The 1,086,703-nt window shown below is 46.9% G+C and overlaps 2 protein-coding genes across 2 annotated transcripts; both read right to left on the bottom strand.

The window, feature by feature from the left end:
- Positions 1 to 262,383: 262,383 nt before the first annotated feature.
- LOC138504973 (uncharacterized protein F54H12.2-like) lies at positions 262,384 to 263,238 on the bottom strand. The gene has a single exon (XM_069625345.1). The coding sequence runs from the start codon at positions 263,236 to 263,238 to the stop codon at positions 262,384 to 262,386; it is 855 nt and encodes a 284-aa protein (XP_069481446.1).
- Positions 263,239 to 299,364: 36,126 nt separating this feature from the next.
- Positions 299,365 to 1,026,597, bottom strand: STX12 (syntaxin 12). Its single transcript, XM_069623056.1, has 9 exons — positions 1,026,374 to 1,026,597; positions 917,349 to 917,418; positions 831,399 to 831,498; positions 699,282 to 699,419; positions 640,211 to 640,254; positions 551,933 to 552,035; positions 406,194 to 406,266; positions 302,358 to 302,440; positions 299,365 to 302,222 (listed from the first exon to the last, which is right to left on the bottom strand). Exons 1-9 carry the CDS (start codon positions 1,026,468 to 1,026,470, stop codon positions 302,130 to 302,132), a joined length of 801 nt encoding a protein of 266 aa, XP_069479157.1. The 5' UTR covers positions 1,026,471 to 1,026,597; the 3' UTR covers positions 299,365 to 302,129.
- Between the last annotated feature and the right edge of the window lie 60,106 nt (positions 1,026,598 to 1,086,703).

Raw genomic sequence — 1,086,703 nt, 5'->3', positions numbered from 1 at the left:
GCTCTCCATCTGCCTCGGGGCAGGGTTCTGTAACCAGTTTCTTCACTGGATAAGGGGAGCAGGCCTCTTGACTTCAGAGGACTGCTGTCCGTCGTTTACTGCACGAACGGTAAGTTTCGAGTAATTCTAATGTCTTTAAAGTCTTAGTAATGATGTCTCTTGTTTTGCAGGGTTCCGGCGATGGCGGATGACGGGCTGAAGTGAGTTGAAGATGGAGCCCGTGTGATGAATAGAAGCGCCTGGAAGCACGTAAGTAAGCGCTTGTTGCCTGCTTCACGATGCGCTCTAACTGTCTTTTTATTTTGCAGGTACAAGTTCGGAGCGGCTGCAGGGTGCCGGAATACCCACTGGGTTAGATGTGGAAAAGAGTAATGGCACGTGAGTATTAAAGTTCCCCAATGTCTTTAAACGCACCTTGTTTTGTCTTTCAGATGCGGGATGCAGCGCCGAAGGCCTCCGGAGCGTGCGAAGAGTTGGTAAGCTTTTGTCTTTCAGATGCCGGAATGCAGTGTGAAGACCTCCGGAGCGCACGAAGAGTAGGTAAGCCTTTGTCTTTCAGATGCCGGAATGCAGCGCGAGGCGTTGGTGACAGCCGATGGACCGGGTAAGTGAAGAGCTGTCACTGAAGACCGTAATGCTAACCTGTTCTTTCTTGTCTTTATAGGTGTTGCTGAAGACTGGATTCAGGATGGTAAGCCTTTTTCCTTAGGCCCAGGATCAGATGCAGAAGACACGATGAGCGTTCTGCTGCAGAGGATGCAGAATAACGCAAAGCAAGATTCATCCATCGGGTGTGGTTTAAATAGCCTCCTGTAGTGCTTAGGTGTCTCCTTCCACAGCCACGCCTAGGTAAGAAAAGAGTTCCTGCTTTCCAGAAGAGTTCCAGTGTTCTGAATCTAGGGAGTGGCTCCTGCCCCACCCAACAGGAAAAGTAGTTCCAAACAGAAGAGGATCAGAGGCTCAACTGGCAGGCAAGTAAGCAGCATGGTCTGCTGCAGGTAAGTCCACCCAAGCATTATGAGCCCGGCGCTTCCAGCGCTGGGACTGGGCATATTTATGAGCCTGGTGCCACTGGCGCCAGGACTGGGTCCAAAAGGTCCCAATTGGGACTGGTTGGCACTCGGAACCTGGGTTATGGATCTGCTTCCAAGGAAGTTGGGAAAACCCTGACCTTTTGGAAGCAGAGATCATGACAGTACCCCCCCTCAAGGCCCCTCCCAAACCGGGCTTCTCCGGGGGTTTTGGCTTGTCAGGAAATGTTCGGTGAAATCTTTTGATTAGGCGAGGAGCGTGGACATATTCAGCAGGTTCCCAGGATCTCTCTTGGGGGCCGTAGCCTTTCCAGTCAACTAGGTAAAATAGTTTAGATTTGGAGATCTTGGAGTCCAGAATGCTTTTGACTTCAAACTCGAGTTCTCCATCAACTAGGATAGGTTTTGGAGATTTAGTTAGTCGGGTTTGAGGTTGCACGGGTTTTAATAGAGAGACGTGGAAGACCGGATGTATCTTCATGTGCGGGGGCAAGTCCAACTTGACCGCTACTGGGTTTACTATGGTAGTGATGTAATAGGGACCAAGGTATCTTGGGTTGAATGTGCGTGGCCCTTTTAGAGGTAGATATTTGGTGGATAACCAGACTTGATCCCCTACTTGATATTGAGGGGCTTCCTTCCGATGTTGATCTGCTCCTTTCTTGTATTGTTCTTTAGCCCTTTGAAGGTGAGAAACAGCTTCCTTAAAGGCTTGGGTGATTGTAGAATGCAGGTAGTCTACTGCTGGTGTTTCAAGATCTTGGAGGGGATCCAACTCCGAGGTTCGAGGGTGACTGCCGTACAAAAGAAAAAACGGGGTTTTCCCAGTTCCCGAATGGACAGAGTTATTGTAGGCATATTCGGCTATCCAAAGGATGTCTTTCCAAGTTTTTTCAGTTTGTTGCAGCATGCAGCGTAAATACTGTTCCAGAGTTTGATTGGTCCTCTCGGTTTGTCCGTCGGTCTGAGGGTGGTGACTGGTCGATAGTCTCACATCAATTTGAGCCGACCGACAGCAACTTCGCCAAAAATGAGAAATAAATTGACTACCTCGATCCGAAATTAGAACCGAAGGAAAACCGTGCAGTCGGACGATGTTTTCGAGAAATTCTCGGGCCAGAGTTGCTGCTGTTGGCAAGCCTTTGAGCGGAATGAAATGCGCCATCTTGGAGAATAAGTCCACGATTACTAGAATCGTATTGTATCCGGAGCATGGAGGTAGATCGGTGATGAAGTCCATAGAAAACGTATGCCAAGGGCGAGGTGGGATGTCAATAGGGCGTAAGAGGCCTGCTGGTCTTTTCTTTTGACTCTTGTTTTGGGCGCATACTCCACAGGACATTATAAAGTCTCTGATATCTTTTTTCCAAGACGGCCACCAGAAGTAGCGCTTGATCTTTTCTGAGGTCTTGGCCATACCGGGATGTCCTTCCATTAAAGAATCGTGATAACAAGAGATTACTTTTTTCTGTAAATCTGTGCTGGGTAGGTATAATCGTTCTTGGAAATACAATAAGTTGTCCTTTACTGCAAAGTCCTTTCCCTGCAGATGCCAATTCTGTATGTCTGCTGGAGTTACAAGTTGCCTGGCTTTATCCTTAACTTCCTCTATGGATTCTGTGGCGATTACACCCAGAATTCTTTGTTCGGGAATGATTGGTACAGGTTTAGGGTTGATCAAGTGTTCTTCCACTCCCATCCGAGAAAGGGCATCAGCTTTACCGTTCTTTGTACCAGGTCGATAGGTAATTATGAAGTCAAACTCGGCAAAGAATAATGCCCAACAGAGATGTCTAGAGGATTGGGCTTTTGCGGTTTTCAAATATTGCAGGTTTCGGTGATCCGTAATCACAGTAACGGTGTGTCGGGCCCCCAGCAGATAATGCCGCCAAGCCTTAAAGGCAGACTTGATAGCCAGAAGTTCCTTGTCAGTAATCGTGTAATTGATTTCAGGAGGCGAGAATTTGCGGGACCAAAATGCCACGGGATGCAACTGATTGGTTACCGGGTCCTTTTGTGATAGAACTGCCCCCATGGCAAGGCTTGAAGCATCAGTTTCCACGATGTAGGGGAGTTCGGGGCAAGGGTGTTTTAAGATTGGTGCAGAGATAAATTTAGTCTTCAAATCCTGGAAAGCTTGTTCCGCCTCGGTAGACCATTCAAAACGTTTGTTTTTCTTTAACAAGGCAGTGATGGGCTGGACTATTCGAGAGAATTCGGGGATAAACCTGCGGTAAAAGTTAGCGAAGCCTAACATGCTTTGCACACCTTTTACGGAGGATGGTGATGGCCATTTGAGAACTGCATCGACCTTCTTTGAATCCATACGCACTCCGCCAGGTGATAATATGAATCCCAAGAATTCAACTTTAGTCACGTTGAAAACACATTTTTCCAACTTAGCGAAAAGTTTGTGTTGATGCAATCTTTCGAGGACCATTTTCACGTGTTTCCGATGTTCAGATTCCGATGAAGAATAAACGAGGATGTCGTCAATGTAAACAACAACAGACACATCTATGAGCTCTCTGAGGACATCGTTCATAAAATATTGAAAGGCGGCCGGGGCATTGCAAAGTCCGAAGGGCATGACCTGATATTCAAATAGCCCATACTTGGTGCGGAAGGCCGTCTTCCATTCATCGCCCTCTTTTACTCGTACCAAGTGGTAAGCTCCTCTAAGATCCAGCTTTGTATATATGCATGCTTTTCTGACTTGGTCCAGGAGTTCAGGGATCAAAGGTAACGGATATCTATTCTTAACGGTGATCTGGTTCAGGGAGCGATAATCTATACAAGTTCTAAGGTCTCCTTCCTTTTTTGGAACGAAGAACAAAGCCGAAGAAGCAGGGGACTTGGAAGGACGAATAAACCCATTTGCCAGGTATTGATCCAGGTATTGTCGAAGGTGAAGGTTCTCAGGCTCGGTGAGGGCATAAATTCTACTACAAGGAGGAGTAGATCCAGGTATCAGGTCTATCTGGCAGTCATAAGACCTATGAGGAGGTAGAGAGTTAGCCTGATCCTTCCGGAAAACATCTTGGTATTCTAGGTATTCGGGAGGTAACTGGGGAGTCTCTGAAGAAATTGCTGCCAGTGCAACACCAGGTGGAGGGTGACAAGTAGAGACACATTCTGGAAACTGGACCGTTCTTGCTCGCCAATCGATCAGAGGATTGTGTTTCTCTAACCAAGGTATTCCTAGAATAATCTGAAACTGAGGGGCCTTGATCACATCGAACACGATCTTCTCATGGTGTCCATCTTGACTTACTAGCGTCACCTCTTGAGTGGTATGCGTTACTGGCCCGGAGGCTATCTCCGTACCATCCACCGTAGTAATGACGTCCTTTACAGCCTTGGGACAAAGAGTTAGATTCATCCTCAAAACCATTTCATGATCCACATAATTGCCGATGGCACCGCTGTCGACGTAAGCTTCAATTGCATGTAATCGATCCGGATTATCAGGGCTAATGAGGACCATAGGTATCACGAAATGCGAGGTCACGGAACTGGTTTTCACGCTCGGCAAGAGGACCTCTATTCTTGTCGGGCGAGGTCGTTTCCCTGCTCAGAGTTTGTAACTTTGGTAACTGCAGCTCCTACTGCCTTCTTGGCAGGTTTCACCGGACAGTCTCGAAGAAAGTGCCCTGAGTTTCTGCAATAGAGGCATAATTGCAACCATTTTCTCCTTTCCCGCTCCTTTTGTGTTAGAGGACCTTTCAGACCCCCTATTTGCATGGGTTCCCCGGAGTCTACTCCTTTGGAAGGAGTTGGCGGTTTGGAAAATACTCGAGCATCAAACTTGGAACGATCGGCCTTCCTGTTCTGCAGTCTGTGATCTATTTGAACGACTAAGTCTATATAGTCCGAACAATCTTGTGGGGGATTCACTACTTGGGCTAACACATCTTTGAGCTCTCCACGTAGACCTCTATAAAACAGCGTAATCCTTTTGTCCTCAGGCCATTGAGTTTCCACTATCAGTCTGTTGAAAGACGCAATATAAGCCAAAAGGTCTTGATTACCTTGTCGCAACGAAAGAAGCTCATTGTCCAAGGCCTGCCCCTGTGAATGTCTTGCGAACAGTTTTTCCATACTGAGCTGAAAAGCTTGAAAATCATGGAGGACCGGATCATCTTGATTTACTAGAGGGATCGACCAGTCTGCCGCATTGCCACTAAGGTACGAAAGCACGAAAGCTACTTTAGCTTGATCAGTTGGAAAGGCTGCTGGCCGGCATAAGAAATGCAACCGGCACTGATTGATAAATACTGCAAACCTCTTTGGGTCACCAGAAAATCGTTCGGGCGGAGCCAGAGGTACATTCCCAGGTAGGTTGATCTGCAGTGGATTCATAGAGGATGTAGAAGGAAGATTTCCCCCAGATGCGGGTAACGGGGTCTGTCCGGCTTGTGACTGTAGCAATTGTCTAGCGAGATCATCTGTTCGCTCCTTGGAAATAATCAGTTCCCTTCTTAGAGCGTTTGTTTCCTGACGGGCTGCATGCACTTCTGCCCTTAGTTCCCCAAGTAACTGGGCTAGCTGGTCGGTATCCGAGGTTTCCATAGCGCCTGGACGGGAGTTTTGTGGTAGGCATTGCGTTCTGTAACGCTCACCTGATTCCCGTAGAGGCGCCGGTCTTGACTGGGCGTATACCGTATCTTCAAAGGTGATGTGTAACACACGGCCGGCTCTTTGGGCTGGACCTCTGTGCACTGTATGTCTGACTCGAAGGGTAAGATGTCTGCAGATAGAAAATATGGGATTAAGGAACTGGGTTATTGAATGTCTCTCTCTTCTTCCCTTTCTCTTCTCCTGTAGAACCCCAAAGGTTAACGCTCTCACCTTAGGTAAGTGAACGCTGTGCTCTCCATCTGCCTCGGGGCAGGGTGCTGTAACCAGTTTCTTCACTGGATAAGGGGAGCAGGCCTCTTGACTTCAGAGGACTGCTGTCCGTCGTTTACTGCACGAACGGTAAGTTTCGAGTAATTCTAATGTCTTTAAAGTCTTAGTAATGATGTCTCTTGTTTTGCAGGGTTCCGGCGATGGCGGATGACGGGCTGAAGTGAGTTGAAGATGGAGCCCGTGTGATGAATAGAAGCGCCTGGAAGCACGTAAGTAAGCGCTTGTTGCCTGCTTCACGATGCGCTCTAACTGTCTTTTTATTTTGCAGGTACAAGTTCGGAGCGGCTGCAGGGTGCCGGAATACCCACTGGGTTAGATGTGGAAAGGAGTAATGGCACGTGAGTATTAAAGTTCCCCAATGTCTTTAAACGCACCTTGTTTTGTCTTTCAGATGCGGGATGCAGCGCCGAAGGCCTCCGGAGCGTGCGAAGAGTTGGTAAGCTTTTGTCTTTCAGATGCCGGAATGCAGTGTGAAGACCTCCGGAGCGCACGAAGAGTAGGTAAGCCTTTGTCTTTCAGATGCCGGAATGCAGCGCGAGGCCTTGGTGACAGCCGATGGACCAGGTAAGTGAAGAGCTGTCACTGAAGACCGTAATGCTAACCTGTTCTTTCTTGTCTTTATAGGTGTTGCTGAAGACTGGATTCAGGATGGTAAGCCTTTTTCCTTAGGCCCAGGATCAGATGCAGAAGACACGATGAGCGTTCTGCTGCAGAGGATGCAGAATAACGCAAAGCAAGATTCATCCATCGGGTGTGGTTTAAATAGCCTCCTGTAGTGCTTAGATGTCTCCTTCCACAGCCACGCCTAGGTAAGAAAAGAGTTCCTGCTTTCCAGAAGAGTTCCAGTGTTCTGAATCTAGGGAGTGACTCCTGCCCCACCCAACAGGAAAAGTAGTTCCAAACAGAAGAGGATCAGAGGCTCAACTGGCAGGCAAGTAAGCAGCATGGTCTGCTGCAGGTAAGTCCACCCAAGCATTATGAGCCCGGCGCTTCCAGCGCTGGGACTGGGCATATTTATGAGCCTGGTGCCACTGGCGCCAGGACTGGGTCCAAAAGGTCCCAATTGGGACTGGTTGGCACTCGGAACCTGGGTTATGGATCTGCTTCCAAGGGAGTTGGGAAAACCCTGACCTTTTGGAAGCAGAGATCATGACAGAAACTTTCCTCAACAACAAGGGCTTGTCCTTCCCTTAACATTCGTCAAACTTTTTGCCTAGCCAAATCCTTTAAAAATCTGTGGCAAAGGGGGGCGTGGCTTGGAGCGCCAATGCTGCGGCTGCTCCTCTAAGAGCCTCTGTGCCAGGCCCGTCGATAAAGCAAAATAACTGGAGTTTGGCGCTAAATTTCAGCCCCCCTCTACACACCGCACGATGGGAGTACCCGGAGACCTCGGGGGCCAAAGCTGAGGGCTCATAGTGCCTGGGAACCCCTGATCCCATCCGGCGATCTCACGCGCCGGGTGCCGAGGAAAACCAAGATTTGCGGCCGGGGACTCGCAGCGACGCGGTCCCCGGAAATAAAGAGGACCGAGGCCCTCCTTGGGACGGACTGGGGGAGGAGCCCTCTGCCTACATTGTGGCCTGTGGCGCCCTGGCGCTATTCATCCGGAGGCCCCCCACTGCCTCCAGCCCAGTCCTGAGGCTCCCTCCTACAGCCGACGCCGGACCCGGAGCTGCACTCCTTGGCCCCTCCCGTGGCGTCGCTGCGGCCGTGGCATCAGGGACCCGAGAAGGCTTGCATTGCCACAGGGGCACATAGGCGGGGGGCCGCCTTGGAGTGGGGCCAGCAAGCAAGCCCCCCTCCCCTCTTCCAGACGTCCAGGCCAATCCAGAACGGCCTTGGGACATCTCCAGGGCCCGAAGGTCCTCTTCACCCTCACCTGGAGCGCCCTGGCCCAACCAGCTTCCCTGCTGAGATGCCCCACCAGCAGGAGGAGCCCTGGCAGTGACCTGCCCACCCCCCTTGGAACCCAACTTGCTTTCATCTTTTGCCGCATTCCATAAGCAGCATAATGTCACCCTATTCCTGGGGCGCCCCTGCCCATCCAGCGGAGCTCGGCGACCAGCTCCTCACCCCAGAAAGGACACACAGAGAACCATAACAACAGGGCCTACGAGAGCCGCACCGGCGATAGGGGGACCTCCCGCTTTAAGGTAAGCCAGCTCCACCTGACCACCAGAGGCCCCCTCACAAGGCTTGCCCTGATGCCAAACCAGCAACATAGCCCTAATACAGAGGTCCCCCCCCTCTTCCATCCTGGGGCGCCCCGGCCCACTCAACGCTCAGCGGAGATCGGCTGCTACAGCAGTACTTGCCCACCCGCCGCGGGAACGGAAACCTCCCACACCAACCCTCTAGCCAACGAGAACACCGAACGGAGGCACTGAATGCCCACCTCCCTATAAGACTATTACTGGCATTCCCGATGACCTTCAACTGGCTGCCCCGGCTAGTCAATTAACGAACACCTCAACATTTGCCCCCTTCCCCACAACAGGAACTCACCATGGCTAAGCAAGCAAAGGCCAATAAAAACACGCACATCTCCACAATGCTACTGGCAACCGACAAAGCCAAGAAAACTAATACCCCCCTCAAAATAGCCCCACAAAAGACTGCGGATGATAAAGAATCCAGGCCTTTATGGCAGACATTAAAACCGAGTTCAGATCATACATGACGGAACTCACCACGAAACTTGAACATACTAACCAAAGGGTTACAGAAATGAAACAGCGCATAGGGGAAATTGAAGATCACTCTCAGTACCAATCAACATCTTTGGAGCAGATCCAACGCTCGATCCAGTCCCTGCAAAATAGGTGTGAGATTCTTGAGTTTAAACAGGAGGACTTGGAAAACAGGAGTTACGCTCACCTGGCTCCCACAGGGGCGTCGATCGGACCCGGACAGCTGCAGCCTCCTCCAACGTGAAGCGTAGTGCAGAGATGACAGACTGGACTGGACCGCCTAATCTTGTCTTGTCTTGTCCCCACTGTTTTTCCCCACTAATCACCTCCGATATTCACTTTCAGTTATCTCACCTTATGTTTTTAAATGATCAGCTCTCCATCCTGCGTGGAATGCAGGGGCGCGTAGATACCAGTTACTTCACTGGTTCGAAGGTGTTGGAAGAGTTCCGGATGAATATTGACTCCGAGGTTCCAGGCGAGAACCCGTAAGTACAAAGTTCAAAGAGTTCAATATGTCCGATGTTCACTCTTGTACATTCCCTTCTTGTGTTGCAGCTGGGTCCAAGAGAAGATTGTCTTATGGCAGCTGATGGCGTTCAGGGAAGAGTCTGTATTACCCAACACTGTCCGGTAAAAGATGCATGTATTTAACTTGTTGTTTTCTCTCTCCTTACAGGTGCGGCGTAAGAAGTTGCGGTTTGTTAAAGAATAATGCCTCCGGTGGTAAATCAGGTAAGTCTATGGTGGTAAAAAGAGATTGAATTTGTTGGCTCTCTCGGCTCACCTTGAGTTTCCTTTGTCCCCTAGATGCTGGAGTTCGGCGAAGAAAATGATGGAGGCAGCGCCGGATCGAAAAATGCTGTGAGGACTGGTGAGTATGGCGCGCGCTGCAGCTGGCGATGCAACGCGTGCAGAAATAATGTCCTTTTCAAGTTCGAAGACATGATGGATCCGGAATCAGGTAATGATTGAATAATGTCTGTTTCCTTCTTCTTTCCTCTTTTGCTAGGAGTTCTGGATTCGAGACGGGCGTGTCTGAAGACTGGATGCTGACTGCAGGCACGGTGAGCGTTACACTGCTGGATGCAGAATAACGCGAAGTAAGTGCTGCTGTTCGGGCGTGGTTTAAATAGCCTTCAAAGTAGTCCCAGGTAAGAAGTTCCCTCAGAACCATGCCCGAGTAAAAAATAGTCCCTGAAGCAAAGTAGTCCCATTCAGGCCTCACGTTGGCTTGACATCATTGCAGCATGGTCTGCATGAGGTAAGTAATGTACATGAGCCTGGCGCCTAAGGCGCCAGGACTGATTTCCTCTATGAGCCTGGCGCCAATGGCGCCAGGACTGTACCCAGACAGCCCCTAGCCGGGGCTGCTGGGCTTTTAGTAAGCACCTGGATGCCTGCTCCCGGGGTTGATGGGCTTGGTCCGGATGCCCGGGGGTAGGCATCATGACAGCACTCCCCCCCCCCCCAAGGCCCCTCCTAAAGGTGTTCTTCCCCTCGGTCCTGGTTTGTCTGGGAAGTTCCGATGGAATTTTTTCACCAACCGAGGTGCATGAACATGGTCACTAGGCTCCCATGACCTTTCCTGTGGTCCGTAACCCTTCCAGTCGATTAAATAAATAAGTCTTGATTTAACCCTTTTAGAGTCCAGGATATTTTTAACTTCGAATTTGGGTTCCCCATCTATTAGGATGGGGTCGGGTGGTTTGGCTAGTGTTGTCCAGGGTTGAACTGGTTTCAGGAGTGAAACATGAAAGACAGATGGATCCGCATATTAGAGGGTAATTCCGATTTGACAGCCACCGGGTTGATAATGGCCTTAATAGTGTAAGGTCCCAAATATCTAGGATTAAAAGTCTGAGTCCCTTTTAGAGGTATGTGTTTTGTAGCCAGCCAAACTTGATCTTCAATCTGGTATTGTGGGGCATCTCTTCTATGTTGATCAGCATTTTTCTTGTATTTCTCTTTTGCTTGTTTCAAATGTTCTGTTGCTTCCTTAAAGACTTGTGTAATAGTAGAGTGCAGATGATTCAATGCGGGCATTTCTAAGTGTTGAGGCGAATCAAGTTCTGATGTTCGAGGATGATGTCCATATATGGTATAAAAGGGGCTTTGTCCGGTTCCAGAATGTACAGAGTTATTGTATGCGTATTCGGAAATCCATAAAATATCCTTCCAATTGCTTTCGGTTTGGTGTAGCATGCAACGTAGGTACTGTTCAAGAGTCTGGTTGGTCCTCTCCGTCTGACCATCGGTCTCGGGATGGTGACTGGTTGATAACCTCACGTCGATTTGCGCTAATTGACAACATCTCTTCCAAAATTGAGAAATGAATTGGCTACCTCGGTCAGAGACCAATACATAAGGAAATCCATGTATTCGAACAATGTTTTCAAAAAATTCCATGGCCAAAATTGAAGCGGAAGGTAATCCCTTTAAAGGAATAAAGTGGGCCATCTTGGAAAAAAGATCCACAATAACTAGAATGGTGTTAAATCCATTACATGGAGGTAGATCAGTAATAAAGTCTAAAGACAAAGTATGCCAAGGTGTAGGTGGAATATCCAAAGGTTGTAAAAGACCAGCTGGTTTTTTCTTTTGACTTTTGTTTTGGACGCAGATACCACAATATAGCACAAATGACTATGGCCCTCATTACGACCCTGGCGGAAATCGAAAAACGATGGCGGAAATGCAATACCGCCATCGAATAGCGCTCGGTGCGACTATGACCCGTCACCGTAAAGTACGATGCCATTAGCGACACCGTAGTGAACGCCAACGCTAACTGCACCAAGTACGCGCGCGTGCGCCATGCCAAACCGTAATTAGCACCATGGCGCAAGGGTACGCGAATTCTGACCCTAGCGGACATGTACTTAACGCCATCAAGCACGGCGGAAAGTACCATTCCGCCATGGTGAGAAGTACGGCATCGCGAATCAACCGTAAACGGCCCCACTGAGTGCCTGTACACCGCTCCCTGGCCACATAGTACAACTCCCCGTAGGTGCAACGAAGTCACAATGCAACCAGTGAAATGTACAAGTCACCCATGCATGCCAACGAACAAAAGAATCACAAGAGGGGCCAATGGGAGCTGCAGGGCACAGATGGCACGAATACAGAAGCTATACCAATGGACATGACCTCCGTCTCCCACCAAGAAACGCACGCAAACACAGGCACCTGTGACCAGCAATATTCCGATAATCACATCATTCCACCAATCCACCTGGCTGACCGGCATCTGTTACACAAAACCTAATCCCCCGCTCCTGAGCATGACATCATTCAAACAGTCATATTGGCAGCCCTCACCCCTGACCTCACTGGGCTTCGTAGGCAAACGCGCCCAGCACAGTACCACGCAACTATACTCCGAAGCTGGAACCCAATGCAGATCTCCTCACAATACATCGCTCCCCAAATAGGAATATGCCACATCACTTGCAAAGAAGAACGCTACACGGCCCATATCAGAATAGAAATTTAATGCACAACAAATTCACCAAGCCCATACAGCCATTAGGCCATGAACTCCAAAACACATTTCACCATTGTGGGCTGCATCCGCAATAAATGACCAGCTACTTCTTGTGTGACGCCCTGTTCCTTCATGGTACACAGGGGCTACATTCTCGTACGAAAAGGCAACATGGAAGCGCCTAGAACCGCAGGGCCGTCCCAATAGGGAGGCACTAGTCCAGCTGAAAGGCCGAAATGTTGCTCCGAGCCACTAGTACTGCGTAAGGGCATGTGGCCCATTGGCGATCGCCCCATAAGATCGTAATGCTGCTCCACTGATTAACACGAAGCAGCAGGTGTCGGGAGTAAAACCCATCTGCAGGAGTGGCATACAGATGGCAGTGGCAAAAGGGGAGGAGATACCTGTCAACCAAAAGAAAAGAAAAAGAATAGAATGGCCATCAGAACTACATTCGAACAACTCACTTCAATGATCACACTAGATCCACAGCCATATGCATGCAAGCCCACTCCAAAGGATCATCACCACCCCAAAACCACTTGCGACTCATAACTATCCATATCGAGGTGAAAACACCATCACAAACGAGTGTACCTGTGCATGCGTCTGTGAAAACAGAATCCATCAGATGGGATTGGTAACGTGCATGGACACAAGTGTCTGAAGGCGCGTCGAGACAGGGAGGGCTCAACAAGGCCAGATAGACGATGGTCCCACTATGGCAGCCCTGCATCACATAGCGCAGGGGAGGCAGACAGATTCCAAGAAGCCCTGTACATGGCAAACACCGTATCAAATCATCTGTCCATGCATCCATTCATCATTCCCTCATCCCGTAATGATAACGCCTGTTTCCATACTCACATAACATGTGAGAATTCCATTGAGTCTGTGCGTTATGCAGCCTGCAAAATCCACTGTGCCCCAGCCCGTAATTCCAGTGTTGTGAAGTAACATGTATTTGGGAACGTCCGGCCTCATCATCCACTTCGCTATTGCGCATCCCAAACTATTCATATCAATCATTGCATCCTCGCCATGGCCCCTGTCCCAAGGACACTGAACAATAGAACGTTATATTTGCAGTCAGACCTGTGGGCATCTCCTCGCCGCTAGCTGAAGACCGAAAGCGCCGCCCTTCGAATTCCTCATTTGCAACATCACGTCGAAAAGGCATCTGTGGCCGCTTGAAATCACAAATTAATCCATCTAGTGCGGCTGTGTGTGAAAATGGCAACTGCCTTCACTCACAAATGGGAGGCCCCGCCCGTCGGTGAACCTCGGTACAGTGATGCATGAGGGTCCACCGTTACTCGAGTACTACGTTCCACTGACCCTTCACAAGTCTGTTCGCGACTGCATAGAATGCATGTGAAACAATGGGACCATAGCCGAATGAACATATCAACCAATGTTACACGGCCATCGGGTACTAATACATGATTGTAATAGCAAGATGCCATTCCTCGAATTGCAGCGTTGTGTGCGGGACGTGCTCGCCCAAAGGGGAGAGCAGCTTGCACAGGTGGAATGAATCACCACAGGTGGAGGCCATACAGCCTGAAAACACATAAATTGCACACCCAGTCTCCTCCCACAACCACACCCACTCCGAAATGCTACCGGCAGGACTCGCGATGTTGGCCCTGGGGGACCTGATAGCACTGCAAGTACTCCAACTCCAAGAAGAAGACGAACACCAACTACAACCGGCCGCACGGAGGAGACGCAGGAGGAGGAGGAGGGCAAGGCAGGGCCAGCAAGGGCTGCCAGCACAGCCACTACCACCACGCAGGCAGCCCGCAATCCCACGCCTCCGAGCACATCCGTTCAACCTCGCTGATGAGCAGATCCACACCCTCTACCGTTTGGACCGGGACACCATAGCCGCCATTGTGGACATGACACAGGCTGACCTTGTCAGCATGATAGATAGCCCAACCGCCATCCCACCCCTACTGAAGGTGGTGTCTGTACTCCACTTCCTGGCCACAGGCACCTACCAGCACACAGTCGGACAGTTGCATGGCATTTCTCAGCCACTGTTCTCACGGACACTATTGCAAGTGCTCGATGCCCTCCTGCAGCACGCAGACGCCTACATCTCTCTACTACGCTCGGAGCAGGAAATAACCAACATAAAAGTGGGATTCCATGCACTTGGTGGCATACCGGGTTGCATTGGTGCCATCGACTGCACCCATGTGGAATTGGTCGTCCCACATGCCATGGAGGCCCAGTACCGCAACCGAAAACAATTTCATTCTCTGAATGTACAAATGGTGTGTGACTCCAACAGGATCATTACACATTGTTGTGCCCGATTCCCTGGATCAACCCATGATTCTATGGTCTTGAGGAACTCAACAATACCACGCTACATGGAGCGACACGCAGGGAACAGATCCTGGCTACTCGGTGAGTCTCATTTCATGCATGATGATGTGGGGTATGTGATGCGGCAATGACCTGGCAGGAAGGGGGGGGGGTGCGTACGTAGCAATGGCATTCCACATAATTCGTTTATCGTCCACATACAGGTGATGCCGGATATCCACTGAAGAGATGGCTCCTCACACCAGTCCGGAACCCACTGGACCAGCATGAGGAGGACTACAACCATGCCCACTCACGTACCCGTGTAGTCATTGAACAGGCATTCGGCCTACTGAAGACCCGTTTCCGGTGCCTCAGCAGGTCTGGCGGGGCACTCCTGTACCGCCATGAGAAGGTTGCAAAGATGGTGATGGCATGTGTGATGCTACACAACATGTGCGTACGTAGAAATGTGCCCATGCCCCCTGACGCAGAACTGCAAGCACCTGAAGATGGTCATGATGAGGGTGGGGATGTGGCAGCACCTCAAGGAGTCTGCGAGGCACAGGAGGGCCGTGAAATTCGTCAGCATCTCATAGATGCATGCTTCTAGCACTCACGCCTGGTGGCTGATACATGGACACGGGACTCGTGGCACTGTGTGTGTCTGGTACATGCACAAAATGGACTGTACGCCTATGATGGCCTAGTACACAAAGATCATTGTCCACACATCTCATTGTTTGATCGTGCATTGTTTATGGCATATGTGATATCATGTTGAACACCCTATGGACCCGCCACCCAAGTGAGCCCAACACACCCCCTCCACCCTCCTACCTCCCCCCCGAACACCAGTGTCCTAAGATGCTCATTGTCAGTGGGCAGTCGCTATTGCAAGCCCCCTCTGCGGGTATCAGGGGCACCCCTGCCTGTGGAGCGCAGGTTCCTCCCAGATCTACGTTGGGGGCTGCCCTGGACGGAACTTGCAACGGATGATGTCTCTGCCTGCTCACGTCCATGCATGTCCCTAAGGGTTTGTGAGAGCTCAGTGAGCACACGGCGCACTGCGGCAAGTTCGGCACATACGTCTTTGGACGTCGCATGCAGTTCCCCCCTCAGGCTCTCGGTGCTTCTCTCCATTTGGACTCTCAGGCTCTCGGTGCTACTCTCCATTTGGACTCTCAGGCTCTCGGTGCTACTCTCCATTTGGACTCTCAGGCTCTCGGTGCTACTCTCCATTTGGACTCTCAGGCTCTCGGTGCTACTCTCCATTTGGACTCTCAGGCTCTCGGTGCTACTCTCCATTTGGACTCTCAGGCTCTCGGTGCTACTCTCCATTTGGACTCTCAGGCTCTCGGTGCTACTCTCCATTTGTGCCCTAAGTGTCTCAGTTGATGTTTCTATGTCTGCCTTAGTGCCCCCACATCCATCGGCATGGTCCTTGAGGAGCGTGGCCAGTTGCTGCTGTTGCACGATTAACTGGTCGAGGGACTGTTGCCTCTGCTGGGCCATGGCCATTTGCGGTGGTGTCACAGAGGGGCTGTTCGCCTCATGTTGCCCTGCCACAGGGCTTGTGGGGGATGGCCAGTCGTCGTCTTGTGGGTGCCCCTGCGTGGTATCCTCATGGTGTACGGGATGGAACAGACAGGGGGATTGGGACAGGTCATGGATGGATCTGACTTAGACATCCCCGTCTTCTGTGTCGGAGCATGCTGCCATTAATGGGGTGTCACCTATGGTGCTGCTGCCACCAGAGGCAGTACCTTCTGTGGCATCCATTGGGGGGACCTGTGGTGGTGCTGTTGTGGGCATGCTGGCTGCTGGGGTGCCTGTTGATGTTCCCTCCTGTGTGCTGCCACTTGATATGTGCTGCTGCCGTGTCTTGATGCGTGCAGCTGAGGTGGAGGGTCTTTGGCCGTCGGTCTTGGCCCTCTTTGCAGGTGTGCTGGTAGGGGTGTCCTGGAGCTCGTCGTTTGGATCGGACCCTGTGGTGGAGTAAAGGAGGGCGAGCGTTATTAATGGGTCTGTGGGAATTGGAATGGCAATGTATCACATGCATTGGGGTGGTACCTGAGGGTGATTTGGGTCGGGGCCTTGGAGGTGCTTTCATTTGTGTGTGGAGTGAGGGTGCAGTTGTTTGGCAGCCTGCAGTTAGGGTGTGCCTGCTGCACGTGTAGTGGGTGTTTTTGGGGTTTTTACTTATTTATGTATTTATTGTGAGTTTTAAAGTGCGCTATCAGGCCTATGTATGTGGACGTTCTCCTGGACATGTGTTACTGTTGCACTATGTGGGCACGTGGTACTTCACATGATTGGACATTGTGGTTTTGGCATTGTTTTATTTGGGCCACCTACCTGATTCTTCGGATGTCTGCACTCCTTTCTCCATCCCTCCGACTCCCTCTATGCTCTCCATTCCTATGGTGGAGGCACAGATTTCTTCCCAGGGGGTCAACTTGATGGGTGATTCCGATCCTCCCCCGGTGGCTGTGGCAATGTTGCGGTTGGCAGAAAGTATGCTACGGACGCGTATCCGCAGGTCGTCCCATCGCTTTCTGCATTGCTGTGGGTTGCGGGGTGCGGTCCCCACCGCACTTACCCGCTGTGCCACCAGGGCCCATATGGCCTTCTTGTTCGCAAGTGCCGTCCTGGTCATTTGCGTGGAGAAGACGGCGGCGGCATTCTCCTGGAGGGTCTCTGTAAGCACGGTGAGTTCCTCACGGGAGAAGTGGACCTGCCGCTTGCGGTCGCACGCTTTCTTCGCTACTTTTCCCATTTTTCTTGGTTTCACTAGGGTGGATGACGGGTTGGGATGTGTCTCAGGGTGGTGTTTTTAGTGGTTGTGTGTATTTTGTGGTTTTATAGGTGTACGGGGTGTTGTTTCCTGTTCCGGGCCCATGTTTTTACTTCCGTTTCCGTATATTTACGGTCACCGTACTTTCCGGTTGGCGCTCACTGCGGTGTCCGCTATGATGGGTGGCGGTATTGCACCTAGGGCGCCGTACGGCGGCGGTGTGGGCCGTTTTGGGGTCATTTCCGCCATCGCGGACTTTGCACTTCCGCCATGGCGTGGTGCTCGTGCCCGATGGGTCGGAATGGGCCGCACTTTGCTCCATCGTGCAATGGCGGAAACGCTATTTACGCTGTGGCGGTCCGGTCAGTCACTTTCCGCCAGGGTCGTAATGAGGGCCTATGTCTTTTTGCCAGGTGGGCCACCAGAATTGTCTTTTAATTTTAGCTTCAGTTTTTGCGATACCTGGATGTCCTTCCATCAGAGCGTCATGATAATTGGAGATAACTAGTTCTTGTAGTTCCTTGTGTGGTAGAAATAGACGCCCTTGATAGTAAGGTAGGTCATTGCTGACTGAATAATCTTTGCCTTTCTTTACCCAATCCTGCAGGGCTGCAGGATCGAAAAGTTGTTGGATTTTTAAATGAATATCTTCTAAAGTCTGTAGAGTAGTTATGCCAAGAATTCTTTGTTCTGAAATTATAGGCACCGGTTCTGGGTTCGAATCTGCTTCTCCCATTCCTATTCGGGATAAGGCATCTGCCTTGCCGTTTTTACAACCTGGTCGATAAGTGATCACGAAATCGAATTCGGCAAAGAATAATGCCCATCGAAGTTGACGCGATGATTGGGCCTTGGCTGTTTTCAAATACTGCAGATTCCTGTGACCGGTGATTACAGTGATGGTATGCCTGGCACCGAGAAGATAATGCCGCCAAGCCTTGAAGGCGGATTTGATGGCTAATAACTCCTTATCAGTAACCGCATAGTTTAACTCAGGTGCTGAGAACTTTCTTGACCAGAATGCTACTGGATGAAGTTGACTGGTTTCAGGATCCTTCTGGGACAGGACAGCTCCCATGGCTAAACTGGATGCATCAGTTTCAACTATGTATGGAAGCTCAGGGCGTGGATGCTTTAAGACAGGTGCAGACGTGAATTTCGATTTTAGCTCTTGGAAGGCTCTTTCAGCCTCTTCAGTCCACAAAAAACGTTTGTTTTTTCGCAAAAGTGCTATGATGGGGTGTACAATATGTGAGAATTCAGGAATAAATCTGCGATAGAAATTAGCAAATCCAAGCATGCTTTGTACCCCTTTAACTGAACTGGGTGATGGCCACTTGAGGATTGCGTCCACCTTTCGAGAATCCATTCGAACCCCTTTTGGAGTCAGGATAAATCCAAGGAATTCAACTTCTGTAGAATGAAAAACACATTTCTCCAATTTTGCGTATAACTTGTGCTGGCGTAGTTTCTCAAGGACTGCACGAACGTGCTTCACATGGTCTGATTCTGAGGAGGAGTACACTAGAATATCGTCTATGTATACGACAACACAGATGTCAATAAGTTCACGAAGGACATCGTTCATAAAATACTGGAAGGCTGCTGGTGCATTGCACAACCCGAAGGGCATCACCTGGTATTCGAAAAACCCTTACTTGGTACGAAAGGCAGTCTTCCATTCATCGCCTTTCTTTACACGTACCAGATGATATGCCCCTCAGAGATCTAACTTAGTGTAGATACAAGCATCCTTTTCTTGGTCCAGTAATTCGGGGATCAGAGGCAATGGGTATCGGTTTTTACCGTAATCTGATTTAATGTGCGGTAGTCTATGCACGTTCTAAGGTCACCTTCCTTTTTAGGAACGAAGAATAGAGCTGAGGATGCAGGATATTTGGATGGACGAATGAAGCCATTAGCAAGGTATTGGTCCAAGTATTGTCGTAGGTGAAGATTTTCGGGTTCCGTAAGGGCGTAGATCCTACTGCATGGAAGTTGTGCACCGGGTACTAGGTCGATTTGACAATCGTATGATCTGTGAGGTGGTAAGGTGTTTGCCTGTTCTTTATGAAAAACATCTTGAAATTCTTGATATTCCTGAGGTAACTGCACAACTGGGTTAGTGACGGTGGCCAGGCCTTTGTTCAAGGTTTTTTCCGGGTAACAGGTGTGTGCACAATCCGGGAAGGTCACTCTCGTCTCTCGCCATTCAATACAAGGATTATGTGTTTCCAACCATGGCATTCCCAAAATTATTTGGAATTGCGGGGCCTTGATTAAATCAAACACAAAAGTTTCTCGATGCCCATCTTGACTCAACAGTGTCAACTCAGTAGTGGAATGAGGTACAGGCCCAGAGGCAATTTCAGTTCCATCAACTGTGGTGATGACATCCGAAGCGGTCTTTTTGCAAAGGGGTAGATTAATCCTTGAGGCCAATTTGTGGTCCATGTAGTTTCCTACGGCCCCACTATCAATGTATGCCCTTACTGCGTTCATGCGTGATGGCTGCCTTGGATCAATTAGGACCATTGGTATAATTAGGTGCGAGGTCTGAGTGTCCTTCTTTAAGCTCGGCAAGCGGACCTCTACCCTTGTCGGGCGTGGTCATTTCCCGAATCAGGCTCTATTTGGCTTTTGTCAGCAACTCCTACTACTTTCTTGGGTGGTTTTATAGGGCAATCCCGTAGAAAATGTCCTGCGGTTCCACAGTACAGACTCAATTGCATCTGCCGTCTCTTTTCTCTTTCCTTTTGAGTTAAGGGTCCTTTAACCCACCCCGATCTACATAGGTTCTGATGCATCTATTCCTTTGGGGGTAACGTTGGGTTTAACCCATACCCGACTCTCAAACTTAGCTCGATCAGCCTTTCTATTCTGAAGTGGGTAGTCTAACTGGACCACTAAGTCTATATATTCTGCGCAATCCTGAGGTGGGTTCACAACTTGAGCCGAAACATCTTTGAGTTCTCCCCGAAGTCCACGATGAAATAATGTAATTCGATTCTCCTCAGGCCATCCGGTTTCCACCACCAACCTATTGAAGGTTGCGATATAGGTTAGCAGATCCTGATTACCCTGTCGTAGGAATAAAAGTTCCTTATCCAGGGCCTGTCCCTATGAATGTCTGGCGAATAGTCTTTCCATGCTTCTTTGAAAACCCTGAAAATCCCGAAGAAGAGGGTCATCCTGGTTGACTAGCGGAATTGACCAATCAGCTTCGCTACCACTAAGATATGATAGTACAAAGGTTACTTTGGCTTGGTCATTTGGAAAAGCTGCAGGTCTGCATAAAAAGTGCAAGCAGCATTGGTTCATAAACACTGCAAACCTTTTTGGGTCCCCAGCAAAGCGTTCGGCTAGAGCTAAAGGAATAGTCCCTGGTAGAATTACTTGCACAGGATTGCTCGATGAAACAGGAGCTGGGTTCCCCTCAAGTCCAGGTAGGGGTGTTTGCCCAGCTTGATTTTGCAGCAATTGTCTAGCAAGATCATCAGTGCGTTCCTTTGACACAATCAGTTCTCTCCTGAGGGCATTAGTTTCTTGGCGTGCAGAGTGCACTTCCGCCCTAAGTTCCCCTAATAATTGGGCTAGTTGGTCAGTTTTGGAGGTTTCCATAACGCCTGGGTGGGGATTTGTAGAGAGGCTTCGCGTTTTGTTACGCTCACCTGGCTCCCACAGGGGCGTTGATCGGACCCAGACAGCTGCGGCCTCCTCCAACGTGAAGCGTAGTGCAGAGATGACAGACTGGAATGGACCGCCTAATCTCATCTGCTTGACCCGTAGAAGTATTCTCCTGCAAGTGGAGAAAGGGATTTAGCCACCCGCGGATTCTAGTAATTCCCTTCTTGTGTTGCAGCTGGGTCCAAGAGAAGATTGTCTTATGGCAGCTGATGGCCTTCAGATAAGAGTCTGTATTACCCAACACTGTCCGGTAAAAGATGCGTGTATTTAACATGTTGTTTTCTCTCTCCTTACAGGTGCGGCGTAAGAAGTTGCGGTTTGTTAAAGAATAATGCCTCCGGTGGTAAATCAGGTAAGTCTATGGTGGTAAAAAGAGATTGTATTTGTTGGCTCTCTCGGCTCACCTTGAGTTTCCTTTGTCCCCTAGATGTTGGAGTTCGGCGAAGAAAATGATGGAGGCAGCGCCGGATCGAAAAATGCTGTGAGGACTGGTGAGTATGGCGCGCGCTGCAGCTGGCGATGCAACGCGTGCAGAAATAATGTCCTTTCCAAAATTCGAAGACGTGATGGATCCGGAATCAGGTAATGATTGAATAATGTCTGTGTTCTAACCTTTCCTTCTTCTTTCCTCTTTTGCTAGGAGTTCTGGATTCGAGACGGGCGTGTCTGAAGACTGGATGCTGACTGCAGGCACAGTGAGCGTTACACTGCTGGATGCAGAATAACGCGAAGTATGAGCTGCTGTTCGGGCGTGGTTTAAATAGCCTTCAAAGTAGTCCCAGGTAAGAAGTTCCCTCAGAACCACGCCCGAGTAAAAAATAGTCCCTGAAGCAAAGTAGTCCCATTCAGGCCTCACGTTGGCTTGACATCATTGCAGCATGGTCTGCATGAGGTAAGTAATGTACATGAGCCTGGCGCCTATGGCGCCAGGACTGATTTCCTCTATGAGCCTGGCGCCAATGGCGCCAGGACTGTACCCAGACAGCCCCTAGCGGGGGCTGCTGGGCTTTTAGTAAGCACTTGGATGCCTGCTCCCGGGGCTGATGGGCTTGGTCCGGATGCCCGGGGGTAGGCATCATGACAGCACTCCCCCCCCTCCCCAAGGCCCCTCCTAAAGGTGTTCTTCCCCTCAGTCCTGGTTTGTCTGGGAAGTTCCAATGGAATTTTTTCACCAACCGAGCTGCATGAACATGGTCACTAGGCTCCCATGACCTTTCCTGTGGTCCGTAACCCTTCCAGTCGATTAAATAAAGAAGTCTTGATTTAACCCTTTTAGAGTCCAGGATATTTTTAACTTCGAATTTGGGTTCCCCATCTATTAGGATGGGGTCGGGTGGTTTGGCTAGTGTTGTCCAGGGTTGAACTGGTTTCAGGAGTGAAACATGAAAGACAGATGGATCCGCATATTAGAGGGTAATTCCGATTTGACAGCCACCGGGTTGATAATGGCCTTAATAGTGTAAGGTCCCAAATATCTAGGATTAAAAGTCTGAGTCCCTTTTAGAGGTATGTGTTTTGTAGCCAGCCAAACTTGATCTTCAATCTGGTATTGTGGGGCATCACTTCTATGTTGATCAGCATTTTTCTTGTATTTCTCTTTTGCTTGTTTCAAATGTTCTGTTGCTTCCTTAAAGGCTTGTGTAATAGTAGAGTGCAGATGATTCAATGCGGGCATTTCTAAGTGTTGAGGCGAATCAAGTTCTGATGTTCGAGGATGATGTCGATATATGGTATAAAAGGGGCTTTGTCCGGTTCCAGAATGTACAGAGTTATTGTATGCGTATTCGGAAATCCATAAAATATCCTTCCAATTGCTTTCGGTTTGGTGTAGCATGCAACGTAGGTACTGTTCAAGAGTCTGGTTGGTCCTCTCTGTCTGACCATCGGTCTCGGGATGGTGACTGGTTGATAACCTCACGTCGATTTGCGCTAATTGACAACATCTCTTCCAAAATTGAGAAATGAATTGGCTACCTCGGTCAGAGACCAATACATAAGGAAATCCATGTATTCGAACAATGTTTTCGAGAAATTCCATGGCCAAAATTGAAGCGGAAGGTAATCCCTTTAAAGGAATAAAGTGGGCCATCTTGGAAAAAAGATCCACAATAACTAGAATGGTGTTAAATCCATTACATGGAGGTAGATCAGTAATAAAGTCTAAAGACAAAGTATGCCAAGGTGTAGGTGGAATATCCAAAGGTTGTAAAAGACCAGCTGGTTTTTTCTTTTGACTTTTGTTTTGGACGCAGATACCACAATATAGCACAAATGACTATGGCCCTCATTACGACCCTGGCGGAAAGTGACTGACCGGACCGCCACAGCGTAAATAGCGTTTCCGCCATTGCACGATGGAGCAAAGTGCGGCCCATTCCGACCCATCGGGCATGAGCACCACGCCATGGCGGAAGTGCAAAGTCCGCGATGGCGGAAATGACCCCAAAACGGCCCACACCGCCGCCGTACGGCGCCCTAGGTGCAATACCGCCACCCATCATAGCGGACACCGCAGTGAGCGCCAACCGGAAAGTACGGCGACCGTAAATATACAGAAACGGAAGTAAAAACATGGGCCTGGAACGGGAAACAACACCCCGTACACCTATAAAACCACTAAATACACACAACCACTAAAAACACCACCCTGAGACACATCCCAACCCGTCATCCACCCTAGTGAAACCAAGAAAAATGGGAAAAGTAGCGAAGAAAGCGTGCGACCGCAAGCGGCAGGTCCACTTCTCCCGTGAGGAACTCACCGTGCTAACAGAGACCCTCCAGGAGAATGCCGCCGCCGTCTTCTCCACGCAAATGACCAGGACGGCACTTGCGAACAAGAAGGCCATATGGGCCCTGGTGGCACAGCGGGTAAGTGCGGTGGGGACCGCACCCCGCAACCCACAGCAATGCAGGAAGCGGTGGGACGACCTGCGGATACGCGTCCGTAGCATACTTTCTGCCAACCGCAACATTGCCACAGCCACCGGGGGAGGGTCGGAATCACCCATCAAGCTGACCCCCTGGGAAGAAATCTGTGCCTCCACCATTGGAATGGAGAGCATAGAGGGAGTCGGAGGGATGGAGAAAGGAGTGCAGACATCCGGAGAATCAGGTAGGTGGCCCAAATAAAACAATGCCAAAACCACAATGTACAATCATGTGAAGTACCACGTGCCCACATAGTGCAACAGAAACACATGGCCAGGAGAACGTCCACACACATTGGCCTGATAGCGCACTTTAAAACCACAATAAATACATAAATAATTAAAAACCCAAAAAACACCCACTACACGTGCAGCAGGCACACCCTAACTGCAGGCTGCCAAACAACTGCACCCTCACTCCACACACAAATGAAAGCACCTCCAAGCCCCCGACCCAAATCACCCTCAGGTACCACCCCAATGCATGTGATACATTGCCATTCCAATTCCCACAGACCCATTAATAACGCTCGCCCTCCTTTACTCCACCACAGGGTCCGATCCAAACGACGAGCTCCAGGACACCCATACCAGCACACCTGCAAAGAGGGCCAAGACCGACGGCCAAAGACCCTCCACCTCAGCTGCACGCATCAAGACACGGCAGCAGCACATATCAAGTGGCAGCACACAGGAGGGAACATCAACAGGCACCCCAGCAGCCAGCATGCCCGAAACAGCACCACCACAGGTCCCCCCAATGGATGCCACAGAAGGTACTGCCTCTGGTGGCAGCAGCACCATAGGTGACACCCCATTAATGGCAGCATGCTCCGACACAGAAGACGGGGATGTCGAAGTCAGATCCATCCATGACCTGTCCCAATCCCCCTGTCTGTTCCATCCCGTACACCATGAGGATACCACGCAGGGGCACCCACAAGACGACGACTGGCCATCCCCCACAAGCCCAGTGGCAGGGCAACATGAGGCGAACAGCCCCTCTGTGACACCACCGCAAATGGCCATGGCCCAGCAGAGGCAACAGTCCCTCGACCAGTTAATCGTGCAACAGCAGCAACTGGCCACGCTCCTCAAGGACCATGCCGATGGATGTGGGGGCACTAAGGCAGACATAGAAACATCAACTGAGACACTTAGGGCACAAATCGAGAGTAGCACCGAGAGCCTGAGAGTCCAAATGGAGAGTAGCACCGAGAGCCTGAGAGTCCAAATGGAGAGAAGCACCGAGAGCCTGAGGGGGGAACTGCATGCGACGTCCAAAGACGTATGTGCCGAACTTGCCGCAGTGCGCCGTGTGCTCACTGAGCTCTCACAAACCCTTAGGGACATGCATGGACGTGAGCAGGCAGAGACATCATCCGTTGCAAGTTCCGTCCAGGGCAGCCCCCAACGTAGATCTGGGAGGAACCTGCGCTCCACAGGCAGGGGTGCCCCTGATACCCGCAGAGGGGGCTTGCAATAGCGACTGCCCACTGACAATGAGCATCTTTGGACACTGGTGTTCGGGGGGGAGGTAGGAGGGTGGAGGGGGTGTGTTGGGCTCACTTGGGTGGCGGGTCGATAGGGTGTTCAACATGATATCACATATGCCATAAACAATGCACGATCAAACAATGAGATGTGTGGACAATGATCTTTGTGTACTAGGCCATCATAGGCGTACAGTCCATTTTGTGCATGTACCAGACACACACAGTGCCACGAGTCCCGTGTCCATGTATCAGCCACCAGGCGTGAGTGCTAGAAGCATGCATCTATGATATGCTGACGAATTTCACGGCCCTCCTGTGCCTCGCAGGCTCCTTGAGGTGCTGCCACATCCCCACCCTCATCATGACCATCTTCAGGTGCTTGCAGTTCTGCGTCAGGGGGCATGGTTGTAGTCCTCCTCATGCTGGTCCCGTGGGTTCCGGACTGGTGTGAGGAGCCATCTCTTCAGTGGATATCCGGCATCACCTGTATGTGGACGATAAACGAATTATGTGGAATGCCATTGCTACGTACGCACCCCCCCCCCCTTCCTGCCAGGTCATTGCCGCATCACATACCCCACATCATCATGCATGAAATGAGACTCACCGAGTAGCCAGGATCTGTTCCCTGCGTGTCGCTCCATGTAGCGTGGTATTGTAGAGTTCCTCAAGACCATAGGATCATGGGTTGATCCAGGGAATCGGGCACAACAATGTGTAATGATCCTGTTGGAGTCACACACCATTTGTACATTCAGTGAATGAAATTGTTTTCGGTTGCGGTACTGGGCCTCCATGGCATGTGGGACGACCAATTCCACATGGGTGCAGTCGATGGCACCAATGCAACCCGGTATGCCGCCAAGTGCATGGAATCCCACTATTGTGTTGGTTATTTCCTGCTCCGAGCGTGGTAGAGAGATGTAGTCGTCTGCGTGCTGCAGGAGGGCATCGAGCACTTGCAATAGTGTCCGTGAGAACAGTGGCTGAGAAATGCCATGCAACTGTCCGACTGTGTGCTGGTAGGTGCCTGTGGCCAGGAAGTGGAGTACAGACACCACCTTCAGTAGGGGTGGGATGGCGGTTGGGCTATCTATCATGCTGACAAGGTCAGCCTGTGTCATGTCCACAATGGCGGCTATGGTGTCCCGGTCCAAACGGTAGAGGGTGTGGATCTGCTCAGCAGTGAGGTTGAACGGATGTGCTCGGAGGCGTGGGATTGCGGGCTGCCTGCGTGGTGGTAGTGGCTGTGCTGGCAGCCCTTGCTGGCCCTGCCTTGCCCTCCTCCTCCTCCTGCGTCTCCTCCGTGCGGCCGGTTGTAGTTGGTGTTCGTCTTCTTCTTGGAGTTGGAGTACTTGCAGTGCTATCAGGTCCCCCAGGGCCAACATCGCGAGTCCTGCCGGTAGCATTTCGGAGTGGTTGTGGGAGGAGACTGGGCGTGCAATTTATGTGTTTTCAGGCTGTATGGCCTCCACCTGTGGTGATTCATTCCACCTGTGCAAGCTGCTCTCCCCTTTGGGCGAGCACGTCCCGCACACAACGCTGCAATTCGAGGAATGGCATCTTGCTATTACAATCATGTATTAGTACCCGATGGCCGTGTAACATTGGTTGATATGTTCATTCGGCTATGGTCCCATTGTTTCACATGCATTCTTTGCAGTCGCGAACAGACTTGTGAAGGGTCAGTGGAACGTAGTACTCGAGTAACGGTGGGCCCTCATGCATCACTGTACCGAGTTGCACCGACGGGCGGGGCGTCCCATTTGTGGGTGAAGGCAGTTGCCATTTTCACACACAGCCGCACTAGATGGTTTAATTTGTGATTTCAAGCGGCCACAGATGCCTTTTCGACGTGATGTTGCAAATGAGGAATTCGAAGGGCGGCGCTTTCGGTCTTCAGCTAGCGGCGAGGAGATGCCCACAGGTCTGACTGCAAATATAACGTTCTATTGTTCAGTGTCCTTGGGACAGGGGCCATGGCGAGGATGCAATGATTGATATGAATAGTTTGGGATGCGCAATAGCGAAGTGGATGATGAGGCCGGACGTTCCCAAATACATGTTACTTCACAACACTGGAATTACGGGCTGGGGCACAGTGGATTTTGCAGGCTGCATGACGCACAGACTCAATGGAATTCTCACATGTTATGTGAGTATGGTAACAGGCGTTCTCATTACGGGATGAGGGAATGATGAATGGATGCATGGGCAGATGATTTGATACGGTGTTTGCCATGTACAGGGCTTCTTAGAATCTGTCCGCCTCCCCTGCGCTATGTGATGCAGGGCTGCCATAGTGGGACCATCGTCTATCTGGCCTTGTTGAGCCCTCCCTGTCTCGACGCACCTTCAGACACTTGTGTCCATGCACGTTACCAATCCCATCTGATGGATTCTGTTTTCACAGACGCATGCACAGGTACACTCGTTTGTGATGGTGTTTTCACCTCGATATGGATAGTTATGAGTCGCAAGTGGTTTTGGGGTGGTGATGATCCTTTGGAGTGGGCTTGCATGCATATGGCTGTGGATTTAGTGTGATCATTGAGGTGAGTTGTTCGGATGTAGTTCTGATGGCCATTCTATTCTTTTTCTTTTCTTTTGGTTGACAGGTATCTCCTCCCCTTTTGCCACTGCCATCTGTATGCCACTCCTGCAGATGGCTTTTACTCCCGACACCTGCTGCTTCGTGTTAATCAGTGGAGCAGCATTACGATCTTATGGGACGATCGCCAATGGGCCACATGCCCTTACGCAGTACTAGTGGCTCGGAGCAACATTTCGGCCTTTCAGCTGGACTAGTGCCTCCCTATTGGGACGGCCCTGCGGTTCTAGGCGCTTCCATGTTGCCTTTTCGTACGGAATGTAGCCCCTGTGTACCATGAAGGAACAGGGCGTCACACAGGAAGTAGCTGGTCATTTCTTGCGGATGCAGCCCACAATGGTGAAATGTGTTTTGGAGTTCATGGCCTAATGGCTGTATGGGCTTGGTGAATCTGTTGTGCATTAAATTTCTGTTCTGATATGGGCCGTGTAGCGTTCTTCTTTGCAAGTGATGTGGCATATTCCTATTTGGGGAGCGATGTATTGTGAGGAGATCTGCATTGGGTTCCAGCTTCGGAGTATAGTTGCGTGGTACTGTGCTGGGCGCGTTTGCCTACGAAGCCCAGTGAGGTCAGGGGTGAGGGCTGCCAATATGACTGTTTGGATGATGTCATGCTCAGGGGCGGGGGATTAGGTTTTGTGTAACAGATGCCGGTCAGCCAGGTGGATTGGTGGAATGATGTGATTATCGGAATTATGCTGCCTGTGTTTGCGTGCGTTTCTTGGTGGGAGACTGAGGTCATGTCCATTGGTATAGCTTCTGTATTCGTGCCATCTGTGCCCTGCAGCTCCCATTGGCCCCTCTTGTGATTCTTTTGTTCGTTGGCATGCATGGGTGACTTGTACATTTCACTGGTTGCATTGTGACTTCGTTGCACCTACGGGGAGTTGTACTATGTGGCCAGGGAGCGGTGTACAGGCACTCAGTGGGGCCGTTTACGGTTGATTCGCGATGCCGTACTTCTCACCATGGCGGAATGGTACTTTCCGCCGTGCTTGATGGCGTTAGGTACATGTCCGCTAGGGTCGGAATTCGCGTACCCTTGCGCCATGGTGCTAATTGCGGTTTGGCATGGCGCGCGCGTGCGTACTTGGTGCAGTTAGCGTTGGCGTTCACTACGGTGTCGCTAATGGCATCGTACTTTACGGTGACGGGTCATAGTCGCACCGAGCGCTATTCGATGGCGGTATTGCATTTCCGCAATCGTTTTTCGCTTTCCGCCAGGGTCGTAATGAGGGCCAATGTCTTTTTGCCAGGTGGGCCACCAGAATTGTCTCTTAATTTTAGCTTCAGTTTTTGCGATACCTGGATGTCCTTCCATCAGAGCGTCATGATAATTGGAGATAACTAGTTCTTGTAGTTCCTTGTGTGGTAGAAATAGACGCCCTTGATAGTAAGGTAGGTCATTGCTGACTGAATAATCTTTGCCTTTCTTTACCCAATCCTGCAGGGCTGCAGGATCGAAAAGTTGTTGGATTTTTAAATGAATATCTTCTAAAGTCTGTAGAGTAGTTATGCCAAGAATTCTTTGTTCTGAAATTATAGGCACCGGTTCCAGGTTCGAATCTGCTTCTCCCATTCCTATTCGGGATAAGGCATCTGCCTTGCCGTTTTTGCAACCTGGTCGATAAGTGATCACGAAATCGAATTCGGCAAAGAATAATGCCCATCGAAGTTGACGCGATGATTGGGCCTTGGCTGTTTTCAAATACTGCAGATTCCTGTGACCAGTGATTACAGTGATGGTATGCCTGGCACCGAGAAGATAATGCCGCCAAGCCTTGAAGGCGGATTTGATGGCTAATAACTCCTTATCAGTAACCGCATAGTTTAACTCAGGTGCTGAGAACTTTCTTGACCAGAATGCTACTGGATGAAGTTGACCGGTTTCAGGATCCTTCTGGGACAGGACAGCTCCCATGGCTAAACTGGATGCATCAGTTTCAACTATGTATGGAAGCTCAGGGCGTGGATGCTTTAAGACAGGTGCAGACGTGAATTTCGATTTTAACTCTTGGAAGGCTCTTTCAGCCTCTTCAGTCCACAAAAAACGTTTGTTTTTCCGCAAAAGTGCTATGATGGGGTGTACAATATGTGAGAATTCAGGAATAAATCTGCGATAGAAATTAGCAAATCCAAGCATGCTTTGTACCCCTTTAACTGAACTGGGTGATGGCCACTTGAGGATCGCATCCACCTTTCGAGAATCCATTCGAACCCCTTTTGGAGTCAGGATAAATCCAAGGAATTCAACTTCTGTAGAATGAAAAACACATTTCTCCAATTTTGCGTATAACTTGTGCTGGCGTAGTTTCTCAAGGACTGCACGAACGTGCTTCACATGGTCTGATTCTGAGGAGGAGTACACTAGAATATCGTCTATGTATACGACAACACAGATGTCAATAAGTTCACGAAGGACATCGTTCATAAAATACTGGAAGGCTGCTGGTGCATTGCACAACCCGAAGGGCATCACCTGGTATTCGAAAAACCCGTACTTGGTATGAAAGGCAGTCTTCCATTCATCGCCTTTCTTTACACGTACCAGATGATATGCCCCTTAGCGATCTAACTTAGTGTAGATACAAGCATCCTTTACTTGGTCCAGTAATTCGGGGATCAGAGGCAATGGGTATCGGTTTTTTACCGTAATCTGATTTAATGCGCGGTAGTCTCTGCACGTTCTAAGGTCACCTTCCTTTTTAGGAACGAAGAATAGAGCTGAGGATGCAGGATATTTGGATGGACGAATGAAGCCATTAGCAAGGTATTGGTCCAAGTATTGTCGTAGGTGAAGATTTTCGGGTTCCGTAAGGGCGTTGATCCTACTGCATGGAGGTTGTGCACCGGGTACTAGGTCGATTTGACAATCGTATGATCTGTGAGGTGGTAAGGTGTTTGCCTGTTCTTTATGAAAAACATCTTGAAATTCTTGATATTCCTGAGGTAACTGCACAACTGGGTTAGTGACGGTGGCCAGGCCTTTGTTCAAGGTTTTTTCCGGGTAACAGGTGTGTGCACAATCCGGGAAGGTCACTCTCTTCTCTCGCCATTCAATACAAGGATTATGTGTTTCCAACCATGGCATTCCCAAAATTATTTGGAATTGCGGGGCCTTGATTAAATCAAACACAAAAGTTTCTCGATGCCCATCTTGACTCAACGGTGTCAACTCAGTAGTGGAATGAGGTACAGGCCCAGAGGCAATTTCAGTTCCATCAACTGTGGTGATGACATCCGAAGCGGTCTTTTTGCAAAGGGGTAGATTAATCCTTGAGGCCAATTCGTGGTCCATGTAGTTTCCTACGGCCCCACTATCAATGTATGCCCTTACTGCGTGCATGCGTGATGGCTGCCTTGGATCAATTAGGACCATTGGTATAATTAGGTGCGAGGTCTGAGTGTCCTTCTTTAAGCTCGGCAAGCGGACCTCTACCCTTGTCGGGCGTGGTCGTTTCCCGAATCAGGCTCTATTTGGCTTTTGTCAGCAACTCCTACTACTTTCTTGGGTGGTTTTATAGGGCAATCCTGTAGAAAATGTCCTGCGGTTCCACAGTACAGACTCAATTGCATCTGCCGTCTCTTTTCTCTTTCCTTTTGAGTTAAGGGTCCTTTAACCCACCCTGATCTGCATAGGTTCTGATGCATCTATTCCTTTGGGGGTAACGTTGGGTTTAACCCATACCCGACTCTCGAACTTAGCTCGATCAGCCTTTCTATTCTGAAGTGGGTAGTCTAACAGGACCACTAAGTCTATATATTCTGCGCAATCCTGAGGTGGGTTCACAACTTGAGCCGAAACATCTTTGAGTTCTCCCCGAAGTCCACGATGAAATAATGTAATTCGTTTCTCCTCAGGCCATCCGGCTTCCACCACCAACCTATTGAAGGTTGCGATATAGGTTAGCAGATCCTGATTACCCTGTCGTAGGGATAAAAGTTCCTTATCCAGGGCCTGTCCCTATGTCTGGCAAATAGTCTTTCCATGCTTCTTTGAAAACCCTGAAAATCCCGAAGAAGAGGGTCATCCTGGTTGACTAGCGGAATTGACCAATCAGCTGCGCTACCACTAAGATATGATAGTACAAAGGCTACTTTGGCTTGGTCATTTGGAAAAGCTGCAGGTCTGCATAAAAAGTGCAAGCAGCATTGGTTCATAAACACTGCAAACCTTTTTAGGTCCCCAGCAAAGCGTTCGGCTGGAGCTAAAGGAATAGTCCCTGGTAGAATTACTTGCACAGGATCGCTCAATGAAACAGGAGCTGGGTTCCCCCCGAGTCCAGGTAGGGGTGTTTGCCCAGCTTGATTTTGCAGCAATTGTCTAGCAAGATCATCAGTGCGTTCCTTTGACACAATCAGTTCTCTCCTGAGGGCATTAGTTTCTTGGCGCGCAGAGTGCACTTCCGCCCTAAGTTCCCCTAATAATTGGGCTAGTTGGTCAGTTTTGGAGGTTTCCATAACGCCCGGGTGGGGATTTGTAGAGAGGCTTCGCGTTTTGTTACGCTCACCTGGCTCCCACAGGGGCGTTGATCGGACCCGGACAGCTGCGGCCTCCTCCAACGTGAAGCGTAGTGCAGAGATGACAGACTGGACTGGACCGCCTAATCTCATCTGCTTGACCCGTAGAAGTATTCTCCTGCAAGTGGAGAAAGGGATTTAGCCACCCGCGGATTCTAGTAATGACACCCCACTGTTTTTCCACACTAATCACCTCCGATATTCACTTTCAGTAATCTCACCTTATGTTTTTAAATGATGAGCTCTCCATCCTGCGTGGAATGCAGGGGCGCGTAGATACCAGTTACTTCACTGGTTCAAAGGTGTTGGAAGAGTTCCGGATGAATATTGACTCCGAGGTTCCAGGCGAGAACCCGTAAGTATAAAGTTCAAAGAGTTCAATATGCCCGATGTTCACTCTTATACATTCCCTTCTTGTGTTGCAGCTGGGTCCAAGAGAAGATTGTCTTATGGCAGCTGATGGCCTTCAGATAAGAGTCTGTATTACCCAACACTGTCCGGTAAAAGATGCGTGTATTTAACATGTTGTTTTCTCTCTCCTTACAGGTGCGGCGTAAGAAGTTGCGGTTTGTTAAAGAATAATGCCTCCGGTGGTAAATCAGGTAAGTCTATGGTGGTAAAAAGAGATTATTTGTTGGCTCTCTCGGCTCACCTTGAGTTTCTTTTGTCCCCTAGATGCTGGAGTTCGGCAAAGAAAATGATGGAGGCAGCGCCGGATCGAAAAATGCTGCGAGGACTGGTGAGTATGGCGCAGCGCTGCAGCTGGCGATGCGACGCGTGCAGAAATAATGTCCTTTTCAAGTTCGAAGACGTGATGGATCCAGAATCAGGTAAGGATTGAATAATGTCTGTGTTCTAACCTTTCCTTCTTCTTTCCTCTTTTGCTAGGAGCTCTGGATTCGAGACGGGCGTGTCTGAAGACTGGATGCTGACTGCAGGCACAGTGAGCGTTACGCTGCTGGATGCAGAATAACGGGAAGCATCTGCTGCTGTTCGGGCGTGGTTTAAATAGCCTTCAAAGTAGTCCCAGGAAAGAAGTTCCCTCAGAACCACGCCCGAGTAAAAAATAATCCCTGAAGCAAAGTAGTCCCATTCAGGCCTCACATTGGCTTGGTATCATTGCAGCATGGTCTGCATGAGGTAAGTAAAGTACATGAGCCTGGCGCCAATGGCGCCAGAACTGTACCCAGACAGCCCCTAGCCGGGGCTGCTGGGCTTTTAGTAAGCACTTGGATGACTGCTCCCGGGGCTGATGGGCTTGGTCCGGATGCCCGGGGGTAGGCATCATGACAACAGGGCTCATCGCAATAATCTCCGGAACCGCGGTGTCCCAGCCTCGATTCCGGACAAAGATCTTCCCGAATATGTGGGGGACTTTTTTCAAGCCCTCCTCCCCCACCTAGACAAACCAATGCTTCTACTGGACCGTACCCATAGGCTGCACCCTCGACGGGGGGTGATGAAAGACTCCCCTCCTGATGTGATAACCGCAGTGCACTTCTTTACAACCAAGGAAGCCATCTCGGAGATAAGCCGCACACGAGACAAACTATCGTTCCAGGGGTCCCCTCTTCAGATTTACCAGGACCTCTCACTACTCATCCTACAGAAGAGAAAAGCCCTCTGTGCTCTCTCCCTGTTCCTCCAAAACCACCAGATCCGATACAGATGGCTCTTCTCTACAGCCCTTCAGTTCACCTACAACGGATCCCTCCGTAAAATTTCCCATCTGGAGGACGCTGAGAAAATGTTACACTCAGGCTCCCTGGAACGCGTCCCAGCACGCACAGAACCCGACAACAATGGTAAACCCCCAGCCTCTCTAACAAAAGCCAAGGGGACTTCCTGGTCCCGATTCCCGAGATACAGGAAAAGGAAATGACTACCGGCACGTCCCCCATACGCCTACGACGAGCCGTCGCCCTCCCCAGATCCTCCGGAACCCCTGAACTGCCCTCCCGAAAGCGCCAACTCCTCAGCTTCTAAAAATTAGCCTCTCGACAGGCCTCCCATGGCCCATGCCCATTTACAAGGCACAGACCATCAATGAGTCCCTGGAATGACTTTTTCATCCAGTTGCCAGACTCCGCCACGTTGGCAGAGTGCATGCTATGGCCATATTGGCCGAGGGGGGGTCTGTTCCTGAAACCCCAGGCCCCCCCATGTTGTTTAAGTTGGGGTCCTCCCATAAATCACCAAGGTATCTTATGAAAAGGATACAGTAACCAAAAAGGACACAATTGGTAGGGCTCCTCCGGATCCTTGAATTCACACGACTTGATAGTAGTGAAGTCAAATTAGACCTTCCAAATGATACAACTCTCTGAAAACAGGCAGAGAGAGGGATCACTGTAAAGGGCGTGGGAGCATTATAGGAAGTCAGCCCAGGATAAATAAAGCATCATGAGAAGTTGTCCCAACTAAACTCTCACTGATAGCACAGCAATAGCACTAATTACAACACTAACCTGTAGGCTAGAACTGGAATCTCCACCAACAAGTTCAGAAGAAATCCAGGAATTGAAACAATGACAAAGGAGGGAAGGTTAGTAAGGGAGATTTATCCCGAACGGCACGAGGCTCACGCTAGATACCGGGTTGGTGCACCACAGGATAGCGTCCAAAGTACTGTGCGCAATCACCTTCAAATAAACAGTTTGTTGATAATACTTCCTTTCCCACGTAGAACACAAATGAAATTAGTCCATCTGTTATCTCATCACAGGTGCCAGGGATGCATGTGAAGTTACAAGTTTCAGAGTTCAAAAAACCGTTTGCAGATTTACACGCGACAAAAGTTTACGCAGCCTGAACAGCTGCGCTTGCAAGTGCAGTATAAAGCGTGCTGATTTACACGCAACAAAAGTACACACAGCTAGGACCGCAGCCTGTAAAGAGTAGAGTAGACCGCGTGTGATTTTACACGCAAACAGAAGTGCACGCAGCCAGACAGCCATACCTGAAGAGTTCCAGAGGCTGCGTGGGGTTTTACCCGCGCACAAAGTACACGCAGCCAGGACAGCCGCGCTTGGAGAGTTTCAGCGTCCGCGTGGGGTTTTACCCGCGAACAAAGTACACGCAGCTAGGACAGCCACGCTTGGAGAGTTCCAGCGTCCGCGTGGAATTTACCCGCAAACAAAGTACACGCAGCCAGGACAGCCGCACTTGGAGCGTTCCAGCGTCCACGTGGGAAATTACACGCGACAAATTTACACGCAGTCACGAAAGCAGCATGCAAAGATATCAGGGATACGCGCGATTGAAATGCACAGAGACAGTGCTGCCAAAACCCGCGTGTGAAGGAAAGCCGTCTGATGGTCTTCTAATGGACGACTGCCGAAGATAGCGTGTAGAAATTTCACATGAACAAAAACTGCTGTAACTTCTAGAAAGCAGCTCCAGGAGTTTGCGTGTGGAAGAAACACACCGAAGAAAGCCAAGGAAGTAACTGACGAGATGCGAGGACGCAGATCAAGGGTTCAGCTACAAAACGCCATATTGGTTCAATCAGAAACAGCGAGCAACGTCTCCATGCTGCTTATGAACGTACTGCAGTAACATACGTGACTACCCTGAATCACGTGAAATCAATGACATGAATAATGCAAACGTCGTTTTCCCGGCAGTACATCAAACAACCTCCATTTAGAATAGAACGGTCTAGCACTTCTATGAGCATAACCCGTTCTGCGTGAAGATGGTTTTCCAAGTCCAGAAGTAATATGTCCAGCATGCATGACAGTGCCACCCCCCAAAGGAGCATCCTCTCCCCTTTTCAAGTGGAATTTTCTTAATAAAGCGGGAGCATGGATATTGGAAAGAGGTTCCCAGGACCTATCTTCTGGACCATATCCTTTCCAGTCCACCAGATAATAAGGCCTACCAGAATGCAGTCTCATATCCAGTATTTCTTGTACCTCGAATTCATCTGAACCTTTCACAGAAACAGCAACAGGCCGTATAGGCAATCTAGTAGCATCAGAGCATGGCTTGATGAGTGACACGTGAAATACTGAATGCACTCGCCATCGTTGTGGCAATGCCAGACAGACATCACAGTGAGCAACTCATACGGCCCAATGCACTTAAGCAACAGTTTCTTTTTACCAGGTACCCTCAAGTTCTTAGTAGACAGCCATACTTTCATTCCTGTTTTGTAGACTGGTGCACATACTCTACGAGCATCAGCATTGATCTTATCTCGTTTTTTAGCCTGCTCCAATTGCTGCTTCACCTTCATCTGTAAATTCTTTAGATCTCTGATATTACGAACTGCTGCAGGAGTATCCATAGACAAACCGGAATCCAAAGGAATGGATCTGGGGTGCTGCCCATACAGAGCATAGAAAGGAGAAGTACCTATGGCACTATGGTAGGAATTTTGTAGGCAAATTCTGCTGCTAGCAGGACAGTGACCCAGTCTGATTGGAACTGAAGACACAAACACCGCAGGTATTGTTCCATAGTGTTATTGACCCTCTCAGTCTGTCCGTCCGTTTGGGGGTGATAATCACTAGACATCCTGTCATCAATAAGCAATGCAGAGGTTAGTGCTCTCCAAAAACGGGACGCAAATTGTGAACCCCTGTCGGTAATTATCACTGAAGGCAGACCAGAAAAACGGAATACATGTCGGATGAATAAGTCAGCCAGAACAGCAGCTGTTGGTAACCCAATACAGAGAACAAAAAGAGCCAATTTCGTAAAGTAGTCCACCACAACCCATATGGTATTATAACCATAATTTCTTGGGAGTTCTACCACAAAATCCATCAATATCATATACCATGGTTTGTGAGGAACAGGTAAAGATTGTAGTAAACCCACTGGTTTGCCAGGAGTGTTCTTGCATTGGATGCATACAGAACATGTAGAAACATAATTTATTACATCTCGTGTAATGGAAGGCCACCAACACCATCTCTTGAGCAGCTCCAGGGTTTTCTTTTGTCCAGGATGGGCTGCCACAATGGAGTCGTGTCCCCAACTGAGAGCCTTGTTCCGAGTGGTATCTGTAGGTAGATAAAGCACCCCTTGTGTGAAAGGCAAACCGTTGTGTATGTCTAGATTAAATTCCTGAACCAATCATGGATTTTGTTCAACCCATTCCTGTAATTCATGTTTTAGGGAAGGCTGTGCAGAACAACTACATATCACGTGGTCTGCCAACAACGTATTTTGAACCGGAAATTCTTCCTTCACCTCCTAACCGATGCGGGATAAAGCATCCGATTTGACATGTTGTCTGGCAGGGCGATATGTGATTTGGAAATCGTATTGAGCAAAAAATACATGCCATCTGGCCTGTGGAGCCCTAAGACATTTCCTAGTTTTGAATGCCTGAAGATTCCGATGATCAGGGTACACCAACACCTGATGTTTGGCCCCCAGAAGATGATGTCGCCATTCTCGGAAAGCATCCTTGATCGCAAGCAATTCCCACTCAGTAACGGTATAGTTCTGTTCGTATGGGGTTAGCTTACGAGAAAAGAAAGCGACTGGATGCTCCTCCTTGGTTTCTGCACAAACTTGCGAAAGTACAGCTGCTGTAGCGACATTGGAAGCATCCGCCTCTACGATAAACTGACAATCAGTATCAGGATATTGTAGTTCAGGTGCAGTGGTAAATGCTTCCTTTAACATCTCAAAAGATGCTTGGGCGTTCTGGTTCCAACAGAATGGTACTTTTGAACTGGTTAAAGCTGTCAATGGGGCCACTGTTTTGGAGAAGGAATGAATAAATCTGCGATAAAAATTTGCAAAACCTAGGAACGACTGTAGAGACTTGACATTATGTGGATTGGGCCAATTCAATATGGCCTTCACTTTGGAACGGCTCATTCGGACACCATGATTGGTAATGTCATAACCCAGGAATTCCACTTATTGTGTATGAAAGACACATTTCTCGGCTTTAACAAAGAGTTGTTCTCTCTGAGGCTTTGTAGGACAGCGGACACATGTTTACCATGTTCTGGGAAAGACGATGAATATATCAATATGTCATCCAAATAGATCACCACGAATTGGTCCATCATGTCTCTGAAGATATCGTTCATGAAGAACTGAAACGTGGCGGGAGCGTTACAAAGGCCAAAAGGCATCACAAGATATTCATAAAGACTGTACCGCATCTTAAAAGCGGTCTTCCACTCATCGCCCTCACAAATGCGAACCAGATTGTATGCTCCTCGTAAGTCTAATTTAGAAAATTACATGGAAGTACCTAGCTGATCTAACAAAACATTTATCAACGGTAATGGGTACTGGTTCTTTATGGTGATGTCATTAAGAGCCCTGTAATCTATGCAAGGCCTTAGATCTCCCTCTATTTTCAGGACAAAGAATAATGGTGAGGCAGCAGGCGATTGGGATGGCCGTATGAACCCCATATCAAGAGCTTTATCGATGTATTCTTTCAGGACAATATCTTCTTTGGGAGTTCAAGAGTAGACACGACTAGTAGGGATTTTGGCACCAGGAATTAATTCAATCGGACAGTCATTCTGTCTATGAGGGGCAGCTGTTCTGCCTGGCCTTTGTCAAAAACATCTGCATATTCCATATACTCGCATGGTATATGTGTACCGCTCTGATGTACAACACTGATAGAGGAACCTCCCTCCATAGAGGCCAAAATATGTGATTTGGTTGACACCCCCTGACTGGAAAAGCAATGTTCGTTGCAATAAACAGAAGGATATTGGATCAATCCTGTAACCCAGTCAATGGTTGGATTATGAAGAGACAGCCAGGCAAGACCAAGCAATAGTTTGTATTGAGGAGCCGCAATGACATCAAAAATCATTTCCTCTGAATGACCATTTCATAAAGTCATTCGAATAGGTATAGTCTCCTGGGTTACCATACCCGAAGTCAAAACTGACCCATCCACAGTGTTCACAGTTTCAGGTTTGTTCTTGGTTATAAGAGGTATAGAACATTTCTTAGCATATGTGATGTCAATGTAATTATTTGTGGCGCCGGAATCAACCATAGCCCTGGAAACTAATTCTTGGTCAGCAAAACGTAACGTCACCTCCACCACTATAGGTGCGTACGCCGGAATGGTATGGGAGTCCGATGTAACACTCGACACAGGGACTCCTGCTAATGTCGAGTTTTGGCGTTTCCCGAACGCTTAACTGGTTTCTTGGGACATGCCGCCAGTAAATGCTCAGATGAACCGCAATACATGCATAGATTGTTTTTTCTTCGGTTCTCTCTCTCTGCATTAGATAACCGGCCTCTTACGGCACCAATCTGCATTGGTTCAGAGTCATTTGAGGAGGCAGCCGGTACCTCCGGACGAACAGGTGCTTGCAAGAAAGGTTTTCTCTCTCCTTTGCGAGCGTTTCGTCGAGCATCGATTTGTAGAATCAGATCGAGCAAATCTGTGAACCCGGTATGGACCACAGGAACCGTGGACAAGGCGTCTTTTAGTTCTTCTGAAAGACCCTTGTAAAAAACAGCCGTTTTCTTGTCTTCAGGCCATTGGGTCTCGGCTGCTAATTGGTTGAATCTGGCTATGTGAGCCAAGAGGGTCTGACTACCTTGTTGTAAACTTAGCAACTCCAGATCTGTGGCTTGAGTGGCATAGCGCATGTCAAAGACCTTACTCATGGCAGCCAGAAGATCATCGCAATCGTACAGCAAGGGACTGTTTGACTCCAATAAAGGATTAGCCTAAGCAGCAGCTGTGCCACCCAAATGAGAAAGCACAAATGCTGCCTTTGTAGTTAAATCGGGACATGAGTTAGGCCGGCACAGGAAATGAAGTCGGCACTGATTGACAAAGGTTCTATAGGTTTTAGGATCACCTGTGAACCTTTCCGGGGGAGCCAAAGGAAATTGTGTTGGCATAACCACTTTAAGGGTTTCTTGTTGTGGTGTCGGTGTCCCGGATCCAGATGCGGTGGCTGCTGGAGCCTGTGCTCCATGAGGAGCGGCATGAACGGCGTCTTGCATAACATCCATGTGATGACGCAATGTGTCCTGTGCCATAATCATTTCGTTTCTCAAATCCGTGATTAACTGAGTCAAGACCGTTAAAGGATCTGTACCCTCCATGGCTTCTGATTCTGTCATAAATCACCAAGGTATTTTATGAAAAGGATACGGTAACCAAAAAGGACACAATTGGTAGGGCTCCTTCGGATCCTTGAATTCACACGGCTTGATATTAGTGAAGTCAAATTAGACCTTCCGAATGATACAACTCTCTGACTAGTAAAACAGGCAGAAAGAGGGATCACTGGAAAGGGCGTGGGAGCATTATAGGAAGTCAGCCTAGGATAAATAAAGTATCATGAGAAGTTGTCCCAACTAAACTCTCACTGATAGCACAGCAATAGCACTAATTACAACACTAACCTGTAGGCTAGAACTGGAATCTCCACCAACAAGTCTCAGAAGAAATCCAGGAATTGAAACAACGACAAAGGAGGGAAGGTTAGTAAGGGAGACTTTCCCGAATGGCACGAGGCTCACGCTAGATACCGGGTTGATGCACCACAGGATAGCGTCCAAAGTACTGTGCACAATCACCTTCAAATAAACAGTTTGTTGATCATACTTCCTTTCCCACGTAGAACAGAAATGAAATTAGTCCACCTGTTATCTCATCACAGGTGCCAGGGATGCGTGTGAAGTTACACGTTTCAAAGAGTTAAAAAAAACGCGTACAGATTTACATGCGACAAAAGTTCACGCAGCCTGAACAGTCGCGCTTGCAAGTACAGTAGAAAGCGTGCTGATTTACATGCAACAAAAGTACACGCAAACAGGACCGCAGCGTGTAAAGAGTATAGTAGACCGCGTGTGATTTTACACGCAAACAGAAGTGTATGCAGCCAGACAGCCGTACCTGAAGAGTTCCAGAGTCCGCGTGGGGTTTTATCAGCGCACAAAGTACACAGAGCCAGGACAGCCACACTTGGAGAGTTCCAGCGTCCGCGTGGGATTTACCCGCAAACAAAGTACACGCAGCCAGGACAGCCACGCTTGGAGAGTTCCAGTGTCCGCGTGGGATTTACCCGTGAACAAAGTACACGCAGCCAGGACAGCCGCGCTTGGAGAGTTCCAGCGTCCGCGTGGGAAATTACACGCGATACACTTACACGCAGTCGGGAAAGCAGCATGCGAAGATATCAGGAACCCGCGTGTGAGGATACACGCGACTGAAGTGCACGCAGACAGTGCTGCCAAGACTCGCGTGTGAAGGAAAGCCGTCTGATGGTCTTCTAATGGACGACTGCCGAAGATAGCGTGTAGTAATTTCACATGAACAAAAACTGCTGTAACTTCTAGAAAGCAGCACCAGGAGTTTGCGTGTGGAAGAAATACGACGGAGAAAGCCAAGGAAGTTACTGACGAGATGCGAGGACGCAGATCAAGGGTTCAGCTACAAAATGCCATATTGGTTCAAACAGAAGCAGCGAGCAACGTCTCCATGCTGCTTATGAACGTATTGCAGTAACACATGTGACTACCCCGAATCACGTGAAGTCAACGACGTGAATAATGCAAACGTTGTTTTCCCGGCAGTACATCAAACAACCTCCATTTAGAATAGAACGGTCTAGCAGTTCTATGAGCATAACCCGTTCTGCGTGAAGATGCTTTTCCAAGTCCAGAAGTAATATGTCCAGCATGCATGACAGAGGCTCCGTTTAAAAATTCAGAGAAAGAGTGACCAGCAGTTGCTACTCCTCTATAATGGCGGCTAGTGCTCCTCCCCCGCCGCAATGGACCCCCCAGGCGCTTGAACTCTTCGATTTGTTTCCCTTAATGTCAAGGGCCTGAACTCCCCGGCTAAAGGCAAGTCGATCATCCAGCGACACCTAGACGAAGACACGGGCGTAGCCTTACTGCAGGAGACCCATCTAATCCTGGGGGACTTCGGCCGCCTTAGATCCAAAGAGTTCCCATTGCAGGTCCTGGCCTCGGACGGTACCAAAGAAGGAGGACCGGCGATCCTCTTCAGAAGGGGCCTAGACCCACGGATCCTAGACTCTAAAGTAGATCCAGAGGGCCGCTACGTGGCAATCAAGTGCCTCCTACTGGGCCAACTCTACACGCTGGTCTCTGCCTACGCTCCTAACGTGGGCCAGATGGCCTTCTACGACTCGCTGAGCACGACCCTCTCAGCCTTCTCAGAAGGGTTGAAGGTGATTGGAGGTGACTTCAACGGAGTCCCGGACCCCATGAAAGATAAGTTGCACCCTCCCTCCTCGAAAGATCTCAACACGGCCCTGGGAATTCTGCACCTCTTCAGGAACCTGGAGGTGGTAGACGCCTGGAGGGTGCTCCATCCTACAGAAAGGGACTTTTCATTTTACTCATACGTCCACAGAACTTTCTCCAGAATTGACCTCCTCCTAACTTCCCCGCAAACCCTGGCCTACACCAATGATATCTCAATTGGAACACGTACCCTATCAGACCACGCACCAGTAACCCTGGAACTCCGAGCCCACCAGGCTACACCCCCTCCGCCGTGCCGCTGGGCCCTATTTGACCCAATCTTAAATGACATGCCCCTGAGAGATGCAATTGCCTCCACGATCCATAACTTCTTTAAGGAAAACTACAATGAAGACACCTCACCGGCGAACACATGGGATGCCAAGAAAGCGGTGGTTAGGGGGAACTCATCGCCCAAGGAGCTGCATATCATAAGGCTAGACGCCAAACTTGCCTCTCCCTGGAAAAGGCGCTCCAAGAAGTGGAAAAACACACAAACTGAAGGGATGGTCCCCGTAAACACAACAGGCAATCCGCACTGCCCGAAACAAAATCGAAGCGCACTACGCCGAACACATAGCTCATCTCCTGGCTAAAGCGAAGCAATTTTATTACGCCAAAAACAACAAAGCAAATAAACTGTTGGTGAGCAAACTAGCCAAAGCGAGACAGACTAATACCATCACCGGGCTACGGGATCCCCAGGGTAGGGTCCACTATGCGGAGTGGGAGAAACAACAGTTGGCGGCGGACCACCTGGCCCAAGTGCTATCCCCCACGCCTTAGACCGGAGCAAACAGAGGGAATACCTACAAAAGGCAACACTACCCCACTTGGAGGAGTCAGCCCGAACAAACCTCGATGCACCTATCACAAACGAGGAAGTTGAGGAAGTTATTAAAACCCTCAGAACACGGGCCCCAGGGCCCAACGGGTTCTCTGCCAAATTTTACAAAATCTTCCGACTGCAACTGGTGACTCCTCTGGTCACCCTCTTTAACTCCTTCAGGGACTCAGGCACGGTCACCCCCTCGATGGCAGAATCTATCACAACCTTGGTGCCTAAACCGGCAAAAGACCCGAAAGACCCTGCCTCATACAGACCCATCGCCTTGATGAACATCGACGCTAACATTTACTCGAAAGTCCTGGCCAACCGCCTTTCAGCCATCCTACCCGAGATAATCCACCCAGACCAAGCGGGCTTCATCGTCAATAGATCAACAGGAGATAACGTCCGCAGAGCCCTGAACTTGATTGACCTCACAACCCGGAAATCACAGAAACTAGTCTTGGTGGCCCTAGACGCCGTAAAATCGTTCGTCAGGGTGGACTGGACCTTTATGAGCCAAACCATGGAAGCCTTCCCATGTTCCAGAGGATGGTCTTAGCGAATTATCAAGCTCCGAAGACCCTCCTCCGAATCAATGGAGCCCTCTCTACCCCAATACCGCTCGGCTGTGGGACCAGGCAGGGATGCCCGCTCTCCCCACTACTCTTCGCCATGGTGATGGAACCATTCGCCCAGAGGATCAGGGCCAACTCCAACATCAAAGGCCCGCAAATCGGACTCACCCAACATAAAATTGCCCTCTATGCAGACGACGTCCTGCTCACTCTCATGGAACCCGCTCGCTCCCTGCGCCACGCCACGACAGAAATAGACAATTATGGAAAAGTCACAGGCTTCTCGATTAACTAACACAAGTCAGCAGGCTTGGGATCTGGTCTATCATCGGGCGACCGGGAGGCCCTCTCCTCACTATGCCCCGTTCAATGGAGCAGGGACACCATCCCCTATCTAGGAGTTCAGATCCCGGCGGACCCTAAAGCGGTTTACCAAGCAAACCTCCCCCCACTATTTTGCGAACTAGAAAAAGACCTGAAGATGTGGGCGCCACAGGAAATCTCCCTGATGGGACGCATCACAGCAAGCAAGATGAATCTCCTGCCTAGATTTCTGTACGCCTGCTCCGCTCTCCCCGTAACAATTCCCCCGACCACCCTCCAGGGACTCCAGAGGAAGTTGCTCCAATTCATCTGGAAGGGGAAAAAGGCCCGAATCCCCCTGAGAACTATGCTGGGAAATGCTTGCCTGGGACGACAAGGAGTACCGGACCTTCAGAATTACCAAATAGCGGCCCAGCTAGCCCACATTCACGCCTGGCTAATGTCCTCGGGGCGCCCCCGATGGGTGGAGATAGAACAATCCTGGCTGCCTCTTCCTCTACGTTTTCTCCCGCACACCCAACCCCACCTCCGACAAAGCAAAGATGTACTCCTACTCTCCACCAAACACACGTTAAAAGCATGGGACTGGGTGCGGCAGCGACAAAAGATCTCGAAGGGCCTTAGCCCCTTCTCCCCGGTCTTTATGAATCCCTCTTTTACCCCCGGAGCCAATCCCCATAACTTCAAGAACTGGATAAGCAGAGGCTTAGAGTCACTGGGCCAACTGTTCACGCAGGCCACCGCAAACATTTGAACAATGTAAAGAGTCCTTTTGGCTGAAAGAAACAGACAGGTTTACCTACATTCAACTTCGCCACTGGTGGTCTCATCCACAAACCCGGCAAGCAGCAACGCGCACGCCAACTCCCCTTATACTAACACTACAAGATCTCCAGACCCGAGGAAGAATCTCGGCTTCATATAAACGCTTCGCAGGAGATTTTCTCAGCTCCAAAACCCGAGCAATGGCCCAGTCGGAGGCAGACCTAGGTCACCCGCTAACTGATCATAACTGGGTGGATATTTGGTCACAAACACACTCAGCGTCCTCCTACATCACAAACCGAGAATGTGCATACTATCTCCTACTTCTGTGGTACTACCCCGTCCTAAGGTTTCACCACATAAATTGGGGCCTTCAGTCCCACCTGCTGGAGACAATGTGGACAGCCAGGTACCTTTTACCATATGTGGTGATCGTGCCCGAAGGTGCAACTTTTTTGGTCCCAATGCTTGAGCACATTCGCAGACATCACCCGGAAGACAATCCCACTTGAACCCAAAACCATCCTTCTGGGGGCCCCAGTCCAAGGATGCTACCCAAGATCTGCAAGAAAGGCTGCACTCTTGACTCAATGTCTCCTGGCAGCTCGGATTGTGGTGGCCCGCACTTGGAGGACCGCTGAAGGTCCCCTGATGGCGCTGTGGTGGGGAAAAATGTGGGACATCCTGATCGCAGAAAAGATAACAGCGGCCAGAACCGGGACTCCGCACCGCTTTCAGGACTCCTGGGCCCCATTCTTAGACTACAACCGGAGGTTCCCAGCCATAACCTACCCACCCTGGAACACCGCAAGAATTCTGGAAGGAGCAGTGACAGGCCGAGGGGAGGAAGAAGCATAGGGGGGATGGGTGGGAGGTGGCTGGAAAGGTTGGGGTCTGACTGCCATGTGCTGATTGTATTTGTAATGTCTCACTCTGCTCTGTTGCAAAAATAAACATAGTAAAAAAAAAAATCTGTGGCAAAGACTTAACCGTTACTTACCAGAACTGTGCTATCCTATACAAAAGACTCTGAACCATTGACTTTGGCCCAGGCCTATTGAGAAGAATTGCTGGTTGTTTTTAACTGAAACCCTTTGCCCTGCCTATGAATGTATTTGGGCTGTCTATTCTTATAACCTTGTCTTTTCCCTCCTTTATTAAGTATCTGAAGTTCCATTTTGCTCCCACTTCATTTTGGAGCTAAACTTGTTCATTTACTTACCGGTTGGATTTATATGGTGTATTAGTGTGTGATATTAAGATGCTTATGCTAGTGTAATGTTTTCTAACTGACTGAGTGAATAAATATATATTCTTTTACCAAGAAAGCTTGAGTAAGTGTCTATTTGAATCACTGTATTAGTTGGTCCTTTGTGTAACTTGTTCTACTACTCACTTAAACTCTTGAGATAAGTCTGGCTGCTCAGCCATCACTACCACTTTACTGTGTAGTACGGACTTGTATGAAAGGTGAAATGGTGCTTACACTTGTAGTCTTAATTGCCTGTAGTGTTCCCAAAGGGTACTGCAGGTGATTCTGCCTAACAATCCCTTATTCAGCGACTCATACAAGGAAGAGAAGCCTTCCTACCCGGATTTGCGCCCCCAAAGGTGACAAGCAAACATCGGATTTGTGCATGGAGGCAGTCTTGTCCAGATACATTAGAACAGTCTCTCTTACATCCATTGTATGCCACCACATTTCCTCTGGAGACTCGGGGCCCTGTAACAATTTTTGTGCCAAATTACATTTTTGAGAGCCCTTTTGGACATAAAGCCAGGTCACACGTGAAATGCAGCGCATCTGCACGTATCTCCATGTGAGGAGCTTACACAAAAGTGCCCCAATTTCTCAGCTGAGGTGATAGCAACTAGGAACACTGCCTTAAGAATGAACATGTTTTAAGTCAATTTCCTACAGGGGCTCAAAGGGCACCTCCTTTAAAGCTTTCAAAACAAACTACAAGTCCCATTCTGGCAGCCCTGGTCACGTCACTGGACTAGGTCTGGAAGTAGAAAACCCCTTCAACAACCTATTCACCAGATTCTCATTCTTGGTTTCTTTCTCCCAAGAATCCCAAATGATCACCCGTTGGGCTCTTAAGGTTGAAACGACCAGGACCAATTAAAACCCTTCACTTAAAAACTACAAAAATTGCCATAGTAGGACACTGCAGGAAAGCAACCCCAATTTAGAGCATCACTTTGAAAAATGTCCCCTGTGGTCTTCTCGCACACTGAACCTCTGAGCCAAAAGTGGGGTTAGATCAAACCTCTACAAGCCCTCCCTTTCAGTTTCCATGCAACCCCAATAAGGCACCTTGGACACAATCTCTCATGTTCAGTAGCAACAGACAAGCGCATAACGGAATCAAAAACAATGGAGCAATAACCAGCTGCATTACCAAAGGGAACTACCATCTCCTTGTCCATACAGGCACCACAACTTCGGAATTAATGGGAAAGGAGGGAATGTGTATAAAAGCACCTTCAGCCAAGGTGCGTTCATAGCATTTATTCCCCATGCCCACCGACAGGGGAACCTGGAGCAGAATCTCTCCACCTTTTTATTGAGGGGAGAGGCAAACAGGTCCAACACCGGACTTCCTTATCGTAGGTAAATCGACTGGAACACTTCCTGTTTCAGTTCACAAGAAGTGGACAGAAAACCCCTGCTCAACCGGTCTAGATAACTTTCAAAGATAGCAGGTGCATCTCCACCCATTCCCCTAGCAAATTTGCCAATTGCTCCAAACATTTCAACCCAATCCGCCTCGCAGTTTACATAGGTTATGGTCAAAATAAGAACTGCATCCTTTTCTTGGAGAACTCACCCAAACACCTGCTGCTGCTGCCAGCCCCCTGCAGTTGGAGGAGTGGGCTGTCTCCTGAGCAATCCACTTTTCCTGATGCGTCAGGTTACCCACTGTAGCCCCTCAGCCCAGTCTTCTGGTCTCTTTACAAACTGTGCTTGGACAAGGCTGACAAAGAGGAAACACTTTCAGGAGATTTTTGGGTTGTAACCACCACCAGAGTTGATCCTTATGGGCAAGTCATGTGACTCCACAACCGGTTGCCTGTGCAGATGTGAGAGCAGGGGCATCATGTGCAACCGGGACTAAGAACACATATGTAGCCATATCAGCCTGATGCTGCAAAAAGAAATCTCGCCATCCCCTACGGAAGATCCATCATTTACTAGATCACACACTGCAGTCTGACTGCCTTCTCTTCGGGTAACAGGACTTTGCCCTTCACTATCCAAAACCAGGCCCATCATGTTAACGGATGTATATTGGGCTTTGCTTCCTTCAGAAGCAACCCCACAATCTCCACATGTTGCCGCAGGCCTTCCTGAGACGATGTCCCGATGAGGCAGATGTCCAGGTAATGAAATGTCTGTATGCCCTGAAAATGAAAGTTCACCGGCACTACCATATTTTTATGAAAATCATGCAGGCCGTCTTGAGCCTGAATGGGAGAACTTGGACCTGATAGTGGTGGTCGCCCATTGCAAACCTCAGAAATGTTTGATGATCCTTTTAGATAGTATGCACCCTACAAATCCAAGGAGGATAGGAAGTCCTTGTTCCGTATCATAGGAATGGCTTCATTGGCCACATGTAGGTTAAGTCTTTTCAGATACAGAATAAGTCTGTACTTTTCTGACTGCTTCAGGACCATCAACATGATGGAATACAATTCTGTCCCTTGACGGGGATTTTGGGACGCTCCGGATTACCTTCTTGTCCAGTAACATCTGTAGGTTGACCATCATAGGTTTTCGTTTGGACTTGTCACTGTGTATTGGAGTATACATCGTCCTGGTAGAAGGGGACACACATTCTCGTTTGTAACTGTTCCTCACTACCCTGATCACCCAAGCGTCTGGGGACAGGACCGCCCGAGTCGTGTCCTCACCGGCGTGATGTCAGGACGTAGGAGTGTTCACTGGAGATGGCTCTTTTCCTATTTTTTTCAGGACCTGCTGCTTTCCTTTCTCCCAGCTCTTTCTGAATCCCTTATTGATTTGGTGGGTCCTGCCATACTTTTTCACACTTTCCCCAGAAGGTCTGGAACTGGTCTACTGCATTCTGCGTAGTTTGCCAGCATGTTTATCGACCATGCAGACCTTATAGACTTTGTCCACCAAACATTCTCCCTTCAAACGGCATTTTCGTTGTGGTGGCCTTTTGATGGGACTCACTGTGCCAATCCCTCACATGCACATACCTTCTCCCAGAAGTTGCTGCATTTATGGAAATAACAGCCACTTTAACCTCATCATAAGTCGGACTAGAGTTCAATCTGCCCCTTTATATCCTGTAAGACTGGCGCATAGTCCACCCCTTCCTCGAATCTGTGGGCCAATGTTCTTACAGACCGCAGGGCGTTTTTAGACATATATGAAGCACTAGTTGCTGTATGAAATCTAAGCAGGGAGCAGGCATAGACCTTCAGACTGGAATTCACCTTTTTTTTATCAATACTGTCTCTTATTGTTTCTTCTGGAGACATGGATGACCGTTCCACTAGGTTAGATATTATATCCACCACCGCTGCTTGTGGAAGAGTCTTTTCCTACCCCCTTCCGTAAGTGGGGGAAGATTGTTCATAAATCTGTGTCATCCCATTCCCTTAAAACGTCCCCCTTCACCTGCTGTAAAAGAGGGAGTGCGGTCTTTAATTTGTGTTTAAATTGTGGAGGAAGGGGTTTGCCCTGTCGCTCCCCTCCAGCAACTGGCTCTTGCCCCCGGAAACTCATGTACTCTGCCACGTGCAAGAGCACCCGAACTAACGATTCTTAGTCCAAATATGTCCCTTTGCATCCTCCTCCTGTCCTGAGACCACAGAGGAGGATGAGGACAAAGAGGATGTTTTTGCCTTTTTCCTCCTTTAAGGTTTTCTTGAAAACGTGCACCATCCTCATTTCAGGAATAGATCTGGACACGCTTTTCTTGGGACATTGAATGCGTCCAATACAAGATGGCCACCATCGGTTCCACACCGCCTCTCTCCTTGCCCTATTGCCCAGGCGTAGCAATCTCACACTCTGGGCTGAAAAACTGCAAAGACTGCATCCTACTCTGCGCTCCATGCCCAGCAGAACCCCAAATGTTAGGGGGCCCGGGACCACCCCTAGAGCCTCTCCATCTCCAGTGGCCGACGCTGCGCCAATACCGCAGGCACCAGGCGGCCCGTGCCCATCAGCAGCACGGGGCCCTGGGCAGCCCTCAAAACGGCTGACGCCGCCACACGCACACAGGACACCGGACTCCGGGATACCGGAGCCATCCACGTGGCTAGGGTCACCCAGCTCATGGCAGCCCCGGCTCTGGGGGCACCCAGGACGGGGTTGCCTCATTCAGCTATGGTCATATGGCTACCCCAGTTAGAGGGTGGCGTTGCCCAGCAGGGGCGCCGTCCTCGTGCAGGGCCCCGTCCGTGGGCCTACAGCACGCAGTGTTTCACCAGCAGGGTGCACCAAGGAACGACACCAGAGTCAGGTTTGCATCGACTGATGAGCCGGAAGTAACTGGTCCCTTTTAATAACTTGGTCACATGCTTACCCCATGTGACCATGACACCAACACTAGAAGGTACCATGTCCCCCGGAAGGGGTGACATGCAACACCAAAGATCATACAGGCTTCCCATCTGTCATCCTGCCCAGCAGTACACCAAGACTGCAACATCATTCTCAACCTGGCCTCTCACTCAGTAGGGGTGTGGGCTCTGCTTGCCCCCACATCCGGACTGCAAGCCTCACTGGTGACTTTCATTGGGGGAGCCTGGAAAAGTGCCTCTCTAAGCCCAACAGAGAGAGGATAGAATGGTAAGTAGCACAGCCACAGACTAGAGTGTCTGCCTTAAATCAGTAATGTAAAAAAACGAATGCATATGGGGAGTGTTATACTGCCAGGAATAGGAAAGGGGCATAGGAAAGAAAAGAAATAGAAAAGGGGTTCCTGTCAGGAAGGACTGCCCTCATAAATAAGCACTGTATGAGGAAGAGGAAGAGGAACGTAGAGGTAATGAACAAATCATCACTGTAGTGGTCTAACTAAATGTAGGCATGACCGTGCTGAAGAGGATAGTGTCTACATTTCAAAATAGGGGTTGATTTGCAAACACACTGCGCACACAAACAGTATAAAGATCAGTTGATTTGAAATTTAATCAAAAGGTGATGCAGCCTGACAAGTGTTTCAAGCGACTGGCTCTTCTATTGAGGCTGCATGTTAGATGTACATTAAATTAATAAAGTACAACAATTGTAAACGTAGTGTGTATAGCAGACCCAAACACAAAACAAAGCAGTTAGGTGGCCGAATCCGACCAATACAAAAAACCATTAAAACCATGGGTTGTCAATAAAGTAGTGCAGATAAATGCATTGTGACAGGTGAGGCAAATTTTGGGAAAAAGGATATGCGACCCAAAAGAGTTGACATTTTTTCAATTCGGGCGTTGCCAGGAGTTATGGGGAAAAGGGTAGGGGAAGTAGAGAAAAAAACTCAATTAACTTTTGAGACAATGTTGGCCATGCAGTTAGTCAAATTGAGTAAAATAACATTGTAAGGTACCTGAACTCTAGACTTCCCTTTGCAATCACTAGAGGGAAAACAATGTAATTGGAAAGCACCTTTAAGAAATTGTTTGGCAAAGAGAACAAGCGGAGGTGGTGGGTTACTTGAAATTTAGTCAAGTGTAAACAGTGCAACTGAGCACACTTACCCATAAATTGGTATCAGATTAGTTTAATTATAACGTGGTCTCCACTGCAAATAGAGATAGGGTTACATTAGTGATGTATTCTTTCACTTTTGTTGTACGCCAACTTCATGATTTTTGTTATGAAAACTGTATATTGTACATATCAGTAATAATGTACTATGATAAGCTTTGATAATGTATTAATAATACCCTCAACCAAATGTGATGTGTACAACTTCATCCACACTTTAGAGGTTAACATCCGTGATTATCTGGCATAATTTACGCAATTACAATTTACGCTCAATTTATGAATATTGCCATTAATAATGAAAACATTTGATATGCAAATTGTGCTTATCATATGGAGGATACCACTTCAGTTAATCAGGCAGATTGAGTACAATGTAACAAGCCTTGTATAATGGCTTAGTATAATACCAATCACGCTAATTATATGAAATAAGAAATAGGTAAAAATAAAGAAAGGACTCTTGTCCAGATTAGTCCACAAACAATCAACATGAAGTTACAGGCACACACAGTTTCACACATAACATGGCGTGCTTTTTAGTACAATGACAGTAAACACTAACAAAGGACTCTGGTGAGTCGGTAACCATTACGCCATACGAAAAACAAGATATGAAACAGGGTCAATGGGGTCCGGCGTCTCTAGGAAACAGGAGCACGTGATTCAACGCATCTACTGCAGAACTTAGGTAAGGCACTACCAACTAACTAACTAAACACCGTTAAAAAACTCCTGCTGATCGGCGCATCGGGCGCATTCCTATTTTAACAATATTAGAATGGCAAATGAGTTAAGGATTCACGAATAGAAAAACGGGCTATGCTTGTGACTAACAAGTGATCCGAGCGGCACAAGTATGGAAACAGAGTAGGGAACACACGCTATTTTCGTTTAGCTGCAAGATTTGACTAGTAATTATTAAATAATTTTATAAAAAGTACAGAAAATCTAATAAACAATTTACTATCAGATTGTACTATATTCATAAACAAAACTAACATTAGGAATACAAGAACGATTACAATAAGGAAAATAAGGAGTAACGATGTGTTGAAACAGCAAATTCTACTTGACATACTAAAAAGAATAAATCTAATTTTGAAGGGATTGAACCCATCAATTGACAGAAGCTAAGGTAACTATAACTGTTACATAGAATTTGATAATAGTAAGACAATTGGAGTTAACTTTAAAAATCTGTAACACCTCAACCACGCAACTAATATTGTTTATATCTTTTTCTCTTTATTATTTTGTTTCTTTTAGATATATTTTTAATGTTTTATTTTATCCTATCTCATCGCATTTCAAACCGTGTTCTTTTTTATGCATTATACATTATTATATGCCTACTGTTATGTTGTCAATGGATACAATTGATATATTTTTTCTACAAAACCCTTGAATCCTCCCTTTCTCCAACCCCTTTCTCTTTGTGATGTGGCATTGGAAATGTATTCTCATTATGTTTTGAAATGTTCATTTGCAAAATACAAATCAAAACAATGTTTTTGTAATTACGTCAATTTGGTTTTGATAATAGAAACAGTTACAATAATGCCCTGATTTGAAAAAAGGCTGGTTTATAAGCCGAAACACGTGTTATCAACAAGGGCAACCTTTAAATAAAACCAACTCTTGTTTTTTTTAATCACTATTTGGCGCAGTCTCGTTTCTGAGTATTTTTTGCATCAGTGTCAATTTTTGAGTGGTTTTGAGTGGCTTTTCAAACCACAACTCAGTGAGACGCGACACACTATCTACCATTGGAAATCGTGACAATAAGTATCTTTTCTTTTTTCTTTTACATATTTTTGTCGCCTTGATAAACCATACCCACCAAGCCACATTTATCAAAGGAAGACATCCAGAAGTCGGTAACAGACCTTACCAGGGATCTAAAGCTGATTAACCCCAGGGAGAGCAACACAGAAGAATTGCTTCAGTCACTACAGGAAGCCTTTAATCTTGGGAGGATAGCTCAGAGGCAACGCGCTCGCCTTGGAAACAAGACGACGCGGAGCACACAGGTTCGATCCCCGGGTCTGTGCTTAGAAACCTCTGGGTATTAAGCGTGTTATAAATGACCAATCATCATAGCTTCGGGGAGAGCTTGCGGGAAACAAGCAGGATATGCACATTCTAGTCACCTCCACAGATACCTTGAAAACAGACATAGGAGGGTGTAGTGAAAAATGGAGAACCCACACTTCCCTGGGACCAGCCCTTAGTGCAATAAAATCACTCCTAATCACCTTCTCACACAAGTAGGTATTTATGCGAAGCACAGTGAACTCAATCTGGAAGAAAGACAATCATACAGAACGTTTTGAAGCTTGCATTTATTACTACAGTGTCTAATGAGAATTAAGCAGCATTTTACAATAATATGGCAATGAAAGTGCAAGCTGGATAATACCAATTGTCAGTCACAGATGAATATGCAATTATTGATCTTACGCTCCTAGTTATCGTAGATGAAGAAACGATTGAATCACACCCAGGATCCTCGCCACTCAAAGTGCCCGGCACCCCTCGAGAAGGGAGGGGGGGACTGGCCAAGCCCCCCACAGGCCAGCACCAGAGCGGGGATGTGATGCTAGGAGTCTCGGCCCTCTAGTGCACGGCTGGTCGTCCATGCGCTGTTCCTCTTCGTGCGCGCATTTCACAAACAGCCCAGGATGAGTCCCTCCCTCACTGGCCCATGTATAGTTCTCTTACTAGGGGCTGCACGTCAATCACTAAGACGTACCAGCTCTTTGAGAATCTTCTAAGCTCACCCTTCCAGGCAGCAAACGTGTTTTCGCCTGGAAAGTTACAAGACTGGAAACAGCCAGTCTTGGCTCCCAGGCTTCGTGTACGTTGTTTTGGGAAGGCCTGACATTCCTGTGTTATCAGTGCACCTGACTCGCAGAGAGAGGAGAGCAAGGCTGTGCCTGGCTCCTAAAGGCTGCGCAGAGCTTCTTGCAAAGCTAGATGTTTATGTCTTCAAGAAGGGCCTTCGCAGTTAACCCGTCGCAAGCATGCTGGCTCACTCAGTTCAAGAGGCCTGGCTGGTTCAGCATTTTTCCTCCACACTTCGAATAAGCTCTAAATACACACAAGATAGCTCAGTAGGTTAGTACAAGTGCAGGTTACTGTAAGCGCCTAGAGGCTTTTCATGACAGAGGGAGAACCTGCGAATCAGAGAAGTGTGGGAGGTGTGAGAAACCAGAGGGTAGTCTCCCAAGTGGAACTCGGGAATCCCTTATTCAGGTGGCCAGGGAAGAACTGGTGCTCTCAGATCCCATCCCTGGGTGTGTACGAGCGAGGGAGGATCACCTGGGTAGGGGAGCCCGGGTTTATACTCAGGGAAATGCCCCAGGTGAGACGCGGTAGTATACCGGAAAAAGGGACGAGGAAGACAAGATCCTCAAGGGTTTTGTGGGCTGTATCAACTCGACCTCCCTTCCACCCGTTACCTGGCAGGTGCACAGGTTGGCCTCAACGAAACGCCTTGTACAGTGGATGGGCTGGTTTCTGTGGAGCCCAACACACTGAAGCAAGAACAAACATTAGGTGGAGAGGGCAGCGCGTTGCCGAATGGCTCCTGCAGCTCGCCGCCGTCCGAGACTGGAGCCGTACATAGGGAACAGCTGAGAACAGACCAGCCCATTGGAGGAAAACCGGGCGGGAAGACAGAGGTGACACTGGGTGGGGTGAAGTGTAGCCCCACATGCGGAAGAGTGGAGGGCGAGGAGAGCATTGAATACTGGTGTATTCAGTTCACGCCTTCAACCAGATGGCGTGCTGGGTGTTTGGAACACGGCCGGCATGAGCTCCCTACCGTGGAGCCTGACGACGGTCTGCCTGTTTTAGCAGCACCTTTCTGTGAACATTCCGTTGACGACATACCTCTCGCCGCTGTTGTAGATAGCATGGCTGGATCGGAACCTCTTTGCTCTCTAGGGTTCAAGGTTCCACGTGTTACCCCAATGCCGGTTGTAGAGACATCATGCAATCTTCACCCGGAGAGGAAGGGGGCGGGGATTGTGGGGCTAGATAAAGACTATTGGGTGACGTGCATGCTAATTGACAGGAGTGCCCCAACCCCCATATAAACTGTAAACTAATGATGGACAGTGTGATGTTCAAGCGTTCTCTTGCAGAACAACCAAGCAGTGGAGGAGAGAGCAGCTCCAGAGACCATCTGGGTGTATGAGGATTAGGCACCAGACCTTCCAAGTCCACCCCTACCTAAGGAGGTCCAGGAAGAAGAGTTTTCGTTATTTCAACAAAAAAAAATGAATTAAGTCATTGAGTTGCAGAAAGGACTCCCCTTATGGTGCCGAGTTGTTTATTTTGACCAATAAAGGCGATTTTTTTTAAGGCAACTGCTGTCCTCTAGCCTCCTCATTACAAATTTGGTGACAGCGGTGGGATAGGGCAGCACGCCATGGAAGCCATTATCAAGGCCTTGGCTGAAGGACAACAGCAGCTGGAGCAATTCATCCAAGTCAAAACCCATCAGGCACATACGGATCGGCAGACCCTGCAGCAAGCTATGCAGATGCAAGCTGCCAGCCAAGACGCTCTGAAGCAGGTTACTGAGGCCATGGTAACCACCCGAGGGCAACGCATGGCAACATCCACGGTTTTGTAAAAATTCCAGCCTGGTTAAGACCTGAGCTATTTTTTCACCAACTTTGAACGTGTGGCACGCATTGGCCTGTTGAGAAGTGGGGTCATTTCATTGCACCATTGTTAACTGGGTCCATTCAGGGAGCTTATCAGGCAGCTAATCGGCTGGGGACACCTCGTATGCAGACATTAAAAGAACCATTCTTGAGCGAATGGGAATGGACAATGAAGCCTATAGGATCAGACTCAGAGACACCAAGTTACGGGCAGGAGAAACACCATGACAACTCTGCTACTGCATTCAAGATCTGACAGATAAGTGGCTAAAACCATCCAACAGCAACATACCAGAAGTGATGGACAAAATAAAGCTGGAACAATTTATAGAGGCACTTCCGGCTACCATGCAATGATGGGTACACCAACATCATCGACCTTCATTGGCGGAAGCCATCGATATAGCTTCCGCTTTTCAGAAGGTGGGAACCACCAGAACCAGTGGGGTAGAATCACTGAAACCAGCAATACTACGAGGCCTGGCTACAGCCGAACAAAAACCAACACGTGCTGAACCGATTGGTGTCCCATGGCCCAACGTCAGCAGACAACCACAATGCTTTGACTGTGGCGAGTGGGGACATATTGCAAGATTATGCCCACGAAAACCTAAACCTGAACCGATGGAGACAGGATATGTACAAAGAAGACAATACAGAAGAAGCAGGGAACCATACCTCGTGGTGGTCCAGGTTGATGGATCCACTAGACAAGGACTATTCGACAGTAGAAGCGAGCAAACGGCCATCAGACCTGAAGTAAGTGGGCCAGGAAAGGTGGGGAAGGATCTAATACCTGTCAAATGTGTACATGGGGAACCTAGGGCATATGCCGCAAAACATTTAAGCATAGGAGTTAAGGGAGTCAGCTCTACAATGAAGGTTGCTGATTCCAAAATGGCTGCTGGGGTAGAGAGACACGCGTAAAGCTCTCTCCTCCAGGGCCGCCACAATAATGCTTCACAAAGATGCCTAGATGAGTCACAGAAAGAGGAAAAGGGCCCCACCTCCCTCGTAATCTCTGGGGAGTGCAGCAGTAGGACTGCGACCCCGCGTAACCGTTGGAACGGGGTGCCGGAGTGGAGTCGGGGAGAGACGGATCGCCCCTCCCCCACAGAAGACCGCAGGGAGAGAAGGCCAGAGGTGGACCGGAGCGGCTGGGCAGGGAGGCGGCCCTCTCTTGCGCGCACACATAGAAGAACGGGGCGGCGGCGCTTGGGAAGGGCGGAAGTCCTCCTCCCTCCCACCTCCCCTTGTCCTCGGCGGCGGACACTTCTCCATGGGAGGACCCGGCGGCGGGGATGGTCCCTCGCCCCCCAGCCTTGGACAGTTCCCCGAAGTGGGGAGGAAGGATTAAAAGCCTGCGGCCACTGAGTGAAATCAGAAGCGAGGCTCCAACACGGAGAATGGACGGTGGCGGACACCGGGAAGCACAAGGTGAGGGCTCCCTGCCTCCACCGCCAGGAGGGCAGGGGGACACCTCCCCCCCTCACAGTGCACCGCACACCCCAACCTCCCCCCTACCAGAACAGACATCAGGGGAAGGAAAGCCCTGCCACCACCCTGCAAACAGGCACCTAGGTGCAGGGGCAGCGCGTAGAGGGTCAAGAAGGGGTCCATCCCCCCCCCATCCAAACCGTACTGAGGGGGCTAAGGAAAGCGACAGCTCACCCAAGAAAGCAGGAAGGGAGAATCAGCTGGAACGGCAAGCACTGCGGCAAGAGGACATTTCAATATTGAACGTCCGCCCCCGGACTTCAAACCTTCCCCCCCACCCCACATCACCAGCCGGCCACACAATAGACAGCAACACAAGCATAACGAGAATATGTCAAAGGATAAGGGGAGGGGGACCTCGTCCCAATCGAACTCCCAGACCACCAAGCACGATGCCAACCTAATACAAATGTGGTCAACAGATACCCCAATTCACTCTAGAGGAAGGGTGCAAGAAGATCCTCCAGTAGAAAGCAACCCCCCCATCTCCCACCAGCAACCGCCCTCAAGGGACGACATGCAAGCGTGGTTCATGGAACTCCAGGAGAAGTTAATGTCAACAGTAAAAGATCAGTTCACCACGCTTAGGAATGACATGAAGCAGGTGGTTTACAAGCTGAAGCTGGATGTGGCCAAACTGGAGGAGCGAACTGGCACACTCAAGAGAACTCTCCAAAATACTGAAGAAGCAGCACAACAAATCAGCGAGATGCAGGAACACCTGGTGAGGCTAACCCACAATCTAGAGATACAATGTGAGGACCTCGAGAAGCGCTCACGAAGATCAAACATTTGCAACAAAAATATGCCGGAATCGGTACTTGACAAGGACCTCAAAGTGGCGGTGCAGGAGGTGTTCAGGGATATCCTGGAGGCACAGGAGTCGGACGCAATTGGGATTGACAGCGTGCACAGGGTGGGCCCGAAGAGAACAGAAGCGCCATGGGAAAGACCACGAGACGTGCTAGCGGCCCTCTCCTCATACCCACAAAAAAGAGAAAATCTTGAGGCGAGCGAGAGGTTTGAATCACATAAGAATGAATGGGGAGGACATTCAGCTGTACCAAGATCTGGCCCTTGTAACCCTGCAGAAAAGAAGAAACATGGCCCCACTGGTCAAGGAACTGGTGGCGAGGCAAATAGGCTACAAATGGACGTTCCCATTTGGTTTGCTGTTCACATGGAAAGGCAAGAAAAGAAGAACGACCACCTGGTAGGAAGGCCTCAACATGATGGGGATACAAGCAGACGGAGCGGAGGATAGAGATACTAAAGCCAGGGGTGAGCGACAAAGGAGACAGAGGGGATGGGAAACTGTGCAGCAAAGGAAGAAGAATTCAGGTAAAGAGAGCCGCAAGACACCCCTAGTGGAGTAAGGTGGGCAAGGATACACCTTGACATTCCGAAGGGACAGGACAGGAACACCAGAGGGAGAGAGTGGTGGGAGCAAATAACGGCACCATGTGGGACATCGTATCATCCCCGGAAGTGGAACCCGGTAAGGATTGCCACAGATGCGGGGTAAGTTCATCCCGAGTCCAAGGAGGGCAGGGGGCGATAGGCACAATGCCTTAGCATCCTCAGGAACCCGAGCCCCACTCGGGATAAAAATGTTTGGTTTTAAGTTCATGGTTGGGGAGGGAGTTTATGTGAATTGGGGGGGGACCCGGCAAATGGAAAGGTATACGAGAATGGGAAACTCGGGACAAGGGACGTGGGCTAAGACGCCATGGGGAAATTTACGAATTCTATCATACAATGTCAGGGGCCTTAACTCTCCGGTGAAGAGGAAAAAGCTGGAGAGCATGCTGAAGAGAGACAAGGCAGACATACTGCTACTCCAAGAGACGCACATAAGAGCCCAGGATAAACAGAAAGTCCACATAAGGGGATATAAGATCTGGGCCCAATCCAACACAACAGATAAGAGAGCTGGGGCGCTGGTCGCGGTAAAGGATGGAGGGGACTTCAGGCTCATAGACAAAAGTATAGACAAGAATGGGAGGTTCACATTTGTTAACACCACGATAGAGGGACACAGCCTTACCCTGGCCTCAATCTATGCTCCCAACGTGGGGCAAGATGGTTTTTTGCGGGACACCCTGGGAAGGCTAGAGGTTTTTGCAAAAGGAGAGGTGGTAATGGGGGGGAGACCTTAACCTGGCATGGCACCCACAGACAGAGCCATGGGGCGCCGTCCAAGCATCTCAGGCAAAAGGTGGAACAACTGGCACTTTGCGATGTATGGAGGGAGCTGAAAGGTGACCAGAGGGGATATACGTTTTTCTCGCACGTACATAACAATGTCGAGAATTGACTACTTCTGAGTATCAGTGGGACTAGTGGGCAAAATACAAGGAATAGAAATAGGTCCAATCGTTTTGTCGGATCATGCCCTGCTTTGGATGGAGGTGAAAACCCCGGGTAGGTTTGGAGGGCTTTGGAGGTGGAGGCTCCCCCAGGACCTTCTCCAGGACCCTGTACTGGGGGAGACAATAAGGGATATGGTAATCAAATATTTTGCCCAAAATGAAACAGGGACGTCCCCTGGGTAAGGTCTGGGAGGCCTTCAAAGTGGTGATCCGTGGAAAACTGATGGCTCTGAAGGTCTCCAGGGATAAACAGAGATACAGTTGGGAGAGAGAGCTGGAAAAAAGAATTGTAGATATCCAGGAGAAACGTCTGTCACACCCCTCCCGTAGTTTACAAAAGGCATTGAGACACACACAAGGACAACTAGAAATGCTCTGCACCAAAAAAGCAGAGAGATCACTTTTATATCTTAAACAACGCTACTACATTAGGGCCAACAAGGCCGACAGATACTTAGCCCGTCAACTCCACGAAAAACAGAAGGCTGATGATGATTATGAATATCTGAAACTCGTGAGGTGAGATCTTGACACGCACCCAAGACATGGGGGAGGCATTTAGGGAGTTCTATCAAACCTTGTATACCACAAATCTTCCGGATAGCTCTGCCCAGGATGCGTACTTACAGTCCCTTCCCATCCCACAGATAACCGAAGAAGATAGAGCAATACTTGAGAGCCCGATAAGGGAAGAGGAAGTGAAGAAAGCAATAGCGGACCTCCCAAGTAACAAGGATCCCGGCCCAGACGGCTTTACAGCCCCCTTCTGTAAAAAATATGCATACAATATAGCCCCATTCCTAACCAGACTCCTGAATTCATTCAAAGAGAGCAGGAATGTGACCCTAACAATGAATGAAGCAAAGGTACTAGTCTTCCATAAAATAGGGAAAGATCCCACATACACTGCTTCCTATCGCCCCATAGCCCTGATAAACTTGGACTCCAAGATCTACACAAAAATCCTAGCAGCAAGATCGTCCCCACTCCTGCCCAACTTGATTAATCTAGACCAATCGGGATTTATAACGGGGCGTCAAACGCACGATAACCTTAGACGGCTTATTCATCTAGTGGAAAAGACGGGTATCACTCACACCCCGGCAATACTACTATCAGTAGACGCCGAGAAGGCATTCGACCGGGTGGAGTGGTCACTTCTGTTCAAAACGCTAAAACACAATGGGCTTCGGGGATCAATACCTAGCTATGATTAGAGCCAACTATAACACCCCATCAATCAGGATAGCCATCAATGGGGAGGTCTCGGAAAGGGTAGTCATCTCAAGAGGTACTAAACAGGGATGCCCACTCTCCCCCCTCCTATACACCATCTTTCTAGAACCTTTCCTAATTAAAATGAAAGAAGCCATACACATTAAGGGAATATAAATGGCAGGTAGACAACACAAAGTGATAGCATATGCGGATGATATGCTGATTGCCTTAGAAGACCCGGGGAGGACGCTGGCAGCAACAGTTAGAGAGCCTGAGTCTTTCGGGGCTATCTCTGGTCTCAAAATCAATAGGAGAAAATTGGAGATTCTGATCCTGGCTGGTGATCGAGAGGAGGTGGAAAGGGAAGCAACTGCATTAGACCTCAAAATAGCAGATAAAAGGATCAAGTACCTGGGAATAACACTGACACACAGGGTAGGGCAACTATACGAAGGCAATTATCCCCCACTCCTAGATCGCATAAGAAGGGATTTGGAGCGCTGGAACCCCCTGATGGTCTCTTGGTGGGGCAGAATACAGTCAGTTAAGATAAATATCCTCCCTAGGCTATTATATTATTTCCAGGCACTCCCGATCAAGGTTCCCAAATCGTTCTTCAACGCGCTCTCAAAGGCAATCTCATCCTACATCTGGAAAAGGAAGCCCCCGAGGGTTGCTAGGTCGGTCCTCACAGCATCTACTCAAATGGGGGGATGGCCCTCCCGCACTTTCAAAAATATTTTCAGGTGGCGCAACTAAGGGAGCTACGGGAATGGTTGGGAGAAGACCTGCAATCAATATGGGTGACACAAGACAGGGCAGTGGCCAGATCCCCACTGGGGGAGCTCCTGTGGAAAGCAAAACAACACAGGCACCCGAATCTTCAAATTAGCGTTGTTATGAGAGCCACCCTGGAGGCCTGGGATGAGCAAACGCGAAGGGGTGCCATGTCCACGGTGGATGCCCCCTTCACTCCCATCTGTCGGAACCCACAATTTCCACCTGGTATGGAGCAGGGGGCCTCCAAGAAATGGGAAGCCGAAGGATGTACGAAAATTGGGGAAATGTACCCGGACAGAGTACTCAGAACATTCGAGGCATGTAAAACCCTAATGAATCTCACAGAGGGAGAAAGGTACAAGTACGACCAGCTTAAGTTCTGGCTGGCAATGCCGGAAGTCAAAAGGGCGGCAACAAGAGACCTCATACCGTTCGAACAGTATGTTATAACCAACTCAGGGTCTAGGAAGCTGGTCTCGACTTTATATACCTTTATAAACTCTCAAGACGAGGCAGTTAAGTGGGCTTACATGGTCAAGTGGGGGCAGACACTGGGGGAGGATGTCCCAAAGCATCTATGGTTGGACCTGCGGACAAACATTCCTAAACTGACCAGATCTGCTCAAATGAGGGAGATGTGGGTAAAAGTTGTAACCCAATAGCATTACACACCAGAGAGACTTCACGCTATGTACCCTCAATCTTCTAATGTATGCTGGAGGGGGTGCGCCATGGTAGGATCATGGAAACACATATGGTGGGAGTGCAAGGGGATCAAGGGCTTCTGGTCTGAGGTAAAATCGGAAATGGGGAAAATGTTTCCAGAAGCAGATCAACTGGGAGAAAAGGTGTGGCTATGCCAGGAAATACACAAAGTCACATTGGAGGAGCTTCATGGGGCTGGTCATCGCGGCATGGGCAGCAATAGCCCAAAATTGGAAAAAGCGATACCCGCCACTGGTCTACACTTGGCTCCAGAAGGTCTGGTCACAAATGGCTATAGAAAAGTTAACGCATACAATCCAAGGGACGGGAGAAACTTTCACGAAGGAATGGGGAGTGGTCCAAGACTACCTGCAGTCAGACTATATGGAACAATGGTGCCCCCATAACATTAAAATAACAGATATTTTCAGTGCATAAGACTTGCCCATACAGAAAAATTTTAAGAAGCTCTTCCGGGGGTGGGAGGGGAGGGGAGGGAGTTGGGGGGAGGGAGGGAGGCGGACAATGGTTGACTGCAAGTTTTGTTTGTAATTGAAAACAAACACAATTAAAAGAAAATAATGAAGGTTGCCAGCATGCCTCACCTACCTGCACCGGTTTTAATAGGGACAGACCTGTCCTCATTTCAAGAGTGTGTGAAGGATGCAGAATGGCTCCAAACCACACCTTTCTACCAAGCATAATTATCAGCCCCTGTGCCAAAACCGCAAAGAAAAAGCAGAAGCGAGGTGAGGAAAGCAAAACAAGACTGGGCAGAAGAGAACAAATTTAGCGGTCTCATAGACTGGTTACCAGAGGATATGAAATCCACCTTTTTAAGCAAACTGTTGACTGATACCACCCTAAAAGGGGCCAGAGAACAGGCTTGTACATATCCAGACAGGGGCTCAGCCTACTTTTGGTTCAAGCTACACAAGGGATTATGCTATCGGCTAATAACTGACCGAAACACCCAGGAAATTGAACAACTATTGGTTCGCTTGGGATTACGGCACAATGTCCTGAAATTGACTCAAGAGAAGCTGTTGAAGCGGTTTTACTGGCCAGGGATATACCGGGATGTGACTAAGTATTGCGAGGAGGGTCCGGTGTGTCAGAAAACTAACCCACGAATACCCCTATGGGCCCCGTTACAACCTATGCCCCTTATCAAGGAACCCTTTTTCAGAATTGGGATGGATGTGGTGGGATCCCTAGAGCCTAATAGCTATGTTAACCAATACCTTTTGGTCATAGTGGACTACGCATCAAGGTACCCGGAGGCATGCCCAATGAGAGGGGTCAGCGCCACCCAGGTTTTCAACCAGCTCGTACCGTTCTTTGCCAGAGTGGGTTTACCCGCAGAGACAGTAACGGTTCAAGGGAGAAACTTTGTTTCCAGCATAATGCGAAGGGTTTGTCAACAGCTAAGGATCAAGCAGATTCGAACCTCAGTTTACCACCCCCAGACGGATGGGCTTGTAGAACACTATAACAAGACCATAAAACAGGTGTTAAAAAGGGTGACTGGACCACCCAGTGCAAATTGAGATAGAGTGGTACCATGGATACTCATGGTATTAAGGGACACCGCACAGTATCCTACAGGGTTCTCCCCATTCGAGTTGTTATTCTGGCACAAACCCAGCCCCGTCCTTGACATCGCCCGAAGTGAATGGGAGGACCAAGAAGAAAAACACCTTACGGACTATGTGGTTGAATTAAGGTCCCACCTCACAAAGTTGAGGGAATTGGGTCAGGAAAACCTAGGCAGGTCCCAAAACAGCCAAGAAAAATACTACAATCAAAACACCAGGGTACGCACCTTTCAGACAGGAGATAAGGTGTTGTTGCTACCTACCTCCCACAATAAGATATTGGCACAATGAAGAGGCCCGTATAAAATATCTGCTGTGTTGGGGCCGGTAAATTATCTGGTCGAACAGCCAGACAGGAAGTAGAAAACAAAGAACTACCATGTCAATCTCTTAAAAGACTGGAAAGAGCCATCTGAGATATCCATAAGGGTGCTTGCCACCCTACCACCAAGTAACGTCAGTGAGAATAACCAATCCACCCTCCTGGCAGTTCAGTGGGGATTGCAGCTGAGTGAGGTCGAAAAGAAAGAGATACAAAGCTATCTGAAGCCTCTAAGTCATGTCTTTTCATACCACCTCGGAAGAACCACTCTAGTAGAACATTTCATAGAGACTCTTCCCAGCCAGTCTGTAAGAATAAGACCGTACCGGCTTCCTGAAACCAAACGAGCCGCTGTTGAAAAGGAAATTGAAGAAATGCTACGACTGGGCGTTATCGAACGCTCTACTAGCCATTGGTCATCACCCATTGTTCTTGTGCCTACACCGGATGGATCCACCCAGTTTTGTATGGACTTCCGAAGGCTAAATGCAATATCAACTTACTAAGCATACCCTATGCCTTGTGCAGACAAACTGTTAGAAAGACTGGGAGCAGCCCAGTACCTCAGTACTATCGATCTTACTAAGGGCTATTGACAAATACCCCTACGAAGGGAAGACAAAATAAAAACAACCTTTTCCACACCATCCAGATAATACCAGTTTACAGTTCTGCCTTTCGGCTTACATGGGGCCCCAGCAACGTTTCAGTCCCTCATGAACATGGTTCTTATCTGGATGATATAATAGTATTCAGCAGCAGTTGGAGCATCTCGCAAAAGTGTTCACTGCTCTGGAAGAAGCCGGACTGAAAATCAATCCACAAAAAACTACCCTGGGAGCAAACCAGACCAAGTACCGAGGTTACCTGGTAGGAGGCGGAGATATCAGACCCAAACTAGATAAAGTAGAAGCCATAATACGTCTTCCCATGCCAGGAAACCGAAACAAGTCAGAACCTTTTTAGGCTTTGTAGGGTATTACAGACGGTTTATTCCGTTGTTCTCCTCGGTGGCCTTTTCCTTAACGGAGACCCTCAAATCCACATACAAGGGGGATATTCTCTATGATGCAGACGCCATCCGTGCATTTCACCAATTGAAGGTCATGTCATCTCTCCCTGTTTTACGCTGTCCAAACCTTAAGGAACTGTTCTTTCTCCAAACCGATGCCTCGGGGACCGGATTAGGCGCAGTACTTTCCCAGGGAAGCGAGAAGGAATTATATCCTGCTGCTTTTATCAGCCACAAGCTTCTGCCCCATGAGGTGGTCTACTCGACCATATTAAAAGAATGTCTAGCCATTAAATGGGTAGTGGAAACGTTCCAATACTACTTGTTGGGTAGGACAGTCATGGTTTTCACTGACCATGCCCTTTAAAATGGCTTGCGGTTCAGAAAGACTCCAATTAAAGGGTCTTGAGATGGTTCCTCACCCTACAGGCCTTTTGATTTGTAACGGTGCATAAACCTGCGTCATTTCAAGTGGTGCCGGATTACCTCTCGAGGAGCGTGGTGCGGCCCGATCGACTCAATTCTTTGGGAGGGCGTGGGGGGTGTGAGCGGGCAGGGGCACAGGTCGGCCTCAACGAAACACCTTGTACGGCAGATCGGCTGGTTTCTGTGGAGCCCGACATGCTGAAGTAATAACAAACATTAGGTGGAGAGGCTGCCGTGTTGCCGAATGGCTGCCGCAGCTCACTGCCATCCGATACTGCAGCCGTACATAGGGAGCAGCTGAGGACAGAACGGCCCATTGGAGGAAAACCGGGCGGGAAGACAGAGGTGACACTGGGTGGGTTAGACTGGTGTATTCAGTTCACGCCTTCACCCAGATGGCGTGCTGGGTGGTCGGAACACGGCCGGCATGAGATCCCTACCATTGAGCCTGGCGGCAGTCTGCCTGTTTTAGCAGCACCTTTGCATGAACATTCTGTTAATGACATACCTCTCGCCACTGTTGTAGATAGCATGGCTGGATCGGAACCTCTGTGCTCCCTAGGGTTCAAGGTTCTACGTGTTACCCCAACGTCGGTTGTAGAGACATCATGGTGATCTTCATCCAGAGAGGAAGGGGGCAGGACTTGTGGGGCTAGATATAGACTATTGGGTGACGTCCATGCTGATGGGTCAGAAGTGCCCCAACCCCCATATAAGCTGGAAACTAATGACAGACTGTGTGCTGTTCAACCGTTCTCTTGCAGAAGAACCGAGCAGTGGGGGCAGAGAGCAGCTCCAGAGACCATCTGGGCGCACGAGGATTAGGCACCAGACCTTCCAAGTCCACCCCTAACTAAGGAGACCCAGGAAGAAGAGTTTTTGTTTTTTCCAAAAAAGACCGAATTAAGTAATTGAGTTCCAAAAAGGACTCCCTTAAGGGGCCGAGTTGTTTATTTTGACCAATAAAGGTGATTTTTTGTTAAGGCAACCGCTGTCCTCCAGCCTCCTCATTACACCACCCAATGAATCCCCTCTTCTTGAATCCACCATCCCATCCGCATCTGGTGAATCCATTAGATACACTGTTGCACTTAGAAACCACATTATCCAGAATTCCTGTTTCCCTGTTATCTACCTGAATACACCCAGTCATTCTTCTTCCCGTCCTCATGATTATTCTTTCCAGAACACTCAATCTACCTTGACAAACCCCTACCAATCTCGTCCGTGGACTTGTTCATTCCCATTTGTTCCACACAGCTTACAAGTCTCACCCTTCTGAACATACCCAAACCCCTAGCAAGAGAACTATAATCCCATACAACACCTCTTCCTTTCTATACTGCGTAGGATATTTGAACACTCTAACTTCCCCCCCCTTTCCGACACAACACCTTTGCACAACACGAAAGCCAACAGACTAATTCTAGAATTGTTCACCTGACATGTCCCAACCTAAGGGTCAGGCAAAGTCAGGCAATTGATCAAAATATCACACACCTGACAGCCCTTCCCTTTCTGCAGAGGGATAAAAAGCAGAGCAAGAGAACACAAGACGAGCAAGACAGACCGCACAACGTGAGAGCCAATTCGGCACAGCAGTTCAAGAGGAGGCAAAAGACGGTGAATACAGAGAGGGTGACAAAGAGAGAAGTAACTTTGCCCTTTCTTATCAAGGCCTGTGGAACCTCCACAGACGGAAGCATAAGTCCGCGAACAAAGGCCAGCGTGTATTGCAGCAGATGTTGATGATACACAAGAACCTCCTCCGCTGATAGGCAAACCAGGGAAAGACGCTGGTCTCGGTGGTACCAACCTTGACTTGAATGAGAAGAAAGCCAAGCTGTTCATCAAAGCCGGTGAGTTGATGGGGAGTCGATAAGAAACCAGGCTCTGTTGAATGAAAAGCAGCAAATCACTAATTTGAACTTTGTGAAGCTTAAAGGAACTTTTGAGAAAGGGGGGGAAAGCCTGCAACAGAGGCGTCCAATAAAGTGAGTGGGTGCTCAGGGAGAAAACTCTGGGCAATTACCAGAAGGTAGAAACTACCATAACCAAAAGGCATTGGGAAAATGCAAAGAGAGGTCAATGTGGTGATACAGGGGTCTTGTAAAATCCTCTGTACTGTTGAAAGTCTTTGACTGACAGATGATTGTGAAGAAGGGGAAGTGAATCCTGAATAGTGAAGATTAGCAAGAGTGAAGCCGGCGGAGGGATGCTAATGAAAAAGGGCAAATTCTAAAGGTCCCTTGAGGAATTGTTGGTAAAAGTCGACGAGAATGAACCCGGCAGTGGGAAGCCGACAACCAAGGGCAAAGCCCAATTAACTGTTTTTTGTGAAGTTGCAAAGAGTGAACCCGGTGGAGGGAGGCTACCGAGAAGGGACAAAGTCTAAAGACCCGTAATTAACTGTGTTTCTTAAAAGATGGCAAGAGTGAACCCGGTAGAGGGAGGCTTATGAAAAGGGATGAGGTCTGAAGTCCCTGTGAACAGTGTATTAACAGAAGTGAACCAAATCGAAGGAAAGTCACAATGCATTGTTTGAAAAGACATTAAGATTTGTGAAAGCAGGAAATATTGCAGGACACGGAGAAGAGAAATGTCCACCTTGTCACTTGTGTGTCAGAGACTGGCTGAGGGAGATCCAGGGGTGAATCACCCAAACGTCATTGAGAATGGAACGGTTTAGTTGTTTTGTGGAATACAATTTTGTGAAGGGTCTATGCCCGGAAGAGGGGGTCCCAGGGGTGAAACCATCACCCAATTGGCCATTATGATTTGTGAAGAGTCTATGCCTGGAAGAGGGGGACCCAGGGGTGAAAACCAAAACCCAAGGTATACGTGAAGCAGAACATTTCTGTTTGTTTGTTTGTTTGTTGGACACATCAGGCCCTCGAGGGCAAGAGACTTTTTAATGAAGAGAGACTTTACCATTGAAGAACCCGATAGCTGGAACGAAACTGCCCGCTTGTGCTGAGAAAACTGGAGCGTATACTGTGCTAGCTGTTACGGAACTGTTGGCTCGTGCTTGGCTCGAGCGTGTGCTGTGCTGCAAGGTCCCACCTGGTCTCGTGCTGAAAACCTGGAGAAGGGAGACCCCTGGCAATCACATCCCGACTTATTATTTGGGAACACTTCTTTCTTTATTAAACCCTTATCCAACACCCCTTGTGTAATTAGTTGTAAGGAATTGGAAATAGGTTTTCTTAGTATAGTCCCTTTTATTTTGACAACGCCACAAGGACTGCCCTCCCTGCATTCATTGTTCAATAAACATCCTTGAACTGTGATCACTTGTGTCTGTCTTTACTGTTGCCACCATGAGTTTCTTGCAGAGGACACTGAGGGTCCAGATATGGGAACTAGAACCTATCAAAACCAGAACCTCCTAATCTACCAGGACCTGGCCACCCAGTACAAGGGAGACAGGCATTTCATCCTATCACAGAGATGCTTCAGATGGAGAAGGTGAAGTACAAATGGACCTTCCCATTCGGGCTACTGTTTGATTGGAATGGGAAACCATGGCATGCACTGGTTTGAAAGAGGAACTGAAAATGATGGGGGTTGAATTACCATTCCTCCCACCGGCACCTGGGGAGAAGAGATGGGAGAAAGCCCAGGCTACAAGAGAAGGCGTTGTCCAGCTGGACCCTCTGGATTATCTCAGGGTTTACCCACAAGCTACAGCTGATAACATTGATATCCATACAAAATGAATCCTCCTTTACTGCATCCCACATCAATTATTTTCAGCATTCAAGCAGAAGAAGCTGGGTGGCGGGGTGGGAATCCTGGTGGGTAGGTAATAGGGTATATTTTCAATTAGAAGAGACCAGATCACATAAGGAAGGGGGATACATATTTGTAATTGGGCAACTAAATGGAGCTTGTGTAACTATATCTTCTGCATATGAGCCTAATTCCAGCCAAAACAAGTTCCTTAGCAGTATGCTGAGAGGACTGCTATCCTTTGTCGCAGGAATAAACTTACTAGCGGGTGGCTTCAACCTTCCCTTTGATGGAAACTAGGATGTGTCCAGGGGATCCTATTGGAACACTGTGCAGCCCTCCACAGAGCTCTTGAAGCAAATTTTGGAGTCTGACCTGGTAGATTCTTGGAGGCACACCCATCCCAATTTTAGGGACTACACATTCTTCTCAATTGTCCACCGCATATATTCCAGCATAGATTACAAATTTGTTGGAAAAGATGTTATGCAGTCACCGGTCAATGCAGCCATTGGAATCATAGGACTCTCAGACCATGTACCAGTTCAGATATCCTTGAACATCCCACACCAAGAGCCTAGACTGTGGAAATTGAACCCCTCCATGCTAAATTACCCAGTTGCCTGCAAGGACGTTGAGGGCGGAATTAGCAACTGCTTTGATAACACCACGTCTGATGAAGTACCCAAGAGTACGAGGTGGGGTACCTTGAAAGCATACATAAGAGGTATGCTCATCTCTTAAGCAGCTAATCTTAACACATTGAGAAGAGAACAATTGCAGCTCTTATCGGCCAAGACAAGAGTACCAGAAGAGAAATACAGGTCTGCAGGCTCTCGTAAAGCCTTTAGAATTCTACAAAAAGCTAGAACCCAACTAAATATGATCGAAGTGTCCAAGGCCGACTTCTCCCGGCTGAAGGCAAAAAACATTTCTTTGAGGGAGAGAAAAAAGGCGGGCAAATGCTGGATTGGAGACTCAAGAAAAAGGCTAGGAACTCACTGAGCGTGAGAATTAGGAATAAGGGTGGCAAGCTGCTACTTTCTGAAAAGGAAAAATTGCAGGAATTTGATAAATAATACCAACTGTATATACCCGAGAGGAAGCCAGCATCACGTCAATAATGAACTTCCTTGACAATTGCACTCTACCCCGGACCACAGGGTCTCAGCAGGAAGCCCTAAAAATGCATATTACTAAGGAGGACATCCAACAGGATATTTCTTCTCTGAATTGGGGTAAAGCCCCAGGGTTGGATGGCCTAGCATCCCCATTCTACAAACACTTTAGCAAGAGGCTCTAAGATCCTCTTCATAAGCTGTTCAAATATATGTGGGCTCATAGGACTGCCCGCAATACAATGGGAGAAGCCAACATGTCAGTAATTCACAAGGAAGAGCAGGAACCCACCCTCTGTTCTTCCTACCGCCCAATAGCAGTTCTCAACACAGATATTAAAAAATATGGCAAGATTATTTCCAACCACTTAGATAAGGTACTTCCAGCCGTGGTAGGTCCAGAACAGTCAGGCTTCATTGCGGAAAGGCAAGGACATGATAATGTGAGGAGAATTGCCAGCCATGATACTGGGCCTTGATACAGAGAAGCCTTCGACCAAGTAGAATGTCCCTTCCTTTGTGCAGTAATGAACAAGCATTACTTTAGAGAGGGTTTCATTTGGGGGTTCTACTCACTATACTTTGCATCTACCGCAAAGGTTCCAATTGGTGGGCATATCCTGCAGGGGTTCAGACTCACCAGGGGGACAAGACAGGGCTGCCATCTTTCACAGCTGCTGTTTGCCCTGGTGGTCAAGCACCTGGCTTCTATGTCAGGCTTGATGAAGTGATTAAAGGGATTCCCTATCAAGACAATGAACACAAGATAGCACTATTCGCGGATGATATTCTTACCCCTTACAGAAGCCAAATCATCTGTCTACTCTAGCACCTGCAGGATTTCCATAAAGCCTCAGGTTTTTAAATTCACTTAGATAAAAGTGAAGCTTTGAAATATGTCGGGGGCAGTGGTTGAGCATCTCAGGAGGCTGGCACCATTCGGGTGGTCCAGGAGAAGTGGGGGATTAAAGAACCTTGGCATACGGCTCACACCACAGAGCACATCTTTATATCAGGCTAACTATCCAGGGTTGTAGGCTGAAATCAGGGCTGATCTTAAAACATGGACCACACAGCTTTGATGAAGATGAACATTCTGGCCAGGTTCCTGTACATGTTTCAAGCCCCCCCCCGATTATTAGAGTCCATCCCCAAATACTCAAGAAATTGAAACAGGAACTGCTAGCCACGTAGGATCTCCAGCGCGATGCTGCAAAAGTCAAGGGAGAAAGGTATTAAAAAAGTACTAACGAGCATCCCAGCTGCGAGTACTACACCAGTGGGTTAATCCTCACTCCGATAAAGGTTGGAAACAACTGGAAGAAGCAGTGGCGGGCAAACTGCCTAGATATTTTACTGTCGCTACCACAGAAAGATAGACCCCAGGGCCAGTATGAATTCTTGCCCATTAAAAGGGCTCTCCAGGTATGGGACAATCTGCCCAAAAGACAGCGGCTGACCTTGATCCCCTCGCCGACCACCCCAATCCACATGAATATGGTATTTCGGCCCAGCATACGATGGAAAATATTTAACTTAGTAGAGATTAGGCAGATGCAAGTTCATTTCTCACATATTTGAGAGGGACAGATTAGGTCCTTTGACTCATGCAAAGATACATTTGTTGTGGATGAATGGGAACGCTTCCACTATTGGCAGGTGTGTCATTGGGTACTACAAGCACGTAATACATCAGCGGCTTTTGAGAACGAGGACCTCTTTTGAAAATAAATCTTATTTTAGGCAGGCGTCACCTAAGGGCTGATTTCATGACTTTACTCATGTCTGAATGCCAAAGAGAGAGATGGCATGCCCTGATATCCTAGTGCCTGGCGCAAGGACATATGTATGTTATACTCTGAGAGGGAATGGGATTACATTTAGAGGAAACTCAAGCATACCACTGCATGTCCACAATACAGTGAGAAGGGATTTAAATTCCTAGCCAGAGGTATCTTACTTTGGATAGAACTAGGCACATGGGAGGAGGAGGAAGCGGGCGTTGCTGGCACATTTTGGGGGGAGAAGGAACTTATATGCATATCTGGTGGCACTGTCCTAGGCTAACAGGGTACTGGATGGAGGTGGTCCAGATTTTCAATCAAATGACCCATTCGGCCATACCTGTAGAACCAGCCCCATGTCTCTTAGGCTTATTCAAGAAAGACCAGGTGTTGAACACCTATAACACCAACCTGCACTGAAGGGTATGCCCCTAATAGCAAATGTCACAATAGCAGTATCCTGGAAGTAGTCTAGATCCCCTTCTCAGGATGACTACTGGATCCACATGTGATCATTACTATTGAGCAATAAGATGACATGCACAGTACAGGACAGGATGACCACATTCTTTGGGTAGTGGGAACCCTTCTTAAACTTTTTTAAAACCCACAAAAAGGACTACATATGACCTACCTGGCTGAGGGTGCTAGATCTCCTGGAGTGCACTTGATCCCTGAAGCCCAGAATTGGCAACCTCTGTGACATTACCATCTTTTGTACACACCTGCAGGCTGAGGCTTCTTTATACACCTGGCCCCATGCACCCTATAATCCTTGTTAGTTTCAAGCCTGTAACAGGAGTGGCTAATCCAAATCAATTGTACACATAAGATGACCAATAGGAAAGCACTTTACTGACTGTGTTGCATTGGTTATGTTGTTTATAAAAAATGTTTTATTATGTTATGATTCTTCACAAGATACTGTTATATATACTGCAGGGTATTGCACTGCCGGTATTCTTCTGCACATGAACTATGTATGACATCTTTATTAAAAAAAAATGGAATATAAAGCTTAAACTCCACCAACAAGGACGCTGGGTCAATTGGCTTCAAGTAAAGGTTTTTAAATGCCAATTCATTAGTCTAATGTACAGCTCTGAGTACGCTCTCTAGATGTGCTCCCCAAGAACAAAGGCTTTCAAAACCATTGCGCCACAAACAGAGGGTACTCCAAAACAGCTTAAATCCAGTCCTGCCTGCTGTATGCACCACTTCACTCTTCTGACCAAGGTTGCGTCAGGTACCGCCTTCAAGGGCTCCCATAGTGCAATCAGCAACTGCATCTCCTTTACTGGCCTCTATGTCTGTGCCATATCTCCCCATAAAGGTCAACATAAGGGGGGCGATCTCAGGCATCTCTGCTTCCTTCCCCACTATAAGAGGTCTTGGCCACTCCACCCTGAGTCTACTTCTGGTTTCTTGTGCAAGAGGGTTGTGCAGCCTTTTCTTGAGGTGCTGTGTCACCTTAGCAGGGGGTTCCTACTCTGCTGTTCTCAGGGGGACCAGGGAATCTGGGTGGAAATCATCACACGACCCTTCTTCACGGTTATCCAAAGCCCTCTTGCACTGCTTTGCTTCATGGCTACGGTCTCCCTCACTGGTCTCTGAGTGCATGGAGTAGTACATCTCTTCATCCCCAGTGTGTCTTCCTCTAGGCTCAAGGGTTTTCCGCCTTCAGCTGACATGCTAGGAGGGCTTTCTGGAGAGAGCTCAGCAAGGATGAGCGAGTTTTGGTATGTCTGCATGATTTGTGCATAGGACCCTGGATGGGGTTTTGGTGGGGAGGGGGTCAAAGACGCTCATCATCTGCGTGTCTTGTCACTGCCCCCTATTCCACCACTTCACAGAACGTGCCCAACTCCTCATTCGACTGAGGCCGTCCTGTCCCCGTGGCTCTAGCACCTCGCAAGTAAGTCATGCAGCACACTCAGTTTCTGGTGTAGGGTCCCCAATCCTGCAAAGACAGCCTTCCTCACCATTCCATCGACTGAAGAGCCTAGGACTCTCTGAGTCTTCATCCAGCAAATCCTCTCTTCTCATGCCTACACTGAACTGCGCATTATGATGGAAGAGTGGGTCACTGGGTCTGTAAGAAGCTGGGCACTACTCTATAGGATGGCCTTGGGTCCATAGTTTGTGCAGGCAGTAGACTGGAAATTTTGCTTAGCAGGTGTGCCAGGGACCTGCAACCCATTAGGAACCTAATCCGGGCTGACTCACCACTGGTGCCTGGAGAAGGAAGAGTGCATGGCTGTTCAAAGTATGTTTTCCCCATTCTCGAGACACCCAGAACTTGCTTCCTCACCCTGAAGTGCTGTTCACACCAGAAGTAGTAGGCTTGTGTTGAACAGATAAGGGTGGGTAATTGAAGATCTGTTCCTATTCTAAATCTAGCACGGATGCCTGTTGTCATGAGTATCCTTGTTGTGCAATGGAACAGTGTCTAGGACAAGTTTCTGTGGCATCTCTGTGCCCTTCACTCCCTCCTGACGCCCAAGCAGCTCTCTGCCCTGATCACAAGCATGTCGCCACCCAGTACAGGGAACGGACACCTGAAGTGATGTGAAGAAAATGTAATTCTATGTCAAGACCCGGAGGCTCGGATTATGCTTTCTCACTTCTGTACTTTCTCGAGCAGCAAAGTTTCATAAATAATCAATATAACATCAAAGCATAAAACTACAATCCCCAACATAGTCTGTGTCTTTGGTGGTTTATATTATTATTGGCTCTTTAGAAACAACACGTGACCGTCCTGACCAATAGTCCATAACCAGTCCCGTAAACACTGTCCACCATCTTAAATCATCCTCTTTATTTGCTGCTCGGGCAGCGAGTTAAGTATATCCCTTTATTCATTAAAATGTTTGTGGAAATGTGAATGTTCGACAGATCGCTTGAAAGAGCAAGTCAGCCTCACCTGCTGGGCAGTAAGTGCAAAAGTTAAATATATTGGTTGACGGGCAGAGTCCCCTGTAAAAACTGTGTACTCAGCAATCATTTTGACCCACTGCAGTACATTCTCTACAAATTTAGAAAATATACTGATGGGAACAGGCCCAAGAATATATATGAATATTTATAAATTTCCTGGATATAACCATTTTCAATCATAGGGGTACCCTGAAAGTTAGACCGTACAGTAAAGGAACAGACAAGAATGCTCTTTTGCATTATACCAGCCACCATGCCAATCACATTAAAAACAACCTTCCATTTGGCCAATTTTTGAGACTGAAGAGAAATAGCAGTTTGAAGGAGAATTTTAGCGAAAGCGCTGTACTTTTGTCCAAAAAGCTTGTGCATAAGGGCTACCCTGCAAAGCTGGTTAAACAATCTCCTAAACGAGCCTTCAATAACAATCGGGAGGCCTTGTTAGAAAAGAAGGAAAGACAAAATAAAGAAAACTGGAATTGTGTTTGTAAATACCTTCTCTAATTTGTCTTACAAAATAAAGGAAATTATACAGAAGGTTTGGAAAAAGGTGTACAGAGATGGTGCCACTCCTCCTCCTTTCATAGCGTTTAGGAAGAGCCAAAACATAAGAAATATGCTCATTAGAAATTACATTACGGTAAAACAAACACCAGTATCGAGTCAGACCATGTTATGGGGTCTTCCAACAGTCAAGGGTCATTTTCCATGTGGGAATTGCATCATGTGTGGCCAGACAAAAGAGACCAAACAGATTAAGCTAAATGAATCTTGCACGTGGGTACCTAATGAAATGACCAATTGCAACTCAGAAAATGTGGTTTATCTGATAACATGCCCATGTAACCTGCAGTATATTGGGAAAACCAATAGGAAGGTGAAGACACGTATGACCGAACATCAGAGTTGTATTAAAAACCAAGTTATTGCAGCCCCATGGTAAAACACTTCTTAGAAATGAAACATACATATGAAGAATTCAGATGGGTGGTTTTAAAAAAGATCTATGGAACTAACAAGCAAGCGATAGATCGGAGACTTCTATTTTTTTAACAAAAAATGATTTATAAGTGCCAGAGCCATACTAGAGGTCTTAATGAGGAAGTGGAATGGCACCATGTTAACATATGAGTGGTGTACCATGGTGTTCGGCTTTAACTAAGGTTTCCATATACGTTTAAATGTTTTTTTGACTTCGCTTGCATATGGAGTGTTACAGTTATACCATCTAGACACACCCTATGCTCAATACCTTTCACTTAGATTTGTTTGTTAAAGAATGGGTCTTTATACAGTATCGAGTGTTACAGTTATACAATCTAGATACTCCCTATGCTCAATACCTTTCACTTAGATTTGTTTGTTAAAGAATGGGTCTTTATACAGTAGGTGAATGTTTTATCCGTTTGGCTTTCTATCTGTGATGTTCAATGGCCTTTAAGCTGCATGTTGGAAATACATAATTTTATACAAAAATTAGCATGTATTTGATGAAAGTGTTCTCATAAATATAAGATATCCTGTGATGTGATGATAATGGAACAATGCTTATGATGTTGAGGCATCCTCCTCTGTTTGCATAATTAACATGTATATGTTGTTTTCTGTAGTCTTTGACAAATATTCTACATGAGTTTATACATCGCTGGTTGACAAATTGTCAAAATAACATATCGAGGTTGAAGGTTTTCAAAGTTATACATATGTATTTCTTGTGGATGAATTTGTAAACCCCTTCCTTTTTTTCACCACTATGCAATCAAAGAGTAATATGTCTCTTTATCGTTGTCTCCATTCCAATATGGCGTTCATTTTTGTTCGTCACTGGGTACTGCGGTATTTCATAGCTTGGTATATCCTCAGGATTTATATGTGAGACACTGGTAATTTATTTGGATTTTTTCTTTGCGAGAATTCATTTCTGAAACGCTAAACAGTAGGACGAGTAGCATCATGAATGGGTTTTTTGCATTGAGTCAGTCGAGGCACGGGTAAGTCCTTTGTTCACTTCCAGTACTTGGCATACGAGGCAGTGTAAGGCCTTTGTTTATTTCCATTACCCAGAAATATATTACGCCGTTTTTCTAATGGCGGTGCACGATAACGTCCTCGGTGGAACCGTGTTTAGGAGGTTGTACCGTTTTGATTTCTAAGGTAAGCGGACCCCGTACGCTGCAGAAATGTTGGTTTTGAAGCAGAAGCGGGAGAGGTGTACAGCATTGATAAGATGTTATGTTTTGCCTTCTTAGAGTTATTAAAGACTGTATTGCATTATTCTGAGTGTAGTGACGTTGAAGAGCGGTGGAATGATACCGGTTGCCATAACGTGAAAAAGGTACCTGCACGTTGTTTGTGAATGTACATTTATTAGGTTATGACTATTACACCACTTGTTGTATCAAAAGGATAGTGGTGTTAGATGGTGAAGGTTCTCTTGAGGTGGCTCCAAGGTGATGGTTGCTTATGTGTTATTTTCAAGTCACTGGTGGTGATAGCGGCTCAGTGGTATTATTTCACTAGTTTTACATTGGATAAATGTTATGTTTTTTGGATTTGGGTCTTTTGTTTATTATTTTAATGTCTATATAGATCTTTGAACCGAAGGGCTATTTGGTGAAGCCGGTGAAATAACAAACTTGATTTAAGAAGTTTACCTACTATTGTTTGGACTTGAGCAGTAGTGCTACTGAAATCCCATTTAGAGGTATAGTAGTGTTTCATTTTAGGGACAGGCCAAGTGTGACCTGCATCCTTTGCTTTGTAGACACCATTACGATGTTCTCTATAGGCGGTTGGTAGTTACTTGAAGGACTTGACTCACTGTCTATGTTGGTGTTGTTCTATATAGGTGGCTTTTCCCTTTGGATTGCCATATCCTAACCCGGGATTGCAAGCTGGTGAAAATTATTGAACAAAAGTTTCCCCTGAAGAAAGTTCAAGCATTAAGAAGCTACAAAGAACTGAAACATGTCGGGATATTGTTTTTTTGTGAATTGACACTTTGTTCAATATGTATATGTTGTAACTGTCCTGTGTCTGTCGAAGCAGTTTATGTTGTGAAATGTCAGTGTAATTTAACCCAATAGGTTTGTGCTATACCCACCATGTGGGTTAAATCTTGGGTTATTATGTTTTAGAAAATGTTTTAGTAGAACTTGTATTAATTTTGATATAGGACAATTAAAATGGTTAAACTTATGAAAGCACTTTTTGTTTTTATTTTTTTTTTATTTGTAGTTGTTTTGGTCGTGAAAATAAATTCACAACCTTTCAACTTGTGACAAAAAGGAAAAAAAGAATTACATAAAATCACATTTACAAATCACTTAAAATCAGATAAAACATTGTATGCGTTAGTGAACAGTAACAACAGTGGTTTACAACACATGGTTATAAAGCATGTAACAAGATCATTATTTTCTTGGCACTGCATACATTGAGATTTTCAACTGGTGCAAGTAATTAACAACTGCATATCTTACAGCCTTTCTATTAGTATGGAAAATTAAGACCCATAGCTCTTTTGGAGTCAAAATGTGTTGCTTTGGAAAAACGTCCATTGAGCTCAATAGATATATGGAAATAGTATTGATTATCCCTGTTGTGGCTTTGTTCATGAGACACTTGCGGTACAAAGCACACAGGCGCCATTTGTAGGCTGCATACAAAGAAATTAGGCCCAACTCATATCTTAAAGTTGGAAGTGGTTGTGAGGTTGGTAAGTTCAAAACTTGCCTCCAAAACCGACCTTCCCTCATAGCCCAGTAAGAGTATGACATGATAAACCGGGTTTCTGCACCATAGAGGATAACAGGCACAACTTTCAATTTGAAATACGTTAGAATTGAGATTAAAGAAAATTTACAATATCTTGCCTTGATGATTCGGGCTTGTGAAATACACATTTGAAGTTTCTGGAGTCCTTGTTGATTATAGTGATCAGAGGCACACAAGTTAGACACAGTTGTACCCAAATACACATAGATATTAGTGCTGGTAATCTTACAATTTTGAAGAGGCCAGTATAAATGGGCACTACTTTGTTTCTTGGTGCCAAATTGAATGACCTTTGTCTTTTCAACATTGATTGTTATGCCATTTACTTTTGTATACTCGTCCAGAGCACCCAAAAGAAGTCGCAACCCTTTTGGGGTATGTGACAATAGTACCATGTCATCGGCATATAATAACCATTGTATCTGTACACCCATGATCTTTGGAGAATCGGAGATCAGTGTTGTAAAGCTTCGATAGATATCCGAAAGAAAGAAATTGAACAAGGCTGAAGCTAATAAACAGCCTTGTTTTAGGCCTCTGGCAGTTGGTATTGGGGGGGTTAATAGACCGTCATTAGTAAGTCTAATCTGGATCGAGGTATTTGTATGTAGTTGGATTATCCATTTCAAGATTTGCCATGGACAGTTAGCATCAGCCAATTTTTTATAGAGCTGTTCTCTTGGAACGGCATCAAATGCCATTTGGAAATCGATAAAGGCAAGGTACAAGGGCTGTTTCTGTTGGTAGGCTTTCTGAATAAGGCTTGATAAAGTAATAATATTTATACCAGTGCCTACCCCTTGTAAGAAGCCTGTTTGGAACGGATCTCTCAATTTATTATCCTGCAACCAGGTATTAAATTTTTTTAAGATCAGCCGGGCAAATAATTTACCTGGACAGTCCAAAAGCGCTATGGGCCTGTAGGACCTGGGGTTCTCCCGATTGCCTTTTTTATATATCGGGAGAATAATAGATTTTCTCCACGTCTCAGGGATAGCGCCACTCTTCAGCACCTGATTAAAGATCCGGTAGAGAATCCTCGCCCATTCGTCTACATGGCTTTTTAACATCATATTGTGCAACCCATCTGGACCTGTTGCCCGAGAAGAGCTCAATTTCTTGATACAAAGTTTTATGTCATCAATGTCAAATGTAAATGTTCCGGAGACTGTAAGCAAATGAAAGTTTAAATGTATGTCAGGAAAGGGAGAAAGATAGAGTTTATGAAAGTACAATTGCCATGCTTCAGTGGAAATCGAGTTTACCAGGGCTGTAAATTTGGGAGTCTCAGATGTTTTATTGAGAAGGACCCATATGCCAGCTGTAGATTTCAGGATAAGCTGTTTAAGCATAGATTTTCCATTCAATTCGTAGACCTTGGCTCTTCTTAGTCTGAGCCATTTTTTATAGTTTTGCTTGACTGATCTTATTTTTTTTTCGGCCATATCAGTTTTCTCTGATTTCCGCAGTTGCCGAATTTCTTGTCTTAGCTCAGATTTACGATGGGCTATTTCCGAGTCGTAGGCATGGGTATGCTGATGCTCAGTTGTCCCACTACCAGTGACTACTCGAGTAAACATCTGCATGGCATTTGTATAGTCATAGACCAGTAGATCTTCTCTCTGGTACATAGTCTCTAGATTCGAATCTAAGATTCTCAACTTTTCTGTGTTCCAAGACAGTCTATTTCTCCCATTATTTACAACTACATCAGTTACATTTGAGTTCCACCATTGTGTTGGTTGAATATAATCAGTTTGCAGTGACAGTTTTAATTTGTGGTGATCACTTACACTTGTATGAATAACCTCCAACTTTTGTACAGAATTAAAGGCTTTCGCATTAATATAGATGTAGTCAATTATTGCATGCTGGTCTCCTCTTTGCCAAGTGGTCTGGGCGGGACAGTCACCTGTCACATTGCCATTTAACATCTGAAAATTGCGCTCAGTCATAATCGAAGACCATTTCAATTCGTCTCTTGTTGGAGCAATATTCCCCTCTGGAATGAGGTGCAAGTTGAGGTCGCCCAATATCAAAATACACGATAAATCACTCTCTAGGGCCAAGGCATCCAATATATCCACAAATTGCTTGAAAAATTCATCTGCATTCAGTGTGTTACTGCACCAATAGATATTAACAATTGCTATTTTTTTATAGAAGTTAGATAATATCGCCACTTGAAATGATAGAGAAGGAGATTTACGAATGATCAAATTCAGGCCACAGCTCTTTTTAACTGCTATGATAAGACCACCTTTCGGTCTACCAAGGACACCTTTTTCTGCTGATGTAAACAGAATGTTGTGTGAGTCCCAAATCGGTGGTAAAACAAGCCAGGTTTCCTGGAGGGCAACTACATCCATATCAATCAATCCTCCAACTGTTGTAAAATTGAGGTGATTATGCCCTCGTGTATTCCAGGAAATCAAATTGAGGACTTTGGCACTTGAACCTAGTTATGTAGACTTTGTCTGGTCCGGTGGGTTTTGATGAGATGTAATGTGACAGGCTGAGGCGAAAATACGTGAGCTATGTCCTTGCGGTGTGGCCGGACTATGTACTAATTCTTGGGTGAGATTAAACCCTAAGTCGAATAACACCATTCTAGCTTGCCACAAAGTCTCGGCTACCAATGATGATCGAATATGCAGGCGTGCAACAGACAAATCCATATGGTTTATAAATTCTATTTGCTCGATATCCAGTGATGAAATGGCTGATAAAGCTGGTATCTCTGTACATATGTTCAGAATACTGGACCGATTTAGATCATAGGACTTATATGGAGCCTCACGACATTTGATTATAAAGCGATGGGGCAGTATAATTTGTTTTGACTTGGTCTGCGCAGATCTTTCTTTTGCCTGCATTGGTAACCTTGCCGGAGATCGTGCCCTTCTATCTTGATGAGTGATAGAAGGCATGAATAAGGGAAACCCTTGTTCCGGTGCTTTGTATGAGTTAGGTTCTTTTGGGTGGTGCATGAAGGCTTCAATGGAAGCTTTAATCTCTTCCCGTATCTCGTGTCGTGATAATAGGGCTTGATTAGGGGGAAGGGTAGAGGCAGGGACTCGAGATGGGTGCGCAGACTTCAGGTGTACGTTAGTATTGGAGTTTCGCATCAGATAAGCCTCAACTGAAGCTTTAATTTCGCCCTGTAAGTTCTTTATCAAACAATCATCTTTTATGGGAGCTCCAGTGGCCACCGTGTTCTGTATTGTGCGATCATGTGATTGTGGCGCTAGTGAGATAGCCGATTGCAAATCTTGAACTTTAGCCTGGTTAGCTATTGTCGTTACTTGTAAGGGTTCAGGCTGTGCCTGCCTACCTATCTGTGAGAAATTATTTGGTAATAGTTTCATATATGAATCAATAGATTTCTGTAGCTGGGTCTGGATTGCTACTAAAATAGGGGCAGTTTGGGCAATAGAGGTTTGGTTCAATGACTCGGCCAGGGCGGCTACCGTGGCCATTGGGGACGTTGAGGAAGGTGGATCAGGGCTTTTTAACTGAGGAATTCGCTGTTTATTGCTGGATTCGACCATCTGCACTAAATCATCTAATGGCTAATGTGCCACTGTCATTACAGCCATTGGGACTGCTTCTAGAATCTGAGAATCAGGTTCAGGAGTAGATATGAGCACCGAATCCGATGACGAGTCTACACAATTTTTCCTTTTTTGCCCCACTATTGGTTTTTGGACCAATGGTTTGGTTTTGGCAAGGTGCACTTTCCTCTTTTTGCTTGGCCGTGACATGCTAGTTTTAGCAGAGGATGTGCTGAACACCTCAAACATGTTTTTTGAGGCTGGAATATCAGAGATCTGTGTTTCCTTTGTGTTGGAGACAGCCGCCGGTACAGACGCAGCCACAAGAGTGGCTGGGTCTCGCACGGCGGCGGTCACTGGGCCCTCAGAAGTCTTAGGGGTAATGTTGATGTAATTAGGTTTTGCCGTTGAGATATCCGATTGTTCTGATGCCGGTTTTCGCACTAGGCCGGCAGGTCCAGATTGAACATTGTCACGCGTTTGCGTGTGGACTGAATATGAATGTTTAGCGATCAATGATTCCTGAGTTTGAGAGGATGTATTATTTTGAGTTATGCATTTAGATTGTAGTCGCAACAAGTGTTCTAAGTAGGGCTGTACCGAATAGCATATTTAGTATTCGGCCGGATACCGAATAGTTTGTCAACTATTCGGCCGGAGCCGAATAGTGAGCCGAATAGTTTTTTTTTTTTTAGGCCCCCCTATGCAATACAATCTCGGGCCACCGGCTTTGGCCCGGTGGCCCGACAAACACAACATTATTGCGGTGAGGCCGCAGGGGTTCCCTGTGGCCCCGCGGCCTCACCGTGCTCAAGGGGTGAGGGGGGGGGCACATTTCACAGCGAGGCCGCCGGGGTCGGCAAAGGGCCCGGCGGCCTCATGAGTCTGGGGGGGCGCTCCTTTAGGAGCGGCCCCCCAATGCAAAATAAACGTCGGGCCACCGGCTTTGCACCGGTGGCCCGACAAACAGAACATTATTGCGGTGAGGCCGCGGGGGTTCCCTGTGGCCCCGCGGCCTCACCGTGCTCAAGGGGTGAGCACATTTCACAGCGAGGCCGCCGGGGTCGGCAAAGTGCCCCGGCGGCCTCATGAGTCTGGGGGGGCGCTCCTTTAGGAGCGGCCCCCCAATGCAAAATAAACGTCGGGCCACCGGCTTTGCACCGGTGGCCCGACAAACAGAACATTATTGCGGTGAGGCCGCGGGGGTTCCCTAAGGCCCCGCGGCCTCACCGTGGTGAGGGGGATGGGGGGCACCGAGGCCGCCGGGGTCGGCAAAGTGCCCCGGCGGCCTCATGAGTCTGGGGGGGCGCTCCTTTAGGAGCGGCCCCCCAATGCAAAATAAACGTCGGGCCACCGGCTTTGCACCGGTGGCCCGACAAACAGAACATTATTGCGGTGAGGCCGCGGGGGTTCCCTAAGGCCCCGCGGCCTCACCGTGGTGAGGGGGATGGGGGGCACCGAGGCCGCCGGGGTCGGCAAAGTGCCCCGGCGGCCTCATGAGTCTGGGGGGGCCGCTCCTGTAGGAGCGGCCCCCCAATGCAAAATAAACGTCGGGCCACCGGCTTTGCACCGGTGGCCCGACAAACAGAACATTATTGCGGTGAGGCCGCGGGGGTTCCCTGAGGCCCCGCGGCCTCACCGTGGTGAGGGGGATGGGGGGCACCGAGGCCGCCGGGGTCGGCAAAGTGCCCCGGCGGCCTCATGAGTCTGGGGGGGCCGCTCCTGTAGGAGCGGCCCCCCAATGCAAAATAAACGTCGGGCCACCGGCTTTGCACCGGTGGCCCGACAAATTGAACATTATTGCGGTGAGGCCGCGGGGGTTCCCTGAGGCCCCGCGGCCTCACCGTGGTGAGGGGGATGGGGGGCACCGAGGCCGCCGGGGTCGGCAAAGTGCCCCGGCGGCCTCATGAGTCTGGGGGGGCCGCTCCTGTAGGAGCGGCCCCCCAATGCAAAATAAACGTCGGGCCACCGGCTTTGCACCGGTGGCCCGACAAATTGAACATTATTGCGGTGAGGCCGCGGGGGTTCCCTGAGGCCCCGCGGCCTCACCGTGGTGAGGGGGATGGGGGGCACCGAGGCCGCCGGGGTCGGCAAAGTGCCCCGGCGGCCTCATGAGTCTGGGGGGGCCGCTCCTGTAGGAGCGGCCCCCCAATGCAAAATAAACGTCGGGCCACCGGCTTTGCACCGGTGGCCCGACAAATTGAACATTATTGCGGTGAGGCCGCGGGGGTTCCCTGAGGCCCCGCGGCCTCACCGTGGTGAGGGGGATGGGGGGCACCGAGGCCGCCGGGGTCGGCAAAGTGCCCCGGCGGCCTCATGAGTCTGGGGGGGCCGCTCCTGTAGGAGCGGCCCCCCAATGCAAAATAAACGTCGGGCCACCGGCTTTGCACCGGTGGCCCGACAAATTGAACATTATTGCGGTGAGGCCGCGGGGGTTCCCTGAGGCCCCGCGGCCTCACCGTGATGAGGGGGTATGGGGGGGGGGTCGGGTCACTTACCTGGTGAATGGGTCCGGGTGCTGGCATAGGAAGTGAGGGAAGGGAAGAACTGTTCCCTTCCCTCGCTTCCTATTTCAACACGTTAGGCTGGTTCCTCTGTGGTCAGACTGCAGAAGCCAATAGGCAAACAGCTTGTTTGGCTTCTGCAGCCTGAACACTGTCAAACATTCTATGATTGGCTGTCATCTCCCAAACAGGGAGAGGGCAGCTAATCATAGAAAGTGGACTTCGGCTTCGAGTCCCTAAACAGAAACTATTCTGCCGAAGCCGGATAGCTGTATTTCAGCCGAACTTCGGCAGAATAGGGACTCGAAGCCGAAGTTCGGTACAGCCCTAGTTCTAAGCAAACTGTCTGACTTGAGATTTTTGTGTCCAGCCCTTCATATAATTTTGCTAAAGTTAATAAAGCAGTGTTCATGGCTGTTAATGTGTTGTTCAGGGCAGGGGCCTCCGGAAATGAGTATCTCTCCCTGTGTGCAGGGTTCAGAAAAAAGTCAGAAACACGAGCCCCCTGTTCGAATCGTGGCTGTCTCGGAGTGGGAGCTATAAAGGAGACTACTTCTTCAACTGATTCAGGTGAGGGAGTCATGGCCATAATCGGGGAGACCATTGGTTCTATTGCCGGGGCGTCATTATAGAATGGGGCAGGTGACAAAATTTCGTCATTTATGCTAGAATGGTTATTAATATCTTGTCCTAATTGGATTAGATCACCAGTATTTGAACAAACGTATAAGACTTCTTCGGAGCACTTATCAGTGCGATTGGAAAGGTTCATGAATTCAATATCATCTTCCTCTATTTCGCCAATCATAGTCAAGTGGGTGTACGCTTGTCTTAGATTTTGTTGGGCCAGAATGGAACATGAGACGGGTTGTGGCATAGTGCCCCCAGGGAAGAGGGCTACAACAGATCGTAGGTCTCCGGCCGAGCAAGCCGCTATTAGTGTGTTATCAGTGGGGGCACCATGCAAACTGGTTTCTCGAGATGAGATATCAATAGGTGCAGTGTATATGGGCTCCGTAATTATGGGTTCAGATGGCTGAGCTGCCGCGCCCGAGCCTGTGGGAACCGATCGGGCCGTGGCGGATGGATTACCAATTTTTGCCTCAACCTCAGTTGTTATCACCTCCCTTGGACACAATCGAGCATCAGCTGAAGCTGAGTGTGAGCGCTGAGTAGTAATGCGCCCCACCTTTGGTAACAGACTCGTAAGTCGGGGTTGAAGCAAAGCTTTTCTCATGGCAATGTCCCGAGTTGATCCACCCAATTTTTCTCTAATCGCTATAGTGGGCGGCATGCTAGTGGTCAAAGTGTATGCAAACATTAAAAAAAAAAAAAAAAAAAGCACTTTTTGTACCAAGTCCATTATTTCAGGACTGAGGTTTTTCTTTATACACCACATCTTAGATAGATGAGTAACTTACCAGATTAGGGTTTTCTGAACCTTTTCCTTGTTATATAAATAAAAATATAACCTTTACATTGGGCACATATTGAACATGAACCAATATAAGAAGACACATCCCGGGTCATGGCAGGCCACCAACACCAGCGCTTAGCAACTCAAGTGTCTTTATCCTGCCTGGATGAGCAGCTAGAAGAGAGTCATGACACCACTGCATAGCAGTGCACTGAGTGGCGAAGTCCGGCAAATACAGTCTACCCTGTATATATGGCAAAGAACTAACAATATCCATGTTATACTCCGGTATCTTGTTGGGTCCTTTCGCTACCCATTCCTGGATAGAAGACACCAATGAGGGTTGTAATGTACAGGCGCAGACCACTTGATTACCATGAAGGACAGTACCTCCCAAAGAATGGGACGACACACTGTGTAGTCTCGAAAGGGCATCAGCTCGGGAATTCATAGGACCAGGACGATAAGTGAGCTTGAAATCATACATAGAGAAGAATTCATGCCATCTGGCATGAAGGGCCGTGGTACATTGTAATGACTGTAGCGCTAACAAGTTCCTATGGTCAGTGTACACTTGCACTGGTGAGGCGGTACCCAACAAATGATGCCTCCAGACTATGAATGTGTCTCTTACGGCCAACTTCTCTCTCTCTGTAACCGTATAGTTCTGCTCATATTGAGTATGTTTTCTGGAATGATAGGCTACCGGATGTAGCATTCCTGTGTCTTTACATGATTGTGAGAAAATAGCCCCTAAAGCGACCTCAGAGGCGTCAGCCTCAACAAAATACGGTTTTCCAGGATCTGGATGTTGCAGCACCGGTGCTGAGGTGAAGGCTTGTTTCAAAGCGTCAAACGCCTGTTGTCATGATCTCTGCTTCCAAAAGGTCAGGGTTTTCCCAACTCCCTTGGAAGCAGATCCATAACCCAGGTTCCGAGTGCCAACCAGTCCCAATTGGGACCTTTTGGACCCAGTCCTGGCGCCAGTGGCACCAGGCTCATAAATATGCCCAGTCCCAGCGCTGGAAGCGCCGGGCTCATAATGCTTGGGTGGACTTACCTGCCGCAGACCATGCTGCTTACTTGCCTGCCAGTTGAGCCTCTGATCCTCTTCTGTTTGGAACTACTTTTCCTGTTGGGTGGGGCTGGAGCCACTCCCTAGATTTAGAACACTGGAACTCTTCTGGAAGGCAGGAACTCTTTTCTTACTTAGGCGTGGCTGTGGAAGGAGACACCTAAGCACTACAGGAGGCTATTTAAACCACACCCGGTGGATGAATCTTGCTTTGCGTTATTCTGCACCCTCTGCAGCAGGACGCTCATCGTGTCTTCTGCATCCAGTCCTGGGCCTAAGGAAAAAGGCTTACCATCCTGAATCCAGTCTTCAGCAACACCTATAAAGACAAGAAAGAACAGGTTAGCATTCCGGCATCTGAAAGGCAAAGGCTTACCTACTCTTCGTGCGCTCCGGAGGTCTTCATACTGCATTCCGGCATCTGAAAGACAAAAGCTTACCAACTCTTCGCACGCTCCGGAGGCCATCGGCGCTGCATCCGCATCTGAAAGACAAAACAAGGTGCGTTTAAAGACATTGGGGAACTTTAATACTCACGTGCCATTACTCCTTTCCACATCTAATCCAGTGGGTATTCCGGCACCCTGCAGCCGCTCCGAACTCGTACCTGCAAAATAAAAAGACAGTTAGAGCGTATCGTGAAACAGGCAACAAGCGCTTACTCACGTGCTTCCAGGCGCTTCTATTCATCACACAGGCTCCATCTTCAACTCACTTCAGCCCGTCATCCGCCATCGCCGGAACCCTGCAAAACAAGAGACATCATTACTAAAGACTTTAAAAAGACATTTGAATGACTCGAAACTTACCGTTCGTGCAGTAAACGACGGACAGCAGTCCTCTGAAGTCAAGAGGCCTGTGCTACCTATCCAGTGAAGAAACTGGCTACAGCACCCTGCCCCGAGGCAGATGGAGAGCTTGGCATTCACTTACCTAAGGTGAGAGCGTTAACCTTTGGGGGTCTACAGGAGAGGAGAAGAGGAAAGAGATAGGGACACCCCAATAACCCCAGTTCATTAACCCCATATTTTCTATCTGCAGACATCTTACTCTACACGTCAGGCATACAGTGCACAGAGGTCCAGCCCAAAGAGCCAACCGGGTGCTACACATCACCTTTGAAGATACGGTAGTCGCCCAGTCAAGACCAGCGCCTCTGCGAGAATCAGGTGAGCGTTACAGAACGCAAAGCCTACCGCAAAACTCTCGCCCAGGCGCTATGGAAACCTCGGATACTGACCCCCTAGCCCGGTTACTTGGGGAACTAAGGGCAGAAGTGCATGCAACTCGTCAGGAAACGAATGCTCTAAGAAGGGAACTAATTATTTCCAAGGAGAGAACAGACAATCTTGCTAGACAAGTGCTACAGTCACAAGCCGGACAGACCCCGTTACCCGCATCAGGGGCAAATCTTCCTTCAACATCCTCTATGAATCCAGTGCAGATCAACCTACCTGGGAATGTACCTCTGGCCCCGCCCGAGCGATTTTCTGGTGACCCAAAGAGGTTTGCAGTATTTATCAATCAGTGCCGGTTGCACTTCTTATGCCGGCCAGCAGCCTTTCCAACTGATCAAGCTAAAGTAGCTTTTGTACTTTCGTACCTTAGTGGCAATGCGGCAGACTGGTCGATCCCTCTAGTTCATCAAGATGATCCGGTTCTCCATGATTTTCAAGCCTTTCAGCTTAGTATGGAAAAACTGTTCGCAAGACATTCACAGGGGCAGGCCTTGGACAATGAGCTTCTTTCGTTGCGACAGGGTAATCAAGACCTTTTGGCTTATATTGCATCTTTCAATAGACTAATAGTGGAAACTCAATGGCCTGAGGACAAAAGGATTACGCTGTTTTATAGAGGTCTACGTGGAGAGCTCAAAGACGTTTTAGCCCAAGTAGTGAATCCCCCACAAGACTGTTCGGATTACATAGACTTGGTCGTTCAAATAGATCACAGGCTGCAGAACAGGAAGGCCGATCGTTCCAAGTTTGATGCTCGAGTATTTTCCAAACCGCCAACTCCCTCCAAAGGAGTAGACTCCGGGGAACCCATGCAAATAGGGGGTCTGAAAGGTCCTCTAACACAACGGGAGCGGGAAAGGAGGAAACAGTTGCAATTATGCCTATATTGCGGAAACTCAGGGCACTTTCTTCGAGACTGTCCGGTGAAACCTGCCAAGAAGGCAGTAGGAGCTGCAGTTACCAAAGTTACAAACTCTGAGCAGGGAAACGACCTCGCCCGACAAGAATAGAGGTCCTCTTGCCGAGCGTAAAAACCAGTTCCGTGACCTCGCATTTCGTGATACCTATGGTCCTCATTAGCCCTGATAATCCGGATCGATTACATGCAATTGAAGCTTACGTCGACAGCGGTGCCATCGGCAATTATGTGGATCATGAAATGGTTTTGAGGATGAATCTAACTCTTTGTCCCAAGGCTGTAAAGGACGTCATTACTACGGTGGATGGTACGGAGATAGCCTCCGGGCCAGTAACGCATACCACTCAAGAAGTGACGCTAGTAAGTCAAGATGGACACCATGAGAAGATCGTGTTCGATGTGATCAAGGCCCCTCAGTTTCAGATTATTCTAGGAATACCTTGGTTAGAGAAACACAATCCTCTGATCGATTGGCGAGCAAGAACAGTCCAGTTTCCAGAATGTGTCTCTACTTGTCACCCTCCACCTGGTGTTGCACTGGCCGCAATTTCTTCAGAGACTCCCCAGTTACCTCCCGAATACCTAGAATACCAAGATGTTTTCCGGAAGGATCAGGCTAACTCTCTACCTCCTCATAGGTCTTATGACTGCCAGATAGACCTGATACCTGGATCTACTCCTCCTTGTAGTAGAATTTATGCCCTCACCGAGCCTGAGAACCTTCACCTTCGACAATACCTGGATCAATACCTGGCAAATGGGTTTATTCGTCCTTCCAAGTCCCCTGCTTCTTCAGCTTTGTTCTTCGTTCCAAAAAAGGAAGGAGACCTTAGAACTTGTATCGATTATCGCTCCCTGAACCAGATCACCGTTAAGAATAGATATCCGTTACCTTTGATCCCTAAACTCCTGGAACAAGTCAGAAAAGCATGCATATATACAAAGCTGGATCTTAGAGGAGCTTACCACTTGGTACGAGTAAAAGAGGGCGATGAATGGAAGACGGCCTTCCGCACCAAGTATGGGCTATTTGAATATCAGGTCATGCCCTTCGGACTTTGCAATGCCCCGGCCGCCTTTCAATATTTTATGAACGATGTCCTCAGAGAGCTCATAGATGTATGTGTTGTTGTTTACATTGACGACATCCTCGTTTATTCTTCATCGGAATCTGAACATCGGAAACACGTGGAAATGGTCCTCGAAAGATTGCGTCAACACAAACTTTTCGCTAAGTTGGAAAAATGTGTTTTCAACGTGACTGAAGTTGAATTCTTGGGATTCATATTATCACCTGGCGGAGTGCGTATGGATTCAAAGAAGGTCGATGCAGTTCTCAAATGGCCATCACCATCCTCCGTAAAAGGTGTGCAAAGCATGTTAGGCTTCGCTAACTTTTACCGCAGGTTTATCCCCGAGTTCTCTCGAATAGTCCAGCCCATCACTGCCTTGTTAAAGAAAAACAAACGTTTTGAATGGTCTACCGAGGCGGAACAAGCTTTCCAGGATTTGAAGACTAAATTTATCTCTGCACCAATCTTAAAACACCCTTGCCCCGAACTCCCCTACATCGTGGAAACTGATGCTTCAAGCCTTGCCATGGGGGCAGTTCTATCACAAAAGGACCCGGTAACCAATCAGTTGCATCCCGTGGCATTTTGGTCCCGCAAATTCTCGCCTCCTGAAATCAATTACACGATTACTGACAAGGAACTTCTGGCTATCAAGTCTGCCTTTAAGGCTTGGCGGCATTATCTGCTGGGGGCCCGACACACCGTTACTGTGATTACGGATCACCGAAACCTGCAATATTTGAAAACCGCAAAAGCCCAATCCTCTAGACAACTCCGTTGGGCATTATTCTTTGCCGAGTTTGACTTCATAATTACCTATCGACCTGGTACAAAGAACGGTAAAGCCGATGCCCTTTCTCGGATGGGAGTGGAAGAACACTTGATCAACCCTAAACCTGTACCAATCATTCCCGAACAAAGAATTCTGGGTGTAATCGCCACAGAATCCATAGAGGAAGTTAAGGATAAAGCCAGGCAACTTGTAACTCCAGCAGATATACAGAATTGGCATCTGCAGGGAAAGGACTTTGCAGTAAAGGACAACTTATTGTATTTCCAAGAACGATTATACCTACCCAGCACAGATTTACAGAAAAAAGTAATCTCTTGTTATCACGACTCTTTAATGGAAGGTCATCCCGGTATAGCCAAGACCTCAGAAAAGATCAAGCGCTACTTCTGGTGGCCGTCTTGGAAAAAAGATATCAGAGACTTTATAATGTCCTGTGGAGTATGCGCCCAAAACAAGAGTCAAAAGGAAAGACCAGCAGGCCTCTTACGCCCTATTGACATCCCACCTCGCCCTTGGCATACGCTTTCTATGGACTTCATCACCGATCTACCTCCATGCTCCGGATACAATACGATTCTAGTAATCGTGGACTTATTCTCCAAGATGGCGCATTTCATTCCGCTCAAAGGCTTGCCAACAGCAGCAACTCTGGCCCGAGAATTTCTCGAAAACATCGTCCGACTGCACGGTTTTCCTTCGGTTCTAATTTCGGATCGAGATAGTCAATTTATTTCTCATTTTTGGCGAAGTTGCTGTCGGTCGGCTCAAATTGATGTGAGACTATCGACCAGTCACCACCCTCAGACCGACGGACAAACCGAGAGGACCAATCAAACTCTGGAACAGTATTTACGCTGCATGCTGCAACAAACTGAAAAAACTTGGAAAGATATCCTTTGGATAGCCGAGTATGCCTACAATAACTCTGTCCATTCGGGAACTGGGAAAACCCCGTTTTTTCTTTTGTATGGCAGTCACCCTCGAACCTCGGAGTTGGATCCCCTCCAAGATCTTGAAACACCAGCAGTAGACTACCTGCATTCTACAATCACCCAAGCCTTTAAGGAAGCTGTTTCTCACCTTCAAAGGGCTAAAGAACAATACAAGAAAGGAGTAGATCAACATCGGAAGGAAGCCCCTCACTATCAAGTAGGGGATCAAGTCTGGTTATCCACCAAATATCTATCTCTAAAAGGGCCACGCACATTCAACCCAAGATACCTTGGTCCCTATTCCATCACTACCATAGTAAACCCAGTAGCGGTCAAGTTGGACTTGCCCCCGCACATGAAGATACATCCGGTCTTCCACGTCTCTCTATTAAAACCCGTGCAACCTCAAACCCGACTAACCAAATCTCCAAAACCTATCCTAGTGGATGGAGAACTCGAGTTTGAAGTCAAAAGCATTCTGGACTCCAAGATCTCCAAATCTAAACTATTCTACCTAATTGACTGGAAAGGCTACGGCCCCCAAGAGAGATCCTGGGAACCTGCTGAATATGTCCACGCTCCTCGCCTAATCAAAAGATTTCACCGAACATTTCCTGACAAGCCAAAACCCCCGGAGAAGCCCGGTTTGGGAGGGGCCTTGAGGGGGGGTACTGTCATGATCTCTGCTTCCAAAAGGTCAGGGTTTTCCCAACTCCCTTGGAAGCAGATCCATAACCCAGGTTCCGAGTGCCAACCAGTCCCAATTGGGACCTTTTGGACCCAGTCCTGGCGCCAGTGGCACCAGGCTCATAAATATGCCCAGTCCCAGCGCTGGAAGCGCCGGGCTCATAATGCTTGGGTGGACTTACCTGCAGCAGACCATGCTGCTTACTTGCCTGCCAGTTGAGCCTCTGATCCTCTTCTGTTTGGAACTACTTTTCCTGTTGGGTGGGGCTGGAGCCACTCCCTAGATTTAGAACACTGGAACTCTTCTGGAAGGCAGGAACTCTTTTCTTACTTAGGCGTGGCTGTGGAAGGAGACACCTAAGCACTACAGGAGGCTATTTAAACCACACCCGGTGGATGAATCTTGCTTTGCGTTATTCTGCACCCTCTGCAGCAGGACGCTCATCGTGTCTTCTGCATCCAGTCCTGGGCCTAAGGAAAAAGGCTTACCATCCTGAATCCAGTCTTCAGCAACACCTATAAAGACAAGAAAGAACAGGTTAGCATTCCGGCATCTGAAAGGCAAAGGCTTACCTACTCTTCGTGCGCTCCGGAGGTCTTCATACTGCATTCCAGCATCTGAAAGACAAAAGCTTACCAACTCTTCGCACGCTCCGGAGGCCTTCGGCGCTGCATCCGCATCTGAAAGACAAAACAAGGTGCGTTTAAAGACATTGGGGAACTTTAATACTCACGTGCCATTACTCCTTTCCACATCTAATCCAGTGGGTATTCCGGCACCCTGCAGCCGCTCCGAACTCGTACCTGCAAAATAAAAAGACAGAGCGCATCGTGAAACAGGCAACAAGCGCTTACTCATGTGCTTCCAGGCGCTTCTATTCATCACACGGGCTCCATCTTCAACTCACTTCAGCCCGTCATCCGCCATCGCCGGAACCCTGCAAAACAAGAGACATCATTACTAAAGACTTTAAAAAGACATTTGAATGACTCGAAACTTACCGTTCGTGCAGTAAACGACGGACAGCAGTCCTCTGAAGTCAAGAGGCTTGCTCCCCTTATCCAGTGAAGAAACTGGTTACAGCACCCTGCCCCGAGGCAGATGGAGAGCTTGGCATTCACTTACCTAAGGTGAGAGCGTTAACCTTTGGGGGTCTACAGGAGAGGAGAAGAGGAAAGAGATAGGGACACCCCAATAACCCCAGTTCATTAACCCCATATTTTCTATCTGCAGACATCTTACTCTACATGTCAGGCATACAGTGCACAGAGGTCCAGCCCAAAGAGCCAACCGGGTGCTACACATCACCTTTGAAGATACGGTAGTCGCCCAGTCAAGACCGGCGCCTCTGCGAGAATCAGGTGAGCGTTACACCTGTTGGGCCTCCGGACCCCAGACAAATGATCGCTTGTTGCTAGTCAGGGCGGTCAATGGAGACGCTGTCTCTGAAAAAGAGCGGATAAAGCGCCGAAAAAAATTAGCGAAACCGAGGAATGACTGTAAGGACTTGACTGTCATGGGCACGGCCCAGTCCAATTCAGCATTGACCTTGGCATTGCTCATCTTGATGCCAGTATTGGTTATGTCATACCCAAGCAACTCCACTTCCTGAACGTGGAACAAACATTTTTCTAATTTGGCATAGAGTCGATTCTCCCTTAATCGCTGAAGGACCGCAGACACATGCTTTACGTGTTCTTCATAAGACGAAGAGTACACCAGTATATCATCCAAATAAACGACAACATAGCGATCCAACATGTCACTTCAAACATCATTGATGAATCGTTGGAATGTGGTAGGAGCGTTACACAACCCGAAGGGCATAACAAGGTATTCAAAAAGGCCATATTTAATTATGAAAGCCGTTTTCCACTTGTCGCCCTTCCTCATCCTCACCAGGTTATACGCCCCACAGAGGTCAAGCTTGGTAAAGTACTCAGACAAACCCAAATGATCCAAAAGCACCAAGATAAGTGGAATTGGGTATTGATTATGTATGGTAACTGTGTTTAATTCGCGGTAATCGATACAAGGTCGCAGATCCCCCCTCCTTTTTAGTTACAAAGAAAAGTGGCGAAGCAGCTGGGGAGCGGGACGGTCAAATAAAACCATTCTCCAAAGCCTTGTCGATGTAATCCTTCAGAACTATGTTTGATTTTTGGGTAAGAGAGTAAACACGTCCTGAGGAAACTCTATCACCGTCTACTAAGTCAATAGGACAGTCGTATGGCCGGTGCGGTGGAAGCCTTTCGGCTCCTACTTTGTCGAACACATCTCAGAAAGCCTCATATTCTTTAGGCAAAGACGAGGTGATAGCCCTGATTACTGCAGCAGTGTCCAATAAAGAGGAACAAGGACTGGAGGGCTCTTCAAGTATCGATTGGCAATTGGATGTACAATAACCTGAGAAAACCGTAACCGAACCAGCTTGCCAATCCACAAATGGATTGTGTTTTACCAACCATGGTAAACCCAAAATGAGCTTGAATTGGGGTGCTGCAATAACATCAAAATGTAGGACTTCAGTATGCCCAGAACTCATAGTCATGGTCAGGTCAATGGTGCGTTCGGTGACCAAACCTGACATTAAGGTGGTACCATCAACTGTATTGACCACCTCAGGATGTTTTTTTCGGGATAACAGGTATTTTCCATTGGTGGAAATATTAAATGTCGATGTAGTTTCCGGTGGCGCCTGAGCCTAATATTGCATGAACAAGCCCTGGTTCCCTGGAACGGTAGGCCAACGAGGATTGCAAAGAAAAAGGAACAGGACAACAGGAACCCTGAATAGAACAGCTCGGCAACGGGGCTCCCTCTATTGCCGAGCTCTGGCTTTTCCCGCTTTCTGAGGTTTCTTGGGGCATTGCCTTAAGAAATGTTCTGATGAACCGCAGTAAAAACACAGATTGTTTTTTCTATGATGCTCTCTTTCCTCCGAGGACAAGGGACCCCGTACTGCCCCTATTTGCAATGGTTCTTCACCGCCTGTCACCGGCACATGATTTAAGGCTGCAACCGGTACAGGACCTCGTTTCTCCCCCTTTCTTTCTGCTCTTTGAGCATCAATTTGCAAAATCAGGTCCAGCAGTTCAGGAAACGTGGTTGGAACCACAGGTACGGTAGCCAGCACATCTTTCAGGGTGTCAGACAGACCTTTATAAAATAAAGCAGCCTTTTTTTTATCAGGCCATCCTGTCTCAGCCACCAACTGGTTGAACTTGGCTAAATAATTCAGCAAGGAGGCATCCCCTTGCTGCAGGTACAATAATTCCAAGTCAATGGCCTGTGTCTTGTACCTGGTAACAAACATTCGGGACATGGCCTCGATCAATGCATCACTGTGATGAAGAAGGTTACTTCATTGCTCTAACAAGGGGCTAGCCCAAATACAAATACAAATACAATACAAAAGCCGCCTTTATTGTGGAATCCAGAAATGAAGAAGGACAGCACAAGAAATGCAACCGGCATGAACGTTGATGAACGTTCTGTATGTCTTAGGGTCACCATGAAATCGCTCCGGCAGAGCCAATGGGAACTGAGCTGGGAGTACCACAGGAGCGTTCTCCTGCCTAGCAGAAGAAACTCCCGGCGAGGCTGGAGCAGTAGGAATGCTGCCAGAAGCACTTGCCCCAGTACGCTGCATGCCAGCCCGTATCTCAAGGATATTTAGTTGAGTAGCCTCATGGGCTGCCGTAACACCGGCCTGAAAATCAGCCACAAGTTGGGCGAGTGCGGTTATGGGGTCACTAGCAGCATCCATAGTATGGCTTCTGAATATGTTAGCACAGGCTTGATATTCTTGCCAAAGAAGCAGAGATAACTCTTGTAGCCGACGAGTTCTTTCTGCCAATATACGCCTCAGAGGGACTCAGAAATACCCCCTGAAGGATCTATTAACCAAAAGATGGATGGACACCACAGGAACCGCCAACCTGCAAGGGAAGTAACAATTAGCAACAGCAGATAACAGAAATAACCCAATCTAAGAGGTCAAGACAAGGTAATACCTGCAAAGGCTACCAAGAGTCAGTAAGAGGAACCGTGAGACGTCTAACCTAGAAGAACATGAACAATATTAAAGACTAATCATGGATATCACTCAAGTACTTGATGAAGGATACATGGAACGCTCTTACCGTCTGTATGTTTCTTGTAGAGCCATGAAGAAAAGGAAGAATTGGAGATCCAAGGTAAGTCCAGAAAACCCTAACACCTGCTGGCACGAGGACGCCTGTATGACACAATCCCAATGTCCGCGTAAGAAGAGTTCTTTGATCCACCTACCCACTGCCGGCACGAGAACACCTAATCAGCAGCACGAAGCGCCTCTAGTTCAACTCGCTGGAAGGGACTGAAGTCCGCGATAAGCACTGTGCATGTAAGGAGGAAGCAGGGTTTGACAGCAGCACAAAGCGTCTCTAGATCAACACGCCGGAAGGGATTAAAGTCTGCGATAAGCACCATGCAGGTAAGGAAGAAGCAGGGGGTGGCAGCAGCAGGTTGGTGAGTAGTCTGTGGTCAAAACCAGTTGAGGAAAGGAAAACAGAATTACAAGGTAAGCAGGTCGATAAACAGTCCGAGGTCAAAAACAGGTTTGAAGCTAGGAGACAAGAGGGCAATCCAAAGGAATCCAGTAAACAGGCCGAGGTCACAAGAATATCAAGGACCCAGAACGCGAAGACAAGGCAATAGAATACAAATTCAGAAGCAAAGTGCCAAGTTTGAACGTTCCATTAATACTACACAGACTGGTCACGTGATTCGCCACAACTGGGCTCAATGTGAAAAGACACGTGATCTCAACAACGCAGAGCGTCTGCGTTGCCATGGCAACCGCCAGCGCTTTCGGAATGTGCGAAGACGTACCCTGGGAATATGGATACGCCTACCGTAGGAAGAAGCTCTATTTCCATGACGGTTGAGACTGGTATGTGTGGGAACAGTAGGTGAAACAGATCTCGGTGTTTGGTACCGGACTCCGGAGTGGTTTGAATACCGGATCCCTTTAAGTTTCCTGACACACTTCCCAAGTAGATTGTGAACAAGTTAGGCAAGGCAGTACTTTAGCATATGCAATAGTGAGGTGAAAACCGAGCAAAATGGCACTTCACAAGTTTAAAAAGGGGAAGGAAAAAGGTGGTTATAAGAGTTAGGTGCACCAACACATTTCTAGGTGAAAAGCAATCTAGAGAAGGAAGTTGTAACAGATTTAGCCAGAGTCAATAGGCCTGTGCCAGAGTCAATGGTACAAGGCAATGTGCCCAGGATCAAACTGTTCTAGTAGCTGCAGTCAAGTCTTTGTTTAACTAATTGAAAAGGCGGTTGCAGAAGGTAAAAGACAGTGTTAGACGATAGGGGCGGCCAACCCAGTAGGTAAGTTAAGGATTTAAAACACCTTTAGCAATACCCAACAAAATGGGAGGCCTGGCGGAACAATGTACCTTTAAAGTGGAAGAGGCTCCTGCAGTGGCGGTAGTTCCTGGCAGTTCCTGCAGTTCAGGAGATCCAGCAGAGGACGAGAGGCTCTCGTCATGGAGGAAGGTTCAAGTTACTGCACTGCCCAGGGATGAAGCCAGCCGCAGTGCTGCCAAAACTAATAAAAGGTACGCTCCTTTAAATCGTGGTCATGGTGGACGGGTGCCTGGCTATCCGGTCTCCGAGTGCAGGGCAATTCGACCAAGGCAGGTCCTGGAAGGCGATTGGTGAACTGGTTGGCCCCACCAGCTCAAGGGGAGAAGACTCTTGCAGGCGAAGATCTTCTCGAGTCGTTGGAGGAAAGTGGTGGGGATCAGCAGCAGGGCTTCACCAGTGATTCACCAGTGATTCAGTCATTGCAGATGTCTTCAGCTTCTCTCCTCTTCGGGTTTCTAGTTCCAGTGGCGATGTCTTGTCCTCCAGTCCTCAGGACCCTGCTTTTATGCACCAAGACCCCCATTCATACAGCCTAGCTGTCACTCACACAGTAGGGTGGCTCTCCTGGCGGGAGAACCCCCCAGCCTATCAGGGCAGAGTGCAACTTGAGTTGCGGAGGCAACCCTGTCCAGGGTGCCTATTCGCCCCCTCCCACACATCCTGTCTACCCCAGACTCAGTGGCGCTGAAAGGAGGGCTTCTGTGCAGAAGCCCGCCAAAAGGACGAACACAGGATCCCTGACCCAGGTTAGGATTTCAGAGAAAGACATGAGAAAGAAATATTATTAAAGTTCTGGCAAGGGGGGGCGTGGCTAACTAGCCATGAAATAGGAAGTGCTCTGTTGCAGCAGCTCCGGCTGATGCTTAAAACTACCTAAAAGTTCCTGGAAACATAGGCAAATGCGTTGGAAGGTGCGCTCCACGACACCAGCAAACAACAAGCTTCTTGTAAGCAAGCCGGAGTTGTTGACTTTTGTGTGTGGGACTCGCAGGGCTCGTATCCCCGCAAGATGGCGGACAACAAAGGCACCGCGACCCCGACCAGCGAAATGATGGAGCTGGGCTGGGAGAAGTGAGCGGAGGGCTGACTCCTGACAGGGTTCCCAGCGGAGTATACATTTGCAATTACAGTAGACCACGCTAAGCAGCGGGGCGCGGCAAGCCGGTGAGCGGAGGAGTGGATCGAGGTAAAACTGTAACCAAACGCGTGACTCCCCGAGCGTTCCATCTAAGAGAGCTGGCTGCGTGCAGCCGGGCGCCATGGAGCTGAGAGAATGAGGAGCGGCTGCCTGAATGCATCCACGCGCAAGCATAAATGAAATGGATTACAACGATAAGATACATTGTGGCAGAGGTAGCGGGTGCGCTGCAAGTACGGAGGGCTACATAAGTAGCAGATGCTGATATTAAGATAAGGGTGCTCGGGAGGGCCGCGCAGAGAGAGGAGGCACGCAAAAGTGCGAAAATTGTGCTGGGAGCAAAGCCATCAGGATCCCAGCAGAAAGGGCAGCTGGGGCCCAATGGAGGCTGCACACTGTTAATGCCAGCAGCTGAATACGGCGGAAAGGATACCGTGTAGCAACAGCCACGAGAGGTCAAATTATTAAACCAAGGAGGTTTGTCCTAGAGATAAAGGGGAGTGCAGTATTGAGAAGTGTGAGGCCTTTGTTGTGCTGAAGCCTAGTAGAGGACCCCGAGGAGGGAATGACCCAGAAGGTGAAAGCCATTAGAGAAGGGCACGGCGCACAAGGAGGAACTAAGCTAATGAGGACATAGGAGAGACTGCTGCAGATATGAGCAATGGTGTGAATAGTGCAAGGAGCACAAAAGATGGGTGTTTATGATGGGAGAAAGAATAGTCCCTAAGACACAGCAAGGCAACTCAATACGTGGGAGGACGCAACCCAATCAGTGAAATAGCCCATCGAGCGCAACCTACACACGGGCTCCTCGAGGACAATTGCCCCAGGCTTGGAGGGATACCCTGGTGCTGCATCAAGACAGTGAAATAGGATTGATACACCATAGACCAAGCAACCACAGATACATAACTAAGGCGGCAAGATGACAGGGCGAGGGGCCGTAAGAACAAAAACAAACAATCCACGATGGAGGCATTCGCCAAAACGCAGCAATCTCCTGCGACGACAACATCCTGTGGAGAGCACCTTAGCGACTGAAAATCACCAGATACTAGCAGCGATTACAGAGCTGAGGGACTCATGGGGGATAGCGATGACCGATCTGCGCACTTCCCTGGAGGCTAAAATAGATGCAGTGGGCATAGAAGTAACCCTGCTGCAACAAGATGTTAGGACATTGGCGGAGAGAACGAGCAGCTTGGAGAGTGCGGTGAAAACCAACACGGACACTAGCACCAACAATGCAAAGGAGGTTCACGTACTGAAGCAACAGGTAGCTAACCTGGGGAATCGTGCAGAGGAAGTGGAAGGGAGAGCAAGAAGGAACAATATCCGCGTGGTCGGACTGCCGGAGGGGGAGGAAGGCCAAGACCCTACAGACTATGTTGAGAACCTGATCCTGCAAGAAATAGGGGCGACAAACTCTTGCAGGGATTCGCAGTGGAACGCGCACACAGAGCCCTTACGAGGAAGCCGAAGCCTGGAGCCCCTCCCCGTGCAATCATTGTAAAGATACTGAACTATAAAGATCACAAGAAGATTTTAGAGTACTTTCGTAAAAGTGGAACGATTGAAAGAGCTTCAAGCACCATCACGGCGTATCCCGACTATACAATGTTGGTCCAGAGGCAACGGTACAGCTATGTGGCAATGAAAAGGAGGTTACGCATGGCTGGAATCAAATATATGCTTTTGTACCCCGTGAAACTGAAAGTGTTGCACAAAAGCAGGATGTTCTTTTTTGACACTCCGGAAGAAGCAGCGACATGGTTGGACCTGCAGGGTTGCCCGGAACGAGATGCGGAGCAGGCTCAAGAGGAACACGATAAGTGACTGGGATGTTGCAGGTATATTGATATGACGCAGTGCGGGTATCCCAACAATGACTATGAGAGAGATTAAGATAATGGGGTGAGACCGTGTAAAGCAGGTGTATGGCGATGATGCCTTGGACTGTGTTGAATTTAATGGACTGGAATATAGCAGTTTGAATTAAATTAAGTAGTAAAGTGTGGCTGAACTGAAGCAAATAGGAGCTGCGGGACGAAAGCACCCTACCCGCTGTGCAATAGTAGTAGTAGCAGTAGGATAGCCATTAGGGCGTCCTCACCCCGCGGAGCTTCGAGTATAGGCGATAGCCAGAAAGAGCTAGATGTGGGGGTGCCTGAGATCCAGGGATAGAGCTGGGCAACAGTTGAGGGGTGTGTTGTTGGGGATGGGAAGGGAGGTGGGAGAGGGGAGGATCAGGGAGTTTGGCGTGTGTTTGGTTATGGGGAGTTTAAACCAGGGAACAAGCCTATACAGAATGGAATGGAACTTAGATCTGGACTGCACCTGTGGGAGGTGGAATGGAACTCTGATAAGCCATGGGGGATCTTAAAATAGTCACATGGAATGTAAGGGGGCTCAATAGTTATCTAAAGCGAAATAAGGTCATGTTGTACCTGCGCAGGCAAAAAATAGACATTGCACTGCTACAAGAGACCTACCTGACACGGGAGAAAATGGATATGATTGCCAGGAAGTGGAAGGGAGTGATGGTGGGCTCATCATATTCAGCTTATGCCAGCGGAGTGCTTATTTGGGTGGCGCCACATGTCCCATTCCAACGGTTGCAAGAGGTAGCTGAGACAGATGGAAGGATGGTTATATTGAGGGGACTGGTGGAAAATAGGGAGATAAGTATAGCACACCCCGAACCAGAACACAGCGGCGTACATTAGAACATTGTGTACTAATCTGAGCATGTGTGTGGGGAGTGCGGCGATTTGGGGAGGGGACTTTAACTGTGTACTTAACCCAAGGGTGGATAGGTCGGATGGAAAGATGGATAGACCCGCCCCTGCTGATAAAGCAGTGCAAGCATTGCTGGGTGACTTTGGTTTAGAAGATGCATGGAGAATGAGACACCCCCAGGAGAGGAAATATTCGCATTATTCTGCCCCGCAGCAGTTACACACGAGGTTGGACTATGTCTTTACTACAACTGAAGTAATAACGGAGATTATACAAATAGAGTATAAAGCAAGGGTCCTTTCTGACCACTCGCCCCTGATCCTCGGATGGCGATAATACCCCCCGACAGCAAGGATTCCGACATGGCGCCTATGAGCGGAAGCACTGAGAGACCCCTTTTTTGGGCAGGATATGAGGGAGGAGATCGTAAACTATTTCAAGACGAATACTGGTAGTGTGGACTAGGCAGGAACATTGTGGGAGGCCTTTAAAGTTGTGATGAGAGGGGTAGCCATAGCAAAATCTAAAGGTCTGCAGGGTGGGATTCTAGCTGACCTACGAGAGACAGAGGAGAGATTGGAAGAGGCTTTAAGGGGCGAAGACGGCACGAAGGAGGAATTGAAATTGATAATCAAGCTATAGCAAAAAGGCCCGGAGTACTGGGACAGATTGTGTAACCTCAATTATAAAAAATATGTAGAGAGACAGCATGCGGGAGGGGATAAACCAGGAAGACTCTTGGCGTGGCTATATAAGAGCGAAACCCCCAGAGTTACAATCAGAACTATAACGAGGCAAGACGGTAGTGTAGCGGACACCCAATAGGGAGTAAACCAAGAGTTTGCAGACTATTATAAGGTATTATATGGAGATGACAGCATGAGCAGTCGCGCTACGATAATAGAAACATTGGATGATATAGGACTGCCCAAGATAAGTGCGGAAGAGAAAGAGGAACTAGATGCACCAATTACCCTAGAAGAACTGGGGGAGGTGGTGAGACAGTTGCCTACTAGCAAGACCCAGGGGGCGGATTGACTCCCAAGTGAATTTTATAAAGTATACATGGAAGAGGTTCTCCCCCCACTGTTAGAAATGTTAAATGAAGCGTTTGAGACGGGAAGTCTGCCAGAGTCACTGAGAGAAGCTATTATTATACTGCTTCCCAAACCTAATAAGCCTGGGCAAAGCTGTAGCTCCTATCAACCACTGTCGATGCTGAATCAAGACAGTAAAATATTGACGGCTGTCTTGGCAAATAGGTTGAAGACGGTTATTGGTAGACTAATACATCCTGATCAGACGGGTTATGTCCCAAATAGGAACATCTCTAATAATCATAGGCGACTCCAACGAATTATAGAGTGTGGAAGCGAAAACGCAGGTGAAATGGCAATTGTGTCCTTGGACGCGATAAAGGCCTTTGATTCGGTCAAGTGGCCATAGCTGCTGGTGACCCTTGAGGGCTATAGGTTGGGGCCTGGATATGTACGGTGGGCGAAAATACTGTATAGTGAACCGCTGGCTAGTGTCAAGACAGGATCAGTGGTGTCGGAAAGATGGCAACTTCGCAGGGGCACCAGACAGGGATGTCCGTGGTCCCCAATGCTCTACATATTGGCCCTGGAACCTCTGGCAATATACTTGAGACAACAATATGATACCATAGGCATTGAGACGAAAGGGGAACGACATCTGATCTCGCTATACGCAGATGATATGCTGCTGTACTTGCGGCACCCGGAAGAAAATCTCCAATATGTTCTAGAAGTAATGGAGAGATACGCGGGGTTGTCTGGTATAGCGGTGAACCCCCAGAAGTCCAGCATGTTCCCATTAGGTGGGTATAAAGGGATTGCACTGGAGCAGTTACCCGTGTTGCAGGTACCATGGGCAGTCAGTACATTTCGTTAATTAGGGATAGACATATACCACACAGTGGAAGAGGAGCATAGGCGCAACACGGAGGTGGCCATTAAAATAATTGAAAATTGCATGCGATTTTGGGTGAGGTTGCCTTAGCAATGATGGGGCGTGGAGCCATGCTCAAGATGGTGGTCCTGCCTAGGCTCCTGCACTACTTTGGGAATATACCATACCTGATACCTAAGAAGTTCTTCACCAAACTGAACAGTATGTGCAGGGAGTTCCTGTGGCATGGCACGCGGAACAGAGTGGCACTATGGAAGCTACAGAATTTCTATGAAAAAGGGGGGATAAAATTGCCTAACCATGAGGTTTACTATGTAGCGAGCCAACTACAGTATGTTGCCAAATGGCTCTCTGATGAAGAGACCTCTGAATCCAGGCTGTTTTGACAAGATTGTGCTCCATTTTACTTGAAAGAGATGATGTGCGTACCCAAGGCAGAAATGGAAGGGCGCCCCAAGATGATGGTATTGGGGTGGAAGATGTGGCGTAGGGCATGCCAGATGATGGAGAACCCGTCTCCATGCTCTCCGCAGGTACCACTGGTTGCATTAACAGGTGTAGATGAACAGCTAAGGATACTAATCAGAAACCACTGGGAACCGGTTGGGTTGGCAACAATGGGAGATATTTGGCGAGAGGGATCTATTATTACCTTTGAGGGGCTGCGGGAAGGAACTGGGTTGCACGTGGTTCAGTACATCACACATCACAGAATGGTGCAAATAATTAAGAGAATATGGCCTGAAACTGTGATTGAGGATGAACCAGATGCCACCATAGATATGATATACGACATAGCGGAAGGGGGCCATGAGATATCTAGAATATATGAGATGTTGAAGGTGGGGAAGGAGGTCACACAGCTGAGACTAGATTGGGAAACTGAAGTGGGAGCTCCGATGGAGGACGGGATGTGGGAACAGGCTCAGGGGTATCACAAGAAGGTATCTAGAAACACGAGATTGAAACAGATACAACTGTATATTATGCATAGGGCATATATGAGACCCCAGAGGATATCAAGGTTTGAGAATGCAGGACGGCAAGCATGCCCCAAGTGTGATGAGGAGAACGCGGGCATGGTGTATATGTTCTGGTCATGCCCGGTCATTGACCGCTTTTGGAGCGAAGTGGAGAGGAAACTAGCAGAGAAGGGGGTCAAGATTGTAGTGGACACAGTGTGGGCCTGTTTGTTGGGGGGGGTCCTCAAGATCACAGAAGCTCAAGCATGTGAATAAACTGAGGGATTTGGCATATGTGCTTGCAAAGAGGAGAATCGCTATGGGGTGGAAGACCTGCCATAGACCGCGAGTGGAGGTGTGGTGGAAAGATTTGCAGAAATGGGCAGAGGCAGAAACCATAGTATGGCAAGAAACGAGCAACGCTGGGGGGCAGGAGGAGACAGAGTCCCTGATGGCCTGGTAATCACTAATAGAGCTGTTTGGGTCAATACGAGACCCAGCAGAACCCATGGAAGGAGAGACCCTACCACAGGATGCAGAAACGGAATGTGTAAAGTAATAGGCTCGGAATGGGGGGTGGATAAGGGAAGCAGTAGCTAGAAGTAAGCAATATACAATGAAACTGTTGATATATGCACCTCCTGTTTGGTTTGTATTGTTTGGTTGAAATTAATAAAAGAATTTTTAAAAAAATAAAAAAATAAATAAAGAAGTTCTGTCAAAAAACCCACCAGATTAAAGTTAATATTAAAATAAACCGGCGGTATGTTAGAGGCTGTCAGTAAAAGTGGTAGCCTCGAACAATGGGAAAATCCCATAGGAAAATATTTGCGGTCGAATATTTACGGTAGTAACCACTGCCGCCAGCCAGAAACATTTGAGAGAGGGACTGTACGGTACCCCCTCAAAAATGAACACTAGGGAAAATCTATTAACCCTTTCCAGTACTTCCATATTAAGAGGGTTGTACTGGTTTAGTTCATAATTATTGACTAGTAAAGTCAATGAGGACTTTACATGCCCTGGGAGACAGTAGTCAGGCCCAGGGTATGGAGTCTATGTTTGGGGGTTGCTATGACACCCCTGGGGTACGGCACGGAGGGTGCTGTGTACCACACATGTTAAAAAGATGAGTCCTATGAGGGTGAGAAACACCCCATAGACAATAAGCACACAAGATAACCTAAAACACACACTAGCAATCTGTCTAAGAGTGGGAAAAAAAGTGTCTCACTCTAAGCAGGAGAAAAAAAGAAACCCTTCAAATCCAGCAAAGCAGTTGGGGGATTCTATAGGTAAGGGAAATTAGACTTAGAAGCGAATTCTCCCTAATAGGTGGCAATGTAAGTCAACAAGTCGAGGCTTCCTTGTCTGAGAGACAATAATTCATTATCTAAGGCTTGCCCTTGGGGGTGTCTGGCAAACAATTTTCCAATCCCCGTTGGAATTCCCCAAAATTCCAAAGTATTGGATCATCCTGGGTTACTAATGGTATTGGCCAGTCACCTGCACAGCCTCCCAAATATGAAAGTACAAAGGCAACTCTTGCGCTGTCGTTAGGAAAGGCGCCAGGTCGACACAAAAAGAGGAGACGGCACTGGTTCATGAATACGGCATATTTGTTCGGGTTGCTGGTGAAGTACCACTTGCACTGGTGGTGATGGTTGTGGCAAAGGAGTTGGTGCAATCCCAGGTAACGGAACCTGTCCTTCGTGTGTCTGGAGCATTTGCCTTGCCAAATCATCCATCCGTTCCCGGGCTACAATAAGGTCTCTCCTCAAGGCATTGGTCTCTTGCCTAGAGGCATGCACTACAGCCCGCAGCTCCCCCAGTAATTGGGCCAACTGGTCAGTTTCAGAGGTTTCCATAACGCCCAGGCAGAGATTCAGAGAGGCTTTGCGTTCTGTTACGCTCATCTGGTCTCTGCAGGGACGCTGGGGCACGGTTGGAGCCCTCCCTCGACTTGGCTCCCCTGGATCGACTCTCTCCCACAGCTGCTGCGGAATCAACTGCTGTGGATGCTGATATTGCCCCTGAGAGAAGATGAGAGGCAATGAGAATGGCGTGGTGGTGTGCGAGTCCCCTCGACTCTTTCGTGCAAGAACGAAGTGCACAATAGTTTACCCATGCAAGCTCACCCGTTTATTTGTAATGCTGAGCTCTCGGTCCTGCTTCTTGTAGCAGGGGTAGGAGTGGACCTAGTTGCTTCACTGGCCCGAGGAAGTTGCGATCCAGTCAGGCTGCAACCAACCACTTAGAAGGTGAGTCTTTTAGCAATGATTATTGTTCGTTAATTATAATGTCTTTTGCTGTGATTATAGTTCGTAATTCTTGCAAATGTCTTTTCTCTCCTCTATAGGTGTGAAGATGGCTGCCTTGAGTTGTGGTGTTTGGAGCGAGTCCAGTGATTCCCCAGAGGATGATAAAGCCTTTGAACTAGATGGTAAGTTGGCTTTTAATGTAGAACGCTAGGCTTGGGTATGGCGCAGCCGAGCATTAGTTATTTATATGACTCCTAACCTGTTGTGTTCTTTTCTCTTGCAGGAGAAGTCTGGCGGCATCGAGCAGAGGCTGGCTGTTCGGAGGCCGGTCCGCAGCTGCAGGATGGAGGTTCCGCGAAGATGAAGAATGTTAGATAAGCTCCCGCATAGCTGGACGTCCGGATCAGGTGAAGAAGCGCTCCAACTCCGATGGCGATGGGAGTCAGGTAAGATGCGATGCGCTGCAGACTATGGAGTGCAGGAGATAGGTGAGATGCGCGTGCCGCGATGGTGTAGATGGAGGCAGGTAAGCTGTGCTTTCCGCGATGGTGCAGCTGGAGTCAGTTAAGGTGCGCCCTCAGCGATGGAGTAGCTGGAATCAGGTAAGATGCACAACGAGGAGAAGAGCAGGGAAAACAGGTAAGGACGGCAGTAAACGTTACGCTGCAGAAAGCAAACTAATGAGAAGTGCCAGTATGTGGGCGGGTTGGCCTTAAATAGGCTGGCCCCGGCCCCTCCCTTTGGCCCCCGCCTTGTGGCTCCACCTTGCCACTCCCAGAGGTTCTTGCACGTGCTCACCAATGATCCTCTATGGCCACGCCCGGCCCTGATGCACGTGCCTTAGGCACAAAGTGTGCAAAGCACACTTTTCTATGAGCTTGGTGCCAGAGGCGCCAGGACTGGGTCCATTTGGACCCATTAGGTGATGAAAACATGGGCCCTTGCCCAGTGGTCATGACAATGGGAGAGAGGAAGGGGGACGGAAAAAAGCCCGTAAGTCCCAAGAGGCCAAGACCCCTCCAGGCACACCACAAAAGTGAAAAGGAAAGAGAAAGGCAGTGAGGTCCAGAGTTTAGGCAAGCAGGAGGAAAAGGAGCACAGGCAGAGTCATTCCTCTGAGGAGAAAGTAGAGGTGATAGTGTCCTCCAGTGAAGAGGGATGTAACAAAGCTCCTAAGAAAAGGAAGGCCGACATGGAAGAGGAAGCCGGGAATGATTTTGACCCGGATACCCTTGTGCACCCACGGTCCGCTGAGTGGGAACCGCCAACGAAAATAGCAGCATACTTGAAAAAGCGTCTCTGGATGCCACTAGCGAAGGAGGCTAGAAACAAACTCAGGGCTGAGTACCCGAGGCCCCATCTCCCAGAAGGGATTGCAGAAACACAGGAAAACGATGACCGGATGGTAACTTATATGGGCAGATATGTCAAAGACATAAAGAAGAGTCTAGATAGGTCTTGGTGGTCATGCCAGGACAAAACGCTAGATGTGGTCGGACCACTTGCGATCTTCCAAATGGCTGAGGAAGCAAAAGAACGAGGCCATCGACCCAGCGATCTTGACAGGGTGGGCCCAGAGAGCGATCTGCCTGTTGGGCAACACCAACAGTGCAATTACAGCTGAGAAACGGAGCAAACTTTTTTTTAAGCTTTACTTTTTATTAACTTTTTAGATCACTCAACAAAAAGTATCAAAATACCAATACGTCATTATGACTCCCCCTCACTCCTGACCCCTTGTTCAAAGTCTCGTAGCAATGAGATAATTGTGTCTGTAGTTTCTCACTGTGACCTCCGGACACATGCTGCACACTCCTTTTACCTCTCAGGAAAGAACAAAACCACAGGCGGTCTCCTTGTCCTCAGCCCCATGAAAGTGCTCAGATCAGCAAAACCTCGGGACTGCAGCCCCACTCCCATCACTGCTTTCCTTCCCCGAGCCCTCCAGTACTTCGTTCCCCTATGACTTGTCCGGTTCCACCACCCCTTGTGGCTTCCCTCTGCAACTCGCCCCTCCTCTCAATATTCCACCTGGGGTAACTTTTTCTCTATTTACAATCCCCTCCTCCCCTTTCAATCCTCTTCCCCTTCGTCCTCCCATTTGGTGATTAGAGGACCCGATTCCTCTTGAAACGTGACCAGGCGGTCAATTCACTATGACCGATAGTTTTTCCAGCGTCATTATGCCCTGGAGTTTTAACTCCCAGTCTGCTTTCCTCTGAAGAAATTCTCTATTCCATTTCTGAGCTATAGTCATTCTGGCAGTCCTCAACATTGCTTCTATAAGTCTAGTCAATTCGTACTCTAGCCCATCCTCGGTCGGGAGACACAGGAGCATTTGGAGAGGGTCCGGTGCCAGCCGTTCCCTGCTAACTTCCTTAATCCAGCTCAGGACCTCCATCCAGAACAATTGTACCTGCAGACAGGCCTACCATGTATGTATGAAGGATCCCACTTGACCACATAATCTGGGACACTTGGGCGAGGCCTCCAGGAACATCTTTGAGAGTCTGAGGGGATCTCTGTACCACACATGAAGGAATTAAAATTGTGCTCCATCGTGGCTGTGAACAAGTTCCCATGAAAGGCTATTTTATACATCCGATCCCAGTCCTCCCCCGTGATTTCCTTCCCTGCCATTTCCTCACAAATCTTCTTGAAGTTTTGCCTTACCCCCAGGTCCGCAGAGATCAGCACCCTGTATAATCGCAACAGCATCCGCTTTCTACTTGTCACCGTGTTTATTATTGCTTCAAAAGAGGTGAGTCCCCTGAATAGCCGGTCTTCCCACTTCGGCACCGTGAGTATCCCTTTTAGTCTTAAATAATCGAAGATCAGGATTTTGGCCTGGGGCATTTCCTCCTGCAGCTCTTCCATGGTTTTGAAATTGCCAAGGCTGAATAGCTGACCAGCTCGCTCTAGTCCCCTCCCGTCCGACCATTGCTGGTAACTCTTGAAATTCTGTTGATCAAGGGCTATCTGAGGGCCCCAGACTGAGGTCAGGGGAGAGGGCCATGTAGAAAAGGCCGCCGTCACCCTACCTGTCCACCAAATCGCCCACAACACAGGTCTTCCAAGAATGTCCAATGATTCCTCTGATCCTCTCTCATAAGCTCAAACATGACCCTCAACTGGGAAGCCCGATAGAAGCTGTGGAAATCTGGGAGACTAAAATCCCAATGATCCCTCTGTAAAGTCTAGGCCGATCTTTTCAGTCTCGCTTTCTTATATATATTTTTTTCATTGAATTTTATCAATTTTGAAAGCATAGTCTGGTATTCAATAACACAAATACTTTCGGGGAAACCCCCCTTTAAACAGCAACTTTGATACTGTTAATAGACCCTTGTCCCTTAATCCCCTCTCCCCCCCTTGGGAACAATTCTCCATACGTCCCATTCCAGGATTCACCTTCAAGTATAACCCCAACCGGGTGGTTTCGGGGGTACAACTTCCAACTTATTGGGCCTCATTACGAGTTTGGAGGCAGCCATGGCGCTATTAGCGCCATGGCTGCCTCCAAACTCGTGTCCGTGTCCGGGTTCTCGGCATGGGGATTTACCGGGTCATTCCAACCTTGGAGGACCCGGTAAGTCCCCATTCTGAACCATTCCCCATTCCCATTCAAGCCTCCATAGGGCTCAATGGGAATGGGGAAGGAGCTAATAACGGGCCCGCTATTAGCTCCCTGGTCCCTTAGTGGCTCCCGCTAAGGGACCTCGGAATGCGGCGGTAAGGGGTTAACGGCATCCTTACCGGTGCCGTTAACTCCTTACCGCCGCACTCGTAATGAGGCCCATTGTCTTTCACAACATCTACCCATCGTCCAATCCGTAATTGGGATGGGCCAGGCCAGGCCCCATGTCCCATGTCCTCAGCTCTATCCCATTTTACACAAAGGTAGTACAAAACTGTTGCCATTCGATTTCTACCACCCTCCCCCCCTCTCCATGAATAGCTGCTGTGATCTTTTCCATCATATATACTTCCCTTGCTGTGTTGACCCATTCTTTAACTGTGGGAAGGGCCATCCTCTTCCAGTGTCTAGCCCGATTAGCTTGGGCTGCCAGGAGAAGAAAATGCACCAATGACTGGAGAGTGTGCCATCTATCTCACCTCCTCTCCAGGCCAAACAGTACAAGCATAGGGTCCAGTGCAAACTCCCCTCCTCCAGCATCCTTAATCCACCCACGGACCAGTAAATCTGCACCTTCGGGCAACCGCACCACATATGTCAGTAATCTGCAGTAAAACGAAAAGGTGATGGCTGGAAGGTTTTGAATAAATCATAACCACGGGCAAAGCTCTGGGCAACCCTCCAGACAATCGTTTTTCAGTCTGCCAAGCCATTACAGAAGGGGAAAAACCATATGCAAATCAGGCTTGGTCCAACCCCAAAAGGGGCAGTCCAGCCCGAACTGCTAGGTCACATCCCTTCTGCACGAGACCACAAGCATCCCCAGACATGTTTCAGCCTTGTTGGGCATCATCAGTGAGGAGTAGCTTGGGTCTCTAGGCTCGGCAGACTCGGGACCCACGTCTGGGCATACCCGTCCCACTCGGGGTGACTTTAGCAAAACGGAAAGGTGATGGCTGGAAGGTTTTGAAAAAATCATAACCACGGGCAAAGCTCTGGGCAACCTTCCAGACCATTGTTTTTCAGTCTGCCAAGCCATTACAGAAGGGGAAAAACCATATGCAAATCAGGCTTGGTCCTACCCCAAAAGGGGCAGCCCAGCCCGAACTGCTAGGTCACACCCATCACTTTTGTGGTCACAGTTTGTCTCACCATGTGTGAGAGGGTATGCCCAGACGTGGGTCCCCTGCTCGCTGCGCCATAGGGAACCAAGATGCACCTCACTGAGGAGGTCCAACAAGGCCGAAACATGTCTGGGGTTGCTTGTGTTTCTGTGCAGAGGGGACCTGGCCTAGCAGTTCAGTCTGGGCTGCTACCATCGGTGGCGGCAGCTGACTGATTTGCATATGGCTGGACCCCTTTTGCAATGGCGCAGACGGGCTAAAAAACTGTGGTGTGGAAGGTTGCCCAGAGCAATGCCAATGGTTCAGATTCATTCGAAACCTTCCACCCATCACTTTTGTGGTCACAGTAATCTGCAGTGTCACCACAACCATGGCAACGTTGGCGGTTTACGGCGGGGAACATTTTGGATAACTGCTTAGGGTCATACTGCCACTGGTGTAGTAATTTCACGCTGTGCAGCTTGTATTGGCAGGAGATCGATGTTTTGAAGGCTCTCCGACACATTGTTGCCAGAGATGCTCATCTAACTCTGTGCCCAGAACCCTCTCCCATCTATGGCGCAACCGTTGTACCGCCTCCCCCTTAGCCCATAAGGGCACGACATAATACCCTTCGTCTCCTTATGTCCATGAAAGACACTTTCCACGGGCGTAAGGTCCCTCTGAATAGAATCCCTAAATTTTTCGGCTGTGAAGATCCTTTTTAACCTAAGGTAGAGGAACACTGGGAGTTTACCTATGTCCAAGGCTGCCTCCAATTCCTGAATGCTCACAAATTTCCCATTCTTCCACAGCTGCCCCACTCTGGAGAGTCCGCCCTTCGAACCATATTTGATACCTTGAGACCTCTGGTATAGCATCTCGGACCGGGGGTGCCCATATATGGCTCATCGGTGAGGGCCAAGATGTGACCCTTTCTCTTTTTCCGCCCATGCTTAGCACCTCCCAGTGGACCCCCAGGAACGGATGTTCACGGATTCTCCTCGGGACCCAGAGCCATTCCCCCACCCTAGCTGGGAGCATATGTTGGTTCCTTAGGAATACCCATTGTCTCTCCGGGTCCTCCATCAGGTGCGTGACCACTGCCCTAAGTTGTGCTGCCCTATAATACTTCATGGAGATCTGGGAGTCCCACGCCCACTCGATCCTTCGGTAGTATTAGTGTCTCGTATCCCACTGTAGGTTTCTGATCCCGCCCCAGGAACCACAGGATCTGTGATTTGGCCTCCCTTGGGTATGTCTCCGGGGCCTGGATTGGGAGCATATGGAAAAAATATAATACTCGTGGGAGGTGATTCATTTTTATAGCGTTCAATCTGCCCATCCACAATAGCTGTCTCTTACCCCAGGTTGCCATCTCTGAGAATAGTTTATCGAAGAGGCGAGGGTAGTTGGCTTCCCCCAGGCCTTCCCCCGGTCTAACAATCTTGACACCCATGTACATAATACTATCCATCTGTATTTGCAGCCCCAATTGCTCCAGTGTCCTAGTTTGCTCGATGTCCCCTTGGGTAATCGGGAAAATCACCGATTTTTCTTAGTTAACTTTGAACCCCGAATACTCCCCATATTCCTCAATTATCACTAGTGTTGCAGGTACTGATCCAACTGGATTCTCCAGGTGTAGCGGCACATCGTCTGCCTAGAGACCCAATCTAAACTCCCTTGAAACCTCTTTAATCCCTTCCACCATTGGAGTCCCCCTCAGCCGCTCCGCAAGGATCTTCATCGTAAGTGCGAATAGGAGGGGCGACAGAGGGCAGCCCTCTCTAGTCACGCTCTGCAGTTTAAATACCCTAGATATCTGCCCGTTCACAGTCACCTTTGCCACTGGGCCCCTGTAAAGTGCTTGTATCCCCCTCGTTATTCGATCTCCCAGCCCAACCTTCTGCAAAAGCCCCATCAGGAACCTCCAGTCCACACGATCGAAAGCTTTTTCAGCATCAAGAGCTACCAATACGGGATTCCACTTTCCCCTCACTGCTGCCTCCATCAGATGTAGTGTCTTTCGCATTGTATCCGCACCTTGCCTGCCTTGTATGAATCCCACTTGATCGGAGTGGACTAGTTTGAGCATAAGGCTCTCCATACGTGTAGCAATTATTCTGGTGAAAATCTTAGCGTCCACATTAAGCAGTGAGATGGGACAATAAGACTTTCAACTTTCCAGATCCCTGCCCTCCTTTGGAATCACAGTAATTAGAGCCCTTCCAAATGATGGGGGAGCCTTCCCTGTGTCCAGGTTGTGGTCAAACAACTTGGCCATATGTTGTGCCAAGACCCCGCAAATTTCTTATAAAACCCTGCCGTGTATCCATCTTCTCCCAGGACTTTCCCTATTTTCAGTCTCGCTATAGCTTCCAAAACTTCCTCCCGAGTAATCACCTGTTCCATTCCCACCCTATCCTTGTCCTGCAGACTCGAAAGTGGCACCTCCCCCAGATATCTGTGCAGTTCCTCATCAGTCTTCACCCCTTCCTGCATGTAGAGCTTCTCGTAGAAGGTGGCAAATTCCTGGGCTACCTCCTCCAGGGGGGGCAGTGCAGCCCACACTCTGAGTCCTATATCCCAGAGACCCACTTCTCTGCCCGCTGGCCCCTCAATCTAGCCGCCAGTAGAGCATCAGCCTTATCTCCCTTTTCGTAATACTTTTGTTTCAGAAATTGTAGGCTGGCGATTACCTTCCCCACCTCTATTTCCCTCAGTTCCCGCCTCTACTCGCTGGCAACCTCCGGGTCACCCCCTATCTCCTCTTCCCCTTTATCCCCTTCCGCCTGTAGTTTCCAGGTCTCACCTCTTAGTTTCTCAGCTTGCAGGGTCCTGATTCTCTTTTTGGCTGCCCCTTCTCTGATAATGAGACCCCTCCATGTTGCCTTGGCCGAGTTCCAGGTCATACCTAGTTCCACCTCTTCTTTATTGTTCAAGGTAAATAACTCGTCTTGTTACAAAGCCACAGTGATTCCCGGGGCTTCAAACCTGTCAGTACGATTCCAATAAGGACCATGTCGTGGTCCGACCAGCTGATTGGTGAATGTCCGCTGGAAGCGACCCTATTGGCATGTCTCAGTTCCAGAAACCAGTAGTCAATCCGTGTTTGTGAACCATGGACTGGGGAGAAAAAAGTATAGCCTCTCTCTGTGGGGTGACCTTCCCTCCACACATCCACCATTTCCTGATCCTGCATGTAACCCATGAGACCCCCATCTTTTCGCCCCACATCATTCTCTACTGGGTCATGCCCTCCACTGTGGTCCATAGCTCAATCTGCCCACATGTTGAAATCCACTCCTAGCAACAATAGGCCCTTCACCTGGGTGAGAATCTCTCTGATGGCCTTGCATAGAAATTGCATCTGCCCTGTATTAGGGCCATACAATACTGCGATGGTTAATTGCACCCCTTCCAGACATCCTGTGACAATTAGGGCTCTCCCATCCTCCCTTCTCCAGGTCAGGGGGCTCATAAGCCTTGTTCAGCGATTAAGTATGATGCCCACTCCCCCCTCTTAGTAGGTCCTGAAGCCCAGAATATCTGACCCACTGTCATGGCCACAGGCCCCAGAACACAAAAACCACACCATCTAGTGATGGGGGCAATGGGTCACTTGACTCACTTATGTCCCTTTGGGACCTATAAACATAGGGGCCCTGGCTGGACTCAGTCCTGGCACCTTTGGCGCCAGGCTCATATAGAGATGTGAGCAGAAACACTTTATTTCAGTGCAGGAGTGCTTTTACTTTATTTCAGTGTAGGAGTGCTTTTATTTTACAAGAACTTTCCGGAGCTGAAAAGTCTTTATTCCAGAGAACATCCTCATGTGCTGACTCATTGGGTGTGGCTCCCCACGCCTGGTCTTCATGTGCTGACTCATCGGGTATGGCAGGGTGTGGCAGGCAGGCTGAACCTGGTGGGCGTGGCTTCAGAAGCTCAGCTATATAAGCTGCTCCATCCTTAAGGCCAGTGCTTCGCATTACTGTGCACTCGCGTGCAACGTGACGCTCACCGCCGCTTGGACCAGTTTACTTACCTTTGAAACCAGGCGTTCTCCTGCATACTCGCCTCCAGGAAACCGGTGCTTCATCGCTTCATCTGTAGACTCATCTCCTGACATCCAGTGATCTTGATCCCGACGCCGCAGCACTGCACTGCACATCCACGAACTCAGACCCTGTGAAGAAGAAAGACAAGGTTAGAACATCCGTCCTAGGGCCGCGCCGCATTTAAACCCTGCGTGCCCCCTAGTTAACAATTTACCAGCTACTGTACCGCTGCAGTTTCGTTCCTCATTCCCTCCGGCTGTCGCCTCCAGCTCTGCAGCTTCTGCCGGGCCGGCAACATTACCTGCAAGGGAAGAAAGCAAAAGAGCAAACATCAAAAGTGGAACGGACAGAAATACAAGACAACAAACTTTACAATACAACAAAAACAGGCGAGGAAAGGCAAAGGCAAACAGGAACGCTTACCTGAAGTATAGTGGCTTAGTCGCAGCAGGACTGGACTACAACATGCAAGGGACCAGTGAAGGAACTCGGTCCAGATCATACAAGCGCCCCTGCCAGAAGCAGCAGGTTGGAGTGCTCGCCAAAACTAATCAACAGGTGGTCTTTCCAGGGACAGCACATCCCAAGGGTACCACGGTTTGGGAGAAGAGGTCTGGAAGGGAATCAGGCGCACAAGCTGGCATACTCAAGCCCCCCATTCTCCACGCAGGAGCAATCCCGAGCAGCATCACCTATTACCACCAGTCACCACATAAGCGCAGAGGACGAAGTCGGACCCGAGTGACCTCACTTCCGGGAGGGCTGCAACCGTGCCCTAACGCCTCTGCAGAGACCAGGGGAGCGTAACAGAACGTGAAGCCTCTTTGAATCTCTGCCTGGGCATTATGGAAACCTCTGAAACGGACCAGTTGGCCCGATTACTGGGAGAGTTACGGGCTGAAGTTCATGCCTCAAGACAGGAAACCAATGCACTCAGGAGGGATCTAATTGTGGACCAGGAGCGGACAGATGAGCTAGCAACGCAAATGCTCCAGGCACAGGCAGGCCAGGTCCCAGTGCCGGGGTATGCCCCTCCTGCCGCGCCTCCACAGCCGACGCCAATACAGGTGGTTCTTCCAGGGCGGGGTTCCCCTGGCCCCACCAGAACGCTTCACAGGCGATCTGAATAAATATGCCATCTTTATGAATCAATGTTGCCTACATTTCTTGTGCAGACCTGGGGCATTCCCCAACAATCAAGCGAGAGTAGCATTTGTACTCTCATATTTGGGAGGTAGTGTAGCGGACTGGTCAATACCCTTGGTAAACCAGGATGATCCTTTGTTTCGAGACTTCAGAGGTTTCCAGCGTGAAATGGAGAAACTATTTGCACGGCATACTCAAGGATGGGCTCTGGACAATGAACTGTTATCACTACGGCAGGGTAATCAAGATCTACCTACATATATCACTTCCTTCAATCGTCTGATAGCACAAACTAACTGGCCAGAGGAGAAAAGAACTATGCTGTTTTACTGAGGCTTGCGAGGGGAACTTAAGGAGATATTAGCCCAAGTAGTAAATACCCCGGAAAGATGTGCTGAATACATCGACCTGACAGTGCAGCTCGATCATATATTGCAGGATTGGAAGATGGATCAGGCCAAGGCCGAGGGGTGGTCGGTCTACGTGCGACCCCATGAGAATCAAACCAAATCACACGATCAGTCCGAGCCATTGCAAATCGGAGGCTTGCGCAGCCCACTCACCAAGGCAGAAAGGGAGAAAAGGAGACAGCAGCAGCTTTGTTTGTACTGTGGTAAGGCAGGTCGCTATCTCCGAGAATGCCTGGTGAAACCACCCAGGAAAGCAGTTGCAGCAACTGACAAGGGTAAAGAAGAAGAACAGGACTCGGGAAACTCCAACGCCCGGCAAGCGTAGGGGTCCACTTGTCGGGCGTTGAAAAGGAACCTATACAGACCTTGCATCTAGTCATCCCTGTGCTCCTGGTAAACCACAAGCAACCGTCGAAAATACATGCCTTAGAGGCATACACTGACAGTGGGGCTGTGGGAAATTACATGGACCAAGATCTGGCTACCCGGATAGGCCTTCCTCTCCGACAGAAGCAGGTTTCGGAAAAGTCACAGCAGTTGATGGATCTCAGCTATCATCGGGCCCAGTGACGCATTACACTGAGGAGGTCACGCTTCTGTGTCAGGACGGTCACCAAGAGGACATCACCTTCGATCTCATTGGCACTTCTCAGTTCCAGATGATATTGTGAATGCCCTGGCTGGAGACCCACAATCCCAGGATTGACTGGCGTAAACATGTTCTGACCTTTCCCCAAGACTGTGCCAACACCGGTTATAGCAAGGGATTCTCATTAAAAGGTCTTACCAACCCAGGTTCGTCAAAGAAAGAAACCATACTGGGCCTCACCGGTTCACTACCACCGGAATACCTGGATTACCAAGATGTCTTTGAAAAAGAGCAAGTGAACACCCTACCTCCGCACAGACCGTATGACTGCCAAATTGATCTTGTACCTGGAGCTCAAGTTCCCTGCAGCTAGATTTACGCCCTAAAAGAACAGGAAAACCAACATCTAAAAACCTACCTCGATCAGTATCTGGCAAATGGCTTAATTCGTCCTTCCAAGTCCCCTGCATCCTCGCCCCTCTTTTTTGTGCCTAAAAAGGAGGGAGACCTGAGAACTTGCATTGGCTACAGAGCACTAAACCAGATCACAGTAAATAACCGGTACCCGTTACTGCTTATCCCCGAGCTCTTGGATCAAGTCAAAAATGCTCAGATATATACAAAACTAGACTTACAAGGGGCCTACCATCTAGTAAGAGTCAAAAAAGGAGACGAGATGAAGACGGCCTTTCTCACGAAATATGGCTTAGTGATTATTAGGTTATGACCTTTGGACTATGTAATGCCCCGCCGGCGTTCCAATTTTTCATGAATGACATGCTCCGTGAACTGTTGGACGTCTGCGCTCTTGTCTATATTGATGACATTCTTATCTATTCGACCACCAAGGAGGACCATGTCAACCATATCCGGGCAGTTTTAGAGAAACTGCGGCAACACCGGCTACATGCCAAATTGGAGAAATGCTTCTTTCATGTGACAGAGGTAGAATTGCTCGGCTTTATTCTCACACCACGGGTTATACGCATGGACACATGCAAGGTAGACGCTATCCTTAACTGGCCCTCACCGACATCCATAAAGGGAGTACAGCGTGTACTCGGGTTCGCCAACTTTTATCGCCGGTTCATTCCCGGGTTCTCCCAGATGGTTCACCCAATCACATCTTTACTATGGAAAAATAAACAATTTAATTGGTCCGCAGAGGCAGAGAAAGCCTTCCAGGAGTTAAAACAAGCATTTACCACAGCACCATTTCTAAGGCATCCTCGACCAAAACTACCATACATGGTCGAAACTGATGCTTCCAACATAGCAATGGGAGCAGTTCTGTCACAACGAGACCTCGAAACAAGTCAGTTGCATCCCGTGGCATTCTGGTCTCGCAAGTTTTCAGCCCCTGAAATGAATTATGCAACCACTGATAAAGAACTGCTAGCAATTAAGGCAGCATTCAAAGACATTGGGCCTCATTACGAGTCCGCCGGTCTGGACTTAAAGTTACCGGTATAACCATACCAGCATCGTTTCCATGATCGACAAATTCCGACCTACGATCCCGGAAATACCACCACCATAAACCGCCACCACGGAGTTAAGGCACCCGTAAACTGCATCGCCAGGGAATCCCCCCAATTACCGGCAATACCTAACACTGTGCGCATTATGAATATCACGTACATGAAATGTGGACGCGGTGGCGGTATCACCGCCACCGCGAACATGACGTTAAACAGTGCCTGGTGAGCTGAATCAGGCCACAGGTGCACCAAATGAGCCCAGCTGGACCCAGCAGGCCACTGGGAGTCTACAAAAGGCCCACACCCACTGCCAGGCCAACTCCAAACACAACTATGCAGGCAGCAGCTGTAGCAGCATTGCGACTGGGGCTATTGAACCTACAGGCAGCACTGCACATGGTGGCAGTAATGGTGCAGAGGAGGCGGAGGCAGAGGAGGCACAGGCGGCAGTTAGCAAACCCTGCACCTATGCCAAACCCAATTGTGCAGCTGGCACGACCCCGCAGGCAGCCTGCAATACCCCGCATCAGGGCCTCACCCTGGAACCTGAGCCCAGGACAGATCCACACATTACACCAGCTGGACCGTCCAACAATCATGTACATCACCACCATGATTGAGGACACCAGCAGCCACATTGGCATTCCGACCGCAACCCCCCTCCTGAAGGTGGTGTCGGTACTGCATTTTCTTGGCACAGGAACTTATCAGCACACAGTTGGTGAGCTGCACAGGCTCTTACAACCCTGTTTTTTCGAAAATATTGGGACAGGTACTGGATGCCCTGCTGTGACATGTCGGAACACATCGCCCAACCCCGTACCCTTGCCCAGGTCATTGCCACCAAGTTGACCTTCCATGCCATTGCGGCAATGCCAAATTGAATAGGTGCAGTAGACTGCACCCACATAGAGCTGACAGTACCACGTGCAATGGAGATGGTGTACCGCAATAGGAAAATGTACCACTCACTGAATGTACATATGGTATGTGACGTCGGACAAGTGATAACACATTGCTGCGCACGTTTCCCGGGGTCAACACATGACTCAATGGTCCTGCGTAATTCGACATTGCCATGTTACATGGAACGCTACGCTGGACAAAGCACATGGCTATTGGGTGAGTACAACTGCCAATGCACAGGCCCTGTGGAAGGGGGGGGGTGTCCCCACGGCAATGACCTGTGTGAGTGGGCTGCTACAACTGCACATGCATCACCCCCCGGCCCATGTAATGGACAGTCAGCACAACCCACACATCACAAAGCTACACATGACAGGTTGCCACAGTGTGCCCGTACACATTCTTCCAAATGAGACATACAACCAATACTCCCATACAACTCCTGCCACTCAATACATCCACCCACACTATGCACCACTGCCCCCCCAATGCACATGATGCCTGCACATGAGACATCCTGCATCGACCACATCATCACAGTCTATTGATTGACTCCTCCAGGAGTGTACATCACTGCACAATGCCATACTTAACAACCACTGTTGTCCACAAGGGCAACTACATATGCTGTTACACCATTCCGGCGCTGGTCTCTTTGGCAACGCCGACACTTATGTGGCACGATACGGACTAGTACATCCAAGATGGCCACTGATTTCGTTGACGGTGCTGCAGACAGTGACTGCACGTCCTCAAGAGACGTTACTTGCCGGTCACGTGATTCCATATATTGACGGAAGAACTGCAATCCGATGCGTCGCTACTGTTGAAGCCGGCACTCCGCAAGTTCGCTTCTAGGTATTAGGGTTGCGCTCACTTATGTATGTTCTAACTACTTTCTAACCTTTCTCCTCTTAATCATCCCTCTCCCAGACTTTCTCAGCGGCTCTCTTCCTTTCTCGAGATCTGAAATCAGCTCCCGTATTGGACCCCGTTCTTTCCTGGCAATTCATATACTTCCATTTTCCACTCCGAGCATCACATTGTTCCTCCTTTCCAATCCAAAGTGAGTCGGTTCCTCCTGCCCGCATGGCCTCTATAATTTCCCCATTTACGTCTGCAGGAAGTAATTCTCTCTCTATCCTTAGAGTGGTTATTCTACTAACGTTCCGGGACCTAGGTGTTGTACCTCCAGTATTCTGGGTCCGCATTAGCCCTTCAGTTACTTCCGGCAGGATTGGCCAGTAAGTGTGAGCCTCCCCTTCTATCCTACTCTACCTTTCTCTCCTCTCACAGCAATATACTTACCTTCTGTCTGTCTCTGTCCGTAGAGAATCCAATACAGCCACAAACCTTCCACTACCCAGAAGATTGCTACCTACCTCAAGACCTCTTCCAGACATCCTGTAAGCTGCATCTACACAGGGTTTACTTCCCCCCGAGGGTTTCCCTGGGGGTTGTGCTCCTTCCCTCATTGATTTTGTTGTTATTTCCGGTGAGGGGAGGGCAGGGCTGTCTGGGAGATCTTCATTTCAGCATTTGTCTCCTCCACGTGAAGTAGGTGTCTGGTCAGGTTAGTGAATACTTATTGATACCAATTGTCATTGATAACATATGCACAGCAAGTCGTTGGGCAATGTCCAAATGTCAACGTCGACAACAATGACCCAGGAATGGTAATCAGCCACCGGTCCAACCACTGCTTGGCCCATATGGATGAATGAATAATGACACAAGATTGCACTGCATCTGATCAAGACATGATACCACCAACACTGACATGTCCCCCACATTTACATCCATGTAGGTGATGCTGGATATGCACTTACGCCATGGCTGATGACACCTGTACGGAGGCCAAGGAACAGGCATGAGGAGGCGTACAACAGGGCACACGTCCGCACACGTGGCATGATTGAGAGGGCATTTGGCCTACTGAAGACCATGTTCCGCTGCTTGAGCAGATCCTGCGGATCACTGCTCTACAGCCCAGTGAAGACGGGTAAAATTGTGCTTGTGTGTGCCATGCTGCACAATCTGTGCATGCACAAGAACATTCCGCTGCCCCCAGACACAGAGGATGATGATGGAGTTGAAGATGGGGATGGGGATGGGATGTCTCCACTCCCTCCTGTGGGTGCACAAGATGGCCAACAAGCACGGGATCCACTCATTCGCATTTACTTTTGAGAGACTGCACAATGACAGCATTGCATGGATATGACGATGCCAGCTAATAAATGGATTTACTGCAAATGAAATGATGGATGTCCACTCATTATAGAGTTTTCAAAGGTGATATATTTAAACAAAACAGGAAAGAAGGTGCATTGTGTAGGGAAGCTGTACACTCATGCCAACCCACCACCCAAATGTACCCACCCCCAACCAGGCCCCAAAACACTAACCCCCTAATGGACCTCCCCCACCACCCAAACGTACCCACCCCCATACACACATTGTGTCCCTGATTGTCTCCTGCACAGCCAAACACACATGGCATTATTTGTGTGTGCGCTCCTGCGCATGGGCATCCTTGCCAGAGGGCCCTGTCAGACGATTTGAGTGCCTCCGTGGGCTGGCAGTGGTGGAGCTAGATGAGGTGGTGCTGGTGGACCGCGCGGTTGGTGTCAGTGTTGACATACGTCCTAGATACGCCTGCTGGGCAAGGAACATGGACTCTGCTATGGTGGATGTGTTATTGTTGCCCTCCTGGACATGGCATGCTAAGGTCACGATGGTGGTTGCAAAACGTCCAATGGCCCTGGAGATCCGACGCACAGATGTAGAATAAGTCTCACTCTGCAGCCTGGCCTCCTTCCGCTGCAACCTGGACTCCTCCAGCTGCCTTTCAACAAGCTGCGTAAGGGTGGCCTGCTGATCTTCCATCCGCTGCATGCGGGCATTCAGCTCAGCCATGGAGGGGGTTGGCAACCTCATGGGACTATGCAGTGATGGGGGGCTGAACTGAAGGTCGTGGAGGGATGATAGGTCATCCAAGTTGGACCCCTCACCCTGTGGCCCTACTTCAGCCTGCAAGGCTGGGGCACTGTTATCACTGCATGCAGCCTCCTTCGCAGTGCAGATGTTCTTAGGGATGGGATCTGGGGGCATGATGGGTGGACGTGGGACTTGTGTGGCAGCAGGCAGCATGGGGATGGTGGTGTTGGCTGGTGCATCCGTGCCAGATGCATCTGGTGGCTGAGTTCCAGAGCATCTTGCGTCGTCCTCCTGGGCAGAGGTGCTGCGTTGTCCACATGCAGGTGCACGTTGCCTCGCCTGTTGGGCGTTGTCACTGTCACTTGAAATGGCTGTGGGGACACAGAGGGCATGCTATTAGTTGTGTGCTGGTACCTGATGGGTCCATCACATGCATCAGAAATATCGATCGGTGAGCACTTGCATTTACACGCATAGGACTGTTGATGCACTCATGTGTATGTGTATGAATGGGTCCTTTGGGGGACTCCTGGGCTCAAGAAGCACTCATGGCATTGTAATGTGTGCATTTACCGGCATCTGCAGGTGGGCTCACTCCTGCCTCTAGATCGCCAATGCCATGTATTGACTCAAGGTGGAGTATACTGCTGCAGCGCTCCTCCCATGTCTGCAGTTTTAGTGGTGATACAGGCCCTCCACCTGTGCCACTGCTCTGCTGCCGGTGTGCAGCAATGAGGTAGCGCACCCTGAGTCTGAGGTCGTCCCACCTATTGTGGCAGTCCTTCATGCCGTGTGTTGTGACACCTACTGCTGTGCACCTGCGTGCAGCTTCTGCCCACACCTTCTTTCTACGTTGCTGGGTTGCACGGCGCTGGTCAGCGCTGAACAGCATTTCTGCATGCTGCACAATGTGGTCCACTAGTACGGTGGGCTCTGCCTCGCTGAAGGTCGTCCCACCTATTGTGGCAGTCCTTCATGCCGTGTGTTGTGACACCTACTGCTGTGCACCTGCGTGCAGCTTCTGCCCACACCTTCTTTCTACGTTGCTGGGTTGCACGGCGCTGGTCAGCTCTGAACAGCATTTCTGCATGCTGCACAATGTGGTCCACTAGTACGGTGGGCTCTGCCTCGCTGAAGCACTGTTTCCGCTGTTTTTGTGCAGGGATCCTGGCTGCCATGGTGGTGGTCCTTTTTGCCTGCTCAGAGTGGTGATCTGGCCTGTGCTGACTCTGGATGGCAGTGGATTGTGGTTTATATAATGGCCGCCTCTCTCTTTCCGGTTTTCGCGGTCATGGTATTTCCGCTTCCGGTGTTTCCGTGTCCGTGATGACGGTGGTGGTCAAGGTTTGTGCACTGCTTTTTGGGGCAGTATTTCCATTTCCGTGGGTGTTTACGTGGCAACGGTGACACCGTTTCCGCGTTGGTGTTTTGCGTGCGACCGACAGGCCATAATTGGCCACTCTTTCCGCAACCTTGCGGACGCGGAAACTGTGTCACTGTCGTCACGGAATCACTGCATTCCAGACCGACGGACTCGTAATGAGGCCCATTATTTTCTTGGAGCTAGACATACAGTCACCGTCATCACGGATCATCACAATCTACAATATCTGAAGACCGCTAAAGCGCAATCATCATGCCAACTCCGCTGGGCTCTCTTCTTAGTGGAATATGACTTTGTCATCACCTATAGACCCAGAGTACGCAATGGAAAAGTGGAAGCCCTGTCTCGCATGAGTAAGGGAGAAGAGGCATTCACTACACCAGACCCCGTGGCCATCATCCCCGAAGGACAAATCTAAGGCATGATTGCCGCAACCACCACTCTAGACAACTTAAAATCTGAACTGCAACACTAGATGAGTCCACCAGCGCAACAGGAATGGTTAGGGAAGCGAGACCGATATACGATCGTGGACAACCTACCATACTACCAAGGACGATTGTACATCCCAGATAAGAAATTACAGAATCAAATTATCACAAATTATCACGATTCAATAGTAGAAGGGCATCCGGGAATAGCCAAAACCCAAGCTAAATTAAAGAAAAATTACTGGTGGCCAACTTGGCGAAAGGACATTGTCCAGTTCATCGCAACCTGTCCCAAAAACAAACTCCTGCAGGTCTGCTACGTCCTTTAGGTACCCCCAGCACCTTGGCATACGCTATCAATGGATTTTATTACAAACCTTCCCTCCTGTAACGGATACAATACCATCTTATTCATTATAGATCTGTTTTTCAAAATGGCCCACTTTTTTCCCCTGAAAGGTCTCCCAAAAGTTTCTACTGTGTCTACCGTGTTTTTGGAACAGATTGTCCAGCTACATGGGTTCCCATCAATATTGATATCAGACTGAGGAACTCAGTTTGTCTCTGCATTCTGGAAAAGGTGTTGTAAAATTTCCAAAATTGACCTCCAGTTATCTACAAGCCATCACCCCCAAACCGACGGCCAGACCGAACGGACTAACCAGATCCTCGAGAAATACATAAGGTGTATGCTGCAACAAACCGAGGATACCTGGAAGGACATACTTTGGTTAGCAGAATACGCATATAACAACTCCATTCACACCAGTATGGGACAAAGCCCATTCTATATAGGGTACAGTCGACATCCACGTACATCCGTTTTCGACCCACTCGAATCATTAGAAATGCCAGCTGTAACAACCTTACACAAAACAATGACCCTGGTTTTTAAGGAAGCAGCATCTTGCCAGAGCCAAAGATAATCAGAAGCAGTGTGCGGATCGACACCGAAGGGAAGCTTGAACCAGTTTACTTACCTTTGAAACAAGGCGTTCTCCTGCATACTCACCTCAAGGAAACCGGTGCTTCATTGCTTCATCTGCAGATTCATCTCCTGACAGATCTTGATCCCGACGCTGCAGTACCACACTCCACATCCATGAACTCAGACCCTTCGATGAAGAAGAAAGACAAGTTAGAACATCCGTACTAGGGCTGCGCCGCATTTGAACCCTGCGTGCCCCCTAGTTAACAATTTACCAGCTACTGTACCGCTGCAGCTTCGTTCCTCATTCCCTCCGGCTGTCGCCTCGAGCTCCGCAGTTTCTGCCGGGCCAGCAACATCACCTGCAAGGGAAGAAAGCAAAAGAGCAAACATCAAAAGTGGAACGGACAGCAATACAAGACAACAAACTTTACAATACAACAAAAACAGACAAGGAAAGACAAAGGCAAACAGGAACACTTACATGAAGCATAGTGGCTTAGTCGCAGCAGGACTGGACTACCATGTGCAAGGGACCAGTGAAGGAACTCGGTCCAGATCATACAAGCGCCCCTGCCAGAAGCAGCAGGATGGAGTGCTCGCCAAAACTAATCAACAGGTGAGCTTTCCAGGGACAGCGCATCCCACAGGTACCACGGTTTGGGAGAAGGTGTCTGGAAGGGGATCAGGCGCACAAGCTGGCATACTCAGGCCCCCTATTCTCCATGCAGGAGCAGTCCCGAGCAGTATCACCTATTACCACCAGTCACCACATAAGCGCAGAGGGCGAAGTCGGACCCACGCAACCTCACCCCCGGGAGGGCTGCAACCATGCTGTTATGGGTCGTCATTCACCCCCCTCTGTGCGCAAAACCCAGCCACCTGCTCCTCTAGCACTTCGACTTCCTAGTGCAACTACCAGAATGAAGAGGAGATTTGTGGCACTCCCCAAAAGAATTCGGCATTATGCTGCCCCATTTCGTGCACGATGGCAGCTGCCGTGGAAGTTAGCGAATCGAAAAACTACATTCCCCAGCAAACCTGGCTCCGTACGGTAGTTTGCCGGTAGAGCCTCGCATTGGCTTGCCCCGCCTCTCTCACTGATTTAGTCCATGGAGACAGCCAGGGCGCCGCTTCTGTTTACAGCTACTCCCGGCATTTAGAAGCTCCATCTTCAATAGCTGAAAACCTCCTTGTTCTTACGGATTCGACTCGGACTGTTTACTGGACCCTCTATTTTGGAATACCCTTATTGAACTGCCTTCCCGTGTACCGAACCTGTTTTGCTTCACGGACCCCGCTAGAAAAAGTTTGTCTTTGTTATTGTCCGCTAGTGTACCAGACCTTGCCTGCCTTCGACTTCCTATCTCAGGAATAGCCATCCCGACTGGCTGTTCTGCATCGCGCCAAACCTTACCTGCCTTCCACTTACCTTCCCTGGAACTGCCATCCCGACTGGTTGCTGTCATCATCCTTCGTTCATCAGTGGTAAGACTTTTTGCTTCACAAACGGAACATTTGGAAAGCCCCTGGTTAATCCGTGCACTCAAGGACGCTCTGCAGCTGTGCACCATCCCGAATCCAGTGCGACTCTCGTGCCGCCCGGGTATTAGCATCCTCCTACTAACATTTCCTTTTTCTTATTTTATCCCTGTCGTTGTGTTCTAAGCTACTCAAATCCTCCATTCAGTCTCCACTGGTAAGATCCTGTCCACCTCTTGAATTGTGTCTTAGTTTAAGCCAGTTAGATACTAAGTCTTGTTATATTCCTAGGTGATTCCCGAATTGTGCTGTTCTTCTATCCTACGGGGGGAAAAAGCCCAGGTATTACATCAGTTAGTAAGGCTTACAGAGGACAACTGTTATCTTCGTGTTACTCACTTGTTATTCTTCCTTTACAGCCTGGTTCGTGGCGGTGCGCTTTCTCCCCGCCCTTCTGGGTGATCAGTCCCCTTGTCTGGTTAAATACAGCAAGTGGTCATATCATTTTGAAGGTCTTATTCCCTCACAGAGAGGAGGCTTGGGTAGAGGCCCTACCCAAAGCTCTTCAAGCAACTTCCTGGGTTTTGGATACTCCCCGGTTCCACGCACTCATCTCACCGGTGAGTAACACATGCCCCAACACCTCTGCAGAGACCAGGTAAGCGTAACACCCACCTGTGGCCCCAGGGTGCGCCTCTCTTCCCCTTGCTGAAACCGTGTCTCTTGCACCAATAGCACATCAAGGTCTCTATTTCGCATCTCTCTCCCTAGCAGTGAGCGCTTGGTGGGAGTTCAGACCCTTAACATTCAGGGTCCCCATTTTAAGAGCCTCGGCCTGGCCCCTCACTTCAGTTCTCACCATTTGGGCCTATAGCCCCCCGTTCCCACCACTCCTTCCATTGCACTGCGGCTATCCTTGGAATCGTTTGCACCTATGCCCTTTCCCAATCCCTCTTTGTTAGGCAGAATCATATGCAGTACCCTTAGGGAACACTGCATACAATTAAAACTACAAGTGATAGTACAATTTCACCTTTGGTACAAGCCTGTACTACACAGTAAAGTGGTAGCGATGGCTGAGCAGCCAGACTTATCTCAAGAGCAAATGAGCAGTAATAGGGATTACACAAAGGACTACAATTACTGTGACGCAAACAAACACTGACTCAAGGTTTCAGGCTAGAAAATATAAGTACATTTATTTTTAGACCATCTGTTCACAAAACACTTCACTTCTATTAAACAAAACCACACTCTAAATATACTACACACAACCAATTCCTCTTGTTCAGCTCAATTCAAGGTTAGTACATTAGGATTTGACAGACCAGTGTTTAGAAACAAAGATGTTACCGTGGGTTAATACGCGATCACTTTTTGACAGTAATGACAGTTCGGTCTTACGAAAATAACGCGTACCCATGAGAAGAAATACACCCGAATTCAAACACACTTACCACATAGAATTAAAACAAGGGAATAGTGGATAAAAATCATAGGCAATACCATTGTCAAGGCAATAGAATCAGAGGACGTTTCCTAAGAGGCAGATAAAAGTCAATAGGCCTGCGCCAGTGTCAAATGGAGCAGGGCTCTGTTGTCGAGGATCACACGGTTAGAATAGTTCAAGATTAACGTTGCCAGGAGTACTCAATATTGTCAAAAGGGAAGCAAAAGTTATAAGACGGAAGGAAGATCCTGCGGATCACTGCTCTACAGCCCAGTGAAGACGGGTAAAATTGTGCTTGTGTGTGCCATGCTGCACAATCTGTGCATGCACAAGAACATTCCGCTGCCCCCAGACACAGAGGATGATGATGGAGTTGAAGATGGGGATGGGGATGGGATGTCTCCACTCCCTCCTGTGGGTGCACAAGATGGCCAACAAGCACGGGATCCACTCATTCGCATTTACTTTTGAGAGACTGCACAATGACAGCATTGCATGGATATGACGATGCCAGCTAATAAATGGATTTACTGCAAATGAAATGATGGATGTCCACTCATTATAGAGTTTTCAAAGGTGATATATTTAAACAAAACAGGAAAGAAGGTGCATTGTGTAGGGAAGCTGTATACTCATGCCAACCCACCACCCAAATGTACCCACCCCCAACCAGGCCCCAAAACACTAACCCCCTAATGGACCTCCCCCACCACCCAAACGTACCCACCCCCATACACACATTGTGTCCCTGATTGTCTCCTGCACAGCCAAACACACATGGCATTATTTGTGTGTGCGCTCCTGCGCATGGGCATCCTTGCCAGAGGGCCCTGTCAGACGATTTGAGTGCCTCCGTGGGCTGGCAGTGGTGGAGCTAGATGAGGTGGTGCTGGTGGACCGCGCGGTTGGTGTCAGTGTTGACATACGTCCTAGATACGCCTGCTGGGCAAGGAACATGGACTCTGCTATGGTGGATGTGTTATTGTTGCCCTCCTGGACATGGCATGCTAAGGTCACGATGGTGGTTGCAAAACGTCCAATGGCCCTGGAGATCCGACGCACAGATGTAGAATAAGTCTCACTCTGCAGCCTGGCCTCCTTCCGCTGCAACCTGGACTCCTCCAGCTGCCTTTCAACAAGCTGCGTAAGGGTGGCCTGCTGATCTTCCATCCGCTGCATGCGGGCATTCAGCTCAGCCATGGAGGGGGTTGGCAACCTCATGGGACTATGCAGTGATGGGGGGCTGAACTGAAGGTCGTGGAGGGATGATAGGTCATCCAAGTTGGACCCCTCACCCTGTGGCCCTACTTCAGCCTGCAAGGCTGGGGCACTGTTATCACTGCATGCAGCCTCCTTCGCAGTGCAGATGTTCTTAGGGATGGGATCTGGGGGCATGATGGGTGGACGTGGGACTTGTGTGGCAGCAGGCAGCATGGGGATGGTGGTGTTGGCTGGTGCATCCGTGCCAGATGCATCTGGTGGCTGAGTTCCAGAGCATCTTGCGTCGTCCTCCTGGGCAGAGGTGCTGCGTTGTCCACATGCAGGTGCACGTTGCCTCGCCTGTTGGGCGTTGTCACTGTCACTTGAAATGGCTGTGGGGACACAGAGGGCATGCTATTAGTTGTGTGCTGGTACCTGATGGGTCCATCACATGCATCAGAAATATCGATCGGTGAGCACTTGCATTTACACGCATAGGACTGTTGATGCACTCATGTGTATGTGTATGAATGGGTCCTTTGGGGGACTCCTGGGCTCAAGAAGCACTCATGGCATTGTAATGTGTGCATTTACCGGCATCTGCAGGTGGGCTCACTCCTGCCTCTAGATCGCCAATGCCATGTATTGACTCAAGGTGGAGTATACTGCTGCAGCGCTCCTCCCATGTCTGCAGTTTTAGTGGTGATACAGGCCCTCCACCTGTGCCACTGCTCTGCTGCCGGTGTGCAGCAATGAGGTAGCGCACCCTGAGTCTGAGGTCGTCCCACCTATTGTGGCAGTCCTTCATGCCGTGTGTTGTGACACCTACTGCTGTGCACCTGCGTGCAGCTTCTGCCCACACCTTCTTTCTACGTTGCTGGGTTGCACGGCGCTGGTCAGCGCTGAACAGCATTTCTGCATGCTGCACAATGTGGTCCACTAGTACGGTGGGCTCTGCCTCGCTGAAGGTCGTCCCACCTATTGTGGCAGTCCTTCATGCCGTGTGTTGTGACACCTACTGCTGTGCACCTGCGTGCAGCTTCTGCCCACACCTTCTTTCTACGTTGCTGGGTTGCACGGCGCTGGTCAGCTCTGAACAGCATTTCTGCATGCTGCACAATGTGGTCCACTAGTACGGTGGGCTCTGCCTCGCTGAAGCACTGTTTCCGCTGTTTTTGTGCAGGGATCCTGGCTGCCATGGTGGTGGTCCTTTTTGCCTTCTCAGAGTGGTGATCTGGCCTGTGCTGACTCTGGATGGCAGTGGATTGTGGTTTATATAATGGCCGCCTCTCTCTTTCCGGTTTTCGCGGTCATGGTATTTCCGCTTCCGGTGTTTCCGTGTCCGTGATGACGGTGGTGGTCAAGGTTTGTGCACTGCTTTTTGGGGCAGTATTTCCATTTCCGTGGGTGTTTACGTGGCAACGGTGACACCGTTTCCGCGTTGGTGTTTTGCGTGCGACCGACAGGCCATAATTGGCCACTCTTTCCGCAACCTTGCGGACGCGGAAACTGTGTCACTGTCGTCACGGAATCACTGCATTCCAGACCGACGGACTCGTAATGAGGCCCATTATTTTCTTGGAGCTAGACATACAGTCACCGTCATCACGGATCATCACAATCTACAATATCTGAAGACCGCTAAAGCGCAATCATCATGCCAACTCCGCTGGGCTCTCTTCTTAGTGGAATATGACTTTGTCATCACCTATAGACCCAGAGTACGCAATGGAAAAGTGGAAGCCCTGTCTCGCATGAGTAAGGGAGAAGAGGCATTCACTACACCAGACCCCGTGGCCATCATCCCCGAAGGACAAATCTAAGGCATGATTGCCGCAACCACCACTCTAGACAACTTAAAATCTGAACTGCAACACTAGATGAGTCCACCAGCGCAACAGGAATGGTTAGGGAAGCGAGACCGATATACGATCGTGGACAACCTACCATACTACCAAGGACGATTGTACATCCCAGATAAGAAATTACAGAATCAAATTATCACAAATTATCACGATTCAATAGTAGAAGGGCATCCGGGAATAGCCAAAACCCAAGCTAAATTAAAGAAAAATTACTGGTGGCCAACTTGGCGAAAGGACATTGTCCAGTTCATCGCAACCTGTCCCAAAAACAAACTCCTGCAGGTCTGCTACGTCCTTTAGGTACCCCCAGCACCTTGGCATACGCTATCAATGGATTTTATTACAAACCTTCCCTCCTGTAACGGATACAATACCATCTTATTCATTATAGATCTGTTTTTCAAAATGGCCCACTTTTTTCCCCTGAAAGGTCTCCCAAAAGTTTCTACTGTGTCTACCGTGTTTTTGGAACAGATTGTCCAGCTACATGGGTTCCCATCAATATTGATATCAGACTGAGGAACTCAGTTTGTCTCTGCATTCTGGAAAAGGTGTTGTAAAATTTCCAAAATTGACCTCCAGTTATCTACAAGCCATCACCCCCAAACCGACGGCCAGACCGAACGGACTAACCAGATCCTCGAGAAATACATAAGGTGTATGCTGCAACAAACCGAGGATACCTGGAAGGACATACTTTGGTTAGCAGAATACGCATATAACAACTCCATTCACACCAGTATGGGACAAAGCCCATTCTATATAGGGTACAGTCGACATCCACGTACATCCGTTTTCGACCCACTCGAATCATTAGAAATGCCAGCTGTAACAACCTTACACAAAACAATGACCCTGGTTTTTAAGGAAGCAGCATCTTGCCAGAGCCAAAGATAATCAGAAGCAGTGTGCGGATCGACACCGAAGGGAAGCTTGAACCAGTTTACTTACCTTTGAAACAAGGCGTTCTCCTGCATACTCACCTCAAGGAAACCGGTGCTTCATTGCTTCATCTGCAGATTCATCTCCTGACAGATCTTGATCCCGACGCTGCAGTACCACACTCCACATCCATGAACTCAGACCCTTCGATGAAGAAGAAAGACAAGTTAGAACATCCGTACTAGGGCTGCGCCGCATTTGAACCCTGCGTGCCCCCTAGTTAACAATTTACCAGCTACTGTACCGCTGCAGCTTCGTTCCTCATTCCCTCCGGCTGTCGCCTCGAGCTCCGCAGTTTCTGCCGGGCCAGCAACATCACCTGCAAGGGAAGAAAGCAAAAGAGCAAACATCAAAAGTGGAACGGACAGCAATACAAGACAACAAACTTTACAATACAACAAAAACAGACAAGGAAAGACAAAGGCAAACAGGAACACTTACATGAAGCATAGTGGCTTAGTCGCAGCAGGACTGGACTACCATGTGCAAGGGACCAGTGAAGGAACTCGGTCCAGATCATACAAGCGCCCCTGCCAGAAGCAGCAGGATGGAGTGCTCGCCAAAACTAATCAACAGGTGAGCTTTCCAGGGACAGCGCATCCCACAGGTACCACGGTTTGGGAGAAGGTGTCTGGAAGGGGATCAGGCGCACAAGCTGGCATACTCAGGCCCCCTATTCTCCATGCAGGAGCAGTCCCGAGCAGTATCACCTATTACCACCAGTCACCACATAAGCGCAGAGGGCGAAGTCGGACCCACGCAACCTCACCCCCGGGAGGGCTGCAACCATGCTGTTATGGGTCGTCATTCACCCCCCTCTGTGCGCAAAACCCAGCCACCTGCTCCTCTAGCACTTCGACTTCCTAGTGCAACTACCAGAATGAAGAGGAGATTTGTGGCACTCCCCAAAAGAATTCGGCATTATGCTGCCCCATTTCGTGCACGATGGCAGCTGCCGTGGAAGTTAGCGAATCGAAAAACTACATTCCCCAGCAAACCTGGCTCCGTACGGTAGTTTGCCGGTAGAGCCTCGCATTGGCTTGCCCCGCCTCTCTCACTGATTTAGTCCATGGAGACAGCCAGGGCGCCGCTTCTGTTTACAGCTACTCCCGGCATTTAGAAGCTCCATCTTCAATAGCTGAAAACCTCCTTGTTCTTACGGATTCGACTCGGACTGTTTACTGGACCCTCTATTTTGGAATACCCTTATTGAACTGCCTTCCCGTGTACCGAACCTGTTTTGCTTCACGGACCCCGCTAGAAAAAGTTTGTCTTTGTTATTGTCCGCTAGTGTACCAGACCTTGCCTGCCTTCGACTTCCTATCTCAGGAATAGCCATCCCGACTGGCTGTTCTGCATCGCGCCAAACCTTACCTGCCTTCCACTTACCTTCCCTGGAACTGCCATCCCGACTGGTTGCTGTCATCATCCTTCGTTCATCAGTGGTAAGACTTTTTGCTTCACAAACGGAACATTTGGAAAGCCCCTGGTTAATCCGTGCACTCAAGGACGCTCTGCAGCTGTGCACCATCCCGAATCCAGTGCGACTCTCGTGCCGCCCGGGTATTAGCATCCTCCTACTAACATTTCCTTTTTCTTATTTTATCCCTGTCGTTGTGTTCTAAGCTACTCAAATCCTCCATTCAGTCTCCACTGGTAAGATCCTGTCCACCTCTTGAATTGTGTCTTAGTTTAAGCCAGTTAGATACTAAGTCTTGTTATATTCCTAGGTGATTCCCGAATTGTGCTGTTCTTCTATCCTACGGGGGGAAAAAGCCCAGGTATTACATCAGTTAGTAAGGCTTACAGAGGACAACTGTTATCTTCGTGTTACTCACTTGTTATTCTTCCTTTACAGCCTGGTTCGTGGCGGTGCGCTTTCTCCCCGCCCTTCTGGGTGATCAGTCCCCTTGTCTGGTTAAATACAGCAAGTGGTCATATCATTTTGAAGGTCTTATTCCCTCACAGAGAGGAGGCTTGGGTAGAGGCCCTACCCAAAGCTCTTCAAGCAACTTCCTGGGTTTTGGATACTCCCCGGTTCCACGCACTCATCTCACCGGTGAGTAACACATGCCCCAACACCTCTGCAGAGACCAGGTAAGCGTAACACCCACCTGTGGCCCCAGGGTGCGCCTCTCTTCCCCTTGCTGAAACCGTGTCTCTTGCACCAATAGCACATCAAGGTCTCTATTTCGCATCTCTCTCCCTAGCAGTGAGCGCTTGGTGGGAGTTCAGACCCTTAACATTCAGGGTCCCCATTTTAAGAGCCTCGGCCTGGCCCCTCACTTCAGTTCTCACCATTTGGGCCTATAGCCCCCCGTTCCCACCACTCCTTCCATTGCACTGCGGCTATCCTTGGAATCGTTTGCACCTTATGCCCTTTCCCAATCCCTCTTTGTTAGGCAGAATCATATGCAGTACCCTTAGGGAACACTGCATACAATTAAAACTACAAGTGATAGTACAATTTCACCTTTGGTACAAGCCTGTACTACACAGTAAAGTGGTAGCGATGGCTGAGCAGCCAGACTTATCTCAAGAGCAAATGAGCAGTAATAGGGATTACACAAAGGACTACAATTACTGTGACGCAAACAAACACTGACTCAAGGTTTCAGGCTAGAAAATATAAGTACATTTATTTTTAGACCATCTGTTCACAAAACACTTCACTTCTATTAAACAAAACCACACTCTAAATATACTACACACAACCAATTCCTCTTGTTCAGCTCAATTCAAGGTTAGTACATTAGGATTTGACAGACCAGTGTTTAGAAACAAAGATGTTACCGTGGGTTAATACGCGATCACTTTTTGACAGTAATGACAGTTCGGTCTTACGAAAATAACGCGTACCCATGAGAAGAAATACACCCGAATTCAAACACACTTACCACATAGAATTAAAACAAGGGAATAGTGGATAAAAATCATAGGCAATACCATTGTCAAGGCAATAGAATCAGAGGACGTTTCCTAAGAGGCAGATAAAAGTCAATAGGCCTGCGCCAGTGTCAAATGGAGCAGGGCTCTGTTGTCGAGGATCACACGGTTAGAATAGTTCAAGATTAACGTTGCCAGGAGTACTCAATATTGTCAAAAGGGAAGCAAAAGTTATAAGACGGAAGGAAGAAAGGACAAGTCTTCGGAAAGGAAAAAGGGTTCACCCCGATTCCTCAAGGTCGGACGGAGAGAACGACCAAACGGACACAGTACCTTATTCGGATGAAAAAAGCTGGTGCTACGGCAGTTGTTCCTGGTAGTTTGTGCAGACTCACAGTTCCTGAAGCTTCAGTTGTGGGGACAAGAAGGAGGACATCTGGAGCGATCTGCACTACCCAGGGATGAAGCCAGCAGCAGCAAAGCAACGGTGAATAAAAGGTGCGCTCCTTTAAAATAGGAGAGTGCTCTTCTGATGGCTATCCGGACCACTACAGCTCAGTGCAGTGATTTCGACCCAGAAGAGGATTTTCTGGCTGTAGAAGGTGAGCTGGTTGATCCCACCAGGCTCAAGGGAAGAAGACTCCGGACTGGAACTTCTCTGTCGTTGAAGGGTAGATAGCTCAGGGCTGCAGCAGGGCTTCACCGGGATCCAGGAGTTGCAGCAGCTGTCTTCTTCTCCGCTTCTCTTCGGTTCTTGTAGTTCCAGTGGCGACTGACTTCCAGCCCAAGAGTCCTGCCTTTTATGCCAAAATCCCCCATTCACACAGCCTGGCTGTCAATCACACACCAGGGCGGTTGTCCAGCCCGGACAACCACCTCAGCCAATGGACACAAAGTGCGACTTGGGTCTCCAAGGAGACCATGTGCAGGGGGTTACTAAACCCCTCACTCACATTCAGCCCACCTAGACAGCCAGATGCCAAAGAAGGGCTTCTTCGCAGAAGCCCGCCAAAGGACGGAGAACAAGGAAACCAAACCTGGTTTGGCGCGAAAAGCAAACAAGAAAGACCTTTCCAACACGAAATGGCGAAAAACCATGCTAGGACCCAAAATGCAAAAGATATGGGGTAGCGGGTTTTATGTTCACGTCTGTCACCACAGCCAGAACATTAACACGGGAATCCGCATAAAAATGCTAGTTTCCACTGCCACCAGCCACATCGAGTCGGGAAGGGGGACACAAAGTGCCCCTTGAGTTACAGAAGGACAGGGGAAAGATATTCCCCTCCAGTACTCCATTGTAAGATGGCTTGTACTGGATCTGTATTTTAAAAGGACTAGTAAAGCCAATGGTGACTTTACATGTTTCTGGGGGACAGTAGTCATCCCCAGAAATGGAGTTCACAAGGGAAACCTTAAAGGACATCCCTGTGTCACTGCACTAAAGGTGCTGTGTGACACACAAGTAACAAGATGATGCCTAGGGAGTTGGTGACACTCCTTAGCCTATGAGCACAAAAAGTACAACACACACAAACAATTACACTGGAAAAGGCTCACACTCTTACCAGGTGAAAAAAAAGAACCCCAGAAATCCAGCAAAGCTGCTGAGGGACTCACTAGGTAAGGAAATTAGCCATAAATGAGAATTTTCCCCCACCCCATCCCTTCTTCCCCCCCAAACATCATCAGACTTCCCTCCAAGATGCCCACCTCATGATGGGCCACCAGGGATGAGTGCTTGCCCGGACCGTGATTCAAACTACCACCACATCTCCTCCCTCACATCATATTATCAAAACTCATTAGCCATTTACGCTTCCCCAACTATGCCATCTCATTTCTATCTTCATGAATCGCCCAGGTTCTTCTGTGGAGGAGTGTTAAGCTTTTTGAATTTCCTGCCCCCCTCCATTTTTTTCTTCACACTCCGTGAGCCTTCTGGCCCGTACCGTTCTATCAGTGTCCCCGTTGACCCCTCTTGATCTCCGCTGTGATCCTTGCCCCTGAGAACCTGGAGGACCTGCTGTGCTTCTTGTCCACTAGTCACTCTGTAATCAGCCTCCCCCTTTTCAAAGGATAGTGCAAACGGGTAGGACCAACGATATCTTATGCCTTTTTCAGTTAACCATTGTGTTAGAGTTGGCAATCTCGGCGGCGGGACAGGGTGAGAGCCGACAGGTCTTGGAACACCCTAATCGTGTCTCCTTCATACTGGAAGCCTCCAAGCTGCTTGACCTTCTCCAAGTCTTCCATCTTCTCCCTATACCTCAGAAAACAGACCACAATTGATCTTGCACACTTTCCTCCTCTGCCACCTCCTCCGTGTGCCCTTTCCAATTGGACCTCCTTCCCTCCATCCAGGGCGAACAGCTGATTGATCAGTCTTTGTACCTTCCTCCCCACTTCCACAGCCAATTCTCCTTTCTGCTCTCTGACCCCTAGAATGCGTAAGTTGTTCCGACATTCCCTATTCTCCAAATCGTCCAGTTTCAAAATGGTTTCTTTCTCATGCATTTCCAGGTCTGACAGACATCCTTCATATTTCATATCCAGGAGATCCGCCTGTAGCTAGTTGTTGTCCATGCCTTCCATGTTGTCCCCCTTTTATTCTCTCTAGCTTATCCACTTGGCCGTTAAGGTCACATATTGAAGCTTGGATGTCTGTCCTTATTGCCTTTATTTACTGGAGGATGACTTTGAGGTCCTCTCTGCTCAGGGCCCGGGGTGCCAAGCTTCCCCCTGCAGCCATTTCCACCTGTGTTGGCTGGTTTCCTTCCCCACCGTCAGTTCGGCCCCTCTTGAAGCGCTGCAGGGACTGCAATCCTGCCTGTGCCACCCTTCTGTGTCCTGACGGGCTCTGATCTTCTTCCAGTGTGGTTTCTACCCAGGTCTCACAAGGTCCAGCTCTCAAAGCAGCCTGCACAGGTCCTTCACTGGCTTTGCTGTGCATCCGCGACCGCTCCGCCACCTGTCCGTGTCTCGCTTGGGTCTCCGGGTGCCTTGTTAACTGTGTTAACCACACCCCTGTCGTGGTCATCAGTCAATGGTTCAGCGTGTGACTTCTTTATGTCTCTGGAATGCTAGCACCCCCTTCACTCTCCAGTTGTGCTTCACCACCCCTTGGTTTTTTGGTGCACTTCCAGTGGGGGCAGAGTCCCCCTTCTTGTGTGGTCGCCATGTGTCAAGCTAGGGCTGGGGGAGCGATCCCTCTGGTCTGGTCTCTGGCCTCCCAGGTCCTTTGCTTTAACTAAACGCCTCAGTACCTCCTTATCTACCCCTCGGTTTCTCTTTGGACTCTTCTCCTCTCTGTGGCCTCAGCGAACTTCAAGCCCCCCACTCCACTGTGTCTGTGACTTTGTTGCCCTCGCCGTCCCCTGGGGGGCTTTTACTCCAGTTTGCTCTCCTTATAGGTTGGCTCTCACACCCTGTGCAGTGTGTCCCCTGAATAGCCTGTCACCACTCTATTGGCACGATCGTCGGTGCTCAGTCGCCATTGGGCTGCTCCTGGGGGCCCAGTTGGTGTGGATCTCCTCCAAGGCTAGTGGCCAGATCAGTATTGGCCGCTCCCTCACTTCGTTATTTTCGGTGACTCCCACAGAGCTCCTCTTAACCCCCTCTTCCCTTTTGGGATCTCTCTTTGTGGGGCCCCGGGGTCAGGAGGCGTCCTTGTGCACTGGAGTCTTACTACTCTTGTGTCCCTTGTACGCACTGCCGGGCCTCAACCCGTTAAGTTACCAGGGGGATGGGGGGCCGTGGCACTGCAACTTTTCAATTCACTCTGCGCGGAGCAAGGAACGAGTCTAAGCTCCACGCGCGAGTATCTCGCTGCTTCTCCTCCGTCCTCCCTCTCAACTGGTGCCTGGCGGTTAATCTTCTCCAAGCGGCGCTGTCATTGCGGTTGCAGACACAACCTGGTGCACTCTTCGTGTCCTGGACCCGGGCCGCGCCACCGCTGCTCATCCTCTCCTCTTGGGTTCTCCGCCTTCCTTGTTCACGGGTCGCAGTCCAATCCACAGTCCAGGTGGACCCAGCACTCCGGCCCCAGCAGACAGCGGGATCTGGACCCACACGCTCTCTTCTTTTCGTGACTTCCTTCTGTGAAGGGGCTGGGCTCCCGCCTGAGGCGCACACATGGAGCTGGCACTCTCAGGCCTCTGAGCTCACAGGGGCCTCCCCGTCGTTCCTCCTCTCGCCGTCCCCAAGTTGGAGGGCATCCGCTATCACTGCCTCGTTCACGACCCCGGGGGGCGGGGGATCTGCAAGCTGCACTTTGTGGCTATTACCACCATGGGGGAAGCACAGGAAGTTCCTGTTTAACGGTGTTCGGGCGGAGCAGCAGCTTCACGCGGCCATCACGGCCTGGTGGTCTCCCTCGCTTTCCTATTACCCAGATAAACCTAGACACCATTATATTGAGTTCATTAAAGAATGTTTCTGGGAGGAGCACTGGGAGTGACATTAAAAGGTACTGGAGATGGGGCAATATATTCATTTTCACCAAGGTCATCTGGCCATACGAGGATAGAACATCCGGCTCCCACCATTTCAGATCCGCTCTGATTTTGTCCAACATGGGGGTAAAGTTCACCTTCGCCAGATCCGAAGGATCCCGAGTACTGGACATCCCCAAATACTTAATGCCTATCCTTTCCATCATCATACCACATATCCATGCTTCTGATTCAAGGTCGGATTGTGCCCTCTTCATCGGCATCATCATGGATTTGTCTGCGTTAATCTTTAGGCCCGAAAACACACCAAATTGGGAAATCTGTGAAGTTAGTTCAGGGAGAGACTTATGCGGATCAGAGAGATAGGCTAAGATGTCGCTCACAAATAATGAGAGTTTAAATTCCACCGCCCCCCGTCCTTGGCTCCAAGAACAAAGACGCTTCAGTGAAAGCAACACAGCCAGTGAGTTGGCAAAACCGATACAAGACCGGTCTGTGTTGAAGCCAAGGTTGCAAACAGCAACATTGTATGGCGAGTGCTGGAATGAACATTGTTAAAACGCATGTGATAAGAGATATGAATTATGTTAAACTGCTGATGAGTGATTGAACTTTAAAGCAAGCTACAATACCTTTAACAGAGTGGTCCGGTACTGCATGGGTGCCCAAATGAAGGTCTCTGTAAGGTACCCAGCTGAGAAGTGATAAAAGTAGATAAAGTTGGTCCGAGCCCGGCAGAGGGAGATCAATTGAAAAAGAACAAATAAGTGTGAATTTAAGTGGTCCTGCAACGGGTCAAGTCAAATCCTGCGCACAGTCAAAAGTCTTTGATTGTGACGAAGTAGAGAAAGTTTGGAAAAGTATATGGATTTGAATATGAGCCCGACAGAGGGAGATCAATTGAAAGCTTTGTGGTAAAGTGGATCGGGTCGGAGGGTCGGGTCGGAGGGGTCCCGGGGGGAATTGAAAATCACCCAAGAAGTTGTACATGAGAATCCCGAGGAGAAAGGAACTTTTGAAGGTTTGTCTATTGCATTAGGCCCTCTGAAATAAGAGACTTTGAATGGCAAAGCGACTTTAACATAAAAGGCCCTGATACTGAGATTTGAACTGCATCTTTGTGCTAAAGAAGCCAGAGACTGTGATAAGCTTGAGTATGCCGCCTTGTCCAGTTCTGAAAACTAGGGGAAGGGAGGCCAACGGCTTGAATATCCTGACCTATCATTTCTTGAACACTTTCCTTTTTGAATAACATTGTTTCCCAAACTATTTGTATTTAGTAGTAAAGTTGGCAATTGGTTTATTAATATAGGCCCTTTTATTTTGATAAGACACCATTAGGACTGCGTTATTATAATTTGATGGGTGTAGCTTGCTCCCATCTTTAGATTTAGGATTAGATAGTCATTTTTCAAACCCGACTGAAGTTCAATAAACACCCTTGAACTGTAATCACTTGTGTCTGTCTTACTGTTTGATATCATGCCTTCCTTACAGTTGTGTACAAATAACGTTTTCAATTGGGCTTCATATAATTGGAGCCTACTCACTTCCCCAGGGTGCAGGGGAGACCCCCCTCGGCAGTCCAACCTAATTCCAGCTATCTTTTCCCATAAATCCTCCTCTTGTCTCTCCCTCTCCTTTTTCTTGTGGGAACCTATTTCAATCAGAACCCCATGTATGGTGGCTTTAAACCCTTCCAACAGGTAATGATCCCCACATCTCCAGTATCATTGCGCTCGAAATAAGCTTTATCCTCCACGAGGAGGGCTTGGGCTATTTCTTTATCCTTGAGGAGGTCATCGTTACACATCTATCTGCCCCTTGGTGACCTCACCCCCCAAATACACAGCACCACTTTCACTAGGTCATGGTCCGACCCTGGAACAAAGTCCACCTGCGAGCTAGAAATCTGACCCCTAAGTGCGTCGTCAACTAAGATGAGATCTATTCTCGAGTAAGAATTATAAACTTGGGAACAGCAAGTAAATGGCCTAACCCCAAACCCCCTCCGCTTCCACCCAGGAGTCCAATATCCGAAGGTCTCTATTCACCTCCCGAAACCTCTCAGAGACACTAATCCAGGGTTCCACCACTTTTCCCACTGTGTGTCGGTCCTTGACCAGATCTAAAACCATGTTAGAATCACCTCTCACCACCAGGGGACCCTGAACAAATGCAATCAGCTTGTCCCTGACTCCTCCCCAAAATACCAATTGACCCTCGTTGGGGCAGTAAACCATCCCCACAGTCAGGGGAGCCCCCGCCAATTTGCCCTTTATGAACACGAACCGTCCCTGCTAGTCCGCCTTTTGGAAATTCAAGCGGCTGGACAACAAAATAGTCACTCCTCGTTTTTTAGTCTTCACCGAAGCCCAATAATTGTCCCCCACTAGGTTTTCCCAGAGCAAAGGTTCCCCCTGATCAGTGGTCGAAGTGGGCGGGTAGCGGTCGGGAGCGGTGCTCCTCTACTTCTTTTAATTATGTTTTGCCGTTCCTACACTTCCGTTCCGGAATGGTTTCGTTTTAAAATAAAAGTCTAGGAAGAAGTTGAAACTTGCAGTTTCAGTGCTCTGCACAGGACGTTCCCTTAAACAGTAGGCACATGTGTTTTGAGTTATTTATTGTGCGTGGGAGGGTGTGTGGCGATGAGGTCCGTGGGGAGCGGTGCAGGCCAGTAGGGAACACAGTTCCACTACTTCTTTCCGTACACTTCGACCACTGCCCCTGATACCCAGTGTGTTTCCTGAAGCAGCAATATGTCCAGCTGAGCCCTCCTCTATTCCCTCAGCAAAATTGATCTCCTTGTCAGTGAACATTCTCCCTGCTCCACCCACACCTTTTCTCATTGCTTTTCACCCACCATGCATGGCGGTCTGTCAGCAACCTAGTATAGCCATAGGAACCATCACCTAATGCTTGTGAATATCATGTAGTTGGAAGTACCAATAGTGTAAATAATACTAAAGTTGGCAGTTTAATGTGGAAAAGACCCAGGATCAAGTACTCCAGAAGGCTTCTTTGTGTTTATTGCAGAAAAGGCCTTGGGAACCAAAGGAGTACTTAGGTATTACATTTCCCAGCAGGCCTGTGTAAGCACGAGCCTGACAGCATAATCAGAGACACACCCTTGAATCCGTGTGCCACGCCTGCACGGTTCCGCTCGCACTACTGACCAGTGCAGGGCTTCCCCTTTCCTGAATTCACTGTAGGCCCCGCTCCCCAATATAGATAAGTGAACGTTCTGAAAACTCGCGTTCTATTTGTGGCTACTAACAAATGCGCGCATGCATTGATTGCTATACGCGAATGAAGCACAATCAGCGGCAAGTTGCAAAAGGGTGCTGAACAGGGAGAGACTTTAACCTGCATGATTTTGCATGCTCAGGAATTGGGGGAAAGTTGTGAACTTTGCGCCCACACACACAGTTCTCAACCGTTTGTGTCGCAAAGGCGGGTGAAATCATCCGATTTTGTTTTTGGCGGGTGAGACGCCCATTGGAATGAATGGGCGTGCAGGAGTCTTGGTGGGTGAGTCAGCCCTTTACAAGGCGGGTGACACCCGCCAAAAGCGTGTGAGTTGAGAGCTATGCACACATAAACAGTAGAACTCATGGTTATATCAGTCCTGGGTAGAAAGGTCGCACTGTTAGACTACCGTATGAACATGTGAAACTGTGAAGTGAACGTAGCTTCCCGTAGTTGAAATAACAGACAGCGTCCGCTGCGCATACTCATTATATCACAGGTATTTTTCTAGTGGAATCTTCAGGACATTCCCAGGCGACACAAACTCACTCATGTGGTAGCAGTGTTGGAAGAAATCCGCAGCTAAGTAGAGTTTACGTGTCATAATAATGTAGTGTGAAATGCTATACATGTAAGGTTTGCTAGGAAGCGTTTATGATTTACCAAATAGTGTTGATGCTAGGTGTACACCCAGGTTACGAACTCCATAGTGTTCCTGGTTTTGACGCGCCAGGCAAAAGCTCTGAGGCACGTATCTGAGTGAATGTGTGAATGGCTAGAATGCATAGAATGCAAGGGCAGAGATCACCAACCCCAGGAGGGGATGCTGGAGCTGAGGAGCATGTTTATCCTAACACCCCTTCCTCATCCACAATCTCTACCTAACCCTCTTTATGGTTACCCTCAAACCCCCAACCCATCCAACCAATGGATCCTAATCCTCTTTCCCCGGCGGGTTATGGAGGCCTGTGGTATTTGCTAGTCCCAGGTGCCAAGACCCAATGGGGAGGGAGGTGTTCGTGCTGCCTCTGCGCAAGACTGGGCCAGGACCTGACAGTGAGACTTGAGATAACTCCCCAAAACTTTCAACACCCCAACTACACCCTCCCCCACCCCGCCAAGCATCCAGTCTTGATGGATCAGCTAGGTAGCCTCTGACTGGACCACCAGGAACGTACCCAACCCATGTGGCCTTCTGATTACACGGGTCCACTCCTGAGGCCCCCCATAACCCCAACCTCTACAAACCTGAGTGCCCTACTTTGCACTGACCAATTTACCCATCGAACAACCCCCCTCAAAACTTTGACGCCCCCAACCCATCCTTCATTATAAATCATCATATGTGCAGCCCGTCTCCCCTAACCCCTCTGCCCACAAACCATCCCCCACCCCTAGGCCCCAACTCGAGCAGCCGTTACTGAAATTCATCATTCTATTAAAGACACAGAGGTGAAGGATTATGCGTTCTCGCTTCTTTACTTTGTCTAGCAGCGACGTTTCAACAATAATCAATTTTTCTTTCGCTGGTCCTCATAAAGCTTTATGCGTCCCAACCGTTAAATGCAAACTGAATTCAACTTCCCAGATGATTTTCACTTCCACATTGGCTTGCGGACTGTGTTGGAACCTACAACATAATGCCATATCTCAGACATTTGGTCTATATGGTGGGTAATTGTAACACATCATCAATCACATAATAATATACATCACAACATCATCAATACATCAGAGTATTATTATTCACGATTATTAGGGTGGGATAATCCTTTGCCTCTGTGTCTTCAACAGAATTATGACTTTCTATAACGTTAGTATTGAAAATCTGAATTCTTTGTGAAGACCCAGAGGCTTGGATTATCCTAGTTCAAAGCTTACCTACCACAAACGCTGCAAATTTTAATCGGCCTGAAATAATAAGTCTTGAATATCTGTTAAACAACAAAACGAAAGTTCCTTTAACCAATGAAATTTCATTCACAATATTCGCTGGGTGATGGGTTCATCCCTGGGTCCCCATCTTCTGGGCTGACTGTTGTCAATCATACTCCACAGTACAAATAGGGTGATGGCGTCACCCCTGGGTCCCCCTCTTCTGGGCTGACCCCTCTCAATTGTAATCCATTAATCTTAAGGTCTTTTTAAAACAGTTCCAAAATGCACTGTTTCTTGGGACTCTACACTCTGCCCCTCCTGGGATTCGCTTCCCCGGTTTTCTCTCACTATGGGATTTACTTCCCTTTCTTTCCGCCAACTTACAGATCAAAGTCTTTCGATTGTACAGGGTTTTTGCCCGTACCTCACGTGTGACCACTTTGAGTTCCTTTGGCGGCCTTCCTATGGCCTTCTGGTTCCCGAAGTTTCCCAATATGGGGCTCGATTAGATACTCCCAAGTTAGCACCTACCTGGTGCTGCTTTCCCTCTGCAGCTGCTTTCCCCCTCACACTTTTAACAGTTCCTTTAAAGTTCATTAGCTTCGTTCAAAACTTGCCACTTTGCGATTCTCACTTGACACAGCCCAGTGATTATCGATTCCCCCCTCGACTCACCGGCTGTGATGAACCGCTTGGCTTTCATCTTCTCTGGAGTCAAGGCCGGTACCAGACGCGCGGGAGTCTCCTCTGCTCTGCCTTATCATAGGCCTGTCCTGTGTACCGTTGGCATCTGCAGCAGGACACTTGACTCTATTGACTGCAGTCTTAGATTCCCCTCCACGAAGGTTCTGCGGGCCTGCAACAAAATGGGCAAGGTCACTTCTCTCCTCGCCACCCTCTCGCTTCAGGCCGCCTTTCTACCTTCTCTTGAACTGCCATGTGGTAGTCGTCTCGACGTGCTGTCTGCCATGTTCACCTTTCTCGTACTGTGCTCTCTGGCTCCACCTTTTATCCTTGTGGGGAAGGGAAAGGGCCATCAGGTGTGTGTGATTCTGATCAATTGCCTGACTTTGCCTGACCCTGGTATTGGGACATGTCAGGTAAACAACTCTAGTGGTAGTCCGTTGTGTTGTGAGAAAGTGCGGTGGAAAGGGGAGGGGGGCAGTGGTTTGGAATGTCCTATGTGAGAGGATGGGGAAAAGATGTTAAAAGGAAGAAGGATACTGCGTCTTACCCATCAGTGTCTCACTCCCAGAGGACACCCCCATCCAGGTGATTCTCACTCACTGGTCCACCCCCAGGAACTGGAAACAACAGCGATGCCCGTGTCCTGGCCACCTGGGTGTCAGATCCTTGGGGACTAGTTAGGGAGACACCTTCAGGTTTCTCACATACCCTTCTTCCATGCGATGTAGCAACATTTGTTTCATAGTGGAACTGGGAAAGAAAATCCACGTTTCCCTGGTCTTTTCCTTTCTGGTGCTCCATCGTGAAACAATAGGGTTGTAGGTCTAGAAACCATCGCATGACCTGAGGTTTGGACTCTTTGCGTTGGCTAATCCAGACTAAGGGTGAGTGGTCGGTAACTAGAGTGAACCTTCTTCCTAATAGATAGTACCTGAGATGGATAATGGCCCAATGGGCCTCCAGTTCTACCACAGAGTAATTTTTCTCACGTGGGAATAACTTGCGACTAGTATACAGTATGGGGCGTTCTAATCTGTCGCAGACTTGGGACAGAACGGCTCCTAATTCTGTAAGGGAAGCATCTGTCTGTAACACAAACTCCTTTGAGAAGTCGACTACCTTTAGGATTGGGTTTTGACATAGTGTTTGTTTCAAGATGTTATAGCATACCTCGTCGTCCTCGCTCCACTGAAGTTTCTGGGGTTCTGCATTTTTAAGTTTATCTGTTAACCGTGCCGTTTTATCTAAATAGTTAGGGATAAACCTATAGTAATAACCTATTAACCCAAGGAAAGCTATAAGGTCTCTTTTGGTCTTGGGAGTTGGAGTGTCCAAGACGGCTTTCACTTTTTCATGTTTGGGCTGTACAGTTCCATTCCCTGTGAAAAAGCCAACATAATTTACAGCGGATTGGGCTATTCTGTATTAAGCTGGATTTGCAGTTAGACCAGCCTTCCTAAGGACTTTCATGATGGTATAAAGATGGAAAAGATGGTCTTCCCATGTCTTACTATAAATGACAATTTTGTCAATGTAAGCCCTGCAAAAGTCAGAATAGGGTTGTAGGATGTTATCCATAAGACGTTGGAACGTAGCTGGCGCACCGTGTAGACCAAAAGGGAGGACTTTAAACTAGAATAACCCTAGGGGTGTTCAAAATGCAGTTTTTTCCTTGTCTAGCCCATATACAGGGACTTGCCAGTACCCTTTTGTTAAATCTAGGGTTGATAGATAGATGGCTGTCCCTAGTTTACCAATTAAGTCATTGATGTGTGGCATGGGATAGGCATCGAAGTCCGATATGGCATTGACTTGACGAAAGTCGATGCAGAATCTCCAGGACTGGTCAGGTTTAGTGACTAACACGATAGGCATGGACTTGAGGAAGGTTCAATGATTTTAACTTCCTCGATCACTACCTGTTTTCGTGCCTCTGGTAGACAATAAGGTTTTAGGTGAACAACTTTGCCTTTAGGTGTTCGAATATAATGATAGGTACCTTTTACTCTTCCTGTTTTTTCTTAAAATATGTCAGGGAATGAAACTACTACATCCTTCAGATCTCGTTGTTGGCTAGATAACTCGGGTGGAATTAAGTCAAAGTTATCTATATCCTCGGGAACCAGGTAAGCTAGAACTTTGGCATGGGTGGTTGATGGGTTTTCTTTCCACTTTTTTAGAAGGTTAACATGATATCAGTAGACTTTCTGTTTTCGGTCTGGTGGGCTATTTTATACGTGCACGTTCCTGCTCTTTCTATTATCTCATAGGGTCCGTACCACTTGGAGACCAGTTTGTTTTCTCATGAGGGTAAAAGGACTAGTACTTCTTGTCCAATAGAAAAAGATCTAAAATGTACCTTTTTGTCGTAACTAGCTTTTTGCAGGTTTTGGGCCTTTCCCAAGTGAGTACAAGCTAAGTCCCGGACTAATTTCATGTGTTGTCACATTCTAGTGCAGTTTGGAATATTTGAATGGGGGCATTCTCGCGTTCTTCCCAGGTTTCCCAGAGCATGTCTAGGTCATTTTGCGGTTCTCTTCCATGGAGTAGCTCAAAGGGAGAGAAACCTGGGGACGCTTGGGGGGTTTTCCTCACTGCAAATAGTGCCCATGGGATCATTTGGTCCCAGTCCTTCTCGTCTTCCTCTACACGTTTCTGTACAATTAGTTTTTAGGTCTTATTGAATCTTTCTACTAGACCATCAGTTTGGGGATGTTACACAAAAGTTTGCAAGGTGGTGATGTGGAGTAGCTCTTTGACTTCGGCCATAAGCTTACTCATGAAATTTGAACCCTGATCCGTTAGTAAATGTATGGGAGGATAGGTCCAAGAGACCCCCCTCCCCTGCAGCCCCCCCCTTGTGGAGTCCATGGCTCGTCAGGGACCCCCCTGCCACCAGGGCCCAGGTGGCGGGTGGACCACTGGCTGACACATTGACCAAACGTGCTGTATTAAGCTAGGCCCTGGAAACCATTTTGTGAAACCAGAATGACATGAGCCCCTGTGCGCCGCAGCACGGCCCCCACCCTTGGAGAGTTCTCACTTGTCCCTGTGGCCGCAGCTCCCTGGCAGATCCGCTGAGAGCCCGTTCCCACGAACAGACGGACATGAGCTAATGCTAGAAGCAAACACTGTAACATTCACCTTCCGCAGTGTATCACTGCCCACAGTATGACCCGGCCAGCAGGGCCGGGGTGGAAAAGAACTGTAAAATGGTCCCCCGACAAAAGTAGAGACCCTAAATACCAATATGCAAACTGCCTGTGATGAAACTCTTTTCTCCATGACCTTTTGGTAAAATATGTAAACTCCATGAAGATGGCAGAGTGTGTGTCCATGTGGCATCCTGGTTGAAATACCCATATCCCCTTAGCTATGTGCGAATGGTAGAAGGGTCCCGGGTTCTATGTTATATGTTTCTCTGAGAAGAATGTACTCCAAGGCCCTATGCCATAGCTGAACTAATGCTGCTAGAGTGCAACGGAAATCAAGTGCAACTACATTGAGAGCTCATGTAAATTGTGTAAGAAAACGCATAGAATGTATTTGAATGTTCAAGCTCACCATGTGTCAATGCCATCAGTCTTATTGGCCAGTTGTTCCTGCGCACTCCACAAACCTTAATACTACCTCGCTTATCGTGTATGCATAGAATGTAACAAAATGTCGTGGTTGTTAAATACTTAACATATAGTTATCAATATCAACATTGGTACAGGTAGTGCATTTGAAATGGCCATGTAAAGGCACTAACAACGTAGAGATGTAAGCTTTTAAAAAACTCAATGAGTATTGTACATTATATGAATGTTTAGGCCTTTTTTATATAATCTGCAACACACGAGGAGAATGCCATTGTGGGCATACCCAAGGACATCTCCCCTCCCTCCCCATTGAAGCCTGCCAGATGAAAGGCAAAGGCCCGGGCTGCTCTGCCTCACTTCCCCCAATTCGGCTGGAGCCGTTTCAAGCATTCACGTCCCCCCGGAGCTCACATGGCCACGGCCTGCCACCTGAATTATTTACAACCCAGCAGTAAACCCCGGCCATAAACGCAGGCCAGAGGTGCCCTGTCCTAGACTCCATGACCCACCAGTTCACCCCAGGTTAATAGCCCCTGTAAAATTAGGACACCCAATATTATAGCAACACTGTAGGAAACACATTCATAATCACTTCTAATGAGACATGAAAACTTGGACAGCTCACCCCTTGCCCTGAGACCCAACCTCGTGACCTATGATACCCGGCCAACAGGATGATGGTAACCATGTATTGATGTATCACCAAAGGACCCCACTCTAGGTGCATTCCTCCTGTGTTGCATTAACCTGTAGAATAACCTATTGTAGGATTTACAGGGAAAGATAATATTGCAGTATTGAATGAATGGGGTGTGCGTGGCCCTTAGGGCAGAAAGCCAAGGAAGACGTTCATCAATGACACTGGCCACGCCTGGCACTGCAGCACCGCCCGGATGAGCCCAGCTGACCTGCCCACCCCACGATGGCACCCCGTGACGTCCACCAACCACGGCGTAACACATCACAGCTGCACCTACTGTTAGTCGTCGCCACCCAATCCCCACGAACATGTGCCCCCTATAGTGTGTAGGCTCTTATGATGCGTTTTGTGAATATATACGCCTGTCTTTGCTACTGTCAGACAAAGCGCTCTCGGAGTTTGCAGAGTCCTTTGCATGCCCTATTTTGACTTATATAAACTCCCATTAAGCTCACCCGCACTTTGTCTTAGCCTTATTCCCATCTTGGGAGAGTCCATTACTGCCTCTCATTGTGGGGAGGGTCGTGCTATCTGGGGACGCTCGCCTTCAGTGGTGACCCCGACAGCGTGATTATTTTTCTTAATATATCCCTACCGTCCCCTTTGGCATGAAAATCTCCGGTCGAAAAGGGATACGCACGGTGCGCCGGCTCCGGTAAGCTGCCCGCCAACGGCGACCGGTACGCTTAGAAGTGCGCACTCAACAGAGAGACGGTACGGGATCCCGGTTGAAAAATCCCCTTTGAGTACCGCTCGCCGGAGCCAGGGCTGACCGTTGAGCGTGCGGCAGCGCTGCCTGGACGGACCCAGTTCGGAGACTCTCGGTTCAAGACGGGCACGTGAGTATTAAGTGCGAGCGACCATAAAGGAAGCAGGGGAGGAAACAGAACAGGGAACGAGGTCATTTAAAAAGGGACACTTTGGGAATACTAAGAACCACTCTAGACTTTCTTTACTTTTTCTTTGCATATGGCCATTAGGATCAAGAGGTGAAAAGAGATAAAGAGACGGGAACCTAGCTCCGCAAGGGGGTAGAAGGCCGCGCTGCATAGTGCTATCTTGACTAGTACTGGGAATATATGAAGAAGTGAAAAATAAGATAAAGGTGTCTGGTAAAAAAGGGAGACACGGTTAATAAATTAGTAACTGCTATTCTTTCTATTCTTCTCTCTGGGTTTATGGGGAAAAAACAGGGTTAGTATGAGAAGAAAAAAAAAAGAGAAGATAACCTAAGTAAAAACACAAGTTTATATCAAACTAAGAAAGAAGGAGACAACTAGGGAGGGAGGAAAAGTATTACAAGGTCAACTGTGAATAGAGTGTTGCTTGTTGGTGTACATGCATCATGTGTGTCAGAACATAGTTTGTTAAGATGAATATGGAATAATGGCAAAATGTGCATAATTATGGTGTGGTCATGGTAAGTGTGACCAGAAGAAATTGTACGGGTAAACTGACTATTTTTTGAATAAGTATGCTGAAGATAGTGGTAGTGTACAAAAAGTGGTTTGCTCTTGTATGTGCCCCCTAAATTATACAGAGTATAAGCTGTGCACACCCACTCCCATATTGCCCAGGTGGTGAGAACACACAGATCCCTACACGTAGAGATATATATATATCTATAGATATATAGATATATATATATATCTAGTGATATATAGGGCAACTAGACACCATGGGGGCAGAAATACCCATGGCCCATATAAGAATTTACCTGGGTATGCTGAACGTATTAAGAAATATCACGATCAATGGATTACAGAACTGAAGGGGGAAGGGTCACCCCAAATATGGCCAGAAGGAGGATCGTTTGACAAGAGTGTCCTGGATATGGTAGCAACATGCATTTGTATAAAATACAAGGGGAAGCAGTTACATAATAGGAGAGAAATATTAGATCAATGGAGATTGTTTGAAGAAGTGCCCCCTCCCAAAAAAAGAGAGTTAGGAACTGATTTGCCATCTACCACTGATAATCCATTGTTGATACCTGAAGACGACAAGGTGTTGCAAGAAGGGGGACCACCAGTAGAAGTAACTAGATTGTACCCAATATTGAATAAACCAGTGCCCGCAGAAGGATACAGTGACCCGACATATGTGCCCCCAACAACAGTCTCTACGACTCGAGGGCCACTGCACCCCCACCGTATGAGAGCCATAGACAGCGCGACCAGGTAAGTACACCCACAGTAAATATAGAGAAACTAACAGAAGACTTAGAGTCTATGCTCTCCATAGCAAAAGATGAGCTCTCTAGGATAAAAAGCATATGTGAACAGAGTGGGGCTAACGCTACTGCTACTCGGTCAGAGCTGACAACAAGAACACAGGGTCATGATAAAACAATTGAGGAAGGGTGGAAGAAGGGGGAGATACTGTTCAGAATACAAGAAGAACCAACACGAATAATTGAACTAGAGGAAAGGGAGGAGCATACTGACGATGACATAATGGCCACAGGAGGTAGAGAGGAACTATGGTGCGATATAGAAGAGGACTCAGAGGAAGGTGAAAGATTAAGTATGGCGATGGGAGGAGGAAATGAGAGGATGGATGGTGCATGTTCAGGAAGAAGAATGGAAGAAGAATGGACAGGACGACTAAGGAATAGGTTGGGGAAAATGGCTCCACTAGGAAAGAAAGGAATGAAGGTGAGTACAGGCAAGGCAACAAAGGGGAAGTTACAGCTCCCACTAATACACAGGGGAGGAGGGAGGCCTAATTACATACCCTGGGCTCAGATAGACAAGGCCAATTTGGTTAAAGCTATTACCACCGCTATCAGGAGGGGCAAGCAAGTGGATATATGCATTTGAGAAACACACAGCCGGGGTACCACTAGCAATAGGTGATGTGAAAAGTCTGCTAGTATCAGCGGTTGGGGATCAAGCTGATAGAGTATGGGTAAAGGCTGGCTTCCCGGGGGTAACGTTAGACTGCGATCGCCATGATGGAGCCTCTTTTAACACAGTACGTGCAAGGGTGTGGGACGCATTAAGAGAAACATTCCCAGACACTCCAGATTTGCAGTCTGTCATGCAGTGTACGATGAATGATGTAGAAGATGCTATGGATTACATTTTTCGGGTCCAGGAGATGTGGAGAGCGGAAACGGGCACGCCCTGGTATCAGTCAACCTCATTATTTACTTCATAATAAAAAGGGGACTCCCTAAAGAGGTACAAAAAGCACTTGACAAAATTGCAGGCATTGAAGCGAAGGGGTGGCCCGAAATACAGAGCATAATAGTTCACCACTGTAAAAGGATAAAGGAGAGGGAAAAGGAAATAGCGCAAAAAAGATTGGCAGACGAGGCAAAGTTAGTACAAACAAAACTGGTGAAGGTCGCTGCAGCAGTAGCCGCGCTCCCACACAACAGGGAGGGAGAAGAGGAAGAGGAGGGGCTGGTAGCAATACAGGGGAGGATGGCAACGAATTGGGCAGGAGCAGGGCAACCGCAGTGGAACGAGCAGGAGCAGAACGGAGGTCCCCAGTGGCAAGATTGGACCCCTCGAGGGGGACAAGGTGGGTACAGGGGTCACAGAGGGGGTGGACAAGGGTACGGGGGAAACGGAGGGAATGGATGGCAAGGTCCCAGAGGTGCGCAGGGAAGTTGTTGGAACTGCGGGAGGTGGGGACACTTTTCTCGAGAGTGCAGGAGTAGACCGAACAACGGATTTCAAGAGATGGAGCAATATGGTAACCCCCACCTGGGAAGCCCATACGGTCTTCCAATGGGACGACAACAGAGGGAACAAGAACAGGGGTATGCAGAGCAAAGACAAGCACAACAATATAGGACACAGAATCACCCACAAAACAACGACAATATGCAATACACCCCGGGCAACCCTTTCGCAACGAGTGCCAATGGAGCACCAGCCCCGGCCCCCTATAGTGGTGTGTCAGTAGTTTCAGGAAATGTCTTCAACCAGGGGGGAACAATGAGACAACCAGCATAGGACAGCCCACAGAGAACACTTGCGTGTCCTGTTCTATCTACCACCTACGATGCAGCGGAGGAACCATTGGTAGGGGCGCAGATAGGAGACAAGCAGTTCATATTTATGGTGGATTCGGGAGCCGAGAAATCATGTATCCGTGAAGGCCGGTTTCCGCTATCTAACCGGAAGTTAGAGACGCAGGGGTTCTCTGGGGCTGTAATTGAAGTTCCTTACACAGAAGATTTGGATGTGACAGTGGGGGGTAAAACAGTAAAGACACCCTTACTTTATTATGAACAATCACCAATAAACCTGCTTGGAAGGGACCTTCTCAGCAAGCTTAACATGACAATATCATTCACAGAAAGAGGAATAGTGTGCTCAAACCCAGGAATATGCCCATTGCGCATAATGCTAGTGGTGCACGCCCGAGCAACAGCACCAGAAATACGCGGCATGCCAGTGGACGAAAGAATGTTTATTGAAGGATTAAAAACACTGGCCCAAGTAGTACCCGAGCTAAAGAAGTTAGAGTGGAGGGTACCAGCAGAATTCATCTTCCGCCCAATAGTACGCCCAGACATAGCACCAGGTTCAGTGGTATCCTTAGACCTGCATGCTGTGCAAGTATCAGCTAAAAGGATTGCAGTAATTGGGATGGACATAGACGGGTGTGAATGGCGCACTGTACTGTGCATCAATGCTGATATCGCGCTACGTGACTTGTCTGACGAGGATCTCTTTTCTGATTCAGAGAGTGATGGCGAAATAATAATGGAAATAGCAATACCATGTGACATTTTAATTCAAACAAGACAAGTGCCCGTCCAGTTGATGGCAGTGGTTGGATCACCGCCGCCATTTTTTGATCATGACATGAGACTGGTGCCAAACAATTTGTGGACAACAGGCCCCCATGATGTAGGCTTGCTGCATGGAGTGACACCAGTAGTAATAAAACTCAAACCAGGGGCAATTGTGCCCCGAGTGAAGCAATACCCATTGTCCCCCGAAGCTGAGGAAGGGATAAAAGAGACAGTAAGTGCATTACTAGCACAGAGGATAATAGTGCCCTCAACCTCCCCATGTAACACTTGTATCTATCCGATCAAAAAAGCAAAGGGAGGGGCTTGGAGGATGATCCAAGATCTACGCCCCCTAAATGACATCATACAAAAAGAATTTCCTTTGGTCCCGAACCCTGCATCCATACTGTGCAGTATCCCGAAGACGGCATCACATTTCACAGTAGTTGATTTGAAAAATGCATTTTTCTTCATCCCCTTGGCAGAAGAAAGGAGATACTTGACAGCATTCACACTAGGGGGGAAGAGATACGAGCATTGCAGACTACCACAGGGGTACTGTGAGAGTCCCAGCATATTCAACCGCATACTGCACGAAGACCTGGGTAATGTAACAGCTGAAAGCACAATCATTCAGTACGTAGACAATTTGCTCATCTGCACACAGAATGAGGAGATATGCAGAAGAGACTTGTTTACCCTCTTGACACTGCTGGCCCATAAAGGATACAAAGTGGACAAAGGGAAACTACAATACTGTCAGTCAGAAGTGCTGTACCTGTGGCAGCTGATATCAAAGAATGGGAAAAGGATAATACTTGCCAGAGTGGAAGCAATAAGGTCAGTGAGAGAACCAACCACAGTGAAAGAGATGCAAAAATTCCTAGGAATGTCTAACTATTGCAGAGCATGGACAGTAGACTATGCAGCCCACACCAGACCCTTGCTGCAAGCACTCAAAGAGGCCCAGCAAGAGAACAAGAAAATAGAGTGGTCAAAAGAAATGAGTGACTCGTTTGGGTCACTAAAAGAGCTGATTTTGAGTGCTCCAGTACTCGCCAATCCTGATTATGAGGCGAATTTTACCTGTTCTCACATTGCAAGGGGACTCTTATGACAGCTGTGCTGACACAAAAGACTTCCCAAGGACACAAACGATTGGCCTACTATAGCAGCACATTGGATGCAGTAATGCAAGGCCACTTCGCGTGCGAGCAGTCTCTCGCTGCCGCCGCGTTCGCCATTGAGAAAAGTGCCACAATAGTAATGGGGTGCCCTGTGACGTTATTCGTGGAACACTCATTGTTTGCAATACTGGAAAGATCAAAAAGTACACTGACTACACAGTGCAGGACAGTAAACCCAGCAACATTCATCACAGAACCATGCACACTAGAGGACATGCAAGAACACAATTGTGCAACATACACAGGAGAAACAGGGGAGGGCACGGTGGTGTGTGAGAATGCCCTGAGCGAGGGAGAGGTGTACTTTGTAGATGGGTCAGCATCAATTGACATGGACACAGGAGAGAAACATGTAGGACTAGCAGTAGTGAGGCTAGAAGAAGGTGAGTATGAAGTGTTAGCACAATACCGCCTTCCATCCCACTTCTCAGCCCAAGCAGCAGAACTTATCGCCCTAATAGAAGCATTACATGCAGCTAAGGGATGTGCAGTGACGATATACACAGATTCAGCTTACATGACGACCACCGTACACGGAGGTCTAGCCCGGTGGGGGCAGAGAGGGTTTCGAAGGGCGGATGGGACCCCAGTACAGCATGCTGAACTGTTGAAGGAATTAATTTAAGCTCTAAAAGGCCCAACAATGGTAGCAATAGTGAAATGCCAAGCACATACGTCCAACACCGACGCGTTGTGTCTTTGGGAAACGCGGCAGCAGACGCTGCTGCCAAGGAGGCTTCGTATTTTGAAAGACACAGAGCAGGTGAGTACCTATTGCAGCACCAGACGAACGAAGAACTTCCAGAAGGATACAATGCCATGCCCATATCGCAAATACTAGAGCTGCAGGAAGGTGCAAGTAGTGAAGAAAAAGTGTTGTGGGAAAAGAGGGGTTGCAGCCAATCGGCAACAGATTTAGTGTGGCGCCAAAATAACTCAGGAAAAGTAGTGATGCCCATCAAACTGTTAGAGATAGCATTCCAGCAATTACACTTTCCAGCACACAATGCTAAACAACACACTGCGACAGAGATACAGGAAGATTGGTTTGTGCCATGTCTCCAGGAGCACATATCCAGGTTGACAATGGAGTGCACGACTTGCCAAATATATAACTCCAGGATGACCCTACGGACACTCAGGGGGACAATTCCAAAACCAACAGGATCCTTCAGAGAACTGCATATTGATTATGCTGACAAGGGGGAGAGGTGTAATGGGGCACGCTACATGATAGTGGTTGTATGTCCATTCTCCAGGTGGGTGGAAGCGGGTCCATGTGCGCGCCCTGATGCTAAGAGCGCTGCAAAGTTCCTAGTGAGGGAAGTGTTCCCACGCTGGGGAATTTGTGACGTAATTCGCTCAGACAACGGCACTCATTTTGTGAACAAACTCTTCAAGGAAGTGACTGCATTATTGGGAATAAAGCATAAACTCTGCTCGATTTATCATCCCCAAAGTAACGGCAGTGTTGAGAAGATGAACGGCCTGTTAAAAGGAAGATTGTCTAAATTGTGTTTTTCGTTAAAGAAAAACTGGATCTACTGCCTACCGCTTGCACTGTTCGAGCTGAGGAATCAGCCGAGCAAGGATCATCACCTGTCCCCGCACGAAATTGTGACGGGAAGACGGATGCACACAGCACATTCCCCACTGCGCCAACACTCAGATGCACACAGAAGCACCACAATATTAGGAGATGAATTCACAGACTACCTAAAGAAGCTAACTAGGGCAGCGCGTGCAATTTCAAGGCAACTCTCACCGCCATTTACAAGGGAAAAAGGGAACACAACGGTGTCCTTTATGGAACCAGACACACAAGTACAATTAATGCCAGGAGAGTTCATTTATGTCCGGAGCTTTGCGCACCGGTGGAATGCCCCAAGGTTCCATGGCCCATACAAGGTTGTTTTTTGTACACCCACAGCTGTGAAGGTGAAGGGACTCAGATACTGGATACACTTGACAGATGTGCGAAAGGCATACAATAGTGTGCGGGAAAAAGTGGATGAGGAGGCACAGACAACAGCAAACAAAAATGATAGAAGTGATAAGTAAAGAGGAACAAATGAATGGAGGAGTGTAACTGGTAAATTAAGATGTTAACGGAACAATTCTATTACAGGTTATTGATCGAAATAAATGAGAAAAATGAATAATGAAGAAAAAAAAAATGTTTAATTAAAAATAATGGTGTAAGATATATGTATTTTCTTTTCCCTTCTCTGTGCACCCCTCTCCCCCCACCCAACCATCTCCCTTTCTATGACTTCCTGGTACACACAGTACCAACAAAAATGTTTACATGCACGTACTTAATGCACTTTTATATTTTAAACAGGAACTACCATGGCAACAAACGGGCAGCCCGCAACGAATAGATTGATTAGATGTAGAAATGATTTAGCTGAAAGGTGTAGATATTTGTATGAGTGTGGATTGTCTGTATGCATTACATTATTTTTCACAATACTGTTTTGCTTGGCTACCTACTGGTTTATAGCGTTCATCTCTATCGAGATGAACGAGTGGGGAGGGAATAACGGGACTAATGTAACAAATCAAACTACAACTGCAAATACTAAACAAGGTGATTTTTTGGTGTGGGGCAGATCTAAACTTGTATGGGGATATAACACGAAACCGCCAAATGCAGCTACCTCGCCACATGAAAGACTGCAGGGTAAAGTGCAGGATAGCACAACTTCCCCGCCAAATGCTTCCCCGCCAAATGTCTCCGATTACAATGCCCACAGTTTAAATGATCGCAACCCTTCTGTTATATCATGGCTGTACAACACCCCCACCACCGTGCCCACACATGTAACCACCCCCACAACAGAGAACACACTACCTGATAGAATAAAGAAAGAGAATGAGGAGATGGCAGTGACATACGCAGCATTATATGAAGAATGGGAAAAGGGGGGTGGAGGGAAGAAAGGGGGGTCTGGACTGCTCCTCGCCCGTGAAGCCGGGAGATATCTTAGAAATAATAGGAGGAAAAGGGTGGTGGGAAGTAGAAAATACGACAAGTATTACGGGTTGGGACTGGACAAGATGGAAGACCCACAACACCCCCATCATACAAGTAAATGGTATGCAGACATGAGTGCAACCGCAAAACAAACAACAAATGAGAGTTGCTATGTCTGCTCCCTTATTCCCCATGCTTCAGGTACACCCAAAGTATTGCTACCAAAAGAACTGCCTATTGTAGATGCCAAATGTCTCCTTCATCTCACATTGTGCAGTATTAAGAACACCTTCCAGGCACACGAGGTAACTTTTAAAATGCTGCAGACTGAGAAGACCTGTTACCCGAAAGCAGAAGGAGTAATATGTTTGGAAGAACCATTTTTCATAATAAAAGGGACATTATTCTCGGAAAATAAGTGGAAGGATGAAGAGATAATGTGCAAAGCTGAGGCGCTGCGAGGCGTGACACCAGAAAAACTGCAGTGGATAGACAAAACATGTACACCAGTATGGAAGGAGCACATCTCAAAATTGACCTGGGTGACTGCCATTGAAAAGCCCTTCAAGCTACAGAAAGAAATAAACTATGAAGTGTGTTTCAAGGGAGACGGGAAGACTATCATGGGGGCAAACAAAAACTACAACAAGACCCTCACAATCCCGGATATGAGAAAAGGGACAGCGCACTCATGGACACTTATTGGGTATGTGGCAACCAGGCATACCTGCACCTCCCACAATCCTGGAGCGGCATCTGCTCATTGGCCACCCTACATTCTGCACTAATGGTGATACCAGAGAGCCACATTGATGGGAGCAAGAAAATGTCTGAGACTCCTCGGGAGAATGATGCCCAACCAACTGCAGAGTCACAACTATATGTCCTGTCTTCTGGCAATAAGGGGGAGATGCTGTCTCGGAACAGATGCTCGTCGAACTACATATCAAAAGCATCCTCAGAACTACTGGCACAGATCACAGACAGATATCGATTGTTCAGTTCTGCAGAGACTTTCTTCGCCTCACTCATCCCCAGCATCCAGGCACTGGCAAATGCGAAATGGCTCCAAATCACACGCTGGAAGCTGATCCTGACACTGAAGAAGGGTTTAACGTAATAAAAGTGGAGCTGAGAGCACTGCAGCTAATGACCATGCAGAATAGGTATGTCTTAGACCTATTAACAGCGATGGACGGAGGTGTATGCTGAAAAATTGGAAGTGCCTGCTGCTGCACATTCGTACCTTCTGAAGATGCAGATAATGGTACCTTATCCCATGTGATCGAAGCAGTACATAACCTAGGAGAGAGGATGAAAACGGAAGGTGGAGCCGAAGCAAGCACATGGTTCGACAACCTCTTCTCCTGGGTCCCGTCATGGCTGGGAATGACTGTCAAATTGCTGATGCCCACGGTGGTGTTACTCCTTTTTATTTTTTGTATGTGCCAGGTGGGTCTTTGATGTTGTGCAAACGCAGTACCAAATGGTGCGATGATGATGGTGACAATGGGCAACACTCGCGGTGCAATACAAAATGATGTGCAAGAGGTGGAGGTGCAAACAGGAGAAGAAAACACACCAAAATTCCAGATGGTGCCCATATACCACAGTGGGGATGTAGCAGACAGGCTATGGCACACCACAATTAAAGAACCCCATGAACTCGAGTGATATAATGTGGTGTGGGTGGATTTGGAAGGGGACGGGGACTGTATATATATATGACCTGTACACCAGACGAGTATGCTAGAAGGGGGGAAAGCCTGTGAGGGGTATGTAGGGAATGGATGCCGATAGAAGGCACCCCTGCGTGGGACGAGACAGTAGCTGAAGAAAAGGAAATCCAGAGGTTGAGGCAGTTACAGTATTCGTTACTTAAGTAACAAAAGGGGGGAAATGTATGGGAGGATAGGTCCAAGAGACCCCCCACTCCCCTGCAGCCCCCCCTTGTGGAGTCCATGGCTCGTCAGGGACCCCCCTGCCACCAGGGCCCAGGTGGCGGGTGGACCACTGGCTGACACATTAACCAAACGTGCTGTATTAAGCTAGGCCCTGGAAACCATTTTGTGAAACTAGAATGACATGAGCCCCTGTGCGCCGCAGCACGGCCCCCACCCTTGGAGAGTTCTCACTTGTCCCTGTGGCCGCAGCTCCCTGGCAGATCCGCTGAGAGCCCGTTCCCACGAACAGACAGACATGAGCTAGTGCTAGAAGCAAACACTGTAACATTCACCTTCCGCAGTGTATCACTGTCCACAGTATGACCCGGCCAGCAGGGCCGGGGTGGAAAAGAACTGTAAAATGGTCCCCCGACAAAAGTAGAGACCCTAAATACCAATATGCAAACTGCCTGTGATGAAACTCTTTTCTCCATGACCTTTTGGTAAAATATGTAAACTCCATGAAGATGGCAGAGTGTGTGTTCATGTGGCATCCTGGTTGAAATACCCATATCCCCTTAGCTATGTGCGAATGGTAGAAGGGTCCCGGGTTCTATGTTATATGTTTCTCTGAGAAGAATGTACTCCAAGGCCCTATGCCATAGCTGAACTAATGCTGCTAGAGTGCAAAGAAAATCAAGTGCAACTGCATTGGGAGCTCATGTAAATTGTGTAAGAAAACGCATAGAATGTATTCGAATGTTCAAGCTCACCATGTGTCAATGCCATCAGTCTTATTGGCCAGTTGTTCCTGCGCACTCCACAAACCTTAATACTACCTCGCTTATCGTGTATGCATAGAGTGTAACAAAATGTCGTGGTTGTTAAATACTTAACATATAGTTATCAATAACAACATTGGTACAGGTAGCGCATTTGAAATGGCCATGTAAAGGCACTAACAACGTAGAGATGTAAGCTTTTAAAAAACTCAATGGAGTATTGTACATTATATGAATGTTTAGGCCTTTTTTATATAATCTGCAACACACGAGGAGAATGCCATTGTGGGCATACCCAAGGCCATCTCCCCTCCGTCCCCATTGAACCCTGCCAGACGAAAGGCAAAGGCCCGGGCTGCTCTGCCTCACCTCCCCCAATCCGGCTGGAGCCATTTCAATCATTCACGTCCCCCCGCAGCTCACATGGCCACGGCCTGCCACCTGAATTATTTACAACCCACCAGTTCACCCCAGGTTAATGGCCCCTGTAAAATTAGGACACCCAATATTATAGCAACACTGTAGGAACACATTCATAATGACTTCTAACGAGACATGAAAACTTGGACAGCTCACCCCTTGCCCTGAGACCCAACCTCGTGACCTATGATACCCGGCCAACAGGATGATGGTAACCATGTATTGATGTATCACCAAAGGACCCCACTCTAGGTGAATTCCTCCTGTGTTGCATTAACCTGTAGAATAACCTATTGTAGGATTTACAGGGAAAGATAATATTGCAGTATTGAATGAATGGGGTGTGCGTGGCCCTTAGGGCAGAAAGCCAAGGAAGACGTTCATCAATGACACTGGCCACGCCTGGCACTGCAGCACTGCCCGGATGAGCCCAGCTGACCTGCCCGCCCCACGATGGCATCCCGTGACGTCCACCAACCACGGCGTAACACATCACAGCTGCACCTATAGTTATTCGTCGCCACCCAATCCCCACGAACATGTGCCCCCTATAGTGTGTAGGCTTTTATGACGCGTTTTGTAAATATATACGCCTGTCTTTGCTACTGTCAGACAGAGCGCTCTCAGAGTTTGCAGAGTCCTTTGCATGCCCTATTTTGACTTATATAAACTCCCATTAAGCTCACCCGCACTTTGTTTTAGCCTTATTCCCATCTTGGGAGAGTCCATTACTGCCTCTCATTGTGGGGAGGGTCGTGCTATCTGGGGACGCTCGCCTTCAGTTAGTACTTCTTTTGGAAAACCAGCTGTAGAAAAAATACAGTAGAAGATGCTTCAAGATTTACTGAGTGGTATTATTTCCCATTGGGAATGCCTCGGGATATCGGGTCGCATAATCCACGATTACTAGGATATACTTGTTCCCCCATTTAGATGTTTCCAGAGGTCCTATTATGTCCATGCCAATTCATGAGAAGGGGACTTCTATAATTGGCAGCGGCTTCAAAGGGGTAGGTGATGGAATGTGTGGGTTGGTCTTTTGACATATCTCACATGTTTGTAGGAAAGTTTTGATATCAGCATGAATACCCGGCCAATAAAACTTTCCACTAATATGCCCCTGGGTTTTAGTTCACCCCAAATGTCCTCCCGTAATGTGATGTGATAGGTTATTTATAACGCGCTTAATACCCAGGAGGTTTCTAAGCGCGGACCCGGGAATCAAACCTGTGTTGCTCTGTGTCGTCTTGCTTCCAAGGTGAGCACGTTGCCCCTAAACTATCCTCCCAGGACCCGTGAGATGGGAATGTGCGATCTCTAGCATTACCAGTTGAGTTTTTATTAACCCCTCAGGGGAGGTTTCCTTCCTGTAAAGTAACCCTAGTTTTACGAAGAAAAGGGGACTTCCCTTCTCTAGGACTGCTTCCTCTGGGATGGCTTGTAGAAAAGCTTCAGCGAGGGCTGGATCATTTCAAAGTGTAAAGGCTTGGTCGGGATAAATGGTGGGTTCCTCTACTTTCCTTTCTTCGATGGTAGGGGATTTTGCAGCTTCTCCAAAGCCTAAGTTACCTCTGTTTCATCTGGTTCACTTTCTTGGAATTGAGGCAACAGAGCTCTCTCCAAAATTCCCTGGGCAATTTGGTCTCCCCGCCGTGCCTCAAAACGGACTTCACCATGATTCTGTAATAGAACCTTCATGTCCCCTCGGAAGTCAGGATCAATAACGCCTGTTAAGACGTCTATCCCAAACTTCCATGCTAAACCAGATTTCGAGGCTAATCGTATGCAACATCCCGGAGGGGCAATCAAAACTAAATCTGTAGGAATCATTCCTCTTTTCCCAGGGGGAATAGTCGCTTCCCTACTGCTACAGATATCAAACCCTATTGATTCCTTTGTGGCAATGGAAGGGTTGGAGGCTCTTTGGCTAAGCTTTTGAAATTGTAGGGTTCCCCAATTTGTTTCAATTGAGCCGGATCCCACCTCCGACACCATATGTGAGGAACTCATGGTTACAAGTACGACAGGCACAAGTAATCACAGTTCAAGGGTGTTTATTGAACACTGAAATTGGTATGCAGGGTTGGAGAAAATCCTAATCTAAGCATAAATCTAAGATGGGGACAGGTGATGACCATTAAGTGAAAATGATGCAGTCCTAGTGGCGTCAAGTCAAATAAAATGGCCTATACTAAGAAAAATCTGTTGCCAATTCCTTAAATGAAATGAAAAGGGTGTGGGGATAAGTTTCAAGAAAGAAAGAAGTGTGCTCAAATGATAAGTCAGAAGGCGGTAGCTAGGGTCTCCCTTGCCCACGTTTTGAGCACAGGGTAAGGTGGAGTTGGTGGAGCAGAGTACAGTCTCTGGCTTCTCTAGCACGAGATGACCGTTACAATGGTGGTTCTCAGGAACATCGATGGCCAAGTCTCATTTCCTCTGAAAGTCTCTTACCTTTGGGCCTGATGGGCTTGAACAACAAAACAAAAGTTCTTTTAAAAAACGAAAGTTAATTCCCAATATTCGCTGGTTGATGGGTTCACCCCTGGGTCCCGCTCTTCTGGGCTGACCACTCTATTGTAATCCATTAATCTTAGGGTCTTTTTAAAACAGTTCCAAAACACACAGTTTCTTGGGACTCTAGACTCAGCCCCTCCTGGGATTCGCTTCCCAGGTTTTTTCTATGGGATTTACTTCCCTTTCTTTCAGCCAATTTACGGATGAAAGTCTTTCGATTGTACGGGGCTTTTGCTCGATCTTCACGTATGATCACTTTGAGTTCCTTTTGCGGCCTTCCTATGGCCTACTGGTTTCTGTATTTTCTCAATATGGGGCTCGACCAGAGACTCTCGAGTTAGCACCCACTTGGTGCTGCTTTCCCTCTGCAGCTGGTCTCCCCCTCACACTTCACTGTTCCTTTAAAATTAATTAGCTTTTTTCAGAACTTGCCACTTTGCGATTCTCACTCAACACAGCCCAGTGATTATCGATTCTCCTCTCGACTCACCGGCTGTGATGAACTGCTTGGCTTTCAGCTTCTCTGGAGTCAAAGCCGGTACCACATGCGCGGTAGTCTCCTCTGCTCCGCCTTATCATCATAGGCTTGTCCCGTGTACCATTGCCATCTGCAGCAGGACACTTGTTCTATTGTCTGCAGTCTTCGATTCCCCTCCACAAAGGTTCTGCGGGCCTAGGACGAAAAGGGCAACGTCTCTTCTCTCCTCACCACCCTCTCACTTCTGGCCTGCTTTCTCCTACTCTTGAACGAACACGTGGTAGTTGTCTCGACGTGCTGCTTGCCGTGTTTGCCTTTCTCGCATTGTGCTCTCTGGCTCCACCTTTTATCCCTGGGGGGAAGGGAAAGGGCCGTCAGGTGTGTTAATTCTGATCAATTGCCTGACTTTGCCTGACCCTGGTATTTGGACATGTGAGGTAAACAGCTCTAGCGGTAGTCTGTTGTCCGTTGTGTTAAAGTGTTTGTGGTGGAAAGGGGGGCAGTGGTTTGAAATGTTCTACGTGAGAGGATGGGGAAAAGATGTTAAAGGAAGGGGGATACCACGTCTCACCCATCGGTGTCCCACTCCCCATGGACTCCCCATGCAGGTGATCCTCCCTCACTGGTCCACCCCCAGGAACTGGATCCAATAGCGATGGCCATGTCGTGGCCACCTGGATGACAGATCCCTGGGGACTAAATAGGGGAGCACCTTCGGGTTTCTCACACCACTCACCAAAAGAACAGCTTATTGCAATACATACAAAACCTCACCTTCCACAAGGCATCTTACAGTCATATCATGAAGGCAAAGACTTAGGAAACATTTACCTGAATTTTGAAAGGTTGGCAGTCCAATTTAGGTGGGAAGATATTAAAATGTTATCTAGCACCTTTGCTAAGAGGTGAACTCCAAACAAACATCCTATCAACCACTTTACCTTCAAGACAATGTAACCTTTGAAAATATCAAAGAGTTTCTATTGCTAAGAGTGGGTCAGACTAGCAATTTTCATCAGCAAAAACGACAAACATCAGATTAAATCCAGGAGAAATTCCCTTGGAATTAGGTGAAAGAATAAAGAATACCATCTCTTAATGGATAGGGAGAAAACATTACCAGAAGTAATAGAAATGTTAAACATCAATCAATTTACTAATTCCCTGCCTCCCTCATTTCAAAGATCAGTGTTACAATTGAATATACCCACACTTACTATGGCCATTGAAACAGATCAAATGTTTTCCGAGGCTAAACATAATTTTCACTCTCTACATAAAACCAAAGACAAAAGAGATCTTAGAGTCCCCCTCGTACAATTAATTCCTCACATGAAAGAGGAGGAAATCCTTTTAAAAATAAGGATTGGTTTTATAAAGACAAGGAGAAATCCGGAAAACAAAGAGTTCAAAGGCAGAGAAGAAGACGAAAGAGATGAAATCGGGACCATTAAAACACAAACTTTAACTTGCTTTTCATGTAAAGAACCGGGGCATATAGCAAAGAAATGGCTGAAAAAGAAGAATGAAGAACCAATGGAAATAAGGATTCCTAATGGGAGATGAATGGGAAGAACCAAAATAGGAGATTGAAACCTCAAGGGTTTGTTTTTGTGATTCACCTACAGAATTCACTCATGAACTGGCCCTTGTTATTGGTAGATCAGTACAAGCCTTAGTAGATTCTGGAAGTAAACAAACTTCTGTCCAGGCAGGCCTTGTTTCTCTAGAAGATCTTCAAAAACGAAAAATAGTAAGAATTACATGTGTTCACATGGACAAAGAAATGTATTCCAAAATACCCATATCTATGAACCTCAAAGGAATACAAACTATTATACCGTCAGCAGTTATACCAGGTCTCCCTGAGCAAGATATTATTGGAAGAGACTTCCCCCAGTTTTTTCACCTTGATACGAAACATTCCCCCACAATCTCCTTATTTTTCCCTATTGGAAAATTGGCAACAAGAACCCTTCACACCCACCATCAAGATCTGGGTTTGGCCAAATATTCCCAGGCCTAACAAGGGAATATCTAATATCCCTGAAAGGTTTATGGGGTATTCTCAATCATGCCCCATTAACTTCAGAGAAAAATCCCATACTACCAAATCATCCTAGTTTCCCTTAGTCTTCAAAGACGACTATCAGACAACACCCTTTTCAGCCATAAAACACCTAGCCTTCTCCGTAGGGAACGATAGTATACGACCCCAAATGGAAAAAGTAAAAGCAATCCTCGAAGCACCAGCACCTAAAACCAAAGGGGATCTAAAAGCCTTTGTGAGATTAATAGGATACCATCGTATATTCATTCCAAAATGTTCTAAAAAAAACTTCCAGGTTGACCGATAAACGTAAAAATGCAGAACCACAAAAACTCCAGTGGAAAGATGAGGATAAAGTTTGTTACAACAACTTAAAGCCAAACTCTATGCCAAGGTCCCATTTTAAAAGGGGACGACTTTTCCAAAAATGCCATTCTTCAAACAGGTTGTCAGATTCTGATTCCACCTCCCCTGACTCCTCATCTGACTCTTCAGAGGTTGGCTCCTTGGGAGAACTCTTGGTCTTTGGAAGCTTCTTCTTCTTCTTGAGGGCAGTCTTATCCTTAGGGGTCCGGACCTTCTTCTCGTGCAAATAAGGTCTAGCCCCTCTGGAGGCCACCTTGACAGTGGTGAACACCTGACTTGGAGGCTCCCAGCGGGGGCCAGCCTCACATCCAGGGAAAAAGCCAAAAGGCAGAAAAAACCCTATGAAACTTGATGGCAGGAGTGGGTATGTCTGTAGAACCAAGGGCGAGAGAGCAGGAAGTCTTTGAATAGCCGAGACGTAGAAAGATGACACTGCAGTGGCTGATGGGCAGACTGGTAGACCTCAGAGGAATATAAGAGGCGGACTCCTCTATCTTACCAAGGATAGAACATAGGATGAGTAAGGTGTGTTACCGTAAGTATATTCAGAATACTAAGGCAACAATCAAAGTATAGTTGTACAGAAACAAAAGTGAAAAGAATATAAGTATATATAAATAGAGAGATATGAATACAGCTCAACTGGTTAGAAAAGAAATTAGGAAGATTCCGTGGTGCAGAATAGAACCAAGAGAAATAGAGTACGGCTGCGTCCGTCGGAGTACAGCCAGCGGGAGGTGACGACAGCGGGGAACGCTGAAAGCAGGTAGGGCGAAAAAGAAAGTAACCCAAAATTCCCAGAATCCTAGCGGTGTGCGGAAAGGCAAGAAGCCTAGTAGTAAGAAAAAGGGTAGCCACGTACAGACCGATGGGCCACAGGCAAAGGTATAGAAAGCAGGGTACCAAGGCGAGCGATCAAAGTTAAGCACCACGTACGGCAGAGGAAGCTGTGAGCGGGAAGGGAGAAAAGGCGAAAGGCAGACAAGGAGGACAGAAAATAGAACAGCACAAGCCAAAAACGAAGGGCAAACAATAGATAAGGGAAAAGGCTACAGAGAGGACAACAAGGGCATGGAAAGCCTGTAGAAAGCACTCAAAACAGAACGAAAGGCAAAAAAGGCAGAGCAAGTTCAATGAGTAAACAGAGCGTTAGCGTGACGAGACACAGATACAACGCACTGAAGCAGGGGGCGGAGTCAGCCTTTATAGAAGGCTCCGCCATGTTGTGTGAGGACTAGAGCGTGGCAGACACTTCTCAGGATTTCCAGTAACTCCATAACTTCCACTCACGATTCCACCCTCGGTTCCTGACACAGGTGCTTCTCTCAATGGATTAGGCGCCATCTTATCCAAAATCATGACGGCTTAGAACAGCCTATACTATTTACCAGTAGAAACCTCTTTCCCAGGGAGAAAAATTAGTCTGTTTTGGAGATGGAAGCTCTCGCTATAAAATGGGCCATCCTACATCTCAAGTACTATCTATTAGGAAGAAAATTCAAAATAATCATCGACTACTCTCCCTTTGTATGGCTAAGTCAGCGAAAGGAATCAAATCCGCGGGTAATGCGATGGTTTCTGGAGCTGCAATCTTACTGCTTCACAGTGGAACATAGAAAGGGAAAAGACCAGGGTAATGTGGATTTCCTTTCCAGAGTCCCCTGTGAAGTGGTCCCGTCGATATTGCATAGGGGAAGGGTATGTGAAAAATGTGAAGATGTTTCATGACCGAGTCCACAGGGATTCCTTTTTCAGGTGGCCTGGGAAGGGCCATCGCTATTGGATTCCAACCCTGGGGTGGACAAGCGAGGGAGGATCACCTGAGTAGGGGGTCCTCAGGAGTGGGGAGGAGACACCGGAAGGTGAGACATGATATTCCCCATTTCCTAACAGTTATTTATCCCATATTCCCTCTACCTTTATGGGACCCTATAACCGCCCTCCTTACCTTATCAGCCCAACTACTGAGATGAGGGAGACTGAGACTAGGAAGATTACCACTAGAAACATGCACTGGCCTTGTCCCACTAATGAGGCGAGGCATGGTCAGGCACTCAGTCACAATCACACACACTTGAAACTCATGGACCATTTTTCAAACTATAAAAGGTGGAGCACAGAAAGACATGGAGAGCAAGACAGGGGCCAAGAAGGAAGGGAAGCTGGATGGCAAGACAGAGGAGCAGCGGAGGGAGAGCTGCCGAGAACCAGGCCAGGGAGAACGGAATGCTGAGACACTGACATGCTGCATGTTGAAGCAGGAGAAAGCGTGGCGAGGGAGCCGTGTCTCAGAGAAGCCGGGAGAGTTCAGAGAAGGGAGCCAAGGGTCTGGCTAAAATCCCTTTACTAAACGCGCCAGCAACCTGCTTGTTTCCTCCCCGGGGTCGCGAGGCCACCCGGGAGTATCTATGGGGCAGGTGGGCAAGATCCTGACCTCGATGAGCTGAAAACAGGAGGACGCGCGAAAGCAATCACAGCAGCTGAGTTCAAAGAAAGGGAGAGCCCGTTTTTTGACGCACGCGATTGTGGAAAGCTACAGTGTTAGACCCAAGGGTACATGTTGATGGATAGACTTTGAACTGGAAGCTTGAATGTATTTAGCCGGCGAGGGAGCCGATGACAAACAGAGCAACAGACCGGTGCTGTGTGAGAAGGCACGTTGTTAAACGCTTCTTGAAAGATAACAGAACAGTGAATAATAAATGCGAAATGTGTTGAAAGCCATCGAAAGAAACGGGCATGAGGAAAAGAGCGTGCAGAGATCCCGAAAAGGCTAATGTGAAAGTGAACTGATATTTTGAGAAAACTGTGCGGTTGCAAAAGTCTCTGGCAAGGCGATAATGATAAGGACCCTGCTGTCGCAGTGGTCACACATGTGGGTGATAATGCTATGAGGTTGCGAAGGTCTCCGACAGGTGAACATTGTGAAAGAGAAGGACAAAGGTTTGGGAAGGGAGTTCTGCTGAGCTCTGTGAAGCAGAGCCGTTAAGCTGGAAAGTGTTTCAGCCATGGTTAAGTGCTTGAAGACAGGCAAGGGCAGTCTGTGAAAGTAACTAAGAAGGAACTTTGTGAATATCTGTTGGCTTGAGAATCATGAAGCCGGGTGAGGGAAGCCCGAAGGAATCCATTTGAAGAGAACAGTGATGCATATTGAACTGACTTGGTGATGGGAGTGATGAGCCACTTTCATTGCCATTCGTTTGATACAGTAGAGACAGGCAGATTTAGAAAGAGGATGTTGCAATAGTCCAGTCTGGAGCGGGCCAGCGCTTTAGACACAGTGAGCTTCTGGGGGAAAGGGAGAAAAGACAGAATACCTATGAGGAGGTGCAGCTGAAAGTGGGTCTTCTTAGAGACATTGGAGATGTGAAGAGAGAAGAAGCGGCTGGAGTCAAAGATGACAAAGGTCCTTAGCCTCACAGGAAGGAGCAGGAAGAGATCCCAGGATGGGCGACTAGAGAGAAAGGAAAGGAGGGAGCAGGTGTCTCAATGAGGATCTCGGTCTTACTGGCATTAAGGCAGAGATCATTGGCAGCACACCATTCATGAATTGTGGCCAGACAGTCTGGTATGAGAGAAGGAGCAGAAGTGGCTGAGGGGATCCTGAAGGAGAGCTGGGCGCCATCCGCATAACACTCAAAGTTAGAACAGAACATAGCGATGCAGTGGGCCAGAGGTTCCAGGTAGTGGTTGAATAGCCACGGAGAACATTTAGACCCCTGGGGAACACCACACATAGAGAGAGAGATAGAAGAGAGGAAAGCCCCAGTTGGACCTGGGAGGGTGGATCAGTGAGAAAGGAGGTCAGCCAGGACAGGGCCCAACCAGTGATACGCAGGTTGTCACATAGGTGATTGAGCAGGATGGCATGGCTGACCATTGGAAAAGCAGAGGATAGATCGAGGAGAAGGAGGACACAAGGAAGATTAGAGAGCATGTCTTCACAGGTATTCAGGAGAGCAGTTTCCATGCTTCTGGCAGCTCTGAAGCCAGACTGGTGGTCGTGGAGACAACCAACCGATTCAGTATTCAGATTAAGCTAAAGGATGAGCAGCTTTTCCAGGAGTTTGCCCAGGAAAGGAGTGATAGAGATCAGGTGAAAGTTAGCCGGAGAGGAAGGATTGGCAGAGGGCTTCCAAACAAGGGGGTGCACAAGGGAGTGCTTAAGGGGGGGGGAGAGGAAGGTTCCAGTGGAAAAGGAGTGATTGCAGAAATCAGGCAAGGCTGGAACCAGGGTGTCGATGTGGCCCTTGATGGTTCTGGATGAGCAGGGGAGAACCTGCTTTGATGAGACTTTCATAGATCGGACTTGTCTAGAAACATCGTCTGGGGTGACCAGGGGAAAGGAGGAGAAAGGAGGAGGGGAAGCAGCCGAAGACGGGCTAGGGGTGGCAGAGGAGGAGGAAGAGGAGGTAGAGGAAGAGAGAGTGGACAGGATGTCCTGAGTTTTAGTGGTGAAATGAAAAGCCTCGGCCAGGAACCGGGTGTGGGATGGAATAGGAGAGGTAGAGACTGCAGTAGGATTAGCCAGCTCCTTGCAGATTTTGAAAGGTTCGGCCGAGTTGTTAGCAAAGACGCGGTCTTGGATGTAGGCTCTCTTCCTAGAAAGGACAGAGTCTGTACTGGAGCAGTCGGCAGGTTAGTTTGTAGAAGGGTCCGCCTGATGCCTTCCACTTCCTCTCAGTTGCCTTACACTTGCGTTTAAGGGTGGCAAGGTCAGAATCGTACCGAGAGCTGCACTTGGAAGTGGGCTTCAAGTGGATCCTCATGTCAGGGCCAAGGTCATCAAGAGTGTTAGAGATAGAGAGATGAAGGTTAGAGAGGGCTGTGTCAGAGTGCAAGTCAGCAAAGGTGTAGGAGGAGGAAAGTAGCAGCAAAATCCTCCACTAACACATGCATCATGGGTCTGATGACCGAGAAGGTAAGTGGCAGTGCTGGGGACGGCTTGACCCGAGGGGTAGAGAGAGGTGGCAGGAGAGGAGGAAGTGAGGAGATCAGAACATCCAGGGTGTGCCCTGCAGAGTAAGTCGGGCCAGAGGGAAGAATAGAGAGAGAGTCGCAGAAGTTGCGAAAGAGCCCTGAAGAGGGGTTAGTGGCATCCAGGAGGATGTTCAGGTCTCGGAGGAAGAGAAGTTGAGAGGTAGAGGCAACGGTGAGGAGGAAAGGTAAGCCCACTCAGAGAGGAAGAGGGCAACCTGGCCAGGCGGCCTCTAGATAGTGGCTTCAGTGAGAGAGAGGCCAGGAGAGATAGAGAGCCTGCAGACCAGGCATTCAAAGGAGTAGTCCTGCGTAGGAATGACAGAAGCAGGGATCCACTCCAGGAAAATCAAGGCTACTCCCCCGCCGGGACGGTTAGTTCTGGGTTCGGAGAGGGTCTTGTAGCCATCAAGAAGGAGTGCGTCAAAATTTGTGACAGAGCTGGCCGTGAGCCAAGTCTCAGTGAGACAGAGTACATCCAAATCAAGCTCTTCGAGGAGATGGCAGATGTCAGAGGAGTGTTTGACAGCAGAGCGAGAGTTGAGAGTAGCGATGTGGAACAGGTTGCCACCTTTGAAGGACTTCTGTGGAGGTGTATAGGCCAGAGGTGCGCCCTGCGGAAGTGTTGGTGGTGCCCGAGGAAGAAAGAGAAGGCAGGGTAGTTAGAGGAAGAAGAGAGTGCCAGAGAGGTAGCTGAGGAAGGAGACAACAGGGTGGCCAGAGAAGCAGCAGAGGGTGCCACAGAAGTGGCAGAGGAAGGAGGCGGCAAAGGAGCCAGAGAGGGATAAGTAGGGAGAGCAGGAGAAGAAACGAAGTTGAAAAGGCACATGAAGCATCTATCAAAAAGGAGGAGATTGGCCTGAGGGCCCTGGACCAAGACCATTTAGGTAGACATTAATGATGGTCTAAGAGGACTGGAAGGGGGCCATGAGGGCCTCCCACCGGGTGCGACCATTAACGGGAGAGGAAAAAGGAGAGAGAACAGAGACCATATGGGGGTCCATATGCCTGGAGAGGGAACGACAGAGGATGTCGGTGAGGGTCTGTCTGGAGGGAGCACTGGTGTAGGCATAAGTGATAGGGAGGCCTGGGTTGGAGACCAAGATGTCCCTTTTGAGCTTTGTCCTGCCAGACTTAGTGAGAGGGATAGGATAGTCGATATAATAGCAGTTAGAGAAGATGTCATGATCTCTGCTTCCAAAAGGTCAGGGTTTTCCCAACTCCCTTGGAAGCAGATCCATAACCCAGGTTCCGAGTGCCAACCAGTCCCAATTGGGACCTTTTGGACCCAGTCCTGGCGCCAGTGGCACCAGGCTCATAAATATGCCCAGTCCCAGCGCTGGAAGCGCCGGGCTCATAATGCTTGGGTGGACTTACCTGCAGCAGACCATGCTGCTTACTTGCCTGCCAGTTGAGCCTCTGATCCTCTTCTGTTTGGAACTACTTTTCCTGTTGGGTGGGGCAGGAGCCACTCCCTAGATTCAGAACACTGGAACTCTTCTGGAAAGCAGGAACTCTTTTCTTACCTAGGCGTGGCTGTGGAAGGAGACACCTAAGCACTACAGGAGGCTATTTAAACCACACCCGATGGATGAATCTTGCTTTGCGTTATTCTGCATCCTCTGCAGCAGAACGCTCATCGTGTCTTCTGCATCTGATCCTGGGCCTAAGGAAAAAGGCTTACCATCCTGAATCCAGTCTTCAGCAACACCTATAAAGACAAGAAAGAACAGGTTAGCATTACGGTCTTCAGTGACAGCTCTTCACTTACCTGGTCCATCGGCTGTCACCAACGCCTCGCGCTGCATTCCGGCATCTGAAAGACAAAGGCTTACCTACTCTTTGTGCGCTCCGGAGGTCTTCACACTTCATTCCGGCATCTGAAAGACAAAAGCTTACCAACTCTTCGCACGCTCCGGAGGCCTTCGGTGCTGCATCCCGCATCTGAAAGACAAAACAAGGTGCGTTTAAAGACATTGGGGAACTTTAATACTCACGTGCCATTACTCCTTTCCACATCTAACCCAGTGGGTATTCCGGCACCCTGCAGCCGCTCCAAACTTGTACCTGCAAAATAAAAAGACAGTTAGAGCGCATCGTGAAGCAGGCAACAAGCGCTTACTTACGTGCTTCCAGGCGCTTCTATTCATCACACGGGCTCCATCTTCAACTCACTTCAGCCCGTCATCCGCCATCGCCGGAACCCTGCAAAACAAGAAACATCATTACTAAAGACTTTAAAGACATTAGAATTACTCGAAACTTACCGTTCCTGCAGTAAACAACGGACAGCAGTCCTCTGAAGTCAAGAGGCCTGCTCCCCTTATCCAGTGAAGAAACTGGTTACAGCACCCTGCCCCGAGGCAGATGGAGAGCACGGCGTTCACTTACCTAAGGTGAGAGCGTTAACCTTTGGGGTTCTACAGGAGAAGAGAAAGGGAAGAAGAGAGAGACATTCAATAACCCAGTTCCTTAATCCCATATTTTCTATCTGCAGACATCTTACCCTTCGAGTCAGACATACAGTGCACAGAGGTCCAGCCCAAAGAGCCAGCCGTGTGTTACACAAAGGCTTACCTACTCTTCGTGCGCTCCGGAGGTCTTCACACTGCATTCCGGCATCTGAAAGACAAAAGCTTACCAACTCTTCGCACGCTCCGGAGGCCTTCGGCGCTGCATCCCGCATCTGAAAGACAAAACAAGGTGCGTTTAAAGACATTGGGGAACTTTAATACTCACGTGCCATTACTCCTTTCCACATCTAACCCAGTGGGTATTCCGGCACCCTGCAGCCGCTCCGAACTTGTACCTGCAAAATAAAAAGACAGTTAGAGCGCATCGTGAAGCAGGCAACAAGCGCTTACTTACGTGCTTCCAGGCGCTTCTATTCATCACACGGGCTCCATCTTCAACTCACTTCAGCCCGTCATCCGCCATCGCCGGAACCCTGCAAAACAAGAAACATCATTACTAAAGACTTTAAAGACATTAGAATTACTCGAAACTTACCGTTCGTGCAGTAAACGACGGACAGCAGTCCTCTGAAGTCAAGAGGCTTGCTCCCCTTATCCAGTGAAGAAACTGGTTACAGCACCCTGCCCCGAGGCAGATGGAGAGCACGGCGTTCACTTACCTAAGGTGAGAGCGTTAACCTTTGGGGTTCTACAGGAGAAGAGAAAGGGAAGAAGAGAGAGACATTCAATAACCCAGTTCCTTAATCCCATATTTTCTATCTGCAGACATCTTACCCTTCGAGTCAGACATACAGTGCACAGAGGTCCAGCCCAAAGAGCCAGCCGTGAGTTACACATCACCTTTGATACGGTATACGCCCAGTCAAGACCGGCGCCTCTACGGGAATCAGGTGAGCGTTACAGAAGATAGGTGAGCCAGAGAGCACCATAGAGGGTATAGGTGGACAGAGGTTGGAGGAGTAATGGGGGGGCCACGCAGTTGGAGGGTAGCACAGGGGGAGGATGGTAGGGAGGCACAAGGGGAGGAACAACAGGGAGGAGAAACGGCACAGAACAAGAAACAACCGACCTATGAAATCAAATGTACGCAAGGACCATCAACAAAGCACAAACCACAGCAAGGAAGCGTGCAGGCAATGCAAAGTAATGCCAAAACCAAGAGCACAACCAGGGACTAAAACAATCACCAGAGAAAAAAACCACAACAGGGAAACCAGAAGTAAGGAATGCAGGCAATGCAAGTAATGCCAATAGACATAGAGAACACCACAATGTCAATATAATAGGGAAGAAAACAATGACAGTGTCAAAGTACAAAGAAGAATCCCAACCTACCATATGGTAAACTGATTACAGTAAATCCCTTTCATCAGATACCCATTGAAAATGATCCACATTACCCACCATGTCCTTCTTCCTTGTCCCAGTAATCTTACTTTTGAGGCAACAGCCTCCATGACAGTAACCTTCCTAAACCAATAAGGTGTTCTCCCCCCTCCCTCCAGGAGGTAGAATATCTCCCTCCATTTCCAAGCCACAGGTACAATTGTCCTGTTCTCTGTACAGCGTCAAAGATGGCTTTGAGGCAGAGTGAAAGAGACACGGGAAGAGAGAGGGGAAGAGAGAGGGAGGAAGAGAAAGGACGAGAGGGGGGGCAGAAAAAGTGAGAGACCAAGCATAGTAGGATCAGATCTGTATTTACATTGGCATTAAAAAAAAGCTCAACACAACAAAGGGATGTGGAGGATGAGAAGATGTGGAGTTAAGGAAAGAGGGTGCATGGGAGAGAGCGCATGAGGATCAGAAAACTAGGGTACTCCCGCAAAAGAGCTGAAATTGATTTAATGGAAAAGAGCTGAAATTGATTTAATGGAAGCTCTGGCAGCAACTTTGTAAACTAAGGAAAATAATTATTGAACCATGCATAACATCTTCAAAAATCACGAGGTCGAAATTAAAATCAGGAAGCCATGCTCATTTTTCAGACACGACAAGGACTCGTGAGGATAGAGTATATACATTCCATGCTAAATATTAAGACACATACAGAATCAATTCACAAGATAGCACTCCTAACTCGTCTCCAGCTACTTCAGACATTGAACAAGAATCCAGTACTGCCTCGCAAATACAAACTAATGCGGAGGCCACTAATTTAGAACACAGTAAAAAACATAGACCAAATAAGGAAGAAAGGCAACCGAAAGGTAATTACAAAGCATGTTCACTTTCAATAACCTTTAGTAACAGATGCAGCAACAAGGAAGGGGCAAGAAGAGGGGAGAGGGGTGGCACAAAAACACAGAACCAGAGCTAGAAATAGACAGACTCATAACCAGATCAGGTTATCCAAAGCACAGAGACAATCAAGGCACTAATTCTTAATCTTTCAAGCAAAACCCTTTCCAGAGCTGACGTCACACTCCTTAATAAGGGATTATCCTTTCATCATCTATTAACACCAATTACATTGATACACAGACTGGCCTATTTAAATTCACTAGGAAACTGAAAATGAATTATTATATTTTTTTCTGCACAAGCAGCCACTCATAGAGAACCAGGATCTGGCTGTACCCATTAGTAATATCACTACAGAGGACCTTAAGAATACCCATCGATTATCATCTTTACAAGACATTGATCCAATATCTCAACAACTGATCCAACATCTTGATATTGAGGAGTTGGTTTAGTATCCCAGAATTGAAAAGAAAATCGAAATTTAAGCTGGTATTTTCAAATGATAAAGCTATTAATATTTTCCATAAAGGGATTACATTAGACATTCACAAACTTACAGACAAGACAAAAGTCTATAAAAGAAGAGGTAAAAACTATTTGAAGAGATTGGATCTATTGGCACTCAACCAATTTATATCAGATGCACAATTAATCATTAAGGAGCCAGACAAAGTGGGCAACACTGTTGTTCTTAATGGAACAGATTATGTGCAAATGGCCACTAATGATTTGCAAACAGGCTGTTTTGAATTACTTCACAAGAATGCTACATAGGAGATCACAATGCAAGCCAAGAATGTAATTTGTAAATGGCAGAAGAAAGGATTACTTAGTGATGATGACAAATATTTCCTATTTGTAGAACACCCCAAGATCCAGACTGTCTATTTTCTGCACAAAATCTACCAACCATTTGAGAAAATGTCTGAAGGTAGACCTATTATGAGCAGGATTGGGTGGGTTACTGAACCTTTCTCCAAATATATAAAACAACATGATAAACTGAAGTTTTGAAATTGCCCTCCTGCATAAGAGACACCTTGCACAGCCTGCATCTCCTCAAGGACATTATTTGGAAAGCTGACTTCCAATTGGTTACATTAGATATTAAAGCTCTCTATACATCGACAGTGCACAATATGGCATTAGAAGTATGGACTATACCCTCCTATTTCACACACTTGGAAATTAATAAAGAACTATTGTACTTTTCTCTAACCAACAATATTGTTCTTGGACACTATTATGAACAGATCAAGGGAATTGCCTCAGGGGCCAGTTATGCCCCAACACTTGTTAATCAAACAAAAGGAATCCATGCAGTGGAGCAACACATGTGAGCAGATCGGGCTCTAGCCCCCTCCTGAAATGTTGGGCTTTGTTGGCTCGACCTGGCTGCATGGGCGGTGCCAGCCCTTGGCTGGGGAGGGCTGAAGCCCTCCCACTTTGAGACAGATGGTCTCTTTCGATGTGTCACCAGCACGTAGCACTCATTAAGGAGCAGCATCAGCATCAAACATGCAGAGCACAAAAGCCTATTCACGCAATATCAACAGACTCACTTTGATAAAGCCAAAGTCTTAACTTCTGTTCTCAGCTTTTAGATGGCCCACCTCTCCCGAGACTAGCATAGCATTATGAAAGTAAACAACCTCTGAATTGGGATGAAATGTGCGACAATGGCCAAAGGGAAGGTGCAATAGCTATTCAGCTTCCTAGCTGGGCTCAGGGAATTGGGAAGGACGTGGGAGAAGGGCTGGCGGAAGAGATGTCAGGACTGGTGGGGGCCCATTTCTTTTTGATGTTTGTGGGGCACCCCTTACATTATAGATTGGAAAAATAGGCCAAGGCACCTGTAGAGTGCTTAAATCAATAATAAAGTCAGAATAATGCAGCAAGGTGGTTAAAAGCTGCAGATTATCTGTAGGTTTCAGTGTCATAATACTGCCAACATGGGGGCAGCTGCTTGGGGGCCCATTTCAACTGTAAAAGCTGAAAGGCCCAGATGCCCTCCCTTAGTGGGGAGACCGACAGTGCAATGGGTTTATTGACCCCACTTACTATCCGCTTTCAGAACTGTCATCCAGCCCCTGCCGGGCTGTCCAACGGAGCCGTGGCCAGACGCAACAGGACACAGACGTTAATCGGTGCCCGGGCTTCGCTGTTAAGAAAGGCCCTGCAATTACTAACATAAAACATTTCGCTGTTAGCACCTGCATTCATATGCATACATATTTAGGTAATTGAAATTGTGATGTGGGGTTAGCACTTGTATACCATGGGATTGATTAGAAGGGAAATGGTGATATGAGACATCTCATTCTCATTGGCAGTAGTCCTTGAGTGAGGGGTTCAGAAATGAAGTCTCTCAGCCGATCTCCTCCCCAGGGCGCCGTATTTTAGTTTTGGGGGCCCCCCCAGCCCTGTCTGAGCCGTGCCCTGCCCCCCCTGGTGCTGGATGATGTTGTGGAGAGTTGAAGGAGCGAAAACCTGGTGATCTACAGTAATAGGAACCTGTAAATTGCTCTGCTCGGAGGAGGAGGCGCTGAGTGTCTGATCGGTTCTCCCAATGAGGGAACCACGCAGGTTGGAACTGCTGGGCGGTGGGGGAGGGGCCGGAGAGTGTTTGGCGGGCCCTTAGCTGGAGATGATCCCCCCCCCCTCCCGGCAGGGTTGAGCGGTTGGAAGCGGCTGCATCGCTTTCTTGGATGCGGCTGCCTGGACCTGCCTTGGAGGACCCAGAGCGGGTGGACCCGCAGCGGTTGTCAGCCCGCGGTGGTGCTGGTGGGCGAGCATGGAACTGACAGGGGGAGAGTGCAAGGACGTGCTCTCGGAACTGGTGCGCCCCCTTTTTTTTTTTTCAACACCTGTGGAGGTAAGGCGTGGAGGCACCGTGGTGCGTGGCTTGTGGGGGGCTGGTGTCCCGTGGGAGCGCGGCAGCGGATCTCCCCGGAGGCTCCTGGTGTCAGTGGGGTCTGCTTTGGCACCCATAGTGGTGTTGGCCTCCCTCCTCCATACCGTTGGCGAGAGTTGCAGGTGAGGCCTCCTGCAGCGTTCTGGGCTGGGGACGCTGTGTGGCGCTTGGACATTAGAGCGGGCCTCTGTCACGCCTCCTGCTGTCTTTGTTCTACGGAGGAGTCTTCTCTCCGGCTTGGTCCTCCTTCCTGCGGGTTCCCCCTATTGGAGTGCCACTACCCAGAGGTCCTCTGGTTTGATGTTCGCTCTACCGTGGTGTTTTTTTTTTTTTTTTTTTTTGCACAACGTTGTGGGACACATTGATGCTCTAGGGGGACATTTTCTTGCACCTTGGTATTGAGAGGAGAAGGTCTGGATCCGTCCTTTTGTCCCCTAAACGGCCTCCTGGGAGCGCACCTCCTGAGCTCTCAAATATCCTGTGGCTAGGTATTAGGACCTATCTAGGTCTCTGGCTTCCTGTTCTTGTGGTGGAGCCTACCTTTGGATGCATGGGGTGCGGGCCCTGCAGCGATTCCGGAGGTCACCTCAGCAATCGAGGGCGGACATAACCATGCACAAATCAAGCCAAGTCGAGGCGGCGGAGGCCCAGGATATGAGCCGTAGTATGGCGGCTTTGCTTGAGGAAATCAGAGGGTTTCGAGCGGACATAGGGAAGAGGCTAGATTCCCTGGACAAGAAGGTGGATGATGTGGAGGACCGCGTCCAAGCCCTTGAGGCTAACCAGTCCTCCGCTGATCTCTTTGAGACTCAGTTCGACTTGCGTCTGGCAGAGCTGGAAAGGAGAGAGGAAAAGATTGCGCTTAAATTGGACGATTTGGAGAATCGGGAGCGATGCTCTAACCTGAGATTCCTTGGCATCCCGGAGCAGGAGGGGGAGACTCAGGCGGACATTGTGAGAAAGGTCAAGGAAATTATAAGTCTCTTGTTTGGAGGACAGAATACCAATGTCCCCACCATTGATAGAGCCCACAGAGCGGGGGGCCGCGTCGGTGGCCCTCGCTCCGTCCTGGTGAATTTTCATTATTTTGTGGAAAAGACCAAGATCCTGGAGTTGGCTCGTAAAAGGGGTCCGATTGACTGGAATGGTGCCAAGACCTCCATTTACCAGGATCTTTCAGCGTTCACGCTTGCACGCCGGAGACTCTGTGGGCCACTGACAAAATGGCTGCAGGCTAAATGGGAGGGAAAATAGATGAGGGCATCCGTTCTCACTCTCCTTTGAATTCAATGGGGACAAGTATGCTCTTATATCAGAGGCTGACAATAGGAGAGCGATGAATGAGCTGTTGAGTGACCCCCCCTCAGGAGCATATCAAGTTGGGCGATGGACCTGATAAGGCTCAACATAAGGATTCCGCGGAGTCCCTGGGGCGGCGGCGAGTGCGGGGTCACAGGAAGTACAGGAAGATAGCGCCCCCGTCCCCGGGACAGTCAACGTCTTGAATGGGGGGTGGAACCCTCATGGTTCTTTGGTCTTACTCCTGAGATGAGTCTGTGGTGGTTGAGGCAGGTTTGAACTTTGATCTCAGTTTTTTGATGACATGCTTGATTACTGGAAGACGTTTTTTGCTAGCTTTTTTATCTTCTCATTTTCATGTGGTGGGGGGGGGCCCGAATATGGTGTGATTTAGAGAAGTTTCTCACGCTGGTGGAGGCGATCCATGGTGGTCTGAAGGCTCGGCAGCTGGATGTCGCAGTCCATTCAGGCGCTCAAGAGTTGGGATGGGGGGGGGGTTGGAGTTGGGAGGGCAGGGTGGAGGGGGGTTTGGAGCTACCATGATTGTTGGGTTCAACTTGTTTGTTCTCGATTTATTTGTGTGTACCAGGGACTTGGGACAAGGTTTGTATGAAAGCCTCTGGCCAGAGGCGAATGAGTCACCAGGCTGTCCTAATGAGTGAGTTTGTCCATCCTCTGTCGGTGGGGTCCCTAAATGGGCAAGGCTTGAACTCTCCGACAAAGAAGTCCTTGGTGCTCAGAGAGTTTCTGAGGTTAAAACTTATTTTTCTCTTTGTGCAGGAGTCCCACTGGATTAAGTGGAGGGAGCCCGTTTTCAAATCCAGGGCTATTCAGCAAATATTTCGGTCATCATATGTGACAAAGAGGCGGGGGGTTGTGCTCATGGTCTCTCCGGACGCACATTTTTCTCCTAGAGCTCACAGAGCAGATCCAGAGGGGCGTTATGTTATGGTTAAGGGGGAGGTGAAGGGTCGGTTGTTCACTTTTGTAGGGGTATATGCCCCAAATGAAGATCAAGATGTGTTTTGGCAGGGAATGGGAGGGAAAATCAGGGATTTTGCTGAGGGAGCGATAATAGTTGGGGGAGATTTTAATATGGGTTTGAGCCCGGACAGAGATAGGAAATCTCCTAACCTGTGCCCTGACCTTAGATCCCAAATGAAATTGGCAGATTCTTTCCGGATGGTTAATGAGGACTTAGGCCTTGTCGATGCCCACCCCGCTGATAGCAATTGTGATCCTCTCTACACCTATTTTTCCTCAGTACATCAGTCTTTTTCTAGGATCAATTATGTGCTGGTAGATTCCTCAATTCATGAATACATTTCTGACTTCAATGTAGAGCCCATCCCGTGGTCTGACCACGATCTGGTTTGTATCAACCTGGGGATTCCCCCGGTGGCCCAGAGCAAGTCACGGTGGATATGTAATGACTCCCTCCTAATGGATAGGGATCTGCGGCAGTCTCTTCTGGACTCTATCACTGAATTTTTTTGTTAAAATGACAATGGGGAGGTGGAGGTTAGAGGGTGGAGGTTAGAGGGGTGTGGGATGCGTTCAAAGCCACGGTCAGGGATGTTCTAATGGAAATGGGTGCTAGGAAGAAGAGGGAGAGGTCTCGGGAAGAGCGAAAATTGAGGGAGCAGATTCTAGCTATCCAACCGGGGGGTAAGTTGAGATCGCAGATGGATCCAGGCAAGCGCGAAAAACTCCAACATCTTAGAGCAAAATTGTCTGCCCTCCTTGTTGGTCAGATGGAGAAGAAACTTGCGTTCTATGGAGAAGGGGGAAACGACGGACAAGATCCTGGCTTGGAGGCTCAGTAGGCGAGTTAATTCTATTTCTGGCCAGGGGGGTGAAAAGTTGCTTGGGGATAATCAAATTGTTGAACAATTTAAGGTGTACTACGAAAAACTTTATGCTTCCGGGTACATCGGGGATGGGTCTGAAGTGGATCGGTTTTTTGAATCACTCCCAATTCCCTGTCTAGCACGAGAGAGTTCGGCCTCCTTGGAGCTTCCCATCTCTCCCCAGGAGGTTATTGATGCTATTGCATCTTTAAAGAATGGTACGGCTCCAGGGGATGACGGATTCACGGTCCGTTTTTTCAAAACATTTCGCTCCACCTTGGCTCCGTTCTTGGCTAGGGTGTATAATTCTGCCTTGGATACTGGCCATCTTCCCCCTTCCATGATGTTGGCTTTCATTGTGGTCATTCCGAAGGAAGGGAAGGACCCTTCGTTATGTCAGTCCTATAGGCCCATCACATTGCTAAATGTTGATGTGAAGATCTTGGCCAGACTCCTGGCGACAAGGCTGTCGAGACTCATCCCCTCTTTGGTTCACGGAGACCAGGTGGGCTTTGTCCCCGGACGTCAGGGGTCTGACAATATTAGGAAAACAGTAGACCTGATCTATGAGGTGTCCAAGCGGGAGTCTGAGCCTTACCTCCTCTCGATGAACTCTGAAAAAGCTTTTGACCGTGTAGAGTGGTCATATATGGGGAAGGTGCTCTGTAAGATGGGTATTGGTGATCAATTTTGTGGACGGGTTTCGGCCTTGTACAATGCTCCCTCCGTGCGGGTTCTGGTTAATGGTTTTACTTCTCGGGGCTTCTCACTTTCTAGAGGAACTTGTCAGGGGTGCCCTCTTTCTCCACTTTTATATGCTCTGGCTATGGAGCCCTTTGCCATCACGGTTAGAAACAATGAGATGATTTCTGGGGTGCGGTGTGGGACTTTGAATTTAAATTGTCTCTCTTCGCAGATGACATCTTAGTGTATTTGTCTGGGATTAACGACTCCCTTCCTCGGTTGTTAGAGCTGATTCGTGGTTTCGGAACGTTCTCCGGGCTCAAAATCAACGTTTCCAAATCCTGTATTATGCCCATGGGTAAGTTGGACAATGATATTACTGGTAAGACGGAGGTGTTTGGGATGCGGATAGAGAGAGTTAGTACTAGGTACCTGGGCACCAATATTCCTAGGGATCTGAGTAGGATTTTTGAGTAAAATTTTCCTCCCCTGTTGGCTAAGATTGGTGGTGATCTGGATAGGTGGTCTCCCCTCATGCTTTCTTGGTTTGGGCACATGGTTTCTGTGAAGATGAATGTGCTCCCCAGACTTCTTTATCTCTTCTCCTCTCTTCCTTGTATCATTCCGGACTCATTCTTTGCATCTCTTCGAATGCTTCTTCTTCGCTTTGTGTGGGGTGGCAAGAGAGCTAGAGTAAAATTTGATACCTTGTCCCTCCCAAAGGCGTTCGGAGGATTTGGCCTGCCAGACTTCAAGCAGTATTACAAGGCGGCTCAGCTGCGTGTGATGCTATAGCATCTGCGGGATGACCTCAGGACGTACTGGACGTACGTTGAAGATGTGCAGGTTCACCCTCACAAGGTTAGGGATTTGCTCTGGGCCCCTCCTCGCTCTCTACCTACGGTTGCTAAGTCCCATCCAATCCTATCGGTTCTTTGGGCGCTGTGGAGACCAAACAGGGATAAAACAAGCTACTCTTGTCATGGCCCTCCCCCCTGTCTTCCTTGTGGGGCCCTCTGCTTGATTTGGGGAACAGGGGTTTTCGAGGGACGCAGTTGTGGTCAGACCAAGGGATGGAGAGGGCCACACAATTGTTTCACCAGGGAGGTTTTATTGATTTCGCCCAATTATCAGAAATGCTTCCAGAGAAGCCTCTTGCTATTTTTGATTATTTGCGGCTGAAGGGTATTCTTACTCAAGCAGACTGGGTGGCTTCCCTCTCTCGTCCTTTGACCTCTTTTGAAAAAGTCTTTGTGGAAGCCAAGTCTAGGAAGGGGTCTCTCTCTAAACTCTACAATGTGTTAATTACGGCTGATCTGGAAGGTAGGCAGACGTTCAAGGGTGCATGGGAGGAGAGACTGGGCACAACCCTTGATGACCATGCTTTGGATTCTGTTTTCAGGTCTAGTTTTGGGGGGGTAGCGCTATACTGCAGCCATGGAGCCCAACTTTAAGATGCTTCACTCTTGTCATCGGCCGCCCGTTTCCCTGTCCAAAATGTTCCCCGGTGTATCTCCTAGGTGTCCTAGGGCTTGTGCTGGCAGAGGAACCTGGTTCCATATAGTGTTAGGAAAGATTTCATGATTGCAGGTAATTTTCCTTCCATGTGGCAACCCCTAAACTTTTTGCTATTGTTTTTAACCTTGTTCTTGACTTTGCCAGAGAAGTACAGCCTTCTGCCGCACTTCTCTGGGCTTTCGCTCCTTTCTTACAGGGAAACTGACATGCCCTTAAGACAGTCAGTACCGGGGAACGCTGTTTCCCGTAGTTTCCTTTATCATGTTGCGGCTTTAGTGCAACATGACACAAGAGGGCACTGTAAGCTAAGTTACAGCTCTCTTGGGTCTCTAGTCTTCTACAGACCCTAGATACTCTTTTAGGATGGTATTTGATCGGTGCAAGTCATTCAGGGACTCGAATGGTGGCAGCGATCGTTTTGTTTATTTTGAGCTCCTTTTGGCGTTCTGAGCACGTTTTTCGCACTGAACCCAAAATGGTGGCCTGGCTCCCAAAATGGCCAGACCACGAGGCTCCTTTGTCCTGTCCACTGACCGTCTTGCTCCCTTCACCTTCCCCAGGTCGAGCGACCCGGGGCCTTCCTTATTTGGGCATGTACTTTCCCGCGAAACGTGGTTGCTTTCGCGGGCTTCTACATGTCGTTTGTGTGCCTCCAGGGTGTGGGCTGGGATGTCTGGTCCCAATACACATCCTGGGTGCCAGAGAGTCTAGGGTGGTGTGAATGCCTGGGACCACCGTGGTCCGTGATTGGTCCACGTATGGTATGTGTGTTGATGAGCGGATCTCCCATTGGCTCCCCTCCGTTTTGGCGCGAAGGGAACCGTGGATAAGAGGGAGCTGGAAACACCACTACCATGTCGATCTCCTGAGTTCTCACGAACGAAGGAATACAGGAGCCAAGTATCCTGCAACCACGAGGCTGGACCGAGGAATCGCTGGTGACCCGCTGAAGGAATCCTCCTTTGCACTGCTGTCGTCCTGTGAAACCCTTTCCTCCTTGGATCGAACCAGAAGGCCTGTACTGGTGCTTCGACCTTTGGAATAGCAGGAACAGCTATTCCCGGCGACTTCATCAACTCCTGCCAAGTAAGCCTTCGGAAGTGTCTCTGGGCCATCCAGTTGACTGACCAGCTTACAAGGGAGTCCTGCTCTGTAACTGCCGCCAGGTTGTGTTGTATTCCGAGTCCTTGTCACTCTCCCACGCTTCGTACACTTGGCGTTCCCAAGTCTGAAGGGAGGAGTGTACATTTGGCTCGAATACACACGGCCGCTCCGTTGTCCTGCTGCGGCCACAAACTGTGCTGGTTTCGTCGATTGGGACGTCTTTTTGCTCTACACGACTACGAGGCGTTCCCTGCTCTTCTGAACCTGCCAGCTGCTGAAACTAACGTGGAGAAGCCTGGGTCTGCTTGCTTCGGGGACCGGTGAGTAGTTTAGCTAGGATCTGGTCGCCCTCCTGCAGTATCCCATTGCTTTTCCCTGCTGTGTAAAAACAGCACCCTTTTGGCCGTACTCGCGCTCTGCTTCTGCCCGCTGTGGAGGCTGCGCTTGAGTTGCGGAACCTGTTCTCCTTCTGCTGTGCACTAACCCGAACTGCCTGACTTCCTCCGAAGAGCTTCCCCTTTTGCCCGTTGGCACCGGCGTGGCAGGTACTTTGAGCACAAGGCTCCACTCTTCGCAGGGCTCGGACTTCCATCTAGTTAGGTGCCTCTGAAGGCGAACTGAGTCTAAAGCGTTATCGCACTGCCTGTTTTCCTTTCCTTTCAGGTGGACTACATATTTCGTGCTTTAAACGCTTGCGACTGTGTATTTGTATATATATTGTGTTGATATGGTATGTGTTGGTTTAATATTGTGATATTGTGATTTTCTCGCTACGGTCATTGTTTTAAAGGCCTTAAAATAAATGTGTATCTATTTTTGATATAACAACTGTTTGGAGTAGTTTGTAAGCGCTCTTGCTTTGTGTGCTCATTGCGGGCTTTCAGTCACCCTCACCCCTCTTGAGACCTAGTCTTGACCGCCGCGATCGCTACCTTGATTGGTCTGGCTTGTCCAGAGGTTACCCTGTTCCAAGTAATTAGGTTGGCCTTCTGAACTTCTGCGCCACCAGGACAGAGTTCAGAAATCCGTCTTAACAAATTGGTGTACAGCGGTGGGATACGACTGAAGGTATCCAGTGTTGCGCTCGAACTAAGGCATTTCAGGTTATTCCAACCAGTACACGTAGTGAATTGTTGTAGTATAACTTTAAAAAGGCCATAGTCCTATCAAACAGTATGGAAACAAATACCTTGTTAACTTTAAATGCTTCCAAATCAGAAACGCTGAAAAAGATGTGTGCGGAGAGAGGTGTTTCCTCTCAAGGCACAAAATTGGAAATGATCCAGAGAATCGTGGCGTGGCAAGAAGCGCAGCTTGACGCTATAACTTCCGAGGACAGTGCAGAAGGTGGTGGGGCTGCTCTCACTGGTAGAACCGACGGTTCTGCCGCTGCACTGATCCATCGCGACCACGAGGACAGGGAGGATGTGATGTCTAATGTTTCCTCTGCCAGTGTTGATGGGGAGGCTATGCTTGAATTCAAGAAGCAAGAGCTGCGGTTTAGGCAGCAGGAGCTTGAATTCAGCATAGCCAAACTAAAAATTGAACAGGCAGAAAAACAGAAAGACAGGGATCACCAGTTGGAACTGGCCAAGCTTCAGGTTGCAAATGGATCCAAGGGTCCTAGACATGGGTCTGGGGCTTCCTCTCATCCACGGTTTCCGAAAGATCTGCTCAGTGTGTATGAAGACAGGAATGACATTATGGACTGGCTGAATGCGTTTGAGTATGCATGCGAAGTTCAAGAAGTTGACAATGCTGATAAGATTGCGTGGTTGCTCAGTAGACTGCCCCATTCTGGCTGTAGTGCCATTATGGAAATGTCGAAGGCTGAGCGAGCTGATTTCGCAATGTTAAAGCAAACTCTCATTTTAAAGTTTGGGAAGACTCCGGCCCAATATTTAAAGCGTTTTCGAGAGTATAAGAAAAAGGAAGGTGGTACTTGGGTATCTTATGTCGCTGAATCTTTGAAAAACTTAACTGGCTGGGTCGAAGGTTATAAGGTTTCTACCTTCGAAGGCATGATAAATCTTGTCATGCTGGAACATATTTTTGCTTCTTCTTCCCCGGAGCTTAAGCAGCATTTGGCCGATTCGAAGGAGATAGATCCTAAGAAGCTGGCCATTGCAGCAGACTTATGGGTGTCACATCGAGTGTCCCATAAGGACAAAACTCATCCTGGTAAGCAGGAGGAAGGGAAAAAGTCCAAAGATATGGAGGGTGGGGAATCTGCTAAATCTTCTTCCCATAAGGGCCACAAAAAGAAAAACAAGGGTAAGACACAAGAGAACTCACAGGGTAGTGGAGGTCAGCCTCCGAAACAGAACTCTGGTTACAATAAGCCTCCCTACGTAAACAGACCCACTGGGGCTTGTTTTTCTTGTGGAGCAACTGACCACGTGAAGGGGGATCCCCGTTGTAAGGTTAGACCTTTGGGGGTCCACTCCGCTAATCTGGCCTTCTCCTCCTACGAGGAAGAAGAGATTACAGGAGCATCCTTCTCCTCAGACTCATTTCCCAGTGGAATAGAGGCTGAGGTAGTTTTAGTGTCCCTGGGTTCCTGGGAGCCTAAAGTCGCAGATGCTTATGCTAGGATTCCGGATAATACCAAGCACTACTTTAAAGACAGTGTGCTGATCAATGGAGTGGATACTCCAGCTCTTAGGGATAGTGGGTGCAGTCGCACTGTAGTGGATTCTACCTTGGTAGACTCAGAGGAAGTTGCCAGAGCTACTCTGATGCCCACTAAGTTGGCTGACGGCCCCCTCCGTATGTTTCCCGTGATCCCTGTAAATCTTACTTTAAATGGTACAGCAGTCAGGATTCCAGTGAGCATTCAGAGAAACGTCCCAGGAAAGGTCTTGTTGGGTAATGATCTCAGAGCTTTAGGGCTCGTAGGAGACACTGCCGAAAGACCCTACACACGGTCTCAAGCACAGGCAGCATTGGCCAAGTCCAATACGCTGCCCCAGCCAAAGGGGAAACCCAAGGCGAAAGGAGTCTACAAGTCAAAACGAGGGAAAGAGAATATTCCCCCGAGCTCGCCTACCACTGCGGTGGAGGAAGTTGGTCAATCGCCCGGGCCTGACGAGGAGGTGGCGATGCCTGAAGTATTCGACCCCAACGATCATCCTGAACTAAAAGACTTGTTAGTTGAAGGAGGTCCTGATAGGGACGAATTCAGTAAAGGCCAACGTGAGTGCCCATCTCTGGAAGGCCTAAGGAGACAGGCCTGCTCCCAGCTTGAGGGTGAACCTCCTGGGAAGCATAGGATTTATTGGGAAGGTGGACTCCTGTATAGTGAGCCCACAGAGTCTACAGAAGGAGACCATAGGAGGTTGGTGGTTCCCCTTGCTGTTAGGCCCTTCCTCCTGCAGTTGGCGCATGAAGTTCCCCTTGCTGGTCACCTTGGTATGAAGAGGACCAAGCAAAGGTTATCCATGCACTTCTACTGGCCCAAGATGGGGGTGCAAGTAGAAAGTCACTGCAGGAGTTGTGCCTCCTGCCAGTTGTCTGGTAAGGTTGGCGCGACAATCCAAGCTCCGTTGGTACCGCTCCCAGTTGTGGGGGTACCATTTGAAAGGGTAGGGATCGACATCGTTGGTCCCCTTGACCCGCAAACATCCTCGGGCAATAGGTTTATCCTGGTGCTGGTCGACCATGCAACCAGGTATCCTGAGGCCATCCCATTGAAAACTGTAACTGCCAAGTCAGTTGCAAAAGCTTTACTCGGCATATTTACTAGGGTTGGCTTCCCTAAAGAAGTTGTGTCAGATCGTGGCAGCAACTTTATGTCGAAGTATATGCAGGCTATGTGGAAAGAATGTGGGGTCACCTACAAGTTCTCTTCTGCATACCACCCCCAGACCAATGGTCTGGTGGAACGTTTCAACAGAACGTTAAAGAGCATGATTGGGGCTCTGGAGGAGCCTCAGAGAAGAAAATGGGATCTTCTTTTACCATGCTTGCTGTTTGCCTACCGAGAGGTACCACAGGAGGGTGTTGGCTTCAGCCCCTTCGAACTTCTGTTCGGTCATCCCGTACGGGGACCCTTAGCCATCGTCAAAGAGGGATGGGAGATGCCCACTCCCCCTGTTACTACCAACGTAGTTGATTATGTGCTAGGGCTCAGAAAACGGATGGTACTTCTGATGGGCTTGGCTAGTGATAAATTGAAGGCAGGGCAAGCGCTGGTGAAACATTGGTACGACCAGAAAGCTTCCCTCATCAACTTTACACCTGGTCAGCAAGTCCTGATCATGAATCCAATAAGGCCTCGAGCTTTACAGGACAAATGGTCAGGCCCTTACACAGTGGTGGAGCCCCTGGGTGAGGTGAACTATTTAGTGGACCTTGGAAGGCCTGGACAGGCTCCAAAAGTGTTTCACGTGAATAGGCTGAAGGCTTTCGTCCCAAGAGTCGAAATCGCAGCACTGCTACTGGCGTCAGACGTTGAGGAAGAGGAGTCAGAACCTCTCCCCGACCTGTTCCAAAGCGGTCCTTCAGATAGCTCCGTTGAGGGTGTCCGAGTGGCCCCTCACCTGACTTCTGATCAGCAGGCTGAGGTGAAAAGTTTGCTTAGGCAGTTTTCCCCCCTGTTTTCACAGTCCCCTGGTTTGACACCTTGGTGCAAACATAACATTGACACAGGAGACAGTGTACCTACCAAAAGTAGGGGATACAGGATGTCAGACAAAGTACGGTCTTATATTAAGACCGAGGTCAACAAGATGTTAGACCTTGGGGTGATTGAACCCTCTAGTAGTCCTTGGTCCAGTCCTGTGGTGTTGGTTCCAAAGGCAGGCACTTCTGAATTGAGGTTCTGCGTGGATTACAGGGCTCTGAATGCTGTCACCAAGACAGATGCACACCCCTTGCCTCGAACAGATGAGCTGGTGGATACTTTGGGTGCCTCCAAGTACCTCAGCACGTTTGACCTCACTGCTGGCTATTGGCAAATAGCTTTAGCAGAACATGCCAAGGAGAAGACAGCATTTTCTACTCCAGACGGCCTTTACCAATTCCGGGTAATGCCGTTCGGGTTGCAGAATGCACCTGCCACTTTCCAGAGGCTTGTGAATCATGTGTTGAATGGGTTGGACGAATTCTGTCTTGCATATCTGGACGATATAGCAGTTTTCAGTGCCACCTGGGAAGACCATGTGAAACACCTCAGGATTGTGCTCCAGGCTCTTCAGAAAGCCCACTTGACCATAAAGGCTAGTAAATGCCAGATTGGACAAGGCTCAGTGGTTTACCTTGGACATGAAGTAGGTGGAGGGAGGATACAGCCTCTACCCAGTAAAGTACAAGCAGTACAAGACTGGCCTACCCCCACTACGCAAACCCAAGTGAGAGCCTTCTTAGGACTCACGGGGTATTATCGCAATTTTGTGGCAGACTATGGCACCATAGCTGCTCCTCTGACTGCCCTCACAACTCCGAAGAAACCCAAGAAGGTAACTTGGACCGACGAGTGTGAGAAGGCCTTCAATGGCTTAAAAGACTCCTTGTGCCAGGCCCCTGTCCTTAGGGCCCCGGATTATCAAAGACCTTTTATCGTGCAGACGGACGCCTCTGACACTGGGATAGGAGCTGTACTATCACAAGTAGATGAGAAGGGTAAGGAACACCCTATCGGTTTTATTAGTCGCCAGCTTAAGGACAGAGAGCTCAGATGGTCCACGGTAGAGAAAGAATGTTTCTCTGTTGTGTGGGCCCTAAGGAAGCTGAGGCCCTACCTCTATGGGACCCACTTCACTGTGCAGACTGACCATAAGCCGTTAAAGTGGCTAATGAACATGAAGGGGGAGAATCCAAAGTTGCTTAGGTGGTCCATAAGTCTACAAGGCTTCGACTTCACTATTGAGCATAGGCCAGGTGTCCAACATAGCAATGCTGATGGGTTGTCCAGAATGTTTAACCGACCTGAACAAGAGACTCATCCAGGGGTGGATTAGTTCCCCCTGTCCATAGTCTGGGAGGGGCGAGTGTTAGGAAAGATTTCATGATTGCAGGTAATTTTCCTTCCATGTGGCAACCCCTAAACTTTTTGCTATTGTTTTTAACCTTGTTCTTGACTTTGCCAGAGAAGTACAGCCTTCTGCCGCACTTCTCTGGGCTTTCGCTCCTTTCTTACAGGGAAACTGACATGCCCTTAAGACAGTCAGTACCGGGGAACGCTGTTTCCCGTAGTTTCCTTTATCATGTTGCGGCTTTAGTGCAACATGACACAAGAGGGCACTGTAAGCTAAGTTACAGCTCTCTTGGGTCTCTAGTCTTCTACAGACCCTAGATACTCTTTTAGGATGGTATTTGATCGGTGCAAGTCATTCAGGGACTCGAATGGTGGCAGCGATCGTTTTGTTTATTTTGAGCTCCTTTTGGCGTTCTGAGCACGTTTTTCGCACTGAACCCAAAATGGTGGCCTGGCTCCCAAAATGGCCAGACCACGAGGCTCCTTTGTCCTGTCCACTGACCGTCTTGCTCCCTTCACCTTCCCCAGGTCGAGCGACCCGGGGCCTTCCTTATTTGGGCATGTACTTTCCCGCGAAACGTGGTTGCTTTCGCGGGCTTCTACATGTCGTTTGTGTGCCTCCAGGGTGTGGGCTGGGATGTCTGGTCCCAATACACATCCTGGGTGCCAGAGAGTCTAGGGTGGTGTGAATGCCTGGGACCACCGTGGTCCGTGATTGGTCCACGTATGGTATGTGTGTTGATGAGCGGATCTCCCATTGGCTCCCCTCCGTTTTGGCGCGAAGGGAACCGTGGATAAGAGGGAGCTGGAAACACGACTACCATGTCGATCTCCTGAGTTCTCACGAACGAAGGAATACAGGAGCCAAGTATCCTGCAACCACGAGGCTGGACCGAGGAATCGCTGGTGACCCGCTGAAGGAATCCTCCTTTGCACTGCTGTCGTCCTGTGAAACCCTTTCCTCCTTGGATCGAACCAGAAGGCCTGTACTGGTGCTTCGACCTTTGGAATAGCAGGAACAGCTATTCCCGGCGACTTCATCAACTCCTGCCAAGTAAGCCTTCGGAAGTGTCTCTGGGCCATCCAGTTGACTGACCAGCTTACAAGGGAGTCCTGCTCTGTAACTGTCGCCAGGTTGTGTTGTATTCCGAGTCCTTGTCACTCTCCCACGCTTCGTACACTTGGCGTTCCCAAGTCTGAAGGGAGGAGTGTACATTTGGCTCGAATACACACGGCCGCTCCGTTGTCCTGCTGCGGCAACAAACTGTGCTGGTTTCGTCGATTGGGACGTCTTTTTGCTCTACACGACTACGAGGCGTTCCCTGCTCTTCTGAACCTGCCAGCTGCTGAAACTAACGTGGAGAAGCCTGGGTCTGCTTGCTTCGGGGACCGGTGAGTAGTTTAGCTAGGATCTGGTCGCCCTCCTGCAGTATCCCATTGCTTTTCCTTGCTGTGTAAAAACAGCACCCTTTTGGCCGTACTCGCGCTCTGCTTCTGCCCGCTGTGGAGGCTGCGCTTGAGTTGCGGAACCTGTTCTCCTTCTGCTGTGCACTAACCCGAACTGCCTGACTTCCTCCAAAGAGCTTCCCCTTTTGCCCGTTGGCACCGGCGTGGCAGGTACTTTGAGCACAAGGCTCCACTCTTCGCAGGGCTCGGACTTCCATCTAGTTAGGTGCCTCTGAAGGCGAACTGAGTCTAAAGCGTTATCGCACTGCCTGTTTTCCTTTCCTTTCAGGTGGACTACATATTTCGTGCTTTAAACGCTTGCGACTGTGTATTTGTATATATATTGTGTTGATATGGTATGTGTTGGTTTAATATTGTGATATTGTGATTTTCTCGCTACGGTCATTGTTTTAAAGGCCTTAAAATAAATGTGTATCTATTTTTGATATAACAACTGTTTGGAGTAGTTTGTAAGCGCTCTTGCTTTGTGTGCTCATTGCGGGCTTTCAGTCACCCTCACCCCTCTTGAGACCTAGTCTTGACCGCCGCGATCGCTACCTTGATTGGTCTGGCTTGTCCAGAGGTTACCCTGTTCCAAGTAATTAGGTTGGCCTTCTGAACTTCTGCGCCACCAGGACAGAGTTCAGAAATCCGTCTTAACACATATGTGGTGGGAGTGTCCGGTTATACAGGTCTACTGGGCGGAGTTGCTGAGTTGGATCAAAGACATCCTGGGAACTTGTCCCTCCCTGCATCCTATGGAGATTTTATTGGGTACCCCTAGGCCGGAGTGGGAGGAATCGCCCTTTTCTAGGGTGGTGTGTGCAATGTTGAGGGCTGGGAGAATGGCTCTAGCCCAGAAGTGGAAAAGTTCTCAGGCCCCAACGAAATCGGAATGGTTCAATAAACTTTTGGCAATTTTTACATATGTGAAACTCACAGCCATTGTCAATGATAACATGTCTTCCCCTTTTGCAGGATTGGACTATTGTGCTTTTGAGCGCAGACTGTGAAGCCTGAGACTCTAAGATCTTGGGCCCTGAACGGAGCTTGATGATGGGAGGGTCGAGTGGGATTTGGTCTTCAGTTGGAATGTATCACCCGATGTTGTGTGTTTGTTTTATTTTATTTTTTTGGGGACCTTGCTGATAGAGATATGTTGTTAAACAGCCTTAATGGATTCTAGGTATTTGCCTCAGCCCTGGTGTACCTTTTGTTTTTGTCTTGTTGAACCCTGTGTAGTTCACTGTTTGGGGGGGAGGGTGTGTTGGGAGGGGTAAGTGGGGGGAGGAGGGGAAGGGGTATTACATGTTGTTTAGATTGAGACCTTCTTTTTGATTCTCGTTAGATGTAAATGAGTGTTGGCCTTGATGTTGAAAAAATGTAATAAATACAAAGTGGAACAAAAACTTTGAAGCTTCACCTGAATAGTCTAATTTAAATGTGGAAAGATGTTTGATACCCCCACAGTAAGTTTGCCCCTCTCCTAACATTTGAAATGTTAGTCCCAACCCACCCCCCGAAAGTTTAGCCTAGGTGCACCTCTGATGCAGTGACGACACCTCTTAATTATATGGACCACAGGGCTGCTAAATTTAGGGGTGGGGGCTGGCACACACACTCACATACCACACTTTCATGGATGCACTCATCCAACAGTCACACAACTCCTTACATGCATGCATACAGAAAAGCCAAACACAGAGTTGACCCAACATAAACACCAACATGCACGCATGCATTCATACACATATACATACTCATTACACATACATACACATTTAATAAAAAAATAAAAAACACTAAACTTACCTCCATGCACTTTTCAAAAGCGGATGGCCCTCCCATCACTCCAACACATAGAGATACTGCTGACTGATAGGAGAGAACTCCTCTTCTATCAGTCAGCGTGTTCACGCTGAGCAACGTGAACACACTGACTGACAGGAGAGGAGTCCTCTCTTGTCATCCAGCATGTCCACGTTGTCAGCTGAATAACGGGAGGCAGCAGAGCTCACTTCTGATCCCTGCTGTCTCCCATTATTTTGCTGTTTGTTGCAGAGCCAAAAGGCTCCGCAACAAACAGCAAAATCATTGCTGGTGCAGAGAGCAGACAGCACAGTCCCCCTTGTGAATAAAGAACACGGAGGACTGTGCTGCCTTCTTTCTACTCAGGAGAGGGGGCTGCGAGGCCCCTGGCAAGCACGAGGCCTGGGGCAGTTTGCCCCTCCTGTCCCCCCCTCGTGACGGCCCTGGTTAGGACACAATACATAGTGAGACTTTTCAGCACGACATTGATGTCTGTTAAGATGTGGATTTGGGGTTAAAATAACCACTCGGGAGCCTTGTTAGGTTTAGGTATCTTTAGTAAGTCCACAGGAACACAGGTAAGTACATTAGGTATAATACAGGACAAGTTCATAGGATAGAAGCATCTACCGGTCCCCCTTCTCTTAGGCTTCAGATCTCAACTGACACCCTGTGGAATTAGAGCAGCTTCACACCAAAACATTCTACAGCCAACACTCTACATTTCACACTCCAAGCCCACACACACTATCAGGGGATGACCAGAATAAGTAAAACCCAACAATGTCCGTAGGGTCCCAGAGGATCGTGCAAGATCTGGTGAAATGCCAGACTACTAACCACCCTCCCCGAGCTTCGAACTTCCCCGCCATGTCAGAGCTGTTTACAGCTTCAGGGCGTCGCATTCCGCACTTAACAAAACAATAGTCCATTCCTGCAGAAAAGAAGACATGTTATCGTTAATTATGGCCGACAGTTTCTCGTACGTATAAAATTGTCAATAACTTAGTGAGCCACTCTGTCTTATTGGGGGCACGGGAACTTTTCCATTTTTGGGCCTTGATTGATTTTTTAGACATACAAATACATGTTGAGCAGGATAGACTACCGATCCAGACAAACCAACAGCAGTTAATTCCACACTCCATGCAACCAGCTGCCATTGCAAGAATGTGATCGAGAATATCGCCACGGGAGAGTACATTAGAGCAAGGAGAAATTGCAGCATGGAGCAGAGTTTTGCACAGGAATGTTCACTAATTACTAAACGGTTTGAGAACATGGGATACCCATTGTCTAGTCTCCAAAAAGCAGAGGGGAAAGCCAAGGTGCTGCTTGGTCCAGATTTGTAGATCCCAAAAACAGGAACTATGCAGAATTTGACTGAAACTGTACGATTCATAACTATATACAACTCTGACAGTCACCACCTGTACAAGATCATTAAGAAACATTGGCATTTACTAAGCATGGACAATGACATCAATACATTTAAGAACAAACATATTTTGTGTATGTACGTAAGCATACATTGGAAGCATTATTCGAGAGCTCGGAGTGGAGAGCCGTGAGAACTAAAATATGATGGACAGCCAGGATCCAAAGCCCCCCCCCCCACCTTGCATTATATTGGCAGAATAATCATCAAATGGAAGATAAAGGAAATGTCACATTTGTTGGACTGGAAACTGTTGTATGCAGACCAAGAGGAGGAAACAGAGCTCACATTACGTCAACTTGAAGCCAGATATATTTGCAAATTCACAACTGTGTTCGATGGTCTAAACTCGGATCATTAATTTTATTTTTTCTGTAGCATATGTCTGCACTGGCAATGTATACTAGGTTAATTCAGGAAACATCAGGAATCAGAAATCCCTTTACTCCTAAGGGCACAAGGTACTATAATTATTAAAGCTGTTGCTCATTATGTGCCGATATGATTAATGGCAGGCTGTACCAGAGGCGATAAAATGTGTGCCACCACACAGAGCTGCATTGCTTAATTAGCGGAATGCGAGTCAATGCAGCTAGAGTGGCAGAACCCTACCATTACCTGGTGAACACCTTACACCCATGGTGGAATGTTTGGCTAGACATTGAATATGTTCAGTTACTCAAGATATCGATTTCTCAGTTGAGTAATAATCTTAACTCTCTTGAGTCCGAGCATACAAACGTGACATGACTGTTCTTTGGGAAAGGCAAGCAATTGGAAGTTCCACAGAATTGCATTTCCACCATCTCTAAACAGTCAGGGCACTGGAAGCCACTCTATTTATCACTCATTAACAAAACAATGTGTGATATATTTATGATGCCTTTCTATTATACCATGTCCTTATTTGTGTATTCCACAACACACAATTACATGGACACCAATGACAACATGCGCACTACCCTGGGACTTATCCACCCTCATATAATAGAAGGTAAGCGACTTTGGCCCGACAGAGCATTGGGCTCTCATGTTATTCAAGAAAACCATCTGGATGCTACTTCACATGTTCTATTTTATCATGTATTGCAGAAATCCAAATTGGCATCTGCATACTGTATATTTGATCGCTGAGACACCACAACTGGCAAAAACATTACTCAACACAATTTCTATTGAAAATACGCACAGTATTTCTTCCCACTTTAATTCTTTAGTATCACAAGCTCCGCCTATAGCCACTTCTCCCAATGTTGGGTTATTCCTTTTTCTTCATTGTTCAGATGATACTCGGGTTATGAAAATATATTTATATGCACATCTGTTCCACTCCACAGGTTATGATAAGACATATATTAATTCTACTAAGGTACCATACACCACCCCTAATGGTTTACGTGAATACTTTTTCATTTAAGAACTGGTCTAGAATGGACTGTTTTTTCATTCCATTTTTCGACAGAATTATTACACTCAAGATACAATGTACGCTTCTTTTCCAAATGCAATATAAATATTTAAGATACTGAGAATACCATAACCTACTGGGTAAGATAGAAGTATGATGGACTTTTGGTTTCTAGTGGATCCTTTTTATCGTAACTTTCAGTTCACCATCACTAGATGCAACGAACCTTTTTAGTTTTGTCTTGCTTGTCTTTCTTGTCTTTCCTTTTCGCTCCATTCCTATATCATGTTTATACTTTGTCAATGGATATAAACCCACTTTGTTTTATGTATTCAAAATATGACATTACTGTATTGCCGAATATTTTCTTTATCGTTATCTGTGCTTGGCATAATACTGATTGCAGTAACCTTTGGATATTGACCTGATCAAATAATTAACTAGCCTTGAAGATGACTTGTGTGGTGTCAAAACATGGGTTGGCCATTACTAGTCATCTATGATTTATAGTTTAACCAATGGTGGTCACTAATTACCTTTGATTTACAATTGTACCAATCATGAGCCACTACCTATGATGGCTAAATACAGACAACTTTACTTTTTTGAACCTGAGAATATGCTTGAATCTGTTAGATCTGGTATTACATGTGTGGTATTCTTTATAGAAAACATTGACTTGGCGCGATTGTCACAAAGGATCTTTGTGTTTGTATGCAACTCTTGTGGTGACGTAAGGGCAGCACCACCCATTACCTAGGAGCATGCAGCAAAGTCAGCATTGTAAATGACTGGTCTTGCTGGGAGCAGTTAGGCATTAGTGTGTCACGCCATGTGACCTCTCACAAAAGAGGCACATGGAGCAGAGGCTCATAGAGAAATCTCTAAGATTCCTTGTAGTGCAGTTTATCCATGGCCACCAGATATGAGCATACGCCATGCTTCAGGTGCAACCACTGAGCCCCGCAAGAGAGACTCTTATAACGCTGCCACTGAGCGGCTCTTTAGAAAACCCAAAACCCCTGCAATACTTACCCTGGACTTAGCTGCATCGCTACTCACTGGCACGAACTGCAACATTAGCCATTGTTGGATGCCATCTTTCTGGTCCGGTGGACCCGCATGGGAAAAGTGGGCGGGGCATCACCCCTTTATTGTGCATTTCTACACTTGTAAATCCTGCTGCGTGGGGAAGATAGGACACGATTGGTTAGGGGAAGAACGCCAATGGGAGAAGGGGAGGAATAAGAAGAGGGACAGGAACCTGGGAGTTGTTCGGGTGAGGTTGGAGGAGGTGGCAGACAGAGACCACCAGGATGAAGGACAGTGGACTAGGGCGTGGAGACATTTTGTAGAAAAGGTGAGACACAGGTTGGTGAGAGCAAGTGGTACTGTGTTGTGAGTGTGCATGCAAGGTGGTTGAATAATAGTGTTAGAGAGAGTGAGTGGAAAGTGATTGAGAGAGTCAAAGGAAGGTGACTGAGAAGAAGGTGGAGTGGGGTACATGTTTGGGGAGGTGCAAGGAACTCATGGTGGCAGCAGTAAAGACAGAGACAAGTGATCACAGTTCATGGGTGTTTATTAAACTGTATAGGTAGGTTGGAAAAATGACTAATCTAAACCTAAATCTAAGATGGGAGCAAGCTATGAACATCAAATAATAATAAGGCAGTCCTAGTGGCGTCTGATCAAATAAAAGGGCCTATACTAAGAAAAACCTATTGCCAATCCTTAAGGTAAATACCAAAAGAGTGTGGTATAATGTTCACACGAAAGAAAGGTGTTCAAAAATAATAAGTCAGGATGTGGTAGTGGGGGGTCCCCCTTCCCCAGGTTTTGAGCACGGGGCAAGGTGGGATTCCGGAGCACAGCACACTCCTGAGCTTTCCCAGCACAAGGCAACAGTTCCGCTCTCCGCTATCAGGGCCTTTGTTTCAGGTCTTCCCTTACCTGGATGTTAAGGCATCCTCAAAGCGAAGGTTCAGCTGGAAGACGAAGTTTATTCTAAGTGCTCCAGCTCGTCTCTCATGGGGTTCTTAGTCAACGAGGGGAAGTCTCATCTCTTGCGTTTTAGGATCGGACGTTCTTTGGGGCCCAGTTTATGATGGACCAGGGATGGGTCTTGCTCCCAATGTATCCTGCTGTCCGGGTACTGTATTTCTTGCAGAAGGTGGACAGAATGAGGTGGCATCAGCCAGGATGCTGCTCCAGGCACAGGTGCATATGGTATCTTGTGTATTTGTGGTGCCATATGCTGGGTTGCACCCATGGTCTCTGGTTTCTCACCTTCCTTGATATTGGTGTCCAGCTTTGCAGAAATTCAAGAACCCGTCGCCAGAGACCACATTCCTGAGGAGCAGTTTTCGTTGGTGGATAGATTTGGGCACACTGAGGAAGGGATTCTCGCTGGTGTGATCTGTGCAGAGCATTCCTACCAGCAATGCCAGTGTCATTTTCGCTTTTTCGGGAAGTGCTTTTTTTGACGAGGGCTGTCAGAGGCTGCACGACCCCCTGCTCTATTTCTCCTGCGACTGTACACTGTTTCCCAGTGAGCTGGAATCCTGCTGCTGATACAGAACTTTGCTGTTGAAAATGTTCTATGTGCCATAGCACCGCCTCCTCTACCCACATGCCTGGACATGCGCTTTTTCGGGAAACACATTTTCGACAAGGGCTGTCAGAGGCTACACGACCCCCTGCTCTATTTCTCCTGCGACTGTACGCCGTTTCCCAGTGAGCTGGTATTCTGCTTGTGATACGGTATGCCTGTCAGAAGCTTTACCCTGCAACAAAGACTCAAAAGTTGCTATGCAACTTTTAACCGTTTCTTTTCCTATTTCCTTATAGGAACTTTACTGTGGAAAATGTTCTGTGTGCCATAACAACGCCTCCTCTACCCACAAGCCTTTAAACCAGGGGTGCACAACTGATTTTGACAGAGGGCCGACAGTACCTTACGTGAAGCCTATAGTGGGCCGAAAGGTAAATGTGGGTGGGGCGGTAGGCGCGGCGAGTCGTGGCAGGCGGCTTTTTCAACCCCCCCTTTTCATTAAGAACATGGAAAAAGAATACATTTTTGAGGTGTAACTATTTGTATTTCAAACTTACATTTTATACTACACATTTTCCATTGTTGTGTATTTCTATTTAGTTATAGCATATCGTCTTTAATTAAAGTATATCTATTTTATTGACCCTTGATTGGACATTGTTATTTTGGACTGCTATACTTTGCTGTTTGGGTTGGCAAAGAGGAGTTTGGCCTTCGTTGAGTCAGTTTTCCACAAAAGGCAAAGGATGTTCATCTCCTAATTGTGCCTTAGCTTTATTATTGGGTTCACTCTTGGAGCGTGCCACTATGCTCCAGTGCCCCCAACCAAACATTATGCCCCATGGCCACCACCCCTCAACCAAACACTATGCCCCATGGCCCCAACCAAACACTGTGCCCCATGGCCCCAACCAAACACTGTGCCCCATGTCCCCACCCCCCAAACAAACACTGTGCCCCACGTCCCCCAACCAAACACTATGCCCCATGGCACCCACTCCACAACCAAACACTATGCCCCATGGCACCCACTCCACAACCAAACACTGTGCCCCATTGCCCCCACTCCCCAACCAAACACTATGCCCCATGGCCCCCACTCCCGAACCAAACACTATGCCCCATGCCCCCCACCCCCAACCAAACACTATGCCCCGTGGCCCCCACTCCCCAACCAAAACTATTCAGACTACCAAGCATACACCATGCATAAATACTCATACAGACCAAAACCCCCACCAATCAAACTACCAAGCATACACCATGCATACATACCCATACAGACCCGAACCCCCCACCATACAGACTACCAAGCATGCACCATGCATACATACCCATACAGACCCGAACCGCTGGTTGTGACAGGGTTTGGATGCATTGGGCACCTCTGCAGGTGGGTAGCACTGGATGCAATGCCTGCTGCCAGTGCGCAGGATCTTACTGAGCTAGGGCATGACGTGTGAACACCTGCGCGTGCCTCTGCCAGCCTCGGGCACAGCACTGGTAGTGATGGGGTTTGGATGCATTGGGCACCTCTGCAGGCGGGTAGCACTGGATGCAATGCCTGCTGCCAATGCGCAGGATCCTACTGAGCTACCGCATGACATGTGACCACCTGCGCGCGCCTCTGCCAGCCTCAGCCACAGCACTGGTTGTGACGGGGGTTGGACGCATCGGAAAGGCTGGCACCCGCAGAAGCTGGATTCAAATCGCAATTATTGCAATGATTGTTTTTTTATTGGCCTTGTTTTTATCAAATGTATTGCTTTTGTTTACCCGTTAAGAAGGGTAAAAACTTACTCACTGCATATAACATGGGGGCAAAGCTCAAAGAGGCTTGGGGCAGAGATGTAGCCCACTGCACAATGGGCAATAAGTACTGATCATTTGAGACAAGCCCTCCATGGACCAAAGTGCCAAGCACACGGCCGCCTGGCACCCAATACCATGTTTTAGTTCATGCGGCACAAACAGTTCCACTTTTGAATCACTACGTAATAAAGAAATACGCTTCTTACTCACTTCTGTTTTAAAACAGGTGCTATTGCTTTGCACCGTGTCCTATTTTTTTTTTGGGTTGCTGTGGGGTCACGGCAACCCCCTTACATCGCGCATAGCAGTGCCCCATGGCATGTGATTGTAAAGGGGTGCACCAAGGCGTGTTCTCAAACCCCCCGCCCCCCAGCCCTCTGATTTTGAGTTCCCGTTCGCTTCTGAAGATTCTAATGTTGCCTCTCTATCGAGACATCAGCGAACTGGAATGCATAGGTTAAATGGCCTACATTGGCGCACAATAAATAATACACAAGGGAGACTGCTGGCTCGCCGTCTTTTGATAATTAGCGACTATTAACCGTATCTTTATCTCCATTATCATATATGCACCCCCGCCCCTCCCGCCCCCCTCTCTCAGACTGCTTTTAATTCTAAACAACGGAGGGGGTGTATATATTGTAAAGGAGATAAAGATCATGTTAATAGCCGCTTTGGGTAGAGGTGCAGACAGTCCCTGTCATCAGTTTACTTGTGTGATGAAATGCAGCCAACTGCTTGAAGTGGGCTGTATCTCATTACAAAAGTAAACACTGTTGGCGGGCTGCATTATGCGGGATGGAGGGCCGCATTTGGCCCGTGGGCCGTATTGTAGAGATATCGCGAGAGCCGTAACTCTCGCGAGATCTCGGCCGCGGCCACTAGGGCCGCCCCCCCGCGCTCGGCGTGCATTACGGGAGCAGCGGAGGACGCGGGAAGACGTCCTCTCCCAGCTCCTCCGAGAATTAGGCCCCAGGCCTAGAGGAAGACATTACAGCCTCCCAGCTGCAACCCCTTACTATAGAGGCAAGCTGCCCAAGGGGATTTATCACCCACTCATCAATATATGTTGAATGATGTTGTACGCTGAATAAAGGACATCACTGTTACCAAGACGCCTCCTGTCATCCTTATAACTATTATACTACATAAATTGGCGACGAGGATCACCACTACAACCCACGTGAACCATGCAAGGCGCAACACCACCTCCGCCCTTCCTACAAACTCCAGGTAAACCTGCCATCCCGTGGCCGCAATGGCAACCGTTATTTACGACATACGTAGAGGCAGTGGGCGGTGCAGGATTCTCGGCGGCACGGCGCAGGGTAATGTTTCTTAACGCCCTAGGGGTAGAAGGACAGAGGGTGTTTGAAAGTCTCACCCCGGGCCAGGTGGTTGGTGACAACGATGACGTATTCAAGGAAGCGGTAAGAAGAATCGTAAAAAGGTTTGCCAGTAAAGAGAACACGGTTCTGCACAGAATACATTTCTATAGCCGCAGACAGGAAGCCTCAGAACCCGTTGACGACTACGTCACAAAGCTACGCGAATTGGCAGCGCTGTGCAACTTTGGCAACAATGCCGAGAGCCTCATCTGCGACATGCTGGTAGTTCACACCAACAGCAGGAAAGTGCAAGATAAATTCATTATGGAGAAGGAACTGCTGCTAGAGAAAGCAATGGAGATTGCCAGAGCAGTCGAAGAAACAGCTGGGAGACGAAAAGAACTCACGGGAAGCCATAGCTCCACTGAAATACAAGCAGTGGCGTTTCGCCCGAAGAAAGAGAGACAAGTATCGAACACGAAAGAAGAAAAAGGGAGCACGAGAGAACAACTGAAATGCCACAGGTGTACAAGCACGAAACATTTGGCGTTTGACAGGGAGTGCCCAGCCAGAGATAAGGAGTGCTCTATCTGCAAACGCATTGGCCATTTCTCGATTGTGTGTCGGTGGAGAAACAAGAAAATCACAAACGTCAACATGAGTCGCAACACGGAAAGAGAGTCGTCCTCGGAAGATGAAGGGAGACCCACCGTCATCATGGTGAACAGCACACGGGCCAGGAGAGAAAAACCCCATTGCATAATCAAAATCGACGGGATGGAAACAAAAGTCATGGCGGACTCAGGTTCTGACCTCACCATAATCCCCCTACGCACATACAAAGAAATGTTGGGGATGGGAAAGGTTCGAGTGCTCACCACACGGCACAAACCCACGGTTTTCGGAGGTGCGTCAGTTGACCTACTGGGCTATATCAATGGGAAGGTAGAGTTTAAAGGAAGGGAAACCACCACCAGAGTATATTTCAGCCAAGAGGGCCCAGCAGTATTAGACGACCAAGATAAATTGAAAATCAAACTGGATCCCAGCACGGAAGATCAAGTACTCTCTGTCTGCGGGAGGAGCGTACCAATAGTCAAAAGTGATTATCCCAAACTCTTCTCGGAGGAGCCGGGGCACATCAAAGGCTTTGTCCACAAAATAATGCTTAAAAGGAATGCGGTCCCAGTCAAACATCGCGTGAGGCCAGTACCAGCAACCGCGAGAGACACACTCAGGAGTCAATTGGACAAAATGAGGATGGATGGCGTCATTGAAGAAGTTGAAGCTTCAAAGTGGCTGAGCCCAGTCGTGCTCATAAAGAAACCCAACTCACAAGAGCTAAGGGTTTGCATTGACCTTCGCAGTGTAAACTTGGAAGTCATTACGGACAGTTACCCGCTACCGAGGATAAATGAACTGATTCTTATGATGAAAGAAGCCAAAATATTCTCAAAACTGGATATGAGAAACGCGTACCACCAAATACAATTGCACAAGGAATCCAAACCCCTCACAGCATTCATCACTCCGTTTGCACCTATCAGTTCACCAAGATGCCATTCGGCTTATCTTCGGCTGCATCGGCTTTTCAACGAATGATGGATGTCCTACTACGGAAGGTCAAAAATGTGGCATATTTTCAGGATGACATCCTTGTCTATGCAAGGGACAAACAGACACACGATGCCACATTGAGAACTGTCCTAACCAAGCTGCAAGAAGCAGGGGTGAGGTTACGCTACGAGAAATGCATATTCAAGACGAAAGAAGTTGAGTACTTAGGGTACAAAATATCCGAGCAAGGGATAAGTCCCAAACAAAATTTAATGCAGGCCATAATTAAGGCACCGGAACCCACCAGCAAAGAAGAAGTAAGGTCATTCCTCGGACTGGCGGAGTACTACGCAAAGTTTATCCCTAAGTTCTCGGAAACCTCAGCACCCCTCCGCGAACTCCTTAAAAAGGGGTCGGAGTACTCGTGGCAAGAACCCCAAAAGAAAGCGGTAGAAAGCATAAAACGCCACATAATGGAAGCGCCGTGTCTTCAACCATTTAACCCTGAGTGGGGTACTGTCATCACCACAGACGCCAGAGCGTACGGATTAGGAGCTGTCCTAACGCAGAAGAAAGGTGACACGGAACATGTGGTAGCCTTTGCCTCGAAAGCCTTATCCTCGGCCGAACAGAATTACTCCACCATAGAAAAGGAAATGTTAGCGTGCGCATGGGCGGTAGAACATTTCAGAACATAGGTGTGGGGCACAAAATTTAGGTTGGTAACCGACCATAAACCCCTCATCCACATGCTCAGCCCAGGAGGCACCAAAGCGTCAACACCCAGGTTGGCACGCATAGCAGCCAAACTGCAGGAGCACACATTTGAAGTACAGCACATCTCAGGATGGAAGAATTCGCAGGCAGACTGCATGTCAAGATTACCTGAGGGTAAAGACAAGGCCACCACGTTTTTGCAAGAGGAATGCATCGTGGCATCCATCACAGATCTCAAAGCACCGGACTACTTGGAACTCAGTGAGAAGCATTGGTTGGAAGAAGACGGAAAGGACCCAACCATGGCGAGAATACGAGAGTGGATCAGGGAAGGGTGGCCGAATGAAAAAGCGATGCCAGAAGGCATGAGGCCCTATTGGAAGGTGGCAGATGAGATATCAGAAACAGATGGAATAATATTGAAAACGGACCAGATAATCCCACCCATAGGTATGAGAAGGACTATTCTCTGCAGAGCCCACGCGGGCCACCTAGGGAACACTATGACCCGTCGCAGAGTGAGAGAGGCCTACTGGTGGCCGTCCATGGATCAAGAGATTCGCACCATGATAGAGAGATGTCATGAATGCCTCAACAGCGACAAGCGCTTAAAGGTCAGACAGGCGCCTCTGATTCCCACAGAAGTACCAGAAGCGGTGTGGTCAAAAGTAGGTATAGACTTTATAGGACCCTTGGAGGCGATGGCGCCCGAACATCGCTATGGCATAGTACTAGTGGACTACTTATCAAAGTGGGTTGAGGCTGAGTTTGTCCCAAACATCACCACAGCGACAGTAATTGAAGTCCTCACTGAAATTTTTCAAAGGGAAGGACTCCCCAACGAAGTGGTAACGGACAATGGGGTACAACTAGTTTCAAGGGACATGGAACAGTTCCTGAGGAAGCACCACATACACCAGAAGAAAGCAGCGTTGTATCATCCTCAAGCCAATGGACTGGTAGAGAGAGCCAACAGGTTTATAAAAGGTGCTATCCAGTTAGCAACCGCTTCCGGAATGGACCCGCTCAAGACAACCAAAGAGGCCATAGCGGCCCACAGACTTACTCCCAACGGGATCATTCAAATATCCCAGTTTCGAATGTTAAGAGGGCGAAGAGCAGCTTCGACGCTTATACCACCATGGCTGACCAAAGTAAGAGAAGATGAAGAAGTAGACATGTCAGAGGTGGTGTGGAGAATTGAAAACAGCAAAACACGCATGAAAACGTGGAGTGACAGAAGAAGAAGAACCAAACAAGCGTCAGACGTTAAAGAGGGAGATTGGATCAAAATACGACGGAGAAAGGGAGGAAACAGAGATGGAACCGGATGCTCCTACAGCAGAACAAGAACTGGAACACCAGGATGCCCACAGCGAGAAAGGTGACCGGCCAAGAAGAGAACACAGAAGACCGGTGAGATACAATGACTATGTATTGCAATGAACTGCCTTTGCATTATCAGGGGGAGGTGTGTAGAGATATCGCGAGAGCCGTAACTCTCGCGAGATCTCGGCCGCGGCCACTAGGGCCGCCCCCGCGCGCATTACGGGAGCAGCAGAGGACGCGGGAAGACGTCCTCTCCCAGCTCCTCCGAGAATTAGGCCCCAGGCCTAGAGGAAGACATTACAGCCTCCCAGCTGCAACCCCTTACTATAGAGGCAGGCCGCCCAAGGGGATTTATCACCCACTCATCAATATATGTTGAATGATGTCGTACGCTGAATAAAGGACATCACTGTTACCAAGACGCCTCCTGTCATCCTTACAACTATTATACTACACGTATGTTGTGCACCCCAGCTTTAAACTAAACGGACACGTGCTTTTGCGCGCAAGCTTTTTCAGGAAGCGCTTTTATGACAGGGGCTGTCGGAGGCTGTCAGGGGTTGGCAGTTTTTGCTATTGGGCTGGTTGATTTGTTTAACTCAAGATTTAATTTGCTGTTGTTGTACTCATCACTTTTTAAACATTAGCATCGCTTACCAGTCAATTTTCCCGCCCCATTACCAAACCCTGTGTCTAGAATTAACTTGTGTAAATCTTGTATTACAAGTGTTGATATTTGTGTCCTCTCAGCTGGCTGGTAAATTTAACTTATTATGTCCAGATTAACCAGTGGTATGCCTGAACGAACAGAAATGGCTGCCTGTACCGCTATGGCTTTAATGACCCCCCCCAGTGCTCCTCTCGTACGATACAACTATTGCACACTAATAAATCGGTCCCAAGGGTCCGTACTTGTTCGCCATTAGCTGATATTAAAAAAATTTGTGTCCCGCCCGTACGATCTTTCCTGGTGCAAAATCTTACAACCGTAGCACCCACTATTAATCTGGCAAATATTTTCCACAAAGCGAATATAGAGGCTGATACGCCGAATTATCTGATTATGGACTCTATAGTGCAGGCTGGTGTATTAACTTTACCATCTTTAGCGACCATCCCTGGTCCCCAGGAGGAGGATTTCCTGAGTATTCAGCCCGGTGCTAACGGTTTCGCTTCTTGTGTAAGTACCCAAGTTCACCTCACAAACACATTCCCCCTAATTCTGGATGTAGCAGTTGCCTTGAGTGCAAACCCTGTAATACCACAAAACGGGTGTTTAAAGCCGGGGGATGCTTGTTTTACCCCTATTCAGCTGAATTGTGTTAAGTCACATTATGCTCATTAGCTTTCTCAGTCACCGGTGATGTTTTCCACTACAGGCCAAGATGTGTTGGCTCTATCCAGTTCTTTTCTTCAGCCTACCCCTCGCCGTAAGTGAGCGTCACACCTGATCCCCCAGGATGCGGGCACTGTGCAATTCTCAATTGGGCTTGACACCTCTCTGCAGTCCATGAACGATGCGCTTTTTTTGCTCACTAGGCTTTATGAATCCCTGGATAATAGGCTGAATAGAAAGTCTGACCTAATAACGCAGTTGGTCCAGATAAGTAGGTACTTCCATTTGCAGCGGAAATGATCCTTCGGCTAAGAATTCGTCTGTAGTTACGTCAAATATAACAGATGAAATTTTACTGATTGATTGTTCTCAAGCACAGCAATCAGTTTTTTTTCATAATGAGACCATAAAAAATCTCGATCTTAATAGCTCTCAGAAATTTCGAAATGTGACTCATCAGGCTATGATTTGCTAATCCACTGCAACACTGCAGCCTCCTAAAGATAATTCCTCTGTACCTTTCAAATCTGAATCACTGACGTTAGGCAGAAAGAAAAAATCCAAAACTAAGAACCCAGTGCCTTCTGAACTTAGTGTGAGTCAGGCGAATCAGGCGGGGGGGAGACAAAGGACCGAGCCAAGTTGTTACAGAGGTTGTCTCTGCCTTAAATTAAAACATTTTTGATGCTAAATCAAAGGGAAATAAAACGTTCCACCCCCTTAAGAAAACCAAAAATATGGTGTCCAAAAATGTATTCAAAAACTATCTCTACCCAAGTCGGCTACCATGTTAGCCCATGAGGCTATTGCCAATAAGTATCAGAAGGTTTTTTTCTCAAAGACTTCAATCACAGTCGCCGATCTTAAAAAAAACGGCTCTGTTAGCTTATGAGCCCTTGGACGCCCTGGTTCGCCTAACAGGGTGCCTTGGTTCCACCTTTATCACTAACGGTAGACGCGAAGGGCATACCCGATAGCTTTTTGGCTTTACCAGCGCAGCATACAGTATTATCAACTGCATCCGGACCAAATGATCATTTGAGTAATGGCTGTGTTGCCCCTCAGGGGGATAAAGTCCCTACTTTAGAACTTTGGAGGGACAAAATTGAAAAATCTGTGATTTTTTTTTTTTACCCCGGCTAATAAGCAAGATCTTAGGGTCTCTACCACTGGATCTTTTTTTGACCCTTCTCTTCCTCGCCCTAAATAAACGACCTCTTACATACAGCGACCTGGCCAGGAAATTCAATTCTCTCGCCAGACGAGCCAAAAGCTCTTTCATCTCATTCTCTAGTGTCGCTCACATCCCTTTTCATCATATGACCTTAATAGACGATTAGTTGTGAACACATTTTCAGAAATTCCAGTGCCTAAAGATTTTATAACATCAGACATCGAGCAAATAGAGTGCATACATGACCATGATCTGCCAGTGGTGAAACTGTGGTTGAAGTCAGCCTTAGTAAGGAATGTTCTGTGGCAGGCGAGACATGATCGTTATAACTAGGGTTTTATGTTGATTAATCAATCTTTGAAGGAGTCTCAAGCAATTCCTAGTTTGTTGAGACAATCTAAGCCCTCGAGTGCTAAAACCAAAAACCAACACTCTTCTAGCACCAATAGGGGGGGGGGGGGGGGCAGAACTTTCACTAATAACTCCGGGGCAAGTTATAATAGCTATAACACCCTGTCAACTCATCATTAGCTCCCTGTTTCTGAACTCATTTGCTCCCTAGCCTCATGGAATACCAGGGGTTTTAAACACCTTACCAATTCTAAAAATAATCTCCTGAAAGACTCTGAAGTTATAGCCTTACAGGAGGTATGGCTTTCTGCCCCTCCTATGAGGGACAAACATATTGCTCCCAGCTATAGCACCAGTTCGAGGCCGCCTAATAGTGGGCCTTTTGGTGGCTATTAAGATTGCTGCCAATTTGCCTCGAACTGTGGGCATCCCTTAGTAGTTTTCTACAAATGGTTAAACTTAAAGCAGGCAAACCAACAACTGCCCTAATTAATGTTTACCAAAATCCTGCCGCGATCTCTGATGAGGTTTCTAAGTGAGTTGGAAGAGTTGTTAACTTTAACATACTTAGATTGCAGTTGCACCCACGTTATTTTGGTGGGGGATTTTAATACACGGTCTATTGAATTGCCCTCCAAACCTCTGAATCTTTTTGCTAAACGCCTACATTCTCTTCTTAAGGGTCGCCATATGAATATGCTTAATGGCTGTGCTTCGAGAGACATACCCTGCGTAAATACATGGGGCCGTGGTACACAACAGGCCTTGCTTGACTATTTTTTTGTGGATAGAAGTCAGTTTTCTCATATCACTAGCCTACTAGTGATTGCTCAGCAATTGAGCGATCCTGATATTCTTACTACCTCTTGGTCTATCTCTACAACTAGCCCGAATTTCTCTTCGGCAGTAGGGATGACCCTAATGCAAAAAGCCCATTTCATTGGACTCCTTCCCTACTGGCGGATTTCAATACTCGCTTATTGAGAAATGTATACCTAATTATTGCTCCAAATCAGGATGAGCAGACGTTATATGTGGAGGTTTTGCAAATTTCTAAGGTGCATGCACCATTCCGCTGTAAACCCACTCAAATAAAACAACATGTTTATGATTCGGATCTGGCGGAATGGAAAACTGTTTATAGTGCTGAAAAGAGGAAACTTGCGTCTCACCCTGATCCTAATACGACCCGTGGTTTTAGGACATTAAAGTGCCAGTACAAAAACTGGATTAAGACCAGGCGTGCCATAACATATCAGCGGGATGGAGAAGCTATTCTGGCGGCAATGTCCTCTAAGAGCTCTGCAGCAATTTAGGGCTTATTGAACAAAACTCGAGGGACTTTCCCGAGTATCCCAGATAAACCCTATCCCGTGTGAAGTTTGGGCATCTTATTATAAGACTCTTTACGCTACTACCCCTCTTGTGGGTAAGTTTAAGGCACAGGTAGGAGCTTACAATGACGACCTCTTTTTGACTTAGGGGACATTCTTTATTACATATCTAAGCTAACAACCTCCAGAGATCCGGGGCCCGATGGCCTATCAAATTTTACCATTAAACAACACCCGCTGAAGTGGGCAAATATCTTTTCCGTAATTTTTCAACAGACCTTTAGGGACATATTGGAGGAAGTCAATCGTGATCCCTATTTATAAAAAAAAAAAAAGGGCGTCTTATCCTGCCCCAGGAATTACAGACCAATAACCTTGCTGGATATCCCGGGCAAGATTTTTGCTACGCTTCCTCTCAGAGACCTCAATTCTTGGTTGGATAGCACCAGGAGAAGAGACCCAAACCAGACCGGTTTTATGCCGGGTCTGGGAACTGCGATAAACCTGCATGCCCTACAATTGATAAAGATCCAAGAGCAGAGTAAAAAACAGCCAGTATACCTGGCTTTCACATACTTTTAGGCTGCTTTTGATTATTCGGTTTGCAGGGGTATTTTGTTTGAGAAACTTCATTCAGGAGCGTGTCAGGAACATCTCCTTTTTTGGATTCAAGAACTGCCTTCGCAGACTTCAATACAAGTTAGACTATCTTTTGATAGAAAACTATCCGATCTGATCGAGACATATAGAGGACTCAAACAGGGTCGCTGTCACAGTGCTTGCCCCCAGACATCAGGAGCAGACCAGCCTGCCCAGGGTACCGGCACCCTTGGGGATCTTTAAGGCCCCAAAGAATTGCCTAAGGGCTTCCTGGACTCAGTCCTGGCACTGTTGGCGCCAGGCTCATACTGCCTTTTCAGGCAAGGCAGGTTACCAAGTAACAGAACCATGTGCAGCCCAGTCTGAGGCTGGTTGAAGGGACTACTTTATCTGAGGACTATTTGATAGGGTGTGGTGCAGGGACTACTTTACCTGGGAACTACTTCTGGGGAGCTATTTTAACCACGCCCAAAGAACAGAACACGCTTCGCGTTACTCTGCACTCCTGCAGCGTAACGCTCACCGTGTCTGCAGCTCCAGTCCTGTCTTCAGTCTTACCCATCCTGGTCATCGTGATCCGTGCCTGTAAAGGAAGGAGAGAGCACAGATTAAAACAAGACCCTTACCTGATTCTCCATCTCGATCGTCCTGGAGCCTCCGCATCTGCAGAAAAAGGAGCATCAGTTAACCGCTTAGTGTAAGAACCACTTTAAAGACAATTAGCATATTGCAGCGTGATACTCACCTGAACGCTGTTCATCCTCGCGATCCAACGAGGCACACGCATGCGATCGCCGTCCCGGAGCAGCCGCACCTGCCAAAAGGAAAAGAACACATCAGGTGAGCTGCGCCTCTCTAAAGACATTCAATCTCGCGAAGCATAATACTCACCATAAGTTATTCACTTGCGGTTCCTCGAGTCACCATCACTCTATCTTCGCTCCGGAGGCACCACACCTGCAGAATAGAAAAGGGACAGCAGATTAGTTGCACAGAAGAACAGTATCGCATGTTTCATTTTTGCATTGTGCAAGTATAGAAACTTACCTTGGCATTTTACCTAATCTTTTCCGGAGGGGAGTCGCCTTTCATCGGAGTATCTCAAAGGGGAATCTGCGAAGAAAAGGAAGAGGAGTGAACTTTGGGCAACCTGAACTCTAAAGCAATTCCTGCTATTTAGGAATGGCATAAAGACTTACCTCAGAGTCATTGTTGTCTGGAACTCTGCCATAAAGCTACAGGATCAGCGAAGTTAACTGGATCCCTGAATCTCGACGCACCCCTGCTTACAGTCGCAGGATGGAGAGCCCGCCCTTCATAACATTAAGGTAAGACATAGTGGAAGGGGCACAAGAAGGTCACGGGAGGTGGAAGTCGGTCCTCCTCCTTACGACTAGTTAACTTATCATTTCACCATTTTAGGCATATCTTCCTTCGTGCCAGAAAGACGAAACTAAGTGGGCAAGTGCAGTGACTCATCACTTTACTACGAGTCACGCTGGTGGAGACCGCTGCAGTCCAGCTTTGTTAGGTGCCCCTGTGGAGACCAGGTGAGCACAACAGTTGCTTGCTGGCTTGTACCCTTTTTCACTTCTTTGTATCTGATGTATGTTACCACTTCAATAGTGTGACCTCTGATTCGCCTCGTCTGGGAAACATTGCGGTCCCCTGGTTGTTCTATGGCGACGACCTTGTGTTGTTGGCCAAAACTCTCAGGGGACTGAGGGCTCTACTATCCCAGCTTGCTTTTTATGTCAACACAAACCTGCTAGCAATCAACCAGTCCAAATGCAATATCATGGTTTGGGGTTTGCCCTTGAAGAAAAACCCCAAGCCTCTAATTTGGTGCCTTCAGGGCAATACCTTAGAAGTGCTGTCAGAATACAAGTACTTGGGCTTGCTAGTTAGCAACTACCTGAATGAGAAATCATATTTCAATGACTTAGAGACAAAAATAAACAGCTATCTCTCATGCTTGAATGATACAGGCTAGATATGGGAAATTCTCCCTCTCACCGGTTATTGCTTTTTGTAAACAAAAGGTAATTCTCGTACCAGTATATGGTGCAGAGACAAGACACGATTTAACACAGGCCTTATGGCAAAAACTAGAGGTATGTTTTTGGAAGGCACTTTTGGGGCTCCCAAAGTCGGTCTCAATTTGTCGTATTCGCCATGAGCTGGACCTGGTGTCCCTCTACACGGCCTACTGTTGGAAATTACTTTCTCTTTACCGAAAATATCAGATGGTAGAGAATTCCTTTGGTATCATTCACGCTCTGGCTAATACTCTCTTGACATCCAAGCACTCTAAAATTGAAGTTTGGACTGCAAAGGCCAAAAATGTACTAGACTCTGTGGGCTCGACAACGTCCTTGTTGTTAGATAACCCTCTGAAGATAAAAAAGAAGCTTCAGTTAAATGACTGGATTGTTACAAGAGAAACTTCTTGTCTCCTGAAGTCATTTAGGGAGCAACCTTTTAGTGCAAAAGGTTTGTATATAACAGAACCATATTTGCTTAAATTTCCAGACCTGAAGTGCCGAACCCTGTATTTAAGACTGAGATTGAAGTTATGGCACACTAATTAAATTTTATTTCAGTGTAATATTACCCAAGTTAACGGTTGCAGATTCTGCTTTCATGGTTCACAACCAGGATCAATAAAACACTTGATTGCAGAATGCCCTGCGCTTTTGGCTCAAAGAACGAGATTCTTTTATACCATACTTTAATCTTACCAAATTTTGGATAATACTGTGTTGTTGCATCTCTTATATGATAGCTACATTTCCAGAGTCAATGTGGTGACGGTTCTGTTTATGCATTGCTTGAACTTTGTGTCAGGGGTAGTGGGGTAGAAAATGTGTATTCCTTTGTATGTTTTTGTCTTTTTTTTCTCCAAGAATCCAGCTATGACTTTTATGGTCTTATTTTTAATTTTCTTAATTGAATGGACAATCGTTTTAATATACACCATTTTGTGAAATATTAATCCTTGAGACGTAAGGAAATCTAAATTGTCTTTCTTTGTGAAACTTTAAAAAGTAAATTTGATTTGTATATTTGAAAGGCTGTATTTTCAGCTATATCAAATAATAAGTAAAAATAGCACAGTGAGAAACTCTCTGGGAGTTCACTCATGAAGAGGTATGTACTCGACAGCAGAGATCACATTCCTCCAATTAGAGTTGCCAGCAATAGCCAGGGCGCTGGTGGTCTTTTTGAACTGGGGTCAGGAATGCTCAATGTTGATTCATATGGACCATACAATAGGGGTATATTGGCAAGGAGGCACTCGCTCTCGATTGCTGGGGCACTTGGTCAAGATTTTGTGGGAATGGGCAAAGTTGCACCTGGAATCCCTGAAGAAAGTCCACATGAGGGGGTTGGACAATGAAAGAGCAGTCAGCTCAATTGGGTCTTTCCATCCTCCCAGGAGGTCACTTAAGCCGGAAGGATTGTGGTGAGATTTGGTTTTCCAAGCCTGGCTCTCATTGTCTCGCTGAACAATGGCAAGCTTCCTTTGTTCTGCTCTAGGTTCCTGAACAAGAGAGGTTATGATATGATGTGATATGGCATCTATAACGCGCCTACACACAAGTATTTCAAGACACGACGAGGCAAGGGAGGGGGAACAGAGGTGAGACAGAGACAACGATCCTACTAGGCCATGTGTCATTCAGAACGTGCAAGTGAATGGGTAGGGGGCAGGGGAACGTGCAGTACATGGGAAAAAGAATAAAAAACAATAAGTAGAAAACGGCCCGTTGGTGGCAAGTGCAGGAATCGGGTGGTGGTGGGACTGTTAGGGATGCAGAAAACAGTCCCAGGTGCAGGGGTTGCCAGGAAGGCAGTACAGAGGAGCGACTGGTGGGGGGAAGAGTACCTCGGCCCGAGATCAGAGGGTGGCCAGGTAACCAGTGCAGAATCAGTTTTAGCCAGGAAGTCAGCAGGGGAAGAGGAGGAGAAATAGCAGAAGCAAAGAGAAAGGTTTTGAGGTGCTTCCTGAACAAGAGATGGTTCTCCTCAAGAGGCAGGGAGGCTGTTCCAGAGGGAGGCCCCAGCTCAAGAAAGGTCTACCACCAACTCGTTGCTTGGAGAAGCGGCTTACCCTGAGGGAGTTAGAGACGGATGAGCGAAGAGCTCGAGAAGGAAGATATTTAGGCAGAGAGAGTTGAATGTATTGAGGCCCCAGAAGGCCTTGTGGACAATGCAGAGGGTTTTGAACTTAATCCTCACAGCCACTGGGAGTCAGTGCAGAGTTTTCAGTCCCAGCGAGATACGATCCCTGGGCTTGAGGCCAAGGACAAGTCTTGCAGTCCTTTTCTGGATGAGTTGCAGAGGGCGGAGAGTAGAAGCAGGCAGATTTAGAAAGAGGCTGTTGCAATAGTCCAACCCATAGAGAACCAGAGCTCTGGAGACAGTGAGCTTCTGGGTGAACGAGAGGAAAGGAAGAATATACCTTTGAGGAGGTGCAGCTGGTAGTGTGACTTCTTAGAGACGTCAGAGATGTAAGGAGAGAAGGAGAGTGTGGAGTAGGAGATGACTCCAAGGTTTTTAGCCTCACAGGTGGGAGCATGAAGAGGGCCAAGAGAGGCCGGCCAGAGAGTGACAGAGTGTGACAGGAACATTGATAGCGGGTGTGCCGATGAGGAGAATCTCGGACTTACTGGCATTAAGGCAGAGATCATTGGCGGCACACCACTTCTGGATGGCGGACAGACAGTCAGAGATGAGAGAGGGAGAAATAGCCTGAAAATGAGCCGAGTGTCATCTGCATAGCACTTGAAGTTGGGGCAGAGCGCAGAAATGTGGTGGGCAAGAAGTGCCAGGTATTGGTTGAACAGCCAAGGAGAGAGGTTAGACCCCTGGGGAACACCACAGGTAGAGATAGAGATAGAGGAGAGGAAGGACCCGAGTTGAACCTGGGAGGGTCGATCAGAGAGGAAAGAAGTCAGCCACGCCAGGGCCTGACCGGTGATCCCCAGGTTATCACAGAGACGATTGAGCAGGATGGCATGGTTGACCGTGTCAAAGGCAGAAGAGAGATCAAGTAAGATGAGGACACAGTGGGTGTTGGAATCAAGGTTGGAGAGCAGGTCTTCACGGATGTTCAGGAGAGCAGTTCCGTGCTTCTGGCAGCTCTGAAGCCAGACAGAGAACCAACAGATTCAGTGTGAAGATTGAGCTGGGAGATGGCCAGCTTTTCCAGGAGTTTGCCCAGGAAAGAAGTGATGGAGTTTGGGCGATAGCCGGGCAGGACGGGTCGGCAGAGGGTGCACAAGGGAGTGCTTCAGGGTGGAAGGGAAGACTCCAGTGGCGAAAGAGTGATTGCAGAAGTCGGCCAGGGCAGGGGCCAGGGAGTCAATGTGGTCCTTGATGGTTTTGGAGGAACTGGTTGGGTGGAAGAATAATTTTGTATTATGGTGTGTGAAAAATGCAAGGGCACAGTTGGCGGCTCTGAAAGAATTTAGGGAGCCATGCAGGTAGGACTGAGGGGGAGAATCTGGTGTGACGCATACTGCAGAGTTTCACTCCATCTAGGCCAGAGAACAATTTGCAGGCTCCACCTTTGGATCTCCCACTGGTACAAAAGTTTCTCCAGGGGCTAAATTTTGAGTTTGTCTTCACGCAGGTTGGGTGAGATTGGTACTTTCCTTTTTGCTGAAAGCTGTGGTGCTTTGCTATGATCCTAGCTTTCTTCCTAAAGTAGCCTCGAAAGACCACAGGGCTCAGGATATTGTTCTTCTGTCTTTCCAACTGAACCCTTCCTCTTCTGAGGAAGATGGTTGGCATAGACTGGATATTCAGATGGTAGTGATCATGCATATTAAGAAGACTGCATGTTTTCAGGAAATGGGCAGCATTTTTGCCATATTTGGCCTCAGAGACAACCAGATTCCTACTATCATTCTAAAAAAAAATTAAGTGAGTTTGCTAGGGTCTTGCTAGATTCTTTTGGCTAGTTAACCTCATTATTGTATTGTCAGAACTGAAATGTGGACTTGGGAAATGTTGGCACTGACCCCGAAATACTGCATACCATTTTCCAGTGCTCCATTCCCTCGACACTTTTATGGATGGTGTAAATGTAATCTGTATAAGATTAAATCAGACAGATCTTCACAAATGTACCCATTATCCCGATAAGTCATACATAAAGATATGGCAGATCATAACTGTAACATGTGATTTCTCTGAAACTTCCGGTGGCCAATTGGGAATGGAATTTCAGAAATAAAGTAAAAAAAAAGAACATGTTAGGATCAGCCACTTGGGGGCACAGCAATGCAGTAGCTCTGCCGTTGCCAGGCACTGAAGGGTCCTGAGCCCCTGTGAAAGCCCCCGAGCTGCAGATATAAGGTCCCCCCTGGGTAGCTGAGTCCCTGAGGCAGGTCCGGCTGAAATTTGAGCTTGCAGCCTCAAGTATAATGAAGTTGGGGCGAGTGACATCGGAGCGGAGCACACACAACTTTTGGGCCGTCTGGTGGCTCCACACAGAGATGAGGACGCGTCGAGGCCTAGCAAAGGCCAACGCTCAAGCGGAGCGTGTCCCGGGCAGCCCGTGGAAGAAAGGGTTTCCAGCTCTGCATAGGCACAGAGTGCCGAGTGCGGGATCGTGGCCCCAGACTCCTGTTTCTATCTCTGGCCAAGACGGTGAGTGCTGGGCAGCCGCCCGGTGGACAGATGGTGCCAGAGCGCCTCACATGCCCTCCCCCCAGGCCTCCATCTGACTGGCCGCAGGGGGAGAGGAACTGAGGTGGAGGTACCCTCGACAGTGGGGGCAACAGATCCTTGGCCAGAAGTACCCTGGAGGGGCCCGGACTCTATTAAACGGTGTGGGCACGCAGAGTCATGACGCCTGTGTTGGACTTGAAGACCATAAGCTTTTAAGTGCTTGACCCAGGGGCACATCGTGGTGGAGAGTGTACACTAGGGAAACTGGGGCCTTGACCCGGGGTAGTGACATCGGGCCTGGAAGGAGTTACAACACCGGAGAGAAGGAGGCTGGAGCAACTCTCAGTGGAGCAGTGTGTCAGAAGGGGTGGCTCCCTGCTTTGGAAAGCCTTTAGTGGTTCTGAGGGGATTACCAACTCGCCACGCGCCTCACTGGGGGTGCTAGGATGGAGAGGTTGGAGATTCCAGCAATCAGGGCTGTTTAATGTTCTTGAGTGATCTGGTGGCATAGGAGTGGAGAGGGAGGTCTGTGGTGGATATCTGGTGGCTGCTGGATCTGGGTGCTCCTCCCCTACAGCCTGGCGGTTTGATTCTCAGCATGCCAGGGCCCCAAGGAGTGGGTGGGGTCAGGTGTTCTGCCGGGTCCTGCTGGTGGATGAGCTGGAAGGAAGCCTTACAGCAGGTCAGATACAAGGGGTTGACAGCGGGGGCCTGCAGGGGGATACCCACTACCATGGCTGAGTCAGCTCTGGATACAGTGGCCATAAAAAGGGGGATATGGCCATACATTGGCCACATGCTGGAGAAACTGGATCGGAGGGTGGACAGCGTGGAAAATAGGGTGCAAGGTTTGGAGTCCAACCAGTACTCTGTGGACATTTTGGAAGCTCAATTCGATAAAAGGCTCTGGGGTTGGAAACGGCCCTCAAGTTGGATGACATCGAAAATAGGGAAAGGAGGAATATTATTAGATTCTTTGGATTCCCTGAGAACGAGGGTGAGAGGGAGAGGGATATAGTCCAGGCAGTGAAAGAGGTAGTCAAGTTGCTGTTCGGAGGTGATGCCACAGATGAGCCTACCATTGACAGAGCACATAGAGCTGGCAGGGGAGGTCGGGGCCATGCTCGATCTTGGTTCACTTTCACTATTACGCTGAGAAGGCGAGAATTCTCGACCAGGCCAGGAAAACAGACGCTATTTCTTATAATGGGCCTCCATCATGATATACAAGGACCTCTAAACATTCACCCAGGCCAGACGCTGCTTGTGCTCTACACTGACAAAGTGGCTTAGGAAGTCTGGGGTGCGCTATCGCTGGGGCTTCCCTTTTTCATTGGCCTTTGAACATGTAGGTCCGAGTTATAAGTTGGTGACAGAGGAGGACATTCAGAGGAAGAAGGACGAACCCTTGGCTGCGGACGAGCAGGGCCGGGACTCCGAGGGAAGGATGAAGGAGGATGCGAGAAGAGCAGGCCAGAAAGGTCTGCAGGGGTATCCCAGGCTCAAGGAACTTTAAGAGACTTAACACGCTGCTGACGGGGGGAATGTGAATTGATTCCAAGGAAGGGGCTTTCCTATCCCGGGATGGAATGGAGAGGGTGTTTTGAGCACTGGAGGGGAAGGGGGTTTGAATGAGGGAAATGTGGTGGGGCGAAGACGGTGAAAGGGGCTCAGGAGGGGGTAAAGGATGAAGGAGTGGCCTGGCGAGGCGGTTTCGTCTGGTGGTTCAGTAGGGAACGGACTCTGGGAGAGGTTCCTGGCTGGACGCAAAAGGTGGGACGCGGGAGCCTGGGCTTAGAGGTGGAAACAGTTCTCAGAGACCCAGAGGGACGATATTTGTTTAGTCAAAGGGCAAGTCCGGGGGCAAGTCCGGGGGAATCCGCTGATGCTAGGGGTAGTGTGTACTGTCCTAATGAGGGCCCAGTTATCTTCTGGGAAAGGGTTAAGGATGAGCTTTGGCTGTTTGTGGGGGGTGCCCTGATAGTCGTGGGGACTTTAACATGGTCCTGGAACCTACTCGGGAAAGGAGGCGAATGGGGGCACATAAGGGGAGCCACCAGGAAGCAGGGGCCTCAAAACATTTTTCACGGATCAATCAGGAACTGGGCCTGGTGGACTCTCTGCCCTGTCAAAGCTCTTGGCACCCTACCTTTACATTCTGTTTGAGGGTGCATGACTCATTCTCAAGGATAGACTATATCCTGGTGGAAAGCTCCTTGTACAGCAGTGTGAGTCTCAGGTCGACCCGGTTCCGTGGTCAGACCATGATCTGGTTTGTGTTACAGTGGGGGAGCAGCGGGGGTCTTGGGGGAAATGGAGATGGAAGTGCAATGATTAACTGTTTAAGGATAAGGTGATCACCCTTTCTGTGCTGGGGGCAATAACGGAATATTTCGAGGTGAATGACAATGGGGAGGTGGTGCCGCATGTCCTATGGGACGCTTTCAAGGCCACGATTCGTGGTGTCCTAATCCAGATTGGTTCCCAAAACAAGAAAGAATGGGTGAGTGAGGAGAGGGCTCTCAGGGATAAGGTAGCAGGGGTCCAGCCAGGGAGGTGCTCCGGAAACCACTTGTCGCAAGATCAGGTGAGAAACATGCGACTTTATAAAACTCAGCTAAAGGAGTTGCTCATGAATGATACAGAGAAGAAGCTGATGTTCCTTAAACAGAGGTATTATGAGAAAGAGGAGAGGGCAGATAGGATTTTGGCCTGGAAACTGAGGGTGAACCAGCAGACAGGATAGTGAGGCTCATTAACCCTGGGGAGGAGCCACCCCAATATACTGCAGAGGGTATCTGGGTGGAATTCAGGGCCTTCCTCTACAGGTCGGAATTTAGCAGGGAGGACTCCAATATAAGGGGTTTCCTGGATAAGGTTTTGATCCCAGGGATAGCGAGGGACGCAGTGTTCGGTTTGGATGCCCCAATAACAGTGGAGGAAGTCATACGGAAAATCAAGGGCATGAAGGGGAGGACAACACTGGGGGACTACAGATTTACGGCTGGGTTCCATAAGATGTACCAGTCTATGTTGGTGCCTTACTTGGTTAATGTCTTTAATGGGGTCTTGGAGGAGCAGGTCCTCCCGGGGACAATGATGGACACCATTATAGTGGTCATACCGAAGGAGGGTAGGGACCCTTCGCTGTGTTCGTCGTACCACCCGATCTCCCTCCTGAATACGGCGTTAAAATATTGGCAAAAAATATAGGGGAATTGGTTGGAAGGCATCCTGCGGTCTCTGGTACATGAGGACCAGGTCGGGTTCTTCAAGGGCAGGCAGGGTTCTGACAATATCCGGAAGACTCTGGACCGGATGCACTTTGCTCAGGAAACGGATCTCAATGCTTCCCGGCTCTCCATCGATTCAGAAAAGGCCTTTGATAGGGTGGAGTGGAGTTACATGGCCATTCTCCTGGAAAGAATGGGAATAGGGGCTAATTTCTGTTAGTGGGTGGGCACGCTATACAGGGCGCTGTTCGCTCGAGTCCAGATCAATGGGGGTCCTGCCAGGCCCATGCCCGCTGATGCGAGGCACGAGTGTTCCTTATCCACTTTGCTGTATGCACTCATGGTGGAATCTTTGGCCATAGCAATATGGGATCACCAGGGAATTCAGGGCATTATAAGAGGGGATGTGGAGTTGAAGCTTTCCCTGTTCGCATATGGTGGATACCCCTGCCTCCCTTCCGGCGCTCTTCTCCCTTATTGATAACTTCGGGTCCTTCTCTGGGCTGAAAACTAATAAAGTCAGTGATTATGCCCATTCCAGTCTCGGATCCTGGGGTTGAGCAGAGAAAATGGGTGGGGCGGTCAGGGTGGAGAGGCCCTCCATATGTTATTTGGATGTTACCATATCCAGAGACTTATCAGGGCTATTGGCATACAATTTTGATCCCCTTTTGGAGGTTATTAAAGCAGATCTGAAAAGATTGGGCTCGCTTATTCTTTCCTGGTATGGGCATATGACTGCAGTGAAAATGAACATCCTCCCCAGTCTCCTATACCTTTTCACAGCTTTACCCGTCAGGCTTCCGGAGAGCCTTTTCAGAGACCTTCAGGCAACTGTCAATAGGTTTGTGTGGGAGAATAAGAGTCCAAGAATCAAGAGAACCACGCTCACCCTTCCGAGGGAGGAGGGTGAGTTTGGAGCAATTCAGAGTGATGGTGGAGCACATGAGGGATGGGAAGGGAACCTATTGGACGTATCTGGAGGATATGGATGCGCACCAAGCAAAGGTGACGGACCTCCTTTGGGCCCTGTATCGGGCGATACCCGATAAGCTGAAGGAGCACCCATGTCTGGGAGTGTTATGGATGGTATGGAGGAAGGGTAGGTTTACCAAGTGCTTAACCTCGTGGCCCTCACCCATGACATCAATTTGGGGTCCTGACATAGGGCTAGGGCATCGGGGGTTCCACCATATGCAAGAGTGGTCCGACAGGGGATTGGAGAGGGTGGGACAGCTGTTTAAATATTACGTGTTCTTGAGTTTCAAAGAGATTACAGAGATACTGGGTACAAACAACATTACCATTTCTGAGTATTTACGGTTGAAGGGGATATTCTCTGCTCAGAAATGGGGTGGCAACATGGGCAGGCCCCTCACATTATTCGAGAAGACCAATGAATCTTTTGAGTCCGGCAAGCGGTCCCTCTCACAGATTTACAAGGTGTTGGTAGGGACAGATATGCAGGATAGACAGAACTTTAAAGCCGTTTGGAACGAGTTGGGCAGGGAGGAGATCTCAGCCGAGATATGGGTAAGAATATATAAAATGATGTTCCACAGGCTATGGAGTATAACAAAAAAATGCTGCAGGGGTGGCCTAGGGACCCTTTAAGGAATCTCTAGAATGTTTGCGGGCACCTAACCGCTCTGTCCTAGGAGGTGTGGCCAGGTGGGTACCCGGGCGCACATTTGGTGGCACTGTCCAAAGGTCCAGAGGTATTGGGAGTCTGTGCTGGATTGGATTGCTGAAGTTATTGGGGAGACGCTCCCCCTGGACCCTCTGCAGATGCTACTAGGGCTTTCTCCTAGTAATACTGGTGTTTATAGGTACCCTAGATTGTGGGAAGCCATGTTCAGGGTGGGGAGAGTGGCGCTAGGTCAGAAATGGAAGAATCCAGGCATGCTGGGAAGAGTCGACTGGGTCCTCAAGTTGAGCAATACGTACGCGATGGAAAAACTGACGGCCCTGGTCAATGATAACATGGGGCTTTTCAGGGAGGAATGGGAGCTGGTGATTGCCAAGTGGGGTTGGGATGTCCGTTAGAGGTCAGGTCATGGAGGAACGTTAATCCCCTCCCGCCCTCCCCAGGGTGGGGGGGTTTGCAGAAGGGGGGATGCGGCAATGGATGGGTTGTGAAAGGAACCTAAACCGACGTGGGAGCGATGTAACAAGGCATGATGGGTGTCTAAGGAGCAGGGGCTACGGAACTGGGGCCCGGACTCACCAAATGGTGGCAGCTGACATTATGGGCGGGAGGCCTGTCATTTTTATTAGGATGCTCTATCTGCTAGAAAGCACCACTTTCTGTTGGGGGAGAAAGGGGCGGTGTGTTTGGAGATGTTGAAATGTTCTTTTGGATTGTTGTCCTTTTTTGTTTAAATATGCAATACAAATGTAAAGTTTAAAAAAACAAAAATGTTAAAGGAAAATAAAAAAAGAACATGCTTACCTGCTATTACATCAGTATGGATCCACTGCCAAATCGATTAGAATGATAGGCTCTTGGCAATTTATGGCCAGCTATTTTATATTTTAGAAAACCCATATGGTCAGTGAGAAGCCACTTCGGGAAGTCTAATTTCTTACAACACACATTTGCTAAATAGCAGTGTAAAAAAAATAAAAAGTCACTTCAAGGTTTTTAAAATGGGGAGTGAAATCATTTCAGGAGTCATATCCATCGATCAGGGTTGCCAGTATTTAGCCATCCACATGGACCAACTAATCAATGCACTCTTTCTACCTATTAATGTTGAAGGCTTTTAATGCTTCAGAAGGATCCCAGTATAAACATACTCCCAAATATTATATAATTTAAAAGACACACAATTTATTATCAGAAATAGATTTGTTATAAAAATATACTTAAATTGCTTCACTCCAAAAAACCTTCACATATTCTGACTACAACACACCAGTGATTAAAACCCAATTATTTTAGATCAATCTGTAACCTATGAAAATCCAACCTCTAAATCATAAAGATAACACAACTTTACTCTATTGTACTCTAATACAATACTAGAAATAGGTTACAGAAGGGCTATCAGAGAATGGGCGGAGTATCTGGCCGAGTTTGATCAATTTGATCTGGGGTTTATGGAAATGTCCAATGAGAGGGAAGTTGTCGAGCTTTATACTTGGTCCAACGGACGCGTCTGTTCTCACCTAGATTACATCTTTGCCAATCCCTTAATAAGAAACATATCATCAAACATAAAGACATAAGAGTGAGTCATAACTGTTTGAATGACCATGCCATGATTTTGTGGACTTTTAAATCACAATAAAGTAAAAGTCACTCGAAATAATAATATCACGACAAGTTGCAATGGTAACAGATTGGTTTGGAACCCTTCTAACATCGACAAATTCAAATCAGAATTAAAGAAATGCACGCCCCCATTAATGGGGCTAAAGGAAAAGCATAATATAAATGTGTGCAAACTGATCGCAGATACCAAGGCACGTATTCATGTTAACAAACCCGAAACTCAACAAAGGGAAATGAGTAGATATTTATGCCAGGCAAATCGCCTTAAGGAAAAGAGTTTTCCGCAGAAAAATAAAACTGATTGACAAAATAACTCGTATTACTCTTGCAGAAAAATCCCGCGAGTTAACTAACCTTATGACCAAATGTAAGAACTGTTTAAGACACCATAACATTTCAATAAATAATTCTCAATGGACTTTTCTTCTTAAATTACTGAAGAGACACGACAGCCATACATTCTGGTATGAATAAAGAACCTTTCTATCCGGGGAATCTTTACTGATATTGAATCTCATTTCTAAAGAAACATGGGTAAATAACATCACTAGCCATCAATTAGCTAGGGCAGAAGGAAACTATGGCTAAGCATTATTACCACGGTGGTCTAGAAAGAGGGTTTTGAAGAACTTAATATACTGAGAGGTATCTGTAAACTCAAGGGATCTCGGCCTCTTGGACCGAACCATTAGCTAATGTAGCAATTAAAAGTAGCCCTGAGCATTTGGCCCAGGTGTTGGCAGTGGACTTTGCAGACATTTTAGAAACTGGAAACATCCCTTGCAGCTGGAAACAATCCATCATCATTCCTGTATTTAAGAAGGGGTGCAGATTGGATTCTGCAGCTGATCATCCCTTGCAATGATAGATTAGTGTTGTAAAATGTTTGTGAATCTAATCTTGGAAAAACTTCAGGTTTGGGCTCCGAAATTTGATCTTTTACCCCCATACCAAACAGGATTTAGACGTGGCTGCAATACTATGCGTAACATCTGGACCCTAAATTAAAAAATGGCTGAGACCATGCGCCACCCTGTTAAGAGAGTATCTTTGCTTTATAGACTATTCCTGTGCATTCCTTAGGGTCTCCAGGCCCCTTCTCTGGGATGAACTTAGGTCCTGGGGAATAGATCTTGATCCACTTTATACATTTATTTATTTAAATTGTTATAATGCACTGTAGGCCCCAGGGCACACAGAAAACGTGGACAAGATAGACAACCAAAAAATCAGCTGGGGCTTTCAGGAATATAAGGGAAGCCGGGCAGAGGCGTGTTTAACCTGGTTTGCACTTGAACATGTGGGACTTGTCAATTTCTTGAGGGTGTTTACCAGTCTCAGGTCCAGTGGAAGTTTATTCCAGGCTGAAGAGGCTTGGACGTCAAAGATGGTTCAACCAAATCTGGTAATCTTGAAACTGGGTTGCACAAGCTAGTGTGAATTATGGGACTTCAAGTTCCAGCTTGGCTGGATGGCTGTGAAGCGGTCTGCCAGATATTGAGGCCCCTCATTGTTCCAACACTTGTAAGTTAGGGAGATAAGTTTGTGCATAACACAGTGTTTTAGGGCAACCAATGAAGCTCCCTCCTGGCCTTGTGACATGATCTCTCCGGGATAGCCCATGGACAGCCCATTTTGGGTAACTTGAAGTGCCTTGATGTCGGCTTTAGATGTGCCTAGCAACAGCTGTTTCAGTAGTCCAGAATGAGAATTCACCAGGGCAGCAGCAAGCAGGGATCTATTACTGAGAGATAGGTATGGATGGATATAGTTTAAGAGTTTAGTAATGTAATCACAAGTGGCCCGTGTGCGAGCGACCTGTGGCTTCATGGTGAGCTCAACATCCAGAATAATGCCCAATGTCTTGACTTTGATTATACTGCCAGAGATGATAAAACTCTCATAATCAGTGTGAAGTATTTTGAGTCTTTGTCCCGAGGCACGGATCAGCAACTCAGTTTTATTGGTGTTCAAAGCAAGAGAATTAGTTGCCATCCATTCCTGGATAGACTCGTAGATTGAATTGATAGCAATAGCGTCCCGAGTGTAGCTGCTTGACAGTTCAAGGAGTACCTCTGTGTGGGAGAAATACATGACTCCTGAGGGACTGCCGGTAAAGAGCTGGCACCATCCGTTGCCACCCTGGCATTCCTGGGACCCAAAAAGTATGATATCCAGAATTTGGCCATGCTGGAACAGTGAGCCTGATCCTCTAACCTAGCCACCAACAATAAGTGGTCGACCAGGTCAAAGGCTCCCCTTACAGCTCATGCTCCTCAGGTGCTGCTTCCGACATTACTATTGTGGCCACCAATTGTTTCCAGGCCGCAAGTGTTACAGCCTCTTCCTCCCGAGGCCACCTCACTGCCTCTTGCCACATTACTGTTTCCACTCCCACCCTTCGCAGCAGGTCTTGCCGCCATATATCCGCCGACGGTCTTATGCGCTCCTTCCAATTTATCGCTATTCTGCGTTTGGCCAATATGTACACCAGATATTTAAGTTTGGTCACATGTTTAACTTTGCGCGGCCTCGGAAATCCCCCCAGAAGACATCCCCAGGGGTTCTCTACATCTAGCTTGATATCCCATCTTGCCATGTGTTGGGCCACCTCCCTCCAAAACCTCATGCCCAGAACATGTGTGTCATACCTGCATTCATCTCCCCACAAAAAAGTAGTGTTCATGAAATAATAGGTCAGGATAGTTGAGTGGTAAGCTCCCCATTCCCCACGTTTCAGGCAGCTCACTCGAGCTTTGAACACCCTCTGGCTTCTGTGGCTCGAGGATGTAGTTCAGGACATAAATTAGGGCTTTCTGCGACTAAGTCTTTTCCCCCAAAACAAAGTCTCTTGTTTGCAGGATGCCTGGACACATACAAAACAAAGTTCCTTCTCTTCTTTAGGTTTTCTTTAAAAGTTCACAAGTTTAAGGGTTCACGGTTTCTAATGGGTCTCCCTTAGCTGGGCTCAGACCCTCTCAAACACAAGCTCCCAATAGGTCTCCCTCAGCCGGGCTCAGACCTGTTGTTCACAATTCCTTCTTCCTTAGTTAATGGAAGACTTTCGACTTTGTGAGGCCATTGCTTAACCTCTGCATGACCATTTAGATGTATTTCAAAGTCATTCCTTTTCTGATACAATACACCAACAACAGAGACCTTCGAATGAGCACACCTGCGGTGCCGGACCACTCTTATTTTATCCCTCCTTTGACACTTACACACACCAGGTTTCTTTCGTTCTCGGTAAATCACTGGTTGCCATGTTCACAGTTCTCCTGTATTTTGCCTTCCTTCAGAAACGTCTCCCTAGCCACGCCACAGCCTCTCTCCAGCACTGAGGCGGCATCTCGGCTCCACGTTCCGCTCTGATCTCTCAAGGCTTCTTTCTGCACTCTGGCTTTCCGGGTCCTCTCAACTTCTCCCCAAAAGCACTTTGGGTTCTCAGATCCCTCCTTAATGTTCCCACACAAGGGTCTCCCTAAACCAAGCTCGGACCTCTCTCAGTTTTCAGAAAGAAATGGGTTTGGACTTCTAGTCCCTGAATGCACTTCCTTGTATCTTGTTCCCACTTCCCCAGCTCCCCGAAAACAGCATTCTCGCAGTATGGGAGTAGCAGGAGCACAAGGGGATGTTTCGCCCATGGGAGGAGCTTGATGTGAATGCCGCCAGCTGCCCCTGGTTTGGCTCCCTGGAGGCACAGCTCCCACTCCACAGTGCAGCCTCCCCTGCACTCACAGGACCAGTGTCTGGGCAGTTCTTCCTCCTCCAGGCCTTCCAGGTTATCTCCAGCTTGACTGGTCTAACACTTGCTTCTCAGTGTCAGGTCTTGATTGTCGTGAAGATTAGAGAGACCTCCGTCCACAAGTACCCCACACAGAGAACGTAAATTCACTCTCTGTGCGATCCTTGAGGCCACAGGTGGGAGAGGCTTGAAGCCGGAACAGCGGAACACTGGAACCCCTAGGCCACTGTAAAGCAAAATGCCAGTTAGCACCAAACGATCACAATGATAATACCAGAGTACATAAATAACTTTAATAGGCTTACCTAACAGGAGTAGTGCTGTAGCTCCTAACCCCAGGTGACTTAGGGAGTGATTCCGACAGGGCACGTGAGCAGGAACCCAGATGGAAGTAGGGTGAGTAGTGATGACTCACAGTCGTGTGTACCAAAACACCGACTGGCCCACCTGTAGCTGAAGCGTGGAGAAAACAAGAGGTTCTGTGATAATTATCCTGGAGTTGTCAAGTTATTCAAAGAAGAACAGATGCAGGACGCCAAGACAAAAGGATAATCCAAAAGAAGTCTGTGTTGCAAATCCGAGGTCAAGTATTCCGTGAGGTCTGAGCACAAAGTCACAACAGAAGTACAAATCCAAATCAAGTCTGTGAGAGAGTTTCTGAGGTCGAGAGGTCCATGATGCATGAATAAACAATCGCCGTACAGAGCTCCAAGGAACAGCTGTGAAGCAAGGAGTCGTGGGCGAATCACTGTTTAAATATTGAATGCTTCTGTGTCACGTGACGCCCCGTCGTGACACGGACACGATCGTCCAGGTATGTTTTCCCCCATGCACCATGGCAACCGCCAATGAAGGAAAGGAGACAATCGGGGCCGGACACGCGGACACGATCGTCCAGGTATGTTTTCCCCCATGCACCATGGCAACCGCCAATGAAGGAAGGGAGACAATCGGGGCCGGACACGCGGACACGATCGTCCAGGTATGTTTTCCCCCATGCACCATGGCAACCGCCAATGAAGGAAGGGAGACAATCGGGGCCGGACACTGCGCCCGCCTCGTCCCAAATGGGTGACACGGCCCGGAGGAAAACGGGGAACCAGCCACTCACGTGACCCCCGCCCTACGTGAGTATGAGAGGAGGGCAATACGGGGCCTGAGGGCGCTATGGGACAACTAGATGTTGTAGGGACAGGTGTGGAAGTGAGGTGTGTGCGAGACGGGAGCGTGACACAGCACATTGCAGCATCCCCAGCTCACTCAAAGTGTGCCTGTGTGTTCTGTCTTTTATACAGTCTGGGAGATGGAACAGGTTTCAGGTGGGAATGGTTGAGAAGGGAGGCCTGACCTTGCCTGGCCTCATTATTGGGACAAAATGGAGATTGCCCACAGGAATCCGTGGTACATTGGTTCCTAGGGGCAATCTTCGTAGCTCTGTTCCTCTTCTTTCTCGTCCCGGTGGTTTTTAAAATTGGGGAGGGGAAAACAGGGTAAGATTCACAATTTCCAACTAGGGTTGGTAAAGAATAGGATGTTTGGCAATTAGGGAAAGGGGAATACCGTGTCTCACCCGTGGGCATCACACTCCCAAGTCCCAAGGTCCCTTCGCCCAGGTGATCCTCCAGCACTGGTCCACCCCCAGGGTCTGGAAAGGTATTTTGGTGTTGTCATGCAGTTTGAAGATGAGCATGGGCCGGTAGGCGAAAGCGCGGTGTGTGCGATGCTGTCCGGTGAGTAATGCGCGGCGCTGTTTCGCCTTTTATATTGCTAACCAGTGTCTTTTCTCTCCTTGCAGGATGCAATGTTCCTCGCTGAGCGCCATAATGTTCCAGCAATGATACTGACCAGGAGATGACTACCCAGGTAAGAATTGTGTGGCTTTCTTCATTCGGGAGGAAACGTGAGTAAACTCTTACTAATGCTGTCTTTCTTTCTCTTCTTTCCAGGTTATGGTATTCCAGGATCAATGCGCTGCCGGATGATGGAGTTCGTACCTTCAGGTGAGTGGAACTGAAGTCAGCGATGGATTGAAGACAGGATACTTTAACCAGAGGTGTTGGTACCGTGGTTAGCTTATGCAGACGATACCATCCTTTTGGATCTAACCGCAATAGGCCGCCAACATTCCTTCAAGGCTCTCCATCTATGCAAATAACAGGACGATAAACACCTCTAAAACTAAGGTCATGGTGTTCAATAAAAAACAACAGGGCAACAGATATAGATGGAGATTAGAAAAAGAGAACCTCGAAGTAGTCAAAAGCTATATTTACCTTGGTATACCCATTACGCCTACTACCAACTCTTTCAGCGTAGGAAACTATGTATGTCAGAAAGTGATGAAAGAATCAGGGGCTATCAAGAATTATATTAGCAGAAAAGGAGGCCAGAATGTGTTGGATACATTGAACTTTATAAGTCTGGTATAGTCCCATGTCTACTATGTGGCCTTGAATCCCTACCAAAGAAAATGGTATCCTGGTTAGACAAGATAGAGGGCAGGTTGTTACGATCTATCCAAGGAGTTCCTTCTGCTGTTCCAGTAGAAGCGCTAAGGTGCAAACTTGGACTTCTATCTTTACAAGCTAGGTAGATGATGCGTAGAGCCGAATTTTTTATCATGTTGAAAAGGGCAGTGTCATGGGTATCAGGCAGGTAATTGGGGCAAGCTGGGTGGAGGCTTGGCAGGCCTGGCATAGGCACACAAAGAACCCATAACCAATCCCTCCTTTCATTCCTTCCTAGTGTTTGTAGTAATTTCCTGGTTACCACTTCCTGTTGCCAAACAGGAAGTGCATGATAACTCAGGAGCTCTCTAGTGGTTGGGTGTGGCTGGCTATATAAGCCACATCCAAGATTCTTCCAGTGCTTCGTGTTGCTTACTGTGAGCTGTATCAGCAACACACTTGCAGTGCTCTGGATCAGCCAGCATCTGCTTTCCTGTTCCGGAGCAGGTAAGCAGAAACAGGATGATCCGGAGCAGGTAAGCAGAAGCAGGATGATCTGGAGCAGTTAAGCAGAAACCGGATGATCCGGATCATCCTGCTTCTGCTTACCTGCTCCGGATCATCCTGTTTCTGCTTACCTGCTCCGGATCATCCTGCTTCTGCTTACCTGCTCCGGATCATCCTGTTTCTGCTTACCTGCTCCGGATCATCCTGCTTCTGCTTACCTGCTCTGGATCATCCTGCTTCTGCTTACCTGCTCTGGATCATCCTGCTTCTGCTTACCTGCTCCGGATCATCCTACTTCTGCTTACCCGCTTCGGATCATTCAGCTTCAGCTTACCTGGTTCTTACTCCATGCCGCAGCTATCTCCAGTCAAGAGGGGACTTCTACACCGGCACCTGTAAGAACAAAGAAGAACAGCGTTAACACGCGCACATCAGTAACGCTGCGCATGCTCACCGAATCTTCCTGCAACGCTGGAATCCAGGTTAGTTGCAAGAGCTCACAAACCCCTGTAAGAAAGAAGAGCCATTATTCATTGCGCTCGCTCCAATAACGCGGACACTTATTTCACTGCGCTCTCTCTACACGGTGCATACTTACCAAAAGCCTCCGTGCAAACTTACCTAACCACCAAGTCTCCAGTAGCACTGAACCCGGACTCAAGGCGCTAATACCACATAATTTCTCCTGCAAGGGAAAGGGAGAGACATTACCAGGTGCGCTCGAATTGAAGGCGCTGCGCAAACCTACCAGCAGCTAGCGTCTGCACGCAGCGCTACTCGCCCACAAAAATACCGGCATACAAAGACAATATGGACAATTTTGGACACTCAACATTCTCCACGCAACGTTCACTTGTGGGAAGGACTTTCTAGCCAGTGAAGAAACTGGCGCCCTGAACTCTCGGCCTCGCTGTGAAGGCATAAAACAGCGTTTGGCATATGAACTCAGCCTACAGACATTGGCACCAATCACATGAGTGAATCGCGCCCCTGTGAATGCAGGATGGGGTGCACAACCCTAGTAAAGGTCAAGGTATTCCTCTGGGTGAAACAGGGGACGTGAAAACTCAGGGTAAAGGGAAGCTCGTCCATCGCTCCTGCAGAGACACAGGTGAGTGTGACAGGCGGGAAGTGACAGCTCCTCCCTTTTACAAATATTCACTGGAAGTTCAAATCAGGCATCGCTAAACTCTCTATACAAAGATCTGGAGGGCTTGGTTATGACCTTTTTGGACTGTATCCAGTTGGCCCTCCCTGAAGAGAACTACTTCCCTACATTCTCCAAGAAGATGAGAAATAAACCCTTGATATGGGATAGAGCCTCGAATCAGAGCAAATTGATGCCCAAGATAAGATATGAAGAATATAACACCCAAGGCTTCCTACCAGGTGCCCCTTGTGCCTATTAGCCAGGTTTTGCACTAGTGAAGAAAGGCGTTTCATCAGCTACATGTGCTTTAATATACTTCCTACCTTGGAATACCTCGGGAGTTTGAAGGGCATAGATAAAGCTGAAAGAGACTGCCGAATGTGCAATAAGGATACAGAAACAATTAGACATGTCCTCACCCAATGTAATCACCTTTTAGAGAACTATGAGCGGAGGTATGGCCGTTTTATACATAATACCACAGTTTGATTCTAATCAGTTTTTTAGCACTATTCAGGGGGCGGAGTCCACTGTTATCACTACAGCGGCATTTCACATATGGAAAGAGGCTATAAGGATTATGGAGGCACAGGGAAAAGTTACAAAGAATTGTTCTGAATAGATAAGATAGGATCGTAGTATAGCACGTTAGTCTATATTTTTATATGAAATGTCTTCCTTTTCAATTCGTCAATGCTAAAGGTCTGCAGAATTATATAATAGTAAGGAAAATTTGTCTTATTGAATTGCAATAGAATATGTTGTATATGTTTGTACTGCTTTCCATTTTCTTTTTAATCTCAGTTTTAAGCTAGTGTTGAAGGTTGGATCCTACTAACCACTTTAATAAAAAAAATACAATACTAGCCTATTTCCAATACTATCCTATTTCCAGCGATGTCCCCCCATTTCTACCACTGTAACCTTGCAGTGTGCTTGTGCTTCCTTATCTGGTAAACACCAAAATTAACAAGTAAAATCAGATCCAACTCTAGAAGAAGGGAATGGCAATCCCAGTAAATTATATTATTTTTATAAACAGGGAGGAATATAGTAAATCCTACTTCCCGGCCTGTGATAATGTAAAAACGGTAGAAAACTAAGGCCTTACATCAATATGTTCACAGCCTTAAATAGGATTTATTTTCTTGGGGACTATGAGAAGCACGATAAATAAGACTCCACAATCAAACTCCACTAGCCTCTGGTTAGTATTTGCCAGAAGCTGGGGACAGTCCCTTGCACGCGCTCTACTGGACTCATCTAGACCAATCATGCTCAGGCTCAGATCGCCTTTCTATGCTACCTCTTCTCCTCCCCACCAATGTGCTCCTACTCTGTTCTCTCACTCCATCTTCCTACCTCCACCATGTGACTTGGGGACTATGAGAAGCACGATAAATAAGACTCCACAATCAAATCCTTTTGTAATTACTGAAACATTAAAGAATTGGATAGATACAATAGATTGGATTCTTTTGTGGATAAATGTCCATGATCTATCCCCCATACCACAAAAAATCCCACCCCAAAATCTGAGATGAGAAACAAGCTGTTTTTAATCTGAATATCATGTTTGTTCAAAATAATAAATCAATAAATGAAAGGTGGTCCCCTAATTTATAATGCTGAGGAAGTCCCCCACAACATTCCACAAATATAGACAGCTTGTCTACAGAAAGGAAATACAACCTGCCTGCTATTATCTGGCTAATGTTTACATTCACAAAACGCATAAAGATGTATACTCTAAAAGCATATCTGAATAAATGTTCTAGAAAAAAAGAATACAATTCTCTCCTGTAACCGGTCACAGGTGGCACAAATGCTCAGGAGACTCGGGATGATTCATGGGTGCTAATGTATCATTTTGAGGCCACAAGGTCTGTCCCTCCCTCTTTCGTCTCCGCTGGGATCCCTCCCCAACCCAGACATCTGTAACCCTGATTTGAACTACTGATCAGTATCTGATTGCCGACTGGTTGACAGTGTTCTCCTTAAGTGCTGGGCTATCTATCGCCCTAGGGGCTTTCCAACTATCCCTTCTCTAGCCTCTGGTTAGTATTTGCCAGAAGCTGGGGACAGTCCCTTGCACTCGCTCTGCTGAACTCATCTAGACCAATCATGCTCAGTCTCAGATCGCCTTTCTATGCTACCTCTTCTCCTCCCCACCAATGTGCTCCTACTCTTCTCTCCCTACATCTTCCTACCTCCACCATGTGAGGTTAACTCACCCCCACATTCCTACCACTCTGCCTCCAATATTCCTCCACTTCTACCACTGTTCTCCTCTCAAACTGCCACTACTCTTATTGCTCCACTAGGACTATCATTTCTACTGTTCTCCCACTTCTGCTGTCATCCTCCCACTCCTGCTCCCCCTCCTCACACCTTTACTCTCCCACTCCTCAACCTACACCAACCTTCACTCACCCCGCAGTTACTCCCTGCACTCTTTCCTTCACTCAACTCAAGCACACACGCCCATTCAAACTGCAGACCTGTCACCCTGCTTCAAGTATCCTCCCAAATGTCTCCCTCTACCACAAGCCACTGCTTCTTCCCCACCGTCAGAGCTTCGGTCCTCCTCCACTCCTGCTTTTGATCTCACCCAAAATGCCCACACAGTACTCTTCCTGTTTCATATGCTCCTTCCCGCCTCCTGATTGGCACACAGTCTCTGCCAATCTGTTTTTGTGCCTTTCCACTTGGGACTGTGTGTGTAGCAAATGCAGTGTAGACAGGGCCAAGCCCCACCACCTCTCACCTCACAAAACGCCACTGTGGTCTGTGACAGCACCAGTGCCTCCTGAATGTCTCTACTGTGTGTGTGTGTTACTTTCAGGCTTCCTGAAGTCCAAAGACTGCAGCCTGTGATATTATTTGTTGATGTCACTGACCTGCTCATGATGGATTGGTTGATAAGGGCACTTCTCATTCCCCGGATCACGTCCATGCTGGCTTCTCCACTGTGGGATGCTGTGTGCGACGGAGCACGACAGGCTGGGAAACTGCTCTCACCTCCAAGGTACCTAAGATAAAGACGGGTCTTCCCGCCAGTAAGGCGGATGACTCGTAGCTGCCTGCAATCAGTAGAGCATAATTACTGGCGCTAATTTAGTTTCCCCATCGGACTGCCTCCTTCCTTTGATGAGGCTGCAGACCTCATCACAATCCACATACAAATTCTCATTGGGTTTCAAATTATTATTTTTTTAAAACCAGAAAGATATTCTTATAATACATTTTGCAACAATACAATTCACTTAGTTTTCTCTGAAATTATCCAGTGTTGGCATAATAGAAAAAAAATCATATTTAACATAACGTTAATTCACTTTACCACTATTGGTTTAATACAAGAATGTTTGGTAGGGTGAACTTGGTTATATGTATTCTACAGGCTTGGGCTCTGAGTAGAGGCTTTCATTCCAGAAAGAAAAATGTCTTGATACATTAAAGAGTCACACACAGATGAGATTATAATATGCAACTAGAAAAGTAGACAAGGAATCAGCAGGTTAACCTTAAATGGCATTATTTACTTGCAAAAATTACAATTATTTGAATTGACATTTTCTTGGGAATTATGGGGAGTAACGAAATACCTGAATTATGGGGAGTAACGAAATACCTTCCTATTGCAATTTGAGGGGTAGAAAACTATTCTGAATGTTATTTTTCTCTAAACTATGTTTTTCACAAATCAAGAAGTCTGAGAATTCAGGAGCCATGTTGTATACCTTGCCCACAAACCTATATATAACACTTGACCCAGTTAAAACTCAGGGAATACGTTATTTAATTAATGGTTACTGTCAGAGACTAATATGACCTGCGTAATTATAGTTTCTACGGCATTCTATTTTAAATATACTTCCACAAAGTTCGATTTACAGGTCCAGTCCCCATTAAGTGGCATAGCTTGTAAACAGGGTTCCCCCAAAATGCTTTAAATTGCTATCTGAGATTTAATTATTTTTGGGACATGTATCTAAATGCTCTTGGGCTATTCTACTCACTTTTGGTTTGTCTTTTAAAGGCCCAGGACAGGTAGGGATACCAGATGCTCAGGGCAAATCGCCAGGTTAACTCTTCATTTCAGTCTATTCCCCCTGCTCCCAAATCCCTCTCAGGCAATTTGGTTCGGTCTTGGGGACGACTTCTGCATTCAACTACCTCTGAAAAGACCTTCCTATGTAGAATTTCCATCTGCTCCATCCAAGTGGGTTCCCAACAGCTTTTCCCCTGTCGGACAAGCTCACTCATCTGCCCCCCCCCCAACCGCTCCCAACTTCCTAGAGGTTTACCTTTGCATACTGTGACAACATCAAGGGTATTCATCCCTTCTCCCCAAGGGGGAGCCACCCCCTTTGAGGCAAGAAAGATGAGCCTGCTCCGCAAGGCTCTGCCAAGGGGTCTGGGCAAGTGGGACCTCACTGGGAGTGACTCCCCTTTAGGGGACAGGAGACTCCTATTCCTATGAGGAACTCCCTGGATCAGGTCACACTATCAGCATATATGGGACTGCCTACTGAGAAGAAGAATGCAGCATCCTTATATGTGGCTGTAGGCAATGCTGAAGCAAAATCATCAGAGAACGTGAAAGAAGATGTCTCTTTAAGAGTCTTGCACTGAACTGATAAGAGGAGAGGAAGAGAGCGAGTATTGGATGCAGGGGAAGCCCCCTGACATGATCGCACCAAGAAGGGGCAGAGTCGAGACTAGACGCTGAGCCCACAACTTTCAAACAGGCGAGGATTGCCAAAGTGAGACACCAGGAGATCGGCGAGCAAGGCACCGGGGAAACTGTTGCCTGAGAGAAAAGAGGTGTCCACAATCTGGTGGTGGCGCGACGACGAGCGAATCGTGACAGGCAAAGCGCCTGCACAACTATCCCGAGACAATTGCTGCTGGGAGCGAGTGAAGTTCCCTTTCCGTGTCCAAAGAAGGCAGCAGCCTGAGGGGAAGCCGAGATCGGGATGCATACAAAAGCCGAGCAGGAGGAAACCGAGCACCAAGAAGAATATTTGAGCGAGTGACAAGTCCCACCAGGTTCCCACACTCACCTGAAGATCCCAGGGAACACAGGAAAAGCGGAAGGCAGCCAGGGAAGGAACACATGAAGAGTACAACTCGTCCCAGTCAAAGAGGCATCAAGAAGAACGCAATTATTGAATTACCAATGTGAAAGGTGTCTAGAGCCAATACCCAGCAACCCTGAGAGGGGAATAACGTGCATGAACAGTGTAACTCGTCCTAGTCTCAAAGAAGAGACACTAGGACTAAAACTATTTAACTAGCAATGTGGAGAGCTCGTAGAGCAAATACCAAATAAACCCTAAAGGGTAATAGAGAGAGAATGGCATCAAATACCCTGGGAGGAAGGGACATCAAATACCCTGGGAGTAAGGGATACAGTCGCATAAGCCAAGAGAGGAAGGCTATAGAAAACACGACCCAAAGCCATGTCTGAAGCAATACGGTATCATAGTACCAAGAGAGTACGAGAATAGAAGAGAATGCATTAAAGAAAAATCTCAGGAGAGCGACATTATAGAAGGGGATCAAGTCCCACGTAATCGAATCAAGGGTGAATTGAGAGACTATAAAACAAGAGTATGCAAAAGTATGTAAAGACTCATTGGCCACAACATATCCTTAAAGAATTCACACAACCCAGGAGTGCGGTCTTCTCTTGGATGACCGAGTTGATTATCTTAGTGGTAGGGTCAGGTTTGGACCAAGGACATTTTCATTTAAGGACTTCCCAATGACTGACGGGCACCCTTCTTTCTTTCAGATAGGTAGGGTGAGCCCTTTAGCGATAGGGAAAGTTAGGCCTTATCTATATAATTTCATTAAAAACCACTAGAATGCCCTTAAAGTGTCCGATGACTCCTTCCGACCCGCCACAATACCCAACAAACTCCTCCCATGAAGCATCATTTGACAGTGCACTTTTAGATTAGTAAGAGCCTGTGTGAAAGGGTCAGGTACCTGACCCTGTGAAGATGGCATGGGGGTCAGAAGCCTACCAGGGGTTCACCAGAGTTTTTCCCTCCCCAGAGGCGGTGTGGTGCGTGGGAGCTGGGAGGGCCTCAAGTCTCTGTCCCTTCTACCAGAGCTTGCTTGATTGAAATAAGTACCACATTTTCTTCCCCCATGCCTGTATTGCACAATGCTGGCCAGTTTATGTCTATTTGTCATATAGGACTAGATCACCCAGAAGGCTGTTAGTAGAGGACAGAGCGATCAACTCAACTCGGGAGAGAATCCGCAAGGAACTACGGGCCAGAGGAGTGGTTCACACCACAAACCATCAATCCGAGCACTCTATAAGACTTGAACAGTGATCGTTCTCTTACCTGTGTCAAATACCATGCCATATCTTTGTTGAGTACCTGTCCTTTGACGACAGTCTGGGTGCTCTGAGTAAGGAACATGTCCTTCAGTCCGGATTAAGAAGGGGCGATTTATGTGGAGATAGTAATAAACTCAGAGTGCTCCCAAGGGAACACCTGGAAACCAGCCCCCTCCTCCCTGGATTAACAGGATACAATGACAGAGGGTGTACTGTAGTAGGGAGCTGATCCGCAGATGGCTTGATGCCGGGGGAGGACTAGTTTGCGATGAGAACTCCTCCAAGATTACTCTGAAGGTGGTAAGCCAGGCACAAGGCAGTAGTGAGGCTCTGGCAGACTGGGAAAGGCCAGAGGAAGGTAGACCTAAAGGCAGGACAGACGGAAGAAAGTCAAGGTGTGCTCAGTAGCAGAGGAAAAGGAAAGAAACAGGAGGCAGACAGAATAGGGGCAGGAAGAGTTCAGGCAACTGGCAGACTGGAATCGGCTGAAGGCCTTAAACAGCAAGGTAGTGAGGCAGTAAAGAGAAGGAAGGGGAAGGAAGACAGGGAAAGGAGCAGGGCCAGACAGGAACAATGCAAAGCAGGCCAGTAACAAGTAAGAGCAAAATACCGAAAGATGCATTGGGGCCCAGCAGAGCAGGATTTAAATCCGCCACCACAGTAAACGAGAAGCTCATCTCTTCAGGGTAAATTGCAGCAGCAAACAAAGGATACAGCTCAAAGTGTGCATGCGTGAAAGTACAGCGCCGGTCCTGCACGTCTATGCAATCCCACCATAATGGTAGCAGCCACGACACACTCGCCATCAGCGTTCCCGCCATCACGCCGAAGGCTGCTGGCTGTCTGGCCTCCTGAATATCAGATTATGAAGCCACCATTGGGGATAGACTCTTCAGGGAGGTAAGTGATGGGAGTGGCGTTGCAATCCACAGGCGGGTGACAACCTGCAGCAGAACCACAGAGTAGTCTGCGCATCCAGGCGGCAATCCAGACGCTCAGCGCAATACAAACTGCAGTAGCAATCTTATCTTCAGCAGCAGCACGGAACAGTCCTCATGTCAAATCAACATTTGAGATGCTCTGGTCAGCTTTTAATATGAACTGGGACATTGATGATAGTTTGAGTGGGCTACCTTTTCTGAATGCAGGCAGACACGATTACAAAAGGGGGCAGGGCTTAACTACCCCCCTTTAAGCGTTTACGTTTCCTCGTGTGGGGAAGGAAATCCAGCGGTTGGCCTAGGGAACCAGCTGAAAGAAAGAACCAATGGAGGGTGAAGAGAGAGGGTTAAGGTGACATCAAGGGGCGAGAAGTAGGACCAAAAAGTCATCACGACCAGCCAGTGTGACCATCCTGGGGTTGAGGGACTCCTGGGCCAGGGAGGGAACCACCCAAGGAGGGAACTACCCAGCATAGACAAGAGAGTGGAAGGGAAAGATGTTAGCGACCGCCTTTTAAATGCATATAATTAAAAAAAAAAAAACTTATCTATCCTTGAGAGCTGGGGTGTTCTTGAAGCCATCTGTGACAGCCTATGATAGCTTCCCTTCAATTGCACACTCAAAAGATCCTCCTCTTTGCATGGATTAGCCCAATTGTTGTCATAAGGGGATGTGAGGATGGCCGATGGGTGTACCGCATGTCTACTTACCTATATTATAGCCAAGAGTAACTGCAACCAGTCAACATTTAAACATGTGCAATAAAGACTCCTGGAACTACATCAGAGACTCCACAGCTGGTCTGTGTGTGAACCATTGAGCTTTCTCTATATTGCAACATTGGCGACAAGGAGGTGATATAACCAAGAGTAACTGGAACTAATCAACATGTAAATACAATAAAAGACCGCTGGAACTACTTCTGAGGCTCTGCAGCTGGTCTGTTTGTGAACCATTAAGCTTTCTCTACATTGGATTCTGTGAAATGGCATAATTGAGAGTAGGCTGTTATTAGCTCCCACTCTGTTTCAGTGTGAATGCCTTACCCGACTTGAAATTCCGGGGGCTGAGACAGTGGTGTATGCTATTGAGGCCTGGAATTGTTGGATCCTGAGTCGCTGGGTGCTGTATGTGCCTTGTGGAGTGCCTATGTGGAGAGGTGGGCGTGGCAACGGCTGCTGCGTGGAGGCCCAGAGCCCAAAGCGGGATTGCAGCGGGACCCGCTGGAACGTTGCTGAAGGGAGTGCAGGGCTTCTGCTGGACTTGTGAGGGAAGCGGCGGCCTCAGACTGGGATCTAGGGGCAGTGTCGGCCCCCTGCGGCAATGTGAGGCGAGCCACTGCAGTAGGCCTCCTTTCCATCGGGGGAGCGCCAGAGCTGTGAGGCACCTTGGAGCTGCAACGGCAGCCAAGCAGACAGGTATATCGGCCCTGTAAAGGATTCCCTCACCCCCCCAGAGCAGTGCAGCAGGCGATGAAGGTTGGCCGGGATGCAGCTCGAGGGAGGTGGCTGTGTTGGGTTCCCTCCTGGCAGGTGATGAGCAGTGCAAAGCAGGCAGCAGGTTCCTTCCAGTCTTGGGGGTGCACTGTGCTCCAAAAGTACCTGGTGGCTGCTGCTTCTCCAGCCGACTGTCCCTGGGTGAAGGGGCGAGCAGTGTATGACACAAGGGCCCTACAGAGAAGGCAGGAGTGGCAGTGGCGAGGACTGGCCACCCCTATGTTGCATCATGGGGATCTGGTTGCCTGCAGGGGAACATCGCCTGCAGGTGGTAGTCTGCCACACAGCGGGGGCGAGAGAGAAGATGGGCCTATTCCCTGGAGGAGCGTGCTGCTGAATTGTGGTGGAGAGTCTGCTGGCGACAATAAGGTGTTGGTGAGGCAGTGGGCAATGGAGTAGAGGCAGTCAGTGAGGATACAGGCCCAGCAACAGTTTAGGAGGGTTGGACACATGGCCGGAAAGCAGGGGACTGCGGATCTCACACAGCAGTCTCAGGAGGCAGTTGACTCTATCCCCTCTAAAAGGACATATGGGATATTCTGCAGGAAAAAAAGGCACAGTGGGCAACATCCAGGCCCACATCTAAGGCCCTGTCTGTGCCTGTCCATGCCTGGCTGGGCTTTGCGGGCTCCCGTAACATACTACAGGTAAAGAATGCACCAAAATGCTGGGTACTTCATCCACACGCCCTTGAACTATGGCATCCCCTCTTCTGCTATTATGTGAGTGCTGACTGTTTTCTCTGTTTGCCTACCTCATCCCTCCTTTACTCTGTGCCTGTGCCACTCCTGACATTCTCACTGATCTATCTCAGCTGGCACTTCTCTGTACTTCATGGTAAAGAAAACTCTTACATTGTCTTCCCTTCCTGAGCTCTCACCTCCACTGCTTGCACTTCTGTACTGCTGTGCTGCAATACTTGTGATTTAAAAATCGAATTCAGGTGCGCTCCCATCCTGCATCGTTTTTTGTCTGTTAGTTCAAAAATCAAATTTAGGTGGGCTCACATCCTACATTGTATTGGGTCTGTTTAAAAATCGAATTTAGGTGTGCTCATATCCTGTATTACTTTGTGACTGTTACTCTTAACATCCACTTGGCCGCAAGTGAGTTAAGGTCAGAACTGTGCACTGCAGCACCCTCCCCCCTCTTTATCTCTCTGCCTATTGCTTCCTTCCTCTTGCTCCGAGATGGCACTCTCCATCTCTCTAATCTACTCCAACTGCTACGCTATCACCTATCCACCCTCTCTCACAGAATCTGGATGGAAAAAGGATTATAAAAAAAGAGATCCTTACTGCAAACCCTGGCCTCCCAAATGCAGACACCTATTTCAGTGCATCCTCAAGAGAAAATGTCACTGACATCCTTTTCTGTGCCCCATCTCCTCACCTATGGACTTCTCATCAAAATCTCTACTCTCTCCCCTTACTCTTCCACTACCATTATTGATGGCACCAAGTGGGATGTCCTCTTGGCAGGCTTCTTCTCATTTCGCTGCTGCATTAATGTCTACTTCAAGGGCACAATTCTGGCTCAAAGCCCTCAGGCCAACCTCCTTCTCTTTGACCAGATCCTGCCGTCTCTCATCCACTTCCTTCTCCTGCCTCTCCCCCCCTGCTTCGCCACCTCTGACTGAAGTACCACGCACCTGTACTCCACCTCAAAAACATTCAGAGGCAGCGATCATCTCCACCTGGTGACTCTCAACGCATGCTCACCCAGCAAACACTGACATCTGACTTCTCCTTGAAGACACTGAAATTGACATACTCGCAGAGATTTAGTTCAATGCCAGCTCAGTCACTTCCTTTGACTCACTCTTACCCAACGGCTTTAAGATCACCTCAAAGCCTCGACCTCACCGGGCTGGCTGTGGGGTTGCCTTAATCTTCCCTGAGTGGATTCCATCTTCCATCCTGCCCACTCAGCTCTACATGTCCTTTTGAGAGCCTAGTATGCAAACTCGTCATCTATCCCTCCTCCACCCTGACCACTACTACCATTTACCGGCCTCCAGGCGCTTCCTCTCAGTTTCTCTCCGAGTCAGCTGATTTCTGTTTCGCCTTACTCTCTACCACCTCCAAACTGCTACTCCTGGGTGACTTCAACATCCATTCAAACTCCCTGTTCACAGTATCCACCCTCTGCATTGACCTCTGCACCTCCCTATCCCTCTCCATTCTTCCTTCTGGTCCAACCAACTCTGCCGGACACATGCTGGACGCCATCATCCATTCGAACCTCCCGCTCTCATCTCCTATGGTCACCGCTCCCTCTTGGTCTGACCACTCTCTTCTCTCTTCCCACATGGGCCCTTAAGGCCCTGTGACAACTGTCAGCTGCTGCTTTCACTTCCACCTTCATTCCCCCTTGCCCACCCAACTCAGACCTTACCTCTGATTCTGCTCTCAGCAACCTCTAGCTTTCCATTACCAACACCCTTGACATCCTTGCCCAAGTCATGAGGATATGCCTGAAACCTGCCTCCAAACACAACACTTGGTACGGCTCCGAACTTGCAGACCAAAAACATAAGTGCAGGGCTGCAGAACAGAAGAGGCAAAATTCAGGTTCACTCTCTGACAAACTGGCCTGCTGCCTGCTCCAAAGGCATTACAGAATCTCTATCCGTGCAAAGAAAAGGGCCCACATTCAGGCACGAGTATCTGGCGCATCCAACAACACGGTTGAACTCTTCAAAATCTGCAGGGAACTTGCCAACCTATCCGCAGTATCCTCTGCCCCTACTCCTTCCCCGGCCCTTTGCAATGCACTCGTCACTCACATCACCTCCAAAACTCAGGACATACTGAACAGCTTTGTTACACACTTTTCCAACCCATCCCTCCCCCTGACCACTCACCCTACTCTTTTCTCCTTTTCTTCCGTCTCTCCAGAAGAAGGCACCAGAGTTGTCAACTCCATGAAGGTCTCTTTGAAACAGGTTGCCCCTTGCTCATCCAGAACCATCAAGGACATTTCCTTTCTCGCTGATCTGGTTCTTTTCCATCCTCCCTCAAGCACTCCCTTGTGCGCCCCCTCCTTAAAAAAACGTCAGCCGAGCCTTCCTGCCTGGCCAACTATCGCTCCATCTCCATTACCCCTTTACTGTGGAAACTGCATGAGAAGTCGGCTCTCACCCAACTTAACTCCCACACTGAACTTGTTAGCAGTCTTCACGACCATCAGTCTGGATTCAAAGCATGGAAACTGCTCTTCTGAACACCCGTGAAGAACTGCTTGCATCCCTCGATTCCAACTCCCCTGCTGTCCTCCATCCTCCTTGGTCTCTCTTCTGCATCTGACACAGTGAACAACTCCATCCTCATAAAAAGGCCCCATGATACCCTTGGTATCTCAGAGTGGGCAGTGGACTCGCATACCTCCTTCCTCAATGACCACTCTTCAAAGTCATACGGGGCACGTTCTCCTGCCCTACTTTCTCCTTCATCTGTGGCGTCCCCCAGGGCTCCATTCTTTCGCCTTGGCTCTTTAACATATACCTTACTCTGCTGGCATGCCTCATTTCCTCCTCCTCCTCCAAATTCCAGTGCTATGCTGACGAAACAACTCTTCTTCAAACTTCCTACAGACGCCCTTACGATACAACCTCCTTCATTCCTGACTGCCTCTCAGCCATCCAGGCCTGGTGTACTTCTAATGATCCTTGCTTCAATGCCAGCAAAACAGAGATCCTCTCTATTGGGAACCCGGCACCCGACTTCTTCCCTTCACTCCGGTTTTCTTCCATGGTCTCTCCCCCTATTTATTTATTTATTGCATTTGTTACACGCCCAGACCCTTAGGTATTACAGCAAGGTTGCAGACAGCTTATTAAAACATTAGAGGGGCCAATCGGGCACAGTTACAGAAAGTTTAAAACAGTAGTAACACAGAATATATACACAGTGGTGAGAACTCGAGAGTTAACAACCAGGCAATGAATACATACATAATCATGGCTATTTACAAAAAGATAGAGGTACCACGAAAGTGCAGTCCTATTTCAGGAACCATGCTAGTGGTTTATTGGAATTGATTGAATAGCCAGGTTTTTAAGGATTTCTTGTAGCCTGTGAAGGTTTCCTAATTTTTGATGAGGAGAGGAAGAGTGTTCCAATGTTTGGGAGCTAGCTATTGGAAACTGCTGCCGCCTGCTCTGATATTTTTGTAATGAGGGATTGGTAAGAGTGCGTGGTTGTTGGATCTAAGGGATCTGGCAGATTCTTTTTTAGCTATGACATGGTTCAGGTAAATGGGGGCATTTTTATGGAGGCATTTAAAAGTGAAGCAGAGGGTTTTGAAGATGACTCTAGAATTGATGGGAAGCCAGTGGTGGTCTCTTCTGACCTTGGAGATGTGGTCGGATTTTCTTATTCCTAGGGTGGCACAAAGGGCTTTATTTTGTATTAGCTGTAGTTTATTAATGTTAGCATTGGATGTTCCAAGTAATAATACGTTGCAGTGGTCAAGTCTTGACAAAATCAATGCCCTGGACAGAGTAATGCAATTGGTTGGGGTCAGGAATTGGCGGCTTAGGGAGATTAATTTGACGGTGGAAGACGTGGAGGATGAAAGAGCGTTAATGTGTTTGGTCATGGTGAGGTTGGCGTCTAAGTAAACACCTAGAGTTTTCACATGTTTCAGTACCGGTATCACAGTGCCATCAATGTTGATAGAGGAATAGTCAGGATGAAGTGCAGCTATTTCAGACTGGAATCCCACTATGAGCACCTCTGTCTTCTCATCATAGAGACAGAAGCTGTTTAGGGCCATCCAATTTTTAATTATGGCATAGATTTTGTTGATAGTCTGTGTGTCTTGGGTGTAATTCCCTGATAGTGGGATGAGGATCTGAGTGTCATCTGCAAAGTTGGTGTAGATGACACCCATATTGTCTAGAGCTGAGAAAAGAAGCTTAGTATATGCATTAAAAAGTGTGGGTGAGAGGCAAGAGCCTTGAGGTACACAAATAGAAACTGGGATAGGGTTGGCAGCTTCTTTGCCTATGGAGACGCTAGAGGTTTGTTCTGCAAGAAAGGATTTCATCCACATGGTAGCGTCGGTGGAGAAGTTGAAATCTTTGGCTAGGATAGAGCACAGTTTATTATGGTCCACTGGATCGAACGCTGCGGATAGATCGAGCAGGAGGAGGAGGAGGATACACAGTTTCCCTGTGTCTCTGATGGTATCAATCTGGATTTTAAGGTCCAGGAGAACCGTTTCCGTACTTTGATTAGGACAGAATCAAGATTGCCTGGTACCAAGGAGTTGGTTCTGTTCTAGATGTGGTTGGACTTGATTGTAAGCTAACTTGTCGAGGATTTTAAGAAGAAACTGGACTATTGTTATTGGCCTATAATTAGTGGGCACAGCAGGGTCAAGGGTAGGTTTTTTTTAAATGGGGAGTAACCCAGGCTTCTTTAATACTGGCTGGGACCAGATTGCTTTTAAAGGAGGCATTTAGAAAGTTGGTGATGATCGGAGTAAGAGTGTGGGCACAAGATTTAACTACTTGCGCTAGGACCGAGTCTCCTTTACAATTAGATGCTTTGAGTTTAGATATGGTATCAAACACTGATTTTTGGGAGACTGGTGTGAAGTGGAAGAGGGGGTTGGTATTCTCATAAGAGGTCAGGGGTGATTGACAATGATGGGCTTATCCGCTAGTAGTTGCTTTTTGGTTGTGATTTTGTTTTGGAGTAGTTCGATCTTAGCTGCTAGGGCGTCTTGAATAGTGGTGCACCACTCTTTACTGGGGTTGGCAGAATTTGTGGCTGGGGCTGGATTTCCCAATTCTTTTAGGATTGAGAATAATTCTTTTGAATCAGAGGCGGCGTTGCTGATCCTTGCATTGTAAGCATTAGCTTTGTAGGTGATGATGGCTCTTTTGTAGGATTTATTTACCCCTGCTCCCTCTTTGGAAGCCAGAAACCTCAGTCATCTTCGACTCATCTCACCTTCCTCCCTCATACTCAGGACATTGCCAAAAAGTCCAATTTTCAGCTTTTCCTTCTGAAAGTAGTTCTATACCTTTCCTCACCTTCTCCCAGAGACTCAATGTTACCCAGGCTCTGGATCTCTCTAGGCTTGCAATAGCCACCTTCTTAATCTACCTTTGTACACTCTGTGACCCCTCAGTAGTGGAGTAACCCCCCTTTCATCAACTGACAGGCCTTAACCACGCCCTAACCGGATGTCCCGCCCCTTGGGGTGTCCATGGCAACGCATGTCCCGCCTTAGCGGATGTCCCTGTGCTGTAGTGACGTCATGTGTTGTGTTGAGGGGCATGGTGGTGTAGGAAAGGGCGTTTCCGGGGGGTGATGTCGTGGGTGATGTAATATTTTGGGGGCTAGGCGTGGTCTAGCAGGTGTGGTGACATCACGGGTGTGTCCCTGAAGTTTCCCCTAAGGCCTAACCTAGCAGTGACGTCATGGCTTGTGTTTAGGGCGTGGTGGTGTAGGAAAGGGTGTTTCCCGGTGGTGATGTCATGCATGAGGTAATATTTTGGGGGCTAGGCGTGTCCCAGCAGGGATGGTGACATCACGGGCGTGTCCCTTTTTTTTTGTAAGGCCTAACCCAATAGTGATGTCATGGCTTGTGTTTAGGGCGTGGTGGTGTAGATAAGGGCGTTTCCCGGTGGTGATGTCATGGATGAGGTAATATTTTGGGGGCTAGGCGTGGTCCAGCAGGGATGGTGACATCACGGGCGTGTCCCTGAAGTTTTTTTCTAAGGCCTAACCTAACAGTGACGTCATGGCTTGTGTTTAGGGCGTGGTGGTATAGGAAAGGGTGTTTCCCGGTAGTGATGCCGTGCATGAGGTAATATTTTGGGGGCTAGGCGTGGTCCAGCAGGGATGATGACATCCCTCTGGGGTCAAGGTCCAGGGTTTTGATGAGATGATGTAGGTATGAAGTTGTGATGTCAGGGGGGGAGGCCGGGGGGCGTTGTGGGGGTGATGTAGTTGTGGGTCCTCCCCTAGGGGTGGAGTATGGTGTATATATACAGAAGGAGCTCTGGAGAGAGGTAGACGGCGCTCTTGGAGTCTGCGCTAGTATGCATGGTCTGACCCTATGTTTAGGTGGGCTATGGATCTTTTTTAATTGATAAATATATTTCCAAAACCTGTAAGTTTAGGTATATATATATGTGTGTGTGGCTGTGTGTTTGGGTGTGTGTGGCTGTGTGTTTGGGTGTGTGGCTGTGTGTGTGTGTGGCTGTTTGTTTGGGTTTGGGTGGGTGTGTGTGTGTGTGTGTGTGTGTGCTTAGAAAATAAGAAAAGATTAACAGTTATAAATGTTGAGCTGTGTTGTGGTAAAATGTGGTGCAAAAAAAAAAAAAAAAAAAGCTTTGGTTTTTTATGGATGAATCATCCAGGCAATGTAGAGTTAACTGGAGTCTTTAAAGAAGCTTTGTGACGTTGAGGGAACAATCAATATTTCGGTCGCACTCTGATGTGTAGCATTGGCTCATGTTTGTAAAACAAGTCTTACTTTCGTTTTGTATGGAGCATGGAGTTTTAAGCCGTGTCATTGTATGAATTTGTAGAGTGTACGTGTACCATTTAGAAAAGGCCACGTCCGCAGATCTAAGAGGTTAGGGTCCTGTCTCTGACGATATACGTTTCTATGTAAATTGATATAAAGTGGGCTGACTAGCTAAACATTAAACAGTCTAGGTTATAAATATACCGGTAACAGGAAAGCTGCCTTTTCATTTACACTTTTGCGCCTGAAGTCATGGAGTTTGGAAACGAAGTAAGTGCATTTTTTCTTTTTTTTTTTTATCTTTAAAAAATGATTCAAGGTGCATAATTATTGATTCCTTTTATTTAGAGATACGAAGCACCGTCCTTTTACGATGAATTTGACTGCCAAAAAATATTAGACAAGGGTATGTGTTTTTTGTTTTATAAGTGTAGAATTAATGTTATACTTGGAAAAAGGTTAAATTGTTTGAAAAAGAGTCCCGTGAATAAAACAAAAGGCAATGTAAACGTAGGAGGTTCTGCAAAACCAAAAGAATTGTATTTAGGGTTTGTGTACGAGGCTAATAAAGCTATACTGTGTGTTTTATTTATAATAGATACGACTAAAGATGAGAACATAGGCGCTTTACAAGGTAATCTGGATGCTTAAAACCTGTTTGTTGTTTGCCGCTTTGTAAAGGATATATGTGTAGGTAATCCCTAATATTGATTAGTTAGACACGCGGTGGAGAGCGAAGGACTTTGAGTTTTTGAAAGGTTTCAGGCAGTCATTGTTTTAGACTTGTGAATTTGAGAGTTTTAAATGTAGGGTGGACAGAATTATTTGAGCCTTTTCAAATAAAATATATTTTTATTCTAGAAATGAATGAAAAAAAAAAGAAAACAGCGGCCACATGCTATTTTAGATAAAATAAAGATGTTTCAGATGCTTATGGGACCCGTGCAATGTAAAAAAAAAAAAAGAAGCTGTATTTGACTAGCCAATCTATAATATTGATTTTTTCTCTGACCAGGACACCGTGGATAAATATTGAACAGCAGTGTATAAATGAACATGGCCATCGTAACTTTTTAAAATGAATCATTTGGGTTACAAGTTAATGGCTTATATGAAAATTATGTTTTTAGTTAAAACACTAATACAAGCAGGAATTTTAACATGGTTTGCTTATAAGTGGAGGGTGCAACCTTTAAACGGTATTTTCAGTTTGTATTTGGCTGTGCTGCGATTGTTACACTGTGTAAAGACACGATGCGACTTATGTATTTAGACACGTGTTTCTATAATATTGATTTTTCTTTGACCAGGACACCGTGGATAAATATTGAACAGCAGTGTATAAATGGACATGGCCATCGTAACTTTTTAAAATTAATCATTTGGGTTACAAGTTAATGGCTTTTATGAAAAATGTGTTTAGTTTAAAGCTGTAATAGAAACATGAAGTTTTAAAGTGGAGGGTGCAACCTTTAAACGGTATTTTGAGTTTGTATTTGGTTATGGTGCGTTTGTTACACTGTGTAAAGACACGAGGCGGCTTATGTATTTAGACACCTGTGTTTTGTAAATTATATTTTAGAGTGTTTTTTATTTGAACACCTGAAGTCTTAGGATATTAGGGTTCAAGGTGTAATCACATATGAATTAAAAATGTATGCTTTTGTATTAACATTATAGTAGACCGTGTCTATGGGAAAAAGGCTTCCCAAAAAAGGAAGCATGTAAATGCTGCAAATTCTAAACTTGTGAAAGACACACCGGCGTGTACGAAAGGTAATCCAATTAATTTTAATTTTATAGTGGTGTGTGTGTGTTTGTGTGTGTGTTTGGCTGCAGTATGTAAGGATTAATGTTATAATGTTTTTATGTAGATTTACAATTGTTGGGAAAAGCAGAACATGTTGAGGGTCAGCCGAAAAGAAAGCGCTTAGAGGTGGATACGCATGGTACGTGATTTATGTTTGCTTAGCAGCTTTAAGGCTTATTATAGTTTATTTTTTTATTTTTTATGGGTTTTGTATGCTTTAGAAGGAAACAATTATTAGGATTTATGAGCTTCTTTGGTTATAAGGAATCACACTTATGTTTTAGTTTTGTAAACATGTATCTGATTATGTTATGGTCAATTTGTTTTTAGGGTCTAGTGTTGTGAAGAAGTCTAAAGGATTAGCACATGGTACCTCTGGATGGCAGGCCGCCAATCGTGTGAAAAAAACAGGCCAGACCTTAGAGCATTTTAAGGGGATTTTGAAAAGGACCTATTCAGGGGACAGCACGCAAGGTATGTTATTTATGCTTGCTAGCTTTATAGATTAAAGGTTTATAAAGGTATCTAGGGGATATATTATTATAGGTGTTTATGTGATTTCATTGTTTTAAAAGGAAGCATGTATTAGGTTATAGGATGGTGTAGGTTTATAAGGAATAGGCTTTTGCTTCGAGTTTGTAATATTCTTTTAATTATGTTTATTTTTAGGGTCTAGTGTTGCGCTTACGCCCTTTGCGGTCCCACCAACGACTCGTGTGAAGAAAACAGGTCAGCCCTACACAGAACACTTTAGCACAACACGGGAGGGGGGTTATCAGGAGTGTTTGGGGCTCCAAAAATGTTTAAAGAACTCTAAACTAAGTTTGAAAAAAGATGTACGGTTTACAGGGGTTCAACCTGTTTTAAATATGACTAACTCTGAAGCTGTGGAAGATCAAAGTATTCAGGTAACTCGGGCTGATCCCCCTCAGGCCCGGTCTGTTAGATGTGATAAAAAAACAAGGTCTCGTGTAAAGGTTATACCACCTATAGACCCATCAGCTAATAGATCGCAGCTGGAGAGTATAGGTTGTGGCGATATTACCCCGTCTAATGTGCTTTCATCTTTAAAGGTAGTAGCCCCTTTAGACCCAATACAGGCCGTCGTTAGGGCACGGTCTCCTGATTATGGATACTGTACACCGCCCCATACCTATTCACCCACAATCCCCAGCAGTGAGAGGTATGTTGATATTCCCCAAAATTTAGAACCAGCGTTGGAGGTACCAGGTGTACCAATAGCCCCCGATTCTGAAAATGTTATAATAATTATAGACTCCCCTATAAAAGAACCTCTTGGAGATTTTCCTGCTTTAAACCCAATACAGGATACCATTAGGCAACAGTCTCTGGATTGTGGAGATTATTCAATACCCCATACGTGTTTACCTACAAGCCCCAACAGTGAACAGTGTGCTGATATTTTCCAGAATTTCAAACAGGTCCCTTTGGTACCAGATATACCAACAGCCCGTGCTTCTGAACCCGTTATAATAATTATAGACTCACCTGTAAAAGAGCCTATTGTAAATCCACCTATAAAAGAGCCTGTTGTAAATCCCCCTATAAAAGAGCCTATTATAGTTAACTCAGACTCCCACATAAAATTAGCTTGTGAAGAATTTGTATATGCCTCTGTTATTTGTAGGTTAAATGACCCCCCTAAGACGTTAGATCTTTCAAGCACAGGGCCAAATGGTGTAAACAAACGGGTGTGTGCAGTGAACAATTTTCACAAGCTTGATAATAAACCGTTGTCTCCCCGACATACCTTTAAACATGTTAACACACCAGCCGCCCGGGTGACGGTTCCCTGTTATAAAAGGGGTGACACTGCTAAGCGATTATTTGAGGTAGATGTGTTAAATAGTAAAAAAGGAAAACATCTACCAGGTATACAGAAGAAAGTAAACTTAGGCTGCCAGAGGTATAGATTAAAGCAAAAGGGTACTAAAAAAGCTTTAATTGATACACATCGAGGTGTTTGTAAGGCCAAACACCTTTTGTCCAAGATGAAATCTAAAACCAATGTACTGGCCCAAGACTATAAAAAACAGTCTTTAAAAAATAAAGCTAGGGCTGTTCCAAATCAGTTGACAATCCCTATAACAGCATTAAGGACACGGTTAGGTCCTGGGAAGTCCACAAATGGTATAGATGTAATGACACCCCCTAGCACCATAGGGTATGGTTTGGAAGATGTGCATACACCCCCTAAGCCTGTAGACATACCACATTTACCTGTAAAAGGTACAAAGGCCTTGCGTTTAAAATGGCTTCGCTCGAGGAGACAGAGGAAAATGTTTTTGAAACGCTTAAAAAAAGCAAAAGCTATCATTACCCGCCGTGCAAAGAAAGATTTAGAGCTTCACTCTCCAGATACACCTGACACGTCTGATACAGAAACAGTTTTTTTACAGAGTTTGGGAACTTACCATCATGATATACCAAAATATAAAAGTGTTGAATACTATGAAGTTTTTCGTTTTATGAATCTAGATAGGATAACCTCAACAGGTCACGCACTATTACTGATAACAGAATCGGTTGAGAGGCTTGTTTCCCACATTTTGGAATCTACTGGTTCTAATGACTTTGCCCAGATCCGTTTAGACAGTTCTACTTTAAATAGACCTCTTTTTACCAGACGAACCCACCGACAGGTGTTTGATGTTTTAGAGTTTTTAGAAAACATTGGCCATTTGCTACAAAGTAAGGCTGAGCTTCTTGTAACGGAACCCTTAAGAATTGTAACTGTGATTGTTAGATCTAGAGAGGGTGGCGTGTACAGGCCTTTAAAGAAAACACTCTACAGTATGATTGTGGCTAAGAAGAAGCGTTGGCTTTTGGATTTTAACTATGGGGACTTAAATATATGTATGGCTGCCAGTATCATAGGTCTGCTGGAGCCTAGAACTGTTACTGACGGTTACATACAAAGAAAGGCTTTAGAGGTCCACCAGACCCTGGGTATACCCCCTGACGTCATGGTTGGTTTTAATGAAGTGTGCCTATTTGAAGATTACTTTGGGGTGCCGATCAAAATTTTGTATAATGAAGACCGGATTTGGAAATATTTTCCCCAGGGTGACACTTCTAATAAAAACACTGTCTACCTTTTACATTATGAGAAACACTATTACGGCATTTTAAACCTACAAGGTTTTCTAGGGGTAAAGAATTTATGTCATTGTTGTCATATATACAACAATCGAATGGCTCACAAATGTAGATTACATTGTCACATGTGTCAAAGAGATGGGTGTCTTGTGTTGGACGAATCAAAGTTTAAATGTCCCAAATGTAAAACTTTTGCCCGGTCTGAACAATGCCTTAAAAAACAAATTGAGAAAGCAGCGCAGGGTTTAGCCCAATGTTATTTGAAAACGGACTGTGTTTCATGCGGTCGCTTTATAAATGCTAATCATGAATGCCGTGGTAAAATTTGCCCTAGATGTAAAATCGAAGTTGTTTCATTGGAGGACCATTTGTGTTACATGACCGTTCCAAAAGATGTGGCTAAAACTGAGGATTACATTGTGTTTGATATAGAGTGTATGCAAGAGACAGGCATACACGTCCCAAACTATGTTTATGCCAAACATTTGACGGGTGATAAGACGTGGTCCTTTTATGGTATAGACTGCATTAAGCGTTTTATTACTAATTTCTTGGATGAAAAATTTAGGGGGTATAGCTTATGGCACACAACAGTCAGGGGTATGATTCCTTCTTTTTGATACATGAAATGATTAAAGAACGAGTAGCAGTCAAACTGGTAATGCATGGTGCAAAGCTAAAACATTTAGAGGTAATACCCTTTAAAATTCGGTTTATTGACAGCTTAAATTTTTTGCCTATGAAGTTAAGTAAATTGCCTAAAGCTTTTGGATTTCCAGGGTCGAAAGGTTATTTTCCGCATTTTTTTAATACCCAGCAGAATCAAAACTATGTGGGTCCTATTCCTCCTGTGGAGTGCTATGGTTCAGAATTTATGATGTCTGAAGAAAAGGAGGCATTTCTAAAATGGTACTCAGAGGCCCGTAAAGATGTTTTTGATTTTAAGAGGGAGCTAAAAAGGTATTGTCCCGAAGATGTTAATATTTTGAGAACAGCCTGTAACATTTTTAGAAACGGTATCATTGAGCTAACCCAAAAGGAGCACATTTTGAAACCCAATACTCCTGAGGAGTTAAAATATGTGACGTATGTTGATCCATTCACTTTTATCACGCTAGCGAGCATGTGTATGCATATATATAAACAACTGTTTCTTGAGCCTGAAACAATAGCCCTAGTGCCAATCGACTTGTATCATGGAAAACAAAAACGTTTTTCTACCCCTTCTATACACTGGTTGATGTACTTGTCCCATCAAGATGGTATACCTATACAACATGCCCTGCGTGGAGGGGAAAAAAAGATTGATCCCTATTTTTTAGATGGTTATGCGTGTCTAAATGGGGAGGAATTGGCCTACGAATTTAATGGTTGTTTTTTTCACGGGTGCCCCCGATGCTATAAGGAAAATGACTATAACACCATGATGGGCTGTACTAATGACCATTTACATAGAAGAACACTTTTAAAAAATAATTTTCTTGAAAACAAGGGTTTGCGCGTTATTACACTTTGGGAACATGAATGGACAGATATGCTAAAAAATGATGAGGGGCTAAACATTTTTTTGAAACAAACAAATATACCAGAACCCTTAGAACCCTGTGATGCTCTCTTTGGGGGAAGGACTAATGCTGTTAAACTTTACCACGCGATAGCTCCTGGTGAAAAGATACATTACTTTGACTACACCAGTCTCTACCCCTTTGTTAACAATTCAAAACCTTACCCACTAGGACACCCCCAAATTATCTATGAAGATTTTGGAGATGTTAAACAATATTTTGGACTGATTAAATGTCAGGTGTACCCCCCTAAAAAACTTTATTTCCCAGTGCTCCCTCAAAGAGTTTCTGGAAAACTAATGTTCCCACTTTGTATGACTTGTGCCACTACAAAACAAACTGAGAAATGCACACACAGTGACGAAGAACGCTCTATTACTGGTACCTGGTGTACTGTTGAGCTACAAGTGGCCTTACAGAAAGGATACCGGCTGGGTAGGATTTATGAAATATGGCACTTTGGGAAAGCTACAGTAGAGCTGTTCACAAAATACATTTGTCTTTTTCTTCGAGACAAACAGGAAGCGTCGGGTTACCCCGAAAGTTGCAAGGATGATGAATCCCGACAGCGGTATATAGACGAGTATTACAAACACCAAGGGATACGGTTAAGACCCGAGTTCATTGAAAACAATCCCTCTAGACGTCAGTTAGCTAAACTGTGTTTAAATTCCTTATGGGGTAAATTTGCGCAAAGAACCAACCTTCCAAACACAACCATTATAACGGCCCCCGAAGAGTTGACCGCTTATCTTTTTGACCCGGGCTATGACATTTTAAGGTTACAGTTTATAGATGAGGAAACAGCGTGTTTTTGCTGGAAGTATGCCAAAGAGTTCCCAACGTGCTCCAACAACAAACATTTTTATTGCATGTTTTACAACAGCCCACGCCCGTTTGGAGCTTTATAAAGTCATGGATGCCCTCCAAGACCGTTGTTTGTACCACGATACTGACTCTGTTATTTTTGTCAGCTCTCCCGGTGACGAGGACCCGCCCCTGGGTGATTATCTAGGTAATTTAACAAGCGAACTAGCTCCGGGAGAGCACATTGTAGAATTTGTTTCTGCAGGTCCCAAAACCTATTCCTATAGGACATCCAACGGTGTTGTCTGTATGAAAGTAAAGGGTATCACTTTAAATGTTAGCAATAGTATAAAAATTAATTTTGACAGTTTAAAGGAGCTGGTGCAAGAATACTCTTTAAACAACATAACCAAAAATATCACAGTTCATCAACCTTCAATAGTGCGTAAAAAGAAACAATGGGAGATTAGCAGTGAAACGCTGCAAAAAACCTTGAGGGTAGTATTTGATAAGCGTGTGCTTACTGCTAATTACAAAACATTACCCTATGGTTATTGAAAAGGGAACAACGTATACAATGGATACCCGGTTACAACACCCTTTTTCATGCGTGTTAGCGGGACCTTGTAGCTGTGGTAAAAGCTATTTTATTAAGCAGCTATTAGAAAACGCACCCTCTGTTATGAATACCATTCCTGAAAATGTTATCTGTTTTTTTTCTTGCTGGCAGCCCTTGTATAATGAATTGGCATCTAAAATACCACATCTGAAGTTTGTGGAGGGCTTACCAAATTCTTTGAATGACGACGGCTTGCTACCACCAAATCTTGTTAATATGATTATTGTAGATGATCTTATGATGGAAGGAGGGCATAGCTCGGAAATCGAGAAAGCTTTTACACAATACTCACATCACAGGAACCTTAGCATTTGCTACATTGTTCAAAATGTATTCTACCGCGGAAAGGGCAACCGCTCCATAACATTAAACGCCAGCTATATAGTGTTGTTTAAAAACCCTAGAGATAAACATCAACTAACCGTCCTAGCGAGACAGATGTACCCGGTTAATACCCGTTTTTTTATGGAGGCTTTTGAAGACGCTACCTTAAAACCTTACGGTTACCTCTTGGTGGATCTAAAAACAAACACTTTAGAAGACTACAGATTCAGGACCGGTGTTTTCCCTCCTGATATACCCGTGGTTTACGTACAAAAGACGTCTAGAAAACCACAGTGAAAAACAATCTTTCCTCATTAGCGACGACGACCAGCTACCTTGACGGCCCGTATACGTAGGAATTTTGCTCTTCTTAAAATGCTAGTAACAGCTCCACCCCAACAACATTTTGTGCTCAGCCTCTGATGATCTAGTATCGGCTATAGCAGAGATTGCCTTCAACACTATAAAAAGGTAACATTCCGTTATCCACCCAGCAACTAAGCGTTTTAAAAAAGAAAAAAACCCTCCTTAAAAAGCTGAGTAACAAGAGGTCGTCTATAAAAACCAAAAGAAAGCTTCTAAAACAATCTGGGGGTTTTATAGGGGCACTCCTAGGTTTGGCATTGCCTCTAATTACTAGGCTTTTAGGGGGTGGTTAATGGAGCATGCCCAAAAGATATATTTGGTTGGCAAATGTCAGTTGGAGGGTATAAGTACCCCGAAGCGGGAAGAAGCAGATATCCGAAAATCAGCCACTTTAAGGCTTGACTCTGAAATGCAAGAGGTTTTAAAGCGGCATGATTTATCAGACTATGATAAAGTGGGGCTCTATTCAACTATTCTACAAAAATACTTAACATACTTTAGACAGGTCAAAAATGAGAAAAATAAACTGATGTTGTACATGCCCCCCGAAGACCCTGCAATTAGCTCTAAGCCCTCCCTATCAACCTCTGCCCCGGATCCTATCATAATGGAGGTTTTGGACACTATTAACCCCCGTTATCGGAAAAATGCAGAACTTTTGATGAACAAAATGGGAAGTGAAAAAAACGTGGCAACATGGAACAACAAGGGAGAATTTATCTATAAAGGAACAGTTGTTAAAGGATCAAATGTTCACGATTTAGTTCGCAGCATTACCAACCCTCAGGCTTTTGGAAGACACACAAAACCTCGAGGTTGGGACCTGTTTATGCAAGCAGCTGCCGATGTGAACCTGCCCGCAACTTTAATTGGAAATATGGGACATTGCGAACTGTTGGAAAATTTAAAAGACTCTGAGATCAAACCTTTAACACCAGCTATTGAATCATCTGAAATGTCAATAAAAAAAGGAAAAAAATTAAAGCCAGTAAACGAGCCTCTTGGTTTAACGTGTAACCTCATTTTTTATTTTTCTTTAACAAAATCTTTAACCGTTGTAAAATATGTATATACATGTATATATATATATATATATATTTTTTTTACTATTATTACTTTTCCAGTCTGCAAAAAAAATAAAAAAATAATAAGTTGATTGCAATAAAAATATTATTCATACTTTCAAAGGCGTTATGTCTAATCATTTTGATCATGTCTAACATGTTTATAAAATATTAAATAAATGAAAAAATAAGACAAAAAGACTGTTTCAATTAAAAAGAAAATGTGTTTATTTATATGTGTACACAATTTAAGGTTTAGTAATAAGAGTACATTTTTGCCAACAGTCAAAAACATTTACAGGGGATCTCCGAAAGCTGTTCTTATTCACAAAAGCAGTAACCATGACATCATTTTGCCGGAGGTCCAGTGAATAGGTGTGCATAACCCTTATCAGCGAGTGTTTCTCAGACATGTTAGATACAAAGTAACAGGAGTGCTGGCCACACGTGATGTCTTCAGAATGTTGCACATGTATAACGGGTGCTATATCCTTCACATAGTCCAGGATAGCGCCTCTGTATATGGGGTGGCTTGGGAAACACCCCAGGCTGTCAAAGACTGTTATTGTATCCTTGTTTATAAACATACCTATCCAATGGGTGCCTTCCTGATCTTGGGGATCAGTGTTCGCCACAAGACTAATGGGTCGCTCATTAATTATGTCTCTTGGAAGGTTATCACATGAATACACACCCTTGAATGTTTTCTTAGCGTGTTTGTATTTACTTAGAAAACGCTTGATCTGGTAAGTATCCATTACATGTCGTACAGGACTTGTCGTTGATTGTTGAGTTCCATAACCGAGTAAAATAGAGCCATAATAATTAGATTCACCGTGTTGGGTAAATTTGCAGCAAAGCGTACTTCTATGCGTAGATTACCATTTCTAATAAGATTATATTGGCCGGTTGATGTATTATCAGGTCTCAAATCAAAAGCTAAGAGAGTATAACCCCCATCATAATCGTCCTGGGGTATCACAAAACCTTTATCATGCAGATGTTTACCGCTGATGGAGACGAGTCCCAAATACTCCCTAATTGTATTTTTTTGTTGAAAACTGGGACTGTAGGCTTTAGACGGTATAACAACCCCGTCTTTAAAAAGAGCTGCGTAGTTGATGTTGTAATGTTTAAAATTAAAAGGGTTGCTGGCGTAAGCCCCAGAAAAAGCTGTGTTGTCCACAAAACCAATGATGATTATTTTCGGTAACTGTCCAAGGAATAAGTTATCTTGACTGGCGACACGGCTACCCGCTGGAACACTGAAAATTTTCAAAGATGTCCGCTCCACCGGATATTTTAAGTTTGATACTTGTAGAGCATCAGCATGAGCTAATCTGACCGTGGGTGACACATTCACCCTTTTAATAAATAAACTAGCTGATACTATAATCAGCTTGTAGGCTTCAGCATCATCGCTGTTGAGGCAAAAAGCATCTTTATTTCTAGAAAGTTTAATTTTCAGATCAACGCCGTTTACCATTAGTTTCTCCTGGAAAAATAGATCGGAGTGTAGACGGCCTAGTAAATCAAAATTTCTGCTCCCTCTGGCATGTGTAGCTCTTTTTATAAAACCTGCATTAGCCCCATCTAGAGCATAATCCTCCATATGGCCTGTGTCCTTATAGAAAAGCCCCGCTGTAAACTGAGTGTCCAAAGCGTCATTGCTGTAGTTCAAAATGCTTTCTATATAGGCCCTTTACGCATACATGTTGTCGCTCTGTGTAATCAGCCGGTCGCCTTGAGTAATATCCACTTGATTAAAGAGGGTAGCCACAGGGTAAGCAATCGTAGCAACTTTAGCCGTTGCGGGGATAGCTGATCCATCAGCTTTTGTTATTTTACAAGTGAGGTAAAGTAACGTGTCATTTAAATCCAGATACATCTCTGTTGAGCCTGATATATAAAACTCTATAGGCGCTAGCGGAGATAGTGCAACAAGGGGAGCCACTTCCATGAAAAAGCTGTTTTCAATGCTAGTTTGTGTCGGGGGTACAGCAAACAGATCGAGTTCAGATTTCACACATTCCCCCGACGCACAATGGATAAACGCCATCTTTTAGAAAATATTAATGCCAGGGCTGTTTTTTTTTTTTCTTGACCGATCTGTTCTTGCGAGTTCTTTTTCTCTTCTGAGCCGTTTTCCGTTTTCGTTGCTGATCCTAGTTTTTTATGCATACCTCTTGCGGTGGTTGGTTAAAACGATTTGCGATGGATGTTGTAGCCGTAGACACCACATCTTTAGCAATATTTGTGGCTGCTGTTTTCACATGTGGTTTGGCTAATTCAAACCCCTTTCGTAGAAACGGCATAGCCCTTCGAAAGAGGCTTCTAAAAATACTTCCGAAACCCGCACCATACATAACGGGTGCCCCTTGAAAGTAAGGTTGATTGCCATAACCAGCTTGTCGGCGGTAATAATCCCTATAAACGTATGGCTCCCCATAGTTTTTCATAAATACCATGTTTTTTAATAGTCTTTTTCTCGCCTAGGACAGAGGTGTAGTTTCACTAGGACCTTCCCGTATTTAAATGACACCAACTCCCCCTGATCATCCCTTATCTGTATATTGATGGTGTCAAAATGACTCTTAGAAACCGGTATATAATCAGTTTTAATATATTGTATATTAACAATGCCATTATTTTCACCTTTCACCTGGGCTGTTCTCATTAGCGGGGCGTACGAGTCACCGACCCTTTGATATTCTACTATATCACTGTAGATCATAAGACTGTAAAATCCCCCATCAATATCAGCACGTGTTTTGTCCAAATCTTTAGTACTTTTTACATGTTGAACGGTTCCCAAAACACGAAAAAGTTTCCCAGTATATATAAACTCGGTGGTAAGATCTGTCGATTTTAGAAATACTTTTCTCTGCACCTTATCCAGAAACAATTGTATATCAGAATAGCGTTCAATGTTTGCGAGACTTTTATTGATAGCCTCTAACAAAACTTGTATACTGCTGTAAAATCCATGAGGAAAACCGGCGTGTAACAGTTCAATAGTTTGATGGTAAATTTGGCCTCTCTTCTAGACACAGTGTCCCAGGTATGGGGGTATTGAATCTCCATTAGACCCGCTTCCCACAATCCTTGTAAATCAACGGGTTTAGCCATTTTAACACAATAATTTGATATTTCATTGTTTGGGAATGTATCGCGAGAAGCGTTACTGGGTAAGGTGATATAAAATCCACTGCTTTCCATCTTCTCAGGGAGCGCCTTTGCTTTGTAGATCCTTTAGAGATGAAGCGCTAACCCAACTGTTAAATTTCTCAGGCCACCCTGTCCATTTTACCAGACTTTGTTTTTTATTTCCTTTACCTTTACTCTGAAGAATTTTCTCAACCCTATAAAAGCGTTGGGGCTCATTGGTGACCTTCTGTAACTCTTCGGTATAAAAATTACCGCTCACACCATCACCATCATAATCAACCAGCTGATAGATGTAAACCCCCTCTTTCACAGTTACTTTGGTGACTATAAATATTTCATCCGTAAATGATTGCTGATACCCCTTTGTAAAGACACCTTTAAGCTTAGAAACTCGGACATGGTCCCCCACGCGAAAGGATGGTTTCTTGACCTTCTTCTTTACCATGTCAGCGTACAAGTTTTTCCAAACAGAGAATTTTCAGACGTTACAGAATTTGGAGTCATTTTTATAGAGCGATGATAGCTATGGTTGTACGCCTCTATGAAACGTTGTAATACGTCCACATAACGATGTGTATTCTTTGCTGTAAAATATCACCAAATCTTAGATTTTAAGGTTCTATTAAGGCGCTCAACAACAGCCGCCTTAACTTCGTTATACGTTACAAAATGATACACGTTATGTTGTTTTAAAAGATTTTGGAAGGGTCTATTTAAAAACTCCTTACCAGCATCCGTTTGTAATTTTACAGGCACCCGGCCTTTGCTAAAAACATGTTTAAAAGCTGCCGTCACTCTTGATCCAGTCTTATCCTTCAAAACTTCGGCAAAGGCGTATTTTGATAAAATATCAATAACCCTCAAGATGTACTGCGCCCAGTCGTTCTGCTTCCCATAGGTCCGCATATCCACAATATCACCCTGCCATTGTTCGTCTATTTGGGAAACCACTGTTGTTCTTCTGTTAAAACGTTTTCTAGCATTTTTATGAAGACTATATGCCTCTTCACCAGATAACCATTCCTTAACAGCTCCGTGTGAGATAGGTTTCTTGTCATGTTGTCATTTTTTATAAAGAGCATCAACACCCCCATAACTGCCAACACCGCTTTCATCATAATAGCTTTCATGCATGCTTCAATAAGAGATGTTCACCGCTGAAACACTTCAAAAAATAAACAAAGGCATAATGGGTGAAAGATGATTTTATTACAACTCTTATACATATAGCGTCTGGCACAATGTGACCCTTTTTGATATTTTTTCTGCAGCCTTATAAATAGCATTATACAAAACTCCCCGTTCCCCCCGCATATAACTCTGTATACATAAAACACTTGAGGCATTTAAAAGTTCATACAATTCGCGGTCCTGTAAAACGTATCCTTTAACGTATCCGTTATACGTTACAAAATGATACACGTTATGTTGTTTTAAAAGATTTTGGAAGGGTCTATTTAAAAACTCCTTACCAGCATCCGTTTGTAATTTTACAGGCACCCGGCCTTTGCTAAAAACATGTTTAAAAGCTGCCGTCACTCTTGATCCAGTCTTATCCTTCAAAACTTCGGCAAAGGCGTATTTTGATAAAATATCAATAACCCTCAAGATGTACTGCGCCCAGTCGTTCTGCTTCCCATAGGTCCGCATATCCACAATATCACCCTGCCATTGTTCGTCTATTTGGGAAACCACTGTTGTTCTTCTGTTAAAACGTTTTCTAGCATTTTTATGAAGACTATATGCCTCTTCACCAGATAACCATTCCTTAACAGCTCCGTGTGAGATAGGTTTCTTGTCATGTTGTCATTTTTTATAAAGAGCATCAACACCCCCATAACTGCCAACACCGCTTTCATCATAATAGCTTTCATGCATGCTTCAATAAGAGATGTTCACCGCTGAAACACTTCAAAAAATAAACAAAGGCATAATGGGTGAAAGATGATTTTATTACAACTCTTATACATATAGCGTCTGGCACAATGTGACCCTTTTTGATATTTTTTCTGCAGCCTTATAAATAGCATTATACAAAACTCCCCGTTCCCCCCGCATATAACTCTGTATACATAAAACACTTGAGGCATTTAAAAGTTCATACAATTCGCGGTCCTGTAAAACGTATCCTTTAATGCTAAAGTAATGTTCATACAATTGCTCCAACAGCAGATGTAACACCTCTCTAGGGTGTAAATATAAAGAACCCACATCATATTTGTACAAATGCCAGTATTCATCCAATACCGGGAGCCATGTATTGGTACATATGTTACCTATACACATCAAACTTTTACAAATTGGCTCTGGTCGGGGGGTAGGCATCTGTAGATATTTCAGGGTATCTGGGGCAATTTCCGATATCCGCTCTTTCAGCATAGCGTATAACAGTTTTTCCACACATACACGGCCCGGTTTCAGTTTACGATCCACACGCCTTGCTGGCCCTTCAGAAATATTATCCTAGAAACAAATATACACATATAAGAAACAAAACTCTGTTTATTTCTTTCTCCTCTCTCTTTAAAACAGTTTACGGCGTGCTACACAAGGCTTCAGGGGATTCCCAAAAGTGTATAGGTCACAAAAATCTTTATCCATTAAACGGGCTACCCTGTTTCTAAAACGCACAGGACCAGACATATGTAAAGATCTCAATTTTTTCTCGGGATTGCGGCAATGGTATATTTCTATCCATGTTTTAGATAGAACACTCTCCATACTAGCATGTACACGCATGCCCATGCCTTTATATACAGCTTTAAGCAGCTGAAAACCTTTATATGAATTCAACAGAAAACATATCCGACGTATTGCTCTAGCGTGATAATTCAGAAGTAAACAGTCATGAGCATCCTGTTGCGGGTCATCGCTTTTATGTCCATAACACCAGCGGTAATAATCACGCTTCAAACACACTTTCACTACACAGGCCGCAAAAGCCTGAACAGTTGAGGTTTCCAAAAAAGTCATAGCTTCCTCTTCTTCTTCATCAGAACTTTCAAAGCGCTTTAAACAAACACACTTCTTACACATATTGCGGGCTTGTGTTGCTGGACTTTCGATCATTTTTGAACAGCACACACAGTAAAAATTGACGGTATTAAATGAAGACCGCTGACTTTCAGTACCGTCAACTTTATCTGCCGTTTTCTGCAATTCAAAAAAGAAAGAAATGTAACTCTTCAATATATATATATATATATATATTTTTTTTTTAACACATAGTTCACACACACACCCCTTTTCCTACATACCAATTTACACAGAACAGGTCCCTCCGCCTCCGCCTCCATAGCAACAGCTGCATCCATAGACAAACCGGCCTCCACAGCATCTGCTGTCTCCATAAACAGCCTATCTTCATCAGCGCTTGTTTCCAAATCCGGGGTCATGGCTACCTCTGGAAACAGCTTGTCCAAAACCCCCAGATCTGCATACAAAGGCTCTTCAGAAGTCTTCATAGATTCGTCCATAGCCTTCAGATCGGCCTCTGTATAGTCTGCATCCATTATACCAGCCTCTACACCATCAGCATCTTTAAATGGATAAGAATCAGGAGGTGTCATATCACCCAGATTCATTAAAAAACATGCCCTGGCTCAACTCATCCTCATACGCCATTCCACTATAAGTGGGACCTTGCGATTCCTCATCAGCTACAGGAATTATTGTTGTCAGACTTCTAGGACTATCAGCCTTTTCAGCGGTGTTGCTGACGTCTTCTCCTCCTGTATTCTTAGAGTAGTAGCTGTAACACTTCATGATTCAGGGGTATTGTAAGCGTTATGCAAATAGTACAGTCAGACTCCAAGAGCGCCGTCTACCTCTCTCCAGAGCTCCTTCTGTATATATACACCATACTCCACCCCTAGGGGAGGACCCACAACTACATCACCCCCACAACGCCCCCCGGCCTGCCCCCCCTGACATCACAACTTCATACCTACATCATCTCATCAAAACCCTGGACCTTGACCCCAGAGGGATGTCATCATCCCTGCTGGACCACGCCTAGCCCCCAAAATATTAACTCATGCATGACATCACCACCGGGAAACACCCTTTCCTACACCACCACGCCCTAAACACAAGCCATGACGTCACTGTTAGGTTAGGCCTTAGAAAAAACTTCAGGGACACGCCCGTGATGTCACCATCCCTGCTGGACCACGCCTAGCCCCCAAAATATTACCTCATCCACGACATCACCACCGGGAAACGCCCTTATCTACACCACCACGGCCTAAACACAAGCCATGACATCACTATTGGGTTAGGCCTTACAAAAAAAACAGGGACACGCCCGTGATGTCACCATCCCTGCTGGACCACGCCTAGCCCCCAAAATATTACCTCATGCACGACATCATCACCGGGAAACACCCTTTCCTACACCACCACGCCCTAAACACAAGCCATGACATCACTGTTAGGTTAGGCCTTACAAAAAAAAATCAGGGACACGCCCGTGATGTCACCATCCCTGCTGGGACACGCCTAGCCCCCAAAATATTACCTCATGCACGACATCACCACCGGGAAACACCCTTTCCTACACCACCACGCCCTAAACACAAGCCATGACGTCACTGTTAGGTTAGGCCTTAGGGGAAACTTCAGGGACACACCCGTGATGTCACCACACCTGCTAGACCACGCCTAGCCCCCAAAATATTACATCACCCACGACATCACCCCCCGGAAACGCCCTTTCCTACACCACCACGCCCCTCAACACAACACATGACGTCACTACAGCACAGGGACATCCGCTAAGGCGGGACATGCGTTGCCATGGACACCCCAAGGGGCGGGACATCCGGTTAGGGCGTGGTTAAGGCCTGTCAGTTGATGAAAGGGGGGTTACTCCACTACTCCCCTCCATCGAATCCAGAATAGGGCAGCAAGACTTATCCTTGACCTCAAGCCCAGGGAATGCATCTCTCCTGCCCCACAAAGTCTCCATTGGCTCCCGATCACAGCACAGATTAAATCCAAACCCCTCTGCATCTATCTGCAACTCTTTCTGACCAAATACTCACCCTCTAGACACCTACATTCCTCTGGCACCAACTCCTTGCATGTGAAGCGGTTTGCTAAACAGAGAGCAGGTGGTCGATCGCTTTCCTCAGCAGGCTCCCTTCTTTGGAACAGCCTCCCCCTCCCTCTTCGTCTTCAGCAGGACCTTCTTAAGTTTCGGAAAAGCCTCAAGACCTTCCTCTTTACCTCTTCCTTCCCTCCCTCCATCCCTCCCTCTCTCCCCTGCTAATCGCACAGTAGCTTGACTAGTGTGCCGGGCACTTATGCATCATCGGGGCCCTGACCTTCCACATCTTATCATCCCAGCTGCTGTCTATCCGAGCACTTGCCTCGGTTCACCATCCACCATTGGAGGTTGCACTTACCTTTCTTAATAGCACTTCACCTCCATGAGCAGCAGAGCACCTATCCCATACCCCTCTCCCCTTGCACGTTCTGAACACTCACAAGGCATAGTAGGTTCGTCTTCCCCTCCCTATTGTCTCTTCTTTTTGTTGTATTTCATTATTTAACATTGTTGTGATTGCATTGTCTATCATCCCCTGTCCCCTCCCTGTTGCCCTGTGGGCGCTTTGAAACAGAATTTGCTTCCTGTATAAGCGCCTAACAAGTGAACAGTAAAGGAATAAATCTCCCCTCAGGAATTCTGAACAAATTGGACAGAAATATATCTTTCCAAAATCATTTGGTGTATGGACATATACTTAAAGAATTGCAAGAACATTTAGAGAAAGTCATTTATGTTGCTGCAGGCATAGCAGAGTTTTTAAAATAAACATTTATTTAAAAGTAATACATTTTAAAATATCCTATTTATATGCATGTGATGGGTCAGCTTTGTTGAAATGAAATCGTCACTTGGTGTTTGAGTCAAGCAAAGGGTTAAAATGTTGGGGCTGATTATGTATTTATTTATTTTGTCACTTTTATTTCATTTCGAAGGCTGCCCCTTATTTATTTTGCTGGACATTTAATATTTACAGAAACATATGCTGACACAGATACATTTGCAAAGTTTTCATTTTAATAGGATGCTTTTCATGAATAAGACCTGGATGAGGCCAGGGCAAAGTGCACGGTTTAGTGTGGACATCTGTTCCTCTGAAGAACAAATTACTTGCCTCTCATTAATGTTCTTTCTGATAGAAGTTCCAACACTGTAATCCTTATCAATGATATCCATCTCCCAGCGCAGCTGCTCTAAAAATGTTCTGGCACCAGGGGGCATGACATCGAGACCATTATACATTGAGGCGCCATGCCCGTGACCCTATTGCCAACCTTTCCCCCAGCACTCTGACGTTGAGGGACCATTGAACCAAGGTGTACTAGCTATCCGCTAAGAGGGGCAGGTAGGGAGGGCGATAGAATCCGTGGGAGGAACATCCACCAGAAACATTACTGAGAGGTAAGTAATTTGTTCTACTAATGGGTTCCTTCCTCCCATGGATTCCGCATCTATGATAGACTCTCATAGCAGTACTTTTAGCTCAAGGATGGCGGAGAGCAAGGACACCACTTAAACCAGAAAACTCAGAAGGACTGCTCTACGAAAACAAACATCTTGTACCGATTGGGAATCCAAGCAGTAATGCTTTGCAAACATGTGCAATGAAGCCCACGTTCCCACCTGGCAAACATCCAGAACACACATGTTTAATTGTATATTCAATGGTGCTATATTGTTGGAATTGATCTTTTTAGTCTGTGATAGGTTTACTTGGTTTAAACCAAAATCACAATGAATAAATAAAAACAAAATGTCCAGAACAGGGACTCCACGTTGCAGAGCTGAGCTGGCAGCCATCCATCTGGTTGAATGAGCCATGAGACCTACAGAAGCACCTTAGCAGCCAGATCATAGCATTCCGAGATGCAGAGGATGATCCACCTTGACCAGGTCTGTCTGATCACAGCCCTGCCAGCACAAACTCCAGCATAACTAGCAAAAAACTGAACATCTTTTCTGGTCCCCTTTGTCCAATAGATGGAGTAACTGAGGGCCCGCACTGGGTCCAGCTGATGGAATTATCTTTCTTGGTAAGATGAGGTAAAGGAAAGAAGAGCAAGAAGATGGAACTTTAGAGGGATAGAAATCAGAGCCTACCTTTGGGAGAAAGGATGGTCTCACTCACAAATCACCTTTGCTTTGGAGAAAACCAAATGGGGAGGTTTAACTGATAATGCCTGGAACTCACTCGCCTGTCTAACGGAAGAGATGGCAACCAGGAAGGTGGAGTAATTCAAGTCCCACGCTAGAACAAACGGGCATGGGGAAACCGATTACACAATCTCTGTAGAAACTGCATGACTGTGGGGGATCGGGGAAAAAGGAGGGTTCTCAGGGGTTCTCTTGAAAACTAAAATCATAGCAAGATGCCGTTCACAGTGCTGATCTTCAGACCTGTCTACGCCAAAGAAAACAGAGGGCGTGGAGCAAGTAAAAGTCTAGATCACTCTCCCGGCACCAACCTGAACATTTATGCCACCTACAGGCAGAAATGGATTTGGTGGCAGGCCTCTGTGCTGAGAGGAGCACATCCAAGATGGCCTCTCACAAATTCCACTTCTTATACCTCAACCTTTCAGCTGCCAGGCATGAAAGTTCAGGCTGTTGAGATTTGAGAGGAGGACTCATCCTCCCGCATGTGAGAACAGATCCACTTTCTGTGGAAGGTGCCAGAGATGGCAGAGGGACATGTCCAGCAACTCCGGGCACCATGTCGTCCGAGCCCAGTCTGCAACAATCAAAATCATTGTTTACACTAACAGGCACAATCTCTGGAGAAGCAGTAGAATGATCGGCAGAAACACTTAGAGCAGGTTAAAAGTCATTTGTCATCAAGTCATCAGTGCGTTCCCAATCGAGGACATTTCCTGGAGCAGAATCACTTGCACTTCCTGATCACACTGGCAACAAAGAGGTCTACCTCAGGAGTTCTCTCACTCAGAAAATATCCTTCAGAACCTTTGTTTTCATTTTTTATTTGTTTATTGGCTAAAAACAAGTGTTAACCTGTTAACCTTAACATTTAGAACACACAAAAGCAAGCATCAATAAATCAATTCATTCATCAAATCCATCATAAAATCCCCAAAAGAACATACATTTTCAATTACATTTCATCCAATTGTGGCCAACTCATAAAACGCATAACAGCCCAAACCAAAGAAACCAAACCCGCTGCTAAACATGCCCTCCAGAATATATCTCAAAATCCAGAGTACAACATTTGGGAGGGAAGGAAAGAAAGGAAGAAAAAGTGAGGAAGAAAAGAAAGGAAAGATAGAGGGAGAGAAAGCGAGAAGGTGAGGGAGGGAGGGAAATAACAGGAGCGAGGGAATGAAGAAAAGAACGAGAGGGAGTGAAGGAAGTTAAGGTCGTAGCTTGCTCCCATCTTAGATTTAGGTTAGATTAGGCATTTATCTCATCCATCTTTACAGTTTAATAAACACCCTTGAACTGTGATCACTTGTGTCTGTCTTGCTTTGATACCATGCCTTCCTTACAGAGGGACGGAAGGAAAGATTAAGGGAAGGAGGAAAAGAAAGAGGGGAAGGGAAAGCAAGGGAGAGAAAAGGCAAGAGAAAGAAAAAGGCAAGAGAAAGAAAAAAGGCAAGAGAAAGAAAAGGCAAGGAAGGGAAAGGCAAGGAAAGAACCAGGGCAGCCTACTCGCTCTCAGTTCTTTCAAATTGAGGCTTTTCGATGGAGACAAAAGGTCACTCACTGATGGTTTTTGTAGGGGCGTGCCCGAGCCCTTCAAGGCTGCATCCCTGACTAGTGGCAGTTGCGACCAGGGTTGTTGAAACAGAGCCCCCTTCAAAAGGTTGTCTCTCGGGAACCGCTTTTTCAATCGTTTTGTTGACTGAAACTGAGCTCACCGACAACTGAGAAGCCACTGAAACGACTTCATGCGCAATCAAGCCTCTGGCACCACAAGAATGCATTAGGCCATAAGACCCTTGAGATGCAGAAAGGCAGAGGCCAGAACCCTCTCCTGTGATTGGAGGACATGGAGCATCTTGCTGCTGTTCGAGACTAAATCCTCGGGCAAGAATGACCTGCCAAGGTGAGTGCCCAAGACCACCCAGATAAAGCAGAGGGACAGGGACGGCAAAACCTGAGAATTCTTGAAGTTCAGGGAGAAGCCCAAGCTCTGTAACAGGGTGCACGGTCATAACAAGTGTGCCGATGCCTTCTCTGGGGAGCAAACTCAGGCGAGGTAGCCATTCAGATAGGAAAACAAATACATTACTTCTCTTCTGAGGCGAGATGCTACCTCTGCCAGTAGCTTGGTGAAGATGCTGGGTGCTGAATATAGACCCAAAGGCAGGACCTTGAATTGGTAGTGGGAATGTCCTACATCAACTCTCCTATACTTCATGTGCTTTTGTTGGATGGGTAAATTGAAGTAGGCTTTCTGTAGAGCATGCAAGTCTAGCCAGTCCTGCAGGTCAAGGGCTTAAAGGATCCAAGCCATGCTGAATGCGCCCTTTCACAAGTACAGATTTAAGAGCTGCAGATCTAGTATGGGACGTAAGCCCCATCCTCCTTTGGCACCAGAGAATAGATAGAGTACCAGCCCATGGCTTATTCCCAACGGGGTACTGGATCCATGGCACCCTTCACCAGAAGCTGACAAACCTCCTTTAACAGGAGGGGGTCCGGTGGGAGTTCAGCAAAAGGAAGACAATATCACTGGTGAATGACCTATAAGGCCTAAGCATTGAATGTGTTAAGATCCCTCTTCTCCCTGAACCAGGAAGTCCTGCCTCACACAGGGGATGAGTGGTGGAAGTCGCAGGGGCTTCGCATTCAGGGATGCAAAGGTCATGGCGGAAGCTGACGAGCTTCCTCTTGGAGCACCTGTGCACAGACCTCTAGATGGATGGCACTGCATCCGTTTGCCAGCAGGAGCTCGCCCATTGCCCCTGTGTGCATAGGCAGAGAAGGGGCAAAATGCCATACTTTGCCTGCACGGGCCACAGGCGGTTGCTGCTGAACCACTAGGCCCAGCGACTTGGCAGTCACCTAAGAGGACTGACATTGCTGGAGGGACTTAACATTTTTTGCCCCAAGAAATTGTTGCCATCAAGACATGGCATGTCCAGGAGTTTCGTCTGAACATCTGGGTTGAAACCAGAAGTCTTCAACCACGCGTACCTCCTCAACACTGTCCCTGTTGATGTTGTATGAGCCACACAGTAAGCTGTATACAGGCCTGACTGAAGAATTTAATGGGTTGCCTCCTTGCCATCTTTGACCAGGGCCTCAAAGTCATCTCTCATACCTCCTGCAGGAGGGTGCTCTGCAGCCCCTGAGACTGCAGACAAAAGACCGAAAAAGAATTTGTCCAAGGCACAGAAAGCTCTGATGGGCCTTAGGCCAAGGCTGCCTATGCCAAAAACCTTGCCCAGGCATCTAACCTTTTGCTCTCCCGGTTCGGAAGTAAGGAAGGGAAAGATGTTGTCGTCAGGCTTGCCACAGTGGCCTGGACTACTAGGCTCTCGAGGGAGGTGTGCGAAAACAGGAAAGACTGAGCAGAAGGAGCTGCCCTAAATTTGTTCGTCAAATCCCAGTCCACAGTCGGGACCGAAGTCAGTTTAAACCACAATTCGAGGACCGGGCCTCAATTGCTGGGTTAAAGGGCAGGAGGGTTTCCCTCTGCAGACCTTCATCAAAAAAGTCCACTAGCTCAAATTGCAGCTCAGATCTTGTAGCGACTAACAAGCCTAAGGTTTCAACTACCTTAGCTATCAGTAGTTGAAATGAACCCTTAGTGAGAGGAATCATGGTAAACTTAGAAGTGCCCAGACCACTTGCAAGTCAGCTGCAAGATCCAGCAAGTCCCCTTCCTCAGTCCCTAATCTCCCAGGGGCATTAGGGTTCAAGCCCAAAGGGGATGTGATCACCATCCTCGTTATCGTAAATGTCTTTCATTCTTTTTGTCCTTGCAGACCAGGGACCGTTCTTTAGTTAAGTGCTCTACACCTGGCCACCTTGAACAGGTCTTTGTGGAAAAAGGTAAAGCGTTTCACCATCCGCTTTTGAAACACCTTGGGCTGCACTGACTGACAAAACCCTGCCTGTCATGCTCTTCTAAGAAAACAGCACAGGCAGATTCTGGGAGGGGGGGGGGGAAATCAGGGACAGACATTTGACATCTGCATTCAACGCAGTGTTTGAAACCAGAGGGCTTCATTAGATTTGGCATGGCGCAAAACGATAAAGGTAAGATCTTCTAATAAACCAGTATTCCTGAAGTGGAGAAAAATTGAACTAAAGTCACATGGCGTGGTGCCTCAATATATACTGGCCCTAACGTCATGTCCGTCACAGGGATGAATAGGCATCAGGCGGATCCGCCCTGCACCCCTTGGCGGCAGAAAAGTTTCAGAAGAGCAGCTGCATTGGTAAATATATGTCCTAGCTGAGGAACATGTGGGAGGAAGAGTCCATGAGAAGCAGACTTTACTGGCTGCTATGCATCAAAGAGACCATCCATCTAAACTTAAAAAAAAATGGGGCAGAAACACCTATCCATATAGACTGAAGATGAGGCATTGGGCCTCATTACGAGTCCCCTGGTCCAGACTTAACTGGCACTGTTTCCGCGATCGGCAAATTCCGACCTGCAATCCCGGCAATACCACCACCATAAAATGCCACTGCGGAGTTAAAGCACCCGTAAACTGCGTCGGCATGGAAACCCCCCCCAGTTACCGGCAATACGTAACACTGTGCGCATTACGAGCATCACGGACATGAAACACAGCCACAAAAATGGCAGAAACATTGTGGACACGGTGGAGTTAAACAGTGCCTGGTGAGCTGAATCAAGCCACAGGTGGAACGAATGAGCCCAGCTGGACCCAGCAGGCCACTGGGAGCCTACAAAAGGCCCACACCCAGGCCAACTCCAAACACAACTATGCAGGCAGCAGCTGTAGCAGCATTGGGACGGGGGCTATTGAACCTACAGGCAGCACTGCACATGGTGGCAGTAATGGTGCAGAGGAGGATGAGGCGGAGGAGGCACAGGCGGCAGTTAGCAAACTCTGCACCCATGCCAAACCCAATTGTGCAGCCGGCACGACACCGCAGGCAGCCTACAATACCCTGCATCAGGGCCTCACCCTGGAACCTGACCCCAGGACAGATCCACACATTATACCGGCTGGACCGTCCAACAATCATGTACATCACCACCATGATTGAGGACATCAGCAGCCACATTGGCATTTCGACCGCAATCTCCCCCCCCCCTCCTGAAGGTGCTCTCGGTACTGCATTTTCTTAGCACCGGAACTTATCAGCACACTGTTGGTGAGCTGCACGGGCTCTCACAACCCTGTTTTTCAAACATATTGCGACAGGTACTGGATGCCCTGCTGTGCCATGTGTCGGAACACATCGCCCTATCCCGTACCCTTGCCCAGGTCATTGCCACCAAGTTGGCCTTCCATGCCATTGCGGCCATACCAAATTGCATAGGTGCAATAGACTGTACCCACATAGAGCTGACAGTACCACGTGCAATGGAGATGGTGTACCGCAATAGGAAACAGTACCACTCACTGAATGTACAGATCGTATGTGACGCCGGACAAGTGATAAATTGCTGCGCACGTTTCCCGGGGTCAACACATGACTCAATGGTCCTGTGGAATTTGACATTGCCACGGTACATGGAACGCTACGCTGGACAATGCACATGGCTACTGGGTGAGTACAACTGCCAATGCACAGGCCCTGTGATAGGGGGGTGTGTGTCCAAGGCAATGACCTGTGTGAGTGGGCTGCTACACAACTGCACATGCATCACCCCCCAGCCCAAGTAACGGACAGTCAGCACAACCCACACATCACAAAGGTACACATGACAGGTTGCCACAGTGTGCCCGTACACACCCTGCCAAATGAGACACAACCAATACTACCACAAGCCCATAAAACTTGAGCCACTCAATACAGCCACCCACAATATGCACCACTGCCCCCAATGCACATGATGCCTGCACATGAGACATCCTGCATCGACCACATCATCACAGTCTATTGATTGTCTACTCCATGTGTGTACATCACTGCACAATGCAATACTTACCAACCACTATTGTCCCCAAGGGCAACTACATATGCACAGCAAGTCGTTGGGCAATGTCCAAATGCCAAAGTCGACAACAATGACCCAGGAATGGTAATCGCCCACCGGTCCGACCACTGTGTGGCCCATATGAATGAAGGATGACACAAGATTGCACTGCGTCTGATCAAGACATGATACCACAAACACTGACATGTCCCCCACATTTACATCCCATGTAGGTGATGCAGGATATGCACTCCCGCAATGGCTGATGACGCCTGTACGGAGGCCAAGGAACAGGCATGAGGAGGCGTACACAGGGCACACATCTGCACACAAGGCATGATTGAGAGGACATTTGGCCTACTGAAGGCCAGGTTACGCTGCTTGAGCAAGTCTGGCGGATCACTGCTCTACAACCCAGTGAAGACGGGTAAAATTGTGCTTGCGTGTGCCACGCTGCACAATCTGTGCATGCGCAGGAACATTCCGCTGCCCCCGGACACAGAGGATGATGGAGTTGATGAAGATGGTGACGGGAATGGGGATGGGATTGCTCCGCTCCCTCCCGGGGGTGCACAAGATAGCCAACAAGCACAGGATACACTCATTTGCATTTACTTTTGAGAGACTGCACATTGACAGCATTGCATAGATAATACGATGCCGATTAATAAATAGATTGACTGCAAATGAAATGACGGATGTCCACTCATTATAGAATTTTACAAAGGTGATATATTGTAAACAAAACAGGAAAGAAGGTGCATTGGGTAGGGAAGCTGTACAACCGTGCCCACCCACCACCCAAACGTACCCATCCCCAACCAGGCCCCAAACTACTAACCCCCTAATGGACCTGCTCCACCACCCAAACGTACCCACCCCAACCAGGGCCCAAACTACTAACCCCCTAATGGACCTCCCCCCACCACCCAAACATACCCAACGTACCCACCCCCATACACCCATTGTGTCCCCGAATGTCACGTCCATCACCATCCCCACATGGCACTATTTCCGGGGGCGCTTATGTGCAGGAGTGTCCTTCTCGGCAGGTCCACTCAGCCGACTAGAGCGCCTCCGTGGGCTGGCAGTGGCAGAACTTGATGGGGTGGTGCTGGTTGAGGGGACTGTTAGTGTGACTGAGGGCACACGTCCATTAATCGCCTGCTGGGCAACCAACATTGACTCCGCTATGCTGGATTGAACACTGTTGCCTTCCCTGACATGGCGTGCCAGTGTGACGATGGTCGTGGCAAACCGTCCAATGGCCCTGGAGAGCCGACGCACCAACGTCGCATTGCTCTCATGCTGCCACCTTGCCTCGTCCCGCTGCCGCATGGCCTCTTCACGCGGCAGCCTAGCTTCCTCCAGCTGCCTTTCCACGAGCTGCATCAGGGTGGCCTGTTCCTCAATCCGCAGCATGCAGGTACCAAGCTCAGCCATGGAGGGCGTTGGTGAGCACATGGGGCTGTGCATTGTTTGAGGGCTGAACTGTAGGCCATGGATGGATGACAGCTCCTCCGTGTTGTCCCCCTCACCCTGTTGTACAACTTTGGCCTGCATGGCCGGGGCACTGTCATCACTCGATGCAGCCTCCTCAGCAGTGCAGATGGGCTGCAGGATGGCATCCGGGGCCATGGTGGGTGCCTGCATGGGGATGGTGGCGTCCGCTGGTGCATCTGTGCCCGATGCAGCTGGTGCTTGTGTGCCAGAGCAGCTAGCATCGTCCTCCTGGGCAGGAGTGCTGCGTTGGGCACGTGCAGGTGACGCTGCGTCGCCTGTTGGCCGTCGTCGCTGTCACTTGGCATGGCTGTGGGGATACAGAGGGCATGCTGTTAGTTTTGTGGTGTTACTTGATGTGTCGATCACATGCATCAAACTGAACGATCCGTGACCACTTGCATGTACACACATGACTGTTGATGCACTCAGGTGTGTCTCTCTCTGCTTTTACTCGGGCACGCACTGTGTTCATCGGGGGTGTGTTACTTGTCATATGGGTTGTCAGTGGGTCCATTGGGTTACTCCTGCCCTGGCTGGGGCGTGAAGGGTTGTCAGTGGGTCCATTGGGTTACTCCTGGGGTGCATTCACACTTATGGCTTTGTACTTTGTGCACTTACCAGCATCTACAGGTGGGCTCACTCCTGCCTCTGCTTCTCCGATGGCATGCATGCCCTCGAGGTGCAGGACACTGCTGCAGCGCTCCTCCCACGACTACAACTTGAGGGGATGCAGGGCCTCCACCGGTGCCAGTGCTGTGCTGTGCTGGCAGTGTGCAGCGATGAGGTTGCGCACCCTGAGTCATCCCACCACTTATGGTTGTCCTTCACAGTTCGTGTCGTCACCCCGACCGCTGTGCACTTGCGTGCTGCTTCGGACCACACCTCCTTGCGGCGTTGCTGTGTAGAGCGCCGCTGGTCTGCGCTGAAGAGCATTTCTGCATGCTCCACAATGTGTTCGACCAGTACTGTCAGCTCGGCCTCACTGAAGCACTGTTTTCGCTGTCTACGTGCTGGAATCCTGGATGCCATGGTGGTAGATGTATTCTCAGTCTGAGAGGTGATCTGACCTGTGGTGTCTGAGGATGGCAGTGGATTGTGCTTTAAATAATGGCTGCCTCTCTGTTTCTGGTTTTTGTGGCGTTATGTCCGTGTGCGTGGGTGTTTACCTGGCGAAGGTGACACTGTTTCCGCCTTGGTGTTGCGCGTGACTCACAAGCCGTAATTGTCATCAAGGAATCACTGGATTCGGCGGACTCGTAATGAGGCCCATTATCCCCATCTCTTTCAACCCAACTCAGAGGGGAAAATAGGGCGAGTGCTTATAGCTTGCCGGAATATTTCTAACTTGAAATTCCTAGGGACACAGGAGGACAAAGGGGAGGGGGGTCAGTATTTCTTCATGAAGATGAACATTGGCAAGGACATACTTACAATAGGAATGGTCTATGCCCCTAATGCTGGACAAGACAGCTTTCTGAAGTCAGTGCTGGCCAGACTAGAAACGTATGCCTTGGGGGATAAACTACTGATGGCCGTTTTTAATGTGGCTTGGGCAGCATGAAGAGATCGATGTGCTAAGGGCTACCAGTGGCAGGCTGTCCCCATCGAAGGCCTTGAAACAAAAACTTGACCAGTTAAGTCTTCAGGACACATGGAGAGCTATTAATGGTGAGCAGAGGGGGGGAACACCTTTTACTCACACGTGCATAGAACATTTTCATGCACAGATTATATCTGTGTCTGCCCCGATACTAGGAAGGGGGGGGGGCTAGAGTTGGGGGCGATAAATATTGCTAACCATGCTCCTATAATCACAATACACCTACACATGGTCCAGAACGGTCTCTGGAAATGGGCATTCCCAGGGGAGCTGCTCAAAGATAAGTTCCTTACTGGAACAACGGGGGATAAAATTAGGGAGTACAAAGATAATACACCGGCCAATATATCCATGAGTTCTCTATGGGATGCCTTCAAAGCGGTCCTAAGGGGATAATTGATTGTGATGAGGGTTTAAAGAGAGAAACAATTAAAACAAATGCAAAGTGATCTAGAAGATAAATTGAAGGAAATTGTAATGAATCCCTTGATGTCGTCACTTCTCCCTGCGAAGGGGACCCTTCCCATGGGACCAGGGAGGTGAGGCCGCTACCCGATAGTCCCTCTGGGGAGGTAGGATTCCATTGGTGGGGACCCCCTCCATGGGAGAGGTGAGGACAGTCGAAGGAGAACAAGATTTACACACCATCATGCTGTCAGACATGAGTCATCCAGTCCTACATATAGGACTCAGATACCCCCACCCGTTCTTTCCCCTCTTGCTTCTACTAATTTCCTCATATGTAGTAATTATGTGTATCAGACTATTATGAGAGTGAGGGAAGAGTGAATATGGATGGCTCCAAAAGCATTGCCACGAGGAAGAGCAGGGCGATGCAGAGCCCTACGCGAAACCGATACAAACATGCTAGCTATTGGACGCTAGGAAGAATTCTGGACATTTAAACTGACAAGAGACTCTCCTCCGAGTCTGTCCTGCCCCAGAGCAGCTTCACACCGGGGAGTGGAACGCCGTTGAGAGGTCCATTGGCAGACCCGAATGCCTAGAGCAGAGAAGTCTGGGAAGAACCAAGACTTAGCTGGTTGTGGGAGAACCCGGTGTCCAGTGTCAAAATCCAAGCCACTTGAGTGGTCCAGGCAAGACTCAACACACGGAGAGAAACCAGCATGGTAGAGCCTCCAAGAACCAAAGTAAGACCGCGAGAGACCAGGGGGAAGCCACAGAAACTTGCTGGTGTTGCTGAGGACGGGAACCCTCACAGACCAAGTACAAAGGTACGCAGAGGTGGACCGGGAAGAAACAGGCTGTGGTTGGGAAGACGTGCAGAGCCATCTTCCTCGTCCCAGTGGAATAAAATAGAGAGACAATATGAGAATGGAGGGGTTGAAAGACCACCCCAAAGAGACTGAAAGTGGCCTTGCACGAGTGAACACTGGCCTAGCTAAGAGAGATTACAGAGTTGAGCAAGGGGTCCCACAGAACGAGACGGAGAGAACCTTTGGTAGAAACCACAAGAAGTCCAGCAGAAGGGAACCTTTGGCATAAGTTACGAGAAAACAGGGGGAAGAGAAACCTTGGAACAATTTGCGAAAAGTCCAAGGAAAGAGACCCTTTGGCACAAGTCACGAGAAGCCCAAGGGTGGGGGATGGGGCTTCTCGTGACTTGTGCCAGGGGGGTTGAGATACCAGAAAGTGTCTCACCCACTAGTCCTCAGGGATCTGTCATCCAGGTGGCCATGACATGCCCGTCACTTTTGGATCCAGTTCCTAGGGGTGGACCAGTGCAGGAGGATCACTTGGATGAGGGGTCTTCGGGGAGTGGGAGCGGGACACCAGATTGTGGGACGCAGTATCCCCTTCCCTGTTACAACTTTACCCCATCCTACCAGGTATGATATTTAGGAACCACCCCCTCCCCCCTTTTACAACACGAACACTTTCTCACAGAGACAGCCCGTTTTGAGAGAAAACTGACTAACACCCAATACGTGTCACAACAGAATGGTCAGGCAATTACTGACCATCACGCACACCTGACTTCCATTACACTTACCCACATGGATAAAAGGTGGAGCTTGAGAGCACACTTTGAGCGAGGCAAATGTCACAAGTACTACAAGCCAATAGTATGCAATACAATGGCTTACCAGAGAGAAGTCCAACACTGGTGAAATCAGGTGGTACCTCTTCTGCTTCAAATGAAGAAAAGACCAGACAAGGAATTTGTGACCTCTAAATCAAATAACACACCTTCCCAACGATACACCCTACTAGCTACCAAGAATGTGAAAAGCTAGATGAGCATATTATTTGAAATGGCGCGATCCGAAGCACAGGAGTACACCAGGCTGCAAGAAGAAGTACACATCAGAAACTATACTTAAGGGTATTTAAATAAGCCTATAATGAAAACATACTAACCTGGAAGTGTGAGATGCCAGGCTCCTGTGGAAGCGGTATGGAAATCCCTCTACGGTCCCTCTAGAAAAGCAAGAAAGGCCAATGAAACTGACAAGGTGGTGTCCCTACCCCCTGTCCCTGAGTATTGCCCCTCTAACAGTCTTCTTATCATAGTAAACGGGTTAACCCAAGGGGAAGGTGGTGGTCCAAGCAATAGAAGGGGTCACTGTAAAAACGACAAGGAGAGGGAAGGTAAGTAAGGGACTAAACCTGCATGGCATGAGGGTCACTCTAGTGTTGGGTTGGTGCACTGGGTAAGGCTGCAGTGTCCAGAAAGTTCTGTGCACTTATTTGCAATGTAGGAAGTGAAGGGAGGACACAATAAGATTTGAGAAACAAATTTAGCGTCATGAAGTTTGTGGAATTAACAATGCATACAAACTTCAGATATCCCCGTAAGAGATAAGAGGCTTATTAAGTTAGCGGAAGATATACAAGCAATAGCTGGAGCCTTGAAGGAATAGGAAGCTGGAATTGTGCAACGGCAAACACACAAGAGCCCTGGAGTAGCCTCAGAATAGAACGTGAGGCTGCAATTGAGAGGAAATACTAACCCTGGTCAAAAGCAAGCTGGGTGGTTCAATTCATAGCGAACGTAAGTAAACAAAGCAGTTCAGCAAAAGCAGCCAGTCCGTTTGACTGTCCGTGGTCGAGAGGGATCCGGTCACAACAAATCCGGGGACCGAGACGAATAGGAAATCCAAAATTCGAGTGCCGAAGCCTTCAGGAGAGGAAACCGGTAATGCGTAGAAACGCTGGATACGACAGAGCTTTGGGAGGAAAAGACAAACAATCAGAATCACCTGATTGCAGTAACACCAGTGTTTAAATAGTTTCCAAGCGATTTACTGTGTCCCATACCACATGATTGTGGGAAAGCGTGGTTTCCAAGCAGCGTACCGGCATGCTGCAGCATAGTCGCCATGGCGACCGGGCCAGCAATTTCCAGAATGTGTAGAACGGCTTGGCAGCTGTTCTGTATGCCGATGGCAAATGTTTTGCTCAGGAATCATCAGTAAACCTGACTGCATGCATTACAAGAGGACCGAGTTTAGCAGTAGCAGCCCTGGGATTAGCAGGATTTACAGCTAAGCACACAAGGAAACAGCAGTTCCTAAATGGCAGTTTAACAAGAGGAGAAAGACGGCGAAACATGGAAAAACATGTCTTCCAAAACAGTAACATCAAAAATCCTGCCTATACCTTTCCCCCTGCCAATCCCCCAGAAGCTACCCCTGTCCCATATCGCCTAAACCGTTTTTGACTAAATGCAGAATGGATGATCCCGACAGAACAGCACCCATAATCCTCAACCAATTAACTCTCTCCAGACTCATGTTTGCCTGCAATACTTTTCAAACAAGGGGAACCACATTCCTTCTATACTAGGTTCTCGATTTGTCTTGCAGGCGGGTGAGGTATTCCATAACATAAAGGTCACGCACCCTATGACGGCATTGCCTTTTCCTAGGGGCATAATCTCTTTACCAATATTAAGCAACAGGACTCCTGGCACCCACTAACAGGGTTATGTGGTTTAGATCTTGCCTTTCCTCCTCATCCCCGCTCATTCCCAGAATTAACAACTGAGGCTTCGGTGCCCTCTGGATCCCGACTAATACCTTAATCCAGGACAACACATCCTACCGTAAACCTATTCAGCTACCCCACATTCAGCACACATCCCAGAAGTCCATGTCCCTCTGGCCGCATTTCCAGCAAGCAGAGCTCACTCCTGCATACATTTCTGTCCGTTTCCTCAGGGGGTAGTGCCAACTATGTTGAAGTTTAAATGCCTGCCATCTCTATTGCAAATAAATAGTGGACTGATCCCCCCCCATGGCACATCTTAGACCACACTTTGTCAATGATGTTGATGCTAGATCCTTCCACTAAGCATCCTTGCCCGATGTTCACGATGGGCTTGGCCAGAAACAGCTCCCTATAGAGCCCTGCAATGAGGCCCAAGAGCCCCTTTTTGTAAGCAAGAGAGTCACAAAAGAGGTCAGGTTTCTACGAAGATTGTCCCCCCACTTCAGGTCAGATAGTTCCTTGTATGCATTGTGATTAATCACTGGATGATGACACTTCTCCCCGGTGGGAGCCTTTTCCCACAAGGCCAGGAAGAGGAGGGCACTACTTGATAATCTCCCTGGGGGTGGTATAATGCAAGATAATCTCATGGGAGGGACTCTCCCTCCGCCCCAGGGAGAAGGGTGAGCATCCAGGGTATAGCCCTTATGAAAACATCAGACCCCCTCCAACCCCCACCCACTCTAGCCTCCCGTTCTTCTACTAAGCTCTTTGTAGACAGTATATCCATGTACTGTTGTAAAGTAGATTTCTTCAAGGTTCTGGAAAGTACTGAGATGAAGAATAATATCAGGCTCAAAGGTAACCCTAGTACCAGGACGAGGGGGGGACACAGGAGCAATGAAGAGCAATACCAAGAAGGAACTGCAGCGGTATAGACTTCCGCAGAGGCGTGGTTCCTTTCATGGCATAAAAACTAAAGAAGGACTCCCTTTCAGAAAGAGAGGCAACTAGGAAGAGAGACCGTGAAGCCCGAAGGAGACGTGGAGAAGGCCAGGACGGAGCCAAGAGCAGTCTGCTCCCGGTATCAAGAGGACAATGGGACTCCTTTGCCCAAAGGCCTCTAGACGGTACCAGGAGGCAGGCAGACGGTGACGCGAATGCAAGAGGCTGCATCCACAACCTCGGGCCAAGTGTCGGGCAGGAGATCCACGAGGTGAAGACACAGACACACACACAGCACACAGAGTAGGAAAGACCGCAGGAAAAACCAGCCATGCATCCCGGGAGCAGACAAGGTAACAGGAGAGTTGCGGAGACCGGGAGGGGCTGGAAGGTACAGAAGGCAGAAACCCTGTACGTATACACGAGCCATCTTCCTCATGGCAGTACTTGGAAAGGAGGTGAACCAAGTGGGCCCAAACAAAGAAGAAATCGACCAGGGGAAGAGAACCATTCCCCCTGGTTGCAAGAGATTGCTTTGGAGCTGTGTAACTTGGGGAAGGGAGTCATTCCCCTGGGGTTTTTGAGATCAAGAATAAACGCCAGGAGAAGGGAGGAATTCTCCTGGCCTATCTAGAAAGCAACTATTGTATGGAAATTGGTAACCTGGGCAGTCATTCCCCCAGGATATTTGAGACTGAACACTAAGAGAAGGCAGGCAGAGCACCTGACGCTTACGGACATCCTACATCGGCGCAACGGGATAGGCATCCATGGCCTATGCTGGTTTAAGTCCTACCTAGCCAACCGCCTGCAGTTTGTATAGATGGACTCCTCTAGATCACCAATGCTACCCCATCACCTGTGGAGTCCCGCATGGTTCCACCTTTCCCCGTGTTCTTCAATCTATGCATGGTGCCGCTGGGAGCCCTCCTAGCCACAGGCACATCAACATTCACATCCACCAATACGCTTACAACACACCGCTATACCTCAAGATCAGCTCCATCATGGACATTCACAGGTTCAAACCCTGCCTCTCGCTGATCCAGTCTTGGATTGCCAGTGTATTCCTGAATCTCAACCCCTCCCAGAACGAAATCCTACTCCTCACCAACACCACTGAACACCCAGACATATTGACCTGGCTATCAACCATGAACTCTGAGGGCTTCACACCTGAGCTCACCTCCTGCCCCAAGTCCCTTGGGTTCAACATCGACAAACACCTCTCCTACAAGACAGACATAGGTAAGAAAACCCAGACAGCTTGGTATCAGCTATCTCTCCTGCGGAAAGGCATGCCTTTCCTTCCTCCAGACAGTTTTAGATCCTCTGTTCAAGCACTGGTCCCATCCCACCTGGATGGGGGCAATACAATCCTTGAAGGTCTCCCTTGTGCCCCTGAGAAGTGTCCTACATGGCCGCACGCCTCATAAAGGGTCTACGCAGATATGACAACATCATCCTGGCCCACATTGCCCTTTACTGGCTCCCAGTGCACACACAAATCACCTTCAAGTCTTGCTGCATGATCTAGAAGATGGCCCCCCTCATGGCACCCAGCTACCTTGCAGAGAAACTCAGCATCTCCGGCGGACAACACACCACCAGAAGCCAGGATAATTGCAGACTTGAAATCCGCCACTGCAAAAAGGACCAGAGAACAAGCCTACCCCCAAGACTATGGAACCTCCTCCCAGTCACTATCAGACTCTCCCCCATGCTTCTACAATTCAGAAAAGAACTCAAAGCCCCATCTCTTCAAGGACTGCCACTGGCTCAACACCAAGGCCAGCACATCATCCCTTGCGCCATCCTACTTGCTAGACACAGCCCACCTTTCTCCTCCCCCCCCACCAGGTACAGCTGTACCACTCCTCTGTGCCCCTCGGTATCCAACCCCCGCTGTATATCGGTTTTGTTGTTACCTCTGAAAAGCGATCCGTTATGCATCTGTACTGTTGTATAACTCTGTAATGCGCTCTGTTATTTATCTGTATTATCTGTATTGTTGTATACCTCTAAAGCACTCTGTTGCTTCTCGAAGCTAGGTCTGCACTCAAATACCATAATAATAATAATTCCCCTTCCCTCCACCGCCCCCTACAACTACCCCCCGCACCCCAAGGATATATTGTAGTTCAGGAGAAGGGAGACATTCTCCTGGGACCAGAAAAGTTCACTCTTTTTCCTTAGTTTATAGTGTAAGGGACAGTGTAAGGGACAGAAGTACGTTTTTCTTGACACAGGACTGTGGCCACTTACTTTAACAGATATCCTTATAGTCACCGTAGCTCTTTAGTTGAGGCAGGGAAACCCCTCTTAGGAATAGGCCAAACTTGGTTTTCTCTTGCTGTATTTCAATAAAAGTCTTTAGCCCCTTCTTCTGCACTCTTACAGTATTTAAATATTGGCAGATCTCCAATGTTCAGCTTTTCCCCCAGCTCCTCTAGTGATAGGAACCCCCTCCCACAATTGCCACACCATCTCAAGCCCTGTTACCCATACCATGGTTCAAATCTTAGCAGTTCATGAATACTATCCCTCAAAAGAGTGGCCTATATACAGATCAAGGGTGATGGCCACAGGGAAAGCCCTCTTGTGTATCTGCCCTCTTTCCAAATGTTCCACGGGACAGACAGCACAAGGACTCTGATATGCACATCGGTAGACAAACACACAAAGGTGGAGAATCAAACTGTTACTTTGAAAATACTACACACTGTTGCGAGAGAACAGTCACCAAACACCAGGAAAAAGGGAAATCCTGCAACGCAGCTAGCCAGGTCCTGTTAACAAGCACCATCCAGATGTACATCTAACCAGGGAGAGTTCACTTGCATGGGATCAATGACAGAGGGAGACGCTAATCAACAGTTCTGCGATTAATGGGATTACAGCCAGAGTAGGGGGACACCCGGAGAGGTGTTACAACCGGCTGCATGGTGATAGAAGGCCACTCGTAACGTAGATGCATGTAGGCACGACAGACAAGGCAGGGAAGGGAAGGATGGTTGCCATGACGGTAGGGGAAGGGTGGTCGAGATTAAATGGGTCGTGGACTTCCTGAAAAAGGACGGCAGAGATTGACCAGGTGGAGAACAACCTGCTATAAAAACGGGGCAGAGTGCTAATGGGGTTGTCTCATTTCTTTCATTCCAGGAAGAGGACAAAGAAGACTCTGCACAGTGGTGGGCCTATTAGAAGAAAGAAGAGGATAGAAAGAAGTTTCCCTTATCCTTGGGAACACAACCTTAGAACCCTGGCTAAGAAACCAGGAAGGATAGTAAATACCTATTAGTGGTTGTTGGTGTATGTCAATAAATCTACAATCCCTCCACTAATTGAGTCTGACCATCTCTTAATTGTACAGTAGTGACAGAAGTTGGAACGAGGACTCAACAGGCCCAAGTGGTTCGGCAGGTGTTCAGCAAGCCATCCAAATCCAAGGAACCCCGCAAAAAAATAGCACAAGAAAAACACCAAGAAGCCCTAATCACATTGCTTCAACTCATCCAGTGGTTTATTCCTCCGTTCTACAAAAATACCCGAAGGAGATAACCCAGATTTCTTTTTTTCCAATTTTGTGAGGATTCCCTGCAAAACACAATGGCCCCAAAACAGTTAGGATCAGTATGTCGCGCCCTTAGTCACAGGACTGATTCAAGGAGCATATCAAGCGGCAAACCCTATGGGTGACACCCCTTATGTAGATACAACACGTTCCATATTGGAACGTCTGGGGGTAGATGAGGAAGCCTACCGCCTCAAATTCTGATAAACCCACAGAGACCCAGAGACAACTTTTTTATGGGGTAAAGGACATGACAACAAATGTCTACAACCAGCCACCTCTTCTATGCATGGAACAACTGGGAAGGTCTTTTTGTAACAGTTCCTTGAGTCTTTGCGAGAACCCATGCAACAATGGGTACACCAACACCATAGAGTTAGCCTTGCAGAAGCAATTACCATAGTGTTAGTCTATCAAAAAGCATGCTACAATAGAAGGCTGAGCTCAGGTGTTCTGTAAAGACCAAACACCCCCTCCCAAATAATGCCGGCCAACAGATCAATGAAAACAATGAACAGATGGAAACTACCTTAGGAATGCGCCATTCGTGGAGATCCCAGAGGACTCCATTCGGAAGCTACTCGGCGACAACCTCAATGCTTCAAGTGTGGTGAATGGGGACATCTAGCCCAAGTATGCCCTAAAAAGAGCAGGTCAGAACCTATGGAGATAGGTACGATGCAAGGTCACAACCACAGAAATAGAAGTTATCCGTACATGCTAGATGTTAGTGGATGGAGTTCCCACCAATGCTATGCTGGTTAGCGGCTGTCAACAAAACGCTGTCAGCTGCAAAGTAAGTTCACCAGAGAAGAACTCTCATTCTACCATGCAGATACACTGTGTACATGAGGATCTAAAGGGGTATACCACTGAGCTAGTCAACTTAGATGTAAAGAATAGGAGGGAAACATAAGGGCTACCCCTCCTTACCCAACCCGTCATCATCAAAGATGATCTACCCCACTTCAAGGAGCTGATAGTTTAGAAGGACAACGGATCGTGGCATGAAGCACCTTTTTCTCAAGCATACATAACCGCGGCCACAATTAAGTGGGAGAAACCCTGGAGTGAGAGAAAAGAAGAAAAGAGAAGAGAAAGCAGAGACACACCATCAGACGATTTTGGTCGTGTGGAAGCTGGAAAGCTATAGCCCCTGCATAAGAGTGGATTCCATAACAGATCCATTCCTTAAAATAACCTGAATGAGAGCAAAACAAGGAGAAGAAATGAGTACCAACGGAACCCCAAGGTTTAAAGAATGGAACAGACTTTAGTATAGGTTAAGGCAGAAGATGGGACAGAAAAGGAGCAATTACTAATCCCCAAACCACACAGAGAAGTTAATATGGATAGACCACAATCATCCATGATGGGGCCACTTGGTGGCTCAGAAAACCCAACAGAATCTAGTGAAATGATTCTACTGGCCAGGAATATATGGCGAGGTGGGCAATTACTGCAAGAGATGTAACAACGTATGCTGCTCATTAAGGTGCCTTTCCAACGTATTGGAAAATACTGCATTGGACCACTAGAACCAGCCAGTAGAGGATATAGATATATTACAGTGATTGTTGATTATGCTATGAGATACCCCAAGGCCTTCTCAATGAGAGAAATATCCAACACACACATTTGTAACCTTTTGATACCGTACTTCACCAGAGTTGATATCCCTGAGGACATTAAATTCAATTCAACTATGTACGTACATCCATATACCACCCTCAGACAGACAGACTTGTCAAACGCTAAAACAAAACAATTAAACAGATGCTACGACAAGCAGTAGGACAATAAGGGAAGAATTGGGAATAAGCCATTACGTTAATACTGATAGTACTGAGGGACACACCCCAGTTCAAACTATTATTCGTGAGAGAACCCACAACCATTCTAGACTTGGTGCGAAAGGAATGGGAACAACAAGAAGAAACCCAACCACACAGAATGGTGAGACAATAAAGAAACAACTGAAAGCTCAAAACATTCAAGCAGTACAATTCAATAAGAAAAGACAATTAAGGACATTCAATTCAGATGATAAGGTATTGCTGCTACTACTTACCAGCGAGGCCAAGTTGCTAGCCTGTTGGAGGGGATCATATACTATAAAACACATCCTGGGACACGTAAAACTACATGGTGGCAAACCCAAAATGAAAACAACCTGAGAAAAGCTACCACATAAATGTATTAAAGGAGTGGAATATGCCTGTAGCTATGGTCCGACTTCTCACGACAGAGTCTACGGAAGGACCAGACATGCTACTATCTTAACCCTCAGCTACTCTAAATGACATACAATGGGGGAAAGATTTGCCAGAACAAAAAAAAAGGAGGCAAGGTACTGGCTGGGATAAAGTTTAAACCTTAAGGTACGTGAACTTCCGTTAATAAGTGAGTTTCATATGGATTTGCCATGCCAAAAGATCAACTGATGCATTAAAGTCAAGCTGTATGGTTCATGGGTGTTTATTTTACCCAATAGAAAATAAAGGATGAATTGAGGTCACGGGTTAGGTTTGGTAACAAAACAAAACTAGTCGGGCTGCTTTTCAGGCTCACAGTTCTCTGCCCTTCTCTCTTTACGCTATACTTCTGTCCCTTGGTGGGGAAGGTTACTCAGCCTTCTGCAGTTTTAAGTGCCCATGCACTTCTTCCTTGGCTTAATGTGGCCTCTTTCCTGCCCTTTTTAGAATTAGCTAAGATGTTCTTGGTCTTCCCATCCAGGAAACTAGAAACCACCACTACTGGTGTCTTAGGTAATCAGAATGTGACTCAGAAGTCTGACTCTTATACTCGCTTTAGGCTAAACCCCGTCTGAAGAAGAGGTGGAGTGAGGGGGTCGCGATTGGGGAATTGCCCTTTATCCATGTATGGGAGGTTGAAAGAGCAATTAATACCCTAGTCCTTATATGGGCCCAGGGGACATGTATCATTTAAACATACCCTTGTGCTGCATTAATAACCCTATTATAAAGGAGGAAAATCTCTGCAGCCAGGTAGAATTCCCCAATAGTCTCACTGTTCACAAAGGGCACAAATAGCAGGCCAGACAGGTTATCAACCAATTTCCGTAACTGATGCATCATCCAAGATAATGGGGAAGGTTCTTCTGGAAAGGATCAAAGAATGGGAGGAGGACCAAAGCATGTTATTGCCACTTTAGGCAGGTTTTACGGAAGGTATACGGACAAGAGAGCATTGCCTTTTGCTTCATTTAATCTAGATGAAAAGAAGACGCCCTTTATCTAGCCATTATCAATCTGAGGCATGTTTTTGATACAGCAAATACGGAAAGATTGTGGTTAAAACGCAAGACTATGGCACGGGTGCCTGGCTTATTGCAATTCTTTGGGATTTTCATAGAGATAATGCTGCTGTTGTGTAGTACGAGAGTAATGGAGAATTACAACCTAATAATATATGAATAGGACAGAAGCAGCAGTGTGTACTGTCCCTTCCTCTTTGATCTATCAGTGCCCTGGCAGAGGCTCTGGAGGAGGTTGGGGCCAATGTGCCAAAATGGGCAATGGCGATTACACTCCTGTTTGCAGACAACGCTGCACTCATTAATAGGACTAGATCTAGCTTCCGCAGATTACTGGCCCTCTTGAAGGCATTTTGCCAGGACAGACCGCATGTCCTCAATGAATCAAAATCAAGGATTCTAGAGACTGGTAAGAGTCGGAAAGCAGGGTTCTTTTCTACAGGAACGCATGAATCTTGCTGAAATTGATCATTTTGACTATCTTTTGTTAAAGAGTCAGGGGTTAGACCGAGCAAAGGGGAGGGACAGGGACTCCATCTGATCTGGGTAGGCAACCTATCAGGACATATGCCAGAGACAATTTTGCCCCAGAGGCAGGGTGAGGGAGCTGAGACGCCCAGGTCCCTAAAACCCCTACATGTGCATTGATTATGACAATGATACAACGGTCAATCACCCAATGCCTCGCACCCTCAATTTGGTCCAGGTTCTCTCTGCTTTATTTCAGAACTACAAGGACCATCATGCCATGCCGAACCAAGAGAGCCCAGTGATTCACAGGAGCAAACTGAAGACTTCCATACAGACTAACTCTGGCGCCGGTGGACAGATAAAAGCGTAATTTAACGCTAGCTGAGGAAAAGAGTAGCACTGAAACCATATCCAACGGAGAAACTCACAGTGACGGTTTGAATCGCTGCACCTATAAAAAGAGGACAAGGCTAATGGAGGTTTATGTAGCCTTGCTCTAGTATAACCTAAACCGGGGGAGAATGTATTTGGAAAAAAAACTTTAGAGTCAGATAGAACGCAGAACCAATGGGGAGGCAAAGGAAAATCCGAGCAGGAAGTCACGGGTGGAAAAGACCTGCGATACCCAGTGAAAGGTGTTTGGGCGAGGTCAGGAGTTGTGGAGGGGGACCGAAAGAGACCTGGCAAAGGAGAGAAGGTGGAGCGTAGTACTTCAAAGTCTGTGGAGAAGCTGGATAAGTGTGCAGGTGAGGTATGGAGTGTGGCAGAAGGTAGTACCAAGTGTAGTTGTGAGAGTGTAGAGGGTGGAAGGAGGGAGTATAGGGTGGAGAGTGTGTTGGAGGGACAGAGATTGTGAGAAAGCAAGAGAAGGGATTTGTAGAAGGCACAAGGCAAGGTTGGAGATAGGAGAAAGTTGTTCGTGGAGGAGAGACGTGGTAGAGCTAGAGAGGAGCATGACACCGGAGGGACAGAAGAGGAGAGTGATAGGGGCATGGGTGGACTAGCCTATAGGGGACCTCTGGAGATTCCCCAGTAGGCCTCTGCACCCTGAGCCTCTTTTGTGTGGTATTTCCAAATTTTCCCATAGAAAAAGGGTTGGGTTTGCTGGAAATGTGTTATATGGGCCCACTTTGAATATTATTTCCAGGGCCTCTTTTGGTTCCCAGTCCATCCCTGGATAAGGGTGAGAAGTAAGGGAGCAGAGGGAGTGAGGAGACCAGAGGGAGTAGTGGTAGGAAGGAGAAGGGGAGAGAGAAGGAAGGGTAGACGAAAGAGCAAGTAGCGAGTATGACTTGAGTGGAGTGCAATGGAGTGAGAAGGCAAGAGCAAGCGTTTGGCATACACTATTCAGAAATGTATCATGGTTTTATACAAGGGAGTACCTATCACACACATTGATATTGCGCCAAATGTACTTTACAACACAGATTAAACTAGATTGATCGTTTGATGACCAGCATCTAATAAACTAACCATTCAGAGTATTATAACATTTATAGTTTTGGGGAGAGCGCATTTGACTTGGATGTAATATAAATCATATAATAAACATTGTTCAAAAAATGTAAATCAAGCCAAAACCATATACCATGATAATTTACAAGTTTAATTTTGCAGATTACCAGGGGTCAGAGTCTTCAATGTATTCTAATGTACGCCACCCTTTTTCTAGCTCGTTACTGTTTTTTGTCTCATCTTGAGACTCATGGAAACAGAGCAGGCTGGAGCATCACTCATTCCGTCATGCACATCACTCATTTTAGGAGCAGTCTGCATGGCAGAATAATTGTGTACTGTTTACAGGGTCAAAAACACTGCAGGCTCATTTGGGGCATTGTTCCAAGTGGAGGCTCGCAAAGCCTCTATCCTGAAGCCAGTAGACATCAGCAGGGAGGTGCTGCCCATAGGAATACACAAGAGTGCCTCATTTGGATTCTCTTTATGTCTTTCTGTGGGTTGTGTTGGAGGTGGAAATCAATTTGTCTCCATGCAGCGGCAGGCCCAATAAGAGGAGCCGATCCAAAGGACAAGGTGTAGGATTTATCTTCATGATTAGGTAAAAAAATAATACCTGGGAGTGTTGTGCGATTGTTTGTCACATGATGTAATCAGTGTTACGTATGAGTGTATGAATGAATGTGGTGGGGAGAAGAACATGATCAGAGCCTTTGATGAGGAAGTAGGGGATTCACTGGTGAACAAATAGTGAAGTGTGAGCCATGTACACCAGCATAGGCATTTTTATCATGCAGCAGCATGGCATTATTACTGGCATTGTGGGAAAATCCAAAGTGAATGTTGGCACATCAGGATACTGACATATATGTGCACAGCTAGCATGGACATGTTTTCTTGCAGCATTATTTGTGCTTTTATGGGCCAAGTTAAAGTGTTCTTATGTGGGATACTGGCAGAACTGAGCAGAGGTGACCTGTATCTTACAGTCGCATTACTGGGATCATGTGCAAATACAACATGTGTGTTCTTACGTGGGAATATCAGCACATATGGTCACAGCCATGATGCACTAGTCTCCTGCTACTCACAGAATCCTGGCATATATGCCATGCAAAGGCATCATGAAAATGCTCTTATGTACAGTTGGTGACCTGCCATCTTTTGGATTTTTGTCATGTTACTCTATAAAGCAGATTGCAAATTGTATGGCTTTTTACCCAATGTTAAAAAAAGGGTGCCATGAAATACACCATTTCAACACGTTACTTTAAAATATTTCAAGGAGAGGGGGACTCTTCCCCTGCAACCAACCTTCATTGTTTGGGGCTCCCTCCCTACACTCACTCTCTTGCACACATGTGTGTGAAATGTTTACAATCATCCAATGAAAAGTTTCGTTTCACCACTGTGTGGAAGGAAATATCACTAAGAAGCCAATGCTTGGCCACCAAAGGAGGTTTTCCAGCTAGATGCACAGGAGCAACACTGCAGACTCCACATGAGAGTCTGGATGCTGTGTTAGGATAAAAAGATGACGGATTTGGCAACACCATCTTAGTGATAGCCTAGCCTTTTTCAAGTGACGTTGTGATTATTCTCATGTAGTGCTTCCAGAATCGTACCACTGGCCTGATCCCCTAAAGGACATCACCACTAAAGAAACCTCTCTCGATTTTAAAATTTGTTCTTTGACTACACAATAATAACCCCTTGACTAGATCAGGTTGAGGCTCTCGAGTATGTATTTGAATAGGGACAGCACATAATCATCCGATTCAGCACAAGTGATGACTGTGTGGAACCTTCTAATCCTGATGTTATTCAGCAAGAACAGTCCATGAAGTCTTCCAACTTACCCACCACACTACTGTTAACCTACTCATTTGGCAGGCTCAGATTGTTTGTTAGTCCCTTCATAAAAGGCAGATTCTAACTCCTCAACTCTCTTCTCTACTTACAGAACACTGTTCATTAGATCAATGCTCAATTTTTTCAAGTCAGATTTGGGCGGTGAGATGATGCATTTATACTTCCATCACCATGCAAGTAATATCACCTTGAGTTACACGGGCTGACTCGCCCTAAAAAAAACAACCATTAGGCTTATCAGGCGATCCAGAGGCCTTTATGTGTAAAGGTGGTGCTTAATGGGTGTAGGTTTGGATACTTTGGTCTAGAGGAACTCGCAAAGAAAGGCGATGGAGAGGCAACAATGTGCAGTAAAGTAAGGTTGAGGATATTTTTCAGATATGGAGAGCATATGATTATAATGTACAATAATTATAATTAGCGATAATGCACACTGACAATTGTAGAATGCAAGTCTCCAATAAAGGAATGGTTGAATTTCTTAGTGAGGCTGCTGACCAAGGTTCGACTCCCATGGGGCTCATCAACAATTAAGTGGTCTAGGGTAGGGAATAATTTTGTCTCAGTTAACCAACACCTGTTCATCTCCAGAACACCCCTGGACCTCGCCTCTGTGCAATGGCCCTGGCGCCACCTCCAAAGATGCCTTGCTGTTATGAACTCGAAGCTTTTTGCGTGTGGTTCCCAGCTGTGTAAACCATGGTGTGTGGAGCTCTCAGGCATTACGGGCACTGCGGCATAGATTCCTCAGGCACATCTGAATGCCAAGAAACTGCTCCAGACCAATTTGTCAGCAACCACGCTTCAGGGAACTGCTCAATCCAGGTACACTCTGTTCATACTTCCTTCAGTGAGCAGCAGTGATTCAGCAAGTGTATTTAAGTAATGATGCTATGGGTCTCACATCTGCATGGTTCTTGGCATGGCCACACACTTCACACCAATTTGAAAGCATATTTCCAACTCAACCCTTACCCCTCCCCCCATCCCTGCCACGATTCTATACCAAGTGCCTTACTGCATAAATCTCACCACCCGTTCAGAGTGTTGCCACACCTTCACAAATTGAGACCTTGGCTCGCTCATGCCAAGATCACCATGCAGAAACTTTTGATAACCACTTTAAACACACTGCTTTCAATAAAGATTGAACCGTCCTGGCACCGATGTATTTTTGTCGAGTTCTTCTCTTCTGCTATTAGGATCATTTAATAGAGGAGTCATGGTGCTTCAGAAAATACTAGTCAACATGTAGCTAAGTTGTTCATACATTACCACTTTGACGGGTGAAAGATAAAAAGAGTGGGCACTGCCATACAACCAATAGTTAACACTGGTATGCTATTCTTTCCTAACAGGTTAAATCAAATCCAAATATGAAAAATACTACTTTGTTTCGCAACTGGTCAACAAAATTCAAACCTGGTCACCATAATGTCAACCATCACAGGTAAAATAGGTCTTGATATTTGTAAAACAAACAAGCTTTAAATGCACGTGGAACAAAACATACAAGTGAGAATTTGAAGAAACCCACCAATGAAAGGAAGAAAAACTAATTTTAATTATCGATCATCCGAAACATTTTGATAGCTTCTAGTTGAGCTGAAAAACAGAACTTAATTTAAATAAGTATGTTAACTCACTCTTTCTGCTTCCACCTGTGAGGCTAAGAACCTTGGGGTAATCTTCGACTCCACACTCTCCTTTCCCCCTCACATCTCTGCTGTCTCTAAGAAGTCAAACTACCAACTGCATCTCCTCAGAGGTATTCTTTCTTTCCCCTCCTTCCCCCAGACGCTCACTGTCTCTAGAGCTCTGGTTCTCTCTAGGCTGGACTACTGCAACAGCTTCTTTCTAAATCGGCCTGCTTCTACTCTCTGCCCTCTCCAACTCATCCAGAACAGGACTGCGAGACTTGCCCTTGGCCTCAAGCAAAGGGATCGTATTCCTCTAGCACTGAAATCTCTGCATTGGCTCAGAATGGCTTCAAGGATTAAGTTCAAGACCCTCTGCATTGTCCACAAGACCTTCTGCGGCCTGGGCTCTCAATAACCCCAACTCTCTCTTCGTAAATACCTTCCTACTGGAGCTCTTCGCTCCTCCACCTCCAACTCCCTCAGGGTCAGTCGCTTCTCCAAGCAACACGTTGGTGGTAGATCTCTTTCTTTGGCTGGGACGTCCCTCTGGAACAGCCTCCCTGCCTCTCTGAAACTCGAGGAGTACCATCTCCGGTTCTGGAAGCACCTCAAGACCTTCCTTTTTGCTTTTGCCTTCTCTCTTCCTCTCCCCTGCTGATTTCCTATGTTATACTGCACTGGTCACCTGGCTACCCTCTGATTTCGGGCCCAGGTCCCTACCCGTGCAGTTGCACAACCGCACTGCTTCCCGGCAACCCTTGCACTTGGGTCTGTATCTGTAAACCTACAGTTGCCCTACTGTACTTTTGGATACCTGCTGTCTGCACTTACCCTTGCACCTGCAACCTGATGGCCACACCTCTTGTTATTGTTTTGTTCCCATGTATAGCACTGCCCCCTCGCCTTTCCCCCTAGCACTTTTCCCCACCCCTGCACATACGCAAGCTCAATGTCACTTGGCCTAGTAAAATCGTTGTCTCTGTCCTCCCTCTGTTCCCCCTTCCTTGCCTTGTCGAGCCTTGAAACACTTGTGTATAGGTGCGTTACAAATGCCATGTCAGATCATATATCACTATTGTGACAACTTTCTTACATCATGAAAGGTGGACGTTATAAGAAAAAACAAAGTGTCTGTTAGAATGCCTTTCACATTCATTTATTAACATATTTCATAAAATGGAATGACTGTGCACCAGTATAATGCAGTAGAAAACAGCTGTGTAATCATGGTGTCACCTACTTTCATAATCTGACATAGTGATTCAGACATTTTATTGCATGGAATCCACGTTTAATTCATACTGTGTCTAGAGGAATGAATACAAGTGTCAGTCCTATAAATAACTACGTATCAGAGCACACTGACAAAATAGAAAACTTCAGGTGAATCAGGGTCACCCGTGCTCTGGAGAACACCTTCAAAGCAAGTTGAGTATTTTATTACCTCTCTCTGCCCTTCCCAATTACAGAAAAACACATGCAGAGATATTTGGACTCACAACATAACCTTGATACAAGCCAACATTTAAGGTTAATTTCAGACATGAATAAATAAATCTACAACTCGGACAAGATGTAGTGCATTTTATGGTTAGATTTGTGCTGCAGAAGATTATAGTAAATTACTATAATCATTTTTCACACACACGATGTAAATCATGGACAGGGAAGTAGGCACCCAGACAAATATTGGGAAAGAAACAAATGGCACAGCTTTTGCAGAGATCATATATGGTATTATCGGAACACTATAAAAACAGTTAATTCTTACACGCATTGATGTTATTCGTAGTTAACAAAAACACAGCTCTAAAAACATACTATTTTTCTGCCAAAGAATACTACTATTTCATGGACAACATCTGTGTATTTAAAATAATATTCTTACAACCGTAAACACTGTGCATTTACTATTCAATACCTTGAGCAATGATATAATGGGTTAGATATTATTTCATATACTGAAACTACTTTATGAATGGGAACATTATCGGACTTACAATAAAAGGGAGGTATGATTAATAGAACAAAAATGGAATATTCAACAGACTTTTACCCGAAAGAGGATTCTTCCTCCAGGATTCCAGTTGATGTAATGCAGACCCAGATCCTTGGTAAACATGGGTTTTCCAATAGCAGCAGTCCCCTACGTAAACACAGTCCACTAACATTGCTTCATTTAAAGAGATGCAACAAATGAGCACTCCAACCAATGTTCCCTTCTCCATAGCTACTCGAAACTGGCTGAAATGGTGAATTACATCCACAGACTTCTATATGCATCATACTTATTTGAAATGCAACAAAAAAACGTACCAGTTTGTAAATTGTGAACTAGCTATTTGGCAACAGGGATTGAGGGGGGGGGGGCACAGATGGAGATTGCAGTGTGGACCGTTTATGCACAATAGAATAGGGATAATTACCATCCCGACACAAGAAAATACCTCATAGCTAGATGAAGTGAGGGATTGCCCAGTTGAAAATCAAATCTAAGAATTGAATCCTATTTTACAAACACTCCTACTTATATGCTTGCTATACAATTTATTGTGCATTTGACATGAACACTCACATTAAAAAGGACATGCAATTCTGTTACTCCAGAAACTGATGAAGATAATTATAATGATGCCAAAATACATTAACAAAATGTATTGCGTTTTTGTTGTTCAGATCTTTTTTTAACCTGATATTTACAAGCTACATGATATTGTATTTAAGCCATCATGAGAAAAATCATTTAGTTCTTAATGCACTATCTACTACTGAAAAAAAACTCTCCTGCCCTGAGCTTACATTTCTATATATCACTGGTATCATGCAAGTGCAATTTGTTCAAATGAAGTTGAATAAGACCAGATGGACTCTCACAATCTATGTATGCAAATAAATGGACTGGTCTGGGTAATTTGTGCCCTGCTGATAGCAAACTACCTGGTCACAACCATATGAGCCAGGCAAAGTAAACTGCAATCAAAAGCAATAATTTACTTTTCTTTGAACAATGACTGAATGATTGACAAACTATTCTTCAAAGCCTCAGTCACCAGAAAAAATACAGGTAAAAAAAAAAAGAAAATCTACTTCTGTACAACTTCGAGCAGTTCTGTACAAAGTGGCAGATTGTATGTGAGAAGAAAAATTAAAACCTAGTCTGTTGCTTTGTCGACGACTACAGTACAGTGATTTGCTATAATACATGAAGAGGACATGTTACTTCCTTGACATTAAAACAACGGCAACTATCTTTGATTGAGCCAGAATAGGAAGGCAATCTCGTCAATCTAACCAACATCAGCACATTTATGAAGTCCACTAAAGGCATAGTTTGTGCCAATAAGAAGTTAAAACATATGTTTTTGCCAAACACAGCCCTATTTCTAGAAATGTTTCCATCAAAAATCAGTTGAACATTTTCATGAGCTTGATAGTCAGCATGAACTGTTCCTATGCAGAATGACATACTTGCTTCAAAGCACATTGTAGCGTATTTACATAAAGGATTGTCAGACTACACCAGTGAAGAGTAGAAATTATATGCATATCTAAAGTATTATAATGGAATGGTCTTCAGTATACAGAATATGAAGACAGAAGGCAGTCATGTACAGTGTGCCACAAGATGGAAAACAGAAAACCTGAATTAGGTATAAGATAATAGAGTTTAATTAATTACATACAACAGTACAATTTGTACATTAACGGATGCATATTTCATGGTTCACCAATTTAAAATACTAGTTTTGTTTGTGTTGGTTTCTAAATATATTACTGTATGGATTTCAGTTGTGTTCTCTCGCATTCACCCTTTCTCGACATCCAGATAATCCGACACCCACCACTTGAAGGCCTGCACTGAAAAATCAGCACTTTCAATTCTTAGGATACTTCTGGGAAGTTCTTCATTTTGTTGTCCACCATATAATTAGTCCCAAGATGGCAGCAGCAATAGCCAAGACTAAAATTAAGATACAGATCTTCTTCCGGGATTTACGCTAAATGAAACAAAAAAACATACAATAATGTGTGATTATCAGAGTACAACTGTGACATTAGATCTAAAACTGGATGGTGTCATGCCAAATTAACTCGCATTTGAGTAATGGTCTGAAGAAAAAAAGAATCTTTACCTGGTAATAGGAGGCTCTCTGTAATTGCTCACCGGCCCTTTCCACTTGCACTTCCGCACTTTCCACATTTGCTTCTATACTATCTGCAAAGAAAATGTGTGTGTTATTTTGTGGTTTTGCCTATGCTTTTTTAGGACCTATGAAGTTTTTTTGCGGGGGGGGGGGAAGACCATGCAATTATACAACATTTAATGTATTACAAACATATCAAATACAACTATAAAAGGTAATGTAATGTTGAATTCCTAGTTATCCACATGGCTGTTCAACACAGACCTATGCTGATTATGAATCACAGATCACAGCCATTACAGTTACTATAACCATCAAGATAGCATTATGGAAGTAGATTTTATTATTCTCTCAGTTCCTTGAAGGTTCAACTCCCACCTTCTTAGTGATGAGATTCTAAATGAATGGGCAAAGTTAATCACTTATCAAAACAGTTACATACAATAGAATACAAGTTATTGCTGTAAGGCATGTGTCCTTAGTTTAAGTGTATTATCTAGAAATACAGTGGCCAGGGTGTAGCTAGATCAGATAGCTATAAGCAGGTGACCAACTCCTCAAGATCTTAAAATTGGAAAAACAATATGAACTACATAAGTAGATTTCTTGTTGGGGCACAAACAATTAAAGGGATTGTGAAGATTTTTACCTGCCGACAGTGCCAGTTTACAATCTATAGGTATTACAGTTAACCCAAGACATGTTAGCCTTCTATGATGTATTCGGGAAGACCAAATTTGGTGGAGTTCAAGCTTAGTTGGTGCGGTTATATTTACATGTGCATGATGTGACTAATCACCAGGTTTTGCTATTTTTCCACGGGGGGAGCCCTTTCCTATGAGGCTAGGGAGGCGAGGCTGCTACCCATCAGCACCCCTAGGGGTGGTAATATGCGGGAGGAACTCAATGGGTGGTACTCCACTCCTGGGCAATTGCCTCAATACCACCACCACAGCACATAAACCCCTACCCGCATTGTCACCCTGCTCATCCACTATTGATAGTGAGACCATGTGCTATTGTGAGACAGTGTTCCAAATGTCAAGTACACTGGGACGAGGAAGAAAACAAGAAGCAACAAGAAGGGCTATATGTGGAAAAGCAACCAGCTACTGTGACGAGGTGGTCCTCAGAAGGCATAAGTAATGAACAAGGAACTCTCAAAGATGGAGTTGACGTTATGCAAGGGCGCAGTCAACAAAATAAAACAACAAGCAACAAAGGACTCAGGGAGATCCATCGCGGAAGACGCAAGGACGCAAGTGCAGCACGGGAAGTTCAAACTGGGAATTCTTTAGCAGAAGCCGAGCAAGTCCTTGCGAGGAAAGAGGTAAGCCAAGGGATGCAAGTAACGCGTCCAACTGGTCGGAAAAGAGCTGACACGCTGAGGTCAGAGAAGGACAATGGGGGTGGCGTGACCTGTAGCGGGTGAATCAATAGGTCCTGGAATGACGCAGTGACCGCCAGCAGTAACCTGCCTCAGAGTTGCATATGAGAACAGAGGAGAAGCTGACGGCAAGAAGCAAGACCCACAGCCTTGTGAAGAACTGGTGAAGTATTCCCGCAAAGCAGGTAATGGGAAAGACAGAAAATCCAGGTGGGGTCCAGGTAAAGGAAAAGTAAATCAAGAGTGTATCAAGAGTCATCTCCCTCGGCGCAGTGGCCATTCTCTTACCACTGCTGAAGCAAAGATTAAGGAGAGTCACTTCCCTTGACGCAGTGGCTCAACCACTACCACTGCTCAAGTAGAATGGCGAAAGGTTTGCAAAGACACAGCAGAGTCTGGAAAAGATATTTATCATCCAGACATTAAATAGAAGCCAAATAAGGCCAGGAGTTTTTCTACTTCCTGGAGAGAGGTGACGGGACTGATGGAAGCATTCTGTAAAATTGATGAACAATCGCTGTGAAGAACTTTGATTAAAGAACCATGGGAACTGGGAGGGGTCAGAAATGAGAGACAGACACAAAGAGGAAACTTTCGCAACAGTCATTTTATTAACAGAAAGGGGTTTGGATGTAGGCCTAACTTTCCCTATACCAATGTGAACTATTCACAATGTTGTGTGTCAAGACCAGTCTCTTAAAAGGCAACACAAATGTCTCTTTGACCTACTACTTTCTTCAGGAAGGCATTACAAATGTTCCTTTCACAACATTGGTTGAAATAAAGCATAGAGGAAGTCTCCCCCAGTCTTTTCAGGATGGCAAAACAAAATGTATCTTCCGCAACACTGGTTGGAGTATGATAAAGGACAGTCTTTCCTACTTTTCAGGATGGCTAACAAATATCTTAAAAAGAGACTTGGTCATATTAAGTTATCACATTATTTCAGAGTAATTTTCTCAGTACACGCTCCTGCCAGGAAACATCTCAGCTGAAATGTTTACTCTCATGCCAGGAATACATCCCCTTTTGGTTCTCACAGATCCCCTGGTGCACTCTCCTGCCAGGTATCTATTCACAAAAAGGTCTCTTCACAACATTTACATTCTTTTAGGCTTCACAAAATTGTACTCCTTCAATGATTACTGTTGGCTTCAGTTGTTAGTTGTGCCAATTTCCCCCATACTTACATCCCATACATGAGGGGTTATTCAAGCACTGTCTGTCAACCCTTCCTTCAATCTCTTGACAATGCTTGCTCCAGGTTTCCCCCAACTGACATCTCATGTCAGGAGAATTGTACAAATGTTGCCCCTGTTGTTCTGTTGTAAATGTCTTTTGGCTTAGGCAATGCTGGTCCCAAGTTTCCCCCAACTGACATCTCATGTCAGGAGAACTGCACCATATTTGCCTTTTCCTTTCAGTTCTATTTGGTCGGTATTCAAAATTACTTTCAAAATGCTTTCTAGTGTATTTGCACGTCCCGGGGCCCCCTTCACTGTCAGGCTGACACGCTGGTTCACTGTGAGGCTGCCAAAATGTGACAGCTTCCCCTTCTGGCCAGAGTCTCATTAGGTCTCTGTGTCGGCCCCCCTGTCCTTCGCCGCCAAATCCTGCGCAGCTCTGCAGGACCATGTCTCCTCGCACAGCCACACTGCGCATCGTTTGCTTTCTCTCTTCCGGAGTTCCTCTCCTCCGGTCCCGAATGCCGCCAACCAATTTGTCGAGCGTCGTAAGTTCTCCCCACAACCTTTGTGGGATTTCTTCTGCCACCGGTCCCGCTTTCCGCTCTGCGCATTCTGCAGCCTTCTTTCTCTCTCCTTTTTCACTTGCCACAGGTGCTCAAAGGATTTAAATGTCCCGCATAGTTGACTAGGTTGTAAATAACTGGACTGCTCATTATTCTTAACATCACATTTCCTCTCCATAGGGACGCCTTGCTCCTCTTTCTCGTGCCAGTACCGAAGATTTTCTGGGATTTGTAGGCCAAGGAAGTTTCAATTGTTTTTAAATCACATGGTTGAACAGTTGCATTTAAAATACTACAACCATAAACAGATGTTTCATATGCTCTAGGTTTACCATGTGTACACATGAATATTGAATAGGGGTTTGTTTAACCAAAGTGCCTTTCAGAGTTTTACAATAAGAGGATTCCGAGTAATGACAGCAGGCCATTAAATCCTTCAGAATTAAAGGATCTTCCACACAAGAAAAAGAAGTATAATGCTTCTCTAAGAATTGTGAAAAAAAGAAAGATCGCCCAGGGAATCCTAGAGTGCGAGCTCTTTCTGAAGCCATTAGAGGTTCAGGAACAAGAACTAACGTAAAGAGGCACTAGGGGGCTTTGGTGAGGCAAATACAACTTTGCCAGAGGAGGCACCCCCAAGTAATGAATAAACTGATTGGGGAAGAGACGGAGGCCATTTAAGATCTAGCTTTAGCCCAGCGGAATGATTCAATCCTCATAGAAGGATTTCTCAAGGTGATTCTGGAAAACGAAGGAAGGTCCAAAGGGGGGCCTTTTTCACTTAAACAAGGCCTCTTGTACTGAGGGGAGACTACACCAAAACGAGTATCTAGGACTCAGATAGTGCTACCTCGGAGCCAGAGAAGAATCGTTCTAGAGATGGCACATGCACATTTAACATCCAGATCATTTAGGAACGGCATAGATACACAGCCAGATTGTACCACTGTTTTACTGGCCAGGTGTACATGCAGACATTAAGAACTTTGTCACTACTTTTGCCCTTTGCCAAAAGATAGCTACCCACATAATAACAGCAGCACCATTACAAATCCCCCATTGTTGAGCTGCCCTTTTCAAGAATTGGGATGGACATTGTGGGGCTCTAGAGCCTTCAAAACTGGGAAATAAACACATCTAGTATTACACTACCTGCTATCCGGAAGCGTTCCTGTTGAAGTACACATCCCAAAAAATCCTTAAACATTTGATCCCTTTCTTATCCCGGGAGGGATGTCCAAAAGAAATTCTAACAGATATGGGCACTATATTTATGTCCAAGTTGATGGCAGAGGTTAAACAAATCCTACAGATTAAGACCTTATGCACTTCCGTATACCATGCAGAGACAGATGTCTTGGTGGAACGTTTTAACCAAGCATTGTTAGAAAGTTTTCAAGAAGTTGGTGGAAGCGCTAGGACGCAATTGAGAAAACATGAAACCATGGGCTATTTTTGCCACAGGCTTCGTTAGAGTTCTCCTCATTTGCACTCCTTTAAGGACACGGTCTATGAGATGTCTTCGACATGCTCCAAGAGACGTGGGAGGAAAGGGAAGAGGCTGTTCTCTCCATATCACAAACAGCACAACATCTAAAAGAACAGATGGCTATTCTGCAAGATTTGGTACAGAAACATCTGGAACGTGCATAGGGAAACCAAAAAGTTCATTATGATCAGAAGGCCGTATCATAGATAATTCTCGGTTGGTCAAAAAGTACTTTTATCCACCTCAGTAAAAAAAGATGCTCTCACGCTGGAACGGGCCATACAAAATATTAGAGAGAACTGGTCCGTGCAATTATATGGTGGCTCAACCTGAACAAAAGTACAAAACCCATGTCTATCATAGGATTGGTGGATGTGTGAGATGAGGAGGATGAGTGAGGAGCTCCTGCAGTATTTGGGCATTTAACCCATATATAGACTACCACACGTATTGATACCTTCTATCGACTCTACAATTGAATCATCTCACTGAACCCTCTGAAAGACCAATTTCATCGAATCCATGGGGGCTATACAGCGCACCCAATTGGTAACAGTCTAGGAGACACCCAGTTGTATTCCTGGAACCATGCAATAACTGTTTCTGTAGAGAGATTCATCCCCATTACTTCTTGCCTTGAGGATGACCCCTTCGGTTGAAACACGTGTCGGCTGAAAACAATTAAAAATCTCCATTCACAAATCTGGATAGCTATTCCTTTGAATACTGTATAATATTGCGACTTGAGAATTTGAACTTGGTGTCCCTTGCGCAGTAGTACTACACACCCACCAATCCTATGCCTATAACCACTGGTGGTAGTTAGGGGTATCTCCTGTGTAGTATTTGCAGCAGCAGACTACTCACATCACAAGAAAGATTGAGCGCATTCCATTTTGGTCACTTTCCCCTTCCCCATGTCTATCATGTAAACCTATTGAAGAGGATAGCTCAGGGGCAACACACTGGTTTTGGAAGCAAGACTATGCAGAGCAACACAGGTTTGAATCCTGGGTCCGCGATTAGAAACCTCTTCGGTATTAAGCACGTTATAAATAACCAATTACAATTACAAGGGGCCGAAAGAGGACCCAGTGGAAACTTCTTCTGTTCTAATGGTTGCATTATCAGAAGAAATGCCTGAAAACAACTCCCCTCAGACTTACCCGATTACCAACAACAAGATATCCAACATTTATTAGATCAGTTCCCGGATGCCTTTAGAAGTGAGCTTGGAAGGGTAAAAGGGTTTCTGCATTATAGTCATACACCTCCAGGAAAGGTAATGAACCTAAAGTCCTATAGGATTCCAAAAGTGAGAAGAGAGATAGTCCTCCAGGAGGTGGAGAAAATGCTGGAGGCAGACCGAGAACCATTAGAAAGTCCATGGCCCTTGCAATAGTCCTCGTTTCCAAACCAGATCAGTCGAGAGTTTGCATAGACGTCAGAAAACTGAATGCCGTATTCCAGTTTGACAATTATCCGATGCCACAGATTTACGAACGATTGACGGTCTAGGGTCAGCTGTCTTCATCTCCACGATTGATCTAAGGGCTATTGGCAGGTGCCATCGAATCCAGCCGATAAAGAAAAAACTGCTTTTTCTACTCTTAGGGCACTATTTCAATTTAGCGTCCTTCCCTTCAGGCTTCATGGGGCGCCCGCAACATTTCAATGACTGATGGACAAGGTATTTTCCTGCTTCTGTGGCGCATACCTTGATGATAGATTGATCCACAGTCAAACCTTGGAGGAACATGTGTTCTATTTGTATGAAGTCACACAAGCCCTTAGAAAAGCAGGTTTGACCGCCAACACCAAAGAAAGTTCACTTGGCACGACAGCTATGCAGTACTTAGGGTCCTTTGTGGGGAATGGATTGGTACAACCCTAACATGAAAAAGTCAAGGCACTTCAGGAGACACCTCTCCCAAAAACAAAGAGATCTTCGGGCATTTTTGGGGTTCACAGGATATTATCAAAGATTCATCCCCAAGTATTTGGATTTAAAATACTGCTCAAAAGTTGCGTTGCCAAAAGGAAGATCAGGCCAGCTTTGACACTTTAAAACACATCCTCTGTAGAGAGCAGGTGTTGAAGGTCCCTAACTTCAACAAAGAATTTACACTACAGACCGATACATCCAAGGTCGGTTTCTGGGCTGTGCTTTCCCAGGAATATGATGACATAGAACATCCGGTTTTGCATACAAGTCGAAAGCGTGCCCCCCACCCCACCCAGAAGAGAAAAACTACGCTATCATCTAACTGGTCGTAAATTCAAGTTAGTGCCAGATCATTCTGCTCTAACATGTCTTAGCTTAAGAAAGGATACACCTGGATAATGTGCTGGTTTCTAGACCTTCAGCCTTTTTGTTTCAGCGTTGAGCATTGAAAAGGCAGGGAACAGGGGAATGTTGACTTTCTATCTCAAGTTCTCTTGGAGGGAGATGGGAAAGCCAAAAACATTAGGTGAAGGGTATGTCATGATTCACCAGGTCTCATCACTCTCTTCAGTGGGGAGTCCTTTCCTTTGAGGCTAGGAACGTGAGGCTACTACCAAATAGTCCTCCTAGTAGTAGTAATATCCAGGAGGATATCACAGGGAGATACTTCCCTCCTGGGGATAAGGACGTACAAATGGGGAAAATCCTCCACAAAACCACCACCACAGCACATAATCCGTTAGCCTGATTGTGACCTTTTTGTCCGCTATTTATAGTGAGACGATGTGCAATTGTGAGGCACTGACTGTTCCAAATGTGAAGTATACTGGGACGAGGAAGAACACGAGTAGCACCTGGAATGGATATGTGTAAAAGCAACCAGCTACTGTGAAGAGGTGGCCCTCAGGAGGCATAGGGAATGAACAAAGAGCTCTCAATGATGGTGCTGACATTATGCAAGGACGGAAAATAAGCAAGAAAGCACTCAGGGAGATGCATTGCATTAGACTCGAGTTCACGAGTGCAGCCAGGGAAGCTCAAACTGGGCATTATGGAGCAGAAGTCGAGCAAGTCCTTGAGAGGGAAAAGGCAAACCGAGGGACGCAAGTTACACGTCCAACTGGTCGAAAGGAGCAGAGACAGAAGGACCCTGGTGGTGGCGTGACCCGTAGCGGGTGGACCGGATGGCACTGGAATGATGCCGTGACTGCCAGCAATAACCTATCGTGGAGCCGCGCAAGAGAAAGGAGAAGAAGATGGCAAGAAGCAAGACCTGCAGCCCCATTAAGAACCAGTACAGTATTTCAGCAAAGCAGGTAATGGGAAAGAAAGTCTGGGTGGGGACTGGGTGGAGGAAAAGTAAATCAAGAGTGTATCAGGAGCTATCTACCTCAGTGCAGTGGCCAGTACCACGCATGGTTCAAAATTGACAGGAGCTTGGAGCTATTTAGCACCTGGTTATAGCCTGGAAGAGCCTGGTTGCCTTGGCAGAAACACCTACCCTGGAGCTACTTTTGACTCCCTAGACCAGCTTGTGCCATACAACCATATTTAAATGACATTCTCTCTGTGCTTTGGACTGTGTATAAATGAGCATTTTGACACATTTAAAAGACATTCGAAGCATAATGGGTCATATATAACAGGCAAAATGTTATAATGTTGATCTCATGTGGTAGCTACATTTGCAGCATGCTATATACTAGCTTCTCAGTCCCCAGAAGTATCTCCTAGTTACAGAGCATTGATAGACACCCAGGAGCCACTTTTAGCTCCTGTTCATCAAATCCTTATTTCGATCCGTAATCACTGTTTTAGCAGTGGTGTAGCAGGGAAGAGTGCATCAGGAGTTCGCTCCCTCAGCTCAGTGGACTAACCAAGACCACTGCTCACCCAGCGTGCATCGGGAGCCATCTCCCTTGTCGTAGTGGTTCAACCACTACCACTGCTCAAGTAGACTGGTGAAAGGTTTACAAAGATGCAGAGGAGCCAGGAAAAGATATTACTCATTTAGATGTTGAAGCGAAGCCAAATAAGTCTGTGAGCTTTACTACTTCCTGCAAAGAGTTGAATGGACTGAAACAAGCTGTCTGTAAAAGTGCAGAAGGATCGATGTGGAGAACTTTGATAAAAGAACCAGGGCAAGAGAGTTATTCCCTGGCCCTATTTTGAAAGTACTCTGAAAGAAGAATAATCGCGATAAAACTGAAGCAAGACACCAGGAGAAGGGAGTCATTCTACTGGTGAAGGAACATTATTTTACATTAATTGTTATGGATTTTTGGTTTAGGTGTTAGGGTTAGATTGCTAGGTTTCTGACAGAGGCCGCAGAACATATTCATTTGGACAAACATACTGACGCACATGCCCCTAACGTTTACCTAGGTTGAGGCAGGGCAAGCCCTTAGAAGTAGGGAGAGATGAACAAGTTACTTACTCATGGTAACGTTCTTTCGACTGGATGTTCCTCCCACATATTCCTCATCTTATGATATTTCCGTATCTAGCTTCAGCTGCTTTGGAATTTTCTTTCCAGCAGAGGTCGCTGCGCGTCGACTCGATGTCCCTCGAAGGCCTTTGTCTCGATGTCATCGATGGTAAAAAGCACTGCAGTGACTGTTGGCTTCAGTTCCTTTTTAAAGCATTTATAGGATATCATATACCCAACAGTTACTTCTCCTGAAAGAGCGAAGGCTGCAATCACATGGAAAATTTTACTGTGGGGTAGGTTGGGAGGGGCGATAAGGAATATGCAGGAGAAACATCCAATCGAAATAACGTTGCCGTGGGTAAGTAACTTGTTCTTCAAATGGATTGTGTCCTTCCACATATTCCTCATCTTATGATAAACTCCCAAAGCAGTGTACGTATTCCTGGAAGAAGGAGTCAGAATTTTCATTTCAGACTCATAATAATTCAGGAGTTCCTTCATAGGCCTGTGTGCACAGACTGTAGCACTGCCTTTCCAAATAAACCTTCCTGGTTGAGGAAGAGTCAATATTATAGGGATTGGAAAAGGTGTGTGTGGATGACCATGTGGCTGCCGCACAAATATCTCTAATTGGGACATCCCTCTGTAATGCAGAGGAGGTAGCCATGCCCCTGGATGAATGAGCTCGAAGACCCTCCGGGGATGCTTTCCTGCTAATCTGGAGCATTCAGATAATACATCTTGACAAGGTTTGTTTCGAAATTGCCATACTCAACTTGTGGCCTGTGTAACCTATAAACAGTTGATCATCGTGTCTTATCTTAGACTTCCTGGAGATGTAAAATGTCAGTGCACACCTAGAATCAAGCCTGTGTAATCTCTCCTCTTCCTTTCCAGGATAAGGAGGAGGATAAAATGAAGGTAAAATAATTTTCTGAAGTTAAATGGAACTCAGACACAATCTTAGGCAAGAAGGTTGGTTTCACCATAAGGACTACCTTGTCCTTATACAAGACTGTAGAAGGAGGCAAGTTCACTCACTCTCCGGGCTGATGTAAAGGTCGCTAAAAGGATGGTATTTAAGGTTAATAACCTTAAATGACAGGTATGGAAAGACTCAAAAGGAGCACACATTAAAAATCTCAATTTTTACCTTCAGCTCCCTCAAGGTCAGTCGCTTCTCCAAGCGAAGAGTTGGTGGTAGATCTCGCTCTTCAGCTGGGGCCTCCCTCTGGAACAGCCTCCCTGCATCCCTGAAACTTGAGGAGAACCATCTTCAATTCCGGAAGCACCTCAAAACCTTCCTCTTTGCCACCCTCTGATCTCGGGCCCAGGTCCCCCTCACCCCGGTTGCACCCATGCACTGCCTCCCTGGCATCCTCCACACGTGGGGACTGTTTTCTGCATCCCTACAGCCCCTACCAGCACTTGACACCTGATGTCTGCACTTACCACCAGCTGGCCCCACTTTTTACGTATTGCTTTTTATTTATTCTATTTATTTTTACTGTTGTTCCTATGTACTGCACTGCCCCCCCTTACCTCTTCCCCTGCACTTGCGCGACCTCAATGTCACCTGGCCTAGTAAGATCGTTGTCTCCGTTTTCCCTCTGTTCCTCCACCCCTGCCTCGTCGCGCCTTGAAACACTTGTGTATAGGCGCATTATAAATACCATATCATATCAATACCAAGTTGATGTTCCAAGTTGGGACTTGAAATGGGACTGGGGGAAATGTATTTGTCAGTCCTTTTAAGAATTGTATCACAAGGGGAATCTTGAAGAAAGATACCTCTTCAGAGGAGCTGCAAGATACCCCTTGATTGTACCAACCTGGAGCCCCAAATTGGCCAGATACCACCATAGGTGTACTGCATGTAAAGATGCCCTGCACCAGCTGCAAAATTTGTTCCATAGGCAGCGGTACAAGGACTTTTTTGCTGGCCTTATGGCCGAAAGCAACATTTCCATTATGTCTTCCGGGAGGTCGCAATGACTTGAGGAAGGACGGGGACTGGAGGAAACGCGTACAGGAGTGGAAACTCCTGAGTCCACTATGAACGAGTCTCCTAGAGCTCCTCTTAGGAGCTTGTTTTAGGGGAAATACCCTTGAGAAGTACCATTTGCACTTTTGGTGGACACCGGTCGTGAACAGATCCACTTTGGGGGTTCCCCAAAGAGTGAATATCGCTTGAAGGATTTCCTAAGCTAGTTCCCACTAGTGGGAGACTGTGCTCTACCTGCTCAGAGCATCCGCCACAGAATTCTTCACTCCGGCTAGGTGAACTGCCGATGGGGAGATTCCTTCTTGGATTGCCCAGTACCAGAGCTGCATTGCCTCCCTGCACAGTGATAGTAACCCTACACCTCTTTTGTTGAGGTAGTACATGGCCACTGTGTTGTCCATCATCATCAGGACGTTCTTTCCCCGTACCGAGGGCAGAAAGGCCTTCAGTGCTAGTTTGATTGCCCTCAGCTCCAACAGGTTGATATGTAGTTTGGACTCCGATGGAGAACAGCGACCGCTGATTGTCAGGTCGTTGGTATGTGCTCCCCACCCAGTGAGTGAGGCGTCCGTTACTACCCTTATCTCTGGCCATGGTTGCCAAAATGGTTCTCCCTTCAAAATGTCCCCACAGGCCCACCACAGGAGATTCTGAGCGACTTTGTTTGGAACCTGAAGGAGATCAGACATCCTGCCTGACAATTGAGACCATTGAGTCCTGAGAGCCCACTGGAGGGGTCTCATTCGAAGGCACGCCTCTGGCACCAGAAAAAAGCAGAATGCCACGAGTCTGAGTAACCTCAGAAAGTCAAAGGCTGCAATACACTTAGCACTCTGGAATTTGGTGACCATCTGCAGAATCTCTTGAGCCCTCACCTCTGGTGACGAGGCTTTTCCCAGGGATGCATCCAGGACTGATCCAATGAGTAGGCGTTTTTGAGATGCTATCATGTGAGACTTCTTGAAGTTGAGGCAGAAGACCAGTCTGCGAGGGGAGTGACAGGTGGAGCTGAGATGTTGCAGGGCCTGTTCGGGGAAACTGGCCCTGATCCGCCAATCGTCCAGGAAAGTGTAGACATGAATCCCCCCTCTCCCGAGACTCACTGCTACCACTGACCATTAACTTGGTGAAAACCCTTGGGGTGGAGGTCATCCCAAATGGCAGAACTTGAAACTGATAATGAGAACCGCCAATGGCGAACCTCAGGTACTGTCTGTGCTTGTGATGGATTGGCACATGAAAGTAAGCATCCTGAAGGTCCAATGATACCATCCAGTCCTGAACCTGGAGGGCCTGAGGGATCTGAGAAAGGGTAACCATCTTTAACTTGTTCTTCCTGAGGAACTTGTTCAAGTCTCTTTAAGTCCAAGATGGGTCTCAATCCTCTGTCCTTTTTCGTCGGAATTAGAAAGTTCAGGGAGTACCAACTTTTGTTCCTCTTCGCTACAGGTACAGGTTCTGGTTCTATAGCACCTTCTTCTAGCAGGGTTAAGATTTCCTGCATAAGGAGCGGATCTGAAACTTTGAAAGAGCTGTTCCCCGGTGGATGACTGAAGCTTTTTTAGAGAAGGAAAGCAGTAACCCTGGGCAACTGTTTCCAATGCCCATGCAGCTGAAGTAATGCCTAGCAATTCTTTCAGATGCAGTGAGAGTCTGCCTCCCACTGGGGTCTTGTGAACTAAGACCTCAGAGAGGTTTTGAGGCGGCTGTAGCAGTGGCTGATGGTAAAGCAGCCACTGCCTGGGCGGTTCTAGTACATCTTCCCCATCCACCACTGGGAAATCATTTCTGACCTCTTTGATTGGACAGTCCTATCCGCCTTCCAACTGAGGAGTAAAAGCGAAAGGACCTAACCCTCCAAGGTGTGCCGGTGGGGCAGTTTTGTGTCTGTCTAATAGCAGCACCAATGGACTTTGCTTCTGCTTTGGAGGTCTGCAATTTCTCCAGGCCCTCGTCAGCCTTACTACCAAATAAATGTGTGCCATCAAAGGGCATGTTAAGCAATCAGGATTGTACATCTGGAGCAAAACCCGACTTTCTTAACCAGGCAAATCTGTGCATTACTGTACTAATCGGCCATGGACCTGCTTATGCTGTCAGCAGTGTCAGGACCTGTCTGGAGGGATTTTAAATCTGGTCGCTTTCCTCCCCTTCGGGGATATGATCAGCCACCATTGGTACACATTCTCAAATAGTGTGAGTGAATCTGGCCAACGTGCACGTGGCATTTGCTGACTTTAGGGCCATACTTCCCGCAGAGAAAACCTTCTTGACCCAAGTGTTGTAGAGCCTGTTATCTCTGTATGGGGGAATAGTCAGGTATGTGTTCTGTTTAGAGGTTAATGTGGCAGCTTGTACCACTAAACTTTCAGGAGTGGGATGCTTTGTCGAGTAACTGGGGTCACTACTGGACGTCCTGTATTTTGATGTTAATTTTCTATTCACTGACGGAATCAATTCTGGCGGCACCCAATTTGTACTCGCTCTGCTTTGCAATGTCACATGAAAAGGAAGAATAGGATCCTCCTGGGGTCCATTATCTCGGATGTCAGTCAGATCATCCTGTTCGTATATTGGTGTGGGTCTTTTCCACCCCATATATTCTATCACCCCAGACATTAAATGTCTATAAGACCCTTCAGCATGGTCAGTAGGGTCCGGTCTCCCAAACTCTCATTCTGGGGATGTATCTAGTCCACTTGCATTTTGCAGGGACTACTGTACGATTTTTTTAAATCCTCGATTCCTCTGAGATCAAAGGCTCAAGGACGCTAGGTGTTCCATACAAAAGATCAAAAGGTTGTGAATCATCCAAAGAATGTTCTACTTCCTCTTAAATCGAAGAAAGTGACTCAAAGAAGTCCTTTCTTGGTAATGGTGTATACACCTTTTCTATGATCCTCATGGCGTCACCGAAATCTTCAGGCACCTTCGACGTCGTGACGCTTTTGGCGTCAAGGGTTGGTCATGGTCCAATGAGTCTTTTGTGCTGATGGAGTCGATGACTTCTTCCTAGAGGAAGATTTGTCCCGACTCGAGGGATCCTTTGACCACGCACAAGGAAATGTTATCTTTGCCTTCCGCCCCGAGGGTGCACAGCTTTTGCCCTTATCCTTTTTCTTGTTGAGTTTTTTGACCTGGGCATGGCTTTCATAAGTTTGAGGGGGTCAAGGCTGCATTCCCGATCATTTTTATTCTGAACTTCTCCCACTCAGCTGGAGAGGCTGATTTTGTCAGGAATTTAACCCGTTCTGGGGAGGAACTCGACGATGAAGACAGCAGCCTATGGTGCCTTTTCCTCAAACGTCGTGAAGATGACGAGTGGTGAGAACCACTGCATGATCTCGATCTGTCTTTTTACGACAAGGAGAAATATTTCTCAACTCATCTGAAGACACTTTTTTCCAACCGGGTCATCAAAGGGGAATTTTGACCTACCTGCCGCTAACTTTCCTCTTTGCTCTTTCAGGGCTTTCGCCGTCATCAGTAGGAGGCAACACAGAGACACCCGATGGGGGTTCTTAAGGGACATCTTCGCCCCACATTCTTTGCACTTCTTAAACCCTGATCTCAGAGTCGAAGACACAGATGATGCCATTTTCAAGAAATATACACGAAGATTTTCGATAGGGAACCAAAGCGTACCGTATCCAAAGCAATAACTTTCGCAGAAAAACGCAACTGAAGTCAACGGTCGCGGTGCGTGCTTTATACCATCAATGACGTCGACATCGAGATGGAGGCCTCCAAGGCACATCGAGTCGATTGACAGACGCGCTGCGCCCTCTTCTGGAAAAACAATTCTGAAACAGCTGAAGCTGGATATGGAAATATAAGATGAGGAATACATGGGAGGACACAATCCATTCGAAAGGTTTTTCTTTGATAAAGGTTTGCAGCCCAAAACACGACCCCTCCTTGTCAGTCTCCTCCTACACCCTCACAATGGTTACTCTATTTTATTAATTTAATTTCCTCCCTTTGTTCAGAGTAAGGGGTTTATAGTCTTTGCTATTTATCTTTGTATTCCTTTGTAATACAGAGGATGAATTAAGCAACTTTTGTGCATTAATGGTTATAGTTAAGGGGCACTGAAAGCGAAACTAGGGTCATGGGAAATAAAGATAAGAGGCAGATGAAATGTGAGGAAGGCACAGCCTGTTGTTGATAACCCACCCATTGACTGCGCATGGATAAGCTATGGTCATTCCAACCCACTACCTGCCATTTCCCCCACCCAAACCACATCTCCCTCTGAGATCTTCGCGCATAGGTCTGTGCTTTTTAAACAGCCTTCTGAAGGGTAAGGGATTAATTGCAGCTATGAACCAGCTCCTGATCTAATATAACTGTTTAAACCAAATTGTGATTGAAGTTAATATGGCTGCTAGGACAGTCCATTTGCGGTGGACCAGGGGAACCAGCAGTGCTTGCAGCACTTGCAAGGCCACTCCATTTGTTAATTTCCCCAGAAAGGCAAATCTGATCACAAGACAACATGAACTTTTATAGCTGCAGTGATGGAGTCACATTTGAGGGGTCCTCTGAGGTGACCTGGGGGACTCTGGTAGCCTGCGATGGAGGAGTCATATGGAGGAACCTCCAGAATCTATCCATCTCATTCCTCTCTGCACTGTCCCATGCCTTACAGTCATACCTCAAGAAGAACCTTCTCTTTTAAGTACCCATGACATGTGCTATATAGCTGTGACAAAGCCCTATATTTTAAGATGGGTGATGGGAGATGGGTGACCAGGGGGCCGGATGCCACCCCCCCTCCCCCATGATGTAGGGCCCAAAGGAGGAACAATGGGGATCCCAGGCTCCCAAGCCCACTGTCTGCCTTCGAAAAAGTACGATGTCACTAAAACCTAGGACACTACAAGAGAGGAAACTCAAGAACTGACAGCCTGAGGACCCAAGACCAGGATAAGGCGGTCTGCTACAATAAATGTTCTAAATAAGGTGCTCTGCTGCTCTTTAGAGCTAGGTCTGCACTACAGAAATACCTTAAAAAGAATATATAAAACTGTAATGAGTTCTTCTGACACAGCCTAATCTCACTCAAAGTCAGTAGCTGAGAATGGTCTATGTTTTTAAATTAAATTTAAGTGGGGCCACAGTAAATCACAATTATTAAATCCATTTTAGGGAAGACCCATCAAGTAAAATTGATATATATTGCATATAGGGATGGGATGACCTTCTTGCCAGGAAGAGCAACAAAGGGGTTGGGAGGTGAGTACCCCAGTAATTGTTACCCCAAAAGCTTAACTTCTGAATCCTAGGACAACCCTTTCTACAATAAGTCTTGCTGACCCTTTTCTATGGTGTGCAACACATTTCCCCAACCCTGTACTGTTGTCCCACCCTCCAAAGCCTCAATTGCACATATGCACAACCCATGTGTATCTAAAAGACATGCATGCCACCCAACCCCATTTGGACACCAGTTACAAGAGGAAAGCAAGGTCCTGCCTGCCAGATAAATGTGAGAACCCGAAAGTTGCAAACAATGGCACTGGGTTCTGTAGTCGAGAAAGAACACTGGATCTTGCAGCTCAGAACATAATACAATGGTTATATTCAGAAAATGCTCAAAAACAATGAACTAGTTCACTGTGTAGGTTTGCAAACAAGGAGGAGGAGTGCTCGCAGGCATGGAGGGGGCATTGCAAAATGGAATATCGGCAGCTGCAGGAACGATAGGATCAACTGAGATTTCCAAGACAAAATGGCAGATTGCCTCAGAGTTTTGGTCAGTGGCACTGTGGAGGAACTCGAGAATAAATCAAGTTCATCTGCACCAGTTTACCCTAATCACAAAGGGCCCACCCGATGCAGATTAATTTAAAAACTTAAACCACTTCTGTTTGTAAGAATCAGGTCTGGGCTCTGTGTTCAAGGTGGCACTGCCTGTTTTAGTACTTTCTTAACGTGATGCAAATGCAAGATGAAAAAGGTTGCCAAAATGTCATATGCAAGATCACATTGCTTAACATTACAAATCTAAAAAGGTAAAATAGAATTATTAGTACTTTGCATGGAAACTGGGATGGTTGCAAAGGTTGAAAGCGAACTTCTTGGTCTACTTCAAGGCAGTATACAGTTTACTCTGTCGTCATACAACTGAACTGGTGGCAGATCGAATCACTGCTGCCATATTCCCATAATACCATGGAAAACTAAGCCTGTCACTGCCATAAATATTTGTTCCTTAAAAAGGACAACGAGATTTTATATTTACAGTGATAAACATTCAACCCATTTAGTTTTTGTGGCATTGTAAATAAATGAGTTTTGAAGAGATCAGGTCACATTTCACTAAGACATGCTTGAAAGCGTTACACCAATAAATCTTTTAATCAGCTATTTATTTATCAGTGTTTCAAACTAGGTCCCAACCATGGTATAACCGGGGTGGGCCTCTGGGAGGAGAGAGCGCAGGCCAATTTCTAGATAACATAGCTCCCAGGGTAAAACCTTAGCATGCAACCCTATGCTTCGAGCCCACCCACCCCGCTGCATCCCCTCTCCACATCAATGCAATATTAACAAAAGCTACTTTTTAATTTTTTTTATTTTTATTTATGAGATTGAATCACCGAAGTGATTTTTACAAGTGACGAACAGTAGAATCATAAAACAAGCAGAAGAGTTGAAGAAAAAAAAAAAAGATCAAGTTGCAGCTGAAGTGCCCTGAAAAGGGCACTTGTTACAAAGTCATTCGACCGTTAAGGTTGTGGGCACTTAACCCGCTAGAGTTATGGGCCCCAGGCAAGGACTCCCAGCCTTATTGTTGAAAATCAAGTCCAAGATTTTAACTGCAGCTATCGCCCATGATGGTCTGGGCCCACCACAGCTCATCTTCTGGCAAGTGCCCTTTGGCCAAATGTGATGTCAAATACGGCGTTCTGCAATGCCTGGTTCCTGGGCAATATAGTAACAGGTTTTGCAGAGTTTTGGGACTCGTTTTTGTGTTGCAAAAGCGGCAGCTGTTAGTCGGTGAAATTCCTCTTATGTTTAGAATCTTATTTGAAGGCAGTAGGTTCAACCTTGCCTGCAGAAGAGTTGATCGAAGTTTTCTGTTTGGATGTTTCAACAGGAACGGTTGTAGGTCGTTTAGTTTTCTGACCGTTGGAGGCAAGTGAAGAGTCAGTTTGTACTTTGCAGCTTTCTCCAAGGTGGAAATCCAGTCCATCTCGTTTAAACACTAATTTGTAAAAGTAGTAAGTAGACACAACAAAGTAGACAAACACACTATCTCATGTATTGCCTAAAGAACAATCTCCTAGATTCTGCCACTGCAAAAGTGATTATTCCTGCGGTGTGATATATTGCATGTATTAGCCATTAAAGATCATACATATCTTAATTTTTTGAAATCCCTCTCAACATCTGCAACAGCACTTGTAACCAATATCCTCAAGGTGAATCATATTTGAAAACAATTCATATTTCTTTGTATAGAGAATATACTTTGAAAAAAACTTAAACCACTTCTGTTTGTAAGAATCAGGTCTGGGCTCTGTGTTCAAGGTGGCACTGCCTGTTTTAGTACTTTCTTAACGTGATGCAAATGCAAGATGAAAAAGGTTGCCAAAATGTCATATGCAAGATCACATTGCTTAACATTACAAATCTAAAAAGGTAAAATAGAATTATTAGTACTTTGCATGGAAACTGGGATGGTTGCAAAGGTTGAAAGCGAACTTCTTGGTCTACTTCAAGGCAGTATACAGTTTACTCTGTCGTCATACAACTGAACTGGTGGCAGATCGAATCACTGCTGCCATATTCCCATAATACCATGGAAAACTAAGCCTGTCACTGCCATAAATATTTGTTCCTTAAAAAGGACAACGAGATTTTATATTTACAGTGATAAACATTCAACCCATTTAGTTTTTGTGGCATTGTAAATAAATGAGTTTTGAAGAGATCAGGTCACATTTCACTAAGACATGCTTGAAAGCGTTACACCAATAAATCTTTTAATCAGCTATTTATTTATCAGTGTTTCAAACTAGGTCCCAACCATGGTATAACCGGGGTGGGCCTCTGGGAGGAGAGAGCGCAGGCCAATTTCTAGATAACATAGCTCCCAGGGTAAAACCTTAGCATGCAACCCTATGCTTCGAGCCCACCCACCCCGCTGCATCCCCTCTCCACATCAATGCAATATTAACAAAAGCTACTTTTTAATTTTTTTTATTTTTATTTATGAGATTGAATCACCGAAGTGATTTTTACAAGTGACGAACAGTAGAATCATAAAACAAGCAGAAGAGTTGAAGAAAAAAAAAAAAGATCAAGTTGCAGCTGAAGTGCCCTGAAAAGGGCACTTGTTACAAAGTCATTCGACCGTTAAGGTTGTGGGCACTTAACCCGCTAGAGTTATGGGCCCCAGGCAAGGACTCCCAGCCTTATTGTTGAAAATCAAGTCCAAGATTTTAACTGCAGCTATCGCCCATGATGGTCTGGGCCCACCACAGCTCATCTTCTGGCAAGTGCCCTTTGGCCAAATGTGATGTCAAATACGGCGTTCTGCAATGCCTGGTTCCTGGGCAATATAGTAACAGGTTTTGCAGAGTTTTGGGACTCGTTTTTGTGTTGCAAAAGCGGCAGCTGTTAGTCGGTGAAATTCCTCTTATGTTTAGAATCTTATTTGAAGGCAGTAGGTTCAACCTTGCCTGCAGAAGAGTTGATCGAAGTTTTCTGTTTGGATGTTTCAACAGGAACGGTTGTAGGTCGTTTAGTTTTCTGACCGTTGGAGGCAAGTGAAGAGTCAGTTTGTACTTTGCAGCTTTCTCCAAGGTGGAAATCCAGTCCATCTCGTCTAAACGTTTTTTTGTTTTGGTTGGATTCAATATAAGTTCTTCAATTGATCTGCCGCATTTGACCAGATTCAATCTGCAGCCGTTTTGCAGCCATAAAAGCTACTTTTATTAAAGGATGAGCGGATAGGGCACACATAGCATACACATCTCAAAAACTGGATTCTCCATTATGCTGTAATAGTATTACTATTATTGCTAATTTGCAATGAAAGTAGTTAAAAGTAGTAAGTATGAATGGATAATCTGCCACTCAAGAATTGCGCCACACTTGTTAATTCAAACACTTCAAAAAAACATCCTTTATTCCTTATTTGCCCTTTAATTCTTGTTAACATCCTTTATTCCTTATTTGCCCTTTAATTCTTGTTAACACGTGTTTCGGCTACAAAACACTAATTTGTAAAAGTAGTAAGTAGACACAACAAAGTAGACAAACACACTATCTCATGTATTGCCTAAAGAACAATCTCCTAGATTCTGCCACTGCAAAAGTGATTATTCCTGCGGTGTGATATATTGCATGTATTAGCCATTAAAGATCATACATATCTTAATTTTTTGAAATCCCTCTCAACATCTGCAACAGCACTTGTAACCAATATCCTCAAGGTGAATCATATTTGAAAACAATTCATATTTCTTTGTATAGAGAATATACTTTGACAAAGAAAGCCTTTTCACTACTTACAACTCATAATTGTTGGCTTTGGAAAGAACTGTAGTCCATTATATCCTTAGTGAGGCTTTCATTGAATAGCGCACACTGTGAACTGAATCATTTCTAGGGACTCAATTTTATTTGCTAAAGTTAGGTCAAATGATTTATGCACAATCACACTCTTTAGGGAAGTGCTGAAGCTGAGAGTTGAGTCCTGTCTGCAATTTAGGCAATTGATCACATATGTTAACGGGAGACCAAACACATATTCTGTGATTTGTACAGCTGTACTATGGAGAGAAAGTTACACAAAGAAAATGCCTAATATGTTTTCCTGCTTGTATTCAATGTTTCTGCTTAGAGCTTGTTACGCACCCCTTGCCTCATTTCTTTTTTTAAAATTTTTGCTAATAGCACCATGGCTACCTCGTAATGGGGCCCAATAACATGAACTTTTCCATTCCCACCCCTCCAATCAACACACTTCTTTGTACCCATTTAACTTCCCCTCCACCCCCTTTCAGTCATGGTATGTGGACAGATCATATCTCTGGATTTTGACAATAATTTGAGCCGTCTCTTGGGGGCAATATCTAATATGCAGGTCCAACCTACTCGGTTAAACCCCATCTCAAGTGAAATATGGGCACTCTCTTAGTACAGTGAATGGTATAATGAGGTCCGGGGCGCACACATTCAAAGCATTTTTCCCACTAGGTAGCCAAATATCGAGCTCTGAATTCACCCCACATCTTTTCGCACAGAGCTGATTTCCCATGGAGTGCCACTGTTATCCGTTCCATTATACATATGTTTGTGGCGACATTGATCCACTCTTTCTTCCCAGGTACTTCAGTCCCCTTCCATCGCATAGCCAGGCAGGCATGCAGCGCTAACAATAGGAGTGCAGCCACCTCTGTGATTCTCGTGAATTCTCCCTCGGACTCCTTCACCCCAAATAACACCAAGAAAGGTCCGTTGGAGCCCATCCAGATCCCTAATCCAACCCAGGACTTTGTCCCAAAACATCCTAATTCGGGGGCAGCCCCACCACATATGCCAATAGTCAGCCCTCTCACCACACATAAGCCAGCACATGGGACTAGTTGACTGGACCATTTTTGACAACCTAAGAGGGTCATATTGCCATCTATGCAAAGGTTTAATGGCATGCAATTTATAATGACTTGCAATCTAGGTCTGTGACGCCCCCTTGCATAACCGCCCCCAAAGGTCTAGATCAATTTCCACCCCAAAGTCCCACTCCCATCATAGCCTCGGTTTTCCGTTGACCCCCTTCCCGCATCTACCAATGCTCTCTATACATGGCAGAAATAAGGACCTTCGAATCTTGACCTTTTTTCTAAGAGCTCCTCAAAAGGGGTGAGGTCCCTTTGATTCTTCTCCCTCCATATCTCCCTTGGGAAAATCCCTTTAAGTTGAAGGAAGGAAAAGACCGGTAGGGGGCCTATACCCAGTGCCATCTCCAAGTCCATAATTGTAATAAAAGGTGCCCGCCCTCCAAAGTTGGCCCACCCTCTCCAGACCCACTTCAAACCAAGATTGGAACCTCTCGTGGTCGGGGATGGCCTCCCAGACCCCGGACGCCCAGATATGACTCAAGGGGGAAAGCCATGAGGCGATCCCATACAGGTCAGCCCGTTCCTGCCAGATCTCCCATATGGTGCCCAATATCGGGTGGTCACTGACTCTACGTGTAAGCTTGCGTCTCGGGACCCATAACCATTCTGCAACCGTGGCTAGGGTGAGACTGCGATTATCTAAGTTGATCGACTGAAGTTCCATCTGTGCTCTCAGGTGGGGAACAAGGACCCTCAACTGAGCCGCTTCATAATACTTCCTTATGTTCGGCAGCCCCACCCCACCCCTGTCTTTAGGCAATGTCAAGACATCATACAGCACTCTAGCCTTCTTCCCTTGCCACAAAGACTTAAGGATCGCCCCCTTGACCTGACGGAAGAAGGATTCCGGCCGGCGAATCGGGAGCATTTGGAGCGGGTACAAAAATCTGGGCAAGGATACCATCTTCACAGCATTCAATCTCCCAAGCCAGGATATGGTCAATTTATCCCATTTTCTTAAATCGTCCCGAAAGCTCGAAAGGAGGGGAGGGAAATTAGCTTTAAAAATGGGTGTCTACGTCCCATGTGCGATTTATTCCCAGATATCGCAGGGTGTCCCCTCCCATCAACAGTCCCAGTGGGACAAGTCTGCTGGCCTCCCCCTGTCCAGGTTTCTGCAGTGGGAATAGTATCAACTTGGCCCTATTGATCTTAAAGCCGGATAATGTCCCATATTCTTCCATCAATTGGATTGCCCTGGGTGCCGATGTCATGAGGTTCCTTACATGTAACAGGCCATTCGCATAGAAGCCCACTTTATATTCCACTCTACCAGCCACAAGCCCTTCAACCCGGTGATCTCCCCAGAGTCTCTGGGCCAGGGGTTCAAGGGAGAGGGCGAACAATATCGGAGAGAGGGGACAACCCTGCCGCGTTCCCCTGATTAAGTCAAACCATCGGGAGTAATCCCCATTAACTGCTACTGATGCCCTGGGAAATGTGTACACTTCCTTTACCCCCCTCTTGAACCTAGCATCCAGTCCCACTTTGCCCAGGACGGCCTCTAGGAAACCCCATTCAACTATCAAAGGCCTTCTCTGCATCTACAGATAGCAAGGCCGGGTCACTCCCCATGTTCCGTGACTCATGAATCAGATTTAGTGTTTCCCGCACTGTGTCTGTGCCCTGTCGTCCCATTATAGATCTGACCTGATCCGAATGTATCAGACGGGGCATATACACTTCAAGTCTCCCCGCTAGTTCTCTCGTATAGATCTTGGCATCGATATTCAACAGCGATATAGGGCGGTAGGATCCGCACCTCTTGGGGTCCCTCCCCTCCATAGGGATCACTGTGATGAGTGCCCTCGAGAATGAGTCAGGGGCGTCACCCAACTCCAGAATGTCATTAAACTGTTCCACCATGAAGGGGAATAGAGAAGAAAGGAATGACTTATAGAAGGCCATTGTGTAACCATCGTCATCTGGAACCTTTCGCAGCGGTAGTCTCTTCACTGCCGTGATTGGGGCGTCTAATTTGCCAGCCTCCTCACAAAAGAGTTTGGGCATCTGTGTATCCACCAAATATGTCTCTACTCCCATGTTCCCTGGTCTGGTTTTGGATTTATACAGGGCTTCATAAAATGTTGTGAAAGCCTCTGGGATTCTCCCTGTTTCGGAGTTATATGCAACTCCGTCCTCTTCTATCGCTGCCACCCGCCTCTCGGCCCGCTGTCCCCGTAGCCTGGCAGCCAGAAGAGCATCTACCTTATCTCCCTTCTCATAGAACTTCCGTTTAAGAAAATGTAGTTTCCGAATTGTCTGGCCTTTCTCCAGGAGTCGCAGCTCCTCTCTGGCCTTGTGGACCTTATCCTCCCTCTCCGCAGTGGCCTCCCTTGCCCTCCTAGCAAGGTGGGCTATCTCCCCCCTCAGCCTACTCACAATGAGGGCCCGCGCCCTCTTTTTCCAGGCCCCTTCTTTGATCTGGCCCCCCGCCATGTCGCCTTTCCTGCTTCCCACACTGTCCTCCTCGAGACCTCTCCAGTACTGTTCACTTTAAAGTATTCCCTTATTTCCCCTTCCATCTCTCTTCGGAAGACTGGGTCTTTCCACAATGATTCATTACATTTCCACTTAGACCCTTTGTGTGGGAGGCCTGACCAATCAAAGTCGATCGTCACTATATCATGGTCCATGTGATTGGAGATATCGAGGAGCCCCGCGCCACATCCCACAGACCGCCCTTCACATACAAATCTATCCTGGTGAAGGTACCGTGGGGTGCTGATTAAAAGGTGTAAGCCTTCTCATCCGGGTTGAAACTCTGCCATGCATCCCTTAACCCATAAACTTCCTGCCTGTCCAGGTTGACATCAGACCAGAATTTGAAGTCCCCACCCAGGACAACATGCCCCAAAGCCTCCAGCATTATTTTCGGAAGTGTCCTCTGGAGAAATTGTGATTGACCCATATTTGGGGAATACACCGTTGCCAGCATGATGTTCACCTTCTGTACAGTGCCCACGATATTCAGGGCCCTAGCTTCCACATCTGCCCATATTTTGGTCACCTTCATCTTTAACCCTCTCCTGACAAGAATGCCCACACCCGCCTTCCTCAGAGAGCCCAAACCCCAGTATTCCTCCCCTAACCTCGCCCCCAAAATCTTACGTTCCTTCCCTTTACCATATTTGGTCTCCTGTAGAAATAGCTTATCAAGCCCCGCCCTTCGGAACTCGCTAGCCACCAATGACCTCTTCATGGGCTAATTCAATCCCTTAACATTCAACCTGCCCATCTTGAGAAGGCCACCCTTTTGAGCACTCTAGTCTACCACCATTTTAGCCTCTTTCCACCAATCCTCCCTCAACCACCCCTGACAGCCCAACCCCATAACCTGTGCCCACACTACCACGTACATGCTGCTCAAAGAAAGACACAGTCCTATCCTTTCCCTTCCCACCCCTTCCCTTCCCTTCCCCACCTTAAAGGCATCCGACATCTCCCGGTTAGCATCACCAGGACAAGTTCAGACCATCAGCGGAGAACGGTAACCTCCCGGTCTCTTTCCTAAAACAACCCACTTAACATTGAGCCCCCTCCTCCCTATCCCCCAACATCACACAATCTCCCCAACCCCAAATAACTCGCATACAAAACATCTCTCACCAGCCTGTGCAACAACTGGGCCGCCTTAGTCTGATATCCCCCCCACTCCCTGGGACTTCCTTTAAAACATATGGACTCACCAAAATCCCTAGAACCATATAATCCCTCAATCTATTGAGGTTCAAATATCAACCATCAACAAAAAGTACAAACACCCACAGTATTCGTAGAACAAGGACCATCCCTGGCACGCCTGTGGACTAGACCACCATATGACATTTCTAGGCATCATGGGAATAGTATCATCCCGAGGCTAACCCCCGGGGACCACCAGGTGGCTCTTTGCCACCGGCCGTGGCCTCACAGCTGGTCCTCTTTCCCATTCAGCCAACCTCAGGGGTTCCCAGCTGACATCAGGCATCCATCCTGGGAGAAGCATTCATCCACCTTTATTTCCTGGAACCCGGTATTCGTCCCTGTCTCGGCCCCTGGATTCGCCATTGTCCGTCGTCCTCTACTCTTCCTCCTTGGTTCTGTTCATTCTCGGGATTGTCCAACAGCTCAGCTATGCAGTTTCTTTTCTCTCTCTCTCTTTCTCCATCCTCAGCTTCTCTTTGTGTCCCTCAAGCTGAAACGTGAGAGAGAACGGGTAGTCCCATCTATAGCAGACTCCTTTTTCTTTTAACCACTTTGTGAGGGGCATTCACATCCGTCTCCTAGCCAGGGTCAACGATGTTAGGTCTTGGAAAAATCATCCCTCTCGCAGTGCCAAGGGCGATCAGCCCCCTCTGCTTCGCCCTCTCCAGGATTATGGCCTTGTCACTATAGTTGTGGAATCGGGCCAGAACCGACTTTGGGCCCCCAGCTGACTCCCCTGCTCTATGTATCCTTTCCATCTTAACCTCATCAATAGAGTCATCCTCAAATAGGAGTTTAATAGTTTTGTGAGGTATCCTTTTCAAATCTTGTTCTGACTCCTTTATCTGGAACGCTGAAGAGTCTTGGGTTGTTCCGATGTTCCCGATTTTCCAAATCGTCCATTTTTAGCCAGAATTCTTCGTCCTGGCTCTCCATTTCGACTAATCTTTGGTCCATTTGTGTCTCCAATGTGCTCAAAGAGGTCTGATTATTCTCGACTTCCTCCAGTCTTTCTTCCATCTCGTCGATCCTCTGGGTGATCTTGTCAAACCTACCGCTAATGTCCTCTCTCATGCTCCTTATTTCCTCCATCAAAGCTGCTACATCTCCCTTAGTTGCCGCTGATTCCGTTACTAGAGTCGCCATGGTGGATGTAGGCAGGGTCTCAGACAGAGGCGCTGTGGGGCGTATTTGTAGGTTGCCAGCTTCTCCCTCACTTCCATACACCCTGTGTCTGATGCCTGCGTGTGTCCCTTCCGTTCCACTTGCAATTCTGCTCCTCTAAACTTGGTTCCTATGTCTCCGGAGCAGCCCTTCCCTCTATGCTCCAGTGCTCACATTGGCCGTCGAGTTACACTCATGGTCCCTCTGGCGGGCACATGCCCCCTTGTCGGGGGTCCACACCACTATGGAGCAGTCAGGTGGGGAAGGGGTGTGTGAACTGTTAAGGTGTTCTCTCCAGGGACAAAGCTCTTTTCGTGTAAGTCCTGCACCCCTGTGGCGGGCACCAGACCCCTATTTGATCGAATTTATCCTCTTCAGGCCCAAGAGGTGTCAGGGCACTGCCTCTCTGTATGACCCTTCCTAGCACTGAAGGTCACACTGGGTGCCATGCTTCACAAGTCATCATTTAGTCTGCCGTATGATCTGCTGAACCCACCAGTGTCCGGGACCCAGGAAGAGGGCCCACACCCCTGGGTTGGGGCCCTACTCCTCCTATGACCTAATGACCTCCTCTGTGTTAGTCTCTCCTGTCGCCCTCTGGGCTCGCCACCCAGGCTATTTACCATCATCATCAGGGCCGTTGAATAGGGGTGCTGGGCGTAGTAGCTGACTTTTTTTTTTAACCATTTTTATTTTTCGATAGAGGCATAATCAATTACAACATATAATCATTATACTTTGTTAACACAATGCATAAAACCGCATTTTCATTGAGGGTTAATGTCACCCGATGTTGTGTAAATTGCCTCCAATTTTTAAACTATAAATTATTATTGCACCACTCTCCCCACTGCCCTTTTTTAAATTTTAAAAACAATTTTATTTTCTTGCAGAGGTAGGAACATTTTACTTTCAACAAATGTACAAGAGTATAACTTTTGACAATATGAGTCCGCGTCATAACTTTGTTGTCTGCTGCTATACAACAGAAATTTCCCAGTTTCCCAGCAACTAGGACGAGCGTCATCGATTCTCTGTTCATCTTGTTGACCACCTTCCTGATGAGAGGTGTTGGTGGAAAAGCGTACGCAAACATCCCTGACCAGTTCATCCACAGGGCGTTCCCCTGGGAGTCTGGTTGGGGGAACCTGGATGCGAATCCTGGGCACTGTCTGTTTTCGCTTGTGGCGAATATGTCTATAGTGGGGAAACCCAAACTGAGAGAAGATATCTTCTACGACTTCTCTGTGTAGACACCATTTGTGTTCCTCTGGGAGGGGATCTCTGCTCAAAGCATCTGCCAGAGAATTGAGATCCCCTGGAACATGTTGAGATGACAGGAAGATGTTGAGTGCCCATATCCAAATTTTCTGGGCAAGCTTGGACAGATTTAGCGAACGAGTCCCTCCTTGTTTGTTCAGGTAAAACATGGCTGTAGTGCTGTCCGTCAGGATCTGCACTGACTGGTTCAACAGGTAGGGCTCGAACGCTTGAAGCGCTCTGAATACTGCCAGAAGCTCTAGCAGGTTGAAATGATTCTTGGCCACTGAGTGAGACCAGAGACTCTGAGCTGTGTGGTGGAGATGGTGTGCTCCCCACCTTGTCAGGCATGCGTCTGTTGTGACTACCGCCTGTATCTCGAGATCATAAAAGGGTTTCCCCTTGGACAGATTCTCTCTTGTCCACCAGTGAAGGCTTTGTACAAGTGTTGGCGAAACGACCACTCGATCGTCCCACTGACCACTTGCCTGAGACCACTGTTTCGCCAACCATTCTTGCATGGGACGCATGCGCAGGCGCGCGTGGGGGACCAGGTAAATACATGACGCCATCATGCCCAGCAAGCGCATTGCTTTGCGTACCGTTATCTGGCGACCGGCCTGATATTGCGGAATTTGCAGCAGTATATTCTGAATTCTTTCCTCTGATGGAAAGGCCAACCCCTCTCGAGTGTTTAGGACAGCTCCTAAGAACTGTTTGGAGGTGCTTGGCACTAGACTTGACTTTTTCTTGTTTATGGAGAAACCTAATTCGAAGAGGAGGTTGATCGTTCTTTGAATGTTTGTTCTGCAAATTACTGGGGTCTCCCCCGTGATGAGCCAGTCGTCCAGGTAAGGGTACACTGGGATTGCCTCCCTGCATAGGTGTGCCGCCGCCACCGCCAGTACCTTGGTGAATACCCTTGGAGCCGAGGCTACCCGAAGGGCAGTACCTTGAACTGGTAGTGCTGACTGTCCATCTTGAAGTGCAAGTACTTTCTGTGCGCTGGGCACATGGAAATATGAAAATAGGCATCTTTCATGTCCAATGTTGCCATGTAATCCCTCTTTTTTGTAGGAGGGGGATTACCTCTTGGAGAGAAGTCATGCAAAAATGTTGGGGCTTGACATACTTGTTTGCAGGCCGCAAGTCCAATACTGGGCACATTGTCAAATCTTTTTTTGGCACACGGAAGTAAGTTGAACAAATACCCTTGTTTACCTGGTGTCCCGGGACGAGTTCTATTGTGTCCTTTGCTAGAAGATTGACGATCTCTTCGAGGAGGATCTTCTGGTGGTCCAATGAGTGTATTTTGTGTCGTGGAGGGTGGTTTTGGGGACGCTCTAACAGTTCTATGCAGTATCCTGCGGACCCTGTGGACAGCACCCATCTGTCTGATGTGATCCCTTCCCAAGCTTGGGTGAAGTTGGAAATGCGTTCCCCTACTGGGGATGCGTGATAAGGGACCCTGAATGGAACGTCACTGTTTTGGTGGAGGCGTGCCGCCGCCTCTACTGGGGCTGCCTCTACCTTTACCATGTCCTCTTTTATTACCCCTGCCATAACTCTGGGTAGACTGCTGGTTATTGTTGTTCCATGGTGTACCCTGCCCCTGGGAATAGTTAGATCCTCTCTGGGAATTTCGTCCTCGTGGGCGACGAAAATTGCCATTCGCTCTTTGATTCGGGAGTTTGTTGGTTAATTGGCCCAGGGATTTGAGAGTCTCGTACTCATCCTTGGCATTTTTTCAGCGCGTCCTCTACCGCCTTTCCAAACAATAGATCCGGCTCCACCGGTTTATCTATTAACGATGCTTGGGTCTCGGGTTTGAACCCAGATTGCCGTAACCAAGCATGTCTTTTGATAACAGTGCTTTCTGCTATCAATCTGCCGGCGTTATCTGCGACATCAAAGGTTGCTTTTAAGATGCAACCGGACACGGCTCTTCCCTCCGACGCAACTCGTGCCAATTGGCTCTTTAAGGGTTCTGGGGCAGAGTCTATGAGTGCCGCGACTTCTTCACACTGGTGGTAGTTGTAACTTGCCAGTAGGGTGGTGGAGTTGGCAATCCTTGCCTGGTAGGCAGAAGTGGAGGCTACCTTCCTACCCAAGCCATAAATCTTCTTGCTCTCCTTGTCGGGAGGTGCTTCGGACGATGACAGGTGTGTTCCTGCCCTCTTTCAGGTATTCGTAACTACCAGGGAGTCCGGTTTCAGATGCCCCCTTATGTACAGCGGGTCTGATTGGGCTGCCCTGAAAAGCTTTTCGATCCTGGGGTTTACTGCCCTGGTGAGGTTGGGATTTACAAGTGAAGGGTCTATCTTCCTTTGTATCGATTTAAGGATAGGGATGGCCTGGGCAACAGGTCTCCTTTCTCCCACTAACTCTTCGGCAAAGTCCCTCTCTTCTTGTGCTCCATGGGTGTCAATGTGGAAGTGTTCTGCCGCTCTGGACAAAACTTCATTCAAGAGAGGTTGGTTGTCGGGAGTCGGTAACCGGGGGATCCTTGTCTACTGGGGAATCTACCCTGTAGGTTGCTGGGTCGTCCTCTTCCTTCTCTTGGTCCTCGTCATCCCCATAGTAGCCAGTCCCAGTTTGGTCTTCCAACATGCCCAAATCAGTATCCTCACTAAAAGGTGGATCCTCATGATATTGAGTGTAGGGCTGTATACTGAAAGGGTCCGAAAACCTTGTTGGTGCTTCAACCCGGGACTTCTTACTTGGGGGTATGGGTCCCTAGAGCCTGAGGGTGATGCCCTGTCGGGGGTATATGAGAGGAAGTGCTCAGGACTCTTGGCATAGAAGACTGCCAATGATGACATCCTTGACATAACTCTGTCTATGTCGTCACTAGACCATTCTCTTGAGCTGGGAATGACTCTCTCCTGGGAGAGTTTCCCTGTTTTAATCTGACTGGACCTATTGGTTTGTGCAGGGGTCTTTAGGATGACAGAAGACTGAGACTTGTCTGTTTGTCTTTGTGGAGTAGTAGACTGTGACCGGTCTGTCTGCTTCTGAGGTGTTGAAAAAGGCAGAGACTGCTTCTTTTGTTGTTTTTCCCCATCCCCGTGGGAGGGAGAGTGTTTTCCCTGTTTTTTGGCCCCTTCAGATCTTTTTGACGTCTGGCGTCGAGGTTCGGGGGGTAGTGTCCCTATCTCTAACGTGTGGAGGTTGGGACTCGGGAACAGCCGTTACGCGGTCTACTGACGCTGACTCCTGGAGTGCGGCCTGGGGATAGAGGTTGGCTTCGTCTTCCGACGATCGAACCTCTGTTACCTTAGGGAGCGAGGCACTTTTGGCAACAGTGGATGGCTGCCTGGAGTCATGCGGCGATCTAGATCGAGAACGCCCAGAGGACACCGATTCTGTGGACCGTTCTCTGTGTGCCTCTTTCCAAGAACTCGACGTGTGCGTTGAGTCTCGGTGGGACTTCGTGTGTTTGATGGAAGTGCTGTGGGTAGCGCTTGTGTCGCCAGGGGTTTTCCCCATAGCCGCCCTGCCGGACGACCTTCCGAGGTCGGGGACTTGCGCTTGGCTGTTTCGATGCCTCGTTGCCCTCGCTGTCCGAAAGCACGACGTCGCTGCCATCGCTGAAGGCGCCCTCCGCTGCCATGGCCTCTTGACGCCTGGCGTGGTGGGCCCAACGCTTGATCGAACAGTCCTTTAGTGTTTTTTGTTTAAACCTACTACACGCTCTGCAGTTCGCCTCGGGGTGGTCCCTCGGCAAGCAGACGTTGCACGTGGCATGTCTGTCAACCCAAGGGTACTTGCGGTTGCACTTTGGGCAAAATTGGAAAGGGATATCCTCCATACGCACCGTGGGGCAGCAGGCTAATGAGTGTAGGAATATATAAGAATGTACCTATATATTTAAGAGTGTAGAGTATGTACCACCCCAAACTCTCCCTAATTGCAGGGCTGAGGCCAGAGGCCTTCCAAGGCCCGGGCCGAGGCCAGAGGCCTTCGAGGCCCAAGTCCGTCGTGCAGCTCTCGACGGTCGATTTCTTCTCCGGGCCGGCGTCGAGTGTGGAAGTTCAGTGACTCAACGTTGGGGTGGAGAAATGGGGAAATATAACAATATTTTTGCAGGATGCTTCCAACCAGTATGGCGGGAAAAAACAATCTGAGGGTCCTAGATGCATGAGAGAACGTGGGTACAGTGGACGTCACACTAGGGATAGTATTACTGGCACGCCATTTGTCGACGCCCATTTTCGAGTTTCGAAAAACAAACTAATACTCCGCAGCTTCCACTAGATGTCAGCCTATGCACAGCATGTGATCTAAGCAGATTCCACAAGCCTCAGAAATATACATATTATAGGATCCCATGCCCCCAGGTGTGGGTGGGTGGGGAGGGAGAGGAGCACTCTGACCTGCCAAATGACAACCACAGTGGCTACTGAAATGCAGCCAATTAGGCAGGTCACGGGGGGAGAGGGGCAAGCATTTTTCAAGACCACGTCAGCATACAAACCATTTCAGGGAGTATTGTAGCACTCGTTTTCTTCCCCCACCCCTAGGGGATGGCAGAGTTCCAAAGGGGTACAATTTGTCTCAACAATTTATTCTCCCTGCCAACTGATGCACTAAGATAGTCACCTCTGTAATCATGGGATCGCTGGTCTATTTAACAGGGTCTACCTGGGGCAGCCGGGGTATCAGTTTCAGAGGCTGACGGTACTCCAAAATTCAGCGGCGAGGCTAGCCATGAATGCCCCTAGATTAACTCCCTCTGTGGGTCTGCTGCGACAACTTCATAGGCTGCCGGTGAAGCCCCGAGTTGAGTTTAAAATCCTGTGCATCTCACATCGGGCTCTTCACGACACAGGCACCATTTATTGTAAAAATAAACTGGAGCGCTACTATCCAGTACAGTGCCTTCACTCTTCCTGTCGTGCGCACCTAAATGTGCAGTGCTATCAGCGATCCCGATTGGGGGGGGGGGGGGTTCCTTCTCGGCACTTGCTCCCACCCTTTGGAATAAGCTCCCTCTACCCTTTTGGAAATCTAGGAGTATATGCCGTCCTGCAAGGCAGCCCCAACCGAATGTCTGCTTTTTGCTCAGCACCTAGACACCTATGGGTCAGGAGTGGTGTGCCCCCAATGATCTCTGCCTTAATGCCAGTAAGACTGAGATTCTCCTCATAGGCACACCTGCTCCCTCCTTTCCCATCACTCTCTGGTTGGCCACTCTTGGCCCTCTTTCTGATCCCACCTATGAGGCTAAAAACCTCGGGGTCATCTTCGACTCCACACTTTCCTTTTCTCCTCACGTCTCTGACGTCTCTAAGAAATCACACTACTAGCTGCTCCTCCTCAGAAGTATTCTTCATTTCCTCTCCTTCCCCCAGAAGCTCACTGTCTCCAGAGCTCTGGTTCTCTCTAGGCTGAACTACTGCAACAGCTTCTTTCTAAATCTTCCTGCCTCTACTCTCCGCCCTCTGCAACTCATCCAGAACAGGACTGCGAGACTTGTCCTTGGCTTCAAGCCCAGGGATCGTATCTCTCCAGGACTGAAATGTTTGCACTGGCTCCCAGTGGAGGCGAGGATTAAGTTCAAAACTCTCTGCTTTGTCCACAAGGCCTTCTGGGGCCTGGGGCCGCAATACCTTCAACTCTCTCTACCTAAATATCTTCCTTCTCAAGCTCTTTGCTCATCCGCCCCCAACACCCTCAGGGTCAGTCGCTTCTCCAAGCAACGAGTTGGTGGTAGATCTCTTTCTTCTGCTGGGGTCTCCCTCTGGAACAGCCTCCCTGCCTCTCTGAAGCTTGAGGAGAACAATCTCTGGTTTCGGAAGCACCTTAAGACCTTCCTCTTTGCTTCTGCTTTCTCTCCTCCTCTCCCCTGCTGATCTCCTGACTGAATCTGCTCTGGCCACCTGGCCACCCTCTGATCTCAGGCCCAGGTCCCCTCCCCGCCAGTTGCACACCTGCATTGCCCCCTGGCAATCATTGCACTTGGGAACTGTTTCTGTATCCCTACAGCCCCCTACCAGCACTTGACACCTGGTGTCTGCACTTACCCTGCACTTTGCTACCAGCTTGCCGCACTTTTTTTATTATTTGTCTTTATTACATTTTTTACTGTTATCCTGTTTTACTGTTGTACTGCACTGCCCCCTCCTCCTTTCCCCTTGCACTTTTCCACTCCCCCCCCACCCATCCCCTGCACTTGCGCGACCTCAATGTCATCTGGCCTAGTAAGATCATTGTCTCTGTCTTCTCTCTGTTCCCCCTCCCTTGCCTCGTCGAGCCTTGAAACACTTGTGTATAGGCATGTTATAAATGCAATATCATATCATAAAGGGAGGAGATACGCCGTGTTGGGAAGAGACTCAGAAGTCTGAACCCAGGCAATCGATCCGAGAGGACCTACAGCTGGTGGATGCAGGACCGGGATCCTCCAAACTGGAAAGTGGGCAGCTGGGATGCCAAACTGATTAGAAGAGAGAGAAAGAGACGCGGTTCGCGTTGAGACCCAGAGGCAGCTGCAGCTGCAGCTGCAAAGGCAGCCCAGAGCAGGGGGACGCACTCCACATCTATCGCAAAGCAAGACGCAGAGAAAGGAAGTTGGGACGTGCCCGACTAACATGGCGGTCTGCTTCGCCGCTGCAGAGAAGGTGAGTGGGAGCAGCAGGAGCCGTCGCTGGGGAGATGCAAAGCACCAGTGAGTATAAGAGGACATGGGAAGACCGGATTGGCGCTCCCAGGGGACCGCAGGCAAGTACCGGCCCAAGTAAAAGTGAACTATATTGAATACCGAACTGAACCAAAACTGCTAAATAATCATATTGATCACTGAAGGGAAAGTACTATTTGAATAAGAACAAGGCATATTGATTACTGAATGAACATTTGGAGTTAAACAGACCTATGGAATGTCAGACTGTATGTAAGCAGCACTGTGGGCAAAACGAAAGTATATGGCACATTGAACAAACACTTAAGTCTTTTAACAATCAGTGTGAGAAAGAACCATAAGTCTATGGTACGGCAAAAGACTGATGCAGAAAATTGTTATATTAAGCAAAGAGAATGCAAGTGTGATCAGTCAGAAGCCTGAGGCAGAAGAGCCTGAAAAGGGGCCAAACAAGGCTAGGGGAAGTTATGGTTGCGCGACCTGGCATGGTTGGACCGTGTGGTCTGACAACTGCGCCTACACCAGGGAGTTCCCCCACAGTAAATGATCAGACATCACAAATATAATCAAGGAGAAGGCTATGGTTCCTAGTTGCGTGACCTGTGATGGGTGGAGAGTATGGTCTGATAACTGCGCCTAGACCAGAAAGCCCTAAATGTTGAGAAGTAAAAAAGACATTGGAAATGAGCCACGAAGAACTGTTAAACAATTGGTAACGCAAGCCAAAAGGTGAGTGAAGAGGACCTGTCGGTTTTCTTGTGTTGAACATTGACCGGATGAGATCAGAATAAGTGCATCAGTGCAATCTTGGGGAAGGGAACCCTGAGAGTTGAAAGAACTGGGAAAAGATGTCTTGGGGAAGGGAACCTAAAGACCCCCTTTTTGTGGGAACGGTACTGTATTGAACTTGGGGAAGGGTACCCCAAGATCTGGTGAGATATTGTTGACACAAACATGAAGCTGTGTTGAACTTGGGATAGGGAATCCAAGGAGAATTGTGAACTAACATGAGCTGAGACTTTTCTCTTGAACATTATTTTGTTGGCTAAAAAGAATCTCCCACTATGTTATTTTTAGATGTGAGGGCAAGCATAGACTTTTGATTTGGACCTACAGACACAGACTTCCCTTAGTTTTCTTTAGGGAGGAGAAATCCCTACCTTAGTAATAGGACAAGTTAGGCCTTACACCAACCTGATATTCAAAATAAAACACTTTGAAACTTGAAATCTGTTGTCTGTCATCTCTTGATACCATGCCTGTATCGCACCAACTTTTCCCCTTCCTTCAGTGTAAAGGGGTTATTGTCATGATGCCTACCCCCGGGGACCCAGACCAAGTCCAGCAACCCCAGAAGCAGTCATCAAGTTACCCCAAGCAAGCCCAACAACCCCTGCTAGGGGCTATTTGGGTGGCTCATATGGAGAGTCAGTCCTGGCGCCTATGGCGCCAGGCTCATAGATTAAAACTTACCTGATGCAGACCATGCTGCAGACTTACCTGATGCAGACCATGCTGCAAGAGCTCCAAGCCAAAAGAGGCTTGGAAGGGACTATTTTATCTAGGGACTATTTTTTACTCGGGTGGGGCTGGGGAGGAATACTTACCTGGGACTACTTTGGAGGCTATTTAAACCACGCCCGAAGAGCAGCACACGCTTCGCGTTATTCTGCATCCAGCAGCGCAACGCTCACCGTGCCTGCAAGTCTGCATCCAGTCTTCTGCCACGCCCGCCTCGAGTTTGGAGCTCCTAGAAAAAGGGAGAAAGAAGGAGAAAAGGTTAGAACAAGAGCAATACATTTGATCCTTACCTGAATTCCCGATCCATCGCGCCTTCGAGCTGGAAGAAAGAAGTTATTTTATGCGCATCGCCTCGCCTGCTGCAGCGCCGCGCTGAACTCACCGGCCTTCGCAGCATCTTCACATTCCACCACCTCCTCCTGCATGTTCCCGCCACACTCCGGCACCTAAGGAGAAGACAAGAACAGCAAGGTGAGCCAAGGGAATACACAGCGGAATACCTCTCATAGACTTACCTGATTTTACCACCGGGGGTACTATTCCTCTTCACGGGTCGGCGCAGCTTCCACTGCATCCTAGCCGAACCCCGGCCCCTAAGGGGAAACAAAAGGACAGCAAGGTGAAACAAAGGGACTAACAAGGGGAACCTTCCTCACCACAAAAGACTTACCTGATTTTACCACCGGAGGCATTATTCCCCGAGAATTCATACTTTCTCTCAGCGTCTGAATAAGGGAGAAAGCAACAGGTCACATATGGACATTATTTTATCGAACTGTGTTGGATAATACAAATCCTTACCAGAATATTACCGGTTGCCACGAGGAACTCTTCAGTGTGGTCAAGCTGCAACCTGCAAGGAATCGGACAAGAGTGAAAGTCAGGCATTTGAACTCTTACGAAATACATACTTACGGCGTCTTGCCGGGAATATCGGAGTCAATATTGTTCTGGAACTCACCAATTCCTTCGAGCCAGTGAAGCAACTGGTTATCTACGCGCCCCTGCGCTCAATGCAAGATGGAGAGCTCATCTTTTCAAACCATCAGGTGAGACTATAAGAGGGGACATCCACGGTGATCAGTGGGGAGAACAGCGGGGTGGGGGGGATTTACGCTCAACCCCACAGGTGGTTGATTCCCTTTCTCCATTTGTAGAAGAATATTCCTACGGGCCAAACAAACGAAGCTAGGTGGGCCAGTCCAGTCCGCCATCTCGGCCCTATGCATCACATTGGTGGAGACCGCAGCTGTCCAGTCCAGATCGATGCCTCTGTGGGAGCCAGGTGAGCGTAACAGTTATTCCCGTGATTGTGGGGGATGACTTTAATGTCAACCCTATGATCTGTGTCAATAATCCCTGCCATCACTTCTAATCCATGACAGATTTTTATGCCAATCGTATATAGGTCAATTTTAAAGGCACTAGGGTAAGTGGGAATTAGGTGTCTTTGGTAGTACTTTGTAGGTCAAAGCGCAGGGATTCGGAGGTAGCTACCATGAATAACTCCCTTCTCCTGTGGTGTATTTTGCTTCTCGCAAACTTCTATTTCAATAGTTCATCTTCACCAGTCTCTGGTGATTGTTTTGATTAGTTCATACAATTCATACAAGGCTGTTTGGCTTCACTTTTCTTTGACGATTACTCTTTTGGGTTCTATTGTTTTTCTCCTGATTCTTTCTAGAGATTTGTTCTCCTTTCTTCCTCTAATAAATTGACCCACAATGTTTATATATTTTTTTATTAACATTTTCATAGTGATTACAAACATCTCCCAACTACCCCCTCCCTCCCAACTCCCCCCGCCCACTCATCAGCCTTTCTCTTTCCATTGTCATACACATCTGTATTCTTTCCACTATGCCTCCTCTGTAGGGTCCTTGGCTTCTGAGTCTCCTGCTGTTTGACTCCTTCTTCCTCTTGGGACGTCTCTTGTGGGGAGGAGGAAAGTTCTTGGAGCAATGATCTCCATAGATTTATATCTGAGTTTTCTCCACACTGCCCCATTTGGGCACTGCCACAGTCCATTTTTGGAGGTCCCTCCACCACAACTGCGCTGCTGGGTCTCTGTGTCTTCCATCCCATTGCTATTCTGCGTTTAGCTAGCACATACCCGAAGACCTTCAGCCTGGTGATATGCGCCTTGTGTTTTGGTCGTGGGAAGACGCCTAATAAGCATGCCGCAGGGATTGGAAGACGCCTAATAAGCATGCCGTGGGGGATTGTATGTCCAAAGTTATGGCTGCCTTTGCCAACATCTGTGCAATTTCCTCCCAGAAGCGCTGCAATTCCCTGCAGGCCCAGAACATATATATACCATATCAGCTCAGCGTTAGCGTACCACAATTCGGACAGAGTTGTTCAGTTGCTTCTGCATAGCATGCGATTTTCTGGGGAGTTAAATATCCTCTATGGGTCACGTATAATTGGATGAGTTGCAGTCTCGCGTTCCTGGATACTTTTTTATGGTATCAGAGCACACGCTTCCATTTACTGTCTGTAAACTTTTCCTGCATGTCCCTTTCCCATTGCTGGCACTTCTGCCACATCCATCTTTCTTTTGGGTTATGAACAGTTCATAGAGCCTCGATACCGTGTGTCCTTCTGAGGCATCATAGAGTGCCTCTATCGCCTCGTCTGTCTTCCATCTTCCGGTAGCTTCTGGCCATTTCTGCTTGAACGACTTAAGCAAAGAAGTGCGTGTGATGTGTTGCCCCTTGTGTAAGCCGGTGTTGGCTGTGATTGTGCAGAAGTTTACGAGTTCCCCATCTAGCAGCAAGTCTGCGACTGTTGCCACTCCCTTGGGCTCCCAATATTTCCGTACATGAAGTACGCTTTGTGTCTCACCTGGTCGCAATGCCACCAAAGGGATCTGGGGGGAATAGGGCACTGCGTTTCCCATTAAGCAGCAGGCTCTTTGCCACATGGTTTTTACCAGTGATAGCAGGAGCGGGGGCTTGGGCATGTTTGATTTATGTATCCATACTACCTCTTTTAAAAAATATGGGGTGTTAGCCGGTTGCAGCAGGGGCGTATCTTGGGTGGGCTCATCTGACAGCCATCCTGTTACAAACTGCAATTGGCATGGCAAGCTACAAAATGCATAAAAAAATTGGGCTCTCTAATACCCCCCTACTCATATGGTCTCTGTAACTTCGCCAATGGTAGTCTACATCTCGTATTGCGCCAGAGGAACCCACAGCATACCATGTCTAGCTTGACAAAAAAGGACCTTGGAATATTGTATGGTACATTGGTAAAATAATGAAGGAACCTGGGGAGCACTATCCATTTTAATAACGCCGCCCTTCCCATCAAGGAGAGAGGCAGTCTGGACCAGAAACCTATGGATTTCACCACCCCATCCATTGCTTTGTGTGGGTTTCTTGCATGCTCCGTCTTGGGATCGTGATAAATATCTACTCCGAGGTATCTCAATGTGTCTACTGCCCATCTTAGTGTTAGTGCTGGCAGCATGTATGCCTCCTTACAGCTATATCCCGCTAGCGGAAACAGGCATGATTTGTGTCTGCCAATCGTGATGCCTGAGAGTGCAGCATACTGTTCTAACACTTATAGTATGTACTGCAAATTGGTCTTGGGGTGTTGGTTATATAAAAGCATGTCATCATCATACAAAGAAATCAAAGTCCATTTGCCGTGTATGGGTATGCCCGTCTCATTGTACTCTTTCCGGAGGTACAGTGCCAGAGGTTCTAAAGCTAGTATGAACAGCATGGGGGACCACCAGCAACCTTGCCTCGTACCTTTCTCAAGTGTCCATTGTTCTGAAATCTGATTGCCTGTTCCAGCTATGGCTACTGGCTGGCTGTACAGCAGTCATACCCATTTGATGTATACAGGTCCTATGCCAAATCTGCGTAGAGTAGCCAGCAGCCATGGCCATCTCACGGAATCAAATGCTTTAACCCCATCCAGCCAGGCCACCACACACGGTTCTGTGCTGTCTTTGGTGTGGTCTATCGTGTGGTGTAACCTGGGCAGATTCCATGTAATGGTCCTTTTCGGTATGTAGCCCGTTTGGTCAGTGTGTATGAGCTGTGCTTTGGCTACTATTAGTCTATTAGCTAATAGAGCTGTGAGTATCTTACCATCTTGATTGAGCAGCGATAGTGGCCTATATGACCCGCTATCAATTTCTGGTTTGTTCGGTTTAAGTAGCAGTATAATTATGGATTCTCTTAATTTCAGTGGAAGGGCTCCCGTAGCATATGCTTCGTTCAGCGTCCCTAGCAGTGGGGGAGCTACTTCCGTCAGATATTCTTTATAAAATTCCCTAGGAAGCCCGTCTGTGCCTGGTGTCTTGCCTGATGGTAACCCTCTAATGGTGGCTTCTAGTTCCTCTAAAGTTATGGGGGTCTCCAAACCTTCTGCTACTGCGGGGTCTAATCTAGGGAGGTCTAGCTGATCTAATGTATCTGCTATTTCAGGGGCTTGTACCTCCGATGAATTTGTATATAACTCTTTGTAATATTCACAGAACCTAATGTTTATCTCGTTTTGTGTCATACATAGCGCTCCTTTCCTGTTCTCGATCACATGAATCATCTCGCATTTCGATTTGCCTTTTCTAAGGTGTTCCTTAAAGACCTCATCCTTTAGTGATTCACCTTTAAGCTTCCAGGTTGGTAAGCATGCTCTTGGGGATTGTGCTCTCCATGTAACTAACTAGCACCGGTGCATGGTTTGACATTATCTGAGCTTTGTGCTCGGCAGTGGTAAATTCGCTCAGTGATTCCCTTTCTGTAAATATGTAATCCAGCCTTGTATGCAAGTCGTGCTTTGGTGTGTAGTGTGTGTATCCCCGGGTGCACAGATGGAGTCTTCCAAATGTCCGCCAGATCAAATTCTTCAAGTAAAGCATTCCGGGCCTTGGCATGGGGGCAGGGTATTTGCGTTTGTCGTCTGATCTATCCGATCTAGGGTCCCTTGTGAAGTTAAAGTCTCCACCCGCAATTTCAAGGTTGGGATATAATGAGCGGAAATAGGCTGCTGTGTCGTAATTCGGGGCATAGGTGTTGAGTATACACAGTTTGCGTTTATCTAAGAAACCATGTACTAGGACCATCCTACCTTTTTTGTCTTTGACCGTGCTTAGTACCCTAAGGGGCACTGTCGGAGCCAACGAGATAAGTACCCCTCTAGCATATGCCGAATATGGTGATCTTAATGTTTTCCGCTCCATTTCTTGGCAAGGGTGTTTTGGTTCTCTTGAGTGAGGTGCATTTCTTGTTGGAGCGCAATATTTACTTTTTTCCTCTGCAAATATTAGTACAGGCTAAATGTATGCCTTATATCCCCCAGCGATCTCTGCGCTCTGCCTCCGCCGACATGCTAATAGTTCCCGCATATAAACGAGCTCCGATTGGAGGGCAAGTCTTCTCGGTGGCAGCTGCAGAGTTATGGAATCAACGCCCTCTGACGGTCAAGAACATTTATAATCATCTAGCTTTTAGAAAAGTTGTTAAAACCTTTCCATTTTAGACTATTTGCGCCGAGTCCGTCCTCGGCCCCTCCAGCGCCATGATGCCCTCAGGTGACCGTGCGATAAATAACTATACCTAACATAACATTATCCTGTTTCTCTTTATGTAACCGTTATGTCCCCTGACGTTCCAGATGATTATTTTAAGTTCCCTACCCATGCTGAGCCTTAGTGATGTATGCTGGTGGTCTCACATCTATGGTAAGTGTGTTATGTTTGCTTGTGTCGGCTGACCCCTCCTTGCCCTTCCCATCCCCAACTTCCCTGTTGCCCAGCCATGTACCTCATGCTCAGGCATTCCCGTTTCTCATTTCCAAGACCGCTAACCTCAACCTCAGGCTCTGGGCGTGCGGCTGGTGGATATGTAAATGTTAGTATCCGAACTTAACTGCATTTTGGTGGAAAGACCTTCCCTTCCCTAAGCAAGCTCTTGTTCCTTTGAGCTCCTCGGGCGCTCCTGTTACTGCTACAAAGTACATGTCAAAGAAGCCTTGGCTTGTGTTTATCTTGGTCTGGTTAGCTTGGCGCTGGTTCCGCTGTACACCTATCGCCTGTGCGGGGGCTTCTTTCACTCGTTCATTCGATTGTGTCTCGGCATCTGATGGCAGGCTTGTCTCGTGCATCCTCTTGTGCGCTTCTTCAGAGGCATCAAAGAATATCGCCCGGCCATTGTGTATTACCATTAACGTCGCTGGGTACAACAGTGTATATTTCAGGTCAGATGAGCGTAATCTTTTTTTCACTGAGGCACAGTGCATGCTTAGTTTTTGTACTTGTAAAGTGTATTTCGGATACGGCCTGATCTGGGCTGATGCTCGTTGCATCTTGCCTCCCTTGCTGAAGTATTCCCGGATCTTTTCCCGTTCCTTGTAGTTCAGGATCTGAGCTATAATGAGTCGTGGTGGGGCGCCTGGTGGTGGCTTTCTGGCCAGGGACCTATGTGCTCGTTCAACTGTGAAACCCTGGGTGAGAGAACCTGGGCCCACTTCCTGTAGGTACATCTTTTCTACATAGTTCGTGGGGTTAGTCCCTTCTGCGCCTTCTGGAAGTCTCACGATACGAACGTTATTTCTTCTCATTCGCCCTTCTGCATCTTCCACCCTACTTTCCAGATTCTTCATTTGCTGCTGCAAGATTGATATATTTTTTGTTTCACTTTTGAGGCTTTGTGTATTTTCTGCCACCTGTTTCTCCAACGTTCCTCTTCTTTCAGCGAGTGCTCTAACGTCTTATCTAAGTAGGTCATCATCTATACTGATGGCATCCATTTTGGTTTCCAGGGCAATCTTAAGTGCTGCAATGGCTGCGAGTACTTGTTGGTCTCCATGAGTCTGTTCCATTACGCTAACGTGCGACAGTGTGGCCTTTATTACAGAGTCTCCTGGTCCTGTCTGTGTAACATACGTGTCTAATGTGGGTTGTTTTGACTCTGCTTTTGGGGGCCTTGGGAAGCATAAAAATGTCCTTGCTGTCCTCTTGCAGCTAGTGTCCAGTCGGGTGTATCGTTTCCCCTGGCTCGGGGAAGGGTTTCTTTCAGCCTGGCCACCCTTCTTGAGTCCCTTTCCAGGTCAGGGCTTTGGCCGTGTTCTAGCCTGGTGTGTCCGTTTCGGGCACCGTTTCACAAGCCCACGTGCCGCCCTCCTGCTTCTTCCTGGATTGCATCATCCGTTCTTACTTTCTCCGCTATGACTGTACAGGAATGTGGTGGTTACAGCTTCTTATGGCTTTGTGTGGTATACTTGGGTGCAGGCCTTTGTGTGAGTCGGGCAGTGAGCATGCTATTTGTTATCCTGCCGCTGCAAGCTCCACACCCTTTCTTGGCATTTGCTGTGGGTGCCTTTCAGCAGGGCCTCTTTGTGATGACCTCTGCTGCTTGCCAATTTTCTCACGTTCTCCCCTTGCCCTTTTGCTGCCTTGCACTCAGGTGCGTGCCTTGCTTGTGTCGTATTATGCACAACTGGCTTCCGATGGCGTATGGTGCGCTCCTTACCTCACCAGGGCCTGCTTCTCATCAATTGCTAGTGCTGCTCACAGTGTCCCATCCACAGCACTTCTTGGGCCTGCAGCGTGTTGTCGTCCGGAGGCTGGTCCGAGTTGCTATGCCTGCTTGCGCTCCTTATCTGGGATCCTCTCCCCTCCCGGACTGAAACTCTCTCTTCCTGCGTACCTGTGATGTTTAGCTCTCCTCGGCGGCGTTCCACTGGTGCCAGCTCTTCTCATGTGCTTGTCCTGGTTTGGTGCTGCGTTCCGCGCTGCTCTGCGGCATGTGTGTGTTCTGTTCTGCTCACTGGCGTATTACTTCTTTTTTGCCTTTCTCCAGCTTCTTTGTTGGTCCGCGTTAGCGCGGCTGCAGGGTGCTTCGGTGGAAATCCCTGCTTCAACTCTGTCCTTCACAGCGATGTCAGAGTGGGGTGCCGGTGGCCTCACCCCTCTAGCGCTTTTCTGGTATTACCTTCTCAAGCTCTGGGACAGTGCACAGTGTCGTTTTTGTGCCTGCCGCCATCTTGATTATCATTCTGTCTCCCAGGGTTGTTTCCATCAGTGGGCTCGTATTGAATTCCGCCACAGCCGTTATGGCTAATCTTGTGCCGTACAGCTCCCGGGGTATAGCTCTCACATAGTATGCATTGATAGCGTTCAGCGCCCACAGGGTGTCCTTTGCCGAGGAGTATGCAGGATCGTGCAGGAGCACTGGAAAGTGCGTCTTTACTGCATGGCCATTAGCCATGCCCTCCCCACCCTCCCAGTCTCTCTTTTATTTCACTTTCTTGTTTTTTACTGATATAAGACTGAATGTTCCAGTGTTGATTCTTATTCACTTGTTGAAGTTCTCCTATTTGAATGTCTTTACCTTGACTGATAGGAGTAAGATTGGTCTCATCATGGTTTTCATTCACTTCTCTGGGTTGAAGTCTTGTAGTCTCTTTATTCTGACCAAGACGAGTATGATTGGTCCAGTAATGATTCTCACTCACTCCTTTAAGTATCACATTCTCTCCTCTTGGTAGAAGTATCACAGTCTCTTCACTATGACTGGAAGGAATATGATTAGTTCCATTACGATTCTCCGCTCCCCTCCCGGGTTACGTGGGACTTCCAGGGACAATATCACTGGGGCTTCTCATAGCTCGGGTAGCATCTCTATACAGTTAGTGACCTCTCTTGCTTCTTTCAGGTTTCCTCTTCTATGCTGTTGTCGAGGATGGTCGTAGGGTACTTCCCATACTGTTTGGTTTCGCATCTTTGTCTGTGGCGTGGTCTCAGCATTGGCTGGGGGACTCCTCGTCTGCCACAGGTATGACGTGGGGACGCCACCACCTTCGATGTCTGTCTCTTTCTCTGGCTCCAGGATGCTCTGCGTCCGACTTCTCTTGTTCACCAGGTAAGACACTGTCTATTTCGTGTTTCTTTGGGTACTTTGGACGCCTCATGTCCAACTCTCACTTTCTTCCAGGAAAGACGATGCAAGTCTGATTACTTCTCAGCCAAGAAACTCTGTGTCTGGTTCTCCTGCACTCCTCTAGGCAAGACTCTGTGCTTCTTGTTCTCTCCCAGCAAACGGCAACAGCCCTGCTTTGTACCTCGCAGACTTTTCTCTGTCAGTCTCCTCCCTCATTATTTGTGAAGTATGTTTGGGACCCCCCCGTGTACGTCTGGGTCTTCCTTTATCACGCTCATTTGGCATCCTCATCCCAGTGGAATAGGAAACTTCATTTAAAGATACATTTACAACTTCTGAATAACAATAGCAAACATTGATTTCTTCTTCATACATATTCCCATAGTAAATGTTCTGAGAGATTATTGAGAGGGTTTTTAGGGAGTTCCTCATCAGAACAGGAGTCCTTGTCCCCAAAGAGGAAGTCTCTCCCGGTGAGGTCCCACTTGTCTCTCCCCCAAGGGAGTGTATTGCGGAATGGGCTCACCTTCATAGCCTCACTGGGGTATGGGGTCTCTCCCTTTGGTAGAAGGGACAAATTCCTGCGATTCATCACAAGTGGAAGGCTTGCATTTGGGCTAATTTGGATACTGACAATGCTTTGCTCGTGTGGATCTGTATTGGAGGTATACATCCAACAATGGCTACTGAGTGGAGATGTGGCATGGGTGACCTGGTTCAAATAGCTTATTCTACTTTCACACAAACTATATATGGCGCACACAAACTATATTATATATATCAGGCAATTTTAGTGACTTAACCAAGTGCTTAAGTCATGATCCTGGACCCTAGAGGACAAGGTTGCAGATCAGGACAGATTCTTGCACAAATTCTCGCTCAGTCCTTTACAAGACAATCTCATACCTTCCCACTGCATTAATGAAGATCTGAAGGATGACTGTCAGGTTAACTTAAACAAGAGTGGGAAAATGCAGTCCAGATAGAAAACACTGGTATATGCATATTTCATTTCAACCATACCACATTGATCATACGTAAGAGTAAATGCGATCACGCACACAGAACATGCTCAAACAAAAAGTTGGTGTCATGTCTGGATCCAGCTCTTAGGCAGACCAAGTCAGGAGAAGAACAATCCTCATCTTTGGACATGATATTGTGTTAGGAAGGATACTCTACCATTGCATTTTCTGGCAACCAGCCCCTCAGATCAGAGAACTTTGTTGTCCTTTCTGCAGATTCCTGGAGACCAGTTCGAAATATCTGACTTGGTCATTAGATCACTGCCATACCCTTCTTCCCCTCTTCCCCGTTATCTCTCTTCTCGACTAACATGACATAGATTAATGCTGCCCAGCTGCTCTTCCTAAATATTAGAACTATGGTAATTGTTGCACCTCTCTTTAAATGATCTATACAATGATATATTCAATAGTGTTCTGGCAGACCAGGTTAGTCTAGGGCAGACCTCAGAGACAGGAAATGGTACGAAAAGGTACAGGGCAGTTACCTAAGGGGCAATCGGGAGGTGAGAATCACATGCCTAGTGCAGGGAGGAGGTCACATGAGAGTGGAGTACCTGAGCCTTTTCTCCAGACCCTGGAGAGCAAAGCACTTTGGAAGATGATCCAACGGTACATTGAACTTTTGGAGGAGACCTTCAGACTTATCAGTCCAGGGCGTGTGGGCCTCAGACGGCTTGTACCCCAGGCACAGAGGAAGAGGGTTCAGGAACCCTGAAAACCTGCAACCAGAGGAAAAAGAAAATGGGAATTTACTGTACTGTGGAACAGGGCCAGTGAGTTCCCAAACCAAGAACTTTGTAAGACTTCCCTTTCATTTGTTCACAATCTTATTTTGGACACTACGCCTTTTATTTTGGAATGCTTAAAGATGCTCACATCCCGGTAGGGTGGGGGTTGGGGAGAAATGTTTACGATTGTGCTATTCTTCCCTGACCAGAAGAGCCGAGGGGAAGAGCTGAAGAAACAATGGTCCTTGATGTAACAAAGCCTACTTCAGTTGTTAATTTATTCCCCCGCACTTGGAGCCACTCTCACTATCCACTTGTACGCAAAAAACATTATTTTTTATTCTTTTCATTACTAATACAAATGCATCTCATTCAACTTGTCTTGTTTACCCACTGGGCCATTTGAGCATTCCAACCATGGCGATCATGCTCTCTCTGGTTTCCCCGAGGAGGGAGGTTTCGTGAAAGCAAGTTGCACAACTAGGAGGTGCTTTGGTTAACTGTGCATAACTTGCTCTCTCAGTGTCCTATGGCCATTTCATTAACCCTGCTGCACAGATATGTAGAGTGCAAGAGTTGCCTGGAGTGACACAGGCTCTTCTCCTAACATCCCAACTCTGTTAATATGTTTGTGTAGATTGCTGATGTTGAGGCCCTGAAGGGAGGCAGCAGAGCCCTACAAATAGGTCTACCTAGATTTGCAGGGAGACATTTTTAACCATGGAAGTATGAAACTGAGGAATGCTAATGCTGGTCATTACCAGGGTCCTACAGAAGAACAATGGATACAACAATAACATTTGCTACATAGATGCACATTTGCATTTTGAGATTTATAAAGTGCTTTCGCAAAAACACTGGTACAATGGTGGCAATAATACATACAGTACAATTCAATTCAAATGATGAGAACAAATAAATCCAGGCAACAGAGACTTGGGGCTCAGCAAGACACAAAGGAAAATAAGCATTTAGGCTAGTATAGAAGAAGTGATTGGAACGTTAGGACTGGACGGGCCTGGGAAGGGCATTACAGAGTTTTGGAGCAAGAAGAGAAAAAGAGCTGAACCTATCACAAGGGGGTTTTGGGAAGGAGAGAAAGAAGAGGAACTGGGAACGGAGGATACAAGAAGTGAAGTAGAATGAGAGATAGAGAGGGGCAAAACCATAAAGATATTTGTAGATTATACAGAGAAAGTGAAAAGAGAGACGAGAGTGAAAAGGATGGTGAGAAATAGAAAGGGATGGTGAAGTTGGAAAAGGAGCCGAAAGGCTGAGTTATAGATTGAACAAAGGGAGGGAGGGGGGGTAAGGTGGAAACGTGGAAAACATACTAGAAGATAGGAACAGTAATCAAAGAGGTAGAAGACCAAAGGATATGAGAAGCCTGGTCATATGAAAGGAGAGGAATTGACAAGCCTTGGTGAAGGTTGAAAAGATAGTGGCAAGTGCGGGCATTGTTGGAAATGAAGAAGGTAAATGAAAGAGGAATCAAAGATAACACCAAGATTAAGGGCTTTGGGACAGAAAGGAAGTAGGGCTGGGGAGAAAGGAGGCTAGTAGACGGGCCAGGGAGAGGGATGTGGAGGGGAAAAAAGGAATCTCTGTTTTGGAGGGACGGAAGGAGAAATTAAAGATTATCCAGGACTATAGAGCGGAAAGACAGGAAGAGACAGTATTGTGGAGGGAGTTGGGAAACAATGAAAAAGGAAAAGATGTGTAATTCATCTACATAGAAGCTGCACAACCGGTTAAAGGAGTCGATTAGGGAAGAGAGAGAAAGGGTATAAAGAGAGCCAAGTAAGGAGTCAAGACCATACCTTCAGGAACGCCATTAGATTCAGGAGAAGAGAGTCCAGCCCAAGAAACAGAATAGGAGTGGCCAGAGAGATGAGAACAAAACTACTGAAGCACATAACCCAAAAGGCCAAGAGAGGCCAAAGAGGATAGGAAAGTAGAGTGGTCCACTGTATCAAATGTGGCTGACAGATCCAAAAATATGAGTATAGATGACTGTTTGTTGTGGCGTTCAGTGAGGAGAGTTTGAGACGTGTAATAGAGCACTTTCTGTCGAATGAGAAGTGCGAAAATCAGATAGATAGAGAAGAATAAAGTGCTGAGTAAGAAATACAGAGCCTTGGTTATAAAGAACTCTTTCAATGTTTACACAGAAAAGGGAGAAGAGACATGGGTCTGAAGTTGGAGGGAAGCAAAGGATCAAGAAAGTTTCTTAAGAATAGGGATGAGAGTTGCATGTTTGAAGGTAGTGGGAAAGGTAGAATAAGAGCAAGAGACAGCGTGAATGAGCAGGCAGGTTAAATAAGAGAGAAGAGAGTCAACGGGTGAGGCTGCAGGACGAACGTGAGAAATAAGGGAGGCACTGCCAGTATTAGAGGGGCATAGGAAGAGAGGGGGCCAGAGGGAGCAAGAGGGTTGATCAGAGTGAGTAGGTGGTGATGAAAAAGAAGCCCGCAGCGAAGAGAATTTAGTGGTTAAAAAGTAAAGTCAGACGAGGAGAAGAGAGGGGACTGGGTTTCCAAGGATGGGTGGCGGGAGAGTGGATTTTGTTTAAGAGTTGAAAAAGACATTGTGGGTGTGGAGAAAGAGTTGGAGCGAGTTCAGAAAACTAGCATTCCTTCGCAGAGAGTACGTGTCTTAGAAAAATGAAGAGCAGTGGAAGCAGAGAGATCATTGGGGAATGAGATTTTTTCCATACGCACTTGGCCTTTCTAAAGGGGGATTCTGAGGGTGCAGAGCAAGGAGATAGCCAGGGCTGGGGAGGTTTGTGAGATAGGATAGCGAGTAGGATGGATAGTGGAAGCCGTGTGGTCAAGTGATTAGAATAGAGAGTAAGTGCTGCGTGATCATCAAAGGAGGAAACATGGTTAATGAAGGGCAGAGAATTAGAGTGCAGAAAGAAAAGAAGGCATTAAAGGAGCCAATATTGCATCGAAGGAAGAATTTGTTTCAAGGTGAGATCTATAGGGGGATAGTAAAGTTGGGGAAAACTTAAGTAGGAAATGATCAGAAGAATAGATGATGTGAGATGTAACAGGAGTATTAGCCAAAAAGGATAAGAACCAGAAATATGAGATGGATGGGAGTTTAGCAGGTACAAGCGGTAACACTATAAGAGTGGCAGAAAAGATTAGGAGGCATTTTTAGTTTTAAGAAGAGAGTAAAGGTTATCAATGAAGGTTGCGAGAGGACCTGGAGGTCTATAAGGAGCAGGAAAAGAGTGGGAAAGGGATGGAAAAGGTGGAGCATTTATATCCAAAAGATGAGAAGGGGAGGGTAAAGGACAGTGGGGCAAGCGTCATGAGGAGTGGAAGAGAATGCCCACATTGCTGCCTTTGCCAATAAGACAAGGAGTGTGGGTACAATGAGTCCTTGAGGGGGAAAGACAGGCTGGGGTAACAGTATACAAGAAAGTGAAAGTTGAAGCTAAAGAACAGGTCAGTGATTGAACAGGATTTATTGCAGACTGAATTGGCTTTCCAGAGCACAACAGAAACAGAGGAAAGAAGAGATGGCGAGAGAGAAGGATAGATGAGGTTAGATTGATTACAGGAGTGAGTGGAAGGAGGGGGAAGTGTAGGAGACCAATGAATAAGGATAGAAAATGTCAAAGCATGGAAAGCGAGAAGGAGAGCGGTTATAGTAAGGAAGACATGTGAGAAACGATGAGCAATAGGGGAGAAGAGCGAATCGTGACATGGGCGAGTTGTTAATGCAATGGGGAATGTGATGAGTCCATTGATTCATCACTGATTCCTCCGGTGGGGACCTCTTCCCATGTGGCCAGGGAACGGCAGTCGCTACCTGATCCCGACCGTGGGAGCGGTTATATGAGGGCAGATCACATGGGAAAAGGACAAACACGAGGGGGGAGGAGAGGATTCCATTGAATGTGAGGCAGTATTCCTCCTTTGTCCCCGAAAAAGAGCCTATAAAACCCAAGTTCTTGATGGCTTATTGTCACCCCACAGAGTGCTCTTATTGTAAAAATCAGAAATCCCATCATTTGTCACGCTAAACAAAACCCCATGTATACCTCAAACACTCAACACAAGTATAAGCTCTCCTGTGTCTGACGTTTCTACATGTGACGTTTTTGAATATCATCGTGTTGGAAATCCAATTACTATGGACATCAGTTTCGATAAAGCCTCAAGTACTGAGACGAAGAAGGGGAGGGAAGAATTAATGCAGATTAAGCAAAGTCCAAAGGCCAACGTGCAGACTAGTTGTTTTATTCTCTTTAAATTGCCCGGGACATTTAAAAATGGCAACCAAGGCGTTCACAGAAATGGTGCATGAGAGAATAGCGGAGGAGAAGACGGGCACCTGTCTGCTGCACCGCGATAACGCGAGCTACAGACACCGGCTTGGCGGGAGAGAAGAGGAAGTGCCATCGGCTTACCTGAAGGACTGCAGGAGCACCGGGAAGCATAGCAGTGCTCCTGGAGGTACGGGGGCTTCTGGAGGTGACGCAATCAGGTACTGGATGCAGAAAGAAGCCTGCAAATAGACCTGGAGCCGCAGGGAACGCAGAAGATATGCCGAAGCGCTTGGGAAGTCAAACCTGGGAGGAAGCTTCACACCAGAGGTATTCTTTCATTTGGAGATGCCTCAAATCACTGGTGAGTCAGCCCAGAGCCATTTTGGACGCCGGGGCGTACCAACAAACAACAGAAACCAATTGAATGAAGTACGTGAGATTGACTTTTTTTTAAAAAAACTTTATTTTTGATTTTCAAACATTGAGAAACAATAAAGAAAACAGTGCACCCTTTGCTTGATGAGATCCTCTTCCCCCCCTTTCCACCCCACCCACTCGTCAGTTCGAGATTTGGATCAAAGCGTCTATGTGTCGCAGACTCCCGTTCTTGGGGAATGGTCCTTATGAGGAGTTGTATCCGGTGTCGAGTTCTGTGAGGGCGATGCAACCGATGTGGCAAACATATGTGATGTAAGGACCCCAGCTATCTGGGGGTCGGGCGTGAAGAGGTAATGTTTTGAAGAAGACTGTTTCCACGTCCTGGCAGTATGTGATATCGTTGAGCCAACTTCGTAGAGTTGATGGGGGGCCTCGTCCCCCTGTGATCGCTATCCTTCTGCGGGCCAACACTAGTAGAAGGCTTGCTAGTTTCCATCCTGACAAAGGTAGGTGCTTGGTTAGGCCGAGCAGTGCTAGTATGGGTTCAAGTTCAATTGGCGTTCCAATTATTGCGGATGTTTTTCGATTACTTGGTTCCAAAATTGGGCAATGTGTGGGCAGGTCCATGCCAGGTGGACAAAGTCTGCTTCTGGGGCACTGCAGCCTTCACAGGCAGATGAAATGGATAGTCGTTGTGAGTGAAGCTTTTCTGGTGTGTGATAGATTTGGTTTACGTAATTGAAATGAATTTGCTTGTAGCATACTTTCTGGATTTGGCACAGAATATAGGTCCAGTCTTCGTCGGGTATCGTGCACTTTAAGGATCTCTCCCACCTCGCCTTCAGAACCGTCAGCGGAGTTATTGTGTCTGTCAGGAGTGACATGTAAATCCTGGATATGAATATGCCTTCGCCATGTGCCTGTATTATGCCGTGTAGCAGTTGCCACGTGGGTGGTTGTCGTGGAAATGTGGTCATATGATTTTGAAGTGCGTGGCGTAGCCGAAAGTAGAGGAACGTGCCTAAGGCTCTGTCAGCTCCTTTGTCTTTGGCTTGTTGGGGTGTTAGAAATGTGCCCTCATTGAAGAGGTTGCTCAGCGTGGTGATATGCAATTTGTGTGCCCAATGTAGGTACACTCTTTCAGTGGTCAGTGGTATACCTGGTATAAACCTTGCTGGGATTAAAGGGGAGAATTTGGTCTGAACTACATTTAGCGAAGCCTGGGGCACCTGTAGCTCACCTATGATGACTGCTCTTAGCAAATTTGGGGTTGCAAGGGCTCTCTCGATTTGAACGTGGGGTCTAATGATGTGCGACGAGTACCAGTGACCCAGGAATTGGGCTTGTGCAGCCCAGTAATAGCGTTCCAGGTCTGGGAGTGCGAGTCCGCCTTTCGCCGTGGGTAGGATGAGCATGGTGTATGCCACTCTGGCCGCTTTACCTGCCCATATCAGGTCGAGGATCAGGCTCGAATACAGTGAAAGAATTGTTGCAGGAGTAGCAGGGGATGTTTGTGAAGAAATAAAGGAATTTGGGAAGAATTACCATTTTCACTAGGGAGACGAATCCCCATAGCGTCAGCGGAAGGAGCTTCCATCTATTAATTTTGCCTCGCGTAGTCTCAAACACCTTTTCGTAATTATTTTGGAAAATATCCTGACGGTTTCTGGACACCAGGATACCCAAGTATCCGACCTTCGAGACTTGCCAGCTGGACATTTTGAACAATATTAAAAAACGATTCAAACAAAGGGAAAAACTAATTTTAGATCAAGGATTAAGAAGCAGAAGATTTGAATACTGACAAGAAAAAGTGGAACAACGAAATCTGAATAATTACATGTGTGTGAAATGTCAATGTGGGGGAGAGCTGAAGCGAGTGTTACCCTAAGCAAATACATTGGACAAAGACATTGAAAGCAAATGCTAATGTGTTGTATTGAAAGTAACAGTAATAAAGAGAAATCCTGGTAAAGAGAAGTCACCAGGCAGTGAACATATGGGGGCAAGATATCAGGCAGTGGATCTGTAATACCACCAGTGAAAAGACTGTCCCACTGTGAAAGAATTCCAGGCAGGGGATTAAACCAAGCAATCCACTGAAGAAGTGAATAGATTGAACATTGTGGCAGGATACCTGGCAGGGGAGTATACCAGGGGAATCTAAGAAGGCCATAAAGAGAGGTCCTGGCAATCAAATACGCTAGGCCTTTAAAAACTGTATAAAGAGCTTTAATCCTTGGGGGAACCTGGCAGGGAAGTATACCAGGGAATCTGAAGAGACCCCTAAGAGGATTTCGGGCAGAGGAGTATACCAGGTAGTCCTCCAAAGAGGAGATGCACATAAGTCCTGTCAGTCAAAACTACCAGGCATTTTGAGAATTGTGAGAAGATACCTGGCAGGGAAGTATACCTGGCAGGGAAGTATATCAGGGAATCTGAGGAACCCATGAGAGGATATCTGGCAGAGGGGTATACCAGGCAATCCAACAGATATTGTAAAAGAAAACTTAACAGTGAAAACGAAAGCTCTGGCAAGGAAGTTTACCAGGGTGTCTGGAAAGTACACCAGCTAAATCTTTTAGTTTACAGAACGAGAACTTTGTGAAGCCAATACAAAGACATTTCTTTTGTTGAAGAATAACACTTTTTGCTACAAAGGCATTGATGGATGTTTTGAAAGACATTGTTTGACCAAGAACATTCTGAAATCAGGACAAAAGCATTAAGGAACTTTTGTTTAAAGAGACTCTTTTTGGGGCCTCAAGTAACTGCTTTAAAGAGACAATTTGGCCATCCTACTACAAATTCAGGGGAAGTGAACTATCCTCTGGTTATCAAGGATTTCTCCTTGGAAATTACATTTGGATGTATTCCTTATGTCTTGATTATGAACACTTTTTCCACTAAACATATGTCAGAGACATTTCCTTGCACTCTTAGTTTGTTTCTAGTGCGAGGGTCAGTTTAGAATATTTTGGACACAAGGATGGTTTATACATTACTAAATGACTTGACACAGACTGATTCTTAGTTTTAGAACCTCCTTTAGGCTAGGGCTTGAGAGAGCGTTTTCCCAACCCTTTTATTATTAATAAAATGTCTGACAATAAGACTACTGCAACTTTGTGTCTGCCTCACATTTCTGACCACTCACAAGAAGGTGAAAAGAGTAAATAAGTAGTATCCGTTATACTCCCTCTTTACGTGAAAAGGGACAAATGGGGAGTGGGGATGCGCTTTGAGACGTCTGCTCTTCCAGAAAGGACGCTGTGATAAACCCAGTGAGATCATCACTAGAAGCCCGGTATGGGCCTCCTCTCTTGTGGCCAGGGAAAGGAAGCCGCTAACTGACTCGGACTGTGGGGGTGGTTCCATGTAGGAGGATCATGGGGAGGGAACTCATGCCAGGGGACAGTAGGAATCTCCTTATCTGACCATTCCCATATAATTCCTGAACTGACAAGGGCTTATTCTAAAATGGAACAACGTAATATTACACACTTTCCTATGGACTTCGATTCCCATAATGCTAAAAGTACTAGGTTGTTGAAGAAGAGGGAACTCAGAGGCCATTGAGACTCAGAAGTGTCTATATTCAAAGATGTGGCAGAGCCATTTCCAATTAGAGCACCTGAGTGGGATATTTAAAACCCAGGATGAGACCCAGATGGGTTATGAAGATGAAGCAGAGGAAGAAGCAGTTCATGGCCGTGCAGGAGGCGTAGCAGACGGAGCTCAAGCCATCCAATGTGCAGGAGCAGCCACAAAGAGAAGCCCACCAGCAGAAGCCACCCCGCCGGGTGAAAACAGACAGCAGAGTACATGCAGCGGAAGACGGCGTACTAAGAAGAAGCCCAGCTGTGCAGGAGATGACCTACCGAAGCAGCATGAAGCAGACTGGGAAAGCCACAGAAGATCATCAGAGCTGTCATTGCTCCCAAAGGTTCGCAGAAGGGGGAGAGAAGGCAGACCGACTGCAGAAGCACTGCTATGAGGCAGGAAAGCCAGAGGGAGTCACCACGAGCAACCAGTGAGTTGGCAGAGAGTGAATGCCGACCCTGGGGTGCACTGTGCATGAAAGCTGTCACAAAAACAATGATTTTTAATACCAAACAATAATTAAATCTAAGCAAAATGTATTGAATGCATACCAATTAGTTAAAGAAAATGAAGCTGAATGGAAAAGAAGAAAGACTATAGGCAAACGCCAAGAGCGGTACATTTCTAATCAGTATTACCTACAGCTAAGAGGCTGCCAAAAGAGTTTGGGCGAATTACCAGTGGGGAAAGCCTCTAACAATCATTACCTACAGCCAAGAGGCTACAGGCAGACCAGATCAAGACAACTCCTGAGAAAAGCTTATAACAAGTATTGCCATCAGCCAAGAGGTTGTGGCAAACCCTTCATGCGTGGGCCATCAGAAAGGAGAGGCAAACTGCCCCCATAGCTGAGATAGTAGGTGCAAATGGGGAGACCATCAAAGATCTGTGTGGAATAAATAGAGAGTTCTATAACTATTATGGGCAGTTGTATGGCTTGTGCTATGCAGTTGGGCGCGATAAGTTAGTGGAATATCTTGATGAGGTAGTGCTGGGTTGGCTTGATAGTGAGCAGGGCGGAGCGCTAAATGTTCCCATTACAGAGGAGGAGCTTCGTGAGGCTATAGAATCACTTCCCAATGGTAAAGCGCCTGGGTTAGATGGCATCACTGACGAATTCTATAAGGCCTACATTGACATTGTGACCCCCCACTTGCTAGAAATGTATGAAGATGCCATATTCAGAGGCTCGTACCTGACACAACCAGATCGGCACTGGCGACTGTGCTCCCCAAGCCAGGGAAGGATCCCTGTCTTTTGGCATCTTATAGAACCCTGTCATTAATAAATGCTGACAATAAAATATTAGCAAAATTATTATTGAATTGAATATTACCACACATGCCTGCCCTAGTGCTTCTGGACCAGGCGGGTTTTATCCCAGGGCGGTCCACCCAGCATAACTTAAGGTGCTTATTTACACTGATGCATTGTTAACCCCGAGGTCCCAATAGCGCTGATAGCGATTGACGCTGAAAAGACGTTTGACTCAGTGGAGTGGCCTTTCCTCTTTGAGGTGTTGAAGCGCTTGGGGTTTGGTCTCACCTATAAACTGGGTTAAGATGCTTTATACTGCCCCGCGCGCAGCGTATACAAGCGGGGTGGCCTCTGAGTTGCTTTATCCTACTCGAGGTACACCGCCCGTTTTCGCCAATTTTATTTGTTTGGCCATGGAACCTTTGGCTTGACCTATTCGGGAGCTGCATTCCCACCAGGGCATTGGTGTAAACACGCATCAAGCTGTAATTTCGCTCTATGCGGCTGATATCCTTTTATATGTTAAGCATCCTAAGCAGAATTTAGCTCCATTAATCCAGGAAGTGCTCAGGTTTGGGAACTATCGGGACTGAATATCAATTGGAATAAATATGAAGTTCTTCCCCTGACGCCAGGGGTACTGCCGAACGATGTGGGTAATGACTTCCGATGGTGCCCGGGGGGACTGAAATACTTGGGCATAATGGTCTCTACTGGGGTTAAGAAAGACTGTATACGGACAACGCTTGAGGCACTAGAACAGAAGGTGGAGTCATGGATACTTCTCCCCATCTCGCAGGCAGCGCGACTGGCTTTAGGGAAGATGGTCATTTTACCCAAGCTGTCATATGTCTTTAATAACATCCCAATATGGCCCCCTGGCGCTTACTGGTCCCGGGTGAGGACAATGATGTCCAGACTGGTGTGGGCGGGTAAACAACCTTGCATCGCTTATGACACCCTAACGTTGGCATATGAGCATGGCGGGCTGGAGGTGCCTGACTTGTATTGGTACTTCCTGGCAGTGCATGTGCAGTATATAGTGGGCTGGGACTCCCCGAGCCCGGCTCGCCCCCGTGAAATGGCAGCGCAAGCGGTCTCCTTCCCGAACAGTTTAATGGGAATGTTGTGGGGCAATAAGGAGGAGGTCCTGAGCGGAGCGGTTCAGCCAGTGAATGTGTCCTGTAAAGCCTGGGAGCGGGTATGCCGATTAACTGACGCATTGTCACTTTTTCATCCAGACTGGTCAATCTAGAAAGTTATAGGCATTCCACTTACCATGAAAAAGTGTTTAAGGATCACTTCCACAAACTTGGGGTGCAAACCTTGGAAGACATGACGTAGGAGGGGAGGTTTATAAAATGGGAAGAATTACGCGAAAGAGGAACACAATGCGGTGACCCTGTCCCTGTACTATAGGATAAGAAGAGTATTAAAAACTATGTGGCCGGATTTCCAGAGGGCCCCGATTCCCAACTCGGTTCAGCGTCTCATTATTAAACCTCAGTCCTCCAGTAAATTGGTATCTTCCATTTATAAAGAGATCCGAAGCGTAATGCATGCGGGGAGAACGGCCTACAGGAATGCCTGGGCAGCCTCCTTGCGCTATGACCTAAGTGATGCACGGTGGACACATATGTAGCCAAACCTGGAAAATAACCCTAAATACCCAATTTAGACTGACTCACTTTAAAATTCCTGCACCGGGCCTATTATACCCCGATGAAATTAAGTAAAACTTATACCGATTGTTCTCCGGGCTGTAGGAGATATGGTGGTGAGCCTGCTGATTTTTATACCGATTGCTCTCCGGGCTGTAGGAGATGTGGTGGTGAGCCTGCTGATTTTTATCATGCATCTTGGGGATGCCCGCAAATTAGAGGGTACTGGAAGGAGATTGAAGAGGCAATGAGAGTAATGCTGCCCACACAACGGGAATTTGCATCTGAGGTATGGCTAGTGGCCCTAATTCAAGGGGGGTCCCGCACGGAGTGGAAGTTACTGGGTATGGCAGTGGGAGTGGCCAGGGATCTGGTGGCAAGGAAATGGGGAAAGAGAAGCCCGCCAACCTTTAATTTCTGGCTAGACTGCATGAAAATGTGCGAGCTATGCCACGGTCATGCCAATCACCAGCCGCCCTTTTGACTATTGGCTCCCGTTCCAGAGATATATGTCAGAAATGGACGCTGAGTCTCCTCGCTCGGAAGGGATGCATGATGGCCTCATGAATCTGTGGAGATGGTGGCCACGGTCCTTGGACTACTGGATCTGAGTAAACATGGGATTACTGTTTTGTCTGGATACATTGACTTTTCCTGTATTTAAGATATGCGCTGGAGACCAGAGTATGTGTTTATGCGAGATGAGTTTTGTTGGGGGGAAGAGGGTTGGATGGGAGGGGAAGGGGAGTCTGGGGGTCAGTTAAGTTGTGTGTTGCTTGAATATGAAAATTAATAAAGAAAGTAAAAAAAAAAGTAATCAAGTTTGAAGTTAGTGGTAGGAGTTCTCTTCCTGGCAGGCAAGTATACTGTTAAACCATGTTCGCATAAATACCATCTGATTATGAATGTTGGCCAATCAGATCATGACACTAATCGAGGAAACCTATGACGAAGCGGAAGAGATGGGGAAAATCTCGGAAAAAACACATACGTTTCTAAACAATAAACATCCAATCATGCCCGTCTTGTACATACTGCCTAAAATGCACAAAAGACTACTGAAACCACCCGGTCGTCCAATAATTGCTGCCACTAACAGCATTTTAGAACCTCTTGCACAGTATCTGGATCGGATCTTACAACCATTAATTCAGAACACAGAAACGTATTTGAAGGACACAACAAGTTTTCTACGGAAACTACAAGATGTCGAATTTGCAGAAGGCCGGGACATCCTTTTTACCATGGATGTTACATCGCTCTACACCAACATTACCCATGAAACCGGTCTAGAGGCGGTAGAATGGATATTGCTAAGAACAGCAGACTGTAAAGCAGATCAGGTGTTTGTTTTGACCTTACTAAAATTGGTTCTAATGAACAATTTCTTTAAATTTGGAGAGCGCTACTTTTTGCAAATATCAGGAACCAGCATGGGAGCCGCTATGGCGCCATGCTACGCCAATATATTCATGTTCTATCTGGAATACGAGAATGTCATAACCTCCCCAAGATGGTCTCGACATCTATCACTTTACACAAGATACATCGATGACGTGTTTGGAATCTGGGCGGGCCCAAAAGAGGAGCTGGAGCAATTTTTTGCCATGATGGACTTGATGAATCCTAGAATCAAGTTTACGATAACTACTAGTGAGTCCAAAATACACTTCTTGGACGTCGAAGTTTACGTGAAAGAAGGGAAACTGCAGACACGTATTTTCACAAAGGAGACAGATAGGAACAGCCTACTTCTAGCCACAAGTTTTCACCCACAAAGAACACTAGACAGTGTACCATTGAGCCAATTCTTACGGTACAGACGCAATATCTCGGAAACGGCGGAATTCTCGAGGCAGTCATTATCATTACAAACGAAATTCATTGAAAAGGGGATATGACAGAAATTTAATATCTGAAATCAAAGAGAAAGTGAATTTGACCCAAAGAGAAACTCTCTTGGCAACCAGAAGTACCCAGGAACAACAAACAGAAATTGGTATATGTAACAACGTACTCTACCCAGAGTAAGAGGATAAAAAGTATCTTTCAGAAACATTGGCACTTATTACAAATGGATCCAAAATTACAACAACTCTTCCCGGAGATCCCAACATTCGCCTACAGGAATAACAAATCTTTACGTAACAGCCTAATCAGAGCAGACATAACCACGAGTGCCGGAAAAATCACGTTCAAGGGGACTGTTCCATGCCACAACTGCCAACACTGTGGCAATATACTAAAAAGCAATACTATCAGTCACCCGTATACAGGAAAAGCCATCCCCCTTAAACACTCCTGCACATGTGACGCATCAAACATCATCTATGGACTTAAATGTCCTTGCGGCCTATTTTATGTAGGCATGACCACCAGAAAAGCTAAAATCCGTTGGTCAGAGCATAAATCCAACATTAGAACAAAAAGTCAAAAATCACCGGTTGCAGTACATTTCTCTGAAGCCAGACACTCTGTAGAGCAAATTAAATGTGTGATACTTGAACATGTGAAACTCGGCCCAAGAGGCGGAGATATGGTAAGAGCTCTCCACCAGAAGGAGATAACATGGATCAATACCCTAGATTTTCTTAGCCCTAGAGGCATGAATGTAGAGTTCGATCTGATGTATTATGTTTGATGCATCAAAATGTAAAGCTGATTGTCTGATATGCTATGTCTGATGTAGAAAAATGAAAAGTAGATGTTTGGTTTGAAATAACCTCTAGCTTACCTTTTGATGCCTGACCTTGAGGGCCTGAAGGGCTCTTGACCTAAAGTCAGATGGCGACCTAGAAATATACACCAAAAAATTCTTGTTACATGTTTCCAAGAATCTATATGCGGGTTAGACTATGGAACTAAGGTACATGACGAGTTGTTGTAGAATGTGAGCCGACTGGTCGGCAGGGACAAATGTGCAATGTACAAAAAGTAAGACTGAGCCTGGTTACAGTAAAGGCTCTTACTAGATTAGAGCCCGATACCAGATGGGAGCAAGTAAACCCCTTGGCAATATAAAACATTATGTACACAGTGAACATAGTACCCCCTTCAGAAACCAGCTTGGAAGGGATGGAGGGTCATGCCACCTGTTGGCCAGTGCATAGGACAGACGGGGACCCAATCAGACTTATGGTCTGCGCCACTCCCCACTCACCTGTGCTTGGGCCCAATGACATGATTTCCTACTAGGACTCAGAATCTCTTATACCTATAAATACCTGAATTAACGAAACAGCATGGCCCTTGATTCTAAAGGTTAAGATCAACAGGCATTTCAATTTGGTACATCGGCCTCCAGTTAGTGTTACATGGAGGTGAGGCATAGAGTTAATAGACTAGTACATGACCATGGACTTACACCAATATGAATGGTGGAAGTCCCGAATATTCCAACAATTAATATACCATCAGGGTTTCTTAGACTCCATCGACACTAAGACGAAAAATCCGAAACATTCTCAATTCCAGGGTAAGAACGAGTAAGAAGCACACACGCATGCGCGGGTGAACAGTGTACGAGCCTCAGGGTGGTGCACTGCACACCGTGCGCATGCATAGAAGGAAACGGGATCAGTCCATAGGCATTGCGCTGTCCACTAGCGCATGCGCAATGGGTTCCGTCCCAAGCACTCCCTATGTGCATACGCGATTGGGAAGTGGTCAGATCCGCTCTAACGCATGCGCATAGATATCTAAACAGTGTTTAATACAGTCTGCATTTCGTAAGCTTACGGACCGGAGGAAGCCCCTCGATTTCCGGATACCTGATGGCTCTTGGCACACACACGGCTCGCACATAGAGGTGAGTGAGAGATTGATACCCAATCAGCAAAAAAGCCCCTTCTTTGCTATTGAGCTAAGGAGTTACTCTGAACACTGCTAAAAGCCAGAATTACCTTTAGGTAAAGCAAACAAGGTAGAACTCACCACCTAAGGAGGGTGTGAGGGAAGATTAAGTTCACTCCATTAATACTAAGGGGTTCGCCATAGGAACCAAACTTATAGATGATGGCATCAAAATGTACCATAATCCCTCTAGAAACATGCACTGAATCCACATTCCGTTCTGTTTTTTCCCCAGAAATTCTTGTTGTGAGAGTCTTCGAGGTGAAACCAATTACACACACAGCAAGTTATGCACAATCAATCCCACCTACAGGGTGTGTCCAAAGACCAGAGACAAAGGTGCTAGCGGCACTAAAAAAGAGGTACTTTGAATAGTATGCTTGTAATTATTAGAAGTATAACTCTGAAAGTGTTAATTTGTTTGGAGATGAGATTGCGAAAATTGAGCCAGCTTAATAACACTAATAGCGGAATACTTTCTATGTCTTTTGCTTTAGGAATTGAAATCACGAACATATAGAATTTTGGGAAACAAATAGTATCATTGGCCCTGAAGATGGACTGTTGTAAAGTCTGAAACGCGTTGGCAATTCACTGAAACTCCCTGATACTACTTTGGATTGGTGACTTTGAACCAAAGAACATTATTATATTATTTCATTCTGTTATTATTATACTCAAGAAAAAGGGACTTTGCAAGTCTATGTGTGAAACAAAAGTCTTACAATTGAGAGCGTACTATAATAAATTCTGTGAGACAAACCAACTATGGTTAAACCTTGGTTATGTTTATCAAAAATGTTTTGAAAACCTGTGCACTTTGGTTGATTAAAATAACCCCTTTAGGGGCTTTTGATTTTTTCAAATGTTGTGAATCATTGTATGAAGGAATTGATTGTTACACTCTGTGAACTGAGTTAGGTGCATGACACAACCAGTTGTTATACTAATAATAACTAGATGTTATATACCCATCTTAACTTTATTGAACATCTGCACTTTGAAATCCTTATATATAAGACTGTATAACAATACACAAAATTTCGAACAGCAAGCAGTGGGACCTACATTAGAACCCACGTGCATGCAACTCTAATGATTTTGTGATTGAACTCCCCTTGGAGTGCACCAAGGGTTGGCACGTAGCAATACATGCCCTCTTTCCAAGTATACTGTTAAACCATGTTCGCATAAATACCTGTAACGCTCACCTGATTCCCGCAGAGGCGCCGGTCTTGACTGGGTGAATGCCGTATCTTCAAAGGTGATGTGTAACACACGGTTGGCTCTTTGGGCTGGACCTCGGTGCACTGTATGTCTGACTCGAAGAGTAAGATGTCTGCAGATAGAAAATATGGGATTAATGAACTGGGGTTATTGGGTGCCTCTCTCCTCTTCCCTTTCTCTTCTCCTGTAGAACCCCAAAGGTTAACACCCTCACCTTAGGTAAGTGAACGCCGAGCTCTCCATCTGCCTCGGGGAAGGGTGCCGTAACCAGTTTCTTCACTGGATAAGGGTGCAGGCCTCTTGACCTCAGAGGACTGCTGTCCGTCGTTAACTGCACGAACGGTAAGTTCTGGGCACTTCAAATGTCTTAAAAGTCTTTTGTAATGATATCTCTTGTTTTGCAGGGTTTCGGCGATGGCGGATGGCGGGCTGATGAGAGTTGAGGATCGAACCCGCGTGAGGAATAGAAGCGCCTGGAAGCACGTAAGTAAGCGCTTGTAGCCTGCTTCACGATGCGCACTAACTGTCCCTTTTATCTTGCAGGTACAAGTTCGGAGCTTTAGAGAAGCTGAAGGGTGCTGGAATACCCACTGGATTCGGCGTGGGAAGGAGTAATGGCACGTGAGTAATAAAGTTGCCCAATGTCTTTAAACGCACCTTCTTTTGTCTTTCAGATGCGGGATGCAGCGCCGAAGGCCTCCGGAGCGTGCGAAGAGCTGGTAAGCTTTTGTCTTTCAGATGCCGGAATGCAGCGCGAGGCGTTGGTGACAGCCGATGGACCAGGTAAGAGATGCTCTGCCACTGAAGACCGTAGTGCTAACCTGTTCTTTCTTTGTCTTTACAGGTGCTGCTGAAGACTGGATTCCAGGATGGTAAGCCTTTGTTCCCTTAGGCCCAGGATCAGAAGCAGAAGACACGATGAGCGTTCTGCTGCAGAGAATGCTCCACAGCCACGCCTAGGTAAGAAAAGAGTTCCTGCTTTCCAGAAGATTTCCAGTGTTCTGAACCTAGGGAGTGGCTCCTGCCCCACCCAACAGGAAAAGTAGTCCCAAACAGAAGAGGATCAGGGGTTCAACTGGCAGGTAAGTAAGCAGCATGGTCTGCTGCAGGTAAGTCCACCCAAGCATTATGAGCCCGGCGCTTCTAGCGCTGGGACTGGGCATCTTTATGAGCCTGGTGCCACTGGTGCCAGGACAGGGTCCAAAAGGTCCCAATTGGGACTGGCTGGCACTCAGAACCGGGGTTATGGGTCTGCTTCCAAGCGAGTCGGGCAAGTCCTGATCTTTTGGAAGCAGAGATCATGACAATACCATCTGATTATGAATGTTGGCCTAAGCGCATTCGCATTTGTATTATAAACCGCGGTTAAACAGATCTAAATAGAGTTGACTTCGCCGCCATTTTGGAAACATCCGCCAATTTAGAATTCTAACCCCTGCTTTCTGTCCTGAAATGGCTAACTGTTTTCAGCTGCTACTGAGCAGAGTGAACTTTGAGCCTATGTCAACATTAAGGCTGATGAGAGCAGAATGTTTGTTCAGTGCAAACAGACCTTGTAATCAAGATGAACTGCCATTCAAAGTGTTATCTCTCTCTACAAGCCTCATCTTCATTCAAACAATGGAGCACAATGAAAAGCAACTAAAGCTGTGTGCTTTGGGAGAAACCCTTTGTGCTCATCTCTTGGAACTAGACTTACCCTAACAAGAACAAGGAAGAGTCTACATGGCCAAGCAAAGCAAAGTTTGTCATCATTCTATTTTGTGTGTAAAGGATTGTGTCTTAAATCTGGAAACAACAATGCTGTATTTGCTATGTGAACTGGGCATGTAGTCTAGTAATTCTTTAACTTGAAGAGGGGCTGGACAATGTAACCAGGTTTGGGGAAGAAAGTATAAATACTGTGAGTTTTGTAATGTCCACTACTCTCTCCCCTCACGGTGTCTGCTGGTACACACTGCGAGGCGCTTGAGAGCCAGAGAGCTATCTGCTTTCATATTTGTATCTGTACAGAATAAAAGTTATACTTATAACTGAGTTTGTTACTGGCAGATTTCATCTTTGGTGGTACTAAGCCCCGATATTCCTTGCTGATCTATCAGATGGTGCCCGAATAGGGACCCTCAAGATTGAGGTCACTTCGCTGATCAAGGACGCGGCTACCGGACCAGGATCTGAGTGTGAAAAGGGGCGCCTTTTTGTATGAGACGCGACACCTCAACAGTACTGCACGATCCGATCCCTGGACGGTGAGCAAGCGGTTCGAGAGGACATTTTGACGAGGGTCCCCATATCGAGGAGGGTATTTTTGCCGAAATTGCCAGCCATGTCGATCCTTTGTAATCCGATCAGACCCTTGGTATCTTTGAAATCAGGCGAGTCGTGCCCCGATTCCTAAGAATCCTGATATTGGTTGCAGTTTTGTTCTCACAAGTACAAAAAACGCCAGGTAACACCAGTGATCTTGTCTTCCTGTTTCAGGATTTTATTCCGCAGAGATAGACAATCTTTGGGACGAGGCCAAACGGCGCCACCCGTTGGGTCGCCGGCTTGTTTAATGTACTGTAAAAGTACGGCCTAAATAGTATTGTATTTAATGATATTTGGCACAGACAACCTAGACATGCTCCCGAACTTCAGTGGCCAGTCTATGGTAGTTTTGAAATTGCTCACAGAGTATTTAGAGCCATTTTATTAAAGAAACAGGCATTTGCAGCATTTGATGTAATTAAAGATTGCAGAAAGGAAGCTATGCAACAACTTAAGAGTAAAGAAAAACATGCACGTAGACACATGTCAAACACTGAAAAGGCATTATTGTATGATCAACAGAAACAGTCAGAATCTATTCGAATTATGGATAGGGCTTAGTGCAGAAAATATATCTGTCTCAGGATGTTCATAGCTCAGATGAACTGATTAATAAGCTATTAAATGATTTAAAAAAGTAGCTGGCGCTCCTCTCCAGAAAGAACATGGCATGATAACCTGCCCATGTGGGCGGGACAAAGACTGATGTGCAAATGGATATTTCCCATCTGTGAAAGGCACAGTGAGCAAAAAGCGTGTGCTACAAACTCTCACCTCAGAACAGGTTATCATGCCATGTTCTCTCTGGAGAGCAGCGCCTGCTACCTTTTGTGAAATATGTGTAAGGAACTTGGGGTTGGTCACCCTAAGTTACCTGGGGGCAACCAGACGTGGTCTCCCTGCTCACTGTGCTCAGAGAGGCACAGCTTCACCTCACTGATGAGGCCCAACAAGGCTGAAACACGTGTATGGGGTTGCTGTTGGTACTCTTGTTCAGAGAGGAATTGCCATAGCATTTCGGTGCTGGACTGCCCATGTGGGCGGGACAAAGACTGATATGCAAATGGATATTTCCCATCTGTGAAAGGTACAGTGAGCAAAAAGCGTGTGCTACAAACTCTCACCTCAGAACAGGTTATCATGCCATGTTCTCTCTGGAGAGGAGCGCCTGCTACCTTTTGTGAAATAAGCTATTAAATGAGCTTAGAAATGTTGCAACTGCACCTCCTCCTTATATGCCTCCTCCTGCTGTTGCACCTCCTCCTGTTGTTGTTCTTGCTCTTCTTGCTGTTGTTCCTCTTTTTCCTGCTGTTGCTCCTCCTCCTGTACCTCTAGCCTTACCAATAGTTGCTGTTCCCATATTTCTGTCTCCACCACCAGCAGTAGTGTCTCCACTACCTATTGAACAAGATTTGTCTGAACTTTCTTTTCCAAGTGCTTCTGCTCCACTTGTAGTGATTGAAGGAGCGAGTGCTGATTCAAGAATATTGACTCGTGGTACAGTATCTAAAGCTAGAAAAATAGAATTGTATGCATGGGATAAGAAATATATAGAAGAAGATGAAGAATCAGCTGTTTTAATTGCGATTTCTGTCCAAGAAAGTATTCCCGAACAGGCTATTTTGATAGATGGGATGGGAACGCATTTAGCTGATATTTGGAGTGACTTTACGGACACGAACGTCCCACAGGGGTTGAGGGATTTGAATGTCCTTGCCCACTCAAGGGACACTGCAGAGAAAGTACATGAGCATGTTGAGAAGGTATTTGAATTTAAACGGCAGCTAGATAGGTTGCAGAATGATGAATTAGATGGTAATAGATTGGAAGCCTCACATGTGCAGAAACAATTTCTTCCTTCATTGAAACCAGTGATTGAAGAAACGCGCATTCGCACAAGAGACGCTCTTAGATGGATTTCGGATGTTTCAATTTCTCCCATTGAAGGGCATGACACATTTAGTCAGTATGCTTCGGCAATGCAAAGGAAAGTGTTACAGGTGATGGTAGAGTATCTACTAGATGAGTTTATGAAGAGAAAGGTTTGTTGTTCCGCAGATTTGATGGTCCTTTATAAGAGAGCATTTGCGCCCAATACTGTTTTGACTACTTTGCCACTAGATTTAGCTTTGTTGCTTAACATACGTTCAGATTTGCCTACTTTACAATTGCCAATGAGGGAGGTTCCTCTGACATTTGTTCCCAAAGTAGAAATTCCAGCTGATGCCGCAGCAGGCACATCAGCCACTACTATTGAAGCACATTATGTCTCATAGTTTATGCATGTCCCATTTTCTAGACAGGAAGTGAATACCATTAGACAAACAATTCCAGATATTAGGAATTATCCAACAGGATTTTATAAAGAAATTGAATCTGTCTTGCATTCATCAGTTTTCCCGCTGGGTGATATAGATTTGATGTTCCCTGTGATCCTACGTGCTGATTTATGGAAACAGATTAGAACTGTATGATCAGGCAGGGAGGGGAGATACATGGGTTAACTTGGTGCGAATAGATGGGGAAAGGAACGCTGGTGAGAAACCGCCACATGTGATATTGATGTTGCCAGACAGAATAGTAGCTAAATTGAAAACTTTGGTTCCAGAAAGAAGAATAGTTTGGGACAAGCTTACAGCTTGCATCCAAGGGAAATCTGAAGGTGCTACTGATTTTTTTTATTGATTTATTTGGATGAATCATCACCCGGCCCTACACCAACGATGGGAGGTGGCTAAATGGCCAACTTGAGCTACCCAAGCCATGCTTGGTGCCAGATTCAAATTGTTCCAACTGCACTAACTGCATATGGAGTTGTTAGTCAGAAAAACCCAGTCTGACCGCTCGGCATTATCTGGAGAAATCAGAACCTGAAAGGTGTTGTAAAGACGCTGGTGGAGGGCCAGATCCTAATGGAGGAAAGCAGGAAGGCCTCTATAAGGTTGAATGCTACTAGTACAAAATGGAGCTGAGGCACGCACTTTGGTTCCCAGTCAGATTTACCTGCTAAAGCAACAGTTTGTCTTCTCCTCCAAACGTTTTCTTGACTCTATCAATCATCAGGGAGGCTGTTTTCCTTTTCCTTTTCAGGTGTGTCTGGTTAATTCTCATTACAATCTCTAAGGATTCTGGTACATGTAGTCGCACAATTTTTTCAATGCAGGTGACTAGGAACCAACTCTCATCCAAAGCACAAATCTTACCCTTCATGTGCGCGCTTCATCTCCATTTTCTACAGTATTGAGTCCCAGGCTCAAGAGGCGGCAGTACCAGGGTCATCATGCCTTACTATGGAGAGCCATAAACATGGATTTTCCCCTCCCCTATTTATGGTAACATTTGCGCCTCATCTCCATTCTCTTGAATGCTACTAGTGTTTGTTTGTTTGTGTTTGTTTATTGATTTGTATTGAGCGCCAAACCCAAAGGTATCTGGGCGCATTTGCACAAGGGTTACAAGTGTACTTTACGCGTGAGTTACAATCATTACAGTTGAGTGAGTTACAAAGGTTGAAGTTAATTTGTACAAGATAAGAAAAGATAGTATTTATACAAAAAAAGAATAGATAGTATTTACAACATAACATAATACAGTAGATATAGCAATGCAAGTACAGAATAATATATAGGTCGGTGGCCGTGGTTACGGTGCTAATGAGTCAGGTAGCTACAGTTGACAGGGCATGGAGATTCCGGGTAGGTCAGATGTCCTTGGATACAAGCCAGTTCATGGTATTTCACCTGAATTGAGGGAAGGAAGGGTCGATCCGCTCTCAATGAAGGAGGAAGGGCGTTCCAGAGCTGTGCTGCCCTGACAGGGAAGCTACTGCCTCCCCCCTGCCTTTTTTAGTGTGAATCTGGGGACAGCCAGACAGAATGAATTAGCTGTCCTAGTAGGGTGTAAGGTTGACTTCTTGACAATTCTCTCCGAAAGGTAGCGTGGGGCAGCACCATTGAGGCACATGTGTTAGGGAGAGAGTTTTGAGTGTAATTTTGGAGAGCCATCTGTTTTGTCTCCTCGTCTCCGATAGGGGCTCCCTCCTGGGAATGCCACATGCTGATCTGCGCGCATTGTTTTGGAGAATTTGGATTTTCTTAACAGTGTAGTTGCTTGCACATAGGTAAAGTACATTGCAATAATCCAACTTGGATAAGATGAGGGCTCTAGCTAGGATAGTGCAGCTTTCTTTAGAAAGAATGGGTTTGCAAGCCCTGATCAGCTTACAAGTATAAGCTGTAGAGGAAGCCATGTCGTTAACTTGTTTATATAGTGTGAGGGTTGAGTTGAGGTAAGTGTTTTTACCTCTTTTACGACTTTGATAATATTCCCGTCGATATTAAATGAAGAGTATTTTATGCTCAGTTTGCTCAAGTTGGCTACTGAACTGAGTATTAGGAGCTCTGTTTTATCGCCATTCAGGCATAGGCCGTGGGCAGCCATCCATGCCGAATGATTGAGTACATTTTGTTCACTAGGCCATGTCCTTGTCATAGTCACCAGTCAGGGGTATGAGGATCTGGGTGTCATCTGCATAGTTAGTGTAAGTGACACCCAGATGGTCCAGATCATGGAACAAGGTCTTTGTGTAGATATGGTACATTGTTGGTGAGACACAAGAGCCTTGTGGTACACCACAGGTTATTGGAATAGGGTTGGCGGCGTCTAAGGTAGAGAAGAATCTCATGGTCTTATTGTTCAAGAAGGATTTAATCCACGTAATGGCATCCAGTGAAAAGTGAGCAGCTTAGGCAAGGTGTTGACATAATACTTTGTGGTCCACCAGATCGAAGGCAGCAGAAAGAGCGAGGAGCAGTAATAGGGCCATTTTCCCATTATCCTTGAGTTCATCGATCTGGGTCTTAAGATCTAACTGAGAAGTTCCCGTACCATGTTGTGGCCTGAAGCCAGATTGGCAGACTGCTAGTAGGTGGTTAGTTTCCAGATACTCCTGTATCTGGATATAGGCGACTTTGTCCAGTATTTAAAGAAGAAATGGAACGGTTGTAATCGGCCTATAGTTAGTAGGAATGGTAGGATCCAGGGATTGTTTTATTTTTAGGAGGGGTAGGACCCATGACTCCTTTAGGTTACTAGACTCAGTCCCAGATGAGAATGATGCATTAATTAATTTGGAGATGAAAGGTGCCAAGTCTCTGGCGGCATCTTTAATTATCTGAGCTAGGTAATTATCTTCCTGACATCTTCATGGTTTGAGGGAGGTAATGATTTATTCAACCTCATGGATAGAAACTTGTGAGAAGCAAGTGTGTACAAGCAACTACTCCAAACATTCCGTAAATTGCCCTGGAAAAACCCAACGGCCCGGCTGGAGACGGCTTAGCTAACATAGTGCATGTGATCAAAGCCCACAAACTAAAAAACCCTTATAACAAAGTGCATGCTACTTTCCACCCAAATTCAAAAAATACTCCCACATGAATTCAAAAAAATACTTCTTCTCCACCACATAATCCATGTCCATTGGGTGGGCACACAATAGACCTGCGAGGCTCCTCATTCTTTATGCTTAATATTCAGAGGATCTTAACAGGAAATGTTGAATCCAAAGAAAGCCTGACGAACAGGGTGATCCACTGGTTTCGAACAAGGAGGGGCTGTTGGTCAATAATTAGAGAGGACATCTAAACCTGTGAGCGGAAAAGGGATGGTGGTGGGAGAAACTATACTGAAGTACAACTCACCTCTGGGACCCTCAATGAGGGGCTCTTGTATCTTGAACAGAGGTCCCGCCGAAGCATCTAGAAATAACATCCTTCTTACGTCCTAGGCTTAACCCTAGTAGGTCACCAGTAAATGGTACTAGGGGATAAAATCTTCCACCTGGGGTTAAAAAGATGAATCTATTAAGAAGGGCTACTCGATTGGAGGAACAAAGTTTATACCCTTTAACACCAGAACTACCCCCGATAGAAAACAATGTGGTGCCAGGTAACCTGGACCAAGTAAGTCGATCAACAGATTCCCTGGTGTCCGCATTGTTGGATCGGCGGGGTCTGGATTATTTGCTTGCAATGGGGGAAATACTTATGAGTATAGCACCCTGCACCTGCTTTGATCATAATGTCTCAGTCCTGGGTGATATAGACGGACGGGACACACACCCCATCCCGGTGTTACCAATGTCCCCCTGACTTGCTATTTCAGTTTTTGGAGTGAACGTTAGGTCCCCGGGTGGCGAAAACCTCAACAGACCACGTCCACATACTCTTGTGGAATGTTGCAGGGCTGACCAGGCATATGGTGGACGAAGAATGGTTACCATTTGTCCGGGCACATGACATTATTGGTCTCCAGGAGCCATGGACTGTGGATGCTCAGAGTATCCAAGGTTTTGCAACATTCTAACAGCCTGCATGCAAGGGTAGGGGTGGAAGACCAAGTGGTGGGCTTCTCTTTTGGATCCGCACTGAAAACTATAGGAGGGTCAGAGTCATTGAGAGTTTTCCAAAGGATATGCTGGAGTTACATCTAACAGGGTTGGATGGGGACAATCTAATGTTAATAAACCTCCACAATCGCAAGGCAGCCTCAGAGGGAACAGGTTTGGTCTCTTACATACAGGCCTCTACACAGAGCTGGAGGTTAACCCATAGACAAGCCTCTTGTACTGGGAGATTTTAATCTCCAACATGAACTTTTGGACATTATGGCCAGTCTTACAGAAGATGAGGATTTGCTATGGGGGATCCCCAAGTTAGTGGCTCCCCACCCCAAGAGGAATTATAAGAATGCAGAGAAAGTGGCAGATATACTCCTTGCAAGCAATCTCCAGGCATGTACTGGATGCTTTGCAGGGGATTTGCTGGTGCAGAAAACCTTTCAAAAAGTGATTCGCTCTAGTTTGATTGATTACGTCATGGTGAATCTTCAGGCCTGGCATTACATCATGGACTTCAAGCAGGATGGAGAGTGATCATAATCCCCTTCTTCTTGAGATGTTATCCAACTTCCTGGGTCTAATGGGGGTGAGATGGTGTCACCTACAGTTGAGGTGCTCATCACTGGTCACACTAAGAAATTATTGAAGTGGGATCAGGTGGATTTAGAATCCACCATTCCACTGATTTAAGACATTCTTTCAGACCTCGTTGGCTTTGTTGGGATGGAAATAAGCATATCCCACCCACCTGGGTGCTTCCAAATCAGGCGAACACCATATGAGGTAGTATAATATACAAGGGGTTAGTAAAACCGCATTATCACGCAACATGTAAGGTCCTTGCAGTGCTTAGAAGTAGATGCATGGCACTAGAAAAGCTCATAGCCCTCGACTCCACTTTGTATTAGGCCTAGAAGGGATAAGCTGCAGACTCACGCTGTTCACGTTCCTGGTTCACAAGGCCCAATTTCTGTATAATACACTGGCTTCGCAAGAGCTCTGTTCCCACGGAAGGCCACTTCCCCCTCGTCCTTTGTGTTGCGAATATTTGGCATCTTCCAGCGGAATGCGCCCTACAAAGAGCGCGAGACAACACCAGGCTCCGCGCTGCATCCATTCATCTCCACTAAACTGCCATTAGGTCTCTAACCCCCACCCAGCCAGGCCGGAACCAGCCCCACACCACTGACTCAACCCCCCACACCTTTGCATTTCTTGATGAGCACGCAACGCCCATATCCCAACCCCCCATTAAGTGTCCACAGAAGATCCAAGTATGCACGGCTGTATTTCTTCATAGCAGTAACACATATCCCTTGTAACACGAGGTACCAGGAGGGATAAATTAAAGATCAAACCCCAGGGTGGAGACCTTGAGTGCGGGAACTGTGGTATCAATGAAACCCTGAATGTTTGGGTCAGCATGACTGTATTTTATCCTCCCTTTTCACTGGCACCATTTTCCGTGCCGCCCAGGTGCCTGCCACAATAAGTTAATATTCAGGCTTAGCATGTTTAGTTTAGATAGGAACAATGTATTGATGCGTGACCCAACCTTCAAAGCGAGGAGAAGTCCAGCTGACCCACGTGGATCCAGATCGACGGGGAAGAACCAATCAATTACTGCCTGGTATAGTCTATGGAGCAGGCTCATGTGTAGGGTGCCTCCAATCAGTGGCACCATATGTATGACGCGTTTGGGGTTAAGCCCAAGTTTGTGACTGTAAGAGTTAGAGATTTCGAGCAGCAGAGTCCTTCGCTGTTATTTGTATTCAGTACAATTAAGCCTGGTTACCCTTGCAACGCTATCTCCTGGCCTATTTCCCTAGCGGGTTGTCTTTATTCAGGAGTGTGCATAAAAGGGGACTTCATACCACTCCAATCATGGTGAACGGGATTGTGTGTGTGTGTGTGTGTGTATGTCCATAACACTCCGTATAGCTTGGGAAGCATGTTTGCTTCAGTACAAAGGCAACGCTCCTCATGTAAAGGCTTAACAATACCGTTCCCCATGATTGGAGTGGTATGAAATGGCTATTTCTCTGTACTCATGACTAACCGAAACAGCATTTCTTCTCATTCATGATCCTTTTGAGACAGTGGAATTTTCTATGCTGTATGTGCTCTATAGCGACCCCTCTAAGGCACTTCACCTACAAGAGAGATTAGAAGCTGATCCAGGACCAAGCAGTATTTTCCAATGACTGAACTTTGAACTCTGTAGTAACCTTTATCTACTTGCTGCTACAGGAGGTTCATCTTTCAATTTAAGGTTGGTTCCAGTGCAATTCAAGTGTTCCTACTTCTTTTAAAGCTTCTAGTCCATTTCTGGACATACAACCAGTGAGGACGTGTTTCCAAAGACTGGACCAGTTACTCCAATCAAGTAGAAAGCAAGACTTCAATGAAAGAAGATTGTATGGTTTTTACTAATACTCTAGCCCAAGTGACATCTCCTGATGAATGCCCCGCATCAACTTAGAGGACAGAAACATGTTGAGCCCGAATTTCTAGTTATGGTCTATCTAGAAATATATACTAATACCAATTAAGTGGTTTTGTAGCAGAAAGATATAAATTCACTTTATTTCTTTTTGAAAACTCTACTGGGCACATAATACCCAGCCTTCATTAATGAATGATTGTTGTCACCTAGACTATTGTTTCTTTGTCCCCTTTTACCTTTCTATGAATGTTTTATGAACTATGTGTATTGTGAGTTACTGCCATTTTGAGATTTTTATGATATTTCTTAATAAAATGTATAATTGATTCGTAAAATTGTGTTTGGTTTAACGGTTGATAAACCCTTTTTTACCTTTTGTTTACATATTGCGCAATTTCTCCAAAGATTAAGGTAGATTAAGGTAGAATTATCACTTTCAAGTGATTAATTGGGTTTTCCCTTTGGTGCAGAAATATAGCAGACCATAGCGCACCATTGTCGATTGCTGCAAGAGAAAAATCGAAAAGAGGGAAGATGCTAGGAAGCTTGAGTACAGAAAAAGCTGTCGAAAAATGCTCTAGAAGGGGCAATGTTGACTAGCGAAGAGTGGCAAGGGTCACAGCAGACAGCCTGTATGTCGCAGGTGAATGACCAATGGCAGTTGGATCAAGGAGGGAACAGATTTACGCCGAGAGGCAGGGGAGGCTTCAGCGGAAGAGGAGGCTTTCAGAATAATCAGGGAAACTTTCAGAATAACCAAGGTGCTTTTCAGAATGTGCAGAATGATGAGAAAGGTATGCAGGAAGGGCAAATTAGAAGACGCCCTACTGTGTGTTGGACATGTGGAATGACAGGACACAGTTATGTGGGAGCCAAGGGTATGTACAGAATGGGAAATTCTCAAGAGGGGGGACAGCTTATCCTCCAGCATATAGCCCACAAAGCAGGGACGGATTCGGCCAAGATCAAACAGTGTATCAAGCACAAGCAGCACAAACACAACGGGTTTTGCAAGCACTATTGAATCTGCTGCACCCATGCAGATACAGCAGAGAGCAAACACAGGACAGATATTGACTCCTAGAGTAGGAGGTGTCTCTATCGAGGGTGGGAATCCTTTTACTGGCACAGGAATAAGTATGTAGCCACAATAGGACACCTCACAGGTTGACTTGATGTGTTCAGTACTATCGGTGACGCCAAATACTGAAGAGGAGCCAAGGGTTGACGTTACCATAGGAGGCATATCCTTTTCTTTTTTAGTAGATACTGGGACAACTCGCTCATGTATGAGAGGGAACATTTTCATTATTGGGAAATGCCATGAATGCTCAAGGGTTCTCTGGAGCTACAAGTAGAGTTCTTTTTACTGAGAAACTGGCAGTCTCTATAGGAAAGTGTGATAGGTCTGTCCCGTTGTTGTATTCATGGCAGACACCAGTTAATATACTTGGCTAAGATTTAATGATGAAGCTAAATATGATGATTTCCTTCACTGATGAAGGCATAGTGTGTTCAACGCCAGGAATACATTATTTAAATGTGGGCAAATTTATCATGGCATTTACTGGGCAAATAGCTCTGCAAGGAATCCTGTTAGAGCCCAACGTTTTTCACTATGGGGTACACATTTTGTTAACATGGTTACCCGGTTTAGTGGGTAAGAGTATGAGAATACCCGATTAATGTATGTTCAGGCCACCTATGGACGAAGAGGGGGGACAGGTTTTTCCCTTAGAATTACAGGCAGCCATAGTGCGAGGGGAGTTGGTGATGAGGGCAGGCCATAGAGAACTGTGATTGCTATTGGGGAAGGATATAGATTGACTGACGTCACTGACGAGGATATGTTTAAAGACCACCCGTCAGATGACGAAGTAGTGCTCGAAATGAGCATTATATATGGGATCAAGACAGATTCCATAGAAGATGATGATAGTGCGGCAGCGTCATGCATTTTTTGATGAGGATAAAGAGAAAGTACCAATTTCCTTATGGACTACGGGCCTTTATGATTTAGGCCTGTTAAAAGGGGTGGGAGAAGTTAAAATTAAGTTGAAACCAGGAACAATTTTACCATAAGCAAGGCAGTATTCCATGCCTCGAGAGGCAGACAAGGGGATTTTCTAGACTCCATTGGCTATGATGGAACAAGGTATCTTAGTGACGTCTGTCATCATGTAATACCGCGGTGTATCCGATTAAGAAATCAAACAGTAGGCCATGGCATTTAATTCAGGATATGAGAGCGATTAACCAGATTGTAGAGACAGAGTTTCCTCTAGTTCCGAATCCTGCTACGATTTTGTGCAGCATTCCCACGGAAGCGCGATATTTTACAGTGATTGATTTTTTAATGGGGTCCTGCAGATGGACCTAAGCAATATTAATTTGCCAAGTGTTATGCTGCAGTACGTAGACAATATTTTGGTCTGTAGCACAACAGAAGAGTGCAGAGGAGACTCGATTCAGCCAATGATTATTTTAGCAGACAAAGGAAATAAGGTGGATAAAGAGAAATTGCAGTATTGTCAGGAAGGGGTGTTGTATATAGGACAGTTAATTTCACATGAAGGAAAGAAAGTTACACCTGAAAGAGCTGAGGCGATCTTGAAAACATCAAAACCGCACACGATAAAGCAAATGCAACAGTTTTTTATGACTATGTAATTATGTTAGAGCATGGGTATTTGATTATAGTTTATACACAAGACCTTTGTTGCAGGCCTTGAAAAAGGCCCAGGTGAAAAAGGACAAAACTGAATGGACTGAGGAAATGGAGGAAGGGTTTGATGAACTAAAAAAGGCAATTTGCACAGCTCCAGTTTTAGGAATTACCAATTATTCTGAGGCGTTGTTTTTAGTCTCGCACACGAATGGGACAATTATGACAGCAGTACTCATACAGAGAACTACACATTGGGGTACAAACCCTTAACACATTACAGTGGGATTCTGGACCCAGTGATGGGATGTTCCATGACATTATTTGTTGAGCATGCTCTGTTTGCCGTTTTGGAGAAACCTAGGGGTACACTGACGTCTCAAAGAGCTTCTGCTTATGAGGTGGTTATATCGAATCCAGCGATCAAAATAGTCGGGTGTAAAATGGAGAATCCTGCCACATTTGTAGCCGAACCACTGGCAGTAGATGTGAAAGTACATGCTTGATCAAACTATGGGGAATTCTATGACCAAATCCCGAGAGTGAAGTAACATGCTCTAGCAGCTGGGGAAGTTCTCTTTATTGATGTTTCTTCGAAGATCGATCAAACTGATGGAGAAAGGCATTCAGGCTGAGCTGTGATGAGACACAGAGCCAATGGGGAATTTGAAGTGGTAGCAAGTGCGAGACTACAGTCTCATTTTTCAGCACAGGCTGCAGAATTGGTGGCACTTATTGTCGCGCTCGAGAATCACGCAGGGCAGGAAGTGATGGTGTACAGTGACTCCGCCTATGTAACGTTAACTTTGCACGCAGGGTTAGCACGTTGGATAAGGAGGGGCTACCTCAGAGCAGACGGCACTCCAGTGCAACATGCCGCATTATTGGGCAATCTTATTAAAGTACTGCAACTCCCGGTAGCCATAGCAATAGTTAAGTGCACAGCACACACTAAGAGAACAGACTTTATTTCACGCGGAAACCAAGCCGCAGACAAAGAGGCCAAAAGAGTTGCATATTCTTCTGATATTTTTCATTATGCTACTCCTGATTTGAAAGAAAAAATGGTTGAGGAAGAGACCTGTGGATGCGGAGGGGATGTTCTTTATACCCTTCCAAAGCACTGTGGCGACAAGACTGCACTGGTAAACCGGTGATCCCTGTAGCCTTATTAAGGGTGTCGTTAGAACAGCTACACTGCCCTGTGCATGTCCCTTGGGAGAGCCTTGCAGCAACAATTGGGGAGGACTGGGTCGTACCGAACCTGCTAGAACACGCTGCTTTTTATGTAGTAAATTGCATCATATGTCAAAAGTCTACTGCTGAGCACACGCTGGGAACAGTCAGAAATAATTCCTTGACCAAATGGTCCTTTTCAGCATTTACACATCGCTTATGTTGATACGCTGCAGATTTGTAATGGATATAGGTATATGATAGTGGGATTGTGCCCGTTTTCGAGATGGATTGAAGCTGGTCTATGCACACTTGCGCTGCGAAGTTCTTAGTCCAAGAAGTATTTCCTAGATGAGGAGTATGTGAGGTGTTGAGATCAGATAATGGCCCCCATTTTGTGAATGAGGTATTGGAACAGACTAGCTTATTGCTTAGCATTAAATACAAGTTTTCTTCTGCTCATCATCCGCAAGCGAATGGAATATGTGAGACTCACCGGTCTGCTCAAGGAGAAAATATCAAAGTTAAAACTGACCCTGAAAAGGGGTGGCTGCATTGCCTGCCCCTTGCATTATATGCATTAAGAAATCAGCCCGGCTCTGACCACCACCTCGCACCCCACGAATTAGTTACAGGGAGGCAAATGAGAACGCCTCTGACCCCTCCATCGAGGAGTAGGAGTCATGCCCAGACAACTGCAGAATTGTTGGGAAATGAGTTATGCGGGTACTTAACATGTATGACCACTAGTATCTCTGTCATTTCAGATCAAGTCAAGCGGACAGGGTGTCAGTCTCAGAACACAGATGAAGACCATACAGCAACCGGACCCGAGAGACTATGTGTACCTAGATTATTTGCTGGGGAAAAAGTTCTAATAAGGAATTTCGCAAGAAAGTGGCACAAACCCAGATTTAGCGCCCCTTTCATTGTGAAGGACATTACTACGTCAGCAGTCAAGGTCCTAGGGAGACGAGCTTGGATACACCTAGGAGATGTGAAGATCTGCGCTGGAGAGATTGTTGCACCCCAAACCCATTCAGAAGCATGTCAAGGAGAAGTTTAGCACGTGCAGACTCGATCAATGACAAGGAAGGACGACGCAAAGACTGTCCAGCAGACAGATGAAAGTGTTCATTTGGACTCTGCCTCCCCTGAAACACTCTTTGTAGCTGCTAGTAAGGAGTGAGGAAGCAACTGTTATTGAGCTACAGGAGTTTGCTGACATTGGACTGTGGAGTGGTGGAGTAAATGAAAAATGCCAGATTTAGACTTTCTGTTCGACAACTGGAAGAGGGAACAACTCTTTTCTCACTGAGTTTCTCTTTAGATGTGCCCATGGTGCTGTCAGATGTTGACATACACAGACTACTTATTGCTGTCTTCATACTTCGACTCAGAGCTTATCCTGCTCTTGTTGGGAGGAGCACTGATATACGTAATTTTGTCCAAGATCCTAACAATGGCCCGACGATTAGACGATTATTGGCAGCAATTATAGAGCAGATTAGACTATTACCTGGACATCTTTCCGGATGCACAGATGGTCCTATTTAACAACGATGCCCACAAACATCTTGTCACGATCTTTTACAATTTGCTTCAAGTACGTCCTTATCTTGTTTGGCGAAACACTAACACTTATGTGTTTATGCAAGATCCTACAAACAGCCAATTACTTGTGGAGATCATAGAGCAAATTCAACAACTATCAGAGCATCTAACGGGATTGCCTGAATTAAATGGGTTTTTCCTTCCTCAAAAGTAATTAGAGGCAACGTGGTCTATAGAGCATATTGCAGTTCCAGAAAGTGAGCTGAGTCAACGACGTGTGGAGACACATCGATGGTGGAGCCTAATGTATTGGTGCATAATCTATGCCTGTTCTGCATCCATTATCGGTTTTCTGTTTCTATTGATCCACACTGTTTACTTTAATGGTTCCAGAAGGGAAGGAGTTCCATTGATCCTTCCCACGCCAGTTACTTTTGCAGAACTGACAACTGTAAGAAGGCCAAGGACTTATGTTATTGCTCCTATTACAGTAGCTCAAGTGAAGGCACCGATTTCTCTGACAAGTGCCCCTATGATTTCCCCAGTAGGAAGAATGTATACTGATGTGTTTCATGAGTTGCTTATACAAGCTCATCTGACAAGAAAGAGACCTAAGAGAAGTACAAGGGAGGATGATTATGAATTATACGATTTAGACAGTACAGAGCATTTGGGGAACAACATGTGGTATCAGCACATGAAATAAGTGGAAAAAAGAACTTCTAAGGAGGATTGCTATGTATGTGTACTCCTGCCTTATGCTATGGGAAAGTCTAAGATATTCATGAAATAGATGTTCTAATTGCTCATTGCCTCACTCACCTTGCACTCTGTCATACAAGAGGTCAGTTCCAGGGTCGAACAGCATCCTTGGTATGGGTGATGGAATGGTCAGCCACAGATGAAGATGACTATATTCAAGACTTAAAGACAAGAGAAAGAGCACACACCAGAAATCATGTGATAAGATATGAACAGCCTGACATGAAGGGAACTGGAAATCAGATGGGAGATAAGCAGGAAGCTCAACTGCCAAGGAAAGACTGATGAGGAAGTTCGAAGCTGCAAGGAAAGAGGCCAGATGCGAATCTGGGGAACAGTCCTTTCTCCAGATGGCTGGGAAGAAGGCATAGTCGTGTGCAGAGCTGTGGCAGTAACTGGTCATCACAAGCCAGTTATTGAACAAGTGGAAAATAGATGCAATCCTCCCTGGCCGAGACTTGCAAAGCATCTGATGTGGTCGAAGACAAAAGGAGGTCCATTACAGATAGAGCCTTTGGCCAGTGCAAAACTAGGTTTCAGAAATAATGGCACAAGAAAAGTCGGAGAGAATCAACAGTGCGGTCGAATCTTTGATGTACCAGGAATGAAAGACGAGACAGTAGTGATAATGGAAACTATTGGGCCTGCGGATCCAGAGCATACATGAAGCTGCCCAGAGACTGGGGAGGACTATGTTCCATCGTGATCATCCATGTTCCAGCATTGGTGATTCCAAAGAGTGATCTGAATATTGGAGAGTTTCCAAAGGCAAATGCTCACCCGAGGAAGAAGAGATCTGCTGAACTCCTAAATCGAATGAAGAGAGAAAACAATTTCTCAGTCAAATCGATAGAAGCCTTTGTTGCCATTCCCTATGAACACAGATTGTTCAGCAAGACGTGTTCAGTTTTGACTATTATCTTTATGCCTGGGATCCAGACGATGGCAAATACCAAATAGTTACAGATATCCAGATGGGAGCTTCTGCAGACGATTAACACCACCATAAAGGGATTTAATGCTATCAAGGAGGAGCTAAGAGCCATACGACTGATGACTCTACAGAACAGATGAGTCTTGGATAGGATTACAGCTATGGATGGAGGTGTTTGTGCCAAAATCAGAGAATCATGTTGCACATTCATACATTCTCACGATGACAAGAATGGCACCTGGACAGAGGCCATAATGATGCTGACAAACCTACACGTCAAGATGGACGACGAAGTGGAAGTCATTGCTGATGACAGCTGGTTTGTGTCAATTTTCTCATGGGTTCCACAATGGATGGCGAACATTTTCAAGTTCCTTGGAGTCCTGTTGGTGATGATCATGTTTGGGTTCTGTGCGATCAGGATAATAATCACACAATGCAAGAATACTGTAATAAAAGCAGTAGGAATGCAGCTCGTGATTGATTTCAAATAAGGATTCTAATCTAAAGAGCTAACAGATGAAGAAATCAGAGACTACGTAAAAGCCAGTATTCATGCACCTCAAGGAACGAAGTTCCTGTATCCGAAGAACCACAAGAAATATGTGGGAAGATGGATTTACTGCAGACCCAATGGGCAATGCAGTCTTATGACTTGGAGTGTTGATGAACATGTGAAATCAGCAGGATACCTGAAACGAGTCAAAGATATGGACTCCAAAGAAGCATTTCTTCAGACGAGGATGCCTTGATGTGAAGATTGAGTGAGTGGTTTATGAATCGACCAGAGTAGAGAGTGTAGAGGAGGAATCAAAAGCCCCTACCAGATGTTCTGCCCCCATGTTGCCTATATCCTATATATCGGGAACCAGAAATTGCGACACTTGCAGTACGAGTGAGGATGCCTGTACCGCAAAGAATTCTTGAAACAAGGTATCCATTGAGGAAACCCTATATGCATTCACGAAGATATGATGGTCTTCTGGACAGAGTCCCGGAAGAAGTGTAAAAATGGATGGAGGAAGAGGACTGGTGACATCATGCAGAGAAGAACTGACGCACCCTGAAAAGATACACAAAACAAAAGAACAGACATTCTATAAGATCTGAAGAGGAGGTGTCAAAGATGAGCAACATTTCGGGCTCAAACTAAAGATGCTCATGCAAAGAAACGCTGAAGAAAATGCAAAGTCATTTTACAATTGTACAGATGCAGTAACGCAAGTAGACAAAGTAATCTTGAAGCTGGCTACGTAGTGAATAGATTGTGGTGATGCGCCAATATATATATACATAGGAATGTATAGAACCTGGATGTTCCACAATGCACTTCAGCAAAGCTTGAACCCTGAAAACAGAAAGGGTTTCAGTGTGGCGCAGTTGGAAAATAGCTAATGGCGAAGGAGAATCCAAGAAAGGCTGGCTGGCCCAGCACCAAGAGTCAATGCCACCATAAGCCTGGGTGTCTGTCAAGTAGCTACATGAACGCGAGAAAGAAACAAACTTCTGTTTGAGGTGGAATGAAAAAACACTGATGGCGTCAAGAGTTCATCATATAATAGTATTATATGAAGCAAAGACCACAAAAACGTGGTCTCCAGTCACATGGTCAGATTGAAATAAACTCGAGCTACACCAAAACCAGAAGATAAAACCATGCCACACTCCCTTTTATTATCAGGCACAGGTAGCTTCTGCAAGGTCAAGTTCAAAGCCTTAATTGAATGTCGGACCGCAAGAGTGATGATAGATGTCAGGCTAATCGGGTGGGAAGCTATGGTCAAGACTAGCTCACAGGCATCTGGGGTACCAGCCTGCATGCTGCTAGCATGTGGATTATTCCATAAAGGTACAAGCTTGCCAACCAATTATAGAGGGCCATGTAACAGAGAGCACTATAGTTTGTGTAACCAATCAGACCATCCACCTTATGGCGATTTTGCGATTTGCAAAAAAAAAAAAAAAAAAAAAAAAAAAAAAAAAAAAAAATCGCAAAATTTGCCATTTCCCGCAATTGCCGCTATAAATCATTAAATGAGCGCGAAAAAGACACGTTAGCTTAGTGTCTTTTTTCGCACTCATTTAATGATTTAGAGCGAACACAGCTGACTGCTGATTGCAGCAGCTTGAGGGTTAACACCTCCGGCTCTGCGTTGCAGGCCCAGGATTGGGGGAGGGTCACGCAGGCCTGGGAGCTGCACAGCATTTGGCTGTGACCCCAGGCACCTCCAAGGCTCTTTGAGTGCCCGCCCTGCCGAGCTGACAGAGTTGGTGAAGCATAGCCAGGTAAGCACTGGCCTGTCCGCTCATCTGCCCCCAACTCAGAGCACCCAAAGAGGCCACTGGACTGTTTTCATTACTGGCGCTCGACAGGAAAGTAAATTACTTTCCTGTCGAGTGCCGGAAAAGAAAGCATAAACTTAATGCTTTCTGCCGCTCGTCTACAATTGGTATCATGCAGCCCAGCCTCAAGGCTGGGCTGCATGATACCAATTGAAGACTCTCGTAGCTGTATTAATTTCAAATTGCTTTACAATTATTGTAAAGCAATTTGAAATCAAGGCTGGGCTGCATGATACAAACGCTCGTAGCTGTATTTGTTTCAAATTGCTTTACAATTATTGTAAAGCAGTTTGAAACGAATACAGCTACGAGAGTCTTCAATTTGTATCATGCAGCCCAGCCTTCATTCAAGGCTGGGCTGCATGATACAAACGCTCGTAGCTGTATTCGTTTCAAATTGCTTTACAATTATTGTAAAGCAGTTTGAAACGAATACAGCTACGAGAGTCTTCAATTGGTATCATGGGCTGCATGATACCAATTGTAAAGCAATTTGAAAACGAATACAGCTATGAGCGTTTGTATCATGCAGCCCAGCCTTGAATCAAGGCTGGGCTGCATGATTCCAATTGAAGACTCTCGTAGCTGTATTCATTTCAAATTGCTTTACAATAATTGTAAAGCAATTTGAAACGAATACAGCTACGAGCGTTTGTATCATGCAGCCCAGCCTTCAATCAAGGCTGGGCTGTATGACACCAATTACGCACAAAATTGGGTGTTTAAATTTATGAAAGGCAAATGCCATTCGTCCTGTGCAATTTTGGTGGTTATGCAAAGCCAATTTAATGATATATGCTTATTTCACCTTCATATGCTAGTTTCTGATGACATCACATGCCATTGCATTTGTTGATGAGTCCCCCCACTTTAATTTGTAGGACTTGACCCCTGGTAGTGTTGTGATGTCATTTCTGTTTGTGGGTGTGTTAAGTCACCATGTGTGGGTGGCATAACCAAGGAATGATGACCACCCAAGAGAGTGCATTGTTTGGCTAGGTATTATGGGCTTGCAGTTACTGCCACTGCATTGCCCCTGTGTCTTGGGCCTCACGGATTCCTTCCATGGAGAAGTGTAGAGTTGTTCCCCCTCTCTCCTGGGGTCATAGGACAAGCGAAAAGCAAACCTATGGGCTTCAACCAGGGTTACACTTTTGAATTCAAGCCTATCTGTTTATTTTCTTTCCACTTGTCTGCTGGAAGTAGTGGCGCAGCACCATTTCCATGGAGCTGATCAGGCAATATCCCCCCTCCCCCACCACAATCCAAAATGTTAGACTGTGGTGACTCGACCTGGCTGTCCTACAGAGCGTGGCCAGACGGAACACAACATTTTGTTCCTCACTAACAAAAGCCTTGCAATTACTTGGTTTTAGGCTAAAAAAGATGTTAAATGATATATTTTTCAACATTAGAAAATGCCGCAAAAAACGCAGTTGTGTGCCGCAATTTTTTTATTTTTTGTGCCGCAAAATTTTCCATTTCATGCCGCAATTTTCTGGAGGGTCTGACCAATGGATCATTGTGTATTTTGTGACTATTAAGATGACTTACACTAGAGGAGGGTTTAGTTGTCAACCTGATGTTAGAGACCCAATCACAACCCCCGTCAGTATGGAACGTAAACTTAGATGTTCCCTGTACGCCTATCACATCCCCCAAGTAGGTTTTTATAGTTTGCCACGTAGCGGGACGTCAATGATGACGAGTTTTGACTATAAAAGTTGTTTTTCATGAAATTCACAGATCGTGCTTTGCGACGTCCGCCGATGTCCATTGTAACTCCCTGTTTTAGATAATTGCAAATAAAACTACTAAGTTTTGCCAACTTCCTTAGTCAGTTCGATTATTGATGTATGAGTAAGTTCTGCATCCCCATCCATCTCGGAGTATAAGTGCCTCGTCTTAAAGGACCCATATCTATGGGTTCAATACTATGAGAATGGGGCTAGGGTTTGGGTATGGTATGGGTGGAGCTTTATCTAGTAAAGTGAGCATCGAGATAGGAGTTCGCCAAGGATGTTTCTTAGCCACCATTCTGTTTTGATTATTTATAAATGGTGTTATCTGTGAGCTTCTGTCTATGGATGCTCCTACACTAGCTAATGATAAAAACCCGGTTTTGATGTTGGACGATTTATTTCTAGTTTTTGTGCCAAAAAATGGCCTGACAATAATAAACACTGATAAAACAAAGGCCATGGTCTTCAAGGGTGCCCCGGGGGAAAAGCGTCAGAAACTTGATTTGGCCCTAAATAGGTCCCGGATTGAGCAGGTTAAAAAGTATGAATACCAGGATATTAGAGTGCATGAAGACTGTTCTTGGGGAGAACAAACCAAAAAGCACAATTGACTTTGGCTAGATATGGTGCCTCCATAGCCAACTTTGCTAAATCATTTGGGGTGGGGCTATTGGTGTGACTCTAGAGGCCTATAAGGACCAGGCCAGGCACACTTCTGTTTATGGTGCCGAACTTTGGGGATGGACTAATGTTGCACAACTATCTGTGGGAGAGAATGGCTTTCTTAAAAATGTACTGGGGTTTGAAGGCCACCAGGGGGCGCATGGATGGAGGAAGTAAGCTCCCATTTGCTCCAATAATCAGAACACCCGAATGACAACCAGACGTGTGAAAGGGTGAGGCATCATTTGATAAAAAACCCAACTCAAATTGGATCTGCACAAGAGGAAAACCATTGTTGGCACCTGCAATAGAGAGCTGTGTGCGGCCTGATCGGCGGCAAAGTGGAGGCGAGGCACACTGTCCCGAGCCCGCCTTGGCCGTCCTCGGTGTCTGCTGTCTGGGCTCTGACGGAGCATCAGTGAGGAGACCCGCTCCCTGAGGCCCATCTACACGAGAAGTGCCATAGGACTGGCGGCGTCGCAGAGGCGTTTACCGGCTCACGGCATGTGTGGTCATTGTTGTGTGGGGGTCTAGTTGTTGGGCAACGTGAGCGCCGTGACTGTGTCATGACGCTCACGTGCTCCTTTAATAAAAGGGGCTCTGCTGGCGCTGCGAGGGCAGAGCAGCAGAGCCCCAGGAAGTGGCAACTCGTGTCTGTGTTCCTTGTGCGGTGTGGGCCTGCCACGTGGTCGTGGCCTTGTGAGTGAGTGCGCTCGGGGCAGCGACCGCTGGAGTCAGGGGGTGACACCCCCCGCACGGTAGATCGTGTGCCCGGTGACCCCGGGCGCCGCAGGGTGATTACCTGCTCGAGACACGCCAGCTGCCCGCCGACGTGTCCCCTACCCTCGGGTGATCCCAACCGCATCAGAGGGCTGCCCCCGGATACTGGAGGCAGCCCCCAACACTGGCGACGAGGTCGCGCCCGCCAGCTGGTCTCGGTGGTGGGCGGAGAGGGGACCCGCGCACACGGCTGCAGTCGGCGGCCGTGTGGGTGTTCGGCCCGCGGTGGGGGCCGGAAGGAGCCCGGGCTGCCAACGAAGGTAAGGGGGTGGAGCCTGTGAAGGCCCGTACCTGGGACAGCGGCGGCCCAGCCCCAGCATGGGCCAAGCTCCCGAACAATGGAAGGGGGCGGGGCCTGAAGATCCGGCCCGCGGCAGCGTTCCCCATTAGACCGGGGAGCGCGATTGACTCAGCCTGGGCTGCCGAAGGGTGAAAACAGTTCATTTTTTTCAACAAAAAAAAGAGGAAGCAGTGAGGGGTTTCATTTCCTCACGGTGCAGAAAAGGGGCGGGCCCTCATCACGTCGTGGCCCAGACAAAGGAAAGGGAGGCCCATCAGTGTCCGGGCCAATAATAAAAGGAAGGGGGAGCAGCCACCTCCCAAATAGCCTGCGGGGCCCAAGGGAAGAGGATTCCAGCACCCGGGTCGCAGCGGTGATCAGCCTGGGAAGGCCAAAGGACACTAAGAAGAGGGTAATCCATCTGCACCTCTGTCACGGGTGGACCCTGGACCTGGCCAGGCAACTCAGAGGAGGGGCGAAGATAATATCACGTCAACCCCACCTGCAGGTCACAGTTGCACTGAGCCTGAGGGTAGCGGCTCCGATCCGGAGTGCTCGTGCGCCCTGGGCAGGAGAGACCAAGTGGCCCTGGTGAAATCAACCAGGGAGGGAGAGACTTTGGAAGGGCCCGGGAAACGGGCAGTGCAACTCCACAAGTCGCACGTGTGCCAAGCCCTGGGGTTGCGGCTCCACCTGGAGTGCTCGTGCGCCCCTGGGCAGGGAGAATGCCAGACACCCACCGACAGCTACTTGAGCCCGGCAACGGCAAGCGCACATCAATACTAGTGATTGGCAGATGACGTCCTCACCTGCCAACAGCATGTCGGACGACGAAGGGGTATGTAGGGGTCAGCTGGCACCAATACCCCATTTTGATGTCCTGGGTGCGCCGGCAAGCCTGGGGCCCGGTGGGTGGCCTGGGTGGAGAACCTGGAGTTGTATTTCGAGGCAATGGAGATCAAAGACGCAGCCAAACGCCCGACACTCCTATACTGTGCCGGGTTGGCCGTCCAGAGACTGTTCAAGACATTAAAGCCCCGAGATCAATCGTACGGTGCAGCCGTCGCAGCCCTGAACGAATACTTCAGACCCATGGTCAACAGGGACTATGAGAGGTTCAGGATGAGGTGTGCGAAGCAGGAGGAAGCGGAAAGCCTTGATGCATTCCATGGGAAGCTGCGCGGCAATGCATTGGCCTGTGACCTGGGGAACTTCGAGGAGGACGAGATCCGGGCGCAAATCATCTATGGCTGCAGCTCCACCAAACTGCGCAAGCAGGTTCTGAGGGACCCAGCGCTGACCCTCGATCGAATACTGGAGCTTGGCCGGGCCCAGGAACTGGCGGAGGTGCAGGCCTCGGTCATGGATTCCTCTAGACACCACCTAAAGATGGAGGTCCCCACGCAGCGAGTGAAGGTTGAGGAGGTGGCGGCTGTCAGCAGGTGGCCAGGAGGAAGAGTGATGAGGAGGGGAGACTGGCCGAAGAGAGACCCCAATGCCACAATATGTCAACTGTGTGGGTGGGATCTGCCCCACCCGCAGGACTGCCCAGCGATGGGACAAATCTGTGGAAGGTGCGGGAAAGGAGACCATTTCGCATGAGTGTGTCTCGCTCCAGCCCCAGCCAGCATGGCGGGGGCATCAGGGGGGAGTGAGGTGAAGGGGAGAAGGACCCCCAAGGTGGCGGCAGTCCAGGTGGCGGTGAGTCCCCGAGAAGCACCGTATGATATGGGGGAGGAGTACGAAGAGAATATATTCTTCTTGTCCTGCAGCGGCGCCGAGGGCCAGTTTGATCCCGGAATTTTCTGAGTGGGAGGACCCCGTCACAGGGCCCCATGGTGTGGGGACACACCTGTTTTGTTTTGCGGTGTCAAAAGAGAAAAAATGTGTGGGTTGGAGTAGCGGTTAGGTGGTGCGCGGACTGGAATGCACCAAATGTTTGTGGTGGGTTTTGTTTGATTTTGTTTGGTTATAATAAAGAAGGGATGTTGTGTGGGGGTCTAGTTGTTGGGCAACGTGAGCGCTGTGTCATGACGCTCACATGCTCCTTTAATAAAAGGGGCTCTGCTGGCGCTGCAAGGGCAGAGCAGCAGAGCCCCAGGAAGTGGCAACTCGTGTCTGTGTTCTTTGTGCGGTGTGGGCCTGCCACGTGGTTGTGGCCTTGTGAGTGCGGCGCGATACTGGAGGCAGCCCCCAACAGTCATATGTGACCCACAGCTGTCAGCGAGGATATCCCCGCTTATTAGTAAATGCGGCATGGATCCTGATCGGAGGACATGCCAACGAGGGGGGAAGACCCTGATGGGCACAATCGCACCACCTCAATAAACACCCCACACGCGGCATCGCTCACAAGAGAGCCTCGCTTCAAAGAACTCTGCCCTGAGGCCATCCTGGTATTACGAGCACAACAGAAGCATGGGACCTCTCCGGTCTCCATGGGTTCTCCCTATGATGAGTGCCGCACAGACACCAGAGTGCAACGAACCGGTCCACAGCCAAGCTCGATTTGCCTTCCAGACAACAGGTGAGTCGGGGACAAGGGGAAAGCTTGGTGCCCTTCCGGACAGTCCTAAACACTGTTTCCACGGCTCGTGTCCCCGTTTCACCCACCTGCACCCCCCCTAGATTGTGTGACCCGGCACTTGCTACGTATCGCCCCCTCATCCCCGCACCAGAAACAACGAGGCAACTGGGACTGACAAAGTACCCACAGAAGGACGTGTGCGACAGCTCACCGCTCAGACCCGTCCCCACAAACCCCAGCTCATAGCCTGCCTCCCCCAATGCCCCTGCTGCGAATGGAGAGCACACATACAGACTAAAACCATAAACCTACGAAGTCTGCAATTTAATTGGATTTTTTTTTTTAAAAGCACATTCCCAGGCACTAGATACCATGCTGTTACTGCAACAGAGGGGTGGTGGGTGATTGGAATCCTACGTGGCAGCTCCCGCAGCAGTATCACACAGAACTTCCCATAGTGAAACTCCCTAAAACCGCAATTTCTATGGATGCCCAACACATTAATTATCATCTGTTGAGACAAAATCGGCCCTAGTGGGATGACCCAGCGAGATGAATATTGAACGCCATATTCTCCCAACGTGCTGACGGCATGCATGAGGGAATCATACCGGATACATTGCCTATCTTATGAAAATGGCAATCACTGTTGCGGGGTGCCACTAGAGAACATCTAGAGATATGTGGCCCCCGATATGGGGCATGTACCCACCTGTCCCCCGCACAGTCGACAAATTCAGCTACACTGAGCAAATAGTGCCCACTAAACCACCTTACAAAGTGGCACTTCTGGCTTTTACATTATCTAGCCACCGTATATAATCCACAGTACGGCATTTCCTGCCATCTGTAAACATTGGCTGGATTGCACGGGATCTGATTACTGCAACTCTCTGAGGCGCACTCCAATCAGGACCTGTAACATGAGCTATAAAGACTTACACCTGGCCAAATTCGCATTCACAAGTGATATCAAGAATACCTTCTTGTACACTAAGACAACAATGGCAACTGACAACAAATACTCAAAAGCCACCAAAGGAGACATTGCTGAAATAAGGGGAATGCGCACAGACATTAGCAATAAAATTGACAAAATGAATTGCAGAATAGATCAAATGGATGACAGACTCAGAGAGGTGGAGCATAACCAGTCATCCCTCGACACCATTGAAACACAGATGGATGTCTGGCTAGCCGAAATCGAACGGCGAGAGGCAGACATGGTACTAAACTTGGAGGATTTCGAACAATCGAGAGAGGCGCAACAATCTCTGCTTCTTGGGAATTCTCAAAAATGAAGGTGAAACCAAGGGAGATCTAAAAAACATCATCCATCGAATTCTCACGCTTCTTTTTGACGATGATTCCATAGACTCCATGAAAATTGAAAGACGACACTGGGCGGGCGGACCTAGTGGTGGCCACGCGATCAATCTTGGCCCGTTTTCACAACTATCCTGACAGGTCCAGGATCCTGGAAAAAGCCAGAACTAAGGGAAAAATATTGCTTGATACTACACGGATTACCATATTCCAGGACTTGTCACTGACCAAATGGCTCAAGGAGAAGGGAACCCGCTATAGATGGGGCTACCCCTTCCCCATCACTTTTGAGCTTGATTGCCAGAGACATAAGCTTATTACAGACACAGAAATAAATACCACTATCCGAGAGCTGGTCGAGGGGATGGAGTCTACCCCAGACCCTCAGCCACACACCACCAACGGCATGGAATGGCGCATTAAAGGACTGAGCAAAAAGAAAATACCTGGATCAAGAAAATACAGAGGACTTAACATGTCCCCGCCCAACGCATCCTGAGTCGTGTCACTCACATAGGATTCGGTAGCCATGTACTGCACGATACACAACAATACACTGACGGCGGCTGGCGATTAGCATTCATATTTATTGAATTGCAGAAGTTTAGACCTGCCCATTCAAGTAGGTCTGAATCAGCGACAAACTCAAAACTGCTCACAATTTCTTTCAGCTCAAAGGTTTGCTTAGAACTCAACGGAAATCAATCTGAGAACAGTAAAGCAACGTCAAATGGGGGCACGCGACGAAATGCTCTAAAGTGAGTGGGCCAGGTTCAAAGACCCCACCGGTGGCTCGGACTCATCTGGATCTCACTCCTGGAAGAGACCGGGCGCCATCAAGAGAGGGAGATTAGGGGAGGCGAGGGGGTAGGGAATGAGGGGAGGAAGGAAAGAAGAAAAGTGTCAAATGTCACTCAGTCATAGGACAAAATCCACATGGCACTCACCACAACGGATGGAGAAAACACACTAACAACATGAATGACACATGCAGGAAGATGAAAGGGACTATCATTGCTGATGGCGGAACCAATAATGTCATATAGGGTTACTACCCTTAGAATATGCACACTCAACATCAAAGGCTTAACTCACTGACAAAGAGATCCCTGTTCTCCAGAGAACTCAAGAAATCGAACATAGACATCCTATTCTTACAGGAAACTAGATACCAGAGAGGAGAAGAACATAATATAACAAGCAACCTTATAGGAGACACATACTGGAGCTCAAATATTGTTAAAAAAGCTGGAGTTGGGATTTTGATCCGGAAGGGAATACACATGAAAATTACAAAAACCTGGTCTGATACAGAAGAGAGGGAGCTCCTGGTTTCTGGTCTAATCGAAAACACACAAATTACGCTCGCAACAATCTACGCACCCAACCAAGGTCAAAAGAGATTCCTATGAAGAACCACAGACAAGATAATTAGTCTGGCACAGGGTCACCTCGTGTTGGGCAGAGACTTTAACACATGGATGAACATCAATAGTGACAGAGACTAAAACCCATATCCAGAATGACCCCCAAACACAGGAGACCGCAGAGATCAACACAGCCCTCGAGCTATACAGGATGTGCGACAGTTGGAGACACCTTCACCCGCGTGAAAAGGCCTTCACCTTTTAATCCGTTCCACATAGTACCCATACGAGAATTGTTTACATCTTCATCTCCAAAGAGCTCTTGGATGTAATGAGCGACTCCACTATCCACCCTATAGCATGGTCAGACCACGAAATGGTGAGCTTAGACCTTCAGTGGGAAGGGCTCCCTCATCGAAATTCGAAATGGAGATGCAATGAACATCTTTGGAAGGACAGGATCTTCAAACAAGTACTCAAGAACGAGATCAAACAGTTCTTTATTACCAATGATACACAAGAAGTCAGGAAGGAGACGATATGGGAGGCAGCCAAAGCCACATGGAGGGGCATCCTTATCAGAGAAGGGGCTCAAAAGAAAAGGGAAAGGACTCTCATTGAAACGAATCTCAGAAACAAGATCAGGACCGTCGAAAAACCTGCTTAGTCTGTCCCGGAGAAAGAAGCTAGAAGTCCAAGAGAGGAACTCAAAGCACTCTAAGAAGGGAAAATAGTACGAAACCTACAATTCCTGAAACAAAAATTTTACGAGAAAGGAGATAAGGCCGATGCCAGCCTAGCGGCTCGTCTACACAAACAACGAGCTGAAGGATGGATTAATGAGATAGAGAAACCAAAGAATGGCCAAACGCATGAAACAGTCAATGCGCCCTGAGAAATACAGGAGTCATTTGCCGTCTTCTATGAATAATTAACAAAGCGCAGAAAATGGACGGAGACACTACGCTTCTCTCGTTGGACGCTGAGAAAGCGTTTGATAGGGTAGCCTGGGACTTCCTAATCAAGAGATTTAGTGAAGATAGGCCTTGGCCCGAAAATGCTTTGTGGGATCAAAGCAATATACACCGCTCCCAAAACTAGTGTGGCGGTTAATGGTGGATATTTGCGATGGTTTGAGCTGAAAAGGGGGACCAGGCAAGGCTGTCCACTATCCGCAATACTCTTCGTCCTCTCACTGAAAGCTCTGGCCCCGAAGCTCAGACAGGATACACGCGTGGAAGGAATCATGGTCTAAGGCCGTACATACAAACAAGGCCTTTACGCAGATGACATACTTCTACATGTGACGAACCCTCTAACCTACATTCCATCAGCAATGGACACGATAAAAGCATACGGCCAATCGGCAGGTCTTAAAATAAACACAGGAAAATCGACCATCCTTCCTATAAACAAGAGCAAAGATGATACAATAGCACGATTCACGCCCCTGGGGATGAAAGTCAGCCTAACAGCCTTGCAATATCTAGGCATCAATGTTACCCACGCCCTTGAAGACTTCTATGAAGCCAACTCCGCCCCCCCCCCCTTGATCTCGACGATCGAAGCAGATCTCAAGAGATGGGACAAATTCCCAATCACATGGATGGGGAGATTAATCTCATCAAAATGGTAATCTTACCTAAACTTCTGTATTTATTCCAAATGCTTACCATCCGCATGCCAGATGCCTTCTTCATCACGATCAAGCGTGCAATATCTAAATTTTTATGGCAGAACAAAAAATACCGCAAACACTCCTCCGGCTGTGGAAAGTTAGTGGGGGGTTGCACTCCCGGACATAAAATTGTATTACAAAGCAGCTCAGTTAAGTATCTTAATCCCACATCCTTGACAAACAAAAGATTTAAACTGGGTGGATCTAGGCAATCACCACCTACGACCTTAGACTGTAGGGGAATGGCTCTGGGTACCCCGACCCAAATTACTGAAGAGAATACGAGAAAATCCCATACTCGTTACTTTATGAAATGTGTGGAAGCGGGGCAGGGCAATGGAAGGAGGTTCAACATGGCCATTCCCACTGGGACATTTATGGATTCTGGGAATTCTAGATGCCTTTCCAGAACCAGAACGCTTCCAAGCCTGGTTTGAAGCAGGATTAGAGAGAACAGGACAATTATGGAGGAATTGAGAATTTATATCCATACAAGAGCTTGACGAAGCACTTGATCCGACCCCCCTCCCAGTCCTCTCATACATACAACTCAAAGGGATCATGACAAATAAACGATGGAAGGACGAATTACAAAGAGAACTCACACCATTCGAGAAGATACTGGACACAGGTACGAGCACCAGCGGTCTGATAGGGGCAATGTACGCAGCTCTAGTGGAAGTCGACAACTCCTCTGCCAGGGCCCTGAAAGCAAAATGGGAGACCGACCTAGGACGAGAACTCTCCCCCAAAATGTGCCACCAAATCTGCAAAAAAACAGCAAAAACGTCCATCGCATGCCAATGCAAACTTCACAGCATTAAATTGCTTCACAGATGGCAATACAACCCTCTCAGATTAGCGAAAATGTACCAAAGCACAGATCCACACTGTTGGCATAGATGTGGAATGAAAGCCAACTATTGGCACATGTGGTGGGCCTGCTCAGCCGTACAGGGATGAAGTCCTTAGCTGGATTAAGGAAATAGACGGTATAACTAGAGAAAAAGACTCTGCTATCCCTCTTGTTCGGACTAGATGAATAAGATGATGCAGTCATCCAGCTTCCGAAAATGATTCACGGCTTACTTCTCGCCACCTTCTGGAAAAGAGAATCTCTCCCGCAAAAATCAGAATGGATTACTGTAGCCAAAAATGTATATCACATGGACAGTCTGACCGCTGCCCTTCATGGAGATCGCACCTCCGTGGATCTAGCGTGGACGGACTTCCACGTTAAACATGTTGAACCTTTGATAGATGTGTGCAATGTTCCCGCCAACTAATGATAATGATAACCAACTCTATAACAATGCTTGTGTCATAACAGAATCCACATATAATTTGTAATAAGCCAATATGCAGTGCATCGCTCTTTGTAGCGTTAACAATGAGTGACGCAAGTCTGGATTATAAATGCTGATAATCTAATCCTAAACGGGGGGTGAGGGGCAGGGGGGATATTCCGGGGTATATGGGGTAGATGTTATGTTAACAACCTATTGAACTCATTATCAGGTGTTCATGAACCGATATTGTTCACCACTGTTCCCAGGCTTGTTACATTATTGTTTGTTGTACACATTTGCTGTACTCTGTTAAAACCAATAAAAATGAAAGTTAAAAAAAATAAAAAAGTAATGGCGCTTCCATCAAGTGCTCTGACTTTTCAGATCCTTTTGGAACTGGATTTTCAGTCTAATAGACAAATATGCAGAGCAAAGCCACTCCTGTATTGAATTAGATTGTGGAAATATGAGAACCTTTTAAAATTCCGGTTAGCCTTAAAAGATGTAATGGACCAGGAGGACGGACACCAACACTCCCCTGGGTGAGGCACGTAAAGTCAGAGTTGCTCCTACTGAACCTTGTAGAGCTCTGGGCCCATCCCATGTCTATTAATGCAACCTCAAAAGTCAAAATTATGCATGACTTCAAGAGGGAAGGAATGAAGGAGATAGAGAGATCAGGTACATCATTGCAGTTTAATAACTACTGGGCCCTTAGACAGGTCCAGGCTATGAAGACTATCTTGATGTTATGAGTCCTAAGGCAATGTGCACTCTCTTTCTAAAAGCCTGCTCAGCATTTTACCTTTGGCATCTGTTAAATCAAAATGGAATGGCAATGTGAGCTCAGATTGTCTCTTTTGCCTAGGGGTTAGGGAAGATCGAGTTCACTTCCTGTTCCTTTGTCCCATGTACAAGGATCTTAGAAACATGTCATTAAGGCATCTTTTTCTTCAGCTACAGGTCACCACTGTGGCTGGGGCTCGCATGCTTTGTTTGAGCGCGAAGGTTACGTTGGGCTGGTTTCTGATTCAGGCCTGGTTCAGAAGAACAAATCAGAGCAATCTTCTCCCACAAGTCAATAATTGTGTTGTATGGTGTGTCTACCTGTTCATATTACCCGACAGGCTGAAGAACTATTGCCTGGTTTGGTGTTACAACTATTTCCTTATAGACGTTTCACCCATCAGATAAAAACGTATTGTATGGACAGAAGCACTTGGGTCTGATATTGGGTATAGTGATTTTAAGCAGGTACTGTTAGTTAGCTTTTAAACTATTTCTCAGGCTGAATGTGTATTTCTTGTTTATATGTAATACCACTCTTTTATAAATTGATTGTAATTGGTTTTGTAATGTACATGTTGACTTTTATGGTAAATTCTTTTTATCGAAATAAAGTGAATGATGATGATGATTAAAAAAGTCAGGAAGTGTGCAATTAAAGGATGAAATAAAAGGCATAAATACACAATCGTTCTGTTCCAGAAGATCCCTGCAGCCAATCCCAAGATTCCTGCTAAGTATAGAGCAATCTAATCTCCCATTCCTACGTGAAATATTGGAGGAAATGTGATGGGCCATTTTATGTAAAATGTGGGACAATATGATTAACTTCACAACCATCGATCTGGGTTCATGCCCATCAATTATTTCAATAGATTATGATACTGTACATTAACTGATTCAAATCAAAAGACATGGAATTAATGCAATTATTCATTCCTTTCCAACCAAACTCTCAACATCAGGTTAGAATACAGTGGGACAAAATGTAGTGAGCGGAGTAAAAGTGCATGTTTTTCATTTAAAAAATGTTAATGAACCCACTGGTGCAACAAGTGTGTGATGTAATCCGACAATATTCAAATCCATTGCTAGCTGGTTAAGGTGAGGGGGACAGGCCAACATCATCAATTACCTTGCTCATATTTAGCACTGGATGAAGGATGGGGTCTTCTTTATCTCAAAAGCAACAAGTTGTAATAATTGGTGCAGAGATGTGCAGCCGGGGGAAACCATTCCTTTCAAACATCCCTCCTCTTATGGAACACCTCCCACCCTAACATAGAAACTCAGAAATGTCAGAGTAACCATTGCTTCTCCTGGCAAGTCAATCCAGCTATCAAAGGAACCAAGGGGCCACCGAAGAGTGCAAAATCAGGCAGCAATGTTGGCTTTAAACCTGAACATACAAGACCACATGAAAACCACTCTTAAATAAGTCCTTGGCTCCATACACAAAATACTCTGGGGAAAAGGTGTAGCTTAGCTGCAGAAACTGACCCATTCGATATGGCCCCACCACTTGGCCTGGCTAGGATCATGGTCTGAAATTTTAAATTAACAATTCATCCGATACCTGTGCTGTCTGGATTGAGACCATCACACCAGTCTTTCAAGGACTTCTTTCCACAGGATGTCTTCATGATTTTGTATATGCAAGTGGTCGTGCAGGAGCCGGGTCCTGTAAGTTCAGTGGGTGGCCAGGTAACCAGTATGCACAGCAGACAGGGCCATCAACATAGGATTGAGAAAGAGGAAGCGAAAGGGAAGGTCTAGTGTTGCTTCCGGAACCTTAGGTGGTCCTGTTCAAGTTTGAGAGAGGCAGGGAGGCTGTTTCAGAGGGAGGCCCCAGCCGAGGAAAGACATATACCCCTCACTCTCTGCCTGGAGAAGCAGTAGACCCTCGGAGAGTTGGAGGTGGATGAGTGGAGGGTTCGATAACAAAGACGCTTAGAAAGAGAAAGTTGGATGTAGTGTGGTCCCTTGCCCCAGAAAGCCTTGTGGATGATGCAAGGGTCTTGAACTTGATCCTCACAGCCACAGGGAGCCAGTGGAGAGATTTCAGGGCTGAGAGATATGATCCCTGAGCTTGAGGCCAAGGACAAGTCTTGCAGTCCTGTTCTGGATTTGTAAGTATGCTTCTGCTGTTCAGCAAACCACAATGTATAAGGCTGAAAAAAGCCACTGCATCAGAAATTACTAAATCGTTTGATTTAACACTTAATTTCTCTAAGACCGAGACGTGTCAATGAAATCCGAGGAATACAAAAATGTATGTGATTAGGGAGCCTGATTAGGGGGAGTGGGGCAAAAAGCGAAGTAAAGACATAAGAAGGAAAGAGGTGAACGGAAGCAGAAAGTAAGAAAGGAAAGAGGGGCACAAGTATAAGGAAGGATATGAGCAAAAGGAAGCAAGGAGAGAAAGGAAGGAGGACAAAACAAGTAGAACACCAGTCTGATGTTAGTGTTGCCATTCTCATCAGCGGAAAATTGTGTGATCTTAGGCCAATCACCACCTCAAAACATTCCGAAACTCTAAGAAACACAGTATCAAGTGCTAAATTGAAACTAATCTTATTAGTGCTTTCACTAGGAAGGAAAACGCTGGCACAAGACTTTGCTTTCTATATATACGTATTACTCAGCTCAGTCCAAGAAAAAAGACCTTGGTCTGGACACGAAGTCCAACCGGGTAGTAACAGGGATCCGGTAAAATCAGTGGTTCTGGGGGAGTAAAGGGAGCCACATGGGTATCGGGGTCAGATAGAACTCCTTCATCAAGATGTTGAATCCCAACTAGCTCTACACCATTCTACCACTCACGTTATCTGTCTCTCGCTTTCTCTCTGCGCTCTGTTTCAGTTTCTCTCCTTCTCAGTCAATATCACGGTTCCCCTGCTGGTGAAAATAACATTGCCCAGTGTATGTTTTCTAGAGTCACACCTGTCATTGCTGATAGCAGTGTGATGAGAGAAAAAAAAATCTTGAAGGGGAGGTGTGCTGCATTTTTTGCAAAAGAAGATAGTAACGTAAATTAATTTGATTAACATTGCAAACTGACAATGTTCTAGTGTTCAGAACTAACAATCACTTTCAATATATTGTTGTAATAATGAGAACTTTACACTTGTCTTACAAAACAAAGTACCCCATCAAAACCTACAATAACTATATACATTATTTTGTGATAGAATGTTATCTTTCTAAGATGGACAGTCAGGTACACTTCTATTGTACTCTTTCAAAATACCCCTATGATAAATGGAAAAGGGACAAATAGGACAAATGAAGGTTCCTGGAACCCTAGAAAGAGCATTTTGGGAACATACAAATGACTGCTGGTCTTTATATTTGATAAATGTATCTATGATTTTAAAAAAGGGTTGAATGCTCAAATCACTAAGTACATAATGCACACTGAGCTTGGTGTTCATTTCATTTTTCACAACATTCACCCTTACATTAAAATCTTTGAACCATCTATACTAATTCAGGCCAACTAAGCATTTTGATATGAAGATACAATGGCTAAAATATCTTTCACTTCAACTGGGGTCCTAGTGCGGTCTCGCTTCTTATTTCTGGTGAATATTAGAAGAGAAGGGGCAGTGTGAGCATGCCCAGGCCCTACTGCACAGACAAACTTAGCAAACTATAATATACACAAGATAACATTTAAAGATGCATTATTTTTGTAAATGTATCCTTTAACTGTGCTCTTTAACAGAGGGGGCTGGTTGTGAAACATGCCATGAAATTGAAGACTGGAATGGGAGGCATCTATCTGGTGGAGAGAGCAGCAAGCCAAAAAACGGCATTAAAACAAGTGGGCAAAAAGGGCAACAGAGAGCCCATATCCCAAAAACAGGAGGGTAGGGTGCACAGGAACACAGTGATTTATTAGATGCCCATCAAGGGCAAGAGGAGTGGTGGGGGTGGCAAAGGCTGCTGGTATCAAAGCGAGAAGGGGCAGGCTCTTACCTGCCATGAGATGGTTGAACTGATTTCATCCATGGTCAAGTCAACAGGTGACCGCCAAAGAGGGATTTGTTGCTCTGCCCTCAGATACCTGAGAATCAAATCCAACTGAAGCAGGCAGGGGGAAATGCTTAGCTTTCTCTCACCATTTTATAATATAACAAATCTTTCAGATATTGGAGATACCATAGGTCGTCCTGGTCTACTGAGGTGCGAGATCCATGGCAGGCATTCACGCACATTGAGGCTCATCAGCTTAAACATTTACACACCTATCTCCAAATAATTTCAATGATTTGTGCTGGAAAAGGTATGCTGATGTCTGTGTCCTGGTACTGCAGTATATCCAATAGAGAAAACGGGACTGGATGTGCAAGTAGAACTCAAGTGATAAGACTTAATTGTAACCAATTACAGAGGCCCACGTTGACCTTTTTGCACAAATAGCGTATGCTTTGTATGTACCCAAGGCTGACTAAATACACACACACAGGGCTGAGCAAGTTTTAAAAAGAAGGAGAACTTACAAATTGCACTATCTGCTTACAGGAGGGATACATCAATCTTCTAAAGAAACAGCACTGCACTTAAAACTGCCTCAATAAAACAATCCCCCTCCATTTTTGGCAGATTAAAAGGAAAGTAAAGGTTGAGATAAAAATACCAAGAGCAGTGGCAGCATAGGCACTGGGGAGTGATGCAGTGGCCTTGAGTATGGGAGTATCAAAGACAGCATGTTCTTGTGCCTCCCATTCAAAATGGCTTATGCTCAGGTACCCATACATAGAGGGGAAGGTCATTTCTTTTGAAATATAACAAGAGCGTAATATCAATAAAGGAAAAAAGTTACAAGTTATCATAAACATTGTACAATGCACAAGGCATAACAGCTGAACAGGCCACATAGAGATCCGGTGTAAAACCATTGCAAAATATGTTTATAAAGATGAGATTGAGATGGGGTTTGCGGGTTTTCCTATATCCGTCTCATCATTTTCTTTGAGCCTATTGGATCAAAGACTTCAGCTTGCCTTTGGAGGATTTATCTAATAGCTCTGGCAGATTTATCCAATAGCTCTGGCTTCTCAAACCAATGAGCGGTATTAATTGACAAGCATTTTTCATGTGGGACAATAGGGATCTAACCCAGTGAATTGGACACTTTTGGGATTTAACCCAGTTATATATTTTTTCTTTCTTCAGGTAGTATATTGGCCAGGAATTGGAGTGCGCGACTCACCCCCTCTTTTTTACATGTAATTTGTGGAAATCCGGAGTCCAGAGGCTGCAGCACTGGGGATATTTTGCCCTACAGTGGAGAACCATATTTATGGTTTTCCCCCCTCCCCCTGCTAAGGGTAAGATGTGTGCTCCTGGAGGGGAGACTTTCTTTGGTCACCTGAACTGAACAACATTTTTCACTACAGCTCCCATAATCCTTAGAGACTGCATTAGCAATTTAATTGGATTCACCTGAAAAGCAAGGCAACACAGCCTCCCTGAAGAGTGTTGGGACACGAAAGCGCTAGGAGGAGGAGAGGAGGAGAACAGCAGCACAAATGCAGCAGAAGGGATCCAACCCTGTGAACATTTTGGCAACAATTGGGATCTTACCCAGTGAATTGGAAATGTTCAGGATTTAACCCAGTTATATATTTTTTCTTTCTTGAGGTAGTATATTGGCCAGCAATTGGATTGCGCGCCTCACCCCCTCTTTTTTACTTTATTTTTGTTGACCCGTTCCCCCACACCCCAATGTTGTAAAATATCAGCGATTATTTCCATCGAGTGGGTGGCATGAGGATTAACCCAAGTCAATGCCCATAGTATTGGAGGAACCATCATGCACCGGTCCTCACTAAAGCCTAAACCCACCCCACAGCTCATTGTGGGCTGCCAGTTTTGAGGGAACCTGTAGTAGCGTTGACAGCTTTCTAAACATGTATTTTCTATCATTTTGGAGTTTGAGAGGTGACTCTGCCCAAGATTTCAGCTTCATAAAGCCCAATTGTAAGAGGCTTAGCTTCATAGACTTTAATCAGCAGCGGCAATGGTTGAGATTTTATAGAGCTATCAAAACGGAATGCAGCTGCTGAAACAAGCTCACTCGCTACCACCCCACCACAATCCTCAGATCAGGCTCTGTACACTTACTGGTAGACCCTCCTTTCAAGTTATCCAGACTAGGAGGTGCCCACCTCCTCTGTCCTTGTACCCACCTTCTGGAATTCCTTCCCACTCTGTTTCATAGAGGATCACCTGGCCTTCAGGAAAGCCCTCAAAACCTGGCTGTCCACACCCAGGCCCCTTGGCTTCATGATCCTCTCTGTGCCCACTCCTCGCCTATCGCACACACGGTTCATCCAGCAGCCCCCCCCCCGCACACTCACCCCACCTGCCCATCTGTCAGCTTCTAGCCTCTTCTTTCCTTTCATCCGGTTTGCTCTAGCAACCAAACATCCTTGTGGGATGCCAAGCACAAATGGAGGACTCAGGTAGTCAGTCCAGCAATCTTGCTCCTAGAACGAACGACAGTGTGTCAGGTATCGTACCCATATGGGCTTGGAGGGAGCAATGCGTTGCACTAAAAATGCACCTCGGGAAATCACGCTGATCATCCCATAGGAGAACAACCAGGCACCTTGCACCCCTCGCTAATGTTTGGCACGGTAGGTAACTCTAAAGCACAGGATGGTGGACCAGCCCGCCCCATGTAATCATGAAATGGGGTCCTTATTTTTGCACTTGGAGGAAATGGGGATGGCAATCTCTCACTCCAAGAACCTCTCAGAGGATGAGTAGCATGCATTCATCCAGCACTTTGATGGCCTGTCAAACACAGCTGCTCCTTGTAGTACATAGACGAAACCCAGGAAATCGACACTGTTTGTACAGCTAACCAATTTCTCCCCTCGCATCCCGCACCTTCGGAACTTGGCGGAAGGCACAGTCTCACTCCACACACCCTGCACACACATACAACACAAATACAATTGCACATCACCTCTGCCATAAGAATGAAGCTACTTTTATTGACAAAAATTTGAACGGTAGCTACTCACAATTTTTATTGATTTATTTATATACAGGAAGAACAATGCTCTTTTAATCACAAGAGAGTGTACAATAGATAAGAAATCCGATTTGACGGGAAGCAGTGAATTTCTTATAATGGGGTGAGTTTGAGGCACATTCTGACCAGGTTGTGGAGAGGAGTAAATGGAACAGTCAGTGTGGACAATACATTAGAGGACATACATATTAAGGACAATCGACATTGGACATTGGACATTTTGTAACTGCAGGTAGGTGGTACGGCAAGCTGTGCTTGGGACGTGACCATGATGGGTGAAGTGCTAGAATGGAGGCCGGGTAAATTGAGAGACAGGGGCAGGTTAGAGGCGAGGGGACATTTTTAGCTAGCAGGCAGGGGAGAGGTAGGTCAAGAGAGTGACAGAGAGGCAAGGAGGTAGGCTTTTAGTTTGCTTTTGACCAAAATCTTAACTATAGCCTTAAACACAACCCCCCGCCCCCTTAGCCCATAGTATTCATCTGCTGCAGCCATACAGGCTTTATTTAGACATGGAAAACTACCACAGTCTTGGCCACCCTCGCATACCTTAATGGCTGAAATGCACACACGCATAATAGCACCTCCCAAACTATCACAAATATTTGGACTCTAGTCCCACCGAGGTCGTTCAAACAACAGCGTGTTGGGACCATAATTATGGTAAAAGGCACTATAACAAATGACAACATGAATGAATGAATACTAGTAAAAGCCTCCCAGATCAACATTAAACTTCAGGAATTCAGTTGTGCTCCAATACCGAAAGGAGCACTGAAAAACTGTTCGGTCATAAATCACCCAACAATTACACTGTTGGAATACAAATGTGGATGTTGAGAAAGAAATTCAATAGACCATCCAATTACTTTTTTCATTTAGGATCAAATTTATAGGAACTTACCTATCATATCACCTTGATCATGGATCATCACAGCCAAGTCTTTAAATATCTGATTAACATCCAAAATGTCTGCCTGCGATAGAAAAATCACACAAATACAGTTTTATGAATAATGGACATTTCTCTAGAGGTGGTGATCTGGAAAATTGATTTTTATTACATATACACTGGCTAGCTTTAAGCATCACATCTTTCATTGCCCCACACTCAGCAGCTTATCATAAAGTAGAATCAGAACTTAGAACTCAGACAAGCATGCTGTGGCAACCACCTAGAACACATCTCTTCTGGTCAAGACGCAGGGAAGTCTTATCACTACAATACCAGACAGACTGATGGAGAGCCAACAGATTTCAAAACAATATCTCCATCAGAGACCATGGCCACGGAATGAACAAGTCAAGATAAGCATCCAGGAAACTGCCCTAATTTCAGCAGAACTGAAAAGGACAGATGGTGATAGGCAAGGGCAAGAAAGGTAATGAACACGACAATTTACAGCAACATTAACAATGATAGCTGCACTATCAAGCAGCATATTTCTGAAAATAACTGGTTTGGGAAGGGTGGGAGTAAATGCCAGCTGCTGTTTCATTCATATAATTCATATTTCCATCTCACAACCTTAAGAGAAATCTCGATTTTATGGTGAGAATGGAGGATGGCATAAACACATTGTTAAAGTCTGTGCACAACTCTCCAAGAGGGGTGCTTAATTTACTTGACATAAAAATGGAACTCAGGTCAGGAGGAATGAGAGAACCCTCTGAACAATTTCCCTAATGATCCTACAGTCGTGATGGCTTATTGTAAAATTGATGATTTTGTTTTTAAAACTAAGAACATTATGGACTTTAAGTCCCATAATGCTCTTGGTACTTAGACGAGTAAGAGGGGTCCAGAGTTACCGAACTATATTGAGCGGTCTAGTGGTTATGACTACACACACTGGAGCGGATCCTTAAACATTTACAGGCCTTTCAGATGCAGGCCAAGAAGAAGCAGCAGGAGGAAGCAGAAGTTGGAGTTGCGGCTCTGTTTAGAGCGGGATGCTGTGCAGAGAACGTGGCGGAGGTTGGGGACCCTGCAAGATGCAGAGGATGCGCAGTGCAAAGCGTTATTGAGGCCAGCTGTCCCGAGGGAGAGAGAAGCTCTGTGTCCTGCATCTCGCCCCTGTCTGAGGTTTTCACCAGAGCGCGTCTGGAGCAGTCAAAGCTCCATTGACAGACAGCGCAAGCAGTGGAAGGCTGACCGGAGCTGTCAAATGCCAGAAAAAGCACAGATGAGCAAAGAAGAAGCAGCGGGTCAGAAGGAGACGCCAGGACATACCGATGAGTTGGCAAGATATAGTTGACTGTGGGGCGCTTCGAAGTAGACCGCTGTGTAAGAATGCACCTTTTTAATACTGACCCTTTAAATTAAAGCAAACGTGGCACAACTCTCCTATTAAGAGATGTTGAATAGGAGAATATTGTAACCCACATTGCCAAAGCCAAAAGGGGGCAATAATCAAGCAAAGTGAATTCAACCTCCCTCAAGGGAGATGCCGAATAGAAGAATATTGTAACCCGCACTGCGAAAGCCAACAAGGGATAGTGATAAAAAACAAAGGGGATACCATTTTCCTAAAGAGGGCTATCCAACAAGGGGACATTATAAACTGCAGTGCCAAAGGCAAAGAAAGCTCAGAGTGGCATTGAGGCAATTTGAATGTAGCAGTTCCAGAACAAGATACCCCTTGGGAGAAAGTTGTGATCTACATTGCCAGCAGCCAATCGATGATATAGAAAGAAATCAGAGACTGCAGCAGAAAAGCCCTCCTTGTAAAAAGGATCAAGGGGGAGAGAACTGTAACCTGAATTGCCTAAGGGAAACAGATAAATGTGACAATCATTGTTCTTTTGTACAGCATGTTTGTGGATGAAGTTGTAAGCCAATTGTGTTGCAAGCCAAAAGACTTACCTAGGAAGCTGGTGTTAGTTCAACTTTCTCCATTGAACATTTATGTGTGGAAAGTTTGGAACAAGCCTCACAACAAAGTACAAGTTGTAGGAGTTTTATCCTGGAAAGCGGGCACACCAAGGGACAAGTAGTGGTTAGTCCTGGCAGGTGAGTGTACCAGGAAGAAGATGATTTGAAGTACTGTGAATGTGGTAGAAGGTTTTGGTGGAAAAGAGGTAGCAATTCCACTACTGTGTTTTGATGAACTGTTGTATAACCATCTTGACTCAAGTATAACTTTATAAATTAACCATCCTGACTAAGGTGTTGCTTGCAAAGAAGAAATGTGATGTGAAAAAAAGTGATTGTCTTCAGAGAAAAAAACGTTTACATTGACTTTCGATTTGATGTATGAAGAAAGAGTATTTTTGTTTTGCGAAACAGAAGGTTGTGAAAACCTTAGCAATTGTCTTAAGAGTAAGAAACCTTTTTGGAACTGAAATATTTACATTCCTAAGCGAAGGACATATTGGATGAAAAGAACTGTGTATTCTACCTATAGTGGAACTTGGATAGTAAAAAGAACTTTCCTGAAATTTCATTTTGGTTTGAAAGATCCTGAATTGATCCAGGGGAAGGGGCTCCAACCCTGGTCAAAAGGATTCCAGTTTATAATCTTTATGTTTCAATTCCTGTATGATTGATTATGTTGTATGTATTAGTGTGATGGACAGATACATATGGACATTAGGTCACTTTACTTTGGCCTTAGTTTGTTAGGTCAGGAATTCCTGGTTAGGTTAGGGGAAGATAGGTGTTTGTCTCACCCCATATTTAATAAAATGGCGACTTGTGAGAAAACTACCTATGTGTCCTTCTCACATTTCTGACCGTTTACATGAGGTAGACAGAGTATGTATATTTCTCTTCAAAAAATTCAAATACTATTAAACTGATGAGCAAACATCCTCAGTCTTTCACAAAGCTCCACAACAAATGGGCCAATCAGCAAACTGTTTCAGGAGAAGTATTTATTCACAGACACCAAAAAGGAAATGCACTTTGCAAGCAAAGACTTTGCAGAGTGCATTAATGTATGAGGCCCCCAGGAGCCAACCTTGCCTGAAAGAACATAAAAGGGTCATTGGTTTAATGGACAACTGTTTCAGAGAGAGAAACCAGTTGTCCAGCACGTTTTGAAAAAAGTAAAGTAACTTGAAAGGTTTCTTGTAGTAGGGCTCCAAATACCTCCTTGGCATAATGATTCTCAAATCTACAGACCAACAGGTCATTACAGTAGAGCATCCCACATAATTGCAGACCATCAGAAACCTATCAATATGAGTCCCCTTTTCCACTTAGCTTCAGATTGAAGTTCAGAGGGGAAACAAACTAAGCAGGCCACAGGGAATAATGTGAGATCAAAGTCCTGTTCCAGGTACCAAAGAGCCTGAATGCTCCAGGCAGAGGACTGGTGCATGCAAGTGCCTGGAGCCAGAAATTCTAGCATGAGCCTGTTTATCAAGAATCCATAGGCCTCTGGACTCAGAGTCTTACAACAGCATCCTAGCAAGATGCCCAGCACAGTCAGGAGTAGAGTGGTGCAACTTAACTACCAGGTCTGAGCAGACCAGAAAGGAGGGAGCAGGACTGTTTGGACCATAGACTCTGGATCTGGAGAAAACGCTGTACTATCATTCAGAAAGGGGGCCAAGCAGAACACCCACCTCTCTCCTCTCCCTCAGAAAGCCAATGCTGCAAAAACAGATTAGAGGCTGCTGGGTCTGGATCAGACCTGCAGCTTAAATGCAGAAGATAAACTGTGTGATGCAAGGCAAACGGTTCTTCTGGGCAGATGGTATGCCCTCCGAATCGCTAGGAATTCCACTCAGAACCAGAAACTACAATCTCAGAGAAGGTGGCAGCTCCAATCCGCCAACACATAAAAGCCAAACCTTATCCATAGCAGATTTGAATCATTTGCCTCTGGCAAAATAATAGTGCCATATCTCATTGCTATATTTCATTGCTGAGACATTGTCCTGCCTATACAGAGCAGAATGAAACAGTTTTGCCTTTTTCACAAACAGCCTGGTGGTGAAAGTACCCATAAGAAAATCCATGCAGTTAATGGGGAGCGAACCTGGCATGCAGTCAAGACAAGAATTTTGGTCTTTGACTTGATAACAGTATGCAGACTGGTGCCACAAATGGCCAGAAGGTTGAGGGCATTCTTGTGGCATTGCCATTAAGTAACTCTGCCCTACCTTTACTGGAAAGGTCAAAATTATTCACATTCCAGGCAACCAACTTAAGTGAATCGTCTTGAAGACTCTTGGTGTGCAGGATCTCCGGAAAGAGTATCATCTTTAACCTTTATGCTGAAAGTCAGAGGACTGCCTCAATGGCATCCACCAAGAACCTCCATATGTCAAGAAAGATTCCTAATGGAATGTTTTCGGATGATTCTGAAGTTCAATTCTTAAGGTCACCTTTCAATTAGGAGGTCCAAGAACCTGGCTAGACTTTGGTGAATGATTAAGCTGTAGAGTGAGGTAGATCACATGAACACCACCATATTCCATGTGGGTCCCTTACACCTTCAATTTAGGCAAAAACTGAAAACGCTCCCATTACTCCCTCTATTGTACAGCATTCGGTTGCTTTCTAGCTCGGTTTGCTCTATTTACACACAAGGTCTCTTATAGCAACCAGGGTGCAAAAGAAACCTGCAAAGGGAGACAAGTGAACTGCCAATTGAACAGCTTGCTCTTTCTTACTCAGCTGAACTAGAGAAACCTTAGCGTCAACCTTGTAGATGAGGATTCTGCAGTAAGTGACTTTCAGTTTGATTCTGCACAACCAATCCTGGAAAGGGAAATCCCTCAAAAGATAAACTTCGGGAATCCCTTTTTATATTTATGCACTTGTTGAAGAAACATTGTAGGATACATCCTAATAAAGGTGTGAAAAGAATATTTAAACAGTGGCAGAAGCGCACTTACAGAGAAACCTTGTAAGAGACTGAGAAGGAAAACATTAAAAAGGATTACACTAAATTATGCATAGGGTGTTGACACACACTGAAATATGGACAACATAGTAATTATAAAATGTATAGGGCATTTACCCGGAAATTCCAAGGAACATGAACCATGTGCCTTAAATCTTTTTCGCTTTCCATTTCTAAAGACTACTTTCTCTATTATGGAAGATGCACAGGTTCATGCTATCCCATTATTGAGATTGTGAGCAGTTGTATATTTCAGAATTTATTTTCAGAATGTGCTTCTTTTCAGCCTTGGCACTGCTAAATAGCCAGACCATTATGGGTTGTGATAGGGAGCACAGGGCATTATCACTCTACAGGGGATTGAAAGAAAAGCATCCTGGAATATAGGACGAAGGACCATACTTTATCATATGCTGTGGCGCTATAACAAAGGCAACCAACTTGATGAAAACATTCCCAGGTAATTGATCCCTCAGTCATTTCTCTCTTGCATCCTCCTTAGGGTCAAGTGAACCCTGATGAGGATCAGCTCTCACTTACAGTTCTGGAAAGACAATTTAAATGTTCTAACAGCATTTCACATGTGTGTCTTGATCAAAATCACATTCTTGCGTTGGAGGGCATGCAGCCATCAACCTGTCATCTGGATGGCAGGATCACTCCAATAGCCTAGGTATCATGGGTGTGGAGAGGGTGGTTGGTTTGTTTGCTACCTGCAGCATTTCTTGATCATTTAGCTTCCTTGCGTGGAGATTCATTTTGTCGTTTGCAATTACCTATACTCCATGTTTGTGCACATTTTTCAGACCCCTATTCAACTTCAGTTCACCATTTTCCTTTGGTTTGCTCATTTTAGCTGCCCGTTAGCCTTGGTGGACGGCTTTTGGATCCCTCATCCAGTGTACGCCATATGTTCAAACTTCATGTTTGCTAGAAAGGATCTAGCCATCTGCATAAATTAGGTCAGACAGGTATTTCACATCACAGAGCTACCAGCTGAGCCAACAAGTATAATTTGATCTATTCTGAAAAGGCAGTAACACACCCACATTCGGATGCCTTGAGTCTTGATGCCTATGGTGGCCACTCATTTTACTCACAAGGAATATATTTCTATAAAACGCCTAACCAGCTACGGTCCTCTGCATCAAGGAAGGGTGCTAGCTTTCAGCATGTCACAGCAAAGCTTGCAGATCTCCTGCCAATAGATTTCAAAAGCGTGGTTGTAACCAGGGCATTTTCATTCTGCAAATCAAGAACGCAGTAGCAGCTCTGATAGAGCTTTGTTTTATTTAATTTATTTGATTTCTACTTACACGCTGCAGGCATCAGGGCACACATCAAGAGAACTAAACAGAAGACAAAAAATTCTGCTGATGGATCATCATGTGTATAGAGCGGTGTCAAATAATACTGTTTCAAGTTGTTTACGAAAGGTGAGGAGAATCTTCTCTACGCAGTTCAGCCGGCAATTCATTTCAAGCGTGTGTAGCCTGAACAGGAATCCTTGATGAAAGCATCCTTTCCCTCTTGTTCTCTTAACCTTAGGGCATATGAGCCGAAAGGTATCAATGGATCTGGTTGTTCTCCCCTTTGGTTGCAGGGTGCAACTTTAATTTATTTATTTTAGATTTATTTGCATTCATTTCAGCGCTCAAAACCCAAAGGCATCTAGGCGCTAGTTACAGAAAGTACATAGTACATAGTACATAAAAACAAATGCAAGAGTGCTCATAATGATTACATAAAGAATCAGTGAGTGCGTACTAACTGGCGAAGCCGCTCTCATGGAGCAGGGGGGTTTCGATGAAAGTAAGGGTAATAATGAGTAAGATGTGACATAAAGGAGCACAGATTGGGAAAGCCTCACCTCATGGTACGTGGGTCTACATCAAGTGCACAGGTACAATTTCGACAAGTTGGGTATGGTGAGTAGCAACGGGCTGCAGAGTCAAATCTGGCATTATTGGCCTAACTAATTAGCAATTCTGTAGCATTACAAAAATAGGCATTGTTAGACGGGTGATGCTGCTCATAGCCAGTTAAGTAGCAATCTGGTAATAATGCATGGCAGAACAGAAGGCCAGTAGCAGCCACTTAACTTGGTTGACAATCGAGTGCTGCGGCTCAGTCACTATGGATGGCAAATTACAAGTGCTGATTGCGATGTGTGGTCATGAGGAAGCAGGGGAGTCGGGCGCCATGGCGAAGTGGCCTGGAGCAAGGATGTCTGTGGAGGTAGGGGAAGGAGTTTCTTTAAAATATGTAGGAGCAGATCTATTTAAGCATTTATGTGTCAGTGTAATGATATTGAAGAGGATCCTGGATATAACTGAAGTTCCTTTCTGACAGAGGTAATAGGATTCCTCTTAGGAATGTTCTTAATGATTCTCAGAGCATAATTTTGAAGTGTTTGCAATTTATTTGTACAGTTCTTATTCGCCCCGCCCAAGATCGCATTGCAATAATCTAGCGTGGAAATAATAGTGGCACACTCTAGGATTTTGCAATTTTTGCTTTGACATAGGGTTTCACCAGTCTAAGTAATCTGAGGTGGTACTGGGACATTTCAACACTATCCACCTGGGCATCGGCACCTAACCAACAGTCCAGTACCACACCGAGTGTTTTGACTTTGTTTTGTACTTTGATGCAGAGGCCATCAATGGAGAAATGTAAAAATAACAGGAGTCCAATTTCATCAGACCCTCCAGAAAATTGCGGCATGAAATGGAAAATTTTGCGGCACAAAAAATAAAAAATTGCGGCACACAACTGCGTTTTTTGCGGCATTTTCGAATGTTGAAAAATATATCATTTAACATCTTTTTTAGCCTAAAACCAAGTAATTGCAAGGCTTTTGTTAGTGAGGAACAAAATGTGTTCTGTCTGGCCACGCTCTGTAGGACAGCCAGGTCGAGTCACCACAGTCTAACATTTTGGATTGTGGTGGGGGGATATTGCCTGATCAGCTCCATGGAAATGGTGCTGCGCCACTACTTCCAGCAGACAAGTGGAAAGCAAATAAACAGATAGGCTTGAATTCAAAAGTGTAACCCTGGTTGAAGCCCATAGGTTTGCTTTTCGCTTGTCCTATGACCCCAGGAGAGAGGGGGAACAACTCTACACTTCTCCATGGAAGGAATCCGTGAGGCCCAAGACACAGGGGCAATGCAGTGGCAGTAACTGCAAGCCTATAATACCTAGCCAAACAATGAACTCTCTTGGGTGGTCATCATTCCTTGGTTATGCCACCCACACATGGTGACTTAACACACCCACAAACAGAAATGACATCACAACACTACCAGGGGTCAAGTCCTACAAATTAAAGTGGGGGGACTCATCAACAAATGCAATGGCATGTGATGTCATCAGAAACTAGCATATGAAGGTGAAATAAGCATATATCATTAAATTGGCTTTGCATAACCACCAAAATTGCACAGGACGAATGGCATTTGCCTTTCATAAATTTAAACACCCAATTTTGTGCGTAATTGGTGTCATACAGCCCAGCCTTGATTGAAGGCTGGGCTGCATGATACAAACGCTCGTAGCTGTATTCGTTTCAAATTGCTTTACAATTATTGTAAAGCAATTTGAAATGAATACAGCTACGAGAGTCTTCAATTGGAATCATGCAGCCCAGCCTTGATTCAAGGCTGGGCTGCATGATACAAACGCTCATAGCTGTATTCGTTTTCAAATTGCTTTACAATTGGTATCATGCAGCCCATGATACCAATTGAAGACTCTCGTATCTGTATTCGTTTGAAACTGCTTTACAATAATTGTAAAGCAATTTGAAACGAATACAGCTACGAGCGTTTGTATCATGCAGCCCAGCCTTGAATGAAGGCTGGGCTGCGTGATACAAATTGAAGACTCTCGTAGCTGTATTCGTTTCAAACTGCTTTACAATAATTGTAAAGCAATTTGAAACAAATACAGCTACGAGCGTTTGTATCATGCAGCCCAGCCTTGATTTCAAATTGCTTTACAATAATTGTAAAGCAATTTGAAATTAATACAGCTACGAGAGTCTTCAATTGGTATCATGCAGCCCAGCCATGAGGCTGGGCTGCATGATACCAATTGTAGACGAGCGGCAGAAAGCATTAAGTTTATGCTTTCTTTTCCGGCACTCGACAGGAAAGTAATTTACTTTCCTGTCGAGCGCCAGTAATGAAAACAGTCCAGTGGCCTCTTTGGGTGCTCTGAGTTGGGGGCAGATGAGCGGACAGGCCAGTGCTTACCTGGCTATGCTTCACCAACTCTGTCAGCTCGGCAGGGCGGGCACTCAAAGAGCCTTGGAGGTGCCTGGGGTCACAGCCAAATGCTGTGCAGCTCCCAGGCCTGTGTGACCCTCCCCCAATCCTGGGCCTGCAACGCAGAGCCGGAGGTGTTAACCCTCAAGCTGCTGCAATCAGCAGTCAGCTGTGTTCGCTCTAAATCATTAAATGAGTGCGAAAAAAGACACACTAAGCTAACGTGTCTTTTTCGCGCTCATTTAATGATTTATAGCGGGAAATGGCACATTTTGCGATTTTTTTGCAAATCGCAAAATCGCCATAAGGTGGATGGTCTGTTTCATTCTAGTTTGAGGGGACCCAAAAATCAAAATCACAGTTTTAGCACTATTCAGAGAGCCAATTGGCTGCCATCCAGGCTTTTACCAGCTTGTAGATATCTTGAATTTTCCTGGTATCCTTGACGTAATTACTGCTCAACTCAATCAACAACTGCATATCGTCGGCATAATTTGTGAATCTTGCCGCCCCTGTTACACAGGGGGCGTAAGTAAACGTTAAAAACCGATGTGGACACGCATGCGCCCACAGGATCTCCACAGGTAGATGTTTTCTGGGTGGAGTGTGCCTACCTCCAGCATACTCTGGACATCCTGTCAGAGAGGAATGACTCAATCCATTCAATAGCCGAGGACTAACATTGCCCTACAGAGGATAATGGAGCGAGGAGCTTTCTGTGATCAAGAAGATCGAAAGCTGTTAAGAAATTCAAGCAGCATCAGCAGCCCTGCATTACTCCTATCAACAATGTCCAACATATGTCTGGAGATCCAGTAGTACCATTTCCGTTTCATAGTTGGATCTAAACCCAGACTGTCTGGGGTGCAAGATATCAGCCCAGTCCAGGTTTTCTTGTAGCTGTATGGTGGTGACTGTCTACAGTTTTTAAAAAAAGGAAAGGGGCATTCGTAATAGGTGTAACACTTATCTTATGGGTCTAGGCCTACATTTTTAATAATGGGGTAACTACAACCTTCTTAATACTGTCTGGAACTGTTTCATGAAAGAAGGTAGCATTGGTAAAATGGGTTATAAAAGGTGCAATAGAGAAAATGTTGTTCAGTACCATTTTAGCAGCAATAGTGTCACCCGGGCAAGATGTTAGGAGCATTTCCTTCAATATTTTCTCCATGTCAGGAACCGAGATGGACGAAAAACTGAAGAGTGAGTGGCTCTCAACTGAAGTTGTTATATCCTTCTCAGGTGGCACAACTGAGACAGGTTCTGAGGCACTGCTTGCATATGCCCCAGCAATTTTGTTAGCAAAAGCTTGTTGTATGTTTGTACAATCCTCGGTCATAGGGTGGTAAGAGAAGCCGATTTTAAATGAGACTTAACAAGCTTCTCAAGATCTCAAAGAGCTTTTTAGTGTTATTGCTAGAGTTTTCAATTTCACTGTTGAAATAATTGGTCTTTGCTTCAAATAGCCCTTCTCTGTATGGCATTTTAATGTTCTTCCATGTGGTTCTATTTCCCTCCATTTTATTTTTTACTCCAAATACGTTCCGTCTTCCTCTTCGCCTTTGGAAAAAACCAGCTGCAATGGTTCAGCAGATCCCGTACCATGTTTGTCTTCAAAGGCGCTATTTTGTTTAACATTTCCTCCAAGTCACGATCATACCTTGCTTGCAGGGTGTGCAGAGGATCAGATCTATTGTGTTTTCCATAATACTGTGTAGACATTTGTTAAGATCATCCTGCCTTACTTTTTTTAGGTTCCTACTGGTAATGCTTTTGAGCGGATTACATTCCAGAGTTTGCTTTCCTGGCAGAGTAATCTGCAAATTAATAAGAGTGATCGGACCAGCGGACCAGACACAAGGATCGGTAATAATAGGGCTAATCTGCAAGTTCATAGAAGCGTCCAAGCCCAAAATATTGCCCTTGATACGTGTGGGTACACCATTGTGAATGGCACTTCAATGATTTTTAGGGTTTGCCCAAGGGAAAGAGCTTCTTTGTCGGCATCATTTCCTCTTCACCTATTAATATCCCCCATAAGTAAGGTAGAGGAGTTGGGTTGATTAGACACTGCTAAGATGCCCATGAATCCTTCGTTTAAATTAGGCATCTCATTGGGTGGCCGATATACCACAATAATATTAGTACAAAGTACTGGGGAGGAGATATGATATCTCACAGCCTTCACAAGTCATGGAGTGTCTGAAAAGACATACTTCTTATTTGGCTATATTAGTGCGACCCCCCCCTCCACTTCCTAGGTCTCAATTCTGGCTAAAGAATTTAAAACCCTTAGGAGTAGCCAAGTCAATAACAGGTCCACTTGGGTCTTTGCGCCACGTTTCCGTTATAGCCATTATGTCAACCTCTTTGTCAAGTATATAATCATGGATATCAATGGTGATTTCCTGAAGGAGCGAGTAGGGAGTAAAGCTATTTTTAAAGTAAGTCAATTTAACAAAGTCAGCTCCAAGTCTATTCCACCTAGTTCTTCCATATGTAGATATTTTCTTTTACAATTGTATTTAACATATGGCATTAGCATACAGTGTTCATATACAGTTCATGACATGCATAGCGTCTATTGCAGCACAGAAAGAGGAAAAAAGGGGAAAAAACAACATTAATTTCTATCGCTACATCCCTGTTTCATCTTCATAATCCATTACATCGTCATTGTATCGTGTGGATTTGGCGTTTGGGATCGTGTGACTGCTTCCACATAAGATCGGTATGGGGCTCATATACCTTTGGGTCGTGACGCTGTAGTTACAGTTTGTATGTAGCATACCTCCAAGTTGTTTACATATGCCATTTCAGTAAGCCATTGCTTCAATGTCGGTGCCTCTTTTGCCTTACATCGTAGCAGTATGCCTTTCTTTGCCATTATGCAACCAAAATTAAACAGTCTACGAATTTTGATGTTTACTTTGCCTATGTCACCGAGTAGGGACTTCAGTGGCAATGGTGTCTGAGGTATCCCGGTCATCTTGTATAGTGTTTGTGCGATGTTATGGCAATATTCCGCGATCGGGGACATTTCCACAACATATGAATGGTGTCTGCACTATTGAATTGCATTTCAGACAGCGTTGAACTTGTTGTGGGTTGAATTTTGTGATGTGCCTGGGGGTGTAGTGCAGGCGGTTCAGCACTTTATATTGCATCAGTCTTGATCCTTCCTTTGTCAGACCACATATTTTCTACCATTTATGTTAGTCTATAGTTGTTCCAGTGTCCCCCTCCCATTTCTCTCTCAAGGAGCTGGGTGCGGGCATGCCATTTTATATAATTACGTATAGTCTCGAAAGTAGTTTCTTGTTGTCAGGTTGGACTATCAATTCTATGTATTCATTGGAGTCAGGCTCCTTAGGGAATTACAGCCATTTGCGTTTCACTGCAGCTCGCATGCGGTAGTATTGTAATGTTTTCACGGGGTTGTTACCAAGTTTACTCTTGATTTCATTCAATGTGACAAACCGCCCTTCGGGAAAGAGGTCACCCATCTTCATTTCCCTTTCCGGGTCCCATGAGTTCCGGATATAAAGGTCTGTTGTGTGGGGTGGGGGGGGGGGGATCAGGGTTATGCCACAACAGTGTTTACTATATGGGTTCATGATCTTTAGTTTGGATAGTATTTGTCTTCATGCATCCAGCGTGGTGCGTAATGGAACGAAGGGGCAATTGTCGGTTTTATAATCATATATGAGGGTCGTCGTTATGTCATCTGGTGTGTGTGGGAGCAAGAGGTCGTTTAGGGCCCCCCTCACACATTCAGCACGATGTGGACGACTTGCTCGTACAATAGCGGGGGACGCCTCCATTGCCCGTATGCTAACATTAGCGAAAGTGGGGCTGTTGTGGGAGATACTTGGCTTCCATTTTGTGTACCCTCAACACCATCTTTGGACTAGGTCTCACTGCGATAATACGAAAAGGCTTCTCTCCCATCTGCAGCGCCGTGCACACAGCGCTCATGGCCCCCACCTTTTCTGACTGTCTGAAAGCTTCACAGCTCCATTTTTCACGGATGCGCCGGGGACAAATGAAACAAATATACTAATGTAACATCTCACTCTTCCTCTGAGATCATTGCCCTGTGTGTGAACCGGCCCGAACCATGACTTGTAGCTCATCCATCTCCACAAACCTGCCTGTGCCCTCTTACCCCGCTGTTGGAAAATTACTGCCACTATAACCCTGTGCCCCTTAATGTATTCTCTTGATGTACCAGAGGCTTGACCCTGCTGTGGAGCCCACCCCACTGTGCCCCCTACTAAAACCAGACCTCTGTCACAGTATATTGCACCCTAGAACGAACAAATTTCAGCGTGCCCCATAGTTGCTTTGATGCGCACAGGCCCACCCCATGACCGATGTTATCACACCGACCAAGACCCCTAAGCCCGGTACTCCATATAAGTCCTAATGAATGATGTTATGTTTATATGAATGCAATTTATAGGTTTACAAGGATTTACTTAAGCGTATACTAATGATCATTGTTTATTACATGTCTAATGGTAGTTTTTCATGCTAGCTTAGTTAGTGTCCGCCCTACCTCACCGTGACCTAACCCTCACCCCTCCTGGACGTTGGCAGCTGGACCACGTGACGTTCGCCCTCCTGCCAACGGAGCAACCAATCCGGATGAAGCAGCGCACACGTTTCTATATCTATCCATGTCATTCATCCAATCCCGAGCAATTGTAGTCCCATACGTAATGACGTCACTGATGATGTTTTTCTCCTTGATAAGTTCATGTTTTTGTAAAGTGCTCTTGAGGGAGCAGAGTTCTCTGGATGCCAATTCTATATAAAGAAAAATAACTCTTGCAACCTGTTTTCTTAGTCTCATTCCCCATTGGGGTGTCTTGTATTTTTTGGTTATGCATGTGTAAGACGGGGAGTGAGCCTTTACAGGTGCGGCAGACTGTTTCTCAAGATATATGTGTGAATACATGACATCCGAGCTATACCATAGTCCCGCATACTGGGCTTGGGCCGCTAGGTAGTACAATTTAAAAGTCAGGGGCGGCAAGCCCCCCCCTGCTATATGGTGCAGTGAGGGACTCCCATTTCAGCTGAGCGTCCCCCCCCCCCTGTCCCACACAAATCTTACTGATAGTTTCCGGAGTGAGTTGTAAAATTGTCTACCTGGCCAAATCGGTATAGTAAGTAAAGTAGTATAGGAGTTTGGGTGCAACGATCATTTTCAAAATGGCTATCCGGCCCATTAATGTCAACGGTAATTTGCCGCAAAGATTTTATTTGTTCTCAAGTGTATTTAGATAGTCGGAGTGGGCTCTTTCATACAGGAGTTTATGTGATCGTGCCATTACGACTTCCAGGTGTTTCACAGTCTATGCTGACCATCTCATCCCATGTAGCTGTTTGGGTTTATTTGTAGTATCAGTTAGAGGGAATAGTTCAGATTTCATTGTATTGATCTTATATCCAGAGTGCGTACTGAACTTACTGACTTCATTGAGGATTGGTTTTAAGTTTGTTTCAGGGTGTTTTAAATATATTAACGTATCGTCCGCATATAGCGAAATTATCTGTGTGGCTCCACGTATTCTTATTCCCCCATGTCTGTCGAATTCTCGAATCTTGCTCGAAAAGGTTCCATTGTTAACGCAAAGAGTAGGGGGAAGAATGGGCACCCCTGACGTTCCTCTGGCTAGTTTTATCTCCTCTGAGTGGTTCCCGTTGGTTCGTATCTTGGCTTTAGGATCACTATATAGCAGTTTAAAGCCCTCCCCCATTCCCATACGCTTGAGAACCCCGAAAAAGAAGTTCCATGATAACGAATCGAAAGCTTTTTCGGCATCTAGTACCATCGCAGCAGCAGGGACATCCGGGTCGATCTGTGCCATTGTTCCAAACAACCTTCTCAAGTTTAGGGCCGTGGATCTATCCGGGATGAACCCAGACTGGTCCGGGTGTATCAATGTAGACATGTGTGGTAGTAGTCTGTTGGCTAAAGTTTCTTTTGAAAATCTTTTCATCCGTGTTTATTAGAGCGAGTGGGCGGTATGAGACCATTGCATTAGGGGGTCTTCCCGGTTTTGGTAGGACTGTTATGACCGCTTCAGTGAGAGAGGGGCAGCAGTGAGCCTGTAGTGCAGGCTTCCTCCCATACCCTCAGGAGTTTAGGGTCAAGGAAATCTTGATACACTTTGTATAATTCAATGCTGATGCTATCAGGTCCAGGGGCCTTGCTGGATGCCAAGGAGGCTATGGCCTCTAATTTCCTCCACAGTGAGTGGGCTGCTAAATTTCTAATTGGTTACCCTATCTAATGTGGGTAACTTGGTGTTCTTTAAGTATTCCGTTACCTCGTCCTCTGACACAATATCGGCATTAGAGTGCATTTTTTGGTAATATTCCCTAAACATGTAATTCATTTCCATTCAGTTGACGGTGGTGGAGCCGTTGGGTTTGGTGATTCTGCTTATTTCCATATGTATATTTCTAACAGTACAGTTGCTATTGTTTCAGAGGACGTACGAGGTGGGGCTAGTTGGCTGTGGTATTACTATATGTGATGGTGACTGATCTGTTAGCTTACGGTGAGTCTCTGTATGTGTCTCATTAGTCACGTTATATAGCCAGTGTAGCATTCCATGGGAACCAAATTGACCCACCTCATTAGAACTGGCCTCAGTCCTAGGCAAACCTTACTGGTGCATTTGATCCAAATGAACAATCATTACAAGTCAATAATTAAGCCATAGCACCCGTACAGTGAAATTTCCGGCCCTAGGCACCTGGAAAGCCTTTGTGAATGATGCCAAGAGAAGTGAGGTCCATTAAGGAGGGCTTTGAATATATAACGGCCGTAAATCATTCCCGTCCCCCGCCCTAAGAGTGCTAATGTTGTTAGCACCTGAAGGCTGGAGGCATGAGACAGGATAGAGAGCTGCGGATCCAGAAAGCAGGAGTAAACGGCAAGCAAGGGCTGTGCTGCTGGTGCCCAGTGTGGCGCTGTTGTCATGAAGTTATGGCACTGTGGACAGAGAAGGAAGGTGTGTGTCTCACGCTTTTCCAGCACATTGAAGTAGATGTGTGCACCAACGTTGGGATGGCCCACAGAGGGCACAGCAAGTGCGGATACCCAGCAGCAGAGGGTAGGGCAGAGTAGGAAGGGGTGGAGAGTCAAGGGGGAGCATAAGGCGGAGGATTGCGAGGCAATGGTAAACAAGTGGCAGAAACAGAACGCTCAGTACAGCAGCTGAGAAGCAAGCATAAACTGCCACCTACAGGTTAATGTTGCCTGTAATTTTTTATTCCCGATTGGCCAGGATGCGCTGAACATTCGTAAAATGGGTACAAATTAACCTAGATAACTAAATGGCACTGTTTGTTTCTTTGCTATCAAATTATAAATTAAATGCACTTTAGTTTCCAAAGCATCTCTAAATCGCCTTAACTGCAAATACAAGGTATCTCCCTTGGCAAACCAGAAGCTCTGGGTTTCTCAAAAACGTCACATTAACTAAAGAGATCATGTATGGTCCCCAAACACACTGACTGCTGCGTCTTCATTCTCACTGTGAAATGCCTACAGATGTGCTAGGACTTCTTCCTACTACTGGGGGTTGTGTAGGTAGTGAGGCAGATGGTCTGTTCCCTCATGTGGGAGAAAAACAGGACCATGGTATGTAAAGGGATGAGAGAACACAGCATGAAATGGGATAAGGATGGAGAACACTCTGGGACTTGGGCTGAAGTAGACCTAAAAGAGGCATGAAAAACACGCAAAAGGAGGACTAGCAGCCAACAGAGAAAACAATCAATATTTATCAGTCTGTAAATCAATGAACAAAGAGAGGAGGTCTAGGTAGATGCCACGTTATGCTTGTAGTGTTGAACATTCTGCTAATTAAAGAGGTTATGCTTAATGCCAGCCTTCTGTTTTGACATATCATTTTGATTTAACACCAGCAATTTCACATGGTCAAGCGATTGTTTTTATGTACTCACTCAGAGGTTAAACAAGTTTTGAAAACCCAACATGAAAAATATGATATCACACAAAGGTTTAAAATGGTACACAACTATAAATGTAGCATCCCTTGCAATCATTTACACACAGAGCCTCTACTCACATAATGTGCGCATGTCCCCGGAGCATTGGATGCTTCAACTGAACACACATTGAAATGTGTATTGGCACATTCCAAGATCGATTATTTTGTCCATATGTTTGTGGAGTAGAACACAGCCGTACTATTTCTCGCTCAACATTCTAGTAATTTATTTGTTGATGCAGAAACCTTAATTTGTACATTTATCTTTAAAATAACTGGCACACCAGACCCCACTGACCCACAGGTAAGTAATTTGCTTTATTTTGTTTTACCAGTCATACAAAGAAGGGTGGCTTTTTCTACAACCAATGTCGATTCTAACAGAACCTTAAGCTCATTAATTTAAAATAGTTGGGGCTTTACGAAGAACTACAAACTGCCATCAGCCAACTCAAACTATTAATCATATGAAGGTGGCTAAAATGAGAGTGTACAGTTTGAGTAGGTCCTTATACCAAAATGTTAAATGAGGGTGTTTCTATTTAGACTATTCATGTTAGTTATACGCTCTTTAAATGCTCCTGATCGAACATTTGCAAAAGTGACCTGCAAATATTTATGGGAGGTGGCTACAGTGGCCCTCCACGCATTTGTGGCAGATCTTGGGAGCCATCCAAAAGAGAAGTACAAACAAAACACGCTATTTGTAGACGGGAGAGACAGATACAGGGGACTGTAAGAAGGCTAGCAAACTGGCAGCTAGCATAAAGCAAACTAGTTACTCTATTAATAACTCTCAGTTGTGAACATTTCTAAAGGCAGTATTTGTATTTTGTGTTCTGATTTAGCAAGTCCTTTGTCCAAAGGCTCACAAAGTGTTATACAGTGAAATAAGATGATTGAAAGCATTTGCTAGCAAATGGAGGCTTTCATTTCTGCAAAATGTAAATTTGATATTGGGCCAGATGGGCTTCTTTATAGACATGCAACTTAAGGAACAAAACCTGGAGAATAGGAATACTGCAATTTAGCAAAACCGGCAACGGAGGGGTAGCGTCCTTAAAGAGAAAGAGCTGGAATGCAGGGCTGTGCTACTTGCACAGCTTTGAATAAAATAAAACTGTCTTGGCCAAGTTGAATTTTAGGTCACCCTTAACCATCCAAGACTAGAGGGTTTGATAAACATTTCCCCAGGCGGAGAACATCTACCAATGACACTATCACATCCCTATAAAGGTTAAAGACCAGGGATGGGAGGAGAGTGGAACCCTGGGGCACTCCACAAAATGGAACAAAGGGTCCCTTGCTCCATGTAGGTAGATGCCTTTCAGAGATCCCACAACACCAAGAGACACCACCACCGTCTATCCAAATCCCATTGATGACCTGTATATCAGCTGTCTCAAAGCTGTACCTAGAAGGAAAACGAGACTGATTTGTTGTCAAGAGATTGCTATTCTCGATACGGCCTATCCCTGTATAGTCACGAGCCCTTCAATCAGCTTGCCAAGGAAGGAAAGTCTGCTTACTGGCCCAAAGTTACCTAGGATTGTGTAATCAAGGCTAGCAAGTGATAGTGGAAACCCCCCCTAACCCCTTAACCCGATAGGGAAGCATTTAGGATGAATTTTAGTTCAGCAAAACTGCCTGAAAACTGATTAATACATTTGGCTGGAATAAAATCCTCTGCCTAAGACCTAGGTTTTCAAGGCGTAAAGTATGCGAGGAAGGTAGAAAGGAATAAAAAGAGAAATAAGATTACTGAGACATCTGCACAGATATTCCTAAAGAGATAGACATCAATTCAAAAGATGAAAAATTAGGACCAGATAGAAAACTGCAAGAAATAGACATGCACAACATTAAGGTCATGGTATATTGCAGGATATAAAAGAATACAATTATCCTTTTGGCCCAGGCAAATAGTGACAGGCATCACAAAAGTAATAGAACTTACATGCGAAAAAGCAGCAAATCTCCAGACAAGGACACAGCTATCCCAGAAACAGCCATAGGCATGCCCACAAAGAACAGCGGGCTCTGCCCCCTGCTTCTCAAGCTTCAAACAGGCTGGAAAAGGGAGACTCTTCAAGAACTTGCCTCTCAGACTACATGGTGACTCTCGTTAGTGTGTCTCTCGTTTTGTATTCCTTTGGTACACTTCCCCTTGGGCTAAAGCAAGTTAGCTTCATGGAAGTAACCATCCCTGTTTATCACTCTTCCTTCTAGGCAATTATTCGCACATCAAACTGCGTTGGCAGTCTAAAAATGTTGTTCTAAGAGGCTGGCGATAGACTGGGAAGCGTGCAGGATGCGCAAAACGCCCCCTATGCGGCCTTTAGCAGAGAGCAGGTGCAAACCTGGGCCCCAAACTTTACCATAATACAACCTCCAACTCCGGGCTTTGTCACAGCGCACAGTAACACGTGGGGTCATGGAGTGCAGCCAGCTTCATATATACCTTACTGGACATGTCCAGACTCAACACCACCAAATGGAGCCATAGTGTGCCCCTGGTGGCTGAAAAAGTTTCAGAAGGCAGACCTACGCTTGGAAAATATTTCTAAAAGGAGGAATCTGTGGGAGGAAGTAATCTTTTACGATAGTCCTATATAAGTCTTGACTTGTTTAAAGTGGAGATGCAGAATATGCCCGATAGCTAAACCACAACTTCGTCTGTGGAGCAGGAGTTATTGGAATGTGAGCAAGGAAGTAAGTATTTGATCACTTCCATCATGCATTTTGAAATGCAACAAATAGTTTAAGAGACAAATAGACCCGCTTTCTGTGAGGCCCTTCTGGTGCTTGGTCTGCAATTGGAATCTGGAATAAGTGAGCGGGAAAGCAGTGTGCAGGAGATCACTTCATATGCAATTGAATTAAAGGAAGTAACTGGACAAAAAGAAGGCAGATCTTTTATAATGGAACAAAAATAGCTGCTCTTGCAAATGATGAAAAAAGAAACAAAAAGGAAAACGCCATTGTTTATAATGTGCACGGAAAGACATTTTCAAGGATTGCACTTGAAAAATCAAGGACATATGTTTTCCTTTTTCTAGTACATAAATAACTGTTAGGCAGAAACCTGTGCAGTTCCCTCTGGGACCACTACAAAAGATTTAGGGCTACAGGTGTTTGGCAGTAAACCCACTTGGTAGCAGTCTGAACCACACAGATTCACTTGGTAGCTGTGGCTGAGCAGTCAGACTTCCCTCAAGAAGAGTTAGGCAGTATACAGAGTATTCACAATAGGTCAAGAGAACACAATAGAACAAGTAAACACTGACCAGGGCTTGGTGTAAAAGAGATATAATTATTTATTTAAAACCACATCTAGAAAAACACACAAGCACTAATAGTAAGCAATTCAAAAACACGGTCACTAAAAGATATACACTCCCTTCAAAGAATATTAGACAAGTCTTAAGTAAAGCCCCACTTATTTTCAGACAGCGGTGAGCGCTTAACGTAGCTGGCACTCTAATAATTCGTTTTAAAAAGGGAGAGAAAAGCAGAGAATAAATTGACACAGATCCCAACACTTTTTCACGAACACAACAAGAGAGGAAGGCAAAGTAACACCATGAATTCAGAGTCAGTAGGCCGGATCCGCTTTAAGAGGATCAAAATGAAATGTGTCCAAGGTCACATGGTTGCAGTGCACAAAAGTCTTGTAACGGTTCAAAAAGGAGTTGGATCAAAGAAAGGGACCAGTTAGAGGGTCAAGGCGGCCAGCCCAGTCCAGAAGGTTAAGGGGTTATTATTACCTTGTAGAAATCTTTAGAAAGGGAGGCCTGGCGGACACGGTACCTTAAAGTGGTGAGAACACTCCAGCGGGGGCAGTTGTTCCTGGCAGCGGATGCAAGTCGGTGCTTTGTCCAGGGGAAGAGAGGATCTCGTCGGGGAGGAAGACAGGAGTCCGTTGCACTGCCAGGGAAGAAACCAGCCGCAGAGTTTCTCAGGTACAAGGCGCAGTCCTTTGATTCGCGGTTCAGTGGTAAGTGGCTATCCGGCTGCCGGGGTGCTTCGCACGGGCAGTTCGACCACAAACTGGTCTGGGGCGCGAAAAGAAGAAGGTAAACTGGTTGTGCCCACCAGTCAGGGGAAGAAGCCGGGAGATCTTCTCTGTCGTCGGGAAGTGGTGAGTCGGTTCTGCAGCGCTCCACCGGTGGTGTCGTCGTGGTAGGTCGGCTCAGCTTCTCCCTCGTCGGATTCTCAGGTCTTGTGGCGACTTCTGAAGTTCCAGTCCCAAAAGCCCTGCTTTTATGCAGCATACCCCTATTCGCTCAGCCTAGCTGTCAATCAAACATGCTAAGTGGTTGGGCAATCACACAAGAGTGCGACTTGAGTTACCAAGGTAACTCAGTCCAGGGTGCCTAAACCCCTACCACGCCCCCTGTGGTACCCAGACAGAGTGGCACCACTTTTGGAGGCTTCTGTGGAGAAGCCCGCCAAAAAGTGGAACAAAGGGCTCGACTTGGGTTGGAGTCACAGAAGAGAACACAAACGCCATTTTAGAATCGAGTCCTGGCAAAAAATACCAACCGGCGAATTAATATTAAATAAATAAACCGGCGGTATGTTCGAGGCTATGAGAATTAAATAATTAAAGTTGGTAGCCTCGAACAATGGGAAAATCCCATAGGGAAATATTCGCGGTCGAATATAAAAAGTAGTATCTACTGCCACCAGCCAAAACTCGATCAGGGGGGGACGGAGACGTGCCCCCTCGACTAACAGACCCCGGGGGGCAATCGAATTGCCCCGACCAGTACGTCCACAATATGATGGTTTGTACTGGTTTCTGTTAATAATTTGGGACCAGTAAAGCCAATGGTGACTTTACATGCCCTGGGAGACAGTAGTCAGTCCCAGGGTATGGAGTCTATGGTGGGGTGTCACTATGACACCCCTGTGTTACTGCACGGAGGGTGCTGTCTAACACACATAGTAAAAACACATGAGACCCTATGGAGTAAAGGACCCCATAACCCATAAAACACATTAACAGTCAAAGGAACACCATAAATCATGTCCAAGAGTGGGAGAAAAAGAGTCTCACTCTTGGCAGGAGAAAAAAACAAACTCCAGAAATCCAGCAAAGCTGCTGGTGGACTCACTAGGTTAGGAAATTCAGCCTAAAGAGAGAATTCTCCCTAACAATAACGAAGCCAATACTTAACAGAATTCAGCTACAGACAGGACTGTGGAAATATCCTTTGTTTCAAAGGAATTGGCAGGCATCAAATTACTATAATGTTGAACTGCAGGCACAGTTTTTCCATATCCTTGGACCTGTATCAATTAAGTTACAGGATTGCCATCTAAAACCTTTGTGATGTTTTCCATATAGCCTCCTGTATCTTACAGTTATATAAAATGATAATCAGCACCACGAAGACTATGTTGATCAGAATGCGCTGAATAGGTTAATTTAACATTCATAATAATGTACAGGCTCTCCACTCTTTTGTTGCAAAAAGTCAAGTGTACTGATCGCATGTATGGGTTATAGAACCCTCACTAAAATGTCTACTAAGAATAGGTATCTTCTTTACTCACTCCAATTGAGGGGTCATGATTTTTACCAAACTTTATTTAAGTACAGCACATGTTTTGGGAAAAATCTGAGAGTGGATTAACGTAAAATAGCATTTAGGCTCAAGCTTGGATTGTGTTAGTAGCAAGTGATTCAATTTGTATCGTGCAATGCCCCCAACTGCATTTCAATTGTAGTGGTTTACATCAAAGGTATTCCATTTTCTTACAAAAATAATAAGCACCATCGGACTCATGTGAAGGCGGTATTGACCAAATTGTGTGTGAAAAATCATACTAAAACCAAAGGGTTTTGGGACAGGATATTCCTCCCTCCCCCCAAGGAGTTGGAGATGGATAAATAGAAATGTAGTGCTGTGTAACCGATTGACAGACAGTGCAGGTCACCAAGAGTTTTTTTTTAAAGCTTTGCCCCCTTTTACAAGAGAACCATCAAAGACTTTTCCAAAGTGGTCACTTCCATAACTCTTATTAAAATAGGGACTACATTCATTTGTAAGGAGGGTGCACAAAAGGCTTTTTAAATAAGCAATTCACTTTCAGTCCAATACTGGAGGCAGTGATTTTGCGGAGGCAGTGGTAGTACAAAAATGAATCCCACCTTCTGCCCTTGTTATCCTTGCCCTTCCTTTGCGGTAAAAGATTGAATTGACGCCTCAGCACTTTTTAATGCTGTCCTCATGAATCATTCCTTTAATGACAATATAATGCCCCATGAGCAACAACATATTTAGATTAGCCCACTGCTGAGGAACCCAAACTTGGATCTGCTCCTCTGTTCTAGCTATCGGCATGTAGCCAACATAGTTTTCCTATTGAAAATCACAGAGAAAATTGCCACCAATCAGCTGTGGGACCATCTGGAAGGACATAGTCTACTTGGTGATTTACAAACTGGCTTTAGACCTTGTCATAGCACAGAACTAACCTTATGAGATATTAAGGAGAACCTTCTGTAAGCTTTAGATAATGGTCAAGATGGTATCCAGGCCTGTATCTCTAGAACCTCCAACACGGCTGAACTCTTCAAAATCTGCAAGGAACTAGCCAATCCATCTGCAGGCTCCACCTCGCCTCTTACTTCCAGGCCCTCTGTACTGCAGTGGGTGGAAACCAGAAGGTGTCTCACCCACTGGTCCCTGGGGATCTGTCATCCAGGTAGCCAGGACACCGCCATTGCTTTTGGATCCAGTTCCATTGGGTGGACCAGTGCGGGAGGATCACCTGGGTGAGGGGTCTTCGGGGAGTGGGATGCCGGATGGTGAGATATGGTATACCCTTCCCTACAACACCTTTACCCCATCCTACCGGGCAGGATACCTAGGAACTCTACTCCCGCCCCCTTTTTACAACACAAACACTTTCACATGGACAGCCCGCTATGGGAGAAAACAGACTAACAGCCGAGCAGTACACCTGAAGTGGCCCAATAGAATGGCTAGGCAAGGACATGCAATTACTGACCATTACACACACCAGACTCCCATTAAGCTTCTCCACACGGACAAAAGGCAGGGCACGAGAGCACACTCAGAGCGAGGCAAAGCACACGAGGAAACAACAGTTTCCAGACAGCAGCTCAGCGAGAGATGAGACACCAGAACAGGAGAGGATCTCAAGGAGGGAAATTCCCTTCACCTTTCCAACAAGGAACCGTTATTTTCAAGAATCCTCGAGATTAGAAAGCGTAAAACCAGGAAACCAGCCTGAAGAATCCTGCATTGTGTGTCAGAGATACCCTCCCGCATCAGTAATCAAGGCGGAGAGAATCAACAGCCGCTGTGGTACTGTCCTTGGTTCCAAGAACAAAGCATCATCAGTGAAGCCAAGATTCAAAGCAGCAACTTTGTATGGTGAGCGCTAGAACGAACATTGTTTAAAATGCATGTGATAAAAGACCCAAGTAAAGTTGAACTGCTGAGAAGTGTCAAAAGGGAAAGTTATAAAGAATTGTGAAGCGAAGTGGTCCTGCAACGTGTCAAGCAAAATCCTGGCAACAATCGAAAGTCTTCGATGTTGATACAGTAAAGAAAGTTTGTATTGAGTAGATAAATTGGTCCGAGCCCGACAGAGGAACACTGATTAAAGATTTTGTGTCAAATTGGGTCTGAACCCGGCAGAGGGGAACCCAGGGTGAACAGTGTAATCACCTGAGAAATTCGATCTGTGAAAATCCTGAGAACATTGTGTTAGAACTTTGTGTTAAAATGGGTCTGAGCCCGGCGAGGGGGGACCCGAGGTGAATAGTGAATCACCGGAGGAATTGTATAAATGTGAAATACTAAGAAGAAAGTAACTTTGTTTGTTGCATCAGGCCCTCTGAAAGAAGAGACTTTGAATGGCAAAGAGACTTGCGTACAGAAGACCATGATGCTGATGATTTGAACTGCAGCCTCGTGCTAGAGAAGCCAGAAAGTGTGCTAAGCTAGAGTGTGTTGCCTTGTCCTGTGCTGAAAATGTGGGCAAGGGAAGCCAACGGCTAAGATATTGTGACATATCATTTCTTGAACACTTTTCTTTCTGCATAAACTTTTTCCTGCACCATTTGTATTTAGAGATAAAGATTGGTGATAGGTTTATTAGTATAGGACCTTTTATCTTGACAAGACACCACTAGGACTGCGTGTAGTATTTGGTGGTCAAAGCTTGCTCCAATCATTAGATTTAGGATTAAGTAGATGTTTTTCAAACCCAATTGAAGTTCAATAAACACCATTGAACTGTGATCACTGTGTCCTACTGTTTGATACCATGTCTTCCTTACACCACCCATTTCTCCTCTAAAACTACGGACATTCTAACCTCTCTCTCGCTCTTCCTCCCCTCCCACCATTCCTCCCCCTGCCCCCTGCTCCCTGCCTCCCTTGGCCTCTCTTCCACCCCATCCGCCATCTCCTCCTTCTCACCTATCACTTCAGATGAGATGTCTCGAGTAGTCCGCTCTATGAAGGTCTCATCCAAACAGGTGTGCCCCTTTTTCTTCCAGAACCATTAAGGACAACATCTCTTGCCTCGCTCCAGCTCTTGCTGACTTCTGCAACCACTCCTTAGTATCTGGATCTTTCCCTTCTCTCAAGCACACCCTTGTGCACCCCCTCCTAGAAAAGCCTCCTGCCAACTCCTTGCGTCCGGTCAACTACTGCCCCATCTCTACTACACCCTTCTTTGGGAAACTCCTGGAGAGGTTGGTCATCCCCCAACTGACCTAACACACTGAGCTCGTTGGTTGTTAACATGACCATCAATCTGGACTCCGAACATCCAGAGGCACTGAAAGTGCTCTCCTGGACACCTGTGAAGAAATGCTTGTAAATTTTGACTAACCCTCCTGCTGTTCTAGTTCTCCTTGACCTCTCGTCCGCCTTTGACACAGTGAACCATTCTATCCTCATAAAGCGGCTCCAAGATACACTTGGTATTTCAGACCGGGCACTGGATTGGTTGACCTCCTTCCTCACTGACCGCCCAGGTGCTGCAGGGGTTCCTTCTCCTCCTCCACCACTCTGTGGTGTTACCCAGAGCTCTATCCTCTCCACATTGCTTTTCAACATCTACCTAGCACCTCCTACTCACTTGATCTCTGCCTTCTCTCCTCGTTTCCTCTTTTCCAGTGTTACGCAGATGGCACACAACTCTTCTTCAAGCTCCCCTCTTCCTCCTCCTCTTCCTATCCAGTATTCAGTCTTGGTGCACCTCCAATGATCTCTGTATTAATGCCAGTAAGACAGAGATCCTGCCTATTGGGACAGCTGCTACCAGTTTCCCTCCTGCACTCTGGCCGCCCTCTATGGGCTTACCTCCCTTTACTTCCACTGAGTAGAAACCTCAGGGCCATCTCAACTCCTCTCTCTCCTTTATTCCTCACATCTTGGACCTTGCCAAGAAGGCCCAACTACACCTCCTTAGATGCATTCTCCCTTTCCTCACCATCCCCCAGAAGCTCAATGTCTCTAGAGCTCTGGCCCTCTCCAGGCTAGATTACTCTAACAGCCTCTTCCGCAACCTGCCTCTTTCTTCACTCCCTCCTCTTTAACTAATCAAGAATAGGGCTGCAAGAATTATCCTTGGCCTGAAGCCCTGGGACCGTATCTCTCCAGCTCTAAAATCTCTTCAAAGGCTCCCGGTTGCTGCAAAGATCAAATTCAGGATTCTTTGCATCATCCACAAGGCTGTCTGCGACCAGGCTACCTGCAACTCTCTCTTACTAAATACTCTTCTTTCAGATCCATTCGATCTTCTTGCTCCAACTCTCTGCTAACCAAATGCTTCTCCAAGCAGAGAGCTGGGGAAAGTTCTCTCTCCTCAGCTGGCACCCTCCTATCGAACAGTCTCCCTCTCTCTGTCTTGAACCGGACCACCTCAAGATTTTTCTCTTCTCCTCCTACTTAACTCTCCCCCTCATGTGCTAACCATCCCCTGTTGCTGAAATTGTCGGCCTGGTCCTTCAAGAGTCCAATAGGGTCCTGGCCTTCTGCCCAATCACTGCCAGCAACCCATCCCCAGCACTGCCCTCTTGGCCCACACCCGCCTGTTGGGTGGTTTGCCACCACCCGCACTTACCTGTTGGATGGCAGACTGCCCTCTTCACCTGGGGAATCTCCACCCATGCACTTACCTGTTTCGTCCCCAACGGGCACCTCTGGCACTTCCTCTGCTAGGGTACCCTAATAGCACTTACCCTCACCCCCCTCACCTTTTTTCTTTTTCTATTCACTGCACTTTCACACTATGAATGTAACAGGGCCTAGTAGGACCACTGTTTGTTTCTGTTTATTCATTGTTATTTTCATTTTTTATTTACTCCCTTGTTCCCTTCCCATGTGCGGCTTTGAACCACTGTCTTGTTGTATAAGAGCCTTATAAATATCCAATAAATAAGTAAATACAATGCTGATGCTCTTTGATCTCTCGGCTGTGTTTGACACTCTTGGTCATCTCACTCTTCTGTCAAGATTGGCTGAAGTAGCTGAGATCTTGGATAAATCAGTGGACTGGAGAAAAGCTTTAAGTGAGCTTTCTAGCAGAGTGTATGTAGATCCTTTGGTATCAGAGACCGTCCCCCTGTGATGTAGGGTACCTAAGGGAGCCTATCTCTTGTGCCCATGCTTTTAACATATGTATTAAGCCCCCTAACAATATGCTGCTTGAGCAAGAAATTTCTCCAAAAGGATGCGTCTGACACTCAATTAGTATTTGAACGACGAGGACAGCCCTAGGGATCAAAGATTTATTTCAGATGCGAGAAATCTCTAAAAAGTCTTTTAGGTTAATTGCGCTCACTGTTAAAGGAAGCTTCTAAAGCTTTTAAGAAGCTGAATATACTCTAAAATAAAATTACTGCGCAAGAGAAAGTAAAAACACTGCGAGTATGGTTTGACGACTCTTTTTCAATCAAATGATTAGTGCTACATCCTTTTTTTGTATTTGTTTTATTGACGGATTGACATAACAAATACAAATATAACCATTAAATCATCACACATTGTGCATTTCACTGCCAGTTTTTTCGCACCAATGCCCCCCCCCACTGCCCCTCTACCCCTACCCGACCTCCCTCCACCCCTCTTCCCCTTGTAGCCTCAAGGCAGACGATCAAAGTATCTTTCAAAGTGATCTATTCAAGCTCTTTCACTCTCTAATTCCACCTTGCAGAGTGAGAACCCTTCTCCGTTATTCCCCATTTAGTTTCCCATATGTATTCCCGGGGTCTGATCAAGGGTCCATTTGCACTTTCCATTTCTTCTGACTTGTTTCACCTCACTTTTCATTACTCATTACCATCTGCACTGTCCTTCATATTCTGCCCACTTCCCTTGAGGCTTTCCACTTTCTATAATTGCTCAGTGCATTCGTCCGGTTGCAACCTCCTGGGGCCATATCTCTCAAGTAAGGTAGACCACTCCATTTCCCTCGATGGGGCCAAGCCATGTATCTGCCAAGTTAGTTGTTCCATCGTATGCATGTCCCTGGCTTTCGAGGCCCATTGTTGCTCACGGGGGAGCTGCTCTTTCTTCCATCCCCCTGCCTGGCAAGCTCTTGCTGCCAGCAATAGATAGTGGGGCATGAGGGAGTTTCACCCATTCCCCCTCCACCACCTCCACCCCAAATAGTACCAGAAGGGGGTTTAGAAGTCTTTCCACCCCTTCCAGGGTCTTTCTCCATCCCAGAACCTCTTTCCAATACTTTGGCACCTTCTCATATGACCACCACATATGCCAATAATCTGCCTTTTGCCCACATTTTCTCCAGCAATGGGGGTCCGCTCCTAGGTACAGCTTAGATAGCCTTACTGAATCCCACTGCCATCTATATAAAAGTTTGATTGCATGCAACTTGTACTGATGGGCAATAGATGAACGGTGTTCACTCTCACATATTTTTCTGTACTGGTTAGCGTCCAGCTCTATTTCCATATCCCTCTCCCATTTCTTTTTGAACGTTTCTATTTCACCCTCTAATAGGGCTTGATACAGTTTGGATATTAATCCCTACGTTCCCCTCGTCTCACTCAGTACCATTTCTGGGCCCGTCAGATTCCTCTGTAATTCGTCCTTCCATTTACCTGCCATCAACACTCCCTTAAACTGCAAGTATTTGAATACTGAAATCTTGCCTATGCCCATATTCTCCTCCCGTTCCGCCACCTCTATAATATCACCTTTCTTGAGGACCTGCCCACTCTTTCCAGTCCTGCCTCAAACTAATCCTGGAATCTGGCATGGTCCGGGATGTGAATGCGTATTTGGGGGCCCATATATGACTTGGTGGGGATGGCCAGGTTGTAACCCCTATCATTTCTTTCTTAACTCTCCACATCGGCCAGAGCAATTCCAGTATTCTAAGTGCGTTGACCTTTTTCGGGATCGTCTTCTGCGGTGCCCAGAGCCACTCCCGCAGCGTAACTGGTCTCCATTGGTAGTTTTCAATACCCACCCACTGTTTTTGCCTGTCCACTCGCAAGTGAGGGGGCCAGGGCTCTAAATTGGGCTGGTCTATAATAGGTGCGCATGTCGGGAAGGCCAACTCCACCTTTCTCTTTGGGCTGTACCAGCGTCCCATAGGCGACCCTCTGCTTCTTTCCTTGCCATAGAAATGTCCCAATTCTCCTTAACTCCGCAAAGTGTAGGTCTGGCAACTCTATTGGCAACGCTTCATATAGGTACAATACTTGGGGGAAGAGTGTCATCTTGACAGCATTTAATCGGCCCAGCAAGGAAATTGTGAGCCTCAACCATGTTTCCAGTTCTCTGAAGAGCCTGTATTGTATTCTTTCATTTTCTACTGGCATCCCCAGGCCACCCCATTCCCTTTTTTTCTCCCTGGTGTCACCCCATAAAGGAAGGAGAACCGACTTTCTTAAGTTTACCTTAAATCCCAACACTCTCCCATAGTCCTCCAGTGTCTGGAGCATCTTTGGGACTGACACAGTTACATCCGAGAGGTACAACAGCACTTCGTCTGCGTAAATACTTATTTTGGGACTCTCCTCTCCTACTTTATTGCCGCTTATGCGATTGTCCTTCCATATCTTCTCACCCAGGGGTTCCATTGTTAATGCAAAGATTAGGGGTGACAACGGGCATCCCTGCCTTGTGCCCCTACTGGGTTGGATTTACCTGGACATTTTCCCGTTCACGACAATCTTCGCTGTGGGGTCTGCGTAGATTGCACCAATAGCCCAACACATTCTGTCCTCAGCACCTATTTTCTGCAGTACTGCAAATAAAAAGGCCAATTCAACACGGTTGAAGGTCTTTTCCGCGGCTAAACTCAGCAGTGCATGATCGTCCAGGTCTCCGGCGACATGCTGCATGAGATCTAGGGTTTTCCGTATTGCATCTGGTGCCTGCCTTCCTGCTATGAAGGTAGGATGAGCACTGAGCTGGATCCCTCCCTTCCTTGTCGGCACCTCCCCCGTGTCTAGGATATGATTTATAGATCTTCACCATGTGACATGTCAGAGTCACTGCAAATCTCTCATAGACCCCAATGGTGAAGCCATCTTCCCCTGGAGCTTTCCCATTCGGGAGGCGTGCAATTGCCTCTTGCACCTCTTCTGCGGTTATCAGGCTCTCTAGGTGGTCCATTTCTGGGCTCGTGAACCTAATCATTTTCACTTCCCGTAGTTATTCCTCCACTGCAATGTCTACCTAGGGACCTTGTGATTCATATAAATTCTCATAGTATTGGGCAAAGCCTTCTGCTATCTATCGGCGTATTCCTGGGGCCCTCTTCGGAATCTTCCAAAGTAGACACCCATCTTGCCGTCCGAAGCCTTGCTGCCAAGAGCGCATCAACTTTGTCCCCTTTTTCATAGTATTTTTATTTTAGGTATCTTAGCTTCCCCAGGGATATCCCTATTCTAAGTGCTTTCAGTTCCGCACTCTTTGCCTGCAATTCCTCTCTCATCTCTTCCGCCCTTACCCCCCTGCCATGCATGCGTTCCTCCCCCTCTGTTATTTCTTTTCAGAGTTTATCTTCCTATTGACATGTTTCCCTTTTCCATCGCGAGCCTTCTCTAATCTGGAGCCCTCTCCAAGTTGCTTTCCTTGCATCCCATACCACCCCTTGTGTGCACCTCTCCAGTATAATTTATCTCGAAGTATTCCGTTATACCTATAGTAAGTTGGTCCGCAAAGTGTGGGTCTTTCCAGAGTAGCTTGTTGCACCGTCAACTGCTGTCTGGTCTATACAGCCCTTCTATATCTAGGGTCATCCAGACGATATCGTGGTCGGTCCACCCCACCGGTCTAACGTCGCAGCTCATCACTCTCATCCCCTGATCCCTGATCAATAGTAGATAGTCAATCTTGGTATACGTAGTGTGCAGCGCTGAGAAGAAGGTGTAGCCTCTCTCTCATGGGCATTCTGCACACGTCCACTAGGCCGCATGCCTCTATTGCGTGCCACAGGTGCCCTAGTCTGTTCTCTTCTCCCTGTGTCTCTTCTTCTCCCTTTGATGATCTGTCCCAAGATTAATTCGCCCAGGAATGAAATCTCCCCCTATAATGTACAGCTCTGCTCCCAACCTCTGTACCGCATCCAATGCCTTCTGTATGAATCCCACCTGCCCCTGGTCGGGCGCATATATCGTGGCCAATACTACTCTTGACCCTTCCAGCGTGTCCTGCAGTATCAACAGCCGCCCCTCCATAAATGTAGACACTACATATTCCTGCAGTTTACATTGTTTGTGCAGGATCATTCCCACGCCCCCTCTTTTGGTCAGCCCTGGGGCTCAGTGACCTTGTCCTATACCTGCTCCTTGCAGAGCCCGCTCGTCTCCCTTCACCTGTCTCTTTTCTTGCAAGAAAAGCACATGTAGGGAGGCAGTACGGAATTCCCTCGCCACCAAGATTCTCTTTGTTGGTGAATTCAAGCCTTTTATATTTAGTGTGTCCACACCCAGACCATTATTATCTTCATCGGTACCCATTTTGTTTATCCCCGTTTGCTCCCCTTTTCCATCCCTGTGTGGGTGATGACTCGCCCTCTCCTGCATCTCCTTTATTGTGCAGTCTACTCTTCTTGGTAAAATGAGATTATACGCGCAAAGAAAGAATCGCTCAACTCCAGGATCTCGGAGGCAAGCTCCAGCTCAAAGGAGCTCTTTAAGATCCTAAAGGAACTAGAAAACCCCATTCCTCCCACGGATACTTGCACTAAAAATAAACAATGGTGCACAGGGATCCAGAATGCCCTTGTCAACAAAATTTCAGGGCTCCAATCTAAAATTGACAATAAACAACAACAACTCACCTATGTTCCGACCTCCAGTCCCACCCCTCCCCCTCCTACAGCCTCCAGCCCAGGATTCACCTTCAAAAAGGTATCCATACCCGAAGTACAGAAAATCATAGCGTCATTGAAACCTTCGAACTGCAAGGGGGACAGCTGTCCCGCTCAGATTATAAAAGATGCTGCAAGGGATCTCTCCCCATTCATCACAAAATTAATAAACCTGTCTTTCTCTGATAACTCGGTCCCTAGTAATCTAAAACAATCCTGGGTCCTACCACTACTAAAAAAAACTACCCTCGACCCAGATATACCCACAAATTACAGACCCATCACCACTGTCCCATTCCTACTAAAAATTCTTGATAGAGTGGCCTATCTACAAATCCAGGATTACCTTGAGACAAACCATCTACTAGGAATTCGCCAGTCCGGCTTTCGTCCACAACACGGGACAGAAACGGCCCTGGTCGATCTCAAGTGCCAGATAGACGACCTCAAAGACAAAGGTAAAGCTGGCATCCTTCTTCTTCTTGACCTATCCGCTGCCTTTGATCTGGTTGATCACAAAATCCTGTGCAACCATCTGTCATCGGCAGTTCACTTCTCCCACTCCGCAATTTCATGGATCCAATCCTTCCTGGACAATAGGACCATGCGGGTCTTCTCACCCCTAGCAGCGGCCGACCCTATTCCTATTACTTGTGGTGTCCCACAAGGATCGTGTGTATCACCCACTTTGTATAACATTTTTACAAAGCCCCTATTCGACAAGCTGGACCATCTGGGTGTCACCTACACCAACTACGCAGACGACACCCAGATACTCCTCACCTTAACCGGCAACTATAATTCGGACGCCATTTGGATCAATGAAGTCTTCTCCATCATTCAGGCATGGATGGCCACACATGGCCTCTGCCTGAATGATGACAAGACTGAACTGCTCCTTGTCGGCTCACCCAACACCATTCGGAAACTTAGTCCTAGCTACACTAGCCTTACCATTGACGGCAACACCATCACTATCGCCAAGAATGTAAAAACCCTTGGTTTTTACCTCGACACGAACACTAACCTAGCCAAACAAATTAATATGACTGCCTCAGCCACGGCCTACACAGGCAAACTAATCAGGGCCTGTAGACCGCTGATCTCCCCTAACAACTGCCTCACCCTAGCCAGAGCACTTATACAATCTAAACTAGATTACTGCAATAGTCTCTACGTAGGTGCCAACAAAACAGTAATCAATAAACTGCAAGTTATACAAAATAATGCACTCCGTGCCGCCCTGAATATTCCCAGAAGAGAACATATTTCGGCTACCAGAATCGCATGCAAATGGCTATCCATCCAACAAAAAATAGATCTAAAAACTATCTGCCTCACCTATAAAGCACTCAACGGCCTTGCCGCGCCCTATCTCACCAACAAATTCACACTAAGACAGAACACTAGAACCACTAGATCCTCTAATACACTACAATTGACTGTGCCCAAATTCTCCCTCAAAAGAGCTGGTGGTTCCAGCTTCCCAGTTCTGGCTTCACAACTTTGGAACACCATTCCACTGGATATCAAATCTACACCCACCTTCCAACCTTTCAGAACTAAGGTCATCACCTGGTTACTTAACAATTAACCTACCATGATTGAATGCATACCTCCTGCTTGATTGTATTTTGCACCATGCAAGCATATTACTGTCTATGCACGAATTGCTATATTACTGTCTATGCACGAATTGCTATCCTGTCTTGTATACCTTTGCTTCATCACTGTATAATTGTACCCTACCTTGCCTGTAACTCGAAGATTAAGCGCCCATATACCTTTGGGTCAGGTGCGCTATACAAATTAATAAACAAACAAACAAACATGCCACCCTAACCCACTACTTAAACCCCCCCCTTGAACTTTATAACTGTTTGTAACTTTAACCTATTAGATTCTGTAACAGTCGTTGAGACGCCTTCTTTTCGGCAAAGGGCCCGTTTGGGGAGGAGGTTGTTTCCTCCCTCCAGCATTTTGTGGCCATACCTTTACATCCCGCCTGGGTTTGCCACTGTTCCCTCCAACATTCACCCAGTCTCTTCTCAGGAATGTCTACCCTGCGGCTGCTTTGGTGTCATGGGTGTTTTGGGCAGAGATGGTCCATTCAGACGCATGTATTTTCTTCCTGTGTGTCCTCTTTTCTTCTCTGTGGGCCCGGGTTAGACCGCTGCTTTTCCCTGCTCGTAGTTGTACCATCAGGTCCCCTCCTTCCTACCTCCATGTCTGCGGTAAGGTGGCAGAGGGCTTGTTCTGCCTCGTCCGCCAAGGTTATACGATATTCCACTTTGAATTTCAATGAGAATGGGTATCCCCATCTATACCGGATGCCTTTTTCTTGCAGCCATTTCGTGAGGGGTCTGCAGGCTCTTCGCCTGAGGAGCGTGAGGTTGGACAAGTCCTGATAAATCGTCATTTTAGAGCCTTCAAAGTCCACTTCTCTACGTTGTTTCGCTCTACTCAGCACTTCCATTTTGTCTTTCTACCTTAGAAATGTTGCTACAATGGAGCGAGGGCCACTGCCATATGGTTTCCTGCCTCTCTGCGCTCTTTCAAGCTGCACCACTTTTCCTCCTAAAGCTTCAAAGAGGCGATGTCCAAGGGCCTGGACCTTCTCCTCCACTTGACTCGGGGTCTCTTGCTTAGTTTCTTTGAGACCCAGCACTCTTATATGGTTTCTCCTCTCTCTATTTTCCAAATCGTCCATTTTAAGCATCACTTCTCGCAGCTCCAGCTCGGTCACCCTGGCGTCTAGCCGCATTTCTACAAAGTCTGCACTGAGCTGATTGTTTTCCAGGGCCTCTACCTTGCTTTCCACACCCATCCACCTACTTGTTAGGTCTGCCAATGAGGCCTGCAGGTCTTCTCTGTGGGCATTGATTTCTGCCAGGATATGCCCAGAGTCGTCCTTCGTGGAGAAAAAGGACATGTCCACATCTGTCAGCACCCTCCCCTCTGGGGCAGTCTTTGACAGTCCTCGTTTTCCGGGTTGCAGCGCCATTGAGTCACACTTTTATTGTAGTCTGCAGGGCTTCCTTTTCTGCTTTCCTTCAATTTCTTTCTTTTCGTACTTCGTTCCTTTGCCTATGTCTTCCGCTCTCCACCCTTCGCTACCGTGTCTGTCCTCCACTGCCGACTCTGCCTCCAGGGTTCCCTGTCCAGGCGTCAGACCATGGATCCTCCTCCTCTTTACCTCCTCTTTAGTGTTCTTTCCCTACCCCGGTTTCCACAGCCCCTGTTGCTACCTCCTTCTGGTGGTGTGTTCTCCGTTCTTCCTATCCAGCCTCTGTGTGGTGTTTCCGGGTCAAGCTCCTGCAGATGGGCAGCAACGTGGTGTATATTTCGTGCATTTCTTGGCTCCGTCTTTTACCACAGAGTGGCTCCCCCTCCCCTTCCTTTGGATGCGCTTTCCCCTCTTTGGCCCTGCTTTACTCAGGATGTGTCCCTGTATTAAGTGGTCGGTTCCGTTTCATTGGGTTGTTTTTAGGGGGTATGGGTGGAGTGGTCAGGGCCCAGGTCTTTCACTGGTGTTCTAGGTCTTGGCTATGTGGGAACCTCCCGGCTGGGGGCCTTAGAGTGCTTATCCGCCTTCAGATAGACTTCGGAACACAGGGAGCAGGGGCAGTGGTTACAAATGGCGGATTCTGCCGCACTCTTCCTGTCATCGCTCTTTCCGTTCGTCATTTACTGCCTCTGCACTGCCTGTTCTAACGGGATGGCCAATTGCCCGAGATGAGGGGGCACCCAAGGAGCCCGACCTACCGCGCCCCTCTGACGTCTGTAAGGGCCTTTGTATGCCTGTGGTGTCATCTACCTTCCTCTGCAATTTATATCTACCTCACATTTCATGTGGACTTTCACTGGGATTGGTTCCACGTTGCAGCTGCTGGCAGATACATTATCTCAACGTTGTAGCAGTGAACTAACTTTGCCCCCTTTCCGGGGGATCTGACACCCTTGTGTGCCACACGGCAGCCTCACCGTTCACTACTGCTGGCAGGCCTTTCTTCCTATGGCCATCTGCCCACAACAGGGTTTGGGTGGGCGGGGGGAGCTAAGTCCACAAGTGTTCTTTTCAATTGTCTTTTTCCTGCCCCCAATCCCCGAGTCCCTCCTCCCTGCTGCAGCCCACTCTCCTTCGCCGCCACCGCTTTCCTCTCTCCAATGGGCCTCTCTCCTTACCGCGGCTGCTCCTCCTCCTTCTGCAGCGTTCGATCTGCCCGTCTGTGTCACTCCACAGGCTCCGGCCCCTTCGCTCTCCTGTGTCCCTCACATGCGGCCTGCTCGTCTGCTTCCGAGCTGCACCCCAGGCTCTGCCTTCCCGTCACACTGCGAGGTGTCTTTAATCAGTGCCTCCGCCCTTGCAGGAGCTCCGGCCAGCACCATAGACCCAAGTCGTCCTGTATTCCCAGCTGACGGGCGGCCTCGTCTCCACCCTCTCTCTCCTGGTCGCATCAGCTGATATCTGTCACTGTGTCCTCTTGCAGCTTTGAATTTAGCTCAGGGTGTTCTATTCACCTTCACCCCCCCACTACACACCAATTTCGGGATTCTCTGCAGGCTAGAGATGCACAATCTCCTCTCAGTTATGCTGGAGGGAGCGGGAGCCGAAGACTATGCAGCCATTTTCCCCGTGCCCTCTGGTGGTCTCTGATAAACCTTTTTTAATGCAAGATCACTTATATTGCACAGGCAATTATAAGCTTGAGTTAACTATTGTAACTTTATTTTTTAGGAGCTCTGTTATATCTAACTAATCTTCAGACTCTTTGTTAACTTTTTACTTACTTTTATTGCTTTATTTCGACAAAATAGCCATAAAAGCAGTTCACAGAAAAGTTAAAAAAACACATTAGTTACATCATCACAATCGCTTAGCTCATAATTACTCCACTATAATTACACAATCAGTGCTTTACCTTAAAACCAAATAAAAACAGATCAACATTATACAGACAATAGCAGCTCGTACAGAAAGATGTCTTTACCCCACAGCACTGTTCAGCAACTTAGCCTTCCTCATACATTTTTCTTGCCCAGCTCAGATAACTCGTAGTGGCAAGCACAGCCTCCTTTTGCGAGGCATCCAGGCAAATTGCCATAGCACCAGCTAGGGACCTGCATCCACGGGTTAAGAACAGAGGCTTCAGGGAGCGCTTCCCCAGAGCCATGGTGGCCGGACAGAGTAACAAATGGTGTTGTACAGTTTCTTCAGACTCACCACAATAGGATACATGACGCAGAAACAGCAATATTCCATCTATGCCGAAATACCGAAGTCGGCAAGATTCCAATACAGAACTTTAAATATAATGCTCTCTCTCACCTGGGCGAGACATAGTCCAGGTATTCTTCGCAGCCAGCTGTTCAGGAGCCCTGGATCTTCCCCGGATGTCCGCCCGCGCTTTTGCCCCTGCTGCGCTCTTGATTGCTTCCTTTGCAACAAGGTGCAATGATTGAGGGATTTGACCAGTAATGCTCCAAACCCAGATATCCTTTCACATCGGCAGCCCACTTTAAGGAGCTTCCCCCCTGCTGGGATAAAACATCTGTAACTGCCTTTTTGTATTTACAAAGGTGAGGATTAGACCAGAGGCGAGCCCAGTAAAGGATCGGGGGTAACTTACAGATCATCTCAAACCCCTCCAATCCTGTTTCCAAAAGCACTGGGATGTTCGGTGCCGCAGTGGGCAACCCAAGTATATTCTTTAGAAATGTCTCGGTTATTGCAAGGGACTTGGTCTCCATGTGCCCCCAGAGTTCCGCCCCAAACAATGTTGCCTGACGTGCTTGTGCTCTGTAGGCCTCCAGCGAGTCCCGCACTGCCCCATTCCCATGTTCGTTGGTGAATCTGGTGAGGGCCCGCTATATCTAGCCAAGGTGAGGTTGGCCTTCTTAACCTGCATTTTCCAACTGCATGATGCCATAACTCTCAGACCTAGATAATCATATGACTGAACCTGCTCAATTGCACCCCCCTTTACAAAGAGAGATAAGGGCTTGTGCATCTTCTTGGAATTGGCATTGAGGATCATAGCATTGGTTTTTGTGATATTCAAGGCAAGGCCATTCTTCTTTGCGAAAGACACAAAAATATCTAGTTGTTTGTACACTCCAGCCGGTGTGAGAGAGAGGAGCACAGCATCATCTGCAAACAATAATGCAGGAAACTTGTTGCCTGCTAGCAAAGGGGTGTCAGTCTGGGCGGCCAACAACATCTTCAAAACTTCATTAATGAAAATGCTGAACAGCCTCGGCGCCAACACATATCCCTGGTGGACTCCCTTATGTATAGCAATACTACGGGAAGTATTTTCCTCTTGGCTCCAGCGGACCATCGCTCAGTTCTCTGTATAAAGACTCCGAATTGCTGAAAGCAGAGCCACAGGGATCCCAAGCTCCTACGGGACCTTCCACAAACGTGCCTGTGGGACCGTATCAAAAGCTGTGCGGAGGTCCACAAACAGCATAGATGCTGACCTTTCTCATAACAGAAGACTTTTCACAGATCAAGCGCAGCCGAAGACTTTGGTCTATCGTGCTCAGGCCCTCAAAAAATCCCGCCTGGGGATGATCAATTACACCCAAGCTCATTACCCTCTCATCCAAGTGAAATAAAAGTGCCCTGGCAAACGTCTTCCCCCCCAGCATCCAGCAAGGAAATCGGTCTAAAGTTGACCGGGTCGTTGCTTGCACCCTTTTTATGTATTGAGACTATTTTAGCCCCAGTCCAAGATGCTGGCCAACACAGCGTTTTATAACTTGGTCAAACAGGGCACCCATATTGAAGACTAATTACTGAAAAGAATCGGTAAGCAGATCTTGCCTGTATAACCACAATGCATCTCAGGGGGCCCTTTACAGCTACAAGGGCTCAATGGGAATGGGGATGCCTGTAGCATCGGCACCGTTTATAACGGTGCCGGTGCTACAGGCTTGCAGTGCTCGCGGGTGCTTTCATTTCCGCCAGGGCAGACCTGGCGGAATGAAAGGCACCTGTGAGCACAACTCAAAGTTTGCATACCATTGTACCGTTGTTTCTGGGCCGGCAACCTCGTAATGAAGCTCTATGACACAAAAGGTGGCATGTTTGGGGCTAAATACTTTTCATTAAATAATAAATAAAGCAAGAGAAAAACTACTGTTCCATATTTCTAAGAGGGATTTCCCTGTGTCACGAAAGTTAATAGGTGTCTAGATGTCTGTTAAAAGTGTCCACCGTTGCAAGTGATTTCAATCCAGCACTCCAACTAAGTCAATCCCTAGTATGGGATGCCCAATGGAAACCGTTCTATATATATATATTTATGTCAAAAGTTCGTTTAATTCTGGATGATGTACCCTTATATAACGCCCCTCTCTTTGAATCCCCCCAGTCTCACTGAACCAAGAGATAGGTCTGTTTTGCAAATTAAAAGATTTGAAGAATTGAACAATATATGGATTATACCTTTATGAATATGAATAATATCTGAATATCACACTTATGAATATGAACAATGATCAGCAATGGGTAATATTACAATATCAACAATCTCTTTAATCAATTAGGAGTAGGAATAGGAGGATTAATGTAGCACAGAATACTTTGCATGGGTTCAAGAATTTGCAATGATGGGAAGAAATGCAACACAGAAAATAAAACTTGATATGACTTCAATCAAAAGACAATATGATCGCTCTTTCCCCTGTTACTACTCACTCCCCCCTAATATGCAATATGGAGATATGGCATGAGGGCACACAGGTATCAGGAATATCAATCAACAATGCAGTTCAATCCCAGTTCCCCCCAGCAAGCTTAGAGAGAACGAGAATGCTTTAAAAACAGGTCAAAATGCTTTTGAATGTGATTTGCAATGAATGGGAAAATGCTAAAACTGATTTTAATTCGCTAAATGGATTCAGAACTAGTGAGAGTTGCTTGGGATTGTTTCAGGTCAACACTAGCAATGATTGTAGAATGATTAGCAGATGGAAATCGAAATTCAGAAGTTGAAAGCAAGAAATGGCTGTTTTTACATGGGGTGAAGTTGAGCCAAATGCGAAATCGCTGCAACTTTTCCGCGTGCGGGAAACACGATTACAGTAAAACTATCAGGAATTGGAATGTCGTTTTGGGTTGGTTACAGAGGTTTTTGTGAAGGTAGATTTTTCAGAAACAGAGTCAAGATTTCAAAAATGAAAGATTGCGCTTTTAAAGATTCGGAACCAATATGGACTTATACTAAGGGGCTATGAAAGTACAAGATACCCAATGGGACAGCCACCAGAACAGGGCGCCTTCCACTCTGATTGTTGTGCGCCAGGACACTTGACTTTCTTCAAAAATATCAGCGCACAGATGATTATCGCTACAATTATCACAGACAATATAATGAGAAGAATTCAGGATGGACACAAGATTCTATAATGCAGTTCTGGATAGATTGAAATGGATTGAATAGGATTACTTTAAACTAAGATATGACTATGGACAGTTCTATACTAAATACTCACTCCTATGGCTTTGGAATGGGCCCGTCAAAGATCTGGTCAAGGGTTTGGACTTCACTCGCCAACGGACAGGATTCAGGACACCTGGACTCTGCTCTCAGCAAGGCACTCTGGTCTGCGCGGCCTCTTGGACTGAATCTGACGGGTTCTGGGTTACAGCTCTGCTCTGCGGATCTGGATCTTGGTTCTAGCAAGGGGTTCTTAGCTAGAACAGCAAAACAGCTCAGCCAGGCTGTTGAATGGTTTAGTTAGGCCACGTGGAAGTTTAGGGGTTATAATCAGGTTGCAAAAGATTCTGAGGCCTGCTGAAAAAGGGTTCAGCTTCTTCGGTTAGGCCCCTCTGCTTCAAAGTTCTAGAGTTTGGTTCTAGAGTCTGGTCTCTGGATCTATGTCTGGAGCCTGGATCTTCCTGCAGGATGCTTCGCCAAGAAATCAGCTGAGGAGTGGAAAGTGTGTGTCCTGTCTGTCCTCAGCAGTCCCTATTTATCCATTTCCAAAGTGTGTGGGGAGGCTGATTCTACTATGCCCAACCCTCTAAGGATCTGATAGGTCGGAGAATTTCCCCTCTCCTGATTTGAGACAGGAGCAGTGTGACATATGTCAGAAGTGACACAGTGTTTATGGCCCAAAGGAAATCCCTCCCCTTTACTTTTACATAGAAACTCTTTTTCCCAAAAAACATATTTCCAAGATACACAAGTTGTTCATAATACATAATTACATGACAGATTGCCTAAAGTACATTTCTGTCCAACTCTCATTTTCCTACGAGCTATGGTTCATAAATGACAACTTTTTCGCGCTTTTGGTGGGTTTCTCAATGTTAGTTCTGCACCAATTTTATATATGCATGCACATCCCATCTTGGCACATTCCTGTAATTTTTTATTGTTCCTAACATAAACACCATGGCTACAATATGAATAATTTCTGGGAGTTCAGATTCAGAACATCGTACAGATTCCAGCTTAGTCTTAAACTGTGAGAGAATTTTCCATTTTAACCATCTCTAAGTTTCATATTTTTGTCAGTTCAGTACACTTTGCTATAAGCATTTTTCTAAAACCTATACTTACTTCAATCCACATTTTCAGTCTGGCCCGCCCCCAGAGCTGGGCTGAGTCAGAGGGTCACATGGCTTGCCTTTCTGCCAGAGCAGTTGTTTTGTCAGTTACACCCGAATTAGCATTTTCTAATCAGCCCAAGGAACCCATTGTTTCTTTCGCCGGGCAGCAGAGGAAATCTTCTCCCCTCCTGATTAACATGCCAATGCGAAATGCTTTCCTTTTGGTGGGAAGGAACCTGGTGTGAGTTTCTCAGGGGAAGAAGGCCTCTTGGAAGTTTTAACTGAATCAGGTTACCTTCTGGTCAATTGTAACAGTTCTTTGTGAAAGAAATACATTTATACATTTAAAATAAGCAAACCCATCTTTACTTCCAGTCCTTTTTCAACATGAAAATCAATGTGTGGCACTCTTATATGGCATTTTGATGGAAATCTCTTCTTTGGCATAGTTTGAGTTCAATGTTCAACTTTACACATGATAGGTTTTAAATCGCCGGCTTCTGACAGAGGTGAGTAACGGTACTACACCCATTTTTGACAGATTTCTTTCAGCAAGCAATCTTCAATGTGGATTTTCCTCTGATAAGTGTACTTCTGTGGATATTGTATTTATGTGGATTCTTGGACTAGAATGATGTTCAACACCCAACAAGGAGGTTGGATCTTTTTGGATGGTTTGAGAGTCATTATTTTTGCAATTTTGACAACCAAAAACGGATTTTTAAAACAGCTCTGTGTTTCTCTTGCAATGATTTTGCTCTGTGGGTAGCCAAGTGATGGGTTTTGGCAGTGTCTCCTGTTTTACCACTGACATAGGCAAAAGTGGATGGCGGCCTATTTTTCTGATTTTTACTGCGCACTTTCTGGTGATTTTTAGTGAGCAGCATGCTTTCCGGCGGCCATTATGTTGTTTCTGCGGCAAGCAATGCACAGTAATGTTGCAGGGCTTGGACTAGTGGGTTGAGACACCCCACACCGCCCTGTGTCATGAAAACCTTACTTCTGTCCCTTACACTATAAACTAATGAATAAAGCAATACTGTCCTGGTCCCAGGAGAATGCCTCCCTTCTCCAGGGTTCGGGTCAAGGTTCCACACAATGTTTCCTTGGTGGGCATAGGTATATTCCAGTATTGCCACAAAAGATACTTCTGATTGCTTTGCCCATAATGCCAGTAAAGATACTATAAGAAAATATGACCTCAGGAGGTTATATTGAGTCTCGGAAGGATAGCTCAGGGGCAATGTGCTCGCCTTGGACACAAGACGATACGGAGCAACACAGGTTCGATCCCCGGGTCCGCGCTTATAAACCTCTGGGTATTAAACGCATTATAAATATCCAATCATATCCAATCATCTTACCATGCTGGTTCTACCTATGTAAGAACATACTCCTGTTGGATTTGCCCATAATGCCAATAAAGGAATGCCATACTACAGTATGGAAACATGTCTATATTGGTGGCACACCCACTGAGAACCTGGCTGTGGATCCTCTGTGATGCATATTAAGGATTCCTGAAAGACTGGGGACAAGTTGTTCATTTAAGAACACAGGGAAAACCAAAGAGAGAGTGATGGAAATTATAGAGCAAACACTTCTAAGCCACAGGACTTCTTTCTCTCTGTAGGATTCTAATTCACCGTACTTTTTCCCTCATCCGTTCCATTATCAAAACTAACCAACTATAGCAACGTCAGTCTTAATAGTGTCCTTTAAGGAGTACCCATATAGGCCATTATGCCCACATAAGTACACTCATGTTGGTGATGCTTATAACGCCAATACAGTACAAAATGCCAGGCCACTGTTAGACAGCATGTCCATGCCGCATGTGGCATCTAATGAAACTATCTGCAACCATGGGAACATAGACAGTAATCAAGCAAGCAGTGACAACAACATCCGTTTTCCTTTTGTGAAGGCATGGGATTTGCAAGTTACTGCCATAACTGTACTACTCTGCCATAAGATGCAAAACTGCCTGAAAAAGGTGTGCGCAACTTGGCATATGATGTTAGTGCCTTGCTAGTGACAATCTAATACCTATACACAAGCAAAAACGTTTTCTTTGCCAATGCTCGTTTTTAATTGGACTTCAGTGCAAGGAGCACATGCAAGAACACACATAACCTGGTTAAGTCGTGTTCAAAACACCAGTAGCGCATTTACAGCTGCAATTGAGCCATTAACTCGCAGAAGACTGCTTAGAAATAATACTGGCTGGCTCTATACAGCACACAGCTCAATATTACTGCATGACAGAAAGCGTGCATGTAACCAAATAACCCCCACATGCTGTATGCAACCCCAAAAAAACTCAACTGCCTCCTAACTGTACTCCACTGTAATAGTTTTAGCTTACACATGGCGCCACCTAATAGTCAAAACTTAAAATGGACAAAACAATCTCTCAATACTTCTCCGTCATCTACTTGGCTAGGACCTGACCTCATGTTGCATGGCCTTCTGTTTTAAACCTCAATAATAGCAATCAGTGTTTGCCATTAATAAAACATTTGTTCGTGGTGGCAAAACAAGCACTCTGAAAAAGTCCACATCATATGATTCTGGGCCGATCACTGCTTTTATTATTCCATATGAAGTTCTTGTCAGAATTTACATTATGAACTACACAAACCAAAAAATGATGCACAGCTGCAGACGTATGAACTCACTGTGACAGTTTACTTTGTTACCCATTACAATTTTTTTAATTAAACTTTGGGCCCTGCACATGATCCATCTTTAGCATAAATGATATAGAAGGCATTTTCTGTACTTCTGAATTCGGGTTTACGAAGCATGGGACGTCATTAGGAATGATATGTGAGAAAGTTGCCTAACAGCTTTACAGGAATGAGGTGGCCTTGCGATCTTTACGGAGAGGCTTACACCCTGTGGGGCCAGACCTTCGACGCCCCACATGCCTTCTGATGATTTGGTTTAGTAAAACAGCACAAGGAGACAAGCGCCAAACTGATTAAACATTCTAACCACTGGATGCGCCCCTCTACACAAAATCATAACTGTGCCCGGGCTATGGCCACAAAGGACAACATGATGGCATTGTGGAGCGCTACTTCGAGTACAACTGAAAGATAGAAAGTTTGGTGTAAATGTATATAAAAATGTGCATCGTTTGCTACTGCAGAAACATGGGGGCTCCGCCTCTGCACCCATTCATACCGGCCTTATAGCTCATAACAGTACATGGGTCTACTGTCTAGAAAGATGTTAGCAGAAGAAAAGGATAGAGTGCGGATGGGTCTGATGTTCTCATAAGGGTTATACCCTAGATAGCCGACCTTCTCCCTGGGAGTGAATTCCCTCCTTGTGAGATCCTCCCGCATTATTATTTTGTTATTGTTATAGGGTTAAATATTTAACCTTTAACAAGTAGAAAAAGAAGGTTTAGGATGAAATTACTGAAAATAAATGGTTGCATTGACCAAAATGTTTACAAATGCTACCACCAAAGGTTCGAACACCAAAAGTTTGAACCTTTGGTGCTGGTATTGTTAAAAAGAAAAAATGGGGGCTGTAGGGATGTCCCCCACATCGCCCAGCTCACTATACATTATGGTATAGTGAGCGGGAGCTCTTCCGTTACAAAGAAAAGTACCCTGCAGCGCCGGTTCCCGATCACGGAAGTGAAAGGGAACGGGCACTGCAGGAACCCAGCGTGAAGATGAAGGTAAGTGGGGTTTGTTTATGTTGGGGGTGTGGGTGGGGGTGTGCTGATGGTGTGGGTGGGGGGTGTTATGTGTGTTAAAGGTGTTAAACAATTGGTAGTTCGCACCTTTCTCATGGAAACGATTTGCCTGCGGTACTTTCAGCCGTGGGCAAATCACTTAGATTCGAAAAAGAATTTTTTTTTTTTAATTTATTTATTTTATTTATTTAAATTTATATAGCGCGCAAGTAACCCATGGGCATTGAGGCGCTGTTACTTGCAAGAGCTTAGTTACAGGCAAAGAAGCATTCATCAGTACATTATGTATTCAACAGGCATAGATCTGCTGTTTTGGTTGGTACAGTTGGTCATTACAAACAGTTTATGCAATGGAACATAGGAGATGTATTCAGCTGGTGCGAGGAATCTTATGTGAATAAGATGGTTTTTATGGATTTGCGGAAGGTGCAAAGGGAGGCCTCACCTCGGATTATAGGAGGTAGGGCGTTCCAGTGAGTGGGTGCGAGATATGGGAAGCTGGAGCCGCCAGCTCTGGCTTTTTTTACTAATGGCACAGAAAGCATGTTAGTATATGGTGATCTGGTTGGCCTCGTAGTAGAGACGGGGTGGATCCTTTGGGAGAGGTAGTCGGGGGCAGTAAGGTGAAAGCACTTGTGAGTCAGTGTAAGAGTTTTGAAGATGATCCTTTCTTTTATTGGGAGCCAGTGTGCTCGTTTTCTGGCTTCCGAGATGTGTTCTCGTTTGGCAATGCCTTGGGCTGCCCGGAGAGCGCTATTCTGAATGATTTGTAACCTCTCTAGGTTTTTGTTGGATGTACCTAGGAAGAGTACATTACAATAGTCAAGCCTAGATCCAGTGATGGCTCTGGCTATGTTAGTGCAGTTCTCTTTGGAGAGAAAGGGCCTGACTGCGTTGATTAGTTTGGCATGATATGCAGCTGCAGAGGCTATAGCGTTGACTTGTTTAACCATGGATAGGTTGGAATCTAAGTAGACGCCAAGTGTTTTGACTGATTCTGAGACAGGTATTTTGATGGAGTCTATGGTGAAGTGACTGAACTGGGAGTCTAGATTTTTCAGCGTGTCGGGTGAGCCTACCAGGAGGAGTTCAGTCTTGTCTGAGTTGAGGCATAGTCCATTGTCTGCCATCCAGGCTTGGATGGTGTTGTAGAGGTTGTTGAGGGTCATGGAGTCAGTGTCGTAGTTGCCAGTGAGGGTGAGGAGGATCTGTGCGTCATCAGCGTAGTTGGTGTATGAAATGCCCATGGCGTCAAGGATGAGAAAAAGGGGTCGAGTGAAGATGTTGTAGAGGGTGGGTGAGAGGCAGGAGCCTTGGGGCACACCACAGAGTATGATAGTAGGTGAGGCGGATGCTAGGTCCGAGAATACTTGCATGGTTCTGTCTTGTAAGAAGGAAGTGATCCATGCTGTGGCTTCAGGGGAAAATTTGGCCGTAGAGGAGAGGTGGTGGCATAGGACGTCATGATCCACGAGGTCGAAAGCCGCGGATAGGTCAAGAAGTAGGAGAAGTGCTGGTTTGCCCATGTCTCTGGCATCGTCCATTTGGTTTTTCAGGTCAAGTAGGGCGGTTTCGGTCCCGTGTCTGGGGCGGAAGCCTGATTGTCGGAGTCCTAGGGGTTTGTTCACTTCAATGAAATGTTGAACCTGCAGGTATGCTGCTTTGTCCAGTATTTTGAGGAGGAAGGGGACAGTGGTGATGGGTCTATAGTTGTTAGGGGAGGTGGGGTCAAGGGTGGGTTTTTTTTAGGAGAGGGCGGACCCAGGCTTCCTTAAGGGAGGCGGGGACTTTCCCTGTAGCAAAGGAGGCGTTTACGAAGGCTGTAAGGAAGGGAGCTAATGCTTCGGCGCAGTCTTTGATAATGGTGGCTGGGCATACATCACCTTTGCAATTGGAGGGTTTGATGTTCCTCATTATGTTGGTGATGTCTTTTTCTAGAATGGGTTTGAATGAAAAGGGTTGGGGGGTGTCCGGGGCTGGTGGTGGGACAGGGGTGTGTGTGTTGGGTAGGGCTTGCTTGGTGGCTAGTATTTTGTTTTGGAGCAGACTCAGTTTATTTTTCATGGCTGCTTGTATATCATCACACCAGGCCTTGTCTTTGGTGAAGTTCTGGGGGGCAGGCGCGGGTGTCTCTAGCTCCCTGAAAATGGCAAAGATTTCTTTAGTGCTGGATTGGGCTTCAGAGATTCTGGATTCAAAGGATTTGGCCTTAGCTAGGGTGATTGCTTTTTTATATCTAGTGGAGCATGATTTAAAAGTCATCTTGTCTTTGTCAGAGTGAGAGATTTGCCACTGAGTGAGGGCATCCTTTTTTCAGTGCGGAGTGCGAGGAGGTCTGGGGTGAACCAGGAGTTGGAATGGGTGGTGGGTTTGGCTTTACGGGGTTTAAGGGGGGCAATGGAGTTAATGGCTGCTTTGATGGCAGCTTCGTAGGCTGTTGCGAGTGTTTCTGGGTCGGTGGAGAAAGGGGGTCTGAAGGCTGGGCCTTGGAGGAAAGGCAGTAGCCTTTCCTTAGTGAGTTGGCGGGAGCTTCTGGCGAGGCAGGGTGGCAGTGGTTGGGGTGGGGGGGTGGTGGAGCAGGTGGTGAGGATGCTGAAGGTGATGATGTGGTGGTCTGACCATGGGGTGGGAAGGTTTCCAGTGATGATGAGTGGGCAGTTATGTTGCGCAATCCAGTCAAGGGTTCTGCCCTGGGCGTGGGTTGGGCTAAAGATGGTGTTGTTGTAGCCCAGAGCCTTGAGGGCTGAGTCAAGAGATTTGGCTGCTGGGTCCTTCCTGTCCAGAAGACCTAGGTTAACATCCCCCAGGAGAATGGCTTGAGATTGTTTCTTGAGGTTGTCAGAGAGGAGGTGGATGAGAGAGGCTTGGAAGTCACCTGTTGGGCCTGGGGGGCGGTAGACAATGTGGACAGTAATGGTACATTGGGGAGATAGGTTAATTTTGACTTGGAGGTAGTCACTGTTGTGCAGGGATTTCTCTACTTTCCTGATAGAAAAGCAGTCTTTGGCAATAATTGCTACACCTCCCCCTTTGGATAGCCGATCTTGTCTGGTGATGGAATATCCAGGCGGTAGTGCGAGGGTGAGTGCCGGGCCAGATGCATCGTGAAGCCATGTTTCAGAAATCACGAGTAGATCGAGGTCATGGGTGGTTAGGAGGTCGTGGATGTCTAAAGCGTGGGCATTGATGGATCTAGCGTTAATCATGGCGCATTTAAGATGGGGTTCGGTAGTGGCTGGGGAGTGGGTGGACATAGGTGGTAAAACATTTGGCACAGTAGCATTCAAAATGGTGGTAGAAGAATTGCTAACCACAGATCTTACCACTGGGGGGCCTAGTTTCAGAAGTGATGGACACAGGTTGTAGAACATTTGGCACAGTAGCATTCAAAATGGTGGTAGAAGAATTGCTAACCACAGATTTTACACTGGGGGGCCTAGTTTCAGAAGTGGTGGACACAGGTTGTAAAACATTTGGCACAGTAGCATTCAAAATGGTGGTAGAAGAATTGCTAACCACAGATTTTACACTGGGGGGCCTAGTTTCAGAAGTGGTGGACACAGGTTGTAAAACATTTGGCACAGTAGCATTCAAAATGGTGGTAGAAGAATTGCTAACCACAGATTTTACACTGGGGGGCCTAGTTTCAGAAGTGGTGGACACGGGTTGTAAAACATTTGGCACAGTAGCATTCAAAATGGTGGTAGAAGAATTGCTAACCACAGATTTTACACTGGGGGGCCTAGTTTCAGAAGTGGTGGACACGGGTTGTAAAACATTTGGCACAGTAGCATTCAAAATGGTGGTAGAAGAATTGCTAACCACAGATTTTACACTGGGGGGCCTAGTTTCAGAAGTGGTGGACACAGGTTGTAAAACATTTGGCACAGTAGCATTCAAAATGGTGGTAGAAGAATTGCTAACCACAGATTTTACACTGGGGGGCCTAGTTTCAGAAGTGGTGGACACAGGTTGTAAAACATTTGGCACAGTAGCATTCAAAATGGTGGTAGAAGAATTGCTAACCACAGATTTTACACTGGGGGGCTCACTTTCAGTAGAAGTGGGCACAAGTGGTGACAAGTTTAGTACGGTTGAGGCACACCTGTGGATGTGGTACAGTACTTTATTGTCTGCTTTATTGTCTGTATTCATAGACGCTGTAGGCTTTGGGCGGATGAGTCTTGCAGTGATCAAATATGGCGAGGGCGGTGAGGTGCGCGAACTTAGCCGGGCATTGCGGGTGTTCGTGGGTAGGGGATGGGAGTAGAGAGTGGCTTGCAGCGTGCGGGTGCGTAATCTGATGAATCTACTATGCAGGCATGGGTATGAGCGAGATGAGTTGTGGTTCTGGCTCTTACCTCCGGAGTGCGGCATAGATTTCTGGCAGACGGCAGACGAGCAGCAAAGAGCTGATAAGAGCATGGGAGGCCTTTCCTCACGGCCTTCCCTGCTCGGCTTCGCCTCTCGGCCCTCTCCCCCTCCGTTTAAAGCAGGAGGGGAGGGGCAGGCAGAGAGAGGCAGCAAATGGGCGCTCGGGCCCGCGGCGGTGATGTCGGCTGGCTTCTTTGCTGGGATGGCGTCCATGGCAACCAGGGACGCCATTTCGAGTGCATCCGGAGCCGTGAGACTATACCACTGTGTACTTTTCTATGACCTTCTAGAAGAGTTTTAAAATCGAAGAGTTGTCTGTCACACAGGGCAGTACAGTATTATATGGCCCAGGGTTTCAATCCGTCCCTCTGAGTTACAGAATCTGCAGGTCATCAGTTCTCTCTGAATCCTTTTCCTGGCCCCCAAAATATCCCTGGTTGGTAAAAGACTTAGCCTTAGCCCCAGTAATTGGAAACGCCAACACGCACTTGGGAATCTAGTCAGGTAGGCTGGAATAACTCCCACTAGTCTAACATCGAGCAAGATTCCTGCGTATAGCCGATATTTCCAGACTTCATCTATAGTGTGGATCCAGTCCGCTTCCCCAAGTTGCTTTTTTGCTTTGCTGGGGAATAGACCAACTGGCTCAACAGGTACAGTTCCATAAAGGCCATGCAGTCCTACACCCACTTATTCAGTTGGGAGCAAGTTTTAATCTCATCATTCGCTTCAATTCCCAGCAAATGGTCTTTTCCACAGCATTTCCATTTTTGAGAGAACTGGATAACCCAGCCCTTTAAGATGAGTAGCAATTACCATGGAGATGGACAGGGATGCAGATTTTTATTCATCATCAATAATCAAAACGACTCAGGTAGTTGGCAAAAGGAAGACTGTTTTAATACCAATTATCTAAAACAGGGTGCATAACAAACATCAACGAATTTGCTCGATCCTTACTCAATGCATTTAAGAAACAACGGAGAATATATACACAAAACTCGTCATCAATGACGTTGACATGCGTCACTACCAATGTCATCCTACGTGGCAAACTACAAAAACCTACAAGTATGGGTGATTTAACATTTAAGTATACGATACATACTAGTCTAAAAAAGTGTGAATATATGATTGGTTACTTATCCCCTAAAAATTACCACTATGAATGTCACTAAATACACAACGTCCCATTGGTTTACACAACTATAGGACCCCTAATTACGCAGTCCTCCACAATTGGTTGGCACTCTAACCTCCGTCAGTACTTTTCCATCTACGTCTTATTAATTCAATTTGCATTTAAACTGCGACACTCTGGAAATGAGGCTTTCTCAGCCTTCTTGCTAAAGTCCAGCACTGCTATAATGCGTAGTGGAAACATCCATCTTACTTGTCCATATGCATATATATATATATATATATATATATATATATATATATATATGCATATATATATATATATGCATATATATATATATGCATATATATTGGCGCTTGCCGCAATCTACTCACTATAAAGCTAGCCTCAAGATTACTCTGTCTGCTTGCATTTCTTTTGCATCTGTAACATGTAACATAGCTTAATGTCTTGATCTGCTCTGTGGCATACACTTCTTCACCTTGTTCCCAAGATATCACTTATCCATGATACATTGTTATGCCTTATAGAATATCTGCATTCTTTGAGTTCTGCATCTCTTCTAGGTACATCAGCTCAGCTCTGTGTGACGTTTACTTGGCAATGGTTGGCGACGTCACCATTTGTCTTGACCCTTCATTTTCTCTGCTTCTTCAGGAATCTCATTTAAACAACCATCATATTTCCTTGTATGCAAGTATGGTTTCCTCAATGGGAATCTTGCCTCTAGGATTCCTTTTTGCCTTTGTTGATTCAACTGCTCTGTGTATGTCACATACTCTGGTTTCCGACATACAGGCAATAGGGGCGGAACAGTTGAGGTGGGGGTACTTGGCTCCTGCTCTACACTCCCCCCTCTGGGCGATTCATGGACGACTCTCTCATCATCCTTCACATCTAGGAATTCAGGTCTGAAGGAAAGCTTCTTTGGGATCCATATCTTTATGACTCCCTTCAAGCATCCTGCTGTTTTCACATGCTCATCCTTGTTCCACGTCATAAGACTACATTGTCCATTTGAACTGCAATAGATCCATCTTCCCACATACTTCTTATGATTCTTTGGATAGAGGAACTTTGTTCCCTCAGGTGCATGAATATTGGCCTTCACAAAATCTCTGATTTCTTCATCTGTCCGATCTTTGGCTTTCCATCATGGCTTTCTTTGCTATCTTCTTGCATTGCGAGATTATTAACTTGATCACACAGAATCCAAGTCAAATCATCACTACTAGGGCTCCAAGGAACTTGAAAATGTCTGCCATCCATTGTGGAACCCAAGAAAAGAGCGGTCCAAACCAGCTGTTATCAGCAACATGTTCCACTTCGTCTATCATCGGACCATGGAGTATCGTCAGCATGTCTATGGCCTCCATCAAGGTTCCATTCTCGTTATCATGAGGAGCTATAAACGTGCAACATGATTCTCCAACTGTTGCACAAACACCTCCATCCATAGCTGTAATCATATCCAAGACATATCTGTTCTGAAGAGTCATCAGTCGTATGGCTCTCATCTCTTCTCTGATAGCATTGAATCCCTTTATAGTAGTGTGGATTGCTTGTAGCAATTCCCATCTGGTAGTCTGCAGCCATTTGTTATTTGCTCCAACCTGTATTCTCAGCATGACAATCATTGTGAACACTGATGAGGTCTGGCTGAACAGCCTCTGCTCGTATGGAATAGCATCAAAAGCTTCTATGGATTTTACTGAAAACTAGCTCTCTCTTCATTCTTGTCATCAGCTCCACAGATCTCTTCTTCCTCAGGTGAGCATCTGCTTTTGGAAAACTGTCAAGGTGTAAGTCACTTTTTGGAATCACCAATGCTGGAACATGAACATTTACTATGGAACAAATTCCTCCCCAGTCTGTAGGCAACCTTATATAAGCTCTGGCTCCACATGCCCAATAATGATCCATGATCAACGAAGTACCAATGCTCATTCTTGGTGCATCAAAAATTCTATCGCAGTTCTGATTTTCTCCAACTTTTCTTGTACCATTGTTTCTGAAGCAAAGCTTTGTTTTCTCCAACGGTACTATCTGCAAGGGTCCTCCTCTGTCTTTGACCCAGGTTAGTAACTTGGTAATGCTCTTCAACAGGGGCTTACATAGCACCTCTGCATTACAAACAGTTGATTCAGAACTATCATACACCATCAGCATTAGTATGTGTTGCGCATTTAACAACTGTGATGGCTACTGGGAGTTACAGTGCCTTAATATGCCTGTCCAATAAGGCAGCGTGTTGCACTGGCGTGCCATCCGCTCAGAGGTAGCCCTTCCTTTTCCAATGTGCTAACCCTGCGTGCACTGTTGACAGCATACTCGAACAGAGCATAATACAGGGTCCATACTTTCTGACATCCTCCATATATATGGGGATTAGTGCAGTTTTCTTTTAACGCATTGAGTTTCGGTGGGGTTTAAGTGAAGAGCAGTTTTCATGGCTTTATGGAATAGGCAGAGTGACTGTACACTATTACTTCCTGTTCTGCATAATTCTCGGGTGCGACAATCAGCACCCTTAACTCTGCAGCCTGTGCTGAATAATGAGACGGTAGTCGAGCACTTATTTTCTGAAACTCCCCATTGGCCATGTGCTTTACTACAGCGGCACCTGTGGATCTCTGCCCATCATTCTGATCGATCCTTGAAGAACAGTCAATAAAAACAATTTCTCCTCCTGCTTAAGCATTTTCTTTTATCCTAGGGATTTCATCATAGAACTCTTCATAGTTTGCACAGTCATGCCCATGCTCGTCCTCTGCCAGTGGTTCAGCTACAAACATGGCAGGATTCACTATTTTGCATCAAACTATTTTGATCGCTGGATTCGATATGAATACTTCATAGGCAGAAGCCCTTTGAGAAGTCAACGTGCATTTTGGTTTCTCTAAAAAGGCAAACAGTGCATGTTCAACAAATAACGTCGTAGAGCATCCCATCAATATGCTTGCAGCTTTCTCTATGGCGAAAACGGCGTCTGTCAGCGATTGTTAGCACGGAAAATAACCCCTCATCACTGGGTCTAAAATCCCACTGTAATATGCAAGGGACTTGTACCCCAATCTGATTCTCTGTGTAAGGACTGCTGTCATAACAGTGCCGTCCATGTGCGAAAACAAAAAGAATTCCTCAGCATAAATAGGAATCCCTAAAACTGAAGCTGTGCAAATTGCTTTTTTCAACTCTTCAAATCCTTCTTCCATTTCCTCAGTCCACACCATTTTTTCCTGTGCTTTCTTTAAAGCCTGCAATAGAGGCCTTGTATATGAACTGTAGTCGAAGACCCATGCTCTGACATAATTACATAATCCCAGAAATCTGCATGTGCTTTATCGTGTGTGGCTTTGTGGATTTCAAAATAGCCTCAGCTCTCTCAGTAGTAACCTTCTTTCCTTCATGTAAAATCAATTGGCAAATGTACAACACCTCTTGTTGACAATACTGTAACTTCTCTTTGTCAACCTTATATCCTTTGTGAGCAAGTGTAATCATCAGCTGAACAGAATGTATTGCAACACAACACTTTCGAAATCAATATTGCTTAAGTACATCTGGAGGACTCTATTGAAAATCGATGGAGACTCACAATACCCCTGAGGTAATCTTGTGCTTTTTAACTTTGTCTGCCTGAACGTAAAGGACGTCCGATCCTGCAAGTCTTTGTGCAATGGGATTGAGGAAAACACATTTTTCAAATCAATCACAGTGAAATATCGCCCTTCAGCAGGTATACTACATAAGATTGTAGCTGGTTTAGGAACTAGAAGGAACTCTGGCTCTACAATCTGGTTTATCGGGTGCAAATCTTGAATTAGTCTCCAAGACCCCGCCTTAGATTTCTTGATAGGGTACACCGCAGTATTGCATGGTTTACTATGACGTCACTAAGATACTCTGATCCATCATGGGGAAAATGGTCTTAAAAATACCTTCATCTGACTCTCGAGACATGGGATACCGTCGTTCTCGAGGTAAAATTGCTCCTGGTTTCAATTTAATCTTTACTTCTCCAACCCCCTTCAACAGGCCTATGTCAGAGGTCTGTGGTCCATAATGAAACTGGCACTTTCCCCATGTCTTCATCAAAATACTCAGGATGTTTTTGTGCTAACATCATTTTCTGAGGAACTTCTCTTTTGATTGCTCTCACCCAACAAGTGATGCTCATGTCAATTATCACTTCATCATCAGATGGATGAGCTCCAAATAGATTGTCATCAGTGACATCAGTCAATCTGTAACCTTCCCCAATGGCAATTACTGCACACCATCGTCTGCCCTCATCATCATTCCCATCAAGCAAAGCCATTTCACCTCGCACTATGGCTCCTTGCAGCTCTAAGGGAAAAACTTGTCCCTCTTCTTCAAGCATAGGTATTTTTTGTCTAAACAAAAACTCGTCAGGTATTCTCATAGTTCTGCCTACTAGGCCTGGTAGCCATGTTAACAGAATGCGTACTCCATAATGGAAAACCTCTGGTTCTAAAGGCGTTGCCCGCATGGCCATTTGTCCCGCAAATGCCATAATAAATTAGCTCACGTTTAAACAATGCATTCCTGGTGTTGAACACACTATGCCTTCATCAGTAAACAAAATTGTCATATTCAACTTTGTCATTAAATCTCGACCCAATATATTGACAGGTGTCTGCCTTGAATATAGCAAAGGCACCGACATGTCACATTCACCTACAGAGACTGGTAATTCTTCAGTGAAAGGAACTCTACTTGTAGCTCCTGTAAAACCTTGAGTATTCATGGCATTTCCAGACATCGAAAATGTTCCCTCTCGTATACATGAGCATGTTGCATCCATGTCTACCAAAAATGGAAAATATTTGCCTCCTATACGGACGTCTACCCTCGGTTCCTCGTGAGGATTCGGCGTCACGGATCGTATTGAACACATCAGGTCTCCCAGTGAGCTGTCCTATTGCGGGTACAGCCTCATTCCGTTACCTGTAAAAGGATTCCCTCCATCGACAGTGACATCTCCTACTCTAGGAGTCATTAGCTGTCCTGGTACTCTGCTGAATATGCATGTGCGAATACTGCGAGTGCCCTTGTGGCGGATAACCACTACCTGCTGTGTTTGCAAGCCTTGCTGCACTCTCTGCGCTTGCTGCTGCTGCATCGTTTGATTCTGGGCAAACCTGCTTCCACTCTGCTGTGAATACGCAGGTGGGTTTGAAGTCCCCCCTCTTAAAAATTGGCCATTTGGCAAGAACCCTTGACTGCTACACATACGAGCAAAGTGCCCCATCATACCACATGTACAACATAGAGGAGACATCCTAGTCTGCCCATTCTGCATACTTTGAAACCCACCTTGAGTATTCTGGAAGCTTCCCTGATTATTCCGCCAATTCCCTTGATTCTGAAAGCCTCTTCCTCGAAATACTCCCCTTCCTCGTGGAGAAAATCCATTATTGCCCTGATCAAACTGCCTTTGGTTATTCACCTGCGGCATATTCATGATCTGCTGTGAATTCGATCCGTCTACACTAGTCAACATTTCCCCTTCAATAGCATATTTGGACAATTTCTTCTGTACTAACTTTGCCTCTTCGCTTTTCTGAGCATCGTCTTTTTTGCGATTCTTTTCCTGCAAGAGTCTACAATAATGTGCAATGGTCAGCTGAATCTCCGACCATGGTTTGGCTTCCATACCCACTAACTTCTTGAGCTGCTTCTGCACAGGGTCTGGCAGCCCTTGGCACAATATATGATAAGTATATTCAAAACAATGGACATTGGTAATGAGGTTTATAAAAACAAAAATGATATACTAATGTTAGTATAAAAAATATATATCAATTTAATTTTATACAATACTCCAATACACAAACAGCTACCAAAAGAAATGTGTTTTCAACAACAAATTATAATTTAGACATCCGATTCTTACCACCTTTCATATCCATACATTCTCTCACACGCCCAATAAAACAGTTTAGACAAACACAAACAAGGAACCTGCTATCACTGGGAACCTTTTTGTGCACATACATACAATTATTTACATTATTTATTTATTTTTGCATTTTTATAGCGCACATACAGCCCACGGGCATCGCGGCACTGTTACTTGTGGCAGGCTTAGTTACATAATTACAACTAATGCAGTACAATTGGCATAGCATACTCGAACAGAGCATAATACAGGGTACATACTTTCTGACATCCTCCATATATATGGGGATTAGTGCAGTTTTCTTTTAACGCATTGAGTTTGGGTGGGGTTTAAGTGAAGAGCAGTTTTCATGGCTTTATGGAATGCTAAGTGGGAGACTTCTCCTCGTAGGGGTGGTAGTAGTGCGTTCCATTGCAGAGCTGAAAGGTAAGGGAAGTTAGCACCCCCGACTCGGGCCCTCTTAACTCTGGGGACTGTGAGACTGTGGGACTGTGGACAAGGCTCTTAAGTAGGGTGTTCGCATACGCGCCTGAGCTCTACTTACGAGAAGATACAGGAGATTGTTGCCGGCTCACTCGGGTAAGCTAAACACTACGAACTGTCATGTTTAACTGTATGCCATCGCGCTGGGAAGTGGCGCGCAGCGCGCTTGATGTATACTGTCACTTCACCCATGCTGGAGTGGGCTAGAGTGTATAGGGCCAACTCTTAACAGATGACACCTTGTGGTTACTTTACAGAGCGCAGTGAATACACTGCAAATGGGTTGACGTCAATCCATGAGATGGTCACCGCAGTATATGTTTAAGAGAGAACGTGTTCTCCGGTGCATGTGTTGCTGACATTTTGCTACAAGTAAGTTTGGACAATGTATGATTTTTCCACATTAGGCGTGTGAATGATTTGTTCACTCTAGGCTTATGTCACTTACAGGCTTCGAGGTAATCGCCCACTTGAGCTATGTGGATTTATCCTTGAGACTGCGCCACTCCCTTGAACAAATATAGGAGGTGTGTGCTTACTGGCTGTAATCATAAGTGATTTACAAGCACGATGTATATGTGCCGTTTCAAATAAGTAGAGGTTGGATTGTAAATAGATTGTGTTTCTTTGTTTTATGTAGAGAGATTCTTGGAGGACATCTTCCACCGAGATATGTTGTGAATATGAGGGAAGATTGACACCTCATATTGTGGTACTGAAGAAAGTCGAAAGTACACTTTGGCTGCAATTTCAAGCCCCTGTTTAACCAACCGAAAAATATGTCGACACTGGCATTGTCAATAAGCTATGCTATTGTACTGTTTTACACACCAATATGAAGGGTGTAATGTAAATAATGAATAGTATGTATGTGCACAAAAAGGATCCCAGTGATAGGAGGTTCCTTGTTTGTGTTTGTCTGAACGGTTGCATTGCACGTGTGAGAATGTATATGTATGAAAGGTGGTAAGAATCAGATGTCTTAAGTATAATTTGTTGTTGAAATTCTATTTTTTTTGGTAGCTGTTTGTGTATTGGAGTATTGTATAAAATAAATTGATATACATTTTTTGTACTGAACATTAGTAGTAATTTTTGTTTTTTCCAACCTCATTACCAAGGTCCATTGTTTTGAATATATTACAGTATTTACCTGAAGGCCGTTGGTTTACAGGTACCCTTATAATTTACACAATATATGATAGAACACAGGTATAGATTTTCACCAAGATTCGCGTGTCTCGAAGGCCCACTGTTCCTGAAAATTCTGAATGTAAACAAGCGGATCATCCCAGTCTTGCATCTTTTTCGTCATAGCTCCCATATCAGTCTGGATACAGTATTCTAAGCGCTTTCCAGACTGCTGCTCTACAGTTGTTGAACGGTGCTCCATCGTGAGCAGTGTTAACTGTAGTATCACCAGCATATCCTGCCCTTGTCCACACGTCATCAGCTCTCTCACCAAGTATGGCAATCAGGAGACCCTTAATGTCCCCTATAACCAATATGTTTCATCCTGTCATTTTCTCTAACTCATGTATCCATTTCCCAGCGCCAGAAGTTGAACTCGGAAGTTTGTACCTTAAATTATCCTTGTCCATCTGGGGCCACGGTGTATACTTGGTCTGGCCCCCCTTTCTCTAGCAAGGGAAACTGAAGCCCCAAACTCATTCTCATTATTTGTCTGTCCACCGCAGGGACAATATTCCCACATCGCCTTCTTCCTGGTAACAATCTTAATCTGCTCACATATGGTGGCGACTCCCCCCTCTCACCATGGAGTTACCCTTTAAGTTGGTCTGACTGTGTCAATGATTTTGACGACCGAAGTATAGGTGCGTCCAAATCTGACCATCTGACTTCCTTATCCATTGAAAAACATCCCTCTGGACCACAAACAATCCCTCTCTCTTCCCCACGGAAGGTGCCTCTGTCTTAGTCCGACATTTCCTGTGCCCAACTCGTGCAACTTCTCTCCTCTTCATCTCTGTTCAGAGTCAATCTATCTAAAGACCGCTCCTTCTGCCTTGTACTACATGAGGCTCCCTCTTTATCGTACAACTGTGTACTCTCAAGTTGATAGTTTTTTCCCCTTCCTTTTTATACTTTCTGGGCTTTCATTTCATGGTATACTTTATCAATTGCTTCCCCAATGGTCCTAGAGTCAAACTTCTCTTCTAGATTTACTCTAGACGGGCCTGGTAATGACTCGTACTCTGGGAAGAATTCCTCTATGTCCCACCATGCTACTTCTGGTTCGGGATCCCTTATCTCCTTTTCCAGAAATTGAGATTGCATGCTCTCTGCCTTCTTTTACGTTCTATGTCATCATCAAGCTCTCGTCACTTTCTTGCTTCCTCTCTTACCGTCTTCCTCTTTTTTCTTCATATCCCTTCTCTCGTTTGCCGTGAATATCTCCTCATCCTTTCGTCTTTGTATTCTCTTATCCCTTAACTTCTGTTCCTCTTCTTATATTCTTTCTCTTTCTAGTCTTTCCTGCTCATCGACTGCTCTGTCTATTATCACGTTTTCTTTGCTCTTCTGCTCTCGTTTTCTCAATTGCTGCTCTTGATAGAACTGCTCCCGTCTTTGTTGATCCATCCTTTTTGCTCCTTCGTCTTTCAATCGTTCCTCTCTTTCTTTATCTTTTGTATCTTGCTCATCTTGATCTTCCCTTTGCCTTACATCCCTGATGCCTTTACCATCGAGTTTAAGCCAAATCTAACCACCCATCCAGTCGTTATTTAGAATTGCTAACTCATCAGCTTTGTCTCTTCCTCCCTTCCATCTCTTTATTTCTCTTCCTATATCTACAGATGTGCTTGCTCGATCACTTCTCTCTTTATCGCGTCTCTCCTTGTCCCTCAGGACCTTAGAGTTTACATCTCTCTCAGTATTTTTCTCTGGGCCCTCGTCACTGCTCTGCGTAGGAGACTCATATGCCGGGTTGCTATACCCTGTCACCGCCCTAAGCTCCCTCAATGGGTATAACACATCGCCTTTCTTATTTCCGTCTTCTATTTCAGCAGGGGCGGGGTGGAGCAAAGGGCTCCTCACCCCCCTCTTTGTATACATTAAGTATACAATCTACTGGAGGCGGCTTATCTTGCTCCTCTTGGTACATCTTCCAAAGCTCTAAGCTAGCTAGTCGCTTGTCTAGCTTTTCCCCGTATATGCTGTATGCAAATATGTCTTCAAATGCTGCAGGACTGCCTTTGACAGTGACCCTCCTTGCGGCCACGGCATAAACATTTTGTCTGCAGTTCCTTTGACCCATTCCGCATTGTACTGTAAGCTTGTGTGCATGTTTCGGTAATTGCTTGCAGAGGTGCACAAGTGGAGTAATATCCTCCATTCTCAACTCGTTTTACTCTTAATCTGTTCGACACTCGCTTGCTTTAATCACAGATTTAAAAAGGTACGTTTCAGAAAAATAACATAATATGAGCGTGCACCAATCGTCGCAGGCTCCAATCCTTTTTAATCACACTTTTTACTTTAATCTTGCTAAAAGACAAACACCGAGTTCGATTTAAATCAACCAATTAGTTATTCGATTTATGACGTCATCATTTTCATATTCACAGATAACAGACAAACTCGACCGGTCACACATATATCTCCTACGATCTTCTCTTTAAGACTCGTCTTGCCCTCTAAAATACTCCATACAGAGTGTAAATTAATCTCTTTAGATACGCCTTTAATCAAATCCGTCTTCTACGTCATCCACTACAGGACTCTAGTTTCAAATTATTTTTGATAGGTTCTTTAAAGCGCAGGCCAGGGCGTACTCTATTTATCGTGGCCTCTCTAGCGATACTTTATTGCTTGGCCACACTCAAGTCAATATCTACTCACTATATACATATAACACCCTTATTCTCACGTTACGTTTATCCCATTGCCCTCTGTTACTCACTTTTTATCTTCACTCATCATCCCATACATTTTGTCAACTCTCAGTTTTTACTCACCACTTGCATTTTTGTCTTCGGACCCTTGGGAATCGTACATCTCTTTTACTGTCTCTTCAACCTTCCGTTTGATCAGTTTCTCGTAGACGTGGGAGGGGATTCTGTCTGAAACCAGGGGACCTGTCACACAGCGCTTGCAAGCTTTTTCAAATTACACTAACTACTATCTACAGGGTGCTTCACGTCCTTTCAGTCGAATGGCAAAGGTCGTTCGATATTGCTGGCACTCTAAAGTTTACTTACGTCGATAGCTCTGAACCATCTGCTACCAAGTGAACTGGATAACCCAGCCCTGTAAGATGAGTAGCAATTACCCTGGAGATGGACTGGGATGCAGATTTTTTATTAATACATCAATAATCAAAATGACTCAGGTAGTTGGCAAAAGGAAGACTGTTATATTATCAATTATCTAAAACAGGGAGCATAACGAACATCAACAAATTTGCTCGATCTGCTTACCCAATGCATTTAAGAAAAAACAGAGAATTTATACACAAAACTCGTCATCAATGACGTTGACCTGCGTCACTACCAACGTCATCCTACGTGGTAAACTACAAAAACCTACGAGTATGGGTGATTGGCGCTGAGTGAACATCTAAGTTTAGGATCCATACTAGTCTAAAAAAGTGTGAATGTGATTGGTTACAACTAAGCGGGAAACTAAGCCCACCCCTAAAAATGACCACTATGAACGTCACTAAATACATGACGTCCCATTGGTTTACACAACTATAGGACCCCTAATTACGCAGTCCTCTTCAATTGGTTGGCACTCTAACCTCCGTCAGTACTTTTTCATTTAGTCTAGCAGCATGCAGGCTGGCCATCCAGGTGCTGGTGAGCTCGCCTTAACCATTGCTTCCCGCCAATTAGCATATCAATCCATCATCACCTTACTGTCAATTAGGCTTTCAAGTTCGGCCTTGAGAGTGTTCTTAGATCTGAGAAATTCAGGGAGTGAAGGCATGCTCTGCCCTCATGTGTAGGTGTGACCACTTCGTTCGTCCAACTTCATGCTTCCATGTGATTACAGACCATGGAATCAAGCTTCTAGCGCATTTTAATACTATTTTCTAATAGACATCTGACGTCTTCTTTGTTTTGTTCATGCCTTCTGAACAGGAGTTTTGTTCTTTCACACAATTTGTATCCAATGTCAGTCTGCTCCAGTTTGATAAGACCTTGGCTTCTTTGGCTCGTCCAGCCTCATCTGCTGAGATTCACTTTATAATTCAATTTGCTTTTAAACTGCGACACTCTGGAAATGAGGCTTTCTCTGCCTTCTTGCTAAAGTCCAGCACTGCTATAAACGCGTAGTGGAAACATCCATCCTTTGCTTGTCCATATGCATATATGGGATACATTACTCACCGTAATCGTATTTCTGATGCTTGTATCTGCTTAGATTCACATGCTGTGCATAGGCCGACATCTAGTGGAAGCTGCAGAGTATTACAGTTTGTTTTTCGAAACTCGAAAATGGGCGTCGACACAGGGTGTGTCAGTAATACTATCCCTAGTGTGACGTCCACTGTACCCAAGATCCCTCACGCGTCTAGGATCCTCAGATTGTATTTTTTCTGACATGAGGTAGCATGAGGAGTAGCGTGAGTACAGATAATCCAAGCAGATGGATAGATAGAAAGGTAAGACTACAAGCAACCATGCGCCTTCTCTCAGAGGAGAGGAAGGGTGGGTCGCATGTGAATCTAAGCAGATACAAGCATCAGAAATACGATTACGGTGAGTAATGTATCCCTTCTGAGGCTTGTGGAATCTGCTTAGATCACATGCTGTGCATAGATTAGCGAGCAGTACCTGAAGAAGGAGGTGGGATGTGAGAAGGGTCATGAGCAAATAAGTGTCTTAGAACCGCTTGTCCCACTTGTGTATCTGCCTTGGAATGGGTGTCAATGCAGTAATGCTGAGTAAAAGTGTGAATAGAGCTCCAAGTAGCTGCTTTGCAAATGGTGTCAAGGGGTACATTTGCAATGAAAGCCAGAGTGGCCCCAATGCCTCTAGTAGAGTGGGCTCTTGGCGTAAAAGGCAGAGTTCTTTCAGAGAGTGAGTAACACAGCTGGATACAGTTAATAATCCACTTCGAGATGGCACCTTTAGAGACGTGATCCCCCTCTCTGCCTGTAGCTACGGAGAAAAACAGTTGATCTGTTTTTCTTAGCGGTCTGGTCTTATTTACATAGTAGAGGACCACCCTACGCACATCTAGGGTGTGTAGTTTCACCTCAGCCGAGCTTTGAGGGTCCTGGAAGAAAGCCGGAACCTCGATGGACTGGTTTACGTGGAATTTAGATATAAACTTAGGTGAGAACCTAGGGTGTGTGCGTAAAACCAGTTTGTCTTTATAAACATTAAAGAAGGGATCCTGCACTGACAGAGCCTGAATTTCACTGACTCTTCTTATAGAAGTAATAGCTACTAAGAAGGCCGTTTTATAAGTCAGGTGTTTGAGACTGCTTTTATGCATGGGCTCGAAAGTGGGTCCCATGAGCTTGGATAGCACCACATTAAGGTCCCACCCTGGTGGTGGGTTTGAAATAGGAGGGTGAAGTCTCTTTACTCCTTCCATGAAGGCTTTAACTACTGGTACTTTCCACCACGAGACCTTGCTATGGGAAGTGGTGTATGCCAACAGGGCTGCCAGGTGTACTTTCAGTGAGTTAAAAACCAATCCTGCATCTAGCAGGTGGAGCATGTATGTAACAATAGTGGAAGGAGTGCAATTCAACAGGGTTGATTTGTCTACTCTGGCACCAGATAACGAACCTCTTCCATTTGTCAAAGTAACAGTGCCTTGTGTTTGGTTTCCTAGATTCTTTTAGGATGTCCATACACCTCTGTGGTAAATTGAGATGTCCAAACTCTATGACCTCAGGAGCCATGCTGCCAGGTTCATTGAGTTGGGTTGCTGGTGCACTGTTTGACCTTGGTGCTGAGACAGTAGGTTGTACCAGGCTGGAAGTTTGATGGGCTCGCACACCGCCATCCTGCGTAGGTGTGGGAACCACGGTTGTCTTGCCCACATGGGAGCAACTAGGACGAGCGTCACCGACTCTGTTCATCTTGTTCACCACCTTCCTGATGAGGAGTTGGTGGAAAAGCATACGCAAACATCCCTGACCAGTTCATCCACAGGGCGTTCCCCTGGGAGTCCGGTTGGGGGAACCTGGATGCAAATCCTGGGCATGGTCTGTTTTCGCTTGTAGCGAATAAGTCTTTAGTGGGGAAACCCCACTGACAGAAGATATATTCTACGACCTCTCTGTGTAGAACCCATTTGTGTTCCTCTGGGAGGGAGTCTCTGCTCAGAGCATCCGCTAGGGAATTGAGCTCCCCTGGAACATGTGATGACAGGAAGATGTTCCGTCTGAGTGCCCATATCCAGATTTTCTGGGCAAGCTTGGACAGATTTGGCGAACGAGTCCCTCCTTGCTTGTTCAGGTAGAACATGGCTGTTGTGCTGTCCGTCCGGATTTGCACTGACGGGTTTAGTAGGTGGGGCTCGAACGCTTGAAGCGCTCTGAATACTGCCAGAAGCTCTAGCAGGTTGATGTGGTTCTTGGCCACTGAGGGAGACCAGAGACCCTGAGCTGTGTGGTGGAGATGGTGAGCTCCCCACCCCGTCAGACATGCATCGGTAGTGACTACTGCCTGTACTTCGGGATCGTAAAAGGGTTTTCCCTGTGCAAGATTCTCTCTTGTCCACCAGTGAAGACTTTGTACTAGTGTTGGCGAAACGACCACTAGATCGTCCCACTGACCACTTGCCGGAGACCACTGTTTCGCCAACCATTCCTGCATGGGACGCATGCGCAGGCGCGCGTGTGGGACCAGGTAAATACATGACACCATCATGCCCAGTAAACGCATTGCTTTGCGTACCGTTATTTGGTGACCGGACTGATAATGCGGAATTTGCAGTAGTATATTCCGAATTCTTTCCTCTGAAGGAAAGGTAAACCCCTCTTGAGTATCTAGGATTGCTCCTAGGAACTGTTTGGAGGTGCTTGGCACCAGGCTTGACTTTTTCTCGTTGATTGAGAAGCCTAAATCGTGGAGGAGGTTGATAGTCCTTTGAATGTTTGTCCTGCAAATTACTGGGGCTTCCCACGTTATGAGCCAGTCGTCCAGATAAGGGTACACCGGGATTGCCTCCCTGCGTAGGTGTGCAGCCGCCACCGCCAGTACCTTGGTGAATACCCTTGGTACCGAAGCTATCCCGAAGGGCAGTACCTTGAATTGGTAGTGCCGACTGTCCACCTTGAAGCGCAAGTACCTTCTGTGCGCTGGGAACATGGAAATATGAAAATAAGCATCTTTCATATCCAAGGTTGCCATGTAATCCCCCTTTTTTAGGAGGGGGATTACCTCCTGTAGCGTAGTCATACGAAACTTTTGGGGCTCGACATACTTGTTGGCAGGCCGCAAGTCCAATACTGGGTGCATTGTCAAATCTTTCTTTGGCACAAGGAAGTAAGTTGAATAAATACCCTTGTTTACCTGGTGTCCCGGGACGAGTTCTATCGCGTCCTTTTCTAGCAGAATGGCGATCTCCTCGAGGAGAATCTTCTGATGTTCTAAAGAGTGTACTCTTTGTCGTGGAGGATGGTTCCGGGGACGCTGCAGTAGTTCTATACAGTACCCTGTGGATACTGTTGACAGCACCCATCTGTCTGATGTGATCCCTTCCCAAGCCTGGGTGAAGTTGGAAATGCGTCCCCCTACTGGGGTTGCGTGAGAAGGGACCCTGAACTGAGCGTCACTGCTTTGGTGGAGGCGTGCCGCCTCCTTTACTGGGGCTGCCTCTGCCTTTACCACGACCTCTCCTATTACCCCTGCCGTAACCCTGGGTAGACTGTTGGCTGTTGTTCCACTGTGTACCCTGCCCCTGGGAATAGTTAGATCTTCTCTGGGAATTTTGGCCGCGTGGGCGACGAAAATTACTATTCCCTCTCTGGTTAGGGGGTTTATTGGTTAACTGGCCAAGGGACTTGAGTGTCTCGTATTCGTCCTTGGCATTCTTCAGTGCGTCCTCGACCGCCTTACCAAACAGCAGATATGCTTCCACCGGTTTGTCCAACAATGATGCCTGGGTTTCTGCCTTAAAACCAGACTGCCGTAACCACTCATGTCTCTTGATAACAGTGCCTTCTGCTATCAATCTGCCTGCATTGTCCGCGGCGTCAATGGTTGCTTTCAAAATGCAACCAGACACGGCTCTACCCTCTGCGGAAATCCGAGCTAACTGGCCCTTTAAAGGTTCCGGAGCAGAGGCTATGAGTGCCGCGACTTCTTCCCACTGATGGCAGTTGTAGCTGGCCAACAGGGTGGTGGAGTTTGCAATCCTTGCTTGATAGGCGGACGTTGAGGCTACTTTCCTGCCGAAACCATATCGTTTTTTGCTCTCCTTGTCGGGAGGAGCTTCGGACGATGACAAGGGTGTTCCAGCCCTCTTACGAGTGTTAGTGACAACTAGGGAGTCTGGCTACAGATGTCCTCTTATATAGAGAGGGTCAGACTGGGCTGCCCTGAAAAGTTTTTCAACCCTGGGATTGACTGCTCTGGTGAGGTTCGGGTTTACCAGGGACGGCTCTATTCTACGCTGAATAGACTTCAGGATAGGGATGGTCTGGGCAACAGGCCTCCTTTCTCCCACTAACTCCTCTGCGAAGTCCCTCTCCTCCTGGACACCGTGTGTCAATATGGAAATGTTCTGCTGCACGTGCGCGAACCTCGTTTAGGAGGGGTTGGTTATCGACAGGGGAGTCGGTAACCGGGGCTTTGTTTTCTACCGGGGAATCTACCCTGTAGGTTTCAGGGTCTTCCTCTTCCTCTTCTTGGTCCTCATCATCCCCATAGTAGCCCGTCCCGGTTTGCTCTTCTACCATGCCAAATTCTTGGCCCTCACCAAAGGAAGCCTCTCCTTGGTACAGTGAGTATGGTCGTGAGTATGGTTGTACCTCGAAGGGGTCTGTAGACCTCATCAGTGTCTCAAACCGGGGCTTCTTACTCGGGGGGATAGGATCGTTAGAGCCTGAGGGTGTCGCCCCTTGTGGATCATACGAAAGGAAATGGTCTGGATTTTTATCGTAAAAGTCAGCCAAAGAAGACATCCTTGACATGACCCTATCTATGTCTTCACTCGACCATTTTTTGGAACTGGGAATGACTCTCTCAGCAAGTCTCTGGGATTTATCTTGAGTGGATTTGCTGGTTTTAGACATATCAGCAGACCTGGTCTTGTCTGTCTGTTTAGGGGGAGTGGTGTGTTTCACAGGTGTGGAAGAGTGCAAAGGCTGCTTCTTCTGCTGTTTTCCCCCCTGTCCTTTCGTGGCTCCAGAGGTTTTCGACGCCTGGCGTTGAGGATCGGGGGTAGAGTCCCTGTCCTTCGAGCGTGGGGCCTCGCTGATCTTGTCTGCGGGCTCCGACTCCTGGAGCGTGGCCTGGGAGTGGAAGTTGTCTTCGTCCTCCGACGATCAAACTTCTGTTAGCCTAGGAAGCGAGGCACTCTTGGGAAGAGTGGATGATTGCCTGGAGTCATGCGGCGATCTCTATCGAGAACGCCCAGAGGACACCGAATCGGACCGTTCTGTTTGTGCCTCTTTCCGAGAACTCGACGTCGCCGAGTCTCGGTTGGACTTCGTGTGTGTGGTGTGTGAAGCGCTCGTGTCGCCGGGGGTCTTCCCCATAGCCGCCCTGCCGGATGACCTTCCGAGGTCGGGGACCTGCGCTCGGCTGTCTTTCGACGCCGTAATGCCCTCGCCGTCCGAAAGTACGGCGTCGCTGCCGTCGCTGAAGGCGCCCTCCGCTGCCATGGCCGCCTGCCTGGCGTGATGGGCCCAACGCTTCGTCGAACGGTCCTTAAGTGTCTTAGGTTTAAACCTACTACACGCTCTGCAGTTCGCTTCGGGGTGGTCCCTCGGCAAGCAGAGATTGCACGTGGCGTGCCCGTCGACCCAAGGGTATTTGCGATTGCACTTGGGGCAGAATTGAAAAGGGGTACCCTCCATACGCACCTTGAGGCAGCGGGCTGTTAAGTGTAGGAAATGTATAAGGTGTACCTATATACCAAGAGTGTAGAGTATGTCCAACCCCCCACTCTCCCTACTTGCAGGGCCGAGGACAGAGGCCCTCCAAGGCCCTCAGGCCGAGGCCAGAGGCCTTCCGAGGCCCAAATCCGTCGTGCAGCAGCCGACGGTCGATTTCTTCTCCAGCCGGCGTTGAGTGTCGAAGTTTGACGTTGGGATGGGGAAGGATGTAAATAAATTAATATTTTAGCAAAAGTATGGCTAAGGCCAGGGGACTCCGCAAAATGCTGCCAACCAGTATGGCGGAAAAAAACAATCTGAGGATCCTAGACGCGTGAGGGATCTTGGGTACAGTGGACGTCACACTGGGGATAGTATTACTGGCACGCCCTGTGTCGACGCCCATTTTCGAGTTTCGAAAAACAAACTGTAATACTCCGCAGCTTCCACTAAATGTCGGCCTATGCACAGCATGTGATCTAAGCAGATTCCACAAGCCTCAGAAATATATATATTGGCGCTTGCTGCAATTTATTCACTATAAAGGTAGCCTCAAGATTACTTTGCCTGCTCGCATTTCTTTTGCATCTGTACACGTGTAACATAGCTTAATGTCTTCATCTGTTCTGTGGCATAAACTTCTTTCCCTTAGTCCCAAGATGTCACTTATCCTTGATACTTTCTTGATGCCTTATAGAATATCTGCATTCTCTGAGTTCTGCATCTGTTCTAGGTACATCTGCTCAGCTCTGTGCGACGTTTACTTGGCGATGAATGGTGAGTTGGTGACATCACCATTCGTCTTGACCCTTCATTTGCTCTGCTTCTTCAGGAATCTCATTTAAACAACCATCATATTTCCTCGTATGCAAGTATGGTTTCCTCAATGAGAATCTTGCCTCTAGGATTCCTTTTTGTCTTTGTTGTTTCAGCTGCTCTGTGTTTGTCACATACTCTGGTTTCCAACATACAGGCAATAGAGGTGGAACGGTTGAGGTGGGGGTACTTGGATCCTCCTCTACAACAGCATGGACCAATTTTGCCAAAGTATGTGTACTTTAAGGAAACGATGCCCCAGTTCGACTGCTGCTGGGAGCCCCCTGAGGATTTCAGAACTCTACGCCAGAAGCAGCTCTCAAGGCAAGACCAGCCAGATACCCCAGAGAAGAGCAAAATCTCTGCACCGGAGGTAAAAACGTGTATGCGTTTCTTATTAGAAAAACTCCAATACCGGTATTAAAGAAAACAGACCATATTTCTTGTTGAACCGGGCAGCATGGGAAACAAGGTAAGTCGATTTTGACCTATAGCATGCAAGCAGATCAGCTTTGCTACAGGACTCAAATAGGTAAAACCTGAGCTATTTAAAGTTTGAAACTGTGTTCTACACTGCTCAGAAACAATTTGAATTGTTTATAGTGTTGCTTCATACCTGACCTAAATTGAAGCACCTTGGTCTTAGACACATTGATGACTATATTATTTTCCTTAGTATAGATTTCCAAAACTGCCATTGTAGCCCAATGGGTGCAAAGTCTAGTAGTATCATGTCATCAGCGTAAAGGCGGTAGTTCATAGTATTATCAACGAGATGCGCGAGAAAACATCTCACTCCCACAAATACTCACCCCAATGTCAGAGATAAACAGATTGAACAATAATGAGGCCAAAACGCAGTCCTGCTTTAGACCATGATAAGTCATGATGGACGTAGAAAGCTTACCATTGCTGTTCAGTCTGACCCTGACAGACGAAGAATGAAGGACCACATTCATGCCCAAAAAGTCTCCTGGGCACCCCCAAACATGGAGCTTTCTCCGCAAAGATTTCTATCCACACTATCAAAAGCCATGGAGAAGTCAATGAAAGCAGCGTATATAGGTTTAGACTTCTCCATGGCTTCTTTTTTACGTAACCCCAGAATAAAACAGTTTGTGTGGATTCACCTTCACGAATCCGGATTGAAATAAGTCAAGTCTGCCTGCCTTTCCCACCCCCAGCCCATTCGAATAGTGCTTGTAAAGGGGAGGGTAGGAAACAGCTTTGACAGCACGTCCAGTAGGGCTATGGGCCTGTAGGTAGATGGACCATCCGGGAACCCCTTTTTGTGGATAGTAACAATTATTGAATTTACCCAGGACCCGGGGAGCTTCTTTGTTACAGGACTCGCCTAAATATCAACACTAAAATGCAAGCCCAGAGGTCCACGTTACCCTTTAGAACCATATTTGACAGGCCATCAGGCCTGGGAGCCTAGAGTTTTTGCTACAAACAATCATCTTGTAGATAACTTCATATTCAAACTCAAGGGTCCAAGCAACCTACGGGATCAAATTAACCTGGGAATCCCCACCATCAGTTTTGCATACCTTTGCAAAGTGCTCGATCCACCTGTACTCTGGTATTGGGTTTGTTTACAATCAGAGTTATTTTGATTGTCTTTTATAAGATTACAAAACTCCTTAGTGTCTCCGCATACCAGTACGTAACATCATCTGCGAGCCACTCAGCAAGTGATTGAATTTGTATACACAATGCCAATTTCTATAAGCCTTTTTTATTTCTATGCGTTTTAGTACATCCAAGTCCGCTGACATGCGCAGTTTTCCTTAATTCTCTCTTTTTTTCTGTACCACCGGATCATAATTATGCACGTTTATGAAGCCCCCTCCCTGCATCTCAGCATACACTTTTTCCAATACAGTATAATAGGGCACTTTAGCTAACAGCATCCACAGATCTTCTGAGTAGTTTTGCCATAGCAGTATGAAAGGGACCTTATTTTGGAACTATGCTATGTTAATCGGTTTCCTCCTTGGTTCACCACTAAGGCCACAGGTTCACCATAAGACGTATGAAGGTAACCAGTGGTCTTCACCCGCCAATTTAGGTGAATCGGTAGATGTCACTTGTGTTCTGCATAATCGTCATAGACACAATGGGCCCCATTCCGAGTCCGGCAGTAACCCTGCCGGTGGTACTGGCGGGTTGCCGCCGGACTCAGAATAATTTACGGCACCTGACCTCCTGGTGCCACCGGCTCATTCAGAGTCCGGGACCGGGAAGTCAAGCGCAGGTATATTTGTTAATCCCCATTCCCATACAGTCCTATGGGATGGGAGTGGGGACACGGGAGCACCAGCATTGTTGCTAACGGTGCCGGTGCTCCTGTGAAAAGTCTGCCTACCGTAACCGCTGCGCCCGGCAGTGTCAGACCTACCGGGCCCCCACGGCATCAGCAGGCAGACTTGTAGTTTGCCGGTCCGGAAACAAGGGTGCCGGTGAGTTTACCGGCACCCTTGTTTCTGGACCGGCACACTTATAATGAGGCCCAATGTCTAGGAATATATCCCCCGAATGAAGAAATAGTCCAAGACATTTGTCTGCCGTCCTCTAACCCATGTGAAACCTGGAGGGTCGTCACCCGGCACATTGCCGTTTATCATGCAGAGACCCCATGTGTCAAATAGTGCCAGCCACGCATAACCCCGCTTTGCCACATCTTTCTCACATCTATTCCCTTTACTGTCAGCAGCATTTTCAAGGCATATAGGTCTCCACAGATGATGATGGAGTTGGAATTTCTTTGCACTTGCCAGTTATAAATCACGTTCTCTATGGTGTCAAAGAAAGCAAACTGGGAAATTTGTACAGAATTCCAATAGAAATTAAGTATCAATGTAAAGTTCAAGCAGGGATAAACAAACCTATCCCAATTCATTTGCCTGTACAAAAAGATTGGGCTGAGAAAATATTTTCACAGCAACAGGCAGGCTGACGCCTGGCGACCCCTGCCCCCTTTATAAGCTGGGTTTAAAAAACACGAAAAACCATTGATGGTAGGAGCTTCCAACGACAGACTCCTGTAGACAAAAAACATCTGCATTCAGCAAATCAACGCTTATTTCCCCAAACAGATGACTGTGACCCCTACATTTCCATGAGATAAATGTGAGGTCTTAGAATAGTTTATTGGTGCTGACTGGATGCTATTCCCAATGGCGGGAGTTCATTTGCAGTCAGCCAACTCCAGTTTGTGTTTTCATTCAGACCGTTTGGGCCCTCAGTACAATTGACTATTTGCCTTTTTGGAGCCCTATCAGTGAAACATTTTATCTGTAGAGTAGGGGCCATCCGGGTAGATACCCCGGATCCTGGTGTTGTTTAACAGTTACCTGGCCTTTTATAAGCAAAGGTTTCAAAATTGGACCCAATATGTCAAAGCCCCAGGCCCTGAAGTGGTCAGTTACTGCAAGGATCTGCTCCAAAAGTATATGTGAATGCAGGTGCAGGATGACTTTGTCCAACCTTTCGATCATTCCAGAATTCCACTTGCCGTATGTCACTTGTATTTAAATGGGACAAGTATGGTACCATCTTTAAAAGCCATAAAATATATGACCTATTTAATGTTACTTGCTCTTGGCTAGTGGCAAATTCTCTAGGATTACATGGTTACTGGAGTTTTTGGTGCTAAAGTCGTTCCCGCCAAGTTCTGAATGGGCGGGGAGTTTAACAATATTGTTCTTCTCTCCTCCATAGTCACCGCCTTCATAGTGTGAAATACTGGCGTGGTTGGATTTAAGGGATTCTTCCTTGTTGGGTCCTGTAAATTACAAAGGGTGTGGGACCTCTCCATATTGGTGCTGGGGCCATATTTGAATACATACTCACAGATCTTCCCATCAGCATTGTTTTGGGTTGAATCCCATAGTGGGAAGGAGCACAAGGTGCGTCACAATGGGTGGGTAGTGTTCTCCAGCATGGGTCTGACTTGGATTCACATGCTCATGAATATTCCCTGTTGTCAGGCTAGGAATCGTTGATAAAAGAAAAAACAGTTTCACTTTCACTTTAAAACTGTATTTCTCCTCTAAACCAATCACTGTCCTCTGGGTCATACTGCCCCCATACAATGACAGTCCTCTCGGTATGCTCCACCCATGGTGACCATCTTCAGATTTTGTAAGCACATAAAGTGGCAGTATGAACCAAGAAGAGCCACAGAGGAGAACATGGTCTAGTTCTGGATGGAGATAAATACATTGCCACATGCCTAAAACAATTGGAAGATGAAATGTGCTATGTCAAACTAGATTCAGACCCCCCCATGACAAGATTACAAAATACCATCAAAATGAAAGCTGAGAAGGCACTAGAAAGAGAGTGGATTTGTAAGCAATAGGCAGGCTTTTTGATAACAAAAAATCTCAGAGTAACCTTGTTCCATACAGTACCTAACATACATGCAAATCTTACTACTCCACCAGGTAGACCAATAGTTTCGGGGTTGAACGCAGCATTAGAAACTTGATCTAAATTCGTAGGCAGCTATTTGAGACCCTTAGTGAAATGCATGAAGTCACACATACAAGACACAACTGCAGTCATCAAATTGATAGAAGGGATGAAGCTTGATGTGACTGAAGAAACCCTCATCAGTCTGGACATTGTATCCCTCTACACACTAATAGCACAAGAGAGCCCTTCCGATGCTGAAAGAGGTACTACAGGTTAAACACAACCCCAACAACACTTCAATTAATTCACTTGTGGTGTGTAGAAATGACGCTGACAGCATTATTTCAGATTTCTTGATACCTGCTACAAGCAGATCCATGGCACTGCGATGGGGCTACAGTAGCGCCTAGCGTAGCAAATTTGTATGTAGGGATGCTGGAAGAAACCAAAATCTATGATGCAATAAATCCATACAAGAAGAATATAACATTTTGGAAAAGATACATTGATGTTCTAATTGTATGGAAGGGAAAGAATATGGAAGACATAGCTAAAGTCATTGAATGGCTTAACAACCAGGACAGAAACCTACAATTCACAGTGGAATCTAACGACTGTACCATCAACATTTTAGATTTCACCATCTATGAGGATAAACAAAGTGCTGGCAGTTAAACCTTATCATAAAAAGACGGACAGAAAGACACTAATTAATTTTGAAAGTTTTCATCCCAAACATCTAAGGGAAAGTTTACCCTTTGGACAATTACTCAGGTTGAGGCGGAACAGCACCGTACATATCGGACTACATCAGGGAGGCCAATACACTCAAAAAGAAACTAAGGACTAGAGGATACCCTGAAACACTGCTAAAAAAACATGTAAAAGAGACAGTAATAACAAAAGATGCTAGAGTATAATGTTAACAAAACAACTAATAATAATAGTATTTCTGAGTACTTTTTCTGATCAATCTAAAAATAATCTGAAAATGATAAAGAAAAATTGGACAATCATGATGAAGGGGAAAAAACATTGGAAGCCCCAATAATGACATTTAAAATAAGTAAAAACCTGAGAGATCAAGTCATGACAAATGACATCAGCCCCAAAATACAAAAATAACCCAGTCTTCCATCAATGTGGGGTATGCCCAGTGACAAAGGGCACACGGCTAGTGACAAATGTAAATGTTGAGACTCAACAAGTAGATCCAGAAAGGTCGATATAGGATTGAGACTAAATGGCAACAGGTATTAACAAATTGTAACTCTGAGATGGTCGTGTATGCCATCTGGTGTTCCTGTCTTTTGATGTACATTGGAAACACCGTAAGAAAAGGAAAAACAAGAATAAGTGAACATAAAAGCTGTATCTGGAATAAAATACTGGATGACCCAATGGTGGAACATTACATGACCCAGGGTCACTCATGCAGACAGTTAAAATGGACCATTATGTATGAACTGCAGAGAAGTAAAGACAGCAGTGCAGATAAAAATCACCTGCTTAGGAAGGAGCAAAAACAAACATTTTCCTGACAAAATGTGATAAAAATTGATTAAATGAAAGTATTGAATGGCACAAAATACGGTAAAATGACCATAATAGACTGCAACATGAAGCAACAGGTCTTGGCCTTAGAGTTACGAACAATCACTTTATTGAGCATCAATTGTGAATAACACCACAGACAGGTACATGTGCATGACTGGTAGTGAGTACAGCCTATATACGTAGAAAAACGTCAAGATGGCGGCTGCTGTATCTGCACAGAATTCTAGAAAGTAAAGATGTCCAGACAGAGGTTTCTAAGATACAACAGCATCGCAAAACACGTTCTCCCCATATGCGGCCGCTAGACAACGCTCAGATCCCATGAGGGTGCACCAGACAGAACGCGGCGCAGGCAACCTCTACAAGTTAGGATACAAATTTAACAGCATGCAAGAATAGAGCACCTTTACTGCCTGTATGCGGCCACCAGACAAGGCTCAGACCCCGCGAGGGCATATGAGACAGAACGCAAAATTGACATCCTGAATAATTAAGTTATGAGACATACAGCACTATGTAAAGGTCCATAGGGAATGAAAGCATAAGTGTGTAAGCACTCTATGGCTGTGGCTGTTAATGATCCTTCTTGTTTGTCCAAAGTGGAAGCTAGTAAAAAACGGTCAGAAAACATCTGTATTCATTAGAATACAGGTGTTTTCTGACTCTGGTGAATACAGGTGTTTTCTGACTGTTTTTTACTAGCTTCCACTTTGGACAAACAAGAAGGATCATTAACAGCCATAGATCGACCACACTACAGAGAGACTGTAGCAACACCAGTGCCTCCTACACAATACCGAGGTAGGTGAAGGCATGTCTGTGATTTGGGCTTCTGTGAAGTGATATTCCGAGTGTATGTGCCAACAGTTAAAACTAGCAGGTTATTTACATTGCCCCTGCCGTGTGAAACAGGAGACGTTGTAGACAGCGAGCAACGTCATCCAAAGTTTTAGGGCTGAATAAGGGAGTCTGTACAAAGGAAGACAAGTACCACCATATTGGAGGACTGTTTTCCTGTTACACGGGGTAATTCAACAGACCCAGTACAGACAAGATAAGAATTTAGGCTTACAGGGAAACAGCATAAGATTGTAAGTCTCCTAGTAGCATAGCCATTAACACATCAATTATGGAAAGTAATATAATTTTATGCAAGGTTACTGAAGGAACAGTAACCCCATAGGAAGTTCTATGGACATATGCCAACAGTATAAGAACGAAACATGCTGGGCTGAATGTTGGGGTAAATAGCCATAACGATCACTAGTGGAACTAGTGGGCAATACCTATACAAGAGAACACTTTGTTTATTAGAAAAAACCTCACGTGATCAAATGAAATGACCTCACGTGATGTTGAGATTTGATGATTGAAGCACTGCATTGGTAGAATTAACTGTTGACGCTGTTTTTCGATAAACCTGCACATACTGCTCTATATACATATTTTCTGTAAAAAATTGAATTTAAAAAGGAATTAATTCAAATATCAATATACGTTCCAAAGAGAATGGCTACTGTATCTTATATGTAGCAGTCCACACAGGTTTGAAGTGTTGGTTTAAGTTTAAAGTCCAGGGAGGACCTGAGTGCTGCAAGAATTAAATGACACTGGTTTCTCTTAAAGTTGTCGATGTGGTAAAGCATAACCTCCAAACTCTAGGGCTGCAGGAGCCATGCTCTCAGGTTCAGAGAGACTGCGTCGTGATGTAGAATCTCCCCCCTTTCTCTGGCAAGAAGGTCTCGGGACATCGGTAGCCTGATGGACTGGACCACCGACAGGCGTAGTAAGTCCGGATACCAGATCTGCCTCGGCCACACAGGGACGACAAGTATCATGCTGCAGTGGCACTGTCTGAGTGTGTTGATCACATATAGGAGGAGTGGAAATGGGGGGAAAAGCACATAGGAACGGTCCCTCCCACGGGAACGCGCCCCCCCCATTCCCCAAGCTCCTCAGTTGAGGCAACCTGCTGGCGAACCTCTGGCACTTGGCGTTCGCTGCCATCACGTAGAGATCGATCTGGGGTCGTCACCATTCGTCATACAGTAGGTCCACTTGTTCCTGGCGAAGCTCCCACTCGTGGCAAGAACTTAGTTCCCTATTGAACGAGTCCACAATGGTGTTCTTGATTCCCACCAGGTGAAACAGAACAAGGAACATGCCTTGATGAATGGCCCACTGCCACCAGTCCTGGACCTCCTTGGAGAGTGCCAGAGACCGCGCCCCCCCTGTTTCCGGAAGTAGAACATGGTTGTGGTGTTGTCTGAAGATCCTCACCACCTTGTCCTTCAATGACGGTGGGAAAGACTTGAGGGCCCAGAATATGGCCTGAAGTTCCGGTACCTTGATGTGTCGGCCCTTTTCCTCTGGTTGCCAGAGGCCTCTGGCGTGCAACTGTCTGGTGTGAGCTCCCCACCCCTCTATAGAGGCGTCCCTGGTGACCGTCTCCTGGTAAGGAGGAACCTGAAACGGAGCTCCCTGGAAGAGATGCGGTCGAACGCCCCACCACCCTATTGCTTGACGGAACTCTTTGTTGAGAGAGATATTGTCCCGGACACTTGCATCCACCATGCACCCAGGAACTAGTGGAGTGGTCTCATGCGCAGTCTGCAGATGCGAACGAGGTTTATGCAGGAGGACAACATGCCCAGAAGCGACTTGATGGATCACACTGCCGCTGTCTGGGCCGATGACAAGCGCTGCACCTTACCTTGATTGTTTTCACACTCTCCTCCGAGGGAGACACCAAGCACGTCACTGTGTTGAGTCACACACCCAGGAACAGAGCGTCCTGAGATGGCTTCAAGCAAGACTTTGGATAGTTTATGGAGAACCCCAGCTCCATCAGTAGATGTATGGTCGTCACTGTGTGCTCGCTTGACGGGGACCACAAGGGGGCACGCACCAGCCTGTCATCCAGATACGAGTATATGTGGATGCCCTGCAGACGAAGACGTGCCACCATCGGAGCCAGGCACTTTGTAAAAACACCTTCAGGGCCGACATCAGGCCTAAAGGCAGAGACCTGAACTGGTAGTGCTGACCCTGAACTACGAATCGCAGGAACTTGCAGTGCTTTTTCCGGGTCAAATGAGAACAGAAAACCTCTCTGCTCCAGCTGGCAGAGCACATGCTGCAACGTGACCATCCAGAACTTTTGAGACTTTGTACTTGTTGAGATGACATACATCTAGAATCGGCCTCCAATCTCCAGTCTTCTTTTGGACTAGAAAGTATCTGGAATATACTCCGGAGCCCCGGAGTCGCTGAGGGACGGTCTCTGTTGCCCCTTTCCATAACATGGACCGCATCTCCTGTAGAAGCTGTGACTCGTGAAGTTCTTGCCACTGAAACGGAGGGATTTGAGGACATTTGCATTGGAACTCCAAAGTATGTCCCTGTCTGAGTGCGTCCAGCACCCATCTGTCTGTGGTGATTTTTCAATCTATTTTCACCAGCCGACCTCCCACTGGGGTGCGTAAGTGGGTGCCCGGACCCACGCCCGGTTCTGGCCTGCTTGGGGGGGGAGGTGGTCTGCCTTGCGGACGGTGCAGCCGCAGGCCTCCGCTGCCTTGAGAGCGCCCCCTGTACGCTTCTTGAGCGTAAGAGCACGGGGGGCTCTTCTGAGGGGTACTATAACCCTTTGACAATCTTCCTGGTTTTCCTCTGGAGAGCAAAAGGAGAAGTATTGTCACTGCTGCAAAGTTCCTAGGGAACGGGCTGTCTGTGTGATGGTCTCTATCCCCTGTAAAGACTCATCGACAGCCTTTCCAAAGAGGTTTTCCCCGTCAAGTGGCATATCCAGCACCTTTGTCTGAACGTCCTGTCTGAAGTTCGTAGCCTTCAACCAAACTTGACGGCGCATAGACGCCCAGTTACCCATCTGGCGAAAACCTGTGTCTGCGATGTCTACCGCCCCCATGATGGTGTGATGCAAGGCCCCCTCTCCTACCTGAAAAAGTTCAAGCGCCTCAACCTTATCTTCTGGTAGAAAGTCCAGGATAGAGCCCATCTTGTATCAGAGTTCCCTGTCATAAGGGCCAAAATTGCTAGCGCGTTCGGTGCCTTGATGGTAGAGGCCGCTGTGTAAATTATCCACTTGCCCATCGCATCCAGCTTCTTCCCCTCCTGGTCCAGAGGTACCATGGATGCCGTGTTCGCTGAGCGTTTCCTAGCTGCGCCGAGACCACTGAATCCGGCGAGGGCTGAGACCTTAGGCACCTGGTCACCAAGTCAGATACCCTGTACTTCTTCTCCAATCTGTCCTATTCGTCAGGGCTGTACTTTGATTCTTCATATGGGCTAGGTCCTCTTCCCCAGATGTCGTCCAGGAAGAGGACGGACATTATGGTCTTCGATTTGTGTCGTTGGTACAGGAAACCTTCCTTCTTCATCTCCTCAGGGGCTAATTGAAACAGCTCTGAGGCCCTCGAGATAATCGAATGAAACGATCCGACTTCGTCCAGAGGGGAGGCCCTATTGGGCACGTCCGCATGCAGAGTCTCACCGTTCGCCAGGATGAAATGGTTGTCCTCGTCGTACCAGTAGCCGTGGTAGCTGTGTCTGTGCCCGTGTGTGGACCTGGAGCTCCGGTAGGAGTCTTGTCTTGACGAGGTGGTGGTGGCGCAGGGGTCGGATGATGCAGAGGACCGGCGCCCCCTTTGGCCTTACTCTTCCACCGGGGAGAGTTTACCTTCGGAGGCTCCGGCACATATGGCGTCACCCTCAGTTGGATTTCGGTAACCAGTGTGTGCAGGGTGGATAAAATGTCCAGAGACACGTCCCTAGGTCTAGGGGTAGACTGAGCCAAAGAAGTTGGATCGGGGCTAATGCATCTCCTCTGCCTCAGGTTCACCCCTTCCGTGTTCCAAGCAGCATCCCTCGGGAGGATCGTCGTCCTCATCGCTACTGGAGTAGATCTGCTCCGGTCTATCCTCAGGAGCCTGCCGGTCAGCATACCTGGGAGGCTCCACAGGTTGGACTGCTACCCTCTCCCTCTCAGGAGATTGTTGGGCTGGAGCAGCCTGGTCTCTACCTGGCGCTGGTTCCTTAGTCACTACCTCCACAACCGTTTCACGCCTTGGGGGCAAGGACACCTGCTGGGTGGCCTCCACCTCTTTCCTGGACCCTCTCTCTTTCAGAGCCGCGGTGGACGTTGTTGATATAGATTAAAAAGTGCTTGTGGCTGCTTTCGTCGAGGGTGCCGTCATCGACTCTGTTGACTTAGCCTTGGTTGAAGCCTTTGCTGGCTTCGACGAGTCCTCCCCAGACTTTTCCCTCATCAGACTATCCGCGGACACACAGAGTTTGGACAGGGTTCGCGACTTTCTCTCCGAAGATGCTCCTGTCTTTGGCAAGCTCACCGTGGAGGATGATAGTGAACACCTCTTGCCGGACTCCGGATCTGCATCAGCGGCGAACCCAGCAGAGCTAGCGTCGCAAAGCTTGGCCTGCTCTTGGACCCCCCGCATGTAGGGCATCCTCAAAGGATCTCAACCACATCCTGGAGGGAGAATGCTGCCCGGACCAGCCAGTCCCGGATGAGGCTTGACCCTGTCCCAAGGCGGAGTCTGAGGCCTTGCCTGACATGAGCCACTACGACAGTCTGCTGTATCTGTCTTTCTTGGTCTTCTTCAAACCCCACGGAACACCTTTCATTCCTACTCACCGTCGTCCGGATGCAGTCAGTACAAGCATTTATGGTGTCGATCTTCTATGAAGACGTTTCTTAGCCCACACATCGCAGAGAGTTTGAAGAGGCTGCACCCTTCCTTCTCCTCAGCCTTGCTGAAAGGGCACGAAGTAGGCCCCAAGGCCGGGCCTTCTCGAAACTTCGATGAGCCGATGGTAGATGAGGATCTTTGCAGGTAGCGGAGCCCCGCTGCCGGTCTCTATCCTTCGTCGAAGACTATGAATCAAAAATCAGTCAAAATCTAACTATTTTACAAATGTTTTACGAAAAAAAACACAAAATTAGCTCGGAGAGCAATATGTGTTACGCTCACCTGACTCCCACGGGGGCGAAGGCCTGGTTTGGAGTGTTGTTGCCTCTTCTATGGTGAAGCGCAGGACTCAGAAGATGGACAGGACCGGACCCTCAAATCTGGCTTGTCTGACTCGCAGAAATATCCTTCTGTGTGTGACAAGGGAGTATTAATCTGCGGGATAATGTGTAAGCCTCCCACTCCCTTCTCACCCTCCACGAAACCCTTCTGAGATTCCCCGTGAAGTCTCACCTTAGGGTCTGAAAGGACGAGCTCTCCATCCTGCTTCTGATGCAGGGGCGCGTTGTAATCCAGTTACTTCACTGGATCATGGATTGTAGAGAGTTCAAGTTTGCTTGACCTTCCCGGTAAAGTACTGTGAGAATTCTGTTTATAAGTATGAGCCCGAAATAATAATTGTCCGTTGTCTCTATTTCAGGTGCAGAACAAAGATTCCGAGATGAGCAATGGAACCGACGAAGGAAACTCAGGTGAGTTGTTTGATGAGAGGTTCCTTTAGTGTCCTTGCATTAATGCACTAATGCTTGTGTCTTTTTTCCCCATAGGGGCCGGGGTTCGGAAATGCCGGAGATATGGCACCGACCCGAAGTGAGAGGTGCAGTTCCAGTAGATATCAGGTAAGTCTTTAATGAGCGTTCAGGTAATGTCCTAGCATTCGCTCACTAACGCTGATGTCTCTTTTTTCACCTTAGGGGCCGGGGTCCGGAAATGCCAGGCTGCGGCACCGACCCGAAATGAAGTGGGAATGACCCAACAGGTAAGTCTTATGATGGCAAATTAAGGTTTTCTTATTCTCTTCCCTAGCTCACCTTTGTTCTTGTCTTTTTCTCCCTAGGCGCTGAAATGTGGCTACGGATCCAGATGGTCGCTGATGAACATGGAGGCGCCTAGTAAAGGTGAGTGGAATGCGGCGCTGCAGCGATTGATGCAATGTGCTTTTAAAATGAATGTCTTCCTTTTCAGGATCGTCTGCGAAATGTCTCCGGAATGCGGATTTAGCAGGTAAGGACTCTTCTTTCTCCTATTCTCTTCTCTTCTCCCTTTGCAGGTGTTCCAGGATGCTGGCGGGCGTGGCAGAAGTCAGGATGCAGGAGCAGACACGGTGAGCGTCCAGCTGCTAGATGCAGAACAACGCGAAGCGCGAGTTGCTGCTTGGGCGTGGCTTAAATAGCCTTCAAAGTAGTTCCAGGTATGCATCCTTCCTCTCAGGTATGTATTCTTCCTCCGGCCACACCCGTGTGGTTAAGTAGTCCCCAAAGATAAAGTAGTCCCATTCAGGCCTCTAGATGGCCTGGATGTTGCAGCATGGTCTGCATCAGGTAAGTTTACACCAAGCACCTTTAAACACAAAGTAATCTTTTATGAGCCTGGTGCCTATGGCGCCAGGACTGTTGTCCAATATGAGCCTGGCGCCAAAGGCGCCAGGACTGTGTCCAAAGGGCCCCTACTTGGGGCTGCCGAGACTTCCCTCAGGGACATGATGTCTGCCTCTGGGGTAGCTGGGCCTGGTCTGGCTCCTTGGAGGTAGGCATCATGACAATATGAGGACTCTCAACACTGAAGCATGCAGTAAAAATCTGAAGATGGCCACCATGGGTGGAGCTTAGGGAGAGGGCTGTCATTGGATGGGGGGGGCAGTATGGCCCAGAGGACAGTGATTGGTTTAAAGGAGAACAACAAGTTACTTACCCCTGGTAACTTCTTTCGATTGGATGTTCCTCCCACGTAGTCCTCATCTTTGATAATTATCTTTCCAGAAGCTGATAATCATCAAAGATGAGGAATACGTGGGAGGACACAATCCATTTGAAATACAGTTTTAAAGTGAAAGTGAAACAGTTTTTTCTTTAACCAAGGATTCTCAGCCTGACAACGGGGCATATTCATGAACATGTGAATCCATGCCAGACCCCAAGCTGGAGAATTTGAATTTCCACTTTGTTGGCCCTTTCATGACTGTTTGGTCCTTTTATCTCTGTGTCCACTTCTACCATTTCATTTTCCTTGTTGAAGGAACTGATGTCAGTCTGGGATGCAGTGTCAGTTCTGAAAACCTCTTGGACAAATTTACAGTTTAATCCTTTAAGAAAGCCCTCAACGAATCAGCAATACAAATGCAAATTGTGCATTGAGTTAGCTTAGGAGGCAAGCTTGAGAATTTAAGGCAACGCCAAAAGATTCTTGAAAGTTTAAGAGGGTGGTTAAAGCGATGCATAGATTGGTGCAAGGATGGGGAACAGGAGTCTCACTGACATCAACCAAAGTGCTTGGACCTACTCGAGGCTTTGCAAGTAGTCTCTCGCTTACTCATACCCAACTCTGTCCATGATCCTGCTCACCGATGACTGCACACATAGCCTCTTTTTGGATACTTGACAGAAGAGGCATAGATGGAGGAAGCGGTGGAGTTGAGTTTCTAGTCATAGTGATGACATCTATGGCTCCAGTCAGGATGCCGGCACCCCCAGCATCTGCTGAGGCTTTAGTTTTTTTTTTGGTCCATTGCTAAAATTTGCAAAGGTTCACCCTGTTCCCATAGCACATTCTGTGGTGCTGCATGATTATCATAAGACTTGTGCGCGTTCTCTTGCAGTTTGTCACCAAAAACAGAAAACATCCATAGGTTTTTGTTGCATCAGGAAAGTTGGAGGTGCTGATTTTGGTGCACAACAAATCGGTCCAAAACCTTTCGCCGTCAAAGCATGAAAGCGCACTGTCTTGTTAGATGGTAAAAAAGTATGCATGCAAGGTGCTGGTTCAGCGATTGTTGTGTAGGGGGCAGAGAGATTCAAAGGAGTTATAGCCAAATGTGAACCGGATGTGCCTCCCTGGGCAGTGTTAAACACTGGAAAGTTCAAGTGTGTGCACCCCCCTCCCTCGAGTGGTTCCCTCCCCACTCCTGGATTACTTTCTCTCAATCCTTCCAACGTGAAGAAAGAGGTTACTAAGGTGGGGGGCTCCTCAAACCATATTTGTTCATGGCCATATTCCTTTCATTGTTTAAAGTTTGAAATAAAAGCAGCAAATAAAAACGTTCCGTAGTTCAGCAGCAGTAGCAATCACTAACAGTTCAATAACAGTTCAATAGCAGGTTAATAGTGAAACAGCATCAGATGCAATGAGGAAAGTAAAAAAGCAGTTCACTCAGCTCAGATCAAATTCAATTTAGGTTGAGTTCACAGTGATCCAGCTGAACAAAAAAAAGAATAATATTTTGGTGAGACTAGCAGAAACGCCAAAAGCCAGTGTCCAGATCAAGCCAAGACCTCAAGGGATGTCAAAGGCACATTAAAGGAGCCAGGTATCGAAGCGAGTGCTGTGAGAGAGGTGAATGTAGCAGAATAGCGGAGTACAAATGAAATGGTGGGCGGGGGCAGCACTCACCACAAACCTAATAGCACCTCTGTAGCAGGGCAGGTAGATTAAGGAGAAGTTGCTTCCTCCCGCATTATACCACTCCCAGGGGGACTATCGGGTAGCGGCCTCACCTCCCTGGCCTCATGGAAAGGTCCACTGCCTCGGGGAGAAGTGACATGTAATAAATCATCACAGCTGCTATTTGCTTCCACGTTCAAGTTTAAATCTATGACTATGGTTCTGTTAGAAACCTGAAGGAGTCTCATCCACTAGTCCCCGGGGATGTGTCATCCAGGTGGCCAGAACACGGCCATTGCTTTTGGATCCAGTTCCTGGGGGTGGACCAGTGTGGGAGGATCACCTGGGTGAGGGGTCTTCCCTGGAGTGGGATACCGGAAAGCGAGACGCGGTATCCCCTTCCTTGTAACACATTTACCCCATCCTACTAGGTAGGATACTTAGGAACTCAACCCTCCATCCCCCTTTCCCAACATGAACACTTTCTCACGGACGGCTTGATATGAGAGAAAACGGACTAACACCCAAGCCATATACCGGACATGTCCCAATACAATGGTCAGGCCTTGTCAGGCAATTACTAACCATTACACACCTGACTTCCATTACACTTCTCCAGACAGATAAAAGGCGAAGCATGAGAGCACACTCTGAGTGAGGCAAAGCATACGAGAAGCAGCAGTTCCAAGATGGCAGTTTAATACAAGGTGAAAAACGGCAAGAAAGAAAGGGATCGCAAGGAGGGGAAGTGCCCTTGACCTTTTCAAACTGCTACTTTCATAAACCTTTGAGAATAGAAAACATAAGAACAGGAAACAAGGTTGAAGAATCCTGCATTGTGTGTCGGAGGTACCCAGGGCTCTCCCGCATCGATAGTCAAAGGGGGGAGAATTGCTTGCTGCTGTGGTACTGTCCATGGCTCCTACAACAAAGCAGCGCCAGTGAAGTCAGCACAGATGATGAGTGGGGGAGACTGATACCATACCGGTCTGTGTTGAAGCCAAGGTTGCAAGCGGCAACATTGTATAGTGAACGCTGAAGCGAACAGTGTATGAAGCGTATGTGATAATCAACCACAGTAAATTTGGACAACAGATGAGTGATTGAACTTTGAAGCCAAGATATGATACCTTAGACGGAGTGGTCCTGCACTGTTTGCATGCTCATTCAAATGTCTCTAATGTATCCAGCTGAAAGGTGGCAAAAGCAAAAGAGTTACAAAGATTTGTGAATCGAAGTGGTCCTGAAACGGGTCAAGCAAACTCCTGTGCACAATCGAAAGTCTTTAAGAAAGTTGATGACAAAGTAGATGAAATTAGTCCTAGCCCGACAGAGGGAGATCGGCTGAGAGCTTTTGCTTAAAGCAAGTTTGTGTTTAAAAAAGTTAACTTGAAATTGGACCGAGCCCGACCAAGGGAGTCTAATTGAACATTGTGTTCAGAGGATATGAGCCCAGCTGAGAGGGATCCGAGGTGAATAGTGAATCGCCTGAGAAATTGAGTACTTGTGAAATCCTAAGAGGAAGATAACTAATTGTTTGTCATATCAGGCCCTCTGAAAGAAGAGACTTTGAAAAGCAAAGAGACTTGAGCATGGAAAGCCCTGATGCTAATGATTGAACTGTATCCTCGTGCTAGAGAAGCCAGAGACTGGGCTAAGCTCGAGTGTACCGCCTTGTCCCGTGCTGAAAACATGGGAAGGGAGGCCAAAGAAATGAAAATCCTCACATATCATTTTTTTTCTTTTTCGTAACAATGTTTCCCACACTATTTGTATTTAGAGGTGAGGCTTGGCAATAGGTTTATTAGTATAGGAACTTCAATTTTGACAAGACACCACTAGGCCTGTGTTATTATTTGATTGTCGTAACTTGTTCTCATCTGTAGATTTAGGCTTAGATAGGCATTTTTCAAACCCCTTTTGAAGTTCAATAAATACCCTTGAACCGTGGTCACTTGTGTCCATCTTACTGCTGATACCATGCCTTCCTTAGCGTACACAAGGCAATTCATGGGAAGGTCTCATTGTATTTAAGAGGGTCAGAATGTATTTGCCGAATAGACTTACACAATCTCAAGCACGCCTTAGAAATTCTCTTCCTAAAGAGAAACAGTAAACTGAGAACATGTTATCCTTTAGATGCAAAATGAAGACCTGGTTCTTCTAGAAGCTCTACATTTCTCTTGGCCTAGTCCGTTGCTTTATTTTTGCAAATGCTTTTGTAAGTGCTTTGATACCCAATTGGGTTGTTTGCTCCAGACAAATAACCAAATCAAATCAAGCATGCAACAAACTGCCTCCCACATTCGTTAGACTTCGATGGGTATAGGAACTTGTGTCCCAGGATGTAGCAAATGGTCTCCTACAATAACTCTTCCACTTCATGTTTCGGCATGGAACAATCATTTCTAACAATGTTCATTACACATTTGCGCACTGGTTTGGTTCCTTTCCAGGGTACTGGACTTCCTTTCCCAGCAAGCAGCACTGGTGCTCAAGCTTTTCCCTCACTGTATTAGTTGTTCTTGCTTGACTAGGCTTTGCTCTTCTGCCCATTTCAGTCCTTGTCTTTTCCATAATACCCCACATGCTTCTTTGCTGTGATATGATATGGCATTTATAACGCGCCTATAAACCAGTGTTTCAAGGCGGGAGTTAATGCTTACCATTCCCCTACTCTTCCTTTGGGGTTACTGTTCCAGTCACCCCTCAACCACTCATTCCCATTTTGTGGCTTGCTAACCAACCTGCTGCTTCAGAGCCTCTTGCAAATGCCATACCATTATCTGGCTTCTTTTCCAATCTTCTCCCGCTGCGTAATTTCCATCTCTCTGATATTTCTACAGCCTCCACCTCTGCTGTCTTGGTTAGTTTGTTCTCTGTGTCTCTCCACATCAGCATCCCCTACTCAATTGCCACCTGTAGTCTGGTCAGCATTTGGCCTGCATTTCACTGATGTTTAGCCGATAGATGTCTGGCTGGTAGTGGTTCTCCTCCTGCCAGTGTGCATCTGCCATTACCTCTAGATGTTCATCTGGTCTCTCTTTCAGAAACCAATTTTGAAAGGACTGCAGCTTTGGTCATATGGCCTGGTCATTGATGAAAGATGATTCATATGTTTTAATGCAGACGTTTTCACAAGTGTGTGTGTATGTATGTATGTATGTATGTATGTATGTATGTATGTATGTATGTATGTATGTAGGGGGGGGTTGGGGCAGTAGACACAGCCAACCCCTCCACCCACCTTACCCCTTTCCCTCTATCCATCCCACATTGCCTCACCCAAACTTCCCACCTGCATTTTGCAACAATAATGTGGTAAAAGAGGAGTGTTAAATAGGTTTCATGTGGCTTTTCAGCAGCAAAGAGACTGGATACCATGAAAGACACCTGCAGCTCTCAGTTTGGCTTTCTCAGAATGACCAACTTGCTACACATCTGTTTCCAAGTGGAGTACAAAGAATTTCCAAGTGGAGTACAGTTAATGGGCACTGAGCCCAGTAATGCATGCATCAATATGACACCATGACAATTGTCAAGGAATTCACTAAGTTGTATGTAAGGATTTGAAATGAGTAGGTTGGTTTTGGAACTTGGGTAGGGATAGTCTCAGGTTTGGTGCAGTTAATGGATGACCCATCATCCTATAAAGAAGGGATGCCATGATCAGACTAAGCATGTGAAAAATATGCTGTACCGGGAGACTCACCATTGACATTGGTACAAAAGCTCCGGCAGCAAGGCCTAGAGCAGGGTTCTGCAACTTAACGCCCTTCAGATGTTTTGAACTACAACTCCCATGATCACTCACCATGGACTATGGCTAGGGCAGTTGGTGGGGGAGATGTAGTCCAAAACATCTGGAGTCAAAGGTTAGTGACCACCCACAGTGTTATCAATATTTTCAAAGTGCCCCTTGTTAAAGGCAAGCACTCCAAATAAGAAATGAAGGATTATAAGCAGTAAAGTGGGCCTTAACGATCTGAACAAGCATGCAACAGTTAATTACAGGCAAATACAAGATACTCTGAAGCAGTTTAGATTACTCAATACTATAGCTTTCCCCAAAAAAACAAATGGGATGAAGTCAATAGACAGCTCCTGGGCTATAGGGGAAAAACTGGTATACTGTTACCAACTTCTAAAGGTGTCCAGTAAAAAAGGTTGCCACAAAATAGGCAGTTTTCACAAACAATTGCAGCAAAAAGGCCCTGCTGTGTCCCAGTAAAATGTGTCTCCATTATACCACAAAAGGAGAGCAGGGGTTGCAGGGGATCACCCGCATCCACAACATGGGATTGCGGGGGCCACACTACAGCTTTATTGCTGCGATCGTTTGTGAAAACAGACTTTCTGGCAGAAAGCTTTTCACATGGAACCGTTCTAAAGGGTTGAGAGTTGTAGAAGGGACAATGCTTGGGTTAATGAGTTGCAGAGTCAGAGCCCACGTAGAAAATTCTGCATGCAGACCCCCAGGGACTGAAGAAATGAACCGATGGAGTAGGAGTTTAAAGACGTTAAAGGTGTAGACAATGCTGCTAGAAGTCGAAGAAAAGGTCCAGGGTCCAGACTAAACTCCAGTGATGGAACAGAACTTAGAGAGCAAGAAAAAAACAGGCCCTCCCACTTTTGTGTCTGATGCACGTGGTCCAGGAGCTTTAGGGGAGCACACACATACTGCAAAGAAGGATGATCAGACTTTTCCAGTTGGTTCAAGGAGAGGAACTGTCTGAGAAAGCTTTCCTCTGATTGAGCATTGCCTGACGAACAGCTCAAGGTCCTTACAGTCATCAGAAACGAATTACAAAGAAAAGGAGTTACTGTAATGTGTTGTGCCATCTTCTATATAGTTACGTCACCAGAAAGGGTCCCTCAGTGAGCATGAGAAGCCTGACTCTTAGCCAGGATCTCAGAGGAATCTTTGGGGTGAAGTTTGAAGAGATCTTGGAGAAAGTGTTAGTGCGGCTGCTTCCCAGGCAGAGTACATATTACCAGGGTTAGAGAAAAAGGGTTTTCACCTATTTAAGCAACCCACAAAATAATTTTTTCAAAGTACAAAGGGTTCCAGAAAATGAGCTCTTGGAAATACCTCAAGTAATGTAACAACTTCAAGTCAGCTTCAACCAGTTTTAGAAGCAGCCGATAAAAGAGGGACATCTCTCGGAGTTCTGTAAGGGTGACGAAGAAGGAAGCCGACACAAAGGCGGCATGTTGGTTGCAATAAAGATTTATAGTAAAAAGGAACCCTCACCATCTCCATCTTCTAAGAGGGGTTTCCCTGCCTCAAACTTATACTAAAGGATATGTCAGAATGTCTGTCATAATCAAAACTCCACCGTCCATTGTCACAACCTACTTCTATCCCTTACACTACAATTAAAGAATAATATAATCCAACAGAAAGTTCCTTCTCCAGGAGAATGACTCCCTTCTCCTGGTATTCGGGTGTTGTGTCCAAAATGTTCCATTGCAAAAGAATGCCAGGGGGAATGAGTCCCTTCCCCTCTTATTGGTCTGCACTCTCCAATATAGTTCACAAGCAGCCCAGGGGGAATGACTCCCTTGGTATTCATTTTGGCACTATCATGGTATTAGCAAAGTCCCAAATCATTTTCTGGGTTTCACTGGACTTGTCTGCCTGTGCAACGAGAAAGATTTCTTTGGATGTCTATTTCACTGGCGTTTGAGGGCCCATATCCTTCTCTGGCGGTCAGTGGGCTTATTGCTGCCACTGCAACAAGGTAGTTCTCTCCGGATTCTTGATTCGATATTGCTAGGGTCTGCGACCCGTCTCTGTCGGTCAGTGGGCTTATCGCTGCTACTGCGATAAGCAAGTTCTCCTCTGAAGCTTGATTTGATATTGCTCGGGTCCTCTACTTGTACTGCTCAGTTCTCTTTTCCTACTTCATGGTTGGGGCCGCTCCAGCTTGGCTCATGGAGATCTCCCTCAGCAATTTGCCAGAGTCCTCCGCTCTTCGATATCTCCGGTCTGCCAACAGGATTTGAAACTCTTGCTCTGGCTTCCACACCTGTTGCCTCTCATAGCTGGGCTTGACAACGTCTTTAGTTATCTCTTCTTATACTTTGACAATCTACCAGGTAGGGACGGGCAACAAAGCCCTTTGTTTCTTTGACACCTTGATCTTTATGACTCCTCTGGGCCACCTCGTACCAGTACTAGCACAGTCAGTAATCTTCATGTCTTCTGTGCTTGACTCAGTCCTAGTACTATTTTTATTTAGCATACAGTATACAAATGAAACCTTTCAGCATTAACATTTCACTTCATTAAAATGGATTACAAATAAAAAAACACGAGAAAACACCAGTAAAACTCAGTCTCAGCTTGATCAATACTAATCAAAATTAAATCAAGTAACTTTCTCTTCCATTTTTTCAAATATAATTGAGATGAATTCCAACAAAGCAAACGTTACAGAAATCCTGGTTCCCTGCATCATCTGGAGCCAAATGTCTTTCTGTTAGGGTTTTGTTTTCATTGAAGAATTTTCCCATCAGGTTAGTTCTGATGTTCCCGACTCCCGGACAATTGATAATTAAATGACGCAGGGATTCCAACCTGTAGTTACAAAGTCAACAACGATAATCTCTTAGGTTCTTAGCTTTCCTGGCTTCGAGCGTTTCCTTTGTTGCCAACAAGTTGAAGCATAGCCTCAGGAATTGATTTTGTGCTTGGTCCAAAGGAAATCTAGTCAGGTAAGATAAGGTTGTTCCTCGCCTTCTCATGTCTGTACAGTACTTCCCATAAAGTTTGTACCCACTGACGCTTCCAATGTGTCAATCCAGTGCTGGCCATAGAGTTTTCATTTACATTTTCAGGGTTTTCTGTTAGTGAATTTTCTGTCAGACCTATACCTTGTAGTGTTCCTTTACATGTATCACTCCATTCTACCAGTGTACGTTCTCCTTTCGCCTGCAGAGCAAAATTCAATAGAGTAAATCCTCCTTCAAATGGTAGTGACAGCCACTTTCGGTAAAAAGGCAAGTGGCCTCATTACAAGTTTTCCGGTCCATAAAAAACAGTACCGGTAAGCTTGGCGGTACTGTTTCCGTACTGGCAAACTACGAGTTCTGCGAGCGGCTGCCTTTCAGCTTTTCAGCAACCGCTCGCAGACCTGGACAGATGCACCGGCACCATTCACGAATGGTGGCAGGGCATCCGTCCTCCCCATTCCCATTGAGGAGTAATATTTTCCAGTGCCCGGCAATGGTCCATTACTGGGACCGCCAGGACCGTAATGCCCCGGTAAATCCCCATTGCTGGAATCCAGGTAAAAACCTAGCGTACCTCCTTAGCCACCTTTATTGTGTTGCCGTCTACATCAAAGGTAGTGTATTTGTGGCCCAGTTTGTTGATGTTTGCTGTAGTCCCCAGGATGAGTTCTGTTTTGTCATCATTCAGGCATTGACCATGGAGTGCCATCCATGCCTGGATGATGAGATATATTCTATTCACCAAGGCCACATCCTTGTTGTAGTCCCCTGTAAGTGGAATGAGAATCTGGGTATCATCTGCATAGTTCGTGTAGTTGACACCAAGACAATCCAGATCATCAAAAAGGGGCTTGGTAAATATATTATACATGGTAGGGGACACGCAGGATCCCTGAGGGACACCACAGGTGATTGGGATGTGGTCTTCTGCTGCTGAGGCAGAGAAGACTCATTGTCCTACTACTTAAATAGGATTGGATCCATGTTATGGCATGTTGCAAGAAGTGCACTGCTGACTCAAGGTGATTACAAAGAACCTTATGGTCGACCAGGTCGAAAGCTGCTGAGAGATGTAGGAGTAGTAGTAGAGCGGATTTACCTTTGTCTCTCAACTCGTCTACCTGGGCTTTGAGGTCGATGAACGATGTCTCAGTACCATATTGTGGCCTGAATCCCGATTGCCGGGTGCCCAGTAGTTGGTTCTATTGCAAGAATGTTTGTATTTGTAGATAGGCCACCTTGTCTAAAATCTTTAGGAGGAATGGCACTGTAGTAATGGGCCTATAGTTTGTGGGTATGGAAGGGTCAAGCAATCGTTTCTTCAGGAGAGGGAGGGCCCATGATTCCTTGAGATTATTTGGTATAGTGCCTAATGTAAAAGATGCGTTGATCAGCTTGGATATAAAGGTTGCTAAGTTTCTCGCTGCATCTATTTTGATTTGGGCAGGGCATTGGTCTCCACGACAATTTGATGGTTTGAGCGAGAGTATGATTTTTTCAACCTCTAATACAGAGATTTTTGAGAAGTTAAAGCGAGGTGCTAGTTTAGGTGGAATGAGTGGCGTGCTAGTTTGAGGGATTGTAGTAGTTATGCTTTGTTTTTTATTGGAAATTTTGACTTTGAGTGTGGCGTTTCTGTCTGTGAGTGCCTTCTGTATGCTAGAGCACCAGGTCTCATCTTTGACACGGTTATCGGGTACGGGGATAGGGTTCTCAAGTTCTTTTAGCATAGTGAACAATCCCTTTGTATTTAAATTTGCTTGTGAAATCCTATTGTCATAACTTTCCTTTTTAGCTCGTCGTATTTCAGTTTTATATCTAGTGGAGATAGTGATGAGGTTAGCTTTATTTACCTCAGATCGCTCTTGCCTCCAGATGGATTTGCTTTTCTTGCCTTAATCTTTTTAGATATGGAGTAAACCAGGCATTTAGGTGTGCTCTAGGTTTACTATTCCTCATTTTTAGGTGGGCAAGAGAGTCTAGGGCTTCTGTCATGACTTTGTTGAATTTGTTAACTAATATTGAGGGGTCTAGTGTGTCTGGTAGTGAATTTAAGGTAGGAAGTATCAATGGTAGTAGTTTGTCGGTAGTTATATTCTTTTTGTTCCTTGTTAAGGTGGGGGGTACTATAGGGTTGTTTTGAGTGGTAGTGATTTTGCCATCTAGTGTGGTAGTTATAAGTGAGTGGTCCATCCATATCTGAGGGCTGATGGTAGTGTCACAGTTATAGTGAGCCACTCGGTCTAGCGTCCTGCCCTTCTCATGGGTAGGTTGGGTCACTTTTTGTGAGAAGCCTAGTTCTGATAGGACATTAGCTATAGATGTAGATTGAGAATCTTTAGGTTCATTGAAGCCTAGATTCAAGTCTCCCAATAGGAGTGCCTGTGATGCATTATTTAGGTTGTGCGAAAGGATCATAGATAGGTCCTCCTCGAATGTGCCAATGGGGCCTGGAGGTCTATAAATTAGATGGAGGGTGATGTTTGTGACTTAGATATGGGTAATTTGGCTGTGAGGCATTAACAAGATTCGATTTGCAAAGGGGTTGCTATTCTCATTGCTAAGCTCAATTTAGCTATAATGGCTAAGCCTCCTCCACGGGTATCAACTCTATCTTCTCTAAGGATGGTATAGTTACCTGGTACTGCAAGCATCAGGGCGGGTCCTGCTGCCTGGTGTAGCCAGGATTCGGTGATGGGCAAGAAGAGCAAGTTACTTCTTACCTTGTAACGTTCTTTCGATGGGATGTTCCTCCGACGTATTCTTTATCTTTGATAGATCATCTCCCAGCTCGCTGGCCTCGGAATTTTTTTTTCAGTAGAGGGCGGTGCACGTCGACGTCCCTCGAGCCGATGTCCCTCGACAGCCTCCGTATCGGCGCCGACGTCACCACGCGTATAAATAGACTCGCGCAGCGTCCGTTGCTCAGTTCCGTTTTGACGTTAGCAGTTGTTTTACATTAATTGGTTATTGACCTTGAAGGAGCGTAAGCTGCAACCACAAGGGAAGTATTACTGCGGGGATGGATGGGAGGGGCGATAAGGAATACGTCGGAGGAACATCCCATCGAAAGAACGTTACAAGGTAAGTAGTAACTTGTTCTTCGAAATGATTGTGTCCTCCGACGTATTCCTTATCTTTGATAGACTCCCATAGCAGTGGTGTGCAATTGGAGGTGGGAGTAAAACGCCATGTTTCCTTTTAGGAATGAACCGAATGTAATACGGCTTTGCCAAACCTAGTCTCTTGACTAGAGGAGGAATCCAGGTGTAAAATCTTGTGAAGGTATGTGCGGACAACCATGTGGCAGCCGCACATATGTCTCGAACCGGAACCCCTCTTTGGAGGGCCGAGGAGGCTGCGTACCCCTGGTTGAATGAGCCCTACGATTTTGAGGAGGCTTTTTCCCTGCCAGTTTGTAACATTCCAGGATGGCCAAAATAATCCATCTGGAAATGGTTTGTTTTGTTATCGGTAGTCCCAACTTGTGCCCTGAGTAACCCACAAACAGTTGGTCTGCTTGCCTAATCCTAGCAAGTCTGCTGATGTAAAAGCTTAAAGCCTGCCTTGGGTCCAGCCTATGTAGCCTTTCTTCCTCTTTCCCCGGATGGGGAGATGTATAGAATGAAGGTAAAGTAATTTTCTGAGTGATGTGGAATTCAGAAACCACCTTTGGGAGGAAATTAGGCTTCACCTGTTGGACAACCTTGTCTTTATGAAAAATTGTATGAGGGGGTTTACAAGATAGAGCTTGTAATTCGCTCACTTTTCTAGCAGATATTAGTGGCTTTAACAAGACAGTTTTAAGGGTGAGAAATCTTAGCGAACAAGAGTGGAGTGGTTCGAAAGGAGTACCCATCAGGAAATTTAAGACAAAATTTAAGTCCCATAAAGGAACCTGGAAAGGTCTTGGAGGGTAGACATTAGTTAATCCCTTTAGAAATTGTATTACTAAGGGTAATTTGAAATACGATGGCTCCTCCGCAGTGCACTTGAAGATCGATAGCGCTGCGAGGTAGCCCTTGATAGTGCCAACTTGAAGGCCTGAATTTGCCAAATAGAGTAGAAAGGATAACACTGTTGGTGTACCACATGAAAAGGGGTCGATATTCTCTTCTCTACACAAGCTGCAAAATTTGTTCCAACGGCAGCGGTATAAAGACTTTGTTGCTAGCATTCTGGCCGAAAACAACACTTCCATGACGTCATCAGGGAGGTCCCAATCCTTGTATCTCAACCTTTCAGAAGCCAGGCGTGAAGGTTGAGGGTTCTGATGTCTGGATGGAGAACCTGACCTCCCTTCTGCGAGAGAAGATTCTCCTTGAGTGGAAGACGAATTGGAGGGCAGATGGACATGTCCAGAAGGTCCGGGTACCACGTTCTCCTGGCCCAGTCTGGGGCAATTAGGATCATGGTCCTCCGGAATCTTCTCAACCTCCTGATCATTTGAGGAAAGACAGGGACTGGTGGAAACGCGTAAAGGAGTGGAAACTCCCAGTCCACTACGAGCGCGTCCCCTAGAGCTCCTCTCGGGGGAAATTCCCTTGAACAAAACAGATCGCACTTTCTGTTGGTACTGGTGGCAAACAGATCAACTTGAGGGGTTCCCCAAAGGGTGAAGATCTCCTGAAGGACTTCCTGAGCTAGGTCCCACTCGTAGGAGACTGTGCCCTGCCTGCTCAGAGCGTCCGCCGTCACGTTCTTCTCTCCGGCTAGGTGAACTGCCGATAGAGAGATTCCTTCTTGAATTGCCCAAAACCAGAGCTGCATTGCCTCTCTGCACAGTGGCAGTGATCCTACGCCTCCTCTTTTGTTGAGGTAGTGAATGGCCACTGTGTTGTCTGTCATTATCAGGACATTTTTCCCCTGTACAGATGGCAGAAAAGATTTCAGAGCTAGTCTGATTGCTCTCAGCTTCAACAGGTTGATATGTAGTCTGGACTCCGATGGAGACCAGCGACCGCTGATGGTCAAGTCGTTGGTATGGGCTCCCCACCCCGTGAGTGAGGCATTTGTGACTACTGTTATCTCCGGCCATGGTTTCCAAAACAGTTCCCCCTAAAAGATGTTTTCCTGGCAGGCCCACCACTGAAGGTCTCGAGACACTTTGTCCGGAACCTGAAGGAGGTCTGTCATTCTCCCTGAGAACTGCGACCACTGAGTTCTCAGTGCCCACTGAAGAGATCTCATTCTCAGACGAGCCTCTGGCACAAGGAAGATGCAGGATGCAATGAGGCCTAGCAACCTCAAAAAGTCGAAGGCTGGGAGACGTTGGACATTTTGAAACTTGGTGACCATCTGCAGAATATCTTGAGCCCTCACCTCTGGTGGCGAGGCTTTTCCCAGGGAAGTGACCAGGACCGCTCCAATGAACTGGAGTCTCTGTGATGGTATCATCTTTGACTTCTTTAAATTGAGGGAGAAGCCCAGTTTGTGAAGGAAGTGGCAGACATAAACTAGCTGGATCTGAGCTTGTTCCGAAGATACGGCTCTGATCAGCCAATCGTCCAGATAGGGGTAGACGTGGATCCCTTCCCTCCTTAGACTTGCAGCCACTACTGACATTAGCTTGGTGAAGACCCTAGGGGCGGAGGTCAGCCCAAATGGCAGAACTCGAAATTGATAATGAGAGCCGCCAATTGCGAACCTCAGGTATTTCCTGTGTTTGAGATGGATTGGCACATGGAAATAAGCATCCTGGAGGTCCAGAGATACCAGCCAGTCCTGGAGCTGGAGGGCCTGAAGGATCTGAGAGAGAGTTACCATCTTGAACTTTTTCATCCTGAGGAACTTGTTCAATTCTCGTAAGTCCAAGATGGGTCTCAGTCCTCCGTCTTTCTTCGGTATGAGAAAGTAGGGGGAGTACCAGCCCTTGTTCCTCTCCGCTACAGGTACCGGTTCTATGGCACCTTTCTCTAGTAGGTCTACAATTTCCTGCAAGAGGAGCGAATCTGGAACTTTCAGAGAGCTGTTCCCCGGTGGATGACTCTGAGGGATGCGTAGAAAGGGCAGGCAGTAACCTTGGGCAACTGTCTCCAATGTCCAAGCATCTGACGTAATAGCCTGCCATTCTGTCAGATGTTGGGTTAACCTGCCCCCTACTGGTGTTTTGTGAAGAGAGTCCTCAGAGCGGTTTGGAGGCGGCTGATGCAGATGCCGAGGGTAAAGAGGCACCTGCTGCTGCTGCGGCTTTTGTATTTTTACCCCTTTCACCTCGGGTGAACTTTTTCTGACCCCTTTGAACCAGCTGTCCTCTGCCTTTTCCGAATGCAGAATAAAAGCGAAAGGACTTACCTCTCCAAGAGGTTCCTGAGGGGCGATATGGTGTCTGACGGATTGCAGCTCCTAGGGATTTTGCTGCTGCCTTTGATGTTTGTAGTTTTTCCAAACTGTCATCCGCCTTCTTACCAAACAAAGAAGAGCCGTCAAAGGGCATATTCAAGAGTCTGCTTTGCACATCTGGAGCAAAACCAGACTTTCGCAACCAAGCAAATCTCCTGGTTGTTGTACTTGCCGCCATTGCCCTGCTGATGCTGTCAGCAGAATCGATGCCAGTCTGAAGGGATTCGCACATTGCGTCCTTACCATCCTTAATGATGTTGAGAAACGCTTCCCTTTCTTCTCCCTCCGGGAGGCAGTCAGCCGATGATGAAGCACTCTCCCAAAGTGTGTGGCTGAACCTTGCGAGCGTACAAGTAGCATTGATGGATTTCAACACCATGCTACATGCGGAAAAGACTTTTTTGGCCATAGAGTCATATCTCTTATCCCTGTCCTGTGGAACAGTAGCTGCCTGAACAACCAGACTCTCCGGAGTTGGGTGTTTGGATACATATTCAGGGTCAGCAGAAGACACCCGATATTTAGCTGATAAATTTTTGTTAACCGCCGGGATTACCTCAGGTGTTTCCCAGTTTGCCAATATTCTCCTTTGTAATTCCGCATGAAATGGCACCACAGGTTCCTCCTGTGGACCTTTGACCAAGATGTCTGTGAGGTCGTCTTGCTGAAAAGCAGGTGAGGGTGTGGACCATCCCATAAACTCTATTATCCTTGCCATCAAGGTTCTATAAGGGGTTTCAGCATGTTCCCCTGGGTCTGGTGTGGCAAATTCCACTTCTGGGGAAGTGTCCAACCCACTTGCTTCCTGTAGGGAAGCATGGAGGTCTTTCAACCTACCTTCCTCAGAGGTAAATTCCTCTGGTGCAGGAGTTGCAGATCCCTGCAACTCAAAAGGTCTTTCCTGATCCGAATCCTCCCCTTCTTCATAAAGAGAAGATAAGACTCTGGAGTGATCAGGTCTTGAAAATGGTATAAATCCCATTTCCAGAGCAGAAGGAGCCAAATTCGTCATGATTGGCTCAGAAAACGTCGACGTCGTCGACGCGGACGTTAAAGGCTTCAAAGCCATCGAAAAAGGCGTCGAGAAAGGTGGTAGAGGCCTCGAACTCGAGAGAATCGAGATTCTACTCGAGGTTGTCGACGACATTCTCGTGTTCGAGGCTCTGGGTATGGCCACTGGCTGTGAGGTGGCCGTGGGTTTATCCTTTCTCGGCGTCGTAGACGGTGTCGACTCGACTGACCTATGCGTCGAAGAACCCTTCGATAACGGCATCGATGACGCCGATCTATGTGTCGAAGGGATCTTCAACGACGGCGTCGAAGACGCAACTTTGCCTTTACTCGAGGGTTCGTGACGCTCTCGAGTGGCTTCTTTTGCTGGGTAGTACGACTTGCGGCTTTTTGATTTTTCGGGTCTTTCACCCAGGGTATCACCCTCAGCAGTCTTCGAGGGGGTCGAGGCCGCTTTCTCGAAGACGCTTAGCATCTTTTTTCCTGAATTCCTCCCACTCAGCCTGAGAGCTATGTTTTGTTTTGTGGGGCAGGAGACCCTTTTTGGGGAAACAGAAGAAGACAAAGACGAGGAAGGGATCTTCGACGTCTCTTTTTTGAATGCTTAGATCTCGAAGAGTGATGGGAACTGCTTCGAGACCTAGAACGAGAATGTCTTTTGTGATGGCGAGGAGACAAATGTCTCGACTCCGCCGAGGAAATTTTCAAAGAAGTTTTAACTGTCTTACCTCTCTCGAGCTTCCGCTTACGCTCCTTCAAGGCTTTCGCCGTCATGGACATGCAGTCCTCGCACTCCGAACAATGGTGCTCGATTCCCAGGCACCACAAACAGATCCTGTGAGGATCCGTCAACAACATTTTCTTTCCACAGTCTCGACATTTTTTGAAGCCGGACCGTGGAGTCGTCGGTTCGGGTGAGGAAGCCATCGAGTACGAGTCGGTATCCACGAGGAATAATTGATATATTTGACTGAAGAACTGAGCAACAATATTCCGAGGCCCCACGAGGCGCGGAAAAACGGAACTGAGCAACGGACGCTGCGCAAGTCTATTTATACGTGTGGTGACGTCGGCGCCAATACGGAGGCCGTCGAGGGACGTTGACACGCAGTGCCCTCTGCTGAATTTTTTTTTCGGAGGGCAGCAAGCTGGGAGATGATCTATCAAAGATGAGGAATACGTCGGAGGACACAATCCCTTCGAAGTCAAGGTTTTCTGACAGTATCAAGTCAGCGATTTCTACGGCATGGGCTACTAGGGACCTAGCATTGATGAGCGCTCCTTTAAGTAGGGGTGCGGGGATCATTAATGGTGTGTGCAGGGCTTTTTATTTAGATCGGCCATTGATATTGGGGATTTAATCGGTTTAGGTGTTCTTGGGTTAGGTTTAGTGGAGGCAATTAGGTTGGTAGGATTCCTCTTATTAGAAGTAACATATTTATTGTTATCAAGGTGCCTATTTTGGTGGATGATGTTGGTGCTATGAATGGCAGGCGGTTCGAATACCTTGGATAGTCTAGATCGAAGTCTAGTGTTTCTGTGTGTAAGGTTGCACGGGATGTTTGTTCTAGGTGGATACAGGATGTGGCTAAGATTAGATATCTCTACTGGGGTAGGTTTCATACTTGGTGTACGGTTCCTAGTGTTGCTGCTGGCCATATTAATAGAAGTAATGTTGTGGGTGAGTGGATCAAAGATAAAGGTCAATGCAGTCCAGAGAGCAATTAGTTGGAGAGCAGTGGCATGCATTCTGTTCTATCAAGTCGGGGTATTTGAAGAGGATCGGTGACAGTGTGGTTGGTAGTGCAGTTTGATGCGCATGGTAGGCTAGTTAAGCTCAGGTGCGGATGTATGACTGCAGTGGAGTTTTTGTTTTAGCTAGAGGGAAAAGGAATAGGTCAGTACACTATAAGCCAATGGGGAATGGTGAGACTTAAGTCAAAAGGTACAGCCGACTGAACATAGTTCAAAGTGCGACCGGCTAAGGTAAGTTTCCTAGGGTGATAAACGCAAGCCTATGGCTCAATCCGTTGACTGTGAGGCGTGAACAATATAATAATTGGCAAATCGACAAATTAACAGCTAGCAGCAAATTTCCCTGAAGTGGCTACTAGCAGCAGCAATAGGGACGTAAATTCGGCACTGGGCACAAATACTAAATAACAAGCAGCACGTTGCCATAGAGTGGCTAACAACAGCAGCCATAGGGTACATAAGTTGGGCACCGTAGACATCCGGGGTCGCAATATCACATGCTAATAGTAGGTGCATTTGGTGTAAGTGGGTACATAGTCACATACATGAACAAGGTGGTGCATAAAAGCTGTAGGGATAATTGACTATTAGATTACTAGCATATTTACATGAGTGGTAATGCATACTTGAGTACTGGCAGGAGTCACGTGATCATGGGCAAAGACAGAATAACTCGTGGGTAGTTCAGGGCATATCAATGCATACGTAGGTTTGGGCAGAGATCAATATGTCACGTAGTTATAGGCATAGACAGTTTATCGCACAGTTAGGTCAATCGAGCCACAGTCAATCAAGGGAACCAGTACATACGTGAATGCAGGCGGTGCTCAGAAGCAGGTGGCATAAGCGTAATTTGTATTACATTAGAAGGTGAGAAGCTTTGTTAGGCTGCAAGTTCAAATCTCTCTGGTCAGTTCTGGAAAAGGTTCCATGTCTAATCGTCGTTGGGTAGAGCAGACAACAAGCCCTCAGTACACAGGTATGGGAGATAACGGCAGGGCAGATATGGAGATGATATACAGCACTACTCCGTTATGCACATCTAGTTTGCAAATTCGGGCAATACATTTTAAGGTAGGGGTGGAGTGTAACCTCATAGAGCTGACTGCAGGATACGGTGAATGGAGAGTGTTATTGTTAAGCTTCTATGCGCCCTGTGATGAACAGGGGCAAACAGGACCTTATCTCACGGGCCGGCTTCCGCCTGCCGGCGGATGTTCAGCGTGCTTTGTACGCTCAGACTCTTGTTGCTAGGCAACCGTAAACAGGACTAATCAGCCATTTTAAACAGGAATCACTGTTGCAGGCAGGATGGCATGGTGCAGGGGAGACAAAGAGGGCTGATGGGGCCTCGGATGGTGCTCTGGGACGTTGATGAGGGCAAAATACGTTCCCTATGGTACCCAGCACAGCTCACCTGCTCAGAGCTCGTGTGAAGGCAGATGGGTAGTATGGAACGGGTCAAAGCGGGTCGTATCACGTGGTATGTCTTCTTGCTGCAGCCGCAGCGCATGCATCGGATGGATGCGGGATGAAGGTGGGGACTCCGGCCCTCCCAGGCGCTCCTGCTGGTGTTTCATCCGTTATCACCACGTCATCTGCATATAGTAGCCTACTAACCAGTGTTCCGGATATGCAAGGTTGGAAGCACCTAATGCTCTTAAATGCATGCTCCATGAACGAGGTGTATAGACTGAAAATTGCTGGTTCCAGCAGACAACCTTGTTTGAGGCCTATAGTCATCACAATAGGATCCTTCAAGTCGCCCAATTTGTGCAGCCTTAGTCGGACGTAGGTGGCCTTGTGGAGTGCCTCAATAGCTTCTTGTATGTCGCTCGGCATCCCCAAGACCTTAACTTGGCCCACAGAATTTGGCAATTTACAGAGTTAAAGGCCTGTGATAAATTCACTGAAGCCAAGTAGAGTTTCCTTTACTATTCTTCGGTATAGTTCTCAACTTCAGGAGGTTAATTAAGAACATATTCAATTAAGTTCCAGTTCCTTTTTCGAAGCCCGACTGCCAACGGTCGTAATGTTTTGTTTCCTTGCTCCAGGCAGACAGGTGCTTCAAAATGAGGGCTGCAAATATCTTTCCGATCAAATCCAGAAGGGCGATAGACCTATAGTTTGCTAGTAACGACCTATCGCCCTTCTTGAATATCGGAACCACTATCAAAGACCTCCAAGATGCCAGTATTTGTTTCCTAGACTTCATAAGGTTAAACAGGTCATACATGAAGGTTGCCCATTCTTCTGGATTCTTCTTAAGAGTCAAGTTCATCAGGCCATCTGGTCTGGCCGCTCTAAAAAACTGGAGTGCTTTATTAGGTCTAAGATGTCATCCCTTCCTGTCTCAAAAGTCCAAGCAGACACTGATGATTGTCGTCTGCCCACATGGGCAACTGTTTGAGTGGAGAAAAGCATACTAAAATGGATTATCCACTCTCCTGCAGGAATTGAATTTGTCAAGAGGGATTGCTGTGGTGCATCAATAGAGTTAAAAATCCTCCAGATCTCGCCTGAGTTTTTTGTTGCTACTAGCTGTAGCATGTATTCTGCGTCCTTTTGGGTTAGGATGTACTTATGTTGATTCAACCAGTTCTTGTGATTTTGCTTACCTTTCTTCAAGGCGTCCAGAGATTGTGAAGATGGGGATGTTTTATGGGCTCTTAACAGTTTAACTGTTTCTTCCTCAAGTACACAGCCGGATCAAACTTGTGAGGATGGCGGAGGTTTTTCACCTGCCAGTACTCGTCTTTTCAGTGTATAAGCACAAATGCCTCGAGTGGTCTAAGTCAGCAATTGTGGCAGGAACCGTAAGGGTATCTGTTAGTAGTTATATTTTGGTGCAACAGTCTCAGCCTATTTCTACCAGGTTGAATAACAAGGCCTTCTGTCGTCGTTGAAGGCCCATTATTAGACCTGCCTAAGATTTGTATCTTTAGGATGTTACGTTTGCTATACGTAGTGTGGTATACCGCCACGTCCTTTAAATTTACTCTGAGATTTTCCGAAAGGAAAATATAGTCCACAATCTCAGTTTGAGCCTCTCTTCCAGGTCACAGTGGGTGGAATGTCTCCCGCTGTTGAGCCGTTTAATATTTCGATGTTCCTTAGGCTTCATTCCATTCACCACATCAGTCCTCGTAATACAACTTCATCGGTTTTGGGTGCTGGGTTCTCCATCAGGGCTAGAATTGTTGATAAAGCAGTGAATATTGAGATCTGCACAAAGGATTATCTTCAAGTCCGGCATGGTCACCCTGGCGTTATCAATTTCCGCCGTAACCTGTTGGACAAAGTTCTTAGCCATCTCTAATTTTATATTCCAGTAAAGGTTACAGATTAACAACGCTCCCATAGTGTCATCATGTGAACTTTTCCTTTCTAGTAGTGTGCTTTGGATTAGTGGGGAGACATTCCTTACCCAAGTTGCCGTCAGGCCACTGGTGGATTTTATTAATAGCAACAGGCCCGCCATAGGTCGGCCCTTCTGCCCTTTTATGGCCGGGTTTAAATGAGACACAAAGCCATTGAGGGTCGGTGTGTCCCTTAACCATGTCTCCTGTAAGCAGATTAAATCAAACTCCTCATAGGACATGTCCCCTTTGCCAAACCGGTGCATAAAGCCCCTAGTGTTCCAGCATCCGAGTGTAAAGTCCTGACTCTCATCCACCCCAGACTTTGGGCGTTATAAATGGGACGCCAAGGCGCCTGCCAACCAACCCCATCCTTCTTCCTCATCCAGAATCTGCTTTCCTCCCTGCAATTTTCTCTGGTCCTGTAACGAGTTTGAGTTGTCTACCAGGATCTGAAGGTTTTTTAGCTGCATTGGTCATTCGTCCCTAAGCCTATTAATAGTAGTTGTATTCCGCTTAGGGTCTGTTCCCTGAGGACTATTAGGTCTACTCTTCAGTTGTTGTAGGTCTTTGAGCATCTTTGTTCTCAAATCCTCCACACCGCCAGTATCTCCATGCTCATATGGGTCTAGTTCCTTCAGTGAGAAACCCATTAAAGTCAGCTGTCAACTTTCTCTTACCAGAAGATGCTCGATTTACACTGATGAAAAATAACCACCTTGTGTTTTCTCGACTCTTCCGGGAAGTCGATCACATGAAAGTCCTTAGACCGAATAGTGGTTAAGGAGGGCACACTTTGTAAAAGTCTTAAGAAATTTCGCTCTGTTAAGCTTCAGATCATCCCTTATGTACAAAATTCTTTCCAATTGCATCCTTGTGGTGTCTTCTCCTTGGAAGTCAGCCCCTTGATTTGGTTGATTTCATCGCTCTAGCTTCCTGACTTCTTTAGCCTCTTCAGAGGACTTTCCTTTATCTGTCCAGGAGACCGGTCCATTAAGTTCTCTACTTATTTCTTCCAGTGTTTTAAAACTGCTCCTCAAAATCTTGGTCAAGGGTTCCCGCTTGTGTGCTGGATTAAGGTTTCCAAAGTGCACCCGGGAACGCACCCTAAACCTTTGGTACGGAGACGTTGAAGATTAGCATCTTCAACTTGCTGGAAATGCATTGGAGGGACAGGGCCTCCATGTCCTTGTACTGTAGTCCTTTTATCATGTGTGCTATGTGTTATTTTCTGCACTGGAGTCCATGTGGGATTCCTGGCAGTGCATCTCTTCCTCTTCTTGGTCATGGTGAACAGACCCTTGGGATACCCTTTTGGCACCCATGGGTGAGGGTACAACCCTGTACTCCTAGTGTATGTTTTTGGCCACCTGTGTGTGGCACACAGAGCAGGGTATGGCCTGGTGGCAGCTCCAGGCTGAATTTGACAGGTGCTCTGAGTATCCTCCATTTTGGGATACCCAGGCCCTGCCATTGCACTCAGTTGATTACTGATAGGAGACAAGATGGCCCCTGTAACCTCTTGCTTTCTATTGCCTGTTACCTTGCTTTCCCAAAGTCCTGGGAAGCCCTGACTCTGTCCCTTCCCCTGACTGGCTGTTAGGTGTAAGTTGCATATATGGTATTGGGTGAAGTACAGGCCAGACTGGCTGGAACCTTCCCAGTGACTGTATGTTGTGGGAACACCCTTGGGGTGGGACCTGGGTGAATGGAGTTTGTTACCAATATACATTTCCTGTTATGGGTGTCTGGTTTCTAGTGTGTAACACAATGACTGAGACAGCCCTGCCCGAAACTGGTATGAATGCAGTGTGGAGTGCTGAATGGTTGGGTGCTTGTCCCAATCTACATTCTTTGTTGTCAGTGCCTGGATGGAGAGGAATGGCCTGAATGCACTGTGAACCTGATTGGCTGCCTGTCTGCCTGCCTGAATGATTGGTTGCCTCAGTGTGACCCAGCAGACTGAATGAGAGACCGAACAGTATATCTGGGGACCGCTCACTTATGGAAATCGTTCGGAAGCTGAAGTCGAAACGTGATGCTTGATCTCGAAACCGAGCCAGAAGAAGTTTAACTGGTGTTTCCCTTTGACACAATCTGAAATCTGCCCTGCCTTCAAGAAACTGATCAAAGAGATAACCTGGCTAGGAGAACTCTTCCCGAGCTACGAGGGACCATCGTGCACCAGCTAACCTTCACCAAGGCTCCCTGGAAGTCAGTCCTCGAAAGGCTGCCGACTGGAGACGGGGACCGCCAAGGAATCTGAAGCGAAGCGCCAGGATGCCAAGGCCATCGACGACCGCCACCATCGACCAAGGTTCGGAGGACCGCTGTAATCTCGTCGACCGGAAGCCGCAATGCTCCATTGCCTAAGACATTCGAATCGAGGACTCCCTCGCTCATCACCGTCAACCGTTTTGTCCAGCCGGAGAAAGTCCAGGTCGCCGACAAACTCAGGAGAATTCGCTGGTGCGTTTCCCGCCACCCAAAGTCCTCAAAGACGTTGACGAAGATCCGAAAGCCAGCCGTGGTCGAGTCCCGATCGCCGACGCCAAACGCTGACGACCCAACGCCAAATGCTGACGACCCAACGCCATTGCTGGGCCTACATTCTTCAATGACTCTTTACGGCAACTAACTAACATTGTCGAGGTGCACTGCACGCCTCATCTTCACAGGACGTCCACGACGGATCGTCGACGAGTACCGCCAGGACCGAAGCTGCTGCCTCGACGCCATTGTTCACCCTTTTCTTCAAGGGATCTCGACGATCCATGGCTCCTGCCTTAAATGGAGTTCACTCAAGAAGGATCCGTCGACGACCCGACGTCCAATTCTGCTAAACCACCACAGAGGATGACGTAATCAACATAATTGCTAGCCTAAAACCGTCTAATTGTCTAGGCGACCTATGTCCTGCCTCAGTTATCAAGGATGGGGCTAAAGACTTGGCTCCCTTCATCACCACTTTGATCAACTCCTCATTCAAGAACTCCTCTGTCCCGAACAACCTCAAAGAGGCATGGGTCCTGCCACTTCTTAAAAAACCCACGATAGACCCTAATACAGTGACCAACTATAGACCCATCACGACTGTCCCTTTCTCCTGAAAATACTAGACAGTAGCGTACCTCCAAATACGTCGACATTTGGAAGACAACATCCTCCTAGGCTTGCGACAATCTGACTTTAGACCCAGGCATGGGACTGAAACAGCGCTTCTGGACCTAACAATCCAAATGGATAAAGCCAAAGACCAGGGCAATCTGGCCATCTTGCTCTTGGTAGATCTGTCTGCAGCCTTCGACCTAGTCGACCACCAAATAAGTCTCTCCGGGCTTGTATCTCGTTGGTTTATCTGTGGACACACAGAGTTCTGACAGGGTGTGGACTTTCTCTTAGAAGAGGTTCCTTTCATTGGCAGGCTCACTGTGGAGGCTGATGGTGATGGCAATTGCCTTCTGCCCGACTTGGGACCCGCATCAGCAGCGAGCAAGCGTCGCAGAGCTTGGCATTCTCTCGGACCACCCCAACACACGAGCGGGGCATCCTCAAAGGATCGCAACCTGCTCCCAGAGGGCGTTTGCTCCTCAGACTGGTCAGTCCTAGATGAGGCCTGACCCTGCGCCGAGGCCGAGTTAGTGGCCTTGTTCGACTTGAGCCACGCTGACAATCTGTTGTAGCAGTCTTTTTTGGTTTTACTTCGAGAAACCACACCACACCACACCTTGCATCCCTCCTCATCGTGGTCCGGATGCAGGCAATATAAGCATGTATGATGCCGATCTTCCATGAATACGTTCCTTAATACACACTTGGCGCAGAGTTTGAAAAGGCTTCTGCTTTCCTTCTTCTCCTCAGTCATGTCTGAAAGGCGCGAAGTAGGCCCAAGGCCGGACCTTCTCGAAACTTCGATGACAATCAGACTGTGGGTGAAGTAAAATTTAAATAAAAAAAAAAAAAGTAAACATTTGGGGGGCGTGGCCTGGAGCGCCACGGATGAGGCTGCTCCGTTGATGGCCTCCGTAGGGACCCGCGGCCTCAACTAAGATTTAGTCGGCTCCAGCAACGCCGCTGCTGTTCCTCTGGCGGGAGAAGCTGGCGGAACCATTCCCGCACCCACCTCATCAATTTTAAAGATAAACGCTGCAGGGACGTCGAAAACGCGGCTGGGAAAGCTTGGCGCGGGTGCCTCACTACAGCGAGCCAAGATGGCGGCCGTGACCCAGGCCCCTCATCTCCGCCGCCGCCCAGTGGCTAAACGCCTATAGCACCTCCTGCTCCCTTCCTCCGCTCCGGCCCCGAGTCTCGCTATCGGAGGCTGCTGAGGGAGGCGGCCGCTCCGGACCCCGGGGCGGGCCTCCCGCCTGGAGCCTGGGCGCAGGTCCGGGACCTCTCCGCCCGCCCCTCCCCCCGGCTCCCCGCCGGGGCCCGCTGGAGCGGGGACTGGGATCGGCGTCGTCTCCCTCCTTCCACCTTGGACCCCAGCGGAGCCACCCCAAGCCTCCCGACTCTCCTGCCTGCCGGACCCAACGGACACGCTTCAGGGGGAGGCCCTCCTGGAGGAGAGCCTCCGGAGCTCCCCAACCCTCACCCGATCGGCGGCCCGGCTCCCTGGAGGGATGACCGGGCCCCCGGAGCCCTCCTGCTTCTGGACCGGGTGCGGGGTCGAGGGCTCTTCATCCGCCCCCCCACCCCCTTCACCCGCAACTATCGGCGCCGGGGATCGGCGGGACGACGGCGTCTTCCTCTGAGGTGACCCCGCCTGCAGCCTGAGGCCTCCATCTGCCTCCCGGGACTTCACATCTGTCCCCAGCCCCGCGGCCCGGTGCCCCGGAGTTGAAGTGCGGCCTCCCCAGCCCTCTGCGGTGCAGCCCTCCTTAGGTGGACCCCTACTCTCTGCTGGCCAAATTGGATCCCCCACTACAGTCTCACCGGCACCAGATCCACAGCCTCTCTCCAGCTTCCAGGGGCGCCCCTGCCCACCAGATACCTCCTACCGCCATAATCTCCTGGGGCGCCCCTGCCCACTCCACCTGCCACACCTATCATCCTTGACAGCTGCAGCCCCCCAGGTGCTCCCGGCCAGGGAGCTCGCGGCGTCCCGACCACCCCCGGCGACCTAGCCAGAGGAGGATCCCCGGAGTCTCAGCCCTAGCAAAATGTCGAGACTCACCAAACCAGCCAAAACCGCAGACATTTCCTCCATGCTCCTAGCAACAGACAAGGCAAGGAAACCGGATCCCCCGCCTAAACTCACCCCACAGAAGCCCCCAGAAGAGCAAGGTAATCTCGCCACCAGAGATGACTTGATGGCCTTCATGCGGGACATTAAAGCCAAAATCCGGTCCTGCATGACCGAACTCACCACACGACTAGAACAGACGGACCAACGACTCACGGAAGCGGAGCAGAGGATAGGAGAGGTCGAAGACCTGACCCAGAATCACGATGCAACAATAATAGAAATGCGACGCGAGATCCAAGCGCTCCAGTCCAGTAACGAGATCCTCGCATTCAAGCAAGAGGACTTAGAAAACAGGGCTCGACGAAATAATCTGCGCATCCGTGGGGTCCCAGCAACGATTCAAGATAAAGAGCTCCCGGAATGTATAGGCAACTTTTTCCAGGCTCTCCTCCCACTTATGGACAAAACCCAACTCGTCCTGGACCGGACTCACAGATTGCACCCGAGACGAGGAGCAGATTCGGACGGCCCTCCGGATGTGATCACTAGAGTCCACTTCTATGCTACCAAAGAGGCCATCTCGGCGATAAGCGGCACCAAAGATGAACTGTCATTCATGAGCACCCCCCTGCAGATATACCAAGATCTCTCCCCGATCACTATACAGAAAAGAAGAGCTCTCAAGCCCTTGACCCTATTCCTCCAGAGCCAGCAGATCCGCTACCGATGGCTCTTCCCCGCCACTTTACAATTCTCGTACCAGGGAACCCTGCGTAAAATCAGCCATCTGGAGGATGCGAAATCTATTCTACACCCGAGCTCTCCAGAGACCTCACCCAACCCCAGTCCACACCTCCCGCCAGAGGAACCAGATCAATCACCCCAAAGACAGCAACAACCCTGGTCTAAAGCACAGAGACGCCGAAAGATCAAATGATCCAGATGTTTGCTCCCATTGTGCTAAGATCGACCCTGGAGCCAAAACGAAGCATGGCAACGCTGCGGGCCCCGAACGCCCAGTCCCCTCTCCAAGGACTATGTCACCTACCCACCCTTGGAGCCGAGCCGATCTCTATGGTTCGACCCCCGCCCTGTTGGTGAGGAAAACTGTTTGGGCCCTGTTGGCCGTGGTGGTGGCCGCGCAGAAAATCCCGGCCCCCCACACAATCGGGAGTTCTCCCCCTCGTTTAAGTTCGCCCACCCGTTGGTTGGCCCACTCAGATAAAAAGCTACCCTCCCGTTGGAGGATACAGAAAACCCAGCCGCAGGAGGACTTAGCTAACTTTGAGTCACGAAATGAAGACTGAATACCCCCAGCCCCCCCACAAGGAACAGTATCCCACCCCAGAGGGCACCCAGGAGGCCCCCCCCCCCCCGACGATCCAGAAACTGAGGTTCCTAACGCTGAACGTTCGAGGCCTCAACGCCCCACAGAAGCGGAAAGCGATTCTAAAACGCATCCAGAATGACAAGGCCTCCATAGTCTTCCTACAAGAGACACACCTGATCCCAGCGGACTTCACAAGGCTCAGAGATCGGCAATTCCCACTGCAGTTCCTAGCATCGAATGGAGCAAAGAAGGGTGGCACAGCTATCTTAATCGCCAAAGATTTGAAGCCGCAAATCCTGGACTCGAAGCGGGGCCCCGATGGCCGCTTCATGGCGGTGAAATGCCGAATCCTCGGCCAACTATATACGCTGATCTCAGTTTATGCTCCGAATCAAGAGCAGGAAGCATTCTACTCGGCCCTGGAACGCACCCTCCTACCGTTTGTTGAGGGTCAGAACATCATCGGGGGAGATTTCAACGGAGTCCCCAACCTATTAGTAGACAGATCGCACCCCCCCATCCCGCGGAGACTTCGGCTTGGCGATTGCTCTGCTTAAATTGTTCCGAACCTTCGAAGTAGTGGATACCTGGAGGATCCTCCACCCAGAGGAGCACAACTACTCATGCTACTCTTATGTGCACAGAACTTACTCACGCATCGACCTCCTGCTGGCACCTCCGCAGATCCTGTCATACACAGACGATGTCATCATAGGCCCCAGAATCCATTCAGACCACGCACCCATAATGCTAACGCTAAGAGCTTATAATCCGGACCCGCCCTCAAGACGAAGATGGTCTCTTTATGACCCGATCCTAAATGACATGGCCACCAGAGACGTAATAGCCAAAACAATCAAACAGTTCTTCGAAGACAATAAAAACGAAGATACCTCCCCAGCGAACACATGGGACGCAATGAAGGCAGTGGTGAGAGGGGTTCTGATCTCCCGGGGAGCGGCCTACCATAAACAAAAGCAACGGGTCCGCCGCATCCTAGAAGACAAGGTCCTGGAGGCAGAGACGGCGTGTAAGGCTAGAAACTGGTCCCCGAGAACCTACCGAGCCTTGCAGACGGCCCGGAAGAGACTAGAGGCCCATTACGCGGAGGACACAGCCCAGCTGTTAACCAAAACGAAGCAGAGCTACTATGCCAGGGGAAACAAAGCAAATAAATTCCTGGTGGAAAAACTGGCAAGAATCAAGAGAAGGAACACTATAATAGGCCTCCGAGACCCCCAGGGTACAGTCCAATTCGCAGATCGGGATAAGCTGAGAATCGCAGAGACCCACGTAACTGAAACCATGTCAGCTACCCAAAAATCCCATGAAGAGCAGCAGTCCTACCTGCGGGAAGCCGCCTTGCCTAAGCTCTCAACTACAAGTAGAGAAGAGTTGGAGGCCCCGATTACCAGCGAGGAGATCGACGAGGCTATTAAAAGCTTAAGAACTAGAGCCCCGGGCCCGGATGGTTTCTCGTCCCGATTCTTCAAACTCTTTCGGCCCCAGCTACTAACCCCAATGACGACCCTCTTCAACTCCTTCGCCACTTCTGGATTAACAACCCCATCAATGAAAGAGTCGATAACAGTATTAGCGCTGAAACCAGGAAAAGACCCCAGCGATATAGCAGCCTATCGACCCATCTCCTTATTAAACCTGGATGCGAATATTTATTCGAAGGTCTTGGCAAACCGATTAGCGAAGATTCTTCCGGACATCATAGACCCAGACCAGACGGGATTTATTCTAAACAGAGCCACCACAGATAACACACGCAGAGTCCTCAACTTGATCGAGATAGCCAGGTAAGGCTCGAAGAAACTCGCCCTGCTAGCCTTGGACGCGACCAAGGCTTTCGACAAAGTGGACTGGTCGTTCCTCCGCCTCACCCTGGAATCGTTCGGCTTGTGGCCCACCTTCTTAAAGCTCACCTTAGCGAACTACCAATCCCCGACCACCCTCCTCCGAGTGAACGGTCTGCTAACTAACCCGATCTCCCTAACATGCGGCACCAGACAGGACTGCCCCCTCTCCCCCCTACTGTTTGCCATGGTTATGGAATCCTTGGCCCAGCGGATCCGCCTCAACTCCATAATCAAAGGCCTTCAAGTGGGCCCTACCAAGCACAAGATCGCGCTCTACGCTGATGACGTGATGCTAACTATTGCAGACACCTCCCAATCCTTAAAAGTAGCCCTAGCGGAAATTCACAGATTCGGGAAGGTGTCCGGATTTGCCATTAATTTGGTGAAATCGACAGCGCTGGGAATAGGCTTAGATCAGAGAGACAAGGCATCCTTCAGCGCCCAGTGCGCGATCCCACTAAGTGACACCTCCATCCCCTACCTCGGGGTGCAGATCCCCGCTAACCCTGGAGACATCTATCGGACAAACTTCCTGCCCCTGATGAAAACTTTGGAAAAAGACCTAGACGCCTGGCTCGAGCAGGAAATCTCCCTAATAGGTCATATCACGGCCTGTAAAATGAATTTGTTGCCTCGATTCCTATACGCCTGCTCAGCCCTGCCCATCATAATCCCCCGCCCCCAACTACAGAGACTCCAGAGGAAGATATTTGGATTCATATGGAGGGGGAAGAAGGCCCGCATTCCCCGGAGGACCATGCTATGTGCCCCAGACCAGGGAGGCCTAGGGGTCCCTGACCTCTAAAAATACCAAATGGCGGCGCAGATAGCTCACACCCGGGCTTGGACTATAGCGTCAGGGTGCCCCAAATGGATGGACATAGAGCAATCCCGATTACCCCTCCCACTGCGCTTTCTTTTACACCTACCAACCTCGCTGCGCCGGACGTGGCCAGTGATTCTGTCCTTAACCAAGCAAACGTTGAAGGCATGGGATTGGGCCCGCAAATCCACAGGTATCCCGAGAGCCCTGGGCCCCTCAGCCCCAGTCTTCCACAATCCGGCGTTCTCACCGGGATCTCCCCCCTCAAACTTTAAAAACTGGATCGCCAGAGGCCTCAGCACCCTACGCCAACTATTTGAAGGAACCCAGCCGCTGACATTCGCCCAATGCAAAAGTGCGTTTAACCTCGCAGAGTCCGACAGGTTTTCATACTGCCAAATCAGACACTGGTGCTCACACCCCCAGACGCGAGAGGCGACCACCCGGACCCTGGATGCATTAGAGTTAACGGTGGCAGACCCTCCAGCCCGAGGACGGATTTTGACGCTGCATCGATTATTCCAAGGGAACCTACTGTCAAATAGAGCGACATATATGGCGCAGTGGGAAAAGGACCTAGGGCACCCAATCCAAGATCAAGACTGGACCGATATCTGGTCCCGCACACACTCATCTTCTTTCTGCATCACCAACCGAGAATGCGCACATAAACTGCTCATGAGATGGTATTTCCCACCGCTTCAACTACACCACTTTAATCAGTCGCTGGACCCACAGTGCTGGCGTCGGTGCGGCTCGCCAGGCTCCTATCTACACATGTGGTGGTCATGCCCGGTGGTGAAGGTCTTCTGGGCCCAATGTATAGCCATCATCACAGACATAACCCAGATCTCGCTGCCATTGGAACCGGAGCCACTACTGCTAGGGACCCCGATCCCAGACACCTACCCGAAATCGGGCGCACCCGCGGCCCTCATTACACAATTGCTCCTGGCCGCTAAAATCACAATAGCCCGGACATGGAAGGCCCCGCAAGGTCCCTTAACGTGCTGTGGTGGTTGAAAGTCTGGGACATCTTCATTGCTGAGAAAATTATGGCAGCAAATAGAGGCCGCCTCCATCGTTTCACAAACATTTGGTCGCCGGTGATAGACTATGACCTACGCTTCCCGGCGCTGACATACAAACCGCGCCTAGTGCAACATGCCCAGCGGGCGGCGGACAGGGAACAGACTCAGTCGATGGAGGAGCAGGCCCCAGAGGACAGCCAGATCCAGGATTTGAGGACGTAAGCCTGGAGAGGAGGGAGGAAGGCGAATCGAGGTAGGAGGAGGCAGGAGCGAATGAGTCAGGAATCGGACTTAGTGAGCAAAGAGACAGTCCACAGAAGACTGTCGGGACTAAGAAGTGGGTGTGGGTGTCTGGGGATAACCAATTGTATATTAATGCAGTGATCAAATGTTGACCTGTTATGCTAATTTGTTCTCCTGTACGCCAACCAAAAATAAAGTTAAAAAAAAAAAAAAAAAGTAAACATTCGAAAACCTTTTATGGAAAACATTCGAAATAGCACGAAAATAGCTCAGAGAGCAACTTGAGGACTCCCAACACTGAAGCGTGTGATAAAAATCTAAAGATGGCCGCCAGGGCTGGAGCTTAAAGAAGTAATACTGTTTTAAAGTGAAAGTGAAACAGTTTTTTCTTTTACCCAGGATTCCCAGCCTGACAGGGAATATTCATGAGCATGTGAATCCATGCCAGACCCCATACTGGAGAATGACCAGTTAGGATCCTCCAGACAATACTGGCTACATGACGTTTTGACACCCCGCCCCATTCCCCGGATTTCAGCACCTTCACACATGAGACGGTTGCCTGAAATTGGCAAAACATCTATGTGGTTGTAGAAGGACTGGTGCCGACATGAGGAACAACACTCGAGGTCCTGATGGATGCATGTTTCAAGGCCCTAGGATGCACGGTATCCGAGATACTTGCTCCGCAATGAACTGCACCACGCCAGGGTAAGGCGACAGGTGGGGAAATAGCACAGAAGGTCCCAGTATGCAGCAGCACACCAACTCTCGCCTCCCTCCTAATGTCTGCTCCGGGATATGTCAGCCAGTCACACACACCCTTTCTCAGTGCAGTTTACTTCAGGGTGCAGAGCACATCAAGCGATAAGCGAATCGGAAACCGCAACCCACAGGATCATTGATTTTTTTGAGTGTTATGTTTGTCTACAGAACCCGTTCGGAGAATGGGTACTTTTGCTAGTCTTTTATAAAAACACCCACAAAAGGTCTAACTTCTGAAACTGCTTCTTTTGGGTGATTATTTTTCAATGAAACCTATATATGACATGCATTATTTACCATAATATCATTTCTGATGATTGTATCTGTTTCAATTCATAATCTCTGCATATATCTGACATCTAGGAGGTAATCGCAGAGTATTGCATCTTTCTTTCGAGGATCGAAAGGGGACGTCGACATGGGCGTGCCTGTAGTTTATATCTAACGTGACGTGTAGTGTACCCAAAATCCCTCACGCGTCGAGATTCCCTCCGATTGTGTTTTTTCTGCCGTGAGTGAGCCCTAACACCATTGTGAGTACAGAAAGAGAGGTGCAAGATGTCTATGTTCCTTCTACTCCAAGAGGGGAGGAAGGGTGGGCACATGTGAATCTAGGCAGATACAATCATCAGAAATGCTATTACGGTAAGTAATGAATGTCTTCTGATGCTTGTTAATCTGCTTAGAATCACATGCTGTGCATGGACTAGCAATCAGTACTCAGAGATGATGGTGGGATGTCTGAAGGAACAGTAGCAAAGAGATGTTTTAGCACTGATTGTCCCATCTGAGAGTCAGACCTAGAGTGTGTATCTAGGCAGTAGTGTTGTGTAAAGGTGTGTACAGAACTCCAGGTTGATGCTTTAGAAATGGACTCAAGAGGAACATTTGCAATGAATGCTATGGAAGCCCCCGTGCTCCAAGTAGAATGTGCTCTAGGTTTGAAGGGCACATCTCTCTTGGCAAGAGTGTAGCACAGTGTGATGCAATTTACGATCCACTTAAAGATAGCCAAATTAGCGACAGGATCTCCTTCTCTACCAGCTGGCACTGAAATGAAAAACTGGTTAGTCTTTCTTAGTGGCTTTGTTTTCTCCAGATAATCACTGCTCTCCTCACATCAAGTGTGTGCAGGCTTCTTGCTGCCACGTTAGTGGGGTGTTGGAAGAAGGTGGGTGTTCTATTGATTGGTTCACATGGAACTTTAAATAAATGTAGGCGGCAAACCATGGGCGAGTGCGTAGGACCACCTTAGCCTTGTGAATCGTGACAAATGAGTCTTGAATTGAAAGGGCCTGCAGTTCACCAACTATCCTTATTGATGTAACTGCCAACAGGAAGGTGGTCTTGTATGGGAGTGCTTTAAGGCTAGCCTTATGCAGAGGTTCAAAGGGAGGTCCCATTAGTCTAGTCAGTACACCATTCAGGTCCCATTGGGAGCTGGGTTGGAGGTAGGGGGATGGAGTCTATTAACCCCCTCCATAAAAGCCTTGATCACTGGATTTTTCCACCATGAAACCTTCTTTTGGGACGTGGTGTAAGCTGAAAGTGCAGCTAAGTGGACCTTTAAGGAATTGAAAACCAGGCCGGAGTCTAGTAGGGGAGTCAGGTACAGGACAATATCTGTTGGTGAGAAGTCAATAGGATTGATGCTTCTGGTATTGCACCAGATGACGAAGCGTTTCCATTTGCTGGAGTAGCAGAGACTGGTGTTGGGGTTTCGTGCTTCCCCAAGTATGCCCATGCATCTTTGAGGAAGTTGGAGGTGTCCGAACTCTATGACCTCAGAAGCCAGGCTGCCAAGTTGAGAGTTTGCGGGCATGGATGAAGTGTCTTGTGACAGCATGTTGTACGGCGTGGCAGCTTCTGCGCAGGTGCGACTGACATTGCCATCAGGTGTGAGAACCAGGGTTGGCGGGCCCACATCGGGGCCACCAGAAACATTGCGACTGGTTCCTGTGCATCTTGTACACTATCTTGTTTTAGGGGAGTCGGGGGGGAAAAGCGTAGACAAATTTCCCTGACCATATTATCCAGAGACAGTTCCCCTTGGAGCGGTTATGCGGGTACCTGGAGGTGTAATCTGGGCATTGCGCGTTCTCCAGAGTTGCGAACAAGTCGATCTCTGGGAAGCCCCAGTCTGCAAAGACGTTGAAAACAATATCTGCGTGTAACTGCCATTCGTAGTCTACGGAAGTGGGAAGTCTCTGCTGAGCAAGTCTGCCAAAAGATGGAGTTCCTCTGGAAGGAATTGTGACAGGAGGGACATCTTGTGTTTGAGAGCTCACTTCCATGTGTTCCGAGACAGTTTGGATAGCCCTGGAGAGTGAGTGCCCCCTTGTTTGTTCAGGTAATACATGGCCGTGGTACTGTCCGTGAGGACTAGGACTGTCTTCCCCTGGAGGTCTGCTTGGAATGCCTTCAGGGCCTTGAAAACTGCTAGCAGTCCCCAACAGGTTTATGTGGTTGTTTGCTACCGCTTGGGACCACACGCTGTGCCCCGTCTGGTGAAGCAGGTACACGCCCCCACCCTGTCAGAGATGCACCCTTGGTGAGAGTGACTTCTACTGCAGGGGTGGTGAAGGTCTTTCCCTGCAAGAGGTTTTCCCTTGACCACCACTGCAGAGACTGAACGAGGGCTGCCGAGACAACCACTAGATCGTCCCATTGTCCGCTGGCCTGACACCATTGGCTCGAGAGCCACTCTTGCATGGGGTGCTTGCGCAGATGCAATGTGGAACTAGATAAATGCAGGGTGCCATCATCCCCAACAGTCGCATGGCTTTGCATACAGTCACCTTGTGATTGGCTACATAGTGAGGGATCTGGAACAGCATGTTTTGAACCCTCTTGTTGGAGGGGAAGACAAGCCTGTCTCGGGTCTGAATTAGAGCCCCCAGAAATGGTGTGATTTGGCTGGGATCTAGATTGGACTTTTTCTTGTTGATTGAGAATCCCAGACTGAAGAGGAGATCCACTGTCTACTGGGTATTTGAAAGGCATGTTCCGTACGAATCCCCTGTTATTAGCCAGTCGTCGAGGTAAGGGTAGACTGGAATGGACTGCCTGCGCAGGTGAGCCGTTACTACGGCTAGTACCTTCGTAAACACTCTTGGGGAGGAGTCAATGCCGAAGGGGAGAACTTTGAACTGATAGTGCCTGTCCTCGATCATGAACCTTGCGTACTTTCTGTGCGCTAGCAACATTGAAATACGAAAGTATGCATCTTTCATATCTAAATGTTGCCATGTAATCCCTTTGAATCAACAGAGAGATGACTTCCTGCAATGTTGTCATTCTGAACTTTTGTGGCTTGACAAATGTATGCATGGTGAGATCCTTTTTGGGTACAAGGAAGTACACTGAATAAATACCCTTGTTTACCTGATGAATGGGGACGACTTCTATGGTGCCCTTTTCTTGAAGAATCTGCACCTCCTCCAGCAGAATCTGCAGGTATGCTGGTGATATGCGTCTGACTTGGAGGATGGTATCGAGGTGGCTGGTGGAACTCAATACAATAACCGTGGCCGACGGTCTTGAGCACCCACTGGTCTGCGGTGACCCCCTCCAATGCGTGATGAAAAGATGTTAAACATAAACCGACCAGGTAGGCATGGGAGGGGACCCGGACTGGCGAATCACTTGGGAGCAGAGTCCCGTGCCTTTGCCTTTACACTGTCCCCTCTGCTGGTATTGATTGGTGCCAGCTGTGCCTTGTGTAGAGGACCATGATGTGCCTCCTGTACCATACTGTGTGTGGGGATCTGGAGAAAGACTGGCCCGAAAGGAACGGCAAGAGTTACATCCCTGTTGCTGGTAAGGCCTAGCAGTGATCTGATTTAGAGACTTAAGAGTCTCATGCTCTTTCTTCGCCATCTCCAAGGCATCATTCACAGCCTTGTCAAACAAATGTGTGTCTTCCACCGGTTTGTTTATTAAGGAGGCCTGCGTCTCTGGCCTAAAACCCGAGTTCTTAAGTCAGGCGTGTCTTTTGAGAAAGGTGCCTTGGGCTAGAGTTCGCCCCGCCGTCTCCCCTGCATCCAAAGTATTCTTTAGAATGTTGAGTCACCTGCTTCCCTTCCGAGACAATCACCAGCAGGCGTGATTGTACCGGTTCAGGGACTTCTTGGAGGCCCTCCTGGAGCAGGTTGCGCTGCACATCACTATAACTGGCGAGAAGTGTTGGATTATTAGCAATTCTTGTGGAATATGCTGCTGAAGTGGTGATGCGTTTGCCCACGGCGTACAACTTCTTGCAGTCTTTATCGGGGGGTGCTTCAGAAGTAGATAGTGGTATCCCAGCCCTCTTCCTGGTGGTAGTGACAGAAGGAGAGGGGCGTAACTATTTCTCCACTCAAGGGTTCACAGCCCGTGTAAGGGAAGGGGGCAGCAAGGATGGTGCAAGGCGTTTTTTGATGGAATTTAACGAGGGGATAGCCTGACTTGTGGGAGGTTTCTCCTTCAGGATGTCTTCCACAAAGTCGGTATCCTGAACAGCTTTTTGTGTGGCAATTTGGAAATGTTCTGCAGCCCTTTTCAGCACTGCATTAAAAGCCATCTGATCATCAATAGGCGATGCGTGCCTCTGTGGAGGTGAGGAGGGAGGGCGGGCCAAGACAAAGGGCGTCTGGGGCGTCTGGGTCCAGTGTATGAGTGGGGGAAAGCCAAGGTGCTTCCTCTACAGGCTGATCTCTACCCCAATCTGGGCAGGGGTCAGGTATGTCTTGGCCAAAGGGATTGCCATCCTGGCCATAGGGATCTTCATAGACCTCTTCAGGTTCAGAGAGTTCAAATACTTCTTCCTGTGGAGTATGACTTGAAGGCCTCTGCACCTTTGGTATGATAGGGCAGGTATCCTCCTCCCTGGGTCTCTTACGGATTATATACCTTTGAGAAGTACACAAACTGTAAGAGTGTATCCATATATCCATATAGCTTTCATACCTCACTCTGTTCCACAGAGATGAACCAGAGGGGTCGGGGGGAGGGGGGTTTTGGGGGGGGGGCGATGAAGGCTCTCCATGAGGATAGGAGTCCTTAGAATGAAGGTATTTGTTGGGCAGTCTTAGAGAGGGGCTGGTACCCATCTGAATACTCCGCTTGACGAGAGGAGGAGCTTTTTGGCCTATTTGCTGCCGAAACAGTATTTGCAATACTCTCGTGTAGCTCCGGTGGGTGAGAGGGAGATTTTGACATGCCTACAAACGTTGTTGTGGTTTTCGGCTCCGCCGAAACCTTTGGAGCCGATGCGTTCTTAGGCGGCGCATCAGCGCCCAAGTGTTTTTTTGTTGAGACGCCCTTATGGCTGGAATGCCCAGACGCATACCGATTCGGCGGTTACGGGGAGGGCAGCAGAACTTGAGGATTGGTTGGCGCCGTCGAAACCTTCAACGGGCCTGTTGGCGTCTGCTGCTTCCCCGATGTATCAGTCGAGGGTGCCAGTAGGGTTGAATGCTTAGCCTTCGATGGTGGAGGTGTGCCCCTGTGTCTTTCTGGAATTCTATACAATAATTGCTAGACTCATTAAAGGTTTATTTCAGACACACTTCAGGGGGTGAGTCACTGATTAAATGCCTCAACTCAGCCTTTCAACCTTCTGAGGTCGATAAACGAGTACCAACACAGTTTGGGTGATATTGAGTGTATATTTTTTCTATATAAAGCGCTTAAGCGTAAGTGCTATATAATAACACATTATCATTTGGTCATGGACGTCTGCTTGCATTCACAGTAATTTGGTAATATGGGCCTATACACACTGATCTTAATGATACATTCTTGTATGAAATGTACATCACATTATAGTGATATCGTAACCATATTTTTCGCAGTGTACAATGCTATGTGATGCCACTTCCTGTTTTGTCAACGGGTGAAAGGTTGTGTTCCATCGCTTCCCGCAATATCAATTCGGGGTGGGGTCAAATTACATCACTTCCTGTGAGGTCATCAGGGGGTCAGGGGTTGTGTGATGTCACTTCCGCTACCGCTGGCATTTTGGTGAAATTACTTCCCTGGGGACGAGGGGGATGTTTAGAAAGCAAATATTATTTCCGAATACACAATGATAATGGTTTTAGAAACTTATGTTCTGTAATTTAGATAGGTTGAACGTGCCTTTATTTAAGTATACAGTTTATTTAAAAAAGCATAACATTTTCATTAATTTGAGACCGGATTTAATTTCAATAGTAACTTTCAGAACAAACACAGAATCCAGTATAAATAGTCATCATCACCCCTAATGCATAAAATGTCCCAGTATGGCATTGTTTATTATTATATTAATTGTTCTTTCATAACGCGCTTAATACCAACCGTTTTCTAAGCGTGAGCCCGGGATTCGAACCTGTGTTGCTATGCATTGTCTTGTTTCCAAGACATACGCATTGCTCCTGAGGTATCCTCCCAGCAATTTACATGCCACCTTATATACTTTGACAGCATATTATTGTTGGAACATGGCAAGTTGGCCTGCCAAGCATGGTCTTATGGTTTAGAACTTAGGATGTTCGTCATCAATCAGACCAGGTAAATTTTCATATCAACCCAGAATTAGATCTTTCCGGATTTCATTATTACAAACTCATAGCAAGGTGAAGGTACCCCAGGACAAGTTAGGTTCAAATAAAGAATCAGTTGGGTTATGATTTATCCAAATGTTTATTGTAAGAACCTTGGTGATTGCTGCATAATCGGCATGGTCTTCTTCCCTTCCAGTATCTTCAGGATATTCAAACAAGAGCCTTCACAATAGGCCTCACTTTCAATGCTACGTTCATACTGAAGCCACATGCTATGACACAGATTCAGATATATAGACAGAGACAGCGATTTGAAAAGGAAAAACTACCTCTGGCTCCAACAGCAATACGATTATAGAATCAGAGGCAAGATGTCGCCTTTTGGGTTCCATCTAGGAGTGTCTCCCGGGAAGGTGGCCCATGGCCAGATCCAGAGAGGGATCCTCACATCAATACTTCTGGTTTCTTCGTAATAGTCAATAGTTCTCTGATCTGCATGATATTGAATGCCTCGGTGAGCCGTTACATGAACTGCCCGAAGAGCCAGAGGATTTGGATCTTTTTTAAAGTTGGCAGTCAGCATCTGGCAATACTGCCCAGATCTCAGGAAATCAGTTCATAGTGGTCCATATTGCAGAGTCCTCTTTGTTGACACACATTCAAAGTTGTCTGAGGCACTGTGGTGTAGAGTATTTTGAGGGCAGTATAAAGTCACAAATGCTGCTTTACTAGGGTTGGAAGAAAGATCCAGGACTTGCAGCATCTGCGCCTGTGGTTGGAACCAGACTCAAGGACTTCTTTACAACTTTCTTCCATTTGCCACAAGCATATGAACCTTGGCTCCTGTGATAATTCTAGTGTCTTCTGTTTTGTTAAGTCATACTGGTTACCTGCTTCTCCTTCGACTTTGGACTCTAATTCCAAGTTTCCATCAGGACATCCGTCAAGCGACAATCTGCTATGAAGGGACTGGTTAATACTGGCAGCATTGACAATGTCAAGGGATGTGAAGAGCTCCTAGTGCTTTTGTCAGATCTGGTAACATTTGAAAGAGACATATGGCCTTAACTGCCATTCCTGGAAGTATTTCAGCCTGGTCCACGAGCCACTCTGATGTGAAAGAAGGGATTTGCATCATTCGTATTTTTTGCTAGAGACATTTCAGACTAAAGTTTTAAGAGCAGTCATTTCACATAATCATGGCTCAGTAAAACTGGCACTGCTGAGGTTCACCGATAGTAAGATTAGATTTTCGACTCAATGAGTCAAGTCAAAAGTGTGAATAAAAATGTATTTATTTTATTTGTATTGGTTTTTATACAAACCTTTACAAAAAGAAGAGCGTTCATTTACATATAAAATCACCTAACAATTAAAATATTAGCATATAAAATCATTAACAAGAAAAAAGCATAAAACACAAAATACATGTCAATAAAATTGCAGCTTAAACGTTGATATTTAAAAGATACATTTCCTAAATACTCAATAAGAGAGATTACAGACATTTTTCAGAAACCTAAGCACAGCCAGCTTGAGGGAGAAAAATCGACCATGCAAAATATTCCCCCGAGATATTCCAGTGGTACCCATGGAACACAGGCCACATCTTTACTAAAATGTTCAATTCTCTGTCTTCTCAATGCTGTATAATAAAGCAGTAAGTGTGGGAGGGCTACTATTTCATTTTGAAATGTACAATATCGACACTGTGCTAAGGGGCCCCAAACAAACTTTCCAACACGCCTTCGCTAATACAGAGAATTTCCTTAGTAGGCAAAACATTTAACCTAAACCGCATAAAGTCGTTCCTCAACCTTTTATTAAGGAAACATTTCGGGAAAGGTTCCAATGAGCCAGGATCTTTTGGAGAGGATATAATCGGACCACAAAGGCGAAATTTGAGTGTGTCCTCAATAATGGTTCCCCAGTCTATTCTCTGTATTAACTTTTTCACTTTCAATGGATTTCCCAAAAAGGCTTCCAGACATGTTCCTACATTTTTCAGAGACTCCAGGCAATCAATATAAAATTCATAGACAAATCTACATTCCAGGATCCCCTCCCTCACTTCTTTAAATAATACAGACTTTTTTCAAAGTTAACAAAACATTTCCTAAATAGTCCCAACATCTTCCATTCTATTAAACTTTGTAAAAACTGGATCCCCAATTCGTAATGAATTGCTGAAAATGTAACACATTTGGGGATATGGTATAACACTGAGTGCCAGACCAAGAGCTTCATACTTCCCCAATTCCATGATTATCCCCTTTGGAAAAAAACTCTAATCCATAGCATATCCTGGGGATAACTTTCACTGTATAGTACTTTAATACCAGCAGTAGAGAAAATTTACCACACTTATTGCCAATCCTCCTTCATTCGGACTGCCAGCTTTGTGTGCTTTATCCCTCAAGTAATACCTATAAAAACATTTGGTGGACTGTGGAATAATCGTAATGCCCAAATATGTCATACTGTTTTTCTTGCAATTTATTTTGGTTAAGAAACCAGGTAAAATTGGTCTTAATTTTTTGTTTGCTCAGCTTCAGAATCACTGTCTTTTGAGGATTAATACTTTAATTGTTTATGATCATATATTGATTAAATGCCTCAATTAATCATTGAAGACCAAGGGGGGTATGATCAAACAAAACAAAATCATCTGCTTAGGCAGTCCAATACATTTTCAATCTACCAATTTTGGGTGGAACAAAGAAAGCTCATTGAAGAGCCTGGCCAACATCAGAGACATACAGATTAAATAGGCAAGGTGACTAAATGCAACCTTGTCTTAAACCATTGGCTGTACTAATAGGTTTGGTCAAATGACCCACGTTGTTTAACCTCATTTGTATCTGTAAGCCTTTGTGAAGATAAATGAATATGCCTAATAGCCCCCCGGTAGAGCTAATTTGTCTAGTTTGCTTCAACGAGTAGACCGATCCACAAGATCAAAAGCCATGAACAGATCAATGGAGGCAACATATATTGTACAGAGTACTACTTTCATGTTAAAAACTGAAGACTACGGAAAAGACCTCTGAAGTCTGTGCCCATGGATTTCCTGAAGCCCATCTGACATCGATCTAGAACATTATCATGATTACTTCAATCTTCAATGTGTTGCAATTACATGGAAGCAAATATCTTAGAGTCTGCATCCAAGATGGCGATTGGACAGTAATTTAGCAGCAATGTCCGTTCTTATATATAGGAATTACATAAGAGATTTTCCAGGTAAAGGGAGTAGACATAGTCGCCACAAAATCTGTAAACAAAACATGCAACACTTTTGAACACAGGACACTATTTGGTTTGAAAATAACATTTGCAAGTTGATTCGGCCTGGCTTTTTTGATCAGGTTCTCTATATTTTCCACTGATATTGTCATGGAACAAAAATGGGTTTTACACCTGACCTGCGTATGTTGGAAACACCTCCCAGGTCTGTATATCTCTGAAAAAAGTTTACACCAAGTGAGCTTGGATATAGGATTAGTTTGGTGAATAGTTTGATTGGTCTCTAATCCATTAATTATAGTCCAGAAGTTACGTGTGTTCTGTTCCTTCAGAGCAGCCACCATTGACTCACTGTCCCTTCAATACATAATGTATCAATGTGATTTAATCGCATTTTTTAGGTTTTGTTTCAATTTATTTATACCATTCGTCTTGTTGACCTTACTAAAGTTTGCTTTCTTTAACTGTCGAATCTGTTTGCAAATGGTTTTTTTCTTTTCTAGAAGTAAATGGTCAAGCTTGTGTGTAGGATTTAGATCTTTAGTTTTTGCATTTAATTTTGTACTTTTCCTTTTAAATAGATCACCCATCACAGTTTGCAGATAGCGATTTAAGGCCTTGGTTGAATAAATGGTTAGTTTGGACTCTAGACAATAAGCGTCAACATGACCATATTAAACCTCTCTATGTTACCCTCATTCCAAATTAATCAGATGCATTTCACATTGGTAGTCAGAATTGTACTGTACATTTGTGCTTTAGGTTCCATATTTCTCCCAGATAATGCCATAACATGCTATGATCACTATAGTAATTTACTAGAATGTCATAATTAACAAGATCATACAGGCTTTTAGTAACAAATATATTATAGATAGTGGAGGAGCCCTCCTGACCATACCATGTGGGGGGTCTTTCCCATCAGCCTGTATAACCCCCAGCCCTTTATATTCTGGCTCCATAAATGCCCTTGTGCGAGTTTCTGGCTCAACTGGCATGTTTTAACCCTCTGTTCAGGTAACATGCCTAAATGAGTGGTCACCCAGTTCCACAGTACCATCACAGATCGTGTGCTCAAGTTCTGATTGTGCAGGGGAGTTATATTCAGCATTAAAGTCTCCTGCAATAATGACCTGACCCCTAGGAGAAGATATAAAACAGTCTTCCAATACTGCATTGTTCTTTTAGTGTTTTATCTAGGTTACCCCTAGGATTCCAATAGACACTGACCTGTATAATGTGCCTTAAACAGATAAAGCCATCCATTTCTATTACCACTGCAAGAATACCTTCAGTCACAACCTAGTGAGTAACCACCTGTATGCCCCAACCTGTTCGTATAGCAATAACCAGACCTCCCAGGTGATGACTTTGAGGGCCCTGGATGGGGGCTCAATCATTATTTCATAGCCATCCAGTGCCGGAGGGGCCACCAACCAAGTCGCTTGTAAAAATATTATTGGAAATGTTCTAAGAAATCCACAAAGAGTCTTATCCATACACAAATGGCAAATTCCTCTAGTATTCCAGGAGACAAAGGTTAAGCTGGATCTGTGCTGAAGGTGGGTTTTAAGGTCTTTCAATTGTGAAATTGAATCTCTAAGGGTCAATGCTAGCCAGCGCCAATTAATCTTGTCCTGGTCCTTTGTTTTTTCCCTAAGGAGATGCGCCTCTTCCCTACTGAAATCCAGTTTGTTTTGCAAATTTCCATTCCCCAAATCAGTCTGTTTACTTTTCCTTTCAAATGTTCTTACTTCAAAAGGGGGAAGATCATATCCAAGTTTGTGAAAATTAGACCGTTCATTTATATATTATATATTTCATCCTAGATGGAATCACCAACCTCACATAGTCATATCTTAGTGAATGAATGAAATCGGCTACTTGTAGGTCCTTCGAGGTGATTAGTCTAAGTGAGGGTACCTCATTGAATAAGACAAAACCCAAATTCGGTTAAGGGAGTCTGGGCCTCCATGGTCAAACATAGAATTTAGCATTACACGGAGTTCATTTGGATAGACCGGCTCCCTCAACCGGGGTTCCCCGTCCCATGTTGGAAGATAACAGGCTTAGATTGATACTAGGCCAAAAGTTGTCATTAACAGTATTATTAGACCTGACAAGCAAATCTTCATCGGCCTCTTTCATAGTTAAGCTCTAGGCTAAATTTTGGGGGAGAGCCTGAAAATGTTGTTCTTGGATACTAAGGGAATTGATAGTATGACCTCCTATTATGGGGCCATCAGTTGCCACAAGACGTTCCCGATTTAAGCTAATGGCCTCTTCTGAATCCTTATGGGATATTATTCCTGTGTTACACCTTACAGTATTGTCAACCCTCCAAGGCTTCCTCATCTGATGCCTGTGATCTAGAATATCCATGACCTAATATGTTCTTCACAAATTCTCTAATAGCTACCTCCGTCAATCCATGGGTCTTTGTCTCTTCAGTAATAGAGGGGTTAAACCCCTTCTGAGTATTAAAGTCTTTAGCGAAATCTGTTTTTTTTTAAAAACATTATTCTATAGATTTTATAGCCATCATGAAAATGACACCATTCACGTGTATACAGCACAGAGTCAATGGTTTAAGAAACAAGAAAAAAAGAAAAGAAAAACGAGAAATAAAAACTGAACATTTACTTTTTTCTTTGCTTGGTTTCTCATAGTCAATATGAAGCTTCGCTAAGGAAGCAGCTCTTCTATACAAACATTAATCACAACTATTCCAAAATAGCTGTCCTTCTGCACCAACAACTTCAGATTACTTTTCCTACCTTCTCCCACCCCACTCCCCCGAACACATCTGGGTAACAATTTGAGTAATTTAAACGACCCTCTTTAACTTTGCCACATTTCAGCATTGTTCAACCTTTTTAAAAAAAAAATTCACATCGTTGTCATTGTCAAACAAGTATATGCGAGAAATTACAATACAAAGAAAACATTCCATTAAGCAGAAATTGTCCATCATAGCATATACAGATATTAAATGTCAAACATGTCCCAAAATATTATTCACAAACGGACTAAAAACAGCGCTCCAGGATGGTTGGGGGTGATGTCCCAGGCCTTGGGCGGCTGTCTCCCATGTGGGTTGACCATCCCCTAGTGCAGCGGCAGTCCCAGGGAGCCCCAGTACGGTCCCTGACCTTTCCCGGAGGGAGAAGCTGTAACGCTGGCCAGCCAGAGCTCCAGGATAGTCGGGGATAATGTGCCTGGCCTTGGGCGGCTGCCTCCCATGTGGGTCGACCATTCCCAAGCCCAGCGGCAGTCCCAGGGGGCTTAGGCAGGGTCCCCACCCTTTCCCAGAGGAACAATCTGTAACGCAGCCCAGCCAGAACTCCAGGATGGTCGGGGGTGATGTCCCTGGTCTTGGGCACTCGTCTCCCATGTGGTTCGACCATCCCCAAACCCAGCCTGGAGCTCTGGCTGGGCTGCGTTACAGCCTTTCCCTACGGGGAAGAATTGGGACCCTGCCGAAACTGTCACTGGACTTGGGGACGGTCCACCCACATGGGATACTGCCACCCAAGGCCAGGGATATCACCCCTGATAAATCTGGAGCTCTGGCTCGGCTGCGTTACAGAATGTCCCTCGGCAAGGGAGGGGGACCCTGCTGGGGCTCCCTGGGACAACTGCTGCACTTGGGGATGGTCGCCCCATATGGGAGACAGCCCACCAAGGCCAGGAACATTATCCCCCCCCCCCCCCTGACTATCCTGGAGCTCTGGCTGGCCTGCGTTGCAGCTTCTCCCTCCGGGAAAGGTCGGGGACCCTGTCGGGGCACCCTCGGTCTGCCGCTGCTTTTGGGGATGGTCAACCCACATGTCAGACAGCCGGCCAAGGACATTACCCCTGACCTGGAGCTCTGGCTGGCCTGCATTACAGCTTCTCCCTCCGGGAAAGGTAATGAACCCTGCCGGGGCTCCATGGACCCGCCGCTGGGCTTGGGAACGGTCAGATCACATGGGAGACAGCCGCCCAACGCCAGGGACATCACCCCGACCACCCTGAAGCGCTGGCTGGGCTGTGTTATAGAATTTCCCTTGGGGGAGGGAAGGGGACCTTGCCGGGGCTCCCTGGAGCTGCCGCTGTGCTTGTGGACGGTACACCCGCATGGGAAACAGATGCCCAATGCCGGGGACATCACCTCCAACCGTCCTGGAGTTCTGGCTGGGCTGCGTTACAGCTTTCCCCTTAAGGGAGCCATTGGGGCTCCCTGGTGGGGAAAAGCTGTAACACAAGAGATTGTTTATTAAGTAGAGTGCCTCAGACTGGTTATGACTGTATTGGAAGAAAGGGGTCAGTACAAGTGTATGAAATCTGCTTTGATTGCCAAGTTTGGCAAGACACCTACCCAATACCTTAAAAAGTTCAGGGAATATAAGAAAAGAGGGAATGTATCTTGGGTTGACTGGATGAGTGCTGCACATATGAATATGATGGGGTGGATTGATGGATACAAGGTGAAAACATTTGTTGAATTGTCCTATCTTTTGTTTTTGGAGCATTTTTCTGAAGCCTGTTCACCAGAGCTGTGTCAGTATGTTGCTGCCCAGAACATTTTAGACCCCTTTATGCTGGCCAGGCTGGCTGACAGGTGGGTCTCCCACCGTGTGTCCCCTAAGGAACCCAGTGGGAAGGACAAGGACAAATAAAAGTGGGCCTCTCAGAAGTCTGAGGAGTTCCAAAAGCAGTCACAGTCGAATAAACCTAAACCATCCTCTCCTAAGACCCACAAATCTAGTGGGGATAAGTCTTATGTGGGTGGGAGTAAGAGTAGTGGTCCCCCTGCTGCAAAGCAGGCTCCAAGTGGATCCAGTACACAAGAAGGGTGACCCCAAGTGTAAAGGTAAGACATTCGGAGTCCAGGCGGTCAGCCTGACCTACCTTTACTTCATGCCTGAGGTGGAGGCCACTGTCCTACCCCCTAAACAGGGATCACATTTGGTGCCCCTGCAGAGATTTCCCTAGTGTCCCTTGGGGGCATGGGACCAGTACACAGAAGTACTGGTTACAATCCCACAAAACACCTGCATATTTTTGAGAAGTGTCCTCTTGAATGGCCAGCCTTCTACTGGTTTGAGAGACACTGGGGCAAGTATGACAGTGGTGGACAGGACCCTGCTCATGCCAGAGGACTATGTAGGTGCTCCTCTGAGAACTACCAGGTTAGCTGGTGGGCCTCCCAAATGATCTCCTGTTGCCCTAGTCAACATCACGATTGTGGACAAGACATAAAAGCTTCCTGTCCTGGTTCAGGACACTGTACTTGCTAACATTTTGTTGGGGAATGATCTAGTGGAGTTGGGGTTGATCTCTGATGGGTTACCCCTAACTGCTGCTGCAGTCACTAGGTCACAGGTCGCACCGGGTCTGACAGAGGCAGGTACCCAAGGCAAGACGGAAGAGCAAGAAGGCCACCTCTGCGAAGGGGGCTCCTTCTCTTCCTGCTGCTTTAGCAGGTGCTAATGGGATTCATGCTCCGGACGTGCTGGATCCATTGGTAACTCGAGACTCAACTCCTGAGGGAGAGAAGAGCCAGAAGACCCTTGTGCGGGAGCAGTGCTCGACCCAGCGGATCACCCTGACCTTCAATGCCTGCTGGCTGAACGGGGTCCTCTAGGGGAGACTTCTGTAAGGGTCAGAGAGAGTGCCACTCTCTCAAGGGTCTAAGAAAACAGGCCCAGACACAGGCACAAGGTGAAGTGCCTAGGTTGTTCAATATTTATTGGGAGAGTGAGCTCCTTTGTAATGAGCCCATTAAGCATGAACCTGGTGCATCAAGAGGTTGGTGGTAACCCAGGTTTATAGGCCCTTCCTGTTGTAGTTGGCGCATGAGGTGCTAGCTTGTCATCTTGGGACCAAGAAGACTAAGCAGAGGCTCTCTGCACATTTCTACTGGCCCCGGATGGGAGTAGAAGTGGAGTCCCACTGCCAGATCTGTCCCACTTATAAGTTGTCTGGCAAGACTGGAGGCAGTGTACTTGCCTCACTGCAGTCGTTGCCAGTGGTTGGTACATCATTTGAGAGGGTTGGCATCAACATTGTCGGCCCCCTTGACCCTCCCACTTCAGGTGGACATCGGTTCATCCTGGTCCTGGTTGATCATGCCACCGGATACCCTGAGGCTATACCCTGTCGGACCATTACTGCCAAGGTGGTTGCCAGGGCTCTCTTGGGCATTTTTCCTAGAGTTGGATTTCCTAATGAGGTGGTCTCTGACAGAGGATTCAACTTCATGTCTAGTTACATGCAAGCGATGTGGAAGGATTGCAGAGTAACATAAATTCTCCACCTCCTACTATCCCCAGACCAATGGTCTGGTTGAGAGCTTTAACAAAACTCTCAAGGGCATGCTGGGTGCTTTGGAAGAGCCCCTAAGGAGGAAATGGGATCTCCTTCTACAATGCCTGCTGTTCGCCTACAGAGAAGTGCCTCAAAAAGGTGTTGGTTTCAGCGCCTTTGAGCTTCTCTTTGGACATCCCATGAGGGGGCCCCTTGCCTTGATCAGAGGTTTGGAAGCCACCCCTCCAGGTCCTGCCAAGCAAGTGGGGGACTATGTGTTAGGCCTCAGACGGAGGACAACACAGATGATGGGTTAGGCGACAGCGAATCTCAAGGCCTGAACAAGTACTGGCATGACCTTAAAGCATCACAAGTGGATTGGACTCCAGGACAGGAGATCCTTGTGATGGAGCCTACCAAGCCTCAAGCGTTGGTACTAAAGTGGACTGGGGGGCGTGGCTAGGTAGCCATGTAGGAGGACGCGTTGTCTCTGGGGCTCCCGCTGATCCGTACATCATCCTGACTAAGCCTGCATATAAATGGACATTTTTATACCTGGAGCGGAGGAAAGTGTGTGTGATACTCTCACGCATAAGTAGACAGAGCGTGGCTTTGCAGTCGAAGTCTGCCGACAATGGAGTGCTGGGAAGTAGAAAATGGCGGCCGCTATAGAACAAAGGGATTCGGGACCGTCTCTGCCGGACAGTGAGCCCGAACACTGAACTACCCAGGAAACGCATAAAGAAAATGCTGGGCATGGAATGTCGCGCTGACAGAGTGGGCCGCCGGCAGTGAGGAGAGACCGCATCCGCATCGTAGATCGGACTGCATACAGACCTCCTGAGGGACCGGAGGCTAGTACAGCAGAGCGCGGACTGGGGGTGCCTTTACAGCGAACTGGTGAGCAACACAGCGGACGCACGGAGGATCCGGGCCCGGACCGGGAAACTTTGTTGCACCGGCACAACAAGTTGAAGCGAGCGGAGCGTTTCTAAACGCTCCTGGTCTTGGAGGCTAACCGTGTAATTGCACAATAGACATACATTTGTATCTAGTGACATTTCTCTCGGCGAGCTGCTGAGTTTGGAGGGAGCCAGTCAACAACAGAGGTGCCAGTGCTTTTAACATAAGTGGATGCACAACATCGGAAAAGCTCTGGTGTAATACAGCCCATCGTTGCACAGAGCGATCATTGCAAGAACCGGAGGAGCGAAACGGAACGGACTGCGGACCATGCGACATCCAGGGAGCGCATGGACAAGACTGTGAATCTCTGATCCCCGGGACTGAAAGATTAACACACACGCAGAGCGGCCCCGTTTCAGGTCACTTGAACATTTGTGATGTCGGGAACAGGCACAATAGATATATAGCGGCATAAATTGAGGCGATATGGTGAGCCTACTGGAAGGCCGACTGGGGCCACTCGGCAGCCCTGTGCATGACAGCTGCCCATAAACTGGTAGAAGTGCTTGGATACGGCGTTGCTGGTAGTTCCTGACCCGGCAGCTCCATGTGTAGTGCACTGTGCATTAACCCTTAACAGTGAATGGTGGCCATAATAAGGATTAAGAAACGACCCGGCTCGGGTGTGTGGGTGCAATTGACCTCCCCTGCTGGTGAAGCGCGGTCCAAAGTGGGAGTGGCACTGGCTCACCTATTGTTCTGTGGATATGACTGAATGTGGGTGGCTGCTGAGAGGCCAAGTTGAGTCCGTCCCACCAACTGCGCAGTCTGCATGGGAAAGTGTGCCAGGAATGCATGAACCAACGGGCCTCGGACGTGACCGAGAGCAGGCACGGGCGCAAACACCTGGCAGGACATTAGCTACGGACAGAAGAGGCGCGCTCGTGCAGGAGCGAAAAGCAAACACCAGCGCCACGCCATAGAGACATAAGCACAATGGAATGAAGCTTAGCAAAGCTGACGACCCGAGCCGGACCCCACTACACAGAACAACCAGCGGCCAGGCGTTCAGGTACACACGCCTGAGAGCGCCCAGAAAACACCAGGCACACGATTGGTGGTGCCACCCAAGCGGGAGGTGCCCGAATCTTAATCACACTAACAAGGGAAGCGACACTCCGTACGTGATTTGATACGTGGGAGGGCACAATCCACTCGGGTGGCTAATAATTGGCTCCCGGATACCCCCAGCGCGGCCCGCCTGGGCTCAGGTGCCAACAGCAGTTTCATCCCATTGGGGCTGGAGAGAGGGGAGGCTCGCCCACAACTCTTTGGCACGACAACATGTCCAGCAAACCACTAAGAATGAAGAGCAAGCAGCCCATGCTGGAAGAGCACACCAGAACACCGCCGGAGCCAGAAGCAAGGATAAAACCCCCGCTGGGAGCGCAGTCACCATGGGCACCAATCAGGAGGTCCTTGCGGCGATCGCAGATATGAAAGTGGCCTGGGAGACCAATCTGGATCTGGCTATGACTGAATTGAAAGCAGCACTGGAACTGAAGGTCGGGGCAGTGCAGGAGGAAAATAACCTTTTTCCGACAAGATGTCAGGTCGCTGGCAGTGCGCAGAGAACCTGGAGAAAGAGGTGGGCCCGAACACAGCAGACTGTGCAACACATAAAGCAGACCTGCACGCCCTAGTGCAACAGGTGGGTAACCAAGAATGCAGGACGGAGGGACGTGCCCGAAGGAATAACATCCGCATTGTTGGCTTGCCTGAGGGGGCCGAGGGATCCAACCCTACAGAGTTCATTGAATCTATGCTGCTACAGGAGATAACAGGAGGAGTCTTGTCCCAGGGGTTCGCGGTGGAAAGGGCGCACAGGGCTCTAATGAGGAGGCCGCCGCCAGGCACCCGCACTAGGCCGGTGATCGCCAAGATCCTGAACTATCGGGACGGGGAAAGAATCCTGGAACACTTCCGTAAGGGTGGAACAATACAAAGAGGAACAGCAAATATAACTGCATACCCAGATTATACCCTGTTGGTACAATTGGGACTGTAAAAAGAAGACTGCGTGAAGCAGGCTACAAGTACATGCTGCTTTACCCGGCGAAGCTGAAGGTGTTCCATAAAAACAGAACCTTGTTTTTTGAGACCCCGGAAGAAGCTATGGGGTGGCTCGACACACAGAACTGCCCCCAGGAGACGGGCATCCAGATGGGAGAAGGAGAAGATAAGTAATCTATGACCGGGGCACTAATGGTTGCCGCAGCTTAAGACTGTGGGACATGACCTTTGCAATAGATGTAGCTCATGGGCTGGCATGATCAGGTTGGTTTGGGATATGATACGTGGCACTGTGACTTTTAACCTAGTTAGGGAGCCTCGCAGAGCTAGTCCTTATACCCACATTTAGAGTAGTTTAGTTAGGTTACCGGTAGTCCGGTGACACTCTGCTGGGTTTCTGTCCTCGGCTCCGAGACAGTACCAGAAGCGGGGTCGCCTGAGATCCAGGGATGGAGCTGGGCATTTGTTGTGGTTGGGGGATGTGGGGGAAGGGGAAGGGTGGTGTGTGGGGGTTTGTTGTTGGGGAAAGGAGGGGGGGGAGTTTGGTGGGGGCAGGTGGGTGACGAGCCAATATGGGAACCTTATCAGGCGGGAGGGAGGGTGGAGGGGGAGAGTAGGTTAGCGCATTTATGGCGGCAGGGTGCCTTAGAGTGGTCACCTGGAACGTTAGGGGCCTCAATAGTTACTTGAAGCGCAATAAAGTTATGATGTACTTGAAAAGGATGAGGGTTGACATAGCTTTGTTGCAGGAGACCCATTTTACCAGGGAGAAGCTGGAGGTGGTCAAGGGTAAGTGGAGGGGGAGCGTTGCGGGTGCCACATACTCAAGAGGAGTTATCACCTGGATAGCACCCCATGTACCATTCCAGTTGCTTCAGTCCATAGGGGACCCAGAAGGCAGATTGATTGTTGTGAAAGGGATGCTAGAAAACCAGGAAGTGAGTATCGTAAACTTATATGCCCCCAACCAAGATACAGCGGCCTACTTCCGGACCCTGTACGGCAAAATTAGCCCTCTACTGGGTGGCGGGATCCTATGGGGTGGAGACTTTAATTGTGTACTGGATCCCAGGGTGGACAGATCAGACAGCAAGCTAGACAAACCCAGCCCGGCCGCAAAGGTGTGACAGGCCCTCGTGAGAGACTTTGATCTAGTGGATGTTTGGAGGCAGTTGCACCCAACAGATAGGCAATACTCACACTATGCTGCACCACATGATCTGTACACGAGACTGGACTACGTGTTAGTCGCTGCCGATCTGGTAAGTGGGATGAGAGGCGTGGAATATAAGGCCAGGGTGCTCTGGAACCACTCCCCTTTGGTCCTGGAGTGGCAACACCAACCCCTTAGAGCGCGGATCCCGACATGGAAGCTCAGAGCCGAGGCTCTGCAGGATTCGGTTTTCCGGGAGGATTTACGGGAGGAGATCACAGAGTATTTTGAGATCAATACTGGCAGTGTTCGATCTATGGGAACTGTGTGGGAGGCATTTAAGGTGGTGGTGCGGGGGGGGGGTGTGTCGAAATCCAGAGGGCTCCAGGGGGGCATAGAACAAGAGCTGCGGGGAATGGAAGAGGAGCTGGAAAACATTATGCGTAGGGGAGGCACTTCTAGGGAGGACAGGGTCAGGATGAGACAGCTTCAACTAGCTAGTTGTGAACATTGGGACAGGTTATGTAAATTAAACTATAAGAAATATGTGGAGAGCCAGCATGCGGGGGGAGATAAACCTGGAAGGTTGTTGGCCTGGCTATATAAGAGCGAGGCACCAAGGCCCGCGGTCTGGGAAATTAGAGGGGAGGGAGGTCGGATCCTGGGATACTACAAAGGGCTCTACGAGGACCCAGGCGAAGCTGGAGACCAGGAAATCCGGGACACGCTGGGAGACATAGGCCTACCCACCTTAGACGACTTAGAACGGGCAGACCTGGATGCCCCTATCACAATAGAAGAGCTTGAGTTAGTGATTCGTCACCTGCCCACTTGTAAGGCTCCGGGGTCAGATGGGCTACCGAATGAATTTTACAAAACCTACAAACAAGAGCTGCTTCCCCCATTGCTGGCAATGTTTAATGAGGCGTATGAGCAGGGCAGATTGCCAGAGTCCCTACGGGAGGCAGTGATCATTCCGCTTTTAAAGCCAGGCAAGCCAAGCACAGACTGTGGGTCATAAAGACCCCTATCGATGCTCAACCAGGATAGCAAAATCCTTACGGCAGTGCTGGCTAACAGGCTTAAGCGCGTCGTTGGCAAACTGATACATTCTGACCAGACAGGTTACGTCCCTGGTAGGAATCTAATAACCACAGGAGACTGCATCACATTATTGATCAGACAGAGGAGGATCTGGGTGAGCTGGCGATCGTTTTGCTTGACGCGGTCAAGGCTTTTGACTCAGTAAGGTGGCCCTGGCTGTTGGCGGCTTTAGAAGCCTATGGAATGGGTCCCGGGTACCTTAGGTGGGTTAAAATGGTATACAGCTCCCCAATTGCTTGAGTTAAAACGGGTGCCATGATCTCAGATAAATGGCAATTTAGCAGGGGCACCAGACAGGGCTGCCCCTGGTCGCCCATGTTGTATATATTGGCACTAGAGCCATTGGCTGTCTGTCTTAGATAACAATACGGGGAAAAGGGGATATGCACCATGGGTGGTCCGCATCTCATTTCATTATATGCTGACGACATGCTTTTGTATCTGCGCTTCCCAGAAGAGAATACACAATACATCCTGGAGGTGAAGGAACGTTATGCCGCCCTTTCCGGCATAGCGGTAAACCCCAAGAAATCTAGCATGTTCCCCCTCAGGAGATACAGACATGTCCCACTGGGGAGTTTGCTGGTATTGCCAATACCCTGGTGAACTGAGTCGCTCCGGTATCTCGGAATCGACATATACCATACGACATTAGAAGAACAAACAAAATACAGTGAAGGCAGTGGAAGGTATCAAAAATAGCATGGGCTTCTGGTCCAAACTGCCCCTGGCCATGATGGGGAGAGCGGTTCTAATCAAGATGGTGGTCCTACCCAGACTGTTACATTTCTTCGTAAATATTCCGCATGTGATCCCTAGGCGCTTCTTCGCCGGTCTCCACAGCTTGTGCAGGGGCTTTATATGGCATAACTCCAGAAATAGGGTGGCTCTTTGGAAATCCCAGAATTCATCATGCGACAGGGGGCGGGGAATAAACCTGCCGAATTTTCAGGTATACTATCTAGCGGGACAATTGCAATATGTGGCTAGGTGGCTGTCTGAGGAAGAAACAGAGGAATTCAGGCTGTTGGCCATGGGACCGGCTCCCTACTTCCTTAGAAAGGTGGTGTGGCTGTCCAAGCCTAAGGTACTAGTGATGGCGCGGCTGTTGGTGCTTGGCTGGGAGGTTTGGCACAGAGCATGGCAGTTGGCGGGATACCCGGCTCCGTTTTCTATGCAGGTGCAGCTGGCGGTGCTATGTAGAGAGGTTCCCCAATTGATACAAGGGTTCCGTAGATACTGGGAACCAATGGGCCAGGCCACTCTGGGAGACATATGGCAAGAAGGAGAGCTGCTAGAATTCTAGAAATTGGTGGAGGACACCGGGGTGCACAGAGGGCAGCATATAACCTACACCAGGATTGTTAAGCAGTGCGGAAAAAATGGCCAGCGGTGGTGCTCACGGAACAACCGGATGCCACCATGGAGATGATATATGACATTTCGGAGGGTGGGCATGAGATATCTCGCATATATGAGCTACTGGGGTCCAAAGGTGGGGAAGGGATTGTCCCTTTTGAGAGAGCTCTGGGAAGAAGAGGTGGGAGAGCCTATGTCGGATGGGTTATGGGATAGAGCCCAAAGATATCTTAAGAAAGTGCCCCGAAATGTGACGCTCCAACAGATCCAATTATACGTTACACATAGGGCATATTTGACCCCCAGTAAGATTGCTAAATTCGGGGCAAGATGATTCAGAGATGCCCCAGGTGTGGGGAGGAGGAAGCCGGGATGTTACATATGTTCTGGGCTTGTTTGGAGGTGGGCAATTTTGGTCTGAACTAAAGACACGCCTGGCGGAAAAAGGCATTACGCTGGCGGTGAGTCGGCCTGGGCATGCATGCTAGGAGGCTTTCGTAGACCACGTCATCTGAGGCACATTAGCAAGATGAAGGACCTGGCACACATCCTGGCCAAAAGGAGGATTGCAATGTGCTGGAAGGCAGCTCACAGGCCCAGGATGGAGTTGTGGTGGGCTGACCTCTTGAAGTGGGCCGAGGCTGAAACGGCTGTTTGGTTCGATGCGATCAGCAGGGGTGGTGAGGAAGAGGTAGGACCCCTTATCGAATGGAGGCAACTGGTGGCCACCATGGTGGGCCCTCCCAAGCCCGATCACATTGATGATGATACGGATGAGATGAGGACAATAGACCCGCCTGAGGATGTACAGGCTGATGATACAGACATTAAGGCTCAAGTTGGGGGGGCGGGAGGGAGCAGGACGGAAGAACATAGTTTGTAATGTTACCTTGTTGGACCAGAATATGGAAGTCCCAGTTATTGTATTGTTTAGTGTGTTATAAAAAAAAATGGACTGGACTCTTCAGGATAATCGCCAAGTTGGGTGAAGTCAACTATCTGGTTCACATGGGAGTCCCTGGGGTAGTCCTCAGGTATTCCAAGTCAACAGGCGAAAGCCTGTCCATAGGCGAGAGGTAGTCTCAGGTCTTCTGCTAGCTTCAGAGCAAGATGAGGATGGGAGAGAGCCCCTTCCTGATTTGTTGCATAGCAACCCTCAGGATTGCTCAGTGGAGAGAGTGCATCTCTCTCCAGATCTGACATCAGAGCAGCAGAGGGACTGCAGGACTTTGCTGCAGGAGTATGCCCCTCTTTTCTCGCTGACACCAGGCCTCACCCCGTGGTGCAGGCACGAAATTGACACTGGTGACAGTGTGTACCTGTCAAAAGCAGGTACTATTGGATGTCCGATACCGTGAAGAATCACATCCAGGTTGAGGTCGCCAAGATGTTGGATCTAGGTGTTATTGAACCCTCATCCCGTCTCTGGTCCAGTCCAGTGGTCCTTGTCCCGAAGGCAAGTTCCCAGGCAGGTACCGGGGATTGGCGGTTCTGTGTGGGCTACAGAGGGGTCAATGCTGCCACCAAAACTGACGCGCACCCATTGCCCAGGGCTGATGAGCTTGTGGATAACATAGGTGCTGCCAAATTTGTGAGCACCTTTGACCTTACCTCAGGCTTTTGGCAAATAGCTGACGGACCATGCCAAGGAACATACTGCGTTCTCAACACCCGAGGGGCTCTATCAGTTTAGAGTCATGCCTTTTGGGTGGAAAAATGCACCTGCCACATTCCAAAGATTAGTCAACCATGCGCTCAGTGGACTGGAGGTCTTTTGTGTGGCCTACCTAGACGACATTGTTGTCTACAGTTCCACCTGGGAAAAGCATTTGACTCATTTGGATAAGGTGTTGCAGGCCTTGAAAAGGGCTAACCTCACCATCAAGGCCACCAAGTGCCAGATAGCTCAGGGAAAAGTCACTTATCGTGGGGTCATGAGGTAGAAGGGGGTCGAATCCAACCTCTCCCCAGTTAGGTTTCGGGATGTACATGACTGGGAGACTCCCACTACTCAAACCCAGGTGAGAGCTTTTTTGGGCCTCACTGGGTATTGCTGCAACTTCATGGCAGACTATGGAGCCCTAGCTGCGCCTCTGACAGCTCTGACTTCGCCCAAGCAACCGAGGAAGGTTAATTGGACAGAAGATTGTCAGAGGGCCTTTACTGTTTTGAAGGAACGTCTCTGTGTACGGCACCTGTGTTGTGTGCGCCTGATTACAGCAAACCCTTTATCGTTCAGACTGATGCCTGCAACACCGTAATTGGAGCTGTCTTGTCCCGGTTAGATGACAAAGGGAGAGAACAGCCTATCATATTCATCAGTAGGCAACTCAAGGGTAGCAAACTTAAGTGGGCTACTGTTGAAAAGGCATGTTTCAGCATAGTTTGGAGCCTTAGGCGTTTTAGGGCCTACCTTACTGGGTCTACCTTCAAGGTCCAAACAGACCATAAACCCCTCAAATGGCTTATGCAGATGAAGGGTGAAACTCGAAACTGCTCAGGTGGGCCATTAACCTACAAGGGCTAGACTTCACCATTGAGCATCGACCATGATAACGCAGATGGCCTTTCCAGAAGGTATGTTGACCGTCTGGATGAGGGTGTCAATCTCGTGGGAGATTAAACCACCCTAACCTCAGTCTGGGGTGGGGGGGCGACTAATGCTGGAAATGCATTGGAGGGACAGGCACTCCCTGTCCTTGTACTGTATTCCTTTATCATGTGTGTTCTGTGTTGTTTTCTGCACAGGAGTCCATGAGGGACTCCTGGTAGTGCAGCTCTTCCTTTTGGTTGTGGTGAACAGACCCTTGGGATACCCTTATGGCACCCATGGGTGGGGGTACAAACCTGTACTCCTAGTGTATGTTTTGGGCACCTGTTTGTGGCCCACAGAGCAGGGTATGGACTGGTGGCAGCTCCATGCTGAATTTGACAGGTGCTCAGAGTATCCTCTATTTTGGGATACCCACGCCCTGCCATTAGAATCTGTTGGTTCCTGATAGGAGACAAAATGGCCCCTGTGGCCTCTTGCTTTCTATTGCCCGTTACCTTGTTTTCCCAAAGTCCTGGGAAGCCCGGACTCTGTCCCTTCCCCTGACTGGCTGTTGAGTGGAAGTTCCATATATGTATATGACATTGTGGTGAAGTCCAGGCAAGACTGGCTGGAGCCTTCCCAGTGAATGTGTGTTGTGGGTACACCCTAGATGAATGGAGTGTGGGACCAATATACATTTCATGTTATGGGTGCCTGGTTTCTAGTGTCGGACACAATGAGACAGCGCTGCCCGAAACGGGACTGAATGCAGTGTGGTGTGCTGAAAAGGCTGGGTGTTTGCACCAATCCACATTCCTTGTTGTGAGTGTCTGGAAGGAGAAGAATGGCCTGAATGCACTGTGGGCCTGATTGGCTGCCTGCCGCTGAATGCCCACAAAGATGCTGACGAAGATCCGAAACCCAGCCGTGGTCGAGTCCCGACTGCCGATGTCAAACGCCGACGATCCGACACCCTTGCTGGGCCCACATTCTTCATCAAGTACTCTTTGCGGCAACAAACTCTTGTCATCGAGGTGCACCGCACGCCTCATCTTCGCAGGACGTCCACGACCGATCATCGAGGAGCATTGCAAAGGTCAATTCTGCGGCCTCAACAACAGTGTTCACCGTTTCTTCGAGAAATCTCGACGACCTGTGGCTCCTGCCTTAAAGTGAGTCCACTCAAGAGGGATCCGTCGACGAACCATCGAAGAACTCTGCTAAACTCAGGTACATTGGGGTAGTAGAACATTTTAACAGGAAACAAGACTAAGTTAATCATATATGGACTGGGCTTGTTGATACATTTTATCTACGGTTGCCCAGGTTGGGGGGGGGATCCTCACACAGAACTATGTCCGGGGTAGGGACAAAGTATTCTGCCATTTGTTTAACCCAACTTGTCTTCCTTCCTATGACTATTGTTGATGCACTTTACTATTTGATTTGTATGCCATTGAAACTGTCAGCAGTTGGTGCATTTTAAAGGAGTCAAGAGTTAACTGTGGTACCACACAGACATTGTACATATTTATCATATTAGTATTGCCAAAGCACAAAGTGTGTTATTGATTGTGTATATTTTCTGAACCTTATTTATATTTAAAGAAAATGGTGTTATCACTAAGATAGTGTGTGGACATTCCTTTGTGGAGGCTTCGGGACTACACTGTACTTAAGAACCAGCCCGCATCACCACCTCAGAGCTAAGCATTGGTTGCTTGTCCATTGTTACCAACAATAGAGAATCTTGGCTGGGGTGCCCTGTGCTTCTACTCTGCCATATAGAGGGCAGGAGTACAGATAACCCCTCTCCAGTCTTTGCAGACAGGTCTTGAAATATTCTAATGCCGAATCCTTCAAAGTCAATAGGTTCTTTCTCTCTCGCCTTCTGCAAAATATCCTGTTTTTGTCTAAAATAATGACATTTAGCAATCTTGGGCAATTCGCTGGGCCTCCGACTCTGTTTATCCTATCGAATTCGAAGTTCGGTGCGTCCGTGGAGTCGAACAATATCACCAGGGCCTTTACTCGACTCTCCAATGAGATTGGGGTTTCTCCCCGTCTTTTGCTTAGGCCCATTATGCGTATATTTGATCTTTGTTCTCATTACTCTAGGTCGTCCAGCTTCAATTCAACGTTCCTCTCTCTTTGTTCTAAATCCAGGAACCTGGTTTCACTGTTCATCGCGGCAAGGTCACCTAACTATTGGTTGTTCTCCAAGGCCTTGATCCAGTCTTCTACTTTGATGATTCTAGTCTGCAAGTCAGTGACTTTCTCAGTCAGGCCGGATTTTACTGATCGAATTTCTCCTAGGAGGATCCGAATGTCTGCCTTAGTTGAGCTGTCACCGTCATCACCCGATATTTTTGGCAAGCTCAGCCCTTGCTCCTGCTCCATAGCTGCTGAGTCATATTGGAATTTGCGTAACTTGAGGGCCTTTGGCAGATCCAGGGCGCGAGCAAGCATAAGGGTTTGTCTTCACTTGAATGATTGATGACGTCTGTGATTGTCACACTAAAAGTGCTCCGCTCTAATTGCTTACTCCACTCTTGTGAACAAACAGGGGTTTCTATGACCAATGCACCCTTTTCATCCCCACTGAAACACTATTACGCTTCCGGGGAGGTTCACTGATCACAGTGCCTCCTGTGGACGCGCAATGCACCATTAACGTTTTTTGTATCTGCAGCCTCCTTACTGTTGGTAGTGGATTATTCCATGCAGCAGTGTTGCCAGCCTTTCTCTAGGGTATCCTGTGATCTGAAGATAACATGGATGTGTTGCTCACTGTGTCTGCCAGGCAATGATAACTATACCAGTGCAGTGCGTTGTCCTCTGTTAAGTAGCTCTTTTCTAAGCTCTCCGAGTTACTCAAAAACTTTGCGGGCTTGTGGGTGCAGTCTTATGTGGCCCGGCGGGGGATGGCACGTAGCTGAGCGATTGGGAGCCTTTTCTACCGGCTCGATGTTGCACCTTCAGTGTCCTCCCCTCTTTCTTTGAAAATATTCCTTCATATGTGCTTTCTGCGCTGCCCGTGAGGATGGATGGGTTATATTTATTGAGACGGGGCTTGGGCTAATGCATGCTTTGCTTAACGGTCGCAGAGTCCGTCCCTCAATTTCTTTCCGGCTTTCTGCCAACGAGCCAGGTCTCTGCATATGCGTGCTCTTGAAGTCGGCCCTGCACTCTCCCAATATCGGCTGGCCGGAGGCTCTTCCATCTGCTGTCACAGTAGAGGGTCTTCTTCTCCCACTGGGCTTCGGTGGGTCAGGAGTTTCTGCGACATTTAAACTGCCCCCGACATGTTTTTTGCTTCCTGTTTCAGGATCCCTGCAACGCTCCGATTCAGGCCACGTTCACAGCGAATGAGGGCACGATTTCTTCCACCATTCAACCATGCTGTGCTCCACAGGATCGGGGTCCAGCACGTGTATTTAGACTGCCATGGGATTTAACAATCCGCCATTTCTCGCTGCCTGGAGAGGGAGATGACGGCTCAAGCAGCCATCACCCCTGGTCTCTGGAGTCTGTTTTTGATCGAGGATTTAGAGGTGCAGCCCGAACTATATCTAGGTTAAGGCATCCAACTTCCTGTATTCTCAAATCTTCATGAACCTCCTCACTACTCTTAGGGATTCGATGAGTCATATGGTTAGGAATAGTTACTTCCATCCCAATCCTTATGCTTTTTTTGTGATAAAATCTAATTCACAGTTAGCAACCTTTGTCATACAACAAGCAGTGCTCAAAAGAGTTTGGAAATTTAAAATTTTAAAGCATTGCATCATTGAGAAATATACCTTAATTTAACAATGCTACTGTGGTTTCTAGAGAAGAAGGAGCTATTTACTGTCAAAGGACAGTTTTTCTTCCTTGCAGCTTTTCCCCTATTGGGTGCAGGACCATTTGTGTAGCTATGACTGCTTTAATTACAGCCCTCAAAGAGAGATACTTTTTGACATGTTTCGCAACACCTTACGAAAGCAGTGAAAGTCTTCTCTGTTCAAATGGATCATGATTTTGGTAGGCATAGAGATCAAGGCTTTCAACAGACATTCTGTTGGAATCTCTGCCATTGACATGGCAACAGCCAGCAGAATGATAGTGGAAGTGTTTTCAAAGAGTCAAATGGGCATGCATTTCAGTTTTCTGAGATTCCATCATAGGTTTGCGGATGCATCACAGTTTGTTGCTCATTGGGCTGAGGCTGTTTGTATATGTCTTAAACATGCATTATTCAGGTGTCTGGGAGAATTATCTTCAGCAGATTAGTCAAGGCTAAACAGGCTGCTTCAGTTCACTTTAAGGCCACTTGGAAGAGATTCTTGAGTGCCTGTTTTGTAGTGTTGACACTTAGAATGAAGTGATTCATGATGGACTATGGCTGTTGCAGATTGGACAGAGTTGCAGGCAGCATTATTTAGCATGTCCGTCATTAAAATATACACCTTTCTATAAATTCCTGTCACAAATTATTCAGTGTCAGCCTGAAGCTCACAGGTTTCACATCAACGTTTCTGGATTATGGTACAAATGCAAATGTCGAATGTATCAAAGACAGAAGACTGGCAGATTTGGTAGAGGGGATTCAGCTAAAAACAGCAGAATTCGGCAAACGCAAGAGTGCATTATTTTATACAAAATATGAATTTACATTACACTAATTTGTTTACTAAAGTTACAATTGCAGTGCTAAATACAAATATGCAAGAGGAAAGTAAGTTATGATCAATTTACAACCTGACCTTTAACACTAACCTCCACTGTAAGTAGTACTACAATCACTCTGAATTCCTGGTCAACAATTACATACTGGCACATTTTAATGCATTTACATAATGTCATAAAACATCACTTTTGCTTAAGAGTCGATTTCTTGATACAGGCCACAAAATGCGTACAATCTACCAGCCAATTGCGAATAATTACTTACTTAAAAAAATGGCGCGCTATTTGAATGTGGAGAACTGGCATTCACAAATTATAGGGATGCTGCTAGCATAGAACTTTTGCACCATGTTTTGACATTTGTATAACGGCGGATGCATGATTAAGTTCATACCTCCAACTTCTGTATTGCACTCTCTCGCTCTTTTATAAGTTCGAGATCCTCCTCAGTTATTGCTTCTTCTTCTTGCGACTGCATTTGATTCCAGTCTTCATGACTGCATAAAGACATATTTGACAATTTACAAACATACCACAATCAGTTTATTTTAAATCTGTAAACCACTGTATGCCCAATTCAATGTGTGTGGATTCATGAAGCAATGTGTGTGGAAGAGAGGGCCATAGTTTTTCTACAAGAACAGAGAAAGCATTTGCTTTAAGTTATTTTTATTGTACTTGGAAATGCGGAGTAGATGTGCATCTGCAGAATACAGTGGTCGACTTGGTTTGTGAAATCAAAATGTCAAAACATTGTTATTTAGGCCAATTCCAATAATAAATAATGCAGCTAGGCTTGAACAGGAACAGATTTGTGGATTTGTGATTGATGTTCTAGAAGACCTTAATAGGCAGTAGTGAGAGAAACATGCTGCATAATTTCACACTCATTTAAGTAGACGCTCTGCTACCATCAAATTAATAGGAATGTATTGCGTTTATGATCGACATTGTGCCTAGGAAAAACAGAACGATGCAACAAGTGTTTTGAAATGGAAGCAGCAGAGGCTCATTACTATGCTTACTTTCAAGGTAAGTGAAAGGGTTCTGTTAATGAAAAAGGAAAGATCACTTGCTGATTTGGTAAGGGAGGGGCAGGTGCCAAGGGAGGATGGTCAGATGTGCATGCCAGAGGTTGGGGTCTTCGATGATCAGAAGGAATTCAGTCTTCGGAGGGGTTCATCTTCAACCAATTTGTACACATACATTCATGTATTTATTTTATAGACACATTTTCCACTAGTCAACAACTACTGTCCAGATGCATGATGATTTTGTTATCTTCGTAATATATGAGATAACAGAAACAAAAGAAATGATCGTGTGGGTCAAGGGATAGAGATTTAAGAAGAAATAAGGCAAGGTAGAGCATTGGACAACACTAGGAGAGCACAATCCTTTGCAACGTATTGTGAAGGGAAGATCCAAGGCAGTTTCAGCAATGGCTTGATGGCAGTCACCAACTTAGCGTTAGCCAGCAGGGTCTGCTGGTTGAATGTCAAAGGTGGCAGAGAAACTCAGCAGTACAATGGTTTTGACACACTCGGGACTGGCAGTGATTTTGAAATCGAAGAGAGACTAACAAACTGCCTGATTAATTGCAAAGAATAGATTCCCTAAACTGCTGAGCCCAAAACTCCCTCACACCATCACATTTTCATGAGGCGCAAAAGTCCAAACACTCAAAAACGTCTGAAGTGCAGGCTAAACATAAGAAACCCCTAAACTATAAAACCATACATAAGAAGATGTCTGATTCTCTGTGGGACTGCAGCACTAAACCAGTTTAGCTTGGGGCATTCTTTGTTCTCATTGCCCATTTTTCACCTTGTCTTTGAAATGGGGAGACACCCTCTGCAAACGTATACAACACCCCCTACTTTCATCCACATGCTTCCAAAATAACCCATGTCTCCTCATTCATAATCCTCCTGCCACTACCCTAACCAAAATCATCCCATTCTGCAAACATGGTTTTACCCATTTCTCTATATGAGCGAAATGAGGGAACAGAAAGGCAACCCAAACAAGAAGTGATTTGAAAGGTACAGCGAGTCCATGAAAAGCAGAACGGTAAACAAGAAGAGACTGAAAGTTCACCAACATTAAGTCATCACTACATGAAAACGAGGTGCCAAGACAACGATGGGAAATAAAACTATCATTTTCCCACTGTTTGTGGGTATGGTGTTTTTGGGCAGACTATCTCTGGATACTGACTTGTACTTGTTCAGTCGAGGTGGGCTCCAGGATTTTAGTTAGGAAGGTAAGGCGTTTGTTTAGACAAGTCTGAAGTCTGATGGGTTGACATTTTTTTTTAACAAAGTAATGAGTGCTTTGTAATGGGCAATTTGCACCATTCCAGTGATCACAAAGCAGTTGATGTTCATGACTAGGACTGCAGATCTCAGACTGAACGAATTTAAAGATTCAGATGAAAGGGATGGAGTGATAAGGCAGAGCGTTTTGTAGTGCTGTGATTAGGTTCCAAAATTGGTAAGGTGTTATAGGTGAGCATTTGGTGAAAGCTGGAGCTTGGGGTTTGGGGGAGGGAGGGGACATCTGGGGAATGTAGCAGATGGGCAAAGGGGTGGGTGGGAGAGATTAGTGGTTTGCAATGCTGGAAATCTTAGTATCAACAAGGATTGCCAAATGGTCACATAGGTTAGGAGGAGACATGAAAGTTGCAGTAGAGAATCGGGTTGGACAATTTCTCCATCTACTTTGAATAGCTTGAACTTTAGTAGCACCAAATATTCGGTCGGTAGAATAGTCTTTTCATATCGGCAAATGGTCAATTGGTAGGATCTTGGGTGTATGAGGCTTTGTATTCCACGAGAAGAAATGTGCTTAATTGTCTTTCAGGGGCTCTACCTTTTCTTCTTTAGCTCACAGAGCATTGCAATATGAAGATCCCACTTACACTTTATGGCAGCAGACAGGGTGCTAAAGCTTTCCTTCATGCACCTGCAGTGCACAAAGAACTGCACTTAGAGATAGTTACTTTTTAGATACAATTTCTCACAGGCCTCACTCCATTTGAGCAGAAAGGTGCCATTAAATTTCCATGTATTCATAGGTATGGCTTTGCCTGCTTAATTTGTGACATACCTATCAATTAAGCATTGTAGGCAATGTGGGCTTCTTGTGATCAAGACCTTAACGGCACATCTGAGCAAAGGAAATTACACACCCTCCTACAATGAAAACATTTAACCATGCAGCAGCCAGCTCTTAATGTAATGAGTTGAATATAGGTTAAGCAGAAGAAGCGTGAGCCCACAGCCCAAACACCCTTATAGTGATAGCAAATGCTTTACTATACTAACCCTTTATTCTTTTTCAAACAACTTTTATTTAAGTTAACATGTTGTGAGTACAGGAACAATCTTAACTTCAAATACAGTACGATATGACATTTTTGGGGAACGGCCCCTGGCTACCCAGGCTCACTAGAACACAATGCAATACAGGCAGGAATTAAGTACATCCAAGTCCGGCTGACCCCACCACCAAACCCCTAGCTGCATCTGCTTCCTCCCACCTTCCAGGGGTGGGCAGGATCACAGAGGAGAGAATTGTTGCAACCTTGGGGTTTAGCAACCATAGCCGGGTATTTCTCAGCAAAGCCAATAAATGGTGCCCACACAGACATACCTTGCGTAACGCCCCTCGCATAGTGCCGTGATTTTGTCTGCCACCGATATGTTCCAGACCCTAACCCACCACATCTGAGACACTGGGCCATCAGTCGCCTTCCAAGTACGGGCAATGACTAGCTTTGCTGCCCTACCCTTCATTCTTAAAACCCACACCAGCCAATGTGACACTATGTAGTAACTGAAATAAATTGAGAAGATTAAGCATCTTCAGTGCCTGTAAAATAGTCCTAAACTATTCTCAGTTGATCATGTCAAAAGATGACATAGGGTCTCATATCATCCAAATAGATAGGACAGAGAATACATATTTTGTGAACAATAGGCATACATTGATTGCCTGCTCCACTGCCCCATAGTGAATGTACGCTCCCGAACACCCCCGTGGGCTGTACCCCCGGAAAAACCGGTACTGTGCTCTGACCAACAGTTATTGTGCAAAACCACAACTGACCAATGCAGGCAGCCCACACCACATGGGATCCCCCGCCCCCATCACCCATGACCACACCCAGAGGCAGTCCACACCACATGGGACCCCCCCCCCATCACCGTGACCACACCCCGCAGGCAGCCCACACCACATGGAACTCCCCTAACCCCCATCACCTGTGACCACAACCCGCAGGCAGGCAGCTCACACCACATGGAACACCCTCCCCCCCACCATCACCTGTGGCTACACCCCGCAGGCAGCCCACACCACATTGGACCCCCCCCCCACAGCCCCAACTGTGAAAAAACACCCCACAGGCAGCCCACACCACATGGGACCCTACCTCCCCCCCCCCATCAGCCGTGACCACACCCCACACCACATGGGACCCCCCCCCATGACCACACCACATGGGACCCCCCCAGCTGCCATCACCTGTGACCACACCCCGCAGGCAGCCCACACCACATGGGACCTATGATTCCCGCTGTAGGAAGGATCCTCATTGATGTGCTACATGAGCATTATGCACACACTCTCCTTTCAAGAGGGAGACCTAAGAGAAGCACAAGAGAAGATGATTAGCCGCCATCACCTGTGACCACACCCCGCAGGCAGCCCACACCACATGGGACCCCCACCGACCCCCATCACCCATGACCACACCCAGAGGCAGTCCACACCACATGGGACCTATGATTCCCACTGTAGGAAGGATCCTCATTGATGTGCTACATGAGCATTATGCACGCACTCTCCTTGCAAGAGGGAGACCTAAGAGAAGCACAAGCGAAGATGATTATGAGTTAAATAAATATCTATACAGTACAGCAAATTTGGGGAATAACATGTGGTATCAGCACATGAAAGAGGTGGGAAAAAGAACCTCTAAGGAGAGTTGCTATGTTTGTGCTCTCCTACCTTATGCTATGGGGAATTCTAAGATATTCATAGCTATAGAAATAGTAGTCCAGACAGCTCATTGCCTAACGCACCTTGCTCTCTGTCATGTGAGCGGTCAGTACCAGGGTCGAACAGCATCATTGGTATGGTTGACTGAATGGAAAGCTCCAGAGGAAGATGATTACGTGCAAGATTTAAAGACAAGAGAGACAACACACCAGAGATCATGTGATAAGATACGACCACCCTGGAATGAAGGGAGCAGGAATCAGAGGGAAATAAATAAGAAGCTCAATTGCCAAGGAAAGAATGATGAAGAAATACAAAGAAGCAAGGAGAGAGGCCAGGTGCAAATCAGAGGAACAGTACTTTCTCCAGATGGTTGGGAGTAAGGCATAGTTGTATGCAGAGCTGTGGCATTAACAGGACTCTATGAGCCAGTCAAAATTGTGAAGAAGGGATGCAAGCCCCTCTGGCCGAAGCTTACAATGTTGCGGACATTGGTCGATGACAAAGGAGGACCGTTGCAGATAGTGACTCTGGCTAGTACAGAGCTATGCTTCAGAAACAATGGCACAAGAAAGGTTGGAGAAAATCAGCAGCATAGTCGAATCTTCGATGTACCAGGAATGAAGGATGGAACAGTAGTGATAAGGGACCACTACTGGGCCTGTGGATCCAGAGCATACACAAAGCTGCCCAAGGACTGGGGAGGGCTGTGTTCTATAGCGATTGTCCATGTTGCAGCATTGGTGATTCTAAAAAGTGACCTGAACATTGGAGAGTTTCCAAAAGCATATACTCATCAGAGAAAGAGGAGATCAGTTGAATTTCTCAATCGGACCGAGAGGGAGAACTACTTTTCAGCCAAATCGATAGAAGCTTTCGATGCTATTCCATATGAACACAAATTGTTCAGTCAGACTTCAGCAGTATTCAAGACAATCTTCATGCCAGGAATCCAGATGATGGCGAATGCGAAATGGTTACAGATTACCAGATGGGAGCTCCTGCAGACGATCAACACTACCAAAATGTATTCAATGCTACTAAAGAAGAGCTGAGAGCAGTAAGACTGATGACTCTTCAGAATAGATATGTCTTGGATACGATTGCAGCTATGGATGGAACGGTTTGTGCCAAAATTGGAGAATCATGTTGCACATTCGTACCTTCACACGATTAAGAGAATGGGACCTTGACAGAGGCCATACCAATGCTGACAAACTTGCACATCAAGATGGAAGATGAGACAGAAGATATTGTAGAAGACAGCTAGTTTGCATCAATCTTCTCATGGGTTCCACAATGGATGGGGAACATCTTCAAGTTCCTCAGAGCATTGTTGTTGATGATCATGTTTGGATTCTGTGTGATCAGAATAATAATCACACAGTGCAATAAGAGAGCAAAGAAAGCAGTAGGAAAGAAGATCATGATCGATGTCGAGTCAGGGTTTGGACTCAAAGAGCTGACAGATGAAGAAATTAGAGACTATGTAAAGGCCAGTATTCTAGCACCTGAGGGAACGAAGTTCCTGTACCCAAGGAACCACAAGAAGTATGTGGGAAGATGGATCTACTGCAGCCCGAATGGACAATGTAGTCCCATGATCTGGAGTTTTGATGAACATAAAATCAGCAGGATTTCTGAAAGGAGCAATGAAGATATGGACTCCAAAGAAGCACTTTGTTCAGACAAGGATGTCGAGATGTGAAGACTGATGGGAGAGTGGTCGATGAATCAACCAGAGGGGGGAGTGTAGAGGAGGAGCCAAGTACCTCTACCGGAGGTACCCACAGAAAAATGACAGTCTCCTGAAGGAAGTTCCGGAAGAAGTGTGAAGAAGAGTGAAAGAAAAGACTGGTGAAGTCACATGAAGCAGAAATGACGCACCCAGAAGAGATGCTGAAGAAGAGAGTATATAGACCTTAATACCTGATGGTGAAGTGAAGAATTGGACAACATTTTGTGAGCAAAGTGAAGATTGCACGTGTGGAGAGCATTGAAAGAAAATGCAAGCCGTTTTATAATTGTACAGATGCTGAAACGCAAGTAGACTAAATAATCATGAGGCTGGCTACACGTAGTGAATACACTGCAGGCGGTGCCGCCAATATATTTACAAGTGTGTATAGAATCTGGATGTTCCACAACGCATTTTAGCAAACTAGGACCCCATGAACAGAAGGGCTGTAAGTGTGGCGTAGTTGAAGAAAACAGCCGATGCTGAAGGAAGATTCAAGAAAGGTTGTCTGGCCCAGTGTCAAGAGTTGGAGTCGCCAAGAACCTGGTTATCTATTCGAGAAGATACAATGGGCCTCATTCCGAGTACGGCGCTAACCAATGGCGCTATTAACGCCTTGGTTGACGCCGGACCGGCAGCGCCTTGGTGGATGGCGGAATCACCGCCCCATTCCAAGGTTGGCGGGGCGGTAATTCCCCATTCACCAAGGCTCTTCCCCATTCCCAAATGAGCCCCCATAGGGCTCAATGGGAATGGGGAAGATGCAAATAACGGTGACCGTTCATTACGGTCACCGTTATTGGCTTGGAGGCCCCTTTGCGCCCTCGACTTTAACACCTGCTCAAAGCAGGCGTTAAGGGCGAGGGCGCAGAGGGAACTCGGAGTATGGCGGTAAGGGATTACCGCCACCGGTCTCGTTACCGGTGGCCGCTATCCCTTACCGCCATACTCGGAATGAGGCCCAATGAACCTGAGAAGCAAGACGAGCTTCTGTTAAGGTGTAATGGAAACACTGGAAGTGCCAGCTTTTATTCATTTAATAGTGTTAAATGCAAAGAAGGAGCTAAAAACACGGTCTCCTGTCACATGGTCAAGTTGAAAATATACTTGGGGTGAGCTACACCAAGACCAGAAGATAAGGCCTTGCTCAAACTCCCTTTTGTTCTCACGCCAAGTGATACTTGCAAAGCCGAGTTCAAAAGACTAATTGAATGGCAGACAGTAGGAATGATGGATGTTGGGATAATTGGGTGAGGAGGCATGGTCAAGTCCAACCCACCAGCACCTGGGGTACCAGCTTGCGTGCTTCTAGCGAGTGGAATATTCCAATTATTGAGGGACACATAGCAAAGAGCCCTATAATCTGAAAGCCAATGAAATGTGTATTATTAAGACACTGAAGGTGACTTGCACTAGGTGTGGGCATAGCTGTCCACCCAACCTTAGAGAGCCAATCACCGTCCAGTCCCCCATAGAAAGTATACTTAGATGTTCCCCTTAAGCCTATCACATCCCCCAGTAGGTTTCCTTATTTTGCCACGTAGTATGACATCAATGACGATGAGGTTTTACTATACAACTGTTTTTTCATTTGAAACTTTGAGAGACTCGAGCAAACGTCAGTTGATGTCCATTGTACTCCCTGTTTTAGATACTTAACAGCTTAAGTTTTGCCAACTTCCTAAATCGATCTGATTATTGATGTACAAGTAAGATCTGCATTCCCATCCATCCCAGATATCACTACCTAGACTTAAAGGGCCTACAGGTTCACCCCTTTCTCATGAGACTCGCTGCCACAACCACCATCAACTTAGTGAAAACCCATGGGACGGAGGTCAGGCCAAAAGGCATAATTCAAAACTGATACCGTCAACTGTGAACCTCAGGTACCTTCTGTGCTTGTGATGGATTGACACATGAAAGTAAGCATCCTGAAGGTTCCATGATGCTATCCAATCCTGAAGTCGGAAGGCCTGAAGGATCTCTGAAAGGGTAATCATCTTGAACTTGTCCTTCCTGAGGAACCTTGTTCAAGTCTCTAAAGTCCAAGATGGGTCTCAATCCTCTATCCTGCTTGGGGATTAGGAAGTAATCCTCTCCGCTACAGGTACTGGTTCTATAGCACCTTTCTTTAGCAGGGTAAAAATGTCCTGCAAAAGGAACGGATCTGGAATCTTGAAAGAGTTGTTCCCCGGTGGATGATCCCGAGGCTTTTTTTGAAAAGGAAGGCATTATTGTTTCCAATGCCCATTCATCTGAAGTAATACCCTGCCAATTGTGCAGATGCTGCAAGAGTCTGCCTCACACTGGCGCTTTGTGGACTAAGGCCTCAGAGAGGTTTTGAGGCAGATGATGCAGCGGCTGAGGGTAAAGCAGCCTGTGCCATCTTAGCACCTCTTCCCCATCCACCACGGGGGGAATCTTCTCTGACCTCTGACTCGCCAGTCCCTTCCCTCTTCCAGCTGAGGAGTAATAGCGAAAGGACCTGCCCCTCCAAACTGTTCCACTGGGGCGAGTTTGCGGTTGTCCGATTGCAAAACCAAGGGATTTGGCTGCCGCCTTGGCGGTCTGAAGCTTCTCCAGGCCCTCGTCAGCCTTGCTGCCAGATAAATGTGTACCGTCAAAGGGCATGTTAAGAAGTCGCGATTGCACATCCGGAGCAAACCCAGACTTTCTTAACCAGGCAAATCTGTGCCTTACAAAGCTATCCGCCATAGCTTCGCTGATACAGTCCGCAGAATAGAGACCAGTCTGAAGGGATTCTCACATGGCAACGTTCCCATCCTTAACAATATTTTAAAAAACGTCTTTCGTCCCCTTCAGGGATATGTTCAGCCGCCATCGATATGCATTTCCATAGGGTAAACGTTAACTTAGCCAGTGGATGGCATTTGTCGACTTAAGGGCCATACTTACAGCAAAGAAGACCTTTTTTGCCATGGCATCATAGCATTTGTCATCTCTGTCGGGGGGAATTGTTGGGTATGCAGTCTGTTTAGATGTGGATGTGGCGGCCTGTACCGCCAGACTTCCTGGAGTAGGAGGTTTGCTTAGGTAAAAGGGATCACTGCTTGAAGCTCTGTTTTTGCTTGTCAATTTTTTATTTACCGCTGGAATCAATTCCAGCGTCTCCCAGTTGTCATTTACCCGCCTTTGTAAGGCTACATGGGGTCCCTTATCTAAAATATCTGTAAGATCATCCTGCTCAAAATGTGGTGCAGGTCTACTCCATCTCGGATATTAAATAACTCTAGACATTAATTGTCTGTATGACCCATCAGCATGGTCTGAGGGATCTGGTCTTCCAAATTCAATTTTGGGAGAGGTATCTATCCCACTTGCAGTTTGTAGAGTCTTCTATAGATCTTTCATCTTTGACTCCTGATATGAGAGCCTCGGGAACACCTTGTGTCCCATATTGCAATCCAAAGGGTTGTGAATCATCAGATAAGAGATCATGTTCCTCATAAATGAAAGAAAGGGACTTAACAAATTATTTTCTTGGTAGTGGAAGAAAATAATGTTCAGTTTTTTCAACTTCTTTCGAAGATTTTCTCACATGCGTCGATGACAGCGTTGAGGGCTTCAACAATTGAGGTGTTGAAGATTTTGTCGACACGGATGTAGACTCTTTCGGTATCAATGACATCGACAATTTTCTCTTCGACTCAATGGAACCTCAGATGGTTCGAGGAGTTTTCTCCAGGACACCCGGACCCAAGGGCGCACAGGTTTTGTCCTTTGCCCTTTATTTGTTGGATTTCTCGACATTGGACATGACTCACTCGTCTTCGTCGATGGTGTCGAGGCTGCATTCTGGAAGACCTGAAGCATTTTCAGTCTGAATCCCTCCCATTCAGCCGGTGAGGCCAATTTGGGAAGGCAAGCAACCCGTTCAGGGGAGGAACTCGATGACGAAGACGGCGACCTGCGCGCCTCATCTTCGTACGTCACGAAGACGAGTGGCGAGACCCACTCGTATATTGCCTCTCGACTCATCGGAAGATAGCTTTTTCTACCGAGTCGTCAAAAGGGATTTATGTGACCTACCTGCAGCTAACTTCCCTTTACGTTCTTTCCGGGCTTTCACTGTCATCGAAAGGCAGGAGTCACACTACGATGTCTTGTGATCAAATCCAAGACAGCATAGACACACCCGATGGGGGTCCGTAAGAGACATTTTTGGCCGGCAGTCGTGGCATTTCCTAAACACCGGTTTGGGCATCGATGATGCAGACGACAACACCATATTTTTTCAAAACAACTGTAGATTCACGAAGGAACCGAAGCGCTGATCTTCCGAATCGATAGCTCTTGCGGAAAAATGAAACGAAAGCCAACGGTCACTGGGCATGCTATACATACCAGTGATGACGTTGACATTGAGACGGAGGCCCTCGAGGGACATTGAGTCAACAGGAATTGAGGCGCTGCACCCCCTGCTGGAAACTATTTCCGAAGCAGCTTAAACTGGATATGGATGAGGAATACGTGGGAGGATACAATCCATTCGAAATATGTTTTTTTGCCTGGGGACATATTCAATATGTAGGACAGGTATGCATGTTTTGGAAGCTCATCAGGGAACACTGGCCACTGAGATGGATACGCTGATCGCATACAGAGGTAGTGCAGCACATAGTGGACCATCTTCCATTATTGTTTTCAGGTCCCCCAACTGTTTAAAGAAGCCCCCCCTCATACAAGTCGCCAACGGTCAAGATACCAGCCGCACTCCACTCCTTGCGATGCCATCAGTGGTGGGAGACAGCGTTGGTATCTCCCATAGAGGGAGTCGCCTATCATACACAGACAGAAATGTGTGCCTCTTTCACAACCCCCAAGGTCGCCCCCAAAGGGTCTAACAGATATGTAGGCTGGTATCCACCACCCGCCAACAGAGATACCATGAGGTAAAGCAGGATCCTCCGCAAAGCAGTAAGTTGTATAGTGTATTTGCGCTCCCAAGTAATACAACTCTAGGTCAGGGGCGCTAAACCCTACAACCTCGTATTGCTGAGCTAAGTGCGTTCTCTTCAGACTGACCGAACCACCAGCCCAGATATAAGAGGTGCACACTGCAATGAGGTCCGGGAAGAACCTGTGGCCCGGCCATAGTTGTATGATATGAAACAGTAATTTAGGTACAACTATCATCTTAATTAGGGATAATGTCCCTGCCAGCGACATCAGTATATTGCCCGACCTCTGCAGCTTAGCTTTCAAGTGAGCCAACAACGGCAAGCAGGATATTACAATTCCCAAAAATCTTATTGACTGCGATGCCCATTTCAACCCCAACTTGTCTGTCGGTTCCTGCATGTCAGCGGTTAATGTAAATATTTCTGACTTTTGAGACGCAGGCCTGAGTGGTTGCCAAATTCCAATTCAATAACACTTGCCAGGTTATGCTCGGGATCACTAATGTATAGCAAAATATCATCTGTGTATAGCGAAAGGATGTCAGTCTTCCCTTCCTAACTGAATACCCATGTGAGGATGCCTGAACCACACGTGGTTCTATCACCAAGTGGAAAAGGACACCCCTGCCTGGTCCGGCCACCCAAACACAAAACTGGGGATTCACACCTGTTGGCACGAAAGCCAGGTGAAGGGTTGTTCGGAGAGCAGCCTAACCCAAAAAATAAATTTAGGCCCAAACCTGTAATTGAACAGTACCTGAAAAAGGAATGCCTATGATACAGTGTTGAATGCTTTTTGCATATCTATAGAGACTGCCACAGCCTGGTGGTCTTGAGGCGTCTGTGCCATAATATTGTAGAGTCGTCTTAAATGCAAAGCCGTGGAGCAGCCAGGAATAAACCCTGACTGATCCGGGTGGTGGACCATTTATGGCATAAGGGGGGGGAAGGGGAGGGGGAGGATAGTCTGGATGCCCGTACCTTGGCAAAAATAATAGCGTCCATATTTACAAGAGACAGTGGTCTGTAGGATCCACAGTCCTCAGCTGCCTTATGTGGTTTAAGTAATAATATCATAATAGTACCCCTTTCACCAGTGCCTCCTCCCAAAGTTGCAACAAGTACGGGGACAGCACTACACAATAATCTTTGTAAAACTCAGCTCCCAGACCATCCGACCCAGGCACCTTGCAGCTGGGCAGATCTAGTATAACAATGCTAATTTCCTGTGCTGTAATGGGCGCCTACAGGGCATCACACACGCCTCCTCAGCGAGCAAAGTGGACGGTATTGCATTCAAATATCTCTCTGTTTCTCTAAAATATGCTATTAATCTCTGCATCAGTGTGTGCTGTTGACCAGTCAGTCTTTCCGATGTATGGAATATGCATGCTTCCAGTTACAGATTTAATCAGGCAGGCCAGCGTGCGATCTTGTCCGTCAGCCTCTCCCTTTTTCCTAGCCTGCATAGGACTATCCATATATTTCAATTCCCTCTGCGCAATATCCCTGAAGGCGTCTAAAGCAGTTTCAACCTTAAGGAACAGGTCTAATGACGGACACAGCTTGCTCCTTTGCTGTAGTGCCAGCAATTCAGCCTACTTAGCTGTCAGGTCCCTCCTCAAGCATTTAAGAACGGCAAATTCTGCTGACATGGCCACCCCTCTAACACACATCTTAGATGCCTGCCAAAGCGTTGCCACTGACAACACTGAGCCTATGTTATTATCAAAGAAGGAAGTCACTTGTTCATGCAAATTTAGGGAGAACGCTGGGTCTAAATGTGCAGGCGGCTTAAACCGGTAAGGTGGACAGGTGACCTTATCCAACATGAATTGCATGGATAAGAGAACAGGGGAATGATCAGAAAGGGTGCTGGGTAATATTGAGCACTGGGACACCTTGCCGAGCAATGAGGCAGATACCAGCCAAGTGTACATGCAAGAGTACGTATCATTAACAGCGGAGTAAAACTTGTATCCCCTGTCTATGCCAGGCCGTGTTTTCCATGCGTCCAAGAGCTCCAGAGACTAGGTCCCATGTAGTATTGACTGCACCACCTTGGTCAGCGATCGAGTGGAGGTGCCAGTGCTGTCCAGCTTTATGTCTAATATAGTATTCAGGTCACCTCCGAGCACAATCTCTCCAAAAGGGTACAAGGCGGCAATTCAAATACCTTACCATAGAAACCTTTGTTAACATTGGGACCATACATATTGAGTAGAAGGAGTTCCTTCCCATGCAGGATCCCATGCACCATAACATATCTGCCCTCAGTATCCAAACTGGTTTACAAACGTGCGAACGAGTATAATGGTTGCCCTGCCATTGGTGGAGTATGCCATTTAGTATCGTTGTGAGCCCCAGTTCATTTCAAAATGGAGTGTTTCCTGCAAGAACAGGATTTAAGCACCCTTCCTATTGGCATACACTGCCATTTTTCAGGGCTTAACCGGATTGCCCAAACCCCCTAATATTCCAGCTAAGAAAAGTGATCTGTGTCAGTCCATCTGGTTGCGCCATAACTGCATGCTTACACCATCCAGCAACATGCGCATTTGCCAGCCATGTCCTATCTCGGATGACACCAAGGGCATTTTAACGTTACTCAACTTGGAACCAACCCTCCCAACAAACCCCCACCCTCACTGCACCACGAAACACTGGCTATGTCTGCCCCACTCTACCCAATCCCAAACTGAACATTTGCACTCGCAAGGGGGACATCCGTTACCGCTCGGAGCAGGCAATTCACTATCAGCTCATCTTAACACAGATTATGGATGCCACGCCCAGAAATATAGACGTTGCACTAAACCTGTATGTGACGGCAACATAATACAATCATAGCACTTTCAGGTGGAGGAAGGGCACTCAGTGTGGGGAGCACACATGGGGATATGAGTCTCTATGAAGGATATTGTCTTAGATGGTACAGTGAAACAATAAACCTTGTTATTAATTTGGAATATAAGCCTGGCCGGAACAGCATGGCGTAAGAGATTTTTCTCTCAGCAATTTCTTGATGCCAACAAAAGTGCATCATTCCTGCAGTATTTCAATGATGAAATCTGGATAGATATGGATGGCACGCTATTCAAAGTGGAGATCTTCCAAGTGGGTCTCGGCTAGTCGCCTGGCGAGCACGGTCCGCCGTGAAATGCGACAATAGTCCCGGATCATCCAGCAGTTTATTAAGCAAATCTTCTACCGCTGTTTCCATGTTGCCCCGAACTGCCTCCTCAGGCACCCCAATTATGCGTACATTGTTTCCACGGGACCTAGACTCCAGGTCATCGCATTTAGCTTTCACTTATTTCATTTCTTTGGTCAATGAGGTCACGGTAGCCTGTAAAGACAATGTCATTCTCTGCTGCTCCAATTCTGCTTCAAGCCTCTGTTATTCTTTGTGTCTCCTCCTCCAACAGGGCATGCATGGCCGGGATATTAGCAGTGATGTTGTCCAGCTTCTCATATGCTGAGCTGAAACCCTTCTGCAGTGTATCCATAATTTGTTGCATGTTCAGCAGCTCCAGCACCAGAGAGGATGAAGGGCCGGCAACCGCAGTTGTAGTGGATGCCGCTACGTCCGTAGGCCTAGGGGTGGCTTTTGCAAAACAGTTTCATGCAGCCTCTCTTTTTGCTGCCAGAACCTTTCGTCATTCCTGGTGTCAGAACAAAAATCAAACTTTGTGCTGCAATCCGTTACACAGTGCCCAGATGTTGCACCAGCCTTAACACAGGAAGCGAACCCTGATAAACCTTATTGTCTGCTGGTACAGTACACTGCACTTAAGGTTGTTGCAGGATCACAGAGCCCTGTTAGTGACACAACTGCATCAACTGCATGCCACTGGCAGCTCCCACTGCGCAACCCCACTGATAATGGGACCCAGGGATATGTAAGTGGTCACAACAGCCCCCTGGGGCCACCAACAACAATACAGTCCACGTCTCTCAGCGGTGTTCCACGCATGAGCGCAAAGTGTCTGTGTCCCTTGCAATGAGTGGTGCTCCCACAGCATAGGCATGCGCTTGCTGCCCAAATGACTTGCGTGTAATCACTGCAGCTGCTGAGCTTGCGCTCTCCTCTGCTCCAGAGAGCCATGCATTCGCTCACGGCAGGCCGAGAGCCCAACATTCCCTCGCCACTGCCTCCGCTCGCAGCAAGGTGGCTTCACTTGCATCCTGCAGAGTGGCTTAGCGGGTCTGACCAGGATCGCCTCCCGCTTCGATGATGGATGCCACATCAGGCCACCAGACGCGATCCACTCCGCAAGGCTCCCACAGCCACCTCACTGAACCACCATGATGCACTTTGACGCACTGCGTTGTTCGTCTCCGGTCCTCAGTCAAGCGCCAACCCACACACAGAAGCTCGGCAGTGGGTTCCTGCCAGTCACAGAGTGCAAAAAAACACTTGAGTGCTCGGGACTCACTCCTCCACCATGTAGCTGCAAAATCATAATTGCAAGTTATCAGCTAAAAATGATGAAATTGCCCCCTCCGTGTGGAGCTCAGGGGTAAGCCACCATCTTGGCTAGGCTGCTCCACAGCACCCCCCATCTTTAGTATAGCTTCAAGTGTGAGGGACAGAAGTAGGATATTTGACATACGACGGTGGACTATTGATTTACACAATCTGACCAAACCCATAGTATTTTAGTTGAGGCAGGGAATCCCCTCTTAGAGAAAGGGAAAGTTAGGTTTGCTCTTTATTTTCTTGAATATTAAAAGTCCATAACAACCACAATGCCACCTGTGTGTCAGTCTCCTCCTTCTACAATCTTACAGGAGATAGATCCTAAGAAGTTAACCATTGCTGCTGACTTGTGGGTGTCCCATAGAGTAACCCACAAGCACAAAAGAGCTTCGGGTGTGGGGGCACTGTTGCGCGGAATCGAAAATGGCCACGGATACCTAGTACTCTGTGTCATGATCCTGCTCAACTTCTTCCAGCAACTACAGGACGATAAATCATGGTGTTATATTTCACCCAGTTGGGACTATGGAGGTTCTTAATACAAGTGTCAAATTTTGTGGGGAGCCGACGCGTAAAACTGCAGGAATCTAGCTTGGTGCTGGGTTGTGCAGCCTCATCGACCTGTGAACGCTGGACTGCAGGGCACAGGGGAATTCCAACACCATACACCCACTCGATCGGATCGAGGGTGCACAAGTCAATCCCCGGCGGTGCCCTACCTGGCAGACCACACAATGCTACTGAGACTAGCTAACCAAGGTCTCGTCCCTCCAAGTTAACCGGCACCGAAGGTGGGTTGAACCGAGACTGAGGCAGTGCCCCAGGGTCTAATAGTGCGGATGGCTACCTCTCCTGTCAGCCTAGTGGAGATTCCCTCCCCTGCCTTCATTCGGGACATAGGTCCCTTCCTTCCCTCTGAGACGAGGGTTGATCTGCGCTGACTGTAAGCCCTGAAGTGCATAGCTTCAGAAGCTACTTAAACAGTGCTTACCATACCTGGGCTCCCGACTGTTGGTGCACGGTTGGGGGGGTTCCTTCTCCCCTTCAATTAAATTAAAAGCATGCTACAGAGGAGACCATTTGAAAGGGTGTTTCTCGCTTCGCAGCATGCTATGCTGGTGGTCCTCATTTGCTCCTACACAGTGTAATGATTGATCTGCAAGATCATTAACGTACAACACACCTCTCCCAAAACCAGAAGTGGAAAACTTCCCTGTATTAAAACAAGCAATCCACAACCTTGTGTGCATTATATCTGGTAGCTATCTTTGTGAAGCCTGCCTTTTGAGAGAAACCTGAGGCGTTTCTCCCAGGCGGCTCCCGGGGATCCTTTGTTCAGGTGGCCAGGGGAGAGCCATCACTCTTGGATCCCAGTTCTGGGGGCGGACGAGCGAGGATCACCTGGGCAGGGGGTCCTTGGGCACTATGGGAGACACGCCCTTGGGCGAGACATGGTATTACTTCCATTCTGATACACCCCTACCTGGCATCCCCTCAGTTGTCCTAGGATATTATCAGCAGAGTCCCATCATACCCCAGTACCTTTCTGTAAGAAAAAGGAAAAAACGAAAACAGGGAAATTAAAACCATCTATAAAATCACAAGAACCCAATAGAAAAACCATTCATCCACCACAATACATTTACTCCCTTCATCCTGCCAAAAACCTACATGGGTTTTCCATGATCTCCGGAAAAACATAAAACTCCCACAATCCCTATTTCCATTAAAGAAGTCCAACTACTGGGATGAAGAGGAGGCAGATGGGAGAGATGAGGATTACCCACAGGAATCAATGGGCAATGGATTCTTATGGGCAGTCTCTATGTTGTCCTGATTATGAGGTCAGGCAGAGTGAGGCAGGAAGGAACTACTCACACCTGACTCCAATTAACTCTAGCTGGGAGTATAAAAGCAGCAGCCAGAAAACAGCATTTTGAGCGAGCAGGGGATGCTGAAGGAACGTGAACACCAGAAGGAGAAGTCAGCACCTGGGAGAACCTTGGGAAGCTAGAAGGGAAGGACGGACTGCCAAAACACAGAGGCCTGCGAGTACAAACAGGGCTACAGTGTGGCAGGGGAGCAGTGCCCCAGGGAACCAAAACTCCAGCTACAATTTTCTGGTAGTGTTTAAATCAGTACTTGCTCACCGGGTGAGGTCCAGAAACCCAGGTAGTTGAGAGGCAGGTGCTGGGACCCTGACCTCAAGTGAATCCCTATTGAGGACCCACTAACACCTCATCACTGAGGGTAGAAGATGGAGGCCCTGTGACTGGAGATAAGCTAAGGCGGGATAACCTGTTGTGTCAAGAACTTTGTGTAAATCCCAAAAGTGAAATGGGAACAAAACCTTGAATATGCATTCTGGGACTTGTAGTCCAAAAGAGCAAAGCTGCGAGACAGAGCAGTCCAGCACTGTGTGTGTGCCCAATCAAAGGTATACAGCTGAGAAATGGCAGAAGTGAAAGATAAAGAGTTATAAAGAATTGTAAAACGAAGTGGTCCTGCGACAGGTCAGGAAAAATCCTGCGCACAACCGAAAGTCTTCGATTCTGATATGAAAAGGGATCTGAGCCCGGAAGAGGGGGATCCATGGTCTGAACCCAGATGAGGGAGACCACATTGTCAACATTTTGTGAAAAGGGATTTGAGCCTGGACGAGGGGGCCCCGTGTCCAAGCCCGAAGGAGGGAGTCCAATCGTGAACTTATGAATGTGAGAATCTTGACAAAGGAACTTTTGTGTTTTGTTTGCTACATCAGACCCTCTGCAGTAAGAGACTTTGAATGACAAAACGACGTTGGCACAGAAGGTCCTGATACTGAGATATTGAACTGTACCAGTAACAAAAGGAACTACAAGTACCAGCAGTCTCTGGGAAAGAAGATAATACTGTGTGTTCTGACAAGTAAAGTGAACTTGGGTTTCAAGGGGAGGGTTAGAGGGCATCCAAGCTGAGACTATCGGGCAGTGTATTAAGAGTGGTAGTGAAGTGTCCTTATTACTATGTTGTTTGTGTAGTGAGGTTCCACATCCTAACTACTGCAGGAGGTTCAATGGTAGCTGTGACTGGTGACATGGCGACATGGCGTAGTTGATATTGAAATTCTTTTGCTGTAAATAAGCAGTATTAGCGTCTTGGCGAACGGAGAGCCCAGTGCTGTAATGTTAGTGTTAACATTTTGTTGAGAAAGCTCAGTGTCTTGCAAGAGGGCTGTGATTGGACGTCATGGCTCTAAAAGGTTATGAACTCTTTCGCTGAATCAAGCAGAGCTTTATTAGTTCAGATTTAGAAATGCAGGTACTGTAGGTACTTCTTTGCTGCAAGTGCTGTGTCAAGGTGAGCTTGCATGCAGATATCTGAGATTTGAGTGTGGTGTGATCTGTACAGAGGGTGTGGGAGCTAGAAGTAATCCGTTTGGGGAATTACAGGCTAAGAGCTGTGATCAGTTAGGGACTTTTAGATAAACAGGTGATAAGATACTAATGGTTTCATATGTTTGAGAGTATATTCAGCATCTGTGGAGAATGTTGAAAGTGCTAAAATAACCCATTTGAGTCATTTCAGGTTTAGGGCTTCTGGAAAGCCATGGAACTCATAGCAAAGTTTTTTAAAGATGTTGTCAGCTGTGGGTGTATATTTTAACATACTGTGGAGCTGAGCGTTCTGGAAAGTGATGTTTCTTTTGAAATTCCAACCTGTTCTAGTATTGACATGTTTTGGGAAGGGAGGGGGTATGTCTTCACCAGGAATCTGGGAGGGGCAGTGTGTAGACCCCAATGTAGCGAGGATCTGCGATGAGAAGTGCCGAGTTATCTGCAGAGCAGCACCGCTCTTAAAAAGGTATGTGTGCAGTTGAAGTTGAGAAAGGGGGTACGTCCTCCACCAACCTCAGTAGCAGTTGAGGTAGACACCGAGGATGGGTTTAAGGTACGATTATTTAACCCAAGTAGAGAAAGCGGGTGCGTCTTCCGCATTAAGAGTTGCACCTCTTGTAAAAAAAGGTGCAAGTTGAGAGGTGTGCCAGTGTGGATTTTGAGGATCTTGATGTCTGGTTCTACATGTTCTAGTTCTCTAGGGAAGAGTGTTAGTTGGTGGAAGGCACTTTCTTGCTATGTACGAGGATAAAGACGGTTATGGATTATGGACAACAAGCCTGGTAAGACAGATGGTCACAGATCAAGTGACTTTACAGATGACAGTCAATAGCAATAGCAAGTGGTGGCACATGTTCGTTAAATACAATGCACATGCTTCCACATAATGCAAATGCTTGTGACAAGAAGCACATGCAGACATTTGCTGTAGAAAATATACATTGCAAGACGACAGGAAATCCTAGCACTGCCCTCCAGCAGAGAAACTAAACCAAAGTGGCCACTTCCTTTCATAAACGGCACAAAGCAAGGTCAAAAGATGCTTTTTACACCAATTAGATCTGATAAGCAGCCAAAGAACAGAAAGCAGGACACCAAAATACACACACACAGTTAAGAGTGTGTGGAAGCAAGTGATATGCATTACTCCTTCAGAAGCCCAGTTAATATAATGGAGTTGGAAGTTGTGCGGAAACAATTGACATGCTTTACCAGTTCCCTGAATGGAAGCCCAGTTACAATAGTGGAGACAACCATTGGACACAGATAACACCTGTCTCTTGTAAGTTTGCACATAGGAACGTCATATGTTCAACAGACAAGGGAACACTCTAATCAGTAAGTTTTAGCCTTCCAAATGGCAGATGCGACGACGCAGATGTTTGATTCCTGTGTTAAAGATAAGCTGGGTTAAGGGAAAGGGAGGTTCGCACAGCAATCAACAGACTCAGGTCGTGGGTGCTGGGGAAAGATCTGTCAAAGGTCCCAGAGCAAGAGGCGAGAGAGAGAGAGATGAGCAAGCCCAGCTGGACAGAAAGCCATGGTCGTTTCGTGTAGAGCACATCTTTTCCTAAAGCAAGAGTTAAATGTGGAGTCTGGTTGTGTGTATTTTGAGACTAAAAGGTGTTTGGTATTTTTTACCACTCCATAGTATAGCTCAACATAATTCAAATCCTAGGTCACTCAAGCTGCTAAACTAAAATGATCACTTGTCCTTTTTTCTATTAATGTAACAATGCTCTTCGCTCATATAATAGTCCTTTTCATATGTGTGGTAATGTGCCATTTTATAATTGCATGTGCAATGCAAATCAGAGCTTGTATAAGATAGATGTGATATTAAATATATGAACCTACTACCACTCATTGTCAATTGCATATTTCTGAGTAATGCGTCAGAGTGGTGTCTCCGAGTCCAAAGAACTTCACACATTTCCTGGCTGTATTTGTTAAATGATGCGAATGAGCACAAACGCTCAGGAAGGCTGTCCAAGAGCTAGGTTACCTCCTGCGGTGCGTATTATCATAAAATATGACTTCTGATTTTATGTCAACTTCCCACAGCCTCACCTGAGGTGGAGAAAAGGGGCAGGAATCAAGCTTGACCACAGGAAATCAAGTCAAGACATATGGCTTCCACTTGCCTTTGTTGGCTTGCATAGAAGTTGGTGCTGCCCCATCTCCTTTCACAAGTTATTTGTGCACTCTGCGTGCGGCTGACATCTGTACTGGTGAAGGTGTGATGGATGTTTACTTCATGTGAAGAAGGGAGGTGTTGTGATGTGGTGAGATCTGGAAGGAAGGGAGTTGTGTTGTATAATGCTTGGGATGGATGTAGAAGCCTGGTGATGTAAGAGAATGTTGGCTGTGACTGAGATAATGTTTATATGTGAGTGAGAGAATGTGTGCGGATAAGGTTCTGAAGATAGGCAGTTAACTAGTGATGGAAGTCAGTGGTTATCTATGTAAGATCTTGATGTAACTGACTGAAGCTGTAATAAAGGAATTATACTGGAACCTACCTGTGAGCCTGAGGATCCCACATTATTTCACATACACTCCTGTCCCACTTTTGAATTTAGAAGTAAGGATTGGCAATAGGTTTATTAGCATAGGGCCTTTTTTATTTTGACAGATTCTAATAGGACTGCTTTATTATTTGATGGTTGTAGCTTGCTCCCATCCTTAGATTTAGGTTTAGATAGGTGTTGACCCTTTAAAATTCAATTAAACACCATTGAACTGTGTTTCATGTGTGTCGGTCTTCATTGATGATACTAAGCCTTTCCTTACACTTGACATTGTGTATCCTAGTGGCTACTTACTGGTTGCTGGCCGGAAGATCAGCACCTACCTCGGTGGCATCACCAGACAAAACAGGCCCAACCACAATGAAACACTGCTAGCCAGGGTGATAAAGGTGTGATGCTGGAAATGCATTGGAGGGACAGGGCCTCCATGTCCTTGTCCTTCAGTCCTTTTATCATGCGTGTTCGGTGTTATTTTCTGCACATGAGTCCATGTGGGACTCCTGGCAGTGCAGCTCATCCTCTTTTTGGTTTGGTGAACAGACCCTTGTGATACCCTTATGCCACATCCTGGGTGAGGGTACAACCCTGTACCCCTAGTGTATGTTTTTGGTCACCTGTGGGCATCCTCCATTTTGGGATACCCAGGCCCTGCCATTGGAATCAGTTGATTCCCGATAGGAGAAAAGATGGCCCCTGTGGCCTCTTGCTTTCTATTGCCGGTTACCTTGTTTTCCCAAAGTCCTGGGAAAGCCCTGACTCTGTCCCTTCCCCCAACTTGCTGTTGGGTGAAGTTCCATATATGGTATTGTGGGGAAGTCCAGGCCAGACTGGCTGGAGCCTTCCCAGGGACTATGTTGTGGGTACGCCCTTGGGGTGGGACCTGGGTGAAGAGTGTGTGACCAATATACATTTTATGTTATGGGTGTCTAGTTTCTGTTATTTGACACAAAGACTCAGACAGCCCTGCCCGAAACTGGTATGAATGCAGTGTGGAGTGCTGAATGGCTGGGTGCCTTTCCCAATCTACATTCCTTTTTGTGAGTGTCTGGGTGGAGAAGAATGGCCTGAATGCACTGTGAGCCTGATTTGCTGCCTCTCTGCTTGAATGCCCTTCTGAATGATTGTGACCGAGCAGAATGAATGAGAGACCAAACAGTATATCTGGGGACCTTTCACTGATCAGAAGCTGAAGTCGAAACTTGATGCTTATTCTCGAAGCCGAGCCGGAAGAAGGTGCTGTTACCTTCAACGTAATCTGAAAGCTGCTGTGCCTTCAAAGGTCTGATCCAAGAGAGGACCTGGCTAGGAAACCTCTTCCCAAGCTACGAGGGACTATTGTGCACCAGCTAACCTTCACCAAGGCTCCCTGGAAGTCAGACCTCGACAGGCTGCCGACTGGAGACGGGGACCGCCAAGGAGACTGAAGAGAAGCACCCGGATATCTGTCCAACGCCGTCGTCCAGGGTACGGAGGATCGCCGTAACCGCTGGAGGCCCGTCAAAACCGTGTTGCCCAGAAGCTGGGACAGCTTGACGCTGTGCCGCTGACGACCGGTGCCGCAATGCTCCATTGCCTAAGAACACTTTGAATCAAGGACTCCCTTGCTCATCACCATCGACCGCTTTGTCCCGCCGGATAAAGTCAAGGTCGATGACTAACCGAGGAGAATCAGCCAGTGGGTTTCCCGCACCCCAAAGACCACAAAGACGCTTACGACCCGATGCCCTTGCTGGGCCAAAGTTCTTCAGTGACTCATTGCGGCAACAAACTATCGTCGTCGAGGTGCACCGCACGCCTCATCTTCGCAGGACGTCCACGACCAATTGTCGCCGAGCACCAACAGGACCGAAGCTGCTGATCAACGCCTTTTTTCACCTTTTCTTCGTGGGATCTCGACGAACCGTGGCTCCTGCCTTAATGGGAGCTCACTCGAGAAGGACCCGGCGACACCCGACGTCGAACTCTGCTAAACCAGGTGCATAGGGGTAGTAGAACATTTGTAGAAAAAAATATTGACTGGGCTTGTCCATTTGCATTATTCAGGGGTTGCCCAGGTGGAGGGAACCTCACACAGAACTGCGCCTAACGGTAGGGGCCCAGTATTCTGCCAATTGTTTAATCCCTCGTTTTCCTCCTATGCTTATGGTTGATACCTTTTGCAAACTGATTTGTATGTCACTTGAAACTGTCTGCAGTTGGTGCATTTTAATGGAATCAAAGAGCAATTGTGGTACTACACAGAAACTGTAAATATTTACCATTACATAATTGCCTGAGCACAAAGTGTGTTATTGTAGGTGTACATAATCAAAGCCTTATTTATATAAAGAACTGTGTTTTCACGAACATAGTGTGTGGACCTTCCTTTGTGGGTGCTTGGGGACTACCAAGTACTTAAGAACCAGGCTGCATCACCTCCTGAGAGCTAAGCCTTGATTGCTCGTCCATTGCTACCAACAATAGAGAATCTTTACTGGGGGTGCTCTGTGCTTCTACTCTGCCATATAGAGGGCAGGAGTACAGATAACCCCCCTCCAGTCTTTACAAAAGGGATCCCAGAAGAAGCAGGGTAGCATAGATCCCTTCAACAAGGCGATACCCAAGACACCTAACCCGGTTTCAAATAACGATAAAGCAACCGCCCCACCTGCCCCACGTAACCCCCAAGCAATCATGGCTGGCATTAAAGAAGGGTTTACATCAAATTCTAAACTTGATGACATTAAAGCCAACATCTTTGCCATGAATTCCGAATTGGAGAAGGCGCAAAACAGAATTACGGAAGTTGAATCTAGGGTAGGCCTGGTGGAGGATGAGAAATGGCATGAAGGGGGAATTGGCGAATATTACGAAAGCGCCGTCGGCAGTACAGAAAAAAAATGTGATGACCTCAAATCACGCTCACGGCGAAATAATATACGTATAATAGGAGTACCAGAGAGTCTGATTACTGGCGATATGGAGTCATTCCTTGAAGAGACGCTTCTGACTACTCAATCACCCGAAGCTGTAACCTCCGTTTCAAGTCAAGAGGGCACACAGAGTGCTGGTAGCACCTCCTAAACCTGGTGGGATGCCACGATCCATCATAGCCAGAATACTTAATTCCTGAGATAAAGACTCTATACTGAGGGCTGCCAGAGCCATCAGCGAAATGCGATTGGTTTCTCATAAGGCTGCAGGTCCCAGACTCGCACTACATTCCAGGGTCCCAGACGACCCTTATTCCAGCTTCCGCCTCTCGGGTAACCCACACACCCACTTGTCTCTTTTGTGCAGGTACCAGTGTTTTCCAAGCAGTTGCTTCCTTTCTAGAGGCTCTGGTAAGCGTTCGGGGAGCAGGCTAGGTCTGCAGCGGCTCTGCAGATGTCTGCTTCTACCCAGCTGGGCGTCCTCCCTCTCGGGTGCTTTACCGGTGCCTGGAGGTTTGACTCGGCAATAGCCCAAGCAGTCCTTCAATCCAGGACCACGTTTGGGTTCTCCCTCTCTTCCTCTCGCTGCTTCCCTTTCAGCCCTAGTCTGCTAGGCCGGGGCGCGGCTGATCTATTTTCTCCTCCTCGGACAGCTCTCCCTCTGCATCTCAGCTGTGCTGCTGTTGAACCCTGCAATGGATGGCTGAATTGCTTTGGGCCAATCACACACAGAGTCTTGAGTGCTCAATCTGCTTCTCCAGAGTGATCCTTGGACTCCTGGTCATCATCTTCACAGTACTCAAAATATAACTACATGAAGCATATTTTGCATTTTCTGATCTTTTAGTCTTGTCAAGTATATTAAGTTGACTAACTTGACATAAGAACATATTGGTCCTATTAAAAGAGGGGTAAGGAGGATTTAACATTGGCAAAGGGTTTAGATATATTGACTCTGGGTATACCGCTTTCGCGGAGAGTGGTCGTCCACAATCCCACAAGGGGGTTCCTCCCCCATGTGATCCTCCCTCAGTGAACCACCTCCAGTGGACGCACTGCCCTAGCCCCATGGGAAAAGTCTCCCCCAGGGGAGAAGGAACGACCTACTCAGATTCATCACATGTCTTTCCCCATTCCATCAGGCTACTCCCATCAAAGTTCCCCCTAGGATCTTGCGGGGTCCTTTTGGTACGTGGAGATTCTTTCTGGATTCCCAATCCGAGACAGGCAGTGATTTAATTATTTCTAGCTCATCCCATGAGTCTGTAGGAGAATATTTTCTGGCCGGGAGATCAGCTATTAATTGCCCTATGTTGGAGAAATCTGTCCCAATAATAACGTTCTTATTCTCTCCTCCAGATGTTAAGGATTTATTGTCCCGGGAAGTGGACAGAACAACTGTGTTCATAGAAGTCTCACCGTCTTCCGTCTTCACCAGGCAGGACATTTCCAAAGAAGGTAGAAAATCAGGAAGGACATTAAATTCCCTGCCAGGTGTCCCGAATAGTGTTGGTTGGGATAACTCTACCGGCCCTCGGGTATTCTGATCTTCTCAAAGTTTATAGTGGTATTTTCCTCTTCTCCAAGTCTCATAATTTTGTCACCCCTGTGGAAGGACATTGAGGCTTTAGGTTCCTGGCTTTTCCATCGATGGAAGGAACCTTTATGGTATTGGGATGGTTGGCATTTTCCGCAGCTATATTATCAGTGGACTTCTCAATGAAAGGCACAGATGGCAAAGTGTGGACTAGGTTGCAGTTGTTTTCTCTGGTAGGAGTCTGAGCATGGGAAACCTTTTTGTGGGGAGTAGGTTTGGGTTTCCCCTTCAATTGGTTCAGAGTACTTACTCTCTGCTACTGATTCCGAGAAGCAGAAAAATAAAATGAGATCCTCTCTCCGACTGGGATATTTTTTTTGTGGATTACCGCCATATCTTCATCTATAGATTTTGTGGTAAGGAGGTTCCCATAGGGTCCTATGTGTTAGGTATCCCACCAACTTGCCAATTTTAGCCTGAATCGAAGTGTATGTGAGATTTAGGAGAATACACTTCATCTCATCTCCAGAGGTTAAGAGGGGTAGCACTCTTAGTCTTCTCACACAGTCCGTTCTCTCGGGGGATATGACATACAAGCTGAGTTGTTGGCCACCTCTATCCTAAGTTATAAGGATATCACAACGTTGTCCCTACTGGGAACCCGATACTCGTGGGGGGAAAAGATAAGTGTTCCCCTCCACATTCTTGCTAACAGGTAAAATGGCTTGTGAAGTCAAGGGGGAAAACTTGATTCCCATCCTTTGGCCTGCATGGCAAATAGGCTCTCGAGTTCTCTCTCTGGGACCGAGCCCACTGGAAGACACTATATTCTGTGTGAAGCTTTTCCAAGAGGAATAACTTGTGAGACTGGAATTAGTTTTGCTCAATTTCGAAAATCTCAGGGTCCCCCAGTTTGTGTCAACCAGGTCTGCCTCCCCGAAACACTTGGTTCCTCTCAGTATCTTTTAGCTTTTACAAATTATTTTAGGGAAGAGGGCTTTCTCAAAAAACACTGAGCTACTTTGTCCATGGGCTTGATGCAATAGGGTTTCTTACTATTCAGACCCTCCAGAAAATTGCGGCATGAAATGGAAAATTTTGCGGCACAAAAAAGAAAAAAATTGCGGCACACAACTGCTTTTTTTGCGGCATTTTCTAATGTTGAAAAATATATCATTTAACATCTTTTTTAGCCTAAAACCAAGTAATTGCAAGGCTTTTGTTAGTGAGGAACAAAATGTTGTGTTCTGTCTGGCCACGCTCTGTAGGACAGCCAGGTCGAGTCACCACAGCCTAACATTTTGGATTGTGGTGGGGGAGGGAGGATATTGCCTGATCAGCTCCATGGAAATGGTGCTGCGCCACTACTTCCAGCAGACAAGTGGAAAGCAAATAAACAGATAGGCTTGAATTCAAAAGTGTAACCCTGGTTGAACCCCATAGGTTTGCTTTTCGCTTGTCCTATGACCCCAGGAGAGAGGGGGAACAACTCTACACTTCTCCATGGAAGGAATCCATGAGGCCCAAGACACAGGGGCAATGCAGTGGCAGTAACTGCAAGCCCATAATACCTAGCCAAACAATGAACTCTCTTGGGTGGTCATCATTCCTTGGTTATGCCACCCACACATGGTGACTTAACACACCCACAAACAGAAATGACATCACAACACTACCAGGGGTCAAGTCCTACAAATTAAAGTGGGGGGACTCATCAACAAATGCAATGGCATGTGATGTCATTCATCAGAAACTAGCATATGAAGGTGAAATAAGCATATATCATTAAATTGGCTTTGCATAACCACCAAAATTGCACAGGACGAATGGCATTTGCCTTTCATAAATTTAAACACCCAATTTTGTGCGTAATTGGTGTCATACAGCCCAGCCTTGATTGAAGGATGGGCTGCATGATACAAACGCTCGTAGCTGTATTCGTTTCAAATTGCTTTACAATTATTGTAAAGCAATTTGAAATGAATACAGCTACGAGAGTCTTCAATTGGAATCATGCAGCCCAGCCTTGATTCAAGGCTGGGCTGCATGATACAAACGCTCATAGCTGTATTCGTTTTCGAATTGCTTTACAATTGGTATCATGCAGCCCATGATACCAATTGAAGACTCTCGTAGCTGTATTCGTTTCAAACTGCTTTACAATAATTGTAAAGCAATTTGAAACAAATACAGCTACGAGCGTTTGTATCATGCAGCCCAGCCTTGATTTCAAATTGCTTTACAATAATTGTAAAGCAATTTGAAATTAATACAGCTACGAGAGTCTTCAATTGGTATCATGCAGCCCAGCCTTGAGGCTGGGCTGCATGATACCAATTGTAGACGAGCGGCAGAAAGCATTAAGTTTATGCTTTCTTTTCCGGCACTCGACAGGAAAGTAATTTACTTTCCTGTCGAGCGCCAGTAATGAAAACAGTCCAGTGGCCTCTTTGGGTGCTCTGAGTTGGGGGCAGATGAGCGGACAGGCCAGTGCTTACCTGGCTATGCTTCACCAACTCTGTCAGCTCGGCAGGGCGGGCACTCAAAGAGCCTTGGAGGTGCCTGGGGTCACAGCCAAATGCTGTGCAGCTCCCAGGCCTGCGTGACCCTCCCCCAATCTTGGGCCTGCAAAGCAGAGCCGGAGGTGTTAACCCTCAAGCTGCTGCAATCAGCAGTCAGCTGTGTTCGCTCTAAATCATTAAATGAGTGCGAAAAAAGACACACTAAGCTAACGTGTCTTTTTCGCGCTCATTTAATGATTTATAGCGGCAATTGCGGGAAATGGCAAATTTTGCGATTATTTTCAAATCGCAAAATCGCCATAAGGTGGATGGTCTGATATTGTTTTGAAGTAGTATTTTGACATCCCCTCTGAAGTCTGGGTCTATGAAATTCTTTCAAGTACCTATAACCTGTAGAGGTTGTGAGATTCTTCTTCTGAAGTTCACACCCACTCCTAATAATTGTGTGAATATCGTACTCATCTAACGTCTGCCTATGGACATGCCCCGTTTTTACGAAGAGATTGCAGGTATTTTAGCCTACCTATGCAAACCGAACAACTCTACACTGATGCTAGGCGACTTTAATAGGTGGCTTGGCAACCCTCAAGACACTGAAGCACTCCACTTAAAACAACTTTCTGGAGCTAATGACTACATTATCCATAGTAAGGAACCAACCCATAAATTAGGCAATGTGCTTGATTAGGTCGTAGCAAGAAATCTGATGCTCAGCTCAGTTTGTGTGGATCTATGCATTTCGTCTGATCACTTTCTGGTGACCTTAACCATGACTCTCATATCCCCTTCAGTTCAGAAAAATAACAATAAAAAGGGTGGTGAGTAGGAACTTTAAAAGAGTAAATAGTGCTGATTTGGAGCAATGTCTCACTGAACTCATGAACTCCATGGCAGATGATTATTCACTAGTCTCTTTGGTGGCTGAATATGAAAGGGCTCCAGCAAGGTGCTTAGATAAGGTAGCGCCCCTCAAAAGTAAGCTCATCAGAGAGAACACCAATAATAAGAAATGGTACTCTCCAGCCTTGTCCGCCGTAGAAAAGAAAAGGAGGAGAGCAGAAAGAATTCGGCAAAAAGATCAGTCTCCGGCACATAGAGAGGCATGGAAGACCCTGGCCAAACTATATTGTGCGGAAATTCGATCAGCGAAGACATTTTTCTTTGACTCACGCTAGCCTCTAAAAATGACTGCAGAAAACTATTATAAATCCTACGAGATTTTGAAAAACCCAAATCTACATTTCATCAAATTTCCCCTAATACGGAGGACTGTGAAGCCGTGCAAAAGGCATTTGCAGATAAGATTACTGCTGCACATGTCCAAATTCAGGAAAGTCTTACCAACTCAGAGAAAGTGCCCTGCTGGACCTACAGAGCGAAATGCTCAAAATTATAGATACCAGCAAGTCGGGCTGCTGATGTTATTAGATCTCTCAGCAGCCTTCAACCTTGTTGACCATGGAAGACTCTAGACCGCTTGAAGAACCTTGCTCTGATGAGGCAGTTCTTTGGATTGAATTCTTTTTACAAAACTGAATGTATAAAATTGTCTTGTGTGAAGCCCGCTCTAAACCAGAGAGGCTATAGTATTGTGTGCCACAGGGTGCATGTCTCTCACCGGCCCTTTTTAACATATACTGTCGTCAACTATGAGATCTACTAGCTACGTTAGGAGTACACTTTTCTAATTATGCTGATGACACCCAGCTGATTATAAACATTAGTGGTGACCATGAATAAGTCTCTCATAAAATCTCAATGATCTATGGTACCATTCAAAGCTGTATGACCAATAATGGCATGTGCCTTAATGCGGCCAAAATGGAGCTATTCATTTTTGGCTCTGGTCAGGCACGCTCAAAACATGATGACAAATACACAAGCTTTCTAATTCAAAATCATCAAGTTTGCACTGTCACAAAGGTTAAGATCTTGGGAGTCGTACTTGAAACCTCCCTACATGCAGATGCACAAATACATAATATCACAAGCAAGGCACCATACCATAGTTTGTGCTTTGATTATGCCATAAATAGACTACTGCAGTGCAACTCTGGCTGGTGCAGGTAAGGGCTGCCTCCAACAACTTCTCGTTTTGGAAAATGATGCAGTGCGCATCATAAAAAACATCCCTAGGAGAGAACAAATCTCAATGCACTGCAAAAACCTTAAATGGCTTTCGGTGGAGACCAGAATTTGTTTTAAAGTTTGCACTGTGGTGCACAAAAGCCTTTATGGCAATGCACTGACATATATGAAGGACTCTATTAAGATCTCCTGCCCTACGAGATTAACAAGATCCAATGACTCTTTTTGTTTGTCACTCCGAAAAGCAAACGGGTGAAGGGCTTGGGAAGGTCGTTTCAAGTACAGGCTGCACGATTATGGGATAACCTTCCAAAGGGTCTGTGCGCTGACAGAAATCTACGACATTTAGGAAACGACTGAAAACAGTGCCCTTCGAAATACGTCCTGGCTCGACCCTTGGTAACTGAACGGATTCTCCTGCTTCCTTGCACCCTGATGCCGTGGGCTCTGGCGCACTATAAGGGAGTAGTTTCTTACCTGTAACTCCATTTCTCCAGCATTGGTATCTTTCATGGATTCACATGCTTAGAATATTCCCCGTCGTCAGACTGGGAACCCTCGGTACACATATATATAGTCATTTCCAATAGGAAAAACTTCTGCCCTATCCCCGTCTGCGTCCTCTACGGGGCCGCCCACGTACGCCCCGTTGGACGTGATGGTATATAAGCCCCGCCCCCGCGGGTCCCTTCAGATTTCGACCCCTCCAAGATAACGGGGGGAAAACTTGCTTACATACCAATCTTCCACATTGCAGTCCGGGGAGGCCGGAGGGCGCATGTGAATCCATGAAAGATACCAATGCTGGAGAAATGGAGTTACAGGTAAGAAACTACTCCCTTCTCCAGCATTGGATCTTTCATGGATTCACATGCTTAGAATAGATTGTAAAGCAGTAACATCAAGAAGGAGGTGAGAGTGCAATGTAACTTACATTCGTAGAGACACCCCCAAACACTACCGTTTACACCATGTATGTAAGCAACAACTTATTATACTGATACGAAACGGATTTCCGCCATACAATGCTATGTCATATGACTCAGTATGCACCCCTTGCGCACATATCTACCCAACCACTTATGTTTAGGTCAATAAACTATGCACATTCATGTATACACTCTGAAAAACCAGCTGAGGCCAAATAATAATAGGCAGCATTCTTCTTGAAACTTTGGCTTACCTCATTGAAAAAGGTGGCGAAGCACTGCCCTTCCCATTTGTACCTCATCCGCGTGCTGCTTTTCCAGGCAGTAGTGGCGCGTAAACGTGTGCGGAACAGACCATGCCGCCGCCTGGCAGATGTCCGTCAGCGGAATTCCTGCCCATAGAGCCACGGAGGAAGATGTCGATCTCGTGGAATGGGCTCTGGGACGATGTAGTAGAGGTCTCCCGGCCTTGGAATGACACAGGGTAATCGCCGAGGAGACCCAGCGAGCCAGACCTTGTTTGGAGATAGCCTTACCCCTAGCCGAGGGGCCGTAGGCGACGAATAGCTGTCTGGTGGCTCTGATATCTTGCGTTTTTTGCAGGTAAAATTTTAGCGCCCTTTTGACGTCCAGAGTGTGAAGAGCCTTCTCCGCCGTCGACGAAGGAGATGCAAAGAAAGTAGGGAGTACCAGGGTCGAGTGCTTATGATAGACCGACGGTACTTTTGGGATGAATGAAGGGTTAGTTGATAAAATAACTTTGTCCTTAAAGAACCTCAGATATGGAGGGTCTATGACCAGTGCCTGTAGTTCCGACATTCTTCTAGCCGAAGTGATGGCAACTAGGAACGCGAGTTTCCAAGATAGAAATTGTAGAGATGAAGAGGACATTGGCTCAAAGGGAGGCTTCATTAAGGCAGCTAGAACCGTGTTCAGACTCCACGACGGTGGGAACCGTTTTTCCGGAGGGAAGGTTCTAAACAGACCCTTCATGAAATGCTTCACTAGCCTGTCACTGAATAGTGGAGGGGACTGTCTTCTTCTGGTAAATCTCGAAACAGCCGCCAGGTGTACTTTGATTGACGATGATGACAGTCCGCTCTCCGCAAGATGAAGAAGATACGGGAGGATTTGCTCCGGAGTTACTTCCAAAGGTTGTATATTTTGTTGTGTTTGACACCATATACAGAACCTTTTCCATTTGCTTACATATGATTTGTTAGTGGACGGGGCTCTGGCCGCCTGCAGAATCCTTCGGCAATCAGTCGAGACTTTTAGGTTCCCGAACTCCGAGAAGTCAGGAGCCATGCAGTTAAGTTCAGGCTGTCCGGATTGTGGTGCCACACGGTCCCCTCGTCCCTGGACAGGAGGTTCGGTACTTTCCTGAATGGTATCGGCTGATCCAGCGACAGATGAAGGAGGTCTGAGAACCATGGTTGCCTCGGCCAGCGCGGGGCCACTAGGATGACCCGGCAATTGTACCTGTGGATCCCCTGGATCGTCCTCCGTATGAGGGGAAATGGAGGGAAGGCGTAGAGGAACTTGCCTGTCCACGGAAACGAGAACGCTTCCCCCAGGGAGCCTGTTTGGGGCCATCTGCTCGCGAACTGAGCACATTTTCGGTTTCTTTCCGTGGCGAAGAGATCGATCGACGGGGTCCCCCATCTTTCGAAGATTTCCCCGAGTTGAGTGGAGTCCAGCTCCCACTCGTGTATTTGTGACATAGTCCTGCTCAGGGAATCCGCCTGTAAGTTCTTCGCTCCCGGTAGGTGGTATGCCACTAGGGAGATGTGGTGTTTTAAAGCCCAATGCCAGATCTTTTGAGCTTCCTTCGAGAGGGTCCTGGATCTGGTGCCACCCTGTTTTATCAGGTAGAACATAGCTGTCGTATTGTCCGTGAGCACTCTTACTTTTGACCCCTTGATGTGTGGGAGGAAAGATTTCAGGGCCCATCTCACCGCCCTTAGCTCCAGGACGTTGATATGTAGGCGAGATTCGGTCGACGACCACCTGCCTTGGGTTTGGTGACGTGACATGTGTGCTCCCCAGCCCGACAGAGAGGCGTCTGTAATGATGGTGTTCTGAAATTCCGGCTCCTGCAGGGGGACCCCTCTGTCCAGGTTGCGCGCCACTTTCCACCATCGGATGGCTTTGATAACTCGTTCGTCGTCGACTATTATCTTGTCCGACCAGCGGCCTGTGGCCTGCTTCCATCTGTCTGATAGGAACTCCTGTAGAGGTCTCATGAACAACCGGCAGTTCGCGACTAGGTGGATGCACGATGCCATGGAGCCGAGGAGAGCCGCATATTTTCTTACTGACAACCTTCTCTGTAAACGAAGTTGGCTTGTCAGGTGTTTGATCTTCAACAACCTTTCCAAGGATGGTTTCACTAGTCCCGTGTGGGTGTCGAATTGAGCACCTAGGAACTTCAAGCTCTTCGAGGGCTTTAGTGAAGACTTTTCGTAGTTCACTGCAAATCCCAGACGCTGTAGCAGTCGCAAGGTGGTCAATAGGCTGTCGTTGGTCGACGCTGGGGAGGATCCCCTCACGAGCCAGTCGTCGAGGTACGGGTAAACGTGATGCCCTTCCTTCCGCAGCCAGGCTGCTACGGGTGCTAGGCACTTTGTAAAGGTTCTTGGGGAGGACTTCAGGCCGAAAGGGAGCACAGTAAATTGGTAGTGTGTTTGGCCGACTAGGAACCTCAGGAACCTCCTGTGGTGAGTGCGCACCGGAATGTGAAAATACGCATCTTGGAGGTCCAGAGACGCCAGGAAATCGTTCTTTTGGACCGATCTGATTACCTCCTGTAGAGTAAGCATCTTGAACTTTTGACTCAGCAGGGTTTTGTTGAGGTCCCGTAGGTCGAGGATGGGGCGCCACTTCCCGTTTGGTTTCTTTACTACGAAGCAGCGTGAGTAAACCCCTAAGCCTCTCTGTGAAGCAGGGACTAACTCGATGGCGCCTTTTTTTAGCATGAGCGCAACCTCTCGACGCAAGACGCTTAGGTGTGGTTGAGACAGGCGTATCGGTGGACGTCTTGGAGGTCTGGATTTGAATCTTAGGGAATGTCCCAGTCTCACCGTGTCCAGAACCCACCGATCTGTCGTAATTGACTCCCATTCCTCGACGCAACTTGACACTCTCCCTCCTAGAACGTCATTGTTGATCTTTTTGTTTTCCCGTCGACGACGAGTAAGTGGGACGTCTCTTAGAGGCCTGGAAATTTCTGCGTCGGGTCGAGGACTGTGAGGCGCGTCTATAGCCTTGGGACGGATATGAAGACCTCCCGAATGCTCTATCCCTGGATCCCGCAAATCGTGCGTTTCCCGTAGCTCCTCTAAAGGGGCGAAAGGAACGAAAGGGCTTACCGCTTTGGAGAGAGCCCAGCGAGCGCGCCGTCTCAGAGTCCTCCTTCATTCCTTTCAAGGCCTCATCCACCTTTTCGCCAAACAGGTGGTCACCTTCGAAAGGCATGTCGACGACCTTATATTGCACCTCGGGTCTAAAGTTGGTGCACTTGAGCCAGGCCTGGCGTCGTAGAACCACTCCGTTGTTAATTTGTTTGAACCCCGAGTCTGCCAGGTCCACCGCTATATTGATAGCATGGTTCGAGGCTTCTTCTCCTTCACGAACCAGGGACATAGCTGATTTTCTGTGTTCTTCTGGGAGGTGGTCCAAAATGGGTGCCAGTCTGTGCCACATCTCCCTGTCATACCTGGCCATGATTGCCAGGGAGTTCGCTGCTTTCACTGTTGACGCTCCCACTGACAGGATCTTCTTACCGAAAGCGTCTTGGCGTCTAGCTTCGGAGTCCGGCGGGGTAGAGCACTTATGCTGGGCCTTTGCCTTTCTCGTCGCCGCCGCCGATACCACCGAGTCAGGCGTGGGTTGCGCAGAGAGGCATTTTGGCGTCGAATCTGGAACTTTAAATTTTTTCTCTACGCGGCCTTTGACCGCAGGTTCCGAGAATGGATGCCGCATGGTTTGGACGCCCTCTTTCCATACGTGGTCCAGTATCGGTATCGAAAAAACGGAACGCCTATTCTTGCCTATGTGGTCAAAGAGGAAGCAGTCCTTCTTTTCTTCTTGTTGGGTCAAACCGAACTCCTTACAGGCCTTTTCCATCATGGAATGGAAGGCCCCTATGTCATCCGGTGGAGATGGGTGAATGGGACTTTTCGGAGGATCCACCTCCACATCCGAAACCCATGACGGGTCTCTCGACGGCGAGAGGGAGATATCAGAAGCTGACCCCTGTTCAGAGAGGGAGTCCGAGAGCTCACCTTCTTCCTGGACTGTTGGAGCAGTTGGGCCCACGACCGATCTAGTCGGGCGGTGTGAAGGTCCGGGCTCGTCGACGAGGGGAGTCGTCGGAACAGGTGGGAGCCTTTCGTCCAGGGACTTCAAGAGCGAGTGTAAGGAGGAAAGTACCTCCATGGAGAGAGTAGCCTGGGCGTTTGGAGGCTGGGTGAAAACTTGAGAGCAGGTTGCACCAGAAGGAAATCTGGGCCGTAGCCCCAGGTCTTCCGGGCTCACTATTCTGAAGCCGTCGTCTTCTTTGGAGGCGATCGAAACTGCCTGTTCTTGTAGCAGTGTGTCGGGTAGCCCCATGTCGAACGCTTCTGGCCTCCCGGCCTGGAACTCCGTCGACGAGGGAATCGTCGTCGACGATGAGCCCGTTTGAAAGGCGGGGGACTGTGACGGAGTGGGCACTTGGATCGTCGCCGTCGTCGTCGTCGACGGAGGGCCTGCAGGTGGCTTAGGCGGTCCCGCCTTCGCGGAGCTCTCCCTGCGTTTATCCGCCTCTCTACTCGTAGCTGATCTTTTCTGATCGCTCGAGGAGGATTTTGGCCTGTCCTTATCTTTCTTCGACGAAGAAGAAGAGGAAGATGATTTCTTCGTCGATTCTTTCGATGAGGCCTTAGAGGAATGACTTCGAGGCACGTCCTTCTCCGTAGGTCGTGATTTTTTGGCCGGAGGTTCCGACGGATGTGAGCGTCGGGAGGCTTCTGATGTTTTCGCTGAGGCGATACTGCGCACCGATCCTACCTCCGACTGAGGGTACGCTCCAGCGCCGTCGTTCAGCCACGAGACCAGTCGCCGATTCCGGTCCTTCAGGGTTTTTTGGGAAAACCCCTTGCAGATATCACATTGGTCCGCCGAGTGGTGGGGGTGAAGGCAGTAGATGCAGTCAAGATGGCCATCCCCTTCATAAACCTTCTTTAGACCGCACGTGGCACACGGGCGGAAAAGAGGCTTACCCGACATTATTGCCAGACCAACTAACAAAACTCGTAGGAGTTAGAAGCGGACCAAACAGATAAACTCGCAGGAGTTAGAAACAATCGATAAGTATTTGAAGAAAATACACGAGGAGATCCCACTATCTTTGGAGACGGTTGAAATCTGAAGGGACCCGCGGGGGCGGGGCTTATATACCATCACGTCCAACGGGGCGTACGTGGGCGGCCCCGTAGAGGACGCAGACGGGGATAGGGCAGAAGTTTTTCCTATTGGAAATGACTATATATATGTGTACCGAGGGTTCCCAGTCTGACGACGGGGAATATTCTAAGCATGTGAATCCATGAAAGATCCAATGCTGGAGAAGCAAATAAATAAATAAATGAATGAAAGCCGCCATTACTTCTAGGCACTACCTCTAAGCCAGACCAGATCGAGGCCAACCTGATGTAAGTGCCAAAGAAGGGGGTCAGTACTAAATCCATTGGTATGAACTGTCTTTCGCCAGGATCTAGGACTGCTTCCCTAATACTAGAGAGATCAAATCCAATTGACTCTTAGTGGCGACTGAGGGAGGACGGAGGGAGGACTAGCATGCTCACTAATTTCATAAAAGTAAGGGTCCCCCCAGTTTGGATCAGCCAGGTCTGATCCCACTCTGACACCATATGTAAGGGTGCAGAAGTAAGGCTCGGCCACAATGGTGTTATATTTTTGGGTACAAACTTTTATTAATCAAGAAAAGGTTCAAAACATGACTCTCTATCCCTAAAACTAAGAGGGGTTTCCCGGCCTCAAAGAATACTGGTGAAATTGTCATGATACCCAAAACAAAAACGTCTGTCCCAGTCATGTCTCAAAAACCTACTTCTGTCCCTAACATTAATAACTTAAATCAAATGTGCAAGAATGATCTCTTCTAAAAGTAAAGTTTTTATTGTGGTTCCAACCAACAGAAAAGTTCCAAGTCTCTTGGTTAATCAAAAACAGTTGAAAGTAAGAAATGTTCACAAATGTAGAACTCCTAGGCTAGGGTTGCGATACTTTCACCTACCTTCATTCTTGTTCTACTTTTTCCTTTTGGGCCTCTCGGGTCTGTTTTCTCTTAAGCCAAATGTTACTGGATATTTCACAAGAACATATTTCTTGAATCTACACTGCTTTATCCCAACAAGTTTTCCAAGCATAGGATTATGCCAACAACTTGGCACACTCCCTTTGCCAAGCATAGGATTCCTTTTTGATTAATTATTCTCCTCCCACTTTGGGTGTGGGACCCAGACTCGCAGTATTCAGAACGGCTCGATGTACCTAGCAATTGTCTGCTCATGGACTTGGGTGGGGGTCCCAGAATCGCAATATTCAGAACAGCTTGGTTTACTCTCCTGCCAAGCAATTTCTTTTCATTTTAATTTCATTTCGTCATTTGCATAGCATCTTTGACCATAGGTAGGGTCCCAATGCATGCAATTGTCCTCATATGGACTTGGGTGCGGCTCCCAGACTAGTAATATTCTGAATAACTTTACGTTTCTGTCTCTCATATGGGTGCAGGTCCCAGGCTCGAAATGAAGCGATGTATCCGCTTAGTCTGCTCCCCTGCCAAGTATACAACTCTTCCTTGTTTGCTCCATTTTTTATTACGGTCCCAAACCCTCTTCATCTTGATTTCTCATGTGGCTGTGGGTACCAGACTGGCACTCCATTCCCAGTTTTACAGACCCCCTTATTCCAGCTTCCGCCTTCACCTCCTTGTGTCAGGAGGCTAGTTATATATGACGTGCATTACTCACCGTAATAGCATTTCTGATTATTGTATCTGCTTAGATTCACATGCTGTGCATATAGTCCGACATCTAGTGGAAATCACTGAGTATTTCATCTTTCTTTCGAAGATCGAAAGGGAACGTCGACATGGGCGTGACTAACACTATCCCCAACGTGACGTGTAGTGTACCCGAAATCCCTCACGCAGACTAGAGAAGGTGCAAGAGGTCTATGTTCCTTCTACTACATGAGGGGAGGAAGGGTCGGCTCATATGAATCTAAGCAGATACAATAATCAGAAGAACAAGTTACTTTCTTACCTGGTAACGTTCTTTCGATGGGATGGTCCGACGACGTATTCCATATCTATGACATGTAATCACCACAGCTGTGCTGCTTCGGAAACTTTTTTCGGCGTCTGCGTCCTGCGTCGATGACGTCGATGCGCCGTCGTCGAGGGCCTCCTCCGACGTCCGACGTCATCCGATGTGATAAGTAGGACGTACGACGCCCGTAGCCTCAGTTGTAGTTTTTTCCCCCAGAACGTGTGACACTAGTCAACTGCCAGTCAGACACAAAGCCTTGCGGAACGTAAGCTGCAATCGCAAAAGAATTTCTGCAGCGCGGAAGGCAGGGCGGGAGCGATATGGAATACGTCGTCGGACCATCCCATCGAAAGAACGTTACCAGGTAAGAAAGTAACTTGTTCTTCGAGGGGATTGGGTCCTCCGACGTATTCCATATCTATGACAGACTCCCAAAGCAGTACCAGAGCAAGGAGGAGGGAAAGAATTTAGAATCAAGATTTAGAATAGCCAATCAAATAGCAGAGCAAAGGACCGCCTTGCCTAAGGCCAGGACCTGTGCTCGGATGGAATCGAGGGAATAGTGACGTACAAATGTATGTACCGAAGCCCAGGTGGCTGCATCACAGATGTTGCGAATAGGAACACCCCTCTGCAGGGCAGTAGACGCAGCCATACCTCTGGTAGAATGGGCCCGCAAGCCAGCCGGTGGGTCCTTACCCGCCAAGCGGTAGCACTCCGAGATGGCCAAAATAATCCAGCGAGACAAAGTCTGTTTCGTCACAGCTTGCCCCAAACGCTTACCAGCGTAACCAATAAAGAGTTGATCGTCCACTCTGACCCGGGACATGCGTGAAACATAAAAGCTTAAAGCTCTCCTAGGATCAAGCCTATGGAGCCTCTCCTCTTCCTTACCAGGATGCGGAGGAGGATAGAATGCCGGAAGAACAACCTTCTGGGCCAAATGAAATTCCGTCACTACCTTCGGAAGAAAAGAAGGACGAACTCTAAGGACAACCCTGTCCTTGTGAAATACAGTGAAGGGAGGCTTAACTGAAAGTGCCTGTAACTCACTCACTCTGCGAGCGGAAGTAACCGCAACTAAAAAGACAGTTTTCAGAGTTAACAGCCTCAAAGGGCAAGAATGTAAAGGCTCAAACGGAGCACCCATAAGAAACTTAAGAACAAGGTTGAAATCCCAACCGGGCACCAGGAAAGGAGACGGAGGGAACACATGAGTGAGCCCTTTCAGAAACTGTGAAATCAAAGGGATTTTAAAGTAAGAACACTCTTCAGACGAGCGCTTAAAGATGGACAGCGCCGCCAGGTAACCTTTAACGGTACCCACTTGCAAGCCCCTGTGGGCCAAAGAAAGTAAAAAGGACAGAACCATGGGAATGTCACATGCAAAAGGATCCACATTCTGAACTCTGCACCAGTCGCAGAACTTACGCCAACGGCAACGGTACAGAGACTTTGTTGCTGGCCTTCGGGCCGAAAGCAACACCTCCATCACGTCCTCAGGGAGGTCCCAATCCTTATACCTCAACCTTTCAGAAGCCAAGCGTGAAGGTTGAGGGATCCGACCTCTGGATGGAGAACCTGACCCCCCTCCCGTGAGAGCAGATCGTCTCGGTAGGGAAGACGAAGTGGAGGGCAGATGGATAAGTCGAGAAGGTCCGGGTACCACGTCCTCCGAGCCCACGCCGGGGCAATGAGGATCATCCGGGAACCGAACTTCCGTAACCTCCGCAGCACTTGCGGGATGACGGGGACTGGAGGAAACGCGTACAGCAGCGGGAATGACCACTCCACCACGAACGCGTCTCCTAAGGCTCCTTTTGGAGGAAATTCCCGCGAGCAAAACCTTTCGCACTTCCGGTTGACACTGGAGGCGAAGAGATCCACTTGAGGGGTCCCCCAAAGGGCGAAGATCTCCAGGAGAATCTCCTGAGCCACCTCCCACTTGTGAGAGATTGCGCTCTGCCTGCTCAGAGCGTCCGCCGTCACGTTCTCGACTCCGGCCAGATGAACTGCCGAGATCGAAACTTCCTGCTGGATGGCCCAGAACTCGAGCTGCATCGCCTCCCTGCACAGAGGAAGTGACCCTGCCCCCCCCTTTTTGTTGAGGTAGTGCATGGCCATTGTATTGTCCGTCAGGATCAGGACACTCTTTCCTCGCACAGTCGGCAGAAAAGCCTTCAGGGCTAGCCTGATGGCCCTCAGCTCCAAAAGATTGATATGGAGTCTGGACTCCGACGGAGACCAACGACCGCTGACTGTCAGCCCGTTGGCATGAGCTCCCCATCCCGTGAGGGATGCATCCGTCACGATCGTCACCTCCGGCCAGGGAAGCCAAAATGGAGCCCCCTTCATCAAGTTGCCTTCGACGGCCCACCACAGAAGATCCCGGGCGACCGAGGGCGGCACCTGAACCGGGTCCGACATCCTGCCGGAGGACTGCGACCATTGCGTCTTGAGTGCCCACTGCAAAGATCTCATCCGCAGGTGAGCCTCCGGCACCAGAAGAATGCAGGATGCCATGAGGCCGAGCAACCTCAAGAACTCGAACGCAGGGAGCGTCTGGGCATGCTGAAACTTGTGCACCATCTGCTGAATGGGAAGAGCCCTCACCTGGGGAGGAAAACACTGCCCCAGGGAAGTGTCGAGCACCGCTCTGATGTACTGGAGCCGCTGTGTTGGCGTCAAATGGGACTTCTTTAAATTGAGGGAGAAGCCCAGCCTGTGAAGGGAGCGGCAGGTGACGGACAGATGATCCAGGACTTGCTCGGGAGAGCCCCCCCTGATCAACCAATCGTCCAGGTAGGGGTAGACGTGAATCCCCCCTTGCCTGAGATGCGCTGCCACCACCACCATGAGCTTGGTGAAAACCCTCGGGGCGGAGGTCAATCCGAACGGCAGGACCCGAAACTGAAAGTGCGAGTCGCCAACCGCGAACCTCAGGTACTTCCTGTGCTTGGGATGGATCGGCACATGGAAGTAAGCATCCTTGAGGTCGAGTGACACCAACCAGTCCTGAAGCTGAAGGGCCTGGAGGACTTGAGAGAGAGTAACCATCTTGAACTTGTCCTTCCTGAGGAGTTTGTTCAAACCGCGCAAGTCCATGATGGGTCTCAATCCCCCGTCTTTCTTCAAAATCAAAAAATAAGGGGAATACCATCCCTTGTTCCTCTCCGCTACAGGCACCAGTTCTATGGCGCCTTTCTCCAGCAGGGCTTGAATTTCCTGCGCAAGGAGCGGATCCGGACTCTGCAAAGTGAGGTTCCCCGGTGGATTGTCGCGAGGCCTGTGCCGAAAGGGAAGACAGTAGCCGTGGGTTATGATCTCCAGAACCCACACATCTGAAGTAATGGCTTGCCACTCTACAAGATGCTGCGCCAGCCTTCCCCCAACCGGCGAACCATGGGACATGGCCTCACGACTGAGTGGGAGCGGCTGCGGCGTTACCTAAGGGCAAAGAGGCAACTGCCCGAGCGGCCTTGGCACCACGGGTACCCTGTCGTCCACCTCTGGTACCCCTGCGATGGCCTCTTTGACTGCCAGCTCCTCTCGCTTTATTGAAGGATGAGTAATAGCGAAAGGAACCACCCCTCCACTGCTGTCCCCTAGGACGAAAAGGCGGAGGTTGGCGAACTGCAGCGCCCAACGACTTCGCTGCAGCTTTTGAGGTCTGCAACCTCTCAAGGCTCTCGTCAGCCTTGCTGCCAAAAAGGTGTTCACCGTCAAAGGGCATGTTGAGGAGCCGGGACTGCACATCAGGAGCAAACCCCGACTTCCGCAACCACGCAAACCTGCGTATCACGGTGCTCGCCGCCATGGACCTACTGACGCATTCAGCTAAATCCAAACCCGACTGAACGGACTCACACATGGCATCCTTACCATCCTGGACCATAGCAAGGAAACCATCCCGTTCGTCCCCTTCGGGAATATGTTCAGCCGCCAACGCAACACAGTTCCACAGAGTGTGTGTGAAACGATACAAGGCACAAATGGAGTTGGCCGCCTGAAGCGCCATACCATCAGAAGAAAACACTTTCTTCGCCCAGCCATCAAAACGTTTGTCAGCCCTATCAGGAGGGATGGTAGGGTACGACGCCTGCTTTGCCGGGGCCGTGGCCGCCTGCACCACCAGACTCTCCGGAGTGGGGTGCCTGGTCAAGTAGCAGGGGTCGCTACTGGCCGGACGATATTTTCGCGACAAGGATCTGCCCACCGCCGGGAGACTCTCCGGAGCAGTCCAAGCCGCCGCCACCCTTCTCTGTAAAGCCATATGGAACGGCAGTACTGGGTCAGTTGGGGGACCAACATCAAGGATGTCCGTCAGATCATCCTGCACAAACTCCCCTGGGGGAGCAGACCATCCCAAGTACTCAGCAACCCTAGCCATAAGGCGCCGGTACGAAGAATCGGCATGAGAGCCAGGCTCAGGCCTACAAAACTCCACCTCCGGAGAGGTGTCCAGTCCACTGGCATCAGGCAGGGACTGTCTCAAATCGTCAAACTGACTATGGCCCGAGACAATTTCATCTGGAACCAGACTAGGAACCAGGCCATCAGAATCCTCATCCGCCTCTGAAATATAGTCCAGGTGGCGAAAAGAAGGCACCCGAGAGTGCTTGCTCTTAACCAGAGCCTTCCTAGGGGGTTCTCCCGTGCCACGGGGTACCTCCGACACGAAAGGCGTCGAGCGAATCGGCGCCGGGAGAACCGGCATCGGCACCGAGAGGATCGGCGCCGAGGAAATCGGCGTCGACGTCAGACGCAGCGCCTCCAGCATCGGCGGCGTCGACACAGCCCTCGAGGCCGGAGCCCCGAGCGTGTCCCTCGACGACCCGAGCGTCGACGGCCTCGACGACTTCCTCGAAGCCGGAGCCTCGAGAAAGCCTGTCGACGCCCTCGACGCCTCAGACGTCGATGTCTTCCTCGAAGACTTCACAGGTGCACACGGTCTCGAACGCGTCGAGGACCGGGACCTGGAACGGGTACGGCGAGAACGAGTCTCCTTGTCCGGACGGGACCTCTCCCGTGACTCGTGCCGACCACTCATGCGAGCGGTGTCTCTCGACCTCACACGACCGACCCCACTCGGGGGCGCGGACGGCGTAGTACCCTGCGACTCAAGAATCGCCAGCATTTTCTTCCCGAAGGAAGCCCATTCCTCCGGCGTCGCACGGCTGGTGGGGTAAGCGACGTGCCGGGCAGAGTCCTCCGAGGAGGACCTGGAAGACGACCGGTGTCGGCGCTTCCGAGAACGCCTCGAAGAGGCTGAGGAGTGGCGAGACCTACTCCTAGAAGGAGACCCACGAGACTTCCGACGATGACGCGGAGAGTCACCCCTCGAATCATCCGTCGAAAGCCCCGCAGATTTCGACTTCCTGGGCTTGGACACCCGACCTACCGACAATTTCTTCTTACGTTCTCGTAAGGCTTTGGACGTGAGCGACTGGCAGTCGATAGTCATCCGTGTCGTGGGCCTCCCCGAGGCACCAGAGGCAGGCGTCGTGCGAGTCCGTCACCGACATCTTGGACCCACACTCCCCGCACTTCTTGAAACCCGGACGCGGGGTCGAAGACGAAGTAGAAGACATCTTCAAAGGATTTACACAAAACGAACAGGTTCGAAGAACCGAGAAGAACAGAACTCCAAAGAGTCGAGGCGTGAACCGAGAATCACGAAGCAACACGTTCGCGGAAAAAACGGAACTGAGGCTACGGGCGTCGTGCGCCCTACTTATCACATCGGATGACGTCGGACGTCGGAGGAGGCCCTCGACGACGGCGCATCGACGTCATCGACGCAGGACGCAGACGCCGAAAAAAGTTTCCGAAGCAGCACAGCTGTGGTGATTACATGTCATAGATATGGAATACGTCGGAGGACCCAATCCCCTCGAAATGCTATTACGGTGAGTAATGCATGTCTTCTGATGCTTGTGAATCTGCTTAGAATCAGATGCTGTGCATAGACTAGTTAGCAGTACCCAGAGATGGCGGTGGGATGTGTGAAGGAACAGTAGCAAAGAGATGTCTTAGCACCGCTTGTCCCACCCGAGAATCTGACCTAGAGTATGTATCTAGGCAGTAGTGTTGTGTAAAGGTGTGTACAGAACTCCAGGTTGCTGCTTTGCAAATTGAATCAAGAGAAACATTTGCAATGAATGCTATGGTAGCCCCTGTGCCCAGAGTAGACTGTGCTCAGGCATGAAGGGTAGATCTCTCTTGGCAAGAGTGTAACACAGTGTGATGCAGTTTACGATCCACTTGAAAATAGCTGATTTAGAGACAGGGTCACCTTCTCTACCAGCTGCCACTGAAACGAAGTACTGGTTTGTTTTTCTTAGTGTCTTTGTCTTTTCCAGATAGTAGATAACCGCTCTCCTTACATCCAGTGTGTGGGACGCAGTGTATGCCGAAAGCACGGCTAAGTGGACTAAAGAGAATTGAAAACCTGTCCTGAATCTAACAGATGAGTTAGGTAAAGGATGATATCTTTAGGTGAGCATTCAATAGAATTGATGTCCTTGCCACTACACCAGATGAAAAGCGCTTCCATTTGCCGGAGTAGCAATGCCTGGTGTTAGGTTTCTGTGCCTCTCTGAGTATGTCCATGCACCTTTGAGGGAGCTGGAGGTGCCCAAACTATAACCTCAGGAGCCAGGCTGATGTGAGTTTGAGGGCATGGATGTAGCGTTTCCCCCTGGTCTTAAGACACATGTTGTACGGACATGGCAGCTTCCTGGGAGGGGAGACTGACATTGCCATGATATGGGATAACCAAGGCTGGCGGGCCCACATAGGGGCCACCAGAATCATCCTGACTGGCTCTTGGTGCATCTTGTGCACGATTCTGTTGAGCAGGGGAATCGGGGCTGGAGGGTGGAAAGCTAAGGCACATTTCCCTGACCATGTTATCCAAAGACTGTGCCCAATGCCCAGATGACGCCTCCAGGGGAACTCTCCAGAGTGGCGAATAAGTCGATCTCTGGGAAGCCCCATTCTGCAAAGACGCCAAATACAATGTCCTCCTGTACTGCCACTCATGCTCTACCGGTAGGGGGAAGTCTCTGCTGAGTATGTCCACCAGAGGTTTGAGTTCCCATGGAACATGTGAAAGGAGGAACCTTTTCTTGTTTGAGAGCATGTTTCCATATGTTCTGGGACAGTTTGGACAGCCCTAGAGAGTGAGTGATCCCTTGTTTGTTTAAGTAATACATGGACGTAGTATTGTCCATGAGGACTAGAACAGTGTTCCCATGGAGGTGTGTCTGGAAGGCCTTCGGGGCCTTGAACACTGCTAGCAGTTCCAACAGGTTGATGTGATTGGATGCTACCGATGGAGACCACACACTGTACGCCGTCTGTTGAAGGAGGCGAGTCCCCCACCCCGTCAGAGATGCCACTCTCGCCACAGAGGCTTCAACTGTGGGGGTGGTGAAGGTTTTCTCCTGCAGAAGGTTTTCCCTTGACCACCACTGCAGAGACTGAACAAGGGCTCCCGAGACAACCACCAGATCGTCCCACTGGCCGCTGGCCTGACACCATTGGCTCGAGAGGCACTCTTGCATGGGGCGCATGCACAGACGAACGTGGGGAACTAGGTAGACGCAGGAAGTCATCATCCCCAACAGTCGCATGGCTTTGCGTACAGTCACATGGTGACTGGCTACATAGTGAGGGATCTGGAACAGCATGTTTTGAACCCTCTCGTTGTAGGGAAAGACGAGGCCATCTTTGGTCTGGATTAGAGCACCCAGAAACGGTTTGACTTGATTGGGGTCTAGACTGGATTTTTTCTCGTTGATAGAGAAACCTGGGTTGAAGAGGAGATTTACAGTGTTCTGGGTATTTGGTTGGCATGTTCTGTACGAATCCCATGTTATCAGCCAGTCATCGAGGTAAGGATAGATTGGGATGGGCTGCCTGCGCAGGTGAGCAGCTACTACTGCCAGTACCTTCATGAATACCTAGTGTGCTGAGGCAATGCCGAACGGAAGAACCTTGAACTGATAGTGGCTGTCGTCTATCATGAACCTGAGGTACTTCCTATGAGCTGGCAACATTGAAATATGAAAGTACACATCTTTCATGTCTAATGTAGCCATGTAATCGTCCTGCTTCAGCAGTGTGATTACCTCCTGCAGTGTTGTCATCCTGAACTTTGAGGTTTCACATACTTGTTCGCCGGGTGCAAGTCTAAAACAGGGCGCATGGTGAGATTCTTTTTGGGTACAAGGGAGTACACTGAATAAATACCCTTGTTTACCTGGAGAATGGGGATGACTTCGATGGCGCCCTTTTCCAGCAAGACCTGAACTTCTTCCAGCAGACTGTGCGATACAGTAGCCGTGGGCAACAGCCTTTAGTACCCACATTGTCTGAAATCATCCCCCCCCAGGCGTGGATGAATGACAAGTGACCCCTGACCGGGGAAGCGCAGCAGGGGACCCGAACCGCTGAGTCACTGGCGTTGGAGGCCGGGGGGCCTCTAGGACTAGAGTTCCTGCCTCTACCCTTGCCCCTACGAGGGCCTCTTTGTTGGTATTTTTGGCTACCAGATGAGCCTTGGCCAGAAGACCAGGGGGTATTCCCAGAGCTGTATAGCCCTTGGGGAGAGCAGGAAAAAGATTGGCCCCAAAAGGAACGGCGTGAGTTAGAGCCTCCAGATTGGTGGAAGGATTAGCAGTGATCTGGCTAAGCAACTTTAGTGTTTCGCGTTCTTTCTTTGCCGTCTCCAGGGCGTCATCAACAGCCTTCCCAAAAAGGTTGGAGTCCTCCACTGGCTTGTTGATCAGAGACCTGAGTTTCGGGTTTAAAGCCGGAGTTCTTTAACCAGGCCTGTCTTTTGTAAGATCCACTGGGCTAGGGTGCATCCAACAGTCTCAGCAGAGCCCAGAGTGTTCTTCAATATGTTATGGGTGACTTGTCTGCCTTCAGCCACGACCGCCAGCAGGCGTGATCAGGTGGTCTCTGGAACATCATGAAGAACATCCTGAACTAGGCCCCATTGGACATCGCTAACTTGTCAGGAGAGAAGAACAAGTTACTTCTTACCTTGTAACGGTCTTTTTCGACGGGATGTTCCTCCGACGTATTCCTTATCTTTGATAATACGTTTCCAGCTTGCTGGCCTCGGAAATTTTTTCTGTAGAGGGCGCTGCGCGTCGACGTCCGCCGAGTCGATGTCCCTCGACGGCCACCGTATCGGCGCAGACGTCACCATGCCCATAAATAGCCACGCGCTGCGTCCGTTGCTCAGTTCCGTTTTGTAGCATAAGAAAAGTCATGCCGGAATTGGTTATTGACCTTGAAGGAGCGTAAACTGCAACCACAAGGGAAGTATCACTGCGGGGATGGATGGGAGGGGCGATAAGGAATACGTCGGAGGAACATCCCGTCGAAAGAACGTTACAAGGTAAGAAGTAACTTGGTCTTCGAAGGGATTGTGTCCTCCGACGTATTCCTTATCTTTGATAGACTCCCATAGCAGTGGCATGTAATTGGAGGTGGGAGTGAGAGTGTTATGTATGCCTTTAGGGATGGACCGAATGTAATACGGCCTTGCCAAATCTGGTCTCTTGAGTAGTGGAGGAATCCAGATTGTAAAATTTTGTGAATGTATGTGCGTACGACCATGTGGCAGCCGCACATATGTCTCGGACCAGTACCCCTCTTTGGAGAGCCGAAGAGGCTGCAATACCCCTGGTTGAATGAGCCCTGAGCTTTTGGGGTGGCTCTTTCCCTGCCAGTTTGTAACATTCCAGAATGGCCAAAATAATCCACCTGGAGATGGTTTGTTTTGTAATGGGTAGTCCCAACTTGTGACCCGAGTATCCTACAAACAGTTGGTCTGCTTGCCTGATCCTAGCCATTCTGCTGATATAAAAGCTGAGAGCTCGCCTTGGGTCCAGCCTATGTAGCCTTTCCTCCTCTTTCCCCGGATGGGGAGGAGGGTAGAACGAAGGTAAGGTAATTTTCGGAGTAATATGAAATTCAGAAACCACCTTTGGGAGGAAATTAGGCTTCAACTGTAGGACAACTTTGTCCTTGTGGAAAATTGTATGTGGGGGTTTACAGGAGAGAGCTTGTAGCTCGCTCACCCTCCTAGCAGATGTTAGTGCTACCAATCGGACAGTTTTAAGCATGAGAAATCTCAGCGAACAAGAGTGAAGTGGTTCGAATGGAGTGCCCATTAGGAAGTTTAAGACTAAATTTAAGTCCCATAAGGGAACCTGGAATGGTTTTGGGGGATAAACATTAGTTAATCCCTTGAGAAATTGTACCACTAGAGGATGTTTGAAATACGATGGTTCCTCCGCAGTGCGCTTGAAGATAGAAAGCGCTGCGAGATAGCCTTTTACAGTGCCAACTTGAAGGCCTGAGTTTGCCAAGTAGAGTAGAAACGATAACACCGTTGGTGTACCACATGAAAAAGGGTCTATATTCTCTTCCCTACACCAGCTGCAAAATTTGTTCCAACGGCAGCGGTATAAAGACTTTGTTGCTGGCCTTCTGGCTGAAAGCAACACCTCCATGACGTCATCAGGGAGATCCCAATCCTTGTACCTCACCCTTTCAGAAGCCAAGCGTGAAGGTTGAGGGTTCTGGTGTCTGGATGGAGAACCTGACCTCCCTTCTGCGAGAGAAGATTCTCTTTGAGTGGAAGACGGATTGGAGGACAGATGGACATATCTAGAAGGTCCGGGTACCACGTTCTCCTGGCCCAATCCGGGGCAATTAGGATCATGGTTTTCCGGAATCTTCTCAACTTCCTGATCATTTGAGGAATAACAGCGACTGGTGGGAACGCGTAAAGGAGTGGAAACTCCCAGTCCAATACGAACGCGTCTCCTAGAGCTCCTCTCGGGGGAAATTCCCTTGAACAGAACAGATCGCACTTCCTGTTGGTGCTTGTGGCGAACAGATCCACCCGAGGGGTTCCCCAAAGGGCGAAGATCTCTTGAAGGACTTCCTGAGCTAGCTCCCACTCGTGGGAGACTGTGCTCTGCCTGCTCAGAGCGTCCGCTGTCAAATTCTTCTCTCCGGCTAGGTGGACTGCCGATAGAGAGATTCCTTCTTGGATTGCCCAAAACCAGAGCTGCATCGCCTCTCTGCCCAGTGGCAGTGATCCTACGCCTCCTCTTTTGTTGAGGTAGTGCATGGCCACCGTGTTGTCCGTCATTATCAGGACATTTCTCCCCTGTACTGATGGCAGGAAAGCTTTCAGCGCTAGTCTGATCGCTCTCAGCTCCAATAAGTTGATGTGTAGTCTGGACTCCGATAGAGACCAACGACCGCTGATGGTCAAGTCGTTGGCATGGGCTCCCCACCCCGTGAGTGAGGCGTCTGTGACTACTGTTATCTCCGGCCATGGTTGCCAAAACAGTTCTCCTTTCAAGATGTTCTCTGGATAGGCCCACCATTGAAGGTCGCGGGCTACCCTGTCCGGAATCCGGAGGAGATCTGTCATTCTCCCTGAGAATTGCGACCACTGACTTCTCAGTGCCCACCTAAGAGATCTCATTCTCAGGCGAGCCTCTGGCACAAGGAAGATGCAGGATGCCATGAGGCCTAGCAACCTCAAAAAGTCGAAGGCTGGGAGACATTGGGCATTTTGAAACTTGGTGACCATCTGTAGAATAGCTTGAGCCCTCACCTCCAGTGGCAAGGCTTTTCCCAGGGAAGTGTCCAGGACCGCTCTAATGAACTGGAGTCTCTGTGATGGTATAATCTGTGACTTCTTTAAATTGAGGGAGAAGCGCAGTTTGTGAAGGAAGTGGCAGACATAATCTAGCTGGGCCTGGGCCTGTTCCGAAGATATAGCCCTGATCAGCCAAACGTCTAGGTAGGGGTAGACGTGGATCCCTTCCCTCCTTAGACTCGCCGCCACTACCGACATCAGCTTGGTGAAGACCCTCGGGGCAGAGGTCAGTCCAAATGGCAGAACTCGAAATTGATAATGAGAGTCGCCAATTGCGAACCTCAGGTATTTCCTGTGTTTTAGATGGATTGGCACATGGAAATAAGCATCCTGAAGGTCCAGAGATACCAGCCAGCCCTGGAGCTGGAGGGCCTGAAGGATCTGAGAGAGAGTTACCATCCTGAACTTGTCCTTCCTGAGGAACTTGTTCAATTCTCGTAAGTCCAAGATAGATCTCAGTCCTCCGTCCTTCTTTGGTATGAGAAAGTAGGGGGAGTACCAGCCCCTGTTCCTGTCCGCTACAGGTACCGGTTCTATGGCACCTTTCTCTAGCAGGTCTATAATTTCCTGCAAGAGGAGCGAATCTGGAACTTTTAGAGAGCTTTTCCCCGGTGGGTGGCTCTGAGGGATGTGTAGAAAGGCTAGGCAGTAACCCTGGGCAACTGTCTCCAATGCCCAAGCATCTGACGTTATAGCCTGCCATTCCGTCAGATGGTGAGTTAACCTGCCCCCTACAGGTGTATTGTGTGGGAAGGCCTCGGAGTGGTTTGGGGGCGGCTGATGCAGATGCCGAGGGTAAAGAGGCACCTGCTGCTGCTGCGGCCTTAGTACTTTTGACCCGTCCACCTCGGGTGGATCTCCTTTGGCCTCTGAGCCGGCTGTCCTCTGCCTTTCCCGAATGCGGAATAATAGCGAAAGGACTTTCCTCTCCCAGCGGTTCCTGAGGGGCAAAAAGGAGTTTGGCGGATAGCAGCTCCTAAAGATTTTGCTGCTGCTTTAGAAGTCTAACTTTTCCAGACTGTCATCAGCCTTTTTTCCGAATAGTGAAGAGCCGTCAAAGGGCATATTCAAAAGTCTGGCCTGCACATCTGGAGCAAAGCCAGACTTTCGCAACCACGCATGCCTGCGGATTGTTGTACTTGCCGCCATGGCCCTGCTGATACTGTCAGCGGAATCGATGCCCGTTTGAAGTGATTCGCACATGGCATCTTTGCCATCTTTAATAATGTTAAGGAAGGCTTCCTTTTCCTCTCCTTCGGGTATGCAGTCAGCCACTGATGAAGCACACTCCCATAGTGTGTGACTGAACCTGGCGAGTGTACAGGTGGCGTTGATGGACTTCAATGCCATACTACAAGCAGAGAAGACTTTCGTCGCCATAGAATCGTACCTCTTGTCATCTCTATCCTGTGGGACAGTAGGGTAAGCGGTCCTACTGCTAGATGAAGTTGCCGCTTGAACCACCAGGCTCTCTGGAGTCGGGTGTTTTGATAAGTATTCAGGGTCAGCAGCCGCTACCCTATGCTTGGGCTGACAATCTTATTGACCGCAGGGATAACTTCAGGAGTTTCCCAATTAGATGTAATCTTCCTTTGTAAAGCTGCATAGAAGGGGACCACAGGGTCCTCCTGTGGACCTTTGTCTAATATGTCTATTAGGTCATCCTGTTGAAAAACAGGGGAAGGCGCAGACCAACCCATAAATTCAATAATTCTTGCCATAAGGGTTCTATAGGGTGTTTCGGCATGTTCCCCTGGGTCTGGCTTAACAAATTCCACTTCTGGGGAAGTGTCCAGCCCACTTGCCTCGTGTAGTGACTCTTGTAGGTCCTTCAGCCTTCTTTCCTCAGAGGTGAAATCCTCTGAAATAGGCAGTGTGGTCCTCTGTAAACCAAATGTTTCCTGGTCAGAATTTTCCCCCTCTTCATAAATTGAAGATAGTCCAGGGTACTCTGACCTCTGAAATGGTGTAAAACCCATCTCTAAGGCAGAAGGAGCCAAACTCATCATTATTGGGCGAGAAAACGTCGATGTCGTCGACGCCGATGTGCCAGGCTTCGAAGGTGCCGAGAACGGCGTTGAAAAAACTGGAAGGGGTCTCGAAGAACTCGAGAGGATCGGGATCCTACTCGAGGACATCGACAACGGTCTTGGCGTCGTGCCGGAGGCCCTTGGAATCACCGTTGGCTGTGGAGTAGCCTTGGTCTTCTCTTTCATCAGCGTCGATGTCGGCTTCGACGATGGCGTCGAGTCGATCGACCGACCGATGCGTCGAGGAACCCTTCGACAACGGCGTCGATGGTGCCGATCTATGCGTCGAAGGAATCTTCGACGACGGCGTCGAAGATGGTGCCTTTTTACCCGATGGCTCATGGCGCTCTCGGGTGGAATGTTTCACCGGGTGCTGCGACTCGCAGCGTTTTGATTTTTTGGGTTTTTCACCCGGGGTATCACCCTCAGCTGTCTTCGAGGGGGTCGAGGCCGCGTTCTCGAAGATGCTTAACATTTTCTTTCTGAATTCCTCCCACTTAGCTTGAGAGCTGTGTTTCGTGGGACAGGAGACCCTTTCTGGGGACACAGAAGACAACGAGGAAGGGGATCTTCGACGTCTCTTTTTTGAGTGTCTTGATCTCGACGAATGGTGGGAGCTACTTCGAGATCTAGAATGGGAATGTTTTTGACGGCGAGGAGACGAATGCCTCGACTCAGCCGAAGAAACCTTCGAGGAGGTTTTGATGGACTTACCTCTCTCGAGCTTCCCCTTGCGCTCCTTCAAGGCTTTCGCCGTCATGGACATGCAGTCCTCAAACTCCGAACAATGGTGCTCGGATCCCAAGCACCACAAGCAGATCCTGTGTGGATCCGTTATCGACATTTTTTTACTGCAGTCTTGACATTTCTTGAAGCCGGATCGCGGCGTCGTCGATTCCGATGAAGATACCATCGAGAACGAGTAGGTATTATTCGAGTAGATATAGAGTTATCCTGACTGAACTGAGCAACGACGTTCCGAGGCCCCACGAAGCACAGAAAAACGGAACTGAGCAACGGACGCAGCGCGTGGCTATTTATGGGCATGGTGACGTCGGCACCGATACGGTGGCCGTCGAGGGACATCGACTCGCCGGACGTCGACGCGCAGCGCCCTCTACAGAAAAAATTTCTGAGGCTAGCAAGCTGGAAATGTATTATCAAAGATAAGGAATACGTCAGAGGACACAATCCCTTCGAAATATTATTTGCAATCCTTGTGGAGGCTGCAGAGGCGGTGACCCGTTTACCCAAAGCATAAAGCTTTTTACAATCTTTGTCCGGAGGGGCTTCCGACGAAGACAGTGGAACCCCCGCCCTCTTCCGAGTTGTAGTGACCACCAAGGAATCTGGTGTAGCATGACCCCTTATATATAGTGGGTTGGAAGGTAATGGGCGGGATAACTTTTCAACCTCTGCCCGTGTGAAAGACGGGGACAGCAAGGAAGGGGACATGCACCTCTTTATAGAATTTAGTAGGGGGGTGGCTTGACTAGTTAGGGCCTTCTCCTTGAGAATACCCTCCACGAAGAGTCTGGAGCTGCCTCATGTGTTGCAATTTGGAAATGATCGGCTGCTCTTTTTAGCATTAAACAACATCTGGTCGTCAACAGGTGACAAATCCCTCTGTGGAGGTGAAGAAGGGGTATCTAGGCAGATGACGTCCGGGTCAGAGGTATGAGTTGGTGATGGCCACCGGCCCCGATCCTCCACCTGATCCTGATCCCAGTCTGGGTCTTGATCAGCTGTCTCTTGTGCAAAACGATTGAGATCTTCATACGTATCCTCCTGTGTTGGGTCCTCTGGGACATCCAAGATATCTTCCTGGTGTCCCTGTGCAGAGATGGCTAATTTCTGCAGTTTCTAAGGAATGGGACAGGAGTCCTCTTCCCTGGGTCTTTTTGGTGTAACTTACCTGTCCGAAAAGTCAATAAACTGGGCCATTTTGTCCATGTATTGCTCAAACCTCTCCCTAGTCCATAAGAAAGCGGCAGAAGGGTCTGGGGGTGGAAACAGTTGCCCAGGAGGGGGAGATTAAGACCTTAGAAAAAGGCTGGGAAGAATACTCCTCTTGATGAGAGGGGGTGCCCTTGTGCGATTTGGCCACCAAAATGATAGTCGCAAGGCTTTTGCGAATTTTCGGCGGTTGTATCCAAGGTCTCGATGCGCCTGAAGGCACAGTCATGGTCGGTGTCTCCACCAAGGCCTTAGGTGCTTGTGCGACCTTGGACGGTGTGTCGACGATGGTATGTTTTTTAGGGTGAACGCCCGTTACAGAGGGATGCCCAGTCACATTCCACAAAAGCAGTTGAGTGGAGGCTGCTGAACCGCGAGGTTTGGTAGGTGCTGTCGACATTTTTGGCGGTCTCGTTGGCATTGTGCGCTTCTTTGACGATTACGTCGAAGAGGCCTTAGGGGTTGTGTGCTTTTGTACCCATGGTGCGTGGGTGCCTTTGTTGCTGGGGTGTGATCTCCCCATAACAAAGCCTGTGGCCTGTCTGTCGGGCGGGCATTTGGGAGCCTGCAGGCTCAGCTGAAAGGTTGATGGCTTCCAATTCGGAGCCATGGCTGCTTATGGATTCCTCATCATCAGAAGCGACGGCACCAACGGGAGAAAGGCTCCTGGCCTACATAGCGTAGGCCGCACGCTGTTTAGTCTGCCTGTCTTTCAATGTTTTCGGTCGAAAGAGCTTACAGGCCATGCATGAGTGCTCGTTGTGGTTTCAAGGATGACACCGATTGCAACAGCAATGGGTGTCCTTCCAAGGAAACTTGCCGTTATACGACGAGCAAAATTTAAAGGGCGTCCTCTCCATAGCAGAGGGTATCAGCAGCCAAACCAAAAAGAGAAAGAGGGGGGAAAGGAAATACATTCTTAGAGATGAATACACGCAGGGCCCCAAACTCCCTACTGTAAGGGCCTGACTGGAGGGCCGAGGCCACGCGGTCGACAGTCGCCGAGCAGTTGTAGACGTCGTCGGCAGCAGGAAACCCACGAGGCAGTCGTCTAGAAGATTAGTGAGGAGACTAGACAGCCGTAGGTCGTGAGGACAATGTTAGCAATATAAAACTTTAGCGAGCTCCGCCAGCTTTTGGTAAAGACAGGAGGTATGGCAAGACTTGAGAGGTTAGAACCTGTAAAGGATCTAGGTGCCGAGTTCCACACCATATGGTAAAGCGCTTCCACTTGCTTGTATAGCAGGACAGCATAGATGGTGCTCTTGACCTGGCTAGGATTCGTTTGCAGTCTGGAGGCAGCGGAATGCTTCCAAATTCTAGGGCTGCAGTAGCCAAGCTGTCAAGTTAAGGAATGTTGGGTCTTGAACGGATCTGGAGTCTCTGGAGAGCAGGTCTCGGAGGAGGCAATCTGACGTACGGAGCCACTGACATGTGAAGCAGGTGCAGAGGAGGAGACTAATGCCTCTACCGGAAATCCCACCCCATTTTCCCTATATGTTGGAAGCCGGAAATTGCAACATGCACAACACCGATAATGATCCTAATACCGCAAAAGATCTTCGAAACAAGGTATCCATTGAGAAAGCCCAATAAGATGTACCCGCAGAGAGATGACATCCTCTTAGGGGAGACCCCTGAAGAAGTGTGAAGCAGTGAACGCAAGAGGTTGGTGACATCACAAGAAAAGAGAGTGACGCACTAAGGAGGATAATCAGAGAAGCGAATGCATAGACCTCAAGGAAATTGATGACAAGAAAGAATCGAATAACAGTTTATGTGCGAAATGAAGATTGCACGTGCGAAGAACACTGAAGAAAATATAAATCGCTTAATAACTGTACAGATGCTGCAATGGAAGTAGACAAAGTAATCATGAAGGCTGGCTATACGTAGTGAATAGACTGCAGGCAGCGCGGTGGCAGCCATGCAGTTTTGGTTAAATTGCTAAACTCATAGGAAGAGCACTTTTTCGGCAGCTTATAACTTCGCTCCCCCTGGAGGAATCCTCACCAAACTTTGTAAAACAAGTATATGGCCGGCTCTGAATTTATTCGCCAAGTTGGCCGAGGTATCGTGCAGGGGGGGCAAAGTTATACGGGGGTCCCACATTTTTTCCCATAGACTGAATGGGGGAAAACTTTGCGCACGGCTACAGCCCGAACGGCTGGACAGATTTTGACCAAATTTGCAGCAGGAGCGGGGGCTTGGGTCAGAAAGCGTGCTTTTGTGCATTGGGTGAAAATCCGACCAGTAATTATGTTTTTGTTGTTGAAAAATACTGATATGCACGTCCCAAAAAATTTGTGATATATGGGTCCGCTCTGCTGACCCATTTCCCTGTTCGATCCACGGACCGAAGTCTCATTGGGCTGCGGTACGCTGTGCTGTCAGCAAACAGTGGACGCGGCCAGTGGTTGGCTGGAGAGAAGCGTGCTGTGCGTGAAAGTTTTTGGGAAACGCCGCCCTGGTGTACCGGAGGCCAGTGTTGCGGTGTGTGTGGCAAAGGTCTGCGCCACTGTGTGCATGTCCGGGCCTTTTGTACGTAGCAGTGTACGTAATAAAATTAGTCATATCGTGCTCTGCTCTGCAGTCCTATTTCCCTGTTCACCGCGCGGTGAAAACTTTGATTGCTCTGCAGTGTGCAGTGACGGGATGTGTGAAAAGTGTTCTATGCGGGCGGTATGTTGTGTTGGAGGACAATGCAGAGGCAAAAAGGTTCTGAAAAACATAGTATACGCCATCTGGTGGTGGGAAGAAGGGATGGAAAGGGTGCAGGAGTGAGAAGAGCTTCACGTGATATATATCATTATACAAGAAGACAGTGGTCTGGCAGCGCTATCCGTGCATGCTCCGCCAATGCGCAGACACCTTAACAGGCAACTATCATGTGTTGTCATTGTAGGCAGCCTTAGGTATGGCATGAGAGCTACAGCGCTGATGTCTTTCTTTCATGAGTGGTGGCAGGCACATTCGCAGAAGGGGAGTGCGTTTCACGACACATGACTATGTAAACATAGCGTGTACTATGGTGTGCTGTGTCAGGTAAATCCGTAGCCCCTTGCATGCATGGCTGCAGCCCTAGCACAGAAAATGATGTCCCCTGGTTGAAAAGCTATGTCCACTGGTTGAAAGTAGCTGCCACATTGTTGCTTATTGTGTGCGATGGCTGCAGTGCACACAATGTTGTTGCATGTGTGTGGTGATTGGTAGAACAACCAACAGTTGTCAGTGTATGGGTGGAGATGGTGCAGTGACCAGTTGTGCAGTGTCTCCACTGGGTGTATTAACGGAGTAGTGTACATATGGAAAAGGTCCCGGTGCAAATGTTTCTTGTATGTGCTTGCGTAGTGTCCGTTGCGCAGATTAGTAAGTGTTGCTGTGCAGTATGCACCATTAGTTCTATGCACATACTAGAGTGGTCGGAGCAGGCTGAATGTTGCGAAGGTTGTCTTGTTTGATTGGCATGCGTATAATGCTTTCTGATTGGAAGTGGGTAGCGGTGCCAAACACAGTGGTATGTTTCTGCATTACGGTAGGTGGAACATGTGTCCTTGCGTCCCTGCTTTATGGTGTGGTTGTTGGGTGGAAGTGCTGGTGCGTTTGTTGCCTTTATGATTTCTGGCACGTGCGTACCTGGTCGCCTGCATGGCTCTGTTATGTTGAGGTGAGTGTGGCGTAGACCTAGACTGTTGGGTGCATGGCCAAATCACAGCCTCCACAATATAATGCAGCAATACAGTTGTTACTGTGCATGCATTTGTCGTAGCACACAATGGTTGCAGAGGACATTGTGCACTTGGTGGAACAGCAGGAGTAAGCTGGTATGCGTGCATTACCATTTGATGTATATCATTGCCCCTGTTGCACAATAGGAAGCCACATTTCAACATCTGCATTTGCTATGGGTAGACCCTTATAAAACCCTTGCTTGATTAAGTGTTTTACCACATTGTGCCATGAAAGGAAGTCATCAGCATCAGAAAGTTGCAATATGCACAATGTACACAGCCACTCACATATTGGTATGCACAGGCAACGCAATGTAATTGAGCGATGTATGTACAGATGTGGCCTGGGTGAAAGTCGGCAGGCGCATTTGCAGATGGGGCCTGCATTACACATGATATGAGAACTAAAACATAGGTTGCACTAGGGTGTGCAGTGTGTGGTGAGGCCCAGCGGTCAGTGATGGTAGAGCAATGGCAGAAGGGGAGAAAATTGGAGAACACATGAAACTTGAAATGTACACTGCAGTACGGTCTGTTGAATGTCCTAAGCCTGTAGGCCCTTCCATGAATGGGTGGCCACCTTGCACTGGCAAAAAAGTTCTGTGGGGTGAAGTAGGTTTTACAATGTTGCCTTCGATGTGCGGTTTGTGATTATTGCATAAAATGTATGGTTGTGGGGATTGGTTGCAATTCTTACACTGTGTAGTATATGCCTGCACCTGATGGAGTGACAACGACTCTTGTGTGTCCTGTGTGAGAAGAGCTAAAGTAGTGGATGCTTAGAAGTGGCTAGGGATGATATGCATATACCTGGCCACTTGTTCACCTGCAAAAGTGTGTTATGTTCAGGTGGGTGTGGGCAAGGGCTACACTGTTGGATGTATGGCAAGAAAGCCTGTAGCCCGTAGGCCAATCACCGAAGAGGCTAGGCCTGCTCAATAGCACGCCACCATAACGCAGACATGCACTTTTAAGTATGCATGTCTCCGATGGTGGTGACATTGAAAAAATGGTTCTGCAGGACCTTGTAGACGTGGTTTAACAGTACAAGTGAGCTGATATGCGTCAGGTACCATATGGTACCCATTATGCCACCACCTTGGACATTAGGGAGCCATATGGCACTACTTGTGGTTGACATGAGCTGCCCTTTGCACCCATCAAATGTTCTGTTTGTGGATTGTGGTATGTGGGAAATGTTCTCTTTCATGAGGCCATTAGGTTGTGCTGGGTGTAGGTAAGGAGTACAGTATTAGGTACATGGCCAAGGGCCGTAGGCTGTTGGTTATGCACCCAAGAGCCTATCCCTGGACGACAACCAGCATACCGTACTTCAGTCATGTAGATTTGCCTCTGTTTCTGTCCGAGGATGGTGACCTTTGAATAATGGGTGCGGAGAGCATTTTACACTTCTTGGAACAACCAAAGTAAGGTGCTATGCGTTCGCAAGTACATGGTGTAGCTAATTGTACGTGTTGCACATTAGGCTGTAATTTGTCCACAACTAGAGGTAGGGAGGTGTTTTATAAACAGATGCATGTGTGCTTTTATGTGCAGTGCTGGGATGTTCAGCACAGACTATGACAGCATTAAGGAGCAAGATTTGCAGTGGGTCCAAGGAAATGGATTTGATTTGCCCTCCATTGGCAATGCTGTTTTGTTTGCCACTCTGCACGCAGCATTGCATACAATCCTGTAGAACTCTAAGAGAAGCGTTGACATTCAGTACGTATTATTGTGAGGAGGAGAAGGTAACAGAGGCATCGAAAGACAAAAAAACTAAAAGATGTGTAAGCAAGCATGTACATAACAAATACAGGACAACCCCCCCCACCCCAAACAAACCTTTTCTTTTCCGAGACAGTGCTACAGACCCAACTCCTTATCTTGTTTTACATTTCCCCCCCCCCCGCCAACCTGCCCCCAGCTCCCCTCCCTCCCTACCAGGATAAGGCAGCAGTTTACGCTGTACTTTACGCTTCCACATGTCACAGTTGGAGTTAGTAACATGGAAGGTGTCCTGAGTGTGCCCAATATTTTGTGAAAAGTGTGCAGTAAGTGGGGTAGTGAGGAAAACAAAAAACAACTTCGCAGTGTACAGGGTAAGTGGCAGCCATCCTACTGTTATGCATGCATTGTTTCTATGATATCATATGATGTGCACTACAGCATTCGTAATGCGCATACACACACATCTAGCAAAGCACAACGAGGCAACGGAAGGCAAACCGAGGGGAGACAGAGACAATGAACGTACCAGGCCAGGTGTGACTTTGATCGCCCAAGTGCATGGGTGGAGGAAGGGGAAGATACAGTACATGGAACAAATGACAATAAGTAAAAACCAGGCCATTTCTGCCAAGTGTACCGATAAGTGCACACATGAGGTGGTGGATACACTGTTAGGCATACAGGAAACCGTCCTCCTCAAGTGTGGGTTTGCTAGAAAGCCAGTGTAGGGGTTTTCCTGGCAGGGGGATGTGACATGGGTCCGACCATACAGAGTCGTCAGGTAAGTAGTGCAGATTAAGGGGCTGATTCATGAAATTTTTGCGCTGAAACACAGGGATTTGTGCGCCATTCTGGCCGCAAATCCCCATTTGTTAAACAGGGATTTGTGGGCAGAATGGCACACAATTCTCAGTTTTTCGGCGCAAATAATTCCATGAATCAGTCCTAAAGTGTACGTCATGCAGTTAGCTGGGGAGATGAGCAGAAACAGCAGACGCAAAGAGACAGACTTTGAGGTGCTTCCGGAACCAGAGATGGTTCCCCTCAAGTGTCAAGGAGGCAGGGAGCATGTTGCGGAGGGAGGCCCCAGGTGAAAGAGCACATATACCAACAACTGTTTTTTTTGCAGAAGTGTGTGACCCTGAGGGAGTTAGAGACGGATGAGGTAAGAGCTTGCACACACAGATATATAGGGAGTTAACTTTGAAGGTATTGTGGTCCCAGGGCCCAGAATGCCTTCTGCATAATGCAGCGTCTTCTCACTTTACTCCTCGCAGCCACTGGGAGCTATTGGCGATATTTCAGTGCAGGAGAGATACCATTCCAAGTCACACACTCCTCTTCTGGATGCGTTGCAGAGGGCGGAGAGTAGAAGGGGGCAGATTTAAATAGAGTCTGCTGTAATAGTGCAGCATACCCAGAAGTACAGCTATGCAGACAATGATCTTTTGGAAAGTTGCTTTCCCTGGGTACGATACATTCAATGCTGCTATTGATGCCATTTTTGTACAATTTATGGAGGAGGTGGGTTAGTGGGGACAACATTTCGTAGCATTGTCGGAAGCAAAGCAGGGAGTTCCTGTGTCGATATAACACTATATGGCATGGGTCAATGAGAAAGTTGCAAGCACATATCACTAACGTGCTACTTCATGGTAGTGGATGGGAAAAAAACAGTATGCTTTTAAAGACCATAATGGCTGCTGAGTGGCAGATACAGTGCGCAGAGACACTTATAGCACAGTAATACACATACTGCAGAAACATTTCTCGTACCTTAAATGTGTGGTAGTGGGTGTGCAAGTGGATGAATGTGGATGCATATATTTTGCAATCTATTACCGAAATTTGTACTGGACGTGCTGGCAAGTGACAGTACAGTAGCAGGGTGATTTTCTAACAGTACCTATGAAGTGTTGTGCAGCACAGACAGTGGTAGATGGTAACTTCTTGGATGGCATTGGTGGAATCGTGTTTGGGAAATGTCTCTGAAATTGGCTGGAAATGAAGACAATTCTCAGACATTTCGCTCTGGCCACCCACCGAAACACACCGCCAACAACACATGGCCTACCTTCCCGCGTCCCCACACGTGTCCCGATGAAAACGGTACCTCACATGTGTGGGTGCACATACCGAGGGTGCAAAAGGAAAAGGGTAACACACTGGTAACCCCAAGCCTTTCGCCACTGCCCATTTTGTTCATGTGGGCAACCTACAGATTTGGGCCTAGGGTGTCGAAGCCAGCAAGGAAAACAGGGAACCCCATGCATTTCTGAAAAGAGGACAAGATGGGAATCCACAAGTCACAGTGTGACTTGCGCACATCAGCCCAGAATCTACTACCCAGAACCCCCAGCAAAGTCCAAATTTGGGGGTAAAAATTTGGGGGTAAAAAAACACAATTTCCAGACATTTCACTCTGCTCAACCACCGAAACACACTGCCAACAATAGATGTCATACCTTCGGGCGTTCCCACAGGTGTCCCAACGAAAACGGTACCTCACATGTGTGGGTTCACCAATCTAGCCGCAAAGGGAAAAGGCTAACCCACTGGTAACTACAGAAGGGTTTGGGGAGATAACCTACAGATTTGGGCATAGGGTGTCCAAGCCACCAAGGAAAACTGGGAACCCCATGCATTTCTGAAAAGAGGGCACCAGTAGGAATCCACAGAGGTCCAACTTGCGCGAAGCGGACCAGAATGTTTTACCCAGAACCCCTTACAAAGTGAAAAATTTGGGTTTTTTCGGCACATTTCAGGGTAATAAATTCTGGGCAGATTTGCGCAAATCATACCTCTGCAGATTCCCATGGGTGTCCTCTTTTCGGAAATGCATGGGGTTCCCCGTTTTCCTTGGTGGCTTGGACACCTGAGGCCCATATCTGTATGGTGTGCCCGTCTGCAGAAAGAGTGAAATTCACGTGTCAAAACAGACTTGGGGTTACACCTGTGTTTTAGGCTTTCCCCTTGGCACCCAGGTAGGTGCACCCACATGTGAGGTACAGTTTTCATCAGGACACCTGTGGGAACGCGGGAAGGTATAACATTTGTTCTGTTTGTGTGGTTTTCATAACGTTTTGACCCATTTGCTGGTGCCCTTTGTCACACAACCCTTTCATTTCCCAAATGTGCCCTACATTTAGTCGCTGCTTTAGGCACCATACACTTTTGGAACCTGCACAAGTCACCTATCATTGAAAAGGTCTGCCTGTGCTCTTTCAAAAAAAGTATGCTTGCCATTCCTCACCACATTGGTTTTCCTGATTTACACATGCTAGGTGCGTCTGTTCAGGACATAAGCATAAAACTCCTGTGTACCATGGCTCAGTGTTTGGCTTGTGGTATTGCTCGTTTTGTAAAACACTACAAAAAATGTGTGCTTTCCTAACTGCAAGAGTCGGGGGAATGTAGCGGAGCATTGCTTTTCTCAAAATTCATAGAAGCCATTGCCGTACTAAGCCAACCATGTCCAACAGATACCTTTTTTTTCGGTCATTTTCCCGCTTTTCCCCCAATCTATGGCATTTTCCCCTACTTAGTTGTTGCCCGACCTATACAAATCACCCCTTACTGAACTTGGAATTTTGTCTACTTTTCAGAAATATATGCCTTTCTGTCCTCCAATTCGGCTTTCCTACCCTTTTCTTCCATTCCGTCCATGCATGTCCAATTGAACAAAATGGCCAAAATCCCCTACCTCTCACAAAACAGTTGATAACCACATCAAAATAATGTTTTTTCGTTTTCCACTCAACCTGTTCTTGAAAGCCAGGAAATTGGGAAATTCAGCACAGCAAACCATTTGTTCCTAGCTCTTACAAGGAAAAAAACCACAGTCTTCTTTGGACATCATTTTATTGGCATTTATTGAAAAAAAACCAAATGATCGCCCTTTTTGCTTATTTTCTCTCACCCCCCTACAGCCACCTAGGATTCCTGGGTGGGAAAAAAAGGGAGCCAATGGCCGAGATATCTCATGTAACAAAAAAGTTACAAGCCATTGAATGACCACATACCGAAATCACCAAAAAAGGCCCTGGCACTGGGGGGAAATACCCATGGCACTTAAAGGCTTAAGAGCCACATCTGGGAATTTCCAAGATGGCACCGATGGAAGGAACAAGTGACTTACCTGTAACTGTTGTTCTCCAGCATGGGTCTGGCATGGATTCACATGCTCATGAATATTCCCCGTCGTCAGGCTGGGAATCCTCGGTAAAGAAAAAACCAGTATCAGTTTCGTTTCTGATCTGTCTTTCGTAGTAGTAACCAATCACTGGTCTCTGCGTCATACTGACCAAAGCCAATGACTGCCCTCTACCTAAGCCCCGCCTCTGGCAGCCATCTTCAGATTTGGAAGCACGTGAAGTGGCAGTATGACCAAGTGAAGAGCCGCAGAGGGGGTAGGCGGGAGGGTTCGCATGTGAATCCATGCCAGACCCATGCTGGAGAACAACAGTTACAGGTAAGTAACGTGTTCCTTCTCCAGCATGGGGTCTGGCATGGATTCACATGCTCATAAATAAAGAATACATAGCAGTACACACATGCACAACCACGGGAGGTGGCAAAGGCTCAACATTAAGCATTACATCAAACTCAACATTAAGCAATCGTACCTCCTCACCAGGCTCACCTCAGGCGAACAGGTTGCGCAGCACTGCTTGGCCGACCCTGGACTCCTCCCTGGAATCCCGATCGACGCAGTAGAATTTCGTGAAGGTGTGCGTCGACCTCCACGTAGCAGCCCTGCATATGTCCAGCAGGGGCACACCAGATAGGAATGCCGTGGTAGCTGCGATCGCTCTGGTGGAATGGGCTCTCAGACGGCCAGGCAGCGGTCGGTTTGCCAACCGATGACAGTACATGATACAGCCGGAGAGCCATCTGGAAATGGAAGCCTTCGAGAGAGCCTTCCCCTGATTGACAGGTCCAAAGTTCACAAAGAGTTGTGACGTCTTCCGAAAACACTTTGTGCGGTCCACGTAGAACTTCAGCGCTCTAGCCACATCAAGCGAGTGCAAAGTCCTCTCAGCCGGCGACGAAGGCGAGGGGAAAAACACAGGCAACACCAAGGGTTCGTTGAGGTGGAAGTCCGACGGCACCTTGGGCATGAAGGAGGGGTGCGTCCTGAGCACCACCCTCGTGTCGTGAAAAGTCAAGTATGGTGGCTTGCAAGATAGGGCCTGGATCTCTCCCACTCGTCGTGCGGAGGTGATGGCCACAAGAAACGCTGTTTTCCACGACAGGAACTTCAACGGGGCCGAGTGCAGAGGCTCGAACGGAGGTCCCATGAGCTTGGTCAGCACCACGTTGAGCTCCCACGCCGGGGCCGGAGCCTTCACCGGCGGGAACGATCTGAACAGTCCCTTCATGAACTCTTTCACTAGACGATGAGATCACAAGGACGTCCGCCCCGTGGTTCTGGTGTATCGGGATATCGCAGCAAGCTGAATCTTGATGGACGCGTGTGCCAGTCCAGCCTTGGCCAGCGTCAACAGGTACGGCAGTACTTGGGGAGCCGTAATCCTTAGAGGGTTAATCTTCTGTGCGTGGCACCAGACAGAGAACCTCTTCCATTTGTGTCCGTAGCATTTAAGAGTCGAGGACGCCCTGGCCTTTGCAAGAACCTCTCTGCAGTCGGCCGGTATGTCGTATCCTCCAAACTCTAGCGCTGCAGGAGCCAGGCCTGCAAGTTCAGCGACTTCGGGTCGTGGTGGAGGATGGCGCCTCCTTCCCTGGAGAGCAGATCCGCGTCCACTGGCAGCTTGATTGACGGGGACGCTGACAAGTCCAGAAGGTCCGGGAACCATATCTGCCTCGGCCACGCAGGTGCAACGAGGATCATCCTGCACTGTGACCTCTTGAGCTGGTTGATGAGCCGGATCAGCAGTGGCAGTGGAGGGAACGCGTATAGGAACAGGCCTTCCCAGGGGAACGAGAAAGCATCGCCCATGCTCCTCGGCTGGGGGAACCTGCTGGCGAACCTCCGGCACTTGGAGTTCGTCGCCGTCGCGAACAGGTCGATCTGGGGTGTGCCCCACCGTCGGAAGAGGCGATCCACTAGATCCTGCCGTAGTTCCCACTCGTGGTACGAGCGCAGCTCCCTGCTGAGTGAGTCGGCGATGGTGTTTTTTATCCCTGCCAGATGAAACGGCACCAGAAACATCCTTTGGGCGACGGCCCAATGCCACAGGTCCTGCGCCTCCTTGGACAGTGCTGGGGACCTGGTTCCGCCCTGTTTCCTGATGTAAAACATGGTGGTGGTGTTGTCGGTGAAGATCCTCACCACCTTGCCCTTGAGGGACGGAAGGAAGGACCTGAGGGCCCAAAACACTGCACGGAGCTCCAGGACGTTGATATGGAGGGACTTCTTCGTCGGGAGCCAAAGGCCTCTCGCGTGCAGATTTTCGGTGTGCGCTCCCCACCCTTCCAGGGAGGCATCCGTGGTCACTGTCTCCTGGTGGCCTGGGGTCTGGAAGTCCATGCCCGCCGTCAGATGCGCGCAGGTGCCCCACCACCGGATCGCTCGTCGGAAACTCTCGTTGAGTGTGATCCTCTCCTCGAAGTCGCCCGTCGTTTGGATCCAGCGCGCGTCCAGGAACTCCTGCAACGGGCGCATCCGGAGCCTGCACATGGGAATGAGGTAGATGCAAGAAGACATCATTCCGAGGAGGGACTTGATGGACCTCACCTTGGCCGCGTCGGCAACCAACATCCGCTGTACCTTGCCCAGGATGGCCCTGGTCCTTTCCTCCGACGGGGAGGCCAGAAGGGACACTGTCGAGCTTCGCTCCCAGAAACAGTGCGTCTTGCGCGGGTACCAGGTGGGACTTGGCGTAGTTCACGGAGAATCCCAGGTCCGTGAGAAGTTGGACGGTCCTTGCCGTGTGCTCCACGGCGAGCTCCCTCGTCTTGGCTCGGATGAGCCAGTCGTCCAGGTAGGGGTAGACGTGGATCCCCTCTCGGCGCAGCTGCGCCGCCACTGGTGCAAGGCACTTGGTGAATACCCTGGGTGCCGACCGTAGACCGAAGCGAAGGGCTCTGAACTGATAGTGACGCCCTTGGACCACGAACCTGAGAAATTTTCGGTGCCCCTTTAGGATGGGAATATGGAAGTAGTCATCCTCCAAATCCAACGACGGCAGGAAGTCGCCCTCCTCCAGCTGACCCAGGACGTGCTGGAGGGTGACCATCCGGAACTTCTGTGCCTTGATGAACTTGTTCAGCCGTCGTAGGTCTAGGATGGGGCGCCATCCTCCCGTCTTCTTCTTCACGAGGAAGTATCTTGAGTAAACTCCGGAGCCCCGAAGCCTCTTTGGGACAAGTTTGATGGCGCCTGTTAGGCAGAAACCTGTGCAGTTCCCTCTGGGACCACTGCAAAAGATTTAAGACTACAGGTGTTGGCAGTAAACCCACTTGGTAGCAGTCTGCACCGCACAGATTCACTGTGGTAGCTGTGGCTGAGCAGTCAGACTTCCCTCAAGAAGAGTTAGGCAGTATACAGAGGATACATAATAGGTACAGAGGCACAGTAGCACAAGCAAACACTGACCAGAGCTAGGTGTAAAAGTATAAACTTATTTATTAAAGGTACACTCATAAATTACACTAGCACAATAGAAAAGGTAAGAAAGTCAAACACAGTTACTATTACTCATATGTACATCCCTAATCATTTGTTGGACAATTCTAAGTTAACCCCACTTATTTCCAACCAGAGGTGAGCGCTTAACGTTAGATGGTACTCCAACAAGTATTACCAAAAGGGAGGGAAAAGGCAGAAATAAAGAGAGCAGTAAGGTAAAACACTTTTCACATAAGGTTAGCAAAGACAGTCAATGGTGGAACAAGGGGAATTAGTTCGGGGCCCGCTTTAGAGGGAGCCAGGCGAAAATGTGCCCAAGATCACACAATGTCACAAGTCTTTGCAGGGGAGTAGAAAAAGGTTTTACTACGGTTCTGAAAAGTTTAGTTAGGGTGTCCCAGACCTACCCAGGTTCGAGAGCCGAGGGCTAAATCTACCCCGTACAATCGGTGGCAAGGGAGGCCGGGCGGATCACAGTACCTTTTAAAAGTGGAAAGATTCCTCCAGCGGTGGTAGTCGTTCCTGGTAGTGGGTGCAAGTCGCGGCGTCGTCCCGAGGAAGAGGTGATCTCGACGGGGAGGAAAGCTGCAGGTCGTTGCACTACCAGGGATGAGGCCAGCCGGGGAGTTTTCCGGTCACAAAGGATTTTTACCCCTCTTTCGCGGTTGAGGTAAAAAGTGGTATCCCGGTTGCCGGGGTGCTTGGCACAGGCAAGGCGGCCACGAGATGCTTCGGGACGGCGAAAAGAAGGCAGCAACTGGTTGTCCCCACCAGTTAAGGGAAGAAGACTCTCCGGCGGGAGATCTCCTCTGTCGTCGGGAAAAGTGGTGAGACGGTTCTGCGGGGCTTCACCGGTGGTGTCGTCTTGGCAGGTTGGCTCAGCTTCTCCCTCTTCAGCTTCTTAGGTCCTGTGGCGACTTCTGAAGAACCAGTCCCAAAAACCCTGCTTTTATGCAGCAAACCCCCATTCATACAGCCTAGCTGTCACTCAAACATGCTAAGTGGTGAGCGGGGTGGCTCACCACTTGGGCCAATCACACTAGAGTGCGACCTGAGTTGGCAAGGCAACTCGGTCCAGGGTGCCTAAACCCCCTCCCACACCCCCAGTGGTACCCAGACAGAATGGCACCACTTTGGAGGGCTTGTGTGCAGAAGCCCGCCAAAAGTGGAACAAAGGCTCGACTCGGGTTCAGGGTTACTGAAGTGAACCTAGACGCCATTTTGGCGGCGAGTTCCGGCAAAAAATCCCAACCGGTGAATTTATATTAAATAAATAAACCGGCGGTATCTTTAACATTGCACCAAAAAGTGGTGCATCAAAAACAATGGGAAATCCCATTGGGGAATATTCCGGTGTAATATATCCGTGGTATCCACTGCCACCAGCCAGAACTCGGCGAGGGGGGACGGGACAGTACCCCCTCGACAACAGACCCAGGGGCAATCTAATTGCCCCTACCAGTACTTCCACAGTAAGATGGTTTGTACTGGTTAAGTTCCTAAGTTAAGACTAGTAAAGTCAATGGTAACTTTACAGACCCAGGGAGACAGTAGTCAGTCCCAGGGTGTGGAGTCTATGTTTGGGGGTCTCTAGGACACCCCTGTGCTACTGCACTGAGGGTGCTGTGTAACACACATTCAAAAACCAATGATGGCCTATGGGGAAAATTACCCCCTAGCCCATAAGCACATGGCAAGTCACAGAAAACACTCTCAAGTCATGTCCAAGAGTGAGGGTAAAAGAGTCTCACTCTTGGCAGGAGAAAAAAATAAACCCCACAAAATCCAGCAAAGCTGCTGGGGGACTCACTAGGTTAGGAAATTCAGCCTAAACAGAGAATTCTTCCTAACAGCGCCCTTCCTGAGCATCGCCTTTACCTCCCGGAGAAGCTGAGGGACGTGAAGCTCTTTCCTGGCCACAGGGGGGACGCGCGGGCACCTTCTTTGAAACTCGAGCGCGTGGCCCTGGGCTAGGGCGTCCAGCACCCAACGGTCGGTGGAGATGGACTCCCACACGCTGACGAAGCTCGCCAGCCGGCCTCCCACCGGGGTGCTTCGGTGGGGGCCCGACCCCACGGCCGGTTCAATCCTGCTTAGACGAGGCTTTGCCGCCTTGACCTCCTTGGCGACGACGGCGGGGTCCGCCTGACTTGCCTCGTCCCCTGTAAGCTTCCTGAGACGACGAACGGGCCGCTTGACGGTAGGTGGAAAATCCGCCGCCGGAACCTTTGGAGGCGCCCTTGCCTCCGCCGCTCCGAAAGGGCGGCCGCCGTTGCTGGAGAACCCCGAGCGCCCGGGCCGTCTCCGTGTCCGCTTTAATGGCTTGAAGGGAATCGTCCACTGTTTTCCCAAACAGGTTGTCCCCATCGAACGGCATGTCCAGGACTCTGGTCTGTACGTCTTGACGAAAGTCAGTAGCCTTGAGCCATCCACGCCGCCTAAGGCACACGCCGTTGCCCAACTGGCGAAATCCAGTGTCGGCGATGTCCGTCGCAATCGTGATGGCGTGGTCCGACGCCACCTCACCTTTCTGCAAGATCTCCAGGGCATCCGCCCTCTTGTCGTCCGGTAGGAAGTCCAGCAGGGGAGCCAGTTTGTACCACAGCTCCCTGTCGTAGCGGGCTACGATAGCCAAGGCGTTAGCCGCCTTAATCGTCGTTGCTGCAGACGAGATGACCCTGCGCCCCATCGTGTCCAATTTCTTTCCCTCGCCGTCCGGCGGGGAAGTCGACGTGGAGGCCGCACCCCCCCCGCTTTCTTCCTGGCCGCCGCGGAGACGACAGAGTCCAGGGTTAGGCTGTGCCCGGAGGCACAAGGGGGCCGCGTCCGGGACCTGGTACTTCTTCTCGTACCGGTCTCTTCTAGCCGGCGTCGTGGATGGGTTCTTGAGGAGGGCTAGGCCCTCATCCCAAATATCGTCCAGTAGAGGTACCGCAAGGACCGTCTTCCTCTTGGCCTTGCACCGCTGACCAAGGAAACCTTCCTTCTTCTTCTCCTCCGGGCAGAGCTGGAAGAGCTCGGATGCTCTGGCGATCATGGAGTGAAAAGATCCAATCTCGTCGGGCGGGGAAGCCCGGGTGGGAGGAGACGACGGCAGATCCTCGTCGTACACCTCGTCGTCCGTACCCGTCGCGGCCGTGTCAGTCCCCGTATCATCCCCTCGAGACGTGGACGGGGAGGAGGGCTGAACGGGGCGCGACGGCTGAAAAGGAGGTGGAGGGTGAATCCTTCTTTTCTTAGGAGGGGGGCTGCCGAAGGGCCTGGTTCCGGGTCCCCCGACGGGAGTGGTTCCTCCACTGGTAACGGCAGTCTCGTCCTTATCTCTGAGCATAAGGACTGTATAGCCAACAAAATGGCCGCAGAGTTGTCTTGCGGCGCTGGCAGAGGGGAATCCGACGGGCGGTCAGGGGCCCCGTCGGTACCCTCGACAATGTCGTCTCCTGCGTCGGGAAACCTCCTAACGGGCTGGTCTTCTTCCACGCCAACGCCGTGGCTTAAGACCTCGATCAGTTCTTCCCCAGAGGTTGAGGCCGAATCCACGACGACCTCCTGCCCCCCCTTTTTCTTCTCTGTCGGAGGTTTCACGGGGGTCCTGTCGATGGGCATAAAAGAGGACTCCCTCCGCGGTGGCAGGGAGACTCTGAGCCCTGAGGTCGCCACCACTGGTGTAGCCTCCACAGGCTGAGCCAGGGCCGCCGCGACTGTCTCGATAGAGGCCTTGGCCGGATGGATTAAGGCTTTCACCACCTTAGGTGCGCTCACCACCTTCTCCTTGAGGGGGGGACACTGCCTCGCTCCCCCTCCGCCTTCGAGCTCGACCGGGGCCTCTCCAGGAGCTTCGCCGGGTGCTCGGCCTTCCTCTTACCCGACCCAGAGCGTTGGATCGTGGTTGATGGTGCCGGGGAGGGTGCGCCCTGCCTGGCGCCCGTAGAGCCCGACCGTTCGGCGCTCCCGGTGCCAGCGGACTCGCGGTGCTTGGCCTTATGTTGGACCCCCGTCGCCGGGGCGTCCTCAAAGGTCTCTGAAGACCGCTCGGATTTCTTCCTCTTCTTCTCGCCGGGCGGGCTCTTCCCTTCCAGCCAGTTGGCGAGACGTTGATGGCGGTCCTTCATGGTCCGCTCCGACATGTTGCCGCAAAACGCACAGTCCTTCTCCACGTGCGTCTTGTCCTCATGTAGGCAGTGAAGACAAAATGAGTGTTCGTCTTCCTTAAAGACATTCTGCAGCTGGCATCCAGGGCAGACCCTGAACAGCTTTCCGGGCGTCGAGCTTCCCTTCTCCTGGGCCATGACCGAGATGGGCCTGAGAAACTTCTGGAGTCCTCCAAAAGCGTAGCTCGACGAATCTTCACTCTTGAGGGGCGTGGACGAATCCGACACGGGTCCCCGTTGATCGGATGGAGAGTCGGTGGAGCTTGAGGCTCTTTTGACCGAAAAAAACGAAGTTTTTGAGAAAAAACGTGAAAAAATAGCACTAACGCTCGAGAGCAATAGCACGAGGATCCCAACACATGAACGTGCGGTAAAAATCTGAAGATGGCTGCCAGAGGCGGGGCTTAGGTAGAGGGCAGTCATTGGCTGTGGTCAGTATGACGCAGAGACCAGTGATTGGTTACTACTACGAAAGACAGATCAGAAACGAAACTGATACTGGTTTTTTCTTTACCGAGGATTCCCAGCCTGACGACGGGGAATATTCATGAGCATGTGAATCCATGTGTGATGAGGACATAGTAGCGGCCACTATTGAACAAGACAGGAGGGACGAGGGGATATCTATTATCAACCCAATTCATATAATACACCGACTGAAGAACATGAATGAGCGAGAGACTACATCTCCCAGAATGCCTCAACAGTCTAATGTAAGACTAATCAAAGCACAACCAAAAATAAGGAAAACGGGAGAAGAAAAGACACCAATAATACATGACAGCACGTCCCACTACACACATAACCAAAATGAAAGACAGGAAAGGAAAATAGGCAACAGACAGAAAAGACGAAAAACCACGTTTCCATACACTGGGGGTTCTGGGCAATCAGGGGTTAAAAACGAAACTGACTCCATAAGGTTGAAGCCGGGAGGAGAGGCATTAGCATCAGGTGTGAAGAGCCCCGGGCTAGAACGGCACAACACTAATTACTTGGGAGGAGGCACATCGGGGTTAAAAGCACCCAAAAACGTTTTACTTTGTCTCTCGCTTTGCAGGAGTGGAAAGAGGCTGACGGAGTGGGCTCTGAATGGGACGAGACCATTAACCCATATCGGTGGGCATATTAGAAGGAAAAGGAATTCTCACCGGAGTGCCCCGTACCGATCCTGCAGTCACTCCCGACTGCCCAGCTGCTGAAGGCGCCTGACGAGAAAGGAATCTCAAAAGCGGAAAAAGGGAAAAGTTTTGTTTATTTAGCGAATTGCAGCCGAGGACAGCGCAGAAACGGCTGTGTCCAGGAACCTGCAGCAGAGCGTGGAGGAGAGGCTCTGAACCATTCAAGCGTGGACTGAAAACGCTTGAACCCCTAACACATGTTGCATCAAGGAGGACTTTTACTCCGATGGTTTGCAAGGAACGAAAGGCAAGGAAGGCTACCAGTCCTGTGTGTGTTTCCACGTTATGAGCTGCATCTAGTTTAGAACACTGTAAGTTTAAGCTACACGTTATAATCATCATTTTTGGAAGAAGGAATTTGCCATTCTTGAGTTTTGTGTTACGAGCAGCCTGGAAGACCCATTTTAATTTTTGCCTTATTACTCTTGCTGAAGTTTCTGGAAGAGACGACCGGTTATACCCGAACTGATTACCCTTGGTCTGCACAAATAAAACCTCATTTGTTACCTTACCTACTTGTCTCTGGCTCACTACTTAACACCATGCCAGACCCCATGCTGGAGAAATGGGACTATCGAGCCACAGGGATTGCGCAATAACATTTCTGGGCGGGCTGTGTACGCAGAGGACTGATGCACAGAACTGATACGGTTACATGGAGAGCTGTTAAATGTCATTGGTGGAACCGTGTGGAACTTTTTATTAGTACGCAATGATGGCGTCCTGCAAAGAACAAACTGGTAATGGAAGAAGGAATGTTTGTGCTTCATTTGGACAAGGCCGTCGCCGTCCTTGGTTACACGCACGTGCGTATACTCCCTTTTTCTGGTAGTTACCAATGACATTACGACAATGGGGACTATCGCTGCTGCGGGTGTGGGTGCCACCAAGGCCTGTTCATAATTTTCGCCACTACTGTGCGTACCTAGGCACAGCGACATGGCTGGTACTAGTTGCAGACACACTGTAGGTAAGCAGATGGGGTGCACCATTACTTGCAGGGCAAACCTATGTTCTGTACTCCGGTGCTTAGAAAAGGCGCAAACACATTACACAGCACTTCTACAGTGTGCCTTTAGGGCGGATTGTTGTGGACATTTTCCACCCAGAAATCAGCCGTACATTGTTCGCAAACATGCATGCATGTGCAATGGCACATAGCGATTTGTTTGTAAGCCTGTCCTTTCAAAAAATACTGCGTACATTGCTCAACCCTATGATTTGCTGCTGTCTGAGAGTCTGGCTCATGTCCCCGAAACGAGGGCCCATGCGCACCGTCAGTGTGGTTGGCTGGTCACATTGCCACTGTGTCGTCATGCAGCTCAAAAAGCACATCTGGGGACTTTGAGGATGGTGGCTATGGAAATGGGACTGTACAACCACAGGGATTGAGCAACTATGTTTGTGACCATGGTGTTTACGCAGAGGGCTGTTGTAAACAACTAATACTGTGACATGGAGAGCTCTTCAATGTTATTGGTGGAAGCGTGTGCAACTTTTTACGAGTATGCAATGTCGCTGTGCTGCAAAGAAGACACTGCAACGAGAAGAAGTAATGTTTCAGCTTCATCCGGACAAGGCCGTCGCCGTACTTGGGTAAACGCACATGCGTATACTCCCTTTTTCTGCAAGCTGCCTATGACATTGGGACAATGTGGACTGTCGCTGCTGCAGGTGTGGGTGACAGGAAGGGACGTTTATAATTTTCTCCACTAGTGTGCCTCTACAGCCAGAGAGAAATGGTTGCTGCTTGTTGCAGACGCACTGTAGAACACCACTTTTAGCCATTACACCCCCAGCCTACCTAGACCTGTGACATGCATTTGTGACATAATGCTCAAGAACATTCAGAGGCCCCCCACAGTGTTTGTGTAACGTGGGCAGTCTGACTGATTTTGTAGGAAACGCAGTGATATCTTATAAAGGTCGCTAATGCACTTTGCACAGACCCCCACCAGTGTATGTGTATCTTGTGAGGTCTGAGTGACTGTGTAGGAAAGTCAGCGATGTGTTCTTTGAGCCTCTATACACGTTTCACAAACCCGCAATACTGTATCTGTTCCTTGCGAGATCACATTGCTTGTGTAGGAAACTGAGTGATATATTATGTTTTATTTTATTTTTTATTTTTTTTATCTGGATTTGTAAAGCGCACTAGCAGCCCGAGGGCGTTGAGGAGCTGTTACATGAACTTGTCTCAGTTAAATAGGGATACTTGGCTCTTGGTTACAGTGATATAATCTTATAAAGACCTTATACACAATCCAATCCTTTAACCAATCCGAACACACAAGAATACAATCAATGTACAAAAGAAAAGCAAATTTAAAGCATAACCTGTCCAAACAAAGAAACTCCTGCTCATGGCCACCAAGGGAAGAAGTATCCCCTTCTTCCTCTCCATCAAGAAACATTGGATTATGAAACCCATTCCATTCAACCAGTACAAAAAGCATGGACACATTTTCTGGTGAAATGATAAAACAAACTGCCAAATCATAAATAGGATAAATCAACAGAAGAGTAGTTTTCACCTCCTGAAGATCCACACTTTGTGGTGAAACACGTGTAGAGGATTTTTTCTTGGATAACTAAGGATTCCTTTCACAAATTATTTTGTTGTAGATGTGTTAATGTTTAATTACAGATTGTCCAAATTGACATAGGTGTGCTTGTTTAGCAGTAGTTGGTGTGGGAGTCAAATTCAGCTCCTGCTAAGTGTTAAGCTAGGCAGACCCTTCTCTGCTACAAGTAGCATCTACATTGCTCCTATCTCGCCTGATTTTGCAACCCTGTATTCTATGTTTGCTCATTTTTGGCCCCATTTTTCTGATGCTTCCTTATTTCAATGTAACATTACGGTTTGTAACACCAAGTACACCTGTTTTTTGTTAAAAAGTGTAGGCTTTGTTAGGCCTCTACAAAATAAAATCTGTTTGATGTCAAGGTACTCTTTGCTGTTTAAAAAGTTACTGCATTTATCTACTGAGTACACTTATCACTTCTTTACTTGTTCGTCTTCACTCACTGACATGTTGTTTGTTTTAGCAATACCTATTAAAATGGTTCATTCGTACAGTATGTGACGTGATCTCATACATTGGATTTTTAGAACTGGATGAAACCAAGTGAACAAAGTGGATGGTGAATGACATTGTTATTGATATGTTTCAAGAGGAAATTATGTTCTGCTGAGGAAGAAACTGGTGACACTATGTAAACGTCACTCATTTGGTACTTGTCTTCAAGAGGTAAGAGGATATGGGATGGAGCACATCAGACACTCCGCTGCTGTGATCTCTTGAAGGCCATATGCCAACTGAGGTAGTTTCCTGTGATGTCACAAGGTCAAAGTTAACGTGAAATAATTTCCTGTGATGTTATGTCCTGTCATTTCATTGGGTGAAGTTGATGTGGCATCATTTCCCGTTACGTCATCAGTATGGTAGGTACGATTTTTGAAACGTTACCATCCCTACACTTTTCTGGGCACAGAATGTTGGCATGAATGAGATTTGTGATGGCATCTTTGATGTCATGGGTGTTAGTCCTTGCAGTGTACACTGGTGGCGCGAGTTATGTTTGCTTTGCTTACCATACCTTGCGGATTTTGGGGAGTTTTCGCTTGTACCTGTAGCCATAACGTCCCTGTAACAACGTTTGTCCATTGAATTGCATAGGTTTTTGCTAGTGGAATTTAACCATAACGTTCCTTTAACAACGTTTTTTGCCAGTGTGTATATATATATATGTTCGATGTCACAACTTTAGTAAGCCAGGACCCGTGAAAGAGAAGGGTTGAAAATGTGGCACAGTAGAGAAAAACAGAAAATCATGGAAGAATCGAGAAGGCTGTCTGGCCCAGTGTCAAGGGTTGGGGCAGCCAAGAACTGGTTATCTATTAAAGGGGATACAAAGAACGTGAGAAACGAGGCGAGCTCCTGTTAAGATGCGACGGAGACACTACGAGTGCCAATTTTTATTCATTAAATATTAAAAGCGAAGAAAAGAGCTCAAACGCGGTCTCCTGTCATGTGGGATGGATGGAAATGGGCAAGCTGCACCGAGACTTGAAGATAAGAACGTGCTCACACTCCCTTCTATTCTCAGGAGCAGTGATACTGTGCAAGGCCGAGTCCAAAGACAATTCGAATGGCAGACGGCATGAGTGATGATGGATGGTGGGCTAATTGGGTGGGAAGGCATGGTCAAGTCCACCCACAAGCCTATGGGGTACCAGTTTGCGTGCTTCTAGCGAGTCGAATATTCCAGAAGGGTACAAGCGTGCCAACCAATTATAGAAGGCCATGTAATGAAGAGCCCTATAGTTTGAGAGCCAATGGTGTGTCGTGTATCTAACAAATACTGAGGATGGATTGCACAAAGGGTGGGCATAAGTTGTCCACCTGATTATAGAATCCAATCACAATCCAATCCCCTACAGAAAGTATACCTAGATGTTCCCTGCAGACATATCAAAATGCCAAGTAGGTTTTTCTTACTTTGCCACATAGTATGACATCACGTATGACAAATTCTTGCTATATAAGGATGTTTCTTCATGTGATGCTTCGAGATTATGCTGTGAGGCGTCCGTTGATGTTCACTGTACTCCCTGTTTTAGACAATTGACAATAAAACAGCTTTTGTTTTCCAACTTCCTGAGTCGGTCTGGTTATTGGTGTAAGAGTTATTCTGCACCCCCATCCATGTAATGATGCACTTCCTCATTTAAAAAGTACCTAACGGTTCACGTGGTAGCATGTCGGATAGTTACCGACCCATCGTGTCATGAACCGCTGCATGCGTCCATTCTGGTCTTCGTGGTCCCTGACCCATAGAGGAATGAATTCCGTGATCCTTCCAACATGGCCGTTTGGTGCGGAACGCAGCTTGCCAGTCTTTACGCGCTACATTCAACATTCTACAAAACAGACACGCCCCCGCAGCTCTGCGCGTCTCAACGCTACTGCTCAGAGTAGTCGGACGTGTGTTGCCGGAGTTCGCTCGGGGCTTCCTTCCGAGTCCGGTTTCCCGATTCCTTGATTCAACTTCCTTTCCTTTCCTCGAATTTACCTTCGAGCTTCTTCCTGGATCCTCGTCTGCGCTCGGGTCACAGCGTTCCGTGGCTCTGAGCTCGGACATTGGTCCTTCCTGGTTCCCGGTCCTGGACATCTGAACGCCTCCTGGTGTAGGACTGCTATCCTCACGCTGGAAACCGAAGATCAGCACACGGGTCTATACAAATCCCGGACCGTGCGAAAGAAATCATCCAAGAAGGTCGCAAGCAAGGAAAAACAGGTGAGAAGGGGAGAGACTTGTGACACATCGCTTAAGTAGAACTTCAGAGTTTCGGACAATTGAGCACTCTTCGGCATCTAGCCGCAAGATCGCAGGGTTTCCTATGGAGAGCGGCCCATATAGAATTCTTGCAAGCAAACTTATACAGGTGGGAGCGGTATTGCAACACATGACCACATACATGCACGCTGCGTACATGGGGAAAGAATTGGAAAAGAGGTTAGCTATTTTAGAGCTCTGGAAGATGTACCAAGGTGTCGAAGTGGCCGATCGGACACAAGCAATGGTCTAGTTTTACATAGTTGCCTTGGTGGAGTCGTCGGCTGGTTGTTTTTATCGAAGAGGATTTAGATGGAACTGTAGTCATGAACGAGCGTCACTTTTCAGAAGAATGCATGGATGATTAAGGTGTCAACTAAGGCATTCTCGGCATCAAAGTGGTGAACGAGGTGACCGTAGGCATAGACCGAGACGTCAACAATATCATCGAGGAGGGAGCAGCCAGAGCGTGTGATCCATGTCCCTTTTTTTATTAAACAGAGGCCCCGACACCTTCCTCTAACCAGGCCACTAACCTGCGGTGGAAGTCCTTGTGGGTATTGGATGAGAACGACTCGCAGATGGTACCAATTTTCAAGTCGTGGTACGGATATAGACAGTAGAGACACTGTTCATGAAGATCCTCGATGTAAACGTTCTTCAGGTTACATGTTGAGCAGGCCCATAAAAGTCTTTTCTTCCATTTGTCATCTCAACGGACTCTAGAAGGCCTCAGATGGAAGATTTTAACTCCGGAGGCAATGAAATGGGGCGAGACTTCACTGTCATAGGCGAGAAGCGATATGGCACCAAACCAGAAGATTTGATAGGAAAAACTATGAAAAAGGCACAAAAACATCAAAATTGTAGAAGAAATAATTTGAGGACTCCCACACTTGACGTGCAGTAACAAAATCTGAAGATGTACACTAGCAGCAGCGCTAAGGGGACCGGTCTAATTGGCTGTGGGCAGCATGACCCAAAAGGGATTCCAGGGAGGAGTCCACAGTCAGCCAGTTAGTGCTTTGCAACCTGTTTGCATGTGGTCAGTGTTCCAGAGGTGAGTTGATTGCTTCTATTGAGCTATGTCTCCACCCATTTGGTTGTGTATAAGTACTGCTGTATAATCATATTCAAATAGCATGTGAATTCTTGAAAGATCCAATGCTGGAGAAGAGAGTGGTACAAATAGTCTGGGACGTCTGCTAAATTTCGAGGTGATGAAGGAGAGTCAAAAAGGGGTTGTGCAGGTAAAAAGGAGGAGAGAAATCTGAAAATCCCAGTGTCCAAACTTGCAGAAAGATTGCTACCCAACCCAGGACACCAGGAACAAACAGATGGCTTGCACTTCTAATCCGTTACCATAGTATGGCGACAAGCACAAGTGTACAAGCAGCACCTTTACAAGTGAATCCAATGACACAAAGGGTTTGCTGTATTTTGCAGCTAGTTGTACGATCTGTGGCTCAAAATTCAATACATAAAAATGAGAGCAATTTGGCACAATCTGTACCAGGTACAACATACATTATGTAAATTGACAGTGTGCTTTATTACACAGAACATCTATTACTAATGGATCATGGCAGTGACCAAGTACACAGCGGCGCCTATGTAATCATGCAATCGGGAGGTACCACGATTCGAAATGCGCTCCGGAGACTTTCAGAAGCAGCACTTCCTGATCATTATCACTGCGCAAGTGGGGAAAAATTAGATACAGATTGTTTATGGTGTACATTTTACAATGTATGTATTTTCCCCCAACTGAGCAACATAGTCCCTTAAAAAATTATGAGAATTGGGTAGGCTACGAATCAGTATACATACAGAGATTGAGAAATATGCATCACAATAGTAGCCAAAGAAGGTGCACGCCAGACACTGAAGTCCCAATGTCAACTACACGATCATGTGACTGCAAGTATCCACCATTTGTATGTGTTCGGGAGTAACAGATTAGACAGTCACAGTTGAGCCGCATCCTGAGGAGAGATGTAGGAACACTCGCAATGGTAAGACTTTGGATAAGTTCATGGCCCTCGCCGCTCAGTTATGCTTTTACTAGCATGGTGCGCCGGTCGAGGGCAGTGCACCACAACTTAATGCTTGTATGTGCTGGTAAATGTGCGCTCGACTTGTTCAGCTCTCTAAAATACTAACTTATCAAGTGGGGTCTGCTTCCTACACAGAACATGTGAGAAAGCTACCCCTGAAAAATAGTCCTAAAGAATGGGGACATCACAATGCCCAACACAGAGAATGGTGCAGATAACACCTCAGTGAAGCAACACCATGTGCTACAGACGATGGCCCACTGAAGGAATACACTGGTGAGTCTGGTAAATTGTTGACGACTGAAACTACTCTTTCCTTTTGCTATTTTATGGTGCACCAGTAAATGCATCCAATTCTTGCACCGTCTCATAGTCAGTTTTCAGCATAATAGAGTGTCTCTATTTGTTTTATCCTCCACAGAGTGTGCAATCTCCACAGCATGAAGAAACCATGTTGTTTGTTGTGGCAACTGAACTGAAATACAAGGGAGTTCATGACTACAGACTAAACGACCGTCCTGACGAAGGTGGTAAAAATCACTTGTATCCCATTGAAACAATTTGACATTAGTAGATGTGTAGGGATAAAATGCACACCTAGACAAACTATTGATGTACAATAATTTCAAGTGCAGATAATTTCCCACTTGTTTCCTTTGCCAATCTAATTTATTGAAAATAAAAAATAAGAATAAGAACAATAAAGAACAGGCAGAAGGGAATTGTGAATATAATTAGTAGCCCCTTTCCCCTGTCTGCAGTGAGTAGATTGTTTTAAAGATTTCATATACACATGATGGTGAAACAGTCAAGAATAAAATTAAGCATGCCAAATTCGAAATCATCTGTTTTTAGATTAATTTGATACGAATAGCTGGTTTTTAGTAACCAGCGAGCGCAGATAGGGACAGTTCCTCTATCTTTTCACCTAGATAGGTGGCCCTTCACCGCTTGCTTGGGGTAGTACACTTGCACATGGGGATAGTTCGAATCTTTGCAGAGACATATACCAAGGTTCTCACGTTTCTAAATAGATAAAAGGTTCCTCTCTTCTGTGAAAAACCTGAAGGGGTCTCACCCGCTAGTCCCCAGGGATCTGTCATCCAGGTGGCCAGGACATGGCCATCACTACTGGATCCAGTTCCTGGGGGTGGACCAATGCGGGAAGATCACCTCAGGGAGTGGAAGTGGGACACCTACGGGTGAGACATGGTACCCCCTTCCTTACAACCCCTTTTCCCCACCCTACCCCGTAAGAATTCAGAAGCTCTACACCCCCATCCCTTTCCGACACAAACACTTTCTTACAACACGAAAGACAAGGGACTAACACCAGAGCCCTTTACCTGACATGTCCCAACACAAGGGTCAGGCAGAGTCAGGCAACGGACAATAACTACGCACACTGGACAGCCCTTTCCCTTCCCTACTGGGATAAAAGGCGGTGCACAAGAGCACATTTTGAGTGAGGCTGAACACATGAGGAATCAGCCATTTCGGACCGGCAGTTCAAACTGAGGCGAAAGGCAGCGAAACCTGGAGGGATGACGGGGAGGGAATTGCCCTTGCCCTTTTCAACTCAGACCTGCAAAGACTCCAAAAGGGAAATCAGAAGACCAGAAAGTCCAGCTAGCGTGTGGTGCGACAGGTGTCAACGGCACACAGGGCCCTCATGCGCTGATAGCCGAAGCGGGGAGAAGCACTTACCGCTGTGGTGCTGTCCTTGACTCAGGAGACAAGAAACTCCAACAGCTCAGCACAGCCGTTGAGTCAAAGAAAACTGATAATAAACCGAACTGTGGTCGGCCCAAGGTTGCAGGCCGCAACATTGTTGAACATAGAACTTATGTGTACGAACTTTAAAGAAACCCTAGCACAAGGTCCAGCGGCACAGTGGTCCAGCACCGCGGGGGTGCCCTTTTGGGTTGTGTTGTCTTTTTGAATCTACGAGGACCAAGAGGCCCTAGGTGAGCTGACTCAAGAGGTCAAAGTGGTCATACAAGGGTCGAGTAAAACCCCTTGTACAATCGAAAGTCTTTGACCCCTAACCAAAAGGAAACCAAAGGGAAGTGAATCCCTCATTGTATAAAGTGAATTATGTAACTGGCAACTGTGATTCCGGCTGAGGGATGCCTGCAGAAGGGGGTAAAGCATGATAACCCTGTGAACATTGTGTTGACAAGAGTGAACCCGCCTGAGGGATGCTAATAGTGAAAGATTATTTAAAAAGACATTAAGACTTGTGAATCCAACAAGTGGAGTGTTCGGAGTAACAGGCTGTATGTAGTGAACCCGACTGAGGGAGGCCAACACTGAGAGAAGAAGATTCGAAGCCCAAGTGAGGGGGCACCAAGAAGAAAGCTAAGGGAGGTGAATCCTGTATTGTGATAAAGCCAAGGAAAGGCTAAGGGAAGTGAACCCCACCTTGTGATCAAACCCAAGTAAACAGTATTGTTTGGCAAATGTGAACCCGACAGAGATGCCTACGAATTAGGATGAACAGTAACACACCTGTGAACATTGTGGTAACAAATATGAACCCGACCGAGGGATATCCACAGTGAATGCTTGGCCATAGTGAACCCGACTGAGGGAGGCCCATTTTGCAAGAAGGATCGGAGCCCGGCTGAGGGGGATCCAAGGGTGAAGGGAAATCGCCCAACATGTAGACCGATTGAAGATATTCTTTTCTTTGTTGTTTATGGTTCCTTAGGCCTTCAGAGATTTTGGAGAAAAGGGACTTGGCCCTGGAAGATCCTGGTATTGTGGCAAGGAACTATAACCTTGTGCTGGCAAGGCTCAGGAGTGTGCTGTGCTCAGAGGTCCTGCCTTGTCCCATGCTAAAAACGTGGGGAAGGGAAACCACAGCCATACCATCCTGACTTATCATTTGGTGAACACATCTTTCTTTTCTTGTGAATATTATCCCACACTATTTTGTAACTAAGAGGCAAGGACTGGCAATAGTTTTTTTAGTATAGGCCCTTTTCATTTGACAAGACACCACTAGCACTGCCTTATTTGATGGCTGTAACTTGCCTCATCTTAGATTTAGGTTAGGCGTTTTTCTCACCCATTCATACAGTTTAATAAACACCCTTGAACTGTGATCACTTGTGTCTGTCTTTACTGTTGCCACCATGAGCTCCTTACACTTCACAGTGTTTTCATGGTAGTTTTTTGGGCGCTAGAGGGGAAATACGGTTACGCCCAATAGGCCTTTTGGTTTGTTTATGTCTAAGATGTTGCCATGAGCAACTGAAAATGTATGCTGACCATTCTGAGCAGTTTTCTGCCACCTCTCAGTTTGTTGATGCTGTATCAGGGCAGTCCAAGGTTAACCTATGTAATGCCAATGACTAGGAGTACTGCTGAGTCAGTGAGCGACATCACCTCAATATCAGCAGAGCTCAATGATACCCATAGTGCTCTATCTGGCATCAGAGAAAGGAAAGCTGCCACAGAAGAGCTAGAGAAAAATCAAAGAATGTTACAGTCCCCAAGCCACCTACTCAATTGAGACCTATGGGGTTTTGGTACTTGAGCGGTTGAACAGGGTTAATCAGAGTGGGCCCTGCAGCCACACCATTTCCAAGCAAACTGGTACCAATTGGTATGTCAATGCTGTCTGCCATGAGAGCTGGCAGAGAGAAGGAGAGATGGAGTCACAGAGCTAAGCAGGAAGATCTTGACTTTCTATCACCAGCCTGCCATTTGGCCAGGAGCACTTGGTTTTGAGCGTGAAGCTGCTTTGACAGGATGATCTGATGATCCTGATCTGGCCACTCTATCATGAAATGCTTAAAGGGGAAGTTCACGCAAACGTTTTATGCATTCAAAATGTTGGCCATAATAAAAAAGATATAGTGGCATTATTTTTAAAAAGAACTTTCCTATGGATATTTTTTTTTTAAATGACCCTTAAAGTCCTGCTTTACAAGGGCTTGGAGGTAGCCATTTTATAAGCAAATCCAGTTTCATGTTTATGAGTTAATGTTGTGCTCCCATGGCAACAATCAAGCAAAAGCCCCACACTGCGAGCTTTTGCTTATTGCTGCCGGAGAGCAAAGCAGTGGACCATGTCAGAAGGATCGTTAGTGAGGGCAGCAAGGGGATCAGAGCAGAGCCTGGTGGATCATGCCCACAGTGCACCGCACCAGTATCAGTATCAATGCCTCAAATACCAGACCTCTGTTGGGACAGACTGCTTGACTCAATCTTGGTAAGTCCCACCCTCAAGCCCCCACTTCAAGCCACCGCAAAGTATATGTGAAATAAGGTGATGGCAGTGGCATGTCGCTCTCCTACCTGCCAGCGAGCACATAGAAGCAGCATGGTGCCGCAGAAGAGTTGGGATTGATGCATTGCCCGAGTCGAGACAGGACGCACAGAGCAGGGAATTTTTGGGAGCTGGCTTTGCAAACACTGAACCAGCTCTGAAAAGAAAGCAGGCTTGCATTGCAGAACATTGGACTGATCGGCTTTGTGGAGAACAAGCAGAGAAAACGCTGCCTGCTGCTGAACAGTCTCTAGTTGTCAGGAGGATTTAGGGTCCTGCAGGGCACAATGAGCGCAACGGATCAGCCAGCAGAAAGGCTGTGTGTGCAGTCCACACCGGAGCAGCCCACTATGATCACCAGAGCTTCAGGTTTTAGAAGCAAAGGAGCGGAGCGGAACGGAAGTGGCCCTGTTTCTGCTGTGAAGGCAGCAAGCCCTGGGCAGGCATCCGAGTGTGGGTACGGAGAGGAAAGCTACATACGGTGCAGAGTTCCTGGTTGACGCAGGTCCTCTACCGCCATAGCCACTGCATTTAAAAGCTATACGCTCATCAGAGCAGGAGTAGTAACACAGCGCACTCCGTGGGAAGGGAGCAGAGTCCCAATGAAGGAAGAGCAAAAGTGCAGTGCTCCACACAGCAGGCAGCCATCTGAGTGGGTGTACGGAGAGGAAAGCTACATACGGTGCAGAGTTCCTAGTTGATGCAGGTCCTCTACCGCCATAGCTACTGCATTTAAAAGCTATACGCTCATCAGAGCAGGAGTAGTAACACAGCGCATGCCGTTGGAAGGGAGCAGAGTCCCAATGAAGGAAGAGCAAAAGTGCAGTGCTACACACAGCAGGTCCTACAGACGATGTTTCTGCTGATTTCAGGGAGCAGCACAGATCCGAAGCAGGTGCAAAAAGCCCCGCCACAGCAAATATTCAGGGCACAGCAGAGAAGCCCACAACTTTGAGGATCTGGAGGAAGAACTGGAAACTCAGGGAATGAGAAAGCTCCCATTGGGTCACCTGCACTCTAGCAGCGCCACGGGCAGCCCTAATGCACAACGTACTGAAGGAGACCCTACTTGATTACCAGTGGGACCGGCCTGACAATCTCCCCAGCCAGACCATCCCTGTTGCTGATTCAGACTAGAGCCACTTTTGACATGGGTGTACATTTACTGAATGAAAGCAGTACTTACATATTAGCAGTCCAAAGGAGAGGGGCATGTGCACACTTGCCTCTACATAGCCTGCCAGCACGAACGATCCCTTGGACATGGTCCACTGCTCTGCTCTCCGGCAGCAATAAGCAAAAGCTCCCAGTAGGGGTTTTTTGTTTGATTGTTACCACGAGAGCACAGCATTAACTCAAACAAGAAACTGATTTTGCTTAAAAAATGGCTGCCTCCAAGTCCTTGCAAAATATGACTTGAAATTCCATAGGAACTTTAAAATAATAATAATAATAAAAATAATAATAATAATGCCAATATATCTTTTTGATTATGGGCAACATTTTTAAAGCATAACATTTGTAAGTGAACGTCCCCTTTAAGCAGAGTAGTGCAAGGCATGAATCCAAGCTTTTGGAATATTTGGACAAGGTGCATCTCAGATCCACAGATTTCATGGATAAGTCCTCTTTTTGCAGTAGACCTACAGAGAGTTGTTCCCTCCATTGCCCACATGTGGAGGCAGGTTAGAGAGGTGCCAGCAGTCCTACTACAAGACAACCCGGATGTCATTGTAGAGGAAGAGTTGGAGGCACCTGATGTAACTCATAACCAAACACAAACCACAAAAGCATACCACAATGTATTCACTTCCGAACACCCAGAAGGCCTGTGGGCATGATTATCAAGTTTAATTGTTGGACGAATCGAGATTAGCCCCATGGATCCCCTGCCAGCATATCCATTGAGGAAAGACTGTACTGGAGGCTACATTCCCCAGTCTGTATACTACATTGAAATCTGTGAACTGGATTGGCCCTTGGATGGGGCAACCCAATGACTTACAGTTTACGTGGAAGAGGTCCCTGTAAGTCATGAAGTGCAAGGAAGAAGCCTCATGTAGATAAGCCAGGCTGCGAACACAGACTGCTAGCAGGTGACTGAAATGTGGGTTTCAATAGCCTTGGGTACCTAAATGATACATGGATGATGTGGAGGCAGAGCATGACTGTTGTATCTGAGACAAGGTCTCCATACGCTTGATTAAATGAAATAGACTTACTATGCTACTGGATGCATGCTCAATTGAGCAGCTACCAGAGATTCAAATCAAACTATCAGAGAATCTGGAAACCATTCCTCAGACAAGTCATCAACTTTAACCTATATTCCGTTAGTGGGGCCACTGCACGCCCTCTCCTGCTGCAATATCAAGTAATCCTATTTAAACACCACACCTTGGGACCAACCATATCAACATGTCCTCAATTCAGCATCACACAAGTCCTCCTAAACCATGATATGAACAAGTCCTCCTAAACCGTGCTTTTCCGTACAAGATCCTTCAATAATATAAAAACGTCCTTGCTTAACAACCTCCGTTTAGACGTGCAGCAAAACGAACAAAAATGTTCCCTTGGAATTGAAAAAAAAAGACATCTACCATCTTACATTTTAAGAACTTTCCTTAGGTGGCCATAGTTAAAAAGCTGGAAAAATATTGAGTTCTTGCATATTTACTAGTTTCCTTGAGATGGTGGACTCAGTACATGCAGACCACAAGTATGCAGAGTACACATGGCAAGAAAAGAAGCAGCCAGGATAGAGGAGAAGCCTGTTTACTTCAGGGATTGTATTTTGTTTTTGAATTTACTCCCATCTTTGGGCAAATTTTATCAGTAGACTGCATACAATTCAAGTGGGAATTAAAAAAAAAAACAGTAGCAACACTGCAGAAATCGCCATCACTAACCGTATATTATCTTTCCCTTTTTATTAGGACATGTTTGTTCTGTTTTGTTCTCTAGCTTTCTTCCTCTTTTGCCATTTCCTGCTTACCTTTTCACCCCACCGACCATAGTCTTGTTTACACCCTAGGTGGGGCTCACAGTTCGCCCATAAGGAGAAGGGATTGACCATTTTAAGACCACAACAGTGCTGATGTGTGCAGTATAAAAGCCAATTGACGCAACCCAACTTCCCTTTTTTACATCAAAAATATGTAGGTAAATAATGATCACTAGTAGCCAAAATACCTTTCTCTAAATCAGTGGGTATCGAATTTTGGCCTGTTCTTTATGCATAAGTTTCCCTCTCTATACAGTACTCTGCTGCTTCCCAGAAAGGTTCGTACTTCATAAATGCCATAAATACATACATGTAAATAATGTTCTTTTAAAGGGATCAAGAATATATGTTTAGACATGCACATATTTTGCCTGCCAAGTATTCATTTGAGGTACATTTATGACATTCTACTTCAATATTCTGACTTGCTTTCGTTTTTCTCAAAAGGCCAATAGCGCACACCGTAATGCACTTAAGAATTAATACTCTGCATGAAATTGTAACATGAATATGTGAAAAACGTACATGTCAAAGGAGACCAACTGCTCATCCTTTTGCTTCTGATCATCCTAAAATAAAGAAAACACAAATTAATTGCTTGCAAATATACAACACTATTTAACTTCACTAATCCAATAAGGGTGGACAGATTTGTATTAAAAGTATCTGTCAAAAAGGCATTATGTCTCGATCCCACAGACTTCAACTTTAGGTAATAACTACTAAATGCTTTCCTTATGGAAAGTTATTTGTAAAGAAGATGTGGCATTAAAATGCCAAAAAACACATCAACTCTCAATCTCCTGCAACCATACCAGCCTGACCTCAGAAAATATTGCATCACTGCAAGGAATTTGTTCCAGCTATTGGATGCTGCCATTTACATATTCTGTGAGGCAACTTCTAATTCTTCCAGACCTGCCGACAGCCTTCGATAAAGTTGGCCATAATATATTCCAGTCAATCCTGACCTCAGACTGGTTGAGTTGGGATGGCGCTAGACTCATTTTCCCCTTTCAAAGCAGGAAGACATCTATTTGTTGAAATTGAAATTGCTACGCCCTCTCACAACCCAAATTGGGGTGCCTTGAAGATTCAACCTTATCACCAAATGCTATTTATATTATAAATGATGCCACTGGAAGATTGACAAAGTTAGGGTAAACAGAACTTAGTGGGCTACACATCTTTTCTCTGAAGCTCCTAAAAAATGCTTCTTGCCTTCCTGACGATGTATGGAGTGTATAAATCCAGTCTCATTGTCACCTGCCTGTGTATTTTTGGTGTCGAAATGGAGACCAACAAGGAGGCTAGAACCAGGCTGCTGTCCGTTCATTATCTAAAGACAGAAGGGGTAAGAAGGGGAAGACAGCATTCATTGTTCCAGACTCCAAACCAACCTACCCTCTCCATATCCCCCACTACCCTAAGCTATGCTGTTGCACGTAAAGGATTTAAATCTGGAGGAATTTCTGGGATATGTGCAGCAACCACAATTTAGGGCCATATAGAATTTAACTATGGTAAAACTATGAAGGTATGTATTTACTGGAAGCTAGGTAAAGTGACTTCAGGTTGAGGGTGACAATGGGAAACAATTAGATAAAGGGATCATAGCAGGTCAAATATTTGTAAGCTACACTGACAGCAATGTTGGCGAGCAGGTTAAAACTAAAACAAATTGAAAGAGCACATTTACACGGTCATTTAAAGCAGCCTCTATAGAAACTAGGTTTAGAACTGCTTCTGTCCGTGAAGGGATGTTCCATCATTTGACCTGACTTGGACTATGTTATACAGCGCGCCCGCATATGAGAACATGGGTTGTCTCTGAGCTGGGGATGCAAGGAAGACACACTGGAGGTCATGTGTTTTAGATTTCTAAGGCAACAGGGCTGTTTAAGAGACGATTGTGTTTCATAGTCATCTAGGTACACATGTATTGCAGTGGACAAGAGGCAAGCAAGTAAAGCAAGTAAACTGAGAACAAAGGTGCACATAGTATACTATTCAAATGTATGGTACAAGCTAAACTAGTAAAGTGAGAATTCAGGCGCACAATATGTACCATTTAATGTAAACTGTTAACGGAAATTAACTTGCACTAACGAATTCTGCAGAGAGAAAAAAAAGCTGCTACATCCACTCATAGGTTAATGCAGAATTAATTTGAGAAAAAAGTCAGTAAATCTAAACTTGTGCATGGTGCCTTTACATGCAGACCCCACAACAATTGAACATGTTAGTTTCTGCAGATAGAAAGTACAATGGCATGAAGAAAATGCTTAGCTAATGATGTCCTCAAAACCAAACATACTCCCTAAACCCGGATCCCAAAGAGAGGTGGTGTGAAGGATCAGGAAGCTAGGTGTACTAGGAAGCACTGGATTTGTGTTGCAGAAGAACAAGTTACTTACCCCATGTAACATTCTTTCGACTGGATATTCCTCCCACGTATTCCTTATGTTTGATGTTTCCAATATCCAGCTTCACTTATTTGGAAAGAAAATGTCAGCAGGGGGGCGCTGTGCGATGTCCCTCGAAGGCCTCCGCTCGATGTCGATGTCACCAAAGGTATATGTAGCACGTGCAGCGCCCGTTGGCTTCAGTTCCGTTTTACGCGTGAAGGATTTATCTTATACCAAACGGCTACTCCTCCTGAGAGAGCCCAGGCTGTAATCGCAAGGGAAATTCTACTGCGGGGTAGGTTGGGAGGGGCGATAAAGAATATGCGTGAGGAACATCCAGTCGAAAGAACGTTACCAGGAGTAAGTAACTTGTTCTTCAAATGGATTGTGTCCTCCCACGTATTCCTGATATTTGATACACTCCCAAAGCAGTTTATAGTTTTTGGAGGAGGGAGTCAGAATTTTATATGAGACTTGAATAGTGTTCATGGGTGTGTGTGTACGGAATGCAACACTGCTTTTCCAAATACAGTTTCCTGACCTGAGGAAGATTAATGTTTAGTGAAGGCGTGTACAGACGACCATGTGGTAGCCGCACAGATTTACTTTATTGGTACTACCCTCTGTAAAGCGGAGGAAGTTGCCATGCCTCAGGTCGAATGAGCCCATAGGCCTTCTGGAGGATCTTTTCCCACCAGTCTATAGCATTCTGATATTGCCAATATAATCCATCTGGATAGTGTTTATTTGGTTATAGTCGTACCCAATTTGTGACCTGAATAGCCCACAAATAATTGGTCATCCTATAAAAGCTCAGTGCACGTTTGGGGTCAAGCCTGTGAAGCCTCTCCTTTTCCATCCCAGGATGTGGAAGAGGGTAAAATGATGGCAAAGTTATGGTTTGCGTGAGATGAAACTTGGAGACGATTTTGGGTAGAAAAGTGGGTTTTACCCTCAGCACCACTTTATCCTTGTAAAAGACAGTATAAGGAGGCTTGCAAATTAAAGCCTGAAGCTCACTCACTCTTCAGGGCAGATGTAATCGCTACTAAAAAGATGTTTTTTAGGGTTAGTGGCCTGAAAGAACAGGAGTTTAATGGCTCGAAAGGAGCCCCAATCATAAACTTCAACACTAATTCAGATCCCAGCCTGGGACTTGAAAAGGGATTGGAGGGAAAACATTTGTCAGTTCCTTTTAAAATCGTACTAATTCAGGTATCTTAAAGTAAGAAACTTCTTCTGAACTAGGCTTAAAAATAGAAAGCGCCACCAAATATCCCTTGAAGGTACCAATAGGGAGCCCCAGATTAGCCAGATGTAACAAAAAGGATAACACCATCAATGTATTACATGTAAATGGGTCAGCATTCTTATCTCTACACCAGCTGCAGCGGTACAAAGATTTAGTTACTGGCCTTCTTGCCAAAAGCAAAACCTCCATTACTTCGTCCGGGAGGATCCCAATCCTTGTATCTCAGCCTCTCGGAAACCATCCGTGAAGGCTGAGCGTCCTGATATCCAGATGGAGAATGAATCTACCTCCCTCCCTCCCACTCTGGACATTCTTACTCCGAACAGATGGCAGAAAGGCCTTCAGCGCTAGTCTGATTGCCCTCAGCTCCTAAAGGTTGATATGTAGTTTGGACTACGATGGAGACCAATGACCGCCGATTGTCAGGTCATTGGTGTGGGCTCCCCACCCTGTGAGTGAGGTGTCCGTCACTACTGTTATTTCCGGCCATGGTTTCCATAACTGTTCCCCTTCCAAGATGTTCTCCCAACAGGCCCACCACTGAAAGTCCTGTGAGACTAAGATCAGGATTTGTAGGAGATCTGACATCCTTCCTAAGAATTGGGACCACTGAGTCCCGAGAGCCCATTGGAGAGATCTTATTCTCAGGCGAGCCTCTGGCACCAGAAAAATGCAGGATGCCACGAGGCCGGGCAACCTCAGAAAATCAAAGGCCGGTAGATGCTGGTCATTTTGGAATTTGGTCACCATCTGCAGAATGTCTTGAGCCCTCACCACTGGTGACAAGGCTATTCCCAGGGATGCATCCAGGACTGCCCCAATGAATTGGAGTCGTTGTGATGATCATGTGGGACTTCTTGAAGTTGAGGGAGAAGCCCAGTCTGTGAAGGGAGCGACAGGTATAGTAGAGATGTTCCAAGGCCTGTTCTGGGGAACTGGCCCTGATCAGCCCATCGTCTAGGTAGGGGTAAATGTGAATTCCCCCCCTACTGAGACTTGCTGCCATCAGTTTGGTGAATACCCTCGGGGTGGAGGTCAGTCCAAATGGCAGAACTCGAAACTGATAATGAGAACCACCAATGACGAACCTCAGGTACTGTCTGTGCTTGTGATGGATAGGCACATGAAAGTAAGCATCCTGAAGGTCCAATGATACCATCCTATCCTGAAGCTGGAGGGCCTAAAGGATCTGAGAAAGTGTTTACCATCTTGAACGTGTCCTTCCCAAGGAACCGGTTCAATTCTCTTAAATCCAAGATGGGTCTCAATCCTCCGTCCTATTTGGGGATTAGAAATTACGGGGAGTACCAACCCTAGTTCCTCTTGGCTACAGTTATTTGTTCTATAGCACCTTTCTCTAGCAGGGTTAGTATCTCCTGCATAAGGAGTGGACCTGGAACTTTTTTTTTTTCAAATTATTTTTATTGTAATTTTTATATTAAGAAACTAACCACAACATTAAAACAATGGGACTGTCCCTCAGTCCTTAACTCTTTCCCTCCCTTCCCGACCCACCCCCCCGCCGGATGACACTTAATGTCTCTGATCTTCAATCGAGGCCTCTAGAATTTTAGTCTATTTAAACATGTCCAAAATGCGGATTTTGTGGGGGCACCATTGTAGCATGTAATCACCCTGCAAGTGTTCAAGCGCTGTGCCCCAGTCTGAAGAATTTTTGGGTTTCTTCCTGGATGTTGTACGTAATTATTTCCATGGCTATATGGGACCAGATTCTTCAGAGCCAATCCAGGTTGGACGGAGGTAACTGCCGTTTCCATTTTTGTGCTATTTCTAGCCAGGCCGCTGTTAGGAAGCCCATAAAGTTCTTTTTTTGAGTGTTCAACATAGTTTTATCTCTGGGGTTCCACATACCGGACATCCATACCTCTTCTTGTAGATTTTCTGCCCCATTAAACATGGCGTGCATGTGGGTTTTTACGTCTGACCAGAATTGTGTAAGTTTCGGGCAGTCCCACCAGATATGTCTCCAGCTCCCTGCGGAGTTGCATCCTCTCCAGCATTTGTTTTGGATGGTATGATACATTTTATGTAGTCTTTCGGGGGTGTAGTGCCATTGGATCAAGATTTTTATCCATGATTCTCTTATCTGAATTGCTCTGGACCATTTAGGGATGATCCGCCACACATAGTCCCATTGCTCTTTTGTTACTGCTTTCTCCAGCGTTATTTCCCATCGCTTCATATATTGCCATTTGACATTTTCTGCTGGGGTATTAAGAAATCTGTAAGTGGTAGATAAAAATGTTTTGGTTCTGTTGTGTGTCAGTATGTATTTTTCAAATGGAGTCAGGATTCTGTTTGCCACGTGCTTCATCCACGGAGAAGAAAGCCAGTGATATAGTTGATCATATTTGTATTTGTCCTTTTCCGATAGTCCCAATAGGTCTCTGCATTCTGTGAATGATCTAATTTGTTGTCCAATAAACATATTTCCCACTTTAGTACAATCTGCTTCTTCCCATTTCTGGTATGCGCCCCTCTCCATGTCAGGCTGGAATCCCGGGATGCCCTGTATAGGCATGAAGTGGGCTGGGTCGATTGTCAGGATTTCTCTTCTAGTTGATTTGTTCCATATTTCAAGAGGGGTTCTCATCACTTCACTGATGCAGACATTCTGGTGCCTATGCTCTGGCCTGGTCCATAGGAGCCTGCAAAGTCGGTTCCTTGCCACTGCTCTGTCTTGTGCTTCCCAAATCTTTCGGGAATTGTCTGGGATCCATTCTTTGAGGACCCACAATTGGGCCGCTTCATAGTATTTTTGAAAATGAGGGAGCACCATGCCCCCCCCCTTCTATTTGCGCTGTAAGTGTCTGGTTCGATAGTCTTTGGGTTTTTTTCTGCCATATGTACGTCGTTATTGCTTTTGTAAGGGTTTCAAAGAAGGTGGGAGGGATGCGGATGGGAAGCGCCTGGAAGGTGTATAACAGTCTGGGCAGGACCGTCATTTTAATTACTATCATCCTGCCCCACCATGATATTGAGACCGGGTTCCACTTTTCCAGATCGCCCTTGATCTTTTCTAAAAGGGCCAGGAGGTTTTCTGTGTAGAGGTTTGTTTTATTGTTGGTTAACATTATTCCCAGGTATTTGATCCCTTTCTTTGCTATTTTTAGTTGTAGTTCCGCTGCTTGGTTATGGATTTCTTCGTTGTTGCCTGCCAAGATTAGGATTTTGGATTTTTGTCTGTTTTTAGCCCTGATATAGTGCCATAGGTCTCTTTCTCTTCATTAGGGCAGGAAGGGATTCCTTTGGATTCGACAGGGCCAGCAGCATATCTTCGGCGTATGCCATCGCTTTGTGTGTTATCCCTCCCATGTCAATCCCTTGTATTTCTGGACTTTCTCTAATCTTCTGCAGGAGTGGTTCCAGAAATATAGCGTATGGTAGTGGGGAGAGTGGGCACCCCTGTTTGGTCCCTCTTCGTATTTCGATCTTGTCCGAGAGTTCCCCATTTACTGTTACCCGGGCCGATGGGGTATTTTAGTTTGCCCATATCACTTTTATATATTCTTCTCCCATTCCCATTTTCGCTAGGATGCGGAATAGCAAAGACCATTCTACTTGGTCGAATGCTTTTTCTGCATCGAGCGCTAGCAGTGTGGCCGCTGTTCTTGTATGAGCTGTCTTTTCGATCAGGTGGGCGACCCGTCTGGTATTATCATGGGTCATTCTGTTGGGGATGAATCCCACTTGGTCTTGATGAATCAACTTGGGGAGCCCTTCCGCAAGTCTCTTGGCTAGGATTTTGGTATACAGCTTCGCATCCAAATTTATTAACGCAATGGGGCGGTATGAGCTTGGGGTTTCTGGATTTTCCCCTTGTTTTATGGAATACTAGGATCTTCGCTTCGTTCATGGAAGGTGTGATATTCCCGTGGTTTTTAAAAGGTATTGTACAGTTCTGCTAGTGTCGGGCCAATTCTCTTGTGTATGTTTTATAGAATTGTACGGTAATCCCATCCGGTCCCGCTACTTTATTATTTGGTAGGTCCCGTATCGCTTCCTTCACCTCTTCCTGTGTGAGGGATTCGTCTAGTCTTTGTTTTTCCTCTTGTGACACTGTCTGCAGTGTCACATTCTTCAGGTAGGCAATTTGATCTTCTCTCGGATTCTCTGTGGCGTATAACTTTTGGTACTATTGTTTGAAGACCATTCCTATCTCGGCTGTTTAGGTCTGTATCTGGCCTTGGTCATCCGCCAGGGCTTTTATCAATGGGTTTGTTGTTTGCCTGCCCCGTAGCTGTCTGGCCAGTAGCTTGTCTGCCTTGTTCAAGTTCATGTGGTACCACTGCTTCAGGTGTAGGAGAAGTTTTCAGCTCGCTTGGTCCGTAGGGCCTCCAGTTGGTCCTGTACATGTCTGTATGCCCGTTTTACTTTTGATGAGTTGTTATGTGCCATTTCTTCTCTCAGTTCGGTGCTCTTTGCTTCTAATTCGGCCTCCCACTTGTTGTTTACCTTGTCTCTTTGTGCTTTAAGCGCTATAATGTGTCCGCGGACCACCACCTTTGTAGGCCTCCCATAAAGTTGACTTGGTTATGTCCGGCGTATTGTTCTCTTTGAAGTATTCATATTTCCGTTCCTTTATAGTCTCTCTCATGGCTGGGTCCTGAAGGATTTCCCCTGGTAGCGTCCGTCGCCATAGGCGTGTTGGCTTGCGGATGGTGGGGAACGAGATCCAGAGGGGGGCATGGTCCGATAGTGAGAAGTCGCTCACCTCTATTTCACAGATCCTTCCCAACAGGCTTGAGGACGTCCAGATGTAGTCTATCCTGGTGCTTGTGCCGTGTACATGCGAGAAGTGTGTGTATCCCGGGGTCGACCCCCTAAATTTCCTCCACGTGTCTTCAAGGGCTAGATTTGTCATAGCCTTCCGCAGAGCCTTTCATGGCGTGCCCTGCCACGAGTGTCTAGGGGTTGATCGGTCTGTGTCGGGGTCCCATGCGATGTTGAAGGCTCCAGTTAAGATGATTTCTGCCTTCGCGAAGGATTCCAGTTTATCTATGGTATTCCCTTATAAATCCGTCTTGGCCCGCATTGGGAGCATATATCATAGCTATTGTCAGTGGGAACCCCTCGATTAGTGCATTCGCAAACAGGTATCTACCTTGTTTGTCCATTATTGTTTCTTGGATGCATACATTTAGGGAGTTGGCGAATGCTATTAACACCCCTCTTTTCTTCTCTGAGTCGTTTGCTTGGAGGATTTGCGTGTATCCCTTAATTCTGGTCTTCCCTTTATCTTGTTTTTGATATGTGTTTCCTGTAGCGTTAGGATGTCAAATCTCTCTTTGTGCAGGTAGTGTTCAACTTTCTTCCTTTTAACAGGGGAGTTTAACCCTCGGATGTTGTATGCGAGGATTTTCAGCCCCATCTTTTATGTAAATAATCTTGTATTTTATATCTGAACTGTATCTGATGACTTGGGTCTTTTTCCTTCTGGCGTATACCCCCCCCACTTCCCAACTGCCCCCTTAACAAACACCTTAACTCCCCCTCCCCCATAACATCCCTGAGGAGGGCTCTGGGCCCTATGATCGCTTTGGCGTGCTGACCTTCGCGCCATGCCCTCTCAGTCTCAGGGCTAACTAGGCCTGAGGAGTCCTAAACCTCACTTTGGGTTCCCTTTCGATGCCAGTTTGCCGCTGCTAAGTGTCGGCGGCGGTCGCCTTTCTGTCGCATAGTTTTTGATGGAGGTCTGGCGGTTGCTGCTCTGTCAGTCCGGCGATTGTGGTCATTATTTATGTCTCGTAGCTTCCGTGGCTCGTCTCGATTTTGCCTGCACTGTGGACCAAACCTCCTGGGATCCTTTTCCCTTGCTGTGGTTCCCTGACCGTGTATTGCATCCCCTCTTTCTCCTGTATGTTCAGGATCCGATCTCCCTCCTCGCTCGTGGTGATCCAGTGATGCTTCCCGCCCCATGTAAATAACAGACCGAATGGTAATGTCCGTTTATAGCGTACTTGTTTTGCCGCCAATCCCTTTGTTATTTGCGACATCTCTCAGAGTTTTTGCAGGGTTGATAATGCCAAGTCTTGATACCGTTGCATTTCTGTCCCATTCATTGTGATGTGGTCCATCGTACAGGCTTTCCGAAGGATCTTTTGAGGGTATGACGCCATTGCCACAAGCACGTCTCTGGGGCGGGCACCAGGTTCTCCACTGCGGCACGGACAGACTCTGAATCCTGTCGATCTGGATCACTTCTTCATCCTTCGCTTCTAGGATGTCTCGAAACACCTGTTGGACAGCTTGCTTTAGGTCTTTGTCTTCCACGGACTCTGCCATGTTTTTGATCTGAATATTGGATCTGCGTGACCGATTGAGTTTCTAGAGCTTCTAGATCCTGGGAGAATCTCGCCAGCCTTTCCTGTGCTTCCGCGATTTGTTGCGATTCTTCATCTAGGTTCTGTATGTCTTCTCCAGTATGTCGGTACGTTCTTCAAGGTTCCCTATGTCTGTTGTCAGGTCCTGGATCGCCCGGTTCATTTCTCCCTTCATGGACTCGAATTGGGTGTGCATAGAGGACATGAATTGTTCTTGGAATTCTCTGAACCATTCCTTCATGTCTTCCTTGGTAGTCATGTCTGTGCTGTCTTCCTCACCTTTGCCTCCTCCCCCTTTCTCGATTTGCGCGATTATTTTCTGGCTCGTTGGCGTGTTCGCGCCCCAGAGACGGTCCAGGTTCAGATCGGGTTTCGGCTTGTTAGTTGTGGCTTGTGCTCGTCTTCCCTGGATTTGGACATGTGCTTCTTCCCCGTAGCTATGGGTTGTATGCTAGGAAGTGCCTCTGTGGGCAGCCTCGGCAACTTGTAGGTATATTGTGGTGACTATTTGCCCCCTGTCTCCTATGTCTCCCTTCTCTGTAGTTTGCATCGCCTTTCCTGTAGAGATTGTGCTATGGGGGGGGTTGCCACCTCAGGATTGATGCGGTTTGGGATGGCAAGGTCTCTGGCTGTTGGCCCCTCTTCTGTCCCCGTCAGTGGCTTTTAATTGTTAGCGGGGGTGGATGACCAATCCGTGACTGTGGAGGTTCGTCCTGCGTCCTCAGCTTCTCCTTATCTGTGTGGTATTGGGGGGACGGCTTTCCCCGCGGGATACGTGGGGGTATGCCCGTATCTGAGTGGGCTGTGCCGCGGGTGAAAATGGACAGGGAGAGTTCCTCCGGAGCCCCGCTCGTGGCTTTGTTGTAGGCAGGGGGGAAAGAGCCCCCCTCCCACCCCCTGCCGGGCGCTCCCTGTGGCTGTGAGGGAGATTTAGCTACAGCGGTTATTCCCCCGGGAGCTTCCTGGTTGCCCCAGTCGTCCCATTCGCCGGCGCAGGGGCAATGTTATGTTGTGGGTGGGGGAGGGTTGAGTCCTCTCCCCCGTTGTTCCGTGTGTGCTACCGGGGGGGTAATGGCACCGCAGGGCTGGGTTCCCCCCTCGCCCGCTCCTCACCTCAGCTGTAGGCCCTCTGTGATCCGAAGAGGGCTCCTGCAGGGAGGCCCCTCCTTTCCTCAGTCTCCCGGGGCCTCCTCCAATACCGGGACTGCTGTGTCTCCCAGTCTTATTTCCGCCACTTTCTGCCGCCTTTCCCTGCGGATGCTGGTAGGGGTGGCAAGGCGCCAGGGATGGGGGTCCTCTTCCCCATTCCCACTCCACTTCTGTTGGCTCCTCGACTCCGGAGGCGCTGTTCGGGCGCGCTCACCCGCGGGGGTTCCCGATCCCTGCTGCGTCTCGAGTGCGGCCGGAGCTCCGTGCCTTCCCTGGCCCTCTCTGCGGGTGGGGGCTATCGGCCGTTCCACTGGGCTGTTCTTATTGCCCATGGGATCTCCTCTTAGCGGGTTCCGCAGGCGTGGGAACTTTGCTCTTCCTGGGCGCAAGGTTTAACTAGCTGGGATGGGTGCCCCTCCTTCTAGGCCGCTTTGGGTAGCCCGTGGCTGGTCCCTGGGTCTCGCTCCTTGCCGTGTATGAGCTCCTGCTCACGTGAACCGCTGGCCGGACAGTTTCACTTTCCCTGCGCCTCCTCTTCTCTAGGTGCAACCGCCAGGTCCTCGCTCACCTGGGGCTGCAGCAATTCTTTATTGTCCGGCTTATGTTGCGGCCTTGTGCTGGCGGGTGGAGCTCCACTCACACACGTCCGTCCAGCACGGCCGCCATCTTGGAATCCTGGACCTGGAAGAGCTGTTCCCTGGTGGATGAGTCTGAGACTTTTGCAGAAAGAGCAGGCAGTAACCCTGGGCAACTGTTTCCAATGCCCATGCATCTGAAGTAATGACCTGCCATTCTGTCAGATGCTGTGACAGTCTGCCTCCCGCTGCAGTCTTGTGAAACAAGTTCTCAGAGAGGTTCTGGGGCGGCTGATGCAGTGGCTGAAGGTAAGGCAGATGCTGCGGTTGCAGTCTTAGTACTTCTTCCCCATTCAACGCAGGGTAATCTTCTTTGTCTTCTTTGAGCTGGCTGTCCTCTGCACCTTCTAAATGTGGAGTAGCGACGAAAGGACCTATCCTTCCAGGGTGTACCCGTGGGGCGGTTTGGAGGTTGTCTGATTGCATTTTAGCACCAAGTGATTTGGCTGCTGCCTTAGAAGTTTGCAGCTTCTCCAAACAGGGTGGTCAGACTGGGACAAGAAATGGGCCCGGACACCCAAAGAAAAGTGGCCCACCCATTGCCTCAACAAAGTGGCCCACCCCTCGCCTCAAAAAAGTGGCCCCCAAACCATCAACCCTGAATCGAGTCAACTCACGACTTTACAGAAAATGCTACTTATGGAGGGTTCATGTGTCTGTTACATTACAACACATCTCATAAAATAACATAACTTTGCATACAGTTCTGTGACAGAGTCCACAGCTCCAAGGCGCAGGAGTGGCATGAACCAACCACCCCCATTGCGGTTTTGGGACCTGCTGCAAGTCGATGCTTATACAGGGCTCCGCAACCCCAGCAGGGAAGGAGGGTTAGGGTGACGATGGTTGGATAGGAGGGGGGGGGGCTGAGGGAGTAGGGAAACCGAAATGAGGTTTAGGGAGAGGTTATGGATAGGTTGGGGATGTTTGATCACTGCGCACGCTCCCAGCGAGCTGTTACACTCATAGAAACACACGTCCCTGCTTCTGACTCTACACACATCTGCACATAATATTTAAAAAAAGATGCTCACAATGTAAATGCCTAAGATGTCTGAAGAACTGAATAGGAGTTTGAAAACTATTCTGATTACAGTGGTTTCTGATCGACTATTAGCAGCAAAACACTCAGTTGAGAACATGCATTGTTTTTTCTACTTTTAGGTGAACTGAGTGGGCTGATCCCCTCTTTGAAATCTAGTGATATGAAACGGGAAGCTTTGATCTTGCCTGAAAAATAGGACTCAGCAGGTATCCGATTTTTGTGTGGCTTTGTGTGGTCTGGAAAGCGTTAGACCTGGCACACAAATTCCTGGTCTAAGGTAATCTTTGATATCCATTCGGTCTCTACAGTTGTACTTTGCCCCCCCCAATCCCGCCACACCTGCTCCAACAGCAACATCAATGATGGCAAATTTTCTGGCCGTCAGAGCAGAGAGGCAAAGGTGTGGGGGTCAGATTTAAAGGAAAGAAAGTGGTGGTTACGCCTTGAGAGGACCACCACTGTTTGCGTGTGCACTGCCGCACAATGCAAAAAGAACCTGTTGTAATATTTCATCCTCTTTCAACCGTTTAGTGTGGATATTATTAGGGGCATGTTATGACACGTAGCCGAGCTGAGAGAGAGGCGTCGAGAACTTTACAGGCAGCTGTAATCCACCACCCTTTCTACAAGAATGGGCTCAAGTTGACTTTAGAGAGCTGTAGGCCTTATCAATTGAGCCCAAAAAGACCACTAGCAGCTGAGGGGCAGCCCCTCCAAGTGAGGGTAACTTGGGAGATGTGCTTAAAATGGAATAATAATAATAAATGCAGTAATTCCTCAGTCTTGAGTAACTTCAAAAAGGGTCTAAAAACATTCCTTTTTAAATAAGCATCCATCTGATATCCTCCCTCTGGCATCTCTTTGACCTCAGGATACCTTCTGCCTGTTTTTTGTTAAGTCTGTCTTTGTCCACACCCTCACACCCACGGGTCTATGGCTGCGCAAAATAAATGTTATAAAGTAAAGTAAAAGTAAAGTAAAGTAAAATAATAAGGCCACTGAGAAAGGGGGTGCTATGATTATTTGTATTCCATAGCTTCTTCCCATACATTACTCCATTGTGTCAGCCAGCCTCGGATTGGCAATAGGCCCATGACCGAACCAAAATCACAAAATGGTGGTGGAGGCCAGTTTCTTCTGGTGAAAAGGGGGCCACTTTTTTGGCCAATTTGGACCAGTGTGATGATGAGTTAATTCACTCTGAGGCTAGTAGTTTTGACCAATGTTGTTGAATAAATATTTTTATAATGCACAATTAGCATCATACTTTATCCAAAAAATAAATAAACCTTGGTTACTACGTCAACAGTGTCACAAAAGTAATGAATAGTCATTTGCAACTGTGGGCAGCCCCCGCCTACATTGATGCCAAAGGCAATTTTATGGCCCAGTCTGACCCAACATGGCAGGGCAGCTGGCGAGTTACACATCTGTGACACACCCACGGTACATTCTAAGTGTGTAAAGGCTGCAAGTGTGGCACCGGTTTAATACTTATATACACACAAAAACACATGCTGTACTGTACCGTCCAGGAGGATATGCAATGCAGATCTCATGCATGGTGGGTGGGTACAAAGAGGACCTGCCACGGTCTAATAGTCACAGTTCAAAGATTAACATGATTCGGATGATCGGAACCGAGTTGATACAAAAATTGACTTTTGAAATGGTCTGACTCCCTCGCAAATACACATTAATTATAAAAAAAATATCAGTTATTCAGAAATTGTGCTTCGTACAAACGGTGTAAACTGTACCTTGCACTGAATGACAACATTAATAATTGAAAGATGTTCCCTTTGTGAAAAAATAGAAATGTATGTGTTATTACAAAGCACAAGGTCCCGTTTTGTTCTATTATGGGAAGAAGAGACCGACTGTTGGAAAGCCCCGTGAAGAGATATTTCGGGACCTAGCTGGGTCCCAGGAAGTGGGAGCACATTGGCATGAGGAAGAAGAGGACAGACAGGCGCAAGTCAATTTACTTGTAGGTTGGTGGTGGTGGTCCTGGACCCTGGTCCGGAAATGGAATCCGAAGATCACAGCAGCAGGTGCCATACCATGCCGCTAGCCCCTGCTTGAGGTGGCTCAGCTGGCAGGTGCGCTGGCACTGGTGTTACTGACTGCAGTGCGGCGGTTCTGGTGCGCAACAGCCCAAGAAAAGAAGCAATACCTTGGCGTGGCGGGGACGGGCACTGCTGGCGCTACTGCAGTCTCAGTGTCAGAGGGCATGCTGCCTGGCTGCCTGCACCCCCATGCACACACAGACTGCCTGCCAGTGCATTGCCCTGCTGCTGCACTGTGTGCGTGGCTATCAGTCTGCACAGGCGGCAGTAAGAGGCCCATATCCACGTGACGTCGTTTCGCTCACACGTCACGGAATTGACCTCTCCTGGCCCGCTGAGTCTGTGTGTGGTCGCTGCATGCATTCATAGGTTCTCCCTCTTCCCTTCCCTGGCGGCCCAAGCCCCCGGGCCCGGCCCAAGCACAAGTTGCTTTCAACTTTGCATGCAAGTGCAACAAATTTGTTGTTACTCCCTGCAAAGTTGAAAGCACCTTAATGAAGAAGTACTTGTTAGGGCCTCAGCCCATGAGCCAGACCAGCCCGCCCCGGCTCCCGGTATTACAATTAGTCAACAGATTCAGATAGCACATAGGTAGCGCTTTTTGTCAATTGTCTCGAGACAATTGACAAAAGTGCTACCATAGTCTCTCTGCTCGCACAGCCTGGCTGACTGGCGCCAGCCACACCGGCCCTGGCCCTGGATGCGCGGGAATGGCCCAGGCCAGCCACATGGCTCCGAACCGGCAGCACGCAGCCCAGTGGCGGCCCGGGCCCTATGATGGATGCATGCAAATAATCTGCAAAGTAAATCATCAAAGCAAGGTAACAACGTGTAAACACACACACACACATTGTTACCTTGCTTTGATGAATGCTGCAGTGCCAGGGCCAGCCCAGCCCAGTTCCATCATGGCACAACGCACCCGCACTCAAAAAACACCTGCAAAAAAACCAGCCCAGGGGTGGCTTGATGAAAATCGGCCCCCAAGGTCTTCAGGGTCGTTCGGCCAGCGGCGTAATGATAGGCCTGTCCGACCCCGTCCCCAAACTCTCATCAGCCTTGCTTCTGAATAAATGAGTCCCGTCAAAGGGCATGTTGAGAAGTCTGGATTGTACGTCTGGGGCAAATCCTGACTTTCCCAACCAGGCAAATCTGACAAAACTGTACTTGCCACCATAGCTCTGCTGATACTGTCAGCAAAGCTGAGACCAGTCTGGAGGGATTTGCACATTGCATCTTTCTCATCCTTGACTATCTCGCTCTTCCCCTTTGGGGATATGGTCAGCCGCCATGGAATTGCACTCCCAAAGGGTGCGAGTAAACCTTGACAACATGCACGTGGCATTGGCCAATTTCAAGGCCATACTCCCAGCCGAGCTAGGGTGTTTTAACGCTCATCATCCCTATCCAGAGAGATAGTAGGGTAGGGATTATGTCTACTGGTTGAGGTTGCAGCTTGCATCACCAGTCTCTCTGGTGTTGGATGTTTCGACAAGTAAAATGGATCAGAGCTTGAAACTCTGTATTTTGAAGTCAACTTCTTGTTAACAGCCGGAATAACCTCAGGTGCCTCCCATTTAAGGCTTGATAGAATGGTACAATTGGGTCATCTTGGGGTCCCTTATCCAAAAGGACAGTTAAATCGTCTTGCTCAACCAACCCATGTACTCCCTAACTCTCGATATCAATGGTCTATGTAATTTCTGCATGGTCACCGGGGTCTGCCCTGCCGAACTCACCCTCTGGTGTCGAACCCACTGGCATCTTGCAGGCATTCTTATAAGTTTTAAATTCTAAAATCCACTGAAATTAATGCCTCAGGCCCTGATGGTGTACAATACTGTAGACCAAAAGGTCTAGATTCCTCTGCATCCTCAAAGGAGAGAGACTTGAAATATTCAGTCCTAGGCAAAGGAGTATATATTGTTTCCACTGAAGAAGTAGTCGTAAAGTTATGGTAAAAGGAGTCGAAATAGTGGAGACTGTCGACGGCTTTGAAGGTTGCGTCGAATGGTTCGACACCTGTGGCGTCGAGGAGCTCGATGCGTAGATCGCTTCTCATACGTTTGACACCAATGGCATCGATGACACACCTTTTGACCCTGATGGTGTCGATGTCGAGTCTTTGGGCGTCGATGACTCAGTACTCAAAGGGACTTTTCCTCGACTTGAGGGATCCTTCGAGCGCTCTCGAGTAGTCTTGCCCGCCGGGTCCGAAGACGCACGCTTTTATGCCTATGAGGTCTTTCGACCGGAGAATGGCTTTTGGGTGTAGTCAATAGCATTCTTGAACACCTTTACCATTTTCAATCTAAATTCTTCCCACTGGCCTGGTGAGGCAGATTTAGTGGGGAAATCAATCTTTTCTGGTGATGAACTGGAAGTGGAAGACGGGGAAGATGGTGATCTATGGCGCTGTTTCTTTCCATGCCCAGATGATGACGAGTGGTGTGAACCACTACATGATCAGGATAGTTTGTTCTTTTTTCAGCGAGAAGAAACAGTTCTCGACTCGTCTGAAGTTTTTTGTTTTTTCGACAGAGTCGAAAGGGATTTTTGGGTCCTAGCTGCCGCAAGCTTCCCTCTGTGCTCTCTCAGGGCTTTCGTCGTCCTGGACAGGCAGTCCTCACACTCCGACGACAGATGAGTGGATCCCAGACACCATAGACATTCTATGGGGATCCACAACGGACACCATTGCACCGCAGTAATGGCATTTCTTGAAACCTGACTTGGGAGTGGAAGACGCCGACGATGAAGCCGTAGCTATCGATATTCATTCGAAGATTGAAGATTCACTCAACATTATCCTCGAAGTTTTTCCTCACAAGGAACGAGGCGTACCGTATCCGAAGCGTAAGCACAGAAAAAACAGAACTGAAGCCAACAGGCGCTGCGCGTGCTACATATACCTTTGGTGACGTCGACAACGAGGCAGGGGCCTCCGAGGGACATGGAGTCGACAGGCATCGATGCACAGCAGCCCCAGCTGAAAATAATTTTCTGAAGCAGCAAAGCTGGATATTGGAAATATCGAAGATAAGGAATACGTGGGAAGACAATCCATTCGAATGTTGATTTACTGTGGATATAATACAATTGCAAAGGGGAAGGACGGGGTGAAATGCATATGCTTTTGTTTTGGCTTACTTTGAAAGCTGCGTTACCCCCATTACAACACTGTTCACGTCACGGCATTCAAGAGTCTGTTGTGATGGATTACATGCAAGCTAAGGATTGGGTAAAGGTATAGAAAAAGCTATGGAAAGAGGGTGGAATGGCTGAAGGGGTGTGATGTTTAAAAAGTGAATGCACACATGAATAAAAGTAGGGCTGATATGGTCTCCGATCAGTTACTGGGATACATGGGTATTATTTGCATCAAGCTTGAGTGGCCTGTGTATAACCCTTCCCGGAATATAACTGGATCCATTACCGTCTGCCAAGCCAGGGGGGTCTGACTGGAGTGCGGAGAGAAGGGTGAGAAAGAAACTTGGAGACAATCGTTGGATGTATGACAGGTAATTTATAATTTACATAAACTAAATACAAAAACAGTAGTTAGTAATCTGGAAACTAAAAGTACATTTTTAACAGAGTGAGCCACATGATTTGTTTTATGCATTTTGCATGCACACTGTAAAATGCATACTGAATCATGCAGAACTCTAAATTCAGTATTGTTCTAAAAGACAGAATTTCTTTGGGTAAACTTGCCTACGCCTTGGCACATTGTATGAGAGGTTAAAATTGCTTGAATACAAGGTTCTTCGCAGCTGAAGTACATGGATGATTGCAATACAGTTATTATTCAGTTTGCTGTCAAAGGAAGGGTCTCCACCCATAATCCCATCCGCTTATTAAAATTGTAAAAGAAATGAGTATACAGAGCTTAAATTAGTAAACAGATCGTAATGTATGAAATGTAAAATAACATAACGACAGTATGCTGCAAGCCCCTAGGTTGTGTTTTTGGAAGCACAATAGGAATCCAATTAGACTGGCAATGCTAATGCATTTCTCAGGCTGAATAGCACTCCAGTATGAGGAGGAAACTGGGAAGGGTTCGAACACCAAACTGAAGGTGCAGTGAAACTTTGGCTTTGGGCTGCCTAATTTTCACTCTGCCACTTTCAAACTAAGTGTTTTCAATTCATTAGAGCCTGGGCAGAGAAGCGTGCTGCAAGAACTGTACTTTAATCCAATTATGATATTTTGTTATAATTATCCTTGTAGGCAGGTTCCTGCTAGATGCTGTAATAAAAATGCAAGTTCAGCACGGTATGAAGGAACACACTTATCACCTGTGAAAGTAGCACTATAAAAGGGCAGGGGGTCTCTTTCTGCTATCTGCGGAATTAAAAGCATAATAAAACGAATCCATAAATCCTGAGGCCTAGGTAAGTATAATCAAACTTAGTGGTAGAATAAAGCGCAGTAAATAGGCCCCACAAGCTTGCTTCTGCTCTAAAACTTTGCAAGCATTTTTGTTGGCGGTAAAGGCTGCTACAGCCGATTCATTAGTACAGAGCATGCAAACCCAGGCCAGCGTTGACAGAAGCGCACAGAGGTTGTTATTTTTTTAGGTCAACTGATTAGAGCTTACAGGGTCTGCCGGTGAAAGAGGAATATATGACCATTTTATAATTCAAAATCATTTATGAAATGTGGTTTTCTAGTGAAGCCTGCAAGAACTGCAGCAGTTTCAAATCGCCCCAGGGGACCATTTTCCCTGGGAAGAGGGTTAGAGTGTTCCCAATATGCAACAATTATTCAGCAGTATGTCCTTGGTTCAAGGCTCTGATGGTGTCATAGTGGGTAGCCGTTCACATGAGACTCAGGAAGAGGCGACTGGGGCAGAATAATAAAGTTCTGCTGGTCATCTCAAATGTTTCAATCACATAATTTTGTGTTGTGGGATTTGGGGGTGGATTGTGATGTCACAAATCTGTAATTGAGGGTGGTGCGGGAAGGTTCATGGACCCAATGAACCATCGCACTGCATATATTCCTATATTGGTCCAAAATGCAAGGGCCAATCATTTTTGTGTGGGGAGATTTTTTCTATGTTGCACGATCGTAAATGCAAATCATTTTGCTTACTATGAAAGTTTTCATTTTGAGGGCGGTTCCTTGACAGCACCTTCCGCGTCTGTTTGAAATTGCTGTCTCAGCTGCACCTGGGGTCCTGAATAAAAATGTATTACTTCTTGCACTGGCGTACACTCCTTTTTGACTATTTTTTGCTGACTTCTACAAGGTCACCCCCAATACAATGTCATGGTCTGATGTTCAATGGGTCTAGGCACACATCCTAAACTTATGCTGCAAGTAAAGTTGGTAACAAAATGTTACAAATGTGAGGAAAAAGGGAGTGGGGGCTAGCCATGTGGCTGCCGGAGCATGGAGGCTCTGTGTGCGGCCTGGCTGCTACAGCCAAAGGACTGCATTTCCCATGAACACCATGGGTGGCTGGAGTGCGGGCATGCGCACATTGCAAATCCTATAAAGCCCCTCCCCGGCCTGTGCTAGAGTGGAATTTCTAGGATTCATTTTGATGCCTACTGGGGTGGTCATGGGTGACAGGAAGGTTCAGGCTGTAACCAAATGGCCGTCACCTCAGTGTGTAAAAGACATTCAGTCATTCCTGGGTTTTTGCGAACTTCTACCGCAGGTTTATTAAAGATTTCTCTGCTATGATTACGCCCATTACAAGATTGTTAAGGAAGGCAAGGAAATTCGAGTGGGACACAGAGGCAGAGGAGGCATTCCAGAAGTTAAAACTAGCATTAACCAAGGCTCAGATTCTGCGTCATCCAGATCTGGAAAGACCGTTTCAAGTGGAAACGGACGCCTCCAACATGGCCATTGGGGCGGTTTTGTCACAGGCAGATAAGGAAGGACTCATGGATCTGGTGGCCTACATTTCACATAAAGTGACAAGCTGCGACCAGAACTATTACTCATAAGGAGCTCTTAGCCATCTGAGCTGCTTTCCAAGAATGGTGACACTACTTGATGGGGGCAGGACATGCTGTGGTGGTTATTACGGACCATAAGAATGTACAGTATTTAAGATCAGCCAAGACCTTGAGACCCCGACAACTACGATGGTCACCATTTTTTGAGGAACTTGACTTTGTGGTAACTTATCGGCCTGGGAGGAGCAAGGGAAAGGCCAACGCCCTGTCTGGGCAGGAGAATATAGGGTGACATTGTCAGGTGGAGCGAAGCATCATACCAGTAGATAAGATTGTGGGGGCAGTCACGAAGGATATGCTCTGGGAGGTGTGCAAGGGGTTTCCTAGGAAGAAGTGGCAAGAACGGTTGAGGGGAAACAGGACAAGTAGCATTAAGAGGGGGTTGTCTTACCAGGAAGGGAAGATGTTTCTCCCCACTAAGACTTTGCTGAAGAAAGTCTTGCTTTGGTGCCACAAGTCCCCTCTGGCAGGTCAACCAGGGATGAGAAAGACTCAAGACATGATGCAACAGTATTCTTGGTGGGAAGGCTTAACTGCTGATGTGCATGATTATGTAGCACAATCTGAGACCTGTGTGAGATCCAAGTCAGATCATGTGAAAAAGGCAAGATTGTTGCAGCCTTTACCCACTCCCAAAGAGCCTTGGACATGTTGGTCTATGGATTTTGTTACTGAACTGCCCAAAGATGGGACATTTGATACCATCTGGGTGGTTGTGGACTAGTTGACTGAGCAGGCGCATTTCATTCCCTGTGAAGGAATTCCGAGTGTGGGAATGTTGGCTGAACTGTTCTTACAATATGTGGTTACGTTGCATGGGATTCATAGAACCATAGTGTCCGATTGTGGTTCCCAGTTTACGTCGAGGTTTTGGCGCGCTATCTGTAAGATGCTCTGAATCTCTTGTGCCCTGTATACCAGTTACCATCCACAGAAAGATGGGCAGACAGTAAATCCAACTATGGAGCAGTACTTGAGGTGCTTTTTGGCGGAAGGTCGGTCATCTTGGGTGCGCCCCTTGTGGCTGGCGGAATTCTGCTACAACAATGCTAAAGTATGTCGTGGGGGATCGTGTTTGGTTGTCTACTCTGCCGGCCAATTTCGAATTTAGGTGAACCCTTGCTGGTCATTTTATTGCCTGCACATGCCACTCTATCCTGTCTGCCAATTTCGACTTGTATCTTAGCCAATGCTGCGCCCTTTACAAACACTGCATCTAGACTACTCCCGTATTTGCATTCTGAACTCTGCACTCAGACACACAATTCAGACCAGATCTAGTCAGTACACCAACACAGAATTGGATACAGGCTCTCCCGCCTACAGCACCCATACCAACAATGCACACACCCCTGTGCATCCTGCTCCCCACCTCCCACACAACAAGTATCATACACATCCTGCTCCTAGTACTAGCAACGTACCAATACCATACCACTCACCACAACACCATGTCACTACCTCTCAACCACGTTAAACCCTGGCCAACCACGTTAAACCTGCAACACCAGACACAAAACACTCTACCTTGCAATACCCTCGAGAGGAACAGCAGACTCCGCTCAAGACTTGCAAAACTCTATGAACCACTAGCTAGAACCCTGACATCCTATAACAAACGAACAACAGAACACTGGCCCAATCCAACCACCACCAACAACCCCCCCTCCAAGACCCAAACTACAACTAGTCCCACCTTTCCAAAGATAAACAAACCTAACCTCATGGGTGGCCTAATAAACTCTAGATCGCTAGTTGCACACGCTTCAGATATAGCAGACATCATCCACTCTGAACAGCTAGACTTCCTAGCAGTCATCGAATCTTGGCTACACGCCGCAGCAGGACCCGTCCTCTCACTGGCCATACCAAACGGATACACCATACTGCGATCAGACAGAACCGACACTCGAGGTGGAGGCACTGCACTCATAATAAGAAACAATCTACCTTGCAGACTAGTGCCATGCCCAGTCATCAACTCATGTGAGCTCTTGACAGCCAAACTAAACATAAATAACACCCAGACTCTCACAATATACTTGGTCTATAGACCTCCAGGCCCCAGTGGGACCTTTGAAGATGACATATCAAATATCATCTCGAATAATCTAAAAACCTCATCTCAAGTCCTACTACTAGGCGACTTGAACTTAGGTTATAACGACCCCAAAGACACACATGCATCTAATGTGGCTAGTATCCTAGAGTGCTCACCCCCTCACACAACAAAGGCAGAACCTTGGACTGGGTAGCAGACTACAACTGCAACGCCACGATAGCCTCCATATCCCCCCCAGATCTGGACAGATCACCACCTCATAACCTTTACCCTAACTGCCGCCAAACCTACCTTGGCTCCCACACCCCTAGCTCCGTCCATTCCCACCCGGAACAAGAAAAACATCACCTGTGACAAACTGCTACCCCTCAACCATCCTACACTCAACGCCATCCCGGAAAACTTGGACCCCAAAACTATGGTTAAGGAATTTAACCACATCATGACCACATCTCTAGACTCTATTGCATCACTCAAACTTAGACAAAGCAAACCCAAAGCCCATCTCAATTCATGGTACACCCCATACCTAAAATCATTGCGCAAACAAAAAAGGCACTTTGAGACATCCTGGCGAGCACAACCTTCTGACGAAAACAAAGCCAACCTCTGCTCCATCACAGCCCTATACAAAAAAGAAATCATCCTAGCTAAACGCGAAACCTACAACGCTAGAATTGCCCAAGCTAACTCTAGCACGAAAGAACTCTTTGTCATCCTCAAAGAGCTAGAAGCGCCCATCCCGGTGCCAGACAACTGCATCAAAGACCAACTCTGGTGCTCCAACCTACAACAAGCTCTAGCCAACAAAGTCACTACCCTTCAAATAAAAATAGCCAAGAAAAAAGCCACACTCGCCGGCAACAAACCCATTAGCGTCAACCTAGAACAACTAAGTAACTCTACCAATCACCCCAGATTCAAGTTTTCCAAAGTCACCATAAAAGAAACAGAAAATACCATACTATCTCTCAAACCCACCAACTGTCAAGGAGACCTATGCCCCGCTCAACTTCTAAAGGATGCAGCCAGAGATCTGGCCCCCTTTATCACAAAACTTATTAACTCATTCTTCTCCACCAATACCATCCCATTCAACCTCAAAGAATCATGGGTGCTTCCTCTACTGAAAAAGCAGTCCCTAGACCCACTAATACCCACTAATTACCGCCCGATTACTACAGTGCCGTTTCTCCTAAAGATCCTAGATAAAATGGCATACTCCCAGATACAAAAATACTTGGAAACCAACTCTCTACTAGGAACTAGGCAATCAGGCTTCCGGCCCCAACATGGGACAGAAACAGCTCTCATAGACCTCAAGTCACAGATAGATGAACTCCGGGATGAAGGAAAATCAGCCCTCCTTCTGCTCCTAGATTTATCAGCTGCCTTCGACCTGGTCGACCACAGGGTCCTATGCAGCCATCTGGATTCGGCAGCTCATTTCTCCGAAGAAGCCACTGCATGGATACAATCATTCCTAACCAACAGGACTATGAGAGTCTTCTCTCCTATGGCAGCAGCCAACCCCATCCCCATAACTTGCGGAGTGCCCCAGGGATCTTTCGTCTCACCCACCCTCTACAATATCTTTACCAGGCCCCTGTTCGATAATCTGGACCTTCTGGGTGTCACCTACACTAACTATGCAGATGACACTCAGATTCTCCTACCGCTTACCGGTGATTACGACAAGGATTTGGCATTGGTGAACAGGATATATCTCATCATCCAGGCATGGATGGCCACCCACGGTCTATGCCTGAATGATGACAAAACAGAGATCCTCATCCTGGGCACTCCCTCGACCCTCAAAAAACTCAGCCCCGAATACTCAGCATTCAACATAGACAATAATATTATTACTGTCGCCAAGGAGGTCAAAACACTGGGTTTCTATCTGGACTCCACTCTCTCCCTCAGCAAGCAGGTAAATGCCTTGGCCTCGGCCACGGCATACACATGCAAGTTGATCAGAGCAGGCAAGGCCTTCCTGTCTCAGGACAGTTGCATCACCCTAGCCAGAGCCTTCATCTTATCCAGGCTGGACTACTGCAACGCGCTATACATAGGAGCCAATAAACAAACCATCAAAAAAATCCAACTCCTACAAAATAATGCGCTAAGAGCAGCCCTAGGAATCCCCAAGAGAGAACATATCTCTAACACCAGAAGAGCCAACAACTGGCTCTCCACTCACGATAAAATAAAACTAAAAACTGCCTCCCTCACGCACAAATGCTTGAACAATGCAGCACCCTATCTGACAGATTCACTTTGAAGCCTACCACAAGAATCACCAGACTCGCCAACACCAACTACCTCCGGATCCCCAGATACAAACATGTCAAATAGGAGGCAGCATCTTCCAGGTCAAGGCAGCACTCCTATGGAACTCACTACCTTCCCCTCTAAGAATCAATCAATCCCATCACAAGTTCCGTCAAAGCATCACTAGTTGGCTCAAAGATGCAGACATCTAGGCTTATACCTTGCTGACTTTGCCCGGCACCTCTCTCTACACCGCATGCACCAACCACTGTGTAAAACTATGCATGCCATCAATGTACCCGCCTGTATATATCGTAACTTCATTGTGCCAACATGTAACCAAGCGGCACTTGCACATAATTGTATTTTACATGTTGTAACCAAGCTTTGAATACCCTTATGCCTTGCGCCTGAATACCCTCGGGTCTGGAGCGCAATACAAATAATAAACTAAACTAAACTACTCACTATATCAAGTTGGCCAGGTCTCGTACATTTTTACCTCAATTTTATGGTCCTTATGCCATTGTAAAGTGTATTATTTTTGAAACAGCCGTTTGTGAATTTCACCTCATATGAGGATACATCCTGTGTTTCATGTTGCTTTGATTAAACCCACAGCTCCTGGTGTAGCGACACAGAAGTCTCCCGGCGTGATGCGGGAGGGTCAGGAAGAATTTGAGGTGCATCGCATTAGGGACTCCAGGTGGCCTGGCAAGAAGCTATTGCATTTGCTTTCTTTCCTGGGTACGTTATGGTCCAGAGGAGGACTCTTGGAACCCTTTCGATGCTGTTCATGCTCCCCGACTGGTAATGGCTTTTCATCTTGCTTATCCGGCCAAACCAGGTCCTGGAAGGGGGTCTGGGAGAGGGGGTAATGTGAGGAAAAGGGGCATGAAGGCTAGCCATGTGGCTACCGTAGCACGGAGGCTCTATGTGCGGGCTGCTACAGCCAAAGGACTGCATTTCCCAAGAACACCATGGGTGGTTGGAGCGTGAGCATGCGCACATTAAAATTCCTATAAAGCCCCTCTGTGCTGTGCATTGGTGATTTTGGCGTCTGCAGGCACGGGCCGGGTGAGAGTGGGCGAGAAGCTGGTCGATGGCAGGACGTTGAGCAGTGCACTTCCTTGTGGTGCGCGAGGCAAGCTGCCCGGACCATGGCTTATGCCGCTTCAAGGCATGATCTTCAGAGCCTGGGGAGGAGCAGGTTGGCCCCCCAGGCCTCAGTTAAGTACTCCCTTGTTTGGTGTTCATAGTATTTCTTGGTGAAATCGAGGGGGAGGAACACGGTCAGAGTTTGAACAAGTGCCGTTTAAGTTGGGGATAGGAACGTTTCATCTGGCATACGAAACGTTCCTTTGGGTGCCCTATATAGGGACATGAACATTCTGAGTAGCGTATGCTTAAGGACATGGGCTACGAACGCAGCAATGTTTGATTGTTGTAGCTTCTTAGCACTGCATTAGTGCAACAAAGACTGAAGCGGCAGTAGGGTATTGCATATTGAACTCATTCCTTGCTTACTGCTATGTTCGGTCATGTGTCAATGTGTTCAGCAAAGCACTCATGTGCTAAAAGATTACGCTTGTGTCTCGTACCTGTGTTCATGTATCTGTGTTCGTAATTGCTTGGCCAGGTTTTCCTGGTGCTATGTGCTTGCCATTTGCTTACCAGCTATGTTATGATTTACTGAATGTTTGCTTTTACATGCGAGCTGTGAATAATCAAATTATTTTTCCCCAGAATCAAGGAGAAAAACAGTGTTCCAACACCAAAGCCCTGAAAATCTATGCACAATTCCACCTCCTCTCACAAGGTGAATTCAGATGTACCATATGGGTATATGCACTTTTGCGAGATGAAACCCTACTACCCCACCAAATCATTGAGACGAGGAGACTGCCTCTAGAGGAAAGAAGAATGAAGTCTAAAAACCCGAATGATAGTCCTTCCTTTTTTTGCTTAGATAGGACCAACTATCTAAAAGAAGAAGGACTAGGATGTGGGTTGTTGGTTGAAGAAGTTGGTAGCAGAAGTCGTGGCTGCTGAGGTGGCATTCAAGAACACCCGAGTGATTGGAGAGGAAGAGGAAGAAGTTATGGCAAGAGGCGCAGTGAAAACAACTTGCAAAGAAGGCGAAATGAGGACAACTGGCGCTTAAAGAGAAGTGGTGCCCAGAGAGAGCCGGACACTAGAGCACAAAGCAAGGGAAGCTGTTGGGAAGCTGTGAGACGTCCCGTGGAAACTGTGATCCAAGAAAGCTGCAGAGGGAAACATCTGTTTAGTTTATTATTTATAAAGCGCACCTAACCCTTAGGTAACTGGGTGCTAGAGCTTATGACAGAGTTACAAAGCATACATATAGAGTACATAGGACAAACGTGCTTGTCGACAATAGGTTACAGGTTAGACGACTTGCATATCAATACATATAAAAGCGTAGACTTGTCGCCAGCGGTTACAATTTGGTCGACAGTGCAAGAGATACAATAATGCATTGTGAAATGTGATAGGGTACATAGGTTCCAGCAGGGGGGGTTATTGTGAATTGCCTGGGGCCTATTAGTGTTTGTCGATGAGAACGTTTTTCACTTTAGCTCTGAAAGACCAGAAGGAAGGTTCAGCTCTGATAGTAGGAAGGAGGGAGTTCCAGCATTTGGTGGCCAAAACTGGGAAGCTAGATCCTCCAGCTATTTTTAGTTTGTACCTCAGGATATTGAGGCAATGCGAGTAGAATGATCTAGTACGTCTGGAGGGTTGGTTTCTAGAGAATTTGTCAGCCAGATATTTAGGGGCACAGTTTGACAAACATTTATGAGTGATAACTATCGTGCAGAGCGAGATTCTGTCACGCACAGGGAGCCAGTGGGTATCCCAGCTAATGGATGAGATATGGCTAGACCGGGGGATGTTTAACGCTGATCTCAAGACATTATTCTGTAGGACCTGCAGTCTATTAAGATTCCGTTCTGTGGACCCCAAGAAGAGAGTATTACAGTAGTCCATCTTCAATAACACTAATGCCCTGGCTAACGTGATGCAGCTGTTAGGAGACAAGAATGGTTTGCACGCATTAATCAGTTTATTGGTATAAACTGTTGTGGAGGCAGTGGCATTCACTTGTTTCTTGAGTGAAAGAGTGGAGTCCAGAATGTTTTGACCTCCTTGGCAACTTTGATGGTGTTCCCGTCAATGTTGAAGCATGTGTACCGAGTGTCAGGTTTATTTAGACGAGCTTGGGATCCAATGATCAAGAGCTCCGTCTTGTCATCATTGAGACACAGACTGTGGACGTCTCAGGCAAGGGAGAAAGTGCTCTGAAGACGTGACCCTTAGCCCGAAAAGGAGGAGTGAAACTCCTGTCTCCCGCCGCCCCCAAAGGGTGTATACTCATTCTGCTGGGAAGTGTCAAGTCAGAAATATCACAGAGCAGAGGAACCGCCTGCGACTGTCACAAGAGAATGCGATGAAAGGAAGCCCAGTGAGTGAAACAGTTTCAACAATTCTTGAAACCCATTACTGTGAGCGAACAGCGAAACCTTTCCATTTATTAAATGCTGGTCAAAGAAACACATTGTATAAAACCACACTAAAAGACAGTGAAGTAAAGATCTGTGGGCTTGCAGAGTGAAATTGACATGATTGGAAACAGAGCAGATGAATACAAAATAGCAGGAGCAAACAAGGATGAAGTGAAAACTCTGGCGGCCCAATTCTCAACTGTTGTTAAGTACCGAAAAGGTCATTAAAAGCGTTAACAACCTTTCAGACCTATTCTGAAGGTGACACATTCTTCCGAAGTTGGTAGGAATGCACCACTTTTGGAATACATGTGGCGGTTGCTAGAATGGGTTGGAAACCAACCTAGCAACCGCCACATTTGTTACCTGCCTCTTTAGACTGGTATTCTTGTGGCACTCCTCCAGTTTAATATGTGTGCTAAAGTGGCGCACATATACAGTACCATTTTGCCGCCGTTATTCTGGAGGAGTGCCACAGGAAGCCTTGTTGCAGTGCAGGTAAGCAGTTTCAACGTTGCAGGATACAACAGTTGAAGCTGCTTACGTTGGTGTATATGAACATTTTCATATACAAAGTAAGCAGCTTGAAAACGTATCCTGCAACGTTGAAGCTGCTTACTTTGGTGTATATGAAAATGTTCATATACACAACACGTGTATATGAACACTTTCATATACACCAAAGTAAGTAGCTTCAACGTTTTATTCTGCAACCTTGAAGCTGCTTACTTTGGTGTATATGAAAGTGTTCATATACATCTGTGTTCTCTGCAGGAGTTTTGTAAAATAACGAATATGTAGTTATTTTACAAAATGCTGCAGAGATTTCAGGATTGCGTCTGTTAAGCCAAAAACAGGCGCAATGCTGAAGGTGCACTGTCGTGCAGTACGAGGAGTCCCAGGCCTACTTGAGAATAGTGGTGGAGCCTGGGCGTCTTGATTTGGCGCAGTGAATCGTGCTCTTGATGCACGTTCACTGCGCCAAGTTAAGAATCGGTCCCTGAGTGTTTAAGAGTGGAAATGACAAGCTTTGCGTGCTGAGAGAAAGCAGGAAAGTTATCAGCTTGTTCGAATAAGAAGAAACAAATCAGCGTGGAAACTAAAGTAGTCAGAAAATCCCTGAAACTGAAACAAAGCGATGTAAAGGCACAGTTCCACCCTACAAAAGAGAGCAAGGCATTCTGGAACTTGAAGTATCTTAATACAGACATAGTATTTTGTGAAACATTTTTTTTAATTTGTATTTGAAAATAAATATCCTGTCTCCTCCTCAAGGATACGAAGAGAGCATTAGTATTAAAAAAAGGAACAGGAGCCCTAATTAATTAAACCAGGTTACCAACGTGGGGAAAAAACACATGGGAAGGGGAGTGTCGACCTGGCATATTGGAGTTTACTGCCCTGAAGGAAAGGATAAAACCAGGGAAGGGGAGGGTCCCCCGGGCAACCAATAACTATTTTGAAGCCATTAATATACACAAAGTTACCATATTGCTGCAGGACAGCAGCAAACTTATTTATTCCCATCCCCTTTATAATTTAAATAAAGAGATTCTGAAGCTTATGCCCTGTTTGTGCTAATCCTTCTCTCTGGAATCTCACAGAGCATAGTCCTAAACAAAGGAATGTGCTCAGGTTTGTCAAGAGAGTGAATCCAGGAACTAGAAGGTCAGGTGAAGCAGGAGGGCACTAGTGTTTTCATGCTACATGTTGCACATGCCTTGCCTTACTTCCCCACTACCCATCCTTTACACAAGATCCTTACCCTCAATTCGGTTAATGCACCCCCTTCCCTATCCACAACTTCTCCCTAAACCTCCCCCTGCCCACCATTGGCTGCCTCGAGGTAACCCGTTTATTCAGAATCAGGAGCCGTGCCAAGCAAGGTGGGAGGGGTCAACTGCATTTGTCTTCCGTGGTCAGGAAGTAGTTGAGATACTCCAGGTGTGTGACAGCTTCAACTGGACTGCTTGTGATGGGGCAATTATTTCCCTGGTGTGCAGTGTGACAGGAGAGGTTCAGTGCAACATAATATTCCAGCATGCCCAGCTAGTCTATGGAGAACCATTATGCAAGGAACTCTTGCACATATCTTAAAATGGACCAGGTGAACAATCACAGTCAGAAACAGCTTGTTCAGTACAGTACACGGACAATAAGTACACACTCTTCATATTGCCCACCCCACAGTTTTGTAAAAGGTCATAAAGAAAATACATAAAAGGTGAATATGTTATTGCCAAGTACAGTTCTAAAATTAGGCACCAAATGCGTGAGGTTTTCTCCCCTCCTAACCATGCCTGTTTATTCAGTTGGCAATACATTTAATTGTAATAAAGTCTGCATTCCCTCGATCACATGTATTATGATGGACCTTTAGCCTGAGGTCAATCCATCAAAGCACTCTGCCAGTATCCTACCATACAGAAAGAAAGACTAAATAGGTAAGTAACGTCTGTGGCTCAGCAAACTAACGCATTCATGCAAAGCATATGGGTTGCCCCCATGGTCGCAGGTTAAAATCCTGACAGCTCTACTCGGTCCTCATAGCTCCAAGTTCTATGAAGTCAATACAAGGTTGGGTAACCATATTAATAGGTCTTTCAGCACAAGAGTACTTGGATTTCTTTTAAATGCGTACGTTCGGAATGAACACAGGTATTACATTGCACCAACTGGGTTGTGTCGCATTAGCACGAAAGCTCATCTGGACTCTGGAAGCACACCCTCTTTTTCCCTGGATCGTAAAAACCTGGAATGAGTACCACAATCCAGAATTTCACAGCCCTGGGCAGGTGGGGAGAGAAGGAAAGGTAAGAAGAAAGCTCTTCACAGGATCCCTATAGATGAAATGTACAGAAATGAGAAGCCAGCATAAAACTGTAATGACCAATAAATATAGTGGTGTCAGAGGACTTATCCGGAAGAGGGTCTAAGGACACAGTGCGGCCAAGACCCACCTGCCCCCCCTGTCCCCTGCTGTGATACCGATTGGCAGATCAACACCCTGGAATTCTAGGGAAAAGCTGTGCTGGAATACTTTGTACTTGGAGGAGGACACAGGGTCGCTAGTGGGAAAAGACATACTGCAAAATGAGAAAGAATGTGCAGAAAGATTTGAGCACACTCATCGGGCACAATAGTGTGGTGGAACCAGGGTAGCAAGGAGAAAACTGGAGGCAGATTGGCAAGATACCAATTGTGAGTGGCATAAGGGAGGCAGGAACAAGGCAGCAAGTGGAAAGCGAATGAGAGGAGAAAAAATAGAAACAGGGCAAACCTCGGATGGTTGGAGCTGACAAAACAAGTCAGGGATAAATAGCGAGTAGCTTCGAGGGCCTGGCAAAGAACCATGGAAGAGTTCCACCGAAGGAGACTGCTAAGTTTCCACTTGCTGTTGCCGCCTCAGTTCTCCTACTTGATAGTTACAATGACCTTTCAACTTTGAGCACTGTTAACTTACTGATGCAAGTTATTCCATCAATGATATGATGGGATATAGCATTTATAATGCACCTATAAACACGTGTGTCAAGGTGCGACACTGCAAGGGAGGGGGAACAGAGGGAAGACATACATGATCCTACTAGGCCAGGTGTCATTCAGATTGTGCAAGTGCAGGGAAAGGGGTAAGGGGACAAGTGCAGGGTGGGAGGGGGGTGGGGACAGTGCAGTACATAGGATAAATAGAATACATAAAAACAATAAGAAGTACAGCCAGCTGGTGGCAAGTGCAAGGGTAAGTGCAGACATCAGTGCTAGTGGGGGACTGTAGGGATACAGAAAACAGTCCACAAGTGTGGGGGTTGCCAGGGCGACAGTGCAGGTTTGCAACTGGCGGGGGGGGGGGGAACGACCTGGGCCCGAGATCAGAGGGTGGCCAGGTAACCAGTGCAGCTTCAGCCAGGAGTTCAGCAGGGGAGAGGAGGAGAGAAAGCAGAAGCAAAGAGGAAGGTTTTGAATGAAGGTGCTTCCGGAACCAGAGATGGGTCTCCTCAAGTTTCAGGGAGGCAGGGAGGCTGTTCCAGAGGGATGCCCCAGCCGAAGAAAAATTCTACTACCAACTCGTTGCTTGGAGAAGCACCTGACCCTGAGGGAGTTGGAGGCGGATGAGAGAAGAGCTTGAGAAAGAAGATATTTAGGAAGAGAGAGTTGAAGGTATTGAGGCCCCCGGCCCCAGAATGCCTTGTGGACAATGCAGAGGGTTTGAACTTAATCAATATGATCTTTGTAGTGGTAATGATTCAATGAGCACGTTTTTCTAGGGCAGAAACATTAAAGGGTAACTAAGGCCACTTCATCAACAAGACTGCCTTTCATTGTAGAATGGTAGTAGTATATTGTGGCTAAATGGCTGCTGTTACCCCCATTGAACCTTCCAAATGGTCTGCTGAGCCCTCAACTCAGAATATTGCAGTATAGCTCATTCCACATAGATACAAATAGTTAAACAAAAGGGGTTCTTTGGAAAATATCTGTGTTCCATATGGTTTGCTCCATCAAACTTTAAGGTGTTAAGCCATGGCAATTTAATCCTTAGATCTCCTCAGCTGCATCAGGGTATTCCCTTAAGCGTCCAAGTTTGATATAGGAAGATATGATACTTGCGAAAGAAATTCTGCACCCACGGTAGGCTTAGTGATTGGTCTATTGAATTCTTACAGATTTCCAGTTTCTTCCTATTAGTTCCCAGTCAAAGGGAGTAAGATAATATGAAGCAGATGGCTCACTACAGGTCGCTCACCTCCCAGCAGGATCTGCTTGAACATCAAGAATGTGAACCTGTATCATCAACACTCTTCGATCTGGTGCAAAGAACTGGAATCATAGGTGATTTGCTTTAAGAAAATAGCATTTGTGCGTTTTCTGCATGAATAAATTGTAGAGCAAGGTATTGGCCAGATTTCCATACACTGATCCTCCACTCATATTCACCAACATCCAGTAAATCTCCACTAACTGCATTATTCGGTCTACCCAATATGGTAGACTAGGAAAACACGTAAATGTGCCGTGGCATTTGTCCTGGTCTGGATGTGGTTCCACAATCAATATCTGGGAGAAAATCTCTGACTAATATAGATATGTTATGTGATTGATTTTGTGACAGATTGCAGCCCACAAGTAAAGGACTTACTAAACATCTACCCAGCAAGTATCTACTGCTACCGTTGCAGTTTTTTGGGCTTCTCTATCGAATTGTTCTAGCAGTAGTACCACTACACCAAAGCTTTTTGTCAGAACTACTACTCTTATTGTAGTGGGTTGGTGAGGATAATGCCTCAATGCACAATGGGGAAAATATAACTACTTTCGTTTTTTTTCTGTACTTTTTCCTATGGCCTGTTCGGCCAGCTACACATGCAAGACAAACAATGTTACTTCCTTACAACTACAGTTCTCCAGCTTTTCTTGGATTCACTTGCTGTACATATTCCCAGTCATCAGGCTGGGAGTCCTTACATTAGCAGTAACAGTAAAGAGAAAAAACAGCAGCACTTGAGTTGCCCATCCCCCTCCTTCTGAGCCCTTTGTTCCATAGCCAATTAAGTGCAGAAGCCCAAGCTCTGCATTCTTTGAACCCAGAGACAATGTTCAGATTCTACTCAGACGTAGAGACCACACATGTCCATTTGAGCTCCACAATGGAGTACCAAGCAGGTCACACATGAGTCTGTTAAAAGATATTAATGCTGGAGAACTGTAGTTAAACACAAGTCACTTTTTATCCTCCACAACAATGCATCTTTAATGTATTAATGTATTGGCATGCTTTGAATAGATTATATAGAAGTATACATCAACTTTATCCTAGTCCACAGAAAGTTAAGGAGGGAATAAAGAAAAAAAGGTCACCTCATCTAAGAGGTGTTGCAGCAATACTGCTTGTCAGCCCTCTCGCAACTGCATATCCAAGCAGTAGTGCCTGGTGAGGGTATAAGGCATGAACTACTAGTGGCAAATCCAAGTTCTTTCAGAGGCACAACAGACATTGCTGTGGTGGTGGCCATTGCTCCTGCAGAATGTAATCAGACTGTGGGACTCCGGGTCGGTTTGCTTTCTTGTGGCAGTAAGCAATGGCTGAAGTAACCCACCATGCAAATTCTTGCATCAAAATACTCAGACCCTTGTTGGACAGGCCAAAAGTCCCAAATAGCTAGTTGGGCTTGCGAAAGTCTGCAAATTATCTGTCTACATAATATCGTAATGCTTGCTTGATGTCCAGACTGCTAAGTCCTCTCTGCTGGGGGTGGGAAAAGGGTAACAGTTTTGTTCGGATGAAAATCAGGGGGGACCTTGGGTAAGAATTTAGCATTTGTTCATAGTCAAACCTAGTCCTTAAAGCACATGCATGTTTCATTGATTATGAATGCCTGCATTTGCTCCATTTGTCTTGCTGGTGTAATTATCATTGAAAAAGCCATTTTCCATGTTGCACAATACTGGACATTAAGTATGCATCAGCTCGAAAGGAGGACCCATCAGTTTCGTCAGAGCAGCATTCAGCTGGCAGATGTGTGCCATCTTCCAGACCAGAGAGAAGGAAGGAAATAGTCATAATTAACTCTTTAGGTTCCATGTGTTAATATCCCCGCAAAAATATCGCCATATATGAATAACACCATATTTTTACGGCAATATTAAGCCATGGAACCTGCGGGGGACTGCAACCCTCATAATTGTTTTGAATGGAGCGGGTGACACCCCCGCAACCCCAGGTCCAAATAACGCCATACATTATCTCCACTAATATTGTCTATGGCCTTACACCACAACCATATGTATGAAATATAATTGGGGGGATAATATTATCTGATACCATTCTTTAATGATTATTTGAAAGTAAAAGAGGCATGTGATCCGTCACCTTCTGTACAGGAAAATCACTGCCAGGTGCAGTCCAATGGACGCATGAGTTAGCCCCCAATTTGGTTAGAGATCACAGATCTTGTAAGATTTGAACACCAGGAAGCGTTACCACCTTAATAAGTGTTTTCTTTTTAATTGAAGTGATTATTGCAGAATGAAGAATGGAACAACATTCCTCAGATACTAAAAGTGTCCAATTTTAGTGACATGAGCAACACAACTCTGGGCAGAAGATCTGCCGATTGATGTAGTAATAAGGGTTTGCATTCTGCCAGTTACATTAGGTCAGAGAACCATGGTTGACTGGCACAGGTCTGTGCTATTAGAATTACTGTGAATCATGGTGGTCAGCACCCTCCAGATGAGGGGAACTGGAGGGAAACTTGTATGCAAATATCCCTAATGAAAATCAAAAAACTCTCCCCCCCCCCCCCCCAAGAGTTCCCTCCTCTCCATGAAAAGCATTAACATATGCCGTCAAAAATATAAATTCACTTCTGGTGCATTCCTTGCTAAAAAGATGGTCTCGGACTACTGTTGAGTTACCACTCATGGCATATTACCGAAGTTCTGCTGACGGTATCTGCCACTGTGTTGCGTTATCCCCTGCAGATGGAAAGCAAGTAGAGGGATCTCCGGTGCTTTGGCCCACTGCCACTGTATTTTTGCTTCCCTGGATACGGGGTGGGGACTGAGTCCCTCCTTGCTTCCTGATGTAATACATAGTGGTGCAATTTTCAGTGAGGACACACTGCCTCTCATAAGGACTGAAGCGCCCACCTCACTGCTTGCAATTTCATTTTGCACCGTGAGTGCTCAGAAATGGTCCCGCCAGGCCCTCATAAAAGGTCCCATGATCACTGTGACCTTGAAAAGGTGGCTAGTGAAAAACATCTCCCGGCATCGTTTTACTGTTGTGACCACAAAAGAGGTCTTCGATTTTTTTGGGGGGGGGGATCATGCTCTCACATTACCCTGACATGTAATCATCTGATGTCCAAACATTCTTGAACTGGCAGCAAACCTGCACCCCTATTTATTCAATCATATTCCTTGTACTAAAATCCCCCATATCTTCCAAATGTGTTAGCTCCATGCCTACCTACCAGATTCTTGCTTCTCGCCACCCCGCATTATTCCCAGTTTTCCTTTCTTCTTCCTGCAAAGATTATAGCATTGCTAGCTTGGATAGGGGCACAATATGCCACATTCTCAGACAAGGTAGTGGCCTTCAAAGACCATTAGAGTGGGGATTGGCGCAAAATAAAAGCTTCATTACATTTGTAGTCTGCGATACAGGATGAGGTGGATGCAGGATAATGTTCCCAAGAGCGACAAGTACATCCGGACTGACACATGGTGCTCATTTGTGAAGGTCTCGGTCATGCGAGATAGAGAGATACAGAGGCTTCTCTGAGGGAAGATGGCTGTCACTTCTCAACATTGATCCAGAAACCCAGCGATTACTGTAGACATTTTTGTGTTCCTCTCTACATTGGTCTTTAAAAAAGTTAATTGTCATGACGTAGCTATACATTCTATTCTAGTGTATTGTTGTATAGAGCCAACTAACCCGCAGGCCTCAGAGCGCTCATGGTTACCCATTCTACTGAGCTGTGGCACTGCGATAGGGGCCAGGTATTTTGTGAATATCTCAGGTGCAGTAGTACTCGAAATTGGTAGTGCTAATCCCATACGACAAACCAGAGGAATCTGTTGTGAATTGATAAGAATTGATATGTGGAAGCAAGTGTCCTGCAGGTTGAGTGACAGCAGGAAGTCTCCTTTTAGGAGGAGCACCATGAAGCAATGTAATATTACCATTTTAAACTTTTGTTTTAAGATGAATTGGTTGAGACCCCTTAAGTCGAGGAAGGGTCTCCATGACTACTTTGATTTTCTCACAGGAAGTACCAGGTTTTTATTGTGTTCTCCAGCATAGGTCTGTTATGGATTCACATGCTCATGAATATTCCCCATCGTCAGGCTAGGAATCCTCGGTAAAAAAAAATAAAAGCTGTATCGTTTTAGCCTGAAAACTGCATTTCTCCTCTAAACCAATCACTGTCCTGTGGGTCATACTGCCCCAGTCCAATGACAGTCTCCCTAAGATTCACTCCTGGTGGCCATCTTCAGATTTGGTATAGCATGTAAAGTGGCAGTATGAACCAAGAAGAGCCACATAGGGGAAAGAGGGAGAGTTTGCATGTGAATCCTTGCCAGACCCATGTTGGAGAACAGGAGTGACAGGTAAGTAACTTGTTCCTTCTCCAGCATGGGGTCTGGCATAGATTCACATTCTCATGAATAAAGATTACATAGCAGTACAAACACACAACCACAGGACGTGGCACGGCACAACAGAAGTAAAACACTTACCCTTGAAACAGACTCATCTCAAGCAAACAGGCTGTGTAGCACCGCTTGGCCGACCCAGGACTCCTCCCCGAAATCCCTGTCAACACAGTAGAACCTCGTGAAGGTGTGTGTGGACCTCCACGTAGCAGCCCTGCAGATGTCGAGCAGGGGAACACCGGAGAGAAACGCCATTGTTTCCGCAATGGCTCTGGTGGAATGGGCTCTCGGCCGGCCTGGAAGAGGTCTGTTGCCCAGTTGAGGACAGTGCATGATGCAACCGGAGAGCCACCTGGATATGGAAGCCTTAGACAGGGCCTTCCGGTGATTCACAGGTCCAAAACTGTGATGTCTTCAGAAAATCCTTTGTGCGTGCCACATAAAACCTCAAGGCACGAGCAACGTCCAGCGTATGCAACCTTCTTTCTGCCGGCGTGGAAGGGTACGGGAAGAAGACTAGTGGGACAGAAGGCTCATTGAGGTGGAATTCTGATGGACCCATTGGCATAAAGGTGGGTTGGCTCCGCAGCACCACCCTCGTAGTGTGGAAGGACAAGTACGGCTGCTTGCAACAGAGAGCCTGGATATCCTCAATCCGCCTGGCCGAGGTCATCGCCATGTGGAAAGCCGTCTTCCACAAGAGATACTTCATTGGGGCCTGATGCATTGGTTCAAATGGGGACCCATGAGCTTTGTCAAGACCACATTGAGCTCCCAAGCTGGAGCAGGGGCCATCACGGGTGGAAAAGTTTGGAAGAGGCCTTTGAGGAACTCCTTGAGACTGTTCGACCACCTTACCAGGCATTCTGGTGTCACAAGATTTGGCACCTTGATCGAGACGTGAGCCAGGCCAGCCTTGCCAGGGAAAACGGGTACGAGAGGAGCTGCAGTGCTATGACAGACAGAGGAGTAATATATTGTGCCCTTCACCACACTAAACGGCGTTTCCATTTATGGCCTTAACACGCCAATGTAGAGGATGCTCTGGCTTTGGCTAGTATCCTCATACATTCCAGCGGTAGGAAATAATGCCCAAACTGTAGGCCAGGCTGTGAGGCTCAGCGACGCTGGGTCATGATGCAGAATCGCCCCGTCTTCTCTGGTGAGAAGTCGGGAATTGGTGGGAGCCGGATGGATGGAGCCACTGACAGACGGAGCAGGTCCGGGTACCAGGTCTGTCGAAGCCACGCCGGAGTGATGAGTATCATCCTTCAATGACACCGAGTGTGTTGATCACTCCTAGCCGGAGCGGTATCAGAGGGAAAGCGTACAGGATAAGTCCCTACTACGTGAACAAGAAGGCATCCCCCAGGCTCCTCAGCTGGGTGAAACTGCTCACAAACTTCTGGCACTTGGAGTTGGCCACCATTGCGAAGGGGTTGATCCGTGGTTGACCCCACTAATGGTTGAAAAAAGAAAATTGTTTCAGATGAAGTTCCCATTAGTGGCAAGAATGCAGCTCCCGGCTGAGCAAGTCAGCAATGATGTTCTTGGTGCCAGCAAGGTAAAAAGGGACAAGGAACAGGTCCTGAAGAATGGCCCAGCGCCACAGGCTCTGTACTTTCAGGGAGAGCGCAGGGGAGCGCGTCCCACCCTGATTCCGGATGTAGAACATGGTGGTGGTATTGTCAGTGAGAACTATCACCACCTTCTCCTTCAGCAATGGCAGGAAAGAATGGAGGGCCCAGAAGACTGCACGGAGCTCAAGTACGTTGATGTGAAGGTTCTTTTCCTCCACAAGCCAGAGGCATCTGTGGTCACCAGCTCCTGGTATGGTGGGATCTGAAACAGAGCACCTTGCGTGAGATGTATCGTCGATGGGGGGCGGGAGGACCTCTTCTTTGCAGGCTTGTCCACAGATGGTAAACAAAGGTTTGAAGAGGTTAAGGACTTTATCTTGGAGGGGGGCATCCCTCACTGGAAGGCTCGCTGTGGATGAAGACGACAGTGGTCAGTTTTTTCCCGAACTGGGACCTGCAGCCGCAGCAAACCTAGTGGGATCTGTAACGTGGAGCTTGGCCCTCTTTTTGACGCTTGGGATGGGGCACCCTCAAAGAACTTCGACCTCTTCTCCAAGGGAGTTCGCTCATGGGACCGGCCAGTCCTGGACGAGGCATGACCGTGCCCGGAGACAGCGTCTGAGGCCTTCGCCAACTTGAGCCACGCTGCTAACTTGCTGTAACGGTCCTTTTCGTCTTCTTCAAAACACCATGGCACATTTCCCATCCTTCGTCATCGTGGTTCGAATGCAGGCAATACAAACATTTGTGATGCCAATCTTCGACATAAACGTTTCTCAGTCCACATTTTGCATGTATCTTGAAGAGACTCCTCTTCTCCTCGGACATGGTGAAAGGCGCGGTAGGCCCAAGCCTGGGCCTCTCGAAACTTTGAAGAGAAGATCCATGATGAAAGTTTTAAAATAAAAAAATAAAAATAGGTCAAAAAATACTATATTTTATCGAAATAAACTTGAACAACAAGAAGGCACGAAGAGCAAGAAGAGATGACTCCACACTGAAATGTGCAGTAAAAATCCCGAAGATGGCCATCAGGGGTGAATCTTAGGGAGACGACCGTCATTGGATAGTGGCAGTATGACCTAAAGGACAGTGATTGGTTCAGAGGCGAAATGCAGTTTTCAGGCTAAAGCAAAACCGCTTTTTTTAACTGAGGATTCCCAGTCTGATGACGGGAAATATTCATGAGCATGTGAATTCACACCAGACCCCATGCTGGAGAAATGCAAAGTGTGTCCATGAAGTAGTATGCTTTAGTCTGCGGTAATACATTCCCATGATTGGTGGCACAGGTGTCTCCTCCCCCTGCGCGGCAGGAAAGCTCTGGAAGTCAGATTGGTTGCTTAGATGACCGATTCCTGGTTTGGGGAATCATTCTGCGTCTGCTGAAAGCAATACTTTCCTTTTCTCCGCCATTGGGACCCTCAGAGATACCCTTGGATATGTTATGGCCGTGAGAAATATGATCTGCATGGCACATCTCTTTCACATTATGGAATCAAATGTTATTTTATACAGGGGAGAACTACGAGGTGGATAGTGAGGAGGCCCATCTTTTCAAATGACGACATCCTCCCACTCATCCTCCCCAGGATGACCGATTAGAAGGGTCCCGATTAATCTCTGGAATCATATTTTATTACTGAGTCAGAAGGTATCCCCCTTCCTCTTGATCTGCATGCTTTCTGCATATTGTGCTTAGTGAGCACAGAGCCCTGCAAGCTAGAAATGGCAGAGGGATGCTCCTGGGTGTCGGTTCAGCTTGGTCTCCCAAGAGAGGCCTTACTTTATCCAACTTTTCCACTAGTGTTTGTAGTAATGAGAACACATGTATAGACAATAGCAGCTGAGACAACCATTTGTTAGTACTTGGTATTGGTGCGTAATTTGTAGGCTGAAGCACCATACTAGGTGGCACCGATACCATAGAAGTAACCAAATGCAATGTTTTCGAGGAAGAAGTAGAAGTGACCAATAGATTTTTTTTCGGTAAAAAAATGTTTTGATTAAAATATATGTGGGGCTGGAGTAAAGGATATTAATAAAGGGGAGTGTTCATCTGGGTGGCGCCGCATGTCCCATTTCAACTGTTGCAGGAAATGGCGGAAACGGATGGGAGGATGGTCATTGGTGGAGAATAGGGAGATAAGCATTGTAAATACATACGCCCCCAATCAGAATACGGCAGCATATTTCAGAACTCTGTAGCAACCTTAACATGTGTATGGGGAGTGCGGTGATCTGGGGTGGGGATTTTAACTGTGTATTAAACCCCAGGTTGGATAGATCAGATGGAAAGATTGATAGACCTGCCCCAGCGGCTAAAGCGTTGCAGACACTACTAGACGACTTTGGTCTGGCAGATGTGTGGAGAACGAGACACCCCCAAGAAAGGCAATACTCGCACTATTACGCCCCGCAGCAGTTACATACGAGGCTGGACTATGTCTTTGCTACGTCGGAGGTAATAACAGAGATTACACAGGCAGAATATAAAGCAAGGGTCCTCTCGGACCACTCGCCCCTGGTCCTCGGATGGCAATATTGCCCCCCCCCCCCCCCCGAGAGCAAGGATTCCAACATAGCGCCTCTGGGCAGAGGCACTTAAGGATCCCTTTTTCAGGGAAGATATGAGGGAGGAGATTATAAACTATTTTGAGATGAATACGGGTAGCGTAGACTCGGCGAGCACATTATGGGAAACCTTCAAGGTGGTGATGCGAGGCATAGCCATAACAAAATCTAAAGGTCTGCAAGGTGGGATTTTGGCTGACCTACAAGAAACAGAAAGGGAACTGGAAAAGGCATTGAGGGGTGGAGGTGACGCGGAGGGAGACATGGAGCTGATACTTAAACTGCAGCAGAAATGTGTGGGGCAATGGGAAAGACTGTGTAACCTCAACTATAAAAAATATATAGAGAGACAGCATGCGGGAGGGGATAAAACAGGAAGGCTTTTGGCATGGTTATACAAGAGCAAAACCCCCAGACCCACGATTATAACAATAACGAGAGAAGATGGTAGTGTAGCTGACACCCAAGAGGGAGTTAATCAGGAGTTTGCAGATTATTATAGGTTACTATATGGCAATGAGGAGGGAAGTAGCTATGGGGCGATAACAGAAACACTGGAGGACATAGGACTGCCTACGATAAGTGCTGAGGAAAGAGAGGAGCTGGATGCACAGATTACTTTGGAGGAGTTAGAAGAAGTGGTGAGGCAGCTGCCTACTAGTAAGACTCCGGGGGCGGACGGGTTCCCAAGTGAATTTTATAAAGTATATAGGGAGGAAGTGGTCCCCCCAATGTTAGAAATGTTAAATGAAGCGTTTGAGGTGGGACGGCTGCCAGAATCACTTAGAGAAGCGATCATAATACCGCTTCCCAAGCCCAACAAGCCTGGGCATAGCTGTGGCTCCTACAGACCTTTGTCGATGTTGAACCAGGACAGCAAGATATTGATGGCTGTCTTCGCAAACAGACTGCGGAGAGTTATTGGCAAACTAATACACCCCGACCAGACGGGCTATATCCCGAATAGGAATATAACTCATAATCATAGACGACTCCAACAGGTTGTTGAATTGGGGAGCAGGAACGAGGGCGAAATGGCAATTGTGTCCTTGGACGCGGTAAAGGCTTTCGATTCGGTCAAGTGGCCATGGCTGCTGGCGGCCCTGGCGGGCTATGGAATGGGGCCTGGATACATAAAGGTGGGCGAAGATGCTATATAGTGAACCGTTGGCCAGGGTCAGAACAGGATCAGTGATATCCGAAATATGGCAAATTAGTAGAGGCACCAGACAGGGATGCCCATGGTCCCCAATGCTCTATATACTAGCCCTGGAGCCTCTAGCAATATACCTTAGACAACAATACGATACTATAGGTATCGAGGTGGGAGGGGAATGACACTTGATCTCCTTATATGCGGATGACTTACTGCTGTACTTGAGGCACCCGGAGGAAAAACTCCAGTACATCCTGGAAGTGATGGAGAGATATGCGGGGCTGTCTGGTATAGCGGTGAATCCTCAAAAATCTAGTATTTTGCCGTTAGGCAGTTATAAGGGAATCCCTGTGGGACGATTACCGGTGTTACAAATACCATGGCCGGTTAGTACTTTCCAGTATCTTGGGATAGACGTGTACCACACAGTGGAAGAGGAACACAGGCACAATACCGAGGTAGCATTGAGAAAAATCGAGAAGTGTATGAAATTCTGGGTGAAGTTGCCCCTAGCAATGATGGGACGAGGGGCAATGCTTAAGATGGTGGTCCTACCTAGGCTCCTGCATTATTTTGGGAATATTCCAGACCTGATACCCAAGAAGTTTTTCACTAAACTGAACAGCATGTGTAGGGATTTCCTGTGGCATGGTACCCGGAATAGGGTGGCACTATGGAAGCTGCAGAACTTTTATGAAAAAGGGGGGATAAAACTGCCTAATTATGAGGTCTATTATGTAGCGAGCCAACTGCAGTATATCGCCAAATGGCTCTCAGATGAAGTGACCCCCGAATCCAGGTTTTTTGGACATGATTGTGCCCCATTTTATTTAAGAGAGATGATCTGGCTGCCCAAGACAGAAATGGAAGAGCGCCCTAAGATGATGATGCTTGGGTGGAAGATCTGGCGCCGGGCATGCCGGATGATGGAGAACCCATTCCCATGCTCCCCGCAGGTACCACTAATTGCACTGGCAGGGGGAGATAAGCAGCTAAGGATGATAATCAGGAACCACTGGGAATCGGTGGGGTTAGTAACGATGGGAGATATCTGGCGAGAGGGGACTATCATAGATTTTTAAGTGCTGGGGAGGAAACAGGGTTACACAGGAGCCAGCATATTACATATCACAGAACGGTGCAGAGAATTAGGAGAACATGGCCTGAAATAGTGCTGGAAGAAGAACCAGATGCTACCATAGATACAATATATGATATAACGGAGGGGGGGCACGAGATCTCTAGACTGTACGAGATGATGATGTCTAAGGTCGGGAAGGAGTTAACACAATTAAGACTAGACTGGGAAGCGGAAGTCAGAGCCCCGATAGAGGACGGGATGTGGGAACGTGCCCTGGGGTACCACAAGAAGGTGTTAACTAATGCGAGACTAAAACGGATACAACTATATATTACGCACAGGGCATATATGACACCCCAGAGGATATCTAGGTTTGAACATGCTGGACGACAAGTATGTCCCAAATGCGACAAAGAAAAGGCTGGCATGGTACACATGTTTTGGTCATGCCCGGTAATTGAGCGTTTCTGGGGTGAAGTAGCACAGAAAATAGCGGAAAATGGGGTCACGATTATTATAGATACAGCCTGGGCCTGCTTGCTGGGGGGGTTCCCCAGATCGCAGAAACTTAAGCAGGTTAGTAAACAAAGATCTAGCATATGTGCTCGCAAAAAGAAGGATTGCCATGGGATGGAAGACATGTCACAGGCCACGGGTGGAGGTGTGGTGGAAAGAGTTGCAGAAATGGGCGGAGGCAGAAACAATGGTATGGCAAGAGGCGAGCAATGTAGGGGGAGAGGAGGAGGCGGGAACCCTGATGGCATGGAAATCATTAACAGCGGAATTGTTTGGAACGATACAAGATCTGACAGAACCCACGGAAAGTGAGACCCCACCACGCAAGGCAGATACAGAGTGTGGTAAAAAATAGGCTCGTAAGGGGGGGCGGGATAAGGGGAGCAGTGACCGAAATTAAGCAATGAACAATTGAGCTGTTGACATATGCACTGCGTGTTTGGTTTGTATTGTTTTTTGTTTGAATAAATCAATAAAATTGTTTTTAAAAAAAAGGATATTAATAAAGATAGGGGGAGGCAGGAGGGCTGTGGGAGGTCTCCCCCCCAGAATAAAAAAAAACCATTTGGTCACTTCACTCTTTCAAAAACATGGATTCGGTCAATCACCTACATCCAGGTGGCACGAAGGCTGAAGGCGTCATTGTCATTGGTTGACTTGTAGGACTGAATGTTATAAGAGGAGACCCTAGCTTCGGAATAGTCTCCCTGAGACCACATGGTAATGCTGCTGTGGTATTCTGCCACTGACGTCAGACTCTTCTGATCTGTACCGGTCCGATTCCTGTGGATGAAGTCTGTCAATTTGATGCTCTTCAATATCCTCTGTGGGAATTTCAGAAACATTTATGTCAGAAATCATGATGGGCTGTCAGGGTCCCTTCTTAGTCGATCTTGACGAGAACGAACAGGAAGTAGTTACCACGATTAGGGAATTTGTGGACTGCATTATCACGGACAAGTCTGTCGACAGGATTGCTGTTATTTTCATCGTCAACCCTCCCTCCCTCATACTTCCCCTTGATTTTCTCTTTCCCCCTCTCCTACCCTCCTCTCTCTCCCTTCAATTCCCTCTTCCAACTCTCACCCACCTAATCCCGCTCCCCTATTCCCCCTCCCCTTCAGTTAATTGCTCTTTTCACTGTTCTCGAATGATTCATGATCTCATTTTGCTTCATCTGTTACATTGTTGATGTCGTTATGTATTATGTTGTTCCACTGTACAGCGCCTTGGTGTAAACCGCTCTATAAATCAAATCAACTAAACTGCTATTGATAGGCCTTCATTAAGCAAGGACACTAGTCTGTACTCCAACGTTTCTGTGTGGAAGCCCTGGCAGATTTTACAATCCTTCACAATGGCCTGGAGTTAAAAACAGAAAATATATTGATCATGAATAGACTTTCTTCAGGTAGCACAAGTTCTAAATACGGAGTTGCATGCCTTAGCAGTGCCAGCCTCTCTGTCAGACATGTATTTGGCGAGTTATTAAATAAGAAAGGCGATATTCTCCCAAAGGGGGAATGAACGAACTCCACAGATAACTCACAGAGTACAAAAGGTTTTTAACCGTATGGTAAAAACCTACCATATGGTTAAAAAAAAAACTGTATAAAAGTCTGTAATGAAAGTGTATTAGAAGAAACCTCTACATTTAGAGTCAAATAAGTTTCCTTAACCATCAAAGGAAGTTCTAGAGAAGTAAACTACTCCTTGCAGCAGGACTTGCAGTCGCAATCTGAACAAAGACTCTGGAGGCGGAGCTTGGGCCTCACCACCTAATGGGCTTTGAGAGAAATTGGTGAAAAGAAGGTAGATCGGCTATGTGAAACTGCAACCAAGAATTCACTGTCTGATACCAGGGAACATTCAAAGCATATCTTTCAATGAAAGGTCCAATGCTTACTTTCTCTTTGTTGCATTCCAGTATACCTAAAGAAGCACAAAATGATGCACTGCTATTAATAACGTATACAGATTAATTCAGCAAGCCCTCCAAGGACTAATTAGAACTCCTCTCCAGTGTTGTATTTGTGTGTTGTATGGTTTCTACATTTTCTATCTTTCAGAATCTGAACTAACAGTTGTCGCTCCAAGAGTGTTGCACTTGGTGACTCGTGGATCACCTTCAGGATGTGCACATGTGTCAGGGTATTGCTGATCAACATTCAGATGTGGAAACAAACTTCATGCTGCAGAGTGGCTTGTACCTGATGCCATCAGCTAGGCAGGTCTCCAACTCTTTACTTTGGGTGGATCTCAGTATCTTAGATGGTTATGGTATGTCCAAACTGTTACAGGTTTGGATGTGGGTAGTTGAGCAGCTTCAGCCTAGGACCTGCAGAGGTGGGAAGTGTTTTGTACAAAATAAAAGTTCCAATACGGATATCCCTTCTAGCTGTAATCCTAAATTTTGAGATCTTCAGTCGTTATCCTGTGGTTTAGGATGACGCCAAGTTTATTGCCACATAATTCTAAATAGCTTAATTAGGCTACCATCCCTCATTCAGGCACCTCTGGAGACATGGACAGATGCTCATTATGTATCTAGAAGACACATCTGCAGCACAACGAGTCACACCAATGCAGAACTAAACAAACAATTAATTCTTCTGCATTTGTTATTCAGGTTTCACTGTGCAACCATGTGGCTGTGTTCTATTAGAAAGCAACCTCTCAACTTCATCTTTAGCTAAAAGAAGAAACTGTTATTCTTCCCAGTGACTTCTACCCTTTAGTGGAAGCCTTAGTCTCGTTGACATCAATGGTATTAATTCCTTTTTCTTCTGCCAACTACCCAATCCACCTCTAAAAGCCATGTTCACATTTAGAGCAAAGAAGACCATCTGGTTGCATGCCTGTTTTGTGCTCTTAAATTGCTCCCCACCGAGAGGCCTTTAGCAGATTTAAATTGTGATGCTTTATCTAAAAAGCAATTATCTTCCAATAGCCATCTTATCTAATAGACAAACTGACAGCCACTGCTGGATACGAAGGTAGCAGAGAAGAGCAAGTGACTTACGCCTAGTAACATTCTTTCGACTGGATGTTCCTCCCACGTATTCCTCATCTATGATAACTTCATTTCCAGATTTAGATAACATTTCTTGGCAGAGGGTGCTGTGCATCGAGACGGTTGACTCAATGTCCCTCCAGGGCTTCCATCTTGGCTGATGTCATCGTCGAGTACATATACCACGTGCAGCGCCCGTTGGCTTCACTTCCATTTTTTCACCACCATATGCATAAATAATGGTCTTGATAAGTGCCTTTAAATTATCAGACGTTAAAAGAGCGCAAGGTCCAAAGCTTGGAAATACTACAGTGTGGTAGGTCGGGAGGGTGTGAGGAAAACGTGGCAGGAACATCCAGTCGAAAGAACGTTACCAGTGTTAAGTACCTTGTTCTTCGAATGGATTGTGTCAGATGAGGCAAACGTGATTGCCAATGCATTTCGAACTATGTCCGTCTTCAGGGCTTAAGGCACTGATCGCGTGGCCGTTTGGTCTATGGTCTTATTTATGTTTAGTGTATTCGAACAGCATGACTCTCGTGACGTAGTTGTGGTTAATTCCCAGTATTGCGCTGCTCGTCAGTGTCAAAGAGTCTCTCTCACGCTGCTCGTAAATCGGCAATCACGTTTGATGGCACTGAATCTATGGATGCACTTTTTGCCTCCCAATTAAAACCTTGGAGTATGATATAAACCATAGGTGCTTCTGGCTTTCAATTTGTAATGACACTTAGACATGAACTAATGTCTACATAACCTACTGAAACTCCAGTGGAGAGCCCAACGTGAGCACACCTAGAATTAGATTGAGTTCTGATTCTTTCTTTTCTTCAGTTATTGGTAACCTTGTGCCTAGGTCTGCTGAAGGTGTGCTCCGATATATACACTTTTGAGAATTAAAACTTAACTATTAACTAATTATTAGCGGTGCCCACCCTCAATCATCCTGATACTTGCTGTCACCACTGCCATTAACTTAGAGGAAACCCTCGGGCGGAGGTCAGCCCGAATGGCAGAACTCTGAACTGATAATGAGAACCACCAATGGCGAACCTCAGGTACTTCCTGTGCTTGTGATTGACAGGCACATGACAGTAAGCATCTTGAAAGTCCAACAACAGCGTCCAATCCTGGAGCTGGAGGGCCTGAAGGATCTGAGAAAGTGTGACCATCTTGAACTTGTCCTTCCTGAGGAACTTGTTCAAGATCCCAAATCCAAGATAGGTCTCAGTCCTCCGTCCTTCTTGGAGATTAGGAAATGGGGACAATACCATCCTCTGTTCATCTCCATCACAGGTACTGGTCCTATAGCACCATATCTCTAGCAGCCAACATTTCCTGCAACAGAAATTGATCTGGAACATTTAGTGAATGGTTTCCCAGTGAATGATCCCGAGGTCTCTGGATAAAAGGGAGGGAGTGACCCATGGCTTCTGTTTCCAGTGCCCATGCATCCGAAGTAATGCCTTGCCATTCTTTCAGATGCTGTGACAGTCTGCCTCCCACCGGGGTGTCGTGAGTCAAGACCTCAGAGTGGTTTTGGGGCAGCTGATGGTAAAGACGCTGCTGCTTGGGCAGGCTTAGCACCTCTCCCTCGTTCACCACGAGGGAATCCTCTCCGTCCCCTTTGACCAGCCTCTCCTCTCGCTCTTTCAACTGAATAGTAGTAGCAAAAAGATCTACCCCTCCAAGATGATCCACTGGGGTGAAAGGGCTGTGGCTGCATAACTGCGGCACTTAAGATGTTGGCCGCAGACTTTGAGGTCTGCAGCTTTTCAAGGCTTCTGTCAGGCTTATTTCCGAATAAATGGGAGCCATCAAAGGGTATGTTAAGGAGTCTGGATTGTACATTAGGTGCAAATACTCACTTCCTCAACCAAGCAAATCAGCGTATGACAGTGCTTGCTGCCATGGTTCGGTTGACGCTGTCAGCAGTGTCCAGACCTGATTGCAGAGACTCTCACATGCCCTCTTTGCCATGCCATATCAGGTTCATGAAGCGGTCTCTTTCCTCACCCTCAGGGATGTGATCAGCAGCCATCGCTATGCAGTCCAACATGGTGAATGTAAACTTTGTCAGGGCACATGTGGCATTAGCAGACTTTAAAGCCATGCTGCTAGTTGAAACGACTTTCTTTGCCCAGGAGTCAATTAGTTTGTCATCTCCATCAGGCGATATGGTTAGGTACGCAGCTTGCTTGGAGGCAGAGTTAGCTGCTTGTACTACAAGGCTTTCTGGAGATGGATAGGTTGACAGGTAGCCAGGGTCAATACTGGATGGCCTGCATTTTTTGGTCACATTTTTATTTACTGGCAGGCTGGACTCTGGAGCCTCCAAGTTGGCCGCAAGCCTTTTTTGCAGGGCCACATGGAAAGGTAAAATTGGGTCATATTGAGGACTATTGTTTAATAGGTCAGTCAGGTCTTCCAGTTCAAATGCAGGAGCTGGTCTACTCCATCCCACAATTTCTACCACTCTGGACGTTAGGTGTCTGTAGGATGCATCTGCATGATCAGCCCGGTCCGGTTTCCCAAAATCTATTTCTGGGGATGGGTCTACCCCACTAGCTGTCTGCAGGGTGTCATGTAGTTCCCTAACCCTGGTCTCTTCTGAAATAGAGCATTCAGGTAGATTAGTATTCTTCTGAATACTAGGGGTATCAAGTTGGAGACCACATGGAGGGGTACCCTCTTGGGTACAAGGCCTCCCATTCCTGTGTTGTACTCCTGGTCCAGAACACATTTAATTGTAAATATTGTTAACCCCGTTTTGGATTTACTGAATAATAACTCCACATTCAAAGAGGAAAGACACACCCCTTTTCTTTCAGATGACGCTCATAAAACCACGAGGAACTTTGAATAAGGGCAGAAGAATCCTATGCAGAGGCGAGCCTCTCACTGAGATGCCACGGCGGGGCAGAGCCGCGCTAGACCGAGGATCCAGCGGTAGCGTGGAGAGTGATCGAAATGCTCACAAGATGCTGGAAGGCTGGCGTCCTGATCGACGAAGAAGCCAAGGCCGGAAGAGAGATGGAAACGGTAAAGCGACTGTCTCGCCTGGTGGTGTGACCACACGGAAGCTGTACTGGGCCTGGAGCCCGTTAACAGACGCCGAGACCAGACTGTAGCGAGAGCCTGGAAGCCCGAGCTCCGCACGAGAAGTCTATTAGCTGCCGAGCATCAGATGTGAAGTGAACGCTCCCAAAGAGGTAACGCCGCTGAGAGAGGTGAAAAGAGACATTCGAGGCTGGGAAAGCCACAAGGGTTACGTGAACCGTGAAAACCCAAACAGGCAGACGCCGTACTGAGATAAAGTAAGCCTGTCGGAAGGCCAGAGGACTTTGGGAAGTACAAGAGTCACAAAATATAACAGACACTACTGGAGGCAAAGAGAACCTGGACGGTTCCCATTGATTAAGTATAAAAGTCAGAACCAAGTGGAATGCTGGAATTGCATTAGGAAAACCTTTCCTTCCAGGAGAGTGAGAATTGAAAAGAACTGAGATTTGACATACAGAACCCGCCGAGAAGTTGTGAACTGTGTTTTGGGACATTGATTAACTTTAAAAACCTATGGAAAAGAGATTCAAGTGATTGGGCCAGGCAGAAGCCAAGGACAGATGCAATTGCTCCAGCCTCCTCCTTTCAGTTCAGTGTTTCCTCAGTGGTAGGGCCAGTGAGCTGAATAGGATTTGGACTCAGGATTATTTCTTTGGACTTTGACAAGCACCTGTATTTTTAGTTGGCTAGGCAGGGAACTTTAGTGTTCTCTTTTTATATGAATAAAACATCCAGTCAACATGACACACTGTAGTCAGAGTCCTTCTTCAGGTTTGCCACATAGTGCATAATGGGTGATCTCTCTGCAGTGCTCCCTTTGCATAAGATACTTGTGAGGAGAAAGCATGACACATCATTGCGTGGGAGGTCTCTGGTAGTGGAAAATGTGCAGCGACTATTACTCTATGAGAGTAGGGGAGGAGCAGAAGGCATTGAGAACCTGCAACTGTTCATACCAAGTAGACATTAGCTGAGAATAGTTTGAGGTGAGTTCAGAGTAGGGATTCCAGAGAGGGCAGATGTCATGATGCCTACCCCCGGGCATCCAGACCAAGTCCAGCAACCCCGGAAGAAGGCATCATGTTACCCAGAGAAAGCCCAGCAACCCTTGTTAGGGGCTATATGGGTACAGTCCTGGCGTCTATGGCGCCAGGCTCATATGGGGGAACAGTCCTGGCGCCATAGACGCCAGGCTCATATTACATACCTGATGCAGACCATGCTGCAAGAGATCCAAGCCCATGTGAGGCTTAGAAGGAACTACTTTACCTAGGGACTATTTTGTTACTCGGGTGTGGTTGTGGAGGAATACTTACCTGGGACTACTTTGGAGGATATTTAAACCACGCCCGAAGGGGAGCACGCGCTATGCGTTATTCTGCATCCTGCAGCATAACGCTCACCGTGCCTACAGTCAAGCATCCAGCCTCGTGCCATGCCCGCCTCGAGTCCAGAGCACCTAGAAAGAAGGGGAAAGAAGAAGAAAGGTTAGAACAAGAACATTGGGTTTCTTACCTGAAGTCCGGATTCATCGCACCTTTGAACAAGAAAAATACTTTATTTAAACACGTTGCATCGCCAGCAGCAGCGCCGCAGCATACTCACCGTTCTTCGTGCTGCCTCCATCATTATGTTGCCGCATTCCAGCAACTAAGGGGGACAAGAAAACAACAAGGTGAGCTGAGGGGAAACAAACAAGGACAATCTCTTGCCACCATATACTTACCTGATTTTACCGCCGGAGGTATTATCCACCAGCACGCCAAATCTTCTTACGCCGCACCTGTAAGGAAGGAGAAAGCAGCAAGTTAAACTTTGGCAGCATTTAACGGACAGCACAGACTCTTACCTGAACGCTTTAGCTGCCACAGAACTATCCTCTTTTGGGTCTAAGCTGCAAGATAAACAAAAGGAATTGGACAAGAGTGACTATTCAGACATTTTTGAACTCTTAAGAACTATATGCTTACGGTCCTTCGCTAGGAGTTTTGGAGCCAAGATTTGTCTAGAACTCTTCCAATATCCTCAAGCCAGTGAAGTAACTGGCCATCAACGCGCTCCTGCGTTCCTCGCAGGATGGAGAGCTCATCATTCAAAACTATAAGGTGAGCTTTGTGAACGGGAATATCAGATGTGATAAATGGGGACGCAGTGAGGGGCGATTACTCAGATCCACGGGTGGCTAATTCCCTTTCTCCGCCTTTAGGAGACTACTTCTACGGGTCAAGCAGACGAAGCTAGGTGGGCCAGTCCAGTCAGTCATCTCTGCACTACGCATCACGTTGGTGGAGACCGTGGCTGTCCAGTTCTGCCCGACACCCCTGTGGGAAACAGGTGAGCGTAACAGCAGAGTCCCAAAGGGGGATCTAGGAACTCAGTAGGTTACGAGGCCAGTGTGTATTTTCTAGGAGCCTGCCATGTGATTTACATTGGACATCGGGGAGCAACTCTACGGAAGGATAATTGCATTGTACACCAAGGGGCAAAATTATAGTGGGACACAGAAAAATCCTTCCAGGCAGTTTAATATATGGTAGAAAATACGGTGAGAAAATTACAGTGGCTTAAACAATCAAGCCACATATCGCAAGGAATAACATGGCTTAGCAAGGCATGACAATGCATTAAAGGTAGAGAAAGCATTAGAAGTCATAAAGCATGAAAAGACTTAACGAGGCACGCATCAAGGTGGTTTCCCAGTATCCTACCACTGGGTGTTATACAGCTTCAATTTTTCTTCCTCACTTTGCCTCTAACAGTTTGACTATGCCCCTCACTTCCCCTCTCTCACTTTGCCCAATCACTTTCCCTTGACCTCTCCCACTATGTTCAACTCAGTGTTACAAATCCTGCCTCGGAATGCCCTGGGGAGTGACAGAATTTCCTTCAGATAGCCCCACACTGCAAGGCTAAAGTGGGGAGGGATCAGGTAAAAAAGTGCAGATTTAACACAAGAGTTATCATCTAAGCAGCAAGACAGAGGAACAGGGGTTAACAACCGGCCCTGAGAATCCTGATGTATATTCCGCTCGTTTCCAACATCTGATGAACATACGAATGACCCAGGGAACCCACTATAAGCAGTGGTGTAAAAATAAAAGTCCAGAGACCAGAGACCCGTTCCTCATGAAGTATGGGAAAAAGAAAACTATATAGTCCGATAGGCATGACCTCTATGGCACAAGGATTTATTTATTTATATTTATATAGCGCGCCAGCAGCCCAGGGGCATTGAGGCGCTGTTACTTGCAATAGCTTAGTTACATGGTACACATGATAGTGATTGTTGACACATTATGAATACTACAGGAAATCATACTGTTACAAATATTACATTTGGTCGTATATTACAACATATATGATAAGTATTCGTGCTGATGTGTCGGGTCCTATGTGAAGAGGGTAGTTTTCAAAGTTTTGCGGAAGGTGGTGAGGGAGTCCTTACCACGGATAGTGGGAGGTAGGGCATTCCAATGAGTGGGCGCGAGATAGGGGAAGCTGGATCCGCCCGCTTTTACTCTTTTTACTAGTGGCACAGAGAGCATGTTGGTGTACGGTGATCTGGTTGGCCTGGTAGTGGAGACAGGGTGGATCCTTTGAGAGAGGTATGCTGGAGCAGTGAAGTGAATGCACTTGTGGGTCAGTGTTAGGGCTTTGAATATGATCCTTTCCTTTATGGGGAGCCAGTGGGCTAGTTTTCTGGCTTCAGAGATGTGTTCTCTTTTAGAAATGCCTTGGGCTGCACGGAGAGCATTGTTCTGTATTACTTGTAGTCTCTCTAAGTTTTTGTTGGAGGTTCCTAGAAAGAGCACGTTGCAGTAGTCTAGCCTAGAGCCGATGATGGCTCTGGCTATTTTGGTGCAATTCTCTTTGGAGAGAAAGGGTCTGATTGCGTTGATAAGTTTGGCATGATATGCAGCTGCAGATGCTATTGCGTTGACTTGTCTATCCATGGATAGGCTGGAGTCCAGGTAGACTCCCAGAGTTTTGACAGAATCGGAGACCGGGATTTTAATGGAGTCAATGGTGAAGTGGCTGAATTGGGCATCTAGATTTTTTAGCGTGTCGGGGGGACCTACCAGGAGGAGTTCCTTCTTGTCAGAGTTGACATGCAATCTTGGAGCAAAAGCATTTATGCAGGTTGCAGCAGATAACTGACTATTCTCCTCCAGGGAATGAGATAACAATCCCACAGATGCTGGGTTCATCAAGATCCAGACAGACGAAAGTCCAACTCCATGGCAGACTCTGGCACACTACACCCAAAGGGTTCACACAGCCGGGGAGAACCAACTAATACCAGTGTTGACAGAGGAACCAGACACTATTATGGGGGTAATATATGACATATCAGAAGGAGGGCATGAGATTTCTAGACTGTATGAGATGGTGATGACTAAGGTTGGGAAGGAATTGACACATTTGAGACAGTATTGGGAAGTGGAGGTGGGGGCCCCGATGGAAGATGGGATGTGGGATGTGGGAACGAGCCCTGAGTTATCACAAGTAGGTGTCAAGAAATGCAAGACTAAAACAAAAACAGCTGTATATAATGCATAGAGCATACATGACCCCTCTGAGGATATCCAAGTTCAGAAACGCTGGGCGACAGGCATGCCCTAAGTGCGATATGGAAAACGCTGACATGAAACACGTTTTGGTCATGCCCAGTAATTGAGTGTTTCTGGGGTGAAGTGGCACAAAAGTTAGCAGAGAAGGGGGTGCGTGTTGGGTTTGTTTGTATTGTTGTTTGGTTTAAAGAAACTCAATAAAAAATATTTAAAAAAAAAAAAACAACTTATACCAAAGAAATTCCAAAGCCAAATGCACAAAACAATCCAGTCTGAAAAACCAAGTAATCCACCAGGATGCACCGAAACCACGGAAAAAATGATCTGAGTATTCAGGCCAAGGTTGAAAATCGAAAGTAGCAGGAGAAACGAAGACAATGGAACACTACTCGCAGCCGAAAGCCCAGGCTGGGAACTGCAAGGTAACAATAGGGATGGGCCTTAATGTGGCTAGTGCATATGTCCTTGCTGGGAGGCTCAATATCTGGAGAGAACCATGGTTTTCTAACATTATTTACTACTCCAGGACCCATTTTGTGACCAACCAGGGGCCATTGCTGCCATTTTGATGTGCATGACTGCCCCACCAGCCTGCCCCGCCCGACCCACAACAGGTTAGTAACTGTACAGTTCTAATCTCAACAAATCAGACTAATCATGGTTTGATTTAAATAAACGACAATCCCTTGTCCTGCAGAGTTTCCTTTGCTCGCAGCAGTTTTTATGTTTCCTTTTCAACTATCTCAGAATATCCACAAGAGTCTAAGTCTCCTCTTCTTTTCTTCCCTCTCCCTTCTCTTTCTTCACATCTAGAGAGACTATCCCAGAAGCCCAGAAGAAGGCTTCACAACTAGGAGCCGAAACGGCAGTGGACACAGCCAACAGCAAGCTCCAAAGTCCACCAGAACTTTAGGGGGTTTTATCTCTTGGCGTAGACCTACGGCTTGGTCCTCCTGATTTGGCAATTAGCTGACCCCCAGTCTGGTCCCTCTAGCTAGGTTCCAGATAATTTGTCTGACTGAGCCAGCAGACAAATATCCACGTGTATTATACACAGGACTCAAGCACGGATTTATCTAAATGCAATAAGAAAATACTGGAGTCTCAGTTTTCTTTTCTTCACTTTCCTTTTGAGAACGAATAGTTGGTTCTAGTATACTTGTGAGTGTCAAATATGATGCAATATTTGTCTGAGCACATAACTACCACACCTATGACTGTAATAATGTATGTTATGTTCCATATCGTATCTGTGCCAAGACCACATTGTATACCTTTTTAGTCCAAAACTATGAAGTGAAAATATTAAACATGTTTGTCTACCAAACAGACAAAAAAAATACGCTAGACTAATAAAGCGGATTTATGGGTTAAACTACTGCTCAATGTTATATGTATGGATTGAGTCCACATACAAACTACTTAGTCAAGGGACGCTTTGCTTACTTTTGAAGCAATTTGTGTAACTTGGTTGTAAAATTCTGTATACATACGAATAGTAATGTATTGTCACCAATTCGCTATGTGGTAGGAGCCACCCCTTTTGTTTCATGCAAGTTAGGAACTGCTGCATACAATGGCCCATTATTTAATGTAACAGCAAGACTTTGCATGCCAGACCTGGATTACAGGATCAGAAGGTTGATGCAACTCTAGAGGATTCTCGGGAGGAATAGTCTTTTCTGAGTCTATGCTCCCCACGGCATCATTCTAAAGACCAGCGGATGGTTTCTGATGTGGAGCCTGGCCCAATGCGTTACGACACTCCATTTGCCTTTGCCTCCCTTACTTTAAACATGAACCCATTTCGGACTAGGACCTGGGAACACCAACATTCTGCTCCAAAGAGATTCTGGATTTCTTTGTCCAAATGGTCAATTACAAAGCAATGTGATGAGCTAATAATACTGGTCTACAAAGGATTTAATAACCATTTCAAAGTGGCATGGTGAGCGTGTTGGTGGTTCCATCTTTGAGGAAGTTGTGACAAATTCTGAACTTGACTAACATTTTAACATATGGCTCCCTTTTTTGCCTGAAACGTAAATCTCATCGACACATCTTGCCACTGTTTTGGCCTCAATGTATCGCTTATAAATGGTAAATGGACTTGTGTGAGATGTTGTGTATCATTTCACCAGTATGGGGCTCATTTTTAAAAATCCCTATGATTAGGTGGCAAGGGCCCTTTCGGTGTACAGGTTTGTTAAGCGGATCCCCGCTGCCTAATTTTCCTCATTCGCATGGCAGAGTGCAAAAGGGGAGGGTAAGAAAGCAGTGTACACTTTTGTATGCCACCCTTTTGCACTTGGCTGTGCAAATTAAGTAAACGCTGCCTGCCATCAACGTATGGCAGTCAGTGTTTACAATGGATTCCTACGGAGTCAGCCTTCCTTTTGCTGAAAATCCATGCCGGCACAAATGCTGGAGTATTTGTAAGGCAGAGAGAAATGCAGGTGGCGGAAACTTTAATAACATTCTGTCACTCTTTGCTGCCATACAACTACATGAAAATTAGCTGTGACGTAAATCTAATGTGTAAAAGTCTTAAGCAAAGGCTTTTACACATTTTATTTCCTATATGGCTTATTTAAAATTAGCTCATATGCGTCTCCTTGTCATTTAGCAGGGATTGAAGCACTTGCACCTACATGTCTGGTCCACAACACATGCAGGAGCAAAACATTTCCTACTCCAATTTTCAAAAGTTGTGCTGTGTGTACCAATTCCCCCTAAGGTCTAGGTGTACAATAGAAATCTTGAAATTTGAAGCTGGCTATTTTGAAATATTTGTCTGATAAGTATGTATTTCTGCGGGTCCATTGAAAGCCATTCTCTGTAAGGACAAACATTTGAATTTGTAGAAACATTGCCTAACTGGTCATGTATTCTCTAGTGGAACAGAACTGTAAGCTTGCCGAAGTGGATACCGTTTCCATGAATGAAACAAACGTTTCTTTAAAATTCTGTTTTAGTTTCCTATGTAAAATGATACGTAATCACAACTACATTGTTGCTACGAGAACACAACAATAAACTCTGATTTTATATTTAACATTTTGTAATGATTTGTAAAATGAAGGGGGTGGTGTAGGGAAGTTATGGATGGGTGTCTTTAAAGTGGCATGCTTCATTTAAACTCCTCTGAGTAGATTCACATAAGTACAGAAACAAAACAGGGCAGATCTATACCAGAGGGTAGAGGGGTTATTATGCAGACCCCTGGGACATGCTAATGCACGCTTTGGGGAAAAGATGGCACATTTCACCGCCATGCATGGGCTCACCAAATGCCATGGTTGCAAACAGTGTAGAAATGGGGGCAGCACTATGTTATTTTCTACATAACCTTGATCCCTTAACGCGGGACTAAGTACAGCAAGAACCATGTTTACATGGGCATTGGGCTGTGTAAAATGAAGCTTAAATGCATTCATTTAGGGTGGGGTGAATTGTTGGGAGAATACTGCAAATGTTGGCGTGTGTCTGCAAAGAAAGCACTGGAGTTTGGAACTGCCCAGGCACCACAGACTTGGACAATGTAGGTCTAAAAAATACCGGAACATGAGGCCATGCCTGCTAAACAAGCTGAAAATAGATCATGAAAAAACTCAAAACATTCAAAACATTCAGGAAAGAAATATTGCTATGGTTCTCTGCATTATGGTTATGATAATCCCTCATTGCAACAAAGCCCACTGAAATTCAGCAGTCCCAGTTAGAATGCAACACCACCAAATACCGCTAACGGCCTAATAAATGACAATGCCATCACTGTTGACAACAACAAAGACTTAATTGTTGTTTTACGCAAGTGTTACTGTGAATATTATCCACAACGGTAGTGTGAAAGAAGTATAAGGTACAGGCGATCTGACTGGTGAAGTTCCATGAAAGCATTGACAGTTCATTCTTTATAAACTGACAAAATAAATTTAACAAGGTAACCTCAACACCATCGAGCTTGATTTTTCCAATTAGGTTTCTCGTCATGCATAGTATTTGAGGCTTTGTAATGACACGCAATACCATCAAATGCTCTACATCCATTTTAGCTTGGCAAAGGGCAGTAAATCCCAAGCAAAGAATACACAAATTAATGTATAAATAATGCTTTTTGAAAATGGAACTCACCGAGTGACGTGAGCCAGCTCTTGCTCTCGCCACAGTCTCCTTCTCCTTTTCAGAAACTTTCCTCTGAATGGTTTGGAAGTTGTTCAAGGCAGTGGAAAAATCGTTCATTAAACGTTCTTTCTGGAGTTTCTGCTGGCGCTGGAGACAGAAAACAAAAGTGTAACATTCATTAGAACACAAATTCATGGTAAGAAGTAAGCGGACGATTATTATTCAAACATATGACAGATTGGATAGATAAAGAAAACATAACAGGCGATACCCAATTGGGATTTAGGGAAGGACTGGCAACAATAGATTTTGGCCCTATATATTTATTTAATAGTGAAATATCAAATTCTTAAAAAAGAGAAAATGTACTTAGCATTCATGGATCGATCCACAGCTTTTGATTTGGTGGCTAGAAGACTACTATGGTTCATCTTGTCAAATTTAAACATTTTCAGGTCTATGTAAATTGATATCCCTACACACAAATACACAAGTAAAATGTTCCTATTGATTCTCAGGGCACTTGAACCAAAGCATTTGAAACAAAAAGAGGTTTGCCTCAAGGCTGTGTAATTTTAGTGACTAAAACTTCAGATGTTCCCCCGTTTGGGCCGCAGGAAGACACCCATGTTATGCATCAATGTTTTAATTGCAATACCTCCCTCTGTAAAAATAAATGTAACTAAGCCCTGTGCTATGTAAATGGGAAATCACCAGAAGAAATGACACCTTTTCGGAATAATAAACACAATGCAACTCCATATAATTGTTTGGAAATATAATTTACTCCCAATTTTAAAAAGTAGCCAACACGTTAAAAAACAGGCAACTGCCATGGCCCAAACAATTGAGAGCACTGCAAGACTCATGGTACATCTGAAAAGACAACCAATAGAAATACTATTGAATATTTACAAAGCAATAACATCAGCCATTGGTCTACGTGTTTGAGATATCAGCCATAACACGAGTAATTGAGAATAATTTTTGCAGCCAAAATGTGGGCTTGCCAAATAGTGCTCCCTGTGTTTCAATGCATAATGAATTAGGGTTAGCATATGTTGAAGATATATTTTTATGGCACCGATTTTATTATGGCTATCTAAATGGCTAAACCTTAAGGCAGCTTTGACAATTTCTATGATAAAATATATTTTGGAACAGAACTTTGTTCAAGTCCCCTGGCTAACCTTTCTTATAAACTGATACGACTACAACTCCCTATCTCCTATCCTTGTCCTGTAGTTCCACAGATGACTTCCTTCTATTTGCACCAAGCATGTCACTTCCTGTATATCTGCCTTCTTTTTCTGCTCCTCATCAAGACAAGTAACACTTTTGAACAGATAATTGCAATATTAATGTATATAATTGACAGAATAACGTGTTAGACATTCTATGGTGACATGTCTGACCGCGCACATGCAAGAGAGTCGAGATTATAACCGTCTTAAAGAGCGTAGGAGCTCTGTTTGGTACGAGACACGTGCAGAGGGACACTGATTTTCTTGTAGCCGATCACAACAAAGCATGCTTTTTTTGTTCCCCTCCCTCCCTTTGCCCTTCTCCCTCTCGCTCTCCCTCTCCCTCGATGGAACAACCCAGGCCCTAGAGGGGAGGAAGAAGTTGAGAAAAGAATAACCGATGCCTAATCTGTTTTACCCTGAGGATGAAGTCAGAAGGCCTGCGCCCAGAGTTGCGGGAAAGGTAGCAGAGACCCCGGAGTTCGACCCGCAAATTATATTCATTTGTGACAAAGGCATCCAGAGACGTGCACAAAGGAATGGATAGGCCACAGTGGTACTGCCAGGAAAAGGTTCTGGACCTGGCGGGACCGATCACAAAGATTATGGACCTAGCAAAGAGGTCCAAGGACACAGGAGAACCAGTAGATGCAGAGACACTGGGTGACTGGGCTCTGAGGGCAGTTTGCTTACTAGGAAACAAACTGCGGCCTAGTTTCAGAACGGTGGAGAAGATTACTGTTGAAGATCAACAGCAAACAAGGAGACCTTGCGACATATGAAGTGGGGCAGGGTAGTCAAGGCCTCTTGTTCATGGAGGACTTTGCAAAAGAGATGAGCAAGTTTGTTGGAATGTACACGGCCCAGGAGAAGGCTCAGTCATCTATAAGAAAAATGTTCCCAAACAGAGTTTCTGGCGGGACCAGCCCCTATAGAGGTCATTTGGCCGGTTGACACAGGTCACAACGCAGACATTAAGGCCCGAGAGCCGAGTACTCTGAGTCTTGGCAGCAGGATTCCTTCTTTTCAGAGAGAGGGAGATCTACTAGAAGCTGCAGAGGGCGTGGTTATACCAGATATCAAGCATTGCATTCCGGTGAGGGCACAAGAGGTATATTACACACCAGTGGAGGAAGGGGGGCGGGAGTGGAGGACAAAAATGTTTACGAGTATGGCGCAAACTGTCAAGCAATGCCTGGGTATTGCAGACATCGGTAGAGTTCAGAGTACAATTCATGGGCAACCCCAAGCAGACGAGGGTTCCGACATGATTGTGCTATCTCAGAAAGAGGAAATCATCCTCCAGAAAGAACTCGGCCACCTCAGGTGCAAGGGTCGCGGGGGGGTGACAGAACCGGAAGGAAGTAGGGGGACCAGGGGTTAACAGCAACATGTTTCTGGTGCACAGGAAGGAACAGGTGAGACCAGTGATAAATGACCAGTGATAAATCTAAAGAGCCTCAATGGGTGGATTAACTAAAGACGGTTCAAGATGGAGGGCATTTACCTCCTCAGGGATATCCTCAGGAAAGGAGATTGGCTAGCGAGAATAGACCCGAGACGCATACCTCACTGTGCCAATAGCATCAGAGGATGGCCCTTTTCTATATTTTATGTGGGGGGGGGGGAACGCGTTCGGCCTCTACTCAGCCCAGTGGGCATTTACCAAGCTCATAAAACCTGTGGCAGCAGCTGCCAGGGAAAGAGGTATTTGAATGATAATTTACCTAGATGACATCTACTAGTCCCCCAGAAAAGGATGAACTTTCTGGGCTTTGTAGTCGATACCAGGAAAGCGATGCTGGAACTTCCAGCGCAGATGAGGGATACCAATTAGTAGATCAGGGCGTGTCTCAGAAAGGAGAGGGTATCGCTCAGGAGTTTAGTGAGGGTAGTAGGTCTCATAGCGTCTTCCATTCAAGCCATATTTACAGGGCCCTTCAGAGACTTAAGATAAGGCACCTACAGCAAGGCTTAGGATATCACCAACCGTTTCCCCCGGATCAGGAGACCAGGACTGAATTACACTGGTGGCTCCAGAACATGGAAGCCTGGAATAGACGAGCCATCTTCAGAGACGTTGCAGACCTAGTTATATAGTCGGACGCCAGCAGATCTGGCTGGGGAGCCAGGTGCGGTACTTCCAAGACAGGGGGAAAGTGGAGCCCGGAGGAGTTGAGCCTTCACATCAACTGTCTAGAACTCTTGGCAGGGTTGTTCGCGAGGAACAGAGTAAACTGTATTATCCTCCTCAAGATGCACAATGTGTCAGCGATTAGATATATAAACCACCTAGGGGGACAAGGTCCAAGATGCTGGTGGAATTAGTAAAGGACTTCTGGCAATACTGCCTGGAGAAGCAGTTGTCGGTCAGAGCGGAGTATCTTCTGGGAGAACACAGTGGCAGCCAAACTTCAGGTATCTACTGGACTCCAGAGACAGTATGCTCCAGAGGGAGATTTTCAAGTAGGTAGACTCGCTGGGTCCCTCTGGACAACAATCTGTTTGCCTCCAGACTGAGCACTCAAGAGTCACAGATTCTTCATTTGGAGGTTAGATCCAGACACACTTGACACAAATGCGTTTCTACATCACTGGAAGGGAGCGGGGCATTACGCCTTTCCCCCATTTGCAATGATAGCCAGAGTCTTGGTGAAAATCTGCAGGGAAGGAGCAGAGGTGGTAATCATAGCCACCGCCAGGAAGTTGCAAGCATGGTGTCCAGTTCTGATGGAACTTTCCTCAAGCCTCTTCCTCAGAGTCGAAACCACCTACGGGACCAGACGGGTCAGTGTCCTCCTCCGAAGATGACACTCGTCCGCTGCTCGCTTGTGGAGCTTGCCAGGCATTCATTCCAGGGCATGCTGCCCAGTTTATCACAGTCATGGGTTATATGCTCCGGCGCTAAAACATGGCGTGGCACAAGTGGGAGCTCTGGTGCCGCCTGTGCAATTTTCATTCCATTTCTGAACAGTAGTGCAGGTTCGAAATAATGTTGCTACCTTATCAGAGGTGGGAAAAGCCTTCAGGACTCTGGTAGTGCATAGGTCTGCGATCTCAGCAGGTCACGCAATGGTGTAAAAGAGACTTGTAGGAGAGCTCCTGGCGTTAGTGCGGCTTTTAAAGGGAGTAAAATGTTGTGCGCTGCCAATGCTTTAGTATGCTTATCTGTGGGGCGTCCACGCTGTCCTGAACCTATTCATTATTTGCTGCTCAATAAAGATTTGGCTTTACAACACTATCAGGCAATCTAGATATGCTGCTGTGTCTGGTATCTTATAGGAGAGCGTCAGACGTCAAGGCACTAAAGGTGGCCAGGAAGCCGTTTTACCAGCAAGGAGTACCCCTTAACGTAGTCAAGAGGACGAAAACCAACTCCAAGATTGTTTCTTATCCATACTTGCCAGAACAGCCTCAACTGTGTGTGGCATTTTGCATCAAGGAGTGTGAGCATAAGTCAGAGAATTTCAGACTAGCGGGAGTCACCCAGCTACTTACAGTGCAGAGGAACATTTTACTTGTGTATTTGCGTATAGGGATATCAATTTACGTAGACCTGAAAATATGTTTAAATTTGACAAGATGAACCATAATAGTCTTCTAGCCACCAAATCAAAAGCGGTGGATCGATCCATGAATGCAAAGTACATTTTCTCTTTTGCTGCGACTATGGCCAGTTGGGTCAGGGAGGTCATGGCTCAAGCAGTAGTGGACTTGTCCACGTTTGGTGCTCTGTCAGTAAGAGGGGCGATGCCCTCCAAAGCGTTTATGGTGGGCGCTAGTCTGCAGGACATCTTGTGAGCAGCTGATTGGTTGAATGACTCCTCCTTAAGGGCGTTTTACTTTAAGCCAATGGCGTCCGTGGCAGTTCCGGAAGTACAGAGCTTTGAACAAGCATAATGCTCACCACTGGTCTTGACATAGAATAAAGAGAAAAAAAATAAAAAATTACATAAATAGAACCGTTCTTGAAAAAAAGAAATTAAGGACACAAAATAAATGTCATAATTATCACATTTTAAATATAAAGCAATAGAAATGTGATTTATTGCACCAAAAACTGTATGAAACAGTTGTTTAGAAAAGAAAATTGTAATCTGGCAAATGATTATTAATATGAAGGCAAAATACAAATGAATCGCTGTGGGCAAATACTTAGATCTTAAATATATATGTCCAGCAGGTTTTCGATCCTAAGCCATATATTGTACATTGCCATATGAATTTTTAGGCTGTTTGAGTTCACACAGTAATACCAAAACATAGGTTCTTTGATAGATTCCAGATCATATACATGGATTACCAAAATGCAAACTATATTATTTTAGCATGGATGGGCACGCCCACAGTAAGTGATTAGCTGTTTCAATGTTTTGGGTGTTTTTACACGCCCGACAGAATCTTTCTTCTGGGGTCAGTTGGTTATAACAGCCTTTGTTGGCCAGGACCGGTAAGTAATCTAATCTCAGGAGAAGAAGAAGAAAACGTCTGAGTCTACTGGAAGGACACAAAGTCAGATACTTCTGGGTATTCCTAAATGAATATAACATATAATTAACAAATTGATATTTTTTGAGTGTGTTCAAGTGCTCATAGTTTTCCAGTCAGTCCCATAGATCGACCCGTTTTGACAAGGCAATTTGCGTAGAATTGCTGATTCCGCTCCTTCTAGGAATCCAACCTATGGTTTTATAAAAGGATTCCATTTTCACTTTTAAGGGGTAGTTGCATGACTCTTTAGAAAGTTTGTGAAAGATGGAAGCCATAAGAGAGTTCTCCGGGTTTTTGCACATCTTGCGATACATCTCTGCTCTTCTTTTCATCACGATCGATTTGAGGGATGCAAGACCTAATTCAAGCCTGATTATGGCCATGGGTATGCATTGTGGGAGGCCCAGTATTCTCCTCCAGAATTTTCCCTCCACCAATTGAAGCCATGTCAGATCGATGGATAACAACGCATCTAAGCCATAGACCACCATAAGAGCAAGGACCTGTGTATATAGTTGAAAAACACCTATTATGGTATAACCACAGTTATTGGTTGAAAAACGGTGGATCAAGGCTGTAACTTGGGCAGCTTTAGTTGTGCGCGATTTAATGCAGGAGATGTATTCGCCGGTAGCGTCAAATTCTACTCCCAGGTATTTATAAGTTGGTGTATATTTTATTTTGTGATCTTGAATGATTAATTTCGGTCGGGCAAGCCTCCTTCCCGAGAATACCATCAGTTGTGTTTTTTCTAGGTTAATAATAAGGCCATTAGACTCTGCATAATCCCATAGTGGGTGGCCGACCTATGTAATCCACTACATGTATGATCCATTATGATAAGGTCGTCGGCATAGGCAAGAACAGGGCAGTCCTCAGATCCAATTTCAGGAGGGCAGTTGTGTGCTGCTGAAATCGCTGCAGGGATAGCGTGAGTAAAAAGGTTATACAGAAATGGCGCAGTGACACAGCCCTGCTTGACTCCCCGGTTCTGGGCGATTAGGTCGGTCATTGTGCCTTGGGAATCCAATTTGAGTCTGGCAGTGGTGTTATGATGTAGAAGCCTCGGGTAGTATTGGAGTTCATCAGGGCAACCTAGAAGTTCCAATTTCCGCCATAGTAGAGAGCAGGGCACTAGATCAAATGCGGCTCGGAAGTCAATAAACGGGGCATACAGTGGTGGATTGCCGTTCTTCTTGGCCCTGGTATGTAGGAGACCTAGAATTAACAGATTTTGGGTGATTGAGTAGCCTTTTCTAAAGCCACATTGGAACGGATTGAATATACCTACTTTAGCGGCCCACTGCTCTAGCTTCTCCAAAAGAAGAGATGCAAACAGTTTGCCGGTACAGTCGAGCATGGAGAGTACTCTAATTTCCAGGATCCATCCTATGTCCCCTCTTGAATATCCGAATTAGAAAGGAGGTTTGCCAGGAGGAGGGAATTACGCCTGCCATTATTTTGTCAAACTGAATTTTCAATAACTGTGCCCAGAATTCCGGGTTGCTTCCGAGAACCACATTTGCCAAACCGTTAGGGCCGGGCGCTCTGGAGGATTTCAGGCGTTTGATCTTAATAATGAATTGGTCAATTGTGACAGTAAACGGGAGTTTCGGGGGAACAGTGAAGATGGGGCACTGCTCGTCCTCTCCTGCTGGGATGTTGCGGGTCAGGAGAAAGGCTGTCCACTGTTGGGCGCTGATAGGATTAATCATGGGTGTTGCCCCATCTCCCCTGGCTTCTCCCAGCAAGCTCCCGATGTTTCGGGTGTTTGAGCACATCACTTTGACCATTTTCTGCCAACGGCCAATTTTCTCAGCTCTTTTTTTAGACTTAATCCAGGCATTGTGTCGAGTTATATAAGGCCAGGGATGAGCAGGTGGATTTGGCATTACGAATCGCAGCTCTTAGTTCTCGTTTAGCGTCTCTTATAAATATGTCAAAAGGTTTGCTCTGTTTGTCAACCATGGCTATCATGTTGGTAGAAGAGGTGGAGTGGAAGGAAGCAAAAGAGGCAATCCTCCTTTCGATCTCATTAACAGACAGTGAGATAAAATGATGGGTGACATATGAGAGCTCTAATTGAGCTGCATGGGCCGCGTTGTGGATATTCTTTGCATGCTAGTGAATACGAGTCCCTGCTTGATTGACTTTCATGTCTCCCATGGTCTGACAAAGGCGGCCTTGTCGTCAGCAGTTATTGATAATACGAGAGAGCTATGATCGCTCCACGTATTTGGGTTTATTTTCAGGTCTTTAACTCGCGAGGCTATGTCCGGGCTAACTAGCACATAATCAATTGTGCTGTGTGCCCGACCGTTACTCCACGTGTGAATCCCAGGATAGTCACTGAAAGATCTGCCATTGATTATTTCCATGTCCCAATTATAAAAGAAGTTTGACAAACCTGCACCTTCGGAATCGGGAATGGGATAGAAAATCTTGCTTACCGATTTTAGTCAGGGATTAATGGTGGTTCCCGCCAGATATTTCATATGGCAGTTGAAGTCGCCAGTGATCATAAAATTTGTTCCCGGCTGTCATTGACCAATGGATAAGAAGGTCATGAAGTACCTCCTGAATGGCCTCCGTAGTTTGAGCACCAGGAGGATTGTATATGGTGATGAGAAGTATTTTATCAATAGAGTCATCAAAGGATTCAACAAGTTCGATGGCAATGATGTTGTCCTCTTGTTTGGTTTTCATTTGACAGGAATTAATAGATAGTCTGACTCCCACTATTAGCCCCCTGAAGGGTCGTCCCCTTAAGCCCTTCTTGGCTGGGGACTGGTATATCTGATACCCGTTAAGTATGGCAGGGGAAATTAGCCAATTTTCTTGAAGACATATACAAGAGTGCCTGGTCAAAAAAGAAAGAGACCCGTCTGAGGATGGCAAATGTGAGAAGCCACGACAGTTCCATGATACAATGGTGTGATCTCACTGTTTATTTATTGTCAAAGGAAGTGAAACTGCGAGCAACGACAACACCCTCTGGATGTCAGCGAGTTGAACTTGGCCACTCATATGTAGAGGGGAGGCTGCAGAAGTTTGGACAGGCTCTTGTTGTCTGGCTTTGGCCAGCTCAGATCTTCCAAGTCAGGATCAGCGTCGATCTCTACGTCCGCCACTCGTAGACTCTCCTTGTAGCTTCGCATAATTTGCGCGGTGGATAAGAATTTGCAGTGGATAGCAGACACGTTAGAATTTTTCACGTGTATGGGCTCCACATATTCGAAATCTTCTGATCTAAGAACACGTAACTGAGGCACAGAGTATAGTCTGGTCATAAGATCAGATCTGGTGAGCCAATTGCATTCACTTTGTTGGTACAGGTTCTTAATGATGCAGATTCGATTGCCCGTGTGATCAATTGCGTTGGGATCTGTTGCAGACAGGGTAGTTGTTATAATTGTAGTCGGGAGAACAGGATCAGGGTTTTTGTTAGGAATCGAAGAAATCTTGTCCAGATCATTGTTTAGTTGTGAGGACCCCAAGACTAGAGACACCTCAGCATCTCTTGGAAACACGTTCTCGTTATCCGGGATAATCCAGCTAGTTAACATTCCTTGGCCAATGGTTTCGCTTTTCATGGCCTTCATTGCTTTCCTTTTGGCTTTCTTAGAGAGTGTCCGCATAGTGGCGGTTGGCGGCAGGAGGGAGGCGACTGCGCAGGGCTTCTTACACATTGCCGCTCTTCTTCTTGCAAGCCTGCGTTGCTTGCGGGAGAAGAATACGTCCGAGTTGTTGGGCTCTGCAGGATTGGTATCATGAGCTGCCACCGGCTTTATTAAACCGTCGTCTACAGAAGTAGGATTTAAAACGTCCTCAGCGCTGATGTTGGTGTTAGATTGGTCCTCAGGCGCAGATCATAGGGTATTTTCCAATGGTAAGGGGCTCCTGTTTTTTTAGATTTAGGGTTGCTCCTTATGTCTCAGTTTGTACTAGCTACGGCCTTACTGGTGCGCTTGCGCAGGTTATAGGCAGGTTGTTGGCCTTTCTTTGATGGCGGCATGTGTCAGACAAGCAGGAGGGTCACGCCGAGTTGCCCTTTGGTTTTTATGAGCTTAACAGGAGGCTCTTAATTGGGCTGGATGGTATGGGAATAGGCTTGCTTATTGATTGCCCCCAAGTGCCAATGTTGCTCGCAGAGGGGCGCGCTGGCTGACACACCTGAATGAAGTGCTGGGCACAACGAGACAGATGGGGCTATGGGGAAGCTCCCCAGAGGCTCCTCTGGGAATGGGCAGTTATCAGAAGCCACAGCCAGGTGCTAAACAATAGAGCAAAGTGCCCTCTGGTATGACCAGGTGGCCAATCCAGCCAAATATAGCAGGTGGTGGCATGCAGCAAAAACAGCTGTAATCTAGGGCTCGTAAATCAGCCTACCGGCTGCAAACCAAACAGGTTGAGGCCACTGCAGACTCAGGGCTGTCTCCCTCTCCGCAGGACACACAGTATATATCAGAGGGGGACCCCTCGGGTGCGTGCTCCATCAATGGGCCCACAGGGGGGCCAGCAAAGACATGTTTATTGCAATACCAATGAAGTGAGCAGTCTCACCTCTGGGATCCGCTCATTGTACCTGCGCGTAGTGTGCTGACCGCGGGTCAAGACAGGGAGGGCTACGGGACGCCGCCTCCACCGCTACCGCTGCCTGGAACCTGCCTCCTGAGCACTTCCTGAGAGTGAGAGCTGGGAGCTGCAATCGAGGGGCCGTGCAGCACTCGAGGAAAGGACCCGCTGCAGTGTGTCAAGCCGCGCCTCCAAGAGTTTCCAGCGAGTTTTCCAGTGAGAAACAGAGGCCGCCTCCGAAACGTCCAAGGATCTATCATAGAATAAAGCTTACCCTAAGCTTACAGCACAGAGTCTTGATTCTATTAAAGACACAAAGGCAAGCATTATTCCCGCCCTTAATACGTACCTGTCATGATTGTATGCTAATTTCATATAATTGATATAGTGGATTGTGAAGCTGCGTATTCCCTCCCTATATGAGGTTTTTCTCATCTTACAGAATGAATGACGGTTCCGAGGGTGTAGACATGCATCACAGTGAGCGGAACCGGATCTAGTCCGTGACAGAGGGCGAGGAGTGGAGTTCTTTTGTTGGTCGTGCTCTCAGTTACATCAGAGACAATTGTTCAGTTGTGAGAGTTCAGAGCAGCTAAGAAGAGGGAGGCACCTATACAGAAAGTGACATGCTTGATGTAAATAGAAGGAAGTAGTCTATGTAACAACAGGACAAGGATAGGGAGTTGTAGTTCACTGGTAAGAAGAAAATAAAAAGTCACATTTTATCGAGGTCTTGTATATATTGTCTAACTGCTGGAGAGTTAGAATTAAAGAAGTTAAAGCATAATGCTCACCTCTGTGTCTTTAATATTAGCAATAAACTCCCTGTGCTGTAAGCTTGATAATCTTCATTGTGCTTTAATCTTTTGATCATTAACTCTGTGGTTAGAACATGGAATACAGCAATTCACCATGCTCTTTTTGTCCAGATAAAGTCGTGACAAATTCAGTTTTGATTTTTTTTGTCCTATTAACATCGTTATCCGTATGAAATGTGTTATGCCAATTTCAAAAGAGAAGGGATTTATACAACTGAGCCCTGCTTTTTTTTTATTTTTATTTTTTTTTTTAAATCGAACCTTAATGGAGGATGATTGCTTAACTTGGAAATTCAATATATTTTCAAATAGGCTCTCCATCTTAGAAAACCAGCCTGTTAAGGCAAATTGAAATTTTCTGACATATAGGATTTGAATTTTCATCTTCAGTATATAATGAATTCTTTTCATCACAAATTATTTGGGTGGCTTATAACAATGAATTAATCACTGTATGTATATGAAGGTTAGAAGATATTATTTCATATCTATTATGTGGTTATTTATCTGTTGATATTATGAGAGGGGATCCTAAGGAAAAAAGGGGAAACGGGAAACATTTATATTCTGCTATGGGTGATTATAGTGAGATGAATTTGATTAAATGCTTAATTTATCAAATTGGTGTAATATTTGTATAGCATTTCTTACTGATGTATAGTATTTCTTATTGATGTTTCTGCATTTGCATCGTATTTTTGAATATTAGGTGTTGCACCTTTATGGATTATTTTTGAATTTGAAAAAAAAGTAATTCATGTCTATTCAAGTGATTTTGTTTATAGAACACATTTTTTTATATCTATCCAAGGATCATAATCTCAGGGAAGTGCCAGGCCAGATTAAGTCGGTTTGTCTGATGTATAAAGTAATCGTTGCATGTGGTGGCAAAGGATGGAATGAAGGGTATAGTAAAATAACTGAGGTATTCAAATATTCCAATATTATGAACTTCCCTTCTATATACAGGTCTCCTAGCATGTGTATATTTAATTTAGATAAATGAGCTGAGAGGTCCACTGTGTGTTATGGAATAAAGAAGAAGTTCACCAGAAGAGTTATTCATAACCTGCCATGCCTTTCATGTAGTGTGTATGGTCTGTATTTCAATAGGAAAACTGATTGGCGATCTGGTGTTATGTAAGGGATGTCTGCTAAAAAGACAAAGCTCCATGCCAACAACACAGGATAATCATGTCACTTGGTTTTAACAAGTCTCCTGGGATCTACCGCCACTGCTCTGCAGCAGCCGTTAGAGGTGGTTCAAAGCACTAATGTGTATTCCAACAGCTGCTGGAACACAACATCAGAGGTAGCTTTTTAATCTTCTTTGCGTCCAATTCAAAACATAATAACTGTGTACCTTAGTCAGCCTGGTGGAATGTTAATCTTTAAATATAAGCCATGCTTGGTTGTGGCAGATTGAATACTAATATCGAATGATTATACAGCCACAACAATTGGATATCTTACAAATGTGAGCTTAGTGAGCAGGGGCCAGCTAGTACAGGGATGGTCTGCCTGTCTCCACTACAACCATGTGGGACAATGGCCAGGAAGCTGCCTCTGGTTTTCCTGAGGAAGCCAAACACCTTCCTCCCAGGGTACAGAAACATTCTTCAGGACGTCCTCTGGGAACTGGTGCTTAAAAGCAAACCCTCATAAAGCCACACTCAGACAAGGGTGCTGATCACTGGAGTCTTTTTGAAGTCAGCAGACAAGAGAATGGGGTGCACATAGAGTAGCTAGTGGTGAAAGGTAGTCTGAAAGAGGGGTTCTACCACCTTGGTTCATGCACATCTAGTTTTGTGCAGAGAAAGCACTCTGGTATGATGCCATAAGGAAAAGGAAACTTGTTACAACAGCCTGGACTGGACCCCTTAACAGCAAGTTTTCTTTGGACCAATCCCCTGTGGCATTTTGAACTTTCACAAGAAGGATTTACCTCTGTTGAGAAAACAGCCTATTCATAATCCTCTGCCAAGGAAGTTAAGAAATAAGACATCCACAAGACAGGGGCATGCTCTGGGAACTGTTATCTTCTCTCTAAGTTTTGCTCATCCACTACTCCCTTCCTTGAGTCCTGACCTTAGCGCTCATTGTGAACTACTGTTTGGGAAGATGTGTTTTTGTAAATTCAGCATCTTGGATTCTAATGCTTTGCTAATGCTTGCGCCTGCTGCGGCTTCCAGGTTAAGAAAATGGCTGTACTTCTGCACTCTCGCCTCCGTGTTGGTGACTTATATTTGCATCTGTTCATGTTACATTCGTCTTGTACATCTGCCACACGTTCATTTCCCTGCCCGAGTATCCTGCATCATCAGCTACCTAGAATTCTATCTGCCCTTCCAATGTAGTGAGTCTATCTCTTGGTATGCAGGAAAGTATGCTACGCATAGCACATTACTTGTACATTTTACAGCCTAGTCTAAATCCCTACTAGTGTAGTTTAGCCTAACTACTTCTTTATGGCAGATGTATGTGCATTAACAGTTTAACGAATAGTAATGTGTGCGAAAGATTTGCTCCTCTACATTAACATCCAGTTAACCTAGTCAATTTCATGAAGGATATCAAGGCCTTTGACTATTCTGGCAGGGTTGCAAATTAATTGGGAAACAATCTCAGCTCCTTCCATTGACCCCCTGCAAGTGGAGTGGAGTGCTGGGAGCTTTGATTTAGGAGGAGGGAAGATACTGTTCAATACCTAGGCATCAAGATCTCAACAGGTAAAGTGCTGTTTGGGAAAAGTATGAACTAACAATGGACTCCCTTGACGGTAAAAATAACAGGTGGATTTGTAGGCTTCTTTTTGCTATGGCATGTATTTTATTCACCAAAATGGTTGTCATCCCCAAGCTCCTGTGTATCTTCTCAAACACCTCTGTCCTTCCCACACAGGTCATGCTTGGATTTCTTCAAAAGACAAATTACCAAATTGATAAGGGCCTTCAAACAACCTAGACAAGCTTACAATACTCTCCAATCAGGTCATACAAGCTGGGCAGCCTAGCCGTTCTAGTTCTAAAACTCGATTATCATGTTGCACAAGTACATTACTCAATGTAGTCGCTTAGCATGAATCATAATTACCTGCATGTCGCAAAAGAGAAGGCAGTAGGGCACACATCTGCATTACCATCGATTCTATGAAGCTGGAGCAAATGTTTTTTGTAGCGAAATGACAGCTGCTCTGCAGGAGTACAAGGATGAGTAGTGGATCAACTAGCACCTACTCAGCCCCACACTACTACTTAACCGTGATCCCAATCAAGTTACGCAGGATGGCGCGGCTCTTGCCGTTCATGGTCTGTCTAGAAGAGACTATGTCACAGAAGCCAGGAGGGAACTCACTGGCTCCTGATTAAACACTGTCCCACAGAGATTATTGTCTCTTACTTTTAAGTGTCGCAACAGTGATGCCCCGCAGTACCTGGCATTTCCCTGCAGTACCAGGCAAATCGCCTCACGTCCGTCCCACCAGGCCGTTGCCTACGTTCTTACGATCCCTAAAAACTGGTGCAACCAAGGTTCAAGTTCACAAGCTTTGGAGGAACCACGTTTAATGTACAGCACCCCTCCACCTGGAACAAGCCTCAGCCCGACATTAGACAAGCAAACTCCATCGGAGACTTTAGGACCCTTTTTTTTCACCTTAATCCAGACTAATTGCACTTCTTTACACAACTCTCTGCCTCCTTTGTCTTATATGTTGTCTGTCTAGTCTGCGCCTTTTATGTGCGCTGTGAAGCCTACGGGCGTTTTATTGCGTTATAAATACATAAAATAAATAACCCATCAAAGTGAAACAGACACTGCCCGAAATTTATACCTCTTTTAACTTGTGTTGTAGTGGAGGCTATAAATAAAGTGTCCAATGCGGCATCTATAAAAATATTGACTTTTTATCAAACAATAAAACGTAAACAACTAATCAAAAACCACTAAGAAATTGCATCCAGACAAAAGAACACAAAATGCAGACTTTGTGAAAGGCTCTCTGGGTAGATAAGCTGGGGTGTTGAGGCACACGACTGCCACAATGTCACTGATCCAAGGATATGCCTTTAAGAACAAGGTATAAAAGGGGGTTTAAATGCCACTATAGTCCCATAAAGTGGCCCACGGGGTCAGGGCCTCTTCACAGAACCTTAGTTCTGGTCTTTGGTGTCCTATGGTGCGGAGTCAGGCTTTCTGGCATCGAACCAGGAGTCTGGGCACTTCCTGTGTAGGGCTGGGTATCAAGTCGCAGAGAAGCAGTGACAGGTTTCAACAATGTGGTGCTGTTGGGCAGCGATGTCAGCTTGCTGGTCTAATACACTGGGGATAGTAGAGGGTGTTGAGTCAGCTGCACTGGAAAACCAGGGCACATAGATGCAGAGACTTGCCTTTGGCAGCAAGCAGGCTTGTGTAGCTCGATATGGCTTTGGTGCACTGCATTGGTGTTGACTCGGAGATCGAGGAACTGATGACAAGACCGCGGTGGGTCTTCGATGTAGAGACGGGGGAGCTTCAGCATCGTGCAAAAATGTGGTGATGCAGAGGTGGTCGGGTGCCCTGTCAGAGGACTCATGTGGTTCACATGCAGCAGATGATGCAGGGAGAGTCGGGGGTCGCTTTTGTGGTTGCTGGTAGTCCCACTACAGGGGCTCCAGGACAAGGCAAGTCCTTTTCTGTACACCCACACAATCTAGTCTGGCTGGAGCACTACAGGGCATTTACCTCCAGTGAACAGTGTCCCGGTTCCAGTGCAGCTAGAATTATGGGTAGGGAGGCCTTGGTCCACCAGCAGTCATTTCTACTGTTCCCCAAGGATAGCTAGGCGACAAGAGTTCTCTATCTTGGATGCCTTCTGTTTTCACCTCTATGGCAGAGGATGTTGAGGTAGCAAGTACTTCCAACAGAGGTCCAGTGAATCCTCCTTTTCTTGTGCAAATCCAAAGATGAATAAAAGGTGGTGAGGAGATGAATAAAAGGTGGTGAGGATATCCTCAACGAGGTTACAGGGGATTGGTCCAAAACAAACCTTCTGTAAGGTGTCCAAATCCAGGCGGTTGACGAAAAAAGAAAAAGACGGCCCTTTGCCCTATGACACTAAATGTAGAGCACCATGTTGCAGGAAAATGGGGGCGGGGAATAGGAAGCATACCCTAACAGAAATCAAGTTGGCAGGACCCATTCCTCTGCCCAGGTTTCCCTCCTGGCTACTCTAACCCCACCATTCCCATCCCCATCCCCATCCCCGATGACTTCAAGGCACTCCAGTGGTCAGCACCTTGGTGTGAGGGTGGCTTTTGTAATGCCAGTTGCCAAGTGAAGAGGGAAGCTACTGTACTCTAAGGGAGGGATTACCCTTCCTGCAGATGAATCGAAGGGGCAGCATCCTGGCCATTGTTCCACATGTCTCTGGTGTTGACAGTCAGACCAGACACCAATTCACACGAGTCCTTACATATCTGGCCCTGCTCACACATTGATATCAAATTGTTCTGGATTTATAACTGTATTTTCTTATCAGTCACCATGCAAGAACTAGGCATGGCTTGTATTGAAAGATGTACATGCCACCTGGCTAAGGCTAACTATTTTAATTTAGATCATATGATTAAAAAAGCCACCTCTGCCTGCAGGAACTGTGTGTTCCAGCAGCTGTCAGGAATGCACATGCAACCTTTGAACCTGCCCTTGCCAATACAGAGAAGGGGGCCGAGGGCACCTGTAGGCTGTTCCGATAAAGTAACCATCATTTTGGCACGGGGCATTTGTAAAAGGGTGTTTCCGATAGGCAGGCCTCCCTTACAGCAACAAAATTACCCACATAATTTCATGAGAATACATTTTTTTTTTTTTAAAAAACCTCAGACTATCCCACCCTCACCAGTCCAGGTTATAATGTTTATTGGCAGTATGGGCCCATCTTGGTATCCAGCTCCATTAAGTCATCCAATCAAATGTCACTAGCCTGTCCAATAGTAAGGGAATACCATGTGTGCTGTGACCATCGTAATATTCACCCTGTGAAAGTTTCAATGTCATGATTTTGTGATCTCAAGGACGATTTTCACAGCAAAGAACATAAGAAATGTCCCACTCCATTGCATCCACTGTGGGTAAGAGAAACAGACCAAAGAGTATAAGAAACAAAAAGGCATCTTAAAAACAAGAAATTGACAGTACGACAGGTCATGCTTCGGAGGATCCCAGAAACAATTAGCAACGCACCTCTCTTCGTCTTTGTGCAATATTCTTGATGAAGTCCAATGCCTCTTTTGGGTCGGTGAAGAAATGGGTTTTGCCATTCATGGTTATTTTTAGCTTTGCTGTCGGCAAACGTTTATACAACATTCTTGATCTCACACGAGTCCTAGCCTCTGGTCAGCGTCATGCCTCTCTTAGCCTGGGAAAAGCAAACTACCAGGGTGTATACCAGAGCCGGTCCTACCCCAGAGGTGGAGTGAGGTAGTGTTGGGGGAGGGGGAGGCCCGTCCCTGCCTGTCAACATCTCTATTGGCCAGAGTTCTCTGGTCTTTTCAGAACTGAAACTCCCAGAATGCACCTGGGAGAAATCAAGGAAACCCGAATTGGAACCACAGGAATGGAATAGAGACCAGGCATGGAATGGACAAGGATTTCTCCTGCCAACAAGAGATGATACATCCAACAAACGACCCACCCATCCCAGAGTAACCCCAGTGGAATTGTAGAGAAACAGAAAATTAACAGAGTGAAAAGGAACTTCAGGGGAACAGGAGAGACACAGAAATCCCAACCAACCCCAATTGGGAACAGAATTCACTAGCACGTGATAAAGGCCACCAGGAAACTAAGCAGCCTGACATAAATGGCTGCCACCACACAAATGGAGACAGAAAAGGGGACGATGCTGAACGGCTTCTGAAAGCCTTGCAGAGTAAGTCCAAACCCTCAGAGGGACTTAACCAGAGATTGGCTAAGGGGAGAATGTGACCAGGGTGACCAATAGGAGATTGGGACTGTAGGAAGGAATAGGCTGGACTGCACAAGCCCAGACAACACAGAGGAGACTGGAAGGTGTGCAGTTGAGGTCAGGTGAAGCAGTGGTGGACCAAGAGGCAAGGCGGAGGGCAGACGATGGAGTGGAGTGCTGTGGGAACTGTGGCAGTGTTCTGAGAAAGTGCAGATACGTTATTGTGTGAGAGAGAGGGTGGTACCTGTTGAGTGTAGTATGGTGAGGGGGTGTGAAAGGTGAGAGGGAGAGAAGTGTAGAAGGAAATTGAGATGGAGTGAGTGGAAGCGATAAGAGAGAGCGTATGGTACAAGAGTATTGCGTGAGTGCAAAGCAGTAGTGGTGAGGGTGTAGTGAATCAGGAGCATGTTAGTTGGGAAAAATCAGCTGAGAGGGTAATAAGATAAGGACGCAGAGGTGTAGAGGATTTAGAGTATAGAGAGGGAGATGAGAGGAGAGTGGGAAGCATAGACAGTAGAGATCGGGCCGAGGAGCAAAGGCAAGTAGCGTAAAGGGGAGGAGTGGAGCTAGAGACAGAATAGTGGTGGAGAATAGTACATATTCTGGAGGGAAGAGAGCAGTGATAGTTATTGAAGGAGAAATAGAGGCAGAGAATGTATTGAAGGAGAAATAGAGGCAGAGAATGTATGTTCAGGAGAGAGACTGGAGAAAAAAAACACAAGTGACATTTGGCAGCAAAGGTAGACCAAATGTATCCTTTAGATAGGACACAACCTTTAGATTTCCCCTCTCAGAATGAAGGAGATTTAGGGAGTAGGTTATCTTGTGTTTGAATACATCAGGGACATTCTGGTGATTAGGGATGCCAGGGTGGAGGGAGCCCACATGGAGGACGAGAGAGAGCCATAGGGAATCCCTAGTTTCAATCCCATAAACAATTTTAATTTTCATTTAATGAAGCATCTTAAAATCGATTATCCCGGTCAGTGGATTCCTGAGGCCATCTTTGACTCTTTAAAAGCCTTTGACATCCTGCATTGCTGAAATCCCTATATAGCGCTCTCATTCCGTCTCATATCGTTCTTCTTTCTACCCTGCTTTAAGGAGGATGTCACAGTTCCCATAATTATAGATGCATGCCACCATTGTCACAGTGGTGCTCCAAAGGCTGGTCTTGAACCTGATGTTCTGTATGCTTTCTCGATCAGGGCATTTTGTGGAACTCAAGCATTCCCCAGCATCTCTAAAAGTGGATTTTCAGAAAATTGTTACATTTGTTCAATCTGTGTTGAGGCTTGCAAACCAGGAATTGTAAGATTGCCGTATTCAGCTCAGCCTTGAGTTGAATGACATCGATTTAAAGATGCCAGATTGTATCTTGTACATTCCTCAACAATACGTTGTTTCGCTGCATACATTCAACTCGCAAGAGTCTCGTCTCTATCTACACCAAGGACGTTTTGCTGTAGCATGTCAGGATGTCCATCTTCTGGGCCATGGTGCATATTCTGTGCTTAGGCAATTCAAGATCTGTGAGCCATTGATCGATATCTAGTGTAAGGGGGACCTCCCGCTGAATCTTGACTACTGACAGCAGAATCCTGCTGAATGCTGCAGCTGCACGCTGGGACATTGATTTCCAATCTTGCTGGTTAGCAAAGAGATCAATTTGTTAGTTTTGCTCAACGTTACCAGTGCAAAGATGGAGGCAAATCAGTCAATGGTTCAGGATGTAGTGCTACTCTGACCTTGGTCTGGGAGTGGGAGCAGCTGGGTAGGCTGATAGAATCAACCTAGCCTAGGTTTACCCTGTCGGAGAACCCTCTTTTACGTCTCTCTGTGTTCCTTTCAGCGGTTTGTGGCATGGTCAATAGAGGTGCAGGAGTGAACATCAGAGCCAGTCTGCAACAGACACCATCATTCCTGATTTTCTTGAGTGCTATCCAGCCTGTAGTGAGCAGGTGCCAACTGTGTGGTGTGATGAACCCAATGGTGTCATCAATCCTTTCTCAGCTGTGACGCTTTCCCCCATATGATCAGGGGACGGCAGCTGCTACCTGATCCTCACACTGAGGGAGGCTATATGAAAGGATCACATGGGGGAAGAAACCCTCAGGGGAGTTACACAACATCATCGGACGAGACATGGTATCACCTTTTTTCCTTTAGGGATGCCCCCTTCATTCCCCATGCCTTAATGACAGTGTCATAACTCCCTCACCCACCTATGAAGACTACTGTGAATACCTTGCCAGACCCTGTATACAAGTCATCAAAAACGGACTTCCCTTTCAAGACTACTGAGAATACTTTTCCACACTCTACATACAAGTCATCAAGAACTGACTCTTCTTGCCCTGAATACAAAAGTACTGTAACGAGGAAGCTGAGCAGAGTAATGAAGACCGGCGAAGGCAAAGAGCACAAGCTGTGCTCTAGTCATTGCAAGCACAAACTTGATGCTCTGGGTATTTAAATCGCTGAACCAGCTGACAGGGAAAGGCTGGCTAGAGAAGTCTTGTCCTCTCCGTGTTGACCAAGGGACTGATGCGCAGGTATGAAATCCGTGGAGCCAACCAGCTCACAGAAGAAGCAGAGCAGAGCAGACTGCAGGAGATGGTACGCTGCAAGGATGCCAGAAGAGTAAGAAAGGCTTACTGGCTTACACAGGTATCAAAAGGTAGTCTCCAAGCCGCTCAAGCACAGAGACCGAGAGCAGGAGAGTGGGAGCTGCTAGGGGCACAGAAGCCACAGAGTAGAAGCGGCACACCCAGAGAGAGGGAGCGGGACACCGAAGAGCCACTGCAGGCTTGCCACGGGAAAACCAACACACGCCACAGATAGCCGGTGAGTCTGCCCAAGAGAAGTGGGGACACCGGGGCACTTCGGCAAACCTACTGAAGGCTAACAAAAGTAAATGAAACATGAGAAAGAACGTGAGTCCAAATATCTCTTAAAGAGACATAACTGAATAAATATAAGAGACTGTCAAGTTTGCAAGTATGCGCAGTGCACCAATGAGAACGTCCTGGCAGGAGCGTATACCAGGCAGGGTCAAGTTGGCCAGTGTGTAAAGTACGTCATATGAGGAAGTTGTGATAAGGATACATCAGGAGTAGCTAATGAATGTGTTGAAATGATATTAAAGACGAGAAGAACCTGGCAGGAGAGCACACCAAATATCCTACCAAGATTCAGAGTAACAGCCAAGTTGTTTTGCATCAGTTGTGTTGTTGACAAAAAGAAACTCAAGGAACGGATATCCTTAAAGGTATAAAAGCAGAGTGAAGAGAAGTCCAGGGGAAGGGAACCATCCTCTGGAACTGTGAGCTTTATCCTTCTGGAACTTGTGTTGGATTTACGCATTTCCTTTTGGAACATTTGTGCACTCCTTTTCACCTTGGAGCCGATTTTTAGAATGTGAGGGCCAGAATAGTACTTGGACACAGGACATTTTGCTTTGGACATCTTGACATCGGACAGACCCTTAATTTTGTTTTAGGTAGGGATAGTAGGATTCAAGATGGCCACTGGAGGGAGGGCCCGAGAGGTGAAGCTCCATCCTCAAGGGGCCACAATTAAACAAAACCATAAAGCATAACACTGATTCAAGAACCGGAGAGATTTAGCGATAACACGCTATCACGGCCAGACACACAAAAGACTGGGGTGGAGCAGTAACGGGACTGTAGCATGCACCAGAGAAGGCACAAGCCAGAGGCTGGACAGAGTCCATGCCAGAGGCGGGAACCCACCACAAGAAACAGACCAGTGTACTCTGCGTTCACGGGGCGGCAAATTCCATGTCACATCCCAGGTGGGCGAGAGTCGTCAAGTGGATCCTGGAGGCGCTGCATCAGATTGACCCCTGCCAAGGCATCAGAGAAGAGAGGCGATCCGGGCTGGGCGTCAATCTCATTGGAGGTGAAGGTGCTGGGGTCCCGAGCAGCTCGCCTCACAAGAGGGAACGGTGTGGGGGTACGCACAGGACCCATTTAGAGAATTGGAAGACTCCATAAAAGAGCTGCTGCCGACTACAAGCAGTACCAAACAGCAGCAAAGAGCACCACAGAGGTACCCACAGGCCCAGGCAGCACTCAAGTAAAGCGCCCCGGATACAGTTCGGGTGAGTGCTGGCGCCAGGCCACAATTGCGGAGAACACAAGACCTCCACAGAAGTGGCCCGCATTGTCAAGGAGGGGGATACAGATCATGCCCTGACAGGCATGAGGACTCCAGGCTCTCAGAGGAAGCTGTGAACTGCTCAGCAAGGACGCACAGGTGTAGAGGAGAGCGCTGCATGAGCTTTGGTAGGCCAGATCCCCCACAATTGAACAGGCCTGAACGTGAGCTGGTGAGGACTCCATACCGTAGCTCCTGGGGACACATCCCTGACACAGCGGCATGTAAAAGAGGAAGCAGAGTAGGAGTGCGACCCCAAGATAAACAGGTCGAGGGGCAATAGGGATGCTCCAAGCGGACGCAGGTGACAGAGAAGGCTGGTGAGTGCACCCCCCCTCCCATTCACTGTAGGGTTGAACAATAGCCCGCCTCTGCATCTGACCCAAGTACCTCAGAGAAGAGGCAAAAAAAGTGGGAGCATAATGAAGGAGTCACGAGAACAGGATAAGCCTGACACCCCTGTACGAGTGTCCTGTGGTTCCAGTACCAAGGACCACAGGACACTCGTGCCTCATGTCAAAAGACAAGGGGAAAGCATCGGCAGCCAAGCAGAAAGCCCCCAGGAGAGGCTGGAAGTCGGCATATTGAGATATTGCAGGCAAGAAGTTCGTCAGCACAGCAGTGAGTGAGCGGAGGTCCACGATGCAGAACTGCAAGGTGGCCAGGCGGAACTTGACATGGCAGTCCGAAAGTAGGATTTACAACAATGCTTTAAAGAATTTCAAGACTTACGGAAACATTCCAGACCCAGTTCGCCCTGATGAAAGCAGAACCAAAACAGTCTATACAAGAGATCAGGGTGGCTATGGCCAAGTTGGAGGATAGGCGTACATTACGGAAAGGGCCCTGCAGGAGATGGCAGACGACACAAGGAAAAATTATGAAATCTTGGAGCACCTCTCCATCCATCTCAAAATCTCAAACTGCAATATGAGAATTTGGATAATCGCTAAAGGAGATCGAACATTTGCATTAAGAAGACGGTAGAGGACAAGGATCTAAATAACACAGTGCAACAACTCAGGAGGGAACCAGGATCCAGACCACGAGATGTCTTGGCGGCAGTAACCTTGTATGCCCAAAAGGAGCAGATGCTGAAGGCGAGTCGGACTTTGGAACCCATAAGAGTCCACGGAATGGACATACAACTATACCAAGAACTGGACCAAATCACCCTGCAGAAAAGAGCAAAAGCACACAAAAGAACGCGAGATACAAATGAACCTTCCCCTTAGGATTGCTGTTAATCTGGGAAGGCCGTCAGCAAAGGGTCACAACGTGCAAGGAAGTCTGCACTTGCAGGAGGTGCAAGGAGAGACCCGAGAACGGTACTCGAACAGTGAGCAGTCCAGAAGGAAACCCTGGGAAATGAAGACGGTAGAGAAGCAAGCATGGCAAAAGGAGGCTACGTGAGACTGTCCAACCAGCTTGACCCACCAAATTACATCGACTACAAGGCGATAGTGTGCCAGTCGGTGGAACAATGTCCAGGTATTTTTTCAACATAGCTGCAATGGTGAGGCCCGCAATGTGGTGGGTGGTCGATTGGTTCTAGGTGTAGGGACTCCGCCTTGACCCTACTACACTCCCAGAGTTCAACTTGTAGGGCATGCTAGAGGACCTTGCGTACAGGTTTCAAGAGGAACTTTCACTCTTCCACAGGACAGTTAAGAGGGGGGGGGGGTTTGGGGCAGTTGTTGGGATCCAGGGGTGGGGGATAAGGTGAGTTGGGGGGCTGGAGTGAAGAACTTAAGGTAGCCAGGGGACAGAGAAGGAAAAGGAGGGAATGATTGGGGTATATCAAACATGACGTTCACTGTTACCATGTATACCCCAGTGAAAAACAAATAAATTAGAGGTATTCCTGCGCAAGGAAAGGCCAGACATGGTAAAGCCCAGGAGACTCCCATTAGGAAAAAAGATGAACTGGGGCTCAAGATTCGGGGATACTCCCGGGTCCGCCAAGCCAATGCGCTGGATAAAACTGCTGGGTTGTTAATAGCAATCAAGGACACGCTAGATGTGCAAGTCTTGGACACACAGGCTAATCCAGCAGGGAGATGCATCTTCCTCCAGGTCCACATGGGTCACCAGTCATACATGCGAATGTCTACACTCCTAACACAGGCAACACAGGCAAATATGGCTTCCTGCGGGGGGGAGTAGGGGGGGGGGGGTTTGGCGACACTAGAAGAGTTTGCACATGTTGGGCCTAATTCTGGCTGGGGATTTGAATTTGGTTTGGGTCCCGCCGGTTGATAGGAGTAAAGGGTCATCTCAGACCATACAGGCTCCTTCTAAAGCACTGAAACAGAGGATAGAGGTGTAGGGGCTACAAGATGTCTGGAGGGGGTTTAGAGGGAAATCAAAGGGGTTTCCTTGCTACTCCCACGTCCACTCATCTCTATCTAGAATAGACTGTGTATGGGCATCCACTAATGGTGGGGGGGGCAGGAAGTAAGAGAAGTAGCAATGGGTGCTATATCCCTGCCAGATCATGCCCCAATAACGGTGAAGATAGATGTAACAAGAACTCTGAGGGCCTTTGGAAATGGGGTTTCCCGTTGGATCTCCTACAGGACCATGTTCTTGCGGAGTCCATTAGAATTTACACATATTTTGATGAAAAAGCAAACCCGGGGATGGCACCAGAGTCGGTGTGGGACGAGTTCAAAGAAGTGTTGCGAGGAGAGTGAATAGCAAAGAAGGTCACACAGGAGATGGAAAGGGACTTAGAAAATCAATTAGGTGAGATCTTACACATCATAGAGACTCGAAGACCACAGCACTGCAGAAGGTACTTAAGTATATCTAGGGTCAGTTAGAACTACACTGCACCAAATGAGCAGAGAAACCTCTACTATACACTAAACAGCTGTACTATGTTGGGGCAAATAGGTAAATATCAGCCTGTACATTCCTAAAGATGAAAAGCCAGGAAGGTGTACTTGTCACGGAGAACAAAGCCATACTTAAGGTGTTCGAGGACTACTACTCTGAATAATACTCCCCGAGGAATCCAGAACGGGACAAACGGGGGCATACATAAGTGCAATCCCAATCCCCAAAATGACCAGCTTCGAGAAGGCTAGCCAAGAATGCGAAGTGGCGGAGGCGATTAAACTCTACCCTTGAACAAATCTCCTGGCCCGGTTGGCTATCCAACATTTTCTATAAAAAAATTATAACGCCCTAATCCTGTGGCACACTAAATTATATAATTCTTTCAGGAACAAGGGAACAATTACGCTAATGATGGATGAGGCAAAAGTAGTGGTCTTCCCTAAACCAAAAAAGATCCGACACTCCCAGGGTCCTATAGACCCATTGCATTAATAAACCTTGATGCACCAAAATATTAGCTAACAGGCTGTTTGCAGTGCTGCCAATCCTCACAGGGCAAGATCAATCTGGGTTTATACCGGGGAGGCAAACCCATGACCTTTTCTGTCACTTTGGCGGGCAAGTACTCTGAATCGTTGTCGCTTTCCCAAGGTGTGCCTCAAGGGTCAGTTCTGGGCCCTTTCTTATTCTCGCTCTATTCATCTTATCTTGCGGTTGTCATTTCTTCCTTTGGGCTGCCCCAACCACTTCTATGCAGGCGACACCCAACTATTTCTTTCCTTCTCCTCTTTTTCTTGTGAAATTCATTGCAATCTTTCTGCTTGCCTGGTTGCAATTAAATCCTGGATGTCCTCCCACTATCTCACCCTCAATGCTGCGAACAATCAGGTATTGTTTTTCCCACTAATAATCTTTCTCCTCATCTTCTCCTCATCTTACACCCGCTTTTATATATTTTCCCCATCCAGGTTTCCAATCTCACACACAACTCGCAATCTTGGTCTTTGACACAAATCTCTCTTTCTCTCACCACATCCCATTCCTGTCTCTTTCATCTCTGATATTCACAAGCCTCGTCAATTTCTTACTTTTCAGGCATCAAAACTTCTAATTTCCTCTCAACTTTTCTACTGTTTGTCTGCCCTGTTTGGGCTCCCCAACTCTCGTCTTGTCTCTCTTAAATCAGGGTTCAACTCTTGTATTCATCTTTTGTGTGTCTCTCATTGCGGGACTCTAATACTGCCTCTCTTGAAACACTTGGCTGGTTACCCTTTCATTCTCAAATTAAGTTCAACCTTCTTTGTCTTGTATTTAAATCTCTGTATGGTCTTGCTCCCAGCTATCTTGCTGCACTAATATCCTGCTATATACCGGAATGCTCTCTTTCTTCTTCTCAATTCTTACTTTTGGCTCCCCATCCCCTGTGTGCACAGTCTCGTTTTCGTTCCTTTGAACTTCTTGCTCCTCTTCAATGGAATGTTCTTCTGCTTTCTCTTCGCTCTATCTCGACTTATTCTCTGTTTCATGGTTCTCTGAAATCTCATCTACTTCAACACTTTTGAGTGATTGTTTTCTGGATTAAATGTTTTATACATTTATTTTATAACCATTCTGTAATCCTATGTACAGCGCTTTGGTTTAAGGTGCTTAATAAAGTACAAATACAATACAAATCCAATATACAGAGGGTTTGCCACCAGATTAAGAAAACCTCGATTCCACAAAAGCCGGCACTTTAGGTCTCACTGGATGCAGAGAAAGCATTCCACCGAGTAGAATGGTATTTCCTCATTCCAGTCTTAAATTGCATGGGGTTTGGGCCAGGGTTTCTCCAAATGGTTCAGGCAAATTACCATTCCCCCTGTATTCAGCTCTCAATCAATGGCAATTTATGACAAATAAGACATGAAGAGGGTCACAAAACAAAGGTGTCCGTTATCACCACTATTGTATACCCAATACCTAGAACCCTTATTAGTCAAACTCTGCACATCAGAACAGGTCAAATGGATACCCATGGCTGGGCAGGGGCATACAATTATGGCCTTCACTAAGGACATGTTTCTGACTGTAGCGGGCCGGGACAACTCGCTTCCCGTAGTAATAAAAGACGTAGAGGCTTTTGGAGAAGTGGCAGGTCTAAAAATGAATACGCACAAATGTGAAATACTAAACCTGTCCATCCACCTAGATCAGCTGGAACGGATGCGGTCCCAAACCAAGCTTAGGATGGCACAGCGAGTTCTCTTATCTAGGGTTTACCATAACTAAGACCCACAAAGGACTTGCGGAGCAAACCACCCTCAGCTACTGTAGAAAATGAAAGCCAAACTGCTGAGATGGTCCCCCTCTCCATATCATGGCTAGGGAGAAGAACCATGGTGAAAATGGTAATATTGGAGAATTCTTAATTATTTTCAGGCGCTCCCCATCTCACTCCCTAAATCATTTTTCAGATCCCTGGACAAAATTATTTCAGCGTATCTCTGGCAGAAAAAAACCTCCTTGGGTTGCAAGGAACACTCTAATGGCACCAAGAAGTCAGGGAGGACTAGGGTGTTGGCATTTCCGCAAATCCTATGAGGTGGCACAATTACGGGTGGTGAAAGAATGGTTCTCGGGTGACGCACAGGAAATCTGGCCACGACAGGATAGGGTAGTTTCGGGGCCACTCCTGGCAGGAGTATTATGGCTCTGAAAACAACAGACCATCTAATATAAATATTAATAAAATTGTGGGCCTGGTAGTAAACACCTGGGATGCACTGGTGATTAAAGGGGCCCTTTCCACTATCCCTGCCCGATTTACGCTCCTATTTCACAATCTGGAATTCACCCCAGGTTGGAGCAGGGATACTTTAAGACGTGGCGGAAGGCAAGATGCATAAACTGCTAGATATGATGAAAGGGCAGGAAATCATGTTGTTTGAAGCGGGTTAACAACTGGTGGGGGAGGGGGAGCGGGAAGGGAATAGGCTTTCCTACTGTCAGCTTAGGCACTGGTTATCGGATCCACGAATTACAGCCGCAGCCTGCAGACAATTGACCCCAATTGAGAAATACAGAACGACACAGTCAGGGTCCAAGAAACGAGTCTCTTCCCTCTATAAACTACTCTGAGAGTCTGGCACCTGTGCATTGGTCCTACAGGAGTAGATGGGGCAGCTTACTGGGCATCAGGATTTCACAGGAAAGGTGGGATTATTTGTCGGGCAATATACCAAAGCTGATGCACTCTATTCAGTTTAGGGAAATGTGGTATAAAATAATGCTACAGTGGCATTACACCCCGACAAGAATGCAAACTATTGTACCCTAAAATAACATTAGACTGTTGGGGGTTCTGCAGAATTAAGGGAGATAGTATGTGGTGGGGGTGCCCAGTAGGCAAACTATTTTGGGAGGGGGTGTTGACCCGGACAAGGGAAATGTTCCCTGGAAGTATGGACATGCTTGTTGTGGGGCCCCACTGCTAGGACCTACACCAAAAAACAATTGAGGGGATATACGATTCTTCTCATGACAGGTTGGCTTGTCGTTGCGCAGAAGTGGAAAAAGAAGCCGGCCCAACTGAGATTGAATGGTTGCTAAAAGTATGGAGCTTTGCCGCTCTGAAGTGGGTCACCAATAGTCTGCAATGGGATCAGGACGCTTTCCAGCAGGACTGGGGACAAGTACTATCATACCTTTAAAATGCAATGACGCCTACACATTCTGAGAATTCTGGACATATTGTGAGTGGCCCTGGCTTACCTTTCGTGTGCAACACAGATATGATTCTGACGGATATGATTCTGTCCCTCCGGCGAATTTGGTGGGTTGGGGGGGTAGGGAAGTGGGTGGAAGGGAATGGGGTGTTTATTGTTTTTACTATGCAAAAACAAATGCAAATAAAAAATGTTCGCCCTTGCACTCCTCCACTTTCTAGACGAATTGCACTGCGGCTCTGTTTTTTTTTCTCCCCCTTTTCCTTTCCTTCCTTTGTCTTTCTTCTTTACTGAAGTAAAGTCGAGACACGGACTAGAAATGAAATTTGAATGAAATTTGAACGATTTGAAATGGATTATTTTTTAAAAATTGTAATACAATTTAATCAAATAAAAGAAAATATACCAATAAATACATTAAAAAAAATAGGTTTAGTGAGGCATTTTCCAACCCATTTTTGTTTCAATAAATGTTTATGGCCAAAACCATAAGTCTCCTGTGTCCGTGTCTCATTCCTGGTTCCTCACAGGGGCCAGGGATTCCATCAATGCATTTTGCAACATATGGTGGAGCCTTGCATGCAGAAGGGGATAATCTGGGGGCTAACTATATACAAACCCCATGCAGAGAAAACACCTGTGATGAATCCGATGGAGTCATCACTGATTGCCTGGCAGTGACCTCCTACCATGTGGCATGGGGACGGCAGCCGCTAGTTGATACAGACACTGGGGGGTGGTTATATGAGGGAGGATCACAAGGGGGAAACAACCTCTGGGGAGATGTCATGGCTTCATGGGGTCAGACATAGTGTTAGGGAGAATTCTCTGTAAAGGCTAATTTCCCAAACCTAGTGAGTCCCCCAGCAGCTTTGCTGGATTTTTGGGGTTTGTTTTATTCTCCTGCTAAGAGTGAGACTCTTTCTCCCACTCTTAGGCATGATTTAAGAATGTCCTTTGACTATGTAATGTGTTTTATGGGCTATGGGGTCTTTTACTCCATAGGGCTTCATGTGTTTTTCGTAAGTATGTTACACAGCACCCTCAGTGCAGTAACACAGGGGTGTCATAGTAACCCCCAAACATAGACTCCATACCCTGGGACTGACTACTGTCTCCCAGGGCATGTAAAGTCACCATTGGCTTTTTAAATTGTGAACAGAACCAGTACAAACCATCATATTGTGGAAGTACTGGTAGGGGTAATTCGATTGCCCCTGGGTCCGTTTTCCAAGGGGGCACTGTCCAGTCCCCCCTTGTCGAGTTTCTGGCTGGTGGCAGTGGATACCACGTGAAATATTCCACCGGAATATTTCCTATGGGATTTTCCCATTCATTTTAAACGCACCACTTTTTGGTGCAATGTTAAAGATACCGTCGGGTTATTTATTTAATATTTATTCCCCGGTTGGGTCTTTTTGCCAGGACTCGGTTTTAAAATGGCCTTTGTGTTTGCCTCTGAAGCCCTAACCCAAGTTGAGCCCTTTGTTCCACTTTTGGCGGGCTTCTGCATAGAAGCCTCCAAAAGTGGTGCCACTCTGTCTGGGTCTACAGGATGTGTGGGAGGGGGGAAAAGGCACCTGGACTGAGTTGCCTTGGCAACACAAGTCGCTCTCGGTGTGATTGGCCCAGTGGTGAGCCGCCCGGCTCACCACTTAGCATGGTTGACTGACAGCTAGGCTGATGAATGGGGGTTTTCTGCATAAAAACAGGGCTTTGGGGACTGGAACTTCAGAAGTCGCCACAGGACTTAAAGAATCCGAAGAGGGGAGAAGCTGAGCCCTCTACAACGACGACACCACCGGTGGAGCCCTGCTGTACGAAACTCACCACTTTCCCGACTACAGAGAAGATCTTCTTGCAGGACAGTCTTCTTCCCTTTCAGCTGGTGGGACGAACCAGTTCGCCTTTTTTCACCTCCTGGTTCGTCTCGTGGTCGAATCGCCTGTGCCAAGCACCCCAGCAGCTGGATAGCCACGCTTCACCAGTACCCTGTCCAAGGTGTTCCGTAAATCCTTGACTCTCTATCCTGGGGTGACCTTGGACCTGTTAACATTACCTTTCTAACTTGATCCAACCTCTTTTTGACTTTCCTGCAAAGAATGAGTGCATTTCCACTGTGTGATCTTGGGCACATTCCGCCTTGCTCTCTCCAAGAGTGGGCCTGGCCTATGAACTTTTTGCTCTACAGTAGACCCTGCCTTTCTTGACTTGCTGTGGTTCCTTAAAAGTGTTGGTACTGTGTGATTTTCCTATTCTGCCTTTTCTCTCCCTTTTTAAACAAATTATTGGAGTGCCATCTATGGTTACGCGCTCACCTCTGTTTTGCTAAATAAGTGGTGTCTTAACCTAGACTTGTCAAATAATTAATTAGGGAGGTGTATATATTTCTAGTGACTGTGTTTGAACTTGCTTGACATATTAATGCCAGTGTATTTTAACAAGTGTGTTTTTAAATAAATAATTATATACTTTTATACCAAAGCTCTGGTCAGTGTTTGCTTGTGCTACTGTATTTTTAGCCCTATTGTGTATACTCTATATACTGCCTAACTCTTCTTGAGAGAAGTCTGACTGCTCAGCCACAGCTAGCAGGTCAATCAGGCTGGTGCAGACTGCTACCAATTGGGTTTACTGCTAACACCTGTAGTCTTAAACTTTTTTCATTGGTCCCTAAGCGAACTGCACAGGTTTCATGCCTAATACATAGTAACACCCATAATTTTCTCTTGAAAAATAACCCTCCCATATCCAACACCCGCATGGCTCATTGTGATACATCCATTTCTCCCGTGAAGAACAGGGAATTCCCCCTCTTCAATTCCACTCATCAACCATGAAGAACTCATTCACCATTTAAGACTACTGGAAATGGATATTTGAGATTTTTATTTTTATTTTTTTTAAATATGTTTATTTTAAACGAAGGCAGGTCGACAACCATATAGCATAAACAAGCCATGTTACACATTTTTCAACAATCCCCTTTGAGACACCCACCCCCCTGCCCCCATTCTTGGTCCGGGGCCTCTTCCCCTTAGGCCACCCGCTCTGTGGCCCCGCCAGCTATGTTCCCCCCTCAGGAGTCCTCCCGGTCCTTCAGGGCACACCGAGTACTGACGGGCTTATAGGTCAGGGCAGGGAATAGCTGGCCATACTCCAGTACTGGGGCCCAGATGTTCTGAAAGCAGTGGAGGACTCCAGCCCTTGCCGCTGTTACCTTCTCCGCGATCAATATGTCCCATAGCTTCCCCCACCATTGGGACATAAAAGGGCCATCGGGGGATTTCCAGAAGCAGGCGAGCACAATTTCCCCGCTAGGAGACATTGGCCCTCATTACAACACCGGCGCTAAACCATGGCACTATTAGCACCATGGTTGGTGCCGGTGTTGTAACGTGTCCGCCATGGTGAAATACCGCCCCATTCCAAGATTGGCGGGGCGGTATTTCCCCATTTCACCATGGCCCTTCCCCATTCCCATTTTTGCCCTATAGGGCTCAATGGGAATGGGGAAGGCAGCAATGACGGTACCGTAATTGCCTGCGAGGTCCCTTTGCAGGCCCCTACTTTAACGGCTGGTCCAGACCAGCCACTCAGGTCGGGTCCCGCAAAGGGACCTCGTAGTAAGGCGCTAAGTGGTTAACAGTGCCGCAGCCTTTTTACGGCACCGTTAACCACTTAGCGCCTGGGTCGTAATGAGGCCCATGGAGTCAGCAGTTCTGCTCTGCTCCCGGAGCGTGGATAGATCCCGGGAACCGGGAGCCCCAGTAGGATGGGTTTGGGCTCCAGCGGGAGAGCTGTCCCGGTGATCTGTTCAATAGTCGCCAAGCACAGTTTCCAAAATTGCTGGATCTTTGGGCATGTCCACCACATATGGAAGAAGGAGCCCGGTTGTCCAGCAAGCATAGCACACCCGGGGGTTCATATGGTGAAGCCTGAGAGGGGGAATAGTAGCAACGCAGCATGATCTTGTATGCAAATTCCTTATTGGTGACACAGGTGGACGAGGAGTGTGTTCGAGCCCAGATATCCACCCAGGTCTGGTCCTCAATCGGGTGTCCCAGGTCGGCCTCCCACTGGGCCATGCATTGGGTTTTTGAAGCCAGGAAGTCTCCCAAGAAACGTCTATATAAAGTGGAAACCCAGCCTCGGGATGGGAGGTCCTTGAGTGTTAGTTTGAGGGGGCGCGTAGCAGCCCAGAGAGTTTGGGGGTGCGAGCACCAATGACACAGCTGGATGTATGTAAATCTGTCTCTTTCCTGAAGTTGGAACATTTCCTTACATTGTTCGAATGTGCGGGGTAGGTTTCCCGCATATAGCTGTTCCAGGGTCTCAAGGCCTCCATTTATCCAGTTCTGAAAGTTACGAGGGTTCGTCCAAGGTGAGAAGGTTGGATTATGGAAAACTCGCAATAAGGGGCAATTCCCTTTTGTTTCAGTGCCCAGTCCCAGGAATTCAGAGTGTGTTCGGTCGCAAGCTGAAGTCCTTTCCAACTTTCTCTGAGGGGAGGCAGAATATGTGGAAGAAACCGCAGGGGGAGCGGGAGTTGTGATTGCTCCAGTTCCACCCATCTGGGGCGGTCCATGGTTATATGCCATGCGTAGATGTGTGCCAATTGCGCTGCTACCCTGGAGGATTGTAGATTGGGGACCCCCAGCCAACCCAGTTTAGAGCTGCCTAGCAATGTCTTATGGGGGATTCTGGCCTTTTTGCCCCTCCAGATAAACTTCAGCATTTTCCTCTGTAAGTCGCGAAGGGCTGGTGCTGGGATTGCCACTGCGAGGGAAGAGCAGGCATAGAGGAATCTCGGGAGCAAGTTCATTTTGCAGGCTGTTATGCGTCCCATCAGTGAGATTTCCTGGGTCGTCCAGCGCTTCAGGTCCCCTTCCAGTTACCTAAACAGCCGAGGGACGTTGGCCTGGTATGTATCTTTCGGGTTCGCAGGGATGTAAACTCCCAGGTAAGGGATGGCCCATCTCTTACATTCACATCCTGGCCAGGGCCTCCTGTTCCTCCGGGGGGAGGCCGATGCCCAAGGCTACCAATTTGGTGAAGTTGTAAGAGAAGCTGGTTACCTCCCCATAGCTGGTTATTTCCATCAGAGCATGTTTTAATGAGGAGTGGGCCTCCGAGATCGTGACCAACACATCATCTGCGTATAAGTCAATTTTATGCTGAGATGGACCGACCTGGGGGCCCGTGATGTGATTGTTCAGCCTGATCCTCTGAGCGAATGGTTCCATGGTAAGTGCGAAAAGAAAGGGCGATAGTGGGCAGCCCTGTCTGGTTCTGCAAGTCAGGGGGATCGAGGCCGAGAGGGACCCGTTGATCCTCAGGAAGGTATTTGGGGATTTGTAGTCAGCCAGTACCATTGTCTGGAACGTCGGGCCAAATCAGAAGGCCTCCAGGGTGAGTCTCAAACGACCAGTCCACCCTGTCAAATGCTTTAATGGCATCTAAGGACATCAGTACTAGTCCCTGGGAGCTTCAGGAGGCGAGGTCTACCAAGTACAGGGTTCTGCGGATATGGTCTCATGCTGCACTGTTTAAGATGAAGCCTGCCTGATCGGGGTGAATTATATCAGGAAGTATGCGAGATAGGCGGTTAGCAAGGATTTTGGAATACAGGTTAGCGTCTATATTAAGCAGGGCTATTGGCCTGTATGAGGCAGGGTCTCTCAGGTCTTTCCCTGTTTTGGGTAGGAGGACAGTGGAGGATTCTGGCATAGAAGGGGTCACTGACCCGGTTTCCCTAAAGGAGTTGAAGAGTGCCACCAAAGGGGGGGGCGGGATCAGATGGGGTTTGAATGTTTTATAGAATCTGGAGGAGAATCTGTCTAGGCCCAAGGCCCGAGATTTAAGAGATTTAATGGCTTCCTCAACCTCTGTGATCGGCGCCTCCAGGCTCTCTCTTGTCGGGTAGTCGAGGCAAGGCTGCTCCCCGCAGGCATTCTTCCTGTTTGAACTGGTCCCATGGTGGTGCAGTCATTACTTGGGTCAGGTGGTCTGCTGTCAGCTGTTGTATTTTCGACTCTGCATATTGGATCACTCCCTGTGGATCATGCAGACCGGTGATGGTATTAGTATGTCTTGTTTTGGCCAGTTTAGCTACAAGTAGCTTGTTTGCCTTATTGTTCTTCGCATAATGGAATTGTTTGGCCTTGGCCATTAGTTGTGCGGTGTGTTAGGCGTAGTGGGCCTCTAGCTTCTTTCTGGTCGTGCGGATGGCTCGCTGTGTCCTGGGGGACCAGCATTTTTTCTTGTGAATTTCCTCCGCTGCTTTAAGCTCCTCCTCAAGGGCCACCCGGATCTGCCGCCTGTTACGGTGTAAGGCCACCCCTTGTGCGATCACGACTCCCCGAATTACTGCCTTCATGGCGTCCCAGTTGTTTGCCGGGGAAGTGTCTATAACTAGGTTTTCTTTGAGGAAGTTCTTGATCGCGGTTGCAATCTTGTCTCTTATCGACATGTCATTGAGGATTGGGTCATAAAGAGACCATCTACTTGGGGAGTTGGGTTTGGGGTCGTGTGTCCAGATCTCCATGATTACTGGGACGTGATCAGATAGGATCCTTGGGCCAATAGTTACTTCATTGGCGTAGGCGAGTGTTTGAGGGGATGTCAGAAGGAGGTCGATCCTTGAGAAGGTTCGGTGAACGTAGGAGTAAAAGGAGTAATCTTTTTCGGAGGGGTGAAGCACCCGCCATGAGTCCACTACCTCCAGGGATCTAGGCATAGGAGGCTGAGCGCCTGAGTAAAGTCTCCAGGCGCGGGGGGGGGGGATTTATCTCTTGTAGGGTCTGATACTCAATTGAAATCACCCCCAATTATAGTCTGACCTTCTTTAAAGCATGAGAGGGAGGAACTCAGCGAGTCGTAGAAAATTGTTTGCCCCAAATTGGGGGTATATACTGAGACAAAGGTGTACAGGTCTCCCAGCAAAAGGCATTTGATTGCTATAAATCGGCCTTCCGGGGCATGTTTTCGAGTCCAGGACCTGGGGATTTAGGTCCTTCCTAAAAAGGATTGCAGTACCTCCTTTCTTGGAGCCTCCCGAGGCGAAGAACTGAAGTGGGTATAGTCGGGAGCGGAGTCGCCCAAAGTCCGCCGGTAGTAGATGAGTCTCCTGGAGCATAGCCACTGCTGCATCTTCATCCTGAAGTTTTTGCAGGATCGACTTTTGTTTGGGGGGGGGTCTTCGGGAGTACAGCTCATTGCTGTTGAGCGAGAGAAGTTTTAAGTTTTGGTGTTCCTGGGCTAGGTCCCCTCCCGCCATAGCATTTGGGGGGAAGGGGGGTTAGAGGGGAGAAGGTTAGCCGCCATCTCGGGTGAGGGCTAGAAGTGCGTCGTCCTGCTCTTGGAATTTTAACACGGGCCCCCAACGGGAGGCCGTAACTTTAACTGGCGGGGAGGCAGACATTGTGAGTGCGGCCGAACCCCTGGCCAACCGGGCCAATCAAGTTAATAGAAGTAGTATGGAATTCCAAGGACTCAAAGATGGAACGTACCTTGGAATGGGCATGGGCTGTGGGTGTAGCCCGCTGCCATGGTTATAGATGTTCGTAGGCTGGGTCGGAGATGACGATTTCCTGTAGAGCAGAGCTGGGCTGTTATTGAGTGTATGAGGCGGAGGTCCGTATAGTGCAGTCCCGCCCCTGACCATCTCCTCCTGTTGCTCTGCAGCACCTTTGACCACGAGGACCGCCTGGGCTTCGAGGAGGGAGCAGCCTCCAAGTCTTCCGCAACCTCCGGGCTCAGCGAAACGGCCTCTTTGGGTGAGGATGGGTGCATGATTTTGTTGGCATCTTCGAGGTGGCTAATTCTCCGTAGCGTGCCATTATATGAGAACTGTAGGGCCATTGGAAACGGCCATCTATATCGCATCTGGTGTTCCTGAAGGAAGAGAGTCAGGGGCCAGAGTGATTTTCTCTTCTGGAGAGTGAGAAGTGAGAGGTCTTAATAGATCTGGAGAGGTGAGCCCTGAAAGGAGAATTCATCTCGTGAGCGGCTGATAGCTGAAATGGCCTCTTTTGTAGTGAAGAAATGGACCCTGGTGATGACATCTGGGGGGGAGGTCTGAGTCCACTCCCTGACGTGGGCGCAGTCTGTGGGTGCGATCCAGTAGAAGTTGGGATTTGTGGGAGCAAGGACTGGAAAAAGTCCCCTACATATTCCGCCAGGTTTTTGTCCAGGACAGAGGACGGAATCCCTCGGATTCGGAGATTATTGCGGCGATCCATGTTTGAGGTCTTCCTGCTTGAATTCAAGGATTTCGCATTTGTCTTGTAGGGATCTGATTGAGCGTTGGATATCCCCCAGTGTGGCTGTATGGTCTTGAGAGCGATCCTCGATCTCCCCTAGCCTCTGCTCCACCTCAGTCACCCTTTGATCGGTATGTTCTAATTTGGTGGCGAGTTCTGTCATGCAGGATCTAAATTCAGACTTCATATCAGCCATGAAGGCCAATATGTCTCCTTTAGTGGCAAGGGCTTCTCCTCCTGGGGGTTTCTGTGGGGTGAGCTTGGCGGGGTCGTGGTGATATCCGAGTTCTTGCCAGTTTTTGACTGTTTGGCCATAGTGACGGTTCGGGGGGGAGGTTGGGTGGTGCTGAGGTTTCCTTTTGGGGTCCAGTACAGAGGTCGCTAACCGAGGCCGGAGTGTACTGATCTTGCAATTTATTGGAGTGGAGGCCCCGAATGTTCAGGTCCAGTCCGGTCAGTGCTGGTGTTCAAGTAGGTTGTGGCCTCCCAATATCGGGCGAGGAAGAGGGGGAGATTATGGTTCTTCTGGTAAGGAGAGGGGTTGTGGTGTTATTCCTCGTTCTTTGGGCTGGGGGAGAGAAGCTGAGTGAGGATGTGGGCCGGGGTGCCCCAGGAAGTGAGCAGGGGGGAAAGAGGTATCTACGCCGCCTTGGACTCCTATTACCGGATGTGTACCGGATTAATGCAGCCTCTTTGGGGCAGAAGATGAAGACCCAAGTTGCTTCAAGTGTGGTTAGAGTACTGCAGGCCTTGAAGGTCACCTTTTGGCTGTAGGGACCTTATGCTAGCCTGATTAATGAGTCTGCCATGAGAGGGGAGCAGATTAATGTGCTTCACTGCCCGCCAAGCCTACCTGTGTTTACTGTGGTGTTGTTGCGGGTTCCAGTCCCATCTCCGTTGGGGGCCAGGCCTGGTGTTGCCCGACCCCGCCTCTCCTCCCTCTGCGGGTCCTGCCGGACGGCGCCCCATCCGCGCTGTCAGGATATTACTGCCTTTATGGTGTGTCTCCCGGGCCTCTTTGTTAGGAAGTATGGCACCTCATGGGGTCTCCGTGCCACCTCGGGACCCAGTCAGAGTGCCCCCACAGGGGCCTGTCATGCTTGGGAGCCGGGTTCCACTCTCGGGGTCCCGCAGAAGCGGGGGGAACTTGCCGATTGTGTTGTCGCTCCGGGCGGATGGAGAGCTGAAGATTCTACAGCGGTCCCCCGCCTCCACTGCACCCGGAGGTCGCCGACGTGAGCTCCGTCCCCACTGCACTTGTATCACAGCTCCCGAGGGCACTCCTGCAGGATACCTCCGTTGCGGAGCGTGATGCCTCACGGGGCCCCTGTGTCACCCCGGGGGCCAGCCAGGGCACCTTGCCCAAACCCCGAGGGGTGCCGTGAGCCCCAGCCGCTTGTTACGCTGGGTGCCGGGGTCCGCCCATGATGTTCCGTGGGAGCGGGGGAACTTGCCACCTCGTCCACCACTCCCGTTAGGCTGCACTCACCAGGGTCAGCCTCAGCCACTTGTTACGCCGGGTGCCGGGGTCCGCCTATGAAGTCCTGCGGGAGCGAAGGAGCCTGCCACCTGGCTCACCGATCCCGATGGGCTGTAGTCACCAGGGTCCGGGCTGTCCGCCAAGCCTCAGAGTGTTCGCCGCCAGGGTTCCCAGTGCGGCGCGCCTACATTCTCAATCGTAGTGCGCACCCGCCATTTTGGATTTTCAAGTGCTGTTGGGCGATAAAGAAACGCGTCTGAATTCAGGCATAACGGTGCGATATAAGGAGCTCATCTGTGAGCTAATTGTGCAGAAGCAGTTCCGATTGCCGTAGATGGGGTCAGCGACTCAAGTCTCACGGGAACTGCATATTTTCGGCTCCGACAGCGGGCTTCCCATGGATGGCATGAAAAGGAGCAGCCACATCGATGGCGCTCAAAGCCACGCCCTGTTATTTCAGTTTTTCAAATAAATTCTCAATAGTGATCTTCGTCTCCACTAGGACGTAGAAGAGGAATCAAGCAGTACAGAGTGAGAGAGGCTACAAGCATAGCAAGCGCTCTAGTAGTTGCTCCCAAACACCTGTGCCCTGGAGCTTTAGCAGTGAAATGAAATCTGCTGCTGGCAGCAGAAAGCCGCGTCTCTCTGAAGTTGAAGAAACCAAAAGGCAGTTATCGGCGTGGTGGAGCCAGGCGGCTTACCAATAAAGAAGGAAGAGGCTGACCGAGAAAGACAAGCTGTGGGAACGCCAGGAGCCGGTGAGAGACTCCTAGGCATTTGCAGGTGACAGAGCAGCGCTTTACTTACCGCAGCCCAGGGAGAAGCAGATGTGTGAAGCAGAAGCTGAGAGAGACAAAGGAATCAACAGGAGGCCGTCACAAGAAGGAAGCAGACAGACACTTCTCCGGTTGACCGCAGGAGAAACAAAAGACTCCAGCAAGAGCTGGTAAGTGCATCCCGAAGCAGTGGGGACACCGGGGTGTGTGTCGGCAGCAACACAGAGTGAAAGTGGTTAACACACAAATAACCAAGAAAGAGACAGAATGAACTTGATGTGAAGAGGGGGATTAAGCAACAAACAAAACCCTTTCAAGCTAAAGGATATATAATATGCACATATGGGGGAGACCCAAGCCGGCTAGTATATCCAGAGGACAGACTGACAAACCAATTGTATATGCAACTTTGGGGAAGGGCAGGAGCCCCGTGTGCATATAACATGTCCTGTTAGGAGAGTATACCAGGCAATCACAAGTGTGTGAAAACAAGAAATCCTGGCAGAAGAATAGACCAGGCAAAGAAGCCTGTGTTTAATTAAGAGGTGCCAAAACTAAATATCAGGACCAAATAACGGATTGTGTTGATTAAAAACAAAGAGGTCTTGATAAGAAACATCAGGACTAGAAGAGGTAGTAAAACCCTGGCATATAAACATACCAGGTGTTCTGAAGGAAATACAATTGCAAAGGCACCACACATTTGTATATACATTGTTGTGAGCCTAGAAAGGAACAAATAACTGCTGTATGTGAACTTTGGAGAGCCAAGATCAATACAGGGGAAGGGAACGACCTTCTGGAACAAGGATCTCTATAATGGAAGAACATTTCTGTTGGAGCCATTTATTCTTGTTTTGTGAACCCTTTTCTAAACCTCCCATGGTTGAAGACATTTCCAGTTTCACCTAAGAGTTTAGTTTTAGTGTGAGGGTCAGAATAGAACTTTGGTCACAGGACAGTATTGGTTTTGACATCCTGACAGATACAGATCCTTAGTTTTGGTTTAGGTAGGGAAATTCCTCTTAGAGCAGGGTCAGAGAGGCCTTTTCCCAACCCTTTCATTTTCAATAAAAGCCTAACCAAAAACATGGCTAACTTGTGTCAGAGTTTCATTCCCGACACCTCACACACCTTTCATGAGTCCAGCCCCGCGTCTATGTGTGGAAGCCATATGTGGTGTTGTGGGTACCCCAGTCATGGGGTGCCACGGGGTCCGGCCTCAGTGCTGGTCTATGTTCAAGCTTCTTTCACCATCGCTTTGCTGTCCCTAAACCCATTTGAGCTTGTTTGCTCTTTATCTCTTCCATTTCACTGGAATTCTCTTCCTCCTATAATCATGTGGTTTGTACCAAACCTTGCATTGTTAAAATGTACTGCGCTCTTCTTTTCGCATAGTCTCCTTTCCTCCATCCTTGTGGGTGTCCCCAAACATGGGGACGGTACCGGAACCTTAGGCAGTGAAAAATTGATCCTCTTCTTTAAATTTAGAATAGCGCATGGGTCGCGGCCTTGGGCGTGGCAACGTCCTGCTGAGGCCTTGCCCTCCGGTGCCTCACCTCAGTCCCCTTTGAACGCATCAGATGCTTAGATACCTGGCTACTCTTAGTACATATTAGCCCTTGGCATACTAGCGGGGGAAGGCGAGTGGGCCGTATGGAGGAAAGGGGACTATGGACTACGAATACTCTAGTCACTACGGTGAGTACATTATAAATTACTCACCGTAGTGATTAACGTACTCCTAGTCCATAGTCCCCTTTCCTCCATACTGTATGGGCGTCACTTGCTAGGGACGGGAGACAGAACCTTTTTCACCAGAAACAAATCTTTTTCCCCCCCTTTAAATTTAGAGGGGTGCAAGGGCGCCGACCTGGGAGCATGTGCTCCCCTGACTCCGCTCACCGGTGCCACTCCTCAGTCCACATTGATGCCTTGACAATATCACCATTTCCTAATGACACTAGGTTTATTATGGCGGAGGAAGGTGGGACGTATGGAGGGGACTATGGACTAAGAGTACATTAGTCACTACGGTGAGTAATTACTTCCACGTCCCGTCCCCTTTCCTCTATACTGTATGGGTGATTACAATTGAATGTAGCCTCAGGTTAGATAGGTGACCCTCTTTAAGAAAACAGGTTCCTTAATACTGCCTGCCCAAATACTGCGTCTGACCTGGAGCCGGCATCCAAATAGTAGTGCTTGTAGAACGCCGAAAGAGTGGCCCACGTGGCTGCCCTGCTGATGACCTGCAACACGACTGCCGTAACCTTGGCTCTAATGGCGTGGGCATGCAGGTTCGCCGGAAGCGGTTTGTGATGCCCCTTATAAGCCTCCTTGATGGCAGAAACCATCCACCTTGCTATATGGGCCTTGGAAGCTGGATATCCTGGCATTGACCCGGCGAAGGTAACTAAGAGAGCCTCAGATTTGCGGAAGCTCTTAGGGCGGTCCAGATAGAATTTCAGCAAGTGCCTGATATCAAGACAGCGCAAGACCCGCTGAGCATAGTTCTTAAGGTCCGCGAAGAAAGTAGGTAACACTATCTCCTCATTAAGGTTAAACAAAGAGACTACCTTAGGCAAGAAGGCAGGATGCGTTCTAAGGGCCACCTTGTCTCTATGAAAGGTAGTGTAAGGTTCTGAAGCCACTAGTGCCTGGATTTCACTGACCCTGCGTGCAGCAGTAAGACTTCTACTAGTATTGCTTCTACTGTTCGATGTTTGATGTATTTTTGTTGTTGAACTGTAAAGCGCTTTGGATTAAAGCGCTATATAAAAACAATAAAATACAAATACCCACCAATAGGGCTGTCCTAATGCTGACTAGCCTGATGTCTGTGGACGCCATTGGCTCGAAGGGTTTGTGCGCCAAGGCACCCAACACTACGTTGAGGTCCCACATGGGGTGTGACTTCTTGATAGGCAGGTAGAGCCTGGTGAGGCCTGCCAGATGCCTTTTAACCACCGGGTTGGCGGATGAGAAAACCACCTCTTCCGAGTTCCTGTAGGCTCTGATGGCTGCCAGATAGGTGCGGCATGTGTCTATCTGCACCCCTGAGTGTGCGAGGTATGCCAAGAAGGATAGCACGTCGTCCAACGTGCAAGTAAGAGGAACAATCTCCTTTGATTGCATCCAGTGGCAAAACCTAGCACATGTGCTCTTGTACTGGCTCCTAGTAGCAGAGCTCCTAGCGCCCTGTATGATGTCTAGGTTAGCCTGCGAAAGAGGCAGATGCTTTAGTGGGACCTACTCAGGAACCACGCTGTGAGGGCTAACTTCTGCGGGGCGGGGTGGATGACCGTGCCTCCCTGCTGTGATAGAAGATGAGCTGGGCTCAACGGAGGGTGAATCGGCGGCTGGTCCGAGAGGCTGACAGTTCCGAGAACCATGGTCTCGCAGGCCACCACACGCAGGCCACCACAGAGCTATCAGAATGATGCTGAGGTGTCGTGAATCCCTTATCTAGCAGATCACCTTGTGGACCAGGGGAGTGGGAGGAAATGCATATGCGTTCATGCTGTTCCACTGTAACTGTAAGACGTCGCCCAGGGAGCCTAGGCCCTGTCCGTGCAACGATGCAAACTGAGGGCACTTCCTGTCGTGCCAGGTGGTGAAAAGATCCACCTGGGAATGCCCCATCTGCTGAAGATCCCCTTAAGGACTTGATCGTTCAATTGCCATTCGTAATTTTTGGCACCCAACCTGCCGAGCCTGTCCGCCTCCAGGTTTGACTCCCTCGGGAGGTGGATCGCCGTCAAGTGTATGCTGTTTACCAGAGCCCATTCCCAGATGCTGACCGCCAGGGTGCATAGAGGAGGAGACCTGGTGCCACCCTGCTTGTTGATGTAATACATGCTGGTGGAGTTGTCTGTTTGAATGAGGATCGGTAGGAAGGCTTCGAGAGCCAGCCAGATGGCCTTCGGCTCTAGCCAATTGAGGTTTATAGTCATAAAATCGAAAACAAAAAAGTCGAAAGTCAAAATATCGAGAAAAAAAATGTTGAAAAAATAAGTCGAATTTCTTTTTTATTATGTTTTTTTATTCCAAATGGGGGGGTTCCCCCAAAAAATAAATATAAATAAAAAAATAAATCATTCGACTTTTTTTTCTGCATTTTCTTTTTCGATATTTTGACTGCACACCGCCAATTGATATGGGCCTCCTGTTCCTGAAGAGACCAAACTCCGTGGACGCTGTGGTTGTCCAGGGTAGCTCCCCAGCCCTCCATGGAAGAGTCACTGGTGATGGAAACCTGTGATGCTGGCTGACAGAGGGGTCTGCCTATCCTCAAATTGCAGTCCCTGCTCCACCAGACAAAGTCCTGGTGGAGAAAGGGAAGAATGCGGACAAGTTCAGCGGGGAACCCTGCTCCTGACTCCATGAAGCTGCGAAGTGCAGCTGTAATTTTTTCATTTTGAGCCTTGTGTAAGGCACTGCCAATAGACATGCCGCCATGATAACCAAGAGGTGCTGGTACCACCATGCTGAGGTCACCCCTCTGCAGAGAAAAGGACTTGTGGCCCTCTTGATGGCTGTGATCTTGTCCTCCGAGGGAAAAACTCTCTCGGAGCTTGTGTCCAATGTGAGGACCAGGAACACCAGACTGTCGGATGCAGCTGTGACTTCTTGAGGTTGATGGAAAATCCCAATTCGTGTAGCGTATTCATGAGGGCAGAGGAGATGTGAACGACTGCCTCTGGGGTGCTCGCCCTAACGAGCCAGTCATCCAGGTACGGGTAGACATGGTGGCCTTGAGCCCTGAGGAGGGCTGCCACTGCATTCATCAGCCCGGTAAAGACCCTGGGGGCTGAATTGAAACCAAAGGGTAGAACCTTGTAATGGAAATTGAAGACCATGATCCTGAACCTCAGGAAGGACTGATGAGGCTGCCAAATCGGGACGTGTAGGTATGCATCCTTCAGATCCAGGGAGCACATCCAGTCTCCCCTGCATAGTGTCTCTGCAATAAGTGCTGGCGTAACCACTTTGAACTTTTGAAGAGGGAGGGAGAGATTCAGGGTGGATAGGTCCAACACAACTCTCAGGCCAGCTTGGTTCTTCTTGTGTATGGAGACAATCCTGGAGTAGACGCCCATGCCCTCTGGGAGGGTGGGACTTCTTCCAATGCCTGGCTCTCTACGAGCGATCGGATTTCCGCCAACAGAGTTGTTGTCCCAATCTGTAGGAGGAGAGGGAGGTACCGGTAGGCAGTAACCCGTGGACACTACGAATAGGATCCAGGGGTTCACAAACCTCGTGCACCAATGATGTGCGTGAAGGGCAAGCCTGCCCCCCACCGGAGACACGTGGACCCGGAGGGGAATGTCATGCCTTCTTTCCCTCTGAGGCTAGGGCTGAGGAGGGGGACTGGAAGAATCCTTTATTCCCTGCCTTGTGTTGTGTTTGTGGCGGTGCTGACTCGGAGAGCAGTCCGGCTGCCTGGACCTGCGCTCCTGGAAGCCCCGGGATCTGCTGATGGCCCGCCCCTTGTCGGCACACTGATGCGTCTGGCTGTATGTCTTGGGCGTGGACTTCATGAGGATAGATAAGGACTTCGCAGTTTGCAAACTGTTTTTCTTCTTATCCAGCTTCCCATCCTCATCGGTGGTGGAATGAAAGGTCTCCACCCTCTAATGGAAGGACCAATATGCGTTACTGGACGTCTGGGTTGAACTTGGTGGCCCATAGCCAGGCCGTCCTTCTCATGACCGTGGTGATGCAGATGGCACGGCCTGAGGTGTCTATATGCGCAACAGTGGACTCCATGATGTTCTGTGCCACCATTTTAGCTTCTGCCAGCCTGCCTTGAAACGTGACCGACTGTGCACCGGAAGTTCTGGAAGGAGGTCGGCTATTTCCCGCGAAAGCCTCCGATTAACGGCTGCGAGCAGGTCATCTGCATTAGACAGACGAATGTGCAGTGAGGCGTTGGAATAAACCTTTCCATAAGCCTCCAAGATCTTCTTCTCCTTGCCTAGAAGCACAGAAGACGAGGTTGTTGAGGATGACTGAGGCTTGGAGTAGAGTGAGGCCACGGCAATCACAGACGAGTGTGGTTGAGGGTGTGCCGACAGCAAGAGTGGATCCCCCTCCAATTGCCTGTACTTTGCGTCAAGGCACCAATTGGTAGGCTGCGCCGAATGGGGTTTAAGCCATCCCTTTTTGGCCAAGGCGACTACGTCCTTTTGCATCAGGATCCCTGTTCTGGCCGCGGGGCGTAGAGTGAGGACCTCGGCCAGGACCCCTGCCTCAGGTTGTTCAACCTTGGGTTGTGGAAGCCCCAAGTATTCGGCCAAACCTGTAAGTCGTTCATGGAATGCCTTGGCTGAAGATGGTATGTCGAGGGTCCCCCTCCTCGTCAGTGTCTACCAGGTCTGGTGCCGGAGGAGGAGTGCTGGGCGCCAAAGGCTGAGATATGGAGACCAGAGCCAGAGGCTGCTGCGCAACCGCCTGAATTGTAGGAGGCAGGGAAGCCGGAATCGAAGGACCCAGCGTAGGCAGCCGAGGCTGCGCTGGGGCCTGAGGCACTGGAGCCATAGGCTGAATGACTATAGGCGCTGGCAGTGGAACTGGAGGCAGCATGTCCCTGATCACATCCCGAAGAATGGTGCCCATCTGAGGGGACTTCATGAGCGTGAGGAATTTCTCGAAAAATCTGTCCTCACCGGCTGGTGGGGTGGCAGGTGCTATTGATGGAGTAGAGGGCGGCTGCTGAGGCCTGTACGCACTCTGGCTGGCAGGTTGCGTAGTATATGTGCCCTGTGACGCTGAAGGATAAACTGTGGATCACGTGCCTGGCAAAGACCAGTCCCACCTGGACACTCATCTCCTACCTGCTCCCCGAACGGGGGTGGTGTTGGACGAGCGGCCATTTGGTCTGGCGTGGCGGCCATTTTGTCAGGCTGCATGCCACGTGCCTGCGTCGTGGTGCTTACCTCACCCGGCCCGGACTCCTCCTGGACTCTTGGCGGTGGAGCTTAAGGCCTACCCTGCACCTCAGGACAAAGCCTGGTAGGCGTGCTGCCCTTGGCTGTGTCGCCGGTAGTGCTGCGTGCAGGTGCCCCCTCAGAACATTTGTCGGTACTAGGGCGTAGCTCCTTGGGTGGACACCCGGTAAAAGAACCTTGCGGTCCCTCAGCACTGTGTCCTGAGGATATAATGACACCTCGGCCCGGCTGACGGTAGCTGAATGAGCCTCCGTACCTGTGCTGGTGTGAGAACCTGAACGGTCCCTCCCACTAGAACGAGTCCTAGGAAATGAGTCACCCTTGCGGGGTGTGATGGAAAAAAGTAGCCCTACCTTGGGCCTCGACTTGTGTCTGACTAAGTTCTTCAAGTCCTCTGTAGGCGACTTCTCGAACAGCTCCCTCCACTGAGCTAATCTGTTCTTCAGAGAGTGTGGTGTAAGCGCGTCACACATAGTACAACCCTCCCACCCGCCGTGTTCGGGGCCAAGGCAGCAGGGGCAAAGCGCATGGGGGTCAGACATAGGGAAGAGCCCCTCGCAGGCTGGACACCTGCTGAAGCCCGATGACGTCGACATGCGCTGGGGAGGAGCGTGGAGCCAGAGGACCGAGTACTTGATTGAAGACAACAGGCAAAAGACAACTGGAGAAGAGTGCATGGAATTACAAGGCTGAAGCCAAAGCCAGGAGCACTGGTGAAAGCAGACCGTTCCCGTAGACGCGGAAAAGAGGACTGGGGAGTGGCGCTGGTGGGCGGAGTCAGGGGAGCGCATGCTCCCAGGGACGCGGTCCCACACTTCTAAATTTAAAGGGGAAGAATATTATTTCTGGTGAAAAAGGTTCTGTCTCCCATCTCTAGCGAGGGACGCCTATAAAGTATGGAAGAAAGGGGACGGGACGTAGGAGTACTTTAATTACTCATAGGTCCCGTCCCCTTTCCTCCATCTTTGTGGGTGATTCCACCAAACAAGAAAATAGGGTGGAGCTGCGATAACCTGCCTCATACTTAGGATGAAGCAAAAAAGGTTCTTCAGAACCGCCTGACTAAACTCTGTATCATGCCTAGAGCTGGTGTCCAATGAGTAGTGCTTACAGAAGGCAGACGGAGTGGCCCAAGTAGCTGCCTTGCTGATGACATCCCAAGAAGCATGTCTCTGAAATGTGACAGCCGTGGCCTTGGCTCTGACCGTATGGGGAGGAATTCCTTAAAGAACAGGTTTTCCCATGGCTGTGTACGTCTCCGAAATGGCCTGAATCAACCAACGAGCATATGGAAACCTTGGAAGCCCGAGAGCAAGGGGAAGAGCCTCCAAAAGTCACAAACAACGCCTCGGACATCTTGAAGTAATTTGTCCAGGAGAGATAAAACATGAGGTCCAAGTAATGCAGGGCCCTCTGTGCCTCGGACTGCTGGTTCGGAAGAACACTGGCAGGTAGATCTCTTGATTCAGATGAAATGGAGAGACCACCTTGGGCAAAATGTTTGGGTGAGTGCGCAAGATGACCTTGTTGTTGTGAAACGTGGTGAAGAGCTTGGACGAGGGCAACACCTGCAGCTCACTAACCCTGCGCAGATGTGAGACGAACCAGCAAAATTGTCTTTAATGTCACCAAGCGGATATCCACAGAGGACATTGGCTCAAAAGGCTTGCGCTGCAAAGCTGCAAGAACCACATTGAGGTCCCACATCCTGTGGCCTATGGACCAGAGGAAACAGCCTAGACAACCCCTTAAGGTGGGCCTTAACCACTGGGTTGGCTGCTGAAAACATGCTCTGGGGAATTCTTGTAAGCCCCAATGGCTGCCAAATACAAGCAGTAAGTATCCACCTGAACTCCAGAAAGAGTCAGGAACGCTGAAAAATCCAGTACGTCAACCAAAGGGGTGGTGATAGTGTCACAAGCACAATGGCAAAACATAGTCCATTTGCTCTTACACTGGGACAGAGTCGAGGGCCTCCTGGGCCTGCTGAATGATGTCCCAATTGCCATCTAAAAATTGAGCATGCTGAAGCCTCAGCTGATCAGGAACCAGACCACCAGAGCCAGTTTGCCCTGGTCCGGATGTTCCACTGTCCCGCCCTGCTGTGTAAGGAAGCCCCTTTCTGGGGATCAGAAGACGGATTGGACCCTGGGAGCACAACTGCAGCAGTTCCAACAACCAGGGTCTCGAAAGCCACTGGGGACAACTAGGATGAGGCTGCAACCCACAGAGGACTGGAACTTGCGGAGGGTTCGTTGGAGTAGAGGAGTGGGTGGGAACACAGCACCTGGCGCTGTGCCAACAGATAGGGAAGGCCTCTCCCAGAGACCCCAGACCCTGACCTGCCCATGAAGCAAACTGGGGGCACTTCAAATTCAGAGGGGATGCAAACAAATCCAGGTCCACAAATCCTCAACGCTGGAACAGGGGCAACAAGGAGTCGTCCAACTCCCACTCGTAGGTGTTGAACCCCAAGCGACTCAACTGGTCCGCTTCCGCATTGCTGTCCTCCGAGTGGTGGACTGCCGAAATCCAAATCCCCTCCGTCAGTGCCCATTCCCAGATGATAACCACCTCCATCCAGAGGTGTGGGGAGCGGGTGCCACCCTGCTTGTTCAGGTAAAACATTGTAGTAGAATTGTCCGTCCTGATCACAACAGACCTGTCCCTGATGAGGGGCAAGAGCGCCCTGAGGGCCAGGCCCACTGCCCTGAGCTCGAGCAGATTTATATGCAAGAGGGCATCCGTCCTGGACCATGCTCCATGAACCGCACAGCCCTCCATAGTAGCCCCCAAGCCGAGAGGAGGAGTCAGTCATCACCACCAGGGTAGGCATCAGGTCAGGTGAACGGGGCTCCCACTGAGGCATTGTCCTCCATTAGCCACCAGTGAAGATCGGGCAGCAAGAGCGGTGGTGTTGGGATCCTGTCCCACTGGGCCCCTGTCTCCTGATCACAATTGGCTGCCAGGTGGAGCTGGAGGCGCCTCATCTTGAGGCGAGCGTGCTGTATAGTGAGCATGCAGGAGGCCATCAGGGCAAGAATGTGCTGGAACCACCATGCTGAGGTGGTCGAGTTGGCCAGAAAGTGTCCCACTGCCTTGCGAAAGGGACATAAGCCTCTCGGGCGTGGGGAACACACCCTAGGAAGACCAGTTCCTCAGACGGGCAAAACTGATTTCCTCTGGTTGAGGCAAAACCCCAGCTGATGTAGGATATCCGCCAATCTCTGGTAGGAGTGCACCACCCCTTCGGGTGACCCCGCCCTAACCAGCCAGTCATCCAAATAAGGGTATAAATGATGGCCCTCCAAGGGGAAAAGGCCTGCCACTGCGTTCATCAACTTTGTGAAAACACAAAGGGCCGAGGTTCAGGCCGAAGGGCAGCACCTTGCACTGAAAGTGGTACAACATAATCGTGAACCACAGAAACTCCTGGTGCGGTCGATAGCTGGGCTCGGCTATGTCTGTGGGAGTAATCATCTTGAAGCGTTCCAGCGGTAAAGACAGATTTAGAAATGAGAGGTCCAGCACTACCTTAAAGTCAGCCTGGTTGTTCTTGGGTACCACAAAAATCATGGAATAGTAACCGAAGCCCCTGTCTACAAGAGGAACCGGTTCTATCGCCTGCATCTCCAAGAGAAAAAGGACCTCCCGTAAAAGAGACGGGGACCCGATATGACAAATAGGAGGAGAGGATGGTAGAGGCAAAGGAAGAGGAAGACTGAAGCCAGTGGAGACTACGGATAGGATTCACAGGTTGCTGAAAAGATGCTCCCAGATGTCCTGGAGCAGAGCCAAACGGCCCCCCCCCAGGCGAGCTGTGTTCCCCGAACTGGACGTCACTGCTTCTTGGTGTTGGAGGCGGGGGCCGAGTTGGGGGAGCGGAAAAACCTGTGCAACGTCCTCTGCTGCTTCCTCCTGTTGTCGCTGGGCAACCTGTCAGGCTTCCATGTACCACGGTCCCGGAACCTACTAAATCCAGAGAAAGCGTGGGGCTTGAACTTGGTCCTGCCTGGGACTGAGGAAGGATTTCTAACCTGGTTTTGTCAGGACTGCCAAGGACTTGGTGGTTTGAGTGGAGGTTTTCTTCTTTGTCTACTCATCATCGGTCGACGAATGAAAAAGGTTTGTGCCATCAAAGGACAGATCCAGGATCTGGCCGTGCATGTCAGAAAAACAAAACAAACAAAACAAACTTTGTGGCATGCATCCACGCAGTCCTTCTCATCTCGGCTCCAAGGCACAACCCTCTGCTGGCTGTGTCGATGTGGAAGTTACCGAAGACTCCATGAGGTCCTGCACAATGGCCTGGGCATCTGCCAGTCCGGCCTTGAAGGACACTTGCTTGTCCTACGGCAGGTCGGGCAGAAATTCTGAGCTCCCGCCACAGCTTCTGGTTAGCAGAAGCCAAGGGGGCATCTGCGTCGGCTTGCCGCAGATGCAGCCCTGAGATGGAATAACAACGCTTTGACAAAGATTTGTGGACGTTATCCTCCTCAGAGAGGCAACTGGAGGTGGCCCCCATGGAGGAAGACGACGAAGATTATGGTTTAGAATACAACGAGGTTGCAGCCATCACAGAGGAAAGGGGCTGCGGGTGGGAGGCAAGGAGGATTGGCTTCTCGTACGTCAGCCTAAATGTGGTGCGTTTACCCAAGACCTCTGACAAATGATATCCCTCAAAAAGGAAAATGTCGACAAGGCAGACTTCTTGAAAGCAACTTCCTGGCGCTGCTCTGTTAAAGCAGGACTAGCTTTAGACGGAGGGCCCACCGCCCCAGCCACCAGAAACACAGGTAGGTTACCTTAAAACATCTCAAACCAAGGTTGGTCAGCGTATTGCATGAACAACCATTCGGAGGGCGAAATTCACACACTATATACTTTGTATTGTCTGTTTCATATGCCTCAGGCCTACCAGAACCTGAATCAGAGGAAAAGGCATCCGAGGGAAACCCGGGGAAGGGATTGCTGCGCTGTGGAGCTGTGCTGAACAGAGGGCCTACCTTGTCTTGATGAGAGGTCCGGAGACAAAGTGGGGCGGAGGAGCAGTGCGGAAGATCTCGCTCCACCGCAATAACTAATTCTTCAATGCCCTGTGACAGAGAGCGTTGCAAGCCGAACATGCATCCCAGCGGCGGTCGGGTCTCAAACACTCAAGACAGAGTGCATGGGGGACTGAGGCCGGGAACAAGCGGTTGCATGAGGTACAGCTTGTGAACCCTCCTGTGGCTGACATGTGCCGGGGAAGGCGGGGCACAGAAGGGAAGTTAAAGATGATTGAAAAAACAAACAAGGAGCAAGCGAAAAGCTAAAAAAGTCTCTGTGCTGGCTGCCAGGTCACACACCGTCCATGCGGAAATAGGACTGAGGTGAGGTGCCGGAGAGTGGGGCCTTGCAGGGTTTGCCCATCCCAAGGTCTCACCCGTGCGCGATATACTAAATTTGAAGGGAAGCTCAATCATTTGCTGCCAAAGGTTCCAGTACCATCCCCATGTTGGGGGACGCCCACAAAGATGAAGGAAAGGGGACGGGACATACGAGTAACGCAATGAATACAAATATAATAAATTCAAATATGAAGGGGAAGAGGGAGTGAGGAAGGGAGGCATGGGCCCTCTGCACCACTAAGGTGATGCTCAGACTGGTTACCGCCCATGATTCATTAGCTCCTCACCTCAGTGTCTCTTACAGCACAATGTAGGGCAAAGAGGGAAACAAAAAAGCGATATCACTCCCTGGGGCCTCAGAGATAAGCAGCATCAGGAGTCGGCAGCGGGTCAGCTCAGCTAGTAAATTTATACAGGACTTAAGGCATGGGATGTTTGATTTTGCTAAAATTGACAATCTGATGCTATTCAGTTTGAAAAGTTGTTAATCAGCCATTCTTATCGCCCAAATTGGTACATCTGTGCTGTTAACTGTGCATGATTTTATTTCCAACATCTTTTGGAACTTTTAGTTTTGACAGAAATTAACTTTCCTCCTGATCAAGGGATGTAGCACATTATTATTGAAATCAACCCCAGGACCACATTATAATATCCCTAAAATGTTCCACTTGTGACCCTTAGAAGCAAGGATGACTTAAGAACCTGTGTTTATCATACAAAGCAGCCTGCAAAAAGGGTTCAGAACACCAGATAAACTGAGTCACGGTCCACTAGTGCGAATCAGAAGGCCTGCATTCATCCACACCAATGAACCCGCTATTCACACAAGGCTATTGCCTTTGTAACTGTCCGCGGGTGTAGAAAGTTCTGGAAGATCCAATCCGCCATGCAGTGCAATGGGGATACTTTTGTATCACCCTAGCTTTTTTTTTTTTAAACTCTTTTTATTGATTTTCACAGGATAATAGGTAAACATTCCCTTCCCCCCTCCCACACCCCAACACCTTCCATACCGGCAACGAGCTTGACCCCTTCAACCACCGTCCACACGGGCTAAAATTCTACAGTCAGTGCAAATCCAACAGTCTCAATCGCTGTGGGCACCACATCACCTTAAAATTGTCTTTGAGAACGTTCAATATTTCCCTTAATCTGCTGCAAAGCGCTGGATCTTATTGTCCATGGCGTAAGTCGCCCATTCCAAGGCCACTATCTCCCACATCTTTCGGAACCAGTCTTGAATCATAGGGATCTCTGGGCCCTTCCATCTCTGGGCTATTAACAGCATTGCGGCAAGAGTCATTATAACTTTAGCTTTTTCCCTTCCTCTTGGTTCTCCTGCCTCCAATCCCTCCCGGATGCCCAGGAGGATTTGCGCTGGAGTCCTTTTGTCTTCCAGCCCGAAGGCCTGCCCCTGAGCCTCCCGTACCCCCCCCAAAACGATGCAATTTTTGGGCATTTCCACCAGATATGCTCTGCAGAGCCTGCCATCCCACAGCCCCTCCAGCAGACCCCCGACACTGTAGGGTAAATCCTATGAAGCTGGGCAGGGGTATAATGCCACCCAAACATAATCTTATACCATGCCTCTTGCAGGTGGGGAGCCTTGACCAGTTTAGGAATCCTCCGCCACAGCTTTTCCCAGTCCGTCCTACTGACCTCGCATCCCAGGATCCGCTCCCATTCCCGCATGCAGGCCCATTGGACCCCCGCCCTAGAACCCTCCAGAATCTTATAGATGTTGGAGATGAGGCCCCTCGCCCCATCATTAGTTAGCAGACATTTTTCAAAGGATGGTGGGTCCCTTGTGGCCACCTTCTTGACCCCTGGATGTAGTACCCAAGAGCGTATCTGGGCATACCTTAACCACTCTCCTTCCTGAACCGCAAAGTGCCTCTTACAGTCGTTAAATGATAACAATTCCCCCGAGCAAACATATCGCATAATTTCCGACATCCGCCCTCCTGCCACTTTGTGAAGGCTCCCCTCTCGAAACCCGGTGAGAAATCCCCATTACCAAAGATGGGGGTGAAGGGAGACGGGAATGTGGTTATCCCCCTCAGAGCCCGCCAGCCTGTCCCAGACATCAGCCTTTAGTTTAGTTATGAAACTCTCGTACAGGTGCCGAGGCCTACGCGATTTCGGGAGCCACAGTACTTCTGCTAGGTTGCGATGCGCTACGGCCCTGTCCATCCGCACCCATAATTTGTCCTGCGTCCCTTCCTCCCCCTTCAGCCATTCCCTGATAATTCAAAGCTATGTTGCCTCGTAATACCGCCGGAAATTCGGCAATGCAAGCCCTCCCTCGCCCTTCGGAGCCATCAAAAGTCTGACACCCACCCTAGGTCTTTTTCCCTCCCAAATGAATCCCTTAGTCAGCGTTCCCAACTCCCTGAAGTAGCTCGCCGGGACTGGCTGCAGGACTGCCTGGAAAAGACACAAAAGCCGCGGGAGTGTGACCATTTTAACCACGGCTATCCGCCCTATCCAGGACACCCTCAGAACTCTCCACCTTTGAAAATCCCTCTTGATTGCTTTAAGGAGCGGGGGAAAATTTGCCGAGAACCAACCCGCCAATGTCGCCGTAATTCTCACTCCCAGGTACCGAATCCCACTCGAGCTCCACAGGAAGCTAGTATTCGCTCTCAGGCTCTCCCTCTCTGCTACTCCAAGCGTTAAGTTCAAAACCTCAGCTTTATTGGCGTTCATTTTTAGCCCTGAAGCCGCCCCAAAGGTCTCCAAGAGGGCCACACTCGCCTGTAATGATTCCCGTGGAGCCGTGATCATGAGCAGCATATCGTCAGCAAAAGCTGCTACCTTATGTTGCTCTCCTCCGAATGGGACACCCCGAATCTCCCCCGTCTCCCGGAAAGCCTGAAGCAGCGGCTCCAAATAGATCGCATACAATATCGGGGAAAGTGGGCAGCCGTGCTTTGTCCCCCTCTGCAAGGGTATCTTTCTGGAGGCAAACCCGTTTACCATCACTCTAATAGAGGGCGCCGGATAATTAGCCTTGACCATCGACAGAAAGCTCCCCCGAAAGCCCATCTTCTCCATTACCTTGAAAAGGAAGGACCACTCCACGCGGTCAAAAGCCTTTTCCACATCTAAGGCCACCAGGACCGCGGGAGTGTGCGATTTCTGCACTTTTTCAATTATGTGGGCCACTCGACGGCTGTTGTCTGCGGTTTGTCGGCCCCTAATAAACCCGGCCTTATCAGGATGTATCAGGTCCGGGAGGATGGAGTCAAGCCTGTTGGTCAATATCTTGTAAATCTTAGTGTCAAGGTTAATCAACGCTATAGGGCGGTAAGAGGCTCTCTCTTCTGGATTTTTATTTGGTTTCAGGATTAGGGTGACCTTAGCCTCTTCCATGGAAGGCGTAGTTCTGCCCGTGAGACGAAATGAGTTAAACAACGAGGTGAGATGCGGGATCAACTGCACACTGAACAGCTTGTAAAAGGCAGCTGTATAGCCGTCCGGGCCTGGAGCTTTGCCTGGTGGGAGAGCTCTTATCACCCCCCGCACCTCCTCCTCAGTGATTTCTCAATTTAGGGCTTCACTCGTCTCCCTGCTAATTTCCGCCAACTGGATTGTTTGGAGGAAGTCCTCCTGCCTGTCGCCTGAAGGATGTTGGGAGGTGTAGAGCGACTCGTAGTACTCAGCAAAGGCCTCCTGAACCCCCTCATGGTCCGTGACCCGTTCCCCCGTGGCCGACCTCAAAGCTGTTATCGCATTCCTCGTCCTTTTACCTCAGAGCAATCGCGCCAGCAGGGAGCCAGTTCTATTGGCCTTTGCATAATATTGTTGTCGCACAGATAATAAGGCCCCCTCCGCCCTCTTAGTATGTAGGAGTTCCAACTGCCCAACCGCCTTCCTAGAGGCCTGCATTGCCCTTCTCGAGGGGGTGCCCCCCGCCGCCTGTCTAGCCACCTCCACTTCTGCTTCTAATTGCGATTCCAACGCTTGCAGTTGTTTCTCTCGGTGGGTGGATATCGCTATCAATTCCCCCCTAAGGGTGGCTTTAAAGGTGTCCCACCTCGTGTCCTCCCCAGTATCCCCCTTCTTGTTGGTGTCAAAAAAGAACTTGATCTTTTCTTCAATGCCTTTTCTGATTACTGGATCCCTCAAGATGGCCCCTGAGAGTTTCCAGCCCCAAATCCCCCTTCTCCTCCGACCCACATCCAACTCCAGAGAGACTATTTTGTGATCTGCAATCCCTATCGGCCCAGTGCATACCTCCCGAATGGCTCCAACTAAAGCAACCTCAGAGCCATATGTAATCGATTCTTGATTTGAAACCGTGAACGCCTGACAAGAAAGTGTGACCCTCCTCGTCCCCCCCTTAGCTCCCTCCAGGCATCCCTTAGCCCCAACCTGCTAACTCTTTCCTTCAAGTCCGCTGACATTACAGCTCCTCCCCACTGCCTCCTGTCCTATCCTTTCTCTTATCCCAAGCAGAGTTAAGATCCCCCAGAAGGACAATTTGACCCCACGAGTGCTCTTCCAACAAATTCAAAACCTGTTGCAGAAAGGGTTCCTGGCCCGTATTGGAAGCATACACTACCGCTATTGTCAAAGGGACCCCCTGACACTTCCCCTTTACTACAATATACCTCCCTTCCTTATCCCTAAGCACATCGCAGGACTTGAAGTCTACTGTATTCCTAATTGCCATGGATACCCCCCTTGCCTTACAGGGGGCCGAGGCATGCAAGAGCTGATCAAAACCTCGCAATTTCAACCTACCCTGGTCCTTATGGAGCAAGTGCGTCTCCTGAAGACCCATAATGTCTGGGTTCTCCTTTTGTGTGAAGTGCTCCAGCTTTTTACTTTTGAGAGGGGTATTCAACCCCCTCACATTATGTGTTAGCCAATTAAGGGAACCCTCAGAGTAGAATCGCCGTTGAGTGGGAGTGCCTCTCCACATCGCCCTTCCAACTTTAGCTCGTCGCCCCCCCCAAAATCCCCCAAATCCCCCCTTCCCTCCCTCCTCCCCCCCTGAAGGCTAACACCTTCCCGCCCACGCCACCCGCTAACCTCGGGCATATTCGCCCTTTCTGCTTCCAACATGGTTGCACCCCCTACAACCCCTGAGAACTTAGACACCCTAAAGAGGCCCACCACCTCGTGTGAGATCAAGACTGCCCCGGAGAGCCGCTTCTAGCTTCACTGGATGTTCCATCACTCCGCCGACCGCTTCCTCTGGGTCCCCTTTTCCTCTTCTCTCGTACCGTCGTCCAATCCCAGGGCTTGGATCCCGAGCGACTACTCGGGCCCGGAAGTCCTACACCAGGGGGGGGGGAAATCCTCCAGCTCAACGTGTAGAAGAGCAGCCCCTTCTTGGAGGGATGTGATTCGTCTCTGGGATCCCTCCCATTCAAAGAGCAAGCCAAAAGGAAAGGTCCACCTGTATCGAATCGCTTTCTCATTAAGGACCTTCACCACCGGGCCCATCTGTCGCCTCTTTAGGAGTGTACTGCTCGCCAGGTCCTGGAAGAGAGCGATCTGCTGGCCCTCGAACATAATTGGTTCTCGTAATCTCGCTGCTCTGAGCACCGCCTCCTTCTGGGCATACCGAGTAAATGCGGCCAGTACATCCCTTGGCCTCGCCGTCTGGCCCCTGGCCAACCGTCCAGTTCTATGCACACGATCCAACTCCACCACCTCTGGACTGCCCTCATCCAAGATGTCCGCAAAGATACCCTGGAGTGTCGCTTTCAGAGTCTTATCGGGCACAGATTCAGGAAACATTTTAACCCGTATGTTGACCCTAGGGGGCCTGTTTTCCAGGTCTTCCACTTGGAGTTCGAGATTCCTGGTGGTGACATCTATCCTCTCTATAGCTTCACTATTTGCTGCGTTGTCTTTATCCACTTCTTGGAGACCTTTCTCCAGGATATTGGTCCTCTCCCCCAGTTGTCGCATCTCTTGCTTCAACTCCCCCACAGCTTCATTAAGGTCTGTGCGCATTAACTGAAAGTGTTCTTGGAAAGTCTTAGCTAGATTGGCTTGCAAGGTGTGTAGCTCTCCAATGAACTCATGTCTGGGCATATTTGCCAAATCCTCTGCTCGCCTTAGCGCTGATTCCTCCCTTTTCGTGCCCCCCAGGGCCTCGGACCCCTCCTCGAGTTCTGCGCCGACCACATGGTTTGGAGGGTACCCGTGTTGTCCCCAGCGGCCTGTAGGTGCTTCCCCCCTCTTCCCTTCAATTTCGTGGTCATGCCGGCCACCTCCTCCCCACTGGCTGGCTCCAGCCCAGCTGCGCTTCACTGACCTCTTGCTGAAGCAGGATCCGCAGGCAAGGAGCAGGCTTTAACGGCCGTCTGCGCAGGTAGAATCCGCCCCCTAATTCCTGGGGGACCTGCAAAGCTATCCTGGGGGCTTTGCCCGCTTGCCTCCTCACACACCGCCCAGGCCTGGCGCAGCGTCGCTTGGAGGGATGGCGTCCACTCCGCGCTGAACGCGCCTCCAGTGAATGTACGTGGTCCTTCTGTTGTCTCTCCCGTCCCCCGGGAGGGCCGAGTCCCCCTAGGCCTCTATCCCCACCTCCGAGGGGCAGGGGGAAGCGAGTCTCCAACTCTCCCACAATGCAGAGCGGACAGGGCAAGCCGATGTCTGACCGCTCCTCCCGGGTCGGCGAGGTCCAGTCCTCCACCGCCGGCCGCCTCCCAAGCCACGGCCAGCAGGGGTGGGAGAAACCCAAAGATAAGGCTCCTCTCCTCGCTGTGCCCGAGCACCCACCTCCAGGCTATCCCCCTCTGCTCTGCTTCGCGGCTCCCAGCCTCAGAGTCCCAGCCGCCGGGCCCGCCGCAGGCTCCGTCCACCCAGACCGCCTCCACTCACGGGCCGCTCCCTCCAGGGGGCGCCGGATACCGCAGCCCAGGGAGCTGCCAGTGGAGGAGGCCGTTCCCGGCCGTGGCATCACACGCTGCCGAGCGGCAGCAGTTCTCCTCTTCTAATTGCTCTCCACGATGCTGCTCACCGCAGGACGGGACGGCGGCTACTCCCTCCGGAGTGGCGAGGCACCCCCCAGACTCACACCTCTCCGCACACCGCCCGTCGCACACGGTCGGGCCCGCTGCCACAAGCTCCGCAGCTCCTCCTCGCCTTGCAGGTCCCGGCTCTACTTTCTCGCCTCGGCTTCTCGGGGGCAACGCTCGCCGCCAGCACTCTCCTCCCCCCCTTAAAGTCCACGGGGGTCCACTTGATGTTTAAATGAAGTCCATGAAGTGGGTGATGGGCACCTTACAAATGGACGGGTCCAGGGAGCGCCGTCAGCACAGCTACTCAGTGCCGGCGGCCATCTTGGAATGACCCTAGCTTTTTAAACATGAGATTTTTGGTTAATTTTATATGAGCCTAAAGACAAGCTGGTGGCAGCAGATACATTTCAAACGTTTTGGGATTATTTTTGGTGTGCACGTTCATGTGTATGACGTATGGCTACTAAACCTGGCTAGTGCCCGAAAATGGCTGTGCCACAATACTTTGGCCATATTGTAGTTTTGCCTTCTTCCTGCCTTGCCAGGTCAGGATATCCCTTTATAAAGGTCCTGCACTTGCCTGGGAAAGCTGCTGCTGTCCCAGCCCAGTGCTGACTTTATGTGCATGTGTGTGTGTCCTAGGAAGGGGGTGTGGCCTGTCTAGTCTCACTCCACATCCTTGGTGCCAGGAACTCTGGGTGTGGGGCAAATGTGAAACCAGTAGTTGTCCCTGATTGGACAACTAATGGTTGTTTGAAGGCTGCAGCGCTTTACCGTTAATTGACTTGGACTTGCTTTCAGATTGGATTTTGGATAAGAAGAGGAGCTATGCAGTCATTTCTGGAGATTATCATTGGAGCCAAGAATCCCTCAAAGAAGAGCAGCCCACTGAAGAATCCAAGAAGACTCCTGAAGTGGCCCAGCAGCTCTTCCAGTAACCAGCCTGTTGAAGTCCTGCTCCTCTGCCTGATTTCCGAAGACCCCAAGTGGTGCTTCAGCCCTTGGACTAGCGGGACCAACTATTCTCGACGCCTTCTCCAGGAATCTGCCCTTCTGAGGCTTCGAACGTGTTCCTGGACTGCCCGTTACAATGACCAGCTCCCTCATGGGCTACAATGCCAGAAGCATTGCTGTTCCGCGTTAAAGTCTGGTGGTCGTCAGCTTATACCACTGGTAGCCTTCTCCCCAAATTTCAGCCTTCCATCTTCATGGGAACCTGTCCTGGAGCAGCTGCTGTGACCATGACTGAAAGTAGGTCTGTTGTCACCTTTGTGCAGAGGCCGTTGCTGGAACTCACCTTCCTCTAACCTGTGATGTGTCCTGAAGAGGGCTGCATCGGTAATTCTTGAATTTCTTTATCAACAGAGGTTGCAACTTGCAGCTGAACCCAACTGTAAGAATCCTTGAACCCGAAACTGCTGGGTAATTCTGAACAGAACCAACAGCAGAAGATCGAGCCCACAGTGACCACCAGATGATCCACATCGACATCTGGTAAAATCAGACTCAGGGGGTTAACTAAACACAGTGCAACTGTCCCCACCCCCTGTACTCCATAGGATAACATTGGGAGCAAGCCCCTTTGTCGCCTTATTCCATTCCACTCACCTTTTGGTCGTCAAACCTGTTTTGAGTATCCTGCCCCTGGGTTAACCTTGGGTCTAGAAGAAAGAAAAACACATACTTGCATCTTTACCTCGGGTAAAACACCTGTAGAACCTTTAAACCATCACCAACACATGTTTATTGACCTTACCTATGGAGACCCCATTCTGATGACAAACATTGTGGCTCCTGTAACTTTTGGGCACAAAGCCCCATTCATATTAGGGTTTGGACCCCTTAAGACAGGTTACAGTCTTATGATCTGGTTCCATCATTGATTGCATCTAAACTACGTACTCGTTTTTGCTAGTGTGCTGTGCTATTTATTTATTTAAATGTGTATTTAGCGTTGGCCCTACCCAGACGGACTCTGAGCACCTTACATGGTTCCATTATGGAAAAGAGGAGAGTTGAAAAATCAAGTTACAATAATGAGCGCCTGCAGACCATGAAAATGGCAGCAGTGTGTGGTATAAATCACAATAACGTAACATAATACTACCTGGTGGATTCCCTTTCCAGTGTGTTCAGAGGGCCAAAAATAAATATTTGTATAGTTTGCTGTCTGAATTGAATTGTGTGCTATTTTGTGCAGACTCACTGAGGACCCTAGATTCCACTTATACTCTCCTGATAAGCCTTGGCTGCTCTCCATTGATGCCTTGACTGGGTTTGGGCTAACCTCTCAGAGTTCCCCGTTGACTATAACTAGTGTGGCCTCTTAAAATCTGTCCATCAGACCCAATTCTAGAAATCCATCATAACAAGCAACACAATGGGCCTCATTACACAGTTCACAGCCTCATCTCAGCCTTTCCTCCACTTTCAAATATATGGTAAGTATTTCGTATCTAGAGATGTTCCTTTCTTCGCCTTACAATCTCTTCCTTCCAAGGGACTTGTTGCCCTTCCCTAGGTTCCATACATTAACAAGGTTTCGTTACTTTATCCTCTGGCTTGCTTTCCGCACAGTTTAGGTGCATGTCTCCTGACTCATGAACAAGAGGGAGTAGAGACAATTCAGGAGGAATGAGAGACCCCCTTAGGTAACTTTCCCCTAAGACCCCAATCTCCTAATAGCCTATTGTAAAATAGAAGCTGTTAAAAGGAGTGACTTTTGTGTTAGGGACTTCAAATCCCAGAGTTCCCAGAGTACTGGGGCGAAGAAGGGGGCTGCAGGGACACAGGGTTGCAGAGTGCAGCCCATTAAAATTAATGACCCACACCAGAGGACGGCTGAGAGGCATAAAAAGCCCCTTCAGTTGCAGGCCATTAGACCAAGGCGGAAGAAAGCAAGGCGGCCGAAGCAGCAGCCGCAGAAGAGCAGTAGTAGTGGTGGTGGTAATAGTTCAGCTAAACAGGTCACGCAGAGGACAGCGCACCTGTTTGTAACATTTCTCGAAGTAGAGAGTTCAGCATTGGCAGGCGAGCATGGGGACGGTGGGCAGAATTCGGCTGCATAGGTCACAAAGCGGAAGGCGCTACTGATTGGAATTTTTCCCAAAGTACAGTGTTTAGCGGTAGCAGGCTAGCACCAGATCGTTGGGGGAACCGCGAGGGCTCCGAAATGAGGGAAGATGTGCAGGAGAGGTTGCTGGGCTGTGCTGGAAAAGTGAACCAGACAGGCTGGGAGCAGCGAGGTACACGGACGTACACATCACCAGGGAGTCCCCTGTTATATTGTGACCCCCCCCCCCCCCCCGAGCACTCCGTGGTTACTCGTTGCCTGAATCCAGATTCGATATTGAATGCCGAACTAATGTAAAACAAAGTACTGGTGATGACATACCAAGCGGATGTAAACCAAAGCAGTTGGCAGACAGTCTTCAAAGACCAGGTACACCTGAAGAAGGGCATTGCTATACAATGGGTGACAATAACAACCAACCATACAAAGGGGCAATATCTTGAGAAGAGAACCCAAACCACCATTGCCCAAGCCAAAAGGGATGCACACTCAGGCAATGGACAAAAAAAAAACAGGGTTGCCTAACCCAAAACAAGATAACTGAACATAAAGTGTATGAGGAATATGCCCAAGTGTAGAGAATGTTATAAATCCACATTGCCAAAGCCAAAGTGTGAATAAGAGGAAAAGTTATTATCAGCATTTGGTTAATAATACAAAGGTGGAACAAGACTGGCAGGAGTCCTGCCCTTTTGATAAGAGCTTCAAGAGGAAGGAAGCATTACCTGTCTTGCGTGTGGCAAACACCTAGATGTAGTAAATCACATCAGTGTGATTCCGGTGTCTCCTGAAGAAAATCCTAAACCTAATTTTGCAAAGCAGTAGACAATGTTAAAACCGTTGAAGTTGACCCATTGCACAGAAGTACTTACAAGTAGAAATTGGGCCTGGCAAGGGAGTATACCAGGTCCTGGAACTTTGTGCCAATTGGTGCACCCGTACGCAGATTTGCAGTGGTTTATCTTGGCTCGCAGGAGAGTATATCGGACCGAGAGCATTGGTAACCATTAATTCTTTTCTGGCAAGAGTTCACTGGAGCAAAGTGTTGTAGAAGTGGTTAACCTGGCATGAGAGTAAACCAGATAGCTGAAAGTGCTGTGTTGGGGTAAAGCTTATGACAATGTGGTGCCAATTTATCCCGTGTAAGGAAGGAAGGGGTGAATTAGGCCCCCCATGCATTCTACGCGAAATGAATTCTACGCGAAATGAACCGCTTGCTCTTACACTAGTGGGGGGGACCTCCATCGCCCTTCAGCTGCCATGAGGGCTAAGGCCTCGGCTGAAGCAGAGGTGGGGCTATTGCAAGACACACTTGGACTACATTTTGTGTGCCCTCGACTCCATCTTTGAACTAGGCCGCAATTCGGCACTACGAAGTCTCCTCTCTCCTCAGCAGCGCTGCGCCCTGCGAGCACTAACCGCCCCCACCTTTTCTGCGTGTCCCAAGTCCCTTTCTCATGGATGCGCTGAAGTGAAATGCTACAATTAAAACTATGCATCTTATCACTCTTCCTCTGAGATCACCGTCCTGTGTGTGAACCGGCCTGAACCATGACTTGTAGCTCATCCATCTCCCCAAACCTGCTCCTGCACCCCTCACCCTCGCTGTTGGAAAATTACTGCTTGTGTAACCCTGTGCCCTCCTAAGGTATTCTCTTGATGTAACAGAAGTGTGCCCCCACTGTGCTGACCACCCCTGAGTGGAGCCGGCCCATAAAGAACTATATGTGATCTCCTTTCTAACCAATGAAAATTTAACTTGTAGTCTGTATAGAACTCATCACTGATGACGCTGTAACTCTTATTGTATCTGTATAGTTTGCCAGAGCGCTCTCAAGGCAGCAGAGGTCTCTGGATGCTGAATATCATATAAATCTTTGACAGACTCGCAATCAACTCTTGTGGTCTCATTCCCTTCTGGGATGTGTCCTTTATTCTGAATTCTATTGGTATTGTGGGGAGTGAGTACTTTCACTTGACAAAGACATTTGTTTTGAAGTTCATGAAGTTCAGAACTATTCATTGTTGATGGCAAGAAGCTGTCTCAATACCTTGAGTACAAGTGGAAAGAGGAAAGCTCTGTTAAACAATTGTGAACTATCCTTGGAATCCAAGTTGGAACTTTGTGTTGTCAAGATGGATAAGAAAAAAAACGGAAGTGGAACTTTTTGTTATGACACAAGATTTCCTTATCCTTTTTGAACACATTTAAAGAAAGACCAGCTTGAATCTGGGGAAGGGGAATTCGCCCAGGTTATTAGAAGTAGCCATTGTGGTGTGACTTGTACCGTTCTATTTGTTGTTGTTAAACTGCCATATATTTCCTTATGGATTTGGTGTACAAGTAGAAGGGCAGAAAAATGTTGTTGAGTGTTTTCCCTTTAGTCTGTTTTAGGGAGGGAAATCCTCGTCAGGATAGGGATAGTGAGGAATTTATCCAACCTTTTGATTAATAAAAATGGCATTTGTTGAGAAACTTTCAACAGTTGTCTGCCTAACATTTCTGACCCCTCACAGTATGCTGCGTCTCCTCACTAGCAGTCTTCCGTGGCGAGTTGGTCAATGTCTGGCCTACCGGCTCCATGCTCTGCTGGGACGGTTTGACTCCTGCTTCCTGTCGCACTGCAGCACTCTGGGAGTCTCCAGTCTCTCGCCTTCTCCTGGAGCACCCTTGCCTTCACACCTGCTACTTCTCCGTCGATCTGCCCGCTGGCTAATGAGCTCCTGGTCCTTGCCAGGAGGAAGTCTCATCTTCCTTCCCGCCTAGTTTTTAAATGGGTGAGAACCAATCAAGTTTCAGAAAAAAACGCTAAAACTGGCCCATTGGTTCTCAATGGTGTTAATGGCTTTTGCTCTCTTCCTCGTCTCAGTATAGAGAGTCAAAGGAAAATGTTTAAGGCTTTTATTAGATGTTATACATGGATGATTTTTTCTAATATAACAATAAAACAGAGGAGAGGGGAGTTGGATCTTGGGTGTTGCTCTCAACTGGATAAGGGAAATACCATGTCTCATCTGGCGTGTCTCCCCCACTTCCAGGAGGGTTGTCGCCCCTCATGTGATCCTCCATCAAATAGCCATCCCCAGAGCACAGATCAGGAAGCTGCTGCCTTATCCTGGCTACATGAGGGGAGGTTTTCCCCAAAGAAGTAGGGATGGCATCGCCAGATTCATCACAATATATACACACAATGTTTATAATGTATCCCATCTTTTAGCTGTTTTTGTTAGGCATATGCTGTGGCTTAACTGCCAATTTGAATGGTTTATTTGATACACATATGCTCGGAGAGCCTCTCCTATACATTAAACTATGCTGTGCAAGCACTTACTCTGTCATTGAAATATTATATGATTGTTTATTTATATAGCGCCTATACACAATGTGTTTCAAAGCGCTTCAAGGCAAGGAAGGGAACAAGGGAAAATACAATTATATTCTTACAGGCCATGAACAGTAAGGATGTGAAATTAACTCTGGTACTCGGCCCGACGACATTTCAGATAGTGTAAGACCTAAGACATAGATAAGGAAGGGAGGGGGAGAGTGGGAAACAGATAGGCGACTACCGTACTAGGCCTGATGACATTTCTGGTAGAGCTGGAGAAAAACAAAAAGGTGAGGGAGAGGGGTGCAGAAAGGCAGCGGAGGAACAAAACAAGCGACTATCGTACTAGGCCTGACGACATTTCAGATAGTGCTGGAGGGGGGAGGAAACAGATGAGGTTGCCATCATACTAGGTTCAGGGACAATTCTGATAGATGAAGTGTATAGAAGAAAGTAAGGTGAGGAGATAGGAAAAGGGAGAAAGGGAAGGGAAAGGAGGCGAGAACAGAGTAAACTGTCAAAAACAGTGGAGAAGCAAGAGGGGAGAGCGAATACAAATGCAGAAGTCCGTAGTAACACAATGTTGCAAGCCAGGATACAAGATGAAGATGGGAACAACATGATTCAAGGCCACCAGGAGTACAAGATGCAAAGGAAGTCCAGCATGAGAGTTGAGAAAGGGTGATGCCCTGTGAATCCATGAAGTCCATAAAAGTCAAATCCAGCATTGGCCACAAGATGGTAATGGTGAAACCAGAATGTATCAGGACAGACACCTGCAGAAGTAGGCTGTGGGTGGGGGGGGGGGCACAGTAGACAAATCAAGCAAAACAGGCAACACCTGTGTGCAAGATAGAAGGGGGCACAATGAAACATCACAGGGGGACCAGAAGGGGTGGGAATGGCCTGTGGGGACAGAGGGAGTAAACATGTTGGTGCATGCTTAACTGCTGTCTGAGCAGGGGGGGGGATTCGGGCCCTGGGTCTTCCTGGTCCAAACAGGAATTTCCCTTTTCTTTGTCAGCCCTTCGCGTTAAGAGCAGGAAGGAAGAGGCAGGGCTAAGAAGGTGGGTGCTGCTTAGGCCAGGTGACCTAGATCCACTTGCACCTGCTCCCCATCAAGGAAAAGAGGCTGGAGGCTGGAGGGCTCCTTGGGTAGGGAAAAATAGCGGCAACCAGGAAGGCACCATTAAGTAAGAAATGTCCTCTGAAAACGAATGGCCTCATTCAAATATGTTAAATTGTTCTCAGGAGCTATAAAAAGTCATAAAATGTGCCAACTCTTGCAATGGCTGGTTCCTAGGTACAAAACATAGGCATGATAACCACAGCGAGTAATCCCCCCCATCTCCAAGGGGGGGGAGCCGAGAGGCAGAGCTAAGCTCCTCATAAAGAATAGGTCAATGTCACCTTGAGAAATAGTCATAACCTAGCGAGTGCACTTATTGAAAACCTTGGTAGCAAGAACGCATGTATGTCTAGCTGCCATGATAACATGACCCCAAGATGGCAGATCGGTTATTTGAGCCCTAGGGCTGCAGGTAAGGTCCACTTGCCAAATTATCATGGAAAACCAGAGCATACATGGGTTACAGGGACATGCTTGTGGAGAGGAGGTGGAACCACTTAGCCTATTTTATTTTATTTATTTGCATTTGTTAAGCGCACTTGCAGCCCAAAGGCATCGAGGCGCTGTTACAGAGGATACGCAGACTTAAGATTACAGAGAGGTGCCAGGAGGGCTCTTAGTTACAGATTGGCAGTACAGAATGGCAGGCATATATGCAGTGGATGATGATACAGATTCAAGTTAGACAAAGAGTCTTGTTTTGATAGCCTTACGAAAGGCTAGGTGGGACTCAATGAGTCTTAGGTGAGGTGGAAGAGCGTTCCAGTGCTTGGCTGCTTGGGTGGGGAAGCTGGAGCCACCAGCGTGCACTTTACGTGTAGTAGGCGTGACAATTGAGTTGGCATAAAGGGATCTGAGGGGTCTCGTGGCCGTGTGCCTGGTCATTCTGTTAGTCAGGTAGGGAGGGGCAAGTTCGTGAAGGCATTTGTGGGTGAGAGCAAGCTGTATGGGACCATGGATGGCATTCTAGAAAGTTGCTTTGTAGCAGTGAGGCAAGCAGGAGAAACATAGGGTTAGATGGGGAGGTGACCAAGCCCATTAGATCAGACTGGGTGAATTAAGGAGCAGGCAGTGACTAAGCCAAGCAGGTCACACAGACAGATGACACTTGCAAGAGCAAACAGTCCGATGGCGGCAAAAACCCAGAAGCTGTTAAGAGCCAGAGGATGCCAAGGAAAAGGAGCAAGCCCTTGCTGGGGCTCTACTTCCTGTACTTTTGGATAATTGAAGAGCAACACTCCTTAAACAGTTTAATATTGTTTCTAGTTTCTTTGGACTAAAACAACACGCATAATGCACTTGTTTTTCAGATAGGAAGAATTAGGTTTCCTCAACATTTTAAGAGAAAAACAGTTTAAAAATGATGTATAAGTAGCAAAACCCATCATTGACATTTGAAATTCCACCATTCTTCATTCAACCTCTCCATGGTTTACCTTGGGAAACTCATCTTTTAAACTTGAATTTGAATGAAAAGATAAAATACTAGAGATGTTATGGCCACTAGTCTGCTGGTTCTGGCAAATATCAGCATTAATGCTTTCAAGGAAAACCATAAATGTGCTGGATCTTTTCATTATTCTGATAAACCTAGCCCAGTGTACAATACGGTTTCATTTTCATAAAGTAAGTCTTATTCTATGCTGGTTGCAAAGACGGAGCTTTTAATTTATTTGCTCTTCACACATTTGAGTTTATTTACTGATTTTAGTTCTTGGGCCAACAACTGTTTCACATCTCAAAACTTTCCAGCAACAAAAGAATCTTTGTCACATACAAGCAACAGGTTTGTTCTTCACTTTTGACTAGCAGCTTACTAGCTGCAATTGCATCTATGTGATCACTTCATTTTGAATATGAAAATGACAACTGTTTTTCCTTTCACTACAAGTATATGCAGGGAGGCCACTGCAGTCCCACCCCCATACTCCCCTTACCTTATTTATTACCCTAAACCACCCCCGCCCCCACATATACTTGTGGTGAAATACAGAGCAAAAGGTTCAGCATTGTCAAATTCAAAATGTTTGTAGGCACAGTGATTGTATGATCCCCAATAGAGTCACATACTTGGCTTAATCTTTCCAATAAATGGGTGAATGCAGAGATTTGGGCATTCAATGATATTGAGACAAAGTCAACAATTCTGCCCACATAAACAGCAACTTCAGACGGTTGTTTTTTCGTGGTGTGATAGAAGTGTGCACTGATGCATACGCATGTTAATCGGCACAGACTCTGAAAAGAAAAAAAATGCCATTTATTCTTCACATATGCAACGAATGCTAGAAGATGTACTCTGACTGTAGTGCATGTTGGCTCTGGTCTGTAAAATGCAACTAAATAGGTTTGCCCAGATGGCTATTGAAAGAGTTAACACATGTTTTACTTTCTTTAAAGTGTCCCTTCATTCTGGAACCAGTCTTAAATAACTGGGGATTCGGAACGGAAGGACTCTCCTATAATTAGTATGGATGAGCATTCTGACCCTGTAACTTTGGGGCCAGAGGTAAGAAATGCTACATGCACCGAATTAGCTCCGTCACAAATTATGAGCAAAGGATCAAAGTCTAGAGGCATGAAGAAGAAAAAATGTAAGAAATAATATAAGGACAAAACACGCTTTATTCAATCTCGCACTGACGACATTCCTGTACCATCCAGGGAAATTGAGGATAGGTTTTCATTAACAGCTTTGGACTTAGCAACTGACAGTGAAGGGGAGCCTCGGGTTACGGGCTCGGGGGGTGCTTCCAACCACCATTATGTTTCTCAGGATAACCTGATCCTGCATGTACTAAATGTGAGGCAGATCTGAGAGTCAGTAACTTGGCAGATGAAGGTTCCTTGGCCTAGGTTTACCATAAGAAGGCAGGGGTCTTTTGTGACAATTTGCCTCCAAGAGTGACATTCTCTGACATATTTCGACATGAAGTTGAGTTGCCTCTAAATAGAAGCAGAATATTAATACTCTTGCGAGGAATACCTACTTTATCTGCGATTGCTTCGGCAGAAATTAACTGGGTGGAATTAAATGAGGTTGACCTTTGTAATGTATGCACTGTTCATTTCCACTCTACATTTGTGGTTAATATGAGGATATTTTGAAACAAGGTTATGATACCACCTTAGTAAGATCTCAGAAATACGATAGTCCTCATCATGTTGAGAACCGTATGGCTCAGATGGCCTTAGAAGATGAGCCTTTGATGAATATTTGCTGCACTGTGGCTAATTTAGGGAGTCAAAGGATTTTTGTAGACATATCGAGATGTGATTTGAAAGAATCATGGGGGTGGTTACCTGCCGCTTTGTCAGATTATAAAGGCTGCATACCAGGCTTCTAATTCTAGTGTATTCACATTTTGTAACTGGAATACTAGTGGTTTTTAACAATCTTATGAAGGAAGAGATGATCTTGAAGTAGAAGTTAAGTGATTTATTTTTCTTCAGGAGACCTGGCTGATTAATTCACCAAAAATAGTTAATGTGTTCACATAAAATGCCAAGAAGGGCCTTTGTGATAGACCTTCAATAGGCCTCCTGACTGCTATTCAAAACAACCTGCATATTTCCGGTGAGGTAGTGAGTACAGAGTGTGAAGCTCTTTTAATAGTAAAGGTATGATTAAAAGAAGTATTTTCGCTTCAACTATTTTGCTGATTGATTTATACTGCAACCCTATAGTGGTGATAGATAAAAGTTATCTGGGATGGGATGGATTATATTTTTGGGGCCTGGGCTATGGAAGTAGAAGATCCAAATGTATGTAATTTGTGTAGGGGATATTAATTTATATTGTGTGTGTGTCGAAGTATTTGATTGATCCAGACAATATAAGTGATGAAACCCCTTTACAGCCCATGAAGTAAGACCTCAATAAAGGGACTATCCTCAGGGGTATTGGTTGGGCCTCAGTCATGGAAATTTGGGGTTTATGTAGGGTTAATGGGAATGTTCAGACGGAAAGCCCTATTCACCATACGTGGACTGGGCCCTTGTCAACATCAATTACTGATTTTATTGGTCTACGCCAGCATTGTGTGTTTGCTCCGGTTTGTGTTCTTTAATTTGTACATTTCTGATTTTCCTCAAATGTTTCAGTCTGCCTCCTTATTTCCTCCCAGGTTGGCTATCTGGGAACTTGAGTGGCTTGCCTATGCAGACAATATTTTGCTCATTGACAACACCCATAGGCTTGCAAAGGAGTCTGAACTTGACCCATACATATGTCTCTGCAAATGGGCAGCTGGTTAATCCAGCTAAATCAACGGTTCTTTGTCATAATGCCCCAAATGTAAGAATTATACATGTTCAATTATGGAAGAAACTATTAGGCATGCCCCTTCTCTTATTTATGTGGGATATCTGTTTTCTCCTTATAATTATATTCAGAATGTGAAAAACAGGATGAATGTGAAAATGGAAATGCTCCTTAGACAAATGATTATTAACCAACATACGTTTTGCGTTACCTCACGAGTACCTCTGCTGGAGTTTTGTTTGGCAAATGTCACCCCTGCATGTTGTATGGGTACAAATTACTTCCCGTAAAAAATGTTTTTGATATAATGGAAGGAAAGCTTTAGTGAAAGGTTCTTAATCTTCCTGTGCACTTTCCAATGAGGCTATTAGATTGCATCTCCAACTTCGGTCCTGGTGGTTCGACTATAAATAGAAAAAGATGAGTTTACTCCATGAGTTTTACAATGATGAGCAGCCAACTATTCTCTTGAAATTATGTGAGTCCGTTCAGATTATTCCTAGTATTGCTTAGACTATGTTAAGGGAGGATATTATCTATAAAGAAGAGGCTGGCTGGTTTGGACAGAAAAATAATCTTTAGAAAACCTGCATGATTTAAGATTATTTAAAAATTTAGCAAATTGGACTGAGTATTCCCATCCTAGGAACCAACCGTTACTCTATATCTGTTAATCGCCTTCACAAGCATTCAGGAACAGCTTAATGAAGTTTCAATTAAATTGTTACCCGACTGTTGAGGTTGGGTCCTCGGTTTAACTGATTTTACTTGCAGGCTATGTAAAATAGAAAGAAATCAAACTTTATTTAATCTGCTACTGAAATGTGAAGCCCTCTATGCTAGGAGAGTAATTTTTCCCGTTTTGTTGCTTCCACAGAGGCAGTTTGTCTGGAAATTCTATGGAATAACCTGATAAGCGCCAACTGGCTCTCATGTTTGGCAGCTCTTTTAGCATTTCTATAAGGAACATTTAGAAAGCTTAGGTGATATTTTGATATTGACCAGGGATTTGTTGGGCCTAAATGGGGAATACAATGAGAGTATAATTGTTTTAGGATATTTAAGTTTAGTAATTGATGGATTGTATTTTAGAAAGTATTGGATTGTTGTAATATGTGTTCCGTGAATTGCTCTCAAATGTAAAATGTGTTCTTCATGAAATATCAATTGTATTATGTAAATTTTTCTTATTGTGTTAACTTGCTATTGTGATATTCCAAATAAAAACTTTATTGAACATTGTGGGGGTCAAACATTGAAGGATTTGTTAATATTTATAAAGTATTGCCCCCTCCATTTTGGGGTTCCATTTGGACATTTTTGAAAGCCATCCTGATTACGAAAGAATTATTAAACTCAAAAGTCAGCAAATGGGACTTGGCTGCGAATATTAATAAACTCCATTACCACAAACAGTATAGGGACTATTCGTACCAAAGCTTCAAGGGAGGAATCCCTCACAGTCATCTAACTAAATGGTCTAGCCCAGAGCTGAGGCGATTTACCATGCACCTACGCTTCAACATCTTGCAGTCTAAAGAGTTCACCAATCATTGGAAGAGCTCTTCAGTCCACAACGAAATATGTATCTGGTGTCATCTTGAAGTGGAGACTTGCCGGCATGTATTAACTTCCTGTATAGCTTTGGAGAACCTCTACAGGAGGGGATGTGGGAATTTTGTCAGGTCACTAGACAATATAAGCGAGGATCAATTTTGGGCTGCATTGGTGGGGGCTCATTCAGTTGTTATAAACACTGCCTCTTTTGACATTGGAAGTCTGTTACCAATGAGGAAAATGCCAAAGTATCTCATTAATTACGGTTTAATAATAAGACGTAACGTGATAAATTGATCGCAATAATTCGATTCTAAATAATGACGTAGTATTATTTTATATGTTTTATTATAAGATGTTACATTTATTATTGGAGTTTTTAATATAAATTTCTTATGTTTGTGTATTTTATATTTTGATAAATATATGTGTGCTTAAAGATTTGTCATTAAACTAAGGCACCATAGAAAATAGATATTGTGCAAGGTTTCTTTATGCATCTAAATCACACTAAAGCTAAATAATAATACTATTAATTAAGGGGTGCGTGGCTTGGCGGCCATGTAGAGAGGAGCTGCAACTCGGAGCTCCAGAGAAGATACAACATATCGGTCTGACAAGCTGTCAAACAACGAGACACGAACATACGTTGTCTGAGGGTCCGGTAACCATTAAGGGAGAATCGGACCGCGCAGTGCCCGTGGAGCACATTGGAAGGAAAGCTGGGCCACTGCTCAAAATGGCAGGCGTGCCTTAACTCCTCTGCGGTGTCCTTGGGGCGGAGTGTCAGGGCAGGCACAAGGCGTGCAGCGGCCTGCAGCAGTGCAGCAGGGCGCCAACAGTAGCAGCGGCCCCCCTCCCGGAGGACCACAGCCCTTATAATACCATGCGGGGCCCGCGCTACATCGGACTGCCACACGGTGAGAGCCGGGACAAAGGAGGAAGGTGCGGCTACGTGAGCCCACGAGCAGGCAAAACACCAAAGGGGAGCTCAAACGTACAGAGCATGGTTCGGAGGGATTGACAGCGGCCTCTTGGACCCCCGGCCTTGTGGACAGGACACGTGTGGCCGCAGATCGCGCCCTAGTGTCTGGCCGTGTGGACGTGGGGCCTCGCCTGGGACCCAGAGGTGGAGTGGTGGCAAGATCCGAGTTCCGGACCCGTTGGAGCGGGCCATGGAGGTGCAGAACTCTCCAGCGACTTCGCCGGAGTGGCAGGTTTGTCGGGTCCCAGGTCGGTCGGGGCACCCGCGAAGAGGGAACCACTGGAACAACAGATCCTGAGAGTGTGAGGGCGAGAGGGGAGCTTGTGTCCCCGTCCCGACCCAGGCCGGAGCACTCCGTTGAGGGGGTCCTGAGGCCAACGCGTGACTGCATTAGCTGAATCCTGGGTGTGAGCGAGGGCCTGGACAGGTCCGAGGAGGTTGAAGATCTACGCAAGTAGCCTAGTGTAAAGTACTGAAGAGGGCAGAACACTAGAAGGACTGAGGAGCGCAGAGGGCACGTGGCAAGCGAACAGCCGGGCCCCTATGAGCTGCAGCGCATGGCACAGAGGAATCGATAGCGGAGGAAGCACCGTTAGGGAGGGAGGATAACTCCCCTGGAAAAGTGGGGTTAGAACCACTGGGCCGGACACCCGCACGGGCCGCCATTGACCCATCGTGCACCGAGTGTGCAGATCAGCAGGCCGAAGCCTGCACCAACACTTAGTAAGTGCGGTCAGCACTGGAAGACACGCCAGGCGCTGGGAGAGAGACCTGGGACACCTTGACAAGCGCAACTGAAGGGAAGGATATAGCCCGGCGCCTGGGGGGATGCGATTCGTGTTGTGGAGGAAGCCCGGTGTTGATCCGACAGGCTCAAACGAAGTAGGTGGAATCATATGAACACCCGGTGGCACGTGGCGGAACACAGTCCATTCGGCAACAATGCAAGTTACCTCCTCGGAGAGGAACCCGAATACAGGCAAGCATGGATATAAGGGAGACACCAATGATCCAGGGTGAATAAGTGGGGCCCCGACACACAGAAATGGGATGAGACGGCGGAATCCGCGAGAGCCTAGAGGAGGACACAAGTGAAGCAGCAGGTGGTGGCTTCGCCTGGCACAGACAACAGCATGCATAGCACAGTGGAACCACCGCAGCCTTCAGGGATACATGGACGGTGAGAGCAGCTAGAGGAGCCCCCATTGATAGGGCATAAGCCCAACACAAGCTGAAGAGTGCTTTAGGGGCCGCCACAGCAGAAGCGGCCCATACAAGCGGGCAGGGTGAAGAGAGCACTGAACTTCCAAAGACTGGACCACGGGAGGTCACAGCCCACTGACCTGCCACAAGCAAGCATATACCAGAAGGAGGACCCAGGCCTCACAGGCGCATGGACATAAGAAGAAGATAATGAGCTACAAAATGCGGTGTCGTTTTGCTGCAAACAGAGGTGCCTCAGAAACAGACTGCAACGAAGGAGGCGATACTGCTACACAAAAGAGTAGTGGCAGCAGGGCACATTCCCTCCAACATACACCGGTTGTAACTGCGACAGCGCAGCCCCCAACACAGATCATTGGGACAAGGGAGAACCCTACAACTCAACATAAGATGGCACACCCACGGAGAACATAGGAACGCAAGACGTAAGCCCCCATTGGAATCTAACACAGACCCCTGGTGACAACCAGGGAGCAGAAGTGGGCACCGAAAGAGAGACAATCAGCTGCTGACAAAAGCGTCCCGGCAGGGGAGAGGAAGCTGGTACCCCAACACAAATGCACGAAGGCCACTGGCACTGGCATGCCGGACAAACAGAGGGGCGGCAAGGGCAGGCAAACCAGCATGGAGGCGTTTGCCCGGAAGAATGAGGAGCACCAGCCTGAGACACCAGTGGCTGGCACAAGCACGCCAACTCCAGACAGCTAGAGAACGGGCAAGAGGAGGGCCCCATTCTGGAAGCCATAGCGGCCCTAAAAGCATCGATAGAGGGCAAGCTGGATGCAGGGGTTGTGAACGTGGGGCTCCTCAGACAAGACACGAGGAACCTGGCAGAGAGGGTGACACAGGCGGAACAGGTCTAAAGCAACACGGCAAACATCACGACCACCCAATCCCAAATGACGGAGGTGCTGGACCGCATCCGCACTCTGGAACGCAGAGCAGAAGATGCGGAAGTGAGAGCTTGACGCAACAATGTGCGCATAGTGGGGCTGCTAGAAGGAGAAGAAGGCAGAGACCCCACACGAATTACATAGAAAACTTACTGCTCCAGGAAGTGGGAGCAGGGAACGTGTCTCAGGCCTTCGCAGTGGAGAGAGCGCATAGAGCTCTGATCAGAAAGCCACTTAAGACCCCCCACTCCCCAAGACCTATTATTGCGAAGATTATGAACTTTAAGGAGCGGGAGAAGATTATGACATTCTCAAGAGAGTGGGGAGATGAGGAGAGCCGCTGCCAGAATAACCATTTACCCGCACTACACGGCACTGATGCAAAGGCAACGGGCGCAATTTTGGCAGACCAAGGACTGTCTGCGGGCTGCTGGAGTGTGATTCGTGCTACTATACCCCGATAAGCTAAAGGTATTACACAACGACAGGTCATACATCTTTGAGACAATGGCTGAAGGCCAGGAGTGGATGGATCAGCAGGGGATCCCACAGCGAGGAGAGGGGAATAAGATGCATAACAGAAATGCACCTCGGTAAGGCACTGAGTGCGACGAAGAACAAGTTATACTGAAGAGACGCAGACCAGCAGTTGGATGGGCAGGAGCCCGGGGGGCCTCTGGGGTTGAGCGCCAAGCACCACAAAAGACCCCACAGAGGCACTGAACTTGTGATGCCAGTTTTGAGGCATCCCGCTTCAGCGAGTGCACCCATGGATAGGAGGGTGACACAAAGAAAGCAGCGTAGCCCTAGCGGGGGAAAGGGTGGCTGGGCGTTTGTTAGAAGTTGTAGTTAGTGTGTGGTTTAGTAGGTTGAGAGAAGGCACAATTGGAGGAGTAAGCACAAAGCAACACGGTCGAAGCTCAAGTGGCAGGCTGCCGAAGATACACCCCGAAAGAGGCAGCCAAAGAAGCACAGCAAGGCGGCAGACCAGCAGGGAATCCGCACAAGCAAGAATTAACATTCCACACGGGAGGAATTAATAGAAGACGAAAAGAGAACGTCCGATGAAGGACACAAGATGACACATTGGCCTTTGGCAACGGATGGGCCGTGGAACTCTGCAACCAAATGGGTCAAGAACAAGCCATCATAGCCACCTGGAACATCAGGGGACTCAATGCCTATGTCAAGAGGCTGATGGTCTATGCCTGGCTGAATAGGGGAAAAGTACAAATCGAAATGTTACAGGAAACGCATCTGGTGGCCGAAAAGCAAACAAAGATTTCCAAGAAACGGGGCGGGCAAATGTATAGCTAAACCTATTTGAATTACGCCAGGGGGGTCCTGATATGGATAGCCCCAGTAGTGCCCTTCAAATTGATAAAACAAGAGAGCGACTTGGAAGGCAGAATGGTGATTGTACATGGAATGCTGGAGAATAAAGGTGTGCCTGATGAACATGTACGCTCCAAACCATGATGCAACAGAGTTCTTCAGGACCATCATTCCCCGACTGGCCCTGTACAGAGAAACGTCATTCATCTGGGCAGGAGACTTCAACTGCAAACTGAACCCGCAAATGGGTAGATCTGCCAACAAGCAGAAGAGGCCAGCCCCGCCGGCCAGGGCACCACAGAAGACTCTAGACCAGCTGGAACTGGAAGATGTCTGGAGGAAGGTACATGCCAATACCAGGGGATAAACACACTATAGGGCCCCACACGGAACATACACCCGCATAGCTTACCTATTTACTGGGTAGGGAGCCCCTTGGGGAATTCACTGAGATCCATATTAAGAAAGAACACTGTATGACCACGCCCCACTAGCAGCAACGTGGACATACACATACAGGGGGCCCCCATACCCACTTGGAGACTGAGGGCACTAACAGATGGGGACCTCCGAGAACACAGTGACGATAGATGATTACTTTTGTTGACAGCACTGGATTGGTCTGGGAAGCCTTTAAGGTGGTGGTCAGAGGAGCAGCAATAGGGAAGGCGGGAGGACTTGGAGGGAGCATTTTGGCGGAGCTTGGGGATATAGAAAGGGAGATGGAACGGGCAGAGGCATGAGCGGGCTTAAATGGAGAGGAACCGGGGAACTCACTGCGCTGCGGCTGCAGTGCAGCGCCATCTGGGAAAGCCTAGACTATGGGAAGTACATACAGAGACTACACGCAGAAGGGGATACACCTGGTAGGCTCTTGGCCTGGCTCACCAGCCAGGAGAGCAGACATGAACCAATTAATGCGATTAATGATGAGGAGGCAGAGGACGTTCAGACCCAGGAAGGGATAAACTGAGTATTCTCATGGTTCTATGAACGATTGTACTCCAGGAAACAGGAGGCAGAGTTGGAAGATATAACCAACACCTTAGGGGAGATTAACCTCCCCAGGATAACAGAAGAGTAGGTACAGATATTGGATGCACCCCTTACGGTAGAAGAGCTAATGGCCGTCATAACTGATCTCCCAACAGGCAAATCCCCGGGACCCAACAGGTTACCTGAGGAATTTTATAAGAATTATAAAGACACCCTGGCTCCAAGGTTGCTGGAGATGTATGAGGAGGCATACGAGTGAGAACGGTTGCCACAGACCCTATCAGAATCGTTCATAATACCTATACTAAAACCGGGGAAACCGCCCCTTGAGTGTAGCTCCTATATGCCGATCTCTCTAATAAACCAGGATTCCAAAATCCTGAAAGCAGCCTTAGCGAATCGACTCAAGAGAGTGATACCCACGATTGTGCACTCCGACGAAACAGGATATGTACCAGGGAGGAACACAACATGGAATCTGCGTAGACTTAACCATGTAGAGGAAAGCACGAATCAACAAAGGGGAGATTTTGCGGTGGTGTCACTCGACGCCATTAAGGCATTCGACTCTGAATTGGGACTGGCTCCTGGGGGAGCTTGCCCATTTTGGGATTGGGGAGGGGTACCTCTGCTGGATAAGACTTCTTTAGAAGGACCCGAGGGCAAGGGTGAAAACAGGCAGACACATTTCAGAGGGGTGAAAAATCGGCTGGGGCACAAAGCATGGATGCCCACTATCTCCGATGCTATACATACTGGCCCTGGAACCATTTGCGGTCTTCCTCAGGGCGGAGTACAGAGATGCTGGAATAGAAATAAATGGCGTGTTACACCAAATCTCGTTATATGCAGATGACATGCTTCTTTATGCCAGGAACCCGAGGGAAAACCTACCAGACCTACTGGGAGCCCTGGGGGCATTCGCCAGACTGTCGGGAATCACGATCATCAATAAGGAGAAATCTTCGGTCTTCCTCCTAGCGGACTGGAGGAGGGCTAACCCTGACCAGCTAACAAACACGCAGTCTGCTCTACTCAAAATAGGGAAAGCAATGCAATTTTGGAGGACACTCCCACTGGGGATGGTAGGGAAAGCGGCCTTACTGAAGATGACGGTCCTGCCCTGCCTACTATATTATTTCACCAACATCCCATACAACATTCCCGGGTCCTTCTTCAGACAAATTACACACAATGGTGAGGGATTTCATGTGGGGTGGGGAAAGGAACACGATAGCGCTGAATACACTACAGAGAGATCATGAATGGGGTGGGATAAGGCTGCCAGACTTTGAACGCTACTACCTAGAGGGACAACTCCAATTTGTGGTAAAATGGCTGGGGATGACACATCCATAGACACATTGCTTTTTCAGCCGGCAATATGACACTACTACCTGAGGGAACTCTTATGGTTAGACAAAGCCCTAGTCAAATCACTCCTCTACATGGTCAAACTGGGCTTGACACTATGGAAGAGTGCATGGAAACTGAAAGGGACACGAGACCCCTACTCCAGGCAGATTCCCTCACGGGCCTAGTCGACACCCGCAGGGAGACCCTGACAACTTATCACGCACAGTGGGGAGATTAGGAAGTGGCCCAGGTCGGAGATCTATGGAAAGAAGGAAAATGGGTAGACTTTCAGACCCTGATGGAAGAACAAGAAGTACACAGAGGACAATTCCTGCTGTACAAGGAGGATCAAGAAAAGGTGGAGGACATTACCTGCAGAGGGAGATAACGAGGGGGGAGCTGGACACAAGCTGGACCTTCACGGATGAGGAGTGGAGCAGGACACTTCGGTATACTAAGAAAGTTTCCAGGAACGCAAGATTTAAGCAAATGCAGCTCAACCTCATACATGGGGCATACCTCATACCCAAGAGAATGCCGAACATGGGAGACAAACTCGTAGCTGCCCATGCTGTGCGGCAGAAAGAGCGGATATGCAACATATGTTCTGTTCCTGCCCGGTGAACTAATTTCTGGGACTAATTAGTTCCCAGAAAGACTCATTTCTGGGAACTAATTTCTGGGACACTAAAAGACAGTGCGGCGGCAGGAGGGATCCAGATGCAGGCGTGGTCCCGGAATCGTACCTGCTGGGGCTGTTCCCAAGGGGTGACAAACAGAGGACACACATAGCAAAAATGAAAGACCTAATGTGCATACTGGTAAAGCGCCGCAAAGCGATGGCATGGAATACAAGTACAGTACCATTAACAGAGACGTGGTGGGCAGACCTAATGAAATGTTCGATCAGTGTGAACTAGAGCGACACAGGGGGCAGAGGGAGAAGGCGGGGCCAAGATACTTGCATGGAATTCCCTCATACAGGATCTGTTTGAAAATAGGGCACAGCACAACAGGCACAATAGGAAAATGGAACCGCTGGGGGTAGTGTGAGTGGGGACAAACAGCAGGAACGGAAGTCAGAGACCGTGGCCAAGTTGGAGGGGGGCGGTCCTAAGGGACAGTGACAATAAGAGGTTAAACATTGGGAACGACAAGAAGATGGACGACACAGTGCGGATTCCAACATGTGGTGGCAGTGTAGTGTGTAGTTTGTGTGTTTGTTTGTTTATGTGTTGTGAAATTAATAAAGAGTTTATAAAAAATATATATATATATATTAATTAAAAAAAGAAAACTTACACAACCAAATCAAATTCTAAGAATTGCTATCTTGGGGTCTGTCTGGGTGAGACATTATTCCCCTACCTTTCCCACTCATGATACATTTTAAGAGATCTGTTAAGTGGTAGTGTTTTCATGTTCTACCACTAACTGAAGGGTTACATGTATTATTCAATGCCATAATGTGGTGTGCTTCTGCTAACAATTGAGGAGATGGCGTCATTATGCAAGTTCTGATCAATATCCTCTTGTTGATAACATTTTGGTGGAAAGGTTTTTGTGATGCAACACTATTTTTTCAATTTAACAAAGTCTATGTGATTTTTGCAGATTTCATTTCACAGATAAACCAAGAGCAAATGAGAAAGAACAAAATGTGAAACAAAGAAAGCAAACAAATGAGAAAGAAAGAAAGAACGTTTCCACCATAAGGTGTTAGTTTTTTTTACAACAGCAGGAATAGAAGTACAAGCCCCTTTCTGAAGGGGTCATCTTGAACATGGAAAGAGCCATCAAATAGCCTTGAAAGTGCCAACATTTAAACCTGCTTTTGCTACAATAAAATAATCGGAGAATGCTGCCATAAGGTTTGCCAACTAGTCAACAGCCTTCCTACAGTACTAAAGAAATTCTCTCATCTGCTTACATAAATGGACTAGGTTGGTGTCTATACAAGATCATAGCGCTCATTACCTCATCAGAAACTACCCAGTTGTTTTATCTTTTCAAGTGCCAGACAGGAAGGTTCAGTTCTCTAACACTGTAAAGGAAAATTCTGCAGCAATCATCTGACAGGAGGTCCTTGCCCAAAGGAACTTCTATGGAAAACAAAGAACAATTCAAGAAGACTGAAGAACCACTTTGTTGTCATATGTGAAGCCACCATTCATGTGGTCCTGAACTTCGATAGCTTTGTCAGTGCAACCGGGATGAGAGGACAAAGGGAAATGCCTACCACAGGTCAAACATTCTAGTCCACAATCAGAGCATCTCAGAGACCAGCTACACAGAATCTCAATGGAGCAGAACAGATTGACTTGGAGGGATTATCTACCATAATGGAAACACCTACAGATGAAGCTCCCATTTGTGTGAGATCCCACTCTGCCTACTGAGGGCATCTGCCAAACTGTTCTACTATCTAGCAAGATGTGCAATCATTATAGTAATATTGAATTTAAAAAAAACCTCTATAGTATAAACCTTTATCAATAATCTATACAACATTAAACATTCTAAAAGAGTTGTATACATTTCTAATAAAATCCATTATAGTAATCTTGTTCGACGGCACCCTGAACCAACTAACATGGACTCCAGGTACAGTTAAACGCCACTCATACCACCCCTCTTGTTGAGGTAGTGCATGGAAGTGGCATTGTTGTCAAGCTGACCAAACCTGCAACTGACTAAAGGGAGAAATGCTTGCCATGCCAGCCTGACTACTCCCAACTCCAGAAAGTTGAGATGGCACAACCTCTACTGGCCTTCTCGGAGGCTGCTCACCATGCATGCAGTCTTTGGAGCACCCAGATCCATTAAAGACATATCTATTAGTAGAATGGCAAAGGCCATAGTTTATTTAAGAGCTCACCCTGTTAGCAGTTGGAAGGAGACATTCTCCACTGAAGAGTCAGGGATGAGGGGGAAACCTTCCACAGATCGGGTAGGGCTGAACCTAAACTAGCATCACAAACTAAAAGCATTACTGGAGGGACCTCAATTTTAATCTCACAAGGCACCAGGAAGAAGCATGAGCCCATTAGGCCTAGCAACTAACCCTGCAGGAATGTCATATCGACTGAAAAAGAGTGAGATTACATTCTGGATGTCCAACACTCTTGCCAGAGGAGGGAACACCATTCCAAGCTCTTTGTCCAAAACTGGCACGATAATTTGGTGGGGTTTGGATAGGCTCAAAGAAGACTGTCTCAGATTCAACGAAAAGTCCAAGGAATGAAGTCAGTCACTTGTATTCCACATACCATGAAAGAAACTGTCCTCCGAACTTGCTTTCTAGAGCCAGTTGTTGAAGAGGAAGATGTGCACCCCTCCCTCTCAAGATGTGATGTCCCCAAGGAAAACACTCTGGGGGTCAATCCAAATGGTGGCAATGCAAACCAACCTATACCAAAGCACAATAACTGCCTGTGTTTTGAAATGCTTCAAGTCCCTGGATAATAATTAGTCCTGTTCTTCCAGAGCCTGAAGGCCAGGAGCCAAAGACATCTGGATAGCAAGAGCGATATCAAAGGGTCAGATCTTGGCACCAAGCATTGTGGCCTGTAGTGGTATTAATTCCAATGCCTCTAGCATCCATGGAAGGAGCAGAGTACAGGACCAGTGGCTGTGGGGCCTGTATCATAGGTACAGGGGCCTGTGTGCTTCATGCATCCAAGGATCACCAGAAAACACAAGTCCTCTACGAAGTTCAAACAAGGTTTATTAACTTTATCAGGATGGGTGGGGAATAAGCTCCTACTATGAGAAGGAAGAGGGGGTCGAAAAACGTAATGTAATTGTCACCTTGAGCAGCCACCTTGGAGCGAAGGCATTTGCCTCCTTACAGCAGTACATTTTCATACCTTGGCTTTCCACCTGGCCTCACGGTTGTCTCTCCAGCCGTCACACATTTTTCTCTCTGGAATTATTCCCCTTCGGCTGTTCCAGTTTTGAGGGTATCTTATGGGGCGACAGTCCGTAAAGTCTCATGTATTTTCTGCCAGTTTGTCCTCTTTTCCTCCTCTGCAGGCTTGGTGCAGATCTTGGTTTCTCCCTGCCTGTAGTCGGCCCTTCAGGGCCCCTCTGGTCAACTTCCATGTCTGCAGGGAGCTAACAAAGTGTGTGCTCTGCCTCCTCCGCCGAGGTTATGCGGTAGTCACCCGCCTTCACTTCAAATTGTAGTGAGAATGGGTAGCCCCATCTATACCGGATGCCTTTTTCTTGTAGCCACTTTGTGAGGGGCCTGTAGTCTCTGCATCTGGAGAGCGCGAGATTGGACAAATCCCGATAGATCATGACCCTGGAGTCTTCGAAGTCAAATTCCCTTTGTTGCTTCGCTCTGTTTAGCACTCCAGTTTTTTCCTTAGAACTCAGGAATTTCGCCACTATGGAGCGGGGGCCGCTCCCATATGGTCTGCCTCATCTAAGCGCTCATAAAAATTGCACCGGTTTCCCCTCCCCCCTTCTGCTTCAAAGAGATGGTGCACCAGGGCCTGTACTCACTCTACTTGCCTCAGGGTCTTTCTTGACGTCTCCTTCAAGCCCAGTATCCTTATGTTATTCCGTCTCTCTCTATTATCCAAGTCATCAATTTTCAGCATCACTTCCTCTTCTCTTTGTTCCAGCTCTGTTAATCTAACTTCAAGCCTCATTTCCACCATGTCCGCATTGAGCTGGTTATGTTCTAGGCCCTCTACCTTGCTCTCCACCGTTGTCATCCTGCTAGTTTGGTTGGTCAGTGAGGACTGTATGTCTCCTCTGAGGACCTTGATCTCGACCAAGATGTGCCCAGCGTCCTCCATCGAGAAGAGGGACATGTCCACCTCCGTCATCCTTTTCATCTCTGAGTCCTCCCTCCCTCCCTCCCTCTTCCTCCTGTTTTTTATGCACTTGTTATGTATCCCGTAAATGTTGGTACCCCAGGGGTTGTTTCAGCCACTCCACCGTTCACCTTCTCAGTGTTCCTCGCAGCTCTGGATACTGGCCTCTAATTTGGCTGTGGGAGCCTCTCTACTTGTTCCACTGGGGCCCGCTCCTCCCCGTTCCCCTTTCCACTTTTCTGGGCTCCACTGGTCTCTTTCCACGTATTCTATAGAGTCCAGTTACAGGGCCCAGGGGAGCGTGGGGTTGCGGGGGGAGCGAGGTGGGTTTTACCAATGATGTATCCTCTGGCAACTCTTTCTCCTCTCCCCGGGCTCTCCAGCCTGCTGCAGATGCTTCTTTGACCCCTCCTTTTCCTACGTTGTGGCAGGCTGCCCCCTCTCCCCGAGGGGTTTCCAAATCCTATGCTACGGCCTGTTGTTCCAACCTAGGCCTCTCCAGACCTGCTGGGCTTCCTCCTACCTCTGCCACAGTGTAGCCCCTCCGCTTGGATTACCCTCGCGGTTCCGGCTCCTCCTCTCTTCGGGCTGCCGTTCAGCACTGTTTCCGCCTCGCTGCTTCACAGTGTGCAGCTCCCAGCCTGGTCTCTTCCCGGGCACCTTTGTTTCGGTTCAGCATGCGAGGCACATGCTCCTGCCTCCGTGCTCTTCCACAGGCATCCCCAGCCCCTTGTTTCACCGCTGCAGCTCTCCGGTAGCGCCTGGTGCAGTACACAGCACTCCTAGTCCCTACTGTTAGCTTCGGGACACCAGCCGTCTCTTTCATCCTTCCGGCATTGAGCCTCGCATTTGCTGCCTATCCCGTTCTCACCTGGTGGTTCACATTCCTCCTCCTGCTTGCTGTTGTCTGGTCTCCGGTTGTCGTCCCCACTTCTACACCTCTTCTCAGTTATATTTCAGAGGTGGAAACGCTCGATCTCAATCACTTTTTGCTGGAGGGAGCGGGAGCTGTACGCTTATGCGTCCATCTTCCTCCGCGCCCCCTAGTGGTCTTTACTTACTACATTTTAAGATCCCCATGAATTGCATATATTCCCTGCATTAATTGAGTATTTACTGTGTACAATCCTTATTTTTTGTTAAATGATGTATGTTGTAGGTTTCATTTGATGGTGCAACGCCGAATAAAAGTTTTGTTGACTTGAATTGAATTCACTGAGCTTTATGATGCCGTGAGTAGCATAAAAGTGTGTGCGTGTGTGACCTTGGGGCCTTGCATGGCCAGGGAGGCTTGGGTACTATTAGACATCGATCCAGAAGGAATTCAGGTGGCTATACGGATATATGATATGACAGGTTATTTATAGCACTCTTAATACCCAGAGATTTCTAAGCATGGACCCGAGGATCGAACCTGTGTTGCTCCGTGTCGTCTTGCTTCCAAGGGGAACACGTTGCTCCTGAGCTATCCTCCTGAGACGAAGTAGGGCAAAGTCTTCGAACGCCCCTTGACCCGATGGGCTCTCCAAATGAACATCAAAATCAGCGCCTTATCTATAGGCGGAGGTATTGTTTCAGCTGTTCTTTACTGTGGTCGTGCGGGCCAGGTGCCCTGCAACTTGGAGAAAGGCCATTATAATAGTCATTTTCAAACAGTGCGATAGGGCGAATCTGGGTAATTATTGCCCCATCTCCCTTTTGGATGCTTCTTATAAGATGTTTTCTATCTTCCTGCTTCGTGAACTTGAAAGATGGGCAATTCATGCCAACAAGTTGGATCCTAATCAATCTGTGTTTCATAAGGGAACCAGTACAGCTCTGAATTGCCTTGCATTACATCTTTTGAAGAATCAGGCTTTCCGATCTAAGCATACAATATATTTCTTTCCTTCTTTTTAAAAAAAATGTTCACACCTTTATTTATTTCTGACAGCACAAAGCAGAATACAGTGTGGGACATGTCCCATATTAATTCATTGGTACATTTCATATCATACAGAAGCAAGCAGATGAAAATGGAGGAAAACAAAAGAAAGGGTCTCAGTGAATTTACACACAATTCACAACGCCGCTGGGATGTGGAATATATACCGAAAGGCAGCATTTACCATTGTTCAGTTAGCTTTCTCATCATTGAGGTAAGTTCAGAAGTTGGTCCATGAGTCTCGAGGTCTAGATCTAGTAGAGGTAGTAGAAATATACATCCTTTCACATTCTTGAGCCCAGGTCAATGCCTTCAACCATTCTTTCACATTAGGGGGGAGTTTGTCTTTCCAGTGCAGTAGGATGGACCTTTTGACAATCATACAATCAATATTAGCAAATGTAGGACCCGAACACTTCTTGCCCCAGAGTTGTGCAACTGCAGGGGCAATATGAGGCATTCTGCAGACTAGGCGTGAACTGGCCCAAATCCATTCTCTTCCCTATAGGGGACACCTCGTTGGCGGGTCTGGTGACTGGCCCCTACCGGATCGAGAAGGAACAGTTCAAATACCTGGGGATACACATCATGACGCATCTTACTGAATATACAACCTTGAACCTCTCCTCCTTGGTAACAAGATTAGCAGAGACACTCGCCACTGGATCTCCTTGCCACTGACGCTGATGGGTAGGGCAGCTTTGTTCAAAATGATTGCCCTTCCTAAATTCCTATACATCCTGCAAAACGTGCCATTGTACATTCACCAGCAGGATTTCCACAAAATCGAATGCATCCTCCGGACACTGCTATAGAAAGGAGGACACCCGAGAATTGCTGTTGCTACTCTTCAGACATCCATCTGGGAAGGGGGGAATCGGGCTGCCCAGGATGCAATCATATTACTGGGCCAGCCAGATGGAGGTGGTGAATGATATGCTTCATGGCGACGGGAGCCTCCCACACATCAAGGGCTTCAACTGCAACACCACGACTAGGCCAATCGAGCTCCTCTACAGAGACCTGGGTCGCCCTCCGAAACCTGACATGACATCACACATAATGAGAGTTTGGAAGGAAGCGCTTCGATACTTAGGGTGGGGAGGGAAAATAACACTGGCCCAACCACTGTGGAACAACTGCAACCTACCCGAAATACAAAAACTGCCAAGATGGCCCGAATGGACCCAGCGTGGAATCTCCAACATTGGAGATGTGGTATATGAAGATAATCTGGCAACAATCGACACAATGAAAGAGAGGTTTTCCCTGCCGGACACAGAGAGGTTCCACCACATGCAGCTGAATCATGCTTGGACGCCCCATCGACAGACCACACAAGACCTGCCGGAAAGCTCCCCGCTAGAACGAAACATAGTCCTGGATTGTGTAGAACGGAAGGTCACCTCTACCATGTACAATGTGATAACTTCCTTCGCGACACCGGAACTATCCAGTCTGAAATCAAAGTGGGAACGGGACGTGGGTCCACTTCTACCAGAGGAATGGGTGGAGGCACTGATGTACCCGCGAGAAACAACCATCTCCTCAAGGCTCCGACTGGTCCAGCTGAAGATCCTGCATCGCACCTACTACCCGAGAGTGGCCCTTTTCCGCTGGGGCAGGGCCGCAGACTCAAAATGCCTACGCTGCAAGCGAAAGGAAGGTACCTTTTTTCATACCCTGTGGGAATGTAGTAATATTCAGCTGCTCCGACAGAAATGTTGTGACAAACTGTCTAGCGTTCTGGGTAAACCGATACAGAGGTGCCTGAAACAATTGCTTTTGGGGATCTCCGGTGAATCGGATTTATCCCGCTATGAGAAACTGCTGTGGTCAACTGCGTTGGCGGTTCTCAGGTGGAACATTGCACAACTGTGGGGCTCGGAGCGTACACCCAGCTACGACCAGTGGATCACAGATGTGGACATATGTGCTGTAATGGAGCACCGGGTGTACAAAGCAAGAGGTTGCCCGCAGAAAGCCGGGAAAATATGGAGAAGGTGGGAGGAGGATGGCTGAGGGCCAAGGGCGACCCTGTAGCCGCTGAGACTGTGAGAGGCCCGCCGAAGGGGAAATATGGACTCTGTTAAGAACACCCTGTGCCACGAGGTCATCCTATGTAAAATCTGATGGTTTGTTGGATCATAGTCCCTGAAGCTGAGTTTTTTAATGTTATTGTTTCTTGCCTGTTTCGCTCTCTCCCCACCATTACCTTCCCTCGGAATTTTGCCTGCCCTGTTTCACCACTCCTCCCTTCTCTCCCTCCTCGTCTCCCCCTTTCTCTCCCTCTCCCCTCCCCTCCCCTCTGCCCCTCCCATGTCCTCTCCCTGGAATATAGAGAGTTGAATGTAATGTTGTTTTAACCTTGAAAATCAAAATCTTTTACCAAAAAAAAATATTAGCATATGTATGCGAGTCGCTGCTGCAAATCGTTGGCCACATGCCAAAGAGTGGGCCCAAGGGTTCATGTACAATGATAATGTTCGTAACCTTCGATGTAGTGTCCATGACACAAGACCAAAAGCCCCCCCCCCCAATGTGGGGCAATTCCAGAACATGTGTAGGTGGTCAGCTTCTTCTGACATGGATTTGGGGCACAGACAGGTTTGTGAGTTAGCCATTTTGGTAAGTCTAGCTGGAGATGGGAGAAGAAGCCCTTGCCTGGCCAAATCGGAACGTTGGCAAAAACATATAGCATTTTGGGTAGAAGTATCATTTAGGTAAGTGACAATTGGCAGCAGGGGAAAGTGTGACTGCCTTCCATTTGTTCATTCTGGTTTCTGAGTATGATCTCAGTGTGTCGTATGATCTCGAGATTGTTACCCCCAGGTATTTAAGGCTGTCTGGAGTCCAACGGAGAGAGACGACCCTGGCAGTTGGGGGTGTTATTGGTGAGGAATAATATCTCAGATTTTGAGGCATTGATCGTGAATCCTGACAATTCTCCAATAAGCACAATATCTTGTATAATCGGTGACAGATTGGTTGGAGTGTCCTTAACAAAGAGCATAACGTTGTCAGCATATAAAGAGATGATTTCAGGGGATTCAACCAGGTGGATGCTGCAGTGTCCATGATGTTCCCTGATATACTCCGCAATAGGCTCTATGGCAAAGGCGAAGAGAATAGGGAAGAAGAAGCAGCCCTGGCGAGTGCCTCTTTCTAAATGGAATTGGGATGATGTATGAGAGTTAACCCGGACTCTGGCCAACGGTTGAGTGCATAGCAATTTGATTTATCGTTGCATATTAGGACCTATACCAATCGCCTCTAATGTTAGAAACATGTAATCCCAGGCGACCATGTCAAATGCTTTTTGAGCATCTATCGTGACCGCCGCATCATGGGAGTCCGGGTCAAGTCTGGCCATTATGTTGAATAGTCGCCTAATGCTAAGTGAGGTGGATCCCCCTGGAATAAAGCCGGCCTGATCGGGGTGGACCAGGTTTCAGGATCAAGGGGAGGAGTCTATTGGCCAGTATCTTTGCGTACATTTTAGTATCACAGTTTATGGGGGAAAGGCGTCTGTAGGACCCACAGTCTTTCTTGGGTTTGCTCGGCTTTGGCAACACTGTGATCACGGCTTCTCGAAGAGATTCTGGGAGGATGTGGCGCTGCAGGGATTCCTCCGATAACTTAAGGAGGCTCGGTGCTGGTATTGTGGCATATTCCTGGTAAAATTCAGCCGTTAGGCCATCTGGGCCTGGCGACTTGTTTTTAGGGAGCGAAGCAATGGCGTTCATAATCTCCTCCAGTGTTACCGGGAGTTCTAGCCTATCTCTGGCGTGGGGACTCAAGGAAGGTAGTGTGACTTTGTGTAGTAATCTTCGTATGTCAGTTTCGCCCTTGGAGGGAGGGGCTTTAGATAGGTTATGATAGAACTTCCTGAACACTTCCACTACCTCCAAGTCTGGCCACCTATTGTCACCCTTTGCGTCAAGTATGCAGTCAACATGCTCGCTACCCCGCTCTGAACGGACCACTCATGATAGGAGTTCTACCCGGCCTATCTCCCTCGCCATATGTCCTAGCTGCAGCAGGAAAGGTAAAGTATTGGGTTTCTCTAGTGGCAAGAGCCTCAAATCTCTCTAGCTCAGCATGTATCTGGGCTAATACTGTAGGATCAGGGTTCAAGGAGTGGGTCTGTTGCAAGTTTTTAAGTATACCTTCGACTGGTCAAGAACTCTCCTGATATCCCTCTGTACCCCAGCCTCTCTTGATATTGACATTACCCGAATGAATACCCTGAAGGCCTGCCATCTAATGTCCTGCGACGTGGTCTCAAATGTATTGCAAGCAAAGAAGGTGTCTATATCTTCTTTGATGTTAGCCTGGAACACAACATCCCGCAAGGCTTTGGATTTAAATCTCCAAGTGCGTCCTTCGGGGCAGCTTCTGTATTGCAGGGTGAAGAGCACAGTGAAATGGTCAGACAGTGTGCAGGGTCTAATCTCAACCTTAACTACCCTCCCCATTAGTGAGCTAGAGATCAAGAAGAGATCAATACGGGATGACATGTCGTGAGCTGAAGAGTAGAAAGAGAATTCACTGGTTGTGGGGTAAATAATATGCCATGTGTCTCAGAGATCATATGTCTGCATAGTGGAGAGAAGTTGGCGGGCCGCCCGAGTTTGGGGCCTGGGTGCCTTGTTGGATCTATCCAGAGTGCGGTCTAATATCAGGTTCATGTCACCCCCCCCCCCCCAGATTAGAGGTATCTCAAGGTATCCTGCTAAAATATTTTGTATGTTCACAAAGAATTCAGGGGTGTCAGTGTTCGAGCAATATGTACTGATTAGAATGGTCTCTAGCCCTTCAAATATGCAGTGTATAATTATATAACGCCCGAAGGGTGCTATGTGGGAGCGTTTGACTGTCACCTTTGGGGATTTATGTGGGAGGATGGCCACACCTCTGGATTGCGTAGAGTATGAAGTGGAGTACCTTTTCGGTCCCCATGTGGGGGCAATACTGCAGCATGTGGCTTCAGTTGTATGGGTCTCCTGAAGGAAAAGTATATTGGCTTTCTGTCTGTGTGCATAAGCAATCACTTTCTGGGATTTTGTGAAGTTCCCCAAACCCCGTATATTACAGGTCAGGATTGTCACCTGTTGCAGCATTTCTGCATGGTGGAATAGTATCCCATAATGTGTACCAGTTTCTTGAATGCATACGTTCCATACCTGCCTGTGCCTGTCAAGTGTTTTAATAACTAGTACAGAACTTTCCCCTCTTAGTAGCGCAACTGGGGCTTCCGTAACTATCCCGTTCCCGCAGGGATCTCATAGCTGCACATTTCTTTCTCGAAGTAGTTTCTTCACTCTGGTGAATTGGCAACGCTCTTGCTGTACTTGGACGGAAAAGTCTGGGAAGATGCAGATAGTGTGGGAGCCTAGTCGCAGTTTTCTTTTCTCTGGCAATTCGAAGAACCACGTCTCTGTCTCGATAATTTAGGATTTTTGCAATTATGGGTCTGGGATAATCTCCCGGCTTAGGTTTGGGCGACAGCGCCCTATGTGCCCTCTCGACTGTAGAGAGCGGAGACAGTAATCCAGGAGGTCTTAAAGCAGATTCTCAATTGCCAGCTCCCTCTTGCCTTTAAGTGCATTTTCAGGGGCTCCCACAACGCGTATACATTTGTTCTTGTTCAGTGTCATTTCATTAAAGAGCGTGGCAACCGTGTCTTGCAGTGAGCGGATATTGTCCTCGTTAATACTTATTCTGCTTTCAGCTTCTGTTATTCGGGCCCCTCCGTGGGCTAGCTGGGTTTTTATCGAGGCCACAGTCGCATTGATGTTGTTCCCGTGCGTGGGGTGGATTTAGCGAATTGGTCCATTGCGCGTTTTATTTTTTACTGTTGCCAGTGCCTTTGGTCATTCGCCAACAGGGGTATGCACCCATGAATATGGAGCAGAGTACACCTCACACAAGGAGTCCCAGCTGATCAGTAATTGCACACTAGTTCACAGCACGCAAAGGAGAAGGGCCTGTGATGCCAGAGGCAGGGCAGAATATTTGGGCTGATTGGTTGAGCACAGCAGGATCACCCGGTGGTAACTCCCAGATTGGGCGCAGTGCTTGGGTCCTCCCCAACTTAGATGGCCAACTCCTTTGATTCTATTGGGGGGGATCCCTTACAGGATGCCAAGGCCAGACTCACTCATTAGCCACAGAGCGTGGGGCTGGTCTCTTGTGTGCGAGTTGGAGCAAGGGCGCAGCGAGATTAAGGTTAGGCAGGGGCCAGATGGTGCACTCTGCCCGTCTGTGCAAGAGGGAGTGCGCTCTTCTGTCTGTGTCCGCAGGGAGAGAGCACTATCCAGGCAGAATGGCGCTATGTTGCAGATCCTTCGAAATGTCTGTCTCCTTATTGTACTTTGTGTCCTCAATAAGTTAGCAGCTACCCTCCATCCCCAACTTCACCGAGCGAGCAGTGCTCCTAGGGTGCCACCATGGAGGAGTCCCAACGCCCTGCAAAGTTATCTGGTCTACAACTTCAATAGGCCCAGTGTCAAGAATACCATGCAAGGTGATAGACAGTGGGGGGCAGAATCTGTGCGCCTCAGGCCCCAGATGTCACGCACAGCACATCCACAGCAGGAACCAGCGGACCAGCAGTAGGGCCAGGAGAGAGGCGGATGGGACCGGAAGAAGACCATGTTGTTTGGTTAACCACTCCCTTGGCGGGGGTCGCGCTAAATAGGGTCGACCGCGTTGCGGATCGTGGCTCCCCTTTGATGTGGGAGGTAGTATAGGATAGGGGCACAGGCCAGGTTTGGTGGGATGTTCGTCGGGTCTGGAGGCTCAGGCCAGGGGTGGTGTACACCGTCTGGCAGTAATGGAGTAGCCGTAATGTCTAGTGCTCAAAGGACGGGAGTGCGCGACCGGTAGTAGTGAATTCCAGGCTCGCCTTCCCGCTGGGCATCTGATGCCGCCCTCCGTGGTGCATGTAGAGGGGAAGTCGCATTTCGGCTGTGCTCCTCCGGAGTCAGCAGCAGCCCTGGTGCAGGGCGAGCATTCGCTCTCGCTGGCTAATGGCTCCCGAGCCGGTTCTTATCTGTGCGCCCGCCCAGCTGTCAGCACCTTGTCATCGTCGTCTTCACCCCTCTCCTCTTGCAAGGACAAGCGCGCCACAGGATAGATGGCGGGCGGGCAGGCTGCCCTCCAGTCACCTGCCCGGGGGACACAACCAGCTCCACAGTGATGTTAAAGTTCCTGTAGTCCCCTCTGGCAGCCCGATGTGTCGACGGGGGCGGTCCGCTTCACACTCCGCAGGCCGCAGTCAGGGGCCGCAGTAGGTAAGGGGTCTCCGACTCAGCCCCCCACAACGGCCCACGCTCTTCACTCCACATTGGCTGAGTCGCTGCGCCGCACCTTCACCAGTTATATTACCGGTTTTTCTAGCTCTGCAGCTCCAGGAGGGAGACACCAGGTGTACCCGGTCTCCCTTCGTTCCTCCAGCAGTTCTGGATTATTTAGACATATAACGCTGCCACAAATTACTTCGGATCGCAGTCGTAGTACGGAGCCATTAGGCTAGGCTGCTCAACAGCACCCCCCCTATACATCTTTCTTTCCTTGATGTCTAAGGCATTGGATTGTGTGGATCGGACTAGGCTTTGGGGAATGCTTAGGATATGGGGCTGTCCATAGGCCTTGGTTCGGTTGCTGGAACTCCTGTATAAAGATATCAGAATCAAGGTCAGGCTGGACAAAAAGGGCATGCACTCGGGATGAATCTATGTGGATTGTGGCTTGCGTCAGGGCTGTGTATTAGCTCCCTTTTTGTTTAATGTATACATCTTTGGAATTAGGGCAGGTTGGGACACATGAAAATTCACTATCTTCTATATGCTAATGATCTCGTGTTACTCGACCACACTGCAATAGGCTTACAGAAATCCCTGATGCGGACACAGGGCTTCTTTAGGGACCTTGGGCTAGATATCAGTGTGACTAAATCTAAAATTTTGGTTATTAACTGCAGAAAGATCTTGTCAAGTAAATCAAATTTCGGCTGGTACATTGATGGTAAAAAGTTGGAGGCGGTCACTGACATTAGGTATCTTGGTGTGGTGATCAAATCAAATTGATTAGTGTCTCTTGCTAATTAAGCCTTGAAGTTGGATGTAATATCATCAGCTGCGCAACTTCGAGTGCTGGACAGAAAATATGGACGCTTTTCATTACTGCCAGCACTCGAAATGTACAACCAGGTGCTAGTTCCAAAACAAATTTACGGGGTGGAGGTCCGGGATGTGGGCTTGGATTTGGAAATCATTTCTGAGCCTACCAGCTGGTACCCCGTTCCCACCGATGAAGCATATTCTGTGTATTACATCTTTAGACACTAAGGTCCACTGGAGAAGAATTATTCTATTACAATCTATTATGTTCCCGCCAGCGTCGACTCTATTTATTCAATTGAATGCACTTTACAACCTAGGCAATTGTGCGACGCTTATGGTCTGGGTGAATTCTGTTCTGACCATTTTTAATTAAAGAGCAGTACTGTTGGATGAATTGGAGCGTAACCCAGACAAGGTTAAGAGGTTATTATTTGAAAATGACTGGACTGAAAACAGGGAAAAACAGCTTTTTTGTTGTTTGAGCATTTTTCTTTGGACAATAAACCTTTCAATTCTCCCCAGAAATACATGACAAAACATGCTTCAAAATCACAGAGAAACTTCTGGCTGCGTATAAAAATAAATTTACTTCCAACCAACAATGTCCTAGGTGGTCGGGCATTGGTTCCACCTACTGAACGCCCATGCCATTGCTGTAGAATGAATTGTGATACTTTCAGACATCTATTTTTATTTTAAAATCTTTTTATTGGCATTTGATTAGGTACAACCATGCATTTTCAATTCAAGCCATATGTTTATGCCAAGATTTAATAATAACCTTCAAACGATAAACAAACAGTTTCCTACATAGGTCTTATGGTGAGTTGCATAGTTCGTCGGGGTAGGCATCCTGGTGCCCGGAATATACTTCTTGCCCCTCCTCTCCTGGTGTCACTAGCAGCCAGTGTCAGTTGGGTGCGGGTGGGCAGCTATACAGACATGGGGTAGGTGTGTGTCTCAGTGCGTAGCTCACTCAGGGGGGGGGTTTATCGTCAGATGGGTGGAACATATCCCACACCAGTGCCTTCCATGTGGCCCATTTGTCGTTGCCACCCTGCTCCGATTTATTGACCCCTTCCATCCACACCTTGGTTTCTGCCTCTGCCCACCTCTCAAATTCCTTGTGCCATTTTTCATGGCCCCCCCAGGTCCATGAATCTAAGCACATGTCTGTATTTGCTAACCCTGGGGTAGGCTCCAAGCAGGCATTCCTTTGGCGACCATTCAAACCTTACTACGCCAGCCACTCTACAGGCTTGCTCTATATGTGCCCAAAATCCCTGCACGCGCCCACACCCCCAGAACATGTGTATCATGTCGGCTCCTTCGCCTCCACACCATGGACATCGTGAGCTAGCGCCGTTATTGAATGTGGCTACCCTGTGCGGGGTCATATACGTGCGGTATAGCACATTTAGTTGTATCAATGTAAAGCAGTGGTTCCTCGATAGTGCTTTGGGGTACCCCAGTATCCTCTCCCATTCCTTTTCCGTTATTACTGTGCCCAGATCTGCCTCCCATTGTTCTTTTAATGTTGTGCTTTTGGGGTTGGGTGCGTCTATTAGCATGCTGTACAGCCTTGAGACTGGGCGCCAGCCGTCGCTCAGGTTGTACATCAGCTTGAGTATTGGTTCCGCTTGCGGTTCACCCGGCCAGCCCTCCCATCTGTTTTTAGCCACCTTTCGGACCCGTTGGTCCAAAGAAACTGCCCACTCTGGATGCCTTCTCGTTCCTGCATTGAGTAGACCTCCCTGAAGGTCCCCTCCTCGTATATATCACCCCATGTAAATATCCCTTTCTCTTCCCATCTACGCAACACCGCCATGTCTGTGCTATCTCGGCACATGTCTGCCGTTATTGGCACCTCTGGGGAGTAAGGGCGTGCAAGTTTCAGTAGGGCTTGTGTCCTCCTCCATATTTTCCTTCCTTCCAAGCGTCACAACCATTTGGGTTGTTCTGCGTCCCCGTGTGTTACCCACAGTATTTCTTTCAGCTTAATGGGAGCCACCAGATGTTGTAACAGGTCAGTCTCTGAGGTGGACTAGTCCACCAGCCATTTGACCACATGGTTGAGTTGGGCTGTTAGGTAATATTTCTCCAGGTTTGGCAGTTTCATGCCCCCCCCCTCCCTGTCATACGGCAGGTGTAGCATTGTTAGTGAGAGTCTGTGGCGGGCGGTGCCCCACAGAAACTCCCGGATCAGTGTCTCCAGTGTTCGAAAAAAAAAAAAAGACGCTTTGATGTAGTGGTGCACATTGTTAAAGAAGCACAGGAATCTCTGCAGGATGATCATTTTGGTGATGGCGAACCTGCCCAGTAGTGACAGAGGAAACTTGGACCAGAACTTCATGGGCTTCCCCAGGCCCTGAACCACTGTTGCTGTGCATCTGTTCTGGCGTGTGCTTAATTTTGACCACTAGGTATTTGAAAGAGTCCACCTCCCAATTGAGTCCCACTGCTGGTAGTGTGCTGGTGTCCCTTCCACTTAGCCCCGCTATTGGGAATATACATGATTTGGATCTGCTGAAACTGATTCCCGACACCTTAGCGTAATTGTCTAGTAAGTCTAGGATGACTGGGATGTTGAGATGTGGGTCCCTTACGTATAGCAGTACATCGTCTGCATAGAGGGATAGTAGGTGCCCCACTCCCCCAACCCAGATGCCGGCGACTAGGTACTGCTTCCTAAGGTGTATCACTATTGGCTCAAGGCCCAAGACGTATAGCATTGGGGATAGTGGACATCCTGCCTGGTCCCCGCCTTTATGTCCCAGATTGCCAACACCAACCTCCCGGTTTTGACCCTGGCCTTGGGGTTCATGTATAGGATCCGAACCCATCGAATAAAGACCTCCCCAAATCCAAACTCCCTCAGTGCCGCCAACAGCCATTCCCAGTAGATTGAATCGAACGCTTTTATAGCGTCTAGGGAGAGTATAGCATATTCTCTTTGGGATCCCTCTGTCTGCGCCAGGATGTATTGCAGTCTGCGTAGGTTTAGAGCAGTACTGCGCCCTGGTATGAAGCCTGACTGGTCGCTGTGTATTAGGCCCCCTGTTATTCTGTTCAGACGTTTAGCTAGTATTGTGGTGAGGATTTTAACATCATAGTTCAGCATCGCCAGTGGGCGATAGGAGGCACATTCTTCCGTTGGTTTCCCGGGCTTGGGTATCGGGACAATTAGCGTTTCTCTCATGGACCCCGGCAGTTCCCCATCAGTGAATGCTTCTTGGTAGACCTCAAGCAACACTGGTGCGATAACTGTCTCGTACGTTTTGTAGAACTCCGGTGGGAGTCCATCACTACCAGGTGTTTTGCTAGCGGCAAGGGATCTTATTGCCTCAGCAATGTCATCCCCTGTTATTTCTACATCTAGGGCTTCACGTTGTGCCAGTTCTAATTTTGGGAGCTCTATTTCCTCCAGTGTGTCCAGTATATCGGTTTGTGCCACCTGATGATCGTGGCTATGCAGGCGGGAGTAAAAATCCCGGAATGTGTCGTTTATTTCCTATTGTGTGTTGTGTACTGTGCCTGTTGCGTCTTTAATCTCCGTGACTTGGTGCCGTGGGTGTTCCCTTCTGCACAGCCACGACAGTAGCCTGCTTGGTCTATCTCCCTCAGCGTGTGCCCTGGCAGTTTTTACTGCGTAATCAAATTTGGAGAGCCTCCAGCTCGCTCTCCTCCTCCTGTGTCCCCTGCTTATTAGCTTCTTTGTGCTTTATCTCATCCTCCATTTTTTCCCAGTTCAGCTCTTAGTGTTTTTCTTATGCCTCCCGCTCCTGTGATGGCCTCGCCTCTCACCACTACTTTCATTGCCTCCCAGACTGTGCCCCATCGTTCAACACTGCCCACATTCACCTCTATGTACTCCTCCAGTTTTTCTTGCAGCCCTTCCGCCAAAGGCCTAGTTGGTCAAGGTGTCTGATGACATGCGCCATAGCGGTATGGGTGGCCTGGGGCCCCCTGTCTTCCATGTAGCCAACAGTGGCGAGTAATCCAAGATTGATCTGCCCAAGTACTGTGCTGAGACTATTTGTGGCTGGTGATGTTTGGTGATGTTTGAGCACAAATAGGTAGTCAATTCTGGTGTGTAGGGTGTGTGGCAAGGAGAAGTAAGAGTAGCCTCTGTCCGTTGGATGGAGCTCACGCCACACGTCGGGGGGGTCCAGGGCTTCCACCAGTGCATTTAACACCCCTCACGCTGCGTCGTTTCTGGTTGCTGTTGATTTAGATCTGTCCAGCTCCCAGTCCCTGGCACAGTTAAGGTCCCCCTCCCCAGATACAGAAGCAGTCTTGATGGTGTGCTAGTTTGGCCCCCAGTGCATCTAACTGTTTTGGGATCCCGCGGTTGGGGAAATACGAGTTTATTATGCAGACTTCAACCTGTTCAATGCATCCCCTTACTACCAGGTATCTGCCCTCGGGATCCGCCTCCCAGTTTAGTACTTTGAATGGAACCGCTGGACTTATCCAGATGAGTCCCAGTGGTCCATCACTGTTCCCATGGTTTGCTGCGTCAGGTGGGTCTCCTGAAGCAGTGCAATGGACACCCCCTTCCTATTATGTCCCCAGGCCCCGGACATTCCATGTTAGAATTTTGATTTTGTTAGCCATTCCAGTGTATTGGTCCCCCCCAGCCTTTTAGCCCCTTTGGTCTCAGACCCCGTCCCAGCAGCCCCTTTTGTCTCCCGCCCCAGGTAGCCTCTTCCCCCCTCCCGGACGCACGCATTAGCACACCCGCACTTCATGGTGCACACCTCATTTTGTGTAGGGATCAAACCATGTAAAACTTCAGAACAAACCAACTTTGAGACATCTAGTTGTGGAATGTCCGGCCCTAATTATTCAACGAGAGGACATTTTTAAATTCTATTTTACTACTCCCCCTTTGTTAAATTGGGAAACTTTCTGGTGGAAGCTACTAGTAAGTCCCAATGACAGATTGTGAATTAATGTGATGAATTTACTCAAATCGCATTGGTCTTTGCATGAAATTTCTTTGTTTGAAAATCGTTTTATTAAGTAACATGATGTTGAATGACTTTGTATTCTGCAAATCTTGTCTTATTGTACTGAATGATTTTATGTGAGTATGTGTGTAAAGCTTCATCTATAAACTAAATCACCCAATAAATAAATACAAAAAATAAGGGGTGCCACTTACAGTCTCATTTACAATATATCAAAGGTGATCAGTAGCTTTATAATAAACTACTCCAGGTCACATAAAACGTACTTATTGAAAAATAAACTTTGTAGTGACTTCTTTTGTGAATTTAACAATCAAATATTACATAAAGAGAAACAATGAATGCAGTATGGATCATAGAACTTAAGTATTCTTACGATGTTTTCTTTAGGTTGTACAATGATACGTTTGAAGCATATCACATTCTTGAGAAATGTATTATCCGATAGGACCCGCTTCGTGTTCCATGTATGTGCATTATGACCTCACTATATAGGTCAAGCTCTCCATGCACAGTACCATAGTATGTGTATCATGGTTTCAATGTAGTATAACCACATGAAGTCCTCAACTTAAAATTAATACTGTCACTGAACAAAAACAACCACCCAATGTATGTTATGACATTGATGATGTCATCAATGATGACATTTGTGGCGTCATCTTTGATGTCCTGGGTGTTAGCAGTGCATGGTGGTGGCGCCAGTTATGGTTGTATAGCTCACCATAACTGGTGAATTTGTTGGGTTTTTCGGTTTTACTTGTAACCATAACGTACCTTTAACAATGTTTTCCACCTGCATTTCATAGGTTTTATTAGTGCATCTTAACCTGTATGTATATATAATACATTACTCTCCGTAATCATATTTCTGATGCTTGTATCTGCTTAGATTCACGTGCTATGCATAGGCAGACATCTAGTGGTAGCCGTGGAGTATTATATTTTCTGTTTTTGAAACTCGAAAAGGGACATCAACAACGCATGCCAATAATTCTATCCCTAGTGCGACGTCCACTGTACCCATGGTCCTTCACGCGTCGAGGTCTCTCAGATTCTTTTATTTCTGACATGAGGTAGCATGAAGTGTAGCATGAGTACACATGTAATAAAGCAGATAAGAGTAGATAAGCCAGAAAACATCTATGCAACTTTTACTGCACAGGGGAGGAAGGGTGGGCGCATGTGAATCTAAGCAGATACAAGCATCAGAAAGATGATTATGTTGAGTCATGTATCCCTTCTGAGGCTTGTGGATCTGCTTAGATCATATGCATAGATTAGCGAACAGTGTCTGGGGGTGGGTTGTGAGAAGGTACAGCGGCAAATGGATGTTTTAGCACCGTTCCTGCGAATCCTCTTTAGAATGTGCGTCACTGCAGTAGTGTGGAGTAAAAATGTGTAGAGCTCCATGCATCTGCTTTGCAAATGGCATCCAGCTGGACGTTGGCAATAAAGACCAAGACAGCTCCTGTACCCCTGGTAGAGTGAGCTCTTGCTGTGAAAGGCAGAGTTTTGTTCAATAGAGAGTACCAGAGTTGTGTGCATTTCACTATCCATTTGGAGATGGTGTTTTTTGAAACATGATCACCTTCCCAGCCAGGTGCTATGGAGACAAACAGTTCAGTTGGTCTGTTTTTCGTAGCGGTTTTGTTTACATAATAAAGAACCGCCCTCCTTACATCTAGTGTATGGAGGCTTTTATCAGCTGAGCTTGAAGGGTCTTGAAAGAAAGCGGGTTGTTCGATAGATTGGTTGACATGGAACTTCGATATGAACTTAGGTGAAAACCTAGGGTGTGTTCTTACTACCAACTTGTTTTTGTGGATAACAAAGAAAGGGTCTTGCACAGACAGAGCTTGTAATTCACTGACTCTTCTTATGGAGGTGATGGCCACTACAAAAGCCGTTTTATTTGTTAAGTGTTTAAGGCTGGACTTGTGCATACACTCAAAGGGGGGCCCTATGAGATTTGCGAGTACCCTATTTAGATCCCACCCTGGAGGTGGGTTTGAAATGGGGAGGTGGGGGGTGGAGGGGTAAAGCCTTTTTACTCCTTCTATGAATGCCTTAATGACAGGGACTTTCCACGAGGACACCTTGCTATGAGAAGTGGTGTACTCAGATCGAGTTGCTAGGTGAACTTTGATCGAGTTGAATACTAGAACGGAGTCTAGTAAGTGGAGTATATAATGAAGAATACGTGATGGTGTACATTCGATCAGGTTTACCTTTTTTGACTGGCACCATATTACAAATCTTTTCCATTTGTGAAATAACAGTGTTTGGTGTTTGGCTTGCGTGCCTCTAAAGGATTTCCATACACCTTTGAGGTAGTTTTTAATGTCTCAATTCTATGACTTCAAGAGCCAAGCAGCCAAGTTCATTGATTGAGGATGTGGGTGTAACGTCCCGCCCGTATTGAGTGAGCATGGTGGAGGGGCATGGGAGTTTGATTGGATCGCACATCACCAGTTTGCACAGATATGGAAATCAAGGTTGTCTCGCCCACATAGGAGCAACCAGGATTAGCGCCACGTGTTCCTGCTGCATTTTGTTCACTATCCTGCTCAGTAACAGTGTTGGGGATAAAGAGTAGGCAAATTTCCCTGGCCATCTCATCCAGAGGGCATTCCCCTTGCATCTGGATTGGGGAAACCTGGCGGCAAAGTCTGGGCATTGTGTGTTTTGGCTTGTGGCGAACAAATATAAGGGAGGATAGCCCCAGAGGGAGAACATATCGGCTGAGATGTTTCTGCTGAGCTGCCACTCGTGCTCTTCATGTAGAGGATCTCTAACTAATGAGTCTGCCAGAGAATTGAGTTCCCCTGGAACATGTTGCGACACTAGGAACATGCTACGCTTGAGTCCCCACTTCCAAATTGTTTGTGCTAGCCTGGACAGACTTTGAGAGTGTGTGCCTGCCTCCCTGCTTGTAAAACATGGCAGTGGTGCTGTCCATGAGGATTTGTACTGTCTGGCCTGAATGATGCACTTTGAAAGCTTGTAGGGCTTCAAGCACTGCTAGTACCTGCAAAACGTGTATGTGATTTTGGGCTGTTATATGGGTCCACAAGCCATGTGCTGTGTGGTGAAGTTAATAGGCCCCCCCCCCACTCAGTGAGAGATGCGTCTGCAGTGACAATCGCTTGCACTGTAGGGTTGTGAAAAGGTTTTCCCCTTTAATAGATTTTCCTTTGTCCACCAGCGCAGCGCTTGAACTAGGATTAGCGAAACAACCACTAGATCGTCCCACTGATCGCTTGTCTGAGACCACTGTTTCGCTAACCATTCTTACATTGGGCGCATGCACAACTGTGCATGCGCAACCAGGTAAATGCATGAAGCCATCATCCAGAGGAAAGCGCATTGCTTTACGCATGGTTATTTGGCGACCGCCTAGATACTGAGGTACTTGCAGCAGTATGTTTTGCACTCTTTCGTTTGATGGGAAGACTAGACCCTCTTCTGTCTTTATGATAGCTCCTAAGAACAGTTTTGTCTTGCTTGGAACGAGACTTGTTTTATTCTCGTTGATTGAGGATCCTAATTGGAATAGAAGATTGGTTGTTTGTTGGGAATTTTTCTGGCAAATTTAGGGGAGCGGGGGGATTCCCCTGTTATCAGCCAGTCGTCCAGATAAGGGTACACTGGGATTGATTCTCTGCGTAAGGGCGCTGCCACCACCGCTAGTACCTTGGTGAATACCCTTGGAGCGGAGGCTATACGAAGGGTATCACCTTGAATTAGTAGTGTTGATTCGCCATTTTGAAGCACAGGAATCTTCTATGCACTGGTAACATTGGAATATGAAAGTATGCATCTTTCATGTCCAAGGTTGCCTTGTAGTCCCCCTATTATAGCAGTGGGATTATTTCCGGTAGCGTTGTCATGCAGAATATTTGTGGCTTTACATAGGTGTTCGCAGGTCTAGGACAGGGCGCATGGTTAGGTCTTTTATCGGCACAAGCAAGTACTTTGAATAAATACCCTGGTTTACCGGGATGATTTCTATGGTGTCCTTTAGTAGCAGTGCTTTGACTTCTAACATGATGCATGATGCGTTGTTCTTCCTGTGTAGTTTGTCTTTGTCTTGGGGGGTGGTTGGCTGGCTGGTGTTTGTATTAGCTCTATGCAATAGCCCCCCGCCATGGTGGAGAGTACACACTTGTCTGACGTGATCCCCTCCCATGCTTGGATAAAGTGAGAAATCCGACTTCCTACTGGAGAGGCATGGGAGGGAACCTGTAGCGGTTGGTCATTGGTTAGGAGGGACGGAGGCCCCTCTTGAGGAGGTGAATCTGCCGCTACTTCTGGACCTTCTTTGGCCCCTTTGAACATTCTGTTGGCAGCACTGCCCTTGTGAAGAACCCCAGGGCGAACTCTGCCCACCCTGGTTGTAATTGGAGGACCGCTGGGAGTTCTGTCTTCTAAACTGGCGTGTATTTGAACCTCCTCTCTGTCCAAAGCGCTGTTGTCCCAGGGATTTGAGGGTGTCGTATTCCTCCTTTGCACTTTTTAGTGCGTCCTCGACCGCTTTGCCAAATAATGTTTTGGGTGCAATGGGCATGTTTAAAAGGGTAGCCTGGGTCTCCAATTTGAAACCCGATTGACTAACCCATGCATGGCGTTTGAAGAGTATACCTACTTCCACAATGTCCGCATTGTCTGCTGTGTCTAAGTTATTTTGAAGAAAGCATCTTGCTACTTGTTTCTCTTCAGCAATAGTGTGTAAGAGCTGTGTCTTTAGGGGCTCTGGAACCAAGTCTATTTGTTGTGCAAGCTTGTCCCACTTGGCAATTATAGATGAATAATAGCATAGTGTTAGCTATTCTTACTTGATAGGTAGCCGAGGAAGTACTTTCCTGCCCAGGGTTTTCGTTTTTACTCGCCTTGTTCTTCCTAGGTGCTTCAGAAGAGGCTAAAGGTGTTCCTGCTCTCTTTCTTGTGGTGGTGACTACTAGAGTCCGGCTTTAGCTGCCCCTTATTGTATAAAGGGTCCGATGGGGCTGGTCTGAAATTCTTTTCAATTATTTTTTTCAATGCGTGGGTTGACTGCCCTTGTCAGATTGGGGGTAGGTAGAGAAGGTTGAATACACCTCTGGACAGATTGAATCAGAGGGATCTCTTATCCCGAAGGATGTCCTCTACAAAGTCTTTATCGACTTGAGCTTTCTGGGCATCTTAAAGTGTTCTGCAGCCTTTAAGAGCAGGTCATTGTACTGCAGCTGGTTGTCCAATGGGGAAATCAGCCACTGATTGGTGGGTATGGTCTGGGGATTGGATGATGTACACCTCATCATCGTCATCATCATAGTATTGGTTTTTTAAGTCTGGGACTTGGTCTTTTGGGTCTTTAAATGAGCCAGGGTCTTGTGAGCCTTGAGTGTCATAATAATGTGTGTACTGACCTACATCATGATAGGATGGTGGTGTTAGTTTGAGTACCGTCCAGGAGGGCCCGTTTGGCATCAGGCTTTTTGCTGCTGCTTTGCTTTGAGGGGGCCCCTGAAGGTTGGGGAGTTGATCTGGGTGTCGATCAAAGATATTTACAAAACTGGACATTCTCCTCATGACCCCATCAAACTGATCTGGGGTCCATTGGGAGGAGCTTGGCAACACGGAGGGAGCAAGTGTAAGTACAGGCTCTGGAGCAGGGAGCTGTTTGTGATGCATTTCCCCTGAAAGGGTGTCCCCAAGGGTAGAATAAGCCTTACTCTTTGAACCTTGCCATTGTGAGGCTTGGGGCGTCAAGGGTTTTGAGTTTGTCAACGTTCTGGCCTTCAGTAGGGTGTCAGGGATGTGTTTTTTAATTAAGTCGCTCATTTTAGAGCTTTTTGCAGGGGGACGTCGAAGCATTTTTTTTCGAAGCACGGTCGCCGGAACCAGAGGACTTTCCAAATTTGGGAACGGTGTCAGAAACTGACTTTGGCGTCTGTTTCGGGGGCCAGTCATGTGGTGATCGTGACCACGATGGCCCAGAGTTTAGGCAATGCTCGGTCCTTCTCTTCAACACCGCGTGTGGCTTATCGGTTGACAACGTGGTCGACTGTCAGCATGGGGGATGTGCTTGGTGTGACGTGTAACACGTGCTTGAGCCATGGAGATCGTCTCCATAGCAGAACCGCTGGCCTGCCTGTTGGATTCGGGGGTTTGCACGCAGAATCTATTGGATCCCAATCGCACTCTGTCACTTAGGACGCAGACGCTGCCATGGCTGGAGGCTCCTTCGACAGCCACTTCATTACCTCCATTTGTGGCCACACCGCCAAACTCGTAATGAGGCCCCTAGTGAATGATTTATATAGCTAACTGTGCTACACAAGTGTCAGTTTAATTACCAAACCTTCAGAATTGCACAGCAAATTGCTTTGCGACACTGCTTATATCCCTTGAATCTTAACATTTTCACTGTGTGTTTCAACACCGGATGATCATATGTTGTACAACCGTGGGCACATTGAAGGGCTTTATATTTTGTACATTTGATCGAAACCTTGACCTGAAACTTACATCCAGTAACTCCAAAGATCTTTCTGATCTTTTTGTAGAAAGTTGGATACCAACATGTCTTTAATTGAAGTGGATCTATGATAAGCGATACTGTGATGTTTAGCCAGTATTTTCACCAAATTGTTGTCCAATTTCAGAACAAGCCAGTGAGGGTTTATAATAGTTCTAATACTATTAGAACGTGTATCAAAAGTAATGATAAACCTAGATTCATCTAGCTCATTTTTGGTTTCAGATATCTTATTGTTTGTCGTGAGCAGATCCTCCCTTTGCATACTGCTAGCTTTTAAATAAGCATGTTCTATTACAATCTTAGAGTATGCTTGATATTTAAAACTTTTGGCAGTAATTTTACTTTGTATATCAAATAACTGCAAGGTTTAACAACTTCTATGCAATCTCAAAACATCTCCACAATGGTATACTCCTTTTAGGACGACTACTCATGGAATGCAAGGGAGAATTTGACCCTGTGGGTTTCCTATAAGTCGGTTTTAATTTTCCCTGATTTTTGTTTTATTTTAACATCCAAAAATACTATGTCGTTCCGGCTATGGGACTCAGTAAATTTCATATTAAGAGTATTCTCATTCAAAGGTTTCACAAGCTAACCAATCACTCTCTATCCCCTTCCAGATGATGAACAAGTATAAACCGTAACCATAGTATGATTTTATCTGTATATTGGATGTTAACTTGTGACCAGACTATGAACTTTTCAAACCATCCCATGGTTAAATTTGTATGGGGTGGTGAAAAGGTTGAGCTTGTTGCAGTATTTTGCAATTACCTGTAATAACTCCCATTGAACAAAAAGACATTCTTGGTCAAACATAACTCAATCATACCTAAAATGATCTCATAACGTTTTACAAAATTTAAGGATCGGGTATTAAGATAGTATTGACAAGCTTTAAAACCAGTTTCATGTTGAATAGAAGTATATAAAGAGACCACATCCATCATTGCCAATAGATAATCATCTTCCCATGGAATATCAAATTTTTCCAAGAAAATTCTTGGCATCTCTTACGAATGAAGGTACTGTGGAGCCAAAGAGAAGTAGCACTTAATCCACAAATCTGGAAACATTCTCGTACAATGATCCAATCAATGTGACAACTGGTCTGCCCAGTGTCTCGTCAGATTTCTATGTACTTTTGGGAGAAAGCATATCGTCGGCATAATCGAGTGCTTTGTAAACAAAAATCTACAATTTTCCTCACCCGGGAAGCCAAGCATTTTCCAATTGTTTAGAAAATCCTCTAATGCACTTTCCATTTCGACAATGGGGTTACTCAACAATTGATGATAGCAAACAGTGTCATTGATTAGCTTCCCGAACCTAGTCCTGCCTATTTATTATAACTATGTTCCTGCCCTTATCGGAGGGTTTCATTATTCAATTTGGAAGATCTTGCAACTCCTTCGGCACTATCCTTGCTTTTCTATTCAAGTGATTCAATTTAGTGGGCGTTTCTCTAAATTTTTTGAGATAATGGATGACCAAACTTTGGTATAAAATACATATATTTTTTTAATTCACAGCTACAGCACAAGTTGAAGTTTAATCCCCCTGCACCATCCGGTGGTTATATTATATTGAATCATTTTAATCAGTGTTTATGCCCATTTCCTCACAATCCAATGGGGTCTGAATGTCCTCAATTCCTGGTTGGTTTTCTAGGTGCATTAAACTTAAATACATCAATATCTTCGATGTAAATATTTGTTTTCCCCGTTTGTACCTGCTTTTTGCGATCAGGATTTGTTAAAAAGACATTAATGAGACAAATCTTGCACATATAATGATGGAAATCAATGTAATCTTGTACATAATCATATGTGGCCGTAGGGCCAAAAATTGAGACCCAAATTCAGCACCTTCTGTAGGTCTACAGTAAGTTTATGGTCTGACAGATTAATCAGATCAAAGATTTTCGTTTGGATGACATGCACCATTTCCTGTCCATCTGTCTGCCATAACTGTTGCTGGTCTCTTTCCTGCCCTCTTTGGCCTCTCCTTTTCTCTCACCCCCTCACGGTCGACCTCTTCCTCTTGTCGTATTTTCGGCTCGACTGTCTTTACATGATAGACGCATTTCGTCTAAAAAAAAAAAAAAAAATTGAATTTTACCACAGACTCTTTATTCTCACTTGTCGAGGCATCTGATTTCTGATGTAGTCAGTAGATTACTCTAATGCATTTTCATCCTCATTAGAAATTGTGTTTTTAACAGGTTGTTGCCACACTAAATATATATATATATATATTTTTTTTTTTTAATTATCAAACCAGAGTACTAATGTATATACACGAGTGGTTTCGTAATCTTCCTCATCTGAGGAATTTGCATAATCTTTTCTGTCTGGTTTCTTCCTCATGTGCTTCAAGATTGGATTCCATATTTTTTTCAGTTTTTACTTTCCTAGCTCTGCGGTAAATTTAAGAATTTCGCTTCCAAGTCCACTATCTTCATTTGGATTGTTTCCTGATCTGATGTTGCATATGTCACTAAGATAGTCAAAAATGTCTTTGAACATACATTAGTGGCATCTCCCCACTCCTCTAGCATGAGGGGGTGGGGGGCCTTGCTCTTCAAATGACAGAGAAATTAGAATACGCAAACCCCTCGGGATGTGTCCCACGTCAATGTAATTCTGCAAAGAGTGCTTCTCCCACCATTTGCTTATTTCCTTCTGACGTTTCTCCAATTCTTTCAATAGCTCAATTGAATTGTCTTTACTTTTGCCAATAACCACTATTATATGTTTTTTTTCTATACATTTGAGTTCACTAAATAAGATAGATGCCTGTTCTTTACAAACCACTTCTATGTCCACTTGGATGGTCATATTACTATTGTGAGGGGCAGAGCTTCTGTATTCTTTCTGTAGATAGATATATTGTGACAGGGTAAGCAACTGACCCCGTCGATAGGATGGGGACCCCTCTCAGTCTGGTGCAGGCCTACCAGGTGTTTCCCAGAGCCAGTCCTGCTCCAGAGGCAGCGTGTGGGAGTTGGGAGGGCCGCCCCAGTCTATTTCAGTTCTACCTCTGTCTAGCTACAAATGTCAAGTATCACTTGTCATCACCCCATAACTGCTGTTCCGTGTTCTGGCTAGTGTTCCTTTCCCTCTTTTTCGGTTTTCGAAAGGAGGTGCATTGTAAAGAATGGGTGCAAGCTGAGGTATTCAGTGGTGAGAGAAAGTGTTACTTGGGTGCGAGTGTGCCAGTATGGCGAGTCAAGAGAGCGGCTGAGATTACAAGTAAGAGTAGGGGGATTTATGCGAAAGTGCGAACCAGCTGAATGAGAAAGCAAAAAAAAGGGCGCCTGTAGGAGAAGGTGGGGTGTGGTCTACAGGAAGAGGGGGGTAGCAGGGTGAAGGGAGAGTAGTAGGGTGGAGAAGGGAGTCGGAGAGGAGAGGGTGGAGTGCGAGAGAGAGAATGAGTTGGAAGAACAGCGATATAAAGGGCAGAAAGAGGAGAGTGAGAGGAAAAGTGGAGGAGAGTAAAAGGAAGGGACAGGAAGGAGAGAACTTCAAGGTGAGACATACAAGGGAGTGACGGGGCTAAGTGAGCCCTAGGTGATTGAGAGGTAGCCCTTCTTAAGATCTTTTTGTTTCTTGTGGGACCCTCATCAGGACCCACCTAAGAAATTCCCAGAGGGAGCCAGATAGAAAATTTGATTGTCTTTAGGCCCTCATAAGTAGCCAGTCAGATCATAGTCAGTAGGGGTTATCGATCTCTAGTGACACCTGGGTTAGGGAGGGAAAAGCCCACAGGAGATGTGCGAGGGGCAATCTTTAATTGGACCAGATTAAAAAACATTCTAATAAAATCCCTTGAACCATCTCCGAGAGTTGCTGTGTTCTTGATCTGTGACACATGATGCCTGATTCAAACAGGGTTTTCCTATGGGATTGCGCCATTATAAAGCGCTTCTGTGAATCAGGCCCATGGTGTCATTGTGGGGATTACTCAAGCTTGATGCAGAGGTGCCCCTGCGAGAGAGAGAGAGAAAACGGACGGGAAGTCAGAGGCAGGAGAATCCTGGGTGACTGCAAGTACAGTAATCCTCTGCCCATAGGGAAATAGGTGTAGAAGGGGGGATTACTTGATCCCCTACCGGAAGAATCAGAAGACTCCTGGGAATCGTCCGGGTCGGATACTATCACATCCAGAGCCGACCTTCCAGAGGAACCAACGCCATGGCACAGGATTTGAATTAGGGTGTACTGAAACAGATACAAGATGCCTGAGAAAGAACTGGCTGAGAGAAAGAAGATCAAGTCAGCAGAAGTGGTCTGCCAAGCTTCTGAGGCGGATACGCATTCCAGCAATGGAGAACCCCCACAGATTGGGAAGAAGAAGGGAAAGAGGCGTAATCTAGATCGCACCACCAGTTGAGGATCCCAAGTCGGGGGCGGTGGGGAAAAAAAAGAAAAAATGAAGAAAAAAAAAAAAAAATCAGCTCCGCACCAACCCCGATGGAAGACCAGTTATGTGCCTTGGTGGAAGGACACCTGGCTACCAGTCAACATCGAGCGAAGAACCTTACAACCTTGCGTGGGGGGTGTTATTAGTGAGAGACAAGAACAACCAGCTGTACCACCCACAATCTTACAGAAATGGAGCACTGGAGAAGATCCAGATTTGTGTGTGAACTTTCAGTGGCCGACACCAAAGACAAGCACTCAGATGAATGGCCCGGTAGATCGACCTTCTAAACGGGAAAAGCCCAGCAGGCCTTCCAGGCCTTTAACCCGATCGGACAACGCTGCATGAAGAGCTGAAGCAGTGCATCCTAGAGAGGTTGGGTCATGATCAAGAGCACTATCGAATCTGGCTGCGACATCTGCGTTTACAACAAGGAGAAACTACTCCCCGCCAAATGTCACACAAGGTGAAGGATTCGTTAAGTAAATGGCTAGAAGAAGTATGATGAAGCCAAAGAGATGTTGGTCTTGGAACAGTTGATCTATTCCTTGCCCCTAACAAATCTTCTTTAGAAGCAATTTAAATGGCTAATGCATGCCAGAGGGGTATTGTACACGTGGGAACCAGCCCTGGGGCCTAAGAAGTTGATGATATGAAGCCTGAGACTCAGGGAAGAGAAGAGCTTAAGTGTTAGGCAAGATTGTATGCAGTACCCTTTGAGTGCACTACAATAACCTTGACCTCCTGGCAATAGGGACCCAACCTTACTGCCCCAGCCAATGACTCCCTAAGCCCCTCCTCTGGCAGCCATCTTCAGATTTGGTAGCACGCAAATATGACCAAGAAGAGCCGCAGAGGGGCAGGAGGGAGGGTTCGCATGTGAATCCATGCCAGACCCATGCTGAAGAACAACAGTTACAGTTAAGTAACTTGTTCCTTCTCCAGCATGGGGTCTGGCATGGATTCACATGCTCATGAATAAAGAACACATAGCAGTACATACATACACCACCACGGGAGGTGGAAAGGCTCAACGGAAGCAATTACTCTTACCTCCTCACCAGGCTCACCTTCAAGCGAACAGGTTGCGTCGCACTGCTTGGTCGACTCTGGACTCCTCCCTGGAATCCCTGTTGATGCAGTATAATTTCGTGAAGGTGTGTGTAGACCTCCGCGTAACAGCCTGCAGATGTCCAGCAGGGGCACACCAGACAGGAAAGCCGTTGTAGTAACAATTGCTATGGTAGAATGGGCTCTCGGTCGGCCAGGTAGCGGTCGGTTTGCCAACCGGTGACGAGGGATGCAGCCGGAGAGCCACCTGAAGATGGAAGCCTTGGACAAGACCTTCCCATGGTTCACAGGACCAAAGTTCACAAAAAGCTGAGATGTCTTCCGGAAACTCTTTGTGCGGGCCACATCCAGCGAGTGCAAAGTCCTTTCAGCTGACGATGAAAGCGTCGGAAAAAACACAGGTAACTGAGATGAAATTCTGCCGGAACCTTGGGCATGAAGGAGGGGTGCGTCCCAGCACCACCCTCGTCTTGTGGAAAGTCAAGTAAGGCTGCTTTCAGGACACTGCCTGGATTTCACCTACTCCCCTGGCAGAGGTGATGGCCACGAGGAAAGTTGTCTTCCAAGACAGGAACTTGAGCAGAGTTTGATGCATCTGCTCGAATGGGCCCCCCCCCCCCCATGAGCCTAGTCAGCACCACGTTGAGTTCCCATGCCAGGGACAAACGGAACAGTCCTTTATTGAAATCCTTCACTAGACGGTGCAACCAAAGAGAAGACCGTCCCAGAGACCTGGTGTAGCGGGAGATAGCCGCCAGATGCACCTTGATGGAGGAGCGCGCCAGCCCTGACTTGGCCAACGACAACAAGTACGGAAGGACCTAGGTGGCCGTGACCCTCAGAGGGTTACATTCTGTGACCGGTACCAAGTCGCGAAATGCTTCAATTTGTGTCCGTAGCACTTCAGCATTGACGCCTCCCTGGCCTTGGCGAGGACCTCCCTGAAGTCCACAGGCAGCTCGTAACCACCGAGCTCTAATGCTGCAGAAGCCTGGCCTTCAGGTTCAGCGATCCTGGGCCGTGGTGCAGGATTGCGCCTCCTTCCCTGGCGAGAAGATCCGCAACTACTGGTAGCTTGACTGGAGGACACGATGACATGCTGAGAAGAACAAGTTACTTACCAACTGTAACGTTCTTTCGACTGGATGTTCCTCCCACGTATTCCTCATCTTATGATATTCGTTATCGCCAGCTTCGCTGCTTCGGAAAACAAAATTCGGCAGAGGGCGCTGTGCTCGAGGTCGTGGCGTCGATTGTCCCTCGACGGGCTCCGTACCTTGTTGACGTCACTGATGGTATAAATAGCTCAAGCTGCGCCCGTTGGCTTCAGTTCTGGTTTTTCCATGAAATATTGGAGGAACACCCAGGCGTGCCTCATGACTGATACACTTTCTTCTCATGAAGAGTGCAGGAAAACGTGGGGTAGGTTGGGAGGGTCGATGAGGAATACGTGGGAGGAACATCCAGTCGAAAGAACGTTACAGTTGTTAAGTAACTTGTTCTTCGAATGGATTGTGTCCTCCCACGTATTACTCATGTTATGATAGACTCCCATAGCAGTGGCAATTTTGGAGGTGGGAGTACTAGATACTGTTTTCATGGACGGAATGAAGTACCACTTTGGCAAATAACCCCTCATTGGAGGAGGAAGCATTTTAGCAATAATGTTTGCTGAAAGTATGCATCGATTTCCATGTTGCAGCTGAACAAATATCCGCTGCTGGAACTCCCCTCTTCAGAGCCGCAGAAGTAGCCATCCCCCTAGTGGAATGGGCTCGAAGCCTTCTGGGGGGTCCTTTCCCGCCAATCTGTAGCATTCATTATAGCCAGAAAGATCCAGCGGGATATGGTTTGTTTTGTCACTGATAATCCCAATTTATGACCTGTATAACCTACAAAGAGTTGGTCATCTTGACGTAATTTTGACATTCTTGAAATGTAAAAACTGAGAGCCCTTTTGGGGTCCAGTCTATGCAGTCACTCCTCTTCTTTGCCCAAATGAGGAGGAGGAGGATAGAATGTTGGTAATATGATGTTTTGTGACAAATGGAAGTCAGAAACTACTTTTGGTAAAAAGGAAGGTTTAACTTTAAGAACTACTTTGTCCTTGTAAAATGTAGTATATGGAGGTTTACATGAGAGAGCCTGTAGTACACTAACCCTGCGGGCTGATGTTAAGGCCACAAGGAGGACAGTTTTTAATGTTGGAAGCCTCAAGGGACAAGAGTGCAGAGGCTCAAAAGGTATACTAGTTCGAAACTTAAGTATTAGATTTAAATTCCAAGTTGGGACATGAAAAGTTACTGGAGGGTATACGTTAGTAAGCCCTTTAAGGAATTGAATTATCAATGGAATTTTGAAGTAGGAAACCTCTTCGGAGGAGCGCTTGAAAATGGATAGCGCAGCCAGATATCCTTTAATTGTTCCAATCTGGAGCCCCAAATTGGCTAGATGTAATAGGCAAGAAAGCACCATTGGGGTGCCACATTGAAAAAGGTCCACATCCTTATCTCTGCACCTGTTACTGAACTTATTCCAACGACACCAGTACAAGGATTTTGTTGCTGGCCTTCTGGCCGAAAGCAAAATTTCCATTACGTCATCTGGAAGATCCCAATCCTTGTATCTCAACCTCTCAGAAACCATGCGTGAAGGTTGAGTGTCTTGACCTCTGGATGGAGAACCCAACCTTCCTCTTGCGAGAGAAGATCCTCTCTTTACGGAAGACGTATTGGAGGGCAGATGGACATGTCCAGAAAGTCCGGGTACCACATCCTCCTGGCCCAATCCGGGGCAATTAGGATCATGGTTTTCCTGAACTTTCTCAACCTCCTGATTACTTGAGGAATCACATGGACTGGAGGAAACGCGTACAGAAGTGGGAACTTCCACTCCACCACGAACGCGTCTCCTAGAGCTCCTCTCGGAGCAAATTCCCTTGAGCAGTACTGTTCGCACTACCGGTTTACCGTGGTTGCGAACAGATCCACTTGAGGGGTTCCCCAAAGGGCGAAGATCTCTATAAAGACTTCCTGAGATAGCTTCCACTTGTGAGAGACCATGCTCTGCCTGCTCAGAGCGTCTGCCGCCGTGTTCTGCTCTCCAGCTAGGTGAACTACCGATAGAGAGATTCCTTCTCGTATTGCCCAGAACCAGAGCTGCATTGACTCTCTGCACAGTGGTAGTGACCCTACACCTCCTCTCTTGTTGAGGTACTACATGGCCACTGTGTTGTCCGTCATTATCAGGACATTCTTTCCCTGTACAGAAGGCAGGAAGGTCTTCAGCGCTTCCCGATTGCCCTCAGCTCCAATAGGTTGATGTGTAGTTTGGACTCCGATGGAGACCAACGACTGCCGATTGTCAGATCGTTGGTGTGGGGTCCCCACCCCGTGAGTGAGGCGTCCGTCACTACTGTTATCTCCGGCCATGGTTGCCAAAAAGATTCTCCCTTGAGGATGTTGGTGTTGCAAGCCCACCATAGTAGATCCTGAGCAACTGCGCTCGGGACTTGCAGAAGATCCGACATGCTCCCCGAGAATTAGGACCATTGAGTTCTGAGGGTCCATTGAAGAGATCTCATTCCCAATCAGCCCTCTGGCACCAGAAAAATGCAGGATGCCATGAGGCCGAGCAACCTCAGAAAATCGAATGCCGGCAGATGCTGGGCATTTTGGAACTTTGTTACCATCTGAAGAATGTGGAGAGCTTTTCGGGAGGTGAGGCTTTTCCCGAGGAAGTATCCAAAACTGCGCCGATAAACTGGAGCTTTTGGGATGGTATCATGTGGGAGAAGCCCAGTTTGTGAAGGAAGTGACAGGTGATCGAAAGATGTTCCTGAGCTTGTTCGGGAGAACGCGCTCTGATCAACCAATCGTCCAGGTAGGGGTAGACGTGAATCCCCCTTCTCCTGAGACTCGCCGCCACCACCGCCATCAATTTGGTGAAAACTCTCGGGCAGAGGTCAACCCGAATGGCAGAACGCGAAACTGATAGTGAGAATTACCAATCGCAAACCTCAGGTACGTTCTGTGCTTGAGATGGATTGGCACATGAAAGTAATCATCCTGAAGGTCCAATGATACCAACCAGTCTTGGAGTTGGAGAGCCTGAAGGATCTGAGAAAGGGTTACCATCTTGAACTTGTCCTTCCTTAGGAACTTGTTCAAGTTTCTTAAGTCCAAGATGGGTCTCAATCCTCCGTCCTTCTTTGGGATGAGAAAGTATAAGGAGTACCAACCCTTGTTCCTTTCTGCTACAGGTACTTGTTCTATAGCACCTTTCTCTAGCAGGGTTAAAATTTCCTTCAACAGGAGCGAATCTGGAATTTTGACAGAGTTGGTTCCCGGTGGATTGTTCCGAGGCCTTTTTAGGAATGGGAGAAAGTAACCTTGAGCTACTGTTTCCAGTGCCCAAGCATCTGAGGTAATGCCCTGCCATTCCTTCAGATGCTGAGAGATCCTGCCTCCCACTGGGGATTTGTGTAACAAGGTCTCAGTGGGATTTGGAGGCGGCTGCAGGAGTGGCTGAGGGCAAAGATGCCGTTCCTGAGTTTGGATTTGTATTCTTTCCTCGTCCACCACGAGTGATATTTCTTTTGCCTCTTTGAAAAACCTGTCCTCTTCCTCTAGCAAAAGAGGAGTAGTACCGAAAAGAACGACCCCTCCAGGAAGATGAGCCCGGATAGGGTTATTGAGGCTGTCGCATGGAGGCACTAAGAGATTTAGCTGCCGCTTTTGAGGTCTGTAGTTTTTCCAGGTTTTCATCAGCCTTACTACCGAACAGTCTCAAGCCACCAAAAGGCATGTTGAGAAGTCTGGCCTGCACATCTGGTGCAAACCCCAACTTCCTCAACCACGCAAATCTGCGTAGCACAGTGCTTGCAGCCATGGATCTGCTGATACTATCAGCAGTATCCAGTCCAGACTAGAGACATTCCCCCATTGCCTCCTTTCCATCTTTGACAATATTCAGAAAGCCTTCCCTTTCCTCGCCTTCTGGAATATGATCAGCCGCCGCCAAAATGCAGCCCCACAGGGTATGGGTAAACCTGGCCAGGGTACAGGTGACATTGGTCGACTTAAGAGCCATACTACCCGAAGTAAAAACTTTACAGGCCCAAGCATCCACTTTCTTATCCTCTCTATCCGGAGGGATAGTATGATATGCAGTCTGGCTTGAAGTAGTTGCAGCTTGAATAACCAGACTTTCTTGAGTGGGATGTCTGTTTAAATATTCAGGATCAGAACTAGACGGTCTATATTTTTTTAGGGAAATTACTGTTTACTGCAGCAATATTGTCAGGGATTTCCCAGTTCTTTTCCACTGTTCTCTGAAGTGCCCTATGGAAGGGGAGAACTGGATCCTTCTGGGGGCCCTGAACAATTATGTCAGTCATATCGTCCTGTTCAAAAGTGGGCGAGGTTCTATCCCAACCCATATATTCTATTACTCTGTTTATTAAACTCCTGTATCCTGAATCTGCATGTTCTGCAGGGTCAGGTCTTGCAAACTCTAATTCAGGTGACGTGTCAATGCCACTAGCAGAATGCAGACTGTCGCACAGGTCTCTCATCTTAGATTCTGGTTCTATAAGTTCTTCGGGAACTTGTCTAGTGCCATACTGCACTCCAAGAGGAGAGATTTCCTCATCCTCCGAGCCAGTCTCTTGAACAATCGAAGACCTAGACTTAAAAAAGTCTGATTTTGGTAATGGCGTACATCTCCTCTGTTCCTCCTGAGTTTTCGTCGAAGGAATGGGAGGATTCGTCGAAGGTGTCGAAGGAATCTTTGACGACCCTGATGAAGTCTTTGACACAAGCGTCGAAGACGCTTTTGGCTTCGATGTCGAAGCTGCCGGCGCCGATGAAGTCGTAGATGTTTTCAACGACTTCTGTTTCTTATGTGGTGTCAGAGAAATACGACTCTCGAAGAGTCTTCGAATACTTGGCGTCGACTCGAGTTTTTCGAGTTTCATCCATACTACCAGGTTTTACCACAGTAGTTTCTGACTTCCCTATTTCGTCTGATGGAGCGACAGGGGTCCGGCTCTTCTGAGGTTTCTTTGAGGGGGTCGAGGCCGCATTCTCAAAGACCTCCATCATCTTCCTCCGAAATTCTTCCCATTTTCTAGGGGAATCCGACTTAGTCGGGCATCGTACCACTTCGGTCGATGAATCGGAAGATGACGAAGGAGATGTATGTCTTCTTTTCACTCTCTTAGAAGAGGAAGATGAAGAGCGCCTCGATCTACTACGAGATTGAGATCTCCGAGTGTCCATGATGATCCGATTCTTTTGAATCGCTCTATTTTTATGTTGTTTAGACAAAGCCTTCGAGGCTTTAGAAGCTTCCCTCCCCACCGCCAGTTTACCTTTCCTCTCACGAAGGGCCTTCTCTGACATTGACTGACAGGAGCCACAGTCGCCGGTTCGATGACTTGAACCAGAGACAAACGCAGTGAGGATCTGTGATCGACATCTTCGATCCGCAGTCGATACACTTTTTAAACCCAGTCTTGGGTGTTGAAGGTGTTGAAGAAGACAACATTTTCAGTAGAAAAGTTCGAAGCGTGCCATTCGAAAGCGAAGCAATTGAAAAAAACGGAACTGAAGCCAACGGGCGTGCGTCGAGCTATTTATACCATCAGTGACATCGACAAGGTACAGAGCCCTTCGAGGGACAATCAACGCCATGACCTAGAGCACAGCGCCCTCTGCCGAAAGTTTTTTTCCGAAGCAACAAAGCTGGCGATAACGAATATCATAAGATGAGGAATACGTGGGAGGACACAATCCATTCGGAGGTCGGGGTACCAGATTTGCCTCGGCCACGCTGGCGCGACGAGGATCATCTTGCATCGGCACGTTTCAGTTGACTGATGACTGGTAGTAGCGACAATGGAGGTAGTGCGTACAAGAACAAGCCTTATCAAGCGAAGGCGAATGCATCCTCCATGCTCCCCGGCTGGGGAAACCTGCTGGCGAACCTCCAGCACTTGGCGTTCGTCGCTGTCGCAAACAGATCAATCTGGGGACTGCCGCACTTGAGGAAGAGGTTGTCCACTTGATCCTGTTGAAGATCCCACTCGTGGCAAGAGCGCAGCTCCCTGCTGAGGGAGTCAGCAATGGTGTTTTGACTCCTGTCAGGTGGAAAGGAATGAAGAACATCCCCTGGGCAACGGCCCAGGGCCACAACTCCTGCACCTGTCTGTAGAGCTCCGGTGACCTGGTGCCCCACTGCTTCCAGATGCAAAACATTGTGGTGGTATTGTCCACGAAGACACTCACCACTTTGCCCTTGAGGGATGGTGGAAATTACTTGAGGGCCCAAAACACAGCCCAAAGTTCCAGGACGTTGATGTGTAGTACCTTCTCTGGCAGCCACAGGCATCCGGTGTGTGTGCTCCCGACCCTTCCAGGGAAACATCTGTCGTGACGTCTCCTGGTATGGAGGGTTCTGGAAATCTGTGCCCCTGGCGATGTTGGAGCGCACGCCCCACCACCTTATCGCTCGACGGAACTCCTCATCAAGCACAATCCTGTCCTTGAAGCTTCCCCACACCTGAATCCAACGGGAGTCCAGGAATTCCTGGAGCGACCGCACCCGCAACCTGCAGAGCTGGACTGTTAAGGATTTCAATCAGGCAACACGCATCTCAGTCTCAGCCTAGTACGTAGCGCACGACAGATGCTTTTCTCCTTATTTTATGCAGATTCAATTTGAGATGGTACACAACTTGCATCACGCCCCCTTTTCAAGTACCCCGGGTCACAATGGACCATGAACCAGGCTGGTTGGTAAAATGCAATATTTATTTATTTAAAAATTCAAAAGAAATCATACAATTTTTAATATGGGGCAGCAATCACCAATGGGGTGATAATTGCAATGAGGATGTAAGAAATACACTTGGTTTAACCTTCTAGTAGAACATATACAAAACACCTGGGAATAGGAGCACTTTTTGATTTAGGAAAGATAGCACCCAAGTTAGGATTTCCCCCTGCAATGTTCCCTCAACCCACAAATAATTCAATTCTGAATGGATGAAAATACACAGCAGGTTATCGGGAATAAAAGGCAGAAAACAGAATCAAAATCGACCTTCGCTCACCAAATAAGAGTGGAAAACGGATTTTACACCCCTTGCAATGTTATGAAATGACACTCGGAAATTCACAAATAATTAATGTACGGTTAAAACTTAAAGATAAATACAATTTCTCACTAAAGCAACAACGCATAGACACTACGAATCGCAAGCAATGGATTACTAAGAGCATATAATTTGAAAATGAATGGAAAATTTAAAACATGTTGCAGCCACGTGTAAAAGTTGCATTTTCTTAATTCCCGTTTTAAATTACACAAACTGTTCTTAATTAAAACGGGTGAAATACTCTGATTTTTGGGCTGGGGATAGAGGTATATTTTATTTTATTTATTTATTTCCATTTATAAAGCGCACAACGGCCCTGAACGTGGCGCTGTTACAAGAATATTTGCCTAGGTGCTGGTTACATAGGAGAAAGTCTTGTTGTTAAGTTACAGTGTAGTTTATACATACATGCAGTTACGTGTTGGGTACATTGTTGGTTGACATACATGTTATACAGTAAGGCGGTAGTTATAAGGTACATAGTAAGGTAAGTAGATAAACAGTAAGGTAAGGTTATAAAGGCATAGCAGCTGAGAGAGTATGGTCTACTTAAAAAGAATGGTCTTCAAGGCCTTTCCGAAGGCCATGAGAGAAGATTCTTTCCTAAGTCTAAGCGGGAGTGCATTCCATGATTTAGGTGCGAGCACTTCAAAACTAGATCCTCCTACTTTGACTCTGTTAAAGGCGGGGATTATGAGTTAGTGTGAGTATAGGTCCCGTTTGGGTTTGGTGGAAGGTGCTTGGTGTATTCATTCGGTTAGATAAGGGGGTGCAGCTTGCGATAGGCATTTGTGGGTGATTGTGAGAGCCTTGAAAAGAATGCGTTCTTTGATAGGGAGCCAGTGGGCGTCTTGTCTAGCCTGAGAGATATGCTCTCTCTTAGGGATACTGAGCGCGGCTCTGAGGGCATTGTTTTGGGATATTTGTAGTTTATTCATGTTTTTGGAGGAAGTACCTAGGAGGAGGACATTGCAGTAGTCCAATTTTGCCCCTATGGTAGCTCTTGCAATATTGAGGCGGTTTTTGGATGAGAGGTGAGGTTTGATGGCAATGATGATTTTAGTTGTGAATGCTGCCGAGGATGCGATACAGCTAACTTCTCTGTCCATGGAGAGGGTGGAGTCCAGGAAGACACCTAGAGTTTTTACCGCGGTTGAAGCAGGGATTATAGCATTTTCAATTTGGAAGTTACAGTATTTGGAGTCTAGTTTTTTTTTTTAAGGTTTCCTTACGGCCAACTAGTAAGATTTCAGTTTTGTCCCCATTGAGACAGAGGCCGTTAGCTGCCATCCAAGCCTGGATGATAGCGTAGATATGCTGTAGGGTTTTCAAGTCTTGCTCATAGTCACCGGTAAGAGGGAGAAGAATTTGTGTATCATCAGCATAAATGGTGAAAGTTATGTCGAATTCTTCTAAGTCCTTGAATAGTGGTAGAGTGAAGAGGTTGTAGAGTGTGGGAGAGGTGCACGATCCTTGTGGCACTCCACACCCAATAGGGGATGGGTTGGCTGAGACCTGGTCTGAGAAAACCCTCATGGCCCGGCCTTCCAGAAAGGATGTAATCCAGATGGTGGCTTCTTGGGAGAAGTGGGCAGAGTGTCTGAGATGTCTAGCTAGGATCTCGTGGTCGACCAGGTTAAATGCTGCAGAGAGGTCGAGGAGCAGGAGGAGTGCGGCCTTGCCTTTGTCCATGTTTTCTAAAAGTTGATTTTGTAGGTCTAGCAGAGTTGACTCTGTGCTGGGCCGGGGGCGAAAGCCACATTGCCTTTTTCCTAAGATGTTATGCATTTCAAGGTAGGACTGAATTTGTAGGTATGCCGCCTTGTCCAAGATCTTCAACAAGAAAGGCACCGTGGTTATTGGCCTGTAGTTGTTTGGGGAGTCTGGATCTAGTGTAGGTTTTTTCAGGAGAGGCCGGACCCAGGCTTCCTTAAGGGAGGCGGGTACAATGCCAGAGGTGAAGGAGGCGTTAATGAAGGCTGTGATGAACGGGGCTAATGTTGCTGCACAGTCTTTGACTAAACTTGCTGGGCAGATGTCACCCTTGCACAGTGATGGTTTTATGCGTTTCATGATTATAAGGACCTCAGGTATGGTTACCTCCCTAAAAGTAAAAGATGTTGGTTGTTGTAGGTTTTAAGGTGTGGGTAAGACTGGTTCTGGGTCGTTATGTATTGGGAGCATGGCAGTGGGTATGTTGTTGAGGTTGGCTTTGATTTTATCTTGCAGTAGGTCGATTTTGTTGAGCAGTGCATGTTGGATGTTGTTGCACTATTTCTCATCTTTTACAGTTTGTTGTGTAGATGAAGGAGGGATGCTCAGTTCTTTGTTGATGGCAAATAATTCCTTAGATTGAGATTTTGCATTGTAAATTCGGATATTATAAGCGGCCGCTTTAGCGGCGGCAATGGATGTTTTGTATTGTTTGGCTATTGTGAGGTAAGCCTCACGTGTAGGGCCAGATGGGCTAGAGTGCCATTTTTTAAAGGCTAGCTTTTTGACGGCTTTTAAATCAAGAAGGTCTTGATTGTACCACGAGTTGGTATGTTTGATCCTTTTCGCTGCTTTGTTTTCTAAGGGGGCTATGGCGTCTACTGATTCACTGAGGGTTGTATTGTAGAGCTCGACCAATTCTGTAGGGTTATTAGGGAGTGGGCGTACTAACGCTGATGCTTCGAGGAGGGGGAGAATTCTGTCCTTAGTGAGCAATTTTCTGGATCTGGCCATAGCGGCTGGCATGGGGGGCATTTGTTGAGTTTCTACTTTGGCAGAAATGAGGAAGTGGAGGAGGTGGTGGTCAGTCCAGGGGCGAGGGGTGTTGGAGCTGATGTCAATGCCACAGTTGTGGTCCACTAACCAGTCATGTATGCAACCTTTAATATGTGTTGGGAAGTTTACTTTTTGAATGAATCCTAGATCAAGGAGAAACTTTGCAAAGGTTTTCCCATGTTTGTCTTTTGTGTTGTTGAATCCAAGGTTGAAATCACCCAAGAGAATGGACCGAGTGCTGGCGTTAAGGTTATTACCTAGGAGATGTAGGATGTTGTGTTGGAAGTCTAGCAGTGGGCCTGGTGGGCGGTAAACTAGGTGGAGTGTAATAGTGTCATTGGGTGAGAGGGATATTTTTACTGAGAGAGCGTCAATGTTGTTTGATGTGGCCGACTGGATTTGTCTGGCTTTGAATGTATCTTTGACTATGAGTGCAACCCCATCGCCTTTGTGGGTGGATCTGTCCTGGCGGAGGATGGTGTATCCTGGTGGGAGGGATTGGCATATGGCTGGGCCGGAAGCTTCGTGTAGCCAGGTCTCAGTAAAGGCTAGTGCATCAAGCTCTAGGTCTGTGATCAGATAGTGTATTTCTGTAGCGTGGGCTTGCATAGATCTTGCATTAATGAAAGCAAGTTAGATTTGTATGGTGTTGTTGTCATTTGCTTTGGTTATGGTTGTGCTGTTGGAGAGCAAGGTGCTGGGTTTCAAGGCTCTAGGCGCCACGGTAGTTGTGAGAGAGGACATATGAAGAGTTATCTGGGGGCACTTATGGGAAGTGGATGTGGCCCTCATGGCACGAGATCCTAATCTATGGTTCCTTAAATATAGAGATATTGGTGTTGTAGGGGTTTGCATACTTAGTGACGGTGTGGGTGAAGTTATGTCTGAGTTTTGGGGTGAAGTGGGCTTGATGGGTGGAGGGCAGGGTCCACCAATATTGAGTGGAGGGAGGAATGGTGTGGGCGGAATCCTTTGTGTGGCAAGAGAGGCAGTATGATGATATGCGGCCATTATGCAAGTAGGTTTCTGGGTGCAGGAGTGTGGTGAGCTTGAGTGCAGTGTGAAGGAGCTTTGCGTGAACGAGGTGGATATGGGCGGCATCTGAGGTCTGCAAGGAGTTAAGCGTTGCAATAACAGCTAATGCAAAAAGTGCACGGTGAGCAGCTGTTGCTATTTAGGCAGAGCAGAAGGAGGCATGGTAAAAGAGCGATACATGGGGCACAATACAGTGGAGGGAACAATGGGGGTAAATAGCCTGCGCAAATGCGGGCGCTAATGTGGGCAGCTGATACTATTTAAGCATAGCAAAAGGAGGCATGGTAGGAAACAGCAATACATCGTGTACAATGCAATGGAGGCAACAGTGGGGGTACAATTGCAATGGGTATTGCAAGTACACCTGTCACATGCGCCCTAGGGTTGCCACTGCAGTCCTATATCTCAGTTGTAGTGGATCACACTGGAGCAGGGGAAGCGATCTCCTTTAGTCAAAGAATTCCGGCTGGTGCCGTTCACCTTCGGTTGCTGAGTGTTCTTGACGCATACTGACCTCTTCGGGACCACTCTGGTGGAGTGTAGGTATCTGAGTTCTTGCCTCTACAGGCCAGAGTGACCTCAGAGTGATTCCAGGAATGAGGCTTACTAATGGTGCCTGTCCGCATGAGTGGGTTTCTGCCTCGGTGCTGTTGGTTCCTTGAACCACCCTCCTCTATGCCTTCTCGCCTTCCTTTCAGCAGTGACCGGGTATTGACTCGGTTTGCCTCAGATTGGGCACCTGGAGTGCTACATGCGTGGTCTCATATACATTGCATTAGTGGGAGCAAATGTCCGTATAATGTGCTTGTGTGATCGGGTTTCGGCTTCGGTGGGGCAGAGGGAGCAGTCTCTCAGCTACGCCGGATGAGGCCCTCCTTTTCAGAGGAGGAGTTTGCCTTGTCGCATCCGTGATCGGGGGAGGAGTGCCACAGGGATATTATAGAAGTGAAAATAGGTCTCTAGCTAAGAAACTGGATGAGGTATGCAAGATATAAAAAGGTGCGCTTTGAGCAAAATGAAGCCGTGAAATAGGAAAGGAAATCAGTTGTGACAAGAGCAGTTCTACTCTAATCTAGAGTATTCAGACTAGACCACCAAAGATGGACACAGTAAGATCCAAGGTTGATTTGCGAATTCAACCGTGTCACCCCAGCGCCCAACCCTGGCGGAAACCAGTCAGATCACTCGAAATAGGACTAATGGCTTAGGTTTACACAAGACAAAATTGAAAAGAAATGGCGCTAGCACTTTAGAAAGTCACGGGCAGGGTGCACAGATAATTCTAACAGTTTTATCAAGTTATCAGGATAAGGATAGGATGGCTTAGAGAGTGTTATAAGGACAAAGGCAAGACAAGATAGGTTACAGGTTTCTATGGGGTAGGGATTATACTCGCAGTCTACTTTTAGTTTTGGGATTTTTTGACCGTCAACAGGTTCTGGTCACCACACGGCTGCGCGCCTGGCAAAAGAAAACAGCTGGGCCGTTCTGGTCACCGGATGCAAGGACAGCGGAATGGCAATTCTGGTCACTGGATACTAAAGGTCAGCTGGATGGCAGGATTGCAGCAGGCATGCAGTTAGTGGGCAGCAAGGCAGTCTGATTTCAGGGTTCAAAAGGTACCACAGCTTTCCCCTTTGGTTATTTGGGATTTTAGTGGATTTTTCTGGATCAAATATCTTGCTGGAGTAGGCATCAGCTATGCTTGGGTTTTGCAGTGGGGTCTGGAATCTGGATGGAGCAGATCAGGAATGCAGTCCAGGAACTTCAGGAAGAGTGTGTGTCCGGAGTCTTGTCAGGGACTTTTATTTATAATGCATAGTGACATCATCAAAGTATACGGCTGGGCAAGTTTAGCTAAGCATGCCTCTAAACTACTGGATTGGTCAAGGGTGCTAGTGCCCGCCTCACTCTAAGATGGTTGGATTTCAAGGGAATGATGTCAGATTTATGATGTAAGTTTTACAATGTCCAAAACCTCCAACAATTACTTTAACTAAAATCCAGTTTTGCCCTAAATGGCACATTTATACAGTGGAAACATCTAAACAAATTACATAAACAGGTTACATATTTTATGTAGTGCATAGCACTCCAACTCTGCAATCCGTGAGACATTGTTTTGCCCTTTTAATACTTTTTGGTAATTTTGAGTATGAACGATTCGGCCTAAAATTCCATAACTTTATACACATGTGTTGATTAACATAAGGGATGCAAGTATACAAATTTGCTTTGGCATCATAGATACTTTCCTTGCAATCCCTGATTATTTGCCATTTCTATTTCCAATGGGTCAGTGAATTCTACCATGTCTTCAATGAAAGCCCATAAAATCACTTTTAAACTGCAAAATCTTTACATGTTTACAAAGTCTTGCTACAGAAATAAAAGTCTTTACATTTTTATTAATAAATAGTCTTTGGAAGCAAATTGCAGTCCTTTGTCACTGGACCATTTTTTTCTTTCTTCAGCTGCCACCAACTGTCATTTCCTCCAGAGCAAGGTGGGGTTACAGCTTGATTGAAGGTTTATTGCACCTTCCCCACTTCACACTTCCTTGTCCTGGGAGATTCATTGTCAGTGGGTGCAGCCTAGACTAGATTCTATCCAACCTAATAATTATCACTGGGGTGTTAGTATCTGCTGAGAGTTTATGGTGGTTCCCTTCCTTGGGGGAAGCTTTAGCTCTGCCAACTAGAATAACCTGTTTTTGGAAGCCTGCAAATCTAGCCAAGGCAGTTTAAAACCTTTACTTTCTTTTATTTGGTCCTGAATTAAAACAAGCCTGTTGAATAAAATAGCCCATGTGTGTATTTTCACCATCAACAAACCCCTTCACATTACTATGTAATGGAAGGCTTTCATTCAATAGTTTACTAAAACGTGCCTTTCTCTTGAGTTTGTAAAGCCCATTTTACATGTGTGGTGAAAAGCTGGCATTTCTTTTTAAATTCGGTTTTGCATCTTCCTCTGGATTCCCACACTGTTCTGCAGCCCTAGTTATTTATTTGTACACAAAAGTCTGTACAAGGCAAAGGTCTCCTGGAATTGATATGTGCACAGAGCTATGATTTCCTTTGCAGGGTTGATTCCTTTGACACTTGGTAGCACAAAATAAAGCGTTTCCTGTGCACGGCAGCAAGTGAAGTTTCTTGGGCCCTTTTTTTCCAGATTTGGCTTAACAGAGCCTGTCATTCAAGGGTCATGCTTGGTTTTGCTGAAGCACAATGGGGATATGAATGTGCATGGCAGGGCTTTATTAATCACAGGGGTTTATGGAAGAACGGATGGAAATAGCATCAGAACAGCATTTTTAAAGGTGAAAAGGTTTCCTTTTTAATGGAGACTTTGGTCTGGCAGCAAAACAGCGCTGCTTTTTCACTCTGTTTCTTATGTATGTGTAAGAAAACACGGGCAAGCTCCCTTAGTGTGTCCCCTTGTTCCATCCTCCCCAATATGTGCTTGGCAAGATGGTGCAGACACCTTTTTGTTGCTGCAAAATGCAGTTTTGAGGCCATGGTGCTCACTGGAGCCAGCACAACTGTTTTGCTGTTTCTGCTGAAGCGCAGCTTGGTTTTGGAGAAATTCTGTACCTTCAGTGCTAACAGCCGTTGCACCTTGCCCAAAATGCCCGCTATGCTCTCCTCCAATATAGCGGGCCAAGCAGGATTCCGTGTTGAGCCCGGACACCAGGAACCGTGCGTTCTGCGATGGAGTCAAGCAGGATTTTGTGTAGTTCACCGAGAACCCCAGATCCATCAGCAGCCGGACAGTCTTCGCTGTGTGATCGACATGATGTCCTTCGAATTGGCCCATTATGCGCCAGTTGTTGAGGTATGGGTACACATGAATTCCCTTTAGTCGCAGATGGGCCGTCACCAGAGCCAGGCACTTCGTAAAGACTCTGGGCCCCAACTTCAGTCCGAATGGTGCCAACTTCAGTCCAAAGGGGAGAGCCTTTATCTGGTAGTGCTTCCCCTGCACGACGAAGCACAGGAACTTGCAATGTTTTACGTGAATGGGGACATGGAAGTATGCATCCTCCAGATCCAACAATGACAAAGTCTCTCTCCTTCAGTTGGCCGAGCACGTGCTGCAATGTGACCATACTGAATTTCTTATGAACTTGTTGTGTCGTCGTATGTTGAGAATGGGCCTCCAGCCCCCAGTCTTCTTTCTTAGCAGAAAGTAAAGAAACTCTGGAGTCGATTTGGAACCAGCTCGATCGCCCCTTTTCTGAACATAGCTCGAACCTCCAGCAGCAGCCGAGAGGGATGTGTTGTTCCTGACGGGTGCCGGTAGTATTCATGGACATTTTTGCTGAAACTCCAAAGTGTGTCCGGGGCGAGAGCGTCCAGCACCCATCGATCGGTGGAGAGGTTTTCCCACACGCTGATGAAGATCACCAGCCGGCCTCCCACCGGGGTGCAGGGGTGGGGGCCGATGTCCTGGCCGGTTGAGTCCTGCTTGGAGCCCGGCGCGCCACCCTGGGAGTGTTGACGACAGCGGCCACCTCCGAAGGACTTGGAATTACGCCTTTAGGCTTCCTGGGTCGTGGAACAGAAGGGTTGGCAACCATTCAACCGTCTCTGCGTCGGCCTTGATGACCTGAAGAGATTCATCGACTGCCTTGCCGAAAAGATTGTCTCAGTCGAACGGCATGGCCAGGACCCTTTATGGACACTTTTTCCTGCTTAGCCTTCTCCGGTTTCTCTCACAGCTTCCCTGAGGTAGCTGACTTTCTCTTCGATGAAGAGCTGGAGCGATGGCTGAAGTTGAGGCTGTTGGAGACGATCAATGCACCCCGACTGTCGTGGGGCCCGCTTGCGCGGCGTCCCCGACGGAAGCAGGCTTGCGGTGCTTGGTCTTGTCTTGGGCACCCATAGATGAAGCGCCCTCAAAGGACTTAGAAGCCCGTTCTGGCTGGCTGGATCCAGATGAGGGATTCCCCACATGGACCACACAGGGTAGAGGACCTGGCTTTGAGCCACGGCGCCAGTCGGACATGCCGATCCTTCATCGTGCTCTTGAAGAAGCCACGTCAGATCTTGCAATCTTCTTCCTTGCGCGTCGGGTGAAGAAAATACAGGCCCTGGGAATGCTTGTCATCCGTGAAAACATTGTGCAAACCGCAGCTGGTGCAGAGCTTGAAGAGGGAAGCCCCGTTCTCCTTCTCCCCAGACATGATCTGCGGTGTAGGCCTAATGGCCTTCTAGAAACTTCCAAGAAGAAAAAACGATATTGCCATTGAGGGGCTATGAAAGATGCCGAAAAACGGGTCCTCGCTAATCAGATGAATAAACGATGGAGCACACAGGCTCAATTGAACAAAAATAGGGTTTTACTAGCAAAAAAGCACAAAAAACTCGGAATGCTCGAAGACTGAAACACGAGGACTCCCAACACTTTAATGTGCAGTAAAAATCTGAAGTTGGCTGCCAGAGGAGTGGCTTAGGGAGAGGGCAGTCATTGGCCGGGGCAGTATGTCCCAGAGCTCAGTGATTGGTTTATAGGAGAAAGACAGTTTATAAACGAAAGTGGAACTGTTTTTTTTCTTTTACAGAGGACAGGGAAAATTCATGAGCATGTGAATCCATGCCAGATCCCATGCTGGAGAACAGACATTTTGTAGGATTAACCAGTGTTTAGAGGAGGTAAGCAGGATTAACCAGTGTTTAGAGGAGATAAGCAAATGGATGTCAGCAAACCAGCAGCAATTAAATCCAGCCTTGTTTGGACCACAGCATCTTCTCAGGGCAGGAAATTGCCCCCAGGATTTTCACTGTTTAGGGGCTGTTCTTCTATATGCCCCCAAGAGAAAACATCTTGGTTGTATTTGGCAAATTAACCTTGGAAGTGAAAGCCAGGGCAGTGCCAAGGTGCAGGCAGTTTACTCCTTGCGTATGCTTCGACAAGTCTTGCCTTATGTTCCGAGCAGTGACCATGCCATGGTGGTGGGGTCACTGGTAAACTCACATCTGGACTATTGTAATAGTCTTCTTGCTGGAATTCCCACCAAACAACTCCAGAGATTGCAAATGGCACAGAATGCAGCAGTTAGAATGACTTGTGGCCTAAAAAATATGATCATGTCTCTGGTGCATGCCACTCTCTTCATTGGTTGGCAGTGGAAGACAGGATTACATTTAAGATCGCCTGCATCATATATAAGAGCCTTAAGGGGCTTATCTCAGCCTATTTGGTAAATAAGCTTACTCGACATTAACCGTCCAGGCTACTGCGTTCAGGGGTCCGATGGTTGTTGAATATAATTCACGATGTGTGACTAGGGGTGACAGGAGATTTGCAGTCTATGACCCTCGGATCTGGAACAGCATCCCCCGAGAAATCAAGTCCGAAGTTTCGTAGAGCTCTGAAAACCTTACTTTTTAAATAATGTGACCTCTAGATGTCCCATTTCTATTTTTGTCTCCCTTACCAGTTGACCTTTTTTCGAATTTTTATATGTATTTTGTGCTCATCTCTCGATACCATCTGCGCATCTATATGATTCAATTCGTCCTTGTGCTCATTTATAAATAATTTAATACAATTTTAAAAAGAGACGCCCCTTAGTGAGACTGGATTCAAACATTCAAATAGAAACACTTGTACCATCTTTGAGAATTGGTGTGTTCATGAGGACGAGTGTGTATGTACTTCTTTTCTTCCTCCACCAAACACTCAGAAACATGCAAGTTCATGCTGGCTGTCTCTGGAAACTCTATGAAGACAGGTGGTATTTGCAAATGTTTTGCCCGAATTAACTAAAATGAAGTTTTTGTTAAACAAGAGCATTATGGTAGCTTGTGTTCTGTCACGCCACATCATGTCCGGTTTTGTTGCGTCTCATTTCCAATGAGATGTCGCTTTGTATGAAGGCCTCAAATCAAATCATGTGCATAAGGTGTCATTCCAGACCACTTCTGCATTTGTGCCTTATCCTGTTCATACCAACAGTATTGTCCTTTGAGGATGCTTTCATCATTATAATTTAGTTCTCTCAAATTGCACTCAAGTGGCATTTTTACCTGTTCACTACATGTTATATCCAGTTATATTATGTGAAGTTTCAATATGTCATTTTGCATTAATGGCAAGGTGCTATGAAGCACCCATTAGGTGGCAAATAGCACTCCCCAAAACACCCAAATAAAAAACAGAAGCAGCACTCAGTTTATGAAAAGGGTGCCATAATGCCCAAAGATAGACCTGAAAATGTAATCTGGTTAGCAGACTACACCCCTATATTTACCCTGCAGTGCTTAGAGACCATGACAATGGCAGTACACACCATACAAAGTCAAGTAACAAATGTCTTGTGTGGCTGTAAGAGCCAAACATGAGCAGAGCTTTCAAAATCCAAACCTGAAGTCCTGCTTCCCTACCTCAAATATCACAAGTTCCATAACAGCCACCATAATACTGGTAGATATAGCACAGTGAGAACCATGTGGGTAACTCAAGCGCAGCAATCTCACCTCGGAAACAGGACAATGCTGTGCATCATTGGTTCTAGATGCCAGTTGGATTGTCTCGGCCCTTCAATCCCTCTGGTTTACAAATGAAGTACCATTAATGATGGCGATAAGGTACATCAGTCTCAAAGTGCTCTAAAACTGGATTCCTGGTGACTGTGGTGCTACATAAAACACCAGAATTATTATTTGCACAGGATCCCAGACTTTAAGAGAGGAACCAGGCATATGAGCCAAGCATGCACTATATAAACTATCCAGCACACTTTCTTTGCTTTAGTTTCTACAAATGCATGATAATCTTTGGCTTTAACGAGCTAGACTATTACTGTAAGGGATGACTTGGAAAGTATGCAAATCCCATTAGAAACTAACCCGATAGATATATAAATCTTTAAAGAAACATTTAAGCAGAGATGGCGACTGTAGCTTTGTTTTCCTCAGACTGAATAGAAGGTAACAATGCAAAGTATTGTTAGTCTAAATGATTTTAGATTTGCAACTGTACTTTCCAGGCTTAAAGACAAACAAAAGAAAACTATGCAATAAAGGTCACTAGCATATAGTTATTTGACACAGGCATGCAACTAATTATTCACAAAGCAAAGGTAGCTAAAGGGGGAGGTTATTTCGTGACTCAGTTGTATTGTCTTTGAAGAAGGCTCAACTAGTCATCTTACACTGCAGTGCAGACCCTCAGCACCACGTATAATCTTAGGCAGCGATGCAGACCCTCAGATGCAAACCTTAGCTTATTGCTAATTTGATAACATGATGCAGACACTCAGCTTACACCTCATCTCTTACTGTGATTGGGTAAAGATTAAAAAGTTGATTGGAGCTGTCTGAGGGGTCGAGGGTAGTGAGGATTTCAAAACCCACATGGGCGAGACCATGTGCAGACAGTCAGTACAGGGAGTCAAGAAGAGGCCGGTCCCCCACAAAAGATACTTTGAAAAATGTATTCAATCTTTTCCAGCACAAGCATGCACAAACTGCCTTGCATAATCACTACGCTGTAACTTTAAACTCCAATCGAGCTAGAGCAAGCCAATTGGTCCAAACTAGACTGACCTCCAAGTAGCTAGCCCACCCCTGGTTACAGCTATCCCTCTTCAATGATTACCTGTCAGACTAGATTGCACATTGTCAGGTTATTCTAAACATATGGTCCTGTGACATCTGAAATGTTACTGTATGATGATCTAACGAGCATAGGCCTTTATCGAAAGAGTCATGCACAATATTAAACAAGATCTAAAAAACGAAAAACAAAACCTGTAACTCCTATCTGGACCTTTATGATGAGTTCCTAGCCGCTCCATTTTATTAGTTTGTTCAAGTTGAATACATTATGGTGATTAAAACATTTCTGATTCTTTATCAAGGCCACCTAATTGCCTTATTCAGAGTCCTGCATTCGATTTGTTCATGGTGGACTCTCTAGATCTATGCATGCCATTTCTCAATTATGCATTATAGTTAAAGAACATGTTCCCACCCCTAGATAACTGGTTGTAGTAAGTCAAACAGTCATTGTTGGGCTGTCCTTTCAACAAGAAATAGATTTGGCAATCTCAGTCCAGTTCCTAATGATGGGTACATACATCTACTGCCACCCATAAAAAAAGAATTACCATCACAATTCAATGCAACGTGACAATTTGAATGGCAGCGTCAACTCACAGACCATAAACATATTAAGTAGAGAAGACAAATATTTTCTTATGCGTGGTCCATCCAGACAAGGGTGTTAAGAAAAATCAATCAATGCGAGGAGCTTCTACTTTGGTCTGTGGATTTGCAGAGCAGGTCTGTGTATACAAATGTTCTCTTGTGGCACCGAGCAAGAGGACTACAATACAGATGCAAATGTAAATCATTTGTGAACAGCACATTTGGAATGAACAGGTTCAACAGACTTCAGTATTTAACATTATAAACACTCCTCAAGTCCTCACTCCACTAACAAATGAGAATAATTTTTTGTAAGGGTTACAAACCTGTTCTGAAGCAGACAGTGGAAGTGGCAGGGATCCCAATTCCTTTAAAAATTTGTTTGTATCCTTCGCAATCTGATTTGTCGAATGCTGAATCTGCTGGCTTTAAAATAAAAAATACAAAAAAGTTACCCTGTGCAGTTAAGCAGTATCAATCACTGAAGGGTAAACACTAATCATCACGCCTTTGCCCTTTCCATCAAAGGATCTAAAGTAAAACATTTGTCAAATCGCCCACATTCAATTATTAGTGATACAATACAGCAATAACAGCTGTGGCAACAGGCTGGATCAGCCAGTAATGGGCCCACGTTAGAGGCTTGAACAAAGCAAGGTCCTTAAACACGGGCCCTGCTGCCATTATCGGTTGATAAACATGCTGCCGCAGGTGTTACTGCTATTAGCACCCAGGGTTGCTAATAGCACGTTTTTTGTAAAAATAAACCCTGCGACTGGCGTGCATGCATGCGGGTCACAGCAGAGGCAGTCATAGAAATACACCTCAAGCCAGTCTTCCATTTCTAGGATGAAGGTCTGGCAAAGAACATGGAACGAAGGTGGTAAGCGTGTGAAAGAGGGACAGTGAAGGAGGGAGAGTGGTGGCCTATGAGGGCTGGCGGGGGACTGGAAAGATGGATGGAGCTGGTGTGTAAAGGCGCCAGAGCACCAGCTCTCAAGGACATGGCAGACCCTGGAGCGAAGGTGCCGGCCTCAAGCTGGAATGCAGACTTCTATAACAGGATTCATCCCACATTGTTTAGCGCCCGATTGGCTGGTGCCTTCTCCCCCAGTGTCAAAGCCAAGAGCATCTGCTATCACCAATTTGTGTATTTTTTTTTTAATTGATTTTCTTAGATCAATAGTATAAAATTGATACAGGCCGTAACAATTTAGAAAATGTGAACTAATACAAAAGGATCAATAACAACGGTTATCGGTTTTAGAAATGAGTGTATATAGAAAAGGAATGTTAAAAAAAATCTGGAAAGAAGAGGCATGCAATAAGGAAAGGTAAATCGAGATAGAGACTTGATGCATGGAACCAACACCTGAGGTTAGAGGTATGAACATGGAATAGGATTTTAAAAAAGGTGCATCAAAGTAGCACAGCAGATGTAGATGAGCTCCAACCAATCCCTTAAAAATATTTTACCCGGACAAGAAGAGGACAAAGAAGGAAAGATAGACCTATAGGGGGGGGAGCGGGACAGGAGAGGACGACGAGAACAATGAGCAGCACACTAGCCTGTTATACTCAATAGAAACGTGGAAAAATAAAATAAATACAATAGTAAAAATGCTCTGCAAGAAAATATTAGTAAACAAAAGGACACAGATGCCTGCATCATGCTTCCTCTCAACGCTCTGTCAGCAGTAACAGCAGAGAGTGCCACAGGAAGAATCCTCTAATATTATTGACTGATCTGATGTGGAGCATTCAGGGAAAAATGCATCTTTGAACGTTGCATGTATTACAAGGTCCATACACCTGGTTTGGGATAAGGTCAGAGGAATAGCCAACTGACAAAATCCCAAACACTGTAATAAGTAACGAAAAAACGAAAATGTGAGGTTCAAATTGATGCAGTGAAAGGTATTCCACTGCTACCACTATACACCAGCTAGGTTACAAATGTTCTCGAAGGAGGCGATAGGTGAATGCTCTAGGTGTGGTATTGCAGGTGCTGGGTATTTCCACATGATATGGGACTTTCCACTAATATTACCCTTCAAGACGGAAGTGTGCAAGCTTTTGTCCGAGAAGACGGGTAGGAACATTGACCCCCTCCCCTATGTAATACCTATTCCATGTTTTTGAACGCTGTTTGACAAATGACCCGTTTGACCTTTTCTCCATCCTTGACTCCCATCTCCTTTCCCCTCTCCCTTCCTCTCCTACTCGCTCTTCTGGCTCCATTCTTGACCTTATCTTCAACTCAACCTACCCCTCTTCTACCATCTCTACACGACCTATCTACCTCTCGGACCATGCTTCACTCTCCTTCTCCCTTACTCCCCTTCCCCATACATCTTCTCCTATACTCTCCCCTACCATCTTTTCTTGACGTGACCGTCACAACTTTAATCTGTCTCTCCTTCTCGACACTTGCTCTTCCTCTCTACCCCCACTCCCCGATTTCTCTTCCCTTTTGACCAGTGAAGCACTATCCACTCTTTCCTCTTCTATCTCCTCCACTCTTGATCTACTTTACCCCCTCTCCTCCTTCCTTCCTACTCGTAAACCCTCTCAACCAAGGCTCTCTCCTTAACTTCTCTCCATGCATCGTCTCCTTCGACGCCTACCCCCTGACCCTTCAGCCTCTTCCACCCTTGCTCCTTCTGACTTTGTAAACTTATTCGCCTCCAAGATTCTTTCTTTTTATCAAAAAATTAACTGCTCTTCCTACCCCAGCCTACTCCCCCCTCCCTATTCCCCTTCAAGCTGCATGTCTGACTTCTCGTCTGTCTCCCCTTCTGTGTCCCTCCTCCTGTCCAAAGCCCACCCCACGTCTGCTCCAACTGACCCTCTCCCCTCCCTTCTTATCCCCAAGATCTACCCTCTTCTTATTACCTACTTAACTTCCTTCTTCAACACCTGCCTTTCCTTAGCCACCTTCCCCTCTGCATTCAAGCATGCCACTATCATACCTACTCTGAAGAAACCTTCTGCTGATCCCCTTCTTACCTCTAACTTCTGTCCAATCTCTCTTCTCCCATTCCTTTCTAAACTACTTGAACGCCTTTCCTATTCCCAGCTCTCAACCTTTGTCACCAATCTTTCTCTCCTACCCCCCCTCTCAATCTGGCTTCCGACCTAAACACTCTCCTGAAACTGCCCTCACTTATATCCTTAACTCCCTCCTCTCTGCCCAATACTCTAAGTAATCCTCTGTCCTTATTCTCCTTGACCTTTCTGCTGCTTTCGACACTGTTGATCACCCCCTACTTCTCAACACTTTCTTCCTTGGTTTCAAAGGCTCTGTTCTTAACTGGCTCTCCGCTTACCTCTCCTCCCACTCATTCACTGTCTCCTGAGGTGGCCGTTCCTCCCCTACCCTCCCTTTGGAGTACGGCTTATCCCAAGGTTCGGTTCTTGGCCCTTTCCTATTCTCTCTCTACACCTCTCTCCTTGCCACCGTTATCTCTTCACTCGGTATTTCTCACCATTTCTATGCTGATGACACCCAACTCTTCCTTTCTTTCTCTTCTTCTCCTCCAACCTCCACCTTAAACTCTCCTCCTGTCTTACGGCCATTAAAAACTGGATGTCATCCTGCTTTCTTTCCCTCAATACGGATAAGACTGAAGTCTTATTTTTCCCCTCCAACACTATTCCCCCTCCTTCTCCTCCACCTTTCATTCACTTTCCCCCCTCTAATATTCCTATCTCAGCCCACACTCGCAATCTAGGCATTCACTTTGACCCCTCCCTCTCCTTTTCCCACCATATTTCTTTTACCTCTCGCGCCTGTTGCTACCACCTCATTAATATTTGCAAAGTCTGCTCCTCTCTCACCTTCCATGCTACTAAACCTTTAATCTCCTCCCTTATCTGCTCTCGCCTCTTCTACTGCTCCTCTTTACTCTTTGGACTACCTGCTTCTCACCTCGGCCCCCTCAAATCTATCTACCATTCTGCCGTCCGTACCCTCTGTCTCCTTGCCTCCCAAGACTCCATTTCTTCTTCGCCTTCCTCCCTTGGCTGGCTTCCCTTTCACTCCCAACTTAAATTTAATTTCCTCTGTCTAGTCTTTAAATCTCTCCATGACCTTGCTCCCCCTTATCTCTCCTCTCTTTCTACACTCCTTCCCGATCCCTTCGTTCAGCTGACCACTTCCTTCTCACTGTCCCTTCTTCCCTGTGTGCCTCCTCCCATTTCCGCTCCTAGCCCCCTGCAATGGAACGCCTTACCTCCCTCAATCTGCTCTATACCTGCCTTCTCCTCTTTCTGCACTTCCCTGAAATCTCTCCTTCTCCACTCCCCTCCCCTGCCCTCCATGAAACCTTCCCCTCCTCTCATTCTCTCTCCTTCGCTCGAATCTTCCCTATGATCCTCTACCTTCCCCTTCCCCTCCCTCATTCTTACCCTTGTACCCCCTTCTGTTTCCCTCCTGCTTCCCTTCCTCACCCTTCCCTCACAGTTTAATTGCTCTACTTACTGTTTTGTTAGTTTGATTCATGATTGTAAATTACTTCTACTGTTATAATGTTATATGTATTCTGTTGTTAATATGTAAAGCGTTTAGGATTATAGTGCTAAATAAACACAATAAATACAAATACAAATGAGCAGGTTTGTGGGTCTGTGCTTTCTGCAAGCCAAGCGCTGTATTCTGCTGCTATGGATAAGTGCACAGATCTCCACCAAGGATCACTGGCTTCGCTCGGAGTAACACTGGTCCTTATGCATCCTGCCAGATCTTGACCTTAGGACATATAGGGCCCATTTAAAGCGTACCTCCTGCAGACAGCACCCTCACAGAAAACCCCAGAGGTTTACAGTCTTGCAGGCTCTGAGCTTGGCAAGTTTGATGGCTGAACTTTCACTTTGTTTGTTGGTCTACTAGGTAAGCTAGTTTGTGTCCCTTCTGAGTCCGCTTCAGCCGGAAGTTAACTACGCAAGTTAAGTAAGTTTGTTCTCACCCTAGATATGTCGAATGATAATGTATGTAATGTATGATGCCAAGTGTGCTAATAAAGAAAGTTGTAGAAAAAATGCCTTGCCGCAATAAGAAAACCTGTTTTGACTGGCTGCTCCAATGCAGACCAGTCCAGACACAACACTTATGTTCGCTTCATCATAGATGATCAGTAAAAAACGCCATACCATAGTAAGATATTATAGCTAGACTGGCTTCAGCTAGTCATGTAATAATGCTCATCATGCCTGCTTTATCATAGATGACAAGTAATAAATATCATGCCACAATAAGAAATGGGAAGACTGATTGTATCAAAATGCCAGTGTAGCCATGTAATAGCACTTTACCATGCATGCTTTATTATGCTTTAAAAGCAAGCAGGAGAAGTGTTATTAAGTGCTTAGACTGGTATTTTGGTGTAGTAAGTCGAGCCATTTCTTACTGTGGCAGGGTTCAAAATTGCTGGTAGCTGTTTAGCTCCTGCTTAAAGCATAGGAGAGCCTCGTAAGATTGAACCTAACAGCTACCAGGCTCCCCAGGCCAACTGGTGCCTTACATACATATAGGGTGTTAACTGAGTATTTGAAAATGTTAAAGATGAATTAGGACAGATCTAACACACATTTATGCATAATGGATCATAATGGGGTACTAGCTCCAGGTTCCCCTGTGGTAGCTCGTGCCTACTGGGTGATGCCCGATGACCAGGAGCTGGTTTTAGCTCCTGCTCACTGAATCCTAATTTCGAGCCCGGCTGTGGCATGACATGTTTTACTGCCCATCTATGCCCAGTCTCTCAGCAAGGTGGAGGCCAATCTTGGGCCCTAACACTGCCATACATGAAAGTTGATTAAGGCAAAGTAATAGATGGCCTCAATAAAAGAGAACTCGCCTATACATTTTGTTCAACCATACATATTGGCCACTAGCAGTGGCAGAGCACATTAAAACCCAAATGGGTGGCAAGTACACTTACACATTTTTATGTAAAGGGTGGCTTCCCTGATCGTAGCAGTAGGGAATACCCTATTCAAGACTAATGAGGGCAATGGGTACAGAGTAAAAAAGTCCTAACATATTCCTCTAAATCCTCTAAATCTTTCCTTCAATAGTGTCGAATCGGCTTCAAGTATGTTCTAAGCCGGAATCCATTCCATACAACAAAGTGGGAACCAATCTAGTACTGCAGACCTGAATTGTACTCTTTCATGCAAAAAAAACCAAATCGCCTAGTCAAGGTCTTAACTACTCACAATTTAGACAAAGTCTTTGTGGCTGTGAATTCCCAGTTGGCCTGCTCGCTATTGGTACTATGGAGTAACATGTCTAAATACACACATGAATTGACACATTCCAAGGTAGTGTTAAATGGGCAACTAGTGTAAGGACATGTTCACCTCCTACCAAAATACGTTATTTTGGTTTTCGGCAAGCAGTGACATTGTGTTGTACTGAAAAGGTTTATTGGTCTATTGGTCGACAGCATGGTTGCAAAGAGAAGAGAAGAGAATATCTAGGTTGGAAGGCTGTGTGGAACGTAGATGCTGTTTTTCAGAATTGTCGACTGGAATTAAAACCAGGATAAGGGTGTGCAAAAGATGACTGACCATATAAAATGGTCACTGCTTACGGTGTGCAAGTAATACTCGGTGGCAAATGTGATCCAGGCTTTTACATTTTTTTTTAAAGTGGTTATTTGGAAATGTGTTTGATGGTATTAGATTGTACGGTTGACATTCATATGTTTAAGTGTGAAAGAAATAATGCTTGTTTTTTTAATTTATTAGAGGCCTAGGAAGAAGAGCAGGTAGACTCGGGCCAAACTGATGCCACTTGGTAGCAACTAATGTTTGAGGTTGCTAATGCTCGTCCCAAGGTTCAGAATCACGATGCTGATGCGCAGTGGCCAGAATTTAAACTGAAAGTCACCAGCGAGCCATGGAAAGTAACAATGGATCATTGGTACAGCACACAACGTCCACCGGAACTGAAAGACAATACAGAAGATGCGTCATCATTACTTGCCTATCCTCTCACCCAAGACACGCCCTTGAAACAATTTCTGTAAAAGTAAGATATTTTGTTCCCTATTTCCCCAATACATTCAGAAAATCTCGAAATTTCACAAATTTAAATCACTGAGGCACTTTCAGAATTCATTGACGAGTTGCATGACCCTGACTTCACCAAGAGATATTGCGGAGGACCTATCCACCACCGTAGAATCTCAAAGCACTAAATCGCAGTAGGATTGGCTATTTAGAGTACTAAAATACATTGTTTTTGACAGCTGCCTGATACAGATTAGGCAAATTATTAAATGCAACTATGAGATACGTGGAAGGATTTGTGGGGACCATTGGTGAAGTTTACTCGAGACGTCAAAAGGCACCAACCTGAAGATCAAGGGGAGCGGTGTGCACAACCATACACATCGTCATGGTCCACACAACTCATTCTTGGAAAAGTACCTGCTGGAAATGTACTTTGTTCTTGTGCTCTGTTGATCAGTGTTTCAACGTTTATTGAGATCTCGTTCTGTACATTTGTTGGACTTAAGTTTAAGGATTAGTGCGCTCTAAAATATTGCTTTAAAAAGATGGGCAAAAGTCTAAAACATACTTTAAACCTATTTTTTATAAATGTCCCAATGTAAACGCTTTGAGCAAACGAGGCTTAAAGCGTTTACATGAGAGCATCCATTTTGCCATTTCAGATAGCCTCCTCAGCTCTGCCCTGGCGGCACTAAACAAGCAGCTGAGGAGGCTGCCTTCACTTTAATTTTATGTTTTCGGTGCTCCCCAATTCCAGGGAAGCACAGAAAACGTACAATGAAGGCAAAAAGCAAAGACGCAGCAATTACAAATACAACCTTGTTGTATTTGCGATTGTTGTGGTTGGAAAACCACGGAAATCATAAATACAAGAACGTTGTATTTCTGCTACAGCGGCTTTCGTCCCCCAGACCCCAGGAGACAATGTGAAAGCCGCTGCAGGCAGAAACAACGCGGTTGTGTTTTAAAACAATGCGGTTTTTCTTTCTAAGTTTCTCAGGCTCCCCCGGCTCGGAGGAGCACGAGAAACTTAGAAAGAATACCGCAGCGTTTTTAAATACAACGTTTTGAAAGCTGCGGTTTTCTCTAAGTTTTCCGGGTTCCTCCTGCCTGGAAAACCTAGGAAAAAAATGCAGCTAGTGCTTAAGAAATTAAGAAATAAGCAGTTACCCAGATGCAGCTTTCCTGCCTGCAGTCTCTGGTCTCCGACCTCCAGCACCAATGAAGCAAAAGCCACACAGTGGTAGCTTTTGTTTATTACAGCTGGCTGGCTTTTGCTTCATTAGTGCCGCAAGGGCAAGCACAGGAGTCATCCATTTTAGAAAATGGATGCCTCCTAGTGCTGCACATTTTTTCAGTTTGAGCTTCATTTGCTCACCACTTTACATAGGGACTTTGTTTAAAAATATTTTTTAGATATATTTTTGATTACGGCCCATCTTGTTAGCCAATAATATTTTAGAGCGCACTATTCCTTAAATTGTTAAAGCTGCATACTACAAATATCAAAGACAGTTCTTGTTCTCCCGCTATTGGTCAGGCCTGGAATCTAGAACAGAAAGCCACAGACAATCCTCTTGCAGACAAAAGGGTCAGACTTGTTGGTGATGGACAGTGCGACAGTACTGGATTTTCGGTGAATTACTGCACTTAACACTCCCAGGACATGGACACCCAAAGATAATGAATTCTGTCGTGGTGTAAGTGTCAGAATGTACCTCTTCTGTAGCCATGGAGAAAATGGTTTCAACAAATCCATTGAACTTCTACAATCAAGGGGATTGCAAATAGAATTGATAGCCACTGACAGTCACGTGGAAATAGCAAAGGTAATGCGAGAGCTGCTCCCGCACATCAAGCATCAATTTGATGCATTGCATGTTGCAAAATCAATAGCCCAAAAATAAAATCACAGCTGCTGGTAAATAAAGAAAAAAGAAAAGAAAAAAAACGTAGTTTTAAAATAGTCACTTCCCATCAGCAAAAATCTATGGTGTTTTTAAAAAAACATGCAAGGTTTCCGTCCAGAATCTAGTTGAAAAGTGGCCTTCAAAGCTCCATCATAGTTCAAGCATACGCTCATGGGTGGATACCCAGCATTTTCGCGAATGTTTACATGGACGTTTGAGTGAAGAGCACAATCCCAAGAAAAAGTGGTTGGTGCATGGCTCCCCTCCTTACATAGTGCTACAAAAGATTGTGTGCGACAAAACACAGATTTGAAGGACCTAACTGAATCATGAGATAAAGGGAGAAACACAGACTACCCCTGTCTACTGTGTATCTATGAAAGTATACGCCACCCACTCTATAACATTCAGATGATTATATAATTCTCAAAACATTGTCAGAACCCCCAACACAGAGTTCTTGTATTTGTATCAAACAAACATGTTAAATAATTTATTTTATAACAATCATTTTATACACAAAATATAGTAACAGAACATCACTAAAAATATTTCAAGGGTTAACATGTTGACTTGATTTTCTTACTATTTCATCTATTCACAGTTTTGTGTTTGTTTTCAAAATGTCATCTCAAAATTGCTAAATGCGAGTGAGTTTTTTCTCAAACCAATATGTCTTCCGGATGTTTTTGTCAACGCGTTTCGGCCTGTTTCCGTAGAATAAACCCCATCCTAGAATGGGTTTTTCCCGGAGGCCTTCGTCAGGACAGATGAGGATCTTGGTTTCTCGTTATTAATAAGTCTTCTAACCCTTTATCCTTCCTATTCGTTTTAGTAGACTTTACACAGGGACATCTTTTTGAATGTTCCCTTTTAATGGAGCCCCAAAATGTTTCCGGCATTTACAATGGTGTCTTATTTGATCTTAGGGCATGTCACAGCCTCATCTCCCGTGCGATTCCTTGTGATTAATTCATATGATATATATATGGGATACATTACTCACCGTAATCGTATTTCTGATGCTTGTATCTGCTTAGATTCACATGCTGTGCATGGGCCGACATCTAGTGGAAGCTGCGGAGTATTACAGTTTGTTTTTCGAAACTCGAAAATGGGAGTCGACACAGGGCATGCCAGCAATACTATCCCTAGTGTGACGTCCACTGTACCCAAGATCCCTCACGCGTCTAGGATCCTCAGATTGTATCTTTTCTGACATGAGGTAGCATGAGGAGTAGCGCGAGTACAGATAATCCAAGCAGATAGAAAGGTAAGACTACAAGCAACCATGCGCCTTCTCTCAGAGGGGAGGAAGGGTGGGTCGCATGTGAATCTAAGCAGATACAAGCATCAGAAATACGATTACGGTGAGTAATGTATCCCTTCTGAGGCTTGTGGAATCTGCTTAGATCACATGCTGTGCATAGATTAGCGAGCAGTACCTGAAGAAGGAGGTGGGATGTGAGAAGGGTCATGAGCAAATAAGTGTCTTAGAACCGCTTGTCCCACTTGTGTATCTGCCTTGGAATGGGTGTCAATACAGTAATGCTGAGTAAAAGTGTGAATAGAGCTCCAAGTAGCTGCTTTGCAAATGGTGTCAAGGGGTACATTTGCAATGAAAGCCAGAGTGGCCCCAATACCTCTAGTAGAGTGGGCTCTTGGCGTGAAAGGCAGAGTTCTTTCAGAGAGTGAGTATCACAGCTGGATACAGTTAATAATCCACTTCGAGATGGCACCTTTAGAGACGCGATCCCCCTCTCTGCCTGTAGCTACGGAGACAAACAGTTGGATCCGTTTTCCTTAGCGGTCTGGTTTTATTTACATAGTAGAGGACCGCCCTACGCACATCTAGGGTGTGTAGTTTCACCTCAGCCGAGCTTTGAGGGTCCTGGAAGAAAGCCGGAAGCTCGATGGACTGGTTTACGTGGAATTTAGATATAAACTTAGGTGAGAACCTAGGGTGTGTGCGTAAAACCAGTTTGTCTTTATGGACAGTAAAGAAGGGATCCTGCACTGACAGAGCCTGAATTTCACTGACCCTTCTTATAGAAGTAATAGCTATTAAGAAGGCCGTTTTATAAGTCAGGTGTTTGAGACTGCTTTTATGCATGGGCTCGAAAGGGGGGCCCATGAGCTTAGATAGCACCACATTAAGGTCCCACCCTGGTGGTGGGTTTGAAATAGGAGGGTGAAGTCTCTTTACTCCTTCCATGAAGGCTTTAACTACTGGTACTTTCCACCACAAGACCTTGTTATGGGAAGTGGTGTATGCCGACAGGGCTGCCAGGTGTACTTTCAGTGAGTTAAAAACCAACCCGCATCTAGCAGGTGGAGCATGTATGTAACAATAGTGGAAGGAGTGCAATCAACTGGGTTGATTTGTCTACTCTGGCACCAGATAACGAATCTCTTCCACTTGTCAAAGTAACAGTGCCTTGTGTTTGGTTTCCTAGATTCCTTTAGGATGTCCATACACCTCTGTGGTAAATTGAGATGTCCAAACTCTATGACTTCAGGAGCCATGCTGCCAGGTTCATTGAGTTGGATTGCTGATGCACTGTTTGACCTTGGTGCTGGGACAGTAGGTTGTACCAGGCTGGAAGTTTGATGGGCTCGCACACTGCCATCCTGCGTAGGTGTGGGAACCACGGTTGTCTTGCCCACATGGGAGCAACTAGGACAAGCGTCATCGACTCTCTGTTCATCTTGGTGACCACCTTCCTGATGAGGAGTTGGTGGAAAAGCGTATGCAAACATCCCTGACCAGTTCATCCACAGGGCCTTCCCCTAGGAGTCTGGTTGGGGGAACCTGGATGCAAATCCTGGGCATTGTCTGTTTTAGCTTGTGGCGAATAAGTCTATAGTGGGGAAACCCCACTGAGAGAAGATACCTTCTACGACCTCTCTGTGTAGAACCCATTCGTGTTGCTCTGGGAGGGAGTCTCTGCTCAGAGCATCCGCTAGGGAATTGAGCTCCCCTGGAACATGTTGTGATGACAGGAAGATGTTCCGTCTGAGTGCCCATATCCAGATTTTCTGGGCAAGCTTGGACAGATTTGGCGAGCGAGTCCCTCCTTGCTTGTTCAGGTAGAACATGGCTGTTGTGCTGTCGTCCGGATTTGCACTGACAGGTTTAGTAGGTGGGGCTCGAACGCTTGAAGCGCTCTTAATACTGCCAGAAGCTCTAGCAGGTTGATGTGGTTCTTGGCCACTGAGGGAGACCAGAGACCCTGAGCTGTGTGGTGGAGATGGTGAGCTCCCCACCTTGTCAGACATGCATCAGTAGTGACTACTGCCTGTACTTCAGGATCGTAAAAGGGTTTTCCCTGTGCAAGATTGTCTCTTGTCCACCAGTGAAGGCTTTGTACTAGTGTTGGCGAAACGACCACTAGATCGTCCCACTGACCACTTGCCGGAGACCACTGTTTCGCCAACCATTCCTGCATGGAACGCATGCGCAGGCGCGCGTGGGGGACCAGGTAAATACATGACGGCATCATGCCCAGCAAACGCATTGCTTTGCATACCGTTATTTGGTGACCGGACTGATATTGCGGAATTTGCAGTATTATATTCTGAATTCTTTCCTCTGAAGGAAATGTCAACCCCTCTTGAGTATCTAGGATTGCTCCTATGAACTGTTTGGAGGTGCTTGGCACCAGGCTTGACTTTTTCTCGTTGATTGAGAAACCTAACTCGTGGAGGAGGTCGATAGTCCTTTGAATGTTTGTTATGCAAATTACTGGGGTTTCTCCAGTTATGAGCCAGTCGTCCAGATAAGGGTACACCGGGATTGCCACCCTGCGTAGGTGTGCAGCCGCCACCGCCAGTACCTTGGTGAATACCCTTGTTGCCGAAGCTATCCCGAAGGGCAGTACCTTGAACCGGTAGTGCCGACTGTCCACCTTGAAGCGCAAGTACTTTCTGTGCGCTGGGAACATGGAAATATGAAAATAGGCATCTTTCATATCCAAGGTTGCCATGTAATCCCCCTTTTTTTTTTTAGGAGGGGGGGGGGGGATTACCTCTTGCAGCGTAGTCATACGAAACTCTTGGGGCTTGACATACTTGTTGGCAGGCCGTAAGTCCTATACTGGGCGCATTGTCAAATCTTTTTTTGGCACAAGGAAGTAAGTTGAATAAATACCCTTGTTTACCTGGTGTCCCGGGACGAGTTCTATCGCGTCCTTTGCTAGCAGATTGGCGATCTCCTCCAGGAGAATCTTCTGATGTTCTAAAGAGTGTACTCTTTGTCGTAGAGGATGGTTCCGGGGATGCTGCAGTAGTTCTATACAGTACCCTGCGGATACTGTTGACAGCACCCATCTGTCTGATGTGATCCCTTCCCAAGCCTGGGTGAAGTTGGAAATGCGTCCCCCTACTGGGGTTGCGTGAGAAGGGACCCTGAACTGAGGGTCACTGCTTTGGTGGAGGCGTGCCGCCTTCTTTACTGGGGCTCCCTCTGCCTTTACCACGTCCCCTCCCATTACCCCTGCCGTAACCCTGGGTAGACTGTTGGCTGTTGTTCCACTGTGTACCCTGCCCCTGGGAATAGTTTGATCCTCTCTGGGAATTTTGGCCGCGTGGGCGATGAAAATTACTATTCCCTCTCTGGTTAGGGGGTTTATTGGTTAACTGGCCAAGGGATTGGAGTGTCTCGTATTCGTCCTTGGCATTCTTCAGTGCGTCCTCGACCACCTTACCAAACAACAGATCGGCTTCCACCGGTTTGTCCAACAATGATGCCTGGGTTTCTGCCTTAAAACCAGACTGCCGTAACCACGCATATCTCTTGATAACAGTACCTTCTGCTATCAATCTGCCTGCGTTGTCCGCGGCGTCAAAAGTTGCTTTTAAAATGCAACCAGACACGGCTCTACCCTCGGCGGAAATTCATGCTAAAGGCCCTTTAAGGGTTCTGGTACAGAGGCTATGAGTACCGCGACTTCTTCCCACTGATGGCAGATGTAGCTGGCCAACAGGGTGGTGGAGTTTGCAATCCTTGCCCGATAGGCGGACGTTGAGGCTACCTTCCTGCCGAAACCATATAGTTTTTTGCTCTCGTCTGGAGGAGCTTCGGACGATGACAAGGGTGTTCCAGCCCTCTTACGAGTGTTAGTGACAACTAGGGAGTCTGGCTTCAGATGTCCTCTTATATAGAGAGGGTCACACTGGGCTGCCCTGAAAAGTTTTTCAACCCTGGGACTGACTGCTCTGGTGAGGTTCGGGTTCACCAGGGACGGGTCTATTCTTCGCTGAATAGACTTAAGGATAGGGATGGTCTGGGCAACAGGCCTCCTTTCTCCCACTAACGCCTCGGCAAAGTCCCTCTCTTCCTGGACACCGTGGGTGTCAATATGGAAATGTTCTGCTGCTCGTGCGAGAACCTCGTTCAGGAGGGGTTGGTTATCGACAGGGGAGTCGGTAACCGGGGCTTCCTTCTCTACCGGGGAATCTACTCTGTAGTTTTCAGGGTCTTCCTCTTCCTCTTCTTGGTCCTCATCATCCCCATAGTAGCCCGTCCCGGTTTGCTCTTCTATCATGCCAAAATCTTGGTCCTCACCAAAGGAAGTCTCTCCTTGATACAGTGAGTATGGCTGTGAGTATGGTTGTACCTCGAAGGGGTCTGTAGACCTCATTGGTGTCTCAAACCGGGGCTTCTTACTCGGGGGGGATAGGATCATTAGAGCCTGAGGGTGTAGCCCCTGGTGGATTATATGAAAGGAAATGGTCTGGATTTTTATCGTAAAAGTCTGCCAAAGAAGACATCCTTGACATGACCCTATCTATGTCATCACTCGACCATTTTTTGGAACTGGGAATGACTCTCAGAAAGTCTAGGAGATTTATCTTGAGTAGATTTGCTGGTTTTAGAAATATCAGCAGACCTGGTCTTGTCTGTTTGTTTAGGAGGAGAGGAGTGTTTCACAGGTGTGGAAGAGGGCAGGGGCTGCTTCTTCTGCTGTTTTCCCCCCTCCCCGGGAGTGGAAAAGTGTTTTCTCTGTCCCTTTGTGGTTCCGGAGGTTTTCGACGCCTGGCGTCGAGGATCGGGGGTAGAGTCCCTGTCCTTCGAACGTGGGGCCGCGCTGATCTTGTCTGTGGGCTCCGACTCTTGGGGAGCGGCCTGGGGGTGGAAGTCGTCTTCGTCCTCCGACGATCGAACTTCTGTTAGCCTAGGGAGTGAGACACTCTTGGCAAGAGTGGATGATTGCCTGGAGTCATGCGGCGATCTCGATCGAGAACGCCCAGAGGACACCGATTCGGACCGTTCTGTTTGTGCCTCTTTCCGATTGGACTTCGTGTGTTTTGTGTGAGTGGTGTGTGAAGCACTTGTGTCGCCGGGGGTCTTCCCCATAGCCGCCCTGTCGGACGACCTTCCGAGGTCAGGGACCTGCGCTCGGCTGTCTTTCGACGCCGTAATGCCCTCGCTGTCCGAAAGCACGGCGTTGCTGCCATCGCTGAAGGCGCCCTCCGCTGCCATGGCCGCCTGCCTGGCGTGGTGGGCCCAACGCTTCGTCGAACGGTCCTTAAGTGTCTTAGGTTTAAACCTACTACACGCTCTGCAGTTTGCTTCGGGGTGGTCCCTCGGCAAGCAGAGATTGCACGTAGCGTGCCTGTCGACCCAAGGGTATTTGCGATTGCACTTGGGGCAGAATTGAAAAGGGGTACCCTCCATACGCACCTTGAGGCAGCGGGCTGGTAAGTGTAGGAAATGTATAAGGTGTACCTATATACCAAGAGTGTAGAGTATGTGCAACCCCCCACTCTCCCTACTTGCAGGGCCGAGGCCAGAGGCCTTCCGAGGCACAAATCCGTCGTGCAAAGTTCGACGTTGGGATGGGGAAAGGATGTAATTAATCAATATTTAGCAAAAGTATGGCTAAGGCCAGGGGACTCCGCAAAATGCTTCCGACCAGTATGGTGGAAAAAAACAATCTGAGGATCCTAGATGCGTGAGGGATCTTGGGTACAGTGGACGTCACACTAGGGATAGTATTGCTGGCACGCCCTGTGTCGACGCCCATTTTCGAGTTTCGAAAAACAAACTAATACTCCGCCGCTTCCACTAGATGTCGGCCTATGCACAGCATGTGATCTAAGCAGATTCCACAAGCCTCCGAAATATATATATATATATATATATATTCTCATGCAGTCCAACCATGGTATCTCTGACCGCGTGGGACGCCGAGTGATTTAGAACTTGCATCTTGATTTCACAGAACTAACTGAATTATGCCACACTGGTGATTTTGAGGTTTTCCATAATACATGCCTAAAGTACACGCCTAAAAGGTTGCATTTCAGCATAGAAGCCAATATTAGAGCAGATGCAATTTGACTTTGTGAAAGATCCGACTCCGACTGTGCTGGCCATGCAAAATGCAGAGACGGACAACAGATTAGGTTTCCAGGGGCAGTCTATGCCACAGAAGAACAAGTTACTTCTTACCTGGTAACGTTCTTTCGATGGGATGTTCCTCCGACGTATTCCTTAGCTTGATAGATCATCTCCAGCTTGCTGGCCTCGGAATTTTTTTTTGCAGTACAGGGCGCTGCTGGCAGTAAAATTGCAATGTTTCCCTTCAAGAGTGAACAGAGTGCAACACAGCTTTGCCAAACCTAGTCTCTTGGCTAGAGGAATCCAGGTTGTAAAATCTTGTGAAGGTATGTGCAGACGACCATGAGGCAGCCGCACATATGTCTCGAATCAGTACCCCTCTTTGGAGGGCCAAAGAGGCTGCGATTCCCCTGGTTGAATGAGCCCTAAGATTTTGAGGAGGCTCTTTCCCTGCCAGTTTGTAACATTCCAGAATGGCTAAAATAATCCATCTGGAAATGGTTTGTTATTGGTAATCCCAATTTGTGCCCTGAGTAACCTACGAACAGTTGGTCTGCTTGCCTAATCCTAGCAAGTCTGCGGATGTAAAAGCTCAAAGCCCGCCTTCGGTACAGCCTATGCAGCCTTTCTTCCTCTTTCCCCGGATGGGGAGGGGGATAAAATGAAGGCAAGGTAATCTTCTGAGTGATGTGGAATTCAGAAACCACCTTTGGGAGAAAATTAGGCTTCACTTGTAGGACAACTTTATCTTTATGAAAAATTGTAGGAGGGGGTTTATAAGATAGTCTGTAATTCGCTCACCCTCCTAGCAGATGTTAATGCCACTAATAAGACAGTTTTAAGGGTGAGAAACCTTAGTGAACAAGAGTGGAGACATTCAAAAGGAGTATCTATCAGGAAATTTAAGACTAAATTTAAGTCCCATAAGGGAACTTGGAATGGTCTTGGAGGATAGACATTGGTTAATCCCTTCAGAAATTGTATTACTAAGGGTAACTTGAAATACGATGGTTCCTCTGCAGTGCGCTTGAAGATCGATAGCGCTGCGAGATAGCCTTGATAGTGCCAACCTGAAGGCCCGAATTTGCCAAATCAGAAGGTCCGGGTACCACGTTCTCCTGGCCCAGTCCGGGGCAATTAGGATCACGGCTTTCCGGAACCTTATCAACCTCCTGATCATTTGAGGAATGACAGGGACTGGAGGAAATGCGTACAGAAGTGGAAACTCCCAGTCCACTACAAACGCGTCCCCTAGAGCTCCTCTCGGGGGAAATTCCCTTGAACAAAACTGATCGCACTTCCTGTTGATGCTGGTGGCGAACAGATCCACTTGAGGGGTTCCCCAAAGGGTGAAGATCTGTTGAAGGACCTCCTGAGCTAGTTCCCACTCATTGGAGACTGTACTCTGCCTGCTCAGAGTGTCCGCTGTCAAGTTTTTCTCTCCGGCTAAGCGAACTGCCGACAGAGAGATTCCTTCTTGGATTGCCCACAACCAGAGCTGCATCGCCTCTCTGCACAGCGGCAGTGATCCTACGCCTCCTCTTTTGTTGAGGTAGTGCACGGCCACTGTGTTGTCCGTCATTATCAGGACATTTTTCCCCTGTACAGATGGCAGAAAAGCCTTCAGCGCTAGTCTGATTGCTCTCAGCTCTAACAGATTGATATGTAGTCTTGACTCCGATGGAGACCAACGACCGCTGATGGTCAAGTCGTTGGTATGGGCTCCCCACCCCATGAGTGAGGCATCTGTGGCTACTGTCATCTCCGGCCATGGTTGCCAAAACAGTTCTCCCTTCAAGATGTTTTCCTGGCAGGCCCATCACTGAAGGTCTCGAGCCACCTTGTCCGGAACCTGAAGGAGGTCCGTCATTCTCCCTGAGAATTGCGACCACTGAGTTCTCAGTGCCCACTGAAGAGATCTCATTCTCAGGCGAGCCTCTGGCACAAGGAAGATGCAGGATGCCATGAGGCCTAGCAACCTCAAAAAGTCGAAGGCTGGGAGACGTTGGGCATTTTGAAACTTGGTGACCATCTGCAGAATATCTTGGGCCCTCACCTCTGGCGCCGAGGCTTTTCCCAGGGAAGTGTCCAGGACCGCTCCAATGAACTGGAGTCTCTGTGATGGTATCATTTGTGACTTCTTTAAATTGAGGGAGAAACCCAGTTTGTGAAGGAAGTGGCAAACATAATCTAGCTGGATCTGAGCTTGTTCCGGAGATACAGCTCTGATCAGCCAATCGTCCAGGTAGGGGTAGACGTGAATCCCTTCCCTCCTTAGACTTGCAGCCACTACCAACATTAGTTTGGTGAAGACCCTCGGGGCGGAGGTCAGCCCAAATGGCAGAACTCGAAATTGATAATGAGAGTCGCCAATGGCGAACCTCAGGTATTTCCTGTGTTTGAGATGGATTGGCACATGGAAATAAGCATCCTGAAGGTCCAGAGATACCAGCCAGTCCTGGTGCCGGAGGGCCTGAAGGATCTTAGAAAGAATTACCATCTTGAACCTGTCCTTCCTGAGGAAATTGTTCAATTCTCGTAAGTTCAAGATAGGTCTCAGTCCTCCGTCCTTCTACGGTATTAGGAAGTAGGGGGGAGTATCAGCCCTTGTTCCTCTCTGCTACAGGTACCGGTTCTATGGCACCTTTCTGCAGCAGGTCTACAATTTCCTGCAAGAGGAGCGGATCTGGAACTTTCCGAGAGCTGTTCCCCGGTGGATGACTGAGGAATGCGTAGAAAAGGCAGGCAGTAACCTTGGGCAACTGTCTCCAATGCCCAAGCATCTGACATAATAGCCCGCCATTCTGTCAGATGTTGAGTTAACCTGCCCCCTACTGGTGTCTTGTGAGGAGAGTCCTCAGAGTTTTAGAGGTGGCTGATGCAGGTGCCGATGGTAAAGAGGTACCTGCTGCGGCTTTTGTATTTTTACCCCGTCCAACTCGGGTAAATCTTTTTTGACCTCTTTGAACCGACTGTCCTCTGCCTTTTCCGAATGCGGAATAAAAGCTAAAGGACTTACCTCTCCAAGAGGTTCCTGAGGGGCGATATGGCGTTAGGCGGATTGCAGCACCCAGGGATTTTGCTGCTGCTTTGGATGTCTGTGACTTTTCTCGGCTGTCATCCGCCTTCTTACCAAACAAAGAAGAGCCGTCAAAGGGCATATTTAAAAGTCTGGCTTGTACATCTGGAGCAAACCCAGACTTTCGCAACCACGCAAATCTGCGGGTTGTAGTACTTGCCGCCATGGCCCTACTGATGCTGTCAGCAGAATCAATGCCAGTTTGAAGGGATTCGCACATTGCGTCTTTACCATCCTTAATGATGTTTAGAAACGCTTCCCTTTCTTCTCCCTCTGGGAGGCAGTCAGCCGCTGATGAAGCACACTCCCAAAGTGTATGGCTGAACCTTGCGAGCGTACAAGTAGCATTAATAGATTTCAACGCCATGCTACATGCAGAAAAAAAACTTTTGTAGCCATAGTGTCGTATCTTTTGTCATCCCTGTCCTGTGGAACAGTAGGGTATGCCGATCTACTGCCTGATGCAGCTGCTGCTTGGACAACCAGACTCTCTGGAGTTGAATGTTTAGACAAAAATTCCAGATCAGTAGTAGATACCCTATATTTGGCTGATAACTTTTTGTTAACCGCCAAGATAACCTCAGAAGTTTCCCAGTTAGCCAATATTTTTCTTTGTAATGCAGCGTGAAATGGAACCATAGGATCCTCCTGTGGGCCTTTGACTAAGATGTCTGTAAGGTCATCCTGTTGGAATGCAGGTGAAGGTGTAGACCAACCCATAAATTCTATAATTCTTGCCATTAAAATTTTGTAAGGGGTCTCAGCATGTTACCTTGGGTCTGGTTTGACCAATTCTATTTCTGGGGAAGTATCTAACCCACTTGCCTCATGTAGGGATTCTCTAAGGTCCTTCAACCTATTTTCCTCAGAGGTAAATTCCTCTGGTTCTGGTGTTGTAGATCTCTGCACCCCAAAGGGTCTTTCTCTTTCTTGATCTGAATCCTCCCCTTCCGCATAGATTGAAGACAAAGGTCTGAAATGATCAGACCTTGGAAATGGCTTAAATCCCATTTCCAGAGCAGAAGGGGCTAAATTTGTCATAATCGGTTGGGAAAACATCAACGACGCGGACGTTAAAGGCTTCGAAAACACCAAAAAAGGCGTCGAGAAGATTGGAAGTGGCCTCGAAGAACTCGAGAGGATCGGGATCCTACTCGAGATTGTCGATGACCTCGAAGTCATGATAGAGGCTCTGGGTATGACAACTGGCTGTGAGGTAGTAACGGCCGTGGGTTTGCTCTTTTTCGGCGTCGGCATCGAAGACAGCGTCGATTTGATCGACCTATGCGTCGATGAGCCCTTCGATAATGGCGTTGATGACGCAGATTTTTGCGTCGAAGGGACCTTCGACGATGGCGTTGATGGCACAGTGCCTTTGCTCGAGGGTTTGTGACGCTCTGAGTAGTTTCTTTCGCCGGGTGCAACGACTTGCAGCGTTTAGATTTTTCGGGTCTTTCACCCAGGGTATCACCCTCAGCTGTCTTCGAGGTGGTCGAGGCCGCTTTCTCGAAGAAGCTAGGCATCCTTTTACGGAATTCCTCCCACTCAGCCTGAGAGCTATGTTTTGTGGGGCAGGTGACTCTTTCCGGAGAAACAGAAGACGACGAGGAAGGGGATCTTTGACGTCTCTTACTTGAATGCTTGGATCTCGAAGAGTGGTGGGAGCTGCCTCGAGACCTAGACCGAGAATGTTTCCTGTGTCGGCGAGGAGACGAATGTCTCGACTCTGCCGAGGAAACTTTCGAAGAAGTTTTAACTGTCTTACCTCTCTCAAGCTTCCCCTTACGCTCCTTCAAGGCTTTTGCCGTCATGGACATGCAGTCCTCGCACTCCGAACATTGGTGCTCCGATCCCAGGCACCACAAACAGATCCTGTGAGGATCTGTTAACGACATTTTCTTTCCACAGTCTTGACATTTTTTGAAGCCGAACCCTGGAGTCGTCGGTTCGGATGAGGAAGCCATCAAGTAAGAGTTGGTTTATTCTTGAGGAATAATGAAGAATATATTCTCTGAGTAACGAACTGAGCAACGCGATTCCGAAGCCCACAAAGCGCGGAAAAACGGAACTGAGCAACGGACGCTGCGCAAGTCTATTCATACGCATGATGATGTCGGCGCCGATACGGAGGCTGTCGAGGGACATCGGCTCGAGGGTCATCGGCACGCAGCGCCCGCTACTGAAAAAAAAATTCAGAGGCCAGCTAGCTGGAGATGATCTATCAAGATAAGGAATACGTCGGAGGACACAATCTTTTCGAACATTGCTTATGGGGTTTGTCCTTCAAAAGGTAAAAATTGTTGAACAATTGACTTCAAGATTCAAACAAAGTGGTGTGGTCTTTAAAATGTCTTCCTATTCAAGTTTAATATCCTATAAAAAAGTTTAAATGTTTCAACTGAGTATTTTTTTTAAATATCATTTTTAAAGGATTTTTTGGTAAAAATTTTTTGCTCCTTGCCCCGAGCCCTTCACAGTGATGGATTAGCCCGGAGGCACAACATAAAGACTCTTCCCAGGAACTTCGTGCCGCTCACTGTGGATGGCGCTGCAGGGGTGCGGCTGGCTGCACATCCAGCAGAAAGCCCACAGCGTCTGTCGAGCATGAGATGTGTCCATAAATTAACAAAATGCTGAATGAGAGAGCAGCAGCACGAATCGCACAGGCAATCCGGATGGTGCCTGTAACATGACCCAATAAACAAGAGATGCACGTGGAAGCATATGCGGAAGTGGCCCTTATTACTACATTTGGTACCAAGAACAGCGTTACTAACTGCCCCTAAGAAACTGAGATCAAAAGACCTGTGAGGGGGGGGGGGGGAAGAGAGATCATAGTACCCGCAGAAGTACGAGACACTCCTTGTTTGTGAGGCCAGAATCACACTGCAATATCCCTCTACTCATTCTGGCCCCAGGGAAAGCCATGGACTTCTGAGGGCTGCTGTGAGGTCCGGAAGAGCCCCACTCTAGTGGCTACACCACTTGCAGGGGAAACGAGCCGCGAGAAGGGCGTACACACATCAGAACTTGCGACTGGTCCACGGGGGCATGATGAACGATCCAGTTAAAACAAGCGTGGTAATAGCGGTATTGCCGGCTGACAAGTACCGCAGGGCATAGACTACTGACAAGCGGCGTAACGAACCCCAGTCCGGAGTGGCCCCTTGCTCCAAACGGAATCTAGTGCTGAACAGGAGGACTTAAGCACAAACATTGAGCACTCCGGCCTCGACCACTCCAAACTACAACGAAGGTGCAATGGCATCCAAGCAGTCCAAGACGAAGGGGAAGCAATCCACAATGGAGGATTTTACTAAAACGCCACAAACAATGGAAGGGCCCCAAGAACAAAGAGAGAAGCGCTCAAGCAGAAACATCCCCGGCGCGAGGCGATCAGCAGATACTAGAGGCCATCGCAGATCTAAAAATGACATGGGAAAACGAAAATGGAGGCCGCAATGGCTACGCTAAAAGAGTCTCTAGTGTTTAAAATTGATGCAGTTCAAGTGGACGTTAATTTGTTAAGATGTATGGACAATTGCGGAACGAACAGGCGAGCTAGAGAAGGAGATGAAAACAAACACAGCTACCTGCACATCGCATTCCTCGGAAATCCACGCATTATGCCGACAAGTGAGCAACCTGGAGAATAGAGCCGAGGAAGCCGAGGGACGCGCACGGAGAAACAACATACGCATCGTGGGACTACCGGAGGAGCAGGAGGGGCCTTACCCCACCGAGTACATTGAGACCATGCTGTTACAAGAAATAGTAGGAGGGGCACTCACCAGGGGTTCACGGTGGAAAGAGCGCAAAGGGCCCTGACAAGAAGACCCTTCCCCCCCCGGGAGCCCACCCAAGGCCGATCATCGCCAAAATACTGAACTACCGCGACAGAGAAAAGATTCTGGAACACTTTCGCAAAGGTGGTACTATACAAAGGGCATCTGCGTCCATCACGGCGTATCCGGATTATACACTCCAGGTGCAGAGACGGCGACTGAACTTTGGAACAGTGAAAAGGAGACTCCAAGAGGCCGGATACAAATACATGTTGATGTATCCAGCAAAACTGAAGGTGATCCTTAAAAACCGCGCAATCTTTTTTGAGACCCCAGAGGAAGCGACGGAATGGCTGGACGCACATAACTGTCCGACGGGAGCAAACGATCATAAGGAGACCAGCACGGAGTAATGAGAAAATGGCTCCAGATGATGAGGTGCTATATAAATTGAGACATTGGGACTTGATTATAGTTTTAGGCAGAGCTGTTATTCAACAAGTGGGAGACAGGAGAGCCCAAACTCATAACCCATTAGCTAGGTTACCGATAGTGTGGTAACCCCCTGCTGGGCTCCTAGCATCGGTTTAGCCAGGACAGGACAGGACCAAATGCGGGGATGCCAGAGATCCAGGGATGGAGCTGGGCAACAGTTGGGGACGGGATGGGAGGCGGGGAAGGGGAGTTGGGGAGTTTGTAGTAGAATTAGTCGGGGAACAAGCTTACATTCACGCGCTACCGCACACGGTGCTAAATAGGAGAAGAGACAGAGGAGGGGGTGGATATGGTTGATAATGGGAGACCTCAAGATAACGACCTGGAATTTTAGAGGGCTCAACAGTTATCTAACAAGAAACAAGATTATGATGTACCTCAGGAGACAAAAAGGTAGACATAGCCCTACTACAAGAAACCCACCTCACTAAGGACAAGCAGGAGGTGATACGAGGAAAATGGAAAGGGACCACTGTTGGGGCAACATACTCGGCATACGCTAGGGGAGTAATTACCTGGATCGCCCCGCATGTGCCTTTCCAGCTTATACAGGCCACAGCGGACCCAGATGGTAGAATGGTAGCAATCAGGGGACGGATCGAAAATAAAGAGGTGTGCATTGTCAACACTTATGCCCCCAACCAGGGCACTGTAGCTTACTTTAAGACTCTGTATGGCAAAATCAGCCGATACCTGGGAGGTGCAGTCATATGGGGAGGTGACTTTAACTGTGCACTTGACCCTGTTATGGATAGATCGGATGAGAAATTAAACAAACCCACTCCAGCCGCCAAACCTTTAACGAACCTGGTGGGCGAATTCCAACTAGAAGACATTTGGAGATTACGCCACCCACAAGATAGACATCATTCGCACTATGCGGCACCACAAAACCTGTACACAAGGCTAGACTACGTGTTTGTCTCCTCCGAGATAACTGGGGAGAAAGGACAGGCAGAATATAAAGCAAGGGTCCTTTCGGACCACTCCCCATTGATCAGAATGTGGCAACATATGCCCCCCAGAGCAAAGATCCCCACGTGGCGGCTTAGAGGCGAGGCATTGAAAGACACAGTGTTCAGAGAGGACCTAAGAGAGGACATTTTAGAATACTTTGAAAAGAACACTGGAAGCGTGGATTCAGCGGGCACCCTGTGCGAGGCTTTCAAGGTGGGGGTAAGGGGATCAGCAATAGCGAAATCCAAGGGGCTCCAGGGGTAGATAGTCCAGGAACTACAGCAAGCTGAAGCGGAACTTGAAGCGATTATGAATAAGGGAGATAGCTCCCCAGAGGCCGCTGAAACAATATATAAACTGCAACAGGCATGCGGAGGGCACTGAGAGAGGCTGAGTAACCTAAACTACAAGAAGTACACTGAAAGGCAACATGCGGGGGGAGGGGACAAACCAGGCAGGTTGTTGGCTTGGTTATATAAAAAAGAGTCACTAAGACTAGCCATCAGAGCAATAAACTGGAAAAACAGGGGCATACTAGACACCCAAGAGGGAGTAAACAACTGGTTCCTTGAGTTGTACCAGCAACTGTATAAAGACGTGAAGGGGGGGGGGGGGAACTGAATGAGATAGTGGAAACACTGGAGGACATAGGCTTGCCTAAACTGAGCACAGAAGAGAGAGAACTTAGATGCCCCAATAACATTAGAAGAGTTGGAAGCTGTGTCAGGCTTCTACCCATCTGCAAAGCTCCGGGAACCGATGGACTCCCTAGTGAGTTCTACAAAATGTATGGGACGGAGGTACTTCCTCCACTATTGGATATGCTGAACGAGGCCTGGGATTCAGGGAAACTGTCGGAATCCCTTAGGGAGGCAATCATCGTCCCGCTCCTCAAGCCCAACAAACCCAGCATGGACTGCGGTTCGTATAGACCACTGTCCATGTTAAACCAAGATAGCAAGATCCTCACTGCAGTGCTGGCCAACAGATTGAGACTGGTCATAGACAAGCTCATACATCTGGACCAAACAGGATATGTTCCACGTAGGAGCATAGCAGACCACCTCAGAACGCTTCACTGAGTCATAGAACAATCAGAGGGGGAAGCACAAGAAATATCAATTGCCTTATTAGATGCAGTGAAGGCCTTTGACTCGGTCAGATGGCCCTGGCTAATGGCAGCCCTGAGAGGGTATGGAATAGGTCCCGGGTATCTAAAATGGGTCAAACTGATGTATAGCTCCCCAAAGGCCAGAGTTAAGACTGGGACGACTATATTGGACAAATGGCAGCTCAGCAGGGGCAAAAGGCAGGGTTGCCCATGGTCCCTGATGCTGTATATCCTCGCATTGGAACCGCTAGCGATATATCTGAGGCAGCAATACGAAACGGTGGGAATTTAGACGAAGGGGGGACCACATCTCATATCACTGTACCCCAATGACATACTGTTATACCCGAGACATCCAGAGGAGAACTTACAATACATATTGGAAGTAATGAAGCGATATGCGTTGCTCTCAGGGATTGCAGTCAATCCCCTGAAATCGAGCTTGTTCCCCCCCCTGGGTAGATATACGGGGATCCCGTTAGAGAACTTACCAATATTGCAGATACCCTGGAAGACTAAAACATTTAGGTACTTGGGAGTAAACATATATCATGAAACGAAAGAAGAGCACATACAAAACACGGAGAGAGCAGTAGTGAACTTGGAAAACAGTATGAGATTCTGGGCAAAACTTCCCCTCGCCATGGTAGGGACAGTGGCACTGCTGAAAATGGTTGCATTGCCCAGGCTGCTATATTTCTTCGTGAACATCCCTTTTGGGATACCCAGGCGATTCTTTAGTAAACAACAAAGCCTGTGTAGAGGCTTTATTTGGTATAACACCAGGAATAGGATAGCCCTGTGGAAACTGCAGAACACGTATGACAGGGGAGGTACAAGACTGCCCAACTTTGAGATTTATTACTTGGCTGGCCAACTACAGTATGTGGCGAAATGGCCGTCTGTGGACCCCACAGAGGAGTCCAGACTGTTAAGATCTGAATGTGCCCCGTTCTTTTTGAAAGAGATAATATGGGTCCCCAAACCAGAACTGAGGGGGCGATCCAGGCTGTTAGGATGGAGAGTATGGCGTAAAGCTTGCCAGATTGCTAAGAACCCGACCCCATGCTCCGCGCAGATGCCGTTGGTGGCATTGGGTGGCGCAGACGAGCAACTAAGGAATACGATTCGTAGGCACTGGGAACCTGTCGGCATAGCGACACTGAGACCTATGGAGAGAGGGGAAAGCATTGGAATTTGGCGAGACCGGACTACACCCGGGACAGTATATTACCTATACTAGAATGGTGCGGAGGGTGAGAGTGTTATGGCCCGAATCAGTGCTCACAGACCAACCTGATGAAACGATAGAAACATTCTATGACATCTCGGAGGGAGGACACAAAGTCTCCTGAATCTATGAACTCCTGATGTCTAAAGTGGGAAAGGAGGTGACCCAGTTGAGACGGGAATGGGAGGAGGAAGTGGGAGAGCTAATGCACGATGGGCTATAGGAAAGAGCCCAAAGATACCATAAAAAGGTGTCCAGAAAAGCAAAGTTTTAGCAGATCCAACTATATATAAAACTCATAGGGCGTACATTACCCCCGAGAAAATAGCCAGATTCAAGAGCACAGAAATTCAAGCATGTCCCAAATGCAGGGAAGTGAACGCTGGGATGGTGCATATGTTCTGGGCGTGCCCAGAGATTGGGAAATTCTGGGGGGAAGTCACCCACCGGCTGACAGAGAAAGAGATACGGCTGGATGTGGAATCTGTCTGGGCATGCATGGTGGGGGGATTTGTCAGACCTCTCAACCTGGGGTATGTGAGCAAATTGAAAGACCTGGCATACATACTGGCTAAGAGGAGAATAGCTATGAGCTGGAAGGCGCGCCAAAGACCCAAAATAGAAGTGTGGTGGCACGATCTCCTGAAATGGGCAGATGCTGAAACAGTGGTGTTGTACGATGCATCCAACAGAGTGGGGGAGGAGGAGACAGGAACCCTAGTGGCTTGGAGACACCTGGTAGCCATGCTGCACGGATCTACCCAATGTCTCCCAGATGATCAGAACTCCTCAGATAATATAGATGAGGACGAACCCCTAATTGGGTCAAAAGCAGGAAGTGAAGTGATGTGAGCTCAAGTTAAGGGGGGAGGGATAAAGGGATACATTGACGCTTGATTAGGAAAAATTTGACATGCACTGTTATATATGTTTTGTTGGGTGTGTTTGTTAAAACCCTCTCCCCTGCGCCCTTGGAATTACCCTCCTCATGAGAGGCCTCCTCCTGTCACACCTAAGTCATCGGCGGAGGACGCCTTTTTCAGCAAGTTTCAGAAACGTATGCGTTCCGACCCATGAAGGATTACTTTAAGGGCCTGTTTAGGGAGATATGCCCACCTGGGCCAACGGTCCCGGCTACGGTGCCTGTGCCTCCGTCGGTGCCGCCTTTACCGGCTGGGCCTCCCCCAACTCTTCCACCCCCACCTCCATTGTCCCCAGTGGACAAAGCAATTGTGGTGCCGGATGTGACTCAACCTGATCCGGACCTATCGGATGATGTACAGGGCGATCAGGACAGCGAAGACCAGCCCTGCTCTCTCAGAGCCTTTCACGACCGGGTTCTGGACATGTGTCTGTTGATGCTCCAGTACCCGAGGCACCCGCTCCGCAGGAGGGTCTGCTTTCAGGGGCGTTCACCTTGTCTCCTTCGGAGCGTACCGGCTTGTTCTTGCAAAAGGACGCTTTGGCCGAGGTCTGTAGAGTATTGGAAAATCCACACTCTGGACTGTTCGTCAATAAGAAAATTGACGCGCGCTAAGGCTTCATTCTTCGGAAGAGGTGGCCTTAGCGTCATGTCCACCCCCCTCCTCCACGGTCGTGGCTGCGGCCACTTTGCAGTCCAGACCTGCGGCATCCTCCTCTACGACAGCTATACTGGGCAAAGAGGATAAGCTTCTTCACTCCCTTGGGAGAAATATTTTTGCTAACTCGGCACTGCAATTGCGTCAGGCCAATGCAGAACTCGTGTTAGCGGGGGCGAATATGAAAATGGGGAAAGGTCTGTCGGAGTTTGAGGAATTCATCACCACTGAAAAACTTGAGGACTTCAAGGCGGGTTTGTCAGCTGCCAGGGTCCTGGCTCAGGATCTGCTGGAGGCGGCAGCTCATCATGTCGACACTTCGGCTCGAGGCCTTATGCTTGGAGTTGATACTTCTCGTCAGGCTTGGTTGCACGCCACCAAATTCTCTAAGGAGGTGCAGGATAAGGTTTTGGATCTGCCATTTGACGGCAAGGAGCTTTTTCATTCCACAACGGATGTGGAGCTGACCAAAACGAAGGATAGCACCCAGTCCGCCAAGTCCTTGTCTGTCTTGGTGAAACCACCTTTAAGGCACAGAAACCGTTGTCACAGCCCCGGCCCTTCTCTGGATTTAGGGGTTTTCTGGACCGAAAGTCCCGCTGAGTCGATACCCCTTCGGGGAATTCCCGCCAGAGGCAGCAACAGAGTCGATATTTCTCCCGCTCCTCAGCCTCCTCCTCAGGTGGTGCCGCCACCGAAAGACCAGCCAAATGAGGGTTCTCTGCGCTCAAACGACACCCCGGTGGGAGGACGCATTGCGTCTCATTGGGAGGCGTGGCAGACTATTACCGAGGACAGGTGGGTCTCGTCAGTCGCTCGGACAGGCTTCCGCTTACCCCTTCCCCATTCCCCACCCATCAATCCTCCTTTCCAGCAGTCGGGGTCGCCCTCCCTCAGGGCCGAGATCCAGAAGTTACTGGATCTCAGAGTGGTGGAACCCGTTCCACTAGGGGAAGGAGGAGAGGGCTTCTACTCCCGACTGTTTACGGTGCCCAAATCCAACCAGACTGGCCTACGCACCATTCTAGACCTTTCCCAGTTCAATCTTTTCCTACCCCAAGAGAAATTCAAGATGATCACGCCTAGTCAGATAAAGTGCTCTTTACAGATGGGCGATTGGCTCAGCGTGGTGGACCTTCAGGATGCGTACATGCATATTCTGATCTGGAATCCACACCAGAGATACCTGCGTTTCTCTGTGGGAGGGGCGCATTTCCAGTTCCGAGTGCTTCCCTTTAGCCTCAGCTCGGCACCGCGTGTCTTTACGAAGATGATGTCGGTAATTGCAGCTTATCTTCATCTGCAGGGTTGTTAGGCAGAAACCTGTGCAGTTCCCTCTAGGACCACTGCAAAAGATTTAAGACTACAGGTGTTTGGCAGTAATCCCACTTGGTAGCAGTCCGTACCACTGACCAGGCCTTGGTGTAAAAGAGATATAATTACTTATTTAAAACCACATCTAGAAAAAACACACAGGCACTAATAGTAATCAATTCAAAAACACGGTCACTAAAAGATATACACTCCCTTAGAAGAATATTAGACAAGTCTTAAGTAAAGCCCCACTTATTTTCAGACAGCGGTGAGCACTTAACGCAGATGGCATTCTAATAATTCGTTTTAAAAGGGAGAGAAAAGCAGAGAATAAATTGAAACAGGTCCCCACACTTTTTCAAGAACACAACAAGAGAGGAAGGCAAAGTAAAACCGTGAAGTTAGAGTTCCGTACGCCGGATCCACTTTAAGAGGATCAAACAAAATGTGTCCAAGGTCACACGGTTGCAGTGCACAAAAGTCTTGAAAAGGTTCAAAAAGAGTGTAACGCTCACCTGGTTCCCACGGAGGCGCAGGTCTGGCTTCGAGTGCTGATGCTTCTTCAATGGTGAAGCGCAGGACTCTGAAGATGGACAGGAAGGGCCCTCTACTCTGGCTTTTCCGGCTCGTAGGAATATACCCCTGTGCGTGAAAAGGGAGTATTACCTACTGACTGAGTTATGCTCAAGCCTCCCACTCTCTTCCAACCCTCCACGATACCCTTCCACGATTCCCCGTGAAGTCTCACCTTAGGGTCTGAAAGGACAAGCTCTCCATCCCGCTTCTGACGCAGGGGCGCGTTGAACCCAGTTACTTCACTGGATTGAGGTTGGATGGGAGTTCAGGTAAGCTTGATTATACTGGTAAGGCGCTGTAAAAGTTCTTTTGCAAGTTCAAAAGTTCAAGCTTTAAATAATAGTGTTCATTGTCTTTTTTCAGGTGATGAATGAAGATTCCTTTGGAGACTTCTTGCAACAAAGCGCTAATGTTGATGTCTTTTCCTCATAGGGGCCGGGGTTCGGAATGCCGGAGATATGGCGCCGACCCGAAGTGAAACGTGCAGTTCCAGTAAAGATCTGGTAAGTCCTAGATGAGCGCTCAGGTAATGTTTTTGAATTCGCTCATCTAATGTCTGTCTTTTTTCCCCATAGGGGCCAGGGTCCGGAAAATGCTTGGAAGCAGCAAGACCCGAAATGAAATGGGAATGACCCAACAGGTAAGTCTTAGAAGGAAACTGAGCTTTTCCTATTCCCTTCCTTCTCTCACCTCTTATTCTTGTCTTTTTCTCTAGGCTCTGGGAAGTGGCTGTGTATCCGGATGATCACTGCTGAAGATGGAGGAACCCAGGAAAGGTGAATGAAATGCAGCGCTGCAGCGATCGTAACGAAATGCTTTTAGAAATGATGTCTTCCCTTTCAGGATCGTCGGTGATGTCTCTGTGGTTCAGATTAGCTGGTAGGTCTCTTGTCTCCCTTTGCAGGTGACCCAGGATGCTGACAGGCGTGGCTGAAGTCCAGATGCAGGAGCTGACACGGTGAGCGTCCAGCTGCGAGGAGCAGAACAACGCGAAGCGTGAGTTGCTGATCGGGTGTGGTTTAAATAGCTTTGGAAGAAGTTCCAAGTGTGTATCCTTCCTCCGATCAGGTATGTATCCTTCCCCGACCACACCCGGGTGGAAAGTAGTCCCACAGGTAAAGTAGTTCCTATTCAGGCCTCAAGAGGGCCTGGATGTGGCAGCATGGTCTGCATCAGGTAAGTGCACATTAAAACACGTGAACACATGTCTAGCTTTATGAGCCTGGCGCCTGAGGCCCCAGGACAGAGGTCCAACATGAGCCTGGCGCCTAAGGCGCCAGGACTGCGTCCAAAGGGCCCCAGCTTGGGCCCGCTGGCACTCCCCTGGGAGAAATGATGCCTGCCTCTGGGGTTGCAGGGTCGGACCTGGCTCCTTGGAGGTAGGCATCATGACAAAGAGTTGGACCAAAGAAAGGGACCAGTTAGAAGGTCAAGGCGGCCAGCCCAGTCCAGAAGGTTAAGGGGTTATTATTACCTTGTAGCAATCTTTAGAAAGGGAGGCCTGGCAGACACGGTACCTTAAAGTGGTGAGAATACTCCAGCGGGGGCAGTTGTTCCTGGCAGCGGATGCAAGTCGGTGCTTCGTCCGGGGGAAGAGAGGATCTCGTCGGGGAGGAAGACAGGAGTCCGTTGCACTGTCAGGGAAGAAACCAGCCGCAGAGTTTCTCAGGTAAAAGGAGCGGTCCTTTGATTCGCGGTCCAGTGGTAAGTGGCTATCCGGTTGCCGGGGTGCTTGGCACGGGCAATTCGACCACAAGCCGGTCTGGGGTGCGAAGAGAATAAGGTAAACTGGTTGTGCCCACCAGTCAGGGGAAGAAGCCTCTCCAGCCGGGAGATCTTCTCTGTCGTCGGGAAGTGGCGAGTCGGTTCCGCAGGGCTCCACCGGTGGTGTCGTTGTGGTAGGTTGGCTCAGCTTCTCCCTCGTCGGATTCTCAGGTCCTGTGGCGACTTCTGAAGTTCCAGTCCCCAAAGCCCTGCTTTTATGCAGCACACCCCCATTCACTCAGCCTAGCTGTCAATCAAACATGCACAAGAGTGCGACTTGAGTTACCAACTCGGCACCACCTGAGGTACCCCTGTGGTACCCAGACAGAGTGGCACCACTTTTGGAGGCTTCTGTGGAGAAGCCCGCCAAAAAGTGGAACAAAGGGCTCGACTTGGGTTGGAGTCACAGAAGAGAACACAAACACCATTTTAGAATCGAGTCTTGGCAAAAAATACCAACCGGAGAATTCATATTAATTAAATAAACCGGCGGTATGTTCGAGGCTATGAGAATTAAATAATTAAAGCTGGTAGCCTCGAACAATGGGAAAATCCCATAGGGAAATATTCGCGGTCGAATATAAAAAGTAGTTTCCACTGCCACCAGCCAAAACTCGATCAGGGGGGGACGGAGACGTGCCCCCTCGACTAACAGACCCCGGGGCAATCGAATTGCCCCGACCAGTACGTCCACAATATGATGGTTTGTACTGGTTTCTGTTAATAATTTGGGACTAGTAAAGCCAATGGTGACTTTACATGCCCTGGGAGACAGTAGTCAGTCCCAGGGTATGGAGTCTATGGTGGGGTGTCACTATGACATCCCTGTGTTAGGAGGGTGCTGTGCAACACACATAGGAAAAACACATGAGACCCTATGGAGTAAAGGACCCCATAGCCCATAAAACACATTACCAGTTAAAGGAATACCATAAATCATGTCCAAGAGGGGGAGAAAAAAAAGGAGTCTCACTCTTGGCAGGAGGAAAAAACAAACTCCAGAAATCCAGCAAAGCTGCTGGGGGACTCACTGGGTTAGGAAATTCAGCCTAAAGAGAGAATTCTCCCCAACAAGGTAATCCATGTGTATCCTTATTTGGACGATTGGCTGTTGTGCAGCCCTTGCCCGCTGAAAGCTGCATGCAATCTTCAGTCTCTCCTCCAGGTCCTGTTCCACCTTGGGCTGTCGGTGAACTGGCAGAAATCTTCCATGACTGTCTCTCAGGCCTTGATCTTCCTGGGTTTTCGCTGGAACACGTTAGACTGCAGTTTACCTAACCGGGGACAGAATGGCGGATCTGTTGGCCATGTGTAAGATGTTTGCACAGTCGGAGAGCAAGTTGGCCTGGTGGTTTCAGAGGCTTCTGGGCCTCATGGCCTCGTGCGTATTGGCTCTTCCTCTTGCTCGACTCAAGATGAGGCGGACTCAAATGGCTCTTCGGAGCTCTTGGCGTCAGGCGGTGGATCCAGACTTCAAGATGATTTTGATTCCGGCTTCCATGAGGGCGGAACGGGTGTGGTGGTCGTCTCTCAGCAACTCGTCGGTTGGTGCAGGGTTTCAAGACCCCACCCCGATGGTGACGGTCACGACGGACTCCTCCCTCCTAGGGTGGGGTGCGACATTGGATCTTCAGGTCTCTGACCTTTGGTCGCCCCAGGGCAAGCTCCTTCACATGAATCATCTGGAGCTTCTGGCGATTTTCCTAGCGCTCAAGGCGTTTAGGCCGGTCATTGCCAACAAGGTGGTGCGTATCCACACGGACAATGTCTTGTCAATGTATTACATCAACAAGCAGGGGGGCACCAAGTCTCCTCTTGTGGATCTGACCATCCAGATTTGGGAGTGGGCGGTTCATCATGGTGTCTGGCTGGTAGCAGTACACATCCCGGGCCAGCTGAATGTCACGGCGGATGCCCTCAGTCGGCGGACAATGGTCAGCTACGAGTGGGAATTGAAAGCGGAGGTCCTCTCACAGATATTCCTGTGTTGGGGCACTCCAGAGGTGGACCTCTTTGCAACATCGGCAAACAAATTTCCTCTGTATGCCTCCAGAAATGGTCTGGGAGCCTCCTCTCTGAGATTCCTAGGCACAACATGAGGGCCTATGCTTTCCCGCCTCTGCCTCTGATTCATCGGACGATTTGCAAGCTGAGGAACACGGTGAACTGTTCTCTTCTGCTCATAGCCCCGTGGTGACCGGCCAAGTTCCGGTTCTCAGAACTCCAGCATCTGTCGGTGTGTGCACCGATCAGGCTACCGGTGAGTCCCGATCTGCTTCACCAGAGGGATCAACAGCTGTGGCACCCCTCCCCACAATCATTCAGCTTGGTGGCATGGTGCCCGAGTTCAGGTCTTTAGAACATCTCAACCTGTCTGCTGATAACATGCGAATAATTCAGGCAGCCAGGAAGCCCTCAACGAGGTCTCAGTATAAGAGCAAGTGGCTTTGGTTCTGTCACTGGTGCTTAGGCAAACAACAGGACCCCAGGGTGGCTACGATTAACACAGTGCTGTCCTTCGTGTCTCACCTAGCAGAACCGGGCATTTATGTTCTGTCATGCAGAGCTTATCTTTCGGCGGTAGGCGTCTACCTGTCCACGGACCAGTGCTCTTATTCACTGTCAAATCCGGTGATTAGGAGGCACTTCGCAGGTTTGATGCGTCTTTATCCCACGGTTTGCAAGCCTCACCCAACGTGGGATCTGAATGTGGTCCTTACGGCGTTGTGCCATAAACCGTTCAAACCTATGGCCACGGTGGACCTTAAGCACCTTTCGTGGAAGGTGTCTTTTTTGGTTGCCGTTACTTCAGCAAGGCGTGTGAGTGAGCTCCAAGCTCTGTCGGTGGAGCATCCCTTCTTGGTTTTCCACAAGGATAAGGTGGTCCTACGGACAAATCCTTCTTTCCTGCCAAAGGTGGTCTCTGATTTCTATCTGAATCAGTCAATCTCCCTGCCGGTCTTCTTTCCAAACCCAGCTTCAGAAGCGGAAAGGGTTCTACATTGCTTGGATGTTAGAAGGGCTCTTAAGTTCTATCTGGACAGAACATCTGAATTTAGTTGCTCTTCTCAACTATTGGTGACCTTTGGTAACCCACAAGGTAGGCAGACCTCTAAGGCAACTACCTCCAGATGGATCACGGCCTGTATTACGGAGTCTTACACTGTCCAAGGTCTGCAGCCTCCTAAAGGAATTCATGCGCACCTGGTGCGGGGCAAGGCAGCTGCAGTTGCCTTTCCAAAATATGTCCCCCGGGAGACCATCGCAAAGGCGGCTCCATGGGCCTCCCCATTGGCTTTTTGTAAACATTGTCTAGACCTGAGCTCCAGATCTGATGCTCAGTTTGGCCAGGCTGTGCTGAAGAACATTTTTCAATAAGGGATTTTCCATCCACTCGTAGATCCTGTGAGGAGTGCTTGGGAATCTCCCATAAGTATGGAGGAAAGGGGACGGGACGTAGGAGTATAACCAGGTTACTCACGGTAGTGACCACCTTACTCCTAGCCCATAGTCCCCTTTCCTCTATATGCCCGCCCGCCCGCCATCCCCTCTAATAAGGTTCCTCTATTATTGCTTAAAGGTCTCTGACTTGGCAATAGAAAAGGACTGATGGGCGATGCGCGGGGCGGAGCTAAGATGGGCGGGGTTACGGCCGCGTGCAGTACCCCGCATAAAAGAGGGGAAGGACTACAATTTTTCAATATTTCTGATGCTTTTACAAAGTGCTCTGGTCCCGTCCCACAGGACGGAGGAATGTCCCATAAGTATGAAGGAAAGGGGACTATAGACTAGGAGTAAGGTGGTCACTACCGTGAGTAACCTGGTTATATCACATACACAAGGGAAGAGTTTAAATGCTTGGCCTGGGGGCTAGTAGACTACTCTGGAAGATGGTGCAATGAAATAAGATGGAATGTCCAGCCTCCCCAACCTCCATAACAACTACACACCATAAGAAACTCTACACCACACTCACATTAACAAGTATATGGCAGACAGGACAAGAAGCATTAGTTGTGGTTTGCTAGTAATTGCGGGTCAGGGTTTGCACTTGGACAATGAAGAGCAAAGTGGCTGAGGGTACTTGGCTTTTATCATGCAACAAACATGCACTTAATTGCAAAGTATGCTGCAGAGTACAGTTCATGGAAGCAGAGGTAATGTAGAGTAGACAAAGGACCAGTTTGATATATAGGACTCAAGAGTGCTCCATGATACTTATTTGTATTTTCATGAAAGGTGGATAGTGTGTGTGCATATTTTATTTTTGTCTGACTGTGGTGATGTGTGGAGTGTAATCGTTAATGTGCAAAGTAGATCTGTCTGTTCTTGTAATTAGGTAATTTATTATTTTTACTTCTGATGAGAATATATGTGCATTTTCTTGGCACATAAGACTGTTCTGCACGAGACATTAAATATAATGCTTTAGTAGTTACTCAAAATTTTGTGGCAATGTTTAAATGATTTGAATTTGGAAAAATAATGGGTCCCCCATCTGAAAAATTCTGCATCCCATCAGATAAAACAGATTGTATTATATGAAAATTCTTGGAGCTGTACTGTAGGATGACCTTCTGCTTTCGCTGCCACCTTCTCTCCCCCTCCTCCACCTCTGGCTGACTTGCATCTTGACACAGCCCAGTCTATGCTCTACACATCCATTTCCAATACTCTTGCCCCTGTCATGAGGATCCGCTTGAAGCCCAAAGCCAAGTGCAATTCTTGGTATGGCTCTGACCTTGCTACACTTCAAACCTAAGTGTAGGGTGGCCGAGAGGAAATAGAGGGCTTGTTTGTTCATCCTCAGACAAACTGGCACGTCGCCTGCTCCAAAGGCAAACACAGACTCTCTGTCCTCGCTAAGAAGAGAGCCCACATCCAAGCCAGTGTCTCTGAGGTATCTAACAACTCGGCCGAACTCTTAAAATCTGCAAGGAGCTGGCCAACCCTGCTGCAGTCTCTACCTCCCCTGCCGCCTCCCGGGCCCTTTGCATGGCCCTTGCCTCTCACTTCATCTCTAAAACCCAGGATATCCTGCCCACCCTTTCGTCCCCTTCCCTTCTCCCCCCTGTGAACTCTGCTCCTCCTCCGACCACCCCCCACCTTCTTTCTCGTCCTTTCCTCTTTTCTCCCCTGACTAGGTCTCCAGACAAGCCCAATCTATGAAAGTCTCGTCAAAACGGGTTCCTCCCTAGTCTTCCAAAACCATCAAGGACCATATCGACGCCCTTGCTCCAGCCCTGGCTGATTTCCGCAACATCTCCTCAGGAACCTTCCTCTGCCCTCTGAAGCACTCTCTTCTCAAACTATCGCCCAATCTCCATCACTCCGTTTCTGGGCAAACTCCTGTAAAAGCTGGCCATCTCGCAGCTTACCCTTCACTCTGACTGTTAGTTGTCTCCATGACCACCAATATGGCTTTAGAGCTGCCAGAAGCATGGAAACTGCTCTCCTTAACATCTGCTCTGTCCTCATCCCACTTGATATCTCTTCTGCCTTCAACACGGTCAACCATACCATCCTGCTCAACCATCTCTGTGACAACCTGGGTATCACCGATCAGGCCCTGGCCTGGCTGACCTCTTTCCTCTCCGATCGACCCTCCCAGGTCCAACTTGGGTCCTTCCTTTCATCTATCTCCCTTTCTACCTGTGGTGTTCCCCAGGGGTCTAACCTCTCACCCTGGCTCTTCAACCAATACTTGGCAACTCTCGCCCAACGCATTGCCATTTTCTGCTCCAATTTCTAGTGCCATGCTGATAACACTGAACTTATTTTCAGGCTTCCCTCGGCCACCTCTTCACCTTCTCTCATCTCTGATTGCCTATTTGCCATTCACAATTGGGGTGCCGCCAACGATCTCTGCCCGAATGCTAGCAGGCTGGAGATCCTCCTCATCGGCACACCTTCACCCTCCTTTCCCCTCACTCTCTGGCCGGCCTCCCTTGGTCCTCCTCCAACCCCCACCTGCGAGGCTAAGAACCTTGGGGTCATCTATGATTTCACACTTTCCTTCTCTGCCCACATCTCTGATGTCTCTAAAAAGTCAAATGTCCTACTGCACCTCCTCAGAGGTACTCTGCCTTTCCTCTCCTTCCCACAGAAGCTCACTGTCTCCTGAGCCTTGGTTCTCTCTAGGTTGGACTATTTTAACAGCCTCTTTCTAAATCTACCTGCCTCTACTCTCTGCCCTTTGCAACTCATCCAGAACAGGAGTGCAAGACTTGTCCTTGGCCTCAAGCCCTGGGATCATATCTCTCCAGCGCTGAAATCTCTCAATTGGCTCCAAGAGGATGCAAGGATTAAATTCAAAAACCTTTTCATTGTCCACAAGGCTTTCTAGGGCCTGGGTCCAAATTACCTTCAGCTGTCCCTCCGTAATACCTGCCCTCTGGAGCTCTTCGCTCCTCTACCTCCAACTCCCTCCGGGTCAGTCGTTTTTCAAAGAAACGAGCTGGTGGTAGATCTCTGTCTTCGGCTGGGGCCTCCCTCTGTAACAGCCTCCCTGCCACTCTGAAACTCCAGGAGAAACATCTGCAGTTCCGGAAGCATCTCAAGACCTTCCTCTTTGCTTCTGCCTTCGCCCCTCCTCTGCTGATCTTTTCTCTTTCGGAACCATGCACCTGGTCTACCCTCTGACTTCCAGGCCCAGGTACTTGCTCACTCTGCCACCCACCCGCACTGCCTCCTGGCAATACCTTGCACTGGGGTCTGTATCTGTAACCATACAGTCCCCCAGCCCAGACTTACCAGACACTCCCTGTCTGTTGCCTTAATCCTAGCACTAGCAACTTGCTGGCTGCACTACCACTGTGTGTTGCTTTTTATTATTTATTTATTATGTATCAGTTTTTCCTTTGCTCAGCACTTTCCACTTCTCCCCCTTTTCACCTAACCAACAGTCATTGCGCTGTCCCGCAATTACCACACCCCTTGAAAAAGACCCTTGTCGGTTCAAAACACATGTCAGCTGAACTGTACAATTAAAATAAACAAACTATAAAACAACAAGATGTTTCTGTGAATCTTACAAATTTAGTAAAGAATACAGAGTGCAAACTCTTAAGCGACCAAGCGCCATTGTGTCATGTTCAATCCCTACCCTGTTCAAACCACCATTTGAGATGGAAGGGCACCGTCTCACACAAACCTAGTCACCAGCAGTAGGGTCCTCCATATCGTTCAATGATCAGCCTGTAATCTCCACATTCTAGTGCTCTACCATCCCCTGATTCCCCCCCCCTCCCCCACCTAGGGGTTAGCCCACCTAAGGGGCGCAAAGGATGACCAGGGGGGGGCCCCAAGGCTCTTTAATATATAAGCAGATTTTCTACTGCTTATATTTTCTATTAAAAGCAGTCACTTGTAAAGACTGGAGGGGGGTATCTGTACTCCTGCTCGCTATATGGCAGAGTCAAAGCACAGAGCGCCCCAGTCAAGATTCTCTACTTGGTAAAACGTTGACGAGCAATCAAGTCATTTGAGCTTAAGCTCCCAGGAGGTGATGCGGGCTGGCTCTTAAGTACAGTGTAGAGACCAAGCACCCACAAAGGAATGTCCACACACTATGTTAGTGATCACACAGTCTTTATATAAATAAGCTTCAAGTTATATACACCATCACAATAACACACTTTGTACTCTGGCAATACTATAATGGCAAATATATACAGGTCTATGTGGTACCACTCTTAACTATCGATTCCTTTGAAATGCATTAACTGCTAACAGCTCAAATGACATACGAATAAGATTGTAAAATGAATCAACGATAGACCACAGAAAGAAAGCAAGTTAAATCAAGCAATGGCAGAACAGTCAATCCCACTACCATGAGACCGTTCTGTGTGAGGATCCCCCCAACCTGGGCAACCTGTAAATAAAGCATATTGACAAGCCCAGTCCAGATATGCTCAATATAGTCGCGATTCCTTCTAAAGGTTCTACAATGCCAATGTACCTGGTTTCATAGAGTTCTTTGGTGGGTCGGCAACGGGCCCTTCTTGAGTGAACTCCCTTTAAAAGGCAGAAGCCACGGGTCGCTGAGATTCCTTGGTGAAGAAAAGTTGAACGCTGTTGTCGGGGAAGCACCTTCGATCCTCGCGGTGCTTGTTGATGAAAGCTTGTGAACGTCCTGTGAAGATGAGGCGTGCAGTATACCTCGACGACGATAGTTCATTGCAGAAAAGAGTTAATGAAGAACTTTGGCCCAGCAAGGGCGTTGGGTCGTCGGCGTCTGCCGTCGGGATGTGACCACAGGTGGCTGTTGGATCTTCTGTGGCGTCTGAGGTCTTCAGGTGCCGGGAAACCCACCGGCAGATCTCCTCGGTCATCGACGACCTTGACTTTCTCCAGCCGCAGAAAGCAGTAAACGATGATGAGCAAGGGAGTCCTTGAATCAAATGTCTTAGGCAAAGTTGGAGCGTAGCAGCTCCGGTCGTTGAGCAGCATGACGTCAAGGTGTGCCCGCGTCTGGGCAACACACTTTGACGGGCTTCCAGCGGTTATAGCAAACCTGCAAACCCTTGTCAACGTTGATGGACTTGGATGTCCGGGTGCTTCACTTCGGATTCCGCGGCGGTCCCCTTCTCCGGTTGGCAGCCTTTCGAGGGTCTGACTTCCACAGGGCTTTGTCAAAGATCAGCTGGTGCATGATGGTCCCTCGTAGCTCGGGAAGAGGTCTCCTGGCCAGGTCCTCCCTTGGATCAGTTTCTTGATGGCGCAGCAGCTTTCAGATTATGTTGAAGGCAACAGCGGTTCACCTTCTTCCGGCCCGGCTTCGAGAGTAAGCATCAAGTATCGACTTGAGCTTCTGATTGATTTACATCAGTGAGAGGTCCACAGGCATACTGTTTGGTCTCTCATTCATTCTGCTGGGTCACACTCAGGCAACCAATCATTCAGAAGGGCATTCATGCAGGCAGGTAGCCAGGCAATCAGGCTCACAGTGCCTTTCAGTTCCCTCCAGACACTCACAACAAGGAATGTGTTTTGGGACAAGCACCCAGCCATTCAGCACTCCACACTGCATTAATACCAGTTTGGGGCAGGGCGGTCTCAGTCTTTGTGTCACACAACAGATACTAGACACTCATAACATGAAATGAGCATTCGTCACGCTCCATTCACCCAGTTCCCACCCCACGGTCGTACCCCCAACTTACAGTCATTGGGAAGGCTCCCAGGTCTTCTTCTCTATGGCAGGAAACTCTGGTATGGACTGCACTCCCAACAGTTTTCCAAAGGTTTATTATTGTTTGTGGTGTTCAAAAATGAATCGAGGAGGAGCGGGCTACCCCTTCCTTATAAAGACGAAATGTGATAGGGAATTGGTCCAGAACACCCAGCTGGAAGTAGTCCAATCCCTGTGCAACAAATGACCCTTGCCTTTTGACATATCAGGAGTGCTTTGCCCTGCAGGAAATGGAGGGAAAGGAAGGAAGGGAGCCCAGACAAAGTCAAGATGGTTGGATCCCTCCTAAAGCCCACCTTACCTCCATGGGACCTGAAGCAGGTTACTATGCCCTGGGATGAAGGTGAACCCTTCCTGCTGGAGAATTCAAAGGATGCAGCATCCCTGCTATTGTCTTAATTGGCAAAAATAGGGACTGCCAAGTTAAGAAATGAATAAATATTGCTTGGACGTAGCTGGGAATGATATCAAGTCGCTGTGGCTTTCATAATGGTGTGCTCTCATCAGTTCCCATACCACAACCGGGAATGGTTTATATTTAGAGATTTACCTGCCACCGGACCCATTAAAGCAGACAATTACCTTAATTGAGATCAGAGATGCAAAAGTTAAAATGTTCCCTCTTCCTGCAGTGATTTTGGGTCACTGCAACCATCAGGGATGCACATGTGATGTTTAAACCTGCTCTGTGCCATAACCACAGTCATGCCAGTAGACGTGATATAGCTGGGCACCTATGTGTACTAGAACTTTGGCATGGAGCATGTTGAAAGTGGGGGGGTCTGATTAGCAGACCACCCTTTCCTAAACTGTATCATTGTATTTACTAAAAACAAAAAGAAGCTAGGTATTTCACACCTGGGCCATATGGCATTCTGAAACTCTTTTCTACCCTACAGTGGTTGTGTTAGGTTTCAATTCAAATTCAGAAGCAGATGTTAGCAGAAGGCACATTAACCCATCAATTTCTGCTAAAACAGTTTAAACTATTTTCAAATGAGCAGAAATACAACAAAAACTGCAAATTCTTACAAAAAAGTCATGTCACAAGTTTACTTTTGTGCAAAAGGTCAAGAAATGTCAATGTATGACTAAAAATCGCCAGACATTAAAAAAGGTCATCGAGAACGTGCACTTCATCTTTTTGAAAGGACAACACATTTTACAGTGTACTCACATCAGCAGATGCCGAGTCTAAATATTTATTAAGGAGCATTTTATGCTGGAGGACTAGGCAGCCTAGAGCTAGCACATGCCAAATGACTGGAAGAACGACCCTTCAATTCCAACCTGCTCGCTTGACCCAAGCTCCACTTTGTCTTGGGTTTAACCGCTTTTAATCTACCTTTCATTATCCAAACTATTCCACAGGTTGCAATCTACACTTCCCCTTGTGTACTTATTGACTCAGCTGATTCTACCTGTTCAGACACTGGAAGCGCACACAATATTCCCAAGGCTCTCGATAACCGTCACTCAAAAGGGACGGTGGGGAAGGAGAAGAGGTTCTTACTGGCACATTTTGAGCCCTAGTTAACCTAAATAGCAGCAACATTATGAGTGGGAGTTGTGAGGAATTCGACCATCTGCACAGGGAGTGTGCGCTTGCCTGGGCCATTTGATTTTTTTTAAATGAAACTGAATGACCGCCGAAAATGTGTGAGGCCATTACGCAAACACATTTTCCCTGATCACTGCACGAAACGCATTGTCACGTGTACTCCGGGAGGACATAGCCCACAGGTGCGGTCCTACCCTGTCATGTTCAGCTGGAATGTGACAGCCACGGGTACATCAAAGCATCTCAAGAAGGGGGAGGCACACCTTCCTCTGGTCATGGACAGCCTGATTAAAATATCAAAGGCCCCATGGACCTACCTCCCTATTGTCTAGTTTGGCTGGTGGCAGTGCATACCAATGGGAAATAATTAAGGCAAGCCTGCGAAGTGGCTTGGTTGCTGGACAGACACCAGGAGGGCGGGGCTAACACCTCTTTGATATGCAATGTGTCAACTTGAAGCTAGTTCCCACCCCTGTGTATGAAGGACAGTGAATGGCATGTCTGAGTATACTAGTTGTCATGAACCGCCGTCTGCGCCCCTTGTGGACTTCCTGGTCCCTGACCCCTAGGGGATTGAATGCAGTGATCCTTCCAAAATGGCCGCTTGAAACAGGAAGTTCCTGGCCAGTCTCTACGTTCCACGCTCTACAAAACAGACACGCCCCCGCGGCTCTGCGCATCTCAACGCTACCGCTTGCTGTAGCCGGACGTGCGTTGCCAGAGTTCGTTTGGGGCTCTCTTTTGATTCCCTGTTCCCGGTTCCTTGAATTCCCCATCCTTCTTTCCATTCCTCTACTTTACCTCTGATCTTCCTGGATTTCTTCCGCACTCGGATCACAGCGTTCTGTGCCTCTGAGTGCAAACATCATTCCTTCCTGGTATCCACCCTGGACTTCTGAACGCTCCCGGAAGTTGGATAGTGAACATCACACTGGAATCCCAAGACCAGCGTTCGGGTTTGTACAAATCCCGGACCGTCAGAAAGAAGACATCCCAGAAGGTCACAAGCAAACAACATAAGCAGGTGAGAAGGGGAGAGACTTGTGACACTAGTACTCTAGGCAACCCCTGCAGAGTGGACCCCTTTCAGAGAGAGAAGTATGTGATTTAAGGGAGACAGGAAGTCTGCTCTCATCACAAACTTCAAGAGAGACCTGCGCTTTGATCAAGAGCCACAGAGGACTCAGATAAGCAGAGCGACGCTTTGATCTACAACAGACAGGAAGATGGGTTTAACTTAGTAGTAAGATGGAGTCACCCCCTACCTTTCCTTTTGCAGAGCACTCGGTTCCGACCGCACGCATAACAGAAGATTGTTGGTGGGGACCCAGGATTGGTTCATTAAGGTAGGCTTAGCCTGCACCAAATACTGGGGCCATTTGGCTTTAAAAGAGGGCTGAACCCCTCACTTAGCAGATCATCAGACTTCGAAAGGAGTAAGAAGAAGGACTCATTTGGACCCTGGCTGAAGGTACAGTCTGCCTTGCATCTTCTGTCAATGAAGGAAGGTCAGGATTTCCAAGAGGGAAGCAAGATCCCCTCCCCTAAACATCTCCCAGGGAACAGAGGTGGATACCAAACTTTCAAAGGACCCATCTAGCAGCTCCACAACCAGTACCCAGCCAGCACACACTGTGTCCTGCTAGGTTATGCTAGCAAGCTTCCTAGGTGGGAAGTGCCAGGGAGTCTCTGAACAAAGGACAAGGCCGTTGCCTGCAAACACTCTCGTCAGCTTTGGGCCATCCACCTTGAAAGGACGCCACGAGCCCTGCGAAGAAGCTTAGTGGAGTGCCACACAAGCATCAACCAGCGTCCCTCTATTTTCGAGGCAGTCAAGCCCTCGTACCATGACCGGCTACACCACAGACGATTGTCACGCTGCAGTCACTCAAGCCGCCCGAGAAGCCTTTACCAGCGTTCCATATCCATCTACCAGCAGAGAGACAATGATTCTTGACCCCGAGCAACCGTGTAGGCCAGCCTGCAGTCGTCCGTCCAAAATTGCTTGCCGAACTACCTGCCGCCTGATCCCTGCAGCTGTCTCCCATCTTGAACTCGGTGGCAGCGGCTGCAAAGTGCCCTCAACCGACTTGACGCTGTTGAGCATCAAGAACATATCAAGCACCAGGTACATTGTGGTTCTGTCCCCCTGGTCCTTCTCCAAAGGCCCCTAGTGACATTTACGACCTCTTGCTCCCTTGGTGCTGAAACCAAATAACCTTGAACAGTTAAGACTTATTGATTTACGGATTACCCTCCTGTCAGTATCCATAGTGCTTTCCTTCGTGAAACGGTCGGTCATCTGTGTTCCTTTACAGGGTGGGTTGTATTTTGTAGTATGTGAGCACTGTCTGTTGTAATAATAATAACTCAGGGGGTTAATCTTATGAGAGACACATGTTCATGGGGACGGAACAGTCCTCCCAAACTCTTCCCGTCGTTGGTGGGATCCCAGATTAAATAATATCCATTTTCATATCTGACGCCCACTCCACTTCCATGCCACAGGCCCAGCTCTCAGTCTCCTCCACCTGCCTGCTCATGGCAGGGCAAGCTGCTTAGCCCAAAAGTGACTAACTCTAAAGATAATGCTTATTAACCACCTTTTTCTCTATGGACCGGGCCCTATAATCTAAGAGTGAAATTCCCCCCCCCCCATTCAAACGAGCAGCCAAGCACCAGTGAGTGTGGCAAAGGGAAACTTCTATGAATGGGGTTTGGAGACCGGACAGAAGGATACTAAATAACATACAAACTGCCAAGTACTGTGAGAAAAGCAACAATATTTATTGAATACCGAACTAAAGAGAAGATATGGAAATGTGAAAATACAGTACGAGTGGAAAGTGAATGAGGTGCTGTTATGAGCGCAATGAAAAACATTAAGAAGCATTTATGACAAAGTGAAAGCCCGCAATGAGTATTTGTGAATTAAGTGAAAAGCAAGCATGAAAGGCAAGTTGATGAAGTTCAATGGACAATGTGAAAGCAAGGTGGTGGAAAAGGATGAACACCACAGGGTGAACTGAAAACAAGTTGTTACAAAGCCAAAAGACTGCCAAGGAGAAAACTATAGCGAATTTTGGTTACTGACACAGGACCAGGGAGAAAACCTTTGTCGGCCAAGGAAAACCAAGAGCATCATATAATGCCAAGAGTTATTGGTTGCGTGACCTGTCATGGGTGTACCATGTGGTCTGACAACTGTGCCTAGACTGAGTAGCACCTACCTGGGAAAGAACCAGGGGAAGCCAAGATACGAAGGCTGTGTTGTATGCTAAGTGCTGAAGTGAAATAAATCATCAGTTTTAACTATTTCGTGAAAGTCGGGAGACTAGAACGGATGGTAGTTCTGTTGAAGGGACTCCACTCTTGAGGGAAGGGATCCCTAAGATATCTTGGAACTGTGTTGAACTTGGGGAAGGGAACCCGGAGACCCTTTTGTACTATTTTGAACCTGAGAAAGGAAAAGCTGAAAATAAGCCAGAGCTGGAAGAAGCTCAGAATTACATATTTTTGAACACTGTCTTTTGTGCTGACATCCCTACACATTGTATGCCTTTAGTTGTGAGGGCAAGTATAGGATTTGGACACGGACAGACCTTTGAGTTGAACTTAATGACACATACTGCAAGTTTTTGTTAAGTAGGAAGATCCAACCTTAGCTTAGGGCAAGTTAGGCCTTACTCCATCCTGACAAATAAGACCAACTAATCCTTTTGTTAAGAAAAGTTAATCTCTTGTCTGTGTCTTACTTAATGATGCCTTCACACTGCCCCATACAATCCAGAGTTGCATCGTTAAATTACAATTCTTTCAATATCACCAACTCCATCAGAAAACACCCAAATATCTCTTGTAAAGGATTCAGAAGTATTTGAAGAACTTGTCACAGATTACAGTCTGTCTACTTTACTGGACATACTACATACAGCGTTTGAAGAAGACAGTTTCCCACAACAGACCCTCACTTGGCAATTCATTAAGTATATAGATTTGAGTGATGCATGCTTGATATTTGAAAGATGCTAGAACACACCATGTCAGCTAATGCACCGATTGTGTAAAACCACTGAGTTATGTGGTACGAAAATTCATTGGCACCAATTTAAACACGCTAGTGACCTCCCAGGACAACCAAAACAGCCTTTCTTGTCAAGGTAGCAAAAGGCTTTTTGCTTAGTTTACGTGCACTTTTATTTAGGGATTAAAAATTCCCAAAATATCAACTTTTGTGAATTATAAGACATTTCAAGGACATGATATGCAAGAAGAAACAACTCTTCCCCGAAAGAGATGAATCATGGCAAAAAGAACAGGCAGCAGAGGACAACATACTTCCTGGAAAAATACTTTGGTTGGCTAGTGATGATCCATGCGACAGCCCAGTCTTTAGTGCCAATTATTTTACTTGTTTGAGGGTTTGCACATTAGAAAAATAATAAGATATTTAAAACTGAAGTGGCAATATGGGCACCTTATTTTCAGTTATTTTTTTAATGCAGCTGAAAGATAGCCCCTAAATCATTCATAGAACACCGAAAAGGAGCACAGCACACCCTCAGACCAGACTGACCCTATCTAGGGCCGTCCGAGGGCAAGAGAAGAAACGGAGCCCCAGCAACAGCGGAAACACTCCAAGGATTTTAGCCTTGATAAAGACCCGGAGGGGGTCGAAACAAGCGTCAGCTGACCAGAACAACAACAATGAGATTCAAGATTAAACTTCACATTGTAAACCACTATATCAAAAGTCTTAATGATCTCAAGCGCAAGATAACTAGACAAATACACATTCCCTATGCCACACGAGGTGTGGGCAAGGCCTCAACCACCGGCAACCTCGCAGCTCAAGCAAAATTGCACGACACCAAAACAAACCAGAGTCAAACGCAAGTTGAGTCTAAAATCTAGTACCCAAACCTTCAACTATCCCTAAATCATGGTCAACTGTGGAAATTGTTCCCCTAAATAAGAAGGGTGGACACAAGTCTCCGTAATTATCGACCAACTTATACTGTGTCAATACTGTGGACCAATGTTTTAGACCATTAATTATTGAGAAGTTTGTTGTGCTGGGAAAAGTTACCTTTGCCTTATTTGTTGATTACATATTCGATGGTGGACCATGCTCCAAACTTTGGGAAGCGCTCAAATATTTCCCATGCTCTACTATCAGCCATATTTTTGTATTTTTGTTACATAGAGTAAATGAAGAATGAAGGAATAGTTAGCTGGGGTTTGGGGGAGGGGTGACAACTGCCCTGTTCCAAATAGAAAAGAGTGTGCACCAGGGTGGTGTGTTGTCCCAACATCATTTATCTATATAATGGTTTAATAGATAAGATCCTGGCTACACCACCATATGCTCCATCTTCAGCTGGGGAAAAGTATACTGTATTATTTGCAGATTGCAATTTGAATTTCACTAACTCCCTGTGGTTTAAAAAAACAATTTCAGTTGTTCCATGAGTTCAGCAGTGTGAGAGGCTTAGCATTTAATGCTAGTAAGGCAAAGTCTATGGTCAATATTAAAAAAAAAAAAAAAAAAAAAAAAAAAAAAAAACGATGTGCCGTAACCCAGTATTAGGAGAGAAGAACAAGTTACTTACCAACTGGTAACGCTCTTTCGACTGGATGTTCCTCCAATGTATTCCTCATCTATGACATGTGATGTCCACAGCTGTGCTGTGTCAGAAATTTTTTCGGCAGAGGGTGCCCTGCGTCGATGGCGTTGGGTCGATGCCCATCGAAGGCCTCCGTTGAGGGTGACGTCATCAGATGCTATAAGTAGCACACGCGGTGCCCGTAACCTCAGTTCATGGTTCATTCCCCTCACACTGTGTGGCCCACGTGCCCATAAAACAGCATTGCCTGCACTCAGCCTTGTTGGAAAGAAAGCTGTAATGGCATGGGAAATTCTTGAGAGGGGTAGGCTGGGAGGGCGATGAGGAATATGTTGGAGGAACATACAGTTGAAAGAACGTTACCAGTTGGTAAGTAACTTGTTCTTCGAATGGATTGTGTCTTCCAATGTATTCGTCATCTATGACAGACTCCCACAGCAGTATCCATGAGTGGAGGAGGGAAAGAATTTAGACATACCCAATTAAATGGCAGAGTAAAGCACTGCCTTCCCAAAGGGAACAAACCGAGCATGGGAAGTATCCAGGGAATAATGCTTAACAAACGTGTGTATGGAAGACCACGTTCCAGCATCACAGAGATTCTTTACCAGTACCCCCCTCTGCAGGGCTGTCTATGTAGCGATGTCCCTTGTGGAATGAGCCTGCAAGCCCTCAGCAGGGTCCTTGCCAGCCAACCTGTAGCAGCCTGGCCTAATCGGTGGCCAGTATACCCCACAAAAAGCTGGTCGTCCACTCTGACTCTGGCCATTCTAGAAAGATAAAAGCTCCAAGCTCTCCCAGGATCGAACCTATGGAGACGCTCTTCGTCCTTACCAGGATGAGGAGGAAGGTAGAAGGCAGGTAGCACCACCTTCTGACTTAAATGAAATTCTGGCCCTACTTTAGGTAGGAAGGACGGACGTACTCTCAACACAACCCTGTCCTTATGGAACAAAGTAAAGCGTGGCTTAGAAGAAAGTGCCTGCAACTCGCTCACTCTTCTAGCAGAGGTAACTGCAACCAAGAAAACAGTCTTAAATGTCAACAATCTCAACAGACTAGAGTGCAAAGGTTCAAACAGAGCACCCATAAAGGCGACGGCGGGAACACATTTGTGAGTCCTTTCAGAAACTGAGTGATCAGTGGAATCTTAAAATAAGAGCATTCCTCGGACGAGCGCTTAAAGATAGAAAGCGCTGCCAGGTAACCTTTAATGGTTGCCACTTGAAGACCCCTGTGGGCCAAAGAAAGCAAGAATGAGAGAACCTACGGAATTGAGCACTGAAAAGGATCAACATTCTTCCCTCTGCACCAGTCGCAAAACTTACGCCAACGGTACAGGGACTTTGTTGCTGGCCACCTGGCCGAAAGCAACACCTCCATTACGTCACAAGGGAGGTCCCAATCCTAATATTCAACCTTTCAGAAACCATGCGTGCAGGTTGAGAGTTTTGACCTCTGGATGGAGAACCTGACCTTCCTCTCGTGTGAGAAGATCCTCTCTTTGGGGAAGACGTATTGAAGGACAGATGGAGATGGCTAGAAGGTCCGGGTACCACGCTCTCCTGGCCCAATCTGGGGCAATGAGGATCTTGCGGGTCTCGAACCAATGTAACCTCCTGCGAACTTGAGGAATGACGGGAACAGCATAAAGTAGCGGGAACAACCAATCCACGACAAACGTGTCTCCTAGAGCTCCTCTCTAAGGAAATTCCCTCAAGCAGTACCTTTTGCACTTCCGGTTGGCACCAGTCACGAACAGGTCTACCTGTGGGGTTCCCCAAAGGGCGAAGATCTCTTGAAGGACTTCCTGCAATAGGGCCGACTCATGGGAGACTGCTCTGCCTGCTCAGAGCATCCGCCGCCATGTTCTCCTTTCCGGCTAGATGAACCGCTGCTAGGGAGACTCCCTCTCGAATTGCCCAGAACTAGAACTGCATTGCCTCCCTGAACAGAGGTAAAGACCCTACAACCCCTCTCTTGTTGAGATAATGCATGGCCATCGTGTTGTCCATCATTATCAGGATATTCTTACCCCGCACAGATGGCAGGAAAGCCTTCAGTGCTAGACTGATTGCTCTCAGCTCCACAAGATTGATGTGTAGTTTGGACTCCGATGGAGACCAACGACCGCTGATGGTCAGATTGATTGGCATGAGCTCCCCACCCTGTGAGAGAAGTGTCCGTCACTACTGTTGCATCCGGCCACAGAAGATCCTGTGAGAACTTGACCGGAACATGAAGGAGATCCGACATCTGGCCTGAGAACTGGGACCATTGAGTGGGGAGAGCCCACTTAAGGGATCGCATTCACAGTTGGGCCTTGGGCACCAGAAAAATGCAGGATGCCATGAGGCCGGGAAACCTTAAGAATTCGAAAGCCGGGGGAGTATGGGCCTGTTGAAATTTGGTGACCATCTGTAGAATGTGTGGAGCCCTCACCTTGGGTGGTGAGCACATTCCCAAGGATGTGTCCAACAAAGCCTCGATGTACTGGAGCTGTTGGGAAGGTGTCATGTGCAACTTCTTGAAATTGAGGGAGAAGCCCAGCTTGTGAAGGAAGTGGCAGGTGACGCTGAGATGATCCAAGGCTTGTTCGGGAGAGCGCACCCGGATCAGCCAATCGTCCAGGTAGAGGTAGACGTGAACCCCCCTCTCGTGTGATGTGCTGTCACCACCACCATGAGCTTGGTGAAGCCCGTCTGGTCGGTGGTCAGCCCGAATGACATGACTTGAAACTGATAGTGCGAGCCGCCAACTGAGACCCTCAGGTATTGTCTGTGCTTGAGATGGATCGGCACATGAAAATAAGCATCCCGCAGGTCCAATGACACCAACCAATCCTGAAGTTGGAGGGCCTGAAGGATCTGAGAAAGAGTGACCATCTTGAACTTGTCCTTCCTGAGGAACCTGTTCAAGTATCGCAAGTCCAAGATGGGTCTCAGTCTTCTGTGCTTTTTCGGAATCAGAAAATACAGGGAATACCAACACTTGTTCCTCTCCGCCACAGGCACTGGTTCTATAGCGCCTTTCTCTAGCAGGGTCAAAATCTCCTGCACAAGGAGCGGATCCGGAACCCTCAAAGAGTGCTTCCCCGGTGGATTGTCGTGAGACCGTCATAGAAAAGGAAGGCAGTAGCCGTGGGCTATTGTTTTCAGAGCCCACACATCTGAAGTAATGGCTCGCCAGTCTCCTAGATGCTGAGACAGCCTGCCCCCTAGCGGTGAACCATGAGTCATGGCCTCAGAGCAGTTTTGAAGCGGCCAGGGCAGCTCCTGATGGCAAAGAGGCTGCTGCTTGAGCAGTTTTGGCACCTCTACCTCATCCACCACGAGGAAATTTACGTTGGCCCCTTTGAATTGCCATCCCTCTCGCCCTTCCAAATGAGGAGTAGTAGCAAAAGGAACCCCCCCCCTTCCATTGCTGTCCCCTAGGAAGAAAAGGCTGAGGTTGTCGAACAGCTGCGTCCAAAGATTTGGCAGCTGCTTTGGAGGACTGCAACTTCTCAAGGCTCTCGTCAGCCTAAAAGATGAGACCCGTCAAAGGGCATGTTGAGAAGACTAGCTTGAACATCGGGTGAAAACCCGGACGTCCGCAACCACGGAAACCTGTTCATCACAGTGCTCGTACCATGGACCTGCTGACACTAACCGCAGTGTCCAACCCAGACTGAAGGGATTCACACATGGCATCCTTGCCATCCTTCACAATAGCTAGAAAGCCAACCCTTTCTTCCCCTTCGGGAATAGACACAGGTGGAATTGGCCGATTGCAACGCCATGCTCCCAGCAGAAAATACCTTGCGCGCCCATTCATCCATGCGCTTATCGTCCCTTTCAGGAGGGATGGTAGGGTACGCTGTCTGCTTCGAGGTGGCCGTAGCCGCCTGAACCACCAAACTCTCCTGAGTAAGGTGTGTGGACAGGTAGCCGGGGTCGTTACTGGATGGGCGGTATTTCTTCGTTAACGACTTGTTCACTGCCGGAACAGTCTCCGGTGTGTTCCAAGTAGCAGCCACTGTTCTGCTCACCTGGTATCCACGGGCACGCCACCCAGCCCTAGTTGGATGATTTGCACTCTCGAACCCTCTCCTGGTCCCTTGGTAATGCCTATGGTTAAAGATGGGTCTTAATATTGTAAGTTCCCTTCAAGACACGCTTGCAATTTAATAATGAGAGCGCGACTAAATCTCCTGTTAACCAACGAAATCTTAGCAATCAGAGGGCTTTCTCCATCGAACGAGTGCCGATTCTGCAAAACGCCGGGAGTAACAGAGTCGATTAAGCATTTGCTCTTAGTATGTCCCCGCACAGCCAGGATCCGAACAGTCTACCTGACGAAGATCTTTTTGGAGAACATTTTAAGTGACCAGGACGTTTGTTGGTCCAGATTGATGGCCGGAGATAGACCTTCGTGGCAGCTGGCCACCTATAAAATGTTGGTCTATGTAAACACTGAACTTCTCAGCTGACCGTCCTCAGGTTGATCGGTCCGCCCAAGGACCTTCGATGAGTTCCGGCCTCAATACTTCTCCCGATCTTATCATCACTGATGATTCTACTTGCTACTGTAGCTTCTTACTGAAAACGAAATGTTTTCTTTTCTTCTTTTGTAAAAATCTTATTAAAATAAAAAAATAAATTAAAAAAAAATATTGTAAAAGGTGGATTCTCCGTCCTGCTCCTCGTGGCAGGGGCACGTAGATGTGGGGGCGAGCAGCAACCAAGTTGCTTCACTGGTGCAAGCCCCCCTGTGGGAATCCAGGCCTGCTGCGACTCTGTAGGTTTGCTGCTTTACAGTCTTTATATGCAGTTCTTATGTTCCTCTTAGTTCGAATAATAATGTCTTGCTTCTTTCCTTTTAGGTATGGAAAGGTATTTTGGTGTTGTCATGCAGTTTGAAGAGGAGCATGGGCCGGTAGGCGAAAGCGCGGTGTGCGCAAAGCTGTCCGGTGAGTAATGCGCGATGCACAGCACTGTTTCGCCTTTTATATTGCTAACCTGTGTCTTTTCTCTCCTTGCAGGTTGCGATGTTCCTCGCCGAGCGCCGTAATGTTTCAGCAATGATACTGACCAGAAGAGGAGTACCCAGGTAAGAATTGTGTGGCTTTCTTCATTCGGGAGGAAACGTGAGTAAACGCTTACTAATGCGGTCTTTCTTTCTCCTCTTTCCAGGTTATGGTATTCCAGGATGCATGCAGTGCCGGTTGATGGAGTTCGTACCTACAGGTGAGTGGAACTGAAGTCAGCGATGGATTTAAGACAGGATACTGTTCCAGGTAAGTTTCGTAGTGTTCTTTCTCTCTCTGCAGGTCCTTGGTTTCAGGTAAGCTGGCATCAAAGAACTGGACGCGGTGAGCGTTACGCTGCCCACAGCAGAATAACGCAAAGCATGTTCTGATGTTTGGGTGTGGTTTAAATAGTCCCAGGTCTGCCACACCCAAAAGACTAGACTGCATAGCTCAGTTCCTTGTAACTGAGCTATGTGTGTGCCTCCATGTTGGCTGAACCCCCCCCTCATTCCCCCCTTCCCCCAGGTTAAATAGCCCCAAGTAAATAGTCCCATTCTAACGTTGGTCTTCATGATGGTTATGAGCCTGGCGCCAAAGGCACCAGGACTGACTCCAAGAGAGTCTTGGATGAGGTTTTAAGGCCTTTGACCTGGCCCTAACTGGAAGGCTGACTTGCCAGTGAGGGCCAGGGGCAAGGGTCATGACAGCCACCCTCTTTTGCAATGCTACATGAAATGGCAATACCGCGTCAGTGGACGGACCCTGGTCCAAAATAGCTGTAAGATCATCTTGATCAAACTGCACCTGAGGCCTGGCCCAGCCCAGGTACTCCACAAGTCTCGACATTAGTATCCGATAAGAGGAGTCTGCCTGGTGCCCCGGATCCGGCCTCCTGAACTCCATCTCAGGGGAAGTGTCAAGGCCACTGGCATCATGCAAAGATTGACAGATCTTCCATCAGACTCTCTTTAGAAATTAGACATTCTGGAACACCAGGAGTCCCATACTGAAGACCAAAAGGACCAACATCCTCATCAGACCTTTCTTCATCCTCATAAATGTCCTGGAGGGACTTAAAAAAATCCTTCCTTATCAGCTACAGTCTTCACATACTTAAAAGTAGCCTTCCTCAGAGGGTCCACAGTCACAGAGACCTCCACCGGTAAATTCAGCCCAAATGGCCTCAATGGCTCAGACAGCATCAGCGTCGACAATGGCGCTGAAGGCTTCGAGGGCCTGATCAGGGGCAAAGACCCGACAGGAGCACCCGACAGGCATGGCGCCAATACCTTTAAGCGCTTTGAAGATTTTGCAGGTTTCGATGGAGACGAAGACCGCGACCTGAACCTGGCAAGTCTCTGGTGATCACCCGATGCCTTGTCTGAACAGGGCCTCAATGGCTCCTGATGTTTATCACGCCGTCCACCCGGGCCCAAAGGCACACGAGTATCCGGCCAAGATCGTTCCCTGCCAGCTTGGTCAGAAGACGCGGACAGAACTGTGCCCTTGGATGAAATAACTTCAACATCTATACCCGGAAAGCATCCCATTCCTTCGGGGTCGAGGATTTGGTGGGCCAGGACACCTTTTTCGGGGAGGCATCATCCGAAGGGGACGAGGAAGCCGAACAGTGACATCGCTTCCTGGAACCGCCTCAAAGAAGAGGACAAGTGGTGCGAGCCACTGTGGGACCTGGAGTGCTTGGACTTCTTCCGACAAGGAGATTCCCCTCTCGACTCTTTGTTCGAAAGACCAGTCGACTTAGATGTACAGGGCTTGGACACCCTGCCTACCTTCAATTTCCCCCTCACGTTCCCGCAAGGCATTGGCAGTCAACGACTAGCACTTTGAACAGTCATCCGTAGCGTGGCCCTCGCCCAGGCACCACAGACCAATGCAATGCAGATCCGTTATCGACATCTTGGAGCTACAGTGCCGACATTTCTTGAAGCCAGACCGCGGGGTCGTCGGGGTAGAAGAAGAAGACATAATTCAGTAACGTAACAGTAACCACGAGGTATGCTGAGTTTTACAAAGCAAACACATTTGCGGAAAAAACTGAACTGAGGCTACGGGCATCGTGCGTGCTATTTATAACATCCGATGACGTCGCCCTCGACTGAGGCCTTCCAGGGACATTGACCCGATGCCATCGTCGCAGGGCGCCCTCTGCTGGAAAAGATTCTGAAGCAGCACAGCTGTGGACAACACGTCATACATGAGGAATACATTGGAGGACACAATCCATTCGAAATGGATTGAACAAGTGGGTTTTTATGATTATTTGGGACTGAGTTTGCCAGCTCGGGCCAATGGACTGAACAAATGAGTAAAGCCGGATCATCGTTCACTAGATGGTACCATGTCATTTGATTGCCCGTTTTTATTTCGCAGCATTTTTTGCTGCAGATTTTTTTGCAGCAAAAACTCATCGAATTTTTTTTTGCTTTGTGTTGGGGGGGGGATTACCCCCCATGCCCCCCTTCCCACCCATTTAGAATGTAGTCACGAAATACTCCAAAACCTTATATCCCACTACCCATCCCCCCACATTTTTCAGAGGGTTTTTGCGGTAAAGAAATAGTCAACAAAAAATGCTGCGAAAAAAAAAACGGCGAATAATGGACGTCGTACCCACTAGATATGGTGGAGCCATCATAAAATGTTAATTGGAGTGATGGGTCCAGTGATACAGGCATATAAAATCCAAGTCAGAGACGCTGCTTTTTATGGAGCCGATGTATGAGGACATACCAACTGCCAAATACTGCGATTGAGAACAGCTTCCTGGAGAAAACAAAATGTAGGCGTTGGAATTGGTACATCTGCGCTCCTAATACATGAAGAAACAGGACTGCCTTGGGTAGAACATGTGGCTGTCCTTCGACCTATCCTGCATTGTGTCAGACTATGGAGCAGTACTAACCTTCGAAAGCAGAACGAGGCAGCCAAGGAGGTCCTGAGGCAGTTAGGCCGTTTATCCTTGCCATGGTTGCTCATGTCAAAAGAATACTGTATGATATCGGCAACACCGCACTTTGGGAACATCCAGAATTTATAACGGGCAGTATGAAAGAAATTATTAAAGTTACTCACTGTAGTGACTAGAGTACTCATAGTCCATAGTCCTCTTTCCTCCATTCTTGTGGGCATCCCCCAACATGGGGACGGTACCGGAACCTCTGGCAAGGAAAAATTGAGCTTCCCCTTTACATTTATTATAGCGTGTGGGGGCACAGCCCTGGGTGTGGGAACACCCCTCTCGCCCCCTCCGAGGCCCTGCCCTCCTTTTGCCTCATCGCAGTGCCCTTTTAAACACATTGGACGCTTAAATACCTGGCTATAGTGAATATATTAGCCCCTGGCAACAAGTGGGGGAAGGTGGGTGGGCCGCATGGAGGAAAGGGGACTGTGGACTAGGAATACTCTAGTCACTACAGTGAGTAACTTTAATTACTCGTACGTCCCATCCCCTTTCCTCCATCCTAGTGGGTGATTTCACAGAACAAAACAGGGTGGAGCCGTGACAACCTGCCTCATATCTAGGACAAAGCAAAAAGGTTCTTCAGAACCGCTTGACCGTACTCAGCATCGCTCCTGGAGCTGGTATACATGGAATAGTGCTTACAGAGCCGATGGAGTGACCCAAGTAGCCGCCCTGCTGATGACATCCCAAGAAGCATGTCTCTGAAACGTGACGGCAGTGGCCTTAGCTCTGACCGCATGGGCTTGAACCCCCTCAGGAACCAGTTTGCCCCTAGTCGTATATGCCTCTGTATTTACCTGGACCATCCAACGGGCGATAGAAGCTTGGGAAGCCTGGATGCCGGGAGACGAGCCCCCGAAGGTGATAAACAATGCCTCAGGCTTCCTGAAGGACTTTGTCCGAGAGAGATAGAACTTGAGGACTCTCTTGAGGCCCAAGGAATGTAAAGCCCTTTCTGCCTCCGATTGCGGATTTAGGAAGAATATGGGCAGGAAGATATCCGATTCAAATGGAGAGAGCACTTTGGGCAAAAATATGTGGATGATTGCACAAGATGACCTTATCGTTATGGAACGTGGTGAAGGGCTCGCAGAATAAGGCCTGCAGCTCGCTGACCCTGCGCGCTGGCGTGCAAACGTGAGTGCCACCAATACCACTGACTTTAGTGTCACCAGCCGGATGTCCACCGAGGTCATCGGTTGAAAGGGCTTGCGCTGCAAGGCCGGCAGAACCAAATTGAAATCTCAGACTGGATGTGGCCGATGCATCACAGGGAAAAGCCTGGATAACCCCTTAAGGTGGGTCTAAACCACTGGGTTGGCCGCTGAAAAAAAACGCGCTCTGGGGAATTCTTGTAGGACTCAATGGCCGCCAAATAGGTGCAGCAGGTCTCCACCTGTACGCCAGAGCAAGACGGATATACAGAAAACACCAGTACTCGGTCCACAGAGCAGCAGGAGATGGTTTGCAGCCCCTTGTCACAAGCCCAGTAGCAAAACATAGTCCACTTGCTCCCATACTGGGATAGAGTAGACAGCCTCCTGTAAGATGTCCCAGTTGTCATCCGAAAACGCAGCATGCCATAGTCTCAGCTGGTCAGGAACCAGACTGCTAGGGCAAGTCTGGCTGGGTCCGGGTGAGCCACTGCCCCACCCTGCTGTATCAGAAAGCCCCTGTTGCAGATTAGAAGGTAGACAGTCCCCTGGGAGCACAGCTGCAGCAGATCCAAGAACCAAGCCCACGAAGGCAAGTGAGGGGCAATCAGGATGAGGCTGCAGCCCACTGATGCCCGGAATTTGCAGAGGGTCCACTGGCACAATAGGAGGAGGAGGGAACGCATAACACCTGCCAGCAGATCTGAAAGGCATCTCCCAGAGACCTCTGGTCCCGTCCTGCCCATGAAGCAAACCGGGGGCACTTGGAATTCAGAGGAGATGCAATTAAGTCCAGATCCAGAGATCCCCAGTGCAGGAACAGGAGAAACAAGGAGTCGATGTGCAACTCTCACTCGTAGGTGTTGAACCACAAGCGGCTCAGCTGGTCAGCTTCTGCAGGGCCCATTTCCAAATCGAAACCACCTTCAGGCACAGGAGGCGGGAGGGAGGAAATAGATGCCGCCCTGCTTGTTCAGGTAAAACATTGTCGTGGAGTCGTCTGTCCAGACCAAAACCGCCTTGTCCCTGATCCGAGGCAAAAAAAAGCTTTGAGCGCAAGGCCCACTGCCCCAAGCTCAAGCAGATTGATATGCAGTAGGGCTTCTGCCCTGGACCAAGCGACATGAATCGAGTTTCCCTCCAGGGCAGCCCCCGGCACGAAAGGGAAGAATCTTTTGTCGCCACCAGAGTAGGCTCCTGCTGGGTAAAGGGGGCTGCCGCTGCCACATTGTCGACCCAACAACCACCTGGGAAGATCCAGGAGGAGGGGGGGGGGTACTGAGATCCTGTCTGACTGAGACCCCTGTCTCATTTGAGGCGGCCGTGCTGCACCAGTAGCATGCAAGATGCCATTAGCCCCATGTGGTGCTGGAACCACCATACGGAGGTGGTCGAGTTGGCCAGAAAAGGGAGGGAAAGAGCCTCTCAGGCGTGGGGAGTACCCGCTGCATAGCTGTGTCCCAGCGCACACCAAGGAGGACCAAATCCTGGGCGGGGGAGCCAGCTGCGACTTCCGTCTGTTGAGGGAAAACCCCAGCTGGTGTAGAACGTCCGCCAGCCTCTGGCAGGAGTGCACTGCCCCATCCGGCGTGCTGGCTCTGACCAGCCAGGGTTATAGGTCAAAGTTTCGAATGTTTGTTTTAGGTCAAATTTAGTCGACCCTTTGGCATTCGATCCTTTTGTATTGGCACTTTAACTGGACACCCCAGTTAGTCGTCTAGGTAATGGTACAAGTGGTAGCCCTCCAAGTGGAGGAGACCAGCCACTGCATTCATAAGCTTGGTGAACACCAAAGGGGCTGAATTGAGGCCAAAGGGCAGCACTTTGTACTGGAAGTGGTACAACATAATTGTGAACGGCAGAAACATCCGATACGGCTGGTAAATGGGGGCATGAAGGTACACATCCTTGAGGACCAGGCAACACATCCAGTCCCCTGCGCACGGAGACTCTGCTATGTGCGCGGGAGTAATCATCTTAAAGCGTTTGAGCGGTAAAGACAGGTTGAGAAATGACTGGTCCAGGACTACTCTCGGGCCAGCTTGGTTGTTCTTGGGTACCGCAAGAATCGTATAGAGTAGAAGCTGCAGCCCCTGTCTGACTGAGGAACCAGTTCCACCAACCTGCATCTCCCAAAGAGACCCTATCTGACGTAGAGGAGGAGAGGATGGTAGAGGAAAAAGAAGAGGAAGACTGAAGGCCGTGGCGACTATAGAAAGGATCCAGGGACTCCTGAAATAACGCTTCCAGCTGTGCTGGAAGCGAGCCAGCTGGCCTCCTACTGGCGAGCTCTGTTGCCCGACCATGACATCATTGCTTCTTGGCGTCAGAGGTGGGGGAGTGGAAAAAAACATGCAAGGTCCACTGCTGCTTCCTCCTGTTGTCACTGGGGGAAATGTCAGGCCTCCATGTACCACAGTCCCAAAACCCCTTGAAGCCAATGAAAGCACAGGGTTTGAAGTCGGCCCTGCCCTGAGACTGAGGGAAGGACATCTGCCCTGGTTTAGTCAGGATGGCCAAGGACTTGGTGGTTAATGTAGAGAAACCACTCAACGATCACACCAGAAAAAACACATACTACTAGTGGAAAAAGGCCCTGCACACCTCTTGCAAGGAGAACGAAGTTTCATTTCCACAAAAAGAGAAATGCACCAGCAAAGCACTCTGCTGCCAAGGAGTGTTCTGGCAAAGTTAGTACGAGCAACACTTTATGACGGCGCACAGCATCATCAGTGACATAAATTAAGTAAAGTACAAATCCGACTGGCAGGTTGGTGCAACCCTATATATAGGCTACCTGCTCCATAAGGCTATTAATAATGCCAGGCTATTGGTCCCAGCCCAGTCAGTCCATCTTCTTCCACGTGGGTTCCTTCTTTCGAGTCATCAGGCATGAAGCTACGACCTATTGATAATTATGTGACGAAAAACAATACATGCTCTCCTAATGTGTACCTGGTACTGAAAGAAGGGCTAAGAGGATAAAAAGTCATATCATCGCACACTGAACAGTTCGATTCCAGACACATTGGCGCCCAGGCTTGTGCCCTCCTACTCATGAGACTGCTGTTCGCAGAGAGCAATTTCAATATGGCCATCTAAGATGGTGTATACTTCTGAATGTGCCCTGAAGTTAAAACATATCACCCTCCCCGATCCATAGCCCCTGTCGACGCCCCCACCCCCTGTAATCTCCCCGAGCCCCTACTGCATACTCCCAGGCCTCTGTCACATTCGAAAGCGCTTAGGGGTCTGGGACGAATGTCCCCCCTTCCCAACATTTGCCCCTTTTGTTAATACTACATTAACAAACTCCCATGTAATCTTCTCATCCTCCTTTATCCTTCTTTCCCTTTCCAATCTTTCAGCTTCAAAGTTTGGCGGAGAACCATCCTTTGGTACTCATGCTCTACAGACGGACCGTAAACTTTTGCTGTTTGTGCAGATTGCTCAGGAGTACAGATATATATACTCCAACTTTGGAATTAGTATACAATGTTTTTATTTGCAAATATATGTATGCTCACTAGATATTAATGTTCCAAACATCAGCACCGACCGGCAGCTGAATATTAACAAAACACTTTTTAGTAGCCGTTTACAAATGAATTTTCTTCCTATCCATGACAATTTTAACTCTGTTTACAATGTTGAATTCCATATAGTTTTTTACTATATGGAAGGTATAGGGATACTATATGATGTTTCTAATGGAATATACCTTTGTAGTTTTATGATGGATTAGATTAGAAAATGCAAACAGACTGGTATCGGCATATATTTTTAAAAGAGTCTTCTAAACTGATTATTCGGTGCCATCTGTTGTCCACATACAAACTTTGAAAAGAACGATTGGAATGAGTATAAAGCACTGCCGTTAACTTAAATCATGCAATATATATATATATATGTGAACAAAAAATTGTAGAAGCTCTAGGCACTTTAAGCGAATAGCTGTCAGGAAAGGCAGAAGGCCTTGACTATGGCAAGGGGTAAAGTGCACAGAATTGCACAGGGAACAACTTTGAATCTAACAACGTGCATAAAATACCCAAGGCTTGTGTATGTATAAACCCAGGAGTGCAAATAAAGTATTTACCAATATACGAAAAAGGAATGTAGGGTAAGCACTTAAGACCTCCTTATAACTGAAAGGAAAGTCAGCAAACTCTTTACCCACTATGCTCTTACAGATACTGACTGCGCTAAACCCACGTAGCGGGCAAGCAAGTACAGATTCTGTGGACTGACACTCTGTAAAATACTGAATAAGTAACAATCAAACAGTACTCACGAGGACCGGAAAGACCACTAGAATGTCAGTAATGTCACGAACCCTGTAGATCAAACAGGAACCCAGAAGGCTGTAAAAGCAAAGTGTTAAAGATAACAAAAATACGTTAACCCTAGTCAGGGGCAAGTGAGATTTGTGATATAAACTTGTGAGGCAAACAAAAGGGGATACACACTGGAATATGTTGCAACAACACCCACACCTAATATGCGATGGAAAGTAAATGCTGAAGTGCAATGGAAAATATGGAATGGAATCTGAATGGATCAGGAGCTGGGGAAACGCTATTACAAAGAAAACCTTTCCCACCCAACCAAGGGAAAAGGCAGTAAACTAATACTACAAAAGTAAGGTTAATGCATCAAGTCTTCAGTAACCAGAACAGCATAAAGAGACAGAATGCTCCGGCAACCTGGTCTGCATCAAATAGTAAAGCACAGAGAAAGGCTGCCTGCAGACAGAGGAAGAAAGAAAGGGAAATGCAGAAAGCATAAATCAATTAAGCACATTAATCCGAAATCCAGGACAGAGGAATAAGATACAGGAGCTAAGAACTGGGCACAAAAGCTAGGAACTGGAACTAGGTACAAGGCACGGAAACCAGGAACAAGGAACAGGAGACTAGTCACAACAGGAACACTGCTACAATGACCAGCGCCGGACTGAAGCAAACTGAGGCTTTTAAAGCTGCTAAACGAGCACACCCCTCAGGCGTGCCGCCTGCTGCACCTGCAGCCACAGGTGTTGCCTATTCTCCACCCAGCCTTGTGCTGCAAGGGAGGAGACGAAGCAGTGAGCCAGGCATTCTGGGAAGCAGGAGGTGAAGCAGTGAGCCAAGGCATTCTGGGAAGCATAGTCATTTGATTTAAGTAGCATGCTGGCTGCCAAAACCCTGGAATGGATCCGGAAGGGAAGAAACTTGGAAAATAAGTTTGTAACGGTCCCAATTCATCAGAACACTGTAGCATAAGGTTCGAAGGAAATGTCCAGTAGGGAATAAACCCCAAAACATGCCCCCAAGTGGCGGGAACGGGAACGAAGGGAGCGAGAACGGGAGCGAAGGGAGCGGGCCGTGACAATAGCTAGCACTATGCACTTTGATGTTGGCATTGTGCACTTTAACATTGCAGGATTTTGCACATGGAATGAGCCCTGGATCCATACGGGGTCAGGGGAATTTCTGATGCACAAGGCACTTTAAGTGAATCGCTAGCACTATGCACTTTAACATTGGTTTTATGCACTTTGAAAATTGCATGATTTTTTATACATGAAATGGGTCCCCACATTGAAAGTGGAACACAAACGATCAGTGTACTATGTGTATATAGGATGTCTGTTGATATTTAAATCAAATGTTTTTACCCATTCCAAGATGACCGATACCAAGCTAGGTAGCCACTTAGTCTTCTTTCTATGTTGAACATCCTGTCACATGGGGTATTTTAAAATGTATTCAATGTATGGATCACTTGTGATCAAGCGGTGCGGTAACCACGAAGCGCGTAACCTTTTGGGCCATTCATCGTGGGAGCACCACGATATGGGTGGATTTTACTAGCAGCCATGGGTTGTGCATGGTGTGTTTAATAAAGAGAACATTTCTACAGACATTGGCTTCCTGGAAAATCTTTGAAGAACGGGGGAGTGCCTCTCATTCTGACTGTAGGAAAAACAGTCTATATAAGGCATTGCTCTATTGCAACCATGTATGGTTTGTCTGGGTCATCAGTATGTACTACGCTATGTTTTGTACCACAAGGTGCCTCCTGTAACCCAACTAAGACCATCATTGTGCTGCTAGGCACTGCTTTGGCATAGCATCGAAGTCCCAGCTGGCAGGTGCAGAAGATCACCAACATGTACACGATCACAGGAACCAGCATCTTCATGATAACCCCCATCCAGGATGGTGCCCAAGAAATAAGGTTGTCAAAGCAATCAGTCTCTGTTATGCCAGATTTTGTTTGCATGCAAGGGCAGAGAACATGCAGGGTCCCTATTATGTTGGTGAGGGACCAGTTATCTGCATCATTAGGAGGTTCATAGGTGCAACATGAACCGCCAATCTTTTTACAGACCCCTTCTTCCTGGCCGTGAGGAGGTCTAGCACGTAGCGTTTCTGCAGCATTATCAGCCTGATTGCGTGAATTTCCATCTTGATCCTGTTGAGGCCTTGTACTGCGTCATTGGCCAGCTGGATCACTTCCCAACGCACAATCTGGAGCCATTTGGCATTTGCAGCAGTTTGCACTCCTGGTAACAGTAACAATGCACAAAAGGTTTCTTCTTTGCTGTATAGTCGATATTTGTCTGGTATTTCCTTCAGCAGCTGTGAGGAATTTTGAGACAGATAATTGGACCTTCTCCGCAATTTATTTTGTCTCAAGATGCGGAATATAGGCCACTATGTTAGCATTGTGGTGGAGCAGTCATACATTTGTGTAGGTGTTGGAGCCGACAAGCCACCTGGTCCCACTATCAAATGTTCTTAAGGGACCACCAGAAGTGCCGAGTACAACAAAGCCAGTGAGCAGGTGCCCTTTCATGATGGTGGGAGGTGCATAAATGTCTGCTGGCCGCATACCCAGTAGTTATCCATTACTGCTGCTGTCCCTTTCTTGAGATCTGGAACATAGAAAGTCTTATTGCACCTACTATTGGCCCCCACAAAGACACTGCCTTCATTGTAAAAACACAGTTCATATTCTTCCTGTTTTTGCCACTTTACTTGTTTCTCCATCACCTCGATCCACTTGAGTTTTGCCCCTTGCTCATTCCAGTGCCTGCTGCATACGCTTTTCACCTGCTGGATAACTTCTTCTCTGAATCCTACTAGTCCTCCCACCATGCAGCTCATTGTAGTTTCTTGCCATCTACTTGCCACGAACCTCCCGCCTTCCAACTTTAGGTACGGTCTTTGCAAGCCCTGCACATTCTTGGGTTTTGGGCAGGATCTGATACTTCCGAGTCACACACTTCTTTCCTGGAAAGTGCTATGTAGCCTGCACAAAGTCAGATGGAGTAAACATTGAGCCTTCAAAATCAGAGTTTCCAGTGGCATTAACACCTTGGTGGCTGATTGTGCTTAACCCTTCCAATGTGTCTTTTAAAGCGTATTGGAACACTAAAATGTGAGGCACTAGGATAGAAAATATCATTTGCAAGTAAGTCAGAAAGCACACGAAAAAATGACATCAGTACATTTGTAAGCTTTACCCATGTGCTGGTGGGCGACATGTGTATCAGATAACAGATACATTAGGCTGTAAATCATGGACTGTGGCCATGGTATAATTCACTTAACTTGTTTCGTTCAATGCAGATACATTTATAGCAGTGTGGTACACAGTGCTTAACACATACTGTTATAAGAATACTGTTGAAAACGATGGAGAGACAAGAGAGAGAGAGAGGGAGAAAGAGAGAGAAAGAGAGACAGAGAGAGAGAGAGAGAGAGAGAACACTCTTTGTGCAAGTAGTGCATAGCAGCGTTTCAAGGTGTCACTGAGGTAGTTTTGTTGTAGAACTTTGTGAAAAAAAGAAAATCAAGAACATACAAAAAGGGAAGGAAGTGTGCAGCCCAGATTTCTTGAGTAACAATACATGGAGGAGAGCCTGCAAGGACAATACTCAACGTGCACTGTTAGTATTTACTGAGCTTGGGTGGGGTGTGTGGTCTAGGGTGCTTTGCGAACATCAGATAGATGCATCCAATACCACAGTTCTCTAACTTTTACCGCAAGAGGAGGAGCATAGATGTCCTCAAAGGGGCCGTTATATCTAGGCTCACTCCACCGGCGGTCAAAGTTCTTTACGAAGACAAGATCACCAGGGAAAAGCTGAAGAGGGGGCAACATAGGTGGAGAATTAGGTGCAGTGCTGGACGTCACTTCAGTTCTTGGCAGTGCGATCTGTTGAGAGATACATTTTATGGCTATTGTTAAGGCATGCAAATAACTTGCAAACACTTCGGGTAGAATTGATGCAGCCCTGTGAGCATCAGATGCTCTTCCGATTGGAGACAGGGGCACATGAATGCGCAGTCCTGTTACTACTTCGTGGGGCGATAAATGGTGATCCTTACAGGGCTGTGTGCACATGCTAAACAGAGCAATGGACAAGCAGTGCACCCAGTTCTTCTTTAACGTGGTGCAAAGCTTTTACAACTTGTTTTCCAGAAGACCATTATCCTCGACAACTCAGTTGGCCAGGGGTGGTAAATTGTGCACATCTGATGCCTGATGGCTAATAAGGCTTTTATCTCTCTGGAGAGTTTGTTTAAGAAGTGTGTACCATTGTCAGACCTTATTACATCACAGGCGCCCCATTGAGGAAAAACCTCCAACCAGGAATTTGGCAGAACATTTCGCATTAGGGTGTGCACAAGGACCAGCCTCCACCCACGGTGAGAAGGGACATACAACCACTATTAAGAAGCGAGACCAGTTACACCTCTCCCCCATGTCTGCATTAGCTATATGTAGTTGGCAGACCATGTCTGCATAAGCTATATGCAGTTCGTAAACCCAGTAGGGCGGGGCAGGGTTTCTCGAAACGTTCAAAATGTATATGCTGTACTGTATGTCTGACATGAGGTGCAATGAATAATCATGGTACTTAAAGTCTCTTGCAGATTTTGGACAAACCAGTCCTCCTGTAGGTCTGCAGCGATATGGCGTTTCGATACATGAGGGATGATGCAGCTGTGTGAAGGTGACCAGTAGCAATTTGTGCGGTATAACTGCTTTGCCAGATATTACCCGTCACCATAATAAAGTGCTATTTCAGCAAATTCTTTCAGCACTAGTTTAGCTTCCTCAGCCTGCAATTTTTGAGCCGTTTCCCTTTCTCATTCTTTAACCCTTTTACAGTGATGTAGAATCATTATTTGACTTTCAGCCCCACTATTTTGTTGAGCGCCTTCAGAACATCCTTAGGTAACCCCTGTTTGATAACAAAATCGAAAAGAGGAACTGATCGGTCCCACTGGTCACCAGTCTCCACATCTGAACCTTTAAAATGTACTGCGCAGGGTCCTTGTCGTCCCCCATTGTGTACTGCAAATCCGGCGTGTCTGGGTACGCGTTCCACACTTGCGCACTGATATTTTTGAAAAAGGGCCCCATTGTGTTCGTCGTCATCCCACTTTACTCTCGTGTACACAGCCTTAATCTTTGCTGAAAGTGTGGAACAAGCCCGAGATCATCCTGAAGCCGGCTGATAAAGTAGGGGCCTTGATGATCATGGACCATGAGAAATATCGCATTGAAATGGAGACAATTAGCGGATCAAGAAACCTATATGGAAATCCTTCATGACCCAACAGAGCAAGTCAGAGTAATTATCAAATAATTATTAGATGAAACAGAGCAGAATGAATGGATCACCCACAAGACTAAAATGTTTCTTACAAAACTGTATCCAATAATGCCAGTAATTTACAATCTAAGGTCCATAAGAGCTTGAAAGGGCCACCAGCGAGACCAATAAAAGCTTCCACCAGCAGCCTGCTGCAATCATTAGTGCAATATGTGGATAAAGCCATTCAACTTTTGATTCAAAGATCAAGGACTTATATAAAAGACACAACTGATTTTCTACTTAAAATTAAGGAGATCAAATTTGAAGAAGAATGGTGACATCCTTTTTACAATGGACGTATGAAGTATACAGTCTTTATACCAATAGAACACATACTGTTGGTTTGGAAGCCATGGAATGGCTTCAGTTATCGTCTGAACATTGTGTAGCTGAGTTCATTGAAATTGGTATTGTCAAACAACTTCTGTAATTTGGTTTTGATTATAGAGCCAGAAAGGGTTGGGATTCGATTGAGGGGTGACTTGATTTTGTAGTTTTTAAGCTAAAAGTGACCAGGAACCTCATGAGACATCGTTATGACTAAGATTGTTAACGCTGTATTGAACATCATTTCAATAGTGGAGCAATGAACATTAATCAAGATGTTTTTTTGTTTTTTTAAGCCCATATTTTGTACTTTAAACGCTTAGAATTAGCGGTAAATGCCATCATAAAGATTTGAGGTGGCAGTCGTAGAGGATTGTTTGGTTGTCGGGGATTCAATGCCTGTTTAGGACCTAAATGAGATTGTAGTAAATTACTTTAAGCTTATAACCAGGGTTTTAGAACACTGTAAGATAGCCGCCAGCATTACTGGGTTTAAGGCTCGTTAAAAATTAAAAGCTAAAAATGACTGCTGAGTCACAGGATGCACTGCGGAGAGCATTATAGTTACTTGGTGAGTAGTTGATGCCAATTTAGGACGGGAGGCTGCTTATACAGCCGTCTCCCACTTCCTGCATCATGAATGTTTGTTATAAGTGTTGGCGATTAAAGCTTAAAACTGAGTGTTTCGATACACCATAAGATTAACAAGTCATGTGACACACTGCAGTCAACGCAATGGTCACTTGACGACCTGACATTAGTTATTTATGCCGATGCAAAACTAAAGGCTGTCTCCCGATTCCCCTATAGTAAGATGAAGAATGCAAACTAATTGGTTGATTCATGAGGCTACTTTTGTTGTTTGATGTCCCTTAACAGCTCTCCGGTTTTAAAAATAAGCTTGAAAGCACAAGAACACAAAAGGTTTGTTTTAGTATTGTAGTTTAGAACTACTTCTGACCACATTCTTTTTTTTTGGATGTGCTTTATAGATAGCATTATTCTAAATTCATACTCTTTCTAGTCTATTATATATGTTTGAAAAGATAACACTCACCTGATGAAGGGGTCTGGGGTCCCCAAACACGTAGTGGTTAACCAAACATTGAAATGAGATATCATCTTGATTGATGTATTTTTCAATATGGTGCTCTTCTTTGTTTATCTTACAAATACATTTGAACATAATGCTTTATTAACACGGTTTGTGAAACATGATTTGAATTGTCTACTATAATTTCATACTAAGGTCTCGCACACATATTTTTGACACCAAAAATATTAAGAGGGATTGTCTACTAAAAGGATATGTGAACAAATAGAAGGACGTTTATTCTTCCAATAGGAGTGACTGGGTTAACTCATCACATGTTTGATGGGCTAGTGTATTTCTTGTCTGTATTCTGTCCTTGTAGTGAGGCCTGCGCTCAGGGCACCTGAAATAACTGAAATTCGCACTGAGAGGTTATCAGTAATTGCTTAAAGGTGGATTATTATTTAGAGTGATTAGTAGTCCACCACATCTGACATTAATACCCACCCTTAACCCATAGATCCCCTGCTAATTGCAACAAGTAGGCTTTTCATGTCTCCCACCGCCAAGGGGATTCCCGCTGTCTGCTTTTCAAAACGCATATATCCACTTTCCGGCCCCGGCAGTAAGGGGTAGGAGCGTTTTAAATCAAATTATACTTATCCATTTGAGCCCACAGTACATTATGCGCCCTCTCCACCCCCTTATGCAGCAACAGCAGTTGTGTGCCCACTCCTCACCTTCCATCCATCAGCTCCCTTTTTCTGTGCCAAAGCGCCCAGCCCAAATCTGCTCCTCAATCACGGTCCTCACAAGTTCTCTACTGATTGCTCTGGCACCTCCTGGGTGTCCCCCTCGTCATCCTCCAATTCATCCACAGTATCCCATTCTACTCCCCGCAGTTCTCCCTTCGCATCCCTGTCAGACCTCACTGTCCCATAACCTATGCTTTCCTCCCCTTGATGGTCACCCTTTCCCCTCGCAACATTCACATCCTTTATTCCGGTGCTATCCAATCTAAACAAAATATCTCCAGCCCTCCACTCGTCCAGACAAGACCCCTGGTTGCTCTCCCCTTCCATCACTGCCCTCAGGCAGGCCAGCTCTGTCTCTAGGGCCTCCTCCAATTCCTTCTGTGATTTACTCTCTCCTGGCATATTGTTGTTCGGTGGCAGCCGATATGGGGGTGGGGCAGTGGCAGGTGGTCTCATATGTTGGGTTTGTGTATTCCGTTGCCGGGCGGGCGGAAAGTGGGTGAGCCCCTCCCTAGGCGCAGACTGCAGACCTTCCTCTGGTGCGGGCGCATTTACTATATTTCGCAGAGCACTATCTTCATGCCGAGGCATACCCTCAGCAGTATCTTCTATATCCTCCACAAGTCTAAAATCTCTTTTTGTTTCTGAAGTGGTTTACCTTTATACTTCGCAATTAGGAACATGCTCATGTGCTCTAATATCTCTTTGTTATTAGTGCCCTGCTCTGGCCAGGAACGGGTCATCCCCCCCCTTGGGTCTCTGCCACCCACTACTTGTGGTGCTGCTCTATCTTCTCCCGATACAATGGCAATGCACTATACATGTATTCCAAAGGAGTCATTACCCCCATATTGGCACTCGTTATGTTTCCACAAAAACCTTTAAATACGTGTTGCACACAGTGCTGCTGTTATGTCCGCCACCATCAGTCCTCTGTCCGCAACACACACACACACACACACACACACACACACACACACACACACACACACACACACACACACAATATTGGGCACAGGAATCTGAGCTCACTAATTATACAGAGCTCCTACTTTTTTCTCCTCCCCTTATCACAATAACAACATGGCGCCACCTTCTCCCCTTACTCAGAAAGGAGCCCACAATCCTGTTTTCCTCCTAGTTATCTCCTTAATAACAATAATAAAGCCTGAGTCTTCGCAGGGGTCAATGGTATCACGTCGGGGGTCACCAAAAATGTAGAGAGCCCGTCAATCCTCGCACCAGAAAAAATGCAACCCACTAGGGGAAAAGGCCCAGCACACCCCTTGCAAGGAGAAGAATGTTTTATTTCCACAAAAATAGAAATGGGCCAGCAAAGCACTCTGCTGCCACAGAATGTTCTGGCAAAGTTAGCATGAGCAAAACGTGATGAAGGCACACAAATTACATAAGGTACAATCCAACTGACTGGTTGGTGTGAGCCTATACTTAGGCTACCTGCTCCATAAGGGATGCCAGGCCACTGGTCCCAGCCCAGTCTGTCCTTCATCCACGTGAGTTCCTCCTTTCGCGTCATCCGACATGAAGCTACAACTAATTGGTAATTATGTGAAGAAATACAATACATGCTCTATCTCTAACCTAATGTGCACCTGGTACTGAAACAAGGGCTAAGAGGATAGGAGGTCATATCATTGCACACACTAGCTCGATTTCTTGCAGCACAAATCACGTGACCTATGGTGAAAGCAACTGGTCCCTGCTTTCTGATCTTTGCTGATCGATTGGAGGTTTGACAGTTTTATGGTCGGTGGTCTGGGACGGACTGGTACCTTGGAATGCCGGGTGTCCTGGGATGGGGGCATCTGGGTGCTATTATTAAGAGCTAGGACAGGGGAGGTTGGAGGCTCATGCACACCTTCTTGTGGGATTGCATTTCGCAGAGAGCTCTCAACCCCCTTGTGGTCTTGCAGGGCGCATTTTTTTGGGATACAAATGCTGGAAACGTGAGACAAGGAAAGGTTTATGAATCTCTGCAGCTCTGGCCTTTCTCACCGGTGCCCATTCCACAACTTCGCCCCTATTCTCACATGCATATACTTTTTCCATGTGTTTGGCTTGGGCCATGGCTCCGACTGCAGTGCAAAGCTAGGCCTGGATTTCAATATAGCTGCTACTATCCAAGATGGTGTTTCCTTCCCTGTGCTCCCTAAAGCTAAAACATGTACCACTCTCCCCTCCCCGACAACCCCCTCACCCTGTAACAACCTTAAGCCCCTACTGCATGCTCCCAGGCCTCTGCCGCATTCGAAAGCGTTTGGGGGTTTGGGAAGAACATCCCCCCCCTTCCCAACAGTAGAGGTCTCCTTTATCAACTTGTCATCAGTGGACAAATGAAAAAGGTTGACACCTTTGAAGGGAAGATCCAGGAGCCGCTCTTGCACACGAGATGAAAATGGTGGCATGCATCCACGCTGTCCTCATCTCAACTCCCAGGCACAGCCCACTGGGAGACCGAAGACTCCATGAGGTCCTTCACAATCGCTCAGGCACTGAAGGAGGCTTGCCTCTCTAGGGGGGAGGTCATGCAGAAACTCCCAAGCTCCCACCACAGCTTCTGGTTAGCCACGGCTGAAAGGGCGTCAGCATTGGCCTGTCGCAAATGTAGCCCTGAGATGACATAGCATTGTTTGCCCGAAGACTCAAGGACCTTGACCTCCTTGGACAGACAACTGGAGGTAGCTCCTGTGGAAGAAGATGACGGCTTAGACTAGAGCGAGGCCACAGCCACCGCTAAAGAGTGGGAGGCTAGGAGGACTGGTTACCCATCCGTCAGCCTGAACCTGTCTAATTTCTTATTCATCTGGGAGTTGGCCCTGGGCTTCTCCCAGACCTTTCTCGCCGCCAAAACCTCTGCTAGCACACCCGACTCCTGGGGGGGTCAGCTCCGGAAGAACTCTGAAGAGCCCTGAAGGTGGTCATAAAAGGCCTTTACAGATGCAGAGGGTTCGTCGTCCTGGGTGTCGCAGTCATAACTGCGGTCATCACCCCCCCGTTTTTTACAGACTGAGGGGAGTCTGGGCCCTGAGACACAGGAGCCAGCGAGGCCCTCCCCCCACCCCCGGTCGGGACACAAAGATAGATCCAACCGTAGCTGTGAGGGAGGCGTTGGTGGTACAGGAGGAGAAGGAGGAGGGGTCTGCATAACAGGCAAGTCCTGGACTGGAGGAGGGACAGGCACTGGCACCGGCATCGTTGGATGAATAGGTCAGAGGGCCCAGAGGTGGAGGCCTAGGCGGCACGACCTGCGGGTTCACCTCCTTGAGTAGCCCTATTATCTGCGGGGAATGCTTGAGGAGGAAGTGCTCTAAGAAGCGGTCCTCGCAAGCTGCCATGTCCAGAGTGGGCCGGCCCTCCGCAGTGCAGGGCCTCTCTTCCTGATCGAAGTGCTGAGGTGCATGAGGCGTGTAGCCCGTAAGGCTGCGATGGGTAGATGTACCCCCGAGGAGACCAACCACCTGTATTAAAGTCTGACGCGGCTTGAGGGAAGGGGACTGGAACCTTCTTTGAGGGCCCACTTAATGAGTCGAGATCACGGGCGGGCCCTGATCTGAATCTAAGATGGCCGCCGGTCTAGCAGGCTCAGCCACATAATTATCCACCATCATGGCGACTCATAAAAACTACAAAAAGCACTACAAAATGTCTTCATGTCTCCTCAAGATTTGGGCCCATTATAATCCGCCATAAAAAGCACTTATCTCCCTTTCTCCCTCCCTATCAGTCCGTTAGCCAATAATGCACCAGACTTCTCACCCCGCTCCCAGAATACTTGTCTGGTATAAAACAAGTCTTTCTCTGCTTTGGAATGAAATACATTATCAAGAGAACGGTTGGCGCTCAGCATTGCAGACATATTAAAAGGAGACGGGGAGGAGTTCTACTGTTCCACAGAATGCTTATAAACTGATTACAACGTAAAACCTCAGCCATTTATGAGAGGCAAAACTAATAACCTTGTCTCGCAAAAAGGCTTACAGTGCATCCCAGGCAGAGGACAACATGCCAACAAAGTCAACGTCTCATTGAGAATAACGATGTCACCATCAATCGGTTTCAAAAAATCTTGATCCAGAAACACACTGCTGTTGAATCTCCACTGCCTACCATTCCTCTCATCTCCCATTGATCTGTCTACTGCCAGATTCACACACGCATGATCAGAAATCACAACATTACCAATTCCTGCTGCACTCAAATCACCACAAAGGTCACTACTTATCTAGAAGGGAAAGTTCCATGCAGTGCCGAATGTACATCCTGCAAGTCAAACATCTGCATTAGTCGCAAAATACCTTTCCTGGCCCAGGCCTCTGCATAAGATCAGGACAATTCTGATTTATCCAGAAAATCATTCAAAATAGTATTGAAGTCCCCATAAATTAAGAACACCCTATCTCCCATATTCTTTAGAATATCTTCCAATTTTCTGAAAAATACAGCTTGTGCCACGTTAATTTAAAAAGTATCAGACGTCTGTTTTCCACTTGCAATTTAACTGCCATATACCTGCCCTCAGAATCAGGCTCCACTCTTTCCACAGTAAATCGCAAGTCTTTCCTAAACAGAATAGCTACCCCCTAGAATTGCTGGCAAATGTACTGGAGAATTATTTAACATGTGTATTGTTAAAAATATAGTCTACTTTTTCCAGTTGCAGATGTGTCTCGAAGTAAGACAATATCAGGTTTCTGTTTACCCAGAAAATTAAGTACTTTCCGCCTCTTTATTGGACTATTCACCCCCTTCACGTTCCAAGCAGTTAGACAGCTAGACAAACACACACCTAGAGTTTCATATCTAGACACATTCAAACCAATCAATACAGGACACCCAGTGAAATATAAACCTCCATCATGATACCAACAAACACCAGACTGCGTACATAAGTCAATTGGAACAAGCACAGAGAAGCCACATCCTGACTCAAAACAAAAAGGAAAAAAGAAAAAAAAACTACATAGGGGAAAGGAAAAGAATGTAATCATCACGAAACTTATACGGGCAGACTACATATTTTACAAGAAACATGCTGATCCAAATCCCAAGATGGTGCAATGCTGTTTAGTCATTCTGGCAATCTTTCGCCATTTCCATGGAAAATATTTCACCTAAAATGCTACAATTCTATAGATGTATACATATTATCACTGGTCACGTTCTCGTTAATTTTCAAAGTTGTACATTGTATGTTTTCCCCAGAATTGGAATCAAATAAAATAGAGGAAAAGGAGAAATTAACAAACGCAACCCAATGCCAGAACACAGCTAAAGATTGTCTAGCGGATAGCCCCTAGTTGCCCTATTACTATATTGGAATGAAGAAGAAAGTGTCGTCACAGTATAGGATCAGATTAAAAAGACCATTTGGTATAAGAGCAGAATGTAACCCAGTAGCAAAACTCAAACGCACAATCCATATTTCCCACATCATAAAAACACAGGAACACAAAATAAAAACGGGACAGTAACCACAGGTAGCAGTGGACTGTCTCCAAAGCCATTCATGGTCATAATAAAGGCTCAACTAGATCAAACAAACAAAAACATTTCCCAACTTACTCAGTCCTAAATAACCGTCAAGTAATGCATTCCACCTCCACTACCATTACCTGGTTTTAAGATGAGAGATAACCTACCTTAAAAATTACAAGTGCCAAAACCAACCACATGCACAGATTATAAAAGTTAGGTTTACAATAACCTCAGTTTTGCACCTAGAATAAACAAACAATCCCATCTGAATGATCCGTGTAGGCCAAGCAGAGCATTCTCCTTTCCACACATAAAAGCACCATTACCACCAAATCGAGTGATTATCAACTTAATCCATTTAGAAGACATGGTAATACGCACCTCAGTACTGCATGTGCACAGAGCTACATCCACTTTCAATCATGTAAAACCCACACTCACTCAATTCACCCCAACAGATCTCACCAAAATCTATATTCCAGCATCAGAGCACATCCCCTCCCTAGAACACGGAAATCGCTCCCCTCCATCCCTTGATGCTCTGTGCCATCACAGCCATCACCTGCTGTGGCAAAACCAAACACCAGTTTTATTTCTAAAAAGGTATAATAATTCTTATTTAATAGATATAAACACAGGTTTCCAGCGACTGACATGCAGCAATATGGAACATCAATCAAATTCCCAATGGAGCTCACAGTACACCAAGTCCATCCTCGTACCCCCACCAGACACACAGGCCGCCCCCACCTTAGTCATTCAGATGTGCAAGGATAGCCTCCCACCCAATTATAACACATTCAATACCACAGGCTAAACCCAAACATGTTCGCAATGAAATCGGAACCCATGCATCTCTGGAAAGGTGCAGATATAGAGATTCCATCTGTTTGGAACTAGACTTAATAAGGGGGTGGAAATATACTACCATATTAGTCTTCTTAGTTAGTGATGCATACAGAAAATAGGTTCATTCAGCTAGGTCAGTATTAGTATACAATTATGTGCACAATAGAGGGAAAAATCGCTTCAACAACAAAAAGGTCAGAAGCTACCCAAAGACCGGACATAAAGAAAATCAAAAGATGCCCCAGCCCAAAATAGAAAAAATGACTTCTGTCCATTTAGCCTATCGATTTTTGGGCAAATACATGTCAGTCTACAGGAGGATATAACATACATGACCTGCACGATCATCGCGGAGAGTTAAAAATCACACATGTCGTGGTGGTGTCTAATAGCTTCCTAATACCCCAACCGAGTTTCCCTAGTTTACCAAGAGGGAGACTTTCAGAATAACACACGTATTTATTAGTGTGGGAACAATAAATTCAAACCAGCACCATAAAGTAATTGCGGCAGCTAGGCTTTACAGTCAGGAATTCGCAATACTGGGCATTAAATATCGCACAATAGAACTGCACACATGTTAAATAGACCATCCTAATAATTCACTGAAACATTGTCTGAATTTCCTCTGATGAGATCGATCAGTAAAAGGGTGTTTCGGGCCATCCACTACAACTTTAAAGATTGCAGGATAAATCATATAATAAGAAAGATGTTTTTCTCTGGCCGAACGTTTAGAATCCATGAAAAGTTTTCTCTGAGTAGCAATCTCTCTGCTGTAGTCATTGAAGAGAATAATCTTGTGTTTCTCAACCCATTTCAATTTGCCCAACTCCCTAGCCTTCCACAACAAGAGCTCCTTGACAAAGAATCTTAGCAATGTCACCAAAAAAGCACGGGGAGGGTTGGCCAAAACCAGGTATAAGGGCTAAAGTACAATGTGCTTTTTCAATCTCAAGCAGATCACCAAGGGGGAGATTGAGCAGCTTAGGCAAAGTCTTCTGCAGAAAATCCACAGGACGGCCACTCTCAACCCCTTCAGGAAAGGCATTGACCCTTATATTTGAGCGTCTGGAGTAATTATCCTGTTCAGAATTTGTTTTCAAAGCATCATCCAACAGCCAGGACAAGTGTGAAACCTTATCCTCCAATGCACAGAGTTGGTCTTCAGAGTCAGAGACCCTGGACTCCAGTCCATTTCTTGTCCAAAGCCTGGTCATTCTTCATATCCAATACCGTCTGTTTCATTTTATCAGTGGATAGAACAACACTGTCCATGATTTCATTTCTGTCAGGGAGTCCTCAGCTGATTGGCCCTTAGCCCGACAGGTAACCATAGCATCTTCTTTAGCTCTCTCTGAGGGCTGGGTATCATCTTCCTGAATTTCAGCAAGCTCACGCCCTTGTCTACATCTTCTTGATGAAGGATCTCAGGGCAGGAGCTGACCTCTCAGACTAGCAGTTCCAAACAACTTAACAGTAATAACAAGTGGCATCTTACATTTGTTAATATTACAACTTTTCAGAGCATATATGCAAAACCTTTTTTTTGTTTTAATGGAAAAAGCACAGTGACTGATGAAATATCACAAGTAGCCCCAAACACTCCCAGCTTTACCCGTCACATCTTAGAACATATGCAACTGGAAGGGACGACACACAGAAGTGAACACACATTTAAATATACATGCAAATGTCATTAAACTGGTTTTCCTAAATTAAGAAAGTGCATGGATCAAATGCCAATTTTCTTTTCAGAAAATGAACCGTAGATATGCGAAAAATAAATCAAATCGGGATATTTTCCGGTAATGTTGCTTAAATGCAAAGGTCGAGTCGCCTACACAGATAAGCAGTTTGCCAAGCCCGGCCCCGAACAAAGGGCAAAGTAAAATATCTTCCATAGGCTTTGCGCTCAGCTAGGACTATTTTGAAACCGATTCTTCAGTTTAAAAGCTGCAAACCTTAAAAAGTGTTCAGCCGCTTTAAAATCAAAGAATGCGTTTCAAAAACAGCTCCTGCCTAGCAAAACACCATTTAGAGATATTAATATGATATGGCATTTATTGAACACGCATTTATTGCTATGCTATTGTAGTGGCTTGATAAGGTTTAAAAATATGCTAAACAATTAATGCAGCAAAAGGGAGGAACAACTTTTACTCTGACCACAAAAACACAAGGTGTATGACGATCACCCCGAGAAAAGGGGATGCCATTCAGCTTTTTGTATCATCGACTTCTGCTTTAGTCGCGCAACATGCATACAGCGCTTCGTCATGGGCCTAGAGCTCTTAAGTGCAATATTTAACAGGGGTTGTTTCCACACTCTCACTGCCTTGGATGGTAGTTAAAAAAAAAACATGCCACCAGGACCCATACTCAGCCCTCACCCTCTCTGTCTCACTCCGAGAGAGCCGACGCAGACCCCCTCTTACTTTGGGCGGCGAATCAAAGCTCTGTAGCAGCAATGCATGTGTGGAGTCAAAAGACAGACAGACATATTCTCGAACAAACAGGTTGTAAACCTTTATAATGAAGTACAGCTCTCTTCTTTCATGGTTCATCCATTATGGGTTTCCACAGCTCTTATTGGATCATGGCTTTGTGGTGAAAATACAATGTTACAAAATAAACATTTGGTCGACTTGACCTTTGCTCATGTGATTTTAGTCAAGTCAGCTAAAAGGAAATTCAGAATTTGCATTTTGCTCCGATGACTGTTGGATAGGAAGCTGGCCTTGCTAACTTTTGCAATCATCATTCAAGCAAACTTACAGAACGGAGGCAGCAAGAATTTCATGCCAACGTTTGTGTCATATGATATGATAGGTCATTTATAACATGATTAATACCCAGAGGTTTCTAAGCGCGGACCCGGGGATCGAGCTTGTGGTGCTCGGTGTCGTCTTGCTTCCAAGGCGAGCACGTTGCCCCTGAGCTATCCTCCCGAGACATACCATGCGGTTCCCGGTTTTAAAAGCCCAGATGTAGTAATACGTTACACAATACATTTTAGTAATCCTCTAAACATGGGTGGCCTGCACATTGTAAGACATTTGCTCCCCTTGCATGTTCAGTCGATTTGTGTAACAAACAGGGGTCTTTAAAAATGTAATTGAGGTGGGCCATGACATCTTGTGTGAGGTCATGGTGCTAGCATACGATCCTTCACTTCTACTGCTTTTCAAGCACTTGAAGAGAGGTGCGTTTCATTACGGAAGTGATCACGTGGCACGGGCCTCAAACCCCAATGTGGCGGGCCCTACATTGCCCGTATATTGTGCACCAGTTGACTAGAGGATAAAACATGTGTCTAAAAATCTTCGCGTGTCCGTACTACATACATTTTCAATTACATCTGAAATATATTTATTTGTAGGATTCCATTTGGTTGCCATTCAGAATAACTATTGGAAAACATGGTTATGACATCTGACACGATTGTAGGTTTTTAAAAGTTTTTTCGAATTAACAAAATAGAACATTGAAATGATAGGTGCACTGCCGCCACCAAGTGGATAGCCCTGATCATTGCATCAAATGCACTCACAGCCAAATATTGATTGAAAACAAACATTCTAGGTATGCTCACCACCAAGTTAAAGTACCTTCAGAATGGTACTCGACCATTGCGAGGCCTGCAAAGGGTTGGAATCAAGAACAAGATTGCAGTCTTGGCTCACAATGAAAATGTGGGTAGGGGGAAACAGGTCACAACTGGCGCAAGTGCAATGGGTAAGCAAGGTAGTGGGATGTTTCCGTATGTATAAGCCTTCAAAAAAAAAAAAAAATAACACATTGGGTTATGAAGGCAAATTAATAAAACAAGTATTTTTTTTGTAAAATCTTTTTATTTTACAATTTTAGTACAAATCAAGGAAACACCATAGAGAAAGTACCTTCTCCCACATTTACAGACATCGTCCTTTCTGCATAAGCCCCCTTCAATCAAAGTCCATGGGGGAGTAGTCATCCTCTTTGGTGCTTGTGCCCTTTAGGGGCCTGTATCAGTGTAGCACCCAGTTCCTTCAAACTGGACATTCTTATCCGCAACCACCCCGTCCCCACCCCCACCCCCAAATTAAACTATTCTCGTAGGAAACAACCTCTAGATCCGGAATAGGACGTTGCGAAAGACGTGTTTGGGTGTGATCAGGTGTATGCAAGGCAAGGTTCATGACGTGAGTGGCGCACCCATCAAGGGAGATCTGACCTCTTGTTGGACGGTTATAAGTGCTTAATGTGGGTACCTAGGTAAGCCCCTGTCTGGGGGGGGGGGGCGCACAGCGGGAGTTCGAGTCTCTGTAGTCCCCGGGGAGCCGGACTCATCCGAGGGAGGATCGAACAAGGCCCAAAATGTATGGGCCAGAGCGGCATTCTTCTTTGAGCACTATACTCATGGGAGCAGATCTTAGATACTATAGCGATCAACTGATTTTTCGTGGGCGGAGTTGAAGCTTTCCAGTTCACAATCAGTAGTTTGCGCGCAGCGAACATTATAGTGCATAGTGCTCTACAGGCGAGCGTGTCGGTGTGCCATTCTTTGTAATTAGCCCCAAATACCAAGTCTTCAGAGGTCAGTGTGATAGTCGCCTCTGGGATGCGCTCGCTCACTAGTCCATGTACCAAGTCCCAGTAGGGCGATATCTTGGGGCAAGACCAGAGCAAGTGGCCCATGGTGCCCGGTGTTTCACAGCCACGTCAGCATTGGGGAGAGGGGGTCAATCCCATTTTATACAATTTAGACGGTGTGCAATATAAGCTTTGTATTATTTTAAATTGGATTTCCCCATGTTTCAGGTTCAGGGACATTGCAGGAATGACTCAGAAAAATTGATATATATCCCCCCCATCTCAATCGGGGTGTCGAGGTCTAGTGACCAGGCTGCCGCCAAGGTGGAGTTCCTACCCACATTATTTGTGATGGCCATGGAGTAGAAGTCGCAGAGTGGTGGATGCATGTTTATCCAGCGCTCCAGTTTTAATTTGCAGAGGGCCGGGAGCGCCTGTCCTGATACCTCTGTAGTGTGTCGCATTAGTTCGGCCCCAATTGTGCCAAATTGCAGTCAATGGCCTGTATGTAGGGCAAGTGCCCCAGCGGCCTCAGAGAAGGAGAGTATTTTAGGGCCATCGCACAGATCTAAAATCCTAACCCGAGCCCATGGAGTGTCTTGTAATAAATGGACAGTAGGTATACGGCCAAGTGCAAGAAGCCTTTTACAGACATCCATGTAGGTGCCTATTTGGTTTCAATAGCCTCCTGCCTCTGAGCTTATGCCACACTGCAACTGTCAGTCCCACTACAGGATGCAATCTAATCTTTTGCAGAAGTTTCATTGGGGGCTTGGTCAGAGCATCCGATGGGGAAATGGGAGCCAATAATCCCAGCTCCATCGACCTCCAGCTGGAGCAGTCTTCCGAGTTTAGTCAGCGCTTGGCCCAACATATCTGGGCTGCCATGTAGTAATTCCGCCAAGACGGCAGGGTGAGGCCACCGTCTTGTTTAGATGCAGCGAGGATCCCGCCTGAATGCATGCTTTCCTGTTCCTCCAGATGAACTTCGAGACTGCAGCATCGACAGTTCTGTACATCTTCTGGCTGGGAGAGCATGGCAGCATCATTGCCAGATAGATGAGTTTGGGCATTATGTTCATTTTAACCGCATTGATCCTGCCTGTCATAGACAGCGGTAGAGCATCCCATTTGATGAGGTCCACACGGATCTGCTCAACCCGGTGAGGATAATTAAGATCTCTGAGGTCCTCAATTCGAGCACTAATAATGGTCCCCAGATACTTGATATGGCCTGTTTGCAACCTAAAGGACGCTTCTCCTCCCGGGTCCCAGGGGATATCCGACCGGAGCGGTAGGATCTCAGATTTGGACCAGTTGACCCGGTATCCCGCCATCGGGCCATATTTTAGCAAGAGGGATGTCTGGGTGTCCCCGATGTAAATGAGGAGGTTGTCGGCATATAGGGAGAACCAGTGCTCCGTCCCCGCCCCACCAAAGTACCCGCCACTGGGGATCCGACCGCAGAATCTCAGCAACTGGCTTGATGGACAGGGCGTACAGGAGGGGCGATAGAGGGCACCCCGACGTGTACCTGACTGTAGGGCAAAAGGGGCTGATGTGCGGCCATTAGTAGTTACCGTTGCCTCGGGCTCGCTATATAATCGGCGTATCTGGGCAATTAGAGAAGGAGGAAGGCCATATTCTGTGAGGGCGAGGAACATAAAGTCCCATTGGACCTTGTCAAAAGCCTTCTCTGCGTCAATTACAAGGACCGAGTCCTCTAGCCCGGGCTCCTCTGCAATAATGTGCAAGAGGCAACGGATGTTGTCCCCAGAATGCCGTTTTCGTATAAATCCTGTCTGGTCTTCCCCGACCAGGTTAGGCAGTACGGTTTCCAACATTTGGGGCAGACATTTCGCAAAGACCTTAGCGTCAGCGTTTATTAGGGAAATGGGCCTGTAAGACCCACACTCTTCTTCGGGCCTCCCCTTTTTGTGAAATATTACAATGTTGGCAGTCATCATTGATCCAGGCAGGCGGCCGATTTCCTTTTCCGCCGCAAAAACTGATTGGAGTCGAGAGGCGACTTCCCCTACCGTGGCCTTGTAGAAATCTATCGGAATCCCGTCTGGGCCCGAGGCCTTGCCTGGGTTCAGAGCATGGATTGCCCTTCTGATATCCGCCTCTGCCAGAGGGGTGTCTAAAGCGTCGTATTGGGCCTGTGTAATTTTAGGCAGGTGAATGGCCATTAGGAAACCTTGCATCGCCTGCAATGGAAGTGCTTCCGGATTAGCGTGTAAGTGAGCGTAGAACTCTGCGAACCTATGGTTGATGGCCTCGTCCCCTACTAGTAGGTTCCCTTTCCCATCTTTTACAGAGCTGAGAGCCGCAGCCGGCTATTTCTGTTTTAAAGCGTGTGTCATGAGTCGAAGGGGCCTGTCATTTTCCAGGTAGAATTTCTGCGTCCAACTGGACTAGGAGTTTTGGGCCCCGATAGTCGCAACCTCTTTAATGTTGGTGCAGATTTTGCAGAGTTGTAGGAGGGTACGTTGGTCGGGCGCTGTTATGTGTTTTTTTTCTAGAGTATGCAGTGTGTGCGTCAGTGAGTCCACTCGGGCCCGCCACTGAGTTTGTGCGCCCACATGGAGATGCACTGACTTCTCATAAAGGGCTTGAATGAATCCCAGCATGTGTGTACGGTATAGGGGGGGGGGGGGAGTGAGATTGGTATCCCAGAATATGCCCATATCTCTTTTGATGTGTTTGACGAAACCAACAGAGTAATCAGATGCTTTCCTAGACACCAACAGATATTAAAAAACTACTTTATAAAGAAAAATACATATTTGTAATAGCAAAGTTAACAGGACTGAATTTATGGTTACAACTAATAAAAAAGAAGCTCAAACAAGTAACCATTTCCCACACCCATGGTTTGCTGCAATGCATTTGTACAGTGTTACCTGCAAGAAACACACATTTATTTGTATGTATAAAGCACTGCACAGATCAAACAAGACAGTACATATTAAAAGAACCAAGAACCAACATTAGAGTGAGAATAGATGAGCTTGAAGCCAGAATGAAAACGAGTGGTAGCAGGACTGGGCACAAGGTGCGTAGGGAGCAGTTAAAACAAAAACAGACTGGGAGGGGACAGTGCGAGAGGGAGAATAGAATGAAATCAAGGAAGAGAGATAAGGCGGAGCAAGATTGTGGAGGATTTGAAAACCATATAGAGGAAGTTTAATTTCAACCGAGAGTGAAAGGGTAACCCATCGAAGAGAAGAAAGAGCAGGTGACAGAGTCCAGAGGAAAAAGAACAGAGGAAACGGATAGAGAAGTTACAAATTGACTTAAGTGGACTAAGCCGAGAGAGAGGGAGCCCAAAGAGGAGGCAGGAGTAGTAGAAGAGGCGAGAAAACATAAGAGGACATTAGTAACTTGGAAGCCTGTAAAGTAAGAGAGGGCCGAGCCTTATAGATGTTAAAAAGATGAGCTTTAAGGAACAGGAAAGCGAGGAGATATGCAGATTAAAAGGAGAGAGAAGGATCCAGGTGCATGCCAAGGTTGCACCCGAAAGAGAAATAGGGAGAAAAGAGAAGGAAAGTAAACGGACGCAATAGGTTCAGGGTGGGAGGGGGGAGTTAGGAGGGGAGATTGGTCAAAGAAGGAAAGATAAAAACCAGTTTGAGTAGTTAAGGACAAGGTAGCGGTTGGACATTCAGGATTTGATGGCCAGACGACAGGAAGCCAGAGAGGCATGACTAGAAGAGGACAAGGCAGAAAAGGATAGAAAGAGGAAGGTGTTGTCGGCATGGAGGTGGTGGGAAATCCCAAAGGATGAAATGATAGAGGCAAAGGGAGAGGTATAGAAGGAAAAAAAGAAGAGGGCCCACACTGTGGTGAAGGGGAAGGGTAGAGTGGGATTTGGCAGCCCAGGAGACAGGATAGGTGCGATTGGACAGGTAAGACTGAAGCCAACGTAGGACAGACCCAGAAAATCCATGAGAAGGGAGAAGAAGCGAGTGATCAACAGTATCAAAAGCAGCTGGCAAACGAAGGGAAGAGTATTTCGAATAGCAAGCAGAACGACCAGATTCAGAGAAGAATGTGGTCTATGTAGAGTGGCGAGAGCAGGAACAAGATTGCAAACAGGGAAGAATAGAGTTAGAAGAGATAAAACGAGAGGCTTGGGAGTAGAAAAGACATTCCAAGGGCTTAGAGGTAGAAGGGATATAGGTTGGAAATTGAATGGGAGAGAAGGGTCAAGTGAGGGCTTTTTAAGGACATGAAGGATTGCATCGTACAAAGTAGGAAAGGTTAAGGACCAAAGAGAAACATTAAACATAGAGGTAAGATAACACAACAAGGAGACAGAGACTTTAGAAATGAGAGCGGAGGGAATGGTGTCAGAGGGAGCAGAGGTGGGATGAGCTCTAGATAACAGAAGCTCAGTGTCTGAGTTAGAGAATGGGAGAAAAGAGTACATACAAGCATATTGGGAGGATGAAGAGGGAGGAGTAGGAGAAGAAGGTTCAATTCAGAAGGGACAAAGGCAACTTTAGAGGTAAAGTAGGAGGCGAGTAGCCGGGGACGGAGAGGTGAGAGTTGGGAAATGTATATGAGACAATGTTTGTAAATGATGACGGGATGAGAAGAATAGCAATTTAGGAGATTAGGATAATAAGACTGCTTAGCAGAAAGAAGAGCGGCATCAAAAGAAGAGTGAAAAGTGGAGAGTAAAGAGGAGTCTGAGTCGGAGTGTGACTCATGCAGGCGTCTCCCAAGGCGACTAAGAGTTTGCAGCATCGAGCAAAGCTGCCAAGTGACCCATGGTTGTGCGGGTTTGCAGGAAGGCAAGAAAGGGGAGGCAGGGTAAAGCGTGTCAAGAGTAGAAGAGAGAAGAGAGGGAGGAAGCAGCTTCATCGCCATAGAGATGCAAAGGTAGAATATGAATGGAGAGGAGAGATACAGGAGGAAACAAAAAAAGAGGAACTGTTAAAAGAGCAGGGGTCACAATGATAATGCATGTGAGAGTGGGAGGAGTAGGAGGGAGTGGAAGAAGGACAACTATAGGGATGACAGGAGCAGATGGTGATTGGAGGAGTCAATAGGAAGGGCAGAGATCGAGGAGGTCTGTATGGGAGAAGACAAAGTCCAGATGGGTGCCATAGGTATGGGAGGGTGGGGAAGGAATTATGGAAAGGTAGTAGGAGTCAAGGATAGGGAGTTTGAGCAGATTTGTATAAAAAGAGACAGATGCTGCCTGAAAATGTTATTTTAGCAAATTACAGCGTGCGTGCACACACTCACGCACCAAATCTTCTCCACAAACCACCTTCAGCAAATATTCCCATCATGATATCACTACCTTCATCAATCAAAAAATAATGATTGCAAACCAAACATTTGCAAGATGTCAATATTGTGGAAGGGAGGTCGGACACATTAAGACTACTAAGATAATTAAAAGGTGTACACCATGTTCTCATCTTGTAGCCCACTCAAACAGAAGTACAGCATAACATCAGATTCTGTATCGTCGTTTATTTTAATTTTATTTATTTATAGCATTTGTTATACAGCCAAACCCGGAGGTTACACCGCGTTTGTTGCCTAGAATATGAGGTCATTATGAAATGTGATATCCCAATTATAGGTACATTTAAAAGTGTAACCTGGGGGGAAGTGTTTGTCGGACCCTGTCCAAGTAGGTCTTCAATGTGGTTTTGTGAATATGTCCCAAAAAATCCCGACACCACTGCATCACAGAACTGGTTTGTCCAACAAAGCCTGCATTATGCTGTACAATTCAGGCTGATAACATGAACAACATGCAACAGTTCTTAAGTTTATAGCATTTAAATGAAGAGACAGTGAGATTAATTTTAAACGCAAACAAAACCAGGCATATAGTAGAAAATATTTTACGTACAGACTTTCGAGGAGTTTACTGTTGTCGTCCTTAGTTCCCAATTGACTGATCATGCTTCTTATCTGGGAAGCTGCACAAAAACAAAATACACAAAACGTGACATTTTTGCAGAAAAGCCAGCATTCCATGTTATGCCAAAGAGACTGACATTTGTCCGTTGTATGCCAAAAGTTACCAGTTCAAGATAATGGCACATTAAAACCTGCCGTCATCCCCGAATAGGAAATGGTCAAGATAATGCTGGTGACACCGATCAACAGAAAGCAACTTAACGCCACCCGATCCTACAAAAGTAGATATATACAGCACTCACAGGTTAAGTGACAACAAACATGACGATTTCCCATGCACAGTAAGAATAAATGTACCCAGTGCCAAATCCCCAGCAACAGCAGATAAAGCCAGCATCCGCATGATCCACAACAACAAATCAAGCTAGTATCTGCATTTTATTTATTTAATTTATTTGCATCTGTAAAGCGCACAACTGCCCATGGGCATCGTGGCGCTGTTAAGAAGGCTTACTTAGTTACATAGTGCATGTGAAATCTTGGATACAAAAGTGCTAGCAAAGACATACAATTTGCGTGGCCTCTTTTTGAAGGGCGGCATCCGCATACAATGAATGCAGGAAGTCAAAATATGTGGCACAGACATGATGCGCAGCCCCTTCTTGAGGGGTGGTACAGTGCAGAAAGTCAATATATGTGGCACAGACATGATGCGCAGCCCCATCTTGAGGGGTGGCATCCGCATACAATGAATGCAGGAAGTCAATATATGTGGCACAGACATGATGCGCAGCCCCATCTTGAAGGCAGTCCTAGCATGCCAGGCGGAAAGTCAATATATGTGGCACAGATGCGGGGCTGGGGGGGGCTCAGGTACACACAGGCGACCAGTGGGATGGCGTGGGGGGGGCTCATGCACACACAGGCGACTAGCGGGATGGGGGGGCTCATGCACACACAGGCAACTAATTACATTAATCATCTGTACAACAATATTGGAAATAGCCAGCTGCTACATTTGTAGTAGCAGACAGGGCTAGGATAACTTAATTGTGCATACAAGCGCAAGAAAATAAGAGCTAGTGTTAGAGCCAGAGAAAGGAGTTGAAAGAATGAGTAAATAAGAGTTAAGAAATAGATTGCAGTTTTTCCTTCACATGCGTTTTGGAGTCAAAGTGCATTTGTTCTTTCTTCCCATGATACCTCAGTTTGGACACAGAACCCCTATCTTGAAGTCATAGACTTGTGAGAAATGTGTCAGTTTCCCGGAAAGGTGTGTTTAACCTATGCCAGGGTACAGGGAAATTCTCACCCAATCCCAATATTTAGCAAAATGTTCTGAATACTTAGCTCTCAGCTTCACAGATTTGATGAATTTATATAGCGCAGGTTTTCCTGAATAAAAGTCACTGGCCGAGATCATCAAAACATGTAGCGTAGCGCCTAGCATTTGAAAAGATACATTTTAAGGGCTTTAATGAAAGCAACCAGAGAAGTCAGTTTATATAGAAATAGTGGTAGCGAGTTCCATAACCGAGGGATGTAAACCAAGAATCGTCTGTCACGTCTAGAAACGCATCCGGGTGAAGGAATCAGCAGCAAATGCTTACTAGCCGAACGAACAGAGATTCGGCTGCTACTATGAAATTTAACTAGCGAGATCTGAAGGATCAGATCCATTGACAAACTTAAAAACCAGGCACAAGATTTTTAAAATCAATCATCTTCCGAATGGGTAGCCAATGAAGGGATACCCAGGAGACTGAGCCTGTTTTAGGCAACTTGAAAAGGAGTCCAAACTTTGCACTTTCGAGGCGCTAAAGGTGCTTTAATCCTGTTGCATAATCCAACCTGGAATTAACTTAGGAGCCCACTAGGACAGCATGATCGGATGGTGAGAGGAATGGGAGAACATGCGTAGCAAGCGTAGATTGTAGAAAATAGATTGTGCTATTGCTCTGACCTGTTCAGACCATAAATTCGAAAGCCAAATGCAGCCTAAATTCTTAACCTTGGAAGAGAAGGACATAGGGAGACCAAATAGGCAGGGGTGATAACCCTGGGGGAATCCCCAATCAAGTGTTTAGAGACAAAAATAATAAGCTCGGTCTTACTTGGATTTAATTGGAGCTCAGTTGTTGTCATCCAGTAGCCTACTTCAATAGTACACTATTCTATACAGTGAATCTACAGATGTATTAACCGTTGTGTAAATCTGGGTGTCATCCGTATATGAAAGATCAAGATTGCGTTATTAAAATCGCCATAAGTGGTTGTATATAAATGTTGAATAGCAACGTTTGTGATGGTCGGTGGCATTAGTTGAGGCTCGCAAGATGAACTCTGCTCGGCCTCGCTTCATGATTCCAATGCCTTGCTTGCATCCTTTTTATTGAGGAGGGTGGATTATTAATCAGGGAAGTACCAATGATAAAGTCAAGGTTTCACAATAAGATTGAGGCGGCGATGAATCCCCAAACCCTCCCACCGATACGAAGACTTTGCGCCATGATACATAGCAAAGCCATTGAGGTGATCCCGATAGCAATTTCAGTGATTTAAAAAGGCCAGTACTATCGGCTCTCTGCAAAACCTCTATTGTTTAGCATGGTTGAGTACTGCCACTTTTCCATACCAAAGGAAAATACAATAAATGATGCGTACTGACTGATTTACCCCATTAGTTTCAGGTCACAACTGCGTTGGATGGCACACATCTAGGCCTATGGGTTATGAAGATGTAGAAAGTGTACTTACTATACTTGTAACATTTTAGCGTATTCAGTCCCAGCCTGCTCTCAGCTCTTCTTCATACCATTTCACTAAAGGTTTTTACTTCAAGTCTGTCACTTCCACACTCCCTGTGGGCCCTGCAAACAAATCCTCACCTCCCCACCTCCCCTGCAGCCCAGGGACAGCAGGTCCCACTGGGGCCTCACAAATACCTTAGTACACTCCAATAAGACAGAGCATTTAAAACGTGAAGCTATTTTACGCGATCACCCCTTTGAATAACAGTTATTTTCGGCAGATATAATTCTGCAAGCACACATATTTAAGCAGAACATATATTCTTGTATTCTTGTAAGGATTTATATATTTGTCTAAGTGTTTTATTATGCCGTGAACTTTTCAAGTAATCTCTATAAAAGTAAATCAAACATTGTATTGTGGAAAGCCAAACATGGGAGTAGGGTTGCAAGCCAAGTTTAAAAAAAAAAGAAAAAAAAAAAAAAAAAGTCACGCTCACCCCTATATTCTCCAAATTCACAGAGTACCCCATTTCGTGCTTGCCAAGAGTTCATCATCGGGACCACTCCGGTGGTGATAGTGCGCGGTACAAAAAAGAATATCCTTTAACATTTGCAAATGGCTAGTGGAGAGTGGATATTTTGTGGCCTAGTGAGAGAATGTGAAAAAGAGGGGAAGTGGGTAATATGATATACCCCGAGTAGGGATGTGGGAAGAGGGGTTGCTGACCTGAAGACTGATTTTCCTAGTCCTGGCCCTCTGTTGATTTTGTTAGTATTTGAAGACCTGCGAAATGCATTTCCCTCACTTCCTCAAGACCTCCCTTGTGAATAGGCTCTCCTTTGATCTCTGTAAAGCTACCCTGCAGTAGAGGCACTTTAGGTGTGTAGCTCTCTTTTGGTTTTAAAAATTAACCACGAGAGGTGGGGAGGGTGGGGGAAGAGTTAATGGGGGGATGTGTTTTTTGTTGAAATAGATGACATTTCGGTGGTTGATGTGATATTGGTTTTACTGTTGAAATGTAATACGAAATGAAAATAAAATCAAATTAAAAAAATATATATTTTGCTTGGCTATTAATCTCTTTTTACAATCTTCCGAATTAAAAAGCAATAGAACAAATCAGTCCAGAAAGGCCACTATGACCCACAGCGCTAATGCCAGTTAATATGATTGTAAGTGCGGCAGCGTTCAACTTAAAGGTTGAGGGTGCCTAGACCAAGAACCCTCAGTAGAGAACAGAGTAAGTTAGATCAGTGAACTGCGCCAAGTTACAAGCAAAACAACTGACAATTGAATTGTGTTTTTAATTCTATTCAACAGCCTGACACGTGTTTCGAGCAAAGCTCTTCTTCTGAGGCTGTACAGTAATTGACAAACGATTAAAAACAATTTGCATGTGCAGCAATCCATACATAACATGACAGTTGGACAAAACAAAGGGGGAGTAAGGGGGATGATCGCCAAAATCATAACGTGTAACGCATGACACCATTGTAAGGATTAATTCCAATTTAACATAACAAAATAAATGTGTAATCATGAAAAAAATATAAAGATAAGATGAAATTACATTAGGTCAGTTACCGTTTCAGAATGGCGTCAATTCGATTCCGAAACCAAAAGGAAAAATAAGAACAAAGAGAAATTCAGTATTGTACGGTGCCTAAACAACCATGGGTAGATTAAATGGCTAATTAGCCTCTATTAATGTTAGAAGTACCGAAAAAAACTATATTTACCCATAAATCTCATCCAAAAGGGGGTAATCTGTGCAGCAAAACATAATATCCATAATCACAATTTGCTAAAAGAGTCTGCAAGAATATCAGAAAGGCAGAATACCAATGTACACCACTTACCAATAGTATGAATAATTCTAAGGGACAATTCCAGAACTAAATCAGAGAGAAAGTGAATTGTGACTTAAGTATTAATGTACGTTGTCCGACCAAAATCAGTTATCAATAAAGAGACACAGATTAAATATGAAATGAAAGAGATTACCTTAATAGTGGTTGCAATTGCAATTGAATAATTATAACAGACTGCATAGATCCAAAAGTGGGGGGGATGAATGTCGGTGAGGATGAAGTCATAAAAACACAGCAAGGTAAATCCATGGAGCACAGATGATCCCATTGACAAAAGTGGTCGACCAATTCATAAAAGGAAAAAAGAAGAAACGAAACCCGGAGTTAAACAAGTCTCAATTAGGAAAGAACGTGCATAGTTAAGAGGCAGGGACCGTGTAAAAGGTACACACATCTCGCTTACCAGCCTTCCGGCAACAACTGTATCCAGGGGAGAACGCGCGCGAGCACAACTCGTGTTAATTAAAGGGAGCTAGGTCGCGGAAGCAACAGCGTAACCGATCACAAAACAGCGGCCATATTGGGTGAGTGAAAAGCCCTGGCTGCCTTCCAAGCCACAGTACCTACAGTCTAAATAGCCTACAATAACATCAAGGTGTTGAAAATTTGTTGAGTTGGAGAATCATCTAGCCCAATTGTCAACAATATTTTTTTGTTACAAATTTGATTATATAAAAATTGCATTGGCGCAATTGCAATGTAATACACCATGGTTGTGTAACGCTCCGTACATATTTACTACAATAGTCTCAACACAAAAATCATGGGTAATATACCTCCCAATTGAAGCATAAGAAGGCAGCCAGGGCTTTTCACTCACCCAATATGGCCGCTGTTTTGTGATCGGTTATGCTGTTGCGATCTGCAAATCAGAAGGCGCTGGCGGGAGGGTGTTTAATCGGGTGAAAAGGGAGTAGGAAAGTGAGAAAAGTGATGTTCTGTTGGCAGCTTCAGTTAGGTTTTCACTGAGTGCTGAACTTGGGTGTGAATATCGGATCAATGTGAGTCCTCGTGTGCTGTTGGTGCTCGTTATGTGTGGTTTGTTTGTTGTTTGTTTGTTGTTGCGCTGTGGTGAAGTGCGTGCGGCTTGCTGTGCGAGAGGGCAGTTTTGTGGATTGTTGTTAGTTAAGTATGCAGAAATTTGAGCTTTTGGGTTAGTGGGTTATAGGTCTGTTAGTCCTAATTCTTGTTCTATGTATATGGTTGTCCTATGGAGTAGGCATTATTCCTTCTCTTTTTCTTTCCTGTCCGTCTAATGGTTAGGAGTGATGGCGTGGCAAGTTCCCAACTGTGTCATTTCCGACCTTTGTTTACCAGGTTGAGGTGTGTATTGTCCCCCACTCTGGTATTGGTGCTGTATTTTTACAAATCACCCGCTCCCTATCTATTTCCTGTCGGTGATCCATTGCTGCCAGGGTTTACTTTGTAGGCCAAGGTGCTATTAACATATCACCATTACCCTTCCATCCCGATCTCTGCTTGATCGTTCTTTGGTATGATTCTAGCTCATCTATCTTTCAATTAGTAAGTTGATATGCCGTATAGAGTGTTCTTCCCATACTTCAGTTGATGAGCAGTAGCTTAGGAAAATGGGGACGATCAGTTTCCTCTATCAGCATTGTTTCAGGTGTGTACGGGCCCCCATAGGCACTCTTTCTAGTTATGGGTTGAAGAGCCAAGGTTTGAGGAGTTTATTGAATAGGTGATCTCTTGTGTTACACATGTTCTTTGGTAGCTTGTTCCAGGTTTTTGGGGTGAGGTGAAAGAAAGAGGATCCTTCGAATTTTCTTTTGTTGTATGGTTTTTGTTCGAAACTGATGTCGCTGCTGGAAAGGAGTGGCCTTGTTGGGCGGTGTACGTTTATTTGTTCTCTTAGGAACTCTGCGCCTTGGCTGTGGATTGTGCTGTGCGTTATGCGCATTGATTTGAACCCGATTTGCTGTTTTATTGGTAGCCAGTGTAGCGTTTTCAGAGCTGGTGTCATGTGTTCTCTTCAATGTAGTTTGAAGAGCAGTCTGGCTGCCTCATTTTGCATGTGTTGGAGTTTTTTTAGAAGTCGTTCTGACATGCCCAGATATAGGCTAATGGCGTAGTCTAATCTCGACATGGCGAGAGCGATGATGGGGAGTGTTTTGTTGGCGAATGACAGGAATGGCAGGATCCTTTTTACTGCTCGTAGGAGAAAGAAGCACTTCTTGATTAGTTTACTTGTGGCTCTAGAGCAAGTTCGTTGTCCATCAAGACTCCCAGGTCTTTTCACAATCGACGATGGGGAGGGTTGTACCAAGTTCTGTTGGCCAGGGGATGTAGTGGTTGTTTCCTCCGTTTTTTGTGATGATCATTATTTCTGTTTGCCTGGGTTGAGTTTGAGGTGGTTCGAGTTCATCCAGTTATAGATTTCACAAAGTCAGCTCTCTAATGTTGTGTTTTCTTCTTGTGAGTCTTGTATTTTGTAGACTATTTGTGTGTCATCAGCAAAGTTGTAACAGGTGAGGCCATGTCTTTTAATGATCTTGATTAGTTGAGACAGGTAGATGTAGAATAATAGCGGGGAGAAGGATGATCCTTGTGGTACTCTGCATGAGGATTCTCTTGGGTTGGATTTGAAAGGTTTGATCCATATGTTTTTGGATCCGTTTGTTAGGAAGGATTTGATCCATATTAAGACGCGGTCAGTAATTCCAATTTCTTCCAATCTCACAATAAGGATATAGCAGTTAACTGCGTCGAATGCTGCAGAGAGGTCTAGTAGCATCAAAGCGGTACTTTTGTCTAAGTTTACCTTTAGATCATCCCAGATTGAGAGAAGTGCGGTTTCCGTTCTTCCCATTGGTCTAAAGCCTACTTGTGCGTGGTCCAATAGGCGGTACTCTTTTATGAATTCTTGGGTAGTACTATATGTACGTTTCCAGCAATTTAGCTGGGTATGGGATGTTGGAGATAGGTCTGTAATTGGAGAGGTCCTCCACGTTTCCTGCCGTATCCTTGAGGAGTGGCTTGATGTATGATGATCTGAAGGATTGTGGCACTTTCCCCTGTTTAGATGGATTGGTTTCTGTAGTAGTCCATGGGTGTTCCTTATGAGAGGATTGATTAGTATATGTCTGGGGGGCAAATATCTGTGGGGGAATCTGTTTTGTTGCTTTTGTTTACCAGTTTGACGAATGTCTCCACTGATATTTAGGGGAAGTTTCTGAGTTTGTTTGGGCATTCCTCGAAGGGGTGGTGGGTTGCTTACTGCGGTCGCATGGTCTGCTTTGTATGGTCTGTTGGATGGTCATGATTTTGTTTTTGAAGTGGTCTGCAAGGTCATCGCATAGTTTCTTCGATGGTATTGGAGTGTTGTTGCAGCCAGGTGGGTTTTTTATTTCATTTATGATTTTAAAGAGTTCTGTTTGGGTGTTTGGGGCTTTGAAGATTCTGTTGGCGTAGAATTTCCTTTTTGTATTTCATTTTTGTAATTGGGTATGTTGTTGGAATTTGAATTTCTTTTCGCAGTCATTTTTGATCCTCCTTTGTAGTTCAAGTTTTCAGTTTTTCCTTTTCATGTCGCTGAGTAGCGGGGTAAACCATTTTGCCGTTGCACTTTTGCGTGGTGGGGTAAAAGGTTTTTCTTTGGCGATCTAGTCTATTGTGGTTGCGATTCAGTTGTGAAGTAATTCTATTTCTTTGTCAAGGCCAGCTTTGTCCTTGGTTGTTGCTTGTGGTTTGCGGATTTCCAGTAGTCAGTTAAGTTGCAGTTTTTGATGGTTCTCCAGTGTCTTTTCATGATGATTGGTGGCTTGTCCTGTTGCTCGATTACAGGTGTGGCCATTGTGATTAAGAAGAGAACGATGAGGTGGTCGCTCCAGAGGATCTGAATTGGTGGCGCTGTGGTAATTGTTTTTTGTTGGCAAAGATTGCATCTAGTGTATGTCCTGCCATGTGGGTTGCTCCTTTGACTAGTTGATGTAATTTCTTTGTTGCTAATTGGCTGGCTAGAGATTTTTGTGTGGTTGTGGTTTCTTCATCGAACCAAATGTTGAAGTCACCAAGGACAATCAGGTGATGGTGCTCGATGGCTAGGTTGGTGATTGCTTCCATGAAGGCATCTACGAAGGTCGCATCGTAAGTTGATGGCATGTATACCAGTATGCATTGTTCTGGGATTTGTTGATAGGCGAAGGATTAGAGATTCACAGTTATCGATGTTTAATGGGTCTTCTAGTTTAATTTCCAGGCGCTCCTTGTGGATTATTGCCTGTCCGCCACCTCTTTTGGTTTCCCCGTTTGCTTGGAGGCACTTAAAGTTATCAGACAGGCAGTTGTTGAGAGTGATCGTGTAGTTGTCATCTAGCCATGTTTCAGTTACGAATAGGATGTCGATACCTCCATCACATAGGAGGTTGTAGATTTCGGTGGCATGTTTGGACATTGACCTTGCATTGATTAGATTGCAGTGGATCTTTTTGGTGTGGTTTGGTTTATTTGTTGTTCCCCGTTTTGATTTGTGAGTGTTCAATTGGGGTGCTTCTGTGTTGTCGCCGGTCGGTTGAGGTTCCGTGGGGGCTGCTTCATCATTGAATCGGTCTGTTACATTGATAGTTGGGTTGTTGACTTCTGCTGCTTCATCATCTCCTGTGGTTTGATGTGGATCTCGGTAGTGCCCTTCTGTAATGGTGATATATATTGAGTAAGGGGGTTGGAATCATCTCATTCGCTTCTTGGGTCCTCCCATCTTTTTTTCTGTTTGAGGGAATTCTTTGCCTGTCTGAAGATGCCAATATCGCTGAAGTACCTCGGTTCTGCGGTTGTTGCAGGTACAGTATAAGTTAGAAGGACCTTTCTCTTAAGATGTTTGTTCTGTTGATTTTATTATTTGGCGGGGTTTGTTCTGTATTCAAGACGGCTTCCACTGAAGGCGAATGGGTTTGTGTATCCGTATTAGTTGTTCTGTGTTCCTGCTCTCTTTGCCAGCGTCCAATTCTGCGTCAGGGGATTTTGGTCCTAAGTGGTAGGAGTTTGTCTGGGTATTGAGTTTACAGGGGCAGATGACCGCCTGTCGTGCCTTGTGCTAGGATACTGTTGAGTTTTATCCTCTTATGTTGCGATGCCTGGATGCTCTCCGAGGGTGACTGTCTGCTCAGTCGGTTGGGTTAGGGTGTTCCTCTTTCTATGGGAGGACTGTGCAAGGGTTTAAGGAAGTAGTAGGCGTTGGACGTGTGGCACGGTTAGTTATGGGGGCGCTATGGGGTGCAGGTTAACTAGGGTAATGAATTTGGTTGTAATCACTAGCTTTTAGTGGCTGCTGGGTGTTCTTGGGTGTCAAGGGCGGAGCGGGTAGGCCCTAGGACCCAATTATGGCAGGTACTGATAGAATACCCAGAGGTTTGACATGAAAAGATAGTGGGGAGCCTAGATTTCACAGGTGGTTTACAATTAGATAGTAGCTTTAGGATATCAGAGAGTGGGAGAGGGATCTAGGTTTCAGCAAATGCCAAGCAATAATTAAACACTTCGATCCCTGATTCCTAGACGAAAGGAGACGGGCCTAGGCTTCACAGAATGGTAGGCAGCAATTAAAAAACCTAGATTTGATACACTTAGACAACGGGAGAAAGGCCTAGTCTTAGATTACTTTTTTTGCACTTGTTTTAAGAAAAAAAACGATCTGATTTTGGAATGTAAATTTGTACAAGGACTTGCAAAAAACAATATTTCTATCGGCTACATCTGTGAAACTGCTCAAGCGGCAGAGGTGCAGAGTTGTCTCCAATCCTGGCTACACCTTACAAAAGTGTGTGTCCCGGAGCAAATCATTTCATCTCACCAAAATTAGAAGACTGTACAAGTGATTCAGCTCACGCTGTCCGCTACCCCAAAAAAAAGGCTCACGATACTGTCCCATATATAAGCACAGTGACCATTTATATATGGACTTCCATGTTTTTCCTCTTGGCAGCTTCTTTAAATGCAACTTCCCATTATCCCCACACGTATCAAAGTCTAATTCTATTATCTTATTTTCTCTAATATCACTACACATGCAAATTAGGGGGCCAGCACTGGGAGCAGGCAGGGGTTAAGTGTGGTAAAATATCGACTCACTAGCCAAAGGGGAGGGCTGCTTTAGCCTTACCTGTCAGGGGGTCGAATTGTGCTTCTAGCTGCTGCCATTGTGTATTCCTGCCTTTGTGCCCAACACCAGGGAGAGCCCAGTTTAGACACAATCTGTCAAATTATAAGTCTGTGCTTCCCTCCTCCCATGTGCCCTTCTTACTGCTTCATATGTTGAATCTAAGGGGGGGGGCTGAGCATGGTTTTGTTTTTGTACGACAGGAGAGAATGTTTGCAGGGCACTGTGCTGCGTTTTGTGCACCGGTGATGAAGTCAGAAGTAAAATCATGCAGATCACTCTTCTTGGTTGTGGAAGCCTTCTTTGGGTGAAGTGGGAAAATACCTTATTCAGAATGGAAGGAAGTCAGAGAGCGGGTTGACGGGGAACAGCCTAACAACTTTCCAAGGCAAAAAAAAAAAATGTTCATGAATGAATGAACACGGGGGTCATCCCCACCAAAAAGAGGACACTGTCTGGCCAATAACTTTAGAGAGAATATGTATAGGTGGTGGTGGCTGGGAAAAGGGAGCTACAGGGCAAACTGATCAGTGAGCCAAGTACGGAGAGGGGGAGACTGTATTGCAGTCCCCACCTATGGAATTAATAAGGACTCTTTCAAATTGAAATTCTGACCAATTTGAACTTTCCATTGAAATAGTTTAAAAAATCTGCAACACGGATTACTTCTAGGCTCATTTATGTTCGATAGAGTACTATGGTGCTAGGCTACCTGTATAAATGGAAGTTATAATGGTGTGTGTTTTCATGCAGGATTCTATAAAATCTAAAGGTAATTTACTTATCATTGATTTGCATGAGTAATTCAGGACCCTGGATTATTTTTTTTTTAAAAGCTAAATCAATTTGGCCAAGAGGCAGAAATAGGGCATTCACAAAACACCAAAATCTGGAAATTCCATTAAAAAAAATTCTTCAGGCCATGCTCTCTGTTTACAGATAGGATTTGAGTAGGAGTATTTCAAGAGAGTAACAATTAGTTGTATCCTTCGTAAGAGAGTATAAAAATGTTTTTTTTTATTTAAAAAAAAAAACATCAAGACTTTCATCAAATCATGCATACAATTAACGGTTTCAAAAATCATGGAGACAAACATTTTTTATATCAAAGTTATTTGGCTTCAACTAATGTATTACTCTTGTGGAAAATGTTTTCCCACACAACCTGGACATCCGTGCTACCCAGGTGCCTCTTAAACATACTTGGGACACTGGAATTTATAACTTCAAGAGCCTTTGCGAGATGGGCAGGGTGCCCTTATCTTTCATTTGACTTCGTCTTTCTGATAGACACGCACCATGTACTATGACCATGCATTGTGACCAAATCTGTTCGCTGTACTTATGCCATGCGGAAAAACGCAAGAATTAGTATGTGGTTTATCACCCCTGTCATTTTTTTTGCATCGGATAACAAGGAGGTAGAATGGAAATATGGACAGAAATTGTAAAAGAATGTGAAAACATTTTTTATAAATAAAAATAAAATAAAAACCTACAGATACCAGCTAGTTAAGTTACGTCTTCATAAATCAAGTCCCACACTCTAACAGCATCACTTCTCTCGCTACTACTGTTGCTTCGTGGCACTACGCCTCCATGTTTTTTTCTCCATCCCTCCCTCCTTCCCTTTTATTTACTCTGTTTCCCCATTCTCTTAGCATTAAGCACTGCTATGTGTCTCTTGAGTAATATACTGCCATTTCCTTACTCACTGTGTAGCTCTACTTCCTTGGTCACCCTGCCAGTTATTGCTCCAATTCCTTTTTTGGCATGTCTGTTATGTTCTCAGTTGTTCTGTCTGCATAAGCTATCCCCTTTTGTCGAAATCTATTGCTTCGGTTCAGAGTTGTTCTTCAATTCCTATTTTTCTATTTGGTTTATGCCATAGAAACAATAAATATTCAAAAAGCTAAACATTAATTTTACATTTACAAATCTCAGTTAGCTTGAAAATGCGTCAGGGTCCTTTAAAATGTTTGCATATCTCATTTTGGGAGTTAGGCTGGGAATTATAGAATTAGTCAGTCAAAATTGCTTTATTCAGCATTTTTGCCATCAGTACACAAAATAAAACATCACCAGTCCAAGATTTCATGCAATAATCCAATACACTGATTTTAAACATTTCAAAATTCATACAGTCGCACCAATAAAACAGGCAAAAATGACAAGGATTTGGTGAAATAACAGATAGAAGCCATTCACAATTAATATGTTTAGCAGCAAATTGGATATCATTCATCATTACTGTTGATCGGTACAAGGCAACCGCTTCTGGAATATTTTTAATGCATGCTTTTCTGAACAATAAAATCAAATACATTTTCCTCAATTCACTATAATAGTCACAAAATAGGAGAAAATGCACAACAGACTCCGGGACAATGCCGCAAACTGGACAGATTATGGAGTTGCCACCCCTCCAACCGCAAGTAAAGCTTGCAACCTGTAGGATGCCAACTCTAAATGCAATAAACAGAGTGCGCACGTAGGCTGGAGTTGTTAAATCTAGATATCTCTCCCCTCCTTGAGTAGTTTTTGAGGAGAGATAATCTAAACCAGTTTTCAGTCTTAAGCATGACCTTTTGAGGTATTCTTGGTTGACAGATTTAGCAATCAACTTAACATCTCTTTTTGAACTGTTGGGCATATTGGGTGGATACTCCCAAAGATCCAAGCTGGTGCTTTACATGGCTTGGCCATTGTAACAAACAACCTCTCTAGGCGATTCAACAAATGTAGGAGAGCTACTCGATATTTTCCAAGTTCTAAAGATCTCCTGAGTCTAATCCAATAAAAAATAGGTTTCCAAGCCAATTGGTGCCTTATGGATTTCAGTCCACATTCCATATGTAGTGGTGCACTCGGGAAGCTACACAGTAACCCAAGTAGATTTTTTAAAAATGTATTCTCAGCCACCCCCAAATTCGAGCAATTGGAGTAGCCCCAATGTTAGGCAGAATTATATGCAGTACCCTTTGGGAACGTTTGGGAACACCAGACACAATTAAGACTACAAGTGACAGTACAAATCCACCTTTGGTACAAGCCTGTACTACACAGTAAAAGTGGTAGCGATGGCTGAGCAGCCAGACTTATCTCAAGAGCAAGTGAGCAGTATCAATATTTACACAAAGGACAGCAATTACTATGATTCAGTTCTATAACATCTCAATTAGTAAAACAGTTGAAAAATCTCACTCTTAATACACCAAACCACTCCCAGTAGATTCTGCACAAGTTAATCTCAAAAATTAAGTGTGAGCAAAATGGCACTCCAATAATTTAAAAGGGAGGGAAAGACAGACACAAATTGAGCAGCACCAACAGGTAAGTAAGCAGGGCAATCTAGAAAAAGGAACTACAGTGATGGAATCAAATCAAAAAGGCGTAGGGCCAAAGTCAATAGGACAAAAGTCTTTTGCTCAAGATCACACAGTTCAGGGTAGTTCGCGGTTAAGTCTTTGCCAAGAGTTCCGGACGAAGTTGGTCGGTAGAAAAGTTAGTTTACAGAGTAGAGAAGAACAAGCCCTTGGATTTCAGACGCCTTCACCGCGGCTGGATGAAAAGAACAACCGGATTTGCACAGTACCTTTAAATGGAGAAGCAGCTGTAGCTGAGATGGACATTCCTGGCAGGTCCTGCAGGCTCACGGTTCCTGACGTGCCTGTCAGACTAACACGAAGTAGGAAGAATGGGGGTCCTGCACTGCCCAGGGAAGAAATCAGCAGCAGGGCAAAGCAACAAATAAAAGGTGCGCTCCTTAAAACCTAAGCAGGGTCTGACCTTCCTGGCTATCCGGTTCACTGTAGCTCTGTACAGCAAACTCGACCAGAGGAGGGAGTCCTGGCTTGCAGTTTGGGCGAACTGGTTGGTCCCACCAACTCAGGGGAAGAAGATTCCTGGTAGATCTTCTCTATCGTTGGAGTCTGAAGATTCGGACCTGCAGGGCTTCACCGGGCAGTTCAGTCGTTGTAGGGGTCCTCTGTCAGCTCCTCGTTGGTTCTTTCGTTTCAGTGGCGATTCTGCCTTTCCAATCCCAGAGACCTGCTTTTTATGCGGTTTTCCCCCCATCACACAGCCAGGCTGTCAATCACACAGCAGGGTGGCTGTCCTGGTGGAACAGTCACCTAGCCAATCAAACAGGAGTGCGATTTGGGTTACCAAGGGAACCCATGGCAGGGGTCCTAAAACCCCTCCCTCACATCCTGCCTACCCAGACTTTCAGGCGTCTAAGGAGGGCTTCTGTGTAGAAGCCCAAAAAAGGACGGTGAACAAAGGAACCAAACCTGGTATGGCGCGCAGAACAAAACACAAAAGACTTTTACAAAAAGAAATGGCAACCAAGCCCAGCCGGAACCGTATAAAAATGTATATGGTCTAGCGGGTTTAAGTTCAAGGCTACCAAGATAGCCTAAAACAATACCAGGGTTATTTAAGATAACCGCTGTGGGAAAAATACGGTAGTTACCACTGCCACCAGCTAAGTCTTGATGAAATGGGAGCGAAACAATGCTCCAAGAGAAACAGACAAAAAGGGATACGTATTAACCCTTTCCAGTACTCTATGTAAGATAGTTTGTACTGGGCCTGTGGTTTTTAAAGAGACTAATAAAGTCAATGGCAACTTGACATGTTCTGGAAGACAATAGTCAGTCCCAGAAAATGGAGTCTGAGTTGGGAACTCTAAAAGACAACCCTGTGTCACTGCACTGAAGGTGCTATGTAACACACAGTACAAAGAGGATGCCTGTGGAGTAGGTGAGGCTCCACAGTCTAGAAACACAAAAATGTTAAACACACATCAAAACACATGCAAGAGTGGGACAAAAAGGCTCACTCTTTACCAGGTGAAAAAAATAAATCCTAGAAATCCAGCAAAGCTGCCGAGGGACTCAGTAGGAAAGGGAAATTAGCCATTCTGGAGAATTCTCCCCAACACCCATATCTCAGCTCTGTACAATGCTGCTGAAGTAACTTGGATCGAATGGATGTTAATGGCAAGTGAGGTTGCCGGTTCACTTTGGGAAACAAAACGTTTATTTAAGCCTCTACTATTCTTTTCCAAGATGATCTGGGACCTACTGGTCTGGCTTTCCCCATTTTCCTGTATCAGAGAACCTTACCACCAAATAATCATAATGGGTAACTTGTTCCAAGATGGTCCCTTCAACATAGAGCCCAAGTACCATGGCCCCTGACCGCCTTGGTCTAAAAACCTTTACTTTGGTCTTGAGCGTATTGAGGGTCAGGCCCAGCTGGGAATACTTAAACGCCCCCCGCCTGATCCTCATAAGACGTGGCCCGCATGAATGAGTCGTTGGCAAAGAGTAGTGCCGGATATATAGCGGTTCCTACTTTTGGTGGATCAAAGGTCCCCCCTTGACATTCTGCTAACAAGTCTAGGATAATATCGTCTATTTAGAGACTAAAGAGAAGCAGGGCAAGGTCGCAGCCTTGCCGCACGCCTCTGTCAACAGGTAACCAGTTAGTGATCTCTCCAGCTGGACCCCATCTCACAGTTGCCATGTTATTAGAATAATGGAACTCAGCCTGGAGATGAGAAATTAGACCCTTAGCTAAAATACATTCCTGTAGATGCTGTAAAAACACTGTTGTAAATAATTTCCCTGATGCATCCAGTAATGAAATAGGCCTTTAGTTACGCCCTTTTTATAAATGGGTACGATCTCCGCGATTTGCCAGGATTCTGGGACCTTATTCAGACTAACCACTGCTTGAAATAGTCTCATAAGAATAGGCACCCAGATATCAGACTCATCTTTCCAGAGATCAACCAGAATTTTGTCTGGTCCTGGAGCCTTATGGCCCTTAGTACTCGATAAGACACTCTTCACAGCTTCCAATGTGATATTAAGTTGTAGGCTACTGTGGTTCAGTAACATCCAATCTATTCCAACAGGGCCCTCACTAAGGGGACCTTCAGGGATGACCTCCTCCTCGTATAGGCCACGGAGGTGAGAAAACCATTCCTCTGCTGTAATCATACAATTAAGGTTGTTGTAATTAGAATCCTTCCATTGAGAAACGAAGGACCAGCACGCCTCACTATCCTTGGTAATAGCTGCTGCTCTAATTTAGTCCCATTTAGATTTGAGAATTTCCGGCTTCCTTAGCTTCACTATGTTCTTACAGTTGCTCCTCTTATGGTGCAGTACCTCCTTATTCACTTTCTCTTTGTTCCTAAGATATAACATAAGCTCCTCCTTGGTCGATCTACAATCAGAATCATACCAAATAGGCATCCGCTGGTTCCTCCACTTATGCAAGGGAGCTAGGCTAGTGAATCATGGGCTGAGCTCTGAGATCAAATGGTCATACTCAGCCAGTATATTTCACCATCCCCGAATGGATATTCGCAAAATGTTCAATGGGGGGGAAGAGGACAGACTGATCAATAGAGGGCTTAAGGCCAGATGTCATGATATTATCCCACTGAATGGTATGCCTCGCATTTCCAGCTATCCTAATCGGAACTGAAGAAATAATGGCTTCTTGTTTCCGACCCAACCATCTGATTTTTATCAGAAGGGTTTTATGATCGCTGTCCATATGTTCGAGGATAGAGAACTCCTCCACCTCCTCCCAATCACCCATCTCAATCAGGATAGACTCAATCGTGGATGAGCCTCTTGAGCCAGAAAAGGTATCTTTTCCAGGCCTACCAGGCATTGCATGCTCTCAGGTTCAGTCCATACAATATACGGGGCGACTCCAGAGCATGCCTATGGGCCTGCACAGGAAAACTAGCCTCAAGTGAAGGGATCACCCAGGTTGCATTCACATCTTCCCACAGCCCCTCTATTTCTCTTAGTGGTTAAAACGAAGTTGAAGTCTCCTCCAACAACGGCATAAAAACGACCAGGCGTCATAGATTTCTGGACAATCACAAAGTCATGTAATTGTGTCAGTGTAGCCAGTGAATTGGTGCCATAGGGTCCGTTATACACATTAAAAATATAATTAGAGGTTTGTCTCTGCAGATGAAGCATCTGTTCCCAAACAGATGCTTTACCTGAAAATTACAGCTATAGCAGACGTGTGGTCTGAATCACTGACAATTTACCATTCCCCCCATTGATAAGTGGAAAGATAAGACAGCTCTGCCAAACACATACCTCTTATGCAGCTGCATTAACTCGCCTATCAACAGGACTGGAACCAGCAGGTTACACAGTGAACCCTGATTTAGGATTTCGGACCCAATTAAGCTAAACATCTTAACAGGCTGGTGATTCCGAAAGGCCCAGAGAGTTGGTGCACTGGCAGTCTCATGTAAGCTACCTAGCCCAACTCACCAAGGCCGCATCACCACATTAATTTGAGCATTTGTAGAGGGTGGTGGTGCAGGGAAGGGTCAAGGTATATTTCAACTTACATTTTAGGGTAGTGGAGTACAGGGGATAGAAGGGAAGTATGGGGTCTTAAATTAATGAACGCAGTGAAAATATGTTGCAAAATGGCCAGCACAGCGAGTTGGACCTGATCCCCATGTAAAGTTGGCCTGACATGACTGGCTCATTAAAAGCTCAAAGTCTATTTGAATTGAAGATACTACACATAAGTCAGATTTATATTGCGATAGATACCTTCAAAAAGGCATTCTTTCAGACACTGGAGAGGCAGAAGTTATAAAAAAAAAAAAAAAGATCAAGACTGAGAGCAAGATGGCACGAAGTCTCCTGCATAAATGTCATATTTTCACACGGTCTGCCAGTGTGCATCACACCAGCTCAGGATTATGGAGTTAACAGCTGAGATGCTGTTCTTGTTCAGTACTTTAGTTCTCTGCGGGAACTGTTCCAAACCATGGCAGGGCTGCTAAGAAATGTTTGTATGATGCCACTCAATATCATCAGCCCTGCATTGAATAGCGGCCATTGCCTCGTTAAATGGGTATGGAAGCTCCACTGTGAGATTAGGGTACTGTTCATAAATATTTAGCAGATGTTTTAAGAAGTACTGGTACGGTCTGTGCCACTGAAACTATATACAACACTGCCTAAAAGTGTTGACCCTGCCCCATTTAACGAATATCAGCTATCCCTGTTGGGAGGAACTACTACTGTTCCATTCAAAGTATGAAAGCCCATCATAGTAGTGCTGGTAGATTTCAACACTGCTTACCTGAAGGCAGCTTGGCACTCACCACTAGCAGTTGGCTAGTGATATTTGACCTTTGGGGACTAGGAAATTATTTGCTTTGTCTATGTATACAATTGAGATGTCAAATACCCTTTTTTACTGCTGGCTAGTAGCTTGCAGATTGAATTTCTGCCCCCATTTACCTGTATGCATTATACCTGCTCGGGGCATGGAGGGGGAGTCGGGTTTATGGAAAATTTAGACAGCATTATGTGAGACAGGCATGCTATCATGAGAGACACAGACTCAGAAATGTTAATTTCACAACCTTTACTTATTAAGGTTCTTGGGTTGGTGTAATGCATAGCTGGCCCTAACTCTAATGAGATGGTTCCCTTAACTGATGTTTCTAATGGCAGTCGATGTCCAAGAATCCAAAACAATAGTCGTCTATGTCTAAACCCATACTTGCCCTCACGCTTTACAAACCTGGACCCTTTGGCTCTTGGCCCACACAGCAAAGTCACCTACCAACCATCTAGAAAAAATCCTGCAATTTTCATTCTCCCACTACTCTGAGAAACAGGTGCTCAAAGTGATCGTGTCCTGGGGACAATTGTCCCACCAGCGTTTTCAAAGAGTCATCTGATCTTCTTGTTCTATGGATTACGAAATTGATCAATCTTTCCTTTGATGAGGGCATGGTTCCAGATGTCTTGAAATCAGCATGGATAACCAACTCCCTTGCTGAAAAAAGAAATCCTTGGCCCTAATAATAGACAATTATCAACCCATTACTAATGTTCCGTTTATTTTTAATATTTTGGATAAGCTGGCCTACATGGAACTTCAAGATCATGTCAAAAAGCATAATATCTTAGGCACTCTTCAAACGGACTATAGGGCCCATCATGGCACTCAAACTGTCATGCTTGACCTGAAGACCACTCTAGCTGGCATACCAGACAAAAACCAAACCACTCTGTTGATGCTACTAGACCTCTCCGCAGCTTTTGATCTTGTTGATCACACCTTACTAGTGACAAGGCTCGGAGAGGTCGCAAACTGCTCCACGCTGGCACCCAAATGGATTGCCTCCTTCTTGGGACCACGCATTGTAAGGGTCTGGGTTGGCAACAACCACTCCACTCCGATCTCTCAAACTTGCGGCGTTCCACAAGGCTCTTGCCTGGTGCCATTACTCTTCAACTTGTACATCCGACAACTACTAGATCTTCTAAACAGCCTGGGTGTCCGATATACAAACTACGCCGATGACACTCAGGTTGTCATTCAGCTTAGTGGCCAATACAAGAATGATGTCAATACCCTTAACAACATCTACAGAGCTATCCAGAATTGGATGGCCTGTAACTCCCTGGCTCTCAATAATAAAAACCGAGTTGATGATTGTCACCACCAAGAACACTCGGAGCAAGCTTACTTCAGACTACTCCAATTTCCTGATTGCAGACAATGTCATAACTGTCCTAAAGAAAGTGAAAACACTGGGTGTCATTCTGGATGGCGAACTCTCCAGGAACCCTCATGTTTCCAATATCCGGTCATGTTGTGGACTCATCAACAAACTAATACAATATATTCAACCTTTTATCACAACTGATAACTGTGCTCTTCTGTCCACAGCATTGATAAACTCCAGACTGGACTACTGTAACAGCCTGGTGACCGGCACCACTTCTGCAAACATACAAGCTCTTCAAGTCACACAAAACAATGCTGTGTGTTTCTTCAAACAATCGCATCGCACCCACATCTCCTCCTCCAGGAAAAAGCTACACTGGCTTCCTGTGAAACAGAGAACAGTGCACAAAAAAGCTCACACTAGCGCACAAATACGTGACTCTAACTAGTCCCACATACCTATCAGAGCGCATTAAGATCAAGCCGAAGAACAGACATTTCCACTCTACTTTAGCTACTGTGCTTAACCAGCCTAGATCCAAACTTACCATGTTTGGAGGCACTAGTTTTGGCTGTCAGACCGCCAGGCTTTGGAACTTACTACCAGCTGCCATACGTCAGATTCAGAATTACTCTTTTCAAAAAGGCTGTAAAAACCCACCTTTTCAACCTTGACTACGAACTTCCGATCTCCACTGTTTCTGAAGGTTCATGTCAGTATGTCTTGTCTCTTGCTCTCTGTGCACCCTGAGGCCTGCGGGCATGTTGGCGCGTTACAAATATTAAAATATATAAATAAACATGTGTTATGAAGTCTTCAAAAAGGAAAAATAGAGGTTCAACACAAAATAGAAAAACCAAGATTGGTTTCAGGTGACTTTCTCATATGTGGGGTGGTCAACTTTACAAAAATTAGTTCAATCAACAAACGGCTGTTCATCAGACCTTCTCCATAGTTCTTGTCGCAGTCTTACACTTTTACATGTCTTAAGTTCCTTGGGATTCCTTTACCCAAGCTTCATCTCTTCCAAGTCCCAAAACACAACGTCTGAAAGTTCAGGGAGAGGGCTGTGAATTGTAAATGGATTGGCGATTCAAATGAGTTCGTGATTTTTTTTAGGGAGTTGACATTGAGTATCGAAAAATCTTCTGATCTTATCTTTTCTGAAGGGAATGGTTACCCTCTTTATGTCTGCGGGTAGACTGTCAAAACAGGGGTCTTGAGGGTATTCTTTGTAACTTGGACAGATAGAGGCTGAAGAGATCTTTATACAAGAACTTTATTTGGGTCTTCTTCCTCCCCAGTCTTGGGCAACTGACTTCTTTCTTTCTCCCTCTTCGGTCATAACTGATAGAATCAAAATCAAAGGCCACTACACCTGGACAAGAGTTGTGGGAATCGACATATCCCATAAAGGCGTCCAGAACTTCCTCTATTGCCCCATCAGAATACAGCGTCTCACCTGGGGTATTCCCACTAAGACAACCCCAGAATCCCCTACTCACGTGATCCTCCCTCGGTCGCTCATCCACCCCCAGCGTTGGGATCCAAAAGCGATGCCCCTCCCAAGTCCATCTGAATAGAGGACTCTCGGGGTCTGGATGGGAGAACACCCCTAGGTTTCTCACAAGGCCCAGAGCCTCATTTATTTATTTTGTTTATTTGCATTTTTAAAGCACTCACACAGCCCGGGGGCATCGAGGCGCTGTTACAGGAATATGTCTCTTAGTTGCGTATTTATAACGCGCTTAATACCCAGAGGTTCTAAGCGCGGACCCAGGGATCGAACCTGTGTTGCTTCGTGTCGTCTTGTTTCCAAGGCAAGCACGTTGCAGCTGAGCTATCCATCCATTGATCTCTCTCTGTGGAGACAACTAACAATGGACTGCGCCCTTTCAAACAAACACACACATGCAGGCACACATGCAATATTTTAAAATACAAACCGCATCTTAAAAATGTTATACCAAAAGCATTTTTTTTTAAATAACAAATGCCAAACAAAACGGTTTGCTGGGAGGCACTTATAAAATCCCAAAACAATGAAAACCTCAAGCCATTACATTTCATTGGTAAGCTTCCAAGATAAAAAAGAAAACATGATATGAAATGTTGTGCAACTTAACTACTAAAGTGGGAGCTTGCATCAATTTGGCAGCATTGCAACACTTGGACAAAGGATGCTGATGCAGCTGAGCTGCCTCTATTAACACCAATGAAAATAGAGGAAAACAAAAAAAACACAATAGCAGCCCTTGCATCAGACACCACACAGTGCCATAAAGCAATGTGAAATGTATATTCGGGATGCAAAATTTCAATATCGCAGTAAAGAAAATGTAAGCAATTGAACAAAGTGAACACAATCACTTTGGTGCACACAAAATCTCCTGTCCTCGGAATTACAAGTTGACCAACACTAGAGCATTCCCTAGATAGAATTATTAGCAGTGGCAAGTGTTACAAAATAAAAACAGGCCAGGACTTGTCCCAGTTGCTCTTAAGGAATGGTATGGACAGCTAAAAGCTAAAATAAAGAGGGTTTACAAGCAGATTATGCCCAGGCCGTCAGAAGTGGACTCCATGGTATAGGGGGAAGGGGCCTGTCATGAATAGATTGTGTAAATGATACACATTGAATAATGACAATTTCTTTACTCACAAGAGTTGAGTGTTTACAAAAGCCTGATACACACCTTATCTGGAGGACTGCATGCCATTACCCCCTCCCAAAGCGATGCCTGCCACAACCTTATCCCCAAACATGTATTTACTATGACAAATCCAGCATTTGTCCCTTCTCGCCCTAAACACCAATGACTCCAATGTTCATTTAGTATATAGGATCTGATCACATTAGCAGTGTACATGGGCCTTTAAATGTGCTTGTTTTGGTTATTGACCCTCCAGTGTTGACCAAAACTCTGAACCAATATGGTAGTGCCTCTTGTTGCAGAGAGAGGCATAAAAAGACAGAGACCCCTATCTGGAGAGAAGAAACACCCAGAGGGGTGAACCTGAATCAAATAACCTGCGAGGGGTTACCAGATACCAGAGAACAAGAGAAACATCCAGAGGGAGTGAACACAAGACCAGTAATTCACGAAGGGTTACCAAGGAAGACGCAAAGTGACCCAATGGGACTAGCCCAAACCCAATAACCCACAAGGGATTACCAGATATGCCTTGTGGGTCCCTTGTGCGGAAAGCAAGAAAAACACCCTGATGGGGTGAACCTGAAGCCAATAAACCATGAGGGGTTACCAGATATCAGAGTGAGAGAAGGACTCGGAGGGGGTGAACCGGAATACAAAAACCCACGAATGATCACCAGAAACCAGACAATGTGAAAACCCCAGAAGGGGTGAACCTGAATTGAAGGATTTGCAGAGCCAAATTGTACACTTGAGAAACAAACTTCTTAACTTGAAAAAGGCTTTTCTGGGAGTGGGCCAGGAGTCCCCTTTTTTAAAGAGAGGAGCTGTGTTGTCTGCTGTACAACCAGGCAGAGGGCTGAAAACAAAGACATAGAGATACATTTAAAACTTTGTTTTGAACTGTCCGAGCAGGCTAAGGCTTGAAACCCCAAGCAAACAGAATTTTAGAGAGACAGTTTGTGAGGGGGTAACACACCAAACAGCACAAGCCAAGAAAGGGAAGTTAGAACTATTGTCTAGGCCACGTTTTTGCTGCCTTCATTAGTGGTAGGGGCAGTCAGCAGGTTAGCACAGGTTTGCACAGAGGACAAGGTTGATGGAAGACATAACTGACAAGCAACCTTTTTATATTCTTGATTAGGGAACCCCACCTTAGACGTAAGGCTAGGTGAGGCATTTTTGTTACTTTAATAAAAGTGAGACCCTTTGAAAAAAGTCCAGTTGCCCGACTCCTGTGTCTGACCTACCACATTACTTACACAATAACAAGTACCCACAATTTGTTGTTCCAGTTTAAGCACAGGTCGCAATAATGTCATGTTTTGAGCATCCTAATTCTGCATCTCAATGAACCCATTAAACCAGCAAAGTCATTCTTGGCCAAAAAAAATGACAGCCTAAAAATGCATGTCATGTTGTATGGTTTTATAAAGCACAACCATCACAAATAGTCATCTAGGAGCTGTAGCAGTGATGAACAGATAACCTAACGAAATAATGGGTCAAGGACGATTAAAATTAAGTGTTTTTAACTAGACTGGCCTCTCTGTGGAAATAGAGAAAACGAGTCTTCCAAATTCTGATTGCCTGACTTGGAAAAAGCCTAATCTGTCCTTCTTAGGTATGTGCGTAGTCTGCTTTCTGTCCAGTTTCCATCTTAAAAATTATGACGATGCGAGTGAAGGAGGGTTAGAAGTGGGATATTGGAAAGTTAAAAACCAGGCACATACTTTTGAAAATTATCCAGTTTTTCACCGGGACCCAACGTAGTGATTAAAGAGCTGGAGTAATATGTTCTTATTTCCTATAATGGAATAGAATTCCATGTCAAGGATATACTAAGCAGATGAAATACATGGGCAGGTGGGTTATTATGGCTTCAAAATGTAGCTGGGATGTACCGAAATCATATATTTACACAGAACAGGATTTGTTTTTTCTTATAGCGCTAAAAGGGCAGATTTTAGTCAAAAGTGTGAACTATGTCATGTTAATTGGTGCCTATATAGTGCTAAGGCCAATTGGCATAGAAACATGCTATATCAAACAGGAAGCAGCAACAGTAGTATTCATTTATGAAAAGAAATACATTTGAAAAAAAGCCTCGAGATGCTTCCTAAAGTGCAGCAATTTGGGAGAAACTCGAAAGAATTTGGGCAGAGAATTCCAAATATTGGCACCCTGACCAGCGAAACTTTACCCGGCAGCTGACATCAATTGAAATCTGGAAGGAGCTACCAATGTTTAAAGAGGAAGAACGTAAAGCTTTAGGGGGGTTTTACAAAAAATGTATTTGGGAGGGCAAGTACTGTGGAAAGATGTTAAGAAATTTGAAAATAATACTACCTTAAATGTTATTCTGGACTACACAGGCTGCGAATTTAAATGAAAAAGAATTGGTGTAGCATGATCTCTAAGCAGAGTAACTAGCCCAAATAACTATTTAAGCTGCACAGTTTTGAGCTCTTTGAAGGCAAAGAGACACTCATTTCCGTACTGACTTGTAGATTTGTCGAATGGCTACCTCACTCATTGACCCAATCACTCACTCACATTTTCATTCTCAAGCTCACTCAGTTGCCAACTCACTTCATCTTAAAAGGCTATATTATATACACACAATGATAAACTCTTTCAGCAGGAACACCAGAGAAATTAAACTGTAGATTCCTGTTTTGACTATTTCCAGTACTGTACTCATTGCGTTTCCTGGCAAGAATATCTTATCAGTACAATGACAGAAAACATGTTAAGTTACAGAAAACCAATGCAATCAACAGCGGCCTTTGACCAACTTTTTCAGTATGCTGATCGGGCTGAAGCCTGCTAACCACATTGGACAGAAGGACAACTTCCTGTATTTTACCACAGCACGTTTTGAGGTAGGGTGAGAGGGCAACTATGAGGTAGGTGGGACAGGAGTTATAGGGGACCGAACCCTATTAAAATGATTCTGTTAAATGTGCTAGGTAATCCCATGTAGCCATATGGTCCAGACCAGTCTCCTTACTTAGTTATGCAAATCAAGGTTTACTGAAATGCAGAAAAAAAAAAAAAACGTTCACAAAAGGTAATTGCTTCAAATACATCTGAGGTGCGCATTCGGAATATTTCCAAATGCGTCAGGTGGCAATGCCTGGGAAGGGTCTTTTGTTTTCCTTGCATTTCCATTATCTCATTATAATGTCAGGGGCAAGCAACTATAAGTCTACTGACTGTGGCCTGGTGTGAGGGAGGCTCTAATGCCTCACCCCAGACCTGCGGAATACTTCCTTGCCAGTGCAGCCACTGATCGTCGAGTGGGGGGGGGGGGTGGAGGTGGCGGCAGACGTTGGGTTTCCGTCACATGCAGAAAGGGCAGCTGGTCAGTATAAATAATGTATAAACTTCTGACAGCCAGCCATTGCGCCAACCTCTGTGCCCAGAACAACTCATCCCAACTGCAGCAGCAGGCTGGGCTGCAATATACGGTGTTGTTATGATTGCCAAGGGATTACAGACATAATGCGTGCCACTGGGTGTTATGGAACCATTCCTTACCGGTACTAAGATTAATACGAAGCAGGCAGCAAGGCTGCCGTCACATGCCGCCCTGGAATCCACTAGGCCTGGACCGTAGCAGCACTATGCCAGACTGGTCTGCAGTTCATAAAATCGCTCCCCTCTGGGGTTGTCAAGTTACAGTAACACTAAAGGACAAATCAACATCCATGGTTCAAGTGTACGCTGTAGCACATCTCAAGCCCACTAGACAGTGAGACTGAACAATTACAGTACTTCCCGGCATGTTTTCTTTCTCCATTCAACAGGCATGCAAACGATCACAAAATCCATGTTTCCCTAGTTATACCCTTTTTCAGTCTTACAAATCGTTAACGTGCATTTAACCCATCTCCCCATTGTCCCTCTGCTGCCCTTTTCTATTCTCTCGCAAGCAAAGTTCTGGAACTCCTGGCAGGTGCACTACACGCCAGTCTCCGGACAAGTCTCTGCCCTATGGTAATGACTTGCACATTATTCAACCTCCCAACTACGGTATTTCCCATTTGTCGGTATAACGTAGTTTCGTTGACGGTCGGAACTTCTATGGGTTATTTAACGAGTATTTTTTGCCAAAAAACCCCTAATCTAAATATATAGGGAGGATGGAAAGTGTATATAAAAAGAGTTGAGGGTCAGGAAGAGTTAAAAAACAATAGGGGATGAGGGATTGGGGGGAGGGGTGAACAATACTCGTAAAAAACCATCGAAATTCTGACGCAGATGAAATGACATAGAAACCCTTTGTCTGCCTTCTGGATAATGATGCTGGAGTTATCAATCCGCCCCTGAGATGCTGCACCCATCTCTGGTATCAAATTGACTACCCTTCATACAATAGAAGTTCATGTGGCTTATCCGCCCTAGCCACGCCCACAAGCCCACCTCCAGCGCCCTTTCAACCAATTGAGGCTACTGTGAGTGGCTTGTACTGCTGCACTGGCATGTCTGGCACTTGCAGGTCCCTACCAAGGTCTGCTTCACATGAACACTGTGGGGCCATTCAGCAGCCTCTTGCGCAACATGCTGCTGAAAGAGCATGCAGAGCAGGGAACATCTCAAGTAGACGGTTGTCTTTCCAATTGCCCACGCTCTATACAGTCTGTAAGACTGTGCATATGTAAGCTGAGCACTTGGCAGGTTGCTAGCTCTCCATAAGGACACATTCCCTACTAACCAATCAGAAATGTCTCACTCTGGGGTTTGGCAGGCAACAGTAACACTAAATGACAAATAAACCTCCATGGCTCAAGGATACACTGTAGCCCATTGCGCAGCAACACCAAGTAATTTCAGCAATTCCCCGGTATGCTTTCATTCTCCACACGACAGGCATGTAAACTATCACAAGCTTAATTTCTACCCAGTTATTCCCTTTTTTACCTGTTCAAATCGTTAAGGTGAATTAACCAGTCTCCCCTTTATGTATTTATGTATCTGTATAGCGCCTTAAGCCCCAAGGTAAACAGGCGCTGTCAACAAGTACACAAAATCAAAACAGGGGAAATCACATCAACAAGATTCCAGAAAAAAGTAAGAGCTAAAAATAGCAAGCAAATAAAACAAATACAAAGCCAGTTACTTACAATACACTACTAATGTCAAATTAGATGACCCCTGGATCAAATGGGTACACAGTAAAAAAAAAAAATAATAATAATAATAAATATGGCTGTCCTCACACCCCACCAGTATACAGTCTCTGTTGCTAGAAGAGCACCAATTATCTAATTTGATCCTCTGGAGGACTCTCAAATTGCATGATCTTATAGTCCCAAGCCCGACCTTGTAACATAGCCACAACAGAACTTTGTTACGGAGGGCCTCCCTTGGTTCACAACTGGGTCTGGCTTCTCCACATCCGTAATGACAATATTTCTGTGGTCCATCACAAATCCTCTTAAATCATCATCAGTGATCACTGAATATCTGCCTTGCCCACACAAGCTCTCTGAGGGACCAACTGTTGTTTAGGAGTGACTGGGGGAAAATAAAACAGTGGATGATGGCTCTTGAACAAACCTTCCCAAATTAGGAGTCTATGCCGATACCAAATTGTGTACCATCTCGCCTACTACTTCATGCATAATAGGGAAAGTGATTACAGGATCGCAAGTAGCGACCTTTAGGTTCACAGCACAATCCTTCGGTCGTTGGGTCGTATAGGCCTTAATTAGGTCTGGATGACAAGCAAAATCCTTGCCATAAAAGCAATGGAATCAGTCTTCCAAGCTATATCCTTGCCATGAACTTTAGACATATGGGCACTGTCAGTTTTATCTGGATGGAATTATGTGCACACTTGTCAATAAGCTACACCCAACGACAAAAGTAAAAAAAGAGGATTGCACAGATTAAGTTCACAAGTAATATTCATCTTAACTCAAAACCATTGCTCTGCACGAATATGTGCATAATACTGCGACTGCTCATCTGTGGCTCCAAGGAGTCCTGGGTCGGTTGTGGCCCATTAGTATTTCCATTCTGATTGCCAATGGCAAACTGCAAATTAGTGGCCATTTCACCAAGAGGACACCCGTCATTTACTAGACAGACCAGATTCAGTACCCCATCCCCTGGGGCATGACTCAAGGAGGGACCAGAAGCACTCCCAGCACTCTCAACCCCATAATCACCAAAGGCCTCCATTCTGATCTTAATCAATCTTTGTCTTATGCGGGCACTCAGTGCAGTTACCTCGGCAGTTATCTTTGCCTTCGCCCTGCTGCCCATTTCTATCCCCTTGCAGGCAAAGTTTTTAAACTCTTAACAGACGCCCTATACACCTGTGGTCTGGACAAGCCTCAGGCCTAATCAACCACTAGTGAGTGACCTGTGCATTATTAAACCTAACATAACTGCAGTATTGCCCCTTTGTCTGCTTTCTGGAAAATGGTGCTGGGGTAAACCATCAGCCCCCAAAGTGCTCTACCCATCTCTGGTGTCAACTTGATTGGTCTGCAATTACATTAATAATACATCTAATTTTTAAAGGTCTAATAAGAGTCCTTAAAATATTCAATGGAAAGCATCAACATGTTGCCTGCTATAATACTGGGGTAAACACAGAATTGTGCTTAAAGCCTGTAGAATAGTGGGCAGTGATACCAATATGTAAGTCCTTACAAATGTCTTGCGTTCTGTAGGGGTAGGTAGGGACATCAGATTCCAGACAGAAGAGGCATACTATGTTGCGTAAATCCAGGATTTGTGCATCAGTCTTCATCATGGTGCCTGGCATATAGTTTCCTCTAGGAAGACTGAGAGCAACGTTGTAAACTGGAGTTTATGTACAAATGTATAAAGGTCAACTTTGGTATTTGTAATGTTGATTATAGTAAAAAGGACGGTACGAAAGACCCTTTTACAATACTTTCTCGTCAGAGTTAGAAAGGAGATTCGAAATATATCGAATCAGCTTCTCGTTGAAGTCTGTACATTCCGATCGTCTTGTAACAGTGTGTTCATGGGATTGTTTCACCTTCTTTTTTCTCCACATTCTTTACCGTCTTCTTTGCAGAGGTGGCATTAGCTGGCCTCTTCTAAAAAAGAAACGTTGGCTGCAGTGCCTGCAGTCAGTTACTTATGACGGAGGCCGTCTCTGTTTGATCTCAAAGCTACTGATGTCAATTACCTGGGCTTCGGTGTTTTGGCAGTACTGTTAAATGTCTTTGCAAATTAATAGAACTGAAATGGTATCTGCATTTTATGTTAAGATAAAGAGGCCGATTCATGGTATTAATGTGCGCTGAAAATTTCAGCGCAAGCGTGCAAAAGCGTGCGAATCGCAGCGAAACCCCGCGCACAGCAATTCATGGAAGTCCGTGCACGTGTAAATCCCAGGATGTGTGCCAAAATTCTGCGTGGCGCACGCGTCTCCAAAATCGCACATAGCGCAGCGCACACAACAAAAGTAGGAGGAACAGGGGGCGTGACACGCGGAATGGGGAACAACGCGTGAAAATGTGGGCGTCACGGGGGAAGGACAGGAGGCAAATGTGCGGAACGCCCACACGCACGTTCAAAACAGGTATTCATGGATTCGAACGGGGCTAACGCGTGCGCCAAAAAAGACGCGCTAATCCTGAAACGCATACGCCAGCAGGAAGCAGGCGTACGTGGACCCACGCAGCATAAAAGTGCATGCAAACAACAAACAAGCTCAGACGCCAGGATGAATATACCGTTCCTAGCAGCAGTGGTTGTGGGACACCGCAGGAGGAGGATAGTCAGGCCCAGAATTTTCACACCCAGAACCAGCCTTTTTGGGATGCCTGATGACCAGGTGTATGGGAGGTACAGGTTTCCACCTCACATAATACTCGACCTGGTGAGTGAGTGGGAGGATGACCTCACATCACCCACCCTGTGCTCCCAAGCACACAGCCCCCTGGAGAAGGTCCTCAATTTACTGCACTTCTCGGCCACTAGATCATTTCAGCAGACAAGTGCTATAGTGGGGTGGGTGTCACAGGCCACGCAGTCACGCTGCCTACACCAGGTATTGGCCATCATGACTGCACGCCCATCAGTCCGCAGGCACATATACCTGCCCAGAACACCTGCAGAAAGGCAGGCTGCCGTCCAGGATTTCTACGGGGTGGCACAATTCCCCAAAGTCCTAGGTGCCATTGATTGCACCCATGTGGCTCTACGTCCCCCCAGGGCCTCTGAGCACATCTATAGAAACCGCAAGCACTGGCATTCCATCAACGTCCAGGTAGTATGTGATGCCAAGGGAATCATCACCTCAGTATATGCAAACCATCCAGGTTCCACCCACGACAGTTTTATTTACAGAATGTCAACCCTAAACCGGGACCTAGAAGCTGGGCGGCATGGCGATACATAGCTGCTTGGTGAGTATAAATGGCACAGCACATGCATGCTTGTCAGATACTGAGTAATGTCACAACCCCACTAATGATACCCATCACCACCTCCCCAGGGGACAGTGCCTACCCTCCGAGCACCCACATGATGACGCCAATTCGGAACCCCACCACGCCACCCGAGGTAAGATACAACACAGCCCACATTGCAACCCGGGGCATAGTGGAAGGCACATTCGGAGTGCTCAAGTCACGCTTTCGCTCCCTTGACCGGTCTGGCGGGCAGCTGTTATACGCTCCCCCAGTAGTGTGCAGGATCATAGTGGCAGCATGTGTCCTGCACAACGTTGCAACACGCCGGGGCCTGCCCGTGGACATGGTGGTGCCCCCACATCCCCAACCACATGCACGGCCGCTGCGCATGGGAGGGGAAAGGGCACGGGGTGAGGCAGCCCGTACGCAGCTGGTGGCTAATTACTTCACCTAAAATCACACCCCTGTGGAGTGCACACAGCCCTGGCACATACCATCTGACAATCAATGATGATGATGACATAAGGGACAGTCAACTTTCACAACCATACCAGCCTGAGATTGGTCACCTGGAAGTGTTACATTGTGTGCATCCCTACCTACACAAACACCACCAATGCTGTGTCATCAATAGACACACTTCTATGCTGCTAAATTCATTACCCCCTTGCAAAATACAACATGACAACAGTGCCATGTCACCCAACCCCGCCACCCAACACACCATGGCATGTCATGCTATGTGAGTGTAACGCTCACCTGATTCCCGTAGAGGCGCCGGTTGAAGGGTAAGATGTCTGCAGATAGAAAAAATGGGATTAAGGAACTGGGTTATTGAATGTCTCTCTCTTCTTCCCTTTCTCTTCTCCTGTAGAACCCCAAATGTTAACGCTCTCACCTTAGGTAAGTGAACGCCGTGCTCTCCATCTGCCTCGGGGCAGGGTGCTGTAACCAGTTTCTTCACTGGATAAGGGGAGCAGGCCTCTTGACTTCAGAGGACTGCTGTCCGTCGTTTACTGCACGAACGGTAAGTTTCGAGTAATTCTAATGTCTTTAAAGTCTTTAGTAATGATGTTTCTTGTTTTGCAGGGTTCTGGCGATGGCGGATGACGGGCTGAAGTGAGTTGAAGATGGAGCCCGTGTGATGAATAGAAGCACCTGGAAGCACGTAAGTAAGCGCTTGTTGCCTGCTTCACGATGCGCTCTAACTGTCTTTTTATTTTGCAGGTACAAGTTCGGAGCGGCTGCAGGGTGCCGGAATACCCACTGGGTGAGATGTGGAAAGGAGTAATGGCACGTGAGTATTAAAGTTCCCCAATGTCTTTAAACGCACCTTGTTTTGTCTTTCAGATGTGGGATGCAGCGCCGAAGGCCTCCGGAGCGTGCGAAGAGTTGGTAAGCTTTTGTCTTTCAGATGCCGGAATGCAGTGTGAAGACCTCCGGAGCACACGAAGAGTAGGTAAGCCTTTGTCTTTCAGATGCCGGAATGTAGCGCGAGGCGTTGGTGACAGCCGATGGACCAGGTAAGTGAAGAGCTGTCACTGAAGACCGTAATGCTAACCTGTTCTTTCTTGTCTTTATAGGTGTTGCTGAAGACTGGATTCAGGATGGTAAGCCTTTTTCCTTAGGCCCAGGATCAGATGCAGAAAACACGATGAGCGTTCTGCTGCAGAGGATGCAGAATAACGCAAAGCAAGATTCATCCATCGGGTGTGGTTTAAATAGCCTCCTGTAGTGCTTAGGTGTCTCCTTCCACAGCCACGCCTAGGTAAGAAAAGAGTTCCTGCTTTCCAGAAGAGTTCCAGTGTTCTGAATCTAGGGAGTGGCTCCTGCCCCACCCAACAGGAAAAGTAGTTCCAAACAGAAGAGGATCAGAGGCTCAACTGGCAGGCAAGTAAGCAGCATGGTCTGCTGCAGGTAAGTCCACCCAAGCATTATGAGCACAACGCTTCCAGCGCTGGGACTGGGCATATTTATGAGCCTGGTGCCACTGGCGCCAGGACTGGGTCCAAAAGGTCCCAATTGGGACTGGTTGGCACTCGGAACCTGGGTTATGGATCTGCTTCCAAGTGAGTTGGGAAAACCCTGACCTTTTGGAAGCAGAGATCATGACAGTGAGAGCAAACAAAGCAATCCCCAAAACATGACACAAGTGTCACAAAGTACAGTGTCCCTAATGGAAACTGGCCACACACAAAATGCTCCCAGTAATGTAGAACTAACAACACACATGACCAAATACTTACCAACAATACAATGCAGCTACACAACCTCAAACATACCATAAACATGACAGTACTAAGTTAAAGTAGTGGTAGTCTTACAACCTGATTATGCCAGCACATCGACCACTTCCAACTGTACAGTGTTGCTAACACGCAAATGTGTAAGTCCATTGCTTACAAGATGAACTCCATCTCCAAAGTAGACGGCCTTGTGAAGACATGAGGAATGAACCTGCAAATTAGGAGGAAGACATGGATGCACAAGCACATATCAATACACCATGCAGTGTACAATACAACAACAATATCCACTAGGATTGTATACACAGTATTGACTACAGACTGCCCACACAGCTCATGGGATTCCAACGTCACTGGGTAAGTCACTGTCACTTGGGCACACCCTTTGCAAGCCCATGGAAACGGGAAGCAGGAGGGGTGTGTGTCTCACGAACCCAAGCATCTAACCCAAACTCAGGACAAGCCTGCATGTGCCCAGCCGGAATACAGTGGATGCCCACGGGAGCCACACAAGGCAACACACTGTAAAAAAAAAAATCAAATCAAAAATTAAAAATGGCCATGTGGGGGACGGGGGGGGGAGGCCACCCAGGAGGTCCAAGGACAGGGTGCGCACCAACAGCCACCTGTGTGGATGTTGGGAGAAAAAGAGCACCTCCATGGGCTCATGGCCTGCACGGCTATGCCAATGTGGTAGAACTGCTGCTGTCGCTCTCATCACCCTCTGCTGCTGCCACAGGAGGTGGTGGTGCAGTGGGAGGCAGCCCATGCAAAGCCCTGGTATGGTCCTCCATGGCAGCAAGCATGCGGGTGTGGAAGGTCTCGTTCTGGAGGATTATTGTGCGGAGATCCCCATGCACCACCTGACGTGATGCCCCAGATCTCCTCCCGAGTTGCCTGCATCTCAGCTGAGAGCGAACGTGTGAGCCACTCCAGCTGCTGTTCTATCCTCAAGTTAGTGGAAGCCTCAAGGTCAACAAGAGTCTCCCTAAGGTGATGGAGTTCTACCCTCAGGGCTTCCCTGTGGCCCTGGGACTCTATCGATTGGCGTAGAGTCTCCAGTGCCGCCCGTCTGTCCCTGTTGGACGCCAACATGTCCTCCCTGTGTGATTGGCAAATGGAGTCTGTTGTCTGCTGTAGTTGCTCCATCTGCCTTTCAGGGGGGACAATGGAAGTGGCCACCCTCTCCATTGCTTGAGCCATCATCTCAACTGATGCTGCCTGTTGGGTTGCCATACCGTACATGGATTGTTCCCATGAGGTATTGCCTGGTGGCGTACGGCTACCACGTCCGCGGGCACCACACCTGTTTGGGGCAAGGCGATCTGCACCTTGCTGTGCCGGCACTGCCTGAGGCTGCAGGACTGCATTCCCCCTCTGATCTGCTGGCCCAGGAACAGGATCAGATGTTGTGGAGTGCGACCCTGCATCCATAACCGCCAAAGGCGGACTTACCAACACTGACATCCCCATAGAGGGTTCTACCCCTGGTGCAGGTGGGTTGGACAGAACAGAATTCCTGCCAGAAACACTTACCTGCGACGCCACATAGGTCTCATCATCTGAATCAGCACCTGAATAGAGGTCTGTGGAGGTGCACCCAGAGACACCCCTGGACAGAATGGTCTGCAGCAAGGTTGGGTTCTCACCCACCACCACACCACATCCCCCACTGGTGCCTGAGATCCCTCCTGGGTCTTCACCATCTCCTCAACCTCAACAGCATCAAGTGCGTCATCCCCTGCAAAAACATGAAAGACAAAAAATGGAAACAGGCATTAGCACCATAGCACACAAATAGGCCTGACAAGCTACAGAACCAGTACATGATTTACACATGTCCCACATGACTATAACCCTCCCATGCATGCACTGTCACTGAGCTGGAAGGGGAGGCAAAAGGCAGACACTTATGACACCAAGATGGAAGAGCAACACATTTGCTGCATGCTGGGTAGCACTGCCATCACACATTGGCCTGTGAGTGGCATGTCCAATACACATACATGACACATGCCATCACACAGATGGCATGTAGCATAGCCATGGTACATTACACGACTACAGCGATATGTCAGTGAATGAGTACTGTCAGCCATCCATGTGAGATGGACATGATGAGATGAAAAATGGTACATAGTGTGACAAAATAGGCATGTGCCACACACTGCAACATATCCAGTGTACAAATACAGTGATTGCAGGCCAATGTACACATCAATGGTTGTGCACTTCAACATGACAGGAAACAACTATCATGTTCCACATTCAAACAGGCTCCAAAAATGTATGTGATCAGGCCAATAATCAGCCTGAATGGTCAAATCATTCACCTAACAAGGTAACACATGTGGGCCAATGTGGGGTTCATCAATGACAGAAGCATGTCACAAACGTGACAATAGGGCTGAGGAATGCGTAGCAAAAGTGGGAGAATTGAAACAATCAGCCTGAACGAATACTGAAAAATACAAACAATGTTGTTGCAAGATGCCATTTCAAAGGCAAATGCTGTAATGTTGTGCTAAATTACTACTGTGGGCAGAAGGGATACCGTCACACCCAAATCCAAGGCCGCTGAATGTTTTGGATGAAGCACATGGGTGACCCATACCACTCGGGCACACACACCCTCACCTGGCACTCAATCAGAACCTGTCACTCAAACAACATACACATGCATTACACACACATGCATGGGCACTCACCGGACAATGCATCATAATCAGGTAGTTCTCCCACACCTTGGATCTGTTCCTCTGTGACGAAGGCCCCAGCAACAGACTCATGTTCAGTGAGTTCGTTGTCCTCTTGTGGAGACCCACCGCCAGTCACCAGAGTAGCGGCATGATTTGAGGCCAGCTTGTTCTTTGCTCTGCGTTTCAGGTCATTCCACCGCTTGTAGCAATCATCAGCTGTGCGCCTCACAAATCCAAGGGCATTTATGCAGTCCGTGATGGTCTGCCAGTGTGCCCTACGTTGACCAGGCGTGGTCTTGCACCCTGCAGTCACCACCATTTCGTGGCTGTGTGCTGACACATAGGCCACAAGTGCATCAAGTTCCTGATCATTAAAGCAAGGCTTCCTTGAGGTACGGGAGTGTGTAGCCGTGTCTGGGGTCTCAGCCTGTCGTGCCAGAGCACCCTTCTTCCTCTTCTTTAAAGGTGGAGCAGAGCCATAATGGCTTACGCCGCTCTGGTCAGTAGGGGCAGAATCACCGGTGGACTGGGTAGTAGGAGTGTGGGAATGCACAATGACCATAGGTCTTGATGCAGGCATTGGTTGCAGGGTAATGTTGGCAGGGGGAACGTCAGTTTGATGGACCTGGACTGACACTGTCCTGGCTGGGAGAGTCAGAGCTGGGCGGATGGAGCTGCAGCTGCCCCTGCAGCCTCCCCACCCTGCATACTTGGGGCAGCAGATGACATAGCTGCCCCAGATCCACGTGGCTTGGTGGCAACAACTTACACCGTCACACGTGGCCTAGACTTGCTGACTTGGAAGTCAGCCAGGGAGTCATCCTGTGCCAGGTCAGGTGCCACAATGGGCTGGTCCAGCAGGGGCTGAGCTGGGATGGGATGGTGCCAGCCACGTTTCCCTCAACCATGGGGGATGAGGGGGGGATGGGTGTCCCTGATTGTTCCTCCACACATGGGGGTATAGGGGCACCCTGCAAATCCCGGCCACATCCCCTACTGCGCCCACCTTTTGAAGGTCGGCCACCTTTGCCTCCCTTACCGCTTGGTCGCCTCCCAACCATGGCACTGATGTTGTGCGTATGGGAGTTGCAGTAAACTATTGTCCTGGGCAATTGGGGGTCAAAGGGGTAGGATACCAGACGGAATTCGTACCCTAGTGCTCCAACAAGGCTGTCTGTGACCCCTGGGGGAAGATGACGGGTCTCGCAACGCACAGGCAGCCCAAACTCAAAAATTAACGTGCACGCAACCCCTCGTAGACCACGTGTGTGAAAAAATGAACCCACACTACGCTGTGGCACCCAGAAACAAAAAACTAAGTGTACGCGTAATACACGCAGTGTACAATGACCTCTGAAGGGGAACGTGACACATGGGGCAAGCACAGTTGCTAAGTACGTGCGGAACTCACCGTCTGCCTGGAAAAAGAACGTGAAAAATATGCACGTGTGCGCGTTGGCAACACCTCCACCAAAAGAAGAATTGTACGCTGTCTGAGGAGACAGGACAAAAGGAGAAGTGAACTCTGTTTGACGAAACAGGCCCAACTAAAAATCAGAAAAGAGCTGTCAGAGGTAACAGGGAGTACGAACTAGAAACGCTGTGAAGTAATCGCGTGTGAACCGACAAGAAGTACAGATTTCACCCACTCGCTCTCCACGAAAAGTTTGTACAAGGAAATGGCGTCCTACACATAGCTTTTAAACCAGCCCACACGTACACGTCAGATACGCGTGTACGCGGGCGCTTCCCTCCAATTACACGCGATGACACTCGGACATGCAGTTTTTTCACGTGTGCTCTGTCATCACGTGCTATGAGGGGGAAACGCCCACGCGCGTAATGTAACTTACGCTCTTACGTGCTAAGGGCCTTTGATCCAATGAAATTGCGTGTGCTGACGCACTTACGCGCTAAGGCCCTTTCCTCGAATTACAGGCTGATGTGCAATTTCTTCATGTGCCAAATCACCCCGTATCAAGCTGGCCACGTGAAAACACACGGAAGACCCCGCTCCTGCCCAGAAGGCCGAATTACTGCCCCCCAGAGCCCCGAGCACGCTCCCACATGCCATCTGCTGCTGCCTGCTGCCCACGTGTCCTGCCATTTGCTGCCTGCACGTCAGCCAGGGGTGTAGTTGCTGTGACCACCCATGCTTGAACCGAAGACTCCCGACTGGGATTCCATCGCTCCACAGCCCAGCCCCAGGACCCAGTTGCCTACCCATTCCTGCCTCTGGGGTTGCCATGTCCAGCACACCACCATCTGGCAGCACTGGCAACCCCGAGGCAGAGGGCCACCAGCTTCACTGCCACCAAAGTTGGTGTCCTGATGGAGCAAGTCCTGGGGCAGTATGATGCCCTCTTTGGAGGTTCGCGCGCCGACAATGAATGACGGACCAGGCTCTGGATGGACATCGTGACTGCCATCAACGCGGAGGGGGTGGCAGTCCGCGACTTACATCATGTCAAGAAGCGCTGGAAGACTTCAGGTCCAGGACCCTCAACAAGGCCCGGCACCTCGCTAATGCAGCGGATGCCAAGGGGCGCCGGGGCCAGCTGTCTAACCATCAAATGAGGGTCCTGGAACGCATATGCCCAGCGCTCTACATCCAGATCCTTGAGAGGCAGACCCGTCTGGAGTCGAGCAGTAAGTGTACATGCATGTTTATAGTACGCTGTGCGTGTCGTGGTGTGCCAGTAGTGTGCAGGTTGCACATGTGTTTATGTAGGGCCATGTAGGGATGTGTATGAACATGGGCGTGAGGCTGCCACATGTGAGTCCTCTCAGTTGTGAGACACATTGATGGTGTATGTGTTGGTAAGCATGCTGGGCAAATGCAGGTGTGGGAGCACACGTTTGAATTTCTGGGTATGTACATTGGCATGGTTGTGGCATGGATGGTGGTTCATAATGCATGTATCTGCACTGTGTACATGTGCATGTATGTGTATCTGACAAGTGTGCAACTGTGATGCAACATGGATGCACGTGACACTGATATGTAGAAGGATGAATGGCAGATGTGACCTGTATGGCGATCTCATCACTGCAACAGTCGGAGGAGATGTAGACATGCATGTAAGTGTGGTGGCGTGTGTGCATGTCTAGTGCACTCCTTGTGTTTCATGTGCTGTCAGGCTCACCTTTGGCTGTTGTATGTGTATGGATGGTGCTGCCTGGTGCATAATTGCTGTTGAAAGGTTCATGTGTGTGAGTTAAAATGACGTGTGTCGTGGAGTGTGATGCCGTGTCTGTAGTTAAACAATGTCACTCATGTGCAACTCTAATGTGTGTATCAGTCCATTGTACAGTGCCCTGATGCCTGTGTTTTATCTCTCCCTGTCTGCAGCATCAACTGAAGAAGAGGGCGGAGAGGGTGCTGTGGAGCACAGCGGCAGGGATCAACCCGCCAGCCGGAGACGCAAGGCCCGGCTCCCCTCCCTGGTTGTCATCTTGTCGATGAGTGAGGAGTCCGGTGCCGTGTCCCAGGCCGCAGCTGCCGAGGGAAGGTCCAAGAGGCGGAGGTCGGAGTTGGACTCCTCGGCAGCAGAAGGGGCGACTGAGACCCCACAGGGTGCGACGGAGGAAGATGGCACAGAGTCATCCAGGTTGGTGGAGGGTTTGGTGGAGGAGGAGGCCGTGCAAGGGACAGACACAGGGTCTGGAGGTAGGGATTCCACTGGTGCTAGTGGTGCAGTGCAGGGGCAGGGACAGGAGGCAGCACAGGCCACCGCAGAGGTGCCTGTGTGTAATCCTGTCCCCGGTCCTGTGACTGCATCATCCCGCACCAGCAGGGATGCCTACGTCCAGACCCGTTTTCAGGGAGGGGATCCGCTTACAACAACTGGCCTTCCTCTCCCTGCGGACGTGGCTATCCAGGACCGGGTTGAGCCTGTCCTGGGTGGGGTGGTGTTGCGTCAACGGGCCATGCAAGGTGAACTACAGTCTTTTCATGAGGAGACTGCATGTCTTCTCGAATGGCTCGTTGACCGCGTTGACCTACTGGGACAGCTCACCAGGGCCGGATTCCTCCGTTTTCTGGACCTTGTTCCGACCCCCTCCTCAACTGAACCCCCTATGCCCCAGTCGTCCTCCATGCCATCTTCCCACCGATGTACCACCTGGGTACCCTGTGGAGCTGCCTCTGACCCTGCGGCCAGGCTGGTGGAGGACACATCCCTGCCATAGTCGGGAGTCGGACGTCCAGCAGGGGTGGCCACCTCAACAACTGCACCCCAGCCGGAGGAGGATGTGCAGGCAGCAAGAGCCAGGGCACAGGCAGGGGCACAGCAGCAGCAGCAACAAGGTGGGAGCCATCATGGCTCGGGGCCTTCGACATCGGAGGGGCAGGCATCTGCCAGAGGGCAGGAGGTCCCAGGACTGGAAGGGTCTTCCGTGTGGCGGCGGTTAGGCCATGCTATAGATGCGGAGCGGCAGCGGGAAGAAGAGGCGCGGCTCACGATGGTCAGGGCGGAGAACTCCATGTGGTAGGCCCTGAGGCGGGCCGAGTGCCTTGAGGCAATTCGCAGGGAGTTGGAGGAGAACAGGTCGTCGTCCCTGCGAACCCTCGGGCCATGGAAGAGGACCGCCTCCAGGACATTGAGCAGGGGTTCGATGATGCCCTGGCTCGGGACATCCAAAAGTGAGCCGTCGGACTAGTCCGCTGTCCTTGTAAATAGTTTTTAGAGTTAGGTTTCCTTTTCGTTTTCCTTTTATTTGTGGTCAATGGACAATGCCACATAAATTTGTATGCAGTTATATTTTTAGGTAGTTTGTTAGGTAGGTTTCATTTGTTTGTTTGGGATCATGGACCCTTTACATCCTTGGACAATGGATTGTGTATAGTTTCATCATGTATTCATTTTTTTTGTTGCATTATGGACATGGAGCAATGGATTTATTTTTTCCGGACAATGGATTGTAAATATTTGGACTATGGATTGATATAATTTTTTTTTTTTTATTATGAACATGAAGCAATGGAGATTTATATTTTACATTTCCTTTGGATTTGCCTTGTTGGAGGGTGACTTTGGACTGTTTTTCTTTCAAATTTTTTTGGGTTGGTTATCATTTTCATTCAATCATCTTTTTCACATGCTTTTCATTTTATGTTTCATATTTTGGTATGCTTTCATTTCATTTTTGATTACATGTACATAATACATTTTCATTTTTTAGTTTCATGTGTGGGATTCGCTCATTAGGTTGATGCATGTGAAAATGTGGGTTTACACAAGCAATGCCAACCAGTGTATGTGTGACGGACATGTGTTGATGTACATAGTTGACTTTTGGTTTGTGTCATGAGATCGGCATTTCACTGCTGGGGGGTGGGGGTGCAGGGGGACATGAGTGGGACAATAGTGGGGCCTGCTGGCAGGTGCCCCTCAGTGCTGGGGGGTGGGGGTGCAGGGGGACATGAGTGGGACATGAGTGGGGGCCTGCTGGCAGGTGCCCCGCAGTGCTGGGGGGTCTCGGGTACAGGGGGACATGAGTAGGGGCCTGCTGGCAGGTGCCCCTCAGTGCTGGGGGGGTGGGGGTGCAAGGGGACATGAGTGGGGGCCTGCTGGCAGGTGCCCCTCAGTGCTGGGGGGTGGGGGTGCAAGGGGACATGAGTGGGACATGAGTGGGGGCCTGCTGGCAGGTGCCCTGCACTGCTGGGGGGTGGGGGTGCAGGGGGACATGAGTTGGACATGAGTGGGGGCCTGCTGGCAAGTGCCCTGTACTGCTGGGGGGATGGGGTGCAAGAGGACTTGAGTGGGACATGAGTGGGGGCCTGCTGGCAGGTGCCCCTCAGTGCTGGGGGGTGGGGGTACAGGGGGACATGAGTGGGGGGCCTGCTGGCAGGTGCCCTGCACTGCTGGGGGTGGGGGTGCAAGGGGACATGAGTGGGATATGGGTGGGGGCCTGCTGGCAGGTGCCCCTCAGTGCTGGGGGTGCAGGGGGACATGAGTGGGACATTAGTGGGGGCCTGCTGGCAGGTGCCCCTCAGTGCTGGGGGGTGGGGCTGCAGGGGGACAGGCCCTTTCGCGTGTGAAACTTCCCGTGAACCTCGTAATACACGTACCCTGCTCCAATCGCGTGTGAAACGTCCCGCGAACCCCAGTTATACACGTACCCCGCTCGCACAGGGCCTATAGCGTGTGAAACTTCCCGCGAACCCCAGTGATACACGTTCCCCGCTTGACGTTTGCTGTTTGGCAGCCCTGTAAACTGGTCCAGGGTTAGCGCATCCCTTTGCGCTGGATTGGGGATTTTGATGGCTTTTCCTTGCGCGAGGGCGTTCTTGTGGGCGTAACTGGCGCTGCTGCATGGTCGCTGCGCCACGGCTGGTTTTGGAGGCTAAAATCCATGAATACGCTGTGCGCGGAAATCGATTTTAGCGCACGCGGCTGGCGCAGACATTCGCACGTGCACACTGTGCACCAGCCACGTGTGCCACGTTTGTGCGAAATCCTATGAATTACCCTGTTAATATGCTGAAAAGACCAATTACAAACAATGCTCATCAGCCCAAACTCTTAATGCCTGCTAAACGTGGACAAAACAATTTTGCACTTTCCTTTACTCTTTATATTCCTCCTCCTACAATTTCTCAACCTCAGCAATCTTCAGCCATTTTCTATCGTATAATCTATACCCCTTTGATTCTTCTTAATTTCAACACTTCCTTCCACTCCTCCTACAGATTAATTCTGTTCTCTCTCAGTTGACAAGGCTTTGTGGCACCATTACCATCTGCCCTTCATACTTAACTCGATTCTATTCACACTTCCAAACCTTTTTCTTTCTCCCTGAAACCCTCCCAGCCTTGCCTTACTCCTGCTCTCCACTCGCTATGCCATGCTGAACACCTCTGGAAGAAATCCACCTCTTCCTTTGTTCTTGAATCCCAGTCCTCTCTTTGTGCATCGTACGATTCCTCTGTACACAAGCTCAGCAACAGTGCTATGTTGAACTCTCTCGCTCTCTCTCCTCATCTAGAGTTCAGCTACTCAATCATATTCTTTCCCATCTTACACTTGATCCCACCTTTTCATGCCTGCTAAACACCGATTTTGCAAATGACCTAACTTTCAAGGTTGCACTGATCTTCTCCTTTGGGTCTCTTAATCCTCTGACATGATTAACCCCTCTTGCTTGTTCTTGCATTCTCCCCTTGCAAGGACTACCTTTCTTCTTCTCTCAACCCAAAGGTTTCTGCGCCCGGCTACCTAATGGGTTTGGCGCGGAATACCAAATAAATAAACAAAGATGCTCACTCTGGCCCTTTACCACACAGATTCTTGAAATACATTCTTCATTGCTACCGTAATTATCTATCCCCTGTAATACTTCCCCATCTACTTCCATCCAGTGCCTAATCCTCAGATCTAAAAAATAATAACTTCATGCATCCCTGCTTTACACTCCAACATTCATCCTATTTCACCTCTTACTTAATTTCTAAAAGGCATATGGTCCATGTTCAAGTATCTTCTTATTCAAACTATTTCACTATTGGGCCTCTGTCAATATGGTTTTTGTCCATTTTACTCCACCAAGACTGCACTGCTCTGTCACAAATGATGTTTATACACACTATAATAATTGATCCTCTCTCCTTATCCTCCGAGACCTCTCGGCTGCTTTTCGTACCATCGATCATCTAACTCTTCTCTCTACTCTTGCTTCCTTAAATGATTTTCTCGACTGGTTTCGTTCTCATTTTACCAATTACACTTTTCTCTTGGGCCAGGTAAATCTTAACCTCTTATTCCAATATGGGGTCCCCAAGGATCTTTACTTTGCCCTTTCTCTTTTCTCTGCCATTAATCTCTAGTACGTCCTCTGTGGATCTTTTCTATGCAGAGGATTGCCAAATGTTTTCCTTCCTTCACGGATGGTCTTCATGCCATTCATTCTTACAGCCCTCCGACCATCCAGTCATGGATGTTAACTAACATTTTGAACCTCAATCGCTTGAAGAGGGAGAATCAGAACGTGCCCTACGTCCCGGAAGACCCTTCAACAGGAAGAAGAATCTGCGACAATATGGCAGTCGTTCATACGAACATGCACCCATTCCCACTGCTCCCACGATGGATGATTACCCTCTCAGCAGACGCTACAATGCAGCAGTAGTGCAAATCTTACCCAGAGTGAATGAGGAGATTCAAGACAGAGCTGGAGATGGTTACATGGACAGACTTCCATGTAACCTGTAGTCATACATGACTAAGCACCAAGAATCCAAGCCACTTGTTGGTAGAGACACCATGACGATTTAGCTACGTTAAACATGAAACACATGTGCTATCAGCACACCCTGGACACTCCCACATGCTCAACCACAGAAAGAACACAGGTATACAGCTCTATAGTTAGAGGACAGTGACATATACATACTGTCTGCACGTTTATTATTTTGCCATTATAAATGCCCCATCATATCATTAGGCCTGCTACAGCACCGCAGTCATGCAAGAAGAAAGAAGAGTTTGTGTAAATGCTTGCAGCCGCTCACATACAAATAACCCCATGGTGTGGAAGGAGCATTCAAGGAACCGGGCAGTCATAATGCACTAACCTACAGACTATTAGAAGACGTGTATAGTAGAAGCCAGACCATGGCTTAAGAAATTTAGCAGGCCGCGATCGGCTTAGAAATGGGACCACAAGCCTCACAGAATTATGTACAAGCAGAACTACTGTGGCAGGAGCGAAACCGCAATCAATGTTGCAAATTCCATTCCTCACTCTGAACCTAACACCGGCTACAGGAGAGGTGCTCTGTACAACAAAATGCAGAATAATTCAAGGCTTCTGGGCTCACAGATGTGGTCTCCAAGTACGTGACCTGGCCGAGCTGATGGGCCTGCCAAGATGGAGTCCTGAGAAGAGCAGTGAAGGAGGAGACTAAGTATGGCCAACTTAGTCACACAGCCGCTCTACGTTATCCCAAAAAATGGGTTAAGGGATTGGTTAAATTTTCTTAAAAAAGAACTATTATTCACCAATTTCAAAATGGAAGTAAGAAAAAAAGTCCAAGTAATAAATGATTTGGAAAATGGTTTATCAAAGCAATAATAGTGAAATCAAATCACTAATATAATCTTAGTGAGGATGCAGCTACACAACACATAGAATCGACTTAATGTGCCAATGCATTTCGGAGTATACAGACTCCTTCATCAGGGCAAGTCTTAATTGTGAACAATGTAGACACATAGCGAAAATATACATGTGTGAGTCAATAAAAGAAAAGTAATTGCAACACATACCAGAATGCAGAATGTTCAGAAAGGCGTTGAAATGAAAGTTGGGAGATAAACAACAAAAAAACTACAATGAGTGATAAAAGTAAATGGTGAGTCATTATGGAACTATGTAAATAAAGTTACAAACGGTACCTCTATTGTAGTGTGTAGCCAATGTAGCTCTAAAAAATGTCAGGCGTGTTGATGAAAGTAATTCACGCAGTCCACTGAAGGACAGTAGTCAGCAACGGCTTTCTAGAAGCACACAAGTCACATTCAGCCTCTGATTATTGTATCAGGATAAGGCAAGTAGTTTACAGTAATCGACATATAGTGTTGAAGTACCTGGGTGTGCAGCGCGGCCGTGTAATGAGCCGTTCGATCGCTGCAAAGCATCGCCGTGTGATAGCGTTGCTTAGAAACGGGTTATATAAATAACCACGTGACCGCATAGCGTCTGGGAGAAGGCGCGATGTGGGTGTATTACAAATGGCTCTGCATATGTGATTTGTGGGCCCTTAGGAGGCAAACCAAGTAAATGTATGATGTAATGAAATTAAAAAAGGAATAATAGAGTATATAATATCAATTAAAGAAAAAAATCGAATAGGCATAGAGCTAGAAGAAATACTACGAAAAAAATACTAGGACAATGTAAAATAGCAAACATGGCGAACAAAAAATTAAACATTTCAATTATATAACCTAATAGGGATAAATCAGGAATTGTTGAATACATGATATCAATGAATGTAAATATTGAAAAAGCATGGAAATAGAAAAAATATTACGAGAAACATGTTAGGTAAATGCGAAATAGCAAACATTAAGAAATCAAATAGAAGTCGCTGGGGGTGACATTGAAGCAATGCCACCTTGGGTCCTAGACGGAACGTCCGGGAAGTGTGACAGCAGAGTTAACATGAGTATGTATATTAATAACCCCAAGTGAAAGGGTAGAAGACCAAATAACACAGTCGGCATGCGAGTTAGATGTCTCATAGGGACCCAGGCAACAGTTACAGAAAAAACAACTAGCAACTGGAGTGACAAAAGGCAGTGAAATATTGTCATACGTAAAATGTGAAATCCATGCACATGGGGTCACAAGACCAAGGTTGAGCCTAAAGTATAAGTGCTTACTGTAACAATGTCAATATACTGTAAGCAGATATAGCAATGATGGTAAAACAGCTTGTAAAGCAACTGGAGTGACACAAGACAGCGGAATGTAGTCTCAAGTTCCAACTACAGCAAAAGTGCTTGTTGCAACAATGACAACACAATGTCAACACATCATCATCAAATATAACAATGATAATTAATCTCTTCGTTAAGTCCGTGAGGAGATAAACTCCCAAGCTTGTCTATCCAAAAGGTTTCTCTCCTATTGAGTCTCAGTCCAAAATCTTCATGTGGATAGACCTTGTTCAATACCTCAAGGATCAGGAACTTGATTTGGGTTAAATTGTGTTTATTCCCAATCCAGTGGCGAGCTACCGCAGAATTGGGATTGGAATTCCGAATGTAAGAACGATGTTCATTCCAGCGTGTTTTCGCTGCTCTCGTGGACTGGCCTACATAGTACTTCCCACAGGGACACTTAATGCCATATATAATGTTGGTACTGTCACAAGTTCCAAATGTTCTCAATAGAATTTTTTGGCCTGTGCGGGGATGGTGTGTAATATTTCCCTTGAGTATCAGGTTGCAATTGGCACAGTGAAGGCAGGGATATGTTCCAGTTCTTTGGGTGACAGGTTCTCTCAAGTTGGGTCGTGTGTGAACCAGTTCGTCTCTCAGATTTCTACTTCTCTGGTACGCGAAAACTGGAAGTTGGTCGAACAAATTATGTACTCTTATGTCGTTTTTGAAGATGTTCCAGTGTTTCTTAATGGAGTTTTTAATTTTGTTACTCTGTACAGAAAATTTCGAAACATATACTGGTGATTTCAATTCTCTTGGGGATTTAATAGTGTTGGATAACAAGGTACTGCGGTCACATGTACTCACTCTCTGTGATGCTGAATCGAATTCAGATATTTTGTAGCCACGAGCCAGAAATTTCTCTTTCATTATCAATTGTTGGGATAGACAATCTTCTGGATCGCTCACAATTCTTTTTACACGCATTAATTGACTATATGGTAAGTTTCTCAGAAGACTGGTTTGGTGGAAACTCAATCTGTGCAATAAATTATTGCGATCAGTGGGTTTTCGGAAAAGTGTTGTATTGTAACCAGTATTACTCTTGGTTATTTGTCCATCCAGAAATGTGATCTTGTCTTTGGATATTTCCCTGGTAAACTGTATACGATGGTCAATGCTATTCAAGTAATTGAAAAAAATATCAAAAGAAGCTTCTGTGTCTGTCCAAATTCCGAAAATATCATCTATGTAACGTGCCCACAGGTGTATATGTCTGCTCCAATTTGGCTTTTGGAGTACGTTGTCCATTTCAAATTTGTGCCTAAAGCAATTCGCATAGGATCGTGCCACGGTGGCACCCATAGATGTTCCAGAAACATGTAGAAAAAAATAATTGTGAAATTGAAAATATGAATTTTCCGCTACAAACTGGAACAGAGCCATTATGAATTCTTTCTGTGCACGGATCTCAGGTGTTTCCAACAAGAGCCATTCTACTGATTCCATGCCCAAATCATGGGGTATCGATGTGTATAGACTTTTGACATCAATCGTAAATAACAAGTAGTCTGGTTGAAAAGTAGCAGTGTTCAGCTTCTGTAGAAAGTGAGTAGTATCTTTGATATAAGTAGAGGTTTTTTGAATTAAAGGTTGGAGAAAGAAGTCAATATACACACCTAGCGGTTGATTTGTACTGTCCATACCTGCAACAATAGGTCTTCCCGGTGGTTTGGTTGCATCTTTGTGAATCTTAGGGAGTGTATAAAAGTTAGGGATTCTCGGATGGTTATTATACAAAAATTTGCGAGTATGTTCATTAATCCATTCTAGTTCCATGGCTTTGTCAAGTAATCTTTCAGGATTTTGTTTAATGGATACTGTAGGATCGTGATCCAAAGGTGCATAGATGGTGCGGTCTTGTAGTTGTCTATTGCATTCAGTATTATAATCAATGGTGTTCATGATCACCAACGTTCCCCCTTGGTCTGCTGGTCGTAGTGTGATGTCTTTGTCACAGTAAAGATTCCTGATGATTTTAATTTCATGAGGTTTAAGATTCTTATTTGGTGGGGTCTTGTAGCTTATCCGCTCCAGGTCCCTGGTCACTAGTTTTTGAAAGATGTCAATAGATGGTACAGAAATAGGAGGTATGAAACCACTCTTTGCTCTGAATTCTTGAAAATCTTGGGCATTGGATGTATTTTCATGTGTTTCTAATTCTTCAAAGAAGACTTTAAGTTTCAGTTTCCTCACGAATTTATACAATTCGATCTTGGTGTCGAACAATGTGGTGCTGTACGTGGGTACAAAGCTTAAACCCTTCTGTAGTATGCCTTCTTCCATTTTCTTGAGAATTCTATGGGATATATTGATGACTAGATTTTCTTGAGTTGTAGACGTGTCTGAGAAGAGCAACCTGTTCCGCCATCCAGTCAATAGCTGCAACAGAATTGTTACAGTCACGCTACATTTCTGCGTTGGGCACCGGAGCGCGCTCATTACAGTTGTGGGCTACACACCGTCATGATGCTGACACATAGTTGCACCTCGCAGATACATAATTGCACAAGGCACCATACACCAGTGTTCCACGGCTGGGAACAGAGTTAGTCCCAGGCTCGGGGGACTCGTGGCTCATCCAATCATAGCCAAGGCCCCTAGTGGTGGACAGTGGGGGTCAATGACCAATCATGGGGCTTATTCACTGTAACAAATTTCATGTAACAACTTTTTGGGAATGGCTAAGGGTACCACCGGACACTCCACCATCCGATAACATACCACCTCAATACGTTTCTACAGTTCTGCGTTACTCTCTTTTTGCTGGCTTTCTTCAAATCACGCATGATCTTTCATTTTCTTTGTATTGTTTTTCAGTGTCATGGTCTCGCTCCACCCCATCTCACCTCTCGGATCTACTTCTATTCTCCTCTATGTACTCTGAAATCTCAGTCCCCATTCCTGCTGGTTGACCCTTGTGCGCGAGACCCCCAATGCTAAAGCTCACTTTCAATCCTTTCCCTTACTAACACCTAAACTTCTTCCCCTGACTTTTTGCTCTCCTTCCTCTCTCTCCTTTCCATCTAAGGGACTATCTACCCCTGTCTTCCTCTTGATTTGAACAAGTTAATTTTTTATTTTGATTGTACCGCTTTTCCTAAGTGCAGCGCTTTGTATTTATTATGATTTATATACCTCTTCTGCCAAAAACCAAAAGGTTTCATGGTAAATCTACCAAGAATTCCTGCTCCATGCTCCTACCTGGTTGGCAATTCTGCCTCTTTGGGAAACAAGGGGGATCATGCCTGTTCCGGACTAACCCAGGCCACAATCCATAAAGGGACCACCCCTTGCAAACCCTTACCACTTCCAAAGACATAGGAGAACTAGTGCAGTGATCCTGCTCTATTGCACAGACTACACATTGAATGACATTACAAACAGGTTGGTATAGCAATGATTCTCTAGATGTAGTCTGGATAAAACTCCACTAGATACATCATTAGACTCACAGAAACTTAGGAATCTTGGTTTAGTAATTGCTTCTTTAATTTTAATGTAGGTTTTGGTTACTACCTTCAGTACACACATTTATAGAAGCTAAACATTCAAATTACACACATTTCACTAAATGTAAATGATACAAAATTACAATATACAATACAAAGGTTATCATACACAATTCCTCAAAAGATAATATCAATAGCCATACGTTCTTGCATATTCAAGGATTGCAAAACGAGTCTTTTCAAATGTCTCAAAAAGCAATAAGTCCACCTTGGAGTCGAAATGCCCACTTCGATCCCTCACACTTGTAACTAATAAGAAAAGGGTAGTGGATCAATGAGTAACTTTTTCTGGACAATGAGCCACAGGTCCAATCGTAGGGAAAATTTCACCTGGGAGAATGAAATCCTTAACAGACCTGGAGAAGGGAGTCAATCAGGCAACACACACCTTGGTCTCAGCCTAGTATGTAGCGTGCAACTGAGATGCCTTTCTCTTTATTTTATGCAGATTCAATTTGAAATGGTATACAACTCGTACCACACCCCCTTGTTCAAATACCCTGGGTCACAATGGACCATGAACCAGGCCGGTTGGTGAAAATGCAATATTTTATTTACTTTACGATTTAAAAGAAATCATACAAATTTTAATATCGGGCAGCAATCACCAATGGGGTGAGAATAACAATGAAAATGGAAGGAACCTTCTAGTAAAACATATACAAATCACAAATGAATAGGAGTACTTTTTGAATTGGGATAGATAGCACCCAAGTTATGGTTTCCCCCTGCAATGTTCCCTCAACCCACAATTAATCAAATTCTGAGTGGATAGAAAGAAGCAGTAGGTAGTCAGGACCTTCCCTCACAAAATAAGAGGAGAAAATGTAAGCACTTTGCAATAGCATGAAATGACACTCGGCAATGGCAAATAAATATTTAATATGCAGTTAAAACTTTGAAGTAATCTCACTAAGGCAACAATGCACAAACACTAGCAATCACAAGGCAATGGATCAGCAAGAAGCATACAATTCGAAAATCAGTGGAAGTTAAAACATGCTGCAGCCAAATGACACGTTGGAAAACTTGCAATTTACCTAATTCCCGTTTAAAATGCCAGGAACGGTTTCTATGAAAAACGGGAGAAATACTCTGATTTGCAATGGGGATTTTGGGCAGGGAGAAATATATATATCACAGGGACAAGACAACAGTGAAAGGAGGTCTCCAGCTAAAAGAACTGGATGAGATATGCAAGATAGAAAAAGGGTCGATTTGAGTAAAATAAAGCAGTGAAATAGGAAACAAAATCAGTTGAGATGAGAACAGGTATACTTTAAACTAGACTATTCAGACTACACCGTCAAAGAGGGACACAGTAAGATCCAAGGTTGATTTGCGACTTCAACCTCATCACCCCAGCGTCCAACCCTAAGCGAAAACTAGTCCGATCACTCAAAATATGACTAGGGTTTAGGATTTACACAAGACAAAATTAATAAAGAGATGGCGCTAACACTTTAGAAAGTCAGGGACAGGTACACGGATAATTCTAACAGTTTCAACAAGTTACCAGGGTATAAATCTGACTGCTTAGAAAGTGGGATAAGGACAAAGGCAAGGCAAGATAAACTACGTGTTTCTGTGGGGTGCGGATTATACTCTCAGTCCACTTTTGAGTTTTTGTTGGGATTTTTGGACAGTCAACAGGGTCTGGTCACCACACGGCAGGCACGCTTTGCAGCAAATGGCTGGGCAGTTCTGGTCACTGGATGGCAAGGACAGCTGGGCAATTCTGGTCACTGGATACTAAAGGTCCGCTCGATGGCAGGATTGCAGCGGGCATGCAGTTAGTGGGCCGCAAGCCGGTCCGATTTCAGGATGCAAAAGGTACCACCGCTTTCCCCCTTTTGTTAATGGGAGATTAGTGGGTTTTTTTCTGGATCAATGGCCTTGCTGGAGTAGGAATCAGCTATGCTTGGGTTTTGCAGTGGGCTCTGGAGTAGAGTCAGCAATGCTTTGGCCATGTAGGGAAAATCTGGAATCCGCAAGATGAATGGAGATCAGGAACGCAGCGCAGGAATTCAGAAGCGGGTCTGTGAGTCTAGAGTTCTGCTAGAGGCTCTTATTTATAATGCATAATGACATCATAGACTATATGGTGGGGCAGGCTCAGCTAAGCACGCCTCTAAACAACTGGACTGGACAATGAATGTGCGTTGCCTCCTCTAAGATGTGACTCAGTTTAGGGGTTGTACTTTACGATGTACAAAGTCTTCCCACAGTCCTTTTTGCCAAAAATGAGTCATTACAGAATTTACACATTTGTACAGTTGTGGCAAGGTAACAAATCACATGGCCAGATTATATATTTTATGTGAAGCATAGCAGCCCAATTCTCACAGTTGTGGGACCTTGTTTCGCCCTTCTACCAGTTTTTCGCGGTTTTCAATGAGAATTATATTACTTAAAATTCTATAACTTTATACATGGGCATGGATTATCATTAGGCATGTACGTATTAAAATTTGCAATGGTATCATGGATACTTTCCTTATAATACCCAATTATCTGCCATTTCTATTCCCAAGGGGCCAGTGAATGCTACGTCTTAAATTATAAATCACAAAATCACATTTAAACAGTGACATTTTCACATGTTTGCAAAGTCCTGCTTACTTTATTTATAAAATAGTCTCTGGAAACAGATGGGCTGTATTGTTCCCCATATTTGGGCATAGCCTCCCAAGCTACCCCCTCAGTCCAAGGTTGTCACTGAAATGTTCTTTGAAGCTTCTGGAGAAAATCACGAAGAGGTGTGAATTTTCACTTCGCACTTTAGTGTCCTAGAATTCTATTGTACGAGGCTGGAGGACAAATAACAGTCTGTCCAACCTAGCAATTATCACTTGGTGTCCTGGAAGTTTATGGTGGTTCCCTCTTGCTTCTGGCATCTTATCAGAAACCTGTTTCTGGGCTGACATCCCCCATGCAGCCACTGCAGTTTGATTTAATTTTATTTATTTTTGGCTCTGAATTGGAAGAAAATCTGCTGAATAGAACCATCTCATACTGAATAGAACCATCTCATACATGTATCTTCACAGCACAATCCCCTTTCACAGTGCTAGGCAAGGAGAAGGTTTTGTTCAACATTGTACTTTTAAAGAAAAGGCCTTTAACTTTAGTTTGCAAAACCCATTTTGACACATGTGGAGCAAATGTTGATGGGATATATCTTTCAAATTCATTTTTTTTCCATTTGCCTTGCCAATATTGTTTTGCACCCCTAATTAGTTTCTGGTAGGCAGTAGTTTTGCTTGAACTACAGATGCACTGAGACTGACATAGCCCAGAGCTGGAGTTTCTTTGAATTACTGATCCTTGACACTTTGTAACTCAAAAAGTGAAGCTTTTCCCGTGCGGCGGAAAATGAAGTTTCTTGGGCCTTTTTCAGATTTGGCTTGACAGAGCCTGTAATTCAGTGGTCATGCTTGGTTTTGCTGAAGCACAATGTGAATGTGGATAAGCATGGCAGGGTCTTAATAAAATATTGTGATAAGGAATTAGAGGAAAAAGAGCATCAGAGCGGCATCATTTTTAAATGTGAATAATTCCCCTTTTCCATGGAACTTTGGGCTGGCAAGCAAAGCAGCGCTGCTTTTTCACTCTATTTCTTTTGTATATGTAAAAACACACTGGCTTGCTTCCTCAGTGTGCTCTTGTTCCATCCTGCCCAATATGTGCTTGGCAAGATGGTGCAGCCATCTTTTTGTCGCTGCAAAACGCAGTTTTAAGGGCAGGTGCTCACAGGAGCGAGCGCAGCCATTTTGCTGGTGACTGCAGATGTGAAGCTTGGTGATGTGGGGGAAGTACTGCTGAGTGGGTAAACATGTCCCACACCATGTTTCTTTCTGAGGAAAAAACTAAGAAAGTTCTAGCTTGTGTTGCTGGAAGGTTTTGTGTCCAATTCAAAAGAAAAAAAGTACCAACTCCAACATCATGCCTTATTGACCATAGTTTTGTTTCACTATTGGGTTCCTGGAGAATGCCTCCCTTATCCAAGTATTTGGTACTCAATGGGGGTCATTATGAGTGCAGCGGTAAGGGGTTAATGGCACCGGTAAGGATGCTGGTGCCGTTAACCCCTTACCGCCGCATTCCGAGGTCCCTTAGCGGGTTCCACTAAGGCTGGCTGGTGAAACCAGCCGTCCTTAGCGGGAGCCGCTAAGGGACCAAGGAGCTAATAACGGGCCTGTAATTTATTGGCCCGTTATTAGCTCCCTCCCCATTCCCACTGAGCTCTATGGGGGCTCGAATGGGAATAGGGAATGGTTTTCTGAATGGGGACTTACCGGGTCATTCCAAGGTTGGAATGACCCGGTAAGTCCCCATTCCGAGAACCCGGACCAGACACAAGTTTGGAGGCAGCCATGGCGCAGTTCTATGCTTTATTTATATGCTTTATTCTATTCTTTTCTAGGAAAGTAAAGGCAACCTTAAAAAACTGCTGAAAATTACTTGAGCAGGTAGGCTTTTCGGGAGATGCAAAGTTATCTTCCATATACACCCTTAAAGTCTTTCCAGCCAGCCATTCGATGGTGTGCTTTTCAGTTCAACACAGTCAGCGTAATCATCTTTTGGCAAAAAGCCAGCCTTATGTGAAGTACTGAAAAGCCACCATATTGATCACCAAAGTCTCCCAAGCTTGCTGCCAACAGCCTCAATTGATTATGAAGAATATTTAAGGACCTCTTATCACTAGCTTTAGCTTTACTGATAACATGGACCAAAATAAAGGCACTCATTCACCACCTCAACAACAGACCCCTCTCATGGCCATTTGTATGTGTGACATTTTATATTTGAAATAAACAATTTTTATTTTGCCTTTGTTGATTTACAGGCAGTGTCTACAAGCATATATGTTTAGTGTTTGTAGACCGCACTGTAATCCTATTTGTATGATCGAATAGGATAATATGATCTGCAAAGAACAGCCAGTTAGAGTATCTTTTATCTTAGGGGGAACAATGCGTATCCCAGAAACTATATATTCGAGGTTCTCAAAGTACAATTTACAAAGAAAAGGTGCCAAAATGGGACGTTGTTTTAAGCCTAGATTACCATTAATGGGATTCGAAAGAAAGTCCTCGCAGGGTTAGAAATTGAGGGTTGGGGCATTAACGTCTCTCCCCACTGGGAGATGAGTCCTGGTCCTACGGCCATGCGGTCCGGGCTGCGCTCACTACATGGAGGAAAACCGCAGCGAAGAAGAGGTGCAGTAATAACCCCCCGCCCCCCTGTCTATCCAGGGTGGGTGCTGCAGTTTGATCCAGTTGAGTGGGGGGCACATCTGTGCCCTGACGGTGCTACCATGTGTGATACTTCTCCTAAGGGACTCAGGAACTGCCCCTTGCTCCTGGCCTTGGAGCAGCATATGGGGGCTATGCCTGGCCTCTCCTGCTAAGAAGCACCACATTGACCAATAGCATTAAAAGATCTTGTGCACTCCTACACTTCAGATTCCGCAGGTCTGACCACCCTGGGAAAGATACTTTTCCTGCATACCTTCATTGGAGCTCCTTTCTGCCAGCTGCCCCAATCTGACTCTGCTGCTGCTTCACTTCAGGGCCCTGAAACTGTCCATCGTAACCTTGGGTGTGAGCTTTGGAGGGTGGCTATGTTTTGTTACGTGCCTGGGGTTGCTTGTATGAGCATCCACTGCTAGACTGCTGACCTAGAGCGGTATATATACTTCTGGCAACTGGCTACTGGATGAGGTTAGCCTTTGCCACCAACACTTACACCCCGGCTCCCGCTTTGAAGTGACTCCCTGCTCCTGCTTAAGCCCCTCGCTGTAAGGCTAAGTCCTTGATCAGGATCTAAGGGCCAAGTCAGGGAAACCCTCGAAGTTAGCAGACATAGCGTCCCTACTTCAGATCCAGGACCATGGCAAAAAGGAGATCTTGGCAGTTGCTCAGATCCACGGGAGGACAACTCAACCTCTGCATCGCAGTTGGCCACAAGGGAGGACCTCCTACAATGGATCACTGAGATCCGCAAGGACATTCAGGGTAGCCTCATGGAGATGGCAGGAAAAACAGCTACTATAAACAATTAGATGAAGATGAATGAAGGGTGGAAGAGCTGGAAACCAACTTGTGCGAGCAATCCTACGAAACAAGTGAGTGGGCCCAATGCATTTAAGCCCTTGAGGACAGGGTCGCCTTCCTTGGAGACAAATACGAGAACATAGAAAACCGCTCCAGTCGAAATAACATTCGAGTCAAGGGGTCCCAACAGACGTATCAGATGGGGACCTTGAAAATTACATCACAGACCTTTTCCTCCATATCTTGGCACTCTCTACTCCTCAACCTATTGAGCTGGATCGCATGCATTGTGTCCGCCTGCTCGGCCCAGAGCAACAGAATGGCATCTCAGATGTACCGACCAGAGTACACTTCTATAAAATGAATGAAAGGATCCTGGCCAAGGCCAGGCAGCTGGAAGACATTCACTTCCGAGGTTCAACCCTTTTCCTATATCAAGACCTGGCGGGAGTGACTATTCAAACGCAAATCACTTCGCCCTCTAACGGAATGGCTTCATGAACAAAACATTCACTACAGGTGGGGAATTCCCAGATGGCCCTCCATTTTTCCTACTAAAACAGGTCCTAGCCCATCTCTACCATGAAGGAAGCGGAACCACTCTTATCCAAAGACTCTGCAGGCTCATTGGCTGTTGGGGACACCCTGCCCCCTTGCAAATGAGGTCTGGGGGTCCTGGATACCTACTGCTATTACCTAGCCTCTCAACTCTCGCAAATCTTTCCCTGGGACCAAGCTGGAGAGACCCCAGCCTGGGTTCAAATGGAACAGGCAGCATCCCCGATCTCTCTGCAGCACTTACCTTTCTTTCAGCTCAACACCAGAAGCGTCAGCACCTTTTTCCTTTCCACTGCACACATCCTCGTATTGGGACCTAGCTAATAAAAGATGGGGCACCCCGGTTGGTCTAGCCCGCTTTCACCTGTGCTTAGTGACCCAGATTTTGCCCCGGGCTTGTCCCCAGAACCATTTGCCACTTGGGTGGTGGGAGGTTCCTTAGAACCTAGGCATCTTTATAAGAACGGAACCCCACTTACATTTGAGGAATGCAAAAATAAGTTCAAACTACAAGAGGGGGAACGATTCGGTTACCTGCAAATTTGCCATTGGATATCACACCCTACAGTCCAACAAAGAGGGAACAGGGAACCTAATGCATTGGAGCTTACTTTTCTGGCTGGCAAGACTAAGGGTAGGATTACTGGGATCTATAGTATAGTTTAGTTTATTATTTATATAGCGCCGCCTAGCCCTGGGGCATCCAGGCGCTTGGAATGGTTACAACGTAGCCAAGGATATTACAGACATGTTCAGTAGGTAAGCATTACAGTTAATATAGACATCATAGAGCAGTTACTAATAGTGTACACATGATAATGTATTTACACGGTTTGTAGTTGTGCAGATTATACAGGCAGTATGTAGTATACACATTGTAGCATGCATAGTAGTTTTGCAAGTTATACAAGCAGTATGTAGATTAGTGTGATAATAAGTTGGTGTTTTAAGCTTCTTTGGCCAGTAGCCAAGTTGTGGCACTGTGTCTGAATCGGTGAAAGGATGGTTCGGATCTGAGATCGGCGGGTAGCGAGTTCCAGAATTTAGCGGCAAGCACAGGGAAGCTTGTGCTGCCTGCTTTTTGGAGCTTAAATCTGGGGATATTTAGGCAGTGTGTTTGGACTGATCTAGTAGGGCGAGATGGAATGTGGTGCGTGAAGTTGTCTGAAAGGTATCTAGGTGCTTGTTTGGACAAGCATTTGTGTGTGAGAGAGAATGTTTTATGTTCGATTCTCTGGGGTATAGATAGCCATTGACAAGAGCATCCGACGTTAGATATGTGCTCGTGTTTGGGTATGTTCAAAGCAGCTCTTAGTGCATTATTTTGGATAACTTGGAGCTTTTTGATGTTCTTTTGGCTGGTACCCAGGTAGAGAGCGTTGCAATAGTCGACTTTGGAGAGTACTAGTGCTCTGGCTAGGGTAGTGCAGTTGGAGGTCAATAAGCAAGGATTGCTGGCATTGATGAGTTTACATGTGGAGGCGGTGGCGGATGAGATGGCGTTGATATGTCTTGTCAATGTAAGGGAGGAGTCAAGGTAAATCCCAAGAGTTTTGACGCTGTTGGAGACAGAAATGTTGTTTCAGTCAATGGTGAAAGTCTGGTAATGTTTGTCGAGTTTATCGAGTCTAGATTGGGAGCCTAAGAGTAGGAGCTTGGTCTTGTTGTAGTTGAGGCAAAGGCCGCGTTTGGCCATCCATTCTTGGATAATGGAATAAATGTTGACTACTGTGTTGTCGGTGGAATAATCGCCTGTTAGAGGGATGAGTATTTAAGTGTCGTCTGCGTAGTTCGTGTAGATGACACCCAAGTGGTCCAGTATGTCAAAGAGGGGTTTGGTAAACACATTGTACAGTGTGGGGGAAACACATGAGCCCTGGGGGACGCCACATGAAACACGGGCTGGTTCGGCAGAGGCCATGGGAGCAAAGACCCTCATGGATCTATTGTTCAGCAAGCACTGAATCCAGGCATTGGCCTTGTCAGAGAATTTAGCTGCTGAGGTTAGATGTTTGCAGAGAATATCATGATTTACCAAGTCAAAGGCGGCCGATAGGTCGAGGAGGAGAAGAAGGGCTAGTTTACCGTTGTCTTTGAGGTTGTCCATTTGTGTCTTTAGATCGATCAGGGCTGTCTTTGTGCCGTGTTTGGGGCGGAAGCCCGATTGTCTTAGCCCTAGCAAGTTGTTTTTCTCAAGGTGGTTCTGAATCTGCAGGTAGGCAGCTCTGTCCAGGATTTTTAGTAGGAAGGGCACAGTAGTAATAGGTCTGCAATTTGTGGGGACACTGGGGTCTAGCGTGGGTTTCTTGAGTAGGGGTAAGACCCAGGAGTCCTTTAGGTTGTTAGGTAATATGCTAAATGTGAAGGATGAGTTTATAAGAGATGTGATGAACAAAGCAAGATGTTTGGCCGCATCTTTGATAACTAGAGCAGGGCAGATATCACCTGGCATTTGTAGGGTTTAAGAGACTTAATTATGTCTTCAACCTCTTTGAAAGTGATGGTGGAGAATTCAAATAGGTTGTTATCCATTTGTATGGTGTGGGTGGGAGAGATGGGAATGTCTGCGAAGGTGAGACTTTCTTTCTTTGACTCAATTTTGGCTTGTAACATAGCAATTTTGCCAAGGAGTGCTTCTTGTATGTTGGTACACCAAGCAATGTCTTTGGTGCATGTGACTGGGATGGGAGATGGGGATTCGAGGTCTCTCAGGATGTTAAAGAGCTCTTTGGTGTTGGATTTGGCATTGCAAAATTCTCTTGTTGTACAGGTTTTTTTTTTTAGTTGGGATGATTGCGGACTTGTAGATATTGGAGGCTAGGTAGTAGGCGGTTTTATTATTAGCGGAAGGAGACTGTTTCCACGCTGATTCAGCTTGTCTTTAGTTTTTGCGAAGAGTTTTTAGTTCAGGGGTGAACCAGGAGTTGAGGTGCGCGCGTGGTTTGGCTTTCTGTAATTTCAGTGGTGCTACAGTATGTATGGCTTTGAGAATGGTTGTGGTAAAGAGGTCAACTAATTCTGTGGGGTTAGTAATGGTAGGTGTGAAGTCGATAATGGGTTGGAGTAGGGGGAGGAGTGTCTCGACTGATATTTTTGCTGTTTCTTGGGAGTGTGGGTGGATAGGTGGAGCGCTGGGAAGGGATGCCGGTGTTAGTTTGTCTTTGTTGATGGTGAAGGTGATGGTCCGTCCAGGCGCAAAGTGCGTTAGAGAGGATGACGGTGTTGCAATTGAGGTCTGCTATCCAGTCAAGGATGCAGCCTTTATTGTGTGTGGGTTGAGAATTGTGGTGGATGAGTCCTAATTCTGAGATAGTATTAGCGAATGTGCTTGCATTGTCATCTTTCTCGTCACTGTGCCCCAGTTTAAAGTCACCTAGAATAAGTAACCGTGAATTGGGTTTGGTGGTGTTGGAGAGCAATAGAGCTATAACATCGTTAAATGAGGATATAGAGCCCGGCGGCCTGTATATAAGGGTGGTGATTGTGCTTGTGTTAGTTGTGGATAGTTTGATGGTGAGTAATTCAGCAGATGGAAGGGATTGGTTTTGTATGTGTATTATGTTAAGGGAGCTTCTTGCGATAATGGCTACACCGCCGCCTTTGGTTGTTTGTCTGTCTTCACGGTAGATGGTGTAGTCATTTGGGATGGCTAGCGCTAGGGTGGGGCCTGAAGCTGTGTGGAGCCAGGTCTCGGTAATAACTATGAGGTCTAGATCGTTGAGAGAGATGATGTCGGCTATGTTTAGGGCATGGGCGACTAATGATCTGGCATTGATAAGTGCGCCTTTGATTGTTTAGGCGGTAGCTTGATGAGGTTTTCTGTTGAGTGTGTGGGGGGAGGCATTGGAATGGGGGTGAGCTGGTTGGGAGATCCTATTGTGCGTGTGTTGAGAGTGGCTGGTTTGGGTTTAGCTTTGCTTTTGCTTGAGCCTATTTTGGGAGGAGTCGAGGTGGCGAGTGTCCTAGATATGAGGCGGTCGTGTCTCATTGTGGCTATGCAGGGAAAGGAGTTCCTGATGGTATTGTTCTTTAGGGTAGGAGTGCAAGGGATAGTGACACGCATTGCTTTTGGGATACTATAAGTGTCTGCCATGGGGTAAGACAGTGAGGGCGGGCTGGAATGGGTTTATGTTGGGTAGGAATGGGGTGGGACATGGGATAGGATGGTGTCTTGGGCATGCAGGCCTGCTAAAACGGTTAGGGTGGGAGAGGAAGTGCAGTCCTGTGCAGGGTAGGTCGAGTGGTACCAGACAGAAGGGGAACATGATGAAAATAGTCCAGGTTGTCATCGCTGTTGTAGGTTTTGGGTTCGCAGACTAAGCAGTGTGATAGCTATACCCAGGCTGATACTAGTGTTCTGGGTCAGAGCAGTGTGTTTTCTCACAGCATGGGTTGGCCTAGATTGCTCACTAATAAACTTATGTTTATATAATTGAGACTAGAAAACACAAAGTAGCAGATCTGATCACAATGATAGCCAGTAGGTAAGCTACAACCGGTGAGACCAATGCAGTGTGCAGGATGTGTCTAGGGTTAGTAGCATTTTACACTCTGTACCCGATGTTGCATCTACCATACGGTGGCAAAGGACATGTGCAGTATCAGTCACAGGTGCTAAGGTAGAGGCCGTGGCTCCTGTATTGTCAGCAGTGCGGTGGGCTAGCGGTAATCGCAATGGCAGCAGGGAGGCAGAGTGTGATGATCTGAACGTAACAGCGAGGGTCATTGCAGACATGATAGGGGCCGAAGTTAGCACACATACTGAACTAATGACAGAAATCTATAAAAGATTGGAAGGACTGGAAAAGAGCTGTAGGTCAGCTTTGAAGCAAATGACATTTTCTGCTGCGGATGCTCTCCCGGTGGGGGCATTTTATGGAAATTAGTGAAAGAATAGAAAGACTGGAAAAGAGTTGTGCAGAAACACAAAGGTAACTTTCTGTTGCGGTTTCCCCCCCCGGACAGGGGGACTGTTGGAAGATGACGACGAAAAATGTAATGTAGAAATTGAGGCTGTGCAGTCCATGGTGGGCACCTCTAAACTGTGGAATTACATACAACCGAGTTGTTTCTAATGTCGAATCTGACATAGATCAGACAACAGATAAGGCCCCCAAGCTAGAGGATAGCTATAACACGAATGAAAATGGGTAGAAGGTCAAGAAATCAAAAAATGTCCAAACATCAAAAAGCGTAATACCTCCTCTCATAAATACTTTCGCAATCTCACAATACCAATCAATGGTTAAGAGAGGTAACAGAAGTAATCGCTCACATAGAGTGATGACACCGGTCTGGAGGAAAGTATCTGGCAGAGAATCCCTGAGGTGAGCGGGGATGCCATCTGCCTAGGAGTGAGGCAGCCAACCACTTCTAGCAGCGATCATAACCCTCAAGATAATAATGATGCACAGGGGACACAATGTACGAGGGTTGAGATTGGGATTCAAACTGACCCTTTGATGAGACCATCCGTGGAACCCAATGATGGAATGAGGGGGACGACATAAAATCATCTCAGGTATTCTGGAAACTGGTGGGAATCCAGCGCCCGATTTAACTAAAATAATAGCCAAGCAAGATCCTTTGAGGAAGATCGTAGATTTGTCCGAAGTGCTGTTCTCCCGACGGAGTGCGAGACTGATGAGTTATTGCTTAAGAAATGTTATTACCCAAATTGGTCTCAAAGTCTGTCAGGGCCGGCAACGGGAGGGATTCCTCCTCCTATGGGCGGTAATCTGGGTGCCACTGGTAAAACCTATATGCCGTGTCCTGAGCAGGACACATTTTTAAGTAAAACATATATTTTAAATCCCACAGAGAACCCTGTAGACTTCCTCCTAAGAAATTATCCCTTTAGCCATCAAGATAGGAAACCTCAGGGGGCGGTTAGATCCCAGAATATCCTGAGAGGAGACAAAAAGAAGCGAGAGGCTCGGACAGCTTACACATGAAATGATTTGTGGCAGAAAGGGGGTATCTGATGGCAATAATGTCAATCATAGTAGTGAACTGCAGGCTATACAAATTATATATATGACGAGTCAGTGGGGCCCTAATACATCAGTGTGTTTGAACCAGAGAAATGTACTTTAAAATCTTTGCGGAAATTCCGAGCTTAAGCCTTCTATCTTCCTGTGACCTAAACAGGATTCAATTCCCAGATCGAGATCAATGGAAGAAATGTAATATTTACTTCAATTCCCAACTTGTTTTGATTCTTGTTACTCTTGAAACCGGCAATTCGGGAAAATTGCATTTTGAGGTGAAATTACTGGAGGGGGGGCCACAATCGTGTAAAGGGCAACTACAATTATTTTGGGAAACTGAAGGTAGTAGTCCAACCAGATAGACAAAGCGAGGCAAGCCAGGCAACATTACATAGACTTCAGTAGACAAAATGAAGACTGGGCCCAAGTTAAATCCGCTTTATGGAACCGATTCCCCACCAGTTAACAGAGACCAAGGGCTAATTGAGGAGGATGTACATCTGAAATTGTTCTCATGAAATACTAGGGGGAACACCAATTTCTTAAACAGCCTTTAAACCACGGACATGTTGACAGAGAGTAATTGTATATTTTTGCAATAAACTTGTGGGTAACTTGTCTATTGATGGCTATGAGGCGTTTTCTCAACTTGCCAAGCAGACAAAGGTTGGGAGACCTTCGGGGGGGGGGGACTGATGATTGCAATCAAGGTTCATTTGGTTTTATATCTAGTCCTGTGCCTGATCTCCCCTGGGGATTATGGCAGTGAAAGTATCTTCCTTGGTGGTGGACATGGAAATAGTATTAGTAAATGTCTTTTGGCATAAGGTGGTAGCTGATTTAAATGATTTTCAGGAAACTACCACCAACTTAATCCGTAACTTTCAGGGGGCTGTCCTGAATGGAAGGAGACCTTAATTCAGACTGTTGCTTGTTAAATAGGGATAATGAACCATGGGAGCCTCTGCCAGATATGGTTAAGGAAAATCAAAAGCAACAATGGGGGAGAATGTGGATCCTATTGCTTGAGTCTATGGGTCTCCTCTGTTTGAATGGGGGATTGGATGCCTTTGATACGCTGATACCAACTTGGAAAAGAGGAAATAGTAAGTCAAACAGATTACATCTTTGCAGATGCCCTTTCCATGTATTCGAGTGTAGGTTTTAAGATCATACCTAATGCTTGAAGTGACTATAGTGTCCTAAAAGTGGACTTTGATATATTGGTAAATAAGTTGGTCAAAAGCGACTCAATTAAACTCAGAACAGTGAGACAAGGTAAAGCGATTAGATGGTCCACTCAGAATATTAGGATTCTGAATTCCAAACTAGATTCCCTAATGAGTACCAGTACCTTAGAATGAAAACTCTACACATTTCATTCCATTAGGTTTGATACATTCCTGTGCATCCTGATTGAAAGGGCCAGTTCTAACGCTGGAATAAGGTCTGGTACATCATGTCACAGACATAGCCATATTTCTAATCATCAACTGGCCTTTGAGAAAGCCTCTATGCACTGATCCTTGAGGTCGATTTGCTGTTCTAATTGAGACCAGCACAAAAAAAAAAAAAAAAAAAAAATGTATTAGACTTGTCAAACAAAGGTATAAAAATTACTGCAGATCGAGAAAAGCAGCAGCGTTGCAAAAGGATGCAGAAACTATGTTGTGTACCCTAGTAAAAAGAGATTTAAGGGCATTCTGGGTGCTGGTCAACGACACAGAGCTATCAACAATTGTTAGTCAATTGAATGCGTTCTCAGAGACCCAATGAGTATAATTCTTTCTGATCTCCATGCGGTTGACCTTGGGGGTCCCTATGAGGAAAGTAATTGCGTGCCTCTCTGTCATGGTGGGCAGTGGCAGCCAATTATTGACTATGAGGAAGTGTTGGGGGCTAATTAAAAGATCAAAAGTCTCCCGGATGGCGGACCCAAGTGGTTTCACTAAGAACACCTTTAAGGGTCATAGTCTGGGAACAAGTCCTCATTATGGTCTTTAAGAGTATTGCGAAGAATGGAGTTATTCTGATCTCTTGGCAAACAGCTTATGTGGTTCCCATATTTAAACGCGGGAAAGAGATCAGTCAAGGAACTACCATCCAATTGCCTTAATAGACACGAACTGTACAATATTCGCCTCTATACTGTTGATTCACCTAAATGAGTGGATGACCACAACACAGCGACTCAACACATTTCCGACTGGGTTTCGGTCGGGTCACTCTACTAACCTGAATGGTCTTGTTATGAGGGTGTTGCGGGAATCAGCATGGGGAAAGCTTGGTGGAGATATTTATGTGGCCTCAATCGACTTCTCGGCGGCCTTTGTCCGCGTTATCTGGAGCCGACTTTAGTCAAAGTTGGCGAAGTAGGGGCTGCTGGGGGTGGTCTGCTGCAGCTAATCATGGCTCTTTATGATAAAGCAGGGATACTTGTTAGACTTAATCTTGAAGGGAATAAGTCTCACAGGATCCAAACCTGGGTTGGTTTGAGACAGGGGGGGTGCAATCTTGCCCCTGGTCTCTTCAACCTATATGTGTCCAAGATCGGGGATTGTTTGGTTGAGGCGGGTATGGTCACCCAGAAACTGGGCGAGTTACGTATTCCCTGGATGGCCTATGCAGATGACTTCCTGCTCCTCGACAGCACCAAAGTGGGTTTCCAGCGCTTACTGAATACATTTGCGAACTATGCAGAAGAGAATAGACTGATTGTTAACCCTAGGAAAACACATGTCTTGGTGCTGTCGAGGAGGCGGTATAGGAAACGGAAGAGTTGGAGCATGCAGGGTATTTCGATTGAGAACACATCTAGTGTGCCTTACTTGGGGTTCCCTCTCCTGGCTCAGCCTTCAGGGATTGGAATTTGCACCTTCCTCAGACAGAAAGCCACAGTTCGGTCCAATCAGATGAGTAAACTGGAGCAAGAATGTGGCCTGTTCTCCATTAAAATCACTGGTCTGCTTTTATGAAGGCAAGGCAGTGCCTTAACTCATCTATGGGATGGAATTACATTATCACGAGATGGTGAAATTTAGGGAAACGTTAGAGGGAGGGATGTGAAGACGGACGCTTAAATTACACAATTCTATTCCGGCAGCGGCTATCAGATTGAAACAGAGGTTAGCCTTCTTGGAGGCCCGGGTGACATGGAGACTGCTATCCGTTTTTTGTAGTATGATTGCTCCACTGCTGAACACACTATGTAGAGCTGGGTAAATTGTTGGACAAGTCTGGATTAGCACAAAATTCTAACATGTTTTTGGTCAAAATCGGGCAGAAACGTGATCAGACCGAGAGATCCCTATATGGATAGAGAGACTCTGGACACTAATCCCAAAAAGGTTAAAAGAGTGCTTTATGAGAAAGATTGGACTACAACCACAGATTCCATTCATATCCCTCTGAGTCATTTACAGTGGAACATAAAATACGCAAGGTTATCTCGTCTATTCTCTTACAGTTTCCCAACCGATATTATCAGACTATTCTGTAAAAATTACGTTGGAATATTTTGCCTACTGTGTTGGAATATTTTGCCTACAGTGAAGTGTTATTAAAAAGGAAAAGGGTCAGCCTAGAAGATTCGATCTGTTGATTTGGTAAGAGGGAGGGAGAAACTGAAACACTAAGGCACCTACTATGAGCTTGTCCTGCACTTTGTATCGAATGATCGGTCCATATGCGATTGCGTCATTTGTTAAGTCAATGGATTTATACAATGAACGGGAAATATAATTTTTTTTTTTATTGTAAATAAAGTGGAGTATGCATTTATTCATGAGCATGAAATTTAAAATGGATGAAATATTAGTTTTGAAATCATTTATTGATTCACTGGTTCATGTGATTATGTGATGAACTGATATGTATCTAATGGTCTTATAATTGGCTTCTAAGTGCTAGATCATGTAATATTGCGTTATGTTTCCTATTTAATATTGATTGTTGTAAATGTTGTTTTTGGAAACGATATACAATAAAAAAGAAATACTGCAGAGTGATTTTAATGTTAGTTTGTCAACCACGCATTTTTTGTTTTATTGCTGATCAATGACCCAGCAATATTAATTTATCTAGCGTTGACTGGGTATATACTTAACTGTGAAGAAAGCAGAGCACGATCCCTTGCTTTATTTTTTACAACTCTTAATAAATGTGTTTAACAGTATGTCATATATGGAAAAATAATCGAGAAGTGTCTGTTAGCTGCCTAAAGACCAGGTAGTGTTAGAAAGCCAGTCATGGTAATTCAAGACCACTCACGCAGCACTTCTGAACAGATAAGGCTATGGCTTTTACTTTTTATATTTCACAAAATTGTGTCAGGAATATAAAAAAAAAGATAGAGCATCAATATACAAAATGTCATTACAGAAGTCTGACCACCGAATATTCAAATCCCCACATAAAGTAACATTGTTGGAACAAAATAACGGTCCATTCAATTGCTGGAACATTACTACATCCAACTTCTTCATAAAATACTTCATCTAACATCAGTTGCATTATACTCGCAGGTGTTCAAGGAAACAACATTAAGAGAATGATTCCTCATCAGGGGCACAATGGAGTTTGGGGTTGCAACACAATCAACGGCCATGCCCAAATATCACCTTTGTTGACCATTGGCACAATATTAACCTTGGTACCATCTACATTTTACAATTAATTGGTACTTTCCTCGTTCCGAGTCCCCCTTGATCATCCCTTTAATACAAATTTAATGGGCCTTCCATTCAATTAATCCATACTCTCCTTCCAATTATCATTCTGTGTCAACCACATATGAAACCTTAAAATACATAAGTCTGGACAACCAAGAAGTTCAAAAATTAAGGGAGATTTTAAAAGCTGATACACCATGGAATGGTTTTTACAAAAATACATTCCAGTTGCAGTAAGTCTTGTGAAGTTAGAACTCCTATTTGTTTGTTTGTTTTTATTATTTATAATGCGCAAATGTACCCGGGGGTGTCAGGGCGCAGCCTTTACAAGAATATTCGAAGCTTGGTTACAGTACAAAGAATATACATAATACAGGAATAATTACACCAGTGTTATATACAAGTCAGTGGTAGGCCTACAGGCCATTATATACAGGTAGGCAAGGCACACAAGCAGGTAAGCAGGAAGGCACATGTAGTTACAATTTGTACAGGTGGTGCTGGGCACTTCATGGTCTTAGTGGGTCTCGCTTTTCAACCATGAGATTACCAGTGAGCGGAAATTCTGGTAGGGCATGTCAATTCTAAGGTTTGGAGGCAAGGACTTCCACAACAAGGCAGCTTTTACCGGGAAACTATTACCCCCTATGGTGGCCCGCTTGAAGTGGGGAACAGTTAGTTTTTGTATGCGGTTCTGGTGGGTCTTGAAGAGGACTGTCGGTGGAATCGGTTGATCAGATAAGTTGGGGCGGCATTGTTCAGAGACTTGTGAGTGAGTGATGCCGTTTTTAATAGAATTTTATTTTTAGTGGTTAGCCAATTATTCTGTAGGCTATAGTTTGTAATGTGTTCCCTTCTGGAAATGCTCAGAGCTGCTCTTAGCACATTGTTCTGAAGGGTTTGCAGTTTGCTGGTGGTAGCCTTAGTAGATCCCAGGTATAGGGCATTACAGTAGTCAAGGAGGGACAGAATAAGAGCTCTGGCGAGTGTCAGGCAGCTGGAATCCGACAGGAAGGGTTTAGCTGTGCAGATTAGTTTGCAGGTGTAAGCCGTGGAGGATGCAAAGGAGCTCACTTGTCTTTTAAAGGAGAAATTGGAGTCAAGATAGAATCCCATGTTTTAACCTCCTGTCCGACTTTGATGTTGTTTCCATCAATCATGAAGGAATTGTAGGCCGGGCCGAGCTTCTTTATATTAAGTGAGGTACCTAGGATGAGTTCTGTTTTATCATCATTCAGGCATAGTCCATGAGTGGCCATCCATGCCTGGATGATGATGTACACCCTATTTAACAAGGCCAAATCCTTTCCATAATCTCCAGAAAGCGGAAGGAGGATCGGAGTATCATCTGCATAATTGGTGTAGGTGATACCGAGATGATCCAAATCATCGAAAAGGGGCTTGGTAAATATGTTGTATAGTGTGCGGGAGACACAGGAGCCCTGAGGAACACCGCAGGTGATGGGTATGGGGTCTGCTGCAGCCGTGGGGGAGAAGACCCTCATGGTCCTGCCGTTATGGAAGGATGTGATCCACGTGATGGCCTCCGTTGAGAAGTGAGCTGCAGTGTGGAGGTATGAACATAGGACAGAGTGATCAACCAGATCGAAAGCTGCAGATAGGTCAAGGAGAAGGAGTAAGGCAGCTTGCCCATTGTCTCTGAACCGAATCAATCTGGGCTTTTAAGTCAATGAGAGCGGTTTCAGTCCCATGTTGGGGCCGGAACCCAGACTGTCTAGATCCTAGGAGGTTGTGTTCTTCCAGGTGCTTCTGTATTTGTACATGAGCAACCTTGTCTAGAATTTTTAAGAGAAAGGGAACGGTTGTTATGGGTCGATAGTTTGTGGGTGTGGCAGGGTCGAGGGTAGTTTTTTTCAATAACGGGAGTACCCAGGATTGTTTTAGATTTGTAGGGATAAATCCGGTGGCAAAGGAGGCATTGATCAGTTTTGTGATAAAAAGCCGCAGAAGCTCCTGAAACATTATAAGCATCTGCTTTCAGTTAAATGGAAGAGGATTTTCTTCAACAAAGAGCGCTTCAAAGCCAACTAAAGTAGATTATCTGAATTGTTCACTAACCTGTAAGACATTTCAATGTTTGTTACAAACCGCAATCGCGCTTTTACAGCAGGTTATCAAATTTTAAATCCTAATGCTCAATGTCTCTCTCCGATGGGGAGCAGTGTACGCTATTATTCACAGTGTACAAATCCTTATGCCATTCACAATTTGTGTAGTCGCCCGCAAATTAGATTTTTGTGGAGAATCTTGCTCATCTTCTGCATAAGCTGCTTAAACTGACTGTGGAGTCCCTTCTATACCACTGTTGCTTGTTCTGGTGGTCCATCTTCTAACATCCTCACCAAGCAAATTTCCTTTTTTGCCTCGACTTTGGTCAATTCTTTTTATATTTTTGAATATTGGTGCATCAGTCAAAAAGTAACCACCATCCTCTAAATGAAAAAGATCAATTACCGCCTTTGAAGGTTCAAGAATCAAAATTGTCTCCTGCACACCTTATTCTTTATCAGGCTCCCTATTCCTCTGGCCCTTTCGTACCCCTCCTTTCTTTGTCACAGGGCTATTTTGCTTTTTTCTTAGGCACACCTGAGGATTCGATATTTTGGAGCCATGTATTGAATGTGTAGCAAATTTGTTTGGCACTTCAGATGGGATTAGTGTAGAATTTACTGGCAAAGCTGACAATGTTTTCCTCTGGTTTTTATAACATGGTTTTCTTTCACACCTCTTCAAAACGTCATCCATTCCAACCTCTACTCTTAAATGGACTATTTGTGGCACAAGACGGTCGAGGTAACAAGCTTATTGTGCAAAGTAAAGTTCGATGTCTTGTTAGTCCAGTTATAAAAAAAAAAAAATTCAAAACATGAAAGCAAGGTGTAGGTTTTTAATACCTTTTATTAGACAAAATGAAGACAAGTAAATTGAAAAAAAATGAGTATGCAAAGAGGGAATAATTCATTAGCTTTCATAGTCCCATAGACGTCTTGATGAGATGGTGCAGAGGGAAACAAAGAGTAAAGCAAAGCCATAGCACAGCTAATTCACAAAACAAAGAGAAAGCATTTTAAACATCAGTGGCTGAAGGAACAGTATTCAGGGCAGTTACTTCTAGAATTGCTTTCTTAATCTAAAAGCCCATAGAAATTCACAGAAGTAGGGATCACAACGATTTGAAAACGGTCAACAGTGATGAACGCGTTGCATCTGGAGTTGCTGATCATGTGTTGGAATGTACTTTGGGTCCGAATTGCAGACTTGCCCCTGGCAATGCTTCACGCATTGCTCACTGCAACATTGTGCCCCTTTTTGGAGCTAGAGGCAAAAGAACTGCTTCAGACAACCGAAATTCATATGGGGATGTCACCTCAGCATTCTCTACATTGGCTGACAAGCCGACTTAACAGTAGAAGAATCGCTGAAGCTATTGGAGAGGTTAGTAGTTTTGCTTTATAAAATCGTACAAGCAGCAAATGGCATGTCAATGAGGAAAGAAAGCAGCTGCTAATGCCCAAACAGTGGAGCAACTGACAGTCTATCATCTACACACAACAAGCTCATTAAACCGATCAAAAAGGTTGCATACTGGACTGGTCACTGCTGAGCCCAAATGATGATCGGACAATGCAGCTTCCTTCGTAGAGCAATTGGGGAGTGGAAGGAGAATAGGGGTGGATGGAAAATATGCTGGACAACCCTTCTAGAGGAAACACAAGAATCAGTGTGGTGTGGCTACAAGGAAAACGTACGGGACATTGCAAGTGTCGGAAGGCTGATTTATTGCTTTTTGTATCTGTGGCACACTTTGTGTTATCAGATTTAAAACAGATTTCCTGTGGATAGCACAGTAAATGACAGCTTTGTTTTTAATGGATCAAACATCAAATCATCATTTTAAAATGTTTCCCCCTACAATGCCTAAGCATTGAAAAACAAGAAAAACTCTAATATTATGAACTTTTACACTTTTAGGGTCCAAATAATGCATCATAAACACTCAAATATACACAATTCACCAGAAATGGAGGGAAATATATAGAACCATTTAAAAATTGCTACCAGTTTTTTTTATTTTATTTTAAACGGGACAAATTCGAGATGGCCCTATGGACAGAAATTGTCAATATGTTATGGTCTAAAAGTGTGCCGCAGTTCATGCTTTTGTCAGCAAAGTCATATTTACTTTACCTATCTGAAGAACTATCTGGATATCGGCATTGGGTAAGAGGAAGGTTTAGGGTACTGAAATACAGGGTTGAAATTGCTAGGAGCCCTCTAGTTCCTGCTTCCACACTAGTTGAACCCGGTTAGCTTAAAACCAAGTTACCAGGAACTACTTTGGTCTCCCCAGGACATCTGGTACTTTACAAACATGCATATGTGACATTAACTTTAAATGTCATAATGCTTCTTTGTTTATATTCCCAAACACTCAAATATAATGGATCATACATAATGGGAAAAAAGGTTCAATTGTGCATCTCATGTTGAAGTTCTATTTGCATTGCATTGTATACTCACTCCTGGTGCCCCAGCGGTAGCTCCTGCCTACTGGGTGATGCCTGGCGCCCAGGAGCTTCTTTTGGCTCCCACTCAGAGTTTTAATTTCAAACCCTGAAATCATTAGGCTAGTTATCGGGATTGTCTGATAAACAAAAATAAATAAATTAGATGTCCCTACTATAGGTAGCACCAATGTAAGTTATGTGAACATTTCAAATGCGTACATTTGAAATGTTTAACTTTAATTCTTCATCTTAGGCTTTTACAAAAGTTGCCCATAATTTTGTGTTCTTGGGACATGATTTTACATTTGTATGAATACGATATGGTTATTTGCGGGAAAAAAAAGAAAAAGAAAAAGAAAGTTTTGCACTCTGCATTAAACGCAAATTAAATGAATTAGAAGATTGATCTTGCAGACATACTGCTACTTACAGGTGTGGTGAAAGACCTACCATAGTTTACCACATTACGAAACCACTTGAAAATCTTGGTCACATGTGAGGAAACACAGGGTAATGTAATGTAAACCAATTCATTAAGCGCAAAGGGCCAAGGCCAAAAGGGCATCTGGGCACTGACCACCAGCACAGAAAAGTTAACCAGAGAAAGAAAAGTCAGGCTAAAACAGAAACGTCTTCTGTGCCTTACAAAAACCCATATGGTCCGGGATCTCTCGCAGAAATGTAGGGAGGGAGTTCCACAAGGTGGGCGCTAGCACCGAAAAAGATCGACCACCAGCTTGAGCCTTGCGGAAGCAGGTTACTTCCATCAAATTTACAGAAGTTGACCACAAAGTACGTCTTGGGAGATAGGGAGTCCGTTTAGAATGAAAGAAGGAGGAGAGCCGGCTGGGGGCATTAAGCGCCAGACGTGCTGAAGAATTCTGCAAAACCTGAAGCCGGTGAACCAGGAACTCAGGTTGGCCCAAGTAGATGCCATTGCAATAATCCAATGCGCCCATAATAGAGACTGTGACAACATTAGCGTGAAGCTGTGAAGGCACAAATGGCAACACTTTTCTCAAAAGTCTTATTTCAAAAAGCCCTTTGGCAAAATGCCCCTCTCTGGAACCAGAGGGGAGGAGCTTAAACCCAAACTCTTAACCAAGGGACTGGGAGCAGGGCAGTCTCCCAGCAATTCCAGACAGAAATCAGAATGCCAGGAGGGAGCATTTGGTGGATCAGCAATCATAATCTCGGTTGTGTCACCATTGAGCGTCAACCAATTTTCAGACAATCAGCCTCCACTGTAGGCCAAACAGGATTTCAGTTTGGAAGGGGGATGGGATACCGGGGCATTCAGTCTAAACACTAGTAGTAGGTAACACCCGCTTCCACAGTGCATTATGTCTCTGGATTCTAGGGTCATTAAAATATGATATTGGGACATCTACAAACAAATACCATAACATTAGCCCTTTCTCAACATTAACAACTAATATTTTGAAATAAAATCCAGCTGTGGCACCAAGGCCTACTGTCCCCCTTAGAGATGCATTTAACATAAGGTAGATTTTGCAGACACACCCTTTTCCTAGTTGTTGTAGTGGCCCATTGGCACCAGCAGGTACAGGTGCTTCTTGCAGCCACTGTAGCCATGCCCAGAAGACACCGATTATTTTTCTATTTTTATCATCATCAACTTAAAATGATTTGCAGAAGAAATGTATGTTATGTTGCCTGTGCGCCACTGGAGTCCACTCTATCTTCTACAGGCACTATTGTAGGCCAAATGATCAGCATACCCCCCTTGGTGGCGTTTGATGTGGCACCTACTTAAGAGTTGCTAGGAAGAGAAGGGGAAGATTGTCAGTTGGATACTCTGTACTAGTGCATCCGCATGACCACCGGCCAGTTTAGGATAGATTACTGTGAGCATGCTGAATGAAAACGCACTTGTTTTCAGCTGCAAGCAAAGGATGTCTGGGTTTAGCATCGTTTTGGTGTCATGTGCTAGGTCACGCAAATCCATTTTAGCTGAAGCATATGAATAGGAATTTGTGTTTTAAAAAAATATATATAAAAAAAGACTTGGCTTGAATACTAGTGAACTTGTACACATTCTTTTCGGCTTCTAATTGGAAGCAGCTAGCAGACATACATGTGATCTTTTTTTGTATGTTGCACAAGTTGACCATTCTCCTGAACAACTGCCTCCTATTCAGTTTCCGTTTGCTTAAAAATGAAGCCTGCCGTGGGGCATGCTGTAACTTTTCATGGGTTTTCCTTACATAATCACCCTACGTCTGCACGATAGAAGGCAGAAAGAAGTCTATGTTGATTAAGCGGCCAGCCTACTCACCACTCGACCTAAAGGAGGATGACTTACCTGCTCAGATTACGTTTGTAATGTTTTTGTGACAGCCGTTTTAGTATAGACAGTATATTTTACACACGTTTTGTCCTTTGAAAAAAATGGAGATGCTGGTGTGCTCTCTACTAATCAAAACAATGACGCCATGGCCTGACAACACCTGCCTTATGCTTTCATATTAGTTTAATGTGTTTTAACACAAGTATGACTTTTTGACTTAAATTTATGTAGAGCACATGGTATTTGTGTCCCCCCTATTGGGTTCTTGCCCTCAACACAACCTACCACCACTGCCCCCATGGAGCCATGTGCCACTATAGGAATCCCAGAGGTAAAAAAAAAAAAGAAAACATGCTGCACGTAGTTGCTATTATAAGAGCTGTTCTAAGGTACAAATACCTTTTGTTCCATCATTAATCATGAAGAACATTGACATTTATTGTATTTATCAGGAAAGCAGTCAATCCAATGTATCGATCAAAAGAAAGCTAGTGTAAAAAAAACATAAGAGTGGTTCTTTATACAGTGGTACTCAAAACAGATTGTAATATAAATACCAAATAAATGGAATTAAAAGTCCCGGGGGGGGGTGTGGCCAGCAGCGACATGAGGAAGACGTGAGGAGCGCGAGCTCCCGTGGTCGCAACACCTATCCTGTTCTAAAATCCTGCTTTTTGGCACCTAAAAGCACAAAAACACAACTGAGGAGTGCAGGACACCTTGGAGCAGAAGAGGAGTGGGAAATCAGAGCGAACAACGCCGCCTGGGACATGAAGAACTTTGCGCGCTCGACGAGCTGCTGGCTCCAAAAATGACCGCCCTCACATGAAGCAACACACACTTGGAGCCCGCGGCAGAGAGCCCCAGGTGCAGCGACACCCTGCCCAACACCTACCTGCTTGACTGGGACAACGAAGGTGCGGAAGAGGGCAGCGCCCCGCTGGCGTGCGTCTCCCTGACCCGGCTCGAATCAGCCTGTGTCCACCCAAAGGAGGCCTCTGTGTGACTCTTGCACGGGACCTCTGCAGGAGGAAGACCCGCCTGGCGAGAGAAGTTTGCCCATGCGAGCGGGAGCTCTGCGAGAGATAGGCCAGCTGCACAGCGGACCGAGGGATCTCCAAAGCGGTCCCGCGTAACGCGCGTGCGACCCACAACGAGCTGCCTTGAGAAGGCGTTAGTGGACTCATTGTCCGGCGACGCACATATCTGGTTACAGAACCCAGACCACACGGTGCCAGCCCGCTGGGAGAGAAACGGTGGAGCCGCGGCGCCCCCACACTCACCGAAGCCAGAAACTCCTGAAGGTGGGGGACCGGAGCTCCGGCATTCGGCCATCATAATCCGGAGCCCTCATTAGCAATGGGCGTCTCGAGCAAGCGGGGTGGACGCTCAGCGGAGAAGTAACCCCCTACCTTAAGAACGGTGAGCGGGCATATTGCACGAACACAAACACTGCACAGCCACGCTAAACAGCGGGCTGGAGCCGAAGCAGAGCACAACAGCCTGTGCCAAGTGGACCCAGAGGGACGGACGGGGCATCCCGTTGAACAGTGGCGCCAATCTGACTGCTAGGATTATAGACGCCCCGCACCCTGGGAAGCGGTGAGACAACAACACGCTGCGAGTGTGAGACCACAGCGAGTATCACCGGTTTAACATGGAGTGAATGCGGCACGGCATCTGTGGCCCAAAGATACAACAGGGAATATGGGGAAGGACAAAACCAAGAGGCTCCCCACACAGAGCAGAATGGACCAATATACTGTTCCCCCCCCAACACTGGCTCCCGACCCTCACTCAGCGACTATGGAAGAAGGGCAGGCCGACCACGCAATCTCCCTGAGGGACATCATGGCCGCCATAGCGAACTCCCGCACGTCAATGGAACAAAAAATGGACAGGATAAGTCTGGACGTTTCCCTCCTCAGACACGATCTTCAAAAACTAACGGCATGTACGGGTGACGCTGAGCAGAGAATCTCAAATAGAGGAAGGAGTATGCGATATGCAACAGCAGTTCAGAAGCGTCACGTCGAAACTCAAAGTGCTGGAGAGTCGAATTGAAGATGGGGAGGGGCGCTCGAGGCGAAACAACGTGCGCATACTCGGCATACTCGAGAAAGCCGAGGGAGCCTCTATGGAGCTCTTCCTTGAGCAGTGGATATCGGACACATTCGACCTGGACTCCTTCTCCAGGTTCTTCTCTATTGAGCGTGCACACAGAATGCCCACGGGCAGGCCGATACCTGGGGCCCCCCGCGCACAGTGATCGCAAGATTTCTAAATTACAGAGACCGTGATGCCCTACTACAGTACGCACGAGCCAGCGGCTCGATCACCTTTAATGGATCAAAAATTGCCTTCTTTCCTGATTTCACGAGAGAAGTGCAGAAGGCGAGGCAGTCCTTGGCATTGGGGGGTCAAGTATGGGCTGCTCTTCCAGGCATAGCTCAAGATCTACCATAAAGGAACATCGGTCCATTTTAATAACCCCAAAGAAGCATGGCGTTGGGCTGTACAACACATAGAAGGTGATTGGTCAACTGCTCGCAGCAGCGGGGACAGGAATAACAGACCCCCCCGGTCAACAACGTCCGCCCAGACAGCCACCGGCACAAGATCCCTCGGAAGATATTGGCGGATGACACCCTGTCTCCACCTCTGAAAATGCACCAAAACAAGGCAGTGAGTAAATATTGAACCACCTGACTGTATGCCACACACTGGTACACCGACCACAGGCCAACACACCTTTCTAAGTTGCGGTCGCGAGGAAGACCCGCAACCTCACAGCGAAGGGCCCCCCCCACAGCCACACCACAGAATAGTCTTAGAGGAGCTAGCCCGAGAGGTATACCGTTGGGGAGCACCACAGAAACTTTAATTCAGATTATTGCATGTAAGGTGTCCAGTTGACACCACAAGTTTAAGATTCGGGCGAACGATGCTTCTAGTTGGGAGGAGTATAGGGTGGGGGGTAGAGGGTTTGTTAAGTTTAGTTAAATATGGGACCAGTCAAACACACACTATAGCAAGGCTGCGTAAGATGGGGAAAACTCATGGACGAAAACCCGGCCCGCGCGCAACGCTGTCGGAACTAGTACACAACCCTAATACCGCAAGCTGACATGGCAGCACAGAGCTCCAATACCAACAACTTTAGAACGCTCAAGTTCATGACATGGAATGTCAACTGCCTTGGCAACGCAATCAAGCGCCGCTTGGTACGGCAATTTCTTAACAGACAGGCACCAGACATAGTGTTCCTATCCGAGACACACCTTGCGGGCACGGAATGTACCCTATTCAAGCGCACAAACTACAAGTTGACACTACACGCAGGCTTCACGATGGGCTAAAGGGGCGTCAGGGTCCTAATACACAAAAACCTCCCCTTCTACCTCAACACAGTCACTCACGACACCAATGGCAGGTACATATATGTCACAGGCACGCTTTGGGAACAGACCATTACATTACTAGCTATCTACGCACCGCCAACCCTACTAGAACCACAACTCATGGATATTGGCCCGCTGATTACAAATGATACCTCCGACATCATGGTACTGGGAGGTGACTTCACTGAAGTCATGGATGCAACCCTGGATCGATCACACTTACGCAATAGGAACCCCATTGTACCCACTAAGCTAGCCACATTCACCAACGCGCTTGGCCTGTGCGATATATGGAGAGACCTCCACCCAAACACTAGAGAATATTCATTCCACTCCGGAGCACATGCTTCGCTATCCAGGCTGGATTAATTCCTCATCCCATCTATTGAAATACACAGAGCTCAGGAGATAAACCTGCTCCCTAGGGGCATCTCTGACCATTCCCCGCTGGAGTTAAAACTCACAACATCCAGGCCGCTCCCTCCACGGAGCTGGCGCCTAAACAATTACTATCTGGGTGATCCGGAACTAGTAGATAAGCTCCAGGAGGCCACCAATACATACTTTGAGTTAAAAACGGAGAATGCACCAGACCCAGTGACCCTGTGGGAGGCCTACAAGACAGAGCTAAGAGTTGAACTTATATCATGGACAACTGCAAAAAAGAAAAAGCACCTCCGTAAGACACTCGAAGCGGAACAGCAAGTGAAGCAGGCAGAGGAAAGGCACATAATGGAAGACTCGCCAGACACAAACCGCGGACTGCTTCTAGCTCAGAAGAGGCTCCAAAACATAGCAATGGACAATGCTAGACACGCACACACCGCGATGCGAGCAAGAATCTACGAAACAGGAGACAAAGCTGGTAAAATGCTCATGTGGTTGGAACGGAAGGAGCAGGGACGCAGCCACGTACGGCAGCTACAAATAGAGGGGCCAAACCCGCTGGTGACCAGGACATAACGCAAGGCTTTGCGGAGTACTACGCTGAGCTCTACAGGAAACCCACGACTCCGATAGACACTACCATCATGGAGGAAATTGACATCCCTACCCTAAACGCGGTGCAAAAGGAGGTATTGGAGAAGGACATCACGGAGGATGAGCTATTGAACGCCATGTCTGGCCGGCAAGTCCCCAGACCCAAATGGCTTCCCAGTCGAACTATGGCAGAAGATAGGAACCAATGCGATTGGCCCACATCTACTCCGGATGTACCAACATTCACGAGAGAAGGGCATCCTCCCGTCAGACTTGCGAGAAGCAACAATAATAGCAATACCAAAACCGGATAAACCCCCTGAACATTGCAGCTCGTATAGGCCTATTTCACTCATAAACAGCGAAACTAAAATATTGGCGAAACTCCTAGCAGATCGTCTACAGCAAGTAATCCCCTCCCTGATCCACCCAGACCAATGCGGCTTCATGCCACAGAGATCGAAGCGCATGAACCTCCGCAGACTGCACTCAGCCCTGGAAAGAGCGAACACTATACAAGGCCCTCTTGCCCTACTAGCAATAGACTTTGAAAAGGCCTTCGACTCAGTGCGATGGGAAGCCGCCTGGAACATAATGCACCGCATGGGCTTCGGCAAAAACTTCATGAGCTGGGTGCAACTGCTATACAAATACCCAGTAGCCAGGACTAAGGTTAATGGCTGGCAATCAAACTCCTTCAGCCTGGGGAGAGGCACAAGGCAGGGCTGTCCACTTTCGGCCATGATCTTCGCGATCGAACCCTTGGCAATCCTCCTGCGAAACACTCCAACCTGGGAGGTCTTTTGCTGGTCTTCAACCTGGGAAGACAGAGCATCGCTCTATGCGGATGATTTGCTCATCTATCTGAAGGACCCAGACAATTCCTGTCCCAGAGTCACGCATATGTTAGAACGATATGGAGCATTCAGCGGCCTACGAGTGAACTGGGACAAATCCATCCTATTTCCCATAGATGGTACGTCAGCGACGAGCCAAGCAGCCGGCCCTTACCAAACTGAAACAGTACAGTTCAAATACCTTGGGATACACATCACGAGACATCTCGCCAACTACACATCCTTGAACCCCCCCCCCCTTGTAACTAGGTTCGCGGAGGACACGAGTCACTGGATCTCTTTGCCACTGACGCCGATGCGTAGAGCCGCCCTGTTCAAAATGATCGCCCGGCCCAAATTCTTGTATAGCCTGCAAAACGCCCCACTCTACATCCCGCACCAGGAATTCCACAAAATTGATCCCATCCTCCGGAGGCTGTTATGGGGCGGGAAGCATCCGCGGATTGCTCTCTCCACTCTTCAGAGGTCCATCTGGGAGGGAGGGATTGGGCTACCCAGACTACATTCATATTACTGGGCTAGCCAAATGGCAGTGGTAAACGACATGCTCCATGGGGACGAGAGCCTCCCACACATCAAAGGGATTAACGTGAACAACATAACAACACCATTGGAGCACTTGTACAGCAGACTGAGCTGCACACCAAAAGCGGACATGGCCACGCACGTTACAAGAATCTGGAGGGAAGCACACCGATACCTGGGGTGGGATGGGACATTGACACTAGCCCAGCCCTTGTGGAACAACAGGTACCTTCCTGAAATACAAAAACTGCCCAGATGGCCCGAATGGGCCCAACGACAAATCACCAGCATCGGAAAAAAGTGATACGAGAGGACAAGCGGATACCGTTTGAGACTCTACACACAGAATTTTCCCTCCCAGCCACAGAAAGATACCATTATACACAACTGAAGCAAGCTTGGAGTGCCCACCGGCAGATCACACAAGACATACCAGATAGCTCTCCACTAGAGCGCAACATAGCACTAGACCGAGTCGAGCAGAAGGTCACCTCAACCATACACAACGTAATAACATCCTTTGCGACACCCGAACTGACCAGTCTGAAAGCCAAGTGGGAACGAGACGTGGGACCAATCCAACCAGAAGACTGGGTTGAGGCCCTGATGTACCCTCGCGAGGTGACAATCTCCTCAAAACTTCGTCTGGTCCAACTCAAGATTCTGCACCGGATTTACTATCCAAGAGTAGCTCTCTTCCGATGGGGTAAGACAGCGGATGCATGATGTCTACGCTGCAAGCGCGAGGAAGGTACTTACTTTCATATCCTATGGGAATGCGATAACATTCAGCGGCTCTGGCAGAAATGCTGTGACAAACTGTCCAGCGTCATAGGCAAGACTATACAGAGATGTCCAAAGCAAATCCTTCAAGGGATCTCCAGTGAAACCGACCTGTCCTGTTACGAGAAACTGCTCTGGTCAACGGCAGCGGCGGTACTCAGGCGGAACATTGCACAACTGTGGGGATCGGAGCACACACCTAGCTATGACCAATGGGTCACAGACGTGGACATTTGCAGCGCAATGGAACGCCGAGTATACGCAACGAGGGGCTGCCCGCAAAAAGCGAACAAAATATGGAATCGGTGTGAGGAGGCCAACTAGACGCCAGATGAAGCGCTGCAGGTACCGAAATAAAAGGCAGCTGCACGCGGCCGAGTTGAATGCGACAGTAATGATTAAACTGTGCCATGAGTTGCCCTTGCTATACTTTAACGGTCCGTGGGACCATGGTTCCTGATGTTGTGTTCTTTGTTTTATTGTTGTCCTTCTATCTCTCTCTACTCACCTCCTGGACATGTTGCCTCCATATATGCTTCTCCCCCCCCCCCCCCACCCTCTTGTAATACAGAGAGATGATTGTAATGTTGTTTTTATGTTCAAAACCAATAAAATCTTTGATTTAAAAAAAAGTCCCAGGGGACACCTCTTGGTATTTCCAAAACTACTACACACGTTGGAAATTAATATAGTAAAACATCAAGGCAGTTCCTGGCACTGTATGGGAAGAGGAACTAGTAATTCATTAAGAATAATAAACTGGTCTTCATCTGTGTTCGAGACTAGGATCCCTAACATCATTTGTAAAGCCACGTGCGCACAGATAACCGGAACGAATACAAATGGTAGTAAAAACGCTACCCTCATGTGAAAGGTTTAGAGCTGTAGGGTGAAGTAGCACGTCTCTTATCCATCTGCTTCTCTGTGCAATTTGACAGCCATAAATGTGCATCACATAAGATTATTTGTACACATAAGATCTATAAAGCAAAAGAAATGTATTTTGTTTGGGGCCCGGGTTTTGCCCCGAGGAATGTTATGGTGATGGCACATGAATCCGTGTCTTTGCACCTGGTTTCAAAGACTACGTGAAAATGGAGATTGGGGAACTAATTCATAGAAGCGTTTTATAATGGCAAAACCCCATTGGAAATAAAGAACACCTTTCAAAAGGGTGCATGTACAGTTCGGCATTGGATGATACTCTATTCGCCTCGTCTTTCCTCAGTACTGTTCAAGAATGGAACCTTCAGCTGTTAATATTCCCCATAATTACTCTCCACCTCGTCTCACCACTTCTCCCCACCACTCCTCAATCAGAAATGCGCCCGTTTCATGAAACCTCACCTTTAACATCCCCACCCTACCCTACCTCCACGGCACTTTGAAGCAATGCTTTACTTGAATGTGCGCGATACAAACCTCCAGTAAAATAAAACATATTAAATAAACATAGGTCAGATTGCACTTCCATATGTTACAACGGTTATCAACACTTGTTTGTGCACTTTTAGGACCATAATGCTACTCAGGCTATACATTATTAGTAGTCCATTTATGGGTTCTATGAAGGTTTGCCCAATTCTTTTTACCGAACCACACTTTCACTGAATTGTTTTTTAACCGCAAAATACAGGGTGAATCCTGCGCACCCGCAATTATAACCCCAACCGCTCCTGTTCTATACATTGTAGCCCAATTTAGCACCTGTATTTTGTGGTAAAAAATTCAGTAAATATAATCCGCGAAATTGTAGGTTGGTAAAAAGCGTGGAATACCCATTTATGTGTCAACGTATTATCGTACCCAGGTTTAATTTTCAGATATTTGTTTATAGATTAACTGTGCCTTAACATATGAAGAATTATGTGGATCCCAGAGTGCAAGCCATTAAGAATATGGCAAGATGTAAAACAGTTTGCAAAGTGTGGAACCCCACAGGCCGCAAAATCAGAGAAATCTGGGGAAAAGGCATCATAATATGGAGTTTAGATAAAGAGTGAAAATGCTAATAAAGAGTATGCACCCTGGCAATCCCTCCATACAATGAAGATAAGGTTTTTAGCTACACATCGGCCAGACCCACATTTTGGTTGCGTTTTCAAAGAAATACACAATATGGTCCGTCTATGGCACACTAGGCAGACAGTATGCCAGGGTTTGTTTCTAAAGACAATGCTGAAGATACCGCTTAGAGCCACAAAGCCATATATAGAGTGCTGTTCTTCATCATTATATATTAAGCCAACATAATAAGAACAATGTATGGCACTGTGGGATTGTCGCTAATAGTTTTTATTTTTTTATTTTTTATTAATAGCATGCAGATGACCTCTTTATAGGTCTTATTTGCATATACAAGTTATCCATCACATTACAACAAAACAAATGAAAAACAGTGAATATATAAAATGTCAATTCACTACCATATATACAAATCCTCAATTATCTTAAAAAACACATTATTCAATTTCACAATGTAACATATCAAATTAAAATAATTTCCTTGAAGAAATTGAACCACGGGGTTTGCATACAGTAGCTTGCATCATTGTTAGATTTACAGAGGTGTTGCCTCAACTTCTGCAAAATCTCAGACTCCATCAGAATATGTTTTATGGTTTTTAACTTCAGCTCACCACACATACAACAATACTATTTTGCATTGGGATGCAAATCCGTCCACTCAATAGTTCTCTAAAATCCCAAATGAACAACTGACAATTATGATGATTATCTCTTCCTCATCACAGGCCTTAGTCTGAAGCAAGGAGACACCCGTATACAGGCTAATTTGGAAGCCACCTAAAATAGCACGTTTGAAATATTAATTGAAAAGATGTCCTTGGTTCTTTTCCTTAACCTCCACCCTTTTCACCAGGAGAAAGAAATAGCCCTCCGATTCACTGGGTCTACTCTTTTGCTTTCCAGTGTCCACTGGATTCAGGTTTACAAAGCTTTTACAATGTGGACAAGCGTAACTTGTAAATACCATCATTTAAAACATAAGAAATTAAAAAAGTATCACACCAGAGCAAAGTAAAAAAAAATAATAATAATAATAATAATAATTCACTGAGTCCCTAGTGACCAAACAGTGAGAATTAAAAAAACATGCAGTGTCCTAGGTGATCAAATAGTGTTATTTACAAGATGTAGTTGGTACGTGCATTATTGCAAATTCAGAACAGTGATCATGCAGATTTAGGAGGTTGGACTCAAGTGATAGTTCTGCATGCATGTGAAACGGAATTAAGTAGTTACACAGGGCAGATTGGATGGCCCTAGCACCCAACAGGACCAAACAGAACCTTACCTTGTCTGTGCAAGCCTTTGCTGTGGACGTCAGGTGGTAGGTTGGCTCTTGACAGTGATTTACTGGATGACACAAAGGCTAGCCGGGCTAATGAGGAAGCTGCCAGATTCCAAAATGGCAGCTCAGATTGGACAAAGGCCAAGCACACATGCAGTGATCTACTTCAGCTGAACCACAACTTCACCAGGGAAGAGTCAGCAAGGATGGTTGGTGGTGACTGCACATTCTTGAGGTGCAACGAAGAACTCACTGAGGGTGGCAGAAACTATTACATAAATCAGGAATGCAGGTACGAACCAAGGCCATTTCTTTGTGCAGGCAATGTGGGAGGCTGCCCATGGTACCTGAGCTTTAGGGGGCAGGATCAGCTATTCCCAGAATTCTAGTTCCCAACACTCAAGAGACTAGCTTTCAGGCTCAACCTGGAAGAGCTCTGTTACCGTTTGTCTTACTTTATTCCATTTTGCACTTCGAGCACAAAAAGTTGAAGTGCAGCACAGAGCCTTGCACGGGGGTCTGCCCATTAACTATGAAACCCATCTTCATTATCAGCAGAGCATTTTAAATGGGAAGTGATGAGTAGCAGATGACTGCAGACACAGTAATTAGTGCCGAACTGAGAGTCACTATTGTCTATGCCATGCCCCCTTAAAGTGTAAATGCTGGGTGGTTAGAAAAATGGGAGGGGTTCATAACAAGCTTTGTGGTGTAAAACTAGAAACTAGTCCTTCAAACAGGTGACCTTATCATGCATTTTATTTCACTGTGTGCATTTAAGTCTGATTTTACATTGGTTAACCCTAGTATAATGTTACCTTGCATGCTGGTACTTTTAGTCTTCCATCAGCAGCGGGTAAAGGCATAAATCATACTCTTTTTGCTCTGATAATGTCCCCTGGGAAAAAGTCACCACATGGTGACTTCTTTGCCCCTGCACCACTAAAAGCCTTCCCCACATATTGTAGGACAAGTACACATTTCTATTGCAACTCCACTCCCAGAATTTTTGGGGAAAGTGCTTGATTTTCGTGGGAGTGCAAATGTCGCCTGCTGGCGACCTTTTCCCAGATGACATTATCACTGGATACCTGTGTGAGTTACTATAATGATTACATACTATCAGGTTGGTTTATGTGTTTGTGTACTTTTTATGTTAAAACAAAGTTATTTTAGCTCTTTAAACCAAAACAATAATGAATGATTGAACTAACCAAAGAGGGAAAGATATGTGGTCATGTGCCTAAATTGCAGATACCTTACCTTGCTACACCACTTAATGTGGGTTATCCTGGGCTAGTCATAATATCACAGTGCTATATGCCGAATCGGGAATTCCTAGAAATTATTCTCATCTTTTACTTAACTATAATGTAGCAACAACAGTTATCGCTTGTGGATAGTGAAAGTGTTTTTTGTTGCAACATGGTCACCATATAAAGAAACGTTTGTGGTTTCCAAATTTGTGGTCGGTTGCATGTAGGATCCTGGTCACATCTCCAGTTGGTGATTTTTTATTAGGATTGTTACCGGTCCACATTTAGGCCGGACTGGAAGTTTTTCTAGCGCTAGATCTAGACTGCCAAATTTCTCCTCTATGCTAAACATTGCCGATTTCTGCCCGTGCTGCTAAGCTCGCCGTCACCATCCCTGCTAAATGGGATCGATTAAGTTAGGTTTGGTGCCCAGTCACTCACATGTCTTTAATTCATTCTGAACCCCCAGATGTGAAGCACTTAGGCTTCCTGAATAGAGGAAGACGCAACCCCTTAAGAACTCACCAGGAATTTGCAAAAGGGGCCATTTAGGGCCTTAATAAAGCAAGTTGCAATGAATTAAAACAAACAGGTAATTAAATGGGACAAAACATACATTTTCCCCATCTTTAAATGTGCTATTTGTATCATGCAGATTAGCCCCGTTTTGTGCAGTTAATACATATTTTATGTCGAGGTTGGGCGCTTCATAGCCAAACTGGGGATGTGTTTTGTACGCTGAAACACGCTGCATCTGCTCCTGCAGGCTGTAAGCAGAGATGTATTAACTCAGAGTCTGAGCTAGACATTACTGCTTTCTCCGCCCGTGCTGCATAGACTCGCCACCGCCACCCCAATCCAGGCAGCATGGTAGTGCTACATCCAAAACGTGCAGGCTTTTATTTGGGCATTTGGCGGATTTATATATTATAGGCAGATCACTCAAGTACCCTTGCTTGCGACTTTGAAGGCATTAAACGTAAATTCGCATACAGTGCCTTCAAATTTCCCCAGCCCATGTTTTAGTGTATGCAATCTGGATTATGCCGCTTTGCTTTTCCCATTTTGAATTCAGGACTTCAAGTCCCAGAATTCAAAGCAAACTCTAAAACTGCATGACCTACTCATACATGGGGAAGCTTGAGCTCTGTTTAATGATGACCAACTGTGTTGTTTTACCGTCTATTGTAAGTAACACTCTCCCCAGAGAGTATAATTTAAGAACACATTTGATTTTACTTGAACTATGTTATTTCTAGTCCCTATTTAAGGAGTAAATCTGTTCCAATGACAAGATACAGCATTCTCAATTGTCTGGGGTTTTCACAGGTTCCTCAACTATAACTAAGTCAGGCAGATGTTGCCCACCCGCTGCTCTTTTCTCTTTTGCATTCCTTCAAAAAAGAGCAAAACTACAAGTCCCACGACGCAAAGAAACCAAACATTAAATGTGTCACACAGGCCTGATATGGGCTTATTTAAATGCCCTGGACACTGGCCTGTGAATTAAATGCTAGCAGTCGAATCAAATCATTCCATGTGTTCACCAAGACTTATTTGAATATCATGGCTTCAAAGAAACCTTTAATACACCGATCAATATTGTACATCAAGCAGCGAATTGCATCTGTTATAAACATTAAGACTAAACAGAAATTAATAAACAGATATTACAAGGTAAAAAACCAAACCGACAATACATTACCCATCTAATGACTAAATACAAACAAAATCAACAGATAATTACACAGTAAAAAAATAAAAACATTAAAAAAAAAAAAGAAAACGACCCCACATTACCCATCATTACATGGAAAAAGAGTATGGCAAGGGCTGGCCCATTTATATTTGTGGGCTAGGCTTCTAAGCCAGTTGGTACATTAAGCAAACGTGGTAACTAATTGTGAGGGGAGGCAGTGAAAATCGATTATAAGAAAACATTTACGGTCTTTAATGGCTTTTGGCTCTTGTAATAACTAGAACATGATTGTCATGTGCTTTTGGAGTTTGCTTCCCTTTTGGCAAAAGGGGCAGTGAAGTCAGTGACTTCTTGTGGAAGAAGGGAGGAGTAGTATGTCCTTGTTCCGAAGAAAGGAGACCGGGTTACGGGTCATCCTTGACCTCCGGTTCTTGAACAAGTAACTGTGAAAGGGCAATCACAATGGTGACCTTGAGGCAAAGCCTCAAGGCTTTACATGATAAGAAATGGTTGATATCAGTGGACCATAAAGATGCTGATTTTCATGTACAGATCTTTTCCAACTTGATGTCATCTGGGGCTTGTCGCAGGAGGGAGAAAATTCACCTTTTTTCTCTATTGCTCCAGGAAAGCCAAGACAAATAAAGCATTAAATCAAACCATCAGCCAATCTGTGCCCACCCAAATAACTAGTGCATAAGGTATGGGGCAGGTTTAAACGGGGACCTACATTTTAGAGGTCAGTGGAGACTGCTGCGTGGTTGGAGGTTTTCTGTTAAACCCTAAACAAAATAGCAATTGATGTAGCTGGGTACCGCCAGCACCAGGCGCTATTCCAAAAAATGTATCATTCAGTTTCAATTCAAGTACATAATGGTATTGCTTAATCTATAGATAACACAGTTCAAAGTATTCTTCATCCAAGGTTTTAATTCCCTGTCATTCACATTTGAACAGCTGATGCGTATTTTTCGAAAGAAACGTCTTTTCAAGGCTGTTTCCATGTCATTAGGTAATCAATTGAGTCGTTACACTGCATAGTTATTGTAGAAATCATACAAAAATAAAGAAATGACTGCCTGGTAATTATTTGTATTGGCATGACTATCACGACAAAATTACATACAAGATGTGGGAGCTGGGGGAGAAATAATGGAAACAAAGTAGATATATGCACATTAGTCAATACACTCATTGTTATGTGCATTTGAAGCAACAACTAACATTCATTATTGGTGTTTAGCCTTTCATGAAATGTACTGTTCATAAGCAAATCAAGGATGTCTGCAAATGCTCCGTAATTGTAATAAATATGTTGCACAAACAAATGGGACTAAATTCTACAGACTGCTGTGGGCAGGGTGATTGTGCACACACATTTGTAGTTGTAGCGATTTAGTAAGCTTAATCAAGTGGGAGGAGAGCATGCATTGGTGAAAGTTAGCTCGCCCTGTGTTAACAAAGAAAAAAGATAACCTGGTGCAGATGCTCACCTAGTCTCTCCATTCCACACAATCCGTAATGGACAGAACATAGTTCATTGCTCTACTGCATCACGAGATTATGGTGTTATGTTCAATCAGTAGATAGTCTAAGTAAGGGCCATACCATATATTGAGGGATGATTAAATCCTCCTGAAGTACTTGTAAAGCTCCTGGTCTTGTGCCTCAAATGTTTTCAATTTTCTGAATGCAAGCGGTCCCCGGATCCTGCGAGAGTCAAAGACCCTCTTTAGAGAATATTATGGGTTGCAGAAGTTGTTAAAGGGAGCTGCCCATACGGGGCAATTTTATGAAATATGGCCCCTCCATTGATGCACTTCTTCTCAATTATCGGAGGCGTGGGCGGACCCACGCAGGCGCTTCCCCATCCTAAAGGATGATGTGCACCAGACCCACCAATCAATACTTAGCTCACATAAACTCACAACTCCTCCCACAACCCCGTCTGCCTCACAAAATCCAACATCACACTGCTCCTCCTCCTGCCTCTCACCCCGTCACCTCCCAGCAAAGCCCTCTCACTCAGCTCAGCCCCACCCAGCGCAGCCAACCGAACCCTCATCAATTCTCTCTCTTCAACATGTCTCTCACACCTAAGCAAAAAATGTCCCACAGTCTCAGGCACCCTACACACCGCACAGTCCCTCGACTCATGCTTCCCCACTCGAAACAGTCATTCAGCCCCACATGCCCTATCCTCAACCGATTCAGCATCACCTCCTCCCCCCTCCTCCATTCCAAACTCCCCGCATCCGCCTTCACCGACACTTTCCCACGAACACCAAACATCCACCTGCCCTTCACCCCACTCACCCACCTCTCCTGCCACTCATCCATGACCCGTCTCACCATCACAGCCTTCACCTCATACACACTCAAAGGCAACCGCTCCCCTCTTCATACCCTCACCCGCCGCCAGATCCACCAACTCATTACCCAAAATGCCACTGTGACTGGGGACCCACGCCAACTCCAAATCCATTCCCCCACGCTCATACCAATCAATATCCAAAAATCACATCCTTCCTATCACCATCCCCTGCCACAATCGCCTGCAACCCACTCAATGAATCCGAGAACACCACCAACTTCTCATACCCCAACTCGCACACCCTATCAATCGCCAATGCAATCGCCACCAACTCAGCCATACAAATAGACACATCATTCGTCAGTCGCCCCACTTTATACTCCCTAGTGCTTTCCAAATAATACGCCATACCCACTCTCCCAGACACAGGATCTTTCGAACCATCCGTGAACACCTTGCATCCTTCCTTCCCTGCCACATACGCCTGACCCAAAGCCTTGATCTCACCCCGCAAACCCTGCTTCTTCGACACCACACTCACGAAATTCTAAACACATCTTTGGAGACCCCATCATCCACAATGGCCATCTCACCAAATCCATACCCGTCACAGCCAACAACTCGCCTACACCCCACTTCACCCCTTTCTCCCACATATGAAACCCCAAAGTGCCCCCCTTCCTCCTCCACCGGTCCCTATAGTAGTCAAACCTCCAATTATACTTCAGACATTCACGCACCGGATGAGCCACACTCTTCGCACTGCACTTCACCCACCACCTCATATTCAACGCATCCCTCCTCACCCCCAACGGCATCCCTCCTCACCCCCAACGGCATCTCACCCACAAGCACCTGCACCGCATTCACTGGAGAGGACCTCATCACGCCCGAACACACCCTCAATGCCCTCGCCTGCACCCTATCTAACCGCAACTTCTGACTCGCTGTGAAACCCAGTGCCACCTGACATCCAAAATCCATCACACTCAAAATCAACCCCTTATACAACATTCGTAAACACTTCTGCTGCGCACCCCACTCTTTCCCAGACACCGTCCGAACAAATTCAACCTACATTGATGCACTTACAGTGGCCACTGGTGTACTGTGTGGAATCAACTCTGCGGTCCGCATGCTTTTCTCATTGCGGACTCCATTTTTGTTTTCATTTATATTGGGGGATGTTCAGCACGTAAAACGTGATGACGTCACTGGCTGCCCATTGCATTGTGCAATGGGAAATGTAGTTCTAATGAGGTCCATGCAAGTCCAAGGCACATGGATAATTTGGTGAAATTAAATGGAAGAGCGTGCGCATCTTGCGCAATAACTTCTGACTCCACATCGGTGCCACAAATGGTAGACAAATGGCACCGATGTGCATGCCTATTTGATGATGAAAAAGCATTCTTGAATGTTAGGAACCCAATCATGCCAACGATCTACTTCTTACCTAAAATACATAAGAACTTTGATACCCTACCAGAGGTACGGCCCATTGTGAGTGGCATTGGGAGGTGAGGTGGGGGGGGGGGGACTATAGACAATGCAATCGGGGGAGCAAGTCTACCTCATACCCACCTACATTCGAGACAGTACTCACGTTCTTTCAATACTGCAAAATGTAACATGGGAAACAGGCTATACGTTAGCGACTTTGGATGTATTCGCATTATATACCTCAATAGAGCATGAGCTTGCAATCAAAGTTATAGACTACACATTTTGTGATGTCTCTGCTTCTCACATAAAACACGTAGAAATTAAGGAATTCTTACAATTTACACTTACCAACAATGTTTTCCTATTCCATGGTGCATATTATCTCCCGACCAAAAGAGTTGTAATGCGGGCCATATTTGCACCATCATTGGCTAATCTGTTAATGTCACATTACGAAGAAACAAACACATGCTCTCCATAACAACGAATTTGAAAATCATATCCTTGTTTGGAAGAGATTAATTCATAGATGACATTGTAATAATATGGAACTGAATACAAGGGAAATTTCAAAGCTACATGAATTCCTGAACACCAACGATTTTGGATTAGTTCTGACTGGGCACTGTGACCCTACCCATATCAACTTTCTAGATTTACATATCTATATCGGGGACCATCGCATTGAGACTTCTACATACCGCAAAAGTACAGCTCGACATTATTGGCCAATAGCTGCCACAGAAAATCCACAGTAACAAATATAGCAACAGGAGAGATTTTGAGGGCATGCAGAAATTGTAGCAAAGATGAGGATTCCAAGAAAAGTGTGTGCACTTCTGTCGGAGAGATTCAAGAACAGAGGGTACTCTATTACCATTATCAAGCAGGCACAAGACAGGATTTTGAATATTAACAGATCAGACCTGATGGTCTGCACGCCTAAGGTACAACAAAGGGATAGAGATTGAATCAATATTGTGACACAATAGTCAAGGGGCTCGCATATACTGTACACAATTATGCAGAAAGCTGGCACCTACTGCATATGGAGAAGGATCTCACACCTTATATTGAAAGTAAACCACAATTTGCATTCACGAGAGTCCCCACACTGAGAAACAAACTGTGCTCATCATTCTTGGAAACGAGCACAGTTAGATCAGGGGCAGAATGGCTTAAATGTAAAGAATTCCACAAATGTGGAACATGCAGTATGTGCAAGTATGCTCACAAATATTGTACAAGTTTTGAAGACAAGGAAGGTTTAGAGATTGAAAACAAGACTTTTGTCAAGTGCAAAACTACACATGTTGTACACGCAATCATTTGTATTTGTAGCAAATTGCACATAGGGAGCACAAGCCGACAGCTCCATATACAGATAAGAGAACATCTCGCAAATCTTGGCAGCCAAGACCCAAAACTACCACTTGCAGCAAGTACATTGGCAGGAATGCCATCAGCTGCATAATAAAAAGGACCTAAAATTCACTGGCTAGATGAAAGCCAAATGCAATAAATGCAGAGGCGATCTTACACTGAAATTACGCCAAATGGAATAGAGATGTATCTGTTTGATGAGATGTACAACAGACGATCCTAAAAAGGACCATGAAATGAATTTTTTTCAATGAATTTTAGTATAAGTATTTTGACATAACAATTGTCAAGCACAAATGTACTGTATAACTAAGTTCTGTTCTGTATAACGATGCCTATATATTGTGATCAATCATGACCCCACGTTTCGAGGGAACACCACTGGGAGCCAAAGGTACGGAATATGGAGCCATGACACACATTGTAGTAAGACAGACCCACTATTTCTCTCACGTGTATTGCTTATACATTGGAGAAACTTTAAAATGTTCATTATATAAAAACAATCAGCTAATACAAATTGTAAGTCAGTTACATCTGCCAATATGTGGAGTAATAATGACATTAGAATACAGGTGATTGAGTCAAGTGACAAACGTTTAAATAATGGGTAAAATTATGCCTTGACAAATATTGCTGCTTAATGTTTAACAGATTCCGATGTCTTACACAATAGAATGACCTACTGCGCAATGGACCTTTGTGCACCCACAATGTTTAATCGTGAATTAGGCCAACATGCACAGCATTTTTCTAAATTATCACATCATAAATTTTCACGTGTTACTTTCAAGTCCGTCAAAACACTTATTGCTCAAGATGCACGCGCTCTTCCATTTAATTTCACCAAATTATCCATGCGCCTTGCACTTACATGGACATCATTAGAACTACATTTCCCATTACACAATGAAATGGCCAGGCAGTGACATCATTGTGTTTTACGTTTGGAACGTCCCGCGATAGAAAGGAAAACAAAGATGGTGGCCACAATGCGAAAAGCATGCAGGCCGCAGAGGTGATTCCACACAGTACACCATTGACCATGTAAGTACATCAATGGAGGGGCCATATTTCATGTAATTGTTCCATGTGGGCAGCTCCCTTTAACAACTTCAGCAACCCATAATATTCTCTAACAAGGGGCTTTGACTCTCGCAGGAGCAAGGGACGACTTAAATTCAGAAAATTTAAAACTTTTGAGGAGCAAGACCAGGAGTTTTACAAGTTCTTCAAGAGGATTTAATCATCCCTCAATATACAGTATGGCTCTTACTTAAGACTATCTACTAATTGAACAGAACACCATAATCTTGTGATGCATTAGAGAAATGAACTATGATCTGTCCATTACAGATCGCGTGGAATGGAGAGCCTAGGTGAGCACCCACATCAGGTTATCTTTTTTCTTTGTTAACATAGGGCGAGCTAACATTAACCAATGCATGCGCTCCTCCCACTTGATTAAGCTTACTAAATCGCTACAACTGCAATTGAATAATTGTGTGTACACATTCACCCTGCCCACAGCAGTCAGTAACACTTAAGATACAAAAGGACACTTTAGTTACATTTCTTTGTGCAAAATATTTATTACAATTACGGAGCACTTGCAGGCATTCTTAATTTGCTTATGAACAGGATATTGCATGAAAGGCTAAACACCAATAATGAATGTCAGTTGTTGCAGGATATGCACATTACAACAAGCGCATTGACTAATATGTGCATATATCTACTTTGTTTCCTTTATTTCTCTCCCAACTCCCACATCGGGTATGTAATTTTGTCTTCATTTGTACTGGCATGACAACCATTACCATACAATAATCGTTTTATTTGTGGGTGATTTCTACAATAACTATGCACTGGAATGACATCAATTGTCTTACCTACTGACATGTAAACAGTCTTGAAAAAGACGTTTCTATTGAAACACCTGTTGGCTGTTCAAATGTGAATGACAGAATTAAAACCTTGGATGAAGAATACTTTGAATTGTGTTATCTATAGATTAAGCAATACCATTATGTACTTAAATTGAAACTGACTGATACATTTTGGGAATAGCGTGAAGTGCTGGCGGTGCATAGATAAACCAAAATAACTAGGGTCAGCTGGTAGAGCATCACTTCCTCAATTTATTAGAATACCAGCTGTACACCCTTTCAGCAGCCAATCGCACAACAGGCCAATCCCAAATGCTATCATTAAAATCCTGTAGAGTAACCAGGAACATACTAGGTACTACCAACCCTACGCCCTCAAACACGTAGGGGAAGTCATCCTCCATGCTTGGAGAGGAGGAGGGTTTGGCCGACGAATCACAACCAAGAACGTTGCAAGTACCATTGAGCAGCAACCGGAGACGCACTTCAGAGGCATTGTCAAACTAACCGATTTAACCAATCTCCCCCTTTCCTGCTCTTCCAAATAACCAATGGCACTAACAACTAGGGGCTAACGACACTACAAAATAAATGAGAACAAATCTAATGTTCACACCCAACACCTTTGCACAGTCCATAAATCTATTAACACTACACAAATTCACACCAACATAACACAATCAACACCCAACAGTCATCCGTGACCCTGGACCCCATACGGATACAACTGACCAGTGTGCGCAACTGCAAAACCCACCCTAAATATCGTACGACACACACACCCAACACAAACTCTAGCACACATCTGAGGCACCGAGTCCTACCCATACGATTACAACATGCAGAGGACTCTCGTACAAATTCCCACATGCAAGACATCACTCACAGATGCCAGTTCCTCCTGGTTCCTCCTGGCTTCTCTGAACCTATCCTATCACTCTATCTTACCAACACACCCAACCCTCTTCTCTTACAGAGCCATGTGAGCGCCTGGAGACTGCCCTTGGGTGGTAGCGGTGCGCAGAATAAATCAACCTAACAAATATATGCAGTAGAAATAAAAGATTTTCTGCAGCAAAATCCAGAAGTGTGGGCTTTATTCGGGCCAGGTGTTGGGGACTACCATTTCAATTGAAAAGATTGGGCCTCCGCACACTGGGAATGCGGGGGGGGGCCCGTGACAGACAAACAGGGCTGGACTGCCCCACCGGGACACCCCCCGGTAGGCCTCAGGCACGTAGGGCCTCTTTTTTCAGCGGAAGGACATCGCATTTATTTTGCCTCGGTTCCGCCTGGGTGGTTTGCCTTGAATTGGCTGCCACCACAGTGCGACCGAAGCATGCGCTGCAATTTTTTTTCTTCCCAGCAGCTGTGCTGGGCTGTGCCCGTCCCGCACCTGTGCATGAGGGCCTCCTGTGCTGGGCACGAGAGGAACCGCACGTGCGTGCCCCTGGCCCCCTGCTGCAGCTATCATGAACCAGGAGCAAGGACACAAGTCAGCACCAGGGGTGCATCAAACCTACATTTCGGTGGGGGGTGGAGGGGCTAACCCACCAAGGTTGGGGCCATCTTACTCCTTTACACATTCTAATGAAAGTGCTCTAGGGCAGCGTCATTGTTAAAAGCAGTTAACTTTCTCCCGGGCTCTACTTGAACAATCACTCACCACAGCATTAGCCAGCTGTGCCACAGTGCCGACCCTTCCTAGGTGTCCGAGTGCCCGTGCAGGGAGGTCGGGCTCCTTGGGCCGTGCAGCGAAGGCGCACAACTCCTCCCCGGAGGACCCAGATTCCCACCGCCCACACACCTCGGAGTATCCCAAAATGCACCTAAACAAGGCCACCCCCTCAAACCACCCAACCCTCCCGCACCCTCCCCCGCTGCATTCCGGCAACACCCACAGCCGGCTCCGCGCACATCACAAGGCGAAGCCCCTGGCGTTATTCACACACCAGTGCTGGCATTTTAGCGCCTGCACCCCCGTGCCACGCGTTCCGCATTGACTCCAATACCGACCCGTGCACTTGTGCTATACATCAGTACACGTTTAGACCCATTATATATAACCTTGCACTTTTTTAGATCCGACACTTTAAACTAAAATGCATTGTATGTTTAACATGTGTGCGGTTTTACAATGCAATTTTTTTTGAAAGGCTGTGTCAAGTTCGCTCATTGCACAAATTCCAACACATTTTATCAAAATTAAATAACTGTTCCCTCTTGAGCCACACTCCGGCCCCCTCCCACCCACCCCCCAAAAGTAATTCATTTCCATTCGCCAATGTGGCTACTTTCCATTGGTGCCCGTGAGAAGCGCTAATCCTTTCAAACAGTGACTGCACACCTGAAAAAGACCCCCGGCAAATATAAATGCTGCCGCGTGACCCCAGGCCCGGTACACCCTCTTTTGGCGCTGCTGTTTCGCCACGGGCCAGTTCGGCGCACCTATTTTGGCGCAGGAGCCTTTCTGGCACAGCTGAATTGGCGCGAGGGACGTTTGGACGTGGCTGACAATGCAGCCACGTCTAAACTCCCTCACGCCAAATTCAAAAGCATAATTCTTTTCAAATGTAGCACGTTGACAGGTACTGTGCCTGTTAACGTGCAGCAATTGAAAAGAATTGTGGGTTGCACCTTTTTGTTAAAACTGTTGTAGTAGCGAACCGGGCTGTCACTGTATGATTAATTGGGAACTCTGCCATTGGCTATAACTGTGTTGAACTGTATACCAAATGTTTTCACTGTCACTGTGTGATTAACTGGCTACTTGCCATTAACTATAACTGTGTCCAGAAATGTATACCAGAAGCTTGTACTGTCACTGGCTAATCTGCCATTGGCTATAACTGTGTAAAAAATGCATAGCATAAGGTTGCACTGTCACTGTATCATGCAGTTGCAGTAAGCAATAACTATCTAAAATTGCACACATGAAACGTGTACCATTACTGTATTGTACTCTGACATATGTGCCATTCACTATTATTCTGTCACAAACTGTGTAACTGAAGCTTACACAGTTATTGTTATACACTCGAGCTCCAACTAACTGTGTGCCACACCGGTACACTTGAAGCTTACACTAGCACTATGTCAGACACAGGGGTTCATTCCACGAATCACTATTACTGTATCCTCGGATGGGTAGGGTACACGCCATTGGTTGTTTGGGGGCTTGGCAACCCCAAGATGTGCTCGATCAGAGCCAGCGAGCGCGAGGCTCCTGGCATCGTCTGTGCCGAGCCAAGGGATGGACAGCCCCACCGGGACATCCCCCTGTAGGCCTTAGGGCCGTAGGGCCTCTTTTATGAGTGGAAGGATACACTTCATTAAAAACATTGCATTGATTTTGCCTCAGCTCCGCCTGGGTGGTTTGCCTTGAATTGGCTGCCACCACAGTGCGACCGAGGCATGCGCTGCAATTTTTTTTCTTCCCAGCAGCTGTGCTGGGCTGGGCCCGCCCCGCACCTGCGCAGGAGGGCCTCCTGGGCTGGGCAGCTCAGGCTGCGTCACGTGCACTGTGCACACATTGGCACTGGCAGAGCAGGGGTCAGCAGGGCAGGCTGCAGGGAGCTGGCCCGGGCTGCATGAGGCCTAAGAGCAACTTGCAAGACGCAAGTCAAGAATATTGAGTGTCAGGTAAGCTGCAAGACGCTTCAGGCTCCCCTCGTGGCGCCCTGGGTGTGGGCACAAACCAGCCCCCAGTGCCTCACACTGTCACTTTCTCTCTGCACCCTCACCCCCTACCTCTCCCGCTCTCTTTCTCACTCTGGCTCTCGCCCTCCCTCTCTAGGTTCCATCTCTCTTTGACTCGCACTGTCTTGTGCTCTCCTTGTCTCCTAAGATGTCGCCTCCATGATCCCATGCGCCTGAGCTCTGCTGCCAAATGTTTAGTTTAAAACCCGAAGATTGTACTGTTCCTCAAATTTCACACCACCTGCGCTCCCCCCGCAGCACACCTTCGGCTCTCCCTTAGGCTGTCCACCCCTCCTCTGCCCCTCACACCGGACCACACATTCTCCTGCGTCTGTGGTCGCTCTCGCTCGCTCAATCCCATTCATTATATTTCATATTTTGTGGGATGTTTTTATCCACGCATCCAAGCCCTACCTCAAAACTGTGCAGTACTGACATGGAAAACATCATGATGGCCAGAGCTTCCCAGAAAATGCACAGGGAAATGCATGAAGAATAGGCTGCCACTCATTTTTGCCGATGTTATGGGCACAGAAGGGCACTGCCTAAAACCACCATTGGACTACCCACACAGTAGTCTGAAACCATTGGGAATGGCAATGCTGATTGCCAAAAGCAACCTAGAATTGTGGGGAATTCATTTTCTTAAATCCCAAAAATGGGTGCAGTACCAGTACTCACCACTATCAGAAAGCCGGCGTTTTAAAACAACACCAGACTTTGTGTAAAACTAAATAAATGAAGGCAGGCCAAAGAAAGACTTACTTAGAGGTGGATCCAATGTAAAGTTATATTCTGAAGTGACTTGAAGGTTTATACAAGACTGGCTGAGCTGTGGATTTCAGCAGTTTAAGTAAATTTGGACTGAAAGACACTAAAAAAAAAATCTAAATGTTTAAAAGAAATGAGTGACCTACTTTGAGTGTCACATAGGTTGCAATTGTTTAAATGTCATAGTTTAAATTTAGAATCAGCATCCTAGCTGCATATGTAAAAAATTGTCTTGACTTAAACTGGGGAACAAAAGTGACATTTTATCTGAAACCTGGCTTAAGGAACTGAATTCTGCCCACCAGCTACCCCCGACAGGAGTTGAGACTTGCACAACAGCTGTGTTCCCAGGCCGACCTGCATTTTGCTGCTCCCACCAAAAGGGATATGACACTTCTCTGATTGAATTACCTGGGCTCTGCAAGAAATTGAACAAAGCCCTGTCCTGACTCAGGCAAATGTTTTATTATGGGGGCCATAAATGGCTTCCTCTTGAACAATGGGCCTTCCAGGGCCCAGGCAGATGGTTTATTGCAGGGGTAATAAAAATGGCTTCCTCTTGGCAGAAACTGGGAGGGGGAGAAACTGGAGACAGAGGCTGAGCTTGAAGAAAGTGGAAAAACTGGTTTCTGTACCATGTGACCTGAAAAGACACACCCCTGTAGCCAGAATATGGTTTTAGAAAAAGATGGATAACTCATAGTACGGACTTGTCATAATTATTTAAATGATACCATAATTCTTGTGATTTTTCTGCCCACATTTTAAGAGGTTTTTTAGAACCGGTGGCATGATCTGGGGGCAAGCTAGCAGTTAAGAGGGTATTACTTAAAATGTATGCATGTTAAAAGTCTGATACTTCATCAATTAATGCATGCATGCCTTGCACACATGTGTATAAATTTGAGTAAGAATCTGATATTGGTAACCTGACCAAAAAGTGAAATATGTTGCCATTTCTGAATGCAAGCTCCCAGGAAGAGCAGATTTGGACAGGGTATACCTCCTGTGATATGTGATGGGTGCATGTAATTTTAAACAAATGTGTACCTGTGCAAATATGTCTTTTGGGTCAAAATATAGATTGTGTGTAATTTGACAGGGGTGGGTTCTCTGTATCATAAACAGACCTCATCATGATGACACTTCATTTCATTCCCCCAATCAAGGGGAAGAGGATGAAGTGGCCAATGACAAGTGGAGAGGGGTAGAGCCTAGTGATGCTGCACACACACCCATTTTCAAAACACATAAAAGCAGACAGTCAGGACAGATAGAGACATTCAATTCCATTTGCTGCAACGCGCTCTGCCGGACCATACAACATCCAGAGATCCAGACTTCAAATCCATCAATCTCCAGAATCCAGAGAGGCTAGAGAGAGAGCAGAGCTGACCCAGACCACTGTTAGCAGAACCAGAGAGCTGACCCAGATCACTGTGAAGTGCAGAGACCAGACCAGAGTCCAGTCTAAAACCTGACCAGATCCGTGGCGAGGCCCATCTATTTCCAAAATATATTGTGAGTACCCAGCAGAACTGTGCAGAACCAATCTTCTAGTTAAAATAATATAATTCAATCTATTTTAATCTAAGTAGAACTGCCTCCTAACTGTCACCTGTCATTTGTAAAGCTGTCACCTGTAATTTTCTAGTTGCAAGCTGCACTTGTCACTTTGAATTTTAACATTCCAAATCCGAAAAACCACCTTTATTTAATCGCTCATATCTCCGTGACCGTTTGTCTTAGAGACTTGCAGTAACTTTCCTCTGAAAGCTTAGAATCTTAGCTTTCCTAGGAACCTAAAACCGCATTCCTATTCCATACACTTTTGCCGCAATCGCGAAAAACGCACTCGCGAATTTACCGCGATTTGCAAATTTCTTCACGTGTGAAAACAGCAGTTTCCTTGCTAAAAATGTGTTTGCCTCTTAAGAACCATCCCTGAATCATTGCTAGAGTGAGCCTGGACTAATATTAACTAGATACCACTCATCCTGAACCTCTAGAGGGAATTAAAAGCATTTTAGCATATTTTTCACTTCATTGCCAGCACATATAAAAGCATTTTGGGCCTGTGTTTCCAACTTCTGTAGTCTAAGCTTGCTGGGGTGAACTGAATTACATTTGATTGCATTTCTGAGAACTGTGTGCTTTCCTTCCATTTCCTTGCATTGCATAAAGGGGGGAGGGGATTGCCCGAGAAAAGTGATTACATTGTTTTGTTGAAATCATATTGAGTATTTTCTGTATTGCATTTTCATTCAACATTACATCCATCTGAACTTATATAAAGCATTCTCTACCACCTTATTCTTCTGTTCCTATTCACAAGTGTGCTAGTGCCAGACTATCCATTATTGATTACTGCTCAGATTCAGTGTGATATTCAATTATTCATTTATTATAAAGTGTGATATATATATATATATATATATATCTATTGTTTAAATTATCAAATAAACCTTTAAACTTATAAGGGTTTCCATTCAGTATCCCAGACTAGGCATTGACTTAGCTGTAGTGTTGAATTGAATCCTCTTACAATTTTTATAAGAGTGATGCGGGCCAGACACGAAGCCCTGATGGGAACATATGAATCCATAACTGGTAAAGGTGTTAGAAGTATGCCTTAAAAACAAGCATTGTTACAGCCAACTGTTTTGGCTTTTGTGTAGGCATGAGATAGGCATTTGCCAGGTAGTGCCATAATGGTACTAGCAGGCCCTGTGCAGGCTGTGACACTGCATGAATACAGAGCAACAACAGCAAATGGTTTTACATTGTTACAGGGAATGGAGGGCACGCTCACTTTGGCAAGTTGCCATGTGCTGCCATGGCGCCAGCGCCAGTTGCGCCTGCCACACACTCACGGCTACCACTTGTTATTTATTTTGCAGATATAATGGAGCATACGAATGGTAATGTATCAATGGTGTGGTAGTGCTTATTTAGTCTGTTGTGCACGTGGTGCCTTAATTTGCGTGGCCTTGAGTTGGCACAAAGGATTTGGCAATGCCAGAGCAAGCACATAGATCGAAGTTTTAGTGGGAGATGGTATGATTATACATTGGCCTTTTATAGTAGCAATTTTATACTTATTTATATTATTTAATTTTTGATGATGAGAAAGGCATTATAAATGGGTGCACTTTCCTGCTTTGTCACGTTCAAGGAATAGCTCAGTCAGTCATGTTGCCGTTTCAGGGTAAGGTAGCCAGGCCATCTATTCCTATGGAATTTCTTGGAGTGCATTGCTGGATGACCAATTGGTAATTGGGTGGACTCATTGATTATCGTATATCGCGTTTCTCCTCGGTTTTCTTTATGACTTGTTGCTAATACTTGCACTTTATTTATTTTTGGCGTCCTGGTTATTGGTTTTCTTTGTGGCCAATTTATGTATATTGGCAAGGGGCCAGACTTGGGGTTTAAAGGACCGGTTCTTGGGGCGATAAGCGGCAACCTTTCCACACATTCTACAAGAGCAAGGAATTGGGCCACGCGTTTCAATTGGCAGAGGGAGGCGGGGAACAAAAGGCAATCGGAAACCTATGGGATGGGATGGAAAGCAAAGCGATTAACAGAGAAGGCGTAGGTACTTTCAACTGCAGTCAAGTGGAAGGACCCTATGCCTGGTGACATTGCGCAATAATCTTGCATGGATGATTTACTTTGAACAGGGAAGAGTCTTCACAGGGAGCGTTGTGTCCTGTGCAGGGAATTACAATTCGGGAGTGTGCAGCATGCAAAGCACCGATTTGTCTGCTGTGTACAATGCAGGCATGTGTCAGTGGGCTGTGGAGATTGATGGAGTGAGTTGTGTAATTACCCACTAGAGTGGACCTAGCATCTGCGCACATCTTTTGTATCTTGAGTTGTCTGACTTAGTAAATAGTTATGTTTGTGCTAGGCCTAACGTTATCAAAGTATTCTTGTAGCTTCTTGACATCACTGTCCTGTCTCGCTGCTGTTGTAGTTGGTGAAATTCCTGCTAAATATAGGTAGAGGCAGAATAGAGTGGACTTGAAGCTAGGACCACAAACCAGGATGTCTTGTGTGACAGTCTGCCAAATTGACTCAGCTATAAGCGCTTTGGAGTAAAGCGCTATATAAGAATAATAAATACAAATACAATAAACAAACATTTTTTGTAAGGAAAAATGTAGCTATTGTTTGAATGTGGGGTTTGTGGTCGGCAAGCTGTCACATTCTGTGCCATCCACCTGCAGGGAGGTGAGAGCGACCTCGTACTGTACCTTTTGACTCATCACTTTGCTTTGTGCATCTGACCTTTCTACAACCACTCGTTCCACCGGAGGTCGGAGCAGCCTTGCACTTTCCCGCTAGTGACAAAATGACTACTGCCCCGCAGAAGTACAAGGATGAGTAGTGTCTAGCCCGCCTACTCAGCCCTCTCACTTCTACAAAACAACAGTGATTCCAATCAAAAAGGTGAAACGGGCACAGGTAAAAAAAAAAAAACACCCCCTTCGCCGCATGTATGGTGCTGAATGAGGCCCCAAACTCTCCAAACACATTGGCAATGGCGAAGTGGAGCCACCGAAAAGCAAACCACTATGGTTGATGGCACATGTGCCGAACCACTTTGTTGCAGCATGGTGGGCGCTTCATTGGCATAACTCACTGATCTCATACCAAGTCAACCTTTTTGTTAGTTTTGGCTAAAGTGCCACCTATAAGCTGAAACTATTGCATTAGAGTACAGCTAGGAAGAAATAGCATGTGAGGCGGGACACAAAGCTTGTACATATTGTTTGGTTATTTACCCACCCATTGACTGGCCATGGCTTTGGTAATCCCTATGGCCATTTCTACCAGCTTTCTGCCCCTGTTCACCCAAAACACGTCCTCCTATGCTGTATTTGAGCTAGCTTTATCAAGCCTTACCATCAAACTATGTGCCTAAAGTGCCTGCCAGTGTTTTCTCAAAGCAGTCTTCTGAGAGTTAATGATTTTATTGGAACTGTAAAAGTGCTACTTGTGAAATAAACATGTCGACCGGGTCTGCCTTCAGCCACTCAATTTATAAGTACTATGCGTGTCCTTTACTGAAGTCCTTTTAAAAACAAGCATTGGCAAAGCCAACAGTTTGAGCTTGTGTATCAATATTAGGCATTCACCAGGCTGTGCTATTATATGCCCACGTACTCTCACCACTTTGCAGCTGCTACTATCAATGGACAGTTAATACCATTACGAAAGTGCTTGACAAATGCCTTTCCCATGCCTACACAAAAGCCAAAACTGATGGCATTGCCAATGCTCGTTTAAGAATGTCTATTATCTGTGTGCACTTACCAGCACGGGAATAGGATGAAATGGATAGGGATGCGTGTTCTCTGGGCACCTTTAATACCAGAATTAGTTTTTCACATCTGCAAAACGTGTAATGTCGCAGGCCCCTCTATCATTGAAGATCTACTTTGAGAGATCATGAACTTATTTAAAACTAACTTTTTAATCCATATATCTTTAAAACATGCTTTAAATGCACTCATTTTGACCAATTTTATTCAACATTTTCTTGGAGGATACTGCCAATACCCTCATAGAAGGGTTGGGCTCACACGCTGAGCTCGCTCGTTCAGCAGAATATGGGGCCACTTTGAAAACATTTTCCAGGGCCACTTTTCATTCCCAGTCCGGCCCTGCCGACAAAGAAAGCTAAATAGGTTTTCTAAGCAGTCATTTGTGTTTTAGCTCTCCTCCGGCTCACTTGCTTTTTTCTGAATAAACCTGTCCTTACGGATTAGATGCCGATTTACAGAAGCACTGTTTGTGGATGCAAGTGTTGGAGCGCCAGACATGGAGAAAGATACTGCGTCTTATTCAGGCCGTCCCCATCGACGTTATCTGTCTTGAACGAGGTCTTACTTCTCTGGCAACCTCGATAAAAAAGGCTTTGCTTTACATCAAGGCATGCACTACTCCCAAATGCCCTTTATTACAAATTTTGTGCATAGCCATATTGAATAAAAGCAACAAGTCATTGAATAGGGCCAAAACCCAATGGGATTCTTTTTTTTTTTAAAATGTTATTGCATGGCATCCCTGTTGGGAGAGCGACTATCAAGGGTTAACAAAATAATCTAAACTAAAGGCTCTGGGGTGGAACTGGATAAATAACTATGAACACATCCACAAACTAAAAAGTTATAATGAATTTAGCAGATTACATAGGAAATGTCCTACACTCCCTCGCTATTTGCCAATTCATATATCTGTCCACCGTACAATCATTTTACTGTTATGGTTAAGCACACTGCCTACCTTGCCCGTTACTGGTAGCTGGCAGGGCATCTCTCATTTGATTCCTTTAGGTCACCTGTTCAAAAGCAATGTGTATGTCGAGACAAACAGGCACCTGTTGGCCCAATGCCAGGCTCTTACTCGTGTGTATGAGAGATATTTCACCAGATTCATGGTGAACAGTAAGTCAATTTGCAAGGACACCTTTTGGGCGCAATGCCTTGTTTGTTGCAGCTTTTCTTTAATGCTCGCCCTGTCTAGATTATTGTTACATATTAGCAATATGCTAAATTCCTTGTAAATATATTTTGAAGAATTTCAAGAGTGGGGTTATATGTTCATATCTTAATTCTGTCATATTAGCAATCTATTTGTAAAATTCTTTTTTTAACATTAATTTTATTGATTTTAGTAATGCACTCCTTAGAAGTTAAATAAGATAGTCCTCCTCCTTGCCCTTCCATCCCTTGCCAGAAGGCTGCCTTTTCCTACTTTTTGACATGAGATCCGTTAGCGTCATAGTATGTCCAGTATTCTGATCCAGTGTGGGCACCATCAGAGCATATAATCATTTTGCAGGTATAACAGTACCAGTCCCCACTCTTGCTTAAAGATTTCTTGAGTCCCCTGGATCTTATAGGTTACCCATGCCAATGAGACAAAACTCCAGATTTTCTGTAGCCAGTCTTGGATTGTGGGAGTCCTTTGCTGTTTCCAGTATTGTGCTATCACCAACCATGCTGCTACCAGCAGCGTCATAAATCCCTGTTTGAGTCTTTGTATGAGTTTTCAATCATGGGTGCCACATCCCACACGACCAAACCCTTGTTCCCAGTAGCTCAGTCCCCTGAAGCGTGTTTAGCATCTGCATTTTCACCCCATTCCAGAATGACTGTAGCACTGGACAGTCCCACCAGATGTGCGCCCAATCCCTCACCACGTTACATCCCCTCCAACATTGTTCTGACACCGAAGCATACATTGCATGGAGCTTTTCGGTGTGTAGTGCCACTGTTAAAGAACTTTTAGTCACATCTTCCTCAACTGAATAGAGCATGTTAATTTCGGGATGGCTGCCTATAGATGTTCCCATCTACCTAAAATGTTCTCCCTGCGGGTCCTTTCCCACTTTTTCATACAACTCCATTGAAACATCTCTTCCCAGTTGTTTAGAAATCTATAGAGGTTTGATACCAGATTCCTTGAGCCCGTTTGGGTCGAGATATATTTCTCAAATGGGGTCAGCTGTATAGTGGCTGCCGCCTTAATCTTTGGGACAGTTAGGCAGTGTTTCAATTGGTTATATGCAAACCGGTCTCCCTCCTTTAGCCCTATATCCAGAGTGCACTCTTCCTTAGGGTCTGTCCCTGGTACATATCCTGTATCTTCTGACATCCCGCCCCAATCCACGCTTTATATGCCCCCTTTTCCATCCCTGGTAGTAAATCAGAGTAATCAAACATCGGGTGGAATGGAGAGGTGTTATCCGTTAAGGCCCCCCGCTTGACTGCCAAGCCCCAAACCTCCACTCCCACCCCAATTATTTCACTAATCCCAACATTGTGGTTCCTGTGTTTCTTGTTCAGCCACATGAGGCCTGACAGGGATGATCCTGCAACTGCCCTGTCCTGACAGGCCCACATTTTGTTTTCACTACCTGCTAAGCATTCTCTCACAATATTTTTGGAAAGACTCGAAGTATCTATGGAAATGTGGAAATGCCATGCCCCCTCTACTCCTTGAAGGCGGGGGTGTTCCTCCAAATATATGTTGAGATGGCATAAGTAAGAGATCTGAAGAAGCTTTTTAGAATCCTAATAGGTAATGCCTGAAAATAATATAAAAGATGCAGTAATATTACCATTTGTACTGCTGACATTCTACCCCACCAAGAAACCGAGGGGATTCCATTTCATGAGCTCCATTTTGATTATGTTGTAATTGCGGGTAGTTTACGCCATACATTTGATCTATCGTTCTCGTGAGGGTTACCCCCAAGTATGTAATACCTTTATTCGCAATCTTTAAATGCGTTTAGGATCCTAACCTATCCAGCTCTACAGATAAGTTTAATATTTCTGATTTCCGCCTATTGATCTTTAACCCTGACACTGCCTAATACACTTCCAATTCCTTCATTAATGCCGGCAGTGATGTTCCCGGGTCTGACAATGCCACTAACATGTCTGTGAACGCTATTGCCTTGTGCGCCTCTGCTGCCATTTCTATCCCTTTAATCGGATTCGCCTTCCTAACCCTGACCGAAAACGGCTGTTGGTATAGAGCATACAGCAGAGGGGGCAGCCTTGTTTGGTACCCCGTCCCAAAGACACCCTCTCTGATAACATCCCATTAATAGCAATGCAAATTGTTGGCGATTTATAACTGTCCCGAACCACTTGGATGTACCCCCTGCTGAATCCCATGTGTTTTAGAATGCAGAATATCAGTGACCAGTCAACCCTGTCAAAAGCCTTTTCTGCGTCCAAAGACACAAGAATTGCTGTGGTCGGGGGAATGGCCACTTTCTCAGATGGCATACTCTGCAGATGTTATCAAATGTTTATCTAGATGGTATGAACCCCGATTGGTCCTGTCCAATTATTTATAGTAGTAAATGTATTAGGCAAAGTTTCTTTTAATGCTTTTGTAGATTTGTATGCATTGGTAGACTGTTTACGGCTAGGTATGTGCATAGGTAGCAATTCACAACTGTACAATACTGGAATCTCAACCTTTGTTTAAAGAGGGAGATGTCATGGTTGCTATTGAATTGAGAAACCTAAACAAACTAACTGCATTCCCAAGATTTTTTACTGTTTTATTAAGATGTTATTTACATAGTGTGAAAAGGGTATATGCAGTGATTATATTAAGAAAAAAAAACGAATGAAATACTGAAAAAATTACGAAAACTAAATGTGTGGGTTATAAAGTGTCAGCAGTGGAGCAGGCTGGTATTAAAAGCGAGCCCCCCCCCAAATATAAAAAAATAAATTATATTCCATTTTCTTCTGTATTATTTCATTCACTTTTTTGATTCGTTGTAATCACATGTAACCCGTGGAAAGATACATTTGAACTAAAAAACACTTTAATAAAAATAAACCTGTCCTGTTGCAATCTGCCAACCCCCCCTCTATTGTTTTATCTATGATTTAGCCACAGAATTAAGTCATAGCGTGGAGCTTATGTATGCACATATATTCCTAAAGGATGCATTAGTCTTCACACACTAAAAGGCTTTGTCACTTTAAATGTGTATTTGACGGACAATGGCAGGCCTCTTTAAACGCTGTTAACTTATAACAGATAACTCTTTAGTGTGGGGCTGTGAACCTGCTTGGATATTAATGAAATTCAAAGTGGGACTCATGCAACTTCATCGATAAAACCAGATAAAACACCCATTGAAATGTGCATTCAGCAACAGCTCTATTGTAATCTATGAACCACATAGCTCTCTCGCTCAGCTTTTCCCAGCTGTAGGCAAGGGGTGCCCAAATGAGCATCTTCAGCGGGTCCTGGATTTATTCAAACAATGAAAACATGGTGAACTGAGGGTGAATAGTTTTTATAATGTATGTGCAAGGTTGTAGCACAGGGTTTGCTGTATGGGGGTGCAGGGATCACTCTAGCGCTTCCTATTCGGCGCTAGATTGCCCACAAACAGCTCGATTATTAAAACCAGCACTTCATGACACCCGAGCACTGCACACCACCAGCTCAGTTAAACGCTGCATGGTTTCTGTAATACAGCACACATCTTTCTCTCGCCTAGTGGGAGCCTGTTCGGTTCCTTGGACCTCAACATAGGAACCTTCTGGAGGAGACGATCTGACACAGGGAGAGCGGTGTAAACGGGGATGACGCGGGGAGGAAAGGTAAGCAGGGGATAGAGCTACTTGGATTTCACCTACATCAATCTTTCCACTTGCTGTGCACTTTACCCGAACCGCTATTCTCTGCGCATGTTGCCCCAGCCCTCTATGCTCTATCCCATCATCGCACCATCCCTCTCACTGCCATTCTGATCTGGTTCAACGGGCCACCGGCACTTACTATTCCCGCTGATCCGCTGCACATTTGCACTGCAGGTCTGGACGATACTGTTGAAATCCCGGTGCGCGGCGCGCTGCGGCTCCAGTGGCCCGTACATAACGGCGGCTATGCGATGCTCTCCCTTTGGGTGTTACCGATGCGTCTGCTTCTGCTACCTCCACCTCACTGAGAGCCGGGCCGAGCTGTCACACGAGCATCCAAACATCCGCCACACGCATGCGCCACACGCCCTGCAGCTGAGGTGAACGCCACCAAACGTCCATACGTCACAGAGCAGAGATAGGCCATTAAAATAAAGGAAGGACAGCAGACTAGGGCTGCAGGGGAATCACACATAGTTCCAAATAAAGAACTACAAAGTAGCATACTCTCAATTATTTAGCTTGTATCTTCATACTGCAGTCTACGTACGTCAGAACTCCCGTGCAGCCTTCGCTTATAGGCGCATCCATCAAACACACCCTCTTATAAACGCATACCTCCAGATCTTTGGTGTTCCTACATTCATCACCCACTCAACTCACCCACCACTTTCTCCATATAAAACATACACACACACTCACAACGCCTAGCTCCGCCACTCAAACCTAAACGAATTCCGAGATGGACTGCACTGAACACTAAATGCGTTACGTCATTTACAATGTTTAACAAGGTTTTCATTCTTGTATTGTTGCCTTTACTTGCTAGCTAATGCCAGGGCCTGCTCCCCTATTGTTAAATGCTTGTATTGCTTGTATAGCTCCAATAACGTTTATGTTTTAATCCTGCAACTGCATATCTTACATTACATTGTAACATATTGTCAGCTTGCTAGTTTATTACCCTCACAATGCAATGCACAATACTTACCAACCCTACATATTTAGACAGGCTACTGCTTTTTAAGCAGTCCTACCATCTACAGATTTGGGTGACAGATCCTACTGCTTTTTACAGTGGCAGGTAATTTATGTCACTCTAAGGCAGGCTGCAGGACAAAGCATGCAACACATGCATTTGTCTGTATAGTGGGCTAGTAGGTGATTACTTTGATAGGGCTCAGACCAATCCTGACAGCTACGTGACTCTGTCCTGCACTCTTGCTGGTACAACCCTTAGGTGAACCACCAGTGAAGGCAAGTCGCAGAGCTTAACACCATCACACATCATCAGCCTATCAGACTGAGGGTGGTATCAGTCTCTGTCATTCAGTGTTCAACTTGCACTGCAGAAATATATATGTATTGCTCAGGCTGCTGCTACAGAGCATTAGCAAACGTTGCATTTGGTATTAACTTACCATTCAGAATTATACATTTTTATCATTTGAACATCTTTTCATGTTGTGCTGTTTGATGGGTTGTGTATTTTAGAATGCTTTAATGGTGCCAACAATGCATGTCTTGTATTTTCCTATGATGTCATTGTTATGCGAATTATTTTTGAAAGTTTTTGCTCACAGAATGTTGGCACGTATGAATGCACGCACGCCAGAACTCCCGTGCTTCCTTCACGCACATGCTCATCCATCACATAATCCCCAGTGTTCAGGAAGTAGCTAAAGACATACTTATTCGAGTTGTACCATCTCATGTGAATTATTACTTGGTTACCCCCCTCTGATCGATATGTCTTCCTGTCTTTTTAGTTTCAATGTGTTTATGTAGCGCCCTGATGCCTGTGGGCTTTGGCGCTTTATAAACAGATAGATACATAAAAATAAATTGCACCCTGATGCTCAGTTTATCAACGCATACCTCCATATATTTGATATTCTTACATCACTCACACCTCACCTACCTTCAAACACCCTCAAACACATATTACCACATCACCCACTCAACTCACCCACCTCTTTCTACAAATATCACATACAAATATCACATACAAACAATTCCGAGTTGGATTGCACTGAACACTAAAAGTTTTACTTCATTTACAGCGGTGAACAAGATTTACAACATTTGGATCATTATTGCAATGTTGCCTGTACTGTTAGTCAATGCCAGGGCCTATTCCCCTATTGTTAAATGCTTGTGTGTTTTTTTGTTTGTTTTTTAGGTCCAATAGCGTATTTAGATAACTTTGTGATGCTTATATCTCCTTTCTGGGTAATATGCCAGTGCTCTACTAGCAGCTACAACCTTCACTTCTCTCACTCGCTTCCTCTCGTCTCGGAAATAACTTGCTCATCTCAGTGCTTCATCCCTATGCTCTTATGCTCCTAGTCATTTACTTGCTCACAATAGCCCTCTTGGCTATCTACAGGCACAACATCTACTATCTACTCTCATCTTTAATTCTCTTTTTCTACTACTACTACTTCCAGCACTCTATCCACTCTTTTCCCCCTCTCAATACTATTCCCGCAAAGGAAGGAGGGAACTATCTAGTCATCATATTTTAATAGACTGCTGTAATATGGGACCCCATTCCCAACATCCATGTAGTTTAATCTGTACATTTTCACTTCAACTAACTCAATACCACCAGTTTCCATTTCCCCCTGGGATTACACAAACTCTTAGACCTAATAGGTTTTTAAGCCAGTATATAACGCAGTGGCAAAAGGTCTCTTTTGTAAAGCAGCAAATCCCAAGGGAGGAACCACAACCCAGCCGGGACTGGCCCAGCCGTTACTAGACAGAACCCATTGTTCCTCAACCTAATCTCACGGAATGTCAGGCGACTCAACAACCCTATTAAAAGGCAACAAATCCTCTCTCATATTAAGAAATTAAAAGCTGACATCGTCTTTCTTCAAGAGACCCACATTTCAGAAACTGAAACTCCGAAGTTAAAAAAAGACCATTTGAACACTGTCTCATCTCTCAAGCCTCAGGTAAAAAGAATGGGGTCATCATTCTCGTTAAATCTTCTATAAAGGCATCCATCATTCATTCTGAATCAGATTCTGAGGGAAGATGGATATTATATTAATTGTTAATAAATGGCAGTAAATATCATTTAATTAATATATATGCACCGACCCAAAGTGACCCATCCTTTTGGAACTTCCTCAGTAACAAAATCGAAACCCTTTCAGGTGACAATCTTATAATTGGAGGCAATGCTCCAGATAGGATTTTGGCGTGAGAGTATTATACTCCCAATATTTAGAATTACAGAGTAAATCCAATTTCAAGAGAGTAAAAATGCGTTTCCTCCTTCGCAAGAGAGTGAAAAGTGTCTGACAACTATCCAATTTGTGTGTAAAATTAAAACTGTGTTTGAAAACATTAGTGACAAAGAACTTGTAGGTGCTTACTACCCAGCTTCATTTTATTTATACTCTGGCACCAAAACCCTGTTGAGAACTACTACAGATTCCAGCTAGTTACATCATAAATCACGCCCCTACTCTACCAGCATCACTTCTCTGACTCTCAGGCCTACTGTTTCTGCCTGGCACTACCTTGCTCCATCTCTCTTTCTTTCCTCTGCCTCTCACTTTCTGATGCTCTGCCTCCCACCCTTAATTGCTGCTATACCACATTTTTCCGTCTGTTGCTCTGTCACTCTGTCTTTCCCATGTCTGCATTGTATTATTATGATTTCCCTATCTTGCTGTATCAGTTGATATAATTCCTCTTCCTCTCTCATGTCATTACTCTGTCTAGATCTGTTTTTTTTATTTTCTCTTTTGTGGTTGCTACTCCTTTAGATTATCTTTCTTGCATTGCCTCTTATTTTATTTGCCTACCTTTATCTATTCTTGTTTTTCTATTTCCAACTGCTGTTGATGTGTTTTCTTATTTTACTGTCTCTAAACGTCTTTTTTGCTCTACTTATATCCCTCAATCCTATTGCGTGTATTTCCCTTTATTTACCCCGTTTCCCTTCTCACCTTCTTTATTGCTCTTTCATGTAGCTCATTGGTCTCTCTTCCTGTTGCTTGAATTCCTGTTTTGGATTTGTATAGTAGGTTCTCTGATCTGTCGCCCTCCCAACATCCAACGTTGTTCTCCTGTATTCCTTTCGTTCAGAGTTGCTCTCCGTCTCCTGTTTTCTGTTTGTCTTTTGGCATAGCACCAATAAATATATAAAGAACTCAAAATGCCTTTTCTATTTACAAATCTATTGAAGCTTTACTATTGGGTGCTCCTTTTAGATGTGTACAAACATTCTTTTGGCCATTATACTTGGAATCCTAAGGGTGAGAGTTTTGTCTCACCAGATGCAGCACTTGCTTGAATGCAAATGCTTTACCAGCACGGTATGCCATTACAAGCATACCAGCCCAGATGAGATGTGGGTGTTCTGAGCCATTACAAGTATATTTATTTATTTGAATTTTATTAATATACTTACAGCGAGTCATAGACTTCATATCCCCTTATCTGCCAAGGGTTTTTCCCCCCAGTGCAAGGCCTTTTTTGGTGATTTTGGTATGTCGCCATCCAATCCTTGTAAATTTGGCCCCTTTTCTTCCCACATGTAGGCGGTCATAACACCACCAAGGAATCCTAGTTTTCTGTAGTGGGTGAAAGAAAATAACCAAAAAGGGAGAACATTTTGTGTTTTTTCAAAAATGCCAATAAAATGATGTACAAAGAAGTCTGTGTTTTTTTTTCCTTGTAATAGCTAGGAACAAATGCTTTGCTGTGCTGAATTCACCATTTCCAGGCTTTCAAGAACATGTTGAGTGGAAACCAAAAAATCATATTTTGATATGGTTACCAGCCGTTTTGTGAGAGGTAGACACATTTGTCCTTTTTCCAATAGGACATGCGTGGACGGAATGGAAGAGGAGGGTAGGAAAACTGAATGGGAAGACAGAAATGCATCCATTTTTTAAATGTGGACAAAATTTCAAGTTTAGGAAGGGGTGATTTGCGCAGGTCAGGCAACAACTATGTAGGGAAAAATTCCATATTTTGGGGAAAAAATGGAAAAATGACAGAAAAAAGGTATGTGGTGGACATGGTTGGCCCGGTAAGGCAATGGCTTCTGTGAATTTTGAGATAAACAATGCCCCGCTACATTCCCCCGCTTCTTCCAGTTAGGAAATCACACATTTTTCATAATGTTTCACAAAACAAGCAATACCACAAGCCAAAAACGGAGCCATGGTACACAGGTTTTTTATGCTTACGGCCTAAACAAATGTACTTAGCATGTGTAAGTAAGGAAAACACATGTGGTGAGAAAGGGCACGCATACATTTTTTGAAAGAACACAGGCAGACCTATTGAAGGGTAGGTGACTTGTGCAGGTTACAAAAGGGTACAGTGCCCAAAGCAGCGACTGAATGTAGGTCACATTTGGGAAATGAAAGGGTTGTGTGACAAAGGGCAGCAGCAAATGTTCAAAAGCATTACAAAAACCACGCAACACACCAAATGTCCTACCTTCTCGCATTCCAGCAGGTGTCCCAATGAAAACGGTACCTCACATGTGTGAGTGCACCTACCTGGGAGCAAAGGGAAAAGTCTAAACCACTGGTAACCCCAAGTGTTTTAGCAAAGCAGATTTTGCGGGAACTTTCTCTTGTGGACAACCTATAGATTTGGGCCTGGGGTGTCGCAGACGCCAAGGAAAACAGGGAACCCAATGCATTTCTGAAAAGAAGACACCAATGGGAATCCACAGAGGTCTGATTTACGCAAATCGCCCCTTAATGTGTTACCCACAATCCCTGGGAAAGTCAAAAATTTGGTGAAAGAAACACACTTTCCAGACATTTCCCTCTGCCCACCCACCGAAACACACCGCCAACAACACATGTCCTACCTTCCTGCGTTCCCACAGGTGTCCCAACGAAAACAGTACCTCACATGAGTGGGTGCACCTACCTGGGTGCAAAGGGAAAAGGCAAAACCACTGGTCACCCCAAGTCTTTCAGCCAAGCAGATTTTGAGTGATTTTGTTCTTGTGGAAAACCTACAGATTTGGGCCTAGGGTGTCGAAGCCACCAAGGAAAACAGGGAACCACATGCATTTCTGAAAAGAAGACACCCGTTGGAATCCACAAAGGCCTGACTTGCGCAAATTGCCCCAGAATGTATTATCCACAATCCCCAGCAAATTCCAAAATTTGGCAAAAAAAGCAACATTTTCGGACATTTCCCTCTGCCCACCCACCGAAACACACGACCAACAACACATTTCCAACCTTCCCACGTTCCGAGAGGTGTCTTGATGAAAATGGTGCCTCACATGTGTGGGTACACCTACCTGGGTGCAAAGAGAAAAGGCCAAACCACTGATCACCCTAAATCTTTCGGCAGAGCAGATTTTGTGGGATTTCACTGTTGTGGACAAGCTACAGATTTGGGCCTACGGTGTTGTTAGGGACATTTCTGGTGGTCGGCAGAGCCGTACCCGGGGTCCACGGATCTCCAGCTCTTGGAAGGCCCTAACTCCTTCCGCGTCCCAAAGAAGTAGAGGGGCCACACAAGAGCAATTAGTTACTGCTGTTTATTCGAAGAAACAAGCAGGGACAAATACGAGGAGCATAGGTTCCAGGCAACTTCTCATCCTGGTCTGGCTCGCAGGCCCATTTTGTACCTGAGTGACGTAACAGTTTGCGTCACCTGTAAAAGCTCGTCCCCGAACCTATCACCACACCGGGCTGGCCCCCCAAGTGGTAGGTTCAGTATAGGACCATATAGTGAAAGGGGTTATTGGTGTGGTAGAGGGCGGGTCAGGTGGTACGCTTGATTCATCCCTAAAAATTGTTACTTATCAGGTCGGCCTGGTCACGTGTTGAGAGACCTTGGCTGAGGCAGAATTACGGGGATTTGATTTGTATTTTGCTTCGGGTAGTCGCAGCAGTGGTCGGTGTCACCTTGGTGTGGAAAGCGCGGAATGTGGATTGCAACATCGCAACCTTGGTTGCGGTGGCTTCAGCCAGTGGCTGTTCTGCATGCTCAGCACCTTGTTGCTCTGTATGAGCTGCTTCTGGCCTGGTGGCCCTGGTCTGAGGCCTACTTTGGCTTGGTTACATGTTGTGGCATAAGGTCCATAGGGCAAGGGGGTGTGGGCGGCATGGTTCCTTGCACATTAGTCCATCTATAGGGTCTTGCCTCCAGGGTTAGTAGCAAGAAGCCTTTGCAAGCATATACACAAATTCTTCTGGCGTCTTGCGTTTCTGCGATGCGGTTGCTGGCCTATGTGAAAAATAAAAATGATGCACATCTGTGAGCGTACGCGGTCCACTAAGTCATAGCACTGATTGTGTTCTTCATGTGGACTGGTGTGTAAATGACAAAGGTGCGTGGCAACACATGTGTTTCTGTCCATCATGACTATGTCGTCTTGTCATCTCTAATGATGGCAGCTTAGGTTGCGGAGTGTTTAGTCGAGCTGGTCCATGCGATCGGTCCCAGCTACGTCTTGGATCCCACCGTGTGCCTTGGGCGGGATGCAGCCTGGTTTCGCCGGTGGAGCATGGTCATGGTGTGCGTTGGCATCCGTGGCAGTGTACAAAGGTGTGAACTCATGTGATTGGAGGTTCTTTAGTCGTGACGTCATCTTCCACAGTTTGTACGTGGGTTGGGGGAAGGGACCATCCCATTTTTCCTCTTCAGTCCCCCCTCTGGCCGACTTGTCGACCACAAAGTTGTCCACTTTTCTATCTTCTCGTAAGCACCAAACCTTCGTTATTCCTGCCAGATGTCCGTAGCGGTTAACATGATCCTCAAACGACCAATACATGTATACACATCCACCACCGGGCTTACAATAAACCCACTTTCCAACATATGTCTTCGGATTTCGTGGATTTTCAACTTTTATCGATGGTGGGTACAAATCTGCTTCCACTATCTGCTGGCGCAGCCTTTCACGTTCCTTGAGGATTATGTCTGTGTGTAATTCGTCGTTTGCAGGCATAAGGACATGCATCCCAATCATTTCTTCTGCCGTCCGTTTTGTTTTTGCCAACCATACTCTTATTCCCAGCAACAATACCAGTCCCAGTATTATACATCCTGCTAACACCTTTAGACCATCTGCCAACCATGATGGCATCCATGACCAGAGATACGAGAACCAGCTTCCATCCTTTTTTGTTCCCTTAGCTTCTTCTTCCATCTTCGCATGCATCTTTACCAACTGTGATACCGCTTCTGATAGTGTGCCATTATCTTGGTCATTCGCGGGAATGAAAGTGCAGCAGGAACTTCCAATCTTTGCGCAAACTCCTCCTTCCATTGTAGTGAGGAGGTCCAGCACATATCTGTTCTGTAGGGCCACCATTCGTATTGCTCTCAATTCTTCTTTAATGGCATTGAATCCGTTCATTGTGGAGTTTATTGTCATCATCAGCTCCCACCTGGTTATCTGCAGCCATTTTGCATTCACATATGCTTGTATCCCCGTGTGTATTATCGATGAGAAAAACATGGCTGCTCTACTGAACAGTCTGTGAGGTGCTGGGATGTCACTAAGAGCTGTTTCTGATTTGCCCCAGAGGTAATTTCTGGTGAGAGGTTCTCCTTGTCTTTTTATTCTTGTCAGTGTCTTGCCTGTGGTGATGACACCTTAGGTTGTGCGGCCAATTTGTCCCAGCACCTTCTCCTTCTCCTGTTTCCTTCATCCATTTTGGGGAAGTCTTCCATTTTGGTGTGTTTCTGTGGCACCACTAGGGAGGGCACATTGACGTATACCAAAGTACATATTCCTCCCCATGATTGTGGTAGGCTGCGATATGCTTTTGCTCCACAGGCCCAATAGTGGTCCATTAGTACTGCAGTTCCAACGCCCCCCTTAGGAAGCTTTACTATTCTTTTACATCCTTTCTTCAATCCCACAGCAACCTCTACATCATGCTGGTAACATAGCGTGGGGGATGTCAATGGGATTATTGTTAAGGGCTCCTCCTCCTTATCCAACCACGTTAGTAGCCCTGCACTCTTTGCCCATTCCTTGTAGCACTTGTCATTTTCTTCTTGCACCGTCACTACTGGAGCCTTCGCCACCGTCAGTATCTTGCTTCCCACTACTCCATCCACCAATCCGTTCTTCGTATACACCTTGCCATAGATCAGTATCAGCAGTCTTTCCCAGCACCCAGGTTCACCTCCACTCTCTCTTGCATGGTGGATAGTCAAGTGTCTGGCCCGTCTGTTATGTACTGCAGTCCTTTTGTGAGCTGCCAATAGTTGTCGAACATAGGTATTGTTTTAATGACTTTGTCTTCGTATGGGTATGTTGACCTTGATTTCCACCTCAGTGTTGCTGTTCTACCTTGGAACCGTCCTCGTGTCGGGAACAATGCTAAATATAGGAGGCACTGGTACTTCAGTGGCAACAAATGTTCGGGAGGCGCCCATGGCATACGGGATCAACGAGCAAACGTAACAGTTGTCCTTTGTCGTATCTTTACCAATTTTGAACATGTGTTTATACCACATGTTGTTAGAGACGTGTGTGGATTCTGTAAGATATGTGTCGACCCCATGTACATCAAGGGAATCACTACGTTTACATCTTCTTACCTTTTGTCCCGTATTACTTATACCACCTGACACGGTTCTCTTTGCAGCTGCAGTAGGGGAAATATTAGTATTGGGTGTTGCGGGTACATGCAAAGCACAGTAGGCCTGCCAGACAGCGGCAGTATCAGTCAGTTGGTCAACAATACCAATAACACTTTAATCACAATCATTGCGACCACTGGCATGCTTGTCTTACCTATGCTGCTGTCCTGCAGCTATTATATCGAGACGATATAGGTGCCCGCCTGAAATTGTCTAAAGAGTAGCGTTATTATTGTTAGTATTTGTTACTTTAATACCTGCGGATCAAGTAATCACTCAATGCCCATGCAAAAAGCTCCTCCCACATTCTCTTAACTGCCCTGTCTCTCAGGGCGGGTGGGGCCACGTGGCGGTGTGGGTCTGACTGTACTATGAATTTAATGAAAGCGTTGTAATAAACACGTGGTCGTCTAGGTCTTGAATGGGTTGGTCTTCTAAGGCCGTGTATGAACTGGCGTGATAGTGCTACTGGGTGGTCGATGGGAGGCAACATTTAAGCCTGGGCAGTGATCAATGTGCTTTTATCATATGTTCACATATAACATTACACTGCGCAAGACCTGCATGTGCGAGACAAAAAGAGAAAAGAACATGCACGTGTTACACAGTGTGGTGCGTATTGCTGATACCCCTATCAATATCTGCTGTTTACTGACTACTGTTGATCACTTATTTTATTGCATTCTGCATTATTACAATATCATCTTCACATCAGAACTCTATTAACTGTTCAGTGGGGACATTTTGTGTCTGCGATCTCCTGCGCATAGGGTGGGCTATGGGCGGTGACTCATTTGTGTCTTTAGGGGTATCTAATGCTTGTGATGTGTCTTGTTCGTTGTCTGTTGCTGCGGTTGCTGAAGCGTTGGCCCTGTCACTGCTATGATGGGGCGAGGTCGGTGCTTTGTAGGGCTCGATGTCGTGGATATGTGTCCAAACATCTTTATTTAGTAACTTTACTGCACTGGGGGCCTCCTTTTTCTTTGACGTATGGGCCTGTGGAATCTAGGAGTGTTCTACTTTCACTTAAAGCTCCTGAGGAGCACAGAGTCCCCTTCTTTCACTGCACACTGTCCTCTTTGGTCCTCGTTGTTAGTTGTTTCCTGTTGATCGTTCTCTGACCCTCCCTGTGTCTGTCAAATCTGTTGAGAGATAAATAAGGCAGTAGTAACCAGAGAAGTAACATAGTCATACACATCATTGGTTCCTTCACAGCATACATGGCTTTTGTGGGTGGCGTTAATAGGAGGTGCATTTGGCGCCCGCTCACCACCTTGTGGGGTGTGAGGTGGTGTTCCGAGCAAGGCTTGTTTCGCAGCTCGAACAAGGCCAGAGGAAGGCAGTGGGGCCAACTCTTCTTGGTAGCCTGCTGTATTTTCGTGATGTATTAAGAGGCTGTTGAGGCGTTCACAGATGCCATTGGCTTGCGGGTGGTACACACAGGCAAACTTATGTTTGATCGCAAGTAACGCGGTAATGTGCTGGAATAGTTCATTCGCGAAATGTGGACCGTTGTCTGACCTCAATACTTCCCAAACCCCCCACCTCGGGAACACCTCCCTGACCAGGAATTTTGCTGCCCGAAGTGCGTCGGCATGGGAGCACGGGCCAGCCTCAATCGACCATGAGAAGGGGCATACTACAACAATCATGCATCGTTAGCCTTGGCATACATTGATCATATCGACATATTCAATGTGCAGGTGTAGGAAGGGTCCTTCAGGCCATAGTATTGTACCTTTGATCACTTGTAATGTGTGCCTGGCCGTAAATTGTTGGCAGGTAAGGCAATTGCTGATGAAGTTTACAACGTGCACATTTAATTCCGGACAGAACCATGACTCTTTTATCCGTGCTGCAATTACCTCCTTTCCTGTATGGGTGGGGTGGTGTAGTTGGGCCAGGGCTGTTTTTAGTAGGGCTAGGGGCATAACTACTTTTCTTGTGTTATTTTGTCTCCAGAGTGCATCTGTTGGGGACATTGTACATCCTCTTTTTACCCACAATTCTTTTTCTGCCATTCGGGCTGCCGCCTGTAATTCTATGATCTGTGTTTCGGGGAGGTGTGTGCAGCCTTCTTTCATTATCATCTGTCTTGACCTCCCCCTCTCTTTTTGTTTTTCTTGGAGGTCCCACATCTTGCCAAAATATGCAGCATGTTTTGCATGCGAGTCTGCTGATTCATTACCTCTAGATACTGGATCTTCGCCATTTGTGTGTGCCTGACATTTCACCAGCACTAGTTCATGTGGGTATGTTACTATTTCTATTAGTTCACTCAGGAGGAGAGCATGTTGCACCGGGGTACCATCTGCTCTTCTGAATCCCCTTCAGAGCCACCTTATTAATCCTGAGTGTACTGTAGAAGTGACATAGGCACTGTCAGAATATATTGTTACTCTTTTACCGTTACCTTCTTCTAGGGCTAATATGAGGGCCACCAGTTCTGCTGCTTGTGCTGAATATTGTGGGGGCAATTTGACACATTTCAATGGCTCGCTTGTCCAGTCCTCCCTTAATCGCACTACGGCTGCACCTGTTCTTCTTATGCCATCACTCTGATCAATGGTTGAGGATCCATCAATGTACGAGACATCACCTCCTTACAGAGCGTCTTCCTCTACTTTATGAGTGGATGAGTAATATGCAATAGCATATGTGCAATCGTGAGCAAGTTCACCCTCAGTTACCTCTTCTGCTTTGAATTGTGCAGGTTTAACATTGTTGCATCCACTATTTTCAATTCTGGTCTTGATAGTATGATATCATATCCAGTTGCATTCTGGGTAGTGAGTGTGCTTTTTGGTTTGTGCAGAATTGCAAAGAGAGCGTGTTCCACATACAGGGCCTCATTACGAGATTGGTGGTAGTCATGGCGCTATTTGCGCCATGACTGCCACCAATAACGTGTCCGGCACCGGTCTCGTTTAATGGGGACTTACCGGTGTAGTCCGACCTTTGCGGGACCGGTAAGTCCCCATTGAAAAAGCCATTCCCCGCTCCCATTGAGCCCCCATAGAGCTCAATGGTAATGGGGAAGGCGCTAACAACGGTGCCACAAATTGCGGTACCGTTATTGGCTCTGATTTCCCTTAACGGGTCCCGTCGATAACGCCTGGTCAGACCAGGCGTTAAAGGAGTGACCCGCTAAGGGAACTCGTAGTAGGGCGGTAAGGGATTACCGGCACCGGTCCCCTTACCAGTGTCCGGTATCCCTTACCGCCCCACTCAGAATGAGGCCCGCAGTGTTGTAGTCAATGTATAATAGGAGACAAAGCTAGTATACATGTGCTAGAGTAAGAAGCTATAACTAGGGAAGGGAGGGACCAGTCATTATTAAAAGATCAACATCATTTTTAATAATAGGTCATAAAAGTTAAAACATATAAGTAAATTCAATGGTCCGCAATACAATTTTCATATCCAGTATAAAACACAGAATACGTAACAGGCTCTAAATGCAAACTAAAACAAGTTCACAGAAAAAACACACACACTTCAGTTTTATCTTCATCCCGCCAATGCTCTTTATACACACTACATCATAGGGACTAGTTGTCCATAGTGATGCAGGTACAGTAGCCAGTCTTCCTCACAAGAATCAGGTGGTGCTGGGAGGGGTGGCTCTAGTGCCATTGCCATTTTCTGTGCTGCCTCCTTGTATGTCACCTTTAACCAGACATAAACACTCATCTGGAACACCATCTAGCCATCTCCTTCTTCGTCTGAGAACAGTTCCTCGTCTGGCACCTGCGTTAATCTACACCCCTCTGTCAGTACTATTACTATTCTCCATGCCTTTACCCTCCTCGTCCACAGCGTGAACGGCGATCAAGTCCTGCCTAGCTACTATTCCTTCGATGTCCACTGATATTATTGCCCCTTCTCCCTCACTTGCGGGCTTCTCTGGCCTGAAAAGGAAGGCGGCTGGTCTCCTCCACACTTTACCCTCAATCCCTGGTAGCCATGCTATTGCCATGTCTGTCCCGTATTAGAAGATCTCGGCGTCCACTGGCTCTGCTCTTGCTACTGTCTTGCCACAATAAGTCTGAAGTATGTGTCTCGCCGTGAGCATGTGTATGCCTGGTGTCGAGCATATTATGGCTTTGTCAGTGAAGGAGACGGTCATGTTCAACCTACTCATGATGTCACGCCCGAGTATATTCACTGGTGCTTGTTTTGAGTATAACAAGGGCAGAGATAGGTTGTGATCTCCAACAGATAAGGAGATGTTATCAGTAAATGGAAACACCACTCGAGCCCCAGAAAGTCCATGAGTGTGCATGGCATCACTTGACAATTTGCACTTCCTCTCCCTGATGCAGGATCTAGTGGCCCCTGTGTCAACTAGGAAGCAAAATGTCTTGTCACCTATCGCCACCTTTATGCGTGGTTCCTCTGAAGGGTTAGGTGTTACCAACAGGATGGGACACAACAAGGAAGTCTGTGGCCTGTCCTATTGGGGGTATAATGATTGTCCGCTATCTGTGTAGGGGTTATGTCCCATGATCGTACTCACCCCATTCGTGTCATCGGTACCATGGTGTTCATGGGTTGTTGTGGATCGTCTTGCAATTGTGTTAGTTGCTGCACTGTGTGGACGTGTTATTGTTGTGCTGTTATCATTTGCTGGTTTGCCTGTTGTTGAGCAGGTTGATGTGATGTCTGTTGTGTGTTGGCCATCACGTGTGGTTGCTGTTGTTGCTGTGGTTGTGGTATGGTACATTGCTGTCCCATCTGTGCCTGACCCATCTGCTGTGTTTCTTGTTGGTAGTAATTGTTTGGTCCCCCTTGGTAGCCCTGTTGTCCCTGTTCACCCCATCCTGGTTGTGCTGGTCTTGCCCTGCATGTGTATGCTACATGTCCTACCACGCCACATGTCCAACGTGTGGGTGGCTCCCGGGCCGGCCATGGAAATCCTCCTGTGCTATCCAGGTACAATTGCTGTCTGTATTGTGAATATCCTCGGAACCGCCCCCGGATGGTGTGCTGAGGGTCCAAACCCTCTCCCCCTGTTGAAACCCCTCTTCCTCTATAGTTGTTCGTGTAGCAGTTGCCCATTGTTGTGTATCCTCCCCCCATGGGTTGTGCATATTGCTGTGGTGCTGTGCATGGGGGTGGTAGTTGTTGGTGCATGGATGGTGCTTGTGGCTGCTGTATAGTTGGTTGTTGCTGTTCGAGTCATTGTACTGGTGGGGCGGGGCTCGTTGTGAGCGCACCCTCTAGGGTGTATTTTGATAGCTTTTCTGAACCAATTTTGCCTCATCTGCCTTCCTGTCTTCCTCCTTCTCTTTCATCTTCTCTGGCCATAGTCTACAAAGGTGCACTATAGTTAGTTGTATCTCCGGCCACTCCTTCGCTTCCATCCCTACCAGCTTTTTCAGTTGCCTCTGCACAGGTTCTGGGAGCCCCTGTATCAGTATGTGATAAAAGATAGCTTGTATTTTGACCCACGGCTCCTGCGTTTCCAGGCGCCTCATCCTCACGCATTTTGCGTGACATAATCGCCCCTATATTGATTTGTCAGGGTACTGTACCTGTAATGCCTGCCATACCGCGTGTCTACAGTTTGCAAATGGCGACCGGTCGTGTGATGTGTTGCTGATTGTCACCCCAGGGAACCCCGCCCTCTTCCAAATGTCATCTGCAGCGTCACCCAAAAAAATCAAGAGCCCTTTCACGTCACCAACCGCTAACCTGTGCCCCGCTGTACATTTTTCCATTTCGTATATCCACTTCCCCACCCCTCTGCTCAAGGAGGGCAGTCTACACTTAATGTTCTCCTTGTCTGCATGTTTCCAGGGTACATATTGTGGCCTTATCCCACCCCTTTCCAATAAGGGCATCTGCGTGTATTCGGCCATTTCCTCTGGTGTGCGCTTATGCTGTGTTGTTTGTATGTCCTTTGTATCATCCTCCATATCGGACAAGTTGTCAAAGAGGTCTATGAGGTTGCGTGCATGATGCGTGTCTGCTGTTACCCTGTGTTCCCCGCATTGGTATGAGTGGCCCTTATTGTGCCCTATTGCCGGCCCCTCCCTCCTGCGCCCGGGGAGGTCTCTAAGTCTGTTGACATATGGTGTGTGTGTGGCCAACGATGTTACTGTCTGCAGTGTATCTCCCTTCTGCGCACTTGTGTCTTCCTGTCCGGCTGTTTTCTCTTCCGCGTTCTGCATTCCCATGATGACCCTGTGCCTGTACGTGTGATGTAGAGCTTGCTAAGCCCTCTCCGTTTTCATTGCTCTGTCCTCCGCATGATTCTTCCCCATCCTCATCACTGCAGAACTCCCCCGAGAATGTGAGCTTTGTGCGTGGGTTGGGGTATCGTACTGTTACCATTTCCAAATCTATGTCCATGCATTTATCTGCATCCACTGTATCTGCCCCTACCTGGGTTGCTGTCACCACTTCGCTACTGCGTGTACTCAACTTTCTCCTCGTAGCACTGTCATTTTCTTGATGCACTCGTTCACCTGGCTGTTCACCATGACTTTCCATGTCCGCCCTGACCCTGCGTAGTTCCTTCATTATCGCATCACTCACCTCGCTCAGGGCCTTTGCATCCCTATCCCTCGTACTAACTTCTCCACTACCCCTCGCTAGTATGCTGTCTATTATCCGGCCCTCTTCGTACTTACGTGCGCTTTCTGATAGGATCTTTTTTTTCCACAGTGTCATTTCCCTGTCAGCCTCTTCCCTTTCTTCTTCTCTTCTCCTATTCTCCTGCTGTTCCAGATGCGCTGCCCTTTCTGTAATACCCCACATGAGTGTCTCCTTCCGCTCCCTTTCTTCTTTCCCTAGCTGTTTGAGTTCCATTCTCTCTCCTCTTTCCCTCCCCAGCTGCACCTGCCTCTCTAGTTCCTTTAGTTCAAGCTGCTTAATGAGTATGCTTTGTGTTCTTTTTAGTTCTGCTATCCTCGCTTCTAACCTTGCTTCTTCCACCGGTGTTGAGTCCCCTTTTTCCTAGTTACTTACCTCTTCCTCTCTCTGTGCCTGTGCTATTTCCACTTTTTCTATTGCCCTAATCGCCCCTTCTTCCTTTCCCGTGGTCGTCCCCTGTAGTTTTAAAAGCACCTGCGCTGATATCCATTCATCTGGCCCTATTCCTGCTAACTCAAGCTGTGCTTTCCTTATGCTGTCATCATTCATCTGCGTCCCTTTCATACCTACCGTACCCTCTTTAGGTGACGTGATGGTAGAGGGGAGACACAGAGACCCCTGCCAAAAGTCTCTATTACAGTAGCAATGGACGAGCAATCAAGGCCTAGCTTCTCACGAGGTGATGCAAGCTGGTTCTCAAGTACAGTGTAGTACCCAAGCACCCACGGAGGAATGTCCACACACTGTATCGGTTAAAACACAGTCTTTATATAATTAATATTCAAGGTCATATACACGATCACGATAACTCACTTTGTATTCCGAAAATCAACAATGGTAAATATATACAATTCTAAAGTGGTACCACTAATGTTATTAGATCTCCTTAAAGTGCATACGGTCAGAATGACACACAGATCAAAATAAAGAGGAAACCAGCAGTAGAGAGAGGAAGGAAAGCAAGCGGGTTGAGTGATTGGCAGAATACTGGCCCCGTGCCACTAGACACAGTTCTGTGTGGAGATCCCCCCACCTGGGCAACCTGTAGAATAAAGATCAAGCCCAGTCCATATATTGTTCACACTAGACTATCCAATAGTTCTGCAACCCCAAAGTACCTTGGCGTTGTAGCGTTCCTCGTCGGGGAAATCGACAACCCTTCTTGAGTGTCCTCCCTTTCAGGCAGGAGTCAAGGGTCGTTGAACGTCTGACTGAGAACAGGTCGAGCTACGACGGTGAAGTGGCGCGTCGTTCCTAGCGGTGCTCGTTGACAGGGAAGCGTAAACCTCCTGCCGGGAAGAGGAGTGCGGGGCACCTCGGTGTCGATAGTTCTGGACCACAAAGAGTTGAAGAACTGTGGCCCAGCAAGGGCGTCGAGTCGTCGGCGTCTCTGTGGTCTTTGGGTGGCAGGAAACCCACTGGTGAATGCTCCTCGGTGCGTCGACGGTCAGGCCTTCTCCAGCAGGATACAGCAATGACGATGTGGACGAGAGCGTCCTTGGTTCAATGAAGTTTTTAGGCAACGGGAGCATGGCAGCTCCAGTCGGCGACGGCGGTCGACGACAGTGGCGGACAACAGTCCGGACGCTTCTCCTTGGAGTTCCGCAGTAATCCCTGTATCGGGTCGGCAGCCTGTCGAAGGTCTGTCTACCAGGGAGCTTAGGAAAAGATCAGCTGTGCACGATGGTCCCTCATAGCTCGGGAAGAGGGCACCTTACCAGGTCCTCTCTGGGTCAGTTCTTGAAGCACAGCAGCTTTCAGATTGCGAAGGAGAGCAACAGCAATTCTTCTCATCCAGCAGGGTTTCAAAATCAAGCTTCAGTTACTCCAGTTACTCGTCGTAGTGGACTTCAGCTTCTGAACACCATTCCTAGCAGTGAGAGGTCCCCAGATATACTGTTGATATCCCATTCATTCCAATGGGTCACACTCAAGCATCCAATCACGACTAAGGGCATTCATGCAAGCAGGCAGGCAGCTAATCAGGCACCCGGGGCATTCAGGTCATTCACTTCTCTCCAGACACTCACAACAAGTTATGTGTATTGGGACAAGTACCGAGCCATTCAACACTCCAAGGTGCATTTATACCGGTTTCGGACAGGGCTGTCTCAACCATTGTGTCAACCACCAGATACTAGACCGCCACAACATAGAATGCACATTTGTCACACACTCCATTCACCCAGGTCCCACCCACATGCGTACCCTCAACATACGGTCGTTGAGAAGGCTCCAGCCAGTCTGGTCGGCACTTCCCCACACTACCATATACAGAACTTCCACCCAACAGCCAGTCATAGGGAAGGGACAGCGCAGGGCTTCCTGGGATTGCGGGATCAAGGTAACAGGTGATGGAAGGCAAGAGGCCATGGGAGCCATTTTGTCTCCACCTGGAATCTACCGATTCCAATGACAGGGTCTGGGCATCCCAAAATGGAGGACGCTCAGGGCACCAGTCATTTCAGCACGGAGCTTCCACCAGCCTGTACCCTGCTCTGTGGGTCACACACAGGTGCCCAAAAACATACACTAGGGGCACTGGGTTGCACCCCTAAGCATGGGTGCCATAAGGGTATCCCATGGGTCTGTTCACCAAACCAAAAGAGAGAGAGCTGCACCGCCAGGGGTCCCACATGAACTCCTGCACGCAAAACACTACAGAACACAAGTTAAAAAGCAGTAAAGTACAAGGATATGGAGGCCCTGTCCCTCTGATGCATTTCCAGCATCACATTCGCCCCCCCCAGACTGAGGTGGAGGGTGCCGAATTTCCCACGGGATAGACACCCTCATCCAGACGGTCAACATACCTTCTGGAAAGGCCATCTGCATTATCGTGACTCTTCCCTGGTCTGTGCTCAATGGTAAAGTCTAGTCCTTGCAGACTAATGGACCACCTGAGCAGTTTCGGGTTTTCACCCTTCATCTGCATAAGCCACTTCAGGGGCTTATGACCGGTTTGGACCTTGAAGGTAGACCCGGTAAGGTAGGGTCTAAAACGCCTATGGCTCAAAACAATACTAAAACATTCCTTTTCAACAGTAGCCCACCTAAGTTCCCTACCCTTAAGTTGTCTACTGATGAATATGATCGGATGTTCTCTTCCTTTGTCATTTAACTGGGACAAGACAGCTCCAATTCCGGTGTCGCAGGCGTCAGTTTGAACGATAAAGGGCTTGCTGTAATCAGGCGAACACTGCACGGGTGCCCTACACAGACTTCCTTTCAAGCCATCAAAGGCCCACTAACAGTCTTCAGATGAGTCAAATGCTCTTCCCAGGTGGAACTGTAGACGGCAATTTCGTCTAAGTAAGCCACACAAAAGGCTTCCAGCCCACTGTGCGCATGGTTGACGAATCTCTGGAAAGTGGCAGAGGCGTTCTTCAACCCGAAAGGCATGACTCTAAACTGGTAGAGTCCCTCTGGTGTTGAGAATGCCAACTTTTCCTTGGCATGGTCCGTCAGAGCTATTTGCCAATAGCCTGAGGTAAGGTCAAAGGTGCTCACAAATTTGGCAGCACTTATGGTGTCCACGAGCTCATCAGCCCTGGGCAATGGGTGCGCGTCAGTTTTGGTGACGGCATTGACTCCTCGGTAGTCCACACAGAACCTCCAATCCTTGGTACCTGCCTGGGAACTTGCCTTGGTGACAAGGACCAAGGGACTGGACCAGGGACTGGTTGAGGGTTCAATAACACCCAGATCCAACATCTTGGCAACCTCAGCCTGGATGTGGTTCTTGACGGTATCTGACATACGGTAGCACCTGCTTTTGACAGGCACACTGTCACCAGTGTCAATCTCGTGCCTGCACCACGGTGTAAGGCCTGGTGTCAGCAAGAGCAGAGAGGCGTACTGCTGGAGCAAAGCCCGGCAGGCCTTCTGCTGCTCTGTCGTCAGATCGGGAGAGAGATGCACTGCCTCCACTGAGCCATCCTGAGGGTTGCTATGCAGCAAATCAGGAAGGGGCTCACTCTCATCCTCTTCTTGCCCTGAAGCTAGCAAGAGGCATGAGACTTCGGCCCACCTGTGGAAAGGCTTGAGCCTATTAACATGGAATATCTGAGGGGCTACCCCAGAGGCTCCCATGTCAACCAGATAATTGACCTCGCACATCTTGGAGATTATTTTTTTTTATTTTTTTTTATTTTTTTATTTTTTGTTTTAATTGTGTCACAATTTTTACAAAAAAAGAAGGAAGATCGAAAGTCCTTAAGACCTTGAATTCATCCTGATTTGGTTCCTTTACTTGACTTGGTCTCAGTCCCGATTCTCAGATGAGGAAGAAAAGGGGACTTCGACGTAATGTGATTTTTGTATGTCTTTGGGTATTGGACTTCCCTTCGCTTGTTCGATCTGTTACAAGTTCAGAGCTTTGAAAAACAAGGTCACTCCGATGACACAGCGCCTGTTGTTACCACCGGACAGTATGGCCCACAGATCTTCCATGTCTAAGGTAGAGTAGTTCTTCAGTTGGTCTGCAAGGAATCGATGGCGTTCTGTCATCAAACCTGCGCATTCGAGAATCAAGTGTTTTGTGGTTTCTATTTTGTTCTCGGTTTTGCAGAAGCGACAGATATTCGTTTCAGCTTGCTTACGTATAGCCAGGATTTCATTTGTTTTCAGTTGGTTTAGTTTAAACCTCAGGAACAGGCGGCTTAACCTCTTATCAGGGAATTTCTGAAGATAGCCTCGTACCGCGTCTAACTTCATTGGAACACATGGGATATTTGCTGTCAGAGAATAAGTATTGGCGACTTCTTGAGTGTTAATCCAGTCCGCTTCGAGCATTTTTTTCGATACTTTATTGGGATTTTGGATCAGTATCTCCACGTTGAGGTCCAATTCCTTTAAGATGGTCAGATTTCGTTCTTCCCAGATGGAGAGCATACGATTGTCGCCGTTTTGGATTTCCTTTCTGATGAGGTCCAGAACTTTTGCTTCAGGCTCGTTGATTACTTTCCGGTACAACATAAGGCTTGCTCTCATTTTTATTACTAAGAGAGATGGTAAACACAGTTCTCTTCTTATTAAGGCAATAGGGGTACAATTCGCCAGACCCAGGACTGACCGCCAGAAGTAGCTTTCCAATTTCTCCCAGATAGAGTCCGGTGCCAATGGCATTGCGTCCATGCCATAAATCAAGGCCGGCACCACTTTGGCCTTGAAGAATCTCAGCGTTGGAACGATCGAGAAACGACTATATTTTCTATCCACCGCCTTGGCTTGCGCGGTTAGGCTCTTCAGTTTTGACCATAGTGCTTCTTGCATAGTTTTTTCCTCTTTGTCATTGCTTATCATAATTCCCAGGTATTTAAATGCTTTTACTGTTTCCAGGTTTTGCCCCTCACAGTGCCATGTGAATTTTTGTTTTTTCTTTGCAGACTGTCCAAGAATGAGGATTTTCGTTTTGTCTTTGTTTAGCCTTAAGTTGTTCTTTTCCATGAATACCACCAGGTTGTCTATTTGGCGCTGTAAGCCAATAGGCGTCAGATCCATCAAAATAATGTCATCGGCGTAGAGTAGTCGTTCTATCTTAGAGCCGCCTAATGATGGAGGAAAGTGTCGGATCGCTGCACTTGATTCACCGAAGTCTGCGATATAAGAATTGTACAATGTAGGCGCCAGAGGACAGCCTTGCTTTACGCCTCTTGAGGTCTCAATTTCTTCTGATAAGCGCCCCTCGGCGCTGAGACGAACTCGGATGGAAGTTCCTTGATGTAGTGCTTTTATTGGTTCAAGAATTGAATCCGGGCAGTCTTTGGCTTCGAGTTTTGTCCAGAGGCATTGTCTATTGACCTGGTCAAAGGCTTGGACCAGGTCAATAAAGACAACGTAGATGGAAAAGCCACCTTGTAAGACTTTGGCTTTCAGAGCGCTCAGTAGCAAGATGTTAGTTGTGGTTCCTGAGTTCCTTATGAAGCCGTTCTGAAAAGGGTCCGCGAGATTGTTGACGCGAATCCAGATTTGTAGTAAGTCTAATACAAGGGATGCGTATACCTTCCCCATCACGTCTAGGAGGGCGATTGGTCTGTACTGGTTAGGGTCATCAGTAGCACCTCTCTTGAATATTGGAACGATGTTAGCTTTCTTCCAGGACGATGGAACTTGATTAGAAAGGTTGCAATTTGAGAAAATTTTACTCATTATGCTGGCCCACAACTCCGGGTGTTTTTTTAGTTCTAGATTGCTTATGCCATCTGGCCCTGGCGCTCTGGAATTGTTCAGTTTCCTTAATTTAATGAGGATTGATTCCTTGTCGTCTGGAATTTCCCAGGGGGTTTTGGCTTTGGGTATCGGCCTGTCTCCCACTTGATTTATATTCGATGGTGAAATTGGAGCGAACAATACGGAGAAGTGGTTTATCCAGCGGCTCTCTCCTACATTATTTTGTATATTGTCGTTGATCTTATTTCCGGCACCTTTGATTAAGTTCCAAAAGTCCTTCGGCTTATTTCCACAGATGGCAAGCAATATCTGTTCGGAGTCGTTCTGGTATAGTTTATGCCGATGGTGTATGAGCCAGCTCTTATAGTTAATGACAGCATTTGTCCAGTTCGCCAAAGTTTCGTTGGAAGGAGACTTTTGATACATTTTTTTCAGTCTCCTATGGAGTCGTCTTTTTTCTACCAGTTCTTTGTTATATGAATGTGAATAGCCAATCTGTGGTTTGGTTACTTTGGCTGATGACATCTGGAACTTGGTTAGTAGAGGAGTGTAGTCTAGGCCCTCCCTGTTCCTTTTAACAGATAGCGGGTTCTTGTGATCGATTCGAGTATAGCGTGCTTCAATCTCACGGAGGCCTTTTTCAGAGATTTTTACTCGTTTTCCCTTCTCCGACGTCTCTATTGGTAAGGAACAGTTTGAAGATTGATCAGTGGACACTAGACCTTCTGTGACTAGAAGGTTGTGGTCACTGAAAGCTGTTTGCACGATCTTAAAAGAATGAATTTCCGGAAGGAGATCTCTTGAGACGAATGTATGGTCGATCGTCCCTTGTTGCTCCCCTCTTTGCCAAGACGGAATCTCGAGATTAGTCTCTTTACGATACCAGTGAAGGTTATACATATCTCTGGCTTCCATTAACTCATCCAGGAGTTTTCCTCTTTTTCTCGCCAGGGAGTTCTGGTCTGTAGGTTTTTGATAATTTCCGATCCCTTCACACTTCGCATTAAAATCGCCATTTATGATTGTGCTGTGATTCGGATTTTTTCCATAAGCCTCTCCCATCACGTTCTCGAGGACTGAGGTGAATTCATCACTTGTTGTCGACTCGGGGTTCCAGTAAACGTTTATCAAGAGGATTGTGCCCACTTTTGAAGCAACGGAAAGTGTCTTACGTTTTAAGATTGTTGCTTGGATCCAGTATGGTGACGGGAGAGTTTCCACAACATCAACTCCGGAGGCCGCTCCGACCATGGTTAAGAGTCCTGCGTACGGGCGTCCTGCTTCCCCTTTCTTTGCAGCTGTAAAGATGATTTCATATCCATCCAGCTGCGGTTTGGAGGTCAGCCATGTTTCTTGGAGACACATAATGTCGAAATGCCCTAGGTTCACATCAGTTGCTTTAGTTAAATGCCAAAAGCCCCTCGTGTTCCAACAGCCGAGTTTTAGAAGCTTCTTTGGTGGTGTGTTACCATCAGTTAGTTCTTCCTGGATTGACGGACAGTAAGTCGCGTCAACCACTGATCGTGGCTACTGGTTACCTCGCAGGGTCCTCTTAGAGTTGGGCCAGACCCAAGGCGTTGATTGATTTGACCCTGTTACATCATACTTAGTTAGAGCTTGTCCATTCCTTGGGAAACCGGGATGTCTTTCGTTTAGTGTTTGGTGCTGTTCCGTCCGTCCTTCGCCTTCTGGGGCGTTATATTTTTTTCTTGAACCCTGGTTGGATTTTTGCGTTCTGTGCGTGTCCGTTTTTTGCTCCTTATAGACCGGACGGATATGTTCCATCCTGCTGATATAATGAACACACGTGTCTCTTTTCGGTGGTTTAGGAGTGCTGGGGTTGGGTATTGCCCTACCCACTTCTAGTGAAGAGTCCGTTTGTTTATTCAAACATTTTATTTCCACTAGTTCATAGCCCAACCGCAGGAGGGTTTCAGTTTCCTTCAATAATTGAGATTCGATGTTCTTGGATTTGAGATGTATATAGGAATAATCGGATCTTCCAGACGTGCTTGGCTCCACCATCCAGAGGTCCTGGTTTCGAATATGTCTTAAGCTTGGAATTTGCCTTAGGATTTTTAGGATGTTGGTTCTGTTCATGGACACTCTGCCCGAATTTGGGTTTGTGCTTTTCAATCTTAGAATACAGTCGCTTACTATTTTCTTAGATTCCATTTTTGGGGGTTTCTCAGGTTCCGTTCTTCTAGTGCCTTTAGAATTCGATTCCACCCGAGGGGAGTGTTGCACATGTGCGGTTACGTTTCTGCGCCCCGTTTCCACCTTCCAGTTTGAGGTTTTTGTATCAGTCGTCAACTCGTTTCGTCGGCGATGTGCTGGCTCAGGTGAGGGTCGGGCGTTTCTCCAAATGTTCGGACTTGTTCTATGCACTGGTTCCGTTCTTTTTGTGCACGCTGAGTTCAACCTTGGTTTCGATACCTCTCCCAGTCGCAGTTTTTGGTTTTTTTGAATTTTCTCTGAGTACTTCGGCGATAATGCCGGGTGGTCATGTATTTGGACTTTGATCGGAGGTTCCTTGTTAGGGGTATCTACTTCCACTTCCCCCACTTTTCTCTTCGGGGTTTTCCTGGTATTGTTTTCGTACCCAATCTCATCGATGGTTATCGAACTCCAGTCTGACTGGTCATCCACCGTGAGAACTGGGTGTGTTTTCTTTGCCTGACTGCCAACTACTTCAGTGGCCCGGATCCCGCATGCAGAAATACCCTCCTTTGGTTCAGACATAGGGGTTACTCTTCTTGCAGCTGTCTTTGTTCGCCGCCGCGGAGCTTGTGGGCCAGACACCACAGCTGGTGTGTTCTTGTCTTTCTTGGAAGTAAGATGGACAATCGACTTTTGCTGAGAGAATATACCATAGGAAAAAACCTTAGGGTTATTCCGGAGGCCTTTGACAGGCCTACTCATTCCTTCACCTGACTTTGTATAGGAGAAGGGATTTGATGCGTGTTTGGTGAGTTCTTCTGTTACCTCGTTTGAGCGATCAGCCGTGGAGACTTCATCCTCTTCCTCTATTATTGCAATTATTTCATCTAGAGGATCCTTCTGTTGTACCGTTGCTGCTGCACTTTTTCTTGTTTTTTGTTGAGCAGCTGTTAAGTCTGTCTCAGAATTGGCAGTCGACGTTAGTGTCGGATTTCTTTCATTGCAGTCTGGCCCTCCCTTGGCGTTTTCTCTGACCGGTGTGAACAGCTCCAGAGGGTGCTGCATTATTTTGGGATCATTCCTGATGGGCGGTCCAACTGCCCTGGGTTTCGGGATACCTCCTGTCCCGACAATGTACCCTTCCAGATAGTTTAATTTTGACTGCATAGAAGTCAGCATTGACATCTGATCGCGGAGGATGTCATTTAGGCTCTCATATAGCTTACTGAAAGGTGCCATCGCGATTGTTACAGTAGACATAATGGTCATTATGTCAGCCTTTTGTTGAAAAGGGTCTTGTAACGATGGTTGTTGTGTTTCACTCAGTCTACGCATGCGTATGGGAGTGTATACCAGCGTTGGAGTTTTTGTTGACTTTGTAGCACTTGCCCGTTCACACTCATCGTGCTTAGGCTCAACTGATGGCTTTGTGTTTCCTGACCTCAGAGATGAGCATAGTGCAGTTTGGGAGTCCGATCTTTGTAAGCTTGTGCTTGTCTCGTTTCCTCGCTCAGAGGATGTCAGGTGCTGAATTGATGCACTATTCGCAGGACTTTGGAAAAGCTGGAGAATTGTTTGTCTTTCGACTGAGCTTGTACTTTTGGCTCCAAGTTTCGCAGGGGATGGGCAGTCCCTCGCCTCCCCGTTCAAACATTGTTCTTTTCTCACTGTTACAGTTTTGTTGGTATAGTGCCATCTCAGTGCCGGCAAGCTTTTTGTCAGCGTCTTTGTAGAAGCAGAGTCCGGAGATTTTAAAGGTGTAATCGCTTCTTCTGCGCAGCTTTTTAATGATGTCATTTCTGTTTCTGTTTGCGAGCAACTTTCCAAGATTTCACTGTCCGACAACTCCTGCTGCCTATTCAGTCGAGTTTCTAATTTCTTTTTAAAGAAATCATTCATTGCTGCGACAGTAAAAGGCATGCCAGGTCCGTTCTTTGGGCCCATTTTTTTACTTAAAGGTGCTTTTGGTTTTAGGGTCATTCTTCTTCTCATCCTGTTAGGATTATGGCGATATATTTTGGTTGGTGCGGGAGTAAGTTGTTTAGACACACCATCCGTTTGAGGTCCTTGTTTGTCTTTTTTTTTCTTTACTTGAATTGCCTCCCCATCCTGCTTTTTTAGCATCGTTTGGTCGGCCACTGCATGTGAACCAGATACACTGGAAGTGCCTGGCCCATAGCCGTGGTCAACTCCGTCCTGCAGATTGCAAGAGACAGGAGCGTGCAAAGGATTGACATTCTTGAGGTCTTTCGACACTGGGATGATTCCAGTGAGTCTATTGGTGATGTCTATTGATTGGGCGTCCTCTGCAGTGATCTGGGCTTCAGTTGGACTCTCCAGGACCTCGCTCGCTTGCACGTTGTGAACTATAGCAGTGCATAAAGTTTCAGTTGAAAAATGCATAGCATTTGTCAGTCTGATTTTTTCACCTTTTTTGGGAGTTGTTGGAGTCGTAGTTTGCTGCGTGCGGTACTCCAGGTTGCTGACCCCGCTCAGACTCATAGCAGTATAGGTTTCAGTTACTTTGTTACTGGAGCTGTTGTTTTCCAGACTAGATGTTTCGTTTGGGGTTTGTCTCTCCGGAACTAATGGATTACTCGAAAGGTTCGACTCCTCCTCCACACGGGAGGTAGACAGGGCTTGCAAGTTTTGCTCAGCCTGGACTAAAGAAGCTGGTTTCGAGGACACGAGATCCGGCTGAATTTGATAAGCCACTCGAGGTGGCTGTGAGCCGGGTGGCGCCTCAGATGGGTTGGCCAGAAGAGACTCATCACATCTCGACAAATTCATCCTCGGTGTCTTCGCGGTCTTCACCGAAAAGTCTGGCGAGGAGTCAGGCGGGTCTGACGAGATTGTCCGCTTCGGTACCCGCTTCGGTACCGAAGACTTCTCGCCCCTCCTTTTCAAGTTCGGTTTCAGAGCACTGGCCTCCTTCGGTGCTTCTTTCGGTGGCCGCAGGACGCGGCGGGTGACCTCCATTTCAGGAGCGGGTGGCCCGGTAAGACTAGGAGCCACAGGAGCCACAGGGGCTGGCGGGGAGGCCAGCACAGGAGACGAGGGACCAGACAAGGGGGAGGCAGAGAAGGATTCCACCTCCAGGGGAGGGGGGTGCGGGGGGGGGCGTCATGCCTGCCCGATTCCTAGTGCTGTATTTAGCTTGGTTTGCTAAGTCCTGGGCCCCTCGTCCCTAGACCTTGTAATAGAGGTTTATTCAGGAATGATCACCGCCCCGTCACGGTGGCCGAGGAAGGTCACAAATCTCACAGAAAAAGGACTCACCACACAGATTGACAGGCAGGCAGGCTCCTCCACTCCTCCACTCCCTGCCACGGTCTGCCAAAGTCTGCAGTCACTCAGCAGCTCACTCCGCGGCCGCTCCGCGGCAGAATGCTGTTTTTAAAATCTTGGGTGAGCTGGGAAAAACGAAGGCCACTGTAGAAAGACTCTGGCTCTGCCAAAGTCTGCAGTCACTCAGCAGCTCACTCCGCGGCCGCTCCGCGGCAGAATGCTGTTTTTAAAGTCTTGGGTGAGCTGGGAAAAACGAAGGCCACTGTAGAAAGACTCTGGGTCTGCCAAAGTCTGCAGTCACTCAGCAGCTCACTCCGCGGCCGCTCCGCGGCAGAATGCTGTTTTTAAAGTCTTGGGTGAGCTGGGAAAAATGAAGGCCACTGTAGAAAGACTCTGGGTCTGCCAAAGTCTGCAGTCACTCAGCAGCTCACTCCGCGGCCGCTCCGCGGCAGAATGCTGTTTTTAAAGTCTTGGGTGAGCTGGGAAAAACGAAGGCCACTGTAGAAAGACTCTGGGTCTGCCAAAGTCTGCAGTCACTCAGCAGCTCACTCCGCGGCCGCTCCGCGGCAGAATGCTGTTTTTAAAGTCTTGGGTGAGCTGGGAAAAACGAAGGCCACTGTAGAAAGACTCTGGGTCTGCCAAAGTCTGCAGTCACTCAGCAGCTCACTCCGCGGCCGCTCCGCGGCAGAATGCTGTTTTTAAAGTCTGGGGTGAGCTGGGAAAAACGAAGGCCACTGTAGAAAGACTCTGGGTCTGCCAAAGTCTGCAGTCACTCAGCAGCTCACTCCGCGGCCGCTCCGCGGCAGAATGCTGTTTTTAAAGTCTTGGGTGAGCTTGGAAAAACGAAGGCCACTGTAGAAAGACTCTGGGTCTGCCAAAGTCTGCAGTCACTCAGCAGCTCACTCCGCCGAGATTATCCTGAAGGGTCCAGTCCATTTATCCGCCAAAGCCCGAGGCTTGGTAGGCTCCATCACAAGGACCTCCTGTCCCAGAGTCCAGTCCACTTGCGATGCTTTAAGGTCATGCCAGTATTTATTCTACTCCTGGCTGGCCTTAAGATTCGCTGTTGCTTGACCCATCATCTGTGTCATCCTCCGTCGGAGGCCTAACACATAGTCCCCCACTTGCTTGGTGGGACCTGGAGGTGTGGCCTCCCAACCTTCTCTGACTAAGGCAAGGGGCCCCCTCACGGGATGTCCAAAGAGTAACTCAAAGGGGCTGAAAGCAACACCCTCTTGAGGTACCTCTCTGTAGGCAAACAGCAGGCATGGCAGGAGAAGATCCCACTTCTTTGGGGCTCTTCCAAAGCACCTAGCATGCCTTTGAGAGTTTTATTAAATCTCTCAGCCAGACCATTGGTCTCAGGTGGTAAGAGGTGGAGAACTTATAGGTTACCCTGCACTCTTTCCACATGGTTTTCATGTAACTCGACATGAAGTTGGATCCTCTATCAGAGACAACCTCCTTAGGGAATCCAACACAGGTGAAAATGCCCAGGAGAGCCCTGGCAACCACCTTGGCAGTAACCGTCCGAAGGGGTATAGCCTCAGGGTACCTGGTGGCATGATCTACCAAGACTAGGATGAACCGATGTCCACCCGACGTGGGAGAGTCAAGGGGACCGACGATGTCGATGCCCACCCTCTCAAACGGTGTGCCAACCACTGGCAACGGTTGCAGTGGGGCGATGACTTTGCCTCCAGTCTTGCCAGACAACTGACAAGTGGGGCAGATCTTGCAGTGGGACTCCACTTATACTCCCATCTGTGGCCAGTAGAAATGGGCCGAGAGCCGCTGCTTTGTCTTCTTGGTACCAAGATGACCAGCTAAGGGCACTTCATGCACCAACTGCAGCAGGAAGGGTCTGTAAACCTGGGGTACCACCAACCTCCTGAGGGCACCAGGTTCAGGCTTAGTGGGCTCACTAAGAAGGAGCTCACCCTCCCAATATATCCGAAAGGCCCTAGGCACTTCTCCTTGTGCCTGGGACAGTTCCTCAGACCCTCGAGAGAGTGGCACTCTCTCTGTCCCTTACAGAAGTCCGCCCGGGAGGGTCCCCCGTCAGCCAACAAGCATTGAAGGTCAGGATGATCCACCGGGTTAAGAGCCTCTCCCACAGGAAAGTCTGTCTTCTGGCTCGTCTCCCAAAGGAGTTCAGACGGGATTTACCACTGGACCCAGCCCGTCTGGAGCATGGATCCCAATGGGTGCTGTCGAAACAGCGGGAAGAGCAGGGGCTCCCTCCACAGGGGCAGCCTTTTTACTTTTCCGTTTCCTTCGCGCCTTGGGTTTCCCCATCGGCGAGGATGCCGGGCTTGCAGCCGGACCCTGTGCGACCTGCGATCGGGTGACCACCACAGCAGCCATGGGTAAACCGTCCGTGATCATCCCCAACTCAACCAAAACATTTCCCAACAAAATGTTCACAGGCACGTTGTCCTGAACCAGGACCGGAAGCTTTGCTGTTTTATCTCCAATCGTAATGTTGACTAAGGCTACAGGCGATAATTTGGGAGGCCCACCAGCTAACCTGGTGGTTCGCAGAGGAGCACCTACATAGTCCTCTGGCTTGAGCAGGGTCCTGTCCACCACTGTCATGCTTGCCCCAGTGCTTCTCAAACCAGTAGAAGGCTGGCCATTCAGGAGGACACTTCTCAAAAACCTATAAGTGTTTTTTGGGATATTCGCCAGTACTTCTGCGTACTGGTCCCAGGCCCCAAGGGACACTAAGGAAATCTCTACGGGAGCACCGAAGGTGATCCCAGTAGAGGAGGGGAGGACAGTGGCCTCCACCTCAGGTACGGATTAGGGGTAGGTCAGGCTGGCAGCCTGGACTCCAAGTGCCTTACCCTTACACTTGGGGTCACCCCTTCGGTGGTCCAGAGCCCCACAATCCCAACAAGTGCCAGGAGTGCGGGGTACGGTACTGGAGCCACTGGGACCATGCTTTGCAGCAGGCGGACCACTACTCTTACTCCCACCCACGACAGACTTATCCCCACTAGGTTTTTGGGTCTTCGGAGAGAAAGCTTTTGGTTTACCCGACTGTGACTGCTTTTGGGACTCCTCAGCTTTCTGAGAGGCCCCCTTTTCTTTGTCCTTGTCCTTCCCACTGGAGTCCTTAGGGGACACCCGGTGAGAGACCCACTTGTCAGCCAACCTAGCCAGCTCAAAGGGGTCCAAAATGTTCTGGTCAGCAACATACTGACGCAGCTTTGGTGAACAGGCTTCCGAAAAATGCTCAAAAAACAAGAGGTGAGACAATTCAACAAACATTTTCACTTTGTAACCATCAATCCACCCCATCATGTTCATGTGTGCAGCACTCACCCATTCAACCCAAGACACATTCGCTCGTTTCTTAAAATCCCTGAACCGTTTAAGATATTGGGTAGGCGTTTTGCCAAACCTGGCGATTAAGGCAGACTTCATGCACTCATCTCATACTGACCCCTTTCTTCCACGCTCAGTTTCAGAATACAGTCATATCCAGTTTGAGGCACTCTGCTTAACAAACACTTAGCCCAATCTCTCTTATCAACATTGTGAATTGCACAAGCCATTTCAAACACTTCAATCCATTGGAGGATATCAGAACCCTCCGCATACACACCAACCAAATCGTTCATAAACTTGGTTGCTGGGGACCTGACACTTTCAACTGGTTTCGCTGAAGTCTCCACTCGAGCTTTCACTAACTGGATTCGCTGACATTCAGTGTCCCTGTTCTTGAGTTCAAGGTCCTTATCTTTGAGTTCAAGATCCCTATCTTTTAGCTTAAGATCCTGGTTCTTGAGCTCCACTTGCTGGGCCAACTCCTCTTTCTTAAGCTCAGCATCTAGTTCCAACTTGCGATATTCAAAGGCTAACTTCACCCTCAATAGCTCAAGCTCTAAAGAATTGCTGGAGTTTGGAACAGTGGCAGCAGGAATGATGGCATTCCCAGAATCAGATTCGGCGACAACCCCCGGGGTAGAGCCCTCGTTGGTTGCATCCCCCCTTCAAGAGTTTCACAATCGATCTGGTAGTCCACCAGGGTAGCTATCAGCTCAGCCCTAGACTTATCCACAAAGTCTAATTCCCTGGCTTCCCAAGCACTCTGGAGAGCCTCTAAGCTCATCCGAGTCAATTTACCATTTGCAATAGATTCCATTGCTTGCAATGCAGTTATCTTGTACATGACTAAACCTTAATTTAATAAAGTGCAGATAGCCTTCGTAAGTGGCACGGTTATACACTGAGTCTTAAAACCATAAGCATCCCACCGTTGCCACCAGCTGTAAAGACCAGAGGGGGGGTCTGCACTTCCGCTCTCTATATGGTAGAGGGGAGACACAGAGACCCCTGCCAAGATTCTCTATTACAGTAGCAATGGATGAGGAATCAAGGCCTAGCTTTTCAGGAGGTGATGCAAGCTGGTTCTTAAGTACAGTGCACCCAAGCACCCACGAAGGAATGTCCACACACTGTATTGGTTAAAACACAGTCTTTATATAATTAATATTCAAGGTCATATACACGATCATGATAACTCACTTTGTACTCCGAAAATCAACAATGGTAAAAATATACAATTCTAAAGTGGTACCACTAACGTTATTAGATCTCCTTAAAGTGCATACGGTCAGATGACACGCAGATCAAAATAAAGAGGAAACCAGCAGTAGAGAGAGGAAGGAAAGCAAGCGGGTTGAGCAATTGGCAGAATACTGGCCCCGTACCACTAGACACAGTTCTGTGTGGAGATCCCCCCACCTGGGCAACCTGTAGAAGAAAGATACAAGCCCAGTCCATATATTGTTCACACTAGACTTTCCAATAGTTCTGCAACCCCAAAGTACCTTGGCGTTGTAGCGTTCCTCGCCGGGGAAATCGACAACCCTTCTTGAGTGTCTTCCCTTTCAGGCAGGAGTCAAGGGTCGTTGAACGTCCGACGGAGAACAGGTCGAGCTACGACGGTGAAGTGGCCGCATCGTTTCTAGCGGTGCTCGTTGTCGGGGAAGCGTAAACGTCCTGCCAGGAAGAGGCATGCAGGGCACCTCAGTGTCGATAGTTCTGAACCGCAAAGAGTTGAAGAACTGTGGCCCAGCAAGTGTGTTGAGTCGTCGGAGTCTCTATGGTCTTTGGGTGGCAGGAACCCCACCGGTGGATGCTCCTCGGCACGTCGACAGTCAGGCCTTCTCCAGCAGGATACGGCAGCGACGATGCGGACGAGAGCGTCCTTGGTTCAATGAAGTTCTTAGGCAATGGGGGCACGGCGGCTACAGTCGGCGAAGGCGGTTGGCGACAGTGGTGGACAACAGTCAGGGCGCTTCTCCTTGGAGTTCGCAGCAATCCCCGTATGGGGTCGGCAGCCTGTCGAAGGTCTGTCTACCAGGGAGTTTAGGCAAAGATCAGCTGTGCACGATGGTCTATCATAGCTCGGGAGGGTGGTGCCTTGCCAGGTCCTCTCTGGGTCAGTTCTTGAAGCACAGCAGCTTTCAGATTGCAAAGGAGAGCAACAGCAATTCTTCTCATCCAGCAGGGTTTCAAGATCAAGCTTCAGTTACTCCAGTTACTCGCCGTAGTGGACTTCAGCTTCTGAACACGATTCCTAGCAGTGAGAGGTCCCCAGATATACTGTTGATCTCCCATTCATTCCGCTGGGTCACACGCAAGCATCCAATCACGACTACGGTCATTCATGCAGGCAGGCAGCCAATCAGGCACACAGGGCATTCAGGTCATTCACTTCTCTCCAGACACTCACAACAAGTTATGTGTATTTGGACAAGTACTGAGCCATTCAACACTCCAAGCTGCATTCATATCAGTTTCGGGCAGGGCTGTCTCAACCATTCTGTCAACCACCAGATACTAGACAGCCACAACATAGAATGCATATTCGTCACACACTCCATTCACCCAGGTCCCACCCACATGCGTACCCACAACATGCAGTCGTTGAGAAGGCTCCATCCAGTCTGGTCGGCACTTCCCCACACTACCATATACGGAACTTCCACCCAACAGCCAGTCAGGGGGAAGGGACAGAGGCAGGGCTTCCTGGGACTGCGGGAAGATCAAGGTAACAGGTGATGGAAGGCAAGAGGCCATGGGGGCCATTTTGTCTCCATCCGGAATATACCGATTCCAATGACAGGGCCTGGGCATCCCAAAATGGAGGACGCTCAGGGCACCAGTCATTTCAGCACGGAGCTGCCAACAGCCCTTACCCTGTTCTGTGGGTCACACACAGGTGCCCAAAAACATACACTAGGGGCACAGGTTGTACCCCTACCCATGGGTGCCATAAGGGTATCCCATGGGTCTGTTCACCAAACCAAAAGAGAGAGAGCTGCATCGCCAGGAGTCCCACATGAACTCCTGTGCGGAAAACACGACAGACACACACGATAAAAAGAAGTAAAGGACAAGGATATGGAGGCCCCGTCCCTCCGATGCATTTCCAGCATCACACTCTCCTGGCGCATATGGCGGAGGGTTGTATGTACAGTTTGAATAGCCCTCCGCTGCTGTCAACTCTCGGGGCTTGCCTACTTCCTTTAATTCTCTAATCGGGTATAACCCTTATGTCTCTTCTTCGCTCTCCTCAGCGTTGTCTGCAACACCTCTGGGAGGGATCTGAAGTGGAGTGCACTCCTCTCCCTCACTCTCCTCTTCTTTCTTTACTTCTTGCATGCTCATCATCTCCGGGCCGTACCCTTGAAACATCTTCCAAAGCTGAAAAATGTCTAGATGATTTGTCAGCTTCTTCCTCTTGTATGTGTTATGTAAATACGCTAGCAGTGAATGTTGAGTTTCCATGCAAAAACTACCATTAGGCGGTCAAGCTATTCTTATTCTTTCATCTGTGCCTTTAGTCTATTCTACACTGTACTTTACTATCTTATCTTTGTATGTTTGCAGTGTTTTACAAATGTATTGGAGTGGTGTTGTCAACATGTGGTATCCGTGGTGCGTCCCTATCCCATAGTATGATGACATTTTTAAATATATATACTACCATTACTGTAACACTCACCTGTGTCTCTGCAGAAGCGATGGATGAGCCTCCTTTGACCCCGAGTTCTCACTTCCCCTGTTTCACCCAGAGGAACACCTGTCAAATATAAGATGCACACTCAGATCTGGGTTCACCAGATTCCCCTGGGCCCCTTCCCTTCTCTCTACTATGTACTCTGATGTTCCCTAAGGGTGTACCTTGGTTTTTAGTGGGGTGTGCACTGCATCCTGCATTCGCAGGGGCGTTATTCTATGGGAGATTCACAGCCCTATACTCGTAGGGATGATGCCAATGTCTGTTTGCCGAGTTCTGATGCCACACGCTGTTATATGCTTTCACAGCGAGGCAGAGTGTTCAATATGCTAGTCTCTTCACTAGCAAGAAAGTTCTTTCCAAAAGGCGAACGTTGCGCGGTGGATTTTGAGAGTCCGGTGTTATCCGAATTGTCTTTATTTTGCCAAAGGTATCTTGGGTGAGTAGCGCTGCGTGTAGAACTCAGAACCGCCGGTAGGTATGCGCAGCGTCATAGGTTCGAGCGCACCTAGTAATATCTCTCCTTTCCCTTGCAGGAGTGGATTATGGGTTGCTTGCGCCACGAGTCTGGGTTCAGCACTACTGGAGAGCCTCGGAGGTCCGGTAAGTATGCACAGAGGCTTCGGTAAGTATGCACAGTGTTATTGGAGCGAGCACAGGAAGTAATGTCTCTCCTTTCTTTTGCAGGAATTCCAGTAAGTATGCACAGCGTTCCTGGAGCGAGTGCAGTAATTAATGTCTCTCCTTTCTTTTGCAGGAATGTGGGCGCTCGGACTACGAACCTGGATTCTAGCGTAGCGGGGAGATTCACTGAGTATGAGGAGAGTTAATGGAGCGAGCTCACTAATGAAAGTTCTTCTTTGTGCTTACAGGTGCCGGTGTAGGTTTCACCTTGTGTCCGGTGGAAGCTGCGGCGTGGAGAAAGCACGAAGGTTGGTCCGGAGCAGGTAAGCAGAAGCAGGATGATCCGGAGCAGGTCAGCAGAAGTAGGATGATCCAGAGCAGGTAAGCAGGATCACGGTGAGTGGGTTGCTGATTCAGCTTTCAGAAAGCAACACGAAGCACTGGAAGAATCTTGGGTGTGGCTTGTATAGCCAGCCACACCCGAACACTAGAGAGCTCATGGACTTTCATGCACTTCCTGTTTGGCACCAGGAAGTGGAAACCAGGAAGTTACTACAAACACCAGGAAGGAATTAAAAGAAGGTATCTGCTATGTTTTATTTTGTGTGCCTATGCCAGGCCTGCCAAGCCTCCACCCAGCTTGGCCCGACTACATGCCTGGTACCCATGACAGTTACCCGGCCCCTAGTTGGGGACTTCTGACTCTCCGCTGTCAGTGGGAAGTAAAAATTGTGTGTTAGAACTCTCTTAATTACTTCAACACTTATTTCTCTGTTGTCTTGCACTGGGCTGCCGTCTTCTGACACGCACCTCTGTGTTTCTAGGGTCCCCTTCGACCCGTGGCGTGCAAGGTCCCCTGTGACCTCACACCCTGCACGGCGTGCTCTTGGGTCACACTGCCCTTTCGGGGCTGCTGCTGTTCGGCGCGCCCATGTTGTTGTTCGAGCCCCTCCTCTCCTCTATTGCCTCACAGCCTGCGCTGCGTATGTTCGTACCGTCCCGGCCACACGGGTGGTAGCACTACCCGGCGCACCCCCCTCGAGAGTGTGCCGGCATTCTCCGTGCGCGGCCGCCTGCTTACCTTTACCCCGCCCTAGCCGCTGGCCGCGACTCCAATCTTCATTAAAAAAATGCGATGTCCTATGCAAAACTCTATGGGTGATGTCACCAGCTACCACAACTTGCTACGTACACACAGTTAACATGTAATGCGTGCCACTTTTCACATAAGAAAACCCCACAATCCCCACAGCTGTCTTCCCACTACGCCTGGAGTGGAGTATCCATTAGTCACTTTTCTTAATATAGTTAGTCTGCACCCGCTGCGTCGCCTCGCATGTGATAAGCTCCCTCAACAGGGGAATTTAACCAGCCAACTATCTTCCGTAATCTTGAGGGAGACTCTAGCTACCTCCTGCGGAATCCGTCATCTATTCACCGAGCTAAAACACTCAATTAATAGGAATCCTCATCTACTCATTGAACTACAACACTGACTCATAGGAAAACCACACCCCCATACATCTGTTCGCCATCCAGACCAATCAGCGCGGCACTCTGTCCAACACATGGGGACCCGTCGCCCCACCCAAAATGCTCACCAACACAAGAAGGGATTACCTCTGCTCCGTTCCCTACTACAACTCACGTGCCAATCACCACTGATAGACCAAATCTTACAACAATGTAAACCACCCGCCATCCTATTTACAATAGGAGACTCCCTGGGACAGCTGCTGTACTTGTGGATGGTCGCCCCATATGGGAGACAGCCCACCAAGGCCAGGGACATTACCCCCAACTATCCTGGAGCTCTGGCTGGCCTATGTTACAGCTTCTCCCTCCGGTAAAGGTCGGGGTCACTGCCAGGGCTCCCTGGAACTGCTGCTGGGCTTGGGGACGGTCAAACTACATGGGAGACAGCTGCCCAAGGCCATCACCCCTGACCATCCCAGAGCACTGGCTGGGCTGCGTTACAGAATTTCCCTTGGGGGATGGAAGGAGACCCTGCCAGGGCTCCCTGGAGCTGCCGCTGTGCTTGGGGATAGTACACCTACATGGTAAACGGATGTCTAAGGCCGGAGAGAGACATCACCTCCAACCGCCCTGGAGTTCTTGCTGGGCTGCGTTACAGTTTTTCCCTTCAGGGAGGTATTGGCACACTGCTGGGACACGCTGGAACCGCTGCTGGGCTTGGGGATGGGCAAACCACATGGGAGACAGCCGCCCTAGGCCAGGGGCATCACCCCTGACCATCCTGGTGCTCTGGCTGGGCTGCGTTACAGAATTTCCCTTGGGGGATGGATGGAGACCCTGTCGGGGCTCCCTGGAGCTGCCGCTGTGCTTGGGGATGGTACACCCACATGGTAAACGGAAGTCAAAGGCCAGGGACATCACCTCGAATTGTCCTGGACTTCTGGCTGGGCTGCATTACAGCTTTTCCCTTCGGGGAGGTGTTGGCGGCACACTGTCGGGACTCCTTGGTGGGAAAAATCTGTAACACAGGCCAGCAAGAACTCTAGGATGGTTGGAGATGATGTCACCGGCCGTCGGCATCCGTTTCCCATGTCGTTGTACCTCCCCCAAGCACAGCGGCAGTGCCAGGGAGCCCCTGGCAGGGTCCTCGACCTTTCCCAGAGGGAAATTCTGTAACGCAGCCGAGCCAGAGCTCCAGGATTTGTCGGGGGTAATGTCCCTGGCCTTGGGCGGCCGTCTCCTATGTGGTTTGACCATCCCCAAGCCCAGCAGCGGTTCCAGGGAGCCCCAGCAGGATCCCCGACCTTTGCCCGAGGGAAATTCTGTAATGCTGCTTAGCCAGAGCTCCAGGATGGTTGGGGTGATGTCCCTGGCCTTGGGTGGTTGCCCCTTGTGTGGGTTGACCATCCACAAGTCCAGCTGCGGTTTCAGGGAGCCTCTGTGGGCTCCCCGTCATTTCCCAGAGTGAGAAGGTGTAATGCAACCCAGCCAGAGCTCAAGGGTGGTCAGGGTGATGTTCCATGCCTTGGGCACCCGTCACTCATGTGGGTCGACCATCCCCAAGCCCAGCCTGGAGCTCTGGATGGGCTGCGTTGCAGCTTCTCCCTTCCGGGAAAGGTCGGGGACCCTTCCAGGGCTCCCTGGAATGTGGGTTGACCGTCCACAAGTCCAGCGGCGGTTTCAGGGTGCCTCGGCGGGCTCCCTGTCCTTTCCCAGAGGGAGAAGGTGTAACACAACCCAGCCACAGCTCCAGGCTCCCAGGGAAACACCAATGGTATGCTGGCATGGGGGGCAAAATGTGGCCTGACCCTGCAATTGTGTCCCAGCCCACAAAAATATCGTTCCAGACGGCCCACTCCTGCCCACACCACCAACAATCCAGCCCCAGTCTCACCCACCCCACTGACAATGGGCCCTAACCGTAGAATAATAAAAAACAGTACTCACATAACGTTGCAGCTACTCGCGTAGGAAAAGCTGTAAATGAAACAAAAACCATTTGTTACCTATGGTCACCCCAGCAAAAACAAATCATAACTACTACTCTCCGATCACAGACCCCCCTTTCAAGCCATCCCTGGTGGTCTACTGATGCTCACCCCCAGTAAAAACACATGTGCCCCTTCCTAGGGCCATATTGCAAGATTGCACTAGCAATCTGCCCCCAGGGAGGGCTACATGAGAGCCCTCACCATCCATTTGGGGTGGGGGGAGACGGCCACCCCCCTTTTCATTATATAAGTCGCCACCCCCACCCAAACCTGAATTCATTTTTTTTTGCATTGCTTATATTTATTTTTGGCCCCTTCCCTAGGGGCAGAGTGCTTGGGGGGGGGCTGCACCAAGATTTCTGGTGGCCCTCTCCCCCACCATCCCAAATGGATGGGGGGCATCTCATGTAGCCCTCCCTGGGGGCAGATAGGGGCTGAAATCTGCCCCCAAGGAGGGCTACATGAGGTGCCCCCCCATCCACTTAGGGTGGGGGGGGGAGGGCCACCCCCTCTTTCAATATAGAAAAATCCTGGTGGTCTAGGGGAACCCCCACCCCCACCCAAATCTTATGTTTTGTATTTTTTTCCCTAGGGACAGGTGGGCATGTGGCCCCATGCTTTGGGGGCTGGAGGGAGAGGGATGCCTACATAGCAAGCCCCCCCACTTCACAAATAGATCCCTGGTGGTCTAGTGGCATTGCTGGGCGCAGATCGAGCCCTCTAAGCCCGATCCACGCCCAGCAATGCTTCAAAAAAGGTGTTGTTTGAAATAGGAGAGTGTCCCATTTCCAACAACACCCCCCTTGATCTGAACGGCACAATAGCAGATCGATGGAGAGAAAGGTGGGGACTCACCTTTCATTTTCACTGCGGCAGCCAAAAATAGCTGCTGCAGTGAAAATTACACGCGTGCTGACATGAAACTGACAGAAATCCAACCCCCGTGCCGTGAGGAGGAACCTCCTCCTCGCATAGCCCGGGGGTTGGATTTCCTTTTTGTGCAATCCATGCTTTGCCCTAGACAATGGTAGTTTGGCAATCATAATGCTTACATCAGCAATTGAGGATTTGCACACCCATTTGGCATCAGTACTTATATCTGGTTCATCATTCGGTATTACACATCCTAAAGTATCATGACAAAAGCAGAGGCCCCGTATAAGGTAAGTGACTATTTATGCAGACCCTGCAGCAGCCGCCGCGGAGCCCAGCACCAAACCTTCAACTGTGTGCCATCAAGAATGTTGCTCTCCATACACAAGCAACATTCTAAGCACGCTCTAACTACAACACACCTTCCCCCCTTAACAAAGGAAACAAAAAAAAATAAAAACAGCAGACACATTACATAGCAACAAGCCATTACATAATATACTGGAATGATGAGAAAACAAATAATTACAATGAAAGATAAACATTCACAAATTAAAACATAACATTCTTTAGCCCCTGCGACTACCAAACATAATCACTCAACTTGACTGGAGGCCCACATCTCCTAGTAAGGCGACCAGCACAGGAACGATAGGAACAATTGACTTCACTGCCAGAACCAACCACTCATGAGCAACCCACAATAGCATGCTCAACATCTCCTCCGGACCCTTCAACACCGCCGGACCCTTCAATACCCCCACTCCTCGTTGCTAAGCGATGTCCTCCCGAACTATACCCTCCGAGCTCCTGACCCTTCTGCAGAGGAGAATGAAAATCATACACCACACTGTCAGAATCATCATCCGACTGCTCACCAACTACCACACCATCCTTGCTCTTTTCCAGAACAATAACCCGCCTCTTGCTCCACCTCATACTATTCTCAAGTTGCACATACCCCAAACCACTCTTTACCACTACCTGGAGAGACATAAAGATACTCCTCTCTTTCGGTACAAACCTAGGATTCTTCACGCACACTGCATCCCCCACATTCACAACTAAAGCCTCCTTACACCTCTGACTCATCCTTACCGCTTCCTGTCGCAACCACACCTTTTTCAGCACACCGGCGAGATCCATGTCACACGGACCCCCCCCTCCTAATGCCAAAGTCTTCAAATTTGACCCTCTTTTCTGCCCCTCATTAACTCGAAGGATGTCCTCCCAGTCATAACAGATGGTGTTCTTTTGTACGCCGAAAGATAGTCCGTCACTACACTCTACCAATCCAAACTATTGGCCAATGCAAGTTGAATTGCACCCTTGATTATTCTGTTTACCATCTCCAGCAAACCATTTGCGCAGGAATTATATAATGCAGGGCGATGGTGTTCGATGCCAAAATGTTGCAAGAACTCTTGCATTTCTCTAGATACAAACTGGACACGGTTGTCCGTCACTATGCTCGCAGGAACGCCTTCCCTGTCAAAAATCTTCTTGAAAAAACAAATGGCAGCCTCAGATGTCACCCTACTAAAGGCATCAACCTCCACCCAACACGAAGTATAGTCTACTAGAACTAGCAAAAATCTGGCCTCCGCTTGCAGACAATCCATAGGACCCATAATATCTAGCGCCACCTTCGACCACACCTCTCTAGGAATTTCAACTGGATAAACTAGCTGTGGACGCATAACTTTGCTCTTGTCGCTGAGCACATATACACCACAATGTTTCACTACCTCCTCAACATCCTGGTCCATGGCCGGCCACCAATACTCTTCGTGCAACCTCTTTTTAGTCAACGACCTTCCCAAATGACCCTCATGCACCAATGCAACCAACTTGTTCCTCATGTTAACCGGGGGTATCAACCTGTCACCTCTTGACACTCCCCACGGCCCTTCTGCTAACTCCTCAAGAACCTGAGCATAACCCCTGCTTTCTTCCCTACCTCTGACTGCATCCCAACATTTGAGAAGACCTTCCTTAATCCACCCCAACTCCAAATCACTTCTACTTTCCACCTCCCACTCCCCCTTGTCAATAGAAGGCATAACACTCACTACCTGCACCACGTCACTCGGGTCTAGTTCATCACTAGGCACCACCAACGGCATCCTTGACAAGCAGTCAGCAACTAAATTCCTCTTCCCAGGCAAGTATTCCACAGTAAAATTGTACTCCTGCAATTCCATCACCCATCTAGTTATCCTAGGAGACACTGATGCAGTACCCCTAGGAGTCAGAACATGCACTAGCGGCTTATGATCAGTCCTAACTATATAGCAAATGCCCCACAAAAATGTCCTGAAATGCTTGGACCCCCACGTTACTGCTAACGCCTCCCTCTCAATTACTGAATATCTCCCTTCAGCCTCACGCAAAGCCCTGGAAGCAAATGCCACAGGACTACATGCACCATCACGCTATTTCTCCAAAACAGCACCGATCCCCACCTCGCTAGCATCTACAGTAAGAACTGTCTTACACCTAGGATCAAAAGATTGTAGACACAGAACCTGATCAACATCTTTTTTAACCAACTCAAATTCCTTCTGACATTCATCAGACCAATCAAATCTGACACATCTCTTCAACAAACTCCTCATGGATGCAGTCTTTTCCACGTAATTGGGAATAAACTTCACATAATATTCTGTCAAGCCTAAGAACGACCTCAACTGTTCCTTGTTTGCTGGAGCTGGTGCATCTTTCATGACCTTGACTAGCTCCGCCTTGGGACTCACCCCTTCGGCGCTTAAAGTATGACCTAAATACGAAACATTTGATACACCAACACGGCACTTTGATAACTTCACTGTGAGACCTTTCTCCTGTAAATTACTGAAAACCTTGTGCACTCTCTCATCGTGTTCCACGGGCCCACTCGTACCCCAACACTTTAATGGGCACCTGCCCATAGCTGCTTGGATTTATGTCAGGTGGACACAAGTTGCCCACATCCTTGCAATACTCCTCTTTGTATAAGTCAGGCGAGATCATTGTATATGGTGAGTCAGAGTCCACCAACATCTCCAAAGATTTTCCGTTTATGCACACCTTTTCCCACTGCCCTTTTTTACAGCACCATCCACATGCAAAATCACACCCTGATCGGGCTTATCACAACTGCCAGTCTCCTGACATACCATATTTCCTTCAGGTTCCACCATTCTCACAGCACCCCTTCCCTGCAGACCCCTCTCATCCCCAATTTCCCTACACATCCGGGCGTAATGACCTTTGCATTTGCATCTCCTGCACTCAACGACAACTGTGGGACAGTCTCTTGCTCCAGTCGAGTGGCTGGATCAACCACACTTCTTGCAAACTTCTCTGCCCACAAGAGGGTTCCCCTTTGGTAACTTTGGCCCTTGCCCGTCTGACCTCTCCAACTTTTTTTTATTGTCAATGCCTCCCCTCCGATATTGAGGTAGCACGGCCTGGATTGTATCTCCCTGTGCACTCTTCTTCATGACAATCTGTACACTGGTCCGTGACGCCTCTCTAGCTCTGGCAATTTCCACAACCTTATCCAATGGAGGGTCATTCTCAATCCAAAGTCTCTCCCTGACTTTAGGATTACTAGTTTTCATCATTATCTAATATCGTATATATTTATCGAGATGCCCAGTAAATTTGCAAATTGCCATCAATATTCGTAGCGAAGTAACGTATGAATCAAAGGACTCTCCTATGCATTGGGCCCCTGAGAAAAAATGGTACCGTTCCAAGACTACATTAATCCTCCTTCCAAATCGACTTTCCAATTTCTTCAAAGCGGTTTCATAAGCACTGAACACTCTTTCCACTTCACTTGCCCCAGGCACATAGATGTCCTCACCAGGAAGGTGCCTGAAGATTCGCAAACCTTCTGTCCCTATACAGTTTAGGAGTGCAGCCTATTTTTCATCGTCACTATATTTTTTCCACCTGCAGCCCATAGATATACGTTAAAAGCATCCACCTATTGGTCACAAGGGGCTGCTGGTTCACCAGGGGATGGCAAAAAGGCCGGTGGTGGCCTTGGATCGGGATGTTGCATGGTAGGGTTGGCAAAACAAGCTTCCAACCGAAAACACTGACTCCCTTTTTGTCACATCCAAAACAAAGCAAACACCCCAAACCAAAGGCTAGCGCTCCCAGATGCAATGTAACTGTTACTCAGCACCAAACAATGTTTATCTCGACGGTCTGTAAGCAGTACAATGATAGCTCCTCCCTTGCAGCTTAGTAGGTCCTCGACCCCACCTCACCTGCTTACTGAGGGGCCCGGGTACTCCAAAAGTGCTGCTCCTGCCGCGTGCACGCCTCTCAAAGCACGGGCAGCGCACTTGTATGCTTACACCTACAGCGTGTGATGCCGGTCTCCGGTAGTTCAGTTCTGCGAAGAATGGCTCTGCGGTACACTCTGCGGTACACTCTGCGGCACACGTTGTATGACGTTAGTGATGCTGATAAGGCGGCCCTAGACCCTGGATAGGGTACTGCCAGCCAGCGCATACGCAGAAACACAAAAGGTCCTTTCCTCGTACCAATTCAGCGAATCAGCTGTGCCCCTCCCTGTTACATCGAGGCACCCTTCCGTGGAAACCTGATGAGTGCTGTCAATTCCGCGGTGCCCCTCCCCGTTACATCGAGGCGCCCTTCCGTGGAAACCTGATGAGTGCTGTCCGTATGTCTGCCTGCTTTCAGCGACTAGAGGGAAACTTCCCTCTCCGATCCTCAGCCGCCGGGATGGACTCTCACCCTGATGCTGGACGGGTCTTCCGACTGTGGCCCACGATAGCACCCACTCGCACATGTGGGGTATGCAGGGTCTGAATCCTCGTTGCCAGTGACAAAAGCAGAGGCCCCGTATGAGGTAAGTGACTATTTATTCAGACCCTGCAGCAACCGCCGCGGAGCCCAGCACCAAACCTGTGTGCCGCCTGGAATTTTGCTCCACAAACACAAGCACGCTCTAACTACAACATATCAGCAATGTGCGTGGCTAAGGCCTCTTCGGCTACACTATTGATCAGTAGGTGTTTCTTTTCAGCCCCTCTAAGAACCGACCAGATGCCTTTGTGGTTATTTGATCTGGCATGATGAGCTAATTGCATCCACACTTCATGCTTGCTTTTTATACAAAACACCCTCAGCCATCTTCGATATTTCGATTTCAAAGAATTAATGGATGGAAACTTCATACCCACTCATGATCGTACCTTTTCTGTGATATCTTGGCTCAATTTATTTTGGGTAGCCTTTATTCTGCTGTCATAGCTATGTTCACAATCATGATTGCAATTCCATTGCTCACTAGTACTCTTATATATAAGTTTCTTCAGGGTGACCTCTTTGATACTAGATACCATAGCTTCAAAGTCAGTTATTAATAGTTTCACATTTTCTACAATTCTGCCCACCCATCTCTCATGGAAGACAGGCAGGGCTCTCTCACAGACAACCTTTGCTATCTCTAGCTTGGTGGGATTCCATCATATTCGATTTGTGCTATTATTCAGAAAGATGTTCAAGTTTTGTTCAAATTGATCAGCCTGATTCTGTATATTAAGTAGAACACACACCTGCATATGGTCACTCTCGCCACATATCAAAACCAACATGTCTACTACCAATCCAAGAGCAGCATAATTCATGAACATATAGTCCAGAGTAGATGCACTCTTTCCATTTACTTGTGTATGGGCTTTGAGGGCATCACCATTACAGCGGCCATTTAACATGAGCATATTATGCGAATATAATATTTCCACCATCCTTTTGCCCTGCTTATTGCTCTCCCACAAATCATATGGTGCAGATTCTCTCTGATCCACCAGATCCTCCAAACTAGCTGGTATTTTAGCATTACGATCACCCACAATTACTGTGGTGTTATCAGGGGGGATCTGTTTCAAGACATCATCTAATTTTCCCATATTCTGAGTGTGGGCTACATGATTCGGTGGATCATAAATGTTCACAAACACCATACTATAGTAACTCACCAGCTTGTATTTAATAGTAAGGGCCTGTACCATACTTGTAGAGCTCACATTGCCCACTATCTTCCATGGGTGTTTCACAGTAACCAGAACCCCACCCTTAGCTCTCCCTATAGGTCCCTTGATTGCTTTAATCTGATCTGTACTACGTCCATCAATTTCACATTTAGATGTAATCCATGTTTCTTGCAGGGCCACTAAGCTAAAACGTTTTATATTAGCCAGTAATCCATCCACATCTGCTAAATGTCCATGTCCCCTACTATTCCAAGAACAGATCAAACCATTGCTACCCACACTTATTTGTGAAATGAGCCTAAAACACTTTTGGTAGCCATTGCCAATAACCATCATTCTCTGATATTTCCTTAAGATTTAATTGCCTTTCATTCTTATCATCATTTGTATTTGCAACCTTTATATTTGGGATGATTCTCTGATTTACGGTACTCTTCACTATGAGCTCCTCTTTTGTTGGAAGTATAGAAACACTCTTACCCGTTGTTAGGGAGAATTCTCTGTTTAGGCTGAATTTCCTAACCTAGTGAGTCCCCCAGCAGCTTTGCTGGATTTCTGGAGTTTGTTTTTTCCATCCTGCCAAGAGTGAGACTCTTTTTCTCCCACTCTTGGACAAGAATGTGTGTAATTCCTTTGAATATCAATGTGTTCTATGGGCTATGGGGTCTTTTACTCCATAGGGTCTCATATGTTTTGCTATGTGTGTTACACCGCACCCTCCATGCCGTAACACTGGGGCGTCCTAGCGGACCTCCATCATAGACTCCATACCCGGGCACTGACTACTGTCTCCCCGGGCATGTAAAGTCACCATTGGCTTTACTAGACCTAAATTTACTAACAGAACTAGTTCAAACCACCCTATTGTGGACGTACTAGTAGGGGTAATTCGATTACTCCTAGGTCTGTTATTCGAGGGGGCACTGTCCCGTCCCCCCTCGTCGAGTTTTGGCTGGTGGCAGTGGAAACTACTTGTTATATTTCGACCCCGAATATAACCCTATGGGATTCTTCCCATTGTTGGAGATTGATACTTTTTCTCGTTAGTCTCTAACATACCACCGGTCTACTTATCTTAAATAAGTCTATCGGATGGTATTTTCTGCCAGAACTCGGCTTTTTAAAATGGCGTCTGTGTTCGTCTCTGTGACTCCTAAACCAAAGGTTGAGCTCTTTGTTCCACTTTTGGCGGGCTTCTGTACAGAGACCCTCCAAAGTGGTACCATTCTGTCTGGGTTACCACAGGGGTGTGGGAGGGGGTTTAGGCACCCTGGACCGAGTTGCCTTGCCAACTCCGGTCGCACTCTGGTGTGATTGGCCCAAGTGGTGAGCCTCCCCGCTCACCACTTAGCATGTGTTGATTGACAGCTAGGCTGAATGAATGGGGGTTTTCTGCATAAAAGCAGGGCTTTTGGGACTGGATCTTCAGAAGTCGCCACAGGACCTAAGAATCCGACGAGGGTAAAGCTGAGCCGACCTGCAACGACGACACCTCCAGTGGAGCCCTGCTGAACCGACTCACCACTTCCCGACGACATAGGAGATCTCCCTGCCAGAGAGTCTCTTCCCCTGACTGGTGGGAACAACCAGTCCCCTTTGCTTTTTCTTCGCCTCAGGACGCAGTGGTCGAATTGCCCATGCAGAGCACCTCGGCAACCGGATAGCCACTACCCCTGTACCGCGACCAAAAGGTGGTGCCTTGTGACGGAGCACTCCGCGGCTGGTCTCTTCCCTGGTGGTGCAACGATCTTCAACTTTCCTTCGACGACGAGATCATCTCTTCTCTTGGCAAAGACCGGACATGCATCCACCACCAGGAACAACTGCCCCCGCCGGAGCTGTCTCTCCACAATCAAGGTACTGTGTCCGCCTGGCTTCCCTTGTTGCCGGATAGAGTGAGGTGTCTTAATCCTCGCCGCTCCATAGGGTTGCCTCCAAGTTTTCTCTAGTGTGTTGTTCTGAACTGGTCCGATCTTCCGATAACAATTTGCTACAAAGACTCGAACGCATTTCCGCTAAGATACTTTTTGGGACATATCGCCTTGCCTCTCTCCGAGTGGGCCTGGCCTCTGAACTTTATGATCTACCGTGGTTCTTGTCTTCTTGCCTTGCATTTGTCCGTAAAGTATTGGAACCGTGTTGATTTCATAACCTGCCTATTTTTCTCTCCCGACCTAACGAATACTAGAGTGCCATCTAGATTAAAGCATACACCTCTGTCTGCAAATAAGTGATGCTGACAAACCTAGACTTGTCGAACTATTGTTAGGGGGATTGATCTTTTTCTTCGTAGAGTAATTGTAATTGAAGTGTTTGCCGTATTAGTGCCAGAGTGTTTTCTATAGATGTGTCGTTATAAATAAATACCTTTATATCTTTACACTGAAGCCTTGTTGCGTGTTTGCTTGTCTTACTGTGTAGAATTGCCCTATGTTGTATACTCCACATACTGCCTAACTCTTCTTGAGGGAAGTCTGACTGCTCAGCCACAGCTACCAAGTGAATCTGTGTGGTACAGACTGCTACCAAGTGGGTTTACTGCCAAACACCTGTAGTCCTAAATCTTTTATAGTGGTCCCAGAGGGAACTGCACAGGTTTCCGCCTAACACTGGTGTACAGCGGTGGGATTTGTATCGAGTATACAGTTTAGAGTGCTTTTCGACACTTTAGGATAACTAACCACAAAGCTTAGCACTAAGAAGCAACTTTCAAAAACATGTCTACTATGGAAGCTTACAGTCAAGAATCCTTGTCAGGTGAAAATACTGAGAGTTTGCGAGCTCTCTGTAGGCAAGAGAATCTTTCTGTAAGGGGCAAGAAGTTAGAACTAATAGAGAGATTGCTGGTGAACCAAAGTCTGGGTACTGGTTCAGAGGAACCAATTTCTCCAGCAAATGTAGATAACAGTGATGGTGTTGATCTAAATCGTAATTCTGATGATAGCGATGAAGAGGCTGAAGAGGAAGGAGAGGCTAACGAAACTGTCTCCCCTGCTCCTCTACCTGCCTTACCAGCTGTACCTACGGGGCCCATACCAGGTCCCACATGTAACCCTGCTTATTTTGAACTTGAAAAAATGAAGCTCGAATTAGAATACAAACGGTTCTTGGCTCAATCTGAACGAAACCAAGAGCTCGAGTTCAGACGGATGAATGCCCAGGCTGAGCAAAAGCAAGTTAAGTTAAGACTCAGGGAAATAGAACTTAATCACGAGTTAGTGATGAAAAAGTTGTCTATGGAAAATGCTTCTCTCTCCTCTGGTTCCTCTAGGAACCAGGACATCACCGGGAACAATTTACTTCCCTGGTTGTTCTCTAGGCTCCCTCCTGTTGCGACTGATGTGGTAATGGAGTTGGGGGAGGCGGATAAGATGGATTACGAAAGTGTGAAACTAGCTTTGGTAGCTAGGTTCGGGAAGACCCCTTCCCAGTATCTCAAGAGGTTTAGAACCCTCAAAAAGCATGATGGTACCCCTTGGGCTACCTGGGTGAGTGAAGGGTTGAAAAACTTAGAGGGATGGATTAAGGGTTACAAAGTGAACACTTATGAGGGTATGAAGAATCTTTTTATGTTGGAGTATATTTATGATGCCTGTTCTCCTGAGCTCAGACAGCACTTGGCTGATTCGAAGGAATTGGATTCCCGGAAGCTAGCTAAGGCTGCTGACTTATGGGTTGCCAACAGAGCTACTCATAAGGATTCTGGGGCAACTCAGAAAAAGGATGAGGGAAAACAGCCTACAAAAGACTCAAAAGAGAATTCGAATAACTCAAATTCCAAAGAGGGCCCCAAACAAAACCAGAAGGGTAAGCCACAAGGAAAACCACAGCAGAATAGTGTGTCTTCTGGTGCCAAACTGGAAGGAGGCCAGAACAAGCCACCATTCCAGAAAGCATTCGGTAAATGCTTTGTTTGTGGCTCAACTGACCACGTGAAAGGAGATCCCAGATGTAAGGGTAAACCTTCAGGGGTCCAGCTTGTCCCCTTAGCCTTCGCTCCAGAGGAGGAAGTCCAAATGGCAAGTGGAAACTTTCTACTGCTAGCTGACGAACCCATTGGAGTCTCAGCCAGCGTTTCTTTAGTATCTCTGGGGTTGTGGGAACAACAGAATTTAGATGTCTATAATTCTATCCCCGATAATACTAAAGAGTATTATAAGGACAGTGTCCAGGTGAATGGTCAGGAGACTTCTGCCATTAGGGACACTGGTGCCAGCATAACTGTGGTGGATACATCATTTTTTTCAGGCTGAGGATGTTGCTAAGGCACCCAAAAGCCTCACCAAGTTAGCTGGAGGGCCTGTGCAGATGCTTCCCCAATTACCAGTTCTCATCCAGTGTAACGACATGACTGTGAAGATACCTGTCAGCATACAGAGTGAGGTACCAGGACGCGTACTGTTGGGTAACGATTTGAAAACTCTCGGAGTTGTATCGCATACTCCCAGACCTCCTAGTAAACGGTTACAGGAGCTAACCAGACCCGCAAGAGAGAGGACCATGCGCGGTACTCTCCAGGAGATGATTAAGAAAGAAATCACTCCTGCTCCACTGGAATTGTCGGCCGCTGTCTCGAAGAAAACAGAAGCAAAAGGGAAACCTAAGACTTCTGCCCCGAAACCAGCAGCCAGCATTACAGTGCAGCTAACACGGACTTCCCCGCGGTTGTCCAAAGTTACACCCGTAACTCCACCTCCAGCTGAGGCTGAGAGGGAGGTACAACCCTGTGTGGTAGAATTAGACTCTGAGGAAGAGCTAATGGAAGGCCAGGAACTCGTTGGAGATCCGGATCCTGTTGACCATCCTGAGCTGCAGTCTTTACTGGCAGAAGGTGGACCCAGCAGGGCAGACTTCAGTAAGGGACAGAGAGAATGTCCAACTCTAGAAGGTCTTCGCCACCAGGCAGAAGCTCAGGCTGAAGGGCAAGAGCCTGGGAAATACAGGTTGCACTGGGAAGATGGCTTCTTCTACAGTGAACCGACCGAGTCTGCACCTGGAGACTACAAACGACTTGTAGTACCCCAAGAGAACAGACCACAGTTCTTGCAGTTAGCCCACGAGATTCCTTTGGCTGGTCACTTGAGTTTCAAGAAGACTAAGGAAAGGCTCTCTCTCTACTTCTTTTTTTTTATTTTAATGATTTTTATTGTTAAAATATTGATTTTGATACAGATATCAACAGGTTACAGACTTTGAATAAAACAAGAACAACAGAGAAATGACATAGTAATTGATTTTGATCCTTTGTAATAGTATTTCTATAAGGTTAAATCATTTGTTAAATTCACTTGCGAATGTAATATGAACTATAATAGATATAAACCGCATTAATATAACATGTAGTTTAGAATTAATTATATCACCGGTCTGCAACGAGTGATTTATATATAGTGAAAATAGAGATTTGGGGGGAGACGTACAGGGAGACAGACTAGAGACATATAAGGATAAGGAGGGAAGAGGATAGGGGGGGGAATGGGTATATTGGATTATTTCATTAAAACAATCTAATCATTTCAAACATTATCAAGTTCTAGCATTTTTGAATAAGTATGGCAATATGAATAATGATGCTAATATAAGAATGTAAATTTATGTACCATGAGCAGTTGCATTAAAACAGTTAAGATACCTGGTGAAAAAATACCATTTAGCATTATATTTAGGAATTGTGTTGTGATTATTGGCCATGCACATCTCTAGTTTATGAGTGTTACAAATGGTGTTCCACCAGATTTTGGTGGAAAGTGAACTAGAGTCTTTCCAGTTAGCCGTAATACATTTTAAAGCTATACAGATGAATAAGTCATAAAGTCTTGCAGAGTCAGATGGGAAATAAGTTGTAATGGCTATACTTCCTAAAAATATGTTAACAAAGGAAAAGGGCACATCAACACAGAAGATACATTTAAGAAGCTTCCAGATTTCCTGCCAAAATTTAACAGTAAATGAACATTCAAAAAACATATGCATATACGTGGCGGGAGATATGCCACATGACCAACATTTAGCATTATAATTCGGATTAGACTTAGCTAATTTGGTTGGAGTAATAAATGCTCTGTGCATGAAGAAATAATAGTGTTGTGATATATTTGCTGATACCGATATTTGTTTAATTTTAGCAAACAGACGATGCCATATTTCATCTTCAAACATGAAGCCCAAATCAAGTTCCCATTTCAGACGTATAGGGCAAATCTTAAAATTTGAGGTGAGCATATTGTAAATTTTTGAGGCTCGAACTTCACCACCTGTGGTAAGGTGCATTAGTCTAAGGGCATCAGGAGTAAGAATTTCATTGGAAAATTGGGCAAGTGCATCAAGGCAGGAATTAATTAAGTTGTTATAAAATTGAAAGTCTTTCTTAGTAATGTTAAAAGTGGTGGAGAATTGCTGAAAGGAAAGGACATACGTGTCATCTATAATCTGTTGGACGAATCTGATACCCTTTTGAATCCATGTTTTGCGGTTAAGGATCTTGTTATTAATTACTATGTTCTTATTATGCCATAATAGTGGGGAAAGATGCTTACTAGGAGTGATAGTGTGAGGAAAAAGAAAGATTTGTAGAGCAGATATTGAGGCTTTAATAGGGTCTGAAATCTTTTTAGTTGAATGTTTGAAAATGTATATGTAGTCCGTGATTTCGTGTGGTAAAACTACTTGTTTTTCTAATGTACACCAGGTTGGGATATCAGTGGATATAGGATCAATGAACCATTGACGAGATTGTTTTATAAGAAATGCATGATGATATGATTTAAAGTCAGGGAATCTAACTCCCCCCATATCATAGGGGGCTTTCAGTTTTGTCAGGGCAATTCTCTTACTTTTTCCTTTTCCCCATAGAAAATTAAGTAGTATAGAGTAAATGGATTTGAAAAAGGAAAGGGATAATGGGACGGAGAGAAGTTGCAGATAGTATAGTATTATGGGAGTAAGCATCATCTTGATAGTATCTAAGCGCCCCCACCAGGAGAGGTATAGTGGAGACCATTTGGATGTTAGATCCTTGAGGGTGCCCAGTAGTGTTTCAGTGTTGAGTTTGATCGTATTTGGGATAGTTGGGGCAAAACGAAGACCTAAGTATTTGACTGAGCTATTGCACCATTTGAGGCCAAAAGTGACGATATCATGTTTAAGGCAGTATGGATTTAAGGGCATAATTTCTGATTTCTGTGTATTTAATTTGTATCCTGATACTTGACCGAATTGTGATAAAATACTCAAGAGGTTGGGAATGTGAAGTTTGGGGTTTTTAATTAATATAAGAATATCATCTGCATATGCAGCTATTTTATTTATTGAAGCACCGACTTGAATTCCTGGGATGTTTGTGGTAGATCTTATTGATTCTAGAAGTGGTTCAAGAGAGAGGATATATAGTAATGGTGAGAAGGGGCAACCTTGACGCGTTCCTCTTAGTAAGTGAAAGGAGGAGGAAGTTTGACCATTTAAGTAAATAGCCGAATTGGGGGCAGAGTAAAGCAGTTTGACCAGTGAAATAAATTTTTCACCACAACCATGCCACCGTAGAGTTTGAAACATAAAATTCCAGTCGACACGATCGAAAGCTTTTTCCGCATCTAATGCAATGGCCGCATAGCCTTGTGTGTCTTTTTTGTCATTGGCAGCAAGGTTGATGGCGTTTAATAGGAGTCTTGCATTAGAGGATATATTACGTCCCTTTACATATCCTGTTTGGTCTGGTTTAACTAGACTTGGGAGTGAGGATTCGATTCTATTGGCAAGTATTTTGGCAAAAATTTTGCTTTCAATATTGATAAGGGAAATGGGTCGATAGTTGCTAGGAAGAGTAGGGTCCTTGTTAGGTTTTGGAAAAATGATAAGTAAAGCTTCAGAAAATGATCCCGACGAACATTTTTGCGAGATAAAATATGAAAAAAGGTTTTTGAGCTTAGGTGTTAAGGATTGAGAGAATGTGTTATAGAATTCTGTGGATAGTCCATCAGGGCCTGGTGCTTTTCCTTTTCCGAGGCCATGGATGGCTTTGGTAATCTCGATAGACGTGATGTCTTTTTCTAGATGAGATAGATCAATGTCAGGGTAGGTGGTTCTACTGATGTTGTTCAAAAAGGAATCAATGTTATCTCTGGGAATAGCGCATTCTGGAGTATATAGTTCCGTATAAAATCTTCTAAAGCATTCCAATATTTCATCAGGCCTATGATGCATCTTGCCCAGCTTATCTTGAATGTGAGAGACTTGAACTTTTTCTTTTTTGGTTTTTAGATAAGAGGCTAACATTTGACCTGCTTTATTAGAAGTATGATAGATCTTAGTTTTATACTTAAGAATGGTTCCTGCCGCCAACTCAGTAATTTCTTTATTGATTTCAAAGCGTATCTTAATAACTTGTCGTAGATTGGCTGAGTTAGTGTCAGTATAATAATGTTGTTCTGCAATAGTGAGTTTAGAGTAAAGATCGTCGAGATGTTTTTTCCTGATTTTTTTATTCTTGCCTGATAGGGCCATTATGTGGCCACGAAGGGCCGCTTTGAAAGCGTCCCAATTATTGACAGTGGAGGTATCTTGATCTTGGTTTTCGTTAAAGTATTGTTGAATGAAAGCGTTGATGGATTGAATAGATTTAGGATCATTTAAAAGAAAATTGTTAAGTTTCCATCTAGGAGAACCCTTTTTCATATCTGTAAGGGAGAAGGAAGTAATGACAGGAGCGTGGTCAGAGATAATGATATTGGCAATCTTTGAGTCTATAATGGATCCCGAAAGAGTTTTAGTAGCAAAAATATAATCAATACGTGACAATGTGTTGTGTGGGGGAGAATGGTAGGTATAATCCAAATGTGAAGGATGAGATATCCTCCATGAATCAATTAGTCCTGTCTCTCCTAGACAATTTATAAAGGATTTGTGAGTTTTGTTGGGTTTGAATATGCAACTGGATTTTCGATCTAAAAAGGGGTCAAGAACCTGATTGACATCGCCACACATTATCAGGTTGACGAAATCATTTTTCAAAATCATTTGTTTGATATTATTCCAAAAGGAGGGATCTGGTAGTGTAGGTCCGTAAATGTTGAGAATTGATAATTGTGTCGTGTCAATTAGCAGTTTCACCCAAACCCATCTACCATTTGTATCTGCATCTTGGGCAAGGATTTTGTAGGGTTGTTTTTTGCTAATAAGTATCGCGACACCATTTTTCTTGGATAAAGCTGGGCTAGCAACAACCTCCTTCACCCAAAGAGATTTGAGTTTCATTGATTCTTTGAGGGATAAGTGTGTCTCTTGTAGACAAGCTATTGTTGGTTTAAATTTATTTAAGTGAGATAGTACTTTACATCTTTTCATTGGATTCTTGCAACCCTTAATATTCCATGTTATGCATTTAAATATCATCTGGCTGGCGGAAATTTGATATTCATACATCTTATAGCTATCGTACAAAAATACACATATACCATTGTCATTCGATTGAAATAATGTATACACCAATATTTGTGCTGAAGGAAGGAACATTGAGGGTCAGGGAAGGGAGATAGGGGTTTGATCACATCTTGACCGATAGTATACCATGACGAATGAATGAATTTGGGGATCAAACAGGACATGGGATAAGGAGTTAAGGGGATATATATATGGGGGATAGGAAACGCCTACCGAGTCGCTAACTAGGAAAAAGCGACTTCCTGTGGAAGAAGGACCCAAAAGAGCGCCCACCCCACATAGTTAATATCAATGTAAGTTCAAAGCATTAGGTAATTAGATACTTATGAGTGTAAAAGTCAAGTGATGGGGAACCAGTTTTAAGTAGTAGATGAATTAGAGGCCGTCGCTGGAGAAGAGATGTCCATGTTTTCATTTTTGATGGATTGTATGAAGAGCCTTAGGTCAGCGGGATCATCAAAGACCGCAGAGCGTCCTTCGTATGTAACTTTAAAGGAGCAAGGGTGGAACAGGCCGTATCGGACATTAAGTTGTTTAAGGGCAGGCCGGAACGCCAGAAAGACCTTTCTTCTTTGGGCTGTACTTCTAGCCACATCCTGTGAGATAAATAACTTACTACCATGCCAGATTAGAGATTTACGTTCTTTAGCTGTGGAGATGATAAGTTGCAGTTGAGAGTATTCTAACAGGTAAAAAATGAGCGTTCTTGGTGGCTGACGAGCTGAGGGAGAGGCTGAGGGTTGGCCAATCCTATGGGCACGTTGTATATTAAAAGTAGTTTCCAAAGGCAAATGTAGTATGGCCGGTAGGAATTTTTGTAGGAAGGCAATGGGGTCTGTGCCCTCAGCTCCTTCAGGCAGGCCCGAGATGCGTAGGTTGTTACGCCTACTCCGATTTTCCAAATCTTCGTTATGCTTTTGAAGTTCTTTGATGGATTTCTCCATTTGTGCAACCTTGGGTGATAAATCTTCAAGCGCGCCAATTCTTTTCTCTGCCTCATCTACTCTGTTGATAACTCCCATCCACCTTTCATCAAGTTGTTGTAACTTTGTGTTAGTGGTTTCCATAAAGGGTTTGAGTGCCCTTATTTCAGCTAGAATGGTTTCAATCGCGGAGTCTGAGAATCCAATTGGAGGTGGGGAGTCATTTTTGGGTCTTTTTAGAGTAGTTGAGGAGGCGGTGGCGTCTTTAGTAGAGGTGCCATTTTTTAGATTTGCCTTGCTGGTTGCCATAACTGAGAAGATGATAATATGTGCGAGTAGTTATGGCGTGTAAATTTTTTTTTTTTTTTTTTTTTTTTTGTGGAAGATATTTATGCTGACGAGTAGTATATAATTATTACATCCATATTATTCCCAAAGCTTACCTCTGACCTGGAGAGACCAAAACGTGGAAAAGCCCTGAATAATAAGGAATATACTACTGAAGGTTGCAATAGATTTGTTGTTTATAGCTGTTGTCCATAGATAGGGTTTGGACTAGTGGAGCTGTAGGTATAAACCGGCTGTGAGATTATAATCCTGCTTGACAGACCAATATCGGTAAGTTGCAACTAGAAGGCATGGTAGTAATATAAGGTTTAACGGAGAAATGGGTTTTTGTAGAAGGGAGATTGACTGACGTGCTTAGTATTGTGAGCCTGTTCGCCCCTTTAATAACTTTTATCTTCCTTGATAAGGTTGGAAACCTGTGTTGCCTCTATTATACTTCAAACTTTTCAGTCTTTCTTGTTTGTTTTAAACGTTTTTTTTTTTTTTTTTTTTTTTCCCTAAGCCTTTCCCACCAGAACGCTTTTATATGAAATGTTAGCGTGTGCGCTTACAAGCAGTTTCTTACTTTAAAGATGTTGTTTTTTTTTTTTTCTCCAGTAGGTGGCGTTCCCGTGAAAAAGTGCTCGAGGTTTAGGCCCAGCCAGCGGTGTCAGCTGATGAAGGACGCCGCCCCTCTCCTCACGAGGGGCGGTTCGCGTTCCGACGTCCCTCCGATGCGGAAGCCCCTGACTGGAACTGCAGCGTGTGAAGTCCCCTCCGACGCCGGAGCCGCGGAAAAGTTCCACCGAGTGCGAGCGGGACGTTCAAGACGCTCGGCATGAAGATAAGGTAAGTATTAATTAAATATTATGTTCCCTAATGCTATTTTTATTTTAATGTGGGGCGGAGCCGATCCTCTAGGCGGCCATCTTGCCTCGGCGCCAAGCCACGCCCCCCTCTCTCTCTACTTCTATTGGCCGAAGATGGGGGCCGAAGTGGAAAAACACTGCAGGAGCTGCCACACCTGCCAGACCTCTGGTAAGGTGAGCTCCAAGAATGTGGCACCTTTAGTGCCTCTCCCAGTTGTGGGAGTCCCATTTGAGAGAGTAGGGATTGACATTGTGGGTCCCCTTGATCCTCCAACCTCCTCAGGCAACAGGTTTATACTTGTTGTAGTAGACCATGCTACTAGGTATCCTGAGGCAATTCCTATGAGGACTGTTACAGCTCCGGCTGTGGCTAAGGCCCTCCTTGGTATCTTTACTAGGGTCGGGTTTCCTAAGGAAGTAAACTCTGACAGGGGGTCAAACTTTATGTCCCACTACATGAAAGCCATGTGGAAAACCTGTGGAGTTACTTACAAGTTCTCAACAGCTTACCACCCACAAACCAATGGGTTGGTAGAACGGTTCAACCGAACCATGAAGAGCATGATAGGTGCTTTAGAGGAACCCCTTAAGCGTAAGTGGGACCTTCTACTGCCATGCCTTCTCTTTGCTTATAGAGAAGTCCCTCAGGAGGGAGTAGGTTACTCTCCCTTCGAGCTTCTCTATGGTCATCCCGTCAGAGGTCCATTGGCCCTGATTAAGGAGGGGTTGGAGAGTGCTCCTTCCCGCAAGCCAGTCAGAGTGACTGACTATGTGATAGGTCTCCGGAGGAGAATGTCACACATGATGACGGAAGCAAGCGATAACTTGAAAGCTGGACAAGCATTGCTCAAGCACTGGCACGATCAAAAGGCTAACATGGTTGAGTTCGCTCAAGACCAGCTTGTTCTCGTTATGATCCCAACAAGGCAGAGGGCCTTGCAAGACAAATGGATGGGACCCTTCAGAGTTGTGGGTAAATTCGGAGAGGTCAACTATCTGGTGGACTTGGGCAATCCCAAGGAGGCTCCGACAGTCTTTCACACCAACCGACTCAAAGCGTATGTCTCAAGACCCGATGTAGGAGCATTGCTTCTAGCATCATCCAAGGAAGAAGAAGAGAGTGAAGCTCTTCCGGATCTCCTCAGAGGCTTACCTTTGGACGAAAAAGTTGAAGGAGCAAATCTCTCTTCAAATCTGACACCCGAGCAACAAGAAGAGTGCAAATCTATGTTGAATCAGTTTGCCTCTCTGTTCCCGCTTTCACCAGGCTTGACCCCTTGGGGCCAGCATGACATACTCACTGGTGACTGTCTGCCGCTCAAAAGCAGAGGATACCGAATATCAGAGAACGTACGAACCCACATCAAAGGTGAGGTCAGCAAGATGCTCGATCTCGGGGTAATAGAGCCCTCTACTAGTCCATGGTCTAGCCCAGTTGTGTTAGTACCAAAGGCCGATCTAAAGAGCTTAGATTCTGCGTGGATTATAGAGCTCTTAATGCAGTCACCAAGACTGATGCCCACCCTTTGCCAAGAACAGATGAGTTGGTGGATAAACTTGGCGCCGCCAAGTTCCTCAGCACATTTGACTTGACGTCAGGCTATTGGCAAATAGCCCTGACAGACCATGCCAAGGAGAAAACTGCATTTTCTACCCCCGTTGGCTTATACCAGTTTAAGGTAATGCCTTTCGGATTGAAGAATGCACCTGCTACGTTTCAATGGATGGTAAACCAGGTTCTGAATGGGATGGAGGACTTCTGCATGGCATACTTGGATGACATCGCAGTGTTCAGCAATTCCTGGGAAGAACATGTAACCCACCTGAGAGATGTTTTGCAGGCTCTTGGACAAGCCAATCTGACCATAAAGGCAAGTAAATGCCAAATTGGACAGAGTAAGGTAGCCTATCTTGGACATGAGGTAGGAGGTGGAGAAATAAGGCCTTTGCTCAGTAAGATTGAAGCTGTGCAAAATTGGACAACACCCACTACTCAAACCCAAGTGAGAGCCTTCCTAGGCCTCACTGGGTACTACAGGAATTTCATAGAGAACTATGGGACCATAGCTTCTCCACTGAATGTCATCTCCTCACCCAAATTTCCTAAAAAGGTTAGATGGAACGAGGAGTGCAATCAGGCTTTTGAGAACCTGAAAAGGGCTCTTTGCCAAGCCCCAGTACCCAGAGCTCCTGATTATCGCCAACACTTCATTGTGCAGACAGATGCTTCAAATGTAGGAATAGGTGCCATACTCAGTCAACTGGATGGGAAAGGTAGGGAGTACCCCGTTTGCTTCATCAGCCGCAAGCTGAAGGATCCTGAAACAAGGTAGGCAACAATCGAAAGAGAGTGCTTTGCTATCGTGTGGGCTCTGAAGAAGTTTAGGCCGTACTTGTATGGTTCTACTTTTGTCATTCAGACTGACCACCAACCCTTGAGATGGTTAATGCAAATGAAAGGGGAAAACCCAAAACTACTGAGATGGTCGATCTGCCTGCAAGGGTTTGATTTCACCATTGAGCACAGGTCAGGGTGTCACCACCAAAATGCTGATGGTCTCTCTAGGATGTATGTCATCGACTAGAGGTATGAGATGCATCTAGGAGTGGATTAAATCCTCCTGTCCCTTAGTCTGGGGGGGCAAGTGTTAGGGAGAATTCTCTGTTTAGGCTGAATTTCCTAACCTAGTGAGTCCCCCAGCAGCTTTGCTGGATTTCTGGAGTTTGTTTTTTTCCATCCTGCCAAGAGTGAGACTCTTTTTCTCCCACTCTTGGACATGAATGTGTGTAATTCCTTTGAATGTCAATGTGTTCTATGGGCTATGGGGTCTTTTACTCCATAGGGTCTCATATGTTTTGCTATGTGTGTTACACCGCACCCTCCATGCCGTAACACTGGGGCGTCCTAGCGGACCTCCATCATAGACTCCATACCCGGGGACTGACTACTGTCTCCCCGGGCATGTAAAGTCACCATTGGCTTTACTAGACCTAAATTTACTAACAGAACTAGTACAAACCACCCTATTGTGGACGTACTAGTAGGGGTAATTCGATTACTCCTAGG

Source organism: Ambystoma mexicanum, chromosome 11, assembly GCF_040938575.1.
Source record: "Ambystoma mexicanum isolate Mex_15411 chromosome 11, UKY_AmexF1_1, whole genome shotgun sequence".
NCBI lineage: Eukaryota > Metazoa > Chordata > Amphibia > Caudata > Ambystomatidae > Ambystoma > Ambystoma mexicanum.
This window is presented reverse-complemented; position numbering and strand designations above follow the sequence as displayed.

Excerpts from the sequence above, each read along its gene's own strand:
- LOC138504973 (XM_069625345.1), bottom strand. The coding sequence starts at position 263,238 with ATGGAGGATTATGCTCTAGATGGGGCTAATGCAGGTTTTATAAAAAGA.
- STX12 (XM_069623056.1), bottom strand. The coding sequence starts at position 1,026,470 with ATGTACGGGCCACTGGAGCCGCAGCGCGCCGCGCACCGGGATTTCAAC. Across the intron at positions 917,419-1,026,373 it reads GCAGCGGATCAGCGGGAATA|CTTCCCAGATAAGAAGCATG; the intron begins GTAAGTGCCGGT and ends GTTTTTGTGCAG. Across the intron at positions 406,267-551,932 it reads GTGCAATACAGAAGTTGGAG|GCAGACATTTTGGATGTTAA; the intron begins GTATGAACTTAA and ends TTTCTATCGCAG.